This window comes from Idiotropiscis lumnitzeri, chromosome 15, assembly GCF_059441095.1.
Source record: "Idiotropiscis lumnitzeri isolate Australia: NSW breed Sydney's pygmy pipehorse chromosome 15, RoL_Ilum_1.0, whole genome shotgun sequence".
NCBI classification, from domain to species: domain Eukaryota; kingdom Metazoa; phylum Chordata; class Actinopteri; order Syngnathiformes; family Syngnathidae; genus Idiotropiscis; species Idiotropiscis lumnitzeri.
The window spans coordinates 225,699-1,343,198 of NC_142405.1; the positions used below are offsets into that span (position 1 = coordinate 225,699).

The 1,117,500-nt window shown below is 46.8% G+C and overlaps 69 protein-coding genes and 4 long non-coding RNA genes across 156 annotated transcripts in view; 41 read left to right on the forward strand and 32 right to left on the reverse strand.

Moving 5' to 3' along the window:
- Positions 1 to 12,587: 12,587 nt before the first annotated feature.
- Positions 12,588 to 28,136, reverse strand: LOC148321987 (ubiquitin carboxyl-terminal hydrolase 22-like). 3 transcript variants are annotated; one of them, XM_088317155.1, is made up of 14 exons: positions 27,522 to 28,136; positions 26,983 to 27,015; positions 21,481 to 21,613; positions 20,362 to 20,475; positions 20,109 to 20,210; positions 19,621 to 19,787; positions 18,254 to 18,413; positions 17,471 to 17,579; positions 16,908 to 17,066; positions 16,013 to 16,139; positions 15,563 to 15,654; positions 15,077 to 15,139; positions 14,384 to 14,533; positions 12,588 to 13,382 (listed from the first exon to the last, which is right to left on the reverse strand). In XM_088317155.1, the coding sequence occupies exons 1-14, from the start codon at positions 27,639 to 27,641 to the stop codon at positions 13,340 to 13,342; spliced, it is 1,572 nt and encodes a 523-aa protein (XP_088173281.1). In that variant the 5' UTR covers positions 27,642 to 28,136; the 3' UTR covers positions 12,588 to 13,339. The 3 variants fall into 3 exon arrangements, with proteins under 3 accessions (XP_088173281.1, XP_088173282.1, XP_088173283.1); XM_088317156.1 differs by lacking the exon at positions 26,983 to 27,015 and having other exon boundaries at positions 27,522 to 28,135; XM_088317157.1 differs by lacking the exons at positions 20,109 to 20,210; positions 20,362 to 20,475.
- A 3,426-nt stretch (positions 28,137 to 31,562) lies between these two features.
- Positions 31,563 to 32,351, forward strand: med9 (mediator complex subunit 9). The gene is made up of 2 exons (XM_088317534.1): positions 31,563 to 31,729; positions 31,877 to 32,351. Exons 1-2 carry the CDS (start codon positions 31,647 to 31,649, stop codon positions 32,094 to 32,096), a joined length of 303 nt encoding a protein of 100 aa, XP_088173660.1. The 5' UTR covers positions 31,563 to 31,646; the 3' UTR covers positions 32,097 to 32,351.
- A 487-nt stretch (positions 32,352 to 32,838) lies between these two features.
- Positions 32,839 to 50,643, reverse strand: LOC148321989 (dexamethasone-induced Ras-related protein 1-like). 2 transcript variants are annotated; one of them, XM_088317187.1, is made up of 4 exons: positions 50,409 to 50,643; positions 34,533 to 35,056; positions 33,207 to 33,585; positions 32,839 to 33,028 (listed from the first exon to the last, which is right to left on the reverse strand). In XM_088317187.1, the coding sequence occupies exons 2-4, from the start codon at positions 34,801 to 34,803 to the stop codon at positions 32,854 to 32,856; spliced, it is 825 nt and encodes a 274-aa protein (XP_088173313.1). In that variant the 5' UTR covers positions 34,804 to 35,056; positions 50,409 to 50,643; the 3' UTR covers positions 32,839 to 32,853. The 2 variants fall into 2 exon arrangements, with proteins under 2 accessions (XP_088173313.1, XP_088173315.1); XM_088317189.1 differs by lacking the exon at positions 32,839 to 33,028 and having other exon boundaries at positions 33,056 to 33,585.
- Positions 50,644 to 56,736: 6,093 nt separating this feature from the next.
- LOC148321990 (transcription factor Sox-8-like) lies at positions 56,737 to 60,343 on the reverse strand. Its single transcript, XM_088316539.1, has 3 exons — positions 59,662 to 60,343; positions 59,261 to 59,517; positions 56,737 to 58,647 (listed from the first exon to the last, which is right to left on the reverse strand). Exons 1-3 carry the CDS (start codon positions 60,078 to 60,080, stop codon positions 57,983 to 57,985), a joined length of 1,341 nt encoding a protein of 446 aa, XP_088172665.1. The 5' UTR covers positions 60,081 to 60,343; the 3' UTR covers positions 56,737 to 57,982.
- A 19,963-nt stretch (positions 60,344 to 80,306) lies between these two features.
- LOC148321991 (arf-GAP with dual PH domain-containing protein 1-like) lies at positions 80,307 to 87,054 on the reverse strand. 2 transcript variants are annotated; one of them, XR_015846624.1, is made up of 12 exons: positions 86,850 to 87,054; positions 86,067 to 86,197; positions 85,821 to 85,912; positions 85,232 to 85,314; positions 83,968 to 84,080; positions 83,656 to 83,802; positions 83,107 to 83,190; positions 82,950 to 83,012; positions 82,802 to 82,873; positions 82,507 to 82,735; positions 82,236 to 82,339; positions 80,307 to 81,160 (listed from the first exon to the last, which is right to left on the reverse strand). XR_015846624.1 is itself a non-coding variant. In XM_088316666.1 (11 exons), exons 1-11 carry the CDS (start codon positions 87,043 to 87,045, stop codon positions 82,311 to 82,313), a joined length of 1,239 nt encoding a protein of 412 aa, XP_088172792.1. In that variant the 5' UTR covers positions 87,046 to 87,054; the 3' UTR covers positions 80,307 to 82,310. The 2 variants fall into 2 exon arrangements, 1 of the variants encoding a protein (XP_088172792.1); XM_088316666.1 differs by having other exon boundaries at positions 80,307 to 82,339.
- Positions 87,055 to 87,538: 484 nt separating this feature from the next.
- On the reverse strand, positions 87,539 to 91,286 carry rnps1 (RNA binding protein S1, serine-rich domain). Its single transcript, XM_088317065.1, has 7 exons — positions 91,158 to 91,286; positions 89,807 to 89,950; positions 89,131 to 89,316; positions 88,915 to 89,038; positions 88,392 to 88,545; positions 88,043 to 88,184; positions 87,539 to 87,883 (listed from the first exon to the last, which is right to left on the reverse strand). Coding segments are annotated over exons 1-7 (858 nt in total). The 5' UTR covers positions 91,160 to 91,286; the 3' UTR covers positions 87,539 to 87,777.
- Positions 91,223 to 94,167, forward strand: LOC148321993 (uncharacterized). Of its 2 annotated transcripts, XM_088317064.1 has the most exons (4): positions 91,223 to 91,377; positions 91,870 to 92,492; positions 92,569 to 92,709; positions 92,826 to 94,167. In XM_088317064.1, exons 2-4 carry the CDS (start codon positions 91,884 to 91,886, stop codon positions 93,702 to 93,704), a joined length of 1,629 nt encoding a protein of 542 aa, XP_088173190.1. In that variant the 5' UTR covers positions 91,223 to 91,377; positions 91,870 to 91,883; the 3' UTR covers positions 93,705 to 94,167. The 2 variants fall into 2 exon arrangements, with proteins under 2 accessions (XP_088173190.1, XP_088173189.1); XM_088317063.1 differs by having other exon boundaries at positions 91,227 to 92,492.
- Positions 94,168 to 96,754: 2,587 nt separating this feature from the next.
- ccp110 (centriolar coiled-coil protein 110) lies at positions 96,755 to 104,201 on the forward strand. 3 transcript variants are annotated; one of them, XM_088317061.1, is made up of 14 exons: positions 96,755 to 96,998; positions 97,341 to 97,492; positions 98,130 to 98,330; positions 98,879 to 99,899; positions 99,969 to 100,090; positions 100,293 to 100,437; positions 100,513 to 100,622; positions 100,688 to 100,804; positions 100,944 to 101,045; positions 101,114 to 101,230; positions 101,671 to 101,744; positions 101,806 to 101,871; positions 101,980 to 102,036; positions 102,701 to 104,201. In XM_088317061.1, exons 1-14 carry the CDS (start codon positions 96,929 to 96,931, stop codon positions 102,783 to 102,785), a joined length of 2,439 nt encoding a protein of 812 aa, XP_088173187.1. In that variant the 5' UTR covers positions 96,755 to 96,928; the 3' UTR covers positions 102,786 to 104,201. The 3 variants fall into 3 exon arrangements, with proteins under 3 accessions (XP_088173187.1, XP_088173186.1, XP_088173188.1); XM_088317060.1 differs by having other exon boundaries at positions 100,293 to 100,622; XM_088317062.1 differs by having other exon boundaries at positions 96,755 to 96,921; positions 100,293 to 100,622.
- A 28,633-nt stretch (positions 104,202 to 132,834) lies between these two features.
- LOC148321995 (platelet-derived growth factor subunit A-like) lies at positions 132,835 to 147,621 on the reverse strand. 2 transcript variants are annotated; one of them, XM_088315995.1, is made up of 7 exons: positions 147,098 to 147,621; positions 146,494 to 146,590; positions 143,157 to 143,303; positions 141,865 to 142,055; positions 136,794 to 136,920; positions 135,538 to 136,050; positions 132,835 to 134,251 (listed from the first exon to the last, which is right to left on the reverse strand). In XM_088315995.1, the coding sequence occupies exons 1-6, from the start codon at positions 147,158 to 147,160 to the stop codon at positions 135,953 to 135,955; spliced, it is 723 nt and encodes a 240-aa protein (XP_088172121.1). In that variant the 5' UTR covers positions 147,161 to 147,621; the 3' UTR covers positions 132,835 to 134,251; positions 135,538 to 135,952. The 2 variants fall into 2 exon arrangements, with proteins under 2 accessions (XP_088172121.1, XP_088172122.1); XM_088315996.1 differs by lacking the exon at positions 135,538 to 136,050.
- Positions 147,622 to 156,975: 9,354 nt separating this feature from the next.
- prkar1b (protein kinase, cAMP-dependent, regulatory, type I, beta) lies at positions 156,976 to 178,829 on the reverse strand. 4 transcript variants are annotated; one of them, XM_088316886.1, is made up of 11 exons: positions 178,680 to 178,829; positions 177,547 to 177,740; positions 172,473 to 172,643; positions 171,556 to 171,647; positions 164,531 to 164,592; positions 162,758 to 162,804; positions 161,811 to 161,969; positions 161,171 to 161,231; positions 159,777 to 159,898; positions 158,715 to 158,796; positions 156,976 to 158,322 (listed from the first exon to the last, which is right to left on the reverse strand). In XM_088316886.1, exons 2-11 carry the CDS (start codon positions 177,724 to 177,726, stop codon positions 158,150 to 158,152), a joined length of 1,149 nt encoding a protein of 382 aa, XP_088173012.1. In that variant the 5' UTR covers positions 177,727 to 177,740; positions 178,680 to 178,829; the 3' UTR covers positions 156,976 to 158,149. The 4 variants fall into 4 exon arrangements, with proteins under 4 accessions (XP_088173012.1, XP_088173014.1, XP_088173015.1 ...); XM_088316888.1 differs by lacking the exon at positions 177,547 to 177,740 and having other exon boundaries at positions 178,680 to 178,804; XM_088316889.1 differs by lacking the exons at positions 177,547 to 177,740; positions 178,680 to 178,829 and adding an exon at positions 175,400 to 175,557.
- Positions 178,830 to 179,207: 378 nt separating this feature from the next.
- dnaaf5 (dynein axonemal assembly factor 5) lies at positions 179,208 to 194,387 on the forward strand. 3 transcript variants are annotated; one of them, XM_088317195.1, is made up of 13 exons: positions 179,208 to 179,773; positions 180,585 to 180,772; positions 180,861 to 180,985; positions 181,472 to 181,590; positions 182,416 to 182,648; positions 182,991 to 183,215; positions 186,358 to 186,501; positions 188,870 to 189,038; positions 190,213 to 190,360; positions 192,980 to 193,130; positions 193,246 to 193,402; positions 193,651 to 193,842; positions 194,102 to 194,387. In XM_088317195.1, the coding sequence occupies exons 1-13, from the start codon at positions 179,236 to 179,238 to the stop codon at positions 194,263 to 194,265; spliced, it is 2,553 nt and encodes an 850-aa protein (XP_088173321.1). In that variant the 5' UTR covers positions 179,208 to 179,235; the 3' UTR covers positions 194,266 to 194,387. The 3 variants fall into 3 exon arrangements, with proteins under 3 accessions (XP_088173321.1, XP_088173322.1, XP_088173323.1); XM_088317196.1 differs by having other exon boundaries at positions 180,585 to 180,769; XM_088317197.1 differs by lacking the exons at positions 190,213 to 190,360; positions 194,102 to 194,387 and having other exon boundaries at positions 193,651 to 193,798.
- A 2,019-nt stretch (positions 194,388 to 196,406) lies between these two features.
- LOC148321998 (medium-chain acyl-CoA ligase ACSF2, mitochondrial-like) lies at positions 196,407 to 203,741 on the forward strand. Its single transcript, XM_088316881.1, has 16 exons — positions 196,407 to 196,625; positions 196,819 to 197,014; positions 198,305 to 198,433; positions 199,374 to 199,427; positions 199,491 to 199,609; positions 200,283 to 200,445; positions 200,521 to 200,616; positions 200,739 to 200,890; positions 201,696 to 201,787; positions 201,852 to 201,928; positions 201,996 to 202,103; positions 202,253 to 202,404; positions 202,885 to 203,026; positions 203,133 to 203,243; positions 203,301 to 203,369; positions 203,484 to 203,741. The coding sequence occupies exons 1-16, from the start codon at positions 196,531 to 196,533 to the stop codon at positions 203,532 to 203,534; spliced, it is 1,806 nt and encodes a 601-aa protein (XP_088173007.1). The 5' UTR covers positions 196,407 to 196,530; the 3' UTR covers positions 203,535 to 203,741.
- Positions 201,348 to 209,211, reverse strand: ndel1b (nudE neurodevelopment protein 1-like 1b). Of its 2 annotated transcripts, XM_088316884.1 has the most exons (10): positions 209,009 to 209,211; positions 207,424 to 207,520; positions 206,079 to 206,232; positions 205,767 to 205,915; positions 205,381 to 205,517; positions 205,155 to 205,322; positions 204,879 to 204,970; positions 204,641 to 204,786; positions 204,446 to 204,564; positions 201,348 to 202,435 (listed from the first exon to the last, which is right to left on the reverse strand). In XM_088316884.1, exons 2-9 carry the CDS (start codon positions 207,507 to 207,509, stop codon positions 204,483 to 204,485), a joined length of 1,014 nt encoding a protein of 337 aa, XP_088173010.1. In that variant the 5' UTR covers positions 207,510 to 207,520; positions 209,009 to 209,211; the 3' UTR covers positions 201,348 to 202,435; positions 204,446 to 204,482. The 2 variants fall into 2 exon arrangements, with proteins under 2 accessions (XP_088173010.1, XP_088173009.1); XM_088316883.1 differs by lacking the exon at positions 201,348 to 202,435 and having other exon boundaries at positions 203,618 to 204,564; positions 209,009 to 209,209.
- Positions 209,212 to 209,909: 698 nt separating this feature from the next.
- Positions 209,910 to 212,083, forward strand: rnf222 (ring finger protein 222). The gene has a single exon (XM_088316385.1). It carries the CDS (start codon positions 210,003 to 210,005, stop codon positions 210,648 to 210,650), a length of 648 nt encoding a protein of 215 aa, XP_088172511.1. The 5' UTR covers positions 209,910 to 210,002; the 3' UTR covers positions 210,651 to 212,083.
- Positions 212,084 to 212,531: 448 nt separating this feature from the next.
- Positions 212,532 to 234,226, reverse strand: arhgap44a (Rho GTPase activating protein 44a). Of its 7 annotated transcripts, none has more exons than XM_088316381.1 (22): positions 233,886 to 234,226; positions 228,629 to 228,668; positions 228,439 to 228,558; positions 227,728 to 227,804; positions 227,116 to 227,227; positions 226,957 to 227,033; positions 226,406 to 226,520; positions 226,268 to 226,336; positions 226,092 to 226,173; positions 225,486 to 225,613; positions 224,902 to 225,013; positions 224,577 to 224,658; positions 224,087 to 224,167; positions 223,778 to 223,891; positions 223,612 to 223,703; positions 223,224 to 223,410; positions 222,310 to 222,327; positions 222,017 to 222,202; positions 220,312 to 220,791; positions 218,460 to 218,605; positions 217,952 to 218,386; positions 212,532 to 215,569 (listed from the first exon to the last, which is right to left on the reverse strand). In XM_088316381.1, the coding sequence occupies exons 1-22, from the start codon at positions 233,936 to 233,938 to the stop codon at positions 215,427 to 215,429; spliced, it is 2,949 nt and encodes a 982-aa protein (XP_088172507.1). In that variant the 5' UTR covers positions 233,939 to 234,226; the 3' UTR covers positions 212,532 to 215,426. The 7 variants fall into 7 exon arrangements, 6 of the variants coding, with proteins under 6 accessions (XP_088172507.1, XP_088172508.1, XP_088172510.1 ...); XR_015846606.1 differs by adding an exon at positions 217,689 to 217,793 and having other exon boundaries at positions 215,458 to 215,569; positions 226,268 to 226,520; XM_088316382.1 differs by lacking the exon at positions 222,310 to 222,327.
- Positions 234,227 to 240,280: 6,054 nt separating this feature from the next.
- On the forward strand, positions 240,281 to 247,496 carry hs3st3b1a (heparan sulfate (glucosamine) 3-O-sulfotransferase 3B1a). Its single transcript, XM_088317639.1, has 2 exons — positions 240,281 to 240,945; positions 246,052 to 247,496. Exons 1-2 carry the CDS (start codon positions 240,470 to 240,472, stop codon positions 246,668 to 246,670), a joined length of 1,095 nt encoding a protein of 364 aa, XP_088173765.1. The 5' UTR covers positions 240,281 to 240,469; the 3' UTR covers positions 246,671 to 247,496.
- A 7,040-nt stretch (positions 247,497 to 254,536) lies between these two features.
- LOC148322003 (peripheral myelin protein 22-like) lies at positions 254,537 to 273,592 on the reverse strand. Of its 2 annotated transcripts, none has more exons than XM_088317823.1 (5): positions 273,280 to 273,592; positions 257,035 to 257,124; positions 256,293 to 256,386; positions 256,047 to 256,187; positions 254,537 to 255,344 (listed from the first exon to the last, which is right to left on the reverse strand). In XM_088317823.1, the coding sequence occupies exons 2-5, from the start codon at positions 257,110 to 257,112 to the stop codon at positions 255,187 to 255,189; spliced, it is 471 nt and encodes a 156-aa protein (XP_088173949.1). In that variant the 5' UTR covers positions 257,113 to 257,124; positions 273,280 to 273,592; the 3' UTR covers positions 254,537 to 255,186. The 2 variants fall into 2 exon arrangements, with proteins under 2 accessions (XP_088173949.1, XP_088173948.1); XM_088317822.1 differs by lacking the exon at positions 273,280 to 273,592 and adding an exon at positions 257,723 to 257,931.
- Positions 273,593 to 274,145: 553 nt separating this feature from the next.
- On the reverse strand, positions 274,146 to 281,752 carry LOC148322004 (cdc42 effector protein 4-like). The gene is made up of 2 exons (XM_088316015.1): positions 281,411 to 281,752; positions 274,146 to 275,985 (listed from the first exon to the last, which is right to left on the reverse strand). The coding sequence occupies exon 2, from the start codon at positions 275,860 to 275,862 to the stop codon at positions 274,864 to 274,866; it is 999 nt and encodes a 332-aa protein (XP_088172141.1). The 5' UTR covers positions 275,863 to 275,985; positions 281,411 to 281,752; the 3' UTR covers positions 274,146 to 274,863.
- A 1,689-nt stretch (positions 281,753 to 283,441) lies between these two features.
- Positions 283,442 to 351,030, reverse strand: LOC148322005 (protein sidekick-2-like). Of its 10 annotated transcripts, none has more exons than XM_088316793.1 (45): positions 350,793 to 351,030; positions 313,175 to 313,334; positions 312,282 to 312,388; positions 311,610 to 311,757; positions 308,724 to 308,857; positions 305,899 to 306,010; positions 305,103 to 305,293; positions 304,726 to 304,809; positions 304,453 to 304,647; positions 303,816 to 303,932; positions 303,504 to 303,671; positions 302,671 to 302,773; positions 301,541 to 301,717; positions 300,817 to 300,953; positions 300,115 to 300,262; positions 298,517 to 298,657; positions 298,163 to 298,344; positions 297,291 to 297,406; positions 296,607 to 296,802; positions 296,434 to 296,532; positions 296,162 to 296,353; positions 295,728 to 295,849; positions 295,541 to 295,650; positions 295,114 to 295,264; positions 294,790 to 295,027; positions 294,588 to 294,703; positions 294,067 to 294,256; positions 293,819 to 293,917; positions 293,047 to 293,241; positions 292,775 to 292,976; positions 292,443 to 292,546; positions 291,981 to 292,051; positions 291,772 to 291,907; positions 291,250 to 291,306; positions 290,777 to 290,878; positions 290,567 to 290,682; positions 289,668 to 289,854; positions 288,994 to 289,131; positions 287,584 to 287,766; positions 287,389 to 287,514; positions 287,158 to 287,322; positions 286,941 to 287,081; positions 286,403 to 286,547; positions 285,537 to 285,666; positions 283,442 to 284,662 (listed from the first exon to the last, which is right to left on the reverse strand). In XM_088316793.1, exons 1-45 carry the CDS (start codon positions 350,989 to 350,991, stop codon positions 284,210 to 284,212), a joined length of 6,783 nt encoding a protein of 2,260 aa, XP_088172919.1. In that variant the 5' UTR covers positions 350,992 to 351,030; the 3' UTR covers positions 283,442 to 284,209. The 10 variants fall into 10 exon arrangements, with proteins under 10 accessions (XP_088172919.1, XP_088172917.1, XP_088172921.1 ...); XM_088316791.1 differs by having other exon boundaries at positions 305,899 to 306,017; positions 308,722 to 308,857; XM_088316795.1 differs by having other exon boundaries at positions 287,584 to 287,745; positions 313,175 to 313,337.
- A 33,832-nt stretch (positions 351,031 to 384,862) lies between these two features.
- On the forward strand, positions 384,863 to 405,176 carry LOC148322006 (protein tweety homolog 2-like). Its single transcript, XM_088317775.1, has 14 exons — positions 384,863 to 385,292; positions 387,315 to 387,490; positions 390,334 to 390,445; positions 393,494 to 393,714; positions 395,120 to 395,215; positions 396,773 to 396,845; positions 398,330 to 398,399; positions 398,536 to 398,591; positions 399,162 to 399,254; positions 399,410 to 399,502; positions 401,121 to 401,263; positions 401,347 to 401,532; positions 402,627 to 402,705; positions 404,147 to 405,176. The coding sequence occupies exons 1-14, from the start codon at positions 385,164 to 385,166 to the stop codon at positions 404,225 to 404,227; spliced, it is 1,608 nt and encodes a 535-aa protein (XP_088173901.1). The 5' UTR covers positions 384,863 to 385,163; the 3' UTR covers positions 404,228 to 405,176.
- Positions 405,177 to 405,452: 276 nt separating this feature from the next.
- On the forward strand, positions 405,453 to 409,509 carry LOC148322007 (charged multivesicular body protein 6-like). Its single transcript, XM_088316866.1, has 7 exons — positions 405,453 to 405,693; positions 406,201 to 406,310; positions 406,908 to 406,995; positions 407,559 to 407,645; positions 408,090 to 408,155; positions 408,412 to 408,492; positions 408,925 to 409,509. Exons 1-7 carry the CDS (start codon positions 405,628 to 405,630, stop codon positions 409,045 to 409,047), a joined length of 621 nt encoding a protein of 206 aa, XP_088172992.1. The 5' UTR covers positions 405,453 to 405,627; the 3' UTR covers positions 409,048 to 409,509.
- A 365-nt stretch (positions 409,510 to 409,874) lies between these two features.
- Positions 409,875 to 445,017, forward strand: baiap2a (BAR/IMD domain containing adaptor protein 2a). Of its 5 annotated transcripts, XM_088316860.1 has the most exons (15): positions 409,875 to 410,085; positions 420,749 to 420,824; positions 423,409 to 423,495; positions 430,035 to 430,096; positions 430,490 to 430,561; positions 431,655 to 431,792; positions 434,787 to 434,939; positions 436,180 to 436,428; positions 436,494 to 436,713; positions 436,802 to 437,003; positions 437,081 to 437,149; positions 438,130 to 438,283; positions 438,434 to 438,471; positions 443,393 to 443,435; positions 443,789 to 445,017. In XM_088316860.1, exons 1-14 carry the CDS (start codon positions 410,014 to 410,016, stop codon positions 443,418 to 443,420), a joined length of 1,620 nt encoding a protein of 539 aa, XP_088172986.1. In that variant the 5' UTR covers positions 409,875 to 410,013; the 3' UTR covers positions 443,421 to 443,435; positions 443,789 to 445,017. The 5 variants fall into 5 exon arrangements, with proteins under 5 accessions (XP_088172986.1, XP_088172984.1, XP_088172982.1 ...); XM_088316858.1 differs by lacking the exon at positions 443,393 to 443,435; XM_088316856.1 differs by lacking the exons at positions 443,393 to 443,435; positions 443,789 to 445,017 and adding an exon at positions 440,303 to 442,314.
- LOC148322009 (serine/threonine-protein kinase LMTK1-like) lies at positions 444,840 to 464,105 on the reverse strand. Of its 3 annotated transcripts, XM_088316854.1 has the most exons (15): positions 463,913 to 464,105; positions 463,561 to 463,820; positions 457,270 to 457,403; positions 455,079 to 455,208; positions 452,883 to 452,962; positions 452,603 to 452,721; positions 452,298 to 452,385; positions 451,609 to 451,742; positions 450,981 to 451,065; positions 450,771 to 450,892; positions 450,517 to 450,666; positions 447,322 to 450,433; positions 447,105 to 447,252; positions 446,858 to 447,028; positions 444,840 to 446,774 (listed from the first exon to the last, which is right to left on the reverse strand). In XM_088316854.1, the coding sequence occupies exons 2-15, from the start codon at positions 463,640 to 463,642 to the stop codon at positions 446,725 to 446,727; spliced, it is 4,605 nt and encodes a 1,534-aa protein (XP_088172980.1). In that variant the 5' UTR covers positions 463,643 to 463,820; positions 463,913 to 464,105; the 3' UTR covers positions 444,840 to 446,724. The 3 variants fall into 3 exon arrangements, with proteins under 3 accessions (XP_088172980.1, XP_088172979.1, XP_088172981.1); XM_088316853.1 differs by having other exon boundaries at positions 463,561 to 464,105; XM_088316855.1 differs by lacking the exons at positions 455,079 to 455,208; positions 457,270 to 457,403; positions 463,561 to 463,820; positions 463,913 to 464,105 and adding an exon at positions 453,382 to 453,431.
- tspan10 (tetraspanin 10) lies at positions 457,590 to 468,600 on the forward strand. Of its 3 annotated transcripts, none has more exons than XM_088316861.1 (4): positions 457,590 to 457,779; positions 465,797 to 465,909; positions 466,272 to 466,837; positions 467,449 to 468,600. In XM_088316861.1, the coding sequence occupies exons 2-4, from the start codon at positions 465,811 to 465,813 to the stop codon at positions 467,753 to 467,755; spliced, it is 972 nt and encodes a 323-aa protein (XP_088172987.1). In that variant the 5' UTR covers positions 457,590 to 457,779; positions 465,797 to 465,810; the 3' UTR covers positions 467,756 to 468,600. The 3 variants fall into 3 exon arrangements, with proteins under 3 accessions (XP_088172987.1, XP_088172988.1, XP_088172989.1); XM_088316862.1 differs by lacking the exon at positions 457,590 to 457,779 and adding an exon at positions 462,069 to 462,104; XM_088316863.1 differs by lacking the exon at positions 457,590 to 457,779 and adding an exon at positions 464,221 to 464,380.
- Positions 468,601 to 469,014: 414 nt separating this feature from the next.
- Positions 469,015 to 474,099, forward strand: ccdc137 (coiled-coil domain containing 137). Of its 2 annotated transcripts, XR_015846634.1 has the most exons (7): positions 469,015 to 469,188; positions 469,411 to 469,559; positions 469,648 to 469,873; positions 470,115 to 470,197; positions 471,144 to 471,223; positions 471,305 to 471,548; positions 473,980 to 474,099. XR_015846634.1 is itself a non-coding variant. In XM_088316864.1 (6 exons), the coding sequence occupies exons 1-6, from the start codon at positions 469,121 to 469,123 to the stop codon at positions 471,494 to 471,496; spliced, it is 798 nt and encodes a 265-aa protein (XP_088172990.1). In that variant the 5' UTR covers positions 469,015 to 469,120; the 3' UTR covers positions 471,497 to 471,946. The 2 variants fall into 2 exon arrangements, 1 of the variants encoding a protein (XP_088172990.1); XM_088316864.1 differs by lacking the exon at positions 473,980 to 474,099 and having other exon boundaries at positions 471,305 to 471,946.
- ppp1r1b (protein phosphatase 1, regulatory (inhibitor) subunit 1B) lies at positions 474,010 to 484,098 on the forward strand. Of its 3 annotated transcripts, none has more exons than XM_088316867.1 (5): positions 474,010 to 474,283; positions 479,892 to 479,981; positions 480,206 to 480,281; positions 481,664 to 481,768; positions 482,335 to 484,098. In XM_088316867.1, exons 1-5 carry the CDS (start codon positions 474,176 to 474,178, stop codon positions 482,493 to 482,495), a joined length of 540 nt encoding a protein of 179 aa, XP_088172993.1. In that variant the 5' UTR covers positions 474,010 to 474,175; the 3' UTR covers positions 482,496 to 484,098. The 3 variants fall into 3 exon arrangements, with proteins under 3 accessions (XP_088172993.1, XP_088172994.1, XP_088172995.1); XM_088316868.1 differs by having other exon boundaries at positions 474,139 to 474,283; positions 479,892 to 479,975; XM_088316869.1 differs by lacking the exon at positions 481,664 to 481,768 and having other exon boundaries at positions 474,139 to 474,283.
- Positions 484,099 to 485,157: 1,059 nt separating this feature from the next.
- On the forward strand, positions 485,158 to 491,546 carry stard3 (StAR related lipid transfer domain containing 3). Of its 2 annotated transcripts, none has more exons than XM_088317862.1 (15): positions 485,158 to 485,278; positions 486,465 to 486,716; positions 486,799 to 486,876; positions 487,331 to 487,408; positions 487,489 to 487,542; positions 487,745 to 487,862; positions 487,939 to 488,040; positions 488,103 to 488,158; positions 488,234 to 488,326; positions 488,427 to 488,489; positions 489,077 to 489,172; positions 489,349 to 489,428; positions 489,504 to 489,608; positions 489,676 to 489,769; positions 490,277 to 491,546. In XM_088317862.1, the coding sequence occupies exons 2-15, from the start codon at positions 486,501 to 486,503 to the stop codon at positions 490,406 to 490,408; spliced, it is 1,365 nt and encodes a 454-aa protein (XP_088173988.1). In that variant the 5' UTR covers positions 485,158 to 485,278; positions 486,465 to 486,500; the 3' UTR covers positions 490,409 to 491,546. The 2 variants fall into 2 exon arrangements, with proteins under 2 accessions (XP_088173988.1, XP_088173987.1); XM_088317861.1 differs by having other exon boundaries at positions 485,159 to 485,278; positions 486,488 to 486,716.
- Positions 491,547 to 492,241: 695 nt separating this feature from the next.
- On the forward strand, positions 492,242 to 494,983 carry LOC148322014 (melanoregulin). Of its 2 annotated transcripts, none has more exons than XM_088317610.1 (6): positions 492,242 to 492,323; positions 492,423 to 492,596; positions 493,016 to 493,181; positions 493,259 to 493,349; positions 494,191 to 494,354; positions 494,545 to 494,983. In XM_088317610.1, exons 2-6 carry the CDS (start codon positions 492,511 to 492,513, stop codon positions 494,734 to 494,736), a joined length of 699 nt encoding a protein of 232 aa, XP_088173736.1. In that variant the 5' UTR covers positions 492,242 to 492,323; positions 492,423 to 492,510; the 3' UTR covers positions 494,737 to 494,983. The 2 variants fall into 2 exon arrangements, with proteins under 2 accessions (XP_088173736.1, XP_088173737.1); XM_088317611.1 differs by having other exon boundaries at positions 492,256 to 492,323; positions 492,426 to 492,596.
- A 2,831-nt stretch (positions 494,984 to 497,814) lies between these two features.
- tcap (titin-cap (telethonin)) lies at positions 497,815 to 499,737 on the forward strand. Its single transcript, XM_088317456.1, has 2 exons — positions 497,815 to 498,080; positions 498,849 to 499,737. Exons 1-2 carry the CDS (start codon positions 497,932 to 497,934, stop codon positions 499,237 to 499,239), a joined length of 540 nt encoding a protein of 179 aa, XP_088173582.1. The 5' UTR covers positions 497,815 to 497,931; the 3' UTR covers positions 499,240 to 499,737.
- Positions 499,738 to 500,066: 329 nt separating this feature from the next.
- LOC148322016 (integrin beta-3-like) lies at positions 500,067 to 521,640 on the forward strand. Of its 2 annotated transcripts, none has more exons than XM_088317935.1 (15): positions 500,067 to 500,159; positions 514,038 to 514,123; positions 514,200 to 514,404; positions 514,492 to 514,744; positions 514,827 to 514,989; positions 515,052 to 515,213; positions 515,424 to 515,519; positions 515,590 to 515,679; positions 515,745 to 515,879; positions 515,950 to 516,382; positions 518,877 to 519,099; positions 519,286 to 519,386; positions 519,467 to 519,586; positions 520,623 to 520,789; positions 521,122 to 521,640. In XM_088317935.1, the coding sequence occupies exons 1-15, from the start codon at positions 500,129 to 500,131 to the stop codon at positions 521,194 to 521,196; spliced, it is 2,340 nt and encodes a 779-aa protein (XP_088174061.1). In that variant the 5' UTR covers positions 500,067 to 500,128; the 3' UTR covers positions 521,197 to 521,640. The 2 variants fall into 2 exon arrangements, with proteins under 2 accessions (XP_088174061.1, XP_088174060.1); XM_088317934.1 differs by lacking the exon at positions 500,067 to 500,159 and adding an exon at positions 513,028 to 513,172.
- On the reverse strand, positions 508,269 to 509,412 carry LOC148322017 (reprimo-like protein). The gene has a single exon (XM_088317943.1). It carries the CDS (start codon positions 509,210 to 509,212, stop codon positions 508,826 to 508,828), a length of 387 nt encoding a protein of 128 aa, XP_088174069.1. The 5' UTR covers positions 509,213 to 509,412; the 3' UTR covers positions 508,269 to 508,825.
- A 613-nt stretch (positions 521,641 to 522,253) lies between the features above and the next one.
- mettl2a (methyltransferase 2A, methylcytidine) lies at positions 522,254 to 525,655 on the forward strand. 2 transcript variants are annotated; one of them, XM_088317941.1, is made up of 9 exons: positions 522,254 to 522,422; positions 522,599 to 522,687; positions 523,342 to 523,598; positions 524,107 to 524,156; positions 524,276 to 524,336; positions 524,399 to 524,538; positions 524,815 to 524,921; positions 525,166 to 525,231; positions 525,320 to 525,655. In XM_088317941.1, the coding sequence occupies exons 1-9, from the start codon at positions 522,283 to 522,285 to the stop codon at positions 525,478 to 525,480; spliced, it is 1,071 nt and encodes a 356-aa protein (XP_088174067.1). In that variant the 5' UTR covers positions 522,254 to 522,282; the 3' UTR covers positions 525,481 to 525,655. The 2 variants fall into 2 exon arrangements, with proteins under 2 accessions (XP_088174067.1, XP_088174068.1); XM_088317942.1 differs by having other exon boundaries at positions 525,170 to 525,231.
- A 150-nt stretch (positions 525,656 to 525,805) lies between these two features.
- tlk2 (tousled-like kinase 2) lies at positions 525,806 to 534,634 on the forward strand. 4 transcript variants are annotated; one of them, XM_088317939.1, is made up of 21 exons: positions 525,806 to 526,464; positions 527,444 to 527,526; positions 528,545 to 528,622; positions 528,718 to 528,787; positions 529,096 to 529,139; positions 529,242 to 529,340; positions 529,692 to 529,793; positions 529,889 to 529,981; positions 530,068 to 530,178; positions 530,276 to 530,412; positions 530,558 to 530,710; positions 530,800 to 530,866; positions 530,937 to 531,034; positions 531,114 to 531,195; positions 531,899 to 531,990; positions 532,086 to 532,175; positions 532,263 to 532,432; positions 533,052 to 533,190; positions 533,261 to 533,372; positions 533,472 to 533,579; positions 533,653 to 534,634. In XM_088317939.1, exons 2-21 carry the CDS (start codon positions 527,446 to 527,448, stop codon positions 533,824 to 533,826), a joined length of 2,100 nt encoding a protein of 699 aa, XP_088174065.1. In that variant the 5' UTR covers positions 525,806 to 526,464; positions 527,444 to 527,445; the 3' UTR covers positions 533,827 to 534,634. The 4 variants fall into 4 exon arrangements, with proteins under 4 accessions (XP_088174065.1, XP_088174063.1, XP_088174062.1 ...); XM_088317937.1 differs by lacking the exon at positions 525,806 to 526,464 and adding an exon at positions 526,530 to 526,683; XM_088317936.1 differs by lacking the exon at positions 525,806 to 526,464 and adding an exon at positions 527,206 to 527,288.
- Positions 534,635 to 535,266: 632 nt separating this feature from the next.
- Positions 535,267 to 553,712, forward strand: mrc2 (mannose receptor, C-type 2). 2 transcript variants are annotated; one of them, XM_088317560.1, is made up of 28 exons: positions 535,267 to 535,577; positions 540,178 to 540,597; positions 541,515 to 541,688; positions 541,758 to 541,922; positions 542,178 to 542,291; positions 542,539 to 542,682; positions 542,756 to 542,947; positions 543,549 to 543,703; positions 543,826 to 543,930; positions 546,605 to 546,720; positions 546,791 to 546,939; positions 547,006 to 547,229; positions 547,410 to 547,552; positions 547,627 to 547,723; positions 547,799 to 547,928; positions 548,145 to 548,177; positions 548,260 to 548,426; positions 548,494 to 548,662; positions 548,923 to 549,065; positions 549,214 to 549,325; positions 549,393 to 549,565; positions 549,637 to 549,745; positions 550,174 to 550,412; positions 550,843 to 551,005; positions 551,084 to 551,233; positions 551,315 to 551,428; positions 551,946 to 552,125; positions 552,319 to 553,712. In XM_088317560.1, exons 1-28 carry the CDS (start codon positions 535,424 to 535,426, stop codon positions 552,564 to 552,566), a joined length of 4,482 nt encoding a protein of 1,493 aa, XP_088173686.1. In that variant the 5' UTR covers positions 535,267 to 535,423; the 3' UTR covers positions 552,567 to 553,712. The 2 variants fall into 2 exon arrangements, with proteins under 2 accessions (XP_088173686.1, XP_088173687.1); XM_088317561.1 differs by having other exon boundaries at positions 549,393 to 549,559.
- A 10,386-nt stretch (positions 553,713 to 564,098) lies between these two features.
- On the reverse strand, positions 564,099 to 578,791 carry rnd2 (Rho family GTPase 2). The gene is made up of 5 exons (XM_088318061.1): positions 577,257 to 578,791; positions 576,421 to 576,508; positions 567,987 to 568,096; positions 566,081 to 566,215; positions 564,099 to 564,789 (listed from the first exon to the last, which is right to left on the reverse strand). Exons 1-5 carry the CDS (start codon positions 577,356 to 577,358, stop codon positions 564,520 to 564,522), a joined length of 705 nt encoding a protein of 234 aa, XP_088174187.1. The 5' UTR covers positions 577,359 to 578,791; the 3' UTR covers positions 564,099 to 564,519.
- A 1,758-nt stretch (positions 578,792 to 580,549) lies between these two features.
- vat1 (vesicle amine transport 1) lies at positions 580,550 to 602,218 on the forward strand. 2 transcript variants are annotated; one of them, XM_088318059.1, is made up of 7 exons: positions 580,550 to 580,706; positions 580,880 to 581,312; positions 586,666 to 586,873; positions 595,117 to 595,287; positions 595,413 to 595,502; positions 596,307 to 596,548; positions 597,910 to 602,218. In XM_088318059.1, the coding sequence occupies exons 2-7, from the start codon at positions 580,893 to 580,895 to the stop codon at positions 598,177 to 598,179; spliced, it is 1,401 nt and encodes a 466-aa protein (XP_088174185.1). In that variant the 5' UTR covers positions 580,550 to 580,706; positions 580,880 to 580,892; the 3' UTR covers positions 598,180 to 602,218. The 2 variants fall into 2 exon arrangements, with proteins under 2 accessions (XP_088174185.1, XP_088174186.1); XM_088318060.1 differs by having other exon boundaries at positions 580,664 to 580,719.
- A 3,329-nt stretch (positions 602,219 to 605,547) lies between these two features.
- Positions 605,548 to 609,735, reverse strand: LOC148322023 (uncharacterized). The gene is made up of 4 exons (XM_088317198.1): positions 609,589 to 609,735; positions 608,909 to 609,092; positions 608,216 to 608,319; positions 605,548 to 607,827 (listed from the first exon to the last, which is right to left on the reverse strand). The coding sequence occupies exons 2-4, from the start codon at positions 609,090 to 609,092 to the stop codon at positions 605,548 to 605,550; spliced, it is 2,568 nt and encodes an 855-aa protein (XP_088173324.1). The 5' UTR covers positions 609,589 to 609,735.
- A 386-nt stretch (positions 609,736 to 610,121) lies between these two features.
- phb1 (prohibitin 1) lies at positions 610,122 to 612,826 on the forward strand. The gene is made up of 7 exons (XM_088316223.1): positions 610,122 to 610,276; positions 610,687 to 610,789; positions 611,291 to 611,452; positions 611,555 to 611,697; positions 611,784 to 611,900; positions 612,281 to 612,376; positions 612,461 to 612,826. Exons 2-7 carry the CDS (start codon positions 610,705 to 610,707, stop codon positions 612,671 to 612,673), a joined length of 816 nt encoding a protein of 271 aa, XP_088172349.1. The 5' UTR covers positions 610,122 to 610,276; positions 610,687 to 610,704; the 3' UTR covers positions 612,674 to 612,826.
- Positions 612,827 to 613,122: 296 nt separating this feature from the next.
- Positions 613,123 to 614,480, reverse strand: LOC148322025 (uncharacterized). Its single transcript, XR_015846594.1, has 2 exons — positions 613,961 to 614,480; positions 613,123 to 613,838 (listed from the first exon to the last, which is right to left on the reverse strand). It is a non-coding gene; the product is annotated as an uncharacterized LOC148322025 (long non-coding RNA).
- On the forward strand, positions 613,451 to 627,842 carry znf652 (zinc finger protein 652). Its single transcript, XM_088316221.1, has 6 exons — positions 613,451 to 613,832; positions 618,476 to 619,700; positions 620,144 to 620,291; positions 621,226 to 621,341; positions 622,137 to 622,281; positions 624,365 to 627,842. The coding sequence occupies exons 2-6, from the start codon at positions 618,783 to 618,785 to the stop codon at positions 624,973 to 624,975; spliced, it is 1,938 nt and encodes a 645-aa protein (XP_088172347.1). The 5' UTR covers positions 613,451 to 613,832; positions 618,476 to 618,782; the 3' UTR covers positions 624,976 to 627,842.
- Positions 627,843 to 628,569: 727 nt separating this feature from the next.
- On the forward strand, positions 628,570 to 633,362 carry phospho1 (phosphoethanolamine/phosphocholine phosphatase 1). Its single transcript, XM_088316222.1, has 2 exons — positions 628,570 to 629,415; positions 630,525 to 633,362. Exon 2 carries the CDS (start codon positions 630,562 to 630,564, stop codon positions 631,411 to 631,413), a length of 852 nt encoding a protein of 283 aa, XP_088172348.1. The 5' UTR covers positions 628,570 to 629,415; positions 630,525 to 630,561; the 3' UTR covers positions 631,414 to 633,362.
- A 620-nt stretch (positions 633,363 to 633,982) lies between these two features.
- Positions 633,983 to 645,012, forward strand: eftud2 (elongation factor Tu GTP binding domain containing 2). Its single transcript, XM_088317311.1, has 28 exons — positions 633,983 to 634,129; positions 634,791 to 634,909; positions 634,993 to 635,155; positions 635,482 to 635,560; positions 635,651 to 635,726; positions 635,787 to 635,852; positions 635,941 to 635,976; positions 636,081 to 636,171; positions 636,234 to 636,316; positions 636,385 to 636,551; positions 636,623 to 636,747; positions 636,814 to 636,877; positions 636,951 to 637,041; positions 637,129 to 637,264; positions 637,379 to 637,506; positions 637,722 to 637,915; positions 637,996 to 638,107; positions 638,190 to 638,330; positions 638,409 to 638,510; positions 638,582 to 638,664; positions 638,911 to 638,997; positions 639,721 to 639,847; positions 640,407 to 640,494; positions 640,907 to 641,025; positions 641,288 to 641,382; positions 641,450 to 641,603; positions 643,711 to 643,818; positions 644,017 to 645,012. Exons 2-28 carry the CDS (start codon positions 634,802 to 634,804, stop codon positions 644,110 to 644,112), a joined length of 2,919 nt encoding a protein of 972 aa, XP_088173437.1. The 5' UTR covers positions 633,983 to 634,129; positions 634,791 to 634,801; the 3' UTR covers positions 644,113 to 645,012.
- Positions 645,013 to 647,095: 2,083 nt separating this feature from the next.
- gjc1 (gap junction protein gamma 1) lies at positions 647,096 to 672,555 on the forward strand. Its single transcript, XM_088316270.1, has 2 exons — positions 647,096 to 647,844; positions 670,214 to 672,555. The coding sequence occupies exon 2, from the start codon at positions 670,268 to 670,270 to the stop codon at positions 671,711 to 671,713; it is 1,446 nt and encodes a 481-aa protein (XP_088172396.1). The 5' UTR covers positions 647,096 to 647,844; positions 670,214 to 670,267; the 3' UTR covers positions 671,714 to 672,555.
- Positions 672,556 to 676,727: 4,172 nt separating this feature from the next.
- On the reverse strand, positions 676,728 to 680,965 carry LOC148322030 (alpha-2,8-sialyltransferase 8E-like). 2 transcript variants are annotated; one of them, XM_088316271.1, is made up of 6 exons: positions 680,567 to 680,965; positions 679,246 to 679,320; positions 679,076 to 679,150; positions 678,834 to 678,978; positions 678,378 to 678,583; positions 676,728 to 678,178 (listed from the first exon to the last, which is right to left on the reverse strand). In XM_088316271.1, exons 1-6 carry the CDS (start codon positions 680,695 to 680,697, stop codon positions 677,665 to 677,667), a joined length of 1,146 nt encoding a protein of 381 aa, XP_088172397.1. In that variant the 5' UTR covers positions 680,698 to 680,965; the 3' UTR covers positions 676,728 to 677,664. The 2 variants fall into 2 exon arrangements, with proteins under 2 accessions (XP_088172397.1, XP_088172398.1); XM_088316272.1 differs by lacking the exon at positions 679,246 to 679,320.
- A 701-nt stretch (positions 680,966 to 681,666) lies between these two features.
- st8sia6 (ST8 alpha-N-acetyl-neuraminide alpha-2,8-sialyltransferase 6) lies at positions 681,667 to 684,897 on the reverse strand. The gene is made up of 6 exons (XM_088316273.1): positions 684,483 to 684,897; positions 683,991 to 684,059; positions 683,647 to 683,721; positions 683,171 to 683,315; positions 682,520 to 682,725; positions 681,667 to 682,333 (listed from the first exon to the last, which is right to left on the reverse strand). The coding sequence occupies exons 1-6, from the start codon at positions 684,572 to 684,574 to the stop codon at positions 681,856 to 681,858; spliced, it is 1,065 nt and encodes a 354-aa protein (XP_088172399.1). The 5' UTR covers positions 684,575 to 684,897; the 3' UTR covers positions 681,667 to 681,855.
- Positions 684,635 to 685,749, forward strand: LOC148322032 (uncharacterized). Its single transcript, XR_015846603.1, has 2 exons — positions 684,635 to 684,926; positions 684,996 to 685,749. It is a non-coding gene; the product is annotated as an uncharacterized LOC148322032 (long non-coding RNA).
- A 39-nt stretch (positions 685,750 to 685,788) lies between these two features.
- On the reverse strand, positions 685,789 to 687,832 carry rpl19 (ribosomal protein L19). Its single transcript, XM_088316274.1, has 6 exons — positions 687,741 to 687,832; positions 687,266 to 687,372; positions 686,593 to 686,715; positions 686,393 to 686,513; positions 686,056 to 686,166; positions 685,789 to 685,981 (listed from the first exon to the last, which is right to left on the reverse strand). The coding sequence occupies exons 1-6, from the start codon at positions 687,743 to 687,745 to the stop codon at positions 685,858 to 685,860; spliced, it is 591 nt and encodes a 196-aa protein (XP_088172400.1). The 5' UTR covers positions 687,746 to 687,832; the 3' UTR covers positions 685,789 to 685,857.
- Positions 686,390 to 713,461, forward strand: cacnb1 (calcium voltage-gated channel auxiliary subunit beta 1). 4 transcript variants are annotated; one of them, XM_088316269.1, is made up of 15 exons: positions 686,390 to 687,226; positions 689,737 to 689,972; positions 692,928 to 693,014; positions 700,019 to 700,138; positions 700,660 to 700,782; positions 700,859 to 700,995; positions 701,098 to 701,165; positions 702,137 to 702,297; positions 704,572 to 704,652; positions 705,231 to 705,289; positions 705,376 to 705,485; positions 707,982 to 708,133; positions 708,715 to 708,810; positions 708,913 to 709,098; positions 711,217 to 713,461. In XM_088316269.1, the coding sequence occupies exons 2-15, from the start codon at positions 689,883 to 689,885 to the stop codon at positions 711,718 to 711,720; spliced, it is 1,974 nt and encodes a 657-aa protein (XP_088172395.1). In that variant the 5' UTR covers positions 686,390 to 687,226; positions 689,737 to 689,882; the 3' UTR covers positions 711,721 to 713,461. The 4 variants fall into 4 exon arrangements, with proteins under 4 accessions (XP_088172395.1, XP_088172391.1, XP_088172392.1 ...); XM_088316265.1 differs by lacking the exon at positions 702,137 to 702,297 and adding an exon at positions 702,631 to 702,659; XM_088316266.1 differs by lacking the exons at positions 686,390 to 687,226; positions 702,137 to 702,297 and adding an exon at positions 702,631 to 702,659 and having other exon boundaries at positions 689,697 to 689,972.
- A 942-nt stretch (positions 713,462 to 714,403) lies between these two features.
- Positions 714,404 to 717,182, forward strand: arl5c (ARF like GTPase 5C). Its single transcript, XM_088316275.1, has 6 exons — positions 714,404 to 714,635; positions 715,105 to 715,165; positions 715,248 to 715,395; positions 715,565 to 715,648; positions 716,211 to 716,362; positions 716,447 to 717,182. Exons 1-6 carry the CDS (start codon positions 714,590 to 714,592, stop codon positions 716,493 to 716,495), a joined length of 540 nt encoding a protein of 179 aa, XP_088172401.1. The 5' UTR covers positions 714,404 to 714,589; the 3' UTR covers positions 716,496 to 717,182.
- A 3,386-nt stretch (positions 717,183 to 720,568) lies between these two features.
- On the forward strand, positions 720,569 to 723,904 carry LOC148322036 (apoptosis regulator BAX-like). The gene is made up of 6 exons (XM_088317865.1): positions 720,569 to 720,686; positions 721,859 to 721,907; positions 721,985 to 722,143; positions 722,301 to 722,436; positions 722,722 to 722,826; positions 722,916 to 723,904. The coding sequence occupies exons 1-6, from the start codon at positions 720,656 to 720,658 to the stop codon at positions 723,012 to 723,014; spliced, it is 579 nt and encodes a 192-aa protein (XP_088173991.1). The 5' UTR covers positions 720,569 to 720,655; the 3' UTR covers positions 723,015 to 723,904.
- A 619-nt stretch (positions 723,905 to 724,523) lies between these two features.
- map3k14a (mitogen-activated protein kinase kinase kinase 14a) lies at positions 724,524 to 733,782 on the reverse strand. The gene is made up of 16 exons (XM_088317731.1): positions 733,728 to 733,782; positions 729,985 to 730,293; positions 729,833 to 729,914; positions 729,525 to 729,762; positions 729,078 to 729,458; positions 728,714 to 728,848; positions 728,524 to 728,653; positions 728,319 to 728,447; positions 727,407 to 727,511; positions 727,176 to 727,333; positions 726,722 to 726,872; positions 726,281 to 726,529; positions 726,081 to 726,190; positions 725,275 to 725,413; positions 725,093 to 725,193; positions 724,524 to 724,923 (listed from the first exon to the last, which is right to left on the reverse strand). Exons 2-16 carry the CDS (start codon positions 730,283 to 730,285, stop codon positions 724,762 to 724,764), a joined length of 2,571 nt encoding a protein of 856 aa, XP_088173857.1. The 5' UTR covers positions 730,286 to 730,293; positions 733,728 to 733,782; the 3' UTR covers positions 724,524 to 724,761.
- LOC148322038 (uncharacterized) lies at positions 724,573 to 728,711 on the forward strand. Its single transcript, XR_015846697.1, has 5 exons — positions 724,573 to 724,635; positions 724,759 to 724,986; positions 725,058 to 727,363; positions 727,452 to 727,658; positions 727,805 to 728,711. It is a non-coding gene; the product is annotated as an uncharacterized LOC148322038 (long non-coding RNA).
- Positions 733,783 to 734,529: 747 nt separating the features above from the next.
- gpatch8 (G patch domain containing 8) lies at positions 734,530 to 755,969 on the forward strand. Of its 8 annotated transcripts, XM_088317753.1 has the most exons (11): positions 734,678 to 734,756; positions 736,873 to 736,950; positions 738,429 to 738,467; positions 740,909 to 740,927; positions 744,024 to 744,096; positions 746,113 to 749,694; positions 750,429 to 750,496; positions 750,572 to 750,658; positions 750,742 to 750,885; positions 750,979 to 751,109; positions 751,416 to 755,969. In XM_088317753.1, exons 6-11 carry the CDS (start codon positions 749,685 to 749,687, stop codon positions 755,194 to 755,196), a joined length of 4,221 nt encoding a protein of 1,406 aa, XP_088173879.1. In that variant the 5' UTR covers positions 734,678 to 734,756; positions 736,873 to 736,950; positions 738,429 to 738,467; positions 740,909 to 740,927; positions 744,024 to 744,096; positions 746,113 to 749,684; the 3' UTR covers positions 755,197 to 755,969. The 8 variants fall into 8 exon arrangements, with proteins under 8 accessions (XP_088173876.1, XP_088173879.1, XP_088173877.1 ...); XM_088317750.1 differs by lacking the exons at positions 738,429 to 738,467; positions 740,909 to 740,927; positions 746,113 to 749,694 and having other exon boundaries at positions 734,530 to 734,756; XM_088317751.1 differs by lacking the exons at positions 734,678 to 734,756; positions 738,429 to 738,467 and having other exon boundaries at positions 736,883 to 736,950; positions 739,731 to 744,096.
- Positions 755,970 to 756,126: 157 nt separating this feature from the next.
- Positions 756,127 to 758,841, reverse strand: gosr2 (golgi SNAP receptor complex member 2). The gene is made up of 6 exons (XM_088317770.1): positions 758,647 to 758,841; positions 758,511 to 758,575; positions 757,463 to 757,571; positions 757,257 to 757,389; positions 756,731 to 756,871; positions 756,127 to 756,603 (listed from the first exon to the last, which is right to left on the reverse strand). Exons 1-6 carry the CDS (start codon positions 758,673 to 758,675, stop codon positions 756,442 to 756,444), a joined length of 639 nt encoding a protein of 212 aa, XP_088173896.1. The 5' UTR covers positions 758,676 to 758,841; the 3' UTR covers positions 756,127 to 756,441.
- Positions 758,020 to 760,812, forward strand: LOC148322041 (uncharacterized). The gene is made up of 3 exons (XR_015846699.1): positions 758,020 to 758,934; positions 759,711 to 759,798; positions 760,586 to 760,812. It is a non-coding gene; the product is annotated as an uncharacterized LOC148322041 (long non-coding RNA).
- wnt9b (wingless-type MMTV integration site family, member 9B) lies at positions 760,069 to 770,738 on the reverse strand. 2 transcript variants are annotated; one of them, XM_088317765.1, is made up of 4 exons: positions 770,540 to 770,738; positions 769,375 to 769,628; positions 768,207 to 768,472; positions 760,069 to 760,691 (listed from the first exon to the last, which is right to left on the reverse strand). In XM_088317765.1, the coding sequence occupies exons 1-4, from the start codon at positions 770,623 to 770,625 to the stop codon at positions 760,425 to 760,427; spliced, it is 873 nt and encodes a 290-aa protein (XP_088173891.1). In that variant the 5' UTR covers positions 770,626 to 770,738; the 3' UTR covers positions 760,069 to 760,424. The 2 variants fall into 2 exon arrangements, with proteins under 2 accessions (XP_088173891.1, XP_088173890.1); XM_088317764.1 differs by lacking the exon at positions 760,069 to 760,691 and adding an exon at positions 765,179 to 767,196.
- Positions 770,739 to 775,622: 4,884 nt separating this feature from the next.
- Positions 775,623 to 835,030, forward strand: srcin1a (SRC kinase signaling inhibitor 1a). The gene is given in 23 exon segments (XM_088317749.1): positions 775,623 to 775,976; positions 806,651 to 806,683; positions 807,555 to 807,892; positions 810,132 to 810,158; positions 815,275 to 815,470; positions 815,903 to 815,914; positions 816,380 to 816,675; positions 817,578 to 818,386; positions 818,499 to 818,600; positions 818,993 to 819,120; positions 820,292 to 820,312; positions 820,819 to 820,979; positions 821,693 to 821,868; positions 823,184 to 823,314; positions 823,445 to 823,592; positions 823,965 to 824,268; positions 824,344 to 824,602; positions 825,214 to 825,353; positions 825,567 to 825,707; positions 825,996 to 826,670; positions 828,182 to 828,310; positions 830,977 to 831,332; positions 831,334 to 835,030. Coding segments are annotated over 23 exon segments (4,638 nt in total). The 5' UTR covers positions 775,623 to 775,954; the 3' UTR covers positions 831,368 to 835,030.
- A 548-nt stretch (positions 835,031 to 835,578) lies between these two features.
- fmnl1a (formin-like 1a) lies at positions 835,579 to 844,790 on the reverse strand. 2 transcript variants are annotated; one of them, XM_088317760.1, is made up of 25 exons: positions 844,359 to 844,790; positions 842,289 to 842,372; positions 841,839 to 841,925; positions 841,686 to 841,756; positions 841,324 to 841,407; positions 841,083 to 841,232; positions 840,881 to 840,989; positions 840,346 to 840,422; positions 840,169 to 840,262; positions 839,799 to 839,873; positions 839,614 to 839,724; positions 839,374 to 839,523; positions 839,195 to 839,296; positions 838,215 to 838,935; positions 837,999 to 838,123; positions 837,716 to 837,918; positions 837,398 to 837,632; positions 837,268 to 837,336; positions 837,112 to 837,192; positions 836,905 to 837,034; positions 836,676 to 836,839; positions 836,510 to 836,611; positions 836,334 to 836,426; positions 835,944 to 836,049; positions 835,579 to 835,858 (listed from the first exon to the last, which is right to left on the reverse strand). In XM_088317760.1, exons 1-25 carry the CDS (start codon positions 844,542 to 844,544, stop codon positions 835,794 to 835,796), a joined length of 3,474 nt encoding a protein of 1,157 aa, XP_088173886.1. In that variant the 5' UTR covers positions 844,545 to 844,790; the 3' UTR covers positions 835,579 to 835,793. The 2 variants fall into 2 exon arrangements, with proteins under 2 accessions (XP_088173886.1, XP_088173884.1); XM_088317758.1 differs by having other exon boundaries at positions 838,212 to 838,935; positions 841,083 to 841,235.
- Positions 844,791 to 844,889: 99 nt separating this feature from the next.
- mlx (MAX dimerization protein MLX) lies at positions 844,890 to 850,397 on the forward strand. Its single transcript, XM_088317769.1, has 8 exons — positions 844,890 to 845,363; positions 846,351 to 846,381; positions 846,460 to 846,549; positions 846,885 to 846,976; positions 847,062 to 847,161; positions 847,567 to 847,666; positions 848,330 to 848,531; positions 848,869 to 850,397. The coding sequence occupies exons 1-8, from the start codon at positions 845,325 to 845,327 to the stop codon at positions 848,923 to 848,925; spliced, it is 711 nt and encodes a 236-aa protein (XP_088173895.1). The 5' UTR covers positions 844,890 to 845,324; the 3' UTR covers positions 848,926 to 850,397.
- psmc3ip (PSMC3 interacting protein) lies at positions 849,860 to 852,290 on the reverse strand. Of its 3 annotated transcripts, none has more exons than XM_088317766.1 (8): positions 852,191 to 852,266; positions 851,732 to 851,983; positions 851,375 to 851,486; positions 851,151 to 851,296; positions 850,936 to 850,989; positions 850,797 to 850,856; positions 850,678 to 850,713; positions 849,860 to 850,368 (listed from the first exon to the last, which is right to left on the reverse strand). In XM_088317766.1, the coding sequence occupies exons 2-8, from the start codon at positions 851,954 to 851,956 to the stop codon at positions 850,279 to 850,281; spliced, it is 723 nt and encodes a 240-aa protein (XP_088173892.1). In that variant the 5' UTR covers positions 851,957 to 851,983; positions 852,191 to 852,266; the 3' UTR covers positions 849,860 to 850,278. The 3 variants fall into 3 exon arrangements, with proteins under 3 accessions (XP_088173892.1, XP_088173894.1, XP_088173893.1); XM_088317768.1 differs by lacking the exon at positions 849,860 to 850,368 and having other exon boundaries at positions 850,447 to 850,713; positions 851,732 to 851,821; positions 851,883 to 851,983; positions 852,191 to 852,290; XM_088317767.1 differs by lacking the exon at positions 849,860 to 850,368 and having other exon boundaries at positions 850,447 to 850,713.
- A 297-nt stretch (positions 852,291 to 852,587) lies between these two features.
- On the reverse strand, positions 852,588 to 858,567 carry retreg3 (reticulophagy regulator family member 3). Of its 2 annotated transcripts, none has more exons than XM_088317761.1 (10): positions 858,465 to 858,567; positions 857,973 to 858,223; positions 856,916 to 857,022; positions 856,106 to 856,136; positions 855,888 to 856,014; positions 855,352 to 855,436; positions 854,972 to 855,109; positions 854,813 to 854,892; positions 854,395 to 854,527; positions 852,588 to 854,148 (listed from the first exon to the last, which is right to left on the reverse strand). In XM_088317761.1, the coding sequence occupies exons 2-10, from the start codon at positions 858,221 to 858,223 to the stop codon at positions 853,610 to 853,612; spliced, it is 1,491 nt and encodes a 496-aa protein (XP_088173887.1). In that variant the 5' UTR covers positions 858,465 to 858,567; the 3' UTR covers positions 852,588 to 853,609. The 2 variants fall into 2 exon arrangements, with proteins under 2 accessions (XP_088173887.1, XP_088173888.1); XM_088317762.1 differs by having other exon boundaries at positions 857,973 to 858,239; positions 858,465 to 858,519.
- On the forward strand, positions 858,038 to 864,421 carry tubg1 (tubulin, gamma 1). The gene is made up of 11 exons (XM_088317763.1): positions 858,038 to 859,244; positions 859,595 to 859,707; positions 860,034 to 860,201; positions 860,308 to 860,376; positions 861,248 to 861,327; positions 861,405 to 861,531; positions 862,052 to 862,138; positions 862,567 to 862,716; positions 862,791 to 862,943; positions 863,215 to 863,376; positions 863,718 to 864,421. The coding sequence occupies exons 1-11, from the start codon at positions 859,196 to 859,198 to the stop codon at positions 863,913 to 863,915; spliced, it is 1,356 nt and encodes a 451-aa protein (XP_088173889.1). The 5' UTR covers positions 858,038 to 859,195; the 3' UTR covers positions 863,916 to 864,421.
- Positions 864,422 to 864,931: 510 nt separating this feature from the next.
- On the reverse strand, positions 864,932 to 891,967 carry plekhh3 (pleckstrin homology, MyTH4 and FERM domain containing H3). The gene is made up of 13 exons (XM_088317876.1): positions 891,387 to 891,967; positions 885,821 to 885,879; positions 879,563 to 879,657; positions 876,104 to 876,286; positions 874,948 to 875,105; positions 872,943 to 873,066; positions 872,460 to 872,757; positions 869,840 to 870,047; positions 869,001 to 869,128; positions 868,264 to 868,372; positions 867,718 to 868,167; positions 867,445 to 867,636; positions 864,932 to 866,870 (listed from the first exon to the last, which is right to left on the reverse strand). The coding sequence occupies exons 1-13, from the start codon at positions 891,519 to 891,521 to the stop codon at positions 866,715 to 866,717; spliced, it is 2,295 nt and encodes a 764-aa protein (XP_088174002.1). The 5' UTR covers positions 891,522 to 891,967; the 3' UTR covers positions 864,932 to 866,714.
- A 7,678-nt stretch (positions 891,968 to 899,645) lies between these two features.
- Positions 899,646 to 912,564, forward strand: cntnap1 (contactin associated protein 1). Its single transcript, XM_088315993.1, has 24 exons — positions 899,646 to 900,388; positions 902,810 to 902,911; positions 902,989 to 903,182; positions 903,329 to 903,482; positions 903,573 to 903,776; positions 903,862 to 904,046; positions 904,118 to 904,267; positions 904,328 to 904,589; positions 904,665 to 904,814; positions 904,892 to 905,066; positions 905,128 to 905,234; positions 905,305 to 905,427; positions 905,520 to 905,723; positions 905,793 to 905,949; positions 906,024 to 906,151; positions 906,229 to 906,402; positions 906,478 to 906,696; positions 906,762 to 907,001; positions 907,078 to 907,317; positions 907,397 to 907,524; positions 907,670 to 907,763; positions 907,846 to 908,076; positions 908,149 to 908,193; positions 908,983 to 912,564. The coding sequence occupies exons 1-24, from the start codon at positions 900,328 to 900,330 to the stop codon at positions 909,180 to 909,182; spliced, it is 3,927 nt and encodes a 1,308-aa protein (XP_088172119.1). The 5' UTR covers positions 899,646 to 900,327; the 3' UTR covers positions 909,183 to 912,564.
- Positions 912,565 to 912,922: 358 nt separating this feature from the next.
- Positions 912,923 to 938,934, reverse strand: notch3 (notch receptor 3). The gene is made up of 33 exons (XM_088315991.1): positions 938,563 to 938,934; positions 937,964 to 938,036; positions 930,656 to 930,798; positions 930,245 to 930,580; positions 929,181 to 929,303; positions 928,875 to 929,108; positions 928,202 to 928,357; positions 927,940 to 928,125; positions 926,854 to 926,967; positions 925,711 to 925,824; positions 924,686 to 924,919; positions 924,452 to 924,562; positions 923,869 to 924,061; positions 923,653 to 923,798; positions 922,831 to 923,064; positions 922,611 to 922,763; positions 922,308 to 922,536; positions 921,757 to 921,958; positions 921,516 to 921,672; positions 921,250 to 921,434; positions 920,880 to 921,012; positions 920,461 to 920,718; positions 920,215 to 920,324; positions 919,107 to 919,636; positions 918,472 to 918,798; positions 918,224 to 918,363; positions 917,912 to 918,140; positions 917,574 to 917,664; positions 917,318 to 917,486; positions 916,744 to 917,048; positions 916,495 to 916,642; positions 916,101 to 916,198; positions 912,923 to 915,827 (listed from the first exon to the last, which is right to left on the reverse strand). The coding sequence occupies exons 1-33, from the start codon at positions 938,621 to 938,623 to the stop codon at positions 914,436 to 914,438; spliced, it is 7,314 nt and encodes a 2,437-aa protein (XP_088172117.1). The 5' UTR covers positions 938,624 to 938,934; the 3' UTR covers positions 912,923 to 914,435.
- A 27,112-nt stretch (positions 938,935 to 966,046) lies between these two features.
- On the reverse strand, positions 966,047 to 1,082,626 carry rdh8a (retinol dehydrogenase 8a). Of its 4 annotated transcripts, XM_088317910.1 has the most exons (11): positions 1,082,549 to 1,082,626; positions 1,057,419 to 1,057,573; positions 1,055,601 to 1,055,694; positions 1,043,536 to 1,043,681; positions 973,193 to 973,300; positions 973,010 to 973,057; positions 968,498 to 968,659; positions 967,536 to 967,715; positions 967,331 to 967,424; positions 966,813 to 966,996; positions 966,047 to 966,740 (listed from the first exon to the last, which is right to left on the reverse strand). In XM_088317910.1, exons 7-11 carry the CDS (start codon positions 968,646 to 968,648, stop codon positions 966,513 to 966,515), a joined length of 837 nt encoding a protein of 278 aa, XP_088174036.1. In that variant the 5' UTR covers positions 968,649 to 968,659; positions 973,010 to 973,057; positions 973,193 to 973,300; positions 1,043,536 to 1,043,681; positions 1,055,601 to 1,055,694; positions 1,057,419 to 1,057,573; positions 1,082,549 to 1,082,626; the 3' UTR covers positions 966,047 to 966,512. The 4 variants fall into 4 exon arrangements, with proteins under 4 accessions (XP_088174036.1, XP_088174035.1, XP_088174037.1 ...); XM_088317909.1 differs by lacking the exons at positions 1,055,601 to 1,055,694; positions 1,057,419 to 1,057,573; positions 1,082,549 to 1,082,626 and adding an exon at positions 1,044,005 to 1,044,146; XM_088317911.1 differs by lacking the exons at positions 973,010 to 973,057; positions 973,193 to 973,300; positions 1,055,601 to 1,055,694; positions 1,057,419 to 1,057,573; positions 1,082,549 to 1,082,626 and adding an exon at positions 1,044,005 to 1,044,146.
- Positions 977,599 to 1,012,884, forward strand: col5a3a (collagen, type V, alpha 3a). Its single transcript, XM_088317912.1, has 67 exons — positions 977,599 to 977,873; positions 984,272 to 984,439; positions 984,820 to 985,030; positions 985,316 to 985,478; positions 988,951 to 989,073; positions 989,789 to 990,166; positions 991,166 to 991,276; positions 991,348 to 991,461; positions 991,549 to 991,602; positions 991,694 to 991,735; positions 991,912 to 991,974; positions 992,144 to 992,218; positions 992,353 to 992,436; positions 992,519 to 992,575; positions 992,685 to 992,738; positions 992,878 to 992,931; positions 993,022 to 993,075; positions 994,347 to 994,400; positions 994,584 to 994,637; positions 994,844 to 994,888; positions 996,657 to 996,710; positions 996,770 to 996,814; positions 997,144 to 997,197; positions 997,530 to 997,574; positions 997,823 to 997,876; positions 998,819 to 998,863; positions 999,025 to 999,078; positions 999,644 to 999,688; positions 999,813 to 999,866; positions 999,952 to 1,000,059; positions 1,000,694 to 1,000,747; positions 1,000,993 to 1,001,046; positions 1,001,153 to 1,001,197; positions 1,001,368 to 1,001,421; positions 1,001,539 to 1,001,583; positions 1,001,713 to 1,001,766; positions 1,001,842 to 1,001,895; positions 1,002,060 to 1,002,113; positions 1,002,185 to 1,002,292; positions 1,002,552 to 1,002,641; positions 1,002,735 to 1,002,788; positions 1,002,880 to 1,002,987; positions 1,003,078 to 1,003,185; positions 1,003,406 to 1,003,459; positions 1,003,667 to 1,003,720; positions 1,003,806 to 1,003,913; positions 1,003,990 to 1,004,043; positions 1,005,553 to 1,005,606; positions 1,006,470 to 1,006,523; positions 1,006,592 to 1,006,645; positions 1,006,734 to 1,006,841; positions 1,006,932 to 1,006,985; positions 1,007,161 to 1,007,214; positions 1,007,292 to 1,007,345; positions 1,007,457 to 1,007,510; positions 1,007,609 to 1,007,716; positions 1,007,820 to 1,007,873; positions 1,008,032 to 1,008,085; positions 1,008,148 to 1,008,255; positions 1,008,432 to 1,008,485; positions 1,008,563 to 1,008,598; positions 1,008,968 to 1,009,021; positions 1,009,108 to 1,009,384; positions 1,009,779 to 1,009,891; positions 1,009,967 to 1,010,035; positions 1,010,112 to 1,010,345; positions 1,010,826 to 1,012,884. Exons 1-67 carry the CDS (start codon positions 977,798 to 977,800, stop codon positions 1,010,970 to 1,010,972), a joined length of 5,538 nt encoding a protein of 1,845 aa, XP_088174038.1. The 5' UTR covers positions 977,599 to 977,797; the 3' UTR covers positions 1,010,973 to 1,012,884.
- Positions 1,021,903 to 1,060,647, forward strand: olfm2a (olfactomedin 2a). 2 transcript variants are annotated; one of them, XM_088317906.1, is made up of 6 exons: positions 1,021,903 to 1,022,352; positions 1,050,866 to 1,051,015; positions 1,054,711 to 1,054,866; positions 1,056,588 to 1,056,807; positions 1,057,451 to 1,057,557; positions 1,059,701 to 1,060,647. In XM_088317906.1, exons 1-6 carry the CDS (start codon positions 1,022,290 to 1,022,292, stop codon positions 1,060,373 to 1,060,375), a joined length of 1,371 nt encoding a protein of 456 aa, XP_088174032.1. In that variant the 5' UTR covers positions 1,021,903 to 1,022,289; the 3' UTR covers positions 1,060,376 to 1,060,647. The 2 variants fall into 2 exon arrangements, with proteins under 2 accessions (XP_088174032.1, XP_088174031.1); XM_088317905.1 differs by lacking the exon at positions 1,021,903 to 1,022,352 and adding an exon at positions 1,037,641 to 1,037,989.
- Positions 1,082,627 to 1,085,133: 2,507 nt separating the features above from the next.
- On the reverse strand, positions 1,085,134 to 1,099,827 carry trip10a (thyroid hormone receptor interactor 10a). Of its 4 annotated transcripts, XM_088317113.1 has the most exons (16): positions 1,099,454 to 1,099,827; positions 1,094,572 to 1,094,687; positions 1,093,736 to 1,093,792; positions 1,093,203 to 1,093,350; positions 1,092,275 to 1,092,337; positions 1,091,731 to 1,091,835; positions 1,091,487 to 1,091,615; positions 1,091,212 to 1,091,358; positions 1,090,950 to 1,091,138; positions 1,088,908 to 1,089,072; positions 1,088,634 to 1,088,657; positions 1,087,627 to 1,087,736; positions 1,087,351 to 1,087,483; positions 1,086,760 to 1,086,848; positions 1,086,550 to 1,086,686; positions 1,085,134 to 1,086,203 (listed from the first exon to the last, which is right to left on the reverse strand). In XM_088317113.1, exons 1-16 carry the CDS (start codon positions 1,099,475 to 1,099,477, stop codon positions 1,086,052 to 1,086,054), a joined length of 1,788 nt encoding a protein of 595 aa, XP_088173239.1. In that variant the 5' UTR covers positions 1,099,478 to 1,099,827; the 3' UTR covers positions 1,085,134 to 1,086,051. The 4 variants fall into 4 exon arrangements, with proteins under 4 accessions (XP_088173239.1, XP_088173240.1, XP_088173241.1 ...); XM_088317114.1 differs by lacking the exon at positions 1,088,634 to 1,088,657; XM_088317115.1 differs by lacking the exon at positions 1,088,908 to 1,089,072 and having other exon boundaries at positions 1,099,454 to 1,099,826.
- Positions 1,099,828 to 1,101,604: 1,777 nt separating this feature from the next.
- Positions 1,101,605 to 1,112,433, reverse strand: angptl6 (angiopoietin like 6). 10 transcript variants are annotated; one of them, XM_088316301.1, is made up of 11 exons: positions 1,109,479 to 1,112,433; positions 1,109,265 to 1,109,402; positions 1,108,979 to 1,109,084; positions 1,106,440 to 1,106,545; positions 1,104,871 to 1,104,937; positions 1,103,793 to 1,104,263; positions 1,103,393 to 1,103,530; positions 1,103,111 to 1,103,303; positions 1,102,478 to 1,102,671; positions 1,102,041 to 1,102,311; positions 1,101,605 to 1,101,968 (listed from the first exon to the last, which is right to left on the reverse strand). In XM_088316301.1, exons 6-11 carry the CDS (start codon positions 1,104,261 to 1,104,263, stop codon positions 1,101,784 to 1,101,786), a joined length of 1,452 nt encoding a protein of 483 aa, XP_088172427.1. In that variant the 5' UTR covers positions 1,104,871 to 1,104,937; positions 1,106,440 to 1,106,545; positions 1,108,979 to 1,109,084; positions 1,109,265 to 1,109,402; positions 1,109,479 to 1,112,433; the 3' UTR covers positions 1,101,605 to 1,101,783. The 10 variants fall into 10 exon arrangements, with proteins under 10 accessions (XP_088172427.1, XP_088172426.1, XP_088172421.1 ...); XM_088316300.1 differs by having other exon boundaries at positions 1,104,871 to 1,105,051; XM_088316295.1 differs by having other exon boundaries at positions 1,108,949 to 1,109,084.
- On the forward strand, positions 1,105,724 to 1,109,976 carry ppan (peter pan homolog). The gene is made up of 12 exons (XM_088316294.1): positions 1,105,724 to 1,105,938; positions 1,106,201 to 1,106,371; positions 1,106,449 to 1,106,550; positions 1,106,674 to 1,106,724; positions 1,106,915 to 1,107,085; positions 1,107,371 to 1,107,447; positions 1,108,304 to 1,108,411; positions 1,108,530 to 1,108,653; positions 1,108,721 to 1,108,799; positions 1,108,975 to 1,109,104; positions 1,109,275 to 1,109,426; positions 1,109,497 to 1,109,976. Exons 1-12 carry the CDS (start codon positions 1,105,924 to 1,105,926, stop codon positions 1,109,916 to 1,109,918), a joined length of 1,602 nt encoding a protein of 533 aa, XP_088172420.1. The 5' UTR covers positions 1,105,724 to 1,105,923; the 3' UTR covers positions 1,109,919 to 1,109,976.
- On the forward strand, positions 1,112,048 to 1,114,396 carry eif3g (eukaryotic translation initiation factor 3, subunit G). Its single transcript, XM_088316307.1, has 10 exons — positions 1,112,048 to 1,112,165; positions 1,112,237 to 1,112,283; positions 1,112,844 to 1,112,932; positions 1,112,996 to 1,113,055; positions 1,113,129 to 1,113,233; positions 1,113,309 to 1,113,504; positions 1,113,688 to 1,113,798; positions 1,113,885 to 1,114,021; positions 1,114,111 to 1,114,217; positions 1,114,299 to 1,114,396. The coding sequence occupies exons 1-10, from the start codon at positions 1,112,143 to 1,112,145 to the stop codon at positions 1,114,312 to 1,114,314; spliced, it is 891 nt and encodes a 296-aa protein (XP_088172433.1). The 5' UTR covers positions 1,112,048 to 1,112,142; the 3' UTR covers positions 1,114,315 to 1,114,396.
- A 202-nt stretch (positions 1,114,397 to 1,114,598) lies between these two features.
- The window catches only part of dnmt1 (DNA (cytosine-5-)-methyltransferase 1), a 10,441-nt gene continuing 7,539 nt past the window's right edge, over positions 1,114,599 to 1,117,500 (reverse strand). For both annotated transcript variants that reach the window (XM_088316188.1, XM_088316189.1), the window contains 10 exons: position 1,117,500; positions 1,117,137 to 1,117,419; positions 1,116,913 to 1,117,054; positions 1,116,153 to 1,116,319; positions 1,115,906 to 1,116,083; positions 1,115,576 to 1,115,771; positions 1,115,330 to 1,115,493; positions 1,115,082 to 1,115,198; positions 1,114,895 to 1,114,988; positions 1,114,599 to 1,114,817 (listed from right to left, as the gene is read on the reverse strand). The exon at position 1,117,500 is cut by the window's right edge and continues 140 nt beyond it. In XM_088316188.1, coding sequence (XP_088172314.1) covers positions 1,114,780 to 1,114,817; positions 1,114,895 to 1,114,988; positions 1,115,082 to 1,115,198; positions 1,115,330 to 1,115,493; positions 1,115,576 to 1,115,771; positions 1,115,906 to 1,116,083; positions 1,116,153 to 1,116,319; positions 1,116,913 to 1,117,054; positions 1,117,137 to 1,117,419; position 1,117,500 — 1,380 coding nt within the window. In that variant the 3' untranslated portion in view covers positions 1,114,599 to 1,114,779. The remainder of the gene's footprint in view (positions 1,114,818 to 1,114,894; positions 1,114,989 to 1,115,081; positions 1,115,199 to 1,115,329; positions 1,115,494 to 1,115,575; positions 1,115,772 to 1,115,905; positions 1,116,084 to 1,116,152; positions 1,116,320 to 1,116,912; positions 1,117,055 to 1,117,136; positions 1,117,420 to 1,117,499) is intronic.

Below are 1,117,500 nucleotides of genomic sequence, written 5' to 3' on the forward strand. Positions count from 1 at the left end.
CGGCGGCTTCAAAACCAGGACCGGAGACTTTGGGAGCGGACTGGAGATGCGAGAGGAGAGAATATGCTACAGATGAGACCAGATTGAGCAGTCAATCTCAAAATGGGAAGCAGAAGCATCGCTGCCGTTTTTTTTTCCATGTTGAGTGCGCTTGCGTTTCATCTTTTGTTCACGTCATGTATTTTGCTGTTTTGATGTTGAAATTGTGCCGGATGTTTCACCGGCTTCCAATAATATCAAAGCAACTTTTTACCAGAGCCGGTCAGAGTGTCCTGGGCGCGGAACGGTCGGACGCTCATTTTGTGGGGCGGGGGGGCCGTCAAATTTGTAGTCCGGCCCGCCAATGGGCCCTCGTGCGTGCGATGAACGATTGGCGTCGGAATGAGGAAATCCGGGCACGCTTGAACGCACGCGGCTGTCTCACGTCTTTTCGTACACCAACAATTATTATATAAACCGCCGCCGCTCGCACTTCTCCCGCGGTGGCGTCAAGCACGGCCGGTTCCAAGATGGCGGCCGAAGGGCCAAAAAGGGTCAAGTGCCCGGCTGCGCTTTGAGTAATATTCGAAGCGCATGAAATCAAATCCAGTGTGCGAGTGCACAGAAAAACTTCAAAGGCTCCGTTTCTTCCAATCGCGGCCTTGCTAACATCAAGATGAGCCGATTCTTTTTTTTCAGTAACGGAACGTGCGTGCGTCGACTCAAGAAAGGTTGAACGTTTTGTGCCAGGCCTCCGCTCCGGCTTTTGTCCGCCTCCGCATCTGGCGGCGCACCGGCTCGAATCGGAGCCGCACGCGATTCTGTCAATCGCAGCCACTTGATGGCTTTCTTGTGTGCCGTTCGTGGAAAGGTTTTTTTTTTTTTTTCTTTTTAGCGTTCACAGCATTGCGTGACTGCAGCCGAGGATGAAAAGACAAAGACATTGTTTTGGCTGATCGGTGACCCCCTTGAGAGTAACGGAACAGCATTCCTGTCTCACATTCCTAAGCCGCCACTGCTGTGTGAAGGCGAGCAAAAAAAAAGAGAAAAGAACGCAAAACAGGACGAAAGTCAACTTTGATCAACGATTGATTGGTTTCTGCGATTAAAGGCATCGTATCTAAAAGTGTGCGACCGAGCGACAAGTGAGGCTTTAACCTCGGGACAGCGGCTGCCCGCCTTGCGCGTACACAATTTGCATATCGAGCGGAGATGCGACCATTGAGCCGTCAAGTGACGGCGAATCAATTAGAAAAGTCCTTTTTGGCGCTCATCTTTTTTTTCTGTTCGCAATGTCAGGTTCACTGCAGCGAGGACGTTTCGCTTTTGAAACTCAGACTTGAATTTTCTGACAAATTGGCGAAGCGTCGCCGTCCGTGGCGTTTTGTGAAAACGCCGTCGCTCCCATTTAGTTTGACTTTGGGCTGATTTGGTTTTTATCAAGACAAAAATCGTTTTTGCCGGACGACGTCCGAACGCGCTCGGGCCATTTTGCTCCGACGGTTGTCAAGCCAATGAGATCGCGTCGTGACCCGCGACTCGACGGCTTCGGCTTCCTCTCACCGAAGATGGCCTTGCGTTTGCGTCGGCTCTTCGAAACGCAATCTTGCGCGCGTTCAGCCAAAGCCAAACGGAATACGAGCGACGGCGAGGACGACGGCGTCCGTCGCTTTGGCATCGGAAGTCCTCGGGCGACCATCGGATTGTTCCAATGTGGCCATTTTGGGATAAATGCGTTTGCTGTGGAATTTGCTCGCCGGTCGCTTCAAGAGGACAACGCAACGGGTTGCCAATGATTCCTCCTTTCATATGTCAGACGGCGAACATTTCATGTTGTCGTGCTCGGACGGGGAAATAAGAATCTCCAAGAAGCAACAATGGAATCGACGTGTGACTCATAATGAAACGCGTCAAGCATTCTTCATTTGTTTGGGGAAACACGCCCTTCCGGAAACGCACGGCGACCTTCTTGCAGCTCCAAATGGCAAAAAGGCAACTTGGATTGTTTGGGGCTCAAACCTTTGAACCACTTGATTGAACATTTAAAGCAGCAAATGTGAAACAATTTCATGAGTTGTTGGATTCAAACGTTTTTGTTAAGAATGCGGGAAAGCCAATTTCCAACGTCAGCAAAAACTCAAATATATGACTGAATTGCCCAACTTCAAATGGGCACATGACCCTTTTTGCTGGTAAAGCTGCGATCTTGGTACCGTTCCGGTCATTTGTCGTTAAGTATAACATTTGGACTGGCCCGAATTGTGGGCCATTGCTTTGGCACCTGTGCAAGTGACGTGCATGCGCGTGTGCGTCAGTGTCAGGTTGCGTGGGAGTGTGGCCCGGGCTATGCGTGACTGGGACAAATACACCTGTCTCAGTGCTCAGGTAGGAAGGAGTGTTGCAGGCAGGCAGGCAGGCAGCGACCTGCCAAGTGAACAATGCGCTCTATTGTGCGCACAAAAAGCAAAACCAAGTCACGGCAGACGCTCACACGAAAGGAAGCCCCGCGCGCATGCAGTCGCCTGAGAGCGAGTCTTCGCGCCGCCGTTGGGTTGTTTCCTTGGCTCGATTTGTTGATGCAAAATCACAAGCGCAGTTTTGGATGTTTGTTGTCCAGACACGTGTGAGGCGCATGCTGGACATTTACTCTTTTGATGGCAACTAAAAAAAAATTTTTTTTTTAAAAAGTCTCCCCTTGCGTGGCCTCATATGGTCGCCTGCGGTGTCGACGTCATCGTGTTGCGATGAGATTGACTTAGAGCATCACTCGCAAGTGGGCGTGCGTGCGTACGCGTGTGTGCGTGTGCGTGACTAACGCAAGGCAGCCTCCATAAAGGTCGTATTGTTAAATTGCGTGCGAAGCTCAAGCTTTGCGCTTCTGTCCCCGCCCACTCCTGCAAAGCGGAGCCTTTTTTCCCCCTCCTTTCTTTTTTGCTACAGGTAAACATTTGATGTCCGCACGCAATCCGCGCAGAGGCTCCGCCCCTTGTTCTCTGCACTGTCTTACTCACACGCACGTCCGCACGCACGCACGCACACACGCTTTGCTTCCCTCCCCATTCTTTCTGGCATTCCTGTCCTCACTGACTCAGCAGCGCTTCCCCGAAGACGCTTGCGAGCTTCGTTCGTGTCGGCTGTTTTTTGCGTCACTCAAATGCGGCCGACCAAACAACATCGAGGAAATGTCAGCATCCTCACGCGTCTGTCCGTTACCCGAGCCGCTTCAACACACAAAGGTCGCCGGCGCAGCCCAGCCTATCTGGTGTGGGATTTTCTTTTATTTAAACAAATCATTTGTAAGATTCATTTTAAAAAAAGGAGACTTTGAAATGATCGGAACTTCCACTCGTCAGCCTTGAATTTGAATTTTGCTTGTCCTGTCTCGTGCAAATTCCTGCACAACTTCCATGGTCACGTGAGCGGCTACTCAATTCACTTGTCCATACGTTGTAAATTGGCTTCCTAAATCAACGGAGCCCCCCCCCCCCCCTTTGGGATGCAACAATTCAAATTGAGGCCTTTCTGGTTGATTGTCTGACTGTACTCGAGGACAAAACAATCCTGCAAAAGAGATTATTTCAATCCCTACGTTGTTGTGTCTCCTGTGACAACTCGCGGCCACCGCTCGCTTTTCATGGGGGGGGCGGGATTTTGGCGGCGTCCGACCAGCCCAATTAGCAGCCCAGCTGAGGTGGTGCATTGTGCAAACACAAACAGTTACTGTACTGGCAAGAGTAGCCGCATGTCGCCCCCCCTACACACACACACACACACACACGGGCCATGTTAAACGAATATTAGATTTGTTGTGCCTATAACAAGTTGGCTATTGTTGTGTTGGCCTTTCTGTTGCTCTGGAAAAGCCATTCAAACAAGATAATCTGTCTGCGTCCCGTCAATGCAACGCTCTGTTCCACCGTGCTTGGACGAAGGCCCCCCCCCCCCCCCCCCCCCCCTGCGACAAAGGCCTTGTTTGATTGTGAATACGAAGCCGTTGGTGCCGGAACGCAAGAGAAATGAGCGCCGCTCGCCATTATTTCAGCCGCCACAAATTGCGCTGCCGATTACGTTCAGTTGCGTCCGTCTCACGCCGGCGGCTTGCGTGACGCCGCAAGTTTAGCTCAAGGATGTGCCGTCGATGATCCGCGACAGCTGCCTCACAGCGATCAACGAGCTTATTGTCCTTTGCGGTGGCCGCAAGGTGTGCTTGGAGGCCCGCCAGCGACCTGGCACGACGACCAGGAAGCAAGCACGCACTCCGATAGCAAAAGTTTTTTTTAGCAGCTGCCGATCAAGACGCTCCGTGCCAACTTTCCCGCGTGATGCGTTCACGTTTCACCATTTTCACGCAGCTCGTCTTTTTGGTCGTCAGCGATGACGGCGGGTGGTGCGCTGATTTTCTGGCTTCGGCAAGCCATGGAAAAGTTGGAAAGGAGCCGCAGCCGACGTGCGAAGTTGCAACGGCTGCAGACGCCGACGTCGCCGCGCATGAACTCGGTTTGATTTCTTACGTCTCTTTCAACTCGGCCACGTGGACCAAATGACAGATTGCAAAAGTGACGCCATCCAGAGAAAAATAAACGTGCCGTCCGTCCAGTCCTCACCCAAAAGTTTTGGCCAGAGCGCTTGATGGGCAATTTGCGATTCAAGACTCCGGCCGGCCGGTTTGCCTTTCGACCGGCACGTCCGCAAATGCTTTGGAATGCGCAGTTGACACAAGTGCAACGTGCTTGGCGCGGTTGTCAGAGTTCATGTGGGGCAGTTGCGAGTCGACGCTCCGACGGGATCATAACAGAGCCGAAAGCGAAAACAATTGAGGAGAACAAAGCGCCACTGACGAAGCAGAAACCATTTTTCTTTGGATGAAGGCTCACACTTTCGATTGCCTTCCTTTGGGAAAGAGTCTCCCGAGTACGAGTCGTGAAATTGTCTCCAATTCGCCGGCTCGACGTATGAATGGCTCATTTGTATTTGAGCGTCAACGTGCAAAAGTGCAAGCACCCCAAGGGAAGTGCGGTTGCGAATTGTTGCGGCTCAGCATATGGAGTCGCTTTGGCCGCCTTTGATGTGTGAGAACGCTTACGCGTAGTTTTTTTTTTTTCGCAGCCGCTGACTCACTTGACCGCAAGCTGGCGTGATGGCAGAGGCAGGTTAACGCAACGCCGCTCGCATCGCATCGGCGATGTCGTGAAATGGAGCTCAGCGAGCGCATGCCCCGAGGCGGCCGACCTGAACGTCTCACTTTAAATGTCATCGTGGGTTTATGAGGACGTCCTTTTCAGCTCGCATTAAAAGCGCACGACGCCGTTCTGGCAAGTGAAGCGAATGAAGCCGCAAAAAAAAAAAACGATGAATCGGTGACGATCGACTCACGAACGCTCCTCAAAGTTACAACCTGAGCTGGCCACTTGCGCCTTTTTTTTTTGCCGGCTGTTTCTGCTCAAAATCAATAATCAAGACATCTTTTCATCAAATGGAATCGGAGGGACTAAATAAAAGAAACAGACGAGAAAGGCGTTTACATTTTGTGATTCTACAAACGGATGAAGAAATGTAATCACGGCGCCAATTGTTGGTAGTCAACGCGACTTGGTTTGATAAAAACGGGAGACCAAAAACTTTGTTTTGTTCAAGCCCAAGATGAGATTTCTTTTTTAGTTGATCATTATTTTACTCTTTTTTTTCATTGGATTAGTTTCAAGATGTTGTTCTTTTCATTTTCTCCTGCCTGACAACGAGTTCTGTTCACCGATTAGTCCATTTCGAATGCTTTTTCATTTTCTTTTTATTGGGGTCATCTGTCGCCCATTTTTCCTTTTGTTTTGTTTTTCTGCGACCCAAAGTCCAGAGTCGACTGCCAACACACTGAAGATGACGCCGACCGGGGCGGATTACGACAACGGCAAAAGCTTTGTTTCCGCCAAGATAAACAGCCAATAAAAAGGCGACGTCATGCGTTTGGCCGATATCTCCGCTGGCCTGCCACAATGTCCTTCAAAATTTGCACTTTCTCTTTAAGCAACAGAACGAGCATTCACAAGAACGGATCGTTGTTGTTATTCTGAATTTTCACGAGAATATATTTTTTTAACAACGACATCCAAGTTTTCTATGAAAACACGCGCTCGGGTGGGGCGACAAGTTTTATGAGGCCGGAACGGTACCGAGATTGAGGCCAAAGGGCGGGGGACTGACCTGCAAAAAAGGGTCGAGTGCCCATCACACAAAGGTTGCCTGACTTTTTTTTTTTTCTGCCCCCAAATCACGGATGCTGCTACGTGTGATGAGAAGCGTGCCAAAAAGTTGCCTTAAAATGTCAACATAAAAATAGCCTTTTGCGTGCAATGTGAGCTGAGGTGTCGCGGAGGCTCGAGGGCGGCGGCGGCGGCGTTCTGCAAACAAGAAAAGCGCCTGGCGCGGTTGTCTTGGCTTTGTGCGCTCGCACTCGCTGGCACGCTGTCAACATCCACAAGATTAATGACATCTAGTCACGACACCGCGAGAGCCGGGGAGAGAGCGAGGGCGGGGGAGGAATTGCGCCGTGGAGACCAAGTTAGCGATCGCAACAAAATGGAGGCTACCTTTTAGCACCATTTTAATGACCTCGCTTGTCAACTTTTTTTTTTTGCAGCGATGCCCATCTCAACATCTGACGACGTGTACTCGAGTCCTCACCAAACACCTGCTGCTCATTGTGGCGGACGGGGTCAAACGGGAACGTTTGGAATGATGGGCGGTGCTTGAATTGGCAAAGCGCCGCAGCTCGTCCAGATGGAAAGCGACGATTAAAGCGAATCAATATTATTCTTTTGCACAACTGCTTTCGTTGAAAGCTGCTGGAAAATCACTCACAGACTTGAAGCGGAGCCTCCCCAAAAAAAATGCATGCCGGACACTCACTGGCCCCGTCCAAAAAAGTGAAAAAGTCGGCCATGTTGTTGTAAAAACTCAACAGCAACCGGAACGCGTATTTTCACAAACGCTAGCTTCAATATTGCGCAGTCTACTTGTTGACATGTTTTGATAGGTGCTGCAGTTTTGGTTAACGACAACGTTGTTTGCGGACGAGGCACCAAGAGACTTTTGCTTCGGCGTCCATAGGCGAGGAAGCGGCGGACGCATCTCTCTTGCTCCCTCTCTCAAAGAAAAGCAGACGGTGACACCGACAAAGGCCCAACGTGCGGCGGCCCGTGAATCACTGGAGGCATTCTCTCCGTGGAACACAAGCGCCACTGACCAAGAAAACAAACGCTGCGCCATCCATAATATTGGCCGCCACTTGGTTTGTCAACAAAGCGGAGAGCGAATCCGCACGGTCGTCCGTTCGGAAAGGACGAGACTCAAGCCCGAACGCCAAAAAAGAAAATGGAAAGAATCCCGGTCTGGCCTCGCCACGGCTCGCAAGTCCTGGTCGGCGTATTTGCTTCTTTTCATGACTTGGGCGACAACCGTCATTTCTTCACACTTCAAAAATTGCGTTTTGGTGCCGATCGGGACAAAAGTGAGGCGGCGGGAACCGGCCCGTTTCCCGCCTCGCGAGCTCACTCATCTTGTGCTGATTCATGCTGGCATCGGCGGCCTCGAACTTGACGTGAGGAATGCGAAGGACGGTTTCGGTCACTTTGCCGTGGCGACTCTCAAATCCAGATTTGAGGTTTGGAACAATAAAGACCTTGGTGGCCGTCTGTGCGCCGCCTCACCTCAAGTCTTGCCGCCCCATCAAGGACGGATCCCGCAACCTTTTCACCCCCACGGTGACCTCAATCCTTCGGCATCTCAGGAGGTCGTTCACTCCCCGAGCACGTCGACCGCCGCCGTCCCGCGACCTCCGCCTCTGAACTTTGTTGGCTTCGGCCAGGCGAGCTGAAGGCCCTCTTTGTACGCACCCCCTGGGAGATATTAACCCTCTGTCTCTGCGCTCCCGCCACACAAAGAAAGCACTAAAGCCTTAACAAACGGCGCCTTTCAAATGCGCCCCGCTCCGTGCATTGCGCAGGAAAAGGGGGGCGAGGTGGAGGACGGCGCGGAGAGGGGAAGTCCATCTCATTTAGCTTGTTTTGGGAGATTACACAGAACCTTGCGGAACAAGATGGCTTCCTATCGGCGCGGCGGAATGCGTCGCATCATGAGCGCTTCCTTGCTCTCGAAAAATAACGCATGATGCGGTATGCTTTGGAGCGTCCTTCCCATAGCTCCATTTCAGAACGACATAGTCATGCGTTTGGTCGTTACAGTCCGCCGGCATTGGGGCCGTCCGATTGACCAGATAGAGAAAAAGGTTTGTCAGCCAATTCGCACCGACGGTAATTTGCAACACAAGCGTCGGAACTGCGGAACGAGCAAATGGTGAAACCGAGCGAGTCCCCGTAAAGTGAACACTTAAAGCAAAATGATCGAACTCCCACGCAGGTTTTTGGGGAGTGAAAAAAAATCGTTGGCCTGTGCTGCCATTCCAGCGTTCGATTGTCGCTCACGGTTGCGAGTCGGAGGCGAGATTGCGCAACGACTCCATCGGCAGAGAAGGCGACGGCTTCGCAAAACCCGTCGAGGTCGCCTGAGTTTGCTGCCGGCGTGCCCCTCGGCTCAGGTCGTGACATCACGGCGGCGCCGCTTCCACGCCGTGACCTCCGAAAGACCGGCGGATGGACGTGCGCCCGACCTCGAGAAACCATATTGAAAGCGACGGCTTCCGAATTGCAGAAAACCTTGCGATGTTTCTCGAACGGCGACGTTCCCAAACTTCTCACGGGCCGCATTCATTCGGTACAAAGGACGTCTGTTCTGCTCCGGCCTCCCTCAGTAGATTCCTTTGTGAACATAGAGCAGCGAGTCCTCCGCACTGGAATGTGGCGTTCTCAGGGTGAGGAGGTAAAACTCACACAGGGGAGGGGGCGCACATCCTCGTCCTCGGCGCTGCTCTTTTTTTCAAAGCCGCTCCTAATTCCATGTGAGCAGAAGTCAAAACGAGGTCACCGCGCTTCCATCCCGGAGAACGTCTCCCTCGACGAAGAGCGGCGGCCGTCGTACGTCCTTTTGGATCGCGACACAACGAATCCTTTGAAGACGTCGAAGATTACGATTGAAAGTTTTCTCCTCCTGGGAAATTTTGGTTATTCGACTTGCCCCGAGCGCTCAAAAAGAACCACAAAAACACAAATATGAATACACCCGGAGCGTCGGCTCGTCAATCACGTCCACAAACGGAGACAGACGTCGGTTTGCACCGTTGCAAGGAAGCAGTCGGAAGTGACGCCGGGCGGCCTGCAGAGACGTCAAGAGAGGAAAACTCTTCAAAGTTCAAACTGGCTCAAATGGACTTAACAAATGTACTGTCTAGGAGTTAAAAAAAAATTTCAAAAAATCGCAAGCCGTAATATAAGACGCAGACATTGAATTTGGTGATGGTTTGTGTACCACTAGGGGGAGCCGTAAGACACTTTGAGAGTCCCAGCATGACAAGATGACTGAGTCAGACGTGAAACTAATTGATTGGTTCGTTCATCTTGCCGTCAAAGTGCGACACTTAAGCCAAAAGGCGCGATGATGTTTCTAATCCAGACAAACGCCTCGAAGGGAGGAACGAAGTCCCGTTCGTTAGTAATAACCGAACGGCTCCGTTTCGGCCTTTCAAATGGGAACAATGTTAAAAGGTGCAGAACAACTCGGTCGTTGTTGAGAAAGAACGAGTTGCAGACGAGGTGCTTGTCCACAGATGAATGGCGGAAGTTGGACTTTCCGTCGTATTTAACTTTCAAATCAGAGCCAAGAAAATGGAGGCAATACAGCAAAAGAGAAGGCAGCCAAGTGAAAACGAGAACGACTGGAAAATTGCGCAAGAGCTCCAAAGATGCAAAAGCGGCAAACGGCCTCGACCGCCCAGACAAAATCGAAACGCACGATCGGGCTTCTTGGGATGTCTGCTCGGCCCATGAATGGAATGTTTGCCGGCCACCGAGACAATGTGGGAAGAAACGGACGAGGCAGAGACAGTAAAAACTATTCATAGCGAGGGAAAAAAACAGGAGGGAGGGGAGAGGGGGGGGGCGATGGGCTCAAAGTCGGAGGGGTTGCAGTTCGACTTCCGTTTCGGTGCTCCCCTTCTGGCTTGCAGCACATTAGATGGCTTCAGTCATTTTGCTGGACGTGAGGACGGACGCATTCTTTGAGTAGGCATTGGGCACACTTTTTAAGAAGAAAGTTCGCTTCAGGGACGACTTTTAATGTTGTTGTCCACAAGTCGCTTGTCTGCAGCGGATGCGCTTTGCAATTTTAGTTTGGAGTGTTGCAAAGGACAAGAAAAGATTTGGAATCCGCTTTTGCATCTGGAACGTTCCCATCGAAGGCGTCTCCGGCGGAAACAAAAGCAACTGTCGGCCGTCTCGTTGCCAAAGTCGTCAAATGCAGTTTGCACGACATCACGACGTCCACATCACAGCTGACGAGCATCTCGAGAGCCGCACGGAGCGTCCTTTGTTTTGCGTTTCCCTCCCGAAAAAAAACAAAAAAAGGGACACAGAAAAGGCAGACAGAGGCTTTGCGGCTTGTGGCGGTTCCCACCAACTTGTTTCTCAAAACGCCTCAGGATGCACTTTAGGGTTTGGGTGTTTTAAGCACGCTTGTGACAATTTTATTGCTCCCAAAAATCTAAATAAAAAAAGACAAGAGGAGCGTCGCAATGAAGAAAAGCAGCTGCTGTCACAAAACGCTGAGAAAATTATTTTTATATTTTCTCAAAAAAAAAAAAAGGGAACAAAAATCGGGAAAAAAAGAAAACCAATATTGCATAAAACAGAAAAGAAGATTCCAAGTAAAAGTCAAGAAAAAGATTTTCCCAAAAGCTTGCAAGACGGTGAGTGTGACGAACAATGAGTCACCTTCGTCGCCTTTGACACTAAAAAAGGCCCGCAATACGTCCTCGAAAACTATAAGGTGTGTTTGAGCGTCTTTATCACTCAAGTCCAAAGAAAGACGGCTTCGGGAGGAAATCACGACGACAAAGGAACGCTTTGTCCGGTGCGGGAGGCGAGCGAGCGAGAGAGCAAGCAAGATCTTGAGCAAACATGCGCAGCACTGGTGAACTTTGAGAGGTCAAGATGCTCTGCAGCAGGCGCGCTGCTACATTGGTTCTCCAGCAGGGGGCAGTGCTTCACTGGAATTCATGCAAAAGACTCGAACGTCTGTTGCGCCAAAGTTGCCTGGCAACAAGTGACGAACGAGGCATCGTCATCAAGACCGCTGGGGGCCAACATGGCCGACATTATATGCAAATAATTCTCTCTCTTCAACGGAAAAATGATCAATAATATCATCGGTGAAGTTTTTGGGCAAACTAAACATCAACCAAAAAGCGCTCATTTTGCATTCAAGTGTGCTAGCTTAATGCTAAGACGTAACGGTAAACATCGTAGAGCGGCTAACAAATCACAATTCATCCGATGTGACTTGACGCCGCAACTCGCTCGTCTTTCCGTGGCATGCGAGTCAACTTTTTCTGGCGCCGATCGGCCGACGTTCCGAGAGTTGCGAGCTGTTAGCATCGGGCCGCGTCGCGTGCGGGCTGAAACGGAAAACGGAGCAGAAAGCCGGTCCCGTTGCTGGGCCTCCTTCCGGAAACGGCAGCACACTACGACGGCCACGATTGGATTTGGCAGTTCCGAGTCCAACCCAGAAGAGGAGAGACATGGAAATGGTTTGCAGCGTGGACGACAAAGACATGATTTCTCCTTCGACTAAAGTCCCACTTGGCTCGGCGCTATAAATGAAATCTGGCCGCCAGAATTGAGTAGGGCAAAACAAAGATTGCAGAATATTTTTTAAATGCAAAAACATCAATTTTGCAAACAAATTAGAACTTGCACCAACTAAAAGAAAAAGGAAAATATTGGAGGAATAATTTAGAAAAAAAAAAAACACTTTTCATTTCGGGCAAATAAATGTGTTAAATTGTCATCAAATGTTGTAAAAAGGTCACACAATTTCACACGTTCATCATTCCTACAAAATCTTTTGTGAGTTAAGCCATGGCGTCTTTTTGCTATCAAGTTGTAGCAAATGACGTTGGCGAGATGGATTGAAATGCTCTCAAATGTTTCTGCATCATTTTCATCTGTTGCAAAACGTCTTCAACTTTTTGTGTCCTTCTTTAGGCGCGAAACATGAATTGGAGAAGGGCTACCACACTTTAACATTTCACTCGCTAATGTGACATTTGTTGAATGGTGACCCCAAAAAAGAAATCATCCCAACTGTCGCTGTGCCTTAGCAGACACTCAAAATCAAGTTGTCGTCTCGCAGCGCATCTTGTTGCGACTGGAAGAACCATTTGGAGTGTTTGAGATTTCCATGGCAACAGTGACCACAAGTGTTCGTCCCGCTGAATAATTCATTAGCGTCATCATACAAGAAATGATGCTGTGGGGTGATTTTGTGTTTCGTGCACTGCAGTGCCAAACACGGCGACAAACAAACGCGCAACGTTTCCATGGAGAGGTTATGAGCCGATGAGATGCAACCGGCTGGAATCTACACGATGGGATTGCGCAAAAGACAAGACGGCAGCGCGGTCACATGACTTTGAGATGAATCGGTCCATTAAGGGGCAAAATAAAAAAGGTGAGCGTCCTTTTAATCAGCACCATCATCATATTCCAACAATTCCACAAGAATGCAAGTCGCATTTACGTCCAAATACATTTCCAGTCAGAGGAACAGCAAAGGACAAATGACTCGTGGACTGGAAATCATTTAGAAAATAAAACAAAAGTAGTAAACAAAGGAATTGTGTTCATGAGTGCTAAAAAATAAAATTCAATCAAATGAAGTCAATTCCCTGCAACTACGCATCTTTGAAAACATCGGAGATGAGGGTTTCCATGGTAACGCTGGCCTTAGCAACAGTCCTTTTGGCTCTTCTCAAAAATGAAAATAAAATCCAAAATAGATCCATTCAAACAATGTAGCCATAAAAAATGTATTTGCAAACTTTTAAATACATTAATTTCTTCTTCTTTTTTTGCTTTCCCATGATGCATAACGGCAGCCTTCAGATTTAAATGCTTGGTCAGATGAGACGTGAGCACCGTGGGGGACAGATTTTGTTTTTTTTCCCAGAATACTGTACTAAGATGTGCCCAGAGACGTCTCCTCTTCATTCAGTTTTGTCAAGTAGATGCCAAGAAGTAGCTCAGTGCTTGTTTTGTTGATGTCGAAAGGTTGCATGTCATGTTTTTTTTTGTTTTGTTTTTTTAATGTCCTCCAAAATCAGAGGAGCAGCCTGTTCATTTGTCAGGTAGTTCAGGTAGGCTTGTGTGTATCGTGTGTGCGTGGTCCACCAGTGGTTCTTCCGGGTCAGTCGCGACAACTACTCGTACTCCAGGAATTGTTTATGGTAGAATAAGAGATACCTACGAGAGAGGGGTCAGGGTTCAAGACAAAAAAACAGGAGCTGTAAATATGTACAAATGTGCTCAACAACAACTTTTGTCCTTTCTTACAGGAGCAAATTCCACTGTCAATGAAAATGAGACTTTTTTGGGGGGAGTGTGACAAATAAAAAAAAGAAACAAGACTGTGAAGCACAGTGTCAACTGGACCAGCGCAAGGTTTTTTTTACGCTTCCACTTTAGAGAGTAAAACTTTTTTTTTTTTTTTGCTGATTCCTTGACTTTTTTCTGCCAACAATTCCAAAATATATGAAAAGGACTATTTTTTTTATCTGTGGTGAGCGTCAAGACCGGACTTAGCGATACCACGTCACACGCATTTGCCGCACATCTGACTGTGAATTTTCTTTTCTTTATTTGGCTGCGTGTGACGACGGGGTCCACGTAGGCGTCGGCCTGAAACATCGACGCCGACCTCATTAAGAAACGTTGAAGACGCTCATCGCCCGTGACGCGACTCATTTGGTCCCCGAAAACGCATGGGATTAAGAAATTGTATCAACAAAAAGCAGAATTTGTCCCTTTGAACTTTTGACTCATCACATTAGCAAAGATGACATTTCATCTATTGAGCAGTGATGCGGAAGTAGACTTGAGTTGCATTTCTAATTTATATATTTGTCTGTATTATTGTTGTATTGCACTGGAGAGGGGAGCTCTCTAATCTCGTTGCACATTTGAGTACAATGACAATAAAGGGATTTCTAATTCTAATTCTACTTTCACTTTTGACTTCAAAACATTTGCATTTAACTTGAACTTGTACTGCTTGCGCAACACATTCCCAGTTTGTCATGTTCTTCGAGTGGAGCACACTTGCCATCTTCAAATTGCGCATCGTGCCAACTACAGCACCGGAAGGTTTATTTTGAGGTGCCGCTCTGTGCAAAAAGTTGCGCTCAAAGCGTCTTTCATTTTCCTCGACAGTGGCCTGCGTGTATGCTTGCGTGGCGCCTCCTCACCCTTCGCTATCAAGCACATCCTTAATGCTGGCCTTGGTGATGATGGCGTCGTCACATTTGAACCACTGGTCCTTGTGCTGGCGGATGAAGCTGGTGTAGTGGCCGCTCTCTAACGTCCCCTGGTGGTTGACCACCGCAAACAACGAATACCTGCACAAAAGGCACAACTGTTTTTGTTTCTATGTCTGCGCCACACGTCCTCAAACAGCGGCCGCCGACTCCAATCGTGTCTCCAGTACATAGACCGTATCATTTAGAGGGTGGTCGTCAAACAGGCGACTAAGCGAAGCTCATTTCGACTTGAGTTGCAAACCAAAACAGTCTCTCAAAAATAGCTCGTGAATTGGATTTCATGAGGTGTAGCTTACGTCTTGTGGCGTATTGACTATACAATTAGTCAGTCTTGAATAAAGCACCTGAATGCAAAAGTACAAGTATCTTAACAGAAAATAACTTTTTTTGCTCGCCGTCAACGTCGCCTTCCGTATCTGACAATTGCTGTACGGAAGTCGTCAATCAATTTAAGAAGTGGCGTGCGTCCCACAAGGTCCAAATAAGGAGCGGAAACATATTGATGTTTTTTTCTTTGTGTAGATGAAAATTCATTTTCTTAGAACCCTTTGTAATGTTTCATGTGGTCATACATAAATGATTACAATCAAATGGATGGATTTTCCGGATGAATATACTTACTTATTATCGTTGTTTAACATTTCCACCGTTTGCTGATACTGTCCGTTCATTCTGCTCTCTTTGCTGCAGGAGAGAAGAAGGGAAAGGTGATGAACAAAAAAACCGTTGCAGTGCCGTAGAACGACCACAGAGTGGTGCCATTGTGCAATTAGTGAACACCTATTTCTCTTTTTTTGTCACATGTCTCAAAAGAGATGAATGGACTGCTCCGTGCAGGGTGGGGCTGCGCGCTACTGCATGCTTCACTGGCACTCACACACACCAAAACATTATTTGGGATATGCATTCCCAGTCACATCACAATATCTCCATGATGCAGATAGAAACTGAGCCAAAGGTTAGCAAAATATGCTCAAGTTTCCCAAAAGCAACATAAATATTGATAATGTGCTTTGAATTTCGGCTGCCTAATTCGTCAATGAAGACGTATCCCGGTTGCACATACAACAAGCTAGTTGCCATTTTGTGTTCTCCCGTTCCACTCACCTGGATGCCATGAAGGGCGTCATGTCCAGTTCCAGAGGAAAGGAAACGTACGTAGTGATCTTTCGCCGCAGTTTGGCGGAGTGCTCGAACCGCTGCGGATGGGCGCAGAGGGAGGAAGGGGTGAGAAAATGGAGAAGTAGGCAGAGAGATTTCGTTGGGCCACAAGAAAATAATGTTACAGATCACACCACAGCTTGTTTTTTTGTTTTTTTAACATGCGTTTGAATTGCTGACAGAAAAATAAGGACAATAAGAGCATGGATTGAACCAAAAAGAGCTTCTTTTAGTCAGCCTGTTTGTCTGAATAACATAAATATATTATGAGCGTCCGAGTCTATGATAAATAAAAGATGGCCGGTGAGGGAGCGTTGCGCCGGTGGCTAACGTCAAACGACGCAAATAGATCCAATGATGGCACTGCTGCTTTGCAACGTGAATGTCCGGACTCACTTTGAGATGGAAACACGCTACAATGGGCAGCTTCTTCATAGTCAGCTGTTTGGTGGACTCCTGGTAACTATGGCAACTGCCACACTTGATTTTGGCACTGCTCCCGAGATGCTCGGGCCGCGTAAACCTGCGCAAAAAAATGTCACGGAGAAGGGGCTTAAAAATGCTGGTTTTTTTTTTACCTCCCTCCATCCATTCATCCCTCATCGCATTTCGTGTCGGTACACCCAAAAGCCACTCAGCATCGCTGGTGTTGCCAACGCCTCTATCACCATGGCAACCAGCCCTGCAGCTTTAATAGACTTTGCTGCAGCGACTAAGGGGGTGTGCGAAGAGCCGCAGCAGAGGGGAGGGAAAGGAGAAGATGATGGCTTGGAGAGGGTACGAGGGGGAGAGAAAAGAAATTAGGCAAGCTAATAAGAGAAGAAGAAGGGGGGCATGGGGGGGGGGGGCAAGGGGCTGACTGAACAACAGCTTGGGCTTGAAATAGCACTCTACTGCATTGTAATGTACAATATACAAGAATAATTTTGCAGAATGGAAAGCATTAAACAATTTTCGCATCATGATCGTTCAATGGCCATTGTGCTGCTTGTTCAGCTGTGCAAGCTTTGGCCACCAGGGGGCATACTGTACTACACGTTCAATAGAAGCGATGAAATAGAATTAAGAGCAGCTGCAATAATATTGTTTGGTTTTTTTTTTGGGGGGGGGGGGTTTCTGCAAATAATAGAGAATATATGTATGCAAGTATTGCAATACGCAAGTCAATATTTTCTGTTTTTCATTTCATTTTCCAGCTTTCAAAGGCAAACAAGGGCCCAGTGTGATTATTGAAATGTGGCAGCGAAGATGAATGTGCGTAAAAGAAAGACGAGTTTCATGCAAAGTGGACCTGCGTAGGCAGTCTGTGAGCGTCGTGGAGCCCGACGAGTGACTTTCGCCGTTGACCGTGCCGCCGTCGCCTCCGGGACTGAGGGGCCAGAAGGGCGTGGACGAGCCAGGCAGGTCCAAACTGATGTCCCAGAAGGGATCTATCGTCGTGGAAACGCCACTGCGACGGTGGAGAGAAAGGCGAGGACACATTATTGGTGGTGCGTTTTGTGCACGCGGAGCTTTGTCTCACATTACCCGTCCCGATGAGAGGATGATGACATGAGTGGTAATAACACCAGCGTCAACAGTGCCCGTGATTTAGTTTGACCCGAAAGTTTTTTGAGCGTGCAGCCCCGGACTGCACGATGGTGAACGGTAAAGAAGCTGTCCGAATCTAACGCTGTTGACGGACACAAAGAGGGGCAAGCCGGTTATTTTGAGTTTGTCCAAGCTTGAGTAGCGTTGCGGTGTCGAGCCGAGACGTCGGCCCCCCAAAGCCACCGCGAATATCGGGACGGGCCCCTTGCAAGCGGGGTGAGACGTGAACATGAAAATGAATGACTTCTGTGGCTTTGCACTTACTGGCAAACCTGACAAGTCACGTCCGACTGGAGCCCCCCGGTGAAAATTTGGTCGATGATGCAGTTGCAGTGGTTTGGATTGTTGGCCTTTTTCCCGTTGTCGTTCTCTCCTGCAGAGCACAGCGAGGCGCAAAGGTTAAAACTCCTTCGAGGACTTCACTCTCGTCAGCCTGTGCCATTCATAAATTCATCCGTTCACGTCATTTTTGGGTTTTGTTGTTGTGAAAACTAGCCTCAGTTAAGTGCCCAAAAAAAATCAAACTATTTGTAGGATTTTTGTACTCTATTACAAAAAAACTAAAACAATGCCACAAACATGTCACCATGGCCAGTGGCTAATAGGAAAGTAGTAATTGAGTTGATGTAAAGAAATGTACATTGTGTATTTACTTTTGGGGGGTTTTATATTCAATGATCTAATGAGTTTGTGTTAGTTGTCTGGGGTTTGACATGCTTTTTTTTTCTCTTCTGGACTACATACGTGACGAATATGTACGTCGGTGGCAGTGAAAGCTCGAATTCCAGTTAATGAATATAAATGAGCACAGCAGTGAATGAGTTAAGACCACAATTGTGCTCTTAAATGCAAATAGCATGCCAGGCACTTTGCAAATGTCGAGATATGACATTTTGCGGGATCTCTCTGAAAAGGCAGCTGACAAAAATTGCGCGCGAGCACACAAAGAAACCCAACCAGGTAAACGCGTCCAATGAGCTTTGAGCAATTGCAACAACCAGACCCACTGGAATGCACGTGACTATTCAGTTGGGAGGACCAACTTACGGAGAGTGTCGCCTTTGCAGTGCCGGTGTAGAACATCCAGCGCGGCGATGAGGAACTCGTGGGCGTCCTGCTGCTCGTATCCAGCGAGGTGGCGTGCGTGCGTCCATACCAGGTGCAGCAGCCTGAAGGGAATGTGAGGCGAACGGTGGCCCGAGTAGAACTGCGGGGAGGAAGGGATCGGATCACGTGGCGTATGGTCTGCCAACTCTCATTTATTGAGCAGACAGCGGCAAACGTTTCAAAGTCGGACGTCATGACTGAAATACAAACGCGCAGGTTAGAGAGCAAACGCCCATTTTTCTAGCCGGCTTCTCCTCATAAAGGTCGCGGGTAAGCTGCGGCTCAGTTTTCTTCGACTTTTGGGCTCCACTGAGCTGTATTTGCGAAAGATGTGAATGAGCGTCGATTTTTTTTTTTTTGTGCGACAGAGGCACAGCTCAACACTCAATCAGTGTCTGCTGCCTGCCCCGGGCTGCGACAAGAGGGGCTCAACCGAGTGTGTGTGTGCGTGAAGGATATGCCGGCTGAGGAAGAGGAGGGAGGGATGACTCAAATCATTCTAGCGCCACTTGCCATCTGTGACGCCGCAAATACAGTCGAGCGAGATGGCGAAAAACAAACCAAATAAAAGTGTGGCAGCGGGACAGGCAGCGATTCCGCAACCATCGGAGCTCATGACTCGCAATTCAAAACTTTGGCGTAAAGATGAAAATACTTCAAACGTGGTTGGAACTTTAAGACCGAAAAGTCAATGGGGTAATCAAGTCTGAATTTCACAAGACAAAGTCGAAATATTGAAAATGGAGCTGCATGAGAAAAAACATTTGATTTTTACAAAACCAAATTGTGAAAAATGGAAGAAAAACGAGGCCTCGTGCTTGCGCTTCCAGCTATTTACCGCCAATCGAGTCTCAAGCTAAAGAATGACGTGTTGTTAAAACACTCGACTTTGCAAGATGCGGACGTCCGCCGCTAGCGAAATGCTAAGACACATCGGCGGAGGCCACAGACAGGCTCGCAAAACTAGCAGGCAAGGTGCAGCGTCGTCAACCTTTTGGGCTTAAATCAACACAGGAACAATTCGCACGGGGATATCTTCTTTGTGATGCAAACTCATTTTACTGAGCACTTGTCGTTCCGATGGCCAAGGCGTGCTCGTCCGGAGCCGCATCGTGAATTCATCAGGACGCACAAACGGTTACTTTTGGAATTACGGTAATTACAAAGCACATCCCGTCTTATTCAAAACAACTTCACAATTCCGGAAAGGTTGGAACGCATTTATGGAGCGCAATGAGGATCGATGACTCGAGGAGTTGAGATGCCAGCGTTTTGAGTGCGATTCGCCAACTGCCGGCTCGTCCTACCTCCTGAAAGAGCTGCGCCATCTCGCACACCAGACACGAGTCGGATTGCATCTCGCACTTGTGCCTGTCGGAGAGGAAGAAGTCCCGTAGCAGCGGCGTGTGCGTGAGGGCCTGCACGATGCAGTTCATGAAACACGTGTTGCCCAGATTGATTAACCCTCGTAAACCTGCGGGAACAGCACAAAAACAAGCGAGGCACACAATTTAGAGCCCTCGGAGCCCTCGTGTGGCGTTTATCTGGACGGCTGAGCTATGAGGAGGTCGTCCGGAGCCGCTAAAGCTGCTCTGCCGGCTCAACGGTGGCCATTCTGGAGCAGAAGTCAAAGCGGCAAATGGATTCGTTCCGACAGCCGCGGTCGTCGGGTCAGGTGACGCGCAGCGAGCTTTTCCCTTAATCCAACAGAGTGAGCGTTTTTTTGGCAAGACTGTGACCAGCGTGGTTTTCACCGCTTTGGAGTGCACACGCACAAAGCTTCAGGGCCGCCCACCTATGGTACAGTTCGTGGTGATTTTCCTCCGCTTTGGATTGTGACGTAATAGCTCGAGCTCTCGCTTGGTGGGCTCCCACGTTGTGAATTTCTCACCAATTCCTGTCAAAGAAAGGAGATGACTGAAATGTCAACATAGATCATATAATAGGCAAGATTTTAACTTTTGATGTGACCGCTTTATTTTTACGGCCTGCCATGTTGTTTTTTTTATTCAGTCTGACTTCTGGCAAGATTAAGACCGGGGTTATACCTTGTAATTTCCAGGCTTTCCTCTGTTCCTCTTTGGCAATCTGCTCCATCTCTTTGTCGTATATGTAGTCTTGACACACAAAACAATATATTCCGCCGTATAACAAATCTATAGCTGGAAGCAGAGAGAGAGCCATTGCGTCATAATCACAACACGGTAGCAGACAACGAACGGGCTTCACTTGGCAGTTCAAGCTCGAGAACATTGCCGCCCGTCTCTCGGCTTAAAAATCTTTTCAATCGGTTTTCTTTTCAAGACGACGGCATCGAATCGGTGTCTCCTGCCGCTACCTACGTTTGCAGCCACGGCCAGTCAGCCTCCTCCATTCTCAAACAATACCTCTCGCTCTGTTGCCATGACAACCTATTTTTAGGCGACGGAGATATCTTTACGTTGTTGACGCTGCCTACGCTGGCAAATGGAGCTCAACGCTTCAGGTTGGGTAATGCGGCCTTTGCTTGTCCTGCACGAACAATCGTAGCGACTTGCGGATCCAATTGCATTTTGAAAATTTAATCAGCGATGGGCACTCTGTCCCAGGGACGAAACTGTCCACCCGTCTCGAAAAAAAACCCCCACCATTTTGGTGCATGTATTATTGTTGCTTCCTTGATGGGGTCATTCCAAAAACAAATGTGACTTTGCGTGTGTGTGGCTTTAAAAGGTGAGCATGGCCTTGTGAGTGACGTGGGTGTCAGCGAATTTGAACTCCGCTTGGAAGCGAGCGGCTGACAGGCTAGCCGTTAGCCAGTCGGTCTTCCGTCGTCGTCCGAACAGGTCGTGGATTAAATTTATTTATTTTTTTTTTGTGCAATTGAATGAGTCGTCGTATTCCATGAATCGTTTTAGCCCTACCACTCTTCTTCTTGGTATTTCTAGATGCCCGTGGCACTGGACTGCCTCTCACTTCTGTTTTGGTATGACGGCAGACATTTGGCTTGGGGGAGGAGACAGACGATTGCAGACGAGAACATTGCCGCCACCGATTCTGTCCAAAATGTGCGCGTGGTCGACAAAAACTGGAATGTGCGCATCCCATTGAAGATGAATCCCAACGGCAAAAAAAAAAGCATACAATGAATCCAGCCATCGGTCCAAGTTTAAAAGTCAAGTCCTTACCTAGATTGTGCCTCTTGTTTTTGGCGTGCTCGTGGATGTGTTTTTTGGTGAAACAACCGAAAAAAACGCAGTACAGACAAGAGTGAAGTCTGTTCAGGTGGGCGCCACACATGTGACAGATGCACGACTTGGCCTGGGGAAAAGGAGACAGACAAAGAGAAAGAGAAAGGTTCGCTTAGTGGACAACCGAGAGGACAGTCCGCAGGAAACAAAATTCAATTTGGTTGATTCATTTTTTGGACAATCACTTTTTTATGAGAACTAAGTTGAAGTGAATGAGGACATCATTTTACTGGGCTTGAATATGTAAAAATGTCAAAAATGTATTCAGGAATCATTTATTTATTTAAAATTGTGCTTTTTTTTTACCCCCCAGTTATGTCACGACTATTGTTGGGATTTTTGGATCATTTTCACTTGATAGGCATTGATTTTTAATCTATAACAGATTTTTAGACAACTTTATCAAAATTGAAGAGAACTGTTGGTCTCTTCTTGAGATCTCAAGCAAACATTAAATTGAAACAAGGTGTATCTTTTTTTTTTTGGATGTCTCTGTGTTCCCCAGCGACGTCACGGCTTTACGATCTACACGATGATGCTTGTAAATGAGATTCCATCAATGTTTTTGGGCAAATGAAACTGAAGGAAAGGGCCATTCTGTCAAATGCGGAGCATGGACTTGATGGCTTTGTAAACGCTCAAGATGCATCCCGTTTGAGGAAAAGAAGTCTGAAGATAAAACGGCAACGACGGAGGAAGACGTCAGGAGGCGAGTGGGGGAAGGGGGGGGGGGCGATCTGAGCGTGGCGGCAGACTTTGACAAGGTTTCAGTTTCTGCAGTGCTGTGTGAAAAAAAAAATGTGATCATCACACAGACGCAAACGCCCGTGCGCGGCCCAGAAAAAGAGAAAGGACATCAAGTCTGCTTTGTCCAGTCTGCGTTTTGCTTGTGAGGAGAGCGACAAAAAGCCAATATCGAAGGCCGAAAAACAACAACAAGCAACTTAATATCAGTTGAATGTGACCTGAAAAGGTCGCGCCAACTCCTTTTGAGAGGTGGGCTTCATGCGCACGGCCATCGTCTCGGATGGCATCGCAAATGGTGTGGACCAACACCAACATGTTTGAAAGAAAAATAGCAAAGCTTTGCAATGGCTCATCTGTGCGAGTGGGCGGACTGGAAATTGCAAATTGTGCACCAGTGGGCGGCTGCAAAAAAAATAAATACATCACCGTCGCATGCAAATCTATACTGCTCGCGGACACGCTGTATGTACTTGTGGTCCGTGTCTCTTTTGAAGACAAATATTAAAAATAAAAAAACAACGTTTTATTTCAACACCCAAATTGAATTACAACAGAAAAAAAAAAAAAATAATCAAGCCACCCAGTTGTGTCTTGCGTTTTCGCTGGACGGCGTTAGCGGCTTGCCTTATGTTGAGCGCGTGACATGTTCTCTTGCTAAGCACTTCCGATACTCAGAGGCTATGACAAGCAATCATTTCTTGCTCCTGGTCCCCTCCTCCGTTTGATTTGCTCTCCGGGTTGGCAAGCGATGTAACACTTTGATAGTCGCACTCCACCCCGGCCTTTTAACGTTCTATTCGAGACACTATTGATCAGCCGGTGGCTCAAATGACCGGAACAACTGTCAGACGGGCACCCGAGGCTCATGTTTGCAACCTGCTGGACCGAATCTTCTATCTGGAGCACGCTCTTTGGCTGGAGTCCAAAGTGATGATCACATGACAGTGACAAGAAGAAAAAAAAATGCAGCCGTATGAATAGTTTGGTCCAGGAATCGAGCAAGTCACAAACGGCAACTCACGATCAATGGCCGTATTTCCCCAATGCATTAAAAATGATGAGCAACGGGAGCCGGCTCAACAAGAGAGAGGCGCACAAAGGTCTGGCGCAAGAGCACACACTTCTTCTGCCGCAAAGAACCGACCGGGGAGGGGAGGATAAAGTCAATAGAGTGCAGATATATGAGAGCAGTGACTCACAGTGAATTTATCTGGAACATAATTCTCATCATAGCACTTCTGTACAACAACAAAAAAAATACTGTATGCATATTAAAAGACAATACCCAAAATAGAAAGGACCCGATGGCGGCTGCAGCTTTTTCACAGTTGCCATGTCAATGTTGATACCGTTAAACGTTCGAAAAGACTTTTTCCAGCCGAAAGAATTGTGCTTTGCAGGTTTAACGGTGATAATCCAGATAAAAATATTAGCTGATGAGGAAAATTTAAGAGAGATATGGCCATCATTTTCTCTATCCTTTTGTGCTTTGGCAGTCAATAAAATCTTCGCCATTGTGGGATGAATAGATCTCATCTTCTCTTAATAAATCTTTGGCCCAACAGTACATGGTCAGAATGTGTTTATTCAGACAACAACAAGTAAACCAACAACGGAACTGGTCCAACCAGCTTGTTTAAAAAAAAAAAAACAACGCCTCACTGTACAAGTGCATCAGGCCATTCCAATGCCATTCAGGCTGACTAATGCAGCAGAAAAGCAACACCCCAAAAACGAAAGCAATCGAAACTCAGATGAGGCAGGCAGCGGTGCTTAGATCGTGGCACAGACAGACCAGTTGAATGTCAACGGAACAAAATTCTTGACCTAACCGTCAGCCGACAGTAGAGTTGGCATCCTTTCTTCAAAGTAACTGACAACGGCGCCCCCTGCGGGATGACAAGGTATTGCACAAATGGGATCATCTCTGGAGATTATTTTGGCTTTACCAACCGTCTCCTTACTGATGGAGATGTCAAAACACAAAAACTTACCGAGCAGATGACCACCACACCTCCTGATTCGTGGCACGTCCATGAAGCCCATTTCGCTGTTCAAATTCTTTACTCAACTCAAAGCAAATTCTTTTCCACCCCCACAATTTCTTTCCTGATGAGGTGCATGAACCGGAAGGCAACGTTATAAAATGAGCAAACCGTCTCATCCGACTATTCTCTAAATTGTGGTCCTTTAGTCAAGTCCAGAGATCCAAACGCTTTATCTTAATCCTCAAGTGAGAGTAGCCACTCTGGAAAAGGAATGCATGCAATTCCACGACTCCGGAGCAGAATCAAAACACGGATGAGCAAGCAGACGATATATTCTCCACGCTTTACGAGGTTAGACACCCGTTCAAGTTCTGAAGAAAATGCGAGCAATGGTGTTGCCCAATCACTCAAGTGGCACGATTAGCGCACGACTTGCTAGGACAGTTGGAGAGCAGACCCAGACACTTTATTCACTGGCTGGACATCAAGACCACTTCATTCTCCATTTTGTTTTCTCTTTTCCACAACGACAAAGACCCATTTCCAGAGCAAAAAGATGGCAGCTGGGTTCCCAGGTTTTAACAAAAGACAATAATTGAGTGTCCATGCGAGGGGAGATTGATTGCCTCTTGGGTCTCTGGTCTTGGCCGGACCCGGGAAAGTGATTGGCAGGTCATTAGCCAGATGCTGGTACAAAAGGAAAGCGTGCCCGCATGCTTCGAGGGCAGCTTCTGTGGTGTCTGCTGGCCCGTCAAATGAGGAGAAGCAGCTGGAGGAGCGGCCAGGAAGAAATGTGGGCCAGTGGGAGGGAGAGGTGAACGGGAGAGTCAATCAAAGGGTTCTTGTCTGAGAGGCACGACGGGGTTGCACTGCAAGCCTCTTCAAAATTGTCAGTGTTCGTTCAACGCTTCTGGAATAAGATTGGCGGCATCATGAAATCTTTTGGACTTTTTCCAGCCAACAATGTTAAAGACTAAAATGAAGACGCATTGGGCAGGTTTGCGGATGATTTAAATAACAGTCAAACCTGCAGAATCGCGGTTCAGGGTTCCTCCGCACTTTCCTCCCATAGTTTGTGGAAAACGTATATTGAATGTTAATCAGCGTTTTTTTTTTAAAGGAATTGGGGGTGCCGTTGAAAGAAATGGTTTTGTTTTCTCCCCAATGGATATTAGGAAGCATCATTTCGAAAGATTTTACATACACATATAAATTAGGAATACAATCAAATGGAGCTTGGCGAGGGACGAACTCACCAGTTTAAACTCAATCGCAGCTTTGCGAACCATTAATTGCAAACACACAACGAGCATAATCATGTCGAGTTTGGGCCAACTCTTTTGCGTCCACATCTTGCGCATGGAAAACTGTGTCAAGGTAAACGCAGTCCCAAGACAATCGCACCGGTGTACGAAAATATGACAAAGCCACAGGGGGCGGCGCTCCAATCTGCCATTTGTTATCACCCCACGGGAGTTTACGATTGTTCTCGCAAAACAGGTGACAGCCTTGCGAGCCATTTGTCAACCTGGGAAAGGATTTCGGGAGGTGGGAATCTTTGTTGATGAGACAGACAACAGAAGAGGGTGCGAAAAAAAAGCCAAGAAAAAAAAAAAAAGACGGGGTGGGTGACAACCAGTCGAGACGAATAAGAAAACGAAAAACTAAATCCATCTGTTGTAGTGTGTTGTGATCGACTGACGCGGACATCAGCGGTCAACAAGGTAAGGACTAACGGCATCTCGGACTGTTGGCAGCGCAGTTGTTCTGACTGTCAAGAAGATGGAAGCAGCACATTTGGCAACAAAGACATCCAGTTGGAAAAAAGTGGACTGGGTTGCTTCTGATTAGGCACACGGGCACAATCTAAATGTAAACACCACTTCATACTGACAGTCAAAGCTGATGTTTCCACCAAATGTTGCTGGTAAGCAAGCCGATACTTTATTGATCCTGTCGGAAATGCTGGCGAGCGTTGAATTTTCGGAATCCATCAAGTGGATTTTAATCATTTCCTGTGTGGGAAAGAAAAAGTGTCAAAAGTGGGCTGTAGACTAGTCCAGTTGACTTTGGGCCAGAGGCGGGGTACACCCTGTTCTGGCTGCCAATCAATCGCACGGGCCAATAATTAGACAAAGAACGACTCACATTCAAAGTCATAGACAATTTAGAGTCTTCAATGCTCGCTTTCGGAAGGTGAGCGTGAGCCTGAACACACAAAGAAGCCGCACGGGAGCTTTCGGGGGAAACATGCAAACGCCAGACAGGAAGGTCCGAGCTGAGATAAAAACGCAGAACCTGACAACCGCCAGACAGGTGTGCTCACCACTAGTGTACTGTGCTGCCTGTTGCTGGAAAAAAAACACAGCAATAAGCACTGTGATACAACAATGCAAACTAAACGCACACTAATGAACGTTTTAAATGAGTATTGTGGCAAAGAAAATGGAGCCATTTATTTTTTACCTTGGAAATGGCACTTAGCGGCTTTTCTGCAGCTGGGTACTGTCAGCTGCACAAGTTTTGTGTTAACAGTTGTGATGATTACTGTACATGGAAATGACCCACAGGCACACAGCAGGGAATGGAAGAGAATGCAAGCCAACTCCTGATTATTTAAACTAGCAAAAGCGAAGAGAAGAGGAGGAGACTACTCAGAGGCAAAAGATGAATTGGAGGAGGCGGAAGACAAGCATCAACTCACCATCTCTGTCCATCCCGCATCACCCTGAAGCACCTATTTTACCACAACAAAATACAAATGTGACACTTACAAGGCTGCACAGCTCAACTGGAGGCAGCTCAATTGACACGACATCCTAGCAAAGAGTAGCGAGTTGGCTAAATGGAGAGAACGTGAGTGGCCAGCTGGGGCACGTGTTGTGAACGTTGCAGCATTGTCTCATTTGCATGCGTGACAAACACAATGGGGACCATTTGATATGGTAATGCCCCCCCTTTTTTTCCCCTGCCGGTGAGTTTTCAGCCCTGCGGCTAAGTGACGTCGCATGAATGAAAAGTGTTTGATTAGCTGCCGTCGTTGTTGACCGGCGAGTTGGCTAACTTGACCACGACTGGCGAAGTTGTTGTTTGCTTGTTCAAACGTATTGTCGTGCATCATTTTGCACTCGTGTTCACAAACGCACCTCGCCCCTCTTTGTGTCACGTTAAGTTCACAGTGAATTGCAGACAAGGGCAGCGTCGGCAAACGTCATTTCAGTAGTGCATGATGATGTTGTTTACCTTCCGTCTCCTGGTTTCAGCAGTGCTACTCCAAACAAAGCATTGATATATGACGCGAAGGTTTTGCTTCCAGTTGTCCACCTTATAAGCGTTCACATGGGAGCAGCCGGCCGGACTCATGACAGACAAAACATTCGGGTTGAGGTTTGCCGGGTGACAGCGTCAAAAAGTCTCCGGGGCGGTTGGCTTGTGCTAGCCAGCTAGCGTTAGCTCCCCCCAGCACCCCTTTACCTTCCTTTCCCCTCCCTCTCCCTCTCCACTCCCCTTTTCCTCTCCACTCCTTCTCCTCTCTTCTCCTCCAACTATCAGTCCAGAAATGGTTTCCGCTTGGAAGCGGGACAAAACAAGCGATGTAGTATCCCAAAAGGCTCGCCTGTGGCATCTGCCAAGCGCCGCCTCGTACTTTAGCACCGTGGAAACATTGTTGCGGGATCCTGTCAGAGTGGCGTGGTCGCTTCCCGACTTGCTTCTTTTCCTGTGAGCGTTTTGAGCCAGCGTCGCCACTCGCACTCCGGCGATGAGTTGCCTTTTCTTTCTCCACTTTAGCTTGGCTTGCTAACGCTCCAACTACTGCTTCACAATGCCCCGACCAGCGTGCAGCGTGATTGGTCAAGACAAAATATGACGTCACTACACTGCTCTCCACCGAGATTTTGGAAACGTTCGTTTCGCTGAAGCGTCGCGCCGGGTGGGCGGGATTTGGAAAGACCAAGTCGCACGAAAAATGAAAGAAATGAGAATTAAAAGCACCAATCGCACTTTTATCTACACCAATCTTAAATTTATGTTTTGATATTTAAATACTATGTATCGAAACAAAAAAACGATACGTTTGTAAACTCCCCCATATTGTGTCGTCAATTTAAACTGATGCTTGGTTCAAATTCAATTAAAGTCTGCCATCTAGTGGCCCCGCGTTTAAATGAGGCGTGCAAAGAAATGAGCGAAGACTGCTCATTGCCAAGACGAAGTGACAGCATCCAAGGAGACAAATTGGGTCTGCCTTCAAAAGGGTTTGAATTTCTCTCATTGACAGTTCTCCGGTCTTCATGTTTGCTTGACAGCAAATGCAGTTTTCACAGATGAAGGCCAAAGCACTATTTCATCTTTAAGCAGTGATGAAACATGAATCAGTCACATGTTCCACTACTTTTGGTCACATGAAAAGTGCGTGGTTTCAAGTGAAAGGAATGGTGAGTTGTTAAACACATCTGTGTGTAATGAAATAAAAGCTGACGTTCTGAACCTTTGTCTCATATAGATTTGTCATTTGAGCTGAAAGCCAAATATCTCCAGGATACAAAAAAAGCAAAGAAACTGACCTTGCTGTTCCAATATTTTTGAAGGGGACTGAAAACAGAATTGTATTCTCACCCAGCAGATAAAAGGCTACTACGCAACCATCCTCCATAATGTTTGCTTAATAAAAGTCTTTATCAGTGAAGATAAACATGGACATATGGCACCACCAGAGATGGATTGTCTGCTTGGTCCACTTGGAGGCAGCACAGTTCTAACTATCCAGTTTAGCGGAGCACTGCAAATGACCAAACCAAACAACGAATGAACGATATGAAGCCTGGTCATGTCTACCCTGTAAATTCATTATCACGAGAAAAGACGTGAGACAAAACCTCTGAAAAATGTTGTTCGTGCTTGTTAGACATAAAGACAGTAAAAGTGAGAAGGTGTTGCCGTTTAGTCACATTTGTCAATGTGTTTGATTCCATTTTCTTTATCATGGACTGAATGGAGGACAGTGACATGCCCTAACCTGTGTCATGTTGTTCGAGTCGCACAACAAAGACAATGTGGGCAACAGACATTACACGGGTGCAATGGCGTGATAGCATGACGGATGCTCAACCCCTTCTAATATACGTACATCTAATTTTCTTTTATATTTTGTGCAACTCCATCATTTTAAGACTTGTTTCACGCGAGAAGAGAAAATACTTTGAATCCAAAACGATCGACTTCTTCAACCGTTTGTCACAAATAATGCCCGTCACCGCCAGAGAAGAAAATCAAGATGATCAGTGATTTTGGCTTACAGAGTGTCATCTTCATACGGTCATCATGAAGTTAATGAATGCACGGCGGCCCAACCGGATATCTTGCAGCCATTTCTGTCGACATGTGTCAATTTAATTTCCTCGAGATATAATATTGCATATTCGAGCAGAGCAGGAGTAAGCACTGCTGGGTCGTGACCCACTTTTTTTGCGACTTATAAATGCGAGGTGACCACGAATTGTGGCCTACAAACTGAAATCTGGGTCACCATCAACGAGCATGTTCTGTATTCAATATGTGTTACTTGGAATGGGCTTAACAGCATTCTGTTATGCCTTTACATTTAATTACCATCACGACTTTTTGAGGGGGGGGGGGGCTACTATCTGACAGGTGTGAGAGTAGTGAGCGTGATACGAGGCCCTTTTCTTCTGAAAACGTTGTATTTTGCAAAAGCTCCACAATAGTCGTGGCAATATATAGGTCAGCGTGCTTTTGAAGGTCAGTGGACAAAATCAAATCCATGAGACACAAGACAACGCCTTTTGTGCCTACAGCAGTATCTAATTAATAGAACTTGAATTTTCTTTGTTACCATTTTGGTTTTCCTAATTTTTGGGAGTGAGGCTAAACAGCACCCAGTGACGCACTTAAGTGTCCCGCATGAGTTGCTCCATCCTTTCTAGAAAATCTCGACTGCGTTTGTTTGCATCAGTGCTTATGTGGTGTAATTGTGATTTAGTTATAATTACTAGGCCCATTTTTACTGCAACAGCTTGTAGTTAGCTAGCTCGCTATGCCGACACCTTGAAAATTAATCTTCATTGGATGACACAATTTAAAGAACAGCTTGCGTCATTATTTAAATTTTCAAGCGAGCAGGTAATGGATGCCACAAACGATTTCATTGCCTTGGCAGTCTGCTAGTGCGCAAGTTAGCGAATGGATCGCAGTGTGGAAAGTCTGCGATGACCCGGTGGGAATTACTCCAAGAACCGTGACGTGATTTCACACATTCAACACACTATTCTATTTTAGGTTCAATATAATCAATCAGCTACAGTAGAAATCAAAGTCACTCGACTATGTCCGCGATAGAGACGGGATATTATGGGAATATAGGTCAATGAATGAAGGATGAGAAGAAGATGGGTCAAATCATGTGCATGTCCATGAGAACAGCTCAATTTACAAAGAAACTAATAATGACAAATCCGCATTTTTTTTTTTACTCTTTTATGACCTTGTCTTTGCTTGTTCTGAAGGGACAAAGACCACCTAAAAAGAACCACTGAATTTGCGTGGAGGTTAAATTCAGGTTGCTAGGTTGTACTAATGTTGGGCAAGAATCCATTTAAGGGTCAGCCCGCTTGTTAAGATAATCAACACAAGCAAACAATTTTATTGTGAGGATTTGTCCTGTATGGTAAAAAAACAAACAGGCCAGTATTACGGAAGTGGCCCATTAAAAGCATACCGTCTGCATGCGAGGGGCGAGAATCAGTGTTTGGCTTGCATTTATTTTTTTTTACTGAAAGGTTGCCAATTACAAACATCACAATGAAATCTGAATTCAATAAATAACAGTATACAGGGGGTCTATAAAGTCTATTTGCTACTTTACTCATTTATTACAGAAGCAAATAGAGAACTGAGTAGGAATTATGACCAAGAAAAATGATGCTGATGTTTTTGTGCCAAAAGAAAGATATACCACAAAAAGTGCATTAATCAGACCTTCTCTCACTTTTTCCATTGTGTTTGGGAGATTTTCTGATGGAACAACGTCTGGATTCGAACTTCGCATCTGCAAGACAGATGGAACAAATGTAGTCATTTATCCATTCTTTGTTTCATTTCGTGACATATGTGCTATATAGGTGCATAGATGTCTTCAAAAACACGTGCATTACTTATTGAATGCGAAAAGTAATTATAACAGTTATATTTAAAAAATCTATTTATATACCTCTAACTGTAACCTAAGTGAAATGCTCGTTTTTTTAAGCAATGCTCGTCCCTTGGTTGCCGCGTTTAGTGTGACGTCATCAAGAAGCGCATTTTGGACATGACGCAGGCAAACTGCGACGAGAAAGCGGGAAGCAAACAATGATGGCCGTGTCACAGCAAAAGCAAGAAAAAGAAGGCGAAGACTGCTCTCTGCTGCCTTTGGTCCACGATATCATCAAGTCGTAAGTTCAAATCATCTCCAGTCTGTGATTAAGGGCTATACAAATAAAATTGACTTGACTTGACTTGACTCCATTCTCATTCCAATATTTTCGTTGTTAACGTGTTCGCCGCAGATAAAACTAAACCTGTTTGCTTGTGTTTTCAAGCATGGACAAGGAGAGCCCGGACGTGCACCAGGAGCTGAGCAAGCTGAAGGCGAAGATCCAGGAGGCCCGAGAGCACATCTCCGCTATGCCCGGCATCGAAAGCAGCCCGGCGGAGCAGCAGCAGCAGCTGGCGACGCTGCGGGAGCAGGTGCGCACCAAGAATCAACTACTGCAGAAATACAAAAGCCTGTGCATGTTCGACGTCCCCAAAGCGTCCTGAGTGCAGAAATGGACGATGAGCACACCGACTGGACGCAGGTCACGCGTTCAAAGAAACAGCGACGCTTTGTTTACAAATTACAAACGAGCTACGGTGGCCCACGAGACATGTTTGTTTTGCGTGGAGGAAAATTACTGCACTTTGAATTACTCAATTGTTTTTGAGGATATACATGTTACGTCCTTTTATTATTTTTGGAGAATTGTACTATGTTGTTTCATAGCAAACTTTTGTAATAAATACTGTAGATCAACAGCTGATTGTTTATTCTTCTTGGTGCTAATTTGAAGTCCTACCACTGCTTTTCTCAACTTATTTGAAATAATATCTCATTAATGTTGTCTTAGGCGGCACGGTCGACGGCTGGTTATCAAATCGGCCCCAGTGCACGTGTGCAGGGTTGGATTCCGGGCTCCAGCCATCCAGTGTGGAGTTTGCATTTTGTTTTCTCGGCGGCTCCAGTTTCCTCCCAAACTCTAAAAACGCTCAAGCTTAGCTGAGTGAACACAAAAAATGGACTAGGTGCGAGTGTGTTGGGCGCTTGTTTGTCTACGTGTCCACTGCGATTGGCTGGCAACTAGTTGAGGGTGTGACTGCCCTGCTCTGTTTAAACTTTAACGAAAAGTCGCCATAACTGAAGAAAATAGTTGACTCCCTGCTGAAGAGCATAAATGAAACGAGCCAAATAGACGGCGTTATTATGAGGCATCATCATAAAAAGAATCCAAGAGTGAGGCAAGACTATGAAAATAAGTTTTTATTTGATACAAAAGTTGACAGACATAATAAATAAACATTCAGATTTGTTCGTAATGTCAGGAACAATCAAGGCTGGTGCGGGATGTAAGCAAAGTTTATCAAGGCAACCGCACTGAGGGACCGACGTCCACAGCGGCATGGCTTCCTCTGTCCCGTCTCCAAAGTCTGGATTTGAGCCCAGTCCCCCCCCGCCCCCTCAAACGGGGTCAGCAAATGACGCAGCCTTTCTCCTTGGCCTGCCCGCCTCCCACGGCCTTCTCCTTGATGTACATCAAGTCACTGTGGACGCTGGGCCGTCGCGCGAACGGCGCTACGATGCCGTACGCGTCTTTGCACTTCCTGGCGCGGAACGACTTGCGGTGCAGCAGCTCGCACGACTGCAGCGACACCTTGCAGTGGCGGTCGGGGCTCATCTCGTCCGGCAGCTTGGCCATGGCGAAGAGCGTCTGGAACATGCGGTCCACGTTGGTGTTCTTCTTGGCCGAGATCTCGAAGTAAGCGCAGCGGCGCTCCTCGTCGCCGCCGACCAGCTGCTCGATCTCCTCCTCCTGCACTTGGTGTTGGAACTCGCGGTCGCACTTGTTGCCGCAGATGACCAGCGGCACGTCGGCGCTCTCTTTGGTCTTGTTCCTCAGGCACGACTTGGTCTCGTAGATCTGCCGTTTGAGGCGCTGCACCTCCTGGAAGGAGTCGCGGTTGTCCAGACTGAACACCAAAATGAACACGTCGCCTAAGCCATGCAAACAAACAAAAAAAAAAAAGCAAACGTGCAATTAGGATCGACTAACAATTGGACGACATGAAAGTGATGGTGTGAATTTGGGCTATTTTGGATATATTGATGAATGCATTCCTGCATTGCAGCGACTTATATGTGTGAGGAAAGCGCCTTTCAAACATTTTTGACATGGCATACATTTTCATAAACACCGACTGATGTTAATGACTAAATTGCACTGCATATTTTTGGGAAGGAGTTAACCTCTTCGTGAGTGAACTCTGTCTTTAGGTTCACATCGTTATGAGTGAGTTGAAATTCTATTGGACGTAATTGTCAATTGCAACGCATGGACTTTTTTAAAAAAAAAAAAAGGACTCAACTCTGATACAAGTTCTTTCCACGCTAGATGTATTTCTGGTGATATACATTTTTTTCTCATAAAAGAAGAAAAGCCTCATAATATTGCAAGGTTGTTCTCTTAATTAAAGTGACAGTGTTTCTGCTCATAGTTTATTCTCTTTACTTTGTAATGAAATATTTTTGTTCTTGTTTTTACCCTTCCTAAAGTGACCTTTCCTCATAACATTGCAACATTGTCCTCATAAAATGACAAAATTGTGTTTTTTACTCCAGTGAAATATTGTTACAACTTTTTCTCAATTTGCAACTTCCATACTTCTATGTGATATGATTGTTAAAATGGCATTGTGTGCATATTTCTCGAGTAAACTCTGCATTGCAATGATCAAAATTTGATATCATGCATGCGTAGATTTCAATTTGACGCACTCACTGTAGACTGCATTGAATTGATTTAAATTGCAAACTGCATTGCACGCACAGCGTGTACTTGAATTGCGTACTTTAGAACGACTTTTTTTTTTTGTCTTTTTTTGCACTCTGCATTGCTAATTGGATGCATGCACACGTCACGACAATTGGCTGCAGGAGCTCACCTGTGAGGATGGAGAGCCTCCTCATGGCAGGGAAAGGATGGTTCCCGGATGTGTCCAAAATGTCCAGCTGGTAAACGCTCCCCCTGATGCTGTAGAACTTCCTGTGGAAGTCCTCGATCGTCGGCGTGTACTGCTCGTCCACGCGCGCGTTCAGAAAGCGCGAGATGATGGCCGTCTTGCCCACCTTGGTGGAGCCGAGGATGACCATCCTGCGGCAGTTCTTGGCCGGGATGTTGAACTCGTTCTCGGAGGGTGTCATCTTCTTAATCATGCCGGTGCCAGAAAATCCTCCGTGTGTGAGTGCGTGCGGTGGTGGGAGTGACACGTGTGACGAGTGGCTCGGACAGCTGCGACAAGGGGTCCGGGGTGGCCTTTTTATTGGGCAGATGGCCACGCCTCCCGTGCGCGTCACGCGTCACGCTCCCGCCCATTGTAGTTGCAACAGAGCCCCAAATCCTTGTTACTAGGCTGGCTTGAGTCTTTGCGAGTGCGCGTGCGTGTGCGTCATGACAAGAGTCCACAGCCTGAAAAACAATCTCTCCATTAAAACCACGTGGAAATATCAGGCGCAGAACAAGATGTAAAAGTGAAAAGGCGTCATGTGTTCTTGCCGCAGGACGTTGTATTTTGCTGTTGCAAATAACCCCCCAAAAAACATAACAAAAAAAACAAAAATCCTCCATCCATTCGACATTTCTGTTCCTCAAGCTGCTCCCTCGAGGAAACGCAGCTGGAGTAGCAAGGTGTGACCAGAAGGGGGCACTCAACCTCACACATGCAAGAATTGTTGCTTTAGAAAAGTGGAGATAGGATTGGATTAGAGAGAAACTTTGGAAGCAGCGGCAAAGACGCAAAATGGTGGCAAAGTGGCCACCATAAACAATTCCCATCGTGACATAATTCGTCTCTCACTGCGCGATGACAACAAAAGCGAGACTCGTTCACGAAATAGCCTGGAAGAGTTGAAAGCTTGAACTTTGAATTTACATCCGATATTTAGCCGTTGTGCGTCAGGCTGGATGCCCCCTTTGCTCTCTTTGCTCTTCATTTTTGTTCTAGATATGAGAGCTAATTAAACAACATGTTTGGTCACAGAAAAAGTCCAATTCCATCATTTTTTTCCGAAGCATTTGCTTCTTTGTATTCCAAGGCGTTCCCACTCTGAACTCCCAATGTGAAGTATTGTTGTCTGGAAAACTAGCAGCCGCTTTTCGGCAGGTGTCTTCTCAATATACAAATTAGTCCCGTCAAAAGTGAAGCCAGTGCAGCCGCCATTGACTTCCTTCCCGTGTTGATCGCAGCCCGCCCGTTGTGACTCATTCACGTTGCCGACATGGCTACTTATTACCACTTATTAGGTTGAACTTCTCTTCCCAGTGCTCGTGAGAGAGGGCGAGACAGAGAGAGAGAGAAAAGAAAAAAAATCAAGACGTTTTTATTTTCATGACGACCGGACGCCTCGCGGGACGATAGAATACTTATGCTGGCACCATTGAGTACCCAAATAAATGTGGGTGGAGTTTGAGCATGTTTTACAGGACAAATATGCCGAATCCAAAAAAAATAAAAAGTCATCATGCCAGCCGTCTTACTGTGGGTCAAATAGGTTTAGGGCCGAATATTTCTTTGTTCCACACGTCGTTATAGTCCGAGCGGATAATTTGACGGATTTCTTTTTTTGTTTCTGTGCAATCTAATATTTCAGTTCGACTTCAAGCGAAACGTACAAACGGCCCTGAAAATGTGAATGAAATGTGATAGGTGTACTTAAGCCCGGCTGTTCTCGGCTCGGAGCGCCGACCGTTTGTGTAACGGCGGCGGAGGCGCTCCACCGCCGCTCCCTTCCGCCATTGGCCAGTAACGAAGCCGGCATGTTCCCTCCGCTGGTGACAAAAGCCGAGTGGTTTGCTCTGCCGTAACGCCGCACGGGACGAACGCGAGTGTTGTTTCTCACAAGCGCGTGCAAAGTTCTTAAGAAAAGCCTCATTGATTGACGACCCTCGGAAGAAAATGAACGCAGCAAAGTAATAACTTGTTCATGTTTGTGGAGGACAATCACGCTAGCGTAGCAAGACACTAAATCTTTTTCTCCATTTTTTCAACTTGAAGAGGAAGCAGCCATCGCATTCTCACCTGACAAACCGTTCCACCAAAGTCAAATGGCACTGATGATGACCGTTTTTTTTTTTACCGGGCCCCCACTTTTCCCCCAAAGTGTCTCGAATGACGAAATGGCGGAATGGAGATGAAAGGCTGCAGAAATGGCCAAAAAATATCAAAAGTCATCTTCAAATATATTGTGCGGGCTGCCATTCATTGGCAGCGAGCGAAGCAGGCTAACTGAATTCGGAAGGATGATGACGCAGCAGCAGAAAGAGCCTTTCACAGGTTTTCATCCAAAGCTTTTGTGGCATCGACCTCATTTGCAGTTTTTGATGCAAAATGCCAATCTGACGCAAAAAAACAAAAACAAACAGCAGATGAAAAACCGATTTTGCTGATGCTGACACACGTGAAAGTAAAAAAAAAAAAAAGATGTCTGAAAAACATGTAAACTAAACAATGTAGGGAGGGACTTGCTGGCGTGTTTCCACGTCTGCGTGTATGAACACACACAAGAAGGGGCGAGCTCTTTCACTCTGGAGGATAATGGCGGACACGCGCACACGCACACACGCACACACACACGCTCCTAAATGTGTGCACCTCAGTTAGCTTGCAAGCTAGCTGCTGGCTAGCGCCTCGCCAAGGGGAATGAATATTTTCCAAGAAGAGGTGGGGATGCAATAAAATACCCTTTTGATGGTTCCGCCCATCTGCCATGCAAAAAGAGAATCGCAATTTTGTGTCGGCGACAGTTGAAGTGTCTTTCTAGCAGATTCAAAGCTGAAGCGTCATTTCCAAGGTGACTTGTTATCCGTTTCGGCTTCGACTTTCTTCTTCTGATTTTTTTTCCATTTCTCATGATCTGGCCGTTTAAATCGTTGCCAAATCTTTCAAGGAGAATAAAGACTTGTTATTTTTGTGTGCTGAGCAAAGAAAAAAGAAACAAAAAAAACACCTCGATGGTTCGGAAAAGTCACCGAAAGTCACATCCTGTCCAAAAGCACATCGACAACATCGTGCAGAACATCACTTTGGAAAGCGAGCAAATGTTACACGAGCAACAAAAGCGTCGAAGCCAACGACGAGAACGACTTGTACAGATTATACGTCACGTGAATGGGAAATGTGCAAATGATTTATGTTGGCTTCAAAATTTGGGGGAACCTGTTTGGCTTTTTTTTTGGATTGTCAACCAAATTTCCGCTGAAAGAGTCAGCGTGGCGTTTAATTTCGAACAAGGCGTCCAAAAGGAAAAAGCTTTTAAAATGCTGATCTGCGCATGGACGGGTGGTCTGCTTTGAAATGGAAAACGAACAACGTACGGTGTGTCGTCCGTCCGCTCTTAATTATGTAACTCGGGCGGCGCCGTGCTGAGATCAAAAGAAACGGCGAGGACCAAAATGAGAGGACGCTTGCGCATCATCGGGACGGGCTGATAACTTTGAATTCCACACGCAGATATCAAAGCCTCAATTGTAGGCCCGTCCGGGAAGCCGGTGTTACATAACCACCCCGTCAGGTCCGCCATTTGGAGGAGTCAAAGCGGCAAACTGACTTCCAAACTAAACATTTCAACCAACCAATCAGGCCATTTGTGCAACCATTTGTAATTTTTTTTTAATGACACGGGATCGGCCTTCCAAAAGCACATGCACAGCAGCCACCGACTTGACTTCCTCTTGTTTTTGTTGACATCCGCGCCACGTAACAAGCACCAAGTCCCGACTCGGCGTGACGCGTCCACCGTCGGCGGCCGGCACGGACATTCCTACTGTTCTCTTAATAAAAAAATGAAATCATAATGAGCGTCGGTCATGCACAGACATGCAGCCGGAAGCCCGTTGCCGCCTCGGCGTCGGTCAGCGGCATGTTTTCCGACGGACAAATCATCCCGAAGAAAAACTTTGACCTTAACCTCAAGTCACGATGGCAAAACTGGAGTAAAATTGCCTTAAAAAGAATCCATTATTATTTTTTATATCGTACATCGGGACAAGTTCACACCAAAATGATGTTCAAGAAGCGAAAATGGCAATTTCGACCGCGGTGACATCTTTCCAGACAAGAGCCACGAGTGAACAAGAAAACTAAAGAAATGAACCCAAATTTGCCTTCCTTCTGCACCGACCGCGAACCAAATTGGTCATTATTGTCCAAATATCATCCAGACTTTCAATCTTGAGGTGACCGAAAGCAGCACGGCTCCCGTGCTGGCGTTTAACAACATTTTTTCACGCGGTGGATCCTCAAGCGGCCTACGCTCGCCTGATTTGAGCTCTCGATGATGATTGATGTTCCCGTTTTGATAACTGCTTTTTCTCCGGGCGGATCGGAGTATCTTGTTCCGAAAAATCACGTCCAAGCGCACGTCCAAAGTGTCTGGGTGAATTCCGGTCAAAGCGTTTTTCTTTTCCCAGAAATTAAGCCAAATTCAAACCGTTGAGCAATTACCGCAATTTGCCGCTTTTCTCCCGTAAGATTTCAGAATTGAACGACCCGCGTTCAACAAAGTATGTGGGCGGAACTAAAAGAGGACATGAGCGAATGGCTTCGGGACGCAAAGACCATCGCGTGCGCGCGGGAGCTGGCGAGACTTTGCCGCGCTTTTTTGCTTGGTGGATGCGAGCGCGAAACACGTCAGCGAAGGAACACGCTCGGTCCGGCAAGGCAAGAATGCCGCGTTCCAGTTTGGAGCGACCACATTTTGCTCCTCGTGTTCTAAAAATATCTTTCCGTGCCGTTCCGTGACCGAGCGGCAAACTTTAACGAGCACGTGCGGCCCAACAACAGATCGGCTCGATACGCTCCAGCTGCTCGCGTGGCCGCAGAACGACACTAATGATGTCTAATCGTCGGAAGGTTCACGTCGGCCGAGGCGCTGGAGGTGAACGGGTGCGCGAGCGAAAGCCAAAGGAAAAGACACGCAAAAGCGCAAGATCTCATACAAAGGCAAAACGGCGCGCACTCTCTTACCCGAGCGAGCTCTCGCCCCAACTCGGGAGCCGTCTCGGTTCGCTCGTGCGTCATGGCAGGTGCTGCTTGCATTCGACCAATCGGCTTCACCGAGCGCGGCGGCCATCGACTGAATAACCCAGTGAACTCGCTTCTTTTCCGACCTCGGGGAACTGGAATAGTTCAAAGCAGATGGAAAAAAAAAAAAAAGTGAGCTTCCAGGAAATGCCGCAGACGTCGAAGCAAAAATGGCGGCCACTCAAAGACAGCTTGAACCTCGTCAACAGGAAGGACATCAAAGCCGCGAATGACGCCTTCGGCGCCGTTGCCGCCGACGATGACGTCAGCTCGGGGGATGCTCGCTTTCGGAACGTCGAAGCGTCAGAAGTCGTGACCGCTGCTCAGCGAGGGCGCTCGGGAACCACCCGCCGCGTTAACAAATGAAAAGATTGCAAATCAAATGATATTTGCACGTGCGTGGATCAATTTTTCTTTCATCATCTCAGTCTGACTTTTTTCTGGTCTGGGGCGCTCAAATCTTTCGTTTGTGCGGCAACTTCCTTCCGGCCTCGACCCATTTTTCAATTTTCCTTTGTTTTGTTTTCTTGTTGCTTTTCGCGCGGTCGTGCTTTCGATTGTAATCGGACAAGCGAGTGAAGATGAATCTGAAAACGTTTTTTGCCACCCGGTTGAAGATGAGCAGTAAGTTGCCACGTGTAGGACACGCGCTTGGCAAAAGCTGGCGGCTCGCATCTCTTCTCACCAACTCTGAAAGGGGAATGTCGATGTTTTCGCCAACGGCAACGCGGCAGCCCGGTGACCCGAGGCAGATGTGGAATTCAAACGGCGCGTTTATTGGGACAACGTGACGAAAAGGCGATTTTATGGCCGAGCCAAAGGAGCAAAATGCGGCCATCGAGTGGCCGCCGGCGGGGACGCGAGGGTGCCGATAAAAGCGCCGCGCCGCATATTGTGGAATTAGCGAGGACGGAGAGGCGACAGGCACCGTTTTGGCGTCGCTTGGAAACGGGAGAGCGTCAACGATGCACCACTCGCTTCGCTTTCCACTTTTATCGTCTCACAATCGTGGACACGAGCAAATAATCAAGCGACAGGAGAAAAAGGTGGACGTCAAGATGAAGGAAAACGTGCAAAAGCGCGATTTGCAAATGCCAGCGTGCGCGTCTTTGGCATGTCCAGCTGGCGTTTTGCGACACCACGTGCAACGCTCGTTTGGCGTCGCCTCCGCAACACGCCACCTTTACTCGTCGCACACACGGAGCACAAAACCAAGACCACAAGCCACATTCAAATCGCGTACACAACTTGGCAACAAACTTTTTAATACAAAGATTTGGATGAATAATTTTTTTTTTCAATGATTTTTTTTCCATGGCAAGGAAAACCTCGGCCTTGGCGAACGGACCGGTTCCGTCATTAAAAAGGGAGTCCGCTTTCAAGTTCTTGTCCCAAAAGCAGGGACGCGAGCCAGGGAGCGGTTTCCTTTTTCCAAAAGAAAACTAAATGGGAAACAAGTTGAAAAATTCTAGCGTTCAAATCAACCAGGATCAAAGTAAGAAAGAAAGACGAGGAAACGAGAACGTGGACGTGACGCGAGACAACACGACAGCGGACGTGGACGATGACCAGACAAGAACCGAAATCAAACGGGGAACTAAATCCAAACGCAGTAACGAGACAAAGTTACGGAGCCCGTCGTGAAACGACAGGATGTCCGTGTTCAATTGTTCCCAGGCGGCCAATTTGTGCGCGACAAAAGGAAAAGAAGAAGAAAAAAAAAAGTGCGTCATGATGTCATGACATGGCTTGAATGACGACCAAATCATTCGGTGACTTTAAATTCATTTTCGCCGGAACAAATTAATTTGACGTCCATTCATGTCAATGATTTGAGATATGAATGTTTTGAGTGGGCAAGAAAGTTTTATCTTAAGGCGACTCGTCCTTTCTTTCGGTCACACGAGAGATTTGGGCAAACATGTTCGAGACGGGACGGACGTATGTAGAACAGAACACGAGACGCTCGTGTAGCACATCCGCTCGGCGCTCGTCCGTCTCGCGGGTGAGCGAGCGCTCGGGCCCGTGGACAACGTGTACCATAACAATTAGCCGCCGCCGCGGCTAATGAGCTGTAATCAAGCGCTAAAAATGCATCGAGATGGCGTTTTAATGACAAAGGGGGCATGCGTCGTCACTCGCTGGCAGCAAAGTGTGTCTTCAGCTCATCGTCGTCATGTGAGCGTTTCAATGAAAAGGGAGGCGTCTTTTTTACTAAACAAATTCATGGCAAACGTTTTCCAATTCAGCGTTAGCTCGCGAACGGGAACATTGAAGCGATGACATCATCGATCGTTCCTGTCGCAGCAACCAACGCATCGTGAAAAGTCGACAACGGAATTATTTCTCCATTGGAAAACGCTCACCAGGAATTCCGTGAAAGTCTTTTGAAGGACATTTTACATGAGGTGACATTCAAGATTCGAGCGTGTGTGTGTGTGTGTGTGTGTGTGTGCGCATTTTCCACTTTTCCAACATTTCATTATTAAGGAGTGACGCAGTCGGCTTTCACCTCCCCGACTAGCGTATTTATTGTCGATGGGCCAACTGACCCACAATTACGACACACACGCACACGCGCACGCACACACAACGTGTAAGGTGATATTTGTTGCATAATGCAAAGCTTGGACTCTGCTCAGAAAACGAGGAGGAGGCAGATTGCAAACATTGCAAAAAGTGTCTGCCGCTCTTTATTTCGAGGTCTTTTTTGTGTGTGTGTGTGTGTGGGGGGGGGGGGGGGGGGGGCGATAATATAATTGGTCTTCCAATTCCTTTCAAGTGGAAGTGCAGATTAAAAGAAAATATCCGAAATATCAAGAAGCGTCAAACTGGAAAAAAATCATTTCAAATGGTTCATTTCTTCTCACGTCGTTGGTTTTGCGCGGTCAGGACTGAGTCGCCGTCCGTTGGTCGCGTTCGGCAGTCTGAAGACGGCTCCAAAGTTTGGCCGCAATCCGGCACCGGATGCCGCCCCGCAAGTTTGGCCCGGTGACGAAAAATTGACTTCAATGTGCAATTGTCGGTCCTTCGGAGGAGGAATTTTTGTATTTATTTTTGGGAACACTTTGGACAACGTTGACATTTGATCCCTGCTTGGAAAGAAAAATTGCATTGCGTTGGAAATGATGCCGATGACGATAACGATAAAAAATTCTCAATAAAATTTACTGACTGAGATCAATCAAAGATGAATTAAAAAAAAAACACACAAAACTCTCAGTACAGCTTGGATTCATTGCGGAGCTGTCAATGGAAAAGGAGAGGAAGACGACGAACGCTCGCGCGCACACGCACTTACGTGCACACGCGCGCACACGCAGGCACTGGACAAGCTGTTCTTCCCAAACTGGCAAAAAAAAAAAAAAAAAAACCTGCTGGCCTGAAAGCTTGTGTGTCTTCACACCTTACGTGCTCTGCTTTCACAATGTTTTGCTTTCACCTGCACACACACGCACGCACACGCACCCGCACGCGCACACACACACACTTAGAAGTGTAGCCCACACACACCCTGTCCTTGTTCTCCTTTGAATTAGTAGCATTATTTTTAAATATAAAACTTGAAATTTGATAACATGAAAATGTTTTTCGTGTTTTGGTACTTTTTGGGTCATCGTTTTCCACGTCTCAATTGTTCTGTTCCTTTTTTCTGTCTGGTTTCTTCCTGGCCGAAATTTGCACTTCCCGCAATGAAGAACATTGAACGCTTGCGACGCGTCGACGCGTCGGCATCGGACACTCTTTCCGCCCAAATCATTTCGTTCCGCCACAGTCAGAACAAATCCAAGTTGGTTTGACGGACGAGTTTTGTTCACACGAGTGGAACGGAGGGGCCGTTCGCGACTTCGCCGAAGACAGACAGAGACCGTTTAAAATTGATTCCCAACGCAGAGAATCGAAGATTCGACGTCAGCGAGAGAAAAAAATGGTGACACGAGTGCGGACGGGTCGCAGGTGCAGAAAATCCAAATTGAAGAAATGTGCAGCGCATTTGGTCCACGAGCAAACTCAACGTGCTTCACAAAGTAGCAAAACAACATTGGAAGGCAAAAAAAAAAAAAAGAAAATCAGCTTCTGCTCATCAAATGGAATGCAAACGTTGACGGCTCGCAACGTAATATATTACTGTAAAGCGTGACACTTTCCGAAAGCCGGAGCGTCGCCAGCTGTTATGCGTGCGTGCGTGCGTGACATTCCACGATGGACGCAAGCGGCCCTCATAAAAAGCGTCCATTTGGAAACATACGCGTCTCGTCAGATGACGCAGCAATTCGCCTTCTGATGGCATGGTCGGGACGTCGTGTCGCATTTTGTTCACTTTTTTTTTTACTTTAACAGAGCTGAGCACTGCCGGTCAGTTGCCCACCCGCCGGCCGCGACCTCAGTACGGTTCCGGCCTCGACCCTCCAGCTTTATTCGTAATAATTGTCGGCCCTTGACCCCAATCCGGTCCCCTCAAAAAAAAAAAAAAAAGCGTCCATCCATGAGGCTGCCGTGGGAGTGATGCTAACGGCAGATGTTTATTTCAACTTTATTAGCTGACTAACTTACGATTCAGACCCACTTGGCGTATTACGGTCTTATTTCGCTCCTTCTTTTTTCTTTTCCACGAGCGTGGTCAGAACGCCCCGTTGGTGTTCTCGGGATTGTGGTATTGCCCCCCCCCCCTCTATCATGGTATGCCCCAGTTGCAGGCGGGGACTAAAATCAAGTCCCTGCCTTTGTTAATCAAACCCTTCTTTTGAAAATGTGTAACCCCCCCACCCCCACCCCAAAAATGGGTGTCCCACCGGGCCGGGAACTTTTGAACGACCGCTTCAGAGGGCAAAAGAGTTGATGCAAATCTTGCAAATGGGACACATTGACGGCGCCTAATTTGAAAGTCTGTGAATGAAAACGCCCCCTCACGGCCTCCCAGGCCAACGGGGGCTTTTCTCTCTCCATTGTGGCGAGACGCCGCGGGCTCGAACATGAAAGCAACCTTGTCGGCAGCCGCTGACGTCGACTTTGTTGTCGGGCTCGCGCAGGTGGACACGTGCCGAGAGCACGCGGCGACCGGCGCTCACGCCGACTCGCAATTTTGGCCGACGTGTCGAAAACGAGACTCGCGATTGCGATTGGCATCCCGGAGGTGGTCGAGATGCGAAGAGAAAAAGAACAAAAAAACTTCCTCCTTTTGTCACGTTCGCGTTGACGCGGCACGCGACAGACGACGTCATCGTTTTTCTAGGCTCAGTGCTTTTCTATTTTCTACAAATGAACCTCCGAGAATCCCTCAACGCTTTCGTTGCCGAGTGACGTAACAAACGGAGAGAAAGTGAAATAGAAAAAAAGCGGCAAGTGCAGAAAATCTTGATGGCGGGCGAGACGACGAACGTTGTGCTGGTCTCCCGTGACGACGCGTTTCCACGCATCGGCGTCGACAACATGACTTCACATTCCGATCTTTTGCGAGCATGTGAACACGTTTGTTCCGCGGTTTCGGAGATTCGTCGAGTAATAAAGATTTGAAGAGAGGCCGCCGGAGTCCGCGGGAACTCAATGCAAGCCAACAGACGAGGCAAAGAAAAAAAAAAAAAAACTCAACCGGCGCGACAAATCGTGACGACGTCTTTTTGTGCGGCTCAATGTTGACGAGGTCAGTTGAAAGGTTCCTGAGCGCTTTTTCTCGCGTTCACGTTCCATTTTAGCTTAGCGGTTAGCATGGCCGCTTGCACGCTCGCTTCTCGCGTGATTCGGTCTGACGCGTCTTCCTTTGGCGAGCGCAAAACTTGTTAAATGTTTGAGAAATACGTCAGGTCGGCAGCGGGCGCGCAGCCCATCGGAGGACCCCAAACACATCCAGCAACCCGACCACATCGACACCAAAGAACGGGAGAGCGCAAACATCACGTCATCGCCTCTCATGAGCAGAATTCTGCCGATCACGTCGGCGCGAAAGCTTATCAGCGATTCTTTGACATTCGATCTCAAGCGAAGCTGGCAAACGCCGCGCGCCGTCCTGTTCCGCCGTCCTGTTCATCCCGGCCACGTGAGACGGCCGATCGCACTGACATACTAATACTACTGAACTCCTTCATCAGCGGTGCACGGAACATCCGCACGTGAACGCGGTCTTTGCGCAACGTCCACATTTATATGCCAAGTGGGCGGGGCCGTGCAGGTGGGTCATGTCACTAGCTCACCGAGTCACCAAACAACAGCAACGGCCGCGTCGCATGAGAAAGCGCTCGCGACACGTGCGCAGGATGCCGGAGCGCCTTCGACATTTTGCCGCAATTTCAAAATCACGGCGCTCCGAATGGAAAATGAGATTGAAGTCAGAAAAAAAAAAGAAGGAGCCAGACTTGGCAGAAGAAAAAGGCCATTTGCGTCCAATCCGGTGAAGGTGACAAACGAGTCATGAAAGTGCCAATTTGGCGTCCACGCAAATGATTTCTGATGATTCGAAAGGCAAACGTGACCAAGTTTGTTCTCGACCTCGACGCAATGTCGTCCGCCAGAAACATTCTTGCACTTCGAAGGTCAAGCGTCATCCTTTGAAACTTTTTGATGTCTTTAGCAAAGTAGCATTTAGGTCTCCCAATGTGTTCTGTCAACCAAGTTATTGGCTCCGCCCACTGCCAGTGCGCCCGTGGGCCTGAAGAAAAGTCACCAAAGCGGGGGGGGGGGCGCTTGATCCCAGCACTTTGGCTTGTGTCGAGTCGGAAGTGCACACTTTAAGTCAACGTGCAAACGGTGGAACCTTTTGGCGTTTTTCTGCCTTTTGCCGTTGCCGCTCATCCGTGCCTTCCATTTTGATTCCCTCCAATCAAAAACAAGCACTCAAGCGCTTGAACGTCGCTCGAGGGCTCACCAAGCTCCCGTCCGATTGTCGTAATGACACGTGCGCGGCGCACGCTTTCAACCAATTTTGGAGGTTAGTGCTCTTGACACGCGCATGTCAAGCCACTTTCAGTCGAGATGTCGCCCGCCGAGGTCCGAAGGCGCTTCGGTCCCGCGACGCATCAAATTGTTGCCTTGCTCGACCCGTCTTGCAAAGTCCACGATTACGTAAGCGGCATCTTTGCGGACGTCATCCCCGCAAAATTGAAAAGATTTCTTTTACGCGTTTCAGATGACTGATTGCCACGTTCGATATTTGAGATTTTTTCTCCGGCTTGGTCCTTCTGTTTCTCTTCTTCCGTGCGTGATCAACTTACGTCACTTTACATCGTTTCTTACAACAAAAGCCGTTTAAGAATTTTTCTCGATAGCCGAATGAAGGTCGTTCGCAATTAAGCTCGTCCGAGGAAACGGAAGCTCCTGCGTTGGCAGCGGGAAAAGCAGGGGGAGGAAATCGAGAGAAATCATCAACGCACGTGCAGGAAAAGGGCGGCGGACGCATTTGCATGCGACTTTAATCACGTGTCACGTGTCAAACGAGAACTCGGGCAAGCCGTGATGTTCTATTCAGCGGGCAAAAAACAACAAACAAACACATCGGCTTTGAAACATTCGCCGGTAACGAGCAACCGAGGCAACTTTTCATCTTTTAGGGCGGCCATGTTTTTTTTTTTCGTTTTTTTGCGCATTCGCTGCAAAGGTCGCGCTTTCTTTTTTCGTGTCACGTTCCAGAGCTGGGTGGGCACTTGACCCTTTTTTGTTGGTCAGCCCCCCCACCCTGCGGCTGTCATTCGAATGGTCAGTTAGCCAGCGAATGATGTTTAAAACAATCTCTGCCGTTAGCTTCTCTGCCGCAGCGGCGTCATGCACGGATGCTGTTTTTTTTTTTTTTTTTTGGGTGTTGGGCTGCGAGAACGACAATTTTTAAGAATAAGGCCGCAGGGTTGAGGTCGGAACGGTACCGATATTGCGGCCGTAATGCTGACCGGCAAAAAGGGTCAAGTGCCCAGCCCCAAACAAATTGTTGTTCGCCCTGAAAAATGTTGCAGAGCGCACACGTTCATTTGTGCGTTTCAAACGAATCGAGACCGTTGGCTCAATTGATGGCACTTGATTCATGCAAACGTTTGATGCTCTGAATTGGATCATTTGTTACGAATCACCTTTTGGTGCCAACAAACGCGTCTGCGCTGCGGCAAGTGTGCAAGCCAATCACAAGAAGCGACAAAAAAAAAATCTGTCCTTTTTTTTTTTTTATTTAACCTGAAGATGGACATGAATTTCGACCAAAAGGAAATGCCAAACTGTTTTGGTTTTTCCTGGAACTGTCAAAGGAGACTTTTTGTCAGAGCAGAAAAGTGGGAAAAGTCCATTTTTCTTGGGACGTCTCAAGATGTGTTCACGTGTGAGCACATGTGCCCCCCCCTCCACTTCCCTTCGCTCCTCCACGGCCCCCCCACCCGAAGCAACTGTCACATGCTGATTATCAGCTTTTTGGAGAAGCTTTTCTTTCACTTGACATTTGCCGAAGGTTGTCGCAGCAGCTCATTGGCTCGCTCGCCGACAAAAGCCCAAAGCGTCCCATTTTGTCATCGTGCAGCATCGCCGCGTGTCCAAAGTGAAACGAATCCGGACGCAACTCCCTAACCTGTCTGTCAATTGGATTTTGCACAAATGTACACCTGGGGTTCGTTGCCGTGGCAACAGCCACTCTCAGTATTAGTCATATTTTGCAAACCCTTTCACCGCCATTCTTCTCCATCTGGCGTTTTGGAAATGAACTTGTTGGCCACAGTAATGCCAAACGCCTCCGCGATCATCATCAGCCTCGTTTTTGATCCTCACAACATGAGGCTTCTCGTTTGGAAGAGAGTCCGTCTCCTGAGCGCGAGCAGCCGCAACGCCACTTTGGAGTTCAAAATGGATTTATGAAACAATCTCATTGTCATTTGTCAAGCAACACATCCACCGACCGACTTGACGATTTGAGAAAAGGAATGAAAGGAAATGTCGCCCTTTACAAATGCATCAAATCAAAATTGCGACCGTTGGTCAAAATAAAAACGGATCAATGCATTTTACCTGCAAATAAGATTTACCAACCAATAGAAGTGAAATGATCAAAATATGACAATGAATCTGTGGCGTTGAAAAGTTGGCCCACAATGTGCTGAATGATTTTCTGGCAACAACCTTGAAAGAATAACTCACCCTAATAAACGATGAAAGAAAGAAAAAACACTTTTGCGGTAAACTTTCATTCTACATTTGGTCGTTTACTGACTCAGACAGTCGACGTCGCAGAATTTTTTTTTTTGGACGGTTTTCTACTTATTTTCAATCGATTAGGCGCCCGGAAACAAAGCTCCGGTCTGCAAAGTCGTCGCTTGCATTAATGCACCAACGTTGACTCCCTTTTCTCATTTATTTCAGCTTCTCACCTTGGGCGACGGTTGAAATATTGTCACGCCCGCAGTTGCGGAAATGTTGTTTCATTTCACTCACGACTTTCTAAATATTTCATAAGTCTATAGTTGGCACATATCAATTTTCACTGGTGGGATCTAAATGCGGCGTCATTGCACACTTGCAATTGATGTTGCTTTGACATGAAGGCGACTCTTTTGAAGTACACGTATGCTTTTCAAAAATGGAATCAGCAATCCAAAAAGTTCTGCCTTGCTCAAGGGCGCCTGGACAGGAAGCAGGAAGCAGACTGGCATGCATGGCCAATAATATAGTTTCATCAATTTCATCCACCCAGTTGTGGGTTGTTTGTTGAAGAAAAAGCTTGCTTTTCATTTTTTTCTATCCATCTATCTATCAATATATATATTTTTTTTTTATTTTTGTCACTTTGAGTAATTTCAGAATCAGCATCAGAATGCCCTTTATTGTCATTGTTAGAATTAGAATTAGAATTAGAAACCCCTTTATTGTCATTGTACTCAAGAGTGCAACGAGATTAGAGAGCTCCCCTCTCCAGTGCAATACAACAATAATACAGACAAATGACAGCATGTTCATGTGTAACTCAAGAAAAAAAATACTTTTCAAAAATGGTGTCATTACAAAAAGTGAAACCCATAAACACACAAAAATAATAGAAAGGCAAAACTTGTTCTATATAAACATGAGGACACACCTGATCTGTTGGAAGTCAACCGGGCAACAGACTTTTCATTTAATGAAATAGAATAACGTGTGCGGTGCATTCAATTCGAAAAAGCAAAAAACAAAAATCACTTTCAACTCGTCTCACACTTATGACGTCACTCAGTGAAACGTCAGTAGCGCGTCGACACGTCAGCAAACAATTACTATTTATACATTATAACAATACCTACCTAATCTCACCGAAAATCATTTTAATGTTTTTTTTTAATAAATACAATGAGCGCACGTTTTAGTGACGTTGTTTTGATCAGTTATTTTGAAGCAAAACACTGAATAAAAATTTATGAACTACACTGTGCGTAAATTTTTCTATTTGGAACTTTCCACAATATACTCATTCATCCAAATATTCTTGCAATTAGGTGGCTTGCAGACAGATTGGAGGATCAAACGTTTAATGGGCCATTATTTGTGTATTACGAGGTCATTTTAATTATTGATGACTTATTGTCCTCCAGGAAAAATAAAATAATGACTGTTTTCCAAAGAAAACACTGAAAGTGAGCGTCATAAAATAAAGTGAGTTTCTGTCCACTGGGTGGCGCCACAGAGCTGAATTTGAATCCACCCATCTTTTTTTTTTTAATCCATACGTGAAAAGAGAGCCTGCAGTGCCACCTTGTGGAAGATTTATGAATTTAAACAAAACCCAAAAAAACCTCTCAGGTTACTTACCGTGGTGACGAGAAGGTTGAGGAAAAGGAGGACCCCAAAATACAGGGGAGCGAGGGAGGGGAAACTTAACGGGAATTGAATAAAAAAATAAAAAATAAAATAACGTAAAAGTACAAAACAACTGGAAACAAAAAAAACAATGCCATGACTGAACTAAAGTTGACGAGACAGGCAGGAAGGACACGGACAGGATCACCGGACAGGATCACCGGACAGGATCACCGGACAGGATCACCGGACAAGTGCTACTGACACAGACATTGGAGCAACAAGAAGTGAAAGCAAGCAGGGAACTAAATACAAAGAAATTGACAAGACAACGAGGAGCACCTGGACAAGACACGCAGGGTTGGAAGGAGCTGATTGGTTAACACAAGAGCTTGGGTAAACCGACACAGGTGGACACAATCGATTCGACCAGACAGAAGACACGCCAACACAAGGCCAAAGCGTAAAACCAAATATGAAAGCAAAAACAACAAATACAGATCCTGACAAACCCCATGTCAATTCATGTTAGCAGTAGCGCCACAATAACCAAACAAATGAACGTTTCATTTCTCGTTTCAAACTATTTAGTGCTCAAGTGATAAGCTCTGTGGTTGGTTGCCATGGTGATGCGAGCAGGCGGAGCATGGCCTGAGGTGATGTTTGTTGGAACAACACTTGAATTTATTGTCACACTTTGCAAGAGCACCTCTGGCGGCCCGCACCGCCATCATAGCACATCTGGAATTATGCATTAAAAAATGTGGCAATATTGGACTTTGCTCTCGTTGCAATCAAGAGAATGTGAAATGTGACGAAAACGAATGAGAGAAAAGGTTACTAAATCCAGAGAGCTGGACATGCTGCGGTGCCGGAGTCAAACGCCACGATGCCCGTCCTCATTTGCTTCCTTTCAAGCAAACGTTTGTGCGTCCATGCTGAGCGTCCTTCAAAGACGCTGTGGTCGATCCAAAATGCTGCCCGACGGTGTCGCTTAGCAGTCACGTCGTAAATACGTGAGCCCGGTGACCCTCTTGACAAGCACCAGCAGGAACCCCCCCACCCCCTCCCCGGTCTCTGAAACGCGGCGTCGAGGAGGCGCCGGAGGATTTTGTTGAGCGGCTGACCTCGCCGACCACGTTGAGGTTTTCGACTTTGCTTCGCCACAATTAACGGACCAAAACGGCGAAGGCTTGCCTCTGCCTCGTTTTAGTTGCAGGAGTGAATCGGTCTTTACAAGTAATCATTTTGCATCATTTGTCGACAAACAGGAAGAGTTTTGCTGCTTTTCCGGTGAGAGTCTGCAAGGAAAACCTGACTTTGCAGTTGCCTGAATGCAGACCAACAATTGTGATCATCTCGAACACACGCGCACAGTTTTTTTTTCGTATTTCTGAACGATCCTTTTTTTTCACACGTACACGTGCACACAAGCACGAGCGGAAAGGCCGCCATGTTGACCCCACAGTGGTGACAATAGATTGAGTTACATAAGAAAGGCAGGAGCCGAGACTGGCACGGCTCCCGACGGGGCCGGAACCGCGCTGGAACAACATGGCCTGCACTTTGTCACATCCCACAAAAAGATATGACACGTGAGCGAGCCGCCATGTGTTGCCGATCACGGCAGCATTAAGACAACATCGCAAACGCTCACCCCAAAAAATTTGCGGCCGTCCGCTGAGAGGAAACCAAGCAACGGCGCGCACAATTGACTCGATCGGGTTTCATCGGCTCCCTCTTTTGTCTTTCCGCCTGGGCACGTCGCGAGCGGCAAACATTTGTTGCTAAGTGTTCCTCCCACACTTTTTTTGGGCTCCCACATGCTGGCGGCTCGCTCTCGCTCTCCACTGGCTGCCTGCGGACGATTGCAACTTGTGTGGGAGCGATGGCGAGTGTGTTGCGAGAGGAAACACTTGAGGGGGGGGGGGTGCATGATGCTAATTCCGCATCATCATGAATGACTTTGGCAAGTTGGGCCTCATCTTGACCTCCAGCAAGCGCAAAAACGAGCGGTATTGTTTTGATTGCGCTCGGTTAGTTTGCAGGATTAGGGCACAAAATGTTTCGGTGGCGGGAGGTGAGGAATCCCTTAATTGTTGCCAATGAAAAATGTCAAAGCATATTTTATTTTACTTTGGTTTTTTTTTTATTGAGAAATGTACGAAAATCAATCTGTGTTCTCGAGAGAATGATGAGGATTTCATACAACTATGTGCATAGGAAAAGTCTACACACCCCTGTTCGGAAGTTTTTCTAACACAAAATAATGAGAACAAAGAAATAATTACAAAGTGTGGTTCAAGTCAATTTTGAAAAAACAAAAACAACACAACCTGGTTGCAAAAATATGCACCCCCTCCAAATACTTTCGAGTTGTCTGAACGCAGTCTTGTTGGCTGCAGTCTGTCATATTTGTCCTGGCTTCAAATTGCGACGACGACGTGCTCAGAGCGCAGCCGTCTTGCGCTCACCTGTTGGTAATTCCCGCCACCTTGACTGACAACGTGAAGACGAGGAGAGCAAAAGAAAGCGCACGAATGGCAGCAAGTATGGAAAAGCTGCGGCGACAAGATGAGCAGCTCCGTTGTCACCTCGTTCGCAAATCGCACGAGCCAAGCCAAAAGAAAAAGTGAAAGACTGCGGACAACTGTTCAGCGAAACACAACGCGACCAGATGTCAATTTGTTGCTGCATTTTTTTCCTCTTCCTCTCCACTTGACTTTTTTTTTTGTCTGAAATGAGAAACATTCCTCTGTGCCGAGGACAAAAGAAACATTGGAACACGCCATTAACACATTGAAATGCCGAAAATTTGACAATAATGTGACGCTGTCGACGCTGTTTTCTTTCCTTAAGTCTTCTGATTTTGTCTTTTCGCGCCCATCTGGCGCACCAGGAAAAGTTAAAACAGCTCCGACAAATCATCGGCGACTGGCTTTCGCTAACCGCCATCGGGATACATTTAATTGAAAGCAAACTACTTTTGCACGCTTGCTAGATTTCGTTTATGATTACAATCTTTTTCGAGCCGGAACTCACAATTACGGTTTGGATCGGCATCCACCAGACATGTTGAGGTCGCCGTGGGAACCAACGGATGGAGGCGGACGAGAAGGCGGCGCGTCGGAGCCGTCAATCCGCCACTTCAAGAGCCTCGCTGGCCGCTCGCCATCCTTTGCCGAGGTGAAAGCTCGTGTCGCCGCTGCTGCAGATATGTCAATAAATGCAACGAGGCGCTCTTTTGACTTGCTGCAGGAAGGCCGGACTCGGAGAGATGAAGATGAAGATGACGACGACGATAAAGATGAAGATGAAGATGACAACGACGACGATAAAGATGACGATGAAGATGACGACGACGACGATAAAGATGAAGATGAAGATGACGACGACGACGATAAAGATGAAGATGACGACGACGACGATAAAGATGAAGATGAAGATGACGACGACGACGATAAAGATGAAGATGAAGATCCATTCTTCCTATCCACTTCATTGCCCTTCTTAATCAGCCTCGAAATCTTTCCCAGTTCCCAGCGCCCTCTTTTTTCTTTCCTCCCCGAGTCAGCCAGGCTCATTAGTCAGGATGAGGCTACGCTAGCAGGCGAGCTAACCCAAACAATGAGATGCGGTCAGGTGGCGGAAGCACCAATTTGCCCTTGCATGTCCGTCGGGCCGGAACCTCGAACCATATTACCGAACATTTTTTTTCCTGTTTGTGTTTTTCCGTCCTTCATTTCTTTGCTGACATGCAAGTCCCCTCAAATTTTGTTTAGAAACTACAACGGCTTTAGACATCAACATAGCCCGGTTAACTTGTCAATTTTTGTCAGAAATCAGACCAAGTCGTCTCGTTTGTGAACTTTGATGTGAACGCCAACTTGTGTCCCGAACATGACAGCAATCTCCCGTGTTCTCCAATCGTCCGGGCTTTAGCGTTGGAAGCGACAGTGTGTCTGCCATGACTCATTCACTGCCGGCTGTTTTCAAAGTTCAAAGCTTCTTTCTAAATTGTTTGGTCTTTCATTCTCTTATTTTCGTATCGTTCAGATCTCAATGCTAGACGACCTGCGGTGACATTAGAGGACGTGTGGCAGGAATTTCTGGCAAGAATAGGCCGTGACCTGCACATGACAACAATCGCTTGTCTCGTCTTGGCAATAAGGTAGGGTGACCTAACGTGAGGAAAAACACCAAAATGCTGCACATGCACGAATAAAGTCTCATGAAAGCTGGTGGAATCTTTTTTACGGTCTGTTAAAAACAAGGTTGGACTTATTAGTCATCAAAGGTCCAAATTTCCATCATGATTTTTTTCCCACTGCATCCTCACAAAAATCTTCCATTTCACCGGGGGTGTGTAGACTTTTGAAAGGCAATGTATTTCCAGTGAGGCTTCACTTCAGAGACAAGTGGACAGGTTCCAGGGAAACTGGATCCAAGCACCCTGAAGAGCCTTTTTGCTTGGCTTTTATTCACTCCTGTTCTTTCTCAAGAGTTCCTCCTGAAAGTATTTGGCAAACAACTAGTGCAAAAAAAAAAAAGGGGACTTTGAGGGAAGAAAAACAACAAGTCCTTCTTGAGCCACCCACACCCCATCTGCTGTTGTATTATCTTCTTTTATTATCCGCAGATTATGTGCGCTGATATGATTCTACAGTTTGTGCGTGTGTGTACATTTTTGTTTTTATATGAGACAGTGAGAGAAGTGCAGAGGAAATCATCGTCCGTGTGCATCTAATTGTCCATTGAGGCCCCTCTTAATGGCTTGTCAGTTCCCCTTGCCCTTCCATTTTCTGTCCAATTAATTCCTTTCTGGCGCTCCGGATAAACGGACACAATGAGGGCCCTCGGTGGCATAATGAATCATTAAAATTCAGCATTGCCGCCCTGGCACTCGGCTTGGCACGCATGCCGGCCCCGACTCGACTCAAAGCGGGACGCTCTTCCCCTCCCCATTCTTCTGCCATCTTCCTTTATTTTACAAAGGAATAATTGAGCGGAACTTCGATCGAGTCGGCGGAGTGTCACTCATTTTTTCTCTAAAAGACGAATTGCGAGCAAGCCACTCAGCAGCATAAACAACGCACGTTCTTTTTTTTTTTTTTAATTCATCAATTTTTTATCAAATATTTAACAATATGCTGCCCGCTTCCTATTTGTGACAACCGCTTGTATTGTTGATGTGTCACGCACACACAAACACACAGAAGGAATTTCAGACAAGAGGCTTAGGGTGGCAAGATGTAACATTTTAGCATTCAAATATTTTTTAAAAATCGAACAAAAAAACAGTGAGACAAAAGTCTGCCGGCACGTTCAAGAAGCTGCAAAAATTCGGGGATTTGTTTTTTTTTGTTTTGTCCGATGTGCAACAACACTGAGTCACACAATCGGTCAGCACATTAAAAGGAGCAATTGAAGGCAAATGCTGCTTTTGTCCTTTATGGGACAACAATCTCGCTAAAGTATGATTTGGACATGGAGCAGATTGGCAACAACTCAAAACAAATTAAAAAAAAAAAAAAGAAGGCAGAAATGTCTGGCAAGTAGTGGCTACGTCATTCTATACATGTGACAAGTGTATGTCAGTCAAAAGTCAAAGAAAGACAATATGAGATATAAGGAACATGTATTTTATTTTTTAAAAAAAAAGAAAAAAAGCCCCCCCGCCCCCCAGATTTTTTCTTTAAATCAGCTGCGTGAGCTTCACAAGTGTAACTGGAAAAACAAGTTCATAGAACAAAATTAGACATCCATAATAATGTACAAAACAAATTTGGGACATGAACGGCCTCCACTTTTGTTTGGGGAAATACTGACTGTAAATCTCTCCAAGACACTTCATTGCCACTTGATGGCTGCTGAGATGAAGACGAGGGGGAAAAAAAGGACTCACACATTTCCATCTCAAAGCGCGTCCAAATGCACACAAACATGGCCGCCATGTGTCGGCCAGCTGACGCGTCACTCAGAGCGGGTCGTGTTATTTGACGCCGTTTCCTTCATGACGAATCGCCGTTTGCCGACACCTGTTCGGTCCCTCTCGCGCCCGTCGCACCGAATTCGGTTTTCATCGGAACGATGCCTTACCATCGGAGCAAAAATCATACACATTTCATGTGCGTGTCCATGAGAAGAAAAACAAGAATGCGAGAACATAAATATATATTTATAGATAGAAACGTCGATGTCAGACTTTTGCACTGTGAAATTCAAACCGGTGGTTTTTGTTAAGACGAAGTTTGGCAATTGCAAAATTCATTTTTAATGTACACATTTGTCACATGCCAGGAATTAGTCAGTAGCCCCCCCCCCCCCCCCCCTGGTTTTTTTTTGCCGCCTGCTCCAAGTTGGGATGCGTCTGCATTTTTCATGCAGCGTGTTGACAAAAAGTCAGCCAGCCATTTTTTTGGAGTTGTGACAGGGACGGCGGGAACGCGGCCTGTGTGAAAGGGAAAACTCAGAAAAAGTGGGACCGGGCTGTGAAGTTTCACACTCTACACTCACTTCTCCCGACGTTTGCGTTGTCGTCATCTGGCGACAATCACTTGCGCTTGCGTCTCTCATTGGACGCCGTCTCTGCGTGAAAAACGCATCACAAGTTTCACCGCAAACACGTCGGCCATTTTGTGGCCATCCTCGGCGTCGAGTCAACTCTTTCCTGATGGAACGCGATGTCCGCTTTGCTGCGGTTTGCGGGAATTCTGGGATGGTGGCGAGACACAAACGTGACGCTTCAACAAAGACATTCGCTTCTCTAGAGCTGACTTTGAAAACGTTGGCATCAAATAATGATCTTTTCGCCGGATTCGGTGTCAAAGTTGACGACGGTTTAATGTCACGTAAGATTGTCTGCGTTCAAGCGGAATGCCAAGACGCGAAGAAGTCGCACTTTGGTCCAATTGCGGTCGTGTTCAAATTAGTTTCAGTTTTCTCACTTTTCTGGGCGGGGCAAAAACGCCTCCCAGTCACCTCCCCCACAATATCATTTCGACCATGATAGCAAGCGCTTAGCTAGCTAGCTCCACTCCATTAGCGCATCGTCGCAGGATGCCACCACGTACAAAACAGCTTTGTGTGGTTATTTCAATCCTCAAGAGGAGTTTTGGAAGCGTGTTAGCGCGCAAGCTAGCCGAAAGCCGCTGAAAATATTGCAGCCACTAAATGACGTAGCATCCACTTTTCACGCATTCAGCGGACGCAACTCGACGACTGGTTTGAATCTTTGACTTTTAGCCCAATTGTTGACTTGAATCCACTCAAAGCATTTTTGACTTTCCAGGAACTTCAACGCCGCCGTTTTCGGATGCAGCCGTTTTGCGGGATGGGCGTGAACGAGGTGAGCGTCGTTTCACTGTCAAGTGCGTGCCATGAAAGAAAAATATAAGATAATACGTCCTCACGGAGGCACCACCGAGAGTCCTCCCGGTGTAAAAAGTCAAACGTTGAGAGAGTATTTCGTAGAAAATCAGCAGGCACTTTTTTTTTCTTTTTTTTTCTTCCGACTCCCGTCGGCCATCTTTTGCTCGTTGCGCTTCCTTCGTTCGTCGTGTTTGACGGGAACGCATGCGCGGCCGTTAGGGTCGGGTCAGCGTGGTGTAGACGGGCTGGTCCCAGCCGGACGCCGTCGGGCTGTGAGCGGGCGCCACGGACAGGCCGTTGAGGATGGGGCTGCCGTACGGCCGCCGCGGCGAGTGGAAGTACGGGTACTGGTAGAGGCCCGACGCGTAACCCGAGTAAGCGTTGTAGTAGTTGGAGCTCTGCAGGTCGCTATAGTCACACTGCGAGGCGGCGAAAGGCGGCGCCGAGGGGGTGACGCAGGCCTGGCTGTTGTACGCAACGTAGTCGGGCTGCGAGGGGGAGTGCTCGCTGTAGTGGCTCGGACTCAGCTGCTCCGTTTTGATGCGGAGGCGCTGCTGGGCCGCCTCGAGGGACGACGACGACGACGACGACGCGGCGTTCTTGCGATTCCACGACAGGCCGCCGTAGGAGGCGGCGTACGAGGCCGGCTCCGAGGAGGAAGCGGCGGCGTGGCCGTTCAAGGGGAGGTACTGGTCGAACTCGTGCACGTCGAAGGCCTCCATGTTGCTGATGACGTCCGTGCTCAGCTCCGAGATGTCCACGTTGCTGAAGTCGATGTTCTGCCTGCCGCTGTCGGCCGGCCGCCGACCTTCGAGCTTCAGGTCCTGCTTGGCGTCCGTTTTCGGGGTGGTGGGCGGCGTCGGCGGGCCGTGCGGCTGTCCTGCAAAAGCAACGAGCGCGATTAAACGCGGCGTCTGTGAGGAACTGGCTGCCGCTGCCGCTTCGTTTTTGTTTCTGTGACGAATGCTCCACCAAACGATTCGATTTTGACGCCACACTGCAGAGAGATTTTCCCCCAATTTTTTTATGTGCTTCAAATTAAGATGGCCAACTTCCTGTTCAATATCAGGCAGGAGACTTTTCTGCTGTTATCAAAGACGTCGACGCAACTTTGTCTTTGGGGATGTTTTTTTTCTTCCTCGCTGTCCAGGGGGCGCTACTGAGTCAATGTTGGGTCGGAACTCCAAAATTAAATTTTCACCAGCGAAAACCCAAATGATCTGAGCGAGAGCAATTTTACATTTAGCTGAGCCCCGCACAAAAGTTTGTGGAGTCTCTCGTTTAAGAAAATCAATAATAAATCAATGAACGTTTCATAGAAAGTGCATTTGCCGCATGCAGATGAAGTGAGCGGTGGTTCTGGAAATCAACAGAATTCAAACGGCCACTAAATAAATGCAAACGTGACAATTTAACGCATCTTAATGAGCATCATCGCTTTCATGAATTCCACACGAGCTTCTGGAGACGATGCTTTTTGAAATGGAACTGACCCGCATGTTCGGGATGGTGCTGGCCGTCGCCCATCCCTCCGAGTCCAGCCATTCCCGGTTCCGCTTTGTACATGTGATGATGATGATGCTGTTGTTGCTGGGCGAACTCGGCGCCAGAGTCCGAGTCACTCTGGCCCGGCTTGACGTTCTTTCGCCGCCTGGGTTGGTACTTGTAGTCCGGGTGGTCCTTCTTGTGCTGAACCCTCAGCCGCTCGGCCTCATCCACGAACGGCCGCTTTTCACTCTCGGAAAGCAAACTATGAAACCAAAAAGAAAGAAAGAAAAATACGTTATTGTCATGACATGACGATCAAACAGCCACTTGACGATTTGGAGCTCTGGAAACGGATGCAAACTCTCGCCTCTGAGTCAATGTCAGGATGGAGAAGTCATGTCCTTACCGCCACAGTTTGCCGAGCGTCTTGCTCAGTTCGGCGTTGTGCAGGTGCGGGTACTGGTCGGCCAGCTTCCGACGTGCAGCCTGAGCCCAAACCATGAAGGCGTTCATGGGCCTCTTGACGTGCGGTTTGCTCTTCAGGGAGCCGTTGCCGCGCACCGGCATGGGCACCAGCGACCAGTCGTAGCCCTTGAGGACCTGCGACACGGCGTCGCGGATGCAAGCCGGGAAGCGCTCGTCGTCCTCCGAGTCCAACTTTTTGCTCAAGCCGGCGAGCAGAGAGGCGGCGTGGCCGTCGGAACCGGTGGGCGAGGCCGGCGCGTCCGAGTCGGACTCGTCCTGGGACATGGAGCTGCTCGTGCCCGCGGGGCTGCACGCGTGCTCGCCCGCGCACTTGTCGTGCTCCTCGCTCATTTTCAACATTCTTCTCAGCGACAAAAGCGGGGGGGGGGGGCAAGTGCGCTTTTACGCACAGCGCTTAAAACAAACAAACAAACAAAACCAAAGTTGAATCCTTCCTTGCCGCAGCTAAACTTTGTTTTTCTTCATCCCAGGCCGTCACGACGGTTGGACGTTTTGCATTCGCGCGAGACGAGTTCCTCCGTGTGAGTTGCGCGTTTCACGTTCGCACAAATTGACTTGGAGGTTTTCACCGCGTCACTCACTCCGCCTTCCGCCTGCCATTGGCCGGCCCGAACCAGCACGCGCGCGCCCCGTGCACGCACCATCGATGCATTTTGCTTTTGGCTTGCTTCTCTCCTCCCCTTTTTGCAAGTTGGGTGAAGTGATTTGAAATGTCTTGCAGTCATGAGAGTTGGAGAATTTCGTCATTATTTAGCGGCACATTTGATGGAATTTGGGTTGAATATGTGCCGTATGGTCATTTATTTTGCAATGAAAAAAAAAAACGTCTTGGGGTGTCGTTTTTTTCCAGAGCTGCAGTTTACACGTGTCGAACATTCTAATCCATTTCCTTTGTGATTTCCTCTTTCAATTGTAATGACGACTACCTGTGTCGATATTGTCAACATGTCCTGTGATTGGGAAAGGCGCACATCCAAAACACATGCGTGCACGCGCTAAACAATATTTATTATTATTATTTATTTTTTTTATTTTTATTTTTTTTATTGTGACATCAGATGTGAGCATTCCCGATTGCAGCAAGTTGCCAGAGTGTCGACGGATCCACCCCATCCCACCTTTTCCAGTCGAGCTCGTTCTCATGTTCGCAGGTGCGTTGGTGACGTCACGACGCTCAAGAAAAGGATGGCTTAGACCAGGGGTGTCAAGATCCAGTCCCAGAGAGCCGCTTTCCTGCATGCTTTCAATCTCTCCCGGCTGCAACCCACCTGATTCAAATGATCAGCTCATCAGCAAGCTCTGAAGAAGCCTGATAAGTATCCTGCTCATTTGAATCAGGTGTATTGCAGCCGGGGGAGATGGAAAACTTGAAGGACACCGGCCCTCGAGGACTGGAGTTTGACACCCCTGGCTTAGACAAACAAGAACATTTGAACTTGGGATCCAAATTCCAAACAAACAAAACATGTCCACGCTATTTGACTTGACACTTTCATTCAGGGAACTTGCTCTTCAATTAAATGCAATTTCTTTGACATTTTTTTTTAAATGCAAGGAACACAGGCGTGCCAGACGAGGACTTTCCAACTTACAATATATTTTTTCAACACGAGACTTCGCCGGCCGAGCTTTCAATAAAACAAAGAAAAATCCCCGCGGCCGCCACTGAGCTCATTTTCGAACCAACAACCACATTTCCTCCCGGAAAATGTCAATTTATGTGTTGTGCGAATAACGACAGCGACCATTTTGGTGAGAGTGATGAGGAACATTTTTTGGTCCGACTCGGCGAGGTCGAGGACGCCAACCACGTTTGAATCGCATGTGCCAGGACCTCCAGTTGACCTTTCACCCCGGCAGCGCCCAAAATGTCTCCTTTTAAAATGCCGTAATGAGCGTTTTACTGGACCAATTGCTGAGTTTTATTTCAAGCAATTGCGCTGGACTGAAGGAAACAATTAGTCCAAAATGTCTGCCGGTGTGTTTTGGGCCTTCAGCCTTGCTGTTTTTTTTTTTCTTTTCCTTTTTTATGTCAAAAGCATAAAAGAGCTCAAGTGTTTCCAGATTATGTTCTGCCATTTCTCAACGCTTTCTTTCTGCCGATAGTTCCGCGTGTTCGTTTCAATTAGGAAGGATGAGCAACAAGGATTTGGAAGCGACTTTGTCCAGGAATCTGCGATCTGCTCAACGTCGGGTGTCTCCGTGGCACACGAGCGGCGAGATCACTTGCTGCTCTTGTTCTTCTTCTTTATTTTTTTTTACCTCTGCCAAACATGAAAGCGCAAAGGTGAAAGGCGCTGTCATCGCCGTGTGTCGCTTTGCTCGTTTTGCTTCCCGCAGGAAAGCAGAAAGTTGCAAGCGATGCGTCCCAATCGTCTTCGGACCGCACACGTGCATGAAACTGCATCCAAACTTTTTTTTTTTTTTGCCACTTCAGTTTCTTGAGTCAGGCTGCTCGGTTTGATGAACGGTTTCTTTCATTCGTTCGCCGGCCGGCTCGACATTTTGGTCAACGTCACAATCGGCAAAGCGAGAGTTGAGCTGATCGGGGGCGAGCCGGAAGGTTTTCGAAGGGACGGACTTAAACCCTATAAAGCATGTAAGCAAACGATGTGCTGAAGAGACCAAAAGCCAAAAATGTTTTCAGTCTGCAGCCAAACTCACGCTTGCGATTCTTTTTGGCGTGCTGCGTGTCGGTTGCGCTTCTTTTCCATCTGGAAGCGGACCCCAAACGCTTCCCATGGTGTACCTTGTCCCCAAGTTCTCCCAAAGGAGCGTGGGCGCGTGTTTTCCATCGTCTCCATCCTCGAGCCGCCCTCTCATCTTCACGGCATATGCTCAGAATAAAACTTGCGGTAGGCTGTTTTTTTTTTTCTCCTCCCTTTCTTGGCAAAATGGCCTCCTTCGTTCGCTTGCAAATTTCTTGACGGTGCGGGAAGTCGAGCCCCAAAAAGCCCAAGCGTCGCCGGGCTTTGCTCATTTTCATCCTTTGATGGGGAATTGTTTTATTTGCGGGAAGAACAAACAAATAGTTGCCTGACTCAACGTCAGAGGGGAGGCGGCGACGCTTTGACGGAGGCATTTCATTGGACAAATCCACGCTCATAATCATCATCGAAAAGGATCCAAAACAAGTATCGAGCGCGCATTTGGATCTGGCAACGCTTTCGGGTGGACGACGGCGTTCACTCAAACGCATTTTGACAGAATTTCCAACAAAACGGGATTGGTGGGAAAAAGGCCGATCACGAAAATCTTCAAATGCGAATCTGTGCCGCTTTTTAACACGAATTCTTTTTTTTGGACTTTCAATCAGTTTGTTTTCCTCGCAAAATGTCGACGACACATTTTCGTATCGATTTGTTTTGATTTGAGAATCTACACACTGATGTTTTGATGATTTTAGTTCCCTTTCTATATTTCATGTCAAAATAAATGATTTCCATGGCCACTTTGGTTAATAGTTTTCAAAATAATAAAACACAAAGAAGAATGATAAAAAAAGAAAGAAACTTTTGTTTCTAGGATTCTGTCGACAGCGTCAAGAATCCGAAGGCAACATTTGGCTCGCTGGAGTCCACGTGACGCTCTTCCGGCCCCGAGCGTGAAAAGAAGGAAGTGGAGCGCTTCCTATCGTTGCCGATGGCGACGACACTTGGCTAATCTGCAAGCCGTGCCGCGGGACGACCCGTTTGCGGTGGCGAAGACGCTCCTCCCTTCGCGTTTGACGTCAACGTGTCATTAACGAGCCGCCGCTCAGGTGCGCCGGCGGAACGGCTTGAGGACTTTTTCTTCGGCCGGTCGCCGGCCGGTCTGGCTCGGAGCCAAAAAGGAAGCAACACAAAGACAAACGCGCGCGGCCTGCCGACGGGGGCGGACGTTCCCATTGGCGACATTCTGACGGCACAAAATCAAATCAAGTCTGTCCGACTTTTGCAAATCCAGGGTCCAAACGTGGAAAGGAAAAGCAATCTCGGAATAATAACCAGCGGCTCATCGTACGAATTGCCCGACACCAGTCCGAGCGAGTGCTTGTCCAGCAAACGCCGTCACAAACGACTTTGAGGTCAGCGACGTGCGGCAGAATTCAACTTGCTCTCATGATGAGGCTTATTCAATAATTAATGCGGCCGCAAAAAAAGGACTCAACAAACAAACAACAAAAAAGGGGCCTTCGTTTCTTTGCAACGACGACTTTCTAGAATTGAGTCGCAAGAGTTGCCGCCTTTTTCGATCCCGTCTTGCCCACAGCGCACCTCGTGGTGGTCGTCCTCCGCCGCGCGTGAGCATCTCCCCGCCGCGCCTCGGGAAGATTACAAAGAGGCGCTTTGTGAGGCGGGCGGGATGCAGCTGCTGAAATGTGACTAGATCCAGCTGAAGAGAGAAGGCAGCAGGTGGGTCAACAAGCCCGCTCGGGCCGTTCCCACAAGATCGGGCCGTCGCCGCTCCAGACCGCCGAGCGCCGCGCCGCATTCGTCGCCATTTCTCACATGCGCTTGTTGGAGCAGCGGCGGGGAAATCTCGGCGAGGCCTCCCGGCGGAGTCGACCCGCCACGTGCGCACACGTGATTTGGTTTTCATTTCTGCCGCTTGCTTTTTCAAAGCCGAGTGCTGACGACGTGCCGAGAGGTGGCGAGATTTTTTTGTTTGTTTTTCGGCTTCACGGAAGATGTTGCGGTGAAACGGCAAAACAAAACGTTTGCACGTTTCAACGTTGAATGGCGGTAGAGAAAACGACCTTTTTGATCCAATTTTATTTGGATTCAATTTGGTTTGGAAACCGGCCGCGGTTCCCGGCCGAACACGAGCTCCCGTTCCGGAGCCAAAAAGTAACAGCATTGACGATTGAATATTTTGCTGGGGGTGTCGGTCAAAAGTTCTGCGTAAAAATGTACGGAAACATTTAGCGACTCAATTCGCCGTGAAGAATCATCGGGTCCTTATTTTCCATGTCACTTTGTCACAATGGCTGAAATATTTGCTCCCGTGCGGCGCCGACCAAACGGCTCAAACTTGTTCTGGTGCTCTTGCGTCGCTCACGGAACCGCAAAGGAAGGCATGCAAACGAGCGAGGAGAAGTGGCGGCAAACGGGGAAGTGGAGTAACGGTCCTTTCCCTCTTTGACGCTGATAAACGTCGTCCGCTTTGCATCCGGGCCTGAAAAGGGAACGGCCCCGTCGGCCGTCGGATTTGTCTATGCAAACGTCGTGGTCACGCGTCGCACGGCAGCACGCCGACATTTGGCCAGGAAAATAACATGCAAAAAGTGGCACTTTGCATTGGACACGCCCCTTTTCTTTTCTTTCTTTTTAGGTGACACCGCCGCTCTTTGCTTGACTTTGGACTTTTCAACGCGTGGTGTCAACCAAATCTTTTTCTTTAAAGTGTAAAAAGCCAACGTGGACGTCGCCGGGCAATTCAAGAAGCCAGAAAAATAAAAACACAAATTTTGTGCTCCGTCGCCACTTTTGCTTTTTTTTTTTTTTTTTGCGTGCGCCGACGTGGGCTGGCAAATACGTCAATAAGCAAATTCACTTTTTGCTCCCATCGCTTTTTTAAAAGCATATGCTAGCATGCATGTATGCTATCGTATGTTTTAAGCTAGCATGTGATTTAGTTGAATCCAGAAATGGCGCCCTCCGATGAGCCGGCGCATTTTAACACCATGCGCTTTTCGCTCACGAAAATACGGTAGAAAGTAGACAAAAGCGGATTTTCGACCCGGAAGAAGAAAAGTGCGAGAGGAAGATGCGTGGGGTCATTTGGACCGTGACGGCGCACCCGTCGGCTACGCGTCGGAGGGCAACGTATAAGCAAGCGCACGGCTTTGGGGAGCCTGACGGGATTGCTCGCGGGAGGGGCGAGACATGCCAGAAAAAGGTTTGGACTCTTGTTCTGAAAAATAAGAAGAATCCCAAAAGACAGCCGCAAGGGGATGGAAAATTCCTTTCGCCACCGCTCCTTCGGTCTTTCCCTGACACACCTTCTTGTCTCGCTTTGCAGTGTTTTTGTGATGAAGTCATCTGATGATTGACAGCTTGATTGCGTCCTCACTCATTTTGGACTCCCTCGCTTTTAAACACCGTCATTAAAATTGCGCTAAAAGGTCCATTTTCATTCAAAGCGGTAAAGGTTATTTTTCATTTGACTTTTTGGTCTGCGGGTTAGAATAGCGCCGCTTCCCAAAGCTCGCGTCATCTTGTTTGACTTTCGATACATTTTTGGACTTTGATGCATATTTGAAGCGATTCAAATGGATTTTCGATGAATCGGAACATTACGAGCCATGACGCATCGTCCCACAAAGCTTTGTGGGAGTTTTGCGAGTCACCCGAAACGGGAGCCCCCTCGTCGTGCTCGACGGGAGGGAAGAAAAGTTCCCAATCAAAGTGCTGACTCGTCATTTGAGCACGAGTCTGCTTTGCTCGGACGTCATGGGTTGGGAAAGCCGTCTCCGCCGAGATGTTTGGCTTGTTGACCGAGGGTGAGGTTGTGCTCTGAACGCCTCGACGGCGGACCGCACAGCGAGCGTGCGCAAACACACCGGACACTTTTTGCATCGTGGCCGACACAACATGTGACCGCATTCTTAGCGTAACGCAAGAAAGCTTTGCAGTCGCTTGAAGGCTCAATGTCACGTTTCGGTGGTGACGAGAAAATTGAGGAAAAGGAGGACCCGAAAATACGGGCAAACCAGGGAAGGGGAATTGAATCAAAAAAACAACTTAAAAGTACAAAACAACTGGAAGCAACAAAAACAATGCCATGACTGAACTAAAGTTGACGAGACAGGCAGGAAGGACACGGACAGGATCACTGAACAGGACAACTGACACAGACAATGGAGCAACAAGAAGTGAAAGCAAGCAGGGAACTAAATCCAAAGAAATTGACGAGACAACGAGGAGCATCTGGAAGGAGCTGATTGATGAACACAAGAGCTTGGGTAAACCGACACAGGTGGACACGATCGATTCGACGAGACAGAAGACACGCCAACACAAGGCCAAAACGTGAAACCAAATACGAAAGCAAAAACAACAAATACAGATCCTGACACGCTAGATTTTACACAACGAGGAATTGTCACGACGACTTCCAAAAGAATTTTGATGGAACGTGAAAAATTCAAATTCAGATTGAAAAACTTGTCAGGCGTTAAATTGAGCTGAGTTTGGATTTTCTTTTTCTCTCGTAATTTTCCCAAATGTCCCCAACAAAAGCAGCAAAATGGAATTTGGACGACGACTGTCCCAAAAGAGCCTCGTGAGGGGAACGGACCGAACTCGGAACCAAAGTCTTGTTTGGAAGCGTTTTGCAGGCGATTTGCGCTTCCGAGGATGTTTGTTGATTTTTTTTTTTTGCTTGCTTGCCTAAACGATGGATTTTGTTGCAACTGCTGTTTTTGGGCCACTTTTGCACCCCGACCGCTTTGCGCACGTCTCGCACGTCTCGCTGGCTGGTGTTTTATGAGCGAGTGCTCCAACGAAGCTAATTGCTTCCCGAGGGAGTCGCCTCTCCTCCCAAAGACGGATTAACGGCCAACGACAACCTTGACAATCGTTTTTTTTGTTGTTTTTTTTACTGCACTTCCGCACTGCAAATGTCGTGTGTATCCACCTTGTCGAGGAAAAAGTCCTTTTTCTGTTTCTTAATATGATTTAACGATTATTAGAAGTGCCACGTTTTCAGCGCATGCATTGCACCGCCGTCATAAAAATGTAATAGTCATCTGTTTTAGCTTTTGGTGGGAAAGCGCGCGTGCGTCGACCGTGCCACATGTCGACGTGTCAGACGCACTGTTAGTCATTTTTTTATTTATTTTCTAGTACTATTGCATTTTGCATTTTTTCCAGCTTGTGATTTGTAAAGAACAAAACACGACACCAAATAAAAATAGTTGAGTCATTATTCTGCATTTTTATATGTGCAAAAAAAAAGCCTGAAAAAAAACGGATTGCAAATTTTCCCCGATGGAAATAATCGAACGTAAACGTTTATTAAGTGTGCACGTACTTTTGAAAGGAACATGACATCCGTAATAAGTACGCAATAAAACATTTCCTTTTCTTTAGTAAATAAACAAAATTGCCGTGGTCATTTTGGAAAACTCATTTGGCCTTGAGACTTTGTCCGCTTGGTGCCAAATTGGAAGTTTGCAAATGAGCGCAACAAATTTTGTTGTGTGTGATGAATGTCCTCCATTTTTATTTTTTTTTTTCAAAATCAAGCAGCATGAAATTCGTTGCGTTTGTGTGCGTCATGAGAAAAAAAGGCCCCGAGAAGGAATGCCAGAAAAGAAAACAGGAAGTTGCAAGCCGCCATTTTCAAATCAACATTCACGGTGATTTTTGAAGTGGTGAAGATTGATTTTTTTTTAATGACATTTTTGGCGGTTCTTGATGTAATCAAATATTTTTGATCCATGAGCCTCCACACCTAATACGGTTCGGTCGTGGTGCCAAAATTTGGCTGCGCACGGCTTTATTTTGCCACTGTTGCGTTGCGGACTCTTCTTGCGGCTTTTTGGGCTCTCAGCAGCGTGTGACGATGACGATGACGATGACGATGACGATGACGACGATAATGAGCGTGGAGCAGAAAATGGCCGTCTTCCCCAAACTGCACGGAAGCGAGCATGTGAAGGCCTGCTGCAAACGCTCCCGCTTTGCGTGGTCGCCTCGAGGTCGCTCGAGGTCACTCGAGGTCGCCTGGTCACAATTTCATCGGACGCTCAAAGAATTCACGCTGTCGTGCATCTCGTTCAAACGGGAAGTTCTTGCAGCATTCTGCAACACTTGGTCAACACTGACACTGGAATTGATATCGGGGAGAAAAAAAAAAAACCATGGCGTGGACGTCGGTTGGTCCGAGAGTCATCCACCCGGCCGGGTGGGGGTCCATTTCTTTCTTTCTTTCTTTTTTTTTTGCATGAGCAGAATCACATTTGGAGAACAATTTGGCATTCCAGGAGCCCTTCATTCGATTAGCCGTAATGTCATCAATGCAAGAATGTACTCTAATAAATGGCAAAGTAGCCGATGAATTAGTTCTTCCCGTCAGCAAATTCCCACGCCGGGGTCGCCGTTCGCCGTCCCCGCGGCCACATTGCCTCCTCAGTCTGCAATATGACGCATAATTATCCTAATTTCTCTCAATTGCATTAGCCGGAGGCCTGAGGGGGAAAGAAAGAGCTTCTTTCTAGGATGCGGGCGGCGTTGTGCGCGCAGGCTCCCTGCAGCTCGGAGGTGGGCGGGGGGCCGGGGTCGGGGGTCGATGTGACCCCTGAACGCGCTCCTTCCTCATTTGCTTGCGCTCTTTCCGCCTCCTTCATTCCCCGCAGCTCGGATTCTTCTTTTCTCATTCCATATCTTCCTCCCACAGCCTTTGCTTCAAGTTCAGGTCAGCTGAGAACGCCGCCTTGTTTCCTGTCCGGAGATCCGTTGGCCAACAACGTCGTCGACAACTCGGAGGAAAACTTTCAACGTGTCCCAAAGTGACTTTTACTCAGCCCAAACTAAAGCAAATCGTCGTTGCGGTCGGAATGCCGCTGAAGATTATTCACATCCCGTTGCCGTTCGACTTGCTCCAAAGTTCAATTAGGACAAAGTCACTCGATCGTGTTGACATTTGATCACGCAAGACGCTCACAGTTGCTCAGTAAGCTGCGGTAAAAGTCGTCGTGTTGCGTATTCTTTTTTTTTTTTTTTCTTTTCTAACTCCGACAGGGCGCCGCTCGCCTTCGCCGCAACGGCCCAAGAATTTTGGTGCGAGACGACCTCGAATGTGATCTCAGCGCGACAATCGGCCCTCACGCAGATTTAGTTGTCGTCGGCTTGCGCGTGACGAATTCCATTCGGGCCCGTTGACGTTGCGGACGTTCATGTTGGCCGCAGAATCGCTACTTCAATTTCGGAATTGCAACCGACCCCGAAAAATATTTTCCATTTCGTCCGATAAAATGAAAATATGAAAATGAGAAGTAAAAGCGCGACGCTGGAAGCTGTTGTCGCTGCAACGCAAAAAGTTTTGCATTTTGTTCCGTTTGTTTGTCGACGCAACGACATATTTGCTACTCGCCAGCTCGTGCGTCTTCTGCTTTCAGAAACAAAACGATAATTTTGTCATGGCAAAAAAAAAAATGGCTGAATTGGCGAGCGCGAGGGGAGAGAAGCGGACGCTCAACGGTCAAGCGCACACGCGGGTCAGACAGCTGCTGCCTTCACGCCCAACACGTCCATTCCAGGTGTGTGCGCACAACGGGCGGCCTGTGCGACCCATCTGCGCAGACAAGCCCGACCGTTCCGTCGCCTTCTCGTCGCACGGACGGCTCGCTGCAGGTGCCCGACACATCTGGCCTTGGCGCACATCTGCGCAAAAAGCCCAATGAAGGCCGCATGGATCGAGCCAAACGAGTGCAAAGACGAACAAGTTGCCCTTCACGTGCACATTCAAGATCGGAGCGTCTCCAAGTTCATTAATTGCATCTGGGTCGGACTTCGGAACAGTCGTCACACTGTTTTGTTTTTTGTTTTTTTTCATCGATCGACAACAAGCCGCCAGGGATCTTTGCGTACCAAACGCGAACGCGCGCCGGCGAACAAGACGAGCTCTGTTTGAGCAAAAAAAGCCGTTTGTGTGAAAGCGGGCCGTTTAGAAACAGTTTGCGGAGCAAAAGGGAACATTTGTGGCTTGTGTAAAGCGGCAACTCCCGCCGACGCGCGGCGAGATCATCCTTCACTTGACATTTTTTCATCGCTTATCGGGTCGGGTCGGGTGGGGAGACTCGGAGAAGCTAACAGTACCCAGGCCCGAATGACTCAAAGCGGTCCAAACGCATCACGGAGCGTAAATTGGCGTGCCGGCAAAGCAGCTCATCGCTTCCGAAAATATTTGCATGAGCTCGCCGAGGAGGAAACGAAGCGCCGAGCCGCCGAAGCGACGCTCGCATGCATGACGTCGTGTCGTCCTTTTCGTCATGGCCGATTTGATCGTCAGGAAACAATTTGACCATTTCAAACGTAAATCTGACGACGCCAAATCACGTTGCGGTCAGTCATCGCACGCTAGCCGAGACGCGTCCTTTTTGTGTACTTTGAAAAGTCGTACTTTGCGTCTACGGTACTGGGACGCGCCCGCTGTTGAATTTGGCGCCGTGGATTTGCACGTGGGTTCACTTTGATTGCGCTTCTCTCGTGCAAGCCAAATTGTCCCTCTCAGGGTGGGTGGGCTGCACTTTATGGGCTCGGGGGGGGGGGGGGGGGGACTCAAGCCTGGAGGAGCAACGTGCAATGTTCCGCTCGCTCGTGTGTGTGTGTGTGTACTTCCTGTGTGCAATGAAGCGGCGGGCTGGGGCGGGACCACATCATGGGGGTGAGTTGAACCTTGACCCTGAGCACATGTCCTGCTCTCCTTTGCGGCTCACCCACACTTCCGCCTTCAGGGCCTCACTGAGGCTCTCTCTGGACCCCTGAGGCCTCTTCATCTTCATCATCTTCATCATCTTCAATGTGTTTGCTTTATTTGACTTTGACTTTTCCCAAATGACTTCTTTCTTTATTTTTGGGGGACTATCCGATGCAATCGGTTCTCGGAGCATCGGAGCGCAATTTCATCCCAACTTTCCAATGCTGGACGCAACGTCGACATCTTTTTTTTTTTCCTCGTCAGCTCGTGAGATGATTGAATTTCCTACACGTGTTCTCGTCGCTCGCCGCGCCGCTAACGCGCTTAAATGACTTCATCGCGCAGGCTACGATGAGCTGAGCATGCTCGTCAATAAAGACGGCAGGAGACGCGCATTGGGAAAGAAAAAAAAAAAAAAAGTCGGTCCCAAATGGATGTCATGAAATGCCGCCGTCTGTGTTTTGTGTTATCGGATTCATCGTAAGCGATTAGCGCCGGCCGGCGAGCGATGGCCGAGATGCTGCTGATGGATGCGCGGAAAACAATTGTTCGGCTGACCCGGAGAATGTCTTGAAAATAACGCAATCCACTTTTTGCGAGCTCAAACTTTGATGGTGACGATTCTGAGAAAGATTTCGACTCACCGCAAAAGTTTTTTTCCAGACACTTGCGGAGATAGAACTTGATCGAAAGCTCGCGGGTGGCAAAATGACGTCCACTTTTTGCTTCAGCGGAAAAACAGACTTTTAGCAACTTCAAATGATTTGTGCTGTGCTGAGTCGACAAAAGAAAAATTCAATGCAAAATTAGCTCGAGAGAAGAAACGATTGGTGGCGATGGCGTTCGTAAAAACACGCACGCACATTTGTGCTCGTCCTAAAATGTACTTTTGGCAAAATGTGCCAAGATTGTTGGCCAATGAGGTAGCGGCTGCAAGGCGACTTCAGGCGCTCTCTCCTCTCTCGCTCGCTCTCTCGTCTTTATGCTCCTCCCACTTCTCCGGACATACAAAACATGGCTAGTGGATCATTTTTCTAAACGCAGCCGTAAAGAAACGCGCATTTTGTGTGGAAAAGTGAAATAAATGAAAGGGACGAGCAGTTGAGGGCGTGTCAGCTGGGAGGGCCCTCGTGAGAAGAAGCGGCTCGCATCATGGATGCCCATATTTGGAGGAAAGACACGCGATGATGTCATAATAAGCCGACGAAGCGATACCAAAGGCCTCAAATAAAAGCAAAAAAGAAAAAGTCTCTCGATTTCATGTCTGCCGAGTTGCAAAAACTGGACGAAGGGCCATCAAATAAGGAGACGATTCGTGTCGCTCTTGCACGAAGCCTCGTGTGAATCTCACACGCGCACGATACGGACACACAACACGCACTGCACGCACACACGTGCGCATCCACACAGCTGCACATGCTTAAACATGGTGTACATCTGTCCACAATCCATCCGTCAGCGCCTCCACATCTGCGCACACACACACACACACACACACACACACACACACACAACGCACTCCCACTTCCACTGGACTCGTTTGTCACCGTGCCAAGCCTCAGCGGCGCGCTCCGTGCGCTAAACTCACACACACACATTAAAACACACGCTTGCCCGCGGCCTATTTTGGGCTTTTCCTGAAGGAAATGCGATCCGCTTGCTTTGAGACGTCGCCTCTTGTCCAATTGTTCGTCGTGGTCGACATCAACGTCGTTTAAGAAGAAAACGATGACGATCAAGCAAAGTCGTCAAAGTTTTTGGATCATGCGGAGGAATGTTTCCAATTAAATATGAATATTCTTGATTCAATAAGAAGTTGCGTATTTGTGACAAAAACGTTTTTTTTCCGATTTGTACACAAACTCATTCGTTTTGTAAACTGAGGACGCTCGGTACGGTCCGCTTGAATTGGGAGCTTACGATGGATGCAGCGACACGGTCCCGTGCCGTCCTCAAGATGGCGCTCACGTTCACGACTTTGTGATACGCTGGATTGCCAAGTGTGACTCTTCAAAGAATTTTCATTCGGTTTCGGTTGAAGTCGATGTCCTCGTGAGCTTTTCTTCCAGTCAGCAACCTCAGCCCTGACTCACCCCTGTCCCGAGGTCGGCGGGTGGGGGCGGGGTCAGCGCAGAATGGACCCAATTGTTATGGTGTCACTCGGCCACCAGCGCGAGCAGCGGCGGCGGCGGTCGGAGCGCGCTCGCCGCCAAGCTTGCCTTCGCTGTGAATCTTCGCAGGTGTTCGTTTGTCCGCCAATGTTGGCAATTGCCTGCGCTGCGGCCGTATCACCACGGCAACTGCTCTTTTGGCTGGCGTGTGATGCGGGACAGCCGGACAGCGCCACATGGACACCGGAAACTTGTCACCTTCTTCAGCGGCTTTCGCAAGTACGAACGTTGTGTGAGACGCGACCAAACATTTCTTTGGGCTCATCGTTGGTGGTGGACTGAAAATGGTCAACGCACCAAGCGGGCCTTCCTTGACTTTGAAAACGCCCAAAAGTGGCGCCGCACACCTGAAGGATTTGCTCTTGTAAATATCAAACCGGTTTGATCTTGACAATTGTCGCCGCCGAGCCACAAACGACAATCAAGACAGGCGATAATCGTTCACAATCAATCGTTTCGAGACGCCTGAGAGCGGAACCTCCGCTGACTTTCTTAAGAGAGGGAAAATGCTCAAATTTGGTCGGAGGCTCAAGTTGTGTGAACTCGGCTTGAGCGAACGTTGCTTTTGAGTATGAAATTTTCATCAAAGAACCAAAAGAATTGATGCAAAAGCGTCTTTTCGGGTCGTTCGGGCACTTTGACCCGCGATGCATCCCGGAACCATTTCCGTTGTCCTTTTTGGGAACGAGACAAACATCTGCTCACGTCCCCTGAGCCATCTTGGATGACAACTTTCCACTTCTGGTCTTCCCACCCAAAAGTCCAAAAGTCCAAAAGCGCCAAAGCGCTTGTGTGTTTGAAGGAGGTGGGGTCGCACATCTGAGCTTTATTTGGCTCGTCCCCCCCCCCCCCGTCGGGATGGTGGCGGGGCTCGCTATCTCAAAGAAACTGGCGCCTTCTCAAACGCGCTCTTAGGTAAATGCGCTAAACGCCTTTGCGCTGATCCGATGAAGCCGCCTCACGTTTTTCACAGGACGTCACCATCTTTTGGTTATTTCCCACAAAGCCAGATGGCTGCCATTCAGGTTGACAAAGTGGGGGAGGGGGGGGGGCAATCACAGACAGGTGGCTCCTCTCATGACCCGGATGTACTTATCTCATGACCCTTGGTGACCCTGACAGGAAGCAGCCGAGTGAGCTGGCCCTTCCTGTCCGCATGAGACCTTCCCGCATGCTCACAAGCGAGCAACCCCAAAAACTCAAAAGTGCGATTATTGAGTCCAGGCTCACCTTTTGCCCCCTCACCCCCTTTTATCTCGCTTTGTTTCAGGACCATCCAAGTGCTTTTCCTTTCTTTGACGGTTGCTACATTTACGTAGAGCGCGTCTCTGATTTCATTTTTCTGGACGACTCCCAACATCAGGCTTCTGGGTTTGGTCGGCGCCAAAATTGAAGGCATTTGGGCCTGCTTCGGAAGAGACCGCTTTTGTTGTGCACTTGGCCGCAGTTTAACAAAAGGAGCTGAGAGAGGCTTCCTGTAAACGCGTCCATGTTTGTGTCTGGCGGATGCAAAACAAATTTATTTTCTTTTTTGATGTCATGTGGACGGTCGAGCAAGCGATTCGCTGGCGGTGGTCACTGAAGGCCGCGCGGACATGTGAAGTCGCCGTTGTGGTGCACATGTTGTGGACATTTTTGGGGATTCAGCACAGACTCCAACTTGTTCGTTGGTGTGGATTGTTTGTCTATGCAAAACATGGAGAAAGTCGACACCCCCCTTCGTTCAAAAAAAAACAGGTGTCGGTGATACAAAAGACAAGACGGAGATGAATTGTTTCAAAACTTTTGCCACCATTAATCTGAGCCAGCCTTAAATTGTAGAATTTAATTGAAAAAAAAACCCCACAAACAAACAAAAGTAAAAATAATGTGGTTGCATAAGTCTGCACACCCTCTTACATCTTGGCTGTGTTCAAAATCAACCAATCACACGCGACCATTTCAACTGCTTCTGATTCCCCCCAAATAAAGTTCAGCTGTTCTCAAAGTTTTCCCAGAAACCTTTTGAGCGCCTCTGTCGGCCATGAAGGCGCCGGAAAGGGCAATGATGCGCACCCGCTTTCATCAAATACTTTTGTGCACGTTCGCCGGAGTCGCCCTCGTCCATCTGCTCATGTGGCAACGCCGCAGTGGTCACATGACATCTGTCAGACGAATAATCCCAAACTCATCTCGATTCAGATTATCATCAAAGTGTGTCGTAATTGAGTTAATGAGCGTGTTTGCGCCGTAACCCGATCGCTCGTTTTTTTCTCTTTTTTTTTTCCGCTTCTGCTGCTGCGTTTGCAGCCAGGAGGCGAGGGTGAAAGGGCCCCCGTGAAAAAAAAAATAAAAAAAATTCTGACAACAACTGCGGCTTCACGCTGCGTTTGTGGCGAGCCTCGCGCTGGGGCGCAGCCAATGAAAAGACAACAGTGGCGAGGAGGACGCAAGTGACCCGGTGGGCCCTGGCAGCGGCCTCAGCGCCAGTTGTCACCGCCTTAATCCGGCCGGCGTGATGACCTCATCGCAGCCGGCCCGCCTCGATGGCTGCGATGACTTCTCCGACCCGAGCGAATGGTGTGGCTGCTGCAGGAAATCAAACATTTCGGTGGCATCTTGACACTTTGGGACTGCTCGTTAGACAACGGCAAATTGTGCAAAAAAAAAAAAAGAAAAAGGAGCGAAACATTGAACAGTTTGCCATAAGTTGGCCCGTAAAGGTCAAAGAGCATTTGAGAATTATGCGCAAGACTTTTTGCGAGTCGCGTTTTTATGTGGAACACAAACTGTGCTATGAAAAAAACACAGCACTTTCTCTTCTTTTCATTATTTTGCATGTCGCTAAGCCGGCTTCATAAAGCGCCGCGTCTGCCGGCAGACAAAAAAAAAAAAAAGAAAAAGGAAACAAAGCAGTCATGCTCACATGCACAGCACAGAAATTTGCGTCACGTCGAGGTGGACCCAAACGCAGGGAGGCGAGCAGTCATTTAATCAACAAAACCAAAACTTCAATGATCAAAAAGACAAACACGAACAGAACACGACTTGACAAAACTAAACGTTGACTGTGAGACAAGCAAGAAAAGAGGGACACGAAGAAGTGAAAGCAAGCGGCGAACTAAATCCAAAGAAATTGACGAGACAACGAGGAGCCGAGACACGGCGGGTGGGAGGAATCTGATTGGGTCACGCTCGGGAGTGAGACGACAAGCGCAGGTGAACACAATCAGAGCACAAACGAGGAAAAACGTGAAACCAAAGACAAACTCCAAAAACGGATCATGACAGTTCATTCTTTCAAAGGCGTCTGCTTCATGAGAGCGACGTTTTTCGTCAAGGCGAGAATTCATTTGGGATCACAACAATGTAAAGCTCATTTTATTCATTTTCTGCGTCTCGCTATACTTTTGAAATGCCGATGCAAACGTGCAAAGACATCAATGACTTGACTGCGGCAATAAAACATTGTGCACATTTTACAGAGAAGGAAAGCGCAACTTTTTGCAAGGAGAGGATTGTTTTTTTTTTTTTGTTTTTTTTCCAAGTTTCAAGTGCAAATGAAGAAATAGGACACCATTAAAACGTACGGTGAGAAAGTTTTACCTGGACGCGAACGGTGGAACGCGGCCAACCTTCAACACGACCGCACATTTTGCCCGACGAGCACCACAAGGCCACAAAGTCATTTTTTGGACACTTTGCTACGATCAAGTTTCACTTTTGCGACCGCACGTTTTGCTTGCAGCTCCATGAATGAAATTTATTTTCTTGATCAAAACATGAATGACGCTGATGCCGAGAAAATTAAAAGTCTCTGTGGTTTGAGTAAAAAAAAAAAAAAAAAATGTGTCTCCGTACGTTTGGTCTCAAGGAAGCGTGCGTGCCTGAACGTGAAACAGGAAGTCGGCCATTTTGAATGGGTGAATTCCAAAACTCTCGTTCACATTCTCTCTCTGTCTTGGAGACAAAATTCATTTGGATTTGCGTGGACGCGACTTTTTGCCGTCCTATTTGAGCGGAGCATGACATGCGTCAAAGTCTTCTTTTTGAGACTTTGCCATGACAACGCTGCTCGCCAAAATGAACAATTTGGTGAACGTAAAGCGACAATTAACTGCATGTGTCAAATAAACAGTTGAATGATTTGCATACGCAGAAGCACATCAGACCCGAAAGCGATGGTAAACAAACACAGATGTACAGAATGGATGTGAACATACAGTAGACGCACACACACACACACACACCCCTGCAGGCGGGCGTGCTGTGTGGAAATAAAGAGACACTTGCTCTTGTTGGCACCTCGTCCCATCACACACGCCGCCTCCACTCCTTCATCCCAGCTGTCACAACTGCAACAACTCCACAAATACACGACACACACACACATTCACACCCGCTCACCCACACGCATGCACACACACATGGACAGCACTTTTCCCGCTCACACCTTTCCCGCTTACAACGGCCGACTCCAGTTGGTGCCCACTCGCGAATGCCCGTTTGCGTGTTCGTGTGTGTGCTTGTGTGTGTGTTTGTCATCGCTCTGACATCCGTGCACCACAATGACGCGAGTGGCATAAAAGGGTTGCATGTGTGTGCGTGTGTGTGTGTGTGCGTGCGTGAGTGTGTCCATGTTGGCAGCGTCGTCGTCAACGTTCACCCTGCAAACACATGTTAGGTCATAAATCTAATCGCCACGGCAACACAAACCGGCGACGCCAATGCTCACAGGAAGCATCGCAGATTATTCGCGCTCAGGCTGTAATTGCATTAAACACCTCCACATATTCATTTCATTAAAAAAAAAAAAAAATGATCATTGACGTAGTCCAAACCAGATGAGACAGTTTATTGACATCCCAAATGACTTCCCAGATGTTATGTTGTATACCATTATTCATCCAAAAAATAATAAGAATTATTCCGCTTTGCGCTTGTTAGTCGATGGCAGTTCGCATCAAAGAGTTCTCGTCCGCTCTTGAACGCAAAAGAAGAAGAAGAAGAAGCAGGATTTACGATTGGATTTTATGGACCCTCGGCCGCAATGCCAAGCAAATGACGGATGTCGGACGGGCAAAATGGAGTAAAAGGCCAACGCGTATTCATATTCTTGTCAAACGAATGACAGAAATCCGAAACAAAGCAAATATTCCGAGATCATTATCTTTATCGGAATCCTCATACAAATAGAGGAGGGTTGCTCTGAAAACGTTTTTTTTTCTTTTCTTGTCCATCTAAAACTGTCGGATGGACGAAACCATTTGAGCCAAACTAATGCGTCCCGTCGAGAGTGAAGCGACCCGTCGCGCACGCGCACGCGCACGCACACGCACACCAAGACGGCAACTGGAATATGAGGCACATTTTGGGGGGGGGGCGCTCGGGGCCGAAATTGGGCTCTTGGTGGTGATTATGGCAGCGGGTGACTTATTTCCGTAGTGGAGCGCTGCCACGCACGCACGCACGCACGCTCGCACACGTCTGGGTGGTTTAAAAGCTCCAAGGGGACTTGAGCACACATTATTATTTGCAAGAATTCGGCAGACGGCCCCTCTACTCGGGAACTGAGACATTAAACGTGTTGCGAATCGCGACGATGCCGCCGTGACGGCAATCAGGAAGCACGTCACCGTTTCTCAGCAAACGTTTTGGCGGCGGAGCACATTCAAATGTGGCTCCAAGCAAACATTCATGCGCCAATTTGGTGGCAACCTTGGAAGACAATTTGGGGGAATTTTGTTGACGACATTTTGAGTCCAATTTAACATTTTGGAGGATAGTTTGGAATTTATTTGACATTCCTTCTTTTAGACATCCGACAAGAGCGAAATAAAAAGAGTCAAAACGAAGGGAAATTGTCGCTCGGGTGATGGCGAGCGACAATTTGCAGTCTTTTCTTTACAATTCTTAGTAACACTGAAATTTAAAAAAGTACATTGTGTGTGTCAACATAAAAAAAGAATTCAAATAATAATCCAAATCAAATATATTGCACATAAAAGTTGTTTTTAAACGGGATGACCAACCACACTTGAGATGCACATCATTCATTTTTACGATCAGGCATCCTGCAGTCTCGCTCTCACTCACGTGCACGCGCACGTGCGCGCACACGCACAAGCACCCATTTTATGATGTCTCTGCATGCGAATAAGCACCAGGCAGTACCAGTCCAGCAACGGCTGCACTTGCCAAGGCCCAACAAAAAGGGGGTACAGGCTGGCTGGTTGGCTGGCAGGGTGACCCCCCCCACCCCCCCACCCGCTTTTGTACACACACACACCCCCACACGCATGCACAGCTGAAGCAGTGCGCGAAGGATCAACAGTTGGCTTGACTGGGTTGGTTTGAGCGAGTGGTCGGACGGCTGCACGCCACCACGTCCAACAGTTTTGGGCACCTGACCTCGCGCAAACTGACAAATGCCGACGGGTGAAGGGTTGCACGCCACACGCACTCGAACGTGCGCGCCAACTGAAATGAGCTGTAAGCATACAGCTCAGAGTTCATTTGGACAAGAAGGTGAGCGAGGCCGAGGGCCGTCCGCTCCGTATTCCCTCCTAAACGTCCAGCTGTTGCCGTGGTGACAGCTGCCCGGGCCGGCAGAACCAATCTCAGCTGTCAGCCGGAATGCGCTGCAGAGGTTGCCGGATGATTTGGAGGGAAGGCGGGATAGAGTTGCCGTGGAGTCGACTTCTGTCCGAGCAACGTCTCCCTCCGACTTTTGGAGCGAACCCAAATGGAACGCTTCAATTAGGTTCTGGCAGTTGGCAGCTGGAAATGTTTGTGGCCTCGCCGGAGCGGCAAAGTCCGCTTCCTTGACGTGGAAGCGCCTTTCAAGCGAGCGGACTCGTTGTAGAAGCAAACGATGTTGACATTTCAGCAAAACTCCCAGTGGGACGTCATCTCCAAGCGGGTCGCTAATAAGGCCTGATGGGTGGCCATTTTGTCGTCATATTGCATCCCAATTAAAAAAAGGGCACTTTTTCAACACTCTTTTTGTTTGTTTTATTTGGATTTGTTTTCTATATTTGCACCGGAGAGGAGAGCTCTCCAATCTTGTTGTACACCGAGTATAATGACAGTAACGGGCCTTCTGGTTCTGATTCAATGTTGTTTGTTCTCATTAAACAGCTGCAAGATGCCGAGACCGTCACACACAAACGCGTCTCGTAATACGAACAATGTTTTTTGTTGACGGTTGCTTGTCTCAGCCGGCTTCAAGTTCAAAGGTGAACTACAGCCCAGAACTGAACCACCACGGCCTGCGCCAAAGTCAAGCGTGTGCACCGCTCGACTCTCAGAGACTTCCATGAATGAAGATCAGCAAAGTATTCTCTTTTCTTCAACGTAGTTAACCAATAGTCATGAAAAAAAAGGTAAGAAAGAGCACAAATGATAGTTGACACACAAAAAATGCTCAATACGAATTCAATAATAGTTTGAGTAAAAAAAAAAAAAGAGTAGCTAAAATTTGGCTAACTTGTAAAAGAAAATGTCAATTTGCTTTAAAAAAGATCAGTAACCTGGAAAAAATATAGTTGAATATTTTTTAAAAAACTTGGTGAAATACTGGACACACATGCATAACCTGTAATAAAGAAATAAATCAGTCGAAAAGACCTGATTTTCAAAGGAAACATGGCTGCGGTGAATAGTGAACGCACTGATTTAAAAGGTGAAAAAAATAAAATGATTGTAAACTGGGAAGAGCAAAATGCTGATTAAAAAAATAACAATGAATTGGAGGGGGGGAGGTTGCCGGGTTGACGAGTTCAAACATTTTTCACAAGGTTGTAAAGGTGTTCCTGTGCCGCTCTCTCGTGGAGTTGCGTTGCAATCACACAGACGTGTGTGCTGAAACGACAGGCAGAGAAACAGCGCCCTCTTTGGTGAGATCGCCGCTAGTGCGACGGTGCGTTCAGTTGCATCTAAAAGGGTAGGACTTGTGGCCACCACGACGCTCACAATTGAGCGGAAGTATCTGTCGGTAACTTTTAGCTTTCAAAATAAAGGTTTGGGTCAAAAGTTACCATTTGCCCGTCTCTATAATAGCAAAATATAGTGAAATAAAATTGTACATGACAATGCATATATAGTTTTAAGTTACAACAATGACTAAATTAGCTTGTGTTAACTTTTTATGTTGGTCACAGGGAGTGTGGTAAAATAACATGGACAGTCTTTTAATCGTATAGGCTGAAATGTTAAATTGTTAGATTGTATATATTTTTATTTTACACTGGAGAATTCATCTGGTCTGGCAAGGTCAGAATAGACTAAATGAACCACATAAACCTGTTTGTGTTTTGTTTTTTCGAGATGTGACCATTTGGACAGCCCTTAATTCGCGTGCTAACACGACAAGACAACGCTCTTTTTGCTTGCCTACTTTTGCAGATACTACACTTGAATAACGTAACGTAACGTAACGTAACGTAACGGCTGTGACTCCAAATAGAAATAGAAATAGAAATCCCTTTATCCACAATTGTACTGTGTATCATTCTTAATGGAGACGTTTGAAACGTGGCGTTGAGTCGAGTGCACAAAATTTAGAGCAGGTTGCCCGAGTGCGGTCCTCGAGAGCCGCAAAGTGACGCGACGCATCCTGTTTTCGGTGTCTTTGTATTCCAACGCACCTGATTAAAATGATCAGCTCGTTCTGGAACTTTGCGTTACTAGATATCAATAAGTATTCGAGTGACTTGTTTACCACCCCCAAAACTTGCCAGTCTGTGAACATTAAAAAGCTTTCCTTTGTCTCCCTCTACTGGAAGAATTAGTACATGTCATGGGATACCAAAATGTACTGGAGCACCGATTACAAGGACGTATAGATGGCTTTTTTTTTCCGTTTGTTTTTTAAATGTCAAGTAAAATGACCACCACGATGAAGTTGCCGGATAGGAAACAGTTTGTTCTCACTCACGCGTTCCGTCTTCTTGCTCAAAGTGTGACGGGGAAAAAATTGCTCTTTGGACGCATCCTCCAGTTTGCTGCAGCGTCAAGGTTTGTGCTTGAAATAGGCCTCCACTGCAGAAAGAAAGGCACAAAGATCAATCATGTGCTTCAAAGTCATGTTTACAAAAGAAAGATTCACGTTTTTGCCCAAATCTGGATCGCTTAGGACGAAGCGCGGAGGCTTTTTCTGCCGTCTGACCGACAAAAGTAAAGAATGAAAAGACGCAGATGGAACGTACTCGCATACTCCTGAGGTAGCATCGGACGGTTGACGGCCGTCTGAATGGTCGCCATCCAGTCCATTCGATCCCGCTCGCTCTCGCACGCAAAAAGGAACTTCCTGTCCGGCGTGGCTATGGTGATCCCAAACTGCCAACGGGCGCTCTGAACGCCCGGCGGGAGGCCCGACACGACGCTGTAGCCGTTTTCCGAACTGCCGATGAACACTTGGCCTCGCGCGTAGGCGTCCTTGCAAAGCGGGGAGCCGCATTAGCGGACGGGAAATGGGCGGCGGGCTCGTTCTCGGGTACCCACCAGTGGATCTTTGAAGTACATGAGCCTCCTCTCGTCCATGGAGAACCATCTCTTCTTAAAACCTTCCGTGTGCTGCACGGGAGAGAAGCACAGCGACTGGTCATTTTCGACTCCATGCCGCAAACTCCGACGACAGACACTCAATCACCTTGGGGCCGGTCTTCTCCATGAAGCCTTGTTTTAGATAGTCCCTGGTTACGTTGGGCAGCAGCTGGACGAACAGCAACACAAGTTGGAGCATTTGACGGCTGCTTCTCTTTTGAATAACGCGCGTGGTCGTCACGGCAGTCGTCGTGGCGACTTACGTCAGCGGCGGGCGCTCCCGGGAAGGCCACCTGCAGGTAGTGCAGCCTGGCTGCTCGGATGGCGTTGAACCAGTCCACCATTTCCTGGGAAAAAAGAAAAACAAAAAAACATCAAGCTTTCAATCATATGTGCCGGATGGAGACTCGAAGCCGTTTTACTTGGCAACGTGAAATTCGGCGAAGCATGTCAATCACAAAAAAAAAAGCCTCAAAGGAACAGCAAGTCGGGACGTCATTTTGGTCATGAGGGAGGGGGGGGGCGTAACGGTCCGGCCCTACGACCTCCGGGGTCGGTGGCCGACAATTTTCCTGAATAAGGCCAGAGGGTCGAGGGAGACTGACCGGCAAAAAAGGCTCAAGTGCCCAGCTCGGGCCATTTGCGGAGGTCCTTCCTCACAGAATCGTGCGTGTCGTTTTGTTGGATTGGAAGCAAATTTGAATTCTTTTCCAAGTATTTCATAAAGGATTAATATTTTTCCAAACAGATGGACGACAAGAAATTGAGCCAAAAGTGTTCAGCCAATCAGCTCGTGGATCGGACGGCCTCACCTTTCCATCCTCGTGGTAGACAAAAATATTGCGAGTGCTGTTGTCCTTCAAGTAGCTTATCTGCAGGCCGTTGGCTGTGCCAATTTTGGATGGCTGGAAGGTCGCGTTCACTGTGCCGATGCTTATTATCGCTTTCGGCTCTCTCCCCTGTACAAAGGAACGAGAAAACATTTTGTTGAACATCTTTTTTTTTGGGGGGGTCACACTGCATGACATCATACGTGTTTGTATTGTATTTGTCATTTTTGTCGCTTCTTGTGGAGCCAACTCATCTGATGCAAGAAAGTCCTACTGCGTATCGTCACCACTCACATCCTGCTTGACGAAATACTTGAGCACACCCTCTTGTTCGGACAGGACGAATTTCCGACTGAGGTACTGTGCGCTGTCTCGGCCTCGTTTCCATAGAAACCCTTCCCGGTAGCCTAACACACGAAGACGAAACGGAACGAGATGAGATCGCAACATAGATGATGCAAATTGAACAGAAAGGGCGGCTCGATGTGATTTGCTTCACAATGTCTTGGTGAAGCGACATGCGGCTCGAGGATACGTGGGCCACAAGTAACTTTTGTCTATTTGGGACAAAAGCTGCCAAATGAGTCCAAAGATCTTACAAACTGGAATAGAAAATATTGGATTCATTTTTGACGCAAAGGCACTTCCTTGATATTGACAACAATTGTAGTCATCTCATTTGTTCTCAACACTCTGAGTGTGCGCAAAGCAGGAATTGTGCTGCAGGAAGATGTGGTTCATCGTTGCCTAACTCACGCGCTTGCGCCACAAAAACACACAGAATCAAAAGACAAAAGCAACGCTGTCGCCGTCTGTCTTTGTCTTTGCACTGCTGCAAGTGACCCCCAAAAAAATAACAAAATGAGAGGGCGTTCGGTGTGACGGGAGCATTGCAATCAAGACTGTTGGAAGGCAAACTGCAGCAAAGATGGCCGCGTTTTGCATTCAAACGACTGAAATGCAGCCCACAAAATTGGTGCGAGGGAGTAGCGACATGTGCGGCAAACACAAAAGCGCTCCATTCTCCCTTGCCGCCGCATTGCTGAGCGGCTCAACAAGACAAGGCCACACCCACCCTGAGGAAGAGCGCGCCGCTCATGCCACTGGCACAAAACATGCGGAATGAAGCTTCGGAATGCGGCGAGCCGCGACAAACAGGATTGGGACACGTGGCCAGGAGCAAGCGCAAGTCAAACGGAAGAAAATGCAAATGACGCTCTGCTCACGAGCGAGGAAAAATGGCAATTCTTTTCGATTGCAAAAATTGAGGTTGTTTTTTTTTCTGGAGGTTGAAACAAATTAGCGGCCAAATTGCAGAATTTCACTTTGAATTCATTCCTAAAAATCGGCGTCCTTACGATCTGATTATTATCACGGAGTAAAAGCAACGAGGACGTCCTTTGCTTTTGCTCCAACACAATAATTTGCATTTCCCCGGCAACGCGGCGGAAATAAGTAGCAAAAGGTCCAAGTGTTGCGATGTTGCATGCGTCCAGTGGCGTGTGAGCGACGTGATGAATGCGTCCAGTGGCGTGTGAGCGACGTGATGAGTGTTGACCTGCTGAGTAGGACTCCTGCGGCCCCCCGGGCATGAACTCCTTCCTCTCGTATTTGGCGCGGATCCACTGATCCCGCAGGAGCCTGACGCACAACAAATGTTTGGCTTTTACCGACGGAGAATCATTGCGGTGCATTCCAAACTTTGACTTCACTTTCGACTGATCGGTGGCTTCCGATGCGAGTGACCCGACTTTGTTTTTTCAAGATGCGAGCGCTAGTTTGGCCCATTTTTGTCAGAGCAACCCATGTCGACGCAACATGTAACAATATTTCCAGGCATCGACTCTTCATCCTTTGCAAAAACAGACTGACATGAGCGAGTTAGTTGTGCAACTCTTCTTCATGTGTCTCTAAAGCCAAAAAAATGGCATCTCAAAGTAGCATTGTCTTACTTTATCCATCTAGCCATGATCCGAACTGATTATTCATTATAAATTCAAACAAATATACGTCAGTAACTCTTCTTAAAAATGATCGATTTTCCAGCATATGGAATCTGCACTTTGAATGTGTGAGATGCACATTTGTCTGTGGAATCCGATTGGTTCTGTCCACAGAAAGTGGCAAAAGTGTGACGTGTCACTTACGCGCAGTCTTTGTGAGTGGGTTGGTAGTAGAAGGGGGGGACCGACTGCTCGTATTTAGCCTGAGCCACGCGGTTCCCCACAGACTCCATCAACTGCACAAAGGAAGGAAGAGAAATGTGACGTCTGACTGTCAGTGATATGCTATCGTGGTGCATGCAGGCGGCTTTGTGGTGACATTTGCAGAGCGGCCGCTGTGGTGCTCTTCTCTTTGTTTGCTTGAAACACACCAAAGACTTAAGCGTTCACCTCCAACTCTGCCGTGGTCCACGGGTCCAGTAAGAGAGACTTGACCTTGCTGATCTGGGCGATGTTTCTGTGCAAGCCTGAGCAGCTGTGGCACACAAACACACCGAGAGTATACGAGGCCCACTCGGGATCTGAAACACACACGCACACAATCTAGACAAGGAGATTCTGATTTGATAGCAGCCTGGGCAATAGCGCTGAGGAGCAATTGATCTTGGAAGGACCCCTGTAAAGCGCCAGAGGAGCCATGAAGTCTCGCTACAGTGCGCTCCATAATTGTCGCCACACCTGGTTTACATGTGTTAAAAGCATTCAATTAAAGTCCATTTCTATTGCAGACGCATATTCAAGTTCCTCCTATGGCCATGCAAATGTCCGGAGCTGACCCCCTTTGAAAAGCTGTGGAGGGGCTGCAGAAGAGAGGGTCAATAAATATGGAGGCCACTGGAGATCGGTTTGGTATATGAGGTTCAAATTTAGTAGCAAGAGGGGAACTGGCCAAAAATTACTCTAAAACGGCACAACTATTTGCAGACTTAACCAACATTACATACAGCAAAAAATGTTTTTTTTTTAAAAAAAATCATCCACTTTTCATAACTGTTGCAAGATAACGTGACATTGAAGAGGATTTTCTTAGCTTTGGGGAGTGTATTTCCCATGTATTTGTGTGAGATACAAGCACAGGAAAAGGGTATACTATGAGTGTAGCTTTAAAAAATACGGGTTTCTTATGTATCTATATCTTATCGGAACATAAACTCGGCGAAGTGTCGACCTCACCGGGCGCGCCGCAGTCGGCGCAGTTTCTATTTCCGGGTTTGTCCAAAAGTTCCATAAGTCTCCTGCTTTTTTCTCGCTCTGCAAACATCCTCAAGGAGATTGACGACGTTAAAGTCCCGCGCGACAAGAAGAGGTCGCCACACGCGCCGCATGATATGAAAGAAGGCACACAGAGCAAAGGCGCAACAGCTCGCATACGCTGTGAGAGGCGTCCGGATAGGATGCGACTGCAGAGACAGTGACCCCTAGCGTCATTTGCGTGTACTGCAACAACACTGAACCGCGTCCTCGTGGAGTGTCGAGTTACCTTTTTCGCAGTCAGGTTGTTTTAGAAGGGTAAAGAATGAAAATAATTCAAATGGTGAATTCAATTCACTTTAATGCCCTTAAGGAAAAAAACCTACTGGATGGCAGTAAGCTACAAACTTAATCTTAATGAAACCGTGTGACCCTTTTAGTCATGCCAAATTTGCAGCCAAGTGTTGTGTTCGCAGCAGTGAGAAATGGTTAGCACATGAGCCTCAAATTTGTCAGGTTCAAGGTTCAAACATGGACTCTGGTCAAGAAAAGCGCTGCAGAATTGGGACACATTTAGTATCGTGCCTTACGACCACCGTATGACAGTGCTTGGAGAAAGTTACAAATGAACTTTTGTATAAATATATTTAACAAATCCAACTTGAGACTGGTTGTGTTCCACAAGTTTTATTTCTCTTTCTCTCTAAAAGTCAATACAGAGTAAAAAGGCTCACAATCTCAGCTTGGGCTCGTCAGAACAAACAGAACTTACAAGGAAATTACAATTGACCCCAAAAAACAAAAATCCTACAAGGGCAACGTGTTTTTTTCAAGTGTTTTTTTTTTTAATTTTTTTTTTAAATTTGTAATAAAAAGTAATTTGAAATTGTTCCCAAAGAGGAAAACGTGTTTATCTGGACGAGTTTGAGCTGGAACGAGAACGGTGACGCCTGCGGCCGGGAGATCTGGAACGAGAGCGGCGGCGTACCGGTGAACGCCTCCTTGGGGAGCGAGACCTGAAAAAAACGGAAAAATGTCAAGCCGACAACCACATTATCTCGGTTTATTTTTACATCCCTTATCTAAATAAATAAATACATGAGCTTGGTGGATATTTTTTTATTCGTGTATTACTCTAGGACTTCCCAGATTGGGAATATGTAAGCGAGACCGACCTTCTCCTCATGCGGGGCGGGCTGCGTCGCCACATGGGCGGCGGAGGGGGCATTCGACGAGGGGGAGACAGACGACGAGGAGGAGGACGGACCCTCTGGGGCAGCACAGCAGACGCTGTGATCTCCTGGCCATCAATCTGACCTATGAGCACATGTTGGAACAGTCAAAAATTCTCACAAGAACAAAAAGTCCTAACAGTAAAAAAAAAAAAATACATCAATGGGAATCGAAATTGTAATCTTCTTCAAATATTGTTGCAGCTGAGCATGCCATCTTAGGCGTTTGTAAGTTCAAAGCCTTGAAATCGGGTTCGGCCCCTTGTACGCGCCGAACCAACAAATATCTGACCTCCGTCCATGTACTTGAGGGCCTTCTGGGCCTCCTCGGGGCTCTCGTACTCCACGTAAGCGAAGCCCTTGGACATGTGCGGGACCTGCCTCTCCATCGGCATCTCCACCGACTTGATCTTGCCGTACGTGGCAAAGATCTCCTGGATGTGGTCCTGTGCGCAACAAGACAAACGACGTGCTCAATGTTCATCTGGTTAAAGTTGCTCGCTGCAGTTTAATACGAAGAGTGGCTGAAACTCATGGAGACAAATTCATTGTGTGAATTGAACAAACTTGGTCAAAATAAAGATGATTTGGAGTTTCGTCACTAACTCATCTCAACGGAAGAAGCCACTTGTGAAAAGAGGCCCATCTGCTCACGACGCACAATCCTTTTGTACGAATATGCATCGTCGTTTCCAAAGCTCAATTGAAGAACCTCCGGCCAGACCGATATTAAAATGTATTTTGTTTTTCTAAACATGGTTACCTAACCCTGTAAAAGCTCTGAGGAGCTATGCATTAGTGCGAGTAGAGCAGACCTTGGTGACATTTCTGGTCAGCCGCCCCAAGTGAACCTTGGTTGGTTTGGGGCTGGGCGTTCTTTTCCGCCTCTCCTTATCTTTCTCCTTGTCCCTTTCCTCTCCCCTCTTCTGTGTTTTGGACCTTCACAACAACAACAAGAGAGACAAAAGCAAAAACGGCGATCGTCGAGACGAACAAGTCCAACTTCCACCGGAATCTCAAGCGACACTTACGGCGAGCGGGAGCGGCGGCGGTTGTCGTGGCGCCGGCGGCTCGGGCTGGGTGAGCCCGAGGAGCTGGAAGAGGAGGAGGAGCGTGAGCTGGAGGAGCCCGAGTGGGTGCTTCCGGACGAGCTGGAGCCGCTGGATGAGCCCGAGCTGGAACCGGAGCTGCTGCTGGAAGAGGAGCTCGATCGGGACCTGATTGTGAAAGTGCCCGGTCAGCATCAAACTCATTTAAGACGAGTGTGCAGTGTCGACGGCGCCACAAGTGCGACAAGTTGAATCTAAAGCAGGATTTGCTCAACTTGCTAGTGATGTCTGTAAATGACAAATTCATTTCGCATTTTTAAGCAACAAAATGCAGATGTGAAGTGCAGGTACTATTCTTATCCACTTGGAGTCACCTTCCAAACATTTCACACTATTGCCGGGCCTGGGGGAGTCAGTGTAGACTTAAATGTTATGAGCTCACTTTTTGAATGTGCTAATTTTTGGTGCAGCTAGGCTAATTTCATTCTCTATTAATATTTCCCTACTGCGACAAACAGTCGAAGCACCTGCCCAGAAAACAGAGAAGCGGGGTTAGACAGCAGGCCGCAAGATGATGTCAACGACATAAAAAAAATAAAAATAAAAAATACTGTCATGTGATTAGTAAATGAATGATTTGGGATTGTGGGCTTCAGACCTGCTGCTGCTTCCAGTGGACGCACTGCGGCGTTTCCTGGCTTTCTCCCGTCCTCTGTCCTTTTCACCATCCTTGGCAGCAGATTTTTCCTTGGCTCGGTCTTTAGTTTTCTCCTCTTCCTTCCGCTTAGTTGGAGATGGAGCCCTACAGAACAGACATGAGAAATACAAAAGGGGGGATCAGTGTATTAGTGCTAGACGTTATAGTCTTGAAATAACATTTCAATGACTTTTTGTTTTTACGCATTTTCCCCCCTTTTGCTTTTAGAAAACAAGTTGCCCCCCCCCCCTTTCTGGGTTTTACGTTGCATTTCCTCGTATTAAAAAAACCCTCCAAATAGGGCTTTTTCCAGACATAACACAAAAGAAAAATGCAGGAAATGACACTCCATGAACTGTTTCATTTCTTGACAAAATGAAAGAAAGTGGCTGTGACACAAAAGAGGACCCTGAACAAGCTTTTGTCAATGACATACAAGTTAAACATCCCCTGCACAGCAGCATGTCCTCGCTTCAATGACAGGCTGCTGTCACTGCCTTGAAGAAATTCTTCCTCCCACATGCCGTGCGGCTTTTTAATTCCACTCTGAGAAGGGAAATGCTAAAATAATATTCCTACAACTCTCAGACTGCACAGCAACTTGTATCAATTATTTTAAATGTCTCAAGGGTTTTTACAACATAATACATTGAATAATTATTATTTTCCGTTTTCGCTAATATGATGATTCAGTATTCCTCATTTGTTTATTTTCTTGTGTGAATTAATTGAGTATTCATTTATTGAACGAGAGAAGAGCAATTTATTAGGAACGCCTTAGGGCGATGTTTACAATCATTAACAAAATGTAGCTTGATTCAACAATGACGGTGTCAATCAAGTCCGACTTTATAGTTTGCGTGTAGTGCTCCAATTATATTAATTAAGTAGTGGCCATTATATCAATTAATGTAGCCGTGGGGATACATGCTAGCTGGCTAGCTAGCTAGCTTCATAAATGCCCGCAAATTCTTCCAGAATTCGTTTCCTGTATAATTAGTAAGAAAATGTTACGAAAGTGAGTGCCAACAATTTGGAAAGACAAAACGAGGGCGTGATTCCGATAAAACAACACAAGCAACAAAAAAAATTAACATTGGAGAGAGATAGAGAGAAAAAAACGCCGCCATTGAATTTCATTTAGGCCGATTCAACTCAGCCGACGGAAACCACGGGGCTTTTGTTAAATCATAAAATGCTGGGCCGAGGAAGGCCATGTGACATTTCGCTATACAGCAAAACGTTGCGCGCAATAGAAAATAGCAAATAACATGATCGCAATTGTAACAATTGAATAAAATCGGAAACTTACATGTTTTTTGTTACAGGTGGTACAGTCCGTAGCGACTGCGGCGGGCCTCCAGAAGAGTCGCTGGCTGATGACGACACGAGTCGGAAGTGACGCCACTACCTGAGCGCCACTTACGACTCATTTTCTTATTTATGCACTCCTCGATAAAATTAAAACGTTATCTTGTCGACGGAACTATTATCACCGGGTGGCTTTTTTACTCTTTATTTACTTTCATCAGGTGAGCGCTCGACTTTCTGTTGTTGACGCAAAGCTATCGTTTTGCATCGATGTTTGTACATCACAGCAAGGTTTGAGGGTTTTTGTTTTTATTACTTAAGGCGACGAAAAGGCTTTTTTGGAAGCTTGGTTGTTAGAGTAAATGTTTATCTTGTGTGTTCTTTATAGTGTACAGTGTATATCCTATTTTGATGAATACAGTATAGTTTGGTTGGGTCTGATGTTCATGAGCTGTTTAATCCCATTTGTAGATCCACTGCACAGTGCAGATGATTCATGATACTTTGGGTAATGAGCTGTTCTTTTTTATTGTCTGTGTTCCTGCTAGTGGTATGAGAAACAATCACTGAATTAATCAACACGATGTACAGTTAATTTGCAGACGCTGAACTCTGCCTTTAATACAGTGCAGCTAATTTCAGTTCAGTTCCACAATCCATTTGCCTTGGATGTACGCAGTCTGCTTTGGATTCGGAACCATTTCTTCCCGTAGATTCAAGCCGCGCCATGGGTCGCCTGGATAACGCCGCCAAGCGCAAGGTGGTGGAGCTGAGGAAGGCGGGCCTGAGCTTCCGCAAGATCAAGGCCGTACTGGAGTTGGAGAACATCAAGGTGTCGGCGCAGGCCATCTACCTGTTCCTTCGGGAATTCCAAGGCAGGCGACCGGGCAGGGTCAGGCCCCTGGAGGCCGGGAGCAGCGCGGTGGCACCGGCGCACGTGCCCAATCTGGTCGGGGGGTTGCAGGAGAGCTGGAGCAGCATACACCTGCAACACCTGCTAAGGGATGCTTCGCGCCACGCTGGCTTCGGCAAGTTTGCCAAGCGGCCGTCCACAGAAACGGACGGCAATGCCAAAGCGTCGGGGTGTGGGGAAAGCAGCGCCGAGAGCCAAACGGACCAGCGGCAGCATTGTGTGGACGATAACGACGTCCAGATCGTGAGCGTCACGTCTCTTGCGCAAAGTCAGCCAAGAGCAGAGACGAGTTCGACTTCTTCTTCTCCTGGAACGGCGTCGTTGGCCTTCACCAGGAGGAGATTGACGCCCTCCCCTGCCACCAGCTCAATGCTGGCAGCCCGTAAACGCATTTTGGATAAAGCGCTGACGCACAAGATGAAGGTCTGATTCTTGGCATTCTCCAATGCCTGTCACAATCATTAAATGTGTCAAATGGTTTTTGTATATATTCCACCAGGTGACATCGTTGTTGAGGAGAGAATACACCAATGTGCAAAGAGCCGATTTAGCTGCAATGTCACAGCAGCAACAACAACAACAACAACCACCACCAGCAGCAGCGGTGGCGGCGGCGCATTATGATCTGACCACAGAAAAGGTGAGAAAATGGAAGGTTTGTGATGTGGTCTGCTTTGTATTGGTAGACGTTGACTTTGGATCATGTCCTGGTCATTTTGTATTCAGGTAGTTTACTCACAATGTGTCGTTTCTCAGACCGGGCTGGAAGATGGTGGCACGAGCACAGGCAGGCGGTTCGCCCCGCACAGGCAAGGTCTGTCTTTGCGTTCCCTTCACACGCCGCCTCGAGTTGGAATTCGGCTTCCCAACCGCTCAGCGGCCCCTTTAGCGTCCTCGACCCCAGGGGGCGCCGTCCTCCGCATGCACACCTCTGCAGACGAGGCGACCCGAGACGCCGGGGCCAGAAGCGGTCTTCAGGATCCGATCCAGACGCTGGGCTGCGAAGTGCGCAGCCTGGGCCTGGCTGTCAAGATGCTGGTGGAGCAGCAGAGCCGCTTGGAGAGGGAGCAGGCGCAGCAGACTCGCATCCAAAAGCAGATCCTCAGCACCTTGCAGAGCCTGGCGTCCAAAGGGGGACCTTGCGCCAACGCTCAGCAAGCGCAGAACAAAACTCCATCCCCTTCCTGTTTGCCCACCACTTCTTCTTCGTTCAGCCAAGACACCTTCGACTTTAACCAAGTCACCTACAGCCAGTGCAGCCAAAACCAAGCGACGTACGACTCGCTCGAGAGCATGGAACCCGTCGAGGCCTTTAAATTACCCGGCCTGAGCCCCGACAGCATGAACGGCTTCCCTCCGTGCAGCAGCGCCGAGAACCTCCCGCTCGCTCCCACGCCCCCGCAGACGCAACAAGCGTACGCGGGCGCATACCCGCCGCAGAACTGTCAGACTCTCTTGGCGCCCTACGCGCAGTCTTACGTGCCCACGTACGACTGCTCGCACCCTCAGGCCTTCCGAGAGGCAGGAAGCAAGACGTCGGATTTCCACACGAGCTGTTCGGGGAGGAATCTTCAGGACTGCAGCGTGTCCACGCCGGAGCAACACCTGAATGTCATCAAAGTGGAAGGACCTTAGACAGATTGGAGCATATTGTAGCTTTTACTGTGTCGTTTGATTTTTTTTTAATTTTTTTTTACATCATATTTATTTCCGAAGTACAGTGGAAACTTGACCACCAATTTGTTCAGGGGTTGGTGATGCTGGAGCCTATCCCAGCTGTCTTCGGGCAGTAGGCGGAGTCACCCTGAACTGGTTGCCAGCCAATTGCAGGGCACGCAGAGACGAACAACCATCCGCGCTCACACTCATACCTAGGGGGCAATTTAGAGTCTCCAATCGGCCTGCCACGCATGTTTTTGGAATGCGGGAGGAAACCGGAGGACCGAGGACCGAGGTTCCACTGCACAGTAGATGCCAACAGAATGAAAATGGCAATAGAGTCCTGTTTGGACAAAAGCAAAAGCACGCGTATGTAGCATAGCCACTTTTGGGAGTCTTCTTTTTTGCTTTTGAAATGAATAAACCCAAGTGAATTGTTTGAGTGAACATATTTTTGTTTGATGCTCTTGTCCACATAAAAGTATCAGTTTGTTGCAAGTTTGTGCTTGAGGGCCACATTTGATTTGGGATGGCCCTGATCACTCAAAAACAAATATTTCAAGTACTTATTAAACAAATGAAGTTGCGTTGCGTGCGTGCAACTCGACACAAACACAAAGTAAATGAAAATGTTTTGCATGCATTTCGTGACACGATTGAGCACAAATAGCAGCGATGGCTGTTTTTGCTCACTGAATTTCTTTTAAGAGGAAACCAGACAAACCTGAAATCTAACAAGTGCGGCGCGACGGAGATGCGACCCTTTTGTCTTTTGAGATCATGAGACTGCACAAAATACAAAGAAGGACAGCTTTCCGTGTTCAGCTGTCGGTGAGCGTACTTGTTTTGCAGCCTGCACGCACCGTCAAGATGCTCGTCTTTGCACTGTGTTGCTGCTTCTTTCTGCGTGTTCAGGCTGAAGACCTAGACCGCTGTAAGTACACGCTCCGTGGTTGTCTTTTTTTTTTAAAATTCCTTCCAATTCATTGTTTGTTCATCCACAGATGCCTACTGTGAAAGTTGCATAATCGCAGCCAAAGGTACAGTACCGCACAGTCTGGTGTGCATTGGCGGACATCTTGTCCTTCTGCTTTATTGGCAATTTCAGGCCTCCCAATCTTTTCTACACTCACCATCCGTAGAAAAACAGTTTTATTCTCCTACTCAGCACTGGTGCCGCAAATAGCAACTTAAACGACTTCAAGGCTTTGTAAGTGCTTGCAGATGTTACAGATTGGTGCCAAAGCACTACTTTGTCTAAATGACGTTCCTCCGCTGACCTCCAAATAGTTCTTTGGCACCAAGAGGGTGCGAAAGTGATACTTTAGTCTAAATGAAGCGCCTACACTCACTTGACCCTAGGTTTTTTTTTTTGGCCTTGAGGTGGCGCCAAAGCAACAAATGAGTGTCTCAATGCGGCTCCTCAAGTTACCTCAACACAGTTCCTTGGCACCAAGATAATTGATACTTTTGTCTAAATGGAGCTCCTCACCTTCAACAAAGTTGTTTGGCAACAAGATAGCACCCAAAAAACGCGTTAATGAAACCAATGTTTTCAACGCACTTCAACACTGTTCTTTGGCAGCGACATGGTGCCAAAGCACTACGTTTCTTTCAATGAAGCTCCTCAACTCACCAATGTGCCAAAGGATGGTGCCAAAACAATGCTTTTAGGATTTGTTTCCAAAACAGCGAAGAACAGAAGACAGGTTCTGAAATTGTGAGGATGACACATGTGAGGTTTATCAGAATCGCTTGTTCCACAAAAAAACAAAAAAAAAACCTTGTTGCATGCAAAACATGGTGCACTTGTAAGTCACTTTTGACATTTTTTTTTCCACCCGGATTTTTTTCCCAATTTTGCTATTTTTTCTCTGTAGAGTTTGAGAAAGAAATGCAAGAAGCGCCTGTTGGAAGCCGACCGGCGCTCGCGGACGAGCTCCTCGGCACCGGCGAGGTTTGCAACAGACTGCATTCGCACAAGCAGTTTACTAAAGGCAAACTGGCCTCTGCCTGCTTCCGACTCTTCGGTGAGATCGCCGTTTGGCAAATCTTTCATTCATGTCTTGACCATGAATGCGTATGCAATTGATGCCTTGCTCAGATTCCCACTACGACCAGTTCCATGCAACTCTGCTTCGTTCCAAAACGGATCGACTGGACGTCGTGCTTTGCTATGAAAAGTCAACAGCGTGTGTCGGCGTCAAACGACACTCTTTTGAGGTCGGTTAACGCCAGGATTACAAATAGTTTCACATAAATTGGAGCTAAAGTAGTTTTTATTTAGTTTTTTAATGTTGGTTGTTGTCAGTTGGTTTTGATTTGATTTAGATTTATCGTTAGACCAAGTTTAGTAGTTTTTATATTTTTGAAAATATTTTTGTAATTAGTTTTAAAATTAGTTTAGTCTTTTTTTACGTTTGAGGAAAATTTGTCCTGCCACTTTGCTACTTATTGAGGTTTTTTTTTCCTATCACAGGATTCTAAAATCCCATTCACAGACGACCACATTGAGGCTCTTCTCCAAGACCACAAGAAAAATGTTCGCATTACCCAGCCGACATATTCCGGCTCAAAAGATGAGTTGTGAAAAGAGTGCAACCTCTGTCGTCATGGCAACACTTACTTGTCAGTCTATGATATATGTAATTTATTTAATATCTTTTTTGTGAGACAATTTTGGTGGTAGACTAAATAAAGCATGTGTGTAAATGTGTCGACTACTGAAGAAAAGGCAATTGAGAAGATGCTTAGCTGGTGTTCAATGGCATGTAGATAAGGTAACAAAAAGACCGTGTTCCATGTCTGTCAGTTATACCCCCTATAGTGTTTCATAGTTTCCCTGTGTTTCTTGAATGTATGATTCGGACCCAAATATAACCTTTATTTGTGTTGTCGTGTTTTGTATTTGGTTCGTAAATGATCTAAATTGCAATGAGAGCGAAATGATTGTGTGTCGCGAGGCGACCAATTCTGGTGTAAACGTATTGGAACGCAGCCCTTGCCCTGTTGCTAGGAGGCGCTGTTGTAGCCCGGAAGAAGAGACATCGACGGCGGTGATGGGCAAGCCGGGACGACGAGGGCATCCGCGAGGTTTTTAATGACTGCCGTTGCTTTTCATCAGGTTTCTCCCCCAACACACCGCCAACGAAAGCAAGAGAAGAGCGGAAAGGAGAAGAATCGTCGCGGTTGGGTATGAAATGAGATGGGCGAATCAGCTGTGTCACGTGAACATCTGTACGACAGCATCTCGGAAAGCCACACGAACAAGTATCATATTTCATCATTTAACCCATTTATGTGATGGCATAAATAGGGATCAGTGGGTCTTGACCTTGTATTAATATTCACAGAATGAGAGTATCACTGTTAATGTTCCTTTTTTTCCCCAACCCCTGGGTGTGTTGGTGAGTGTGTGCGCGCGCGCGCGTGTGTGTGACAGATAGTAACCGGCCGACTGTTTCTGTACGTGAGCTGAGCCAGTCTAGGAATGGCAGGAATTTGATGTGTGATGAAAAGAACTAATAGCAGACAGAGCCTCCCTTTGTTAGTCTGTCCGTGCAGTCCCATATTGACACAAGCGTGCGTTAAACTGCCCTTTCAATCCAACAGCAGCCATGTGGATGGAAAGCTATGAGGAATTCTCCCTTCGAAGTGTGGCCATGCTGCAGCAGGAGGGTACATTCAAGAGAGCGACATGTGAGCCCGGGGTCACGCATTCATCTGTCATCGTCTACTGTGGGAAAGCAGCCTTGTCCCCTCTGGTAAGGAGGAAATGGACACTTGGGAGGCCTTGACATTGATTGCTGAATGTCTGTGTGTCTGACATTGCAGCAAAATGAATTGAACATATAAAAAGACAGCTAAACGTTGTGGGACACCTGAAGCCTTAATCAGATCTGAAGTGTTGAGGAACAAATCAAAACAACGTTTTGTTTGGACCACAATCAAAAGTACGGAAACCCCATAAGTCCGTTTTAGAGATGGTCATCTGACCCTCTCGAGAGAAGCGCCATTCACCTAACCCTAAATCCAAACCCTAAAACCCTAATCCTGAATGCCAACCCATCTCCCTGGCCCAAATCACAGCCCATTTTCCCCAAACCAAACTCCAAAGCATAACATAGACGCTGAACCCGAGTGTGAACCCAAAACGCTCACCAAAACCGACCCAGCGCCTAATCCTAAACTCAACCCAAAATCCAGACCCAGAAAAAAACAAAACAACAGTCAAGTCTGACTTCCAGCTATGGAAACCCACCTCACATTAAATGCACACAACTCCTAATTTGTTTATTTATGCTTGATTTATGATTTAGGATTGATCAACATTCAACTTCCTACAATGGACGGAATATCAATGAATCCCATTTTGGACTTGGCTTGGTTATTTTTTTGCAGTTGAATGCCGAGCAGCGTCAACAGATGTGCGACCTCAGACGGAGGGCGGCCCAGCTGGAAATAGAGCGGCAGAGCAACAAGTCGTCGGCCCGAGTTCCAAACAAACCAGCGCGTTGTACAGCGCAGTCGCAGGGATGCTCGGGGTCCGGATCGCTTCCAGTGGAAAAAGAAACAAAAAACAGCAACACGTCAGCTTGCAAGGTGCAGTCTTTACACGACATTCAACTCTCACAAACATTTTCTTTGAGGCCGACATTACCTGGCAAATGCGCCAGCTCAGCAGGACGAGTCGTTTTGAAATAGATGGCTGTGTATACGCATCAAATGAATTTCAAACATCTTCAAAGTCGAGTTTTCCCATTGAAGACTCTGCCGACTGCAGCATGAGGACGGTTGCGTATTTGCCAGAATGCCTGATGACATTTGCAGACTTGTCTGACTCCAAACGTTTCCCAACAAACTCTCCTGATGATGGTGCACTTTTGTCCACTCTTCTGAAACTTTTGCGTTCGTGTTTTAGTGACTTTACGCAGTGCTTTAGTAGAAAAGTGGGGGCCTCACGCCGATCAGACTGCGCTTGACAGAATCATGACGGGTTGGGCTGTAAAACGCAAAACCTGAATGACATGGTCTTAAACCTTCCGCAGGGTTTGTGTCGCGATGACTCAAAGAATTCATCCGTATCGTTTCTAAGCACTGATCGCAGGTCGCTTAAAAATTGTTCACTGCAAATTTTAATCCTGAAACAGAAACCTCTTTTGCCAAATGGCGGAGCTGCAAAGTCACCAAGTCCCAAAGCAACAACACTCACTGGTTACACGCTGGTCACAGACTCGCTCGGGCTTCCCAAAGAACCTCCGATTGGACTTCAAACTTGCCGTGAGCCAATTAGCCCCGTCCTCAAGCTGGAGATGGCAGAGAAGAGTGATGACGAAGATATGAGTCTGGACAGCCTTGTCAAGCAAACAAAAAAGCAGAGTAAGGACGCGTCCAAAGTTGTCCTCGCAACGCCATCACCCGAGGCCGTCTCCGAAAAAGAAGCGTTTAGTCCCGAAAGTGCGGTCGACTTTGGCTTTAGTTTGCAGCGCAGTCCCGTTGGCCCGCCGAACATTCCCTTCCCTCAAAATAGATGCGATCCAAAGCTACCCCATCGGCAGCCGAGTCCCGAGTCCGGCTCGAGCCCCCACGTTCAGAAACGTAAACCGCGGCCGTTCTCCACGGGCAACATCCACTTCGTGTTTCCGGGGATGCCCGGGGAAGGCGCCGCTCCGTACCATCGGGAAGAAGCGCTCTCTGGAGCCGCACGGCGCCCGGATCTCTGCAGCCCAGTTCGGAGCAACGGCCCAAACAGGCGGGGGAGTCCTCAGTCGGGTCATTGCGCCACCAGCCCGATGCGGGAAAACCAAAGCCTTGCGAGCCCGTCGTTGCCGAGCCCGATTGCGCAACACGAGTGCCTGTCGTCCACGTTCCGTCGGCGCTGCCAAACCATGGACAGTCAGCCGCACGCCGGATCCGATCACATCGACCGCAGTCAAGAGAGGACGCCTCGCTTCATGGCGGGGGTCACGATGCGCCCCTCAAGTTGGCGCAACTCGGCCGCCCCTTCCCGCAAGTCGTTCAAGGCGGAGAATCCTTCGCCACATCTGCGCGGGCCGCACATTTCCCCTGAAGTCAAGCTGAGGCAGGAGCCTGACGATCTTGGAGGGCTTTGCGATCTAACCTCACCGCCTTCGCTCAGGCATGCGAGTGACGCGCATGCCGGCAGCACAGGTACGTCATCATTTCTTCCAAAACGACATCGACAAACGGCGCATGCGACATTTGCGTTTCGCCACACAGAGGAGGCCCGACGGCGAGCGCAGATTCTGGAGGACATGCAAAGGCGTCTGGACGAGGAACACGCGCGACAGATGTCGCTGCTGCTGGCCGAGCAAGAGCGAGAGCAACGGCGCCTCCGTCTGGTGAGCACGTGCGACGCAAGTGTTTTGGGGAAGGAAACGGGCGCCTTGGGACACATTTACGCTCCGTTGGGTTGTTGGCAAGGCAGAATGCGCAAACTCGTTCATTGTGCGTCCTTCCTCACCTTCGAAGCGCGGACGCCTCGTGAAAGAATGCTGGCAGCGCACCGTGCGCGACTCACCACTTTTGTTTGTCCTGCGAAAGGAGTTTGAAGAGACTGAAAGAAGGCTGAGGGAGCAGAACCGCGTCAAGCCGCAGACGTCGGCCTCTTGTCAGTGGAAGCACGTGTCGGCGAATGACGGACTTGCAGCTGCGAGCTCGCCCGCCTCGACGCCGGCTCACACTACAGGTAAGCGCTTTGGCTTGCTGACTTTGGACGCCCCCTTGCCACCAGTCGGCGCTTTTTTTTCTTCTCTTTTTCCAGGTTTTCCGAGTCCCGTTTGTTCAACTGGGACCTCTCCCTCGGCACAGTCTCCCGTCTACCTTCAATCGCTCGCTTGGGAAGCTCGCAAAACTCAAGCAAGACTGAGTCAGGTGAGCATGTGTACGATCGCCGCGACTTGACTTGCTCTGACCCCATCGCTGTTTTTTTTTTGCAGGTTCTGAAGGCAGAAGAGCAAAGAGCGTTGTGTCGAATCGGCGCCGTCGCTCGCGGCTTCCTTGTGCGCAGACTTCTGAGAACGCACAAAGTCCAGCATCTGCGTCAGACCGTCACGGTGAGGCCAAAATGCTCGCCAGGTGAACTGCGATGGCAACAGTTGCCTTAAAACTTTGCCGCCACCGACATCACTTCAGTCGTCATGACTCATTCTGTCATCAGCGGGGCGCTGACTTTGGTTTTTTTTGTCTCTCCAGGACACGCAGGCGTTCATTAGTTCCTTCCACACTGAAGGTCCTCCGAAGAGAAGCCCGTTCTCAGCACAAGATCTCTCGTTGCAGGATCGAGTTGGAGCTCAGGTAGGAATGCGTTGGAAGCGCCGAGCGGCCGTCGGCACTCATTTCATCTTTGCGCTTTTTACGCTCAGTTGCGTGCGGCCCTCTACGACATCCACGAAATCTTCTTTGAGACGGCGCCTGGGGATCGCTTAGCGCTGCTGCAGCAGGACAGGGAGCTCTGTGCGGAGAAGAAGCAAAGAGACGCGGTAGGCAACAGGGCGACGTCGACGCCCGTTTTTGGCATGCTCTCAGTTAACCGAGTCGCGACTTCGCTGTTAGTTCCTTTGGTGAAATGGTCCGTTAGTTTGGCGGGCTCAGCCGAGCTGTCTTTAAGCAAAGCCGTTTGCCACACGGCGGCGCTGTGAAGCGGTCGCCGCCGAAGAAACATTTTCACGTGAAGATTCTCCCGCCACAACAACTTCAAGCGCTTGAAAGAAATGAAATTGAAGCGTAAACCTCGCCCGCTGGCCGACACCGTTTTCATTTCCCAAAGTTTTCAAATGTGATCGTTCCTTTCGACTTGACATTTTGCTCAAAAATCCCCAGAAGGAAATTGCATATGAGAAAGGAAAATACCTTTTGACGCAAAAAGATCATTTGGTAACTTGTCATAAAGCGGAATTCTTCATTTGGCTGCTTTGTGAAGGAGAAAGCCAAGAAGGAAAAGGAGAGAGCGGCGCTGTCTGCTGCCAAGCAAAGATCTCTGGACCGTAAAAAGAGGTAATTTATGAAAAGAAAAAAGGAGATCCAGCACGGTGACGCGACTGCGGCTTTTTTTCAGGGACGGCGAGTCACCTGGCCAGGCTGCAAAATTGTCGCAGAAGCCAAAAAGTCCCACTCCCGTCAGGTACTGCAAATGTTTCGGCTGCTCGTCTTTTTCTCTCGCCACTTCTGAACGTGATTGTCCGTTATTTCCGCGTGCCTTGAAATCTGCGCTGACTTCTTCCTTTCTTAGAGTTCAAAAGTCCAGCCAAGTCCCAAAAAGTGTCCCGAGCCAACTCAACCGCCAGGGGTGAGTTTGTGTCTCGTTCACTGCTCGGGACGTAAATGTCGGCTCCCGCGCTGCAAGTGGATATAAAAAGTGTGGAGTGGGGAAACCTGTGAGAAAAGTCAGCTTTCGCTCTTGTCATAAAACGAAACCCGCGTCCGTTTAACACTTGAAATTTGATTTGCGCACAAGACAGATCCAAATGCGTCCGATCGTGGGTCGGTGTGCACTATTAATTGAGTTTTGGTCGGCCCGCATGCAAGCTGGGTGGCTTTTCTCCGCGTATACTCACTCTAGTTTCCACCCACATTCCCAAAACATGCCCGGCAGGTCGATTGGACACTCCGAATTGGGCCGAGGTGTGATGGCGAGCACGGATGGTCGTTTGTGTTTGTGTGCCGCGCGATCGCGATTGGCTGGCAACCCGACGGCTGCTTTCGGCTCCAGCACGGATCGGATCATTTATGGATGATGAAAAAGTCAAGAAAATGCGGCTTTTATTTTTGACATCTCATTCGCCACGTTTTTCAGCCGCTGAAAATGTCGTCTTCTCAAATAGAACATTTTGACCGCGAGAACTTTTGGAGGAAATGCAAAATACAACTTGTTGCTGAATGTCAGCCTCCCCAATTGGATTTTTTGGAACATATGTGCGCACTAATTCTTTGTCCGTGGTGTTTCATGTCAGGAGCTGGTCCAAAAAGCCCCCCGAAGCGCGAGTGAAGCGCACGGACAACTTGAAGAACCTGAAGAAGCAGCACTCTCTGGGCTAGCAAGTGGCCAACACGTCCCTGCTTGACAACATTTGCAAACATAAACCACAACGCTTAGTTCGCACTCATGTTGCCCTTCACGAGCATATTTGCAAAGTCAAACTGAATTGAAATGGACTCCATTCGCAAGGAGAACCTTGTGACTTCCGTGGTATCTTGACTAACAATTTTTTATTCCGACAATGACGTTGCTTCCTGCCTGGGAGTATGATTCTATTGTCTGTCTACATGAGTTGCTGCCTTGCATGCAGTGTGTGCTAGCATTAAGCTAGCGGACGTTCATATGATTTATGAAAAAGTCGGGCCACTCATAAGTCGTGGTACCGCTGTCTTGAAAAAAGAAAATGTACGTTACACGCATATTACATTTCTAATTATATGCTGAACTAATTTTCCGTATACTTTAGTGAGCGTGCTATTGAACAAAAGACTTGAGTAGCAGTAGTTTGTCTTCTGAACTGAGTGAGTGGCTCTTGAAATCTCGTTGGAATTGTTCTGCAAATGAGCAACGCCTCCATTTTGTGTGCGAAACGCGAGCGTGTTGACATGATCGAGTGGCGCCACGTCGAGATGTGTCCCGATGACCGCACGCGACCAAATGACTCATTTCAACTGGCAAGCCTTTGAAGGTCTTTTTTGTTTCCTTTTTTATTATCGTGTATATTTTGTTTTTGAAATCAACACCAAATGAAATCTGAATGTATTTGTTTACAGAGTGCACTGGCACAATTTCACTCGATTACAACTTTATGATGAGTTCTTCAGTTACAAGAGAAGTAAACTGTGTTTTTGGGCTATTCCCATTTTTCTTTTTGCTTTTGTGGCCTTAAAAAGACAAAAAAAACAAATAAACAAACAAATCATGCAGCGAGTGGCCTGCCTTCGAGCTGTCCAACGAACTGCATACGCTTGATTTTGGGAATTAAGATTTCTGCCTACCTTACAGGAAAAGTCGGACAAAATGTGTGTGAAGGGATGAGAATCTTCCTTCTGATGCGCACCGCGTCAGGATCTGTATTTGTTGTTTTTGCTTTCGTATTTGGTTTCACGTTTTGGCCTTGTGTTGGCGTGTCTTCTGTCTCGTCGAATCGATCGTGTCCACCTGTGTCGGTTTACCCAAGCTCTTGTGTTCATCAATCAGCTCCTTCCAGATGCTCCTCGTTGTCTCGTCAATTTCTTTGGATTTAGTTCCCTGCCTGCTTTCACTTCTTGTTGCTCCGTTGTCTGTGTCAGTTGTCCTGTTCAGCGATCCTGTCCGTGTCCTTCCTGCCTGTCTCGTCAACTTTAGTTCAGTCATGGCATTGTTTTTGTTGCTTCCAGTTGTTTTGTACTTTTAAGTTGTTTTTTTGATGAACTTCCCCTCAAGTTTCCCCTCCCTCACTTCCCTGTATTTTTGGGTCCTCCTCTTCTCGCCACCACCGAAACCTGACCCACCGAATGATCACGTGAACAGACATCAACTCCTCTTTGTGCCGTGTTGATGTGTTTCCACCATTTTCATTTCAACGCTCAATTTGATATGTTTTGGGTGACCACAATAATGATGAAATTCACTTGGAAATCCGTTCCCCAAATAATTTTTTGGTGACCAAAGCAACGCGCGGCGGCGAATGTTGTGACTTTTGCTTCGTATTTGGAATTGGTTGGTCTGGTTGTGCGAAGCGGTGTCTTGCCCATCACTGAGCGCCGCTTGTGATGTTTCACGAGCCAGGAGATTGTGATCTTGATTCGTTGCCCGGCAACCAAACATAAGCCACAAAAGACCCGACTGTGTTCTTCCCCGCTTTTGTCCACTCGGGGCCATAAAAGGAACGGATGCTGCATGATGGATGGCACGAGGTGCGGCTCCGTTTCACACGTGACCACCAGCCCACTTTGCAGCTCCTTCCAAGACCGGGCAACGCAGGTGTTGTGGGATTTTTTAAATTATTTTTTTTAAACACCAACTGCTCCTTAGCAACAAGGCCAAGGGCAACGACAGGCGTGAAAAACAAACATTCTCTTTTGCATTGTGATTTTCTTTTTTGAAAGGAGAGCGGAGCAGTTCACCTGTTTGACCGCCAGGGGACGCAATATTACACGTTACTGCAATTTACAACTTTATCATGATAAATATGATCGTCCCCAGTGTTTATTCAGTATATTAACTTGTTCTTGTCTTTAATCTAAAAATAACGAACGGTATTCTTTCTGTTTCTAACTTTTTAGTTTTTTTTATTTTGGTTTTGTTCTCGTACGATTGCATTTTCGTTTTTTTCCAATTTTGTTATTCATATTTATTCCCCTGATTATTTTGACATCTAGTTCCTCAAAATTCATCGGAATAAAAGCATTCTAACCATTCAAAAAATTCACTCCTTGTGGGTCGTCGTTTTTTTTTCTTTTCAAAAATTCACCACTTTTCCTGTATGCTATATTTTCAACCAAAAAGTTCCCACGAATCGCAAATGGAATATTCAACATATCAGATTCACATCATTCCCATTTGAAATTCAAAACATTCACTTTGAGAATAATTGCTATATAATATGATATGATATAATATATAATTGTTCCACCACCCTACTTGCAACTCATACTGATTGCCCAGGTGCGTCACTAGGGGCCGTTTTAGCCACGCCCCCTCCCAACAATTAAAAAAAAAAAAAAAAAAAAAAAGCTAAAATGCTTAGTTGTCTTGTATGGTGAATCCAGAAACACATTTGTGATTTGACTTAACGGGCCGAATGAGCAAAATAAAACGTGCTTTTCCTCTGGGGCCTGCGCACAGCTTACATGTCGCCTGTAAACGAAGCTCTGCACCATCAATCGCTCGCTCTATTTGCCGGCTTGGATGTCTGCTAAATAATTTTCACTTTGCTGACAAGTGCAAACATAATAAAGCTATATCGGACCGCGGGGCCTCGCCTCTCTCAAGGGCAGTGAAGAGCGCCAGTGTTTGGGCTCCTCCTTCAAGGTTTCCTCGCAAACAGAACAAGACTTTGAGGAAGTGCAGCTGACTCGAACCGCTTTGCACGCTTCCTTTTTTTTGTTGTTTCCCCCGCTGGGCGGTTGCATGGGAACCTCGCGGAAAACTAAACAGGTGAGGCACCGTCGCTCGAAGCTGAGAGACGCTTCTTTGCTTGCGAGAAGCTCCTCCGTCCAAAAAGGAGAGCCCGCAGGTTGCCGTCAATATTTGCCCTCCCGACTTGTTAACATGCGGCCCGGCTGCATCCCGCCACCTCACCTCCGTTCCTCAGTTCTTGTATCGCCTTTTCAAGCCACCGTCCACCACTTGCGCACATTAGCCCAAGTGCCAAAAAATGACTGGCACGACTAACGGTTATTTTAATAGTCGATTAATTGCTCCATTTTTTTCAAAGGTAATCAAATAAAGAAACGGTTTCACGTTTCCATTCCGAATCAACAGCAACCTAAAATGAGTTTGATTCAGTTGCAGCTTTTGTGTGTAACAAGTCACAAAAGAATGCTCAATGGCTTCAAAAGTTGCCTTGCAACTCGTTTGTGTCCTGTAGCGGGCGTCCAAATGCAAGACGAGCCGGCCGATGGCGTCCAAGTTCCAACGCATAGTTTGGATGGAGACAAGATCAAGTTCCTTCTTGTCGCTTGCACTATTTCCTCCGTTCATCTGTTGCTGCTACTGATGATGAGGATGGTTTCATTTACATTCAAACACCTTCTTTTAGTTATTTATTTATTATTTACTCCCAAAGTAGGAAAAGTAAAAGAAAGTTCAAAAAGCAACCTCCTGCTCAGATCATGTCGACGCATGTTTTGCATCAGACTGGAGAAATATCTTTCACTCATCCCTCGTCTTTGATATTTCAGCCCCATTCCAAAAAAGCGGACGTCGTGAGCGTATTGTTCCGTCCGCCTCAACATGATGGCCAAAAAAATTCATGTCAAAAAACAAAAGCATGAAGCAACAACGTCCGCGGGCCCCGCCAACGCCTCCCGCCTCCCGCTTGCCACTTCATCTCTCGTCTTTCTTCTTTTTCCGCGTTATGGCCTCGCCAGATGCTCGCTGCACATCTGCTGCAGCAGGTGTGTGCGTGCGCTTCGCGGACAAATTGTGCTGAACTCCCCACTCCGAATTTCATCATTAGGAAGCCACCTGCCAATGCTTGCAAACAGACAAGCTGAAAAGACAAACCAAGACTTTCTGACAACTTCAAGTGGGACGCAGTGCCGTGCGCTTTTTGTTTGCACCATGCCAGTGAATCGTCGCATTCACACGTTGGTACGTTGGCTTTGTTTTCACCGAGACACAACTCAGGGCAGCGTGCCAAAACACGTCACGCACGTTGAAAGGCACGCACGTCCCGAACGAGTTGCGGCCGACGCCCTCCACCGACGTCACGTTGGACCCGCGTGACCCCTGAGCCGTCCTCACCCAACCAAACGTTGCCTCGATCAAGGAGGACATCCGCAAACTAAGACGTGACGGCGAACGCCATCTCGCCCCGTTTTGCGTTGCCATGGTTAACAAGCCAAGTTTAGCGTCATAAAAAGTCAAACGCAAAATGCGAACACGCGCAAGGAGCGGCTGTCGACCTCAACTCACGCTTAATTCTGGCATCACTTCCTTGACCAAAAAACAACAACAACAAAAGGCAAGCGAGCCTCGACACGGACGGAGAAAGAACATGCAAACTGCACACATGAAAGCGCCGTCAGAGCTCGTCTTTGCCGTGAGGAAGCACTCGTAACGCACACACACGCTTCGGCTCTTGGCGTGCGAGTGTGCGTGCATCTTGCCGTGTTTTCGCACGGGCCTCGCGCCCCGCCACAATCACATTTGATGGATATCGACTTTGGCTTGTGCGAGTTTTCCAAGCGGTGACTCATGGCGCTTCTGACGGACGCCTGTACCAATTTACTGCTACTGCCACTACTGCCTCTCTTGCCCCCCCCACCTCCACATGTGTGTGAGAGACAAAGTCTATGAATAAGTGTCCTGTGCATTGGATCCTTGCGGTTGTACTTTCCAACTTTCTCCATTTGGACTTTTCCACTGTCGGGCAACAGAAGACAGAGAGTGTGTAAGCGGACGAGCGTTGGCGCTGGAATGTCCAAAGGCCGAGGTGTTGCGCAATAGAAACCGTACCGTTGCGGAGTGACCACATGTGAGCGTGCAAGGAAGTCGTCAACTCGTGTGACAAAATTCAACTGAAGAAAATGATTGAAAAAAAAGTTGCCAAACCTAAACACGATTGCTTGCACACAACATTGCGGAGCGACCAAAACCTGGTAAGCTCATCCTGGTTGAAGCAGACACGGCGGGACAATTAGTGGAGCCCGGCGCCTCTTATGCTGTTGATCATTTTAGGATGCCGCATACCGTGTCGGTCGCTCGCAACCACGGGCTCCCCAATGGCTCCCAGGCCGCAGTTTGGACACCATTGGAGTTGCAGAGAGAAACTATTTGGGTAGAAAAAGTCATCCATCTGAACAGGGCAGGTTAAAAAACATGAAACGGGCGAGAGAAGGTGGGTCATTCCGTGGTCGGAAAAGAAGATCTGCTCGAGATCCCCGCGTTGTAATTTATCGGGGGAAAAACCCCCAAAACAAAACAGCGTGACGAATGCGGCAGCGCTTCAAAGCAATCAGAAAGTCGGCCGTCCACCTGGGAATAATAATTGCCAGATCGTAGAATTACCGCTACAGAGGCTCACGTCTTCTTTTGACCACCCACACGGTATCGGGACCCCCTTGCTTCATTCTTGGCTCACACAATCCAAAAGATGGAGGGGAAAGGAACACTCGGCTATTCCGGGCTGAGGTTGGCTCCCGATTTAGCTGTTCCGCACCATGCCGAGTTAAATCACTTTTATTTGCCCAGCAAATACTAAATATTCATCAATGTGTCTCATAATTTGATGTCAGCCCTCTCGGTAATCCCATCGGGGATTTCATCCTTCCAGAAATAATCCCAAAACCAATATTGACGCAGGCTAAAGACTGCGGTGGTTACGTGGGCAGTCGTGACCCGCGGCCGAGGAGACGAGCGGCGGAACAACGGAGCATCAAAGACGGCGAGGTGAAGAGCGCGCAACATTTTTAGACGCAGCGACGCGAAGGCAAACAGAAAAGTCTCCAGGAAGGTGTGAATGCTGAGAGACGAGCATTCACCACGGAAAGCCGCTTGAGCGTTTCGTCAATATCCTCGTACGTGCACGCGAAAGTGCACGTACGAGGAGTCGCTTTGCCGTCACAATTCCGTGCAGGAGAACAACTCGAGCGCCCGGGAGAACAGGGAATGGATCGGGGATCGTTTGGGTCCGTGTCCACCTCGTTGAATCCAAACCATTTCCGCACTTCAGACTTTTGTCCGATTGAGGAACTAAACGCTCACTTGCCAGAGGAAACGTAGCAGAATGGCCGGTAGCCGCGGTTGTCGTTTCGGACTGCTCGATCGTGGGAGGAAGCGGAAATGCAGACGAAACGACGGTGGCTCAGATACACCAGAAATAAAAATCCAACGTACTCTTTTGAACGTTATGAGCTCATTCACTGCCATCGACAGATCTCGACGCCAAGAAGTCGATTCGTTTAACCGAGACCGGCGGTGAGTGACTTCAAATGGTTTTATCCAGAAAATTCAGTTCCGGTTCAAAATCGCTTTATGGAGCGGCCCTAAACCGTCCCGCTCGTCCGCCACTAAACCTTGAAAAAAAACAACAAAAAAAACGGTTTCCTCGGCCCGTTTTCACTTATGACTTAGAGAAGCCGACCCTTTAGCGGTGCGCCTCGGCGTAGGACGGCCCGGCCTCCGCGGGCACCGATCCCGTCCTCACACGGAGGTGACGAAGGGAGGTGGCGTCCTTGGCTCTCGTCCTCATGAGGCACTCGGAGGCCACGCCGGCTGGCGTCGACGGCCGCCAGATCCCAAAATGCGCTCTGCCCACCGTTGCTCGCTTCAAGCAACGTTTCGGTTCACGTCGGATGCGACTGAGGGGAGGTTGGTACTTGTGACTTTTCTTTTGATTGTGTTGTCAGAAGTGCATTTGAGCCGCTCGCTGACGATGTGGATGAGGCAGCAGCGGCGGCGCCCGCTGGCCCAGGTGCGGCCGGATGCGCACGGCACATCAAAGGCGGCGGTGTTGATTGAGTGATGGGATGATGTGCCGGTGCCGGTCTCCAGCATGAGGGTGGGGGGGGGCTGCCCGCCACAAAAGCTTCACTCTGCTTCTGATTGACGTCTTTGTTTACGTGGCGCGCTCACGCTGATGTCCAAAAAATTGTCAAGCAAGAAAACAAATGCAAAATCTTTTTGTCTTTGTTTCATAGTTTCTCGCCTCCTCCTCTTTGATTTTTAGGCTAGAATTAGATATAATTGTCATCTGGCGCCATGTCAGCCTAACCCGAATCGGTCGTGCTTGCCAATGTAACTTGAATGATGTTAATATTGAGACTGTTTCTTTAAAAGCGATTCAAATAGTCTTGACATGGCTAGATTCCATTCAGCATTTTTACGTCCTTTGATCGCTTCTGAACGTTTATACATTTAAAAATCTCTGGTCGCGGTGCATTCCGTGATTCCGAAGACAAACAAAAAGAGGATGGATGAAGATGGAGTGAGACGGGACGAGCGAGGGCGAAAAGACGTATTCCTTTTCATGGGGGAGCCGCAGTTTGTTGACGGACAACGGACCGTGAAGGATGACGGGAGGAAGTGGAGAGGGGGTTCAAGATAACGTGGAATAACTTGGAGGAGCGCACTCCAGCTGGTGCGCATCAGCATGCCCCTCCCCGGTGGGCCCGACGCACCCCTGCCGGCCTTCTGTTTGGACCCCTTGACAAAAATGCCTCTGGGCAGGTTGCAACGATGAAAAAAAAGAACAAAACAAGCAGAATGTATGAAAAGACAAAGAGAAAAGTGGTCATTCCAGGAGTGTCAGAGAATTGTGGCGAGCGGTGGTTGCAACCTCCACGTGACAGCAATCTTCCGTCCTGGTGGTAAAAATGAGCTGGAATCGTCCGTCCCTCCAAAAAGAGAAATAAAAGTGATCAGGACGACCGCGGCGAGAGCGATCTCCTTTCAGGACGACCGGGCTGGAGGTGCGACGCAAGCGAGGGCAACAAGTGGGCCTCTTTGTTCCACGAGCAATCCATCCTTCAGTTCTGAGAGGTCGCTCACTGACAGAGCGCTTCGTCACCGCGAGAGAGAGACGGATGAAGACACTTTGTACCCGCAACAGAGACGGCGGACAGAAAGACGGGGAGGAATAAGCCAACTGATAAGAGTCGCAGATAAGGGAGAACGCAGTCAAGGAAAAGCAATAAAAAACATATTAGAGAGGATGAAAGAGGCAAATTGTGTTAATTGACGTTTGACTGAGTTGGGGCGGGGGTGGGGAGGGGGGGGGGCGGTCTTGACGGCAGGGTGGAGCAAGGGTCAGAAGTTTGAGCTTAAAGGAGCCGACAGACGAGAGAGATTGATGCTCGTTGACAAAAGCCGAGCCCCCCTACGTCTCGGCGGCGGCCCTGCCGGGCTCCTCGGGAGCCCCGACCGAGCCCGTCTCGTCTCCGGAGATGCACCCCCCTCACCGCCACCGCCAGCCACCAATGTGTGGATGGAAGCCTTTTGCTGACAGTTTCTTCACGTTGGGCTTTGCATCAGATCAATTCCCCCGAGGCTTGAAGGATGACTTGGCGGGCTGCATCAAACGGCCCCGATGTGGCCCCCAGGCCGTACGTTGCGCACCCACTTTGAGAACGGGCCTGACAGATATTTTGTTGAGAATTCTTGAAAGGCGATGTCTTCTTGTACAGCCAAAAACTTTTGAGCTTTTGCTCAACTTAAAAGAAACAAGATTATTATTACTTCGACAAAAGAAAAAAGTTTACCAGCAACGCAATATTTTGCTCGAGTGCATTTTTTTGCATGACTAATTTGCGACGCCTGAGAAGACGAGCTCAAGATGCGTTTCGAATGTGACGACAAAATCGGCGTTTTGTTTGAAGTCACATCCCGGGCCGCACTTTGGCGCCGTTTCCTCCTTGATTGGGAATGTTTATCACATTAGGGAGAGGTCAAAGGCGGAGGTCTCATTCTGACCACTGACGCTCTCCAGAACCGGAGCACGAGCGCACAAATCTGCGCAGCTGTAAATCTGGACGGCACGGCGCGTCAACGGCACTTTGTTGCGAGCGCACGCCGTCATTAACTTTGTGTCCGGTAGCGTCTCGCCAGCGCCTGACGCTGCAGCCTCACTTGAGGCCATTTTGAGGTTCTGTGATGTGCTTGGGCCTCAGGACATTTTTGTGAATGACAAGACTGGGTCCTCCCTCGCCTGCCTCCCCATTTGACCCGCTTGTTGGCCTAATTGTATGTAATGCCAGTGTCATGCCCCGCCCCCTCCTCCATCGCTCCGAGCGCCCCCCCCCCCCCTCTCCTTAGGCTCTGAGAGGCCAATTATTCCCGTATTGTTGACAGTCTCCCTCCCACATAACTCCTGTCCTCCCTGTCCACTCCCGCGTCTCCCCTCCACCTCGCCGGCCGCGGCGGACCACCTACATGTCTGCAGCGCCGCATCATGTTTCTTCTTCTTCTATTTTGTGTGTGTCATCGTCGTTCTCTGCATACCGAGCTTGAACATTAAAGACGATGACGCCTCAAAGCGCAACTGCGACAGGAGAGGGTCCAAAGGGCACTTGACAGTCGCGGGGGTGCAAATTCTTTTTCACTGTGCAGTGGAACGTCAATAAAACGGACAAATTGCGGGACGAGCTCGTCCTTCATCTTCATACTTTTTGTTTGTGGCCTAAAAGATCCAAGTGCAAAATTACACTGGGCAACACATTTTTGGAATCAACATTTTTTTAATCAGAGATGGGCAAATTTTTCATTTTTTCAAGTTCTCCTAATAACAATAATAACCTCTCGATATCAACAATAATAAACTACTTGCTGCAGTGCATATGAATACGTCGCGACAGCGATGCTCTGGAAACGACGTGCCTACTGTGGTTGCTCTTGAGTTTTTCTTGTCTCCTGCCAAGTTTATCTCTCGCGAGTGAGCAGCGCAATTACTTTGTTATGATTTTATGGGCCGTAACATCATCTTAAAACGTGAATATTTGAAAATATCCAAACTACGCGCCAGTCATCGCATTATGGAAGTGGTCGGCACGTCAAATCTTGGCTCATCGGTGCCGAGAATCCGTTTTGAAAAATGTGCTCCTCGACTTGATCCGTTACGTGCGTACGTATATGTGTCGTCATGTTCACGAGTTTGCTTGTTGAAGCAAACCCGACACCCTTGGTAAGAATCTGAAAGTCGACCCGGGGACGGGGAGGGCGAATAATTGGAGCGGACCCACCACGTTGCCGCTGTTACAGTTCGGCTCAGGCGGCTCATTCGTCACGCTGGCGGCCGACCTCAACCTGGAGAGACAACGGGGCACCTTCCCCCCCGGTCGCGCAACCCGCGACTCCCTTGGGTCCAACTTCTGCCCTCTGGCTCGTTAAAAGAGTGCTAAATCACTCCCGTCCCATTTGTCATCCGCACCTGGCGGCGCTTGTACAACGACTGAACAATAACTGTCATTAAGCGGCGCTCGTGTCGAACAAGAATCCGACAGATACCTTCCCTTCTTTCCACAAGCAATCGTAAATTGGGTCTGTTGAGCGGGCGGAAGTCGAGATGGATTCGGATCACGCCGTCAAGTGATGCACGTTGAAACGGGGACGGAATAGAAGACCTGCCAAACATTTGTCATCTTCCATGAAATCCAAGTATCGCGACAAGAATGGAACAGCCGACAGCTGTTTGTCCAATTCCACACACACACACACACACACACCTGTCTGTCGACCCGCCGGCAATCCTGACCTGCCACTCGACGTTAGAAAGCGCAAAACACGGCAAGAAGGGTTGAATATTTGGGGAGCAAACAAACTGCTTGAGCGTGTTAATCGAAAATCGAATTTCTTGCACTCCTGAGGTGAAACATTTCTTTCCTTCCTCCGCTGTCTTCATGATGATGATGACGATGATGCTGCGCCCCAACATGCCCGGCCGGGGGTCTCAAAGGCCTTTCTGTTCCCTCCCCTCATCTTTGGCTGACACGCACCGCATCCATATTTAGGTGAGGGGGAAATGGCGGCGGGCAGATATTTCGGTGAGCGCTGTGTCAATAGTGAGCGGAGCCGAGCTAAATGCGCTTTGCACTTGTTACTCTCCTTAATGGCTCATCTAAACAAGCCGGTGGGAGAGGAGGAAGAAGAGGAAAAAGGGGGGGGGGGCGGCGTAAAGGTGATGAGGCAAGGGTGGGTGGTGGGGGGGGGGGTTGCCAAAATAAATGCATGAATGCCATCTTTGACTGACGGCCGTCTTTGAAGTGAGTTCTAATTGCAGGCCTCTCGTCCGGCCGTGGAGCCTGCGGACGCGGCCGACACGTCTGGCGCGGGACGGCCGGAAACGTCACGGCTGGACGACAAACCAAAAAAAAAGCGGCGTCATGTTTTGAAGCACGGCTGCACAAAAAGGAAATCACTTATTCTCCCGCTTCTTTGTTCCGTGGCGACTCGTCAATTTCCATTTGTGGCTCCATGATTTGGACATCGCTGGTGAAAAGTGGCCAAAGGAACCCCAGAAGCTCACACAAAGTTGAGCGTGACGTCTCCAAAGGATTGCACGACTTTCAATGTTTCCGCTGTTCCTTCCAACTCTTCACTGACGACGTGCGTAAAAGCCTCCGAAAAACTCTGGTGAAGCCTCACAAACGTCCTTTGACGGCGATTCAGTCACCTCGTCGTCGTCGCGCCTTTGGGGACCACGCGGACCTGTCGCCATCTCGCCATGCTCGAAATGTCGACGCTGTTTTTTTTTGTTCTTTTTGGGTCGTGTGCCTGCAGAGCTTTTGTTTCAAAACACGAGCGTTGGATTCAGCAAAACAACCAAAGCGTTTTGCGCCCACAAGTGACTTTTTTTTCCAGTGAGTTACGCGATGAATGCGCTCTGGTTTCCTCGTCCGAAAGCAAGAAACGTTACGAGACCAAAACTCCCTGAAGAATTTCCTTCACAATGCACCTTTCAGCTGCTCTTTTTATTTTTTTTAATGTTCCACTGCAGCACATGAGAAGAAAATGGAAGGAAAATCCGTCTTTGCCACACAATAGCCCTCGCTGTGTACGCTGTGTCACTTTCTTTTTTTTCTTTCAAGAGCGGAAACGTAAACAGAGCAAAGTGTTACGGTTTGCGTGCTGGTTTTTTTTTTTGGTTTTGTTTTGTTTGGTTGTGTTGATGAGAAAAACGCAGACGCTAATCACGTTCAAAAAGTGAGTGTATTTGAAGTTGTCATTTTTCAGGTGCGTCAAAATCCAAAAAACAATCATCAGGCTCGCGAATGGCTTCCATCTTTGTGGCCACACAAACAAAAAGATTCACCGCCCACGTTTCTTCCGTTACGATTTCAAGGAATTTGAACATGACATACAAACGAATCCGTCGGGCTGCCGATGTGACGTAGGAATTGGATGACTGAAAAGTTTTTCGAATGATCAACAGACGCTATTCAAATGTACGGACGGAGACGCGCTTGCATCCTGAATGGATAGGATACGTTGGATTCATGCGAGAAGAAAAAAGAGCTCTTCATCCCCAAATGGACTCCAAATATTTGAATGGGCGCTGTAATCCAGCGGCAGGCGCGAGTCTCGCGAACGTGCACATGTGGGCTCGGTGTGCTGATGGCCGACGCTGGCAGCCGTCCAAAGGCGAAACTCAGCCCGAGCCCGTCGACACGCACGCGCGCGCGCACGCGCACACACCTGCGGCTGGCCGGGCCTCTTCGGCGCAGCCCTCCTCGTTTGATCTGACAGAATCCGAGATGCGTCTCCACGTCGACACCTGCGCCAACGCTCCAAAACGCCGCCACGGGCTTTGTGCGTCCACGTTTGCGGGCCGACTGCCAGCTGCCAGCGCAGATGGCATCTCCAAGCCTTTTTTACGTCCACTTTGCTTTGATAGTCAACTTTTTGACACCTCCAGAGGCGAAATGCTCGGAGGGGCTAATTTGCGCAAATGGAATCCATGCGCCGGGCTGCAAATTCGAAGGCGATGCCGCGCAAATTGTCTCGCAAGGGAACACACCCCAACGTTTGTTTTCTGGGTTTGCTCATGTGACCTTTGCATGTTGAGCCCTTTGGCACCGTGATGTCATTTTCATGAGCCACTTTATTGCGCAGTGAAGGCAGCGCTCAAAACTGTTGGAGGATGAAAATGATCCGCCGAAATGAGCACAAAATGTGATGCTATCGTAATCCATGCACTGCAGTTCCACATTCATGAGAAGCACGCACACACACACACACACACACACACACACACACACACGCGCACGCAGGGGTCATAAATCCACCTGCAGCCGCAGCCGTTCATCGCACTTCATTCAAACCACAATGTGAGAGCTTTCAGCGTGGGTTCAAAATTTGCCCTTTGCTGCGGTCGTTCGCCGTGTAACACACAACAAAGCTTGAGAGCGTGTGTGTGCGTGTGTGTGTGTGTGTGTAAACTCTCCATTCCATCGTTGATCGCACACTCCCCTTCCTCGCCCCGCTCCCGGCTCAGATGGAACGGGGGGGGGGGGCTGAAACTCAGCCTCCAAATCTCTCTCCGATTCTCCACACATGCCAGACAGCGGGAGGAAAGAATAACAGGCCTTTACTGCCTCCGGGCCGGGCCGGGTTCAGACGCACACACGCATAATCATTACAGCACATTCAGGTATGAGAGGGGGGCAACGGGGGAAGTGCAAATAAAAGGGCCGACAGAGCAACGAGATCAAGGCGGACAAAAGATTCCTCGTGGTTGTCAGTTGTGATGCGAGTACGCAAAATGGGAAGCAAATCCGAATATCAGGAGCAAAATGGTGGCGTTTTGTCGCAAGTCATGAAAGAAAAGTGGAAAAAAAATCTGCGTCATTTTTTGCGCGAGCTTCCTGCTTCTTGCGATCACCCAAACCACGTAATGTGACTCGGCCACTTTTTGCAGCCGAATGAATTCTTCGGCGGCATCTGTGCCTTCCCTCCGCAACGTTTCTGGGAAGTCGGCTCCACGCGCTCAAAAACAAGCGCTTTCATTTTGGCAGCGGGAGAAAGAAAAAGAGGACATCGGGTAGACGTGGCTCTTATCCAAAAGTCAGATGATGAAAAGCGCGCACACACACCCAGCGCCGTCGCTTTCATCTCACAACTGCGCTCGACTCGTGCACATGAAAATAATTCAGGTCAGAAATGTGATGCGGGGGTGCCGGTCGTCTCCACGTGCCGACAAGGTGCGGACAGACGGCGCTCTGTCATATCTGGACGCAAAACGAGTGCCGACGGGATGAAAGCGATAACGCGTCGCCGTCGACGTTCTTGAAGGAGGAAACCAGTTCAAGATCAAAGAGTGCAGAGGAGGAATTCTAAAATAAACTTGAGGTGGAAATAGCGAACACGTGGAATGGTCCGCTTCCTTTTGAACGCAAGCGACAAGCACGCGGCGGCTCGCTTGCGCAAGAAGCGACCGTAGACGCGCAAGATCCCGATCAAAATGGTCCACCCCCGTGACGCAAGAAAGTTGTCTTTTATTTACAGCGTGAAAAAAAGCCAGAGGGTGCTTCTAGGTAGTTTTCATGATCTTATCCCGACAACCGAAAACAATTCGGAGCAGCGAGAGGGCCGAGTCACGTGACGACGGCGAGATGCCCCGCAAACATCTTTGCATCGAATGTTTCAATTTGCGTGAGATATTTATGATGAAATGAGGTTCCAGCGGAATGTTTGGCGGTCCTCCTGGATTTGTGCCTGGAGGTGATGCTATCGGCGCTATCGCTTACCCTCTTCTTCATCTTCTTGCCTTTGTGTGTTGGTCACAGCTGGCTGAAACTCCGTCACACGCACTGCAGGCCACTTTGGCTCAGGCGGCGCAATCGTCATCCCAAAATGAAGGCTCGCTGGTCGAGGTTCAATTCATCCCGCACATGCGATCGGAGCGCCGTGCATTCCGATCCCAAAATACCAACGCTTGTTTCTTGACACGCCTAACCCCGACTCCACTGCTGCTACCCCTAAATCTATAACCCCAATCCTAATCCTGCTGAATGCTAATGCCGGTCTTGACAGCAGAACGGCAGTGGAACGGTAGCAAGTTGGCCGTAAGGGCCGAGCGATTATCATCTTTGGAATTGCCAAACACAAACAAGACGCATGATGGTCCTTGCGGCCCAAAGCAAATAGTTTCGATACGGGTTGGAAGAGATGGAGCGCGACAGATCCGCGGGTTAGTGTTCAGAAGCACACGAGCAGATTCAGAGGAATCGAGAAGCGTCTTTTGTTGGCGCGCCATCGTCATGTTGGCAATGAGGCAGCCGAGTAAAGGTGCGCTGAACGGAATGCGCTCGTACCTCGGACACTCATTGCACCTTTGAACTCTCAATTCCGAGTGACTTCTTGAATTCTTCGGGGTCTGGCCTGAGTATCTCGAACGCAGATGTTGTTGTTTTTTCTTTTTCTTTTCTTTTCTTTCTTTGCCTGAATGGAGATGGAAACGAAAATGTTAGGAGGCTCGTCTTCGTCTGCGGCACATCCTCTCTCATGGCCAATTGCAGCCGGGAGGGGAATGTGTGGCCGAGGCTCGGCCAAACCGTACCGCAAAAACGTCGCTGGTGTGAGCTTGTGTGTTTTGGAGTGCATCTGTTTGGAAAAAGCACGTGTTGCATGTCATGCGAGTGGGAACATCATGCGCGTTTTAATTTCAACGTCTTCTTCTCGTCATTTCTTTCAATGCGCGAGTGGGACGACACCTTCCTTGTATGAGCGAAGCCGCGGCAAATGTCGGCACGAGGCTCAAGCAACAATGTCTTCCATCTGAAATCAATCAGCCATTCAGACGCGACTAAAATCCACAGCTGGGAGACTTTTTAAGGGCTTTTTCATCAGATCGCCCTCTTGAAGCCGGCATGTGCAAAGGCTGCTCATAAGAACGCCGATCCAGGAGCAGGTTTCTGACATTCCTCAGCATGTCTGCTTTCACGGGGAAGGTCAGCGGGGTTACTTGTCCGTATCCAACAACTCTTGTTCCTTTCCTTCCCGTCAAAGTGGTGGGAAAAAGCATTCAATCTTGCAGGGAGGCGGCACAGGTATGTCGTCTACTCTGAAAAGTGATCGGGCCGCTCGGCATGCTCGGAGACCGTCGATTTAAATGTTCAAAGAGCGAGAAGACCCGACAAGGCTGTACACAAGCAAAAGCCACGAACGGCCGATCGTGAAGGCGCTCGACATTGTGGAGCGACCGCATGTCATGTCAGAGTCTCCCACGACACTAAATGTTGCAAAAACAGGCGAGCATCAATGTAGCTCCCCAGAACATAAACATGGACGCGGCGCCCAATGTGGAGCAAGCTGGTGTCCGTCCACCAGAAGGCTCATCCTTCAAGACAAAAGAAATTGCGCAGGTCCCCAGAACACACAAAACGCACGTTTTGTGTGTACACAACATAGCGTAGAAAGCACGCCTCAGATGGGCCGCAGCTTCAGTTGTGACAAAAATAGGCTTGAATAAAAACAATTTGTATGTAACATAAATATGAAGCCACTCAACATTGTGAACGTGCAAGAAGGAAGGCCTATCATAATTAATCAAGCGGTCTTCACATAATGTCAGATAATTAACACTTAAAAAAACATCTGTCGACATGACTCGGAAGGTGCTGTTGTTTTTATTAGCAACTGAGCTCAAATGGCCTCAGTGAGTCAAGAGTCGCGTCGATGGCCAGTGGGAATTACCGTACGGTTATTACCTGAGAAGGCATATGTTACAGATCCGGCTGTTGAAATGCGCCATATCAACACAATCGTGTTGTATTTTTTTTCGGTACGGAAAATGGAAGCGTCAATTTTTTTCTCAGTGAGCATTTTTCAGTTTGAGAAAATATGGGACTTGTTTGGTTGAGACAGACAGAAGTACTCCTCTTTTCCCAAACTGTTTCTCCCAACTCTTTCCCACATTTGCGCAACCTTCTGGTGTGTCAGGTTATCTAAGGGTGGAAGCAAGACGGGTGAATAATGGCGGCTGTTTCTCAGGGTGAAGCTGCCTTTCCTCAGTACGCAAAACAGATGGAAATAAATGGGGACGAGCCAGACAACATGGAACAAGAGGGGGGCGATCATGTAATGTGACTGTTAAAATGATAAAGGACGCCAGTGTGAAAGGAAGCGGAGGCGCGTCCACGGTTGTCCTGCTTGTGGACGTCGAAGGCGGTAACGTTATACCCCGTCTGTGTTTTGACATTTGAAGACTCATGGAAGTGCTCCCATGCAAGGCGGTTATTAGGCCTCTTGGCAAGACATAAATAAAGGGCACGAACGCATGGCTTTCTCATGATGGCCCCAGTGCAACCACATCTGTCTGCCGAAGGAAACAAAAATGTTTTCGGGAAACTTGTGTTTTATTTTGAAAGCGCAATCTCCTCTGAGGGCTGAAATCTGCAAATGTAATTCAGCAAATCACAGCTAAAGACTCACAACGCCAGCTGGTTTTGTCTCTTACTCAACTAAAGTCTCTCCGTTTGTCATGCTCAGAAATGGTTGCTGATGAAATTGAAAAGAAAATTCTGCTCAGAAAGTGGCAGAACATTTTTTCACTCGTTTTCAACGTCAATGAAACTGAAGAGGAACATTGGCAATAAAGATTAGCGGTACGTTACTCAAATGAGCAGGCGTGTTTCACATCCCAATTTTGTTGTTTTTAGTGCGACAACACCGTTCGGTCCAAACAGGACGGCGAAACAAGAGAAGCAAGCACGGTGGAAACATGAAAATGCAATGAAGAATGCCTTCGATGTGCCATGGACGAAATACGCCTTTCCTGACCAACAGAGGGCAAATATTTGCCGTGTGAGAGGTGCTAGTTCCAGATCAAGATGGTGATCGCAATCTGACATCTTTCATTCGGAAATAATTCGGTTAGACGTTGGAAATGCTGGAGGTCCAATAATGAGCACGTTCTTGGTTGTCCCTTGACGGACTCCACAATCGTCATCGTCGCTATAATTGCAAACGGAGAGGCCGCCCGCAATGCCTCGACACTTTGTACGAGTCCGACGGCTTTGTCATCTCGTTCATCTCCGGCCGATAATGTGGCCAAGCGCTCGCCACGGTGTTGTGGTGCACTCGAGGAGATCAAGCGGGTCGTATCGCGCTTGCGTCGTCTGCGGGATGGCAGATGGAGTGCGAGTTAACGGCTGACTCTTTGGGGCTCACGTTACAGTCTCCGTCTGATCCCGCTTTGCGTGTCACGTCCCGCCAGATTTGCCATTTCATTTCCCAACTTTAACACCTCCACCTCGTGTCAGCAACTCAATCTATAAAGTTCTGACTACAAAGGTCTATCCTCGGCGTTACCTCTCAATTAACCTCCAGACTTTCCAGCCTTTTCCCGTGTGACCTTCTCACCCTCTGCTCTGTTTTTATATCCCGGCCTCCCCCTCTTCCAAACACAGGAAACCTGTGCTGGAAAATCCAGTTTGTGTGTCGCTCCACTTTCAAGTGAGAGTAGAAAGCAGAAAACTAAATCCGGGAGGGTGAAAGTAGCAGCCGAGAAGCGGCACGGCTGCCGCGGCGACGTCCATGTGGATGTAACGGCTTAGGATGCGAGCGTTTCAGTCGAGCTAGCTCATGCCAATTGGACTTCCGGCATCGTGTGATTGTTGCTTTGATTGCGCCGCGCAGGATCTACGAAACAGACCTGCGGAATTTCCCATCGCTCCGTGGCTAATCGTCAGGGAAATCCAAAAGGATTATCTTGTGCCCACCTAAGGCAGCAACCAAGTGGTCCGCCACTTTCAATCTCCTCAGCACCCCTCAGTTCTTCCCACCTCCAAATACCTGTGCGCGCCTAATCCGTCGTCCTTTATCTGCCGGGGAACCACCTTACCTGCCAAAGGATTTTCTCCGGGCTACGAAGAGCATTCAGTGGCGCCGGCATATTAAAGATCCTGGAACTGTTGAGACACAAGACGGACACGTTTAGGTGGCTACGGGGGAGGCCGAGTTTGACCTTTCGATACGGTTGCCGGGGAGACGGGCACCATGTCCACTTGTTGACAGCTTTCTGGACACACTTCTGTACTTGGGACACTCCGAGTCTCAAAAGCTCTCCGGTGGGAAAGCCATATGGAAGAGGAAAATGTCTCTTTTCCGATGCGAATTGGAAGCTATTTTGCTTTGAGTCGTGTCAAATATCCAACAATCCTTCCTTAACAGGTGCTCCGCGCCGAATCAAAACAAGACCTTCAGTCTCGCACGGTCACGGCGCTTGTGTTGAGCGACCTGTCAACCTCTCGCTTGTCTTTCGTGGGTCCGACTCGCCGCTCGCTCTTAATCACAGCGGAGGAAACGTTGTCACTTTGGGGCCTCGGGGCAGAAAAACGTCTCGGGCTGTTTGCAAGGTGAAAGGGTCACTTCACCCGAATTACAAAGAAACACATTATCCGACTTGCTCCTGTTTTACAAAGCTGCCACATTTGGGTGAGTTTTTTTTTTTTTGCCTTCCTCCCCTGGGTTGCTGAGCTGGGGTGTGACGGAATTTTCAGGTTGTAACAAGGATCAAAGCAATGTTTGAAATCTATAAAAATGTCGACGAGGAATTTGCTCGCAACCTCTCGTGCTACACGGCGCCGGTGTCTGTGGACAGGAAGTGACTGCCACATACCACATCCGGCCTTCAAGAAAATCTCCAAGGCCGAGCTGCTGATCTCAAGCAATTTGTCTCGCTCATTTGTTTGTTTTAAACGTGATCAAAATACGTTTGAACGAGTCGTAAAATTCAGATGTTAGCCTTCTGAGCTATTTAGCAAATAATAAACGTTTGTAGTTAACAATCGGCGGTAAAAGCTAGTCTTGAACGTTATCTAGCTTTCTCGGTAAAAGCCATTCGTCGGCTCCAAAGTTTGCCTCATCTTTACGCGTACTTTTGCCGCAATAATTGTTGTCAATAATGTCTCGACTTCCTGTTTTCGGAAGTGATGCAGTTTTGGTGACCGACCTTACAGATATCAACGCCGCGTGCGGACATTCGAGTCCAAATAGCGAGAAAGTGGGAGAGCCGTGCCAGACAGGAATGTCCATCTCAAGGCTCGTCTTGGAGCGACTGTCCAATATCGCCACGATTACGCTTACAATGTGCTGGAGCGCAGCCAAACGCTAACGGGGGTGGGCGGCGGGAGACAAAAATTCCTCTCTTCTTTGCTCTCCCCAACTTTATTTATTCGCGACAGGAAGGGAAAGACAAGAGAATGACAGATCTATGAGGCGGCGGGTGAAAGAGAGAAAGATGACAAATGGCAGCTAAGTGAGACAAAGGAGAGACGACTGTAAGTCTGACAGGAACGATGAGGGCGGAAACAAGCGGCGACGATTTCAGATGGGCCGCAGGCGACCAGGCAGAAAGACGGAGGCTGCCTGACGTTTTTCTTTCTTGGAACGTTTGTAAAACAGCCAAAGGCCCACCTGACTCGGAATATCACTCTCACAACCTTGTCCCGAATCTTCTTTCATGCTCACTTATGTTGAATACCCAAAAAAAATCAAATAAATTTTAAAAACGGAAATTTATAAACACTGCAGTAAGAGTAACATCTGAATATTAGGCTGGTTTCTGCTCTTGGGGGCAGGATATGCTTTGCTCTAAAAATTGGGGGGCAATTTCGGAGTAACTTTGGCATGTCATGACAAAATCTGCAAAAAAATATGCTCAGTCACGGTTGAGAGTTTTGTGCAATTGCCCAAGAACGGAAAAAGGAAGGAGCGACCGAGCAAAATGTTCCTGCCGATGAAAAAATGAGCAAAGTTGCCCAAGAAAAGCCGTCGTGTCACAAACGATTGTCTTCTCTAATCTCTACAATGACAATAAAGGGATTTCTGATTCTGATTCTGATTCTTTGTTCTTCAGAGCGGCCGACGCCTCTCGACTCAACTTTGTGGACATGAAAAGCGGCGACGGTGCGACGGTGTGACCTGATACAAGATCGCAATTGAGCTTTCAACAGCAGACGACCGAGCCCCTGTTGCGGTTGCCGTGTTTGTAGCAACGGCGGCCGCGCTCTCTTGCTGAGGTCTCAGGTGAGCGCTGGACTGAAAGAACAAAAAAACATCTGTGACGGCTTTGAAAGATGCCAGGAAAGTTGCTGATTTGAATTTTGTTGAAGTAAACAGCAGCTCAAAGTCACGAAGGTCCAAGGAGAGGAAGGCGTCAGCGGCCACCTCGGCAGACCGCAAAGAGGCCACCGAGTCATCGGTGAGCCTTCCGCCACCACGGGATATGAATCACAATGCTGACGCGAGCCCGGCGACGCCTCGCGAGCCCGGCGACACCGGCATGAAGCCGTCGCCCGGAATCGGGGAGACTGTTTGCTGCCTAATGATGAAATTCATTTTTGAATTCATCCAAACCGGACAGCAAAACATGTCAAGTCACAAAATGAAATATTAGCGCGACAAACTTAAATGAGTAGAACGAGGCTCCAAAGTCAAAGCTCACCAGTTAGTGTGCACACAATTTATAGCTTTTTTTCCCCCGTAGTCAGCTCGTAATAATTCCCCAGCAGTAGCAATGGTGCTAATTTTGCATATTGTGACACAAATGAATGCTTACTCTCTTTCAAAATCACTTTTTGCGGCAGTCAACAAAGAGTAATCGGTAGTTTCTGCGAATTGTCATTCATTGAAACAGCGTTGTGGCGTAAACACGATGCGTTTGCTTTCTGGGGTAGCATTAGCTTAGCATTGTGTTGTGTTCACGGTGAAACACGCTCAAATAAGGGATGAGCAAAAAAAAAAAAACTCCAACTATGCAGAGGTCCACTGAAACGAGCTTTGCGATCATATTTAGCTCTGCACGCCGTGCAACATTAACAAGAGTTGGACCACAGAACTTGCAGACTTTCTTCGTGGACACCACCGACCTCGTTGCACACTCGCTACAATGACAATAAACGGCCTTCCGGATCCGGTTCTGGTTCCGATTCATATGTTAGCTCCTCAATCAGTCCTGACGCCACGTTGCTTGCGTGTTTATTGTTGTCATTTCTGCCAAATGAGGCCGCAATGTGCGTTTCTGTTGCCGAACGCGCTTTGCGTCCTCACTTTGGCGGCTGGCCGGCGCATTTTACGATGTAACGGCACTCTGAAGCCGGCGGGACACAGCTGCTCGCCGAGCGCATGCCGGCCATACTTTGTCCTTGTACTCGCCACCATGTGCCGGCTCGCGGCCTCCCCGGCAACCGGATAGTTCAATGACTTTTGACTGTAAAATATGGAATAGAATCACTTTGCCCCCCAAGTGTCAGCTCATATTTTCATGCAAAAAAAAAAAATGTTGAGAAGGCCATAAATCTGTCAGCGTTCATTTTAAATCAAAGCATTTTTTTTCTCTTCGTCTTTTTTTATTGTTGTTGTTCTTGTTACGCCTTGTGATAATAATCGAATAATGTGCATTTTGAACTCGTTTGTGCCTTGTAAAAGCTCGCTCGCTGTAAAAGCGAGCCGTTGTTTGCCCGTTGTGAGGGAGCCAAAGTTTTTTTTTAATTTTTCCTTGCATCCACACAAAGCTACGGGATTTTACTGCGTCCGATCGACTCCAGAACGCCACTTTGACACGGGCAGCAGAAAAAGAAAAAAATGAAAGAAAAAGCCAAATTTACTGCCGGCGATTCCACGATTGGGCCTCTCGTGCGCGTTCTCGTCGTTGGAGAAAAAAAGAAGGCGAGCCGCGCGAACATGTCTATCTGACTTCTCCATCAACTTGGCTTCAAATGACCCAACAAGAAGAGGAGAGATTTTCACTGAACCCGAGCTGCAACCGGATCTTCAAACTTCTTCACGACCACACTTGTCGGACTTGACGTCATCGCAGGCTCGCCTCGCTCCGGAACATTTACGCCGCATGTGCTATTATCGACACGTTAACTGGAGTTAAGACCTTCGTTCGACCTGAAGGAAAACGACGGCTTCATGGAAAATTGGTTGCTCACTTTGGGCGGTTTTGTTTCCTGCAAATGAACCACTGCTCGTCCGCGCCCGGGTCACGAGGCGCACGTGTTGACCCCTGAGTCTAAACATAGTGAGGGGCAACTTGAAAATACATGCAAGGCCCCCCCCCCCCCCCCCCCCCCCTTGTTCCGACAGACGCGTTTAATGCGGCGTGATTTTCGCCGTTTCCTCAAATGCAAGCCCAATTGTTGTTCAACCGACCAACCGGCAAAAAAAAAAAGGCCCAAATTGGGAATTTGCGGTGTTATTTTGGCTTTGATCAAAGAAGCAGCGTTACAAAGAAGGCCCTTGTCCAAAAAGCATCTTTGGCTTCGACGGGATTTCAGCGAGTCACCCCAAAGTCGCTTTATTTGACTGCAACTTCCTGTTTTCCGATCACACATCATCCAAAAAGTCCTTCTCACTTCCTGGCTGCAGGACTGCAAGCAAACCAAAATATGACGTCTGGCTGCCCGGAGGAGTTTTTTTGGGGTTTTTTTCACTGTAGGAGAGGGAGTTAATTACTCCAGTTGATTCACTCACTAATGACTGCTTAACTTCTGTTTTTTTTTTTAAATGGGATTCAGAAGTCCGAAGGAAAGCGAGCCCAATCTGGATTTGGTGACACTTTGGGCGGTTTTAGTTGCCGCTGTTGCACACGTTTTGACTTGGGCTTGCAGGGTGAGCTCATTTGAAGCCAGGTAATAAAATCGTAATGAAGCGAATAGCTCGGAAAGAACATAAGCGGGAGAAAGAAAAAAAAAAAAAGAGAACATTATCGCCATCTTTTCACGTTGCTTCGAAGACCGCCTCAAGCACTTTTCTGAGGGAGGTCACACCTCATTTTATTGCTCTTCTAAATTGTCGAAGTCAAGCTGATTACACTTCATCAAAAGAAACATTTTGCTTGCGTTTGCACTTCCACTTAATCGTTTGGAAAAAAAAAAGAAGACAGAAAGTCAATGTTGCCTTTTTTTAATGAAGCTGATGTCTTAATAAAAAAAAAATACATTTTGGATTGCATCTTTTCTCTCCGTTTTGGAAGCATCGAGGCTGAAATGAAAATATGTTTCCACGCGCGAATATCAAAGTCGGCGGTGAGTCACGACAACGACTAACAGAAGCTGTCGGCGCGCCAACGTCGCGTAGAAAGTCCAAACGCTTGTGAAAATATTTAGTTGCGTCTGCGGTGTTGAAAGATCGGTTGGATGCAAACGACGGCCTCCTATCGCGCTAATGTCAAAAGAATTCCCCTGCAAGAAAATTCACCTCTCCATTTAAGACGAACGTCAGGAATCTTGATGGTTGAATTTGAAGAAGGCGGGACCGTTCAAGTCCGAAGAAGTCGCATTTGGACGCATTCCTGCGCTGGCGGGCCAAATTGTTGCTTTGTTCGGACAAAAAGTTGTGTTGCGACTGTTTGATTAGCGTGCGTGGGTGTTGTTGGCTCAAGTTCAAATAAGGAAGGAGGAGTGAAAGGAATTCCTGGCCGCTGTGTCCGTCATTTGCAAAAAGCGCCTCATTCAAAAAGAGCAGGTGTTCACACGTTTCTTAGCTCATGGAAAGCAACTTGGATCTATGTGCGTGCGCGTGTGCGTGTGTGTGTGTGTGGGTAAAACACCTAAACTAAAGCGGCACTCAGGTCAGCGAGTTTGCGAGCGCCACTGCGCCTGTTTCTCATCCCGTGACAATAAGTTTGCCAGGCGGCGCTGGAAGCAGTTATCCCGTCGCTGTTATTAACTTTGGTGAAAGTCACGTCGGAGATATTCAGGTCAGGACGAAAACCGCCGCATTTAGAGCGTGGGGGGGGGGGTGTGCGTGTGGGAGGAATGACATCATGTTGAAAAGAAGAAGTTGAAGAAAAAAAAAAAAAAGAAGTGAAACTTCCTGGATTTCTTCATTGCGAGCAAAGTCACCAAAAGAATTCCATTTGGACGAAACTTTTGTGTGGACGATACGCGCCACGTTTGCGACTGCACGAGATGCCTCAACCGAGATTCAAATGTTTGAAAAAGTGCAAGACTGTCATTTTATATTCCTTTGTGAAAGAAAGCGCAGGTAGAAAATTCCCGAGTCGCCGCTTACGCAAAGTCAGCTTGCAAACGCAGATTGCTGCAAACAAAGGTTGTACAGTTGTGCAAGAAAGATGAAAAGAGTTTGCCGTGCACGTTCACGTGCACGCCAACGGGGACCCTCATGCACCATCAAAAGACTTCAACAAAAAGGGATTTGCTGCCGCGGCGAGAACAAACGCACCGCTGTGAAGTCCGAGATCCGACAATGTCGACAGCTCGTCAGAGATGATTCCCCCCCCCCCCCCCCCCCCCATTCCCCCCCTCCCGCTCTCGTGACCTCCCCACCGAAGCCGCCTCCCACCTCAGCTCACTTCAAAGCCGCTGGCGGGTAGGCGGCCCTTATCGCTGCCGACCTCTTATCACAAGCTCGCAAGCACCTTTTTAAAACATATTTAACAGGAAAGCCGCAGTCTATTAAACAGGAAGCGTTTTTTTTTTTTTTGTTTTGTTTTTTTGCTTTCCTCGATTCGAGCCAGGAACAGTCGGACGACACTGGCGGACGCGTTTGCATTTTTCCAGTTTGTTTTGTGGGTGTGTCGCTTTTTATCATTTTACTTTGCGGGATTCGATGGAGAACGTCCTAATCCCACTCAGCCATGTTGCAGGCTTGCCAAGGCGGCCCCAAAATCGTTTCTCGAGATCGCGGTTGATGATTTGGAGCCGTGAACCGGCACAATCGGAAACGGAAAAATCGGTTCGATTCAGCTGATATTCAGGCACTTTCAAAAGAGCTTTGAGATCACATCATCGTCAATACGAGCCGGACGTCCCCGCCGTGCGCAATTGATGACTTACACACACCCAACACGTGTCGTAAATTATAGTGAGTCGTCATGACGTTTCAAATAATTGGACCACTGGAGTCACACCGAGGTCATCCTCATTCAAAAGGAAAAAGTCAGACCGGGCCATCAAAACGTTACGAAACGTTGACGTTTTGTTTACTTTCGTATCGTCGCGGCCACGCCTTCGGAATCAGAAATCCCTTTATTGTCATCGTACAGTGTGCGACGAGATTAGAGACGCTTGTTTCGTTATTTGTGTCCAATTTGCATCCGTTCCATCGGCAGAAACGCCACCGTGTTGGATGAATATGTGCCACTTGAAATATACGTTTGAGGTCATCAAAGTTCACAACTTTTGCCGAAGTGGAAATGAGAGTCGGTCGGGTTTCAAATATTGCCGAGTATGCGATAGAAGACGAAGCTTTTCCTCCATTGTCGCCACTCTGGAACGCTCTGGCCGTGTCTGCTGAACGCACGAAACGAAGTCTCGATGATACGACTTTGGCGAGCTTCTTTCTGGCTCGCAAAATTTCATCTGCTGAACTTCCATAGCCTATCGAGTCGTCGCCACGGCGAGACGGGAGGCGCTAGCCACCAGCTAGCTCGTGAGCTGACATGCCCGCGGAGTTCGTCTCTGCCGGCGGACGGGCCCAAGGCGCAACCGCGGCATCGCGTACCGATTCCAGAAACTCGCCTCTCTTGCGTAAATTGCGACACGAAGGGAAGACGCCCGGAAGGACAGAGCGCGCTCGCCAACGCATGCTGAAGAAATGGACCCGCAGTTTGTCTGTCGTTGGGTGAACTCATCAGTACCAGAGAAAAACAAAGTGGGCACCCCGCCCGTGCCCACCATATTGTTTCTGCCACCGGAGTTCCTCACACCCACTTGGAAACGGTTCTCGGCGGTCAAGCGTCCAAAGACACCGATGCAGGTGGAAAACATGAGCAAAAGCATCTTCTGGGAAGTTGGAAAACGCCCTCAAGCTCCCAAGGGGGACACTCGAGCAGCGCCCGCCGAGTCCCACCCACTGTCCTTCGTTGACTCGGAAAAAAAAAAATCAGGCAACAATTGTGTTAGTCGGCCACAACAGCAAAACTGCGGGACCAACATTTACTAGCGCGTCAAAAGAGCCATAAAAATCCCAACAGCCGTCGACATCATTCACAATAACGAGCAATTTGCACATAAAAATGTGTCGCGCCGCTTCTGGTGAGAATTGAGTAGGAGTTTGCTCCGAAATGACGGCGCTGTAATTAGCAGAAGATTGCTGTATTTTGGGGGTTCCGTCAAAACGTCAAAACATGCCGTGACCACGTAACCACCGTGAAAAATGATGGCGCAGCCACGGCCGTTGGCCAACAACATATGCAAATGAATCATTGGCAAGGAGGACCAATCGCAAGCATGCAGTTTGTTTTCCTAAGGGCGTCTTCACGCATGCAGACAAAAAAAAACAAAAAAACATTTGGCCCCGTCTGAGTGTTTGTTTTATTTTTGCCAACTTTGAAAATGTCGCGGAGACGGCGGTTCAAAACGATTCACGACATTCTGCATTTTGTGGCATGAACGCCAACTGCAGCTGGAACGTCACGATTGATTGTCGCGAGAATGCCCCCAAATTGTTGAGCCGCTTTCAAATCGAAGCTTTTTGTACGGGAAGGTCATTTTTTTTAATGTTTGCTTTCACCTAATTCGATTACGACCAAATAACGACACCGGTAGTGAACGATCCCGGTCAAGAGTTCTCCAGCCTCCGGGTGTGTCGGCTACGTGCCCTCATGAGGTTGAGACGTGCACGCGCCTCAACAACAGAGCGACATTTTTTATTTATTTTTTTCTTGCATCCAGCCGACGGTCATCGCCGCTCGATTCTGCCGTCCGGTCGGCTCAGGCCTTTACTCGTCGCACGGTGGCGGCAGTCAAAGCAAACGGCGATAATGGTTCCGCCGCAGTTTATAATGCCGCCGCCTCACAAAGTGTGTAAACACCCACTTCCACACACTCCTCATTCCACATCGCAAGCTTTCCTGCTTTCTTCCCACAAACCAAACACTTCAGTCTAATTGTAACACTTGTGATTTATTTGATGTGTAAAGGAAAACTGGCTTTGCAGGCTGCACTCCCACTGGAAAACACACACACACACACACACACTGGGAGACTTTGTAATTACAACATATGCAGTCTTAGGGGCCCATCGGAAGCGAAAGCATTTCCTTCCACGGACAAGCTCAGCGGTTCCTTTGCCTTCCTTCCGTCTTTGTTCTTCATTGAACAATTAATGCGAGCCGTCAACTCTCCAAAGGCGACAAAATATTGCCATGTGCCCCTTGGTGAGGTTAAATTAGGCCCGCCGGATCGCCAAGGAATCTTGATTCTTCCGATTTACGTCCGCTTCTGACGTTGCCGGAACCGTTTTTCTGTTGCCAGTCCTTCAAACCGAATCCCGAAGAACGCGGAGGAACGTGAGACCTCCGACTCGCACCTCATCGGAAACCTTTCGGAAGGGCTGCGACGGACATCGTGAGCGAGGCCGTCTCACAAAAGCTCGCACGGAACAAATTCTTGGACTTTGCAGAAGTCGCGAAAGCACAAGAAGAGCAAGTTGAGAAGAAAGAGTTTGCTCAGTCTTTCCTGACGCTTCCTTCTTTTGCGTCAAATGCAAGCGACCCAAAAATGATTGGCAATTGTTCGAGAGAGAGATCGGTCGGATCATCGCGTGCTTTTTGCCAAATCAATCGTGCGCGGTCCGATCAAATGCGGTCGGTTGAGATTCTTTGAAGACGAAGCTCCAAGTTCATGTTGTTGCTTTTGCTGTTCTTTTCTGGACGTTGCGCTCAAAGTTCTTCGCCGCCGCGAGCGTCCGCACTGCGTCTTTGTCGCGGGCAAGATTTGCTTTCCGTCTTGTCAAAAGACGTCGATTGGCGCATTCACGTCGCAAGCCGGACGGAGCGACCCGATGACAAAGCGCCCGCTTTCCATTGAAATCACGAGCCGTCGCCGCAAACCGATATTTGGAAGGCATCGCCACCCACGGGTGAAACCGGAGAGCGGTCGGCGCAGGCGACCGTGTGCCAAGCCCGCCGCCATCGGCGCTCCCCTCAATCAACCCTCGCTGCCCTAATCCCGTGTTTACACAAAACGCCGATAACCATGAGACCACCTCACATCCTGAAAACGCCCCCCCAACGTCCCTCTCCGCCCTTTCGCCTTCCCAGAGCAGTTTTCACAGGAGCCAAATGCCTTAAATACATAATTAGCGGGGCCATTTGCGTGATGGGGGATGGGGGGGCCTCCAGGGCATGCGAGTGAGTTGGGGGGGGCAGGATGTGAAGACGTGAAAGTGGACAAAGAGAGGCATTCATGAGCGCCGGCCAGGACAAACTCGGCTGTCGCCCTCTTCAAAGGCACCTCTGCCTCTCCTCAGAGGAGGAACAGAACTGCATAGCCCATGGGCGGCGGGGGGGGGGGGGGGAGAAGTTGTAACCTGTATTTTATCAAGGTTTTTTTAGGGAGGGGGGAGTCATGTCAAAATCTCATGAGAATGATTGCCCCCCTCCCCCCAAAAATAAACACTCGGCAGAAAATGAGGCTTGCTAATGACGTCTGTCCTTTTTAACAAGCAAATTTAAGCCCCCCCCCCCCAAAAAAAGGTGGTCCTACCATGCAGAAGAACACAAAGGAAGAATTAAAAAGCCATCAGACGTTTTCGACCGCCATTGTCAACATTCCACTGGGACATGTTTCACACCGGGACACCGTTGGAAAGCCAACGCGCACACGCACACGCACACGCACACAACCTCTTTACACCTTGTGTGCCTCTCGGTCTCCCTCTGGCATTGTTTATGAAAGCCTGTCCACTTAGCGGACTCTCAGAAATTGTCGGTACGGGTTTGAAACAAAAAAAAAATGGAAACACTTAATGAACAGAAACACATTTATTGTTGAACATAAATAGATAAATTATGATTACTGCCATCTTAATCCAATAAAAGGAAGGTTTTGTTTTTTCTTTGTACGAATTCATGTCGGCGTTGTTTTTCGGATGACGGAAGCCCCAAAAAAGTGACGAGGCACGAGGCGGCGGATAAATAAAGCGTCCCGGGCGACTTTTGAGCGTTCGGGTGATGGCGTCGCACTCTGACTTTGCTGGGATCGGCGTTCACTCGCTCGCTTTGACAACACTTGCAGAAGAAAAGATTTTGTTGCGCGTGCTGAGGACAAAAGCCTTTGTGATGCGACGTGCGTGAAGCGAGGCCGAGCTCCAAACAAGGAGCTCATTCATGCTTTGCTTGTTCATTCACTCCTTAAGGTGGACTTTGCTCTTTGTGTGCGTGTGCGTGCGTGTGCGTGTTACAGCAGACTGGGTGGCCATCGTCCTTATCGGCATTACAGTGATGTGGCTGCAAAATAACTCGTGTCTGCAGACAATCTCCAGAAGGTCGGCGTATTTTGCGCACGTTGAAGGGGAATTCGAGCCAAAACGTTTCTTAACGAGATGTTCCTGGACGACACACGGCATTCTGATTCCTATTTTGTTTGAGGAATAGAAGTTGAGCAGAAAATGTCACCTGTTTTTCTACATCCCATTTTGCGGGCGGCCATTTTGTCATTTTCTGTTGACTGAAAACGACATCACAGTTTCCAGAGCTGGGCACATGACCCTTTTTTTGACATTCAGTCCCCCGCCTTCCGGCCGCGATCTCGGTAACGTTCCGGCCTCAATCCGCCGGCCTTAATCGTAAAAACCGTCCCGCCTCCGTGATGGACTGCCCAGCTCTGATGGTATCTCGGGACTCAGCTAACGTCCAATCCCTGTTCATCTTTAAAAAAAAAACGGGTGAGTTGCCATTGGTCGTTACCTGAGTCCTGAGCAACTGTGATGTCGTTTTCAGTCGGCACAAAGTAACAAAATGGCCGCCCTCTACCATGTTAGAAAAACGGCTGGATTTTGCGGCTTCACTCATATTTCGTAAACGCAATATTCATCAGAATGACGAGTCAAGGCACAAGAATTGTTGACTTGCCCCTTTTTTTTTTTTGCCCAAATGGATTAAATAGAGACATTCAATAACCAATGAAAAGTAAGCATAATATGTTTCATAACAAAAATAAAGCATCTTCCGGCAACCGTCTTTCTGGCGTCTCCTCCCGTCGTTCTCCAAAGCGTACGCGAGACTCGATACGTTGACAATCAAAAGAACAAAATTGGACGAGTCCTCTCAAGCGTCCTCGAGTATAAATAGTTTGTAAGGAGCGTCCGGGAGGCGACACCGACGACCACGTCGGCGTCTTTTCGGCCAGCGTCCATTTCAAAGAGGGGCGGGGCACTTTTGTTGCCCCGCAGGAGGTCATCGGCCGCTTTCAAGCGGCGCTCTCGTTATCCAGAAAACGGGAAAAAAAATTCCCTTTCGGCGTCTCCCTTTTGCATCGTTCGCTCCTCTTTTGTTAGATTTTTTTGGGGGGAAAGAAAAAAAAAGCACCTTTGGCATCATTGTTGCTTATGTTCATCAGTCTTAAAGGCAAAAGTTCTTCTTGGTGTAGCCACGATGAGCCACGTTGACGTCCTCACCTCACGTCCACTAGGAAGAAGAGAGCCCAACGTTAGAACACACACAAAAAAAAAAAAAGAAGAAATTGATGCATGCAGGTGGACTGTGGAAACGTCGTCTCCGAATACGGCGGACCATCGGAACTTGAAAGCGAAACTTGGCACAAGGTTTGCTTTCAATTATTATTGAAACAAAATGTACAGAGCAATTTAGGAAAGAAATAGAAGCATGCTTTTGTTGTATAATCCAATTAAATATTGGACTTTTTCTACAAAATGTTTTTCGGTATCAAAAAGACCATTCAAAAAAAAAGTCTTTTGATTCATTTTGATCGATCTGCGTTCAGGTTTTAATTGTTTGAATTGTGCTCGTCCATTTTTAAAAATGCTGGCAACGCTGGAACTGATTCTAGTTCAGATTTCACTTCCATTTTTTTTTCAGTATGAAATATAAATCCATTTTCTTAGCAAATTATTATATTATTAAATTTTATTTATTTATTTTTAAGAAAAGCTGGAAGAGAGCCTGGGCAAAAGCGTCAAACAGTGCTTCAGTATTTTTTATAATGCAAGAAAATGTCAATTTTATTGAGAATTGTTTTCATTTCTCATGATCAATGACAATTTTGTGCTTTGTAACATTTCCGCCATTTCCGCAAAGAATTCTTCCAACTAGAACGCAAACCGAGGCCTCGCTTCTCGATTTCCTTTCCTTGTGTGCCTTTTTTGCCGGGTTCGTTAGTCGTGTGCACCTGCGCTCGTCAAGCGGGTCCCTCGTGTCGACCAATCAGCTCGCTCAACCGCACCGGTTTCGTCCAGCTGCTTCTCGTTGCCTCGTCACTCGCTTGCATTTAAGCATCCTCCTTTCTCGTCAAATGAAATGAAATGTTTTTTCCTTTTGATTTTGGCCCTGTGTTGATTTTGTGCTTTTGATCAATCCAAGCGCCTTGTTTGCCTTTTTCTTACTTTGAAATGGAATTGTTTTTGGGGTGCGCACCTCCCCTGCCAAAGCTGAACACGAACAGCCTCGTGCAACCCGACTGTGTTTGAGTTCCGAGGGTCTGCCGGATGTGGAGTCAAAATTGGTGGCTGTCGAGAAATTCTTGCCACAAAATAAATCAAAAATGTTTTTTTTAAAAATCAAGTGCGCCCAAAGCCACGCTGGCGACATGAGAGAGTGCGCGCGCATGCTTCGGAATCAGTGCGCGCATGCAGCAGCGGCATCAAGATGGAGGCGCTCGCTGATCTCCTCCAAGTGGCGTGATTGGCGGCTGGCGAGTGATTGGCGCCCGGTTGGCGAGGCGAGAGGACGCCTACCTGTTCCCCTTCGCTGCTTTCCATTGCGAGTTGAAGTTGGAGGCGACGGGTGCGACTCGTTACGGCGCCGATAAATCCTTGTGGGCTCTTAACGTTTTTGATTTCCTTTTTTTACCTTTTGCCCTACGGTGGCCTGAAAGCACAAAGTCGGGGAATCCGGTTTAGCGGCGGGCTGGGGCGGGGGAGGCCAAAGACGCCAAGCGTTTATGAGTCAGAAAGCGCCCAGGGACAGAAGCAGCGAGTGCAAAGCGGTGACACTCATAAATACTTGAACTCGCTTATCGGTGCACTTATCTGCTCCGAGGGAGAGAAAGGCTTCAGATCGAGGCGCAGGAGAGGTGCGGCTAAGACGAGGGCGGGGCCGTGCGGGGATTTTGACTCGGTGGCGTGCCGAGCAGCCTTTGGACGTCGTGCCTCAACGCACGCAAACGCTCGCTCGGAAGACCACGGACTCGTTTTGGTCGTGGGCCGCCTTCCCTCGGAGCTTTGCGACTCTCGCATCGTATAACGTATCTAGAATTGCATCATCATGTTTTCAGACGTGATGCCGAGAACTCGTTTGGAAATGAAAGGTCAACAAAAACAGAACCCCTCCCCCAAAAAAAGGAAGAATGCTCCAGAAAGATAAAGTGGACGCCCACAATTTTCCACGGCGGGACATAAAACGTTGCAACCCCGGGCTTTGAGTTTGACACTTGCCGGTGTTGCAATAGGCGGCCACCTGACAGGTGCGTCGGGAGAAAGGTCAACGGGTGCAAAGTGAGGGCGGGCGGGACGCGTCGAGTCGACGGCAAAGCAAAGCCGAGCGAAACATTGAGCAGACGCGACGAAGGCAGGAAAGGACGATTCGAAAAGGATTAGGGCGGGACTTTGGCTTAGTTTTTTTTTTTTGTACTTCTCTACCAGGAAGGCACCGTGTATTTGTTCCTCTGATTTGGTTACTTTTCACACCGAGACATCTTCAAGAGACAAGATTGTTTTCTTTTGATCGGTCACATCGAAATGTGTCGTCGTCAACGCGCTCCTCCGTGAACGACGTCGAGTTCCGCGAGGCGATTCATCCAACAGACAAGCGGTCGTTGTCAGCGAGCTCAAGTCGTAACTTTTGGATCCGTTGCAATTATCGGCCGTGACGGTTGAAATGAACGTCGGATCAATTCCTCGCAAAACCCCCAGACTTCACGCCGGGACCCCGTTTGAGCCGGTCTTCAAAGCAGTCCGAATTGAGTTTGGGTGAGGTCAGAAGGCGAGTTTACCTGTTTCGGCATCGGAGGGCTCCGCCACGTGATGCTGCGACGTGCACACGCACTCCAGGTGGTCTTCTAACCGTACGAAGACCTCTTTCAACTTGGGCCTCCTTTTGACGTACTCCACTTTGGCCACCTGTCGTGACGAGAAGAGAAGCCAAAACCTCGGTCAACCACCAACATGCAACAAAAAGGTCAAAGCTTTGGCTGCTTTCTTCCGAGCAAGCCGTCGATTGCGGCAAGGAGCGATTGCACGGCCCGAGGGGCGGACTTTGTTCCGCTCGGCCAGACGGGGAAACGACCGCCGCCACCGAAGGCTTCGCCTTGAGGCAGCGAGCGTCCACTTCCAGACGCACGGCCAAACTTGTCCCGACGCGTCCAGCAATATGGCGGCCTTCGGACATGGCCACAAAGACTTTGGACGCGATTGTGGAGCGTGTCCGCCCCCAAACGAGCCTACTGGCCATCAAAGTTCCAGTTGGTCTAGAAGGTGTTGATGAGGCGGAGGTGTCCAAGTAGCGAGCGGGAAGAACCGCTTGAAATGTTCCAACGAGAGAAAAACTGCAGCAATTCCGCGTTTTGGGCCGGGAAGCGTTCTGATTCAAGCGGCACAGGCGAGGCCGCTCGAAGGTTAGCGGGTTGTGCAACAGGGGAGGTGGCGGCATGCTTTCTTTCTTTTTTTTTTGGGCTCTCTGATTCAAGTCAGGCAGGCAACTTCCACGTTCATCAACGAGGACCCGGAGGGCTCGTGGAAACAAAATCCCCGCCCAACGCAGCCGGCCTCCCGCTTCACCTCGCTTCGAGTTCACGGCGCGCGAGAGGATATGAAGCGACAATCCTCCAGGCCGCCTCTCGCGGGCCGATATGGTCGGCAGAAGACGGGAGAGGCTTTCTTCCGCCGTCCCGCGCCGGCCCGCCGCCCGGTAGGGAATTAGTGGCGCAGACGAGCCAACGTACGAGTCTGTCTACTAAAACAAAGCATGTTGACGCAGCACAAAGTCCCTCATGCCGATGCTGTGAAGTCAAAGTTTGGCGGGGGCTGCCCCAGTCAGGCCGCAGAACAGGTCAACGTGAAAAGAAAGAAAGCGGGAAGAAGTTGGGAGAAAATGGAAAGGAGGTCAGAGGTCAGAGGTCAGGCAAATACACGACAACGGCGCCGGGCTCGGAGATGGCGCGGCCGTCGTCGACGGATCGATCGTCTCCGCCGCGTGTTTGCCGACGCGACGCGCTCATTTGAGGAAGAGGAAGAGGGCACATGCGGCCGACCGCCATCGTCATGTGTTAGGTATTAACGTCAAGTTTCTTGGTGACCCGCCAAAGAAACGCAAACACGGCCCAGATAAGGCCGTGCGTCTTTATTGTTGAGAAGAAAAACACGAGGCCAGAATGTGGTCTCGACATGAATCAAGGTGGAAGAACGTCGCCAACACTCCATCGGCACCAAAATGCGATCGTTTTCGTCGGCACGAACGCCACGCAGCGTCCGTGAGCTTCATTTTTCACAAGATTTGCTTTTGTGTGTTTACGCGAGCTCAGATTCTCCTTTTTCGGTGACTCAACAAAGTGTTTGGCGGAAGTGGCGGACATGAGCAGGCAACTTCATTTCCGCAAAATGCTCGAGACGGCAACAACGAGGCACTTTGCGCTTCGCAGTAAAGTGTCGCGCACCATTTTTGGCCTCAATTGCTTCAGGGGGCAATTGATCAAGATCTGCGCTTCGTCCTGCACCGATGCACTTTTGTTTTGGAACAGAAATGGTGATCGGAAACGAGTCGTCTCTCCCGACAAACAACTGTTGACGTTCTGCTCGAGTGATGAGCGCCCGCAAAGTGAAAAACGGTGCAGGAGGCATCCTCGCTTTTCTTAAACGACCTCCTGCACTGCCTACTTTGTCAACACTCTCTCCCATATCGCCCGCTCATCGCGCGTGTGTGCGTGTTATGGAAAGGTGTTAACAACGGTCCCTCCCGCCGACTTTCCTGGCCAGATTTATTTAGCGTACACTTCTTCGCGCCAAGTACAAAGGCTTCTTATCCGGCGCAGAGTCAATGACTTCCCACATAAAACACACATCAAAAAAGAGCCCCCCCATGCAACGACGAGGGGCCCCCGACACTCTTTGTATAAATCAAACCGCTCCCGAGAAAGCCGGGGCCCTGAGAAAGACTCCCTTGAGTGGCTTGAGGGAATGATATCCGATCCGCGGGGTTGGGGTGAGGCAGGGGGCTCTGGGAAGTGCACCCCCCCTTTGGTTTGTCCCAGGCTACCCCCCCCCCTTCAGACAAGAGCCTCTATGTGAAGCCGATTGTCTTGCTCGGTTTTAATTGGGAATTCCCTGAGCGCTGATGAGAGCATGACGGAGGGGAAAGTTTTACTCACGCCGTCCAAGGAAAACACAACGAGGATGTGGATGTCCGCCACGGGAACGCAAAGACTTGGAGCCAAAATAAATAAAGTTGCGTGTTTGTTTAGAGAACGTACGGATCGAAAGTGACCGAGCGGGAGCGATGGCGACTCATCGGGTAGGAAATGAGGCCATCGAAACAATACGGGCTTGTGCCCCACAAAAAGAAAGAACCCAGAGGAGCTCTCGGAATCTACTGGCGAGAAAGAAGAGACGATCTTCCGAGGGGGGGGGGGACGACCACAAAGAGGGGAGACGACCTGCTGCTGCCCTCTTCTTCAACCCGTCACAACAAACACTCGGGCCGATGAGCGGCGGCGCACGGCCGACAAGAAAGAGGAGCGTTTCTCACGTCTGCGCGTAATCCTCCGCCGCCACAAAGACCCGAGCGACATGGCACTCGAAAGTCGGCAAATCCAACCGACCGCCATATCTGAGGGCAGCGGAAGGCGCGAGATCAAATATCAAAGAGTCCCCCGGATCGCGTCTTTATGATCCTGCGCGCAACAATGGAGGTGAAGCGACCGGAAAGCTGCGAAGCGCGAGGGAGTCAACGATGACTTCATCCAAAAGAAAATCACGCGAGGGAGAGGACGGAAAAAAAAGAAGGATATGAAAACGCTAAATGATGCGATCCAGCCGGCGCGGCGGTCGTCGTGCGACTCCATGACCTGGACGGGATCCTCCCATGACCCGCTAAAAATGTTCATCTGTAGCGTGCAAACGCTTTGGCTTTGATTTATTGCCGCCCAGATGTCACATGACTTGCTGCTTTCATTCCCATCCCATGTCGACCATTTTCATTGCTGACTATTCTCGCTGAAGAATGTTTGCATCAAAGTTATGTAGGATGCCGATTCAAATGCTCCAGGCATATATCAAAAATGTTTTGTCCAAAGTGGTTTTTATAACACACAAATGATGCTAAAAACTTTGATGAGGCTTTTCAAGCATGTCCATCCAGTATTCTTTTATTTTGGATGCGATATCGTGGAAGTCGGCCATCGTTCTGTTTGCAAATTCTATTTCATTGGGTCCGAATATTCGGGACATCGTAAAGGTCACGGAACCAACACCACTTTTAAAAACAATCAACGTGCATTTCGTAAACGGTCGAAGCAAATTAGTTAGCAATCAATGGTCAAAAATATCCAGAAGGACCAAACGGGAGCCAATTCAGAGAAATTTTCCGGACTGAGCAACCCAAAATGACGCAGAAAGTCTTCAAATATTTTTGGGGCCTCGCAAAATGTTGTTCAAATTTCTTTTGCCTTTGTTTCTTTTTGTTGCTCTCTCCAGTTTGACGTCGTCGTTGGCACGTTTGGTATTTCTGAAGTTGCTCCCATTTCCGCACGTGCGCCGATCACATTCTTCTTCTTCTTCTCGTGTTTGAGAGTCCCGTATGTGACCTGCTGTCACCAAGGTAACAGGCGGAGTTTTCCTGTTTTCCCGGGTTGGGAAGGGGGCAGCGGCCAGGCGCCCCCCCCCCCCCCCCCTCGCTCGGCAGTGCGGCCACATCCGCCTGGCCTCTGTCAAGCTCGCGCTTTGATCTGGCGGCCATCAACACTTCATTACGCTGCCGCCTCGTCAAATGGCCTTGTCGCTCGCCACACGCTCGAGGCGTTTATGAAGCACAACATAGAGCGCACTCTGTCTCACGCGCACACACACACACACACACACACCAAAACAATCTCCCTCTCAGGTTTACACAGATGTGAGCCGATGACCACGGAGGACCTCTGCCAAATACTTGCACGCGGGGCCATCAAAAGTGAGTCGTTGCCAAAATACGCCGTCATGATGAGACGAAGCTACCTTACGCGGTGTCGGCTTGACAACGTCGGCATGTTCTCGTCGCTCAAACTTTTTTGCAACAATATTGTGCTTAGCACGTTTCATCTTGTTTTGTGTCTTTAGTATAGCAAAGAAAAAAAAAACAGTGCGGGATCTGGAAAAAAAACAAACACCTCAGCACATAGAGACTTAGAAAAAAACAAAAAACAAATCTTGGAGACTTTCACATGTGGGAGGGATGTGGAATGTCAGCGAAGGGGAGTTCCAGCAAACGCACTCATGCGAGAGGAAAGCAAAGTCAGGTAAGGAGCAGGTACCAAATAAACCGCCGGCCACCATCCAAAAATCCAAAGGCGGACTTTGGCGAGCGGGCCTCCATAAATTCTCAAAGCGAGCACGGAGACAAAAGAGTCCAGACTCAAACACACAAGAGCAGCAACGTTGTTGCGCTCAAAGCTGCCGTGCGACCTCTAAATACGGCTGACGTTTGACTCATCTCAAGCCACCGCGTCCGCGATCTTGACGCTGAACAGAAAAGTGGGGGCGGCTTGGAAGCCAGCACAGAGGCTGCTGGGAACCGCGCTTGCCAAAAAAAAAGAAAAAGTAGCCCCTTTCACTCCCTCGCTCTTTGTCAAATGGCGTCGGCCAGGCTTCCGGAAGACAAAAGAGACAAAGAAAAAAACGGCAAGCCCGGAGAAATCCATTTATGGATTTCGGATGATCAAGAAGAAGATCAGATGCAGCTTGCGTTTCGGCTCGAAGGCCTCCATGAGGTCACAGAGTTGACGTCAAAGCAGCCGAAGGAACCTCGATGGGTTGCCTTGGAAACGGTTCGCTGGCTCGCTTCAGAACCAATTCCTTTTTTTTTTTGTGACGTACCTTAACGGTGCGGTGGTGCCTGCGCGAGGGCTGGCAGCGCATGTTGCTGGTGTTGCAGCAGCCCGTGCAGCGCTTGACCTCCACGCAGGGCGGCCATATCAGGAAGTTGGCCGACGTGGGGTCCACCTGGCTCCTGGGGATCTCGTAGATCACCGTCCGCGTCTTGCACGCCGCCGGCACCGCCTCCTCCACTGCAGGAAAGGAGAAAAAAAAAAGATGGCATTTTATGTGAATCATGACAAAGAATAAAAATCCGACCGCTGACCCCTGAATCGGTATCATCAGATGCTCCGATTGCAATATTCAAACATTTCCAGCACGCTCAGCGCGGCATGAAATCGGAGAAAACGCAAAGCCCGAACGCAACCCACGTCGTTCGCTCGCTCGCTCGATCAGATATCGCAGCGAGCGCTCGGTATTTGATAAAGAAATGTGACCCAAGTTTCTCGGCGAGCTGCAACTTGACGCCTTGAATGTCTGGAATTTCCACGCTCAAGGACATATTCCTCCCCTGACGCGTGTCTCGCCTCTCCTCAAAAAGTGCTTCTTCGCAAAGGCGAGCCGCCATCGCAGTCACCGAATATGCGATCGTCACACGACGCACAAGAGTCGCGCACGTCTTGCATGGTCGGCCGCCGTCTTATTTGGAGTGCCAGAGAAAATGAATTTTCTTTATTCCACATCAAGGGATTTTCTCTTATTCTCTCTGAAACTTTAGAACAAAAGAAAAATGTATTGAATTGATTCAATCAGAAAATGTATTTGAAAAGTAGGAGAATGATTGTCCGGCAAACCAGTTCAGGGTGTGCCCGCCTACTGCCCGAAAACAGCTGGGATGGGCTCCACCCCCCCCCGTGGATGATAAATGGATGATAAGTGTTGTTGCGGCTTTCGTCTGCAAACGTTTGCAACTACCACATCGTCGTCATCAACATCGTCGTCAACATCGTCATTGTCGTCAACATCGTCATCGTCATCAAGATCGTCATCAAGATCGTCGTCAACATCGTCATCGTCGTCAACATCGTCATCAACATCGTCATCAACATCGTCGTCAACATCGTCATTGTCGTCAACATCGTCGTCAACATCGTCATCGTCGTCAACATCGTCATCGTCGTCAACATCGTCATCAACATCGTCGTCAACATCGTCATCAACATCGTCGTCAACATCGTCATCAACATCGTCGTCAACATCGTTATCAACATCGTCGTCAACATCGTCGCAACATCGTCATCAACATCGTCGTCAACATCGTCACTGTCATCGTCATCTGAAGTCAGTCTTACCAAGGCTCCTCTTGCGGCGGCCGTGCAGCTGCGAGCTCTTCAGGTCGCTATAGTAACCGGCGTGGCGGGAAGAATTCTTGTGCTGCTGGTGCTGCTGGTTGCGCCGGTGATGCTTGTGGTGGCCCTCGATGACATCGTTTCCCGTACCTCGTCAAAAGAGAAGGCGGCCACGTTAATAACAGCATCAGCCCAAAGTGAACTCATTAAGCGAATCGTAATCGTGATCAAATGCCATTTTCATTTTATTTTTGCGGTCAATGAGCATCAATAACGAAAAAAAACAAAGCGCCGCAAAGTGCAACTTGACGCAAGCGTAACGTGAGCTCGAGTCACTCGCTCGGCAGCAATTTGGGCCGGCCCACGACGTGGGCCAAAGTGGAAAGTCTCCATGCGGGTGAGTCGGCAACTTGACACAAAGCGCTCAGTTCACCGACGGCCGCTTTCGTGGCTCGCCTTTTGCTCCGTGTTGACCTTTGCCAATCAACAAGCGCATGTTTTCTTCCACTGAAGCCATGTGACAAAAACAAAAAAGTTTGGGTCACCGCCCCGAACATTACAGCGGGCGACGCAATCAAATGATAAAGGCCGCTCACATCCAACGCTGCTGAGGATGTTTGCCAAGTGGGCGGGGTCCACCCGCCTGTGCGTCCGCACCTGCGGCCTTCCCGTAAACACCGCGCTACATAAACTCCTCGTCATCCCGCGGGTGCGTGTTTAAACCCGGCGCGCAACAAAAGTCTCGCCGCGGGCCAAACGTGACACACCAGACATAACGTACTTCTGCCGGCACCCGCGCAATTGCCGCTCCAGAAACGCACACGCGACACAATGTGGCGGCTTGCCTCTCGAAATACTTTGGCCTGGCAAGAAGGCGCGAATGGAAATGCTCCCGTCTAAGCTTTCAACAGGTGTCATTTTTGACACACAAAAGTGTTGATGTGAAGGATGCTCCCTCTGCATTCCATCCTTTTCAAAAACGTGCTCATGTGTCAGCGTTTAGGGCGCACAATTTGGTGGGAATGTGGAGGCTCGTGTCTCGGCATTCACAAAAGCGTACGTCCTGTCAGAACATCGAGAAGACACGTTTCGGCACCACAGAACTTTTCATTTGATTGTCCCAAAACATGTGACGTTGCTTCCAACGGAGTGAAGCCAGACTTTGGGATTCTTTTGTGATGGCGTGTCTCAGCATTGCGTCATCTTGCTTTCGTGCGCTTGTCCAGCACACACACACACACACACACACGGTACATATTTTTGGATGATTGAGTGAAACGCTTGTTCATTAGAGTGTGTGCTCATTTCTCCGCTTGCACACCACAGAAAGTCACAGCTCACAGTGCATCAGAAAAATGTTGCTCGTCTCTCAGTTTAGCATGAATGTCAACGCTTGTCTTGCAACATTCAGCACGCAATCAATCCCGTAAATGAGATGCTCAAAAGTTGTTTGTAAGAATGTTCATCTCGCAGCGCATCTTAAATCTTTTTGGACAGACAATTCAGTGTTCATGTGAAAGAATGTCTTTCGGCATTCACACCCAAATATTTTGGGACTGACATGGAAAATAGTGTTCATTTTGATCTACTGCATGGCGTTCAACACAGTTTGGAAGCTCAAAAAAACAAAACAAAAAGCTCGTACTCGTATTTATGTTCCGCCTAAGTCATTTTGGAGACAGAAGACATTTATGGGCTGATATTTGTGCCACTAGAAACTGAATATTTGAATTGAAGACTGGATATTTGAATTAAAAATTGAATTATTTAATTGAAAACTGAATTATTGAATTATTAATTATTCAAATATTCAGTCTTCAATTCAAATATTCAGTTTCTAGTGGCACAAATATCAGCCCATAGACATTGTTCATGCAAAATGCCAAGCTCAGCATTTTGGTTTTTGCCGCACAAATGCACAAAGCAACATGGAAGTATAAATGCTCATCGCTCAGCATTCAGTCTTACGAGCATCCCAATTCGCAACGTGGTGGAAAACTCAAAAGTGGCCCGCCTCCAATCAGCCAAACATCTTAACGAGCAGCGGCGCGTTATTTTTCACATGTTGCAAAATACATCTCAGCCCTTCGCGTTAGCGAGAAAATCTCTGATGGTCCACGTGAGATGACCTCGGGGAGAGGAAGTCGGCCATTTCGAAACAGCCGCGATGCAATCGGAAGCGGCGCATCATGAAACGTTTTAGGCTTTCGTTTGATTTGAGATCGTTTTGGTTGAAACGTTTGCTCGCCGCCTGAGTAAATAGTCGCCGTGTCGAGTCGTTGGAAAGGAAATCCAAGCGCCAGCAAAGCACGCGGCGCCTCCAAGATCCAAGCTCAAGATCGCCAGCGGCCGTCTCGGCTTACGGGATCGGTGACGGTCGGCTGGCTTGAAAGCGACGTTGCCGCGGTAACAACAGCGAACAAATGAAATAAAACGGAGCCTCGGGGTCGTGCTTTATTGTTTTCGCATGTTTGAGCTTACTTTTGCAGAGTTGTTTGGTTGCCCACTTATTTCCTGGCGTTACCATGGCAACGGCGTGTGCACTTGATTCCACGAGAGCACAGCAAGCACGTGCCAAAGCAAAGGTCCCGACCGGCATCAATGCTGAGACTTGAGCGCAAATGCGTACGACCAAATATTTGTTGGTGTGCTGAGAGACAAAAACGACAATCGCGTCACGCGGCGAGACGAACGTTCACAAGAATGCTGAATTGTGCGTTTGCAATCTTATACTGAGGGATAAGAATTGATCCGTATGCATCCAAAATATTTGTTGCGCGGATGCGGAGAGGCAGGCATGCACACGACGGCAAATAGTGTGCGCCCGAAACATTTTTGGGTGAAAGCTGAGTGACACGCCTCCAATATTGAATGTCCAAAAATGACGTACGCTGAATGCCGAGCATCCGTATTATGTCGCACTTTTTAGCGAGACTGAGATTCCAACTTGTGAGCGGAGAGGCAAACGTGCCAACCGCATGTCCGACCGCAATGCTGCAAATGAAGACACTTTTAAGCTTTTAAGCCTCGAAATATTTTCACAACTTGCAAGCGAGAGTCGAACCCAAAATCTCAGGACTGCAAACCTCCGTCACACCATCAATTTGATTCCTTTGGTGTTTTTCAGCCAGGCTGTCACATCTCAACTAAAACTAAAGTGTCCACGACGGCCTGGACCTGATCCAAGACCAAAAAGACTTTGAGGGGAGATCCAAAAATTGCTGACTGGGCACAATACACGCCACAGCACGCGAAAGCAGTCTGCCTGTGACGTAATGTGACGTCACCAAACCAACACGTCACTGGCGCTGAAATAAAGGGATCAAGAGGCAGAATTTACCTACGGAGTCAATTTCTAGCAGCCGCTGGAGGTCGCTGATGCTGCGGATTTCACTGTGGGACAGTCTGTCGATCAGCTCCTGGGGAAAGTGCACTTCCTTCAGCGTCCAACAGCACGAGGAGGTGCGGAGAAAGAATAAAAAAAAAAGTACAGTGAGTTAGAGCCGCTGGAGTGGGAAAGGTGCAATTAAATACAAATAAAGATATTCTAACAAACGAGTTGGATACTTCTTCGGTGAACGGGACTGCTGCACTTGCACTTGCTCGTTGATTACAATTTGCATAGCGAATGAAAGTCATTTGCATTCGGGAGTCTGACTGTGTGCAAAGTGCGCAGCTTCTTCTTTTTTTTCTGCACTTGTTGCGCTCAGCAGCAACTCTCTCGATGTTCCTCGTCGTGCTGCTGCTGCTGCTGCTGCTGCATGGCCACTATTTATATCCCGCAGTACACTTCCCATCAAGTTTGCCCACTTGGCTCAGGCTGCAAAAAAATTAGGCAACAAAAGCCCAAAATAACCTGAGCGGGGTGGACAACACGAGGGGCGTGGAGGGGAGGGTGGTGGACTCACACGAAACAAGCCCATATTTACTTTTTTTTCTCTTACCTGAGCGGTGGCCAGCAGCAGGTACGTCGTCCACAGCAGGAAGGAGTAAATTGCGGCTCTCATCTCCCTTTGAATTTGGACTGAACCCCAAACGAGACGAAGCGGTCGTGGAGGAGCCGCGCAGTCGCTCCTGGTCCTCGAGGACCCTCGACCATCCCCTCAGGGCGGCGGAGAGAAAGCAAGCGAGGGCTTTGGTCGGTCGTGAGATCGAAAGTGTTTTGTGTGCGTGTGCGCGTGCGCGTGCGTGAGTAGTTTTTTTTTACTCCTGCGCAACAAGCTGTGCAAAGCAGCTCCGCATAGCTCCTGAAAAAAGTGGGACAATCCCAAGTAAAGCCAGACGCGCGTTGCACTTGTCCTTCACAGCCTCACACGCACCACCACCTCCTCCACAAAAAAGAAAAGAAAACACTTTCTCTTCAAGTTCTCTTTAAAAAACAAAACAAAACTCAAAATGTAATCCAGCCGAGAAATCCTGGAGGAAATAACAAAAGTGAAGTGAAGTTGAAGTTGTGTTCCGTCGGCGTGGAGGCATCCAAGTGGAGTGAGAGCGAGCGCGTGAGCGGCTGCTTATTATAGAGAGAGGCGGCGTGCACGTCCGCAACGCCAACTTGCGCCTCCCCTCGAGTCCGCCTGATGCTGCGTCGCCCTCCGCCAGGGGGGCTGCTTGGCTGACCAAAGGAGACGGCCAGCAAGTACAAGACCAAAACAAATCAGGAACAAAAACAAAAAACACAAAAACGCTTGCAGGCATCATGAAGCACATTGAAAGCACAGTTGGCCAATCCAAAAGGAGACGGGTGTTTTAATGCGAAAAAAAAATAAGTATTTAAATCCAGAATGCTACATTATGCATGCGGGTCACATTTTTTTTTTTCACATAAACCAACTCACCTGAGCTGGGCAAGTGACCTTTTTTTGCCGGTCAGTCCCCCGCCCTCCGGCCACGATCTCGGTACGGTTCCGGCCTCAACCCTCTTGTCTAATTCATAAAGAAATGTCCGCCGCTGACCCCGTAAAGCATCCTCCCGACCCATTAAAAAAAAAAAGCGTCCGTGCATGACGCCGCTGTGGGAGAGATGCTAACGGCAGAGGTTTACTTAAAGATCATTAGCTGGCTAATTTTTGATTTCAATCCGCTTGGCTTCTTATGGTCTTCTTGATATGCTTCTCCTTCTTTCTTCTTCACCAGCGTGGCCAATGCAAGTCATTCTGGACTGTTGGTGTTCTCAGGATTGTTGAAAGAAAAAAGCGGGACAATGTGATGCGTGGTGACGATTCCCTCTTTGGGAAGCGCGATGCCGATTGTGTCATCGCTGAACGACGCACATTTGCATCGTGGATGCCGCTCGAACAACGTGACACTCACCTGACACAAGACAACGGCTACAATTTTTTCAAACTTGTCATCACCAAAATATCGCGTTTAAATGGTGGTCGCGATGTCGAAAGGTCGTTTCGAAACACGACCAAGTACCAACAACACCAAATTTTCTGAAGCTGGAGCTCAAAATCGAGCTTGAGATTTGTCCCTGGAGGACATTTGCGGTATCTGCCGGGATTTTTCGCTCACTTCCTCAGGGAATTTCATCATCTTTATAGAGCGAAAGTTTTTTTTTTCCAGTCCAAAAGCAGAGTTGCTGTTTCTTTTCACGAGCTCGCAGGGCAACATGATTACTGGCAAGCATGTGCCTGACAAACATTTTTAAAAGCACTTTTATAGAAGCCGGCGCACAGTAAACCAAGCCGTAAAGAGGACAAGCGAAGTGGCGATGACTCCCGTTTCCCTGCAGGCCACACATTGAGTTCCTCGGAGGCCAAGTAGCGGAACAACGTCAAAATTCCCTTCAAATTTCATGAAGTGATGGGGGAAAAAAATGTGTACATTTTCCAGTGCGACAGCGTCCAAATTCAAGCAAACGGTCCAAGTCAAATTGGATGGAAATGCTCAAATGAAGGGACAATGTCCAAAAAGTCTTAATTACAGCAAAAGCGCAAAAGTCCAAACGCGAGCCAATGGCGGAACCAAATGACCAAAACATGGCAATTAGCGTTGCGCACACGCTCAAAGCTCACGCTCATTGTTGACACAAGTTTTATCAAGCTCATTTGAGCTCTGATCCCGAGACGGTTACACCTTGACGCGGCCATAAACGCCGATAAGAACGCCGAGCCGGCCCACGATCCAAACTTCCACAACACGTATTGGACGCCGGCGCATGGTCGGACAAACAAACAGACGAAGGCGCCTCCTCCTCGGGTTTGTTCTCCTCCAACCTCAACTCGCTCGGCGACGCCCACCATGACCAAGTCGGGCCCATTAGCCGCTTTTTGCCGCGAGCGTTTTAACAGCAGCTCAAGTCTTGTGATGGGCGCTTTTAGAAGCCGCGGTTACATTTATGGTCGGCTTACTCACACGCACGCACACACGCGCGTAACTCAGGTGAGAGTTTCCAGGAGCAAAGGTGAATTCCAGCGGCTGGTTTGCGATAGCGTCCCGGCCGGACCTGGAAACTATCCAGAGCAGAGTCCATATCCCGGGCAACCTGGATGTGCACACAAACAAGCGTCGCATGTACACGACGGGAGTCACAAGGACTCTCACCTGAACGCGAACGAGTCCAGGAAGCCAAACACAGCCGCCGCCCTTCCCGCTGCTCTTCAAATGGCGGCCGGCGGTAAAAGGACTCTTGTCGGACGCGCGAGAAGCCTTCCAAGGTCACGTGGAAGCGATCCAAACGGCAACACCAGTTCAAGTTTGAAACTTGACTTGGCCCGGGTCAAAGTGGTCAAATTTATTTGCCAAACCCAAAAGAATTCCTGTCGGTCGAGATGCCGGCCAGATTTTAAGGCTCCAAAATGATCGACTGCGGCCTCATCCGAGTCAAAGAATGCTCAATTTGCCCAAAATTCTGTTGCTCTCCAATTTCGAGAAAATGGCAAAATCCAGAAAGTTTTTGTGCTTTCCCAAGTCCAAACATGAATGTCAAATTTCAATTCAGCAGTTTTCAGGGGGCGGCCATTTTGTGTCTTCTGCCGACTGAAAATGACGTCACAGTTGCTCGGGGCTCAACTGACGACCAATCACGGCCCACCTGCTCTCTGAAGCCGATCGGTCGCTATGCCGAAATATTCCTCGGAATGCCGCGTTTTGGACGAGTTGGGACTGCGTAGAACGTATTCTTGGTCAGAAATTCGGAGGGTTGACTTTCGCCCAAACGCATCGGCAAGATTGCAAGTTTACGGGCCAGCGGGTCCAAACACTTGTCGTCCTTCGATGTCATCTTCTCTACTTGTCAAACCTGTCCGGCCAGATCATGTGCAAATTTGACATTTCCAAATTGCGCCGCAAGTCCGGTGGCTCCGAAGGCTCAGTTGGAAGATTTTCAGCAAGGGTGGGGCGAGGACCGGCAAATACTTCACTTTCCCTCGGCAACATCCGCCCCGTTTGATGTCCACGTGCGTCAAACTGTGCCGCAGTCTTGTCGCGACCGCTTCCAGCCCCGGTGTGAAAAAGGTCAACCTCGGGGGAACTGGAAATGGGCGGCCGGTGTGAACCAGGAATGACACCGAGGAGAGAAATGGCCGGGAAGTCGTTAGAGGCGGCCAAAGCGTGGGCAATGTTTGCTCGACGGGAGGCACCGTCATCGGGTCGGAGATGGACGCCTAAATCGCCAATCCATCTTTTCCTCGCTTCAAGAATATCGACTGATCCCAAAGAATTGTTATGTTGCAAATGTGGCGCATCCGCTTGCGCCGGAACACGTCAAAGCGTTCATCGCGCGAGCCAGAAAAAAGGAGCAAAAAAATGCTTTGCAGTGACGATTCCGAAAGCGGAAAAGAACAAACAAGTTCCGAGGAAACGGCGGCGGCGTTCACGAGACATTTTCAGCAGTTGGACTTGAAATGCGGACGTGACGACAAACTCACAAAGTTGCCCACGAAGCCTTCAAAAGTGCTTCGGCGCGTGAAAAGAAAGAAAGACAAAAAGTCCAACATCGCATTTTTGAAAAAGATTTTCTGCAACGACGGAGACCACAAGACAATTTCCAAGTCGACAGAACACAAATATCGCACGGAGCGTGACATTGTGGCCATTATGGGATGCGGCTCATTGTCACCATGGCAACGGGTGGGACAACTTCCTACTAATTCCAAAGACATTCAGCATTCTGGTCAGGCCATTTTTTTTTTGTTTTAATTCTGTCAGAATTTTGCTTTATGTGCAACCGAAAAAAAAAAAAAAAGTCTTAAAGGAGGAGCCGTTTGTGGCAAAGCCAATGAGTTCATTTCAAAATGAAGCAAATGCAAAATGGGACTTGTTGCTGAGGTATGAAGAGGAAGCGACGCACTCAAACATTCTGAAATGCGCTCACACATCGACGGCAAAAAACGTGAACGTCGACACACACACACACACACGCACACACACACACCTGCACCCCCTCATGCGTGATCTCCGATTTCCACAATTGGAAAGACACAGCAGGCTACAAACCCTGCTCAAGTTTTTACATGCTGGCCGCAGCCCCCCAACTGCCCCCCCCCTCCGCCCCGCCCCTCTTAAACACTGCCTCTTTATTCTTTATGAATGAAAAAAAAAAAAAATGGACACACACGCTGTTTGAAAACAGGGGACTTCCAGCGAGTGAACGAAATAGCGGCGTAATTGCCGGTGCTCTGTTGTCGATCAAGACGTGACCTTTTCAACATGTGTGTGCCATGTTGGGAGCGGTGGGAACGCACCAGGAGGAGGAGGAGGAGGAGGAGGAGGACTTTCTCAGGTCTCCCCGCACGGGCAGCCGGCCGGCTCTGCGGTGGTCTGGACTCTGAAAAACGTCGGGAGCGCTCGCTACTCCCCCACGACGACCCAGACGGAACATCGCGGCACAAATATAAACGTGGCTTTCGGTGCCAATGGGAATACGGAACGCCGACGATTGCCTTTCACAAAGACAATTCAACATAAACGGCCATGCAGTCACAATAAACACATTTCGGTTCAGTCAAAAGGTGATTTGACTTTCAAAGGCAAGTCGTACAAATAATCAAGCAAGAATGCCGACGAGCTGCGCGGTGGGTCGCTGACGCCGAAGAACGATACCACAAATACTTTTGAGATCTGAAAATTCAATTCTGACTATGACGCATAAGTTTCCGACGATGTGTCAAACCACTGCAGCGTAGCGCCAACTAGTGGTGAGGAGGACTCACTTGAAATTGTTTTGCCTTCGCTTTTCGCCGGATGGCATCGACAGCCCCCACGAGTACTCGAGACCCGCCGCTATCGGAGATACGTGACGACGGTGCGCGTCCGTTCCTTTTAGTAACTCAAATTGAGAGCAAAGTCAAACAAACCAAATAAAGGCAAAATCGCGGACAGTGTCACAGTTGCATAATAAACGCCGACGTCTAAAAACAAAAAGCCTTGTCGTCATTTTGACTTTGCAATGAAGTGGAAACGGTTCCAAGTTTACGCTTGATGTCCCTCAAGTGTTCAGGTGAGGATTTGTGTTCTGATGACTTGGACTTTTTTTAATGTCAGGCTTGGGCTTTTTTTGGGGACTTTTTCACGTGAAAACGAGTTCGGCCAATAAAAACTCTTCAGACCAAGACGTGTCAGTTTGTTTTTTGAGCTGACAAAAGCTTTTGCCGTCTTCAGCTGCGAACGTAACTGAAATTTTCCAGAGTCGAAGCTGGCGCAATTGTGACTTGAAGAGATTCCAAAGGCCACAGAAGCGTTTGCGGGTGTCATCGGGCTCGCGTTGTGCCACGACCGAGCTTTGAGAGTTTCCCCAACACGACGACATTGCCACGGCAACCGCACCTCAGCCACTTTCTGGACAAAATGGTGCGAAAGCTCACATGCGTGTGCAGCTGGCTTGCGTCGCGCTCACACGGAAAAAGTCGGCAAACTTAAGGAAATGAAAGTCACTCAAAGTCAACGCGACAAGTTTCTCTTGCGCGTCAGGATCTGTTTTTGTTGTTTTTGCTTTCGGATTTGGTTTTACGTTTCGGCCTTGTGTTGGCGTGTCTTCTGTCTGGTCGAATCGATGGTGTCCGCCTGTGTCGGTTTACCCGAGCTCTTGTGTTAACCAATCAGCTCCTTCCAACCCTCCGTGTCTTGTCCAGGTGCTCCTCGTTGTCTCGTCAATTTCTTTGGATTTAGTTCCCTGCTTGCTTTCCCTTCTTGTTGCTCCAATGTCGCTGTTGCTGTCCTGTTCACTTGCCACACATGTCAAGATGTCCTGTCTCCTATTGATTGTTTCTCGTCCGGTGCTTCGCGTTTTTCACTTTTCACCGTCACAGTATTTAGTTTGTTATTTTGCTTATTTTAATCTCTTTGTTGCTCCCAGTGCCTTGCTTGCCTTTTTACTTTTCAATTAAACGCCATTTAAGTTCCCCCATCGTCGCTTCCCTGCGTTTGGGTCCTCGTCAACCTCCACCCCAACGTGACAATCACACCAGCGGCGTCACGTCGTCTCGCACCAAAGCAATCAGAAAGTCAGGAACAAATTCCGCTTTATCGTCCTTGTAAAAAAAAAAATATCGGCAGAGACTAATTATCATTGAAGACATTTATCAAGTGCAAGAAAATATATTTTTCGAAAGGGTGGTTAACATTATGTCGTTCTTTTATGCTGGTTGAAAAAAATAAAAAGCCATTTTCGGATTAACTAAGGAGAACAAAGTTCAGATATTTGCTTTCAAATATTTGGAGGAAGTCTTCCAGAAAGTGCAGTCATGTGGTATTTGTACTTAGTTAACACGCGCGCACGCACACACGCACACGCACCCCCACACGCACGGGCACAACCCCCACTGATGTCTGCTAACATTGAGTTGCATCCGCTATTCATGAGCAAAACATTCCTTTGCAAGGAGAATCGGAAGCGTCGCAGTGGCATGGCAGCGGTCCACGAGTCCTCCGGGAGGCCGTCGGTGCTCCGCTCCATTTTTTTTTTGCCACACAATCTACGTATTCATCGTGGCAACAATGACACTGCGGCCAAATTCTGTTGCAATCATGCACGAGCGAAGAGAGGACAATTTGTGAGCTGGACGGGCCTTTGATGCCTTTCGAATTGTGGCATCCAGACCACAACTCGCATAAAATCCTCCTGCTCCTCTCGGACGACTAAAAAGCAAGTGTGAAAATCCCCGAGGCAGAAGCGAGATCACAACATGCTGATTATCAACAGGAAGTGGCTCCATTATGAGCTTAAAGAAAGGCCAGCGTGCTCTCCGCTTACAAGCCTCGTTCAAAAGCACACACGCACACACATTCCGGCCGGGTTTAGGACGTACGTCCGAGAGCCGTCGGCATCCGCCGGCTGGCTTGTCGCTTTCTGTTGTGGAAACGCCACAATCAGGAAGCACTTGACAGCCGTTGACTTTTGGCTTAGCACACCTGTACTCAGCGGCGAAGGTGGGACGGCGACGTTGCGAGTTGGAGCCGCACGGCTGAGTCGGTGGATGGAAGAAAAAAGAATTGCCGGCGCCTCCCACGGCGGTCAACATTTTATCTCTGACCATTTCCTCAACGGGAACATTTGCTTCATTGCATTCCTTCATTTCCCGAATGCGTCGCCCTTCGAGCCTCCCTTACAAAAATATATAACACACGGCCGCTCAAAAGCTTAAAAAATGTTCTCGTCCCCAAAAAAACACAATAACACTGTTTCAACTGCATTTGTGAGCAACACTTCCTTCATGGGGTGGGGGGGCGATAATTCTTTCAAAAATGTTGAATTGTGGAGTGGCTCTAAAAAGTCTACACACCCCTCCGCCACAGTAGACCAGCATGAAACTTGAAGTTGGGAATGCCTGCTTTCTCGACAGTCAAAAATTGACATCACAACTTGGCGAGCTTCCTCCCCAGACCGGCGGCGTGACCAGACGATCATTTTTTTTGCCTTTTCTTGGAATATAACTTAACTTCTTCTAAATGCCAGTTTCTTTACTTGCATTAATACAATTTCTTATCCATTCTTTTATCGCATTGAGCCGTTTTTTTCCTTTCTTTATAAATTTGCAATGTGATGCATCTGTTTTTTTTTTTAGCACATTATAACTTTATTCCAGGAATATCCTTTTTTTTTTTACCCATCGAATTAGTAATCAAGTGAGTTAAACAACTGATTAATTCAAATTTAGTTTTGTCATTTTTTTTTTCTCAAAACTTTGAGCAGAGCAGCCGTTCACCTTGTGACGCTCTCCTGACCCATTTTTGGGGCCGGCCCCCACCCCTAACCTTTCAATCCCATCGACTCGGCTTGCTCCGTCACCTGTGAGCGGGCCGGCCGGTGACCTTTGACCCCGGCGGATGGCCGTTAGGCCCGAGAAGCACGGAAAGCAGCCCGACCGAGATTTGGTTTACTCGTAACGGTCCCACGTTATTTCCGCATATTTTCTTGCAGAAAATCTTGTACCGATCTGATGCTTTTCTTCTTTTCCCTTTTGTTTGTCGAGACCCCCGTGAAGCGTAGGCTCACCTTGAAGGGGGAGCATTACGAGGCCGCACTAAAAATATTGCGCCAAGTCAAACGGGTTCTCGCGAGCCCGGCAAGCAAATCACCGGCGGCCATCTTATCGTGCGCGTCCGTTGTTGGCGAGGCTCGATTCCAAAAGTCGCATGAATGCGAATTGCGATGACGAGCGTTCCCACGCGGAGCACTTCAAAGATTGCCACGGGCACGGGCACTCACCACAAATCCGCCATTGAGAAACACAAAGTCTTTTTGAACAGGAACACACACACCTGTGTGGGAGAATTGTTGCGAGCGCTGGTGAAGGATGTCCGATGAGTTCGTTTAGCAAATGCAAAAGCAAAAGAGCACCAATAATGGCAACATCTTTACATTCGATTTGCTTGTGTCATTTTTATTGTTTTTTTTTCTGTGCTGGAACAAATGAATTCTTTTTCCATTTTTTTGCCCGTATGACCCTTTTTCTTGCTCCAGATCTATTCTGGTCACATGACTTTTCCTCGTAATCGAGCACATCTCATTTTTTTCCTCATTTCAAAGTAAAACCTTTTCCAATGACTAAATGAAGTTTTTTTTAAGTCTTTTATCTCATTTTTTTTAAGTACGAATGAGTGCAATATTTTTTAGTCCAGTCATTCTTTGACTCCGTTCTCTTGTTTTCTTGAAGAATGCGGCCCAAATACGACTTGATTGTGTAAATGTTGTCATTTTCGACACGCGCGAGCAAAACGAAGATGCGAGACATGCCGTGATGAATGCATATTATGTGTTGTAATGGTATGGGGGGGGTCCTACTGAACTCCATGTCGGTGAGCGTGGCCGTGTGGGTTGCTGTGGTGGGGGGAGCTTCACATTCCTCAGTTGATTTAGGGGGCATTAAGATGGGGAGGAATGTGTCAAAGCTGTGTGGCGCTGCTGAAAAGCATCGGGGAGGAGCGCCGTGACCTTCTGACAGCTCGGCCCGACGGATGATCGACATTTTGCTTAGAGTGAGGAGGACGAGGGAGGGTGAGGAAGGGGGGCGGCCGGGCGGTGACACCTTTTGCACGCACACAAAGATGTGAAGACAACACAACGGAAAACTATGATTTTTCAAAAAGCATTGGACATGAATGAAAAACACGAGGAAGGAAGCCAGGAGTGTAGGTTTAATCCAAGGAAGGATTGGAAATAACGAAGGAGGCAAAGAGGTCAGGAAGGAAAGGTTGTCGACAAATAAAAGTTGGTTTCACGTGAAGGGAGGCAAAAAATAATAAACAGATAAAGAAGGGAGGGTGCCAAAGGGGAAAAACAAATCAACGAGTCTGATGAAAGAAAAAAGGAAGGAAGGAAGGAAAGTTACTTTATGGCCGAGTGTGCATTTAAAAACAAAAAAAAGCAAAAAGACGCGTCTCAGGAAGTTTTCTCTTTATTTGCTGAAGATGCTTTGATTGTTGAAAGAAACAGCGACTGACAATCAATTTCACTTCATTGCATCAGGATGGCTGAAAACTTTTTGGATCATCTTAAGAACATAGAACACGTGTGTTAAAATTGCTGCGCTCACTCGACATTCGCAAAACGGTGCAAAAGCTTTCGGCCGACGAGAACAAGAACGAGCTTGTTAAAAATCCTGAGACGCTCTGCGTGTCGTGTACAGCGGATAGAATAAGTCTACACACCCCCGTTGGAATGGCAGGCTGGCCTTTTGTGACGCAACAAAACAAAGAGCACCTTTGTGACCTTTGAACCTGTACAAGCGTGCAAGCAAAAAGAAGGAACTGCTGAACTTTATCTGCTGTTAATCGGGGGCGGTGAAAACGTGGAATGTGATTGGTTCGTTCCCAACAAAGCCACCCCCAATTTGTAACCAAGTAACTGGAACTGCGTCAAAGTTACTTACTTGGCAACAGTTGCTTGCTTACAGTTAAGGAAACGGAACCAATTGACCCCCAAAAAGCAAATGTTGAGAACCGATTTGTCTTGGTCTGATCATTCCAGCATCAGAAAAAACTGGCTTTTGAACAGGGGTGTGTAGACTTTTTATATCCATTGATCTGAGTTTTAAATGAAGGATATTGCATTTTATTTTTTCAAAGAATATTTCCGCCACACACACACATAACAAATTTGAAGACGGTAAAAGCACATTTAAAGAATCTAGTTGGCCTCCAAATCTAATCAAAAATCCAATTCCGAACAAAAGGCAAAGCAGCAAGCAAATCATTGCAAACTCCTCCTTGTCTCGGATGCAAAGCGCAAAAAAAAAAAAGTTTGTTACTGGAGAGACATGCATCATACGCAGTCGCTACTCTGCTTATGAACCAGACACAAAGCGGACTCCGTCATGGCCTTTTTTTTTTTGTTCTGGTTTTTTTTTTTGAAGGGGGAGGGGACATAAAGCTATATGATCAGAGTGCACAAGAGCCAAAAAAATGGAGAGAAATGAAACCCAAAAAGCCGTAAATGAGCACCCTGTGGTTGTAATTGTAAAAGCCAGATCCCGGGCCCCCGAGCCCCCCCCCCCCCCCGAGTCCCCTCGCGGCGGCGCTTTCGGCGCCCGCTGCTCAGATGTGCTGAGCTCAGCTCAGACGGTGAGCGAGATGAAGCTGTTGTATCTCTGGATGTTCCTCTTGAGGATCTCGGAGCAGGGACCCAGCACGCGCTCAAAGCGAGGCCGGTCCAGCTTGACGCACTTGAGGGGGCCGCGGGCCACCACCGTGGCCGCTCGCGGACGGTTCAGCAGCAGCGCAATCTCACCTAAACGAGAGGCGCGGACGCATTCAGCGACTTTGGCAAAATCAAATCCAACAACCACAACAAAAAAAAAAAAGGAATTGAGATTTTTTTGGGGTGCCAATTTTATTTTATTTTATTTTACTCATTTGAACTTCCTTCTGATCTTTCTACTTTTTTCTCAGGATATGATGTCTTTGCAAAATTCATTTTTTTTTTTTCCTGCTTAATAATTAAGTGATTAAAAAAATTCCAAAATCATGAATAAAGTTGAGTTGAGCTGTAGCTTTTCAACTTATTTTTCCAAATGACACTTTCATCCAACCTTTCAAAATGTTTTAATATTTATTAATTTATTTGATTGGCTCTCGTCAAAACGAAACTCCGACACACGTTTGGGCTTTGGAGCAACTCACCAAAGTAGTCGGAGGGTCCGAGTCGTCCGACCTCGACGTACTCCTCGTTGTCGGACCTGCGCTGCAGAACAGAGGCTATTCCCTGGAGATGAGAGAGAAGTCACGGGGGGGGGGAACGAGAAGTTGAGAAAGAAAGAAAGAAAGAGGAGAAGGAGGAGAAGGAGGAGAAGGAGGAGAAGGAGGAGGGGGTATAACAGGAGGAGGTAGTGAATGGAGCTGAACATCATCAGGAGGATTAAGCAGAGGAGAAATTCCTTTGCTTCATAAGACACAGGTGCACAGGATTTAGGCCTCTCTTTTTTTTGGGGGGGGGGGGGCGCTGTTGTATGGAACGGACACCTGTTCCGTGGGAGGCGGCGACAGCACAACTCAGATATTCCAAGCGAGGAGGAACATTTGGACGGCTTTGCTTGATTCTCTCCAGAGTGTCATAAATACAAATAGAAGCATCGAAAGCAGATGACGCGCACACAACATGGAAAGCGGAAAAGTTTGGAGCAAAATCAGGCCGCGCTGAGCTGACTGACACGAGAACGAATGTTGCATTTCCTCTTGCTCGCAAAAGTTGGAGGACGAGAAAGAAAATGTCGAGCAGACTTGACCAAGAGAATGAAAATGTGCGCGATTCCGAACGCCGTCTCCGTCCCAGGAGGCCGAGTCTCCTGACCCCGTGTGAAAGGCGGCGACACACATTCCACCAGAGTCCGCCCGGCTCTGGGAAAGGACGACAAGGCCAAAAAAGCAAGATGGGCAGCAGGAAGGGATCAAACGTCATGTGACCGCGCCGAGGGAAAGAAAAGAAAAATGGCCGATCTGATGGAAAGACCAATTCAATGCGCTGAGACAAATTTATGAGGTCAATATTTGCGGCGGCTTTACAAATCGTTGTGCGGGGACGTTTGCTATGCGAAGCAAACTCAACCGATTTCAAACAAACAATCCAAATTTGCATTTGGTCAAATAACGCCGCTTTCAGCACGTTTCGGAGTTGCTCAGAAGTCGCAACACGTCTGAAAAATATTGAGGCCACGCTAGCGCCAGACCGAAATGAAACGAGATCACCTCTGTGATGATGAAGAAGTCGTCGCCGGGCTCTCCTTGGACCACAATTTTCTCTCCATCCTCGAACTGGACCGGCTCCAGGGCATCGGCCACAGTCAGACGCTCCCATTTATCCAAAGATTCTGCGATTGGAAAGCAAAATTCTTCCAGGATTGTTTTCTTTCAAGACACGTTCTCAAAGATGATGTGAAGAAACGGAGCGCAATTTAGCGCTCAATTGTGGAGGTGCATCGTCAACGTTTTGGAAAACGCCTCCGTCCTTCGGAGCGTGCGCCGGCCGTGGCCAATTTGGAGCGCCTCGTTGTTACGCTGCGGAAAAGACGCGCGATGAATTTCCTCCCTCCGCCGGCGGCTTGAAGCCGATATGAAATTTCGGTCGCTCCAATTTCCGTGCATCCTTTTCATGTTCACATTCCCGTAATCGAGAGATTCGATTGACGCGCGTTCAGCCCGTTCAGTGGACACAAAGACGACGGCTTGATTTATTTATTGAACAATTTCCATCTTTTTCTTCTGTTCATTGAAATGTGTCCGTTGGTTGAAAAACTCTCTCCATGCTAAATGAGCGAGACATCAATTTTCTTTTGCCGGAGTCGTACGCCCCAAAGCCGGCGAGTAGCTGCGAGGCCAAAGTTTCAAAGGATTGTTGCCTAATCCCAACATTTAACGTGTGGAATGTGCGGAGGAAAAGCGAAGGAGAGCCGAATCTCTTTGCCCCGGCCGGCCGCTAAGCGATGTGCGGGATTAAGGAAGGTGAAGCGTGCTGATCTTTGGGGGTGTCCGGTGTCGCCTCACGCGGGGGCGCCGGGTCGTGATGGATGTCGTGCGTCTGGCCGGCGCGATGGCATCTTGAACGGCCTCGCGGGTTAACGCGACCCTCAAATGCGGTGAGCGAAAAAAGCGCCGTTTCGCGCTCGGCCGACGCACACGCGGGAATGCACGTCGGCGGCATTGCACGCGTGCGTTTGCGTTTGCGTTTGCGGGCGACAAAGCGCATGTCGCCGCAGACGCTCGGCTCCGCAACATCAAGGCCTCGCGGCCATTTTGGTGGCTATCGGAAAAATCAAAGACAAACGAAAGAAGGAAAGGCAGCCCCCGCCCCCGCCGCCGCCGCCGCCGCCGCAGGAATGAAGAGGGGCAAAGCACTTTGGCGAGGGAGAGACGGACGGGCCTCGACAGGCAAAAAGAAGAAAGGAGGCAAATGAACGTTCTGAGGCTTGAATGGACTCGACGGGATGTGTTTACTCAGCCCGCTGCAAACTCTGCTCAGGGGTCACGACCTCAAAGCGCACGCCGACGGTCAGGCGGAAGTTTCGATGGCGGCGCCGTTACAGCGCTCGCCATGTTGACGCTTTGGCACTAAGAGGCCAGTTTTGGCGCGCCGCACAACTTACCGAGGATGGAGACCTTGCTGAGGAACTCTTCATACATCTTTCGCTTCCTTAAAGTGCTGCCCTGAAAAACAAGACGCCAGTGAGATTATTATCCCGCAATCGAGGACATGGCATGAATAATCGACTTATGAATCAAACGTCCGCACAAATAAGGACACGCTGGTGGACGTAAAATATATTTCAACTACTTTGAAATGACAAGGAAGATTTATGAAGCGCGCTGAGAATGACTTCATCTTTTAGGACATCTCGCTTGTCATTAAGTCTGACCTTTTATGGTCGCAGTAAGACGTGCCCCTCGCCTCCAAAGTTCCAAAACGCAGCGGCAAAATATTGCAATCGGAACAAAAACAAAAGTGCAGGTGCTTTCATGTGGTCGAATGAGTGAAGGCTGTTTGATCTGTGCTCTGCGTGTGTGCGTGCGCGTGTGCGCGCGTGTGCGTGTGTGGCCTTTCCCACCCACCAGGCAGGGGATTTCCCCATCCATGAACATCCTGACAAGTCTAAACCCAAAAGACACCTTTCTCCAACTCGCTTCGCCGCCGTCACTCACAAAAAAAAAAAAAATCAATCAAAATAAAAAAGACGAGAGCCTGTAGCGAGAAAGCAATCGCTCCGACAAACGAGTCGGGCGCGTTACCATGAGGATGCGGCGGTAGCTGTCGCGGTCGATGCCCCACAACTTCAGATCGGTCTTGGCCTTCACCGTGGCGGCTCTGGGAGTGCCGTAAATGAGGGCCAGCTCGCCAAAGCTGCCGCCCTCGCCGATGTTGGTCACCCATTCGCCGTTCACGTACACCTGCCGGCAAAGCAGGAACAGGACAGACGCGCTTCAAAATTTGGACGGCAAAGTGATTTTCATTTTCCACCGCAATCTCGTTCCGTCACTCGGCTTTCCGGTTTGTGCTTGACGCGGCTTCCGCTAAGGTGGCCGCAAAATCCAAAATGGAAACGGGCGGAAACGGGGCTTTCCACATCGCACGTCATCGGCTGCAATCGGTTTCATCAAAACTCGTTTTGCTGTTCGAGGGAAGCGGGCCGGCAAACAATTTGCGTTTGTGTTCTTCTTCACCGGCAATGTGATACGCTTCCTTGGCTCGTCCTTAAGTATTTGATCCCAACTAAGCCATCCGATGAGAGCCTCTAAAAGGCCTTCAATCCCATCGATGGCTTTTTTTGGCTCGCTGCTTTTCTTCTCTCTCGAATTCCAGAAATCCAAACAACATGCTCATTGCACGTGTCTCCGTCCCTCCGGCGGTCCGATGATGCGCGGCTCACCTCGCCGGAAGGCGATAAGGTCACTTCCCTTTCGGCTCCCGTTTTATCTCCCCACTTAACTCTATCGCGGCATGAAAGACGCGCAGACACAAAAGATGTCCTCGGATGCGTCTGCCTCGCCGTGCGCCCAACTTCAGATTGGCATCGGAGTGGAACGCAACTCAAGAGAGAACAAAGCCAAATACGACGTGCGCGTTGTTGAGGGGGAACATGGTTTCAACGTGAGGCCCCTCCGAAAAACGTCTGTGGAGCGCGCTCGGAAAAAAGAAAATGAACACCTCGGAAAAACTAAACGAGCTGGCCACTTACGTCCACTTCGCCTTGATCGATCACGTAGAAGTTGTCGCCTTCGTCGCCTGCGGGGGAGAGCAAAAAAAAACGCCGTCATCTTTTCCACAAATTCAAATCATTGAACGGAGGCCAACCGGGGCACCCGCTTTTCGAGACGGGTTCCCAAAATAAAATGGGACTTGCAGACGATGGTTGACCATATTTGGAAGATTTGCTTGCGTGCAATTTTGGTCGGTGTCCTTTTAACTTGTTTCTTATTTTACAAAGTAAAAAGAACATCCTCCTTTTAAGATGTTCCAGTTAGCAAAAAAAAAAAAAAACCACATGAACCATGTTCGTGTTTGCTCGGAAAACGCCAAGTTTGCCACAACGACTAATTTGGGGGGGGGGACTTGTGAAAAAGCAAAATGACAAAAGCATTCCTTGCTCAAAGGGAGTCGAGGCGATTTGTCCGACGATGCCTAAAAGCATCGTGTCTGGAGATAAGGTTGGAAAATTGTCGCTCCGATCGGGGAACTTATTCGGGCCAACGGTCGCCACACCCAACACGACAAGCGGCTAATGATGCGTGAGCGGACATGACACAAGAATGTGCGTGCATGCATTTGTTCTTGCAAAAAGACGCTGAGCGTGTGTGTGTGTGTGTGTGTGCGTTTTGCGGTGGCCACGCTCACCTGAGAAGTTGAAAGCCAGCGTGTAAAGTTCACACGAGTTCACGTTGCAAATTCATACGGAGTGGAGGCGTTTTGTTCATTTGTCACCCAAAGCATCCGCGTCCGTCTGATGGCCCGTCCGAGTGGCGCACCCTCAGACGTGCACGCGTGTGCACGTCTGAGGGTGACCTGCTGCAACCTGCAATCCCGCCTCCCTCTTTCATCTCCCTTGCGGTCGGCTCTCTCACTCTGTCTTTCTTTTCTTGGGCTCTTCCTGTCTTTTATCACCTTGGCTCTCCAACCTCTCACGAGCTCCTCGTGACTTTGAGCGCAGGCAAATATTTGACCACAATCGGCACACACACACTCGGGCCTCGTTTACTCTGCGTGGCTATTGTCATTCACACCGGTCGACTTCCGAGTTGGAAAACGTGTCGGATCGTCGATATCTTGAAGCGACATCACGCCGCTGCCGCCGTAAGAATGGCAATTGGATCATAAATTTTTTGAAAAAAAGTGCGAGGCTGTTGTGAAGCAAACAACCCAAATTGTAGCGCCCGCATTTTCATTGAATGACTCGCCTCTCGCTCACGTCACTTGGCCGCGTCGAAATACTTTCCGCTGGAGCGTCTTTTTGAGGTTACGCAGCGGTCGGCCACACGTGCGCTGGCGCATACCTTCCCCTATAGCGTATAGAACAACGGCGCTGCCTGCAAACTGGACCCGACTGCTTATCTCCAAATTTGGACTGATCTCCACTTGAGCTGAGAAAGTGACTGACTGGGTGTTTAGTGCGCATAACTTTACGGCCATTATCTGGAAGAGAAAGAATTTACAACTCCACGTGGGAGCCTTCTTCACGATGGTTTGTCTTTTGTTTAAATTTTGCACGGACGGCCCCTAATCTGATCGCTGCGCACTCATTTTTGGATTCGCCCGCTCTCGTCCATTGGCCCCGCCTTCTCTGTCTGTGCCATCCAATCGGAACGGAGCGTCTGGCCTCCGCGTCTCCCCGAGTCATTGCCTGTCGTGTCCCGCGTCCTTAAATCCTAAAATCAGATTTCTTCCGCCCGGACTGGCGCGCTCGCCACTTCCTGTTCATGCTCCCAAAACGGTGACGACGCATCACCATACATACCTTGCTGGATCACCGTTTCCCCGGCGATGTGCGTGACGGGGAACATGGCGTCGAATATGTCGCTGGATGGGAAAGAGAGGAGAGGAGATCACGGTAAATATTCCTCACACGAACGAGGGCACGAGAGCGAAGAGCCCGAATCAGCGCCTTAACTTGAACATGATTCACAGACTATCATGACCAAGACGACCGGCACCGGAACTCTCCGTGACCCTGGCGCGCGCGCACACGGACTCGCAACACGCCCGACTAAGTGCTTTCGAACTTGAGACGCCGCCCCCACGCAAATCGCACAAAACGTAAAGAAGAGCGGCCACAAAAAGTCCGAATCCTTCGGCGAGCAAAGCTTGTTTCAACGGCAAACTTTTTTTTTCTTGTTCCAGCCGTCGGCCCTGAACCTGAAAAGCGTGATGTCGTGGCGCTTGATCAAAGGTTTGCATCTCGCAGGCGCTAAGCAAACAAAGCAAACGGCGGCTTTGCAAAAGCACTTCATATCAGTTTCAGCCCGGCAGCGAAAGCGCTGGCGAACCCGCTCCTCATCGGGCCGTTGAAAGGCGCATTTCAGTCGCGCTGCCAGGATGTGTCGGGGCACGAGAAGGCTCCGTCTCCTTCCTCTCCTCGGCGCTCTTGCCTTCGGGATATATTTATCTGCCTCATCAGCCGCATACCAGCCGTCATATCGAGAAATATAGAAAAACAATAAAAGCGGACTTATCGAAACCTGCCGAGTGACTCCGGCGCAGGTTTGAGCGTGTTCTCCAACGAGTGCGTATGCGCAAATCACCGAATGCTCGATGGAGACCACCCGTCTGCGTCGGAGCCGATATTGCCGAAGAAACATTTGTCCCCCCCCAAAAAAAAATAAATAAATAAAACCACGTCTGAGACAAAGAAGCGGCCGAATGCGCCTTGCTGCAAACTGCGGATGTTGACGTGAAACATTGCAGATCGCCAGCACTTTGCTTTCGTGACTTCGGTCAACCGGACCTGCAAAGAAGTCACGAGATTTTCTCCTAACAAGGATCTTGGAACAAATTAACGGCATTTGCATTCATTTCAATGGAGAGAGTTGATTTGGGTCACAAGTGATGCCAAAGTGCTCACTGAACACTTTGATTGTCCTTTTTTGGGGCACTCATCGACAAACCGCGTCCAATCGAATGGTACGGTGGCAATCGTTGGGATTGCAATCACGTTCAAGATGAACATCTGCGCAAGCTCTTTCCCGAGATGCGTGTTTCTGGTCATGGCTAACTAACGTGCGCGTGAATCCAAATTCCTTCCTTGGCGAGAGCCGCTGAAATGAAGTGAGGAAGCCTTTTGGGTGCCGCTAATCGGTTGCAAGTCAACCTGCGCTTCGGTCATGACCCTTGACCACTTGTGCCGTCTCTGAATGCATCGGTGAGCGCAACAAAGAAAAATGGACGCCGGTAATGACTTCCTCTGGTCTTTACCTCTTCTCTTCATCTTCAATTTCCTCTCGGTCTGTTCTCCATCACATTTTCCTCCCCCTCAAATTCTCTCGCCGACCCACCGATTCCTCCCCATCGCTCGCTCGGCCGGACCCAGATGGAGTGATCCGTCTTGTTCTTCCTGCTATCTGTAGACCCCCTCCGCCCCGACCTTGTGGAAAAGGTAGGCCGGCCCTCCAAACAGAGAGCGGACAGAAAGGCCACCGAAGACTCCAAGTGGGGCTACGAAGTTCACCTCCACGCGACGATGAGGACACGTATGCATGAAATCCTTTTCATCTTGTCCTCATTAAGGTCAGAGCGACCACGGAGCCGATCCCGCTTGACTTTGGCCGACAAGCGTCGTAAAAGCCGGAGCGGCCAGCGGCCAATCCCAGAAGGACATTCGGCATATCATTCGGAATGTTGAGAGAGTTGTTGGAAGCTCCCGGAATCCGAGTCCGAGTCGGCGGTATTGTCCGCAGTCGGGGTGGTCCTGGGCAATTAAATGTCAACCTTTTTCATTGTCCTTCTTCCTCGTCACTCTTGCGACAGCAGTTTATGTCGGCACCGGCATGTCTTGATCAAAACGGAGCTCTGTAATTACACCTTCAACTCAAATTGTGCGTCTTAATGGGCCACCACGTTGAGTAAGACGAAGAATTTTTCTCCGTCACGGCCCAAACAATCAACACGTGGGGGGGAGGGGGACTTTCCAGCGTTCCGAGTGGCGTCTCGTCCGCGACGACGGCGCTTGCTGCCTTGCGTGGAACAATGTTGGTGTTGTGAGGGCTCCGACCTTTCATTCTCACAAGCACACATTGCTAATTCTGGCAAACGAGACAATGGTCTTTGTTTTCCAAGCCACGACTCACGTAAAAAGGCCTCAGGACACCAAAATGGAACCCGCACCACATTATATAATCGTTTGCTGCCTCGGGGCGATGTGATGTCGCCGGATGCGGCAAAAAAAAAAAGTTATTCCGGCGGAGCTCGCGGGTGGCGCCACCGGGGGGTATGAAAATATGAAATCTTTTGGAATCGACCGCCACCGCCCGCACGGATGAAGATCGTCCTCGCCGTCGACGATTCAAGTTGCCGCCACTCAAAGCGGCACGATTTTGAAGGTCAAACTTTCAAGGATTATTGCAGTGGAGCAATTTTGAAGGATCCGTGTCGCTTTCGAGGACGCATCAGTACACGTCCCGAGTTTTGACGGCAGCACATTTTGTATCCCTTCGGCTTTTTTTTCCCGAGCCGGCCGATGATCCGACATCCCCCGACTGCCGACGCAGCCGTGATGTCAGACCAAAAGCATGACAAACGTGCCCAACCCTGCTTGCTTTCCTTTTTCCATTCGCACATCGATTCCGTATGGTGACGAGGCGAGGTCTTGTCTTTTTCAGGCTGTTGACTCATCGGCATTCAAACTTTCATTGGTTTTCTCTCCCCGCCGGGGCCGACAAAAAGGAAGGCCCTTTCGCCCAAAAAAGAAAAGGAGGGGCGGGGGGTCAGTCCAAATCAGGTGCTGACAAGACTTAAGCTTGTTCGTCTCTGAAGTGTCAAAAGTGGAAATCTGCTCTGCGGGGAGACGCGAAAGAGAAAAGGAGACACTTCCTCGCTTGATTAGAAAAGCAAAAACAACAAACGGAGCCCAAAAGCAAGCGGACGTGTTTCTATTGAGCATAAATGACACGGACTCTTTGTGACTAAAGAAGAATTCATCAATTTGTGCTTTTTAGGCGACACTCGATGTTGCAAATGATGGCACGAAAAGCGCTCTCTAATAGGAAAGTAGTACATTGTGGCAGCAAAATATATTCTATGCGCTTTGTTTTTCTTTTTTCACTTTCTTAGCCACATTTAGACATCGTGACTGACAGAAGTCGAATCTGTCCCGGACGTTCCTCAGCCGGCAATAATGAGTCACCTGAGCAAAATCAACGATTGAACCTTCAATCCGAGACATTATTGCACAACGTAGTCATCACCTGAGACAAAAAAATCCAAGAAATGCGGCGCGTCATCTGAAGAAAAAGCTTGTCGACGGCACCTTGCGTGTGTGTGGCAGGCGGCGTGCATGCGCAAATGCGACATTTTGCGCCACTTCCGGCAGGCGCGAGCCGTGTCGAGCAAGCGGCTCGCACTCGCAATCCGTCCCAACGATGCCACGTGCTAATGTTAGCAACTTGCTGACTGGAAACACGCTTAAATTAGACTCCGGCCTAAATAGAAAAGAAAGCCGCGGCTGGTGCAGTGAAAAGTCAATGACCAATGAAATTGCATTTCTAAATATAAGATGCTTATTTTTATGGAGAGGCCATTGTGCCAAAAAAAGCTTGGGCGTCCTTTTTTTTTGGGTGGCCTCCGTCTTTTCCTGAGCAGGAAAGCTTTGACGCGAATACGCAAGAAAGGAGAAGCACGTTTGCGCTTTCGTGTCCAACGTTACGACAAGTAAATGAGAACAACTTGAAGGAATCTCTTCCAAGACATTTAGTTCACCTTGGAACTTTCTGACGAGTCAGCAAAATCACAATCATGTCAACTCGCATGTCACAATATTCGGGAACGGACGTTTTTGCGTCCAAGGAAAGTTGGGGCGCTTCTGCACGCCGTCATCCGAGCTCGACAAAGATCAGCAACAACGGCGGCGTACGGAACTTGGGGAACTTTTTTTTTTCTCTCCACAAAACACATTAATGGTGGAAGCAGCTGAGAAGGCAACGGTGACGCATTCCTTTCTGGAACTGTCCAGTACGGGGGAGGACCACTTAACAGAAGCTCAGACACGACTATCGCTCGATGACTCATCTCGGAGGACGAGGTAGACAATGAGGTGGGGAAGAAGTCGAGGCGACGGCGGACCGGTTGAAAACGTCGCAAACGCCGACCCAAGTTTCCGCGTGCCTTTTCCTGCGCAAGTCCGTCCGATATGAGCAAATGCGGACGCGTCGGTGGAAGGCGGCCGGGGGAGGTGGCGAGGGCGGCGGCTCACTCAGGCCTGCAGCTCTCCCGCGGAGAGCGACCTCATCGGCTGCCCTCTGGCATTGTGACGGCGGCACAAAGCCTCGCAGGGGGCGGGGTGCGGGGGCGGGGGCGAGGACGACGGTTCGGACGGACGCGATGACGGATGTTGAAACGACGCCTCATCTGAGAAGCCGCGACAGGTTGTCAAGTGCGTCAAACTTGTTCGGAGCCTCTCGACGTGACGTGAGGGCGGCAAACCCGCGTTTGTGTTGGTGAACCGAGATGGGCGTTTAAATTCAAACCCGGATTTGGGTTTTCAGGTCAAGCTTTGCGTCTTAAACAAAGATTTGACCGATTCCAATTAAGGTGTCGAACGGAGATTGGATTTATTTGCAAACCTGAACGAGGTTTGGCGCGTCGAGCCGAGTTGGGATTTCAAACGCCGTTTTCAAGATTTTGAATTTGGACGTTTTGAAAGATATCGGCACGCAAAGTTAAATGAAGTAGACGGCAAAGAATTCCAGTTTCGGTTGTCGAGTCCGATCTCATCGGTGACGTGATCACGGGTCGGGCGCTCATTCGATACGGCGCCACCTCGTTGTTGTTTTGTCCTTGCGCGCCGTCCCTTAAATAAACTTCCGTCGTCGGGAAAGATACGGTCCATCTTTTGCTACTGTTTGTTTTGCCACCTTTTGCTTTGTTTATTGTTGTAGCGCGCACGCACGCACGCATCGCAGAAGATGTTCCGTGTCTGTCAGCAGGCGCTCGTGGAGAAGGTGCAGAGGTCAGGCTTTAGGGGTGAGAGTTCAACTCATCGGTCTCTTCATCAACTCATTACTCGGCTTGTTAATGAGAGGATTTAAGTGGACGGGTTGAGGGAAGCCCCGCCCCCAAAACAATTCCTTTCTCAGCTGCTGCGGCTGTCGAAAGCGCACAATCGTGCTTGTTAAGGAAAAAAACTCTTTGTTCCTGTCTTGAGAATGTTCGTGTTATTGTAAAAAGAAGCAAAACTTCAAGCGATGCACATTTTCTTCATGATGGCGGAATATTGACATTCATGAGACAAAATCTTTGCTTCATTCAAATGTTTCCGTAGGTTTCCGTCCGGGTCTCCAGCTTTAAGTTGGGGAAACCCCGCCCTCGATGACGGCTGATAAAATGGCCAGCCGGCCATTTGAAACAAGAAAAAGTGAGGGGGAGCGATTGCAGTCCGTCTCCATAATCCAGAATCGGCAAGCCCAAAAACTTTTGAAGCCAACCTCAGACAGCAATTGAGGCCACTCGCTACAAATGGAAAAGAACAATTTAAATGCTGCTTCTGTTGAAGGCCTCTTGGTCTCAAAGATGACACACACACGTCTATAAATGTACATGTACACACTGTGTGTTTCAAAGATTGATTTGGAGCAGAGGTTCTTTTCTCTTTTTTTCGATTGTCTCGCTGCGTTTCGGCCCCACAAATCCCGAAACGATTCAAGTGTGAGCTGTGATGGACGCGACGGCAAACGCGACAGCCGCTCGCATCATTTCACCGCCTGCTGATGACTTCCGCTGCCGCAGAACTCCAATCGGCGACATCGGCCGCCCAAGTGCCAGTTTTTTTTTCTTGACCGATCTATGACATGTTCCACTCGAGACTGCCGCGCAATCAGAGGCCCGCTTGCCTGTGCCAAAGGAGAGCCATAAATTGCGAGCCGATGAAAGACTGGGAAGATTGTGCTTTGGGTTTCGTCCGCGGAGGATTTCCTCAACAAGAGAGCGTCGGCGTTTTCCTCTCTGAGAGGCGGAATGGATTATCCCCATCAATGAAACATTATTCCGGCTGGCAGACTTTTTTTTTTCCCAGCACACCCTTCTCTTGTGAAAGCCAAAAGCGCACTGAATATCTGGCAAAGATGCAAAAATGGGGCGGGGGTGCAAAGGAAAAGTGACTAGCAGGAAACGCGAGGAATGAAGACTATGACGAGCCGTGTGTGTGTGTGTGTGTGGGGGAAGTTGCCATGACAACCGAGCGCACAACACAGTGTAAGACGGACACAGCAAGTGGCATCTCCCCGACATCCGGAGGCACATCTGTCCATGTCTAATCGGAGACCCCCGTGACCCCAGGCAACAGTGGCACACAGTGGCCACGAGAGCAACGCACTGGACTGAAACGCCGCTCGCCGCTTTCTGGACCGACTCACCCCGCACACAAGAGGAGAGCCGGCCGACAGTTTTGATGAACGAGGCCGCAGGGTCGAGGCCGGCCGGAACGCTATCAAGATCGCGACCGGAGGGAAGGAGACTGACCGGCAAAAAAGGGAAAAGAGAAAACGAAACAAAGTCGACTGGAGCGGCCCAAAATGCCGTCAAGTTAATTGAGAATCGTTTGTGGTGAAAACCAGTTGGAGAGTGGACGCATGCAGTTGTTGAACCGACCACGGGTGAAAATGGGAAGCGATGCATCAAACCATTTTGTTCTTTTTTTTTTTTTTTCTAGCATCATCCCCGCAAACTGGAGAAATCATTTTTATGTTTTTTTTTTTTTTTTTCAAATAACCTAACAATAAGTCGAGGTCCCCTTCAAAGATCCGCCGATTGCGGAACCGTGCTGGAGTGGCGTACCTTCTCTCATTGTCGTCCAGATGAGCAAACAGAACATTCTTGGAGATGGCCTTGGCCAACGCCGTCATTGTCTTGTAATCCTTCGGGATCACCTGTGGAGGCAAAACACGGAAAGTCAACGGAATAAAAAAAAACAAAACAAAAAAACATCCACCACGTGTATTGTCGGGAAAAGCCCATCCGTCCTCGAAATGACGCGCAACTCTTGAAATTCCCGCAGCTCATTCCTGAAAGATGCATTTTCATGTGCCGCACAAAAAGAAACAATCAAAGCTTCTCTGAGCTTGGACGAGAACGAGGAGACGTAATAAGCGCTTTTGCTCCGACGAGACGACAGCACTTGAAGCGATGGCGATGGACTGTGCAAAAAAAGTTCAAGCAACAGATGTCGCCGCAAAAAGGCGACCGCACGGTGCTGTGCAACACGCACACAAAACCAACTTGAGGGAAGTGGTGAGGGGAAGCCGCAGCCTCGCAGGGAACGACAAAGACGTCTGCAAAAGGACTCGGCGATGACAATCGAGACGATTTTGCCTTTCATTCATAATCATAAAAGGAGACCATTTTTTTTCCCAATTCACGACTCGGAAACGACCGGCGGAGTCGACGGCTCATGTCTCGTGTGACGCGACAGGAACGGAGGCTGACGATGTGGGCGTGCTCGTTGCCATGGAGATGGCGTGCTGGCGTGCAGTCAAACGCATGCGAGCAATTTGACACTCGTGATGAGCTGCCGCTTGCGGAATATTGCGAGTTTCGTTCCAATATTCTGATTATGACGACCGCATTTTGATGAGAATTGAACATGTTTTGTTTTCATGCAACAGGCAACGTTAAGACATGAAAAGAATGACAAACTATCGCAACTTTTCGACGCTTACCGCCTGTGTCGCGTTCCAACGTTTTTTCGGGCTCACCTTGCGCACGTAGCTGACGGCGTCCTCTTCGGTGTACACCTCGGCGCTCACGCCACCGCGGCGGCGGCGGGCCTTGACGACCGGGTTGGGCGGCGGCGGAGACACTTCGTCGTCGTGCGAGTCCGACTGGCTGTTAGATTTCTGCCGCGCCATGATCTGCTTGCATTCTTCCTGCGAGGCGACAAAGCGGAGGCGGCGTCAAGGTCAGCCAAACAAACGGCAAAAGAAGAACATTGTGGCGCTTGGCGTGTGAGAAACGAGCATTGCGATGACGGTCGTACGAGCTGAATTTGTCAGACTCGAGGGAACGGGAGACATCGGGTCGTCGTTGTTTCAAGTGGCGCTGCCGAATTATTGATTGCAAACTTGCCGAACGCATTAGCATGCAGCCGCGCTGATATGTGAGCGCGCTGGCCGCTTGACGGTACGCAATCAAATGTCGGCCATCTTGGGACAACTGGCCGTCCTTTGACGTCGTGTGTCTGCCTGAGAAATGAAGCAACCGCGCCTTTCCCACGACAGGATCAGCGAGGCCGGGTGAAGATCCAAAGTCACTTTCGAGATGACCGTAATCCGGCGCAGTCGTGAGTCGCCACCTATTTGTGTTTTTTGCCGGGAAGCACATTTATTGCTCACTTTCTGAAAATCATCGGTGTCAAGGAAGTACACTGAGGTGACGCAATCCATTTTGACCCGCGAGACGAGCTTCGCATGTTTAGGAAGAGTTCAATTGAGCCGGCCTTGCTAGCAAAGGCCAAATGTTTTCCCTCATGGACGTGCACAATATTTTTTTTTTCGAATCAAATGATCTGTACGCCACTTGTTTTAAGAGGTTTTTTTTGTTTTGTTTTAAAATTGTGTTTTGAGAGGAATATTCCGGCATGTTTATTCGGTTTCGTTTTTTTATAATGATGCAATTGAACATATTTGTGTGTGGGAGTCGTCGTAATTATCAATGGAGGATGTCATCTAGGAATGCTCCGACGTTGAATGTTGTTCTAACAGATGCAAGTCATGAAATTTGAACTCGGGAAACGTCCCTTCGTTCATCCCTTTTTTTTTTTTTTTGACCTTCTTCGGGTTACGGGCTCCAACCGGGATTGGTCACCAGTTAAAACTCACATTTGCGCTCACATTAACTCCGATGGGCGGTCCAAAGTTTTCGGTGAAACGGACGTGTCAACGGATCACTTTTGAGTTTCAAGGTCCCAATCGGTTGGCAACGGTCGGAACCATGCGTGACCATCGGCGCTTTTCTTTTCTGATGCAGCACGTTGCACAACCACCACACGGCAGACAAAAAAACAGCAAAAGGATCGATTTCCTTCCCTCGTCAAACTCATTTTATCGCGATACGCGACTCGGGAGTGCGCCAAACAAAGTCACACGCGAACGCACACGCACAGCCGGCAGCGGCAGGAGAAGAAGAAGAGTCGGAGTCAAACAAAACAAAGCGGGAGGCTCGTCAGCCCAGTTGACGAGCATCTTCAAGACACTTTCAATTCCTCACGTGAACTTTTCTGTTACTATGACATGAAGGCCGGCCGGCTCGACGTGCGTCACCTCAGCCCGTCATACGAGCGCATCGACTAAAAAGCCATCTCACGCGTCGCTGACGACGGAGAGAAAGTGAGCGGACGGCGACTCGCTGACAAAAATGGCGGCGCAAAAAGCTTGCCCACTCTCTCCCTTTCGCTCCCTCGCGAGCAACACAATCAGGTGGCGCAATCAGCCGCTTCCCGTGCGTCGCTATGGCAACGGGAGCTCTGTGAGCATCCGGCGTCGTTGATGCCGAGCCCGAGTATGAAGTCAGTCACTCGCAAATCGCCGCACGCCGGCGGCCAAAAGGAAGAAAAGACAAAATCAGCAGTTTGATCGCAACTTTCGGATTCTCACAAATGAGGCTTGTGACGTAAATCAGGAAATAAAATCTTCAAAAGTGACTAAAAAGTAGAAAGTTAACTTTGAGCTTTGTTCAAATGTTTTGACGCATTTTGTTCGGAACGCGGTCACGAAAGTCAAGCGCGCAAAGTTTGCCCGAACGAGCACGTCAATGGTTGCCACTGCAATGTTTTGTCTTTTTTGTTTGTTTGTTTTTTGTTATTGCCTTGATGGAATACTGATTGCGCTTCGTCGTGCTGAGCAAATACTCGGAATAAAATGTATTCATCCACTGGATGTTTGCGTTTGACTTTATTTCGATGCATCCAAACTATTTTATTCCAACTAAGAGAAAAGTGAGAGAAAATTGTAATTTGTGGAATTGAAAGGAAAAAAAGACCTCACGCGGACATCAGAATATCAAACGACTTGTATCACGATAAAAGATTTTGTCCATCTTGCGCAGCATAATCTCGCGGCACTCTGACTTTCTCGCAACTTGGCCCAAAATCTTGCGACTCACCATAAAACGACTCGCTAAACTTTGAACCGGCGTGCAGGCCACACGTGGACATCATGAGACATCAGTTCAATCCAAATACAGGAGCCGCTCGGGCTGTTTCGCAAGCCACGGAAGACGATGAAGAATATCGTCATGAGTGGCGGACAGCCGCGACCCAATGTAGAAAGCGGACGTCCGCAAAGGCGCTTTTGCCAAAAGATGAGTCGAGCGGGGATGACTGCAAAGCGACAAAGTCCCCGACAAACAAATGCGCTGCCGAATGTTGCGCTTCTGAACGCGTCGCCCGCTCGGATTTCGGCTCATTTCCGCATGACGAGTCGCATTCAACTGGGCCTCTTCTAGTTTGGCTCAGTCCGCACCAATTTGCAACCGGCACATTCTGACAAGCCCATTGCCGCTTCTTGCCGCCTGACTTGAATCTTTCAAACCAGCCACCAGAAAAGCAATCGAGAGGAGGATAAAAAAAATCCTCTTTAAGAATACGAAGCCTTTGTTATGTGAGGCAACAGGAAGAAGCCGTTACCTGAAGCAGCAGCCGTCGGCTCGTGTGCCGTTCAAACTCAAAACAAGGCGACCCAAAAAGCACGCGGGTCACCAAGCCTGCATGGAGAGTCGCCTACTCGTCACTCTGTTCCGGCCCATTTCAGAACCACAATGGACACAAAAGTCCGCTGTACTTTTGTTGTCGCTCTCGTTGCTCTGCGTGCTCCGCGGACGTCCTGGCCTGCCAACAAAATGATTTTCTCTCTTTGTGGGCTGAGCACAAACGTGCACAATGTACATGCGTAGCGAGTGAAATCCGTACCCTCGAGAAACATTCGTCATCAGGGAATGAAAATCTTTTCGGGTAACACGTCGCAATGGAATTCATCTCAGAGATGGTTTACATGCTTTGCGAGGTGCTGCTGATTTGGTTAGCAATGGAGTTCAAATAAGCTCAAGAGGTGTCGGGGGGAAATGTTTCTTTTTTTAAAATCAAACTTAATTTGATGTTATAATTTAAAGAAAAAAAGTGGACCGCAGTGGATATAAAAAGTCTACACACCCCTTTTTGCAGGCCAGCATTTTTTGTAATGAAAATGAAATTAAAAAAAAGTTGCAGCAAATAATGTGAGCCAAAGCTGTACAACTCAACTGAAAATACAAAATATTCTCAAGAGGGGCTAAAAATAAACAATTTTGTTCATAGGGTTGCCCATTTTCTTTCTTTCAGAACCGGAAGGTTTTGTGCAAACGTTGAATGCTATTTGGAAGAGTTGACAATTCCGACACTTTAACGACACTTTGAAGAAAAACATGAGATGATGAGGCCATCACTACCGTCGTCTTGGTGATGAGCGGTGTTGTGTGTGCAACAAACAAACATTTTGGAACGATGGCGTCAAAAGTTCAACCTTGGCTCATCAGACCCAAACAGATTTCCCCACAAGCCAATTGGGAGACTTTAATTCAGTTCCAAACTGATTTTTTCCACCTCGGTCCCAAAGTCACCAACACAAACACAGGTAAAGCAGGATGTGTGTCGACTTTCTAATGAATGTTTTTTGACACTGTGCACAATGTACGAGCCCCGATTGGTATTCAAGCAGGCGTTCTTACTATGCAGCATCACGTCCTTCCTCTCTCACAGCCGCGGCATGGAATGGACAGCATTTCAAAGTTCTTTTGCTGGAACTGTTTTTTTTTATCCCTTTGAATCGAACTCACTGTCGATCACATTTAAGGCAGAGTCAGCTGACCCGCCCAACTAACGCAGAAGCTCCTTTGACACATGTGAGGACTAACAGTGGCGCCTGTTGTGTGATCACAAAAGTCTCATGATGCACTCATGGGCAAATGAACAAGCAAAACGCCTCAACAACACCGGCGGCAGAGAGCTAAATCCGTCTTAAATCCGCTTCGTGGATGTCGGAGATTTGGCTGGAGGCCTTCACGCCGTCTTGCCCGAGAGGCAACGACAAACTTTTTGGACTTTCCAGTCACATTAAGAAGAGCGCCGTTTGTTTTTCCCCTCGATGGGGAGCTCCATGACGTTACATTTTGAATTCCAGGAGGCACATTGCTACTTTTTTTCCCATTTCCAGGCGCTTTTCATTCAGGAATTACAATAATCATCAAGTCATATTCGATTTTGAATTTTTTTTTTCACTTATTAATTCATTCTTGCTTAAAATGTTCTTCCCTTTTAAATGTGAGCTTATTATGATGATTTTGAAATGAAAATGATCATCACTACTTTTCTTTTCTTTTCTTCACTTTGGACATCAGAAACATTTACTCCCATCAAACTTTAAAATCAATTTGTGATCGTTTTTTGTTTCCTCCTCCCCCGGCCAGTAGCGATTTTCTTTTTAGCCAAGTGAGTAAACTCTCGTTTGATGTTTTTCCAAGGGCACTTAGAGACGCGAGATTTATTAGAATTCTTAATTGATATTTATTGGAGCATTTCCGCTCAAACTCACAGAATATCTTCCATTTTTTAAATGCTACGTGTTTATTCATTTGAATTGCGAGGACAAGAAAAAAAAAAAAAGCACGAGGGGGGACGTAACACGCATGCTACAAGACGCCAAGAAGCTGCAAGCGCATTTGCGGTCCAACGACACCGATAGGAGTGACGAGACGACACACAGCCCGACGACGTTCCAAGAGACACACAACGTCACCAACCTTCTCCAGCTTTTCAAAATGCTCCCGCAGGAACTTCATAGGACGCTCGGGCTTAGCGATGCACAGGTTCACAATGCATTCTTTGAGGATCTGCTGGATGTTGTGCTTCTGCACAAAAATTTCGCAGCCCTTCAAACTCTCGTCTTCGTCCAGAGTGGAGGAGGAGGAGGAGGTGGCCATCTTATCTTTTATCTCTGTGGTAGAAAGCAGGGTGGACCGTGAGAGGAGGGGAGGGGGAAAAAATTCAAGCAGAATCCAAATGGTTGGGGAATAGAACTGTCAAGCTAGACGGGACACACACACAAAAAAAAAAAACCAAAGGAGAGGTACAGTGATAAGGAATTTGGGAAGAAGATGTTTCTGTTGTTTTCAGTGAAAGAAACCAGGTTCATCCAAAGTTTGAAATTGATCCGAGTAGCCCGGACAATAATACAGCGGAACCTCAAATGGCTAAAATGTGCATTTCGTCTACAACAGTCGAAAAATGTCGTTCAAGTTGTAGACATCTGATTGAGTCTGTCTTAGACGTTCCGACCCACGGTCGAGTCTTATAGTTCTGTATATTTGATGAGTTGAGTGCGCTATGTTATGACGTTATGAGTTTTGTCTTTTGAGCCTGGTCAATTGCCAAGTGCCACAATCTGGGATTTAAGATGATGACTGTTTATTTTAAACTCTGGATTGCTCATGATATTTGCGCTTCCTGCTAAATTTGGTACAACCATCTCTTCATGTCGTTCACACTGGCTAATGTAGATGCACATTGTGCATAAAATGAATTTAAAAGCAATAAATTGCATGGCAGGGTGTATCATGAAAAGCCAAGGCAGGCGAATGCTGGAGCTAGGACACACTCTTCAAAAGAAGAAAAAAATCACACACTCAATAATGCTGCGTAATAAATCCGTATTCATCGTTGCATGGCTGCAAAAGAAACGGCAGACATGAACTCAAAACCGTTGGCTGCACAGGATTGTACGTTATAACGCTGTCGTTAAGCTAAACGGCTGCAACAAAAACAAAAACGACTGCTGGCTAGCCAAAAAAAAGGAGGCCTCCTCCGTTCATTACAGGCACGCACGCACGCGCGTGCACGCACAAGGTGCCGTCGCGACGCTTGCTGCTGTTCCTACCGTTAATTCCAAGGGAAGGAAGGATGCTGGAATTGTAAAGGTATTCTTGTGCAGATGGGGGACCACTGCCGTACGTTGGTCAGAAGATGCTGCTGCTGCTGTTGCGCTGCGTCAATGCTGATGACGTCAACTTGACATCTCAGCCGCAAAGGAGCTCTCCGCCTGCAGCCTGTTTAAAGGGAACGTCCCCCGCGTTCAATGATTTAGAACTGGCTTCTCACTTTTTGCAGCAAGTGCCACTTCATAATGTATTAAGCCACTTTCTTTCTTGTTTAATTAATTAATTAATTAATTTTATTTTTATGGTTATTCATATTAATTTATTATTTTTTTGTATTGTTTTGTGACAATGTCATAAGGCTTGTCTGTTATCTTTGTTTTCTTTTGTTAGCAATGTACTATGTTTTGTGTATTTAAAGTGCTACGATTGAAATGTAATATGCTTCCGTACGATTCAGACCCGAGCTGTGTCTCAATAAAGTTTTGCCGATTTGAACCGGTTTCAGCGCGAAGCAGGCGTTTGTTGGTTGCCAAAGCGAGTGCGACCACAACAAAGATGGCGGCGACGGCTTCGCGAGAGCTGCATGCTTCCTCGGAAGTTTTGCGAGGACTCGCCCGGCATTTAAACTGTCTCGGCGAAGACAACAAGTCGACGAGGAAGAGAGCACTGGAGTCCATCAAGAGAGAGACGGTGGATAAAAAGCTCTCGGGCGTCGTCTTGCAGGAGATTTTCTCCGTCCTCCTCAAGCCTCTCCTCAAGTGTCTGTCAGACCCGATGGAAAGATGCCGAGAAATGGCTATTATGCTCATAAGTGAATTTATTCGCTGCGTCCCCGAACCGCAGGAGTCGTTGCCTTATCTCATGCCGTGCTTGGCGCAGCGTTTCGGGGAGAAAGAGATCCTGGAACCGGCGGAGGAGCTTCGCTTGTCGGCTGCGGAGATGTTGACTCTGACGGTGGAAGTTTGTGGAAAGCAGCTGGCTCCTTATCTGAACGAAATGATGAACATATTGCAGAGGACCGTGGTCGACCCTTTTCCGGATGTCAAAAGAGAAAGCTGCAAATGCACGGTGAACTTTGCCAACTGTGTACCAGGTTAGCAAAACTCATGCTAATGCTAATGCACGGTTAGGCTTGACAGACAAGAAAACAAGTTACTCCACTCTTGCTCTAGACACACATTAAAAACAAAAAAGAGCTACTGGAGAAGCAGAAGAAGATGGACGGAAGGTTATGATGAATTTTGCCTCACAACTCAAAACAAAGCTAGCGTCTTCCTTCGTTACCATGTCAACAGGGGGGCGGAGTCTTTGCTTGCAAGTGAGGCTTCAAGGCTGCCCCATTTTGCCGGCTTGTCATCTCGCCGGCAAGTGTATGCAAGTGGGTTGGAAATAATAATAATAATAAATTAGATTTGGAATTGCCTTTCAATTGCTAGCGAGGGCGTGACTACGTGTCTAAATATTCCTTGGGGCTGAAACGATTAATCCATATAACTTGAATATTTAATTCACAAACCTAATAGTTGAAACAAAATCTTTGCCTTGAAGCGTCTCGGAGGTCATGTTTCCATTTCTCCACACCGGCAAATGTTGCGCCGACTCAAGCACCACTTGGTAGAAATTCTTAAGTGCAATGGCGGCAAACAGGTTTTCTAAGAAAAAATTGGCCAAGTGTTTCTTTCTATTACTCTTATGAGTTTCCTTTTCATAAATAAATAAAAAAACACAAAGAGGATTACAGATTTGATCAGATTGCATCACATTTGGCTCACAAGAGTCCATGAGCTAAATGATACGTCACAAGTCCCCCACTTTTAGTTTCCAATTTGAGCTTTGTCCATTTTGATAACATTTCTCATGTTATGTCTCCTTTACACCGTTTGCGTCTCCGTTTGGATTTGCAGAGCATTTCCACATGCAGGCTGAAAGTCTGGTGAAGCCTCTCATGCAGACGATCGCTCATCAACACTCCAAGGTGCGCGTGACTGTCATTGAGGCCACCGGGGCGGTCATCCAGCACGGCACAGGGAAGAACGTCGACGACGTCTTGTCCCACCTGGCACAGAGGCTCTTTGATGACTCGCCGCAGGTTGTGTGTGTGTTTTTAAATATATTCTCATCGCAACTTGTTATTCAAATCCACAATCAACCCTAGCATATATTTTCCTCCTTTGGCGTAGGTGAGAAAAGCTGTAACTGTCGTCGTCGGCGACTGGCTGCTCAACTTAAGGGACAGATACTCTTATTTCCACAAGCTCACTCCTCTCCTGCTGAGCGGAGTTACAGATGAGATTCCAGAAATACGGTATGCTTTCATGCTTTCATCCTATCTAAATCTTTTTTCTTTTTTTATGATCTCACTTGCCACGTTACAATGATAAGATTGTAATTGGATCTGTTATTCGCCTCAAATACAGAGGAACCTCTCTAAAAAAAAAAACGGAAATGCTCCTTGATTTCTTAATAACCATTTACCACAAATAGCAGGCTTCACAGTGTCTTCCTGCTCAGCACGTCTGAAAAAGTGAGACATTTTTGTGACCCTGATTGAAGTTCCGCAGCCGTTTGAGAAGGTCGATGGCCGTCATGCTGTTCCAACGTGTCGTCAATTTTTTGCTATGGATGATAAATGTCTCAAAACAGAGTCCAATCTTGTCAAAGCAGGCAGTGGAAGGCCAAAACGGCAAAATCTCACAGCAGGCATACGCACAAGATTATTCATTTTTTGATAAATCACGACCATTTTGGTTGCTGCCTCCCCACAATGACCCCGGATTTTTTTTTCCCGCAGACTTCTGGCGGCTGATTTATGGCAACAGGTCGGCGCCCAGTGGGAGAAGGAGAATGAAGACGACCTCAAGGACAAGATGGACTTTCTGCTCACCCCGCCGCCCTTTTACCCACAAGGAGGTCTGTTACATCACCGCTGCATCCAAGCGAGACGCAAGACACACTTTTGGAAATGAAAATCCACCTGAGGCACGCCTGTAAAAGATGATTTGCAATCAAAGAAGCCAACTTTACCACTCTTGCCTACTTTAAATCAATCTTATTTACGGCTGTGTGAGGTTATAAAATTAATTAAAAATAAATAAATTTAAAAAAAAAACATGCATGCACCAGCTTGGACCTAGACGTGTCTGACCCCCGTGTGTGGGGGTTGGTGGTCCTCGGATAAAGTGTGAAAAGGAACATAGTCATTACGCCTTCCCAGTTTAAATGTAAGTGTGTGTGTGTGTGCGTGTGTGGCAGGGCTACAAATACAACCAGGGGACAGGACAGGAAAGGCAAGGCTCCCTCCCTCCTCTTTGCTTTCCTTTCCTTTTCTTTTGTCTTTTCCTTTCTTGCCGTCATAAATTTGCCGGGCCTCCCAGTGTGCAGAGGTCACTGTTGAACACTCGAAGGGAACCAGAAAAGGGCTTGTTTTATCCTGCCCCTGTGCACTACGTTGATTTATCTTCCTTTCGTCTGCGTTTCCTCTCTATCCCCCTTTTTCATGCTGCCTGTAAAAGCTGGCATTTTTTTTTTTTTTTGCATCATTGCGACTCTGATGTGGCATTTTTTGCCGGCTCACTGTATAAAAAAAAATGATGAGCAAATTCTTTGAGGGACCACTGTGTTTATTTAAAAGAGTGATGACTGGCGCTCATGTCAAAGAATTTAGCTTGTAGACTTGTGTCACTTGTTGCTTGGCAGGGTGTTCAAAAGAGTCCAAAAATTTCTCTCTTCCCCCAGTGGAGCGTCCGGGTCTGGGCTGCAGAGAACTGGTGGTGAGGAACCTGTACAGACTTGTGCCCGCCATCGGCCACGACCTGAGCGACTGGCTGGTCGCCACTCGCGTCCGAACTTCGCAGCTGCTGTCGGTCTTGCTGCTCCATGCGGAGGACCACAGCACGCAGCACCTCCAGCCTCTTTTGGCCCTCCTCCACCGGGCCTGTACAGACTCCGAGGAGGTTGTGGTCCGCAATGTGAGTCGTCACACGTGGAATTACAGTGAAGTGAAAAGGATGTTCAGGGCTGTTAATGGCGAGACCAAAGACTTTTCTTACATCCAAAAACATCCGCGCGTAAGTGTTAAAGGTCCAATCGTCGATGCCGTACGACAACAATCTCCTTAAAAAACAAAAATCTGAAGATTTGTCTCGGTCTTATTTCATCCCCCAAACCGTCCCTATTAACAGGAGTGGGTGGACCAAAATAGTTTATGGGTGGTGTGTTAATTTGTGCCGGGGTCACGCTTGTGCGTCGTGCACCGTGTCATGCCGTATTGGCCACACACCCGTTGACTTGTCTTTGCTCTCCCCCGCTAGTGCCTGGCCGCTGCTAAACTGTTGGGCACCTTCGTCCCACCTGAGGTCTTCCTCAAGCTGCTCCTGGATCACGTCAACGCCCCCCCCTCCGCCTCCCACCCGTGGTCGGCCCTCATGGTTCTGCGTGCCGTGCTGGGAGGATGCCCCAAACCTCTGCTGCGAGCGCACCTCCAGCAGGTCGCCGACACGCTGGCCCAGCCTGACGTCTGCCAGGAATATCAACAGGTTAGCCGTCTGTTTGGCACTAGTTGTGGTTTACCTTTCAATGTTTTTCACTTCCTTGTGCTTCACTCCAAGCCGAAACAACCATTCCATTGTCCAGTGTTGTGTCACGTCTCAAGGAAAAGCAGCAAAGTTCCACTTTTGATCCGCCGGCTGTTGCGATTGCGCTCATCTTTGGTGATTTTGGCAGTTTCATAGAAGTTTATTGTCAAGAACCGCTGTGTACATTAGCACTCTTATTTTTGGCAATGTATTTTGTTGCCTAATTTGCTCCTACCAATGTAAATAGGCTGTGTGATAAGATGCTTCATCTTTGAAGGCAATCTTTTCAATAGCACTTCTGTGCACAGCGAGTTCAGCGGGTTCGCTGTTGAAGAAATCTGAAGAAAAAAAAGCGAATGACTTGCCACATGTTTGTCGAATCTTATATTACAAGTCGGCGATCATCATGTTCGTGCTAACACCCAGAAGGGGCCAAAAGAAATAAGGACGCCTTGGTTGTTTGTCCTAAAATAATGCGCAGACAACTGGTGGAAAAAATTGCCTCAAACGCGGATCGGAGAGCTCCGCCTCCTGCAGACTGAGAGGAAGACGGTTCACGGTGCGAGTGTGACCGGACCCTGCGCAAAAAGTCATTCAAATGCCAGCATGTAAAATAAGCGCTTTAGTGGTGTACAAAAACATGAGTGCATGTGCAGGAATTTCTGGCAAGTACTGGCTTTGGTCTCCATGTCAAGTCAAGTCCAATGTATGTGTATCGGCCTTAATCACAAGAAAGTCTCCACAGTTGACAAATATTAACCACATCATGTGACAACAATCTCTCATATTTTTCACATGGATAGCGAGACAGAAGAAAAAGCTCCTAGTTTGGCTGAGGGCAGCTTTTTTTTTTTTCTGGAGCTCAAACGCCTTTGTTTTGTTTCAACCCAACTGTGTTTCCCTTTCAAGATCTCTGTCTGGCTTTTTTGTGTGCGTGTGCTTGACGAGCGACTCACCCCCTCCAAGCAAGGCGAGTAGGAATGTCGTCCTCCTGCAATGCTGCCCTGACCCCTTCCGATGTACAAAGCAAAGTTGTGTTTCATTCATAACCCCGAGTATGTCACCTTCGTTCCACTCTGTGCGCTCACAACAACAAGCTTTAAAAAGAATTGGAATCTTAAAGCACAACCTGGTCAAGGGCAATAATAAATGAGGCGTCGCCGTTGTACGAGGTCAAGCGGTGGGGAGAACGAACAGGACAGGCTGGCAGCAGATGGAGGGAGACCTCGGCTTCCTCTCGGATGTCCATCTGCGTCTCCCTCTCGTGCAAGCGGAGCACCTGCGACCTCGTTCAGAATTCATTGTCGCTAATGAGGCTTGCAGTGCCCCTGCTGGCCAAAGCCAAGTAATGCAGTCCATTTGGCCTCCGACATACCATCCATCAACAACCGGTTGCACAACACTGACACTATGGAGTTCGGTATTTGTGAAGGTGTGTAATTCGGATCGGCGCCATGCTCCTATTTTGAAGTTATCGTGACTCAAAATAAGACACGGAGAACTTTGAAACTTTCAGCAAATGAAATCCACATACTGTCAAACTGTTGAAGAATGAAATCGAAATCGTCTTCAAAGTGAACTGTGGTCGGAAAAATGGCGCAGGACGTCCGGAGGGAATGAGCTGAAAATTTGCGAGCAGATATGTGACGCTTCTCCACGGTTTGACCTCGCCAACGCTTTCATGTGCCTTGTTTTCTTTTCTTTATTTCTGCGAGAGGTTTGGAGAAAGAGGGGGAGGGGGACGACAGCTTGTGAAAACAAGCTCGGTCAGTTGAAGATGGTGATGAGGGTTTGAGGCGAAATGAAAGGCGAGCCGGTGGTTAGAGAGACGCCAGCGCGTTGCAAGGTACGCCGCGTCGTGTTTGCTTATGAATCACATCTGGTTTTCCTTTTTGAGGGGGGCACTCCGCCGAGGATTAACACAACCCCGGCCCCGGTGAGAGTCATTTTGTTGTGTGTTGCCGTGGTGACGAGAGTGCAAGGGCCTCGGCAAAAGTGATTTTTCGGCAAAGCGCCACGCCAGTTGGTGGCAGGACAGCTGCAGGAATGGAAGCGTCTGTTTCATTTCGAAAAGGCCGCTCAGAATAATGCAAAACATTCCCAAAGCTCTGTCCTGCCAACATTTGTGCGGAGTGACAGCCGCAAACTGCTCACTCCGCCTTAATGACACTTAACGGTCGGTTGAAGCGGCAAGGCGGGAACGTGAGCGCCAGGGTGTTTATTTTCCTGTTGCCATAGCAACGGGGGTGGCTGTTGGAGGTGGGCTCGGCACGCCGGCGTCCATGCTCTGCTTTGCTGCGGAGTCGCTCGTGTGTTGGTGTAATTGCTGCATCCAGCGGTGGCCCCCGAACAAGCGTGTCCAGACCAATGAAACCAGGTGTAGCTCACTCAGCTGCAGGTGTCAACCTACTAATTAAAGGCCAGCAATTGTTTTTTTTATTCTATTTTGCGCCATTTCTAATGGTTGTTTTCTAAGCCGGTAGCGCAAGATGCATGTCTGAATGCGTGCAAGACCACGCATTCCGCGATGCATCTTCTGTTATTTATGGAGGCATGACTTCCAGGCGCCGACGTCCGCATCGTCTCGAATGCCATTGCAGCGGATCTTAAGTGGAGCCTTTCAGTGTGTCAAAATGAGGTCTGAGCTCATTCTTGAATCCGGCCCACCTGGAATAATATTTACATTTGTTGCATTCATTTTGCGGCTTCTTCTTACAATTGCTGAATTCAGCGCTTCTCAAATTTCTTTTTATGCTATCTTCCACCAAAACAAATAATCAATTGCTTGGCTATGGCCACTCAAAGTGGAGAAATGTCATACCTGCACTTCCCTCATTAATATTTTTGTTGTTTAATGATGTGCTTAAATGATGAAATAATCCAAATAATTAATTCTAAATATATTCAAGAGTTGACCACCAAGTGACGTCATGAAAAACACCCACGAAAAAGCCACATAATGCACTCGTTGCGACCGCGGCGAGTATGGGGCAGCGCTCTCCAGTGATAACGTCAGAGGAGCGTTCTTGAATACTTTCTGACATGACGTGGCGATGGAAGGGAGGCCGTCTCACCGCTTCATCCGTTGCTCCTTTTTTTCCAGACGGTGTACTTGGAGCAGTTGCTGGCCTGCGTGGACGCGCTTCTGCGCCAGTGCGATTGCGAGTGCCGCCGGATCAGCTTGCAGCTGCTGCAGGTGCTGGTCACCGTGCAGAGTCTCGCCACGGAGCCTCACGTCAGCCACAAGGTGACCAAACTTCACTTGACGTCGCTTTTATTCCAAAGGAGCTTTTATGATGCAAGGCAGCTATTTGAGGAATGCCCAGCTTCAAAGTAGACATGCCAAACGGTATAATTAGCCACTTAGCCGAGGGGCGCTTAAATTGCACCTTTTGGAATGGAACTTTTAAATCCCGTCCCGGGTGAAAGGCGGAGAAAGGTTGAGACAGAACTCCCCAAAACAGAACCAACAGATGTGTTTGTCAGCAGGTGTGCGTCACCGTCACGCTAGCGCAGCGGTGAGAAAAATGATGAGGCGTGGGCCACATGACGCCTGCGCCCTTTTTGAATCGGGCCCCCTTCACATGATCAAAAGGTCGTTCATATTTGTTGCAATACATAACATTGTTTAATCAATGCTGAATTCAAATGGTTCCCTGAATTGTCCAAAAATATCAGTGGAACATTGAGATCCTGTAGCTGGGTTAACAAATAGAATCTAGGTGGCGCGTTTGTAACACTTTGAGAGGAATGGCTATTTCAACACAAATGGTGCAGCGACACAGTAAGAGAGACAAAGAGAGTCAATATTACAATAATCATCGGAATGTATTCTTAATCTTCTGCGAAGAATGACTTAAACTGCAGGTAACGGAGTCCCTTACAGTAGTTGAGTCTTTGTTTGTCTGCATGACTTCATTTTAATTCCTCCACAGCAGAATGAGCCTCATTAATTAATGATGATGCACAAACTTTGGAAGTGGCGGATTTCACCCCGGGACTTTTCACAAGGCTCACAAATAATCTTTCATGCTCACGTTCACACTTGAAAACAATTCAGAGTCTTCAATGAACTTTTTTTTTTATTATTAAAATGAACTCTTGTATGTACACGTTTTGCTGTAAATTCTGTTCAAAAGAGGCGGCCCTTCAGCACAAATGTTTGGCCACCGCTGCTCTCCAGGGACACTCCGACAGACGGGAAACTGTCTGTGACAAATGGAGTCCGACGTCTGCAGGGACGTGAGCGGGATGAATATCAGACACCGCCTAAGCCACCGCAACGCGTGTTTACGTGGGTCTGCGTGTCGGAGTGGTGAGTGGTCAAGAAGAGGCCGGCGACATTGAACTTAGGAATAATAGAAAGGCCGTGGCGGGCCAAGAGGAAAAGCAGAAGTCATTTCCCAGAAAAGTTGCTGCGTTTTCCCATCAGCGGCCAGCTCAGGCTTGTCTGACACGGTCCCCCGTCGTCGTCCCTCCCCCCCCCGTCCCCCCGTCGCCCCCGTTGGTCCCTGAGGGACGATGACGGGATTTATAAAGTGGCCTTCAGGTCCCATCCCCTCCCCTGCCCTCAAGACTCACTTAATTATTTGCACTCTTTCTTGTCATTTCCTCCAAGATCAACTTCACTCCTGTTTGAAGTTGTTTATGTTTCCTTTGATTTTGGGACATCCTGTCTTATGTTTTTTCATCTTTTTGAGCTTTTGTATGTCAAAGACTTTGTCATGTCTGATGACTTTTTCCCATGCTCTCATATGAGAGCCTGATCATAACATAAACTGCAATCTGTTTTTCCCGACCGTCTTGGGACGAGCGAAGTACCGCTTGCACATTTTCAACATCAATTTGAATGCTTTTCCATCTTTCGTTTTGTCGCGTTTCATATTTGCATTTCTTGAGTCGTCCCAATCCTGATTTCAAATACGACTTTGTTGTCGTTGCCTCGTATTAGCTTGCATGTTAGTAATCAATTTGCATCGGGTTGTTGTTGACACAATTAGAAGGCGCTACCACTTATTACAGCAAGTCACAGCGCCGCAAATGATTAGAATTTTTCCCAAGTGACGCGTCTCGAGGAAAGGCGTTTATTTTCATAGTTTACAAAATCGAGAGGCTGTCCCGCTTGGTGGGAATGTGGTTCGTATATTAAAAGTAATTACGGCTACTTTGTGCCACCAGCGATTTTTTTTTTTTTATGCCTCCTCTATTTGAGGGGAGGGGCGTTCATTTTCCAAATGTAGCCAATCAGAAGGCTGCACCGCTTGGAATGATGCTTCATGTAACGTAGGTAATCACAGATAATCGTCGTTTCTGGCTTGTTAGATTTTTTTTTTTTTCCCCAGCGCTCATCTTATCGGAAGCGAGGCGTTTATTTGTTCAGCTGGACACTCCACCAGACGGTTAGAGGACAGACTTTGTCATGTGAGAAAATAGAAACGTATTTTCAACAAATTAAAGGCAAACACAAATATCCTTGATTAAGTCTGCTGCGTGTTTGCTTTCGGAAAGATGGTAAGTATTTCCAGCACCTGTGGGAACTTTCAAGTTAGCGGAATCTCACTCGCAAATTGCAAGTTGACTTTGGTCTCGTCTGTCCTTTCCTGTGTGCCGCTCAGGCCCTGGCGAGTGTCCAGCGCTTATGCGAGGTCCAAGGCCTCGGCTCAGTGACGGAGCTTTACAGGCAACACATGGCCCAGCTGCTGGACTGGCTGTCGGTTTCGGTGAACACCTGGTCCGGCTATTCCCCGCACCGCCTCCAAATGCACATCATGGTGGTGCAGTCAGGTGAGGCGACGTCACGGCCACCTGTCGATCGCAACGTTCCGCAAGCGCGCTGGAGAAAAGGCGTCGTCCGCTTAATGTTTTATGAAGCCCCCCTGACATCACGTTTGAAACATTTATCTGTCCGCACGTGATCCATCACGGGGGGCAGCGCATCGAGACATTTTCAAGAGCGCATTCCTTTTGGTACATGCACAGTAGTTGCCCGTTTGCCGTTAAGTGATGCGCACTGCTTCCACAAACAGAGGAGACACCAGCTCGCTTACCAACGCAGTCCGTGTTGCCAACTTAGCAACGTTTTGGACGCTTCTGGATGGAAGCCTGCCGAAGCAGATCGGCCCGCCGGCGGCGCCGTCTGATTGCAATCCGCAACGCGCACATTCACACGCTTTTACCGGCCCATTCGCTCGGTGATCCCCTGCTCAGGTCAGAACATCAAACGACCCGGCCGCCGCCCACTCTTGACCTTCCCGTGTGGGTCAAGGCCACTTTGAAGGCCAAATGTGTCTGCGGCTCCTTTTCACTGGCGCTCATTTGCTCATCTTTGCCCGAGTGTGCCTCGGATGTTTGATGTGCACATGATGAGCTTTGCACATGGACTCACACTTGGATCTTTTGCTCGCTCATCAGCGCTTCCTCAAAGATGAAGACGTTTTTCAATTCAATTTCCATTATTTCTGGTGGCAAAATGAATTCCAAAGCCAAACAGTTGCGTCTCGGAAACGAGTGTTTTGACGGACTTTGTCTTCCCTCCTGTGTAAAGTGTGAGGTGACCGGCTGGTACGCACCCTCTCGATTCACACGTTGCCATCTGGCAAATCTCCTCTCGTGCCGCTCTCAGGACATCCGCCGTCTCCTCTCGCGTCTGTGCCACCGAGTCCGAACAGGGAATGGACGCTTATCGAGCATTACTCACACACGCCGCTAAAAATAGCTCTGTAAACATGGCCTGTGTGTGTGTGTGTGTCATTTCCTCAGAGTCCCTCCCATGAGTCTCTGTCTCAAAGTGCCATTGATGTCAAGACGGCACAACATACGCTATGAGTGGGCAGGCTTTATCGCTAAAGGGCATAAACATGAGAAGATGCGAGGAAGCCTTCATTTCTTTCTTTCTTTTTTCCCACAGGGACAATGTATCGATTATCCGATACAAACATTATGTTTGTGTGTGTTGAAGGCCCAGTTATTGGAGAGTTTGTGAAGCAGTTGATGCCCCTGCTGCACACCTGCCTCCAACCAGACCGAGACCAAGAGATGAGGATGAACATCTTCACCATGCTGGCCAAGTTGCTGCTGGATGGAAGCAACACGCTCGACTCTCAAGGGTTAGGCAACACACACGTGACACACACGTGACACACGCTGGGTGACTGTAGCGCATCTTTCTTTTGGAGTCGGCCAGCTCTCCTTCAACAGGGGAATTCGGTATTGCAAAATGCACGGGAGCCAACGAGAAAGCACATTTCCTTTTTTTGGAGTGACCACTTTAGTTTTCATCCCTTTTCACGGCGTTCCACGAAGCTGTGAACGCCCACTGTGGATTTTCATCAGTGCGCTTGTATTTTTAGAAAACACAAACGCAAATGCATCGGTCACGATAAGCGCCTCGGCTTCTTTGGGATGTGCGTCGTTCAAACTCTATCAGAGTTTTGGTTTCCTGAGGAAAGGCGCATGTTGCGAGAATCCCTCGGCAGCTGCGCCGTCCGATGACGGGTGGAGGAGGGCCGACTTAGCCGTGCGTGCTGGCCGCGGGAGGAGCTTCCGTTTATGGGTTCATCCCCACCGAGCTCCCTCAGCTGTGCCGTCTTCAAACCCGGCCGGGCTCGCCGCGCTAATCTGAGGGAATGCCCGCGATGGCCGCAGCTGCCGCCGTCAATCACAAAGACAAACCGCGCTCGTGGAGTTGTCTCGGAGACGTGTCAGCAACTCTTAGCGCTGAAGCCAAAAAGCTTCGCATCGATTTGCGGGGATTTCCGCTTGTTGACATATCGCTCAGACGAGGCGCATCAACCTCTTCAGACGTATTTTGTATTATTGCTTCGGTCAGGGATGCTCAAGGTGTGGCATGCGTTCCGCAAGCGGGTCCCAATACCCAGGCTCCCTCCGTGGTACGCAAAAGAATCACCTCACTTTTGTCTTTTACTGTCTCGTAGAAATCGTGAAACAACTCACACAAACTGGAGATGCCGCCGAGCTACTTTTTCCATTTTCATGCTCGTCGTTAGCCACTTTGACGTGCTAGTTTCGTTCGCATCTGCTTACGTCAATCCATTTGTGACGTTCTTACAAAAGAAAATGCGAAACACACAAGATTTGCTCTTCGTCTTCAGCTCAAAACTCTTAAACGTTGGTCGAACCGCACCGCACTTTTTTTTTTATTTTCCTATTTCCACCTTCCTGCGTCTGTCCCTTGTGAGTTTTATCCAACTGATGTCAGCATCAGGACATCTTTACTTGAATCTTTGCATTCAAACAATTCACCCTCTTCACTTCCATTCTGGGGTCACGGCCCTCCTTTCGGCAGATTAATGAATCCCTCAGCGTCTTCTCGCACACATACTTCATGGCATCAAGAGGACAATCATAGTAGTGACGGAGAAATCCGTCTTGAACTTTGTTCTCTGGCCAAAATGACATAATGACATCACGAGGGAAAGCGAAGGCGTTTTGGCTTCATGCTGTTGCAAGTAGAAGGTGCACAATCTGGAAAAGTGATGATGGCGCAGGTGAGAAAAAAACGGTCACACGGACCTCTCATTCCCAATTGTGGAAAAACACAGCAAAGAATGTTCCGGAAACCTCCGTTGACACGAGAAGGTGCAACGGGAGTTATTAGGCTCATAAATTGCTTCGGATGGAAAGATGAGAAGCAGATTGAACCGCCGCTCAAACACGCCAGATTGCGTTCATGGCACTCAGGCTCCCCCTGCAGGTGGCGAAATGTCAAAGCATGGTGCTCGTTGAGTTGTGACGTCATTCGCACGGCCAAAACAAGACCAGACGCTCGGAACTGATTGCAAGTACACGACTTTGGGAGCAGAACGGAAAAGGGAGGGAGAAGGGGAAAACCAGATGGTGGCGCCGACATCAAGTGTGGGAAAGTGAACGGGCATCATGCTAACACACCGTCCTTCAAATCATATCACGCAAATAAATCAATACATAAAAAGAAAGACAAATGGAACAGAATCCGAATGTGGTGCGTTTAGCTCGCGTTTGCCTTTTACGCGCAACCCAGCAAGGCGGGATTTGTGTGTCTTGTGTGTGCTTTCACGCACTTGCGAGAAGACATTCCTCCATCAGATAATTTGACATTTTTTAAGGTCACATACCTGTCCTGGATTGGACAAATTGCCATGTCGTGCGACCTCCGTATCGTCTCTGATGCTACCTTCACGGGAAAACGAAAAAAAAAAATGGCTTCATTTATTGTCCTGATGCGTGACAGGGACACAAAGTTGGCCCGCTTAGATTTCTCATCTTCTGCATGGAAAGTCAAAGGTCAGGCCAGGCAGTCTACTCCAAAAATGTTGATTTTGGTTTTTGTTGTGGACTGAAGGCCGACGTGTTTGATGTCTGTTGCTCAGTAATTTCTTTCTTTTTCAGGACTTTTCAAATTGTTGTATTTGCTCTGCTCAACAGCGCCGATGGATTTTTTTTCCTCCGTTTTGCTTTTCTCACAGGACTCAAGAGTTTTCACGAGTCAAACCCAAATCCAAAAACAAGCACTATCAAATGTTTACGCCCCCGTCAGTCACATGGCCCGATTCTTTTGGTCGGCTTTATAAAAAAGGTGCTCCCTACGCACTAACGTGTGAAAAGCTGCAATTCTCATATTCAACACAAACGTCTTGAGTATACAACAAAGATGACCTCGCTGCTCCGAAAAAAAATCCATTGTGAATTTCATTGCACCTAAAAAGAAAACAAAATCTTCCTTGCAGACTTTTTGGGGCTGAGTCGGAGAAGTTCCTCGGTGACGTGCTGCTTCCTAATCTGGTTTGGCGAGCCGGCCGCACGGCCGCCGCCCTGCGGACCTCCACGCTCAGCTGTTTGCTGGCACTGCTGCACGGGGGTTGCGTCACGCCGCAACAGGTGCACACACACACACACACACACACACACCTGCTAAAAAGCACTCATGGGGTCTTGGCATATGCAGATGCGTCAAGGCATTTCTAAGAATTGTTCTGTGTTGTGTTTTGTTTAGCTACTGTGCATGGAGGAGAGGCTGTCGCCTCAGGTGTTGTCGTCACTGGACGAGGATTCCCCGATGGGCCGGCTGCTGGCCTGCCGCTCCCTGTCCACCATCCTCAGACTGGTCGGATCCAGTTTGCACGAGGAGGCCCTCAACAAGATCTACCCCGGTTCGTCCCGCCAACATCAACGTCTTATGAGGCCGCTCTTTTATCTTGCATTTGGGATGTGCCTGTGACGGGAAAAGCGAAGCATGGAGAGTCTCTGTCGCTGAAACACACGGGTGCAGTCTTCGGATGGTGCGGTCATTATCGATAGCCTTTGAAAATGTCATCCCGTTCTTCTTTGTTAGTCTCCGTTGAATGAGTACTTGTGCTTTTCCACGAGTTTCCGTACTCAAGTACATTTTCCGCCACAGAGCTGGTGAAGCGTCTGGACGACAGCAGCGGGGACGTGCGTGGCGAGGCCCTCCAAGCTCTCGGCTTGTGGCTGTCCAGCCTGGGTGACAACTACAACACGGAACTTTGCGCCTCGCACCTGCAGTTCCTTTTCCAGCAACTCCTCCTGCACCTGGACGACCCCGACAGCGCCGTGCAAGACCAAGTGCTCGGTGAGGGGGAACATGCAGCAACTATTTCATTTCAATAAACAATCAGGATAATTCAATTCTTCGGTCGCTCCAAAAAGACTTATTCCTAACTACTAAAAAAAAAAAAAAAAAGTCTCTTCCTACTTCAGTTCCTGAAAGGTGAAAAAAAATTCTTAATGGATGTGTGGGGAATTTTAACAAATGTAAGTTTGACATGACGATGAATGGATCTTTGCAATGTGTGTGAGTGATTGTGATGCCGATCCGCGCTTGTTTGCAGAGGTGCTGAAAGCGGCGAGCTCCATCTGTCCAGCTCTTCTCAAAAAGGAAGCGGAAGCCGTGAGAGACAAACATCGAACGAGTCAACACTGCGACCGGCTGTTGCAGCACATCAACTCAAAGAACGAACTCAACACCAGCGGCCAACCCACACCTGGACCGTAACACAAAACTCTTTCAGCTTGGCGCTTGGTGATGACATCATCTGTAGTGGCCTGTCGCTGCTGGATGTAGAAGAACACAAACATAAATGTTGTGCTAAGAGAATAAAAATGGATTTTGTCCAATACAAAGTTGCAAAGTGATGATATCTAGCGAGCTATCAAGGTTCGTGCCTCTCTGTTGCCCCTTGAGGAGCATTATGGTATCACACAAGCTAATCTTCATGTTGCTGTCTTTTGGTTAACCCAAAAAAAAAAACAACCCCACTCACCTACACTTTTTTAAATAGAAGTTTCTTCTACTTGTTTTTAATTCAAACTCACATCTGCACTTTGAATCTGTGGCAAGTGATCAACAATACAATTCGGTCACTTTTTGGCACTGACTATTAAAGATTCACACATGGTGATGAATTTGTGTTAAAAAGGCAACAAATCATCCACTCGTCATTTTTGCCTGTAGCGCGGACCAATCTGTAACAAAAAATAAATAAAAATGTAAACAAAAAAAACTTTTTTTTACGAAATCAATATGTAAAAAAATTAATACATGAATAATCATAAAATAAATAAATAAAATACATTTAAAAAATAAATTAAAATAATAATAATAATAAACACATTTAAAAAATTAATACGTTAAAAAAATAACAAATTAAAAACGTTAAAAAGAATAAAATTTAAAAAAATAAAATCGTTAAAAAAAATTAAATTAATTTAATACGTTCCAAAAAAATTAATAATACGTTAAAAAACTAAGAATAAATTACTGCAAAAAAAATACGTTATAAAAAAATATAAATTTAAAAATTAAAAAGAAAAAAACATCAAAACAAAAAGAAAAATTAATACGTTCATTTTTTATAAAAAAAACAAAACATTATTTTTTTAAATTTAAAAAAAATTTCATACATTAACAAAATACGTTAAAAAAAAAATTTAAAAATTATAAACAAAACAAAAAAATAATACATTAAAAAAATAAATACATTCATAAAAATAAATAAATAATTTGTTAAAAAAACTAAAAAAAATTATTGCAAAAAGATTTTAAAAAAATAATTTAAATTAAAAAAATTAATTAAAAAAATATAAAAATAAAAAAATCATACGTTAAAAAAAGCACATTAAAAAAAGAAATTTAAATTTTTTTTAAAAATTCATACGTTTAAAAAAAATCATACGTTAAAAAAAATTAAAAAAAAACGTTAAGAAAAAAAAAGAATATTAAAAAAGTTAAGAAAATAAATAAATAAATTAAATAAAAAAATTTATAAACATTAAAAAAAAAAAATTAAAACAAAACAAAAAAATTAATAGTTCAAAAATGTAAAAAAAAATCAATACATTCCAAAAAATAAATAATACATTTAAAAAACAAACAAAATAAAAAAAATAATTAAAATGAAAAAAATAATTAAAAAAAAAAAATTTAAAATTAAAATCTATTTTTAAAAATTAAAAAAAATCGTATTTAAAAAGACATTTAGTGTATGGTCATCACCATTATTAAAGGTGAAGTGCAGCTTTTGGAATGTTTAAATAAATATTTTGAACCCTCGCCCAAAAGTTGAAAATAACAACGTCATGCTGAAGCAAAACAAGTTTACAATAAGTTAAAAAATATGCAAAGTGGAAAAAGTTCATGATCTCAAATATGTCATTGTCAATAATAATTGGACAGCAGCATTTGGAGTTTTCAACAAAATCCAATCATTTCAATATTCATATTTTTATGCTTATCCCCAAAAAATCTTTATGGAATATGTTGATGATTCTTATTTTATGCTCTGCATTTTGAAATGCCGCTCACGAGATGAAACTTATTGTAGCACAATGAATCAATTCTGATAAGAGAAGTGTAAACATGAAATCCATATTCAATGTGGTTGGTGTGCGTGCCGTGCGATTGGCCGGCAAGCAGCGGAGGGCGACTTTGCCCGCCGCCGAAGTGGCTCGCGTCATCGTTCCATCTCTCGGTTGCCCTCAACGAGCATTTTGGTTCTTCGCGAGCCGAGACCTGCAGCTGCTGTGTTTTTTTTTGTTTTTTTTTAATTCCAAGTTTCCGGGCTGCACTTTGGATGTGTGGCAAGAGGTCACGAGTGTGGTTAAAGATTACACAAATGGCGATTAAGTCAAAGTGACAAAGTTGAGTTGCAAAGAGTGCACTCTGTTTTTTTGCAAGGCGTCGTGCAGACGTTTCTCTTACTGTCACTGGATTCCTTTTTTTTTTTTTTCTTTTCTGTTTGTTTTTCCTTGACCACGAATCATGTCCGCACTCGTTTGTTTGTGGCGGTGTGCCCCGATTGTTCGATTTGCGCGCGGAGTTGAAAGCCGCTCGGCGTGGAGTTCAAGCTGGCGTCGGTAAGTTGCCCCCACGACACCCCGAAAAGTCATGAGAGCGTGCTCGTGTTATTTGCGGAATGTTTTTTTTAAGGCGAGTCAACAAATTTGAATCGATCGGGCCTTCTTTAAAATGGAACTGTGCCATGTGCAACATCTGGAGCAGCGAAAAATAAGACAAAAACAGACCCGAACGTTTGTTTCCCGCGCGCAGGCGGCTTCACGTGGACCAACCTCCGTGTCGACCGTCTCTGAGCGGCAGCTACGCGCACGGCACGTCACGGGTGTCGCTGCTCTCCATGACGATGGGCCAGAGCCTGGAGGCCGCCGCCCGGCGCTGGCCGCAGCGCGAGGCCGTCGTCTTCCTGCAAGATGGCGTCAGGAAAACCTTTGAGCAATTTCAGCAGGACGTACGTCTGCGTGGCGAGCGCTGTGGCGAGCGCTGTGGCGAGCGCTGTGGCGAGCGCTGTGGCGAGCGCTGTGGCGAGCGCTGTGGCGAGCGCTGTGGCGAGCGCTGTGGCGAGCGCTGTGGCGAGCGCTGTGGCGAGCGCTGTGGCTCGCCAAATCATTACAGCAAACGTCACCATATCGTCAGCCTCCTGAAATGATGTCATAAAATTTTAAAATAAGATGTTCTGTCATCATGCCGCTGGCTACCTCTGCTGAAATCGATTACATTCTTGGAGGAGATCATTCAGTTCTACCCCAAAATGAAATGATTAATTCATATAATCAAATCACGATTTGTTTGTGTGCTTTCCAAAAGAAAAAAAAAGATGTTATTTGAGGAGGGTGACGATAAATGTGAAAATGCACAAGCACGGTAGGCTTGCGTGTTCATCAAAAATGAGTTCAGGTTGAATTCCTTCAGTGTAAAAGCAAAACTTTCAGATGAGAAAAAAAAGGAATAAATGAAATTCCAAATTTTCAGCACCGTTTGCACCCACTTTGGATCAAGTGAGAGATTTGGATGCGCTGCCATCGCCACAAAAGCAAAATGACGTTGGGTTTTTCACCTGTTTTACATTCTGCACAAACTTTGCAATTTTCAAATGAGCCAAAAAGAAAAATCTAATTGGCAAAAAAAAAATAGGATGGATTTGTTTGGAAATTCATTCTGAGTGCAGAGGCGACACGAAGATGGTGAAAAGTTTTGATGTTGGGCGCCCACTTGAGTTGCTCATCAAACGAAATGACGAATGCACAGACGACCTCCAACAGTCTTGTTTTCGCTTTTTGCCTGACAATCTCGGTGTTTTGTTTTTTTGTTGTTGTTGCTGTCGCTATATTTTGGACCACAGCAAGTCAAGTATTACTTTGGCTCCATCTAGTGGAACATTGGCATTATTGCTACGTCGCGTTCATTGCACGCGGCTTTCTTTTGCTTTCCATTTCTTGTCTACTTTATGATTGGCCGAACATTTTTTCGTGTCCAATATTTGTTCTTGTAAGCCATTGGAACATGATGCAGTTTTGAACATTAACACTGAAAAAAGGAATATTGATTCAATACAAGTTGAATAATTGCACTTGCTTGTTAAAAAAACTGTGCAAATGTAATGTCATTAAAAGGTTAAAAAGAACGGAAGCGTCCTTCAAAAATGCGAAAAACGCTGCGTGCATAACGACAAGCTCCAATGTAATTAGTAAGTATTTGCCCTTTTCCAGCGGTTTTGAAAATGTTGCTTGATTTTGTGCAGGCGGAGCAGGTGGCGGCGGGCCTGCTGGCTCTCGGCCTGCAGCGAGGTGACCGTCTGGCCCTTTGGGGACCCAACACGTACGAATGGATCCTCTTCCAGTTCGCCTCGGCCAAGGCGGGAATCGTTCAGGTCAGCCCAAGCGGAGTTCTTGGCGTGTCCTCGTGTTTGCAAAACGGTCGGAAATGATTGCGATCATACAAAACAATACTGATAAAATTCACGGTAACGTGGCATCATAGGATTATACCTTAATGCCCAGTCGCAGCAGAAGAATAATTCTGATATGTAGACAACTTCTCTCGTGAGCCAACTGGCGTAGTTTATTTCAGCAACACACACGAACTGCTCTTCCCAGAGCCAAAAGCAGAGAGAGAAATAAGGCTTGAACATCGCTTCGTCTGTTAGCGACAGCACCCCTTGTGGCAAATAAGCACATTACAGTAACAAGCAGTCATACAATAACACTCAACAAATACAACTTTATTTGACAAGTTTTACAAACTCGATACGATGATTGTGAATGATACAAACGCTCTCAACATTTGCAGTTTATCCCGAATGACATTGCGGCTTGATGGGCACGCAAGTGAGGAGGGAAAAAAAATCTTAACTAGCTGACAGTTTTTGTTGTCTCTTGTTCAGCCTTCATCAGAGCGAACAAATAAGAAGACAAAGCGGAAGTCAGAGTGTGAAGGGGAAGAACGTAAATCAAAATAAGGTTCTGTTTGCCATGTGCAAAGGAAGGCGTCATCACAGCCACACGAAGGCAACAAGGGGGGGGATGGGTGGAGGGGGGGGGGGGATGACGGAAGCGGAGGGAGGACGATCGAAGGGACGGATCTCCTTCCTTCCCAATCCATCCTCAGTCCCGCTTCTGTCAGTGAGATGGACGTCTGTTGGTCCTTACATCGGTTAGGGACGATTGTAGGGACGGACTAAGCTTTTGTCGTTGCTTATTCATTCATTATCCGATCTGCTTCTCCTCAAGAGGATCGCGAACGTGCTGTACATGCTGCAGGTGTCCCTAATGGTGTGGCCTGTGTGACATGGAACTTTTTGTCCCCGGCAGGTGTCCTTGAACCCGGCCTATCAGCTCAAAGAAGTGGAGTTCACACTCAAAAAGGTTCTTGTTGCTCTTTTCCGCATGACGGAATTCACGGTGACGCTTGTTGTTGTTGTGCTGCAGGTGCAATGTAAAGCGCTGGTTTGTCCCAGCAGCTTCAAAACGCAAAGGTTCTGCGAGATGCTGCGACAGATTTGTCCGGAGATCAACACGTCACCGCCGGGAGCCCTTCGCAGCTCCAGGTAGCACGGAGACAACAAAAGAAAAATCATGGATATTGTTTGTTTTTTTTTTGTTTTTTTTTTGGGAGGGGGGGGGGGCGGGGGTTTGCAGGTCAATTTGAACCCCTTTATATTTTTCAAAATAAGAAATAGGAAAACTAAGAAAAATCCTCAAAAAAGGAAAATTAAAAAAAAAACATTTTAGACTTCAACAAATATGATGCAAACATTTTATAAACATTTTGTATATTTAAAAAAAAACATTTTTACACTTTAAAATAAGTGTTTGCAAATTTTTAACAAATATTTAAAATAATGACAAATAAGGAGAAAAGATGAAAAAATGTTTTGCCTGGTGTTGCATAATCAACAACAAACTTCATAATTCAAAATTCAGCCGCTTTGCCTCAAATCAGGAGAATTTTCTTTTTTTACATTAACAAACATCAGTGACTACTCTGATATTTTTTCTTTTGCGATACCGCAAATAGCAGTTTCCATCTGTGAAGCATTTAATTTAACACTTTTAAATTGAATTGCTTTTACCTGCTTGCCACCACTGTAAACAGTTGGCAAACAAAAGATTTTCAACCCTCCACGATTGCTTTGGAGATGAATTATGCACAATTTTTTTGTTATTTGGGGGCCCAACCAACGGGGGCCACTGTCCAACTAAATGAATGTCAACCTTCAGGTTGCCAGATCTGCGCATGGTGATGGTGACGGACAAGCGCGAGGCGGGCATGCTGCACGTGGACGACGTTTTCCAAGCGGCCGAGAGTCGTCACCGGCGCCAGCTGAGCGAGCTCCACGGCAAGCTGTCGTGCGACGACGCCATCAACATTCAGTTCACCTCCGTGAGCTCGGCCGCCTCCCGCTTTTGGGGTCGCGACCTCCGCTGACATCATCACGCATCCCCCCTTTTCTTTCAGGGCACCACTGGCAACCCCAAGGGAGTCACGTTGTCCCACCACAACGTGGTCAATAACGGCTACTTCGTGGGACTCCGAGCGGGTTACGACTGGAGGGTGAGTGCGACTTTCTCAGAAAAGCAAAAAGCAAAAAGAAACCGAGCAACAGCTGGAATTGGGGCGCTGGGAAATGAAGGTACGGAGCATCGCGACCAACCCGTCACTCGCTTCCCCATCAGCCTCGCGTGCGAGTGTGCATGCCGGTGCCATTGTATCACTGCTTCGGTTCCGTGGTGGGAGGCATGTGCATGGCCCTGCACGGCGTCACGCTGGTCTTTCCCTCCACCGCCTACGACAGCCAAGCCAACCTGGAGGCCCTTCACAAGGAAAAGTAACAATCGCTTCCTTTTCTTTCCGTCATGTGCTGGAACGGGAGCGGAGAACTGCACGGCAATATTTTGCACCGGTCCGTCTGAAACGACCATTGGTCAAAAGTTTGGACACACGCTCGTGCCATGAAATGAAAAAGTGCTTTCAAACGTTTGACTGGGCACCAGATAACATTACAATCACATCAAACAAATAAATCAAAAAACGATTTTCATTTTGTAAACAAATTATATCAAGTAAGACTTTTAAAAAAAATCTAAAAAAATATTGTAGATTATCATAATCATGTATTAAAAAAATACAGCAACCCACGTCAAATGTATAAAAACAGCACAATTTTTTATTTTTATTTAGTATTATTTATTTAATCTTTAAATGAATTGATATATTTAATTGCATTATTGATTATATCTGGACTGGAGAGGGGAGCGATGCAATCTCGATACAATAAAACGGCATTTTGAATCTGAATTGCATAATCATACAATTTTAATGTATTATATAACTAATAAATCGTTTGTTTAAAAAATATATATTTTTAAATATGTTACCTTTGTCATATACTCCAATAAAAAGACACACTGTAAGAAACAACATTGACATGGCGGCCATGCATCTTGCATGCACACAATCACCAAGCCATGTTACATAACCAACAGGATTCACGAGTGACATTTTTTGAACGTCCTCGAGTATTGGCTGGCAAAGCAAAGTGGACAACGCGTTATGGATTCACTTCTTAAATTAACTTGGGACTAATTAGATTTTTTTTTTTGTCAACTACTTGCAACTTCTTTCTTTTGAAGATGCAGTTTCGTCTACGGAACTCCGACCATGTTCACAGACCTGTTGGGCTTGCCAGATCTGGAAAAGTGCGATTTGTCCTCAATGGAAGGCGGTAAGAGAAATACAAGCGCTCGTTGAAATCCATTCAAAGTCGCATCAATTTCACTGTGCTTTAGGCATCATGGCGGCGTCCCCGTGCGCACCCGAGCTCGTGGCCAACGTGAGGGCGAAGCTGAACGCAAAACACATCATGGTGAGCCACAATATTAGGGACACCTGCAGACTCGAACGAGGGCGTCACGAAACGGTGTTGCGAGCAGATCGCTTACGGCACCACCGAGAACAGCCCCGTCACCTTCTTGGGATTCCCGCTCGACAACGACGAGCTCAAGCTGCACACGGTCGGCTGCGTCATGCACCACGTCGAGGTACACAAAAACAAACAAAACAAAAAAAAAAAAAACACTTTAAAATACGGAAAGTAATCTCAATCTTTTGGGGCACGTTGGAATGTTTTCACAAGTCCAAAGTCATGTCCACTTGAGTTCCTCGCCTCCCTTGTCGCGTGTGACGACAGGCCAAGGTGGTGGACGTGGACACGGGCGAGACGGTCCCGCTGGGGGCCACGGGGGAGCTGCTGATCCGGGGCAGCTGCGTGATGCACGGCTACTGGGACGAGCCCGACAAGACCCGCGAGGTGCTCGGCGCCGACCGCTGGTACAGGACGGGGTGAGACTCTCAAGAGCGATCATTATTGGAACTGAAACATTAGCCACAGTTTGAAAATTAACATTTGGATAAAGGAACACACACACACAAAAGTTAGCTAATATTTAAAACCCGGTTCAAGATTAGTGCAGTCAAGGAAATTCAAACATTCAATTAAAATTTCACCACAATTGAAAAAAGTTTCAAATGAACTGCCGGCATGAATGAAAGTGGAACAAACTATTAAAATTGTGAGTTAAGTCAAATGTTATCGGCCACAAAAGTTCAACTTGAAATGACCTCAAACAAAACATTGAAGTTGAGTCCTACTCAAGTGGACTTGGGAAGTCATTCTTCCGCACACCACTAGAGGGAGCCAGCATCCTCATTCCAGATTCCCTTTGGAGTTTGCAGTCGTGCGGCTTGCCGTCCGTCTGGTCCGGTCCGGTCCGGTCCGGTCCGGTGTTGCGTGCAAGCTTGTTGTGTTTGTTGTGCACGCAGCGACGTGGCCAGCCTTAACGCGTTGGGCTACTGCTCCATCGAGGGCCGCATCAAGGACATGATCATCCGAGGGGGCGAGAACATCTACCCCGCCGAGATCGAGAAGTTGCTCTACACCAATGACAAAGTGCACGAGGTGCAGGTAACCAGCGCCGAGCGATCCGTTCTAAAGGGGGCGTGGCTTTTGATTTGAAAAATGAACGGCGAGTCGCAGAAGACTTGAAGTTGACGTCAACGTTCTCTCCGAGGTGGTGGGCGTGAAAGACGAGCGTCTGGGGGAGCAGGTGTGCGCTTGCATCAGGCTCAAGGAAGGACAAACGAGCACGGCCGACGAGATCAGAACCTTCTGCAAAGGCCAGGTGACGACCTCGACCGCATTTTGGACTTTGTGCACGCTGACGCTTCTTTCCTTTTAGATTTCGCACTTCAAAATCCCTCACTATGTGGTGTTTGTGGACAGCTTCCCCATGACCGCCTCCAGAAAGGTAAGAGCAGGAGACGGGCACAAAAGCCTCCGAGAACAGCACCAGCCACTGAAGATGAAGACGATTGGTTGATTGTGAACACGAGCCCCGCCCACCTCGCCTCTTTGCTTCTAGATCAAGAAGAACGTACTCAAGGTGGACATGGAGAAACAGCTGGGCCTGTAGCTCGGAACCTCCACTTGGGGAGGGCAGTCGGGGCGCCGAGACGCAGAAGCCGCCGGATGTCAAGCGCACAAACGCACACGCAGTTGCTCATGTCAAGCTTTATTTATTCAAACAAATTTCTGTTGATCCTGCAGCGGCTCCAACCACTGTGCAACGTTTACACACATGCCGTACAAACAATAAATAAAAAGGACTTAACGGGCAAAACGAGCAACCTTGCGAGACACGCGCACTTCCAGGTAACAGGCGGCCATTTTGCGGCTTTCAAAAACGTTCACACATCCGACCGTTTTGTGCGGTGCTCGCAGGAGCCGCGTCTCGCATTCACGCAGACGGACAATTCCAAAGTCCGGAAACGACAGACGTCTTTGTTTCATTGCCAATTTGCACACGTTGGATTTTAAAGGGCCAGCTGCACCAATCATCACCAACATGACAAACTGAGGTCAATTTTCCTGTGTTAGGACACACACACACACACACACCAAAAAAAATAAAAAATAAACCACGTTTATAAAAAGACGCAGTCCACACACGTTGGCGACGAGGCTTGGAACGATCAACATTCACTTCAGTCATAAGGCGAGTCCACCCACAACTCCTCCCACCTCCACATGCCAAAGAATACTGCATTGTTGTAAAGCTTACGGCGAGATAAGTTAAGATGAACACATCCCTTTTCGTTAAATAGAATACATTCCAAACGGGGGAAGAAGTCAAAGTGTGCAAATGACGGGAGACGGAGCGAGGTCCAACGGGACCTTTTGTCGTTAGGCGAGACAGTATGCCGTCGCAAAAAAAGCGCGGCCACACGTCGCCTTTCGGACGAAGCGCGTATGCGACGGAAACTCCAAAAAAAAAACAATTTCAAGTCGCCTGTAGTCAAGTCTCTTGTGCAAACACACACTCACGCAAAAGCGTCTCGAGTCCTCCGATTGTCCGGTGCGGTCACACGCTCAGCGGCAGCAGGCTTGGCGGGGACACGGTTCTGGAGGTCAAGGGGGCGGGGTCCAATCCGTTGACGGCGCCGCTGTCACAAAACAGGGCGGACACGTTCATTTTGCCGCGTGCCGGACGGGACGGCAGGCAGAGAGGCGGGCGCTCACCTTTTGTCGAAGTAGGTGGTGTGCAGGGCGTGCGAAAACTTGCTGGCGTTGCCGTTGACGAGGGCGACGTTGTCGGCGGCGAGGCTTTTTCTGGCCGCCTGGTCTTTGGCGAAGCTCCGGCAGGCGGCCAATTTGGACTCCAAAGCCTGGCGAGCGACAACGGGAAAATGTGTTGCCGTGAGTGAGCAGCAGCAAGTCGTGTGTGACGCGCGACCGCCGGCCGGCCAAGAGGACGCACCCCGACTTTCCTGAGCAGATCGCCGACAATGTTGAGAGCGGAGATTCTGGCTGAAGGTGTGAGCGACGAGCTGCCGCAGCCGTTGCTCAATGCTGACGACGCATTTAGAACGGACAACAAGCGCATCCAATTGGATGAACACAAAATGATGTCATTTTACAATTATGAACCAGTGAAAAAGCGAGCGCGGGCACAAAAACGGCCAGAAAAGCTGCAACGTGCGCAAACGGTGCCGACGGCACGCGAGCGTCCGATGCTCCATGAGTAGCGACTGACCTTTGGGACCTACGAAGGGCAGCTCGGCGTTTTGTCCCACCGGCGTGGCCGGCAGCGAGACGGACGCCTGCGCGGCCGACTCGGCCTTGTCCAGGTCCGACGTGGGCGAGCTGGGCGCCGACATCCTGTCCGCGGTCCTCTCGCGCACCGCCAGTTCTTGTCGGAGGTCTGCGGAGGAAATCAAGTCAACGCCCGCTTGGGTTCGCTCTTTTCGGAGCGTCCGTACCTCGCGCTTCGTCTTTGAGTCGCTGCACGGACACCAAGAGGGACTCCTTCTCGTCCAACTCGCTCTCCAGGAAAGCGTTTCGCTCAATGGCCTGGTTTAAGCGGCCCTCAAAGTCCTCCAAGGACACGATGGTTGCCCTGCACAGCAAAAATAAAAAAAAGAAATAAAAATGTTACCTGTTCAACTGCAATCAAGTATAGTTTTTTTTTCTTTTTCCAAATAGCTGAATAAGAACGACTAAAATAAATAAGTATGGTACAACAAAGAACAAATCCCAAAAATGCCCCTTGACGTTCTTAGAATTGCCACAGGATGGCGCCAAAGCCCTACTTTTCTTGACGCGTTAATTCCCCCCAGATGTGAACGCGAGTGCTCGTCAGTCGCACCTCTTGGCTCTCTCCAGGTCGTCGTTGGCCTGCTCGAGCTTGCGCACCGATTTGTGGAGCTGCTCCTTGATGCTGCGCGTGCGGCCCAGGTCGTCCTCCAGCACGGAGATCTGCTCGTAGCTCTGAGCGTACTGCTTCTCCAGCTTCTCCTGGAGAGACGCGAACGACTTGACGGATTTCGAGGCCTCGCGCAAGTACACGACAAGGAAGGCTTTGCACGCGTCTCCGGATGGGGAACATTCGACAATGTGGCCTCCGACCGGCTCACGCAAAACATCTTGACAACAGAAATCCATCCAAGTCAGCAACTACCTTGAGGTTGTCCACGTCGTTCTTCAGCCGTTCGTTTTCGCTCTGCAGGTCGCGCAGGCGGTGTTCCACCTGGCCGAGCTGCGCCTCCAGCTCGGCCTCCAGCTCTTGGCTTCCCTCCTGGAACTCCTGCAGCTCCTCCTGGGCGTCGAGGCAGCTGCACGGCACAAACGGGGTTACACAAACGGTCATTGTGCCAAACGGCCGCGTGACGACGGCTCTTTTGTCACGCGAGAGGCCTCGGGCGCACTGTGTTCTCGCCGTTTCGTTGGAATTGACCACGACTAACATCCCCCCCGCCCCAGCAGCAGGAGCACCCGGTGTGATTTTGGAGACTAAACGAGGCGTTCAGAATTGCTCACGGTTCTAAAAATATCGTCGTGGAGAGACAGCTGATGTGTGGCCGCCGCTTGTTGGCAGCTGAGCTGAGACGAGGCCACGTGTGTGTCAGCCGTGCGTGCGCGAGTTTGTGTGTGCGTGGTGAGTTCAGAGGCCAGGGGGGGCCGGTGGGGAAACGAGATACAAGATGAAGATATGCCGACGTGATAGGTGCACCTAGCATGGCCGTCTTGTTGGCACACTTTTTAAAAAATAGTCACTCGGGCGTTACAGTCATGTGTTTTCGCCGTGAACTGAATTAGATTCCTATAAAATAAAGAGAAGTCACCCGGACAATCCAAGACATTCATTTAAAAAAAAAAAAAATCCAAAGTAAAATCACCTCCTCATCTCGCGTGAAGTGCGAGTGTGACGTGAAATGATTGTCGTGTCGTTTGCCGTGCGATTTGGAGCAACGAAAAATTGACGTTGAGGCGACCGACGTCGACTTGCTTCCCGGTCTGCAAGCCGACCGCAGCCACTTAAACGGCAAACGTGAACACCCCTTCCCCACTTTCAAATACGTCATTTTGGCCGTGTGAAAAAAGTCACATGTTGAATGTTCAAAATACTTCCAAATTATACAAGAAGTGCACGTTCACAAGAAAATACAGCCTGCGGTGTCTTTAAAGGTTTTAAGATGACGTTAGTTCCTCCTGAGCCAAGTTAGACACGCACACACATTTCGCAACGCTTGCTTCGTCATCAGCCTTAAAAGCAACGCAATGTAATGTAATTTCCAAAAACATCGTGGGGAAAAGCACATCATCAGCAACTTTGGCTGCGAGCGTATTTGAAACTTTCCCCCTCCAAAACAAACTCAGTCATCAAGGGATTGAATGCGTTTTCCCCAATTGGGGAGTCGATTGCTTCCAAATCGAAGCACTTTTGCGACGCAATTACACGAGTGGAATCGCGTTCACGGGAAGCGCTTTGTCAGCAAACGCTTGTCCAGACGCGTCAAGCCTACCTTTTCTTATACTTCAGGGCTTGGGACTTCCAGTAATCGACTTCTTCGTCCTTTGTGGAAAACTTGGGAATCATCTCTGTGTCCATGTCAGGACTTCCTGAGGGCACAAACGCAAACGTTAGCATCAAAGTCCTCACGATTGCGTCCGCAGCTTCAGACGGTCGAGTGCTCGGCGGACCGTGAAAAAAAAAAAAGTGTCGCTCTGCAAGCCCACAACTATTTCGTTGCAGGCACTTCCTTGCACTCAAAGATGGACAGAACCTCAATTCCTTTAAACCGCAAACCTCAGTCTGCAGTTTCGACTTTTAGTGAGCCGTTTAGAAAATGCCCCATTTTTTGAAATACTTTCTTGGACATTTATTGACTCCACTAGAGAAATTAAAGATAAAGATAAAGATAAAGATGTCCTTTATTAGTCCCACAATGGGGAAATTTGAAGTGTTACAGCAGCAAAGATATAGTCATTTATGATCAGGACTTTCCATTTTTTGTTCAAGTTATCATCACACTCATTACAAATACGACGAATAAAGGTGATACTCGGATTGGTTGGATATTTTTACAATTGAGTATTGTACCGGAAACTCCGAGACAGGGTTTTATTTATTTTTTATTTTGATTTTGTCATCGACTTTGAAAGGCCCACATTGGACTTCAGGTTTTGGAAAAATTCTCCTCCTCCTCGTCCTTGTGTGGATTCATAGCTTCTCCCATTTAAACATTGCAAATAGATGTCATCATTGCTGTTGACTCACATTTGCGTCAGAGTGCTCGTCCTTGGAAACCACAAGGGAAGCCGAATACTAAAACGTGAGTTGAAAAAAATAAAATACGATTATTTTAAAAAGTAATACATGGCTTGCTTGTTTGAAGTGTGAGAGTCATTGAGGGTGTACAGTTGCTGTTTCCATGGCAATCCAGATGAAAGGTGGAAAGAGGTGCAACGCTTCTCGGTAATAAAGAACCAGCATGCTGAAATTAATTGTCCTTTAAGACAAATTCACCTAGGACACTTTATTGGGACAATGGTTTAGACAGGGAGGGGTGTTTTTAAAAGAAATAATAATAATGATGATAATAATAATAACACCATCTGTCCAACATGGCTGTTTTGATTCAACTTTTGGATTTTTAAAACACGTGATGAGCAAAAAGAAGCAAATGTATCGCCCACACTCGATTCCGACAGGGAGTGGTGTTGAAAAAGCTCCCCAGAGTGCACGCCATCCCACTGGAAGTTTTTTTTTGTCCCTCACTGGAAGTGTGAAGAGTCACCACGAACAGAAAGCGTCAACATTTCCGATTTTGATTCAATTTCAACATTGGTCAAGTGATGACGTCATACGACGTCGACGCTGAGCCGCAAATGCCTCGTCCGTGAGCTTGCTAAGCCGTTTCAAACAGTTGTGTCAGCGTTTCGCGACAAAACAGACAGGGACCTTTCAATGACGAGACCGACACACACTCACACTCATACATAAACACACACACGGGGGAAAAAAAGTCCCGTTTTCCTGACAGCCGCTCGAGCAGGACGGAAAGCTCGCGGCCCAACAGACGTCAAGAAAAGCAACGGAAAGGGCACCTGTTCATGACAAACGCTGGCAAATTCCTGTGCAGTTTGGGCGGCTCGTAACATCCAAACGCCGCTAACACGCTGCTCCTTCCGGCCTGGCGAGCTTCCGAGCTTCCGAGCGCCGCCGCTGCTTGCTTGCTTGCTTCTTGTGTTTAGGAAATTGCCAACGCGTCTCCCGGAAGCGACGTATGTCCTGACGGGGGCGTGCGTGGTGACGTTGAAGACTTACGTAACCACATACGTCAGCGTCACAATGGCAACACGGAGCCGCGCCCTACTGATTGGACACTACCGTATAACACCGCGAGATGGCGCTTGACTCCTGCTCATCACGTCCAAGTGTCATTAGAAAAAACAGACAATAGATCCATGATATAATCAGGCTTTTCAATAAATCATGCATGGAAAAAAATACACATCTACGCAATTACTTGAACCACAACTAAACACCCTGTTAAATACTGTACATGTCTGACTGCGTCAACCTAAACTAATCAATCATCCTCGTGAAGTCATTTTAAGGTGGATATAGAATTGCATGGGTGCACCTAATGTTGTGGCTCTTGATTAACCACAGCAACAGAACTAGCAAGAGAAACTCATTTTGAGAATTTGGTTTGAAATTAAATTGTATCCAATAAAAATACAATACCGTGTAAGACATCCGACGCTTTAATAAAGCGCAGTTCACAAAATGTCAAATCATTTTTGTACAATCATACCAAACAAAATCTCCAATCAAAATACACAGTAGCTGTTGTCACATACACGAGATGATGAATCTATCGATCGATCGAGCGATAGCTTGCCTACAAGCAGCCCCCCTTCCCCCCACTCGAATGCGGGCCACAGGTGGCAAGCCCTGTCCTGCAAGAATCGGAGTCGTCCCCGCCCAGTTTGCAGCGACAAACGCTGAGGGAGGAAGACGCACATCGATGCATGCAAGCAAGCAAGCAAGCAGAGTTCCGCACCTGCATCGCTCGTCGTTGTCGTCATTATTTCCATGGCCTTCTACAAGGACGACGACGACCCCCGCGAGGACGCGAGCGAGTGCCCGGTGTGCTACGAGAGCCTGCGCGGCTTGGAGAGAACTCTGAGCTGCGGACATGTGTTCTGCCACGACTGCCTGGTCAAGATGCTGCTCAGCATCCACGCCGAATGTCAAATCCGGGACACCCTCGCCTGTCCCGTGTGCAGACATCTCACCTTCATCACGAAGCGGCAGGACGAGCCGCTCGCCTTGGCGGAGGGCAAAGGGGAGCCGGACGAGGACGCGGAAAGAGGAGCGGGAGGGCAAACTTTGGAGGTGCCCGTGGGGATGCCGCTCACCCGGCTGGAGGACGCCGCCTCGGCCGCTTCCCTTTCGGGGCGGCTCCGGCGCTTCTTTTGCGCCGACTCCGAGAGCTTGCGTCGCTCAAGGCTCGTCCGGACGAGTCCCTGCGGCAACTGGGAGATCTTCGTCATCAGCACCGAAGGGAGACCCATGACGGAGGAGGACGCGTTCAGCGTGGTGTTGACGGTGGTGCGGCCGCAGAGGAGGCGCCGGCGGCGGCGGGTGTGCAGCACGGCTCGGTGCCTCGTGGTTCTGCTGTCCACCTTCACCATGATGGCACTGGTGGCTGCCGTGCTGCCATGGATTCTACTGGCCTGACTTTTAGGAACTGGACAAATAGAAACATTTAAGGGGGGGGCAAATGGAATCGCTTTTTGGATTTGCACAAAGTTGACACTGACACTGGTAAAAGTTGTTCTTTGGAAATGTAAATGTAGATAAAGCACAAAAAAACCCTAATGTACAAAAGGAACGAGGATTTTTATTTAAGGTTTAATAATTTTGCAATACTTGGCGAAATAAGTTCACAGTTTTATACGTGTATCTATCCATTGTCGTCAAAAGGGTCGCTTAAAATTTGTAATTAAGATTTGTATCATTGCTTTTAGAGACAAAAACCTTTTCCAGACTAAAGCGCTTAACGGAAGAGGAAAAAACGCTTAAGGTCTTTTAATTTCTACTTATTTGCACCGGATCAAGAGGTCGAGAGATCCACGTCCATTTTGCTCACCAATGATGGCAGTTTTCCAACATCAAATGATGTTAAGCTTTATCGATGGGGAGGAAAACAGCAAACGGCCATAAAATCCCAAATAGTGGGAGGCTCATTTGAATCTTTTCAGACGTTGAAAGGGGCACGAGCAGACCATCATAATTTGCTGCCAATTGGTCGCAGCTTTGTTGCTATCTATCAGCTTTACAGATGCCACATCTGCTCAGGAAATATGTCAGCCAAAGATGAAGGGGATATTTTGTGGAAATCTGATGAATGTAATAGTTTGTAAACCAAAGTCGGGTGTCTGGAGTTGTTCAATGAGCCAGTGGTGACTTTGCGCAAGCACGATTCATTCGCAGTCTGGACGCTGAGGGGCGAACATCCGCAAAGACACAAAAAAGTTGCTCCATTTGTTGCTACTCATCTTCATGACGATCAAATGCAAAGCAATAAATTAGGCTCTAAGTGAGCGCAACTTCAACTGTTTTTGTAAACGAGGAATTCCCGCTACAGCCCGCGCGTTGTTCAAAGCGTTGACGCCGAGCAACATGGAGCCATTTGAACCACGGGAGACTTTTCACTGCAGATCACCACAACAAATTATTGATGCAGCTCGCCAGTTGGGCAAGCAAGCGGGCGGCCGGGCGGTGTCTCATGGAGACGAGCGCGCTGTAAGAAGATACACAACTGCAGATTTGGATTACGCAATCAGACGACGCGACTTGGACTGGGTTTCGCGTCTTCAAGCCGCAGTTGGAAAACTCGGACATGGTTGGAAAGATGGAAGTATTAGATGAATGTTTCACGTCCCCGCCCTTGTCTTGAAGTGTGACTCGCACAATTGCGCAACAACAAGATTCATCGTTCCACTTTAGCTGTTGTGTCATGTGGCCTGGCCAGTCTTACAGGTTCAACTTCACTGAACACGCCACAACTCAACTTCCTCGACCGGCCACTAAGTCACGAGCTGTGTCACGAAACTGGAAGAGCATTTGAAGACGAATAATTTATTTTCATGAATAAAATGAAGACAACCTCTGTGACTTACTTTTATTTAAAAAGAAGTATTTCCTGGATTTCACCTAACATAATTGGCCAATTTATTTGAATAAAAATAGTCCATCACTAAGAACCTAAAATAAAGGCAGACTCTTTTACTATATTGTCAGAACTCGACATATGAAATGTTTGTCAACATTTACATTCAAGGACCGCATGCACCCACGCCATCTTTTTGAGGCTTTGACTGCTCACTGAGCTACGGTCCATCCTTTAGTCTTTTTTCTTTTTTTTCGGCGCGGGTGAAGGTGTCGTTATTGAAGCTAGATAACATTCTGTCGACAGCGCAGCGCGTAGTGGAGTTTTTAGCTGACACAAACTCAAACTAGTTGGCTGTCCTTCCTCGTTGCAATAATAACATGACACAACAATATGAATTAAGTTAGCTGCAAGCAACTCCGAGGTTTAAAAAAAAACACAAGAAGTGTGGCATTATTAAAAATGTAGAGTTTAATATATAGAGATCTGTTTATTTCTGACATTCTGATAAGGATTGCAGGTAGGCATCACAGTCCACACTGTGTTCCACTTGATATGCTGAGGACAGGAGAAGGATGGGGGGGGGGGGTCGTCACGGGGCTTGTTGTTTGTCTATCGGGAGGACGCAGCATAATCCACAGGCAACATCATCGACCTTTGACCTTTTCTCTTTTCAAAAACGTCATTTTGATCCACATTCTCATTCCTAAAAGTCTTCGCTGACCCCGAAAATGACAACGCTGGACACAAAACGATGAAAAAGCCGCGCAAGGTGCATGCTCTTTTTTGTTGTTTTTCACAATTCACTTTGTTTTCTTTCTTTTGTGTTCCACTGAAGCAATTGCAATCAAATCAAAACCTGAGCCAACGCCGGAGACAGCGGGAAGGTGAGTTAAGAAAGGGCATTAAAATGTTTGGCTGAAAGACATCCGGTAGAAAAAAAGTCAACAGATTTGTGTGTTTGTGGAGGGGGGGGATTGGGGGAGTGCGGGGGGGGTCTCTGTTGAAAATGGTGAGATTGTGTCATGTTAGTATCAATGCATGCGCGTTGTCAGAGGATGCGCCAAAGCTTTACAGTAATGTTCATACATGCAAGCTGATTGCATGAGCAGTATAAAAAAATAAAATAAAATAAAAATGTGAATATTTCTGAAATGTGTCACATTCAATCCGCCTCCTCGTACGTCAAATAAAGTCTGTATTATGCCCCAAAAAGCAAAGTGGGCGGGCACTTGCAATGTCGCCATTTAATCACCACAACTAACTAGAGAATTAATATCATGATCAGAAAATTCTCCAAAACACACACACACACACACTGACGTGTACCATACATCACTTTTACGTTTCCCCCATTCAAGAAATAACAAGAAATCAAATCTAAAATACAAGCAGCATTGATGAATGGGTCTCTGTTGCTCTTTTTTTTTTTGTAGCGCATCCTCAAAAATGATCAGCAAACTTGGACGTCAAGCTCTGATCAAATTGAATGGTGGAGGTTTAAAAAAAAAAAAAAGAGTTTGATCATTTGATTGGAGGAATTTGAAGGCCAATTATTTGTCACTGCTGCCACCTGGTGGTGGTTTACGGTAACTGCCTGTAGTGGGCAAAAGTGTGGGGAGGACCCCAAAAATTCACACATTTTCACTTCAGTGCACACTTGCAAAATTGATGATCTTTCTTTGCTTGCATGTTGGGGAAAAAGGCAAATTCTTTGAAAGTAAAAAACAGAATAAATGGCTTTCTCTCTACGTTTGGACACAGGTTGAAGTGTCACAAATGTAATTGCACTTAAGACATTTTTACCTCCCCTCAAAAAAAAAAAAAAAACAACAACCCTTTGAGTCTAATTTACTGTCCGGGTTGCAATGAATAATTCCGCTGCACCACTGGCGAAGTGTGCGCATTTTCCTTACAGTTTAAACTTCACACTTTGAAAGATGAGGCATTATTATTATTATTATTATTAGAGCACATTTTCAAAATGCAAAAACACACAAATAAATACGTAAATAAATAAATAAATAAAAGTGTCATTTTTGTTCAACGTGGGACAAAATAATGTCACTTTGTCCACAAGTGATAAATATCAGCACGTCAATACAAATAATGGAGATACGCCTCGCTCGCACCTATAGCTTTTTCTCTCAGATGTTCGTATATACATCTAGTTATGTACACTCTTTTTGTTGTATTTACAGTACACGCGGGGTGGGGGGGGGGGGTGTGGACGGAGCCTAAAGCACTTGAACGAGGTTATTCGAACATAAAAGGCAGTATCGCGTCGCGTCGTCCTTGTTTGCTCATTTCCTCAAATAAATACGGCTTGTTCAAATTGGCTTACACACAATTGGCTCCCCAAATGCTCCAGCAACATTTGACTCATTCGGTGCCGGTACAAAAAGTCAGTCCGTGCTCTTGATAATGTGTCAAAATTAGCAGACTTCCTCAAATAGTGGCCTCCGCTCAAATAAGAAAATGAAGAGCTGAGTAATGAGGAGACATTCGGCCAACGGACACGTTCTGTCTGCCGCCGGCGTCGACAGAGTGGGCCTCCACGACAGAAAAAGAAATAAGACACGGATTCTTTCCGTCCCTTCGGAACCACATCATCTCCAGAGACCAGGTGGTATCTGGAAAGCTGATTACACACAAGACAAAAAAATAATTGGAAGCTGAGTGTATCATCTGGTTAAGAAAATTAAACACCTTTCTCAAATAGACGACAAATCACACAGCATCAGCAGAGACGAGCCGGTATCTGTAAAGCTGACATTTAAGCAAAGGAGGGAGGAGAAAGTTGCCAAACATTTTCACAACAAAAGTCTTAGTTTTCAAATATTTGCAAATTTGCTGCCGGCTGCATCCTCCACTAAAGGAAAATAAATGCCCCCCTCAAATAGATGCTCGAACGGGCAGCAAACATGACCGAACAAAAAAAAACTGGCATTCAGTGGAGTTAAAAAAAAAAAATAAGACAAAGGCCACTATTGGAGGAAATTAAGCGCGGCAGCATGGAAGATACCTTCTAAAGCAAATGTATCACATCCTTGTCACGCTCAATGAAAGCAAGCAAGATCATAATCATCCAACTAAATTGCTCTTAAGGCAAACCGAAAATGAGCAACAACGGACCACCGCAACACAATAAATGAAAAGTAAATCAAGAAGAGATTCGCTGGCATCCTGAAGGCATCAGTTTGTCCCGAGTGGCATTTTGGTGGTTTTCGTTCAGTTCTGGATGCAGATGCGTCTTTTTCTTTCTTTTTTTTTTTTCTTTTTGAATGGATGAGGCCAAGTCGTGTGTTTGGCCCTCAGGCCTGTGGCGGCGATGAGGGACGTCATAGCGTGGTCGCCAGTCGCTCCTCCTCGTGCGGGGCCTCGTCGGTGGCGGGCGGGGCCCTCCTGCAGGGGGGGCCGCTGAACTCGTCGATGAGGCTGTCCAGATTGACATTGATGGAGGGGATTTCGTAATTGAAGATATCTAATGTGCGTGGCGACAGTCGATGAGAGGACGACAACCACGACAAATGGAACAATGGGATGGCCATGAAGTGGACAAAAAAAGAAATGAAAGAGAGCAGAAATGTTATTTGGGAGGGGGGAGATAAAACAGGCAACAAAATGTCCACCCTGCTTGGCTTGCTTTGAATGTCGCGCTCAAGTCCACCAGGACGCATTAAAAAAAAAACGGTCACATAATGTTACGTCACTGGACACTTTTGACGACAAAAGGCCAACACAAAGTGTGTGCACGTGTGAGACATCAGGTTGGCTTGGATGGACGCTCACGTGCTTCCCCATCTAAACCAGTTGTTCTCAAACTGGGGTGCCCGGTCCCCCGAGGGGCTGTGAGAAGTAACGCGGGGGTCCGCAAAATGGAACATCGTACGTTCCGACGTGGATAAATGACGACCAAGTGGGCGGGCGCCATCACGTCGGCAAGGCTCGGCCTCGCTGACTTTCCCGTTACGTGCAAAACTATGCGAAGAGGATTCCGATTCCTCGGCAGGAATGAAACTTTTTTTCAAGGGAGCAAATTTTGTCCGTTAGTCACAGTAAAAATATTGAGTTCAAGTCAACAGAATTTGGTTCCGTTCCGTTCTTTTAAACAGGCCATCTCTAAATTGCCACGGCAAAATGAATGTGGACCTTTTAGGGCTCGCAGTACCCCAAACGTTTGAGAAGCATGTTGGAAACACTTCCACGAAAAGCATTTGCTGAGCTCGGACGCTATTTGAGACGGACGGACTTGAGACTGAGCGTGGAAGAACGGGAGCAGCGATGAACTTGCCAACGTGGCAACCGGCCGAGACCGGACTGACTTTGCATTCGTAGTTTGGGATTTTTCATTCGTGTTCGTTTTTGCGTTTGGACTTTGATTTTTGAAATTCGGTTTCTTTTCACATCAAATTTTATTTTGTTTCAAAAATGTTTTAGTTTAGTTATAATAATTTTTTACTCTGAAGTCTTCATTCGTTGATATGGAGTACTTGCCGAGTGTAAGAAAAAAAACCCCCAGAAATCACAAAGCGTAAACTAAAATTCTCAAACTATCGTTTGATCTTCCTTCAATGCAATATCGAAATAAAAACATTGAAAATGAACTCCCAAAGATCACGCGTGATATTCGAAAACAAAGGACATTGTCGCTAGAATTAGAGTTAGATTTAGTTTTATAAGCCAAAGAGTACTTTTTCTACCCGAATGAATCCAGCATTCGTACGAAAAACTGACGTCGGTACCGTCATCGGTCAAGGATCATCTGTAATTGTTGTGGCGATGTCGGCCGCGAGCCATTTTTGGGTCTCGACCGCCAATGGAGAAGCAGCGGTAAAGCCACGAATATATAAAGCTCATCAAATTGAAGACTTTTGTTTCAAGTGAGCAAAAGTCCAAATCGGGAAAGAGATCAAGTCACGATTTGCCTCGCGGCATCTTGACAGAACATCACACCGCGGACATATCGAGACGCTCGTCGGGGCGAAGGTGCGCTCGGCCGTCGGCTCACACAAATATACGGAGAGAGCGCACGATGAGCCGCACGGCAAATAGGGACAAGCGCTTCCTCGGATGTTTCGGCAAACACGCGAGCCGCGAATACAGAAAGCCGACAATCCTCCACTCGTGAAACTGCGCAACAAACGTTTTGGGACGATCATTCCGGAGAAGACGAGTTACGAGTGTGCCCGTGCGACTTGAGTTCATCTCAAAGGTGACGAAAATGTTTGAGTTCAACGGCGCGAGTCAAGTCGAGGCACGGCAAACTCGGCCGTCGGCTCGCACGTCTGCTTTAGAGCGCCTCATTGTCGCGCCGTGAAACTGACCGGTTCCGCTGGGATGGCCGGTATATTTTGTAGTTATTTGCGAGCAGAGACTAGACCAGGTGGCATCCATCTTTTCCCGGTCATTCCAATAAAACTTTGACCGAGTTTGGCCGCATTGAGCTGATGCGTCCGCAGCTTTCGAGACGTTAACGCCAATCTTCTCTGCGGTGTGGCCAATTTACAAGTTGCAACTTTACAGGCCAAGGGTGAAGCTAGACAGGAAGATGCAAAGCCGGGTGAAAGGTCGCAGCGACAAACGAGCCGAGCTCAAGTCACCTATCGACGTTGTAGCAAGGAGGCGTCATGCAACAGAATCTGGTTTGGATGGCGTGATCGCGTTTGTCCAGAACGTGTACCTGCCCGCCGAGCCTTGTCATGCTTCTGCAAGGAAAAGGCCGCCGTCACTCAAATAGACATTCATTTGGGGACGTTCAATTCAAGCACGCCGTCCCGTCACACTCGTCCACCGTCTCCATTGGACAAAGCCACGGCCAGTCGGAACCAGGGCCGCCGCAGCGCCACCTGTGTCTGATGTTTACCTGTCGACATGCTCTCCCCCGGGGACAGTCCATCGGCAAGGTTCTGCTCCAGCGGCTGGGGCACCGGGACCAGGACGGGGACCGGAATCGGGACCGGCGCCGGGGCCTGGCTGACGAACCCGACAGGGATGGTGGGCGGCTGCGGCGGGGGCAGGCTGGGTCTCTGCCTGGGCTTGGGGGCGGGCCGCGATTTGGTAAGCGTCCCCGTCAGCGAGGGCGGAGACGAAAGGGAGTGGGGCGCCCCCAAGGGGGTCTGACCCGGGGAGGACGGGGGCAGCATTTGACCCGGACCGCAGACCAGTCCGTAAGGCGAGGGGGTGCCGGGCGGGGTGGGCGACAGGCTGACCGGTGACGGCTGACCCGTGGAGTGCTCGGACATGGCGCTCGTCGGACAGTACGGGACCTTGGGAGGCACGGGGGCCAACTTTTTACAACCTGGAAGCGCAAATCCAAAATTGTTCATTCATATTCCAAAGTCAATAACAGAAGACAAAGAGCTGAGGATGACCTTTGCGCAGGGTGTGCGGGCTGTGTTCTGAGACGTGGGGGCACTGACTGCTGCTCTGCGGACTGCAGGTAGGGGGCACTGTTGGACTTGCCACTTGGATGCCTTTGTGGCCAATGACAGGCGAGAGCTCTTTACTCTTCAGCGAACTGGCAAGAGCAGAAACATATTAAAATGAGTTTGAGCAGCCGTCGACACAAAAACAACCCTTCAAATTGGAGACACAGTGGCCCATGAGGAGAAAGTGGAAAAAAAAAAATAACTTGAGCGTTTATCATTTTACACATCTTACAAGTTCATTCGGCATCAACACGATAGAGCGAAGATTCATTTCTTTAAAGGTTGTCGTTGAGCCGAGGCTGTGAAAAAAATCTTCCTTCTTAAATCCCTTTAAAAACATCGGCGGTGCCTTTAAAATGTCACCCGATTGCGGAATAGTTTCACCTTCCTAAAGTTTTCCCGTTGAATAGTTTCACCTTCCGGTTGAGCTATTGAAGGGGGACCCCAAAAATGGACTTTTTAGTTGTTGTTGTGCGTAAATGAAAGCCAGTCAAGTGTAAAAATAACATCACGGACATTTTTAATAAGACACAACGGTTCTGGTTTGCAAAAGAAAAAAAAAGGAAAATATAAATCATGCCGAGATAATGGTCAAGTCAGAATCACACTTTTTGTGTTTCGCGATGAACAAAAAGGTGAATCAACATTTCTACTGAGATCATGTTTGGGGGAGCCACAAAACATTTCTCACACAAAAAAAGACGAAGACGGGCAGAAGAAGCCGAGCGTACGGTCGAGTGTCGGAGCACGAAGTACGCCCGGCTGACTCATCGTCGTGAATGGACGCCAGTCACATGGCGGCACGTGGCATCGAACCAAGTGTTGTCACTTGAGCTGCGCGTCTGCGATTAATAAGGCCGGGCTCGCCGAGCCGTGAGAGAAAAGGAGAACACGCGAGCCCGTTCTGACCGCCGCTGACACAAACATGACGCAACAATTCCCGCCGCGCAGTTAGCTTGAAACGCACGCGGCGTACGCGTGGCGATACTGCCGCATTCGGACGGGACGTTGCATAAGGTTTCTCTGCGCAGTCTCGGACAGCGGTGGGGAACATTTTCCTCATCGCGGACCTTCTCAATTGCAGACGGCCACGCTGACTTCATCAAATGGCACCATCTTGTGGCAAACAATCTATCACCGCTGATGTGAAAATATTCTACTACAAATGTTGCTAACCCGTTTGTGTTCAAATGGCCATCGCTTAAAATGTGATCGAACATTTCGATGCCCCTCAGATGCGAATCGTTAGCATCTAAGTGGCAGCGTTATCTGATTAGTAGCGAAAGGCCGTTTGCGTTTTCCATCATGTTAGCATCAAGCAGAGCTGCGCACTTGACCCTTTTTTGCCGGTCAGTCCCCCGCCCTCGGTACGGCTCCGGCCTCAACCCTCCGGACTTCTTCCTAAAAATTGGCGGCACCCAAAAATGACTTTTACTCTTCTGAATTCTCACTTGGTGGCTCAAATTGGTTCATTGCAGGACATTTGTATGTTGAAATCGTCCAAATGGAGGCACGTTTGACCTTCCCGGTAAAATCCTCCCCACTGCTCACATGTGCTGTTTTTCCTTTGCTGGGTGGCAAAATGGAGTCGCAAACGGTGCAATAAATACATTTCCAAGCTATTTGAGCGCCAGATGTATTTATTGTCTGACTAGCTGCGTGTAACGAGAGGTTACAATGTGCCAGGCGTGCCACTGGAAGGAGCCGGGAAAACGCAAAGAATGGCGAGCAGGCGAGGCGAGGCGAGAGGACGGACAGAGGGCGGCGCTCGCCGTTGGGGGTGTGTCATATTTACCTAGTCAGCCTGGGGAGTCCTCTCTCTCTGGCGCATGGACAGGCAACCCACGGCGGGGGCGGGGGCGCGGAGCAAGGGAGGCTAGGGGGGTTGCCGAGCGACTGCTCGTGGCGGGCGAGCACCAGGGGGGTTTTCATGTAGAGCGGCGGGGGGGCATGCGACGTATCGCCGGGCGGGCTGCGCTTGGGGAAGTGCAGGCAGCTGGGCTTGGGGTTGGAATTGATGTCGAGCGAGGAAGACGAGGAGGACGAGGAGGAGGACGGCAGCGGGGCCGGGGGGGTGAAGCCCGACCAGCGCTGCGGGGGCGGGGGCGAGGCCGGGGGCTGCGACTCGGGGCCCGGCGCCACGGGCCGAGCGCAGGGAGGGGGCTTGGGGTAGAAGTGGTGGTGGGAGGCGGCGGGGTAGGGAGGGGGTGGCCGGTCCTCCCCCGGGGGCGGGTGGGCATGAGAGGTGTCCGGCCGGTTGGGCGACATGTCGGAGCTGGAGATATTAAGAGAATAGACAGCACAAAAGACACAGCGCTGATGACTGAACAGCGAGAAGAAGCACTGGAGCGAGAGGAGGAGAAGCTGTGCGGATGGTCGGGAAAAGCGGGATGGGGGAGGGAGGGAGTGAGGCTGCGAGGGAGGGGTTAGTCGCTCCAAACCAAGAAGAAAAAAAAGAGAAAAGAAGCCTTTTAGGTGGTGCGCCAAGCTGGGCAAATTAGGGCTGAACCATTTTGTCATCATTGCCATTTGCTTTTTTTCCCTTCAATATCGCGATTGCGTTTTTTTTCTTTTCCCGCCGAAAGACAAAGACAAACACAAAACAATATCAGAGTTACCATCCACAAACGTTTCAGTCTTGAAGGTTTTGGCTTACGCTAAAACAAATGGCAACCTTTGCCATTTGAAAGTTGCATTCTGCGACATTGTTGATTTGAATCGGCGCGATTGTGCAGCCCTAATGCAAATACACACATAAGCGCAAAAGAAAGAAGCTGCCAAAGCCGTAAACGTGTGAGCCTGCGTCGCCTTGTGAGCTGCGAGGAGGGCGTGTCTCTGCAGCCACAGTGCGACACTCGGCAAAGGTGTGGCGAGCCGCGCGGCGCCGCTTGGAGCCCTCAAAGCGACGCGACCTGCTCGCGCTAGCCTGGCAGAGAAACACCCTTTCACGGGCTCAAAGAGCCACCGGAGCCATCTTGAGGCGGACTAATCATGTCAGCCCGTATTTCAGTCAGCACAAAAAAAAAAGAAAGAGCTGAATTAGCAAAGCCACGTTGATGTAAATACAGCGGTGCCTTGACTTACAAGCGACTCTCAAATGATCATTTGCCACGGAAAGAGACGGAAAATGGCATCCATCCTTTCCACCTGTTCCTCTACACTCTTTGACATCGAGCTTTATAAAAACACACACTAATATCATCGTCATCATCCAAAAGAATGTAACACGATACTGTCTTTGGGGCGTGGGAGGAAACTGATTACCCCGAGAAAAGCCACTGCTCACGTTTTTTTGAAGAATTGTTACCTCAAACATGCAATTTTTTCTTGCAACTCAAGCCAAAAAAAAACAAAAGACGTGCCTACTCTTATGTCAGGTCACTCGTAAGTCAAAGTACCACTGTATTAGTGCGCATGAAATGATGACGATGATGACGATGAAGATGTGTGAGGTGGAGAGGGTCAAAGCAGCAGTGGCAGCACAAGCAAGGCCGTCATACCTGATCCGTTCCATAGGGGGCGGCGTGGCGATCGGCGAGGGAGCAAACTCCCCGGCCTGCTCGGCGGCGGCGAGCGAATCGGCGGGCGTGGAGCAGACGCCCGGCGGGGTGGAACAGGTCTTGCGGGCCAGCGTGGACGAGCCCTTACGTGACACCCAGGAAGTATCCATGACCCGCACGCCCATGCTGGACACACACAAGCGGAAGCAATCAGAAGCTGCCGTGAAAAAGGACGACGCGGAAATGGGCATGTGGGAAAGACGCGGGGAAGGGGAGAGGCCATGATACAGTACCTTTGGATTTTCCTAATGCTGCGTTAGTAAGGGGGGGGGGGGGGGGGGAGAAGGGGATATGATGTCAGACACTTGCTTCATTTCCACACCGCTCAACAACATGCTGAGGACACACGAATGATGCGTTTTCATGATGAAAGCCATCACAATTGCATCATTTTTTTATCATCTTTCTACGGACCCGTTTATCCGTCACCACAAAACAGTGAACGCCTCCTTTTCTGGGTTGGCTATTCTTGGATTCAGCGAGTTCAGCTCAACGCGTTCAAAGTCCCTTTTTGTGGATCTCAGTGACATTTTTTTCTCTTTGGACAATGACCAAAGGCCTGGCCAATGGCAGCGGCATAAATGAAGTCAAGAAAGTGTGTTGAAGTGATCTGTTAGAACCGATCTTCGTAAATTGGGGCGGAGCACAGATTAGCCTGGGTTGATAGTGGAAAACACAGAGTCTTTGTCGGTGTTCGATGAAAGAATATTTTTTTCTTTAAAGTTTTTGTCAATATTGTAGCAACTCTATTTAAAAAACAAAGTCTTTGTCCACAACAAGGACGATGAGGCGATTCTCCATTTTGATGATTTTGGCAGCCTGCAGAAAAAGAGTTTGACACCTCAGGAGAATTTTGCCGGTTATTTTCCACCAGCTGGATGTGGTGTCGCCAGACTGTGTAGGATGGGAGAAATATTTCATGAGCAAACGAGGCAACGAGCGGCCACCTCAACGGGGCTGCGTCGCCATGGAGACAGAGTCATTCATTCATGGACCGCAGCCAGATGGGTGCTGTTCCAAAACCAGGGTGGGAGGGGGGGGAGGGGGGAAACACGTGACAGAAGCAAGACGGAGAAAATATGACACATTTTTCCAAAGAAAAATGCACAAGCGTGCGGGGGCGAGATGTGCGAAGCGCAGTCCTTACCCGTCCTTCTTGTAGAATTCCAGCATCATGTTGTCCGTGGCAACGCTGAGGGGGCGCCGGCTCTGGTCGTGGTGCGGCTGCTTGCGTTCCGACTGCTCCATGTCAGGGGACGGCATCGAGCTGTAGTTGGAGTTGTGGTTGGTGTGCACGGGGCTGCCGTAGCTGCCGGTCAGGTTGAATTCCATCTCTGAGAGGATTTTGTATGTTAGGACGGCAAACTGACAAACGGGCGCAAAATGCTGCTGTGCGTTTGTTGGCCACCAGGGTGCGCTAAAACATTTTGCAAATCCTTTCTGGATGGAATCATTTCAGTCGTCACGTTACGTCGTTCGCTGTCACCATCAAGTGCGAGGCAGTCATTTTTTGGTTCCGACATCGCCCAGCTCACCTCCGGGGAAGAACCAATCGGCGTGCTGGATGATGGGCTCGACGATTCCGACGATCTGCAGCGACAGCGTGGTCATCATCTCCGTCACGTCCCTGCAAGGACGAGCCACACGCTCGGAACTCCCGCCGCGGATGAGCTGGCCGTTGCTACGGTGACGTTTACGTACGGCTCGGTGTGCGTCCACAGTAAGTTGGGGCCGAGGACGATGGCCATGTTGCCGGGCGTCATCTTGTTGGCGTCTTGATACTCGCTCAGCTTGGCTAAGAATTTGACCAGATATCTGCGAGGTTCACACACCGGAAAACGAGTTGTCTGCAGAGGTCGGCGAGCGCACACAATCGGCAAGCCCGAAAGCGCAGTTTGAGCCGACAAACAAAGACGCCCGGACGCCGCTTTTATCTTCTCGGAGGTTCATCCGAATTGAATGTCCTCCTGCGCTCGACGCCGATAATAAAAATATGAGGATGTGACTGACCTGAAGTTGTTCAAGTTGTCTGTGGGCAGTTTCTCACACGCTGCCATTAATGCTTGTAGTCTCTTGTCCATATCTTGAATGCTGGCAAAAGACGAGGTCGATGTCTCATTTGGGTCACGTGATCGTTTCATTTGGGAAGCGACGGGCCCAAAAATCAGGCCTACAGAATTGATCAAGACCATCGAGCCAATCTTCCGACTCAGTTAGAAACGTTGCATCTTTTCACAAAACCCCCCCAAAAAGCACATTTGGCGGTCCGTTAACGTGGCATCGTCAAAGAGATTTCCTAGCACTGAATATTGAAAACAAACAACTGAGCGATCACATCTAAACCGGGAGAACAAAATGAAACTGACCGATGTCAGCGAAATGAGAAATATCTTTTTGGGCTCGACCGAGTTTGGAGGTCGATGAATGGCGGGTCCGAATAGGCGTACCTAATGAAGTGTCCGGCGAGCGTAGAGGAAGGCAAAGCGCGCGACTGACTCACTTGGACGCCCGGATCCACTCGTCGTAAAGCTCGGCGGTCATCAGCGGCTCGGGAAGTTCGCGGAGGTACGATTTCAGAGCACCTGCGGGTAAAAGAAAGGTGTCGTACCAAAAAAGGCTCTCCGGCAAAGAGATTTTTTTTCTTTCCAAAGGATATGCAATTATCACGTTTAATTGACTCGAGTGAAAAAGGGACTCCATTGAAAATTGGATCCGACCATTCCATACCCCCAAAAAACAACAATCCAACCCACAGTACGTCTCCTTTCAAAGAAGACACAGTCGCCATGGAAACGATGTTGGATGTTGGTGTGGGTGTAGTGAACCTGCGATGGCGTGCGGGTCAGAGGAGTACTCCTGCACATCGAGAACGCCGCAGTCCAGGGACGCTTTCAGCTTCTTCAGTTTGGAGGCCGACGGAGCCACTCGGAAGAGGCCCTGCACGCACGCACGCACATTACGTAAGAAATGAAACACAAAGTCCCTTAAGAACATCACATGACATTTTCTTCAACAAAGACGGCGAGTTTGCCGTTATTTAGACAGTTGGTGCCGTTGTGACCAAATTTGTTTGAAAAATAAACTTTGGTGTGGAAAAAATGTTTGTCTTGAGTTCCAAATATGGTCGTTTCTCGGGCTTTTTCGAGATTTTGTCCAGTTGCGACTCCATTCGAACTTTGACTAGTTTAGAGATGAATGACAATTTTGCAAACGTTTTTTTCTTGAATATTGCGGCTCCATCCAGTCAGACGGATTCCGGAGTCCAAATTTGACGTGTGATAAAAGTCCGATTGTTGAAGCGTCCATTTCTCTTGTGAGCGAGCAGATTTCATTTTAAGATGCTGCAATGTTCAAGTTCAGCAAAACGATGTGGAGCAACTCCACACATGCAAAAAAAAAGCCGACTTACCTCCTCTTGCATGCCGCACTCCAGCAACATGGTGACACACGCTTCGATGGGGAAGGCGATTTCTCGCCCGCTAATGTTCAGGTGCTCCTCCAGAGACTTGCCGAACGACGGCTTCTCCACCCACGCCTCTGCATGGTCACATGGTGAACAAAAAGATATTAGCGCAACCTCCGAGCCGCGAAGGAAATCAGGATTTCTAAAAGGATTCTTTTGCTGACGTACGAAGAAATGCTGGAGCAGTCAAAACCACAAACTTGACACTTTGAAATGAAGATGGCGCTCGTTTTGGTAGAGAGGAAGAACCTCTCAGGTTTGAGAAGATGAAGAAAGTGCCACGAGTGTCAGGCGATAAAGTCCCGCTTTGACACAGAAAAACGCTCACTAAAAAGCTGAAGCCCAATTTTTGTTTGTGGTAATAATTAAAGGGAATAAAAAAATGTGCTTCAACTGCTTGGGGGGGGTGGTGGTTGTTTGGCAAACCCGGGCTGACGATTCAATTTGCCGTCAACGAGATCTTGCTTCTGGTGCAGAATGAGGCCAGATAATGGCACGCGCACGCACACGCACGCACACGCACGCACGCACACGCACGCTGTGAATGCTGACCTTGATGCGCTTTAATTTGGGGCAGAATCCCGTTTAGAATCTCCAACGACTTCCTGTGATATTCCGCTTGTGTCTCGATGAGCTGCGGATGGGAAGAAAAAAAAAAAAAAGACAAATCCTGACGTCGCTCAACCGCGGCGAGAGAATGCGAGCGGGCACCGCTCTACCGTACTTACTGTCTGAAAGTAATTTGCATGGTCAATTTCTTTGGCCACAAAACTGTACATATCGGCCGACAGCTGATCCTGAAACAAGAAAAGCCACAAGGAGCGTCGTGAACGGTCCAAAAGAGAACAAACGGAAGCGCGTCTGACCCTGCAGATCTCCATCCGAGTGGCCGCCTCCTCCATCTCCTCTCGGAGCGACTCGGACTTGGTACCGGGCTGGAGGGCGCTCGGGTGGCTCGACGACTTGGACGACTGATGGAATCTGCCGGAATTTCACACGAAAATGTGAGAAGACCTTGCGGTCTTCCGGCTGAAGCCAAGCCTCTCGTTGCCAATTTCAAATTCTGCTTTGGACATTCGGTCAAGTTGTGTTTGTTGAGCGTTTGGTGCTCTGTGACGCGCGACGAAAGGACGTGGCCCGGGTCACAAGGTGGTCGCAATCCGTCCAACCCCAAAAAAAAAAAAAAAAAAACGGGCCAAATTGAACCGAAACGGTCGCGTTGAAGCAAAATGGCAGAATTTGCGTCTTTTCACGACTTGTTGAGACTTTTTTTGCCTTCATACGTGAAAGTGGCTGCTGGCTTCAAAAGAATCGCGGCCAATTTCCGAGGCTGACGCCAGCGAATGGGTGACGAGCGACCATCACGAGAACACCATGGACAAATTATCAAAGTGAAATTTCTTTCTTTTTTTTTCACCTTGTGCGCGACGAGTCCATGTCCAAGACCAGCTTAGCTAAGTGCTTTCTTTGTTTCTGAATGTTGGGAATGTCCACCTAAGAAGAAGCGGAAGGCGAGACCAAGACGTTAGAAGTGAGTCACATGACGTTCGTCGGCACGGCGGTCAGCGTCCGGCACCTCGGCGAGCGCGTAGAGCGGCTCGACCACGTCTCGCTCGATCTGGAACTCGAAATCGATGAGCTCCTGGGCCAACTTCTCCTCCGTCTCCCCGCACATCTTCAGCATCTTCCTGTTCCCGCAAATCCGGTACAATTAACGTGCCGACCGTGATTCCGTAGCAGGCGAATAAAAATAAAAAACGATTTTGGAAAGTATTGCGCGCAAATAGTTGCGTGTCCGCAACGTCTGCCCAAATCATACAATCGAGTCAATTTTCTTATTTTTGAAAATGTGTCTGCGAACGAGACACGCCAAGGAACTACGTTGGAGTGATTGAACTAAACTGACCAATATTGTGTCTGGCTGAAAAGCAGTGCTTTGCCGCCATCTTGTGACATTATAAACATTTCAATTCATCGGATTGCTAGTTGCTTTTATTTAGAAATTTGTCGGTAGCCTAAAAAAAAAATAATATAAAAAATGAGAGCGACAAATTTGGCAACACTGAGCTTTGTAGCAAAGCCATCGCCCTGCTGCCGGTTGTCATGGTAACAAAATTCCCCAAAATTTCAAGTACGGTCTGACTGTTTGCAGAGGGAAACGTGAGGAAACATCGATCGGTGGACGTACCCCAAGAGGGAGTCGTCTCCCAAGACCGCCGCTCCCTCCACAAGGTTTTGGGCCAGGATGCTGAGGGGAAGCTTTTTCTGAGACAAGGAGCGAGAGAGACAAACACGGCATCTGTTGGTATACACGAGAGAGGCAGACGGCCTGAGAGGGGACCGTCAGGGCCATCATTCACGACGACCTCTCACACTTAACATGGGAGGCGACCTTCCCACACGCACTTCGGAAACACCGTCACAAACAACCGAGTCGCTCTCATGCGTGCACACAACCGAGAAATACTTTCAAACGCTCTCACACATCCGAGTACTTATGGAAAACGCTCTCACATGAATTGTGCATATAAAACACTCACAAATACTGAAATCTTCTCACATGTGGAATTGCTCTCACACATTTATGAAAATGCTTTCACATAAACAAATCTTACTGAAACGCTCTCACACACACACGACTGAAACATGTTCACAAATGCTACATGCTCTCAGAGTGAACCGGAACACAAGCACAACTCTAGCTTGTACGCTCTCACACAAACGCTCTCATTCAACACTGAAACGTGCACTCTCGCATGCAATACAGGAAAAACTCACACATTCCACTGAAACACTCTCTCATGCTCAACTGAAATGCTGACACACATTCCTGAAGCACTCTCTCAAAGTCCAACATTGAAACGCTCTCACACTAATTATACGTTGCCACGGTGCTCACCGAAGGCGACTTGACGGATTTCTTCTCGACGTCGGCGCCCTGCTGACCTTGCAGGCAGGCCGTCAGCTTCTTGTGAGTGCTGTGCGTCACTTGTTTGACCAGCTCCAGACGCTTCTCCACCTGCGACACGCACACGCTTGAAAGGCGCACACGCTTGCAACCGCGCACGCCAACATGTGCACATTCTCACCCGCAGGAGGTCATCGCTTAACACCTCGGTTTTCTCAGCCCTAAAGACAGAAAAGTGGCACGTTCAATCAAAAGTCGACACACCCCTGTTCAAATGCCACGTTTTTGCCATAGAAGACCACAATGTCTTTTTCAAATCTCTTTCGAGTAAGCAAGTGAGATAATGTCGTTGCACAAGTGTACACACCCTCTAATAATCAGAATGACCATCTGGGATTCAAACTCACGTCAGCACACAACTTTTAAAGTGCCTCTGATGAACCTCAAAAAAAAGTTCAGCTGTTCTAGCAGGCTTTTTTTTTGCCTTGCCTCATTCGATGGCGCCAAAGAAACAACACGCGTCCATATGACAACGTTGGTCTGATACATTTACATTCTTGTTAATTCCTTGAGTGTGACTTTCCATCCATCCCTTTTTCCAAAGCACGTATGGTGTTGCTGGTCGCCAGGGAGTTGGAGTCTATCGTCACAAATTGGAGAGGGAAGGTGGTCACCAACATTGCAATGGTCAGCAGGTTTCGTCACGACACCGAATGTCATTCAAGTGCGAAATCAGAACCGCGCCCAAAATGCACTCGCTCTTCTATCAACATGGCAAGAGGCGCGCCTCGCTTGACGCGAAAAAATAAAATGACGGCTCACCTTCAATTGTGCGGGCGGACCGAATGCAATCGGCTTTCCCCGTCCTTAAAAGGCACAGTGACCCGAACCAAGTGGACTCATGCCTAATGGACCTTCCGAGGAGAAGATAAGGTGACCTGTTAAAAGGAGTCAGTCAATCGTCTTGTGGAGTTCAAACTTCCCCCGCCGCTGCACGTTGGTGTGTGCGCAACAGCGTCCTCCGATCGGGCCGGACCGCCACATCAAAGGCAGCCGACAATAGAATGTTTCGCCGCTTCATCGTCCGAATGACGAGTCTTCCTCGCCAGTAGTTGGCGCTACTGCACATGTTGGTGTCCAACATAAAATGATCATCAAACTTCACAAGAGTGAAAATGAATTGAACATTTTCCAAAATGCCAAATCAGAACATCTGGGAGTCAAACGATGGTCGGGCTGCTTTGAAGAAAAATTCAAGAGCAGATTGCTGCCACAAAGAGAGCAGGCGACCAAAATAATGGCCAGAAATTGGGCACACCGCTTCGGGAGGATGTCCGGCTGAAAATGCAAAATCCTCGTGAGCTTCGCTTTCCAGAATTTCATCGTTGCAGTTCAAAAGAAATGAAGGCAACTTTGGAGATTGGGTGAGTGTTTGTGACCACGTTGAGGCCGCGACTGTATTTGGAACAACATCTCGGAGGCGAGCGAAGCGACGTGTCGTGTCTTCATTATTGGAGGCGAAGGAGTCCCGCGAGGAAAGCAAACATGCGGGAGACGCGCCAGTCGTGTGTGTGCTCATGACGAACGCCGACCATCTGCCACTTTGCCGCCATTCCTCTACCTGAGGCGGTCGATGACTCAACAGAGGCGCGTGTCGCGTGCACATTTGCCAAGTGGAAAAGCTGCAATTAATCAGCCGAGCATTCAACACATTTATACTTTGAAGTCCACGGCAAATATTTGTCCCGCCACTGATCAGAGCAACAAAACTTCCTCGTCCACGTGACTGTTAGCTAGCTAGCGGCGTCATGCGCTAAAAGCGCCGCACACATTTGGACGTGCTTTCTTCCAGGATGTGTGCGTTGGTCAAGCGTGAGCAGCGCCGCGAGGGCTCAGCAGCCAGTTGACCAACGGTAATTTAGAGAGCGAGAGACATTCCTTACATAACACAACACAAGACAACACGTGTTGTTTTACGCTGCGCGCAGATGCGCCATGGAAACGACAAAATGTGGCTTGGAATGCGCCCACACGGCGGTGAGACGTTAGCGTGTCTGTCTCACTGTTCAAATCTCGACGGCGGCCTTTCGGTATGCACTTTGCACCCAAACACACACGTTAGCGTGACGCTAGCACGTATGATGCTAATTGCGTCATTAAAGAATAATTGTCGAAACGTGTCTTTCAAAAGTCAAAAAGTCCGTTGGGATGCACGCTCCAAAAGGGAACAAAATGTGATTTTTCTCTTTGGCCAGACTCATGATTCTTCTTCTTGGAGGCCATCTGAATATTTGCTTGTCGCTCCATTGACCCTCCGTGGGAGTCGTTTCATGAGCGTTTAGCCATATTTAAGGACACTAAAGGTGACAAATGTCTTTCTGGACTGCAAGGGCTTACTAGTTGAATTGTTGTGCTTTGACTAACCAATCAGCAGGTGGAAAAATGCCCCCCCCCCCCCCCAAAAAAAGGGGGCGAGCGCTCTGTGAAGACGAAATTGGAATCTGACTGAAGTTGAAATTATGCACGCAAGTCCCCAAAAACAAAAGGAAGTGTAAATCGTCTTCAAAAGCACGTCCAGCGCGTTCACGCGGCACTCCTACAAATAATTTGGAGACATGGCCACATAAAGAGTCGCAAAAATCGAACATACGCGACCAAAAATAGTCCATAAACGAGTGTGGGCAATAAATTCCTCTCCTTAATTCATATAAGAAAATCAGAACCGAGGTTGTCAATGTAGCTCAGCGCTTCTGCTCATTTTTCGAGCCGCTAAAAAGGCCTTGCTGGGCCTCCGCGCGCACCCATGGGTCCGAAACGGCCGGGGAGCGAAGCGAGTGGAGCAGAATGATGGCCGCGGGCCTCAGCAGGGTTCCGCACGGCCCGAGGCACTCGCTGGCATCGCAACCAGAGCCAGCAACAGGACGTCTCGCTTCGCCCCCCTCGACCAGGGAAGAGAAACAGAAAAAGCCACTTTACTTTACAAAAACGTGGACAAATTGGAAAAAAAAGGGAAAAAATCTGCGCGTCTTATACTGGCTTGAGCAGGCCAAATGTTTTTTTCCATTTTTCTCGACCTCAAGAATGTGATGAAAAATGCATAAAATGAGTTTGAGCACTTAATGTTGAATTGCTGTTCACCAGTTTTGTGCCGCACTTGAATGATATTTTTGCGCAAAAGAGCCTTTTGCTCCGGGAAAAAAAAATATCACAGTTTGTGTTTATTTTGTTGTTTGCTGCAAACTATTTGTTGGGTTAGGAGAGATGAATGAGCAATGAAATATTAATACGGAGAGCACGTATTCCGTCCACATTCAAAGTCATCACGTGAGCCGCTGGGCGCGCATCACGCAGGTGAGCGCGTTTGTCTTTTGGGTGACAAATGACCGACGGCCTTTCTAGGTGCAAGGTGACGAACATTTGGGCTGAGGCCTCAAAAAAAAAAAACGAGAGGACGCAATTGCACGGCCCCACGGGAGACCGACTGCAAGTAGGACAGCGAGTTGGCACGGGTGAAAATGAGGTTCCGTTAATGGTGTCATCTTTTAGGCGGCAACGGCAAAAAGAACGCTCGTGCGCTTTCGCGAGCTTGCGAGCGGACACAAGCGTGACAAACTCGAATCACTGAAGACGACTTCGACGCGACTTCACCAAATCGCAAGTTTGAGTTCTCGAGAGCGACGTGACTTGGCATCCGTGGCCCGACAACCGATTCTGATCCCGATCAGAAGTGAAACAACTCGATTGATGGAGCACTTTGAAAACAACCTCTCACGCGTCTCATCGTCGAGCGAGCGGCGAGCACGCGTGGCTACACGTCCTCCGGCGTCCAACATGGCTTCACGCGGGCCATTGGTCAAGTGTGAGATCACATGACACGGGTGTCACCTCGGATAGCCGGAGAGATGCTGACGCGGCGCACCCGACCCAAAGACGCACACACCGAAGGACCTTCAAAATCACCGACTCACCAGCGCACGCCAAAGACAAATGCGACCGACCGTCTTCATCGTTCCGTTCGGAAACAAAAACACACAAAATGTCCGTCACGTTTCCAACCAAGATGGCTGAGCTAGAGGAAGGTTTCCTTCCCCAGCGACGGCGCCGCTCAGCTGGAGAGACTTCAAGACGTTTCTCGTCGCTCCAAACGAAACCAGGATCACGTCTTTATTTCAAACAACAACCTCAAAGTTTTGGCTTCATAATGTCAGTTAGCGGTAATGCTAACATACAGCTCACTCACATGCTAACAATTAGCGCTCAACCATGTTAGCATAGCAAACAATTAGCATCGATGAGCTCATCTGTGTGTGAGAATGCACAAAAGTCACCTTTGAAATAGGACTGTCGATATTTGCTCAAAGAAGCTTCGGACTCCAGCTCTGATGTCACTCTTTAAGCCACGCCCCTTAAAGGCACACATTCAACACACATACTATACCGTGTGTACAGGAATTTGTAAACTTCACGCAGACAATCCAGAGGGCGCAAACTCTGACTGAGACCCCTTCCTCCTCCCTCCCTTCGTTCTTCTTTTCTCGCTTGACACAAACATCAGCATCTCACCAACACACACTCGCCCTCAATTTCTTGAGTCACACACACACACACACAAAAGGAAAGCAACCTGAATGGGAAAAAAAAGCCTGTCGTGTGTTGAGCAAGTCACTTTTAAAAATGTTGAGCCACACCTCCAAGTATATGAAAGGGGTCGCATGCAGAAGTGCAGGGGGGGGGGGCAGTTATGGGCCAAGGCGAAAAAAAAAAAGAAAGAAAAGGGATGTTTTTTTTGTTAAGTGCATTTCCACCTGCTTCACATTCACATTGTGATGGTGCAGCAACTGGGGGGGGGGGGCAGTATCTTGCTCAAGGACACTTCGTCATGGTCACGTGTACATCCTTGCTCGAGCTTTTGTGTCTTCCTGCACTTCATTGACTGACGCAGAACAAACACGACCTTCAGCAATCCTGACATCCCACAAGCGTGGGGGCGTGAGTGGAGGTGGGGGGGGTGCATGGGGGTGGTTCCCCTCCAAACAGCTGACTGCGTGATGAAAACATTGCGCCATCTTCTTAATGCATCACCTCAAAAACACACACGCCCGCGTGTTCAATCGACGCTCACGTGCGTGCGTTTTTTTGCAGATCGGAGGCATTTCCGTGGGCAGGCTGTGGTGGTGGGGGGGGGGGTGTATTGCGCCTCCCACACGCTGCCTATGCGGTAACACGTTCCGGTGGAACGCACGCACACACGCGTGCGTGTGCACGTACATGCACAGGCAACCGGAGTGCATTTCATAACGCAATCACATTGATCTGAATTAGGCGACGAAACGGGAAATTAAAGGCAAAAAGGAGGAGGAGGAGGAGGGGGAGGGGGAGGGGGGGCAGTCTTGCAGAATGGCGCAAACGAGCTGCGCCCACCCTGGCGCGCGTCTTACCTTCCCACCGTTTGGTTGGCGAGCTGCCTCATCCGATTGAACTGCTTCTTCATCTTGAATTGAGCCACGATCAACGCCCACTGCTCCGCATTATTGCAACGAAAGGATGGCGCTTAAAAAAAGTCAAAAGCGACAAAAACGCTGCACGTTCTAAAGAGGCGCAGCCGCACCAAAGTCCAAGTCCCTCTTTTGCGGTCCTCATCGCCTCATGCGTCCACACCCAAACGTGCAACTCGCGGCTCCATGTTCCCAAAAAGCGGCGTGAGGGTGCAGCCAGCTCACAAGCCGACCGCCTGCCTGCGAAAGGATGCCCGAGCTGCACACGGCCGACACGCACACGCACACGCACACGCACGGAAAGAGAAAGCAAGCAGCCGCGCCGCAATGCATTGTGGGAGGTGGAGTCTGGCCGACAACAGAAGCTGTCAGCATTTGCGCTCAAGGCTCCTACGTCATTATTCTTTGCTCCATCAAAACTTTATCAGATAAAAATATTTATCAATGGCCACTTCATTCAAAAACAGGATACAGATTGATAAATATGTATCTATCAGTGGTAGTAGATTTCTATATTCTTCATTGATCATACAATTGTTTCTTTACTACTTTAGAGCAAGTTCTGTCATCAATTTCTTTTTAACTAATTATTTTTAGCACGTTCTGACGACAGTAGTAATTTTGCTTCATTCGCATCAGGTGCGCTCTTATTTCCCACCTAACTTTAGAAAGCTAATACTGCCATCTGCTGTATTTTGTGTGTGACTGCAACCAAAATGAACACGACAGCTATCGGGGCAATTTGTGTGAACGCTGAAAAACGAAACCAAAACAAACAAAAAAAAGTCAAACAATTTCAAGTGTGACGATGCAGACGGCCGCCTCCAATCATCCATCACTCGTTCAATTCCCGTTTTTGCTGCTCGGGGCTCAACTGTCCACAAGAGGGCGGTGTTGTCTCGAATGTGGAAATGAACTTTTTCAAACCACGACACGAGACGACATGAGCTGGATTTTTGGATACAAGTTTTTCAATAAAACGTCGTTTGGTTGAGCACCAACGGGAGAAATGAGCGAAGCACGTCACGTGACGTCACTTCACAACAACAAGCAATCGTCATCTTCATTTTCAGTGGCACACATTTTTGTAACATTCGGCAGTCAGGAAGCCGTGGCATCGTACTCAGCGCAAGTTAATACGTAACGAACCAACCGGTGGGCCACGCATCAGCGCCACCAGCGAAACGAGGCCTCACAGCGAGAGCGAGGCAGAGGAAAGATTGTTGCTTTCCTCCCATTCATCTCCCGTGCGCCGCGGAGGATCCCTCGGCCTTGATCTCAGCTTTTGACCTCCCGTCAGATCATTTGTCATCATGAGACGATCTGGTCCAGATGCAACAAACTCCGTCACCAACCCCCCACATGGCCAAGCCGACGTCCACCCCGCCACTTAACTTGCCAACAATCGCTCTTCGTTGTGCTTGGCCATCGAGTGGACGACTTTGGCGAGGGGAAAAAGTCACAAACACCAACAGGATAGAAACGTGTGATGGAAACACACAAATACACCAAACAGAAGCACACAGAAAGCATGCAAGCAAAACACTCACGCGCAACAAAACACAAGTCCCGTCCATATGCCGGCCTCGAATGAAAACAAACACAGGGAGGCGCCGGAGCACACCTTTTATCTGGAGACGAATGCAGCGCGCGTGCAAACGAGCGTCATGAAGCAAAGGTGAGAAGAGAGGTCAACAAAGTCATGACCTCACACTGCGTGCACGCAACGTCTCGGAGATGGAAACTTTTTTTATTTTCCTTTTGTTGCGAGCAAAACTTTTGACACTTACGCGCTTCCGAGGATCATTTAAGCTGGCGCTCCAAAATCCGCGTTCGCTCATCGTGTCGACTTTCGCTTGGATTCCAAACATCCTCTCAATACAGAAACGACAATTTTTATGAATGCGGCCGGAGGGTCGTGGCCGGAACCGTAGCGAGATCGCGGCCGGACGACCGGGGACTGACCGGCAAAAAAGGGTCAAGTGCCCAACTCTGCAAATGACCCAACAACTCCATACGGGACTTTTCTCTCCAATTAAAATACGAAAGATTCAACAATCATGATACGATAACCCGATATGATGCAATATGCAACATAACCATCTTTTTTATTTTAAAATGGTTGACGTGAGATCGACAAAAGTTGAGCGTGAAGTCGAAAAAGTTTCAAGCAAGGTCATAAAAATCAGGCCAGTGTGTGTCAGGTCATCTGAAAATCTCTTAGGCCAATCAAAGTCGCTCGAAATGGATTTGTGCCTTTAAAGTGCCTGATCTGGATTAGCGTCGCCGCATCACGGACTGGCGCCATGAAAAAGTCGGCTCGCTCACCTGGGCTTTATTTTGGCAAGAACGGCAGCCGCTAAGCCCGCGTGAGCCGTGCAACCTGCCACCGGGTTTCCGGCCCGCCACGGATCAAACCATTTGTGCGGGATCAGGAGAGGAAATCCTCTCAGGCGCTGCGCAGCTTCTCCTTGAAACGGAATTGAGAGACTTTTGAATCGGCCTTAGCCGCAGTCAAAGACCTTAAGCCACGTCGTGATCCGCGTCTCGGCCGACCCGACAACCTCGCCGTTAGGCCGAGGGCTTCGCACCTGGCCGACCCGCTTTCGGTGCGACTCGGGCCCGATGAGCCGCCTTCAGATGGCCGACGTGTGACCCGCCGTCGACACGGCAGCGGGCGCTTTCGACAACTTTACCGCTCCGTAACGCTCTCCTCCATTCGCCGTGAACGACAAAGCGGCGGCCGCTGTCCACGGCGGGACGACAAAAAGCGGAAACGCGAGGCTGCAGAGGATCGCGATGCGGCCCCCGCGAGGTATAGATGATCGTTCACCTCGGACGGCCGATCGCAATTGTGACAACACGAAGCATAAAAGCAGCCAGAAAAGTCGAAAGCGCGGCGAAGAAAGTCAAGTGGGTTGAAGCTTTTTGACGACGACGACATGAAAACACTCACAATGAGCACGGAAGAGCCGAACACCGCACGTGGGAAACGCGACTGACTCGCAGCTCTTGATGTCACTCGCTCGGCCAAGCAACACAAAAGCACACAAATACTCGACAACGTGTTTGCGTGACTTTCACAACCTTTTTTTTTTGTTATTCTCTCCCATTATTTGTTCACATTTCAGATGCACCTCAGGTCAATTCTTTCTGCTCGGCAAACACCGACCATGAGCTTCATGTATCTTCCGTACGGCCGCGCTACACTGCCCCCGTGTGGCCAAAGCTGGAAGGAGCAGCACAATGGCCACGGAGAGGCCATCCATTTTCCCGACCGCTTGACTCATTCTTTATATTTGAACGCACGAGTCTGAGAAGCGCTCGACGTGCGCACGCGCCATCATCGGAAAATGTCATCCTCGTGCCTTCTTTGGCGTCAAATCTCGACCACGTACGGCAGCAAACAAGATTTGGCCGAGTTCTTCAGGCACATTCTGTTGCTCAACATTTTTTTTTCCCGGCACGCCTCAGACAAAACAACTCGACGCAAGCATGCGCATGCGAGTTTGCAGTTAATTGTTGTGTTGTTCACGTGGCGGTTGCCGAGCGTTGGCATGTCAACAAACGTGTGAAGCAGGTACAAAAAGTTACAAGCAGTTTGCTTGAAAATCAAAAGATTGAATTTCTTTCGCCATTGGCTTTCCTGAAAATTGCATCACTCAACATTTGTCCTCTTGAAAAGTTTTTGTCGCCTGTTTTGATGCATTCACACGATTTGGCGATTAAGAAAAGGCTACGGCTTGCATTCATGTTCATGCATCATCAAGCAAAACAAATCGGGGCTGAAGAAGAGCAAGCATGAGCGGGCTCACAAAAGAAGGCAAACACGCGTGGGCCTTTTTCAACGTCTCTCGCTAATTATGATGAACGAATGAAAAAGATCCCGTGAAAGGTTGCGGCAACCTTAAACAAGCCGGATGTGTTGCATAAAAAAAATCAATCCACATTGGACTTTGATGGGTGATAACACGTCTCTGTGTTTGTTTACATTCCTCGCCCAATTTTGCGTCGACGGCGACGACATTCCGTCGAATACGACAGCAAGCTACAAAGCTCGCCCGAGTTCACTTTGTCGCTTTTCTATTTCCAAAGCACCAAATTTAAGTTTCCCACTTGTTTGTTTGCCGCCTTCTTAAAATAAGATCAAAGTAGGCCTGCTTCAAGTTGTTCGTCACTCCCACGTGAAGAAGTTAAGCGCCTAACCGATGCGTAGAACAGCAGACACACAAAAATATATCGCTAATTGCTAACATTTAATGTGAAAGGCTAAAGGCGGGCTCATGGACATAAGCGCGGATGCTACGGTGATTAGAACCTTCCAAGAACTGCGACTTTAGCCTTCACGGAGCAGCAACGCATACAACAATTCGCACGGGTGTACGTTCTCCTTGCTTTGTCGGGGACCTTCTCTGCTTCTTCTTCTTTTATGAACATCAAGTCGAGCTAAATGCTGCCCGTAATAGTGCGACACAAAATGCTACTTCCTACAGTAAAGGTGTGCAACTCTAAATTCAGACTTGCACAGAAATCCTAAAAGACAAAACAAAAAAAACTGTTGCTTAAAAATCTGCAAGATACAGTAAAATGCGTTGCAGCGGAGTTTGACTCTAATCCTTGAGTGATTATTTTAGTCAGTGTATCCTCAAATAAATGGCAGCGATAAATCTGCTCCACCAAAAGCTGCGGACAAGGTTGCTCAGTGAAGGACTCGTTTTTGATGCAGGTGTACCTAATGAAGTGGCCCGTGAATGCATATCTCATTTTGCCGTCTGAGGGATGAGATAAGGGGCTTAGATGGGGGGGGGGGGCGTGGCTGGCGCATCGCTGAGTGACATGGCTGCTCCGGGGGGGGGTAATCCTGCTAATCCTCTGCGAGCGAGCTCAGGGGTGCGCTGGAGCGCCACGGGCCTACGACCGCACCCCGAGACAGCACACGTGCACACGTACATGCACTGATATGGCCTCACACGTCCTCACCGGGACTGCTGCACTGCAACCTTTTTCCAAAGTAAACCATTTACATTTATGGCGGCGGGGGGGGGGGGGGGGGGGACACCGATACGCCGTCGACAGTTTATAGAACTGCTCAAGTATAAAAGCGCAATCGATGTTTTTGGAGGCGCAATTAGGAGCTCTTATGAGGTCAATTGCCTCTGACTCACTGGAACACGACACAACACAGCGCAATACCAGGAAACGTGTCAAGTCCAAAGAAAAGACAGCTGAGCCATGACACACATTGATAAAACTTCATTTTTGTTGCCTACCGAGGCAGAAAGTTTGAGACACTGTCGATTTCTTACCAAGACGACATTTCAAACAAGAATAAATCCATCCATTTCCGTTGGGCAAGGCAAGACAAGGCGGCACACACCAAACAACTCAATGTGCTTCACAAAAGCAAACAAAACAGCAAACAACATTCAAAAGCCAAGCAGCAAAAACTAAAGTGTCTTACAAAATCACTAAAATTTATGCTCACAACATTAAAACAATTTAAGAGAAAAGGTAAAAAAATTTAAAATAAAGAAATACAAGTGGCTTTCTGATATTTTGAAAAGAAAGAAAGATTTGAAATTGTTTAGAGGACATAACCTTTAATTTTTTTACACTCGAGGTTGGGGTCAAGTTTGTCACAGTTGAATTTGGAGAAATGAATGAGGCACATTTTTAAAAAATCCCAAATTAACAAGTATTGTGTCATCCATATTTTTTTAGTAAGACCGCTCCTCTTAGTGTTGTTGTTAAGAAGAAGATTATCCAACTTGACTTTTGTACCACACAGGTAAAAATAGAATCGGTAGAAATATTTACTTTTTTTTGTTTTTTTTTTTAAACAGAGGTATAGAAGTTACACGCAAATGTGGAAAATGAGTGTTGTCTGCATGCTTCCGACAGACACATGGCGACATAAATAAACAAAATAGTTCCATGTGATGTGTACGTTTAATTTGATCTATTATTCATATCCACATTAACAATTCATCTTTCCATTATTTACAGGAAAAGTCTTTCGCTGAAAGTCTTGGGAGCTTTTCCCGACAATTTCGATTCATTCCAACTCAGGCAGCACCGCTACCTTCAACATAAAAGATAACATTTATATTAGATCGCGCTTCAGTCGCATTAAATATGCACTCGATATCAGGAATATCTTAACAGGTAACGAACCTTGTTTTTATTATTATTTTTGGCTGGAAGTGACGACGCTTTTTGACGCGTATCCTCTGCTTTAGATTTAGTTTGAAAGGTTGAACCGGAAGCGTGCCTGTCATGTTGGCTAACGTGAGCAACTTGAATGTGTGGTGACTTGTCGCTCGGGCGCGTGAGCGCGCTCACAAGCCGCACAACCAGCGACGCGCGCTCACCTGACGAGCTCATCACACACTGATTGCCTTTTTTTTTTTTTGTCGAGTGGGGGGAGGCAACGATGTTCGAAAGGAAGCAAATGTCCACTTTGAAAGTTTAGCGAGCTCGGAGCAACTTTGCCAAGATGCCCGCCACCTGGACGCCAGCTGGCTCTGATGGAATATAGCACGACTCGCCATGTTGTGAAGAACAAAGTGTTCGTCTTCTGCATCATGTTGTCCTTGTGGCTCTACGTCATCTACTGCTGCTCGGGATACGGCGCGGCCGGAAGCGAGTTTGCCTACGAGCTGCGCGGTGGAGCGGCGGGCGCGGGCGCGGGCGCGGGCGCGGACCCCCGGCGACGCGGCGGCGGCGGCGGCTCGGCGGCGCCTCCGTCCCGGGACTTGCTCCTGCACGACGACGCGGATAGTCCCGAGTGGGAGGAAAGCGAGACGAACGTGGCAAACGTGGCGTCGGCTTTCCTCAACGAGTCGGAGAGTCAAAAGTTGCCGCAAGCCATCATCATCGGCGTGAAGAAAGGAGGCACGCGCGCCCTGCTGGAGTTCCTTCGGCTGCATCCCGACGTGCGCGCGGCGGGGGCAGAGCCGCACTTTTTCGACCGCAACTACCACAAGGGACTGGACTGGTACAGGTGAGCAAGGGCGAGAGCTTCTTGGCACTTTTTTCAACTGAACTTGCTTCAAGCCAGACAACAATATAGGGGAACTTCCTCCATGAAGTTCAACTCATCAATTCTGCCCGTGAGAGCATCTCGTTTCCAATAAAACCAGAATGGACTCCAACACACCCCAAAAAATCCCATACATGCATATATGATCAAATTGGAAATATAATGGGTCCTCATGAGGAAATGGGAGGGGGGCGTATCTCTCTATCTATCCATCCGCAAGTCAAGCATGGAATGGTGATGATTTAAAAGTGTCAGCTGAAAGGTAGCATCTATAAAAACGAGGCCATTTGATTCATCGTTTGGCAGGATGTGGTTCTAAGGTCAACATTTTTTGACGTCAACGCATGACACAACGTCCCCCAAATGTGGACTATTTACAAAGCGATAACGTGCTTATTTACCTGACCTCGGTCTGTTCCACAACCTTTTGGACAGCATCCAATCGAAATATGTTGCATTATTCTTATGAAGCGGAGTCGCGATCGTCGTCTCTCGGAAGTGGTGAGCGTGATTCGAGCAGATGCGTCTTTGCTTCTGTTGATCCGTTGTCAGCGATTTTTTTTCATCTAAAAGTCCGAGCAGACGAGATCAGCGATCAGCTGTCCCCTTTATTTGCCCTTCTTCCGAGAAATATGTCACAAACTTGACTTCACTTGCATAATGAGGCAGGAAAAAGTATCGGCCTTGTAGTATTGGGCCATTTGTTTCCAAATCCGAATGCAAGTACGGGTTCAGATGAACATGATTGACACCGATACCGGTATCATTATCGGTTTTGTGCATTCAAAAGTTTTGAGAGCGTCAAATTAAGATTGCCTGTTGGGGTTTAGTAGACATCGTGAAATTTGGCCGAAAAGCAAAATATCACAAACTTTTTTTTTGTGAAGAGCAGAAGTAGCCACAATTCTGTCGTCGTGACTTGGCGCCATCTCGACGTTGACAAAAATGTGAGTTGAATCAGGCACAACTTCCCCTAGCGTGCGTGCGTGGGAAGCTGCTGACGGGCCGCTTCCACTTCACCTTCCACGGACAAACGCAAATCTTGGTTTCGGGTCCGTCGGCTCCTGCGGTGGCATTGAGCGGCGCCCCGCCCGCAGCGGGACGGCGACCACAACGATGGCTCGCGCGTTTCGTGGGAACAATTTCCTCCTCGCCTTTTCAAGCCGGTCACGACTTTGCCGCATCAAATGGAGCTCGTCTCCCTCCGTGTGACTTAATTGCCCAAATCATGTTTCGCCCCTCGAGAACAATGAGCGGCCTTCGTACTAAGTCACTGAGGATGGCCTAATCCTCCGCTGAGCCCCTCGGGGGGGGGGGGAAGCTCAGTGGCAGCCGGCGGCAGATAGAGGGCAGTAAATTTAGAGCGAGCCTTTTGAAAAGCGCGACGGCATTTTGGGGCTCAATGAAAGCGGACTCCAAAGAACCCCGCGGTCCGCATTAACCCCCGCAAGAAAGGCGAAGACAATTAGTGTGAAACGTGTTTCACTTTGTATGCAAATGAGCTCAGGGGGGTGAAAGTGCCCTTTGACGACAATCAACGGGGGGGGGGGGCACAATGGCGGCATTCAATAGAAAAGACGCTTGCAAGCTTTTTGCCACTTTTGACTTTGGCGGCCGTCGGGGATGCAAAATTTCACCTCGGTCCACTTTTGGTCTTACTCGGCACATGAGCGAGCAGCTCGCACTCTCGTGAAACGGCGGACGAACTTGGTCAGCATTTGGACTCGACGCGATTCCCCCAAATATCGCCACGAGCATTTCAACCATTAAACTCCCTCGCCGTTTCCCAGAAGACGAGAACCGCAGATTGTCACGCGGGCTTTTTGCTCCGTCGAGCCGCCGGGCTTTCGCCTGAAGCAATTTGTCAAAAGCGCAGCGCTTACGTGGGAACGGCGAAGTTGACTCGGCTCCGCCCCCCCCAGAGTGGTTTCCGACTTCCTGGTTCGCTCTCGTTTGTCGTCTCTCCGGAGAGAAGGCCTTGCTTCCTTTTTCATTCTCCCCACTGGAGACGCCCTGACAGCGCGTCGGAAGAACTTTGGAAAGCGCCAATCTGCCGCTGCCATCTTTGGTCGGCTTGCTTTGATGCCGCCGCCGTTTGCTTTCGCTCGCGCGACATTGGAGATGGATGAAATTGGACTTTTTAATTTCCTTTCCCGAATTCCAAACGGCGTCGCAAGCTGTCAAATGTGAAAGAGCAAATCTTCCTGCTTCTGAAAAAGTGTCTGCGAGCGAGCCGTTCTCACGAGACAAGGCCGAACGAAAAAGTTGCGTCAACGGGAACGGACGTCATCGTTTCATTTGGAGCACAATGACGACTCTCATTTCTCTGCGTTACGGATCGCGGGCCATACGTTTGTTTGTTTTTTTTATGTTCACGCTTTGTTTGCCGTTTATTGATGTCAAAATGTGAAAATGTCAACGATGTTTGCTTGATTATCTCAATTTTGATCTTGTCGAGGGAAAAAGTCCAAAACTTGTTTTCTGACCGAGTTTGACTCCCTGACGTAATAGCGATCGTATCGCACTCAGTTTTTTTTTTTTTTGACACAATCATGTCGTGGCTCAGCACCAAAAACATTTTGTGTTTTTTGCCGTTTGGTTGCGCACCAAACGTGCGAGTGCATTTCCGACACTCGAGCTTCTTTCGATCTCACGGACGCGGCGCATCGGCGCCGTGACCGCCGACTCGCCACCTTTGCCTTTGAAGCCGCGTGCGCACAAACAGGCCCGATTTGGGAGCCGTTTCCCTCCTTTGCGATCAAAGTCGGATGTCTCTGTCAGATGATCGCGAGCAATTATCTCGCGGCGTGAGGAGGCATTTTTCAAAGAAGAAGAAAAGCCCCGAAGCTGCGGGAAGTCCGCAGAGTCACGTTCAAAGCAGGACGGTGTAGCGATAATCGGAGCAAATTGGGGTTCGAGTCTCCCCTCTCGTGCTATCACAGTGAGTACGAGAAGGTTTGTTGTTGTCTGAAAGATGATCCGGAACGAATATCTCGCATTCGCAATCGGCAAATCTTTCGATATGTCGGCTGCGACGCGATTCGAGGACGAGCACGAACGGGTTTGCGTCTGCAGCACATCCAAGTAGCGAGACCATCCCGGCTCGGTTTCAACTTAGAAAATTGCTCACTTAAAGCCCCAAAGAAATTGACTCCAGAAAGGTTTTTGCAACTCTTCCGTGCGTGCGCCGCAAAAAAGCTCTCCCAGAACTTTATCGTGTAGAAGAGGCTTATATTGGCCTGTAATTCTTCTTTTTTTTTTGTTTTTATTCCTCTACGCACGTGCAGCAGCGTCCTGATGAGACAGGCCCGTTGCGCAACGTGCTGCTTACGCGAGGCTGACACTTGCGGCCCGTTCGACTGAAGCGGCGCATAATCACGGAGGCCGTTTGAATTGCCGCCATGATTTCAAGTGGCCGCATAGCAGCACCTCGCATCGTTTTCTTGTGGGGGGGGGGCGATTCCCACTCAAGCCGTCAAACTTGAAGATTTCAACGCGTCGGGATATCAGATCGTGCTCTGGCTTTTGTTGGTGCCGAGGTTTGCTGTCATACGAGGGGGGGGGGGACATTTTGTTTAGAACTTTGACAAGTTCAACAAAATGAGACTCAGTGGTCACTCCATTAGGGACACCTGCACCAGACAAAAACGACGTTGTGACAGTAAAATGGAGTTTTGCTTAAGATTTTAAGGGTTTTTTTGCAGGAAATTTTGAAACAAAAATATAGTCAAACCTTTTCTTCATCAATTAACAAGTTAAACATACTTTTTGTGATATTTCATCACAATTGGAATTTTTGTCTATTTAAATATGTTTCAAAACATTTTATTTTATTAAGTTGAAATGTGCTCAGTATGCGGGAGTGCAACTGTAAAAAAAAAAAGACCAATTTTTGTTTTTGATGACCTCAATATGAATATTTTCAACAATCGCGTTTGACTTGAAATGGGTCGAAAATATATTAGTGTAAAAATAATTTAAAAAAAAACTAAACTCTGAGCCAATCTATTTGCACAAATGCAAAGTATATTTGTAAATAATCACGTTGTGGTGGTTGGCTTGTGTGCACGCGCAGGAAGAGTTGCACGCTAATTGCACAAAGGTTGTTTGCGTTTTCACGCTCGGCTCGATGAGCCACGACGACGAGTGACTGAGGAAAAAAAACAAAAACAAACATGCGCAAAGTGTGTAAAAAGGTCCTGCGAGACGGAGCAAAACATGTGACGTGTGACATGAGGACGATTTCTCAGCTCACTCTGCCGTCTTCCAAAGCGCCGCGTTTGCCCGATGCGGCTCGAGCGTGTCGCAACACATACGCCGGCCCCTTTCCCTGCGTGCGGATGGTTCGCGTACGAGCAAAACCTTTCAGGAGACGCTATTAAAGTCATTAGCGTTATGATGTTATGCTTTGAAAATTTCTCACGCCGGATTCTTGTAAGCATGCGGCAGAAACATATTTGGGGCTTTGGGTGTGCTATCCAAATGGGACAGGCCCCACAAGGTATAAAAAAAAAAAAATTTGGGAAGTCTGCAACGCATCGGCCATGACAACAAAGTAGCAACCTCCCGCTTGGCTGCATGTGTGGCGTCAAAATGGCAAACCCGTCGGACTAAAACGTCTTTTTCGCGTCGGGTCACTTGAAAGAAGAACGTTTGGCAAAGTATGCCGCCACGGACACTTTGGGAAATTAGTCAAAGGTGGGCGCAAAAATGAATCATCAACACACGACGTGAGAAACTGTTGCCGAAAAACGGTAATCAAGTCGTCGGATTGCGCATTTTGCCCAACTTAAGATGAAGCAACAAAACCACTTTGACTTTGAAACAATCCACAAATTGAATTGTATTTTTTGTCGACTTGGAAACATACGCGAACCTTTGTGGCTCCGCAAAAAGACCTCAAAGTCCGACAATAAGTACCGAACGGGGACATTTAGCGTGGCTAAAGTGGCGTCCGCTCTCAGGAGGCGGCTGACAGCGGCCCGGATGGTTAATCTTTTGGGACCGGCGCGATTCCGAAGGAGGCGTGGATGCCGTCGTGTAATGGCGTGATTGCCTCTTTTGCAGGGGACTGATGCCAAAGTCGTCCGAGGGTCAGCTGACCGCGGAGAAGACGCCCAGCTACTACGTCACCGAGGAGGTGCCGGCTCGCATCTACGGCATGTCCAAAGACACCAAGCTGATCGCCGTGGTCCGCGACCCGGTCACGCGAGCCATCTCCGACTACACGCAGACCCGCTCCAAGAAGCCCGACATCCCGCCCTTCGAAAGCCTGACCTTTAAGAACGCGTCGGCGGGCGCCATCGACACGGCGTGGAGCGCCGTCCGGATCGGCATGTACGCCAAGCACCTGGAGCGCTGGCGCCGCTACTTCCCCGCCGAGCAACTGCTGTTCGTCAGCGGCGAGCGGCTCATCAGCGACCCCGCCGGGGAGTTGGCGCGGGTCCAGGACTTTCTCGGGCTCAGGCGAGCGGTCACCGACAAGCATTTCCACTTCAACCCGGCCAAGGGCTTCCCGTGCCTCAAGAGGCCGGAGAGCAACGGCAACGTTCACTGCCTGGGCAAAACCAAAGGCCGAACGCATCCCAACATCGACCCGCAGGTGGTGCAGACGCTTCGGCACTTTTACAAGCCCTTCAACCAAAAGTTTTACCAGATGACCGGGCGAGACTTTGGCTGGGACTGAGACCGAGACGAGCGCCGCCAGACCAGCGTGCGATCGCGCTTTAGAAAATCCGTATTTCTATTTATGTAGTTCACAAGTCGATTTTCTCCTAATTTATTGGCAAGATATGAAATTGCTCAGCTGTGTGACTTGATCAGGGATTCCCACACTGAAAACGTGCAAGCCTCAGCGTGGTCACAACAAGTCAAAGTCAGGCAACCAATTACGAGCTCGGCCGACAAAATGCTCGTCAACTGCTGCCGTGCGGCTGGTTGTGCCGCAAAAAAAAAAAAAATCAAAATACATATCGTGACAATGATTCTGTCACCTGTTTTGACGTTGCTTTGAAAAGGGCTTCGCTGCTTGTTTCCTGTCAAAATAAATCAAGCTCTTCTACTCTCAAAAAATGAGAACTATATTGCACCTTTTTTTTAATCAGAGACGCAAGTAAAAGATATTTTTTGTGCCAATTCCAAATTTGTCCTTGTTTTTTTTTCTTGCACATCCAGTTTTCATAATTATTATTATAAAAGCAAGATTTTCTGATCTAGTGATATATTTTTTCTGAAACATGAAAATTACAAGAAGGTAAACTTAAAAACAAAAATGGAAATTGCTGTGCTTGGAAAAAAAAAGTCAAAATTGGCGTCAAAATTTGCATTTCCAAACCAATCTCTGAATGCACCTTACAGGGTTGAGTTTTAGTCAACCCATATGAGCATTTTCTGAAATAAATTCCATTCGCTGTTGTCGTGGCGACACTATTTTGTTGTATGCATTGCTTGAAATGAAGCAGGTTGAGCCGTGTCATTTTTATGAAGTAATAAATCTATTTTCCAAAAATTGCGCTCTTGTCTCCTTGTGAAAGTTCAGATGAGTCGGCGAGGTGATGGTGCACCGCTGCGGTTCGGAATTAAACGTCTTGCGCATTATTCAGCTCACGAGCTGATTAGCGCCACGCAGTTTGCCGTTTTTAGCGGGCGACTGCTGCCACCGTTCCTGCAAACAAACACGCACGCGCACGCGCACACTCGTCACTGGCGAACACACTCCAAAGTGTGGCGGCTCTTCTTCAAGTGACGTACGGCGAAATTTGAGCATCTTCGCCAGCAGACTGGACGGAGTGTTCACTTTTTAATTGCTCAACTTTGTCTTGCTTATTCCTCAAAATGTGTCTGCCGCATGTTCATTTACGTAATCACCGACCGCAACGGAGGTTTGGTGAGCAACCAATGTGGAAGGAAACGCAAAGACCTGAAGACGACCCACGCAAGCGAAGGCGGAACGTGGGAAGCGCAACGGGCAGGACGGCCTGAGCGGACTTTCAAGCGCAGAACATTCTTGCAATGTGGACACAATTTAAATCGATGCGTCTGAAAGTGCTTCGATGTTACAATGACAGAACCTTCCAACCTACAAGAACAAAAACAGGGAAAAGAAGAAAACTTGGGTGGACTTTGTCCTGCTAACGAGAAAATTGTCTCGTCTCTTGCTCTTTTATTCTGCATTGTCCCATCGCTAATCCTAATCCGGTAGCGAAGGCGCCAATTAATCTGAGTTGACAGGGATGTGCTGACAGAGCCAATGCAAATCCCCCCCCCCCCCAAAAAATAAAAGATGGCGCTACTTTGTGCTGCGTGAAAGCAACTCGCTTTGAACCAAACTCAATTATTCCTTTTTAAGCGTCTCGCGCTATAAAATGAAAAATCTACAAACTGGCATAAAAAATGACACCGACTGTCAACGTTTCACTTTTTGTTGCATTTCTTGCGGAATCATTTTTTGGGGACTGTCCGAAAACAACAATAACATTTCCCACATTCAATTCATCTCTCGAGCTGCGGAATTGAATTAGATGAGACTGTAGGTGTCCCTAATCTTGTGGCCATTCACAGTCGAGTCGTTAAAAAAAAAAAGAAAAGGCCATGAGACATGGCCAGAGATTTTCCTCTTCTTATCCTGCTTTCTCCCTAATGAGGTGTGTCGACTCCCCGTGCAGCAACGTCACCTTCGTAAGCCGCCGTGTGGCTGCGCAGGGGCAACACGGGACCCTCGGTGGGATTATCAGGCCGGATTGTCTGTGGCGCGGTCTGTTGTCTGTCTGCGGCGGGGGAGGCCCGACCGCGAGGACGCGTTGGCTTTTTAGTTGCGACTAATCTCAAGTGTGTGTGTGTGTGAGTGTGTGTGAGCCGTCCGTGTACGGCGCACGTTCATCATGACTGTCATAGATGAGGCTATTTTTAACACAGTCGCTACGGCAACGAGAAGCGTGTCTTACTTTGTACTTCGCTCCATTGCCTCAGTGTGGCCATCTTTCTCGGACACGGGTGTCCAACCCAAGGCCCGCGGGCCATCACATTTGAAGAGGCCTGTGGCAACTTGCCGCGGTTGAGCCATTTCAATTCAACCCACATTTTCATGAAGGACGACAGAAATGGGATCACAATCGCGCTTGCGAGGCTGAAAGAGGAAGTTGGAGGAGTCGGACAATTTTACCAAACACGTCACCTTGAGCGTGCCGTGATTTGAGTTTTTTGTTTTTAATCCTTTGGGTCGAAAGCCTGTTAGGTATTGTATTAAAAGACCACAATTGATTGTTTTAAAAATTGTCATTAAAAGCATAAGAAACCCGCCGACTAACTTTTAATCACGTTTGGCGAGCTGAGCTTTAGTAACCAGCTTCTGAAATGTCGCACATTTGACGTGTGAACGAAAAGTCGTGGCAACCATTTTTCTTTCAAGCCAGTCTAATAAAAGCAAGCAAACGTTGTATACGTGTGTGTGTGTGTGTGTGTTGCGTTCCAGGTGGGATTGAGTGATAATCGAGGTGACGGCGTGCCATCCTGTGTTTGCAGCTACTAAAGGACTTCTATTTTGGATATTCCACATTGGTGCTGCATCCAAAATCAACATGACCACCCTCGTTTCTGTTGACTGGCCTGAAAAACAAAACAAAAAAAGTTGCAAATCTTGCTGATGTGAAGGATTTTTGTCCTTCATGTGACCCCCCCGGTCATCCTTTGTTGCAAAAGCAGCCGACATCAAGGGCCCGATCCGATTCGTCTTGGGCGCGATTGAGTTTGAATTCCATGCGTTGCCATGGCGCCAGCGGGGCGCCGTCACTTAGCGAAATGACGAGCTCTAGTTTCCTTTGCAGACGCCATTTCTGCGATTTTCAGATGACTTGTTGCTCCGACTCGAAACAGACGCGATGTCGGACGCTGCCGATGTTGCGTCTGTTTCTTGATGAAAAAAATAAAAAAATCGATCCGGACAGACAAGCCAGGCTTTGTAAAATGGCAAAGCGACACGTGCTTAGTCGACTTCAAGCTTTGAGCGGTCGATGCCGAGTCGAAAATGAAATTTCATTCCGTCATTTTCTAAATGGTTTCTTGGCATGAGCGGTGAGCTGGAGCCTTTCTCATGTCAAATCTCGCCACACATGAGGCAAACGAGCAACCTCACTCACATTTTGAGTCAAACATGTTTTGAGGGAAGAAAACCAGAAAAGCTCCGCACGGGACATTCGGTGCCGAGTCCCAAACTTCCAAATGGGGAAGCAAACTCGAGCACTTGGCCACTTGTGATGTCGGATATATAAAGTACACTCGCAAAATGCTCCCACGGCGAGAAAGCGGGCTCAAGAACTGCCGCATGAGAAATGAAACCAAACTTAAATGCCACCGGGTCATCAGAATGCAGGAGGAACAATGAGGGGGAGGGGCTTAAGATTCAGTTCAGGGGAACAGGTCCTCATTGCTGCATACACACAGGCACACACGCGCGCACACACACACACACACGCACACTTTCTAGTTCATGTCAAGACACATTTCCAGAAGCGGTGCATTATCTCCGCTCTGTCCACTTATTAGCGCTGCACAGTTAAGCAATTGTCGTCTCCCTTTCTGGTCACAGGCAGAGAGCGGCGACCCGTGACTCGGGTCGTCATGACGTGCTCGATATCAGCAGCGACAGAGCTGGCTAATTCAATTATCCCCGTGCTGATACAATAGTCGGCGAAAAGGCTCCACATGTTTCTTTGCTCTACTTTGTTCCTCAGGAGAGCTTTTGCTTCCACATTGTGAGCTCGACGCTCGAAATGGCGAATGCGGCCGAGACGCGACGCCAAAGGAGACTTGAAAAGAGTTGGCAACTTTGTACGTTGCTTCCGTTCGCCTTTTTGGACCGCTCGGCCATTCGCTCGAGTACGCACATGGCGACGGGGGCTGAAGCCGGGCGGCGAGATGTTGAGCGCAACGCCCCAAGTCCAAAAAAAGGGAGAGTTTCCCACCGACAGCGAGTCAACACTTCAGCACCGACGGAATTCTTTTCGTTTTTTTCCCACCAAGTCACCGAGTGGACAGGCCACAAGAAGAAAACTCGCTCTTCTTCCGTTTTTCCCTTGTCCTTTTTGCCCTCCAAAAGAACACAAGTCGCACGTGCAGAAAATGATCATGGTGTAAAAGCCTGTTACGATTCAATTACGTCGTCTTTGCCAAAGCTGCTTAAGACGGACATGAAGCGCACTCGCGCGCAACTTTCCTTCATTTACTTTCAAAGCAAATGGAGCAGCGCAGCCTCGGCGGCCATCTTTTTTCAGTTGACTTCGACAAGGGCGAACCACACGGGACCGAGAATGTCGACATTTTCACAAACAACAAAGTTACAGAAATTGTTCACCAAGCTTGTCAGATGCTCACGAGCTAGCAGCAAGCTCATGAAGCGAACAGCGTTCAACAACTTCACTGCTTTTGTCAAACAACTCCAACAGCGGAGACTCGAAAGTGACGTCCAGACCAAAGTCCTTTCTTTAAAAAAAAAAAAGGATGTTAGCCGCTCGCGTGGGAAGCTAACGTGTCGTAGCAGTCTGAACTTGTAGCATAAATGGAAGGACGCGAAGGTGAAAGTCATTGATCAAGGTTGCGTCATACTAGGCCGTGTTTCAAATACTGTTCGAAAAAAAAGTTCTGCAAAATATTCGCTTCTTTTTTGGTCTTTTTGGGTGCTTGACTTTTTTTGGGGGGACACAAGCTCAATAAACAGCATCGATGTAAGAATGTTGAAAGGTTAGCCGGCTCATTAGCTGAGCGCTAATAATCGTTATTGTTGCCATGAAGGAATCCAAAGAATGTCCTTGTTGGCGGGCAGCAAAGAAAATGTTTATGTTGATGCGGAGTGAAACGATGAAGATTCTTCTTCTCTGCGGACTCGGACCACACATTTCGGTTGTCTGTGTTGGCGCTTCGGCGGTGAAATAAATGTCACGTTCCAGACGCGCCTCTTTGGAGGAGAGCGACGTTGCTCGACTTTTTATTGTTTTTGCGGTGAGGCGTCTGGAGTGTTTGGCGCGTCACCGCGACTCGCGCACAAGTTCAGACTTTTCCCAAACACTTTTGTAAAGCCGACTGGCCCGTGGCGCTATTAAATGTGAAGGACGTTTATTTTGACAACCTGCTCTCACGACAATCGAGTGCAAGGAAAAAAGAAAGACAAAAGAAAAACATGTGAAGGACTAGAAGAGAAGGCACTGACGGCGAGCGCACGAGAGAAAAAAAAAAACAAGTCGTCCTCGTCATCGTTTTAAAGGAGGGCAAGCACCGAATTTTACAGCATATTTCATTTTCTGCGCTTTCACTCTGGCTGATTTTGAACTTTTTTGGTTTCCAACTCCAGCGAGCGCGCGTCACCTCACCAAGTATTTCCATCCATTCTGTGCATTTACGCTGACGACATCCGATGGCCGTTGCCGTGGCGCAGATGTGAACGGTGCCACTTGAGAGCAAAACAAATTGGACGTCGACGTTTGCCGCACTCGCCGGCGACTTTCTGTCACTGCGGGAGGAAAAGTTCCCACTGTGGCGAGACCGCCCCCGCTGGCACCATGACGATTTGCAAGACAAAGTGAGCATTTCCGCACCATGCGGCCCATCTGGCGTTCTGCCGTCGCGATGCAGCCGCAGAAACCCGAAGTTGACACAAACGCGTTTTCGCGTCTTCTGCCGTCGCGTCACGTGAGCGCCGCCAAATGATGTGTTCCGTCTGAAAGACGAGAAACTCGTTTGAAGCCTTCTGACGTTTCGACGGCCCTCTCTAATTTGGACTGGGCTCTGCTCGAACGTGACGCTCGCATTGTTGCGTAATTAAAGGAGGAACGTCGGCGCACAAAGAAGAAGGTGGCGAGCGCGGCCACGGTTTGTGACAGAAGGGCGAGCGCGCACACGCAGCCAAGCGCCATATTGAGCCACCAAATGCTCCTCAGAGGAAATATTTCTTTGTGGGATGAAGGAACGACAGACATGAACTCATCAAGCAGCATTTTGGGCCCCCAAAGCATCTCTCTTCTTTCGATCCTCTGCTTGCATCCGATTATTGGAAGTGCAGCAAGGGTGGCAAAAAAAAAAAAAGTCAGGTGCTATGCGCAAGTTTGCCCGGAACTCGTCGGCGTTGCCGTCAAAGTGGGCTCATGTGAATTAGCAAGACATAAAGGGCGGCCAGGAGACGGCCTTTAATTTAGGCCCGACATTTATAGGCGTGATGAAATCAGCGCTGAATAAAAGCGGGCCCGCCCCTTTTCTTCACGAAGGCGGCCGAACGTGCTGAGAAACAACAAAGGCAGCGGGACGGATGGGAAGAAGAGCGAGTGGTCACGCGACGTCCCCATCGGAGGCGCCATCAGCCGGCTCCATTGTGGATTTTGCCGCGGCGTCACCACCGGAACCGATCGAGCCGACGCCGAGCCGGCCGCGCAAACACAAACGCCTTCCACAAACATTTTGCCTGGCGTGATTAGGAATGAGCAGAACCTGACAAAGCGCTTTTGCACATTCAAAGCCTTCACAGAGGCGGATGCCACCTGAGTCGCTCTGCCTGCGACCTTTCTGCCTTCTTTGCTTGTCGCTGATCTTTTTCAAGGACGGTGAATGGATTCGGATTAAGGATGGATGACACGGAACGAGGCGTACCAAACAACTTCAGTTTGCAAACCGTAACAGAGGCGGGATGACATCAAAAAACATAAAAATTATAAATATAGTGTCTCTTTTGTAAGTGAGCAAAGGTTCAAGTTCAGTAGTGGACAAAATCATTCTGCTAACTTCTGTATTCCTCCCACTCGCTCCGATTTAAATTCAGCTTTGTGTCTACTTTTGTCCCACAGCTCCAAACTCTTCAAGTTTGTCTCTGATGCTCAAACGTGAAACACATCTAAAAGTGCTTTTGATCACAGGCACAATCCTCTCTCAATAATCCACACTGGTGCCAACTCGTGAGCAGATTAATGTCATGTTACTTCTCTGTCTTTGTGCGTTGCCAACGAAAAAAAAAGCACAAAGTTGGGAAAGCGACATTTCTAGCATGGATGTTGGAGCAGAACATTTCTTAAACATGTGTCACTGAACAATGTCTTCGATCTATATTTTTAGGACATGCGGTTCAGATAATGCAGTCATTTATAGTTTGCGAGATTTAAAAAAAAAGTTTAGGGGTCGTTTTTAAAAGTGTGTTGATGGCTCCCTCTAGTGGCCAGAACTAGTCATTGCGTTTGTAAAGGATTTTTATTCCTTTTTACTCGATTACGTTTTCTCCACGACGACGGAATCCGAATTTGTACATGGGCAAATCGGAATGATTAAATTAACGTCAGTATTTGTCTAGGTCATAAATAAAAGACAATCCAAGAAAAACTTGGCCAAGTGCACGTGTTTTCTTGTGCCATGAAACGTCGTAAATTATAAAACAAGCATTGTCATTCATATCATCATCGACATAAATTCAACGTAATCTTACGTAGTGAATAAAATATTTACAGACTATAAATATCTAAAATTTTGAAATAATTTTGCTAGCATAGTTGTATTAACAACACAACTTGAAGCAATATTTTTTTAATCAAGTGAAGTTTTATTTAGAAGAATACTGACAATACTTGAAACAAAGCGAATTAATCACAAGACACGACACGCATAGTAGATACGCAAACAAGAAAGAGGCTATACATTTCAAGAATAGTACATTTTGTTGTTTTTTTTAAAAGCACCATTTTATCAAAACTAAAATGCAACATTTTAATTTGGAGTATCAAGTAACAAACACGCTCTCAAAAAAAAAAGAGACTTCATGATGCAATTGTTAGGAGTTCCTTCAGGAAGTACACATTTTTCAAAGCATTAAAAAAAAAAGGCACAATAAAACAGGAAGCGTAATATCTGGCGGACAAAGCGACACTTCTTTGGCACAGCTGCATGACGTGTGAGAGAAACACACACTCTTCTTGACAAACAACGAGGGAGACAATGTTAACGACGACGACAACACTATGTACAACACGCGGAATGTAAAAATGCTATAAATATGTCTAAAAACCACAGACGGAGCTACGTACATCATCTTTGTACTTGGGAAAGCCACGGCAAGTTTGGACCCGCGTTTGGGCGACGCTTGCGGCGTGCTCGTGATGTCAGTCTGTTTGTTGTTGGTCTGCGGCCAATAGGCACAGTGCGACGCCTCCTCCTGGAGCTCCTCCGCCACGCCCTCCCTCATTCCTTCTTCCTCAGCACGATGTAGATGAGGCCGCTGACGAGGCAGAGCGGGAACGCCACCCAGGCCAGCACGTAGGCGTAGCCGAACTGCGACTCGGGCAAGTCGTCCGTCCGCATCACCGTGTAGATGATGGCGCCGCACATCACAAACAGACCTACAATCGGCACGTAGGGGACCACGTTTGTTGCGCTTTTCGCAATGCGTCCCGTGCAAAATGCAATTTGGAAACGGCAAAGTTTTTCTTTTGGTTTTTTTCTACAATTAGTAAATAAAAGCACTGATTTGTTTGCATTCCTCTTGCAGTCTGACTTGTGATTTACTGATGCCGCACTTGATTGGTCGAATTTTTGCAGAACACTTAAAGGACGGCAAGTGTTTCCCGATTGAACAACTTTAATTCAACTCAATAAACTGTCTAAGCTATTAATTCACATTTCCTTTGCCTAAAAAAACATTTGTGTTTCATAAATGTGATTATTTATTGTAATATAGATATGCAAGGGAAGAGGACCGTGACCAAAGTAATGTCAAACTAAATTGTAATTTTGTGGAGGAGGAAAATGCATTCCGATTGTTTTTCTAAATTTTTCACCCCGAGTAGACAATGAACATTTCTTCCAAATAGCAGCCAAGGGCTTGCCTCAAGCTGTTTATTGTCACGCCCACTTGAAGCTTACGGTCAAACCATTTTATTCACCAACTCGCCAAATATTTTTGGAAGTCCATTATTTTCGTGACAACTGTATCGTCATAAACTGCTTTCACATGCACTCCTTTTGCCTCGTTTGGTGTTGAAGGGGACAATAAAACGGGCGACCCCGCCCAGGTTCGACTTTGCACACGATTGAGTACTCACTGGCCAAGATCTGGAAGATGGCGGTGAAGAAGAAGCGACCGCCCTTCACCAGTTTGAACAACTGGAACACGAACGCCACTAGCGAGAAGAAGCAGAAGAGCACGGCCAGGATCATCAGGGCCTGCACCGCCTGGATCCAATCTGGTCCACATAACACACCACATTACATCATCAGACAGACACACACGGGCGGGCGTGCGTGCGTGCGTGCGTGCCGATGATGCTTTTGCATATGGAGTGGCAAACCTTCGTTGCTGGCGGGAGTGCACTGATAGGCGACATCGTTGCTCAGGCAGTTGTACCACAGGTCCTTGCTAATGCTGCCACCTACAGTCCAGGCCTGGTAACAACAACAACAACATCAAGACGCTTTCAGGTTAAAGTACACTTTTAGAGCAATGGAGTAAGAAGGAGGCGGGGTTTGTATGGGGGGTGCCCAGGTCATCTGGTCAAATTGTTAGCCAATAGTCAAGTGCTGCACCACGCTCTCAACAGTATATATTTTTAAAACTACTACAGTCAATAACAAGATCAATCAAGTACTTCACTTCATTCAAAAATAGTAGGTTTTCAAGGAAATACAAAAATAATACAATACACAAATATATACTATAATTATAAATGGCATCATCAAGCATGGAAAGAATAATGGGATAAAAAAAGGATTAAAATAAATCCTAAACACCCACTATATACATATATATATATATATACACACACATACACAGAATATAATATAGATATATTCTAAAATACATATATAAGTTAACTTGACACCAAGAAAAATGTAAGAGTAAATACATATTTAAATTCATATAGTTTACAGTTTATCATTACACAGTGAACAGTGTAGTAGTAACTAATACTTTATGCAGTAAGTGATACTTTATTTTGGAAGGTGAGAAAATAAATACAGACACGGAAGAGAGTAAATCAAATTGGATGAAGACATTCCAAAGAGTAGAACAATGCACGAAACCAGACTTACACTTGCTGCAGTGGAAACAATGAGAAGGATGAGGATGATAAGGTGCAGAATGAGCACTCCAAGCAGGATGAGCAGCATTTTCAAGTATTTCTACCAGGAAACAAACAGAAAGAGAAACTGGATGTGACATTGAAATACTGAACATTGAAAAAAAAAAAAGAAAAAAACGTCAGTGCACTTGCGGGCTTGCGCCGATAGATGGCGACATTTCCTGACTTGTGGCCATGAACCGCAATGTTTACTTCTACAAGTTAAGTATCCTCTTACACCGCCAACGTCAAAAGTGCAAACTACGGGGAAATGTCCAGTTTAGAGTGTTACTTTATATCCGTACTCGAACGTCGGGGTAGGAAAATATAATCATATAATTAGTACATCAAACTCAAGAAAGTTTGGAAGCGGAAAAAAAAGTGAGCCTGCGTGGAAATTCGAAAGAGACGATGGAAACTCGAACAAACACCATTAGTTTCCTATAAAGAGATAAAAGAGCGCTTTAAATCATTCGTCTAATATTTAACGATGTCCAAAAAGTTCGCGTTAAAGTCCAGGGAGAAGTGGGGAAGTTCCTGCTGCGTGGTTGGGAAAAGAGGGGAGGGGGGGGAAGGGAGCGGGGGGAAAAAAACCCGAAAAAAACAACACAACAGTTGCAAAAACGACGCAAAAAGTCCTTAAACATGTCCCAACTTACAAAAAGTCAACGTTTCCGTGAAAGGGGGAAAGAAAGCAAAATGTCGTGAGGATCTCGAGCGTCTTGCTCGCTCGCTCGCTGCTATTCCAGATGTGACTCGCACGCCCCACTCGCACTTTTTCTGGGCCGCGCTGCACAACAGAACACCGCCCTGCAGGGGCCTGCACGTCACACACCAGCACGATCCACTCCAATCCGATTCCAGCCACAATACGCACACGCACACACACACGCACGCGCGCAGACACACTCCTTTCTTTCGTTTTTTTTCTCTCTCTCCCTCAACTCTTCTTCCCGCCCGAGCAACTCCTCTGGACAGCCCTCCAAAGGATTTGTGTGTTCCCCATTATTGCACTTCCATTAAAAACACATTTCTATGAGTCAAACTGTCAAATTCCTGCGTTATCACTCACACTTTTTAGGTACACATTGTGCCTGTTTGCTTGCTTGCAAGCCACTTGGGAAATTTAGAGGAGAGAAAGAAAGAAAAAAAAGACCTGGATACCATTTTGACCATCGACACGAAATTTTGTCCTGCGATGACTTGATGCACGCCGCAATAGTGTCAAGGAGTTATGCATGCCTGAAATTTCACATGACCGTTGAGCGTTTTGTTTGGAAGTGGGGGCCAGGCACCACATTTAAGTTGAATGACAAAGTTTTCAAACCATGGGAATAAAAAAAAAAAAAAGAATTAAAAACAACGAGGTAGGCACACGGAAAAAAAGTGGTGAGTAAGCATGCAAAATGAAAGACAAAGTCAGCCATTTTGAGCTGAATTCCGGGTTTCTCCCACTTGGGGAATTCCTTTGCAAACCAGTTGAACTAAAACGTGATTTGGAACAACTGCACCAGCAAATGCATGCACACCGACATGAAACATCAGCTGATGAAGACGAGTCACACCATCAGGTGACGCTCGGAAGAAGGCGAAAGTCATGTCAGGAAAATGAAATGAAAAAAACGGACCAGATTCATTCTAAATCAGAGACAGAATCAACTTTATTGAGTGGACACGCGCACACATAGCCAAGACTTCCGCTAACAACCCAGGCTAAACTGAGCTCCTCCCCAAAATGCAAAACCTTAAAGCGACAGCAGACCTCCTTGACACCGATTACCAACTTCCGATTGAAGCGAAGAACTGAGGAGAGGAGAGAGTCCAAAGAAAAAAACGTCCTCACTTGGTAAACATGACCAATGTGCGCGACTGACTTTGGGTTGTCGGGTGGAGACGGTGCCCGGCGACCCGACGCAGCTGCAAACATGATGCAACTGCGCTCGTGCTCGGCTCGCAACGCGATGACGCAATACGACTTTCAGATTCTGTGGAAGTCCACTCAAGTGCTCAAAATGTTACAAAATGTTAACGTGCTCAAAGTTATTTGTGGCCATTTTGGAATCCGACGACGCCATAAATTTCATGTCGGGACAATTAAAAATTCGGCTTTCAAAACTCAACCGGAGGCCTTTTGTTGCTCAACGCAATTGTTCACGGTTTTGGTTACACGGTGAAAAGCTTTTTCTTTTTTTTTTTTTTTCTTTCTTACTAACAGACAACACGATCGCTCTAAAGCAAAAACACGTCTGGAAGTAACTAAAGTCGGAGACATTGTGCGGCGAAACGTGAAGCCGCCACGCCTCGTCTTTGCGGCATTTTAGGCGATTTGTGAGCAAACTGCGTGTTGTACGTCACGCAAAGACCACGTTCTCGCTCTCTTTCAGGTCCGTCGAAAAGATGACCTCAAGCAAAACGGCGGACCCAAAACCCAAGCACGTCGGGGGCGTGTCGTCCTAATTTGAACGGGAATTTTTTTTTTTTTTTCCCGGAGGTGACCATGAACTCGATCAGAAGGCAATCTGACGCCTCGGGTTTGTTCTCGCTAATCTGAAGGGCTTCGCATCACCCGACTGCGCTCGGGATTCTTGCAACGTCAACGTGTCGACAATTTGGAAACGGTTCCGGCGTGAGTCACAGTTTCGGACCTTTGGATTGGACGTCTCAGGCCGAAGGAACTTTCACGCGTGTTTGGCGGGAACTTGTTTCAAATCGCTTTTGCATTCAAGTTTCCCGCCACGCGAGAGGCAACGCGTGTTGATCTCCATCTCGACACTTTTTGGTTGTGCGAAGCGCAAAGTCGCTCGAAGAACGTCGAGAGCGGAAACGTTCCTCTCGTCTAAAGTCGGCGGCGATGGCATCGAGCACACGCGCAACCCGACGGAGAATGTGACGCTCCGCCTCCGCCGCAGTTGAGGTGCCAGGCGAGCTCCTGGAGGCCAAACATTGTCGCGGGTTCCAAAGTTTCTCTTTGGGCAACCGCGAAGAGAAAAAGAGAACACGAACGTCATATTACGCCGCCGCCGTAAGGCTCCACAAGAATGTCAGCGTTTGATCGGGCTTCCACCTGCGCGAGGTTGATTGCGGCCGCGGGACTCCGGTCGACACTTCAACTGGACTTGGGATTTGGGTCAAAGCCCAACTGAGCTCCACTCAACTTTTTTTTTTACTTGGGAGATATTGAGAGGAATGACGGCACGCCCATCACGCTTCAGCTCGTCAAACATTTCAACTCTTTTTGCTTGAAGGCACATAAAGTGCGTTTTGACTTGTGACATTCGCAACGTGAAGAGTTGCCGTGGTAACGTGCACGTCTTTGAGTTTGCTCAAATAGTCCTGGAGGGAATTGAGTCGACGGTTTGGAATTGAGCTGCACAACAGCTGCGAATGAAAAAGAATGACGGCACCGTTGCCAAAGCGCGCCGGAGTCATTTGCGGGTCACGCAGTCACGCTTGGACGGTGCGGTCGCAGGCGCTCGCTCGTTCAGACAATTCTCGCTTGCCTCAACTAACTCAACTCTTGTGACAATGCACAAAAGCGGAAACAAATATTTGGAACATTTCTTCAATTGCGAGAGAACGTAATTCTGCGTTGCCCTTGGCCGAATGACTTTGGAATCGGACTTTGGCTCTCGTTGCACCGGTTTAGCGCAACGGCTGGACTCTGTTGCATTCCCTTTGGGATGAGGAAAGAATGACGGAACACCCCAATGACCCTTGACCTGCGGAATCACGTTGCCGAACGACGCCGGCTGAATGGACGGCCATGTCAACGGATCCGAGTGAAGCCTTTTCCGCTCACTTCCCTCCATTGCTGAAGACATTCCAGATGTGTTCTCAGCTTTTCAGCGTGCGTGTGTCGAATCCGATCTCCCGGGCCCGTGCCAATGCCTTAAAAGCTTGGCAATTGGGCCGCACTCGAGTGTCTTTGGTCGAGTGTCTCGTTGCGCTCGCTGGACTGCGTGACCTTCGGGAAGACAAAGAGACGTCACGATGGCCCGGTGACGAGTAGAAGAACTCACAAATTGGACTGCAGCGTCCTACGAAATAAACGGCCGATTGTTGGGATCCCAGGGCAGTTTTCTTGGTTCTGCTGTGGGTAAATTGGATCTTCTAAGTTGTGGTTCTACAAGCTGGACTTTGCTGTGTTGAGAAAGACAAAACAGTCGTAGAAGCGCCCTGACCATCCTCTGACGGAACTGGCGGCCATTTTGAAGGACCTGGAGTTTGACTTCATTCCAGGTGGCATGCGTGCGCGTGAGGCTCGGGTCCATCCTCAGAGTCCGCGCGGCCTTGCCGTGCCGCTCGTTTTGTGTTTGCGTTTGGCCACTTAGCGGCGATCAGATAAGGTCCTACAAAAGCACATCTGAAAGGGGGCGGGGCAGCTGCGGAACCCGCGTTGGAGGGATCGCACACTTCCCGAGAACTGTTGCCACTGCGCAACGCCGACGGCGGCTCGGCCGACCTGCCTCGGTGCGCTTTTGAAGCTCGACGAGCCGCGACGGGTGTCGGATCCGACGACGGACTGGTGGGCGTGGCTTTCATTTCTCTCCGCTGAGCAATGGCGGGACCCGCCCTCCCAGGCCGCGACAACACAATAAATCAGACACTCGAGCCGTGACGTGATGTGGCACCGGGCCGATCCCGAACATGTGCTCGCCATTAGTCGCTGGCTTCCTGTTGGAGGCGATGTCATCATCACATGACCTCACCGTCCGAGTGGCCGCAAAGGCGTTCCTTTGGAATCAAAGTCCGTCTTCGGATACATTCCGGCCTGTTTGGAAATCGACACCTTCGAGCCAACTACAACTCCCGGGGGAAGAAAAAAACAACTCTTGTCAGCTCGTTATCAGGAGTTTTTTTTGTTTTTTTTCTCCATTCCAGCGGCCTCTCCCAGTAGTGTGCGTGTCTTCTTTTGACAGCCTACAGCCGCATGCGTGCCCATATTTGGCTTTTACGCTTTTTTGACCAAAAATTTGGCGTCTTTGTTCGGAGGAAGCAAAAGCACTCACACTCTAAGGTTGGAAAGCAAAAGACGGAAAGTAAGACAAAGTAAAGAGTGACAAAATATTTGGACATGTCATGAGTTGTCGATAAAATACAGAATTGGAAGCGAAAATCTTTGCATTTCACTTAAAAATGTAACATAACAGATCTTTCATGGGAAGAATAGAAAAAATGGAATTTGGGGGGAAAAAAAAGAAGAATTTTTGGGGAGTCCAATATGGAATTTGCTTCAAATATTTTTTTTCTCTTTTGCATGTCTTTTAAGCTGAGATGACACCAAATTTGGTTGAGCATCCCGCCTCCACACACACACACACAATGGCAGCCCAGTGTGCGTGTGTGTGCATTAGCATTGCCGCATTCCTTCGTGGGGGGGCAACAACAGCATCAGTGTTTTGCAATCAGCTGCCACATTTCTTTTGCCGCCTCCTCATCCCGACTTATCACAACAACATCTTTCCGTTGATATGATGGCGCACAATATGAGTGCAACCCGTCTACGGTAATTTCTGCAAAAAGTAATATTTTGTCGTCATGTCTTGATCGCTTTTTCTTTCAATTTGTTTGTGTGAAAACACAGCGTGATGTTGTCCGACCCAATGTTGGCACACTGGCAGATCTGCGAGAGGGAGGGCGGCGCCATTGTGGGAGCGGTCACAGCCAACTTCAATCATGGCCGACTAACGCGTAAGTGTTTATCTGCAAAATGTGCTGAAATGCCATCTTTCAAGAGGGAAATTGGCATTTATGGCGAGAAAAAAAATGGTAATTAACAAGCTTTTCACGCGCCGAAAAGCGAAACGTCTGAGGTAAAATATTATTTCGAAGAAAAAAAAAGTTTGGATGACAAATTGGAAGCCTCGTGATCTGATTTTTGTCGCCAACTATTACGCTTTCCGGTAATCCTCCTTCACCGTTTTGAGAAGACGATCATGTTTCGCGACTTGTGCTCATGTCAACTTGTAAGACGTCCTTTACGTGAACGCTCTTGTGTTGGGACTCTAAACACCAAAGCCACAAAATGACACCGCAAAACCATGGGAAAAAGTTTCATATTGTCTTTCAACATTGAAGCGTAAACAAAGCTGCTGTCAGCATTCATCAGTCAACATGTGGCCAAAGGGGCCATAAAAGAGCAGATGTTGCACATCGTCGCCTACGATAAGGAAGGAAAAAAAAAAAAAAGGTCCGCGAGCTCACCAGTGACTTGTCCAACGTATACACACGTTCATGTTCGTGTGAAGACCCAACAGCTGGACCCGCACGTATGAGTTGTGGACCCTTTCGGACGGGCCGCCACGCCCCTCCCAGCTTGAGGAGGGATGCTGGGATGCTTTGTGACACTTGATGCGTTCCAGATGAGACCTGAACACCCCCCCAAACCCCCCAACCCCCGTCCCCGTCCCCATTCCCACCTCCACCCAACATGTGTCCCGCTTCAGGTCCCCTGAGGAAAAGGGTGTGGCGATCTTGAGCGAATCACGCAGCAAAAAAATGCTCACAATGACGGCAAAAGAATGCCGACATCATCCTTTGATTTAACAATCAACATCAAATTCCAAGCCATATATATATATATATATATATATATATATATATATATATATATATATATAGGGATATATTTCTTCGGCTTAGTGGTGAACAAGCAGGGGGCCTATTAAACATTTGCCAGCAAATACTTTTCACACTCACGCTTGATCATGATGCTGCTGTTAAATGAATGCTCTGCGTGTTCTGCGTGCTCGGGGTGGGGGTGTGTGTGTGGGTGTGAGTGTGTGTGTGTGTGAGTGGCTCAGCGGTGGGTGGTTTCCAAGGACGCTTGTTGATTGTTGCGGTCATGCGTTTGATTCGTGAATCTCTCCAGCCCGTAAATAAATAAATGAAGAAAACAAGCCAGTCAGGCTCCCTGAAATCGTCAGACTAGAACGACGTGAACGCTAACGTAGCAACACTTTTATCAGAAGCCGACACGAGTGTCAGCTTAGTTCCGTTTTTTAAAATTTTTTTAATTCAACTGACAATAACGACAACGCACAATTTTTTTTTTTATGCAACGCCGACATTGACAGTATGTGGCTGACTTTGGACTTTGGACGCTTTCGTGAGGCCAAAATGCAATCCGAAACCTGAAGGCGGGACTTCGGAGTCTTCCGTTGAATCATGAATCAATTGAAAGTTACGTCTCAATCGTTGAGTTCGCATTCTGTTACTTTCCAAGTGTGGGAAAGTTGTTGTTGGACGACGACTAACATGTCGAAATGTTCTTTTTTTCGGAGCGTCCAACGTGTGGCCCGGCAGCTTCAGAAAGCAGGCAGCAACATTTCCCTCACACACGCGACATGACGTCACACACGTCTCTCATACTGCAACAAAATACAACGCAATACAACAACACACTGCAATGCGATAACACACGATATGACGACGCACAACACACATTGTACAAAACACTTGAGTGCAACGCTTTCCTTCAGGAAAACAAACCACAAGTAAACTTCATCCTGCAACACGACACACAAACTGCGTGTCATTTATTTGCCAGCAAAATTGCGATCACAAGATCCCGTGTGAGTGTGAAAAAAGTATTTGTGTGCCTCTCCAATTTGTCTGTGCACACTGAACTACAACACAGTACCCTACAAACACGTGTGCGCGTGTGCGTGTGTGCAGTGTCCCGCCCACTCGTTGGTCACACCCAAGGCATCCCAAGCACGCAGCGCAGCAGCGCTCTGGAAAGGCGACCACACTGTGCATGCCTGCGGCCGCCAAATGGCCGACTTGTGTGTCGGCCGTTGTAAACAGTGCTGGGGGATCCGCGGACGAGAGCAGTGACCTCAAGCCCGCAAGGCCCCCGACACCCCCGCCCTCCCTTCCCGCCTTTCCTGGCGGGGGCCCCGCAGTTGCGGCCCCGCTGGAGAAAGCGGGATGATTACCTAAGCATGCCTCCTTGGGTTCCGCTCCTCCCGCCCGCTCGCTCTGATTTATACATTGGATCCATCCTCCTCAAACGCCCCGCGTCCGCGCTCGTGCATTCGCATTCTTCTCATGGAATGTGTGCGCTCAAGCCATGTTCACCTCTTCCTAATTTTCTCAAGTCACTTTTTACAGTCCGATCACCACCAATTCTCAGTTTTTTATTTCAGTTTGCTAGCTTAATGCTAATGCTAATGATGATCTATGCATTAATCTTTCAGCCAACACAAACGGTGCAGCAAGTAGACAGACAAGAGTAATTGCAGTCGTATATTATTTATCCTCTGCATCGAAAGGTTACAGTATGGACGGCAACGTCTCCGCACTCAAATACACGTCGAAATAACGTCCAGAGTCGCGATTTGAATCGCGACGCTCCAAATGGTCAGGCCGATGCGTTGGCTAGCCTGGGGTCCACAAGCGTGCCGCCATTTGTAAACCAGCTCGCCAGCTGCTTAGCTTTAGGCACGCCTCCACATCACATGAGAGCCACCGCAATGGAGCGTTTAGAACGTCAGTTCGACATTTCCATGCCACAGGCCCATTTCAATCTCGTGACACCAATGCGAGGGTGACGATTACACCACCCCGGGGAACCCCAAACGCTTTTTAGAAAAGGCAGACTGGCGATGTCGGAGAAGTCTCAATATTGACACCTTTCCTAGCTTTGTGAAAAATGATCATCATGATCCGCGTCTTCACATTGATGAATATCATTAACGCTTATTGATAACATTGAAAAGTCAAGCTTCTATGACGGCGTACGTTCGCTTGAAGTCACATGCAGCGAGCCGCCACAATCGAGAGTTTCAATCGGAATGAAAAACGCTGCAGGACGGTTTCAATCTTGTGACGCTAATGCGAGGATGTTCCCGTCATCTTTTTTGCGCCGCTTGTCACTCGGCATTAAAAACTGTTGTGTCCTGGCAATATATCATGTCTGTGATGTCCTTTTGTCAAAATACCCCAGGGCCTGTTACCATGGCAACCGGTCGTTCACCGTGATCGCGAACGAGGTGGCTTTGCAGATTTGCGGCGTTGATGTTAAATTTTGCAAAGCAGTTCCCCCGTCACGTGTCTCGTAAAAACCGAAGCGTCTCCACACTTTTGAGTGGAAACTCGCCGGTGGGTCTTTGATTTGTTTTTCTGGGTTTTCCGCCATTCTTGCATGAGTTCTTTTATTGTAAATTGTTCACACTCTTCACCGGCCGCCGATCCCGGCAATTTTAGAACCGTTTGCGGGGTTAGCGTACCCCACAAAGAGATTAAATACGGACGGTGACGACGAGGGCAATCCATTATGGGTGTTTTCAAATATCGATACTTGCCGCCAGGCTATCGATTATTTATCGCGACAGAGTTCGCAACAATTTATTGCAATATCGATTTTTTTTCCACCCCTAGTTCAAAGCACACGCCGTTAGGACTCATGATTGGATTTTAAGGAAACACTTTGTAGCTTGTCCCGCATCACAACACCATAAAAGTCAACGAAGGCGAGTACTAAGAGTGATGAACTACTGCACGATGCACTTTCAGAGAACGTTTTCCGCCTCCTTGAAACGCTCAAGTTGCGTTCTAAATCATACACGTGAGGGCGTGGCGGCGAGAAAACAAGACGTCGAAAAGAAGAAGGCTGCAGTGGAGCAGAGTGGGCGTCGGCCGTCTTTTGGCGACCCTCCCTCCAGTCATGCGTGCGTCCCTCCGGGCTGAGCTGGACGGGACAGAGAGAGGCGAGGCGAGGCGGAAACGATTCCGGGATAAATTGATGCCATGTGTGTTTGTTATTTGAGGTTTTGTTTGTCATTGACAGAAGGCGCTTAAGTTGTGTGCTTTTCTTGTCAGCAAATTAGCTTTGGAGGCTTCGCAGGTTGGAGAAATTCAAGCGGAAAAAGAACGATTTTCGCTTTGCTTTGCTTTTCAATTCCACCTCAAAGTGTCAATCCAGAGCCAACATTTGGATTGTGTCATCGATATTCTCAAGTCCATCAAGTCATTTCTGAAGCTGCAACTAACAGTTGCAATTCAAATCGCTTTTTCACTTCATCCATAACTTGGATCGAAAATCTCATGATTACCATCCGGTTTGTGAAAAACTGAAAATTATTCGCAATGAACCGAGCAGAAAAGACACAAATTGAATTCAGTTCCTGGTTTGGTTCGACCATTGCATTTCCAAAGTAAAAGTCGATGCTTGCAAACGTTGCAAAAAGTCCTCCGTCTTGACAAAAAAAAAGAAAAAAGATCATCGATCTGCATTCACGGAGGGCAACAGAAATCGAACAACATGGTCACTGAACGATGATTCGATTATCAAAAGAACACCGAAAAGTGAATTGTTGCTCCTCAGTGAGGTCAACGAATGTCAATAATCTGCAAAGATTTGAGCTTGGTTGCCTCCAATCCAAGTCAGCTCAAGTCTGATCATCAAAATGTCTCTGAAAACGTTTCCTGAGTGACAATTGTTTGTGACAAAGTCTTAATTGACTTCGAAGAAAATAAGAAGGTGTCTGCCGTGCCCAACATTGGCCCTCTGTCGTCATCTCCTAAAGAAGATGAAGTGGAAGAGGGACTGAAGGTTCAAAGTTCAACGCTGGCCTGATGGGATGTGACCCTTTGTGATCTCTCCCTTCCTGGCAAGCGACGCGGCGCGGCGCCGCGCTGTGGCCATGCGCCGGCGCTGGAAAACAACGAGGGCATTGTGCGCACACTTGGGGAGGCGCCAACATCCTCCTTGGCAGCGTGGGACTAACTTCTTCTTCTGGATTTTTATCGGCGAGTCGGCCGTTCCCACGAGTGCACGCGTATTTGACCGGCGTTTTATTACATATGAGACATACGTCGTCTACGACGGCTTCACCGAGTGCATCATCATCGGCAAGAGTTGCGGAAATGCTCGCCTTCAGGTTTGTTTTGTCCTAACTCCAAAGTCAAAAGTTTTACGGTCTGTGTGAAAGGGGAAATGGGCAGCGTGCCACCTCCGTGATGGCTCTGATGCTTCATCTGAAGCGGGAAACATCCCAAGTCCATTTCATTCCCCGATTCGGTGTGTTTATGTCAACAACTACGCAGTCAAAAGCAAGAAAGGAGCGGCTTTGATCGGCTCGTGTGACGCCGACGCGACATTTTGGCCTCTTCGGATAAAATTGATGCTGTTAGCGTTCATGCTAGCATTTCACATCGCCTCGTTTTTCTTTCCCTGATTTTTTTTTTTTTTGCTTTGACTCGCAAGCAAAAATTGGATCGTGGCAGTGAAGTCAAATCACTTCACATCAAGCAGAAGCTTAGAAGACATTGAACAATTTAGTTTATTGCCACGTCCAGTTTGAAGTTACACTAAAGATAGAACGCAGAATGACGCCTCGTGTATTTCAAGCAACCAAACAACGTTGCCTCAAATGACCTCCTAGCTTAATGCTAAGATGGAATGCAAAATGCCATAGACGGGCTAATGAAACTAGTACGTTAAAACCTAAAGCAACACTTGTGGTCCGACAACATGATAGTCACAGGCACATATTCTTTATCATCTGCAAAAAAACTGGCCGTGGGTCCAAATTCGTCTGGCGCTAAGACGTAAAAGTGGAGGAATGGAGCGTGTACTCATTCCGTCAGTCAACCAAGCGCGGGTGACCCCTTGATGAGCCCGCCACCCCTTGCCCATCCCCCGCCGACCATTCGTCATAAGCCACGCCCACCCGCCCCAGTGTGCTCACGGCTGAGTGGATGTCAGGCCAGACCTCGGGAAGACAGCGAGGGCGAGTCGTCGAGCGGGCTGACGCAGACAGACGCGGAGGATGGAAACATCAAGCCAAGTGACTCATCGTTTCTGCGCTCACGGCAAAAATGATAATCGGCGTTGCTGCTCGATGCAAAATCCACAATGAAATGTGCTCAGACTTTTCACCTACTTCACTTATTTGAAAGGAAATGCATTTGTGTCACCGTTGAAAACTTCTTTGCGTTCCACAAAAATTCCAGACAGCATATTTCTTGCCGTGGTGAAATTTGCGCATTTAAGGGAACATTTTGTACCGGTCTTGAATAATTGTGAAGAGTTGAAAAGGTTGACCCTCTAAGCATCAAACTGCCGCCGAGCAACATCGACAGAATGCCTTCATCGCAAACTGCTTTTGAAATTGAAAAAAAAAGAAGAAGAAAAAGCTTCCAAATCAACGGCTTCCAGACGACAGAGCAACATTGAGCAACCTGAAATAAATTAGGGTGAGGGACGACTGCGTTTAAAATGAAAATGAAATTGTTTGAGTGACTCGTGGACTCGTGCTTTGGTTAACGATTCGAATGTCGGCGACAAAAGTTGACACGAAGCCAACAATACGTGAACACGTCCAACGTATATTCTCATGTGTTCGGTATTTCTAGGCCATTTCCAGCGGTGAGCAGCTTTGGTTTTGCAAGATGGAAAAAGATATTTCAACAGTCGGGTCGGGCCCGAGGAGGAATGCGATGACACAATCGCGCCGAAATGCTGAAGTCATCCTGGAAGTGCTCGCGACTCGCAAACGATGGCGTTGCAAAACGCATGGAAGGCAAGGCAGAACTTCATTTTTCGACTCGCATCTGCCGGCGGACGCTCCACCCCTCACCCTTCCGTGTGTGTGGTCTGCAGGCTTTCCGAGGTGAAGAGGACAACACGGGCATGAAATGGTTCAATTTGCTTTTCCTGGTAAGGAAAAATACTCTGCTGGACTATAAGAGGTGGATTTTTAATCACGTTGAAAAAAAAAAAAAAACTACAATAAAAAGTGCCTCAACAGTTGGAATGAAATGTAAGAAAATAAAATACGCCGAGTATGTGTTTAACATGTAATCTATTATCCAAATAAGGTACATTTAATTGTTTCCACACATGGGTTATTTTCACACATTAACGTTTTGAAAATAGCTTGTCTGATAAAACTCGTAAAAGTTTTCCGCACTCAGCGGGAGCCTTGCTGCATTTTGTCGCCATCTAGTGGCATGCCGGGGACAAGGATAAAAAAAAAATTGACATGGAGGCGAGGTGCTTGATTTAGTCAGGCCAAAGTCGTGTCTAATCGAGACATGCGCTTTGCTGCCATCTTGTGGCAACTACGGGCAATTACCATCCTTTTTCTAGTGGCTGTCAAATGTCTCTCTCACACTCTCACACACACCTTAGAGTGGCTTGAAAATTGTGAAAAAAAAAGTTTCATTTGACTCACTTTGTGTTCATGTGTGTTTCTGAACATGTATTTGGGGAGTTGTTTATTTGTTGGTGGACGCAGGGAGGGCTATTTCAGTACAGGCGCTATCTCCGGGGACATTCGAGGACGGTGGGAAGAGACAAGGGGGGGTGGGGTGGGGGGGTGGGGGAGTTGGAAAGTGTTTCCTAAAGATAAACTTTGTTTGGGGACTGAACTTGGCCACGTTGTGGAATTTTGACAAAGACAAACGGCGGCGGAGTCACTCGCGCCGTTTCTCTTTAATGAACGGCTAAGTGTGTCATCGCATTTGAAATACAGTCGAAGGCATGGAAGTGGATGCGAGGAGGGCACGAGAGGATACGACGAAACGGGGCCTCTCTGAATAAAACATGAACATCTCGGAAACACTGAAGATTCATTTGTGGCCGTAAAACATCTGAGCCTTCTTCACATTTGCTCCATTTCACCCTCGATAAGTGTCGCGTGACGTCACCGATACGTTCACATGGGAAAGGATGTTCGGGTTGCCTCACTCGCGACCATAAACACACACTTGGCGCTTTCTCACTGGTGGCACACAAACGGTTGGCAACAAGCCCATTGAGGAGAAAAACTTCACAGATGTCTGCATCCAAATTAAGGGAATCTGATTTAAAGTCCCCAAAATGCAGTTATGCAAACAAAATTTTTGCACCCCAAAAGTGATGCATAAGACACACAGACAAGTATCTGATTTGTGGTCCCCAATCGTGTGGAATACAAGAAAAGCGTGTGAATGGTTGGTTATCTTTGTGTGCCCTGTGATTGGCCGACAACCAGTTCAGGGTGTGACCCCGCCTACTGCCTGTAGACAGCCGGGAAGCTCTTCAACACGCCCGCAACCCTCATGAGGATAATGGAGGCATGGATGAAGTGGTGAATGCTCACCCATACAGACACACACATACAGATCTACATGGTATTATGAGTACCTGATATGTGGTGATGTAACAGATTTTTGTTCCCCAAGAGTGATGGGCAACCCAGACACACTACAAATGAGGACCTGATTTGTGGTCCCCAAAATGCGCTTGTGTGAACAGATTTTTGTTCCCACGAGTGATGAATACCATAACACAAACGCACGCACACCCACATACACATACCTGAACTCCAATTATGGGGACCTGATTTGTGCTCCTAAAAACATGCTTGTGTACACAGATTTTTCTCCCTCAAGAGTGATGAAATCCAGAAAACACCCACGCACACGCACACACATGCATACAAGACACACTTTTTTGCTGTTTGTTTCTCACCCATTAAAATAAAGGGCTTGCAAAAATGCTGCTCCAAACTTAAATAGAAATAAAATGCTTGAGTTGCCAGGGGGAGTGGTCTGGATCGTGTGTGCGTGTGTGTGTGGGAGGGATGGGCCAAAAAAGAGAGCAAAGCCAGTCCAAAAAAAAAATGGCAGTATATGAACAATCTTGTATTCAGTTTCTTTTCTCCCCCACCCCACCCTAACTTTTCACTTCCTGTCTCTTTTTCTTTCCTCCCCCACTCTCGCCACCCCACCCCACCCCAGCCCCCCCGCCCACCTTCCACAGCTCACCAGGCAGGTTGTTTAATTCTTTCCAGATTGCGGCATGCCGTCCGTCTTTCCTGGAAGAGCTCACCAGTCTGCTGATGGAATTTTGCAGGAAAAAAGGGGCTCCGCCAGTGTTGAGCCTGGGGGTGGGGGGCTTTTGACATAATAAACCCAAAGGCCTCCTATTGGTGGCCCTGCGAAACGACAGCCTAAAGTGAAGATAACTTGAGTTGGGAGTGGGACACGAAACAGCTGCATGGTGGGTGGGCTCTGGTTACAATGACTCTTCTTTTTTCAGGAAGAAGTAGTAAATGTGAAGAAAAAATGTTGCCTCACATTTCAACGTGATGACGTCATTTATGAGCAACAACATTTGACAGTAAATGATGCAACACTTTTGACAAAACCAATCTTCACACGTTCCATTTGTGAAGCTCTGAATGAAGACATACAACAAATGCACACGCTCGCTTTTAAAGCACACTCCAAACCAGCAGACAGAAGCTCCCTGTGACCACTAGATGGCAGTAGACAACAAGCCGTCCTGCAGCAAGAAGTTGGAAGAAGGGGGAGGCCAAACAATCCAACAACACTAAATTAGATGAGCAAACAAGACAATAAAACAAAAAACTAGCAATGCATAAAGAAGAATAACAGCGACAAACGGAACGATTAATAGCGCAGCTGCTGCGTATTGACCGCCAGAAATCAATTTAAACGGTCTGCTGTTATCACCGGGCTGAGAATAATGACATTTTTAGCCCCTGTTGACAAATTGGATGCTGGTGTAATGTGACATCAGCAAATGGAAGGTCCACAAAAGTGGGCTAGAACGATTGAAAAAGCGAATGCAGGTTCCAGGTAAAGGTTTCACGCTTAGACACGCTGGGCCAGATTCCCGGTGGCCAGTGCACCCCTGGTTGCGCTACAACCGTCATGTTCTTTTTGTTCCACAAAATAAAAAGGCTGAATAGGAACGAGTTCAAAGGCACAAAGCAGGTGAGTGGCGACTTTGCAATGCAAACCCAAGCCCAGTTTGACGTCAATTTCAGTCGACAGCAGAGGGCAGTAGAAGGCCAAAATGGAAGTCCTCTGATAGACAATCGTTCTGCTTAATTCATGTTCCACAAACGCAATAATTATCAGAATACGGTGCTTAGACTAATGGGCTGAATCTAAGTTTTTTTTTTTTTTTTTGCCTTGAGTTGCCCTTTAAGTGACCTAATCCACCTCTTAATACATCATCGTGGAAAAATAACATATCAAAACACATTAAAACTATGCACAGCATACAGAGCAACGGAGTCATTGTGTGTATTTGAGGATAAATATCGTCATTAATAAAGAAAGCTACGCGAGTTAAACCTTCCATATCACTAACTCCAGATCTCTACATTACAGTAGAACAAAAATAGACAATATCTATTTGCCAAGATGACAAAAACAAATAAAAAAAAAAAATAGAAAATACCGTACTCACCGCAGATGCTTGTTATTTATAGAAAATATCCATTCCCTTTGGCTAACTTTCTGTGTTGCCCAGTCAAAGCTAGCTAGCTAGCTTGCAAGCTAGTCCTGGAAGTGCCTAAAAAAAAAGAATTGTTGTAGCAGTTTTTTTATGCCAGCAGATAACACGTCACACAAAATCGCTGGTCCAGAATCCAAATTGTCTTCATCGTCATTGGAAAAGTGTTTCCAAACGGGCTTCATTTGGGAAAATCCCCTCCTGGGAGTCTGTCAGTTGAACTTGAGCAATTGACCCAAAATGACTGCTTCACATCCGAATGGCTGACTTCCTGTTTGAATTTACCAATCAGAGTGGGAGACTCTCCCACTTTACAATGTTGCAAATGAAGATCTTTTTTTTTTTTTTTTAACAGCCCATTTAGGCACAAAATGGAGAGAATTTAACTTGACTCTTCTGTTTCGCATCCCCGCTTCAGTTTTGTGTTAGGGGAGAATTCACCTGAAATGGAAAAAAAATTTGGAACCTTCAGTGGGTAAACTCGTAGTTATAATCAAGCCCAATTGGAGCATTCCGCCTCCGCCCAATCAAAGTTAACAAAATTGTCATCAACAGTTATGCTGAGTGATGATCGTGTGGTGTGGGTTCTGTTAAGTGATTTTCTTTCCCCCCTCTGAAAAGAGTCGGGTGCATAATTGAAAACGATGAGCCTTTTCATTATTTCCGATCGTAAAACACTTCGCGTACATGAGCTCAGACGAAGCAAGCGACAACTCGATTACTTCCTTCCTTTTTGGAGGGTCCCACCTGCAGGAAATGGCTTTGCTTTATAGCACTAAATCATCTCCTAATGCGCTGCGACGATAATGAAAAGCGATGAATGAGCACAAATTCTTTTATTGAAAAATAGACGTTATTCTGGCAAAGACAAGAAACAAACAAAAGTGTCAATATTGTGGAGACAACAACAGTAAGGTGAAGACAAACGTTCCCCTTTTCACACACAAAATCGCAATTATATTCTTTAGTGTTGCACTTTTTTAGTGATTATCCCATTTAAGATCAAACATATTGGGAAGGGACAGCCTCCCAATCAATTTGGTGGAAGAACAAAAACATTTTGCACATTTCTGCAGCAGCAGCAAACAAACTCTTATTTTTAGTTTTGGAAACATGACGCAACGTTCAAGCTGCGATGACTCCACAAGTTGCAACCAAAATGTTTTCTGCTTTTGCATAAACACAAGCAAAGGCAAGAACAGATTCCGATTTAATTGGGCCTGTTGGTGACGCTGAAGAAATCGACCGACAATTATTCCGACAGCGCATCTTTGCAAATAGTAGCGAGGGGGCGACTTATTCGAAAATCTTTGACTGGTTTTGGTATTAAAATGCTCGTGAATTCAGCGAAACAAACGGGGCCACCGCATCTTCATCATTATTATTATTTCTTGAACTGCTGGTTTCCCTTCCAAGCAGTCCTCTTCTGGAATGTTCCGTTTTCAAAGAGCGAGAAACAGATTCCTCACGATGGGCTTCCCACGATCCGACTTCCCTCTCAAGCGACGCTCGCTTACGTCAACAACATTCCAGAGTTCCTCATACGCGGATCTCATCATCTTGGTCGTCTAAGAAAGACGAGAAGTGGCTCTCCTCTTCCGGCGGAGCGCTGAAGGTGGCGCTGTCCGTGTCGGCCGCGTACACGTGAACCTTCTCGTCCAGGCCCGCTGAGCCCGAGCTGGACACGGAGCAGCTGTCCAGGTGGCGCAAGTGTTTGGGGAGGACCTCGGGCGTGTACGCCGTCTTGGCGTCAGTCCTCGGGGGTGCTTCCTTTTGCTCCGCTACGTCCGTCGTCGTCGTCGTCCTCCTCCCGTCGTCGTCGTCGTCGTCGTGGGCGCTCAGCGGCGGGGAGGCGCGGCCCTCGCTGCTCTTGCCTTCTTCGTAGCCGAGGTCGTCGTCGTCCTTCGCCATCACGCCCAGGATGTCCCCCAGCATGGACGGGCCCAGGTCCACGTGGAAGGACATGACCGACTCGGCGTGCTTCATTCCGCCCCCGGGGGGGCTCCAGCTCTCCGGGAGCTCGCCGGGTTCCCCGAAACGTCGCTCCTCCAGTTCCAGGAAGTGCGTTGCGGAGGCGGCGCCGCCGCTGCCGCAGTCGCTCAGCTGCTTCAAAGGACTCGGGGACAGACTCTTGGCCACCATGTCGCCGCCGCCGTCGTCGTCGTTTCTGTCCTCGTCATTGAGGAAGGGCAAAGACATGGCGTTCTTGACGTAAGTGGGCGATCCCTCGGTGACCACTAGGGGGAGCGCTCGCTGCTGGTCCACCCGCGTGGTAGACTGCGAGCGCTTGCTGCTGCGGAAGGTGCGCGACAGCAAGCCCGGGCGGGGCGAGCTGGGGAAGGAGGCGCAATCGGCGGGCGGTTCGCCCGAGCGCGTGCTGAGAAAGGAAGTGTCGCCGAAAGCGTCGCCGCTACGGCCCACGTGCATGGTGTGGCGGAAGTCGCCCAGCGGCGCGCTGATCATCTCCCGAGTCAAGTCGGTGCGGGAACGCCGGTTCTTGTGGGAGGAGCCGGACACCAGTTGCTTCAGGATGGGCATGGCGGACGATTTCTTGATTTTTTTTTTTTTTTTTTGTGCCTTTTAGTTTGTTGGGGGAGGGAAGGGGGGGGGGGCGGGGTCGTGATCTTGCCAGAGAAAATCCTCAACAGTCAGAAAAGGAACCTGAAAATAGAAAGACACAAAAGGCATTTTAAGACGACATTCGTCATGTGACGCAGTGATGCTTTAATGGCCGCTGGAAAGTTTCGATGAAAAAGGCCACAAGTTGATTGAAGCGGCAAACCAAAACGAAGAAAGTCTCAAAATGAGGACGACATGTCGCAGTTTAACTGCTCGTCACATTTTTTTTCAAATTGGTATAAGGGAGGCTTTAGTTGTCTTTAAAGTTTTTCAGTGAGAAGGACAACGTTTAACGAGGTCCTTTTTTTTTTTTTCTTTCTTTTTTTTTTTAAATGCAAAAAACTTGAGAGGAATTTCATCTGAAAAGAAGCCATCCTGCTGGAGGAGTTTTCAGTTTTTAGTGGTCTTCCCTTCTGTGCTTAGTCATTTGGACAAACTTTCGTCGTGGAAGTGAAACTGCTTCCGAACACCAGTCAAGGAGAGAAAAACCTTCCGAATGGCACGCAATGACATTTTTTGTGCAGTGGCGCACGTTGACACGTGTCGGTTTTACGTAATAATGTTGACTGTAACGTAATTGAGTTTTCGCCAAGTCCGTGATCAAATTCGGGTTAAGGAGCGAGCCGCTGTCGGAACAGACCTCATGACTTCCTTTCCTCTCGGAGGCTCTCAAAGCCGTTTCCATGGCAACTTGTGGCTCCGTTCACCCTCACGGCAGAGAAAAGCCAGTCCCGCTGCTACACTTGAAGGCGGCGATTCCAAAAGCAACCTTTTGGCATCGCATCAAATGGCAAAAAGCTTTTTTCATCACGGCGCCCTCTGCTGGATTTGCAGAGCGCCGCATGCCCACCGGCCGTCTTACTTACTTTGTCACGTCAACAACACGCAGTGCCAACCAGCCAAGCCTCGACTTCCTGTTCAACGCCATCACCTGCCTTGTTTCCATGGCGACGGCCCCCCCAGCAAGCCCAACGTTTCCTGTCTGTGTGACTGCAGACGTCGACCTGTGGCGCGCCACGGCACGGCACGACGCGCCGCACATGGTGTCCTCATGTGCCAGGCTACATCTTTTGCAACTCAAGACGTGATGTTGGGCGAATACGAAAACAACTTTCCATCTTTGTGGCTCGTTTCCTGCCAAAACACACTTTTCTCATGGTCACAAGTTTATTATCGCAGCTCCATGGTGGTTGCTCGGGGGCTCCGGGGTGGGGGGCAGAAAATTCACATCCAGCAAAAAGAGAGCTTCTGGGTGGCAAAAACAGACTGTAGGGGGGGGGGGGGGGCAAAGCTGGTAAGAAGCCCAATTTGAGAGTCTGATCCCCCACCTCCAGAACCAAACAGACCTGGAACAAGCCACAAGAGCCACGTTCGTGACACAGCACATTTGCGAAGCTGAATGCAAATCAGCAGCAGCAAATGTGAAGCCAGCTAAATTGACACACGGTTGGAGTTGCAGCTTTTTACATACGAGCGTGCATACATATGTTGGGGGGGGGGGGGGGGGGGGCTGAGAAGGCAGCAGTTGGCGTGGGAACGGCGAGGTCACAACACGGGAGGCTTGACTTTGTAAAACATTCCTGGGCCGACTGCAACCACGGATGGCGTGCCGCAGAAAGCGACAGCGGATCTTTCACACATTTCAGTTACACTCGAAGGATTGAGTAAAAAAACAAAGCAAAAATAAATAAATAAATAAAAGTCAATGTCACCTTTGTCTTCGAGGATCTTATCCGAAATTGTCATCCTATTTATACGCGACGTTAGCCGTTAAAATGAAGACGTGAAAGACAAATTGAAACGTTAACGGGAACGTGCTTTTCGACACGCTTAACTATCAATTAAATACCGACGATGCTTTTTGTGGATGGCGAGAAAATGGCTTCAAAAATGATCATCTTAACTTGCTGGGAGGGCTGCAGAAAAATAGAAACACGTTTGCATGTTCGCATGACACGGCATCAGTGAGTCTTTGTAAACACACACGCCCCCCCACACACACACACACACGCACGCACGCACACACGCGCTGCAAGCCCAAGGCTCAAATCATTCGGAATGAATTTTCTTCATAAAAAAAAATAAAAATCCAAGCAATAATTTGAATTTATGAGCCCTGGCAGGAAAATATCGACTTCCTGTCGATGCTCTCGCACTAAAAGGTGCCAATACACAAGAGGAAGAACATTGTGCGAGTAGTATTGATGCGCCTTCTTTGGACAGTTTACATTCTGCTGACTGGGCACGTGTGGAAGTGGGCGGAGGGGGCGCGACTCCGCGTCGGGACAATTTGAAGTCATTGACCTGGATGGATAAGTGAATGACCCGAGGGGGGAACGACATGTCGGACGTTTAGTAGGCCGGGTGGGGGGGGGGGAAATTAGCTTGAAAGTTATTCGCAGACAGCCCGTTAGTTAGTCGAGAGTCCCCATTCAGCCCCCCCCCCCCAAAAAAAAAAAAAAAAAAAAAACACCACAGGCTGCGATCACGACGACGCCACACGCAAGATCCGGTCATTAAGCCGACAAAATGGCTGCTTCAGCCACCAAACTCGGTTAGCTGGCCCGAAGATCTCATTTGGGCTTGGAAATCACATTATGTCAGGCAAGCGAGCAGGCCACAATCTGACGGCCAGTGACAACACAGACCCGGTAAAAACGGGCCGGATGCTTTCAGGGAGCTCAATCGTTGGTCCAGAAACGCACGCAAGCGGCTCATTTTCAGCTCAAGTTGCATTCCTGCTGAGTAAAAACGGCTCAGTTGAGTTCACGAAGGTTACTGCACTTTTTTTTGGTGTCGGCAGATGATTAAAAAAAATAAATAATCTGTCTTTGTGCTCATAAATCCGGTCACTGTGTTGCTCCATGTTGGCGCTCGAAATTCAATTCAAAAGAAGAAGTAAGGATTATTTGCAGCCCTGGTTAGCAAAGCCAACTTAGCATAACGTCAACATTTTACATTTTAAGTGTTAATTGAAAATGGTGGCGCCACGTAAAGAAGAAAGGGGGGGGGGGGGCGCGTTGAGTTTTCATCTTGCAGGTGAGACAGCGCCAACGCCAATTGAGGCTGCAAAACTGAAAGCTAGCCGGAATGCTGCAGGCCGCCGCAAACTCCCTCCCTGCTGATCATGTGACCGACCACGACGGGAAAGGAGAAAGAAATCTCGGGAAAATCGACAATCTTGAAGACGGCGGTGAAAATTTTTTATTTTGGAATGGAAAGAATGCCAGCAGGAAACGAAAGTGGCTTAATTACAGAGCGCAAAGACGGTTGACAACTTGTTCTGACGAAAGCGACTTCCCACCGAGACAACAAACGTGAAGCGCGGGCCGGTCCGAGAGAATGGCCGTTTCCTTTCTGCTGATCCAAACGACAACGCGGGCTCACGGCGACAGCAGCAAACACCCAAACAATGGCGGCAAACAAAAGCGCCGGGCTCGAAAATGACAAGCGAGACCACGGCAGGCCAACGACGTCGTTTGACAAAAGACACTCACGACAAACTAAAGGTTTGTTGACACCACAGTGATCGCATTTGTTCTTTGCAAGCTTTTGTGACGATGTTGCCAAAACAGCCGCAGACATCCTGGCCTGTTTTACAAAAGTGAGCTTTGTCAGGCTCCGACGACGCCGGCGTTGACTTTCATTCGTTTGACAACAACTTCTGAACGCACTTTTCACTTTCCAATACAAGGAAAATGTTTGCGATTCAACCAAACCACGTTAATGTTGTCTTGTGAAAGTCAGCTAGCTTAATGCTAACACGCCATGCTAAATGCTATCGCGACACTTAACCAAATGAGAAGCTCTTTTTACATTTGGGCTTTTTGCGTCGATTTTCAGCCTCCAAGATAAGCAAAACGAGAACGTTTATCACTAGAATGACCCCCCCCCTCTCTTGCCCCCCCACCCAAATAAATTTTGAAAAAGTACTCTTTTGCTCATTAAACTGAGATAATGAAATTTGTACAGAAAGTTCAGCTATCCGAGGCAAAAATGCGAGCACATACTCAGGACTTGATCCTTCGAGAACGGTTTCACATCCTGGGAGGCGTTTTGGGATAACAACTCACAGTTTAGGTCGGCATTTCCTGGAATGTGAAGGAACCGGACGCCACACACGCAGACACACGCAGACACACATACACACATGGCACGGCAGCACTAATGGAACACACAAACATGTTCACGCACAGGATTCCACAAATAACACGCCGAGGTTCCTTTTCGGCAAATTGTAAACGGCGAGCAGGCAATTGCGGCCCACAAAATGGAAACAAACTTTGAAGTAAGCAAGCAAATTTTCAGGCTAAAATCCTTTGGTGGCCGTTTCAAACGGACGCCCCGTCCGAATGTCGGGTTCGGATAGGAGGGGTCAAAGGTACGCAGTGGAAGTGGCCGACACAAAGGAGGCCTCGCACGCCTGATGACATCGTCGCCCGGTTGAAAAGTTGCTGACGGAGTGATGAGGTCCATCAGCTAAAAACAATCCGACTCAGCGATGACGTGACGACGCGTGTTGCGCAAGAGGCTCGCTCGTTCGGTGTCACCAAAGACATCTTCGGAGTGAAATTAACAAAACAAAAACTTCAATCGAAGAGTTTGTTTGCGACTTACACTGTTCAATGAATTTGAGGCATCTTGCTATAGAAAATCCAAAAATGCCAACCAACATATTTTACTGTTCAAAATGTCTAACAAAGCCTTTTTTTTTTCTACATTGGCGAGGCTTAAGCAAGCCGAGAGGTCGCTTGCTAGCCGTCCAAATAGAAACGGTCTCACTAATTCATTTCAATAAATCAACTTTCTGTGTCGCTTGAGGTTTTTTTTTGGCTCCATAAACTGTGAAGCGCAAGTGAGCTAAGGTTTCGTCTTTTCAACCAAAAAGTTTGCAAGTTTGTATTGAAACGAGATGGAACCTTGGCTTGTTTGTTGTGCCATTATTGAAACTAAAGTGATGAATGCTAGCTTGCGGATGAAAATGAGCATCAATAATTAGCTGGTTTGCAAAATTATTTTTTTTTTATAATGCAAGATGGGCTGCATCAGGTTGTTGTTTATTTTTTGGTAACTTTAGCTACCGCAACAAATAAACATCTCTTTACCTATGAAGATACAGTACAGATCGGAAAAGGACAAAACGAGCATTTTACGTTACGAGGATGTGAAAAACTGGCACAAGTGCACATTTGATTTACTGAAAAAGACACAAGTTCATTTTTAACTGATGGGAACTTTCAGTTTTTCGTCCAATGTAGCAAGCAACGCTTCAAGGGTGTGTGCACGGCAGCAGAACAATAAGTAGCTCTGACACAAAAGCATCAGCTGCCATGTCACACATGCACACGCACACGCGCAGGCTGTGCCGTGCCCCCTTCCTCCGAGCATTACAAAAAATAAATCAAACATTTAAAAAACACGACCAAGCAAATGTGCACGTCCTAGCCTAAAGGGTGAGCACGCTTACCTTTTAGCATCTCGTTGTCAAAAAAAAAAAAAAAAGGCAGCCGGCACCACTTTGAGGCCGCCAGCAGATTGACAAAGAAGGGGAGGAAAAGGGGGATGCGAGCCTCCAATGAAATGACACCGAACACAAAACAAAAAAGAAAAGAAAAAGAAGCACAAACTGGCCACTTTGTAAGATGAAGCCGAGCAAGAGTGGAGATGTCACGTCGTCACGATTTCACGTCTTCGCCTCTCCGGTAAAAAGAGCACCGTCGTCCTAGCAGGATGAAGTCAAGTCGCGTGCGTGTGTGCATGCGCGTCTATTTGGGTGCGCGCGCGCGTGTGTGAGTACCTCTTGCAGGAGCTCGCTTGACCACGCCCCCCTTTCCCCTCATGGCGCGCCTTAAAGAAACACGAACACCGGAAGACAAATGACGTCTTATTTAGTGGACAAGAAACATCTGGACAGGATTTAACACAACATATTTTTATTTAATTGAACGTAATAAACTAATAACTTACATTCGTTAACCAATTTATTTTTATCTGTGAATAAAAAAATCTCTCAATTTTAACCTGTCATCTGGCTACTTTTCCTAACCTAAATGTAGCCTAACTATCGATCTCGCTAGAAAGATATCTACTTTGCATTCATCAAAACTTGCTAAGGTTTCTTTCGAGTGCACAGGTGTCAAACTCAAGGCTCGGGGCCGGCGCGGGGGCTCGAGTCGGCTTGAGTCACGTTCTCACTGAACTTCTATTTTTCAGCAGCCGCGAACTTTCACCACTTCTCTGCATTCTTGGGACGTTTACGGCTACACGGGAATCGGTACGTTTTCAGTGACGAGACTGAGAAAAAAAAGGCGGGTTTGCAAATGCTGCTCTCAGATTTGGTGAGATAGTACAACAACTTGTCTCTCCAGCGGTGATTCATGAATCCGGTTTGAGTGTGTTCCCCAAGTAAGCATATCATTAACCTGAATGTAAAACAAAAATTAACATGCCGCCGCCGTGTCATCCCTAAAAATAGAACATGACCCATTTGGATTTCTATACGACCGACTGCTGACCTTGTTAGTGTGGCCGGCTTACATTCTCTGACCAAGAAAAGTCACATAATGAAGTTCGACTTTGACAACTTCAAGGCCTCTTGCTTATGTTGTTCCGGCAAATCCTTTTGGCATGATTGGTTGTCATGAGAGTAAATGAGGGATGGCCGCGCCAACAGCGAAACGATCACGGTGCATTTCGGAAACTGGCGCATCAGTCGTACTGTCCCGTTTAAACGAATACAAACTGAACTGTTCAATTAGCCAGTGGCGGCTTTGAGCGCGCGCTATTCATTTGCAGTCCGGACACGGAGGGATGAACATCAGCCTGAGGCAGAGCATGCCGTGCATCTGCGGGTTGAAGGTTTTTATGAAAGCATTTTTATTGGCGACATTAAACATTCATTTTGTTTTGGTGAATTTGTTGACAGCTGACTTGGGAAATTAGGCTGTTTATCAACGCGCGTTAGCAGCGGCCTTTCCCAATAAGCATTCATTGCACTCGTGCATTTCTTATTTTGACGCTAAATCGGCTTATTTTGCAAGAGACCGGACCACCACTTGCATTTTGACCACCTGTTCATTTAAGTGCCCCAAAACACGATGAATCAATTTCATTGATTTATCCTCACTGCACAATGTTGACTTGTCGATTCAACCGGAATAGAAATGAAGCCGACTATTCAACCATTTTCAGGGTGGCTGTTGGAGGACAAAATGAAGAATCACGCAGGAGCATTTCCTTCAACCCTTCCAGAGACGCCCCCGTCCACTCCTCCCGTCTCCCTCCTTCTGCCTCGCTTCAGATCGATGTTTTCCGGCCACAAGTAAGGCGATTACTCTGGCGCTCTCTCCTCCTCCACCCAAAAAAATCCCACCCCCCCTTTCGCTACGGCGAGTCTGCGCCAAATCATCTTCTTCCTCCAAAACCTCCCCCACTGCCGCTTCAAATCTAGAACATCGGTCCCGATCCATCCCACAGCCACGTATGAAGGAGACACGTGAAAAATAAAATAATTTATTTTTCGAGAGCTATCGTCAATCGATTGATAATGTCTGACAACGTATACATTGGAATGACTTTGTCGATTACACGTGGTGGCAAAATTGGCGAAAATGGAGAAGCAAACGTGAACGTCTTTTTGTTTTCACAAACACAATTTTAAATCTGCCTTGACTGTCATCGCAGGAATTTAGGAGGATTGGACAAATACTTTGGTTGGGAATGCAACGATCTTGCGGCAACGCTTTCAGGAACGTTGAAACCAGCAGCCGCAGGTTTGTAAGATGGCCGGAGCCGCCGTGACTTTTGTGCTTTTGTGATGAAGATAACAGCAACAAGACACAAAAAAAGTTAGAGTTTGTATAGCGATCTACCGGAGCAACACACAAATCAAGCCCCGCCCCCTCCGGACCTCCTGAAAAAGGAGCAAAAGGTGCTGCGATGCTTGAATGTGACGAGTCAGCTTGAAGCGCGTTCATCTAAACAATATGAGACGAGTACATTTCGTACACACAACGATCGGGCTGAGTGAGAACAAGCGGAAGGTCGAGCGACTCGGAGCCACCGTCGCCGAATCTTGGTTTCTCACATTTCAATTGAAACGGCCGTTGCCTTTCGGAGTGACAAGTAAAAACCTTGAAATGATTGTCTTTTTTCCAATAAATGAACATCACGTTGATGAGCCGCCCGCACGCTCGGCCGAGGAGAGAGACGCCTGCCGTGTGGAATACCAGAAAGAAAGAGGAGCGCGTCGTCTGGCAGGCGCGCGTCAAACAAAAGAGGAGAAGCCCGCGGTGGGCGGCGGGGGGGCGGCGCAACCCAGGCTGCTGGGGGGCCGGTAGAGGCCGCCGTGCTGGCCGGGAGCCTCCGAGGACAGCAAGGACGACGGGGTGGGAGTCCGGCTTCCTTTGGGCCTGAACAGGGTGCCCTGGACCAGGACCTGGCCTTGGCCTTGGGGCTGCGGCTGCGGGGACGGGGACGGGGACGGAGACGGGGCGCTCTGCGGGACCAGCGGCGGAAGCGGGGGCACGGGGGGCGGGTGCGGTCGCGACTCCTGCTCCGCCAGGGGCTCGGGCTGCGAGTAGCCGTACGCCGGCGGCCGGGACACGCCCTTGGGCTGCCGGCGCCAAGAGTTGTAGTAGGTGGGGTCGCTGATGTAGTGGCTGACGAACGAATGCGTCTTCTGCCGGCTCTGGTCCATCTCGTACTCGCTGTCGCTGCCCTGCAAGGTCAAGAAGGTCAAAAATGGCATTTCAGCCAAAATGTTGTTTTTTGTTTTTTTTTAATCTCTCTTGAACTTGTCAAACTCGTGACATGTGCGATGACATTCGCATGCTTCGTTAGCCGCAGCAATCTGTGTCATTCTTGGCAGAAGATAAGGAATATATGCCCGCGTTTATGACTTTGCTGTCCGTCCACACTCGTTGCTCGTCTCGGACATATTCGTTAGTTGGCGTTTGGCGTGACGTGTTAGCATTAAGCGATTTTCTTGGAACGATTCACAGTTTCATGCTTATTTTGAGCAAATGCCTCAACGGGGAGAACGGCAACCGCGACGCGTATCTTGACGCATTTTGAAGACAACGACATGTCACCAAATGGCGCCCGAGTGGCACGTCTTTCAGTTGGCGGCAAATAAGCAATGACAGGTTTAAAAAAAACTAAAACAAAAGTGCAAATATGCAAACGGCAAATCAGCGCGGGATCACCGGACAATGATCGCTGATTGTTTGAGGACAACTTGGGATCTATGAATCCAAATATCTCCAATCTACGGCGCAGGCAGAATTGCTCCTATCGGGCATATAAGGTGCAACTCACAAACACGGCCGATTGATGCGAGCAAACGGCGGCGCTTAATTGCACTCTGAGGTACGGCGAGAAACACAAACAGTTAAAGGAGAGCAATCCGTCTCCGCATCCGACGTTTGTGCGCGCCTGACGAGCGGCGCCGCCGTCGACCGCAGATGTTGACGCGAGTGGCGGGGAAACAGCGGGAGGCCCGGGCCCGACAAAGAGAAGAGAGAAAAAGCGCTCGGTTGCAAGCCGGCATCGGGCAAACGCGCAAAGCGGCGCTTCGGTCGCCGGCGACTCACCTGAGAATCGGAGATCTCCGACGGCTTCTCCGTCAGGCTGCTGCTCTCTGCTGGAATCAGGTCGTTATATTTGGCGCTGACGTCCTCGTCGGAATAATGCAGACTTCCCGGACTGGGCCTGGGCGGCGACCTGTCATCACAGATCGGACGACAGAAGGCGTGAGCGATATGGCGTAAGACGAGGACTTTGTCTCGTCCCGTTTTCCTCCTTCGGGAGCTTTTCCTTCAGATGTCTCTACTTTGATGCTCGAGTACGCCGACGTCGGCTCCGTCGGTCTTGTGACAGACGCCACTCGCAGATGACGGACGGAAGAAAGGCTGGCCTATCTTCGCGTTGCAGAGGACGCTCGGCGGGAATAAGCAAGCATGACGAAGGGTCGAGAGTAAGATGCGGAAACAAAATCGTCCGGAGACGGCGACTGTGAGAAGCTCGACACGACGAAAGGAACGTCGTCTTTTCGGTGAAAGGGGATGACTTGAGTGGGCCAACAGAAGCAAGAAAACTCGTTCGGGGAGTTGCAAGTTTCAAACAAAGAGCGCCGTCCACTACAAAATAGGGCCGGCGAGCTTTGGATTATTCAAACGTTTCGTCTCGCTTCGGTCCCTCGCGCCTTTCAAATTGCCGGCGGGGATGACGCCCCCCCCCCCGTCTCTTGCTGAGGGGCCCACTCATTAGCAAAGAGCGCAGTGGCAGGCCGGACGACTTCAAAGAGCGCCACGACATGCTTTCATCGCCTTCTCGCTCAAGTTTCGCTTTGGGGTGTGCTCACTTTTGGTGCCAGTTCTTTTCAAGGCACAGAACATTTGCCGTGTTCCAAGCGGCGCACAAACATGTGGAGCGTGGGAAGTGAACTGGGGCGACTGACCGTGTGTAGATGCCGTTCTTGCGACAGAAGGAGTTTTTCACCGAGAGGCGTCGGTTGTTGAGCTCCAGCGAGGGGAAGCGACCCTCGTCCAGGCGCACCATCTCGCCGTGGGTCAGCGGCAGCGCTGTGCAGTTGGAGTGGTTGCCTGGGGGGGGCGAGCGAGAGAGAGAGAGAGAGGTTGGCAAGATGAATTCGATAGCGTTTGCAAGATTCAAATATTTTCCTGCGTAATAGAAAAGGAGTCCTTTGGCAAATCTTGTGACATTGTGGAAGCCCAAAACTGTGTTGAAGTGAGGGGAGGCGCTTCTCTTGGAAAAGACAAAACCGTGTCTAAATGGCAAATGAACTAAGACGCATGCGGCCAAAGCGCTCGTCCTGGTTTGGGTCACGAGTGAATTGGAGGAGGTTTTTGCTACTTTTGTAAACGTAAAATGCGGTTTCATGACTTTTGCGAACTTCAATAACCTTGAGCAGGCGTGCCCTCGTCCGCTTTTCTAGACGCATGGACGCAAAAGTAAGCCGGCAAGCAAATTCCTACCTGAGTCCGTCTTTTTGGTGTATTTCTTACTCTGTCCGCGGATGATGAGGACAAAAACCAGCAGCAAGATGAAGATGAGGCCCACCAGTGCGATCACCACCAGGAACCACCACTCTTCGTAGAAGGGCGACACCTTCTGGGCTGCAAACAAAAAAAAAAAAATCAACAACGAGAGCGCTCCCAGGCGGCGGCCGTTTGTCTTTTTTATTTGTCTTGCCCGAGATGGACGGCGAGGGCAGGCTGGGCGAGCCGTAGCCGTAGTCGTTGACGGCGATGACGCGGAAATCGTAGGTGACGCCCTCTCGCAGCATGTCCAGGTTGAGCGTGTAGGACGTGACTTCTTTGGGGATGTCTTTGATGAAGATGTCCCACAAACCTTCGTCTTCAGCACAACCACATCCGTCAGCGTTTTGGTGATTTCGGCCGCGAATTCGCCGCTCGGCCTTACCGGACGGTCTCGCTTCGATGACGTATCGCGTGATGGCCGCGCGGCCTTGATCGCCGCTGGTCCAGTGCAACGTGAGGGCGGCGCCGTAGCGGGAAATGAACGGCTCTCCTGGAGGCCCTGGTGCTCCTTGGGGGAGGTAATAAGGAGCTGACAAGTGTGGGCAAGATGCCTTTTTTTTTTTTCTTTTCCTCGTACCTTCTCCGGGCCCCGTGGTGATGTTGGCCTCCACCTCGGGCCCGTAGGTGAGCGTTTTGGCGCGAATGCGGAAGTTGTAGGTGACGCCGTCGGACAGGTCCTTGATTTTCAACCACAAGGGGGCGCTGCCTTTCACGTCCACTGTCACAATCTTGCTGACACCTGGAGTGCGAGCAGAGGAGTCTGTACAGAAGAGACTCTAGATGCTGCATTCTGCTAGAAATGAAAAACTTGACACGTTTCTCGACTTCTTGCTACAGAATGGCGGCGCCGACTGATTTCGATTATTGTCAAGTCCTTCTTCAGTAAGATTTTTTTTTCCGGAGCCGACCCCAGCTGACTTTGGGCCGATCGCAAGCATTCAAAACGTTTGCGCGGCGGGCGCCGACGGTCATGTTCGTGGAACGTGGGCGGGGTCAAACCCAGCTTGAAATGGAGCGACCTTTTGACATTCGGGCGGGAATGATAACGACGCAATCGGCCACTTTGACCGATTGAAGTTTAGCGCGTCGTCACGCATGACAGAAATCCACGACGACCTCCACGATGGCTTCCTTTCTTCTTTGTCTGTGGCATGAAAACAGGAGTTGAGAACACGCACCTTCGCAAAGTTAGGAATCTGATTGGATTGGGGCAAATGTGATACTCGGCGCCATTTGAAATGATTCCGGTCGCCGCTGGTGTAATTTAGCACATTGGAATGACTTCTCAATAAATTGGCGGGCAGCGCAGCGAGTTTGCGATGAACACGTCCGCCTCGCTCTCAAGAGGTTCTGGCGTCACATCTCATTTCCGACTCAAAATTGTCCACGCGTGCGAAACGGAGCGAGGATGGTTGTTTGTCTGGTTGCGCTGTGCCGTTGCCTAGCAACCAGTCCCGCTGGAAATTCTCCAGCTCACCTTGCCGTCCTAATGAGGACGAAAACGGCTCGTTATGATCGGATGGAAAATGTGGTCCGAACTTCAATTAAAAAAAACTAAATTGTGACTTTAGGGTGGCCTTTCTAGCTAAAAGATCTTTTTTTTTTTTTTTTTTCTTCATTTTTACTGATTTCCACCCTTAGTGGAGACCCTCCAATTAATTCTTCAATTCATGACGTAATCAGGCAAAGTCCACCTAATTGATATTTTGTGATCAAACAGCTCATCGCAACCTCTGCAACAATCTCCTTCGGCCGGTTGCACTGAACCAGCCGTCGGTCACGTTCTCCTTTCGGAGAGCCAGCGCGTGATTTAGTCGCACGCATGCCTTTTTACGAGAATACGTCGTATATTCTCCGGCGTGTCATAAACGGCGCATATGCTGTGTGTCCGTAAAAAGAGCGAGCGCGCCTTGGAGAAGATGACGGCGACCTCGCGGGCCGGAGAGGCGCTAAATCACAAGCTGAGCGGAGTTAACGAGTTCCTCACCGTCGACCGGAGTGCACGGCTCGTAAACCAGGCGGTAGCCCTCCACGATGCCGTTGGCCCGCTTGGGCTCGCCCCACGACACGTTGACGGACGTGGTGGTCAGCTCGCCGAAGTGGATGAAGCCGGGAGCGCTCGGGGCTGGCGGGGCAAAAGTTGGCACGGTGGTCAGGCTTCACAGTCGGAAGGCAAACGGGACAAAAGTACTTCCGCGCTCGCATTACGTTCCAAAAAGAAAAGAATCCAAATTTGTGGTGCGTCAACTTTACCATATGGTAAAAAATTGTAATTCAAGCAAAGTGAGTCGAATTTGTCCTTCAATCCAGCTCAGTGTGGAGATTTTCATGCATGACGATTCACCAGAGCTTTGTTTTTTGTTTTTTTCCTCACATTGGCTATTAATCCCAGAGGCCGTGCGCTGGTGGCGAGCCAAAAACTGTTGATTGTTCCTCCGGTTGTGAGTGTCAACGAATGAAGAAAGATGTCTTTGTGGACTGTGAGTGCTTTCAATTTGGGAAAGGCCGAAGTTTCATTTATTTATTTGGCTCCGCACTTTCGCATTGTGTTTATTTGCTCCCGTGGCTTTCACTTGTTCAACTTTTTAACAAGGCGCATGAATTCACATTCCAACGCGTGTTATTCTCTTGAGGCCCGCGGTTGCCCCTCATGAGAGTCACCTGCTTGCTGAGTGCGCCCCCTGGCGGCCGGCGATCGGGGGCCGTCGCCGGCCGCGTTGAAGGCGGCCACGCTCATCATGTAGGTGGTGTAGCCCGTCAGGTTCTTCAGCTTGACGCCCAGCTCGGGCAGGAAGAGCGTGCGCAGGCGCTCCGTCTCGTTTTGCAGCTGGAACTCCCAAAAGTAAATCTGCATGAAACATTTTAGGCAACGCGTCAGGAATGGCGTTGTAACATTTCACGGCAATTTCCATCAGAAGGCAAAATGGACAATTTGGGACATGATAAGAATGAAGAGATACATTTTATGTTGTCAAAAGAAGACATTGATGGAAAATAATACAAGCAAAAAAACTAACATTTTATGCGGAATTACAATTTAATTAAGTTTGAAATATTGAATCGATTCTTTCATTGAAGAACAAAAAGATACCCGATCAGTTCAAGATTACGCTTCCCTGCCATTAACAAAATCAGCAAAATGACAAAACCCCCCCAAAAATTATAAGCAATTCCCATTTTTGCTTGAAATTCAACTAGTTGTAAGGAAAATGTTCAAATATTTTTGCCATTTATTATTTACTATTTACCAGTCCAATTAATTCTTTGTACGTTTCTGCAATTTTGCGACCAACGTTAAAAATTATTCATTGACCCTGAGCCGACCCATTGACAAAAAAATCCAGTTCATAATATTTAAAAAAAAAAAAAAAAAAAATCCCCCGAATACATTTAAGTTCTTTATTAAGAGCCAAACTTCAATTTTCTTATTCCCGTGGAAAGTTTCCAAATTTGCCCAAATTTTGCAAGCAAGTCGTCACAGGAAGTCGAACCCGCAACCTCCAGAGTAGTCAGCGGAACGTTTCCGACTTGTGAAACTATTTTGTTTGAGGAGCTGCTACCTTGTAACCTTGAATGTCGCCATTCTGCGCATCCGCCGGCGGGGGGTCCCATGTGACGTCCAGCTGGGTGGCGGTGGACGACTGCACCGCCACGTTCTGGGGCGGCGCCGTTGGCACTGCAACACGGCGGGCGGCTTAGTCGTCACAATTAAAACAAATATCCACACTTTTTTTTTTTTTTTTTGTCCATCATAATGAGAGAAGCCCCACCTGCCTCGCCCACAAAGACCTCCTGCGGCGCGCTGCTCGGCCCCTCGCCCACCGCGTTGTACACGCTCATTCGGATCTCGTAGCGCTTGTGTTTACTCAAATCTGCGAGAGGAGCCAAGATAAAAGAAGTCTACGGAGACACCATCGCGACAGCGCCCGTGGCGAGACGACATCACGCACGCTGGTGGTGGGAACATATAAAAAAGCAGGCTGATGAAAGGACGGGGTTGTTGCGGGGACGACTTTTTGCATTTTCATTTATTTGTTTGTTTTTTTTTGGTGGGGGTGATTAAAAAAGGCCGAAAATGTGGCGATATAACGACGACGTCCATTGTGGAGATGAAAGTCACGCACATGCATGACCATCAACAACTGCATGGGCAATGAAATACAGCAGACGACGCGCAAACAGATGGATGGTGGCAGAGGAAGGGGGGGGGGGCACCCATAAAAGGAGAATATTTCAAACTTACTGTCGAGTTCATACTGGGTGAGGGAGGACTCGCTCAAGTTTCTGATGCTGTACGGAGCTGCAGGAGCAAGTCGCGTTCGAGGCGTTAGCGGACAAACACTGAAAAATGAGGTCACGCTTCGGAGCAGCGTCCAAAGCAGGCAGACAATCGGCAACTTGGAGCATTTTTGGTTGAATTCGGCCGCAGCTCGAGTCTCGCGTCTCAAAAAGAGGATCGCGATGCTACGTTTGAGAGATTTGCCAACGATCGTAAATGTTAAACTCGTTCAATATTTCAGCCTGGAAATCGTGACGTCCAGTCGACAAATTTGAATTCTGACCACAGTCAGCAAAAACTTGAAAAGATGATCAACAGCGATTATCACGCGCTGTGTTAAAAGTGATCTGTTCGGAAAAAGTTTGGGTCTGATCATCACAAAGTAAAAAAGTTTGACTTCCGTAAAACCTCGTGGTGTATGACGACCTTTTTCCCGATTTCTCTTTGACTTTCCAAAACTTTCAAGGTTAGCGACGAAACGCTCACCGGTGAGATCGGCCCAGCTGGGGGACGGACTGTTCACGGCGTGGACTGTGAAGCTTCGCAATCGGTCGTAATACAACTCTCTGTAGCGGACCTTGAATCCGAGCAGGATACCGTTGATGTGATCTTCAGAGGGAGACTACAAAAAAAACAAAAAAACATGATCGGCATAATCAGCATTCCACATCAAGAATTTTCCCCACTCTCATTACCTGCCAGCGGAGCAGCACGGACGTGGTGGTGTGCGGTGTGACAGACAGAATGGTGGGGGCTTTGTCCGGGGCTGAAAAAAAAAAGAAGATATGTTGTAATTGTTATTGTTCACACAATCCAGCAGGGAGCGCGTGAGATGTTTGTCTTTTGGAATCGGCTTCAATGCAAACAGAGGCCCCGCTGGCATCAGGAACTCGCCGTGAACGACCCGCATCAAAGCATTCCGAGGCGCACGGAAGGCCGAAACATGAAGACCCCGCCCAGGTAACGGCAATCCCAACCAATGGGTAAAAAAAAAGAAAAAACAGATGATTTGGAACCGAACCAACAGAATATGAATCCAGAAAAGCGAGAATCTGTGCGTAATGGCGCTAAAATGCCACAAGTTGGCGCCAAAACAATATTTTTGAGCTAAAATGCATGCGAACTTGGGAAGAACTCTGCCGCGCGTTCTCACCCACCGTCTTGCAGCGTGGTGACCGCCTCGCTCTCCTGACTGTATTCGCTGTCTCCGATGTCATTGGTGGCCTTCAGGCGGAACTGGTACGACGTGAACGGCTTCAACCTCGAAAAGACAAAAACGCGCGCGTTACGCCAACTAAAAAAGGAAATCAAGTCGGGGCCCAATTCAAAGTCAAAAGCAAAGCATTAAGTGCCACGGGTGCCTTCCAGAATGCGACACACGTGACCCGTGACAGGTTTTTCCGGCTACGAGCGACTTACGGTGCCGTCGCACTCAACTGGGCTCACAAAAAGCAAACGGGTCTTCTCAAAGGAAAAGATGCCAAGGTACCCGTCCACCAAGTAGGAGTTGACCTCGTGGCTGACCGAGGTGGAGTGGACCGTCCAGTTCTTTTCCGGCAGCTCTCGGTACTGCACCGTGTAGTAGCGCACGGGGGAGAGGCCGTCGCTGCCCGGTTCCCATGACAACAGCACGCGGCGAGCCTGCACTTCCCGTTGAGGCGCCACGGGCCGGCTGGTGGGCTGCGGTCGGACTGGCGAGGGGGGACGGAAACAAGCGGGTCAATTGCGCATGCGCTCTTGACGTGGCGGTCAGGTTCTCACCTCGCTTTTCTGTCGTGACCACCAAGGCCTCGGCGGCCTCGCCCCAGCCCTTGCGCGTTTGCGCGCTGAGGCGAAAGATGTACACCGTTTCCGGCTTGAGGGCCGCCGCCATGTACTGCCGCGCGCTCGGACTCAGGACGTCAACGGTGGCGGCGCTGCTGCTGGACGAGTTTCTTCTGTACGTGATCTGATAGGCTGCGAGAGAAAAGCAGAAAGAGTCAAGCCCCTGCAAATTAAACAAAATGTTCTGATCATAACTTGATGAAATGATCCTCCTTGGCAAACATGGGAGTTACTTCTAATTGGTGTCACCATTATGAGGAGTCCAGAATTGGTCTCTCTCTGGACAAAATGGAAAAAGTTCTGGGAACTCCTGCTTGCAAATAAAATGTAGAAAATATGTGGCTCGAGTATCGAGCCCTGCGGAACACCACCAGACGTCTCTGAACAGGTTTTTTTTTTTGGGGGGGGTTTATGACAGCGATCCGTTTCTATGCAAATTTGTAGGCAAGTCAAAATGTTTTTAAGATAATGCAGTAACAGTCCTAATTAAAAAAGTAGCATGAAAACCATTTCTTTAACAACGAAATGAAAACGAGAACGGCGCTCAATGAGAATGCCTTCTTTATGCCGTCTTTGGACACGTTCTAATTCCGAGTCGTTGCATTTTGAAAGGTCACATGACGAGACAAATTCAAAAAGAAAGACGATTGTGAAGACGGCAGGGCCGTCGTGACGTGAGCAAGCCCTGAAAGTGAGCGTCAAGACTCACCCAGGATGATGCCGTTGGGTTGGGAGGGGGGTTGCCAGATGAGCCGGACGGACGTGGTTCTCACTTCGGGGAACAGGATGCCAACCGGAGGGCCTGGCACTAAAACGCCACAAAGTCGGTGAGAGGAATTACGGTCGTTAGTGTCATTAGCCAGCTGGAATGAAAACGAGCTTCGCGCACAATTTGAGTGGCAACCTGCATCGCAACTTTCTTTCAGTTTCAAACAAAAAAAACAAATTTCAATTGACCATCGTCCAGCGTCCTCTCCAAGATGGACGGCGCGCTGCTCCTGCCGTCGCCGACGCGGGTGAAGGCGAGCACCCGGATCTCATAGAGGACGTACTTGCCCAGACCCGTCAGAAGGACGCCGTGGCTGGCGTTGCCCTCCACCGTCCAGAAGTTCGGAGCCGAGTCCGAGTCCTTCTCCTTGTAAATAACCTGCCGATGAACAGGACGATGCGAACGGCAATTTTGTCATCGGTGTTGATCGGGAATGAGACGAGGACATTTTGCATGGGATGCGCAATCGGCACATAATCGATCGGATCCTCAAAAGAAGACGGAACAGAAAACAGAATCTCGCTCGGTCGGTCCAGCGACTTTCAGCAACCATCAAGTCAAACTTTGAAAGCATTTACAGCTTTTTGGTCGCTTTATTTCTGATAAAATGTTATTAATTGACAGTTGATCGGCATTTGAAGTTTTTTTCTCCCCTTGCAGTTCAATGCCCACCAATTATATGCCCCAAAAAAATGTGATTATTGCTGACCTTGTATCCGAGGATGAGTCCGTTGCGGTCCGTCTCGGGGACCTGGCCCCAGCGCACCAGAATCCTGCTGGAGGTGGTGGCGAAGGCCGACACATTGGTGGGACCGCTGGAAGGCACTGAAGCAACAAACGGGGGGGGGGGGGGCTTGAGAATCTGCGGCCCAAAACAGCGAACGCCACACCGACCGGTCCGCCTTCCTCACCGGACTCTCTGGTTCTCCCGTGGACCGGCTGGCTCCAGGGTCCCGACCCGATCCCGTTGATGGCCTGAACGCGGACCTCGTACTCGGTCCACTCCTCCAGGTCTTCGATTGTGAACTCCCTCTCCAGCCGGTCCGTGATGACGTGCGAGAGGACGCCGCCTTTGGAGCCGGCTTTGGAGTACCGGATGCGGTAGCCCACCAGATCGGGATTCCCGTTGTACTCCCACTCGGGAAGCGGCTAAGACGACCAGCGTTTCGGGTCATCGCAAAAACACCACGGACGTCAAAGCGACAACAACAAAAAGTCGAGCGGTGGAAACGTACCACCCAGCGAAGCCACAGACTGGTCTCGCTGGCCGTGCGCAGGGTGACGTTGGCGGGGGCGACGTCCGGGGGGGCCTGCAGAGTTTGGATCTTTCGAGAGGGCTGGCTGGGCGGGCTGGTGCCCACGATGTTCACCTGCCGCATTCTCAACCTGCGGCGAGTGACAAAAGCGGAGGCTAAGTCACGTGACATTTTATGGGCCGTAGCAAAGAAGCTAACAAATTTGGCGCCATGCGGTCGACCGCAAAATTGTTAACGTCCCAGCGCTATGCCGTTGTCCGAGAGTCATTTGAATTCATTTTTTTTCCCAAATTAAAAAGAAAAAATGAATACTAAAACTAATAAAAACCACATTTTCAAATTTTCAAACCTGCACTAACAACGACTAAAAAAAAAAAAGCACAAGACCAAGCAGGCTGGTGTTGACCTGTAGAAGGTGTACGGGTTGAGATCCAGCACCTCCATCGCACGGGCGTCCGGCTTGTTCGCCAGCTGATGAACCATCAGCCACTCTTCATTCTCGCCAACGATGCCGATCTGCGACGCGCGTGGACAAACTTGTTGACACGGCGCCACGTCGACGTCGGCATTTCGGGCGGAACCGCGAGGCCTACCTGAGCTTCAACCTGCCAGCGGGAAATGGACGTCTTGCCGTCGTAGCCCGGCTTGAACTGCAGGCTGACGGAGCGAGCGCCCACGTTGGACACGGCCAAGTTGGTCGGGGGGCCCGGCAGCTCTAAGGTCGGAGGCGAGGGAAACATTTTTTGAAAAAAAAAAAAAAAAAAATCAAAGCTGCCTTGGTGAACTGGAAATGTAGATATAAAAAAAAAAAACAAACAATTTTGCAACACCGAGCCAGAGCGAGGCCGCAAATACTTGCCGGCGAGCGAGATGATCACGCCCCAAAAAAATGGAACCTCATTTTGTTTTTAATTTTAAACTCGATTTGGGCCCAATTAGAACATCGTTTGACTCCGGTGGGGCCGGTGCCATTTTGAAATTGGATTTGGCAAGCCTGGCACGTGCGAGCCTGCGCGCTGACGCTGACCTGGCGGGACGCCCGAGGAGATGGTGGAGGCGGACAGCTGGCCTTGTCCCTTGGCGGTCATGGCGGCCACCTGGATGGTGTAGGTGGTGAGCGCCGTCAGGCCCGTCACTTTGTACTCCTGAGTCAGGTTGGGCAGGTAGTGGGTCACTCGCGTGTTGGTCCGGTTGAACTCCTCCCACGAGATGCGATAGCCTTCACAAACAAAAACAAAAAAAATAACACTTCACGACGGCATGCTGAGGGAGGAGGAAAAAAAACCAAAAAAAAGTCACCTGCGAGAAGGCCGTTTTTTTCCTGGGGCTCCTTCCAGCTGACTTTTAGGGACGTATCCAAGATGTCGGTGAAGCTGAGGTGTCCCACGGCACCGGGGGCTGACAAATAGAAATAATAATAATTGAAAAAGAAGAACTGCCATCCCATGCTGGCAGCGGGCGGGGCCGCTTACTGTCCTCGTGGGTGCGCAGGCGCTGAGGCGGGCTGCGCGGACCGTCCCCGGGCGTGGTGAAGCACAGCGCCGACGTGAAGTACTCGGCAAACTTCTTCAGGCCCGAGATGTAGCCCACGTGGACGCTGTCTTGGAAGTTGGGCCGCACCGTCACCACCGTCACCTCGCTGGCCCGCCCGGGTTCCCACGCCAACAGCTGGATCGGGGTGGAGGGATTTTTTTTTTTTTTTAAAGCTTCATTCTACTCACGCAATGTTTCCTTTCATTCAAAAGAGTATCAGGGCCACCATGAAAAGAAAAATAATCATCATTCAAATTTCTTCTTGGAAGCTTAAGCCCCTTTTTCACTACCCTTGTAAGATGAAAAAAATATTTCTTGTGAAAGAAAGGAACAACATTTTTTTTCTAGGAATACAAAATTCTGAATAAAAAAAAATGCACCCTTTTTTAAGATATTTTGTGACTTCCCTTAAAAAATCTAAAAAAACAATTTTCTCTTCAGATTTTTTTTTTAGTTTAAAAATAGTTGATATTTTCCCTAAAACTCCCCCAAATAACATTCTTTCTTGAAATAAAAATGTACTTCCATTGAAAGCCGGTGAATGTTGCCATTGCCATCCAAGGTTGTCCTTGGGGCTGTTGGGCCACTTGTCGCCCTCTAGTGGCCAGAAAGGGGCTTCTCACCTTGTAGCCTTGATTGATTCCGTTGACGAATTGCGGACTGGGGGCGCTCCAGGTGAAGCGCACCGCGGTGGAGTTGACCGGCTCGGCTCGGACGTTTCCAGGCGACACCGTGGGCACTGAGGACGCGAGGAAGGAAGACCGAGATGAGGGCGATTGTATCTCATCGGGCTGCTCGCGTTGCCTGAGGCGTCTTTTGGGTGAACCCGACATCACCTTTCTTTGAAGCCAACACGTGGCCGAGTCGCTAATGAGGCCGAGCGAGCGGTCGGCGCCGTCCCATCCCGGATTCTCTTTGAGCCTAAACTTCGCCTTTCCCGACCGACGACAAACGCGGGAGAGGCCGGCTCCAAAATGCGTCACTTGCGTTTCGTCGACAGACAGCCGAGATGATGAAATTAATATTTATATTCGGCAATGAAATGCAGGGCGGGGGGGATGGTGACATCCCCGAATATTTTCTTAGTAGGATTTAATTGCATTTTCTACCAAATCCATTCATGCACGACAGTAGAAGATTTTGTTTTTTTTTAATTTGAAAAAAAAAAGGGGCAACACACAAAAAGCCGTGCAAATTTTCAGCATGTTTGGATGCTCAAGTAAGCCATCCAAAAATGTGACAAATCTTACAAAGAGCGCACGTTTCATGGCCACACTTGAGAACCTTCAAAATGCGTCAAACATTTTGAAGAGTCACCTTTCCATCTTTTCGGGTGCATGATGGCAACTTTTGCGGGCAATTCCTTCACGTCTCAGTAAATGACAACATTTTGGCCTTGTGGTCAACTCGTCGGCCTTTCTTCGAGTCGCTTCCGAGTTTGAATCTGGACTCGGGCTTTCCCGGCCGCAAGCAGTCCGGAGTTTTTCCAACTCACCTCCTTGCAGCGTCCACTCGGTGACTTTGTGGCTGTATACGCCTCTGCCCGCCCCGTTGTACGCCGCCACCTCCATCTCGTAGTTGGTCCAGATGATCAGGTCCTCCAGCAGCAGGCTGCTCTGCTCCGGGCTGGTGATGTTCTTCAGCTGACAGTCCACGGGAAGCCCGGACAGACAGTACCTGCGACCGGGGGGGGGAAGTCAAAAACTTGTGACGGCAAGAATTGGAGTCGCAAGCGCTAGCGGCAAAGTTGAGGTCGGAGGAATGTGATCGGGCCGGCGTACGCCTTCCGACGGCGTTGAAAGTGAGGCTTGGCGCCGGCGTGGCGCCGGGTGGGTGCGGTTCTCCCCACCTGATGACGTAGCCCTGGAGCGGGCCGTTCTGGTGGCTCTCGGGGGGCGGCTGCCACTGGATCATGATGGACTGATTGGTGCGGCCGCTGGCGATCACCGTCTGGGGGGGCGCGCTGGGGGGCTCCTCCGGAAGCGTCACGCTGGAGGCAAAGGTTGAGAGAAGGCCTCAAACGTGGCGCAAATATGAACGGCCGTGGCCGGCATTGAAAGCAAAACAAAAGCTTGCAAAACGCGCCGGCTCAAGACACCAAGGACGGCGGCGGCGGCGGCGGCGAAACAAGCAAACAACTTGTGAGACGGACGCACGAAGCGCTGGCACAGCAAGCTGCCCGATTTTCCTTTAATTGGCGTTGATTTAATTTGACACTTCCTTTGAGAGTCTTCAAAAATTGCCCACGCAGTTTTTAACGGCGCCGGACAGATTGGATTATTTCACTTCTAATGGATCACTGCGGCAAAGTGAAAGAACTGCCGACTGACATCGGCGCTTCCGCTGCGTTTCCATCACATTTCATCATCGACATCACCTGAAAGCCTTTCCTTTGCTTTTCTTCCTCACTTTTTTGTGCAGACGTCGAGACAATCAAAGCGGCGTCGGTCAAAATGGAGCAACACAATGGAGACATCACCAGAAAGAGAAAGGAGACTTTTTTTTTTTTCCAATTTAAGATGACATCTTGATTCCTTCCCTGCTCGGCGCGGTGAAGTCAAAGCAAAAAAAATTCTCAGCCGCCTCACTTTGCGCTGATGCCCGTGGTGAAAGGTGCGTTCACGGCGGGCGTTTCTTGCTCGGAGTACCAAATTGGTTGTTCTGACGGCTCGGCTGACGAGTTCCTTTCATGCGGACGGACGGACGGGAGAATTGGCTCGCCGTTGCTCTCCCTTTTATCAAGGCTGGCGCACGGTCGGCGGCTCGAGAGGATGACGAGCCGCTTAAAAGGAAGCGGTCGGAGCGAGCTGGGTCAGCGCTCCCATCAAGGATTCACAAAGGCCCAATTCGGCCTCATCTTGAACGGGACCGTCCCGAAGCGTCTTCATTTCCTCTCCACAACTATTACGGGAACTGTTCCTTCATCACAAATTCCGGCTTGGCAACTTTTCCTAACTCATACGTCGTTCTTGTTTTGTGGCGGCGCACAACGCTATCGAGTATTCCAAACAATTGACTTTGTCAAATCCTTTTCCTCCGATTGTTGGCTCATCGAGCAGAAGACTTCATCTGGCATCTTCACGCGAGCTAGCTTAGCCAGGTTTGAGGCTACGGACTGGAATCGGAACTCCGGGTCGGTTCGAGCCGACGACCGATTCCGGCGCGGCGGCCATCGGGAATTTCAGCGCAGAACGCCCGAGTAGCCGGTCCATTCGAGACAAAAATTGCAATTGTTCTTTCGAGTCATTTTCGCAAGCTTCTTTTCCTCTCTTTGCTTTGCCTTTGAATGACGTTTGCTGTTTTGTTTGAAAATGTTTTTAAGCGTTTTGCTTTCGGTTGCGCGAAGCACATCGAGTTGACTCGCGCGCAAAATGCGCTCGTATATCGAGTGGATAAAGCTCGCCTCGCCTCGAGGCGTTTCCCCGCGTGACCTCGACCCCAACTGACCGCTCGCTCTCTTTGCTGAACTGCCCGCGGCCGACGTCGTTGACGGCGCACAGGCGGAATTGATAGGAGCGCGCCGGGATGAGGCCGCCCACCGCCACGCCGTTGGAATCCGGGTCGATGTCGGCGAGGAGCACCGTCCACGGCGCGTCTGACAAACAAAAAGAAAAATAAGTCATCAAATGTGGTTTCCATTTGCTGCTGAGCCACGTTACCGATATTGGGTGACAAAGGCGAGGTGGGACGTGGCGATGTTCAGGAAGAACCAATCACATTCAAGTTACATGCGAGTCAGCGCGTACCGTTTTAAAGGCCTCCAATTGGACAAAAATAAAGTTCAGCTGTTCGGCGAGGCTTTTGCTGGATTTGGGGGGATAAAATCAAATATGTAGTCGATCAATATTCCCTGATTTATTGCAGCCTCTTAACTCATTCACTACCAGCCAAGTAAAAAAAAAAAAGGATCTTTGACGTATTTAACCGTCAATGGCAGTGAATGAGTTAAATGCACGACGAGCGATGCCTCTTTTTGTGCATCCACTCGGTCCGGACTGAAATTCAAGGAGACATATTCCAAAAAGAATTTGATTCTTTTTGCATCCGTGCGCGATTTGTTTGGCTGTTAACGACTTGTCAGTCGAGCTCATCCGCAAGCGACCCCGCTGGCAATCGCTCGCGCGGCGACTCTAAAGACGATCCACTCACTGTTCTCGGACACTTCCAGGATGTTGCGGATGAGCGGGCTGTTGCCGTCAAAGGCCTGAGCCCACGTCAGGTTGATGGCGCGCTTCTCCGTCCGGCTCAGCACCGCCATCGGGTTTTCCGGCGCATGCGGGAGTTGCCTGCATCCACACCGGACGAGGCAAATAAGTGTGATTTTCGGGACACTTCATTAGGTACACCTTATGCCATCTCATGCTGGATTGCTCACGTGGGGCGATGAATAGATTATTCCCAAAAAAAGTTCAATAAAACAGAAGGAACCGAATTGAAATAACATTTTAAAGAGCTGTCAGATGTGTGTTTGAGTAAATATTACGAAGAAATATTTGATTTCATGAGTCAATAAATCATTCTAACAGTAATTCTAAAAATATGTAAAAGCAACAGGAGATCGATTTTTTTTTTTTTAATCTGATTTCTGTCAAAACCTTTTTGTAAAACATCTGGATGAGAAGCTGTAATCCAATTTATTTGGGAGTCGATTCAGATTAAAATGTTCACCCCCACTTCCGTCCATCTCATCTCATCAGCTTGTAATTTCTTCCTTTTAGCTGTTAATTTATCTTCCACCGCGCCTTTGGATTTCCCAGGTGACGTTTAAGCGCTTTTTGCAAAACGGGAATATTTGCTTTTGGATCTCATTAAGATTGCGGCGGCTGTTCCTAATATTGTGGGCGGCGGCGGCGGCGTTGGAAAAGAGGCGGACCTGACTCTGAGGTGGGCGCTGCGGGAGTCGTTTCCGCCCACGGAGGTGACGCGGCAGGTGTACGTCCCGATGTCGCCGGACCACGTCTGCGAGATGTGGAGGGTGCCCTCGGCGTCCAGTCGCAGGCGGGGCGACGCCTTTGCGTCCAGCGTCGAGCCGCTTTTCTCCCACACGTAGCTGAAGCAAAAAAAAAACGCGCGCATTACGATCAGAGAATACAGCAAATATTACTTTGAATCGTTTTCTCGTGCTAGCCAGCAAGCTTGCGACCGATACGATGCCGCAAAGTCCTCATTGATTCCAAATAGAACGTCCGCCGGTTCAGTGAAATGGAAAAAAAAAAAAAAAAGAATTTCACCAAATGAAAAAGATTTATTTTTGACAATCAGTGAATTCCAGCGACAGAAAATGTTCTTCCATTTCCGTAGGCCTCCATGAAAGCCGACGAATTATCTTTGTTTGGAATCAAACTCAAATATTTGCTTGAACTCCAAATGAAATCAACATTTTGTCATTTTTCATAAATGAAGAATAAAACAATGAAAAACAATAACATCAGAATGTCAACGTTCTAATTTTGAAGCTGAACTGTCAGGAAAGACGCGTCTGGAATCCTTTCCGCACACACACACACACGCCTCGTCCCCTCCGAATGCCCGCGCGTGCACGTACGTGCGCACACGATGCAGTGATTAATTGTGACTGTTGGGGCTCTGCAGCTAATCTCCTCGGCGTTGCGTTTAATTAAAGGCGCCGTCTGAAATGATGACTCTGTTTACATATTCGTGCGTTTACCACCGCCACACGATCGATGCCGTTGGGCCCACAGGTGACAGAACTCTAATCACTGGGCTCCGTAGACAGAAAGCCGACTCTCCCCCCCCGCCCAAGCCCCCTCCTGGAACCTAGCAAAACACACACACACACACACACACACACAACTTGATGCGCGACGCGACTGTAAGAGTCGCGTCCCACGGGAGGTCATCAGAGGGTGGATCGACGCTGATGAGATCGAGTCCTGATTTCACAAACTCATTAAATGCAGCTGTGATAAGCCGCGCTTGTTTTCCACGCCAAAAATATGACGATGACGATGAAGAGTAAGGCAAAACTTTCTTGTCGCTTACCTGATGCTGACGCTCGGGTCGTGGGTGACGCCGCAGGCCAAGACCGCCTTGGTCCCCTTAATGACGCTCTGGTCCTGCGGCGGCTTGGTGATGCGGGTGCGAGCTACACGCACACACACGCACACGCACACACACACACACACACACGCACGGGGAAAGCGAGAGAAGAGAGAGTTCACTGAGCGTTTGAAACGGAGTTTTACTTGACTGGCCTGGAATGCTTTCGGATTCAAAGCCTGCCTTGGTTCAAGTCAGTCGCCGACTTTCCTTTCCTTTCTTTTCAAAGACATCCCAAGATGTCGGCTGTTCACGTCTGCGGCTAGGCGAGGACTGGCGCGTTTTGCCAAAGCAGCGATGAATGACGATTTCTACATGAACTTCTTGTGTGACGTGAAGATGTGACGTTAGCCTCTCACACCGGCTAATGATTGGCTAGCTACCGACGAGCTAGCCTCGCGCAAAAAGCCTCCAATGAAGATGTCGGCCGCTACGTTAGCTGCCCGCTAACTCATTTCAAAGTCGCATGGTGTCGTCGGGGCATTCCGAGCGTCCCGATGTGAGAGGTGACCGCGGCGTTCGCTAAAGCCGGCAAGATGCAGACGTCGCAAATTGAAAGCGATTTGAGCACAAAACATTTGCAAATTCAAAGAAAAGAGCTCAGTCGCACGAGGAAATTCCCAATCCACCCGAAGGAAGAGCACGAGCAAGTTGTAGTTTGCTACATGAGCGTCTGGCTCGAGCTGCCCACTTTGGGGGAGACGTAGACCGCCACATTAGCATGTCGCAACTGCCTTCAGAATGTTTTCACTTCTTAGCAATCATTTCCCGCTCACCCCACACCACCAGGTCGGCGGAGGCTTCGTCGATGCCTCTGGAGTTGCTGGCCATGCAGGTGTACGTGCCGGCGTCGGACAGGTGAGACGGACTGATGAGCAGGCTGCCCGACTCCAGCAGGGTGAACCTCGGCAGCTGCACCGAACCGCTGGCCAGGACGCGCTCGCCTGCAAAAGGTCGGACACTTAGCGGGGCGCAACCGTTTCACTTATTCGGCTTTGATACAAAAAAAAAAAAAAACGGTACGTCAAGGCACCAGTATCCTGCTCTTAAATTGGCGGGAAAAAAAATGAAAATGTCAGCAAGCGCACCTTTCTGCCAGGTGATGGCCGGCCGCGGGGCTCCGGACGTCTCGCAGTGCAGGATGACGGACATGCTGTCAATCACGGCGCTGTCAGACGGCCCGGTGGTGATGTTGGGGGCGATGCCTGACGCGCACACACACACACACACACACACACACACACGCAAGGCAAAAGAGAGGCGATGATGACGCGCCTTAAAGGCGTGGCCTTCCTAACAAAGCAGACGGCAGCTTTCATAGAAGGAACAAAAAACGAGAGCGCCGTCTGTCAGGTCTCGTTGACTCGGAGGAAACTGTCAGAGCATCTCGACTGCACTGTCGAAGGATTCTAATTTCATTGATGCTAATTCCCGTTAGCATGCTAATGAAGGAAACGATGCGGTTTGCTGGAGCGCGACCGGGTTTCAATGTTCACTTTTTGTTTGTTTTATGGCTCCGTTTTACAGCGAAGCTTTTATGGTCTCCTTTTTTGGACCAATCGCGACTCGTTCGAGAACAAAGACCCTCGTGGTAAACACGGGTTGACTCTATAGAGCCGATTGACAGGTTAAGAATCGGCGGCACCCATCGAAACACACGCACGCACATTTTGGCCCATGTTGAGCTCTCAAGTATGATGAGGAAAAAAAAAAAAAAGTACAGACTTGTGACAGCGAGGTAAGTGTTGGTCTGGATCTCTCCAGCCGGATTGCGGGCAAAGCACTGGAACATTCCCGTGTCGTCGGGCAGAAGGCCGTCGATCTGCAGGCTGCCTCCCAGCAGGATTTTGTATCTGGGGATCTTCAACGGGCTGATGGCCGCCGCGTCCTTGTACCAAACGATATCTGGCTGAGGCGTGCCTGCACCCCAAAAAAAAAGCTAATTGTTCTTTGGTCTCGTTGGAGTCGACGGCCGGACGCCACACAAAGAAAACGGACCTCGAGCCTGGCAGGGGATGTCCACCACCTTCTCCATCTCGGCAGTGATGTGACTCGGTGGCTCTTTGACAAATAAAGGATATTCTGGTGCAAAGAGAAAAGGCAAACGTAGAAAACATTTTTTTTTACAAGACACAAAACAAAAAAAAAAATGCCTGATGTCCATGAGCAAATGTAATTATAAATAAGAGACTCCAAATTCTTTCTCCACAGCCTAAAAACCGTCAATGTTTTTGCAGCTTTGTTTGTGAACTTCTTCTATCGTACGTCTTCATTCATCGTTTGCGCTGCCCCTTCGTGGCCAGAAGGACTTAATGGTGCCGCACCGACGGTTTCATTCTTGCCGGCACTTGCGTTGACGTTGACGGCGCGCCTACCCAACACGTGCAAAAAGGCGCCGGCGGTGACCGCCGGCACGCCGCTGCTTCGGAGCGCCGCCTCGCACTCGTAGAAGCCGCCGTCGCCCACCGTCGGCTGGCTGATGACCAGACGGCGGCCGAAATCTCGGATGCCGGCGTGCACCGGCGCGCCGTCTTTCCTCCACGAGATGCTCATCTTGACCAGCGGCCTGCCGGGGGATGACAAAAAAAAGAACAGCAACTTTTATTCGGGGAAATGCCATCGTTTTGACTTCCAAAGTCGTGCGGCTCGCAGGCAGCAAACGGATAAATGCAACATTGAGGCTTTCAAATGAAGACAAATGAACAAAATGCAAGCGAGGACGACTTTCAAAGCAAAAGCAACAAAATTAGTGACCCGCAAAAGACAAAAGGGGGGCCGCGCTCGTCACAATGCTAAAGGATAACTTTGTGTGTGCTCGAGGCTCGAAAGGATCATCACAATTAAAGTATTGGAAACGAAAAGAAAGAAATTATTTTAGGCAGCCTCGGATTTCAGATCTGGAAATGAATGAGAAGAAAAAAACATTTCAGGACGAGGAGAGAATTTAAAAAATCAATGAAAAAAAGTTTTTTGCTTAGTGGTGTAGTCTGATGGATAAAGTCACTTAATGTGCCCTAAATGCAGAAAGAAAATAAAATAAGTAATATGCTCGGACACGCACGAATAAAGTTCAGCTGTTCTGGTAAATCGTTTTTCCGGGTTGAGTGCAAGAGAAATGAAGCTCACTGCCGCGTAGCCACGGAAAAGGTTCAAAATGTTTGTGCGTGTTACCTGGCGTTGGCGACGCACTCCAAGATGGCTTCGTTCCTGCCCACCGTCACGCTGGTGTTCTTCGGGGGGACGATGATGGAGGGTGCGATGGGGTCTGCGGGTCCTCCCACATCTTTCACACATAAACACGAGAAAAAAAAAAACAAAAACACACGAAATCCATAAAGCATTCAGCAGGTGAAGGTGTGCGTGTGTGTGCGTGTGTGTGTGTGTGTGTGTGTGTGTTGTTGTTGAGCACGACGACAGAGAAGCGGTCTGACATTTAGTTGCTCTCAACAAGGCCCGTCTTCACTTTGCACTTTCCACCCCCTTCCTTCCCCCCTCGGCGCAGACGGCGTTTCCCGCGCCGGTGGCTTGGCCCGCCATTTTGGAGCATAATTGAGACAAACACACACGGCGATTAAATGCGGCGCCATCACTCAGCGCCTTTCAGCGCGCCTCCGACCGACCGACCATCGATTGGCTGCCCTCAATCAGCGATCTCTCTCCTGATCTCGCCTCATTTTCTCCCGCCGCCGCCGCCGCCCACGCGGCCGAGGATGTATTTGAGAGCACTGAGTACATTTGACTTGTTGGATGCGGCCATAAACGGATATTTTTCCTTTCAAAGCAGCAGGAATGAATAAATTCAAGTGAAGGAAAGCGATTTCGTGGTTTCCTAATTGGGAAAATGAAATGAATGCAAAAAAATAAATCAGAAAAACAGAAATTGTCAATTGTTCTAATTTGTCGTCAGAACGCCAAAGGCTGAGCGAGTGCTTGAATGCGATAGGAGGGATGAGTCAGGGGGGCGGGGCCAACGCAACCGACAGAGACTCGGCGGCCGAATCGATGAATCGTCACTTTTCAATTCTTTGAAAGTTCCAAACCAGAAAATCGGCATCGTCATTCGAATTGCTCAAAAATGTTGAAAACGCATCTTTTCAGGAAAAGAAAATCAGCTTTGCGTCCATCAAGGATGTTGTGTTCAAGTGCACTGCGGAATGTTGACCACTCTTCCCAATTCTCTTGACTATAAACTATTGGCCGGCGTCGCACTCGTCTAATTCCCTGGCTGTGTTGCCACGTCTTCGCATTGGCCCGACGCGGCACATTAAGTCAAGCGAGCTTATAAATGAAGCCCTAAAGTGTTTGCGGGTGACACAAAGAAAAGCCTCCGCCGGCCGGCAGCTCCTTTTATTGTGACAGGCCGCCTGGCGGTAATGAACGCGGCGCAGTTCATAAAGTCTCGGCGTGGAGAAGAGCTCAAGTGTGTAATCCGCTAATTAAACGACAACGAGCTGACCCGCCAGGTGAAGTCGTACTTATGAATGTCAGCGTATTGTTTACACCTGCCCCGTGTCAAAGGCCACATTCGCTGGATTGTTTCTCCGCGTTGCCTCCCATATAATGTGGCAACTCCACTTTCAAATGATTTGGAAATACAAAGCGCCGCCTGATGAATTATTATTTTTTTTTTGCCTCGAGTTGGCAGCAAAACGTTTGAGTTCTGAGTCTGAGCTAAAGTGGCACGCGACAAAAAAAGAATCTGACTGCAAGATGTGCCTTACGATAAATGAAAATCTAAAATGCGTATCTAAGCAAACTCCGTCTTAAGAAAGTCTGCTCGCCGAGGGTCGAAATCGCTCATCTTCTTCATGGGCTGGCAGGTTTTCAATGTGGCCTCACTTCACCCCTTCCTCCCTCACGTCGCGTGTGCATGCGCGGCGCGGCGCCACGCTAAGGCTAAGCTAGCACGACTTGTGTTGGAGTTTTGCAAGGAACAAAATGTTGTTGACATTTCAAGTGAGGCCATCATGTTCCATTTTGACCTGATGGCTTCTGTGCGTCCCCGCGAGCTTCGATGCGCGACGACACGCGACAGCAAACCATTAGCGAGGATGCTTGCTCACAGCGTCATGCGGCCTTTTTTTTTTGTCCGTCTGCGCTTTGGCGTTCAATATTCTGTGCGACGTTCGCAACACGCACAGAACACAACGATTCTCACAGGCATACATTTTTTATCTTCGGCAAGAAAGGGCGAACATTATCGCAGCTTAGTTGTGATCATCTTCCGTGTTTTGTCGCTCTACACGTCTGTGTGTGTTATGCTGCCCCCTGGTGGCCGACGTTATTTGTGTACCTTCTTTCTTTTTAAAAAAAAAAAAAAAGATCTGATGACTGGAAGGATTCATAGCATTAAAAAAATAAATCAATAAAATAAAATAAAACTTCATTAGCAACAGCTACTGACATGGATTTAGGTTTAGGGCAAAGGTCAAGCCACGCGACTGTCGTTGGAATCTCTTTGAAAAGGACAAAAATCCAAACAAAACAATTGAATGAAAACGCGAGTTGGATGGACGCACGCTCCGGTCCAAGCGATGCACACGAGCACGTCGTCAACACAACACACTTTTAAGCAACGCACTTGCGTTCTCCGCCCCGAGAAATATTTTGGAGGCAAATGAGTCTCCGGGAGCCGGCGACAAAAGAAGCCGCTCATAAAGACAAGATGTCATTTTTTTTGCCTCACGCCGGGTCGCCTATAAACGTCCGGAATGAAATTGGGACCAGCCCGCCCGCACTAAAAACTCCAACGGAGGCCCGGCGGCTCGAAATCTAATGAGGAGCTCAAATAATACGACGCGTTTATTTGCAGCGTCAGCGAGGCGTCACCTTCGCATATTTCGGACCCACAAAACATTTTGCCACCTCCATGCGCTTTCTTAGGGCGCAACTTCAACGCGTTTTGGTGACGCTGGACAAGGCCGCCGCATGTTTGGAAAAAAATTGCATTGCGACATTTTGCAACGTTTTGCGGCGTTTTGCGTTGTGCTACTTACTCTCCACGGCCAGCGTGACGGGCTGACTGGTTTTGTTCTCGCCGTTCTTGTCGTTGACGGCCTGCGCGTAGTAGCGTCCGGCATCCGGCGCCACCGTGGACAGGATGACCAGCGTGTTGTCCAAGGTGATGGCGCTGACAACAACAACAACAACAATTTTATTCTTGACTTTATTTTGGCAATTTTACACATTTGAAATCATTTCCTTGGCCGCCTTTTCTTGCAAAACTTTTTTTACCCTCATAAGTACAAATCAATTCTCCTCATGAGATGATGTTTTTTTTTTTCACCTCCCAAAAATCCTTCCTTCTTTTTTCTTTTCCTATTTTTATGCGTGCACACAATTGTATTGACATGAGACTTTTTTTTCTGTCCTTTGTAAACAAACTTCATTCCGACTGTATAACATTGCGCGTGGAGCAATTATTTACTTTGGAGGGTTGCTCTAATACACGTCGAGTGAGTCAACATAAATAGATGGCTGCAACAGATGGTCGCTAATTGGCCAAGCAGATGAAGTTTCCAATTAAGCAAACACTCACACGCACGCACGCACGCACATGCGTGTAGCGCATACAGTATTTGAAAAACGAGCGTGAAGAATGACATGAGCAGCCTGCCCAAATGTTTTTTTTCCCTTCCATTGCAAATCATTACGACGTGAAGAACGCGAGAAGAAGCAACGATTGCAGTCAATGCCTTTCTCTTGCCTTTTGAGTGTGCGCGTGCGTGTGCGTGAGACTGCCTACACAAGGACGGCTGGCTGCTGTTTGGGGTTGACGGTCTCATGTGAGAGGAGCCCATTAAATGAGAGCTGACGCTAAGCACACAGCCAGATTAGGCTCGACAAAACTGCCAGCATCTGCCTGATCGGTGCAGGATAAACAAACAGAAACACACGCGCGCACACACACACACGCCTGGACAATTAGAGAGTGACACACACGTTGGCATCCCCGCTTGCGCATATCAATGCGGCTTAACGCAAAGCGAGCAAACAGGCGCTGAAATGTGTCTCGTCTGCAGCGTCCGTCGCCATATTCAAGTCGGGCTGCAGCGCCAAATCACGCTTTTGCCTTGCACGCCTGCAGAGTACGGCAAAATTCGTACCGCTACTGTGGAATGATGCGGCAATTATACCAATATTGCCTCCGAAAAGTACAACAAGGAACTTCTGTTTTTACAAATGATCCAGTATGCTGGGCCGGGCCTTATTTCAAGGGCTGGAGTCGTGGCGATGGCTGCCTGTCCTGCTCACTGGCGCCCTCTTGGGGCCAACAAACGAACTCTTGCATTCCATCCACGCCCATCCTTTATTCGGAACAAAGACTCACATTCAGGAAATTGTTAGTTTAGTGTGGCACTTTTGGCTCATTTGTTTCAAAGAGATCCAAAATCATCGTTATTCTTTTATTTTGAATGTCAACTAGAAAGAAACAAAAAAAAGCTCTTTCTTGAAAACGATCTGGTTTAATAACGTAGTCGTGGTATCGGTTCCTCGGTGTCGGCGAGTTGTGTATTTGTACTCGTACTTATTTGAAGAAAAAAAAAATATATGTCCAGATCAACGCCTGGCCGCTACTTTGCATATTTCGTCTGGAAGGTGAACGCCGGCGAACACGACGGAGTACAAAATCAAAAACGATGACGATGGCTGCTGGCATCAGCACTTATTTTCTTGTAAAACTTTTGGGCTTCTTGTAATATTCCCAATTTTTTGTGGATGCACGACATATTTTTGCGTTTTGCCATCCAATTGCAAATGAAACCCATAAAATTGTAAATTGCGTCTTGTAAAATCCGACAAGAGCGCAACAGTAAATATTGAAAACGAAAAAAAAAAACATGAACTGCATCATTAATGATTGTGCTAACATTGGCCACATCCCACTTTTTTTTTTATTTTTCCTTTTCCCGGCAGAATGTTTTTTATTTTCAGACTTTTCCCTCAGTTCCGACTTGCAGGCTAAGCAGTCGTTGGCCAAGCAAAAGAAGATGGCGCAAAGTGCCGGTGCCATTGAAGCCGGCGCCCACCTGCTGCCGGCCGCCCCAATGAATAATTCATGAGGCGCTCCGAGACTTGGCACACCTTCCGCTATTTGTGTGGACGGGTAAACAAATACCAGGTGGATGCTGCCCTGACCGGGAAAGACTCTACCGGGAGATTCAACACTCATGGAGCCGGCAAACTAAACTTTACTCGCCTAATAAAATACATTTATTCTCGTTTTTTTTTTTTGTAGGAATGGTGATTTTATTATAGTAATCCAACAATTTTGAAAAATCATAAGTTAAAATAAATACATTGGATTTTCACAAGTAGAGGGTGCAGTTCGCCTTTGGCCCGTAGTCAGCTGGGGCAGGCTCCAAAACGAGTTTTGTTTTTTTATGTTATAGCATTTGTTTCATGTTTAGTTTGATAAAAAAAAAAATTTAAAAAAAATTCCATCTCACAGTCCAAGACGCCAAAGTGAATCGTTGTGTCACCTGCCAAACATTTTCTGGCTTCGACGCTGCCTGCAATCTGCTGCTTGACTTTTTAAAAATGACGATTCAACTGGAGCGCTTTTTCAGGTTTAAACATGAAGACATTTTCCAATCGAACCACCGTCACGGCTGTGATGGACATGCAGAAAGTCGCAGCGCGCACACACACACACACACACACACAAACTCAGTGGAGGGTGAGAGCTGTCCGTCAAACGTAACATCGATTGAGGCCCTTTTGTCCAATTGGCTCTAATTGGTTCCCCGGATACGTGGCGAGCTTTCAATCATGCCGCTCACGCACTCCATAGGTGCGCTAAAAATAATAAGCCACTTCATCACGGCGAGGCAACGCTCCTGGAAACGGACACAGGTTGGAAAGTTGAGGCCGACGCTCACATGCGGCCGCTGGAGGGGATCTTGCGTCCGTCGCGGAACCACGTGATCTGAGGCTTGGGGAAGCTGAGGATGCGCGGCGCGTGGATGAGGGCGCCGTCGCCCTGCGACACCGTCTGAGAGCGCTCGCCTTCCACGAAGCCGCTCATGTCTACGAGAGGGCACAAGCGCACAATCAGGAGGTGTACCTAATCAAGTGGCTGCTGAGTGAGACAGCCACAGCATATTCTCCAAAGAGGACTAGAAAATTGATATGAGAAACAAAACAAACATTTATTTTGTCATCTAAATATTTTTCTTGCTCATCACACGAGTGACGCCGTCGATCTGGATCTTCTATAGTTTGTAATCAAACAATCTGACATGGCTTATTTATGTCTTTATGCACCTAGCAGGTGCCTGTTGGACTGTTTCCCGATTCTCGTAAAGTCTGTTGAGGAAACAACACACGACACCGTTGCGATTATTTCTCCGTGTTGTCGGAATGTCGCGAGCTAGGAGACCGTTTTTATGAAGAAGGCCGGAGGGTCCGGGCCGGAACCGTACCGAGATAACGGCCGGAGGGCGGGGGGCTGACCGGCAGGAAAAAAAAGGCTCAAGTGTCCAGCTCGGTCGGCATGGATGTTTCGTTTGTCTGCGTTGGCTCGTATGAAAGAAAAAGTGGGCGGGGCTTACAGGCCACCCTGACTTCGGTGCTGCACTGCATGATGGCCCCCACTCGGTTCCTGACGATGCAGCGGTAGTGGCCGGCGTGGGATCGGTCCAGCGAAGGGATCAGGTACCTACGACACAATATCAGAAAATGACGCATCCGTCGCCATCAACCGCGTTTGTCATTCCAGAGCGTGAATGAAGGCGGGGCTCCCCAAAAACGCCCGTCGGCACGTTTGAGAGCGAATACAGAGCTCAACATCAGAGCAGTGGTGCCGCTTGATGCAATTCCTCCGATCATACGTGAGCCCCCCCCCCCACGTCATGCATTCATGCTCAACAGCGAGTAGGTCACGTTTTTGTTTTTTCTCTTGCTTTGTAATGGTCACACTTGCCATGGCGGACTTTGGCCCCGCCGTCGCTCACCCGCCACCACTTTTGTTGGCGCGTGTCCGATTAAATGGATTCCAGTTGGCCTCTTTGATCAGGACTGGGGAGGAATAGCAAGCAGACTCGAAGCCACGTGAGCGCCCTGCCAAACGGGGAGGGGAGGGGGAGCTCGGATGAACGAGAGGGGTGCCAATGTGCACGTGGGCGTCGTCATGGTAATCACCTGAGAGCATCAATCAACGTTTTCGTCTTTTACGCCGTAAAATGTCGGAAAATGACATTTTTATTCTTCTCATAAGACTTTTTTTTCATGAAAAATCGGAATATTTTTATGGTTTTGAATTTGGAAAATCTTTGCTCTGACATTCCAATTTTGTCTTCATCAAATCGCAAATGAATTGTGTAGCAACACACATTTTTTTTATCGCAATACTTGCAACCGTTACGCTGGGAAACTCCAACTTGAAGGGCAAATTATCGCTATTTGGTTATCCGCTGCAAATTGTGGCGAGTGACGTTTTGCTGACCTGTATTCCAAGGAAAAGCGCGTGAGCTCGGTGCCGTTGTAGATCCACTTGAACTCCAGCGGCCAGCTGCCCTCCGCCATGCAGGTGAGGACCAGACGGTTGCCCTCCAGGTGAACTTGGATCTGAGGAGGCTCCATCTTGAAATAAGGCGGCACGTCATCTACTGGACACACAGAGCGCACGCGAGGTGAGAAAGCGGCCGGCCACTTTGCTAACCCAGAAAACAATTGCGGCCATTCGCCGGAAATGAGGTCTCCGAGCGAGCCGTTTGCATCTTTCCCCGCCTCCATCTGCTGCACCGATTGAGACCTTGAAGGTCGGCAGAGGAGCACGCTGCCAAAAGGCGCACCGAATAAGTTGAGACAAAAAAAAAACAAAAAAACGCGGCTTATTCTTTTATTTCTAATGGATATGTTGGGGCCAAAGAGGCGGCGAGGGGCAATTTGCGGCCAGCAGAGGAAAGTGTAAATGAAGCTCACGCACGGAAAACGCACGCACGAGCGCTTTGGCAAGTGGAAGCGCAAAAAGCCCAGGAAATGATGAAAAAAGGAGAATGGCACTCAATAGAGCACACGAGCATCGCCAAGGCCCAGCAATTCTAATTTGGATTTGCTCCAAATTTGACACCATCGTTTTGACACCCAACTCCCGCGTGAGCAGGAATTTTGCAGCGATACCTCAAAAAACAAAACCGCTTCGTGAGCTCGCATTCAAAAATACCAAAAGCGTTTTTGGGGTCTAGTCAGACATCCGTTTTCTACGTTAAACCTGGTCAGGGTCATGGTTGACAAACACACACACACACACCCACGCACACACGCGCACACACACTGTGAACTCAACCCACGCCACCGCCAGTGACTTTCAACACAATCTGTTATCCAAATGGGGTCGATTGTTTGCAATGTCGGCTCTCAAGCTTCCTCCCACGTTCCAAAAACTTTGAATGAAGATTCTAAATTGTCGGTTGGTCCAAATGTGTCTTTTCCCAAATTTGTCGTGCGGCTCAATGACAAGAAAGGCGTTCGTACGTTAGGATCCTGCCATTGGGGCTCCATTCAATCTCAAAACAATTTGACCTCCTTTGATGATAAATTGATCATGGATAGCCACTGTAGATCCGATCGATTTGTCGCTAGCTAGCTACATTGCTAGCTAGCTAAATAAGACAGATGAAAACTAGCTAGCTAATCATGTAGCCACATGATGCGCGATGATTGTGAGAGAAATGCTAGCTTACTAGCTAAGTAGCGAGACGATTAGCTATATTTAGCATCGTTTAGCTACTTAATATAATTAAAAATGTGGCTGGCCAGAGAAAAAGTAAAGAAGTTGAAGTGGTAGGGCTGCTTTGCAAAAATACAAAGTTTCCCGGTCTTAAAAGCTCTTTCTCTGACAGGATGACTTATGCGTTGTGCCTGCTGTTATTTATCTTTATAGTTCCCTAATGCAGCCACATTATATGGGCTCCCTTCCACACACACACACACACACACACAGCCTTTAAGGTGAAGACAAAGCGCTTTCATTTCACTTGATGAAAAAGGCCTGATCAGACATATTGATCCGTCTGCTTCGCCAGCCACAGGCGACATCGCGCCGGTGTTTAGTCGACGTGTGTGTGTTTGCTAATTAGAGCCCGTCCAAATAGTAAGCCACCAAGGCCTCCGGCGTGTCGGGTCGCGGGCTCACATGGGCCGACCCTTTGCTGATCGCTGGAAACCTTTTCCCGCTCCGTCTCCCCAAATAAGTTAACGCCTTAAGATTTATGGCGGTGAAAGCAGAGACCGCTGTGGCGGAATTGGGGGTGCGCGAGGGCAGCTCCGCTGAGCCGGAACACGGGTACGGAAAATTGAACCTGATTGCAACTGTAAATAAGAATGAATGCGCACGTGTGTGTGTGTGTGTCGCGGCAGCCGTCATTCATGCGCACAAACGGCCCCAAACGCTCCCCGACGGGAAAGTGCATTCAGTCCCCACACCGCCAACAAAACACGCACGTGACACAAAAGCCACTTTCCGACCTTCGGCGGCGACACGGGACAGCCGGGATTTATGACTTGAAGTCAGCCAAGTGAAACATTGCGGCCCAGTCCAAAGTGTGTGTTCACACAGCAAACGACGTTGACGAAAATGAGATGCGTGACAACGAGAACGGCAGGACGTTAAACTTCCGGCATGGATGGCACTCTTTGGTCTCTCAAACATTTTTTTGCCAATTCCAGGGTGGACTTGAACTCCTAATGTGGAACTTCTGGAAAAAAAGCAGCGGTCCCATCGGGACCGGAGGACTTCCAACCAAACGAGACTTTGTCGAAGGTCACTCGGTCTGGCATCCAAAAAGTGCGCCAGGACTCGAGAGACTCCGACTTGAATAGCAGGAAAGAGCAAACGCTCCGTCTCCGGTTCAGCGACTCCATCGCTCCCGTGCGCTTCTCGGACATCGGTTGACCTCGGTTGACCTCATGAGGAGAAAAATGGCCCACATCAGCGCCTCACTTTGTGATCTGCAGGAAAATCAGGCCCGGCTGGAAAGCGTACATCAACGATACGGAAGTCCAAAAGCACACTGACCCTTAGTTGGGGTGCGTTGGTTAGTTTGGCAACAACAAAAAAAAAAAAAGATCACTCCCTGGTGAAATCGGCTCCGGGTCTGTTGGATGCCATTTGCAGTTTTTGCTCGTGCAACACTCAGCAAGAAGAGATCAGATCATTCTTCAGCTCCCGCCGGCGGCTATCAAGTCTCTCGAAGACTCTTAGCGGGATTTGCACCTTTAGGAAGCGCCGACGAACGAGATACACGAGCCGAGTCGAAGCGGCGCCTTTGCGATGACGACGCTCGCCATGATCGCTGTTGGAGGGTCACTCATTAAAAAAAAAAAGAAAAAAACAAATACGGAGTAAAAAGTAGAAAGTTGGGTTTTTTTGGCCTTCAACGTCGGAGGATTGAAAGCTCAAAATGGCAACTTTGGCCAACGTTGTCGGGCCTCAACTCGATGCGGCCGTCTCAAGTCGCAAGTCACTCAACTTTTCCTTTTGCTCACTCGCCGGCGCACCAAATAGCGACGGGTAAATATAGGACGGCCTCGTTCTCCTCCGTTGTTGTTGCTCGTTAGCTGTCTGACGGCGACGGACGTGTTCAAGGCCGGCTTATTTTCTTCTTTTGGAAAAGTGGCCAACGGCAACATTTCATCCGTCAGTCGTCGACTTGCTCCTCACACAAGCCAAGCCTTCTTTATCGAGCGCACGGACGCCCGTCTTGCCGTATTGATCGTCGTCGTTCCAGCATCACAATGCCGAGATCACGTTGAGCGCGCTCCAATAATGCTCGCGCTGACCCCATTCGCTCGCATTTGGACGTTTATGGGCCTGCCGGCCAGCAAAGAAAAGCTGGCGGATGCTAAACCATGACTCGCAGCCTTGCCCGCCCCAAAATCTTCATTCGGCGACACCAAACTCCAATTTACGCGACATCCGCCACGCCGACTTATTTACGTGTCGGCGGCTCGCCGGCATGATGAAAAGCGGTCGCAATGCGTCACGACAAACGCGGCTTTGTTTGCGCACGAGACAAGATGAGGAACATGAAATGGAACGACTGTCACTTCCTTCATTGGAGTGATGAATGCGGCGACGGCGGCGGCGACGGCGACGGCGGCGGCGGCGGCGGCAGCTTTGGCAGGTGCATGATGACCACTTCAGGCTCGGAAACGCTCGGAAAAGAATTCCCGCCGCCACCGATGGAATCCAACGGATGCGGTTGAGCGACTTCCTTGGCCTCGGTGCAGAACGGGCTCGAGGAACACCGAAAAAAATAAAAATGGAAATGAGGACAGCGCCGACCTCCACCAAGGCAGAACAATGCTAATTTGGAGCTTCCCGTCGTTGCCATTCAAATTCATGAATGGGAAGAGGAAAATTTCCCCTTTCGGCAAAGCGCAAACGGGACTCCTCGGGACTCGCCGGCGAGCAAACGCGCAGCGTGGCGTTGGTTGACGCTCGGCTTTTTTTTTTGTCTTGCTCGACTGCCGCCGCACGCGTTCGGTGGGGAGCTCCTGGCGAATCTGCGTTTCATCGTCAGGCCGGCCGCGCCGGAGGAGGCCACGGTCGCTTTCGCCGCCGCCGCCGCCGCCTGTTGAATCGTCGCGGCGGCGTCTTTTTGTTTTCTTTTCAAACACGCGACTTTTGTCACTTTTTCCTTTTTAACTTTGCCGGACTATTTTGTGTTTTCCACGAGGGCCAATATGCGAATGGTTTGCGTGACGCCAATCGGATTGACACGAAAAGACATTTTGACCCCGCCCACCATTTTGGCTCGCCAATCCGGGCTGACTTTGGACTTCCCGGACTGACGGCAAGCCAGTCCGAGTCCGATAAATGTGAAGCTCCCTCGTTGTTGATGAATTGAAGTCCGGCGTACAGCGCCGTGCTTCTCACCGTGAGGTCGCGCGTGTGCGTGATTTAGGTGCGCCGATCTGATGCGGCCGCAGCACAATTACAGGCGCGATCATCAAGCAGACAAATGGAGATTTAATTAGAAGTGAAGACGGGAGCGCCAGGCCAGTCAATGGGCAGCAGATTAAATCACGCGGACACAAATTTCACCCGACGGCCTGCTCAAAAGCCGCCTGACGACGACGTTCCTGCTCTGGAATTCTTCCATTGCAAGACCGGCGCTCGCTTTAGAGTCCGCTTGCATCTCGTACGTCGGCGACGACGCGATTTGGGCTCCCGGGCGAGAATGTTGCCGATTAATGAGTGCGTAGAGAGACCTCGATGTTTCGCCGCCGCTAAACATTGGCAGATGAAGATATGGGTTTGTCGGAGGAGGGAAGATTTAAGAGCAAACAACAGAAAGACGCTCGAGTGCCGTTGGCTCGTTCGTCTCGTCCGAATGTTGAGTCGCGACTGGCAAAATGCATCCGTCTATTTTGCATCGTGGCTCGAGAAAGAAAACCCGCAAAGGGACATTCCCACCCATTTGGAGTATTTTTCTTTGATTATATTATTTATTCATTTCTTTATTTTAAATGTTTTTAACTGGAATATCGTGAAACGGCGAAGCGGCATCATAAATCTTGAACACGAGAACAAAAAGGCTTTCTCTTCATAAGCACCTTTGAACTTTTTGGTTTTGTTTCGTATCACAAAGTGCGACGAAATGGACCGTCGGAGAACTTGGGAATAAAAACAACGACACAGTACGGATTTGGAAAACAACAACAGGCACCAATCCAACTTTTAGTCGGAGGATTTAAAAATAGAGAACAACTCATCAAAGTAAAACGACACCAAAAATTCGGTCGCAGAGGAATCAGAAATGTTTGAAGTGGAAAAAAAGAAATTGCCGCGCTTTCGTCTGTCGTGCGCGACCGAAAAGAAGAATGAGGGCGAGCGCGACATTCCAATCAGGATAATCGTTTTTGGACATCCTAACGTCGGGTCTCGGTGGAAAATGCTCAACAAATTCGACAGGTACCCCGTTTACCGTGTAAAAATGTCTACCGATTGATTTGAAAAAGAAGAAAATGACGAGAAAGCACAAGCTAAACGATTGCAAGTAAGAAAGAGCAAATAAATAAAAAAATGGGTGTGAAAAAGTGCTGGAGGAGGGGGGCATGTTTTTCTTCAAGGCACGAGAAGGTTGGAAGTGAATTTCCAAAGTAGGGCAAAGACTGATGAAGGAAAATAAACAAACGCGCTGAAATGTTAATTCCACAGGGCCCCGGGTCATTAGAGTTAATACTGCGTGCGATGCCATCTGCCGGGATTGTTTACACTAGGCGGGATAATGAGATCCTAATTAGTCCATGCTATAGTCGGGGAAACGTTATTTCACGCGCGCTGGGATGGAGATGATCACCTGCAACGTTGTCAAGTCGACTGAGCGGAGGGAGCGAGCGGACGCGTTCTTTATTGCCGCAACGCGTGCGCGCGGGAACGCGAGCTTGTCTGTCGGGCTGTCGATTTGAGGAGAACGCGAGGACTCAAAGATCCATGTCCCATCCGCTTTTCTCCTCAGCCAAATTATTTGGAATCTCCCAATTGAGATGCTGAAATGTGTGTGCGTGTGTGCGCGCGAGGTATCAAGGAGGCTGCCATTGTAATTTACGCGGCAGCCAGGGCTGCTGATTGTGATTGTTATCGGCGTGGCAGAGTGCTCCGCCCCTCGGCACCGGCACCGCCCCTCGGCACCGGCACCGGCAAAGGCAGGCAGTAAATGCTAATAGCGGAAAGCAGCTGACAGCGAGGAGACGTATTATCTCCTTTTTATTACATTTACACAAGCCGACTGTCTGCCCGCCTCGGCCCACGTGTGAAACTGCCTTCTTTACTTTTTCTTTTTTTTACACAGGACAGACGTCTCCTGTGATGTGCATCATCTGCAAAACGGAGGCGGGGGGGGGCATCGAATACTCGCTATCCGGGTTTTAATAAGGAGCAGCGAGCGAGCGGCAGGAAAGATTCCAAGTAAGTCGAAGATGTGCTGCGTTTGTTTCTAATACGGAAACAGAAGAAGAAGAAAACACAAAACGGAATATCTCTTTGTCATTTTGCACAGTCCTTCATCAGATTCCTTCAAAGTGCCAAAAGATGCTCCACGTTGACAAGAACGAGTATGCTTGACAACCCGCAGACGTTTTCCACATTAAGACCAAAGAAATCTTTTTTTCGTTTGACAATAAACATCAAGTGGGCGTGGCAATAAAAAGGCAGCCATGAAAGCTTTTTTTAAGCATTCTAGAAAATTAAAAAAACTTTGAAGCCATGCTCCAGAAATGATTAATTATCATTTTTAATATTCCGATCGTAATCTGAGCCTCATTTGCCTGATTCTCGAGTGGGAGTGTGTCAAAATGGCCGCCATGGAAAAATGGCGTCTGGATTCCAAAAAGGAGATTTTGTTCAATTTTGGACGGTGATCCTTGAAAATTTTTTTTTGTTGTTGTTTGCTTGCTCTGTGATGGTAGAAATTGAAACGGGCTCTATTTAACATCCATCTTCACGTTTGCAAAAAAAAAAAAAAAAAAAATTGAAGACTTTTAAGGAATGCTAAAGTCCCCGAAAGGCCTTTCACTGGAAGTAAGAATAATAAGAAACATCGATTCCAAGAGGACCTTTGTACCGCCTGGTGTCGGTGGCCTAATAATTAAAGCCCCCCTTTGAATAAATCGAAGAGAGAAAAGCAATTTGTCTGTCCTGCGGGCCCTTAAAAAAAAATGTTCCTTTCTTGAGACTTGAACTACTGGCACCAAGTCAAGCCGGCGCCAACAATGCGATCTAACGTGATGTTTTTCTAATTAACTTCTTAAGCACGCACTCCAGCGAACGTCGACTGTTTTGCGCCGGCCGCCACGTTGGCAGCGTTTCCATTCCAGTCAAGGGGAGGAAGATCAAGAAGCTCCGAGCTCACCGCGACCATTCCACAACTTTTAAAAGTGCATTTAAAAAAAAAAGCCAAGGTTAGCTCTATTTTTGGAATCGTTCTTATAAATATGCACGGAGCCTTTCTATATATATTAAAAGAAATTACAAGCGCAGCAGTTTTGGTGTCAGGTGTATCCCGGAGGTTATCGTTAGACATTACATCAATTTGAATACGGGAACTCCATCTTCCATCGGGTTAATGTATTCGGCGCTATGTTATTGAAATGTCCCCGCCGCTTCTGCTGCTCCTCTTAAGTGCAATGGGGAGTTTAAAAAAAAAAACGAAAAAGTCAATAGTTGGTAATTCCGTGAACTTTCCCCGCCTCCGAGGACCTCCAAAGCTGAGGAATTTGACGGTTGCCGCCTGCAATCAGCGGCTGAAGCGCGAGCGGGCGGCGGAGCAAAATATGCCATTCCGCTGGCAAGCGGCGGGGGTCGTCATTGGTGAACGCTTAATGCGGCCCTCCACAAAACAACTTGCATGATAGCCGCGTATTTGCATCACAAACGCTAAAGTCGCACTTTTGCAAAAGAAATACGGCTCGAAAGGAAAAAAGGGCTGGCAGGTTGCCGCAAAGAAAGGAAAGAGCCACCATTTCTTTCCGTCGCTGCAACCTAAAGCCGAAACATTGCACCCCCCTCCCCCCCCCCCCCGCCTCCAAAAGGCATAATCCGTGGCTAATCTTCATAGACAATACGAGCAATGCTAAATTGGTGGCAAAGACTCTCAAATGAACATATTTACATGGTCGCCATTAGCGAGAGTGAAGACGATGGCGCTCAATGCCGCCTTTGAAGTGCCTGCAGGCACTTAACACTTTTATGAGAAGTACTTCCACGCTCGCCGAGTAATGTGCTTTGGTACGAAGACAACGCACGGGATTACCACTCCCCATTTGAATAAATCTTCTGTTTTATTTATTTCCACGCTTTCCGCATGGCGAGTAAACGACACCTTTAATCGTCTTTTGACTTTTTGCACTTTGCAGTGTGCGGATGATGTGCCGTTCGTGTCGTGTCGGAGACAACGCATATTTGTTACAAAATGTGCGGAAAAATTCACCGCATGTGCTTTTTGCACATTTTCAGACTTGTGGTGGTCGTTGAATATATTTTTATAGAGCCAACGTAATTCCTGAGAAAAAAAATTGTATATATTTTTCACATTTAACTCATTTACTGCCATTGACGGCTAAAGACGTCAAAGATTCTTTCTTTTTTTTTTTTTTTTTTTTAACTCAACTGGTCGTGAATGAGTTTCTTGAAATGTTTTACAGAGAGAGAGAGAGAGAGAGAGAGGTATGGTGGACTGGTCGTGGTCGTGGGTTCGATTCTGGCTCCGGTTTTCCAGTGTGGAGTTTGCATGTTCTCCCTGTGCCCAGAATGTCGGTGAGAGAGAAATTAAAGACATTCCTGCGGCTGGTTGAGTCTGAGGAAATCGTTAGCAAAGTGTCACCAGGGCGCCATTAGCCATCGCGCGATTTGCGAAATGTTTGCTTGGAGCGCATCTCCGATCGTATGTGTTCGCCCTCTGATCTCTGCCGAGCGTGTTGGAGGAACACGGTTAACGCCCCCCCCCCCCCCTCCTCCATGAGCGCCTGCCTTCATCTGTTACGAGAGCGGTCCGACTCCCCCGCCGCATCCGACGGGCTCCGGAGGGCCCTGACAATGACCAATGCACTCGTGACCATTGTTCATCACGAAAGCCTATCCGTCTCGCCAATAAAAGCCGCCACCCACCTCTGCCGCTCTGTTTTGTATGCCGGAACAATCCATCACTTGCAAACGCCGCTTGGAACCCCCCCCCCCACACACACACACACATCAACAGACACATCTGCAACATGGAAGCAACTCCCGAAATTGATATTTTGGTGCAGGGCCCTTTCCTCCTTTATTCATTTTCCTTTTACAAACGCAAAGCCCCCCCCCCCCATCTGCCCCCCCTCAACGGCCACGGCAAACTGCTATCTTCCCGTGCCAAGTCACCTTTTGATGCCACCCATCCGCTGCCTCCATGCCTGACTGCTTTGACAGGCCGCAGAATCAAGCGGGGTGGGTTTGATTCCCCCCGCGGTGCCGAGCTCTGGCAGCGGGGTCCACTCTGCAACCGCCGGCCGCAGAGCCCTGAGCCGCGGATTAAAAAGTCATGAAGGCTTTCAGGGGGGCCAGGGGATGGTGGGGGGTTGTTTCCCACTATGCTGCATGAAAATAGCCTTTGTTTTTCCCTCTAGAATATTCACAAGGCTGGCGAGTTTGGAGGACGGACTTCCACTGCGTAGCGCTTGGCCTCATGAGGTGTGGAGGGCAAAAGTTATTTTCGAGACTCCAGAAGGACGAGGTCAGCAAATCCCAAGTTTGCGAATTTTTGCACATTTTCACAAATTAGCTGCAGGAATTGCGGGCAAGTACTGGCTGTGTCCTACACGTCACAACAATCTACCATATCCTTCAACTGTTGACAGCGGGGCGGCTATTTTTATTATTTTTTTACAGAGCCATTCCCTAACTCTCATTCCAAAAGAAAGTGCAGAGGTTAATCTTTTCAAATATTCAAAAACACATCAACATAAAGAGCTGCAGGAATTGCTGGCCATGGCAGGCTATCGTTCCCCACATCGGGTTGCATTCTTCCTGAAGGAAAACAAATCCGAGGTTGTCCAGCACGCTGGGCGGGACGTGTTCAATCTTAGAAATTTTGGTGAATCAAAGGTGCGGTTTCCCGACGAGTCGGATGCGGTTGCACCTTTTTTGTCTCCAATTGGGAAAAATAAAAGGCACAGTTCCAACCCCTACGGCTTCAAGTGAAAAACAGCAGTTGACTAACGACGCAGTCTTTGAAGATAAATAAAATTCCTAATTCCAATGGCCGGGAGCGCTCGGAGGATTTGATTCCACCTCCGCCGCCCCACCGAGCCTCAAGCGTAATTGTTCTCGGGCGCCATGTGGGCGGCTGTCCACGTGTGAAACGAGACCTTAATGCACTGAGAGGGCGGGGGGTGAAGCAGCGGTACCTCCGAGCATTCGTTTAGTCCGAAGAACAGCGGCCATTGTCACGTAGCATTTAGCATTGCCGGCCGCTAATGGAATCAATCGAGCCTTGCAAATATTTACAGGACACGGGAGCCTCGGGGCAATCAATTCCAATCCATAGGACGATGGAAAGTGCGACGGGGGCCGTGAGTCAGCTTTGAAACAAATGGATCAAATCAGCTCTGGAAAGAGAAGAAAAGAAGAAATAATGGTCTTAGCGTGGCGCTAACCAGGAGTTTTCCACACGGCCAATCGGACTGACCCTGGCGTTGGCGCCCTTCCTTTCCCCTCTCCGCAGACGCCTGCACGCTCCCAGCAGGCATCCAAAGCGGCGGGAAGCGGGAGACAGCTTTTTGAAAAAAAGGGCCGAGCCGCGAGCGGATGTGACAGGCTGTTGAAAAGCCTGCCAGATAACGCCGTCTGCTTCTGCTAAAAGTCTGAGCAGGTACAAAGTTGAAGCAGCGACGGCGGAGACGGCGGCTAATAGGATAGAAAAACAACCACGCTTGCCGAGTTCCACCAAAGCGCATACATTAAATGCGTTTGCAAGTCGCCGCGGAGTGACAGGACGTCAAACATTTTCAACCGGTTTCTTCTTTGGACAGTTCGGCCGCTCGCTTTTGCGCGCACGTGACCTGCCAAGAAGCCGAGAGGAATCCCAATGTTCGGCGCTTCAGCGGCAATAAACAGGCGGGACCGACTTCGACGAAGACGGCGGCTAACGAGCAGGTCGTGGCAGAGAGACGCTTCGTCTGCCATTCGCAGTTTGTTATCTCGCGGAGCCAGATTAGAAAAACGGAACCGCTTATGCCGACGGCGATCACATCTCGAGAGCGGTGGCACTCAAGAGCCGCAACTTTACAGTAGCGATGCCTGCGCCGGCTAATGAGGTACACTCCAAGAAGTGGAGCAAAAGTAAACGTGGAAAGGCGACAGGTGCGCTTTTTGTTAGCGGGATCTTGCAAAAACCACGACATTCCGACGGAGGTTAACGAAACAGTCGAGTAAGATGCCGAAATGCAGCAAAATGTCACAGAGACGTGACATACGACAACGTAGCCTAACACCACATAAGCTAACACAACGTAGCGTGACACGACACACAACAGGCAGAACGCAAGCTAACGTAAGACAAACTAGCATAGCACGACGTTGCCCTAAAGCGCAACGTAACTCCATAAGTAGCAAACCAATCAGAATTTCTCGCAAACCAGGAAGTGCAAACACGCCAAATGGCACGTGCCTTTTGAAGGGAACTGCTCTAGCCACGCCCCAAAATCTCAGCGTCGTTCATCAACCAGGAAGTGACGTGCTGACCTGCGAACCACCAAAGCAACCCAACCCAAACTCGCCACTTCTTTTTGTTGCGCACGCCCGTCGAGCGCCCGGCTTGTCGATTTGCTTTCAGTTTTGGTTTTTTAATGAGCAAGATGGTCGATATCTCGCTCAATTATGCATGGATGTTAATGGCGAAACTCACGCTGACGCACGAGGCGCTTTTCTCTCCAACGGCGTCAATCAAAAAGGGAGAATTGCATTTTTCATTCTGCGCTCATATTGAACCTCATTAGATGAAGTTTGGGGTCAGTCACCACGACAAAGCGACGCCATTTCGGAGCCGCTCGAACGGCAAGGCCGCGGAATGAAAGCCACCAAAAGGCACGCTCCACGAGACTTGACGCGACGCAGCGCCCCCGCCCCCCCCCTCGCAGCTTGAGGTGTTTGAAATGTTTGCCGTGGGCTGCCTCATCACCTAAAGTGCTCGCCGCCACGTCACATCAAGACGGCCAATCGCATCAATCAAGTGTATCGTGCCGAGCTCTCAAAACAACGTCTCGATTCTTATGGATATTTCACGACGCCGCTCAATTCATTGAATTTTTCAAGCGAGCGCTGAGGAAAATCCATACAACCGAGCAAGCGGATGGGAAGTGCGCCGGACAGCGGATGTGCGGGGGCGCGACGGGCGGGGGAGGCGGAGACAAAAAAAAGGAGGAAGAGAAACGCTCGGCAAAGCGTGCCAAAACTGTCAATGACTCCGTCGACACGTCAAAGTCTGATGAAGCCCTCGCCGACGATCTCAAAGCCTTCAAGCTCGCCGTCTGCCTCCAAAATGTTTTTTTTTTCTCTTGCTGAAAATTGAAGACGACGTTCCGACTTGATTCGTGTTTCAGTCCAATTTGCCCCCCCCCCTCCTTTTGCCGGTATCGAAACGTCTCGGCTCGCTTCATCAGATGCGGAGACGGCCGTAAACGAAAGGCTGAACTCCGGAAAGGACGAGGCGAGCCGCAAACAAGTTTCGGATTTTAGAAAAGGATTCGGAATGCCGAGGCAATTTTCATGACCCTGAGAAGATTTTTGAATATTTTGCGGCGTTCAAAGTGTTGTGAGGTCACCAACAAAAACATTTCAAGTCGTCGACGTCATTCAGGTCCGGATGGCAATTACCCAAAAGTGTGGCGAGAAAAACAACTCCCTAGCGCCCCCACAAGTCATGGAGGGGCGTGTCCCCGCCGAGGCGAAAGATTGCTTCGACCGAAAACGTCAAAGGAATCCCGAAACAAACATCTCCCGGGAACTCGGGCCCAGGCTCGGACAAATGAGCTACCGAACCGTTTGTTCCGCGGTTCATTCCCCTGCGGACCCGGCAAAAAAAAAAATATAAAAAAATATGGTTGTCTCGTCAGTGTGCCGAAAATGGCCAAACGAGTGTTGAGTTGCTGGATGTCGTTCTTGAGAGGCCGAGCCGGAGCTTCCGACTCAAGTCTTTGGGGAAGCGGCTCCGGTTTCGGACCCGACCCGGACTTTGAAACCAAACACAAACTCCAACGCAACGAGACGCCAAATCGATTTCCGATCTCCAAAAGGAGGCAACGCTATTTGAAGATGGGCTGAACGAGAACCGCGGCGAACCGACCCGCTCTTTCTTTCCCAGACGCAGAAACAGGACAGCCGGGATCTTTCCGGCGCCATACGCAACGCTATTTTAATCCCGCTTGGATCAAAGCGAGCAGCCGAGCTTCGCCTCCCTTTCATTAGCGAATCGTCCAAAGCCGCCTTCTTCTCCACCACTGAAAGGCCACGTTTCATCGATCAATACGAGTCCGCCGGCTCCGGCCTAAGTGGCCCCCGTTCTCATCAGGCGAGGTGTGACGAGAAACATGCAAACCTTGAGGAAAAGCCCAAAACGGCATGAAGCAAACGATGACGACGCTCGTTCTTCGGTCGCAGCGGACGAGAGGCGCTTCAAGTCCCTCGGCAGCGAAACATGAAAGTGGGAACGGCGCTGAAAAGACAGAACGAGGATCAGACGAGCGGACGGACGGACGAACGGAGCGAGCGGCTTCAATTGTGATTCACGGGACCAACATAATCTTTTTAATCACGCGCTAAACCCGCAGAACAATCGACCCATTTTTTTTTTTTCACGAGTGGCGTGTTCTCATTTGGACGTGCGAGGAAGGCCTCCGCCATCGAGGTCGTCGCTTCTCGCCGACGTGTTTGGCGGGAAGGCAAAACGCTTTGTGCCGCTTGTTGAAAAGAATTTTTACAATTTTTTATTATTATTGTCCGGCCCTTTATGGGCGTCCGACATATATTTTGCATCCTCCTCTTGCGTCGTACGGCGGCAGCGTTCCAGGCGGCTTCTGCGAGCATTATGACAGTTGTTTACGTTTCACATTCAAGCCAAAGTAGCTTTTCTTTTTCTTTTTTTTTTTGGGGGGGGGATTTTTTTACTATCACTTCTCTTTGCAGCAAAGCGCAACATGAAATAGGACTTCAGGGTCGCGTTCCGAGAAAAAGAGTACACACTTTATGGTTTGGAAGAAGCACAATAAAAAATGTTTGGAAAAATCCCCAAAATATGAAATGCAAATTCAAGAGGAATGCAATTTTAGACAAAAGAAGTTAGATTCAGTTAATAAAACTGGAAATAATATTGTTGAACCGCATAATAATCTTTCTTTTTATTTTCTTATCCATGAATGAGTACTTTTAATCGACGCCATTTTGTCATGTTGTGCTGCAAATTTTTGATTTTTGTGACTTGATTTTTTTTTTTTTTTTTTTTTTTTAGAAAAGGTATGAATCCAAATTGTATATTTGTAAAAGATTGGCCTTTACTTTCATATCCAGTAAATCATCCAATGTCATCATTATTGCTCGTTGAGAAGTCTGCACGCAATTTGCTTCCTCGGCACAAAATAAAAAAGAAAAGAAAAGAGTACATTGAAAGTTGTTTGGCAGTCGGAGACTAAAAGTGTTGTCGACAGAGCGCCATCGTGCATGTTTGCTTCCCTGCGTCCGCCGCCGCCGTTTCCCTCAATGAAATGCATGGCAAGCATCAAGCGTAAGCAACCGAAGAATTAGGACCAGCGGGAGCCGCCTGTCGCCGCGATGCTCAGCCGTGTGAAAACTTCAGCAGATTTGTCACCCGCCCAGCCGATGACACGTCATCTCGCTCGAGCGGACGCCTTATTAGGAACACCTTCCCAAAAAACGGAACTCAGCCGCTTAGTTTGGTCGTTGGCGTCAAATCGACGAGCGGGCACGATCGTCACTTCTTGTGCACGACGTGAGCGGAAGAGACCAACAATTAAAAGTCATTCACTGCCATTGACGAGGATACGAGCCAAAAAAGGATTTTCTTTTTTTTTCCGGGCTGGCGGCGAATGAGTTCAACGAAAATTCGGGATAACATCTTCACGACAAGAAGGCAGATGCTTGATCGCATCGTTTCCCACGGACGTGCTTTTCATCGACGACAATTTGAACTTTGCCACCGTGTCGGCAAATTGGCAGCAATGAAGTAAGCTCGCGACCCAGAAGGCGGCCCACTCACTCTCACACGCGTTGCCCAATTTGGACATCAAAGACACGCTTAGAAGGCGCCGTCGCATTGAAAAAAATAAATAAATGCGCCACGTCACGGCGCGGCCCACTTGGCGCTTGTTTAAAGATGCTGTACATGTCACCCCGGGCCGAACGCCGGCACGGCTCGGCGTGAAGCCACCGAGAGACTTTCTTGAACTTTTCCCTGGTCGTGCGTGTCGCTCCCGGCGAGCGCTAAAAGCGGGAGAAGCGGAGGTGCCGCCGACGCCGGCGACTGCTGACCTTTATCGGCGCCGCGCATCAGCCGCTTACCCGCCTCCCATCTTGGGAAGGCGCTCATCAAAAGGTCTCGAATGGCTCGCCACTCGCGACGGGGGCCATGGCCATGTTTTGCCGTTTACCGCCGCTAAGTGGATGCTATTTTTAGAGAACATGCGAGGGACGCTTGCCCTCATCAAGATGGCTCCAGCTGACTTTGGGCGAGAGAAGACAAACAAGACAAACATTCACACTCACGTTTCCAAGCTCGGCACAATCTAGTCGTCCGTTTCAAGCGTCGGCGAGAAATCGCGCACAAGCGCGGCGACAAAACCTGAAATCTGAAGGCCAACGTCGTCTCGACCGGCAGGCAACTCGATCGTCCGATCGCCGATGCGAGAAATATTCAGAAGAACGATTGTGACAAACTGCTTTTTCGACACAAACGATAAAAATGAGGACGAGAATTGGAAAGACTCTTCCGTGATGAGTTACTCGAGTTTGTTTCGACCGCTAACTCGACAAAATCAACAGCGCCTCCGCTCAGTTGAAGTGAAAGCGCAAAGTGCTCAACGTTCGAGACAACGGAATTGGAAACGTGCTGCACGGCCGACTTCAAGTTCACTTTTTAGTTCGCTCTCTTCAGCAGTTTGGAGAACTTAGCTTGGATAAATATTTCATGTTTCAACTCGGAGTTGGGGTGATTCTTCCCAGATGGGGTTTTATGAAAAGCTTTTCTACAAAACATCCTTTCCCTTTGCCGGCGTAACCTACTTTGGGAAGCCGTCGCCAGCGATTTCACAAACACCGTCTGAGATTTGGAAAAGAGAAAAACGCACAGATCGGGGGAGCGGCGCACTTATTGATCCGATCGATCGATCGCCGCCAAAGTCCCGAGGTCCGGAAAGCGTCATCGAGGTGGAAACGAGGAGAAGGTGAGACGAGCCGACAGTCAGCGTGTGACAAATAACGGCGGCCAAAAACCAGACTCGGCGGCCATTGGGCCTCGCCGAGGACAAAGTCAATCGGCGGCCGGGCCACGGGCCCGTTGTGTGGCGCCGTAATGGCAACCGGGAGATTTGATTACCAGCCAGCCGTTCCATTCGCTCGCCACGGTGGGAGCCAAACAAGGTTTTTACGACCTCGCGCGCAGGAGAACGGACAGCCGGCAGAAAATAGCGTTGCGGGCTCGCTCCCCCGTAATTGTCGCGCCGTACCCGCTCTGGCGCGATGATGGCTTTCCTCGCCTCGCCGTCGCACTCTATTGCCTCAAACGGCGTCTCACCAAAAGGAGCATCAAGAGGCTTTACCGAGTTCACGAGCGGTGCACAATCTGGACTCGGACTTGCTCCAAAACAAAATGAGCTCAATTGTCAGAAACGGGCAGCGGGTCGAGCCTCGTTTTGGGTGCTTGGGCAAACTTGAGTGGCTTTTTTCTAGACTCGACCGAGTGGCGGAAGACAATTTCAAGGTGCTGCTTTGCGCGATGGGTGCCATCGTATTTCATCCCGAAATATGACAACAGCGTGTCGTGAAGCATTTTGCCCATCTTTTGGAATGTATTTTGCGCACGCTGACCTCCTGCCGCTTGTGTCCACTCCCACAACGGCGCAAACGTCCCTGGCTACGAAAAACACGCCCAGTTTGCCAATGCGCCCGGCACCAAAAGTCCAAACGTCATCGTGATGAAATCTTGATCAACTCTTTCACCGACCGCCGTTTTGGACTCACTTTTCAAAACGACGTGGCTTCTCTCTCCCAATGAAGCAGCAACCACCTGAAATAAGGAGCACACGTGCTCCGATGCAAAATGGATGCCGATTGTCGTCTTTGAGGGCGCGGGAACGTCAAGGTAGTGCAGTAAAAAGCCGCACGAGCGCCGCACGAGCGCGTGGCCAATCTCGGTCAGCACAGATCACCGAGCGCGGCCTCGTTGCCGATTTCTGCCTTCGCGGGAGAGCAACAATCGATTTTCTGTCCTTGCAGATTAACGTGGACTTCCCTCAGCGCCGAGATATGAAATGCCAACAGCCCCTCCTGCCGCCGAAAGGGTTCTGTTCACTAATCTGCTTGAAACGCGTTTCACATGGCAGCCGCAATTTGGCACCGCAAGCATTCAATCCAAGAAAGTTTGGCTTCATTTTGGATTTCCAAAATGGTTTGCGTTCCCATTTTTAGAGCAAAATTTTGCCGTTCCAATGTGTACCGTTGTGCGTTTTGGGCCAAGTTTTGTTTTTGTTGGGTTTTTTTTCCGACTTGAATTATTTTTCAGATTGTTTGAAATACACGCGAGTGGCGTGAAACAGCGTCCGTTTGCTTTCAACTCCGAACTACACGAGTTGACCCGAGTCGGCAAACATCAGAGCCCGACTCGGCTCGTCGTTCGTGAGCATTTTTTATTTATTTTTTTTAAACGTCGTCAGCAGCCAAAACATTCGGTGATTGAGAGTCATTGAAAGTCAAATGCGGAAAGAATTTTCCAAAAAGGAGAAGAACAAATTCCACCTTCATCATCGAAATTAAAATCGTGAAAAAGTGTTTTTTTCTCCAGACGACGCCGCGATAGAAAAAAGGACTTCAAATGTTTTTAGGATGGCGGCGCTTTGAGTGAAATCATCCTCAGCTCGACATGTGGCGGCCGGCCGCGGGCTAACAAATGCGCAAAAGGAACAAATCAATGTCTTGATGAGGACAAATCGTCCGGGGAAGTCAAATTGCGGTGACTTAATTACAGGAAATTGTTGATTTGGCGCCGCGGCAATTTTGGGAATGGGAACGGCCTTCACGGATGATTCTTTGACTTGCGTTTAGGGAGGAAGCGTTGTTGTTTGTTTCTGCGAGTCGAGACGTGTGGAAATGAATCCAAAACCGCTTTCCTGTCCTGTCCTGTCCTGTCCTTTCCCTTCCCGGCGGCGGCGGCCATTGCCTCTCCATCGTGGCCAATCTGATAAAGGGATGAGCGAGGATATCATGTGTTCCTCACACAAATCCCGCCTGTAATCCGAACATTGTTGTTGATCTCCTTCCACGGCCGTAATCTCCTCACAAGTCCATTTTGTCCCCGCCCCACCTCCAGTGCACCAAATATTGCCACGACACTCCAATTTGGCCGTCGCAAAGTTGGTGCGTGGCGACCCAAAGTGTCGTTTGTCGACATTAGCGCGTGTTCAAAGTCAAAGTTGCCGACGAGAGTCCATCTGGACGAGGAGGAGGCCAAACGTGGGCTCAACTCCTTAAAAGCGGACGAGGAGCAGAAGGACGCCAAATAAACGGATCATGCGGTGTTAACTTTCCATCCAGAGATTAATTCTCCTCTTTAAATCCATCAATGCAGTCCGCGGGCATCCCGGTTCAAAGTCGTGCCTAATCTGCTTCTCTCCTTGACTTTTGTTTTGTTTGTTTTGTTTTTTCAACTCCACTTCACCAGGACGGGAGCTTCGGACTCTCCGACGTTCAACGGTGCCTTTATTTTCATGTACAGCACGCTCCATCTGCTCCCGTCGGGCAATGGAAAGTGATTGCTGTCGCCCGCAATTTGTTCGGTGCACAACATCGCCCCCCCCCCGCGACCTCCGCGACCTCCGCTTTGTGCACACACAAACGCAGACACGACACTTTTGTCCCCGGCAGGAATCCCACCCGGCCTCCGTTTCCGTGTCCGCTCATCTGCATCAATAATAGACTCCGACGGCACATCGTGGCGAACGTTCCGCGCCCAACAGACTTCAAAGCCGAGCGCGTGAAGTAATCAGGAGTCCAGACGACAGGTGCGTAATCTCACAAATCCGTTTTGGCCTGATACGATTGCGCTTGACTGTGAGGATGGCGCCGGCGGACGTTTGATTGTCCGAAAAGCAACGGAAGGATTTTCAAACGGCAGCTCATGAAGAGCTCGACGTGTTTGCCGTCACGGCACATGCGCGCCTGGAAACCACGGACGCCGCGGCCTTTGGGAAGATTTCCGTTCGGCGCCAAGGCATCCGTCCGTCCTCACGCGCGGAAGCAAACAAAGTCAAGCACACAAAACAACAACAGCAAGAAAGCATTTACTGCAATTGACGGCGAGAAAAGGACAATTTTCACATCAGTACAATTTTGTTGACTTTGCGGGAAAACTTTGGCTTTTCGACATTCTGGAGCCGTCCATAAGTTTTCAAGTGAGATTTAAGAGTTATGATTGCGTTTGTGGAGTTAAGCGGCAAAATCGTTTTCATTTTCTTGGGGTTGACGTCCCTTTAAAGCCCGCCTCCGCCAGTCGATCTGATTTTATTGGTTGATTTGAAATCACGTGGGTGACACAAGCAAGGAATTTGCCAAATTCAAAAATGCTCTCAAGGCAAAGTGCCGGCAACCTCGAAACGTTGTCGCTTCACGTCCGCCGCTTTGCTTGGCCGCGAGATTCAATTTCCAAGCTGCCGCTTCGGGCTGGCCGGCTCCACCGCCGAGCCAAATGTCGCGCCGTTTTGTTGGCCGGTAGGAGAGGAACCGTAACGGTCGATCGAGGTTGTGATGGCGGTCGACTGCTTTGTGCGGCGCTCGCAACGGCGGTAGAAGCTGTCGTCGCCGAGAGGAAAGACAACAGCGAGCGAGCGAATTCAAGCGTCGGTTTGCGTTGCTGCTTCTATGCCATGTGCTGACGCCGCGCGGCCGCCCGTGGATGCCGATCGCCGTCGTGGGCAAAAATCACACGCAGGCACACCGCCTCAATCTCGTGCAAAGCTCTTCTTTGAGCAAAGCTGTCGTGCACCATTTTCATTTTCATTCGCAAACAAACCCGCTGGCCTATTTCTTTAACAATTTTTTTTTGTATTTCGCATGGCAGTGACCGAACGTCTGCAATGCAAATTGTGACGCTAATATTTGATTTTGAAGGAAGCGTTGAGGAAAATATGTCATCGACATTTGCTTGCCAACTGGAGATGCGTCGACACCACGCGACCATTTTGTATTTTCTGATGCGGCGGCCACGGGCAGTTATCGACGCAAAACACATCCGTTATTGTGGCAATTATTTCGTCGCAATCCGTTACTGGCTGCAGTTGCAACGTACTCGGTTCACATTGAGCAAATTGTAGCTACCTCGTCCAATTTCATCTGCAAACGGAAGGCCGACTTGGAAGCGGGATGAGGAAACTGAAGATCAAGCCCAACGTGGCGATGTCGCTCTTCGCTCTTCGCTTTGCCGGCGACATTTTTGTGTGCTCTGGTGAGGCGGCACGACGACGGCGCTCGATCAAGCAACATTTCAGAGCCGAGGGCCCTTCAAGCGCACGTCGACGTGGCCGCGCTTCGTTGGGGACGCCGAAGCAAATCGGAGGGTCTCTTGTCAGCCATTTATCGTCACAAAAACTTCGCTGAGCGTCCGGCGGATGTCACGGAGTAGTCCCAGCTTCATGCGACGACGACGACGGCGAGGAAAAGAAAAAACGTCGACAAGATTTAACAATAAAATCGTGGCGTGTGACTCAATGTGCCGCGGCTCAGTACGAGTTCATTCTGGAAAAGGCCAAAGAGCAGCTTGACGTTTTACTCGACCGGCGGAGAGGACCAAAAATGATTGTTCTGTAATAGGACTCATTTATCCAGACACACCAAAGGTCAGCGCTCATCTCTTTGGATTTTTTTTTTTTTTTGCCATGACAGGGAAAATCAGAGCATTTAAAATGTCTGACAGCTCGATGACGACTTCTGAAGTGCTCCTCAAAGTGCCAGGATGATGAAGGTAAGAATAAAAAACCTTCTTTGGACTCCAAAAGGCTCACTGGTCGACAGCTTTCAATCGGCGGAAGACCCCCAGTGATGTTTGACCAAAGAGAGCTTCTAATTTCTCAAATGTTTTGCAGATTTAGGACGCTTTTCCATCAGCGTGTTCGTTTCTGCTCGGACCCAAACATTACAAACCAAAAAAATTTAAAAAGTGCTCAGGAGCGCAGTCGCCGTTGCAGATGCAATGTGGTGTCGTCGCACAAGTGTGTGAGCGCAACAAGCCCATTTAGGCAGCGAGTGCACGGAACAGATGTCCGACGTCTCATTGAGCTTGCAAAGAGCCGCCCAGCTCAGCACGCGTTCAAAGGAGCGTTGGTGTCCGCAAAGTTCACAAACAAGCGGTGGGGGGGGGGTGCTGAGTGACAGTCCTCCGTCAGCCGGATTAGGAACGTTGCTTTGGTGGTGAACTCAATTATATTTCACAAAGGCTGACATCCCCCAGTTAATTGCAGCCTTTCCACATGAGGGAATTATTTGCACTTCCCAATTCCCCGGCCGCGTGTACTTTGTTCCACGAGGGGAGCCTTCATCAAATACCGAGCCTGCGCGCCACACACGGCTACTTATTATATTGCAAATGACATCGGTAATATATAAAAGGAATTCCGGCGTAAAAAAGAAAAAAAAAACGCGTTTGTGCTCGAAATTCAGCTTTGACTTGACGTCCGTAAAAGTCGTCGGTGACGTTCTTTCAAGTGTGGCTGCGAGACAGATCCAGAGTGACAGCACCGGGATGATTGACGCGCCGATGAAGAGGCGGAAAGGGAGGGAGACCGAGACGGCGCAAAGGTTGTGCGGCGCCGTCGGCTCACAATCATGAAAATGCGAGTCTCGCCCGAAGAAGGAATTGCGGACCGACTTTGAGCTGACGAGGTCACGTCGGAGAGGTCATGTCAAGGAAGCCCGCGGGCCTCGTGAGCACGCAATACGGGAGGGCCGCGTGGCCGGGATTACCGCGACACGTCTAATTCACGCCGCTCTCCAGACATCCGCCGGTCGGACGATCGAGCCCGTAATCCGCGAATCGGGCCGTGCGGCCAAATAATCCGGCATCTCGCCGGTCCTTTGAGAGAGGCCCACATGTTGTTGCTCTCAGAGTGGCAAAGGTGCCGGCCGGACACGTTGGGATTAGCGGCTGACATGTGGACGGACAGCTGGAGGCAACAAGATGGCCGTCAGGCAAAAAAAAGGGCGAAAGAGGCAGACGGCGTCCGGCTCGTCTCGCTCGGCCGTTTGCTGCATCAGTGACATCGTTGCTGTTGATCATCTCAGCAGCAAATAAAACCGCCGTTTGTGTTTGTCCATGAGATACATAGAGGGGGGGGGGGGCGTCCTGGGAGGGGGGGGCGCAGTCGCAGCTGTGAACGGGCTGCTGCCAACCAGATACCCGTCCGTCCGTGTAAATAAGAAGACGGGAAAATGTTGACCAATAATAATCTCATCCAACAGAAGAATCGCGGCTCCAGTTTTGCCTCGTGGGAATATTTGTGTTCCCAATCCAAAGTAGGAAAAGGACATCGGTGCCAAAAAAGACGACTTCAATCGTCCAAAAGGGAATGATTGACTCGAAGTCAGGATTCATTGCACGTTTGATGACGAAGCCGTCCGGGAACATTCCCGGTTTACGTTCGCTCGGTGACGCCGCTTCAAAGGAAGACCGCGCCGGTTTGCAATTGTCTTATTTTGATCGGGGAGGCTAAACGTGAGAAGATCCGTGGCCCGAAGCGCGCCAGTCGTACGGATCAGGCGTCTTCGGAGGTCGGCCGGGTGCTCGAGCCCCTCGTTCACCTTCCCAGGACCAAAGCGGCCGGCCGGCAAAGTCGAAGGCCGACGCCGGTCATCCGGCTCGCCATTAATTGCCGTGACTCCGAACCTCGGAGGACCCCGAGCAGCTTCCCCTCGGCCCAACGATGCAAACGATTCCGAGCTCGCTCGGCATGATCGCAAACGTGCTTGGAAACGCACGCGCCGCTTTCTTATGCAAGCCCGATACAAAATTGCACAACGCTCGCTGTTCTGCCGTTCGCTGGCGTTTGAATTTGTGTTCTACTTCGGGTGTTGGACAGTTCTTGCCTAAATCAAAACGAAAAGCCAAGGGAGAGGAGCCCCCGCCTCCCCGGCCGGAGACACCGACCGAGTTGGCGACAGATGCGACGTATTCTCTATGTAGCCGAGCCGAGTTGCCGAAAGGCGCTCGAGGGACGGCAAAGCGGAGGTTAGGCGGCGACCCAGTTGGACGGCGGGCCGGGCCGTCTCTTCTGCTTCGAGGCCAGGCCGTGGCAACCTCGCTGAATTTTTCATGGCGCACAAAAATGCTGCGTAAAGACTAAATTGCTGCTCTCAAAGGGCGGCAGAGGATGCAATTAAAAAGATTTCGGCGGCGCGGGGAGACGGACGCCATCTTCGGCGTCCGCAGAGCTTCGGCACGAGCCAACGCAAGCGGCATCTGCCGCTCGTAGGGACGAGAAAAGGCGCCGACTCATGGCTGGAACACCTGCGGCATCCGTATGGCGCTCAAAAGCGCCTCACACTTGCACGTGCGCAGGAGGTGTTAAAAACGTGCAAGGCGAGCGGGGGGGGGGCAAAAATAGAAAGACAAAAATCACCCCGGCCGTAACTATAGCAACCCCTCACCTGTCGTCTCCTTGGAAGACGAAGGCAGACAGCCAGGTCAGAGTGACATGTTGCGCCTTCGGGAGGATTTTGAAAGCGTCACGCAAATCCCGGTTGCCGTCACGAGCCGACCAATTTATACGCGTGCGGCGAACGCGCTCGCATGCATTAGCCGATCACATCCATTATCTGGCCTTGGAAAGATTTTTTTTTTTGGATTGTTGATCGACGCCGACGAGAGTTATGACGAAATCCGTTTTTTGCATTTACGTCAAAGAATTTCTCACTCAGAGTTTGGAGGTTCCGGTTTTGGATTTTGTCTTCGAGTCGCCCAAAAACATATTTTGGCATTTGTATTTTTTTCATTCACAATTCAAACGGACGGCGGACGCTAACATGTGCGTGTTTCGCTTCTTCTCTTTCGTGACTCGCGACGGTTGCGAGAGACGAATATCGACCGGAAGTTCCGGCGAGTCACATTTAAAAAAAAAAACAAAAACAAAGACGACGACGATTCTGGCAAACGACACGCGAGACGACGGCTCGCCTTTGATCCCGAGCGAGAAGTTGAAAATAATTCCGAGAAGAAAGCCGGCCAAGCGAAGCGTCGAGGCTGATAAGTCCGGCGGGGACGGCAGACGGCGTCGCGGCCGATAAGAGGGCGAACGGGGCCTCTCCACCTTGGCAGGAATTTCCACGCCACTTTCATCTGGCGGCGAGCGGCCAAAACCAATAGCCGCCAGATAGCATCTCTTACGCTAACAAGCTTTTCACTTGGGAATAAGCGTCCGCTCGCTGGTTTTCTCAAACAGCTAATTAGCAACACACCCGCGGCTGTCTATCTGGGATTCCTTCTTTTTGCTTTTTGCTTTTTGCTTTGACTGCAGCCTCAGCTCACTTTGTCATTCTCGCACACCTTCGACTCCAGCCACAGTCCGTCGGCGCAATGATTGCTATCAGCCTGCCGGGCTCCACTCGCGCCGCTGCTGCCACGCCGGCGTCCGTCCGTCCGTCCGTTCGACTCAAGGCCGCCGCTGCCTCTTAATCCCATTAGACCCAAACACAATCAATTATCCGTCCGAGCGCGAGGAGCCGAGAGCTTTAAAAAGGTTCGCCAGCAAGATTTAAGGCCATTGATGTGTATGACAAGAACGGCAACCCCCCCCCCCCCCGCATGGATGTCGATGCGTGTTCATCAACGCCGTGCAAACGTGAGCGCCTTGCTTTGCAGATCTTTAATCACGTCCCGGCAAATTACTGCCGCGTGACGCTAATCGATAAAGCGAAAAACGCAGTCGGGAGACTGCAAGGTGGCGGTACGAAGAATGACCGGTTGAGATTTTCCGGGGTGGAGGTGGTCGGCGCGCTAAATCTGATAGCGTCCCGTTCTCCGTTCTCGTCGACGGTGACGGGCCGAACGGAACAAAGCCAAATCCCGCAGAGTGCCGGCGCCTCAATCCGGCGCACAGATTGATGGAATCAAATTGGAATGGCGAGACTCGTCCGCTCGCCGCCGTCGACCTCGACCTCTCGCGCCGCGAGGCCTCGCCATCGCTTGCTGGCGCTCAGGCAAGAAAATGAAATATGATCATTGGTCTTGAAAAGGCGCCGCTATTCGCCGCGGCACGAATGTTCAGTTAAATGAAGCAGCGAGCGGGCGACGGCGGCGACGGACGAGGGAGAACTGGCGGACCGGCGGCACAATTACCCAAAAACAAATGAATGCGCGGCGGGCGCGGCGTTCTCCGCCACGGATTTTACAGTTCGAGAACATTCATGATTACAAATACCGAACGAAGAGCGCGCTGACATTTAACGATGCGATTGTCGATCGACCTCATCACAGTCAAATTCATCATTTATGCCTCATTAAAATCGGCGCTGATGAATCATTGATTACGGGGGCCAATTATGAAATCCTTCCTCAAAAGCTGGCGTCCCCCGCGCGACCTTCGCCGGGAACTCGTTTGGGCTGAGGCGCAGGGACAGAAAGGACTTTCGCCGATGTGAATGTCTTCTCCCGCGTGGACGCGACAGCCACTTTTCAATTTCCACTTCATCTTAAAGCGGCCATTTTTTTTTGGGGCGCTGAGTGAAATATGAAAGCGTGCATATAAACAGGCCATTACAGGGAATACAGCAGCTGTCCAACGTCGTGAGAGCGTACAACGCCCAAACACATTTCAAATGATTTATTATTCAATAACGTCCGAGTGGCCTTTGACCTCAGCATGGCAGCCTTTCGCAAAATCCTCATCGGGCGACCGCGGCCTCGCTTCAACAGGCCGTCCTTCCGTGAAAGTCCAAAAGATTTCTGTCACGTGGCGGCAAACAAACAACATGCTCGTGAGGTCGTCTTCGTCAAGCTGCTTATTAATTTGGTTCATGAGCGCAAAAGTTGCGACGACTTCAACGCGTGGCATTTGGTCGTCACGGTGACGCAAAGCCATACTCGCATCGGCTCCGCCCATTCCAGGGAGCGGCGGCTCATTCGCATGAGGAAGCCCATCCCCCTAAAAACGGGCTGATTTCAACATTTTTAATCCCCGATCGGATTTTGAGCGACGCGTTTCGCTTCATTTGTGGAAATAAGTGGCAAAAAGATCTCCTTAGAAGGCCATCGGGTGAGTGGCGTCGTAATTAAAGGACGGAACGCAAATGATTCCAAGATAAGGCGGGGGGGCGGTTGTCGCCACCACCGCGCTCTCAAGGTTGTTTGGCGTGCTAATGAGTCGACTTTGACGGCCCGCCGGCGTCCGCAGGCGCCGCCTAACCCAGTTAAGTCGGACGTTTGCTTCGCCGTCCTTAAATACGAAGCGAGCGCCCCGGCTCAAGGTTAGCGCCGCCGCGTGCGTCACGGCCGCCGTCCGGAACCTCACCAACCTCAAGAACGCTCGCCAAGGTTGCGGCCGTCTGGCGCAAATCTTTGAGGGAATTCTGCCGCTGCCTGAAACTCAAACTGGAATAAATAACAAGTTTGCGAGAGGAAAGCGACAGAAGCGGACCGGGCGGGGGGGGGCGAGGGGGGGGCGGTGTCGCCGACACCTAAACTCAACGGGCTGACAAATAACATCTTGGATTATTGAGCTGCAACCAATCAAATAAACAACTTCAACAAATCCATTAAAAACCGATGAACTCATTAGCATATTCGTGTTTGCCTCTCGCAAGTTTCTCGGAAGGCTTTTTTCTTTTTAGCGAGGTCACACTTGCCGCCGCCGCCGTTAAAAAGACAAATGGAAGCGTCTGCACGTGACGGATGACAAAGTGCTTGCTCGTCACCAGGAAATGTACATCGCTAATGGCGAGTGGGTGGGGGGGGGTCAACATTTTAACGTACAGAACAATGCGAGGGCGTGGCCTGCTGCACAGGCGCTCATTATGCGAAGGGCCACGTAAGGAGACGGCGGCGCTTAAATGGCAAAGCGCAACCTCACACATCTTGTCGGACCGCCGAGTTATTTGCGCAGTCATGAAACGGCGCCAGAAGCGGAGCAAAATGGAAATGTGCCGCTTGTTCGGACGACGTCGGAGACGACGCTGAGCTATTGGACGCGCGCGCCAGACTTTTTGTACCAACACGTGAGCAGGGAACGTCAAAGCGAGTCGCGCGCGAGCGACAGCGTCACGACTCTCGCAAGATCAGCGACGGAAGGCGAACAATCGGAAAATCGGGAATATCAGAAGATTCCCCAACGGCCGCTTGCCGTATACGACCCCCCCCCCCCACAACCCTCCATTTTCTTTTTCTACACAATAGAACAGACGATATCAAAAAATTGAAATTTTGCAGATTTCACTCTTGCCAAATTAACAAAATCCAAAAGGACAAAGAATTGTCAAATATTCAGATTTGCTGCCTGGATGTTTGGAAGCCATTCGGGATAAAAAAAACAAACAATAATTTTCTTATATCTTATAATTGATCATCCGAATTTTGGAATCAGCATCAAAGAAATCCTCACCGGACAGCCGCCAACTTTTTTCCTCATGGGCACTTGCGTCGGATCTCCGAAGACGACGACACTTTTGTTGTCTCATCGTCGTTCGCCATCCGCAACGACGGGGCGGCCCCGCGCCAATTTCAGTTTTTATGGATGCATTCAAAGTCATTAGACCCCAGCGGCGGCGGCGTTGCTTTTTTTTTGTTGTTTTTTTAATGCGGGGAGGCCGAAGCAATCTGCCTCCTCTCATCTCCCAAATTGGGAACGCACGCAATCACAGCAAAGGTGGCGACCGTCAAACAACAACGGCCTCTGATTACGATCAACGACAACGCGCATCTTCATTTCATGACATATGAAAAGAAAAGAAGCAATCAGTGCGACAACCGCCCCCCCCCCCCCTCGCTTTCCTAAAGGGACTTGGAGTCAATCAATAAATGCCAACGCACGGCTATTTTACATGGAAAGATGAGAGCATTTCATTAATGACGAGTCCCTTTTGTCTCCCGGCCGACCGCAATCTCCTGCCTCATAAGATCTCGTGTCAGCCGGTTCACGCCGCTCGCTAACGACTGCAATTAGTCATCACGCTCACATCGGATGCAACTCGGCCCGCTCGCAACTTTCGTTCTCTTGCTTGTTGGGACAAAAAAAAAAGTTGCGTCATGTCACCTGAGCAATTCCGTTTGAAAACTGCGAAGGAAGCAAATGAGGAAACGTGCTTGCATAAGTCAGCACACCCTCTGAACGAACCCATCACATTCAGAACAATTTGGGATTCTTCACCATCATGACTTCTTGTTTTCTTTTCACTTTTTGGTTTTAATTTGATTTTAGCTTTTTGCGATGATTCTTTTTACTTTGGTGGCTTTGCCGTCTTGACTTTCCACAAGAAGGCCAAGCCGCATTGCAATTCCAATGCAAGTTACAGAGCGCTCGACACAACTGGTCCGCGGACGATGGTTAAGAGCTCCGTGCCGAGCATCCGCTTTGCCACGCGTCATTTTGGCCCGCTCCAAAAAAGCTTGCCATGTTTTTTTCATGGCCATTGTTTCTGCTCCACCCCACCCCACTTGAAATCAGGAGCACAATGCATTCCCCGCCACCACCGCGGCCTCCCGCCCGCTCGCCCGCTCGCTCGCTCGCTCGCCGTACTTCACTCTGGACAACATTAATAAAAGAAGCCTTCACTGATGCAGAATGCGCTGCCACGTCGGGGCTCGCGGCAGCCGTGTGATTAAAGCTTTTAAACACCACCAGCCTTTGCGTTTGCATGTCAGCACTGCTGTCCCCGTGTGCACGTGTGCACGTGCACGTGTGTGTGTTCTCCCCGTCACTATTCCTTGCTCATGCAGATCAGAAATGCCGCGTCCACTTTCCAACATTTGTTGCAGTGAAATGAGATCATCAAGTTCCGTTGGCCCGGCGAGGAAGATTAAAAAAAAATAATAATCAAATAAAATGAAATGAAAAAGGGTGCCGAAAGTAGCTGCTGTGCTTGAATGATTGAGGCCAAGCCTCAAAGTTGGACTATTTGCTGGATTTTTACAAGCTACAAAATCACAAAAAAAATCATTTTCTGTCCGGTAGGCACTCAAGGAAATATTTGGGGGAGTTTTTTTCCCTCTTTCTTGAGTGACGGACGACATAAATGGAAATTAAAAAAAATAAATTCCATTCCTGGAAATTAAACATCCGCTCCAGCAACGTCATTAAACTGATTGAATCCATTCAAGTCTTGGAGTGATCCTGCAGGCGAAATAGAAAGAAAAAAAAAAAAAAAAGTTTCCTTTGATGGAGTGGAAATGATTATTTGACACTCGCCCGCTCGGCTCCAAATTGAAAAAAAGCTTGAGCACAAAAAAGGTGTTGCCGTGACGCTGGCATGTTGCTTGAGGTGAGAAGTCAAAAGAAAGAAAGGAAGAATCGAAAGAGGTCCCGCAACTTTTGTTTGCAGCCAAAAGCGAGACGTTCAATTTTGGTTTGGGCGCCAATTGCGAACAAATTGCGAACAAATTGCGAACAAATTGCGAACAAAGAGCCATTCGAGTAGCAAAAAGCGCAAACGCGACCGTTTCGGCTCGGATTGTCATCAAGATGCTTTTTTACTGCAAGAGTGAGTCAAGTCCCGTTTTGGGAAGCGCCGAAGCTCCGGTGACAATCTCGTTGTCGTCTTGCTCTCAAGTCAAGCGTCAGAAATCGGCGAGGAGCCATCATATGTCGCCGTGGCTTGTGACGCCGATTCCATCTGGCTTGTCTCCCTCGTGGGGGGGCCACGATGTGTCAGTCCGGAGTGCGTTCGCATGTCCTCCTCGTCTCCGGCGGGGGGAGTCGGTAGCCGTGGCGGTGGGGGGGGGGGCATCGGGGACCCTTGGAGCGTTGTCAGACGTCCTCCTGGAGCATCCACGCACCAACAGGGGGACGCAAAGACCCGTGTTTGTTTGGCAACGTCAAGACGAGAGAGGACAGGGGCCGCGCTTTTTGGGACATGACGGCCCACCGACAGGAAATCTCACTCAGATCACCGACGGCGGCACCGATTGCCTCTGACATTTCAATCCCGCTCGCTCAGATGCGATGTGTTCTTTTTCAAATTTGTGCGCGTCTGAACGGCCTTCTGCTTGTTTCTCATCTTGAAGCGATGTCGTCGACATGTCCTTAAGAGCCCAATCCGTCGGTAGCCTCCGAGGTCAAAGGTCATTTGTTGCGCCATGGTCTCGGTGACTTCAGACTTGCTTCGTTTTATGCCAAACATTAATTCATTTCTTTATGGTTGCAAATGTTAAGGGAACAACATTTCTTGAAAATATTTTCTGATAAAATTCATTCATTTATTTGCGCTTGCATGGCAAATTATTGACCATCATCAGCTTTGGCCAGAACTGAAAAAATAAATCAAATCAAATAAAAAAAAATACAGAGCCGTGAGTTACTTTTTGTGCGTATTTTGAAGGAAATTGTCCAACGTGGAGTGGCGAGTCATGTTTGAGCTCAATACGGGCGCACTAATCCTCGTTGATCCCCCATTTGAATGTCAGCTCTTTTCCAGCTGCCCTCACAATTTGGGATTCAACACTCGCCTCCTTTTTTATTTTTTTTTTTTTTGGGTGGCCTCCACCTGTGCTTGCTCACAATGACCGTCCGAATATTCCTTCTGCGTCTGAGCTGAGCCGGCTTGAATCGGGAAGGAGCGAGAAAGTGGCCGTGGCGTCACGCTGTTGGAAAAAAAGCTGATTTGGGCTCGCTCGAAAGCTGCATTTAACCGCAATGAAATAATCGGCGTGCACGCGCGCCACACCAGGAGAATGTGCCAGCGTCGACAGAAACGAAAAATTATTTTCTTTTTTAATTGCAATTGCGTTGGGTTGTGGAGCTGCCGTGCAAATCCAAACAAATGTTCAACGTTTTGGCGTAAAGGACCTTTTTCCATCCTCGTCACTTTGGCTTGCATTCAAACACGCGTCGCAGACGTCCTTCCCGTTGAACTTTTCGCCAAAAATCATTTGAGGCAGAAAGCGGCGAGCATCCAAAATTGGAGAATTGTTTGATTTACGCCTCACGATTAAAAGACGCACACGCCTTGCGCCGATGCGTCGTGAAACGATGTCGGAATCGGATGCAAGAGCCCGTTTGGATCAGCGCTGATTTCAAAATGAACCTGACACTTGAATAACGGCCGTCAGTCATGAAATCTAATCGCTTTTTTTGCCACCAAAAATGATGACAACTTGCAAAAGAGCAGCGGCGGACTTTGTATCGATGATCAAACAATCGTGAATGTTGGGAAACACGGCAATTTTTTTTTTTTTTTGGGTGGTCTGCTTCATTCTTGTTCTTGACGTCAATGCTGAGTTTTACGTTGAGACGCTTTGCTTCAAAAGAGCGTCGAGCGTTGGACGCAGGCCAAAGCGGCGTCTTGTTAGTCGCGAGAAGACAAGCCGAGCACGAGCGAGCGAGCTTGGAAGAGTCCAATTGAAACCGCGGAAGTTGTTTTTTTTTTTTTGAAGGTCGGCATGAAAATGGAGCGCCAGATCAAGATATCAGTTAAATCGCGCAAACGTTCAATGAAAAAAAAAAGATTGCGACCGCCGCTTGTTTTTACGAGCAAAGAGAGATAAATCGGGCCCACCACAATTTCTTCCCGCCCGGCTCGCGTTTTATTCACAAGAATCGTCCCCACAAGGAGACGGCCGAATAAAAACGGAAATTCACGGCTCACATTATGCCGCATTGTTTCTCACCTCGCCTCACTTTTTTTTTTTTGGTGCTCAAGTTGTCTTTGTGTTGTCGAAATGTTTCCATGGAACAGCTTGAGGGGCTTTTGCAGACGGACGCACGGTCCGAGAACGCCGGCTCGGAAAACAATTCCTCCTCTGCGAGGAGGGACGTAATGACACCATTTTGGGAGTGCTTTCAAACGGCTTCTTGGAGCGACGCGATGATGAAGCAGCGCAACATCTTTACTCCCTCGTCGACACGTTATTAGACAAATCAAACGAGGAGAGGCACTTTGCTCGGCTTCTCCGCAACGTTGGAGGTCATTTCCTGGCTTCTCCGAGACTTTGCTTTCTTGATAGCGAAGACTTATTTGCTTTGAGACAGATAGGACTTCCTCCAGGCACAGCGACAATTGATCTGGGACCTGAAAGCCCACACTGACAGACCCCCCCCCCCCCCTCCCCCTTCCGACTTCCAAGTTGCACTTCTTCTTCAGCGCTCATCAGTAAACGGCACGCATGCAAACCAAAATCAATCTCGGCGACGGGATTGAAAAGAACTTCCTCATTCAGCGACGCGATCGTTTGTTGCGTGACCAAGCTCGTAACTCAAAGCACTTGCGTCTCAAATCATGTTTTGACACGGATAAAAACGCACGGCAAAAAAGAACCCAAATTCCTGCCGCGTGTTTGACACGGGTGGCCATTTTAGAGCATTGTGACTTGTTCAAGAATCACGGGATGTTGTTTTCAATCATCATTTGCGGAGCGAGAACGAGAGATGCGTTTGATTTGAGTAACGGGATGAAGTGCAATAAAGACAGCCGTCCGCGCGGCGGTCCGAGCTCCGTCGCAGGACGGAGACGCGATGACGAAAGGCCGCTCAAGTCAGCGTTGAGCTATGATGTTTTTTCTCGCAGAAAATAACAAGGCAGCCGCACAAGCAAACTCCTCCGCAGTGAGCAAGAAATTCAGCCGGCACATTGACAGACAGACGCTCGGTGCCAGGCGCCACTTTGGGCTGAAGCCGGCGGGCGAGCGTTGGGCGGGCAACGGCCGACCGGCAAAACGGGACGCTTTGCGCTAATTCGGAACGACGTCCGCACGTTTGCGGCTCGGCAACGTTAATTAAAAGCCTCCGAAAGCGAAAAAGTGTCGAGAGCGCAGCAGCCGCGATGGTCGTTCGCAATTAGCGAGATTGCAATCGTTTGTCTGCCTTAAACAAGTCGGAAGCAACGATTCCGTTTCAGACGACGACGGCCTTCTTTTCATTCATTCCATTTTTTGCTTTTGTTTGTTTCAAGATTCGAATGCGATACGTTCCGTGTGGGTGAATGAAGCATCCCGTGGCAACATGAATAAACATGTGGAGATGGCATTTTGACAGCGGTTGACAAGCAAGCAGGAAGGCGAGGCGAGCGTGGAAGACACACGCGAGGTCGTGGAGCTGCCATCGCGCGCGCTTGCAAGCCACCTCGTGTGGAAACGGAGAAAACGAGCATTTAAGACAAACTTGACCGACTCGCTCTTGCCTGAAATGCATTCTGCCCGAGAGTTCAAAATACGGCATGACATCCGGATTCAAGCATGCCCCGCCCCCTTCTTGTAACAAAAAAAAATCATATCGAGCAAATGTCGTTTCAAAAACGTTGCTTTTTAACTGCAGAGTCCAATCGCACTGGTCGACGGCAAAAGTTCATCAGAGATGACTTGATGTGTCCAGAAACGGATTTTGGACCTCGTCTCTGATCTCTGATTTAAACATTAAAAAATGAATAATCATTTGTTGTCATTTCTCTGACTTAACGGCTCTCGGTTGAGTCGCACATGCGTCGTTTAAATCCACACCGACAACACGACAATTCGCCGTGTTTCGTTTGTTTTTTAATATGTTGTCTCCCTCACGTGTGACATCATCACTCCCAAGTTGCAGCGGCACACGCCCACTCGTCAGTCACACGAAAGTTGTCATGTGATAAAAGTTGGGAAAAAGGATGTCATTTTCTTTGGGGCTTTTGAATCATGTCTGAGATCAGATGCTTGGGGGGGGGGGGCTCTATTTGTGGCGATTGAGTCGCTTCGTGCGTGCGTAGGCGAGTTTGTCATCCATCTTTGTGCGAACGAGGGGATGCCTTTGATTCCATCTCTCTTGATGGGGCAATATCATATTGCAGACATTGATTTTCCTTTTTGTCTGCGGGCGCGTTTCATCACGTACAAGAATTATGATCCGCCGCTCGCATTAGAGGCGGCCAGTTTTAATCACCCGCAGATTGCGAGTGTTTTAAACAAATGCTTTTTGTGTGTAAGCGCGGCGGATTATCAGAAGATTTACAGATTTGGAAATGGCCGACAGCTGTCAGGCGGCATAATAACGCTCGTCCGCAAAATGATGGCGGCCGCCGCTTGGCAGCACGTCAACGCGGCGATTCGAGATTAAAGCTCAATAGACAAGAACGTACGCGCACAAAAAGGAGGTTGGAGGCGATGCGCGCGCCGCCAACGTGTCGACAAAGACAAAACATTTGGCGATCCGAACTTGAGGCGGAGACTCGCAACTTTGTTGACGCCTGCGTTGGTCCGCTCCAAATCGGGTCGAAAATATTCGGCTGGATTATCGAGTCATCGAGTTCCTCGCCATTCGCCAGCGTCATTTCCGCTACCCGTCGGATTGTTGGCACGCGGACGAGAGGGCGGGACTAAATGAGTCATCCAAAGGCCCGCCGGCGAGACAAACGCGGTGGACTCGTCGGGTGTCCTCTCGCGCGTCGACGCCACGCACACGCGGTAGGAAGCGGCTCGAAAACAAGCGCTCGCCACCTCAGGCTCCTCGGGGGGGGCGGGCGCCACCTCCTTTTTGACATCCTCGGCTCCCCGGGAAGGAAGGATGGCTGACTTTGTGCTTTTGCAAACATGCGTTCCCGATGCGCGGCCCACTTAAGCAGACAAGATCTGTGCGACTGTGAAACGAAATAGCGAAGGTTCCGTCGCTCAAGTGTGAGCACCGAGGGAATCGCCGGGCGAGGCGGGAGCAGACGGATCGCCGAACGGCAAGGCGACGTGCACGCAAACTGAAAGGATGCGAAAGAGGTCCGTTTTATGGGGGAAAAGGTAAAACCTTGTGAAGTCGCCCAGAGGCACTCAACAGTTCCTCACTGACTCGCTGGCGTGTTACCTTAAAAAAAAAAAAAGGATGGTAATAACGGCGAGAGGAACTGTGCCCTGAATATTAAGAGACGCCTGAGACTCCTTTCAGATAAGGTTGGGAGCACTTTGGAGCAATGCAACCTGCTCAAAGGCAAACAAGCAAAGGGATTATGCTGCTTTTAGCACTTTGCTGCACGGAGGATGACGAGGAGGGGAAGGCGCGCACGCACGCACACACGCAAGACAGCTCGTCCTATTTGGTTGGGCTCGCTCATCAATTAAATGCATATCTGTCTTGGAGAATCGACATCTTGAACGCCTCCACCGTTGAGCGCAATTCGTGCCATCAGCCGGATTTCAAAAGGTATTTGAAATACTAAATGGGGCCAAACAAACGACAGCATTCGTCAGATGTCGATCGACGATTATCCTGCCCGATTATCCGAATGTGAGGAAAGTGTTGGGGATGTTTCTGGTTTTTTTCAACCCGATCTACACGCAAAACAATTTGGAACGTCGGATCAAGTCAACGACCACAATAAAATCCGTCTTGTGCCGTTTCGACGAGCTTACGTTTCTCTTCTTCCTTGAATTGATGGCAGCCTGGAAGCGATGTGACATGACATCGCCTCTCGCTGGTCAGTCCCGGTACTGCAACCGATATTTGACCTCGGGTCAAGTGATACACTCGCCGTTCGCCATCTCAGAACGAGCCTGATAACGACGCGTGAAGGTGATCGTCCCTCAAACTTAAATGTGAATAAGTGAAGGATCGGAGCGAGCTTTTCCACGCGTTGAGCGGGGCATTGGGTTAAAAAAAAAAAAAAAAAACATGGGCAGATTTCCGCGAATAACGGGGGCTGGTTTCCCCCAAAAAAGGTGAACGTACCAGCGCCAAACCACAAACACGCGAGGAGGCTACTTGAGTCTGACAAAAAGAACGTTTTAAAACCTCTTCTGTTGTCAAATGCGCCGTATAAATAAAGTTGTATTATATCGTTCCAAATTCAAAACATGACAATTTAAGCAACATTTTCGTACGCCTACGCGTTGTTCTTTCAATACAAAGGAGGAAGAGGAAAATATGTGAACTATCTTTGATTGAAATTTCATTCACTTCTGATGAATAGCGATAAACTGTCACACAAGCGTAAAATGAAATCAAACACTCGCTAAGTAACAAAATGGCGAAAAGAAGCCAACATGGCCGTCCAACAACGCAAACAAAACGTTGGACAAAATCGACGAGAACTTAACCGGAACGTCATCTCGCTATTTTGTTCTTCTCACGGACGGCACCGCTTTGCCCCCAAAAGCGAAACCATTTCTTGGGTGAGTCGAAGACATCAGGAAAATTCACAACATTGGGAAGAAAGTCCCACGAAATTTGGGTCCGATTACAAATGAAAAGTATCAAGGGGTCCACTCCACGTCCAAAACCTCAACAAACTTAGCTTTGCTTCTTGCAACAGCCGCAAGTAACGGACATTTGATTGGATTTAACCTTCATTTTGACACTCGTTGAGTCTTTCTCACGACACCGAGGCCAGAAATGACCCGACCGGCCGTCCATTTTATATCTCATTACCTCGTAGTGCTCGTGAAGCACGGCTTACTGCGATGAAGAGCAGTTGCACGCACGCTGCTCATGCTCATGATGTACTCGTTGGTTGTGCAACGCATTTGTTCAAGAACGCTCATTAGGCAAAACCCAAGATCGTTTTCAAACAATAACCCCGCCATAACTCGCGCAATATTACGGCCGCGTCGGCGAGGCCATTAAGGTGGCCTCTGGGCAGAAAGCGAGGCTCCATCTACAATCGGAGCGACAGTTCATGGAGCTTTCGCACAGAGAGACGGCTTTCTGGACTTTATAGATCTCACTTGAGCAAAAAAAAAAACATTATTTGAAGCAATCAAGAAATTGAACATTAGGAGAGTAAAACAGGCTGTCGGGAGGGCAAAAACATTTTGGAATGATGAATTCCATATCGAGTCACGGGCCCCTTCATTAGGTACAGCTACCCTCAAATTGTTTCCTTTCAAGACTAATTTCATGATCAGGGCCGCTTAATGGTGCCGGTGTCATTGTCGCCCACCCGACACATAAATCACATTTTGGCTCATCTGTTAAGTGACATGGGAGGGTCAAAATATTAGGGACAGCTCGTGCACTCGTCCACCAGCACATGAAACAAAAGGCACATTTCAACACGTCTCAGGTATTTGTTTCGCGACGCTTCGGCATCTCAGCAGATTGGTCAGTTGGACCTCATGTCGAACCAGGCAGTGCTGAGATTCTTTCAGCGGACACGACAAGCGTTGCAAACTTCATTATGTCCTACAAAAACACTCGCATGCCAAACAATTGCACGTTACCTTGAGCCCGGGCGCAGAAGCACATCGCCGAGACCAGAATCCAACAGGAGACCTGCACCTTCCTGACCCGTCCAGACGCGGCCATGGTCGAGCGCTGCTTCAGATTCTGCCGCTGCTGCTGCTGCTGCGGCACCTCCGCTGGTGCCGCCACCGTCGAGCCTCCGGCGCACTTCTTTGCACGTCCCCACACCGGAAACATGTTGCTCTGGCGCGACCACACGCACGCACGAACGTACGTACGAACGTACGAACACTCCCAGGGAGAGGCACAAGCGTCCTGGCTTCTGCTTCTGCTTCTGCTTCTGCTTCCGCCGCCGCCGCCGCCGCTGCTCTTGTGCGTCAGACTGTTGATGAGGGAGAGAGACCGGGCTGGCGCGAACACGCACATGCACGCGCGCAAGGTATCAAAAAGAGCCAGGCAGCATGAGCACAATAGGCTCTTGAACGTCACGTTGAACACGGACCGGACCTCTTGCTTCAGTATGAATTTGAAGTGATTTCAAGCAGAAATTTCCAAACAATGCAATTATCACGACTCATTTAATTGGTTTGGAGATGAGAATTAATTGACTGGAAATGATGCATCTTTTGTTTATTTATCTATGCCGGCGACGTATAGTGACAGGCAGTGCAATTACATGTTCTTCCACTAGGTGGCAGAAGGTGCATAATTAACTTGGGTATTATTTTTATTAGCTGGTATGCCTTGAGATTATTTGGAATGTAAAACGTGTGCCTTTCTCAATAAAAGGTTGGAAAAACTGATTTGAAGCAATGATTCCCACCAGGGTGCCGTGAGAGATCATCAGTGGTGCGGCGGGAGATGATATCCAATTTCGATTAAATGCATTCATCACAAATACAGTTTATGCTTGTTCGTTTAACTACACCGGCAAGATTGCGTACAAGCAGCGTGAATGCTCTTCAGTCAGATGACAGAATGCACAACAAACACAAATATCTACCTGTTGCCATTCCTGACAATAGATCCTCTTTGTGGTGGCCAAATTCCAGAGAGTACGTAAATTTCACACCAGATATTCTTTATTTCACTAATGATACTTACTGTGACGTTTCTGTTGAGTGGTGAGCCTTTTTGTAATGAAAAACGTGGCTGAAGGTTGGGAAACACGGATTTAGGAGGAGTCCCCATCAAATTAACGACTCCTTAGTCATTTAATTGTGCTTTTGAATGTTGGTTTCCAACTTTAGGTGAAGATAAACGACTTTGCTTAAATTTCACTGTGCTGAGAATGCATCATCATGCACTTATATGCACTAAAAGTGCATTTTATTATGGTTTGATGGCCACAGAAGCTCTGTACGATACTGCCCCCAAGTGGCAGACAAAGGTATTCATTTCCCCTCCTCCCAGTTGGACTGTTGTGATTCAGCTTTAGCATGGATTTAAATTTAAAAAAAAAAGAAAGAAAGAAATCAGAAGGCTCAATGAACAAGTAAGTCCTCACAAACATTTTAAAAGCCCACAAGGATTAAACAATGATTGTGTGCTGTGGTGAAAGCTCGGCTGTATTTGCAGAGATCATCCTTGAGTCAGGCCCGAAACTGCCAATGATTATTAAACAAGCAGCAAACGAGCCTGTCGGAATTCACGACCAGGATGAAGGAAGTAAAGTTGGCGTCCAAAAATAAGATGCTTTTGAATAAGGCGAGGACAATAGGCTTTTTTTTTTTTAGTCCAAAGTTAGTTGGGCTCAATCACAAGCCTTCTGAGGACAAACACTGCAGAAAATGGACGGACGCACAAGGCATTCATTCGAAAGGGCCGGAAGCATTTACAAAACTCAGGCCGGCCAGCATGCTCAGATCTGTTGCTGTTCAAAGTGAAAACGGGTGGGCGCTCCGCTGGTGGGACGTCGCCGTTTTCTGTCTTCGTTTTGGCGCTTTATTGTCTCGTTGCTTCCGGTTTGCCGTTGTCATCCAAACGTTGCGTCCCCTCCCGATAATGACGTGCTGATGATGAGACTCTTGGGCCGGCAGATTGCTCTCCAGCCTCGTTGTCGTGCTGTGGGAAATTGCCGCCGTCTTGGAGGCTTAGTCGCCGCTGCTGAAAATAACCCCCCAGCCCCCCCCACTGTGCATAGCGGGCAGGTTGACATTAGCAAGCTGCTGGGGACGGCTCTCGGGGGGGGGGGGCGCCACGGCAGGTGTTCTGTCTCGATGAGTGTTCTACTGCAGAGGAAACCGAGGTTGGCTGATGCTGCAAGTCATGCGGGGGGGGGCTGCAATAAAAAATACGTGTACCGCCGGTGTCACGACAAGATGAGCACATCTGGTATTAATATGTTCTGTGAACACCTGCTGCTTTACTCGGGAAAGTGAGAGTATCATCCATTGGTTCGTTAAAGGAGACGCATCTTCGCTGTTGGGCAGAAACTCCGCGTATCAAACACGCTCAATTTCATTTTTTGTTCACAAAATCAATGCGAGCGGTCTATCTCCACTTCATTTTGACACAATAATAACACCTTGACAGTGTTGAGAATAGATTGAGAACAAACGCTGTTGAACGTTCAGAATGTCAGACAAGTGTTGTTCAAAAAATGGAAATCTTAGGAAATCACAATGCCCTCATCATTGGTGAACGGGGCCACGGGCTCCTCGTGGTCCTTAGTCTGGTGGCCCCCGGCCAGACTTCAGCAGTCACTTGAAAGTGGCTCAGTATCTTCATCCATGCCAGCCGATCATGTCGGGCAAGGACAAACTTGCTGCGGGGGCGGGGGGGCCGTTTGACGCATTGTTGGAAAGCGGCAGCAAACGACACATTGACTTGCTTCTTTCATTTCACACTTGATGAGTGGCCAGCCACTTGCGAGAACTTTGTTTTTCCATAATATGTCTTCTTTAGTTAAATGGCGGAGCAGGAGAACAATCTTTGTCCACATCCTCCTCAATGAAATGGCAGCTCAGCTTCTATTCGAACGTTGTCTGTAACGCAGACGGAAGTGCATCACGTCGAATTCAGGGAGGTGACAAAAATCATTGCGGTGAAGATGGGGAACATGCGTCATGGCCTTTCAGCAGACGCCCAATTTGCATGAGCTCCACGGATTTGAGTTTCATTTAAGAGGAGCTGGCCTCACTTGTGTGAAAGTGAAGGACGGCAAAGGCCCGCCCTTTGTCACCGGCGACTGATCAACTGTTTCACGTGTAAGATGAAAAGCAGCCGAGCGTCCCTCTTAATTGTCCAAGCTCCTCCGGCTGACATTTGCACTTGCGCCGCCAGTTGCGGCTTGCCTAATTGGATGCGCTCTCCTCGGCAAAGGAGGCCACGCTCCCTCTCTGGTTGCTACGTGGGTCTGAACGCCTCATCGGCGGTGGCTCGCTCGCCGACAAAATCAGGTCCCTCCCTGGCAACAGATCAAGTCGCAGGTCTTGGCTTGAGACAGTCGGAACTGCAAATGGAAACGTGAAAAATGCAACCAAAGTGCAGCCAGAGGAAGGAAAGATGAGTCACCAAAAAGTGTCGGCCTGGTTACAAAAACACACGAGATGATGGCCCTCAGTTGGCCAAGACTGACAGACATCCAATCTAGAAAGTGCACCGCAACATGCAACGTAATGACAATTGAAGTTTTAAAAAATACATCCGACAAGGACTTAAAAGCTGTCAACCAAAATCATTTCAAGGACACAATGTTCCCCATAACGGCCGAGCAACAAATCTAGAAACAATACTCACATTTGTTCTTTTGCCTTTGAGAAAATGGCCGCCGTTACTGCAACAAATGAAGTCTGTTCTGAAACTCTTCTTTTTGCATGTGAGTTTCAATGGATGAATAATGCTGCCCCCAGGTGGCCGAGGTGTGTATGCCAGAAGGAGCGGCGCGACGTCAACGTAAGAAAACAATTCACATTTTTAATTCTGTCATCGTTTTTTTTTTTTTATATAGAGTGGCTACATTTGCACCACGGTCTCAACAAAGGTTCAGACGGCACACCAACAAAAAGAACATTTCGTTAAATCAATACTTTTCACAATCACTTACTGAAAAGTCATGTTTGATTCACCTCTCCTTCAGAATCGAATTAAACTGCTCGGGTGTACCGAATAAACACGTGAGGTCTCCTGAGTTTCAGCTTCTTCTGGTAAAAAAATTAATAAAATTAAAAAAACAATAATGATTTGAAAATATTAGGGCATCTTTACCCAGGAGACAAGCCACTTTGGAATATTGCCTCGACTCTCCGGCATAATTGGTCTCCTCCAGTCTCACTTTGATGTAAATAACATTAGCAATTTTCCAGTCATTTGGCATTGATCCCCCGCCGCCGCCGCCGCCGCCGCCGCCGCGGCGCCCCCAAGGAAGCCGCTGCAAATTGAAAAGTCTTAAAGCCGCCGCCGTCCTGCCCACGTTTCATTCAAGACGTCACCTGAAAGCCGCGACATGACCGCCATTGATTGCGTGCTTTGCTGCGGGGCCATTTTTGCGTGCCACGCCGTGCGCATTAAACGTGATGGACAATAAAAAGTCACGCAGGTGCATTGATATCTCGTCGTTATGTGGCAAAGCGGCACTCCAGGGCCAATTTGGCCGTCTGTTCCATCACTTTTTTTTTCATCAAGCCGACAGGCAGCACGTGATCGAATGACGTTGGTTTGCTCCCCTTTTATAACTCGCTTCCCGGCTGACTGATTTCGAATGAAGATGTTATTTTTTTTTTTTGGTGGATTCCCCTTATGCCTCCGCCGCTGGATGATTTGGCGAGATGACTATGAACATTTGATTACAAAACAGATTTGAAACAGTAAAGCAGTTGTGACAATGCTTTCCGAGCATAAGCCAGAAAACCAAAGAGAACATTTCCTCAAATAACTCCCTCCTTTAATAAAACGTCTCAAATCGCAAATGGCCAATTTCTGCAAAGAATGCCAAGTACGGCTTTTATGTCAACAAGGACGAGGGCGGAACACAACAAGCTGCTACTCGATGTTGCATACGCAAGCCGTATACGGACTCCTCCGACTATTTTTTTAAAACGCAACGAGCAACAAATGAACATTCCATTCATCTGCCAAAGCCCAGCCGGGCGACGTTTCAAAGAATTTGCTTAGTTCTTGTTGCCGTCGGCCTCTCACGCCATCCTAGCGAGCTCGTTTGCAAACATCGACGCTAGCGCGGAGACCAAAATAGCCAGGTTAGCTAAAAGCTAGCTAGCGGCTGATACAACGCAAGTGGATGGATTTGAAAGTGGTCCAAACGACCACCGCTCACGCAAAGAGACTCACCTCCCAAGTTGGCGTCATCGCAGTCAAGATGAAAGAAACACGAACGTTGCCGGGCCCGTCAGAATTATGGAAGGGCTCAACGAGCGCATCCTGAGCAATTCACGCGACGCTTCAAATGACGGAGAACGAGGCGGAAATGCAAACAGGAAAAATCACATCGCGGATGGTTCCGGATCGCCTTCTCAAAAAGGTCATCCATGTCATGTGGAATGTCATTCTTTCAGAAGGTAATTAAAAGCTGTCCCCCCCCCCCCATGCGGAGCAAAAATCATTTTGCCTCATTCGTTTCCCACTTAGCAGCCTTTTGGCTGATCACACGGGCAAATGTGGAGGCCGACACCCCTCCCTCGCCTGCACAAAATGGAATAGGGCGGCATTATAAAAAAGACCCTGGGCACGCTAAAGATTAGGTGGGATAAAAAGAGAGATATAAGCCCGAGGTTTCTTACAATTTCACGCCGGTTTTAACTTGGCAATTCCTTCCCGGTGGAAGTCAGCCATGCCTGAGTCACTTTTGTGTAAGATGCCTAAAAAGCACAAACAGAAAAGATGTTGAAATCCTGTTTGGGGGGGGGGGAGACATCGCAGTGGATCTCCTGTTGCTTGTTATGGGTGAGCATTTGAGCGTAAGCTTTAAAAAGTAAACGACATCCCTCAAATTTCACATCAAATGCCACTCAGTTGTGTTAACCCGAGCGACCGACGCAGCGCTTGCAGCAATTAATGACCTTGATCGACGATGATGAGGGAATGATCCTTTTTTTTTTTTCATGTTGATGTCGACTCATCTGAGTACGTTGCCATCATAAAGTGAGCCCCGCCCCCCCACGTCCACCATTTTTGCCTTCGTTGCATGCTAAATATTGTCTTGCGATCCACATAAGTACTTTTTCAGTCCTTCCGATATAAAACATTTAACCAACTTCACCTTAGTCAACAAAATCAAATGTACTCCTGTCAATGTAAATTTAGGACAGTGGCTTCAAAAATAAATTACTCGTCAACTTTCGCAGGAATCCGGGGGGGGGGGGGAAATAAATCATCGATTACGCCAGCTCGTCTGTAAACATTAGCTTTCAGGTGAATTAAGGCGAATCACAAAAATACGAGCTTGCGATGTGATCGATGACTTTGAATGATGACACGGTAACGTTGGCATTGTTCGAATTCGTTGGCTAAAAGTGCGCCGATTGAGTTGCCCCGCTAACTTTGCGGTGTCAGCGTGATTTATGAGCTTTTCGGGGAGTGGGCCGCGCTGTAATGTAAATAAATGTGGTGGATGCGCCAATGCGCCGTTGGGGGGGGGGGTGATGCGCATTGTTGGGGCTGCCAGCACACAACAGGAACAAAATTCTCTCTTTTCAACACACACACACAAAAACTCCTCGAAGAAGCTTAACGGTGCAAACATGAAAACAAGAAAAGCATCGGCCTCAACTTGCGACCCGTCTCAGTATTTTGAATTTGAATTTCTTCAGCTTCACGTTTTTCTTTGCTTCTCACCTTGTTGTTCTGCGAGCAGCACTTGTTGAGGTCGGTCCTCCTCCGTCGAAAATGTGTTTCTTAAAAAACAAGTCGAGGCAAAACGATGCAGAAAGACGCCATCAAGAATTTGGAACGCAGGCCGAAAGACGGCCAGTTTTAAAACGCAAGCGACAGGATCCGACTTTGCTAAAAAAGGAAGTCTGTCAAAAAGAAAAGCAGAATAGACGAGGCAACCATGCTTTATTGACAGCATTTGTCCGTTTTTGTTTTTTTTTTTTCTCGTCAGCCGGCATATTGATTTTCATCAGGCCACCGTAAAGTCAAGTGTAAAGCACATTCGGGCGGCACGATGAAGCTCGCTCGTCTTTTGCACGCGCCTCACGTCCGCCGCTATTTAACACCTGAGTGGCAAAGCCACACAAGGTTAACAAAGCAAGACATCATTTTCATTAGATAAGCCACTTGAGCTAATCACCGAGCGCTCTCGTGAAGTGATTATGTCAAAAACATAATTAGTGTCATTGTGACGTCAGGCGGCCGCGGAGGGCTTGCGAATTGTCGCAGCTGCAGACACTTTGCTACTTTTGTCACAAGGGGCGCGCAGTCCGACCTTTGACCAGGCCGGCCCTCGCCAACAGGAAGTCCATAAAAGGCGAGCGTCTGTCGTCGTCGTCGTCACGAGCGCAGGTCGGCCAGTTGGCAAGTGAAGAGCGATCGATCGCTTTCCAGCTTCACTCCTGCGGGATTCGTCCCTTCTGGCAAGTAACCACGCCCATTCGGAGGCATGTTAGCCCCGCCCCCTCCTGCGCCATGCTCATCAGTTCTCAGATAAGCTCTTGTATTCAAAAAATTATTATTGTTGTGCTCCCTCCATATTTACATGTATCCTTTTGTTCTTGGCCGAGCTATTTTGGACTTGGGGTGTCGAGATGTGCTGCAAAAGTAAAACGTTTCTCGTATAGGCAAGAAAAATCTTTGATGCGTCGCTCTCCATCGGCCGGTTGGACGAAAGCGAAAGCTCGTCTCCCGGCTCTCGAGCTGCTTCACCTCTGGCCTGGTCTGCGCCAAAAAGCACTTTTGACAGCGAGCGTCTTCAAAGGTGAGCGAGGCGAGAAGTGCCGTGGCGGCCGCAACCTGCCTGACCGGCAGCCTCGTGTGCGGACGCACAAAATGGAAAACGTGCAAAGCGGGGGAGAGTCCAACCGGATGCTAAATGGCAAAAGAGCATCGTGCGTCCGATGCCGATACATTGTAGACGTCTCGAGGCCAAGAGCTGACTGTCCTCCCCGAGTGATGAGTCACGGCTCACCGACGGCGAGCTCATTATGCCTCCAACGCACCGTAAAAGTAGACAATGACGTCACGCAGCCATTCGGTTTCTAGAGCGAGCGTTGCTCAGAGAGCTCATGTGGGCTTCATCGTGAGCTTCTCCCGGCTGATTTGGGCGAAGAGGTGAGGAACGCCAGCGTTGCCATAGCAACGTATCGTGCATAGAATTGTCACACGATTGCTTTTTAAGCAACACCCAAAGACCACTCAAAGCGGGACGTTATTTTCTTTGGGATTCAAAGTCAAATCTCAAGTAGAGCCAACGTGTTCAATTAACTCCGTCGACTCCAGAAATGATCCGAGCGGAACCTTTTCAATTCCCGACCGATTGCGCTGCGAGTCATTCCTCAGCCGCGTTGTTCCAATTTCCTGTTTGCAGCCATGGCCAATATTCTCTGTTCAAATGTCAAGTAGCAGCCGCTCGCGCCTCGCCATCGCGACCCGCGCTCATAAATCGCGGCTAATTCGCCACCTATTTTCCGCGCTGGATAAATCTCCTCGCTCGCTCCTTTTGATGAACGAGCGAGCGGACGAGCGGACGGACCGGATGCCAAGCAGGCTCCGGTCGGGCATTTCCGCCTGGTTTGATTCACCGACGGTGTGCCTTTCATTCCATTTATTTGGAGCCTTTTAATAGCTCAAATTGTGTCGGAACTCAAGAGACTGCGCTGGCACGAAAAAGCTGCACAATTGTCTTCTTGTTTTTTTGAAAGGATGCGTTTTTCATTGCAGGCAAGCAAGTTCAAGTGGAATTACAATTCTCAAGGACTATATTGTGTCCATTATGAGACGGAAAATCAAGAAATAAATAAACAAAACGTGGGATGAATGTACAGAAGCGCGCAACAATGCCTGATCAACCGGCAGAAGAATAGAATAAACTCGGGTGAAGTTCGCAACTGAAAGCAAAGCAGGGGGAAAAAAAAAAGCACGTCCCCACCAAGGCTTGGCAACATGTAACGCGATGTCGGCTTGCGACGGTTGTCATAAAGTTCGGGAGAATCGATTTGTGCGGAGAATGCGGAACTATGTACTGCGAGAAATTGATTATTAAATGCGTCGAGTTGTTGTTGAGCTGGGATTTAAGGGAAATATCTATAGTGGCCAAGGTTTGTTTTTATTTGAAAAAGTTCCATGCTTGGTTTAAAGATTTTACTCAATGCAGTAGCTCGTATTGTTTGAAGATGCAGCTTGTCCATCAAATTTAGGTTTGCAAAATGCAATGGAAAAAATATTCAATATAACTTTGTTTTTCTTTTTCCCTTTAATGTTCTCTTTTGTTTTTGAGACTTTTTACCAGCGGAAAAAAAAAAACAGGCAACATCAGAGATGGGCATTCCATCCCAAGGACGGAAGAGTTCGTCCTTTCAGAACCCAAATACACCTGGAGAGTCTTTCAGTCAATGGCTGAGAAGTCTGAAAACACTTTGCTCGTTCCATTTCACGACAGCATCCGCTCGTTCGAGCAGCTTTGACACCTTGTTTTGGTGTAGACAGCTTGCAGACATGGCCAGTCGGTCGCCATGAGTGAGCTTAATAATAATCAGAGTGCGAGGGGGTAACAAACGCTTATCTTGTTCTTCATTACGAGCAGCCGCTCCAGTCGGCTCTCTTGATCTCCACGTCGACACGCATTACAGAGTCAGACCCGAGGCTTGACGACTTGCACGCGGACCGATCGGAATCGATCGCCTCAGACTCGACGCGGCAGACGCGAGGCGGGGTTGTGACACCTTCTTGATGACACGCTCGCGAGGCGTACTCTGGGCATTTGTCCATCATTGTGAAGAGCGCATCAAAGTATGACACATGACATCCGTCTCTTTTTAAAGCGCACAGCGCCGTGGCACCTTTCCATCGCAGCTTTCAGTGTCGATGCGTGACAGGCGATGATGGAGTCTGCGTCGATGTGGCTAAAGGGGAAAAACGGATTCGGAGGAAGGACCCTGGCGTTTGAGGTGAACAACATGCTCCTAGTGTTGGCCATACGACGACATATCTGCCATGACAATTCATGATCGAGAGAAGGCTAAACTGCCCAAAATTCTTGCAGCACTTTCAATGTGACAGTTGACCTCTTGAAAGTTTCCCTGACCTGTTTCCATCGGGCATTTTCATTCATTTTTGAGGGCAACATTCAGGTCTTGGTAATGTCACGGCTGTGCCATATTTTCTCAAGTTGATGATGACTAGATGATATCTTTAAGGCATTGGAAATGTTTTTGTCGCCTTTTCTTGAGTGATGTCGTTGCGATTCCTCTGATGACGTGAAGCATACAAAACGAACATTGTAGTTAGCATATGTCCCTATTCTGTTTGCAATTTGTAGTTAATTTAAATCCAGCTGTTGTACTCAAGTTACTGTGAGGTCTAGCGTTAAATATTTTTTATAAATGTTTTTAGTACAACGTAACTTTAATTTCGTCATGACGCAACGTAGTCCGTAACCGGAAGTGACGTCATCATATCTGACGTCGCGTGCGGGGAAACAGAAAGTAAAATAATAGATCGTCAAATGAGAGAGAAATGTGATGATATTCAAGTCCAGTCCGCATACATCTTACGCCTTTGGTAGCATCATGGGTACGTACAAGTTTGCGTTGTTAACAATGTGCAATTTTGTGGCGCTTTTATGTTAAAATATGTTAATTCGGCAACATGTATAAAAACGCTAAGATTCATGCTAGCACTCGCTAATTGCGTGAGCACAATGTCTCGTTACTATGGCAGTTGAGGTCATGTTAGCTCATTTATTTTGGAATGTAAAGTAATTCATATTGACGAATTTAGTTTTTTATTCTGACTTGAAGGTAATATTGCCTCATAATCTATGTTACAGTTTCTCCTTTTTTCTGCACTATTAAACCTGTGGACTCAAGAGTAACGTCTTTAGAGTCGTGGTGTAGATGAGTTTAGCTGACTGTCCAAACAAAGCTGAGACAGTACAGAAAATGAATACATAAAAATCTGAAAGTAGGTCACAGCTATCGTGTCATGTAGCTCAATGCAATTGCTTTAAAACAATCAGCGCAGTTTAAAGGCCCAACATTTGCACCCCCCTAAAAGACGATTGCGATGTAAGAGCTTTTTGGGGATGAGATTTGTGACAAATAGGCACGCCCCCTTTTGGGTGCTCGGCTTGTTTTTTGTTTTCGTTTCAGCTGTCAAACATTGTGACATTCCTTGCTTTGTCACCGATCGTCAGCCAAATTCAAAGCACTTCACTTGTCCACTTCAACGTTCTGCACATTATTGTGGATCAAACGGACGCTCCTATGAACAAAACACTTGATCATCTCCACAAAATCAAAAAAACTTCCGCACTTCTCGTTTGCTCCAAAGTTTATGACATGTCGAGAAATTGCCACTTTTGCAACATGTAAAACGTCTGCCACATTTTGAGAGTGAGTGACTGGAATTGCCTTCTCCCATTTTTTTTTTTTTCTTGTCATGCGAAAAGAAAAATGAATCCACAAATGAACTTTTCTCTCTGACGAAGGCCCCTCAGAAAAACATCGACAGCAATAAACTTGATTGGACTGTTTAGATACAGTAAAAAAAAAAAAAAGCATTTTTTTTTTCATTTTACACAGTGAGTGACATGAATACCATTAGTGATCCGGAAGGACAGACAAAAACCACGAGAGTGCATATTTGACAACCATTAAGTGGCGGAAATTACAGGTGACAAAGTTTGGGTTGACAGTTTGGCGTTAATGAACCCGAACCAGCATTGCGGTTCTCCAGCGACACAAAATTGACACAAGTTGTTTCGCTTTCTTGCACCGAGACTCTTCGTCAGCCCAGAATTTGACAAAGTACCTGCCAATTAGTCCTCGCTTCCTTCCCCCTCCGTTGATCGGAATGATGTAGAGTGGCGAGGTGCTGAAGCCGAGCCCTCGGGGAGGGACGGCCGGGATGAAATACGACCGTCTCGTCATTTCCAGTGAAATGTGGGAGTCGCCTGTAACGCTGCGTGCCCGTCTTATATCACACAGCCGCCGCCATATCTTCGAGCCACGCTCGAATAAATCTGCCCCCGTTTTATATTGTTTAAACTATATCGTTAAAGCGTCGTCGATTGTCTTGAGCCATCATCCCGAAGGAGGTTAAGGGCGGACGTCGAAGATGTCATAGCCTGCCGCAGAAAGGGATGTGATTTTAATAATCCAACATGGGACCTGATGGGAACTTTTATTCCTTGGAGAAGCACTTTTGGTGTTGCGACCGCCTCCATGTTTAACCTCGGGAGAATGTGCATTTCGTTGTATTTTTCTACATATGACAACTTGACAAATTGAGCTGGCAAAATGATTCAAATTCAAAATAATTCAGATTCTTCAGGTTGAGCAAATCTCAAATCGGTCTTTGCAACGCTGTGATTGCGCGCAGCGTTTATGCAACATGCAACAAATACAAACCTTTTTGATCAAAGTGAGATGTGAGTTGACTTGAATCGAATGTCAACATCAGTTTGGCTTCGTAAACAAATTACACGTGTGAATCAGTCTAATGAGCTGTTTAACGGGAACTTCCTGTCAATCGGATTGGGCACAAATTGTCTTAATATATCGTATGAGTTTGTGATTGGTCGGCGGATGCCACAATCGCTTGATTAACTGACAAACAAATGACAAAAGGGAATTGTAATTCCTTCCCTTGAGGCCCCCTAGAGCGAGCTTCGTGTACTGCAGCGGCAAGTGAAAGACAAATTTCAACACGTGGCAGAATAATATGAAACCGTTTAGTTTCTGACTAAACAAGACAACAATCTGCCTCATAACTTTGACTTCATCTCTGCTAGCTTCATGCATTCGACGGCTCCTCAAGACGGCCCAAACTGTGATCATTTTGCAGACAGAAATATATTTTCTCATTGAACTAAATTGGCTGTGCTTTAAAAGTTGAAAATTGAAAATATGCACGTATCAAAATCACAACATGGAAAAGATGAGCAAGATTAATTATGAGAGGGCGTTGGTGCTGGTGATGAATGTCGCTGGACTTAACTGACCACAGCTGGATGTCAAACGTGGTGTCTGCGGGCAAATAAAGTATCAGCGGCAGTAATCTAATTATGGTGACACAAAGTGAAGTGCGCACCGGGATTAGGGAGGTTAAGCACTGTGTTCCTTTAGCAAGTGTGACACTTATCGCCGCTATCAATTCATGATCCAAAACGACCCCACGATGGGCTGGAAAGACCAACATATTCCACTCAATTCATAGGAACGGCGCTGCAGCAGAAGATGCATTCAGATGCCACAATCTTTTAAGTAGCTTTGGAAAATTCAGCCTGGATGCTCTGCAGCTGCGGATTAAGCAAAGAGTTATTTGCATCCATATCATTTCACAATCAGGTACGAGAGCCATCGTCAGCGGGAAGTACCAATTTAGCGTATGAATACTGAAATGAAATGGTGGGAAGGGTCTTCTGGCGTAAACGCAGCCTTCAGGCGAGGCAAAGATGCGTCTGAATTGTGTTGTGACACCTCCAAACTTTGCTTGTGCACATTAGTGGGCGCACGCAGGTGTGGGCATGCGCCATTAAGCGCATGTTTAAGAGGGAACCTTCTGCGGCTCACGCGTGGGCTGCTGTCACCTGTCCTCCATCACCCCCCCCCCCCCGCCTGTCCCGCTTCATGTCATTCATTAATGGATGCCCCCGGGCCAACAATCGCTCACTCCAGCCTTTTATTACCGTCACTTTGATCTGGGAACTCGTCAAGGTCAAATCTGCTTCATTGTCACTCACCTGTCACGTCGGCCCGGCCGACATTTGTGTTTGGCGCCGGTGTGAAAGGAGGCGACCCACGTGCCAGTCGGAGCAGCGAAGGCGAGGAAATGACGAAACGTCAGGAGAGCGCCCGCGTGGACAGATGCAGCCCTCGATTGAGCGTGATGAGCGCGGCCCGCCCCCAAGAGGAGGCGGGACGGACATTCTTTTAGTCCGTGCGTGTGTTAGTGTGTGCGCGCTTCATGTTGTTTTCTTTCTTACTCACAAGGATTTCCCATTGCCGAAACAAATTTTTTTCGGAAAAGTACTTCAATGGAAACGGCGGTTCCATTAACTGCCCGCTGAAATCGAGCAATCGTACGGCATCGCTAACAAATGTAATCGTATCAAAGAGAGTGGAATTTCCGCGAAGAGAAGTCCAAAACGCGGACAGTGAAAAGAATAAAGCCAAAGTCATATCGTTGGAAATGTTTGGCTTCTTGGAGAGGTGGTAGAAGGACTCCGACAACGGCCCGAGTCTCCGGGGGTCTTGGCCAATCTTGAAAAACATCTTTGTTGGAATGGAACTGAAACGTCTGGTGATGGAACAAAAACGGTGTGAGAACAACCCCGTGCGAATTCGCCTAGCAACAGTCGTCACAAACAACAACCATAACATCATTCAATTGAACAGCTATGCGAAATGTGAGATGAAAACATCTGACAAGAGTTTGAAACAAAATAGCTTCCAAGTTCCTTTCCTCTTTTCGGTTGATGTGTCGGGCCCGCTGGATGTCGCTGAGCGACCAGCTTGGCACGGATGGCGCACAAGTTGGCGTCTGAGCGCAGCATCTCCAAGAAAGTCTCGCTCACCTCCTGAAGGAGCCAAGAGCAAAGACTTCCCACCTAGGCCACCTCGGCCCAAACCCTGGCACACCTCGCGGGCCAGGCGAGAACAGGTGGAGCTCGGTACTCCTCCCGTGCTTGCGGATCTCCATCTGGGCGTCGGCCCCCTGGCGCTACCTTCGCCTCCTGGGTGACGCCGGCGGCAGCGGCGGGCCACGGAATACAGGACTCCATCTCCACCCGGTTTATGGAAAATTTCTAAATTTGTTCGACCACGCTGGAGTGACGCTTTGGTTCAATAAATCGGCGCTGCCATACGCTGCCGCAAACAAACGGCAGTTTTGTCCAAACTGGGAGTAAATGTTAAAGTCTGTTTTGTCACAAGAAGACACGAGAAAAGGATCCTTTTTTTTGTGGAACTTTTGTCGACTTCAAGAAAAGGAGAAAGATTGCACGGCGACGTGGTCGTCTTCAACGAGTTCATAAATTCATCCATCGTAATTGGTGGCCGATGTCCTCTAGCTGTATTGATCGGCGCTGCAAATGTTTACGGGAACAACGGCTGCACGCAGACGACCGCCCTCCAGAGGGTTTCCGCTTTTGCTCTCCCAACAAGCCGGACGTCTGCGTCTTGTCACATCACTGACAGCCAATCGAGCGCTGAAAAATGTTTGGAAAATTCCCTCCGAGCAACAACATGACGCTTCAATTCGGGCCTTTCCGCTCGAGCGGGACTTGGTTGGTACTCGCCTGCCGTAGAGGGAGAAAGAAAACGAGACACGGGGAGGTTAGAAAACAAGTCCCCACTTATAATATCGTTAGTAACGGAAAGTTTTTCTTCCTGCTTAGGGCCAACCTGATTAAAACTACTTAGTGTCGACATTTTGTTTTCCTGCCCAACCGTAACTTGAACTCGATTTGACTTTGTCTGCTTCATTCACGTTCTCGCATTTCACGCGTTCGGAGTTTTCCGATCCAGGAACGTTTACTGATGCATTCCTGAAATCTCCCGTTTGGACTCGCACCATTTCAACAGTTTGTTGAAAGAGCGTCTTTGTCTTTTTTGCTCGAGTCACGCCGTCGATGTTAACTACGCTTTTGCAACTGGCCGGATTTGACTCGGAGCTGATCTTAAGACGCATTACGCGTCCGCTGAATGACGTCAAAGCCAACCGCAATAAGGTCTGAGGAGGCAAACGCGCTGACATCCAGCTTTGTGTTTGCAGCGAGTTGCACACGAAGCAACTTTGACTTCTGTCAAGACAGCTTGCCGGACAATTCTCAACATTTTCTCCCCACTGAATTTCTTTCTTCTCCACCACATTAGCGGACATCGTCCATTTTTCCACTTTGTGATTTCGTCTAAGAGTGTGTGCGGAAGAGGCACGGCCATGGGCTGCCAGACTTGCAAGCGACAAAGCGAGGAGGACAACGATGTGAACGGCGGCGGCCGCTGCACGAACCACGACTGGAAATTTTGCTCGGACCGCTGCTGCGACGTCTGCTGCCAGATGTGCGTCAACGCGTCTTCTGTCTTGTGTTCGGGAGACGGCAGCTACGATTTCTTCACTCGTTGCTTTGGCCTGGTTCAAAACTGTGCCTCCCTCCTGACCGCCCAGCAGAGCGAAAGGTCAGCATAACCACGTGAGTTTTATGGAAAGCCGTCTCTTGCTTCGCCGTCGGGCCGAAAGGTGAGCTTGTGCCTCGTTAACGCGTCTGCTTGGGTTTGAATCTTCTTCTCGTTGCGCTTGTGTTGCTTTTCCTCCCCGACACCGCCTTCTTCACGCACTGCAAATGCCAGCCCGTTATGTGCAAGCGCACGTTAGCGAAACCTCAGTCACGCTCGGAATCCTTAAAGAAGAGGCCGGTCGTTCGCCTCGAGGTCAGCGCACTCAAGTTGCAATCGGCGTTCACGATGGACGCACGTGTCTCAAGCGTGTGCGTGACCGGACACAGCGGCATCGCCACTGCAACGCGTCAGGCTAGTTGAAGATTGTCCCATCGTGTGGACTGGCCGCCAGTCGCCGAGACGGCTGGGATAGGCACCGGGTCCGTCGCCACCCAAAATGGATGCGTACTTGTGGAGCGTTCGCATTGGCATGTCAAAGGAACTTTTGGCCGCTTTAAGATGCAATTTGGAGATGCCATGCGGACGTGGAAGCCGATCATTGGAATTTTAGGTGCGCGGCGTTTGCTGTTGCCTGCTGGCTTACACAAATCTGACATTTCAATGCAAGCTCTGTTGTAGCAAAAACCAGATTACGCCGCCAAGTTCAGCTGGGCTGCATCAAAATGAGAAGATTTTGCATTTGAGCTACTTAATCCACGCTGACCTCTGCAATGTTTGCCAAGCGATGCGTGGAAGACGTCCAGCCTCGGCCATTGTTCGCTCACAAGTGCATTTCAGCGATAGTCTGAGTCAGTGTTAGTGTTACGAAGCGCTCTGATCCCCGCAAGCTTCGACAAGAGTGAAATCGCCTCCGAAAAGCCACAATAACTTGATCGCCAGGGTCAACCATGGAAACACTTTCAAGTCCTTGAGGTCATCCTGGCTTTAACGCGTAACAAGATGTGTCGGCGGGGAGCAATACTGCCGTCCCGCAGAGGGCAGCCTTCGCAAGCCATCAGCGCGCCACCACATACCATTTGCAGGTGCGCCATCATAGCGGAAGGGGAAGGCGTCGATAGGTAGGGTTGTGTGTTGCGATCATACGAAAGTCCCGTCTGACCGTGTCAAAGTCAGATTGTCTCATCAAAATTTGAAAAGGTTCAACTTTGAAGTCACAGAAACACGTTCAGAAATGGAGCCATTTTCACGTTGTGCGATTTGAAGGCAACGGGAGGCTTTTGGATGATTGATATTTGTACGCTTGGTGGGCTGTGTGAAAGCGGTTTAAGGGTCAATCATTGTGAAGCGTGCGTGAGAGACTCCTCGCACACTGAGCTGAGCCGATGATGCGGAAGTGGCTATTCCAGGTGACGATCGCCTAATCGATGAGTGTCAAGACACTGACGCTTTTGCTGAAGTTGTTCTCTGAGATGATGAAGTGGTTGAGTGAGGTCTAATGAGAAAGTGCAGTCTACGTCATTTTATACGCTCCAGAATATTGAAGAAAATATTTGATTCGATTCGGGTTAGGCTTCGCCTGTCTTCCCCAAACGGTTCCGACAGTTAGAATCATTGCATCATTGTTTGCCGTGTCTAAACTTTGAGGAAAGAGCCAAACAGATCCTACCGGGACCTAATTTTCACTTTTAGATAGCAGAGGTCCCCATATGGCCAACCGTTTTCGAACATTTTGACTGAGCCGCGAAATATCGTCTTCAGTGACAAGCGCTGAGCTGACTAAGAGGAAAGACTGGATTCTCTTCTTTCACCAGAAAATTTGTTTGTTGTTCTGCAGTGAAACACGGGTTCGTTTCTCCCGTTCTTTTTCCGACTGCAACAAGTACTCCGTTTGTTTCTTTTCCAGTGTGTTGACGGTCATTAGAGTGTTTTTCAAACAAGGCGAGACCCCTCCTCCATACTCGACTGACTTGATTATTTCCGTCTTCAGCTGCACTGACGCCTGACCGAGGAGCCAACGGCCAACGGGAAGTCCCCGTCTGACGCGGACGCACCGGAAGCGCGGCCATGAGCGTGCGTCCTCGCGTGGATCACGAAGGTCAACATGTGACGATAAATGGTTTGGATGAGACTCCATCAAGTTTAGAATTTGCCGCCGCCCCCCCACCCCCAGAAGATTGCCGTTAATGTCATCTTTTGCAAATGCAAACACAGCATTCTGAGTAACTGCATGAGGCATTACAAGCAGAATTTGCAATCAGCGCCATCTTATCGCCGCTATTCTGGCCAAATAAAAGCTCGCCAATCTACTCATCTTAAACTGCGTCAAAACTCTCCCAGCCTCAAGGATTATACCTGTGGATGTCTGGATCGCCGAGGTCATTTGTTGTCCTTCAACAAAGGAGGCGACATTTTGGCCCCTTCCGGACCTTCAAACAAAATCACCACCACGTCCTGGCTTGACTGCACTCGTTGTTTTTTGCTCTTTGTGGTCTAAAAACAAAATCTAATTTGCTTGCATTCACCGTCAAACTCTTTTGTTTTTTTTTTGTTTCTTTCTTTCTTTCCCTCCAGATAAGAAAGCCCGGCCGGCATGTGAGGCGGCCAAATTATTCCATTTTATTATGCGCAGCAACATCGCTGCTTTATGGAAATGGTGATGATTGAGGCGAGTCGTGTCCTCACATCAAAACCAGATGCGACAAACTCGCCATCGGCGTTTTGCGGGAGATGCCTTTTGTCCCCAAATGGACTTTTCTTCGTCGGCATTCAGTCGGTCTTCACTCCACATCTAATTTGTGTGAATCCTTCTTACCTTTTGTGGATTTTCAAAGAAACGCTCAAAAAACGTCAAGGGAGACGAGAATCTTTGTGACATTTTTCTTTCACAATCTTTTGTGAGTTGGTCAAAACTTTGCCACCAGTGGCCTTCATTTTTTTTCTTCTTATCTCACACCACTGCTGGACGGGTGTGTTTTTGTTTCGTTATTTCTTGTCTTTGTCTTTGACTTGTTCAGAATATCGAAACAGCGCACGGATGATTGGGTGGATTGTTGACACGTGCACAGCAAGGGCACGTTACGTTGGATGAAAAATATGGATAGACTCCCCATTGAGTGCATGTGAACTCAACAACAATTCAGAAGCCCCGCCCCACATTTGGCAGCGTGCCGCCCTATCTTTTGTTTTAATGAACACACAATGTTTTTCGACATGCGACAATATAAATTAAAAAGATTGTCGGAAGTGATCATTTGCCAAGACTCTTTTGTGTTGCGCGCCGACGGCACGTTTCATTCACCAGAGACGGGAGGTTATTTTATTTTTTTTTGTCATCAACCAAGTTGTTGTTCATGATTGACAAAGTAAGTGAAGAAAAATTGAAACATCTAGCGGAGCCCACTTGAAGTGCGTGTCCTTGTGTCGTCGTCATGATTCGCTCACCGTTTCAATATTTGCTCGCAGGAGGGCTTTACAATGTGCTACCGCGAACGGAAAAGCAGACGGAAGGCCTAAAAATGACAAGCTAGCCCAAAAACGTGAAGTCACACACGCTTTCCTTTTTCTTGCATCCTCCCTTCGCCGTCTTTTCTCTTTGTGGCTGACTGCAATTTGTGTTGGCTCGCCGGCTGCCTGTGTTCTGTGCTCATGAATCGCGTTGCTTTTAGCCGATTTCTTCTGATTCGGGTGTGGAGAGGAGACATTGTGCGGCGCTGTCAGTCAAGAAGATTACAGCTTCCTCCGTGTCGTTATTCCTCAAGCCTCCCAAAATAAGTCGACGGCTTCAGACTTTGCCGGCCAGATGTGTCAGGAAGCGGCTGTTTTTTTTTTTTTTTTTCTTTCGAGACGTCGTGTCTCAATCAAGCGTTTGCTTGACTGAATGTGACTTTTACTCCATAAGAGGTGCGCTCAACAAACGCGCTGCTTTTTTGGAACCTCGCGAAATGGAGATGTCACCTGAGCTAATCAGACACCTGGGACGCAATGCGGTTCTGTTTCTCGCTCGGCTTCTTCATCGTTGGCCTTGCCAGCTTGGCAGCGGAAGTCTCACAAATTTTGAAAGTCAAACGAAAGACCAGACAGATGTACGGACAGCGAAAGTCTGAATGTTGCTACGTGTTGCTGAGCAAACGGATTGCTTTGGACGTTTCGCATGAGAAAATGGACTTCTATACTTTCCAGAACAACGTCGTCGAACTTGTCCAGGTCATCACAACTGATGAAAAAAAGCCGCTCCAGTTTGTGTACGTTTGAGTCCTATTTCGTCTGCGGGTTTTCAGACATTTCCAACGTATTTACAAACAAAGAGTGTGTGTCGAGGAAGCGTCTGCTGAGTACGTTCGCTTGCAAGCTCCAAGCGGCGAGCGATGATGGAGGTTGGCTTGCCCTGCATGTTGCTCCTCCATTTTTTGAGACATGAAAGTGCATCGGTTGTGAAAAGAGAGCCTGCCGAGTGAAGCGGGGCGCACGTTTTTCAGGTGGAGGGGGGGGGGCTGAAATTGAATGTTCATATTTGGCCGGTCGGAGAGCTCCGTCTTATCCGGCAACCCAGTACTCCCACTCACTTTCCATCCGGCTGCGTGGAAATTGCACTGATGTATAACGAGATGGAGGAGATGCTCCTCGTCGAAAAGGGGGCAAAGGAACGGCAAGAGATGCAGACGCCGAGATAGGCGAAAGCGGAGCGATGGAGGGTGGACAAGGAGGTGCTGCTGCCGCCGCTGCGGCATTTTCAGGTCACGGCGGTATGGATTTTTTTTTTGACGATAGCTTTCACACATGGAGAATCCACAATTTCAAAGTCGCAATTGTGCACTGAAGCATGTCAGAAAGAAGAAGAATATAATTAGTGCCATTCCATCTGGGCTGCGTTCCCTCTCAGGTGAATTTGAAATGACAAACATTGCTCATCTCGGATGCGTGGCGTTGTTAGTCGACAACCGGGTTGCCTCTCAAACGCATCATTTTGGAGTCGCCGTCGAACAGAACGTGGCGTGCCGGCAACGTGGGGGAACTCATTAGAGAAAGCAAATTGTTGCATTGGCGATCCTTAAGCAACGCGGCCATTAGACGCCATTAAAAGCCAATCAGAGGCTGGCGATCATCCAAATCCATTAGCCGCCATCGTTGCGCAAGACAAAGTGCCGCTTGACCCGGAGATGCAGGTCAATTGCTAATAAATTCTTGCTTTCCCGAGAGGAACCGCATTTGCGTTAATTGCATTTTTAATCGTGCGTGGGTGGGGGGGGCTTTTTTTTTTGTTTTTTTTTTTCTTTCCTCAGCCGCAGCACGTGCCTCGGCCCGGCCGCCAGGCCTGTCGCTTCCTCATACGTCTTCTCGGCATATGCTCAATTATTCCAGACGACGCGGCGATGTTCTGAATGAGAATCCGGCCGTGTGGCTTTGTTCCCGTTTCCGTAAGATAGAGCGGCCGCGGCCGTTATTGGTTCTGCAAGAATGAAGGTCAGTTTGCTCAGCCAGAAATAAAGTCAAGTCCACTGAATACTAACACCACCTCGGAGGCCAACTGTCACTCACCCTAATGGAGGCTAACAGGAGCAGTGTGGAAGTGGGGAGAGGGTGTGTGTGTGTTTTTTTTGTTTTGTTTAAATATACATTAGAGTTAGCCCGCTAGATGAGAATTGATCAGCAGAAACATGTGACGGTGACATATTTAGTCAATAAACTGCCGAGCAATATTCATTGTGCAGCCGGTGGCTAGAGTTGCCAAAAACTGGACTCGAGTAAAGTACGATACTTACGATATCACTTCTTTCATCGGACCGGTACCAGCAAGAGTATTCGCTCTTTGAGGACTGAGTGATACCAAGTAGCGATTTCGCTCGTGCTTTTGATGAATTTAACGCAATGGGGTGTTACTCCATGTCTGATTTTGTTTTCCCTCAAGTATGGGTGGACCGTTTTGGCAGCTGCCGCGAGCACCCGATACCTGGTATCGGTATACGCCCATCCCTAACTGTGGCTTTGGCTCAAAATGACTCAAGTGAAAGTAAAAAAATAATTACGTGTATTTTTTTTAAATAGCGCATGAACGTCAAAAAGGCAAACATAAAAGGGGAATTATTCCAATCATTTTATTGGTCAACTTTATGACGAGACTACTTTTCATTTCTTTTTTTTTAGGCATGGACAGCCACATTGATTTCATTGGTGAAATAATTACTTGCAGCTACAAATACAAGTAACGAGTGGAACATTGCTCAATGTCACTGAGTACAAGTGAAACAAAAAAAGACAAAATTGTCCAATTTATCCACAAAATTGCTGTCATAAATCCAATGGAGTAAATGTAGCTCGTGTGTCGGCCATAAACATCCAAAACAATGGCCAGCAGGGGGCGTACTGGAGTTCCTCTGAAGTCAGTGCGGGAAAACTGAGCACATTCGACAACGATGGACAACGGATGGTCACGCTCGACCTTCCGCTTGGGAAGTGAATTTCAGGCTGCTTAAAGTTCTCACCGTCATGTGATTTCAATTTGATCGGGATAACCGACGTACATCCAGACCAGCACACCAGTGAGCGCGACCGCTTGAGAATTTGGGAGGAAACAGAAAGTGACACGTCAAATTTTGCCCGGGAAAACAAATATTTGACAATAATTTTGCAGATGTTTAGATGGCTCGGCTAAAATCGGAAGCCTCGGCAAATGTTTTCTGATCTGGCTCGACAGTCAACCAAAGACCGCGTTAGAGAACGAGACAAAAATTAGGAGCGAGCAAGGCACAAATGTTGCGTCACGTCCCACGAGATGTCTGCCGGCCCCTGACCTCCCGTTGCCGGAACTTGACGGTCAAATAAGGGGCAGCGGCTTGGAGGGCGGGGCCGAGGCGCTATAAGACGTGCCCCGGCGGCCCCGCACGTATTTGACTTTCCGCGGTGGAAGCAAAGCCGGCGTCGGCTCGCAGTGATGAACGACTTTGCCGACCCTCTGATAATTGCTCACTCAGGGGCAGAGAGAGGTCCATTCATCAAAATGAGGCGAGGTGCTGCCCGCCTCCTCCACCTATGGCCCGCTCCAACCCCGGTTCGGCCAGATTGTGCCGTCACCTGACGTGCGAGGAGAACCAAATTGTTGAAGCAATCTGCGTCGGAGACAGACGTGCAAGAAAAGCGGTTCCGCTCACATGACGGATAGAAAAAAGGAGAGAGAGAAGTGTGTGAGATTGATTTTCTCATGCAATTAGCTGCTGACAAACTCTTTACGTTTACCAACAAAAGAACATTTTCTTGCGCCGATTCCAGTCTTTCGTTGTTCAAGTGTACTTTGATCGGATCGATGGAAAAATCATTTCTGACGTTTGATCGTTTTGGTTTGACAGAACTTGGTGGGAAAATGCGCTCGCCAAAGGACAAGGCTTCCGTCATGTCACGGGACCCTCAAATTGTGATCGCCTCGCCAGCCTTTTTTAGATGCATCGCACCTGCTTTGGAAAATCTCGATTGAGTTGAATCTCAATCCGCTGCGTTGGAATCGTGATGCGCCAAAAAGAGGCGGGCGGGCCTCTCGAGGATCCCGTTGGGCAAGGAGTTGACGTCAGGTAGGACCGACTTGCAAGCGACCTCGTAGCCTTCGCTAACTTAATGCTCCAAGCATCCGTGGCGCTTTTACGTCCTCAAGATTAGGACTGCCCCAACATTTGGCGGTTACGAGTTCCAACCTTGTTTACCGATTGTCACGCGACTATTTCTTGGCCTTTTGCCGTCACTTGCAGCTCGCGTTCTGTGTGAGTTGCGCTTTGCAATTTTGCAACGTTGAAATCGTTTCACTGAAACCAGTTGATGACTTGCCGTTGTTGAAATGAGTTGTCCGGACGTGTGGGCGTGCTTCCCAAATTTTAATTGTTTTCGGGCCGACATTGGCAACCTCAAAACTTCTAATGAGATGGACTCGACCGGCGAGATGCTTCAAGCCGGCATGAAAACGTCTCATCAGTGTACCTGCTTCATGGGAAGTTGATTCATGCGGATGACCTCCTTGATCTCGGCCAAGACCTTGCATTTTTTTTTTATGTTCGGTTAAAAAAAAAAAAAAAGTAGACAAAATTTAAATATTTCTGGGAGGTCAAAGCATCGTCCACCACTATTGAAATGTTTGCAATGAGGCACAAATTATTTGCCAAACTGTGGTTAAAAAAAAAGAACGAGCAGAATTTGACATTGGCGGAATAGCGTCGCCTTGAGATACGAGTTTGGTCGTTGTGTCACGGCACTCGCATCTCAAATCATGGTGAAATGCAAAGGCCATTCATCCGTTTCATTGGAGACGGAAAAAGAAAAGCTTTCCGAACCTTTTTCCTTTTTTCATCCTCATCTTTTGCTTTTCGAGCCTCCCGGCGTGAAGGTGGCCCGCACCGTTGCTGGGCGTTGTCCGTGTTTTTTTTTCTTTCTTTTTGAAGACGGCTCCGCAATCAGTTGCGCCCATCTCATCCCGAGCTGTACCGGTCTTATTTCACGCTCCAGTTTATGCGCGCGATCACTCCCATCCAGTCTCGTCTCCGCCATAATGAGAGGCGAGCGCCGGAGCCTCGGTTGCGGGGACTCACATTATTGTGGCCATCTTGGATATTCCGACGCTGGCTTCTGTTTCTAATTGCACTGCCCGTCACTTTCAATTGGACAGCACCGCTCGCGACGTTGGCCGCGGAGGTGAAGCGTGCATGCCGAGAGGGCCGGTGACGATGCGCGGATCGACTCTTCAGATTGAAGGGTCGTGCCTGCAGCCGCGCCGCGCTTCATTTTCCAGACGCTCGTATGAATTATTAGCAGAGCGCGGAAAGGTGCAGGATGTCCGCCAGGCTCGTCTCGTGAGCCACGCTCGCCGCTTTTCTTTTTTTTCTTCTACTTACTGCCGGCCTCTGATGAATGTCCCCCGGGGTCGGACCAGTTGATCTTTTAGTTGTACGTGGATCTTCATCAAGCTGAAAGGAAAATGAGAATTGATCATCAACAGGAGATGGAAGGAAAAAAACAAAACAACTGCGGCGGTACCGCCAAATGGAGGCGCTCCAACCAGCGGTCGTACGATGAGAAATTGGACCAATATTGTGTGGGAAATGAATCACGCCAACACTTGCAAGTCGATGCGTCGTTTCTTTTGGACGCTTCGCCAGATTAAGGCCGCGCCGTGTCCAACGTGAGAGGAGAGCAATGAACATACAAGAGCACTTTTGCAACATCAACAGCGGCGGAACCAAAGCGCTGCCCGTGAAATACAAAAAAAAGAAGACAAATTCAAATACAAAAAAATGCTCCCTTTACGTCGACCTACATGAGAGAATTACTTTTGTGTGAAGTTGTTTTTCACAACGGACTAATTTTGGGAAACGCAAAACAATCAAAAGCAAAACTTTGATGCGTCGCGTTTGTGAACCCAGCACGGCGTCCCCGTCCTGCAGTTGTCGTTGGCAACGTATTCCGACCGACGTCTTTTGCGCATGAGCGACTCGAGTCGGATGGCCATAAAGTTGCGGTCATTTGCGGCGGACGTGACCTCTGAGACCGGCGCACAAAAAAATAAAAAATGCGTTTGGCTGCGTGCGCATAAACATGGCAAATTGATTACGAGCTTCCTGATTGCGGACGTTCCGTCATGTCAAAGCGGCTCGTGAATCCAAAATGTCGCCAAACTCGCCGGAGTGCAAAATCTGTCCTCATCCTGCGACCTTGTCGGAATTCAACTTTTCGACGTCCGCTTTCTTCGTTTAATGCGCCGGGAGATTGATTTCAATCACTCGGCTATTGTCCCAACCCAAAAGAATTCTTTTCGCTCTCCATAAAACCGCTTTCATTTCCGTCCCCCCCGAAAGCCCCGAAACAATTGCGCGTCATTCAAGCCGACCAATGAAGCGCTTTTGCATTTGTGGCCATTCCAATTGTACAATTTGAAACACTCGCACGACCGATTGGAATTCAAGTCATCGGCGGCAGCTTGGGGAGTACGCGACACAATGCTTGTCGTTCCCCGCCGCATTTCGCATGGCGCTCCGCTTTCAAAGCGTCCTCATGTCGCCCACACACGATACGAGAGGTGAGACGAATGCGCGCCTTTGTCCTTCTTTGATGTGCGAGCATGTTCTCGCCGTCCCTGAGACTCTTAGCGGCGCCTTGTAGCATCCACATCGCAGCCTCTCGGAGAGAAAGCTCAGCACCCGAGCGCCTTTGTATTGTCGGCGCTCTCCACATACAAGGTGGAGATTACGATCGGCAAGTTAGCCTTTGCGGGAACTCGCCAAGGACGCTTGTTTGAGCGGGCTTCTCGATGTTCCGAGGTGAGCGCTCCATTAGACGCGGCGGATAAAAAGCAAAGCTGACCCCTCTTGCATTACGGCTTCAGGGGAAAGTACATAATCCATCGAGACGAGTTTGACGGGCCGCCCGCAGGTCGGGAGGAGGCGGCGACGGTCGTAACGTGGACGACGAGAGCGCTCGGCTTGTAGATCTAATTACGATAGCGAGACGAGACGTGCTATTGCTTCGCGTGGCGTCCCGTCCCGAAAGGTGAACGCCGCACTTAATACGGACGGCCGATACAATATTGCGAGGCGGGAGGTTAGTCGCTCAATGGGAAACGCACACGAAATATGAGAATCGGCGCACGTAACGCGAAGAAATTGACCAAGTGAGAAGAAGACCGGAGACGTCTCGTGCGCGACGATGGCCGTCGTCGTACCGAGGCTGACCTGTCGAGGCGGCGTGGCGTCAGAGGGGCGGTTTTTGCCCGCCTGAGGCAAGGCGCAGCTTTCGCTTGTATTCGGAAAAGCAAAGAAAAATGTCCCAAAAAAACAAGTTATCTTGGAGGTGCCGGAAGACCACAATTGTCATTTGAAGCGTTTCCATGACACCCAAAAGCGACACCTGGCTCCATCACAACGGCGGCTGTCTGTCAGCGCGGGTCGCCGACGTCCGCCATGTGGCTCGGGTGAACCCAAAGGGATTTGAAGAGAAATTGAAAGGAAGATGAGGAACACCCGATCTCACGCCTCTCTCTTGCACTTCACGTTTTCATCCTAAAAATAATCTGTGGTTTCATATTTCTATGACTTTTTGTAAATGACACGCCGTGGCCCATCGTTGGTAGGCAAGTAAATCCGATACGAGGCCGCTCGATTTTTGGATCGCGTCAGGCTGTCCCGGCGGACTCGATGTTGCGTCTTTCCATTTTACGATTTGGCAGCGTGTGAGGTGGCGACACTCGCGCAAAGCCATGACAGCAGTTTTCAATGAAACTGTCGGCACTTCGCCCCCCCCCCCCTCACCTGGCAGCGTCGCCGGCCAAACTCCCACCAACGCCATTCCGAAACAAATGGATGTGACGGGTGGCCCAAATCAACGGGAGGCGTCGGAGCAATAAAAGAGCCGCCGGCTTTGGCAGCTGAGCTTCGACGTGTGTGATATTGCCAATTAGAGCAACACGGTGGGGTCGCTCATCGCGGCGACGGCTGACACGCCGGCTGACCTTGCAGCTGCACAGCACGGCCGCAGCGTTGCCTTGATGCCTTGCTTGACAGGTGAGCTTTGATTATGCAAAGCAACTCCAGCGTCAGACGCAGCTGGCCAAGACCCGGAACGCCGCCAAATGCATATCCGATGCTAATTCCCGACATTTACGGCGGGATGCAGACAATACAAGGTCATCGGGCGAAAACACGCGGCGATGTGCGTGTCGTTCATCGAGAGTCTTCATTACCGCCGTGTCAATTAAGGCTTTCCCACGATAGAAATTTCCCCATTGTGGGACTAATAAAGGACATCTTTATCTTTATCTTTATAAAATGGCGGCCAACAACCACTGCGACCTCCTAAAACTTGTCTCGTCGCGCGGAAGACACGAAATGCCAGCAGGATTCACGGCGACTTATTGATTGAGAGAATGAGGCCGCCGCACAGCCGCACTTTCACAAAGGTCGCTCGGATGCCATCCGTCCAATTTCGCAACCATTCCCGCGGGACGCTGGTTGGCCAACTTTTGACACCGGGCACCACCTAAGAAAATATTTTCTCTCCGTCAAAACGGACGACGTTCGGCTACAATTTTTAGGAAGACGGCCGAAGGTTGGCGGCCGACGGGCGGAGGACTGAGCGGCAAAAAAGGGTCATGTGACCCGCTTTGAAATTGGCTTCAGATTTCATTTGCCTTTTTCCCCGATCGTGCTGAGCAGCCACGACGCGCACTTTCTGATTTCACAATCAAGATAAAAAACACAAAGTGGAGTCGACGATTTACAAGCATTTTTATTTGCGGCAAACTTCTGCTGTTCCATAACTCTGACAAAATCCAATTTGAAGATAAAGTCAAATAAAAATGGATTTGATTTCTTGACAAAGACATTTTGCACGTAGATGCAATATGAAGACGCATAAGAAACGTCCTGAGCAAAAGTCGTCGGTTTGAAGCGCTTGCTTATTATTTGCCGTCCCAGAAACAACTTTTAACGTTTCGCTGAAAAGTCAACGGCGGGAGCATCCGGCCATTTGTGGCCCTTGAGGTGCAAAAGTCCCCCACAGCTATGATTGTGGACAACTTTTTTAAGACATAGGCGTTTTGTTTTTGGGGTTTTTTTTCTTCTGTTAAAGTAAACGAAACAGCAGCTTCGGCATCCCGACGCCGAAGCGTTTCATATTTAAATCGCTGAAGGTCGAATAATGCAACAGGCCGCGCTGTCGCTTTCTGCCCGCTGTGTGAAAACATCGAGACAAGAACAGTCGGGTCTCGGCGGCTCTTAAAGTCAGACGGGGCGCTGACAAGCTAATGGTGCCAGTCCCTCGTAAATCACAATAACACGCTACCTTTATTGGCTACTTTCTTCCAAATGGACGCCATAAATCACCAAATGAACCGCGCGGTTTGCGGCCGCTCGATTTAAAAACGAGCAACGGAGACTGTCGGCGAACGGGAAATGTCCATTGAAATCAAACGCAAAACAGCTGCGATGGGTCGCCCCCTGCTGGCCGTGTGAAGAATAGAAACAAATGCAACAAATATTGTTTCAAACAGCCAATTATGCCCGAAACCGTTGCAACGGACGCCATCGTGTTGTCGTTACGAGCACCCGCTGGCATCAATTTCTTTTTTTTTTTTTAATCGGACAACGCCCATGAATGAACGGGGCGAAAAGCGCATTTGTTTTTCCAGCGTGCGTCTTTCGTCTTCGCTCCCTCACTCGTCTCTGCTCGTGTTATTTTCCTTCATTAGAACGCGCAAAATTGTTCTTTGGCTGGACGCTGGAACGGATTCATGACATTTCCGTTCATTTCGATTTGAATGTTTGGCGTTACCGGCATTCTGACGGGTTGAATTTTTCCATTTGAACGGTTCCGCTTTCATGTTGAATCTGCCAAAAACTCTTTTTGGCTGCGACATCTCCGCAAAGGCCACGTATTCCCAAAATAATTGCGTCTCCGTCTTCTTCTCGTTGGGGCTTGGCCCATTCGATCGATACGATGTTGTAACGATAATTACCATCAGCGAGCGTTCCTCCAGAGACTGAAAAGAGAAAGTGGGCCGCTGTCATCTGGGCAACTCCGCAGTGCTGCGAATGTGTAATTGGATGAATTACAGAAAAAAAAAAGGCGCACAACACATTCAGGGCTGGAGAATAAAACAGGACAAATGTGCCAACGCCAGTTTAGTTTTTCCTCCGAGCAAAAGTCATTACGGCATGAAATAGCCCCTACAACGCTGCAGGGAAATGAATAAAATACTAATATGATCCCGGCATCCAAGCCGGCGGGTTGGAGCGGAGCGGCGCCAATGTCTCCGTGTCTCATTTGAAATTCCGAGCCGCACGCAGACTTTGAAAAGCAAGAAGCCACCGGGGCAAAAATCTCTCCGGGACAACCCTGAATGCTTTGCGTCTTGAGCGTTTGATGATTATTTTTGCCAACTTTGTGAATGGCAGTCGGGCCTGTCCGCTTGCATGCAAACAAGCTGACGTGGAAGAAAGAAATTGCATGAAAGGAAGGAAAGTTGCGGAACACGCCGTTCCATTTGCGCTGCTGTCGGACACGGAAACTCCATGCAACTTTATTGGGTGACCACTTTGCTTCTTTAAATTCGGTTCATTTTAAAATTTTTATTTGTTTTCATTCTTTTGAAATTCTTGTTTTTTTTTGTTAGTTTTAGTATTAGTTTTTTTTTAAATATGCAGAATATACATTTGTTGAGAGCTAGATAAAAAAAATGCACAAAGTATTGTGTAATAAAGTCACCCAACTGTTTGCCCGTCCTTCTTCTGTACGAATGTTTAAAATAATACGTTTTCGAATGAACCCTAAATGCCAATGCACGATATTATTTGACAAAGATGAAGATGACCGACATTTTTGCTTTATTTATATTTAGTTCAGTTACCTACATTGTTTGAAAGCATTTTCATTTATTTTTAAATGGTTGTCATTCCCTATCAAAACCTTGCGCCATCTCGTTGTATCGCAGCACGCCGGCCCGCTCCTGTCCAATTATTGCGAAAAGAAAGAAGATTTTCTTTTCCAAAGTAGCAACAAGGTAAGGCGAGAAGGCAGTTGCAGCTCATGCCGCCGTGTGTATTTCCAAGTGGCAATATAGCGCGGCTTGCTGCATGGATATCGCACTTGAAGGCAATCTCGGGAGGTGCTGAGCGGCACGCTTTGATTGGATAATGCCACCACGTTGGGGCTCTCGGGCCCCAATCTTCATTCATATGGAGAAATCACTCAAAATACAGCACGGGGATTTCAGTCGCACCGTCACCACACCGCCGCCCCCCCCCCCCAAAAAAAAGGGGAAAAATGCAATAAGCAGCGAGGAGAAAGTCCAATGCGACACACTTTGCACTATCCAGAGAGCTGCAGAAGATAGGACGCTTGAAATGAACCAATCAGCCTCGTGATTGTTACGCAGGCAGTCAATCACCGAGTGCATTCCCAGCTCGTTCAGAACTCTTCAGCACATGATGAGGAAGGAGTAACGACTAATTAGATACACATTTAAAAAAATATATATATATTTATTTATTTTTTTCATTTTTCTGTGAGGCTTGTAACGGATATTTACTTGAAATCTAAAAATAAAATGACAATATGTGTAGCTTAGTTGAGCCGTGGCTTGAAAGTGGAGGATATTCACCCAGCCTCGATGCCGAGTCATGGGCGGAGAAACTTTTTGTGTTTATTATGTAAATGGATCCAAGACGTTTTCCGAATTGTTCAACTTGCAAAAGTTTCCCTCGGCTCTCCAGCGCCTCAACTATTTGTACGTACGCTATTAAAAAGTCCATTTCCCATCGTCTGTCCCCTTCAAGGTATTTAAATGTGTCCGTCCTTGACGACGCAAGTCAAGTCAGCGCTAGTTTTTGCCGCTACTTTTATTGCCTCGGGAAGTCAGGCCAGCAGGTCGTTAAAAAAAAAGACACCGCTTGAATTTGTCATACTTTACAGTATCATTATTTGAATCTCACTAACCTTGACTTGTCACTCACGAGCCGTGCGCTTTTATTCCTTTCCTTTTCCGAGTGTTTTTTTTTTTTCCTCCGAAGGAGTGACTTCAAAGGCCTCTTTTGACGTGTACTTTCCGAAACATGGCAGCACCCACGCGTTTGACCGCCGAGCCTCCTTCTGATGAAAGAAGCGTTAGAGCGATGGATGTGTTCTACCAGTCTGATTTCGTTGGGATTAGCTCTCAATTTTCAGAGCGATATTCTTCCCAAAAAGCAGACCGAGCATGTACAATAAAGTTCCGGGCTGCCACCTAACGGCTTCGTCACACTATTTGGCCGTCGATGGCCTCGGCAGTTGGAACAGAAGTTGTCGCTTGGCCTGCGGTTCTCGACAGGCTCCGCTTGACACTGTGAGAGTTTCAGAGCCAAGGAGGAAGCATTTTTCATCCGGATGTTGGAGAAGCATAGGTGAGCTCGGGTCCTCCTCGCTCACACTTTCAAGGCAGCGATATTTTGGAAGATATCGGCACTGAAATGAGGACGCACGCAAAGCAGGTGTCGGTTGTCATACCAAGACTGACCTGCGGGAGGCAGCCGAGAGCCACAGGCCATCCAGACATACAAAAAGAAAAAGTCGTTGAGTGCTCTGCAGCTCCCTCTGGTGCCATGTGAAAGAATTAACTTTCTCACTGCCATCCCAAGTAAAACTTTTTGTCTTCTATATTCGTCAATGGCACTGAATGAGTTAATAGTGGAAAAGCGGATCACTTTTTTTTTTTTTTCTTTTTCGCAGTCCAGTTGCCCACAGTCAGTTTGTTAAGTACGGGTCCGTTGGATTTAGGCATGACGGAGTTGAATAGAATCTTGATTTTCAAATGTTTCATTGATTTGCAACAGATTTCAATTGAATCATTATTTCATCACGCTTTCCGGTATTTAGGAGCGCTTTTATTTTTATGATTAACTGTACTTTTAAGGAATACGTTTTTTTTTTGTTTATGGGCCTACAAAACTATAATCATTTGATTGTGGTCATTATGGTTGGACTTGGGCAGCCAAGTTTTAAATTTTTTTTTTTTTAACACAGCCACTGCTCTAAATTGACAGATTAGTTTTTTAGATTTTTGTCCCAGATGTCTGACTTCATATCAGGACTTTCAATCGAGCATGCAAATAATGTGAGAACAGAAATGTAACAAATTCAATCCAAACAACAAACAATGGCGTGCGTTGTTGCCGTGCAATCTCACACGGGCGTCAAAGGCATTCGTTGGCAGCGTGGCGCGTCGTCCGTCCGTGCCGAGATAACAAGAAGAAATGAACAACCCGGTCGAGTCCAAATTGAAGCCGTGCACCTTTTTTTCCCCCCTCGCTTGTTCTTCCCTCAACGGCTCAAAGTGTGATTGGCACCGCAATTGCCAGAAAGCTGCTTGGCATCTAATCCGGCTGTTTAGAAATGCGGAGGAAGTCGCGATTCATATTCATAGTGCCGTTTGGAGTGTCACCTACTCGCAAGATTTCCAGTCTGGGCACACTCGGCGGCACCTCCGGCCGTGGAGGTGCATGAAAACAACCAAATCATTACAAAAGTCGCCCGCCTGATATCGGGAAGCTCAGCGTGCGTCCCGTGTAGATAAACAACCGCCGACCACGTCTGAAATGTTGTCAGGCCTATTTTTTATTTTTATCTGCCGACTGCTCTCAAATCTTGTCACCGTTGCGCGGCTTTTGATTGTTGTGCGGGCTCCATGTCATTTTATGCAAATGGACTGTAAATGGGATTTTATAGTGGTGATGCATCAAACTTGAGCAGGCGACACGAGTCTCAACAATCATGCCAAATTTGAGCCTTTTCCCTCTCTTCGAATCAAAGTCGGCCTGATTATCGATGGCGCCAAACGATCGCACTGAGCGATGATCATGTGGTGTGCCGCGTGGCGAGAACATTTAAAAAAGTTTTCATTTGGCGTTTCATCAAACAGCGAACGGCTCAAATGAGCATCACTGCATGCATTTTTACACCCAGTTGTGTGGAGAGTTGCAAAATTAGCTTGGGCTGTTTTCCTGAAGACCGTCGAGCTCCCTCTAGTGGCAGACAAAAGAATCACTCGATTATGTGTTCAAATGGAGCACAATTACTGTTATTTTTTAAATGCAATTCGGTTGTATGAAGCTTGTAAGCACAATGCATTTCCATTTCCATTTCAGAAGTTTATTAAGGTTTTGTGTCACATGTTTCTATTGAATTATGAAGTACAGTTTCTTTTTATTTTCCGATATTTCCCGCGCTCGGCAGTCTTGGGCTGTACCTAATGACGTGTCCCCACCCACCTCAGTGCGCCTCGTCGTCCACAAGAGGTCAGACGCAAACAGCGCAAGTCGTCAATTGAATGCAGGAAAGAGACAGCGTAGGTGAAAGAGTGAAAGATGCGCCCCGCACCGCACGAGAAGTCTTGTTTGTTGTGCGCGCTGAGAGGCGTGACGTCACGTGGCCTGCCCGTCACGCCTTCCCGGTTAAGGCGTGCAGGTTGAAGCCGTCACTCAAGTCACGTGCCTCGGCTCTGCTCGGGTCGGATCCAAAACACTCAAACTCGCTGCGTGGAAGCAACATGAGCAACATCCTTCTCCTTTGATTCGTCGCGGCGAGTGTTGGGCAGCTGCCCCGAACTTTGCCGAATCTGCCCAGCCGTGGATCGTCGTGGGGGCTGGGCTGTGCACTTTCCCCCCCGCAGCCGAAGGGATGGCCACCGCGAGGCTCGACTATGTGGCTCCGTGGTGGACCTACTGGCTGCACAATTTCCCCCACTTTGACTTCTCGTTGCAGCCTGTGGACGGAACCTTCCGACCCGAGCAGGAGAACTACAAGCAGGTTGGTACTCACATCATCGCTTGGGCCGAAAAGTTTGAAAAAGCAAACTCAACTTTGTGACCAACAAGGGGACCCATGGATTATTTTTATTTATTCATTTTTTTTAAAGTGCGTTGAAAGCAGTGAGGTGATCTTTAAGCTCCAAAGAAAAATGCAGCCAGCCAAGCGAAAAAGAATTGACAAAAATAACGAAAGTGCATCAAAAGAAATTCAGTCGCGTGGATCCCCTAAAAGGAAAACTAAACTACCGATATAAATGTTTTTATTTGTATAAATGAGCACGGATGCAATGTCAGCGACAGCATTGTGTGGACATGACCTAACGTGTGCTTCAACAAGAAAAAAGTCACCAAATGATTAAAGTTGTCTTTTTTTCTTTTCTTTTTTTTAATGATATCTCAAATAGTCTTTGTCCACTGAAAGGAATGGAAATGACATAAACCCGTTAGAGACCTTTTCTTCCTAACAACAAACGTAAATACAAATGCATGAAATGTGAAGGCAGGGTGTTCCAACCTGTGGGTTGTGGGCCAAAATGGGTCCCAGGTCAGTTGTTTTATGGGATGGAGACTTTCTTTTCTTTTTCTTTTTTGATGGCTGACTTTTGTTTTTAACGCTTTCTCCAGCTTCCACAAATGAAGATTGCGTTCGTTTGAGCCAACGTCATCAGAGTCATCGTAACAAAATGAGAAAATTTTTTTTCCAATTAGTTAAGATATTTTGTACATTTTTTAATTAGATTTTCTGTCTGCACTTCTATTTAGACACACCAATTATTTTTTTTCTCACTGGATGGATGTTGTGATCTGATTTTATTTGCGTGTGTGCGCTTGTTGGTTCCTAATGATGTGAATTAACGAGTTTTTGTCATGCGAACTGAAGCACACTTGGAAAAAAAAAAGCGTGATAGTTGCTGTTACGTGAGGCAAGTGGTCATGTCAAGTTCCGTTCACGCGCTAATTCTTCTCATTTACCCTTGACGAGTTGCTTTGGCACTGCACAAAAATCCTCAAGTGTCTTTTGGCTTGTCGCAAGTGGAACGTCGTCGCTGACGGCGCAATGTCTCTTAAGTGGTATTTGCTCGTCGCCTTCAAAATGAAAACTTTGGTGTCATAAAAAATATCTTGGAGTCAGAGCTTGAAGTGGGTTGGTGAGCTAAGACGAGCTTCTTTCGAGTCAAGCCGCAACATCATTTCAAGACGGACGTGACGAACTCAGACGAGCCTTCTCATCTATTTACTGAAAAAAAATGGTCCAAAATATGTGATGAAAGGAAAGATGCGCGCTTTGTTTTTCTGTTCATGCTGAACAACAAAAATTGAGGGAACATTTTGATCTGAAAGCTAATACAAAATGTCATTTTTTTTTTATTTTGAAAATTTTTGGACTATTTTCATTGAAGTTTTTAAGATGTGTTGATGACTCTGGTGCTCTCTGAACTTTGTTAGAATTTTAAAACAAAGGTTTATGTTGTCCAAAAATATTTTTGAGGATATTATAATACAACAAAAATAAGTCAACAACTCTGAAAAAGAAACATTTCATTAAAGACGTGTCAAGAAACTCATTTTTATACTCGAAATAAATATCAGCTCCGAATATCGTTTGACGCCTACAATTGTGTCTGTGTATCGGAAAACCGAAGCAAACGGACCATGCGGGTTGGTTTGCGCTCAAGAGGAAACGTTTGCAGTCGGTGCGGCCGACACAGCGCCGCCTTTCTTGCGTTTGGTCTTCGGGCTGCAAATGCCGCACACACTTTGCAATCACAAGACTGAATGAAAGGCCACGCGTCACATGACGCGCTCCAGCTCCCGCTTGCCTTCTTGGGCAACAAACTGGCCTCGCCCCCTCAAGCCATCACCGACGTCGTCCACATTTTGCCCACCTGCTTGAGCGCCGACCTTCTCATGTTTGTAAACCAAAACGCGATTTGACGCGGCCGAAAGCTCGACTTGATTTTGGCTCATCATTTCAATGTTGCCTTTCCTCTTCTTTTTTTTTTTTTTTTTTTTCTGCCAGTCTGTGGTGGTCCTGGCCTGCGTCGGGGCGGTGGGCCTCGGTGTGAGCTTGCTGCTTTCGGCGGTCTTCTTGCTCTGCTTGTGTCGCTGCCGCAGAGACGCGGACGAAGACGCCAAAAGGCCCGAGAGGTCCTGCTGTGTGACGTGGTCGGCCGTCGTCACGGGTCTTGTCATATGGTCAGTTGGATGGCGTCAACACACACGCACACACACACGCACAGACCAAAATGAGCAAATGGGGGTGCGGGGGACCGAGCGGCAAAAAGGGTCAAGTTCAGAGAGAACAAAAAGAAGACGGCTGTGGATGATTAGCGGCTAGGCTTGCTAGCTTCAGCAATTCGTATTCATCAGAATCAAGTAAATGACGAATGTGCAAACGACGCCTTGAAGCCAACAAGCGTCCACCCGTGTAAAATTTGTCATCAACGACAATCGCAACCGGATGAGTTCCTTTTTCTCAACAGTCCCCCCCCCCCCAAACAGATTCAATGGTCTATTTTGCAACCTCCTGCGCTAGCGTAGCGACCACGCATCTCAACTTGTGACCTTTATGTGTCGGCCACTAATTGAGTTAGCTTATTTTACGCTTTGAGCGCGCAGCCGTTAGCATACACAAGTCCCGTTGTCATGCTAAGTGAGTGAGCATGATGTCGTTTAGCTCGCCGTTTGTTTTCGCGGTCGCGCTCGGCCCACGCCCGGCCGTCTTTTCCGTTTCGCTAACGCGCTCACATTTGCCGCGAGCGCCGCAAATGACTTCCACTTAAGTCGCAAACGAACATTTTGGACGTGGACGAAATTGGCCGACGGCTCATCGTAATTGTTGCATTTGAAATCCGGACGAGGTCCCTTTCAAGACTTGCTGGCAAAATGGAAAGAACGTGGCGTGGAATTTGTTTCTTTCTTTTAATTGAGTTTTGAGCTTTGATTGCTCGGAATTGAAAGTGTGCTCGTTTCATATTTGTGAGCTTTTCTGAGCGCCGCCGAAACAAAGAAGTGTTGTACTCAAAGACAAAAATATGAACATGAGGCTCGCGCCTAATTTGGCCTAATTCAAGAGACGTCTTGATTTATCAGGTCCATTTGGTGCGCTCCGATTGCCATGGCGATGGCGTGCAAAGAAAGTGGACCCGCTTTGTATGGAAACAAAAAAAAAAAAAGAATCCACCGCTCTTCGTTTTAGATCGTCACATCGTCCGTCTTCCGATCTTTGCGAGAAGATCCAAACAAGAAGTGGAGGAAGTCGGGAACTGAGCGCCCCAAAATGATTTTCTCCGAAATGGTTGACGGGAATTGTTGGAGACGTTTGTTGAACTCAACCATTAGGAAACCGCTGGTTAAGACGGTCCGTTTGGAATTGTCGACATTTTGTGATTCGCGCATCCCTCAAATAACCGATTTCACGATTCTTTTATTGATTAAGTGGCGGCTGTTTATTTTCGTCAAGTGGACCCGACGCGTTTACGGGTGACGTATGTTCTTCATCGCGTCGGAGAGTCTCGACTTGTGGCACGGATGATGACGACTTCAAATGTTGACAAGAAAGCTTCGGCAACGTGTCGGCGAACGTTTCCGTAGGCCGTCGACAGATTTCGGTTGGCGGTCGTGAATCGAAAGTGCGTGTTGCCATTTGGGAAAGTGGCGGCTTTTTTTCTGTGAGTCTGTAAATGTTAAATTGCTCTAAACCGGCTTTCGATTCGGGAAAGTCATCTTGTAAAACGTCTGTCAGTTATTGGACTGTTTGTCGTCGCGGTCGTGGAACAAACAAAGCTGAAAAGAATCCAAACGGTTGTCAGACGCGTCGGTTTGTCTTATTAGGTTTGACGGGAATGCTTTGAACCCCCTCAATGAATCCTCCGATCGCCCACTCGTGTACGCGGCGTATTTATTACATTGACGTTGAAAGTCGTCTCCTCCTCCTTCAAACATCAACGCGCCTGCCTCATCATGTGCCGTCTCGTTAGGTGGTTATTAGCGCGTCATCGCTTTGTCATCCGTGTCGGAGCCGCAACACAAATATCTGGAAGAGCGTGGCGCCAAACGAATCGAGTGCTCACCAAAAGCGGCGGCGATCATTTTGATGCTAATTTGCATCAAGCGTCCACGAGGGAGGTCAGAAAGAAAAGAAAAAAACGTGCACATTTTTCATCAGAGATCACATGACTCTGCGGCCTCGTCGTTCAACGCGCGTCTTCTTTTGGGAGGTTTACCAAATGTGATCCGACCGATTGCCGTTTTGGGACATGATTCGTCCAACGCCAAAGTTTTCTTTTGCCTCACGTGTTTGGAACGATGACCAAAGAATAGCAGCTTGTCAAGTCTGACCTTCTCCCTCCGTTTTTGGCGGCCGGGCGCTAATCTGACCGTCGGCCGCCAAACTGGAACGAGGGACGCTGGTGTATTGCGACGAGTGACGCACTTCGGCCGGATCTCGGAGACTCGGCGCACGCAGCACATTTGCACCGTCGAGACTTTGAGTATCCGTGACGACACTCGGCGAAATGGGGCGCTCGCGAGTCAGGCGAGCCGATCCTAACGTGAGTGGAAGTCGACTTAGGAGCCGAGATTGGAATCCCATCCGGGGTCAAGAAGGGTCGGCGGGAACAACAAGATTAGCGACGCAGGAGGTCGAAAATCCCACGGTGACCGACGGACGGGTCTCGGCTCGGTGATTGTGTGCACGTTTCAAAGAATTCAAATCGTGTCCACGGGATGATTTTGCACCCGACCCCGCCTTCTGTGTAAAAAAAAAAAAAAATGAGGCGTGTTTCCAGGACTGTGTCACAAAAGTTGGATCGTAAACAAAACTACAAACTACCCGTTTTCCCCGTCACGTGTTTTTTTTTTCTTTGCTGTGGCTCCTCCCACATTGTCGCGGGCCGATGTTTCTGTCGCTGTCTGTCGAGCGAAGCCAAATGATCAACGCGACTATTTCGGCGCTCCGTTGTGTCGGCGGCACGACTCGGTCATGTCTCACGCGACGCCGCTTGATTTATATGCTTTGTGTCTGATCTTGTCGACAGTTGTGCCGTGGGAGTGGGTTTCTATGGAAACAGCGAGATCAACGACGGCGTCTACCAGTTGACCTACTCCATCTACCGTGCCAACCGCACTTTGGGCAGCATCAACAGCCTGGTAAGCGAGGCCGTGGTGGACCACGTTGGTGCAAATGCGTCTTGTCGGCTCCCAAAAAAGACAATCATTAGAAATGTGACGAGGACACGCGCCCGAGTCGTCCATTTCAATGTTGGCTCGACGTGAGCGTAACACCAAAACAAAAAACAACAAAAAAAAACTTTATTCCCCTGCCCACTGGCACACAGCTCCGCCCCCCCCCCCGCCTCCTCGACCAATGATAAGTCGCCCTCGGAAAACTCGAGTGCCTCACAGTCGATCCACGTAACACAAACGCAATTCGGTGCAAGACTTGACTGCAAAAACCATTCCCTCCTCTTGAGAGTCGACTTTTTTTATTTTTTTTATTTTAGAAAGGAGCGAGGAGCAGCTCTGCAGTTTTGTGAATGTGTGTGATTTAATCAGGCAATGAATACATCGGAAGTCCAATCTTCAGGTTTTCCGATGAGGCTTTTAAGTGACAGCTGAGCTTCATCGGCCCGCTCGCAAAAACGCATTTGGCAGTCGCCGCACGTCACAGATGTGGAGGCGCCTCCCCGCGGGAGGTCTCCGGCCGCTTTTTTGCCTAATGGGGATCGTCTTGGCGTGGTCTTCGGCCCTGACCCGCATTTGGGGGGGGGCTGCTTTCGATGACGCTAAGCCTCTCCTTTGTGCTGCGCGTGCAAAGGCCACACAGGAGGCCGGCGCCGGAATCGAACCCGCGGCCTCGGCACTGTGAGGTCGTCCGCCGAAAGAGCCACGCTGAAATATTGTCGTGGTCAGGTCACATGACATCATCCGTTGATGACGTCACGTCTTCTTTGCTCCTCATCCGCCATTTAACCTGAAAACAGAAACTTCACAGGTGCTGGTTTACGGAAAAAAAATAAAAAATCTGAAGCCTTTTGGTAGGCAGCTTTGTTCTTGTCCTCTTTTGGCTTTTGTTTGTGTGTTTTGTGTCCAGCCCCCCCCCCCCTCTTGCGTTTCGCTTTCCAGTGTCGCTGCAAAGCAAATCGTCCCAAAAAGCGATGTCATCTGGAGCCGCGTGCGATGTCGGTGATTTGCGCAGTTTGGCTGCGGCTGATCGCTCATCTCCCGCTCAAATATGCGCTCTCACACTCGCCGAGTTCTCCTCATGTGTCACAGAGAGAACAGATTAGCTTTTTTTTTTTTTTCTTCCTTCCTCTTCTTATTTTGCTGTTGAAGGCGGCTCTTGATGGCCTCCCGGGCCTCCTTTATGTCGGTCTTGCGAGCGTTTGAATGCGGCGAGCATATTTGAACGTTTGCTTGCCATTTGCGACGGCAGTTCCACTTTCACGATGCGCATTTCGTTGCTATTTCATCTCCATTGCTGTGAAGTTTGCAAACGCTTTTATGGACTTGACTCGCCTCGCAACATGAAAAGATTTTAGGGCCGCACGTAAACGGACGTCAACGTAATAACGCAGTCGTCGCGTTGGAGGCAATTAGGCGAGAATAAAAGCAAAACAAATTGAGCGGACGCTAATGAAGAGACATTTGATGCCAATGAAGATGCAAAGTTAGGAAAATAAAATCAAGATGGAAAATCAAGCTTTGGTATTTTGAGGGCCAAATTTCACATTTAAAATAATCGAAAGAAAAACTTTTGGCGGGTCTTGACTGGAGGGGAAAATAGGAGGCCAGAGAAGTTGCCATTATGTTTTTATGAGCCTCAAGTTTCAACTTTTCAAATCAAATCATCATCGGAGAATTTTACGCGTCATCGCGTGTCATTCCGACGACGACGCGCTTCGCTTGGCCGCCCGAGCTCGTTCCGAGCTCTCGCTGCTGCTGGTTTGAACTTTAGCCGCGATTGAGCGAGCCCAAGTTAGCGAAGCTCTTTCCGCTTCAATCGCGTGCCGCTCGCATTTTTTTTTTTTTCGGTTTCTGCCGGGTTCTTTTGGTGGCAACGTGCCGGCCGCGGGCCGTCGGGCCACCGCTGATGTCGAATCATGTTGTTCTCTTCGCCGTCTCTGCGCAGCGTTTTTTTTTTTTTTTTCTGGCCTTCGGTCGAGGCGAGTTTGTAATCTGTTGTGCAGGAAAGCGGGACCGTTGCGATGGAGGCCACGCGGGGCCGACGTGCGTGCAGATAAGATTGCGGACGTTGTGACGAGCCAGAGAGAGGGGGGGGGGGTTGCGAAGGCTTTGAAGCACTTTCCCGGCACTGGCACGCTCTCCCTCCCGTCCCTCCCGTCCGTCCGTCCGTCGGGAGGTGATGGAGTGCGGGGAGGATGGGCTCGTATCTTTTTCCAAGCTCATCTCTCGCCTTCTCTCTTCCGCAGTCACCAGCGAGAATGTAATCAAGTGTTGGGCAAGTTGGAGTGTTTATCTTGTTGGCGGTGGGGGGAGGAGGGGGGGCGTGGGAATGAGGCAGTGGCGCACTCGAGTGTGTTTTCAGGGAGTCTCGGGTGTGAACGCACGAGAGATAAAGACATGGAGGAGTCTTGTAGATGAGAAAAACAACATCTGTTCCGATTTGCCGGAAAGAGAACACGACAAAGCTGCGCCTGTGTGTGTGCGTGTCCGTGTGTGTGTGTGTGTGTGTGTGTGTGTGTGTGTGTCCGTGTGTGCGGACACAAGTAAGCTTAGTACTCAACTGATACTGGCTTTTTGGAATTGATTTGGCTTAAAGCGATCTTTAGACGTTTTGCCTCCATCATTTGGTACACTTGTAGAATTTGATGGTGAGCCGATACCAAAATCGGCTCTTTTTCTTCGAGCTGAGCGAAGCTCACACATGCTCTTTTTTTTAGCATCAGAACCCATTTTTAAACTCGGAGGTTGCGACTCTTGACGAGAAGAAAAATCATCTTTGATGTTGTTCCTTTTGCCACCAGCGAGGAAGTGACGTCGTTCTGACCCGATCGGTGGCCTCGTTTCCACTTTGTCAACATTCGACCTTCATTTTTGGGTGAAGAATTCAGGGATCGTATTGACGGCATTGAAATGAACACAAAACAAAACACTGACAAAGATATTGGAAAAAAAACAACTTAACATTTTCAGCACGCGTGTGTGTGTGTGTGTGTGTGTGTCTTGTGACTTTAGTCTGCCGGCTCGTTGGTAAACGCGGAAACGGGTCTCAAGCAGCACCTGGAGCGTCTGGACGAGATCTTTGCGGCGCGGCCCGACTACCTTCAGGCTTTGCGTTTCATGCAGCTGATGGTGAACAACGTCATCCGGGAGCTGACGGCACTGCCTGACCTCCGCCGAGCCAACGTGGGCCTGACCGTCGCCGCCACGCAGACGGCCGCCGTTGAGTATTACCGGTAAGTCGGTGCGTGCGTCACGAGGGACAAGCATGAAGCAAAAACTGCAAATGAATATGAAACTCAATAATAAATTAGGGAGGGAATATATGAGATGACGCCAGAGACTTGAACTTTTTTTTTTTTTTTTTAATTCTTCAGAAGCTGCGGAATTTAATAACAAACTTTTCTCAAACGCTTCATTGCAGTGATTGCGTCTGCAAATGTTTTTGAGATTTGCGGAGCGGTATAGTGATGCTTACTTCTACCTCAGTGTCTAATTTTGTCCTCATTGGGGTCACGAGTTTCTCTGTGGTCCCTTCTCAAGGTTTCTCACTTTTCCCCTAATGAGGTTTTGTGAGTTTTTCCTTGCCCTCCTGGGGGTTAAGATCGGGGATGTCGATTGTGGCTATGTAAAGCCCTTTGAGACTGTCTGTGATTAAGGGCTATACAAATAAAATTGACTTGACTTGACTTGACTCTTGTCTAGCTGTTTTGAGGCGAGAAGCGGGGCACACCTGAGACTGGTCGCCAGCCGTTTTTCACATTGTGTCGAAAGAAAACCCTTGCGAGTGTGCAAAGTTGATTTGCATTTGAAGCATAACAACAAAACGATCGCAAGCCGCATTCACGGCAGAATAGGAATTTAATTTTCATGCGTCTTCCCCATCAGAAGATCATCACCAAGAGGGGCTGGTGACCGACATATTGCACACATCTATAAATCTATCGATCAAGATATCGAAATACATCTCCACTGAGATCTATGACGACATGTCGCGATTGCGATATCTTGATGGCGATCGCCGTATATATATCTCGGCGTGTCGATATATCTCGAGCGGCATTCGTCGACTTATCTCGATTGACGTATATGTCGATGTATGTGGAACGCGTTGATGAACTGGCGACGTTACAGCCGACGCGCTCTTATTAGATTCTTTTTTTTTAATCGCCGTATCGTTAGAGCGCTAAGTGGTCTTTATGCAGATGAAGTTGCGGCTTTTCCATATGTTGCGGCCTCGCCATCCTCCCCAGTGACCGAAATGTGAAGATTTACGAGGGCGAGCATGTCGCAGCGAGTGTGTGTCTTTAAAATTGTAAGGAATCGATACGCTTTTTTGTGGCTCTCGTTAGATTTACGCCGCTAGCGGGCCAGCTGGAGTGGTTTGGAGGACGTGCACATAAAGATGCGCGCGCGCGCGCACACGCACAGATGCACTTAAGGTCCAGGCTGACGTTGCCGGCGAAGGATTGCAATTTTAATGTCTATGGATTTGTGCTGTTGAATTATTGAGCCCAAAGCAGCGAGCAGATGTGGCGCCGAGTCGGAGGCCAGAAATGTGACGGATGTGTCCCGCTGACGTGATGTGAGATCTCGGCTCGTAAAAGCGGCACTTGCCGACTTTGCTTTTATTTTTTGTAGCTGGCTGACGTACCTGCTCGTGCTCATCCTGGATCTGCTCATCTGTCTGGCCGTGTGCTTGGGCATGGCCAAGCATTCTCGCCGGCTGCTGATCGTGTGAGTTGCAGTCCATTCCACTCTTGTTGTTCTTATTTTTTTTTTTGCCCGCCTTCGCGTCGTCATCGCAGATGAATCGACGGCAGACGGCGAGGCGCCATGTGATCACTCCGGAGATATTATTTCCTCAAATTGATTTCCCCGATGTCACTTCAGACTAATGTTACATTCGAACTTGATTAGAATTCAACAAGAAAATGGCGTGCAGGTAAAAAAAAAATTAATTAATAAATAATAATTGAAAAAAATGAAACAAATACTGGTGGCATGATCCGAATTTCATTTTACTTTTAATTGACTTAAAATTTCTCAGATATGATTGTTTAGGTTATTATTTGATTTGTTTTTGATTTCATGATGACATTTTTACTGCTCCGTTCCACCTCCATCGGAAACATTTCCGCCTTGCAAAAAAAAAAAAAAAAGAAATGAATTGATGGCGGTTCACAGCAAACTCGACCAATTCCTCAATAGCGTGCAAACTTGCCCCGCCCCTTGCTGACGTTGAGCACCGTGAGGTCATTTGCACGTTTGCTTATTTTTGCGAGTGGGGCCGACTTCAAGCGAACCAGCGTGACAGGCGCGATGGATCACCGAGCGCGCGCTCCACACTTCCGTCTGCCCACGCGTTGGGCGCGAGCAGACCCGCCGCCGCCGCCTCCTCCTCCTCTTCCTCCTCAAGCCAAGCCGATGGCGCTCGCTAATGCTTATCGATCGGGCCGGCGGCCGGATGAGCGGACGGCTCCTTCAACTAATTATTAAGTGCTCTCCGACTTCTTTATTGCCGCTTTCTCAAGGAGGTCCGACGAGTCCGCTGAGAAGCCGAGCCTGCTGCCGCGTTTGCTGCTTTTATGGAGCCATTAGAAGGGCGGCTCGCTTGTCCGGAACCGGCTTAATGACGGTTAACGCGAGAGCCGAGACGCGTTTGGTGGCCCGCGGGTCGTCCTTGTCCGACACCGAGTGGCTTCGTTTCCACTTCCGGCATAACTTTTGCATTATTTGGTCCAACGTCGTCGGACAAAGCCACGTTATTTGAAGTGACGGAAACGTTTTTAGGCCAGCTCATAGAAATCGGCCAACGGAGCGGCATGGCGATGTCGATGAGGCGGTTGTCATGGTGACGCATCCATGCGTCGTCCTGCCAGAACTCTCGCTTCTTCTTCTTCTTCTGGTTGAATTTTGTCAGGCCAAACGCTCCAAAAATATTCCATCTTTTGCCACCCCAATCTCAGAACTTTTTTGGAAGTAGCGAGCGTTTCGAAAAAGAAAAACGACGAGCGACTTTCTGTCAAGCAGTCACGTTGTCGCCGGTCCTGAAAAGCGAGAAATGTCCGATTGTTGTGAGTCGTCACCGAGCTTTTAATTGGCCCAAAAATGACGAGGACGCAAATTGCTTTTGCGAGTCGTTTTTCGTGGCACGCCGCTCACGCTCTTGAAAAGATTTTGATCGGAAATGACTTTGTATTTTTTTTATGGGTCAACGTTGACTTCTTCTTAACAAATGCAGCAAACAAAGTTGACAACTATTTTTCTGGTGTGACTCTCCCCCCCGTTCAGGATTGTGGCCTTTGTGGTGCTTTCTGTCATCGTGAGCTGGGCCTCGCTGGGAGCCACTTTGGCGACAGCTATGGTGAGTTGTTTTTTTTGGGGGGTTCTCACTTCATTTATTTCATTTTCTTTCTCTCAATCAGTCACGTCGTAAAGCTCGGCAGCTTTTCGGCATAATCACGCTTGTAAACAACACACCCTGCCGTTAATTACACCTCCTTTGTTGTGCGCTTCCATTTGCCCACAAATCCTCGTGGTCGCCTTCAACGCTTTTGGGCTTAACGCCGCATTTGGGGCACAGCGAGGGGTGCGGAGAGTTCCCCCACATACCGGCACGCCTGCTTTACTCCTGCCGTGGTCTCGCTCGCTGGAATCTCCTGGAGGCGTCGCGGAATCTGCGGATTATCTCGGTGGATTGGACATGTGGACGGATGCGGCCAAGCGGCGAATTAAGTTTAGGATGGCGACTGCACCGCACACGTTGCTGCACTTGACAAACATCTTGGACCGAGTTGCCTTTTGTCTCTGGTACTGGCTTTGTTCACGGGAGCGCAAAGTGCAGCTTCGCCATCGATCGCTCGTCCGTCTCTTTGTGAAGTGCCGTCAATCCGGCTCTGCCGCCACATTCTGATGAGAGAGAGCAGCGTTAATGGACTCGCTCGGTCGTATCATGCCGGCGACCAGAACCGGGTCATCGCTGATTCAAGCCGCCCGCAGCATTTTCAGTCGGCGTGATTCATTGCTTGAACATGCAAATTTTCCTTCGGCGAAAATCTTCAAGAGTTCAAATCAATGTCAAGCACAAATACTGATTGATTTCAAAATGGAGTGAGAGTTGCTTTGTACATGCAGTCTCTTTTTGCACCGATTTGCGCTAATGCACTCATAATTGCAAAATAATGAAATGGTTGCACGAAAAAGACTTCCTGGCCATCAAACTGAATCCGTTCACTGAAAAAGTACGTCGGGCAGCCGCTGAGCGTTCTTGTGCCGGGTGACAATGTTTTGTCAAATCTACCGTGACCGGTGGACCTCTCGTATGGATCTGGTTTTCCTAGCGGGAGGCCAAATAATTTGTAGATTTTCACAGAAAGAACCTCGTATGGAGGCTTGAAACTGCCAGCATATTTTGTGATGCATTCTGGGAAAAGTTGTGGGCTGAGAAGTTAGCCTTGCGGGCTGCCACCTTCTTCTTTGTATAATTGTGAATTTGGGGTACCATATGAAAATGTTAAAAAAAAAATTCTGTGGCTCTTGTATAGAGCCTTGTGGAACACCGGCAATATTGGTCCATCACTGACCTACGATAACGCAGTGCTTAAGTCATATTTGCAGGAAACATTTGTATTAAAAAAAAACCCGTAGTCCATCAAAAATCTTCCGGTGCAAAAGATTATGTAACGGAGCTAGCCCCCCCCCCCCCCAGCTTGCATGAGAATGTTTTACAGTTTAGGTGGCCAGCGAAGAATGATGACAAGTTGAAAATTGAAAAGAGCGAGATGTGAAGCGTCGACAAACGCTTGCATGCTGACGGGTCTTTGTGTGCGTTGATGTGTTGTCACGCAGGGCACCAGCGACTTCTGCGTGTCCCCCGACAAATTTATTGTCAACCAAACCAAAGATTTCCTCAGTGCAGGTAATTCCTTGAATGAATGCGAAAAAAAACGACCAAATGATCCGTTTTTCAGATTTGGGAGGAAATTCTCAAACTGCAAAACGTCTCGCTTGGTTTTTCATTCAATTTGAAACTTTGTGTCTTTCTCCCCCGCTAGATGTGGCTCACTATTATTTGTTCTGCAGTCCGAATCTACGCAACCCGTTCCAACAGGTACGACTCCCACGCGCCGCGTTTCAGTCTTTGTTGCGAGCTTCTCGGCGGCCGCGTCTCTTGAAGTCTGCCGTGGACCGCTTTCTTTATTCCTTCTTAGTTTGCAACAACAGATAGATTTCAAGGGGGGGCGGGGCTTCATAGACAAAGCCGGTTTACACCCCCCCCCCCTCCCAAAGCTGGAATTTGCATCCATTATCTGGCGCGATCTCACCAAAACTCCCAAATCTGATTTCCACCTCAGCCGAAGCCAAACGAGGATGGCAAACAAACGGATGCCATATGAAAAACCTTCCGAGATCGATCGTGAACTTCATTTGCTCGCTCGTCGTGTTTGCTTCGTGCATCTTCAAACCGCTTGAGTCAATGTGACGTGACGGCATTTAACCCGGCACGCTCACCATCTCCATTTGCGGATTAAGTCCGACTTGGACGGATAATCCCGCTTTTGTTTGGGTGGCAAAGTCGCACGCGTGCGCATTATTTGGTTGGAGCTTAAGAACAAATTGTTTGTCGACACGACGCCTCCTCATTAAAATGTTCCTCCTTTTTTTTGGGGGGGGGGCGCAGTCGCTGACAATCTGCCAGCGCTCGCTGACCACCATGCAGATCCAGATTCAGGGCTTGCTGCAGTTCTCCGTGCCCGTCTTTCCCACCGCTGAGGTACGACGACGACGCCAATGGAAGGGTTCAAATGAATTTTTGGGGTGCACGTGCCAAGCCTGAGTCAAGCAGGCCCAAAGACGTGTTTGTGTGTGTGTGTGTGTGCCACAAAAGTCACAAATCTCTCATGCCCCCCCCCCCTTTGTTGGACACAGCGAGACCTTTTAGGCATCCAGCGACTGTTGAACACCAGCGAATTTAATCTGCACCAGCTGACGGCCTTGCTTGATTGTCGCGGGCTGCACAAGGTGATTTTTTTTTTTTTAAGATCCTTCCCCTTTCGCCGTTCAACGGCACCAACGCACCACAAATGCCACTTTACAACTCTAAAAGTGGCCTACATAGCGACTTTCAACTCGTAAGCGACCCCACCTGACGAGGAAAACAAACAAAATAAATCACCCGGAATGCTTCGTGCGAGTGTCGGCGTCACCGATTTGTGCTTTACGACTTCCAACTTCACCCATTCGATCACTTTACTGATTTCAAATCAATCGTGTGAAAAAAAAAAGCGTATCTGCCATTGACGTTTGAAATTTTGGCGTGTTTTGCGCGGACGCCGCTTGAGTCGTCTGAGGAGGAAATGAACGTCTCGCCGAATAACGGGACCCTCGTTAAATCCCGCAATGGCGTTCGCTCGGCCGCCGATGCCTCCAAATGAGAGTCAATTCATTTCTTCCAAATTCTCCATTTCTTTTTGCCCGATCGTGAACGAACGGCGGACGGACGGAAATGGTCGCCGTCGCTTTATGGCATTTGGCCTGATTTTAATTTTTTTTTTGGGATGGTGTGCAAACATGAAGCCCATCAGCACTGCTTAGATGTTTTGAAAGCCTTTGCGACATATTTGGTCTGAGAGCGATCTAATCTGCATTTCCACGGCGTGTCCGTGCCTCAAGTGACGCATTTCACTTTTGTTTTTCTCCCGAGTGGCGAAAGAACGAGAAAATGTACATGCAATGGAATTCGATATCATCTGATGGGAATCGGGCGTCTTGCAAAGGCGGAGAGAAATCTGATACGCGTCGTGTATTTTGCTAATGCGAGTGCGATGCGCGCGCACACACACTCGAGCTTGTCGTCATGGAAATATACCGATGTAAAATGGACGAGGCGTCCATCCAAGATGGATGCTGCGACGTTTCTTTTCTTTCTCCAGTTGAATGTTTTCATGATATCACTGCTTACTTTTGAGAGGTTTTATTCTACTTGATTTCTCTCCGTGCACGCCAGCCGATACGTCGCAACCGACGGCAGAGCGACGCCTTATGATAAAACATTCCATTCTGGAGTTTTACTCCTCCCACAAGTTTCACTTCCTAAAAATGCTTTCTTTTTTTTTTTTTGGGAGCGTATGAGCTCACACCTCTCGTCGCTGTCGCTGGCACCGTTCTCCAAACGGGTCAAACATGTGTTTGCTTCAAGTTGTGTTCACCTCCCGCCCCAAAAATGGCGTCTGGCGAAGGACTGCTTAGCTTTGGGTAGTTCTAAAACCTTTTGACAACTGCTGCCTTTAACATCGTAAGTTGCAAAGAAAAGCCAACAAAAACACTCCCGGGCATAGTTTAAAAAAATTTGTCTTTCATTTTGGGAACGGCCACTTTTGTTCGGGACCTTCTCTGCCTCTTCTACTTGCTCTTAATTACGCCGCCTCTCTTCTTGTCGACTCGGCACGGTTGAACGCGTGCAAGTCTACGTTTGGAAAAGGTTTCACCGACCGGAAAGTTTAAAATATTCCAAAGTAACGTTAAAAATGTGCGATGAAACTTTGGCGTGACCGATGAGCTTCCGTGGAAATGTTTTCCGCGTCTTCTCCGGCCTTCCGTCTCGAGCAATCGATGACCTTTGTGTTGATTGATGCTTCAGGATTACCTGGACGCCCTGATGGGCGTTTGCTACGATGGCGTGGAAGGCCTCCTCTACCTGGCTTTGTTCTCTCTGCTGGCGGCGGCGGCGCTCTCCGCCATGCTGTGCGCTATTTTCCGAGTGTGGACGCTAATGGCGAGCAGGTCAGCGGCCCGCGGCACTTTCTCTCAGCTCTCGTGACCCGGCCGGCAAAGTGCTGATTCGTGCGCCGCGCGTGTGTGCGCAGAGACAAAGAGTACGACGACATGGACGAGGAGGACCCGTTCAACCCGCAAGCGCGACGCATGTCCTACAACCCGAGGAGGTCCAACATTCACAGCTTCTGCAGCTACGCCAGCAGCGGCGGCAGCCAGGCCAGCATCCATCCTCCACCTCAGGCGGCCGCCGGCGTGCTGCCCGCCCCGGAATACATGTGAGCGCCACGCCCGACGACCACACGCGACACCAATTAACGATTCGCAAATCAGAAGTGGGCAAATGCAGCCAACTCCAGTTGATCGCGACAGATGCCATAGCTGCAAATTGGCCGTAAACACGCACGGCTTTCAAAAAAAAAAATCAAGTATTTCTTAGTTTGTCGGAAAAATGTCCGAAGATCTGGTCTTGAAAACAATGATTGAGCGAAAGTCTGCCGGCCTCATGCTAACACAAAATGTGAAATGCGCCGTTGGGCTAATTAGACACAAGCAATAAACGGAGCGGTAGACATAATCCGATTCTCTGTGCTCCGCGAGCTCCGTCAGGGGAGATGCGGCGCAATTAAGAGGCAGAGAAGGTTTAAACTCAAATAATAGTTTGGTTCAGGTCGGCATTGCAAATGAGAATGTGTCCTGCCTTACCTGAAGAAATAAATTGTGCCAAATGGTGAGTGTGACAGGCATGTGAAATTATTTGTAGCAGACCTAATTTGACAAATAAAACTTGTGGGATAAAAAAGAAAATAACAAATGTGGTCCTGGCGCGAAGCCCTGGGGTACACCCCTTGAATTGTTTGGAGGGCGACTTTTGTATGGCGTGTCGTCTCGGAGAACACTTTAACAGTTGCAGCACTAGAAAGACTAAGCTAGCATTAGCGCTCGGAACCAGTCGATGTTAGCCACTGTGATGTTGCTAGCCTAACTTATTTGTAATGTAGAGTAGCGACTTTTTTTTAGTGCAATCAATTGAAAATAAACAGGCAGAAATCTTGCTCATTTCAGCTCCGCTCTGCTGCTTCTTTATTTTCAAATTTGCTGCCCATTTTTTGGAACACGGAGGATTTTCATTTTTCATTTTGCTACAGTTTCTATCGTATCTGATTGGTTGTTTTTCCTCGGGTGTGGTGGGTTTTGGAAAAATGGAATTAAAATGGAGGCTTGGATGACAATTTTTTGTCAGTGATGACAATTTCTTCTTTTTGAAATAGCATATGCTCTCATTGATAATGTGCGGTAATGAACTTTGTTTTATTTAATTAATTTTTTTTGTGATTGATTTTCACCATCTTTCTCCCCGGTTGCCTCCCAGGAATCAGTCCATGCTGTTTGGCGGGAGCCCTCGATACGAGAATGTGCCGTTGATAGGCCGAGGATCCCCGCCTCCGTCGGTGCGTTGGCCCTACACCGCCCTGGTGTCCCAAGTTTGACCACCAACACTCACCTCACACACACACACACACACTCCCTGGCCACAACATGAAAGTTGGGTCAAGTGCACGTGGTGCAAGACTGCCCTCTGGTGGTTCTTGAGAGCGAGCTCCTCATTTTCAGCAGTGAATCCAAATTTGCTCTAAATAGGACAAATGCGTCAAACGTGTGAAACGATGAGCTGCAAAGAGCAGGCAGGACCGCATTGTTGCCTCGCTCGTATGTAATGATATAAATGTTAATCCCGGCGCTGATCGTCAATAAGTGAGTCATGTGTCCCCGGAGCGCCGGCTAAATAATAGATAACGCTGGTAAAGGCGCACTTTTTCTCCTTTGGAGTGCCCTCTCTCTTTTATAATGAAGCTTCTGTCGGATGGCGGGACCGCATTACTACATTCGTGGAATTTAAATGACTTGCAAAAGGCAGACAATGTGGCCCTCTGTTTAAAAATGTGCTCTCGCTGTCTCTGTGAGATACATTTCAACGCGCCCATTAAAGGCAGCTCACACAAAAAAGAACGGGCCTTATCGCCCAATATCAGTGCGGCGGATTGCAAGTGGCGCAAAATGATATTTGCATCATTCCCGTTTTAAAATTGGCAACTTAAGTGTAATCAAGCAGACAAAAATACAAACGATGAAATCAATATTTAAACTAACAGCAAAATAAAATATTTGAAAATGAGCTTGAAAAATAATAATGAAAACAAGCTGGAATGTTGATTTTCTGTTTGTTTGTTTTTTCAAATTGTAAAATAACTGAAAAATGGAATATTGTTTGTCATAAAAATGTGGAAAACAATCTGAAATGTTCTATATTGTATATAGTAAAAAGTCAAACTGGCTTTCGTGCCGTGGCCAGTTTGCGCACTTGAATGGATCCCTCAATCAAATGGAAATGCGAAGCGATGCTGACCTGCACCAATTTGTCACATCATCAACATCGCTCACAAACGGGCATGCGGCCAAGCGCTTTTTTGCTTTTTTGTTTTTTTTTGCCCACTCCTTCCTGTTGTGTTATTTCAGTCCAAAGTGTCTCATTGTTTTGAAACGGAATGAATGTTTGACATGGTGGGCCGACGTCGGCCCTTTTGCTTGCTCCTTCGCCAACATGCATGCCTCGCTAAACGCTGCAGCAGCACACACGCAATGTGAGTACACGACAACAACTGTCCTGTCTGCTTTTTAACAATGTGCCCCCCCCGCAATATCCTTCATGTGTCCTTTCAACCTCCAACTTGCTTGTTCTTGTTATTTGATGTTTGATTTTTTTCATTCTCTCAATAATCGACTCTGTTTGCGTCAAATTGTACCTTTTGGCTTTATCAAAGCCACTTTTTACCAGTTAAGACCCACAAAAACGTAATTTTGTATATTCAAGGGATTTTCTTCTCCCCACAGTACTCGCCCGGTATGAGGACGACGTATCTGTCCATGACCGAGGCGCAGATGCGCCACTTTGGCACGGACTTCCAGGTGTAGCTTGCGCCGCCACTTTCCAAACGAGGAGAACTCTCTTCATGCGTCCTGCGTCCTGAGCCGGCACTCCGCTGGTGACGAGAGGCGGCTTGGCTACCTCAGTAACACACGCACACATGCAGTGTGTGCCTTTGGCCGTGGTGTGTGACGATGCTGTTTGATGATGCAAGTTGGCTCCCCGTGTTTTGTTTATTTCTTGTTTTGTCTTCTAATCCGGTAGCCTGCATGACTTTTATTGACCGAGTGATCGAATGTGTAACGTGAAATTTTTGGAAGACGGAGCAGGCCGCAACATTAGGTACGCCTGCACGTCGACCCTGATCCAGTACAAGAGCTTTATCAAACAAAAAGTGGTCAAGTCAATAAATTGGACCCATTTGCTGTGAGTATACATGTCTGTTTCAAAATTGCCTGTCCATTCAATTTTTTCAATTTCAATTTGAAATAATATACCGTATATACTCAACATTACATGTGTGATATAAATTTTAAGAAAAAAAAAAACAACATATTGGCATAATAATCATTGAGTTGATTGTTGATTCTCGTTCAAATTTTGAAGCCAGAAGCTTAAAAAAATGATGCGGGCGTGTGAACATATCCAACATTCAGAATGAATGGCCAATTTGAATACTTTGAAAGCAACATGTGGAAACCTGAGAAGAGTTCTGCAATTCTTTGGATGACATCAGATTGCGCTCAAGGAAGAACAAGCGGCAAAGAATGAATATATGATGAGAACGTGTTCAAATGTGTGCACTATTTCGCTGGACTGAAGCACGGCAGAACGGACCTCTCGGACCGGATCAGTGTGTCATCGTCGTCTTCCATCACTGGACTGCAAAGGACAATCACTTGGATGACTTTTCAGAATTATGCAGAAAATGTGTTTTCTCATGAAAATGTTTGATGCCTTTTTATTGGAAGCAAGTAAACAAATGTTTGTCAACATTGTGTGATTTATTGCGTCATGGATGTCACTCTTGTTCAAATGACTGGAAAGATGCAAACACGTTACAGGAGATATGACGATGGAGTTGGAATGCGCTGTAGTGCTAAAGTCAAGTCAGTGCAGTAAAGATTTCTATAAGGTGGGGGCATCCAAGCCGTTAATGTAAAAGAAAAACTCCACAATGACAATAATGTTGTACGTTTCTTTGAATTGTGATTTCGGATTGTTGGGGTTGATGGTTTGCTGGCCTTCGTCGATTGCCGTCGGTCGCGCGCATCTTCATCTTCATCTTCATCATCGTCGTCCAAAACAATAACAACAACAAGCTAGCCGGCACCTTTGCTAGCCACTTTAAGTCGGCTGCGATGGTTTTCTCATGAACGAGGACGTTGTGGCGACTCACTTTTTGTCCGTCGAGGCGACGACAATGTGGCGGGGATGTGTCTAAAGAATGGGAAACGTTTTCGGGGGCAAGAGTCGCCCGTCGCGCGTGACGGAACAAGACAAAGCCGTCTTGGTGAGACTGCAAAGCCGATTAGCATTTTTCGGCGTCGTTAGCATGAGCAACCGTTAGCATCAAAAAGGAGAAAAATAAAAAGAAAAATAAAGTTAGCACCAGAAAAGCACCCCCAGCATGTCTTCTTGTTCTGTTGTATTCATACATACATACTAGGATGGCATTCTTTCATGTACTTCGAGATAATGTCGAGCGTTGTGTGAATTTAGAACGTGGTGCCGCACAGTCAATTAGATTACAATTATTTCCATCATATTGGACTGTAAACATTGCGCAATTGATAGAAACCTCTTTTCCAACGCTTAGCACACGACTGTGGATGTTTTTTGTGCTGCCCTTTCGAGTGCCTTTGAGCAATCCCCAATTTTAAAGTTCAGCTGTTCTACTAAGCTTTTCCATAAAGTTTTGTAGTACACATCTTACAGCATAGTCCGCTGAAATGATTTTTTTAAATGATCACAAAGCCTGGCATTGTCGACTTTTTATATCCACTTTTTGGCTTGGTAGCAATTGAAGCAGCAGAGAGATAAACTGAAGCAGTATCAAAAGAGGATCACCCTCCAGCTGGACAAAGAGCGACTTGTGGCCAAGCAGCTGCTCAACAATGGCAGAAAAGAGTAAGATTGAGCTTTATTTGTTTAGTTGACTGCAGGACGTCCGTAAAGATGATTTCATTTTGCGAGTTGCAATGTGAATACTTGTGTTTTCATTGGCGGTGAGCGTTTCAGAATCATTTCTTCTAATTTGGACTTTTTTGCACCATTTTTGGGGAGTCACTATTCAAATATTTTATAATATTGCAACTTTCTTTTTACATAACATGACTCAACCAGACATTTTATTATTGAAGTCCCCGACTTCTAAATAATAAAACTCAGCTTTTTGTCTTTGACGCTCTCCTCTTTCTTTCGCTTCAAAACGCTCCCATTATCGCAGTTTTTTTCTCGTGGAATCTGGAATGTTTCTTGAAATACAATGTCTTTATCCTCAAAACATTCCAATTTAAAAAAAGCTTAAAATTTATTGTTAAATGTATTTTTTTAATATTACAAATTTCTGCACATCTTTTCACATTGTATTGAATAAATTGACTTTGTTCTTGTAACAACTGTTTTTTTTTTGCATACGTTTTCCTTTTGTTTTTTTGTTTTAATCGTAATTCTTCAAGGCTTGTGAACCTTGAACTTATTCTTGTCCAATATTTCATTTTGTAGAAAGGCTGTGCTGCTCCTTAAGAAGAAGCGTTACCAGGATCAGCTGCTAGACAAGACCGAAAACCAAATTTCAAACCTTGAGCGCATGGTACGACATCCCACGTGTACATGCACGTTTTGACCTTCGACTTTAATTTGCTCTGTGACTCAAAACATTCCTGATTTAAACAAATGATAATGTCATTCCGGCACCTCAAACAAAACTACATTTTTTTCTTTATTCTTTTACATAAAATAATAGTGTTCTAAGGTAGTATTCTTTCTAAAACATGGAATAATATCGTAATTGCATGCATTGTCAAAAACGAAACCGTTAGTGCATCATGATTTGATTTCATTCATGAATTCAATTGAGGTTCTCATTCTGGTGTGCGCTCATTGACCACTAGGAGGCAGTATAACACAGACATCCATACTAATTGAAGCGCTGATGATGAAGCACAGAAACTAAGCAGCAATTATTCTATGCAGACGAGAAGCGGACTCTCACAATTTTGTGATTTGTCATTCACAAATTCACACCTTTTAGCAGATGTTTGTGTTTAAAACCTACTCCCAGTTTTTTGTGCAAATCCCCTCTTCTTTGCAATTTCGTTTTCACACGATCCTACGCTGAGTCGAGTATTGTTTTGAAATGTTGTTTGTCTGCAGGTTCAAGATATCGAGTTCATGCAAATTGAGATGAAAGTCGTGGAGGGGCTGAAAGTGGGCAACGATTGTCTGAAGAGTATGCACCAGGTACTCGTGCCACCAAAAAGCTTTCTTGCCGTTAATATTTTATGATTATTAACGACTCCAAGCAAAGCTTCACTTTGTGCTGATGATGGTGGTTTGCGTCGCCTCACCGTGTTGGAAGATTAAAGGATTAAAAGCGAGGCTGCATGATGCTTTATTGGCATGCACAATGCTTACGCATGCACACACACACACACACACACACACTCTTTGTGTGTAGATTTAGTTTAGATCAACATTTTCCTGTGGCATTATTTCATTTAATATTTGTCTTTTTCAGAAAAATGAAGACGTATGAAATGTAACACATTTCCCTACGTAATAGAATTCATTTGCCTAATGTGACTTTTCATGCCTCCCCGTCCCCAATTCAAATTCTGACTTTTGGTTGTTGAAGGATGACTGACATTCATTTTTTTCTCGTCTGTCCTTATTGTTTGACGACAGATCATGTCATTAGAAGACGTGGAGAGAATCCTGGACGAGACCCACGAATCAATTGAATATCAGAAGGTAAACGTTCATTTGTGAGCGCCGACCGCCGCGCCTCAATTAATTGTCGGGTGCTCCATCCCGGCCGATAAATCAAGTCCTCAGATTGAATAAAAAGAAAACGATTGCGACATTTGCCATCCATCCATTTTCCGCCGCCATGTGATGCCGATATGTCACAGTCGTTACCAAAACAATTGGCATGTGTCAAATAGCTACCTTCATGTTCAGTGAACTTTTCTTATTTCTTAACTCTTTGAACATTTTCTTGGTGCAGCAAATCGATGAAATGTTGTCCGGAGCACTGACGCGGGATGACGAGGACGCCGTTTTGGCCGAGCTGGAAGCCATTACTCAGGTCGAGTTACTCACTGCAACACATCACGTTCTAATTATTAGCAGGAGGAATTGAGTCGAATTATTTATTTTCCTAAATGAACATGCGAGCACAAACTGACAACTGACTGGCTCAACAAATATGCTCACGAGCACACAAATGGCATTCGGTCATTAAACTCACCTATTAGCTTTTACATGCAACAAGAAATATTTGTTGAGCTGAGCACTCACTTGCTATGATTGCGAGTGTGCCAAAACTGCGCCGTCAGAGCAAGGCACACACAAATGCGACAATAAGAGCGTTCTCGTTTAGTGCCATTCAAACGGGACTTGACAACGTGCCATTATTCCGTCACTTCTTGACACACAGCACATCGTCTCGGGAGGGAGACTCGTGCCGCTGAAGCTCATTTGCATACATGTTTTTTTCTGTTGCTTTGCCTTCTAACAGGGAGAAGATGTCGTACTTCCCGAGGTTCCAACAGAACCGCTTTCAGACGTCCCGGAGGCTGCCAGCAAACAACTCAACAAACGATTGAAGAAGAACATGGGCCGAGAGATGCTGTTAGCTTGACTTTTTAATACCCCATTTGCATATTTCATCACCTGACTGACTTGCTTCTCCAGTCGTCCTACTTTGTGTACGTGTAAACTCTTTTACTCCACAAGGTGGCGCTCTTTGTTAAGCTTATTTTTGCACAGCTCGCGCTTCCAAGCAGGCCTTTTACATGAGACGTTGTTTCTTTAAATTGATGGGACAAAACACTGGAAGGGGGAGTTGGGGTCCTCGGTTTACGATTAACATGTACGTAAATCGGATCACTTGCTTCGCCATCAATCTAAAACAAATATGGAAGACAAAGGACTCCCTCATATGTGCAATTTACATCCCTACACTAATTCAAATGCTACGAACACACTTTCTGTGCTTAAAGTAGCATAAAAGAGCAGAAAATGCTCTGTTGCGTGTTTTAATGTTCAATATCATTGTAGTTCTATGAAGACCGCCCATTCCAATAAAGCAAACCCGTGTTTATTTGGTTTAAACAATCAAGTGAGCCGAATACGCGACGTTGTGCTTGGAGCTGAGAAAGAACTGCGAGGCTGGGAGCCAACTACAAGAAAAAAAAGTGTGGGCGGCCAGCAAATGCACGCTTTTAAACCGGAGGAGGATGCTGCCTTCAACGACCGTGGGAGAAACTACAATCACGTTTTTCAATCGCGCTTTTGCGTGCTCTCGTGAATATCGTCACGAAATTCATGATAAAAACACTTCTTCTTGTAATTAATGGGATGGACAAATGGGAGATTTTGACAACTTTTGTTTGATGTGGATCGTATGAGACGGTGTAAAAACCGAGCGTCCCTGAAGGCACCGGCAGGCTGTCAGCTGAACGTTGAGAAGGAAGGTGAGTTTAGTTGCTGTCGGATTTCGGCGGTGCGACATCTTTCTGCCTCCCAACTGCTTCCGTTCCCTTCCCTTCTTTCCCTTTCCCTTTCCACTTTTCACGCGGATACACGTTTACAGGAAAGATCTTTTATGGTCCTGGCCGAAGATTGCACGATGTCTCGCACCGACGAGGTTCACCGAGTGACGGAAAATGTCTACAAGGTAAGGTGCTGCTTCGTGAATAAAAGTTTGCCGGCGACGCGCTTCACTTTGTCGACGTCACACTTGGCTTATTTCTCCTTCAATCTCTTTGGAATGCTGTCGCAGCTGGTTAAATGTTTGACGACTCGGCAATTGATTAATTGATCCAGTTTTTTTTCTATCACGCACACGCGCGTGCACGATCCATTTGATTATGAAGGCCTGTTTTCCAGTCCACTTTGCCCCCCCCCACCCGTCCACCAATAATGTGCCCAGCTGAGTCCCACGCTGCATTGAGTATTTCAATTTATTAACGCCACGACCCCCCGCACAGCTTTCGTGCTTCATTGGGAGACATTCCAGGAGTTCATGTGAAGGTTGGGCCTCATTCTGGCCGGCTCTGTTGCAACAAGTAAACATTTGCCTTATGGACATTGCAACATGCAAACCTGTTCTGCATACAAAAAATGGAAGCTTATCTTGCGACCTAAAAAGAGAATGGCAATTCTCACTCTTGAAAGTAGACACTGATAATTGAACAGTTTGTTGTGTGTGTGTGTGTGCTAGTCATGGAGAAGTGCTTTTTTCCCCTCATATTTTGGTTGCTTTCTATTCGTCATGATCGTGGGCACCCTCAAATCATATTTTGGTGTTTGTGGTGCGCATCCAACTGGCAACTCTAAAATAATTGTGATTGCCTAACAATAAGTGTCTAAAAAATAATTTTGTATATAATAGCCAACAAGATACTTCCAGGTGGCGGAAGTACAGCCAACCTGAGCAAAAACAAAAAATAGTTTGGTGGTGTTCCGTCAAAAAGTTTTGAGTGAATGTCGTAAAATAATTGTCGCTTCACTTTACAAAATGGAAACCAAACCTCCAACAACGCTTCTGGGAAATAAAATTGATAATTAAAAAAAAAAAAAAGAAGTTGGTTTAGTTTGCCTTTGAGTATTGCGCCAACATAATAGCATGCATGCTAACTAATGTTAGCTTTCTGGCTTTCAATCCATTCCAAAAAAGCGTGTGCGCGTGTGCGCGCCCTTAATCCCGGCAACAGAAAAGTCAGTTAGTCAGTTAGTTAGTTAGTTAGTTACTCACTTCAGCAGTAAGCATGGCAAAAATTCCTCTAACTTGAGTGTTGAAATGTAAATTGCAGCGACTGTTAAATCTCAAATTTTTGTTTTTAGCAAATTAACCTCATGTGACATCTTTTTGAGTGACACTTGACGAAATTAGTCACGTTCAATCAAACATTAAAAATGATGCAATTTCCAAATAAATGGTTAAAAATTATAATTTTATCGCTGTATTATGATCTATTCAGAAGAGCTTTTTTTTTAAACAAAAACAGTCATAAATTTGCCTTTTTGTCATTGTAGATTTTTAAAAAAAAATGTCATGCAGTTGTCTTTCGAGCAAAAATTTGCCGTACGAATGAGCCTCAGGCACGTTGGCGGCAGAGAATTTGCAACAAACTACAACAACGCACAGGTGACTCAGTTTAAAATTAACGGTTAAACTAAAGAAATTACTAAGAATTATTCTCCAATTCATATTATGACATTTACTTCGTCATTAAATTAATATGTCTAATCACATTTTTTCCCTCTGATGGTCCTGATGTGCACACCAGAAGGAGCAACACAATGTCCATCAAAATGAAAGCATCAAACAACGTGATGATCGTCTCGTGCATCGGATCTGTGTGGCGCTTTTTACGGACACTCTTTAATTTGTTACATTTTTTGCAGTATGTTTTCATAAAGTACGTTAATTTGGAGTGCTATTAAGTTTTGAGGAGTAGCTGAGCGAGGCTGCCGGGTGTCCTTCAGGGAGCCGACATGTTTGAGAAAAGAGGTCAGATGAGCCCAGAGTGATGGACCGGCGCCTCTTTTTAGAGGCGTCGGGGGAAGTCGGGAGGCTATTTCTGTGTGTCGTTGATCCAATGGCCCAAAGCGAACAGCCCGTGTCTGTCCGAGGCTGTTTTTTTTCATTCTCTTTATTGGAAGAGCCCAGTGGCTGAAAGTCGGGGAACGTTTGAAGACGGTGCGTTGAAGGCCCGCCTTGCGAGGGGGGAGGCGCCCCCTGCCACAGCCTTTGACATCGAGCTGCAGCCATTTGGGAGCTCGGCTGACCCGGTGGTATCCGCTGCGCAAGTAATGCTTTGGTACAATTCTGTCGCGTGACGATGCCAAGGAACTATGTTGATGTTTGGTAAGGAGCTCCATTTAGATGTGCCATAGCCCCGTCTGAAAAAGTGCAGAGGAACTATTTTGAAGTGACGTGAGGAGTTTCATGTTGGCAGGCCAGATCCGTTTAATATAAAATTAGTGCTTTGGCGCCATCCGTTGCCACGGAGGGATGTTGAAGTGGGAGGAGGAACTTTATGGAGCCAGGCCCTAGCCCTTTCTGATAGAAAAGTAGAGCTTTGGCGCCAAGTCTAAAGAAAGCGAATCCTTTGCAACATCCCGTCCACGCAGACATTTCCCGTTTGATTAAATGCAAAATAATTTCCATTCTTCTTGAAGGCGCGTTTCCATTTTGATTTTGGCCGACGTGATTGGATGCTACTCGAAACGACGACCACAACAGCTGCGGCCGTGCGACGCGCTTATCATCAACAATTGATTGCGTCATCGAATAACAAGCCTTCATCAAGCTGATTATTGGCTGACGCATTCGAAACAAAACGCGTTCATGGAATGACTCAACCTGTCCTTCGTGTTATTCAACTCGTTTATGTAAACAACGATTGTTCGCGGTAGGGACAATGCCGCGTGGATTGGCGCCCTTCGGACCGATGAATGACCTCAATTCGCTAATGGGAAAGATCATTTTTAGTCATCAGAATTTCAATACCGGATTGCCCAAGTCTGGCTGCAATGCATGTGGATCGAGGTTTAAAAAAACAAAACAAAAAGAGAGACCACATTGACGTCCACGCGGAAGTAAAATGGAAACGCATGACGGTGGTTGGCCAAAGCCAAAGCAAATGGCCGGCAAGTTGTGGCAAAATAGCCGTTTGTGACGTTGTGGCCTCGCGTGCGCGCCGTTCCCGCCAGCTGGCTTCGGGTTTGGCCGGCCGTCTGCGAGAAGCGCAAGCCTCTTAACGAGCCTGCGGATGAAGTCTGAGCGCTTGACCCCGGCAGATTAATCGGGCCCAAGCGGCAGAAGAAGAGGATGGCGCGGCCTCCGTTAGCGTGCGTCTGATTTCACACGCCGCAGGTATTCAAACACACCCAGGCAGGCGATATCAAGCAAGGTGTGGCTCGCCTCCATCCGCCCTCGGGACAACATTCATTTTTCTCAGGCAGCCGCTCCCACTGTCAACACGGCCGCCGCGACGGTGCCAGCGTGTTCCCGACTAAGAAAACAACGCTAGCTTCGAATCGTTCTAAAAATGTGCCCGCTGAACGTCGTCGACGAGCTGAGATGGTCCCAAATAATTTCCTCCCATCGTCACTTTTTGTGCAAACGGTTGTGACGCCAAATTCATGTTTGCATATTTCACTTGGCGTGACGCTTCTTTAAAAAGCAACTCCTGCAGCGCCCCCTGCTGTCTTTTGTTCTTTTCTGTTTGTCATTTGAAACGTATTCCATAAATCCCACGCCATCGCATATAGCGCGGAGGCCTGCGTTCATTACCATGACGACCGGGGGCGGAGCCTGCCATTTGTCACCTGCATGTTTCTATTTGCATTAGTAAAGTCCCAAAAAGTAAGCTTAAAGACAATAAAAAGATTTTCACTTCAGAAATTGTACCGCGTATGCGCGGCCCACGAAAATGGTGACGTCACCGTCGCACTGACGTCGATGCTATCCTGCAGACTATTTGGAATAATGGACCTTAAAACGGTGGATCTTCCCGAATCTCCTTTTTGAAATTTCATCCCAATCCAAGCGAGCTGCGTGAGGGAGCGATTGCGGCGTTTCCTAACTCGGAGTGTTGAAACGATGAGCGGAAGGACGCCGCCGCGGCTTGGCCAGCGGCTCATGTGGGAGACGGGAACAGGTGGTCTCTTAGCAACAACGCGCCATTCTTCTTACGGGCGCCTTTGTGTCATGTCTGCGTGCCAAAAGGCTCGAAAAGATTTTCACACTCCGAGTCGCCGTCGTTGGTTTAGCGCTTCGCTCCTTCGACTCCCCTCAAGCTGGAACTCAAAGGTCGGACAAATAATCGGCTGATTATTTTTGTCATATTAACAAACTGCCGTACTTTTTCTGCATTTTGGAAGTTCCGATATGATTCTGGCGTGTGAAGCTGACTTTGATTGGACTTGAGCCGGCCGTGACGGGCGACGGGCGGCGGCCCACCATCGCACCAAATGCCCTCTTGATTCATTTGTAAAAAAAAAAATTCAACGTGACTAAATAATTTGAATCCGTGCGTGCTGACCTGCGAATATTCAAGTTGCAATGTCACCAATCGCCACTAGATGGCAGACGCGTCTTTGTTGCACTTTTGGTCTTTCATTTTCACTTTTGTAGCCATAGGAAAAGCGCTTTTAAGCGCTTCACTTACACGATATCTTCGAACGTGAGTAGGCCCAACATATTTGCGGTGCATTTAGAATATGTGGGACAAACATTGCAGTGCAAAAATATTGCAAAGTATTTACGTATGGTCCGACAGCCAAGAGCGGTTTTGTCGAGTCTGGAGCGACGTCTTGAATGCGGCAACGCCATCCATCACCTTGATCGCACTTAATGGACTTGCAAACGGTTCTGGAGCATCTGCCTGCCGGAGTGCGGCGTGTTCGGGCAAGTCGGGGAGGGCGGCCTTGAAACCATTGCATTACGCGCCGCGGGAACTCGTCCTCAACGCTTTGCGGAGGAGCGAGGAGGACCGCGGCTCCGCACACCCACCTCCTCCGCACGGCCGGGGGCGGACGCTTTCCAGACGGCCCTTCTTTCTCTATCTCTGCTCGTTCAAGGACGGATGGCGCGCTTGTATACTCTCGCCGCTGCGTCGTCGACGCGCTGCTTTTTATGAGCTTGGTGGCTTTTTACCTTGCAAAGAAAATACAAAATAAATCCTCGCTTCATATTGACTGTGTGGGGGCGGATGAGAGAAGGAGGCGCTGAAAAGAGAGCGAGTGAGCAAGAGGTGGAGGGAGGGAGGGACGGGCGGGGGCGGAAGGCCGATGGAGAAAACTCGCCATCCTTGTTGAAATAGTCTGTAATTACTGTGGCGGATGCTGAGGCTGTCATTACGCGGGGAAGATCGTCGGCCGCGGACGCTAGCTTCACATTGCTGCGGTTAGCCGTTGCTATATTTGGCCTCCTGCGGCCACCGGGCTTCATCTCGCTCTTTGCTGCGCTCCCGAGGGCCGCTGGTGACGACCTTTTGTGCGCAAGTAGTGCTTTGCCACCATCTCGTGACGTCTAGGTGACAGGGAACCATGTGGAGAAGCTTCATCAAAAGTAGTGCTTTGACGCCATCTCGTGTTGAAGTCAGTTGAGGGGCTTCACTCCAAAATAAATGAATGAATAAATCAATATGCTTTGTTAACGACGCTGTAATAAAAGCCTCGTTAGGTTGTGCCGGTGAAATGATGAACGATGGACTTTCCCTGAAAATGAGTTGATGTTCAAACGTCCTAGTGAATGTTTTTGTGTTCCAGCATTTCATTTCTGTTCTTTTTCATCACCCCGCTATGACGCATCAATAATTCATCCAACGGCAACTTCTAAAGGCGCCGTGGAAAAGTGCGAATGAGCGCAAAGCGGCGCTTTCTTTGCGTTTGATGTGTGAAAAGTGACGACGGCCGGCAAACGTCTCCTGCTTGGTTTTGTTTTGTTTGTTTGTTTTTTTTTTTTTGTGCCGGTCCGGAGCGGGTGAGCGTGTCGGAAGATCCAAAGCTGACAAATCAGTCTGAGGCCTGCGTTGCCGTGGCAACCGGCGCCAGCGGATGCTTTTGCCGAGTGGCTGACGGCGGTCCGAGTGAGCGGCGGCGCCGTCGTTCTCGCTGACTTGTTCAGCGAGCGCTTGTAACAATTTCATACGATGCGACTTTTGGATGAATTAAAAAAAAAAAAAAGTACATTGACGATCCTTGGGGCCATTTTGGGAAATGAAAGAGAATTTTCAGTCTCTGTTGAAGTGCTTTGACAAAGCTTTTTTTTTTTTTTTTTTTGCGGGGGTGGCAGTGGATGGACGTGTTTACTTGGAGAAGCGGAGTTTCGCCTCCAGTCCAAACAAAAGTGCCATTAAGCTTTTTAGAGTGCACTTGTTGAGACTCAAGTGATTTATTCCATCAGTTCAAGCGGAGTGGAAAGCGCAATTGCGGAGCTTCGTACTTTAAAATAAAAAAAAATGGTCGGATCTTGGATGGAATCCGTTCCGCGGTCGATTTTTAAAGAACATTCGTAAAATGTAAAAAGTCGACATTTGATTGTGTCGTGCGCTTTGCGTTGCAAATTTTTGAAAAGGTTCTTGCAGAGCTGAAATGATGAAAAAAAAGAGTCGAGCTCAACCGATCTCGCCAAATCCACAATGTACACACACAACGACCCGCATTGTCATTTAGTTCCGTTGGAATTTGCCGACTCGGCCCTAATTAATAACGTCTCCGAACGTGCCTGCCGCTTTTGACTCTTTGTTTCTTCGCAACGTTGCTCATTTTATTGTTGGTCACGTCCGCACGTTTCACTTCAACTTCTTCTTCTTTTCTCGCCCTCCCTGCAGGGTTTTTCCTCGAGAATATTGTGTTTGCGTAATTGGACGCTCGCTACTCATCGATGGCGCCGTTAACGAGCGCCGCTCAGAACGAAGGAGAGCTCCGCGGCAAAAAGCGCCTCGTCGGCAAAGCGGCCGAGACGAAATGGTTTGATTACGCTTGGCATGCTGTCGTCATCGCTTTTTAAAAAATGTGTTTTGTAATCATGGCCGCAGCGTTCGAAACTCACCTGCAAGCGTCGAACACCTCAAGCAAAGTCCCGTCGCGTTGTCGACGATTGCTCTGCTTTTGCTTGCTTCTTTTCTTTTTCTTTTCTGGATGTACTATTATTATTATTTTTTTTTTTTTTACGTGATTATCAACGTTTAACAGGGTTTGGTGTTGACAGCACACGCGAAGGAAGAGACGAGGGCGGCGCGGGTGCGATGATTGCCATCGGTTGGCGTCAGCTGCCGTTTGTTCGGTACCCACTTGGCATGTCATTCGTGTGCACGCGTGTGTGGCACACAAGCAGTCGACCGATTAGCTTCTCGCATTTTGAACGAGCGCACGATCGACGTGGGAATGACGACCTGGTTTCGGTTCAATCGAAGGTTGGGGCCGAGTGGCAAAATGCTTTTACTCTTTCGGGTATTGTTTTGAAATACTCCAAATGGTCGTCGGACGCGTTTCGAATCGGCTGCTTTGGTGCGCAAAGTCGATCTGTTCAGCAAACGAGCAAATCTTTGGCTTGTCGTTGTCATGGAACGATGAAGTGAAGGGAGGAGATTCAGTTTGATGGGCCGCAGTCCTGTCGGATAGAAAAGTAGTGCTCTGGCGCCTTTTTGGTGTTGAAGTAAGAGGAGGAGATTCAACTGGCGAGGCCCGAGCCCTGTCGAGTTGAAAAGTAGTGCTTTGGTGCCATCTTGTGGCGGTGCAACAATCACTTCTTTTTCCATTTCTTTTTTTTGTTTTCTTTTTCTTTGGCTTTTGGTTTCATCGAACAGGAAGTGGGAGTGACGCGGTTATGCGCCTCCTCACTGTATTTTTGTGACTTTGGTTTGGTTTGTTCTCTCTGTGGCCCCGTTTCCCAATTAGCCGCCACAATTAGGCTGACAATGTAGCACAAGAGAAGTGGGAAGACCAATTTAGCCTGAATGACGGAAGAAACCACCTCTCGTTTCCCCTCTGGTGTCGTCTCATCTCCTTCGAAAAGGCGCCCTTGTGTGTGTGTGTGTGTGAGTGTTCATGAGAGAGTTGGATTATGTTTATTTAACGAGAGAGAAAGTGTGCACGCACTCACAGGCGGGTAAATGTGAGAGTTGTGTGTTCTGAGAGAATGTGTGTGACGTTATCCGATTGAACTTGTGTGTGTGCATTCAAGAGATTGGATTTTGTGTTTGTTCACGTGAGAGTGTGTAAGATTTTAGAGATTGTCTGTTTGTGTGCGTTCTACCTTTTGGGCTTGTTCAGTGGGAGAGTTGCAGTGTTATGCAATCCTCCCACTGCTTTCAAACGCCACCACTTGTTATTAGAAAGGCTTTGTACACGCGTGGGTGTGTGCACAACCGCCGTGTGTGTGTGCGTCCTCATCAATCACTTGCATTAGAATGAAGTGAGCGTCGTTTGAAGAATGCAGCATTCCCATCGGTGGTTTGGGACGGGAGATCTTTTGATGTCGGCAAGGAACGCCGTTTTCGTTTTCGTGCGTTTCTCCTTCTGCCGCAATTGGACTTTTTTTACACGCGAGTGGCTAAGCTAGTTTCGAGCCCAAACAAGATGGAGGCGGCTACGCTTGGCTCCTCCTGACGATTTTAGAAACGCTGCGGGCGGAGAGGCACCTTATTTAGTTTGTCAAAATACGAAATACTCAAACGGTCACCGAGTGTGCCGTCGGGTGAATGAGTTGGCATGTATTGGATTCCTTTTTCTATTTTTGGAATGGCGAACATTTTGCCTATCCTCGAAGGAAGCCCCCCCCCAAAATTGAAGATTTTGATCGGAAGCAGCCATTTTGGCCAAACGAGCTTTTGCTGGATGGCAAACCAACAAATTCTCCCAAATGAGAATCACACAGGCTCCCTCTAGTGGTTACTGAAAGAATTACCACCCAAGTCCATTTCGCTTGCGTTTCCCGTTTACGGGCCTTACGATCGAATATTGATTGATTTTTATGAATCAAAACCTTCGTCTGGTTTTCGGGCCTAAAACGGCCCCCTCCGTTTAGCCTTGCTCGTTGTGCCGGTCCTTGGAGTTTTTTGTGAAGGTTTTGAAAATGTGAAACATGGACCTCCGCGTCAGTTTGACGATGGTGAAATACGATGCTCGCAGCTCTTCGGTTGAATTCCGTTAGCTTTTGCTTTTATTTGGCACTGACTGACAAGGCTGAGGCGCATGTGACATGACGCTCGCATATTCGCTTTCTTTGTTCACCTTCAAACGGAATTCTCAGCCTTTTGTTCAACCTTAACAAAAAAAAGAAAAAAACAAGCAGAGAGACAATAGCCGACAGCTCATGAGGTGAAGTCTGTTTCTTTCCGTCTTGAATCGAAGAAGAAGAGCCTCTTGTAATTAACTTTGTGAATTTGGAACTTGTGCGTTCCTTGCCTGATTTTGAGCACGACGACGACGACGACGGCGGCCTTTGAAGGCAACGCACCCCGCACATTTGAGCTCTCCGAGTGTTTCATTTGCAGTGCCGCTTACATTTGCACATCGTTTAAATGGCACATCTTGTACGAGCTCCGTTTCATCTCATTTCAACTCTGCGACTTTTCAATAACTTGTCATTCGTTGTGAGTAATTAATGCCCCTAAAATGTTCCTAGTTGTCTGTATTCATTATTTAAATTGTAACCACCACAAATTTTGATCCCATAACCGTCGAATAGCTTTCAAACTCGGCGGGACTTGCAACAACTAAATTTAAACTTTGCTCTATAAAGCTCGAGATGTAACACGTCATCATGTCTTGCATAGCCTTCCAGTCTAATTTATATGCAACAAAAAGCCATAGACGGGCTACCAAATTGCAGCTGATATTGGAACACAAAGAGTGGAGCAACACATGTAGACAGTTGAAGTCAAGGAATACTCTCACTTTTTTTTTAAATCACTCAATTCCAAACTAACAACAATGGTTGAAATGATGGTTTTCTAATGCACTTTAATACAAAATAGAATAATTGCTAGAAAAATTGTTTCTAAAATCTTTGATAGTGACAGCCCTCCTCAAGAGCAAAAATGCTTTCATTCTTTGCACGTCTCGTTTTCTGACGTAAAACGCAGAAAGTCCAGAAGTTTTTGTTTTATCGCTGGCCCGAAAAGATGATGAGACATCGTGATTGGCAGGATGAGCGCCGGACTTTTGGAAGGGCTTTGCTGCCGTTTGTGAGCGAGCGGCTGGTGTGGCTTTGCTGACTGCAACGTGGCGCGGCCGCGTCGGCGTCCCCGCGGCCGTTCAGCCGAGCGACTAATTGGAGGCAGCGGCAAAAGGTGGCGGCTGTCAAGACGCGCTGCGCACACGCCGCATTTTAAGAGCGTGGCGACATTTAGGACCACGCCAAGCTTCCGTTTGTCTAATGAGCCGGCGTGTCTGTCGTCTTGAAATCTGAGGCTCACAAACTCAATGCAGCTCTGCTTACCTTGAAAGTACTTTTTCCGTGTCTCTAATGTTTGTTAGATTTTTGAATGTTTATTTTATTTGTAATTTTTTCATTTCGACGCAAATTTTCGTAATTGTCCTCTTCCGACGGTGCCGTAAATAAACAAGTTGTCCCGATAGATGGGCCCGCGGTTCGATTGGTTCTCTTTTATTTCTTTTTTTAAAACTCACCGATGGGCTCTGAAATTGCGATTGTATAAGTCCTCATTTTTTGTGACATAAGAGCAGCGCCGAAGTGCAGAACGTGATTTTCACCAACTTGATGGGCGGGCAGGTTGATGAGCATTCACGCCTCCAAATGTTTTTTTTTTTGTTTAGCTCCGAGGTCCTGCATAAATCTTGTCTTTGGTGTCTTTCAGACAATCATGGAGCAGTTCAACCCTTGCTTACGGAACTTTGTTGCCATGGGGAAGACCTACGAGAAGGCCCTCGCCAGTAAGTCCGTTTATTTCTCTTCTTGGGTTTCAGGCGCTCTGCCAAGGCGGCTTTCTTTCCCTTGATACTTGCCTCCCTTTGCCTTTTTTGTTTAGTTTTTTTTATCTGAAGGACGTAAAAAAAGGAGAGTAATTCTCCTGCTGCCAAACGGGCAGGCCGAGCCACGTTTGTTTTTTGTTTTTTTCTTTATTGTAGTGGAGGTGTATTAATATTAAGAGCAAGACAAAAGAGCCTCGAATGCCAAGTGATGACAATTGTCTGCGGGTTGACAAATGAATCAAGGCGAGCGCGCGCTCCTTAATTTGCCCAACTCGACACCCTTGGAATAAAAGCCTTACTCTGCCGTCACCAGCTCGTTCTTCCGTTTTGCCCCCCCCCCGATTGACACACGCGATAACTAATCCACAACACAGTGGGAGGATGGAGACGGACTCCCTGAGCGATTAAATAGCCACTTTGCAAGATCTGCTCCACCCGAGGGGCGCTAAGAGGCTCTTGTTGGCGGGGGGGGGGGCAGACCCTTGCGTCCATATGCTGCCACGATTGGGATTGACCGGACCCCCTGCTTGGTAACTCTTGAGAAATCCAACATGGTGAAATGAAATCTCAATAAAAAAGCCGTCTCGCTCTCCTCCAATCAATGCGGCTCGCCTCGTTTGCTTCGCCAGGCGAGTCTTCGTCTTCATCGCCCCAAAAAGCATTTCGCTCAAGCGGCGAACGACGCCATGCTATTGCTCGCGTGTCGTTGCTGAATCCTCGCAATTCCCGAAGCGCTAATTTCAGAAAAAATGGAAAATCAAAACAATGTCTTGCCGCTCCAATCACTGCCGTTGATTTCAAATTGTCGGACACGTTCCCAACGCCAGCCGTCCAAATAAGTGGGCGACCTCCTGAGCAGACCAAAAAAAAACTGTGGTGACATCATCGTCCCCAAATCTGTTTTCAAAGATCCCGAAAGCGCGAACGATGCAATAAATACAAAAACGAGTTGACTGAGTAGCGAACGGCGCGGTAGAAAATAAATTTGCGTTCTTCGCTTTGTGGCCCGCATGTTTCATTGCGCAGTCGTCCGACGGAACAAATCAGGCTCACTCAAATGTGTCGGAACATCGAGACTTGCAATCTTGAGGCGACATAACGCTAAGTCAGCGTTTTACGCAAATCAATTAATCGTCAAATTCTGTTCAACATTTTCATTCGGTTAAAGATCCATTTTGGGAAAAAAAATGAAATGGAGCAGATTTGAACGGCGACCGGGCGTTCAAACGAGTTTACGGCGGAAGCCAATCGCTTCGCTTGATGAGCCTGCGTTGTGATTGGCCCGTGTGACTTTCTGGGGTGTGGCTTTGCAAAAGCTCCATTGTTGTTCATTCCTCCAATTTAAACTCCACGTAATCCGCTCCATATGTCTCGTTGAACCGCACACGCATCCCCTCAGTGCTTTTGTCAGCAATAAAGCGGCCTCCCGCATTAGATGCATGTCATTTACACTTTAGTTGTGACTGACGCGTGCCGGCACGTCTTCAGTGATCGTTCATGATTCATTTTGAGCGTATTTGATCCAATTTTGGCTTCCACTGCCGTGGCCCAATTCTGCTTCCAATAAATAAAGAGCGCAACTCGTTTTTTTTTCCATCCGAAGCAGACGACTTGAATCGTCCGCTCTAACAAATAGCCCCACGTATCGTGGTCGACGCCATTCCTGAAACTTACAATGAGGCATCTGTAAAGCTGAAGTCGTTGCACACCCGAAGATGTTAAAAAAAAAAAAAAAGGGAGAGAGAAGGGTTGGAGGAAGACGCCTCACGCCGGCGCTGTTCTGATCGGCCGCGCATCTGTCAGCCAAACAGCCGGCAGATATCGGCTTGCAAGGCCGCTTGCGCTCCTTCTGCTTCTCACCTCAAAGTCGAGGCCAGAAAAGATGAAAGAAAATGGAGGTCAAGTTTCCGGGCCGCTGGGATAAAACGACAAACAAACAAACCCGGAGGTCATAAATTCAAATGTTTCTGGACCCCCCGGGTCGCTCTTACCGCACGCCGCCAATCTCCCGTGGAGCCCGCCGCCTGCACGCATTCGTATCTGCGAGCACGAAAAAGGTGCGATCGTTATCGAGCGGAAGTCGGATTGCAATTACGGGCACGTTTGATAATGTGAGGAAGGATGAGCCCGTTGATCCGAACTCAACGATAAAACATACCCGCCGTCGTCGCCGTCGTTTTTTTTTTTTTTTAAACATTATGAATGAAATTGGCTGTTAATGTGATCGAAAATGTTAAAACACACAAACGCTACGTTTTGAGGACGCATATGTCAGCGGCGAACGCAAAAAGCTAATTTAGCGAACATTTTGGCGTTCTTAACCAATTTCCCTTCTAATCATAAATTGTGTCTCGGAGGAAACGGAAAATAGTTTTTAGGCCCCCATGAGCGCCAAACCACCTGCTGGGAAATGCTAATCATCTCATGGCAATCAGGAACGTCAAATGCAAACAAGATGGGAACAATCACGCCGCGGCATCACTTGAGTTGTTTTTCTTCCCGACGGCAAAAAATGGCTGCTGTTGCTTTTTGCTTCTTTGTACAGATGTGACATTTGCTGCCAAAGGCTACTTTGATGCTCTGGTGAGAATGGGCGAGCTGGCCAGCGAGAGTCAAGGATCCAAAGATTTGGGTGAGTCGCTCCAAAGTTCTCTGCGCATCAACAATTTGCGTGCTAGCCCTTCAAAAGCACAAAGACATTTTTGGGGAGCAAAAAGTCGAATCAAATCGTCTCCAATCGGTTTACGAAGTCGTCGAGCCACGACTCGATGGCCCTCCCGTCCTCCAGGTGGCGGTCATGCTGATTGAGTCCCAAATGAAGTGAAAGAACATCAAACCAGATAGTACCTGTGAGAGGCAGCACTTTGCCACGGGGGGGGCAAAGTAGAAGAAGAAATTTAAGAAGCCAAGATAACTGCTAGCTCGTTGCCGTGGCGACTGACCAACATCATTTGACATTCGCGTTATTAACACTCCCCAGACCGCAAAATGTCATCGACATTTCGCAACAATCGGAAGCGAGTCCAAATGCTGAAAGTTGGCCCGATGATTGGTTCGGCCGGTTCGGATGCGAGTCCGCCGACGACTTGACTTTGAACTCGCCGCACGCCAATCGATGATCTGTCAGCGATGCCTTGCCATTGGCCTTTGTTGAATTCAACACTCAGCGGTGTTGACATGTTTCATCGCTCCCTGTCAAGCAGCGAACACGCACTCGCGCGTGTCGCTAGGTAGCGATCGGCGCACGTGGGTGTTTCTGACATGACGTTGCAAGTTCTGGTCGTGCCTCCTCCCAACTATTCCTCTTGATGTATTTCCTGGAAAAATGTGACCGTCGGGACCCTCGGTGTCAATTAGCGACTTGAGTTTGCGGTCAACAGCACGGATGACAGCTGCTCCCTTTCGGAGCGACTGCCGTGTTTGCCGCGTTCGGCCCGCGGGGAAATCAGCCACTGTTTGAAGAATGAACAATCTCTCCTCTCGTTCATGTGCGCCATGCCTCTTCTTTTATTTATTTTTTCCCTTCTCGTTGTTGCTGTGGATGCAGTTCGGAGAGCGACGCAAGATTCCGCACCGGGCGAGCTTTCTTTCGGCCTGTGCAATCTCCGATCGGGAATCCAGATTTGACGTGTCGAAGCGCGCCTTGCACACACACGGTCGGGGCTCATGTCAAAAGGAGCGGCGCGCGTGAACCGACTTGCCGATACTCGATTGAGTGGCTTGTGTGTCACGCGAGCGTTGGGAGGTGCTCGGCAGATGAGTGAAAAGGCGCCTGGAGGGAAGCGGCGTTCAGGAACACCATCGTCACAATGACTCATCTCGGACAAAAGACTCACGGTCTCCATGTCTGTTTCCGACGCGTCCCAAAAAAGGAATCGCAGGCCTTTTTTGTTTCGTTCCAAAGTTCTGCGCCGTGTGCCCAGAGGGAAGAGGACGCATGTTTTGTTTTCCAGCCACTGCGCGTTCCCGCCTGGAGCTCGATCGTGTAACGCCACGCTTGTGGTCCAGCCCATGTGCGCAAGGGAGGGCGGCCTCCGCGTGCCGCTCGCTTTCCCGTTGGACCGGTTTGATTCAAAAAGAGTTTGCATGCTGTACGCTTGCGGGTGAGCGCGTCTGCGTTTCACTTGGCCGGCCGTGGAAATGCTTTCTTTATACCAACATGGAGGAGGCCAAGCTCCAAATAAAAATCCGTCTAGTGTTTATTTTGAAATTGTTGGCGGTGATGTGGCAGCCGACTTGACTCGTCTCCTGCGGTCGCGCGTTGTTTTGAACTTTTTACATTTCCGCCACAAACGGTTGCCACGAGCATCGACGCCTCATCCTGAAATCATCTTCAATTCCGGATGAAGGATGCGAACAAAAAGTCATTCGGATGACAAAATAGAATGCGGCGCCGGTTCTCAGTGTTAGCTAGCTGCTAGCCGCTAGTCGAATAGGCTGCTGAGGCATCCGACGGCTTTTCAAATGCAATTTAATAAGTGATAAAAAGCGTCCAATTTGATGTTGACTGGCGGATGTCGTTGCATTTCCGACTCCGATGATGTATTCATAATTGTTGTTTAACCGAGTCTGTACGGTCCACCGCAGTGGCTAACGCTATCGCTAATGGTAATAGCCACTTCCATGTCACCAAATAATTTGTTTCAGTAAAATAAAAAATATATATTTTTTTTCCTCACAATTGCAACCAGTCCCCAGGTGTCAATTTTCCGAGGGGAGGCGACGAGTTGCTTCTGTCTGGTTCAAATGTCACGGACGGTTTTCGTTTCCATGACGACCGCGTGGCGACAAAGCCAGCGGCTAATCTGTGTTGCTAACTCGTTTGGCCTTTTCCGACCCGTCTGATTCTATTACTCCCCCCCCCAAAAAAAAGTAGCAACTTCTTGTGTCGCTCTTGTCGACTCCCAAGAGTTCTTCCAGAAAAGCACCACGTGAAGCTTTGGTTGCATGATTTAATCACATTTGAACACTGCGCTTGTAATATAATTTGAGGGTGCTTGACGTTATTTTCATAAATGTCGGTAAACAGAACCGCTAGCAAGCGGGTCCTCCTACGCAGCCGGCGACGGCTTTATTCCTCGCGTCCGTCACTCGGGAGCAAATCTGATCTGTAATCTTCCTCACGGTCGGCTCGCCGCAAATATAATGGCCGTGTTTCGTTTGGCCGCGTTCCATTTCGATGAATGGTCATGCTTCCATGCTTCGCGCACGAATCTTTTTGTGTTGGTGCCGTCCGAGTGCTCTTTTCATCCACTCGTGTGCTTCGCCACCACGGCGACACTCGTCCGCCCACGCGTCCTCCTCCTCCTCCTCCGGTTGGGCTAATCATCGCCCGTCACTTTAACACACGCGCGCACACACGCACACCCCTCTGTTTGTGCAACCCCCACCCTCCCTCAGTCTCATTTCTCCCATAAAGACGTTTAGCACATTCCTGGACGGCCACTCTTGTTTATATTTCCCGGTGCCGATTTACGCCGGAGTGACCGAGCGCTCTGCTCTGTTCCTTTGAAGACAAGCGGCAGGCCTCGCCCTTTTGGGGCCGTCTCATTGTTGAGAAAGGCCGGCAACGGCCCAATTTAGCCCATGGTTGCGATTATTATCGTGACGTGTTGGAACTCTTCCTCTGAGGTTTTTTTATTGTTCTGAGAATTGCACAGCAGGGCCGGCCGGGTCAATTCCTCTCAAGGGGGAAATGGGTTCGGTGCTCCCGGTCCAAGGCGTGCACGAGGCCTTCCGGAGGCACTTTGCCGTCCCGGTCGCCTTTCGGTTTGGCCTCCTCCTTCGGCACCTGTCCTGTCCCTGATTAAACGGGAGCAGAGGAGCTCTTTTCTTAGCTCGCCGTCGTCGCCGTCGTCGTCGTCGTCCCCAGGGTCCCCGCCTTCGCCTATTTGCTCCATTTCGGAAGCGAGCGCCGCATCACGGGAAGGCGCCGCCCCTCGCCTCCGAGCGGCCGTCGACTTTCTTGCTGCTCTGGCGACGCGTTGCCACAAAGCGCTCGCTTGCACTTTGTCAGCCGTCGCATTCCGCCGGCGTCGCCTCGGCCTTGCAAATTGCCGCCCAACCGGCGCGTTGACATTTTTATTTATTTGTCATCTCCATCTTCCTGTGTGTGCGCTTTGTGTCGTTGAGGGAGGGCGAGTGCGCTCACCACGAGGCGCAAAAGGCAAACATGCTGCGATGAGCGCCATGTTGGGAGTGGCAAAAAGGTGTTGCTCAAGTCGCTTGAGTCATCTTGTCGCCGTTGCTTTTAGGGAGCAACATTTTGTCTTTTCTGCGCCTTTGGCAAACCATTGTGTTGGACCCGGTGAGGTGTCCTCAGAGTGACTTGTTCTTACGGTCCGTCAGTGTTGCCGCAGCGACGACAAGGGCCGTTTTGTACAATCGAATGTTTTTGGAGTGAAGCTGCCTCCATGTTGAAGGCTGACAAGAGCCACAAACGAACGATCGAAATTTCAACCTTGAGTGCCCCCCCCCCCAGACCTTCTCCGTCCTCATTTCTTTTACGTTTGTCAAATCGATGGCAGTGCTTGTCGTTGATCTCGGTCGCGCTGTCTTGCGACGAGGATGAGCGCTTGATATGACGGCCGCGTGGGTGGCGTTGCAAAGTAATTCAAGTTTGAGTCGGGGGACGCGGCCTTCGCCCTCGCCGGCTTCCTGACGAGAGGTGACGAGCTGCTGTTTACGGACTGAAAGCCCAAATGGTCGACGTGGAGATGCTGCGTTCAGTGCCGCGTGTTTTTCTGCCATTTTCAAGTGGAGCCAAGACGGCTGCTGCTGGCCGGCCCTCGGGAGTCCGTTTCCTTTCTCCTTCGGTGCCGTTTTCGTGTCTCTAGTATGAGCATGTTTTGTGCTCCCATTTGGCATTAGCTGCTAAGCTGACGCCAAATGGGAGCACAAAACATGCTCATGCTAGAGACTCGAAGCCAGCCACCACTTGTAGCATTGGCCCAAAAGTTCTGGTTGACTGTTGGATGAGGAAAGAAAGAGAAAAACCAAACATTTTGAAGGCTGTGCATGGTTTCCAAACAAGGAACATCCCCAAATTTGCTGCCGCCCGGGCAGGCCTCGCATCTTTTCTGCCGCTTTCATGCGTTTGTAGTCGTCTCCTCTGAGAGGCTGCGAGAGCGCGGCACTCGGGTTCAGCCCGAGTTTATCGCACTCTCTGCGTTTGCGTGTGCAGATGAAGTGTGTTTCGATGCGGCCGTTGGGCGGGGCGCGTTCACCCGGACTCGAGTGTGGCTGGACGGGATTATCCGCACCCCGGCGTTCTCCCGTTTCCATGACAATCGTGGAGGGAATGCGACTCGAGCCTGGCCAGTGATCCGCATTCCGCGTTACACGAGCAGTCGAGGCGGCGTGCGGCTGCTCGTCGTGCGGCTGCGGGTGCACCTCCAACTCACAAAGCAGGACTTTGTTTTCTGAAGCCGTGCTGCGTTCAAGGGCGCCTGGGACAAGCGCAACGCCTTTTCGTACGATGCTCAGTTGCTACATTTTCATTTCTAAGATTTATTCAAATGTGTGTGATCACAGGCCACTTTTTTTTTTCCAGCGTTTTCATTATTGTCAAGAAACCGAAGCTGATTGTTGAGACCGTCTCGTCCCACTTAATTGCAATGTGTCACTTTTTTGTGCGTCGGAAACTCTTGCGTGTGGCGTCCTGGCCGCCTCATATTTCTCACGTGACGCCGCCGCCGCGTTCCAATTGTATTTGATCCCTGTTCATTTTTGCCATTGAAGTTGCCATGGCAACGATTTGCACGTCTCGTGTTGATCTCAGCTTCGGCACGCTACGCCATGCGGCGATTAAAACGGACGCCGAGAGGAGATCCGACAGTGATTCATTTATTCTTGCTCTTCTATCTCGCAGACACTCCTGTGCTGCTGCCGGTTTGCGTGCGTGCGTGATGGCTGCTCATTTATGTAATAATTGATCCGGCGAGTTGAAGCTACCGCCAGAATGCCGAAGTGTCTCAGCCCAAAAGTTGTCTGCGTGATCGTGGATGAGTTTGTCAGCAGCTTAAGAGGGCCAAAATGTCACTCTGGAGACGAGAGCCGGAGGACCTTTTTTTTTTTTTTTTTTAATTCTGTGTGCGTTTTAACTTAACGATTAATTGATTATCTAATCGGGTCATTTAGTCAGCTGATTTTGGCTCTTTTAAAATCTGCAATAATCGAGAAATTTTTGTTGGTCTGCTTGTTGAAGCTGAAGTTGGCCGCCAACAAATATAAATATTCCCCCAACAAACAAATGGAAAGTATTTTCCTGTGTTTTTAAAGAACTTCCTGCGATCATTTAAAATGATTCGACCATATTTGGATGCACTTGAAAACTCTTTTGTTCGGTTTGATCTTCGGTTCAGCCGGTGTCATGAATACATTTCCAACAGCTTTCATCACATACTTTTTCTGCTAAGCCACGCCCCCTTGCTGCTTTCCTTCGCCTCCTCCAATCTGCCCGCCTTCTTCATCTCTCTCGGAGCAGTTCATGTCCATTGCGTCTTGTGTGTGACCACCCCAAAGCCCTTTTGGGCCACTTGCAAGAACTTTGGATTTTGTTAACAATCATATCTCAAATCTACTGACACTCCCCAAAAAAATAGCAAGCTGTAAGTGTCAGTGATATTTGCTAAAGAATATTTTTGTCTGCCAGCATATGTTGCTGCACTATTTTTGTTTGTAAGTTGAGTGGAAAGGGGCTTTTGGGGGGTCCGGTCCGGTCCTGGAAGTCTTTGTGCGTTTGTCTCACGTGATGTCCTCTGTCTTTCCAGCAGGTCTCAAATGTTTCTGTGTTCCTTTCCCTCGCCAATGTGCTGCACTTTGACAGGAGGCAGCTTGTACGTATCCCAAAAGTGGAGCGCTCGCTCCGGCTGCATGGGTCGCCCTCTCTCTTTTTTTTTTTTTTTTTTTTTTTAATTCTCTTCGGGAAAAGTTGGACATCAACGCTCACGAAGCCTCAAGCTTGCAGCTTGTTCGGGTCAAGAGCGTCGTTTCTTTTGTTTCGACTCCACCCGGTCGTGTTATCGTGCACCTTAGAGAACAAAGCTCCTCCATTGTTGCCCCGTCGTCTCGCATGAGCCGTGCACGTTGACTTGCCTCCTCTTGTGTGTGTGTGTGCGATATCGAGTGTGTCTTTTTGACTGATGTTTGTGCGTTCCCGCTTGTGTGCAGGCGATGTGCTCTTCCAGATGGCCGAGGTCCACAGACAGATCCAAGTTCAGCTGGAGGAGATGGTTGGTATTCTAAGAGACGTACAAGAGCTGAAAATGGAACTTTATTGAAAATGAATGCGATGTGAGTTCAAGCCAAAACCAAAATAATTTGGGACCTGAACTTGAAAGTTGCGTTTGTGTGCGGCATAACGGATAAATGCTGATGCACCGTGTTTGCTTTCATCCGTGCGCGATTGATAAGAGCCACGATTTTTGCTTGGTGATTTCCGTGGTCGGCTGGAAGAGACGAACGGCATTTTATTCGTCTTGAGGGGGGGGGGGGATGGTTTGCGTTGCAAGCATAAACATGAAACACAATTACAAATTTGTAAGTGCCGTTGACTTCATTTCTTTGTGTTTTTTCCCCTCATTATTATCCTCATGAAGGAACTTTTTGTTTTTTTTCCCCCCCAGCTGAAGTCTTTCCACAACGAGCTGCTGTCGGAGCTGGAGAAAAAGGTGGACCTGGATGCTCGCTACCTGACGGTGAGGAAACTCAAGCAAGGCTCGCTCGCTCTCAATTTCCACAGCAGATCTTTTCAAGTTGGATTTGATGCAAAAGGACGAGGTGACGGACGGTCGGACGGACGTAGCACAGCTGAGCCGGCTCGTCTGCCAACGATATCTTTGATAAATATTTTCGCATTGTCAACTCACGTCGTCGAGAATCTTCGAGGCTGGCGTGTGAGCGCGCCGCCGAAAATGTTGCCTCGTGCACGAAAGCCACTCCGGCTTCGTGTCGGTGTCGGCCCAGTTGCTATGGCAACAGAGCCAGTGCAACCCAGGAAATTGTTTTTTTTTTTTTTTTCAACAATAAATAAGTGATCAGGGAGGAAACAGAATGCATCAAATTCTAAAACATGGCTCCTGCATTTGCCTCATCGTTTGGTTCTAGAAAATCCAATCAATTGTTCTCCCAGTGCAAACAAATGCTTTCAATCGCCTGCATGATCTAAAGCGAGACAAAATTTCCGATTCTTGGTTAATGGCCGCCATGAAATGAGTGCGATCGTTGGTGCTTAATTGTCACGCTCCCCCGAAAACGAGCGCAACCTCGATTAGCGACGTCGGAGTCATCGTCCGCCGGACAAATTCTTCCGTTGGATTTCAGTCACAAGAATTAAAATATTGCGGAGTTGCCTTTATCGGCGATTTATGGCGAGCCATCAAAGTCTGCGTACACCCGCCGATAAAAGATCTTTTTGGGAAAAAGAAAAATGGCAGACTTGATGTGTCTTTTCAGGAATGACCTCTAGCGACTTTTTCACAGTCGACACGCCCACCAATTTTCAAGCGATTGACCGCCAAACGGAAAAGTGTGAAATGGGGTTTCAAGTGGACGGCAGAAGCAAATCTGGTCCAGCAACAATCTTGCTCAAATTTCAAATTGGCACGCCATCAATAAAAATCGACTGCAACATTTTTTTTTTTTTTTTGCTTCCTGACTTCTGACTGCAATTTGTTGCGTTTGTCAACTTTCACACTCTTAACGGCCCTTTGAGTGAAACCCAAACTTCAACTTTTGCTGCACGTGCTACAAACCATTTTTTTTTTTTTTTTTTTTGCGGGTTGTCTGCAGGCAGCCCTGAAGAAATACCAAGTGGAGCACAAGAACAAAGGGGAGAGCCTGGAGAAGTGTCAAGGGGAGCTGAAGAAGCTTCGCCGGAAGAGCCAAGGCAGCAAGAACCCGTCCAAGTACGGCGAGAAGGAGATGCAGGTGAGCCGCCGGCATTTCGCACGACGCAACTTTGCTCGGTTGGAGTCCTCGCATGTCAGCGTTGTTGGAAGACAAAATCCAGAATGATTTATTTTTTTTTGCAAGAAAACAATCAATCGATAAATGGGCAACAAACGCGATCGGTCGTGTTTGCTTTTGATCAAATTGTGTTTGCGAACGTGCCGATGACTCGGCGCTCTCGTCTCGCATATTTACGAGCGTCGTGCTCCCACTTGTGAAGAAAAGAAAGAAAAGGCGGCGCGGCGATCGCCCGAAGCCTCGCGGGGCTAATTGCGTCGTCCCGAATCGCCGCCCGAGGGAACGTTTCCCGTCCGTCGTTCACGTCGGTGTTTGCCAAGTCAACACATCGTCGCAATCGGGTCGTTTCCTGGTGTTGGGAAAAGCGTCTTTCCGAAGCGGCCAAATCAGCACATCGGCAAAGATCCTCCTTCATGCGCTCTTGTTTTCTTTTCTTTTTCTTTTTCTTTTTCTTTCCTCCGCTCCTTTATCACAAAATGCTCTCATTGTCTCGCACTGGAAACAGATAGCGCGTCTTCACCACTTCGCCGCCATTTTGGGTGTGCCTACACACACACACACACACACACACCATCTCATCAGCCGAATAAAGTTGATCTGAAAATGCAAAGCTAAACAGTTTTGGCCGAGTGGACCGAGGTTGCCGGCAGAAAGTCAATTTAAAAAAACTCAAAATCTGCCGCACGCTCACGTTCAATAACTTCCGTGCAGCAGAAGAAGAAAAGGTTTGCGAGAGATGATGCTGAGGCGCCTTTTTTTTTCTCTCTCTCTCTTTTCCGCAAAGTGTGTTGATGATGAAGGAAGAGATGCTCCGCGCTTCAAGGTGCCGGGGAACGCTTTTGAATTCCCGCAAGAAAAGTTGCCGTCAATGCTCGGCGTTCCCTCGTTAATCGGGCGGGCGAATTCCGTTTAAAAACAAAAAAGAAGACGCGATTTAGCAGCAGCGCTTCGGAACTCTCCAACGAACGTTTTCCACTGCAATCTCGCATCTCGGTTCACTCGTCTCCATTTTTTATTTATTTTTTTGTTCTGTCCTTGATCACGAGCGTTGTTGTGTGGCGGTGGTTCGTCCTCGGTGGCCGTTGAGAATTTTAATCAACCTGATCTCGCGTTACTTGTGATTATTTCGATTTGTGTCATCCATCCTTGCACTCCGGAATCATGTTTGCTGGCAAAATATGAAAAGTGCGCACATTTGCTCATGCGCCATTTCGCCCGACGACAACGAGCGACACCATTTTTTTTTTTTTTTGGGTGATTTGCCGACGTGTCCGAGCGGCGCACTCATTCAATGTCCCATTTTGAATTGTTTGCCTTCAGTATCGGTGGCCTCCATGAGTACGAGACCTCAAAATTGTTGCTCGCAACAAATAAATTTCAATCCCAAAATGATGACGAGCAACGAATGGCAAGTCGTTCAGCAAGAAGCATTTAAGTAGGCTGACTTGATTGCTTTTGTCGGGCTGAGTCGAGCCGACGTTTGCGCCGTTTTGTTTTCCGTCCAACGTTGTCTCGCGGCTTTTGGTCATCTCCGCAAAAGGCCAACGGGAGTCGTCGCAGTTCCACTTCTCTCCTGGTGACCTTTTGGCGCAACGAGACATCCTAGCCGGGATGTAACCCGACCGAGGCCGCGTCTTTAGAGGAGCGCTTCGGGCTTTTCCCGCGCCGCTAATTGTCTTGGGTTACTTCACTGACCTCCAGAATGCTCGGAGGAACGGGACTTTTTTTTTTTTTTTTTTTTTTTTAGGCTTCTTATGAACCTCCCTTTTTTTGTGAAAGCACGACAGAGCGGGAAAAGGAAAGAGGAAAGGTCGTCGGCGGGGCTGCCATCATTTTAATAGCAATTTTTTTTTTATGCTCGCTCGCTCGCGACTGCTCTTAAATGTGCCCACGGCGGCATATTTTTCACCTTTTTCCACTGTGGGCTGAGTCATAGCAAAAGTCGAAAAAGTGCTTTCACACAGCAGATGAGTGAAATGTGAAAAAAGAAGAATGGTGAAAGATTTTCAAGTCGTCAGCCGCTTGCACGAGAAGCAGATTGGGAGCATTTAATTTGATCGGAACGTGTCGAGCAAGCGCGGACGAAGATCCGGCCGCTCTCGGGAGCAAAATGAATTTGCGGCTTTTGTGGTGGTCGCTTGGCAAAAGGTTGTTGTTCAACTTCATTCCGTATCGTTTTTAGATTACGATGAAAATGAATACAGCAAGTCCACACGCCGCTGATTGGATGACACAATTCGGTGATATTAAAAAAAATGGCCTAAAATAAAAGGTTTTTTTCACTGGATTGCAATCCGTACAACAGAATTGATTGTTTAATCTTGAAGTAAATGAACGTTGCCATTCCGTCCACTTCCAAATTTGGCATCCTTTTGTTTTTCACACTGCGGTTGCCGAGAGCAACCGATTTGCATACAAGCAATAAAAACAAGTGCATTTGTCCAAACTATCTAAACATCCGAATCGCTCACGGCCCGACCAAAAGTGTCCACATTTCATGCTCAATGTCCTGAAAATAAGCGAGCGTCTGACTCCTGGAGCGCCACGTCGCCGCTCGCCGCTGACCTTTTTGAGGGTCTTGCCGTGCGTGAACTTGGCGTGGGAGCGAACACAAAGACCAGCAGGATGGCGTCTGAAAGCAAGAACAGCAAACATTTGGGCTGACAAAGGCCAATTCAATATTCGGAGGTTAAAGTTGGAACAGGAATGGCAACAATGACTCAAAACGCTCTGAAACAATAAAAATTTTGGGTGAAAGAACTCCAAGGAAAAAAGTTTTGACGGGAGAAAACAAAAATTCAAAATCGCAGTCAAAGTTGTGCAAAAATGCCTTTTTTTTTTTTTTTCTTTTCAATATGATTAAAAGCAAAATACAAAACAAATATTTGGAGGTCAAAAGCCAGAATTTGACAATACTTTTGATTGTATGCTGAAGTCCAAAATGTTCCCCCGCAGTTTGTGGAGACCATCAGCAGTAAGCAGACGGAGTTGGACACCTTCATCGCCGACGGCTACAAGACGGCCCTCTCCGAGGAGCGTCGGAGGTACTGCTTCCTGGTGGACCGCCAGTGCGCCGTGGCCAAAAACGGCAGCGCCTACCATGGCAAGGTACTCACCAGACCGGCCGGGTTGCCCTTGAAAAGCCACCAAAGGAAAACACAAATTGTTCGATAAAGTCGAATCAAGTTACTTAAAAAAATTTGGACTGCCGAAATTCCGGTCCTGTTACGACATCCGACTCATGAGCGGTTCGGTTTTCATCCGCGAGAGTCTCATTCCACATGCGCTTGGCTCATTTTTTTCTTCACGTTTCCACAAAGCGTTCACGTGAGAAAATGAATTAAGCGCCAACAAGCCGGAGCGAGATCAAAAGCGCCGGAATGGCGACGGCCGAAGACGTCGCCGATGCGCTTTTGAACGAGTCCTTTTTGGAATAAGCTGGAAAAAGTCCGCCCGCTTTGGGAGCACGTCGGGAAACGTTTCATTAAAAGTCACGTTCGCTCGAAGCTCATTTAAAAGCCGTTCCGACGGCGGGCTGACGTCGTAAATCCAACGTTGCACCTTTGAGGCCCGAACGGACGTCGGCGACGAGGGAACAAGTCAACAGCGGCAGTTGATTTTCCAAAACGACGTCGTCCGTTTGAAGCAACGAGGCTCATTAATGAAGACATCCGTCCCGCGAGTGGGCGTCAACCGGCGGCCGCGAAGATGCCGCTTGACGAGCATCATCAACACGCCGTCTCGTCGTTAATGCGGACGTGGGCGTGTGCGTGTGCGTGGGACCGCCTGAAAGAAAGCAAACGTCCCGAAGGAGGCCCGCTGTGTTTTTCCCAGCCGTGTGCGATGACAGCGGAAGGAGGACAAATGGAAAAAAAAAAAAAAATGGAACCGTTGTTGTGCAACGATGCCTGCCAGCGTTTTTTCACGAGCGTGCAAAGGGTCAAGGATGCACACGTTTCTTTCAGCGACTGCCGTCTTTGGCCGGCTTTTCTCTCGACGTCACGCAGCAGCCGTGTGGGGAAAAAAAGATTTTTCAGCGGCGGGTTGTCTTTTTTGGGGGAGATTGAGACGCAATCGAGTACGTTGGACTTGGAAATTGGAAATTGCTCAGTTTTAGTTTTTGGCTTCTGCGTGAAATCGTTTCCACTTTGTCGTCTCGATGATCATGCGACGGGGGGCAGACGCTTGTCCGCAAATTAGCGGATCGCTTAAGATGTACTCGGTTGTTCTATATTCCAAATGCTCCCCTTGAATTCCGAAATGTCGACGTGTAACGCAAGCGGAGACGTTTGCCGCCCGGTTTCGTATTTGACAGCCGTCGCCGTTGACCGCTCGCTCGTCCTTGCAGGGCAAAGACCTTCTGACCCAGAAGATCCCGGTGTGGCAACAGGCCTGCTCCGACCCCAACAAGCTCCCGGAGAGGGCCGTGCTCCTGGCCCAGCAGATGGGCTCGGCCAGCGTGAGCGGCGCCGGCCCCGCCCCCCCGCACACCTCCAAGTCCAACCTGGTCATCTCGGACCCCATCCCCGGAGCCCAGCCCCTCCCCGTGCCGCCCGAGCTGGCTGTGTTCATGAGCGGTGGCCTCGGGCACCAGGCGGTGAGCTCACGCGCCCGCCGGCTGCGAGGTTCTTGGTATTCTCACGCTTTGCGCGTCCTTTGCAGAGGCTGATGGGCCCCGACGGCATTTCCATGGTCAACGGGACGACGGGAGTCCACGGTGAGGAATACTGGACGGACGGAGGCACCCTGTCCCAAGTCCGGCCTTCGTCGCCGCAGGCGCAGGCGCAGGCGCAGGCGCAACCTCAGAGGCAGGTCAGCGACGTCTACTCCAACACCCTCCCCGTCCGCAGGCCGGGCCCCGCCAAGAGCAAGAACCCCGTGGGTGAGATGTTGCGCAACGCCAGAGCTGGCCACTTGACCCCCGGTCGCGACGTTCCGTCCTTGAGCCTCTGTTGGCCCCCGACCCTCAGGTGAGACGCGGACCCTTCCCCGGTCCAGCTCCATGGCGGCGGGCCTGGAGAAGAACGGGCGCTCCCGCGTGCAGGCCATCTTCTCGCACGCCGCCGGCGACAACGGCACCCTGCTCAGCTTCTCGGAGGGCGACGTCATCACCCTGCTGGTGCCCGAGGCCCGCGACGGCTGGCACTACGGCGAGAATGAGAAGAACAAAATGTAAACACCGTGTCGCACGCCACTTGCCGCCGCTTCGGCTCGCCTTTTCTAACGCCGTTTGCGATTGTTTCGACCAGGCGTGGCTGGTTCCCGTTCTCCTACACGCGAGTGCTGCCCGAGACCGACGGCGAGAAGCTCAAAGTGAAGTAAGCAGCGGCGACTCGGACGCTCCGGCAGTTGGAAATAGTTCCCGCCCGCCCCCATTTTTGATTGATATCAAATACGGAGCAGTGATTCATCAAAATAAATCTGTCATCACCCAAGCAGTGTTGTTTTTTTGGTTTTCAGTATTTTCCGCGTTGGGCGTCTGCAGCCTCTTTCACAATTTTTGCCTGACTTGAACAAAAATGTTTGTGACGTTGGGCAGCGTCGTGGCTTTCAGCGATCCGCTTTCACAAAGCCGCTGCTCTGCCTCCGTTCCGACCTCCCGAGCCAGCCCCAATAATTCCGAGTACGGCATATTCCGCACGCCGAAAAGGTGCCAAATTGCCGGCGCTAATTGCGAAAGAGGCTCCTGTCACGTCACGTCCCCGTCGTCGCTTTCAGCGCTTACCTTTCGCATCGCCGCCGCTCTGCCGCTGATACTTGCTCGCCTCCCACGCTGTCAAAATGTCGGCTCGACTTTGTTCTCCCAAATTCTGTCAGGGTTGTCGACGCGCAACACCGAAATGGCGAATGTTGCCGGCTTCATTTGTGACTCGTTTTTTTGTGTGTGGGGCTGGCACTTTTGCCTTTGGTGCGTTTGGCACTTTCACTTGAGCTCTGTCAAGTCTGCCTAGCAACAAGAAGGCATTTTTTTGGAACTTGTAAGCACGTGTGTCGATCTGCGGGGGGGAAGTATGACGTTTTCTTGCTTGATAATTGAGCAACGTCTCAAACCGCCACACGACCGTGGCGACAAAGACTTACTCCGTGTCAGATTTTGTTTTGGCCTCGGTGGCTGCTTTCGGCATCCTCCGCAAGTAACTAATTCCTTAAAATAATAGCAATACATCGGGCCCCCTGGTTAATTATTTTTTGAAAAAAAAGTAAAATGTCTCCCCATTGCTTGCTTTTAAATGTCGCTTTAGTCCACCGACGGGTGGCGAGCCGTGCTCTGAGGCTTTTTCTCGTCCTGTGTGGCCAGCCTGCATCACGGGAAGAGTAGCAGCACGGGCAACCTTCTGGAGAGCGACCAATCGCTGCCCACACCCGACTACGGCCTGACCGCCCGCCTGTTGGCGCAGAGTCTGGCGCAGAGCCGCCCCCGGCCTTACAGTCTGGCAGGCTTTGGTACTCAGGTAGGGCACAAGTCCACACAAGTCCACAAGTAGGCCGCCTGAAGAGAACATCGGCCAATGTGCGCTTGCATTCAAGGCTTTCTTGCTCTTTGCTGACACCTGGTGGCAAGTTGACATCATTGTTTGTTTTATTTTGTTTTTTTCTTTCAGCCTGCTATTGAGGATTATGACGGCCGCTTTGCCACAAGGTAAGTCTTTTCCCGTCTGCGTCGTGACTAATAGATTTGAAAATAAAATCTTCTCCCTACTGGGGAAGGAGGAATCAAAACAGAAGATGACGAATTCGTCGGCACAAAAGAACAACACGTCACTGTCATGAGACATTCAAAACAGTCCTTTTGAATATTCTAGAAGTGGCGTTCTTTGTCTAATCTAATGCGCCATGCAAAATGACTCATTTGAAAAAAGGAATTCAAATGTAGCTTTTTTTATCGAATGTAAATCGCAACAACTGACACGTGACTTGTTTTTTGCACACTGGTGGAAAAATGTGATAAAATGATCGTTTGTCTTTGTGGCAGCTAATCTTTTTTTAAGCAGATCTTGAATGCAGCATTAAAATAAAGATTGACTATTAGTCATACCAGAAAATATTTTGCATCTGCATGTATGACTAACTTTACATTTCACTTGAATTTAAAAGAGTACTTTTAGTGACAAGTTTTTGTCAATGATTTAAAAAAAAAAAAAATTCAACCTTTTGACATCTTCATTTTTTGGGTTCTACGTCAAGTCTTATAAACTTCCCTTACATCTCTGATCATTTATTTGTGTGCGTGTGTGATTTCCTATTTAAGAAACCTTTTGAACCAAATTTAATCATAAAACTTTTCTCACAACCCATCAGTGGGATAAAAAAAATCTAGCAACGTTTTCAAATTGTCCATTTTTTTCAATGCATCTTTTTTTTCCCCTCTTGTCTGTCCTTTTCTCTCGCGTTAGTCACTTTCTTCGCTCGAGCTTTGAAATATGAGCTGGTGCAGGAATAACATTGTTCCTATGACTGTGCAGTCAGTCGACGTGTATGTTGTCTGTGTTTTGGGGGTGCGGGGGGGAGCGTTCTGAGTGTCATCAAGCTTCGCCCATCGCTGCTTGTCATTCTGGACTTGTCTGCTGTCATTGTTTTGTTTTGTTAGTTTTTTTTTCAGGGAGATTCACTGGGCTGGAGCACGTGCCGCCACAAACTGTATTTGAAGCCTTCATATTTGAATTAGAATCGCTCAACTTGAATAGAGAAACTAAATTTGAATCACATAAATTGCATTTGTATTGTTTAAGTTGAAGTCAATTTCATCCTTTTAAATTCCATTTCAAGTTCATTGGATGGATTTTGTACAGTTCGGATGCAGTTCCTCAATGCAATGATTCAACTGAAACTCTACAAATTCAATCGATGTGATTTAAATTCCGTTTCGGGTGGCTCATATTTCTGCTCGGAGATTTCCATCCCTAAAAAAAAAAAAAATGCATTGCTAATTTACGCTTAGCTAGCATCCCTCGAGCTGAGATGACTTCATGAGGGGGGGGGGGGACTTTGTGGTGAGGAAATGTGAAGTTGAATCTTGGGGTTGTTTGGAGTTGAAGGATGGCAAAGTTGCCTCCAACAGCCTTCTCGTCCGTCCTGTGCCGTCCGTCCGTCCGTCTCTGTCCATTTCTCTCTCTGAGTGTGTCCGACCTGGCAAGCTTCCTTCTCTCTTTGTTCCACAGTGACAGTCCTGATGGCAAATTGATTTCGACTGTGTGACAACACACATTGTGACAGACGCGGATAGCACAGTGGCCACCCCCTCCTCCCCCCCTCCTCCCTTCTCTTGCCTCCTTCCCTTTTCCCGCCCTCCCCCCTGTCTCTCCTCCTCTTCCGCCTCCACACACACTCCTTGAGCGAGTGGACGAGGCCGGTCTCATCCCTGCTTTCTGTCCTCTCTTCCTCGCTGGCGTGCGTGCGTCCGTCCTGGTTGCTGCTGCTGCCTCTCTGCTGCTGTTGCTGCTGGCTGCCTGGCGGTGTCGCTGTCGGGACAGTAGCGGTTGGTGGGTGGAGGATTGCGTTGAGAGCCGGGGCGGGGCCTACCTGCTCGGCGTGCAGCGATACGGACTCTGAGCAACGGCAGTCGCGTGTGGACGGACTGCCTTTGCTCGCCTGCTTCGCCCCCCCCACCCCCCACCCCCTCTTTTTATTTCGTCCTCACGCCGCCCATGCATGTACACGGTTGTCTCTTTTTTTTTGTGGCGCTAAAAAGGAGGACAGCGTGGTTGTGTACCGCAAAAGTGCCAAAAGACTTGGACATGGGCGAGGGGGGCGTCGGCACCGGCAGAATTGAAAAAGCACAAGTTAAGGCTTCGACGCGGAGATGGAGTTGGTCGCGCTTACGCGTGATTTTTTTTTTTTGTCGCTAATGCATGGAGAGAGTGAACACACCCCCTTCGGTGCAAGTTTTTGTCATGTAAAGAATAAAAAGCATCCTAATGGTACAGACAACATCGTACAATAGTACAGAAAAATAAAATAGAAAGTTGTCTTTCCAGATGTGAGTCAAATTACTTTTTTTTTTTTTTTTTTTGCTGTTTGTTCAGCAGTTTGTCTGACCTAAAAAAAAGCTTCCAAGCTGTTTATTGCTCCTACCACTTGAAGTTCACTTTTAAACTCAACGTAAAACAGAATTACGCATTGCATCATTATAACAACCTCATAAGCTTGCCTTAAAAAAATTCTAGCTAAATGCTGTAACACAAAATAGGAAATGCCATAGACTGGCTAACAAATAGCATTTCGTCTAACGCTTCAAGCAAAAGACAGTTGACCACAAATAGTGAAGAAACATGTAGACAGACAATACAAAAATCCTCACAGGCAGACATTCTTTATCCTCTGCAAAAAACAAAACGAGAGCGAGAGAAAGCTATTTTTTTTTATTTAAAGCATTCCAAACATTTTGGGAGGTTTTTGGGGGCATGGCTGGCATGAATTTCAATGGCAAACATTGATTTGAGTTGCACGTGGTCAACTAGTATCTTGAGGTGCCACTTTGAATGGCTCAAAAAGTAGTCATCGGTGTCAAGGAAGTCCAGTATATTGTGAGATATATTTCTTTGTTGTTTTATTTAATTTTGAGGGGCCGATGTTTTGACATGCTTAATTTTTGTTGAAAAATGTAACCTTTTCCCATGATTGCAATTGTTTTGTTTGAAATCTGATGACAAGAAAGAAAAAAGTATTTTTGCGAGGTCGGTAGTCCACGAGGGGTGTGTTCACTTTATGTATCCGCTGCATTTCCTGTTTTGGTGGTTTTCCGGGTGTTTCCGATGCCTTACACACAAATTATCCCCTTTTTTGCCTCCCCCTCTTCCCCTCTGAGAAACTTTTTTTTTTTTGTGCAGGCGAGCTTCAAGAATATAGCGCACATCTATTTATCGCTATCTATATGTGACTTGTTTCACCGATTTGCACTGTATTCTCCTTCCTTTACGTGGAGTCTTTTTTTGGTCAATCTGAAATAATTCCCAATGAAGATTTTTTTTGTATTTTTTTTTTTGGCTCACCTGTTTACATGTGATGTGTTCTATTCCGATCCGCCGTTGACATGCTCGGCGATATCGATCGACGTCAACATCACCAGATTCATCGAGATTGAGTTCATTCAAATTGTGACATTTTTAACACATTTATTAAGACGACATTTGATTAAAAAAAAGACAAGTTTTATATCTAAAAAAAAAATCAAAGTGCTATTGTTGGCTCCATGTAAAGCCGGTGAGCGATGAGGGCTGCAATTCGCCCGCCACTCGTTGACTTCTTTGTGCAAATCCTCCGCCTTGGAAAACTTTGTGAGTTTGTTGAAGATGAGCAGCCATGTTTTCTCTCCATTTCCTTTGCAGCTCGCTCTGTGTTTTGTTTTTCGATTTCATTTTTTTCTCATTCTACTTCCCGGAGTGGCTCTGTAGTTTCTTTTCTTCCTTTCCTCTCCGAGCCTTTGTTGTCCTTGTAGACAAAGACTGATGAGTTGTTTTATCTTATGCATGCCGTGGAGGGAAAGCAGAAAATGTGATTTAAAAAAAAAAAAAAAAACAGACCCTGAATGTATGGTGACTTTTTACGAAAGGTATTCTAAATAAAACATATCTCTATATATTAATAAATCGTCTGGTGTAGCGGCAAGTCTGTTCTTTGCGAACGTTCCCGAGCTCCAAATTGGAACAGGTTTTCTTCAATGTTTTCTGTGCGCCGCCGCCTTGCCCAGCACGTCTGTGACCTTTGACCCTGCCCCTTGCTTGCAGATTCCTCAGCACCTCAGTGTGTGTGTGTGTGTGTGTGTGATGTGTTGCCTGCGCATTGACTTGAAAGAGTTTTGTTTTGGCGACACGCACTTACGCAACTTCCAAACACGTGATCAGAACTCCCAGCATGTGACGCATGATGTGTTGTGCTTTTTTTTTTTTCTTCTCCATCCCGTTCAGTCGGACGGTTACAGTGCAACGTCAGGTGGGACGCAATTCATTGAGGGGAAATGATATGTTTCAGTGTCCGACTGTCGCCATCATGGAAAATAAAATGTTTATTTATTTAAAATTCCCTTTCAATTTTCACCCGCAGTCTTCTCAGGCTCTTACGCTGACGACCCAGGCTAAACTAAACTCTTCCTTGACATGCAAAGCTCTTCGTATCACTCAAACACTTCCTTGCCACGAATGACTACTTTCTTGTTTGTCAGGTCTTTGCTGCCATCTTCTGTTGTGACATTGCTGAAAAACATGCGGAATATGCAAGCAGGTCATTTTTCCCAGTAAAAAGCAGAAGAAAAAATTTGTAAACTACAAGTAGGCGAGCGTTTACTGAACTGAATTGACACAATCCTGATGTGGCCGCCTGCTATTCCACCAACGGCCTGTTGGTGGTATCAAGTGCGATTAAATGTCACTTGATGGCTAAAATCTGACCACGGAACAGCTTCTTTGCCGTATTTCCGATGAGGAAGACTTATATTCAAGAAAAAATCCATCTTTTGACGTTGCACCGTACTTTCGTTCGAAAGTTGAGTGAGGTCACGAAACGTGAGCCAATGCATGACCTGCGAGGTGAAGCCTTCCAACGCCACGGTTCTCTTTACCTTCCAGTTTGGCTCCCGAGTTGTCCCGCTTCTGAGCGAGCAGGACCTCCGTAAGTCTCATGCCTTGTTACCGCCAGCCACCACTCACCTTTCGATTTTTTTTTTTTCCTCCCCCTCGCTGGCTGCTGTAGGCAAGTTTGTTTGCTGGGCAACATTTGCTTTTTTTTTTTTTTTTTTTCGTTTTGTTCTCAGCCCTGCATGCTGGTCTTTTTCTTTTTTTAAAATGTTTCTAACATTTCGGTGCTCCATGCTTGCTAACATGATTAGAAGGCTCGGGAAGGCCCACGGTGGTTTCGGCTGTGGCTGCTACATTTAGTAGATAAGTTAAGTGATCAAATGAATGATGTTCCTAATTTTTCGCATTGGTCGACCCCGCCCCCCTCCCCGTTTCCTGTCCCCACAGTGAGCGTTCCATGGACGTCTACCTTCGGCCCACCTTCACTGACGACCGATCTGCCACCATCTTCTATTAGCGGCCTGCAGTTCCGCTTTCAGCCACTAGAGATCATGTTTGGTTTTGTTTTGCTTTCTTCAGAAATAGAGGAGGGGGCGGGGTCAAAGTTGAGGACATTCCTTCACTTCAACGTCATCCTGATCCGTTAATTGAAGGCAAGATAATACTGCGCAAAAAATTGTCAAATTATGAGAATGAAGTCAAAATGTTCCCATTTTTTTTTTTCTTGAAGTCGAAAGTCCGTTTTTCTTAAGTTTAGCGATCATTTATTGACTTGAATAAAATCTGGGTGATACAACACAAAAAGTTAGGATATTATGAGAGTAGATTCAAAATATAAGGATAGAAAAGATTTGCTTAAAATCAATAGAATGAAAATGATCGGAATTTTAGAAGAATTAAGTCTGTTGTTTTATGACAATGTTATATTACAGGGACATTTTTTTAAGGTTTGGCTTTTTTTAAATTAGCATCTAAATGTTATTTTGTGTATCATCTTGTTTTTGAAAACCAAATTTGGACGTCAACTATCGCTGACAGAATATGACCAAAGTCCCGTGAGCGAATCCCGCCCCTCGCTACCAATTGTTGTCTTTCGATTGGTTGCGCTGAAATTGAAATAGTTTCTAGTTGCAGATTCATGTGGGAATTGTGCCTTCCACTTTGTTTTTTTTGTTTTTTGTATGTTAAAGCTTCCTTTTTGCAATTTCACCAAGGTACGGCTTTCCAGTAACGCTCCTTCTTTTCACTTTTTAATATCAATGCTGTCCAGTGTGCCGACTAGAAGTCAGTTGAAATTTCAGTGCGTACATAAAAAAAAATAAAAATAAAAATAAATTTCTGATCCTTCTTGTTATCTTGGAGGGAGCGCTCGCTTTTGGTCCCTGGTTGTCAGAGTTGGTCGCTCTTGTGAGTCGTGAAGCGGAAGACGAGTTTTGAGTGGACTGAATGAGCGAATGGGCGGCTCCTATGCAAATGAGCTGATGATGCGAGCGCTTCACACTTTTTGCGTTTGGCTTTTATTGACATTTGGGAAGCGCGTTTCCGTTGCTTTTGCGAGTAGTTTTTGTCATTTTGATATTGCTTTCACTTGGTTTGTTTTCCACTTTTTTGTCTGTTTATATCTGTGTGTACAGAACGTGCATAAATTATCAAAATAAATCCCCATGGACACCGTTCATATTGTCGTCTTGACAGTCAGTACTCGTTTTCTCACTGTTGTACTTTTTATTTCCATTTTATTATTTTTAGCCGTGTGAAATTCACTTAAAAATGTGCTTTTAGTTTTTTCCCCCCAATTTAGTTTCAAGCGTCGTTGCTCTGAAGTTGTCTTCTGAATCCAAACGTCAGTTTTGCGACGCTGCACCAACGTCAATGAACACGACACGGCCACGGGAATTTTACAGGCACAAAATCGAAGCTTTCAAATGCTTTTGTGCTCACGTCTGGCAGCTGAAACATTTTTTTTTTGGGGGGGGGATAATCATTCTAATTAAAAAGAAGTGGATTGCATCACATGACACTTCTTGTAACTTTCCAGCTACAAGTGTATTCTCGGAACTTCATTCTTATAATATTACAAATGTTATTTACTTTTTTTTCCCGCTTCATCCTCGTTCATAGTATTTGCCAAGAAATAATCCGACACGGAGCCCGGGTGGAAGTGTTTTGTGTGTATTATTTTGGGCAGAGTACAAGAGCGGTGAAAGACGGAAAATGGCCAGCCATGATTGCGGCGCAAACGACCACTCGCCTTTCTCCAACGACGTTAGCCATGCAAAATCCAGCTGCCTGCTACATGTTGACGTAACATTCCAACAATATGGAACAGATGTCGTCGTCGCTCATGGCATGAGAAGGACGTAACGAAATGCCGCGTGTACGTAGACGGAAAACCAAAAAAAAAAAAGACGACATTGACAACACAGACGCTTTGGTGTCCTCGTTTTGTCGTTGAAATATGTTGAAAAGTGGCACACAAATTGGACATTTTTCTTTACGTACTTCCAAGCAACAGTGGAAATGAAAAGTCTACACACCCCCGTTGAAATGTTTTTTGTGATAGGAGGAAAAAAAAGAGATGATGAATGGTTTGAAGACTTTTTCCACCATTAATTCGACCTAAACAACTCCATTGAGGAAAAATAATTAAAATTGAAAGGTCAAATAAATGGTTGCACAAGTGTACACACCCCATTCTAAACGGAATGTGACTGTTCAAAATGAGTCCATGCAACTCATGTTATGAATCCGCACACACCTGCTGCCATTTTTTGCGTTTTGTTGTTCTTTTCGGCTTTTCAAAGCAAGAACATGTCAGGAAAAGCCGACCACAACGCGGCAACTTTTTTGGGGGTTCAGCCAATGCTCTCGAAATGGTGGCGGGCGTGTGAAATATTTTTTTCAACTCACCAGCGGTGCGTACACTTTCCATCCACTGTGTGTCTTTACGGTAGATTTGTACCCGATGTGATTATTTATCTATTGCATCTACTTCCCCCGATAACTTTTTAAAGAGTAAAAATACCTTCATTTGCCACCACAAGGAATAAATCAACTAAGAGCTTTAAAAAAAAAAAAAAAAAGTTGTGCGGAGACAGCCAATGAATGAATCGAGCACTTTTTGCTCTTCTGAATTCTCTACAAATAACAAACGATCTTGGATGCAAACACAAAATGTTTGGTGCACATTTTGGGCTAAGAACGTCCGTCGTTAGCGACGTCAGCAGCAGCAGCAAATCTGCAAATGAGCAAGTGTGCAAATCACCACCAGGGGTTTCACGACAATACGAGGCAGTGTCTCGGAGGCGCCCCCAGCAGTCACATGACCTCAAGCGACCTCCGGCAAACGTCTCGTCGTTGCAAGTGGGGAGGAAACAAATGAGCTACTGTCCGCCGATGGCCTCTCGGTCTTTTGGACAGGCTTTGGCGTTTCCTGTTGGCGACGGAAACATTTTGCTGTCACAATTCAAGTTGAAGCGAACTGCTGAAGCATCGCTGAGCGAGATGGCTACAGACCCGTCGCTGCGGTCGCGTCCGACACGTGCGTGATGGAGAATCTGGAGACCGTGAAGCGGTTCAGTGCCGATGTGGGCGTCTCAGGACTGTTGGAAGGGGAAGCGAGTGTCCCTTGGGCTCCTGCCGAACTTTGGCAACGCTCAAAAGCAAGATCCTTCTCCCACTCAAAGCCTGAATGCAAACGCCAAATAGTCGTCGTCAAGAATGGAGGAACAGCCGCTCGGTTTTGTAGCCTCGGCGATCCCACCTTGCGTTGCGTCGTCTCCTCCGCCCGTCTCATCGGCATCGAGTTGGTTTTCGTCCACGTTGGATGCGTTGTCATCCATCTTCGCCTTCCCGCCGGATTCCTCCTCAGTGGAGAAGTTGTAGTCGACTAGTTCTCCGGTTGGACTCTCCTAAGTTCCGAGGAGAAAAAAAATGCTTTGATTTCAATTCGTAAAACGTCAACGTCATTTTGGTGTTACCTGGTCAAAGAGGAATACGGTGACGTCATCGAAGAAGGATACCGCCTTTTTCTTCCTCTGGAGCTCCTCGCAGAAGGACTGCGTGAGGAGCGTTGGCATCTTGAGGAGGCTGCGGAGATGCCGCGCCCCGCTGCCGTCGCTCACCACCACCGGCACTGCGCTCACATCCTCGTCGCTGCCGTCGCCGTCTTCTTCCTGGATGCTGTACGTGCGCAGCTCTTCATCCGACTCGCTGTCGTCCGAGTCGTCCTCGTCCTCCGCCTCTTCCAACGGGGCTCTTAGATGCAGCAGCGACGAGGCGGAGGGCGTGTCGCCGGCGACGCGCAACGCTTGGCATGAGCCGTCTTGCGAGTCGCAGTCCTCGGCATCGATGTCCTCGAAGTCTTCCTCGTTGATCGTGAGCGTCTTCCTTCCGTCCGGCGGCGCTCCCTCCTCCGTGGATTGATCCGTATTTTCGTTGTCTTTGGGTTCATCGTCCTTGCAATCAGGTGCAGTGGAGTCGCTGCATACAATCTGTATGCGGCAGCGGTCTTCCGATGGGTTGCTTCCGGCCCGGTGGTTTGTTGCGGCCTCGTGGACGCCGGGCGCGGGTTCCGAGTCGGCCGAGGAGCTGAGCTCTGAGCACGGCTCCTCTTGGTGTTCTCTCTCCCACTCCGGATCGTCGTCGTCCGGTGCCGCCTCTTTGGTCAGGCAGCCGCCCATCTGCACCGGAAACGGCGACAACATGGACAGCCCAGGTGTGGAACCGGAACGAGGAGAGTGCGGCATCGAGGATCTTTTGCTTTGATTTAACGTCTCACTTTTGATTGTCTCTCGGGAAGAACTCAGTTTCCCGGCATACAACGCGTGTTCAGTCTGACCTGCAAAGAATTTGCCGCTTTCCTCCTTCGGGCTTTTGTCATTTTCAGGATCGTAGTCCGAGAAATAGGCCGAGTCGCGGTAAGCATTTTTATCAGCCGTGTCCTTGAAGCGGACTTTGGAGGAACTGTTGAGATTTTCAAGCACGCCCACTTGCAGAACAAGTTGGCTTGCACTTGTTAGGGGACTTCCAAGACCTTTAAACATAAACTCTGGCGATCCGTTATTTTCCGTGTCGTAGCCACTATCGAGCGATTTGGGCTGGGCGGGCGTACTGAAGGAGTCCGGGCTGAAGGCTTGGTCGCAGGTGCTTGCGATGGACGACGAGAGGTTGACGGTGTCCACTCGGTCAGGAGTTCCCTCCGCGTTCTTTAGTGGACTTAGCTCCTCCTCCTGCATGTCGGCATAGTCAAGGTTGAAGTCCGTAAAGATGCTTGATGTGATATCTGTGAAGTCGTCGTCCTCCTCACTGTCGTCGCCGAGCTCCACCGAGGTAGCTCCGGCGTCTGGCATACCAATTGCACTTGTCATTTGTCTGCCTGCGTCCAAAGATGGACAACTAAGTCGTGTATCTCCAAGTGCGGAGACTTCGGTTGAACGTCCTTCCCAAATGTTAGCTCGCTGCTTCTCGAGTGGAGCTTGAATCCAGCTACGAGATTCTGTGAAGGATGAAGGAGACTTGATGTAGTTTGCGTCGGGTTTTATCTTGGCCTTCGAATGGAATCTCCCTCCATTAAGTCGCAGTTGCCTTTCATGTTGGCGGGTACTCTCGGGACTTTGGAAACGGGCCACATTGTTTTCCTCTGGACTCTTCTTACTGTCTTGGTGACACATGTGAATGTATGAGCCGAGTTCTTTGAGTTTGCTGGCAGCACCACGAGCAGATTCTGCTGGTTCTGCTTCCTCTTGACAAGTCCTGGACGTGCGGAAGGTTTTGGTGGTATCCTTGGTGAGCGACCACACTTGTGTCGTGTTCCAGTGCACATTATACTGAAGGTCCAGATAATTCTCCAGTCGGTCTCGATTGCCGTTGCTCAAATTGGGGATATTATTGTTGGCAGAATGGTTGGAGGTCCAGTTGGTGACTTCTTCCTCAGAGAAAGTGTCCCCTCGGCTCGGATGACCCTCCAGCGTGCCAACGTGTATCCCGATGTTGGTCACGATGGGTCGTGACTTGCCAAGATGGCCGCTTTCATGAAGCATTTCGCATGGGCTTCCATCTTCAAGACGGAGGTCGCGCAAGCCTAAACTTGGGCTGCTCACGTCTTGGGTCTGACCGGGCTTATTTTGCGACCATGCCACCGAATTACCCACATTGGCGTCTTCTGAATCCGACAGACTGCCGAGGCGCCGTGATTCACAGCGGTCCTCGTCTATTTGAACGGATAAGGAGTCAGCTTGGGACCGGCCGAACGTGGCAGGGCCGAATGCATATCTGAGCAGCGGCTCGGCGCTTCGCTCTGCGGTGGAGCTTGAATCGGAATCATAAGCGCTTGATTTGGCGCTGTCTGCAGTTGACCGATAAGAACTCGGTTGTGCTGCGGTACAAACGGTCTGACTTTCGGGAGACAACCGAGCGCTGCCGACCTCCAGCGCAGGACTCAAGTCCACAACGTTGTTGTCCAAGTTAATGTTGCACTCTGATGTTTCCTCTATCCGGATATAATACTCGCTGCCGACCGACGGGCTGTGGGCGCTCAACACCGGGACCACGCCTGGATGCTCAGGCTCATAGTAGGTTGGGGAGGTGTCAGTCCCGCAACGGCCTGAGGCGCTTGCATTGCTCGAGTAGTAAAGATCCTGGTAATGTGGGTTCACTTGGCCCAGTGGGCCACTGGTGGACAAGGAACAGAACGGCCGCTCGGCTCGAGCCGGTTCCCACTTGTACTCAAAGTTGAGACCGCGGCTCGTCTCCGTGACGGTCAGCAAGTCGTCCCCCGTGTCCGAATGAAAGCTGTCGGAGAAGTGCTCCAGCAGGGGGAAGGAGGTCGAGGCAGACGAGGCCGGCTCCGCTGCCTGAGCGCGCGCCGGGCCGTGCGACTCGGCGAGAATCGGGGTGAGGACGAGGGGCACGGGCGCGGCTGTGTGGGAGGGGCTGCCCAGCAGATTTGGTCTCAAGGCATTCCAGCGTTCTTCAAAGTCCTCCTCGGCCTCGCTGGAGCCTTTGGCGCACAAGTACGTGAGCAGGAGGTGGACTTCCTCGCTGTTCGGTCTCAGCTCGGGCTGCAGCCAGCAGAACTGCATGACCTCATACCTAGAGCAAGAAAACAGGAGCCTTTTGTGGTGAGAGAGATCCCAACGCCGACGTTACCGGTCTGCGAGGACGGTGCGTCTCACCAGCGCTCTGCGAGGGGAAACCGGAGCTGCGGTTTTGTCGGTTTGAGCTGCTGTTCTCGCACGGCGTACGTCAGCACTTGTCTGTCTGAGAAGAGTCCGTATGGCTGCTCGCCGAGCTCAAACAGCTCCCACACGGTCACGCCCAACGACCTGGAACAATCCAAAGAAGATGAGCCGATCGGAAAGTTGGAGTCGTGGCGGCATTAAAAAAAAATGTGAACAAACTTGAGAAATACCCCGCCATGCGAGCTCACCAAATGTTGCCGGCTTTGGTCTGGTCGACAACCAAAAGGTTTCCGTGGACTTCGTCTATGAGTTCCGGTGCGATCCAGCGCAGGGGCACCCAAATCTGATCTTGTGTGTAGTAATAGTCCTCCTGCACGTATTACAGACGTTATTTGACGGTGAGACGATCAAGTGGCGCCGCAGCCCGAGTGGCCGGAACATGACAAGACGGGTCAAACCTTAAACAGACTGTGAGAAAGGCCGTAGTCGCCAATTTTCACCGACATTTCTGACGTGAGCAAGCAGTTCCGCAGGGCCAGGTCACTGTCGACAGAAATCCGAGGTTAGCCGTGATCATTTTCGTCTGTTTTTGGGAAGAGACTTCACAATTAATGGACTGGAGATCCTCAGTTGACTCAGATCCACTTTATTGATAGAGCACTTAAGAAAAAAAAAAAAAAAGATCCATCGCTGCACATTAAGTCGAAAGCAGACGTACTAAAAGGTGTTTTTGGATTGATGATGAAAAGCGTGGCATCATCAGTAAACACAACAAGCAATAAAATGCTTTTGAGCGTTTATCAGAGGCCAGAGACCCGCAAAGGTGTCCGCTCTGCTTGCATCGTCACTACGTTGACCGACAGTTTGGCACTTGTCACCATCTTCTCCACAAAGTCCAACCTTCAGTTGGCAACCGGTCGGCACGGCAGCCGCAGGGGAGGCGGTCGCCGCCGGCAACAAAATCACTGATGCTGGAGTTTTGATGCGACGACTCAGGCAGCACCAGGATGTTGTTGCCGGAAGCGACCAGCAGGGGGGGCGCATGCGCGAGGACCAAAAAGAGATCCTGCCGGCTCGTTTCGGTACCTGTGAATGAAGTTGTTGTCGTGGAGATGTAAAAGTCCCGAGGCCACGTCGCAGGCCATTCGCTGGAGGATGAGCGGCTCGGGGGTGTCGCCGTCCGACAGTCGGCAACTGCGCAGGTAGCTTTTCAGGTCACCCTTGGAGACACAAAAGCACGTTGGGCAGGTGACGTCAAAGTGCTCGTCTCTTTTCTTACGTTTGCTGATGTCACGCCTTCACGATCAATCAGTAGTGCGGTTATAACGACGGACGCGTCATCACATGGGCACCTCGTGCTCCCCTGCATAGCCGCAATTTACATATTTGTGGAAAAACATTTTGAACTTGCGTTGGATATTTGCTGAAGCCCCTATTTGTGTTTTTTGTGCTCAGCTCAAGCTACTTTTGATACAACCATCTCGTGGCGTCTTGGTGCCAAGAAACTTTGGGGGGAGGAGCTTCATTGTGCCCCCGTCTACCATAAAAGTAGTGCTTAGCCTCACTCGTGAGGCATCTTTCGCCAATCGTAAACCTTTTTGGAGAAAGCCGCTTTTTGCTGTTACGCTTTTGACTTGCGATTATTCCGAAGAAGGACGCATTTAGAGTACGATGCCCTGCATTCCAAAAGTCATGCTAACGGCAAGAAAATGTGCCGTTTCCAAAACTAAATGGGTGCAATCGGATGACACGACTTGATGACGGCGTTTTCCTACCAGAGGGCAAAACTCCATGACCAGCAGATACGGAGTGACCTCGGAGCACTGGGCCAAGCATTGCAAGAGGGCGGCGTGCTGCAAGGTCCTGGAAAAGCGTTCAACGTTCATTTGCAGACTTGAAATTTGCTCACATTCCCACTTTTGACGAAGGCTTTCGTTTTGTACGAACTCTCAAGATTGCCGGGTGACTTTTAAAGAAAGACCAGAAGAAGTTGAGACTTTTTCATGCAAAAGGCAACATTTCACTTTCATTTTTTAGCCAAGGTCAAGTCCATCTTATTTGATTTGATTTTTGGACTGACCGATATGGCCGGACCTCCTCCAGGAACTGCATCTGGTCCTGGACGCTTGCGCTGGCCTTCAGCTCCTTCACGACCACCTGGGTGGTGCTGAGACCCACGTTGACCTCACCCAGCAGCACCTGTCAGGTCCAAGTCCCACAAAAAGCGGCAAGCAATGAGCAAATGTTTTGACGCTGACCCCAAAAACATTTTGCAGCATTCATCCGTTTGACATATGTAATCATTGCAAAAAAAAAAAAAATTAAGATTCCCAAGCGTTGCGTCGCGGCTCGTTTGTTACCTTGCCAAACCAGCCATGGCCAATCTCCTTGAGATAGAGTAAACTATGGCGGCCGAGGTCGGACGATTTCAGGAGCTGGACTGGAAAAAAAACAAAAATCCCAAAAGTCAACATTTTGTCAACGTTTTTTGTTTGTTTTTCCCTTTTCATCAGAAAGCGTGAAATCAAAACAAACAAAACAAAACTCACCATTTTGAAGATGTTTTTCTGTTTGAAGTCTTACTAATAATGCTGGTCGACCCCAAATTTTAATCTGAGATAAATGTATGCGTCCCAAAACTTATTTAAGGGATTGATATAAAAAAATCTCTACTTTCATTTGTTTTCTTTTTTAACCTCACCCCGAATTCCACAATATTACAAAATAGTAGTGGAAAAAAAATGAGTCGAGAAAAGAAGAGCGCATGAAAAAAAAAAAAATAAAATAAAAAACCGCCCCCCCAAATGCGCACCCCTCGCCTCAATCACGATTCCACTCGGGACGCGCCAATCTTGTTACCTGTCCGGATCGTCATTTTGCCGGTGGAGCCGCGGCGCCGGAGTAGCAGAGCAGGCGATCAAGTCCCGCTTGGAAGCGTGAGAACGGACGGCCCCCGCGCTGCACCTCGGGAGGCTCGGCATCGTGCGCGTGCGCGTGGGCGTGCGCGTGGGAAAGGTCTGATCCTCCGAGCCCTCGTGCAGCTGAACAAGCTTCCAGCTGGGCCACACAAACGCGCATTCCCGCCTCGGAGCTTCTCCAGCTGTCACGACGACATCCCTCTCGGACATTCGGAACTTTGTGGTTCTGGAACGCGAGGTCGTTGGGAAGCGTCATGCCCGTCGCTTGGTCGTGTGCCATCTGAGGCGCCGGCTCGGGATGCAGCCCCAAGACACCCGTCCCCGGATGACATAAGCCCATCCCACCCTCCGGCCCCGCCCCTCCCGGCAGCATTCCTCGGCCCAATCGGACACAAAAACATCTCTGTAAGATGCAGAAAAGACCACTGTGACAGTGGTCGCCCTTATCTCAAGCCCCCCCCCCCCATTGTAGGTCACCGTGCGTGTCAGCACTCGGTGTCACAGTCACAGAGCCGTTCTGTGTGCAAAGGCCCGATAATGGCGAACCTCCTCTGCCCGCGTTCCACAGACATTCCCGCCCGGGCGGGCCTTCTTGCTGACCCGCAATCCACCCCGCCTAAATGGACGCCATTGTTGGCGCAGGGCTGGCGCGCACTCGCACGCTCGCTCGCTCGCTCGCTGTCTCCTGGTACCCCGGCGCACGCGCACACGCACGCGCACGTGCGCACACACAAGGCCCATTCAGGCAGCGGAACGCCGGGCGGAGGTTGTCACGGCGATAACAATCCCACACTTCTCCTCCAACATGCATCACGGACACAAATTACGGAGTGGGCATTTCATCCAAATGAGGAATGTGCGTGTGCGTCCTTCTCATGGCGTTCCCAAAGAGACGATAAAAACAACGAGCGCCACTTAAGAGTTTATGCTCGACATTGGTTATTTGATCGATTGACAAGTACCGAAGACGGATGGACACGTTTCACATTTATACATCGTGACAGACATGTAGAGACTCATTTACGTCCGCGCATAAATATGGATCTGCGCACAAGTATATTTCTCTATGCTCGCTTTATGCTCATGAACGACGACGACGACGACGCCAATCTGGTGTCCTGCCTCACATCCTGACATTCGGAATTTGGCCTGTTTTACTGCCGCTTCTCCGACCTCGGACTTAAGCGATTGATCGAAACGGATTGTTTGATTTCAAATGATTTTTAAAAATGTTGCTCAGCTTCATTTCACGTCTCACTTGGATGTTTAACGTTGCATTGGCGACGTTCTAAAGGTTTCACAAAATTGAGGTTGCATTTTGCGGCGGTGGCCAAGCGTTGCTTCTCGTTTTATGCAACTCTTGTAATCGGATCACAATCTTGACCCGGATTTTTTTTTAATTCTAAATCATTCCAGGATCAACCAATCAGCTTGTCGTCCTCGCAACATTGATCGCACAACGCGGCAACTACAAGAACAAAGTTGCTCACTTTTTCTCGCCAAACTCCCGTTTATTGTGAGCGCCCGACGAGCGCTTGCATCTCAAATTGTTGCTCTCAACTCGAAACACAAATGGTAAAACTCGCTTGACTTTCAAGTCGCTTGAATTGAGTTTTTTGCTTTGCGGGTCTCGCTTACTGGATCTGCCGGGCTGCTTAGAAACGGGCAAGGAGACCTCGGTGAGGGGTAAGATGTACACCTCAGGCCCGTTGTGGCAGGAAGGCGACAGGTCCGCCTGGTACTCCTCGCCCTCGGCGTTGTCAAACTCCTGCCGTACGCACACACACACACGGAGGCCATTAGTCATGCGTCCGCCCAATCGGCGGACAATGGTGCCACTGTGAGCGGGCGTTCCGATGCCCACCTCCTCATGTGCACCCAAAAGTCATGTTGGCGCTCATTAACACGCACAAGTCCTTCTTGTGCGCTCGTTCTCCGGTGCCACGTCAGCAATTATTTTAAAATTTCTTTTGGGTGTAGCAAACTGCGAACGGATCGCACACAATGCCCGGCGACATTTTCCTGACGACGCGTGCACTTGATGTTGATGTTGGCTTCATTATGAATGAATGAATGCCATCTGTTCGGAGTTTATGAGAGGAAATCTCACGTTTGCTGTAATATTTAACACTTGGCCCCATTTGGCTGCCATGACGATAAAAACAGTTTTGTTTCTTTGCGATGATTGTCGATTTATTATCGTTGAGAGGTTGCGAACGATTTGTCGCATATTAGCTGAAGGAGCGAATGTTTTGGATAATTGACTTTTTATTTGCTTGGTCAATGAGAGTTGAGTCAAGTCAAGTGGGGAATTAAACAAACAAGAAAATCTTTTGCCATCTGACTTTCTGAAAATGTGTCACTGAAAGGGAGAGAATTATGCAAATGAAGTCGTTGCAACTTGGCTCATTTGCATCACAGAGGTTATAAGAGTGAATGGAAATTCCAACTAAAGTTGGAAAAAAACGTATTTGAGAAGATTCGTGACACTGACTGAAACATTTTCACGTTGGGGCAAAATTTAAGCGACGTAAGCTAACGTTGGCGACCATAAACGAAAAGTCTTTTCATGAGGAATTGATGATCAAAAAAGCTGTGGACGAATTTCATAATCCATTCATGCTTGAAAAATGATTGCACTTGTCAAACCCTTTGAGACTTTTTGTGTAATTAAGTGCTGTGTCCATAAATTGGACTTAGCTTGACAAAGTTCCGTTTGATTTAATTTTCAGCTGTTTTTAGAGAGACTTGAGCCTTTTTTCTCTCTTTAACTTCCGGTCAGATCTAAGTTTATTGATCCCATTCTTCCCGTGAGGAGTTGGAAGCCAATCAGCATCACTCCGTCAGACTCAGAACTTTGTAATTCTAAACTTTGTCCAGCAGAGGGAAGCAAAAGCAAACTTTGGGTTCGCCTTTGTTCTCCGCAGTGCAGAGGAGCTGAACATCCCAAATGTCTTCAACTTGCAAAGTCCACAAGCTGCAAAGCTGCAGTTGCTGCGGCGCTTGGCGGACGCAACAGAACTTCTCGGACCAACAATTTGTGCGACTTTGTCTAGCAATTGCTTTTGTTTCTCAGTCGGCCGTTGCGAACCATCTGCCGCTCCCCGGGGGGCCTGTTAGGGGCACCTGGCTGTGACTCAGTCAGACTCGCTCACAGCCCCCGAGGGGAGCTTTTGGTTGCGGACCAGCTCTTCAGTCTCTGGCCCGGTTTGGAGAGGAGAATGCTGAGTCTTTTTTTCCCCAAGCGAGTGCGCTTGTGGGATGGTTGCAAGCCGAAAATGACGTTTGTTGTCAAACGCGAAACATTCTCATTTTCACTGCGCCGATCGTTCTCATTGTTACGCCCTTTTCGATTTATTGAATTTACCCTCAGCAATTTAAAAAACGATGACCGCTTTTCTAAATTCTATTTGCTTTGATTTTTATTGACACCGTTTCAGTCAAAGTAGGATTATTTTATGTTGTCTTCATTGAACTCAATTCACTCTTGGGAATCAATATTACCACGGGGAATCATGAATGGATCTTTTCTCATTTTTATTTTCTTTTTGTAGCTGTAGGAAATACTAAACATTTGGACTGAAGATTTTTGACACCACTCTGCAATCGGTACATTCCGCATCAACTTATTCTTATTCCAGACCTGAACACTACACCACGAGGTGACACTGCCGCTCGTTGGGGAAAAAAAGTCTCCCTGTTGTCCCCGCCATTTCCTGACCTATTAGGTGAGTCCTTTGACTTGAATGTGCCCGGATTAGAACATTTCTGGCCGCTTTTTGTGCCACTTTGGAGGTTCGGCTGCGTCACGCGCTGCAAGCGAGCTCACCTTAAAGCCGATGTCGCCCTTCTTGCAGCACAGGCAGGCCAGCATGAGGAAGACGAAGGCGAAGAGGCCGGAGAAGGAGACCACGACCACGGCGAGGGACGAAGGCCACGACAGCTCGCTCAGCGGCGCTCCGGCTGCACACACGACATCGCAAGCAACGTGAAGGTTGTTCCAGAACAAAAAGTTCAAAATCAAGCGTTTGCACTTGACATCCAATTTGGACAGTGCAGTGAACTTCAACAAAGTGTGTTGTGCACGCTCCACATTCACAGGGATTGGTGATGTCACAGGGGGGCGTGGTCTTTCTTATTAGCCGTCGCACACACCTGTGGGTAATCATTTGTTTTGTTTGGATGGTGTGAGCACGGGGAAGGAACCTTTGGCTGAGCGTCCGAATCTTCAAGGAAAGCAACTTCATGTGTGAGTGAAACAAACGTGGAACGTCGGCCAACTCGTGTTGCGGAGAGAGAGCTGATCAGTCCAAGAGAGCGACCTTGAGTGGCCACCGAAGTAAGTGCCTGTCATTTTCGTGCAAACCTAAAAACAAGAGTCAAGATAGCGATGATGCAATGGTTGGGATGCGCGTCATCCATCTTTCAACTCCTCTCGTCGCAGCCTGCCGGGGCCTCATTTTAGTTGGACGCCACAAAGTGTTGAAGCCATTTCTTGTCAGTCATTGAATCTTTTCGAATGGCCGAATATCTCCCCGGTGACGCGCGTGATGTTTTCCGGCAACCGCCATACAAATGTCTTTGAGGTCTTGACGGCGCGAGTCGGCCGCTTGTGGCGTTGGCCTCCATTTCATTAGGTAGGGAAGCCCTCTGGAGAAACATTTGGCCGTTTCGAATGAGTTAGTGGCTCATTACATGGAGCGCTTTGTCGGACGCATGGCAACGAGCGTTTTCGACCCGACGCAGTTTGAGAAGCTTGATGGCCGTCTCGCTGCTCCGACGTGAAATGAAATCAACACGAACCTGGGTACGCTTTTCAAAATGGCTTAGATTTGCTAAACTGCACCTTTCCTAACACTCTTCCATTTCGCACGTGTACACTAACATTACGTGTGTGCAGAGAGAGCGAGAGCAAAATTTGTCACAAATATTCCCAAAGAATCCATCGCAGTGGAAAATGCTTCAAAGGCGCTTGAGGAAGTAGCGTACGGTGTATTTGTGAGGGCAGTGAGCCACAACACGTTGCCATGGTAACAACCTTCCCTGCCGGGCAGGATATTAGTTTGATTGGCTTTTACGGCGCATCGGGGCTTGGCTCGCCCCTCCCCAATCTCGGGTACATTGTCTGTACGCCGTCTCCTCGACCACCCGCTCGTTTGAGGCGTTCACGTTGGCTTCATTTAATGAGGCCTGCGTCTAGATTGCGACGGCGTGCCGCTATCCCATAATGCATCTGGTGGAGTGGAGGGCAGAGCTTTAATATTGGAAGATCTGACTTTGCGATGAGCGCACACCAAGACGCGAATGCAAAACGTTTCAGCGACGTCGTTTCAAAGACTCGTCGTCTTTGAAATTTGCGGAGGAGCCCATTTTGTTGCCGTGTGTGCTTGGAAGCGGCGCCCTCGTGCAGAATTTTAAGGCGCGAGCCGTTAGCTTTCACGACGGGATTAATTGACGTCCTCGGAATGAATGTCGCGCAGGGAAGCCACAAATGAGTTGGAAATACTCGTGGAAGCGACTCAAAAGGTTTCCACCGCGTCCATTTCCGATTTCGAGCACAGCTCACACGGAAGCAATTTGCAAATTGAATGTATTTGCATCAAGCACGTGTAAGTGATTGCAACTTTCTCAAATTTCAAACAGCTTCTGAGTTTTATGGCATCATTTGGACATTATTTGTGACAGATCAGAACATTTTTTGTTGGTTCAGTATATTTTGATCCATTAAAATTATTCAAATTGCTTTTTTTTGTAGTTTGAAAAGAGGGAGAAAATTTCTTTTGTAGGCGCTGCACACAAACTTTTTTTTGTATTTGCTTTGATGCGACTGAATTCTGCCTAGCAACAAGTGATCATATATCCAATAGAATACAACTTTATTTATATAGCGCATGAGCTGTGACGAAGCACTTTCCATATGATGTCATATCAATTAGCGAATAAAAAAAATATTTTCTGATTTTTGCAAACTTTTGAATTCATTTTCATCAATTGATTTCTTGGCAAAATATTTTTAAATGTCATCATTATGGCTTTATTCTTTCTTGCTCTCTTTGTCACGTTGACACTTTTTTTTTTCTTGAAAAAGGAAAGTTCCTTATACCGAGCCTTTGATTCTTAAGAAATAATATTATGTGTCCTAATATTCTTTTTTTTCTGAGGAAAGAAATGAGGCGTAATTGTTTTGTGAGCTCTTCCAGGTCTGTTCTCCACTTTGTCCTCGTGAATTCTATTAATAGGACAGAGAGACGGCGCCTTTCAAGTCCGTCTTTAGATAACCTTTGAAATGTTTTGTATGAGCGTTGAGAGAATGTCGTACAATGTCCTCCGTCAAGAATTCACTCGCTTCCACGATAAAAGTGGAGCTCTCAAGCCGGTCTCGCGGACATGAGCCCAATAAGCGGGACACAATGAATTTACAACGTCGGGAAAAGCCGACTAGAACGGCTGATCTTTATTTCCGATGTATCTCGGTCTCATTTTTTATAAGGGGTGTGTAGACTTTTGCTATCCAAAACCACATTGGTCGAGGGAGAACAGGCTGCACGTCCGTCTTATTTGTATTTTGTTGCTGAATCATGAATGAGGCATGGACCAATGAGGCGGGCCGTGCGGTTGCCATGCAACAAGCAGGATCAGGTCTACGGAGCACATGCGCATCCAGTCGACCAACGTGAGGCAAATGACAACATTGGGCTGAGAAGTTTTTAGTTTTTTCTGTCGACACGTGACGATGACAAGAAAAAAAATTTGCTGAAAAGGAATCCAAAAGTTCCCGAGTGTGCGTTTGCATTGAGGGCACAAACAGACTCCATCTGCCTCTTTGCCACCAAGAGAAAAATTTTGTCGGCGTCCACGTTAAGCAACAAACGTATTTTTGCATGATGTGCTAACTTCATTGTCATCATGTTCGTACTTAAATTCAAAGTGGATTGAACCACTCGAGGGGGCAGACGTGCCAAGTGTGGAATTTGTACATTTATGCGAGCAAAAATAAATTGTCACTTGTGCGTCGGGCTGAACGAGTGATCGCTTTGGGATTGAAATCGCAATCTCAGACGTGATTTCGAGATCTTCAACGCTGCATTTTGTGCTCCGCGTTCATGAAGCAGGTCACACCAACCGGCGGCGTTCTGATGAAAAAAGGGAAATGCGTTGCGCTGTCGCTATCTTGCGCCGCAGCAGGACAGACTTTATTTGGACGATCTGCAAGTCCGTGCACAGCAGCAACGAGGAGCTGCGTGATGGTGACAAATAAACGAGCCCGCTAACAAGTCGAGTAAGCGACGATTTTATTGACATAATTAAATGGACGATTACACATGAATCCAAAATTCAACTTGACAGAAAGTAGTTTTTAAAAACTTGGAAAAAAGTGGCCGGTATTTTTGCATTATTACAGTTTTAATTGTTTTTATCGGTTTAATTTCTGTCATGTTTGTAAATCGCAGAAATGTCAGAAAAATCGCAATACGATTTTTTTTTTCCTAAAATGGTCTCCAAAATTCCCATTTGTGCGTCTGACGGCATTTCAGAAGTGTGTGTGCTGACAGCTCGCCGTCGCCCCTGCGTCCTCTCTTGCTCTGAACGAGCGAGCGCAGATGGCAATTTGATGGCGAGCCATAATAACGCTCATTATCTGGGCGGGCGCGCCGGCGTGGATGCCGATTACCGGTTCGCCGTCTTCCGACTTGACCGACGTGCATATCAAGGCCGGGCCTCCGATCCAAAAAGATTCTCAACGGCCTTGTTGCCCAAACGGGCCAAATTTGCTGAGTTGGGAGATGACAACGCGGCGCAAACGCTGTTTTTCCTGCACGCGTGCAACAAAAAGCCGCTGGCTGTTAATCACGTTGGCAGCTGACGGTTTATCCTCAAACTGGCTTCTGTTTTATTAGTGCGGCGGATATCAGCGAAAGGGCGTCACGTGAGCGTATTGTTGGACGGGCAGCATGGGAGACGTGGAAACGCACGTGTGGCCTTAAAGGGACGTTAACACTGACACTAATTTAAAAATGACATCAGTACTAAAATGCCCCCCCCTCCCAAAAATAGAATGTGTCGTGATTTAAGGTTTTTTTTTTGTGATGAGATTTACGACAAATTTTTAAATGATTTTTTTTCTGGTTTCAACGTCGATGTCCCAAGCGAGGTCATATTGCTCGCACTGTCACTTTCGGTGTCTAAAACGGCGACCGATCGCCACCAAAATGCAAATCCACACGCGTACTCTTGTCCACTTCAACCTGCGAAAGTAGAAAAGCGTTCTGCGACATCCAACGTGAGCTCATGTGATCACCGCCACAAAGTCCAAAATACTGCACGGATTATCAAGAAATAATGCGGCTCGACCCAACCCCAAATTGGACCAGGTTGTCACACGGCGCAGACGTGGCTCCCCCCCCCCCCCCCCTCCACTGCTTAAATCTTCGTTTTTTCCTTCACTATACTTCCCCCCAGAGGTGGCCTTATGTAACATAAGTGCTCAGTGTTGTACAGGCCGACATGAATAATCAATCAGTCACTAAGTGGGAGGGGCATCTGTTAACATCTCAACGTCATTTTGTTTGCCCCCCCCCCCGAAAAAAATAAATTAATAAGTAAATCAACTCTTGCAGTCGTGCCCCTCTCTTGCGGTGGGAGCTCTCCGTGGTTCTGAAGCAGGTGAGCTGCCAGGACGGATGACAGCTTATGTAATGCCGCGCATTGTCATTGTGTGTGTGTGTGTGTGTGTGTGTGTGCGTGTGTGCGTGTGTGTTGAGTTTTTTTTCTCTGTCCATCCGAGGCATGCGCACGTAAGCTTCTGAGGCGTGCAGACAAAAAGCTGGCTCGGTTTCAGCGCTGCGACAGTTTAGCGCGGTTTACTTCTTCTTAAATGGTCCGCCTCCGCTTGACCGGCGTGGATCTTTTCGGAGCAGTGGCGAGAGGTCGCGCCTTCAATAGGAGCACGGACCGACACCTTTTGTCCCTTTTCTAGAGCCCACGTTTGAGCGAAGACCTGCCCTCAACATCCCAATTCAGCATCACTCCACTTCCAAATGGCGTCGCGGCCCGACAATTTTTATGACTAAGGCCCGAATGTCGAGGCCGGAATTAAGGGGGCCGAGCTCGCGGTCGGAGGGCGGGGGACTGACCGGCAAAAAAGGGTCGAGTGACCAGCTTTGCCGGTTTCATTTGAAGCTCATTAGCTAGCTAACTCATCCCTGCCAACGTCTCACTTTTTCCCTTTGGCTTGTGAGCTAAAACTTGAGATGTGCAAACTACGACTAAAACAAAGAGAATTTTTTAAGCAGCGACTGATCTTAGTAAATAAAGCGACAGAATAAGTCACAAATTGCGAATGCTCGTCACATTTTGGGGAATTTGAACTCTCGAAAGAGTAAAAAGACGCTTGAAAATCGCACCCATGGTTTAGTTCACTTTTGACGACATAAATGTAAATGCGGTGGAGGCGTCCGGCATCATCGAGCCGCACAGGACAGATCGAAGCTTGAAACTTGAAGCGGCGACACGCCGGCCGCCATTTGTATGCTCGGCGCACTTGGCCCACACAGTGCAGGGACTCTCGCTCCGTCCTGTTTACACTTTTATTCTGCAGCGCTTTCAGGCTCCATTTCACGCACACACACACACACACACACCAGTGTGTACATTTGACATGGCTGACACTGCATTTACGTGTCTAGCGGGGACGTTTTGTAGGACAACACAGTCAACTCGCCACCTCGATGCCGTCCATCTCTCAGACTCGTGTTAAACCTCCTTGAGGACTGAGACGGTGGCCATCCATTTTCGATAGCGCTTGTCCTCATTCGGGTCACAGGTGAGCCCATCCCAAATGACTTTGAGCGGAGACCCAGGAGCGGTCGCCAGCCAATCACAGGTCACATACAGATGAGCAAGCATTCAGACATTCTCCGGTCAATTTGTTCCATTCACCTAACCTGCAAGTTTCGGGGGTGTGGGAGGACGCTGGTGGACGCGGAAAGTCTGAACTGCACACGGAATGAAACGCGAACCCAGAAGCTTCGGACTGTGAGGCAGACGCGCTAACCACTAGGCCACTAAAAAGAGACAAGCATCCTCCAAATGGTCGTTGGTGTTCGAGTGTGACCCTTACCTGTGTCAAAGTGGGAGCTGAAGGCAAAACTGGGATTGAAAAACGCTGACGACATGACAGTCACGTGCAGGGCTGAGAGCATCCTCCGCCGGAGACGAAAAGAGTCTGAAATGATGATTTCTTTCAAGTGACAAGCCTACTGATGAAATATAAAATGAAGCTGCTTCAGAGTCCAGCTTCTTTGAAGGCGATGCGCAGCAGGATTTTCTCCCTCAGAGATGTGGAGGCAGACGTGGACACTCATATTCGCGCAGGCACATCTGTGAGGTCAACATAGTCCTTTTTTTTTTTTCCTTCACGTTTTACGGCGCACCTGGTCGTCAATCTGATGTATCAACAGCGATCAAATCACCTATTTGTAAATCAATCCTCAAGATCAGGCAAGGTCTCGCTCCTTTGTCCATGAAATGGCGAGTGCTGACTCTCGGCTGTTTTGTTTCATTCAAAATCACAACAATAATAATTTGGATTTTGAAAAAAAAAAAAAAAGGACCAACGATGCTCGTCTGCGTTCGAGCTTAGCGGAACGTTCTGCGCCAGTGTCAAGTTCGCGTGGTTAAGCAACTAGCACCGCTAATTGAACTTTCAAAATAAAAGAAACTCCCTTAATTTGTAAAGCAAGTGCTTTTATTTTTGACAGCGGATTGTCGCGTGGCATCACGGGAGGCTTCCCGAGTTTGGAGCAGCTGTTTGGCGCAGCTTTGCGCTGGAGGAATCCTGCTTGCGGTCGACGTGCGTGATCGTGTTCGCGTTCGTGTGGGACTTATTTGCTCGAGGCATACGGAAGCGAGGAGGTCACGGTTCGCATATTTGCGACCAGGTTGGATTCGCATGTACCTACGTCGGAACCCCCTCTAACGCAGTAGTGAAGTCGGAATTATTTGCATGGAAAAGACTTTAAAGGAGAGTTCGGAGAAATTTCAAAGTTGGAGTGTAGTTAAAAAAATAAGAAAACAAAAACTATTAGGTTTTTTTTATCTGGGATCTGAATTTGCATATCACATCTATAATTAAAACTACAAACGCACATGTGATGATGATGCTGTGGCTTCAAAGCACTCATTTACAAACATGTTCTAAAATATGTTTTTGATTGCTTTCGCATCATTCACGAACGATTCAATTGTTTAATTCGTGCATGCTTTGCTTTTGCATAATGCGGTCTTAACATCTTCATTCCAATCCAATATGGGAGGGAGGCTTGATTCCAAATTCCACAGAATTTAACCGAGCGAAAAACAGGGCTTTTTTTTCTTTAGCCTGTGACAATTGCGCCAATGCTGCACTCTAGTGGCTAAAAATGACATAGCATTACAGGGGTAATCAAAGGAGACCTTCTCGATCTTGCACATGATTTTCACATTTTAAAACAATACCCAAGTGGATTCATAACATGTCTGCGAGATGCATTTTCAGAAATATGCCGCCAACAAGAGTTTTATTTCATTTCACACTTGATGGGTGGCAACGACTCAAAAATTTGCAATTAAAAAGTCCCAATCCATCTTGAGGCCCATTTAATGCCCAGCAAAAAGGAGAGCTCTCTCTCGGTCGAAGAAATAAATTAACATATAAAGTCTTATTTATGTGCACAGACTTTGGCTTCACTAGCTTAATGCTAAACACATAATGGGAAATGTCAAATAGTATCAGAGTGGTCTAATCCTTATTCAAATACAAACCCACAAGCATATATTATTTATCTTTTGCAGAAAACAACTGATATTGTTGCATCTTAATGAGTCAAAGAGCAGTGAGTGACTTTTATTCGTTGATGTTTCTGCAACCGGATTTGGCCAGAAGGAGCAGACCAATGCATTGAATGGAAGCATTAGCGTCCCGAACTGATTGCAAGCAAGAAGGAAAGAAAACATCACTAGGATCTGTGCGGCCCCTGAATTTATTTATTTTTTTTAAAACACATTCTTTTAAAATCAAAATTATATAAAAAATATATATATATACATCATAACATAATTATTGTCATTGATCAACATGATGGGTAATAATCATAAAATCTTTCTTGAAAGTCTCTATTTCTTGTGACGTAACACACGCACACACACGCTGAGTGTGTTATGTGTAATCCCCTTACTGTGACTCTCACATGATGAATTTTTTTTACGCCTGACAGCCCCCCGCGGCCAAACGCAGCATGGTGACTGCGCCTGAGCTCACATGCTCCACTGCAAACATTCCGGGTTTGTCCTGCTTCATTTTCCGGCTTGAATTTTAGATTGTCTCGCAACGATGGACAACATCAGGAGATATTTGGCGGCAAGAAGAGGCCCTTGGCCCTGGACGAAGACGGCAGACGCATCAAATGAGTCCAGCCCGCTCATACCAAAGGTAAAAAGGTCAACCATTCTGGAACTTTCAGTCAGTACTCAACGGACTTGCCGGTAATTAAAGTCATAGGCGCTCAAAACTCCTCAGTAAGCCGCAGTTGTATTTATTGCTCTTCACGGGGGATAAAGAATCTATCCCAGTGAGTATTGTTCTCTTATCTGTCCACGCTTGCTCCAGTGTTTCTGTTCAAATAGTTGCTTGAAGTGTTACATCACCATGACAGCGATGCTATTCGCTGGCCTGTTTGCTAGCCTTAAGCTAAACGGACGCGTCCAACTCAAAGCTATGTTTTTGTTTTGAATACGCAAAAGAGATTTTTTTTTTTTGTATATGGTATTGTCTTGTGTTGTGTCTCGTCAAAGGAGGACGCGGGGCCCCACGGAACCACTGAGCTCCATCAAGTGGGCACAAGCGGTGAACACCAGCCCGGATTCAAAGAGATCCACCACCGCCGCGGCTATTCTTTTATCGACTACTTCCTCAAGTATCTCCTGGTTCTGAGCAACCTGACGTTCTCCGTCCTGGGCATGCTTCTTCTCGCCATGGGGTTGTGGGGCCTCATCAGCAAAGAGTCCTTCGCCCAGGAGAAGATCGGAAGCATCGGCACCGACCCGATGCTGCTGCTGCTGACGCCGGGCCTCCTGCTGGCGTTGCTCTGCCTGACGGGCTGCGTGGGCGCCTTGCGGGAAAACTCCCTCCTGCTAAAGATGTTCTCCGGGATGCTCCTGGTGATCATCACGGTGCAGGTTTTGGCTGCCATCGTGGTGTACAATGTGCAACAAGAGATCGGGGATGTGCTGCGGTCAGCCATGTTGGCGGCCATGGCTCGCTACCAGGACGACTTGGATCTGAGATTCATCGTTGATGAGATCCAGTCCAATCTCCAGTGCTGTGGGGCGGATACTTATCGGGACTGGGAGGTCAACATGTGAGTTGGGTGTGGTGAACTTTAAAGAGCCTGTGAAGAGAAGTCAGAGATTTGGGTCTAACAACGTCACTTTCTGTCGGCATAAAAAGTAGGATTGCGGCAAATGACAGTGAATAATTAATTCTAACAAAAACTGGGCGATGCTGAAACACAAGACTTCCTTTTTCAATCTTGCCAATCAAACTCTCAAATCTCAAACTGAAAAGGGTGCTGACATCTGGTGGCTAAAAGTGGAATTGCATGCAATATGTAGAAAAGTTAGACCAAAATAGTTAACAGAGTGGAGGCGAGGTTATTTTATTTTTGATTTCATATTATATAAGCCAACGTGTGAGTCGTGTGGTGTGGGCGCTTTAGAGCGCCTCATTGTTGCGGCATCAATAAACCCTGGTCATGTGTTGGTATAAGAAAAATGCTGGACAAAGTTGCATCCATTTTTCCTGGTCGTGGTTCGTGATTGACAGTTGACGGTTGAGCTGGGCGGGGTTTCAGAGCATTCGGTGGACACGCCCACAGTGTACTTGATACATTTAAGTCAAATGTCAAAGTTTAACTTAAGCAACATTGCTTGTGTCACAAAATGTCTCATTTCTAAAATCCTGACTCCGCAGATACTACAATTGCTCTGCTCCAGGAGTTCTGGCTTGTGGCGTTCCGGCCACGTGTTGCATCGACCCGCTGGAGAACGGCACCTTGTGGAACTCTCAGTGTGGCCTGGAGGCCCAAACGCTGGACGCGTTCAGCGCTCAGAGCGTGATCTTCCTGGGAGGCTGTCTGGGGAACATCTCGCGGTGGTTGGAGCAGCACCAGGGCTTGATCGGGACCGTGGTGCTGGTCCTGCTGGGCGTGCAGATTGTGACTGTGTTTGTCACCACACGGCTTCAACAGACCATCCACTGGCACAAAGTCTACGCCTAACCGGATGTGAGCTGCAACTGTGTGCTGATATTTCTAGGGGGAAAATATGCAAAAGTCACTTTCAGTGCAAGCCCTTTTGCACCTATTTGGGTCTGTGAATTGCCCGCTCACCCATCAAGCGCAAAATTAGGCAACCAAGTCATTTTGGATGAGCTGCCTATTTCTGAAAATATGTCAAGAAGAAGATGCTCAGATTGTGCCATCCTTATTTTTCAACCTACCACTTGGCAGCTACCCGGGCAACGATCCGCCAATTGATTTTTTTCCTTAGCCGCAGCAAGATGCAGCGACCTATTAAATTTACTTAGTTAGAATTTAGTAACATGCAATAATATAGTGCCAGGGACTCATAGTTGGAAACTTGGCCTTACACTTTGGACATTCTGGGTGCAAACTTCCCTGTACCGTTGTGGGTTTTGTATTATGTTGTAATCCCCATTTAACTCAGGCTCTCTCACTCTCTCACACACACACACACAGACACACACTGGGTTAATGTGTACAATGTGTATACTTCACACACATGTGCACCCGGCGGATTAGGAATAAAGCTGTACTTCTCATGACTTAGTTCTACAGTTAAAATACAAACACAATAGCGAGTCTCTTCTTCATAGGTTACATTTGTATTCACTTAGACTTGTACTGTCGTATTTGCTATGAGTAAGTCCACATGAAAACTATATGCAGGCTGCTTGTCACATGTTGGGCAACAGCACAACAATTTTATTTACAGCTTGTAATAACGTGCCGAACGTTTTTTTTTATATCAGAGATGAAGTAATGGTTTGTTCCATAAAATTCAGTCACTATTAAAATAGCAAGGTAAGGACACCTGCAAATGATTTGTTGAGTGGAATTGAGTGTGTTACGCCAAGTATGTTTGTTTGAGACTTTTCATTTTATGACAATGTTACCAGCATTGGCTGTCAGATCAAATAATTGGGATTTTTATTACTGATCACTTTTGTGAAATGTGTGTTCTGTTAAGAAAAATACTACGACACAAAACTGTTGCATATCAGATTAGATTTTTTTTCAGTTTGTAGATCAAACGACAGCGCTCAATTACCCTACGTTGCCATCTAGTGGCTGTTGCTGGATCGGCATTTTTGCTTCTTATGCCTCGGAAATTAATTCATTAATTATTTATATGTGCGTAAAAAAATCAAAATTCCGTCATTTCTAGATAAGTATCTGTTATGAGGAGATGATAACCGCGAGAAGAAGAAAAAAAGAATTCCTCCTTCTCCTTTCCTCTGACGTCATAGTTCAAAGAGGTAACGTTACGGAAGTCGTCTCCCTCCACGTGAGGATCTTAGTTGTGTTGTCTTCAAATGTGCTTAAATAACCACTTGCAGCAACATGGGTAAGAATAAGAAGCGTAAGAACGATTCCGGGGAGGTGGTTGACAAAACCGGACAGCAACCGAGGTAATTTAAAGACGTTACGTTTGGTTGAAGGGAGCTGACCTGTTAGCCGTAAAGGCTAGCTTGCTAACAGCTAGCTACACATTTTACATATTGTAGTTTTTATTGAATTTTGTGAAAAACCTAAGTCATTAAGAGCTAGATGAGCATCTTTACTTAAGGATAACAAGAGTGCCATTTTCTGCTGATAGTGTTAAAATTAAAGACCATCTTTCAACATGTCAGTGCGAAGAAGCAGAAACGAGATGGAAAAGCCAAAAAGGACAACAAGCAAGGAGACCACCTGGAGCACATCCCCTACAGGCTGCAGGAGATCATAAAGAGCAAAGAGATGATGCAAAGTGGCTCTTCTAATGGAAAGAAATTAAGAAGTGGTGAGCAGGCATATGAGAGAGTACTCATTAAAAAGCTACGTGCGTGTGACAATGCATCATTTTCTCTACGTTTTTTTTCTCTCCGTAGCAATCCTTCTTCATAGAAAACCAGAGAAGTCCAATGTTGGCGATATCCCCGTCCCACGTTTCAAGCGAGGAAAGCAAGAAAGCGAGCCACAGTACAAGCGGCGCATGGAGATTGAGTCGAACCACGTCTTCTTCCTCACCAACAATCAGTTGGAGAGGAAACCTGAGCTGCAGGAAGACGACCACGAGAAGCTGGCAGGCCAGGGAAAGTCGGAAAAAAAGAAAGAGTAAGCACATTAAGACACTTGATTTATCATGTGAGTTGCTGCTTGAGTCAAGTGAAAAAAACAATGCGGGCAAGGAGAGCCCCAGTGGGTGCAATTGTGGCTTTTTACGGAACAAGAGAAACAAATACTATGTGAATTAACTGGCAAGGAGCAAGTGTAACAAAAGTTGTTTTTGGGTGGCCAGAATGGATGAAGAACATTTCAAGCTTTCATGTTTGTTGCATGTCATTTGTTGCCACAGGTACAACAAACTGAAATTACAGAAGCGACAACAGAAGAAGTTGGACCGACAGGAGGCCCAAATGGAAAAGGAAATGTTCCAAGGTAACGTTTTTCACCAAAGCAGCTCCATGCTAATTTTGTCCTTTTTTTATTTTTATTTTTTTAATCCTCTTGGGATTCTTGTTTTGGACCCGACAAGTCGTATTCTCTTTTCCAGATCTGTTTGTCATCACAACTGAGACCACATTTTATTTATCAAATATCCACACTCTTGTCACAGGAAAGAATATTTATTAATCACTGCTATTGACGTGTATAGAATGCAAAACATACATTCATTTTACCTTGGCTGGCAGTGAATGAGTTCATATAATATTGTCTTTTTAATGGCTTATATACAAACAGTTAGCTGTCTTCAAGTTTGAATTCAAGCCCCCAAATAAATCTTCAGCGACCTGGTTATTTCTGAAAATGTCTGTGAGCGAGCTGTTAAGCATATTGATAAATTTGGATGTCACAATTTGACTCACTCAAGTAAGTCCTCCAAACCTGATGTTCTTTGAGCAAAATCCTTGACAATCCCCCATGTCTCCACAAGGGGGCGCAAAGTGCGCATACAAGGGCCACTGATTTTACATTTCATGATGGCCATAGTAAGCATTAAATTTTTGAGACTTGTGTCAGGTCGTGCGATGACCTCGGTCAAATTCATGAAACTGTTGTTTTCTTTGAACATGTTAGAAAAGTAGTGCTTTTTCATCTCCCCTTGACCCAACGTTGTATTTGACAAATGTTAATGACGGTTGTTTAACTTTTTAATTTAACATTCTGGGGAGGCCTTCAGAGTCCCCAGAAGTCTACAGCAACGTGAGATTAGTTGCGTGGCGATTTAATTGTTTATTTATTTTGATTTTTTTTGCTTGAGTAGCCTGTCGCTACGTTGCAACGCCTCAGCAGAATGTCCTGTCGTCATGGCAATGGAAGCCGTACTTGAGCCTTTGCATGAGAAAAAACAAAGCTCATAAAACATTTTTTTTTTTCTCGCAAGATGACATTGCCTTTGGGGAGGTTTCAATGGAACCGCCGTCACTAACCAGCAAACCCAAGAAAGCGCCCATCAAGTCTCAGGTAAAACAAAACCCTCCAATCAACATCCGCTCGTCATACGTCCGAATCATAACACGTGCCATTCTCTCGTTTGACCCGAAGGCCTCAAAGGAGCTCCTCCTCTACTCGCTCCTCGGCCACGCGGCCACGTCCGCGGCCAAGCCGTCCATGGCCCGCCAACGCATCATGGAGGAGGAGCGGCAGCGGGCCGTGCTGGCCTATCGTCACCTGAAGAAACAGAAACAGCAGCAGCAGGACGCGGCCAAAACTGGAAGGCGCTCGCACCCCCAGTGATGCGACCTCTCAACGCCATTATTTTTCTCAAGTGACTCTGGGAGTTTTTCAGGTAAATGTGATGCGACTGAAGGTTGGCAGCAAGCACACATTTACTGGCAGGAGACATTTGAACATCCACTTCCATCTTTTTTTTCTGCCTGACTGGCAAATGTTGTATTTATTTTTCTTATTCATTCACAATAGAGAAGGAGTCCTCAGTTCCCACCAATTAATCGCTCAGGCCTTAATCAACATGATTTCAAATTAATGAATGGCTTTGGCGGCATCTTGCATCATTTTTGGGCTTTGCAAATTGAGCACAAATATATTGCAGAAATAGCCAATAAGCAGGTTCTTCATCTGAGAATAGATTAAAAAAAATCGAAATCAGTGATACGTTGACTTCACAAGTAGCAAATTTATAGGCATGGTAACACTGTTCCTATGAAATAAAATATTTTCCACGTATTCCCATTTCCTGCCCTTTTCTGTGTTGCTGTTCTTTTTAAATGGCACAAAATTGAAAAATGGTGGCTTATATATATTTACTCGTAAATAATAGCAAATGACTTCAAACCTTAATTGCAGTGTGACCTGGCAACAGATTAAGTTTCACATGTGTATGAAATGACCGGGTCTTCTTCCATAGAGCTGCAAAGCAGATGGCACAAAGCATCTCCCTGGGGTGAAACACATCAGGATTTATCCCCCAAAAAATCAACAATGTGTCATCTGATTCAGAAAATGGAAAAAAAAAAACAAACAGATTTACTGGTGCCCTCAATCTGATTTCCTGCGTGCGTAATCCACGCAGACGTTACGCACGCTGCACTTCAAGAGCATTCTCCTCTTCAAAGTTAGTTGAAGTGCAGTCGTGGCCTTCGGGAGTTCAATGTTGCTCCTTAGATTTATGCTCCAGCTTCTTCCAAACTCCACCGCTCACCAAATGCAATCAAACGGTGATCCTATTTCTGCTTTTTGATGCTTTTAAGTGCAGTTCACCAAGCGCAAGCCAAGATAAGGAATATTTTTTCCATGCCATCTGGATTGGGAGTGAGATTAATCGTTTTGCCGTCCTCCTGGAGCCTCTGATGAGCCCCCTTTTGCGTCTGCATTTCATCAGACACAAATGCTTCTGCTGCCGGAGGTGCTAATTAATCAGCGGGTGCATTGTCCTGGTGTCAATCCTTGCCCCGTCGCATAAATAATAAAATAATATTCAGCAATACGTTTGTTCTATAGAATCAAATAAAGCCTCGCCTCAGGTCATATCCAGCGCTGGTTAACAAATTTTAAACTTTTTCCGGCTCCGCCTGTCCGTGTAGAGTCGCATTAATGCTGAGCTTATGGCCTCATTGGCTTTTAGCTTTGCTTTGTTTGGATAAATGTTGTTCATATTTTTGCAGGGCTGGCGTGATTAAGTCGTTAATCCGCGTCCTTTTGATATGATGCACCTGGGCGCCGTCTCTTTACATTCATACGTTCAGTTGAAAGCGCCTTATCACACAAAGTGAGGATGCGTCGTGTTGCCTGCGACTCTGCAGCCTTTAATACATTCCTCATGACTTTTTTTTTTTTTTATGGAATGCTGGCCAAACCCGCATCAAGTTATACAGCAATGTTGGCGTGAATTCAGAGAGAGCAGTATGAATTCTCCTTGTTTGTCAAGGTCTTCCATCTTCCTCCATGACGAATGATGAGTGAGGGGCGACCTCTGGAAATTTGGGGGGTGGTGCCCACGACTGGGGGAGCTTTGTGGAAATGTAAAAAAAAAAAAAAAAGTCAAATTGAGCCACTGCAACCCAACTCCATCTTGTGTGCACTCCCACAAGGAATTTGTACCCCCTCTCAGTTTTTAGAATTAGAATTAGAAATCCCTTTATTGTCATTGTACTCAAGTGTGCAACGAGATTAGAGGGCTCCCCTCTCCAGTGCAATACAACAATAATATAGACAAATCACAAAAGCCAAAAGCTTGAACTATTTTTTTTTTATGCAAAACCGTCCATTTGTTAACGACAGTTCAGTTGTATTTCACTTTAAAATACAACGCATTTCATGATTTTGACTGCTTTAACATGCAATGCATTTTGAATTCTGAAAACGTTTTTAATATTCCCTCTGTGTGTTGTGGTAAACTGTCGCCCTTCCTCTTTCAACTCTCGGAAGAAGGCGACCTCTTGTGGCTCAAGCTTCAACTTTGCTTCTTTTTTCCTCAGCCAAAGTTTAAAAAAAAGACGAATTGGGTGATGTCAGTCTCCCCTCCGTGTTCCCTTTCACTTGTTTATCTCGCTCCTCTTCCTCCTCCTCCCGTCCAAGGCTCCAACCTCTCATTCACAAAGAGAGGCCAAAAGAGGCTCAGCTGACGTGATGAGATTATTTTTTTCCCCTCCGTTTCTCTCTGATCACAAATCCACTTCAGCTTAGATAGAAAGTAAAACGCTCATCCATTCTCTCGCTCTCTCGCTTTCTCTCCTCCCCCCTTGTGTGCCGCCCCTCAGTCGCTCCCTCCCCGTTCAGCCTCGTGAGGACAGACGGACGGACGGCTGCTGCTTCTGCCGTTGCCGCACCGGTTGAGCGCAGAGGAGGAACCACAGCGGACTTTTCTGCAACTTGTGGACTTCTCTCATCTGCTGGCTGTGCTTGAGGGAGGCGAGTCTCGAGGATCCGCAGGTACCGATCCCGTTTCGAGGAGCCATGGAGCCCTCCGTGTCGACCGAGTTGGAGCCCAAAGAGCGGAGGAAAATCCAGTTTGCTGTCCCGGCCTCGGCAGCTACCAATCTGGACCCCCGGCAAGTTGAGATGGTGAGTGTGCAGCGTTGTTAAAAAAAAATCTCAAGAAAGTCTCTCATTGTCGTTTCCAAGATCTCAACAACTTCCTGTCAGTCATTGAGAAACGATGGTGACATTTCTCTCTTGCCACTTCCTCATTAGATTAGTGTCTCATCTTGACCTGTTCCCCCCCCACTACATCACTGGCATCATTATCTCCATTGCACTGACCCTGAACGTTTTGCACACGTTAATAATTATTTCTTGTACTTTCATCTCACGCTGTGTCTACTGTGCCCCCCCCCCCGAAAAAAAAAATTGTCAAAGCAACAAGTGAGGCTTATAACAGTTCACCTCACTGCCGTGTTTTAGATTTTTGTGTGTCACTGAAAAGGCGAGGCTGGGCATCTTAAATGTTTCGTGCACAAGCTTGCTCAATGTGCTTCACGACTCTCAAAGGCATTTACAAACAAAAGAATTGAAGACATTTTAAAGAAGTAAAATGCCAAGATTTTGGAAATGCTTTCAAAGACCTCTGGGAAAATCGATTTTCTTTTTTTTTAACCTCGATTTAAAAGAATCTCTTCCCAAAATCTGTCCTATTGCAACCTGCTGAGATGCTGCTTCGGTAATCTCAACTCATTTTCCGACGCTAGAAGGTATGACGTTGGCAAGCCAGAAGGTGGTGTGTATTTCTGAAGAGGGGTGCGTGCGTGTTTGGGTGTCGGAAAAGCACGACTTTTGCTAATGCCATCCTCCAGAACTCCTTTTTATTGTTTTGCCTTCCTAAAACTGAGCTTCCCGGTCTCCATGGAGACGGGCCGGACAACAATGTCGCCCCAAGCTTCCCTCTTGGCAGACGACTGTAAAGGTCGACTCTCATGGAACTCGCGCATTTTTGTACGTCACATTTCTTTAGGAACAACTGCACAAAAAGTTTTTTTTTTTGATTGCTCACAGATGAGGGCCAAAATATTTGAAAGTCATCTCAGGAGACGAAAACCAAGGCTTCCTGCTTGTAATGCTTCGTAGTTTTGCGTGTCCTCTCCAACCTGACCACGATGAAGTGTGCGGCGTGTGTTGTGAGGCAAACCTCAACACACGCCGCTTAGAATGGCTCCAATTTGCATTTTCAATAAAAGTCTCAGCGAGGCTTGAGATTTACTTGTTTTAATTTGACACTCAATGGCTCTCCATCCACATAAAAATTGTAGAATACGCAATTAAAAAATCAATGTATTTATTCTACATAAAAATGGTCTTTTTTTCTTAAAAACTATTTGATGCATAGATTTGAACACGAGTGACAGAAGGCCAAGCAAATTTGCTACAAATAGATTTTGCTTCAAAATCTTCCGATTTTCCACCAAGGTCAAAATAATAAATGATCATTTCACCGCCTTGACCCGACCAAGAGTCTTTCACCGTCTGATGCCTGCCACGCCATTCACCGGCAATTCCGATTTTTCATTTTCACCTTCGGCCACTCGTGAAAATCTTGCGTCTGTTTCGGCCACGTGGCTCTGTGTGCGGCGGGCCGGACATGTCAAGCGCTTTTGGTGGCCCACCCGCCGTCCACTTTTTCTGGGTTAAACGTCAAGCGTCGACCTTTGAGACGCGTCGTGTTTGTGGGTAAATACGAGAAGTCTGGCGGTCTATCAACAGACACGCACCTGCACGCTCCACATCTTGGTGGGTGGCGCAAAGCATGCTGGGAGAGGCGCGACTGCTCCTCCACTGGAATGTCCTCCATCAAGCAGTTTGGCCTTTGAGCTTGTCAAGTTCTGCGAGGAAATTCAAAGTAGGAGCAGCTATTTTAATTGGGGCACCGATAAAAGTTTTGGTGTGACCTGCGTGGGCCGATTTGATTTATCGAGCAGTTTGTAAACGTGGTCTGGCTTGTGTCCGAAGCCAGACGGGATTGGATGCAGCTCCTTGAAATCGTCCGAAGGATGAACAATGTCAACGTTTGTATTTTTCCGTTGAGGTCATGACGCACTCGAGCTTCATCTTCTGTCGATAACGCCGACAAGGAATTCGTTTTGGGTTGTGTGTTTCTACTTTTGGGGGTTTTTGCCAAAATTAAAAAGCCAATTTGGAAGAAAATGAAAAACAAAACGGGGCGAGGTTCTTTTGATGATGTAAACCAGTTTTGAGAAATCACCAAGGACAATTATGCAGAATGGAAAAAACGGAATTGAATTTCATTTCATTTTGGTGCAAATTCACATCAGCGATTTTGTCACTTTTTCAGGCTTAGTGGGATGAGAATCCACACGGAGTCCTCAGTTCTCTTCCTAATTTGGATGCAGGTCGGGACACTGACCTACGCTAGCACAGTCGTGAAGTCCGTAAACGTGGCAAAGCAAAGATCTCAAATCGAAAAGGAGTGAGTGGTGCTTCTAAACTTGTGTCATGTGCAAACCGTGTCAAAACGTCAATATTGAACGTGTGGCGCATGTTGATGATGGTGTACACAAGCTTGTTGACTATTTGCACCGTCACCATGGAGGCCTGCCACGTTCCTCGCGCGCGGCCATCCCACTTATTGGCTCACTAGCGGGATTTGAACGAATCGAGGCCCTAATGCGCGTCCACTCAGTGGCGTCGTCGGACATGACGAGAACAACGGCGGCGGCCGTGATGGCGAGGGATTAAGTCAGACATGGCGGATCAAGCTCGGGCAACATCTGGAGATGACTTGTTCACCGAAGGTCAACGCGCTCGGGTTCTTTGTCGTTGGATCGCCACCACGGCGTACGCTCCGCTCCGCTCGCATCCACCGAGGTGTGATTGACAAACAAATGGGATTGGTCATCATCCCCGCCATCCATTAAAAATACAAACACGTAATCTCTAATTCTCTTGGACTGAGGTTTTTTTTTGTTTTTTTTTTCCCCTCCATGCACATTTGTATGCACACGACCTTGCTCACTAGAACGCTTCATAGTTACACCTGCAAGGTTAATTTTTAAAACAATTTTTTAAAGCATGCTTTTTTTATATGCTCTCTCTACATGGCAGAGTTTTAGGTTTGGTCTGAAATGGGAGTTCAAATTTGTTCAGTGTCACACACACACACACAGTTGTTTTTAATACACTCTTAAAACTACTAAACGAAAGCAACCCATTATGGGTTAAAAAAACATTTTTTTTATCCTGGCAGTTTTAAGGGTGTACAAATGGCAGATCTCAGTACAACGCAGTGCAGTTCTGTAAAGGGTTGCAGTTGGAAACTATCCATGGAATTTAAGGGGACATTTATGGGAATAAAGTGGAATTTCTTAACATTGCGTGTAGCTTAGGGAAAAAAAACATGTATTAGATGCACATATCAGCACGATCGTGAAACAATTTCAGTTATTTATTTTTTTTCCAAAATGCTATTAAAACGTATTTAAGTCCACCCGCACCTCTAAATGATATTGTTTCGAAGTCTCGCGACCGTCAACAGTCTTTTGTTGTGACGACGTCGTCGTCCTAATTGGAAGAGCGCTCCATTTCTCTGTATTTGTACGCCACAAACGAGAGCAAACAAATGTCGTGACCCTCACCGGTTCTCCTTTCATCCCCTCGTTACGTGCCTGCCGAAGGGCGCTCGGATGACTGGCTCTGAATGAGTCTATTCGGGGAATCCAGCCCCTCCGGATGCCGTGCTGCTTTTTTTTTTCATTTGGCCCGTCGTGGGGCCAAAGTTCACCCTCCGCATAATGAGCGATGCCGTTCATTTGAATCCCGATCCATCGCGGTGCTCGTCGTTAGCGTCGTCGCGACCTTGCCCACCACCGCGTCCGGCTCGCTTGGGCCTTCGATCGCCCAGCTCACTGTCCGTGCTCATGGAACCGTTTTAGCGGCGCTTTGTCTGCCGGCATAATCCTGAAAATCCTCCCATGTCACAATGAATTTGTTTCCCGGTCTGACCGGCAGCTTTCCGACAAACCGCGCAAAACGCAACACTCACGGCTGCTTTGCTCGCAGTCTAGAGGGAAAGGTCAACATTGTTTAATTGCTGTTGCTCTTTTACACCTTCACATTGGTGGAAGGAAAGAAATAATCTGCTGTGGGAGTTCACGACTGCACCTCGGAGCCAATCGCTGAACGTGATAAGGCAACGTTTAAGCTTTAAGAGCCAGGACTTGGCGCGGTGGCTTCCAATGTCAACAAGTTGGCGTGCGACCGTCTCGGTGAGGGCTGTGGCTGACGGCAGCTCCTGTGTGAGTGTGCTCGCCGTGTTTACCGTTCGTCCCGCGTTGAATAAACATCTGCAAAGGGCATCAGCGTCCCACATGCCAGCGCATTACAGTAAGTACAAAGTTGGCCTATTACAATTTACTTTGCATGGTTGGGGGGGGGGCGTAGTCTTAAAGCTTTAAATATGTATAAATAACGATAAACGTGCTAGTTTGTTTTTTCCACACCAAACTCGTACAAAGCTGCCAGCTGCACCTTAAAGGGCGTGACCCAAGACTTTTGACCACCTCTTCAAGTGCGCCTCCCACAGCTGATCCTCCTCAAGATTCTATCAGTCGGCGGCCCCCTCGAGACCCCCTGTGATCTGGTTTACGCTGTCCCCGTGACGCCGCTTTTTATAGGCCTGCCGGCGCCTCGCTTGGGGAGCAGGCCCACATCGGCCCAATACCTCAGCGTGTTCAATTCCGAAGCGTCAGAGCACAGGGTCGTGTTGGCGGATTGTAGGGAGGGGGGGGGGAAATAATGCGTAGTAATCTCCGCCCTCCCTCCCCCCCACCGCTGGCGCAAATGAGGGAGTCACATACGATTATTACGTAAGCGGTGTCGAGCGGGCCGGAGAATTACTAGAATGTGTTTGTGTGGTGCGGCCGTGCCACCGTCACGGCTGCCAACATGGCGACCGTCCCATGTGGTCCAGATCATGCAACGTCACATGTATTTGGGTGCTTTTGGAAAGGCTCATGTACTCTATTACGCCAAATCGTGCATGGGAACCATAATAAGAATATGTTATGTTTGAGATATTACTTTCATGGACAAAATTTGCTTTGGAGCGGTCGCAAGGAAGCCCTTTTGATAATCCCTTCTCCTGTGAGGACGATGACAAGAGGAAACGCACACTGGTGTTCATATAATCAGCGGTGTCGCACTCCAATGATGGACGGAAAAGAAAGCCGGGGATGAAATAAACAGGAAGTTGAAGGTTGGAGGCTTGCGTGAACGGACGGCGGAATCCACACTTGATTGCGTGGCACAACTCCATCGAGCGGCCTCCGCTTTGGCAACACTCACACACACTTCCTGTCACGAGGCGCACGCACAAACGTTCATGTCCTGGCCGAGGCTGCTTGACTGGCTCGCTCGCCGCGAAGGCGTGGGTGCTTGCCATTTGTTTCTCGGAGGTGGCTGCCTCCGCTGTCCACTGCGTGGGAATGCTAAGCTACATTAGCCGACGAATACACACAATTCGTTGAAATTTAGCACAATTGTTAAGATCACTCTTCTCTTTGGGAACGTTTCACTTTACATTGACTTTAAACTCCCGAAAAGCGCCTGAATTGGAAAAAAAAAATTTTGCAGCTACAAATCATCGCAAGTAATGATGAAGACAACGCCATCTGATTTGTTTTAACCCGTGTGTGTGTGTCTTTTTTTTTTTTTTTTTCTGCAGATTCGGCGCAGGAGGCCGACGCCCGCCACCCTCTTCAGAGTCGCCGACCATACATCGCCCGAGGACGACCAGTCCAGCCATCAGGTAAAGGTGAAGTCAACCCTTTTTATATTATCGCAACTCCATTCAATTTGTTCAAATTGGATTTTACCTGACGATTGTACGCGCACGCTTTGTCTTTTACCATGTGTGAAGCACCAATTATTGCTTAGATTCACAAATGTAGGTTAATGTATCAAATAAGTCACAAATGGAAAAACCTGTGCAGCGCCTTTATTTGTCTTTTAAAAAAAAAATGTCCCCTTGTCGCCCAGTGGGTCGTTGGGGAGAATGGCGTCCTCAAACCAAAGCAAGTCAATCCAAACATGTACCAGCCGCCATCACTTAAAGGTCAGTCCGTGCGTGTGTGTGTGAAACTTAACCTTGTGGTTTTATTCCTCTTATTTTGTTTTACTGCCACGCTTCACAATGCAAACAAATAAGACTTTAAAATGCTTCGTTGTCTTACACTAAGTGGTCCAAAAGCAGGCACACACACACACACACACACACGGCTAAAGTGTGAATGGAAGGTAGGATATGTAAGAATTGGGGAAAGAATGACTGAAGATGGGATAAAAGCAAATACAATCCAACTTAATTTAAATTGCGCATTTGGCAACAGAAGAACGGGAGGAGGAATTTGGGAGGGAAGGAATGAAGGAGTCACGGATGTGTGACAGGCATGCTGAAGGAAATGAGAATGTATGAAAGGAAAGAGGCAAGGAGTGGCGCAAAGCAGGAAGGTGCTCACAACCACTTTGAGCGCTGCTTTGATGTCACAAGATTAAAAGTGACAATGTAATTTAGCTTGACATTTTTTGTCCACCTTTGTTGTGGTTAGTTGTGTGCCGCGCAATTATTTGGGAGTATGAACGTGACAGCATCTTGTGTATGTTTGTGCGACGGCAAAGGGGGCGGGGGATTAGTGCAGGACAGCTGTGAGTGTGAGTGTGGATCATCCTGGATTACAGTCAGTTGTGTGTACAGCTGTGCCACACACACACACACACACACACACACACTGCAAATGCAGACGTTAACACAAAGACCTCTTTTGTGCGCGCCGATGTTCTGTTCGGACAAGATGTCTCGCACCTGTATTGCATTCCGTGTCCATGGAGAATGTCATGCCAAGGTTGCATAAGCGGCCTTCTACCGGAATAGGTGACCCGGCGCGGCGGCCGGGTGTGCGTCCCACGCGGTGCGAAGGAGAGAAACAGGAGGTGGTGGGGGGGCTGACCCAGAGGACTTGTGAGAGGCGATGTTACGAAAGAGAAGAGGGTGAGTCAGTGTGGCAAAGAAAACGCCGATGAACTCAGCATGAGCCAGTTTGGAAGAAAGAAAAAAAAAAAAAAAGGGAGACCGAAATTGTGTCCAACATCAAACAATCAAAAAAAGGGAATGCAGAGCATGACTCTCCGTATTTTGACCCATTTTTGAAAAATCTTATTGTAGATTTTTTCTCTGCCCTCAATATGTCTATTTAATATGCCAATTTTTTTTTTCAAGTTTAAAGTAAATGATCATGTAAAAATGTCTTGTCTAGGGTATTGAAAATATTGCTCTGATGTCAAAACACAACAGAGAAATGCGTTTTTTTGTTATGAGGAAACAGAGCGAGCTGAAGCGTGGTCAAAACAAAAGAAAAGAAAACACCATACCCCTGTTATCCTTGTGTTTGTGTGCCGTCATCTCCCTGTGTGTGTGTTTGTGTGTGTGTGCGCGCATAGCTGTGCAGAAGATGGCCGAGGCGCACATGCAGAACCTCTGCGCTCACCCTCCTCTGGAGGACCCTCGTGAGGGTGAGGAGGATGACGACTCCGTAAACGCTGCTGGTGAGGAGGAGGCGGCGGCGGCGGCGGCTTTCGTTTCGCCGGCGACTGCACTGCACACATTCTCGTTTCTAGTTTTTTATAAAAGGAAGAATACGCCCGCTCGATCGACTAGCATGAGCAAATACCACAGATGTGACTCTCCTTGCCTCTAGGGGGCAGTACAGTACTCATCTTTATGTTTTATATGGAAAAAAATGACCTAATTTATATTTGTCTAAAATAAGTCCACATCTTGTGTAAGGCAAATGTGCGACTTCTGTTCTTATTTACGTTAAGTAAAGTCAGCTTTCGTTTTGTTGTATGACTCATATTTGACCATAACTATTTGAAGTCTCAAAATAGTCAAAAGTCAGGCGCAAAAGGGGGAAAAAAAAAGCACACAATAGCTAAAGTATGCAAGCCGAGCAAAAGCAAGCGTTAACGTATTGCCCAACGGGGAGTATTCTTTCTTTGGCTTTGTTTATTCTCCCTCTTCCAGATCATTCTGTGTTTCCACCTCTCTCAAATACGTCCCCAAGACTTATTCCAAAACGGAAAACATAAACGTTCTTCCTCTCCATGCTTAGACCACCAGGAAACGGCGACCGGCGACCAGTCGGAAGCTGCTCCCGCCGCCCTGGAGACGGATAAGCTGATGCAAGCGTCGCAGGTGGAGGAAGAGGACGGCGAGGAAGTGGGAGAAGGTCAAGAAACGACAGCGGAGCGCAAGTCGCTGGGCAGTAACTGAGGAAATCGGCGTTTGATAGCAACCAAAAGGACTTGCACGGCCTACTTGGCTCCCTTTTGCTTCGAAAGCCGAGGTCGCTGTGACTTCATAAAGAGCAGCGTAAGTGCTAACCTTTGAGCCACCAACACTAAATTCACGTCGTTATTGCGGAAAATAGTTTCAATTTGCTAGACCGCAAAATGGCACTGTTGAGCTGTTTAAAAGTTTTCAGTACAGTGGAACCTCGAACACAAGCAGACCATTTGCGGGGATTTTGAAACCGTTTTCCACCTTTGGAAGTTACAAAAATGGTATTCATCTGTTGCAAGAGTCAAGTTCGTTCGTTAGTTAGTTACTTCATTAATTTGTCCTTTGTTCGACTTGCTTTGAATTATTAACCAAATGACAAATTATTTTATTTGTTTTCAACTTTTTCACTGTCGTGGACGTTTCTATTTTTCAACTGGAATCCCACCGTTCACTGAGGCCAACATATTTTCGTCCAATATGTTTTTTGAACAGGAAGGCGCCGAAGAGGGTCTTGCATAAGATGGGCTATTAAATTCAGGGATTAGAACCCTAACGGATCGTTTGCGATGATACTGGCCCAAGTAGTCCGACATTTGGAGTCAAAACCATCGATCAAACTGCGGTTTGGTGCATAAGCACAAACAACAATCAGGACCCATCTCCCACCCTAAGGCGGAGAGAGGCTACCCTCTCCTCTACCGTGATGAACTCCAACATACAGTGCAATAAGATAAAAAAAAATCACTTTTGCGAGTTTTGATTCAATTTTTAACGATTGCTATGCGGATTCAAACTGGTGGCCTCAGGTGTTGCAGATGCAGCAAACAGATTTATTGAGACGGTGCCCTGTTTAATCTGAACACATTGTGAGCTCGAGTGACTTGCTGATTTGAGGTTCCACTGTACAGTATTTCAAAAGGCCTCTTCACCACTTAATATGCGTATACTGCCATCTAGTGGCTGCCAGTAATGACCGTTTATCCGCTGCAATTGAATCCCCTCTTTCTTTCTTTTTTAAATCAGCAACAAGAAATACCAAACAAAACAAAAAAGAAGCAAACCAAATACTTGATGTAGTTTGAATAACACACATGCGAGTGTGTAGCTAAATTTTTAGTAATGTACCTTTAAAGGGCAAAGCTACCTCGAGTGTTCTGCAAGCCGCATGTCATCAAATGTTTTGGTTCCTTTTCTACTCATCTTTTTAATATCACCAGACAGGTTTGCAATTCAACGTATCATAGAAAGTGTCGCCATGGTTACCATTTGACTGACATTTCAACAAAATTGATTTACCCTCCCCCCCCATTGTATTTTTGCACTGCTGTTTGTAAAAAAATGAATTATAATTTTTAAAAAAACAATCTACTGACTGGATGATGAGCAATTCAAATGTGTCTAGACTTGATTTTCTCCTCCGTACTTTGCCCTCTCGTCTACTTTCTTTCTGGTCCAAGGGATAGCTGAGCTCACCGCTCTTCATTTTTATTGTTTTCCGTTGGCTCGTTTTTAAATGTGATTGCTGGTGGTTGTTTTCACGTGACCAACTTTAAGGAACAATGTCATAAATAATAATAAACCACTTTTTCCCTTCCTGCTGTTGTCTTCTTTGCAATGTCTTTAATACTTCGACTGCAATTTGTGAGGGTGTTCCTAGAGTCTGGACACATGTAGTACATTTTATAGAAATTAAAATTTCAACATTGTAATCCATTAAACTATTATCAAAAACGATATTTTGTGAGATTTCGATCATTTGTGATGCAAAGGTTGATGTGCCTGCAAGATTCAAATCAACTTGATTCAAGGATTTCACATTGCAATCAAGTAGCTCTCAATGTGAAAATCTTTGAGGACCCCTGGCCTACTGTATGTTGCCAGTATATCAATCAATTTTTATTTATATAGCACTCTTCATACATAAAAATGCAACTCAAAGTGCTGTGCAATAAAAACATCCAAAATAAATAAAAAGAAGACATGCCCCCTTCGTCTTAACAGACGAAAACTGAGATGAGTTGAGGGCTGTAATGCAACTTTAAAAATATTTTAATTACTATTTTTAAAAATACAATATTTAGAGACACATTTCAATAAAGTAGCTTACGCCTTTATCCATAAGTAAATATACCGAATTAATTATTTTTGCAAAAAATTGTTGTACTGCGTCGCATAATTATTAAAATAATTACCTAAAAAATAAAAACGATAAAAAGATTTTATTTACTTTTAAATTAATTTTATGTTACTGAGTGCCACCGAAACAGGAAGTTGTGAGCCGATGCATCTCTTACGGTGTTTTACCCATGACGGTAGTGGTCACATGAGCTTTGCAGTTGCAGTTTCGGTCACAATTTATCACTTCAACCAGAGCCTGCCTGTCAAAGTGAATATCCATTTTAATTTCTGATAAGCTAGTGACATTTTCAAGACTTTCCATAAATCATCTTTGCTCGAGTTAACGTTCGTTTTGTCACTAAATTCTGCTTGCTCTAGTCCATTTTTAAACAAAGCACATACATTTAGGTTGCCTTTAAAATTTTCAACTAACTTGCAAACGACTTTAGAAAACACAATGTTCACTTTTGCTTGTGAAAACTATTTCAAGAAACGACATTCCGAATTCGCGCAAGCGCACGCGGGCAATATAATCACGTGATTGAGCGTCAGACGACGACGATGTGGGGGTTTATCTTTCGTTCTCATTTTCCTCTTCGGAAGGTCGTAAGACTGGCAGGGAAACTTGGCATGGGGATGATGAAGCGATAAAACAAGTGAGTTAAAAACACCAACTAATGTCATTTTAATGAAGGCTTGAGGCACCAATGTGTGTCAACAATGTTCACTCCCGAGCTGGCCTTAATTTGTTGAACGTTACACACATCTAGCCAAGGGAAAAAGGGAAATTAGCCTTTGGGAGCTAACTTGGGCAGCTAGCAGCTGTAAAGTCAGCTGCTGAAGAACTTGATTGCTTATCTAAAATAATTGATACATTTTTATATATTCCCTTTCTGAATATTGTGTCGTCTTGTGTTTTTCGAAGTATGTTAGCTGCCTAGCCTGACATCTGGACTTGAAACTTCGAACCGGGGCAGTCTACAGATGTTTGTTTTTGTCGCTCGCTAAACGCGTTCTTGAATTGAAATGTCAACAAATGGGCTCACTTGGCATGCCAATCAATGTCATAAATAATATGTGGTGTGATGATGTATATTGTAATACATACCAACCGTGGAGAGATGAGTCACGGTGGAGACTTGTTGTTTACCTCAAGACAATCGAAACTCTGATTTGTGAGGTTGTGATTTATTCTTGCTAATGTTCTCCAGCGTAATAAGGCATAATACAATAAAATAACTTAGCTCTCATTAAAAGCTGGCATGAATTATATTTATTTTATTATTATTATTGTTTATTTGCAATCTTTGAATTTAATAACTTTTGTGTAAATTTTGCGTAACACAAAAGTACTATTAGGTGACTTGTGTCAGCTGAATCTTAATGGACAAGAAACTATCGGACAAAAGTATTTATATATTATTAATTTGTGCCTTTTCTTTTGTTGACGTGACCAAGCACACTTCATGTTCTTCGCTTGAAGGAACATCATCCCCGCATGTTTTCCGTCGCTCTCTGCTGCCACACGCCTGATACAAATGATCAGCTCTTCGGAAGCCTGATGATGATCCTAATAATTTGAATCAGGTGTGTGGCACCACGGAGAGAAGATAACATGCAGGATAGGTGCCCTCGAGGACAGGAGTTGGCGACCCCTGATCTAGACGCAATATTAATAAATAAAAAAAAATGACTGACCAACTAAAGCTTCTTTTTTTTTTGCAATACGAAAAATGCATTGTACTTCACCGCAATGTCTACTTGAATTAAAAATACATTGCATTTTCTAGAATGATTGTGTTCAGTGCAACACTTAACAGGAGTTCCTAACATTGATTGCAGTTTTTGGTGTGTGTATTTTCAAGTTGAGCGGGTAAAATGCCGGGCGCGGAGTACGGGGAGTTCGGGGGCAGCCTGCCCGCCATCGCCTCGCTGAACGCGTCGTATTCCACGTCGCTGTCGCTGCCTTCCCCGTACCTGCTGCTTCCACCGCCCGCCGAGCGCAAGCGCATCTCGGACGTGCGCCGCACTTTCTGCCTTTTCGTCACCTTTGACCTGCTCTTCATCTCACTGCTGTGGATCATCGAGCTCAACGTGAGAGACTTCTTTGTTTGTTTTGCTCAATTTTTTTGTTTTTGCCGTGTTCATGTCAAATTTGGCTGATGTGGCTCTGCAGATCTCCGTCACCATCTGGGACAGCTTAGCAAAGGAAGTCATCCACTACAACTTTAGGTCTTCCTTTTTTGACATCTTTGTAAGTAACAAGAGAGTATTGTCACACTAAAATGTTGTCAGCTTGTCAAACTGTTTACATCGTTTTCCCTAAGAAAAAATTAAATATCGCTCCAAGTGCCAATGTTGCAATGGAGTGAACCTAAGTGTTCATCGCAACCGAAATTGTGGTTTTATTCATAAAAAGTCTATTTTTTGTTATTGTACGTGTTGAACTTGATTTAAATATTGTAACTTGTCAATGATTGTTTTGCATACCTCAGAATCACTAATTAAATAGCTCACGCATACCAAATATGCACGTGAGGTGCAGTAATTATTTTCATCCACTTGGGGTCGCCACTCTCACATTCACACTGCAGTGTCTGTGACGATGCATGTGTGTGTCGGAATGATAGAGCAGTTTTGAGTTTAAAAAAAAAAAAAAAAGCCTTTTTTTCTTCCCAACCCTTATCATGTCCTCTCGCGGTTCCCAGATTCTGGCGCTCTTCCGCTTCCTGTGCCTGCAGGTGGGCTACGCCGCCTTCCGGCTGCGGCACTGGTGGGTGATCGCGGTGAGTCCACTTGGAATATTTGACGAAATTCCCCCCGCCCAAACATGAGGATGTAAAACCCCGAAATAATCACCTTGCAGGTCACCACCCTCGTGACCAGCGGCTTCCTCGTAGTGAAGGTCATCGTTTCAAACGTGAGTCCCCAAACGTATTTTCACTTCTGCACGAGTGTCGCTAAAAGTGAAACCGCTCCAGACGACAGAGGCGTATTCAGTCCGGTTTTTTTTGCGAGCCGCCTCGTTGGCACAGAGGAAGTGGCGCTACTTTTCACCTTGTGACCCTTCGCCATCGATTGCGACATGTTTATGGTGACTGCCCCACTTTGTGCGCGTGCAGCTTTTCTCCCAGAATGCATTTGGCTATGTGCTGCCCATCACCTCCTTCGTGGTGGCCTGGCTGGAGACCTGGTTCCTGGACTTCAAGGTTCTCCCGCAGGAGGCGGACGACGAGCGAGGTGGGCGGCGGCCATCGCACGCAAAACATCCCGAGCAGAAGCAAACTTTTGGAGGTTTGAACCTTCTTGTCCTCAGCGTACCTGGCGGCGGTGAATGCGGCCTGCGAGCGTGCCCCGATCATGTACCCTCGCGCCATGTCGGATGGACAATTCTATTCGCCGCCCGAATCGGTCGCAGGTAATGCCATCTCGGCTCGCATCGCCACCTCGTATTTGCTGATTCGCTTTCCCCTCTCGCAGGCTCTGAGGAAGATCTCGACGAGGAGGGCATCGGCCGTCGCGCCGTCACCGCTCAGGTCGGCCGAACGAGATCGTCCCTCGCCATCGAGGCGAGGCCTCTCTTCTCTGACTTTTCTATTTTCTCGCCGCAGGAGAAGGACTTTGTTCGGCAAGGACGCGAGGCCATGACCATCGTGGAGCAGATCCTCACCCAGGAGGGAAACTGGAAGTTTGAGAAGAACAATGTGAGTGAGCGCTTGCTGCATGCTTGGCTTTTTTTTTTTCACCACAGATGACGCCGCACCGTGAATCTTCACTATTCTTTGAATTGGTTTGTTGTTTTAGGACGCGGGCGACTCCGTCTACACTCTGGAGATTCCATTCCACGGGAAGACGTTCATCCTTAAGGTGAGGGAGGACAACGTCGTTTGCCACGACAATGTCACTGGCGACCCGCATCCTGTTGACATCATTCCACTTTTGTGGTCTCAGTTAAGCTATTTTAAATGGCACAAACCCATAATGGTCGCCGCTTCTCATGGCCTCATTGTTAAGTTGAGCATGAAAATGTTCCAAAGAGGTCACATTTGCCGCTTTGATCAATCCGCTGTGTCTTGTGCATCAAGTCGCTTTTGGTTTTACTACGGAAAACCTTCAACAGCCAACGGCCTTTGGAAGTGCGAGATCGAAGATTCGATGGGATGCGAGGACAATGTCGCTGTTGTTGATGCTGCGGGTTGCTTTATCACGTCAGCGGGCTTAATCGAATGTTTGCACGTGTGCAAAAAGGGATTTTCAAGCAAAACTTCAGGCCGGCATGCTTGCATCATGTGAGAAGAGAAACGTTGATTCATAGATAGCCATTTCAATCCTTTTGTTAGTTACAATTTTCAACTGTTAAAATCAAGTATTTGACCAACACCCCCCCCCCCACGCAGGCTTCATGTGGCCACACAATTTGATTGGCTTGGTGACGTTGTTTTGTGCTCTGGCAGGCCTTCATGCAATGTCCAGCCGAGCTGGTGTACCAGGAGGTGATTTTGCAGCCCGAGAAGATGGTCCTGTGGAACAGAACGGTGTCGGCCTGCCAGGTGAACCTTGAGCGGCCGAGCGATTGACAAAAGTTGATGGAATCTTTTTCTTCTTGCTCTCGATCGCTTTACTTTGAATGCGTCGAGCGTCGGTCGAAAAAACGAGATGCTACAGCGCAAGCTCAATGCTGTTTGCAATCTTGATGATCTTTTTTTTTAATTTCTCGTCTCCTCAGATCCTGCAGCGGGTGGACGACAACACGCTGGTGACGTACGACGTCTCAGCCGGGGCGGCCGGGGGAGTGGTGTCCGCTCGGTACCTAGCTGCCATCTTGGCTCGCCGCTCCTTGCCGTCTCGATGTTTTACAAATCATTTGTTTGGTCCGCACAGGGACTTTGTCAATGTCCGACGGGTGGAGCGTAAACGAGACTGCTACCTTTCTGCCGGCATGGCCACCGATCATGACGGCAAAGCACCGTGTGGACGTTATGTCAGGTCAGGAAAAAGGAGCGCCAAAAAAAACGTTTTTTTGTTTTCATTTCATTTGACGTTTTGCTCTCAGGGGAGAGAACGGTCCTGGCGGATTTGTGGTCCTCAAATCCAGCAGCAACCCATCCGTCTGCACCTTCATCTGGATCCTCAACACGGACCTGAAGGTGAGGTGACTCTCTTTAAAATTTGTAGTTATTCAATCAATCGGTTGTTGGACGAGCGCAAATTTCCCAGGTGTGAGTACTTTAACCTTGGGAGCCCAGTAACGCAGAACGTGAGCGCCTTTGTTCACGTCAGACGTTATGCGACATCGTTGTGAAATGCAATTAGCTTTAGAGCGCCTGGTTGTCGGCCATGAGTGTGCAAACGTCGCACGGAGAGCTGCTCAATTATATTGATTGATTTGACTTGACAGGGTCTTCACACCTCTGTTCAGGAAATATTTGAAACTCATCCAAGTTAAACACTAAAATGAAAACCCAAAATGCACTTTTTTATGGTGCGCACACGATCCATAAAGTTGTACTTGGACGAATGCGTGAGATTGGTCCTAATTCCGATCGGACACGCCCTAAAATGTTATAGAAAGTCTTCCCAGAAGACTAAAGGACAACGCGTCCCAATACTTTTATCTTTATAAAGCTTGTTTTTTTTTTTCTTTTTCTTCTCAGGGTCGACTACCGCGCTACCTCATACATCAGAGTCTGGCCGCCACCATGTTTGAGTTCATGTCCCACCTACGCCAGCGCATCGCCGAGCTGCGGCCCGCCAAGCGCTGCCAGCGCCAATACCACCCATGCTAGGACCTTGACCTGGCCCAAGACCGAAAATTGGCTCGTCTAAAGTCGAGGTTGGAGCTTTGCTGCGCGAGAGCACGCATTGGTCCCGGAAAATGACGTCGCCGTGAAGACTCAACTTTTCTCAGAGCCTTGCCTTCTTCTTCTGCTCGCTGGCTGCATCCGGTGCCTTCCCGCTCAACATTTTCCCGAAAAGTCACACGAGGGAGACATTACACGTCCAAGCTGATCTCCTTGCCTTGACTTGTGGGGAAAAAAAAAAAAAGGACAAAAATGGCTACAAATTGGGTTGCAATAGTGTGGTAAGTTTTTGGGAATTTAAGAAAAAGGAGAAAAAGTTGATTCATATAATATACATTGTCGTTTCCCATCACAAATTTACAATTTTCAAGTTTGAGACTTTTGTCACCCTCTGGCCAATCGCCATTTGTCACTTTCGGGGAAGTCCCGCCCCAAAATGGCTGCTTTCAACCAAAATGGCCGTCTTCCGCTTGAATTTGCGACATCGTTCCTTTTGCGCCCTCTTATGACAAACATATCCACCCACTTTCACGTCCGTGGGTTCAACAGACAATGACCACTGGGCGCCGTGCCAACCTATTTTCAACAGCAGCCAAGCCCCCCCAAAACAATGTCAATGTTTTGCAACTATTTCTGCATTGTCTTAATTATTATATTGCAAACATTTGCTGTGCCGACGGCCAGGACAAGTTTAGCATGAATACGAGCGCTTCACGGTAATTTATTATCATTTTTTTTTAGAATTCTGCTTAGTGGACTTTTCAAAATCCCAAAACCACGCAAACTTTGTTTTGGGGGTGTTTAAAAAAAAAAAAAAAGAAAGAAAAAGAGCAAATCATGCTCACATGTGATGATCCCGGCCAAAGGGAACAGATTGTTCTTCGCTCACATTCAGCGGCAGACATGTGAGTGTGGGAAAATGTCAGATGGGGGGGGAATGAGCCATGGAGGCGTTTTTGGTGCCTTCAACGCAATCTTTGCTTTGTGCTTGTTTCAACAATGTCACGCACACACACTGTACTGGTTTTGTTTATACAAACTTTCATTTGAAGTCGACGTGACAAACTGACCAACTGTTTATTTTTTTTTTTAGTGTCTAATAAATTGATTTCATGTTTCAAAAGTCTTTTATTTCACGGGCCATTCCCGGCACTCAACTGGTCACAGTTGAAATTCTTTTTACGTGAAATTGATTTGGACTGATAAAGATGGAAGGCAAAATGACAAAAGTTTTGAAAATCAGGACGCAAGTTGGCCAACGCAGTTTGGTTCAAAATACAAAATCAAAAAATGCTCGTCGTCGCCTCTCCAACCAAAACCGACAACGCAATTTTTTTTTTAATTAGAGATGCACGTAAACCTTTCTAGATTTTTTGGGGAGGGCGCTGATTCCAAATCTGGTCTCATTTTTTTTCGTGAGCACCATCAGCTTTTCATAAGTGAAGACTTTTTTTTTTATATTCTCAGAAAAAAAACTGCGCATATGTTCTGCAAAAGCGTCCGTTTGTGTGCGCATTCTTCGTGCCACAAAATGCTGCGTTATTGTTTACTGTCTTCTTGTCGTCGGCTGACCGAACGGATCACGGCTATCCACAATAAAGCCAATTGAGCCGGCCGTGTGAGTCACATGGAAACTTTTCTCTGGGCCCCCTGAGGAGGCAAAATTTTGCCAGTTTCGGGACGATTTTATAGCAACCAAGGCGGAGTCAAAGAGTGTGACAAGGCCCCTGGTGAAGAGAAAGAAAAGAGGTGTTGTGCTTGGACGGGGGGGGTTGGTCCCACTCACATGACACGACTGTGACGGTGTGCCGGGGCGATCTTTCCTGTGTGTCCTCGAGAGGCGGCAGACCTTCTCTGGCCTCCGCTGCAGCATCCTGCGAGATGGGAAACTGAATATGAGGTGATTCGAAAAAAGCCGCTTGAAGGACACCTTTTTTTTTTCCACATTTGCTCATTGTCCTTGTCCCTGTTTTTTTTTTTTTTTTTATCCTCACCTTAGCAGGATGTGAGAGCGACTGTGAAGCAAAAGGCACCCCTTGACATTGAAGACAAGAAGTGTTGTTGGGATATTCCGACGGCGATCCTCCATGGGCTCGGCGTTCTTCAAGTTCTGCTGCTGCTGCTGCTGTGCCGGCGACGATGACGACGACGATGAGAAGCAGCCCTTAGTGGAGTAAAAACACTCTTCCTTACACGCTCGTGGGTTTTTGTAAAAGGCAAATGAAGCCTTTGTCTCTGGATGAGGCGGAAGGAATTCGGTCGGGATCAGAAGACACGAGGATCGGTTATTGTGGAGGCGCCCGATACTTAAGACAAAAAAATCAATGATCCGACATTGAGCTGACTCTCCTTGACAGTAGTTGACGTTGGACTGACCCAATTTGACACTTCGGCGAATGGTCTCGGCTCACAAACGTTGCCATTGAGTTCAATTCAATTTTATACACTCAAAGATCGAATAGTCTGACTGATATCGGTCTTTAAAAAAAGGGCCTGTTTTTTCCAAAATCCATCTTTTATCTTTGTTTGGAAATATGTTGTATGCACGGGCTGAGATCACCATCCGACAAAATGCCCTCTGGCGTCTTTCAGGACGCCGGATCCGTTGGAGTATTTCAACCGCGAGGTGCGGAAGCGCCGCGACGAGGAGGCCAACTTGTGGAGCGAGCCGGGGGACCCCAGCCACTCGGAGCGGGATGACGACAGGGCGCTTTACTCGCTGCTGCAAGCCCGCAACAAGACGCGCATGGGATCCACGGTAAGTCAGAAGAAAAAAAAAAAAAAGACAAAATGAGAGTGAGGCCGGATTGAGCTTTGCAGTTTTGTCCTTTTTAGGGCTACCGCCGCCTGAGCGTCGACATCGAGGCCATGCGAGACACGCGTAGGGAAGTCCGGGACAAGTGGAAGACCATCTTGGAGAACCTTGGTGAGCCCTCATTTTTCTCTTCAGAACCGCATGTGGAAGTCAACCAGTCTTGTATAAAGAACGGTGGTGCCTTGAGATACAAGCGAGCCGCCTGAAAGAGTTATTTGAGATACAAGCCATCATTCAGACAATTCTTTGCTTTGACTTGTGAGCACAAACTTGAGGTACGAGCTGGCCGGCCATTGAAAAGACGCCAAGTATCAACCTTGTTTATTTAAAACAACGACATGGCTTTGCCTAAGGAAAGGCCGCTTAGCTTAATGCTAATAAACAATGCAAAACACCATTGACGTGCTAATTATTAGCATTGGCAATCCACCTTTTTATACTTCTATTACCCTCCCAATAAAAATGTAAAAAAATGTAGACGTATATTAAAGCATTAAAGAAGAGAAAGCGGCATTTCACAAATCAAGACACTCAGTTTGCGCACTTTGGCTACCAGGAGGCGATATAATGCAGACATACGGATAAACGAGACGAAGGAGACGTTACATTCCTCAAAATGAATATTTGTCGTTGGCGATAGAGAATATTTGCCTGTGAATATTGTTATTTACAATACGATACAACTTTATTTATATCGCGCATTTCACAACTGTCTACATGTGTCGCTTCACCGTTGGTGTTCAAATATCCATTGCTCCGACGGTTGTAACAACGCAACAATAATGACATTCGCTAGCCTGTCTATGACGTTGTGAATTGTTTTGTTAGCTTTTCTGAGGCAAAGCTGTGTTTTAACACCGCGACAATTTTTATGAATGCGGTCGGAACTGATCGGTACCGTGCCCGGCTCTGTCCTTCACGCAACAGGACCAAAGTTAATGATTTCTTCCAGGCTTCATGGCCGAGGCTGACTCGCTTCTGACCGTGTCGGCCGGCGCCTCGCTGGACCGCATGCGCAACGCCGCCGCCGCGCGCTCTCTGCTGCAGACGCTCCACTCCGAGACGTCGGTTTTCAGCAGCGGGGAGCCTCCGCCCGAGCGATACCTCTTCATCCTGGTGAGAAGCCTGAAAAGTGTCGACCACGTTCGGTTTGGCGTTGTGATGGCGATGGAATAACCTACTCCGAGCACCAATCGATTGCAGTTTTTCCTCTTCAAAATCGTCTTAGCCGGTCAATTCAGAACTGTAAAAAGCGACTCACAAACGGTTGCTCCGCTGCTCCTCACCTTTTGTCCTTCCTGACCAGGATCGCTTGCTGTACTTGGACATCGCCGAGGACTTTGTGACCAAGGCCAGGCGCTTCTTCCCGCCTCGGGACAACTCGGACGAGGACGAACCGTCCGGCGCCATCAACCTGCCGCTGCTGCTGGCCCGCGTGGAAGCCATGAACGGCTGCCCCGACGACGATGACAGTGGGGGGAGTCTGGAGAGGCCCTGAACGGCTGCAGTAGCTCCAGAAAACAGGCAGGGGGCGACAAACATCAAGGTTAGATGGTCGCAGGAAGCTTGAGAACCTTGCGGGCGTCTTCTGAGCGTCACATGACGAGACAACAAGTTGCCTATCCAAACAGCTGACTTGCTCAAGTATGTTTGGAGAATAGCAACCAGTCAAGTGTTTGTCCCCCCCCCCCCCCTCCTCCTCCTCCTCCCCCACGCGCACACCAGACCCAAGGCCCCTCCGGCCATGCCGCTCTCTGTATTTGTCCCGTTCGACAATGAGAACGAATAAAGTTGCAAGCCTTCGGAGTCCATCATGAGTCGACATCACATGTTGTCAGCGAGTTATTTGGAGAGCAGCGCCGAGATTAAAGGAGATGTTTTTGTCGTGAGACACGGTGTGCTTGTGCATGTGGGTCCAGTTGGCAGGGACACGCCGCTCCGCCAGGCATGCCGCAAATCCCCGGGCCCGGCATGGGGCGCCGTCCGGTGTCTGGTGGTCTTGCTGGAAAGCTGGACGCTGTTTTGGTGCTCAGCTGCTGCTTGTTGTTGTTGTTGTTGTTAAGAGAGCGACTCTCGTCTGCTCAAGGTCATGTTTGCGTGATACAAGAGAGACGATTGACATTTATTATATGGAACATAAAAACCTTGCAGGGACTTGCGTTTGTTGTCATGATTATTATGACCTCATCAAGTCGGTGCTGGCAATTTTCTTTTTTTTTTTCAGCTGCCATTTGATGGTTATGCCTTTTTGTCCCAGAATGTCGACAGGTGGCGCGATGCCCTCTTTTTTTGTCAATATTTTTTGAACTCATTGCACCACCGTCGTAGAGAAGGTCTCTGTCAAACCGGTCGGGATTTCGGGATTACTTCATACGACTTTGGCCGACTTCCATTTTATGGACAATCTTGTTGCAGTCAAAAGAATGTTCACATGCTTTCTTCAAAACAAAAGCAAATTCTCTGAAAATGGCCGCTCGCCAGGTTTTATTGAGCGGCCCTCGCACCCCCTTCCCTGCAAGTCCTCTTTCACCGTGGTGACAGCTCCTCCTAATGTCACCTCCTGACAGCTGTGATATGCAACGCGGAGCTCTTCTTCCTGGCAGGACCAACTCGCCCTACTCACACCCCCACGCATGTCGGTGGAGGCGGCGGGCTCATCACCAATACATGACTCGCCTCCGAAATCATCTTAAAAGGTGAACGCACGCCAGCGCGTCGCACCACTCGGTCATGTTGTGAGACGCTACTTTTCTTCAACGTTGCCGTGGTGTCATAACAAGTCGGAACAGATTCCAACTGGAATGTTTGGCCGGCAGTTGACACAAATCTCCATGTTTAACCTAAACCTAAAGCGTGCTAAGTCACACCTTTAAATCTTAAGCCCTAACCATTAACACGAAAGCCCGAAGCGTTAACCAAACAATCCATGTTTGCAAGCTTTTGACTCGTTGGATCTTTGAAGCCCGAGTCCCGGTCAAGCTTTGGACGTTTTGTTTCCATTCAGTAGTTCAGGGCCAAAAACACTTTTTAAAAAGGCCAGTTTGCCAGACCGTGTGTGTTTGATCATTTATGGATTTTTTTTTTTTTAAATATTGTTTTTCTTGCGGCCCAAATTTTCATCCCCCCTCAATTATGCACGTGATGGGCTGTCCCCACCGATATCTTATAGAACAATAGTTTTCCCTACGGTTATCCCATTTTTTTTAGATGGGTTGGTTTCACGTTAGGGATCGAGACATCAATTTCTTTTTTAATATATAGGGAAAAAAAAACAACAATTTTTTTCTCCGCCTTGAACACAATCCATTTTATTTGTAAACAAAATTATAGATTAGGTAATTACAAAATGTGGACCATGATTCAAACTTCCCATTGTCGCCGTTCCTTCTCCACCCTCCCCTCTCTGCTCGCGAGAAGAAAAAAAAAAGTGAATTGGTGCCACTTTGATACAAAACTTGAAACAAAACAGATTATGCCATCATAGCTATCGTGCGAATGTGCGTGTGCGTGCGTGTGTGTGTGTTAGTTATATCATCCCCCAATGCAGACCAGTGAGTCACTTTGCGAAACATCACACCAGCGGACAACTTTCCGAAGGCGAACGCTTCCCGGGCGATGTAACCCGAGTGTGGAGCGTGGCGCCCTGTCACTGAGGTGATGAATGTGCAGAAGCGGCCAGCGTGAGGCAGCGGGCCGTAACCAGCGCGTTTGATGGTGACGCGCGGCGCTGCACCAGCACAAAAGAAAAAAAACAAACTTTCATATTTGAGCAACTGCATGAAACACTCTTCCAACTCATTTGAGATGCAATTGCCAACCTCAAGCTGGGTCCAAACGGGACTTTTGTCAATGTTGGGTTAGGAATACCCAACGTACTGGGCTGAGGATCGGGAAATTGTTTACCAAATAAACAATTATTGCTTCATCAATTGTGATCAGGGAAATGCTTTTGTAATTCACCTTATGACGAGAGAATTTAATTATCGGAATGATCGATTCTAAAACTTTGCTTAGCGACCCGATTGGATGTTCCCCCACGTCCAGCCACCTTTTCTAAGAAGCTTACATTCAATTTATGGTGACCAGCTTGCAATCTTCAACGCAATCTGCTGGGTCAGTTGATCAATGAACCCGACTTTGGCTCCTCAAATTTCACAGCTGCCGAGCATTTTTTTAGCGTGTCAGATCAAGTTCAAGTGGTCGGGAAGTTCTCAAGTGAGTCGGCGTGGAGTCTTTGACCCAAAACCTCGGAGTCGAGTCTTGAAGTCGCGAAGGCTTAAAAGCTTAAAAGCTGGTGTGGTGGATGAAAAAGTGCGATGTTTCCACATTAGCAACGGCTCGCTCAATGTCCGTCAAGTCCAAACCCATATCGACATTCCGCGCTTCCTCTTCAAGGCCTGTTGTGTGTGTGTGGTTACGTAATCCAGTTTAATGTGGAAAGTGTTGGTCCGGCGACCATTTGGGTGGGGGGTTTTCATGCCAATTAGTCTCTGCAGACGAGCTTCGAACACTCGCGGGTGTCCGGTGTCAGCGTTGGGCCGATTGTCCGCTGACAACACGTGTCCGAAATAGCAACAGTGTGTCCATAAAGGCGGTGCGCTTCAGCCCCGACACGGCAGGACACCCAAAGACGGAGAGGAGGCCAGCTGGAGAAAATTTCAAATCCATCAGCGTCCAGACGAGATTGAGGAACATGCCCGTGTGCACCATCGCGGAGAAGTGTAACGGCGTCGTGGCCGGAGCCGAGCTGTCGTGTAGCGTCCGGGAAGAGAATAAGGCCCAGAGGGAGAGCTACTGCGCCGACTGGAAGAGCATCAGCCTCAAGACTCAACCTGAGGAACGGTGAGGAATGGCTTGGAACGCTCGTCATTTTGGGGACAAATAAGATATTTTAAGATATATATCATGTCATTTCTCCCACTATGTTGAAGGTCCACGTTAAAGGGGAAGCCCAAAAAAATTAGTAGCAATAAAATGTTCCATGCGCCTTCACTCGTCTAAACATGGCATTCTGGTTAATATTGCTTTTTCGGAATATGAGTGAAGCAGCAAAATGCGTCCATTTTCGCCATCTCCCCATTTTGTCACTTCTGTCGACTGAAAATGACATCACAGCCGCTCAGGGCTCAACGAATGACCAATCATGGCTCAGCTTGAGAAAATGTGAGTCATGATCGGTTGTTTCCTGAGCAACTGTGATGTCATATTTTCAAACAAAATGGCCGCCTCCTAAGATGGCTGAAAACGGATGCATTTTGCTGCTTCACTCACATTCCGCAAATGCAAAATGACCCAGAATGCCATGTTTCGACGAGTGATGCCGCATAAAACATTTGATTCCAAAATATTTTTGGGGGTTTGACTTCCCCTTTAAGAGCCAAACTTCAATTCTGTAAAAACTCGATTTGATCACATAAATTGTCATTTGTGTCCAACTTTGAAAATGCTTTAAAACTTTCAACCTTGCTCAAAAACTGCTCAAATTTTGCACCCTTAATTCACGACAGTTGAACAGGAAGTCATCCAATTTGGTGAAATTATACTTTGACTAACGCGTTGGCAATTCCCAAATTCACAAGCAGGTCTCCTAAATTTGATTGATGCCCGCAGGAAGACGATGAACATGAACGACACTTCCCGCAAGGAGACCCTCAGTCGGCAGTGGAAGGCCTCCCCCCTAACGCAGTCGTGCCCGTCGGGCGTCCTCCGCGTGGGCACGGTGGAGCGCGGCGTGAGGGAGCACCAGCTGCTTCCCAAGCGACACACCCTGCCCTTGCCCATCTTCACGCCCGCCGAGTTGGGCGTCCGGCTGGGCCGCGGCGCCCCGCACGCCCCCGAGGACCTGCGGTCCTTCCCCATGGCGGACGGCGCCTGCCCCGCCAAGAGGAGCGTGAGCGAGATCACGCGGGACCTGCCGCCCGTCAAGCCCACGCTCATGGAGTTCTCAAAGGCGCCCAAAGCTCTGGGACGCTCCATGTCCCAGGAGGCCCAGAGAGGCTGAAGCAAACGTGGACCATGCGCCGGATGATCGACGTGCATGCGCTCACTTGTGACGTCCTAAACCTAAAAAGTTGTTTCTGATTTGTAGCGATGGCACTTGAGGCCGGCACAGCAAAGACGTGATTGTGTTCTTACCGGGATAGAGCGTATCGACTGCACTTTCGTGATAGGAGGGAAGCGTCAAGTCAAGGACGTATTTTACATTGGAAACATTTCACGGCACGCCGTAAAAAAATGTATTTGTCATTTTCGGTCCGTTTAGTATGGTTGTGTTCTGACCGGGATGGAAAAGCTTTGGAAGGAAGCATCAAGTGTAAGAAGGACAGTAGAGCATGTGGTTCTGCAAACACCTGAGCATGGTGTTCGAGTGTATATAGGTCAAGTATTTGCGTGTCTTTTGTGTTCGTCTTTTCACCGAGTGGATGTTGTTTAACATTACCTGAGAGTAAAAATGCACATGTTTGAATTTATGTTTTTAATAAAATCAGAGCTGCTATTCCCTCTTTTCTCACGCCGCTGTGACTCGTGTGTCCAACAATTCTGTCCTTTCCCAAACGAAAATATTCTTTGCATTTTATATTTTAGGTCTTAACTATAATCAACTTGTATCTGAACCAGCAGGATGGTTTATATCGTTTTCAAAAAAAAAAGCTGTAATCGTCATTGCAACTGATGGACGTATAGAACAGTCGAACCTCTACGTCGTCTGGTCGTTAAAGCATCCATTTCTGCTTGCCACCATGCAAGGAGGATAAACTGAACCATAATTACTTGATATGATCGAAAATGAAAAGACCTATAAGTGACCGGAAGATCATCGCGGAAGAGGCGGACGGACACCTTGACCGAACAACGAGCCATTGAGGCGGAGTGATTCGTTGCACTCGCTAATGAACGAGAGCGCTCAGCTGGACTCCGCACGTGAGTGGAACTTGTCTCAAAAACGAATACTTTGAAATTAAATGAGTAAGTTGATCATTTAGAAGTTTTGGGAACCATTTTTAAGCTTGTTACTTTCAAGACTCACGGTAAAAAAATGTAATGCTGATGCCTTTTTTGCAACAAAGTGAACACAAATCGTATAATATAATATAGAATATAAGATAAATAAATAAATCCTTTTTTCTCAGCTACTAATCTGGCAAATATTAGTGCTGTACTGGTGAACAAAGAGGAGTTGAGTCGTTCCAAACTAAACTCGTATCTCAGGTCACCACAGTATTTGTCATTCTTATACCAAGTGCTATTTTAAATTTTTTCCGCTAACGGAAAGGGCCAAAAAATAAATAGTGCTCGACTAAGCCAAGTGAGCTTTTGTCACTTTGAGCTGAATGGAGCCATTTCATGTTTTTATTTTAAGAGGCGGCCGTGATAATGCAAGAGAAACAAATATGAGGCGTATGCTTTATTTTGGACGGCGACATACTGTAGCGTGAAAGTGTCCGACCTTCACCCACGCTGCAATATTTCTGAACAATGGGTGTTAATGAATCAACAAGAGAGCCTCTTCTTTTGCGTGGCGGCTGCGGCTGCTCTTCCTCCGCTCTGTGCTATTAATAGCCAGCTAAACGAAACACTAGCATGCAATCGGCACGTTCTAATCCCTTTGAGTTTTTAATCCCGCTGCATGATCAGGGACCTCGATGCGCTCCCCTCACTTGAGATGACCCCCAACACACTCAGACGATGCGGCCTCGCGGCCCACCGCCGTCCCAGTGGATCAGACCGCATGGAGACCACACGTGTCGTTTCATCAGATGATTTGGACTGAAATCGTTTTTTTTTTTTTGACAGAACCTCTTGCATATTTCTGTGGTTGTAGGTGTGATCTAAAATAGCTGACATTCTGCTGACAGCTGTCTCTAATATTTTGACTGCGGATGTAAACAACAACGCAGAGCAACACTGTCTGTCCTTATATTGCTACCATCTACTGGTCAATTGGAGGTACTGGCAAATCTATTTTCTACAAAATGTCTCAATCAGCCTCCTGCGGCTCCTTTAAAAGTAAGAATAAAACTTTCACTCTCCGACAAGACATTCCTTTCCGTTGTCGGAAGAACTCCATAATTGCTCAAATATCTGCAGGTAATTTGACGGGCAAGCCACAGTGTGATGTGAACAAAGTTTTTTTTTTTTTCCAGTTTATGTGCAGTGACGGTCGTCTGTCGCCTCCTTGACATGACCACTGGGACTAATAGGGTGGTTTGTGGGTGGGGAGGTGTTTTTTGTCAATGTGGGCGCTGATGCTGAGCAAGAGATGGGCCTGTAATGAGGCGCCATGCCCCGAGGCTCGGTGGCTCTGAATAAAATCTTGCTACCTATACTGGAGAGAAAGATCCACTTTGCAGGAGGGAGGTGGACTGGGGTGGGTGGGTTGTTGAGGCGGGGGACGTCTGGGGGGTGTTATCTTCTTGTCACAAAGCCCAATTCTGCAAAAGGAAGCACACCGTGTCAAACGAGTCTTGCTAGCACTCGTCGGCCGAGGCCAAGACAAGAAGTTGTCAATTTCAACGGCAGGCAAAATCAATTCTGGAAGCGACGTTACGAGCGGCATGGCGCTTTAAATGTTGCAAGGGGATGATGAGACGATTTAAAGAGTTTGAAGTTGCTTAAGAGACACTCAATTGTATGATGACCTCAGATGGACTTCAGTTGTGGAGGAAAGATTTTTATGCTTGACGTGCGTTTTGCCGCCCGTTAATTTTTTCAGGATCCCGTGGAGCCGCACCCCGTTTGCACACTACTGGTTGTTAGTCAGTCGCTTTTAGAACATGCCGATTGTTTACAAACATTACAAAATGCTCTGATAATATCTTCCAAAGCCGTGTGTTGTTAATTGTAGCCCATCTGCTGGGGTGCAAAAGTGTGCACAGGTGACGAAAAAAAACTGTAACGGGCATATGCATCACACGTGGCGCACCCACGTAACACCCCCCCCCACACACACACACACGCCAAACAACCACGTGGACGCACGACTCTGAGACCCCCGGTGAGTCACTTGGATTTTTATTTATTTACTTTAAATTCATTCATCCACTTCAACAAGTAATCAAAGCTCATTAGTGGTGCTTCCACTTGGACTTTCTTTTTAACTAGAGCGTGTCACTATAGCAACTAGTAGACGGAACATCCCCTGAGGATTTTGTTGGGTTTTGTAAAACAAAAAAACAAAAAATGCGGCCGAATTCGGACTGAAACTGGGATTTTTTTGTGTTGTGCTCTAATTATGTTCTTTTAAAGAGTCATGTATGTTGTAACTAAAATACTAAACTAAAATAACGCTGGGCCGACGCCAACAAGTAAGAATGTGTTTGAAGATGTTTTTTGCAGAAAAGAAAATAGCAGTAAAATATAGCTCACATGTAGATTGTGTGTGTGTTCAGGCAGAGAGAACTTTTTAGAAGGCATGCAGGTGACCTTTCACTCACCTTTTTATTTATTCTGGGAACTGAGAATGATAAAGTTGTCTTCTCATGGAGGATGTTTTCTACCTATGTGTGTGTGTGTTCCAAGTGTGCATGTGCGTGTACATTTCCTCCAAATGTGACATTGCCGACAATACTTGTCTAATAGACAGCTCCAGCTCGGGAGCTCCACTTTGGCAGACAACACTAATTAGTGCTGTGCTTCCATTCCCTGCACTGAGGCTAAAACACGTAACGCGGCCGTGTGTGTGTGTGTGTGTGTGTGTGTGTGTGTGTGTGTCTCTCGTGTACATGTGTAAACGTGTAATGGCGGACGTGTGTATGTTTGGAGTACGCGTGGCAGCGCGGCGCTTTTGACCAACTTATTGAAGCATCTCTCATCACAAAGGACACGTAGAAAAATAGTGCGCCTTGTTGGACTTCCTGATCGCGGATTCGGTGACAACGTGGCTCATTTTGTCCAAAACCAGCTTTGGCCAACATTCGCCTCAAGGCTAGGTCGCCGTTTGCATGATTACGAAGGACGCAAACATAATGCGAGAAGCTGGCGCCTGCGGCCGTGTTCAGAGGTGCGTTAGACGATCAACCAAACTTTAAAAGTGTTTTATTTATTTATTTTATTTTATTTTTTTAAATTAATAAATAAAATCAAAGTGAAAATAAATCAACCAAATCAAGAAATATTACGTAACAGTCTTGAGAATGCTTTGAACAACATGAATGTCCGTTGCAGCCCTGAGGTGCTCCAGTAGATTGTTCCGCTGACGGGGGGCTGTAAAATGGGAACGGTGGATCACTGTGATTTGTGTGTGCGTGCGTGGGGGTGTGCGTGCGTGGGGGTGTGCGTCTATCTCAAAGATGAAGCACAAACAAGCAAAGCATTTTTAATTGGCAGCGCAGTACAGGAGATAATTCTGGTTCTGTTCTCCTGTGCGGCCCACACAGCACACGTCAAGTCGTTTGCAAAAGCGCACGCTTCTTTTTATAGAACGCGCACACGCGACCAAAGTTGGGCCATCAAAGTCATGCGATGCGGTTTGGTTTTTTTCAATACTTAAAAAAACAACTTTATTCAGTTTTTTTTTGGGGGGGGGGTGCAGCAAATCTCTTCTACTTCTTCTTCTCGTCTACGACAGTAAAACATGAGTAGGCCAAAGATTTTTTTTCCAAATTTGGAATTCCATGCGGGATAAACGCAGGACCTCAATAATATTACCTTTTTTTTTTTTTGTGAAAAATGCACAAAATGATTCTCGCACTTGATGTTGTTTTTCTGTTTTGCAGCAATTTTGTGCCATCCTTGAATGCTACTTTTTATGCATGAGAGTCATTTGCACCGAGAAAGTAAATCACAGCATGTGGTTATTTATTTTGGGTTGTTCAAAGACTTTGATGTCATTATACATGCACGGGGGAAATGTCAAATAAAATAAAATAATAATAATGTATAAGAGCTCGTATCCATGTAGCTTGTCCGTATTAAAAATGGCATTTTTTTTTCAGACTAGTCAAACTAGTCAGGTAGGATGTGGGCACTTAAAGTCGAACTACCCCCCCCCCTCTCCGTCTTTTGAGTTGCTCATCCCTGGAAAGGGTTGCTGAGCAATGAAAATTGTCTTTCCTCTGTAATATTTCATGGCAGTCACATGCACTCGTTAATGGTCATCACGGCGGCGCGTAGCATCGCCATCACTTATTCATACAAACTGAAGGGGGGGGGGGTGGCCATGAGTGGGATGGGCTGCATATCGAAACAAATCACGAGTTGGCGTGCAGCGAGCACCGCTCCCGGCCTGCACGTGGCCGTTACGCCTTACCTCGTTACCTTGGCAACAGGAGCGCCGAAGGCTTCCTGTGTTGGAGAGACGACTTTTTAAAGTGGTAACGTCTTCATTGCGATGATGATGACGATGATGATGTGCGGTCGCCATCAGGTCGCTTCTCCGCCTCACAAGCCCAAACAAACACGACGATGCGGAAATGTGGAATTGCCCGTGAGGCAATTCCAGCGTCGCAATGAAGAGACCATATAAAAAAAAAAAAAAGAAACTTTTTAAATCGCTTCAACCCTTGCAAGCTCTAAATACATTTCAACCCATTAAAGCAGACTTTTAACTTCTTTTTGGTCATCCACGATTTCCTTCCGCTCGCCTCGTGGCTTAAAGTGGGCGCACATTTGAAAGTGTTTCACGTTTAAGTTGGCCTGCGCATCGCTTAAGGTGCTTGAAATTTGTGATCAGGTGCAACGCGGGGGTTCGTGTCTCGGTTCTCCGGCCAATTAGCACTTCTTTGTGCCCCCCCCCCCTCGCTTTATTAATACATAACAGCCCGTGGATTCCAATTATGTTGTCTTCGGCTGTCTCTCTGTGTTTCTGGGGGGTGCGTGTTGGCAATCTTCAGCATAATGAGCTCGCAAACGGTCCGATCTGATCGGTGGTGCGAGATGCGCAGCTGGTTCAAGACTTTTTCAAATGCTCTCAAGTCATTTCCGGTGGTCTTGCGTGCTTTGTGGTGGTCGTTTGATGTCGTCTAAGGTGGCCCAAGCGGCTTTAAGACGCTCTGAAGATATTTAAGGTGGCGGTTGAAAGTGAGTTGTGGCGCTCCCCGAGGGGATCGTCTGAAGCGATTTGAGGTGTCGGATGGTGGCCTGAAGTTATTGAATGAGCTTCCAGTTTTGCGTTTTAGCCGAAGACCAGTGCAAATTGTGTGCGTGCTTGACGGTATTTTGGATGGCTGGCCTGAGGTGGTGGAAAAATCAAGGTGGCCAACGGTTTAAGGTGCTCTTGCCCCTTTCATGTCCATCTTGATACTTTTATAACTCCAAATAGCGTTGGATACTTTTTGATGATCTTCATAGCATCATGAGAGGCGGGCTGCACTTTTTATGGATTGCTCATTCTAGGCGCTGAAAATGTGCTCCAAAAGCGCCGAGGAGATCTTCTTGGTCAGCTGGCGGAACGCGGCGGAGGTGCCGTGTGTAAGGGGAGAATGCTGACACCCCCCCCCCCGTAGCTCATACTGACAGCACAGTGCTGCTCTTTTGGCAACAGGCCGCGCAAGAACAAGAAGAAGAAGGAACAGAACCGAATGTTCTTTTCCTTCCTGTCAAGGGGGAAAAATGTACAATTTCGCCACGTCAGTACACTCGCATCTCCTTTGTTTTATCATATGAACACACACACACACACGTCTATGTGTTTACTTGGAGGATGTCACAATGTAAAAAAAAAAAAGATAGCCATTGGTCTCCAACCTGCGGCCCGGGGGCCATTTGAGGCCCTCTTCTTGACATCAATATTTAATGTTAGTGCAGCATGTACGTTTTTTTTCTTTTTTCTTTTTTGTTTTTTTAAATCTCCTATGCGCTACTGTAGTTCCGGTGTCAATTTTAATTCCATAAACTTTTCAGCTGTAAATCTAGAAATGATTGGGGAAAATCAGATTGACTTTGAAAAACGGCTTTCATGGTGTATCGTATTGAGGGAATGCGACGTCTGGAAGCATTAAATGGCAATTTCTCCACAAGCGATTAAAATTGAGCTGGCGTTCTGAAACCCGTGTGTGTGCGTGCGTGCGTGTGCGCGTGTCATGGGATAACCCCTGTCAGGCTTTGGCGACGTCTGAATACAAAGTCATTGAGATGAAAAGACAGGCCTCACCTGCAGATAGCGTTTGAGCGGCGCCCATTGTTCCCCGCCTCCACATCCCATTAGGAGGCGACTGAATGAGTCCGAGAAAGGCCGCTCGGTCCTGGAGGGAACCGTGTGCGCGCCCAGAACCAACCCTTTGTATATCCGGAGCGCCTGTCAAAAAACACTGGAGGGAATTCAGAACAGTTTTTCAAGAAAAAAAAAAAGGCCCGTGAGCTTTTTAGTCATCCTGTTTGAATGCCAGTGCCGCTTTAGCGCCGTTATTCTTGACACCACTTCAGAGCCGCTGCGATGTTCATTATTAAGCCAGCGCTAAAGGTCACCGCTGAACCTTCTTGACAAGCAAACATCCTGGCGAGCACAGATCATGTCTGAGTTTTTCATTTATTTATTTATTATTTTTTTGGGGTGCAAAACATTCCACAACCTCTTCTGGCTCCTATCATAATTAAGAACAATGCGGTGACCTTCGTGTGCCGCTCGCAGTCATCAAAAACATCAAGAGCTGTTTTCTATATTGCGCTTCATAATCCACTTCAAATGTTTGCATTCGCGCGTGTGTGTGTGTGTGTGTGTGTGCGTGCGCTGCTTCTGCGTGAGCCGGTTTCATTCTGCGTGCACGTGCCTGGCAATTGCTTTCCACCGTTTAAGTTTATTGTTGAGCTTAATGTTATGTTTTCATGGCACGAAGCAACATCTTGTGGCCAAGGATTGCACTTTAACAGAAAAATCACTTCACTTTTTCACTTTTAATGATTCCTTGCAGAGTTTGGTGGCCAAATAAGGCATTTGGGGGCAGAATGAAACATCAGATTAACAATACTCAATTTAGAATCTTGTGCCAAAATATTTTGGGGCTTCATGAAATGACATTTTGTTGCTCAATAATGTTGCCTTTTTGCAGCATAATGTGTTCTCGCGCACTTTTGTCAGGCGAGCTCCACTTTTTTTCTCTTGTCCACTAGAAGTTCCACCGTAGATTGTTGTCACGTAAAGCCACAGAACATGTTCGTCATGTTGGATGTCGGTTGAGTGCGACTGAAGTTGTTCTCAGCAGCTGCCGTCTAATTATCGCCGGCGTTTTTATTTATTCATGCGGTTTCTGGGGGATAGCGGCGCTTGTGAGCATTTGCCGCTCTGTTGCTCATCGGCGTGCCGCGTGAACGCACGGGCGTGTTTGCGAGGTGGCTGCCTGGCTCCTCCAGCTCGTGTTAAAATAATCACGAGGGCCTCGCCCAAGAGGCTTTGGTGGCCGTCGACGTCCACAAGTCGAATTAGCGTTAAGATAAGCTCCAGTGTCAACTTAAACGATGGTTAGAGTTGGGGTGGAATAATGGAGCCTCAAGTGGCCTGAGTGTCGCCCACTCTTGAGTCGGATCAGGCTAAGTGCTGGAGCTGATGAGTGCTGAGTGCTTTTTTTTTTTTTTTTTTAGAATTTTGTGGATTCATGTTTTGGGGGTTTTTAGGAGAAAAATTGAATTTTGTAGCAAAAGTCCGCATTTTCATGTTAACGTCAAAATTTCTGTTCTTCTCATTGCACAATCTTGTCTTTTGTGGCCAATTATAAAATTTGGCGCACAATGTTATTTTTTTGTGGCCTTGTGGTGTTGTCCTGGCACAATCTAGAATTTTGCGTCACAATTCTGCATTTCGCTTCATCCTCTTCATTGCAGAATATGGTGTTCACTATTTGACTTTTTGAGGCAAAACATTGATTTTCATGGCAAAAATATTGGATTTGTGGCAAAACGTATTTCTTTTCCAGCAGAAAAATGATAATCAATCGTAAACAACAACAAAACTTAGTCTTTGTGTGGTGAAATGCTTCACAAGTGACGTCACAGCATTTCTGTGTCCAAATCATGCACTTTTCAAAAGAAAATGGCAGATTTTTAATGAAGCGTTCCCCTATCGTTAATCACACGTTCATCCATCAGACAGAGTTTGATGTGCTGTTGTTTATTTAATGTTTGCAATCTTCTTTGGTACAAAAAAAGAAAGACTTCATGCATCATATTGTTTCCAAAGTACAAAACAGACCCCGAATGACCAAACGGCGAGCATGCCAAACATTTGGAGCACCAGCATCACATCATCAAGCTGTCAAAAACGAACGTGAGCTTCAAAACGTGCAACATTTGTGCCACCTTTCCTTTTATTTGCGCAATTAAGTGATGGAGAAAAAAAAAAGCACAATCATGCCTTTTTCGTTTCAAAACATTCATTGAATTACAATTATCCCAAAAAAAACGTGAGGTAACATCTTGTAAACATTTTCGTCGCTTTTTGTTCAAGTTGGCAACGTTTCAACTCACTTGAACGATCCGCGCGTCAACAGTTGGCGGCTTTTACGCACAAACTTTACGCACAAAGATGACTCTTTTGGAGTCACTTGGAAGGTGACGTGACCGCGTTGCATATCTAATCCTCACTTGTAGGGGGGGGGGGCGCAAACGTCTAATAAGTTCATGCAGATAAGACCTGGCTTCGGTGCCCTCGCCCTCCCTTAAGTGAGTCCGATCATGCCGGTCTCGACGTCCTTGGAGGGCCGGCGCTCCTTCACCAGGAAGTTGATCATGCTCTCGGACTTGATCATCAGGTTGCATCCCAGGAAGAAGACCCCGAAGAGCACCGTGAGCGACAGCACGCACAGCACGGCGATCTGCACCACGCGCATCACCAGCAGTTTGCGCTCCTCCTGCAGGAGAACCAGCGAGCCTCCGCCACCTCCTCCGACGCCGCCGCCGCCGCCGCCGCCGCCGCCCACACCGCCGTCGCCGGTCACCGCCGACTCGCTGCCGTTGCCGGAGTAGGCGGCCAGCGTTCCCGCCAAAGTCTGGCTGCCGTTGAGGAGCGCGCCGTGCGTGGCGTCGAGGAACGAGGAGGCGTTCATGGCTCCAAGTTGGCCTGAAGAAAAATTACACGAGCAACTTGATTGGCGTCATGGATTGAAAAGAAAGAAGCAACTCAAGTGAGCCCAAATACAGGAAAAGAAAGAAAAGTGCTGAGGTTGTTGAGCGGCTTCTTTTCGTGGGTCCTCTTAAGAGTGCGCAAGGTGTAATAAGAGCCTGTGCGTGGAGCCCCATCGCCCCCCCCCCCTCATCCCACGACACCCCCCTCTCTCCTGCGCTCCTTTTGTGCCAAGGCTTTGGTGCGTTGAAAGTCATGATGAGCTCCCCATCAACTTGCAGTCTGTGCCTTGGGGGGGGACAGTTATACACTTACCAACCTTAAAACAATATTTAAAAAAAAATATTTATTGTTTGAAATAAGCTTTTGGAGTGTGCTGTTGGTGCTGGTGTTAGACAATGAACTCATTTGTGCAATTTTCTCCACATATCTAAATCAGAATCATGGCGGAATTTCCAATGCAATTCTTGCATTAGATCCACAGAGCTGGAAGGTCCTCATGAAGTCTGAGTTTAACACTGGTTGCCTTGGAGACGACCAGCGCCACTTGGGAGCTGTCAGTTCCGGCGAGTTATCGCTCAGAAATGAAAACATGAATTAATAAAGTATGATTGAGCCCGAGCAAATCTTTATTGCGGGATTATTGGCCCACCCACCCCCAATTAGACCTGCTGTTATTTATATATATATATATATCTCAACAACATGCAAATGTCTTTTTTAATTGTCATGGCAGCCTGCACGACCTTTGTATGTTCATTTTGAAATAAATAAATGCTTGTTGGTGTGATGATGAATGGCTGTCATGGTAATCAGCAAAAGGTCAGCGCCCTCAATTTGGGAATCTCCGGATAAGGAATCGGCTCAGCGGCTGAATGCGTATGCAAACACCTCTGATGCTTTGCTTTTATGTGAATGAAATCTCATTAGTCAGAGGATTCACCTGCAGCTAATTAATTTTGCATATGTAAATCAACAAGGTGGAATTGTGTCTCTTAATAAATCAAAGCGCGCTTCTGTAAAATAACCCGTCTTCATAGAAATCCCCTTTTGAGCTGATCTGCAAGAAAAATGGAGCCACTGACAAGCAAGTCAATTCTCGTGTTTTCCGGTCTTGAAATATTTTGTCTTCATGGCACGGCGGTATTTTCTGGCAAAAATGGAATTGAACATTTTGTGATTATAACATGTGGCATACAGTTTTTTTTTCTAAATCCTGTGCAATGAAATAATCTCATTAGCTGGTGGATTAACCTGCAGATAATTAATTTGCTGCATGCAAATCACGTCAAATAGTCTGACAGTGTTGAGCGAAAGTAACGTGTACTTCATGTAAATCCTCCCTTTGAGCTTCCATTATTATTCATTAAATCCTTTTTAATGAAAAGGATCCGAACGCTGAAGCGCTCTTGAACCTGTTGCTCAAACTTTCCACAATAGTCCAAAGTTGATGAAGGCATCTTGTGGATGCTTCCAGGCGCGGATGTGAGACTTGTTTCCAAGCAACAGCGGACCCGGGAGCTCGGTGACAGATGGTTGGGGAAGTTATTTTGAGACCGAGTGGAAGGGGGGGGCTTGGGAGGCCAACAGAGGTGCTCGGGCGACTAGTGGGGAATGCGGGAGGGTAGTGGGGGTGTTTGCACTTAACGAGCGAGGAATTGGCAGCCTAGCAACGCCAATTAAACGAAGACATCCCTCGCAAAGAGCTGATCACGTCACTTTTGGCGCTACAGGTGGTCTGCGGGGATGGGAGTGGGCGCGCTCAGCAAGCGTGTGCCAAGATGAATGCGAATTCATTAAAAGAGTTAAGTCAGAAACGGGGGCATTAATCTAGGGGGGCGGATGGGAAGACTTTTTAAGGCCCCCAAGAATGACGGGGGCCCCGTAAATCCTAAAGTTGATATTGAGGTTTTAATATACAAATTTTTAAATATTTGTCAGCACCCAACTAGCCCCCAATTGTAGATCATTTAGGAAGTGTGGGGAGACTTTCTGGGGGCGCCAAGCATGCTGGGGCTCCATCTAGGAGTCAACACATTAATGAACTTCTAGCCCGTTATTTTGTTGAAAGTAGTTGTTGCTATCAGCCAGGTCATGAAGGGATGTCTTCCCAGACTTTGCAGATTTGGGGGGGGGCATATTTTTGGGGGCTCTGTAGTTGCGGACGGAACATTTTCTTTCCAAAGCCAGACTGTGCTGATCTCATACAAATATGAACCAATGGAAATGTCCAGTGAGGAATGTCCTTTGCCACATTCCCAGGGAGGTTACAGTTCACCCCACCACTCCAGGGAGGGGAGGATCATCTGATGGGGGCCACATTTAATCAGTGCCACCTCTTCTTAACACCCCCACCCCACTTGTGTTCTGATTAAAACTGCACTGCCGTGGCAGTGACTGTCTGTGAGCGAAACGCTTAAAGGCCTAAGCGGGGATATATAACGCACAGGGCGAGACCCCCACACTTCCTCTCCATACCCCACCCCCACGATCAGACCCCCCCTTTCCCTCCACTTTTCTTGTTCAGTCTTAATTGGCTGCCATCTGACTCAGTCCAGCTCCTTCATTCAGTGCTGTGCTCTTCCGGAAAGGCCACTCATCAGTGGCCGAGACGCCCAACAAAAGGGTTCCGATACATCCGGGCCCATCAATACACACACACACACACACATACGCGCGCGCGTGCACGCACACGCTGAGTGAAGGCGAGCACGACTATTATTGCCCGACTTACCCCTCTATTTCTGTCGTCTCTTCTTATTTCTAGGCGGTGGTAGCTTAGCAACTGTCCGGAAAGCATGAGGGGGGTGCCCCTGGGGGGTGGGCGGCATGAATGATTCAATATATGGACAGACAAGAAGCATCCGCATGTTTGAATGCCAACAGAAAGATATTTTGTGTCTGTTTTAATTCTAAAAGGAAAGTTGATGAGTGTGAGGCAGACTGTTTTGAAAATATATATTTGTTTGTTTTCAATCTAAATTGACAGATTCCAATACTGTCTCGTTGAAGAAGCCACCTGTGTTAATTGATTTCGCCACTAGGGGTTGCTCTACCACAACTTCCAAGTGCAAAGAGTGAGCAGATAGCGTTTCATTCAAAAGTTGACCTTTTGCAGGCCGAGGCAAATATTTGACTGTATGTTCGTAAAATGTCACAAAAAAGTGCGTACAGTACGTCACTGGCATATATTGATCCACAAAAATAGACAAATAATCTTCTTCAACGCAGTAAAGTGAAATTGGTTCATTTTTTGCGGCACACCTGACAATGTCGCATCAAGCACTCATTTATTGTTGATGTGGTCAAAGAAAGATAGATCAAAATATCACAGTGTATTAGTTACACTACTTTTATGAGTAGTTTTATGACTCGTTGATGGTAGTTTTAATTTGATGCATTTGCTTGATACCAAAAAAATAATGCACTAATTGTTGCACTGATCGTACAATCCTGTGTGAGCATGCCTCATAATGTCGGATCGTCTCATTGCATAACTTTAATGCAGCACATTGCAAATGGGCCGAAGAAAAAAACCCATCCCAACTGTATGTCCTTACATGGTATTGTTTACTCAATGCACCCCCCCCCCCATGGTATTTACTACCCTGTGAGTGATTCACTGGCCACTTGTGTCAAAGTCTCGTTGTTAGGAAGCCGACTTCAAGTGTTTACGTGCTAATAAGGTGAGCGAGTCGGAAAAGAGGGCGTCGACCGTTGGGTGATGAGAAGAGGCGGACGGTGGAGGTGGATGTGGTGTGGAAGGAGAATATTGTGTGTGAGGGTGTGCGCGTGTGTGTGTGTGCGTGTGTGTGCGCGCGCGCAATGTGCAGCAGTTGAGTAAGAATGAGGAAAAGTCGTCCCAGTGAGTGAACCGCACTCACCATGAGGACGCTGCTGGCCGCCTTTTGCCTCCTTCTCACGTCCACTTCTTCACTTTATGGTGAGTTTTTTTATCCCCTTTTTTTTCCCCACCTGTCTTTTCAAAAGTAACTTCCAGTTCGCTGTCACTGTACACTGGAACTTGTGGATACATTCCAGACGACGGCTGTCACGTTCGAGTCTGTTGAAAATTGGTTATTCCATTTGAATAATCAAGTCATCGGATGGGCAGCAACGCGTATTTGCTCGCCGTTGGACATAACACTTTTGATTTTTTTATTTAGTGACTGTAATGCCCTTCTGTATGGCAACGGGCAGCCACTTCTCACATTCAGATATTCACGCAGACTCACTAACATCAGGTGCCACCTTACTCACCTTACTAGGCCCCGCCTCTTAAAGGCGCTTTCCATGTACACACAGAAGCGAGTATTTTCGATACAATTTATGCTTGCAATTTATTGTTGCGTTTAAAAAGTTCATTTTAAATGTGATTTTTTTTAAAAAATCCAAATCTTTTATTGTGTTTTCAAATGTTGAGTTTGGCTCTGGAACGTATCCTCGGCAATAAACGGGAATTCACCGAATTTGGTTTGATTTTACTGTGGTTGACTTGCATGATTTGATGGATTAAAATGCATCCTCTGTATTTCGTAAAGGTTTTCTAAAATCCTCTGTATGACTTGTTGCAAATCAAAAAAGTCGGCTCTGTCGTCACCCGCCAAGTTGGAGTGCGAAAGGATCCGTTCGTCATCCGTCCGTGGGCATGTTTGTTCAACATTCTCCCGCAAGGCAGCTTGCGTGTGACGAGCGCTATCTTGCTCGCGCCAGCTCTGAGGCGCTGAATCATGGAGGAAATGCAAATGGCGGTCTGCGGCGGGAAATGCTCCGCAGCCGGTGTGACTTTTTGTGATTGTCCCCAACAGGGTCCAACGTGTGCACGTCGCGAGGGGTCACCACATGTCAGCAGTGTTTGACGGTTGACCCCGGCTGTGCGTGGTGCTCGCAAGAGGTACGGCGAAGCAGGCGTGACCTTTCAAAACCCGCCCCGCCGCAGTACAAAGTCCGAGTTTGATCTTGTGTTCCAGACCTTCGGCATGGGAGGCTCCGGCGTTTTCCGCTGCGACCTGAAGCGAAACCTGCTGGCCGGCGGCTGCTCCGAGGCAGCGCTGGAGTCGCCCGCCAGCACGTTGGCGGTGCTGGAGGACGAGGCGCTCAGCGACAAAGCCTCAGGCGCGGCCGGAGCCGTCACTCAGATTCAACCCCAGAAAATCCGCATGGCGCTCAGGCCAGGTGGTCCAAAAAGGCAACCCAAGTCTCGAGCCTCGGACCGCTGTCCCTTCCGTCCCATAACCTCGCTCTTTTTTTTTTTTTGTGCAGGTGATTCCAAGAAGTTCACAGTCAGCGTGAAACAAGTGGAGGACTACCCAGTGGACCTCTACTACCTGATGGATCTTTCGTTCTCCATGAAGGATGACTTGGCTCGCCTGCGGACTTTGGGCAACCAGCTGGCTGAGACCATGGGGAAGACCACCAGTAACCTGCGCATGGGTTTCGGAGCCTTCGTCGACAAGACCGCGTCGCCCTACATGTACCTCGCTCCTCCCGAGGCCATCGACAACCCTTGCCACGGGTAAGTGGCGACAAAAGTCCGTCGAGCCGAGAGGAAAGCGTCTTTTTCCGTTCAACAAAGTCCTCTCGACCAAATCCCGAAGGATTCACGAAGACTGCCAGGCCCAGTTTGGCTTCAAGCATGTGCTGTCGCTCACGGAAAAGGTGGCCCGTTTCACCGAGGAAGTGGAGAAGCAGCAGGTGTCGCGAAACCGAGACGCCCCCGAAGGAGGATTCGATGCCGTCATGCAGGCGGTCGTGTGCAAGGTAGGCCTGCAAACGCCGCCTTCCCGCCGTTCCGTGACTGACCTGGCTTGACCGACTTGAAGGACAAAATCGGTTGGCGTCCGGACGCCTCGCATCTTCTGGTGTTCACCACCGACGCCAAAACGCATATTGCCTTGGATGGACGCTTCGCCGGCATCGTGCAGCCGAATGATGGAAAGTGTCACCTGGGTGCGGATAACATCTACAACAAATCCACCGTGCTGGTAAAGATTTTTGGATTTTTTTGATTTTACAAACGACACGTCTTAGCAGCTAGAATTTAAAAGCCGTCTATAAAATCTGGACTTGGCACATTTCTTGGACATGGCACCAAACTCGGCTTTGGAACTTGCGATCTTAGGTTGACGAGACCAACGCGGCTTCTCACGTGCACGATTTTTGTCTGGTATTTGACGGCGTGACGCGTTTTGCAGGACTATCCCTCCTTGGCGCTTCTGACGGAGAAAATGTCAGAGAACAACATCAACTTGATTTTCGCCGTGACAAACTATGTGGTTCCGCTCTACAAGGTAAAAGTGACATTTCAATTTGTAAACACAGCAACGGGGCTCAGCTCGTACCCGTCTTCTCTTTTCCCAGGAATACAGTCAGCTCATTCCCGGCACCACCGTGGGAAAGTTGTCCGGCGACTCCGGGAATGTCATTGAGCTCATTGAGGCAGCGTACACGGTAACGACCGCCCGGCGCGTGCCCCAAAGTCGTCCGCATTGAGATGAACGATCTTCTGGGTGCAGAGAATTCGCTCCAAAGTGGAGCTGGAGCTTCTGGGGGTTCCGGAGGAGCTCAATCTGTCGTTCAACGCCACTTGCCAGAACGCCGAAGTCATCCCCGGTCTCAAGTCTTGCTCTGGCCTCAAGATCGGAGACACGGTATGTTGGAACGCCGCCATCCTGAAAATGTTTTTCTTGGCGTCCGTCGCCAAGCCACTCTCGTCTTCAGGTGTCTTTCAGCGCGGAGGCTCAACTGCGAGGCTGCCCGAAGGAGAAGACCCAGACGTTCACCATCAAACCTTTAGGATTCAAAGACTCTCTGGAGGTCACGGTGGACTTTGCGTGCGCGTGCGGCTGCGAGGCGGCGGCCGAAGCCGACAGCCCGTCCTGCAGCGGCGGCAACGGCACTTACGAGTGCGGCGTGTGCCAGTGCCACGCCGGGCGGCTGGGCCCTCGCTGCGAGTGCTCCCTGGAGGACTACAGCCCCTCGGACGACGCCAAGTGCGTCCCCAAGGCCGGCGGCCCCGAGGTCTGCAATGGGCGCGGCGACTGCCTGTGCGGACAGTGCTCGTGTCACAACAGCGACTTTGGCCAAGTGTGGGGCAAACATTGCGAGTGCGACGACTTCAACTGCCTGCGCTTCAAGGGGGCGCTGTGCTCGGGTGAGTCTGTACACGACACAGACAAAATAAGCGAGGACTTTGTCAATAATCTACGCCAGTCTCCTCTTGGCTGCACCCTCCATTTCCTGTCTCCCTGCCATTCGGCTCCATTGTTTTTGCTTGGTGACACGTTGCGTTCAGGACGGCGTGGTTTTTGCGCTTTCCTTGATCCCACTCATGCCAAAGCTCTCAGGAATAGAGGCGCTTTCCCTTCCTCTTTCCAACCATGAAACTTTCTCCACCTGTCACTGAGCGGGACTCATTTTCAGCGCCGGAATTCCGTCACTCAGACCCGCCCACTTCGGTTCATTTTGTTGGAATAAAGATGTCAAATTAGAGCCAGTCGAAAGTAGCGTATCGTTCCCTCCAATGAAATTCAAAAAGATCGTGATCCGTGTTTATTTGTAGGTAGGGATGAGGATCATAAGTATCAGCGGTAGTTTGAAAAGGGAGCAAAAGGCGAGTGCACGAGACATTTAATAAAACGGATTTTTCTGCAGATTCCAAAATGGCTCCGCGAGGAGGGAGACATGAGAATAGTTTTCAAGCGGCACCTTTTATAAAGCTGCACGGCCCACTGGGAACACACCCGGGGGTCCAGATGACTCACTCCTGGCCTGTTGACGCAGAAAAACGCGTTCCAATCATCTTCTTTTGACATAATAACACGCAGGATTAAATCCTTGCAGGATCGTTGAAGAAATCGTTTTGTGCAACGACAGGTGTGAAGGCAGACAAGACGTTTTCCTTCCCTGCGGTGTGTTTTTTTTTTTTTTTTTTTTGTTTTTTATTCTGTACGAGTTACAAGTGGCAAGAGCCAGCAAGTCCGTCCTCGGGGCACAGAAATGCGAAGGAGAGCGAGAGAGAGAACAAGAAGGTTTGCATTCCTCCCCAGGAAAAGAGTGCAAACCATCCCAGAACGCTCTCCTCCCACATTTCTTTTTTTTTTTTTTTTTATGTCACTTTATCCCTTTTTAGTCGACCTCCTCGTTCGCCTCTTTTACGAGCCGGATGTGAAATGATGTCACGCTAAAAAGTCCCTCGTAACGTTTTGTCTTCACTCCTGCCAGCTCTGCTCTTTTTGTGCGTTTTGTTCTGAATCAGTGACGGAATGAGCGACCTTTGGTCGTTCCGTCTTGTGTTTTGGGCGAGCCTGCTGCAGATGCCGCTTGTAAAGTCGACATTTCCAAATCCAGAGTTCATTTCTTGTGCCGTGTACGTTTTCAAACATAATTCAACTCAACTCGACTCTTCCTTCTTCCTTTTGTGACACGCGATTGGAGGAAATGTTCTCATGCGTGCCGGCTGTCTGACAAGATGACGGGGGAAGCCGTCAATGCTAAATTTCTTCATCGTGCACTTCCTGTATTTGTCCGGAAGCATGTCGAGAAGGACGTAACTGCTCTTTGCGGAGACATCCTCTCAATTAGTCATTCAGACTTTTCTTGTTAACAATGGAAATTTTTTTTCTTCCTTTTTTTTTTTTAATACCCTTGACTGAGTGAGAGTGTCTACTGTACATGTTTAAAGACAATTCTTCTATATTTTGTGGCTCAAACATTTTGTAATGTTAAAACATAAGAAAGGCACTTGACAAAGTGCCATCCATTTTTTTCCACGTCGTCGTCGTGTTATTTAATCGACAGTTGACATCTGAGCGGGCCGTGGGTTTGACTTTTCTTCTTTTTGGTCTTTTTTTTTTTTTTCTTTTCGATCATTGAAACCATTTTAACAACACTCTGTGGCGTATCAAATTCAAGACCCGAGCAATTGGCGATGAACGGTTAACACTTTCTGTCCAGTTAATGACTCCTCTCCTCCGAGTGTCACAACAAAAGCGCACATGTCCACTTGCCTGAACACGCTTCACTGTTTCAAAGAACACACACGGGTTTATTGCGCTCACAAAGGACGGCCGCCGCCAAAAACAAGAGCAGGCGTGGCTTGAAAGGCCTTTGCTGTTCGTGTGTTATCACATTTAACAGGAATGTCCTCACAATGGACCTCGTTGATGTGTCGAAACATTTAAGCGGCATGGCGAGCCAAAACCAACAGCATAAATAAAAATAAAAGCGTCTTTCCACACACCCAAACCCCCTCCCACACGCGTGCACATCCAACACACACACACACACACAAATAAGGAGTCTGCGATGGCTCCAGCGGAAATGAACGCTATCTCCACTCTTTCCTGTCGCAAATGTTCCCCGATGGTGTTGAATGTCTGAGCTAGCAAAGTTTGCACTTTTGCTTTGAATCATCCGTTATGCGAATGGAGAAGCCGCTCACACTGAACATTCCTTGCACACGACCGCTAAAAGCTAACCGTAACCTTTTAACGTGATCCAAATCCTTAACCCGTCCCTTGACCTCATCCTGACCCCATTGACCTTAATCCCCCCTCCCCCCTCCCGAACCCCAAGCAACGTGAATCAAGAGTTTGATCATGTGAGGGGAGCCAAACGGCGAAAGGTGACGTTTGTCTCTCTCGCAGGCCACGGCAAGTGCAGCTGCGGCTTCTGCCAGTGCGATGCCGGCTGGGTGGGCGACAACTGCAACTGCACCACGCGCATCGACACGTGCATGTCCAGCATGGCTCTGCTGTGCAGCGGCCGCGGCAGCTGCGAGTGTGGCGTGTGCCAGTGCACGCAGCCGGGGGCCTATGGCGCCACCTGCAAAAAGTGTCCCACCTGCCCTGACTCGTGCACCATCAAAAAGTGAGACATGAAGGCCGCAAATTTCGTCACTACTAACTAACTAAACCTGTACATGTCGTGTGTGATATGCTGCATTACTTGGATAAAAAAGTCCTTCCACCTGATGATTCTGTTGTGGTGCATTCAGGTGTCATGTGTAAAAAAAAAAAAAAACGTTTTTTTTTTTTTTCCCCCATCTTCTTCCAGGGAGTGTGTCGAGTGCCAGCACTTCAAAAGAGGCCAGTACATGGAAGACAACAGTTGCAGTCGCATCTGCAAAGACGAAATTAGAGTTGTGACCCAACTAGGTGAGAACGCCTCCATCTTGATTTTTTGCTTTCATGAACGCTTCTCTGACTGGGCCGACCTCGATCCGTTTGTCACTCAGAGTTCCTCTCAAAGAATGCCGTGAACTGCTCGTACAAAGACGAGAACGACTGCGTGGAGCACTTCCAGTATTACGAAGACGAAAGTGGCAAATCCATCTTGTTTGTGATAAAAGAGCCAGGTAACTTTTGTCTTCCTGGTAGGCCAAGGAATGGATGATTAGAATTAGAATTAGAATTAGAAATCCCTTTATTGTCATTGTACTCAAGAGTGCAACGAGATTAGAGGGCTCCCCTCTCCAGTGCAATACAACAATAACACAGACAAATATATAAATTAGATAAATAAATAAGAGAGTGCAATGGAATTTAGTACTGAATAGTGTATATAAAAACACATCACGATGCTGTTCTGCAAGGCAAGGGTGTGCTCGTGTGTGTGTGAGAGTTCAAAATGGAGATGGCTCTCGGAAAGAAACTGTTTCTCAGTCTATTGGTCCTCGATTTGATGCATCTGTAGCGCCTGCCAGAGGGCAACAGGTCGAACAGGTGGGAGTTTGGGTGGGTATTGTCTTTGACGATGTTGAGAGCCCTTCCGAGGCACCGGGCGGTGTAGACGTCCGACAGTGAGGGGAGAGGGCAGCCAATAATCCTTTGCGCTGTTTTGACCGTCCTCTGGAGCCTCACTCTGTCCGCCTCAGTGCAGCCGCCGTACCAGGTGGAGACACAGTACGTCAACAGGTTCTCGATGGACGAGTGGTAGAAGGCTAGCAGAAGATTCCTGTCCAGGTTGAATTTCCTGAGGACTCTCAGGAAGTGCAGACGTTTTTGCATTTTGCATTTTAGGAAACAGATTATGGATTTTTTCTTTGTCTGGATCCAAATATATTGGGTCTTTCCAGTGCCTGCTGACCCAGATCATGTGACATGACACAACCAAGTAAAAATTTTGTCAAGTGCCAATTTCGGAAAATGTCTCTGTAAAGGAGCCCATCTAAATGTTACACGACATCTTGGTGATGAAGTGCTGCCTCCACAAGTGGAATATAATCGAATCTGTAGAAATGGGGCGTATACGCGAAAATGACCTGTGCTGGCTTTGCACCAGCATTTACATCGAGAATGTCAGAATGTCCACAAGTCTCCGAGAACGCCACCGAATTGAGCTTGATTTGTTGCTCGTCACTTGTTTTGTAAAATACACTTTGTCTTGCTCAGAATGTCCTCAGAGTGCTGACATCCTGGTGGTGTTGTCGGCCGTGGCAGGAGCAATCCTGCTCCTGGGGCTGGTGGCCCTGCTCATCTGGAAGCTGCTGGTCACCATCCACGACCGGAGGGAGTACGACAGGTTTGAGAAGGAGCGAGCCAAAGCCAGGTGGAACACGGTGAGAATCAAAATGAGATGTTCTCACTCTCGCTAACATTATCGCCATCTACACGGATCTGTTTGTTCAGATATTGGTTTACAAACCTGAATTTCACTGATAAGCTGAGTGAGACCGTCTTTTGCGCCGATCCCTTCGAAACATACCTGATGTTTATATAAGTCAGTAACAGAATACGGTTGACGAATAGAAGTGTCATTGGCAGTGAATGAGTTAAGTGTACAAATGCAATAGAAAAGGGATTGACGACAGCATCTGCACCTTCATCCAGATCGTGACCCAAAATTCACGATGTTTCCGTAAGGAGAATTACACCGCTTCTTATTTTGCAGGCCAACAATCCACTGTACAAAGGAGCGACGTCCACCTTCACCAATGTTGCGTACAGAGGCGCCTCCTCCAGCTGATTGCAGCACTCAGGATTCAACCACACACGCCACATGTACTCGCCCTTCAGCGAACCAGTTATGACACGCAGCCAGCCGACGCAGCGCAACCATATTTATTGCTGTTAACGAGGACTTATGCTTGTATAGTTGGAAAAAAAACTCATTTTTATAGTTAAAGGCTGTTTAGCTGGTTATCGTGTCGCATCTGCTGTAGGCACATTAAGTTTGCACTCATTTGTTTACAAAAGTCTCCATGGTCCCTTGTATCAGCTCTGTATGTTCAAGATCTGTCTGAAAAATAGTAAATGCTTTTGATAAATGCATTTACTGACAGTTATTTTCAAATAACAGCAGTCACTGTTGTCACAATGTTCAACTTTTCTTGTAAGCTGTATATGCTGTATAGTGTGGTCCTTTCTAAAAATGTCGGTGAAAATGCCAATAAATGATTGACAGCGTGCATTCATTTCCCCGGTTTTCTCATGACTTCTATAGGAATCTGATACCCGTTGTTAGCAATGTTTTTTCAAGCTGACCATACATTTTGCCATAGTCACACACATAAAGTCCCTGTAAGTGCAAATAATTGCCTTTGAAATTTGACAGACCACCCAAATTTGATGTCCACATAGAAGTAAGTCAATGGGCACCGTTTTAGCCTAGCCCAAAATAAATCATGACAAAGGAAATAGTGTAAAACATTTTAACTGTATAAATCCAAAATTTTGTTCTACATAAACCTTGATCATTGCACGTTTTCTGAAATTATTTTCTCAGATGTATATTATATTTTGAAATAATTCCGAGTCGTCTGTGTAATTCACTTTTGGGAGATGTCTCCCTCTACTGGATATATTGCAAACTTTGATTTGAGGCGTTCAATTAAATCAGGCAAATCTTTAGCTCTATCCGTATAGTTTGTATAATATCACAGCAGGGGGTATGATGAAATCCAATTAAAACAGTTTATAAATCTTTAAAAGTATTTGTTTTAGTATTTACTCAAAATAATGTGAAGTGCATTCCCGAAATAATGGTAGTTCTTAAATTTCCGCCGGTATTGGAATGTCTCAAACTCCCACATCCGACGCGTACTTTTCCAACATGGCGGCGCCCTGCACTGTGGCCGACGGTGTCCGCGGACCCGCTCGCCTATCACAGTCGTCCGCCGCCGAGGAGAAGCGACCTCAGTTCGGGACTCGTTTTCTTACGGACCCCCGGCAGGTCTTCCAGCACAACGCGTGGTGGGTGAATTGTACCCGGAATGGGCTTAAATCAACGTCTTTATTGGCCGCCAAACGTTCATTTTGTGGGAGAGACAAGCACCACTATTGGCCTTGGATGCCACTGTCCCACCAACTGTTAATAACGGACGCAAAAGTGATTAAATACGATTTAAAGATTGTTAATGTGTCAACAGGGACAACGTGGAGTGGACTGAAGAACAAGAAGCAGCTGCAAAGAGCAAAGTAGAAGAGAACAGTCAGCCGCTTCCTCCAGAGAAACAAGGTTGAACTTGAATTGACGTGTTGGTCACAACATTAGGGACACTTGCACAAATTAAAAGACTAAAAAAATGGTTACGGGTTTTGTATTTTTTGGACGGGACGAAATATTAAGCCTACCCCTTAGTATGATGCTATAGCAGTTATTTAATAATAATAAATAGGGAAGATGAGCATTGGTAGTAGTTTATAGCGGTTTCACTACTTCAAAATTGTTTTTAGTCAACTGTGATTAAAGTCGATTCGATGCTGACGAGGGCTGAACGATTGATCGATTTGGGCACAAAATCGCAATCTCAGACATGATTTTGAGATCGTCAAAGCTGCAATTTATGCCCCACGTTTACGAGCAGGTCACACAAACCAGTGTACTGGTTTATAGAAAAATACATTTTCAAATTGTCTCGCTATCGCCCCTAGTCCCGGAAGTATTTTTTTTTTGTCGCTGCAGCAGTACAGACTTCATAGGAGGGAATACTCTACAATAATCTATATATACAATGAACAGTTTAGAAATTGAATTTAGCCTAATGAAGATAAGCAGTATTAAAAAAATGGATGAATGTTTTTTTTTTTAGTTTTTGCAGGTGTCGCTTATGAAGTGCCGCATACAGACTGTTGCCATAATCTCGCCCCTGACGTTGTCTATCGCCATCAGAGGACTTTGACAGCCGGGCCAACGAGTACTGGAACGACTTTTACACCATCCACGAAAACCGCTTCTTCAAAGACCGCCACTGGCTCTTCACGGAGTTTCCTGAGTTGGCGCCAACATGCCTCCACGACCAACGTCCCCATCCTGATAGCTCAGAAAAACATCCCAGTCCTCAGTCCAGTTTGGATACGAGTGGAGTTGTCGCCGCCTTAAACGCGACTGACTTCCCGGGTTCTTCTGCAACGTATCGTATTCTCGAGGTGAGCTGCTCATCTATCTGAGCTTTGTCTGTGTGAATGTTGCAATGTATACCCGAATTAGCAGGGCATCAAAACGGATGGAACAAAGGATTATATTCTCAGTCGGCAGCAGGTGGCAAAATGGCCGCCCACGGTGATGGGTCAAAACGGATGGATTTTGCTGCTTAATTCATATTCCACAAACACAAGATTGATCCAAATGCCGTGTTGAGACGAGTGGGGCCACGTAGAACATATTATTGTCAAGAACATTTTTGACTTGACTTCCTCTTCGATTAACTTGTTAATTTACTGTTTGGATCTTCACATACATTGGCCTAATTATAATAACGATCATGTAAGAATACACAGTCGACGTAAACGCCACATATTTGATGCAGTCACCATAATGATAAACACAAATTGCCGTTTTAACAGTGCTTTAGAGTTGTAGCATGTGGACCTCATGATGCGACTGCGTGCCGAACCGCGTGACGCTAACGAAAGCGATGCTCTGTTTCTTTGACAGGTTGGCTGTGGTGTTGGCAACACGGTTTTTCCCATCCTGAAGACCAACAAGTGAGAGTCGGCTAAATACGCTGTTCGCTTAACTTGGCAGTTACATACTTCAATTTACTTGTGCATTTAAAAAAAAAATCCCACTCAACTAATAAAAGCGTTTCCATTGTTTTCAACAGCGACCCAGGCCTTTTTGTGTACTGCTGCGATTTCTCCAGTACTGCCGTGGAGCTGGTCAAGGTGAGAGCACGTCAATAAAATTATCATTATCAAATCAATAACGTCGCTCTCTCGCCTTCAAGGCGAACCCGGAGTACGACGCCGGACGCTGCTTCGCCTTTGTGCGCGACTTGAGCGATGACGGCGCTGCCTACCCCGTCCCGGACGGAAGCCTTGACGTGGTGGTGCTCATCTTCGTGCTGTCGGCATTGCATCCCGACAAGTATGGACACCTTCTTTTAATGGGTGGCCGGCTCACCACGTATTTTCATTGTCAAGAGTTTGGTTACATTTGTTGGAGTCATTTTCCCTAAAAGTGGGTGGTACATTTTTTTTTTATTCATTTATGTCATTGAAAATGGCCTTGGCAGACTCCGAAGTGCAGATGGCCAACCCCTTCTATCCATTAAAAATCAAATTTGGCCCTTGAAAGTTTGCAACTTTTAATCGGTTCTTGGGAAATTAACGCACGAACACACACGCTTCTTTTTCATTTTAGAATGCGGGCATCTGTGGGCAGATTGGCGCGGCTGCTCAAGCCCGGCGGAGTGATGCTGCTGCGGGACTACGGACGCTACGATATGGCACAGCTGCGCTTTAAGAAAGGTGAGTTGGCCTGAGGTTGCATTGCAGGAAACTGGGAAATGTGACAATTCAGACATCCAACGTTTTGAGAAGGACCAAATTAGTTTGCCTTTAAAACTCAGAGTGCATTTTATGTTCATCCCGAAATTGTCCCCCACGGGAAAAGTGAAAGACAAACAAATGACAATGTAATTACGGCAGTGCTATACTGCATAATAGATCATGTATTTTTATTTATTTTATTTATTTGTTAATTTTTTTTTAGGAAGGTGTCTGTCGGATAACTTTTACGTACGTGGCGATGGAACAAGGGTGTACTTCTTTACTCAAGGTAAAACCTCGAGTTGTTCTATTGCAACTTTTCGGTTTTGCGGATCGCCTCAGGAAAATAATAAATTCGGGATTGTTCTTGGTTCTAGACGAGCTGCACGACATATTCACAGAAGCCGGGCTGGAAAAGGTGCAGAACATGGTGGATCGGAGACTGCAGGTGAATCGCGGCAAGCAGCTCACCATGTACAGGGTGTGGATCCAGTGCAAGTATCGGCGGAAACCAGACGAGGAAAGCACCTCAACTTGATACAAGACCATTGCTGCATTAGCTGCCATTATGTGTCGTTTTTTGGTTTTATAAACTTCAGAAAGGGTTTCTATTCACCTGCTGTTTTTAGCAATATTTTGGAATATCATGGCCTGATTTAAACCTTTTGTACATGTAATATGAATTAAAAAAAAGTCCGGATTTTTTTTTTTTATGCAAATCTCTAATTGCATCAGAAAACAATCCGCCATGAGAAGTAAAGGCGACTTTCGCATCATGATATGCACTGATTGCGTGCTTTGATTGTATTGTGTGTAGATCTGCACACAGGTCCGCACGAGATTTGCAGGAGCAGCCGCTAACTACTTGACACAATCTCACGAGACATTATGAGATTTGGGTGATTATTGTTTACATTGCAAGAAAAAAAACGCCATGAGAACCGAACCGAATCGATCCGGATTCCGCTGAAACGCCAACTTTTCTGGAGGGGCAAAATTAAATTCTTTACGAGGAAGAAGACGTGCGGGGCGCAACTTTGTTTTGATCGCACTGGACCAGAAAAGCATCCCCGCCACAAGGGGAGGAAAAAAGTCGGGGTTAACTGGCGACAGCTTTAAAGACATCATTTATACCTGCTGGAGAGAGGTGGTGGTGGGGGGGTAAATAACCCCAGGGTCGCCATTGTGTGAACGGTGTGACGCGATATCGCAACAGTTATGGTGCTCAGCGACGGGGACGTGAAGGGGATCCCCGCCTAGGAGTGCTCAAAGGCGGGTCCGGGATACCCTCAGCTGCCGAGGCCTGCCGAGCGGAGGGTGGGGGGGGGGATCCTCCGTCGGAATCCGGCCGTCGTCCTTTCCCCGAGTTTACCGGACGACCCTCGCTCACAAGCGTCACGCGAGGCCCGAGGCTGTGGATGCGGCCTACCCCGGGAGGGACTGACGAGCACCGGGCGAAACAACGGGGACGCCACCCGGGGATTAAGGCAAGCCCCGCGGAGCGAGGAAACGCTCAAGTGCAGTGAGTATCTCGCCCGAGAGAGTCGAATGAAAGAATGGAGGTGGAAGATGCTACATTGATTCGAGTGTCGTGGCACAACACTCGAAAGATGCTTCGTTTAGGACAGACGAGCTAACGCTAGCCGGCTGCCTTCATCTCGTCTCACGCGTCTCGATGAAACATTTGAACGGACATATTCTCATATTGGCTCCGTATCGCTTCTCTTTGCGACGTCTATGGGTATGTAACGCAGTAAAATCTCGAGTTTGAATGTCATTTAGAATCAGTGTTAGCGTCAGGAGTTGCTATGCTAACGTGTGTGTGTAAGTGTGTGTGTTTTGGGGGGGTCGTTAGCTCATTTATGAAGCCGGCTAACTGTATTGCTAATAACGTCAATCGTCAACATCACTCTTCCCATTGTCACTTTATGTGTCAATTTACCCCCCTCCATCGAAGGAATTAAAACCTCTCAAGAATTGATCTGTGGGCTTAATGTATGCAAGACATAGGTGAGCTCATGTCAAATAATGCTCATGCAGTCAACTAAACTGGATCATCGACACTGTTGCCCCCCTTTTCTCTAAATAACAAAAATAATCATATGCATGTACATCCATTTCTGTACATTAGCCTGCCAGATGTCCTCCAGCTGTGTGACCTTTGATAGGTAGCTCCAGCTGCATGTAACTTGGGCCTCTAATTTTAATGTCAGGCAGTTATCACATGATGATGCCATCTTTTTTTTTTAAATTCCAAAGGCAGTGATTCCACACATCAGGCCTCCATCGCCGATGCATAGCCAGTATCTTTTAGTGTTTGTACAGAAGACATGGAAATATTTTGGGGTGAGTCAGATGAAGGATTATTTGGTATCCACAGCTGTGCTGTGACTCATCGCATCCTATGTGTTGTGAAATAATGATCCGTCGCTAGCCGCTTGATCGTACGGGACCCCGGCGACGGCGGACATTTCTTCATCTGTGCTCTCTTGTGTCCGCAGACATGATGGAAGAACTGCACAGCCTGGACCCCCGGCGGCAGGAGCTGCTGGAGGCTCGTTTCACCGGGGTTGGCGTGGCTAAGGTCGGTGGATGCCTCTTTTTGCCACGACGTACCTTTCTCTCAGTTGTTATCCTTTGTGTGGAGCGACGCGTATGTGTGTGTGTTTTTGGCTGGTGCGACAGGACATCTCCCCCTTCGCTCATGATGTAGTGCCTGCATATACATGTGGCAGTGCCTGCCAAGAAGGCCACGGACGGGGATGGGAGTGCAAAGGGGGGGAAGGGGAGTAGGGATATGAAAGCCGAGGAGGAATGTTGAAATAGTTCTTCACCAGGTGCGAGAGCGGCGGCGTGGTGGTGTTGTTGCCCCCGTCTTTGCGGAAGGTGAACTTGGAACGGTTCTCGGTGCCAGCAGTGGGCCGTGTGCCAACCATAGGCAGAGATTGAGCCCGGAGCATGGCATGGCTGCTGGCGCCGCAGAGAAAATGGCGGCCTGCTGCCACCCTGCTTGGTGGGAGGTGCTTTACGTGTTCAGGGGGCGCCCGTTCTAGACAGACAAGACATTATTTTTGGTGGTCTTTCCCAAAATTCTGATGTCACAAATGGGCTTTATTCTTCACCTTGATCTTGTTCACTCGTTGGGTTATGACAGATTTGAAGTTTTGTGGGTTTGATAAAAAAACAAGTTAAAACGCTGAGCACCTGTTTCTGTTGAAAGAAGTCTGATGAAATGGCCAGTAATTCCCAGCAAAAACGGCCGACAGTTATTTATTTTTTAAAGGTGACAGTGGAATACATCCTTGGCAGCATGTCTCATGATGAGGGAGCCATTATAGGGAAGGTTCAGTGAGAGAGTGCTCGTGTGCTCTGAATGACAAAGTCGCTCTTCCCCCCACATCGGGATGCGCCTGCGGAATTCTGATGTGATTTGTTTGAGTGACAAGCAAGGGGAAGAGCAGAGGCATCACGCCGTCGCCCATAGCAACAAGGCAGCCTCAGCTTTTTTACTTTCCGCCAGTTTGCGCTCACTGCCTCCAGTCCACAATGTGTTTAATTCCAATGAATGCAAGCCAAAGTGATAAAATGGCTTCTCTCTGCAGGGCTCGGGCCAGAGTCAGAATGAGTCGTCCAACCAGAGTCTGTGCAGCGTCGGCTCGCTCAGCGACAAAGAGCTTGAGGTTAGTAAGTCTGTTCTTGTGTTTGCTTGTTACGGGCTTATACGGTCGTCTCTTAATACATGACGTATGGAATTGTCGCACTTGGCTCCCCTCAGACTCCAGAGAAAAAGGCAAATGACCAGCGGGTCCGCAAACGGAAAGCGGATCACTTTGATGGCAGCCAAGGTGAGACGCCGTCCTCCATCTCACCGAAAGTCAACGCACACCTGTCAACTCAATAAATCCGTTCAAAAAAAGGAAGTACATTAGGAGCACAGCATTTTGTCATCAAGACTTTTTGGCCACTTTTCCTAACAACACTTTCTAAATGTGTCTCATGTGCGCTGCCTCCCTTCTGGTCAGCCAAACTGAATTTAGGTCTGGGTTCTCATTTTGCCAAGGGGAAGCTATGCCAAAAGCGCTTTGACTTTCTTGACGAGTGTTCCGCAACAAACACTGATCCATTGTAAATTTGTAAATGTCTTCTTCCTCAGGCAAAGCAGGAACAAGGGGTCATAAAATTAGCGATTATTTTGAGGTGAGTGAGAAGAACCTCTCTCTTGGGTTTGCCCAATTTCATCCTTTTCCCGCTCAAGCGCTTTCCTGTCTCTCGTCTTCTCGTTTCCTTCTCGCTGTCAAGTTTGCGGGAGGCAGCGGTCCCGGCGCCAGCCCCGCCAGGGGGATCCCGCCCGTGGTCCGCTCTTCCCCGCAGCACTCCCTCTCCAACCCGCCAGTCACGGTGAGCGTCTGTGCAGCGTTGAACGCTTCTTACTCACCTGCCGATTCTATTCTTCTACGCTTGCTTTTAATTGGGTTGCATGCTTGTTAAAAAAAAAAAAAAAAACTATCCCACTGGTCAAATTCTTGGGTCATTTCAACACGTCGACTAAAATACCCGATATCTTCAGATTGCTAAATCTGGAATGATCTTTTGAACAACTTTCGAATGGCAAATAGTGGAAACAATCTGCTCCTGCGGCAAACTGAAGAAGGAGTGTGCAAAATATGGCATGGGGGCCACGTACGGCACCTGCGCTCATTTATTTATTATATTAGTTGAATTGCTTTTTTTTTTTTTTTTTTTTTGCAGGTGCAGCAGGGAAGCCCGTCGTCAGTGGGCTCGGCCAACACGGAGCACTCGTCGTGTTCTCTGAAACCCGTCGCCCTTTACCTGCTCCACAAAGCCACACAAGTACGTCTTCAGACCGACTTGTGACTTCATTCTCCTCCGTTAACCAAAACACCGCCCCTATTTTTTCCCCCCTCTCCTTGCACTTCACCCTGTAGTCCGACCTTACCATTGAGAGGCTAATCGCGATGGAAAACAACAAAAACTCCGACCTGGAGAAGAAGGAGGGACGCATAGACGATTTGTTGCGGGTACTAAGAATACGCCCCCCCCTTTAATGAAGATGCCTCGTCCGTTCCTTTTTAAAGCCCATCTTGCGCTGACTGGTGTGCCGCAGGCTAACTGTGACCTGCGGAGACAAATCGACGAGCAGCAGAGGATGCTAGAGCGATATAAGGAGCGCTTAAATAAGTGCGTCACCATGTCCAAGAAGCTGCTGATTGAAAAAGTACGTACTTCCTCTTGGGAATGACTCGCTTTCCCACCCACGCGCCTTCCCACGAGGGGCTTGTGATAGATTGCTCTGCGTTTGTCTCTCGCCGCAGTCCAAGCAGGAGAAGATGGCGTGCCGCGACAAAAGCATGCAGGACCGGCTTCGACTGGGCCACTTCACCACGGTTCGACACGGCGCCTCGTTCACCGAGCAGTGGACGGACGGCTACGCCTTCCAGAACCTCATCAAGTAAGTGGCGCCACGCTTGACTAACGTGTGAGGAGAGCGTGATTAAGGCAGCGTCGGCTCCGTGCTCGCCATAACGCCCAAATAAGGCTAATGGAAGATGCCGCAATGTCTTGTTTGACGCTGCACGTCTCGCTTCCCTTCCCAGGCAACAGGAGCGCATCAACTCGCAGCGAGAAGACATCGAGAGGCAACGGAAGCTGCTGGCCAAACGCAAGCCGCCCTCCATGGCCCAGACGCCGCCGCCCAACCTGGAACAGAACAAACGCAAGAGTAAAGCCAACGGCACAGAGAGTGAAGCGTATGCAAATGCCCTTGACTTTTCTTCTGAGTGGATCATCTTTCCGCTTTTGTTTTTGTAACTTTTTCTGGCTCGTTTTCTCGTCGCAGGTTATCGCAGGCCGAGTACCACGAGCAAGAGGAAATCTTCAAGTTGAGATTGGGCCATCTAAAGAAGGTCAAGCCTCGCTTGCGTTACAGCCTAGTTAACGTTGCACGCTCGCTGACATCTTGGTCGTCTTTTGCAGGAGGAGGCCGAGATCCAGGCGGAGTTGGAGAGGTTGGAGCGAGTCCGCAACCTGCACATTCGCGAACTCAAAAGAATCCACAATGAGGATAACTCCCAGTAGGATGCTTCATTTCCCCCCCCCCCTCCCTCAGCATGAACTGTTGCTAGGATACTCACCTTCCTCTCCTGCTTGCAGATTCAAAGATCACCCGACGCTAAACGACCGTTACCTGCTTCTGCATTTACTTGGACGCGGGGGTTTCAGCGAAGTTTACAAGGTGAGAGAGCGTCATTGTCAGATTAGAAGATGAGTTTGTACTTGAAGCTTTATTGGCTCGGACAGTCGTTAAACAGTTAATGTTTTCAAAAGACGTGACCAAAACCAGAAGAGAGGTGAGCCGTGATTGGTCGTTACGTGAGCCCGAGCAACTGCGATGTCGTTTTATCATAATAATAATAATATTCCCTTTATTAGTCCCACAACGGGGAAATTCGAGATTCGAACCCAGGCCTCCTGGGGGGACTGGGTCCTGAACGCGGCGCCTTAGACCACTCGGCCATCCTGGCAGCCAGTTGACAGCAAGTGGCAAAATGGCCGCCGCCTAAAATGGATAAAAAATGGTGGATTTTGTTGCTTCATCTGCAAAGACAATATGGATCAGAATGTTCTGTTTCGATACGCTAGACAGAGCTGGAAGGATTCAGCCTATCTGAGCTGACGAAAGGCGTGACAAACCGTGGACTGGTTGCCAGCCAATTCCAAAGAACATATTTTGTGTACGATTTGGTCTTCAACAAATTTATTGTCTTGAGCTGACTGTTGATGTCTCGTGCAACTCCTGAGGTTTGAATATAATGCCGATTTTTGTTAGATTTTTTTTTCTCGCCATAAGAGATGGTATCGTAATCCTAGATTGTTTGAAGTCTAAATGAGGACCTCTCTCTATTTAAAGTGTTTCCTAACTAAACGTTCTCTCTCAGGCCTTTGATTTAACAGAGCAAAGGTACGTGGCGGTCAAAATCCACCAGCTCAACAAAAACTGGAGGGATGAGAAAAAGGAAAACTACCACAAGTGAGTGACAGACAACCGCGAGCGAGCGATTCCAGCAACAACACGAGTCGCCTTTCCTTTGTGTCATGTAAGCCATGTTGTCACTTTTGTTGCAGACACGCATGCAGAGAATACAGAATCCACAAAGAGCTGGATCACCCGCGAATAGTTAAACTCTACGACTACTTCTCGCTCGACACAGACTCGTAAGTCGCTCGTTTGGCTTCCAAAGATGCGAGTGTTTGTTTTTGAGGAACCTTCTCTTCATCCGGCCTGGTTTTGTTTGCTGGCAGGTTTTGCACCGTCCTGGAGTACTGCGAGGGCAACGACCTGGACTTCTACTTGAAACAGCACAAGCTGATGTCCGAGAAGGAGGGTCGCTCCATCATCATGCAGATTGTCAACGCCCTCAAGTACCTCAACGAGATCCGGCCGCCCATCATCCACTACGACCTTAAACCCGGTGCGCGTTTCGTGCGCCTCGTCACTCGCGTTCTCATCATTGCATAAACCCGCGAGTGTTAACGTTGCTAACGTTTTATTTTATTTTTGTTCTGTCCAAGGAAGCAGCGTTGCACCCCCCCCCCCCCCCCTCACCTCAATGCTGTCTAATGACTTTTTGGTTTAGGAAGCAGCATTGCTGCTTTTAGTTGGGAAATAATTTCATGCCGGCATACATTCAGTTACTGGAACACACACACATTTTTATGGATTCTCACATCGCTTATCATCTGTAAAAACAGAGATCCTTAAAAAAAATCTTCTTTTCCAAACATTGCACAGAATATGTTGAACATTTTCATTTTAATGTGCGCGTCGTCCTCCAAATTCAACCTTTTATGCGGGGGGCAAGTGAGTGTTTGTTGTGAAGTTTACCAACACAACAGACAGCAAACAGAAAGTCTTAGATTGACGGAAATAATAAAATTGAAATGTTTCAGCATTTACGGTCCAAAGTAAAAGAAAAGAAAACAAAAAGCAAAGTAAAGCACGATTGAGCTAGTAAGAAAGAAAAGGCGCAAGTGGCCAATGTTGCCGGTAATTTTTATTATTTGCGTTAAAATGTTGACTACTCCATTCAGGTAACATCCTGCTTGTGAACGGCACGGCGTGCGGCGAGATCAAGATCACAGACTTCGGCCTGTCCAAGATTATGGACGACGACAGCTACAACTCCGTCGACGGCATGGAGCTCACGTCGCAGGGTGCCGGCACGTACTGGTGAGACATGAAAGTGGGCTTCGATTTCTTTTGGGGGGAAATTCCGTTCTCATGTCATCTGCAACTCCAGGTACCTGCCACCCGAGTGTTTCGTTGTCGGAAAAGAACCGCCCAAAATCTCCAACAAGGTGGACGTTTGGTCCGTGGGAGTCATTTTTTACCAGTGCTTGTATGGCCGGAAGGTAAGGGCCACAAATCACGTTAGATTTGTTGTTGTAGTCGGATTTGTGACTTTTTTTTTTTTTTCTTTTTTCTGAATTTTCCTTCGCTTTCCCGTGAAGCCATTCGGCCACAACCAGTCTCAGCAGGACATCCTGCAGGAGAACACCATCCTGAAGGCCACCGACGTGCAGTTCCCGCCCAAACCAGTCGTCACACCAGAAGCGAAGGTAAGGAACATTTTCTCTACTGACTTGTTGCCTTTGTTTTTCTCTTCACATTTTGGCCACCGCGTCCCCGCAGGCTTTCATCCGACGCTGTTTAGTATACCGGAAGGAGGACCGTATCGATGTGCACCAGCTGTCCAACGACCCCTTCCTCATGCCGCACATCCGCAAGTCAGTGGCGTCCTCGGGCAACTCGGCCATGGCGGTCGCATCCACGTCCAGCTCCTCCAACAGCAGCGCCTCCAACTGAGAGCCCGCCTGCCCGCCCATCACACACCCTCATACTCATAACATTCATCTTGAGGAGAAGACGTATCCTCTCCTGTCCACGGCTGGTGATTGGTGTCAAAGCCCAGGCGTGGAGGTGGGTGGCGGCATTTGGGGGTTTCCTGCTTTAAAAAAGAAAAACAGTATAGAAATGCTTCAGCTTGGCCATAAGGACAAGACTGTTTTGTCCCCTTCCTTGCTCGCAAATCCACGCTTGAACCCCCTCTGGTGGACCTTTTTTGCGTTACAAGTCAGCGCCCCAACCCAAACCTCACAGCATAAAAGTTCCGGAATTTGTGTGTGTGCGTGCAAGCGGTTTGAGAGGAGGCCATCACACAAGCGCCCCCTCACCGCCATCTCCCCGTCAGCCCTGTGACCAAAGCTTTTCGCCAGATGGTGGCGCCGTTCCCCTTCAGTTCTCGACAATAATGCTTGACATGAAGTGAAAGCCCGACAAAAAAAAAAAAAAACTACAACCGCCTTCATGCCACCTCCAATTTCGTCTTTTAATTTTTTTCAGGAAAAGCAAAACCATTTTTATGGAGAAAAACTTTTTTCTTCTCCCTCTCTCATACTCTCTCTCTCAATTTGCCTTTAATTAGAACTTTTATTGTTTTTGTTTCTCCTTCCCTGACTTCCTACAACCAACACACATATTTATTTAGGTATGTTTGAATTCACTTTTCAGCCATTTTAAAATGCAAGAGACTGATTGACCAAGTACTTTTTTGGGGGGAGAGTTTGGGACTTAGCAGAACATTGCATAAACCATTAAAAACTATTGTTTCAAACATGTGCTGTGATTTAATTAGTTGGTTAGTCGGACTTAAAAAAACAAGAGTACTCTTTATCGTGATACTCTCAAACTACAGTATACCTGTGAAACGGCAAAATAATGAGTTTTAAAGGTCCACTAAGAAGTTGGAGGGCAGCCAGATGAGTTTAATGTCAACGCAAGATGTTTCGTTCCCAAGGGGACCACCAAGGCATTCTGACAATGGGAGTTGGACGTAGGTAGGTACTATTGTGTAATTGTCTTGATCTATCTCTCTTTTATTTTTTAATTTGTCAAATATTACAAGAATAGAGTTTGTGAATATGATGTGTCCAGACAAATACGTTCACATCGATGATGCGACTATTCCGCATCCTTGTAGGTCACATTATTAGGAACAGCTTTCATGATGACGTACTGTACCACGTGACTCCCTAACACAACCATAATCATACCAAGAATGAGCAATAATTTATTGTATGACGTCAGAGTAGTACAATGAATGGATGTCAGTCAAGGTTGCGTGCACTACAGTGTTCCTAATAAATTGTCCAGCGAGTTGCGGCTTCTCCGGGCGGCCACTGGAGGTCCTCAGGCTTTATTTTGGGAAACACTCACACACACACGCACACACATTGTTGACGTTGCTCCATTCATCTGCTCGTGTAAGCGCAGCAGACGGTTCGAACTCTCTTGAGTGCAACTTTTGTGTCACTTTTTCATTTTTTGTGCGCGTGTATGTGTGTGTGCGTTCCCCCACCATTTCTGGCGTGCGCGTGCGTGAGCGAGGGCTGCAGCTGTGAGCATGCACCGCGACGACGAGCAGCACCGTGATTCAACAAGGACGGCAACAAAATGGACCGGTCGGCACCGCTTCCTCCAGCGATGCATTTTGGATTCGCCGCTTCTTCTGCTTCTTCTGCTGCTGCTCAGCGTGGACGTAACGTGGAGCGCCACGGGTGAGCCTTTTACTTCTTTTTATTTGCTCCACGTGTCATTCATATCTTGAGGAATAACTATAGCTCGGATGGGTCTTATTTTGTAAAAAATCTCCTTTTGGAAAGATGTTTCATTGTGCATGTGCTGCTTTTGCTTTGCCACGAACCAAAAAGTCCGAGAGTGAGTGGAACCAGATGTGCATGAAAGAAAGAGAGGGGGAGAAAAGAAAGGAGGAGGAGGAGGAGGAGGAGGAGGAGGAGGTGTGTGTGTGGACTGTTTCGCTCCATGGTGGGCAAAGTATGGTCGTTCTTTAATCCGCTGGGAATTTCATAAAGTTCTCATAAATTTTCATTCCCTGGCAGAATTTGTGAAATATTGGCCGATGACTGAAATCTCTTTTCTTTCATCGGTATATTTTATTTAATGACGAATATTTAAAATCCGTGTGTAATTGTCACCTATTATAAATACACTGAAAAAAAAGAAATGTCTGATAGTTTTATTTGAATTCCACTACAAATAAAATCTTTTTCAGCCTACACAAATTCTGACAAACCAATGAAATTTATGACGAGTATTATTACTGTACATCATTTCCGCCCCCTGCCCGCGGGTTTTATTCATTTTCTATTTTGCTCATTAAGAGTCAGCTTTAAATAAAACGAAACATGCCTTCTGGCGACTTGGCCACCGGGTGGCAGTGCCATACAGGCTTGCAGACATAAACGAAGAATAAATTCACAACGACTCGAATTGACTCGGAAACGCCATCAATATGAATCTGTTTTCTCAGAGGACAAAGAATATATGCCTTGTGAGTATTGTTATATTGTGTGACTACATGTGTTTATAATGCCCTGACTATTGATGTTAGCCCATCTATGGCGTTTCCCGTGATGTTAGTTTACGTGAATTTGATGACGGTTGTTTGTCTGTGTGTGCCCTGCAATTGGCTCGCAATCAATTTAAGGTGTACGCTGCTTCACAGTCAAAGTAAAATGGTTGGATGAGTCTATTTCAAAATAAGTCTGAACTATTTTATTATTTAAAAAATGATACACAAACAACATCATGAGTGACCAGGCCCACCTGAAGAAAAAAAATGGGCCACCTTAGCCACATTTTTTATCCCTGGCGAAACACAACTTAAAATGTGACGGATTTTATGTTTTCTATTATTGTGTGCTCTGTTGCTGACTGATTTGAGTGCGACATGGTGGAGTGACTTGTCATTTCTAGCCCCCCCCCCCCCACACACCCCCTGCGGCTTGGTGTGACCTTCACTTTCGGTTACATTAACAGGCCGCTCATGTGTGATTGACGGCTTTATTGGGGCACGAAATCAATCATTTTGTTAACACTTTACAGGTTCCAAACTCAAAATGATGCAAGCATTGCATCATGCAGCCCCTTGCAGCCGTGGATAACACACATGCCGCAAAGTCAAGAGGTTCTGGGTTTAAATCCGGGCTCCCGTGTGGATTTGTTTACAGGTTACCTGAAGACTCCAAAAGTGTTGTGTTGTTCTGCGAATTTTGGCCAGTTTTAATCCTCCTGCGAATAGTCGGGATCCACTAAATTGTTTAGATTGGATAACTTGCCATCTTCTGATTGGATCGTTTTTGTTTGTTTGTGTGTTCTTTAATTCGGTTATCGCCTTGAAAGTCTTGATCATGTAAAACAGAAATACAACTTCACTCATGGAGGATATATGAATATGTCAATCATTTCAAGACAAAAAAGTTTTTTTTCTGGAAAAAACAAATTTGGGGAAAAATATTTTAAGTGTAACTTTAGTTAGCCAGCACCACTGCAGTTGTTATCCCAACGCAAGTGTGCCAAAAAGTGATGCCGGGTCAGTACAGATGAGCTATTTTAGTAGCCTTCGTCAACTTTTGACAATGGCGAAACAAAATGTGCGGCGTCATAAAGTCAAGCGATGTGTTCTTGTGGCTCAAAGGAGGCTTTGGCTCCGAAAGCTAATTGTCACTGAGAACTAAAACCGCTCAATGTCAAGCTTTTCTCACAATAGGACGCAGGTTCTTTTCGGGCTGCTGCGGGAAAAAAATTGCGCCGCGGTATATGCACGTCGGCGGTATGGAAGCCGAAAAAAGACGACGTGAGGCGGCGAGGGGTGGGGGGGTGGGGGGGTTCACGGTCATTCAGTCCTTGGGGGCGGGGTGGAGCAAATCCAGATGAACTTTGAGGCAAACATTCGCCCCGTCACCATTCCCTGTCGGTTCGGTTTGGATGTGAACACTTTCGATGTTGTGTGACAAACTGGACTGATTGCAGCTGCTTTCTGGAATCCTCCTTCAACAACTAACGAGCAAAGTTTATTTTTCCACCTGCACGCCCTGCCTAAAAGATGCCAACGTGGCTTTGTTGTGCACTCAACACGCAATAAAAGCTTGACATAAAACAAAAAGAATACTTGCAGATTTTCCAAGAAAATGTCCAATTTCTGCGGATGGTGTCATATTTCTATGGGGAGAAAAAGTGTTGCATTCTTTCAAGGAAGAGGGGAGAGAGTCTTGTAACATAAAGATTTTGTTTTTTTTTTCTTTTTTACACTTTGTCGTAGAAAAGAGTCACACACAGCCATTTGATATTTTGATAGATTTGTTTTAATCAATGCTTCGGGTTGTTTTATTACTATTTTCTTGGTTGCTCTGTATTTCATCATCCGTTAGGCTTTTTTTTCTCTCTCACCCCCTAGCTCGATTCGTCCCAAACTTCTGCCATTGAAGAATTTGAAAAGCTTACAGTGCTCTCGGTAGTATTAAGTTTTTGCAATTATATATTCGAATCGTTTCTTTCTTGTATTTTTGCCACATTGCTGAGGTTTTTGCTCCGAATTGCTTTGTCAGCTGCGACGTCTTCTTTTGACAAGCGCTTGCATGTCCCATTCATGTTTGGTTCATTGAACGCAACACAGGTACGCTTCAAAATGGAAAATATTTGCACGTCGGATTGACACGAAATCTCGAGGCAAAAAAAATCTAATCGGGGTCAGGACGGACTTGCTCACGAAAAGCCCACATTGACGTATATAGAAATGCATTGGGAATTAAAAAAATAAAATCAAGCGATTTTTATAAACTCCCCCAAATGTTTGGAACACGCTGATAAGTCAATTGACTTAAAAAAATCATTTTAAAATCATTTTCTTTTGATTTAATGATTGGTTGACGTTTATCAACCCACCACAAACCCCTAAAGTGGAATATGTGTCTACATGTTGTATTGCCTGTCTACATGTGTTGTTTCATTGTTTGTGTGCAAATATGGGTTGCTTAAAGCATTGTAACGCCACTACGTAGATGCGGTGAGATTCATTAGCATATGTGTAACGTTTCCCATCCTGTGTTTGAATTAAGTTGGTAGTTGTTTGAAATACACAATGCATCATTCTTTTTGTTTCATGTTTACTTTGAAAGTCAACATCTGGGAATGGCAATAATGAGCTTGAAGCATCTTTTTGAAGAATTGTTCACAATCTTTCAAAGTGCCGCTTGTTGTGAAACGAGTTACTTTGAGTTCACTGCCAACATACAGCCCACTCGTCTCAAAATTCTGCTCGCAAGTCAAAGAAAGAAAATAAATTGCCCTAATGAGTGAAACCTATATGTCATGTTGGTTTTACAAAGAAGTCATGGGAACGATTATCTTTTTTGAAAAAAGATTGTAATCTTGTCAAATAAAACTTCGCAGACAATAAAATCAGATTTCAGTGCAGTCAATTTCCACACTTGCCCCCAAATCCACAGAGCCAGTCAGAAGTCGGAAGCCAATGGTGGGGATCCCGTTTCGACCTGAAATGATTCGCCATGCGACGGCAAATTCAAATGAACTGCAAAAGATGAAAGGAAAGCGGGCCAATTAGGGCATGTGTGTTGCTTGTTTCCCACCGAGATTGCTGCTTGCCTTTACGGCGCAACTTTATTGTCTCAAGGGGAGACTAATTAGGGGGGGGGGCCTTCAGAGGGGGAATGTGTTGCAACGAAGGAACGGGCTCTGCGTTGATGCTTCCCATGCTTCTTCACTTCCTGGCCTCTCGCAGGAGCCTGCTGGGTCGGAATGCTGAGGGTCACACTTTAGTCCACTTTTCCGCTTCGGCTCCTGCACGCTGCAAATTTTGGAAGATGCGGAAGATATTTGAGCATTTTAAGCCCTGTTTTTTTTTCTTCTTCTTCTTCTTCCGTCTTGTCTGTGCTGCCCTCAAAAACACGCAGTCGCGTTGTCACGGTGGCCTCGACTCTGCCAAAGATGAAAAAAAAAATTGAGAGGAAAAACCCTTAAAAAAAAAATAACATGAGCTTTGTTTAGAGTCAGGAGAAAACAAAGGTCAATGGGTGCATTCTGTCCAATGAGAAATGAGGATGGATGTAAAGGATGAGTCTCTCGCGCTCTCTCTCTGTAGCTAGCTAGCTAGCTAGCTCATCTTTCCATCTAGCTAGCTAGCTAGCTAGCAATCAAGCTAGCTGTCAAGCTATCGAGCTACCAAGCTGTCTTCAGTGGAGGCTGCTTTCCGTTTGATTGTCCTGTTTCCATTTTTGGATGAATTGATCGTTCCGGCAGCTCACATGGACCGTATTGACTTGTCGCTTCCCTCCACAGCGCCGCTGGACTCCAATGACTTTGCCTTGTTCCACGAGGGCACCAGAGGTTGCCTGGGGGTGCGCGCGCGCTCCCTGGTGCTGTCCACATCCTGCCAGGAGGCCGGCCAGCGCTGGAAGTGGGTGACCCGCGGTCGCCTCTTCAATCTGGGCTCCTCGCTGTGCCTGGGCGTGACCGCCAGCAACGACACCACTTCCGCCGCTTCCGGCCCGGGACGCACGCCTCTGAGCGTGTACACGTGCGACCGCCAACCCCCCAATGTGCGCTGGACGTGGAGCTGCGGCCAAGTGCTGGAGGACCTCAGCAACTTCCTGCCCTGGCCCTCGTTCTCCAACGCCACAACGTCTGCGCCCTCCACGCCCAGCTCCAAATGGAGCGTTTATGGTGAAAAACAAGACCTGTGCGGCAAAACCTATCGCGGTACGTACGCTAGAGATGACAAGGTGCGACACAAAACAGTTTCTTCTCATTCCAAAGTCTATCTCTTTCAATATGACACCACGTGCGTGTTCGCCTTTCGTCTGTGTTTACGAAGACAATTTGAAGTGTCAGACTTGAGCGAGGTCACGCGGGATGTTAGTCAGACGAGGAAGAACGCCAGTCAACGTCGAAGCCCGGAGGAAATCTTTGCTCTCGCTTGCGCTCGCTAAATGTGTCTGCCCTACTTTCCCGTCTTTCAAGTGCGTTCTCCCCCTCGCGCCCTTTTCCTCACACTGCACAGAAGAATGTGTGCACACGGAAAAAAAAGTTCTACTGTATTCATGTTAGTTGTGGCAACAAGTGGCCGTTATCGTTTTTTGTGATGTAATTGAAAATGTACACTTATCTCATTCGTTTGAATTTATTAGAAATTCCGTTACGTTTGTGTTTAAAATAAGATGACATATTTATTATTATTGTTATTATTGGGCACACGAACGATGGAGGATGGGGGGGGGGCTTCACGTTGCAGACGTGCTTCTGCCGAGTCAAGATTCTAAGTGCGTGACTCGCGGGCCGCGTTTAACGAAATAAAAGGAGGCGCACGGATTGAAGTCGACTGTGACCACTCCCACGGAGGTGCAGCCCCCCACTTGCAGATCCGCCATCCTGCGCTAGTTTGCCAAATTGCCAACGTCGAGTGCGACCCGTCTCGTCGCAAAGTTACGCCAAGCGCGATTTCCTCCTGCCGCGAAAATCGAGCCCTTAACCCTTTTCAAGTTTGCGACTTGAAAAAGTCACGCGAGCGAAGCAGCGGGCGTGTCTGATGTCGACTCGGTTGCGGCGCAAATTATGCACAGTGCAAGTCTGGGCGACTTTTACGGGGCCTCTTGTTCTCTTGCCTTTGCGCTTGCCAGAAATCTACACGATCCAGGGCAACTCCAACGGGCAGCCATGCTTCCTGCCCTTCCTCTACGACGGCCAGTGGTTTCACAAGTGCACCGGCATCGGGCGCGAGGACGGCCACCTGTGGTGCGCCACCACCTACGACTACACCCAAGACGAGCGATGGGGCTTCTGTCCCGTCAACGGTGAGTTGAACGCCGACATTTGCATTTTCCGTCTGTCTTTCACTTCACTGGCGTCTTTGGCGTGCTCAGATGGCGGCTGCGAGACCTTCTGGGACAAGGACCCGCTCACGGACAGCTGCTACCAGTTCAACTTCCAATCGTCGCTGTCGTGGAGCGAGGCCCGCATCAGTTGCCAGCAGCAGGGAGCCGACCTGCTCAGTGTCACCAAACTGCACGAGCAGACGTACATCAATGGTTTGTTTGCCACTTTTGACGCTTCGACCACTCAGATGACTCGGCGTCTCCGGACCTGCGCCCGGTGATGACAAATTTTAGGTGAAATTTCTGCAGTCATTTCAATTTGCTGGATTTGACGTCAATTCATTTGGGACGGAAAATACATTTGATCGAGTCTTATTTCCAAAAGACGACTATTACGTTAGTTACGCAGTCCATACCAGTGGCTCACTCATCGGACCGAAAGTTTTTCTCCGCTGCTTATTTTGACAGGCCTGTTGACCGGCTACAGCGCCGCCTTGTGGATCGGCCTCAACGATCTGGACATCAACGGCGGCTGGCAGTGGGCCGACTCATCGCCTCTCAATTACCTCAACTGGGAGCAAGGTCAACCCGTCCATGAACACCTTTGGAGTGCCACTAAACAAGCGACCTGAACCAAAAATGATGAGATTTTGTGTCATAAAAACAAAAAAAAGTCGATGTGGATCGTACAGAGGAGATGACGTGTCCAGATGTCAATTCCGACCGGCGTTCTTTCTCCCTGAACGCATTTAGTGCCATTGACGGGTATAGACGGCAGAGCTAAGTTCATTGAGCTCACGTAACATTGCGTCGTTCTCTCCTTCTGCAGACCAACCCAACCACGAAGACGAGGAGAACTGCGTCGTGATCAGGACCGAGTCTTCGGGTCGTTGGCAAAATCGCGATTGCTCCGACGCTTTTCCTTACGTCTGCAAGAAGAGGCCCAACGCCACGTTGGATCCTTTCACGACCGGTCGGAGCACGAGCCGGTTCGCTGTAACGAGCTCCGGAACGCGAACGCTATCACGCCTTTGGTGTCCCCGCAGACTCGTGGGCAGACGATGAGAAGTACGAGTGTGAAGCGGGCTGGAAGGCCTTCCAGGCGGGCTGCTACAAGCTGGTTCCGGAAAAAGGCGACTGGGATGCGGGCCTGAGGACGTGCCAGAAGATGGAGGCCAACCTGGTCAGCATTCACACGCTGCCCGAGATGGAGTTCATCCTGCGCGACATCACCAAAGGTCGGTCGCGCATCGCTGACGCATCTCCCGCCACTTCACTTTTCTTTCTTTTTTGTTTTTCTAACTTTCATTTTTCCGGTAGGAAATGATATGCTTAAAGTTTCACCATCCTAAAAGGAAAACCCTCATACCGGACTGTCCAACTTTTTTCTTGTTAAAACATTACCAGAGAAATTGACAAAGTGACGTTTTGAGCCATTTGAGCCCTTGCCGTTGATGCGTTTTGAAACTTTTGAATTTATCGCCATCCACATAGTTTTTTTTTTTTTTTACTAACATTTTTAATTCCATCTAAATCATTCCTTTCGTTTTTTTTTTTAAGTCCCATGTATTTGCAGTACCACTCAGTCCAACATTGTCATATTGTCTTTGTCTAACTGTCGCTCAAGAATGTTGGTCATCACATTCTCTGGTTGCCACGGCAACCACACATCCATCACTCCTTTTCTCCTCGTCGTCCGTTCTCTTGAACGCAAAATGTTGTCTTTGGTCCAAACTTTCTGCGTTTTATTAACATTCCCTCCAAGCATTACGAAGTTGGTCCTGTACGCGTGTGTGTTCCTAACCATGCGTGTGTGTGTGTGCGTGTGTGCGCATTCAGACACAGAGCAGCTGTGGCTCGGCCTCCACGACATCGCCATGCAGATGGACTTCCACTGGAGCGACCACACGCCCGTCATCTTCACTTACTGGCACCCCTTCGAACCCAACAACTTCCGCAACACTGCGGAAGACTGCGTGTCCATGTGGGGAGCCGTGAGTGACCCCACCCCCGACCAAGCCCCCGCGCAACCGCCACCACTCCATCGTCCCCTGCTTGTTCCAGCCCTCACAAGTTTGTGTGTGTGTGTGTGTGTGTGTGTCGCGTCCACGCGCAGGAGGGCCGCTGGGACGACAGCCCGTGTAACCTGACCCTGCCCGCCATCTGCAAGAAAGCCGCTACAAAGAGCGAAGGCAAACCTCAACGTCAAGACTGCAAACAAGTACGATTCGCTTTTCAACTTGTCATTCAATTTTGAGTGTAATTTTCATGCTTATACAAATGAAATTTGAATCACAAAATTCAACAACTGAAGAATTTGATTTATTTTTATGAATGAATTCCTTTTATTTATTTATTTATTTGTGCACTATAATATTGTTCATATAATAAGAACGGAATTGACTATAATTGTGAAGAATTTTTGCATCATTATTAATTTGTTGTGGCTGCGATTGGTCTGTACAACTTGGCCACAAGGGGCAGTATAACACACACAAGAAGAGAAATAGTTTCAACATGTCCTGCAATCTACGCTGTAAGCAGCTATATTTTGAAAGAATATATCCCCGTGAGAATTGTTCGTGTTTATCTACACGTGATGCGGCACCATTTGTGTTCAAATATCGAGCGACTATTGATGCTATTCGCGAGCCCGTTGATGACATTTTGCTTTGTATGATAGCATCAAGCTAGCAAAAGGCAAAGTTGTGTTTTTGTGTCAACTTCAACGAGGATTGGAAACACTTTTTAGAAAAAAATGTTCTTGACGCACACTTTTCGATGTCTATCCAGTACACAGCATCCCTGCGTCCATGTCTATAAATCCCAACTTGAGCCTTTTATTGCCGTCTGCAGCTTTTGACAGTCCTCTGGCCTGTTGGGAGCTTGATTATTGGTAGACGTGTTCCAGCTGTTCATCCAGCTTGGACCCCCCCGGTCTCCCTTAAAACGCCTCCCGACCCACCAACGCGTTTAAGTTTTACGCGACATTTTCCAAAGTGACCCTTATACCGACCGAGTCATTGAGGACAGCGCGAATGGCGTGTGAGAATCAAAGCCCACGTGCGGAGAATCCACACAGACATCTGTCTTTGATTTTGCATTCTCCGTAATCACGTCCACATGTGCGGCCCATACATAACGCTCCCGTCGCTGACTCGACGGGCCTGAAATTGTCCAACTCGGGCGCATTTCTCTGAAATTGTTTGCATGATACGCAAGTTGCAAAGCGTGAGCGGGAGTGGGCCAAAAAGTGTTTTTTAATCCGGCCAAAAAGTCACTATTTACATTATTTATCTGTTTTTTTCCCCCTTCATTTTGTTCATTTGTGAATTTATTCTTTTTTTATTATTATATTGTTTATCTCAGAAAATTATTATTCAATTTATTTATTGTTAATTTAAGAAAAAAAAAGTACATTTTGAATTAATCTAATTGCTTGAGTAATTATTAATATATAATATATATCTTTTATTCAATTATATAATTGGTTATTTAATTATAATTGCTGATGGCCGATTCACCGTCAACCCCCCCCCTCCTCATCTATGAATAACTTGCTATAAGTTTGAATACAAAGGTATGAAAGGATTTGTTTTCCGGCGGTGGGGTGGGCGTCGCGGGTGGTCATGTGACACGAGTTCACCCGGCAGGCTCGTTTGTCTCCAGCTGAGCTCAACATGTGAAACAACAAAGAAAAACGCCACATGATGCTTAAACCAACAAAGCTGTCTTCCGTGTTTGTTGCTGTTGACTGCGCTTGCGGCAGCAGCGGGACACAAATAAGAACTTCAAATTGGATCCAACTCGCCAGTCAAAGGGATTGAAATCGCCTCCTCACTTTTGAATTTTTTTATGAAATTCTATTGAACTCTGGAGTTTTTTTCCCCACCGCATTTAGTTGCCAGAAGGTGGCGCTGTGATTACATTCGCACTACTTCCTTGAGAACACATCCTGTTGAAAATAAAAAGAAAGAATAAAGTGTCGCATGGAAGGGGGAAGGCGTTTGGGCATTTGAGGAGAAGTCAAAAAGTTGATGAGTTTACAAGACGCTGGAAGAAACATTTGATGCAAATTTGGAAGACTTTACGTCCCCAATGTTTGGATTAGACTGCCCCCAGGTGGCCAAGGCGTGCACACCAGAAGGAGCAACACAGTATCCGTTGAATTGAAGCAAAAAGACATTTGATTTCTTTACATTTGGTTTAGTCATGTCGTTACGGCATCTTTTGATCAACAACGACGTCATTCAAATCACATCACAAAACTTTTAGTTGTGGGGCCACCATTGTATCTAAAAATAGCAAAAAGGATCATTTTGCAGTGCTCATACTCAATAGAAAGTTAGCACATTTGATCAGTCTTTTGAAAATGAAAGGAAGCATACTCACTTATTTTTTTATTCAGGGAGTAGATCTTTTTTTTTTGTATTTGACGTTCATCAGGTGGTGAGCGGCAGGTGTTGCCTTTCACCGAAGGCGTCACAGACTGAAAGGCGAGGGACATGAATGAAAAGAATGCAGTTTGAAAGCTTTGAGGTTTGCGTGCAGATGCTAAAACGAGGTGGTGGTTTTTGCTTTTTGGATATTTCGCACTCGCGTGAAGACGAAACGTCGCGCTCACCCTCGATGACCTCCCGTCTCTGGCCGGATGATGCGCCGGCGTGCGGCCACGCCAGCAACTTTTGTCATTTCACAACAGATAAAAGATTCGCTTAGTTTTTTGGGGGTTTTTTTGGAGGTTCGGTTTGTTTTTGTTTGTTGTTAATGCAACGTTGATAGTTTTTCATATTATTTCTCTGGAGATCCATTTTTCTGAATGTCATAATCTGATTGAGTCCCAAATCGTATCCCTTGAAAGTGGTGTCTGCCCCCCCCCCCCCCCCCCCACTCAGGGTTGGAAGTGGCACAGTCCATCTTGCTACTGGGTGTCGGAGGATCTGTTGACGTTCAACGAGGCCAGGAAGTCATGTGAGGAAAACAAGGCGTCGCTCCTAACCATCACCAACAGGTAGCAACCACAAAATCATCAGTGAGCCCCTCGCCCCCCCCTCATGTGCCTTGAATTCCCCCCCAACAAGGTTTGAGCAGGCCTTCGCCAACAGTCTGGTGTTCGGCCGTTCCGGTGATTCCTTCTGGATCGGCCTGCACGACCAGGGCAGCCCCGGCTCGTTCCACTGGCAGAGCGGGGACCAAGTGTCCTACACCAACTGGAACCGAGACCAGCCAGGTGGGTCAGGCGCGGGCGGCGCCGGCCGACGATACGCCTTTCACACGTCGACTTCCCGTCTTCCAGTCAGTGTCCGAGGAGGCTGCGTCTCCATGGCGACCGGCTCGGCGACCGGCCTGTGGGAGGTGAGCGAGTGTGCGTCGTCCAAGGCCAAGTACATCTGCCGCCAGAACCGGGACGCCACCCTCAGCCCCGAGCCGTCCCTTCCCGGCCCCCCGCCCACGCCCAGCCTCAGTGGTTCTTGTCCCAATGGCTGGAAGAGCAACAGCAACTTGCGCTACTGTTACAAGGTACTGGCCCGGGATTTCATGCTGCCAAGATTGTTTGTTTATTTGCATTTGTACTGACGCCCTTTTTTAATTTTTTTATGATGGGTCCCAAGTCCCAAAACACCTCCAAATTTCCAAGGACATAAAATGGTCCTTGTGCCAAAACGACCGCATCTTCCTCCTCCGCTGTTTTGTGTGCAGGTGTTTCATTGGTCGCAACTGGATCAGAAGCTGAGCTGGCTGCAGGCTCACTTGTTCTGCCGCAAACACGGCGCCGACCTGCTGAGCATCGGCAGCCCCGACGAGGAGCATTTTGTTCTCCAAGTCCTGCACGAGACCTTCGGGTTTGTGAACCATGACGATGACGATGACGATGACGATGAGAGTTGCGGTGATGACGATGTCACGTGACCCACAGGGAGTCTGAGGACCACGAGCAGCACTGGTTTTGGATCGGTCTGAACCGCCGGAACCCGATGGATAATGGCAGCTGGAAGTGGAGTGACGGGCTGGCGGTGAGCGCCGACGCTTTTGAATTCAATTTTTGGGGGAAAAAACATGAGTTGATCAGACTGAAACCTGACGACCAGGTCACGTACCAGAACTTTGGCCGCTACTACTACAACGTCCGGCAGTGTGCCGCGGCCGACTTGGGCTCGATGACCTGGCTGGCCATGCACTGCGACTCTCAACTGGACTGGATCTGCAAGATCCCTCGAGGTAAAACGCCACCGCAGCTTTTTCCTCAGTGGCAGCTCCCGTTTTTTTTTTTTTGCATTACTGCCACCGACAGGACTGGAGTAGAACTGCATATCCCACTACATGGTCATTTGTAGGACTGTTTAGCAGCCTAGATCAGAAGGTCATACCGTTGCCCTAAAAAAACAACCGAAAATGATGGTGGAATCGCAAAATGAAATTCTTCTTTTGTTTTAGGCAGCGTTGAGAAGGAACCCGAAGCCGCCGAAGGTCAGCGTTCGCGAGCACGTGACCTCGCAGGACATGAAAGTGGTCAGTCGGCTCAAATAAGGCGCTCTCATTTGCTCGTTAGGCACCACGTCTCCGGAATGGATCGGCTTTCAGGAGGCCGAGTACAAGTTTTTTGACCACCGCACCACGTGGGAGCAGGCTCAGAGAATTTGCTCATGGTTCGATTCATCTCTGGCCTCCGTTCACTCAGCGCAGGAGGAGAAATTCCTGGCCGGCACACTCAACCAGGCAAGGAAAACACGACTAAAAAGTTCATTGGCGGTGTCGGAATGTCACCGAATTCTCTCTTTTTTAGATGGTGAAGGTGGAAGGCGATAACTGGTGGTTGGGACTTCATACTTTTGACAACGACGGCCGCTTCCGCTGGTCCGACCACTCGGTCCTCAACTATGTGTCGTGGGCTGCCAACAAGCCACGCCCCCTCAGTCGTGACCGCAGATGTGTGCACTTGACTGCGAGCAAAGGTGAGACAAGCGCCGCTGTTGAGGGTGCGCGGGGCAGTCCGGCGGCGGCTCGAGTCACATGACTTGGCTAACGTCAGATATGAGTCGCCAAATTTGGGACTTCCGATTGACTTGAGGTTGATTTGGTCTCCCAAAGACTGGACGAGTTTACATTTGAAAATTGCCATTTGTTTTGTTTTTTGAATGAAAAGTTATCCTTATAATAGTCACCGCCCCTAAAATGTTTTTGTCATTCCCTCTACTAATATTTTGCTCACCAGCGGAGTGGGCCGAGCAGAAGTGCCAGTCTGACCTGCCGTACATCTGCAAGAGGGTGAACGTCACCGGCACCGCCCCCCCGACGCCATCGTCCCCCCACCTGCCGTCAGGCTGCCCCGACGGTTGGGTCTCGTATCAGCGCAAGGTACACGAGAGGCCTTCACGGCGAGTTGGCTTTGCACGTCTTGGGTGGATTTACGGAATTGTTTCCAATTTTTCATCCGAGCAGAAAATTTGCTGGTCCAAACGCCGGGCGTCTCCTAAATGTCTTCTTTGGTGTCCTCGCTTGCTAGTGTTTCCGAGCGTTTGAGCTGCAGTTCCAGAGGGCCACGTGGTCTGCGGCCAAAATCAAATGTGAGCTGCAAGGCGGCGTTCTGGCCGCGTTGGCCGACCATTTGGAGCAAGGTGAGACAATTTGCGTCGGGTTTCTCGCGACGAGCTCTCGTCACGCCGTCCGCTCCGCCCCTCGCAGCCTTCGTCACCACCCTGCTGTCCAACGCCACCGTCGACCTGTGGCTCGGCCTCAGCTCCGACGCCAAAGGTCACTTCCGGTGGGCGCAGCCGGGCCTGCTCGGCTACACCAACTGGGCTCCGGGAGAGCCGCTGGACAACAACGGGCCGCATCGCGACAAGAATCCCGTACCGGTTACGCCGGAGACGCTTTTACTCGTCATGTTTCGTGGCCCGGTTTTGATGGTCTCGCCGTGTCCCAACAGGGAAACTGCGTGGCCGCGATTCACGGCAACCCGCAGAAGAACAAGGGCATGTGGGCCTCGCGGGCCTGCGAGACGGAAAGCATCGGCTACCTCTGTCAGAGGCAACAAGGTGCGCAATTCCAAAATCAAGTGCTAGAGTTTGAGTGACGAGCTCACATTTCATTGAGCCGCGATCTTAAGATCTTTATTGCCAGCTCATGCTTTGGCACTGACAAAAAAAAAAAAAAAGAAGCTTGACTTGAAACTGATGCAAATTGTCTCGGTCGCATTGCGCTAATATGAAAAACAAATTGAGTAACGCCCGCACGTACGAAGGCCACTCGGCAAAGTTTAAGGCCGGCCCCTCCCGTGCGCTTTGCACGAAATTTGGTGAACCAACCGAATGGGGCACTCCAGGGTGAGATTTGACAATATATTGCACAGCCGCCACGAAAAAAAAGAATAGAATTTTTAACCTTGCAATTTACAAACTCATTAATTCAAGGAGGAAGCCGTCAAGACAACATCTTTGGTCACGTGACGTCGCCCTCTGTTCAGATCCAGGCATGCCCGTGGCACCCACTCTGATTCCCGCCTCCTTCTCCAAGCGCTTGGAACTGGGCGGGATCCCGTACCGGGTGGTGCAGAAGCGGCTGGACTGGACCGGCGCCCTGCACTTGTGCAACTCGATGAACGGGACCTTGGCGGCACCCAAAGATGCCGTCCAGCAGGCGTACCTCACGTTGCTCATCAACCGCTTGCGCCGCCCGGCGTGGATCGCACTCTACAATTATGGGGTGAGTCGTAATGTTGTGGCCAATAAGAATCCCATTCTTTTGTCTTGTGTAACATTATAAAAAATAGTTCTGCGATCTTTGAGGAATTAAAAAAAAAAAAAGACGACCAGAAAATGCACCAAAATCTTTTCTCCTTTGTTAATATGCTAATATAGCCTAATTTTGCTCTCATGAGACTTTTTAGCAAGATTTATTGCAAAAATAAAATAATGACCCTAATGAAAAGAAAAACACAGCATATTTTGACATTGAATTAAAAAAAAAAAAGAAAAAAAGTTCTGATCTCATGAAATTTTTGCACACCAAAAATATTATGCTGTAATTCATGGAAAATGCACATTGCAATTGTGGTTGTTTGTAGTAATCATATTTTTATTTATTTTCAAATGCTTCTCGTCTTGTGAGTTTGCCTTCATTTGTGCATCCTCAGGGCCGAAGCTTCACGTGGCTGGGCGAGGAAGACTTGCCCTATTCCAACTGGGTGGACGGGCAGCCCAATCAGCTGTCAGGCTGCGGTCACATGACCACCTCCGGCTTGTGGACAATGAGCCCCTGCGACGGCAAACTGGATGCCGCCATCTGTCAAATGAGCGGTGGGCGAGCACGCCGGCACGTTCCCGATTGGGTTGGCAGGTTAGGAGACCCGTGAACTTGTTGCCTTCGTCAAACAGATGCGCCGGAAACTCACCGGTGGCTGTACCCGGGAAGTTGCCCCCGCTCTGTGGGCGACTGGGCCTGGGTGTCGTTCCGGAACCACTGTTACGCCTTCAACCTGCAACGACTCAAACTGCAGCAAGACGCACGCTCGTCCTGCCAGAAAGGTCGGGACGACGCTCGGTGTGGTGCCGGATGTCGCGAAGGCTTCCCCGCACTCACGGATGGCGTCTTTTGCTTTTTCTTAGTCGGCGCCGAGCTTCTCTCCATCTTGGACGAGTCGGAGAACGCGTTTGTGTGGGAGCACATTCAGAGCTCGGCCGAGCAGGCCCACGGAGCTTGGCTGGGAGTCAGCGTCAAAGGTCCCAAATCACTTTTTCCTCCTTTTCTTGGTCGAGCTGGCGGCAGATCAACGTCACTCTGCTTTCATTCGTCTCGTCTTGCGTAACCATAAAAGCAAACGTCAGTGGAGTTGATTTAAGAAATAGCAAACTTTTTTTAACCCATTTGGAACAAAAATATCAACGTTAGCACATGACGATATGAGGCAAAGAGACAAATGACATTCAAATACCAGCCGCTAAAAATATTTGTTGTCAAATTTTCTCCTCGTATTCTTCTGCCTTCAATAATTGTTGAAGGCGTTAAAAAATCATTTCTATTAATCTGCTATCAGACTTTTATGCTCTGAAATATTGGAAACTGCTTCGGCCCAAAAAAAAAAAATATATATATATATATATAAATTTTTTTATTGATAATAATGCATTATTAAGTCCCGCTGAGGCGAATTTAACTTTGAAACACATGACAACATATTTACATTTAATCTTGCACAACTGATTGTTTTCCAAGACATTATTCGGTCGTGTGACTTAGGTCGAGGTCTGGTGTGGAGCGAGGAGACGGAGATGTCGTACACCAACTGGGAGGCTCACGATGTGGCCTTCTCCGTGCTGTCGCCCAACTCCTGCTTCTGGATCCAGAGCAACAGCGGCCTTTGGAAGCCCGGACCGTGCCGGAACCGAACGCACGGCGTCATCTGCAAGCGGCCAAGAAGTGAGCGCTTTTTTTTCCCCAAGGAGTCCACAAAAAAAATAAATATATATTATATATATATAAATATATATATATGGTGGTGCATATCTTGATACGTGAGGTGCGATTATACCCGAAACGATTCCATCTGTTTCGATTCCATGCGCTCATATATTTGAATGACATAATCAAACGTCCATTTTCTTTTTTGCAGTCATGGAGTCGTCCACCGAGTTGCTGAGCGGTGACCACCTGCCCACGCTGATTGTGGTGCTGGTGACGGGCGTGGTGCTGGTGGTTCTGATCGTGGGCGTCATCTACCTGTACCGGCGGCGCGGCGGGGTGGGTGCGCGGGGCTCCTACGACGGCGCCCGCTACAGTCGCACACATTCGGGCCAGGGCGAGCAGGTGGAGAAGAACATCCTGGTTTCGGACATGGAGCTCAACGAGCAGGCCGAGTAGTCCCGCGGCACTTGAGACTGGGCCAGACGGCACCTGAACCTTCATTTTGTCAAGCCAAAAATAATTTGGAGAAAAAAAATCCCCTGAAAAGTGAAAGGCTGTGTAGAGCGCAGCAGCGTCTCAATTTAAAGGCGACATATTATGCTTTTTTTTTTAAACTCTTCCCAAGTGTGTCTGTGACATGCTTTCCTCAAAATACACCAAGAATTAACAATTACAGCACACTTTTTACACAACAAACCAAATCAGACGTTTTTGTCATGCAAATGAGCCACTCCTAACCCCGCCCCCCTCCACTGCGGGGCCAATGCCAACGATGCCTTATGTTACAGTGACGGAGCTCGATGAGGCCAGCGGCCACAAAAAGAATTGGGTTGTATTTTTATTCATGGGAGCAGCACTTTGTCAGCAAGATGAGCAATTCATTCCATTTTGTTAATCTGCGCGAACGATGCAGCTCTGCCGCCGCCACTCAAAGAGTCTTCACCGAGTCAAGTGATGGGTGGAGACGCCTGGTCGGGGGGCGGGATTATGTAAATGAGCACACCTTGCGCACTGACTCATTTTCAGAAATAGAAAGACCGCGAAAGATTCATGTAGTCGCATGATTTCAGATGCAAAAAATATTTTCCATAATATGTCCCCTTTAAGTCTTGAAATACAAAAAAAAAGAACTGGGAAGCTTTATGAGCTGAGGAGCAACTCGCTCCTCTGCTGCCAAATTCCCTTTTCCTTCTCGTTTAAAACTGAGACAAGTCAAGTCGACCGCAACCATGATGTCGTCATCCCGATCCCGCCTCCTTCCCTTCAGACACGTCAGCATCCGAAGCCGGAGGAGGAGGAGGAGGTGTCCAAATTTCAAGTGACGCGACCTCCTGCTCAGTTCTTGCACTTTTCTTTGGCTTCCAGTGTTGTTGCATTGTGTGTTTTGAAACCCAACGTTGAAACCTAACAATTGTGATTCAGAACTTCTTCGTCATTATTTTTGCTTCTCTGTCTTCGTGGCTTTTCTTTTTGTTTTGTTTTATTTGGCTTCAAAATATTTGGAGACTTTCCCGCTTCTCTTTTGTGTGCAATTTTTGTTTTGGGACATTTGCCAACCACCAAGATCCCCCTCCCGACACCAATGTAAATACCAGAGTGTTGTTTTTAACCCCCAAAAAGCAGATTTAGGATCATTTCCCCGTTTCACCCCCGCCTTCAGAAACGCTTTTTTTTCTTCTTTTTTTCCTCTTTTTTTGTGCTGCTGCATGCATTTGAACCGAGATGGAAGGAGGAAGGAAGAGTAGGTGTGTGCGTGTGTGTGTGCGCGCGCGCGCGTGCTCGTGTTCTTATGCGCGCGCACACTGTCTCCAGCTGTGGAATGTTGAGTCGGCAAGAAGAGCCCAGTGGCACGTCTGGAACCAATCAGAGAAGAGAAAAGAGTGAAGTGGGTGGTTTGGGGGGGATGTGATGAGGCGCCTGGGGCTCAGGGACGTGAGGGGGTGAAAAAAGGAGGCAAAGCAGTGGAGGTGAAGAAAGGATCAAGAGCAAGGGAAGCGCAGGAGAGGAGTCCAGGATGTACAAGGAAGAGTTCGTTCGCCCTCTAGTGACAGTTCACGGTACTGCAGGTTCCTTGTGAGCCGTCAATCAAAATGTTACGCAATAATGACGAACGTGGGCTGCGTGAGTGTATTTGGACTTTAGTGTGTTGTACGCGTGACAGCGGCCGTGTCCAAATTCACCACGGGTTATGCGGTCCATATAAGGCTACATGAGGAGGAGCCTTCTTAGGCTTCGAGGACCCAGCCTGCGAACTGGCCTTCGGTGGTCGCAGCCTGTTAATTTGGACACGGCCAGTTCCTCTTGCCTCCATTATGTCTGTCAATCAGGCCACGTGTTCCCTCTGTGAATATGCCCGGAAATCCCAATTTGTGCAAAAGTGTTGTCCTTTTTATATGAAATGATGAATAAAATGATATATATGTTCTCTGAGATTTTCTTTGCATTGTTGATAACTTGAGAATTATTCTGTGTCGACTACGGACCGAACAAACCGTTAACAGTCACTTTGTGTTTAGGTCTCACGGACTGCAATGTTTGCAGTTTTCCAATAGAGGGCGTCGCTCGCCTGTCCTATGACTCGTTTTATTTAAAACGAATTACAGTTTTGAAACTCTAAATTCAATCACTCCAGGATTAAACCCCTAATTTGAAAGCCTTCTTTGAACACCAAATTCTTGCATAAACCCTTAACCTGGTGTTAAAACCACATTTAGACACCTGAACACATGTTTAAAAGAATTTGAATTGCCTTACTTTGAAACTCTAACCCTGATTATAATCCTACTCTAATCCGGACTCGAACCCCTAATTTGTAACCATAACTTTATTTTTAAACCCTACTTCTGAACGGACAACCCTTATTTTTAACCCTAACACGGTGTTAAACTCCCAACCCTGACTTGAAACCCTATTTTGAAAGCAAAAATTGAACATTGAAACCCGACCGCAGGTTTGAGATTTAAATTTGAATCCCTAATCCTTGTTTGCAATCCTAATCATTATCGTTGAAAGCCCAACCAAGAATTAAAACTCTTTATTCATTTTTAAGTGTTTCCTGGTCGAATGCATGTCTCGTCCGTGTCGAGAAGAGACTCAGAGGAAAAGTGACGCTTACGAGTGAAATGAAAAAGCAATTCCTCCTCATGCTTTCTCCAAGTGGACGCGAGCCAGAAAAGAAACACGTGCAGGCTGCAGCCACGGGAGGGAAGACAAAAGTATCGGGACGACATCAGGCTAATCTCCAGGACAAAAAAGTTGGAGGAGGTCCAGGTCAACAGCTAAATCGCCCTTCTTTTTTTCCCCTCCACAGCGGTTTGGCGGTGACGTCAGATTCAAGGTGGTCTTGCAGGTACTTTTCAAACGTAACCACAATTCCTCATTTGCCAAATTGTCATTTTTCTGTATAAGAAAAGTGCAAAATGAATTCAAATAAATAATAATCATGAAATCTGACCACATCTCTTGACAAGTGTTCCTCAAGACAATCCCATGACAAATCCTAAAAGATTTGATCATTTTATCGCAGCTCACCAGAGGCTCCATTTGACGCGCGTGCACTGACCACCTTTAAACACAACAATAAGGAGGTGCCGTGCAGACCAAAAAGAAAAAAAGAGTTAATTTATGGAAAGCTTGACTGCTGGTGCTGCTGCTGCGCTCTCTGCTTTGATGCTTAATCCTTTATTAACACCCCCCCACACACCGCCCCCCCCCTGCACCCCGCCGCTTCGAGCATCAAGCCCAAACTTGCAGATACACCTTGAAGAGCTGACGATCATCACTCTTCAACAACATCAGCCCTGCTGGGAAATAAAGATAGGCCGGATGCGCGCGAGGGTGTGTTTGAGTGTGGCTGAGAAAGAAGCCAATCTCAGTGTGTTTACTCCCTGGTTTCCATGGCGACGGCGGGAGGCAAAACCCACTTTAGCGTGTGTGTGTGTGTGCGCGTGTGCGTGTGCGCGCGTTTATGTGTGTGCACGTGTTTGCGTGTGTGTTTGTGTGAAGCTCTCAAGTGACACGCGCATGCCCGCACGCGCACACGCAGATGAGCTCTATTGTTGGCACAAATTGCCTGGGCCAAGCAGGCATGGCGACTTTCCACTGGGCATCTCCGACTCAAAGCGATCGATCTAATCCTCGCCCGTAATGAGTTTCTCTCGGTTTGGGAACGAGCGACGACGCTGAAGTTTGCTCCACGGTCGCGCTCGTGTTCATTCAGCTTTGCGTTCAATTATTTTAGACCGCAGTTGCCCTTTCTCGCCTATAGGTGGCAATGTTTTCCAAAGCAAAGCAAATGTTGCACGATTTCTCCAAAAATTATTCACATTTTTGCCGATCGGATTTTGCATTTTGGGTTTCCTTTGAAACCTAGGCTTGTGTAGCGTGTGAAACATGCGAGAAAATCGACGTCATCTGACTTTAATGACATTGGGAGGCCACCCAAATCACCAACTTTTTATCTGTCTGTTACAAGCTTCACAAAAAAATGGAAAGAAGTGATTAATTGCAACTAATTACGGGATTTTTTTTTGCAATTAATTAGTTCAACAATTAATCGCTTGAAAGCACTAATATATATGTATGTATATATATATATATATATATATATAAAACTGTTTAACTGTAAATACTGTGTAATGGTGATACTTAATATTTATAACGTTGTAGAAGGATTTAAAAAAAATATAATAGAAATTCTGGTCATAATTTCTTCTCATTTCTCTGCCAAGTCATGATTTATATTCAGCAGGATGAAAGCATCCTCGGCTGCTCAGAGCAGAACATTTACATAGAAATGGACAAGCAGTGGCATCAGAAAGAAATCAAATCACAGGGAGCAATTTGGGATGGTATAGTCATGCGTCTGCGCTTTTCCAAGAAGGAACATGCACTTTTATTTTGTGTCTGCAACACACACAGACTAATCTGGAATAAATAGTCTATTTAGCACCAAGCCAATAAGAGTCAGTGGGGAATACATTTATATACCTGTTTATATATCATTACCTGATGTCATATATATATATATATATATATATATATATATATATATATATATATATATACATGTGTGTGTGGGGGGGGGGGGGGGTGCGGGTGAGTGTGTGTGTGTGTGACCTGTCCTTCTTTCCCCCCTTTCGCAGGTCTCAAGGGAGCGTGGAAGGGTGGATGGAAAAAGGAGGTGGAAATTGGCAATGTCAGACGTTCCACAAATTGAGCTTGTGTGTGTGTGTGCGTGTGTTTCTTTGTCTGTGTGCAAAAGAGAAAGCGCAAACAGGGTGTCTGCTCCTAGTCGACAACCAGACACCATTTGGTCTGACTCGAATAGCAACGTCCTCCCATTGCCGAGTGACAAGACTACCAAAATGAGCCATGGGCACGCAGAACTGCAGTCAGGCCAGCCTCCACTCGCAAAAACGAAGTCAAGCCAGCCGCCACTCTTATTTTCAATACTGTGCAACACGGTGCATTACGGTAATGCGCCGAAAGCGCTTGTTGATGGCCACCTTCAAAATAAAAGCTATTGTAACTGAAACGTTTATATTTCTTCTTCCTTTTATTTTTTAAATGCCACATCAGATTTTGATGAAAATACATTGGTTAGATACCAAGGGTGGCCTACTGTGCCTCGGCAGTAGTCTGGTCGCGGGATAACGAAAACGTAATTTTTAATGATTTTTTATTAAATCAGTTGTAATATCAGCCATTGATCTACAGTTAACATTGATTTCTCTTTTTATCTCAATTCATAACATTTCTTGGTGCGATTCTGAGTCAGTTTGCATTCCCACTGGATGAATATAGAAGTTTAATAACATTATTTTAAATCAAAACCACTGACGTGCATGCTTGAGCTTCAGAGCTTTTATTTTGAAGGTTGCCATCAACATCCCCGTTATTCTATTGAGCTGCTAATGGATTTGCATTCAAAACATTTAAAACTCTCTTAGCAAATGTGTGCCTCAGTTTTTAGTCCCAATGAACAAAAACTTGTCAATGTTTCTCACTGGATTGTGCAGGCGTACCTACCTGAGGAAGTGGGGACGGACGGATGAGTTGAAGTGGAAAAATGTCGGCAATGGAGGACACTCCTTCATTTGTGCCAAGTAGCGAGTGATGAGTAAGAAAAAAAAATGCTCTCTGTGAGCTCGATCGAAAGCGTCTTAAACATGCGCACTTGGCAGTAGGATGGGTCGCGTCGCCGCGCCATCGAATAAAGCCGCCGCTGAAGTCGTTCCTTGACGCTCGCCAGCTGCTTCCACATTGTCGTCTTGTCTCCTTTTGTTTGATCGCATCCTTTCATCGCCTCAGCAGCTCGCCGGGCAACGCTGCCACTTCCTGGCGCTTGGCGAGAAAGCGGCCATGTGTTTGAACCCACCTGGCACGTGGAGATTAAGGAAGTGTGCGTGTGCGTGTGTGTGTGTGTGTGTGTACGTGTAAATAAGAGGCCTGTTGTGGCCCAGCAGGAAGCGGATGGACATATTGGGGCACATATATTCTATCTTCGGCTTCAATTCACTGTATAATTCGCTGTATTCCAAATACAGCGGTGACAAGAGCCGCAGGCAACCTGATTTAGGAATGTATTGCGATCCGTTCGTCCGGGTGATTTCTTTTTTTTTTTTGGCTTGCGGGCAAAATCATAGATTTCAAGATTTTCACTCTGTAGGATGATGGTCAACTCAACTCAACTCACTTCACTTTGGCACATATGAACAATTCTTGGAGTTTTAGTTTACAGTTAACGTAACCCAAAACAAAGAGAAGAACACGTGGATTTAAAGCAACCACATAAACACATGTAGATGTGTTATATAACTATACGACCATTTTCTTTATCTTCCGCAAAGAACGACAATCATCTGAAATGAACGTTACGTCTGTATTTTTACTGCCCCTGTGGGTGCACACACCAGAAAAAGCAGCACAGAAAAAAAACTATTTAATTTTTTAACATTCTATGTAATATGTCACGTCTGTATGTTTTAATTGGATCAAATATATATATTTAAAAAAAAAAAAACTCCCTTTTTGGGGGATACTGGAACGGATCAATAGCATTTCAATTCAATTGGGTGGGAAAATATGATTTGAGATCCAGATGTGGTTGAGTTCAAATGAATCATTTGGCATCAAATATTAATCTATTTTATTTTGGCTGTGATGCACCTGAGGTGGGCAGTGACCTCGCCCGCTGTCCTGGCTCGGAATCACATGACGCCCCAGACAGACATATGGACGGACAGGCGGGCAGATGGATGCCGTGAGGCTTTGAAGTCTTCTGGCTCGCGTCGCCACGATGACGGCAGGCAGGTGGCGTGACTTACTGGCATCGTGTTGGCTTTTCTTTGGCTTGGCAGTCGTTCGGCACGGACGGAATGGTAACCAAAACAAGGGCAATTAAATAATTAATGAATTTATTTATTCAATACATCACATGTAGTTTTCTAGATGTTCAATTTTACTGAATTGAGTTGGAGGTGGGTTTTTTAAAAAACAATTTTATTGATAACCCTTTTTGATTTTCCCATTTTTGGTACAGTGCATTGTGATGACACGGTTAAAATTGTTTGATTTTTCATTGTTTGTTAGCATTTTATTTTGACTTTAGGCTTTTTTTTAACACAGTTTTTTTTATAAAAAAAATAGAGCAAGTTTGTTTTAAAAATTAGTTTGAATTTTTCTTAGTTTTTGTATTAGTTTTTAAAAAAAATATATAGAGTATAAGTCGAGTGCAATATAAAAAGGTTCACTAAAGAAAATCATCCTAAAATTCCCAATCGACTGATCAAGCTCCTTTTTCGAGTGCACGCAGTAAAACCGAAATAGATTTAAAATAAAGTTAGTATAGTAAGTTGAAACGCTAAATTTTAGCTTTGCATTGCTGCTCCAGAAGGCCACGGGCCAAGACAATGAAATTAGACAGAGGACAGAATAAAGCCCTCGTCTCTGATCATTGCGCCAGCTCCTTCCTTCCTTCCTCCCTTCCTTCCTTCCTTCCTTCCTCCCTTCCTTCCTTCCTTCCTTCCTTCCTCCCTTCCTCCCTTCCTTCCTTCCTTCCTTCCTCCCTTCCTTCCTTCCTTCCTCCCTTCCTTCCTTCCTCCCTTCCTCCCTTCCTTCCTTCCTTCCTTCCTCCCTTCCTTCCTTCCTTCCTTCCTTCCTCCCTTCCTTCCTTCCTTCCTCCCTTCCTCCCTCCCTTCCTTTCTTCCTCCCTTCCTTCCTTCCTTCCTTCCTTCCTCGTCCGCAGCCATCAGAGAAGAAACACTGTGATTATGTGCAGCACAGCTTGGGCTGTAAAAAGGCCCATTTTCGTAAAAGGCTTCATTTTCACAGCTCGCAGATAAGACGCCAATGAATTGATTTGGTTTGTGTAGCACTGCTGTATTTTGGCCGCCCGCAGTGAAGCACAAATACTTTGTCACTATACAAAAGCAGTTTGCTCAGGGATCTGTACTTTACTCGAGTATTGTGGCCCCTTGAGACACAACTTGAGACTCAACCTATGGCAGTGCACTTTGGGCAATGTGAACCATTATTTAAAAAAAAAAAAATAAGTTTCAATCTGTTTATTTCCGGTCCCAGTTGAAGATTGATGTCAAAGTAAACATAAAACCAAGAACATTACACTTTGTGTTTTTAAAACAACCACAAAGTTTAGCCTTTCAGTTTGCACTCTTAACGCTACGTAGCAAAACACAGCAAGATGTTGTCTTAACTCTTTCGAAAAACACAATAACGGTGCTCACAAGTACATATTCTTTTTCCTCTGCGATGAGCAACTAATGTTAGTGCCGTACTGACGAGCTGAGAGGAGTCGAGACGTCTCATCCATCCACCCATTATCCTTAGCGCAATGAAAAGTATATCAGCCTGTGTTATACTGCCCCCAAGTGGCCGAGGCGAGCACACCAGGAAGGCATAATGGCAACAAATTCATCTGAGATGTAAAAATTGCAAGAGATGAAATCACCCGTGGTTGAGATGTCGATTCACTGAGAGCTTCGAGTCTTTTCTGGCAGAAAAAATGGAATCGAAGTACAGGAGTTGAATCAGTAGCTACTTGTATTTTTCCTTTTTCTTTCCACACAACTATTGAATAGTTTGGTCACCTTTGGCCATCTGCTCTAAAATTTGGGCCCGTTCGTCCATTTTGAAGCCAACGCGGCTTCACTGGTATTGTTTTGGCCGCAGTGTTCAGTTCTGTGATGAGCCATCGCCGAAGCGAGCCGATTCTCTCTCGAGGTGCCAAAGCCCGAGCGTCGCCGCGGGCCTGCCTAGAGGCCAACTTGGATTTATTTGGGTGACGCAACGGCGCCGGATGTCGAGAAGTCACCAGCTGCACTCGCTACGTTTCCGGAATGTCAATTGCTTTGTTCCGCCGAACATCCTGCTCGTTCGGGTGAATCTTTTCATTGTTGACCTCACCACAAAAAACAAAAAAAAAAGAAAAAAAAACAAGAGTCGATTTGATCTGGGGCGGCGTGGCTCAACTCGGCGCGAGCTCATTTGAAGTAGTCCGCAAAGGGCAAATCATGTGCGTCAACTTCCCGTTTCGAGCACATTTTCTTCACTTTTAACAACATTTGTTAGCAATCCTCCCCTTTTGAAATAAGTTGAAAAATTGTTGAACAAATAATTACATACTGGCTTCGTCTTTCCACCAATTTGTTGTGTGTATGTGATAACGTAAGCGGATCGTACATTTACCAGAACCACGATGTGGCCCGTCCACAATAATGAGTTTGCCACCCCTGCCGTAGACACAAATCAAATCCCGAATTTTACAAGTCGGAGCGAGACGTGCCAATCGCAATTCCACGGCGCCACGCCGCGCGATTACCAAAGTTATTTTCTCTTTCATCGTGGCGGTGGGTAAGTGACGGCACGTCTCAGTGACCGCCAGAAGCTCGTCAGCATTCGGAAGCGCAGCTGCCAGCGCGGTTGCCATGACGTCAGTGACTAATTCAGCACTTGAGATGGAAAGGAAGGTGAGGTGCGAAATCTCATTCTGCCTCGCGACTGCTCATTCACGCAGACTTGCATATGCGCCTCGGATTTCTCCGTCCAGCAAGCTGATGTTGTTCGCTCGGAGTGCGGGAAGGCCAAGTGGGAAATCCTGCATCCCATTAGTCAAGCTGACAAAGCACAAGAGAGAGCAGAGCGCACTTTTATTACGCTTTTATGATCTCCTCCTCCGCAGAGACGGGCGTGCATCCGACTGGAGAACAAGGCCGTAATCATCAAGCGGCACAATAAACAATAATAAAGCGCAGCTCGCCAACAACATGAGCGGCAAAGCAACATAATTGGCTTCGTTGGCGACAGAAGCACCAATTATGGCAATCATGCGTTGTTGTTATGGGATAATCTTGCGTCAACGAGCTAGTCTTCACTCTTTTAAAAGATAATCATTGTTAAAATGTATTTAAAAAAACAAAAACAAATAAAGCGATGCGGCCATTCGCTAATTGGTCACCAGGGAGACTGTTCTAAGGATTATACTTGCATTATTTGGAAGAAAATAAATGCCCTGAGTTTTTCATGCGTTTGCTAATAAAGCAAAGCTAATATCCGTGCCCCTAGCAAGCTAAAACTAACTAAACTAGCTAAAACGCGGCTACATTCAAGCACCTCCAAGTCATTTCATTTGGGAACAGGCACACTTTTTGTCTGAACCAAAATAAGTCAATGAAAATAATGCCCTAGGATATTGTTAGCACAACATGCTAATGCTATGCCACGATCTGTGCCACAAACGAGCTAACAAGGCTAGCTACACGCACCAGAGAGTTGGTTTGGCACAAATGCTATGCTAGCAATGTGACGCAAAGTCGCGCTAAGCTATTGGGGCGAGTGACACCATCCTGATTTGTATAACCTCAATAGCAACAGTTTTGTTTTTTTATGCTAGGCTACATTTGTGTACATTAGCTACATGATTTCCTTTGTTATGGTGCATGGAAGCTTCAAAGCCACACTGCCTTTCGCGTCACATTTCCAACATTTTGATCCTTTTAACATCGCTGATGTGAAGCGCTTCCATTGTTTGAGTGTTTTGATGCACGCTATCCAAAAAAGCAGCGAGAACATCTGAAGCGATATTTGCAAGTCAATGACGTCAGCTCGTCTGTCAGTCTCACGATCCCGCATTAGAAACACGGAGAGTCGATATAACTGCAAAACGTGCCGCCGATTTTCCTGCTTATCACACAACCCTTTGGGGAAGGTGTGTGTGTGTGGGGGGGGGGGGGGGGGGGGTGTGCGTGCGTGTGTGTGTGCGTCTACCTGGAAAAAGACCAGCATCAGAAACACCAACAATGAAGCTCTTTCAAACACACTTAAAAGCAACGTCCCGCATCAAGTCAATCTCTCTCATATTTAAATGAGCAGCACTTAAAATAAAGTGCGTAGGTTGCCGAATCGATAAAGTGGAGTTAGACAACGCAGTCAAACGCAATAAAAGCGGAGACGTGTCAACGAGGGAAAGGTCCTTAGATTTAATGCGCCGCTAAAGGCAACACCTGCCCAATGTGTTTGAGGCGTGTGAAGAAAAAAAAAAACATCAAGAAATTCATCTCCCATCTAGCTCGTATGTACAAAATGCAACAACAATGTTTGAGGGAACATATCACCAAAAACAATTCCATTCGATTTTCCAGGGGCTGACAAATTTTGGCTTCGAGGTTAAGGCTTGGGGTTCGGGTTTGAGGTTAGGGTTTCCAGGTTGGGTTTTCCACAAGGGTTAGCGTTTCTTAAACTGGGGTCACGTTTTCAACAAACAGTTTCAAATTAGAGTTTCGGGTTTTAAACTTGGGCTCGAGTTTCATCGAAGGATTTGAAACTACGATAAGGCTTTCAAATTCATTTCGATCAGAGCAGAATTTTCCGTTAGGGCTGGTGTTTCCAGGTAAGGTTTTAAGCACGAGCGTTAACGACACGCTCGGCACGTGCGGCGGCCTCATCGAGAAAGAGCAGCCAACAATAGAATTGGCCATCTGCAGACAAGCTGGCGCTTTATTTTGCAACGTGAGCACAAAAAAAAACATGAAACACAACGTCTGTGTTGCAAACAGAAGCAAATGTGTCGATCTTCTCAATCGAAAGCACTTGAGGTGGCGACGCATGTGCACGGCTCACGCACAAGCCACCCACTCGCCTCATGGCTCCAATCCTGCAGAGTTGTTGTTTTTTTTTTAATAATTAACAATCATCATCAACCCGACTCGACGCGCTTCCGCTACGGCGGCATCCTTGCGTGTGGTGTGTTCCTTAAGGCTTGATTTGCAACATGAAATGACACCAAAGATAAGCAAATTCCCACAGTGCAACTTCATTTTTCTTCTCCTGCAGTGCAACAAAAACAATAAATAGACGTCCTCTGGTCAACATTTCTGTACACGGATCATTTCTACATGAGCACGCAGCTCTTGGCCCGGTCCTTCCGCAGGACGGGCGCGTGGTCCGCGGGCTCGGTCCGGCCCGGAAGCGGCGGGAGGGCGAGCTGCGAAGCGCGCTTGAGCCCCCGGCGGGAGGCGCTGCGCTTGAGCGCCGGCTTGTGCGGCCGCCGCACCGACGCCAACGTGGTGACGTGGAAGACGTCCCGCACGCTGTTCTCCGACACCTTGGACGTGCACTCGGTGTAGGCCACGGCGCCCATCTGACGGGCGATGGTGCTGCCCTGCAAACAAAACAAAAAACGCAGTGTGGTCATGTCTGATATTTCATACATGAGCACCAGACCACTAGGGGGCAACATTACAAACAGACGCTTATCAGAAATTAAATGACATTACAGAAGTCTCATGAGGTGAAAGTTGGAATATAAAGAGAAAAATATATTTTTGGAGAAGTTCTAATGTAATGATTAATGTGTCTGTTTTTTGATAAAAAGTTAGAATTTTATGTGAAAATAAGCTGAATTTTTTTTCCCCTGAGAAAAGTCGCAATGTTATAAAGGAAAGTTGTAGGTTTTTTTTTTTTTTTTTTCCCCTTAAAGAATTTCCATATTGGGGGCGGGTCCCATTTTTTTCAAGAAAGTGTCAGAAATAATTCCTTTTAAACAAAGTGAGAATTTATTTTTAAAAAAGTTGTAATGTTAGGAGAAATCCACAATGTTTTGACAAGTAATGTTGTTTTTTTAAGTTGTAATTTGTGAATGAAGAAACAATTTTTCTTTTTTTTTGTAGTCGAAACTCCAAGTTAGCGTCCCAATTTCAAATCCTTCCACAAGTTAGCCTCGGAGCCCATTGACAAATAAATTTGATTTCCCAATGAAACCGTTTTTTTGTTCCTGTGCAGAATGTTATGAGAGAGCAACCCTGAAACAAGCTTTTAGCGGTTGTCTCCGCATAAAAAGCGGAGGACTTAATGTTCCCGGAGACGACATGTTGACAGCAAAGTGCAAACATGTCCAGCCATTTACGGAATCCACTAAATTTGCTTCACTCATTTCTTGGAACACACAAAAAAAAAATGCTGTGCAGTGTCGTCCTCCTCCTCTTTTCTCTTCTTTCTGAGACCATCCACAGCGTTTCTCCAATCACACGCTCAAACTTTTCATGTGCATGCTTTGATTTTTCTTTCACGGCATCACGCAACGATTGGCACGTGAGACGCAGCCGCGTCCTCGATGGGTGGCTGTGATAATGATGTGATCACAAGCAGATTACCGGAGAAACATGTCAGGTTCAGGCAGCGGTCAGTCGACTCGTCCGCTCATGCTTAGAAGTCGATTTGAGATCAGCAAAATCGGATGACGCTGTCCGCCTCTGCGACGTGACAACTGTGGGACGCTTTATTAGGTACACCCGCACGGCCATTTTCAGGTTATCTGCGCCTTGAGATACGAGCAAGCCCATACGAGACGTTGAGCAGCGCCCACAAAAAAATTAATTGGAGGCGTCGGACTCGCTCCTCCATCGTTCCCCCCCAAAAAGAGGAGCAACTTGCACGCGACGCGTCCTCGTTACCTGCTCATGCGTGACGGGGATGAGGCGCTGCTTGGAGAGTTCCCTCAGCGTGTTGACGTCCGTCCGCATGTCCAGCTTGCAGCCCACCAGCACCACTTTGGCGTTGGGACAAAATTCCTGCGTCTCGCCCTGCCACTGTCGACGCAAACGACAACAAACACTCCACTTACTTTTGGACTTTTGCCGGTTCACCGATCACAAAAGTCAACTTTTGGGAGCAATTTGGCTGCATTTAGTAGCCACATGGGATGGAACCACAAAGGAGGGCAGAACGATTTCGAAAAAAAAAAATCCAATTGTTTTTTTTTTCCCCTCAATATTACGATTGCGATTTGATGTGTAGAAAAATAACAACAATTAGTGAACCAAACACATGGCAGCGTTTTCATTTTAGTTTTGGCCTAAGCGAGTACGTATTGTGCATGAAAAAAGAGGAGCTGGTCCCATTTGGTAGCACATCTGTCCTTGGCAGAGGTCTGAGCGTCATCCAAGTGCACGGGAAAATCAAATGACCGTCAACGGAAACGCCATATGTCACATAATTAATTGGCCCTTCTTTCACAACTGCAGTCATCGATCAATATTTTCTTCGGGAAAAAAAACAAATTATAAATTGAGGCAATCGGCTAGCATGTCCACTCCGCCGTCGTGAGGTTGAGGATGCCAACGCAAGGTGTGGCCTTGCTGTGAAGAGTTTGCATGTTCTTTCTGTGCTTTTGTTGGTTTTCTCTGAGTATTTCGTTCTCCTCCCAAATTCCAAAAAACACGCGTTTGCTTTGAATTAATATTATCATATGTGCTTCTTTTAAGGACACAGCGTGTAAAAGGTACACAAAGTGGAAGTGGTACAGAAAATGCATGCATGGATGCACAAGCAGTTGAATCCAACATCTGTGTGCACGTACGTGTGTGCACGTACGTGCGTGCGTGCGTGGGCGTGCGCGGGCGTGTGCGTGTGTGCGGCTAGTGACGCTAAGCTGAAAAAACAGTTTGAACAAATGCACAAGAACGCAGCACAGCCTGGAATATTTTGAATGCCATGCAGCCATCACCAGACCTTCTGCTCCCCCCCCCCCCAAAAAAAAAAAATCAACCTCTGACCTCTCAAGCCTCGCCCCTGCCCCCACAAACAAGCACCAATCAAAGGCTTTGATTGTTTAACCCTCGCTCCTCTGTGGCGGCCTTGCTTGTCACGCAAGTCAAAAGTCTAATTTGGGACGGCCGCTGTCGCAACAGGTCTTAAACGCGGCCCTGAGACGAGATGAACAGGGCGACGGCTAGGGGTCAGGGGTCACGGCAACCCCCTTTGCCTTCGCCAGTGTGGAGAGGATTCACGGGAGAAGCAAAAGCTTGAGCGCACATCTGTTGACAGCCTCCACCGAGGCTTGTCGGCATTTTTGAGGGTGTCCCGGGTTCGATCGACAAAGTCTGCAAGGGGGGACAATCGATGACTCTCTTGTAGAAACTGCACTTTGGCACCATTTCAGAAAGAAAATTCGCAAATTCCGCAAAATGGAAGAGAAATAACAAGAATGGCTGAATTTGACAATAGTGAACTCGAAAATTTGGATTAGAAATGAAGAGCAGAAAATCAAATTGCCTTCGATATTCCGATTGTGATGGAATTCTTTTCCTTACAGATTTTTTTTTTTTACGAAATACAAGCAATAAATGATAAAAAAAATTTCTCAGGCTAATGATGTGCGACGCTCGTGTGCAGCCTCTCGTCTTTGATGCGCAGTCTCAAGGCTCATTTGCGTACCCCCCCACCCGCGACCTTCCATTCTGCAGAGGATTGAAGGTCAAGTGAATATTTGGATGAAATGAAAAGGAGCAACGAGGCCGCCGTTCGCTACGACGCTACCAAGCCACACGTGAGCGAATTTGATCCAAACAAGCCACCGACCTTTTTAATGACGCTGTCCAGAGTCTCGGGGCGGCTGATGTCGAAGCAGATGAGGACGGCGTCGGAGTCGGGGTACGCCAGCGGTCTCACGTTGTCGTAATAGGAGGAGCCTGCGGACCAAAAAAGAAAAAAGTCACATATGGTGACACGTTAGCTTGTTCAGGAGCTCCAGCGGTGCGATGGTCGACCTCTGACCAGAAGAAGAATTTCGTCCGACCCCGAGCCGCTTTGTTTTGGCCAACTGAAATGGTGACTAAAACGTCTTCCATGGAGCACTTGACATTTTTCAGCAAGTATCTTGGAACAAACGGGCGAGCGGAGATGTCGGGGGTGGAGTCTGGAAATGTTGCCTTTCATCAGCAATTAAAAATGCAACCAAATATTTTCATAAAAAAAAAAAAAAAAAAACACAAATGAGAGATTGTGCATCGTAAGCCTAAATGTGCGTTTTGCAACAACGCAATATCGGTATTTGCGTCCGTCAATTTTCGATGCGGCATTTCGTGAGTGGCGTCAAGGGGTGAGCTGCGGCCAAAGTCGCTTTTCAACACATCCTTCGAAAAAAAGGAACTGTTAATCTAGAGTCCTTGAGAACATAAGTCCGTTATATCGTCGCGTGGAACTGTCACGTCTCGGAAAAAAGACAAAAAAATTGGACGTTTGGATGTCGATATCGTGCAGGAAGCGATAACGTTACAATATGATTTGTCGTGGATTGTGTTTCGTTTTCGACGTTTCAGGCGGACGAGTCAAGGACAAGGCGCACGTCGGTCGGCATGCGAAGAAGGCGAGGCATGAAGTGATGACACAAGCGGGCGGGGAATTAGGCAAAATCATGCAAATGAAGCGGCCGGCACTTTCCAAAGACGTTTAAATGTTGAAATTTCGAGGCGGATAACGAGGCCGTCGGGACGCACGCATCAAAATGATGGGCAGGTCACGGTCACCGTGGGCGAGGAGACCACGCACGCCATGACCGGGGAGCCGCCTCGGCACTTCTGACAAAGTCGGACAGAAAGTCCTCAGAGGGGGGAAAAAGTGCGTGGCGGGCGCAACCAAATAAAAGCCAATCACTGGAAGCAAAAACATTACTGTCGTCTAGCTTGAAATAAAAATGAAAAAAGGATTTTCTTTTAACTGCATAGAGCAACCGATTTTGACTTCAAAAGACTTCTCAAGAAATAATAATTTGTTTGCAGCATTCGTCAATTGACAATCCTTCACACGCGCATATTTTTCTTGTGAGTTTAAAACAAAAAATTGACTGTGAAAGGAGCTGTTGTTTTTGTGGAAGTTTCCTTCAAGAAAAAAAAACCTCTCATCCGTCCAAGCTGAAGCGAAATCAGCTGGATTTTCTACAAAGCGTGTCGTGAGTATTTTCAAGACATCAAAGAGCAGAGAGAGCAAAAAAAAAGGACACTTGAGCTGACTGAGCATTGGCACATCTCTAATCGGTGTGATTTCCGGGGTTTTTTTGTTGTTGAGATTTCCGCCGAATTGGCACGCCCCTTTTGGCGCTCGGCTTGTCATTTTTTTTCCGTCTCAGGCGTCTACGTCACAGCAGGGAAGCAAGCGCGGTAATATTGTCCGTTCTCTTGTTGTCAAACGGCGACCGATCGCCACAAAAATGCAAATGCACTTGACTCCTCCTGTCCACTCCAACCGGTGAAAATATAAAAGTCGTCTGCGCAATATTTTGGATTGATTAACACCGCCAAGGGGCTGACGTGCACAAGAGCAAGAATGCGCACACGAACCCCAACTGGTCATCGCTTGGACATTTCGCTCCGCTGAAGTTTTCTAAAGCGCCAGGAGGCAAAATGTTTGCGACTTTTTGATGATGTTGGCATGACGAACACGTTGCCCTCAAAAGACTTTATCAAAATGGTGCGCATGGAGAAACGGGGGCGCGCCGACACTTAAAAGGTCTGTGAAAAGCATTCCCATCCCAGCGCTCTCAATCCGTCTGGACCCTGGCGCTCTGTCCAGCGACTTTCCCAGTGCAATTTCACTTCCACAAAAGCAGCAAGCGGGCGGGAAGCGAGCGCGTTGCCATATCAAACGTCATCCATAAATGATGGGAGCGAGGTGAGGCTGAAGGAGGAAAGGTGGACGAGGAAGGTGAACGGCGCTCTTGGGTGGTGTGACGCCTCCCCCGACGGCATGGGGGGGGGGCTTTGCGGGAATTAAACGTTGGCTACTGCCTGGTTAACAAGCGCCATCGTTTACGGCAATTCATGCCAAAATACTTTGCGAGCGTTTCGATGATCAGAATGCTTTGAAAAGCCTCTCGACGGTCACGTAGGCCGCCATCTTCCAGGCACTTGTCAGCGCGGCGCTAAAAGGTAGGCGGCCATATTGAGCTTCCGTTTGAACGCAGTCAGGACACCGGCACCGACTGACAGACGCTTTGATGCCGAAGAGCGAATTCAACGGCAAAGTTGACCCTCAAATTAGCCGCTCCAAAAGCACTTGAGCAGGCGGAAACAGGAGCGAGTGGGCAGTAAACCTGAGTGACGGCGGGAGCGGATAGCCCGGAATTCTCGTTCGAGCAGCAAGAGGAGGCTGATAAGAAAAGGCCAGAGGCGAGAGAAGGTTGCAAAATGGATGGCGTGCGTGCGTGCGATCGTGACTCTCCTCGAGCGTGGCCGCGAGGCGACGCCGTTTAGGATCACTGATGGATTCCCTCGCACGGCGCCATCGGGTCCCGTTATTCCAGGTCATTGCTCTCGCTCGAGCGGCGGCCGTCCCCGAGGAGGCGACAGTCGGTCAGCATGTGTGCGTTAAGATGTCACTTTTATTTCCTGCGGGACAAAAGAGTGGCAAGGCGCACGGGTGACTTCAAGAGAAGGCAGAATTTGCTTTCTGCTCTTCCAAAAAGGGATCAAAGGATGTCGCCGTCTCCATGGCGACGTCGAATCAGATGTTTGGAGTATAAACAACATCATGCGTGCAATAATTCGATCTTGTCTTTTGTGTCTTCAGAATAATCGGAACGCTACGAATACGCGTGTCCAGCCTAAGGAGATCCAACACTTTAGGGAAAAAAGACTTCAGACGTGGAAGTCGAGCAGCCGAACAATCCTGAAATGTTCTGACTGATATTTTTGCGGTCGACCTAGCCAAGTGATCTGATTTTTATTTTTTGGGGACTGCAAATGTTTGTTTTTTTTGACAACTAAATGAACTGAACGTGCAACCGAAGGGTCTTCAATCCTGTTCCTCGAGGGCCGGCGTCCATCTCTGCCTTCCGCAACGCTCAGGGCGGTTCTCGAGCTGGTGCCGACCAATCCTGACGCTGATGTGATCTTTTGAATCGGGCGGCAGGGAGCGATGGAAAAGCGGGAGGACAGCGAGGAACAGGATTGAGGACCCCCTGGGAGAGTGGCACTCCGATCGCGCAAACCGTAGATCGCGATCGGCCGAATTTCTGGATCAAAAAACGATCACGCGCCGCTCGTACGCCGCCAACAAGAGTCGTCCCAAAAAGACAAGATGAAATTTTCAAACGAGTTGTCGCTACTTCCGTTTTTTTGAGGAGCTTTGCAGATGTTAAAGATCCAAATAGCATATTCTCTGACAAAATGATGTGACACACTCCAATCGGGGCTGATTTTGGCGCTGCTGTCCAACGAGGCGTTTAATGACACCCACAGAGCCTTCACATTCACCTCGGCCTTTTTGTTTGTTTGAGACTTTGCCGAGAGCTCACATCGGCTCCGCTGGAAAGCCGCGGCTTAGCGGGTGTCGGGAGGATTGACATTCCCCTCCTGCCCCGATTCGACGGTTTTTGTCACAATGCTATTTTCAAGACGATCATGAAAATGTTTAACAAAAAAAAAAAAAATGTGAATGTCAGAAAGCGAGACGCAGGTCGTAAAATGTAATCATGATCCTGATCCGACACAAAAGTCGAGACTTGTTGAATGCAAGTTTCCAATTCTGATTAAGCGTTGAGATGACATTTTTGGAACTTTCATAAATTTGGCAAATCAGATCAGATGAAGGAATTAATTCATTCCAAAAATAAGGGAGAAATATTCCTAAAAAATTCTGCATTGATGACTTGGATTTTTCAATCCACTCCCCAATTTTTTTTAGGTTTGCATGTGCTACACGGCAGGTAAATTTCATCGAGGTTAACATCATTAAAACACGCTCACAAGCAAACTGCCGTTGAAAGTTAAAAATTAATTACCGGCAAAGCACCTGGCATACTTTTCTTTGTTTTGTTGAATGGATCAATAAAAGAAGAAGAAGAAAGCTAACGGTGCATTAAGAGCCACGCCGAAGGTTTCATTCGAAGCTTTACCAAATGTGAGATTCTCTCGTTTGTGTTTGGGGTGAACGACTTCAATTAGTTGGTTTAGTTGAATAACATCAACTCCCGCTGAGCGTGTCGAATGGGGGATTAAATGTGCACTTATTTCAGACTTTGGTTCATGAGCACGGCTTGAAATAACATCGCCAACCTTTTATCTGTGAGCAACACATAAATATGAAATGAATATATTTGAATTGAGAGAGGTGTGTAAATGCAGCGGTGCCTTCACATAGAAGTTTGCTTTGTTATATGACCAGGCTCGTAACTCAATATACTCTTATGAGAAGTCAAGTTTTCATCTTGAAATGCAAAACAAAGAGTAATGACACATTTTTGGCGTTTTGGTGACATTGCATCCATTGAACGGCCGTTGTGCTGCTCTTTGGCGGTGTGCCCACTTTGATCACGCAAAGGCAGCAGAAGACGGACTGATGCCACTGAAACAGCTCAACTCCTCTCAACTCATCAGTACGGCGCTAATATTAGCCGTTCTGCACAAAGGAGGAAGATGATATGATTGTGTGTGAACTGTAATGTTGTCTGTCGACATGTGTTGCGGCACCATTGCTTCAAGGTTTATAGCAGCGCATTCCGTAGATGCTAATTAGTATTTGCATTAAGCTGGCAGACTGAAAGGCGAGGCTAATTGTTGTTTTAAATGCACGGTGTAATTCGCTTTGTGTTTCAAGTGAACCCTCACATACTCACCTTTTAATTTGTTTTCAATATTTTTTTTTACATTTTTATTTTTTTCTTTTCTTTTCTTTTTTGGGCGAGCCAATGTCCATTTTCAAGAGAAATTAATTTTTTATCCGCATTTTAAAAAAAAACTTTTGGTGTTTAAAAAAATCCTCAGTGCATTTATAATGTCTGTCAATTATACGCAGATTTTCGCTATTTCAAATGATAAACACAGATGTCTTTAAAAATGCAGAAATACAAAAAAATCAATCTTTAAACTGCACAACATAAATCCCAGTCAAGCATACCGAGTGTGCCATTTTTTCAGAACTTTGTTATCGAGCAAAAGCTTGAAACAACGTCACACACCTTTTATCAGCAAACAACCCCCCCCCCGCCCCCACGAGCACCCCCAAGTCATCAAAACACGTCTCATTAGGCGTTCATTGCCCCGGGCGGCCTCCAGGCTCAGACACTCCCAAACATTTGGATTTGTATCCTCCACCTGAACCCAAACATCATCATCTCCTCTTCCCCAAAAGGAAAAGAAAAAGTGCAAGATGAGGTGACAGTGAGAGTGACGCACTTTTGTGTGTCTGCACGCATGGCAACAAGCCACGTGCTCGCACTCTGGGGTGCTCCGGCGTGAAGCTTGTTTGAACGTCCGCTCTGCGCATTGTTTGCACAGGCTTCAAAATGCCAGAAACACCGCGACGCGTGACGAATGCGAGTATGAAGACACCGACGATGTCAGAGGGGGCGTGGCTAGCTGCTGACGCACACTTCCGACGTCAGGCCGGCGCCGCTTGGAAGGAAAACAAGCACCTTTGAGGGAGCTACATTTGGACCGGCTCATGGGAGTCAAACCAAAGGTGGTCCATAAAACTAAGGAAAATGTTCACAATAGTTCAATAAGCTTGCAGCCTCGTCTTGAAAGGGAAATTTGCAACTCGCAACAAAAGGGGATGACAAACATTGCAATCGGTTGAAGACAGGGAATTCGGTGCTTTTGGGTTTTTTTTGGGGTTGTTTTTTTTACATTTAAAGATGCGAGCAAACATGAGCGATAAGCGGGACGCTTTCCCAGACAGGCAGACAGCGCTTGCTGCTATATTGAGAAGGCAGACAGAGTGAAATCATGCCTCGGGCTCGCTACAAACTCCCAGACTGCCTGCCTGGCGATGGATCACTCACCCCCCCCCCCCCCCGCTCTCGCCCCTCCCTCCTACTTTCCGAGCAATGAGTGGAAGATGCAGTAATGACCCTCGGGGAAGTTCTCGCTGAGACACGTTGACATTTGGACCACTTGACCGCTAGGCTTACTTGAAAAATCAATTAGGAAGCAGCTACACGCCGAAAGAGCTTGTCAGAGGAAATGGCAGCACAGTCAAGCGGCGGCGCACACACGCAAATATTGGAATTCTCTCCAGTCATTTTTCTAATTGACTTCATTCTCCAGATGGTCGCAACGCACACAAAAGAGACAAAGTTGCCGTCTGGCTTGTTCCCGGAAGCCACAACGTCCTTCTGTTTCGGTTCAATATGGCTGAAAATAACCTAAAGGACAGCAGCACAATTACAAGACGCCATTATTTTTAGTTTTAGATTCGGGGAGCGCGAGGAAAACCATCACAACAGAGCATTTGAATACTTCATTTAAATCGAAATACGTCGCAAATCTGGAGGCAATTTAAAATGAATACATTACAATAATGCACAGTATATACTGCATATTAGAATTTTTTTAGGAGACTTGACCAATATTTCAACAGCGACATCCCCAGAAAGAGAAGCGGCTCGGCTTTTAATCAATCCCAAAGTGCAGACAGACATCAAGTCCGCACAAAAGCGCCGAGACGCCACAAGAAAGCTCCCAAATCAATTCCATAAACACCCGAGAATGGCTCGATCCCGTCCGGGAAGAGGAATTAACGAGAGCTCGCCAATCGATGGCCAACGACACGTCGGCGCTTTAATGACATGCGATCACGAGAGGGAGGAAGGCCGGATCATCGGCAAGGTTTTGTCATCACGGCGGACAAGCGAGCCAACCCGTCGTGAAGGAGACAATATTCTTCAAACCTTGCAAGATCAAGTAACAAAGTTACTTTTTAAAATAGCAATCAGATTACTTTTTCAAGGTAACTGTGGCACCGCTGGTCACCGATGCGCTCGCTTCCTCTAGCTAATCCTTCTTGTAGACATCGGAGAGAACATTTTGAAAAATGGACAAAAAGACAAAACAGGGGCTCCCACCAAAGCTGTTTTCCATCTGTGAGACAATTAGTTTTCTTGTTGGGAGAACCCATGAACATCTGCGTGAATAATGGTACGCACACCCGCGGACACACTCACACACACACACACACACACACCCACACACACAGGGGGGGGGGCCTCATGTGCGCCCTGTGGACAGATGACGTGTTTGTGGTGGCAAAAAAGATTAAAGACCATCGGTGGCAAAGGTGCTTCGGGGTTTTAAAGATGCACAGAAGCACAACATTCCCACAGCGTCATTATCCACGTTGATAAGGAGCCCCCCCCCCCCCCCCCCCCCAGGCGACACGTGGGGGGGCTGAGTGCTGAGTGGCAGGCTCAAGGAGACTCACTCTCAGGGGCCGATGCAAAAACAACAACATTCTTTCCCCGCTGACCACGAGGCAGCGTCGAAAGATCGAAAGATAGCTTCGGGTTGGGAATGTTTATGTTCCCCCTCGCAGCGATTTTGGATTCGGAAGTTTTTAACTGTCTTAAGGTGGCGGAGAACTTCCAATCGGAAGGACGGAGAAAACACCAAACTAAACACTCGGGGAAGTTGCTGGCTCGTCCAGTCCGGCGTCAAAAAAAGAGCTCCGAAATTTGACCAAAGACATTTTGGCCAGAAACCGGAATCATTTCCGGAAAAGTCAAAATAAGAAAAGAATACAAATTAAAGCCCTATCGTCATTCAACAGGAAGTTTGAATCCAACATTTTGTTGGGCTCAATGCCAGGACTCGTAATTTGACGAACGGCTACTCGGGATTAACCATGAAAAGAGGAAGTGAGATCTTGAAAATTCTAACTTGTGACACCGAATCCTATTTTCTTTCGCGTTCAATTTACTGCGGTACGCCGATTTAAGAGCGACCACATTTATGTGCTTTTCTGGAGACGTCTCCCGACTGTTATTTTGTCTTGAGTTGTGGGGGGGGGGGGATTTCCCAAAATGAGCATTGGCCACTCTTGCATGGACCCCCGCCCATCGCAGCCCCAGACGGTCGCCTGACCTTGGAGAAGACGTGAGAGCGGTCGTCACGGGAGGGGAAAACAAACAGGCTGGCGCTCCGGCAAAGACCACAATCGTCAAATCATTCGTCTGGGTCAAAACTAAACGACAACCCAAAGACGGTTTATATTGGGGGGGGCGTAAGCCAAAGGGTCCTACCTGATGTGTCCCACATGTTCAGCTCAATGCGGTGCTTGTCGATCTCAAAGCTGGCCGTGTAGTTCTCGAAAACGGTGGGCACATACGTCTGAAAAGACAAATCAATCAATCGCGTTTGTTTCAGGGATGAAATCAGACACTTCATTTGGTGCGCCTGCTGCCTGTTCAGACAAAAAGAAGATCGGTACGCCAATACGGCGATATTTGTAGCGTTGGTCAGGCACGGTGACCACGGCAAAATATTTCCAGATTGGAGACACATACCTCGGGTCAAAAGTTTCCGCCATGTGGATACCCTCACTTAACATTTCATTTGACGGACGCGAATATTTGAACTATTGCCGCTTGTTGTCTTGCTCGTCTAATGTGACACAAAAAGTGTCACATTATCATTATTATGTTGTCAGTTTTTGTTTCACTCACTTTTCAACGATACCAACCGTACCAAGTCGGAGAACGACACAAGAACAGTATAAAAGTTTTTAACTTGTGGACAAAGTTGGCCATCAATTGATGTCTTCTTACCTCATTTAAAAATTCATAACTTTCTTCATATGTATTGCAAGAAAAAGACTTGGTATATCACTGGGATCATTTTCATTTCTCTTTCTTATAAGAATAGTCTTATCCATGAATAAAATAAGTAAATAAATTCATCTTTATAGTTGACAAACATTTAAGGGGTCCCTGAACCCAAAACGTTTAAAGCAGCTCACATTTAAAAGCAGCATTACTTTACTTGTCAATTTTGCGTTCAGACCGATCTAGATGGGACGTCATTCATTGATTAAAAAAAAAAAAAAAAAAAGAAAAAGGAAAAAAGGATATGTGCTCACCTCCGGGTAGCAATCTTTGGCAAAAACGTGCAGCAGCGCCGTTTTGCCACATTGCGCGTCGCCCACCACCACAATTTTACAGCGGCTGCCCTGACTCTCCATACCGGTCAGAGGTGCAGTCGGTGTTCGCCAACATCCGTGAACACGAAATCAAACCAACAAACAAGCCAAGCAGCGAAGACGACTTCCACGGAGCTCCCCGTCGCTCCGGCGCAGCCTTGGCCGGCGAGCAGCTCCTCCGGTGCGGCTGACAGACTGGCTGAGTGCCGCAAGTGGTGCCCGGTGACCGGACTGAGCCAAGCGGGGAGGGGACGCGCACGCACACGCACACGCACGCATGCTGAGACGCGCGTGCGAGATGATAGACAATTGTGGTGACAGGCCACGCCCACTGGGTGTGCACGAGGAAGATGTGCGTTCAAAAAAGAATTTGGACCGCGTCATCCTCCATTGAGAAAAAACGCAGTCGAACCTTAAAGACCCGTAGACTAAAACAATTAAATACTTTGTATGTATTGATCATTTCAAATATAATTCAGAGATTTTTTTTCACATCGACATCGTAAAATATGTATTGTCCCTCCATGGTTCGATTGACATCATTCCTGGCAGTCAAATGGAATAAATCTCGTTCTTTTTAGCAAGCGAGCCAATTGACTCGCTGCCCTCTTTTGAGAAAATAAAACAAATCTTTAAGACTAATAATCCCTCTTGCAGCCCTCGTGGAAATGTGTGCACATGATGTCTGCTGAATACGTGCCAGTAATGGCAAGACAGTAAACGCGGCGTATGTTTATGAAGTAGGCTGTTAAACGGTTCAGGGTGACTGCTTTGTGTTTAGAGTTCGTCTTTCCTTCGGATCTGAATGATTGGTCTTGGGCAATGAATGAATGAGCTCATTAAAGTGGAACCGCCGCGTGTTGTGCACTTTGGCACCATTTTAGAAGTCTCTGAAGAGTCACATTGCCCTCTAGTGGAGACAATTGAACTGCATCGCCAGATGCTCTCAATTTGTAATACTGTACTCACTTTTGAGAGTAAGAAAAAAGTCAGACTATCGTGATTTAAAATTAAGATGATTACAGAGAGGATATCATTAGCCGTGAACTGTTTTGTTGCAAGCACGTCACATACGTGAGAAATCGCATTGGCTGAGAAGTACGTGCTTTGGATATAAATCACGTTTGCTATCATTATGTCGTAGTACCAAAAGTGACCTTTGGGAGGCAGCATGGCACCATAAAGCCGCTCACTCAGTAGAAGCTAAGGCTAACTGTTACATATTTACGATTGTCAGCCCAGACTGTTTTCCGAGATCGGCGAGGAAAAATCATTCCTTCCCACAACACAAGCTCAGGACCCAGCACCACCCGAATTTGCTCATCCGGAGCCACTGTCCTTGATGTCCATGCATTGTTTTGTTTTTTTAGCAGGCCCTGCTGGTACTGGCAGGGAAACCCAAGCCCCAACTCCAAGCCTGGCTCCACAAGGGTTTTGGTCGACCTTTTCTGAACAGATCCCATTTATATATTTTATAGTCCACACACATTTTGTAGGCCCAATTATAGCACAAAGTAACATTAAACTACCTTAAATGAAAGATGACATCACATGTCTGGGGTTCCAAACTTGGTGCGTGTGTCTTTTTCCGGCTGCGGACTTGTTTCGGAGACTTTCGTGAGCATTTTCTGGACTGTTCTGCCTCACTAAATGAGACTATTGCATGTTTGCTGCTCTTCTCAGCCTCTCTGTGATGATTGTGTTCCTTGCTGTGGTCACCATGAAGGCTTTTTAAAAAGACAAGACATGCTTGACAGCGACCACCAATCAATCAATCAATCATCCTGATTCCTACTCAGCTCAGAGCCTTTGCGGGATGTCGACTAGTTTTCTGCTGACGTTGGCCTCCTCAAGGAGTGCCGAGTGGCACTTTGCAGCCACGAGGTGTCTACGCCTCACCACCTTGAAGAATGAAACAAATCGGACTTTTGGATTTCTTGACAATTTTTTTTGCATCTGGCTGTTACAAACCAAATAAGATTGTTTCACACACACATCGAAAGAAAAGGCTCATCCATTTCTCATTGCGCAATAACAATGAGCATGCAGCCCTCTTTTGTGTTGTATCGTATCGTATGATGTGAGTACTGCACATTTCCTTCCGTTAGCACCATGTTGCAATAAATGTGTCAAAAACTTAAGCGGTCTCGTGTTTGTCTCTGACAATTTCCCTCCTGTTCATAATTAACAGATGACCTGTTTCGATACGTACTTCAGTCCTTACGAAAGTCTTTTGACTATTATTTTTGAAATCTTAGTCAAATGAAAATAAAAGTATTCTAAATTTGACAGAGCATGAGAACAATCAATTTGCTCCAAGCTTCTTGAAAGTAGACTTTTCCCTCCAGGTCGTCGCTGGGATGTCCGCCAATGTGACGACGAGGCAGTCAAGCAGCCACGCTCGCCGACGCCCGATAGCGATACGTCACACTCGGGCTGTAAAGTCGCACTTGTTTACTTTTTCATCCGTTTTTACGCTTCTGCCTTTCGCTGTGTGATCGGAGCGCGATGTCGGCTCACGAAGGCAGTAAAGTGGCCAAAGCGAGAGAGAGAGAGAAAGGCTTTTTTGCGGAAGTGGCCAAACTAGCTCGCAAACGGCGCTTCAAAGTCAAAGCATTCAAGTTATTTTATAGTGGTGATAAGCAACTCATACTGTGGCCCAAGCGTGTTAGACCAAAATTCAATGAAAATTAATGAGAACAACGCAATTGTCCGTATTTGCTCAAGTTTTAAGCAACTGTCTTCAAACGTGAGAAATGTATTCAGAAACGAATCTTTGAATTTACGTTACAGTCTCGTTTTGCACATTTTAGTTGCTGTCGCAAAAATGGCACCATGACAAAGATGTTCAGTATCATGTGAGGTATTTCTTTTTTAACAATATGTTGATTATTGTGTTTGCCGTTTGCAGTGGCGGACGACTAATTTGGATGCTGAGGCGCGTTTCTCACATTTTTTCTTGTGCTCACATGGCCTTTCTCGCATATTCCAAAATCACGCATGTTTGATTAATTGAAGAATATAAACAGTTGATGGATATGAATGCTTGTTTGTTTGTATGTTGCCAGCAAATTGAACATGAATCGCATGAGCGGTTAGTCCCCTCCTTTGCAAGATTGTCACCCAATAGTTCTGCAGAATGGTAAATAAAGTGAGCATCTCGACAGAATGTGTCCTTAACTGGCATTTTTTTGCAAGCCATGTGCCTTTTACAATGGCTGACAGATTGACGTTCAAGCCCTTCCCATTGCAAACCCAAATCCACCCAATCACGCACGCAGGAATCCGCCAATTTCATCAGCTCTCCGTGTTTTGCAGTCTGCCTCAGTCTCGTCCCACTCACTCTCGCTGCCTGAGCCCGGCGTTGACAGCCACCACTCCTCTCCACCGGTCAGCACACTGTGTCGGTTTTTTTCTTTTTTTTTTCTTTTTTTACTCACTGCTGCAAGTAAAGACTCCGTGCAACCCTATTTTGTGTTTTTATAAGACCACTCCACGTCCAAGCACATCTTTTAAAGAAAGAATAAGGGGGGAAAAAAAGTCACTGTCTTACCTTTCCTCAGCTTCTTTGCAAACATGTCTGGAGAAGACGCACCTGTCCAGCAGCAGAACGCCGTGGACCAGAAGCAGGACCCCAAGCCCACCGAGGAACCCAAGAAGGAGTCCGAGCCAGCGGCCGCCGGGGCTGCCGACGCGTCGGCAGCGGACGCAGCTGCGACCACCGAGAAGGTCCCCGAGGAAGAGGCGTTCACGTACCGCGCCCTGGTGCTCACCGGCTACGGCGGCTATGACAAAGTCAAGCTGCAAGTGAAAAAGGGCAAACCGTCCCTGAAGGCGGCTGAGGTCCAGGTGCGAGTCAAGGCGTGCGGTCTCAACTTCGCCGACCTGATGGCGCGTCAGGGGCTTTACGACCGGCTGCCGTCCCCGCCGGTCAGTCCGGGCATGGAGTGCTCCGGGGTGGTGGAGGCTGTCGGCGAGGAAGTGTCGGACAGAAAAGTAAGCATAAACGCATCCATTCCACCTTTGCAAATACTTGAAATGTTCGTGCATGTGAACGAAATGCTACACAGCTTGATAGCGTGTGTCGTTCATTTTTACATGGGCGTGTCCGGCTCCTCGGTGCAGGACATGAGGAAGATTTTCGTGAAAAATGCATGGACTACGTCCATCTCTGTCATCAGAATCCGACTAAAAAAGGACATTTATGTCCCCCAAAATACAATTTGTGGTTCGTTAAGTCTATATTGTGCACAGGGAGAAGACACGTGTTCCGGATGTTGCGAAGATGGAAGGGACGTTTTAGTGACTTAAGAGTCTATCATTGAGATTGGAATTCAAATGCTTCTCGATATTAATGCTCCAATTTGCCTACAATGGACAAGAGATAACGGGTGTCCCACCCACGCGGTGCCGCACCATTCACTCATACTGTGCTGCTGTCACTTTGCCTTTGCGCAACTTTTAGCGAACGTAACGCAAGCCGAACAAATTGTCGAGTTCAGCAAATGCAAAAGGAAAATTAACGATTGTTTTTTTTTTGTTGTTTTTTTTTTTACAAGTTTCGTTTGTATTGTTTGCGTTGTATTGCGTTCCAACGAGGTGCGCCAAGGCTTGAAATACAGCCGCGTCAAGCTAAAATGAATTTGCGGGACATAACCGGAAGTAGAATCCATTCAAAATAGTCACAATATTTCAAACGGCAAGCGATGGTTTTCTGGCCAAATGTGACAAATTAGCGATGTTAGTTCGTCGTACCTTCACACATTCCGGCATCTGATAGCCATAAACGACACTTTTGAAGGCATTTGGTGGGCTCAAAGAACTCCAAGTGGCGTTTTATTTTGTAAACTTCTGGAGACCGGGTGCCGTGCGTTAGTCTAACTTGATGCCGGTGGAGGCGATGGAGTGATTGACGCCTTTTGTTAGCAGAGGGGGCGTCGCTCTGAGATTGACAAGGTGCAGCACAACAGACCGGAACCGAGCCCCACCTCGACGTTGCTTTATTCATAAACACGTCATTAGTCAAGCAAAAGGGCTAAACACAAGTTCATTTCAAGAGCTTGAAGACAAAGAAATTGACCTTTGACCCTGGCCAATCCTTGCATCCATGTTGTACAACTGCCTTCTTTCTGTCTTTCAATGGGGGGAAAAGCCTCATTTGTGATGTTGAGCCGTCACAGAACATTGGCCTAATTATTTGGAGAGGCTGAGAGCTGGCTGATGAAGAACAACTGGGGTGTGGTTAACCCATGTGGCCGTACCATGCTAATAAGACACGGGACTGTACTGGACATAATGGCTATAAATGTTTAATGTTCAACCTCACATTTGTGGAGTATACTGTAAGTATCGTCATTCAGTGGCGGTTTAGGTGAGATCTAAGAAGGTCTTAGGCATTAGCGCTGTTTGAATTTATATCAGCATTTGTTAGCGATATCTCATTCCTTGAATGCATCGCCACTTATGGTGTACTTTAACCTTAAAAAATATACTTTGTAGTATTTCTTATCTCTTGTAGCCTCTCAGTAACATCTTAGCATCATGAATGAATTTTTAACTTAAACAGCAAACCTGTTCAACAAACTTGAAGGTGATTCTGTTGGCCTCGTGTTAAGAACGTTTGTTAGCCACCTTGTAGACCGACGTTACCCTGAACCCAAACTTGGACCTTAAACGTAGCGCGTGTTAGCTTTAGCCTTTCTTAGCCACGTGTTAGCATCATGCACGTTTAAGCCGAATAGCACACTGACTTTCACAACGCTCTATTTGTGTTCTACGTGTTGCTCGCCACATTTTTGTTGCGGTAAATTTGTTTGGACTGTTATTTTCGGAAGATGACATCGTGTAAATCTGAAACGGGAATAGAGTAAAGGGACGCGAAGCACGATGAGTCATACACTCAGTGGCTTCATGATCATTAGTTTTAGTCGATGAAAGCGCAAAGTAAACAGGCGACCATTAAACCATCAATGGCTCGCTCGTTTTGTCACCGGGGTCCGTTTTGTTTCCACGTAACATTTTAATGTCGATGCCCTCGATGATGTTTTAAGCGAAATGTGGGGAGCGGGCGTGGAGGTTTAATCCGACATGAAGGATGGGCTGGGGTGTCGCTGGCGACTAATTGCATTACAATCGGTGAGGGGTCAGCCGGACACCGCGGTCGGGCCAGAAACCTTTTGAGTGTGAGGCTCTTTCCACATTGTCAGTCGAGTAAATTGGATTTAAAGGTCAACACGCAAACAACACGGCTCGTCATCGCCTACGCCCTCGCTTATAGAATTAAGAGGCAATCGAGCTAATGGAACACGATCGATGAGATCTTTTGGCACGTTGACGGAGCAAATGTTGCTGACCACCCGAAGGCAAAAGAGCAGCAGCTCTTCTCTATTTTTTATTTCTTGTTGGTGGCGAGCGCTGGCTTTGATTTTAGGTCCGCAAAGGAACGTTCACAACGCTAACCACATGTCAGAAAGTCTTTCTGAGGCAGGATGGAATTGAAAACATGCTGTTGTGAGCCGCCAACTGGGTGTTTTAGTCCAAAATGAGAACGCTTTGACAAAGTCAGCACTATTTGCAGGGTGAGGCATTCATCCCTCACCCAAAAAGTGAACTTTTACAAGTCATGCATAGCCACTGGAAATGTTAAAACTTTAAACGCTGAATAGACGTCAAACTATGAACATAAAACATTTTACAATCATTTCGAACACACATTACTCTTAAAAAAGTTTTTTAAAAATTTTTTAGTGACTTATTTTCTTTTTGCCTTTTGAGGGAACCGTCCTGCCACTCAGTGTAATAGCAAAAGTGGAGGCCGTCAACCCAAAAGCACAAAGTGACCAGTTCACGAATTAAGAAAAACACAAAAGGACACGTCGCACTTTTTTTTACTTTGGCGAGAGGAATGTATTTTCTCTTTTGGATGGTTTCCCCGATGCCAAACGCTTTCACTGCGCTACGATGCCGATATTGGGATTTCCTCTTCCAAAACGACCTCAATTGACTCGTACCACTTGATGGAAATGCGGCTTAATAATTAGTGACTGGCGTACAGCCTCATGCTGAGGTTATGTGTGTGAGTCTGCTGTGATTGCCTGCGAAAGTCATAAAATAAAAATAAAAAAAAGTCTTTGACATCAGCAAAAAAGAGCCGAAGCGCCACTCGTGTCCGCAGAATTCCAATTTGCTTTACTGTGCTCAAGGTGATGAATGCAGAACTCGTTCTTGGCTCCTTGTTTGTTTGTCTTCTTCTTTTGGATTTCACAAAGTGCAGCGACACCAAAAAGTGTGCTGTTGATTCGACTTTGGAGACGACTCATCCGCAATGACCTAAGAAGGAGCCTTTTTTTGGAATCGTGTGACAATGAGTAAGCAAGGAAGGGGGGGGGGGGGGATCACAAATCATATCGAAACCCTTGTGATGCTGCGCATCAGCACTTTTTATTCTCCTTTTTTTTTTTTTTTTCCCCATCCACACGCCGAGCCCTTGGCGAGTGTCGGTCGGATCGGACCCAGATGTTCTCAATTAGCCCCGGCTCGCATTGTCATTCTGGTATTTCCTGCGGGCCTCCCTTTTATCTAAATCGCCATTCTTTTGGAGAAAGACCGCTCCATCTTACTCCTCCTTGTCATTTACGATGTCCCGGCTCAGGTTTGGTCCATGTGCTGTCCCGGTCGTCCGAACAAAAGTGAAGTGAAACTTTGCTTCATTTGCATGACGAAATGGGTCAAGTGCAAACAGGGCGTGGCCTCTCATGGTTGCAGCACCGCAACACCTTGGCCGCCACATGCCGGCACATCGCCATCCAGGACATGAATCCAAGTCTTACTGCAAATGATTTGCATATGGCCTTGGTTTCCTGCTGAGCTCGTCAACCGACAAAGTCGCTGACCTGCAAGCCGTCCCCGAAGTGAATCAACATTTGATGAAGTCAGTGAGAGAATATGCGGCCGAGTGGAAGCGTCTTAGTTGACCCCGACGGTGACTCTGCAGGATGCCCAGAAATGTGCTTCTGCGTGTGTGTGTGTGTGTGTGTGTGTGTGTGGGGGTGTGTGTGTGTGTGTGTGTGTGTGTGTGCGTGCGTGTGTTGCAAGTGTCACAAGGCTGTCTCACTTGGCCTTGAGTACGTATTCCTCACATGCTGTACGTGGGCACAGAAGAAGAAGAAGCGCTGAGATGGCCGCATGAGTCATGTCGCTCTCCCGTAAATGGCGTCACCAGCGCCGCCGCCGCCGCCGCCGTTGTCTTGCATTGTTCTACCGAGTGAAGCGGCAGGCCCGATGCATTCAAGCCCCCACCCAGAGTCAGCATGTCCAACAAAGGAATGCAAAAGGGAAAGCGAAGGAAGAAAGAGGGGAGCTGTCTCTAATTGGAGCTGATGGACAAAAAGGCGCACGGCTCCCTCCGGACCGTCCGAGCGGGTTTGTTCCCAGGAGGAGAGCGCTCGTCTTCTGCTCAGCCATGGGGAAGAAATCTGAAATCTGGCAGAGGCGATGATGAGTGGAAGGAAGCCAGGGGGGAAAAGATGGGCCCCCATTGTCCTGAAGTCTTTGAGAAGGAGACAGTCGGGGATGAAGAAATCCAAAGACAGGAGGAGGGACGTACTCGCGTGAAGGGGGAAGGAAAACCTTCTCAAATTGTTCTGCTGTCGGGAAGTGAAAGAGAAAAAGTAAGGATTGCGGAGAGGAAGAGGAGGAGGGAGAGACTTTTCTAAAAGGAGGAAGAAAACAGGAAGAGGGCTCCAAGGCCGCAGTTGTCTCTGTTTCCTGTGTCGCTCGAGCGGTCCTTCCTGATTGGACGCAACAGTCAGTGGAGGATTGGTCTTTGATAAGAACGTGAGCCGCTTTCAAAGAGGAAATGGACCGCAATTTGACACGCTTACACTCCGGTGCACCAAAAGACGTTGGCAGTTCATCAATGAATGGCAAAATTTGCCCTAATTGATTGTGATTCATCGCATTTTTCAACAACAATTTTCTACAAAGCTTCTATCGATATTTTCATGAGAAAAACATTTTTAAAGATGAACAAAGGCCGGAGGTGGATTGTGGTCCGGCCCACGAAAAATCTCTCGTGCGTGCGATGAACCGAAGCTATTCGCAAAACGGGACGGAAATTGCCTCCAAATGCGTCTTTAGCGCCACTAGCACTACTTTTATGGATGAAGAGACGTGAGACAGCACTGCCGTTAGCATCTCTTCCGCGGTGGTTTTTTTTTTTTCTGAGTGTAATCGGGGGCCAAAACCGGGTTGGGGGACAACAATTTGTTCAGCGATGGAAATTGGTGCCAAGGAAGAATGTGTTGTATTTTTTTCCAATTGGTAATGACTGACTGCCATTGTTTCCCAGGTGGGCGAGCGGGTGATGGTGCTGAGTCGCTTCGGCCTGTGGCAGGAGGTGGTGGTGGTGCCGGCCAACCGCACCTTCGTCATGCCGGAGGGCATGAGCTTCGAGGAGGCCGCCGCCATTCCGGTCAACTACATCACCGCCTACATGATGCTCTTTGACTTCGGTCACCTGCGGCCCAACCAGAGCGTCCTCATCCACTCGGCCGCAGGTAGGATTCATGCCCTCTACGGAATGATTTTAGGCAAAGCAAATTCAATCATTTCTTAGAAATTCATTTCTTGATCGGGAATACCAACATTGCCTTGTTTTATATTTTTGACATTTTATATGAATTGGGGGAATGGTAGCGATCGGAAAATAAGAAACGATACCAAGAAGATAAATTCAAGAAAAATGGCGTAAGAAGGAACCCCGAGGCTCAGCTCAGCAAGGAGCGGTTTCACAATTTGGTTTTGAAAGGCAACTGCAACGAAAGATGCTGACCAATATGAGGCGTGCCAGCATGTGAGCAGTCTTGTGACAATTTTGCATTGACGTATTCAAACGAAATCATGACCATCCCCCCCACTTTCCAAGAATATTCCTTCGCTTGGCATCTCCGCAGGATGTCCGCATCATGACCTTGATGATCAAAATGTTTGAATCCACCAAATTAGGAGGTTAAAGACGCGGGTGGGGATTGGTGGGAGAAGGTTGCGAGGCGACTGGAAGTATCCACACCTGCTTCGGGATGTAAAAATCGGCAAGCCCGATGAGAACTTGTGATTTTTTTGCTGCCGCTCCAGACAGCTGGCGTGCCGGAAAATACATTAGCTCGCCGCCTGTTGAATTTTCGTGTGAGGGAGTCGGAGCAGGAACAGGATCGGGAGGCTTTTGGGACAGCGTGTGGGTGTACATGGAACGAGAAGTGAGGCGGGGAAGGAAATTGGATCTGCGTTTCTGCCCAGGTGGATCCAGTTGAGAGTCGAAAGCAATGCGACGTTGTTTCCCGGGAGACGAGCGACGGCCGTCCTCCCAAAAGTTTGGATGCAGCCGAGAAGGCTTTCACGACAGGGCGTTACGCGTGCACTGTAGGAAGCAAATCGCGAAAATGAGGTTTTCTCATGCGGGGAGGCTGGGACAGGATCGTTTGGAGGCCGTTTCTCAGGGCCGTCCGCCAGCTGTCATTACAAAGTTCACATCAGCAACGTTCAGTCCAATTGAAATTTCACATGTCAGTTAAGACCGCGAAGGAGGGAATTTATTAAAACTGCGAGCGACTTTGGAATGTAGTCTCACTTCACTCATCCACACAAACGTTACCCGGTTGAACGCATGTGATCTTGAAAGTGCGTACTCGCGATAAAAAGTAAAACAAAATGCATATCCAGCTTCAACAAAATTCTTAGCTAGCATTAGCGTTGTAAACAAGCAAACCTTAGCCAATGGGATATTCCGCAATAGGTTCAGCAAATAATGAGAGTAAATAACTCCAAAGTTGCACGACCTGATAAAAATCCCTATTTGGATGGCAGCAGAGCAAGTCCTTCTCGCCGAGTGTGCGATCCACAAAGAAGCGGGCTCACGTGGTGCCTGAGGCTGCGAGGCGGTGGGAGGTCTTACCAGCTGAACCTGTCAAAAAATGGTTCCTGATGTTCTGTGATTAGAGAGATTAAAGGTATCGGCGGTGACACGCACCGCCGACGGAGCGAGGCTTTTTTTTTTTTTTTGCTGCCTTCTTAACTCTCATATGTTTGCAATATCACCGAGGATATTACGCCTTCGGTTTCATATATTTTATTGAACGCATTCGTCCACGTAGGTATGCTGGCAATAATGCAAATGCACACTGCGTTGATACGGATCATTACTGGGCTAAAATATTGCAAGCCTGTCACCATGCCGAATCCGTCTTTGGGAGGAGGGCTACCTGTTTAGTGCTCGGGTGTAAATATTCAAAACAGCTCTCAGTATGATAAAGACAAAGATGTCCTTTATTAGTCCCACAATGGGGAAATTTGAGGTGTTACAGCAGATGATGCAATAATACGACAGCTTATGACTTTATGACTCCAAAAGGTCTTATTTGACGCTCTTGATGAAAAACTAATCAGAACATCACATGACAATTCGGAAAACCACCGTCGCAGCCACCGATTCAAGCAGAACTTTTCACTCAATGCGCCTTTTAATCCGAAATCTTCACATTTTGATGTGTCCTGCATGTACTCGATTTGAGTTTTGCTAACCCCAATCGGACGATTTGGTTGGTTGGGGGGGGGGCAATGTCACAAGCTATCCGGTGACTGCGTGGAAGTGAAAGCAGCCAAATAAAGAGCGGCGACGTGCTTGTGGAATTGTGCATTCCTGCCGCATCAACTTTGGTGGTGCCAGGATGCAAAATAATCAACTGGCGGTGACACACAAACGCTCACAATGCAACAGTGAGGTCACAAAAGTGAACCACCACCCATCCCCACGTTGAGATTTATGATCGGAGCAAACTATTCTGAGAAATGTTCTTGAAACAAACGCTTGACAGATTGCACAAATGTGCATGCGCATTCGTACGGAATATGTACACATTGTCACGATAAAAGTGACTTCAAGTGATAACCATGATGAGTGATGGAGGTACTAAACGTTAGCATTTTAGCATTAGCATGTTAGCACTCACCAAGTTCAACATATGCCTTGTTTGTAGCCATGAAGTGTTAGCATTTCTCCAACTAAAATTCGCTCCTGTAGAAAATTAGTTCCGGATTTTCGTTTGGAGCAACACGTTAGCATTTTAGCATTAGTAGCACTCAGAAAGTGGCCAAGCTCGCGCCATTAAGTTGAAGATATGCCGGTTTTAGAATGAGTGACGTAAATCGTGCGCTTTGATTATTTCATGCATCATGTCGTAAACTAAACGACGCTCACGATGCAGGCGAAAAGTATTTGGTCATGTTTGACAAGAAACGTTGCAGTTAGCAACGATGTCCACCATCTGCAACGATGTTAGCTGCTAATGCTAACTTACTTTCTGCTACGAAACAAGTCCGAGAAGGACCATCTCTATAAATTATTTACGATACGAGCGCGATTTTCATTTATTTTGGTAATTCCGAAGGTTGTCAAGTTTGTCGCACTTGGAGTGGGACGCTTGACTGGATGCCAGACGCAGAAGCCACGTCGCAGCATGTCGGTCGCCGTGCTCACTGAATTAACGTTTTCAACATTTCACATTTCAACGTGTAGCGCAGAACTGAGGCGCCTTTCCCCAACCATGAGCTAAAAGCTCGCCAACCTCCGGGCTAGATGGAAGCTAATGACGTGAGTTGCGGCTTGCAACATTTTCTCTGTCTCCAATTCAAGAGTGCAAATTCATTACAAATGTTTTTTTTTTTTCCAAAAAGTTCCCTGAAGTTTTCCCTGTCACATGACCCGCTAAAGCACCTCGTCCGACCCGAGAAAGCGTAAACAGTCCTCAGCTGCCTCTCTCGTGGCCCCGCCGCCGCCGCCGACGTCCTCTTTATTTGCCAAACAATAGCTTGTTGTATTTCCTCCCGCCATGGCGCACATCTGCATCCTCCTCCACCCCCCCCGGCACGACCTCCGCCATATCCGTCGTTAGCGTAACGTATGCTCGCCAACCCTCTGGTGTCACCCCCCCCCCGAGGGAATTTGGGCGTGGTCGGGCCCACTGACATTTGGATACGTCTTTACGAGAGCCGTCGACGGTGACCGGCCTTTCCTCTCTGACCTCGGCGTGAACCGGGGCCGAGTGTTTGCGAACGCTTGGCCCGGCATCCACGACAGCGCCGCACCCACACTAAACATTCCGGCATTCCGATGACGACGTGACACCGCTTTGGTTTTGGGTCAGGACTCCCGTGATAGACAAACGCCAGCAGATGTTATTCATCCGCACGGGTCGTAAAGCTGTCGAGTTCCGGCACTAGTAGCCTCGTCGGAAGACTTCCACGCAGCAGCGTCGCGCTAGATTGTGGAATGATTGAAGCAGGATCGGCATCGTCTGGATTGGCCAACTGAGTAAAAACACGAGAAAAATTCTCGTTGGGAGTTGGAGTCAGTCACACGTTTTGCCATTCCGAAATGAATGTTTGTGTTTTCTGTCAACTAAATTGGCAAAATGTTTTTTACGTTGATCTGTCTTTTGTCTACTAGTTTATCTTTTTAGAACCAGCCATCGATTTAATTCCACAAAGACAATCTCTGCCAGCCTTTTTCACAACGTTCCTGCCTAACGTCTCATCTGGAAAGCAAACAACCACAGATGACAAAATGACTTTTTTAGGACCACTTCCTACTTTCATTTTGTGTAACTTTGTATCCCAGCCAGGGTGATGATTTGCGTCATCGTTTTGGCCAGGTGCATTCAAAACAAGAATTTTTTTTGGGCACAATTTAAAACAACCACATAACTTAGCCTTTCCGTTCTTAACGCTAATGCTAAATAGCATCAATGTTGGGATGCTGTAACCTCTTCAGCAATGATTTCAACACAAATGGTGAAGCAACACAATGCGACAACACAAAGTCATCTTATTAATCCTGTGTGATGAAAGACTCCTTTTAATGACGTACTGATGAGCTAAGAGGAGCCGAGGTCACATTAGGATTGATGTCAGGATCTTATTTTCGATACTCTGATAAAACGGAGTGCTCGTTACACACTTCAACAATTATTTTTTCATTCCTTTGATATTTTAGGAAAGTGACGTTGAGTCCGAACCTCTGCTTGGACGTTGAAATCATGACCTCAGGCAGGCCTCGGCCATGTTATCCTTTGGTTGGCAAATGATGATTGAGTAACGAAATTGAAGAATGGCTTTTTTTTTTTTAAATATAAATGTAATTCTTGTCAATTATTTAAATCTTGTATTCTTTCAGCAGTCTCATCCGTTATTTAGTAGCCAAGAATGCCGCTCACGTGGATAAGCCTCCTAAGGGCTTCGGTAAAAAGCCTCGGCGCGACTGTCTGCAACGTTGGTCTAATTCGGTGTGACCGCCAAGCAAAGCGGAGAATCGTTCAGGGGAGGGCCGTTGAAGCGTCAGCGCTCCTCAGGCCTGGCATGGCCGCCGGCGCATCAGCTGCACTGATAAGCGAAGGGAAACCAGGGCGACCTCTGAACTAACGCTGCAGTCAGGATGGCGCTCTCATTCCGGCAGTCTTTCAACCCCCCGACCCCAAAAGTCCCGTCACCCCAAAGCAACCACCCACCCATGTCTAGCCTCATTCTTCCCGCCGCACACACTGGCAGGTGCGTCTGAGCCATGTTAAAGACACCTGCATGTGTGTTTTTATTACAACGTCAAAAATGAAGCATCACCAAGTGTTGTGGATGTTGCTGGCCCCCAAATGTTTCTTTTCTTACAATTCATTATCTCAGGTCGGCGTTCGGTTTGTGGGGGGGGGCGGGGAAGATTAGGAGTCGGGGCGGGTTAGGGACGGCGGTTAAGTTGTTTGTTTTAGGTGGTTGGAGATAAGTCAGGTAGGCCTTGGTAGAGTTCCGATTTAGGGAATGGGAGAGTTGGGCTATGGAGTGTCGAGGTTAGGACAAGCGTGTTAGTGTTTCGGTGTTCGGGTGAGCGATTAGGACGGCCGAGGAGCTGGGATTAGGGAGGTTTAGTTTTGGGTTTGGGGGTCCGTTTGACAATCCTGTGTTGCTAATCTAAATGGGAGTGAAAATGCAGACTTGGTGCAGGCACGTTGCATGAGAAAGATGACAAGGAGCTCACCATCGACGTGTGATTCTTTAGGCGGGCACGTTCCCTCCATAAATAGTCATGCTGTTTTACAAACATGATCGTATGAATTAGCGGCGTGACATTCCTTCCTGGGGAAACGTACGGGCGGCCTGCCTTCGCACACTCAAACTGGCTTCCTCCACACGTCGCCCGCTGAGAATTTTCAGCGAGCCAAAAAGAGAGAGAGGGAGAAGGAACGTTCATTTGCTCTGCAAGCTTTGCCTGCGCAGCCCACAAAAATACCGAGGTTACGTAACGCCGAGTAATAGCAGTGCAAAGAGTGCACGTTGACAAACAAGCTCCCATCGGCTGCAGACAAGGAGGGGAATGTTGAAGTAACGCGGCCCGTGTCGGTCGTCGGGAGCTGTTTTTTTTTTTGTAGGCTGCCACAAGCAAATGACGGGTTGTGAAAGTTCCTCAACTAAAAGTGGAAATAAATGCAGAGGAAGTGACACATCCGAACAAGTCTGTGACGGATCCGCTCGCAAGCATTTTCATTTACAACGTCGAGAGCGATGGACATTGAGGTGTTTCTACCACAAATAAACGTTAATATGAAAAAACAGAACACACAGATGAAAATATTGTGATTTACTGTAAAGATTCATTCTCGTTTCTTCAACATTTTGTTTGTAGTGCCTTAAATGCTATTAGAACATTCTGAAGGCCCCAAATGGCAAAAAAAACAAAAAAAAACAAAAGGGAGACAATGCCAATCGGTCCTCGTTAGACACAAGCTTTGAATCTGAATGAAGACATTGTGAGTTTTAATCAGGATAATGCCGAGGTGTCACTTTATCGCAATGTCGCCTTGCGATAAATCCGACAAGCATTTCATTAGCAATGTGCACCGTTGTCGGGCTCTGACTAAAACAACAGTGTCCCAGTGTCGAGGCGGTGGATTCCTCCGTGTTTTTGTCTCAAATTCCTCATTGGATGGAAGTATGTCAGGATTGGGGGAGAAACAAAAAACCCTCCTGTGACTGAGGGGAAAACAAACAACATGCGTGGCGACGACAAATGTAAACATTTCAATTTGATTTCAAGAGAAGCAATGTGATTAGCAGCAGGAATTTGCTTAGGCTGCCGTCTCTGCTTTGGGTTTGATTGGGGGGGGCAGATATCTATGGGGCTCAAGGGAGTTTCCGTCTTCAGGTTAAGGAGGGCGGAGTTATTTGAGATTATCCAATGGGATGGAACAGTTCTTCTAAATTATTTTCTTTTACGCCCCCCTCGAGCGAGAAGAAAACAATTGGCGCCCCCCCCCCCCCACCCGCACACACTCTCTGCCGCTATTTTAAATAATAGCATTTTCGTTGCAAAACAAACCTACGCCACTCGCTGTGCACAATGGGCAAGGAGAGCGCCACTGCCACCTACTGGAGAGGGTGCGCAATTACACTTTATTGAAGTGCGGCAGAAAAAAAGCACGTTCCACAGGGTCACGCCCCCCCCCAGGGAGGCCCGCCCCACTATTTGAGAAGCACTGGGATAGAACAATAGGATAATCGATTCTAAAAAGATTCGATTGCGGCGTCAGTCGGAGTCAGATAAGGGATCAGAGCGGTCCGTGGCGGTCCGGAGTAATTAGGGTTCGCTTTCGGGATAAGGTTGGGATCGGAGTTCCCGTTCGTGCGAGACATTGCGTTGAGGGTGAGAGCTAGCATTAGCAAATCAAACTCAGCTTCGGATTGGATCAAGCGACGAATCCAAACGAAGCTTTCATGTTTGGAGCGGCGGCATACTTGGCCAGATTAAATCTGGTGATCTGTGCACATGTGCATGAGTGCGAGTGAAGCCAGTTAAAAGTGCACAAGGAGGCCCCTGGCGAGGAGCTCAGATCTTGTGACGCGCCGTCAGGAGTTTTCTTCAAGAGGATGACTGGGGGCGAAGTTGCTCACCACAGAGAATGAGAGCGCAGCCTATGTGCCGCTCGAATGAGGCACTTTTCAGCAAAGACGCAAAGCATCCGTCACGGGTAATACGACCATTTTTACTTTCTCTTCCATTTTCATGTGTCCGGTTATGACAACATCAATTTTGGGGGCAAAACAATTGGTGATACGGCCTCATTTTTTCTAACCTTTCAGGGTGAGCCTCTGCCGCCCCTAAAACAGACTACAAAATTCATGCAGTCATTCCTAACAATAAAAATGTATCATTTCCAACAAAACGGAGATATATGTCCTCTATTCTGGCCGGCAGCCACCTTGTAAAAATGTCTGCTCCTCTCAAAGGCTTTATGCCATCAGATAAGAAGAGCGCAGCGAGACGGGGTCGGGAGTGAATGACCTTTATGGATGCCTTTCGCTTGGAGTCCCTTTCAAACCAGAAGCCACCTCGCGCTTATCAGTTACCTATTACCTCTCGGCAAACACGGCGATGCGCTTTCAAACCGAGCGAGGGCAAACGCACGTATCCTCTTAAAATGTCCGCCGTGTTACAAAAACAACACGTGTGGGATTCCTTGAATAAGCCGAAAACAAAGCGGGAGATGCATCATTTGGCCGTCTCGTTGCGTGGCGTGTCGGGCTCCCTAACGTGATCGGAGAACAATGCGTGCCGTCTTTGCGTACCGACGAGCGCAACGCAAAATGCCGCTGGCTTGTTTAAAACAATGACGGACGCTGATCACTTTGAGACGAAAGCATCCACGGCGTGGCGTGGCTTTGTTGCGCAAGATGTCCCCCTCGTTAACGTTGTGATCGCCACCAGGTGGTGTGGGCACAGCGGCCACGCAGTTGTGCAAAACAGTGAAGGACGTGACCGTGTTCGGCACGGCATCGGCCAGCAAGCACGAGGCCATCGTCCAGGCCGGCGTCACGCATCCCATCGACTACCGCACCAAGGACTACGTGGAGGAGGTCCGCAAGATCAGTCCCACGGGTGAGAGGGCGGCCGGCAGATGATGTCGACAAAAACGTCTCACATGAGACGTGCGGATCAATGAGCAGCGCCTTCGGTTGTGTGTTATTTGTGCTTACGCAATCATACGAGCGTCTCCCGTGCAGGACTGGACATCGTATTGGACCCTCTTGGAGGATCGGACACCCACAAGGCCTACAACCTGCTTAAACCCATGGGCAAACTCATCACCTATGGTCAGTAAAAAAAAAACGCAAAATACATCATATTGACAAACGTATTGTTGTACAGAAATGGTTTGTGAGTTAAGCGTGACAATCGTGTAACGATTTCCGAACAACGGCTACGTTCCATTCATCAAAAATAAATATGTGTTCAGCCGTTCATTTTCGTTCTTTTACACTCCGCTGTTATTTGATATTTCTCTCTCAGCGTCATATTGACCATTTCAATTCATTTTTAAGTGATTTAGAACATTTTGGACCGCTGTGTTTTTCCGCCTTTCCAATGAAATGACATCAAAGACCTTTTGAAAAAAGCTTTCCCCAAATTAGCCTCTTCATTTCACGACTTTTTACAATATTTCCCACAAATGCGGTATGCATTTTTGTGTTTTCTGAAAAAAAAAAAAAGATTTAGGCCATTATTTTCAAAAGGTAATGAATTTGGAACATTAGCCATGACACACAAAAATGGACTTTTCCACATCCCATAGGTAGCAGTTAACAGCTAGGAGGTGCGTGCGTGCGTGCGTGATCCGTGGGAAGGCGTCTCTGGCGATGCCTGCGGGAGTGGGCGAGGACGGCATGCACGGAGAACAGGGCTCTGGTTTTTCCATTTAGTACAAAAATGCTCGCACGCGGCTTCCCACCATCAGCCATTCATCCTGGACCCGATCGTCCATCTCATCAACACGAAGCCCAACCAAACATTCGTCCGAACGCATTCTGTGTCCTCCAAACTTGGAATGCGTCCGAACACTCCACACTGTGAGAGCACGAAAGGAACAGCTGATGTGAAACGACGCATTTGTTCTTCAGGTGCCGCTAACATGCTGGCGGGCCAGAAGAAGAACTTGCTGGCCGTGGCCAAGAATTGGTACCACCAGTTCTCCATCCACACGCTCAACCTGATCCAGAGCAACAAGTCGGTGTGCGGCTTCCACCTCGGCTACCTGGATGGCGAGACGGAGCTGATCAGCCAGGCCCTGAACGCCATCCTGGACCTCTACAAGCAGGGCAAGGTCAAGCCCCGCCTCGACTCCACTTGGCACCTGGAGCAGGTAAATGTTTGCTCCTCTCAACCGACATATTCCGTACGGTCAAGAGTGGAGGTCCGACGCACAGTCCCCCCCCTCCCCCTCCACCATCGCCACATTGCTCTCTGGCGACAAGCTACGACGTCTTCTGACTTGAATCTGACAATTCGGAGTCAGAATGTATTTTTAAGACCCTAAAAAAAGTGGCGTGGGGGTGGGTGCTTACGGAGTGGGCCGGTCAACCGTTTGGCCGTCTCTAACGAGTTCCATTAAGGATAGGACACGTTGGTGTTCTATTGAAATTGTCATCGGACGTGAGATGCCATCTGCGACATTTGAAGCACAAGAAGGCCAAAGTCTCAGGCTGGGCCAGACGGAGTCAGACTGTCGACGAGGAGAAAGCAGCCAAAAAGCAGATTATGAATGGAAAAGTGTGAGAAAACGGGGCAGCGACTGTGACACGCGGTCAGCAATTGGATCTTCTCAAACGACGCCCTCCCACTGCTCATCCTTTTCTTCTTCTCTTCGGCCATTTCTCGGCCTCTCCATCTGTCACAGACTCCAGGTTTTTTTTTTTTTTGACTCCCTCCCTCCTTTTTTTTCCTCCTATTCTCTGCTTCTTTTTTTTTTCCCCTCTCTTGTTGCCATGGCGACACCCTGTCGTCTGCGTGCGCGCGTCTGGCTTCGGGTGGGGTCCCTGATGCAAGAGACAGAGACGAGGATGAGAAGGAGGGGAGGAAAAAAAAAGCAAGGTGAAGTTCTTCACATCTTGAATCTTTTCGTCAAGGCCTTTCCAATAAACATAAGAGTGGAAAAATGGCGCAGACGGTTTATTTATTGTCCCCCCACGTTCAAAGGTCAACAAATTCTGTCTTTCCAAAGATAATGCTGCGTTTTGTTGGTGCGCCACATATTTTGTGCGCTTGACTGGTGTGACGTTCGCATCCTAAATGATTGTTATTAGAGGGCCGCCGGTTGTTCTCCATCACCTCCTCCCTTCCTTCATTTCCCATGGCGTGTGGAAGTCGTCAGGGCTTTAGGTTGCTAGGAGATGGCCCCCGTTGCCGTGGCGCCGGTCGATAGGTGGTCCACCCGCCTCGCGTTCGTGATGACGAGAGAGGAGGCATGAAGAGACGGAGGCGGCTACATGCGCTTTCGGTGCGCAACAAGTGGAATCGCGCAGAAAGCGAGGGCAACGTTCACCTCCCTCCTGCTGGGTTAGGAATCCGAAGAGTGACTCATAGCGTGATATTTTTGCCATGGGGAAAAAAGACCATTATCGCGATACACTTTTGATACCAATAAGCAAAGACAGATACCATTCTTTGCGTGAAGGACATTCCGACCACGCAAGCAATCCTCCCCTCTCGTTTTTTTGTCCGCAGGTGGGCGATGCCATGCGAAAGATGCAGGAGAGGAACAACATCGGCAAGGTGGTCCTCATTACGGAGCCCATGCCCGAAGAGGAGAAGAAGGAAGAGGCGCCGGTGGCTGACAAGAAGAAGGATGACAAGAAAAAGGATGACAAGAAGAAAGACGACAAGAAAAAGGATGACGGCAAGAAGGAGGAGAAGAAGGATGACAAGAAGAAGGAGGAGGCCAAGAAGGAGGAGGAGGAGAAGAAGGAGGAGGAGGTCAAGAAAGAAGAGAAGTGAAGGGGGGGATGAAGATTGATCGTTTGGGGGTCGGCGGTGGTGGTGGGAGGAGCTTGGGGAGATGAAATTGCTCTCATTCCCGTCCAGATTTCTTTTAGCTATTACTCATGCCTAACCATAAAAAAAATTAAACCACCTCATCAGACTGATTTTTTTTTTTTTTTTTTGTCGCCCACCTCCCAGTGGGTCGACCCTCTTCGCCCACCTTCTGCCCACCATAACCGTCGCTTCCAACTGTGCTAAATTGTTGTTACCTGCTCCCCCATTTTTACTGTCACAGACCTCGCCCACAGACAGGCACAAAGACGACCAAGACGAACCGCGCCCACTCTTCCTCCCACCCTCCCTCCAGTTAGTTCACTCAGATGAGTCAGCGAGTCTGACGATTGGCCAACGCTCACACAGCATCAACAAGTATCCTCAGCTAATTTGACAGAGCTCCACAGTTAATAATAGTCGCTCATAAAGAGCCTCTCTGTGTGGTAGATGAATTGGGCAATGGGAAGAAGAGGGGCATGTGGGTCTTTTTTTTTTCAACTGGTGACGGCCACAAGCTGAAAGAAGCACTGTCACGCCGAGGCCTCCCTCGAGCTCCTTTTCAGCAAGTCCTGCCCGTCACCCCAACCCCACCAAAGGGGGGGGGGTGTTCCAGTACAAGCCTCCAACCCCCTCTCCTACGCGTTCCCTCTCTGTGGTCGGCATAGCAACAGGCGTCAGGCTTGTCAAGAGATGCCACTATCCCCACAAGACCACCTCGACGTTATCCCTCCACCCCCACGATCTGTGCCAACATTGACGCCCCCCCCCTTCCTCTCTTCCCCTTCAAATATTTTAGATGATTACACTGAAAAGACGTGGAGCCTTCCTCTCAAAAAATAAATTCCTTGAGCTTGTATTGACAATTGAATGGGAGCAAGTGGTGGCGAAATGAAGTGTAGGGTGCCGCCTAGTGGTCGTTAGGAAACGTCGCATCTCAAACTCATTGCTACGTGAACGTGACTATTCCTAAAAAGACCATTTCAAAATATTTTTTTTTACTTTATGACTATTAAACATATTTTTAGCAGCGCAAAACAATAATTTGTATGATGTCACCAGCCAATTCCATTTAGGTATTTATGATGTAGAAATCTTGAACATAAAAATTCATCAAATTGGTCGAGAAATGTAGCTGGGTTAAAAATGGTGTATTTTTGGTTCACGTCATTTTGACTTGATCGCTACACGACACGATTCAACAACTTACTCAATCCAAAGAATTTTTATCGATTCATTCGTCAGACATGTTTTGACCACCCCTGCTTGCTTTTGATATCATTTTCGCTATTATTGTTGTGCCTTTTTCCGCCTTAAGCCGGAAGTTGTTTTTTTTTTATTTTGAAACTACCCGAATAAGTAACTCTTGCCGTCCGTCTGCCTGCCTGTCTGTTAGTGTGGGCGCCCCCTTGATGGCAACTGGTGGATTTGTTTATAAATGTATAAAAAAATGTATTCGAAAAAAAAAATGTTGTGTTAAGCATGAGTGGCCTTCCTCATGTGTTGTGTGCCATTGTGTGTGCGCGTGCGTGCGTGCGTCTGTCCTCAGGTCATATGTAACCCGACCTAGCCGAGCCCACCACCGTCTTTAACACCCCCCCAGCACCGAAGCCCTTCTTCCAGGCCTGAACAAGGAGGACAAAGTGGTGTTTCGTATGTTTTGCACTCTGTTCGCTGATCCTAATGCACTTACAAGCAAGGCGCTCGCACCCCAGCCTCACCCGCCATCCTTACATCCCACATTGCGTGTGGAGCCCCCTAGTGGGCTGGAGTGCGAGGAGAGCGTGGACCCATGTATCCTGTCCACCTCTGGTTTCAATTCTTGTCCTTCTTCGTGTTTTCTTCTAATCTGCTGGGCTCCCTTTGTGAACCTGTGCACGGTGCTTCTGTTCCGAGTGCCATGTTTGATGTAACGAAAAACAAATGCCGCCCCCCTCCCCACAAAAACGGGCATTTAGTATTTTGTTTGGAGTGTCGGGGACCCGTTTTATTATAAAGCTGCGTCTATTGTGTCCGAACCACGTGTGCCAAATGACAATGTATGTTCCTCTTGTCAATGCTTTGACTATTTACAGCGCATACAAAAATAGATATACAGTATGAAGATAAGTGTGGTTTCGGATGCATTTTCATCTTCCTTAGAAGACAAAATGCCCAGCGCTGTCTGGCAAATATCCCAAATATGTGCACCAAGAGAGGGTTGTTGTTGTTTTTTTTTTTCTCGTTTTTAATTGTGGCTTTGTCGCTCGAGCTCATAGGCCCGCACTGTGCCTCCTCCTCCTTCCTTGCACACAACTTACCTCAGTCCGTCCCTGAACTAGACAGAAACATCCTTTCACTGTGCTCTACCGGCTCCCGTACGCGGTCCGCCGTGACCCGTCCGCGCGTTTACAACCACGTCACAGTAACGCCAAGCGTACGTGACGTGGGAGTTACTTTCTTTCTTAACTGCATGAGCCCGTGTGGCGAGTGAGCGAGCAGATGTTGTTTCGGGCCCAAACGAGACACGCCAGCCTGACGTCCGATCAAAACAAATATTGATATTGTCCGGAAAGGGAAACTTCAGCAATCTATAAATGTGCAATGCTGTGCTAAAATGTCTCAAGATGCCGTGATGCCGTCTTTTTTTTTTTTTTTTTTTTCAATCTATCCTCTGTTTACTAAAAGGTAGAGCAGCATCACTCTAATGGCAAACACTTTGGCCTAGCTAAGTGCAAATTATACCTGAATAAATATTGTAAAACATTCAGTCACCCATACCACATCTTAAAATAAATGCAACTGGAGTTGAAGAATAACTAAAACAAAATTGTACTGTACTAAGTTAAAATGTTAGCCTCGGTGCTAGCACTAGCATCAGAAGTGTCTCCAGGGAGGTCCACCAAAAATATCGAGGGGTGCATTTGAGGACGATGATGAGATTGTTTGCGCACCCCTACGAATTCATGCCAACTATTTCCGAGGGAACCTTAAACCTTAACGTGGGGCACTAGGAATGCTAACACTTAGCCACCTAGCATAATGCGACCAAAGGCATTAGCATAGTACTGCATGTCATATAGCTCTGAGGTAAAGTGCTTTTTAGCGGATCTGCTCACCACTTCCTGCGACATCTTGAAACGGTTTTGCAGCATTTACAGACACTTATGCAACAGGAGGAAAGTTTCCGAGCAAACATTGCGGTTCTGGATTGGATGTCACATGCTCCTTTTCAAAGTGTGTGTGGCGAGGAAAGAGGGGCTGAAAAAAATATTGCACTGAGACAACGAGCGTCCAATCGCATTTCTTTTTTTGGGGGGGGGCTTCTGGAGCAGATACCGTCTTTCTTTCAATGTGGTTTCTCAGGTCCTTCCAACAGTTTTAGCTCGATTTACAGCACAATCAGTCACGTCCGCGTCCCGCCAGTGGAAATGTTCCCAAATTCCACTCACGCCTGCCAGCCAACTAGCGAGGCGGCCTCAGTTCAAGTTATTGGCTGATCATGTACAGTGGTAGGATGCATGTTTAGTTTGAAAACAAAAATGTAACAGTGTGTGCGTGTGTTGTGTATATACAGCTTAGTTTAGTGTTCATGTGGTGGTGTGATGTGAGAAAGAACGCCCGCTCAGTCCCGTGTCAAGTTGCCAAGAGAAGCCTCCAGCATGGGCAGCCGCCTAACTCTGGGAATGCGCCGCCTCTCGTCCCCGTGCCCGCTCCAAAACACTCACCATTGAGCCCACCCCGCCGCCCCTCAACACAGGCTTCCCTCAAACGTGATGATTTTCGCACGTGTTGTGTATCTTTGTTTGCCCCACCCAAAAAAAAACGACGCTCATTAAAACCACTTTGTTGTTGTTGTTTTTTAAAATCCTTCTTGAATTGATGCTGCTTCTTTCTGTGCTCGACTCTGGGTGGGCTCCGCACGGGCCTCTACAGCTTGTAACGCTTCAGTGTGTAATGTTACCATATGCCTTACATGTTTTCCAGGACTAATAAAAAAAATTTAAAAAAGCATAACAAGAAATATGAAAATTGTCTGTGTTTTGTTTACTAAGTCCTATTAAATCAAGAGTAGTTGGCCGTAAAAAATTCAAATAAGTGAAAAATTTGTATTTAATAATATATGTACAAGTTATAAAAAAAACTTCTTTTTTGGTCCCTTAATGCTTACTACAAATATATGAATTAAAAGCTGAATATTTGATGGCTTTACAATATTTTGTCCTTTGGCGTTTAACTTTACGACAGAGAGAAATTTTCAAGTTCAAAATCATGCCAAAAAGAGCAAATGAACGGATGAATTTTGCTTTTGATTTAAGCCACAAATGGAAACAGTTCATAAGCAACATAAAGAGTGCAGCAAAATATAATTCATGCAAGATGGCCTTCAACATTAAATGGCATTTCTTTTGCTCCAATTAAAGTTAAAGTGCTTTGCGACGTAGTTCAACTTGCTTATGTTAACCAGTGCCACTCGTTAGTTGTGGTTTTATTCACCAAGAGATATTGTAGATGTCTTTGGTGTAAACCTGATGTTCATGTGGTGTTTTTGATTATGGATTTTTGTGGAAAAAATATCGGTTGAAAAGCGTATTTTATAAATGGATCTTTGCAACGAATGGTCTCCACATTAATGATGTCTTCTCTGTAATATGAACCACATTAATAATATACTAGAAACTGCAACTACCTTTAACCACGTGCGAATGTATAATGCGACCGGGAAGTCTCAAGACCTGGAAACTTAACCTTTAATCCCGAGTGCCGTCAATACGTCTGAGAGGCGTTCCAAGTAGGAAGAATCCGGATAACCGTTCCTGAGGGAGCAAAAATGTGACGTTTGTCATGTTCGTTTGCGCATCTCACACCGGACACCATCAGCAGCCTCACTCACTCCGACCGGCCGCCCTGCAGGCTGGTCTTGTGCGGGATGGCGTCCCAGGTCACCCTGGCGCCCTTTTCCTTGTTGGTCACAGTGAAGGTGAGGCCCCGTCGGAAGGCCTCCTCCAGCCTGGGCAACAGATTGCGGCTCTTTTCGCAGTCGGGGAGGAAGGCCTCGAAGACGCCACCTTGGAAGGGCTTTCCGGGAGAAGGGTGATGGTCCTGGCAAATTCAAGAGGAAAGAATTTACTCCTCCACGCGCTTTCACCGAGTTGAAGTCGAGGATGTTATTGGGTTTTTTTTCCCAGCACAGTACAGCGGCCACAATTGGTATGGTTCCGTTTCAGGTAAAGACATTTCAACAGACAAGCATAGAAATATTTTTTGAAATACACAACTCACCATCATTACTGACTGCAATTAGACAAACTAGGATTCACGCTCAAATTCACCCCGTCAAAAAGTGGCAACTGAAGCATGCAGTTCAGCAAAATGCTATTTTCCCACCTTTTGTGTTCCGTCGGGAACGAGGTAGGTGAATTATGTGAAAGGAATTACATGAATCTAAATTGAATTACCTGAATTATGTGAAAGGAATTACGTGCGAGTTGCGTGTGAAGGCGGAAAGGCTGGAATTTTTTTTGTGAAATGATTTTGAATGAGACTGAATGTTTTTGAATAATATTGAATGACTCTGAAATATTGAATGAGGTTGAATGAATTTGAATCATAGTGAATGAAATTGAATGATTTGAATGACAGTGAATAATAGTGAATTCTATTGAATCATCATGAATGAAATAGAAAAAATATTGAATAACGTTGAATGACATGAATAGAGTGAATCACATGAATTATGTGAAAGGAATTATATGAATGTAAATTGAATGACCAGAATTATTTGAAAGGAATTACATGAATAGAGTGAATGACATGAATAATGTGAAAGGAATGACATGCATGTAAATTGAACGACCTGAATTATGTGAAAGGAGATACATGAATAGAGTGAATCCCATGAATTATGTGAAAGGAATTACAGGAATGCGAAATGAATGACCTGAATGTCTTAAATTTCAAACTGGAAGCATTTAAATGTGAAATGTTGAATGTCCCAATCGAAATGAATGGGGAATTTTGGGGAAAAAAATGTGTTTTTGTGGCACCAAATTTGGAAAGAGACCCATACGGCTGGGTACCTTTTATATCAGTGTGGGGGTGAAACGATGTTCTCGGCGTTGCTGGACGAAAATTGGAGGAGGCGCCGCCCACGTTGGACGCCAGCACTTTTTTCTTTCTTCTTTGAAATGTCTTTTGTGACCTCAACATTGGAATTTGCCAACACTGAAGTAGTTTCTGCAATAAAATAATTGCTTCCTTGAGGCTTTGCAAGAAATGTCTCGTGTCTTTTGCTGCGCTTCTGCTTTCGTCTTTGTTTTAACGGGCTCCTCTTCTCCTCGCCGCGTCTCCTTTCCGCCGTCAGGCTTGGCACGTCTTGGGCCCGCTGTGCGAGGTAACGCTTGCTCTGCGCTTCCTCCTCGCCACCATCTTTTCTTTTCTTTTTTTCCTTTGTCTGGTTTGCGCCACACTGCGTCCGTCCTGCCGGATGCTCGTCGTGCGTGTGAGTCTTCATCTTCATTTTTGCAGAGTCTTCATCCTCATGCTGCTCCTCACATTCCTTCTTGCATGTTTCTCACGCACCTGATCGTCGTCCTCCTGTGAGCTGCCAGTGACGACGTGACCTCCTCGTCTTCCACTTCCCTCTTTATCTGCTCCGCTTCTCCTAATCTTCCAGCTCCTCCTTTTCTCTCCTGCATAGCATCGTTGTATGTGTCAAATGTTGCCCAGTTGGCATCCATTGCAGCCTGGTCATCCTGGAAGGGGGATTCCCCCATCTGTGGTCCCTTCTCAAGGTTTCTAAAATTGACAAGCTTCTGTTTTGAACATGTTTCTCTTCAGACCGGTTTTAAATGTTTTTTAATGTAAAAAAAAAAAAATTGTTTCGACTAAGAACATCTATTTTTACACCTACTTTGGTCATGTAGATGTTTTTCCAAAGTGCTTTAAACATTTCCGACAGTGAAAGTCACGTGACCAAGTGACTGATTTTTGGCAGCCAACCAAAATAACGTTTGTTGACTTTGACTCCCGTCATGTCTGTCACTTATTATTTGAAACATTCCTGTTTTAAGTTTAATATGATAAAAGCACAACAGAAATGTGCTGGTCAAGTGAATAAGTAACTGCAGCGCTTGTGAAAGAGAGCAGGAGAATGTTGAAGTGTCACAAGTGGAACAAAAGGGAAACTAGTTAATGATCAAATCCAGTAAATGTTTACTCGACAACCTTGTCATGTGTTTCGAAGAAACAGTATTATAAAGCAACATCACTCATATAAATGGTTGTAAAAATGTAAACGAGTCATTTCTGTAAATGCGTCTGTGAATAAAGGCTCCTACAAAACTCTAGATTCTAGAGTTTTGTAGGAGCCTTGATGGTGGCGTGCTTGTTGTGACCAGGCAGGCTGAAGTTGAGTTTGCAGTGGTTCATCGTGCCCCGGATGCCCGCCGGTGTCGGTCCGCTGTGGCACACCCGACAATGGACGTGAACGGCATCCAGGCACTTGGTGCACATCACCTCGCCGCACTCGGTCCTGTTCATGGAGGCGCCGGCCTCCCCGCACACGCACATGCCGCCAGGCCGGGGTTCCTTCCGGTCAGACTGTGTGGCTTTGTCATTTTGGGCTGTCGCTGACCAGACGTCGTTCACATTTGCCGAGGTTGCCTTATTGCCGTGGACTGATGTTTTGTGTCTTTCCAAAACGTTTGCCTTTCCCAATTTCTCCTCGATGACGGAGCCTCTCGTGGTTGCCACTTGACTGTTTGCTCCGTTGACAAGTTCAGTCTTAGGATGGTTCTCCTTATGGTTTGCGAGCCTTTCCTGAATTGCAGAATCTACTTGAGTCTCAGAGGGCATTCGAGGAGCGGCCTCGTTTAATCGTCTCCCTGTTGAAGGGCTGGTGCGGTCTTTCTGCTTGTCCGTTTGGGTACCGTCTCCAGAAAAGACCTCCCGCAGTGAGGTGGCCACCTGATAGCACAAGCGTTTAGGACCAATCAGACACAAACTATTCCTCATCACCCGGACGGTAATCTGTGTGAAGCGGCGCCGAACTTCTGAGCAGCAGGCCTGCAAGGTTTCATCTTCCACGTCGCTGACGCCGAGCTCGGACAGGCGAAGCTCATGCACGCAGATATCCGCGCAGACGGTGTCGGCCAGTCCTTGTAAAGCAAGCTGGCACGCCGTGACGGCCGACTGCTCGGAGCCACTGATGCCGATGACCGACTGGATCCTGCCCTGCGATTCTCCCTCATGAAGCTGCAGGTCGCATGTCAGGGCTTCCACTTGGCTGCTGTAGACCTCTTTAATATGAAGCCACAGAATGGAGGACACTAAAACCTCGGCATGGTAGACTTCATGCGGGTCCCTCCGTCTTTGGTCACTCAGGCTAGAGGTCCTGGCCCTGGGCGGAGATGCAGAGGAATTATCTTCAGTCTTCCCAAGTCGCTGCTGAGTTGTTCCTGAAAAACTGTTTGTTCTCTTTGCTATGGGTCCCGTGTGGACTTTTCCCGGCGGTTGCATCGGAGTCATACTCCTCAAGGATCTTTCGGTCTTCACAGGAATGTCTGAGGAGGTTTTACTCCTCATTAATGAGCGCAAAACTCGACTTGGGTCTCCCGCTGCTTCTGATAGCAACTCATGAGTGGAATTCCGACTGGGATTCGAGGTTCCCCGTATGGAGAAGTCACCTGCAGGAGTCCGTAGCGGTGGGCCAGACTCTTTAAATCGAGCAGCCAGATGATAAATTTTGCCACCTTCTGGTTGCCGAACTTGATCCTTCCCAACATCAGGAGTTCTTGAGCCGAACTGAGACCTGGCAAGCATGTCGCGCTCCTCGGCAGCGGTTTGGGGCGAAGTCGGACTTCCGAGGAGACTGGTGACGTTTTCTCTTACCACCGCGCGATGTTCCTGGAGCAGAAATTGTTTGGCCTCGGACACTTCGCTGCGGTCGCCGATGAGGAAAACACAGCTGTCCTCTTCATTGAGAACAAGTTTGGGAAATCGGACATGTAGCGTCTCCATCGCTTGCTGCAGGTCCCCTCTGGGGTCCAGGTCACTCTTGCGTAGTTCAGCCTGACAGATCCTCCTCTCGCTCTCCTGGTAAAGCTCACTTATCGCCGTCCTCGCGCGCTCTATGCGCTCTCGCTCCTGGCCGCCCTCGCTAGTTATGACTTGCAAAAACAAAGTAGTGATCCCCTGATTGGTCACGTCCACCACTTCAACGCCGTGCTGACTCTGCAGGCGCTGGTATTCATGAAAGTAGCGTTTCTGCAGATACCGGAACACGTCTGCATCCACCATCAGAGAGTGGTCCTCGTCTGGGGTGGAAAAACCACCAGTAGAAACTCTTTCATCCACTCTCTCAAAGGGGGTCTTGACCGGAAACTCTGAACGACTCACGGAAGGTCGGCCTGAGCCCAAAAGCTCCCGCGATTGCGGCTCGTCAGGATGGGGGCCAAGCAGCTGCGCCAATACCGACTGTACTTCGGTGTAGGCACCACGCAGTCGGCACAACTTCTTTGTCGAGTCGCAGCTCGTCTCAATATCAGGGCGGTTCCCGAGAAGACGAGTCAAAGCACTTCTACCCTCGGGAATCTGACTGTAGTCCACAGTCGCCGTTAGACTTATGATGACCTTGGAGAGATGCGGAAAAACACACATTTAGGTCTTCCTGAAATACTTTTTCTCTTTGTCACCTCTTAGTAACTGTCATGGGATTTTTTTTTTTATTCAAACCCTGCGTTACATTCAATTAGCAACACGAAATATGATATGCATGTCTATCATGAGTAGACTCACAAAACAACGTCACGCCCGAAAAGGCAAAAAGGAGACATCCGTTTTGCCTTGAACACTCATTCGTGGGCCTTTTGGCTATTTCCAAGGATTATTCAAGACAACGCCTCTGAGATTTTCATCCAGTTCCGAACACATTTGAGCAAAATATACTTGAGCAAACGTACGAGAACGATAAATTATTCTGCTGCGGATGGTGAATAGTGAATGATGGATTTCCACAAACCTTGTTAGGATCCAGACTTTGGCGATGTTCGCTGACAGACAGAACGTACTCCTTCCCGTCCACTCTGAGAGTGTGATGGCCGAGTTGAATCACTTTCTGGGCCACTAAGAAATTTGTCAATGTGAGTGTGACTTTAAGGAGACTTTGCTTTTTTTTTCATAATCTTAAACAGTTTTTCAGCTGTCTTAAGAATAATATGTTCCACAATACATCCCTATTAAGTTCTTTCACCATTGCATTTATTGTAGTTCTATGACTTCTTCTGCTGTTTTCTTAGAAACTAATAAGTTTTTAAATCAACATTTCAGACTTTATTATTGTAGAATTGTGTTTCCCGCAACTCTATTTTCAGTAAAATACAAGGTTTTATTATGTCACAATATGTGATTTAAATATTTCACCTTTTTGTATTTATAAATCAAATTTTCATGACTTTTGCCATGTAAAATCCAACATCACTCTTCTTGAATTATTACTTTTTAACTTCATGGTGCACTTTTTTGTAAGAGACAGTGTTGAGGTGAATTGCCCTCAACATTACTACCGCCACCAACCAAACATTTATTAGATAAACTTTTTTTTTTTTTTTTTTGCTTTTACAGTCTACGCGCCCCTTAGACCGCAGATCCAGAAGATAAACATGTTAAGACCTGTGCGATCTTGGTGGAGGTCTGCACCGAATCTCACACTGACCTCCACTGTCTTCAAACCGGATCAGGGCACAGTTGGGTTTTGTCTGATCAACTGTAACAGACTCTATTTCCCCTCCGCCGTTTCTGGATCGCAGGAAGTAGACGGTTAATTTATCGATCAGCCGCTCTCCTTCAACATCTGCGGGCAGGCCACTCACTCGCACAGTCCTGCTCGCCTCTGCCATCTGCTGACAGACCACACAAGCACTCACAACAATAGAATCGAATTTTATTTATTTGCAATTGCCCGTGATGGTGTTGCCTATCAAAATAAGGAATAACATAACAGTGAGAGTGGTAACAGCAATCTGTATGATGTAGTGCAAGAGTAGAGCCAAACTGATAACATTTTGAAAAATGAATAAATTCAGACTGGACATAACATTGATTGACACTTTTCAAACAGCATTTGTATTTTATGTTATATTGCAGGTGTACCTAATGTTGTGGCCATTGCGACTTTTATGACAGGCATTTGGCAGTGGCACACAAAACACACCTTCTAGTTGTTAAAAAAGCTACTACAACTTTCTTGTACTATTTGCTCCATTTGCGAAAAAACGTGCATGGTTATAGATGCTGTCCAATGCAGGAAGTGAGACAAAACACGTCTCATCACCTAATCCCAAAACGGCGTTTTAAGTCTAACTAACTGCCCAATAAATAAAAGCTACGTTTTACCTTCAAGTGTGTATCTGTTACCTTACAGAGACTTTGCGGTGGGTTATATTAATCCGTTTTTAGAGCCCGCCGAACACTCGTGCCAAGCGTACTAAAGTGAAACTGTGATTTGGCTTGTCCGCGATAGGGGGCGATCGAGTGCATTCGTTTAGCCTAGCAAAGCCTGTTCTGACGCGTAGAAAAGTTAAGCTTCGAAAATTTCGTTTGTTTGCTCCAAAACAAAAAACTCTTCATTGTTTTAGTTTCGTGAAAAAAATTACTAAAATAATTTAAAGACGAAAACAAAATGAACCAGAAGTCATTGAAAAGTGCTTTTTATTAACCGTAAAGGGAGCCAGTGCGAGAAATGTCACATATATATATATATATATATATATATATATATATACAATTTTAGAAATATATCATAAATTTACGAAAAATTGTCGCAGTTACTTTACACCCTCGACCTTACTTACCGGCAAAAGCAAATTGATACTTTTAACATCGTACAGCAGAAGCTGTTTTACACTACATCAAAAACCGGAACACGTCGGGAGAGGAATAGATAGGTTAAAAACGTAGAAGAAGAACCCTAGCCAATCGGATGCCATGTTACTTCAGCCGACGCGCATGCGCACTCAACCGGCTATTTCATGTGCTGCACGTCGTGTCCGGTGGAGGTCATAGACGCTTGAGCAAAACGCAGGTGAGTTATGACACATGCTTCATTAGATTTGCTACAACGATAAGTGATTGTTTACTGACTTCAGAATGTTTCAATGTGTTGTGTGTAATTAATATTCCATCTTTCCGGGTAAAGTAGGCCAACTTCCTCGGTAGCCCATTAGCAAGAAATAAGCGTTCTGTTCCTGCCCGTGCTGGTTACGAATTGCTTCACTTGAGGTTATTTTGTTTTTCTATTTCGAGTGTAAGCGATGCATATTTTGTGTCACTTAAAACGTTTTTGTTCTCGTATTTGGTCCCCCACTAGCTGTGTTACTAGCTAGCTAATAAGTAAAGTAATCGCTAGCCAGGTTGACGCTAAAGTCAACAATCCGTGGCCTCGGAATGAATAAACATGCTTTGAAAATCAACTTGTCTTCTTTCCTTTTGCAGTCCATTTAGATTTCCACAATGGCCAAGCTATTCGAGTCTATTGGTAAATTGGGGCTGGCGCTGGCCATAGGTGGGAGTGTTGTGAACTCTGCCCTTTTCAATGGTGAGGAACTCTAGGTGCTTTTTTATTATTAAATAAAAATAATGTCATGATTTCAGCTTCTCAAGACCTCTCTCGCCGGTAAACGCTGTTATCAGTATGTTTTTTCTTAATTGCCATGCAATCTCTCTAATCTCGTTGCACACTTGAGTACAATGACAATAAAGGGATTTCTATTCTATTCTAATGGAACCCAAATAAATTATAACTCCCCATATTTTGATGACAACTGGCAGACATGACTGAAAACAGTTTGCAGTTATGTTTTTAGCTACACGCTATGACTTTAGTATCTGTATACTGTGCAACCAGTCCCTTTTTTAATATGCTTGGATAGCGACTGCATGGTTGTGGCACGATTCTGAAACATGGAAACATTGTGCTTACTACACAGACAGACAGAGCTGTTAACATCACACATAAAGTTGACTTTGAGGGATGTTTTTCCAAAATCACAATTTTCTTTCTGTCCGTTAACTCCTTCTATTCGTCTTCCCGTGTCAGTTGATGCCGGGTACCAGGCGGTGATTTTTGATAGGTTCCGGGGCGTGCAGGATTCAGTCGTCAGCGAGGGCACTCACTTCATCATTCCGTGGGTGCAGAAGCCCATCATTTTTGATTGTCGCTCCCGTCCCCGAAACGTGCCCGTCATCACAGGAAGCAAAGGTACTGTATGTCGCTAGCCTTACCCTGAAAGTAACAATGCATTGATGTGCTGTAGCCTTCACCTTCCTCTGTAGGTTAGTATGTGATACTTCTCTCCCACAGATCTGCAGAATGTCAACATCACATTACGAATCCTCTTCCGGCCGGTGAGCACTCAGCTCCCTCGCATCTACACTAGCATTGGCGAGGACTACGACGAAAGAGTTTTACCTTCCATCACCACAGAGGTGCTGAAGGCTGTAGTGGTACGTCATTTTAATTTGACTTATTGGGGCCAGTTTGGGAATATTTGTTTTGCAAAACTGACACATAATGGTTTGGTCTTTTTAAGGCTCGTTTTGATGCCGGCGAGCTCATCACGCAGAGGGAGCTGGTCTCTCGCCAGGTCAGCGAGGACCTCACAGAAAGAGCCTCCACCTTCGGCCTCATCTTGGATGACGTTTCATTGGTAGGAAGAAATTGGCACTACCTCATCCATCATGATTAAGCAACCACAGATTAGAGTGGAACTTAAGTTTGCTGGTCTTATCAATTTTTGGGTAGCTGTCGACTTTTTGGGAACAGTTCACGGTAGGTCCGTGTTTGTTCCCAGTGCACAAAGTGAGGGCTTTAAAGGCATGCTTGGATGACTTTGGTGGGGAAACTTTTTAGGGATGAATTATAACTAGCGGGGGAATGCTAGGTGCTAAGCAACCTGCTGTGCGCCAGCTAGCGCAGCTAAACATGGTTCGGAGACGCTCCTCTAAGTCAATAAACATGCCCACCACTTGCTGTAGTCCTTGCTTTGCGTGAGGATGGGTATTTAACAGTGGATTTGTATTCTTACAGACACACTTGACATTTGGCAAGGAGTTCACAGAGGCTGTGGAGATGAAGCAGGTGGCCCAGCAGGAGGCCGAGAGGGCTCGATTTGTTGTGGAGAAGGTACTTCCTCTCACTATTTGCTCGTTGGTGGGATGAAGATGCGTAGATTGAACCATCCATCAAATGTTTTTTTTTTTTTTCCAGGCGGAACAATTAAAACAGGCTGCCATCATCTCAGCTGAGGGCGACTCGCAGGCGGCCCTCCTCATTGCCAATTCCCTCATGGAGGCCGGTGACGGCCTGGTGGAGCTGCGCAAACTGGAGGCAGCCGAGGAAGTCGCCTTCCAGCTGTCTCGCGCGCGGAATGTCACGTACCTGCCGTCCGGGCAGGGCACGTTGCTTCAGCTGCCCCAGTGATGATGTCCGTATCTGTGTAAACGATATTCAGTCGACCATGTGAGAGAATTGTTTAGGACTCGCCTTTACAGCTACTCATGTCTTTAGCGTGTGGGTGTAAAAACGTATAAAGTACCATATTCCTCAAGAACAATAAAACATGACTTTCTACCGCCCTGTAGTCACGTGACTCATGTCCAGAAAATTTCCATTGCTCGTCATTATATGTTTTGCCACAAGAGGGGGCTGTTTTGTGCAATACTAAGGAAGTTTATTTTTTAGGGTGACTAGTTGTGGAAAGAAACAAAACCTGAATGTTTTTATTCTCTAAAATATTTCTGTAATCATTTCATTTTAACTCATTCACTGCTATTGACGGACATAGAAGCCAAAAAGTACATTCATTTTGCCTGTGCTGATAATTGGTTACACCCTAGTTATGTATTCCAATTTTTATGAAATTAAAAAAATCCCATATTTATAATCCTGTATAATTAGAAGTAGACGAGATCAGTCAAAATCCAACCAACTTTATTATGAATTTGGAAGAAATTTAAGAAATAATTTACATAGAATACCTTGTCTAATACACTTTAAATGAATTGTCCAGACTAAAATCTCTCAGGAGAAACCTTCAATAGAGTGAGTGAATTTTAGTTTTAATTTATCATTTGGCTGGTGTGATAGAATTTACCATTCCCTTTTGGACAACAATATTAAAATAATAATTTGCGGGACCACTTCAATAACCTCTAGCGCATTGGGCAGTCAGGTAGATGATGGATTGTCGTCATTTCATCTATTCATTCCTTAATGAATTCATCCATCCATCACGGACCTCTGGTGGCTGCGCGCGCGTCCCCAGCGCAGACAGCCGCGCGCCTGTCCTCCAGACGGCGACGAGGCGAAGGCGGTCTGGCCTGCCTGACTCTGATGATAGCGGGACGCCGACGTCAGAGCGACAAGCGAACAGCTCAGCTCGGCTGGGCCACGTAGCGCCAGCGGGGCGGCTCAGGTCGCCGGTGGGCACCCGTCTCCAACGGCCCCGCGTCACGGTTCATCTCAGGACAGCGGGTTCTTCTTCACCCCACACCCTCCTTCCACCAGTGGTTGAAGAAGCACATGAGCCCCGGATCGTGAGCTACCCTGCCTGCATGGGCTCCGGGAGAAGGTCGCCGAGGTAAGCCTGCCAAGCAAACATCCAACAAGTCAGTCAACCATCCAGCTAGCCAGTTAGCCAACCGGACTGCAACTTCTTCCCGGCTCGCTTATCTGCATGACACGCCGGAGGATGCGCTCATTGCTCACCGGTAGCTTGGTGGGGAAGCTGCGGTGACTAGCTCCAGTGAGCGGCCGACTTTGTGACAGCGTCGACCCAGGGTGTCAATACAGCACCTCGGATTGTTATTATTTGACATTTTATACGTAACCTTCCTGTTGTGGACTCTCGACTTGTAACATAAAACAAAAGTGTCCTTTGTGTGTACGTGTTTGTTTTAATTTAGGATTTCCCCAAAAGCTGACACACTTTTTCCCTCGTTGACGCTCCGTGTCGACGTTGTTGAATTGCCGCTGCTCAAATATTTGACGTTACTGTTAGCTCTATGCTAACTAGCATTGCGTTGGGCGGATTTGGACTCGTGAAAAAAACAAAAGTGAAAGTCTCGTCTGACTTATTTTGAGAACACGCCATTAAACATTGGTTTTATTTTGTGAAATATTTTTACCGGTAATGGAATTGAAGTGGAATATTAGACCTGCACCTTTTAGCTAACGTAGCTAAATTAGCTTGTCATGTGTGTACAGGTTAATACCTATGATTGGAGGGAGTAGCTTAGCATGCTAAGTAGCCCAAGTTAACCGGGGCCTGTGCTTTCTTGGTGCCGTTTTCTGCGGTTCTCTTATTTTAACCCTTTGCTCGCCTCCCGGTTTGGACGTGGTTAACCATTGACTGGCGTTGTCAACATACAACCTGAGGAAATCGAAAAACACCACCTAACTGCAGCCATAATTGCAAAAAATGTGTGGAATGACGGTTCACCATTTTGTCCCCAAAATGGCAAAAGCAAGCAGGGCCCAGTCCAGATTTTACTGAACACTTAATTATTGCAATGCTGACAAATACAAACGAGCTTTTCTTTCACAGCTTGTCAATGATGACATTTAATACTTTGTCAGATTTTTGAGCAAGTATTAGTTTTCACAAGCTGGAAAGACAAAACTAGTACAAACTTTCACAAAAAGTCAGAATATTCTGAGTTAAACATTGTCATGGCATGCAGAAAAGTTGTAATGGTATGGGGAAAATTTTATCATTATGGGTAGACAATAAAAAAAAAAACGGCACAAACTAGTCACCTTACGGGAAAAGAAAGTCATAGTGATATAATTAAAACGTGTAATGCCATGTTAAAAATGCCTAATGCTACAGGAAAAATGATGTAATGTTCCGTGTAAAATGGCATAACGATATGCGGAAATTAGGTGTTGGCATGCGCCATTTAGCAGTTTCGAGGTATGCCACTGTCTTAGTCACTTTTTCAAAACTGCTAAAACATTCCTTCAGCAGTATGAGAATTTTGTTGTTGTTGTTGAGTCGTCGTTGCAGCGAAGTGAAACGACCTCCTTCGTCTGTTGATTTTTCCACTTGTCTATAAAGTCTTGTTTTTGTTACTGGGATATGCAAGTCTTTTTTTTCATACAATTCTGTCTGTTTTCTCCGAATATCATGCATTCATTCTCAGAAAATGATGGCTAATTATTCTCGCTTTAGTCTTGTAAAACCAAATTGGGCAACAAAAAAAAAAAGTTCTTTAGTATACGTGCATTATGATTTAATTCTAAGATTCGTTTTTCCCGAAGGAGATGATTTGGGGTCCTGAGGGGTCAAATACCTCGCGAAGCGTGGGGGACCCCCTGCAGCGGCGCACACAGTGAGCGGGTTAAGGCCTTAGTTTGCCAAGAGTGTGGAATGTGAACCGTCGCACGGTTCCTTCCCTGCAAGCGGCGAAAAGCTCATTAAAGTCTGAACGCCAGCGAGCTTGAGTGCTTCCCAGGTCCCTGTCAGCTCCGCACTTGTGAACGCTTGCCCCATTTTATGTTGTTGCTCGTAATGCTGCGCAGTGAGTTTGCCGGGTGAAGCTACCATCCTGTCATGTCAAAGCCACACTCAACATTCTATCCGGTGTTTGTGTGAGTCACGTTGCGGCCTACCCCATTTGAAACCAGTTTTTGGTTTCTTGTTCGTGTCTCTTGAGGCCCAATTGAAGTCGATGATAGCACTTTGATTTTGCTGAGAATTACTAAGCGGCTTGCTAACCAGATCAGTTAAGATTAGCAGGTCTTTTTTTTTTCATACACTTCAGACCTGAGAAGATTTTTCTCTATAACATGGAATAGATATTGCAAAGTCTGAATTTTGCCACATCAAAGTGCATTTTTTCATGCTGAGTGAAACTCTCAAATGACTCATCGACGATAATACGAAGCAGTGGAGGCATTTTTGCTCAATACGGGTGTTGCGTAACCACACGCCGCCCATTTGTTTGGGCTTTTAATCAGGTTAATTTGTGACGGGCGAAATGCGATATTATAAGCCGCTCGCGTGATGCAGTTTGTGTTTCTCCGCCATCCACACTCGGGATAATCTAGTCGGCTTTGTGTCAAATACGGACGGCCGAGTCGCTCCATCACAACCGAGCTCACTTTTCCCGTGTGATCGTTACGCTCCCATTATCAGGTCGTCTCGGCATACTGCATACAAGGAGATTCTCGTTTGTGCTTTTGAAGGGATTATTGATTGTCAGACGTGTACAAACAGAAAAAGAGAGAGACTGAAAGGAGACAATATTGTGCATTTATTTTTCTCAAGTGAAAACTCTTCAGAGGTGTAACAATGAATTGCTCAATCAAATCCGATGATGACGTCATTTCCAAAATGACTGCCACAAAATGTTAACATTTAACTACCCACTGTTGAAATTTTGGTAAAAAAATATGAACTCTAAGTCGGCTAAATTGAACAGGGCCCTTTACTTTTTGACTGCCCGTCGTGCGATTTTATGCTCCATCACGTGGTTCGGTCGGCTATTTTGGCTTGATTGCGGGAGACGTGCCTCTTAACTCAGTTTACATCTGATATTCCAAACTGGCTTTTAGTTGAGGTAACCAATAACCCTTGTTTCTCATGGTTTGTTTGCACTTGCTGATTGTTGTCTCCGTTATAAAAGTTGTTTATTAAAGCAGGCACGGCTTAAGATATTTGCGACGGTAGAAAAAAAAAAATTTCTGCAAGAACAGACACGTGTTGTTGTTTATTCCTGCGGGCGCTTCTCTTGCGCGCAACCCGCCCTGCTGCACACTCTTAATGGAGAGCGAGCTCGTGAGGTTGTGTGAGGTCAACTCGCAGTCAGCCGGTGACATGCGCGCGTTTGGATGTCATCCTTGAAGACTTTTTATGCTTTGAGCGTTGCCCTGTTGAAAATGAGAAATAAATCGGGTAACGTGTGAACGTTTGTGTTCAAATGGGGAGAAAATTCTTTGGGATATTAGTGTTTTGGTTATTTTTTTTATTTGAAATTTAGTTTTATTCATTTGGTTGTCATGGACAATCAAACTGGTATATTCATTTCAACGTGTGCAAAAAATAAATAAGATAACCACTGTTAATATTGTAAAGTGTTGATTAATCTGGCAGTCCCAAGTGTAAAATAAATGAACCGCTGTTAATATTTAAAGGTGAATGAATCTAATTTCATTTTCAAAGGTGTGTCATGGTGCATATGCTTCCCAATTTTATAACTATCACATGTGTGAAAATGAGAGAGCCACTGTAAAAGACGTTTTGATACATCAGTAGATGTGGTCTTCTACTTGCGTATTATATTTGAAATTGGCCAAAATCTGCTCTTTATCGCAAACCAGAAATTTGCCCCAAAAAAATTGGTCTGCGTCTCTAATTGTCAAATGGTTTAGAAAATATTCTTGAGCACTGATGGTCTTTTGACTTCACTCAACTTGGACAGCATGTCAAACATTTATCGTATGTAATTGAGTGCGCACCTATTGGTTTGCGAGGACTTGTGGTTTGCGCTTGTACTCACAACAGCGCAAATGCGGTTGTGACTTTCATGAGCATCGCTGGCGTTTCACAGTCGACCTTTTTTGTATCATGACAGCGAAAGAAAGCTTTTTTCTTTTTCTTTTTACGCCTCCCAACTCATCAGTGTTGTCAGGTTCGCCAATTTGACATATAGGGTTCATAGCTGAAAGAAGAGAGGCACTCAGCTCAAGTGGATACAGAGAGGCTAATCAAGTTTATTTGGCAACTTCATCTCCCTTCTGTTCCTCGATGTTTTTCACACATTCCCTTTTATAACATCGAGGAATCAGATTACACTTCGAGAAATCAGGTTACATTCAAGGGTGGTACAGTTCGTCTTCTCAAAAGCTGGTTTAGTCCGGTTTATCATTGGCGTGCCGCCATGGGTCGCAGCTGACTTTGACGTCAACATCTTTTATCAGGACCCAGCACGATGTTGCTTGCTTCAGACTTGGATGCCAACTTATCAGGGCTCCTCACGATGTTGTTTACTTCATCCTCACTTCTGAAGAAGTGCCACCGCCCTGCCAATTGCAGACACCTCTCTGCAGTAGAGATGTCCTCCTGTACCTCCACTCTGACTGTAAACACTCAAGCATAGTCCACTCCACTAATTTGCAACATGTCATGCGCACCATGTATTGAAATTAAGCTGCGTCATGGCAAATGTATAATAACCTCTAAATCTTATTCTAACAAGTGTGTTTTTCTGCTTCTCGTAGGTGATGCTCTGTTCATGGCCCCGGATGGCAGAAAAACGTGAAGTGTTCCTTTCTTCTTCCATACCTGCTCCGCCCTTCACAGGAAGTGAAGTTCAACTTGGTTGGCTGTTCTTTTAAAGGTCATGGAGGCGCACTCGTGACGGGTTATATGCCTTTCCGATGTAGTTTCCCGCCTTGGACGACATGAACGCTTTGTTTGAGTCCGGTTGACTGTCTCGTGCACCTCATCCCCTCCTTCCTGTCGAGGGAAGGTGGGGGTTTAGTGAACCTTACCCCTCCTGTGGAGTCACTTCAGCGTCATAATTTCATGAAATCCTGCCAAAGTCGCAAGGAGGAGGTCTCTGTCCCGTGCCTGGGCGGGATGTCACAGGAGGAGGCCCGCAGGCCGCAGGTGTCGCAGTCCTACTATCACCCCCCCAACCCGGAGGTGGACCTGACGGGCAAGCTCTACAAGAGGGAGGCGGGTGGCGAGCCCTACTCGGTCCTGGTTGACAACAAAATGGCGACCAAGACGGCGGCGGCCGACTCCGCTCCGCAATTCTTCCGTGAGGGCGCAGCGGGACAAGACATACGCACGCAGGCGGAGGAGGCCACCTCCGAGGAGACCGACGACGACGACGACGAAGAGGAGGACGGAGTGGAGGAGGGTTTTAAGCGCGAGCAGATCATCGTGGAGGTGAACCTCAACAATCAGACCCTCCACGTATCCAAGGGCGACAACAAAGGCGGCGCGGCCGGAGACGATTTGGAGAGAGGTTGCAGCGAGGATGACGACGATGGCGAAGAGGGTGAAGACGAGAGCCTCGATGAGGACGATGACGAGGAGATTGAAAGTCGAAGGACGAGGTCAAAGAGGGCCGGCAGAGGTGCGAGTGACGCTTCCGGACAGCCGCAGAGGAAGAGCCTCAGGACGGCTCTAAACTCATCATCATCCGGGATGACCACCAGGGGGCGACGGAAGCACGCCGAGACGGCAAAAAGCCGGCGGCGCGCTGCCCCACCGTCATCAGGGGGCGCTGTGGTGCCAAGCGGCAAGGCCGAGGGGGAGAAGGAGATGTTGGCGTGCGAAAAGTGCCCTCGCGTGTTCAACACACGCTGGTACCTGGAGAAGCACATGAACGTGACGCACAGGCGGATGCAGATCTGTGACAAGTGCGGCAAGAAGTTTGTCCTGGAGAGCGAGCTGGCCTTGCACCAGCAGACGGACTGCGAGAAGAACATCCAGGTGAGAGGACGCCGGTTTCGCTGTTTGCGACAGGCTTGCTCCAAATAACAGAAATACAATCCAAATGAACGATAATGAAGTCAGTTGAAGGAAATGGTGGTAATTCACTGAAAATTACTCCTCAAATTGGATTAGGCTGGTAGACTTTAAATCTACATTAAAAAGGTTCATTCAGATTTGTGTCTCTGATCTGTGTTCCCATGGATAAGCTTTTTTATGCTCTGTATCAGCTGGGTTTATTTATGGTTAAATGTATTTGTCAGTAGTGTGTCTTGGTAGCCAAGCTGGTTTGTGTTGTTGGATTCGTTGTCTGCCAGCAGAGGGAGCTCAAGTTTAAGGAAATACGCAGCTCACAAAATACAAGCCCGTTCACAGTCGTTGCAAGTATTGCTAATGCTCGTCATTGCCCATTTCAATTATGATTTTTCATGTCTGACTTGCAGTGCGTCTCCTGTAACAAATCCTTCAAGAAGCTGTGGTCGCTGCATGAGCACATCAAGATTGTGCACGGCTACGCCGAGAAGAAGTTCTCGTGCGAGATCTGTGAGAAAAAGTTCTACACCATGGCCCACGTCCGCAAGCACATGGTTGGTGAGTGAAATGCAACAGTCCAGGTGACACTCAAAGGCGTCATGGTTTTTGCTACGCTCATACTTGGCTTAAGCATTTCCACCTGTTCAAGTTTTAAGTTAACACTACACTGTTTCCTTAAAAGGCAGCTGACCGCAACCTTGCATATTTTGACAGAGCAGCATGATATTTAATGCATGTATTTAGTTTAATGCCGACGCGTATTGTGGAAGTTCCATGGCCTGGCACACGACTACTATCATCTATGTTGCGCTGTTATGCAGTCAGGTCCATAAATATTGGGACATTGACACAATTACAATTTTCTAGCCCTGAAGACAACCATAATGGATTTTAAATTCATTTCAAATTCTGTCCAATTGTTTGACTTTAAGCACCACCCTAATGGAATTCAAATACTTTTCAGATACATTGTGATGGTGAGAGCGTCCATGTCATCAATAGGAATGCATTGAAGCCATTTCCATTTGTTTCAATCAATGCAGAAAGTTTTGAGTTACGACTGTGGTCAAGGAGTCAAAGCATTCCTGTCCTAAAATCTTAAAAGACTACAGGCAATGCTTCAGAAAACGTTTCCAAAAAATGATGCGCCCACTATTGAACGTGAGTCGTAGATGTTCATTTTCAAACATACTAACGTGTCGCACAGCGTATAATGGAGTTAACCACCAGCGAATATGAACTAAATGAGCTGGATTGTGAATAGGGAAAAAAGGGTGTGGAGATTTCTGACCCTTTTTTTGATTTATGACCAAAAAGAAACTTGAACGTCACTCATTCTGTTTAGTGCGAAGCTTTTGTCAAAGCTTGAACAGGTGTCTCGCTGCGCTGATTTGTTGGGACCAGTTCAATTTGAATTTGATGTTGCGTTGTGTGTGTGATTGGGCTTCCTTTCGCTCTCAAACGGTACGTCTTCCCTGTTCAACACGCGCAGCTCACACCAAAGACATGCCGTTCACCTGCGAAACCTGCGGCAAGTCTTTCAAGCGCAGCATGTCCCTCAAGGTGCACTCGTTGCAGCACTCGGGAGAGAAGCCCTTCCGCTGCGAGGTAAGACGTCGCCAGACCACTCCAAACTTTGTTTCACTTCCACACCAAACGACACAATTGCACTCTTATTATTATTTATTGCTTTGTTCTGATGGAAGCGTGTACCTTTGTTGCATCATGCGAGTGTGACACTTGGCAGCAGATGCGCTCCTCACCCACCAATCGGTCAGAAAAAAAAAATTGGGTCACAAAAGTTTAGCATGAAGAGCAAGCAACGATGTTGGAATGCATGTTAGCCGCCTTCAGTGAGGTTGTTTTTGTGGCCGAACTATTTTTCTCATTTTAGCCCAAAATAAAATGGTGGAAAAGAGTTTAACACTGATTATTCACAATTGGGTGTTCCAGAGTCCTCAGTCATCTTCAAACAAGTTTAATATATTTAGAAACCAATCTTTTGCATTTTCTGAACAGGGTTATTTTTTTTTTATGTCCCAGTACTTTTGTTAATATGAAGAGGCCGTCTAAAAACAAGCCGAGACTTTTGTGGGCTTTCCTAAACATTTATTCTCAGTCTTTATGAATTCAAGTGGACAGATGGAGCGTTGTCCTCCACCCGAGGCCGTTTAGACGGACGCCATGCCTGCACGGGTGGAGTCGCTCTAATTAAACGGCAGACGTCACCCTGCCCCTCTAGCGTGTTATTACTGGCTTATTATAGCAACGTGGAGCTCGCCGGCTCGGTTCTGGCCAGGTGCTGCCACGGAGCTGTCTCACTGTGCAAACGGAATCTACGTCTTGTTGACTTTGAGCAATTTGAATGACCTCGATGTACGTTTGTCTTGTTTGAACGGGCAGAACTGCGACGAGCGCTTCCAGTACAAGTACCAGCTCCGCTCTCACATGAGCATCCACATCGGACACAAGCAGTTCATGTGCCAGTGGTGCGGTAAAGACTTCAACATGAAGCAGTATTTTGACGAGCACATGAAAACACATACAGGTGAGCAACCGATCACGTGATCGGCTTTTGAGCCACGAAGCAAATTCACAAATTTCCCAATGTCAAAAGCCTTCCCTCAACTAAAGTTAGTTCCTGGCGTCTGCTTTTCGTATTTTCCGCCAACTTCTTTTCTCTGCTCCGGAAATCTGCTTTACTTGATGTTTATGGTCTGAGGTTTTACTCTGCCAATTGCATTTCCAAAATTCCAGTTTCCGCTGCTCAGCCATTTGATTTGTTCAGCCCAGCTTTTACGAAGAAAATATAATTGTGCTATAAACGCGCATCGTTGGTGGAGCAAGCGCAGTTGAAGGTCAGTGGACCGTCTATTGATTGGTCAACAAACAAGGTCACTTTTTCACTTTTGTTATTTGTAGCCACGTTTCCTCAAATCTTCCATTGTTCCGCGTTAACGTTTGAGTTTGAACACGTTTCCCATGTTGTCACGACACCTCAAATGCCAACAGGAAGTTCGCTCGCCACCTTGCGCACTGAAGTGCAGCGTGGCCACGTGGTCATAAATCCAGCCTTTAAAACATTTACATTATTATTCTTTTTCATGTAGCTTCCCACTTTGTTGTTGAATGAATGACCACCTTTGAGTGTTTCGCACTTCCTTGATGAAGATTTAGCGTTCCAAGCTGTCCCATGGCAACACGACCTGGACCGCTTTGTAAAAACGTGGCTTGTGCTGTCTAAGGGAAGGACATTGTTCAAATGCATGTTTGGTGAGACGTCGCCCATTTCTTGTAATGAGAGGGGCCGCATAACTTGAAGAAGCGGCGCGCGTGTGTAATGACTAGCTGCGCACATGCTGCCGATTGCATCCCTCTGATTTTCTCCGCTTGCTGCCTCGCCATTTTCCAAAACCAAGCTTTTGTGGTGCCAGCCTTTTTTCCGGCATACCACACTGCTTCTATTTGTGATGTGTAATTACACAATTCCTTTCCTGTCCTTGCTGTGGGGGAAGACACACCCAGGCACGGCTGCACCCTTTAGAACAGGCCAACTTTTTACGTCAAGTGCCACCTCCAAAAAATATTGAACGTGCAGAACTTCTACAAGTGCCACCATCGTGACCATTTTGAAAATACACGAGCATAGAAGGCTTAAGCAGTCATCAAAAAACAAGACGGAGAATTTAGTTCTCAAACGTGTTTCTCTTTATTGCAAGCCTCTGCAACATAATTTGAACGTTTCATTTAGGGAATTTGTTTTCCGCTTGGCGTTTGCGCTAACCACACTTTGAGAATCGCCACATTAGAACACCGAGCTGCACCTGCCAAGCGCTATAATGTACCGCTTACACAAGATGGCTGTCACCTCTCTCATGTTCAAGCTGCTTTGCCGGCGACACGGCAGATGAAGGCGTTTCGGAGAGCCCTTGAGCAGCCGGCGGTGGGACGGCCGCGTGGGCGCCAGCGAGCGCATAGAATACCCGCGCGGAGGAGGTTAATGAGAGTGGCTGCTGCGACTGTTCATTTTCACGTCTCCTCAAAGTGTCAATTGTAATCGCTTCCTGCCGAGTGGGCGGCTCAGCGGCGCAGAGCCTCCGACGGAGATGGAGCCTTATTAGCATTTGAGAAAATGACGAGCGGGGAACAAGACGTGATGTTTGATAGGAAAATAGAAGCTGTATTTATGCAAATGTGGAGAGTCGCAATTAGGGTTGCGCAAACGCAGAACGATGGCAAATTTTGTTGGAGAATTTCGGAAATCATTTCATATTTTTTTATTGGTATGACATGGGTCGTATCGGCAGTGTATGGTCATTTTGTGGTCTTTTCACCAAGAAAATGTGAAGCAAAACGCGTAGATTTCGTGCAGGCAGCCGTCGGGATTATATTATAGTCATGAGTTTTGAAATAAACCAATGTCGGTCGGTCGTTGTACGTTTTGGGCTACGTAAGTTTTCAATGTATCATTTAAGGGCAAATATGTTTCGTGAAATGCGTCTTCCCAAAAGTAAACAAGTCCTCAAAACGATGAATCAATTCATACAATCGTTTAATCGTTGCACCTCTATCCCCATTTTGATTGCATTGAACGCTCCCTCAGCAAAATAATTCTTTTCTTCTGTGCGCAGGAGAGAAGCCGTTCATTTGCGAGATTTGCGGCAAGAGCTTCACCAGTCGGCCCAACATGAAGCGCCACCGCCGCACGCACACGGGCGAGAAGCCATACCCTTGCGAGGTGTGCGGCCAACGCTTCCGTTTCTCCAACATGCTCAAGGCGCACAAGGAGAAGTGCTTCCGGGTCACCAGCCCCTTGGTGCTGCAACCCGGCGGCCCGCCCGTACCGGTCGGCATCTTCGCCAGCACTTTCTCCACCTCCTCGTCTTCGTCGTCTTCGGGTCCCGGGCCTTCCGCAGCCGCCCCGCCGGCGGTCGCCGCCTCGACCGTCAGCCCGCCCGGGGCGGCCTTACCCCCGCGAGGCCCTTTGGGACACGCCTTCACCCACGTGCAACTCCACACGGCGTCTTCGCTCCACCACTCCCAACAGCACCTTGCAAACGTCCCCCACCACGCCCACCACCATCACCACCACCACCTGCCCCCGCCCCCGGTCTCGCACCTGCCCCCGCCCCCGGCCCTTTTTAAGAGCGAGCCTCTCAACCACTGTGGGCATGAAGACGCCACTTACATGCACCACTTGGCTCCTGCGGAAAAAGGTCCCGGAGCGTCTCAGCATCACTGACTCGTGACAACGTGCGGCCACTGCCTCAGCCACCGGTACCATCAACAACTTCTCGGATAGAGGATGTAAACTCCTGGGTCACTTTTTTTTCCGGCCAAACCCAGTCCTTCGTTTACACCAACCATTTGGCGCCAAGTTAAGCTACGTTTTCACTGAGCAAGTCTTAATGCAATTTATTTGATATTTTTTTAATCCATTGTAAAAATTCCTAAAATATCCTGCACTGCCACTTTGCCAGCACCCCTTTGTTGGGGTACCAGTTTGGGATGCACCGAAAATTCGGTCATCAGCCATTTTCATCTGAAAATTGTCAGTGGAACAACGCGGCCAAAAGAGGATGTTTCGTTATAAGATTACACTTGGGGGAAAAAAAGGGATGGTGGGGGGGATCCGATGTGTCACCCCACCGTGGCTGACCCCGGTGTGCTGTGGGCAACACAGAGGGTGTCGTTCCCCATGCAGAAAAGTATCTCATGAACACTGAAGATTCTGGTGTTTGTTCTCGGTTGCTACGGCCAGAGGCTGAGCTGTTCTGTGTTTGTTTGCAGAGCACATGTGCGGCAACAGCACAAAGCAGTTACACTTGTCCAACCTTGACCAGTTGGCCTCTGTACCGTACTCAAAATTCTGTTCTGTAAAAAAAAAAAACATTTTTTTTCCGAATACATACTGTTACACGATGAGAACTTGCCCTTCCAAGGTGAAAAGGTTATTTTTTTTTAAATTGTGGGCAGTTTCGGTGCACCGGCCGTGTGAAGCCTAAAAAAAAAACAAAAGTGGACTGTTTGGTGGAAACGTTGCTTAACGATCAAGTATTGTTCAAAAGCATTTCCTGGAATCTTTTTTGAAGATCTTGGACCTTGTCAGTAGCTCGTCACAAAGCAATTGATTTGTGGGTGCTCGCATTTAACGTGTGCTTGAACGACGAAGACTGAATCGGACCTCCTATTTCAGATGAGCGACTCACACTTTAAAAGTTTTCTCAAGTGGATTGCGAGCCGACTTTTTCCAGGAGGTCCAAAATAGTCTATGAATGTTGTCGCTGGTTCTCCCAGTCGTGCAAGAACGCGGTGCCATGGACTCCAGTGTGAGCGAGAGAGGGACAGAGTTTTGTTTTTTTTATTTTTAGACTTCAAATGATGCTGTTGGATCTGATGTAACGAGATTCATTGTGGTTTAATGGTGCTTTCCATTCCAGTAGACGCAATTTCTTAACTTTGGCTTCAATATTTTTATTTGAAAATGAATCCCCCTGCCCCCCACCGCCGTCGTGAGCAGGATTTGACTCAGGTTTTTGCTGGACGTGAACGGATCAGTGCTACCTTCTCTCTCGTCGCATCCTCCCACTGTGAGGGGCCGCCCGCCAATCAGGATCCAAACCCTCCTTCTTGTTCTCCATTTCTGCCACGCTGCTGCCAATAATACGGGTCGCCATCTTAAAGCTCATTTAACATGTTCGATACACACACGAGTCGCTCGGTTTGCTTTGGCGTTTCGCTTTTGGAAGGTCGCTTTGGACCTTGGTACCGCACGGGCCCGTCTTAAGCCCGTTGAATGTTGCCTACGCAGAAGGACGCGTCATGTTTTTGCTTCTCTTTTTTTGGCCTCCCCGCATTGGACAAAATGGCCGGCACCTTCGAGTCGCGCGAGCGATTACGTTGGTCGCAAAAGGTATCAGCCGATGGTGCGAATGTCGTTTCCTTTTTGACTGTTATCCGACGTCAAGTGCTGCGCAAATGGATGAAAAGATCCATCGGGCGAAATTATTTGTTAGTTGTCGAGCTCCTTCCTGGTTGACGAACCGAAGAGCGATGCCGCCATGATGCAGTCGGAGAGGCAACTCGTTTCTTGATCGTGGGCCTCCCAAAATAGAAAGGCTAAATTTAGTTTCGTGTCAATTGCTTGTGTTTTTGTGGCACAGCAACATTTGAAATGTGGCTGGAAAAACATCTTTTTGCGCAGTCCTCTTTATTTTGGAACAAGTTTGTTTTATGCCGATAAGCTTGCATTTGGCGCGACAGTCGCATTCAATTGACTGTGACCGTCTTTCGACAGTATTCAGCCTGCAGTGGTAAAGCGCAGTTGTTTACGTAGCCCCCCCCGCTTCCCCCCTCCCGTCTGATTGATTGGACCTGCAGTTTGTGTTTGTGCGGCTCTTAGTTCCACTTCATTATCATCTCATCATCCCGTTGCAATTGGGCTCTTTGTCTTATCTGATGCCTCCCCCCCTCCCTCTTTTCTTTTTGCGTGTTTTCTCTGCACTTTAGCGCTGCGTGGGCAAGGCGCAGGGAAGCTGCGATTGTATTGTGGAACAAGCCGCGATCCAGGCTGCCAGCGAAATTGGTTGACGTGGAGTTTTTTTTTTCTACTCTCTTGTAAGTCGAGGAAAGGAGGAGAACAGTGGGGGAAAAAAGAAAAAGCAAAGCATCTTTCGGCTTGGCCATCCAAGCTTTTTTTATCCGCAGTACATTCTTTTATTTTCATGTTTTTGCTAAGATGACGAAATGATGATGATTTCTTTGCTGCATAGAATGCACTTTCTACAACTAAAAACTCTTGGCTAGTTGCGAAAAATAACATTGTATATTCTAAGATGTTTTAAAAAGAAAAATCATTATCCTTTTTTTTCTCCCCCATCACCCTTCTTTGTATTTCTAACCACTTAATGTAGCATTGTTGTGTATTTTATTATTATTATTGTATCTGGTACAAAATGTGCAGCTTTATAATGTCCTGGTTTGTCTTTATTTTTGTATGTTCGCTGGAGATTTGAGGAACTTGGAAAGAGAAATTGGGCCTTTTTTTTTTTTCTTAAATAATGTACATTTAACTGACTGCTAACTTTAAGTAAAAATAAGTAGCCACGAGTGTGACACCTGTTCTGTTTGGTTGCCTAGCAACAGTCGGCTAACAACTGAGCACGTGAGGATGTGGAAGTAGGCCAGATGTCGAGTTTATCTTAAAAATGTCACTTTAAGGGTCACTAGGTTTGCTTGCCGGCTGCACGTGAAGCCTCGTTCGTGTTCTTATCGGCTATTTGTTTATTCTGTTTTTTTTGTTTTTTTTTTTATGGATAACGATTACTACGTAGCTCGTATCCGTTCAGGAGCATTGACCTTGAGCAGCTGATCAAATATTGTTGCCTTCGTGAAACGAGGTTTGCTAATACTAAAAAGGACTCGACGACGGGATCATTTACAGTCCACGAAAATGAAAATGATCTGGCCCTCGCCCCTTACTTAGAGAAAACCAATAAAACGATCATTGAACTTGGACGTCCTTCCTCCGAATTAGGAGGCCTCGGCACAAACAAAAGTAGGAACTTTGGACTCCATACAAAATGCCTCTAGTTGGAAAAACAGAAATAATTAAACCAATCTGCTTTCATGGCAGATAACGCAAATGTGAGAATATTTGCTGACCATTTCAAATGAAACAAGGTCTCTAAATGATGAAGCAATTATCCAAAATTATTCATCGATTCATTTGCTAATTGATTCGTTATCGTTTAATCATTGCAACTCTCGATATTGTGCATGTGTCGATGAGAGTGTGCTTTGTGTTGAAAAATGTGTGAGTGTGTTGGTGTTTGCGTGCTTTTAAATGTGAGCGTGGTGTGTTGTGTGGATTCGGATTTTAGTGTGCACTAGTGTGTCTGTGTTGTGTTGATTGCGTTTTGTCGTGCGTGCGTGCGTGCGTGCGTGTGAGTCCGCAGGTGCTCGGTCGGGGTACACGTTCCAGCGGCGGGGGAGTCCAAGTGAGGCGGTCGGGTCTGGAGAGCCGTGATTCACCGCCGGCGTGTAGGCGGTCGGCTTGCGAGGTCGGGAAATAATAACGCGCTGGGGAACATCGCCTCCTTTTCCTTTTTGGCTCGGCACGATTCTGCGATCCAGCGGCGAGTTGCTCGATCACATTGCTGCAATCAAGTGACACACTTTGGAAGAAAACTTGTTGGATCAACCACATCAACATCATCCTGTTCAGAGTTTTGATAAATATTTAGAACTCACAGAAAAAAAGTGCCGTTATTACATCATAATGTGCCACTACTCTAGTGTAGTTTGTTCCCTGGACTGGAGGTTTATACTTGTGCCATATTCTAGTCGAAATCCTTTTTTTTTTTTTAAAGCAGACTGAAACAGTCCTTTCTTCAGAGCAGACTAGAGCAGTCCAGCAGAGTCCAACCTAGTTGGCCTGTGCAGTTCTTCTTATTAAAGCAGACTAGACCCATTTCGTGTAATCTAGCGGTGAAATCCAGTTTTCCCTATAGAAGCCTACTTTTCCTCTGCACATGAACGCGCTCCATCGCGCTCTCGTTAAATGGGCGGGCGGCGCGTTCGGGTGTCACATAAAAAGCACCGAACTCGTCGCTCTCTTCTCAATGCGACGAGACCGAAGCTCAAAACGACAAACGAGTGCCGAGCCAGACCAGTGACACAAGTATGTATGCTTTTTGGTTTTGAATGCACGCTACGGTATATCGCTGCAAGAAGACATAACGAGCGCCTCGCTTCGGTTGACATGTTCGAATTAAAACAATAGGACACATGTTTCGCATGACTTGAAATCCCGTTTTGCATGTCTGCGATGGTGTTTGGTGTACTCATTTTCCGCGTATAACAAATTATAAAAGACGCATGCCAAATGTTTTTTTCCGTCATTTAAATATTTAAATTAGCAACCACTTGTTTTGTTTCTCTGGTATCGTGAAACGTCTTGGTGCTATTGCTTATAATGTGAATTTTCGAGGAGGAAAAAAAATACTGGCGTACATCTTGAAGGGACGCACAGTGGGGTAATATTTGCCCACGACACAGTTTGCCATTACAGCGAGTTATAAAAAGAAATACTTATATTTAACAAAAAGAGAGAGAGATAAACGGACATTTTATATATATATTCACGGGTCAAATTGTTAGGCACGTCTGTCATGAGTTGAATAAAAAAGCAAGTGACCAATTGAAGTCAGGTGAATGAATGTAATATCTTACACTGCCCTCTGGTGGCCAAAGAAGGATGAAGTGTAGTGGCAGCATGAAATCGTCAGACACGGTTCAATGCTTTACGTTCTATTTGATGACGTTTTTACGGTATGTTTGTGTAAAATAAATAAATGCAGAGTGACAGTTTACATATTTAAAATACATTTAAAAAAATGTTTTTTTAAGGACGCTGAAATGGATTCATGCCAACTCGTATCTCAAGGCACCACTGCATAGACTTTTTGCAGAAAATTTCTTTGGTGAGATTATTCTGTTGATAGACGATGACATTTTTTTTTTAAGATGATGGTGGTGTCCCTAATAAAGGGTCCGAGTCCATCTGTGCTCTATCCAGTAGACCCCCACATACCTGCAGTTCAGCCTCTGCAGATTCACCTGTTGAAGGATTTGTTTCCCCCAGCATTTCTTTAAATAGCTCAATGGTCATCTTAATGTTCTTCTTTTTCTTATTATGTCATATGTTGCTTTTCGCTATTCAATTGCTGTAGAAATTGCCGCATAAACATATTGGAATTCTCTTTAAATAATCATGTTTTCCCTCGATAGCCTCAGCGTGGGATGCACCAAGCGAGGCGTGACAGTCATGGGGGACTCGTTCTTCAACTGCTGTTATCTCCCACCCCAGCCTCCAGGCGAGGAGGAGCCCCCTGGCTTCCGAACACGCGGCGACAGCAGGATGGCCTCCCGCATCTCCCCCGACAGGCGCTTCCTCATCTTCTTTGATTTTGACGAGACCATCGTGGACGAGACCAGCGACGACATGGTGGTGCAGACGGCGCCCGGCCAGCATCTGCCCGCTTGGCTGAAGGACACGTACCAAGCGGGCCGCTACAACGAGTACATGCAACGGGTGCTGGCCTATTTGGCCGAGCAGGGTGTCACCGAGAGCGACATCCGTGGCGTCATGGAGAAGCTGCCCGCCACCCCCGGCATGCTGGCGCTCTTCCAATTCCTGCGCCAGCGCCCGCCGCACGATTTCGAGGTGGTCCTGGTGTCGGATGCCAACACCTTCTTCATCGAGTCCTGGCTGCGGCGAACCGGCGCCCGGTCCCTCTTCCATCGCATCTTCTCCAACCCGGCCACCTTCAACCGGGACGGGCGGCTGGTGCTGAGGCCCTTCCACTCCCACGAGTGCCCTCGTTGCCCCGAGAACATGTGCAAGCAGGCGGTGGTCCGGGAGTACGTCACACGCCGGACCCAGGAGAGGGGGCGGCCCTACCAGAGGGTCTTCTACGTGGGCGACGGCGCCAACGATTTCTGCCCGGCGCTCGCCATGGGGCCCCGGGACGTGGCCTTCCCGCGCCGAGACTTCCCCATGCACCGCCTCATCACCGAGACCCACGAGGCCATGCCGGGGGAGTTCAAAGCGGTGACGGTGCCCTGGACCTCCGCTGAGGAGGTGGTCCAACGTCTCAGGAAGCTTGTGGCCGAGTAAGGCCGTGAATTGGGTTGGGCATCGTAATTGATTAATTACATTGGTCAACAGCTAATTTTATTCAGACATGGATATATGTGTCCCTAAATTTATTTTTGACCATTTAAAAAAAAAAAAGTCTTTATTGATTTCTAGCACATTAGTTTTTTGGGATGTTTACATTTTTTTTAAGTTTGTCCCACAGAAGCTTGCGCAATACAGATTTTACCATGCTTTCTAATTTATAGCTAGGATTTTTTTTTCAGAAAAAAATAATTAATTCATAAATAGTTCTACAGACATAATAATAATTAGGTTGTATGTTGTATTTTAGTTATTGTGTGTATCATTGTCTTCTTTTCATTATTACGAAAAGCTGATGTGCTCTAGAAAAACAAGCAAAGCGTCAAAAAAAGGCCCCAAAAATGAATCTAGAAAAGTTTACTTGCATCTCTGATTGACAGAAAAAAGGGAAAAATTCGTTGATCAGTGTAATTAATCGTTGGAATTGATTGTTGGCGTGCACTACTTGAGTGCAATCAGCAGAGGTGCTGTTGAGTCACTCGTAACTCATTTGCCCTCCGAAGAAGAAGATCAAAGCCATTTACTGGAAGTTGAAAACCTAGCAATCCATTGATAATATTTCCTTATGAATCCATCAAGCCAATTCACTTACATGCCCATCCATAATAAATCGAAATTTTTGAGCACATTAATGAAAACCCCCCAATAAAAACTAAGAAAATAGCATTTGAAATCAAATGCACTTTTAATACATATGGATTGTTTTTTTTAGATAAGGACCTAATTGAATGCCCATCCCTATTTACAGCAATTATGCAAAGTGAATTTCAAATCACATTATTAAGGAAAACTCTAAAAATGAAAAAAGTAGCATAGAAAATCCACCAAAATGACATTTAAGATTTAATATTCATGTATGATTTCTTTACAAATGCTCCACATAGTGACGTTCTCAAATATCTAATATACATAAGTCCTTGTCCAAAGTGCATTTCTGTGTACAACAAAATAACAATTCAAAATAACATTCAAAGTAAAAAAAAAAAATTTTCATCTGCATTGAGCACAAACTGGAGAAGAGTGAAGACCGCATGTGTAAAAAATTGAAACTAATCATGATTCAGAAGAAATGAACGTCCATCCATCCATCTTCTATACCGCTTCTCCTCACTGGGGTCGCGGGGGTGCTGGAGCCTATCCCAGCTATCTTCGGGCAGTGGGCGGGGGACACCCTGGACTGGTTGCCAGCCAATTGCAGGGCACATTTAGACGAACAACCACCCGCGCTCACACTCATACCTAGGGGCAATTTTGAGTGTTCAATCGGCCTGCCATGCTTGTTTTTGGAATGTGGGAGGAAACCCACGCAGGCACGGGGAGAACATGCAAACTCCACACAGGATGGCCGTAGCCGGGATCGAGCCCACGCCCGATGCTGTTTCTCACTGTGAGGCCATCGTGCTAACCAGTCGTCCACCGCGCCGCCTAGAAATGAATGTGTTTAATCACATTTTTTGACAGATTTGAAATGAAGTTATTTAATAAAACACATTTAAAAGTATTTATAACCTACCCAGAACTGGTCTCCAGCCCACCGGAAACAACATTGAAGGCAATAATATAATTGGAGCGGCTCATTAAAGTCATTTATGTTGTGTTTAGCCAGCATGTGCCTCTACGTTGGCCTTAATGGGTCAGCGGGCACAAAGACCTGCCCGTCCATAATCAATAAAATGCTCTTAAAATCGTGTATCTTATCTGATAGCAATACCTGTTCAATGTTTGTCATGTTTCCTGTCTGTTTTGCAGCAATATTCCTTTACCAAGGTGCTTCTTTAAAAATATTTTATAAATGTACTGTATATCCGTTTTTTTTTTTTTTGGTGTGTCTGTCTTTTCTTCTGTAGGCCTTTGCCTACTTGAGGAATCAGCAGCAATACGGAAATAAAGCCATCAACTGAAGCCTTGTTTGTGTTTTGATTTATCAAAGTTTGATGAGGGTTGGACGGTGAGAAAAAACTTGGCCGTGGCATTTTTGGCTGAGGCTGGCTTCTCATTAGCAGAGTACAACAGACTAATCATATATCACCCCTCCCCCCAAAAAACGGAAGTATTTTACCATTATCCAAAACCCAATTCAAATTATTGTGGTTAAGTGTGTATAAATCGTGTACATCAGATAAAACTTGTGATAAACATCTATCTACATCTAATTTTATCAAAATAAATCCATTATTTCAAAAATGGATCGAGTGAAATGATTCTATAGCATTTTCTAATGCTGAAGAAACTGCAGAATAAAAACTCCTTGAAATGTAGTGAACTAAGACTTTATTAAAAATTTAAAAAACAGTCTATGCCAGCAAAATTCCAAAATTGTAGGTCGTTGGAAAATCAAGCCATAAGATTTCATAATTTTTATTTGTTGGTTCCATTCACTGATGAAAGCATTACAGCAATACATAAGTTATGAGGCCTATTTTAATTTGTAAACTGCATTCTATAAACCACCACTTGTTGAAACCTTAGCGCTAGTGAACACATTTGGCCGATTATTCGCTGTTCAAGCAAACGAAAAAAAAGAAAATAACGGAAGTTACGTTCCCCACGCATGGCGCTATTTGGAAAATAGATTTATGTGCTAAAAGCTAAACGAATTGCTACATAAAATTTTAGACGAAGAACGTTATTCCGCAGTTGTAGCAGAATACAGGTAAGTGGTTCTTTATTATCGGATTAACACTTTCTCGTAGTAAACTAGCATTGCTCTTTTACAATCTTAACGTAACGGCAACGTTGTTTCGGGTGTCATTCATTCTTTACTTCGCTAGTCGGCTAGCATGCTAGTTGTGAACAAAAAATCAATTCGTCTACACCTCCAAAGACGCATATTTATCTGATTTATTCACATTTCATCTCGACTGTAATGTAATGGAAACCCTCCAAGGTAAATTAACATTAGCGGCATTGTAAGGATCAATGATTTTAAGGCGTCTTAATTAATTAAGCTTTTTATGTTTATTACGTGTTCCAATTAATGTACTTGAATGTGAATTTACATACGCAAGAACACTTTAATTTGTGAAATAAACTGTCTATCGTTTTAGTATTAGTAACACTTATTGGTCTTTTGCAGAAACCTGCCTAAATGACTGTAGGCACGTGTGTAAATTTTAATTGATTTACTAATGATCAGAGAAAGCATGTAATAATGATGTTTTTAAAATGAATTAATTTCAACGGTAAATTTGAAAAGTTGGCACTCAAAACATACATTCGGCAAACAACTGTTGAAATCCCAAAATGTAGCAGTCATTGTATTTATACTTTGTCCCCTACATAATTGTAACCAACATTTGAATTTCTTTTTCAAGTCCTCTATAAAATGGAGGCTGATCTGTATGACGAATTTGGCAACTACATCGGCCCAGAGCTTGATTCTGACGATGATGACGAGAATGACTTGGATGCAGAGGACCGAGATGCAGATGAGGTGTTGTGTAGTTCTTTTTTTTTTTTTTTCTGTCACGTTTGTGTAAACAACGTTGAAATATCGTGTGTCCTCTTTTGGTGCAGGGAGACGAGGACGATGACGATGAGCCGGCCGATGCTGATGAGGACGTGCCCGGCATGGAAGTGGTGCTGCATGAGGATAAGAAGTACTACCCGACTGCTGAGGAGGTGTACGGGCCGGAAGTAGAAACCATCGTCCAGGAGGAGGACACACAACCTCTTTCAGGTTGGAGATGAGATACTTTAATGCCTGCACAAACTTCAATACAAACATTTATGAACTAGCCCTTCGATTTATAAAAATTGTCTATTTGTTTTTTGTGTGCAGTTTTTTACACTGACTAAACTTGTAGAATGAACAATTTTGGAATGCCCCCCCCCCCAAAAAAAAGAAACAATTAAGCCTCAGTAAACATGTTGCTCGATTTTTTTTGGGTGGGGGGTGGAGGCGATGTCATGGGTTTATTATTGTGGTTGTAGGGCTAGGCGATTCATTCTCAACATCTGCTACAATTTTCTGTACATTAAATTTCTCTCATGTTGTCCAATCAGAGCCCATCATCAAGCCAGTACGACACAGGCAGTTCACCCTGATGGAGCAGGAGTTACCAGCCACGGTTTATGACATGGAGTGAGTTGGATCAAAAGCAGGAAAAATGCTCAATTCCGTCCCCGCTGTCGGAATTCGTGTCCTCAATTTTCATTTTCCTCCTTTTGCCAGGTTCCTCGCCGACCTGATGGATAGTCCCGAGCTGATCCGTAATGTCACTCTGTGTGGTCACCTTCACCACGGCAAGGTGGGACTGACTGCCCGTCATGCCCGATTAAACATAAGATGACTTTGTTTTCCTTCTCAGACCTGCTTTGTGGACTGTCTGATTGAGCAGACCCACCCGGAGATCCGGAAGAGAGATGACATAGATGTGAGTGTGCCATTCGTAGGAGGAGGAGCTCTCCTAAATTTGTGTCAAAATGATTGCAGACTAACACCAGGCTTCTTGACCCTTTCAGCTCCGCTACACCGACATCCTCTTTACTGAACAGGAGGTGAGGCGATTTCAAAGATGTATATTTGAGAGGAGGCCTCAATTTGAGGGAATGCGCACGGTGACGCAATGAATCCAATATATTGTTTTGTTTGCATTGGACAGAGAGGCGTGGGCATCAAGAGCACGCCTGTCACAATGGTGCTGCCCGATTCCAGAGGCAAATCTTACCTGTTGAACATCATGGACACGCCAGGTACTCGCCTTCATTTTGGGACGTCACCGTCAGAAACTGAAGCCGCTCCGTTTCCCAAACAGGTCACGTCAACTTCTCCGACGAGGTCACATCCAGCATCCGCATCTCGGACGGCATCGTCCTCTTCATCGACGCGGCGGAAGGAGTACGTGGTCGTGTTCTAGTCTTGGTCGTCGTTCACAGACACGTAACTGGGAATGTTGCCGACCGCAGGTGATGCTGAACACGGAGCGCCTGATCAAGCACGCCGTCCAGGAGCGCATGGCCATCACCATCTGCATCAATAAGGTGGACCGACTCATCGTGGAGCTCAAGCTGCCGCCCACCGACGCCTACTACAAACTGCGCCATATTGTGGACGAGGTCAACGGTCTGCTCAAGTGCGTGCCGTCACACCATAAAGCTCCCGTAACGACGCTGCGTGTTCATGAGTGCTGCTTTTCGTCTTCAGCACGTACTCCACCGAAGAGAACTTGGTGGTTTCTCCCCTCCTGGGCAACGTGTGCTTCGCTAGCTCCCAGTACAGCATCTGTTTCACCCTAGGCTCCTTTGCGAAGATCTACGCAGATACTTATGGTGACACAAGAGCACATAAACATTCTTCAAAAGCCTCCTTTCTCATGCGTGTGTGTTTATTTGCAGGTGACATCAATTATACGGAGTTTTCCAAGCGACTCTGGGGAGACATTTATTTTAACCCCAAAACGTGAGTGCTTGCCCAATATTTGGCTTTCACACAAGAGTTTTCTCAAGTTTTGGGTGTGTTTTGTGTCATTTAGGCGCAAGTTCACCAAGAAAGCGCCCACAAGTAACTCCCAGCGCAGTTTTGTAGAGTTTGTCCTCGAGCCACTCTACAAAATCCTTTCACAGGTTGGAGACAAAATCCTCCTCCACAAGCATGTTCAAAGCCCACGAGGTCCAATCAAACAAATTTCCTGAAGGCGTCTCTTTGTTTAGGTGGTTGGGGATGTGGACACGTCGCTCCCGAGGGTTCTGGATGAACTGGGGGTCCACCTGAGCAAAGAAGAACTGAAACTGAACATCAGGCCGCTGTTGAGGCTGGTGTGCAACCGCTTCTTTGGAGAGTTCACCGGTATGTCATGCTTTTTTTTTTTTCTTAATTATTATTATTAAATAAATAAAGGAGCGTTGGATGGCGGACGTAAACAACCAAATGTTACATTTAACTCTGACCTGTTGTCTGCAGGCTTGGTGGACATGTGCGTGCAGCACATCCCTTCGCCACAGGAGGGCGCCCGCAACAAGATAGAGCACACCTACACTGGCGGTCTGGACTCAGATTTAGGGGAGGCCATGGCTGAGTGTGACCCCGAAGTAAGTTTGTATGAGTGACTGAAAAAGGCATAAAAAGAAACGATGGGGGGAAGAAAGACATTTCTTAACGAGAACAGCGATGGCAAGCCAGCAGAGCACATTTTCATCACCTTTCATTTCTGGCTGTGTGTGTCAATACTTTTGTTCAGAAAACATTTGTTAAAGTGTTAATTTAATGTCAGACTCTCACTTAAGATCATTTGCTTTTCGTTCAGGGTCCTCTGATGTGCCACACCACCAAGATGTACAGCACCGAGGACGGCGTTCAGTTCCACGCTTTTGGACGCGTGTTGAGCGGGACCATCCAGGCGGGCCAGCCCGTCAAAGTGTTAGGCGAGAATTACACCCTGGAGGATGAGGAGGATTCCCAAGTCTGCACCGTCGGTCGGCTCTGGATTTCCGTGGCCAGGTGCGCCTTGAAGATTTGGACTTTTTAAAGTAGAAGCGGTTTTCTTATTAACGAAATCTCGGCTGCTCCACTTTTTGAAGATACCAAATTGAAGTGAACCGAGTTCCAGCCGGGAACTGGGTCCTTATCGAGGGATGTGACCAGCCCATCGTCAAAACGGCCACCGTCACGGAGCCCCGAGGGAACGAAGAGGTCAGACTCTGCTGACTCCAACAAATGGCGCTAAAGCCTACAAATGAACGAGCGTTTTATCGACTTCTCACTCTGGCTCCAGGCTCAGATTTTCAGGCCGCTGAAGTTCAACACGGCGTCTGTGATTAAAATCGCAGTGGAGCCCGTGAACCCGTCTGAGCTGCCCAAGATGTTGGACGGACTGCGGAAGGTCAACAAGAGTTACCCCTCCCTCACCACAAAGGTGCGTCGCATCATTCGAGTCGTTGCCCCGACGACTGTAAAAGGTGCAACGTGCTTCATGTGTCGTTCGTCTTGAAAGGTGGAGGAGTCCGGAGAGCACGTCATCCTGGGCACAGGAGAGCTCTACCTGGACTGTGTTATGCACGACCTGCGCAAGATGTATTCTGAGATCGACATTAAAGTAATGGACGTTGGTGTTGGTGTGACCTTTCGTTTGTTTTTATTTGGAAACTAAGGTCTTCCGTTCCGTAGGTTGCCGACCCGGTGGTGACGTTCTGTGAAACAGTCGTGGAGACGTCGTCTTTAAAGTGTTTTGCTGAGACGCCGAATAAAAAGTGAGTATGTGGTACACAAAATGTATTCAAGGAGCATTATGAAAAAAGTTACTTTTATTGGTCTTTGGCATTTTTTCACAATTTCAAACCGCTTTGATCTCATTAAGTGTGTTGGATCATGTGGCCAGTGTGAGGTTTGTTATCGAGTTCCGGTAAATAAGAGTTGCCGTCCGCCGCGTTGGCCTCGCCCCTCCCCCTCTTCTTCTGGCGAGTGATTGACAGCTGACTGTGCGTTGTCGTTGGCAGGAACAAGATCACCATGATCGCCGAGCCCTTGGAGAAAGGCCTGGCCGAGGACATCGAGAATGAGGTGGTGCAGATCACGTGGAACAGGTACGACGTCGGCCATCTCGCCGCTTCCGCACGTCCAGTTAGCCCGTGATGAATTAAAATGGCCGACTTGCCATGTCGGGCACGCGGCAAGACATTTGCGTAACGGCTCCCGAGACGTCGTCATATTTCTCTTTTATCCTTCAGTTAGCCGGTGACGAATGTGCCGGCATGCAGGAGTGACCGTTTGGTCTTTTAATTAAATGCCATGATTGAAAAATGCGGCACAGTCACGTGTGCATCTAATGCTAAAAAGGACTCGATATTCTTTTTCATTTTTAAGCGCCGCGCACAGCCTGCTGACTTTTAATTCTGTGGAGTGTGAGTGTTTTTCTGGAATTGAATTTAATTAAATGTTTCGTTTTATAGGGCATTTCTCTTGTGCAATATTTGGACAGAAAATAAAAGATGTTTGGTGAAAAGAACGCGGGCCTCTTTTTAAGAGCCTCCTCGCCGTATTGATCGGCTCACTTACGCTAATTGAAAATGCTCTGAAAGCACACATGAGATTTCCTCTCCCTGTGATACAAAGTGCGTGTGAGGTTGTGCAGGTGCGACGGTGCCGCAGAAGCGACGCACTTCACACCCCATTAGACCGAACCGCGTCCTCTTCCATTAACCCCTTTGCCCGCCCCAATCAACTAATCTCCTTTATGTTACAGCTGACACTTCACGCAAAGCACCTTTCTTAGCCGCCTCCTCTCTCCTCTCCTTTTCCTCCTCCAGGAAGAAGCTGGGTGAGTTTTTCCAGACAAAGTACGACTGGGATCTGCTTGCCGCCAGGTCCATCTGGGCCTTCGGACCCGACACAACGGGGCCCAACATCCTGGTGGACGACACGTTGCCCTCGGAGGTCAGACGCACACAGTCGTGTCATAGATTTTCAGGGTTTGCGTTCGACGAAATGACAAATTTAGAGAGCCGAGTGTTTGCATACAAGCGATTAAAAAGTAAATTTTCCGTAAAATGTCCCATTTTGGATGGAAAAACAGCTACAAGATGCTTTTATGCCAAGGGAACAAAATCCAGTCCGAACCAGCATAAGCGTCCCAAACTTGGCGAGGAGTTGAATATCTTTTCATGCAATTTTGCCTGTGCAATCGAGGTCGGATTCAAAGCTGCATCCGAAATTTGCAGCTCGCCTATTGTCAGCATTTCACAGTTTAAATAAATAAGGATTATGAACAAAAATGTAACTTTGGATTCTGACCAAAGATTATTTAGTCGCATCCCATCTTATGTCAAAAGCTGTCGACAGAAATTCGGAAAGTATTTCTTGTGCTCCTTGCGGGTAATTTGAGGTCAGCGCCTCAGAAGCGCTGCTCGCCAAAAGCCAAAGTGCATTTGTCAGCAGTAGTAGCAATACATTAACGATATTTGTTTGCTTTTTTGTCAATGGTCCGTGTTGGCAGGTGGACAAGGCGCTGTTGGGCTCGGTGAAAGACAGCATCGTTCAAGGTTTCCAGTGGGGCACCCGGGAGGGGCCGCTGTGTGACGAGCGTAAGTCGCCAGCACTCTTTAAACAAAAGATGCCTTACACACACAAAAAGGAAGATAACAATTTCAATTTGCTGCTTTCTTTCTTTGGAATGTGGAAAGGAATTAAAGTTCCCAGATCAAATTCAGACAACTCGTTACCGGAAGACCTGAGCGGCGGCAGATGAAGAAATTTGATCACTAAAATTCTTTTGATCGTTGTAACGCTTGAGATCTGCCGGTTGCTGCTCGTTCTTTCCGTGTGACAAATGAGGTCTGAGCCATTTAATTGATTGAAAAGTGAGTCGGCCATCTTGAAGTTGTGCCAGAAACCTGCTGACGCGGCACAAGGCGCTGTGTGAGCGGCTTTCGTTCTAACCTCACCTCAACTTGACAATTGTTGCCGTTGAGGATGTCTTTTTCCTCTCTCCCTCAGCCATCAGGAACGTCAAGTTCAAGATCTTGGATGCGGTCATCGCTCAGGAGCCGCTGCACCGCGGAGGGGGCCAGGTCATCCCGACCGCCAGGAGGGTGGTGTACTCGGCCTTCCTCATGGTGAGATCACCGAGACCCCCGCCTCAGTCCTCTTTCCCGTCTGCCATTACACGCCGACAGTCTCGCTTTCTTTAATGTTCCATTACCTTGATTACACTTTGCATTTTGCTGACGATCGTTCTCCTTAATTGCGGCGCTGTGACGTTTCTCGCTCACCATCTTTGGCTCGCCTCCTCGTCTTGTTTTGAGTGCGTCACCTATGCATGTGTGATTAGCTGCTGGTTCACCAAGGGTTTCATTTTTTGGTGCGGGGGCATTCCAGGCCACTCCAAGGTTGATGGAGCCTTACTATTTCGTGGAGGTGCAGGCGCCAGCTGATTGTGTCTCCGCCGTCTACACGGTGCTCGCCCGGAGGAGGTCGGTGGCTTTCCCGAGCACTTTGGAAGCGCAGAGCGGGATTCCCATTCTTGTCGTTGTTTCGCAGAGGTCACGTCACGCAGGACGCGCCCATCCCGGGCTCGCCGCTCTACACCATCAAGGCCTTCATCCCCGCCATTGACTCCTTCGGCTTCGAGACCGACCTTCGCACGCACACGCAAGGGCAGGCCTTCGCTCTGTCCGTATTTCACCACTGGCAGGTATGAGTTTTATGACCGTGTAATGAAAACCAAAAATGACGTTTTATAAAGCCCAACAAACGCTCGCATGCAAAATTGCAAAATGTTTGTCCGTTTCACTCCATTCAGAGTGCAGAACTTCTTAAACTTCAGCCTTTGCGCACCGGTGCCGACCCGCGCGCAACAAAAAAGTTGCCATGCTGTGCAGCCGCGCGGCGCGCATCACGTCCGCCACTCGGTCTCAATCACGGCTGATGTGCGCCAAGTGTTGAGTCATTAAGATTTAAGAGCCGTCTCGGGCTGCCATGTCCGACATGTGTTTGCGCGCGCTCTCAGCGGCTGTCGCCCAACGTTAAGCTCCACTTAGATGAGATGAGTGCTTATTATGGCAAAGTCCTTCATCTGAAAGCGGCGGCCAAGTTGCCGTGTTAGCACCTGAACGCCTCACGCTGGCAGCAGACGGGAAAGAGAATCTGTAAAAACGTGGACGCTTTGAAGAGAAATGTAACCTTTATGCGTGTGTGGAACTCATCATAGTCTAGCAGTGTGTAATTGATTTAAAAAAACAAACTGAAATTCATCAAGGTTCACTACACACAGCGTAACAATTTTCGGGTTTTCTCTCTCCACGATTCATGTTTTCATAACTGACGTCATCTGAAATGTGACATTTCCTATCGATGCCTCGTCCCAGAGGAATGATTTACTTCTCAAAGTCGCAAACTGGTGTCCTTGTGCCGATGGCCTCCAGCAGCGAGTCGCATCATCGCTAGCTCGCATAATTACATATTTACTTACTCAGCATCCGTCTTGTCCGCCGCCGCGACGTTGGGCGAGCATTGATTCAGCTGCCCCTGGACGACGCTTCGTTTGCCCCATTAAAGTCGTTAGTGCGCTGGTGGGCCGCCAGTGCCGGCTTGTAATCGGTTGATTTGCCTCCAGCCGCTTTCCACCCATGTGTCGGTCCATCCTGAGGCCAGGAAACTCGCCTTCATAATCACTCAGTCATTCAGGTCAGCCTCAAGTCGACTCGGATGCTTCACCTCATTACTTCAAAAAATGTTCTCTCGACATTCTGTTTCGGGAATTATGCTGTTGGAGGACTCGTGATTTGTGGCAGTCACTAAGTTTCCGTAGACTGGGGATCCGATTTCACTCTCATATGTCTTGTGCGGATTCAAGAGCTGTCGCAAAGCAGCCCTCGGAAATACACCTCCGTGCGATAGGCTGACGTGAAACTTGCATTTTAGTAAAGTCTCGTCTTTATACATTTTTTTTCAAACGATTTTAGCTGTGTGTGAAAGTCTTTTTCAGGTGTCAGTTTGCATCACAATGTATGGGTTTTTGACTTTTATGACCAGTTGGTTTTATAGTGGTCCACAAAGTAAGAAGACATCAGTGTCCGTTTTTGAACAGAGAGACAACAGCAAAAAGTTGGGAAAAGAAGAAGCCTCATGGGAAAGAAAGTCTTGCATGTTGTGACAGTTTGAGCTGACAATGAGGCTCATGGCGTGCTTGCCGTCCGCATGACTCATCAACAAAAAAAACAAACCCTCGCTTAACCTGCCAACGTTGCTCTGATGCCAACGCTGGTCACCAGCTGCGCTCGCACGTCTTGCCTCCATCAGCGTGATGGACGCGCTCCTGAGTCAGGAGCAGCAGCGCGACACACTCGCCAATGAATCAATTGGAAAAAATAAAAAGGTGTCCACTCAGCGGCAACTTCAAGTGTTTTTCACATTTGACGGATAGTTGTTCGTTTTTTGTTTTCCTGCTCAGGTTGATACAAATGACAAGAATTCTCAAGTGAACCACTACGGTGCATCTTTTGGGCACACTATTGAGGGGTCTGGTTTTTGTCTTTTTTTTTTTTTTAGGCTGATTGATATGTAGTAGAATAAAATTCTGGGGAGTGAGTAATCGTCAGAATTATTTTTATAACGATATATTGTGACTAACTTATTTGGTGCCTTAACGCTGACAATAATAGTTTTTATTTATTTTTAGGAAGATGGGGCAGTTTTGTCACGTTAATTTGATTCCTGGGGAAAACTGAGCACAAAACAAATGAAACTTGTGAGTCAAGGGAGCGAGCGCCTTATCTGAACCGATTTGACTTGTTTGCCAGATCGTTCCGGGCGACCCGCTGGACAAGAGCATCGTGATAAGACCCCTGGAGCCTCAGCCTGCCCCGCACCTGGCCAGAGAGTTCATGATCAAGACCCGCCGGCGCAAGGTGAGCTGCCTCTTCTTCCAACCTGGAACATCTCCGGCCCACTTTGACGGGAATTTGGGAGGCTCGGCTGAAAGTAGAACACATTTATTTTTGCATCACCGTCACCTGTTGTTCGCTTTGGATTTTCAGTTTTGTGCGACGTCACATTAAGTTGACAAAAAATGAATACATTCATGAATTTTAAATTTTTTGTGGCAGGGTTTGAGCGAGGACGTGAGCATCAGCAAGTTTTTCGACGATCCTATGTTGTTGGAGTTGGCCAAACAGGACGTGGTGCTAAATTATCCCATGTGAGTGCAACTACAATGTGGTGAAAACGCGTCTGTTTTCCTTTTGTGTTTTTTCTCCCCAAAAAAAAAAAATTCCACAAGCAAATATCCATTCATCATCTTTTTATTTTCGATATGTATACAATTGTTGTTGTAGAGTGCACAAAACACCCAATAACCTTTTTTAAGAATATGCTGTTGATTTGAATAATAAAAATGAAAACTTAAAAAAAAAAAAAAATCATTTTTCTTTTTTAATTTAAAAAAAAAAAAAAAATTTATTACCACTCAAAGAAATTCCCTTCTTGATCCCGGTTTGTTGCGCTTGAATTAGCGAGCAAGCCCTGCCGCCAAATGACATCAAAATGAAACAAGAATCTGTGATGAAGCACATTGAAGTTGCTCAATGCAATCTGGCGCCGATCTGGATTCAACTTTATAACTTCTGACCTTGTATAAACCCAGCAAATGTCATTTAACGAGGTTCAGAACGCACAAAAAAAAAAAAAAAGATGCCCGTGCATTAGGCATGACTGAAAAAACCCCCCAAAAGAACAAACTTCAAACATTTGGCGACGACAGCCGGTCGGCAGCTTTTCTATGGCCCAAAACTTTCGGAGCGAGCGGCACGAGTTTGCGTCCGCGGCGATGTTTGCGGTGATCGGCGTGTCGACTCGCCACACTGTGTGGGCCGTGACTGATGGACAGGCTGACGAATGAATGGAGGCAGGCGGGGACCAAGCCAAAGTTGGGAAAAAAATCACAGATTGATGCAACATGGCAGCAAAGACACTGAAGCTACACGACTTGCAATGTATATATAAATATTGATACTTTGTTTGAAGTCCCTTTTTTTTCCAAATGCGAGCTACTGGGCGACTGTCCTCTCAAGAGTTTACATTGAGCGCACGTGATGCTGATGGATGGACTTGTCCAGACGCCTTTGGAGGACTTGAGAGGGTGTCAGAGCGGCTCAGTCTATCACTTGGCACTCACGATGCACCCCGCCATGACACCCTGCGTCCCGCATTGTCTCGAGATGCCAAGGACAGAATGTAGCTCCGGTGAGACTGAAGTCACGAGAAGTCAAATGTTTTGGTTTTATTTTCTTCATTGTGTCTACAAAGTCTGGACACGTGATAATTGTACCAAATATACCAAAATTAATTGAGTGTGGATTTGCATTGCTACAATTCTAGTGAATATGTTCTTTGAATAAAATGGATTCATACTGAAGATGTTGCTTGACTTTTTATTTTCACCTACTTATTGAAAGACCCGGTGTATTATTTTGCAGGGGTGGGCAACTTAAATCCTGGAGGGGACCACAATTTTCTGTCCGTGCTTCTGGGTGGCCACATTGTACCTCACATTTCCGAACCAGTTATGTGACCAAAAAAAAAAGGGATTTTAATTATCGACAAAATACATCTATTTGTGCAAAAGATGTGCTTTTACTAGATTTCAATTTTGATCATATATTTTTCAGTGCACGTGTAAAAGAGCCACTGTCCCAACTCAACAAGAGTTTAAAGCAAACTAAAAAATAACCACAAACCTTTTTTTCTTGAATTCGAGGTCGGCAAAAAACTGCTGAACAACAAAATAATTAAGTGGAAGAAGTCATTATGACACATTTATTTATTTTTGGAAAATCATATTATTGAGGTCATGTGTTTGTCCTGCATTTTCCAAATCAGCAAAAAATTATGAGGCCAACTCATGTCGGCGTATTGGGCCGTATAACGTCTAGAAGCGCAACCAGGACATGGCCGCCATGTAGTGGTGACTGGCGATATTACAACTTAAAACTACCGTCCATCCATGCATAGTCAGAGTTCGGCAGTCGCGGATTCAAATATTCACAGCTTTGTTTTTTCTTTTTTTCAATACTTTTCAAGAACTTACGTGAAAAGCTCATTTTGAAATCCACAAAACAAATGAAACTCATTTCCAAGGCGCCACTGTACATCTTTAAGAGCCGTTGACCCCTGACGGAAAAAGGCTGACTTCAGCTGACGTGACCCCGTCACTCGTCCTCCTCAAGCGCTCTGGCGTGAGTCGCAGCCCGTTTCCGGCCGCGGGCCACGAGACGGATGGCGGCGGTTCTTGCCGGTCTGAACACTGAAGGGCCCCCGAGCACTTGTTACAATCTGTGGTCCCATGCGGTGCTAAATATAGACCATGGTGGAGAAAGGCAGAGAGATTCTGATTCCGTTCAGGGCCAACATGGACCCCTTTTTTTCCAGGCTCCATCTGCTCTCCACCGCCTTATGACTTTTCTTTTTCTTCATCTTTTACCTCACCATTCTGCCTTTACATAGGTGATCCAATTTCTGAACTAGAACCCATTATAGGCCACATGGTGAACTACTGCTGTATATATATATATATATATACATTAGGGGTGTGCATCCCTCCAATAAAAGACAATTTGATGTATCTTGATATATGGGGCGCGATATGATTCAAGGACATTTTCAAGTGGAACGTTTCAATTGGGTTGCACGCACAACTTTTAAATGAAAACCAATTTTCCAATTGAAATTGGTTGTACACCTCATGATGTGTCCTGTGAGTTGGTGTTGGATTGGTGCTGTTTAGTTCTGTGAGTGTGATAAATTGAGGTCAAACTATCGCCATGTGTCAGTGTGACTTCCGGCCCCTGCAGCAACTCTCAAATCCCGAATAATTAGTCTCGGCCAATCAAGTCAATCATGTTTCAATTTAAAACAAAATACAAAATTCACTTTAAAGGCCCTCTCAGAATATCCCCACATCCCCCAAACCTGAAAAGATCTCCCTAAATATGAATACGATAACCGAAAAGCTTTAAAATGCCCACAAAATTAAGCCTCCCCACATTTGCCAAAATCCCCCGAAAACGATACATCGATCTATGCCTCTGTTTGGCTGTCTATTTTATCGAATCTATGTCACACTTGCTTCAATGTTTATTTCTGGTCAAATAATTTCCTGGTCTCTGTTCCTTTATTAAACAGATGCTGACCTATCGGGAGCGCGCACGGTTACAGATGCGCACGCGCCATGCTCGTTCTCACTAAAACGCGCGCGCATGCCAACGACCCCCACCGCCCGACCCTCCTCAGCTGTCACTCAAGAGCGGAACACGGGTTCGGCCGCCGTCCTCCCACGCGGAGGAACCTCCAAAACCGAGGACCACCACTCCCCGCCTCTCAGGCCGAACCTCCCCGGGATCCGAGCGCTGTTCTCCGGTGATCAACAGATCGGCGAGTCGGTGATCAACGGAGGATGTGCAGCCGCGAAGACAATACGGGGGCAAGCATGTGAGCGAGCCTGATCGAAGCATGTGACCGACTCGTGAGCGCCCATTTCGGCTGTAATCGCTGCAGGGGGGTCGGTCCTCCTCCGGAGCAAACATTTTTTGAAAAATAAATAAAAAAGAAGAAGCGCCAACATGACCCGAACATCATCACCATCATCCGGCACCGCCGTGACGGACCGGAGCCGCGGGGATCGTGGCGCCGCTTTTACGCAGCAGACCACATAGTGACCACTTTGTGTAAATCGAAGGCTGACATGGACAAAAGAAGAGAGAGGCTGTGAGGAAAAGGACGAGAGGGGAGAACATGAAACAATAAGAATTAAAGACTCGAGCTGAGAAAGTCCGGCAGATCTTCAAGTTTTGGACCAAGCCAAGTCCAAAAAAAAAAACCTCGTCCTCCTCCCGGGCTTCTTCTTGAATCCTAAAGCATCTTCACAGACTCGCACAGCGGTATGTAACCATGCTTGTTCAGATTTTTGGAAGAAAATTATTATTACATAGTCCATTTTTGTGTTCCGAACGTGTGTTAGTATGCTCGTGCACGCGACCTTTCACACGAACGCTTGAATGTTTACGACAGATTTTTAATTTATACTATGAATAATTTCTACGGGGAATCGTTTCATGTGACATTTACACACATGAATGCCGGTGACTTCTTCTGCTGTGCACGCGCGTCTTAATTGGAGCTCGTGCACGAGCAGCGCCAGGCAGACGTTCAGCCAAATGTCACTTTTCACCGTTTTCATGTAAAACGATGCACCTGAAGGTTGCCTCTTGTGCAATTATATTTTGAAGCGTCTTTTCGTATGATGCATGAAAATGTGTCAGCGTTTGTGAAACATCAGAAACTCATGGTGCTTTTAAAAATATCGGGACTACTGCACATCAGCCTGAGTAAAATAAGGGGAAAATATTTGTTGTTGTTTGGATAAATCTGAACATTGAACTTGAATTTATTTGCGAGGGATTAGATGAATTATTTACATGCGTGCTTTTAAAAGTGTGAAGTCTTTCGTTGGTGGAGGCGCAGCAACTTGAAAGTAATTACGAATGCAAATAATTGTAGTTTGAAATATTAGCAGGACTATGTTCGCATAATGCAGACAGCGCAACAAACAAGCACAGCATTAAACATTCTTTAAAATTCAGATATTTTAAATTAAAACTATGATTGCATATATAATTTTTTTTTATTTTATTTATTTATTTATTTTTTTTTTATCTTTATGTATCTTGTCTTGGCTCTCACATGAGCCGTCCCCAATGTTGTACCTGAGCTTTATTCTGAATGAAAACTGCATCATATCATCATTCGTTTATGAATAGCCCCCCCCAACCATCATTCAGGGCAGTTAAGCGCGGAAGCGACCTGCACCTGGCAGTCTTGAGCGTGATGACACGCCGGATGCTTTTGAATTATGATCCGTGAGCTCATATATGATGATTCCCTCCTCAATGCTGTACAAAATGAGCGTTATTTATTATATTTTTCAAAAATGGGATGGATTTGGCCCTGTGGCCAGAAAGCAGGACCGTTACGCTGCTCACATACTGGATAGATGTGATGTGTTCATCCTCGGCATCGAGCGCATACGTACCTCCGCTCATCAGTTCAGCATGGAGAGCATACGTACTGTAACGCCGCTCATCATTATGCATCGACTGCATCAATACACTTGCTCATTATATGGCACGGCTCGTCATACGATATGGATCGCAAACATATCACCACGGAGAGCATACATCAGATAACAGATATCGCCCCTCACCATTGCGGCATGGAGTGCATACATACCTCCACTTGTGATATTTTATTTTATTTTATTTATACATCATTTCACTTAATATACAGTATTGAGTACATGCTGTATATGCCGCTAGTCATCATTACATATGTCCATAAGGTATGGAGAGCATACATACCTCGACTCATTTTGAGTGCATGTAGCAGATACATACTTTCACTCGTCATACACACCTCCACAGTGCATGCACAATGCCACTCAGCATCCAATAAATCATGGCCGCACTCCCCCTCGCCATTACAACATGGAGAGCATACAGACTTGGACTGACTGTCCAGTATGGAGCGCATACAGAACCTCTGCTCATCTTCATCGCGCTTCCATCTTATTTGTCGTGTTAACCATTACTTCAAAGTGCTCCATCTCTGTCGCGTGATGTTTGTGCTACTCGTGCACCAGCAATTGGGGGAGGAGGACGAGGGTAAGGGAAGGGGGGAGGTGGGGGTTGGATGTTGGACACCTGCACTAAAGAGCGATGAGGGCAAGATTGTGTGTGGCGGCACCACAGCTGAAACCAGAAGAGCTCCCGTTCAAGCTCTCTCCTCAATTGCAGCCTGAGTGTGTGTGCGTGTGTGTGATTGTGCGTTTGGGGCACACTCAAACGCTCCCAACATTTAATTGGAGCTGGGCATCTATTTGAGTAGAGGCAATTAGACGAAATATGATATATGAAAAAAAAAAACATCCATCCTGACTTGTAAATGTTTGACCATTTATGAGAATCAATAGCCGACTTTTATTTTCCTGCTAGTTAAAAGCCTGAATGACACTCTTGGGGGGCGGGTGCGCAATTAACGAAGCTTCGTCAAGCTGAAGGCCCTTTAGACTTAGTTGTAACCTTTTCGAGTGGCCACAAAATCTCGTATGGAGCAAAGTGTGTGTATGGGCGGGTCATGCCTTCATGAATGTTACTATCTGCTATTTTAATTTGCGCCCCTAAAAATGCCCCCACCTTATTGCAAGGATCACATTGATGGTGTAATTGATGAAAAAGAAAAAGATCCTCACATGCAATTAATCAGGCTTTGGCGGTGATGGCGGCCGCCGAGCGCAACGCCCGCAGGAGGCTTTTTAGAGTCAATGACACGCTTCAACGACGTCTCGTCGCCAGCGTCGGGTGCTTTGAATACGCTTCCTGTTTCTTTGCAGTTGGAAAAGTGTCACGTGCCGTCAGGGGAGGGTCAATTACACGCCAATCACAGCACTTGGTGGGGAAGTTGTCAATTTTCCTTCCGATGACGATGAGGAGGAGGATAAACGTCATTTATCGATGTCGAACAATAATCAAGCAATCCCTCCCAAAAAAAATTCTCAACATTTCGGGAGTTTAATTGTTTTCAAAATCCAAACCGTCAAGAATACAGTGAAGCGATTGCAGGGATTACTTTCTAGACCACCTCGACTAAAAATGACATTTGTGATACAGAAATCCCCTTTTGAAATATTTCCCGGCCTTGTTTTAGAACAAATCTTTAAACACACTTTTTAACAGAAGACAAAAACATTTAAATATAATATTTTGAGAAAGCAAGAGCGACAGATAACACCAAAAATTTTTTTTAGAGTTAACCAATCCTGTTTCGTTCTGCTTCTTTCAGATTAACACAGAGTCTAACTACATCTAAATGTGTACTGCCATCTAGTTGCCGATGAAGGAATTACATGCAGTATAAATGAGAGTTAGGCAAAAATATGAGTTAGCTCGACCAAAAATCATCCACGAAATAACGGGATAGATAACCTAGAAGACGCCGTGGAGGGAATTTTGTTGTATGTTTTTTTTGGGGGGTGGGGGTGGGGGTGGACGGGAGGGAACAAACAAATTGATCGTACTAAACAAATTTAGTGAGCTATGTTACATTTCTGGAAATATTTTTGGCTTTTTTTTTTCACCACCTAATTTCAAAATATATAACTCTATATTCCTAAAGAATTGCACGCAAGCGCACCTTTGATTTTGAAACCTCGGAAGCGAACTTCAGCTCGTTTTCCGTCAAAATGGAGGGTAAAATAAGGGCAAGTTAGCGTAAAGTGTCACGCATTTAACGACGCTGCCACCCCTAGAGGAGCAGTTGGCCGTGCGCCCGCAGTGCTGCTGCTGCACTTTCCACGCGTTTCCAGCAATGTGCAATATCAAGGTATTATGTTTATATCTGCTTTGGCAGACGTGCGCAGGCAGCCCGCCTTAATCCTCGGAGTGCGACTTGCTGAGGGGAAATGCCGTTTAGATTCCTGCCAACGAGTCTGGATTCCCTCTGACTGCGCGTCGCTCTGCCTTTTCGGGTTTGCCAGTTGCTGCGCGCCACATTAGAGCGGCAGCAGAGGGGATGGCGCTCGCTCCACGCTTCTGGCCGGCTAACCGCCTCAACAGCCGTGAAGAGGTCACGCTGTAAACAGGCGCTCACTTTTGGGGCCGAAAGTCAGCGTTTGTTGTGGCTTTCGGCTCTTCACTGCGAGTCGCTTGTCCTCTTTTTTTTTTTTTTGCGTCTTATGTCTTCATTCCACAGTGGTAAATAAAATGTAATGAGCTTGTTTTCTCCAAGTTAAAACGTAGAAATAAAGATTGTACTTTTAAAAAGTCCGCATCTGACAAATCTGGTTTCAAAGAGGGAGTTGGGTTGCGCGGTGAGGACTATTTCTGGAATAAACAAATAATCTGGCACGGTCGTTTGAAAAGAGTTAAATTAGCAGAGCAATGTTGTGAAAGGAAAGCGACTGGGGGTTGTCCTGACATCACTTCAAAGCAGGTGGCACTTCTCTTCTTATTAAATTGGTCATGACGTCGTCCTCCGGTTGAGCGTGACCACCAATGACTCCAGAGGTGAAACGCGAGCCAGATAGAAAGTATGTATGAACATGATATGCTGACTTTCATCTTTCATCAAGGCGACTTGGGGCCCACAGGATCATGCGCACCCGAACCCGGTGAATGTCAATAATGCCATTTTAAATATCGACAGCCCGCGAATCGTAAAAATCCGTCTGTAAAAGATGGCCAAATGTATTGAGAAAATTGAGTGCAGAAAAATTATGTTTCGTAAACCCCCAAATTCTTACAAAAAAACTGATAATTCTCAAGTATGTGTTTTGCGTAAAAAATGTGAGTTTGCGCTTCCAACAACACACAAAAACGTTTTTTTAAATAAGGAAAAAAAATTCACGCGGCCACAAAATAGTAAGTGTGTGACGATTCCCCGTAGTGGAGGAACGTTCTTCACGAGTTTTGGGGTAATTTGTGAATCTTGGGCCGCGCGGGTCACTTGAGGCCCACAGGCCACCAGTTGCCCATCTCCTCTCGAGACCAGCAACAGCCACAAGTCCTCTCGCGTGCTCATTTCAACAGCGTTGGCCCCTTGAACAAAAAAGAGGCTGAAGATCTCTCGCTGCTTTTTGCTGAGAGCTTCCACTTGACAATTTATGGAAGGTTGAAACTTAAATGAAGACTTTTAGGGTCATCGGGAATTCCGATCCAGGACCTCTCGTACCCTGAGCTAGCCCGTGTTCATCTTGACTCCTGTTTCATGCCGAGTGCGTGCAGATGAGGCGGGCGCGTGTCACCTAGGCATGGCTCATCAAGGCCAAATGGGCATTGTAGCAAATGAAAGCAGTTGCGCGGCAGGCACCTTCCCACTGGGAATGTCACTGTAACGTAGCGGGATGGACTCAGACGTACATACGCTGCACTCGCACACGCCAGATGCAGCGAAGCCCGCGTTTACGCTGCAGTCATTGTCGAGCATGCATATTCAAAGCGATATGTCCAACTCGTGAGTTGGCGCACGCTGACACATTTACATACTGGCTCGGGCCATCGCCGTGATGCGGGGTGACAGGTCTTACGCCACTTCCCCTTGGGGGGTTCGAGGGGGGCGGAACCACAACGTGACAGGCGAGCGTGAGTGAGGGCTTTCATTCAGGGTCGAGTTTAGGCGACAATGAACTTTATTTGCCTCACAGACAGCATTTCATGTGGGAATTGTGCAAGATTTTACGACTTCATTTATGACAAGTAATGATTTGATTTGCTTGATTTTTGCCACAGTAACTTGGGTTTACTGTAGGGCCATTAAACGAAATTTGATTGCTTTTCATAATCATAAACATTATAATGAATGAAAAACGATGAACGTGCCGAACAGTGAGCTGCGTGTGTTCAAGTTCCTACGATGTGCACGTTCCCTGAATGCGCCGCGTTGCTTGCTAATGCATGCATAAAATCTCTAAATGAAAATTAGCATTGAATTCCGGGATGATATTCCTTCTAATGACAAAGATCGACACACCAACGCTGTTGGAACAGATACAGACATGTCACATAATAATACTCAAAGGCATCATTTTTTCCTAATCTGTGAAAAATGTTGAATAAGCACAACACTTTGAACTCAGTCACTAATCTCAATCCAAAATAATTGTGATGATCTTCAGATGAATGCTTTTCAAACGGCGTAGGTGGAGTCTTTTTTTGCTTTAAAAATAAATCAAAGTTACTGTCAAAGGTAAATGTTGAGGGGAATTCTATCATTCTACAACACTCATTAAAGATGCTTGTAACATTTCTACGCCCGTTCTAACGTCCTCATAACACAAATTATCACCGTTTTAATGTTCTCGGGAGGTCAAATTGTCAGAGCAATGACTCAGTGCCAACATTTTCACATTACAAAATGGCAACAATACGTTGGCCATGTTGCTTTCATGGTGCATTCAGGGGACTGGGGAAAAGAGACGTCTTGGGAATACTTGCAAATTCAAATGATTAGTACTTTTATTTTTCTTTCTTGAAACACATACCACTACATGATTGGTGATTTTATTGGAGTGCCAGTACAAAGTTGAGAAACCAACAATGTATAGCGGCAGTGAAAAATATCTTTTGTCAAATGACAAGTATGACAAAACAAATACTATTCTCTGGTCTGCATGACTGGGTTATAGTGCCTCCCGGTGGCCAAGGCGGGCACACCAGAAGGAGCAACACAATGAATTGGGCGGCAGCATTAAATGATGTTGCAGAAACTCTTATTATTGTTCCTGCATCAATCATATTTGGTGGCATTCTCAAATATGGTTCTTTTCCTTTTAAGACATTTAATTCTGTTTTGAGGATGGCGAGCCTGACACCCATCAGACGACAAGCGCTTCCACCGGATTGGTTCACATGTGTAGCAGAGGCGGGAGTTACCCGGCCGTCCCCCTCGCTCACCGTCAGCTTCCAGGCGGAGCCGAGCAGTCGAGTTCAAAGGCCGCGGGGCCGACACCTTGTCACCGCCTTGCCGCTGCGTCGCCTCACACGAGGGTAAGGGTGAGGGTGGGGGTTGGGGTGCACACACGTGGGTGCACACAGTCACACCAAAGTAGCCGCACACTGAGTGCACAAACGCACGGAATGTGGACTTTCCATGCGGAGAGAGAACAAAATTTGGCTGTTTTTGCAGCTCGTGCGGCCGTGAGTCACTGCTAGCGAATGCACACATTACTCCCATTTCATCAGCTCCGTGTCAGAGCCGCCCTATCCAACGCCCCCCCTCCCCCCCTCTGCTTCTCCTCACTCCGAAAGGTCACGACCTCTATTTCTGGGTCACGTGGCATCATTCAGCCCAACGTAAACACCGACTGTTGACGGCGCGGGGGCTTTCTAATTGGCCGCACGTGCGGCGTGACTGTAAATGCCGGCAGCTCTTTACATGTCTCGCTAATTCTACTCAATGGAGCGTCTCCAAGGGGGGTTGCACCCTTAAAAATAGCAAAGACACACTCGCACACAAATGTACGCTGAGGTTATTTTTATTCCATATACAGCAGACGTCCTCGTATGTTTATTCGTCTTTGTATGGAAATAAACGCAGGACGTCTTGAAGAGCAAGCGCATGCAAACAAGTTTCTTTCTGGCTTTTTCCTGCCTTGTTTTCATATCGTTGTGTATTTTTGACCAGCCTATTCTAAAAAATGGGCAGATTTGTTTCGGGCAATTTTTGCCGTTTTTTTTTTCTTTCTATTTTTAAACACTTTACAACAATAACAACATTCAATCATTACCTCTAGCCACTCCCCTGAACTGATTTTTTCTGAGTTTCCATTATCGAGTGCTACTTATTTGGGAAGCTGGAACCAATTAAAAGCATTCCCATTCATTTCAATGGGGAAAGATGATTTATGAATCTTGCGTCTCGAGAACTGTAGAAATATTTGGACGCTGGAACTTAAATTCCTTCTCTGACAAATGATTCAAGCTATCAAAAAATCGCATCCCGTTGTTCGGTGATCCGTTAGCAACCCGTCAGAGCCGCTAGCCAAAGTGCAAAAACTGAAGCGCTGCTTTGACAAGTCGCCGCTTGCTTCGTTTGTCTCCGGCCTGTTACATCATTGGCATGCGCCTCGTCTCCCAGGACAACCCTCCTCCTCTTCCTCCGTCTCCTCCTCGTCTTGGCCTCTGTTTTCTGTCCCGCGGTCACGGCTAAACAAAGTAACGTTCATACATGAGCGCTTTTCTGTGGCCACAAGGCGTCAAGACGATGCGAGCCGAGGCCCTCCCTAGTGCAAAAGGGCCGCCGGCGCGCAGATGCTCTCGTGCGAGCCGGCGGCCTCATAAGAATAATAATATGAGAATTTATGCGCCAACGAAAACAAAGCGAAAAAAAACAAGAGAAAAGAGCAACGGATGAAGTTGACATCTGCGTGCTCAAGGCCTGACTTCAAATAGCTTCTTTCTGCATATTGTTGTGTCAGGCCTGGTGGTGCGTGCGTGATGCAATGAGGCGCCTTTTTTTTTTTTTTTTTTATTCCGAAGCTCAACGTGAGCAAATTGACTTTGCTCCAGTTTTGGCCAACCTGTTTGGACCCCTCTTGACTCACGCGGGCGTGTTTATGTCTAAAACGCTGGTTGGCAACACCCCACCCGATTGCTCTCAACCCGCATTCCAATTTTATTAACTTCTTCGTTCTAAAAGTCGGCATTTATTTCGCTCGATCATATGAATTTTCTGCCCAATCGACTGGCGCACGCTGCGACAAATGATAAAATTCGGCGAAAATTTTTATTCACCATGCGCTCTGATGATATGTCATCATTGATTTTTTTTTTTCATTTTTATCGTTTATTCATATTTTTTCATCTATTTAGTTTGTACTGTCAGGTGATTCCAATTTATTTGCTAATTATTATTTTTTTAAATTACAATTTCATTTCTTTTTTTGCGGCCCTCCCTCGTGTGAATCAATTTTCTGCGCCCTCCGTAAAACTCCGAGCTAACAGGCTAACGAACGAAAGCAGGCTGTGGCGGCTCAAGAGCGTGCCGAGGCGCATTTCACGAGGCGTTTGCTCTAAACACGCTTTTAGGAGAACGGTGGTGCCAGTTTCGCAAATAGCAAAAAAGGCTTTAAGATGTTTTGACACTTGCTGTCGAAAATTCTTGTCAAACTGAAGAGAATATTACACTTTTCAGTCTGCTAGCTTGATGCTAATGCTAACAACGTCGTGTTGCGTTCAAACGCTTGTCAGTGCCGCGCAGTACTTGGATGCCCAAGACTTTTTTGTTTGGCGCAGCAAATGTGTCACGTGAGAGCGATGATTAAAGTTGCACCGCGAGCGTCGGCTGTGACATATTGGAAGCCTTGGCGGCCCTCCTTTCGGCAACCTTCTTAAGTGTGCGTCGTGAGCTCTCAAATTCAATCGCTCGCTTCCGTTTTCATTCGCTCGCCATCTGCCGAGTTTGGCGGCGACGCAGAATCAATTGTTAATGTTGGCGCCGACTTTGCTCGGCCGTTTTAATCTTTTCCCGCTCGCCGGCTGCTCGCCTTTTGATCTCTTTTGAGTCCGAAAAGAAAGCAGTCGACGGTGATGCGGGTCTCTGGGAAATAACTCACGGAGAAGATGGCGAGGTTCGTCTTTGAAGTCGCGGATGTGTCACGTGGTCAAAGGTTTGCCTTGGCGGCTAATGCTCATTACTAAGACATCACTGAATGCGTTTTCATTGGGAAGATGGAGTAGATCGTTTTGAAAAAAAAATGCAGTCCAACGGCCATCACAGCCCCCCTGTTTTCTGAGTTTGGTCATGTGACGTTCGCAAGCTCAGCCCTGTGATGTCATTTTCAGGCAGGTGGATTTTGCGACTGAATTCCTATTTGAAATTCATATTCAAATTCAATATTAATCAGAGCGCCGTGTTTGGGGGCGACGAGAACATATAATTGTAAAAACAATTTTAAACTTGACTTCCTCTTTCAAATCTTTTCAAGAGTAAAATAAAAATAATCGCTGGAGTATAAGAAAATCAAGTTCATGTGGGAAAAAAAAAACCCCAAACAAAATCAAGATTTGTGGGATTGATTGCGCCCAAACTAATACAAGTGCTTAAAGGCAGAAGTGAGAGCAACCATGAAGAGAAACCTTGGCCCGAGTCCTCTTCTTTATCCTCTGGAGTGAGCGAGGTGAGCTCTCTGATGACCACCGGCTCATGAAAAGCGTCTGAGGACAAACGTAATCGCCTCCCTCGTCCTCCCAAGGCTGGCTGGGCGTCAAGCCGTCGTGGCCGTGTGGCTTTTGTGAGTGCCGAAAGAAGGTCAGGGCCACGCCGGCACACTTGTTGTGTTTACAATTTGCAGCAAAGGAAGCGGAGACGGAGAAATGAATCGTGACCTGGCGGCTCGGGGCGCAGAACGGAGCGTTTGAGAAGGAAAGCCATGTTTGCTTTTTATGTTTGGAGCACAAAAGAGACTTGCCCTGCTTTTTATGCACCAGTTGCAGTTTTGAATGAATGGATGCTTCTTTAATTGAAAAATTGAAATGAAATCCAAGCTGCTGAGTCTCCACCGCTAACATTGCAGCGCACTGAAATAACATTTGGAGAAAAGTGGGGATTAGTGACGAGGAAGCTATTATTTTCAGCCAAATGCAAAATATTTTTGAAGGCTGAAAATGAGAAAATCAATGCCTATTTTTTTTTTTTCAATGAAAAAGTCTATTTCCGCTCTTGGCTGCCTTTGCCTGAACGTTTGCGCGAAGCCGCGCATCCCACTGAGACTGTGTCTGCGTTGGTGTGAATTACTAACGGCATCACTTAGTGGGAGTGGGCGGGGCGGGGCAGCGGCAGCAGCGGCAGACACCCCGGTGGGCGTCGCTGTTTATGTTCACTGAATTATTCACGTCCTCTGGGAGCCGCAGATTATCAAGAATTCATGTCGACGACAAAAAGAACCTTAATAGGACATGTGTAATGTTAATCGTCGCACAGCTTTGTCTGCTTGGCCGGGATTCGTGTGGAAGGCCAGAAAATGGTTTGATTTTGTTTGTGTGAGGGAGCCAACAACCGTTTTTTTGCGGGATATTCGTTTTGCCAGTTCATGCAAAAAAACGACTATTATCACTGCCGTACTGAGAAGCCAAGAGAGGAGCTGAGTCTGCCGTACGATATATTCTAATGTCTGTCTTAGACTGCACACACACACACACACACACACACACTAGCGTGACCACCATGTTGTCCACTGAAGGATAAAACGTAACAAAAAAAATTCACATTCTTTGATTTGTAAGTCATTTCTGTACATTATCTTCTCCTTCCACTTCCTTTTGACGTAATGTCCAAATGAACTCCGCTCGTCGTCTTCTCCTTGACGTCCTTCTGGCAACGAAGGACGCCATCTGACATGTGGAAGTCAGCGGTCGTTCCTCCCAAGATGTCTACGGCAAATAGCGTCGCCGCCGCCGCAGGGCGCGAGCCACATTTCATTACGCAATCCTAATTAATCTCCGCAGGAAGCCACGCGTGCGTCTAATTGATTGACTCATCGCCACGGCCGCCATACGCGTCCAGACATTAGCGGTGCGCTAAGTGCCAATTTCACGCTAGCTTGGGGCGCCCCCGGACGTTGCGCTATTCTGAACGTGAATTGTCAGGTGCTAAGACCGAGCCCGCCCGCTCTAATGAGGCGGCTGTTAATCAGTCACTCATTAATGCTGTTCTATTAAACCCTGAGGGGACCTTGCTGGGATTTATATTCTATTAACAACTTTGATTAAATATGTCGCAGGTCTGCTTTTGTAACGTCGCGTCTGCAATTGGGCTTTCCAGTCCAATTACTCCAATTTGTCAATCACGTTAAATGGATTCAATCGGCCCGCTATTAGAGGCACTTAAAAAGTTGCACCATTCGGTCCGGCCTGGAAGAGTCCGTCTAAAATTTCAGTTTCGTAACCATGGCAATCCCTGCCAAGCTTTCATCTCAATCTCTTTGCCTATTTTGGCGTCTTACCCTCCTCCTATTTTTAGTTTCCTCTTGGGCAGGTAAAAGGCATGCTCGATTGGGTTGAAGTCTGGAGATTGTAACCTTCCACTTGTGTCATCATCTCAAGCCGGGTCAGTTCCGTTCACCAATAATTTGGCAAAGCTTGCTTCTTTGTGACGACCTCTTTCTCTTTAGCAGGCGAAATGCATGCTCGATAGGGTTGAAGTCGACGTGATGGAAGTTTAAGACTGATTTCTTTTTGGGTCATTATTCCAAGCTGGCTCATAGTTTACCATTTCGAACCGTGAAACCGACAGTTTTGTGACTTCTTTTATTATTCTGTTCTTATTCATAAGACGCTCCTTCTTTTATTGGCCCGAGTCGTCATCATTTGGCAGAGAGGAAGCCAGAAGCATATCAATGCGTGAACAAGTTGTCCCTCACGCTAATTTGTCTTCATATCGCTATACTTAAATCGCATCGATCCAACCACTGACTAGAAGGGTGACAGATTTTCATTGTGGCCACAGTCCACATTAATATTCATCCTGAATTTCAAGTCAAATTGGACATAATTTCACCCCCTCCTGTAATCAATGCACAGAAATGGCCCAAAGCCAAACAAGGCCAAGGAGAAAAGTCCTTCCGAAGTCTTGTGAAGCTGATAAGGAGTGAGAAAAAAAAATCCCAATCCAAACGTCTAAGCTTCTAAACACAGCGTCTTCATAGACAATATGGATATCAATATTGAAAATCAGGAGTTATGGTTTGCGGCTGAGAGCATACGCGACCTCTAACGCTGGCTGACACCAAACGTAATTTCGCCTCCGTGACAGGAAGTGCATACGAGGTGTCGAAGCATCCTTGATGGATGGCCGGAACGAGGAGGAAGCGCTGGGGGTTGGGGAACGCCAGAGCGGCAGTTAGCGGCAGCGGGAGCCGGAGTGGATTGGTTGGGGGTGGGGACAGTGAGGAGACCCCTCCCCCTCCAGAGGGGGGCTCGTGTGTGGTTTCTACTCGCGAGCAGATGTTGCGATGAGCCTCATGAATGGGATGTTGCGTGAGAGTCTCATGGCAGCAAAGAGACGTCCAACCGGCCGTGGATGCACTCGCTCGTCTCATTAGACGTGGCGATGTGTGCGTGTGTGCGTGATTCCACGCCAGACAAACTTTTTCTGCCAGCCACGCGCCCCCTTGAACATCCTGACAATGGCGGCGCATCCTCGCACCTCCTCTGGACACGCCCTAGAAAGAAAAAAAAATTACAATTTTAATAAATATTTTCGAAATATTGTGGCATGTCAAAGACAGATAATGCTTTTGTTCATTTTCATTTCAAATTAAATGTTTGTTTTTTTCTCTGATGAGGTGAGGTTACCAGAACACTCCATCCATCTGCCCCTCTGTCAGATTTTAGAAGCCATTGTGGCCCACCAATCCAAAAGTTTGCCCACCCCTGGTCTAGAGCGTCGAACGGGAGGGGGCGTGGCCTCGCCTTTCAATCCACTCCGCAATTGTGTGCACGTGCGCGCCTGTCTCACAATCCGCTAAATCATGTCTCATCGTGGCTCTTTTCGACAGCAGAATGGCCCCCACAGTGCGGATCGAGGCGGCGTGCTGCAGCTGCTCCGCGCGCGCACGTGCACGGCCGGAGTGAGCTGCTCCTCCCAGTTTGTCTGAGGCTTTGCTTTGCTTTGCTTTGCTTTGCTTTGCTTTGCTTTGCTTTAATAGCCAGACTGATGCCATTTAAATCTTTCGCTTCAATTCCCGGGATGCAAATGCAGCTGCATAAATGGGTTAGTCAGGTCTCTCGCTGACACACGGTCGGGGTGCCGGGGGAGGGGTCGGTCCGTGAACGCAGCATGCCAAGCTCCCGTTGCTTTCTGGAATGGGAATTTTTGGAAGGCACCACAATTTGACCGCAATCTTTTTTTTTTCTGTTCAGCAGGAATAATTCAAAGTCTGCATTCGCATTTTGAATGCACGCTCGCAAAGCAATGCACGACAATGCAAATTACGGGAACAACAATAAATGCAGATGGCCTGATGACATGAATTTTTATTGGAATTGCCGGGATATATTTTTTTAAAGGCCAGTGAACAAAAGTTAATTTTCAAACCAGGCGTTGATATTTTCCAAGGTCAAATTGAACGGATGGCAAGGTCAAAAATATTTTTCCACACCCCACATTGAGTCGCTCCAAGGTTATTCTAGTTCATGAAAACTAACCAAAAAATGAAAACTAAAATTGAAAAACTAAGAATAAAAAATGTTCTCAAAATTAATTCAATTTAAAAAAAAAAGAAAATTCCCAAACTATTATAATAATAATGGCACACACGTTAGTTTAGAGCCAGTTCACAACGGCTTTCCTCAAATGTCATTATTTTTTTTTCATATGATGGCATAATGACCATAAAACATGTGTCCATTCAGATGCAGCGTGTTCCTCTATAACCGTTCTCGTTCATGACTGCACTTTTGTTTCGTTTTTTTTTTAGCATTAGCAAACACTCCCAGTAGAAAATGCGAGTTATCTCCAAGAGCGCAGCCCAAATAAACTCCCCCAACTTTTTTTATCGGCAATCCCATTTCCATTGTTTGCTGTTTACAACAATTAACGCTTGCATAAACACAGCACCATAAAACAAGCTGGCTAATAAACATGTGGTGTGTCGTAAAAAAAAAAAAAAAAGAAAATGCTCAGCCGCAGTACAAATTCCAACATGCACGCTCTAATCCCGCTTTAATCCCCCATATGTCATTTCACCGCATACGCAGCGATAGGTGCTAATTATGCAGATTTGGGATTATTTCGTCCTCGCCGCTAATCCTCGTCCGTGTCGAGTCATCAAGGTGAATGAAGCCTCCGTGTGATTGGCCGCCTATTATTAGCACGCTAACGGGCTGGCGGGGCGCCGGTGCACATCCAGGTGGGCCATATTGAGCAGCAACCGAGGCCTCGGGCGCCCAACTGTCAGACGCGCCGAGGGAAACACCGACTCCGCTTTACTGCAGAATGGGAAGAATGGGAATAAAAGACACACACACGCACACGCACACGCTTTGTGCCCTCCAAAGCTGTCACCAAAGGCAAAGGTGCTCCCGCACATGCGGACACACATGCACTTTGCGCAAGACACGACACGGAAGGTCTCATGCTGACTCACTCTAACACACACCCACACACATGCACACACACACGCACACACGCAAGTACAAAAAGGGTGTATTCTTCTCCATTTTCATTGTAAAGACACTTCACGTTGCACATGGCCAAATGTTCAAAATATTAGGAACAACTTCACGTTAAATTGTACTTTATAAAAGCGACGCTAGCTTGGTGAACTAGCATCAATCTTTCAGTTCGTTGTTACGGCGATAGTGGATCGACAGCTGACAGTTGAGTGGGGCGTGGTTTCAGCGCATTCTGCGGACACGCCCACAGCATTTGAGAATGGAGACAACGGCTTAATTTCTCACTGTTTTGAAGCATCATACAAATATATTTTTTTTTTTGTTTTTTTTTTAGGCAAGATTGTTGCTATTTATTTTCACTTTACCGGGATTTTAATACATGATCAAAATATTAGAAATGAGCTGAACAGGATCAGTTGCTGGTTTCCAATATGGAGTCAGCGTTCTTCTCCACGATTAAAAATAAATAAATAAATCAGATAGTGCAGGTGAGCCGATGGTGAGTGTGGACGTGTGGAGCGTGAACGTCGGTCGACCTCACTTTAAACTTCAAAAGCGCTTGAAAGCCTGAAAAGAAAATTGCTGACAAGATAAACGCTTTTGTGCAAAGAATGAGTTTGAGTGTGCACAGAGCTGCTCGTGTCATATTAAGTGACGCGGTCAATGAAACCTCGTCGGTTGCACTTTCACCAGATTTTTTTAAATTTTCTTTTGCATCCATCAGTAAGCGGAATGTATTGTAAAATCCAACATTCAGCAGGTCCTTGAAGGCGACACACCTCCCATTCCTCGGACGATTGAAAACGTTATTTGAGTAATATTCTGTATCTGTGCTGTGCGTTTTTTAAAATAGCAAAGATTAAGGATTACTTACAATTATCCATGCTGAACTCTTGTTTGGAGCGGGAGGCTCAGTATGGCCTCTCGTTACCATGGCGACTGGGGGTGTTACGACAAGATGAGCGCCGCCTTGAAATATGACTTTAATTTGTTCTGTGATTGCGTCGTCTTTTATTTATTCATTCATTCAAATTCATCTGTCCCAGCTTTCCCTTCCAAAAATACAAAACGTTATGATAGCTAGCTAGCTAGCTAGATAGCAAACTAGCTAGCTAGCTAGCTGGCTAGCTCCACAAAGGACATTCTCTGTTCATCTGGTCTCCACAATAAAAACAACCCAAGGCAAGGCAGGCTTGCAGGATTACTCGTGATATTAAAAATATGAATATTGAACATAATATCTCATCTTTCATTTTAAAACCTAGAAATCAAATACAAATTAAAAAAAACGTTTGGCTGCAGCCTGGCGGAGCGCAACAGTTCTTCCGCGGGGAAAACTTGCGGTGAACTTTGAGATCCGACGAGTCGGAGCGAGAAATTGGATTTGCGCTGCAGTGGCCGCAAAGTCAAAATGCAAAACTTTTTTATTTAAAAGACGCGCAGCATTGATGGCGCTGAACGAAGTCAGAACGGTGGCCAAATTGTCAATCGAGATTTAAAATTGAAAACATTTGAAATGTGATTAGCAAGTCTTTGATGACTGGCTGCAAATGAAGCCGGCATCACAGCGGGCCGCTAAAGCAGATTGAATCGACGTCGCATCAAAAGGAGCCGAGGCCATCGGATTATCGGAGGTTATTAGCGCACGAGCGACGATTCCCAAATGTCAAATGTGAGACGGAAATCATCTTCATCAACTTCACACGGATGGAAGTCCCCCGCAAATTGCTCCAACACGTGTCGGCGCCTGTGGACTTTGAGTGACACCAGATGAAGTTAAAGACGATTGGCCGGGCCGCGATGTGAGAATGACGGAAATAAGGAGCCGGGCGGAGATAGCGCGCAGCCCTAATTTGAGCCACCAGCACGAGTGAGTGGATTTAAAGCAAATCAAACGAACATCGCTTATTGTTGGCGGCTCTGCATGATTAGCGCTGGAGGAGCGTGTGGGGGGGGTGTTGCAAGTGAAGAGGGGGATTATGGGTTAGCACTCACTGGACTAGACGCTTGACATAAAGCATTCAAGTGAAGATGGGCCTTTTGTGGAGAATTTTCCAACTGGTGTCCTGACTTGACTCTTTTTGCGGGAATCGCAAAACGCAAAAAGCTACGTCCAAAAGAATTTGCGGTCCGGTGCAGTGGTGCCTTGAGATACGAGTGACCAATATTAGGATAATGCAACATTAGTGGGGAAATTTTTGCTTTGACTTGCGAGCAAAATTTTGAGATCCAAACTAATATTATTTGATCAAATTATTGATTGTATTATTCTGTTATATCGTGTATGATATGGAGTGACATTTTTCTCCTTAAAAAATGTTTTGGGGGGGCTGCAACAGATGATTTCCTTTCATTTAGAAGGAAACGATTATTTTTCTAGTTGCCATGCGTTTTGCTGCCCATTGAACCTTTTGAGGTGGACGGCGGAGTGATGTGCAGGGGCATGCATAGGGCGAGGGCCAACGGGCATCCACCGAGGTGGGGGGGGGGGGGCATCCATAGGCCACCCTCATTGGCAACTGATCTTTTTTTTTTTTTACTTTGCCGCTTTATACTTGCCACTTTTATTCCAAAACGTTAAGATCTGACGTTTGTATTTGGCCTCCATTTGACGCTGTGCCAAAGCAAAAGCCAGCCGCCCTCACCCTCGCCCATCTCGTCTTCGCCCCCCCCAGCCGTGACCCACTTTGCAACGGGATGATGAGGGTAAGAGAGGGTCCATTGTGAAGCGCCACAAAATGCTCTGCCTCCTTCTCATCCCGCCGCACAAGCTCGCACTCGGCCGGGCGCGCCACAAACGGACGGATCGTTGCTTCGGGGTGACGGATGAAAGATGGTGGGGGGGTGAGGAGGAAGAAGGGAGCAAGTGAGTATATACTGCTTTGCTTCTTCTTGTAGCTCATGGAGAACTTTTCATGTCGTGTCTCGTGAAGTCCAAGGCACAGATGCTGCCCCCCCCCCCCCGCAACATATGGAGGCACTTTGCCTTTGGACAGCGTTAATGAGGCAACTTTGACTTTCTTAACACGCACACGTGCGCCGTCTCCATCTCTGAGAAAAAGGACGCACACGTTTTTCATTGTACACGCCCCCAACGGCGGGGCAGCTCGTTGCTTTGGAATTTGCCGTTTGTTTGTGCTTTCATCACGGCCATCCCGCCATCACCCCTTTTTTTTTTCTTTTTCTTTTTTTTTGCACATTCAGCTGATGAGGCTTAATGGATGTCTAATCATGATCAGCGCAGAGAACTTCAACCCTTTGCACATGTTTGCGCTCACTTGGAAGGGGGGAAAATGAATAGTGTTCCGAGCTGAGATGTTTGTCGGCTCTGTGGATGCTTTTTTTTTTCCCCTGACCAACTTGAAGCAGTTCAACTTGATTTGTGCAGTCTGGCTGATGTTGATGTTTGGCTGAAAAAGTGCATTGTTGAACTTTTCTACCCTTAACACTTTCCTTTAACCACGATACCATTTTTTAATATATGTGTGTATATGCCTCCCCCCCCCCCCCCCCTGGTAAGGACAGCCTTTTTGATAAAGTACGCACTATGGCACTGTCGTGACGCTGTAGTGCAGATGTCATCATTCTCTTTGGTCCAATTCATTTAAGACCTAATAATCAATCACCAGTGCGCCGTAAATATTCATCGGCGCGTTCTTCCGACAAAACCGCTGCTGCTCCTTGCAACGACACGCTTCTTCATCTTCTTCCTCTTTTGATGTGACACTTTTATGAGATTATGATTGTGATTTAGCCACATGACAGATGACTCCATCTTCAGACTTTGAAAAAAAAAAATGTTTCCCTCATTGCCGCTTGAGGTTTACCTTCATCACTCTGCCAATTTGAAAAGACGACATCATCGTCATAAATCGACTCCCATGTGCTCGAGTCCATTAAGTTGATAATATTCTGCGCCGCCTCGTCTTTGTAAGTTTAATAATAACGCACCGGAAGAACAAAAAAAAACAAGCAAATAAGCGAACAGGAAGTGAACATGAACGCATTTGAAAATGAACAAATTGTTTTCCCTCATAGCTTATTAAACATCATTTTGTCAAATGTGCTTTTTTCATGCCCAAGTCAAGTTCAAGCGGAGGCTAATGAAGCCGTTCGCCTGACATGGTCTCATTAGAGTTTTTTAAAAACCATTTGCAGCGCTTTTATTATCCGCGCTGCCCCTCAGCCGCCCGTCTTTTCATAACCGCAGCGCGCAGATGTATGCACATACATCTGCATGAAATGCAGCCTGGCAGGCAGATGCCATATTTAACTCTGCAAAGATTTTTTTTTGGGCTCACTTTGAAACTCATTTCATAAAAATATTTTTTGAAATTGAAAAATGCATTTGCGTCTTTTAAATAAATCCAAACTAATCATGTGATTGAAATGAGTTTTTCTCACCATTTTCTCACCACAACTCCGTCTCACTGCCACACTCGGCCCCAATGCGAGCGGACCCGAACCTCCCAAAATGAAACTTTGTACTTTGAACAAATCTTCACAAAGTCAGCGCCAAACCTGTCACGTGGTTTTGGTTACATCCCGAACAAAACAAACGGCCGACTGTTGAATGTGCCATGAGCAACCCCCACTCCCCCCGACCCCCTCGCACTCTCCTCGTCGTGGTGAGTCAGTCCCGGACCTCCTCGCCGCCACGTTGACCTGGCGACAACCTGTGCGCGCATCCGAAGCCTGCGACTCAATATCAAGCAAATTGATGTTCACGTTGTTGTTTTGTGTCTTTGGCGTTGCTGACTCACGCCGCCGCTAACGTGACGTGCTGAGTCAGCTTGTTTAGCCTCTGACGGCCCCCACGAGCTCCCGCAGATGCAAATAGGATGTGAAAGCCAAGTGCCAGGTCGTATGAAGCATTGCGAACGGCGGGCGACCGGAAATGGATGCAGCGCCTCCTTTGGTCGGGAGCTGCTACGACACCTCCAAGTTGACTGACGTCGTCGTCTCGGGCCGCGTTTGCCAACCTCTACCGAGCTGAGGCACTCATTTTATTTTGGAAAAAAAAAATCTCTCAAATACAACACCGAATTTCTATTGGAATTCTTCTTCAAAGGAACACGGTGGAAGTAATTGAGAGCGAGAGCGGGCGACATTACCTTTCGACAACAAGGCGGGCTCATTTTGAACGGCGAACACCGGACAATTCATTTTTATGGCTGAGAAGAAAATTGTGACCTTGCAGGAGAATGTGTTTGAATGCCACAGATTAGGTTTGGAAGAAATCACCCGCCGTGCCTGTCACTGTTTCAAAAGTGAAAAGATTTGCATAATTTGAAAATGCGGCCATTTGAAACACATCAAAGCGACAATTGCCTGCCATTCCACGTCGTTCCAAACAGTCACTTTGTATCCACGTGACGCGGCGCATCAAAAGAGCCGTTTAACCTTTTTGCGGCCTGCACTAAAAGGGACAACGCAACGTTATGTAAAGACAATGACGGACCGGTATGGACTCACCGTGTGTGTGTGTGTGCGTGTGCGTGTCACAACGCACAACTTGTAGCGTGTCCTCACAGCGCGAGCCGGGGGTGCGCACACGTAAACGATTCCTGACATGTTCCTTCCAGCGGTGTCCCGGCCGTGTCCTTATACGGTCACGGTGATGGATGCACACGCTACCGTCGCCAGCATTCTTGAAAAACATTCGCTCAGCGCCTCCTCCTCCGTCCGGGCTGGAAGACGGAGCGCTTCGGCTCGCGCTGCATTCCCCAAAAAAGTGAGACGTTTCTGACCTCGGGCTTGGAAACTGCAAGAATTGATGTCTAATGATGAATAATTCATTAAAAAAAAAGAGGAGGCTGTTTGTTGCCACTCACAGTTGACGTTTAATGTCAAACGAAACAAACTTGTGTTTTTAAAAAAGCCTCATAATCTTCTTTTAGGACAGCTCGCTTAGCTTAATGCTAACAAACAATGCAAAGAACCTTTTCGGTTACGGATATACGAATGGAAATGGAATGGAAGCAACACATGTAGACGTAATATAACAAGACTCGCAAGATATATACTTTATCCTCGATGAAAAATGAATATTTCATCTTTCGGACTCACTTACACGCTTGCCTCCATCACGCCAGTTGAGTTCCAGACTTCCGTCGCCATAAATGCAATATAGAAATACCTGAAGCAAGCAAACTCAAAGATGCTAAAACGGGCTCACTGTCGGCATAAAAAGCAGGATTGAAGAGATTTGGACATTCATTAATTTTAAGCAAACACCAGAATTTCGTCCTTTTTTCATTCTTCTACTTTCAAATTTGCTTTGTCAAAGAAAAATAGTCTGCTACCATCTAGTGGTCCACAGTGGAATTACAGCTGCATCATGCAAATCCAAATTGAAACTGACGTTAGTTCCTTGCCGTCCTCCATTTTTTTTTTTTTTTAGGTCAAACTTTTGTGAGCACCGACGAGTATATTTCCTACTTGAATGCCTCGTTAAGCTCCCAACCTGCTGGCTAAGGATGCAGACCCTGGAAGCCCTTTTTCAATCAGTCTGGGATTTTCTCGGCATCGCCGCTGACAATAAACCGAGCGCTTTTGGGGGAAAAAAAAAAAAAGTCTTGCGGTGCTGTCATCATTTGGCCCTCCAAAGCCGTCCCGAGGGGGCCGTCGGCTTTTAATACAGGTTTGATGGTTTACGTCGAGCACCCGCCGATGCGGCCGCTTCGGATCGAGAGTAACCCACATGGTCGACGTGTCTCGCTCTTTCGACACGTCTCGCTCACAAGAGCGCCACGAAGCGCAATCACACTTTCCTCTCAAACGAAAGCAACGCCGAGAACACCTCATGCACATGACGGCTCGCTAAGAGGATTTATTTCCTCCAAGAAAAGTTACAAAGTGTGCGTGTGTGTGTGGTGGTTGGAAATTCCCCATTTGGATGATTTGGTCTCCTTGTTGCTTCGTATTTTTTAATACCGATATCCTCTTTCCGGCAGCGTTTAATTTCCTTTAAGAAGTAACTTGACAGCAGCCTCAACGTGACACGGCGCTCTCGGCGCGTCGTGTTTATGCTGCAAGGAGCAACAGATCAAAGAAACGTTTCCGTGTGGGGGAACTCTGCTTTTCATGACATCACCTCCAAACCTCTCCGAGCGGGGAAGTTGTTCAGGTTTCCTTCCTCGTGTTTTCTGTATGCTGAAAACGGGTTTGGTCAGTCGTAAATTTCTTGGGATGTCGGTTAAAAGTGAAGAAAATTGCCATTGGTCTTTCTGCCAAAATGAAAATAACAAATCAAAGCAAGAAAGATGAAATAATCTGCCAAGCCAGATTTGGCCCCCGGGCTTTGAGTTGGAGACCGGTGTCTTAAACCAGATGAAACGATTTGACCAATGAAATGGCTGCTTCCAAAATGTCTTTTTGGTCGCCGTAGCAAGGTTTCCTTCCCCGTAAGAAACGTCGGGTGTCGGTCTTGTGACGACTGGTAACCCGTCCGGGATTTGTTCAGCCGGGAGAGACGCCGACTCTCCTCTGACCACAAAATGACAATCGGGCTGGAAAAACGAATAGGTGCTTTTGAAATGTTTTTTGCACTCACGCTCTCGTGGTTTTTTTCTGCCGCCCTCAGAGTCTGTGAGCAGGTGAGAGAGGGACACTGTCTGCCCCACTGTCCAGCGACACCATGAGCTGGAGCTTCCTCACGCGGCTGCTGGAGGAGATCCACAACCACTCCACCTTCGTGGGGAAGCTGTGGCTCACCGTGCTCATCGTCTTCCGCATCGTCCTCACGGCCGTCGGCGGCGAGTCCATCTACTACGACGAGCAGAGCAAGTTTGTGTGCAACTCAGGGCAGCCGGGCTGCGAGAACGTCTGCTACGACGCCTTCGCCCCGCTCTCGCACGTCCGCTTTTGGGTCTTCCAGATCATCCTGGTGGCCATGCCGTCCCTCATGTACATGGGCTACGCGGTCAACAAGATTGCACGACTGGACGAAGCCAAGGGAGGAGTTGGCGCCGCCGCGGTGAGAACCACCGGAGCGGGCGGGTACACGCACCGGAAGCCCCGGAAGATCTGCTTCGGGGCGCGGCAGCACCGGGGCATCGAGGAGACCGAGGAGGATCGCGAGGACGACCCCATGATCTACGAGGTTCCCGAGATCGAGCCTCCCAAAAGGCCTCGCGATCCGCTGCAACCCACGCCCAGGCCCAAGATCCGGCACGACGGCCGCACGCGCATCCGAGACGAGGGACTCATGCGAGTGTACGTTCTGCAACTGGTGAGCCGCACGCTGCTGGAGGCGGGCTTCCTCACGGGTCAGTACTTGCTGTACGGCTTCCGCGTGATGCCCGTCTTTGTGTGTTCGGGGAAGCCGTGCCCGCACAGCGTGGACTGCTTCGTCTCCCGGCCCACGGAGAAAACCATCTTCCTGCGCATCATGTACGGCGTCACCGTCCTGTGCCTGACGCTCAACGTCTGGGAGATGCTCCACTTGGGCGTCGGCTCCATCTGCGACATTCTCCGCCGTCGGCGCTGCCCGCCTCCGGACGACGAGTACCAGCTGGGCCTGCTGGGCGCCAACGTGGGCGGCGAGGGCTCGGTGGGGGGCGCCGGAGCCGAGGCGGGTTCCGAAGGCGACGTGGGCGGCGACGGGCCCGCCGACTACGTGGGCTACCCTTTCTCCTGGAACACTCCGTCGGCGCCGCCCGGTTACAACATTGTGGTGAAACCGGAGCAGATGCCCTACACCGACCTGAGCAACGCCAAGATGGCGTGCAAGCAGAACCGGGCAAACATCGCGCAGGAGGAGCAGCAACAGTTTGGCAGCAACGAAGACAACTTCCCCACAGGGGGCGAGGCCCGCGTGACCCTCAACAAGGACATGATCCAGCAGGCCCACGAGCAGCTGGAGGCCGCCATTCAGGCGTACAGTCAGCAGCACCGCTCGGACGAGCGGCTCGCCGACAGCCAGGACGACAAACCCCAGAGCAACATTATCCAGACTCAGCCTCACAAGGAGCGCAAGCACAGACTCAAGCACGGCAAGGGAGGCGGAAGCAGCGGCGGTGGCAGCAGCAGCAACAGCAGCAGCGGCAAATCAGGGGAGGGAAAGCCCTCGGTCTGGATTTAGCGCGGTGTACAGAGCAGACTGAAAAACCGACAGTGCCTTAAGCGGGGGTTCCTAAACCTTTTGGGTCTGGGAATTCCTTACAGGGGAGACATTTTTGCAAGGACCCCCTCATTAGCCTAGCGCAGTCCGATCCACTGTGATTTTTTTTTTTCGCGGCCCACAGCATGTACTGAAGAAAAACACTTGACACAGCCTGCAATGCCATTTAAAAAAAAAAAAGCAGTGTGAATGTGTGTGTGTGTTGGGGGGGCGGGGGGGGGGGCGAAGACACCCACGTGCCCATAGGCGGAACAAACAATAATGATCAGAAATTAGTTTATGATAAGATTTATATATATATGCAAAATACCTTTTTATACCCCTAATATATATACATACATATATATACGGTCTTTGAAATAAATGCCACGATAGAAGAAACTCATTGAATCGTACTTCTCCAGCTGAGCCGTAGCATGTGCAGTTGAATCGGAATCTCGTTGAATCGAACCGAATCGAATCGTTCCACCTTAAAATAAACGATTATACTGCGCAAGAACAAAATTCATGACCGAAATCCACTAAAAGTTCTTTCTCATCGGTTTCGTTTTTTTAAACCTGGATTTAAAATCATTTTCACTTCGGTTGCCATCATCAGCATAACACAGACCTGGCAACTTATACATTTTCCCCGTATTTTGTACGTTTTTTTTTATCATTTCAAATCATGTACGCCGTGTACCGACTTTTGTACGGGCAAAAAAAATCATTTTTAAAAAAAATCGAAGTTCACGTAGGCTTTTGAGAAGACAGGAAGCTGCTGACCCTTCACTTCCTGTGGGTGGAACGGCCACATGTGCGAAAGCACGACGTGCGCATGCGCAGTTAACCGTCTGCATTTCCGCTTGTGTTAGCGTCGTAATCGAAGAAACATTCATTAAAAAAAAAAGTCGAAGCAAGCAAGCAAGTATGGGCGACCCGCCAAATAAGAAACGAAAAATTTAATCCTCAACAAAGGGGCCTCAATTTTCGTTCTGTGTTCCTTGCAAGAAAGACATGAAAGTTGCTGCGAGTGGATTCTATGATTAGAAGAGCCATTTTAAAACTGCCGCACACGTGGAGAATGTGGCGAGAAGCAAAACACACAACCCGTTGACAAAGCACTTCGTCTCTACCGCCAATCCATCGTCATCCCACAAAACTACAAACGCCGAAATCCTCTTGAGCCATTTCCTTGCGGAGCACAACATCCATCCCATTCGCGGCTGCGGACCACTTTAGTGAATTGGTGAAAGTTATGTTCCCGGATTCACAGACAGCTAAGGTAATTTTTTTTATTAGTAGTATAAACACGTGTTTAACATCTTGGCATTTTTTCCTAATTAATTTTAACATTTCCTGCTTATATAAATATAATGAATTATTTATTATATATATGTATGTATATATGTATATATATATATATATATTCGTTATATTTATATAAGCAGGAAATGTTAAAATTAATATATATATATATATGTGTGTGTGTGTGTATATATATATATATATATATATATATATATATATATTCATTATATTTATATAAGCAGGAAATGTTAAAATTAATATATATGTGTGTGTGTGTGTATATATATAATATATATATGTATATACATATATATATATATATATATATATATATGTGGGTGTATATATATATATATGTATGGATATATATGTATATGGATGTATATATATGTATATATATATAGATATATATGTATATATCTATATATATATATATGTGTGTATATATATATATCTATATATAGATATATATATAATGATGATAATGTCTGATTTGTCGCGAGTGCACATGCGTCGCGTGGTGTTTGTAAGGTTTTTGGTTGATTTATAAGGGAAATCTGCTACTGGCCGATGTTGACAGGTATGATAACAGCTGAGTGCTGATGCATCATATTAGCTTTGACCTTTGGGTTCCACTAATTGACCTCTGAACCCTTTGACATTTCTTTCATGTATTCAGGACCGATTTCATTTTACAACGTATTCTACAGCTGACAAGTTATGTTGACTTGATGATAGGGACATGAGCGGGTCCATGTAAAAAAAAAAAAAGTGTCCCCTGGAGCCAAAAAGTTTGAAAACCCCCGCCTTTGAGAATCCTGCGAGCTGGACATCATTTTTATTGTGTATGAGCCGATGCAGCTGACACTTTCGTCTGGGCTATTATTGTCAAATATTGTCACGCTTGTGTCTCACCCCCCTCAAGTGTGTCCTCATTGCCTTCTTTTTGAAAGGGAAAAGTGTCCAGTGAGAACACAAACCAGATCCCAATCTGATTGGACTCCCAATTGAAGCAATGACGCCACTTTAAAAATGCAATAAAACCGATGCCAGTGACTTTCCCCGTCCAGTGAGAGGCTCATTGTCCCGTCTCCCTTTTGAAAGAATTTAAAGGTGTTTTGTGTCTCGTTTGTTGGCGGAATCCGATTGTTTCCCTTCCGCCTCATATGTCCTGAAACAACATGGTGCATACTTTTCCCTACTTTTCTCTTTTGTCACGCCTGGCAGCTGACTGCCCCCTGTTGACGGCAGTGCGTATTGCAGTGCCAGTTTGCCAATGCTTCCTGCTACATCCAGCAGCAGCTGGGATGGATCTCAAGTCTTCCTTCTGAGGGGTTAAAGCCATTTAAAAGAAAAAGAGACAATGAGACCAAACACTGTTTCGTGTGAGTTGTCAGTGCCAAGATTTTAAGCGTCGGAATGCTGTGGCCATGCTTACCCCAACCTCCTGCCCTTTTGTAAAAGGCACCTGTCTTTCTTTTTCTACAATTTAAAACAATAGCAACAACAATAACAAGCGGGGTCGTTTTTCTACGGAATTATGGGGGTTTTTTCTTCCCGCGCCCCATTTCTTTTGTATAATAAAGGGAAGAAAAAGTGCAGGAACTGTTTTGAAATGGAATTAACTGTGTGGGTATTTATGATCATCGTGTTTTAAGTTGCCTTCCAGTTGTAAAACCTCAAAGAAAGTCTATTTTTTTTATAAAATGTAGAGAGAAAAAAAGGAATTTGGCAAGCATCTTGGGCAACATCGAAGGCGGTGTTGAACTTTTTAGCAAGGGGGCAGGGTAAAAAGTCACTGGAGAGGACCCGCCCGAATGCCGCATGGAGTCAGAATGCCCCCGAACGAGCTTTTGTTTGGATAGCTTCAACGCTTGGGCGAATGCAAATGAAAGGCAGCCAAGCATGAGAAGATACACCCGCCAACAATGATGGACACACTCAAGCCGCGCTTTGAATACAACAAAGCGAAATGCGCAGGTGATGATTTACATCCTTTCCAAAGATGGTGCTTTCGGGTACCCTCGGCTGAATTGCCTTTTCGGAGGCCTCAAAATACCTGAAAATTCAAACACAATTTGTTGCAAGTGTGTGTATCCTGGTGGAAATGTACGATGCCAACACGAATCCTCCCAAACTCATCAAATGTTTGAAAGAATGAGGACGTCGCTGATGGAAACTAAATTGGGGTGGCATCATTTTAACGCGACCCATGAGACCTCTTGAAGGACGTGTAAAGTCAATTCCGAATACACTACATTTATTGTGAAGATTTGCCATGAGTGGCGTGCAAAGTGGAAATGTGCGATGCGAAGCGGCTCAACATATCATTTGCCAGGCGATCCACCCGATGCATGTCAGCCCGAAAAATCTTGCCTCTGCACCGTCTCACATGGTCTCTTCGGATAGTCTGCTGAGGTGGCCCCTTTAGAGCGCCTCGTTGTTGGCCGTGAGAGACAGACGGGAGCAAGGGCAGCAGGTAGGATGGCCGAGTGGTCTAAGGCGCCGCGTTCCGGACCCAGTCTCCCCAGGAGGCCTGGGTTCGAATCTCGAATTTTTTTGCCAGGATGGCCGAGTGGTCTAAGGCGCCGCGTTCCGGACCCAGTCTCCCCAGGAGGCCTGGGTTCGAATCTCGTGGCTGCCAGGATGGCCGAGTGGTCTAAGGCGCCGCGTTCAGGACCCAGTCTCCCCAGGAGGCCTGGGTTAGAATCTCGAATTTCCCCATTGTGGGACTAATAAAGGCATTATTATTATCATTTTTTTTTTTTTTTTTTTTTTTTTTTTTAAGTCTGACTTCACAGCTGGCATGGCCACTTTAGAGTGCCTCGTTGCAGCATGGAAAAAGGCCCATGATGCTCGCCGTTATCACAATTTGGAAGTCTCGATTTTCTATACGAAGCAAGTCAAATTTGATGATGTGCTTTTGGCGAGTTCATCGCCGTTTGCTCCCTGAGAACGACATCTGTGAGGATCGCTTTCATGTTTCCTTCAGTGACCAGCATCAAGCCGAATGAATTCCCATGCCAACGCTGAATCGAATGGAAGCATTCCGTCCACTTAAGCATGTGATATTTCAGGTTCCGCACCGCAATGTACAGAAGACAGATTATCGAAAGGCGCCGCGCAATATAACCTCCCACGCTCACTTTGTGTATCTTACATTTGACACACTCATTTTAGAGGAAATGTTTTAATGGTATGTGGCCAGGCGGCGTTCTTTCCCTTCATGACCAGAAAATCAAACAAAAAAAAAACCTGATGGATTTGTTATTGTTAAAAATGTGTTTTTCCTATGCCTTTAAAAATACATGTAATTCAATTGACTTTTTTTTTTACATTCTGTCATGGGTATATTTGAGACGCATGTTTAAAAAAAAAAGTCCTATTTTCATAAGAAAAATAAACGGAAAATGCCAAAGAAGACGCGTGTCGGCGCCTCTTATCTTCATTTTGGATTGTTGTTGCATTACTTTGATGTTTGTCGGTCCTATTCCCACATTGAGAATATTGGGAAGACAAAAAAAGTTGAATTTTCCCCCCAAAAACATTGACTACTCAATATTTCAGGCTACTCGTGACGACCGTTGAACAGGAAACGAAGGTGAACGGCGTTCATGGTGAATTTGTCAACTTATTTTGACGCTTGTTTGTTTGCAATGTGAAAAAGTTGCCATCAAGAAAACAATTTCTTCTAAGACATTTATTTGGTTATCGTGCATCAACCTGTCCGTGCGGCACTTTGGCTCATTTATCGCTTATTCGTGTGGCCGACAAGTACCTGCAGTTTTTTTTGCGTATGTTCCACGCATGAATTGAACAAACAATGAACATCTTCAGAAAAACAAAAGCCCAATTTCTCACCCAAAATGCTCCCGTCACAGTTTTGTTCGCCAAGTCGAGTACAAGCAGCATTCAAAAATTCATCATCACAATCAAGTAGCACTTTGAAGGTTTCTCTTGGCAAAGTAACAGATGGACGCAAGACAAGAATAAAAACAAAAAAAAAAGAAATTGAGCGGGGGAAAAAATGCAACATTATGAGAATAAAATTGTGACGTGATCACAGAAAAGTTAAAAATGTCAAATCATAAAAGGAAAAGTCGCAATGTCGATGTTGGGAAATAAGTGAAGAGTGAGGCTTAAGAGAAGATAAACAATTCCAATTGCCATGTTTAAATAACAAAGTCAAAAGTTATAAGATGAAGTCGTCGAAATGCTGGAAAAAGTTTCACATTTGTGAGAAAAAAAGGGAAGTAAGTTTGGAGGGAAATAAATCCCATTAAATAAAAACAATCATAATTATTGACTAGTAACAAGATCCTGAAGTTCGCATCGATTGTTTGCATCAGGCGGGCCAAAAGTTTTGGGACTGGCGTGACAAAAACTTGCATCTCGTACCCAAATTACAAACCATGAGTTTTCGCTGTCCTCTCGTTGCTAATCAGATTCATGCCGATCCAAAAAATGAAAGCGTAAACACGAGGAAACATTTTCAGGAAGTTACGTTGGACTGACAAAAGTCACCGCCTCAACTCCCTCAAAGGCCTCCCAATGGCGTTTACGCTACAAACAAGTTGTCCTAAAAACAAAGTCATGAAAAAGTCTTCAGGCTTTTCTCTTGTTTAGTTTGTCTTTTTCTCCGGCGCAAACGAGTCACGGCTTTTTTTTTCTCCCGAACAATCTTGCAGGTGAAGCCTGAGCACGCCCTCGCTGTGCAGCTTGAGCAGAAGGTCAAACTCCACGGGCATGGTGTGGAGCCTGGCGTTGACCTTCCTGTCGTCATAGTAATGATTGGTCAGCGCGTAGAGTCCGTGCGGATGGTTGCCGAAGGGCCAGAAGCCGAACAGGTCCACGTTGGAGCACAACTCCAGAGCCAGGCTGGCCATCATGATGCCCGTGCTGAGCCGGCGAGACTTCAGGCCGTTGTTGTGCCAGAAGCGCGAAAGGTTGCGCAGGTACTCCGGGTTGAAGAAGACCGCCTGAGCGGGGCTGGCAAAGTCGTCCAAGGTGTAGGCAGCCCGCATGGACAGAGCCGTGTTGGAGCTGTACGAGAAGGCGGGAAGGAGGACCAGGGCCTTGCCGTAGTTCTGGAGTCGCTCGGCAAAACTCCGCCGTCGTCCCATCAGAGACTCGTACCTGCGGGGGACGGGCAGAGCGACGAGATGGCAAATTTGAATTCCATTTGCAAAATATGGGTGACGTGACGTAGCGCAGCAAGAAGGCTGAAATATTAAGTCGGCAACGTTTGACGACGCTAAGACAGGAATCCTTTGGTTTGGCGACGGGCGGCATTCCGGTCGTGCCGGCGTGTTCGGCGCTCGCTCGCCATGCTCACTTTTCTTTGAGGATGCTCGGGTTGGCCGTGACGAGGTCCGTCTTGACGCCCACGTGTTCGCTGTATTCTTCGTTCAAAGGCGGCAGGTTGCACCTGATCACAAATTGAGCCGAGTCGATGCGTTTCCCGCAGCCGCTGTCCATCAGGATGCCGCCGTTGCCCACCACGGCGCACGTGTCCCACGACCTGTTGCCGAACGGATGCTCCTGGCGCGTGCGCGTGACAATTGGCGGCATTTCCATGTTGATGATGATTTTATATTGCAGCAGAACATTAGTTATTCCCTCAAACGCGACCTTTACAACCCCCATTTTCATTCAAATATAAATATATACGAGGGCCACATCTACCAAAAGATGTATGCCTGTAAGACAAATCTGTAATCAATTCAGCGGAACCGCGTTCTCCTTTTGAGGGTCCCCAGTAAATGATGTCACAATTCCCAAACGTGTTTACCTTTATGAACGTTTTAAACATGTTGGGCGTCACCTGCAGGATACCACTCTTTTCGCCATCAAACTTAATCTTGGTTCCCACGGGCGTGTTGGCCTGCGTGACGATGGCCTTCTCGAAACCTCGACACGAGTTGCTCAACTTGGAGCTGCGGGGAAAACATTTTTATGAAAATGAAAAAATATATATATATTTTTTTTTTTGTATGAATGTCGTCAGCTTTGTTTGCTTGCACGACACCTTACGTGAATATTCGGTGGTTGTCCACGTTCTTCTGCCAGTTTTCCGAGTAACGCTTCAACACGTCGTCAATCCGTTCCCTGCGACAAACCCGTATACGGATGCCACAAGATGGTTGACAACAAAGTGACAGCGAGAACAAAGTGGCCACTTGTGCAAGTGTGTGCGCGCACACCTACAGCCTTTACAAAACGCTGCGGGTTCGGGGGACTTTCGCTTCTGAGAGGGCGGCTTGTAAGCGCCAACCGCACTGCGGAAACACAAAGTGGCATTTCTTGGAGCGAACCAACATGATTTTTGCTGCGGATTTATTTTTTTTAACCATAACAATTAAATGCTAGAAAAATGGATGCAACCTTTAATGACTAAAAGTGTATTTTTATGTTTTGGGGGTAGTATTGGGAACATATTTGAAATGCCAATGAAATGAATACTCTGCATTTATACAGACGCTCAATGACTGCATGTTGTGAAATAATTTGAAAATAATCATTTAATTTTAAAAATCACATTAAACAAGTCAATAATATTTTGAGGATTGAAAAACTGCGGGTTGTACACACGGCATGGCATTCAACTTTTGCAAATGTGCTCTTGACTGCCAATACGCAGAATAAACAATCACTTGATAGTTCGCCTATTGTGAGAAATAAGATGCAATAATATCATTAAAAGTTACGGCGAGGGGGAAGTCATAATATTGCAAGAAAAAAATGCTCAGTGTTGAGAGAGATTAATCCTCATGGTGCAAAAAAAAATAATCTCAGGAAATTCAACAACACAACGGAAAAAAATCAAAGAAGAATCTGTCAAGTTACAAGAAAAATTAACATTGTAAAAATGTCTGGAGGAAAAATGCTGTAAAATTGTGTTAAAATGAAATATTTCAAGAAAAGTGCAAATATCCCCCCCCCCCCCCACAAAAAAAAGCCAAAGTCGTCAGGCTATGGGAGCGCAAAATGTGGCCCTCAAGGACCCAATATTCGTCATCTTCTAAAAGGTGCGGCACCATTGTAGAATTGAGCAAATTCCTTTAAGATAAGATAAGATAAGATGCCCTTTATTAGTCCCACAATGGGGAAATTCGAGATTCGAACCCAGGCCTCCTTGGGCGACTGGGACCTGAACGCGGCGCCTTAGACCACTCGGCCATCCTTTGACATTCTATCGTTACGTGTGGAAATTCTCAACATTGATTGTTGTTAAGGCATTTTGTGAGAGCAAAATGTTAATTCCTTGATGATCGGTGACGAAAGCAAAGTGCGCCGCATAAATACTTAAAAGCAGCATGCGATGGATCATCCAGTAGTTGGCCTCGAAATCTTTTAGAGCGCAACAAGATGAGTTTAGTTTGTCTTGTCGAAGCAATTTGTGAAAAGTCGGACTATTCGAGCAATTGGGCCACGATTTGAGGTAATCCCGTGAACTTTCGGAGAGCTCAAGAAATGTCAAGATTTAAGGAAGCCCCCCCCCCCAGCAGCGTGAGGCCGACGTACCTGTCGTCGTCAAACATGTACCAGATGACGGTGGACAGCAGGCTGCCAAAGCACAGCAGTGCGATCATTAAGGACATGCCCGAGATCATGCTGTCTGTCCGTCTCGCTCCCGTTTCAGCCGGCAAAGGCATCGCCGAGCGCACCACCTCCGAGCCACTGTCTATGTGATGTCATATTTCGTACACCTCCCACTCCTCCTCTCGCCAGTGCAACGTCACCTCCAAACTTTACTCCCCGTGATTGAACTTTACATGCAAAGTTCGTCTTTGTGATGTCTTTCTCTCGGGGATTAAAAAAGAAAGAAAGAAATCAAAGTAAAGCAATCACAATCTTCAGCGTCGTGCCCAAAGCTAAAAAGCAGCTGCTTCAAGGTCTCCAACTCCTGACAAAAAAAGAAGAAAAAAAACACCCTCCCCACTCCCTTCCCTTAAGCCTTCCCCCCTCCCCTCCCTGGGCCATCCTCCACCCACACAGCCCCCCCCCCCTTCTGTCCTCGACCCCCCCTTGGCACACGAAGGCAGGCAGTAATACGAGTGCCCTGGACCTTATTCGGCTCCAGGGACACATGTTCGGAGAGGCCCCAGGGCGCCACATTGGAACCCGGTGACCCCCCCCCCCCTCATTAACCAGGGGAGGGGCGTGGGGAGAGGATAGAGGGGAGCTTCTCTCACAGCGCAGAGCGGAAACAAAACAGAAAGGAGGAAGTGCAACCTTGACAAACTCCAAATCTTGTGAGCTTATCGCAAACTGTGATCGGCGCACCTCCTCGAACCGAACCTTCCATTTTACACTCCAGGATGTTGAATTTGCGCTGCACTGCGGGCTGCCCACCTCTGTTGTGTAACGCCGCAGTTAAAGAACACTCGAACTTTCACACTCGACTGCCTTCGAGATGGGACCAATCGTGGTGTCGTTTTACTTTGTGTTGTTTCAGGCTTCAAAATTCCGTTGGGGGCTCACAAACTGATGACACATTTATATAAACAAGGGGGGTTATTAAAAAAAAAAAAAAGAAAAGAGTTCTGATCAAGTTAAACCAATCCAAGAAAAGTGTAGCCCGAGTTCTTCTTGAATTATTTTTGAAAAATGCCAAACTCCTGTCTCAGAAATTCCAACTTTTATTCTTGCATTGCTTTAACAAACTATTTGATCTAAAAATGGCCCAACATGGAATTGTAATTTACCGTCAAAAGACGAATTCGGAGAAGGACAAGTGAAAACCTTTCAGGCTCAAACGGCCTTTGTTGTTTGCTTCGTCAATGAGTCACGTCAGTTATCCATTTCCATGGCTACTTTTTGTCACTTGGACAACGTCCGAGGTGAAGCCTGAGCACGCCTTCGCTGTGCAGCTTGAGCAGAAGGTCAAACTCAGCCGGCATGGCGTGGAACCACCGCTTGGCCTTGGTGTCGTCGTAATAATGATTGGTCAGCGCGTAGAGTCCGTGCGGATGGTTGCCGAAGGGCCAGAAGCCGAACAGGTCCACGTTGGAGCACAACTCCAGAGCCAGGCTGGCCATCATGATGCCCGTGCTCGGGCGCCGACACTTCAGGCCGCGGGCGGCCCAGAAGCGGGACAGATTGCGCAGGTAGTCCGGGTTGAAGAAGACGGCGCGAGAGGGGCTGCCGAAGTCTTCCAAGGTGTAGGCCACCCGCAGAGACACCTCCGTGTTGATGGCGTACGAGAAAGCGGGAAGGAGGATCAGGGACTTGCCGTAGCTCTGAAATCTCGCCATCACGTCGCGCCGTCGTCCCGACAGAGAACGGTACCTGGAGGGGACGGCACAAAGTTGGCCCGCTGTTTCCACTCCAGTCCCGTAGGTGGCAAGAAAGCACAATCCAAACTCGCCGCAATCTCAAATGTCGGAAACGTTTCATTTTGGCATCGGAACGAAACAGACCGTGGAACATTTTGGCAGAAAAGGTGATTTGGAGCGTGTTGGCGGCCGGGCTCACTTTTCCTTGAAGATGCTCGGGTTGGCCGTCACCAGATGCGTGCTGACGCCCACGTCTTTGCCGTAGTCTTGGTTCAAAGGCGGTATGTTGCACCTTATCACAAAGCGAGCCGAGTCGATCGTCTTTCCGCAGCCGCTTTCCATCAGGATGCCGCCGTTGCCCACCACGGCGCACGTGTCGAACGTTTGGTTGGAGAACGGATGCTCCTGGAAATCAAGGCGCAGCGCGTTCACGATTGTTGGCGCAAAATCCAACATAAAGAGCGTGAAGATGGTTTGGCGAAAAAGTCAAGAAAAGAATACCAGAAAATGTAACGTTACAAGGGGAAAAAGAGGGAATATTGAACGTTACAAGAATGAGAAATGTCTAAGAGCAAAAGTCTGAATTTACAGAAAGTTAAAAAAGTTGAAAGAGGAAAAGGCCCACATGTTATGGAAACAAGTTTAGAATGAAAAAATTCTTACAAAAAGTCACATTTGGGGCGTCACAATGTTATGAGAAAAATGATGAAAAAGTTGCAATGAGGGGAAAAAACGTTTTAATGTTAGCAGAAAAAGTGGCGATGTGATGAAATTGGAATGGTTACCAAAAAAAGGGAGAACGTGACAAAGGGGAAAAAAATGAACGCGTCGCACTCGCAACATGACTTGCCTTGATGAATGTTTTAAAGATGGCCGGCGTCACCCGCAGCGACTTGGTCGTTTCGGCATCGTAGACGATTTTGCTTCCCACGGGCGTGTTGGCCTGCGTGATGATGGCCTTCTCGAACCCACGACACGAGCGGCTCAGATTGGACCTGACCGGACCGGACCGACAAACACTTGAATTGGTTTTCCGCAGCATTGATTCAAAGAATCACAGATTCAGCACAGTTCATATTTCGTTCGCTTTATTTCTTATATATAGGCGTTAATGTTAAAGTGACTTGCGATAATATTTTCACAAACGCTTCGACTGTATTTTAATGGGGGTCATTCTGGTGGCTCTTTTTTCGGTAGTTCTTGAAAAAGGTTTTGGGGAAGGCCAATTCTCGAGGCTCCGCCGAGCAACTCCAGTGTGCGTCAGTCACATGATCTTTGCAAGCTCGCTTTTACATACATTTGCACAAGTCTGCTTGCTCGCCTTACGTGAAATTGCGGTAGTTCTCCTCGCTCTTCTCCCACTTTTGCGAGTGACGCTTCAACACATCGTCAATCAGTTCCCTGTAAATCATCATGTTGAGAAGTCACTTTGTCGTCAGATAACTTGTCGCGTTGCCCACATCTGCTAGAAGTGAATGTTCTCAGTTGTCTGTAGTCCTACGTGAAAGTAGACTGATCTTTGTGTTGAATTAAAAAGAAAAGAAAAAAAACAGGGTGCCTTTTTTTTAATGACGTGCTAAAATAATGGTTATTTGCAGCTCTGCACGCAACACGCAAAGTAAGTTCTGGGAAATAACTTGAAAGAATAACAAAGGGGCAACTTGTCTCACCTACAGCCTTTACAAAGAACAGATTGGGAACGTTTCCTCTGAGCGGGAGGTTTGCGAGAGGTCAGCACACTGTGGAAAAACAAAGCCAGAAAAGCACAAGCACAGAGAAATCAGCACAACCCATTGAGAGGAGGTACATTTTTTTACATTCTGAGTCCAAGGTTTAACAAAGCTGAATCTCAAGACATGAAGTCACAAGATAAAGGAGGAAGGTTGTAAGAAAAAATATTGTTTTGAGCTTAGTTAAAAAAAAAACATGTTAAAATAAAAGGAAAAAAGTTGAATTAAGGAATTTCACACCAGAATTCACCAGCCATTTCCTAAAACGAGCAAGGAAACTCGATTAAGAAAATCATATTTTTCTGCAACTTATATGTTTATGTATAATTGCTTGATGCATTTTACGATTGGTGCATGTTTAATTGGCACAAAAAAGGTAACAAAAATTAGTATTTTGCTGAATTGGACACCGCTGTTTTCCTGCAGACAAACCTCTGTTCGTCGATCATGTACCAGGTGATGCAGGACAACAAGCTGCCCAAACACAAAAGAAATATCGCGGACGACCCACCACAAGAAGACATCTTTGACGAAAAGTCAAAAGATGGGAACCCCTTTCACGGTACAAAATGTTTGGCGTCACGGGAGAGCCAGTCTTCTTTTGATTTTTTTTTTCTAGTCTGGCCGTGTGTGCCTTTCCAGAAGGCCACGCGCACACGCACCCAAATCGGTGAGTGCGCGCGCGTTCACACAGCTGTTGCGTAATTAGTAATACGATGACGTCACGATAAAGCGACTAAAATGGATCCCTGCGGCACACCACGTTATTTCATACACATCCAAATTGACCATTTAAACTCTATCGGAGAAATACAATTTAAAAAAGCAATCGTTGCTGGAATGAAAACGTCATAACATTACAAGAAAGCGAGACAAGTAAGTACAGATGACAAAGTGGTGTCTGTTGTCAATTGATGCCAACTATCGTCATTTGCTCTTTTGCAGCGGAAGCGGTGCTGCTTGCTTGCTTGCTTGCTTGCTTTTGTGTGCTTGTGTGACATCATGGGGAAAACTTTTGGATATGGACAAAAGGAAAGAAAGGAGGCATCGCAAAACCATCACCCGCTGCCCCTCCTCCCATCATCGCGTGCGCGCGAGTGCGTGTGAGAGAAGAAAGAGGAAGCTCTCTGCGGCTTCAAGAATCAGGAAGTCGGGCGAGACGCGGTGCTGAGCGACAAACGAGGTTTCTCGTGCCATTTCGCATGTTGGGGAACTTCCTCTACTTTCAAGCCTCACTTGCTTTATTTTTATCACTTGACGAATACATGCGTCCCATTTACAACTGGCGCGCGGAGTAAGGCTTGCCTGGGCTTCAAACTAACTTTTTTTTTTACTAAGAACAGTGGCCCCTGACCTGAAATGAAATTATTGGGGCTAACGTAGAAAATTGGAAGAGGATTTTTTAAGTCAATATTCGCTCCGCTCATTTTCAATACCAATAAATGGGGAGGGACTCTGAGTATAGCAAAGGTTAAATGTGTGTGTGGGGGTCCTAATTGGCTTTAAAATAGAAATAAATATGTGCATTACTTTGGATTGCAGTATTAAATGTTTTTGGTTGATAGCATTTTCAACAGGATTTGTTCCAGTGTAACACACTTCACTTGGAACGACTTGTTGAGACATGTAAGAGATTATCACACATCTCACAACTTCTCTCAGTAATAAATTCCCCTCACTTGTCCAACCAGTTTTTATTTTTAAAGTTCGTGTCAAGTCAAGCAGACCAGGCATGATGTGTCTTTATATACACTTTTTATTTTCAGCGATCCACACACATTTGTAGGCGGGAGACGGCGAGCCCCGATCACTTTTTGCCCTCATCCTCCTTGGACAAGTTCTTGATGATTTCCTCCTTCTTGGCCTGGAGGCGTTCCTCTCTGCGCTTGCGGGCCTCCTTGGTCTTGGTACGGCGGGCCTCGGCTTGATCGCTGCAAAAAAATTTTTTTTTTTCAATTTCAGGTTACCGGTTGAGAATGACGTCAAAGTGAGGCTGCACACGTACGCCAGGAGCTTCTTGCGAGCTTTGTCCGCCTTCAGCTTGTGAATGTGCTCCATGAGGATGCGCTTGTTCTTGAACACGTTACCCTTGGCCCTCAGGTACAAGCTGTGATACCTGAAAAAAAAAAACACCCAGAATTAAACTTTATATTCTAAATTGGTGTTCAGCCCTGCTGTATTGGTGTATCAAATGTGTTCCAAACTTTTAATGTACTTAAAAGTGTGTGGTTGGGAAAAAATGATATATTTTTAAATCCTCCATTGCAGATTTATACTAGAATGTATGGATTGGCTGTAAATCCTATTCAAAAAATCATTGCCAAAATGTCTATTTTTATTACATGTGCCTGTCGATCTTCTTGGATTCCCTGTAGCGGCGCAGCAGGCGACGCAGGATCCTCATGCGGCGCATCCACATGAGCTTTTCGGGCATTCGGGCGTTGGCGGTACCCTTTCTCTTGCCTGTGAAGAGGAAGGCAACATGTCGGGAAAAAAGTCTGCCACAAATTCCCGTGTGCACCGGGCAGTGCATGACACCTACCGATGCCCATGTGCCTGCCCTTGCGGCGCGCTAGCGTGTTCTTGCGGCAGCGGGCCCTTGAGTGGACCGTGACGGGCTTGCGGATAATGAGACCATCCTTCACCAACTTGCGCACCTGCTGGCCTGGAAGGGACAACAAAAGGCAAAGAAGTGAGGAGGACTTGTAGGATAAGTTATACTGAGACTATTTGAAAAGGGCGCCCTCTGTTGTCAAATCTTTGCAGTTGCACATTTTGGTCATTTGACTTCACCTTTTTTTTTTTAGGAAAATAAGTCCATATAGAAACAGAGGCCATCAATTCCTCCTGTGAAAGGTTACCCATAAAAAATGAATTGTTTCAAGAAATGTGTGTCCACACAAAGGCTCTGAAGCACAGTATTAAAACACTCCCACGGGAAGCCACCAAAAACAAGCAGCAACCCACGCGACGCAGACTCAAATATTCTCAAGGAATACCAAGAAAGGAGACATATGAGTGGACTGACGACGAGCTAGAAATTATTTGGAATGAAAGCCCAGATCACCACCAAAGTAAAAACCGTTGACACAGCGATCCAGTTATTGTTGTGGTTGAAGATGTCAGGAACACGCGAGACCTGGAAGTACCGCAACATCAACTGAGGAAAGTTGCATGTAAGTTGTCCGCCCCAATGACATTTAGGTACTACTTACGAGAGTTAGCATTGGCGATCTCGTTTGTCTCGTTGGGGTCGAGCCAGACCTTCTTCTTGCCACAGCGCAGCACGCTGGCGGCGAGCCTCTTCTGGAGCCTGAGCATGCTGCACGACACCGACACGACACACAATTAAATAGCTGCAACATACACGCTTAGTATTTTAAAAAAAAATCTATATCACGACGCGTTTTTAACATGGATTTGGATCTCTGCGAAACTAGCTAATGATGCTCACAAGTAGCTAATGTTGCTAACCGCTAGCCGGGTTGACAACATGGCCTCTCCGGTCGGCTACATCGTGTGACGTGCAGTCACGACAAAACACGCCATGAAGGCATTTGGAGGACAGGTTACAACTTTTGTGACGTAAATGTAACATGTTGCGTTTGAATTGAGTAGCGCATGGTGTAAAAAAATGTGTTTTGGGACAGATTAAATCGGCTATTTGCCTTCTTCCGACGACAGTCCTACCTCATGGCTGCTACTTCGATAGAAAAAGAGCGATTTCTACAACGGGCAGGAATGTACCATTATAGAGGCTAGTCCATCTCAGGCGATGAAAAGGCTTTATTGGAACGCCGATTAAATTTAGCAGCAGTACTGCATAGTTTACGCATAATTAATTTTAATCAAACATAAAACAATAATGTTTAAGTTTATTGATAGGTACACTCATCTTACTTAACAATATCATCATTAAACTCCCCTTGAAACCACGATGGTAACTACCACAGTCGCTCCGGTGCATTGTGGGTCGCCAGGGTGCAGTTTACTCTTATACCACACGAGGGCAATGTTTTGGTGGGTAAAGGCCCAGGAACGATTTTGTAAATTATTCGAATTAAAGCACCAAACCGTTCTATATATAACATTAACATCCGTAAATATTTAATTTGTAGTACCATGGAAGCGCATTGTCTTTACGGAGTACAGCAAACAACCCCCCCCGCCAAAAACACAGGAAAAATATAATTTTTTAAAAAGGTGATACATAAATTAGAATATATATATATATATATACATGTATATATATACACCTCAAATGTTGAAGTATAAATGGTAATCCTTTTTTCCAGTCAATCTCTCACAGATGTATGCTATTCGCACAGGTCTTGGTCCCGTTCTCTACATACAATGCTCCTCATTCTACTGTGTATACTTGATATACTTTCGTAGACTGGCAGCAGTAGCAGGCCACTGCCATGGCAACAGTGCACGCCAGCAGTGTGGGTGCAAACATGCACTCCTTCACCTCAAGTAACCGACAAAATATCCAGCATAATCTCTCTGCAAAGATAAGATGCTAGTCCATTTAATAACCGCACAGGATATGTTATATGGCTGTAAAGAGAGAATTAAACGGTGGCAAAACAAAATGTTAAATGGCTACATACATAATATAGAATAAAAGTGTAATGCAACTTCTACTACTGCGAACGCTAACTAGCATCTATGATGTACTTTAACCCATTACGCAAATGACTGAGAAAAAAATGGTGCAGCAGCATAGGAAGACAGACAATATGACCATAGTCTCACTCACAGTCATATATTCTGTTTTTTGAGGATGGTCACTGAACAAATTAAACTCGTAATATGAGGACACCACTGTATTTTAACACGGATTACTATGATGAAAACGATAATGTGGCTGGTTAAAATAGTGTTTGTTTGATTGTCACCTACGGTAATTAACTTTTGCAAAATGTACAATTCAGTAACACATTTTTACATCCAGTATATCTTTTAGTTACAGGCATACTAATATTGACGGTCTCCCCCTTCAAATCATGAGCTCTGTCCGGCTGGGTGGGGCTGTTGGGCTCTCAGCTGGCTAGAAAAACTTAATCAATGTACACAAACATGACACTGGAAGTTGCTCGAGGCCTTTGAAATAAAAGCATGCAGATGAGCACCCTCCTAGTATTTTTTTTTTCTTAACAATTTTCAAAATACACCAGCATTCGTTTTTGATATGGGATTAAAAAGCATTGTTGAATATTAAATGTAAAGTGGACCCCTGCAAAAAGTACTGGGCCATTATAAATTCATTGGAAAGTTAAATAAAAAATCAACCCCCAAATTCTCTAAAAAACGAGTATTAACCTCCAATACGTTATTTTCCTGGTAAACAGGGGTTGCCCCCTCCCTCTCCAAAAATATGTTTAATTGAAAAATCAGATGACCTAAACGAATAGTTGGTTCCTCAGATCTCAAACTTCAAGTACGCAGGGGTCCCACATACATTAATAATTAAATAAATACAGAAGAAGTGACTTTTAGCTTTCGCGAAAAAATATAAAATTAATAAAATGCAAAAAAATGCCGTAAAGAAACACAAACAAACAGTATTATTACGTTGCACCAATTGAATTTATTTTGAAGGCTACAACCGGATGTTTGTTTGTACTCTTCCGCAAACTTAGCAACACGGTGCTTCCTCCGCTTCCTCCGCTCTCGTCCGCAGGCTTGCAGCGAAGGCAGCTGTTGCCATTCCACTCAGCATCAGCCCGGCGAACCCCACTGACACGACAAAGATGAGTCCGTGGACGCCGACGTAAATACTTCCCCGCCTAAAAGACATTCTTTGATCAAGGGCCAAAAGTTAAATCAATGGTACAGAAAAGTAGTATGTCCAGGACGCCTTCCACCTCGACCCAGGAGATCCAAATGGACATGTTCGACCCTCATCCTCAATCACAGGTAAGAACAAGACGAGACTTAAAAAAAACAAAAAACAATCATGATAAGTCACTAGACTACAGCCGTTTTGTTGTTGTTTTGTTAATGAAATGTTGGCGTATGTTTTCCAAAAGAGATTAACAGGTCGTTTGCCACTTACACGTTTGCTTTCAATGAGCTGGTTTGCCCACGAGAAGGCGTTCTATTTGTAAATCAACTTCCAATTTCCTCCCATGTATTAAGATTTCTATGTATTCTGCGCGTTTTTGCGTGATAATTGGTGGTTCATAATCAGCGTTTGCGTACACAGCGATGCGAGGATGTCCATTGGATGTCATGCAAAGCCACGCCTTTGTTGAACTACACACACAACATTGGCCGCCTCACAATTCTGGAAAGTAGACGCAGATGAACGCATTTGATCGGAAAGGAAATAAATGATCACAATCCTCAAGATCGGGAGGGCACTTCATTAGGTACACCTGCACAATCTACTGAGCCAGCCAATAAAACAATAATAATGCTCACGTTTGAAGTTGCGTTTTTATTTCAACACGTTTTGTTACAAGCTCAACCAGGAGAAATAATAACAATAAGTATTTTTTTTTTCAAAGAACAAATGACAATAGTATAACTATAAAACATAGAAATAAAATACTTTAATACAACTGTAGTTAAATGAAGTAAAAATTGTACAAAATACAATAATTACTTATTTAAATGAATCTAACAAGAAAAATGTGGAACAGTTTAATAAAATCCATGTTAATGTTTTTATTAATGCTCGCGCCATTGCAACTGGTGCTACTGCAAAAATCATCAGATTTATTTATTTATTCATTTATTTATTTATTTTCTGTGTTTGTCTGTGTGTGTGTGTTGCTGGGCGATTAAATCAACCGGCCAGTTCATGTTTATGGAGAAAAATGCTGTTAGACTGAAATGAGGTTAGCAGCTCTGTTAGATGCGTGAATAATGAAATCCGTAAATGTTATTTTAAAAAAGAAAATGATTTTGTAAACCTTTAATTGTTTTTACATGAGCCTTTTATATGAGTATCCGTACAGTGCATGTGGACAAATTGAACTGCATAATCTATAATTAGACTGTGCAGAAGTACCTCATATTGTGGCAAATGAGTGTGTGTTGGGTCACTTTTTGTTTCCATGATTGAGAGTATTGATACGGCTAACTTCTCCGTGGTGTCAGTTCACGGCAGCCGCAAATAGGCTCTGCATTTCTTTTTTGGGGGGGCATTGAGCGTGGAACCGCAACACATCACTATCATTTTTTTGTATTTTTTTTGCTGGTGAAAAAGTGGAACAAACACACCCACGCTGAGCACACTCATTGTCTCTCCACATGCGGCGAGAGAAACCAGCGCTTCTAATCATGCCTTCACACCCACTCCTCCCGGCCCCCTCAAAGTTCTCCATGTACCAGGAAACTTGAACTTTAGTCTCAACTTGCATCTGATGCCGTGAAAAAAATGATGGTCTGACACAAAAACAAAATGCACATTTGACTCCTGCAACGTCAGCCGGTCTGAAGATTTTTTGACGGAAAAAAATTTGAAATGTTTATCGCCACTCCCAATGGTGTCGTTTACGGACAATCCAAACGCAGAGACGCCATGTGTGTTTAAAACAACCACTAGCTTACTGCTAACCCTCAATAGCATCAGTGTTGCAGTACTATAATCTTTTCAGTGACACATTGAACACAAATGGCGCACTAACAATATAATATTACTCATATTTTTTTTATCCTCTGAGCCGAATGACTCATATTAGCTGAGAGCTGAGAAAAGCTCAGACAATGAACAATGCTTTATACTGCCCCCGGTGGCCAATTCAATTAATATCGTGTGAGTTTGTTTTATGAAATCCGAGGAGCTCTATACACATTGCAACATTTTTTGTAGTTTTCAATGCATCTTTAAAGTTTGACACGGCTATTTTGTGATCCCCGTCGTCCAGACAATAAAAACGGTAGCAATTATATCTAACTGTGATAAAGCTAATCTCATCGATTTAAAGATGTCCCCCTGGGGCCAGCAAAGGAAGTTTCCCCCGCCAGGCTTCCACTTGAATAAACACCCCTGCTTACTTCCTCTTTAATTATACACTCCTTTTAATCTGGTGGGACATTTCCCAACAAGAATCCCCGGCGCTTCCTGTTGCTGCCATTTGCCTGCCCTTTTTTCTCCTTCCCCACTAAACAGGAGCCTGCTTATCGCTGCATCGCCCCCCGTGGTGCATACAAACTGCGCCCACGAAGCTAAAAATTGAGAGAGAAAAAATTACATTGTAGATTTGAGTCGCATTTAACATTCTAGTTGTCTTTTGGAACGGTTGTTTTAAACGAACAAAAGACTTTCATTGAAAACATGTATTCCACCCAAGTCCTCTTCCTTCCTTCCTATTATGGCGCACCTGTAGAATTGAATGTGGTGGCACATTGTTGGCCGCAAAGCCTGCCCTCTGCAGGTTGGACTGAGAAATTTCTAACATGTGGTTTGATTGCGCTGGTGTGTCCGGTGACGGTAATCCGAGCGCACGTTATGTGAGGCGGTACGTTTTCTTTTGATTCACACGGGAAGACGAAGAACAGGCCGTCTCCCCGCAAACGTGATTAGTCGGCATTGCGTAACCATGGCGATGTGGGCAGGGTGGCCTTCTAATGTAATGAGTGGCCTCTGCCCAACCCGGATAGAACCCATTTGGCAGGGGTCGGCCAATCTGATTAGAGGGTTGCAACAGAACATGAAAAATGAGGAGTCGCCTCAGCTGCTCATGAATTGTGAGCGTGTGTGTGTGTGTGTGTTCCCTTCAGGCTAATGTCGCCTTATCCACGACTCCATCGCATACAGCGGCGGGGGCTTTCAGAACGATCTGTTAAGATAGATGACGATGTAATTGCCAAGCTTTTTTTTTTTTCTTTCAAACCCACAACCGTCCTTCTCTCGTTCCTCAGGGCAAGTACGCCAAGAGGAAGAGCCGCTTCAAGCGCTCCGATGGAAGCACCTCGTCCGACACCACGTCCAACAGCTTCGTCCGACAGGTACCGCCCGTCCCGCTGGGATATTCGGCCCAAACGGCAACGTTGTCTGCGCATCGCACCGATCGCATACCGTGAATGGTTCCTCCGCTCGCTCGAGACTTGGGACCATTTCGTTGTGGTTTATAACAGCACCTGTTGCTTCGTCATGCATCTGATTTCCTGTCCTTTTCATATGGAAAACACGCCTCCATCAAAAAGCTGGTCGGCACCCTATAGCTTTTGTCCATCACGCCTCCAAGCCGGGCCCCGTATTGGCATTATCGTCTCGCACACACCTACGCACGAGCACGCTCATTCAAACACGCGCAGATACACACAATCAACCGTCGGCGGAGCCGGCTGGTACACCGGGGCTTGGTTGCTATGGCAACCAGGCCACTGAATCTCCCCGCGTGCGCAGCCACAGTGGGATGAAGATGCGAGGGAGACGATGTTGAGGATGGCGCTCTGTTTTGGTGCGTGGGCGCCACCGCGGCCTACGTGTTTGCGTAGCCTCGTTGGCGCGTCAAGTTCAACAAAAACACGATGAGGACGACTGTCTGACGCGGACGCTGCTGATGCGTGCTGCGCTTTCCCGGGCAATGACATATCGCGGTTGGAAGGGGATGTGATTTTATTTTTTATTTTTTATTTTTTGTGCTACTGATACACTGATAGTATCGCAATATCCGCATTCATTTTGGGAATATGCTAACTGAAAATGTGCAAAGATTTTGTCGTTCTGAATTGTGGGGACGCAGTATAGCGTTATCACCGTATCAATTTTTTCCAATTTTTGTTGGCCTCGGAAAAATCGTGACCCAGATACATTTATCAGTGACCGGCAAGAGTCTTCTCGACCCCACTACAGTTTAATCCATAATTTGTACCGCTCCCGCGCGCGCTTAGCTAGCTAGCTAGGCCTACACACGAAAAAGCATCTTCCCTGGACGCCGTCATTTATAGAACCGCTCGTTGTGGTCATTTCAATTCTTCAAGGTTTTGTATTTTCTTAGATAAAGCACGGGTATAGAACTCGCAGGATGTGTGTGATGTGTCATGTCGTCTGCGTCAGCTCTGGAAGTCCGTTAGCTTGCGAGCTAGCTGCTGGCTAGCGCCCCTCGTCAAGGCGTGAAAAACCCTGCAAAGACTCGGTGGGATGTAATTCCAGCTAGGCAAGTCTTGAAGCGGATTTATTTTTTGCAGCTCACGTCCTGTTGGGATGTGTGGCCAAACGGTTTTAGACACGGGCGTATTTTGTCGACAGCTGACCGTTGAACGAAGCGTTGTATCAGCGCATTCAGCAGACGCGCTCAGTGTTGCAGGGCTCGCAACATTTTTTGGATGAGGGATCTCAAACGATGGCGTTTTAGAACCGCGGCTCTCGAGGGTTGCGCGGTTCTGCCGTCCGTGGTGACCGAATGATGGTCGATCGCCATTCTTTCATACTCGCCCGCCGACTGTGTTGACATCGGCGACAGGCGGCTGCTGATTGGGGCACACGTTGCCCTCTAGTGGACACAATGGCCCCAAATGACCGGAGCATCGTCTATCTGCTTGCAGGCATCCCTCCTTCAACGACACGTCATCTTTTTGACCAACTTGATTGAGATTCTAAGCTGTAGATTAAGATCTGGACTTTTAAAACTTTAGACCTCCAGTAGAGTAGGACGAGATAATTGGAATTGGACTTGAAACGTCCACTTGGCTATGGAGTTGGACTCAAATGATTTGACTTGACTTAAGAATTGAAATGGACTTGAAGCAAATGAAATGAATTAGAGTCGAGTTGACGAGATGCCTCTTTTAACAACTCGGCCAGATGACTTTGGACTTGGGCCTTAAGACTTGCTCGAGACTTGGAACAAATGACTTTGAACTTGAGTTCGGGTTAGACCTGGACTAAATGAGTATAGGTTTGCTTTAGACTTGGATTCAAGACTCGCTTCGAACGGAACCAAAGGGCGCGGAACCTGACCTTGTTTGAGACCTGGACTAAAATTCTTTTGATCTTTGGATTTGGACTAGAGCAACAAAACAACTTAAGACTTGCTTTTTACTCGGAACAAATGCCTTTCAATTAGAACTGATCTTTGGATTACATGACGGTGGACCTGGCCAAAAGGACTTTGGACTTGGGTATAATCACGAAAGATGTTTGCTTTGGGAACTTCAGTTGAGTTTAGATTGGGACTAAAGGACTTTGGACTTGAAACCAAATTTGGATGAAGAACTGCACTCAATGAATTCTGGCACACGTTGGTCAACAGTAAATGGCTTGGATTTACAACTTGTAACTAAAAACTCCAGACTTGCTTTTGATTCCCGACAAAAGACTTAAGCCGTAAGACTTTGGAATACTTTACTTTCGAATTGCTTCCGATTCGTATCAAAATGTCCCTCGCCTTCAACCAACGGTTTCTTCGTCTGTGGAAGTTGTCCGCAGCCAAAGCGGTCCTGGACGGCGTTGCGTGTGTGTCCATAAGAGATCATCGGCGGCACAGTGAGTGAGCGAGCGAGAGAGGGGAGGGGAGTTTCCCTGGTCACTGCCCCGTCCTATCCCACGTCAGCTGCGGCATTGGATGGCCGACGGCTGCATACCAAGCCGCCTCCTTGGCCTCGGCGCTCTTACGGCCCCGTTCCTGTCGGGCCCGCGGCTAAATATATTTCCCCACTTTGCAAATGTAGCACAAGTCGTGCAACCCGACCCCCCCCCTGCTGGCTCCGGTTCCCTTCCTTTACACAAGGTTCACGTTCCTTTGGCTCGCGGAGGTACACGGGCGAGTGCGGTGGGGTGGGCGCAAACGGCGCAAAGAGAGCGTCTCCTGCTTTTCTCACACACGCTGCGCTCTTTTCTGGATCTCTCGGCTCATGTTCACTCGTCGAGCGAACACACGCATACTAGTGACCACTTCACGGACACACACACACACCCACACAGTCTGTGGAGTCCGGCACTGCCCCCCCGGGTCGGCCGTGGTGAGGAGAGTGTGGCAAAGTAGGCATGGAGAGGACTGAGCGGATTCAACGGCCCGTGGTGGTAAGAAGAATCTTGTCGACTTTTTCTTGGACTGACAGTGTGTGTGTGTGCGTGGGGGTGTGTGTGTGTGGCCAGGCCGTGGCAGGTGCCTTTTTTTTTTTGCTGTGAGATGTTGGAAATGTGAATTGTCCAGCGTAGCACTGCAAGTCCGGGTCAGCGGCTCGCTTTGAAATTCCATTTTGGGACGGTCACAGCTGCTGGGAAGGCTCCGCGTTTTTAATTTAGACTTGCAGTCGCACCGCTTGCGTCCAGCGTCCAGCGTCCAGCGCTATGCGCTATGCGCGCGCACGGACCAGTCAGCTTTCCGGCACAACTTGGTGGCCATTTTAAGGGGACACTTTCCACTTTAGAAAACCAACAAATGTGGACGAAACTTCAGGAATCAAAGTGATAAAAGCATCCAGGACTAAATTTCTTGAGTTGTTCATTGAATCTTTTTGACTTTGAATTTTAGTCGAGGCCATCATGGTCAGTAGTTCTTAATTTTTAATCATAATTATTTGAAGCTCAGTGTGCATTCTTTTCAAGAAAGTTTGAATGACCAAAATGTACTTGATGAAGGTCTTTCTTTTGTTAACAGTGCAAGTCAATTTTATTTTCACGATTCAATAATCGTCCTTTTTGTTTTGCGAATTTGTTATTTTTCTTCCATTATATGAGGACAGTGTTTCAGCTTTAGTTGATGTTATCGCTGCTTAAAAACTTGAAACCCCCAAAATGACACTTTCAGACGTTTTGCACTTGACGGCTTTTTCTTGTTTCTATTTGTGTAAGCTAATTTGGCTTTTTGAAGTCTTCCTAAAAAATATGTGATGTTCGTAAAGAAGTGGTTTTTTTTTCACATTTAATAATCTCGTGAAAAAAAAAGGAAAATACGAGGAAACAAACTTGATGGATGACTCGCATCTTCAGCGATTGCTTTAGGAGATGCTTTCGAGCCTCGAGACTCGAATGAAAGGAATTGAGGTCGGGATCGCGCGCCTTTGGATTTGCTTTCGTTTGGGACCCAAAGACTCGAGACCTTGACTCAAAGACTTTGGATCTGTCTTTCAAGTTTGTCCAAACCACAAGTGGTCCAATCTCTTGACTTTGTACAAGAAGGGAGCAAATATGAAGAGATCGACAGACGTTTCTCTGCTTGACGTTGTGCTTCTTCCCCGAAAGTTCCAGACCAGGCACTCGTCGGGAGCGTCAACTCATTTTTCTTTTGTTGCGAGGTGACGGTGCTTCCCGACCCTCATTAGTCAAAGCGTTTGTCCTTTTGCCACCGTGGCCTCTCCGCTCGGTCTGGCCATCTCCCCTCCCCCCACCGAGTTCTTCAATATCACTGCTAAGGAGGTGCGAACGCATCGCAATGCACGCGACTCGTCTCACAGGCCGCCTCCCCTTTTGCACCATTGGCTCGATTTTGTCGCTTTTCAAGCGCGTTACGCCAGATTTAGTGCAATGGATTTTTTTTCAATCCATCCTCAAATTTCTCATCTCCTCCTCCACACGGATGCGGCTGAGGTGGTTACTATGACACCGCGGGGTCTCAAGCCTGGCGGCGGCCAATGAGGTGGCAGCTGGACGGTCATGTGACTCGCAGCTATTTTGAACGGGGAGCTGTATGCCAAGTGAAGCAAGCGGCTAAATTAGAGACACAGCCCCGGTGACATGAGGGGGGCTAGGGGGTGGGGGGTGGAGGGGATGTAGCTTTTGCTTTAACGGCTGATTGGTTGATTTCTTGTTTGCTTTTGTCTGTTTTGTTTTGTACTTGTCTCGTTTCTTCCTCGCTCATCCCCAAAACATGCATGAAAGGAATGTGAGGGTCGCCCGTTTAGGGCGTCTCTCGGCCAAAGTCGGCTAGCATAGGCTCGAGTTCACCCAAATTTTCCCCCAGAATTTGGGTCCCATTTTGGCATTTTTTTTTTTTTTTGGCATACATTTTTAATGAGCCTCGATGATATTTTTCAGTCGGATGGACTGTGGGAGGGTCTCATGCTGCTCCACTGTAAATTCCAATCTTGAAAACAACTTTACTTATACACAGTCCCCCGTAGGTGGCAGCGATGCATCATTTTTGCTATGAGATCAACCAAGTTTGCGAGTCGGCTGTGAGAAACGGCTGAAATTTGTTCTACTGCTGATTATAAAAGAACTAAAATGGCAGGAGCAAATTCTTTTTTTTTTTTTTGAAATATTATTTGGTGCAAATCTAATCTTCAAACACAATATCCCGTGTGTAATGGCCGTGAGTCTTTTCCAAATTCCAAATGCTTTAAAATGGCCGGCAGTGTTTAATGAGGATAAGCGCTAAAGAAATTAGATTGAGGCACAGCCGCCTCATTATTCATGCTTTTTTTTTTGTTACTCGACTCAACAAGCTGTGTGACTCAAACATTTGTCAGTTATTTCAGACGTCATCCCTGTGCTTTTATTTTGGTACAATTCCCCCCTCCCCGCCTCCAAGGTCAGCCATTAAAATCTCTGTTGAACTTCCCGTGTTGTCGGGATGCTCCCAAAGGATGAGTCAGAGCTGGTCAGCGGAGGCGGCTGGTGCCATCCTCGTTACGTGAGTCGAGATGCAACAGGAAGTGGGGACGGTGTGTGGGTGTGTGTGTGTGTGTGTGGAGCAACACCGGGAATTAGAGTGGCGTCGCCCCGGCAACAGGGAGTGTCTACATGTGAGTCTGCGGAGCGGCACAATGCGACAGGTGGCTGAGCCAGAATCAACACTCTGATGTTTGTCGTTTGCTTGGGAATTGCACAAAGAGAGATGAGGACAGTCATGAAAGGCGGAGCGGGACATTAAACACACACACACACACACTCCTCCAGCATCCCCGTAGCATCCAGCAACCAAATCTTTGTAAAAACCACATTATTTAAGATGAATTTATTTATATTCACATTCATAATGTTGATTTTTTTTTTTTTCAATCTCCCTTTACCACGCATTCCGTGTCCGCATGCAGGTCTGCTATTCAGCGGACTTAAATGTCCAGCTATTACTCAGTTTTGAGGTGTAATTTCACTTTTCACCACAAGGCGGTGAAAAGCATACGGTTGCGTTTAACAGCGTGTACATTTGAAAGAAGAAGAGAAAACAGAAAGTGATGATTTCGGAGGTACCACAGGAAATAGAGCTCAAAACACGGACCTGATAACCTCCAAATTGTTGTGGCGGTGATTGCATGGAAGATGCCGTTTCAAACTTGACACGTGCAGTTGACTTTGCGTCGGGGAATTTGTCCATTGCGGTTGCATATGGCTTGTGTCATCTTTTGTGTTCTCTCACCTCTATTTTGGAGGCCCACACCTCATGACTCACTTGTTCTGCTTGGCGCACTCAGCTGTCGGCGCTCTCGTCAGCACCACCTACAAAGCACCGGGGGAGCTCGAATAAAAATACAAAAAAAAAAGAAGAAGAAAAACCGTGAGAGGTGCTTCTATAAATTGGACTCTTAAACACTCCGTAGTGGAAGTTCCTGCTGCGTAACAACAAAAGTGGGTCGTCGACACGTTTCGGGGTGGGCCGGGGGTCTGCATTATGGTCAGTGGCGTGGAGTCAAGTTACCCGGCATGAAAACTATGCGCTCGCTGGACATTTGATTAGGTACACTTGCACAATCCAATACATGAGCCGCGTCAAAACGCTTTGCCTTTCCAATGGAAGCGCTTTGTTGTTATTCATGCAAATTATTCACGCACAGCTCTTATATTGGCACTCATCAGAGTGTGCCGGCGTACCTAATGAAATGTCCTGTCCTGTTTGTGCGTGCGTGTTCCTGATGGCTTATCTGCATGGCTGACTTTACCTTTTGTCGTGCGGCCAAAGCGCCTCAAATTACAGTGAGTCAGCTTTCAGTTCTTCCAATAATGTGAACGACGATGCCGGCCAATAACGGCCCGTCGTGATCTCGACATTGCCGCGCGAGTAGGCAGGAAAGTGGAAAAGATGGCCACGCGGAACATCCCTCACACGCTTGCGTTTGTGCGTCAGGGCTCGGCCGACTCGTACACGAGCCGGCCGTCCGACTCCGACGTGTCCCTGGAGGAGGATCCCGAGGCCCTCAGGAAGGAGGCGGACAGGCAGGCCCTCGCCACGCTCGAGAAAGCAAAGGTCAGTGGGCCGCTTCATTTTTTTAACCTTCTCTTCTTTCAACCTTTGCCCATTCTGGCATAGGCCTTAAAAGAATCCTTATTGGTTGCTTCCGATTTCAGAGTCTTCTTCGACTGGAAGTCAAGTCAAAATGTTTCCTTAATCAGACGTCCTTTTCGCCTCCACTCGTCTAAACGCGACATTTTGATTCATGTTGCATTTGTGGAATAGCAGAAAAATCCAGCTGTTTTTTCTCCTTCTCAATTGAGCCCTGAGGCACTGAGATGTCATTTTCGCCAATTCAAAATGGCACCAGAGATGCTTAAAAATGGGTCGATTTCTTTATTTCTTTATTTTCCTCTGCCTTATTCGTGTTGCACCAACACAATCAGAATCGGAATACCGTTTTGGGACGAGTGGGGACACATTGAGCACGTTTTTGGAAATGATTTTTGGACGTGAATTCCTCTCCAAGTACGGAGTGTGAGTCATTTTTCTGCTCGTGTCGTTGTCAAAGACTTATTGATTTTTTTTTTGTTCAGACCAAACCCGTCGCGTTTGCCGTGCGGACAAACGTGGGCTACAACCCGGGCCCGAGCGACGACGTTCCCGTGCAAGGCATGGCCATATCCTTTGAAGCCAAAGACTTCCTCCACATCAAAGAGGTTCGTTGGCGCCGTCCCGTGCTCGGCGAGCGTCCGATTAATGCCAGGCTGTTGTTTTTTTTTTTTACGTTTGAAGAAATACAACAACGATTGGTGGATCGGCCGTCTGGTGAAGGAGGGCTGCGAGGTGGGCTTCATCCCCAGCCCGGTCAAGCTGGAGAACACCCGGCTTCTACAGGAGCAGCGGATGAGGCAGAACCGACTCAGCTCCAGGTCGGGAATGCCACAAATTCAAGAAATGAGACGCGCGACAAGCATTTGCTAAACTTCAAATGGTTGCTCAAGCTAACGTACGTCCTTTTTGTTCTTTCTTAGCAAATCCGGAGGAAGCTCCAGTCTGGATGTTGCCACGGGAACGCGCCGGCCTACCCCACCCGGCACAGGTGAGGTCAAGGAAACTTGCGTTCCGGTACTTTTTCATACAAAGCGCATAATCCATCAATCAGTGGATCAGCGGGTTACGAGTTCTAGCGGGGTTCTGTCTGGAAACGGATCTTCCCACCCACAACGACCCCCCCCCCCCCGTCCATTCCTCAAGAACTGCTTTCTTGTCTGTGTCCTGCTCACATCACTCAGCTTTTGTTGCTTGAATGAATTCATGAATTTCCTTTTCCGTTTTCTTAACAGTGGCAATTGTCACACTCAGGCGCAACAATCGCTGAGATTTTGAAAATCTTTGAATGACATGTTTTTTATCGTGCATAATGGCGGCAAAGCCGATGAGAGATCAAATTGCGAGGCTCGATCAGGGAGGGGTGAGATTTCTTACTTTTTTTTGTGCCAAACCTCACCGGAGGGAGGATCGCTTTGAATTTGGAATATATTTTCCTTTGCTTAATGTTATCGCAAATTATCGCTCAACAGATTCAAAGAACAAATCATGCAGCTCAGTCAGCAACGATGTTTGGATATGATAAAAAAAAAAAAAAAGGCTTCATTTGACGACTTGAAATGAACCATCAGCGAAGCTTTTGGGCTCTTCGGAATTTGTGGATAGGGAGTTGTTTGTTTATCTTCAACGACAGCACCTGATCAAAAGACTAGAAATGATTTTGTCTCGACGGTGTCCCGAATGCTTCTTGTGGTCAATTTGTTACCTTCCTCAAGCGTCACTCAGCATTCTTGCAACGTTGCCTTTTCTCGCGACAATCTGACATTTGACTTCCTTACGCTCGTGTCAATGTCATTTCCTTTTTTTTTTTTCTTTTGGTGCTTCCATTCTGATGCATCTCACATCTCACATCTCATCTTCTTTTTTCCTTATTTCTGTCACTGTCTCTGCTCTTTCGCTTCTTTTCCTCTACCGCCCCCCCTCCCTCCGCCAAACACTGCCCCCCCCCCTCGGACCAATCAGCGCACGTGGACATGCCCAGTGTGACCTATGACGTTGACCCCCTGGACCTGGATGCTGAGGAGCTCCCTGAGTCGCAGGGGGACCCTCGCTCCCCCAAGGGCATGTCCGGCAGCGTGACCTCGCCTCAGGCCAACACGCACCGCCTGCCTTTCTTTAAGAAGGTAACACGAGCGAGCAAGTGATGGCACTGGAGTTCGGGAAGGGGTCGTGGATGCTTCTCACCCCTCCCTCCCTTCCACCTGCCTGCATTTGCCCCCCCACACCCCCCAAACACACACGACCTCCGCCCCTCTGCTAATAATTCTTCCAAGATGCCTCCACTAACACCTCACAGCTGCCTGAAACTCTAATAGGAAGGCGCTATAAACTGAACCCCCCCCCCCTCCTCCACTGATGCTAACCTGCCAATAACTAACCATGGTCTTGTTTGTGTGTGTTTTTTTTTTTGTTTTGTTTTTTTTTCTTCTGGCATGTTCTTTGGAATGCTTCCGTAGGCGGTCCAGCTAAACAGAAACAAAAGTCGGTGAGTGCGCTTTTCCTTTCCTAACCGGACTAACATCTTCGTCCTTATCATAGTTATTTCAAAAGTGGACATTTTTGTAGCTCCGCCCCTATTGAAAGTCAACCTTTGTGTTTGGAATCAATTACTCATTCTCTACCCAAACAATAAATGGCGACGCCTCATATGTCACGAGTGAGACGAGAGAGAAAACAAATAATCAAATTATTTTTTTAAAACATTTAAATGCATTAAAGCATATCTTAAGAGTATGACTAATAAGACAATATGAGTTGTGCTTTTTAACGTACGCCTTGGTTCTCATTCTCCCAGTCCTGCAAATACAACAATGAGATCGGTTGAGTTTGAAGTGACGACTGGGCCAAATATGCTTTCAAATGCATCCTTGTCGCCATGGCGACACCGCAGGTGCACGTCCGTTGATGCATCCCAACACGCCTTCATCTCCATTTGTGACGAAAGTGGAAGACGGAGACCTCACATGCAGGAATTTCCCTTTTAAAAAAAAAAAAAACGGACTTGATTACAATCCTGTACATCACCCAGAACGAGGGAAAAGATCAACCTGGACGATTTCTGAACATATTTGAAATATATCAAACACGCCGTTGGATTTTGCAGAAGCGCCGCACTCAATGCCAACGTGGAAATGCACGTAAACGCGCCGGTGGAGCGCAGCGCGTTACTGTGCACCGTACATGACACCGTGCACGGCGCAAACGCTATTAATACACCGCTGTTATGCACACCACTCCGGCCGGCCCACTCCACAACCATTAGGAGCCTTTTCAAATCTGTATTCAGAGCCCCGTGTGGATGCAAAATGAGGCCGAAAGAGATTTCTGAACAGTATTGCGACAGATTGCAAACGTCTTTCGATACAAAGAGGAGGCGTGATGGGAACGCACGTTTGCGGCCGGAGCAGGAGCGAGCGTTTGTCAAGCCAGTCCGGTTGAGGAAAGGCATTTTTGACGAGGGCAAAAAAAAAAAAAACGCTCGTATGGATGAATCATGTTTGTCACGAGTCACGACGTCAGAATAAAGCTTTAAGCGTGGCTCATCGATGCGTGGGCGTCGCCTATCTGGATATGCGTTCAAGGCTCAATGTAGCCCTTTTTTTTTTTTTTTTTCCTTCGCTTCAACGCAGAGTGCAAACACGCTTTTTTTTTTTGTCCACCTGCACAAGTCTTTGAGATCCTCAACTAAAACTTCTGCCTTTGCAGTATTGCCTCGCAAAGTTTAAATGTGTGGGAGGCGTTATCATTTTTTTGGTTGAGTGTGGAATGTATCCGCGTGTTTTGGGAGGGACGTTTAATTTGAGCAATTTGTTTACTTTAAGTCTCGGTGGCATTGTGGGAAAGTGTTCTGGGTCGGTGACTCGACTCTGGCTGGCGTTTGCATGTTCTCCCCGTGCTTGCGTGGGTTTTCTGCGGGTGCTTCAGGTTACGCCCACGTTCCTGAAATATGCATGGAAAGTTCATGAAAGACTCTCGATGGTTGTTTGTGTATTTGTGGCCTGCGATTGTCTGGCGACCCGTTCGGGGTTTATTATTTGAAGAAAGAGAAAATTTGAATTGATTTCAATTTGCACTCCTTTTCACGGCATTGCTGCTCGTAGGCTGGCAATAAATGTAGAAAATATGTCTACAATTTACATTTTTGTGAGTTATTAATAATAAAAAAATGTCTGCAAATTAATTTTTCTTTTCTTCCTGTCTTATGTTGGACCTCCTTCCTTTTAGCCGATGTACTTAATGTTTTGGCCTGTGAGTGTAAAAAAAAAAAAAAAAAAAAGAAGCCGGCTCCCCTGGTACTCGGCGCATAATTACCCAGACCTTAATTAAGTGAGATGGCAGACGGAGGAACTGAAGAAGTGAAAATGGCTCACAGTAAAAGATGTGTGTCGCTTTTCCAGATGGAGCACGTGCCTCCCTATGACGTGGTCCCTTCTATGAGACCCATCATCCTGGTCGGACCGTCGCTCAAAGGCTACGAGGTGAGCTCACTCACGGGACACTTCATTAGGTACGATCCCATTTGGAAAAATCGGCCTCGGCTCTGAAAAGGCTCGGCTCTGATTGACGCTAATTGGATAAAAAAAAAAAGAAAAATCTTCCAGAAGAGCGGAAGCTTCCATAGTTAAAAAAAAAAAAAATAACTGGCACAAACTCCACTTGTCATTTGCATGACACCGTGTGTCCAATTATATTTGTCCCGATACTTTTGGTCCACATAGTTGTTGTAACTGTACGGCCCAATACATTTGTTCCTGTTTGTCCGTGTAAACGTGGACAGAATTATTGAGGCTACGTGAAAGGAAGAAAGCGCATGGTCCAATCTGTTTGGCACATATTTGAAGTATTACATTTGATCAAAAGAATTGGGACATGTTGCACTCATGTGCCCCCGTACTTGGTCCTCCGTTCACGGTTGGAAGGGTACAAGGCATTACATCGTGCCCCAAAACCTTGGCCTCAATATTTGTAGAAGTGCAGTGAGTGTCGGGAAACTTTTTGTGATGAATGTGTCGCAAGCACCTCTTTGAGCACGTCCATATCGACGTGTGCTCTGCAGGTGACCGACATGATGCAAAAGGCTCTCTTTGATTTCCTGAAACACAAGTTCGAGGGGAGGTCAGTCGTCCGTCCGCGGCGCCGGTTCTCTTTTCTTTTTTTTTTTTGTTACTTTCCAAAATCACCCGACTGCCTCCCCGTTGCAGAATATCCATCACGAGGGTGACGGCGGACATCTCGCTGGCCAAGCGCTCAGTCCTCAATAATCCCAGCAAACACACCATCATCGAGCGCTCCAGCACCCGTTCCAGTCTGGGTAAGCCCACCCGACGCGAGCGCATCCTTCAATCCGACTCGTCTTATTCGATGTTGTCTACGCTTATCGAAGAGGCAAACCATTCCATTTGGGAGCAATCCGAAATTTCATGACCTGCAAAAATGTTCCCGGGTGGGCAGAAAATGTGGGAAATTCCGGTCCGTCTCGATGGACATGCGGCACCGCCGATCTCGACGCGAGTCCTCAATTCCGCTAAGCAGAGTCTGGGATCTCCGAGGCGGGTTTTCCTACGTCTGAGTTTGAAGTCGCTGAGGGACTTCGGGGACAGGAGCTCTGGATTGGCCGAAAGGAATAGCGCTCCCCCGTTTTTCAGAAAGTAGAGCGTAAAGTGTGCTTGGTCAACTTTGCTGTCAAGATCTATTTGGTGTTTCAAGAGCATTTTTTGGTGTTGTGGTTGTCCAAGTGTTCAGCTTCGGCAAAATTCTGGAGGCGACATGAGAGTTTGTGTACGGTGCGGAAGGAGAACTGGATTCGGTTCTTATTCCAACCGGTTTCAGTTTGACGGCATTTCCGCTGAAGCTTAGACGCCGCCGTTTTTTGGACAGAATTTTCCAGGCACAGCCGAGCTGAGAGGTCCGATTTGCTGGACTCCGTATTGTCTTGTACTTTTTTTTCCAGAATTTGTGGTTTTGTTGGCGCCATCCGCCCTTCGCTGGGTCCAATTTACTTTATTGAGAAATGAACAGAACCCAAAGTATCCGAAAGCCTTCGGTTGAAGTCCAATTCAAACGGTCCGAACCCTGAATCAGAACCTGACAAAATTGTTCCTCCTGAATTTTCTTCCCAACTTCCTGAGTCTGACTTCTCTTCATCGTGTCTCTCTGCTCTTCTTCGTCCATGTTTCCTCTTCCTCCTCCTTTGGTCCAACCTTCCTCATCATCTTCTTCCTCCTCCACCACCCTCTCTTGAATCAGATGTACTGGGTATGTATGCACCCCCCCCACCCCGCCCCGCCCACCTCCTCCCCCTTTTCCTCCCGACTCTCACCCATCCTCCACATTTTATTTGCCCGTCTGCTTGCCTTGTCTGCTTCGCCTCGTCCTACTTCTCCGTGTGACAGCCTGTGTCGCTTCCAATAAAGACTACCACCCAAAAAAAAAAAAAAAAAAGTGTTATGAAACCAAAAAGCGTATCCGTGGGAGGGCAGAAGGGCCGCTCGCTGCTCTCTTGGAGCGGGAGCCAAACCGGAGTGGCGAGCTGACACGCTCATGCCGCTCTCCACCTTGTGTGAGGGTGGAGGCGCTTTAGATGGTCCTCGTGGAACTTCTGTGGGACGTCCTCAAATAGCGGGCGTGGGGGGTTGTGGGGGTGGGGGAGCGGCGGCGATGGCTTCTCACTTCAATTTGCACCCAATGAGTTTGCGTGCGCGTGGAGGTTAATGGAAACCGGCCTCAATAGCGAGGGCGCCACATTAAAGTCGTTTCCACCGAGTATCGCCGCACCATTCAGTAAATTTTTTTCACAAGACACTTTGGATCGTTCGTCAGTTTCATGACCCCCGCCGACGTACGCTCATACTCACGGACAAGTTGGAGACCAAAAAGAACTTCTGTACGTTGACACAAAAGGCGGCTCGCTGGCTTCTGTTTCTTGAAAACCGGCGTTCTCCGATAGCGCCACTTGGAAACGAGCACTTCCACGGCAACCGAGACGGATCTTTGATAAAACAGATTCAATGCCTTAAATGGTGATTTTAGCGTCCTTATTGACCGCGGTACTTTGAATGTGTAAAGAATGAATCGAAAAGATGATGAGCTCAAGTGTTGACCAAAGTTCACATTTGAAAAGTAAAAAAAAAAATGCCGGCATCATTTGCAAATGAGCCGCGTTTACCGATTTGGAACTGGCACACGTTAGGACATCGAAGTCTTCAATCCATTCCGAAACTCTTAAAAGAAACTAAATGTTTGGTGATAGGCTGTTGTTGCACCAGGAGGAAAATCAACTGACATATTGAGGATATAAAAAGTCTACACACCCCTGTTCAAATGTCACTTGTACGTCACCCTGTTACAAGACTTTAATTGAAATGAATTATATCCGAAAAAGCTGCATTTTGGGGGGGGTGTAGACTTTTTATAGCCATTGTCGTTGCTGCAATGCCCGTTAGCCCTAACACCACTAATCTTCAACTTTTTCTTTTATTCCTTGGCTTCTGTCATGCGTATGAGAACGTGTGCCCATATTATTATGGCATCTCATTCTTCAAGTGCCTCCTTCTGTCATATTTTATTTTTGTTTTGAAAGAAGAGAAAAGCAACATGAGGACTTCCTTAATGTTCCGGAGGCGACAGAATGAGAATGCTGCGCGCTGTTCCATTTCGCTGCGCATAAATGGAACAGAACGTGTGATCTGAGCCCGCTGACGCTGGGTTTTTCTCGCATGATCTCAAACTCACCGAGCGGTTGCAACAAAAGCGCCTTTTTGAGTCTTCCTCGTCATCGGTCGGCTCACCGCTTTCTCTCATGCGTCAGCCGAGGTTCAGAGCGAGATCGAGCGCATCTTCGAGCTGGCCCGCACGCTGCAGCTGGTGGCCCTGGACGCCGACACCATCAACCACCCGTCTCAGCTCGCCAAGACTTCGCTGGCTCCCATCATCGTCTACATCAAGATAGCGTCGCCAAAGGTTTGTGCTGGCAAATACTTTGTTTCGGTCGTCCAATACAACCAGGTAGTTGTCATCAATGCATATTTCTATAAAGTAGAATATTCCGCATAACATTAAATCCACAGTCCTGGTTGTCCGAGATAAAATGCACACGTTTGCCACTCGTAAAGGAACAAATCGAACTAAGTCAAAAGCAACATTTACTGAAAGGGGAAAGCAGCCCCTAAATTTTCTTTACGGTAATCTTTTCTTTGCAGGCTACTGGGGAGTACCATTACTAGGGGGGGGGGCAATACCACAACCCAGAAAACAATCATTTGCTGGCTAATTTATGGTTCAAATCTGTTGACCTTATTATTGGCTTATCAAGTGTTTCGTCAAAGTGAGGTGGGTTAACGCTTCCCCTCTCTGTCTGTGGTATTGCGCCCCCTCCTGTTGGTTATTTGTAATAAAAAAAAATTGGGGTGTTTTTCATTGGATAGTGACAGTGAGGTTTTTTTTTTTGAACAAAGTATTTTGTCATTGTCCAGTCTTTGAATGAGAACATTAAAAATGATTCACACATTTTCACCATTTGTGCGATTGTAAATGGCTCCCAGGTTCTGCAGAGGCTCATCAAATCCCGGGGAAAGTCCCAAGCCAAACACCTCAACGTGCAGATGGTGGCGGCGGACAAGTTGGCTCAGTGCCCCCCCGTAAGTCTTCACCTTTCAGACTTTTTTGATGAAGATCCATCGCTCAAAATTGCATTGCATTGATTCGAGGTCATGCGACGTTGGCATCTCGTGTCTGCACAGGAACTGTTCGACATCATCCTGGACGAGAACCAGCTGGAGGACGCCTGCGAGCACCTGGCCGACTACCTGGAGGCCTACTGGAAGGCCACGCACCCGCCCAGCAGCAACCCGCCCAACCCGCTGCTCAACCGCACCATGGCCACGGCGGCGCTGGCCGCCTCGCCCGAGCCCGTCTCCAACCTGCAGGTACAGGTGCTCACCTCGCTGCGCAGGAATATGGATCTGTGGCCCGACATGGACGGCCACGCCGCCGCCGACGCTAAAGAGGATGAGCACGCCCTCTGAAGTCAGTCCCGCACTCAGACTCTGTGGCCGCCTGAACGCGGGAGGAGGGACGGAACACGTGACCTGCTCAATGAAGACCATCTTCACCTTCAGTGGAAATCCGGAGAAACTCACAAGGCTCCGCCTCCCTCCTCTTTTTCTTTGCGATTTGAGAGCCAACTCCCCTGCCCTCGTTTAGTCAAGACGGTGGCCTTCTTCCTCCGTCAGCCGCTCTGCAGTTTGCCATCCTCCCCCGTTGTTGCCATGGCGCCGACCCTGAAAACAGCAAGTCATGCCTGCCTCCTCCTCAATCGGAAAAGGCGCCCAGTTTGGTCCCGGCTGCTGCTAATAATGCCTCTTAACCAGGAAAAAAAAAACACTAATCCCAAAGTGCAGTTTGATGATGCATCTAACTCTTGCCTGGTTGACTGCTCGATTGGCAATAAAAAAAAAATCCCTTCATCTTTATCAGGTGCTAGGCCAACTTTGACGTTCAAGGGCTACATTTGATTTTTTGAGACGGACTCATATGGGCCAGGTCAAAGTTCAAATGTGTATGAAAATTTTACAATGTCAAAATTCTTTTTCACATTTTTAATTAATGTATTAATAATTAAAGGTGGGATAAGCATTTTTTATTAGATTTTTTTTTATGAAAAGTTCAAATCAACGGTTCCCATTTTTACACATTTAATCAAATATTTAAAATATCAAAAATATGTAACTGATATTTGAGTTTTGCATTTCTATTATTAATTAATATTAAATGACCAATTCTAGGGAAAAAGTTGACCAATTAATAATAGCTTTGATAATGAAAATGTCGTAGTGTTTTTATTTATTTTAATAATTGTTTTATACATTTATTGCAAATAAAAATTCTAAAATGGACCATTTTATTTCGACTTATTTTAATTTATTCATTGTAATTAAGCAAATTCAAATTGGAATTCATTTAATTAGTAACATCAAATATTTTACATACACATTTTAACTTTTTTTGCTCCTCTTTTTTTTTTTAAATATTACCTCATGTACAAATGATTTTTCTTGTCATCAAATATGGCCCTTGAGCGCCAAATGTTTGCCCTGCCCTGAGCACCACAAAAAGCTTGGGCAAAACAAAAATGATATTTTCAAACAGATCTCGCTACGAAATTACCAGCAAATGGTGGAAAAAGAACATTTTTGACATTTAGTCTAACAAAGGTGGCCTACTTGTTGTTTGGTGCCATGACCTCGTTGAGCCAGAGGGTGGCGCAGTTGTCTCGATTAACTGCCCGGGTGTGATTTGGTTTGCTTTGACCACTTTTGTGCATATTTTTATGGACGTTTTGAGCATGTTTACACCAGCACTTTAACCTGCAAATGTATTTAAGTTAGTATATTTAGTTTAGAGTAACGCAATTAGAGTGGAACCTCCAAAGTTGAAACTCATCGGAAATAAGTCAATCATTCTGTTCATGGGTGAGACTGTCGCTATCATAACACAGATATTAACTTCTTTTACATTTTAATTGTCTTAGATTTGTAAAAAAAATGTTCATTCTATGTAATCTAAAAGAGAAAACCAGAAAAAGGCAAATGACTCGGCCCTTAAGAACGCTAAACATGGAGTGGAAACGCTCCACTGACATGCTAAAGGTTAGCATCTGTCGTTTTTGAACAGGAGTCAGAGACATGAACACCAACTTCATTATTTATATTCTACTTACAAATGATTGACTTTTGCATACGTGCGGATGGATTGATGACGTCTCTTTTCATTTCAATAGTGAAAGATGATTTGAGATTTGAATTAAACGTGTAACGCGAGACACCACTCTATCTTGAACAACAAACTTCATTTGAAATCGGAAGAAAATGGGAGCAAACAAATATTTGAAGTTAGCCTCAGGGATGCTACCATTTTTGGAGCGTTCGACTTTGGAGGTTCGGCTGTAAAGTGGAATGCGTTTATTGCTTCCCCGCGACTAACTCCTCACACTGTTTGTCTCTGCATGGTCACTGTGCACGTGGCTCGCCTCTGACTCGCTGCAGGGGTCCAACCTGGTGCACGGCGAGGCCCCCAAGCGGGAGGGCACGGAGTGCGGCGGGAGCGAATACCACGGCGACCTGGGGGGAAAACCTCAGCAGCAACAGCAGTACCTGCGCTCTTCCCGCGGCCAACTTCGAGGGGGCGGCGGCCGCGGCCTATCCCGACAAGACACATTCGACTCGGAGACGCAGGGCAGCCGGGACTCGGCGTACACCGAGGCCGGAGACTCCTGCATGGACATTGAGACCGACCCCTACGAGGAACCTGAGCCTTACGGCGGCGGGGGGGGCAGCCGCCTGCACCTGGCGCAGCATCACGGGCGCCAAGCGTCCTGGGACGACGAGGGAGCCGAGCCGGACCAGGAGAACCTGAACCAGCCGCCGGCGCCCAGTCACGGGCGGGCCAAGTTGAGGGAGCGCTACTGCCAGGAGCCGCTGGACACGGTGGCCAACAAAGGCCGCAACAAGAACCAGGAGGACTGGGGCAGGGGCGTCTACATCCGCTGAGGGGATACGAGAGGAGAAGACGACAAATGTTTACATCCGACAACTACAGTAATCCCCCACTATTTGCAGGAGACCCCCCCAAATTGTTTGTAATGTCAAAAACAGTGGTTGTCCAACTTTTTACAGTAAGTAAGACCTGTAAATAAAAATACTTGTCTTTCCAAGTACCACCACAGTGACCAACATTAAAATATCATAGTGCGGTAGGTTTCATCTGAAAAACGACACAGGTTTTATTCCTAAAGTGCATATTTTACTACTGTGAAATGATGCTCAGTTTGAACATTAACACTCTGTTTCAATCAAACTGTTCTTAAATTTATAATTGCAAAATAAATACAACTGAACAGTACTTAAAAAAAATAGGCCATTGTGACCTAAACTGTGGTTTTCTTTTAGGCACCACTAGAGGGAGCCCACATACCAATTGTGCTACTTTGCAAAATACTGGCCTCGAAATAAAAGCTTAAAATTGGGGGTCCAATCCAAACAGTATCTTCCAAGATGCAGAAAAGTCAAAGGATCCCAGGGACACTTTCGACTCCAAGCAATGATATATTCTTTTTAATTTAAACAGTGGACCCCCGCATACAAATCTTAAAATTCTGCATTTCTACTGGGCATCAATTCTACGCTGGTTTTGAAAAACAACTTAAAAATGGAAAGGCAAGTTCTTTAGGACATTTCCGATTTGCCTTAAGACCTTATTGCAGTTGAGATGAGTTCCGTCAACATATTCTCCTGATGCTCATTCAGCTGAGCTTTGGCGCCATTTGTTGGCATTTTATGGCGTTACAGATAAGTGCGCCAAAATTTGCCAAGTCACTGCAAATAGGTGAGTTTTTCAGGGGAAAAAATGAAATCAAATCTGGATTTGGTAAATTTGCAAATATTGGGGGTTTTCTGTACTTTGCTTTTCCACGTTAATACTGCATGAATGTCACGAGACAGCACGAGGACACTACTTGTTATGATTGTCATCTCCGTCAACTATCAGTAGAATGTGAGGACGTCGTCACGTCTTTCCTCCAAAGTCTTAAACAGGGTCTATATCGCCACTCCAACCCAATATCCACCCCAGTGTGCAGTGTCAGGGTACCTCCACACCTTCCCTTTTTCAAAGTCCACTTCTTATCACCCGGACCTTAAAAGCTGGTGGACAAGTCGCTATATGTTAGATATTTTTTATCGAACCAGTTCTCTCCTCCATGGTAGTTTTCAGTGTGCTGCTCTTGCACCCCCGAGCCCACCATCCTGCCCCCCCCCAAAAAAAAACACAATCCCAAGTGCCGGAAGGTCTCGCCAAGCCATGTCCGCCAAAAGCGCCGCCGCCGTCGTCTTAACTCTTACACTCCTTCTTTGCAGGCCACATGTTGTCTCTTTCTCTAGGTCCAACACATTTGGCTTTTTTTGTGTTATTTATGCTCAGATTTACTTGCTTAATATCACACTCAATTTTTGTCACCGTCCCTCCCTCAGTTCTTTTTTTAAGCACCACTTGTGAGGTTGTGAGAGGCTTTAAACATTAACCGCTCACCCTTCCCGTCTTCAGTTGGATAAATGAATATTGAATAATGTTATTGTTGCGTTCTCGCAATTGTTTAAAAAAAAAGAGGATAATATATGACATAACATGTATCATTGGTGCCTGATTGTAGCTACATTTTTTTTGCTTTTTCTGCCTTTCATTTTTAATCTGTGGATAAATTCGTATTTTAATTAAAAATGTAAGCAGAAAATTCCATGGTGTCATTTTTAATTTTCTTTTTTTTTTTTTTTTTAAAGTATAATAGATCTGGTAAGTTGGCTGTAAAAGTCAGCTCAGCCAGCCAAAATGGCCCTTCGGTAAGGATTCGCTCAAATTAATTCACTTTTAATTACTTTCACCATCTTAAAGGTTCCTAAAGGATAGCTATAAAGTTTCTATGATGAGTTCATAAAAACGCTGAATGGTCAATTTAAGCTTTAGGTTACATTTCATGTGAATTACAAGAACTCGCTCTACTTCGTTCTATAATAAGTTTATTTAACCGCTTTATTATGGCATTGTTGTCGGAACAGCTTGTTTCACTTTGTCGCGAAAGAACACGGAAAGGAAAACCCCCCTGCCCTTATTTGGACATAATGTTTGCGTCACTATGTGCGTCATTAATCGCACTATTCCAATGAACAGCGTTGCATTCAAGTACAACACGGTCAAAACTGGATCGTGTTTGAAACGCCGGGAAAAGTGATATACTTTAAAAATCTGAGGGGTATAGCATGATGATGTGAAGTAAGAATGACGCATTCTCGAAATTTTCAAGTGTTAAGCACAGAAACTCATATTTTCTACGCGACCAGCAGCGTATGCCTTCCGCATTTAAAAACGGTCATGAAAACACGTATTTATATCGCACGTCCAATATTTCTACTAAATAAGTTAAAAATGTTATTCTTCCAATTTTTATAATCCAACCCCATGTGTACATGGGCACTTAATTCATACAAAAAAATCAGTCTTTATCGTTGGAGACGCTCAACCTAGACTTTACGAAAAAGTTAACTATAAAAGGTTAACTATTGATTCTAAAACTGCAAAAAATATACACAGATCGAAGACATAACTGAGTGAGAATTACTGACGTCGTGAAAAGTCTTTTGTATGACTTCATATAATCTAATATAATATTCATTTGTCACCATTGTGGAAGGTGACTTCACGCGGCACGCGCAAGCGTGGGAAATTCAAGTTTCTTGGGCGTTCCTCTTCCGCTTTTTCATTGTGAAATTAAGACTTCGGTTTTCAGTTGACACTTCACTTCAGCTTCTACCAGGAGACTTCTTCGTGGGGATTTGTTCATTATTTTTTCATCCACACCCGTTGGACATGGGCTTCCTCCTCACCAAGATGATGACAGTGTTTGGTAACCGGGGTAAGAATAATTCATTTATTCTTCAAGTTCCACCTTTCAAAAATAGAATAGATCTTGAAATTAATCTATTCTGTAACCACTTAGCCAGCAGTGCAATTGCTCGTCCTGTATACTGATCATTGTCATAATGTATGTGCGAAATCCTTATTTCTAGAAAGTGATGATTGTCAAATGCGAGAAGGACTTTGCGTAGTTGTTAACTTCCGTTTGCTGTAATGATATCAATGACATTTTATTGCATAAGTCACATGTAATATTTTCATTTGACCTCATATTGTTTTTTTATATTGTAGTCTTATTCACAAATGTCCATGTATTGCTGTTCACTTTCTATCCTCAGATTGATGTCATATTTTGCTTTTAATGTGCCACTCTTCTTCTTGTTCCATTCCTGAGTAAACGAGTACGTCTTTCCTCACAATCATGGCGCCTTTTCAACTGAAGCAATGTCGCAAAATTTCTCTTCCAGAACACAAAGTCATCGTTGTTGGTCTGGACAACGCAGGCAAGACGACCATCCTCTACCAGTTGTAAGTGACCTCCACTTATTGACCTGAGCAACTAAACGCCACCGATTCTCGACCTGTCACTAACGTTGCCGTTGACTTGTAGTCTGACAAAGGAAGCCGTCCACACGTCACCGACGGTGGGCAGCAACGTGGAGCAGATCACCGTGAGGAACACACACTTTTTGGTGTGGGACATCGGAGGCCAGACGAGCCTTCGGAGTACCTGGTACTCATACTACTCCAACGCTGAGGTGTGTTGCTAGTGTGTCCTCTCCTCAACGCTTACGTAAGCCTTTCTCTCTCGTGCGGCTCTTATCGCATCGTTGCTTGTGATAACCGGCAGCTGTGATAATTCCAATCAGTGGATATGTGCAAATGCGCTTGAACGAGTTGTGTTTTTGTCGACGGTGCACTTTTCAGATTGTCATCCTCGTTGTGGACAGCACAGACCCAGGACGACTCACGCTCACCAAAGACGAGCTTCACCGAATGCTCGCGCACGAGGTGCAAAGATGTTTTCCATACTTTAATTTTCTATGGCGGCCATCGCAAGTCTTTTCCAAACTCGAATGAACGTTTTCGCGAGTGTGTAGTACAGGCTAGGTAACTTGATTTAAATTGCACGTTTCATACGCAAGGTAACTCAATGTGCTTCGCGCAACCAAAAACACAACATCGAAAACAGAGCGACTGAAGACGTTTGCAAAGCAAAGACAACATAAATAGCGTATGGAAATGACAAAAGAAGGCACATTTACAACCAAATCATTGAACCACATTTAAACGCAAATAAAAGAAATAAAAAGTAACTTTGTAAAATGACTAGAAAACCGTAAGATGACATTCATAAAATGCCTAAAGGACCTAAAAAAAAGGAAATGGGTTTTAAAGTCGCTGGATTTAAAATGTATACTTAGTCCTCGCTTCACTTCTCTTGGCAGCTTTTGTGCATCAGAACTTTTTCATGTTTGCTTTGAAAAAAACGGTATGAGTGCAATTTACAAAAGTATTTTATTTGTGTGTATGAAAGCGTTTCACGATGGTCAGACGTTGTTGTTTCTCGCAGGACTTGCAGAGCGCCGCCGTTCTGATCCTGGCCAACAAACAAGACGTGAAAGGCTCCATGACGGCGGCCGAGATCTCCCGGCACCTCACGCTTGACGCCATCACGACGCACAACTGGCACGTGCAGGCCTGCTGCGGCCTGACCGGCGAGGGGTCAGTCTCAGGACAGAAAGTATCACAACAAAAAGACGCAAAAACAACAACAACAAAAAAGAGCCAAACTTTGTTGTCTTCCAGCCTCAACGCCAGTTTGGATTGGATGCAGTCACAGGTGGTCGCCTCCTGAAGCTCTTTCCACTTTTGCGCTCGGATTGCGCAACAATGAACAATGGGACACAGCCTACCTCAGCTGAAGCGTGTTGATCATCCGATCGGTATGCAAAAGGTGCGCCCCATCCACGTCAGCACCAAATTGGGATTGTTCACCGTGTAGTTTTTAATACGACAAACTTGTGTGATTGTTCCCTCTGCACCACTTGAAATAAGACACGATTGAGGACTCCTGCTCGGGAGCATTGGCAACAAGCTAGCACACTGAAAAGCGAAGCTGGACGACGGCTCATGTAGCAAAAAAATAAATAAAAAATGGAGTCGCTCATATCTTAAGGCGACATTGTATATTGAATGTATTTATTCTATAAATTGTAACTACTAACATTTAGTCCATTTTGGAACATTTAAACTTTAAAAGCAAAAGCTTGGTTAAAATAGACATTTTTTTTTTTATTTATCAAATACATATTTATTCTATTAATTGCGACGCCTGAAGGCAGTTAATGAATTTTAGGATGAATTTTGTGGATGAAGTTTATTCTTTCGAGCATGTATTGTAGTTTCCAATTTTGGTTTGAACTTTTTCATTTTATTTTCAACAATGCAGTTTGCTTATTTTCGGGCTGGTTGGCATCAAAAATTAGCCACGTGTAGCATTACATGAGACGGAGACGCAATAAAGTAGCTTGTTGAGTTCAAATTTGTGTGGGGTCAAACTGAAGGCCGGGAGGTCAATCAGGCCCGCCGCATCATTTTTGTGGTCCGCAAAAGCAAATGATCATCGACTTCATGTTTCTTGTTTCTTAAATACTAAAATTGTAAATTGTCTTTACTTTTAAAAATGTTGAAATATTGCAAACATTTTTTTCTTCGCAAGCCATCCATTATCTGTACCGCTTCTCCTCACAAGGGGCGCAGGGGGGCGTGCTGGAGCCTATCCCAGCTCTCTTCGGGCAGTGGGCGGGGCCACAGCCTGAGCTGGTTGCCAGCCAATCGCAGGGCACACGTAGACAAACAACCATCCGCGCTCACACTTGGGGGCAATTTAGAGTGTTCGATCGGCCTGCCATGCATGTTTTTTGGAATGTGGTTGGAAATACCCCGAGAAAAGCCACAGAGGCAACGGGGAGAACATGCAAACTCCACACAGGAAGTTACTGTACTGTGAGGCCATCGTGCTAACTCGTCGGGCCACCGTGACGTCCTTCTTCGCGGTCCTCCTTTTAAAATAAATATTATTGGCCTGATTTCAAAATGAGTTTGTTGTGGATACTGTATGGAATGAGACGATCATTTATTCGGGAAAACGAGAATTACCATGCGGTCCGCCACAAAAAGGAATTTGACGCACCTCATGTCCATTTTTCCTTTTTCTGAACATTTTCAAGTGCTTTTGGCTTCATATGTGCTGTCCTAAATGAATGTTCGTTTTTGTGATGCATTTTGCCAAATATGGTGTGAGACCAAAAAGTACAAATGTATACTTGTTTTTATGAAAACTTTCTCCTTGTTGCTCCGCGACCGATGCCGTATTGACGGCAGTCACGTTTTTGTGCTCGATCTTCATTTCACAACTTAAAGAGAAGAATCAAGTAAAGGATGGCGGCAAGAATGTCAATGCAATCCACGACCAGGTTCCGAATGCACAAAATGGCGTACAGCGTCACGGCCATCTTGAAGCAGTAAATGAATTTTCTCTTCACGCTCGCCATCAACCAGCACGTGGTCCGTCCGCCGGCTGCCACGACGGAACTAGCGGCCTGCGCCAAGCGTCCGAGCACCGTGGGAACTTGTTTCTCGGTTTTGCCGAGTGCTATCGGCGAGGAAATATATTGAGAAAACTGCAGCGACGTCTTCCTGCGGTGCATGCAGCTCAACACGGAGCTTATGGTGTGCAGGTGGCGCCAGCATTGCGTGTGTCGAGTGTACGCGGAGCAGCTTCCGGTGACCTGATACAGCAGCACGTGCTTGTTGGCTTTCCCTTGGAGGGGCGTGTGCTCGGTCTGCGGTGGCGACGCGCCATTGAGCCAGTGGTGAGGGCCGCCCATCGAGGGAGTGGACAGGAGGCAGCTTCTCGCCGTTGCCGAGAGCCAAGAACCGACACTGCTTAGGATTCGCATCCTTGCTGCTGGGACGATCTCCTAGAGCATCGATGGAACTTTTGTCGGACATTCATTCCGGGGCGGTGCGCACTTCCTGTTTAAAAATGACAAGTTGTGATGTCATCATGACGCCGCCTATCAACTCCTCTAAGCCAGAGGACAGATAATTAGCACGGTGCTAATTGTGAGGTCATGCAGGTGATGGTGCAATTTAAGTGGGACATCCATTCTGGCATGCTGGAGTTTTCAAATTACACAGTGTGATGTCATCATGACGCCACCTATCAACTCCTCTTACCCAGAGGACAGATAAGTAGCACATGGCCAACTGTGATGTCATGCAGGTGAGACAATTCCTCCAATGGATCGCGTTCTGTTTCCAAACCGAGTACAACTTATTTCACATTGGAATAATCTCACGGAACACCACCAAAGAAAATGGTCACCAAATCCTGAAATTATGGGTCAGAAATAATGAGGGATGTTTGACGTAGTTTAGCACAGTTTACATGTTGAAAGATACAAAAATGTATCTCGTCCTTTTTTGGATTTTCTTTTTCAAGTCACTTTGCCGCTTCAGCAAGGACAGCAACCCTCTCTGATTTCAAACAGCTTCTGCGTCCCGTCGCAAAGTTGTATACGTCCCTTCTCTGACATGGAGGACATTTTATTTGAAGAAGCTTGATGCTAATTTGGGGGATAAATTGAGTGACATTGGATATTGTCTCACATCACATTAAGTGTGTTTGGGAATTTGGTAACCTTTTACATCAAGGCCAGTGGAATGAGACCTTGTGACATCTCCCAGCCAATCACCTTAGGGGGATAATCATCACAAAGCTTTAGAAGAAGGAAGAGCGTGAGAAGGAAGGCAAGTGTACCGTGTGAAGAAAGCCCTGTGTTTAAAAAAAAAAGAAAGAAAGAAAAATTGAAATATAATATTTTGAAGCACCCGGCGTCCGATAGGTAATTATTGTTCGGTTACTCTTGTATTTAGTGGGAAAGTCTTGAATTCAGATGTTTTTAATCACTTGACCATATATTTTGGCCATTGTCCAGATATTTGTCTGGATTTTTTTTATTTTCATTATCTATTTGACAAAAATGGCAACCGTCTCTTTGATTTTGGTAGTAAGTGATGAATCAGAAGTGTAATACACTGATTATAATTTAGATGTCAGAATTGGGACCACCAGTCTTTTTCCACGTGCAAACATCACCTCTGAAAACAATTATGTGTGTTGTGCAATTAGAAAATAATAATACCGAATGTCGGGCTGTTTATTCCAGATAAGCATTTACTGATTTTAGTTAGATATAAACTTGTATTTCATAGAATACAATGGCTGCTAAATTATTACGCCTACTTTCTCTGCCAAAAATGAAGGTACGTATTGAATGTTCTGTTTTACATTTACCGTTGACTGACTCTGCCTTGGATATTTTTTTAACTTAAAACTGAAACAATTGGTGGTTTATCTCAGAATACAAACACGTTGCTAAAATATTCGTATGTAGTGTCATTTTAAAACATTTTTTGGTCCTCGGCAAATCCACCGGCTAACCCCCCATTTTTTCCCTAAATATTTACTGACCGTTCGATAGGCTTTTTTTCAAAATTAACGTATTTAGTAAAAAAAAAAGTGTTAAAAATACTTTGTAATTATCTCAATTGACATTTTGGTTTGATGACGATATTTTTTCCCAATTCGGTTTGATAAAAAAAATAATTTGTTTTTAAAATCGTTGCATTATTATTATTGTATTGTTATAATTATTTTATTGACAAAATATCTTTTAGTTTCGTATGTTCGTTGACCGGACGGACATTACGTCATCCCAAAAAGAGGCTTGTAAAATTTAAAAACCACTCAAACCAGCGCATGACCACTGATTACACGGAAAAACTACGCACAATATTTTTAAAACATGCATCCGTTGAATAAATATGGCATCCAGTCGACTTTTGGAGCTATAAAGATGACATCATCAGCCCCTTACCAGAAACAAACAAGTGATCACGTGCTTTAATGCGGAAGTTCCAACGGTGTTTGTTTGAGCACAAATCAAGATGGCAGCGCACCCGGGCGGAGGAGGACAGGGTAGGTTAGCCAGTTTCACCTTTGTTTTGCACACTAAAAGTACCCATGACAGCGTCACTGGCGATTCGTAACGTGAACACGATATTTCCCAGTCGCCAGTCGTTCTCATTCTGCGACCGTCGCTTCACTTTTCGTTGGCAAAACGCAACATTTTGTGCCACGCGAGGCGAGAGGGTTTTAGCCTCACGTTAGCTTGTGCCTGAAGTTAGTCTTCAGGTAAGTCAAGAGGAAAGAAACGACACGATTGTGGCGATTTAGACCTCAAAATGTTCACCTATTTCCTCACATGGGCACAATGTTTTGTGTCATAGTTAGCGTTTGCTTACATTGCAAGATGGGACGCTTGTGTTGATCGTAATTGTTTTGTTTTAACAGTTCTTGTATAAGGGAATATGAATCTAGGAAGGTATCGAGAACGACTGATGGTCACTAGAAAAGTAATGCCAAGATTCGCCTCCCCCCACCGCGAAGAGCGAAAATCCGCGAGTAATTAATGACGCCCAAAACGGTTTGTAATTGTTTCTCCAAACCACAAGTTAGCTGCAACAACTACTTATGTTTAATTACAACTCCCAACTCACTTGAGCAAACTTCCAAACACCAAGATACCGTCATTATCACAAAAACAGTAATTAGGTGACTTAGTGAAGGCCAAAGTGCTTTTAATAGGGTTCAATCTATATCCCTTGATACGTTACACCAATACAAAAGAAATCTTTCTAAAGTAATGTTTGGTTTTCAGCATGAGAAAAATGTTAATATCGAATTTGTAATATACTTATCCTTAACGGGGAATTGCTTTCTTTGTATTATTATTTTTTTTTTACTATTTCCCTCCCCTAATCTAAGCATGCTTTTCTGTTTGTTATTGAGTTCATGGAATAAGACTTAAGCAACTTAATTCATCAAATTTCATCAACCTCAGCGTGTGCTGTCGACTAAAATTGAAATAAAAGTGCCATCGGGCTCGCATCGCGCACGTCATGTGACCAAATCCAGAAAACAATCGATAGCAGAGGGCATTCTAATGCCGAAATGGCAGCTCCCTGAGATGAAAGAAAATGGATGGATTGAAAATTAAAATACGAATAACAGAATGTTTACGAACATAGCAAGTCTACGCTCTCTTTAATTCATTTCATCATCTGTCAACCTTGGTCCATGTCTTGCAGGCGACTCCAAGGAGCAGATACTGGAACTTGGGACCGTGTTGTTAAAGGAGTAAGCGCAAATGTCATGTAACAAATCCCAAAAATGTGTTTTTTTTGGGGACATGAAGCATTTTTTTCCCCGTGCAGTTTCATTTACGAGCGAGTCCGCAAGCACGGAGACAACAGCGCCGTGGTGACCCGGGCCCAGCTAGGAGGAGGCGAGATATGCGATACCAACCACAAGAGGCTGGCCCAGTGCCTGCAGAAGATTGGAGATGAGTTGGATGGCAATGTGGAGCTCCAACGGTAACTCCTGTGGCATTTGCTCATCATTTTTGTTTCTGTTTTGAGAAAGAAAATGAAAAAAATTGTTGTTTTTTGAACATGAAATATTAATATGGCATGGCTGCTCGGCCTTGCGTTGCTGTCATCTCTCTCTAATCTAATATCATTTTTATTTCAGGATGATCAACAACCCTTCGCTGAGACCTACTCAAGAGGTGTTTGTGAAAGTGGCTGTTGAGCTCTTCTCCGATGGAAAGTTCAACTGGGGCCGAGTGGTCTCCCTCTTTTACTTGGCATGTCGACTTGTCATCAAAGTGAGTCAAGCCGAAAACGCTCGAGGAAAATGTTAACTACACTGAAAGAGAGGCTTCTAGGAAACTCATTTTTTTCACAATTCAAAACAGATCCCACTCCTTATTGAAAAAAAAAAATCAAGATTTTTGTGATCACTGAGAACTTCGTATATTTCAATACGCCTGTATGTTTTTTGTTAAAGCAAGTTGGTCTAAATCTATCTCAGTATAATTTGATCAGCTCTGTGACATGCTGCCATTGCCAAATAAAACAATTCATTTCCAAATGATGTATTTGGATTGCAGGCACTCATGACTCAAGTTCCTGACGTCATCAGAACCATTATCAACTGGACCATCGACTACCTCCGTGAACATTTTCTCAACTGGATCTGGGAGCAGGGAGGCTGGGTAAGGATATCCGAAATCACCACACGTCCCGGTGTTGCTTTCTCAGCATTCAAACATGCTCCTTAGAATTTTTTGTCATTTTTTTTAAGGAGAGCATTCGCTCCTACTTTGGTACTCCGACGTGGCAACTGGTGGCCGTGTTCATGGCGGGGGTCATCACCACGGTCCTCGTGACTCGCAAATTGTGAGGAGCGCGCCCGTAGGGGCAAAAGGAGGCTGAGGAGAACAAAGAACTTGCATGACGACTTGAACTTTTGGTAAGGACTGTGGTGCTGTTCTAGCCCCCCCCCCCACCCCTGTTATGTGAGCTGTATGCACTAAAGGCCGTTTGGGGGCGAAACACCACGCAGACACACGCCTGAGCGAGGGAATGCATTTTAAGTAATTTATTTTTTACCTTTTTGGGACGGAAAAGGAAAAAAATTCACTGATTTTGTTTTCTGCTGTCATTTGAAGGGTGTTTTACCTCCTTCATTTCATTCAGAAAGAATGCATCTTCCTCCGATTTGTCAATGTGCAATCAACATGTTCTATTATTGGCTTCTTCCTTTACCTAGATAAATAGCAATCCTTATTTGTCAGTAAGATTTAAAAAAACAAAAAAACTGTGGCCGCCGTTTCTGTGCTGGTTTTGTTTGACTCCCGTATCCAAAGCAATATGTGGACAAGTCACATGGTTAATAGAGCTATCTGTTGTCTTCTAAAATGGAGTCTGCTTATGTAACGTTTAGTCACACTCTGGACCAGCGTTTGTAATAAACCGTGTGTATGTGTGGTCACAAAACACACACACACACACACACAAACGTTGGGTGTACCTCACTTGTTTTAAAAGTGCAGTACAGTACTGTATTAGTTCGACAGGAGTCTTTCAAGATTCAGTTTTGTCCACACAGCAAAAAAAAAAGATTTGACATATTTCTTGTTTGTTAGTGCCTTGGTCTTGTTTCTTTGTTTTTATACTGAAATTTTCACCTTTTTCTAACACATTTCTAAAAGTCAAGCCCTGGAAGAAGAAAAACAATCACTTTGGAATGAGTTTGTATGTTGTAATATGGATATTAAACATTTAATACTTCTCTGGTTTCTTTGCTGCATTCTTAAACTTTCATCATCAAGGTCAGACATCAACACGCCTGGAAAATTTTGTTTCAATGAATTCGAGAGAACAGATTAAATCCTAATTGTGAGCCCAGTGTGTACAAAAAAAAGGCCAGCGCCGGTTATTAGTGAGTCAGGAGGTTTATTGTGTCTATTAAATATTCAACCGGGTCTTATTTTATGACAGGTGCCTGATTCCACAAACTGAACTTTAGGTCATGGTGCCCTTTTCAAGGTTTCTGTAGCCTATTGTAAACAAACTACTGAGAAGAGACTTTCATGCCTCTGCCAGTTTAAGTTTACTAACCCAACGAAATATAAGCGACAACTCTAGCAATGAGATGCTATCGGTTAACATCACAGTCGTGATTTTCGAACCATTTAAGCGATTTCTATTCATTTGTGTCTGCATGACTATTGTACTGCCCCCTGGTGGCCAAGGCCGTTAAACCAGAAGGAGCAGCACCATGATATTAAATAATTTTTCATCATTTTTTTTTTTACATCCTATTTAGTCAGAAGATTACTCATTTTTTCTTAAAGTTCAATATTAGAGTGCTATGTTTCTTTATTAAAAAAAATCAACAGCATTGACATGGTGATTAGCATGGTATTTATTGCAATCTTTATCTTTTTCCACAATCAGGGACTTGAATGGAATTCCTGCAGTGGAAATACATCTTGAGATACGTCTTTTGTTGGGTTAAGGTAAAAGATTATTATAAAAAACTAAGCAAAGCCGAAAGTCTCAGAGCGACATTGTAGTTTGATGGCTGTGAGGCATCAGAACGGATAGACAACAAATATGAAAAGGACGTCATTTTTGTTTAGCTCTCATCTAGTTTCCAGCGCTCCGTCTCTGATCCTCCACCGCCAAGTGGCGCTGAAGTCAGGAGCCAGGACGCAGCAGAGCTTCAGGCCGGACTCCTGCACCTCGTCGTCGTGAGCCACAGTACAGCCCAGCTGCGTCTCCAATGTGAAAACTTTCTCAGAGATCTAAAACGGGGAAAGAAATGTGGATTTACAGTGGCTGGCAGTAAATGCGCCAATAAGAAAAAGGTTATTTTTAAAAACTGAAAATAACAGCATTTTTTTCGTTTTAGTGAAGTCATTAGTTTGTATTCAAAAAGGAGGCGGAGGAGGAGTAGCAGTTGGCGAGTCTCACCTGATCGCTGATGCCGGTGGCGATGTGGCCCACCTTCACCCGCCGCGTCTCTCGGATTTGGATGGTTGTCCCGTTGAAGTCTCTGATGCAGACGTCCACCCCTGGATCCAGGCAACAAAGGTTACCGTTCCATTTTGTGTGTGTGCAAATGTGTGAGAGAGATGTGCGCTTTGACGTTGCACCTTGGAAGCAGCACGGCTGAGGCGGCGAGTGGCCCAGCAGGTCCAGACTGACGCTCTGCTGCCCGTCGAGCTGGCTGCTGTCGGAGCAGACTCCCGAGCTGCAGTCGTCAGCAGGGCTCAGCGACCAGCGGCCCGAGTCCTGAAAAAAACAAAGCGCAACTCTTAAAACTTTTTTTTTTTGGTTTCATTATCTTTGAGTGAGGCGACCATTTTGATTTCTTAAGTTTGGTTAGTAGCCCTGTATCAGTGGATCTTAAACATTTTATACCAGGTAATACATAGAGATTAATTTTGCGCAGTGAAATCTTTAATGATTTCCTTGTTTGTTTTTTAATAACGCTGATTATAGCTTACAGCTAGCAAAAGCCACCTCTTTGAAATGAATGACGTGAGCAAAGTGGATTTATTTTTCCCCTCATTCTTGGCTGAACAGATAGGGGAGGGGTGAGCAGTTACACACGGTAGGAGGGCGGGAGTCAGACAAGATGGACACATCTAAATAAATAAATGGTACCACTTATCCCCAAGGACAATATGAGTAGCTCACCAGTGATGGGACACGGTGGCTTACTATGAAGAATTAAATACAAGAACAAAATTTTTACACATTTCTTAATATACCAAATTTATAACAATTTAAAAATAAAACAGTTGGTGTTTATTTTGGGAAAAAAAGGACATTTTAGAGCTGTAAATTTAATACTGTGATACCGCAAAATTTGTGCTCATGTTTATCATACCGTCAGAATGCAAAATCAGCTCACGCCTCATTGAGATGCAGCTTTACCGTGCGAGTTTTGATCTACCTTTTTGTCCCACGGATCCCGGTTGGAGTAGGCGTCGCTGCCGAGACAAGACAAAAGCTGCTCCTGCATTTCAGCAGAGTGAAGCTGGGAAAGGCTGCTCAGATAGAAATCTGCTCCCCCCGGACCCCAAAATAAAAACAGAGAAAGTGATGAAAAATAGAGCGCGCAGACAAGTCAAGAAACGGGAACGGGAAGCTCACCTCTCTCTAGTTTCCGCAGCTCAAGTTCCGGAACAGTGTCTGTGATCCTGTTTTTTGATTGGTTTAGATCGAAATGGGTTCCTCGCTCGCACACGTCTTCGTCGCCGCCGCCGCCGTTCAGCTGCACAAGCTCGCTCCTGTCCGTGTCCTCATCGTGTTCACATTCGGCCGGCGGGGAGTCTGGAGGTTTGTTGGCGAAATAAAGAGGTTCCATGTAGGATCTGCTCCATGAGCTTCTGAGGCCGCCGACTGCGTGGAAAAGGGTCAAGGTAAGATCAAGTTCAGGGATGATGTGATCAAATCTTTTACAAAGTCATCATGTAGCTACCACTCCATCAAATTCATTCAGTCAGTGTTTATCTTGACATTTTTCAACCCGGCTTTGTCATTTTTTATGACGGCCGGCTGACGTTTTAGGAATCCACCACCAAGTATTAGCACCTCGTTTAAGTGCTGCGGCCGCGCGTTCCTTCAAGTCAGTGGCCGACGCTCTCTTGCTGGGATCCTTCTGCAATCCCGCCTTGATCAACTCCGCCGTGAGGGGGCCGCAGTCGGGCGGGATCTCTCGGAGCGGCGGCGGGTCGTTGGCGATCTGTTGACAAGATGGCGTCACCGACCATGAATGCTTAAAAGGCATGGGTGTGCTGCCTATCTATGTTTTATGTTTTATTTGAAAATAGATAGCCATACATGCTGCCCCCCCCCCCTTTCTTTTTAATCAAAATAGGCTCGTTACGGCTTGTTGCGAGCATCCACAACAATGACACAACACTATATTCTCCATTTCCTTATCTCGGAGAGAAAAAAAAGTACATTCGTACTTAGTAGTTCAAAATACTACTCACTCCAGTTTTACCGATGTTGCACAAGTGTCCGCATTTATGTCGTTCGGTACCTTTAGGAAGAGTCGACAGGTGTAATATCGGGTCCAAGGTTGACACCCGTTGAGCATGTGCAGTAACATGCAGCAGCTGCTCCACACATCTGCTCTGGCTCCGCGGGGTTCGCCCTTCACCATTTCGGGGGCCATGTGCGTCTCAGTCCCCTTCAGCTCTGCTTTCCACAAGATGGCCGACAGTGACGGTGAGAAACGCCACCGATGTCATATTTTTGGCCGTCTGCCTACCTCGCGACCCGCTAAGACTCTGCCCGCCGGTGTCCAATCTCTCAGCGTGGCCGAAGTCGCACAGGAAGGAGTCTCTGCCGTCCTCGGACAGCAACACGTTGTCGGCTGAGCGACAAAAGGAGAGGAAAAAAAATATGGAGCTTGGGTGACTTCCATGACTTGTGCATACTTGTAGGGCTGGTTAATTGGAAACAGAGCAGCTGCTCACGGCCAGAAAGTCAAAGGAAGGAAATAAGGAGAAGAAAAGTACAAGTAAGAGCAGTTTTGCTGTCATTTCCTTTCAGTTTATCCACTTTTCTTTTCTCTCAATGACTTTTGGCTCTTCATTTCCTCCTCTGACCCTTCTCGCTCTCTCGCACACTCTTTTGCCGCTGCGCATGCGCCTTGGCTTCCCCCAGCAGAGGCTGAGTCACCATGGGAAATTCCCAAAAGCCGCCGCCGTCCGCACGCTCGGTCACAGGTGTTTTAAATCCATGCGAGACCAAACGTCCAGATGACAGCTAATTAAGGTCAGAGCTCTTCTTGTCGTCCTCTTGCAGTGCTCAAACTGCACGATGGGACAAACGTTTCCATAGGTTGGAAAATGTAGAATGTATAGAATTGAATTTTTTTTAGGTTTGAGACACCCAAAGTATCACAGGAAAAGAAACCCTTGAGAGATGCGGAAAGGCATATTTGCTCCCATCTGTTAGTTTGCTAGGCTACTTCCTGAGTCATGGAGGCCATTTTGATTCTTTTCTTTCTTGCACTTTTATCCCGATTTTGTCCTAAACATAATGACTTCATCCTTGAAGCTGAGTGGAAATGATGTTCCCGCTTTGACGTATAACTACACTTCAAATAAAACAATCTGACCTGTACCAAAGTTGAGGCCCAGAATTAAATGTACAGGAAAAAAAAGGCCACGGATACCTTTAACATCAAGATGCACCACTTTCTTCTTGGCCAGGTACTCGAGCGCCGTCGCGACTTGCAACAGGTAGTAGAGGCTCAGGTCCTGCGGCAGCCGCCCGCGCTGGATTATCAACTGGCCTAGCGAGCCTAGACGGAAACGGTGTTTTATTAATTTTCACAGATATCGCAGGATTATTGTGGGCAGGCTTGAAGAAGCACTCGCCAGATTTGTGGTCCATGAGAAAGAAAACGTAAGGCCCGTCTCGGACAACTCCAAAGAGCTCCAGGATGCGAGGAGATCGGAGGGCACTCCACGTGCTCGCCTCCTCGCTGTTGAACCTCTTCAGGGCGATCTGGAAAGAGCAAGGCGTTAAAAAAAAAGAATAATCCAATTGCTGATTCTTTAGTGTTACCTTTTTGACGGCAAACTTGAAGCCGGTGTTGACATCTCGAGCGCCGTGGACTTCGCCGTAGGAGCCTTCCTTGATAAAGTCCGACAGGACAAATTCCCTTCCTTCCTTATACTCTGAATCAACCGGCTGGATGTTCTGATGGGGGGAGGGGGGGGGGGGTATATATATTTGTAATTAAAAGCCATTGAGCCATGTCCAACATAGAAACATCACTTTGGTGCTACCTGTTGGCATGTTGGTGTCAAGGAACTAACTACTTTCATGATATCAAGCAATAGCTCTGGCTAAAAGGAAAAAAAAACGCTTTGCTGAGAAACCTGAGAACTGTTTCAAAAGAACACATTTAAAAAAAATATGAACTCACCTCATTGTAAAAAACGATCCCCTCATTGTGGACAGACTGCCGCTGGTCTTGTTCCTCCTCCTCCCCAGCGCTGCGCTCCACCTCTTTAAAGAGAGGCCCCGCGTAGCACGGGTCGCCCTGGCTGACGCTTCCTCGCAGGCCGGCCAGCGCCAGCGAGCAGTCGCCGGCGCTGCTGAGCGAGTCGCTGTCTGGCCCGTAGGAGCAGAGGCTATGCGGGGTGCCCGGGAATGGCTCGGTCCAGGCCGGCGGCGAACAGCTGGAAGCGGCGTTGAAGAGCTCGGTGCGATAGACAGGGGGCGCTACATCGCCCTCCTCTGAGCTCGCCGCGCTGCTGCAGCACGAGGAGCTGAGGGGGCTCCTTCCTCCTCGCAGCGAATCATCCTACAAGAGCGAAAAGTATGATGAGTTTGGCTTCTGGCTTATTTGATTCTATCTCTTTGCGCTTACTCGGATTTGCTCCAGCGAGCTCCCACTCTCCTGTTCCGGGACTCCAGAGGTCACGGCAGTATCTGTGTGGTATCTGCTGTGTTGCTCCTCCTCCTCTTTCTTTTTCTCCTCCAGGGGGCCTTTTTTCCGCCCTTTGCGCTTGACTCTTTTTCGGGGTTTCTTTCTCGGGCCGAGCGGCGCCGGCGCTTGGACGGAGGCCGTGGTCGGACACGCCACGTTGTTGTGTTCCGTTTGTAGACTGAATGAAAAGGTTTGCATTCAAACAAAGCCGACTGTTGGGATGTGAATCTTTGAAGAGCGAATGATACCTGACGATAAAGAAGCCAGAGGAGGGAACGTAGGAACGCTCGAAGCACGATGGACTAAATTCCTGGGAGTCCTGGCTTTCACCTGGAGGAGAGCGGCATGTTAGATGATAATAGTTTAGAATTTTTTGCTATTCGGGCATCTTCCTAATTACATTCAGCCTGCGCAATGAAGGGGGAGCTCTTGAGCGACGTCTCTCCGACTCGCTCAGCAGTGCCCTGAGTCAGCACTTTGTTCAAAAGGGGGCTCAAACGTGCGATGTAGTCCACTTTGCTGCTCTTCCACTGCTCTTCGTCCTCCTCCTCGTCCCCTTGCTGCTGCTGCTGCTGTTGTTTGCGGTGCTGCTGCGTTCCTTTCTCCGCGGCTGTGCATTTTGGGTACGAGGCCTTAAGGTCGGCCAGCGGCGACCCGGAGAACGGGGCGGTGGAGTTTAAGATCCTCTGCCGCACTGCCATGTCTGCTGCTGCGGAAAGACAAACTGCAGTTATCAAATGGCGTTATAGTTTGAATGTCTCCCAATTTAGCATTAGCCACAAAGACAACATTTTGGTGTCTTTGATCGCTCTTTAAAGGACCACCTGAATGGGCCAAAATGGTACACTTCCTTTCTGGGTTCAGACAAGAGTTCTTGAAGCTTTTTTGTGGGTTCACTTATGTCTTCCAAATTTCATGTTGCTCAGCAAAATTGGCTCCGAAGGCAGAATTTATGAAATCAGTTTCATGTATTACTCCACCAACACATAACAAAGTCACAAAAATGACCTGCTTCCAATTTCTGATTAAAAAGACCTCATTTGAAAATGGATTCCCTCTTTCTGCTCTTGGCGATGTAACAACAAACACTTCATCTTGCTTACACGAAGCTTTCGCTTCATTTCATCTCAACCAGCGTTGAGCGATTTTGTTATTCCCTAACAACGGACACTTTTCTTTTTTGCTAGGCTTTAAGAGCACTTTTATTCTCTATGTACTCTACGTAGTTAAACAACCAATGAAAATGTTTTGTTTCATCATATCTGTATAATCGTGCACTTTCCCTTTAGGCCACACCTCCTATCAATGTTCACTTCTTATTGAAGTCAAGTTCTGAAAGCAAACAATGAGCTCCTCGCCACTAAATCTGTGTGATAATCGTCACTTGTGTGAAGAGATAATAATTCGGCAAGATAATTTAGGATCAGACATTGACGATATCCACCTTTAGAAAAGCAACAGGTTTTCGAATGTAAAACTTTGATTGTGTTGGTTTGTGCGGTCGTCTTTGCTACAATCAACCGTCTTGAGGGCAAAACCCAACACCTCTGATGACATTTATAACGCGTGCTGACTTGACTCAGCTACGCTGACATTTCCAGGACAGGAAGCAGCAGAAAAAAAAAAAAAAAAAAAGAAAGAAAGCCCAAAGTCCAACTGCAGATGAGCAAAACCACAACAATAACCGTTTCTTAGGCAGCGTTCTCCTTCATAGACATGCACTGCTTAAGATTAGGAAACTACATGTTTTTTTGAAGGGGTAAGAGATGACACAGGAAACTTAGTCAGGGCCTGCTGAGCAGAGTTGTCGTTGAATAACTCAAATGCCGGTTTCACTTGCGTGACACTTTAAATGAATGTCTGGTCTCGGCGTGTTGCAGCCGTGAGTGCACGCACTGAAAACATGGAGGTGGCGTCTCTGGAGCCAGTTTTCACTCAAAAGCGCAACGGGTATGACATCAGCATGAGGAAACATTTTGCATTTCGAGCAGTCGGTCGGGTGAGGTCATTACCTTCTGGCTTTGCAGAACAAAGCCAGCCGAATGTCGCTTCCTTCCCCAGGCAAAGCCCGAACCAGTGGAAAGATGGAAGACGCAGCGAGAGAGCCGTAAAACTCTTGAGCGAAAGCGTCCCCGAGCCCACGTCTCTCTCTACATGGGCGCAAAGAGCAAGAAAGGTGCAAGCGGTTCCTTTCCTTTGTGCTCTTGACACTCACTGTCCTGCCGCTGCTCCTTTTGGTGGGAGGAGTCAGGTGACTTAGGGGAATTGCATCGCAGGCTCGCCACGACCTATTTGGCTCCACACTCAACGGCTGATCCGGTAAAATAAATAAATCAATGAAAAAGTGTGACGTCAGGCAGCGACAATAGCTAAAGTGGATCCACTTGGATTAACAATGTATCAAAAGGAGACATTATGGATGGAAAAAAAAAAAATCAAGCCTATCCTTGCTGCCCTGAGGTGCGACGCGACGTATCCTTCATTGGATTTTCAATATGGATTTTTTTTTTTTTTTTTAGGCCAATGAATCCTACCCTTACCTTAATTGTACTTCTCCAAAACTTTTTTTAAAAGAGAAAAGATCAAAAGTATAACGTTGCATTTTCGAGGCAACCCCAGCGATGAACACACCTGCACTTTCCTACGAAATACATTTCACTTCAATCTACAGTCCCAATAATAAATGTATTGTTAACTTGCATTCTGAGTGTACTCATCATTGCAAGTCCACATAGCGACAGTGGCTATCTTGAGCTAACTTGTGGCGCATACACACACCCACGCAGATTAATGAAATTCCAAAGGCTTTAGTAAGAGTAGTGAAAAAGGGGCTCGACTTACAGTCGCACGCAGAGGACGCTTGCTAACTCTTGTAAAACTTTGGCCATTTGCCACTCCGGTAAAAAAATGATTGATTGTAATTATACAACAACATGCAATGTTGACTGCCACGTGTGTTTTGCTTGTTTGCAGGAGACAAATGTTCTATGGGCGAATATGGAGTCTCTCAACAATCATTCGATTACGGCTCCGCCCTTCCTTTGTTGAGTTTGCATGTTCTCGCCGTGCCTGCAAGGGTTTCCTCCCACATTCCAAAAACATGCATGGTAGGTTGATTGGACACTCTAAATCGGTATGAGTGTGAGTGCGGATGGTTGTTTGTCTTTGTGGAGTCCTGCGATTGGCTGGCGACCAGTCCAGGGTGTACTTTGCTGGCTGCCCGAAGACAGCTGGGTTAGGCTCATGCGAACCTCAGATCATGGATGGATAGGCACTTGACCAAATTGCAATATGAAAGCACAGCCGCATGGCAGCAGTTTCACCGTTCGACAAGAAACTAGGTGGACATGTCGCACATTACAGTGCGCAATGTCTCCAATTGATTAAAGCAGCCATTTGGGGCAAATTTTGATGAATAAGGCCGAGGGTCGAGGCCGGAACGGCACAAAGATCGCGGCCGGAGGGGTCAACTGCCCAGCTCTGTTACTTTATAGTCGGTGATTGGAGCTTGTAGTTACAGTGTACAGTGTTATAACAAACCATCCATTTAATGTCATTTTGAAAACATTTATCCCTGCAGTTAAACTACTTACAATAAGATTTAGGCTATTTCGCCAGTTTTACACTCAATATAGATACTTTTTCCCAGCACTTTTTTTGACCAGTTCAACAGTTTGACGTGTCAACTGTGTGTTTTGAAGCTACATATTGAGGGAACATCGGAAATTCTCGCCAGGATAATTAAATGCATGCAAAATTAAATACAACGTGGAACTTTTGGTGAGAGTTTGTTACTAGAAACCGCAAAATGAGACATGAAGGGCCTCAAGTTTTTTTTTTCTTTTTCATCGAAGCAAATGCACCGACACGGAAACAAGCTGACAAAGGTTGGAAAGAAATTGTACAAATACTACGCTTTTTTTTTAAACTTGTGTTTATCCGTTCATGTATTGCTGACACTGATTTATTTTTTGCCACATAAACTTTTACCAAAAGAAGAAAACGTCGACAGACCGGAAGTGGACAGGAATTGAGTTTATCTTGCGTTGTTGTTGACGTCGCGAAGAATACATATAAAGGGGTCAATATTCGGAGGCATACAAACGCCTAAAAGTAAAATCTGGATGATATTTGTTTACTTACCGAATCGCTTATTAGTAGGCGTTGGTCGTTTGTTGCGATGGAAAAGTAAGTTTGAGTGAAATCGTCTTTTTTCCCGGTTGATTATTTCTTTTCAAAGTAAATGTCACAGTCACACTTTAACCACGTCGGGAAAAAAAAAGGTTGCATAATAATTTGAAGTTTAGAAATATTAAAAGATTTATAGGACGTTTTATCTTCATTATGCTTCTCGTATAGTGACATTATTCGTCCTTTTATAAATGCAACGGTTCTTTTTATTTTAAGTTGAAATCGGTTCAAATATCCTGTAAAAGGCGTCATGTTGTACATTAACTTACGTAGGTCAGCAGAGTTCCGTTTTCTTGGACTCCAAGGTGGAAGCTTTTTTTAAAAAAAAAAAGTATATATAGACATAAACAAACCCAAATATATGCCCGAATTCTTGAATTCTCAGTTTTAGTGCGGCTCAGACTTTGTACTAAACAAAAAGGTTAAACAAATACATCAAAAATATTTGCCGCTATCGCTATAATATTAGCAAGTTGCAGTGTGTCCAATGTTGTATTTAACGATTCAGCCGTCTTTCTTTTCGTTTACATTGCTTCAATTTATTAAAATTAAAGACCATAGTTTTATTTTATTTCTGTAATAAAACACCGAGTCTTTCCTAGATTGAAAACAAAAACGGTAAGTACCAAGTTACCACTAGATGGAGACACAATAGTCTAGTTCTAAACTAGTATCCCATTGACCATTAACAGCACTGTACACATTTTTGTTGTACTTTCAGTTCACTATAATAAATGTATAAATGGAACAACAATGTGGTAATTCGAGCTGGCTAGTTTTAGCAGTAACGTGTTGAACAATAACGCCCCTCTCAGTTTGCTTGGCTTGTTAGCGAGCTCGAGGCAAATTGGCAGCTACTACTGAATGCGCATCACAGCGGTGCGCTCCGCCGGGGGACACACACGGCCAGTAAAGAGAAGCTGCTGTGTTTAGAAAATGGCCGACAGATTTTCTCGTTTCAACGAAGATCGTGATTTCCAGGTAAAACGCCACTCTTATTGCTCGATTTTGTAATTGTGCGTCCTCTGTGATGTTTCGTGACACTAGTAAACAACCACGAACACTGACAGCTGATTCATTTCTGCATCCGTTTCGCTCGTTAGCATTTGAAGCTAGCCAGGCTAACGGCAGTGCACTGCGGCTCTTGTCAAATTTGACTTCCCCTTTCGATGTTTTGGTGTTCTTTAAATTAACATTCAGCGTTGTTTTTTCTGAGCTGTAACACTCGCCTTCCTCTACAACAATAACTTTACCTCCAAACCATGCAGCGATAGATTCGATAATTGACACTGAATTGCTCTTTAATGACCTTGACAAGCCTGCATGTTTATCGACATATGCTAACGAGGCATGGCTAACCAGCGAGCACGACGCTAACAAGTGCGTTTATTGTGCATTCGTGTTAACCTTACCGTGCGATGACAGTGACGTTGTCTTTATTGATATTCGGCAAAGGTTCACTGTCTGCTCTTAATAGTTCACTTCAACCAGTTGACTACCGTTGTTTGAAATAATAACTGATTGGAGCATGTTTTAAAGGACATCTATGATTGTGTTTATTGATGCAGTTATGCCAATCTGAGGCTAATGACAGTGACGTGCAGTAAATGTCAATAAGGCAAATAATTACACACGCGTTACACTATTTGAATCGAGTCAGTGGTTCATCATTACGACAGCCTGCATTTTAGAAATTGGTCCACGATTCGGTTATCTATGCTTTGCGACCACACCCAATAATACAAAACTGCAATTTTGTGTAGTCAGTCCTTAACCCTAACTTTTGCTTTCATTAATTGACATGACTTCCCATATCTTCGTCTTATACTTTAATGAAATGTGTGTCGTATAGCACTACACTAATGTGGGTGTACTGGATTACTTTGATGAAACCCAAGACAAAACTAAAATTTTAAACGTATATTAATACAGACGATGTTACTGTCTTGTTACATAGCATGCATTCCACCCCATGACCTTTTGTGGTATGTGGCTGAGGATTGCAATAAGGTTAATTTGATGACTTTGCTTCCCCAGTTTACAGCCACCTTATTTGTTCCTAATGGAAAATGTGTGTCTCCTGTTTAGGGGAGAAATGCAGTCTAAATGTGTCTGTTGAGCAGCGTCCCGGTTCCTCATAGCTGCACTGTCAGTATTTGAACGAGTTCAACAATGGATTGACGCCCGATTGGCTCCTCCACAGCAACTCTCATCATCATGATCCCTCCCTCACTAGCTTCACTAGTGCTGATGCAGGCTCCTGTTTTTAATCTGAATTAGTGACCAGCATAGCATCAAATCGCCTCATTGTGGGCTCGTAGATTGTGCGAGCAAAATCACATTCTCTGGCGCAGGAGCGTTAACCTCAGCAATTCCAAAACTGAACAGATGTATGTGGGAATATATATAATATATTGATTAGTAAGTGATTAGTAGGGCTTTGCAATATGGCTTCAATAAACATCTTTGGTATTTCAAAAACATAATATGAATGTCTATCATTTACAGATAAAAGAAAACAAGTTTCCTCTGTGAAATGTCTCTTTTGTCGAAACCTGTACGTATGGATGAGGCAAGGCGACTTTTGCGGCTTGCTTGCACATACCTCAGGTCAAAGCTCTGTAATATGTGGATTAATCACTGATTTCTGCAACATATAATTGAGTACGGTGTCTTTGTCAATGTTCGGTGCACTTGACGCCGTGATGTCTTTCCGACATGTCCAGCAAAGGGAGGACTACTTTTACATACTTTGCATTTCCTGCTCATTTGAAGGTCGGCAGACTTGACGGGACGCAACCTTCGCCTGTCCTCTGCAGCCGAAGACAGAAAGCCATCTGTCCGCCGTACAAACACTCCCTATTTGGAGTTAACAAGCCCATAAATTCATAGTGTGCTGCTCTGCAGTTGTATGGCTGGCTCGTCCTCATGCAGGAAGAATGGACACGGCAGTGTACCAATTTAGCCTTGTCAATAAATTCTATCTTTACTCGACGTGGACAATATAACATTTGCACAGAGGTTCTGTAATTCATGACATTGAGGAAACAAATGCTTCATGGATGTGAAATGGTCTTTTTCAATGTGTGTCGCTCAGGGCGGGAATCACTTTGACCAGTATGAAGATGGCCAAGTGGAGCTGGAGCAGGCGTCCCTGGACAAGCCCATTGAATCGGTAAGGCCGCATCCCGTCGTCCCGCATCATTGGCCAGCTGTGAAAGTGGATGATTGGTCCAGGCAGGGATTGTTTTTGTTTTAGCGTTTAGCGTCCTCTTGATTCAATTTATCCAATAGAAATGTGCATCTGGTTGCATTAATACCTCTCAAACCCCCGTCCCTGTGTCTCTGCTATCCATTTCCTGTGTGACATTTAAGTTGATAACGTACATGCTAGGAAGAAGTTTGGTTTGAGTTGCAAATAGCGTCATCATTTTCCTTTGTTACACTATTAAATGAGATGATAACCAAAAAAAAATGGAGTGGATGAATCACTGAGAAGGCATTTGAAGTAAAGTTAATTGGGTGAGTTTTTGTTTATGGAACAATTCATTTTTAGGCAACTATAGACCTGCTATTTGAATGTTTGTATGCAGTTGAAACCTGAAGGTGACATCGACCTATATACGGCAAGGGCGCTTTATTTGTGTCACAGAATTTACGCACCAGGTAACTCAATGTGCTTCATACGAGCACAGACACGACACGGACAAGCGTTCACAAACACAACAGTTAACGACATTAGGAAGCAAAGTATTTAGTTTGTGTGCAGCATAACAGCTAAATGCAACTTCACCATGTTTACTTTGAACTCTGTGCTCCATTATATGGCGTAAAATCTGCCTAAAATATTCCTGTTTGAAGTCAACTTGGATGACCCAAACTTTTTTACTAAATGCCAGAATGATAAGAGAAATATATTTTTCTTTAAAGTCAGAGGTTTGCATACAGTGAGTTTACTCGTATTTCTTGAAACAATTTGGGTAAAATCCAGATGATGATGTCATGTCTTTGAAAGCTTCTGAAAGATTTGTTGACAGTATTTAAGTTGAATTTAATTGAAGTACTGCACCAAAATGGGCTGAATGGCCACTCTCCCCAAAAGATAGAATTTCTCCAAAATAAAGAGTTCATTTTGCAATTGCACACAACTACAAAGACTTTCATTTTTGGAGACATGTCCTGTGGTCTGACAAAACTAAACTGTGGACCAGACTGAAAGGTTCTGGTGCACTTCATAAAAACATATTATTGAAAGATCATTATATGAAAACACTAAAACAACAACAAGGAAGTTAAACTTTTGACGGAAAGTGATAAAAACTCGTCTTAAAAGAGATCCGAGAAAGAATTTTTGCGATCCTAATTTGCCAAGACCGGCACCTGTGTGTCTTCCGGTTTCAACTTTACATCTTGATTTATTAATCCTCAACCCTGTTGAAATCGGCGAGCAGTGATTCCTCCACTCCCCAAACAACAAAACACATTAGATGATGTGAATGGCTACTTTTGTGTTTGAGTGACTGTGTGTGTGTGTGTGTGCGGGGGTGTGGGGGTGTGTTTGTGTGTGTGTACGTAGCTTAGAATTTGTTTGTGTTTGTAGGACCGTTATCTTATTGTACACAACTTGGGGTGTCCGACATTTCTCTCCTGCAGCGAATTGGCCCCCCCAATTAGCTAAGCAGCAATGAGCCGGTTTGTATTTGCACGCTCTGCTTTCTTACTCCTGTCTTTAGGGTCCTTGTAACGCTTTTCTTGACTGTTGTTGTCTCTCTCTCTCTCGCTCTCACTCACCACTGTTCCACTAAATCTATTCTTTCTCTCTCTGTCTTAATTTCTGACTCGCTCCCTCCCTACTACACAGTGATTCGGTGTACAGTACCCTCTGTCATTCTGTGCTGGCATGGTGCTTGTGCAACTGGGACTGCAGTTTTTTTTTTTTTGTTGCTAAAGAGGCACGTGAAGAATAGCGCAGGCAGCTCTCTCTTTTTACTGTCTTCCGTCCTTTTCGTTCCCTCTTAAAGCGGTCTCTGAAGCCTCGTGTTAAGCAGGCCCAAGCCCCTCTTTGCTTCCTTGGAGTCGAGCCAGACCTCTTGCCGATGTTCTACCCGAACCAGTCTGACTTGAACAACAGCCGGCACCAGATCTGAAACAATTGCTGTCAACTGTACGCCATCATGCACTTCAAGTACAGCTGCAATGAAATGTCTGTTTCTCTTTGAGACCGATTCCCACATGCGGGGAGTCATCCACCACTGTGTGGGTGGTGGAAAAAAACAAAAGGGCGAGAGGTGGCCTGCTTACCTGGCTTGAGTGGCTCTTGTGCTCCTGCGCTATTATTTATGGATGGAGGGAACGAGGGGGGGACGCCGAGAGCTAAGCTACAGCGTTGTTACAGCAAAAATTGGTCAAATAATCCAATGCGGACTGCTATGTACAGTGGTACCGTGATTTCCCGTGGTATTGTTAATAAAAGGCATCAAGAATGTGGATAAATTGTTTAAAAAAAAAAACAACGTAATTACTGCACGTTAGGACAAGCCAGAAGTCACAACAACAACAGCGCCCGAGTTGTGTGCCCATAAGAGGGCGTGACTTTGTTTCAGCTCCTAGATGCGAGTTTTGGGCTAGCTGCTTGTGTTTTCATTCCGCCGTCAAATAAATAGCGAAGACGGCATCTGGGACAGTCGCTCTCATTTTATTTCCACTTCACGTGAGCGTCCGTTTATCTGAAGATGACTTGGAATTCAGATTTTTGCTGTTGGCACAAAGCAAGAAAAAAAAATCAACCAAGTAGCAAATTTGGCCAACATGGAACATTGTGAAGTTGGTCTTGCGATTCATTTCAAATGGAATTAAAAAGTCTTGAATCGGTAGGAAGGCTATCAATTTACCACTGTACTTGGCATAACGTTATCACGATCATTGATTGTGTCACAAGCTCGTCTTTTCTTTCAGTGAATGCTTCAGCGTGGCATCTGGGAGCCCCTCCCCTCAACCTCTTGTTCTATGTCGTCCATAGGCATCTCGAGGTCTGTGGTCCTTGACTCGGGTCTTTTACTCTTTACCCTGTCTCTCTTTTTCTCTTTCTCTTTCTCGCTCTGTCTCTCTTTTCTAACATTGGTTTTGCATTGCACGCATGGTAGCATTCAGTACGACACCACCAATTGTCCTCCTTACTTTTTTTTAACTCCCCTCCTTGATCATCCACCCACGCCCTTGTCTTACCTGACCTCCGCCACATCATCCCAAGCCCAGACCGATATGCAGCGGGCACCCTCAGAACCATAAAATGCGCATCTGTTCCCCAATCACTTGCACAGAACCTCTATCAATAATTTGAGTGGAAACTAGATGAAAGGAATCGCTCTCTTCCCAATCAATCAACCACATGAGTTACTGCTGACTTCCTTTACTAGTGCTCTCGTATACTCGTAAGGCTTTTTACTCAGCACCAAACATCACAATGCAGAGGTAAGTATCCTGCCTGTATGCGTTATTAGCTGTTCTTGGAGTACAACATGTAGCAGTAACTCTGATTATTTGCCGAGTCACAACTATCCCAAGATTCTCAATTGATTGTTGCACAACTGCATTGCCGGCGCTCAACAAGTTTTGGAATTTGCTCACACGTAGACCAATTATTTGTCATTCAAGAACCTGACAAACAATTTGAAGTCATGGCAGCCACGTTTGTCACTTCCAATTACACAGATTCAACCCCCAATTTGGTGCACGGGCCGACGACCTTTGTACTCGGAGGTTTCTTTGTGGGCTCCCCTGCATATCTCTTCCCTCGGCCATATATTTGCAAGGCACTGTGCCGGTAACAGCGCTGTGCACACTTTCCAAAACCCGCCCCCCAGTTTGTAGAACTCTTTTGTTTGGATAACATTTTCTGCTTTTCTTTTCTCCTGTATTAACAGTTGGATTTTTGGGGTGGTGATCATTTTTTTTGACATGCCTACCTTTTCTGTTTGTATACAGTGTTTTTTTTTAAGTAGCAGAGAGAAGCAGTTTTGGATTTTTATTTAATTTTTTTTTTTTTTAAAGAAGTAGACAAGCTAGCAGAATTGCAGTTGAAAGCGTTTGGCTGGTTTCTTACGTTGTGTCACGTGTGACTGTTTTTTTGACAGCCCAGTATTTTAAAGCCAGGTTCGTATGGAAATGCCTTCACTCCACTTGCACTGCTGTTGGACTCGCCGTCTTTGCTTTCATCCGTCCGTCCTTCCGTCTGTTCGTCCATTCTTTTGGTGCACTCATATCTGTCACTCCACACGCCGCCGGCACCTCATCTCTGCCGCCAGTCACAAATCTTGCCCGAACCAGCCCTTCCTGTTTTTAAATACAGATAAAAGACAAAAAGCTTTGTGCAAGCACATTAAAGGAAAGTGGAGCATTATCTTTGTTTAATCAGGTCATTCGCTTGGGGAGCGTCTTATTAAACGCCCTTCTCCGAGCCTGTGCCCGAAATCAATAAAGATGCTCTTGTAGCATAATCCTGCAGTATTGGGAGGGGTGAAACATTCCCCGCAGCTAACTCTGCTACGTCGCCAAACACGTACAATGAAATCAGTGAACCACGCTAAGAAAGAGGAGATGCTCCACAATCCTGTCCATCTTTGGCCACGTTAGCCAGGTAGTTATGCACAATTCTAGCTTTTTGATTTGGCATTTAGCGTTAGGTATGTTTCCATTAAGTGGTATAAGTTGATTCAGGGTTGACGTGGTACTTTTTGGAACAGGAAATCTTCAATGGTGATTGTAAACCTTTGATCGTTAACAAAAGCAAATGACCGTGATTACGTCATCTTGTCTTACAAATTCTGAAAGCCAACAGTGATGCAATACAAAAAAGAAATCTGTTGCAAAGGTCCCGTAGAGTCAGCTAAGGGACTGTCTGACAGTTGTGCGTTTAAGACAGTGAAAAGATTTGTTTGTAAAATTGCTTAATGATGCTTAAAAATAACAAACAGACCATTATGAAAATACGAGTTTTCCGCCCGCCTGCGAAGACAAAGAACACCTCCCTGTCGTCTTAAATTGCAAGACCAACTGAGGTCCACATGAGCCAGCACTTGGCACTGAAAAACTCCAAACGACCCGTGACTCGTTGCAGGGTGGGCGTCTGCCTCAACAGATTGCCGTTCACGCCAGCGCTAATGCTACCGTATTGTACCACGACCAAAAAGCGTATTTTGGCACCTTTCAAACCTTCCAACAATGGTCCTTTGCCGCTTGGTGGAAACGTGGCTCTCAACGTCTATCCTCTTGAAATGGGAAGTGGCCTCTTTGGGTTTGGTACCAGAGAGATGCTTGTAGAATTGTGAAATCTGAAACGGTCCCAAATGAGGCTTTTTGCTGGCTGAGATGCTGTGCACGCTGCGTGTAACCGTCCGCCACTCCCTTTCACGTGCACCAACCCATCCTTACCCAGTTTACCTTCCACCCCCTCCCACAAAGCTCAGCCTGCTCTCTCCTGTACATTCTCATCTATCCTTCGTTAAATTTGAAAAAGCACCAAAACGGGCCGTGTTGAGCCATCACCACCTTCTCTGTGCCTGATGCACCCGAGACTAACACACTTGGTGTTTTGTTAACACGCTCCCTCCACTCCCGCCTCCTCAGTTGTATGTGCACCTTTGGCAGTGTGCTACTAATACGGAAGATGCTTTTTGTTAAAGCAATTGGAACAAAAAGCTGCATGCAGGTTTATTTATTTTTTTGTCTTTTGATCCGACTCCCTTCCGTTTTCGTGAACGTTGATGTCGATCTCTTTGTGATTATAAATATCCTTCATGTTTGGTTTGTATGTTTTGCTCTTTTATTTTTTGGGGTAGAATGCAGCACTCGGGTGAATGTTAGACAAGCCTGGAATAGTTATAATCACAATAGAACAACACTTTTTATTAAGTCAATTTCATTGTCTTCTTTATTTGTGCTTGAGGTTGTGCTGTAGTGTGTAGTGTTGGGACAGTCTTGCATTTCACTTAATGTTTTCCGTTTTATTTATTTTTTGTACTAGTGACATAACATTTTGCCCCAGAGTGGTGAAGAAATTCCTTTTGTGCATGTTCATATGCCCCTGTTTGTGATTCATCTTTAGCTGGCAGATTTGGACGCTGATATGAAACAATCCAGAACGTTTAGACTCCAAAAATGAGATGGCCTCTTTGCAATGGGAGTGAGCACAAAAAAGTAAAAAAAACAAAACATCATTGATCCCCTCAAATAATGACTGCTGGTGACTGTTGCCTGTCCCAGTTGACTTCAGGCCAGTCAATTAAAAATAGATTTAATGAAGGCAGAGCCCTTCAACTAATCACGACAGTTGTTTGTTCGTGTAATGCGAAACTGCGTACACACGCTAGTCACAGCTCTGCGTTGGGGAACATCTTTCATTTTCGTAATACAGTTCTATAAATTCCTGATTGACCAAGAAGATAATATTAAACCAATCAGAACATGCACAATGGCAATTTCCAATTTTTGTCAGGGGGGCTTTTTGTATACGTCGTCTTCCTCTTTTTGGCCTGCACATATTCCTTTCACGCGTGCACATTCTGTCCACCCCGGGCCTTGTAATGGTAATCCAAGGCCTCGCTAGCACCACTCCTGTCTCTTCCCCTTGCTTCCTTTTTTAGTTTGTATTTTATTTGTGACAGCTACGTGTTTCATGGTGCTCCCCCTCCCATCACCCCCCCCCACTCACCTCCTGCCATGGTTCAGAATCACAGCAAGCTTGGAGTTTCTGGTTGTCATTTTGTTAATGCAAGATTTCCATACTTGTTCTGTGTCACTTTTCTTTGTTTACTAAGATCTTGCTCTGTAGTGGTTCATATATATATGTGTGTGTGTGTGTGTGTGTGTGCGCTTCTGTGTGTGATGCATATATTGCCCTTCTTCCTCCTTCCCCTTCCAACTTTTAGTGAGCAATGTCCTGGCCTTTAAACGGCTGTTCACGCACTCCCACGTTAGGACTTATTGTAGCGTGCAGACTACACATAGCCTCATTTAGTGGTCAGTCTCCCTCCCTTCTGCCCCCACACTTGTGATGGAAGACACTGACGTACACTTTGTAGTTGACGTGGATGACGTTAATGATGACGAGGGTGGTGGTGGCGGCTGTGCTGATGGTCATGTGAGCTGAGTGCTTTGTTTTGTTGTTGTGTGAACCGTGACTCCGCGGCGGGAAAAGCGCCTCTTATTATTGGAATATTTCTGGTTTCTCTCCTCTCTCCTGTCTGCTAGGACAACATCGGCCACCGGCTGCTTCAGAAACATGGCTGGAAGTTGGGCCAGGGCCTGGGCAAAAGCATGCAGGGTAAGCGCTCACTCCTCCACACACAACCTTACCGCCAATGTGCACTGGTGCCATTCGCCAGTTCTCTCTGTTCACCTTTCCTGTGTCCTTTTTTGCAACATCTTCTTATGCTCAGCTTGTCTTACTGGACTCACTTTGCTGCTATCCTTCTGCTTCCTTTCAAACATGAAGTGGGAGAAATTTTTTTTTTGGGGGGGGCGGTTTAGTGATATTTGAAATGCATTTGAGTTCACTTGAGTAAAATTCACACGGGGGGGTTTCAAGGATTGTTTAGCTTCAGTTAGTGAAGTTGCCTTGAGCTCAAGCAGCTGTGCTCTACAGAATTTATCGCCTCTGTTCTGGTATCACGAAATCTCCTGAAAATGTCCATCTTTCATTTGATTGCTTTTGCCATCTCATCTGACCCAGTTCAACACTCGTATTGAGGGGAAAGATGTTGTGCTGAGAGCCAAATTAGGGCGGATTGTCACGGTGTTAGTTAGCATAGCGGTGCTCTGCTCTTTGGCTCAAAGTTTGTTTGCTGAGCCCTGGCATGTCTCTTAAACGCCCAAATCCGTCCTATACTAATAACCCCCCCCCCCCACCGTACCGCCCCCCGCCCCCCCATCCTTTCTTTCAATCTAAAGTCTGACTTTATAGTTTGCATTATGCACTCAGTCTTTGCAGTCTACACAAAGTGGCGCTTGGGTTTCCATACAATGTCTGGCATTTAATGCTATCGTCTTGTCCGCATGCTGCCATCTAAACCATCATTTTCATCTTTCTCATCATTATTGCTCAATTTTGCTAAGCAAGTAACTCGCTTGCAAAAAAAAAAAAATGCATGTTTGTAGGATAAGCTACACTCCTGAAATGTCGCAAGCGCGTCTTTACGTTCGTCATGTAGATGGATGGCACAGGGAATGTAGCGTGCGGTATTTTATGTCACTTTGGCACCCGAGTTAGAAAGTTAATATATGGTTGACACAATGAATGAGCTCAGTTGGAAACTTTTTAACCAAGAAAATTCAAATGATTTTTTTTTTCTCAAGATTTTAGAATAACGTGACTGAACTTCTTGACTTTGCGGTTGACGATGTCTGATGTCTGACTACAAAGACTACATTTAGACACTTGATTGAGTTAAGCCAGACAATATGAAGACTGCTTAATGCAGCTGTAGGAAGCCAACACCCCCGGTTCGCTTTCATGAACTGCGCAGACCAACAAGCGTGTACCAAAGCCCAATAAGTATGGATTTTAAGTATTGATTTTTTATTTTTTTTGGGAGGCCGAGACCGATAATTAGCTGGCGACAATACAGATTCTAGAATAGTCGGCATTGGCCATTGTGAAGCTTTTTGCGCCGATCGCCGGTGTAAAGAAGCTCGCTGCCAATGCTAATGCGAACGCTCACGCTTTCGAACATGCAAGCTACTATCCTCCAAGCAAGAGAACTGCGACCACATCTGAGCTCAGCGACGGTCTCGGCAACGTTGCCTTCAACACTAAAGTGTGTCCTATCAATGTAGGTTATACTTGCTTGACATTTTGGCTCTTGTGACGTCCACAAACGAAACGCTTAGCACAGACTAGCGTCCACCGGACAGGCCGATTCATCGGTCGGGCCCCAAACATTAAGTTGTCGGAGGGCTTTGCATAGTTCTAACTCTTCGGTGTGGCCTTGAGCGGCGAGCGCGATAAGGATGTTTGCTTTATGCGGAGGAGAGAGAACAAGTTGCCGATCTGGCCCCGGGCGCCGCTGATGTACGCTTACGTAAGCTTTCCTGCTTTGTGTGCAGATGCCTCTGCGGCAAAGTGCCGTCCACTCAGACAACTCGGGTTTGTCCTCCCGCTGGGTGCATTGATTTGCAGCACACACAGCAGTTGTGTCTTGTTCAAGTGCAATCATTTTAATCCTCTTTTTGTCCAAGGCGGTTGAATTTTCAAGTGAAAAGCATTGTCCCCTTTTTAAGTTTGCCACTGTATTGACTGTGTTCTTATTCTTCTTTTGTCCCTTTTTTTGCCCCTTTTTAGGTAAGGTTTGTTGGATCCCTTCTGTATGTGTGCGTGCGCGTGCGTGCGTGTGTGTTTTCTTTCTCCCACTCGGCAGTTCACCTCAGTGTAACCCCCCCTTTTAAATTTTTTTTCCCAATATACTGTAGGCTAATGGCCTCTGCCAGCTTCCTTCTCTCTGCTTCATAATCACTAAACCTTTATCTGAAACCGCTCCCAACGTGAAGTGCTTTGATTTGCGCAAAAAAAAAAAAGAACAATTCATTTGAATCAATGTAGACGTAAGATGTCGTGATTCCATCACACTCCCTAGAATCATTATTTATCACTAGCTGGTTCTCCCCCCTGCGCTTTGAGTTTCCGCGGCTGCTGTCGGGTATCTGATTGGCTGCGACCACGGCTCAGACTTTGAATGGCTTGCAGAGTAGACCCAACGTCACGCCCCTTTCTGCTTGTTTGCCTGTTTCAACTTTAAAACTACTTGTGACACTTGGATGTGTGTGCTTGTCACATGTGGGACTGATGAGATGTGTGTGCGTGAATGTAACTGTAACTGACCAGGCCATAGTGTCAACTTACAGGGAAAACCTCACCACCCTCCGACACCCTCAACATCTCTGTTGCCTTGGTTACACACTCCCACCCATCCTCCCCCCCCCCTCCTTTTTTTTTTTTTTGCACGGCATGTTTGTCCCGGAGGTACACCGTTGCCTGGCTCCAACTGTCACACTCGCCGGGCTTTAAGCAGTGTTGCTGTCTGCGCTTTCGGGTGGTCTTGCACAAAATGGCAGCATAACAAGTACAGTGTGACTTTGAGTAGTAAAGGGACCGCGTGCACTGCATGTGTCGAGCACTGCTTAAAGTCTGGCGGGTAAATTCTTCAGGTACGTTTGTGGTCACCATTTTGGGGCGAGTAGTAAATATAACCCCCCACCCCCAAACCAAAAAAAAATAACAATCTTTGGATTAAGGGTTTGATAACTTCACCAAAATCATCTTAAAGGGAGAGGATGGCTGTCATCCACAATAGAAAGCTAAGATTTGATACTCGCAAATCAGAATTTGTTTTTCTTGTTTGCATTGGCACTATTGGCTTGTGTGCTTCTTTTATTTTTTTGTCTGAGATGGTTTTAAGTCAGTCCCTCACCCAGTAGCGCCCCTCCCAAATTGTTTAGTGCTTGGGACCATATCAGGGAAGGGGACTCGTTATCCAGCCATTTCAGTTTTTTATCAACGTGTGCTTTAAGCTGTTTTCTAAACAGTTTCTCTGAGGGTTTTATTTGTTTTTGGGAATGCATGACAGGCCAGATAAATGCCCGCGGGCTGGCTGCGGTTCCCGAGCCCTGCACTTTGTGGACACAAGTTTTGGCACACGTGGGTCTTACCAAGCAAAAAAAAAAAAAAACGCTAAAATGTTTTGACTTGTTTACTAATTCTGGACCTGTGTGGCTGGCCATCTCCTTGCTAGTTGTCCACTTCTACTCCAAACCCATCCAAGCTTGCCTTTTTATTTTCTTGCACCACTGAAAGAAATGTGCCTTCCATGAACTGTTCCCACCTAGGTGGAAGCGTACAATCAGCCTTCATGTCTCGCTGAGGTGACTTAAGATTTCAAGAGCGCCCGCCAATGCCATTAAGCATTTTGTACCATTACTTGCGTCCATACAGTGTAGCTGCAGTGTCGGAACACTATTGGCACAATGGTGTGTGTGTGGGGCATATTCTGGTTGAGGCAATAAAGTCAAGACCAACGAGCCAGGGCAATGGGACGGGTGCTTTGGAGATGGTGGTGAGAGGGAACCTGTAAGCACCTAGCTGTGTGTTAAGGGACGTGGGCAGGTGGGGGGGTGTGGACGCATTAAGCCCCTCAGGTAATGAGCCGGCCCCCCCAGCCAAGCCCCACAACTCCAAACACACACGCACACTTGTACACGTTGAACCCCGCCCTCCCTTCTCTTATGTGTCTCAATCTTCCTGCTTAACCAATTGGTGTTTCTTTTTTACAGCGATTTGATCCTGCCCATGTTGTGCTGATGGTAAACTTAGTGGTAAATGTTATTTTATCCCCCAATTGAAATGTTTTTTTTTTGTTTTGTTTTCTCCCATTTTTTGTTCCTCCTGTCATCACAGCACCAATGCTCTACATAGGCTTTCAATTCTCTCCGTATTAGTCCTCATTCTGCTGCTTGTATATATTATCATGCATTATGTATTACTCTTAGAACATTGTCATTTTGTTTTCAGTTTTTTTCTTTTCTTTCTTTCTTTATTTTTTTAAACCTTGTGATTCACACCTTGTGATTTAGATGCACATCGTTGTTGTCTGGTCCCTTTCTTTTTCCACCGGGATGGGGAATGTGGACGTATTGTCACTGTGTTTGACGATTGGTGATAAGATTTGGGATGCAATTGTTAATGAATCTTTTAATTCTGGGCTGGGCTTGCGACTCCATTCAGACGAACCACTGCAGTGGACTGACGTGCACGCCAACCAGTATGCACATTTAACTCTGCATCAATATACCTGACAATCACTCATCTCGCCTTTTTCCCACCAAATTAAGGCATCATCCGTGAGGCAGGCAGTTGGAATTGTCCTTTTTCACTCCACGGTACCCAATCGGCTCATTGACACAGAGTTCACGCACAATGACCTCTCCTCATTTGCCCGACTGCCTTTTCTTTCACACAGCAACATATCCTGCAGTCATTAGATGCAAGATGATAAATATGTGGGCTGGGACAATTGTTTTAAACATTAAGGAAATGTATGCTTGCTTCACACCGCTGGCAAAAATATACACAGGCTAATTCAAGTTGAACCTGTCGACGTGCGTCAGCTGGCGACGGAGCAGTAATGAATCTTCACCTTTGCTGCACCGCTCCATTTTCTTGCTGGCCCGGGTCTCCTTTATCTCTTTATCGTTCTACTCCATTCTCTCGTTTCCATCTTAGGCGGGCAAAAAAGGGATTATGGACTTTCCCCAAACAGAAACGACTAGCGTTGAGCAGCCCGAGCCGGTACTGTGCCGTGGAAAAGGGTCAAAAAGGTCGATGAGGTGGCAGACACTGCAGTGGGACTGAGAGTTCAGGCAGGCCGTCATGTTACAATGCCCATGCATTTGTGATTTCAGAATTGAATGTCATTGGGCTGTGATGATTTCTCAAAAGGAAGCACATGAAACAATTTCCCTGTTCTTGGCCTCCCATGGGAAGAAAAGAACACTCAGTAGCTAGTAATGCATTTATCTTTATCTTTATAGATTTAAAAGTAACAGCCATGCCAAAGTATTAGTTGTTAAAATAGTATATACATGTCCATACTTGTAACTTTGTCATACGCCCAATGGTATGCGCGTAAATGTGATTCACTGCAACCAAAACTGTGTGAGGGGGGGCGGGAAAAAAAGAAAAAGCTGAAACCAAACTGAAATGCTAATCAGTAAGACTGGTTTGTTGTATCTGGCTGGTAAGAGGAGCAACACACACTAGTCTTTTATTTATTTTATATATATATATAAATATATATATATATCCTGAGAATTCCTGTCTATCTCTGTCTGTGCCCCCTTACTACTCCACCCCATTTCTATATGTTAACCGGTAAGTATTCCCATTCCCTTGCACTGTCACCATGGCGATACCTTGGCCTGTGACGTCACTACTGCTGTAGTTCATTGCTTGTGTCTTGGTCTTGTTTTTGTTTTGTTTTTTATTTGACTACAGTATGTCTTTATCTCTATCTGCTTTGTTTGGCTGATTATGAGTGGATTAAGCCGTTTATGTCTCAATCTTCCAAGTAGTTTGGATTTTTTTTCTCTTTTCTTTTATTTTGATTGTCTTTTGTTTATTTTTCTCTACAGTTACTTTCCTTCTGATCTAGCTCTTTTCACAGCTTACGGATAAATTTAAAGAGGTTTTGGGTGGCGCGTTTTAAAGTACGGGCTGGGAAATGAGACGACAATGAGCAAGGGATGGTGATGCAATGGGCTGCAGAATACACACGGTGGCGTTCTTGTCCTCACGGATGATGTCGCTTGTGTGTGCCAGCCTGTTGCTGCTCCTTTTTATGTTGACACAAATATATGCGATGACAAATTTGACACATTAAGCACATCAACCATTTGAACTTGCTGTCTCATCAGTAAGCTGTGAGAATGGCTGGTGTTTGGTTCACTGTAGCTTTCTGGTCTCTTTGCACTTTTTTTAAAAGGCTAATTTCTCTAACCCCAGCACCCTATGCTCTTAAAAGCAGGCTGTCCCCGAGCTGGCCTTCCCCCCCCAGCGAGTTTAAGAAACAACTCATCTTGTGGTCTCTCTGTCTCTTGTTCCCACAGGACGTACGGACCCGGTGCCCATTATTCTTAAATATGATGTCATGGGGATGGGACGGATGGAGATGGAGGTAAGGGCACTTTGAATCATTGTTTTTTTGTTGTTGTTGTTGTTGGATTGGATTGTAAGCAATGCCCCTTTTTAGATGGACTATGCAGAAGATGCAACAGAGAAACGAAGAGTGCTCGAAGTGGAGAAGGAAGAGACGGAGGAGCTACGGCAGAAATACAAGGTGAGGCCTGGTCTGTCCATAACAAGACCACTCCTTGTCAGATCCTTTTAAACTTGTCTTCCTGTACTTTTCACCGTCAACAGGATCAGATTGAAAAGGAGAAAGCAATTGCAAAAGCTCTGGAAGACTTGAGGGCTAATTTTTACTGTGAGCTTTGTGACAAGCAGTACACCAAACACCAGGAATTTGACAACCACATCAACTCCTACGACCACGCTCATAAGCAGGTACAAGTTGGTTGCATCCCTTCTGAAAGGATGAGCGCTGTTTGTTTTTCGGAGCCACCTTGACGCTCACACCGATTGTCTTTTGTCTCACAGAGGCTCAAGGAGCTCAAGCAGCGTGAGTTTGCTCGGAATGTGTCATCACGTTCCCGCAAAGGTGGGAAGAAGCAGGAAAAGATGCTGCGTCGTCTGCACGTGCTGGCGGAGCAGAGGAAACAGCAGGACTGGTAGGATGTGTTTATTCTTTCCTCCAGCGCCCTCTACTGGTAGATTTGATATGAGATGTCTTATTTGTTCACGTTCCACTTTTATGATTTTGGAGAAAGGTCATAACATTCCTTTTATCTGGTTAGCTGCTGATGCTATTGCTAATAACGCGCTGCATAACAGAAGATGCACTTTTTAGATAAATATTGTACTAGCTAACTAGTTATCTATCAGCTATTAGTATGGAACACTAAATAAAGTGCCAAACAATTTAGCGTTTCAGTTGAATTTACCAGTCTGTTTCGTCTTGTGATTATTATTTTCAGCACTCCGGGAAGTGGGCCCATGTTCAAAACCACCACGGTGGCTATAGATGGCGAGAAGGTCGAAGATGGAGACGTTTTTAACCCTGAGAGGGCTGTCGTGACCGAGCCTGCCTTGGACGTCCGTATTCCGGAAAAAAGCAAACAAGCCTGTCCCAAACCTGCGCCGACATTTAGCTTCTCCCTGGGCAAGAAGAAGAACTCCTCCTCACCTACATCCAGCGCATCCTCCAAAGTCAGCGTGTCGTTCTCCTTTGCCAAGAAGGCGCCGGTGAAGCTGGAGACGGCAGCCGCAGTGTTTACCGATCCCGGCGAAGAGGTCATTGAAGGAGAGGATGGCGAGGAGGGAGAAAAGGCGGCAGCGGTGGCGCCGGATGAAGCGTCTGCCTGCAACGCTGACAGCCCCAAAGGATGCTCGCAGATAAGTGATGGAGGCGAGTCGAACATTGTGAGCGGGACAGAGGAGGCGCAGCCGGCTAACGATGGAAGCTCGCTGGCTTCCACGCTCAACAAGCTAAAAATGATGATGAAGAAGGAGGAGAGCTACACAGGACAGGAGCCACAGTACTACCACTACATGCCCCCGGCGCACTGTCGAGTGAAGCCGCACTTTCAGTTTCTGCTCTTCATGAAGGCGTCCGATCAGAATCAGAGTAAAGAAGAGGAAGAGGAGGATGACGTACAGGAGGAGAAGGCTGAGAACGCGTCTCAGGAGTCCAACATTGTCGAGTGTGGCCCTGAAGATGACAATGATGCCATCGCGGCCTCAACGCCCGAAGCGCAACAAACTCCCCCGGCTTCAAAAGTCAAGGATGATGACAACACTTCATGCGCCGAAGAGACAACTCCCGATCTTCCTGCTTCTCCCACGCAGAAAGAAGAAAGCGCACCACAACCTGAACCTTCGGACTCCAACTTGGGTCCCAAGATTCCCGTGGGTCCGTTTTTCCCCGTGTTGAGTAAAGATGAGAGCACCACCCTGCAGTGGCCCTCCGAGCTGCTTGAGTTCACCAAAGCGCTGCCTTCCCTGTCCTACAGCTGTAATCCTTTATACTTTGATTTCAAGCTGTCTCGTAACAAAGGCGCGCGCGCCAGAAAGGCCGTTAAGTCGCCAAAGCCTTGCGAGCAGGCCGACAAAGAAAAGCAGAAAGAGATGATACCCGCTAAAGTGGAACCTGTTGCTAAAACCGAGATCAATAGCAACGAGGCGGTCGTGAAGGCGGAGCACGGCCAGTCCGAAGGTGACGATCAAAAAGCAGCGACGGGTGGCGGCAGCGCAAAGAAGAAGAAGAAAAAGAAGAAGCACAAGAAGTCGACAAAGCATTCGAAGCGGAAAGCAAAAGATAAAGATGTGACCGTAGAAAATGTCGAGGGGGGGACTGAACCAACGCAAGAGATGCCCAAGAAGAAGAAGAAGCACAAAAGAAAGAAGAGCAAGAACAAAGCAGCAGAACAAGAAGAGGCTGCAGGTGAGGAAAAGGAGAAGATCAAGGTAAAGTCTGAAGTTAAACCCGATCCATCCTCAGTGCAGGCCCCAGCTGGAGGGCTTGTAGGAACCGGGAAGAGGAAGCGGGCCATGAAGGACGCCGCGAACAGGTCAGGAGTGGCGGAAGGCAGCACGGGAAAAAGTTTAGACAAAGCGATTCCCTCCGAGGGACATGGCAGCAACAAGCGACTAAAAACCGACTCGGGTCCCTCCCACAGCGCCTCTTGTTCCACATCGGCTCAGAAAAGCCCCGGCCCCGGAAGACCTCCCAGCAGCGAGAGTGAAGAGGAAGGCGGTTCCACCACCCAACGTTCGCGCCATCACCGGTCGAGTCCTCGCGAAGAGCGCCGTCACCGCAGCGAAGAGTCGAGGCGCTCCTGCAGCCGCTCTTCGAGACGCGGCAGCAGCCGTCGGCGGCACCACCGCGGCAAAACCTCCCAGAGTCGCTCTTATTCCAGCAGCTCGGAGCGTTCCTCGGCCGGCAGCAGCGCCTACAGCCACCGTAGCCGCAGCTACTCGGACAGCTACAGCGACTACAGTACGGAGGGGCACCGGCGCAGGCACTCCAAACGCTCATCCGACTCGGACTATGAGAGGCGGGGCAGCCGAGGGCACCGGCGGTCCAGGCGGCGCCAGTACTCCTCGTCCTCCTCCGACGATTCTCGATCGCGGTCGCGCAGCTACAGCCGCAGGAAGCGGCACCGGCGGCACCACCGCAGCACCTCCAGGAGCTCCAGTAGCTGGAGCCGCAGCACCAGCGCCAGGTCCTGGAGGCGCAGCTACAGCCGGAGCCGCAGCTCGGGTAGTCGCACCTCCAGCTCCGCCAAGGGCTCCCCGCAACGCCGAAGCACCCGCAGCCGAGGGGGCAGCGAGACCCTCCGCAGGGACTTTAACCGCTCCAGCATCTATCGCTCACAGTCCCCGCGATCTGCCTCACGCAACCTAAACCGCACCGCCACCGGCTTGCAGGCTCAGCGGCTCGGCGGATCCCGGGATGCGGGCGAGTACAAAAACTCCCTCACGGCACGTCAGCTCTTGGAGAAGATTCAATCCAAAAAGAATTCAGACGATCCAGTCACAGGAACCAAATCCGGTTTAAAGATCAAGGATCCACCGCAGGGATACTTTGGTCCCAAACTACCCCCATCGACCAAAAGCATGCTGCCGCTTTTTGGGAAACTTCAAGCAGGGAAGAAGACAACCGTGATCCCACCGAACAGAACGGATGAGTGCGACAAACCTGCGGCAGGGAAGAGCACAGAGGCTGACGGAGAAGTGATCCTAGTGGAACCGATAAGGGAGTTCCCTCCGCCGCCACCACCTCCAGTTCTGCCAGTGCAGAAAGTCGAGGAGACCCCACAAAGCACGACAGTGCAGGAAGAGACGCAACAGCCGACCGCAGACGCTCAGGTGCTGCAAGAACCCCGGCTGCTTTATGAGCAGGACTCCTCGGTGATGATACCTCAGTACCAAGGGGAACTGGGGCAAGAGCCCTTGCAAAATCCCATGATGGAGACCCTCATGCCCGACATGCAACAGCAGCCGCCCCCGATGCACGGCTACCCCATGTACGCGCCCGCCGGCCTGGAGGAGGACGGCCCGGAGGCGGAGGAAGACGGCCTGGCGCCGCTGGAGAGTCAGCCCATCACGTTCACGCCGGAGGAGATGGAAAAATACAGCAAGCTGCAGCAGGCGGCGCAGCAGCACATCCAGCAGCAGCTGCTGGCCAAGCAGGTCAAGAGTTTCCCGCCGGCCGCCGTGGCCGCCACCGCCAGCCTGGCGCCGGCGCCGCCCCCGCCCGCGCTGCAGCAGATCCACATCCAGCAGCCCGCCGTGTCGGTGGCGTCGGGCACGTCCATTGCCACCGTGCAGCACGCCATCCTGCAACATCACGCCGCCACCGCCGCCGCGATGGGCATCCACCCGGCGCACCACCCGCACCCTGCCCACGCCCATCTGGCCCAGGTGCACCACATACCCCAGCACCACCTCACCCCCATTTCTTTATCCCCCCTGGGTCCCACTCTCGGACATTCGCTGGGACACGCCGGGCTAATCCCCGCCCACCCCACCGCCTTCCTTTCCGGACAGCCCATACACATCATCCCCGCCTCGGCGCTTCACCACACGCCCTTGGCTCTCCACCACGTGCCCCACGCTGCGCTCTACCCTACGCTCTTCACGCCCAGGCCCTCGCAGGCGGCGGCGGCGGCAGCGGCGGCTCTCCAGCTCCACCCGCTCCTCCACCCCATCTTCTCAGGGCAGGACCTCCAGCATCCACCCAACCACGGCTCCTGAGCAGGTGCAAAGTCTGTTTGGACACTTAATTCCTCGCTTTTGGAGGTTTTTGCAGATTTTTTTTTTCCTCAGACTCTATCCAAACACTGGCTTGGTTTTTCCATGCGGTACATAATCAGGATCAATTACCTTTATTTGTTTTGTTTTTTTTAATCACTGGATGCTTTTTTCCCCGTCTGTACTTTTGTCTTCTACAGTCAGTGACAAACAAAATGGCCGAAGCCATGAGAAAAATTAGGTAATGAAAAATACAGGGGTGAGCAACAATATACATCCTGTATGTCATTTAAGGAGCACCACCCCTGCTTTAATGACTTTTATTCACTTGCAAGTAACATGTACATACAGTATATCAGTGTGCAATCTGAAGAATCCCACTCAAAGAAAAAATGGTGACCTCGCATCGCGACTATTTGCGTCTTGATTAAACCACCCCCCCAATTCGCAACGCCAGGTGACATTTCCTGCACTGAAATCTTAGTCAAACATTGTGGTATACTACAATACATTTTTGGGTTTTGTTTGTTTTTAAATTATTTTCTAAGATGCGCTTTTCCAAGAAGGAAAGTTTTTTTTTTTTTTTTGTTGCTCTTTGTGTAGGGTTTTTTTGTAAATAAAGCTGCTGTAGAATAACCTTAACATTCTAGCGGTTGTCATTGGTCAAGAAAGTTGCTCACCTGCCTCGATGGACTTGGGGAGTATGAACAAACTGTAGCTACTCTGTATTTTTCTTTCAAACATGAACTGTTTCAGCCAATAAACCCTTGAGTTCATCCCTTGTTTTTTGGGGGGAATCACTTAAGTTACCAATAACATAGCGGCAACTATCCACTGACCAATAGGTGGCGTCATTGTTCCTTGGGGTCCAAACTTACCTAGAGTGTTGCAACATAGATATTCAGTACATTTAGATTAAAACTATACAAGCAATGGAAATGAAACCATTTTTATTAAACAGAATTAAATCACTCACATAGTGAGACTAGAGTCAACTGTAAATCATGACAATGAGCTGTACAATTACAATTGTTTTACCGTTCACCTCTTCACATTTTAATCTCCTAACCAGTTTGTTTATGGTATATTTGTCTAAAAAAAACCTTTAAATAGATATTTCAGATCAGCTTGTATGGGGAACAACACTGTTATGACGACGCGACAACCGCAATGGCACGAGTAATGAAAAAAAAAAAATCTGACGTGGACAAGAAAATCCTCCAAAAGCGTCCGTAGGTCCGTCTGGGTTCATCCCAGATATCGTATCACAAGGAACATGAAGACGCACGTGAGCAGCATCCCTCCGATCATGATCCACTTGTCCTGGGTGGCTCGCCGCTCGATGAGCCGCATCACCGTGTTGGACAGGCCCAGCATGTTGGCCACGTCCAGCATCTTCTTGTGGGTGCCCTGGCAGCAAAAACGACATATTGCAAGAAGGTAGATTGGATCCCAAAATAACAAAATGTTGCCTTTCCAAACTGTGCCACCCACATAATATTCACTTCTCCTTTCCCCAAAGGGTCTCTGCACTTACCTTGAGCGATGACCTTTGATCTCTGAGCCCGTTGAGGATGCTGCTCCCACTGCCCAGCAAGTCGTCCATGCCTCTGTGTGCGTTGTGCAGGTTCGTGTTGAGCTGCAAGGTCTCGTCTATGGGGATGGACGTGTCGGCATCCTGCGCAAATTACGACTATCATTCGAGTGTTCCCAGCGCTTAATCGTCTGCGCCCCCCCGAAAGAATACAACGTAATATTTCCATTCACTTCAATTGGCTAAAATACGTAATTTGAGAAACAAGGATTGTGATTTATGAGCATTGTCACGGAACAAACTGAACTCACATCTCAAAGCGCTTCTTTCAACAGTTTGATGAAGCGCGGGAACAAGTTATTTTTAAAGCATGTTTTGAGGTTTGTGTGTTTTAATTAAGTGTTAAAAGTGCGAGAGGGATTAAAAAAGAAATCGTTCTGGATTTTCGGCTATTACAGGTGTGTCTGGACCATATCCCTGTATTAAACTTTTTTTTTTTATTAAAAGCGTCAAAATGGACACAACTGACATTGGTGGTGAAGGTCCGGCTCATGAGCTCCTCCCGCTCTCGCTCCTGGGCCTCGTGAGTGTAGCGTCTGTGCTGGAAGTTCTGCAGGGCGGTGCGCAGGTGCTGGACGTCGTACTTGAGCTGATCCACGCGCCTTTTGGAAAATGTTTTTTTGAAAGATAAGCATTCTTTGTGATTTCCACTCAGGGATGATTCGCCCGACTCACAGTTTGGCATTCTGGCGCCGATTGGGCGGCTCCTTGCTGGACAGGATCTCTAGACGCTCCAAGTAGTTGAAGATCTGTTCGATGCGAGCCTGAAGTTCATTCTCTAACACTTAAGCACGGCGGGAAGACAACCAATAGATTATGTTTGGAGAACATCACAGTGAGAGGCGCTGCTAATATTTTGCCCTGTCGTTATATAGCAACTAGCTCATTCAAATCGTCATAAATTTGTTCACACATTGATTTTCATTCGGGCTGAATGATTTACAAAGATAACTTATTTCCCCTCAATATTGCAATTGCAATTTAATAAGCAATTATTTTTTCCAAGATCCGCAAGCAAAAAAATTATACGATTGCAGATTTAATTGTTCAGCCTAGTTTTAAGTAAAATTGTAACCTTTGAAACTGTCGAACAAGTGCATGCTTAAGCTATGCAAGATTGAGGTGTTTAGAAACGAATCTCTAAATTCATTTTACAGTCTAACCACTTCAAATTCAATTTCCTATGATGACAATACCAGATACAGAGTTGTTCTATTATTTGTATTGTCACTTTGGCCACATTGTACTGCATCAATGGTTATCAAATTTGACCTCTTGCGTATTGTTCCAGTTTGTTTGTTGTCTTTTTTCTTTTACTGTTTGGGATGTTGGCAACTTCCCACCATTATCTTTAAAAGAACCCAGCCCTGCAGTTTCCTGTGTCCAACCTGATCACCAAGCATACAGACCAATCAAGCCCGAGCAGCCAAAACAAGAAGTGCGTGCGGAATGGGCATTAATTAGCCCAAAATGGACCACAGGAAGGAATAAACGTGTACAAACACACACATTGGTGGATGTCGCTCGCTACGGAGTCCGAACACATCGAACTGGGAGCTGATGGTAATATTCTGCATGGAAGGGGCAAAATATTCGGAAACATCACGCCATGATGATCGACTGAGCGACTCAATGAGACGACAGGACACAAAAACATCTACGACATCAAAAGTTTAGCACAGTACATGAGTGACTTAATCCAGCATCTGCAATGAATACTCACAGTGAACTGACTGACGATCTGTTCTCTCCAAATTGCCCATGAGCGATTGCACCTCTTGAATTTGCCTACAAAGTAAAGAGTTTTAGCCATTTATTGGCTAGTTGGCTAAACAGAAGAACAATTCCAAGAAACTCACTTATTTGTCTGGTGGTAAAGAGTCTCCATCTTCGACAGTCTCTCGTTGAGCGTCTCGCTTATACTTTATTTATTTATATAACTATCTTACGGGTTTATCGCCCCTCGGCGTGTAACTCGGGGATAAAGGTTAGCTAGCCTAGATTTTCGAGGTAGTGTTGGAGGAAAGCACACGTCATCAGCGTTTGTGTACGGAAGTAGAGTGAGCGGAAGTGCTGCGACGTCACGCAAAGGCGGAATTTGAGTGGCCGTGAGCGAGCGCGCGTACACGTGCCGCCATCTTGGAAAGGTAATTTTGGTCACAACATTTGAGCGACACTATTTGCCTTAAAACTGAGTTTTTTTGTGTTTTATTTGATTCTCAAGTGTGCAGCGGGCAATTTTAGGATTTAATTGATGCTAGACGACAGTTTAAGAAGGGAGGAAATAATAATTTGAGACGTGTCCTCAGGCTTCCAATGCGTCTGATAATAAAGGCATGCTGTATTTTAACAGATTAAGTATCAGAATATCCTTGCTTGGCCTCATGTTTCATAAAAGCTGAGGTAAGATTACTGTCATGGAGCATTGTGTGAAAGTATCCAAAAAAAGGGATTTCCCAAACAACGTTTCCCAACAATTCCTTCGGTGGGAACCCAAAACCGCACCTCAATCACCTTGGCTGTTGACTAATTTTAAAGCAAAGGGCGTTAATTAGTCCAGTGCAATCTATGAACGAGCTGTTACAAGCTCCTCTTCTCTTTTTTCCCCCTCCCTTAGTAATATTTGTTTACCTCATCGGGCACAGCCATCAACAAGTGGAGCCAGACAGATGGTGCTTGACTTGATGGCTGTGTATCTCCAGGCTATGAAACTGTCAGAAATTCTGGAGATGCGTTCATGCCACTTCTTGCTCACGCTGCTTTTTTTTCGCGGTTGTCATAACACATCCCCCTGCGGCGTAGGGAAGCGCCAAATGAAGGCCCTTGTCACCTCATTGAGGTCCACAAGGGGAGCATTTACCCCCCCCCCCCCCTCATCTCAAGGTCACGGGGTTCTTTCACTCTTTCTTTCTTTCTCTTTCAGTTCCCCCGAGGAGGAAAGGATGAGCTGATCTTACTGCTTCGCCTCCACACCTGAGCACCATGGGCACAAGCCACTGTCCAGACTGCAGGTGTGTTCAAGGCATCTCACTGCACCACACCCTGACCTTACCGCCACCAAGGAAACACCCCGTTGTGTACCCCACCTCTTGAAATGCATTGTGTCAATAAGTTTGGCTAATAACAAGATTCTTTTTTGTATAGTTTGAGACATTCTGGTTGGATTGGTATGCATGGGGGACTATTTGCTGAAGAGAAGCCATTTCCATTACTGTGGGGGGGGGGGGGCTGAATTCCATTTTCCGCCCACTTTAGGTGCAGGAAAGATTGATCATTTAGCACTGTCTTGAGGATATCTTCTTTTGGGTGAATTCCCCAGGCTTTTTCATGCATTCAGCCGCGATAAACTTGCCCACAGTATTTAATGTCAATTGGTGATACTGGGGGCTAATTTGAAAAATTAAAATTCCCACAGATTCCGGGTGCATGCTAAGCCCTTCACTATAATGCAATTGAACCGCGTGATTTTTCCAAAATGCAAATAAATTGATGATGGATATTTCTTTTAAACATAATATTAATGAGTGCGAATCCAGAAAAGGGAGCAAAAGCTGAAAAAGTCTTCATGTGCATGCCATGTTAAGGGTTAGAAAAGGAAGTTTCCCAGTCATTGTACTAGATCATAACTCAACAATTGCTAGTCACAGAAAGTCTGACTGAAGTAAAGAAGACAATTATGAGAGAGGAGCAGGAGGAGGAAAAGAAAAAAAAAAAGGCCTTCGGCTACACAATTTTTTGGATACCACTCATTTTTTGAAGGCATACTTATCTTCTTCTTCTTCTCATTTCCCCCCCGAGGGAGACCATCTACTCCGCTTTGAAGCCGCTGTGACGAGACGCTGAATGAGAGCAGAAACGGGGCCTGTCGGAACCTTGCCTGGCCTGGCCCGGGCCGCCCGAAGTTCTGGGAAAAAAACAAATCGGGTCTGCTTGAAAGTGAGTCATGTTCTGATTGAGCTGATCGGCTTTCCCTCCTTCCGACTGAGGTTGAGACCATCACATCCAACTGTCACTCACACTCACTCACTCACCCCCTCACTCCCATGTGCACACACACACACACACACACACACACACACACAGCCCTGTGGCTACACCACCTGTGACACTTGAAAGATGGTTGCTTGACGCCTCAGGCCTTCCCCTACCGACACACACACGCACACACACACAAACACACGCAGTCTCATACCGCTGGTCACAATATTAGGTACACTACATATACTATCTGTTTTCGCTATCTGTCCCAAAAAGACTCGTCATGTACCTCAAAAATTCCCTTTTGGTCGCGCCCTAGTCTCTGATATGTCTGAACGTACTTTGGGAAAACGCTTTTGAAGTTACAGTGGTTAAAATCTCCAGCTGCAACAAACATGGCGCGCAGTCTAAGTTTATCTATGATGTCATGCAGTCGATCTAGCGCTGTCGGCTCGCGGTAGGTCGTAAACAGCTGCCATGAACGCAACACTGAACTCCTTCGGTCGATAAAAAGGTCTGCGTGTTACCATCAGCACTTTGCGGCCCGTTGAGCAGTGTTTGAGATTTTTGTTGTCCAAATGCGCTTCTCTGATGTCTGTTATCTTTGAATAACAAAAACAAAAATCGGCCTCGGTCAAAGTCCGTTAAACACATTCGGCACGGACGATGACGTGTTGTTATCACCTTCAATCAATCGTGAATAATAGCTTGAAAGTCACCGAGCTGACTGTTGAAACCTTTTTCTTATTCAGTTTCATAAAGAGTGGTTACCAATTCCTCCACAATTTCGTCTAATCAACTGCCACGCTGTCCATAATGTGCCAATACGTTGATGTTTTTTGCAACATCGAATTTCAGACCGCGCAATGCGGCAGCCGGACGACGGCCATCACTTTTGGCGGCTGTGAATCTTCACCCACGCCGGCGACCAGGTCATGTCCAGAGCGACTTGTCGTAGCAGTTGGTGTCCTTATTCCATAAAAGTGTACCTCATAAAGGCGTTGGTATCTTGTCGAGAGGGTCAAAATATTAGGAACAACTCTCAATATGATGAAGTGCGCTTCGACACCGCTGCAAATTTTTAATCCAATGAAACTTTCTCCATTTTTGATACAACTCTTTTATTATGCAGCTGTACCTAATAAAGTGGCCCTAGCCTATTGCCAACATCGTTGTGTCGCCAACATTCCAGACACAAGGTCTTCCTCTTCCTTTTATCAGTTTTGTTTTTCCCCGTCGGACAATGTTGATGCGGGGATGTGTTGCTATTGCTTGTAATGGAAGTTTGCGAATCCGTGTGTGCGTAGCTGAGAGGAATCGCACGGCGCAGGGAGTGACTTCTGAAAGCGCACCAAGGCGTTATCTTGTCCGACGATAGCGGCCGTCTTGTTGTTGCTGCCGCAGGTGTGCAAGTGCCGAAGCATGGGAACAACTTCTCCTCGGAGTTCCCTGCTGTGCAAATGTGGTCGACAGATTATAAACGCGAGCGTGCATCCCTGCCATGGGAAATAAACGTGATTCATAATCACAATTTGATTATCTTTTATTAAGGGAGGCTTGAGACCACGCCATCTCTGGGTTTTTTTTTTCCATGTTGAATTTTGTTGTGATTCTCTGAAAGTTTGTTGTTTGACTGCGTGGCCTCGTCAGCCACCGTACCTGATCCGACCCCCCCCCCCTTCCCTGGATTCACCACCCACTCAGTTACCCCCCACCTCCAACCCCCAATAGAGGTATGCACTCAACCTTGTCATGGCCCGAGGCAGTTTCTTGTTGTGGGTTGAGCAATTGCATTACTCACTCCTAAATTCCGACCCAATGCTGTATTCGCTGTGTACTATATCTGTAATTTTCCCCTCTTTAGTTTTTTTCTTTTTTTGGGGGGGGGGGTTCTCATCAATGTTCCGTTTTAATTTTCCCGCCACCGTGCTGTCTGGCTGTGCGGCAGCTTAGCGGTGATGCTCTCAAGCACTTGTAGAGGCAGAAGTCTCGGTCAGGTTTTCTGTATTTTTCTTTTTCCCCTCACCTGAGGCTTCAAGGTTCCGATTACAGATGACGAACCGACGCTTTGTGTCCTTGAGCCAAAGTGTCGAGCAAACCTCGGCACGGCTGGCTGAGCCGCCCGCAAATAAATAAGTCACGTATCAACCTCCGAGCAATAGCACGAAAATACGTTTTCTAGAAAAATACAGCAGAACCACTAAAGCGAAATACTGTTAAAATATTTGGGGGGCAGTTCGCCTTAAATTGCACAAAATGTACCTCATGAGAGGTCAGTTCAGCGTGCAACAACAAATGTTCCTTTTTTATTTTTTGTCTAATGAAGGTGCAACCTCAAACCACATGTACCATCCTCAGGAAGCTAGATGCACGTAAAAAAGAATGTTTTACTATAATTTCTACACTTCTTTATGTTATTGATGTATTTATTTTTTTTGCATTTTATTGTCAAGAGTGCTCAACTTATTTTTACACCCGACTAAATAGTTCCATTTAAAAAAACTATGTCCAGTAAAATGGCATTGGGCGCTTTGGGCCTGGCTTAGCTTAGCTTGGGCTAGCTGCACGCCCGCACTGAAGAACTCAATAAAACACACCCTCTCATATATCACCCCCTCACCCCCCCCGCTGAGGTGACCACAGGTGTGCACACACATATGCAAAAACGTCTTTCGACTTTCTACCTTCACCTGCACGATGGCCTGTGTCACACACACACACACACTTTGATATTGCATCGCAACCCCACGTCTGACCACCTCCCACCCCCGCTCAGTGCCGCCACCCTGGGGGCTAGTGCGTGCGAATCCCGCAGTAGACTCCGAAGCCCCCTTCGCTGCTCCCGCTCCACTTGGGCTGCAGAAGGGAAATGAAGGATTAGGAGTTCATTATAAAACAACAACAACAAGCAGCATGAGCAAAGTGTGTGTGTGTGGGAGGGGGGGGGTGTCGCCTCGCGGGGGTCCCAATGCCTCCATCCCTGTTTTCCTCCTTGATGTCCAACAACATAGCAAAAAAAAAAAAAACACGTGCCCCTCATCTCCTTCCTCCTCCAGAAGTCACGTCGATTAAAGTTAAAAATTGATTTGTGACATTAGAATGCAGCGATCCGGTTGTCTAGTGCGCTAGTCTGTGAACTTGTTTCACCTCTGGCACCAGCGAGAAGAATGATGCATTCAGGTGCTTTCTGACTTTTCAGCTTTGAAGGAAGGGGAAATGAATTCTGTATTCTGTAAGAAGCGCTTCAAAGTCAACGGTTTTGAATTCAGCTTTTATTCTGATCGCTTCATATCTCGTTTGAAGTAGCAAGCGATCAGAAGTGAGTGTTACAATCGGCACTTTGGATTATTGCCGTGATACCACGTTTTATTTTTTTATTTATTTTTTTGTTTTTAGGATTTATCTGCATTACTAAGAAACAGATCATTATCAATATTTTATTCTGAAAAAATTGTGAAATGTCATCACGTGAGCTATTCTTAGAACAGACTTGTGGTCCTTCGGGGTCATCATCGTTGTTGACCTCCTGAGTTTTTGGGTGTTCCAAGTTGGAACTTCAGCTTTCGAGTATTGTGAAACGAAGAACTAGTCGCGCTTTCGCAGGTTTGGAACTATATTTGGATACATTTAAGTTGGTGATGGGATGAACGTAACTTTTCGAAAATTCTTGTCTTGAAACGTTTTTTCTCTTGCGTTCCTTTAGCAGGCTTTCGGCCATATTTGGTCGCGGGTTCGATGTGTGTGTTAGAAATGAATCTCTTGAAAATTGAAAAGAGTCGTAAAAGATTGTTTCACTTTCAGTGAACTCATTTTTTGTACCAGATGAACCGTGAATTGCTTTTTACAACTCCGAAGCAATATCAGAAGTCGTAAGATGGAAGAGTTCAAAATGGCGTCTGCAAGGGTTGTTTAGACAACATTATTATCGTATGCAGATTAATTTGGAGAAATCAGTTGTTTGGTCTATCTCCATTAACACATTTGATTCTGTGCTCGCTAATAGAGAACTATTTGTCTTCCCTCTGCTTATTACAGCCGGCGCTTGTTGATATCCTAACGAATCGTAATAGCGCCTAATCACTGCCTTTAGAGAATGACATCAAACGCTGACCTTCATAAAAAATAACTAAGTAAAAAAACAAAACAATTGGTGTGCAAAATATGTTTGGGATTCTTGCTTAATCGCACGCTAATGGCCGGCTAGACCACACGTATGTGACATTCCTCAGCGATGTCGTCCTCGTTGTCAACATCATCATCATCATCGCGTTACGGATGGCCATCGGCAACACACCTGTCGGGACGTCTCCTGCCAAAACCGCTGCCACGCTAATGCTAACGTGCGTGCGCGTGAGCTCTCAATGACATCACCGACACAGTCTCTTACAAACATTTGTCCATTTATTTATTTGCTTTAAATAAGAAAGTAAATTTTTAAAAAACAACAACACTATTGGAGATATTAGCAGGTTGAATAGACACTTTTCCAAACGTTTGCAAGGACTTTGACTGTATCTCCATGAGAGTATAACGTCACTCATCAATGAGCATCAAAGATGAGGTAGAAAACTAGATGAGCCCTGAAGTGAAATCTTTTCAAAAGAAATTGAATTACCAAGTCGCACAAGTTTTCGGGCTCTTTTGACCTGCTCACATGCTTCTTTGGGGGGGGGGGGCACACAGCTATTTTCTTTGATTTACAACTCGGAGGCAAAACAGGGAGGCCAATGATGTCGCCACTTTGAAAGCATTTATGTTAAAAATGTGCTTAAATGACACTTGAAACAATAAGAGATTATTCACTGGGGCAATTTGAAACAGTTTTTTTGATCCCCACATTGTTCACCCCCTTTCGTTCCCTCCGTAGGGACACACACACATTCATTCCACGCAGACATTTCCATAAACATTTCCATAAGCGCAACTGAAGAGCCAGCGTGTTTTTTTTTTTCTTTCGGGGGGAGCAATAATCGTCCTGTACATGCACGCAACGATAATGTCCTCCAGTGATACTTTTTTTAAACTCCCTACTTTCGTTTTTTTTCTTTTTTCTTTACTGCACATAGCCAGAGCAGCATAAGTGCTTTAACCCTAACTGTTGTAAAAAAAAAAATCCAAATAAAATACAGCAGACATGAAAGACAGACAGATAGGTTCATTCAGAGCATAAAGTCGAAAAAGCAGCAGTAGTAGATCAGATTCATTAAAAAAAAGTTTCAGTACCTGTTTGAAAGGCTCTTAGGGAATTTTCAAGGCATGAAAATCTCAAAAGCGAGGGTGCGATTTTGTGGCGTCACAAAACATTTGAAACAAAATGCTTACATTGACGCGCCATCCGGAAAACAACGTTTCGGAAAACAACCACCGAAAAGTTCAAGAAAGAACGACGTGATTGAGGCGGCGCAACAAATGTTTACGACGGACTCATGTATCGAGAATGACGAGCAAAAAGTCCAAACAAAATGTAGTCTTTGGAAAGCAATGCAAAATATCGGAGCGGTCTTGCGCTTTGCGACGTTATGCCAAAGTTTACGCATCGCACAAAGCTTTTGCGGTCCGGGAAAAGCAATCAAAAGTGATTCACAACTCTCGGGCCGCCGCCATCGTTGTTTACAGTGACACTGTGATGGCAACCTTTTCACGCAGCGAACCACTTTTTTTCATGTCGCATTTTCTTTCTCAAATTGGAGTGAGACGACCTGAACCAAAGTGTTCCACGTCCTGTCTTCAGTCGTACGTTTTAATCTGAATTTCTTGGCAGTCCGTGGAAATGGGTGACGATAAGAATGGTTTGAAATTGTTTGGGCCTTAATTGGCAAACACACGGCGCGTCCATCTTGAAGGTCGCGTTCCAAAGTTTGCCTCGCCAGAATACGTTAGCTGTCCGTCGCCGTGTTTCGTACGTGGACGATCTGATAAGTTTCTGCCGCATTCCCGGGGCATCTCAGTGTTCCGCATGATCCCGGGACCTACGTGCTCTTGCAGGTGTAAACCTCCTCCTCACGGACGCACGTCTGGCACTCGACGTGGCAACACCAGCGCACCTGGCAGTTGCAGGACAGGCTGGTGAGGCGCATGGCCGTGTTGTAGCCGCGACCGCAGCACAGGTTCTGGCAGCTGGTGTCCTTGGCGCACGAGCGGCCGCCCGTGCCCGCCGAGTAGCGCGAGGGCCGGCAAAAGCTGGGCGACTCTTCCAGGTGGACCAGGTCGCCGGTGCGCAGACTGTGGCTGTGGCGACGCGGCCCCGCCAGCTCGCTCTCGCCGGTGGCCGCGTTGGTCACGCTGAGAACTCGCATGGCAGTGTCGTAGCGGTACTTGAGCAGCCGGCCCGTGTCGTGGAACGGGGACAGCTGCTTCCAGCAAGTCCGGACGGCGCAGGATCCGGAAACGCCGTGACACTTGCAGGTGGTCTTCAGGCCACTTTTTACCGCCTTGGACAGACAACGCGAGAAGAGGGGGGAGAAACAAACAGGGAGACGTCAGTTCTCTGCCTTTGATTCATGACCTGGCCTCTTATCTGGGAGGAATATCTGCACGGAGGCGGACGCTTTCCTGAAGGCGCTCGGCTGCACCTTTTCAGAATGTTTCTGCTCGGCTCCGCCGAAACTCGAACGTAATGGATGGAGGGCAACTGTCGTATTTCATTTGGCTCCCATCTCTCACTCGGACAGCTCGGGCTCTGTTGCGACGAGTACCGTCTGCCTTGCATGTCTCGCTCCTCAAGCCCGAGGCGTGGCGGAATCTCTCCGCCTCCCCCTCTACCGAGTGACCCCCAAAGAACGACAACCTGCGGGGTACCCCTGATTTGTTTGGGCCGTCGCTCGGCCATCTGTCTTGGCGAGGGCCGGAGACGGGTCAGATAGCACGGGGGTTCGTCCGACAGCCCCCGGGGTACTTTGGGCTTGAAAGGTTGCGCTTCGTTCCTCCCTCTGCAGGTATGAACCCCTCGGGGGGGCTTCTGAGTACGATGACTGAGAGATGGCTGGCTGGCTGGCTGGCTGGCTGGCTGGAGGGCCGCGCTCCCTTCTCGGAGCTCGTCGGTGTCAAGTCAGCCAAACGGTCAACGCAGATAAGTTAGCTGCCCTCACTTCCTGTTTTTTTGTTTTGGTTTCGAGGGTGAAAGCCCCCCCGGGGGTTTCTTGTCTATCTGCGAGCGCCACAGTGGTGGTTACCAACATGAGGCAGGATTTATGGGGAGTGCAGTGATTTAGTACGAAGGAAAAAATGCTTGCTCGTATATTAAGAAAGAGGCCGCGCTTGTAATCGCTCCCTCTGCGATATTAGACCTTTCATTTGTAGTCGGCCCGCACAGCAAGCTTTATCATGTCTGAGAACACCTGGCTCTGACTCTCATCTTGCTTAAAAACCAGTCGAGTATGCTCGCATATGGCGCAGGTCGAGTGAAGAGCAAAAAAAAAGGAATTTTTTTTTTGGCACTCACCCGAATTCCCACGTTGACGTTGTGGGCGTCCACCTGAGCTCGCAAGTCCTTGCTGACCCTCTTCTGGCTCAGAAACCTCTTGAGGAACTTGGTGCTGTACTTGAGGTTGTCGCCGCACACCCCCCACTGCCAGGCCTCCCGATGCTGGATGCCGGGCGAGTCGTCGCAGGTGCAGCGCTCCATGCGGCCCGAGCTGCAGGCTTTGGCGAGGGCGTGCGTCAACGCCGCCGAGGAAACCGCCAGGAGGAAGGCCGTCTCTTTGAAGGCTGCAACGAAGCGGAGGGAAAAGCTTTTACATGAGGGGCAAGTCGGACAGTGCCCCACCGCGACCAGCAGAGGGCGCTGCGAGCAAAAAAGAATGGTTGAGACGTTTCTATTTTTGATGCTTTGTGCTGAGCCAGTCACCGTTTCTGCCGACTCTTTTAACCATCTTCAAACTAACAAAACGTGTCTTGCATTTATTGCGCTTCCCTCAAAAGAAAAGAGTTGCTCCTCTTTGATTTCTTCGCTGTACCGAATGTGAAGCAAAAGATTTTGGTTGTACCCTCCCAAAAGCCCAAACGCCCTTGACGAAGCTCGTAAGCTGAAATGTTTTCAAAGCGCTCGCCGTGTTGTCATGTCACGGCGTCCGTCATCCTCCTCTGAGCCGTCTCGTCCGTGTCACACTCTGTTATTTGCGTGGCCCCCGAGCTATCGGCCTGCGGTGTCTATTTTGATCCAATTAATTATTATTTTGACTAGGACGCAGCTTTTTCCCACATGAAAGCGGGCCATCGCGCCACCCTTTTCCTCTGGGAATTGAGCGCTTTTCCTGGCGGATAAAAATAACCACACTGGGCTTCAGAAGTCTCCGCCGCCATTTGTTGGCATCCTCACTCCGTCATTACTTCCTCGCTGACCTGTTCCTCCAGCCCACATGTTGATATGCAGATGTTTGATTCGAGCTCAACTCGCAGCTGCGAGAACTTTTTTCTTTTTGCCTCAAAGTGATTGCTGATTGATTGGTTAACCGTAAAATAAGAGGAAGGCTCCTAAAATTCACGTCCTGTAAACACATGAAGGAGATCAATATCTTCCGAGGTGGATTATTACCGTTCTTTCATGAGCTGAGTTTAGCATTTTCCAACAAATTGATGGCCTTTCTGATGGCTGAAAATGAGGGTCCTACCTCTTTTGAGAAGGCTCCCCCGGCCATCCAGACTGCAGTTCCAGCGCTCGTTGCGGAATTGGTAGCGACACTCAAGCAGGCTGAGGCGCACCGACTCGCGCAGGGTCTCGGCCAGGCCGGGCTCGCGTCGGCACAACCTTTTCTGCCGGCGGGAGAGCACCATCTGCTCGCACTGCTTCAAGTGGGCCTTGCCTGTCGTCGGCTCATTGGCAAAGTGACCCGGCAGGAAGACCAGAGGCTCTCGCCCTGTCAGCCTAGATGTCACCGCAAAGATAAAAAAGAGATATATTTTTTTTTAAATTCTCAAAAGTTGAAATACAGCGATATTTGTTGAAACATTGTCATGTGTTAAAAAAATAATAATCACATAGTCGAGCAATAAGAAGAAAATGATAAAAAGAATGTCTGTTCAACTGATAATCATCAGTTTGTTAGTTTCATATAACAAAAGTAGAAATTTTAATTGGGATTTTACAACATAAGATTTGATTCAATGAAGCAAATTAAATGTTTGTTAAATGTTTTCACCATAAAAAGAATAAGGGCCGTGCATCATTGTCATATATATATGAGAAACCTGCTAGTCAATATAAAAGTTTTAGATACAATCTTTTCATGTACTAAACTTTCTAAAACTATTTTATTTATTCATTGCACTGATTAGAACTGATTGACAGTTTGTTGAAAATGATCACATTTTCCAAAAATAAAAATGGATGAATAAAACTTTGTAAACTTATGTACCTCTTATCAGTGTTAAACAAATATTAAATATAAAAAAAAATAATTGATGTTGAATATTGCATTTATTATCTACAAATTTTTAAATGTTAACCTTTAAAAAGTGTACTTAAAACAAGCTATTCAATTTACACGAGATTGTAAATTTAAACCAGAATTGGAATTAAACCCAGTTTCACTTTCAGGCATAAACAGAACAGAATAGATTCACAAGACTTTTATCAATTCTATCGAACGCACCAAATTACGACGCGGTGGCAACAAAACTAACATCGAACAACTAAAACAGCAACAAGTTGCGTGCAGGGCAAACCTGCGCGGAGTGCCAAATAAATCCAATTCCAAATGCGCAATCAACGCGTGCGTTTCTGCTTTTGCGCCTCTCGAAACATTCGCAAAGCAGCACGTGAAAAGGTTTGCTGACCCAAAGTAAGCTGCGCTGTGCGAAAGGAGGATGCAGAATGCAACGAGGCGCAGTAGGCAGGCGGTCCGCGGGAGCCTGGAGCGCATGTTGCCGGCTCGGTTCTGCTCTTCATCGCGCTGATTCTGCTCAAGGAGAAAGTCCGAGCCGCGTTTAAGGTGGGAGGGGGGAGGATGACGCGTAGTCCTCTCTGGCGTCTCTCTCCACCTCGCTTTATTAGGCGAGGTGCCCTCCCACAGTCGGCGCCACCCAGGTGGATGCTGCTGCCGGGGGTGCGCGTTTACCTGCGCACCGGTAAACAGACCCCCGCCCCCCCAAAAAAGTGCATTCATCCAAGTGAAAAGAAGCGTTTGGAGGATCATTTGTCATACAGGCTAAATCAATGCCAGTCAGGAGAAAATATGAAATATTTTCATTAAAAACATTTGAATGAATTTAAAGTTGATTTGATTTAATCTATACAAATATACGGGACACCGTTTTAATTGTTATGCATATTAATATTTTCACTTCACTGTTTTATTCTAATTCCAAGTAGGCATACAGGAATGATAATTCACTATTTTTAAGTGTGTACCTTTTTATTTTAGTTGTATTTTTGGTCATGATGACGTGAGCGTGTTGATGAAAATCTACTCGAGGGAAATTGCTCCATCTAGTGGTCTGAAAACACGTTTCGTTTCATTTAAAAAAGTAAAAAGACACTAATATTATGCTTTTGCATACCACTAGAAGGAGCAAGCGTCGCAACAATGCGACCTGTGCAACACGTGAACAATCAGTGATCGCTAGGAACAAGGTCTCTGATGTTTTTATTACACCCAAACAGTTGTTTTGATGAAAAAAAACAAAAAAAGACTTTAGCAGTGTGTCTCACAGATGACCTTTTTCAGCCATGATTGTGGGAAAATGATTACTGGCGCGGCCCATTGGCTCATTTTCAATGTCGACCACAAAAGTGACCAATTCGAATAAAAAACAACACCCCGCAGGATGCTCGTGTTTTGTTAAGCAACGTGTTAAACATACAAAGGGCGCCGTCAACGACACCATGCAGTTTCTCTGTCGTGCACTAGAGGGCAGTGGACATCATTTCCTTTTTTCAGCTGACTTACTTGGCCACGTAATTTGATTTTGAACACAAAATTTAAGATGATGAATGTGGATTCATGCAACTGCGCTGACTCACCATTCCAGTGACACAAAAGTACATTTACATGTGTCCACATGTATCATGTATGCTTTTGTCCCCCCTACTCACCCTCCTTCTCACGCTCTGTCTGCATTTCAGGTGGCCAATCCTCCCGAGAGTTGTTACCTTGGAAACGGCACCCTATGTATTTATAGAGAGCCACACTGCGAAAGGAGAGCAGCGGACAGAGTGCTCGTGAAGGTCCGTTTCTGCAGGTACAGTGAAAGGTCTCTCGAAAAGCTGCCAACTGTATGAGAGCGACGTGTGATATGCGTCAAACTGGATCCATTTCATCTCAGAAGAGAGCAGGAATTATTCCGATCAAATATGCAGCGTCATACTCCGCCTCCCTCGCATGACCTTTCTGTCAGATGTCACCAATATTCATTTCACAGCACATTACCAATTGTCTGTGGCGCCAACAGACGCCATTTCTGCCAATGGAAATGCAGCGTTGGCAACACTAGCCACACTGGCTCCATCACATGTGAAAGCGGCATTAAATATTCAAAGACAATCGTGCACATTTTCTCCAATGATAGGGCAACCAAACGCGGATAATTGCTCCTGCCCACTGCGTCGTTTTCAATCAATAATAGCGCCAATCAATACTGGGCATTATTATTTTGGTAAAGGCACAATTCATCCATTCATTCACGTGCATTTTCCCCTTCTCTTCAGCTCAATATTTCAAGATCAATCTGCGCTTATTGAAGGTGAATTATTTAGGGTGGTGACTGAGTGGAGGTAAAACAACACGAGAACGAGTGAGCTGCTGTATTACGTGCCGAGTGACTTACGTTTGTTTGGCTTGCAGAAAGCACAGAAGGTTCTCAGCGCCGTGCATGTCCTTACACCCACGCGCACGCACACACACACACGTTGACTCACACTATGTGGACTCAGTGAGTCCACAAGTGGCCGTATCGCATTATAAAGGCAAGTCATCTGCAGCCGCTCACGTCACCATGGCAACACAGGCCTTACCAGGTGATTGGCAGTGGACTGAGGCCAACTGACGTTTGGTTTCATCATATGGCAGAAATTGATTATAGTCACCAAGTAATCGGCGTTTTGCAAAGTGTGTTTCATCTCTCAGATAACGTTTGTTTTATGTCGTCATCTCCTCAGGGAGGTTGAAACGGCTGTTACGCACACACACGCAAAGAAAAGGAAAATGTGCATTAACCTGCTCGAGGAACGACATTACAGCATGCAATTTTATGAAAGTTATATTATCTGTAGTGCATGCGGAGAAATAAAATGACACTTTGAATGGCCACTAACATTTAAGAGCGACAACATGCGAAGAGCGTTGTTGGAGTGTCGTCAGAAGTGGGCGTGATATTCAATTTATTGTACAGTCAGGTTTTAATTTGATGAAGAATAAATAAAATAGCCAGGGTGCCATTCGTACGTCGTAAGTTTCTTGTTGAAAAGCTATAAATGTTGGTACTGTACATTGAAAGAATTTCGACAATTTCAAACAATTGCCGGTCAGTGATATTCTGAATTAATCACATCTCAAATAATCGCTTGAAAGTCGTGTTCGTCAGATGACTTTCACAGTAAAAAGTAATCACGGGACTTGCGGTTGAAGAAGGCTTGCTGAAAAAAAAAAAAGATCTTCAATCTCAGATTATGTTTTCTTAAATGAATTTAATGGAATTGTGTGAATTATATTAAAGGTACCGTGCCACAATTTCGCCGTCGTGTGCGAAATGCGCCTGATCGTAGCACAATTCCGGTTGTGAAATATTTCGGAGTTTCTCCCCAAAAATAAATTGAGGCATTTTATTTTTCAAGTCTTCCGAGGTTGGCAGCTGATGCAAAGTTTTAGCGTTCTTGAATGTGTGTTGCAAACGACTAACCACAAACCTTAACTGAACTCACATGGGGCTCATTTCAACCTTTGATATTTGTAAAAATGAATTTTGAGGATCACAAATTGTGGGAGTTGGAACCCGTGAGCATATTTGGCCAAAGTCTTCCTCATATAGTCCTAAAACGCTGTGAATGCCGAGCTGATTATTATTTATTTGAGATGATTTGCAATAAAACGTAAAATACAGCTTCACCAGAGCACTCCATAAAGCGTGTGTGTATTTGGTGGCTGCTTCCTTTACATCCCATGAAATGGACCAATAAAAATAAAAAAAAACACCTCAGCTGGGGAGGAAGCGAAGCAAAGGCTTGAAATACGGCAACGTTTTGTTCTTGTTAGCCACCTAATTATGAAGTTAATCGTGTTTTATCGCAGAGAAATGTTCATTGCTGTGCTGCGTTGGCTCATGACTCACGGGAATGCTCGCGAGATGCGCCCTTACGGGTTGTTGCTGCCAATTTATGCCTGATCCCTCCCAAGTTAAACACAAGTCAGGAAATGCAAGAACTATCATGGCCGGGATATTTTGGCGTGGCCTACTTTTTGGTGGACGGTCCCCGCTGACCGGCAGGAAGGCGAGTGCCGATGGACCAGCTGGCCGTACTGGACACAGTGGGATGCGGCGTGTAATTGATGCGCAGCGTGAGCATCCATTATTCATCCCTTCTCGTCATGAATAGGCTCGCATCCGCTTTTATCTTTCCATCTCCTGACTTTTCGCGTTCTCCTCTGCCTCGGTCGCCGTCGATTGCCTTCAGTCGCATGCGCGGCAAACAAGCCAAATAGGTGCCGCTCATTTAGAACTTATTGTTTGTTGTTGTTAACCAGCCGTTTCTCACCATTTGACGTTTGGAGAACCTCACCCAGAGCTGTGTAAAAAAAAAAAAAGTCGACTTTCCAACAATGAAAATGCATTTTTCCATTTAGGCAGGAAGGCCTCCCAAGGCGTCAAATTGCCTTTGTGTCATTTTGTTTTCTTCCTTTTGCTGATGTAGCATTTGCCGTGCTCGAATGATATTGCATAATAATAACCGATTGATTGCTTGAGAAGGCACCCGCACGTGCGCGTGCACGCGTGGCATGCACCGGTTGCCATGCTGATTCAGCGCCTCTTTGCCATCGGTTCCTCGACGTAGCCTCATCATCAGTTGGTGTTGTCACTCGAGGGATATTTCAAGCGTCTGCTCTCTGTTTTCCTCCCTGAAGCACCAACCTTCTTCAACAGCGATTTCTGGTACAGATATTGCTTTAACCCTTTCCCAACCGAACATGGATAGAGAGATACAGCGGTTACAGTACACGGATGAAGTACACATCGTTGCTGTTCTGCGGAAAGCCAATTTTGTCCATAATTGAATATTTTTTCCCAACTCGATACAATGTCGCCCCAAGCCTTTTGGGGCGACATTGTAAAAATAATTTCCATGGCTTTAAAAGCTGTCGGCGCCCCTCAGCGTGCAGCCAGAGTTTATATGACCAAATGATCAATTCTACAGCGTTGCTAGAAAATCACAACGTCCCATCACTAGTGAGCTATTTTTAGAACATGCCTGCAAGTTCCCCCCTGTGACCCTTGAGGCTTACATGGTGACCGCCAGCATCACGTAATTGAGCCCTGATTATTGGTAGATTTTTCGGGAAAATATCAGTCAACGTGACGGATGTGGCCGGGGGGAAATGAGGGGGGCGCTGCTGATTAAATTATGGGTGCCCAGATTTTGATGCAACGCCCCCTGCCCATTGTAAACGTCCATCATTTATGTTGTTCGTGTCCACCTCAGCGACGCTCGTGTTTTGGCGCCCAAGATCGCAGCGTCTGTGACTTTAAGAGAGGAAGTCCAACGTTTAATGTGGAAGCGGACGGGAACGTGCGAATTTATCAACATTTGTGTGCCGAGGCTCCGTGCACCGGCGCGCACCCTCTCGCAAGGCTTCTGAAGAACACGCCCCCTCCTTCTCGCTCTCTCTCGCGCGCTCTCCCCCCCCCTCTCACCCCTCCCTGCCTCCCACCCGGGCGCTCCCTTACACACACCCATACACACCCCTACACACACACACACACGCACCTCACACATGCACACACACACGCACGCACGCATACACAAACACACACCGCTGTCGGGGAGCGCCGCCGCTGGACCGCGGCCATCTCGCCAAAGGGAAAGGGAGTCCGAGCGAGGGCGAAGGGACAAAAAGGGGAACAAAGCAGCATTGGAGCGACTGGAAGCGCGAGGCGAAGGAGGCGAAGGAGCGACCTTTACGTGGAGGGGAAAAAAAGAGGCGGGATCGAGGAAAGGGGAAACGCGATCACTGTCACGGCTGCAGCGCTCCTTGACGCAGCATGGGCAATGCACCATCCCAAGGCAGGTCAAACCCTCTGCTTTTTATTTCGTGTGTGTGTGTGTTGTGCGATCCAACCTGCTGACTGTCACACTGGTCAAGATGGGGGACTGGGCCGCGCCGGAGGAAAGCAATGGTTCGGTTGAAGCTCAGTCCGGGTTAGAGGTGCTTGAGGTGTTTTTTTTGGTGGTGGGGGGGTCACAATGAGTTTGGAAGCAGGTGGTGCTCGTGCGTGTGTGTGTGTGTGCGTGTGCAGGTGTGCTTTACCAGAAGACCCCGACATGGAAGCTCTTCCATGTAAGGTGATCACAGATCGCACACGCAGCACAAGACTCATCATTGCCGGGTGCGATCAAGCGCTCTTGCTTCTATCGCAGTTTGTCCTTTCTTCTCAGCAAGGTGCACGCTGCAGGTGTTCCAATGACAAAGCTAATTGAAGGTCACGGTGAGCCTTAATGAGATGATGCTGATCGTCCCAACGGTGACCTCCACCAAGGATGCGCTTTGTAGTGACCAAAACGATGTGAGCGATTTCCACAAAACTTTGCGGAATGCGTTCTTTTTGGGGGGTGAATGCAGATTGACATGATGAGACGGGCAATTTGCTTCATTTCTTTGCCAAAAATATCGCCTCGGTCACATGTTGGCTGTGCAGGTCACATTTTGTTCATAGTGATAGCAGCGCAGTGCCATAGTGGTTAGCATGTTTGCCTCACTATTGAAAGGTTCTGTGTTCCCGAAACGCGGGTGTCAGCTTCTTGAAAGGCAGGACAGGCACTGCACTGTGTACGATGGATGTTGGTATCGTAATGCTAATGCTAATTAGCATCCAAGTTGCAATCATTGCCCTTAAAACAATGCATTGAACACCGTGTGCAGCAACACACAAAATTACAGTAGTCAGTCATAGATTTTTTTTTTTAATCCTCTGCAAAAAAAAACAGTCATATTAGTGTCATACTGAGGAGCTGAGAGGAGTTGAGACATCTCAATGAGTCAGGCTGTCTGCTTTATACTGCCCCCAAGTGGCCAAGGTCGTCACACAAAAACTCAAAGTACAACGAATAGTCAAATAGTCGTTCTGGAATTATAGAATACTTAACATTGCTTATTGACCTTTTTTTTTTTTTTTCCAGATCTTGCACTCAACAAATACTCCAAACATATAATAAAAAACTAAAACTAATCATGAAACTAATTAAAAAATAAATTCTAAAACTGAGTGTTTTTGGTAAAAATTTCAAACCCAAACGAGCAAACCTGCTCTAAAAAATCAATTAAAACTGAATTTAAACAACAAAAGTCAAGACGAAATAAAAAGTAACTCGCGCCGCATTTCCCGTTTTTCATTGGATCATTTTATATTCATAATCGGATGACAGAACCGTCTGACATCAAGTCTGAGGGTAGAAGTGAAAGAAGAACATTTTATTTTGTGTTCTGGGCGCCTTTTTTTTTTTTTTTTTATCAGTTGCTCGACTTGACACTTTTCGACAGTCTCGGCGCTTTATTGGGTCATATTAGCCATCAAGTGGACTTTGGAGCTTTTCATTGGCCGTCCATTCGACTTTGGTCGGGATCCGTCCGAGGACGTCCACAGAGGAGAGAAAAGCTCGGAGGTTGTCGGGGGCGTGAAAGTGGCGTGCTGCGTGACGATTCCAAGTCAGACGTCATTTAGGCGGACAGTCGAGCGGGCCCGAGGGACGGAAATGATGCGACCGAAAGGAAGTTTGGAGGAACACAAAAGCGAGAAAGCCGGGGACGAGCCGAGCCGAGCGGCGGCGAGATGCCGAGGGTCTCGTCGGTTGGCGACGCCTTGGAATAAGGTCATCATTTGGGAGGCTGGCGAGCGCTCGACAGCCCCGAAAATCTTTGATTGCGCCTCAGCCAGGGAAACGCGCTTTGCTTGTGTCATTCAAGAGCTTAACCGGGTCACATTCAGGTTTCGACCTTTTGCACTCCGCAGTTTATTTGATTTCACGCTTTGTTACGCTAAAGCCTCGTGTCTGTCACGACGGACTTGACTCGTTTTTGTCGCTTTATTTGGGAATTTCAAGTCATGCGATGCATCGTTCAAAGCCGACATGTTTTCCGCAACGTGTCACGTGTTGCTCGGCCATTCTCAAAGGCGGCAACGTTTGACCTATTTTGGAGAGACCGCGGGGTCAAACGAAACGACACGAACCGAGCCGCACGTTCAAGTCGCATCGCCGCTGGTGGCGATTAAGCGCAATTAGCCGAACGCGGCTAATCTGCCGCGACTCGCCGGCGGAGCAGGCGGGGCTTCAATCCGCCCGCTGTCACGGCGAATGGAAGTAAACCCGATTTTCAAAGTTTAAAGCCGGCGTCGGCGACGTTGATGCCTTTGTCCACAGATGACTGATCCCGTTAACCTTCGTGTTCATCTCCTTTTTAAATCTCTCCATCCCATCCTGCAGTGACACTTTTAGATGCCAGTTAAACAGAAAAAGGAAAAGAAAAAAAAGAATAGCACTTTGCAGATGTCGTTGTCAGAAGAACAAATAAGATGTTGACTAGGAATATATATTTAAAAAAAAAAAAAAGCTTTTTTTATATGGCACATTTCATCGGCAAGGCAACTCAACCGGAGCATTTAAAGTACAAACAAATACCTCAAACGACACTACTCCTTTGCTCGCTTTCCTGACAATTGCGACACTTTCCATCATATTAAATTCTCCGTTCAAGTAATCGGTGCGCAAATTTGTCCGACTTCAAATGTGTTGGCATTTCACGTCATAATTGATCCTCTCGTCTTAATCTTCTCCTCAAAAGCTGTGCTGATCTCACTTTCAACGTGATCTCGTGCCGCCATCTAGAGGCATCTGTAAGTATTGCGGTGATTTAGAAACGGGAATTACCATGCAGGACGTTTCCTATCATCGCGAGAGCGGCTAATATTTGGTCGTTGTCATTCCCTCGGCTTTCGCTAGCAAATGCTAAAAACACTTTTATGGCTCAGATCTAAAACAATGAGCGTCTGTCGTCAGCTTCAACAGCAGCACACTCATAAACGCCCCCTCAAAGTGTCACCTAAATCTTTAAATGGCTACTTTTTCACGAGGGCAGTATTAGTTTATTGGATCTTAACACGGTAATCAATCCCGCCAAATCAACTGATAATGGGATTTGCTCGCGATGCTCTCGTTTACGGCGCTCTTAATTACAAAACCTGCACGAGTTTGCGTCTTCATCACTGACACTTCACTTCTCCCCGAGGAGATTCTTCTTTTCGGCTTTTCTTCTTCCGCTCACGCCGGTGGGCAGTTTGGGCTCCGATGTTTAACCAGCATGCATAAACGGCGACCCTCGCGTGAACTGCCCGCTTTTTTAAAAATTTTATTTATTTATTTTTTATTGTGCTTGACTTTTCAGACAGCTTGCAAACGGCCTGACATCAGCGTGTTCGCACACTCACTTATTGGCCGTCGAGCACCTGCTCGTCCCCGCAGCACAAAGCGCTGCCAGCTCTGGCCTGTGATTGGCTGGCGATGACGCAATGTTTCACGGCAGGCGTCGCCAAGCATGCGCTCGCTGTGTTTTTGGGGCGAGTCACATCGTCACTGACCCTTGCGGGAGCCAAATGAAATCTGATCGCCATGCGCGCTCAAATTTTGGTTCTCGCTTCCTATGACGTCCTCGTGCCGGCAGGTTGACACTGCACCGGCGCCTGTCGGAGCTTTCTTGACTCGCAGACAGCGCAGCCGACTTTCTAAAATTATGAAAATCTTTGTCCCTTTCCCCGGCGATTGTACGCTCAAGGTTGTTAATGATTCCACCGTTGAAATATTACTTACATTTATCAAAGAATTTTTTCCTTCACTTGTCAGACGGGAGGTTTGATGTGTGATGACAAATAACGCAATCATTTGTTCTCACGTTTGTTGCATGGCGACGGCCATTTTTAGTCTTTTTGTGGTCACGCTCGAATGTCTCATTGAGATGCAGCGTCAATCGCTTCTCATTTTTTACATTTATCATATAATCAGGTTGGACTTGAAATTCAATCCATTTTTTTTTTTAATGGACTGAGAAAATTTGGCCTTCGCCATTCGGGCATCCGAATGTGTAAAGCGAGTTTGTTTCGGTTAACGTCGAACGTCACCTTCCTGTCAACATGTTGACAGATTTCAAAAGGTTTCTATTTACAACATCTTGTCTCAATTTGACTTTCTACTGGAGAAAATACAAAAATGGAGAAAAAGGAAGCCAAACATGGCGAGTTTGCCAGACTTTTTTTCACATTTGTGTGGGACAAACGGAAAATGTTGCCGGCCAGATTGTGATCTAAAAATAAATCATCATCTTTGTTGAACGCATTTTCGTGTGACGTTGGCTTTCCTCGCCTGATCCAGGACGACTTCCTGGCCTGCGCGCGAAGATCGCGGCGAGCGAGGCGATCGCGAGCGCTCGCCGAGAGAACAAAGAGCGATGAGGCAAGCGGCGCTTTTGGAGGAAATGAGTTTGGCGACGTTAGCGAGGCGCTGGCGAAAGCGCTAATAGTTTTCCTTTTTCCCCGTCCCGATGGTCCCCTCCTACGTTCTACCTCTTATCAACTCTGATTTTCATTCCCCAGATGCTCTGGCAGGAATACAAAGCAGGCGGCGCCGGCGCTGATGATTTGGGGCCCAGATTAGCCTCCTTCTGTTCCCAACTGGATCCAATTTATCACTCGTTGCGTTCTGCTTCTTATACTCGTTCGTCGGCGTTCTCTCGGTTGTCTCGTTCCATCCGTCAAACCTTCGAACCTGAAATCCTCCAAAGTGACACATTTTTCTTCGCCGCGTCTCAACGGTCTCTCGGCGAGAACGACAATTTTCAAAATTTGTTCTCATCCCTCTTCTTAAGCAGCACCACGTTTCTTTTTATGATGTGCTTTCCTTTCTCGAAATCAATACCCGAACGGGTGCCCGCCAAGTCTCCGCAGCAAGGCGGGAAACCGACTCGTGTGTCTGAATACCGTAACTAAAATATTCCAATACCCGCCCGTAGCACGCCGAGCGTCCCCGAGACTGTCAGTCGACCTCCACCGAGTGCAGCGAGAGATCAATTCTTTTCCAGCACATTAAAAATCTCTTAAGAAGCTCACTGAAAATTTGAACACAATTTGAAAATGAGCTTTAGCTCGCGAGGGATGTTCCATGTGTTTTCCGTTTATGTGTAAACAAAGCCGTATTGAGTTTGACTCACTTGAAATCTGAATTGAATTGAAAAAGAAAAAAGGGACAGTTAGCCATTAAATTGGAATTAGGCTGTCGGACCTGCCGAGTAAATCCAGCCTAACGAATCGATAGAAAGACTCGCAAAAAAAAAAAAAAAAAATCCATATTTTGTCAGTAACTGTCTGGCATCTCATTAAAAAAAAATTAATATTTGCAAAGAAGTGGGCAAGCCGCTGGAGGACTTTCCGGATCCCGTCTTCCAGTTGATCAGGCGCAACATTGCATGCAAAGTCCTCGGCCGCGCCCGACCCGACTGCCACAAACTATCAGGGCAGCGACGATGAAAAGGTCACATTCTTCTTCCTCGTCGCCCCTTGACACCGACCTGTTCCCTTTTTTTTTTTTTTTTTCCAGCACTCGACGCGTCGCTTGCCTCGCCATCGATCAGCCCGGCCGCATCCATCTCCTCAGCGACAAACCCACTGTGTGTTATTGACATTTTTGAAAAGACTGCCCAAGAAGGAAATGGAAACTGCCACGGAGATTTGCTTGGGGCTGAAAAAGGAATGACGTTTTTTTTTATTTTTTTTTTAAGGGCAGCAAAATAAACAGTTCTTAGTTTGTTAATTGTTATTATGTCCGACTTTTTGGGTGGCGATGCGCATTTAGTTTGCATGGGACTTGTCAAATTCCGATAAAAGCATCCAATTCTCCAAGAAAATGAATTTTGCAGAGGCCAATATCAGGATATTGATATTTTTGTGATCTACGAGTGTCGGCGCCAGATGGTTTCCTTTGTTGCGATGCGTGCGTGTGTGTTGTGCACGCTCCACTTTCACAGGGATTGGTGATGTCACAGGGGGGCGTGGTCTTTCTTATTAGCCGTCGCACACACCTGTGGGTCATCATTTGTTTTGTTTGGATGGTGTGAGCACGGGGAAGGAACCTTTGGCTGAGCGTCCGAATCTTCAAGGAAAGCAACTTCATGTGTGAGTGAAACAAACGTGGAACGTCGGCCAACTCGTGTTGCGGAGAGAGAGCTGATCAGTCCAAGAGAGCGACCTTGAGTGGCCACCGAAGTAAGTGCCTGTCATTTTCGTGCAAACCTAAAAACAAGAGTCAAGATAGCGATGATGCAATGGTTGGGATGCGCGTCATCCATCTTTCAACTCCTCTCGTCGCAGCCTGCCGGGGCCTCATTTTAGTTGGACGTCACAATTGGGTTCTCGTTTGTCAGTCGTCCAATTATTCTTCTGCCTCCTGGTGGCTGAGGCAGGCACATCAGAAAAATGAATTCCTTTGCGACACAAAATACGGATGCAACATTGAAATATTTAGACTGTATTTAACTATTTTCACTGTTTCTAAAATATCGTGTTTCATTTTTTGGGACGACGCTGGAATGGATTGATCGCATTTGCATTCATTTCACTCTGGAAAGATGATTTGAGTTGCATGATGCAGTTCAACTGAATATGGCGCTTATTGCAATTTTAATTTTTTTTTAATGGCTATCCAATTTGAAGGGTTCGCCGGTTGTCATTTCGTCAGCCTCTCCAGCTTGACCTCCTTCTTTCAAAGGCAAGCCGCAAGGATCTTCGAAGGTCGTCACATTGCGCTGCCAAATTTCCTTGTCGCACCTTCCGCGTTCCTCCGAGCTGAAAGTAGGCGGCCGCGATGATGTCGCAGACGAACCAGTGGGTGTCTCCGACAATAGCGGAACATTTTGTTTGTGATTCTGTCCAACGTTGCCGCGTCTGTAGTCGCGCTCGCCATCCGCCTCCTCCTTCAATATCTGACGTGCTCATTTGGAGGGAACGAAAATGAGACAAAGCTTGGCCATGCTGAGGTCATGGCGTACGTTTCGGAGACCTCCAGTGGATGAGGTGACGCATTTTGGTGAGAAGGAAGAAAAAAGTCGCAGGCGGTGGTTGTTCAAAGAATATCTTCGGTAAACATGACAAGAAGATGAAGTCAAACGTAGATTTCTTTGTTTTTTTAAAAGCAAATCACAACACTTTCCGGGAAGCCGGCGAGCTCGCATAAAGCGCTGCTAGCTCCTGACGGACAACTGAAAACGTTTTGCATCACATGCTTCCCGATCTGAAACTTGATGCCTCAAGAGTCCGAATGTTGGATGAAACGGAGCATCTCGTGTGTTTAATGCCGCCTGACAAGTGGATCTCGGCATTAGCGGCAGCGCTTGTTGATGGAATCGCCTCACGGCGCTGCGAACACTCATTGCATGGCGCCCTCTTGAGATAAACGGCCGCGATGGGCCTGACGTGCTTCCAAACGAGGGGGGGGGGGGGTTGGCGATGCAAGTCTGTCGGGAACTGGAGGGAGGCCTGACACATCTGAGAGCAAAATAATCCGGCGCCCCAGACACCGGTTTGGTCTTCAGGCGACGCCGAGTGGATGCGCGAATGTTTTGCCTTCATTAACCTCGTGGACGCTTGACGTGATATCAGGACGGAGACGCCGCTTGATTGACCAACTTTGTCACACGCGCGTCGGCCGCTACGGCGCTCGCTTCCTCCCGCCGTTACTAGGAAACAGGAGCCTCGCGGAAACGCGGAGAGGTGTCACGCGATTATGCCGAGCGGGCCTCGGGGGGGTTAAAAGGCAGAATAAACGCTCGACGCCGAATACATTCAACGCATCTCGGAGTCATCCGCTCCGTTTTTGTTCCTGCACGAGGACACCTGCCAACACGCTCGGGACGGCGCAATGCTGAGAATCAGTTGGAAAATTGCGAGTTAAGCTTGGGCCTGGCGAAAAAAAACAAAACGATTCTTGGGAGTACTTGATGGTGCCATAAAGGTCCAAAATATCGGCGTTGTGTTGCCCTAAAGTCGTAGTGAAACAAAATTAAAGTCACAATCGCTCCTTTTTGGAAAGTCCCCGAAACGCTGGCATTTTGTTGACTTGCCCCGCCCACATTAGATGGCGGCGATTTTCAAATAAAACGTCGGAATCTTCCCGGAGACGTTATTATGAATCCCACTTGAGTTCCAGGCCACATTTAATATTCGTCCTTCTATGCAGATGATAAAGAAAAGAAAAGGGTAAATATTGTTTTCTTGTCGGTCTACGTGTTGCACCGTTTGTGTTCTCTCAATTGCCTAAATTGGTTCAAGCGCTGCAAAATAGATGCGATTAGAATTTGCATGAAGCGAAGCGACTGAATGACTAAGCTTTGGAATGATCTTTTTTTGTTTAGTTTGATCGTCAACTTGAACTGAGGGTGGCATTCAAATTTTTTTTCTCCAAACTCGTGTTTATTGTGACGTGTTGTTAGTTTGCCATGTTTCTGTGGCTGAAACAAAGCTGATCAGCAGGATTTCGATTCCCGGTGACACGGCCGCCGAGTACGAGACGGAACGCGTCGCTGAACCCGAGTCGTGAAGCCATTTCCGTCTGTTCTTCTCAAACGAGCGTTTTGTTGGCGTATGGAAAGCCATCCGAGTTCCTCCTTTGGCACGAGCTGTCCTCCTTGGCCAGGAAGTGGACTTGCTCGCGCTCACGCTGCCTCACGATGCCTCTTTGGCGCGTCATCGTGCCAAAAGGCCTCGCTGGTAAAATATCCACGCTGACGATATGGCGGCGAGGCGGCGAATGCTTCCGGGGGGGCCGGCGGGGGGGGCGGGGTCTTCCCGTTCGGCGCCTCAATGTGGAGTGGAAGGAGGGCCGGAATGTTGCCTGAAGCAGCTACGGAAATTTCTTGCTCATGTTTGTTAAACACGCAAGGCGAGGACCGTAGAACAAAATCACATTAAATCACAATCGCATGATTTAGGAAAGAAAAATCGGTCCAGTCTTTTTTTTTTTTTTTTAGTCTTTCAGCTCCAGTTGCCTTTTTGACTCCCGTCGCTTCTGAGTTGTTTTTTTTTTTCTTTTTTTGCTGTCACCGACAAAGCGCGATGACACCAGGATGGCGGCCTCCGATATTCACGGCGTTGTGCATGCGCTCCGCTGCATTGTGCATTCACTTTTGTCTTTTAGTGGCTTTGTTAAAACAAAGTCTCGGCTGCTCGCCGGCGCAGAACGACTCGTTTGCTTCCTTTGTCAACATAGACAGCCTTTGAGAGGCTTGAGAAATGCCGTGGCTTAAAACGTCCCCTAATGACGAGTGGCGGTCGGGGAGGCGGTCGCCATGAATCATTCCCGTCGATAAAAGACGCCGAGTGTCGTTTGCGACATTTAGTGTTATGTGGAGTGTTTGGTGCATGCGTCGAACGCGGAGACGCGTTCTCACATCGTTGCTTTCTCAGGTGTCAAACTGTTGACGACTCGGTCCGTTTTCCGCCTGGTTTGGTTCTGATAAATGTTCACAATTTTTGGGTTATTTTTGTATGGATAGATACCGGAATATTTCATATTTTGAGAATTATTGCTTTGGCTCTTTTTGGACTGTCCCCATTTGCATGTATTTCCATTTCCAATGGATTTATTTATTTTATAAAAATACCTTGCTGTGACCTGTGCTACAGAAAAAAAAAATATATCCATATAAAAAAACATATATTTCTATTTTATACCATCAATGGTGGCACAAAGTCGCCACGCCCTTGTTACTCTTGCGCAACTCCTGTCCAACTTTTTACATCCCAAAATCAAGAGCGCTTCAAGCAATCATGACCACCGACAAAATACACTACCAAAGTACGCCTACTCCTAAAAATAAAAATTGAATTCAGTCATTTTGCACGTTTCGTTAGCACACTTTTGAGAATCTCAGCGGCGGCATCTCCACGGAGCGCAAGCCGAGGTTTCGAAAGTTGTTTGAGTAGGAGAGGAAGCGAGCGTTGTCGATTCATTTGTAATCGCTTGTTTACACCCAAGGCGCTTCCTTGCACGGCATACAAATGTTAGTCAAATTGAAAGTATCCTTCTTAACGACGGAGGAGTTCACGCGTTGTTAGTGTTGGCGCCGTCTTTGACAGCCGGTTGCCATAAAAAAAAAAAAAGAGATTCCTTGCTGCATGCAAATGAGTTTGTCAGAGTGAGCGCCTGGAGAACGGACGCGCCGACCTCTTGGCGTTCTGATTCCTCGGCCTTCTCGCATTGATCCGTCGCTCGCTTGGTGACATTTGCACCACCGAAAGCGATCGAGGCTTCCGATTGATCACATTTCGGTGTTTGGAAAGGAGCTTTAAGCAACGAGGAGGAGGCGGACATTGTGAATGGCCTAAAAAAAAACAAAAAACTAGTTGGCATCGTTGCTAAGGTTGCAGCGATGGGTGAACTCACGGCAAATTTCCTTGAAGTGAAGAATTTTCGCCATTGTCCGGATCGAATTGCGTTTTTGCCATCAAATTGTGGATAAAACAATCTTTGCAATGCACAAAGTGAATTTTTTATTATTATTTTTTGGCCAAAGCTGAAGTAGACGTCCTTCCTTTTTGTTGTATCCTTGAGTGTTTTTGTTTTTTTCCCGGGCTGCGCTGCTCATGACCTCGGAGGGGAGGGGAAAAAAAAACTTTTTATTTATTTATTTATTCATTTTTATATAAACATTCTGCCTTTTCCAACTTCTTTCTGGATTGTCTGGCTCACTGTGAGCATCCCATTAATGATCATTTGTGCTGCGACGGCGCAAACTGACTCAGCGTTCAAGTCGTAATTAACCTCCCGAACTTGAACTGGGATCATACGAGGCCAGCCCACCCGGTGGAGCGCTCGGACGTCCACGTGGCAGCACCTGCTGACTCGCTTGGAAATGGATGCCGGTACTTCGGCCCAGGACGCTTCAACGCTCGTTTGCGCCTTTCCGCACGTCATGCGACTGAAAGCTTTTCATGCAGGACAGCGTTTAATTGAATAGAACGAGCGGGAGTGCATTCAGGCCAAATCCAACGCAGTAAAAGTTGACCCAGGCGAGTGTTTAATGAATAGAAGTGGCAGCAATTTAGACAGGCCAGCATCTGAAGTTTTGCTACGGCCAAAGCAGTGACGTTTTTTTTTTCGTCTTCATATATTATTGTTACACTCTTAAAATTGCTGCGTCAAAAAACAAAAAAAAACCTCATTTGGGCAAAAAAAATAGACTAACCCGTTACTTGGGTCGATCAACCCAACTTTGTTGCTTGTTTTTTTGTTGTTTTTTTTAACAGAACCCCCCCAAAAAAAAAAAATTTGGTCCAATTGTTTAAAAAAGGTGTGTTGTTTACAGCATGTACAGAACGATTTTGTACTGTGAATGCACAAAAATGTTCATAAACCGATTGTTAAAACAGTGCCTTTTGACACGGCAACAACTTTGCTCATTAAAACGGAACAGACCCAAAATAAATTTTTTTTGCATATTTTTGGAACTATAGAGTGCCCCTAGTGGTGAAAGAGAAAATTGATTTTCATTCTTCGAGGGCAGATCCGGTCTTTGGCCCTCTCGACTGAATATCACAAATGGAAAATGTTTTTCATGTGTTAATATAACAAATGCAATGATGATTAAAAGCACAGGCGCTGTCGAATGGATTTTTGTTGCTTGTCGTTGAAAATTGCGCATATGTGAGGCTAAGCGGGAGAAGACGGTTGGATGGAGTTCATACGAGCCAGCGTTTAGTATGACTGACGTGGTCCCGCTTCTTTGTGTCTTTGCACCTGCATCATTGAGCCGCCATCCTCAAATGACGCTTCCCTCTTCTGTCGCTTTAATTGCCATAAAACTCCTCCACATGCTTTCGGCCCCAAGAGCTTCGGGTGCGCGTGCTCGCATGTTATCTTGGAGATGCAGAGGCGTCATCTTGCTGTCGATTTGACAGCCGACGCCGTCTCGTGCCGAGCGCGGGATGTTTATCATCATCATCGTCAGCGGCGATCGGCGATCAAATTCTTTATGTCTTGTGACAGCCAGACGGCGAGGCATCTTCGCCATGCCTGCCTTTTCTGTCCTGTTTCATGTTTTTCACTTACTGTCGCGCCAACATATTTTTGGGGGTGGAAGATATGGAGGTACGCTGCAAGTTTATTCTTGGTCACCCGTTTTCTTAGTACACACAATTTGGAGTTAGTCATTTGATAAATACCTGGATATGTTTTCTTGTTTATTTTTTTTGCAGTGGAATCAACACTGCGCTAATATATGCTTCAATGAATTTGGTTGCCTTGCTCAGCCAAAAAAGGCCCAAAAACTATTGCAAAGTTAGAAAAAAAAAATCCAATTTATGAAAAAATATTTTTTTAATTATTCATACACTAATTCAGAATATTACAACTCCAAAATAATAATAAAAATAAATTCTCCAATGTTTTAAATATTTAATAATGGAGACAAATTAATCATTTATAAAACATAATCACATTTTAATTGTAATATAACAATTCTTTGAATGTAGTGTCAATATACCATTTTAAAATGCTTTGTCGGCTAACCAAACAGGCAGCACCCTTTCCCATTTCACACGAGCTCCTCTGGTGACTTTTGCCATCATTATTTCTCCACTCGGCACTCAAATAGGCCACGATAGTTTTTGTGTCTCTGCAATTCTCGGGATCTTTTCACTCAATTAGTCTCAGCACTCGTCCTGCTTCTCGCTCGCTCGCTCGCTCGCTCGCTCGCTCGCTCGCTCTCCATCCGAGGGCTCGACTTAGCATAATCAAACACTTGTGTGCTTGCTGCCTCTGCGTACACAATCCCCGCGGCCCTTCGCTATTAGATGAGCAGATTAGAGAAGCAGCGTGTTGTCACGAAAAAAAAACCGTCTGTGTGTGTTGGCTGAAATGAAGGACGCGTGATCAGGTGCAAAATAGGTTTCACTGCCTCTACTTGCCGCTCGTTGCGGTTCTCAAACGTGTGACATCGACACAGCATGTCTCATAAGATCCATGAAGACACGTACGGGACTTGAAAAGAGAAGAAAACATTCGATAGGATCCGAATGAGCAAACGGAATGAAAAAAACACGTATAAATTGAATTAAAAAAGTCTGAATCGGAATGGAATTGAATTCGGATTGAAACCAAACCGAATGTAAACACTTTAATGGGAAAAGTTTTTGTTTGAGACATTTCAAGTTAACTGCACAATGTTTTTTTTTTTGGATGTATTTTGTAGAGCGCCTTGCTTGTGAAATTTCAAGCTCATGTCAGGGATATTTTAATGACTGCGTCGTTTCAAATCCACTTTGAGGCGGGAAATGTCAAGATGATGACAATTTGGGACTGAAGAGCTGCGTTATCAAAATTCATTTAAAAAATGGTGGCACATTCGTCAGATGCAACGGTTTTGTTTGTGGAACGCTTTTGAAGATTTCACTTTGCAACGTTACGTCGGCGGTCGAGCCATTCGGACGACTTTGATGTGAAATTCCAAATGAATTGCGCACATCCGCTTGAGGTCGCTTCAAGCTTTGCGTTTTATTTGAGATTTGTGGCGTCAAATCGGAGCGACGACGAGGCTCGCCGTCTTTGGCTGCGACCGGTGGCGACTCCGGAGCTGGCCGCTCCTTTCGCGGGTGGAACCTTTTCACACAACGAGCTGGGCGAGAGGACGCCAAAGTGGAAGTGCCTCTTTTGTCGAGATTTTGAAAGCAAGTGAAGAGCACGAGATGCCATTAAAGGAAAGGCCGCTTTTGTATTTGCTCGGTGAACTAAATAGGCCAGCGTCTGACGTGGACAAAACCTTTGCGGCATCCTTGAGGACGCGACCAGTGATCGGCGCGGTTGCAGCGGACTCAAACGTGCCTTTTTGGGGCGATGCTGCCGTGAAGGAAGGCGGCGATGTTTGGCGACGACTTCCGGGTGTTCCTGCCTGACGTCGGCCAGGTGTCGGTGTTGGAATGCGAGGACGCTGCCGTCGGAGGTAAGCCGTGTCCAGCTCCATCTGGCGTTCTGCAATCGGAGCCATCAGGATAGAAATTTGAAGTCGCTTCCTAGAATTTTTTTTTTTTTCGATTGAGATGTCTTGTTTTTTGAAAAAACATTTTAGGCGGCCGTTTCCGTGAAATATCTTCCGTTTTTGTCGATGCCGTCATTTCCAGTTTTGCCATTGTCATGTCAACAAACGCATTTTCGATCGTAGGCCCCCCAAGTCCCCGTTATGGAGCCCATTCGATGCCTTCCAAGGTTAATTTGGCGCTTGAGTCATGACTAGAAACTGCAAAAAAAAAAAGAACTTGGAGTGGTTATGAGCAAACGGGAAGCGAGCAAAGCGTCTGCGCGTTTTTTTCAAGTGGCTTCCGAGGGGACGGGAGCAGACAGCGGGCCAATTAGCCGCTTCGGCTGGAGTGAACATGTTGGCTCTTTGAAGGGCGCGGAAAAACCAGCACGGATTGAAGAGCGTCACTCGGCAGCATGTCAATAATAATCGATGATGAAAGGACGACAGGAAAACCGAAGTTGACTCCTCCATCTTGTCCGTCTCTTCGCCGGACACGAATAGCTTACGCGATCGGTCTGAAATCGTTCCGAATTCCGCACGTTAGGACCGGCATCTCGGCAGGCGGACGATCCGACACATTGAAGTCGTTCCGGCTCGGTGTGTGTGTGTGTGTCTGCTTCCTGGGTGTGTGTTGAGACAATTTGGAATGTTTGACTTTGACATTTTAGTGGCCTTTCGTGAGCGAGCGAGAGGGAGCACTTTTCGTCGCACATTTTCTTCATCCTCTGCAGCGATCTGAGAGGAGCTGAGTCAGTCCTCCAGGTGGACGATGGCCGTCTCCGCTTTTGAGCTTATTTTAGGCACGATTGGTTGGAGTGAGGATTCCCCGAGAGGGTTTTTCTCACATTGCCTGCCGCATTTCAATGAGTTTGAGAACTTTTATGCGAAAGAGAAAAAAAAAAACGGCAACCTTGATGTCAATGACAACAAAAAAACATTGCTGGAGACAGGATTCCTTTTCCAAACGATTCCGGATGTGTTAAGTCAACAAAAGCCTGCGCCCCACGCCGATCATTCCCGCGCTGACAGACGGCGAGACGTGGCCTTGGTGGTTTTTTTTTCCAACAAAGTGACGCCAAATGAGCGTGCGTCGTTTGGCCACCGAAGGAGGCTTTTCATGCGTGTTGGAGATAAGCGGCAGATAGACGGCACGTCCAAACGGCGAAGCCACGTTGCACTTGCGTCGTCAGGCGAGGACGTGTGAAGGTCACGCGGAAGAGGAGCTTTTTGAAAGAATTAACCTCTTAAGGTTGCACGTTGGAACGCTTGTTGTCGTCGACGCTTTCCACATCCGGTCCAAGTGGTCAATTTCAAGTTCAAGCCAAATTGAAATGTTTGGTCGCGTTGCTGAAGTTAACATTTTTCGATTTTTCAGCGATTGATGCATTTTGACGACATCAAATTGGAATCTGCCCATTTTTTTCCTTATTGTCTCTGCCCTGAGACGTATCCCAATTGTGCCAAAAAAATAAAAACTCTGTCAAAATCCAGCCCAAGTCTTACTTTCTAGAAGGGTGATCAATATTGGGCAAACTTGCAGAATTTTAGCAGCCCAAAGAGACGAGACACTCTGCCGCCTTTTAATCAAACATCCCCAACGTCCGTCCTGCCGACTTCTTCTTCTAACCGTCTCACAAGCATGACGCTGCCGACATGGCGTCTCCGTCTCGGGGCTTCTCTCTGATGTTTAATCAGAATTTGGCAGACGACTGTCAAGTTTTCATCTGGCAAATGAAGTGCGTCCCCCGGCCCGCCCATGAATAAGTCAGCACCCAACGGTGCCGCCGCCTAATGAGTTGCTTTGCATGGCAACACCGTCGGCCCTTTTTCCCCCCGAGGCAGCGCCGCCGAGGCCGTGCCCTTGACTTCGCTCCCACACGGTCGAGCTCGTCTGGGACCCGAGCGCTTCTGACGAGTGAGGATGTGTCCCACGGGTGAATGGCTGCCATGGTCCCGTCACGCCGCCGATGCCGACCTCGCTCGCACTCGGAGAATCTGGGCCATCGGCGCCACTCGGGCACGTCAGAAGGCTGAGAGGCCGAGAGCTGTGAAGTCCCGCCAGGCTGGCGACAAGCTCCGCCCCTTGCAGGAGGCCGCTCCTCCTTTTGACACGCGGCTCGTGGCCCGCAATCCCCGAGAGGCCGAGCGGAGGTGCGCTAAGATGCGGAGAGTGCGACTTTTCTCCAGACAGACGGAACCGGGTCGCCTTCGGGCCCGGCAAGTGCAGCCTCTCGTTTGTCGGAAATCTTCAGCTTCAACATGACGCGCGTCGGATTCGCCGCTCGGCTTCTCTTTAACACCGTGTCGGGATGACGAGGCCGCGCGCCCAACTCCATTTTCAGCTTGTCAACATATGACACGCGGACGTCGCCTTCCTTGTCTTTCTCGACTTCTTCAACTCTACGATCACATTTAAATTCAAATTTCCAAAATCAGGACACAGTTCGGTTTTCTATTGATTGATTTTTGGATTCCATTTTTCGCACCGTAACAATTTGACTTTGGTATGCTCGTTATTGTCCAAAGAAGTAAAAACTTTTTCTTCCAAATATTTCCGACATGAAGAATTGAAGGCGTTGCGATGACACGAGTGCTACGTTTGATTTAACATGACGTGATCCAAACCGTCAATTCTTGCTCGTTGACGCCGACTTCACTGCTTCCGCCATTTTCTTTCGTGTCGTCCGCAAGCTCCGACAAACGAGCAGAAATGTGATCATTTTGGAGGCCCAAGATGGCCGCCATCCTCGGCGCTGTCGTTGAATCTTCGCCGCGCGTGAGCCTCATTAACTTGATTCCCGCTTGAGGCCGCGGCTTTCACGCGCAAGCCGGTGACTTCCTCTTGTAACTGCCAAAATCGGCACCTTCTCCCCCGACACGGGTCGGGATTACCTGCTCGGCACGGGCGACTTCCACTTCCTCTGCTTTTTGCCTCTTCAGAATGACGGCCGTGTTGTCGGATTGGGAAAACTAACGTGCCCCAAGAATGAAGATCGACATCAGCATCGCTGACGTGCGCGTTTGTCGCGTCTCACACGTCTCATCTGACAGAAAAAGACCTCAAAGCCTCTCATCGTTCTTTCAATGATTGTTAATATTCCAACATTTGGGATTTTTGTTGGGAGGGGGGGGGAAATACTAAATCAAAAAATGTTGTTTGTATGCAGCATGTGAACTGTCAATGTTTTTTTTTTTCTCTCCAAGAAAACGTCCCAAGGCGGATACGGTAAAAAAAAAAAAAAAACGCAATTGAGTAATTTAGTTTGTTTTCTTGTGTGCCGCGAAGCAGCTGCACACCTGACCTCGCCGTCAACCAATTTGAAGTGAAATGTTATTTTGCGGCGACCAAATGGGCTTCCGCCCGCCGCCGATTGGAGGCTATTAAAGCGTCGATTAAACGCACACGAGCGCTCTCTCTCGCAACTCATTACGGCGGCCATTTTACCTTTCCCTTTGATAAATACGTCTCAAACTAGAGGCAATTAAATGGCTAATTTGTTGTTTCGTTCTCTCCGTATTAGGAATTAGCCGTGTCAGTAGCTTTGTGGCCACGAAGAAAAAAGAAGCGCGTGTTTAACTCGACACCGGTTTCGTTTTGTCAGCAGAAACTCCTTTGTGATTTTCCTTCCAAGGGCGTCTGGATTTTTACTGATAAGGTTCGAGAGGAACGTGTCGAAAATGAGCTGGGCGGTCCGTCTCGGGGGCGGAACGATGTGGCCCGACCGGGCGTCGCTTTTTGGGGCGGGGGCCGGTGTGCTGACAAATTCTAAAAGGTTCCAATTTGGATTGTAGCCCAACCACAAACGGGCCCTCGAGTGGTCGGCGTCGGCGGCCGACAATTTTTATGAATAAGGTCAGAGGTTCGAGGCCGAAAGGCGGGAGCCTGACCGGCAAAAAAAGGGTCAAGTGCCCAGCTCTGTGATAATATTGAACATGTCAGGATGCTAAAGAATGAATTTGTTTGGTTTTGTAACGACGAACGACGTGACTTTTGCGTCGTTGAGATTTTTTGTGAGGTCAGCGTTCATTTTGGACCACCGACGTGAACGTTGAGACCGCAGGGCACTTCTGTAGCGCCAATTAAGTATCAACGAGTCCAACGCCCGTTAAAAGAGCCGTCGGACCGGCGCTTTGATTTCCTTGCGACTCGAATGAGCGGCACGTCCTTCAGCGCTGAATGCTGATTTGGGCGCTCGCTCGAAAAGGAAACGCAAACCGGCGGCAGTCATTAAAAGGCTGCTGCTCCGTTTTAGTCGTCTCCTCCCTGAAAATCATCGACACTAATTTGGATGTTTTTTTTTTTTTTGCCGCCTTTGTACAACAAGATTTGCATAATTGATGAATTCCGATGCGTCACAAGAGGTTTTACGCCGGATTACAGACAAATGTCTCGTAAATTGTTAACAGCGACAGCGAGAGCGAGTGAGACGAGCTTGTCACCATCAAAGCGTAAATGTCTTTGGACGAGATCATGACCGAGTAGCTTTCTTTTGAGCGAGCCCTTCACCATTCCAGCTCGTTAGGGTTGCAGGCCGACGTCGTCAAGGACGCAGGATTGATTGTCCGGACCTTGCGAGGTGCTGAGGGGGCGCTCGCGACCTTTTTCAATCAAGTGTAATTGCACCTCCACGCCACTAGTTGGTAGTGGCGATCTCCTTGTGCAGTTTGTTTTACAACGAAAATGTTTTTATTTAGTGTGGCGGCGGAGGGAGGCGGAATGTTTTTTTTCTTCTTGCAAGGGGGCGTTACAGCAAATAATTGAGAAGCACGAGATGTGTGCTGACATCCTCAAGCGTGGCATGAAATGTTGATGACTTAAAACATCGCCGTCGAAGAAACTGCGCACGCCACGACAGACGTCGGCTGTCGCATTGGTGGCGGGGAAGAAAAATCACAACAAATAGTTGAAATGGTCGCCCTCATGGCAGCCTCTCGGGCGCGAATGATGACTCGTCACACTTTGGCTCGTTTGTCACCCAGTGCGGCCGACGGAGCTGAGGGGCGTCCCGATCGCATCAACTTGAGTTATGGCGACGCCAAAACCTTCGATTACGGCGCTGTGGGGAAAAGAAGCTTTTTTTTTTTTTAAAGGCTGTCGGGGGTGAGAACAACGCAAGGGTGAGATGAAGACAAGCATTTTTATCTCCTCTTTTGATTTTGTGTGTTGCCCCCGAAGGCAACCTTGTTGGAAGGCCATGCTCGTTCCGTTTAGAACTGAGCACAGGGAATCTTCCCTTCTTTTTTTTATTTATTTTTGGGCGGGGCAATGTCGTAGGCACATCGATTCATTTTTGAGAACTAACTAACAAACATTTTCGTTGATGAATTGAAATAAAAATGAGTGCTTTCACTAAAGATGATTACAGTTATTGCAAAAACGTTTTAGTCTTTGTTTATTAATTTCGAATGTTCAGTTTATTTCATACTTTATTACTAAAAGGTCATTTGTACACAAATGTGAATAATTCAACGGTGAAAGAGGACACCGTGAGCCATTCATTTCCCTTTTGGATTTATTTGTAGGAGGCGAATTGTCGTGTGTTGCTTCTCTCTGATGCAAAATTTAGTGGACTCGTTGTTTACTCGTCCTTGTGAGCCGCCGACTTCCTGTGTTAGCATAGCAACACACGCAAACACTGCGTGGATAATGTGCGTGCGTGTGCTCGCATGTCGCGACTCAATCCACGTGTGGAGCAGCTGTCAAACCCTGAGCGGCCGTTGTTAACCTTGTCGCTCAGCGTGGATCCGCTCCAATGTCTTCGGGTGGGCTCGAACACGCACACACACATGAATTCATAATCACGAGTGGGTAATTGCCAAATCTTAACTGCAGGATGTGATGCGTCAATGTCCTGCGATGACCATTTTGGCCACCAGAGGCCACTGTTGCTGTTAGTTCGAGTGCCTCAATTAAAAGGCTTCAAGATGAACCTCAGAATCAGAAATGCCTTTATTGTCATTGTACTCAAGTGTGCAACGAGATTAGAGAGCTCCCCTCTCCAATGCAATACAACAATAATTCAGATAAATATGTAAATTAGATAAATAATTAGTGCAATGGAAAATAATGGAGAGCAAGTTCATCAAATATATTCTAAAATTGTAATTCATCATCACTTGAAAAAAAATATAATAAGAAAGGTTCAAGTCAACAAAATACCAGTATTGTTTTTATTCTGGTTATTATTATTGATGATTTCCATCCGTCAACCTCCTGCCTGCAATTATCTCCGTTTGGAAGCTGGAAGAAGCTTCTTTCCCGCTCCCCAGCGGGCCTCCATGTGTATATTCTCCGCTTTGATGGGCTCTTTTTATTATCCACGGATAGCGAGATAGTACCCATCCCTGAAGGCTCCAGTTACACTTGCTGAGCGGCGGCAGACTTCATAGACGGATGAAATTCAAATTGAAGACTCCCCTCTCGGGTTACACCGAGCGAGCGTGGGCAGGAAGGGAGCAGGTGTTTGGAAGACGGGGAAGGTGTGGAGCTTAAACTTAATGCAAGTTTGAATGATTTTTGCTTGCGTTGTCTTATGTCACGAATAACGCAGCCTCTGTGAAGTTTTTTTTTTTGTTTTTAATGGTTTGGCTTGGCCTTTCCTTGTGATATTCAGACGGGACTCGACTTTCCTTTCCATGTGATATTTCCATCCGCAGGTATGATTGCTTATTTCCTCATGTGGGATTGTACTGGAACGTGATACATCTGCATCCGATATGGTCACTGTTGCTGCAAATATTCTTTTCCCATCAGTTTGTGGTTTGTGTCATGAAAATTGACCAGAACAGAAATTGCGATCCGATAGCAGTGTCTCGGTAAAGTGGCAAGTGGCTCATAGTTTACGCTAAGCGGGGCCAGCTGGTCCGTTTGTCAGTCCGAAAACGTTGCCTTGTATATTTTGTGCATCTGTTCTCTGCAACCTCTTAAAAGGAATCAACTCGAAAGGGGGGCGGCCAACTTGTGATGAAGAAGCACATTTAGACACGCGAGCCAGGCTGGCATCCGTCGCTGTCGTATCAAAATATGCGTGTTCGTTGACGCCCACATCACTCACCGGGCCAGGCCTTTTAAAGCTATACACACTCAACGTCACAAATACAACAGTGACGATGGCGACCTCAGGTGGACGGCGTTATTGTGGATACAATTTTTTTTTTTATCCGATTCACTGATGGGATAATCAATTTTAAAAATATCCCATAGCTTCAACTTCTTTTCATGGTGACTTTTGTTCTTTTTTAAATTTTGTTATTTTTTTATTAGTTGTTACAGTTGGTTTATTTGGGGGGTTTTTTCCCTCTAAAATGCTTTCCTTTTCATTTTTATTAGTTTTAGTATTAGGTTTATAAATATTATTATTATTATTATTATTAGAGATATTATTTAAAAGCGCTGTTGTTTTTCTTTTCTTTTCTTTGTCTTTCATCCACCGTGTTTAAGCGAGGCCTCAGCCTTAAATGATGAGTGGAGGACAGACAGGAGGTTGAGGGTGGCGACAAGGAAGGTGCCGCAGTCGGCCATGTTTGCTGGCGGCGGCGTGCGCTCAGCTGGAAATAATGCGTGAAATGGGTTGAGAGCGACGGAGGAGCACCGAGAGAGAAAAGTCACATTGTTCACAAGTCGCAGCTTTAATGCACTCTCTCTCTCTCCCTCTCCATCTTTAGGTCACTCCTTGCATGTCCTTTTCTAAATATCCTGACTCCGTTTCACGTCGCCGTCAGGTAGTGACGATTACAATCGATTAGTCGATGGGCGAAGGAAGGTTACGCCGAGGGAAGAAAAGTGAATGATGAAAAGTTGAAAGGACGCTGGCAAAGCCTCAGGTGGGCGCTTGAAGTGGGACGCTGCTCTCATGCATTTTTATTTGATTTTTTTTCAACTTTTCTTTGACTTGCCGTCAGCCGGCGTCTTGCTTTGTTTTTTTTTCTTGAAACTTTAATGAGGCATTCCCCTTCCAAGGGAACCTTTGCGGAGGGAGGCCACTTGAGTTTGTTGTCAGGAGAAGCACGTATTGCTCCACTGTAGTGCTTCAAAAAGACTCGACGGGCCCCTTCAGGAGCGCCGCCGCCGCCTCATCACTGACGTGCGTCTTGGAAACTTTCCCCGCAGTCCTCGAGGGACTTTTTAAGTCATTTGTAGCGAGTAGCTGGAGCGTTGCTTCATAGTTGATGTCGCTGCTGCAGTTTGGCTCTCATTCACGTTTGCATGCGGGAGAGAGATTGGGACGACTCTTTTTTTTTTTTTTTTTGTACGCCTAATAATACGGAGCTGTGTCAGAAAAGAGTTGATTTCCAGTTTTTGACTCGATAAGCCTGCCGCTAAGATTGTGATCATTTAGTTTCAATGATAATTTTGGCCGGATTAGGTCAGGTGTGCTTGATGAAGTGTCTTGTGACGGAGCAAATTCGTAATTGGGAAAGTGATACTCAGTGATGTCGGTACGCAGGCTCCCTCTAGTGGTTACCTGAAGAATCAGCGCTTTCAGGCAATGAAACCTCCGTCTCATTTTTAGGAACGCTTGGGCCTACTGCGCTACTGTCTTTTATTGACTGTCAAGTATGTATTTTTTTTGTTTGTTTTTTTTAATTGATAAATGACAGATATAGCTAATAAAACAAATGCAATTGTTATTCTTTTGTCCCAATCGTTGCACTATATTGCAATCTCATTGTAATGGCTTGTTTCCATGGCGATGTCAGCCGTCGCTCATCTTGCAGCCCCTCCCTCCTCCTCCATGACTCATGTGAGCAAGAGAGCAGTTAGACTTGGTTAAGATGTTTTGTTTTTTTTTTTTTTTTTTTCAAACTCCGCTCGCTTTCGTGGGACAAGGCCACTGACCGCCACCACCCCCCACCCTACCTCATATTCTCTTTCATCATTCGTTATTCCTTGCTGTGCCTTGGTATGAAGCAGAACAACGGAGCGCGCTGGCAGCCGCCTCGGCCTGGCCGGGTTGTCTTCTGCGCGGGAGCTCTTATTAGCCCGCCAGGCTTTGAGTCAATGGAGGCCTACACCTCTCCTCGCCTCTTGCGTCTTCCCCTTCAACGCACTCCAATTAGGATGTGCTGTCCGCACGCGATCATGCGTGTGCACTCCAGTGTGGCTGACGCTTGCTTCGCGACTTGACCTTGTTGTGGCCCTGAGCGCTCGTTGCCCCCCCCCCCCTCTGGCAACGTTAATTAGCCAAGTCAACTATCAAGAGTTTAAAGCGCTCACACCCGCGGATGCTTGTGGGATGAATACCAAGTGAAGTCGTGCACTTGAATCGAAGGATTAAACGGAGACATTTAGGGGGCCGTTCTGGACTGAAGCTATCAAAACACAATTTGAAAATGTAAAGAATGCAAGAGATTTGTGAGACATCAACACGAACTGCCCGCCGTCATGCTGAGAACCTTCTTGCCTGGTTTACGTCTTAAATATTCGGAACAGCTCTCCGCGCGTTACGGTGCAATTCTGCAGCCGTGATAAAAGCGTGGCTGGCGGTGGCGTCGGCGGATGGAGAAAAATAATGGACGCATTGTTCTGAGTCGCTTGAGGCAGCAGGTCACAAACAAGTCAGCTGCAGAGGAAAGAGAGAAGGTGTGTGTGTGTGTGTGTGTGTGTGTGTGTGTGCGTGCGTGTGTGGGTGTGCGTTTGTGTGTGTGTGTGTGAGATGGGGGGCATTTCATTTGGATTCGAAGCTAATTAAAGTCTGTGCGTCAACCTTCTAGAAAACGGGTGCCGATGAGCGAGAGGCACAAAATAAGCCTGGCGAGTGAGTGTCAAGATTTTAAACGTGAGATGAGGAAATATGTCACAAATTTTTTTAAATGTAGCTGCTACTCGTTTTTTTTTTGACAAGTTCTAGTGAAAAAGAGAGAGGGATTGTCAGAAAAAAGGAAAAAAAAGACTTATGTAATTTATTTTAATCTCCTTTCCGAGAGTGGTATGAGCCCGTCTCGTCAGACCCAAGCTCCTGGTTCTATTTATGTTCTCCACAGACACTCATGAGTCTCACACGCACACGTCTTCTTCCTGTCCCATCATTCACCTGACCTCCATGTCTCCATCCGGCCCAGATTTTTTCCCCCGTTTTTGCATGATTGCCTGGATGCAATGCACGTGTTTCCCACCAGAGGGCGCTGAACTTTCGCATGCAGTGGTGCCTTCAGATACATGTTGAAATAGTGCTGTGACCTCGCGCAGAACTCAGAAGAGTTCTTCACATCAACTTTTAACCAATAATCCATTCCAGCCTTTTGTGTATTTTAATGAGGACAAATATCACTCCATAACATTGTCCTTAAAATCTTCTAATCTGCATTTATGTGTTTAATTCTTTTGGAAAATTTCCTTGTGTCTCAAGTCCCCTCCCATCTCATCATTAAAATACTAAGATGTACTTTAAGTTGTTGTATACAGAATAAGAAATGAATACCTTTTTATCTTGTCTGTTCACATGCGTTGCTCAATCGTTTGTGTTCAACGTTGAGCGTTAGCTATATTATAGCAGTCTTAAAGGGTGAGTGCGTGTCCTTGTCTTTGTTTTATGTGTCGATTGACAGTAAACTTCAACGGAAACTGAGAACTGAAAAACGTGTCGGTAGAAATAAAGCAAAAACCGAGGAAGTCTCGTAAGTGTGCGTCAGCAGAAGTCAAAATGTTGTTGACGTCCATCACCGCAGAAAAGGAATTACAAAAATGTGAAATTGCCGCTGTCCCAAATGCTTGAGCCACGCTTGATTGGCAGCATGTCGTCCGATGGAAGTCGTCCAATCAGATGGAGTCACCACAAATGGCGCTTTTGTTGTTTTATTTTTTCAATGTATTTGTCCAAAAAAAAAAAAGAATTTTATGCTGTTAGTTTAGTTACATTTATAAATGTTTTTATTTAATGACTTTTTTTAGAAGCAATCTCGTTTTAATTAGGTTTTCTGAACCATGTGACATGATTATGCGCTGCGCGATGTGTTCATAGCGGGCGAAATACGACGCCGCGCACGCTCCACAATGTGCCGTCATTTACGGCGGCCCTTTTGTCGCCAAGAAAAGGCCGCAGACAGGCAAGTCAATTTTAGCGCCGGTTCTCGGCTCAGAAAAACTTCTTGCGTGGCCTCCGTCTCAAAACCTCGTAAATCATCAGCCTTTTCGCGGCCAACAACGAGATGCGTAATAGACGGATTCATCAAGGCGACAGAAGCGCCACAAAATGAAGTTGTGATTCTAGTTTCATGAGTTAGATTGTATGGACTTCTACAAAAAATTAGAAGGAGCGATCAATTTGCAGCCCAGCGCAATGTTGAACCAACCTTTTTGCCTTTGTTCCATCATTTAGGCCGCAAAGTGTCCTCGGGGGTGCTGGCGACAACAAATACAAGCTGTTAATGAACTCTGACTGGTTAATTTTTCATTTCCAACACGATGTCGGGCCTGTCGACGCCACCTCCCTCCTCCCGTCATGTCCTCCGAGTCTCCATTAGCGCAGCTGATGCTAGCGACTTGTAATCGAGATCTGGCGCCGGCGTGCGCTTGGCATGGCACCCACATGTGTGCCACACGTGCGCATTTGTGCTTCGCCGCGGTTGAAAAGTGACCAGAATGGCGTAATGCGTCAGGTGTGCTGGGGAACGTCTCGCCATTCGCTGTCGCCGGCTACATGTGATCTTGCCTTGATGAAGCAGCATTGGCTTATTTGCGTTCGTCATCTGACGCGTTTTGGTTTGTAAGCCAATTCCACCACTTTGGTGGCTAACCACGAGCTGAACTCATCTGCCGGCGGATGTGTCGAGGGCGTGTCTGTCAAAGTGCTCTTGGGCTCTCATTGCGACCGTTTCATGACCAAAAGCTGAAAACGGCTGAGCCGTGATGTTTGGCGCAACTCACACCAGGGTTCATAATCCAAAACTTTCTAGGGAGCGATATTGAGTCGTCATGGCCCAATTGTCAACATTTTTGTCTGATTTCCATCTGGAGGTGCCATCTGCTGGAATTTTGCCCGTACGTAGCGTTCACGCGCGTGCACTTCCTACGTAGACGGCGCACTTTACTCTCTGACGACAAAATGTTAGGACGCGTTTCGACTCAAACGGGAAAATTCAGATTTGCCGTTCGTTTGGAATGGCAAATTTTCCATGCAATTGAACGCACCACCGAATCGTGGACGGCCCAAACGCAAAAATAGAAAGACGAGCTCTATTGAACGTGTCACCTGCGAAAAGTAAGAGCGCACTTGATGGATGGCGCGTCGTCCAACTCCTGATTGATCAATTCATTTATTAAGACGCATCCGTTTGTTGGTGCGTGTCGAGCCCACGAGACGTTGCCGTCAAGCGTCGGCACGCTCCAATTGTCTTGAGTGCTGTCGGAGTACGCCGAGTACGGCGGCGCCGTTGCCACGGGAGCCGCCGTGAGAGGACGCGGCGAGGCTGGTGGGCGGCAAGGATGGGAGGACGCCTCTTATGAAAGGCCTCCTTTGCCCAGCAATGATCAAGACCACATTTTCTTTGTCTTTTTTATTTTTCCGGACACCCCCAAGCCGAAGCGTGGTCTCGGCTCTTAAAGTCGCTGCTTGACCTCCTCCTGATGGCTTCGTGTGGGTGGGCGGCCGCCATCTTCGCTTCGCTTTTAGCGCTCGTCTCCCGACGCCGCTTCCGGCTTTCGCAGCTAATGGAGAAAAAATGTAAAGTGCACACGCTTGGCCGCTAGCAATGGCCCTGTGTGTGTTTTTTTTTTTTGGTTTTGTTTTTTTGCGCAACCCTTTTGAGTGGACACCAAATGCACAAACAAGAAGCAATTTGGTTAAGTGTAGTTTTGGTTTGTTGTCTCTCTAATCCTTGGCAAAGCCGTGTGAGTTTTTATTTTTCTAAAGACAATATGTTACATTTCGGTGGCAACGGTGGATTCACCTCTTCACAGATTTGTTTTCCTTTTTTTTTTTTTTTTTCTTTTGAAGGTGGGCTCTAATACTCATTTTTCCTGGATTAAAAAAAAATTCTAAACAGAGGCCAGAAGTGCCCGAAAGAAAATCTAAACACTGGCCAATTTTGAAACTACAAAATGTATTAAAATGACCACACTTAATTAAATATAAAACTCAAATATGAACCAGTAGCGGTATGAGCCTGGGAATTTTTTTTTGTCACGTTTTATTTTTTTCAATCTAAATATTCTAAATTACAGAAAATAATCCAAAAAGTTTTTTTTTGTTTTTTTTAATTTTTCGTTGTTTTGACAAATCATGATTCATTTTAAAGCGTCCCAAGATAAATGCAGCAACTTTATATCGGTGGTGGAAAACGTGTGGATTTTGCTGCTTAATTCATATTCCAAATTAGACGAGTGGGCCGCAAAGAACTATTATTGAAAGCAAATATTTGACTTGACTCCACTTTTTTTTTGGAACATTCGCCCTGAAATAACCAGACAACAAGTTGCAAAGCTGTCGTCAGGTGGCACCCCACGGAATTTAAGAATGGATATTTTAACGGTCAATTCCACACGCCTGAAAGAACTTTGAATGAAATCAGTCACCTCCAGTCGACATTTGTTGAAACAACAGTGACGGATTAGTTTGATGGATTGAATGTGTTTGTCTTTTATTGTGGAATGTCTTCCATTTAAACGCGCCGATGTTGACAGGAGCTCATCTTCCATCCTCTCAGCGTCTCTTTCCGTGCATTCGCTCCGAGTGATTTGCACAAAATAGCAAATGAAAATAGCTCGAGGACCGGCCCGATTGTTCCACGGCTCCCGTTTTCCTCTCAATGCGCGTTTGTCACCTGCCTCCGCTGACTTCCTCCCCTCTGCTCGTGCTTCAATATTCAGCGCCGTGCAAGAAGCTCGCAATGTGCTCTCGGTGAATTCAAATTCCAGGTCGAGACGCTCGCCTCGTTTTGCGCGAATGACTGCCCGGGAGTAGGAAAATACGATTAAAAATGGTTGGACAAGATACGCGTTCACGTCCGTTGCAGTATTAGCGTCCGCCGGCGTATGGAAAGCGCACGCCGGCCGCAACATTGTGGACACTTACGCAATCTAATAAAAGAAAGGGGGGAAAAAATCAATCGTTCTCGGGTTTGCCTGCATAAATTGTTGCAAGAATTCCCGCAATCTGCTCATTTCTGTGGTTTTACTTGTATGGCATCGTCGTTTGAAATATTTTGGTCACCCTCGTGACTGTGTGACGTCAAACATGAAAAAGCATCTCCAGGCATTGGCAGTCTGGACTTTAGAGCGGTGAACGAGTCTCTCCAAGTTTCCAATAACGCCACAAACTGTTGCAAGATTTATTGTGAGTAACTTTTTTTTTTCTTTAATGAAATTGCTAGAAAAGTCCTTGGTTGTCATGGTAACAAGAGCCGCGGTCTCCCTTAAGGCGACTTTGGAGGTTCCCATTGTGCAGCAAAATATTCCATTTGGAATATTAATGAAAGCATGACGGGCGTTATTTACACATTTGGAAACGTCACTCGTCTCATGGCTTGACGTCAATAGCCGGAACCTTCTAAGCAGTGCAGCCAGTAAGCTTCTTAGCATTCTGAGGGCACCTCTCGCTCCCTTTCACTCACTCCGCTCCGCTTTGATGTGAGCACGTATGAAATCGATGAAATCCGTCGAAAAAGACGCGCGTTCTTCTTCTCTTGCTTCATGGCGAGATGAAATCCAGTTCACTGGACGGACCCACCTTTGAGTGTTGGCGCTGCATGCGTGTTCTTTGTGTTTCTCCACTTGTATGAATAACAAGTGAAGGTGATTTTAAAAAGTGAAAAGTTGAGAGAACTTTATGATACATCCACTGTCAAGCCATTACATTAGGTACACCTGCGTGATCCAAAATGCTCTTTTCTGCCTTTATGTGTGAATTGTATATGAATGTGTTCAAATGAAATGTTGGCACTTGAGCTATTCTGTTTGCAAAATAAGCAAAGACCAATTTCAAATCTTCATCAATATGTTTCTCTTTGAATTTTCTCTTGCTATATGTTAGCATTTCTTCAAATGGTGCCATGTCCACAGAGCATGATCCTAAATTCCTTGATGATGGATGTCAATTTGCGCCTTCTGTACCCAGCTTGCTATCTTGCTACGTATTAGCAAAGCAGGTATGAACATGTTAGCATGTTCTCCTCCTAAAACGTTCCAGACCACAATTGACCTGCCTTCCTACTTTCTTTGCTTCTGTTTGAAGCGTCTCGTCGCTCAATGTTAGCATTTGATTCATTAATGACGTCAAATTGTCATCTATCCGTCCTACATGTGCTCGTGTTGATGCTAAATGTTAGCATTTAGCATCCTATTAGAAATGGCACGCGACTACACGACGCCATGCCAACGCCTCACTGATCTCGCAACTTTTTTTCTGTACTTGTGTTGCTATTTTGTTCCAGTTTTGAAGACTGACCTGACTGCATGTTAGCACGTTAGCATTCAGTCTGTCTTCATCACAAAGTTTTTCCTCGATTGTCAAGGCTACCACTCTTTTTTGTTGTCAGTGTTCTTTTCTTTGGCTTATGTGAAGATATATTGAGGTGCCAACGACGCCGGCATCGAGCTTGAATTCCCATTTTTCTATTCTTTGCTATCTCGACCCACGCAGCTTAGAAAGACGATGGCCTTCTAAGTCTTTCCGGCTTTTTTTTCACACCTCAGGCCTCTCGCGTTTGCGCGCCAAAGTCATTGTCTCGCATTCAGGCGAGAGGATGGCACAGTTATCGTTTTACTGCCAATTTTCTTTTTGTTCCCTCAAGTCGAGGTGCAGCGGTTCCATTTTTGCAGCGCGTCATGATGGGGCTCTTGAGCCCGGCCACTTGTTAGCAAACACACGACCAGCTAATGAAGTGCAAAGTGGATATCTGCTCGATGCTAACGCTATCAGTCCGCTGGCCCGCTTCACCTCCGTTTATTATCACTTCATCATCTCACGGACGCCAGGGTGCGATAAATGGACTGGCTAAGTGGGGCAATTGCAGTCCTTCGCGGCTTGGATTTCGAGATTTGTCCGCAGGAGAGCATCGCGTAGCGTTTTAATGGCATTCATTGTGATTGCAGTCGTGCCATATGGTCAAAGAAATCTTGATCACATTCATGTCATATTATATCCGAGTGTTGAATTTGTCGGTTAGTTTTTAATCCAATCAGAATCCAGCTAGCTGGTCCAAAACGCGTGCAAGCGTGTTTCTGCACATCATTTGTCCAGCCGTGGTGTCATAAATGACGGCAACATTCAAGTCCGACTTCACCGAAGGCCGACGTGCGGAATGCACGGCCCGCCGCTGCATTTCATACATTGTGTTTGAAAATTTTGCTGGCCGTGGTTTTCCGCTCTTCACATATTTAGTAGTCAGCACGCGACTTGGGCTCCAGAGCGAGTCTCTTGGCGTCGCTCTTCTCCCCTCCACTCGATTCTTCTTTTAATGCATTTTGTTCTTTTGTGTGCCAACGAACCGTTTTGTGAATGGATTGTGTGTCCACCTGCTTCCTGTTGAATGCGACCTCAACATGTTTTTCATGAGTGCATTCATAGTCGACCGTGTTCATGAGTTATGCATGCACTAATTGTGACTGTTGGCAAAGTGCTATTTGTTATAATAGTGCTTTTTTTTGTTTGCACGTTTTTGTGAATTAACCCTTGGCATGTTTCTCTTGCAGCACATGCCAGCAGGGCCTGTTATCCCAAACAAGGTAACTCACACGGCAAAGCTTCCATCCACCTTCATGCACATTTGATGTTCCTCCACATTTCTGCCGCTTGTGAGCTTTGCTGTCCGTCAAGTGGAGACGATCCAAAGATATTATTCCCGACCACTGGACTGCATCAGATGACAGTGTCATCATCATTGGTGCTCATCATCACACCAATGTGAATATTCTGATTTTTTTTGCTCATCTGTCTTTGCTAGACAATGTTACGGTATTATTCATCCATAATCCGAGCCGCTTATCCTCACAGAGGTGCTGGAGCCTCTCCCTGCCGTCTTTGGGCAGTGGGCGGGGCTAACACCTTGAACGGGTTGCCAGCCAACCAATTATAGCAAATGTAAACTAACGAAATATTTTCATCAAAAATACTTGAGTTGAAGGGGAAGTCACCCCCCCAAAAATATTTCAATAATGTCTAAGCATGGCATTCTGGTTAATATTTTGTTTGTTGAATATGATTTTAGCAGCAAAACCACATTTTCAGGAGACGGACATTTTCGTCAACTGAAAATGGCATCACAGGTGCGCAGGTAACATATTCTTATTTTATATACTTCCCCTTTAATGAAAGTTGTGTCAAGGAAGCGCGAAATATGACGTTTCTTTCATCATCCACGGATCGTTTAAGGTGTTTGGGATGACAAAGCAGCTAAACAAGTTGACTTTTGATTCGTTACAAAAGCTTTTCTACTTTGCTCACCATTTTTTTTGCCTTGCCAGCACTTTGAAAACATTCGTAGCGCCGGACACTCTCCTCCTATCTAACATCGCAGCCCATTTCCCCCCCCCCCCTTACCTCCTTCTTATCTCTTCCACCACGGTCACTTCCCGCCTGTCTTCGGCCCCGCCGCAGACCCAGAGCGCGGCGGCACTCACATGATCTCCACAGATGACCTGGAGTACCCGCGGGAATATCGGACGCTGGGCAACAGCGGCCGGCGCTTCTCCAACGTGGGCCTGGTGCACACGTCGGAGCACCGGCACACGGTGACGGCGGCGCAGAGCCTGGAGGCGCTCACCAACCTGCACAAGGCCGACATGGAGCGCAAGCGCGACGCCTTCATGGACCACCTGAAGAGCAAGTACCAGCAGCAGCAGCAGCAGCTGCAGCATCCGCATCATAACCCGCCGTCGCCCTCGCAGTCGCACGCCAGCATGAGGGGAGGCTCGGAGAGGGCCGCCCGAGAACAGGTATACGCAACGCTCGTTCACATGGACGTACACGCCGCGGCCTTAAGTGACATTTCGGCGCCGTATCTTATTTGAGCCTCACTACACTTTTGAGGGGGCGGGAAAAAACAAGCATCCATCAAGACAATAAAAGCATTTTCACTTGCGGAGGCGGCACTTCATATACTTAAGATGACGCCAATCTGTGTATTCAACAAAAACTCTGTGCAGCTCTGCTTACCCGATCATATTGTTTCAAAGAGTAAAATCAGGTGGCGGATCTTCGTCAAGCCAGGCTCATTATTTAAGTTGCCCATCAACTGCTGTAAATTTCCCGCGTTTTCTTGCGTTATTAAAACAAACTGGATTGATTTAAGTTCAAACTGTAGTTGTACACGGTCAATAAAAAATACAGAGGGAGAGGGGGAGCGATTCAGGTGGAGTCCATAGTTGCCGTGGCAACCCCTCCCACATATGGCGGAACGGTCACGTTGCAAAGGTCAGGCTGCGCAGACGAGTGTTGAAATGCAAATTGACTAAGTGCTCGGAACGACCAATTCGGAGGTGACGTCGCGTCTTTTAGTCTTTCGTAGCAAGAGTGAGGGGCGCCACTGAGGACGCGGGAAAAAAAAAAAACCCGCATCTCCCGCATGTGGAGGAGGAGGGAGGAGTGAGGAAGGAGGAGCTGGAGCGAGTACAGCGCTGCGACCAGTCAGGCAAAGCCGCCGCCGCTGTTGCTGCTGCCGCTCATGAAGAAAATGCAAAAAAAAAGGAAAAATCCCCAGCAGCTGATGTAATGAATTAAATAATGTGCGACGGGGGCGGAGGATGAGTGGAGCGGCGGACTGGTGCAGGTGAGGCTGGACTTAAGCGTGTCGACATGCGTGTGCAGATATGTCCTCTACCTGTTGTTTGTTTTGGTTGTCGTGGCGACAACCAGGAAATGCCGACCTACAAAGCGATATTCTATGCAGTTGCGGTTGAAATGTGTGTGTGTGTGTGTGTGTAAGCGAGCAGAAGTCCAAATGAGTGTGATGCGTTTGCTGGTGAGGTGCTGAGCGATGACGACATGCGGTGGAGGAAGGGTAGTAGTGAGAGCAGCCTGCTTTACATGCCGGTCAGGTAATGCAGAGCTCCTCTCACTCAGCTCTCCGCCTGTTGTGGAGAAAATGTGCGAGCAGCGTTTCATTTGCTAAGATTCTTTTTTTACGTTCTTCATGAGGGGGGAAAATGTGAGTCCAGAAGACTTCGGCGTGTCATTGTTGCTGAGAGCACCGAAAAAGAAATACGAAGGAAAGGAGGCAGTGACTTGACTTGTTTGAGCTGCGTGGCAAAATCGAGTCCATAAAGTTGTGTCACCAAGAGAGGAGTTAATATTTACGACGTACTTGATGGAGTGTCCGCAAAGGAGTTTTCTGCACGGACACTTGTTGGTTCCTTCTTGGATATGGTGACAAGTGCTGCTGAACGCTTGAATTTGACCCCTTCGCAATATTACGATTTATTCTGCGATGATTTATTTTTGTATTTTTTTTCACGATGCTCCTTCAAATTGGATTGGACAAGCCTGGCAAATGTGGCCATTTAAAGCCGGGGTGGATTTTCGACTCCCTAAAAGCCGGTCTAAGTTGTGCTGCTGGTTGTTTATCGCAATGTGGCGTGTGATTGATGAAGGATCAGTTTGGGGTGTTCAAAGTTAGCTGAGATGGGCTTCATCTCACCTGCGACTCGAATCGGGAAAAGCGCTACGTAGAAAATGGCTGCATGGATGTATTTTTTTTTCTTTTGGGGGCGGGGTCCTGCCTCCTTCTCAATCCTCGGCTCCTCCAAGTGACGCCATTCTCTGAGCGCTAACAACATTTTGCTCTGTGCAGTTTGCATGTCGCCTCCAAATGAAAGACAAGCCAGAACCACGCAAACCAATCCGCCCTTTTTTTTTTTCCGGATTTATTAATACGCAGCGACTGACTGATTAATCAAAAGTGCCTGCCGCATGAATAAGGGTTGGGATTTAATATTGAAATTCCTGACCGCTGCCCAATCTTTTTTTTTGGGGTGTATTTCCGGGGCCAGCGGCCGCTTGTGCATGACTGTGGGGTGATTCCATTTTAATGGGGGGGTGTTCACCTCCGCTCGCGATGAGGCGACGTGTCGGGAATGCGCACACCAGACAAGATTAGCGAGCGAGCATTCTTTTATTTCATTTGGCAGACTAAAATGGTCTTTTGTCTCTTTTTCGGTGCCACGGAAAACATCGCAGCAACAACCCAACTACTGGAGCTTTAAGGTCAGTGCTGCACGTTCAACAAAAAAAGTTTGTTGACTTGTTTGTGTCTGGTTTTGTATTTGTTTGCATTAATGGTTCCAAAACGTTTTAAGCCCCCTCGTGACTTACACAATTATTTTTAAGTGCGTCGCCTATAAAAGAATAAAAATAAAGAAATCTTTGAGAGTTTTGCATGGCCGCATGCGCAGTGTATGTAATTAATTTGCTCCAAGCTTGTCATGCAAAACGTCAAAGAAGGAAATGGGCCGGCTCGCTGCTACATTTTTATCGGGTTGCTCTTTTTGGCGTTTTATGAAGGTGTATATATGTATATTAGGGGTCATTCGATAAAAGTCATCAATCCATATATGAGGCGTGATCCAAATTCAACCACGTTATATTTTGAAGTGGAGCGATTCGGTTTGATTTGACGCGCTCACATCTATAAAATAAAGACCGATTTTTCCAATGAAAATGTTTTTTTGTTTTTTTTTGTGACACTACTAGTACTTGAACTGGAATTGTGGTCTTGGGTCTCTTGTTTACTTGCAGGCCATAAATGTTGGCACTCTAGTGGCCTTTGAGCATGATGTACTGTAAAGACGACCTCCAGTTTAGCTGTCTGCTCAGCCCTCAAGGCTCCTGCAAATAAATGAAAAAAAAAAATATATATATATATATAGAGAGAGATGGCACATTTTGCTTTTTTTAACGCACACCTCGGCAGAAGAAATACTCGCTGTTAAGACGTATTGATCACCTGCTCCAACAGTCAAATCTCCTCACGGTGGGCCGTTGTCTCTCACGGAAGTTGGCACGGAGGAGCTTGTGCTAAACAATGCGAGTATTGATGTGTGAGAGCCCGGGGATGAAAAAAAAAAAAAGCCCTCAGGCTTGTGTATTCGCCCCCCCGACACTCCTTCCATTCCGGCTCGGCTATCAGCGCGACAGGGTGGAAATGTCAGTGAATATCAATAGCCGAGTTCCTTGACCCATAGCGAGATGCGCGGCAATTTATCTCTCACTCTGCGCATTTTGTGATTGATGGAAACTCGAGTGGCGCTCGCGAGCCTAATGATAGCCTTTAGCGTCTGCAGCCGACAAGCTCGTCAATTCAACTTTATTTGCAATGGCAACAATTTCCAAAAAAGCCGTAGCAGCGTTTTAGAACGGCTTGTTCACTTTGTCTGCTCCTGGCTCAACTTTTGCAATTCTCACTTCATCCGTCTTGAAAAACTTTGATTCGAGCGTCCCAAATGAGTTCCGATCGGCTAAAGGGTTGTAAGTTGTCAAGGATGTTTCTATCAAAACAAGCCTGAACAAATGAATCAACCGGCCAAGATTGTCTTTTGTCACGCGCGGAGCAGCCCCCTGCAGTCAGAGGAGAAGCCAGCGTGTTGGACTGCACACGTGGTTTTTATTTGCATCAGCATAAGCAATTTGAATATGCAATACAGACAGAATGGGAAACTTGACCTTTGACTCCATCACACTCTTCCAGCCTATTCAAATGGTTTCAGATTACAAGACATCTTTTGGTGTATGGTGTATTTTCACAAGGCCCGACACATACAAGTTATCTTTCTGGCCGTGACGATATTGTTGCTTTAGAGATACCAAGCCTTGTGCTGGACCTCCCTAATTCATAAGTTACAGCCTTAAAAGCGAGCGAGTCTCACTTTATCTACTCAGGGTTAGAGATTTGAACAGAGGTCATCAACGCCCCAAGGAAGGTGTTTACAGAAAAGGGATCTGACGTTGGGGAGTCACATCTGCGATGGAGCCGTACCTGGCACCCATAGGAGGCTGTCGGAAAGTTCCGTGAAAGGCCAGCAGGATAAGAATGCACATGCAAAAAGGGAGAATTGGATATTAACAAAATGGACCACACCTGTAAGCATAGCTGTAGTTTGAAACTTGATAAAATGACAAAACCAAACAGACAAAACATACAGATGAGAAAGACAAAACTTAAATTTCTTTAACATAAGTTCAGCTGCGTCGCTCCCATTTTGTTGCCCTTCCTTCCTGATGATTATTTTTGGGGGGGATAAAATAATGATCAATTAATTGCCGACCGATTGTGAGCTTAGCGATATTATACCGGGCAGCCTGGGTCAAGACGCGTTTAATTCTCACCAAGGGTAAATTTTCTTTAACCGTTCAAACGAAAAAAAAAAGATGAATTTTATTGTCAACTAATTGTTGACTTTGCAATATTCTACTGAGCAGCCGGGACACGGGCGTGTTTGCTTACGATAATGCGTTCTTTTGTCATTTCCTTATTTGTCATTTCTTCTTGACAACCTTCCGATTCCTAATTTTCACTCTCGGAGGTTGTCATTGTCCTATTTTTCAAGCTGTAGGCATCACAAAATCATCAACAGCACTAAATAAATCAATAAATCAATAAAAATGTCCCTTTGGTCGTCATTGAGATGAAGTATCTCCATTGCGATATTCCCCATAAGAAAAATCCAAATACGGGTAGACGAGTTTTGTCGGGACACGTCGAATAAACAGCCAGGTGCATCGTGGGAAATTCCCTGAAAGTCTTTTCGCCAATAAAATGTGATCTCGGCACCGATTCAAAATAAAAGAGGAAAAGCGACTTGACGGACCTTAACTGCAGTCCTCTTAAAAAGTATGAGATGAGATGTTATTTGATTGACGGAGAAAAGATCATAAAAGTCCGACTTTATGTCTGGCTCGCCGTTGTCTTCAGGGCACCATTTTCCTTTCTGTTTATTCCCCGGCTAAGCAATTTGCTTCATGCAATGATGGCTGCCGCTATTAGAAAGCCCCGGTTGTCTTGTAAGGGGAAAAGGAAGGAAGAGGGGGGGGGGGCGCTCGGGGGAGGATTGTGTGTCCGGGCAGAAGATTGGCCTGAGAGTAATCACGAAGGTGGCTGAATGGCAAGCGAGGACAACTCGCTCAATTTATGTGCAGAGAAGAAAGCAAATGTATGCCACTGCACTCCCGAGAGATGACAAATGAGCTACAAAGACGAGCGTATTCCTGGAAGTGTAAACTTTGTAGAAGTGAGAGGGAATAAAATTTTTTTTAAAAAACCCGCAGAATAGGCGCTGAGGAATTGTGATTATCAGACATCAGGACCTGCCGATCGAGAAACGTTTGACGGATATTCTCGCATCCTGGAGAATGTCACGTGACTTTGTGGTGGTCGGTTGCAGCCGCTATGCAAGTCAAAGCGTTTGATACGATTTCCTCAGGCAAACCCAAAATAATTGAAAGGTTCAATCTCAAACTCACTTTCACACCTACGGACTTTCTTGAGTCATCAGTGAACCTAACAGGATGAAAAGCCCACGCAAACAATCTGCTTTTTTACGTGCCGTTCGCCATTTTCTCTGATGATACGTTGCATGTTCTGTCCAAACCGCCTCATTTGGCCAAAGTGCACGCCGAGATTCACTGCCTGATCTTTATCTTCGGCTCAAAAGCTGTGCTGATCTGAAATACATTCATTGCGATTTTTTTTTTTTTTTTAACGTTCTTAAATGTGATGCAATTATAAACTGTAAGTTAGCTAGCTAGCTAGCTGGTGCGAAGGGGAAAAAAAAGAATTCATTTTAGTTGCAGTTTCATTATTTTACTGTGACAGTCAGCTTGCAGTGAGGCTAAGCACAAAAATGCTCTAAAATGGGTTTGCTAGCAGCTAATTATGATGAATGAAACTGAAAGTGCTTTGAAATCATCCAAAAAATTACGTTTTTGACAAACCTTTTTTTAACTGGCCGTTTATCCAGTTCTCACTTGCAGCATATCAGCACAGCCGAAGTTTACACGGGCATAATATACAAATATTGTCATGCAGATTTTGTGTAATTATGTGTAATGGAGTACTGTCGAAAATGTGTCCATTGCTTTAAAAAAAAAAAAATCGGGAAGCGGGAAGGTGGACAACGAATGATTCATTATTGATGCTGTGAAATAGCGACAGAAAAATGTCATGTTTTGTTGTCTTCTTGGTAACTTTGAAGCAGTCTAAATATTTCCTTTCCCCTCTTTCAAGATAGAACACAATAAGAATACAAAACACTTGGACATCTTTAAGACCCTGTGAGTTGTTGCGCTTTGATTTTCTACGGCAATAAAAAAAAAACACAGTCAGATAAACAATTCTAATACCCAGGCTCTTGCAAGGACTGTAAACTTTTCTGCTTTGCGTGCTAAATGACCGCAGCCCACACCCGACAAGGCCTGAGACAAACAAGCCAGCAAAGCAAGAAAGTGCAGCGTCTCGTATTGCGCCACACGTATGTTGCTTCACACGCTTGCATACTGTCTGCTGAACACTATCGCACGACTGTATCATGGGGGGGGGGGTGACTAAATTATGCATGTTCACTGACAGAAGGCCGGCACCTATAAATATAGATAGAGGGGAGTATCAAGTGAGAAGTGGCTTTAGGGCAAAAAATAATGAATAATGGAGCTGACTAAACATTGCGGATGCGTCCAATAATGCTATTTAAAGCTATTTTCGTTTTGCTTGAAATAAGTAAGAAAAGCCCCTTTAAAATGCACGCAATGCGGAAATTCCTTTTTTTTTTTCAACATTTTTTTAAATAAACTATAGAATCTGTTTAGCTGTATACATTTATTTTATTTTATTATTTTATTTGATTTGATTTTATCTTTAATTTATTTGGAATAACGATAGGACGTGGCACTCTCCGTATAAGAATTTGATCAGGACCCAGCTGTCCAGTGTCAAAAAGGAAGCGTACATCATATTGGTCCTCCCTCCAAACAAGCAGCAGAGAGCATTGTGGGAGCTCATTACAACAACCTCTGTGCCAGAGAATCAGCCAGCCGGTCTGCTGAGCTTGGGCCCAGCTGCCCTGAATCCACAGTGTGCCAGCTCCAAATTTGCATGAGCTTTGCAAAAAAAAAAAAGGTTGTCGTTTAAAGTTTGCGGCAGCTCAGGAGATCCAAAGTTTGGATTAGTGCGCCAGGGAACGTGTGCAAAAGTCCGAGAAACATGACGCAGCTTAAGCAACGCTGTGGGACAACCTTCGACTGCGTTTTGTTTGTCACTCATGTTCTCCATGCGGCGTCATCCTCCACCAGCTTGTCCTCACCATGTCGTCATGTCGTCTCCCCGCAATAGAGTCGCAGCCCTCGCCATTCCCAGTCCACCCAGTCGGGGCTCGCCGACCAGGCCACCAAGCTGTCCTTCGCCTCCGCTGAGTCCCTGGAGACCATGTCCGAGGCCGACGTGCCCATCGGCTTCAACAGGATGAACCGCTTCCGCCAGAGCCTGCCCCTGTCGCGTTCCGCCAGCCAGAATAAGCTACGGTCTCCAGGTCAGCATGTAGCACAGACACACACACACTCACACACACACGAACACGCGCTACATCCTTTCCTGGTACATGCATTGGCATTGGAGTTTTAAGTCCAGTGCTTAATTTGGAAATAGCTTGGAAAATGTATCCGTGAACTTTTTCTTTTTTTCTTTTTTTCCCCACTTTTGTTCTGTTAGGTGAGTAGTTAGTTAATCTATTGTGTTGTGTCATTATTTTAATTGATTTACCCGTAGTATTTTTATGTTATTTCAATCATTCTGAGTATTTTAGTCTTTTCACAATCCATTGGAAATGGTTTCTATCCGGCTTGTTGTCATTTTGCATGTGCACATTTTGGGTTTTCCGGCACCACAACATGTCTGACTTTTAACAACTGGTTCTTTCTTTGCTTTGTGTGTTCTTTGTGTGTTTGGACCGCGCTCTACCAAGATGAATATGCAGGTTAGTCAGGCGTCAAGACACATATCAGAAATATCAGCTCAAATCGAGATGTTGCAGTATGTCCGAGTGTCCATATTGGAAGTAATATGCGAGAATCAATCAGATGAAGTTACATATGAAGACTTCTTTTTCCAGAAAGAGATAAAACCACATTTCAGATGGAGCCAGTGAATTGTTTTAACAGGATAGAATTAAAAAATCTGGGTATAATTAAAAAAGAAAATCCTCATAATGATCCAAATAGATTTTGTGTTTTGGAAAAAAAAATCATGTGCATTAATTTCATTAAAAAAAAAATAGCAATCAGTACAGAAGGCTCAAAAAAAGCACTAGAACAAAAACAACAAAAAAATAGTGACAAAAGACTTTAAAAATACCCACAGGTGTGTGTGTGTGTGGTTTATCATTAGAGAGGTGATCAATTGGATTTACTGTTTCTATTTTCTTCTCTTTTTTTTTTTCTAGGCGTGCTCTTCCTGCAGTACGGCGACGAGACGCGGCGCGTGCACATCACCCACGAGCTGAGCAGCCTGGACACGCTGCACGCCCTCATCGTGCACATGTTCCCGCAGAAGCTGACGGCGGGCATGCTCAAGTCGCCCAACACGGCCGTGCTGATCAAGGACGAGGCGCGCAACGTCTTCTACGAGCTGGAAGACGTGCGCGACATCCAGGACCGCAGCGTCATCAAGATCTATCGCAAGGAGCCCGTCTACGCCTCCTACCCGGCCGCCGCCCACCTGGCCAACGGCGACCTGCGGGTGAGCGAGGGCCACAAGGTCGAGAGAGTCATGAATGAAAACTTTTTTTTTTGCCGTATCATACAAACGAATGTCGGATTATATAAAGCATTATTTTACAATATAATGGAAAATGTGCAGTGGGTCACTTTGACCTTTGACCTTTTTGGGTTGGAAAGAAACATAACCGGAGTGTTTTCTGCTCTCACGTTAGAATACACTCTCCCTCTCTCAGCGTTTACATTGCGTAATTTAGTCGTTTTCGGAAAAACATTTGCAGCCTTTAAAGCAGAACTAATGAGCATTTTTAGCGAGTTGTTGTATTTGTTGTTTCTCCGGTGATTTCAGGAGCTATTCCTCCTGGAAATGTTTACTTTCTTGAGTCGACCATCTGTTGACGACCGTCGCCGAGTTAAAACCAGCATTTTTTTTTTTTCAACATTTCCGCGTCAGCGATGATCAAGAAAAGCCAGAGGGAGACCGATTTTTTTTTTTTTTTTTAATCATTTAACACAAACCCTGCTCAGCCATTTTTTACCATTAACAATCCATATGGTGACAATGACAAATGGCTAAGCAGACGTGTCGGTGTACCTAATATTGTGGTTTGTCACCAAACAATAAATTGTGTCCCTCTCTCTCTCTAGATAGAGATATCGATATATAGATATTATTTCTGTGTATATGTCTATACATTTATGTATTGGGCATAGTTTGGAGCCGTAGCAGCCGGTAAACTGTGTTGCTGGAAAGTCGCAATGATTTGAGCATTGAATGCAATAAGAACTGATTGTTTGTCTTTTGGTGGCCATAAACTTTATGATGCTCCACAAAAATGGATAGAAAGCGTCTTTAACGTTGCCGTTTACCGCTGTCAGTTTGTCGCATCTCCACGGTAACCGTGGTCCTCGTCTCGATTTCAGAGGGAGATGGTGTACTCGTCCCGTGACTCCTCCCCGACTCGCCGCCTCAACACGCTCCCCTCGTCGTCGGGCTCCTCGGGCTCGCCGTCCCGCTCGCGCCTCTCTTACAGCAGCGGGCGCCAGGCCTCCTACGCCGTGCCCCACGAGCAGGGCCGCCACCCTCACCACGTCGCCGTGGCCGCCGCCCACGCGGCCAACGCGGGCCTCTCGCCCTCACCCAGCGCCATCCTGGAGCGGCGAGACGTCAAGCCGGACGAGGAGGTCTCGGCGAAGAACTTGGCTCTGATGAAGAACGAGTCGCTGTACGCGGACCCTTACAGCTTGATGCACGAGGGCCGCCTCAGCATCGCCTCCACGCAGTCGCTAGCGGCCATCGGCGATCCCTTCAGTTTCCCCGCGTCCTCGGGCTTGTACCGCCGCGGCTCCGTACGCTCGCTCAGCACGTACTCCGCCGCCGCCCTGCAGGGGGAGCTGGATGATTCTCTCTACAAGCCCGGGGGCTCACTGTACTCTGACACGTACTCGGCCACACTGGGCATGGGCTTCCGCATGCCGCCGTCGTCCCCGCAGAAGATCCCCGACATGCACTTACGGGACAGAGACTCGTACTCCAGCGCGCCCAACCGGGCTTCGCCGGTCAGGCAGAATTTTCGGAAGGACTCGGCATCCTCCGTGTTTATGGACAGTCCCAAATCCAGACCCAGTTCTGGCTCTGAGGCTCTCTGCCTCACCGCCGGACCCGGGGAGGGGGGCAGGGCCACGCCGGGTTTCGGGTCACCGCTGTCCGGTCCGGATGCCGATGCGAGCAGGTCAGTCGGAGCGCGGGAGGTGGCTTTCGAGGCCTTGAAATGTACTCCGAATAACGATGAGTATTCTGATGTTGAAGTTGACTCGCGATCGGACGCTTGCGTTCTCCGACAGGGATCATCGTCTCGAGCGAATGGAGGCCATGGAGAAGCAGATTGCCAGTCTGACCGGCTTGGTCCAGAGCGTCCTGACCAGAGCGCCAGACAGTGACAGCACGTAAGATGTTCGAGCCCGCCTCGGCCCCTTCATCTTTAAAGTTCGACGCCACGTTGGCATGCGGCAATAAAAATGGCGCCACTGCCAACTAGTGGAGTGGATGTGCAATTACACTTGATTGTAGTACGGCGGGGGGGGGGAAGCATCTTCCCCAGGGTCATGAGCGAAATGTAGTGGAGTAAAAGTGAAAGAACGAAAATGTAAATATGCAGAAAATGAGAAAGTACGAGCAAGTAACAATTTCAAAGACTACACAAGGACGCCGTTTTTCGAGTCCCGGACGTGTCAACATTTCGCTTTCCGGACACAATGCAGGCGTGGCAACGCCTCGTTGTTTCTGCTTTTCGAGTTAGCACTGTAATGTGCTTGCCCTGTGGCCGTTGATCCCTCAGATGCGGCTTGCTGCGCCTCTGCATGATGGCGGGCTGCCCCCCGGACCAGGGAGCTGACTTCTTACGGACATTACCTTTCTCTTCCAGCGACAAGACCGACACCAACAGCGACGGCTCCGCCACTGGAAGTGAGTATGAGACACTCGGACGCCGACAACAAGTTTGGTTGTAGACCTTGTCGTTTGTTCACACGTATTTCTACGTGAAATTCAAAACTCTTGAGTGGCTCAAGGTGAAAAATAAAACCTTTGCCTTGTCGTCACATTTACTTCCAGGAGGAAACTCTGGTTGCGCTACTCGTAAAAAAAAAAACTTTTGATCTCATTTGACCAATGCAGAGTGATTGAAAAAACTGAATCAGAGGAGTTTTCTTCCTCAGACTCGATTTCGTTCAATCGGCTCCCTAACTTGAAAGAGCGGACTCGATAAGCACTGCGGAGTCAGATTGATGATTCGGTCGAATCGGTTCACTGACGTGAATTAGCGGAGTTAGAAACCGTAATCTCGGATTACTGGGGGGGATCGGTTCACTAGTTTGTGTCTCGGACTCGCAGGAAATACTTGATTCAGTTCAACGGGCTCACCCAAAACATTCGTGTTGTTCGATTCAGTTGGTTCGCTGACTCGACTAAGTAGACTTACCGCCAATGCAGACACACTTCATCGAGTCCGATCGAATCCGTTGACTGTCTTGAGCTCAACCGAAGCTCCAGCGACGCAGACGTGGATGATGCGTGGAATCAGCTGTCAGCTGACTCACCTGATTCAGACTCAGATCATTCTCAACAACTGCTTATTTAAGTGAGTGCACTCTGCAAAATCACTGCCGATTCAGACGTGGATACTTCGGTTGAACTGATTTGCTGACGCAAACCGGCGTTCTTAATGAGAAAATTCACACTCGGGTGATTCCATGAAATAACTCGCTGGAAAAACTTCCGACTTAGATGAATCTGTTGAATCAATTCAGTGGCTCAAGTTAGGGGGCGTGCTAAAAGAATTTGGGAGAAGACGACCCTTCTTCCGCATCTGGCAGAAAATGGCTCCACAGCTGTGGCTCGATCTTTCCGCCAGCCAACTTAGAATTTCCAGTCTTCTGGTACTTACGGTTGGGATCATTTTGTCATTTGAAAGGGTCAGGTCAGGTTTCACTCCGAACTTTTCCATAACTATATTTCAGCTGACAGTTTTCTCAAGCCGATCTGCTCACAACGCTTCTAATTTGCGAACGCAGAACGATTGTATTTGCAAAATTCCCTCTTCCTATGATCTGAGTAACCGGATCTTTCTACATTCCAGCAGGACGGCTAAAGAAGAAAGGTAGTTGCCATTTCATTTCTCCTTTTGACCTCTCACCTCCTGTTTTGGTGCGGACCCCCTCCCTCGTCAGCCCCCCCCCCTCCTTTCTTTCTGTCTCTAAACATTTGCTTGGTACTTGGGCGGCTTTCCCAGTCTTGTTTGGTCGTCGATGGGACACTGTCAGGAGACTTTTGTGTGTGTGTGCGTTTTGGGAGCTAGCCTCACTCCCTCAGCGGTGTGTTTAAGATAAGCGCATGGTTATCCCCCTTGTGTGTCACAACCGGGCCAACTAATTGCACCTCCGAATGGGTTTACTAATAGCATGAGCTCACGTTTCTCCAGTGAGCCATTAGAGGTTTGCTGCTCTGCTCATACACACGCCGTGCGTATGTCTCGATTTGTTTTGTGCGTACTTACTGTAACGCGCCCCGCGGGGCGACCGGCGCTCGCTGAATTAATCGGCTTGCATTGACCCCGACCTCACCGTGAACCCCCCTCCCCCTCCCGTGTCCCGTTGTGATCGGCAGCTCACACGCCGTCGGCCCCGCTGGCCCTGATGCCGCCGCCGCCGTCCAACTCGACGCCGCTGAACAACGTCAGCCGCCTTCAGATGCAGCTGCACCTGCACGGGCTGCAGCAGAACGCCAACGATCTGCGCAAGCAACTCGGGCAGTTGCGCAAGACGCAGGTACAGTCCGTTATTCAGAAGACGGCTCTCGCGATTTGTACAGCGCTGTCGTTGGCGTACTTGGTAGCGATCGAGCACCGCTGCAAAGTACCGTAATTGCTGAAAATGTTTCCAATTCCCTTTATTGATCGTTTCGGCCACCATCTTGCGATGAGGACAACCCAGGCTAAAGTCCGACATCTAAAAGCAGCGTCGGGGCGTTTCCTCTCCATCTGCCGTGTCACTCGCATTGAAGGCACGCAGCTTGCGTTTGACATGTGGCTCCTGAATTATTCAACCGAGGCGAGATGCCTTCTTCTCCGGCGTGCGCATTTGTCAATAATATAAGAGTGAATATTTGCTCAAATGTGTCAATGTCATCCTTCGTTTGCAAGCATCCCCATGGTGGCTTTGTAGGCGAGAGCACATGTGGTCACCCGCAATGCGAGTGCTGTTGTTTTACTTCCTGGAACGTGAGACTCATCCATAACGCATCCTCCTCCCTTACCGGGTGCTTTCATCTCCGCGCCGGCTCTCGACCATTTTCCATTCAGAACGCCGAGGAGGAGTTTCACGCTCTGTCAATCTGCCACAAAAAAAAAGAACCTTAGAAGTGTGATTTTTAGTCAAAATACACCCAGACTTTGCAGCGTGTATAAGGGCAAAAAACATTTTTCAAACTTTGGCTGTGAATGTCATTTATGACGCCTAATTCTCGGCCCATTATCCGGCAGCTGGAGAACCAGGACTCGGTGCGCACGTTGCTCAAGCGCACCGAGGCCGAGCTGAACGTGCGAGTGGCCGACGCCCTCCGCAAGCAAGAGGACCCCCTGCAGAGGCAGCGCCTCCTGGTGGAGGAGGAGAGGCTCAAGTACCTCAACGAGGAGGAGCTCATCATCCAGCAGCTTCAGTCAGTACCGACACACACGCAGACACGAGAAGAAAAAGCTTTACGACAAAGTGCAAATTCAAGTGAGTGAGTCACGTGGTGGCGTCGGATAAAGCCGGAAGCGTAATTAAGCCCGACTTAGCGTTCCCAGATTCTTATTAAGATGTGAGGTGTGAGCAACTAATTGAAGCTCCTGCACAAGCAGAGTTGAGAGCCACCTTGAGATGGCCACATCAGATATGCGTCGCAGTGTTCTCTGAGGTAACCAGACCCAAATTTAGCACAAGGCCACAAGCAAGGGGGATCAGAACATAAAAATGGTCAGCTATTATCGTTAGAAAAATGCCTGAAGAGGTTTCGCAGGAAACAACCAAATGTTGGCTGACATTGTGAAAATCTGAAAGAAGAACAAATGGCGATTTTTTTTGTTTTTTGGGGTAAGATTACCGAAAGTCATATCCTCTTTAATCCCGCATTTTATGCCCACAGAAAATGATGGCTGTAAATTCATTCTATAATGAACATCGTTGGCCATCATGTTTTTTATGAATTAGTTTCGAACAAACAAGATATGTTACCTTTAAAAAGGTAACATAAATCCCGTGATGATGGGGGATTACTATGATGAATATTTTTTTTTTTGCCTTTTTGTTTTTGATGGTGTGTGGGTGCTCCCTTGTTTTCCCACACTTTGGGCTTTTCTTCCGCTTAGCCACAATCCCTAGCTCCGCCCTCAATTGTCATTGTCGTGAAATCCATGCTCGTCATTGGCTGACCGAGATATGCGGCAGGGTTAGCAGGGGGGCACCTCCTCAACCCCAAAGATAACAATTTTTTTGTTTTCATTTCCTACATTTTTAAACTAAATAGATATATTTTCCTTCCTTTATTCGTGAATGATCAATTTTGGAATCATTTGACAAAATACTGAAGTGGTTATTTATGAGGTGAAATTTGTAATGAAAGTCTGGTTTCAGCAAGACACTAATTGGTTGTAGAAAGTGTGCTATAATTGGTGATTGTTGGACTAATTTGTTGCAGACTTGTCATTTACACACGTCTCCTTTAACAAATCCAAATATAAACTCATATTGAGTTGAGCAAAGTTGAAACGCTTCTGAATGATGCCGTGTTTAAATTTGTATTTGCCCTTGTGTTCCCGGCGAGCCACAAAAGTACTTTTCCAAACTTATTCATTCCCGCCCACGCCGCTCCGGTTCAACTTGCCGCAAAAACCTCTGCAGAAACTGCCGGCTGATGGAGCGAGTTAATTGAAAAGAGCAGCGGAGCGCTCGGTGGCTGGCGTTCATCCTTCTGCGCGTTTCCTCCCCCTCAGTGACCTGGAGAAATCGGTGGAGGACATCCAGAAGGAGTCGTCCGTCAACCACAAGCTGGTGAGCGTGCAGGAGCTGGAGGAGAAGACGGCCGTCCTTCGAAAGTTGGGCGAGACGCTCACCGAGCTCAAGAGTGAGTCAGACTCTTTCGGCGCCCGCTCGCCTTTTCAATCTCCCACTTGCCGTCTGTCAAACGTTGACTCGCTCTCATCGACTTCTGCGCCAAACACCGAAGTGAGCTGAAGTCTCCCCTTGCACCGCAGATCAGTTCCCCAGCCTTCAGAGCAAGATGCGAGTGGTGCTGCGGGTGGAAGTGGAGGCCGTCAAGTTCTTGAAGGAGGAGCCGCACAGGCTGGACGCTTTGCTGAAACGCTGCAAGACCATCACGGACACCCTCAACGCCATGCGCAAGTATGCAACATGGAGGCAAGACAAAAGGAATCTTGGCTCTCGGAACGTTCGCACTCCTGAAGAGAAAGGGTAGCCCGTAAATAAATGCCTCACCCGGAAGAAAATCTTCCTTTTTTTTTCCCCCCATGGGAAAAAGAGGTGGAGCCACCTGGTGGTCATAATTTAATCTGCATGTCTCACTTTAGTTGACTTCTTCACAACACGCGAACGCAAACTACTGGAGAAATAAAACACATTCAACATATTCTGAAGTATATTGCAATAAATTAACATGATCTGTTTGAAAAACAAAATCAGCAAATGATTTTGAAATGAAGGCCCCACTTTTCCCTCCATTCTGCTAAAATGGATGCGTTTGACTCGCCCTCCAAGGCAAGCCAACGAGGGCACGTGGAAGAAACACGACGACTTCACGTCGTCCAGGCACAACGAGGAGCTGAGAAAGTTTGCGGATTTCGATCTCCCCACCGGCCCGCCGCTCGCCATGAACGACCTCGGGGGAGGCAACAGCCTGTCCAACTGGAGCCCGCACGCAAGCCTCGCCCGCCGCCATCACGGGAACCCGGCGGGACAGCACAAGGACAATCACCCGCCCGTCCCTCACAAGGGCAAAGCTCTGGAGGAGCTGGAACGCCGCAGCGCTGCTGATAAGGCGTTGTCCGTCGAGGTTCGCCTGGTGCGTATCATTTGGACTCCCCCCCCCCACCCGTTCCCATCCTCTTATCATCCACATCATCTGTCGTCTTTGCAGGCGGCCGAGCGCGATTGGGAGGAGAAGCGGGCCAGCTTGACGCAGTACAGCGCTCAGGACATCAACCGGCTGCTGGAGGAGACGCAGGCCGAGCTCATGAAGGCCATCCCGGACCTGGATTTTGCCGCCAAGCAGATCAAGCCCTCCGCCAACGCCATGTGCTCGCAGGCGCCTCCGAGCGGGACGGCCACCCCCGAGCAGCGCACCGTCAACGGCAAGCCCCTGCAGAAGAAGGAAGGCGGGTCAAGGCTGGCATCTGGTGAGGAGTGGAGCAAAAATTCTGGCAGCGTCTTACGCGTGAGATCAAAGGAAAAAAAAATGCATTGCGAATAAAACCACGTGTTAACCAATTTCTCGTTGAATAATTTAATCATATTAAATGCAAGCTTTGAAGTTGCAGGTACGCGAGCCACCGCGGCGAATTAGATCAGCGAGGTACGCGCATGCTGATTTTTAACATCACCTCTTTTTAAAATGTGACAGAGCACACACACGACAAGGGAAAAAAAATCGCTTTCATATTCTCTTACAGTCTATGGAATCCTACCGCGGACCAAGACATCGCACCACACACAAACTCGTGCCAAGCTCTCCCAAACTAGATGACTGTTGTAGTACTAAAACTGACCTGTGGGAGGCAGCATTGTGCCACAGACTATCCAGACTGGCGAAAAATACAAAAAATGAGTTGACAGATTATCTGATAACTCCATTGCGTTGGAAAACGGATTATTGTGGTGGATGACTTGTGAGACGGCACAAAAATAGCTGCGGGCAGTCTCTGAGACATCCGACCCAAAATATGTTTGAATTTGTTCTGATTATTTTTAGTGAGCAAAACTGATTTTCATGTAATTTGGCGATCCGCAGATGAGCTGACGGTGCCTCGCTACCGCACAGAGAAACCCTCCAAGTCCCCCCCGCCCCCGCCACCCAGACGCAGTTTCCCGTCTTCTCCGGGCTTGATCACCCGCAGCGGGGAGCAACTCATTCCCGGGAAGAGCGTCAAGGTAATCGGCGTCCGCTCAGAATTCACCGAAAAGTTCCATTTCGATGGACGGTACGGTTGCAATGTTCTACAAGTAAAAAGCAATTTTGAAAAGTTGAAGTGGGTCACAATCACAATATTAAAGGCGAGAAAAATATCCTCAATTAGATTTTTCTTCCAACTCGATCCGCCCGAGTTAAAATTCACAAAAGTGCTTTTCCCATCCTGCTTTCAGAAGTCCGACTCTGAGGATTCGGAGAGCCAGAAGCCTCACGTGAAACTGAGGAGGACGGTGTCGGAAAATCCTCGTCCGGCGTCCACGCCGCCGACGCTGTCCGGAGACGCGGAGCAAGAGAAAAGTTCTGCCCCGTCGGAGGTAAGTTGTTCCGTTTCCGTCGCGATGCGACCCTGCAAGCTCACAAGCCTCGCATGTTCTCGGGCAGATGCGCTCGCCATCTGTCCGGCCGGCGGGGTCCGCGTATGTGACAGAGATGACGCCGTTGGTTCACATCGTGGAGGGTCGCAAAGCCTCATTTTTAATCGACCTGCTTGAGAGCTTCTTGAATATTCGCTCGGCATTCCTTCATGTCTGGAGCGCAGTTAGTTGCTCTGCCATTTTTGTCTTTCACTCCCAAATGAATCCGAGTGCTTTCCTGATTTATAGGGCAGACCTTTGCGTTACGTTCCGCACATCACGTTGACCGAGTGTCCCGTCCGAGATGCGCCACGTTGTTCCGTGACGCCGAGCGCGTCACCTCCTCAGCGCGACGACGTCAAACAGGAAGTGACTTTGCTCCTGACCGAGCTGGAGGTGAGGGCGCTGTCGCCCTTGGAGGTCCGGGAGCTGAGCGGCGCCATGGGAGTCATTTTGCAAACGCGCACCGTCTCGCCGCGTACGGCGGCGCTCCCGGAGGCGCACTTGAGTGAGCGGCCTCAGCTTTTGCTTTTCAAGGAGGAGGCCACGCTCAAGGAGGCCTACGTGCTCCTGCTTTCTATTTTGGAGACGTCACCGCCGCAGCCCAAGCCCAGAAAAACGGGCCAGCGGGGCGCCCTGGTGACGGCTCTGAGGAGAGGGATAGAGACAGGGGACGCGGTTTTAAAACTCCAAGTTATCAACGAAACTAAAACTCCCGATGGAAATGCCATTTCGACATCACACCCGGCTTCCATCCAGTCCAGACCAGGAGGAAATGTCCGCCAGAGCGCCTACAAGAAGCTGGACAGCTTGGAGGAGACCATTCGAGAGTTGGAGAACACGTTGCAGGAGATCAGCGGAGGCTCCCGCGCCGACGCGAGCGAGAAGCCGCCGGTCCCGCCCAAGCCGCCGACGTCGAGACAGGTTCATTCCTCACGCCTCCTCGCCCGACATTTTCTTTTCCTCATTTCCTCTGTGAGGGTTTGCGGGGACTTCTCACGCCTCTGATGTCTGCTCCCCGATTGGCTCAGCAAAGGAAAGGGGCGGGACAGACACCAGACCGGTCTTGCGCTGTGATTGGCTGTTGGCTATCTGTCCGTCGTCACCCCTCTCATGCTTTAAGCTGACAATAAAAAAAAAAAACTTCTTATTTTTTATTGTCTTTTCTTTGCTTCCACACCAAAATAATTTTCATCTTTGTTGTGCTGTGAAAATGATGACACTGTTTCAGTGTGATACTAAAATGATGGAAGCCTATTTCTGCCGCAGAATTATTTTTAAAAAGTGAAGCCACGTCCCATAAATGTTTTCTAATTTCCAATAGTCGCCATAGGCACTGCAGTAGTTATGTCCAAATAAAAGCAATCTCAACGCACATCAACGTCATGCCTTGGCATCATGATGACACCTGATGGCGCAAAGACAATATTGCAGTTGCCTTAATCAGAGCACAAAAACAGCGAATAGGTGGGTTTTTTTCATCCCAATTTTCTTTTCATGTACTGACTCAAATGTTACCTCACTTTTTGTCAAATTTTGAAATACCGATACAATATATTTTCAATATGTATCAAATTTTCTTTTAATCAAATTATGAAAGAATGGAGATATTTCCGATTCCTTCTGATGGGGTTATTGAATGTGTTTTTCGGGACAGTGCACAAACATTTTCACAAAATCCAAATTCATTTTTGGACTGAAACGGGCTTCCATACCTTTTAAATAACAGTTCCTGTCGCATCCCAACAATCCCGCACATATTGTGCATCTCAGCAAGCGCCACTGCCTGCGTCATATTTAACTGGCCAATGAGCTACAATACGTTCGTTAATTAATAGCGCTGTAATATTTGAATACAGAACAGCAAACGAGTGGCCCTTGAAAAATCAGCAACTTCCTCGTGCACGATAGCAGCCTTCCCGGTTGCTGTCAGTGCAGGCGCCCACTCATTGCAGGACTGTCACGAATGCGATTCGGGATCGAATTTCCCACGGGCACGGCGGAGGATTTCAAAGTCCTCTCGCGTTGTTTCATCACGGCCACACTTGTGGTTGCATCACTCGCTGCACCGTTGCGCCGACGCACTCTCCAAACGCTTCTTCGTGATTGTGTTGGAAGGCAAAAGTGATGCGGCGTGGCAGCTTGTGAAGTTCATCTCGTATTAACGCCGACACGATGCCGACGTTCGTACGGCGCCTCCTTCTCGTCTTTGCAGCGGCGGCAAAAGTCCTGCCAGTCTGCATTTAAGTAGAATTAAAGATAAAGTACAAGTGCGGTTTCAGTTCCTTTAAGTAGGAAAGAAGAAGACGCTCTAATTTTTGACCGCCTTTTTTTTTTTTTTTGCATATAATAGCTTGTCAACCAAACAAAAGAAGCTTTTCTGGTCAATTTCCTTTTATGTGCGTCATCACTCATCGATGATTCTTTTTTTCCAGGGAGGGAACGGCGCCCTGTGCAAGGTCCCGCCCACTCCGGCCTCCAAACTGAAGCAGCTGCAGCAGCAGAACAGCACAGAAAAGTACAAAGGCGGCAAGAGGGAAGACTTCCTGAAGAGCCAGCATCAGGTACGCCCGACGCATCGCCAAAGTGTGTGAATGTCGTGGTGACTTCACCTGCATGTTACTTCTCCTCCGTGTCGTAGTCGTCGTTCGTGCTGTCGTCAGGAACGTGCCTTCAGTTGGGAGGGGACAGAGAAACCTTTTGATGTTTGATGTGTTAAAAAAAAAACATTTGAACTGGAAGACGGCCATTTTGGTTTGAAGCGGCCATTTTAGGCCACGTCCGAGGCTCGAACGCCCATTTGCCTAAATGAGCTCAAATTGAAGTTAGGCCTCCTTGACAAATGTTTGCCGCTAAATTTCCGAGCTCTTTTTTTTCTACGTTGTGTATTGTTGGAAAATGGCATCAACATTTTATTGGAATTTTGAGAATTCACCATGAAAAAGTGGATGACTAGGCTGCCTTGGATTCTTTGTTTATTTTTTATCCCTCCTACCTTTTCCGGGGCCTCAACATACCTAAAAGCAATTTTTTTTCTTTCCAAGTGCGTGTATCCTGGTAAAAATGTGTTCTTGGTCTGTACTAATTCATCATGGTGGTCCATTGTCGACATCGACGAGATTCTGTGCTTTTACGACAAACATACAGTTGACAAAAGCCAATTTGGTTGTCACCAAGTGTGGAACTTTCATCTTGATAAGCCGTCAAATTCGCCGCCGCCGCCTTGTTTTGATGAGACGGCGCTCTGGTAATCAGCCTGTTTTTCCGCATCGTTGCCGCTCGACTTTTGCGATTCTAATCATTTACCAGGATGCAAATCACCTTTTTTCTTTTTTTTGGTTTGACGTCAAAGATGACAAGCATCCTCATGATAGAAACGAGTAGCATAATGACAACTGAGGCGATGCGAAGGAACCGAACATCAGTACTTTTTAAGAGTTCTTTTTTTTGTGTTTCATTCTTGAACCATTCAAAAATTTGTATTTACTCAACTTCAATTATGGATTACATCGATTTATCAAATAACACAAAGAAAACATAACAGACAATTGAATAAAAATTGCTAATATGCTAACGCCGGCTAGCAAATTGATGATGATGAAAACAATAATTTATCAAATATTTAGCCCGCTTAAAAAAATTGAAAGCTGCTCAAACCATAGTAAACACAGGTTAAAATCTATCGACTATTAAATTTTAATGAGCTCTAATCTTTATCTGACGTCACATGATTAACACCCTCGAGAGGCGTTTAGATTCACAATTAGCTTAAAGTGTCCGTACACTTTCTTTTCAGTGCGTCTTTTCAAATGGAGACAAAAAGAGAAATAGCAAGCTGGGAGTCGGCGTCATGCTGAAATAATGAGATTAATTTGGCTTTCATGAGACAAGTACGGGAATCCGCTCGGCTCGCGGCGAGGCTGGCGGGCGTAAATTGCGGCAGGCGGAAGCTCGGGACATAAAGGAGAGGAAATAGCGAGGATGAAGAGTGCGCTCACTCGTCTTCTCATCATCATCATCATCATCATCCCGGATAATCAGAGGATGAAGAGGTGCCACTGGGATTTCTACCAATCCCATCTCAATCTGAGGCCACCAAAGTTTCGTGTGATGTTGATGAATTACTTTTTTTTTCCCTCCTGTATAAAAGCAACAACAAAAAAAATCATAGTGGCTTAGCTTGACATGCTTCAGTAACTTCCATTTCCTTCGCTGCAAAGCCCTCGTGCATTCTTAACGTAACAGCAACATGCCAAATTTTTAGACTTGAGGTTACATCTCATCATGCTTTACTTGGCCTTTCTAATCCTTCAAGATTTACTTGAAGGAAACATATTGCGGAAAATTGGGCTTTAAGTTGCCTGAAGTACCATACGAGTTCACAAGTGCAATTTGACGGCGTTGGGCGAGCAACTTGGAAAATATTCGATACTATATTCGATGCGACATTAAATGTTGTGACACCACGGGACCTACCGGAGAAATGTTGATGGCTAAGCTGCAAGCGATTCTACATGAAATCAAAAATCAACCTCCAGTCTTTGTTACTCAAACTCCTTTTTAAAATCTGTCACCCCCCGCTCCTCGCCCCACAAACGGGCGTCCGGACAGGCCAAAGGGTTGGACCGTTCCGCCTCACTATGAAATCAAACCTTCTTGCAGTTTGTTGGAGCCTCTAAAAGAAAAAAAAAAAATTTTAATTCAGTAATTGCGCAATTGGAGCATAAGACAGTGAGAAGTACACTAAACCAAATGTGCTTGGCGGTGGCGCCATTAGACGAGATGTATTCAAACATTGCCATCTAGTGGTTCATCCCTTCATTACATGTGATTGTGCCGTTTACACGTGTGATTATTTTGAATTGTTTTAATGCATACTCGTCATTAAAAGTCAAAATAAAACTTGTGTTGGTCGTCATGTGTCGATGGCGCCCAGGCCGTCGCACATGCTCGTGTCCGCCTGAAATAATGTGTCCTTTGTTTGTTCTGTCCCCCCCCCTTCCTCTTCCTCTTCCTCCCCCCGTCTTCCCCGTGGTGGCGTGACCCCGCCCGCCTCGTCAACGCACGATAACCGCCCCCCCCCTCCTCCCCCCCAGCAGTGAGCACCTTGTGAGCATGTGTGCGCAGGCAACCTCCACTTTGTCGGACTTTTTCATCGCCCCCCCCCCCCCCCCCCCCCCCACGTCCTCTTCACTCTCGCTCCCCTCATCACGTGTCCTCTGACCTGAAGGGAGCCGCGGGCGTTGAGTCGGGGATCCGCCGCAGGAGGGCGGAAGGCCCCACGTTGAGGGCGTCGCCCGGCCAGGCCAAGGCGCTGCTGGCCAGCCTGTCGGCCGCCGGCCTGAGCGCCGAGGCCCTGCTGCTGTCTTCCGCCCTGCGCCAGCACCGCCTCCTCCGCGAACAGCAGCAGCAGCAACGGGCGTCGGCGTCCGCATCGTCCCTGCCCTCGCCCAGCAGCCGCTCGCCCTCGCCCGCCTCCTCCTCGTCGCAGACGCCCACGGCCACACTGTCCTCGTCGTCCTCGCCCACCACGCCCGTCCTGTCGCCCTGCTCGCCCACTTCGCTCACGTCGCCCACCTTGTCCAAAGTCTAGTCTGAGCGGTTGCAAAAATGGACGGTAGCAGTGAAAGTCCACCGAGGGAATTCTCACCCCAACGCACAAAACTGGACCTTCCTTGAGCTCCCACCTGGTATAAGCTGATCCTGTTTTAAAAAGTAGAAGTGCTCGAATCATCACCACGTGAGTCCACGCTACACAAACGTGCATCTCACTAAATTGCAATATGGTGCAAAGGTTTTTGCAGTTGTTCAATTAAAAAAAACATTTTTTGCATACTCCATTCCTGGAAAGTAAGTTAAAAAAAAAACCGATACAACATCATTTATTAATTATTTTGTGGACGCCCACAGGCTGCAAGACCAGTTTGAGAGCCCTTGTTCTAAATTAGAATGAAAACGCCCACAAAGCAAAATCCAAAAAGTATTTTCCAGGATGAATCTTTTCAAGGAGAGCAGGGATGGGCAACTGGCGGGAAAAAAATATGGGTATTTTGGGGAATTTATTTTATTTGTATTTTTTAATGAAGCTAAAACAATCTTGAAAATACTTTGTATATTTTTTTCATGAATAATGGGGCAATCAGTGGGAAAAAAAATCCATAATATTCTTGTCTTACTTCTGGTTAGGAAGTGCGCACCGATAAAAAAAAATTGAAGACCTTTTCTTCCATATTCCAATTTATTGGCGCGCATGCGTGTGTTTGTGTGTCATTGTAAAGCTATTTGGTGTTTTAGCTCAAGCTGAAGTGGTGCTGTTTACATGTTTACATGATTCTTTGACAGACAAAAGTATTAGTTCAAACCTTTAAAAAAAATATATATATATATTAAATATATGTTATGAGTTAGATTACAGCGAGACGTTGTGGATGGTGCTAAACGGCAGTTTGGGAACGTTCCTTTTTTGTCGTTTGTCAATGCAAAAGAGGCATGCTTGGATGAATTTGTTGTGGAAGAACTTAAGAGCAACCCCCCCCCCCCCCAGCCCCCGCACTGCCATGAAAAACTGATTTGTAGTCATTTTATGTTAGGCAGCAGCACATCTAAATGAAGCTACAACTTCACAAAGGACAACTAGAATACGCCTATCTCCAATATTAATTTAAGATGTTAATATTAAGACAATCATTGGCATTGCAAAAAAACTCCAAGCTCCCCCAAAGACGACAAGCCCTGTCTGCAGTCCCACTTCATATTGTTAAGGCGTCAAAAAGGCTCCAAGTAAGCACAAGCGTTGTTATCCCTTTAAAAAAGAAAAAAACAATAAGCGTCACTTGTAATGTCACATCAGTCCACTGGGAAGCAGCCTTCCTTATAAGCAGCTTATCGGGCCGACTTTTACGCCAAACATTTATTAAAGATCAAAATGGACGTCAAGACTTGAAACGAGTGAGCGCAGTCGCCTCTTAATGACATTTTAATGACAAAGCACAACATGACGTGTGGACAAAAGTGTCACAGTGTGTTTGTACGTTTAGCGCCAATATTCTGCTCGTGCAATCCGCACGATTGGCAAAGCACTGCTGGACTGCTTTTATTTTCTCATGCACAAAAACCCTTTCAATTATCGTTGGACTTTTTTTCTTTTCCTTTTTTTTGGGGGGGGGTGGTGGAAATCACCTTCCCTTCGGATATTACGGCTTTAGAGTGCCTCGTTGTCAGCCACGAGTACGCATACATCATGCCGCCAAAGAAAGCAGTGTGGATTCTTCTAAGATTGACTTGAGAGCCTGAGCCACGACTCTTTCGGCTGACGTGGCTGCTTTAGAACGCCTCGTTGTTACCTCTGAGTGCATGCGCGTCATCACGTCATGTAGCAAAAGGCGAGATAACAATGAGGAAGGATTTTTTTCTTCTTTTCTTTCCCTGTAAAGTCGGACTTGAAAGCCAGCGAGTCGACTGGAGCTTTGGACTTGCAAAGCCCCTTTAGAGTGCCTCGTTGTTATGGTATATCTTTTCCCACCCTTGATACAAATGTTGAAATTATAATCATTACATGAAAAGTATGAATAATAGTAAGCAACAATGTGGTCATGGAACCAGCGAGGAAATCGGTTTCTTTACAAGCACAAGTGCAACACATTGCACTGTCAACATCACAAATCATCATTTTGTGGAAGCAAATTTCAAGTATTTCCTGCGAAAGCCGTTGAATGCACAGTGAAACCATCCGTGATCCCCCGACTATGTTTCACTTCCCTTTGACCTCGGACATCAACACTATGACCGAAGAGCACATTTAACACATTTTGCAGATTAAAAAGTAGGAATTAAGAAATGCAGCAGTTGCTTCAGAAGCTAAACGTGGAAGCTACGCGTATTGGACAACCCCGCTACCAACAACCTCAACCTTCCTACAACACTGTATGCATATATGTATGTACATGTATATGTATATTTGCATATGTATATATGTGTGTGTGTGTGTGTGTGTGTGATGTGCGTGTATGATGTTCGTTTATGAAAGAAAGTGTTATTATGATATAAATATTTATATATACGTACAGTATCGACTTAGACTAAACTGTAAAATGCTATCACTGCTTCATTTTTTATAAATTAAAAGTGTGATCATTTTGTACAGATTTTAGTTTTTTTCCTTTTCGCATTCCCACGGAGCTTATTTCTTCATATGCGTGGGTTTTTTTTTAAATTATATTTGTTTAAAATCTATATTTGTATAGGCTCTGTAATATACATAGCTCCTTTTTTTTTTTCTAGGATTTTCAGTCTGGACATGTGTCTATAATATATGTATTGAGGAATTGGTGGCCCAAAACATTTTTTATTTAATAAGAAAAAAAATATTTTTTTATTTTCTGTTTGTCTTTTTAACATTTATTTATGTATTTTAAAAAATCACTCCATGCTGTGTTTGCGTGTTTTGGTGCTGTTGGAGGTGCCACTCTGTGGTGTTGAGTACAAAGTTCGTATGAGGTCACATGACCAGTCTGCGTGCAAAACGGCAACGCTGTTAAGCAGGAAAAAAAAAAGTCGGGAAAGCGGAAGCACCAAGATGGATCAACAATGAAGAATTTGAACTTGTATCTTTTTTTTTTCAATACACTAAAACTATGTGCTATATAGTATGTACTGTATTTTTACATGAATGTGTGGAAGTTCAAACAGCATCGCAAAGTAGAAGAAACAAAAATTGTGTAAATAGACTAAGTCGTTTTTAGCCGGTACAAGAAATTATGTCCAAAAAGCAAAATGTATTGATTGATAAATATTATTTATGCGTAGAATGACAGATTCAAAGGTATTAAAACACCACTAACGCATGTGTCGTCTCAAGCAATTGCACGGTGCAGTCAAGATGATTTTAAAAAAAGAAAAGAAAAAATACTACATCTATAATGAATGTTTTCTCTTTAAAAAAAAAAAAAAAAGAATTAAACCCAAAAACGTGTTGAAGTTGAGATTTTTGATTTTGTGTGTGAATCAAAGGCAGGCATGTTAGGTCGTGTGACGTCTGATGGGATCGCTTGAGCGTTGGCCCAGAGTTTGTAGTTAGTGTGACATAAACAATAAATAGTAACATCATAGATCTATTATAAATATAAATAAAATAATATATAAAATCAATTTATTAAAAAAAATGATGCTGGACTTAATTTATTAGTGTGGATGACATTACGTGAGGAAATGTGTGTGACCAAATGTTTTGTACATAATATGCTGTGATTGTGTGTCCAATAAAGTGCAGCTCCTCTTGTACAGTTCACCGACTCTCGTCAATTTCTGTCTCCCGGCGGGGCCAAGCAATACAACATCGACGTTACACCATCCTTTTGGAATCCATTTGCTTGTGGTCAAGCTGTCATTTAGCGCTTAGCTCAACGGCGTATGCAATGGAGTCAAACTGCGGGACTTCGGGAAGACCCTTGTAGGGTGCAAATGTTTAATGCGCGCGCTAGGTGCTCCGTGTGCCAAATATCGATCAACCCGAGTCCGCCCGCGGACATATTTCATCACGAGCTCATTCTGTATTTAATTATGATAGCCACTTACGCTGTTGGCCGTGTTCACACCCAAAACGGCGAAAACTGCCCTTTTAAGTATGCAGGCCTTCACACGTCTGCAACATTTGGTCAAACACACCTCAGCAATTTTACAAAATTTTAATCACTTTCACCGAAATTTCAAATGAGTAAAATCAAATCGAAAATGTTCGTCTTTGTCTATGTAAAGGCACAACAACACTGAATAGGCTTTGAAAGAAAAAAAAAAAAATATATATATATATATATATATTTTTTTTTTTTTTTTTTTTAATTTTATAAAGAACAACAAAGGCATACATCTGAATATATGGTGATTTTTCTTCTGGTCATATTTTGGATTAAAATACATCTTGAATGTATGTATTTATTTACAAAGCAACTTCCTGCTAAAATGCCAACAAACGATCATGTTGTTTTCTGGCAGGAGATTTCAAGTTGTGTGTGTATCAATCCACTTTCAGCCTTGAGGATGTTGTTTCTTTTAGGTGTCTGAGCGTTGAGCTGTCCGGCGACCGTCTGTGCGGCGGTACGGCGTGTTCCTCAGATCTGAGCGTTGGAGAACCAACAATAAGGACGATGGTATGGCCACGCACACGCTTAACACACACGCACGTTTGTCACTTGGTGTTACCTGTGATGATGTCCTCCAAAGCTCCGTCCTTGCCCTCGCGCACCTGAGGTTGCACCTGCTTCCTCTTCAGTTCGGCAATGAAATCCATTTTAGGCATTTGGGGACCCTGAAAGAGTCAAAGCAGAAGACGCCATGTCAAATGTCGAACATCACGTGACCAAACCCAGAAAGCAGATGAGCCGCGATGTTTGCAAGTTTGTGTTCTCTTTAGGAAATCAAGTCTGGAGGAAATTTGCGTCAGCTTGATGGGGTTTTTTTTCCGTTATACACAATTTGTGTGATTTGACATGGTACCACAAATAAAAACATTGTCCGTCACATGGTGCGAGCTGCACTGTATTAGATTTGCTGTGTTCCAAGTGGCAACCTCTTAAATTGCAGAACTTTTACCTTATGGCTTCCGGCCTTTGCTGGCGAGCTATCGGTTGCTTGGCTCATCTCGAGCTCCATTTTCTTCTTCTGCTGATTATCTTGCTCGGCTTTCTGCGACCCCCCCCCCAAACGAAAACAAATAATAATCAGGTTCAGGTGTTCCACACTTCTGAAAACCCTCCTGACATGCTCACCTTGTAGGCTTTGATGAAGCGTACAAAGAGTGGGAAGAACATGGCCGGCTGCGTGGTCTTGGGGTTCTCCCCGAAATACTCCACAACTAAGCAGTAAGCCTCCTACGCGATGGAGAAGTGAAGATCAGGTTGACGGACAAGCTCGCTCGTGGCATTTGAGGCTAACCTGAGCCGTCTTGCTGTCTTTCATCAGAGACTCCAACTGCTCACTGTTGCTTTTGATGAACTCCTTCAAGACCGGGCTGTCATCCTGGACCATGAACTCCTTCTTGGTCATTTCCATCCCTCGTTCCAGGGAGCGGATGTCCTGGAGGATGCTGTCCAAGGACACTGGCGGAGAGACGGCAGCTTTTGAGTCAGCGCATTCCACAAAAGACGCAAGTGTGAACAAGTACCGAGGGCTGCCTTGTCCACAAAGTGGAGCTCGGTGTGGAAATTGGCCAAGTCGGGATACTTCTCATGGACGATGTTGGCAATGAAGTGGAGCAGTGTCTGCGTGCGGTCTGTGGACTTTGTTTCCAGGAGCTGAAGGACAAATAGATGTTGACAAAAAGCTTCCCCTGGTCTCCATTCTGATGTAAGCTCTTAGGAAGCTAACTTACAAGGTCGAGACTCTGCAGTCGAAAGCCGTAAGCTGCCCCTCTCTTGCTGCTGTTCATGTAGTTGCCAAACGCTAAAACGATCTAAAAGGGGTTACCAAAAAGATAGTTAGGATCGGACTGAAGGCTTCAGGAGCAAGTTAAATCTCTTGGACCGACCTCTAAGATCTTCTTTAGTTTGGCCGAAGACTTGATGGACATGGACGCCGCGATGATGGAGTTGATTTGCTGTGGCGAGAACAAATTCTCAAATGATTGGTCCAACACTCTCAGAGGAGGCTCGACTCACCGGCTGCAGTCGTTTGACGCTCTCTGGAAAGTTTCCCATGAAGGTGAGCGTGTTAATCCGCTGGCTCAGGCGAGGGATCTTGCCGAATCGCAAAATGAAGCGGTCTTCGTCCGTCAGGTCCTCGAGGGGTCGTCCGTCATTCTCGTAGTTGATCAGCAGCTTGATCTCAAAGTCCGAGGGGATGAAGTGCTCCAGTAGCTCCAGAAAGTCGATGGACAAAGACTGCTGATCGTACCTGTAAAGCAGAAACGGACAAGACTGATTTTTTTTTTGTTTTGTTTTTTAAGTGGTGAAGAAGGTCAGTTTGGCGGTCTGTACGTCTCGATGGCGGTGCAGATCTCCGACGGAGTCATCCCCGCTTTGCGCAAAGTGATGGCCAAATTCTTGGCCTTGTTGGGGTCAATCAAAGATGTCTTGCTGGAAACCTTTGGTCCTAACTTCTTTTTCCCTTTAGCCAGGTCTGTCGAGTTACCTTGTGCCTTGGTCTTGAATTGTTCTTCAAACATCTCCATGTTCAGCTCCTGGAGGTACGTAGAAGGACAATAAACCTAAATCTCCAGATCTACAGAGACTGTTCTCGGTCTGAGGTCTGTTTTCTTACCTCCAAGACTTGCTCATCATCCAGCTCATGAAACACGGTTCCCGTGACCTGATTGGGTTTTAGAGGCTGCCAGTTCAACAACGGCATTCTAAACTTCGTCTGGATAGGCTTCTTACTCTTCAACCCTGAGGAGACACAACGAAAACCATGTCACGATTGGTTTAGGATTATAGACCTGGGATCTCGGTCCTTTCGGCAATCAGAAAGTCTCACTACCAGAAAGAATGCTGGGTGCTTCCGGAGGTGGTGGGGGAGAAGCACCAGGTGGAAGCGGCGGAGGTGGGGGCCCTTCTCCGGCGGCTGGTGGAGGAGGAGGCGGAGGCGGCGGCCCTCCTCTGGCAGCAAGTGGAGGAGGTGGCGGCGGAGGCGGCGGCCCTCCTCCGGCAGCAAGTGGAGGTGGCGGCGGAGGCGGCGGCCCTCCTCCGGCAGCAAGTGGAGGAGGCGGCGGCGGCGGAGGCGGCGGCCCTCCTCCGGCAGCAAGTGGAGGTGGTGGCGGTGGTGGCCCTCCTCCACTGGCAAGTGGAGGAGGCGGCGGAGGCGGAGGTGGGAGCAGCTCTCCTCTGGCAGCAGGTGCAGGAGGTGGTGGTGTCTCTGCTCCAGGAGCAGTAGGTGATGGTGGTCGTAAAGGAGGAGGTGCCAAGGGGCGGATTATAGCTGAGGCGGTACAAGCCACATCGGCCTGTGTTGTTGGTACCGAGACGCTATCAGTCACGGTGATGGGCACAACCTTGATGTCCAAACCTCCTGAGGGGGTCCTGCTCAAGCAGATCAGACCCTTCTCCTGCAGCTCCTGGATCTTCTGCTCCAGCTCAGACGGTGCCTGAGAAGCCGCCATGCTCAAACGCTCCCTCTCCTTCTCCCGCTCCCTGTCCAGCTCCTTTTCCCGTTCCCTCTGCTGCAAGGTGCTCACTTGAGAACACGAGTCTCTCAGGCTTTCCTGTGATGGGAAAAACTACGGATCAGTGTGAGGTGCAATATAGCGGATCTCATATGATCACACAAATGCGATCAATAGACAACCCCATCTATCAACGCCTTCGTTGGCTTCCTCCCCAATCCCTTCCTTCCTTCCTATTATGGTGCACCTGAAGAATGGCATCTGGTGGCGCCCTCGTTGGCTGTGAAGCCTGCCTCTACAAGTTGGACTATAATGTTGCCTACCAACTACCCTTTTGCAGTGGAGTAAATAAACATACCTTGAGCAACTCAGCCTCTTTGGTGGCCTGCATGAGTTGAGTCTCAAGCTCGGAAATCTTTTCTGCGTTCTGAGACTCCATCTCTTGGAGCTGAGCATTGAGCTGGAAAGCACAGGGCAAGGAACTTCTGAGCGCACGTCCACGACCTCCGCCGCGCGCATTCGGTCTACCAGACCCACCTGAACGTTGTGGTCTTGCAGCTGGTCCACATGCTCCAGAATGCCGCCTCGGCTCTCGGCGTCCTCCAACAGAGCGCCAACGTCCAGGACGTTGTCCAGGTAGGCCTGGATCTGCACCTGGAGCTTCTCGCTCTCCGTTTGCCGCAGATTCTAAAATATACCAACAATAGGCGATACGCATCGGTCAACGCTATTCACGGGACACTTCATGAGGTACACCGGGCGGCTCCATGGTCTCACTTCCAGATACTTGTCCAAGCCCAAATTGGTGAACTCGTACTGCAGGTGCACGCGAAAATTCATGTTCTCCACGGAATGGACCACAATGTTGATGAACTGCATGCAGGCCACCTGCAAATTGATGAGATTCCGTTTGTAACCACCTTTTTCAAATGACGATGGTGCGAAACATCTGTAGGACCCACCATGAAGTCAATGTTGCAGTCGTCGTTGACGAAATACTCCATCAGCTTCTCAAAGCGGTACTTCTCTTTGCTCACCTGAGGGGGGACACGCACAATTAGATGCACCATATTATTATTATTATTATTATTATTTGAATTTAAATATGTTATGCCCAAAAAATATTCGACAAATTTTGATTATTTCTCTATAACCACATACGAGGTTGTTCACTGTATTTATATTGCACATGATATTGTACTGCATTATTAGATAAATATTGTATGTGCATTACACCTTTTGTCCACATGGGGGAGCATGAGCAAAGTGGAGTGTACTGTGTGTATTGTATAGTTAAATATCTGTTATAATAATAATTTATCATTATGGAACCTCTCTGAAGTTGTCAAAAGCCGACAGGATGATGTCATGTCCTCCTCTGACCAGGCACACAGCGGCCAGCAGCTCCAGCACCAGGGCCTTGGTCCTATCACAGAAGACGCATGTGGTGACGACGATGACGATGTCACAAGTACACACATGAATGCACAATCACACACACACACACACCTGTGATTCCTGCTGTTCAGACTGAGCGTGATCTCGTTGACGCAACGCGGGTGCGTCATCACCAGGTTAAAACCCGACTGAAACAGAAAACAAAAACATGACTGGAGCTTTTGTATGGCAATGTGAAGAAGTTTTCGCTCCTTTTCTGAGTGTCATTTTTCATTGTTTCCTCTTTGGTTTATCGTCATCGATACGTTTGGGAAAGGGCGTACAAAAACAACAAAAGCTAAAGAAAAAGCACTAAACGTCCATCCGTCTTTTACTTTGCATTAAAGATGTTAATTGAAAGTTTCAAACTTACAAATGGAGTGCACGATAAAAAAAAGTCACTAATAATAAATTACAATTCCCAAAGCCTTGTTAGACCGTCCTCCTTCCATATGAACGCACACAAATGCTGAAATAAATATATTTAAGCTGAAATTTCATGGATAAAAAAAATGCAAAATTGACCCAAATAATTATTTGGTTTTTATTTAATTTCGCTAAAGACAATGTTTATTTGTGAGTGAGTTCTGGTGACCTAAAATGGTACCTGATAGTTCATGATGGCCCTCAGGCACATGATGCACACGTGCACGTCATCTCTGTGACTTGGCGAATGCGACTTCTTCAGCATCTTGTTCCCCAGTGTGGAGCTGATTCTGTTCATGACGACAACGTGAGCGTGCGTCAGTCCACGTTGGACCGCCAACGCCCAAAAAACGATAAGCGCGACTTCGGAGCGACCTTCTCACCTCACTGTGAGCGCTCGTGCCGCTCGGGTCACCCCGTGCGAGTGCGAGGCGCCGCCGCTGTTCTTGGTCAAGTCCTCAATGGACCTCCCGTTGACGGGCCTCGATCGCTCGCTCAGGCTGCCGCCGTTCTCGCTGTTCTCCGCTTCAAACCTGCTGGAGTGACGCAAATTTCCGAGGTGACTCGGTGGATGGCGGGGGAATACCGGGAAGCTTTTCAAGTCGCTGCAACTGCGCTACTCACGGGGCGTCGCACTGGGCCTGAGACAAATACTCCACCAACACGTCCAGACCTTTATTTTGCTCGTTGAGGAACTCTTGAGCCCAACTTAAAGACACAAAGTAGCCCCAGGAAATGATTACCTCCACCAAGGAACGTTTGATTTGTTTCTTTAAACTCTTTTATCAGCATATTTTATGCCTCACTATAATGCAGTAGAACCAACCATGTGACTTCTCCCAGCCAAATTTTTAAGTTCCATCAATTGAATGCAAAGCGGGACTTTATTTCAAATTGACAAATTAATATTTCGTATGTAATGTCGGAAAAGGGTGAAAAAAAAAAATTGCAACGGTACTTATTTTTGGAGATTTAATGAAGCTCACCCGATGTGATTGGTGCGGAGGGATATTTCCAAATCCTTGAGGACCTTCGTGGCATCTTGGATTTTTTTCTTCTGATGAACAAGCACCAGCAGAGCATGCAAGTCATGAGACTCATACAAAACCTAACAATGAGGGAAGATCTCGTTTACTGACCCGGCGAGCCACCACCACTTGGTCCTGGTAGAAGCTCCTGATCTTGGCCGGGTACGTGGACGGAGGACTTTTCACCTGGAAGCGTTCCTGAGAGAGCAGAGTGAACAACACGCACGAACAATGAGGTAAGTGCGCACACGCGAACACACGCTTATCAAGGTGTGCCGTCATCCGACACTGTTGCCATGACGACGCCTTTGAGGTTTTGACACCGTGTTTAACCGCACGTGTGCTCTGTTTGAAGGTGTTATTGCAGGATGTTTCACGACCAAACCATGTTTAGTCCAATCAACGTCTTGAAAATAAAAATTGAATGAAGGAAAAAAAAAAGCTAAACATATATATATGGAAATAAAGGGAATACCTTTAAAAATGATATTTGTGTAATAACATTAAATCCAACTAAAAAAGGTGCAAAATTTTAAAGAGGAAAACAACCACAGTTCGTACCTGGTCACAGACGAGTTCCCATTTCTTGTCATTGTCATACTGACTCAACAGCTGCAGTTTATCAGGCGGCAGGTTCATGTAGCTCTGAAAGACAGATATTATTTATTACTAAAGTGTATTTTTCGTTCTTTTACACATGAGCATACCCAGAAAACAGGTGAGATGTGACGCTCGTTACCTGAGCCCTTCGGCACTGTGATGTCATCTTCAAGCAAAATGGCTAAAAACGGGTGCATTTTGCCGCTTCATTCATATTCCACCAACACGAAATTAATTAGACAGACTATCATCTTTGGACTCGTGGAGGTGCATAGAACACATTGCAAAGTTTGTCTTTTGTTTAGTTTGCTTTTTTACTTGACTTCTCCTTTAAGACACATTTTGAGTTGATTACTGTCATTAGTTAGCAAGTTAATTTCAGTGTACAACATAAAAGTATATTAATTCACTCAAGTTATCTTTGGGCCTTTCATTTATCCACAATGTCGATGACGAAAGACTCGTGACTTGTTTTGTTCGTCTCAGAGTACCTTAACAGCTACTGAGTGAAGGTGTCGCAACACGAGGCAAAGTCTTTGCTCCCAAGTTAGCGTCTTGCTTTCATTTTGCTTTGACAGCTAAACCAGCGAGATGCTCCCTTTAACATAAAAAGAAGGGCAGTTGCGATGCTCATTTGCAAAACACGAGCCTTCTGTTCGTTGCGCTTCCTTCTAATTTGTTTTTCACACAGGAAGTGAGTTCAGACACAAAGCAAAAAAAAAAAAGACATTGTTGAGTCCACTTGTCCTAAAATTGGGTCGAAAATTTAAACGCCCATTTGGAACGAGTACCTGCTCATTCTCGGAAAAAAAAACATGTACCACTTTTCCTGTTCAGGGAACAAAAATAATGAAACATTTTTTACACTAATATTAGATGACAGGAAATACGATCATAATAATAATTCTTATGCCTATTAACAGCATCATCATTGACATTAGTATTAATTTTCTTCTTGAAATTTTTCATACCAAGCAGAACTAAGTGAGGATCCCTTTCTTCAGCAATTGTCAAAGAGGGCTCAATAAATCCACATTTTGACCCACATTTGAACATCCAACTTGGAATTTGATCGGTTGAGAGCGAATAAACTAAAAGTGACAAAAGTCAACCTGAACCCGATCAGATGGGATGACGACATTCAGCACGAACATCGCGAGCGCAGCGTGTTGAAAGCGTGCTGCTTTCCGGTCTTCTGGTCTGTGGCGCTGGCGTGTCGTGCGTTGTTGCTCCACTTCCTCTTTAGGCCTTTGCACGCTCTCCGTACCAAACCGTGGCGCCAATCTTGTTGCTCTTTGCATTTCATTTCATTTTTTTATTGCCAAATGTTTTGATCTTTGAACTGTGGTGGCTAATCCACGGTTTGTAGGCTTTATCTGACCCAGAAACCATTTCTTTTGGCTGTACATGCCATTCTAATCCATAACACTGTGGGCTGTAAAAGACGGTGTTATTAGGACGTGTTTTTATGTGTCAGCATGAACCGAGCGAATGCACTAAAGTGTCATTTCTCTTTGCTTTGTGCTTAGTGTGACAGTAAACTTGAACCGGAAGTGACAATGAACAGGTTCTAGCCTCTTTTATTGAATAATATTCGTTAATTCTGTCTGCCAAAAAAAATGATTTCTTAAATCGTTGCTCTTCGGTCAAAGTAAGAAATTCGGCATAACAGCGGCTCAAGAAACCTTATATCAAGGCAATGCTGGGCTTTATTTTCCAACACTCGGATGAAAGCTCGTATGCCGATGTTTTGAACCTAACATTTTTTTTTTTTTTATATATATTTTTTTTTACATTGACAGAATCCAACTGAGTGACTGATACTTCGGTGATCATGAATCCAAAGGTAAATAATTAATAAACAACACTTTATATAAAAAGCCTTTTAACTGTCAACCACACAACTACTTTTGCACCGTCCTGCATATTGTAAACATTTGAAATGGTTAATCTACAAAGGAACATGTGATTCCCGCCTAATTCTGACCTCAGTGGGATTTAACTGACTTTTAAAAAGTGTTCTTCACTCACCAGCACCACATTGAAGCGCTCCTCCAGCTCTTCCTCAGCGGGCAAAGGCATCTTGGGAGAAGCTGGTTGCTTCTTGGGCAGCGTCGGGGCACCGGGCTCGCTCATGATGGACGCCGTGCCCACCGAGCTCCTGGATTCGCGGCCGTCAGCCAGTGACTCCTGCTCCGAGCCCACGGCATTCCCCATCACTAATCTCCACAAGTAATCCAGGAGGAAAGCCGTGTACAAACACCTTCTCGTAAAAAATCAGCGCATACCAGAGCAGGCCGCGCTCACCCCGAAAGAGCGTGTAGGCCTAGATGAGGCCTTGTGGAAAGAGGGGTTGCATCGCAAGGTGATGAAGGACGGAAGAAGAACACCTCGAGGAGAGCTCTGAGTGCGGTGTCTGAGCGCAAGGCGACACACTCTGAGAGGCTGAAAGACAGAAACCGCAGAAACAGAAAAGCAGAAGGTTAACTTCCTGTGCATGGCAACCACATTAAGAACAGGGTGGAGCTCATACAGGGTGAGGATTGTGGTAGTGACTGTAAGGGTGGATGCAGGTGCTTGAGGTGAGAGTTGAAGGTCTTTCTCTAACATTTATTGGCTACTTTTCACTTGGAGCCATCCTGGGGTTTGATCTTTACCCTTTAAGGGAGGCCAGTTTGCTTGGAGGCCAGTCAAGTGATCCAAGAGAACAACAACGACACCGTGTGGCTCAAACGGACTACTGTATCCCGACCTGTGACATTTAAGAGGGCTTTGTAGAAAATTGGAGACACACACAAGAGTCAGTCACAATGCTTTGACGTTGACAAAAAAAAGGCGACAGCGAATGTTTCAAGACCAATTACAGATAAGGCGTTCTTACTTTGACTGCTGACCGCCCACTTTGTTTTGATAGCGGAGGGAGTCTTTTTGGCTTTGGGTGCATTCAAAGATACCAGAAGGGCCCCGAACGCACCAACGTTCACACCGACATCCAAAATGGCGGATCCGACGACGTCGCCCGAGGACCACGGCAAGGTAAAGTCGAGCCGTGTGTTCGTATCAAACATCATCTTTTTTTGTCTTGTTACAAGTCTTTTGTGACATCAGTCACAAGTAAACCGTCGTGCATTGGTTCACTTTTGGCCGCGCTTGCTGTCAGTTGGTCGCGCTTTGTTGTCTTGCTTGTCAAGTGACTGTAGTAGGGAGGCTTTATTTTGGTAGCCCGTAATAAACAACGCTTTGGGTCATTTGGGTTTTTATTCAATTTAATCTAAAGGGAGAACAACTTCTTTTTTTGTTTTTTCTCCTTTGGAGATTGTGTTTGTGAAGTAAGTTTTGTGTTTTTAATCAGTTTACAGGCAGTTTTGAAACTCTTGAATGTAGTGTCAGAAGCGTGTTAAAATAAGCTTTGCAAATAAAACACAAGCTCAACCGTTTTGTTCACATATTAGTTCCAAACAACTAAATTCTTGATGGCCATCAGCGTTGAAACATCACTTTCACTCAACAGATGTTTTTTTGGCCAACTAAAACTAATTGTAGGGCACGCGTGCAGATACTGCTATTTAAAAATAGATATATCTCTAATATTTAAAAAAAAGATATTTCAATGTGTTTTGCAATTATCAGAGTAGTATTTGTCAAATATTTGTATTTTTGTAATGCGTTACCATTTCTCAAGTGAACTCCAAACGTGCTATGATGTATCTTGACAACTATTATCATGTGCAGTTTATATAATTAAAAAAATACATATTTTTGCCTTTTATCGAGTTGGTCAAGACGACATTGTCCAGATTTGACCTCCCTAGCAATTCTGAGCACACGTGGACTAACTATTGTGCAGCGTTGTCCTGATTTTAAACACAAAAGTGATTGTGGTCTTGGCGCGTCCATGAAAAGAAGTCATCAAGCTAGTGCTCAGTGGGTGCCATTGTCCTCATGTAGGCCAACATTTTAAACAAAGTCTTACTTTTGTTCATCCTTTCTTTCTCTCCATCTTGTTGCTTGGCGACGGTTCAGCACTCGGACGTGGCGTTTGGCGATGATCCCGGTGAGTTTGTTGCGCCCCACGTCCCGGCCTCATGAGAAGCAGATAAGGATGACTCTAGAAATCTGTGCTTTGTTGCAGTCCTCTTTGCTGATGCGTCCCGCACGGAGAACCTGGTGTCAAGGGCCAACAGCATCAGCTCAACAAGTGCCTCCTCAGTACCAAACACAGGTGCTCCTCCTGTCAAGGGCTTATCTTTTTTTTTTTTTTTCCCCTTTGGTGTAACAGGCGGGAGTGACTGAACTGGACAATCACAAAAAAAAAAAAAGTCAGCAAAATTGTAACGAAAAACTCCTGGGCATGTTCCTGGGTCATTATCCCTTGAAATGGATAAAATCCCAATCGACCTTTTGTGTCATTATTAACCCAACTAACAAAAATGCAACGGTACCTTCGATTGTGTTTCAGTTAAGTTGTTTCCAAGTGTGAAATTCACATTGCACGTTAAATGTATGAAATAATAGAAGGGCCAATCTGCGTGCCTTCGTATTCAAATATGGCAACAGATGACGAGGATAGCGACTACAAGAACTTGTGCAAAGATCGGCGGAGGCAAGCGCACACGCAGGCCGAGCAGAAGCGGCGTGACGCCATCAAGGTGACGCTGCGTTCTTCTCAGACGAGGACGACCGTTTGCCGTTGTTGTGCCCTGAAATCTTACAAGGTTTACTCTGCTTCTCCAGAAAGGCTACGATGACCTGCAGTCGGTTGTGCCGACTTGCCTGCAGTCTGAATTTGCTGTGGGAGCTCAGAAGATCAGCAAGGCCACCATCCTGCAGAAGAGTAAGTCACTACAAACCTAATCTCAAGCGACACGTCAACAAAGCGACTCGATCCGAGTAGGAAGCCGAGTGTCCAGTGAGCAGTATGAGGACGGGATGTTGAATTTGGCATCTCGATCGCGGCGGCGCTTTCTAACCGGCTGTTTTTGACGCATTCACCGTCATGACAATGAAAGGAAAGTGTTCCAATCTTCTTTCCCGTTGGGTCGCCTTCTAACGTTAGCCGTCGTCCCTCCCGTTTCTTGATGTGAGAATGCCGACCGGCTGCACGTTCGGGCCAAGCTACTTGCAGGCGTAGCGTCGTGCAGTCCAAGAGCGCAGATATTCTCTGCTAAAAATGATCATCATGTGATCGTGCAAACAATTTAGCACAAGGCAAAGCCAATAAAACGGTTTCTCTGTGCAGCCATCGAGTACATCAAGTTTCTTCACAAAGAGAAGAAGAAGCAAGAGGAGGAAGTTTCCCGTCTAAGGAAAGAAGTGACGGCGCTGAAGATCATGAAAACGTGAGTTGATGGGTCGGTGGGGTGGCGGTTTTCTTGTTGGCTAACTGCGACACTTGCGGGCTATGTAAGAGACAAAAAGGGGAGAAAAGCATAGAAGCGCTGTTGGGAGGTGCTGCTGTTTTGGTTAACAATGACGATTTTATTTTTCAATTTAGCAGTTGGCTTTGAAATGTTCATAGAACTTCTTTCATAACGGAGAAAGATTGGATGAGATTCCACCCTTTGAGAGAATAGTAGATGGTGCTGCTGTTTTGTTTAACCGCCAAGTTTGAATGGGGCTTGGCAGTTGGTGTTGTGAAGTACAAACTACGGTCCAATTTGGAGGGTGTTTTTTTCTTTTTATTTTTTTCTTTCTAGGTCGATTCCAACACGGAGCAGAAAATGAATTATAATTACCGCTCAATTAAATGAGAATAGTGAATCAAGTAACCTGTTTTGATCCCTCAATCCTTAAAACAATCAAGATATGAATTTTAGGTAGAACATTTGACTGCTTTCCAATCCTTGTCTCAAGAAAGACGCTTAATGGATTGAATGGAACCAGAGCTCCAGCTAGCTGCTAGCACTTTTTTGTATCGACAGCTAGGAACTGAAATGTTTACCAAAGTGGTTTTGTTTTGTTTTTTCACTGTGGATGAAAGACATTTTTGTGCTTGCTCGTAGGAACTACGAGCAGATTGTGAAGGCGTACCAGAACCATCCGCAGCAGGGCGCGAACCAGGTGTCGGACCAGATCAAGTTCAACATCTTCCAGAGCATCATGGACTCGCTCTTCTTCTCCTTCAGCACATCCGTGTCCGTCAACAGCTTCCAGGAGTTGTCGGCTAGCGTGATCAACTGGATCGAGGAGCACTGCAAGCCGCTGGTAAGTCCGCCGCACGCGCCCCGCCGGCTCTCGGTTGGGCGTCGGTAACTGGAAATCGAGTGGAACCCCGACCATCATTACGGTTCTCCCGGAATCGTTTTTTTACAATACTGGTGCTAAATTTTGATTCCTGGTTAGCAACATTAATGAGGTTCTCTAAAAAATCTACAGTGGAAAAATAAAATAAAATAAATATACTGGTTAAAAATAGGCCTGCGAGTAGCTCGTAAAACTAACAAACGGTAAAAAGCTCACAAAACTAAACAGAATTTCCCAAAAATGACCTTCTGCTCCAAACCTGCCATTTAATACTTTTTCTTTTTTTTTCCCCCTGTAGAAGCTGAAGGAATTTGTCGTCGGCGTGCTGCAGCAGATCATCGGGCAGTTCTACTGATGCAGGCCGTTACGGGACATGATTTTAGCCGCGTGGGCACACTTAATGTTGGTCTCAATTTGCCGATTTGAGCCGGTTTACGATTGTCAGAACGTGTCGGTTGACGACAGATGTGGAAACACAAGCCGGCCTCAGGAGGTTATCGTGAGCAACATGTTTAAGTGTGTGTGTGGATTTTCTCACTCTCTGCTTGAGAGATTCTTTGTGGAGAGTTCACCAGAATGTTGCACATGCGCCCGATGGCCAGTGAGTGTTCATAAAGAAAATGTTAAGTCAAGAGTGTGATGGCTTAAGTGCATCAGTTGGTCCACGACAATTCAAACGCTTTTCCAGGGCAAGAGATTTCCTTAACTCATTTACTGCCATTGATGGCTAAAGACGTCAAAGATCCTTTTTTTTTTTTTACTGGGCTGGTAGTGAATGAGTTAAGTGTCAAATCTCCCGACGAGTCGCTTCCACACTGCAATTCCCGCTAAACGTGCACATCAGAGGCGTGACGGTAAAGCCTGCGTTTTCTCACTTGTTCTGTTCAGAGATTGCGCACACGCGCAGGATGTTGCGGCGTCTCCTGAGCAGATTCCCGCATCGAGATAATTAGATGCGCGGTGATGTCAACATGGCGGGCTTTCGACTCAAAGGAGCGTAAAGACACCCTCCTTCCAAACTAGTGACGGTCTGTCCGTTCTGCCTCTGATACTACCTCACATGCCGGCTAATTCCTGGGCCGACTTCATCCCGCTTCGGCAGCTTGCAAACGAGTAGCCGAGCAAGTAAAAGGATGCTCGCTCGCCAGTGCGAAAGGGGCCAGCTCGACTGTCTTTTGTACAGAAAAGAAATAAATGACGGAAAGCTAATTGTCCCGATGACAATGACAATTGGTACTTGTATCGATGACTTCAAACGCTCTCATCGCAAGCGTCTTGAAATACTTTTTTACTTCATTTTTTTCTCTGCAAACGCACAATGACAAGCAAGCAGTTGTCACAGTAGCCAAGGATTGTATTGACAAGCAATTTTTTGAATGAAAAGTATTTGATAGCATTGCTCATGAAGTCCGAAACTTCTCAGCACTTGATTACCGAAGTGTGATGGATTGATAGTCAAGAATCGATGTCAGTGTACAGACTTAAATGTTTCGCCTCTCGTTCTCTGTTTTAACCAATGGTGTGCCTCAGGGGTCTCTCCTTGGATTCCTCCTGTTCAATCGTGTCACAATCCAAATACAAATGCAGTTCTTTTATGTAGCTGTACAACCGTCTTGGTCGTCTTGTATTTTGGTTCGTTAGTTGGTTTTGAACTGCCACTCTCCTTATTTATTTAAGGCAAAGCACAAGATGACTCCCTTCCTTTTTCTTACTGAATATCTGCGTTGAATGTTGGCTTGTTTTTCAATGTGCTGCTTCTCTGCCATGGCCAGGACAATTCCTTATCTGACCGTCTTTCCTGGTGAAATAAAAGTGTCTGAAATAATGCCCTGAATTACATTTTGTGAAACATACTTTACATGGACAAGATACAGTAAACAGTTTTTTTTTCTTTAAATAATTCGTGTTGAACATTTAAGCTCATTAGTAATACTGAACGGGAAAATAAGCAATTTCGCACACAGCTTTTAAGTACAAGATGAACTTAAAAAAAAAAAAGGGAAATGTACAAAATCCAACATCTATACATGCTTAAGCAATGTCCAAGGTGGTTTGGTACATTATTTTAAATACAGCAAACTAGTTTTCAAACAGTCGGCAAAACCACCTTGTAGTCTTCGTCAGTCTCCACGCCGACCTCCTCCTAAAAGGACGACAACACGGATATGTTGCGCTTAAAAAAAAAAAAGATTCACCATCCACTCGGAAAGCTTCATTTGAACCCACCAGGAACTCTTTCTTGCTCTTGGGATATCCCTCCAGGATTGTGTCCATCATGTCCGAAACCTGAGTAAAACGGAGCAAAACTAAAATATACATGGCTTCTGCGAAGAAGACAATATTTAAGAAAACTTTAAACTATTACCAGTCGCTTCCTCTTTCGCCACTCTTTCACATAAACGTTGTGCTCTGTCAAAACCTGCAAATAAAATATTTGAGATGAGACAAATAACAAATGCATAATACGGAATTATTTACATGTTGCGCTGGTTAAGCTCTCGTGAAGTCCTGATCAAAATTTTTGAATGACTTTAATGTCAAACTGTTGTTGGGCTTAATTAAAAAAAAAAACTCTCAAACCTTGTCTTTCTCCTCTGGTGTGACGTGGTTGGTGGCCGACTTTATTTTGTCCAGACGCTCATGACATCCTGAACACTCATCTCTCAGTCTGGCGATCTCAGATGTAATTTCCTGTGTAGTCAAGCTGTTGTTGAGCTCCTTCAGCTCTGCAACAAACATGTTCTAAACCTCAAATTCCCAAATGGTAAAAGTTTTCAAAGAACAACAAAATGGGGCCAGTGTACCCGCATCCAGCTTTCTGCAGCTCTGGCCGAGGACCTGCATCTCCTCATTGAGCTTAGCGATGCGGCCGTCCATGGACTTCAGGTCTGCATCATTCACATCTTTAAACTGAGCCTGTGAAGAAGAAAATGGTGATCAAGCTGTAGGCCAAACAGGTAAAAACCCGAGAGAGGGATGAACAGGGATGGCACTGCACTGGGGCTAGGGCAGCGTTCGGCAACCTTTAATACTAATAAATGTATCTTATGGTCCAAATCAAATGATACAACTGGAAACTCCCTGTGCTCGGTGTCTCCAACGGGCAGTCAATGATTTTATGAAAGATGCGGGCGGGGATGTCTTGTCACCTTGCAACTAACCTGATCAGCAAAATAAATCTTCTGTTTGCCATAAGTCTTCTCTTTTATCTTGCCCTCCAGAGCCAACAGCTCCATGGATTTGACCACTGCCTGGGGACAAAAATAATTTGTTTTAAATGCGCCCCACAAAAAAAAAAAGTCGAAATCGAACCGTTTTGCCCAATCCGTGCTGTTTTTGTAGGTTGCAGAAGACATCCTGGGCGCTGTAAGGTCGGTTCTTGGCATTCAGGTAGGCAAGGATGACTGTGGCGCCTGCGTGGACGACAAAGTGCTCACTTTAATCGTGTTTATTGTCTTGAAGTGTGGAAATGTACGATATGACACTTCGGTTGTACGACGTCTGTCATAGCTCGCTAACATGTGAGGCTAATGTTACGCTATGGATTTCAAAATTATTAACATAAGCAGCATCTTAACTGAGTTACAAATTATAAATCGTGTTAATGGTCCAGAACTTACTGTTGTCCTTTTTACTCATTTTCAACTCGACCTTAGTCGCTTCCGCTTTCTTTGCAAACTGAGTTTCGCGCGAAATGATTCGTCACTTTTTTTTTTGAAGCTGGGAGTTCACGCATCGAATTTTTTCACTCATTGGAAGCGCTCACCCCGTCGCGTCTCTACCATAAAGTAATAATATTCATTATTGAAACGCGAATTATTTACGTGACATAACGCTACCCGAAAAAAAGTTTGCGCTCATGTTTGCTTGCAGACAATTTTACTTCCGCATTATGCGAATTTGGTTAAAAAGCGAATTCTGTCATTTGCAGTCAAATCTTCTTTGACTGTTGGTAAAGTGAATCCAACTGTTTATTTTTTTTGTTAGGTTTCTCTCACACACACACACACACAGTAATTTCGTTGAAAAGTTTATTCAATATAATTTGCACATCAAAACATATAAAAACGATTGCAGAGAAGAAAATACACAACTGAGCAGACTGTCAATTGTTTCTTTGTAAAGTGAATCCAGCAGATTTGTTGTGCAGATTGTTCACAGAAATGGGATTTTTCTCCTCAAAACCACGTTAAAAGTCTAGAATTCGGATAAAGCCTCAACTGTGGCTCACTCAACTAATGTATGGATGACCAAGTCATATTTTCATCATAAAGTCACAGCATACTCGCAAGATTTGTGGGCCACTTCTGCAAACTGAAAATACTATAATAATCGTTTACTAAAGAGTAAACCGAGCGTAAATGTTTAAACTTGTCATTTGGATATTTAAAAAAAAAAAAAAAAAAAAATTCAGCATGACTTTCACTTACAATGAGCTGTTTAAACATTGTCAGTTAAAGGGCGAGAAAGACAAATTTATCCTGAATTTGTTCCACCATCACAAACAAACCCCAAAATAAAACAAAATCGCACAAAAGTAACAAACAGTGTACTTTTTTTTTTGCCATCTTCATGTTTAAACTATTTAGCGCCCCTTTTGATGTCAAATGAGATTGTCTTCTAAATAAACAGAAAACAGCAAAGAGCTAAAAATCAGCAGCACGACTGGTAACTTGTGAATAAACAACCTTCTGGGAAAGCAACACGGATGGCTCAAATGGGAATTGTCGGATTTGGTCCCGTGTTGGTTAGATAGCCCTCTTCTTGTCCAGACCTCTGCGGGAAAGAGGGTGACATTTGAAAAACAGCATTTTATTCATTTCAGCAACTCGCACCCTGCAAAGAGACTTGGACATGGCTCCCCCCAAAAAAGTACAAATCTGGTGATTCGTTAGCAATTGGACTTTTGGTGACATATTCACAGTGGCAAAAGTGATGCTGACCAGATGGGGCAAGGATGGAACATGAACATAGATTTCGCTACCATCTAAGACTTCAACACACTCGTTAAAAGTTTCAACTTTTTTTTTTTCTTCTTGTTACTGTGGTTTACCAAGCAGGCTGGACAGGAAGTTGGAGCCCTGACTCTCTCTACCTTGCCTTTCTTCAACGGGATCCATCTGGCTTAGTTCGGACTGATCCAGCATCTCAAAGTCCTCCACGTCAAAGTCCGTGTCCAGCTCCGAGCTGGACTGCTTGCGGTAGCTGCGGTGGGCGCCCGCCTTGGGCGGGGCTTGCCTGCGCTGGGCGGAGGGTCGCCGAGGCTGCATGGCGCCGACCAGTGCCGCCCGGATCATGTTGCTGGCGATGTCGCCCGCCAAGTCGCCCATGAAATCGGAGGCGGGCGGCAGGCCGCTGAGGGACATTTCGGCGTCGAGGTCCTCCTGGTCCGAGTCCAGGTGATCGTCCACGTCCGGCACGGAGGTGCGGTGACTCCGCAGCCCGGACAAAGCCAGGCTGGGCAGCCCGATGCTGGTGTCGTCGTCGTCGTCCATCAGGGTGGCGTCCGGGTTGATGGAAGGGAAGTCCGGGAGATCCTGAGCGAAAGATTCCTCGGCGTCACTGTGCCTGTCCAGATCTGAATGGGGTGAAAAGAGACATAAGGGGGGAAAAAAGCTAAACGAATTATCCTCACAAGTAGGACTGAAAAATTTAGAAAAATCATGTCATCACATTTTCCCCACTTCAATATTGAGATGATTTTTTTCAAGGTCCTCTTCCAATGAATTCTGGATTTAATTCCCCAGCCTCCCAACGGTGAGGCGGATGTGCTAACCACTTGTTCCACAATTCCGCCCAGACAGCAAGGTGACAAAGAACTCACCTTCGGAGCCCTCGGTCAGCGGCGTCTGGCCCCGGGATAGGTTAAATGTCCCATTGTCCGTGTAACAAATCTCAGCGTCGGAGTGTTCAGAGTCGGTCAGAGCGAGTTCCTTTGCCACGACAACATCGTCGAACTGGATGAGAAAAAAAATAAATAAATCTATACCTTATAGTTTAACACTAAAGCCTGTCAGAAACTGGAAGAGGCAACAAAGTGGAGGTAATATATATATTTTGTATAAGCTGCACTTACGTCATTAATGCTTCTGATTGTCTTCAAATACGGAGCCTTTTTTGTGGCAACGTGAACTATGAGTTTTAATTTAAAAAATATATAACACTTCAAAACATTGGGTCTCAATTACAAGTGGATTTTTGCCATTCGACACGGTACGAGAGGTTTTGCGACGCAGACCAACCGTAGGACAGAATGCTGCCAGCTCCTCCTCGCTGTCGCTGCCTTCACCCGAGATGACGCCATGCAGAGGCATGCGCAGGACTGCAGACAACGTGCAAAGAGAAGACTTGTTTGGCGAAAAATGGAAAAAGCGGATACGCGTGACGACGCGGCTCCTCACACTGGTTGTCGAGCGGCTTCGACATCATGTATCCGCAAACGCTGAAGTCCAGCCGCTGCAGGACTGGCTCCAGCTTCACAAACACACGCTGAAAAACCCGGTGATAGGCCGCTAGAGGGGCCAGGAGCGTCACCAACACTGGACAAGACACAAAGAGAATTTGGACCAAAACATTTTTCTTAATTCGCCATCATGGTCACGGCGAGGCAATTTGCCGTAAGCACCGCTGCATGCAAGTCACAACTTTAAACACATTTGACCTATTTGCCTATCACTCAGCTTTTTTTTTTTTTTTAAATCCTTTTCAGCTTTCTTCGCTTCGTGAGCCCCGGCAATTCCTTTCAACTTTTTTGAAGCCATCCGCGCTTGTCAGGACTCACCAGCCGAGTAGGAGAGCACCAACCCCGGAACGTATCGTCCGATCACAGCCAAAGAGAAGAAAAGGCAACAGGTCAGGATGCAAAACTAGAACACACAAGCAAAGAGCACACGTTACAGATTAGAAAAAAAATATTCCAATTGTGAACCCCGCTGTCCCTCTCAACATAGTCATTTAATAAACAATTTTTTTTTTCCAAGGTCCTCTTCCCATGCATTTTAACAAACACAAAAAATATATACATTTTTAATTACAATTAACGATATCAGATTTATTAGACAAATGTATCAGACTGGTAGGTTAAGCGTAGTCTTAAACAAAGACAAATGAACTATGAATTCAGACGGTTTCATTTGTCTACTTCGATTCTAGTTGTCACCTCACTCAACACTTCAGATTTGAACTCTTTTTCATCTGATTAAAAAGTCGTAAAAATGTGTTGACCAGTCTACGTGACGGTACGACACGTTAGCAACCGATGATATTTTTCCACGACAAATCGTCGTCACGATTGCACGCGTCGCGTATTGTCCTCACCCTGCCGGGCTTGAGTCGTTTGAAGTGCGTCAGGTTGGACGCGAGAACGACGACGCTGACCCAGGCCTCGGCGACGTGGTGGCACAACTCGGGTACGCTGAGGACGCCGGGCTGCACCAGGCCCCAGCTGCACATAAAAGCGACATTTGACAAAATCAACGCATCGTCAAAATACTTTCAAATGTCAAAAAGAGAAAATGTCTGCAACGGTGACCAACCTCTCGCTTTCAGATTCATCCTGGTTTTTGACTGTGAAGAACAAAAAAAAAACATTGATTAAAGGAGGTCCCAATTTGCACTTGCATAAATCAGTGCTTCTTAATTATTTCTGTTAAGCAAGCCCCTCTAAGAAGAAAACATTCTACACCCCCCAACTCTTTGCTACTATAAACAGTATCATTTGTCTATAAATGCCTTATTAGCATTAAAGAAAAAAAATAAAATAAATATAGACCAACTTACAACAAAGAACAACTTTATTAACATGCTTTTTTAGTCTGGCACAGAACATATTTGAAGAGCATCAATTTCCCTGATAAGAAAAATTCAGGAGAGCGCCATTGCCACCTACTGTGGTGGATGTGCAATTACACTTTATTCTTGTACGGCAAAAAAAAAAAAAAAAAAGACTGGCAGGTCTCACGCGCAACTAACAAGCTTCTCTGCTCTGTTGCAGCTCTCAAACTGATTATTGACTTTGGAATGTTGCTCGTAGATTGACTACTGATCCAGTTGTTGACGTGACATTTTTGTACCATCCAAAAATAGGCCTGATTAATCTCACAGGCACCAGTCTGCAGCCTCGTCTGCGCCGCTTGTCAAGATCAGGACACTACGAAAGGGCACGTTTGGAAGCAAGAATGGGAGATTAACCGCTGAAGGTGACACAAATCCCTTGTTGAGTGGAGCGTTGGAGGGGTGGGGCCGGCGGGGGGGGCAGCAGGTGGCTCATCTCTTCAGTTTTGTCGTACATCCTGACAAGAACACAGGCCACTCATTATGCTCGCAGACAAGAAATGTGTAAGCACCTCTGAGCTTGGGCCAGATCTTGTTCCTCCACATGTCGACGCAGACCATGGCGGCCAGGCCGGACGCCAGCAGGAACAACAGACGCAGAGACGTCAGTGCAAAGAACCTGCGGGAGAACGCCAGCTCGTCAACACACGCTACTTGTTCGAACAAACAACAAAGACGTTACGTAAGGCCGGTAACAAACACAATGCTGATCTTTTACACATCACGCCATCATTTCTGCTCCCAGACATTATTACAATATGTTTATTATTGTGGCTGTTTTTGCCCCAAAAGCTACAGCTGGGAGATTAACCTGACCAAGAATTAGTTGGCATAATAAGGCCAGTAATTGAGGTTAGCCATGTGATCTGTAAAGTGCATAGATCTGGAAAATTAGATTTACACACTAAAGATCCGACAAACAACAAAACCACACATACTCACCACGTTTGCTGCAGTCTTGCAGCCGATCAAAAATGTTTTCATAGTCATACTTTTAGAGACAGCGGGAATACTCAGCGTTATGGTGAATTTACTTAAGGTCTAAAATATGAAAATTATTTGCTGGGGAAATGCTAATTTACTGCCAAATGCACAGCTGAGGAGCGCACTTTGAGAAAATCGGGATGTTAAACTATTCCTAACTAAAATGACACTGTTACACTGGAACTGCAGCCTCCATAGATGAAGTTGTAATCTAATGGTCTAGAAAATGTTGATGCAGTTTAGTTCTGATGTGAACTTATAGTTTGTATCACACTTCAGAAGTCCTGCAAAAGTATTAGGTACACTTCATAATGGTGATACACAAATCTTCCCTAATTATCTTTTGGTATTTCCACACCCTTTGGTGGTTAATACATGAAGTACTTCACTGAGTATTTAGAATGCATCACATGCTAAATGAAGTAGTTCTGACACCATTGTTAACAACAACCACAATAATCACGTTGTTACATGTGCAACTCTCAAAAGCGAGCTTTATATCCTTGAGAATGCATTTTTAATACTCTAGCAGATTCGATTAAATGACGTGTACCCAACGATGTGCCAAAGGGGAGTATGTCTTACCAGAACACAACATTGACAAGCACGTAGAGCAGCAGACACTGGACGGGTCTCTCCCACACCAGCACCGACTGCAGGTAGGTGAGCAGCGGCTCGTAGGGCCCCAACCGGGACTGCAGCGCCGCTTTGACCGCCCGCACCTGAGCGTCCCTCTCGCTGGATCCCGGTCGACTTCGGAGGCCGCCAGCGCTGCAACTCGGCTTGCCTCCGGCATCGTCGGCCGCCACGTCTTCCATAGCCCCCGTTTGAGACATCTTCAAGCGCAAATGTCAGGGGGGAAAAAGAAAGATTTGATATGCAAATGAGGGGAAACCGCGTGTTCGTTGGAAGACGATAAGCGGCGCCAGCACAACATCGGGTGGCTATGAGACAGCGGGGTTCAAGAGCGAAATCAACGGAAGACGAGCTAAGCGAAGCCTTTCAGTGATATTCCGGGACTCAATGTTATCGAAGCCATTGTAGAAAGTGTGAATAATGAGCTGACATGACACTTACTACTTGGACATTTTCGCACGTAGGAGGTCTCGTCGTCGAACTGCAAATATGGCGTAACCTGTTTTTCTGAGCCCTTTATCGTCCAATCACAATGCGAAGGGATAAAAGTGGCGTGGTGCGTTCAGAAATATGGGAATTATGATGACTTCATAATGTATTTTTTCCCGACGTGATACGCCAACGAACAAATGACAAGTGATGCAACTATTACGTTCTTATTATAAACCACACGAACATATGCACGAAACTCAAAATGTTTAAATAATTTTCACCCGCTTAAACTAAACGAAATGTACGTTTCACAAGTGACCTTGAATGCAACGAAATTCCGGTCGCCACTGTAGCATTTCTGTGCGTTTTATCACAAACGACAATGAAACATAACTATACCTCGACGTCGCTTTGACTCACTGAAAATTATTGTTGTCAGACTTGTGTATCCCAGTTAGATACGAGAAGCAATGGTATATTGTTCACGGTTATTGTGCATATTATCCTGTATTACAGTATTATTATTTTTTAACGCTAGCTAACATTTCCGTTATACCAACATTCGCCTGTGATGGGCAGTGTCACCTTTTACTGCCACCCAAAAATAGACGAAGAAGTCCGCTTCAAGCGTCACATCAGCACCAAGCGGGAAGTAGTCTACCAACAGTTAGCTGGCTAGCGAAATAAGCTAACAGCTTGCAGGCAGGCTGGCTAAATAAAACGTCGCCCAAGACTTCGAGATGCCTCGTGAAATCATAACGCTACAGCTTGGACAGTGCGGGAACCAAAGTACGTGTTAAGGAGGGGAAAAAAAGCCAAATAAAACACATCGTCAATTTACGTCGCGCTCCTTCACAGCCGTTACGTCCACTTGGGTTAGATTGCACAGAGCAGCTGTTCTCTTAATCTCGTTCTTTGACGTCACCGAAAATTGTCATCAAATGTATTTAGACTTTATGCAATAGCTTCATTGAGCTGTAATGTTAGTTTTCGCTTCTGCTTCCGTAGAGCTTCACAAGGAGGCAACACCCTTCCACATCTGCAAAACGTGAAATCCAAAGTCAAAACGACTCATAGTTGTACATGTGCTCTTGAGTGTGCATTCAATGCAGCATTTGCACATCCGTATTTGTTTGCAGTCGGCTTTGAGTTTTGGAAGCAGCTGTGTGCAGAGCATGGCATCAGTCCTGAGGGCATCGTCGAGGAGTTTGCCACCGAAGGGACCGACAGGAAGGATGTCTTCTTCTATCAGGTACGTGCTGTCCATCAAACGAATAAAAATGGTGATATTATCTTTGAAAATGTGTTTGAAGACGGCGCTCGGAAAGTTGTGCAGAGCTAAATGGTGCCTGTTTGCAATGACACAATGGTCCAGTAGATGGCATCAGAGGAGAGAAAAATCTCGAATCAGTCGAGCCGTTGTGAGACTAGGATGCTAATAGAACACTCATAAAGGAAACTGCATTTTGTCACACTTTAAAATAGTTTCTGTTACAGGATTTCAGAAATGATACTACACTTACACGCATTATTACACTCCTTTTATGTCCCAATGAAGACAGTTTGTGTTTGCGGCAGGCTGATGACGAGCATTACATCCCGCGCGCAGTCCTCCTGGATCTGGAGCCTCGCGTAATCCACTCCATCCTCAACTCTCCTTACGCCAACCTGTACAACCCCGAGAATATCTACTTGTCCGAGCATGGCGGAGGTGCCGGGAACAACTGGGCCAGCGGGTACTCGCAGGTGAGCACTTTTATCAGGACGCACACATCTTTCAGTGTCCTAAGGAAATAGTTTACACATCGAAGGTGTATGTTTTTTGTTTTTTGTTTTTTTTCGCTCTCTGCAGGGGAAAAAAATCCAAGAAGATATTTTCGACATCATTGATCGCGAGGCAGATGGTAGCGACAGTCTGGAGGCAAGTTCTTACATACCGTAATAACTGTAGTCGATGAATTGAATCTGAATTATAACAAAACAAAAAAAAACAGACACAATGCACGAACGTAAGTAAATTACGATTCGGTTCCTGGTATGGTCTGTAACATCAGAAAAATGGCAAAAATGTTGTTCATTTTGTATGAAAAAAAAAAATTATCAATCTGCTTTCATGGAATACTAAAAGAAAATCTGAGAATATTTACTGTTGGAAAGTTTGAATTTGCTTGGAGTTTGACAATTTTAGATAAAATGATGGTGAAAGGATTAATCACTTCTAAAAAATATTGTTAATAACAAATGAAATATTTCACCATGTTATGACGATGTATGTATTCATTTACCTGTACCGTTGTATTTTTTCTTCTCACAAATGAATATATTTTCGTAAATAACAAGTAAAATATGATTATAGTTGCCTGATTAAGAGATTTCTCAGCGATTCGATCAAGATTGAAGCTTGAACGTAGCATGTCGCTTTACACTAAACGGCACCGTTGTTTCCATTCTTAGCTCCTTTTTTTTTTTTTTTTTCTCGGCGTGTTTTCTTTAGCCGCCCGCCTGGTGAAATAACAGCCATTTCCTCACTAATGTTTGCAATTCCTGTAAGACGCTCGCATTCTCGACCCCACATCATCATCGTTTTGTGTGTGTGTGTGAAGAAGGTGTGGCCGAACGAGCGTGTGTATGTTGGCAGGACGGGGTGTGTAATAAGTGCGGCGCTAATAGCAAAGTCCTGAAAGGAAGGCAGGTATTACGGCGAGGGAGGTTGTCCACATTTTTTTTTTGCCTCCCTGTGTGATCATCAACTTGCTGCAACTTGCGATGAGTAACTTTGAATCTCCCTTCAGGGATTCGTCCTGTGTCATTCCATCGCTGGGGGGACAGGCTCCGGTCTGGGCTCCTACCTGCTGGAGAAGCTCAACGACAGGTCCAAAGGCACTAATATTTATTCAGAGTATCAATAAAACGTGTCGGTCCTCACGAGGATGCAAATGTTCTCATCAGGTACCCGAAGAAGCTGGTGCAGACCTACTCGGTTTTCCCCAACCAGGACGAAATGAGCGACGTGGTGGTGCAGCCGTACAACTCGCTGCTGACCCTCAAGAGGCTCACGCAGAACGCCGACTGCGTGGTCAGACAAATGTTGTCTTCATACTGGGAAAAAAAATTCCAAGATTTCAAAAAAGGGACCGTTAATGTCGTTAGGCTAAATACATTTTGGGTCTCATGCTCTCGTGGAATTGGAGAGCTCAACGTCTGCACGCTAGCATTTGCGCGTGGGCGGGAGGCAAAGTTGGAACGCACGCCATCGCTTGTTTATTTTAACCCTAACCCAGTAATATTGAGATAAAAAACAAAACATTTTATGCACAAAATAATCACATTTTAAAACGCATTTGATTTTTTTTTAATTACTGTCTTTTTAAGAACTTGAAATAATTTCCATCCTGATTTTCAAGCTTATTCAAGTATACGATAATAAAATAATTACCAATGCGTATTTTTGATATAACAATACGAATACGATGTTTTTTGAATTATTAAAAACATTTCAATCAATGGACTTGCGAACCAAATTTTTTCAATTTCTAAACTTTGATATTAAGTGAAAACATTTCTATTAAAACAGAAACATTTCCATGTTTTTCCAGGTGGTGCTGGACAACACGGCGCTGAATCGCATCGCCACCGACCGGCTGCACATCCAGAACCCGTCCTTCTCACAAATCAACCAGCTGGTGAGCGAGCGTGACACCGCGCGGCTTCACGGCCAACAATTAGCCAAGCGCTTTGGACGGCTCAGTTGCTCAGCAGACTTTGGAGATCAGTTAAATGGTTTCAGTTCATCGTGCCATTTGCGTTCTAACTTTGCTTACAAAACCGTATTTGGTAAACGTCGAGAAAAAATGTTGCCATTTTGAAGGTTATGCTCATTTTGGAGCTTCTTTATGGATGGGGAAGCCATTTTGTGTGTTAGCGCACGCTTGAGATGTCTCAGGCTGCAAAACGATCCTGCTCATTTGAATCATCAGCGAGGAGAGGCGGGAAACCGGCCGGACAGCAGACCTCCAGAACCCTGCTCTCGGGTCGCCAGACTTTTTTTTTTTCTTTCACTAAAAGTCAAAGAATGTACCTGGTACATTTTGTCACATGCCGTCCGTGACAGGTGTCCACCATCATGTCGGCGAGCACCACCACCCTGCGCTACCCGGGATACATGAACAACGACCTCATCGGCCTCATCGCCTCGCTCATCCCCACGCCGCGCCTCCACTTCCTGATGACCGGCTACACGCCGCTCACCACCGACCAGTCGGTGAGTGGACGCCACGGACGGGCGCGGGATCGTTTTCAGATGAGGGCGGGTATTTATGGGCGAGGGCCGCGCAGGTGGCCAGCGTAAGGAAGACGACCGTGCTGGACGTGATGAGGAGGCTCCTGCAGCCCAAGAACGTGATGGTGTCCACGGGCAGAGAGCGCCAGCCCAGCCACTGTTACATCGCCATCCTCAACATCATCCAGGGAGAGGTGGACCCCACTCAGGTTGTTAGTTTTGACAAATAGTTTTAATACATTTTCAGTGTTTTTTTTTTTTTTATCAATTTAGTAGTTTTAGTTTAGTTCCTCTTTATGTATATTTTTGTGTGTGCATGATTGGAACGGCGGGAAACATTCTGAAGTTTGTGTTGTGAAAATCCCAAAAGAACAACCGCAGGCCATCCCGAAACCCCCCCCGGATAATATCAACGTACAGCCCCGTAGTCGTCGTTTAGTCTCCGCGGTGTTTCAAAAAGCATTTTGGTGTTTTGGTCAGGTGCACAAAAGCCTCCAGAGAATCCGTGAGCGTAAACTGGCCAGTTTCATCCCCTGGGGTCCCGCCAGCATCCAGGTGGCGCTGTCCAGGAAGTCACCGTACTTGCCCTCTGCCCACCGCGTCAGCGGCCTGATGATGGCCAACCACACGAGCATCTCCTCTGTAAGTCTCACCACTTCTTTTAGTTGATGACTTCATTTGGCCCTTGTGCTGCTCTTTCTGTCGTGTCTGAGTTGTTCACCTTGGACAAACGGAAATACATCTAAAGTTCATTTCAGTTCATCACAACTCCTCATCAGTACAGCACCAATAGAAGTCATTCATCTTGGAGGATAAAGAACATGAGCATATTTTTGTTGTCTGTCTACGTGTGTTGCACCATTTGTTCAGGCTGTTGCTTCAAAGGTAAAAGGACGAGCTAAAGCTGTGGAGATGCAGTTGCCACTTTTGAAATGAATTGTTCAGCTGTGCTCATCCTCAAGCGTGACTCCGCCCTCTTGCAGCTGTTCGAGCGTACGTGCCAGCAGTACGACAAGCTGCGCAAGCGCGAGGCCTTCCTGGAGCAGTTCCGCAAGGAGGACATCTTTCAGGACAACTTTGACGAACTGGACAACTCGCGCGAGGTGGTGCAACAGCTGGTGGACGAGTACAGCGCCGCCACCAGGCCCGACTACATCTCTTGGGGGACGCAGGAGCAGTGAACGCAGCAAATCCCCCCCAAAAATGAAATGACTCCAAACGAGTGTCCGATTATGTCTCATTGTGTTTTTCAGCACTGACACGCAACTTATTGCCTTCTTTTTTTTTTGCCCTGATTTTCATGCTTTGCGCGCTTCCCAGTAAACCGTCCCCTCTCAGCCAAGAGCTGACGCGTGGCCTCAGGACAGATGACGACGAATGCATGATGGGTAACTGCGTGGTTGCTTGCAAAAAAGTAGAAGGAAAGTGTGCTTTTAAAAGTGAATATTCAACTCTAAAACTAACACAGAACATACACTCAATGGACACTTCATTAGGCACAGTGCAATGGCCACATTTATGAAGATATTTTTTCAAATATTTGCTTCTGACAAATGCTGACAAAAAAGTAGTAAATGTAGTTTACAGACTTGTACCTAACAATGCGTCCAGAGAGCGTTTGTCATATTTAATGTTACATTGCTTGTTGGGCCTATTTAGATGTACAATAAATTCATTTTTTAGAAAATTGTGTACTTTTTGTGTGATTAAAGGAGTCATCTTGTGTCTGGTGGCGTGCAGACACTCCTCTCTTCCCTGCGCCCCCCCTTGCAGCTTTAGTTTTAGAATTGTTTTTTCTGTCAAGGGAATGTTAAAAACTACAAGGGAGGCAACTTTTCAAATTAAATGTGCCCGTGAAAAAATAATTCCACCAAAGTTGTTTGGAAAAAAAAACAGTAAAATCTTCTAAAATGTTTTTTTTTTATTAATAATTATATACAGTATTTGTCTTATTGCACTTTCAAGTTAGTTTAAAAAAATAGTGCAATCAACTATAAACACACATTAGATAAAGAGGTACCATGCAGCGTACAAACAAAGTGAATATAAAAGAAAGCAGGCTTTCGTTTTTTGTTGTAGTTGTGCTACATCGTCTTTTGCTCCTTCATCGGAGATGGAACAAGCTGCAAGCGTCAATTTCGTCTTTCTTGTCTTGTCACATGGGAAACTTCTACTGCACAATTAGCAGCACAAAATTGCTCAAGTACAATTAAACGCTTGAATAGAAAAAAAGTGGAGAAGGGGATCATTGAATTTTATAGCCCAAAAAAAACAAAACATCTTTGGTCCAGCCTTTAACAGGGCAACACTTTGGCTAGCGGAAGAAACTGAACGAAAATTGTCAGGCGCTCCCTAACTTGCTTGAATGAAAATGGCTGTCAAAGGACACGCTCACTTCTTTTGTAAACACTTTTTTTTCAACAATTTGTGTGAGATTTACTTTTTCTGGGATTTGGGGTGTTGTGTGTGTTTCTTTTTGCGCGTATCTTCGTTTGTCATATGTGTCTTTTCACGTTTGTGTGCTTGCATTCTGGGTGTTGTGTGCATGTTTTGTGTAACGGTGTTTTATCCGTGTATGTTTTTATGTGCGTGTGTGAGGGGAGTTCACAACATTTTGTCACATTTGTTGTAATTATCGGGATGCTCGTGCAGACATGTCAATTACAGTTGTGCTCACAAATGTACAAAAAAAAACCCGTGGCAGAATTTGGACATTTTTGGCACATCTCACTGACGAGTGAACGGGGACCATCTGTGTCGTTTCTTGTGCCTTCTAATTGTCGCGGCCTGGCTGAGGTGATGTCGTGTTTGCGAGTTTGCGAGTTCGCTCCCTTGCCTTTGAGCAAGGCAGCGAAGCGCCAGTTGTAGCTTCAAGCACTTTGCACCATCTTCAGTAAGCGAACATTCACCGTCGTTTCATTCAAATGTCATTCCGAATAAACGAAGTGCCAGGAAATGGTAAAGTCAACTGAACAGACCTGAGCAAGCGTCGCTAAGCGCGAATGGGAAAAGGGACACTTGGGCATTTAAGACATTTTTTTAAAGGAAGGAAGCAATATTAAAAAAAAAAAAATTAAATTAAATAATACTACTAAAACATTGTCGGCCTTTGTGACGGGAGCTTGACGTGTCCTGGGAAAGGGAAGAGAGGCTTAGCTATCGAACAGCTTCGTTGTTATAAAAAAAAAAATGAAAGAGGCAACTGTTAACATGTTTTCTTCTTCTTATCGTGATAACTTGAATTCGTTCTGTTGCTGAGCTCGTGTCATGCAAAATGTTTCATGGGGTCATTTTATTTCAGTGTGTCTGTAAAATGCATCGGCTACCATCGTTGGCATGTGGGGAGGCACAAAAAAACAAAAAAAATCCATGCTTGAAAGTTGGGTATCCAAAATGCTGTGTGTATCAGGTAGAAGTGTGTTTTTGCCTAAGTGTTTGCATGTGTGGGTTTGGAGGTGCGTTTTTTTTTTTGGTATGTTTTTCGGTGTGTTTTAGCATGTGAATTTTTGTGAACATGTTTTGTGTATGTTTTTCAGAGTTTTTCTAGCGTCATCAGTCAAAGGCAAAGTATGCGGGAGAAGACGACGACGACAACACGGCGGCAGCAACGCTCATCCCGTCAGGGTCCTGGTCCATGAGCGCAGCCGCCACGGTGACTTGAGCTGCAAAAGCGCAACATCTGTTTCCAGTTCCAAGTTCACATGGTTGGCTGCATCAACACTTCTGCGGTAACGCAGGCCTGATCCGGGACCTTACGAAAACTCCTCGATGAAGGCCGCGGGAAGGAGGAGGGAGCGCGCGATCGGGATGACGGCCACCTTCGAGGAACGTGAAACCAAACAAGGCCGAAGACAGAAAGCAGATGTGCAAGTTGTTCGTGGTCCAGCTCCAAAGGTTCGCGTTGGAGAATGGCCCCGCCTTTGTCAGAAAAAAAAAAAAAAGAAAAACCTTTACGCCACTCCGGGAAGTCGGCGTCCATCTCAGACGGGGTGCGAGGGCAACTCCAGGAGGGCGGGCGCCGACGGGTGGCGGAAGCCCACCGGTGTGCCGTCGTGGATTTTGACGCCGTCGCTTTTGCCGCGCTGCAGACGGGTGGCGTTGAAGTAAGCGTTCATCAGCTGCGTGATCTCGCTCAGCTGGGGCGGAAATAAAAACACATTTAGTATCCGTATTGAGATTCGATTGTATTCTCGCGATATCGAGAAACTGGAGAAGTCACGGAAAGGAAATTGGCACGTTTTACATTTTTCAAATGAGGTTTTGTATGCTTTTGTAATTGTCAGTTTAATTTCTTTTTTATTTATTTTGTCATTCAAGTTTGTGTTTTTTTATTTGTTCTAATAGTTAAAATAATGGACTATTTGGCTTTTTTTTTTCAAAACATTTAATATTTTATTTTTCGTCCAACATTTTTCATATTTTTGTTTTATTGTATGTGAATCTCTATTTTTAAGTATATTTTTTTCTTTCAACGTCTTTTTCTAACATTTGTTTTCCATGTAGAAATAATTTATTTCTTGACCAAGTACGATAAATTCTTTTCAAACTTTTTTTATGTGATATTTTTGAATTTGCAAGCTTTGTATTCCCCCCCCCCAAATATTTGTGAATTCTATCTTGTTTTTGGATTTTCATCGAATATTTCAGATGTTTTTCCACTTTTTATTTTCTGTCTGAAGCTTTTCAAGCGCTCCCGCGTCCGTTGCCTACCTTGTTGGTTTCGAAGAGCATGTCTCGCCCGCCGGCGCTGATCTTGAACGTGTTGCTGTCGGAGACGCCGTACGAGCAGATCTGTCCGTAGGGGAACGACTCGAGGGCCTCGGCCTCTCCTTGGCGATACAGCGACACGCTGCCGGCCGCGACCCCCAACCACAACTTCTGAGAAAAACTCCCCGTTGAACTCTGGAGGGGACACTCAAAATGTCAGCGTGACCTCCAAGGCAACATTTTGCAACATATTGATAAAAAACCAAAACTACTCACAATGTAGAAGTCGACTTCATACAGCGTGCATCCGAAGCCGGACCACTGGCGCGCTATGGCCAGGTAGGCGGCCATACTGTCTCTGCAGTTGGAGCCCGCCAGGCCCCTCCAGCGCTCCAAGATGGCGCCCATGACGGCCGCCGCCTCCTCCTTCATGCGGCTGCGGAGGCGCAAGTCCTTCTCCACCTTCTGCTTGTGACTCCACAGCGCCCCCGCCAGCAGGCGCTGCGCGGCGGGGCAGCCCGTCGGCGCCGCCACCTGGCAGGGCGGCAGCGCCTGAGCGACGAGGACGCGAGCTTCCAGCATGTGGCTGGGGAAGAGTTGGTCCAGGGGTGGGCACGGCGCGTGCGTGCCGAAGTCGCCCATGACGGCCTGAAGCCGGAGAGCCGCCAACGTCTGGAGATCCTCCTCGCGGGCGGGCAGCTGGCCGCGGACAACCATCTCATGGCACTGCCGGTCAAAAATATTCATTGATATTGGAAACGACAAAGAGTATTGTCACAAAATCTACGTGAAAACTGAGTGCAGGTGTCCGTAACGTATTACCTGCTCAAAGAGGAAAAGATACTCGATGCTGTCCACAGAAATGCCGTCGGCGTCCAGCAGGCAGTAAAGTTTGAAGCACAGTTTGCGCTCGCATTCCTTGCTGGAGATGCTGCACACAAATTCACAAAAAGAAACCAGAAATACTCGAGGTTAAAATTCATCTTTTCTGCGATTATTGAGAGAAAGAATTTGTCAAGTGCAAAATAAAAAACTTTTCACTAAGTATAGAGCGATTTGGTCAACTACATTTCCAAAAGGACTGTTTGGCCTTCCTTCTTCTGGACAGAAATACAGAAATAAATACGTTTAAAATAAATCTCAAAAGCTCGGGTAAGAAATAAATTGAAAAATAAAAAGCTTTAATTCTCACTAGTTTCACAAAACAAAAACTGTCGTTTCAATTCTTTTTAAAGCATTCTCATTTTTATTGCATTGCCAAGAAAAATGCTACAAATTGGAGGGAACGCAACATTGAGGATAAATCAATCCAATTCCATGGAACAAATCACAAAAAGTAGCTTTAAAATTTCTTAAGTTTCATTGAGCTAAGTTCCTTGAACTAGAATTAAATTAAATTTCTGTGCCCGAAGACAAAAAAAAAAAAAAAGCGCTTCCATTTCCCCGCAGGCTCTCATGTGAGACCAGCAACAAACTTGCGCATATCGTTCGGCAGGAGATAAAAAGTGTGCCGTGTGTTGACTCCCAAATTACACACAAAGGTTTTTATTGTGTCCGACCTGGTGAGGATGTCCGCGACGAGCGCGCCGCCCGCCACGGGCTGCTCCCACAGCGCGTTCTGCTCGTACAGCGCAAACGTGTTCTTGCTCTCCTTCAGGCCGAGCCGCTGCTGCATCCTTTGCACCACCTTTGGGGAACACACAAGGTGGTTGCTTTTGGGAAGAAAAAAATTGGGGGGGGGGATTTCACGACATTTCTGATTTATGCCAACAAAGTCTTTTGAGGATCCACAATTTTCTAAAAAAAATCCTCAAGATGAACAAAAGTGAACCTCATTTCGAAGGGTGACAGACATTTAATGGCTGATTTTTGGATCCTTCATTCGAAATGTGGTGAATTTCCCACAAATTTATACTACTGGTCGCTCCCCACGTCTGTCTGTTATTTCATAAAAATGTTTTGCTATCTTTGACAAAGCAATGACTCATGAAACATTTTTTTTGTTAGTTTTTCTGAGGATATGAGGATGTCGTATTTGTGACTAAAGCAAAGCGTGGAGAGTATCTGTATCAGTTAATGAATGTTGCAAGCGATCGTTGTGAACGCCTCACAAAATCTTTATCCTCTCCGTATTCTCGCCCATTTCCTGGGCTTTGTGGCCATTCGCTTCTTTCTTGACAATCACTCCATGATTTGATGGTTCACACAAAAAAAATAAAAGAAAAAAAAATGGAGTAGCGCATATTTATTGTATGCAGCGCCCCAAACAATCACAGTAGGGGATTTTTTTTTATTTCTTTTATTTTTTTTTATGTGTGGCTCCCAAAACCATTTTTCAATTGAGCAGCAAATAATAAATGAATCCTAATGAATGAATTAATGGCATTGTAGTTCAAACCTCATTGGCGGTGGTATGAGAGCTGATGTAGAGCTGGCAGCAGCCGGCTCCCGGGTAGTGCACCGCGCACAGCATCTCCTGCCTGCTCATCAGCATGTGAATTTCCTCCCAGGACGGCACGCACTCGCGGCACTTGGTCTTCTCCAGAGCCTCGCTGATGAACGACGCGTAGTTGTCCATCTCAGATTCGGGACTCTGGTTCTGGATCCTGCAACAGATATGGGACCGTTTCAAAGGGGCCCACCAGATCAAATTCTGAAAAAAAAATCCACTCTACATCTCAGAATGGGATCCCAGAAAATTTTCTATCAATTTCAAATTTGACCTTTTCAGCAATGATTTCAGAATCTTTTGATTTTTACATTTTTTTTAATAACAGAAAATTATTTTTATGCATGACTTCCTATGAGAATAGTGAAATCTTGATAAAATGTACGCCCATTTTTATCTGATCATTGTAATTTTTCTCATGGGGAGAACACATCATGTCCATTTTTACTAAGCGAGCCAACGATTTTTCCTCAGGCAAAAGAAAACATGAGCACCTTGGCAGCAGTCACAAAGGACAAATTGTTGAAAGTGACCCAAAGCCTTTTAAGAGTGCGACTTGACCACGCCTCCGCTTTTGAAGTTTGACTCTCTTTGGGCTGCCAAAGCGACAAAATGCGAGAACATATTTTTCCGCGAGCTCTCGGGGACGTTAAGAAAGCGCTTCAAAGTCACGTTTGCCTTTGGGTTTAGCGCGGCAAACAGGAAAAGGTGTTTCCGTTGGCGTGAAACGGGCTGACCTGCCGCTTCCTGCCGGTGAAGCGTCCGAGCCGGGCCTGGCGAGCGTGCCAGCGCGCGTCTGGCCCTTATAAAGCGTCCCTTTGAGTGAGTAAGGTGTGAAATTTAATGAAATATGCGTTGAAGCTATGAGCTCAGTGGGGATGGAATATTAAGAAAAAAATTCAATACAAATTACAAAAAAGTAGGACATTTGTCCACAAAAATGACATGAATAAAAATGCCACAAAAATGTCAATTTGACTTTGAAGACGATGATGTAGGGATTGGCAATTAATAAAAAAGGAATCATGATTTTGATTTTGGCTTGACACAATCAGAAAGACAAAGACAATTCAAAAATTCTGGAAATCCACCCAAAAATAAGTTCTGATGTGATAAAAATAAAAGGCTGGTACCAACTTTTATTTTTATATCATTTTTGTGATAAAAGTGCTAGCGATTTTTGTAAAGACACTATTCTATTCCATTCTAATATACAGGGAGAAAAAACGGATTTACCGTTAATTAAAAAGGGTGCGCATAAAAGTCAAAAATGAAAACTTGTCTTCATAAATATTTGAAAACAAGCACTTACGTATTTTACGTAAATTACATACAACTGAACCGCATTTTTTGCATTTACAAAAAAAATTAAAAAAACATGAGAAGTTTGAACCTGTAATTCCCTGCCATGCCGTCCGTCGTATAACGACTGATACTTGTACCACACTTTGAGGAAAAAACTGCAGCCATCGTGCCAAAAACAAAACAAAACAAAAAAAAACATTTGAAAGTTTTACCAGTGAAAAAATAAGTTCAACCCGACTTAATATGACCTCAGACTTGCCTGAACAAAAATCTGGATGGCATGGAAAGGAAACAATTACGTGACATGACGCCGGGGTGCAGAATTCACTCAAAGAGGGCGCTTTTAATAAAAACACGGCCACCGGCGTGGGAATTTGTCCCACTATTGAAACAGAATTTGGAATGTTCCAGCGAGGCTGTGGGATCCCCTCATATGCCCCCTTTTTGCTGCCACAACCCCCCCCCCTCCACTCCTTCTCTGTGGGGGGGGGGGGCTGCATGTCGAGAGGAGGAGAGGGGGATGGAGGGATGTGGAAGCTTTTGTGGGCCACATGCCCAGCTTGCTCCAGCCTTGGCGCTGCCCACTTGCAGCTTTCCAAAGCGAGAAAAAGTGCATGAGAGCCCAAAAAAAAAAAGAGAGGCGTCAAGTTATTTGACTCCACGATCGCTCCCGAAGATTAAGACCCGGTCGCCGTTTGATGAGGGACCGAAAACGCGGATGAGGAAGATTAGTAGGCGAACAGCGTCGATTAGCACGCGCCGCAGAAGGGCTCATTCGGAGCTGCAAATCCACAGCCTACGAGAGCAAAAGTGGCGCTCGGAGACACTGGCGCCTGCTTACGTTTTGTCGTCGCCGCATCAAAGTTCTCACAGCTGGGGCATTTAATTCCAACTGACTTTCATTTCAGAGAAAATATCATGCGAAAAGTCCAATTAGCAACAAAGATGAAAGGCATGACAGTTAGCGATAGCAGTTAGCTTCTTGTCCACGTAAGCGTGGAACTGCCAATGTGGCGTTTTTGACTGGGCTACGACCGAAAATATTGCTAAAGTCGCTCAAATTAAATGCTAAAAACAAACCGGTGGCATTATGGGGAAAGAATGCTACGATTTTGGCAGTTCCATGCTTCCATCATCTGTGAAACTTGATATTCACAAACAAACTGGGCTAAAAAATGTACTTGAGGACAGCGAAGGGTTGGATTCCAAAAGACGAATATAAACGTCCACGACTTTGGTCTTATTGTAAGAGAAGATCCGTTACCTCTTGAGGTGGAATCGCAGGTACTTGAGGACGGCGGCTCCGGGCAGGAAGGTGCAGCTCATGCACGTGAGAAGCTGCCAGTAGCGCAGGTGGGCGGCCGTGTAGGGGGCGGGCGTGTGGCTGGTCTGCTTCACCAGCTGGCAGTAGACCTCATCGCGCAGCGGCCGCAGGTCCAAGCAGGTCTGCAGCACGCCCTGGATGATGGGCACGGCGTCGTGGGCCGACTCCAGCTGCTGCAGGCCGTTGAAGAGCTTGACGGCCTCCTCGCACAACGAGCCGTAGCCTTTGCCGTGGCGGTCTGTCGACCGGCACCAAAGCTTACAACTCGCGACGCTGCGCAACAATTCTCCAATCTCAATCAAAGCTCGACTCCTCCTACCCGCCACACCCGCATTTTGGCCCGTTTTACTTCCGCTTCACCATTTGCATTCTTTGCATCAATGACGGAACGAATCAAGTGGAGTTGCGCGCCAAAAAGCTTACATGTGTGTTCCGAGCTGCCGTAGGGGAAGGGCAGCAGCGGGGCGTAGAGCGGGCCGTGGGTGTACTTGAGGATGGGATTGTGCCGGTAGATGTGCTCCACCACTTCGGGGTTGAACTTGTTCTCCTGAAGGTGAAACAAAAAGAAAATTGTCGGGAAAGTTCATCTCGCTCCGGCGCGCGACGTGTGCAGCCGAACGGGCCCGTTTGGCGATCGGGACCGTCAAAACGCCGGCGAGGTCAAGCGATGACCCGGCAAACGGCCGCGGCGCCATCCCGAAGTTCTATTTTATCCGCCCGACTCCGGCAGGTCAACATGTTTCAGACCCGAGCGCCCGGACGGCGTCCGGTGGCAACAGATGGCTCGCACGCCACGCGGCCCTTGCGGCACCTGTTGCTTATTAGCCGCCGCTCTCTTAGGCTCAGCCTCCTCGTCGATGGCGAGCTCCCAGACGAGCTCACTCGCTGGGCCCGAGTTGACACATTCCTCGGCGGTGTTCCGTGCACGCCGTCTGAAGGGCAGGAATGAGACGCGGACGCTTTGCACGAGTCGACCAAAGAGGAGGCCCGTTTAATTGCCAAACATGTCCATCATTTGGGATCCTTATTATATTATTTTCCATCTCACTAAATGATCATCAAATTATTGTTGTATTGCTCTCTAATGTCGTTGCACACTTGAGTACAATGACAATAAAGGGATTTCCAAAGCAAACAAAAGACACGGTGGAGGCGCGTTCACAGAATGCTTGAGAGTTTCTTCATCGGATTTGGCAGCAAGGTTGGCTGAAGAGCGACGATTTGACGCAGATCTTAGATGAAGTGCTGCTTTCACCAGTGAAAATAGAATCCGTCTTAATGGCCGCCTTTTTGTCTTCACAGTCGGGGCCATTCACTTTGCGTCACATTAGCTTCCACCTCCATCGTCATGGCAACAAAAGCTGTGCAGAAAATGGGGGTGTAACCGCATCACAGACATGTTTTTAATGCGCTTGGAAATTTTTCAGAAAAAGCATTTGTGCATTTTGCGTTGTCTGAAATAATACCGCGGGAACAGACAAAGACGCAATGAACTAACGGGACGCCACGTCCTGCATTTGCCCGACGTCCGTCACGAGGTTTCATGCTTTTGTCACGGAGAAAAAGATCCCAAAATACACACAAGAATACCCGCATCTGCACATACTTTTAGTCTAATCTGTCCAGATAGAAAACAAACAAGCGATTAAACTCAAATCCCTGCAAGGGAAGAGCGGGGGAAGCGTTAATAAACCGCAATCGCCCCAAAGATAGCTAAATAAGCGCGGCCTCGTGTCGATATCGAAAGATGCTCGTTCCCGCTCAAAGAAAAGGCGCTTTGTTGTCAATTCCGAGAATGTCCAAAAGGTGAAAACAACTCAAAGAATTAGGAGGAGAAATTCAAAAGTGGGTCGTTGGCGGTGGCCTGAAAAAGCCTCGCACACATTTTCCCACGACTCTGAATGAAGTTTTAGCGCAGTCAGATCAAGCATTTATTCATTTATTTTGAAAAATGAGGTGGCGATCTGAATCATTGTGACGAGTTATTCAGTTGGCGAGGTCGCTTGGACGGTAAACGTTCTCAGCGTCGCCGACTTGGCTCAAGTTTCTCTCGGCCAAGATGCCGCCGGCGGACAGTTGAAGCGCTTTAAGATGAGACACTCTCGCTTTTCCATCACCCCGACGGGCGGCCTCGGCCGAGACGAGACGAGACGACCGCCTGCTCCATGAGATTCCAGCCAGCTATTCTCTCCGGCAACCCCGCTTCTAAAAATAACTTCATCAGCCCACTTCGGTCGTGTTTGTTCACGCATGGTGACTCAGCACCAAACAATAACTTTTATCTCCACTTTCGGCCTCGACGTTTGAGCTCCAGAGAAATACGATGACATCATCCAGGAAAGAAGGGAAACTTTGGACTTTGTGTGGTTTCCATAGCGATTGAGCGACGGGGGTTGGCTCGGGTGGGGGCGCAAGTTTTTACCCTTACCTCTATGTCCCGGATCAGGAGTTGCGTGGGCGTCTCCACGGGCGCTTTGGTGTCGATGATTTTCTGGATGGCGCAGGCCCAGTGCACGGCCTCGTTGAAGTGTTTGGTGTACAGCCGGTAGCGGTGCTTGCGCCCGTACGCCGTAACGCTCCAGTAGCCTAGAAGAAGAGCGTCCAGACATCACGTTCTATCACTCGTGACTCATCGCCGCACCACGCCAAATCAAACGGCGCAACCGGGTCCACCAGATCATTGTTGCCCGCCAATCCAAACGTTTGCTCAAAGGATGCCCAAAAGTCACTCGAGCCATCTCATTTCCGGATCTCGGCAACTGTCCAGAAAAGCTGCGGGACGATAGCCAAAGGGGAATTCGAGTGGCGTTTTTTTATTTGATTGTTGGGAATTCAGTTGTGAACCCAAATTAGAATCCTCTGAAGACTTTTGGGGAAGCGGTTCCACGGTCCGGTTGGGTCAGAGATGCCTTTTCTCACCACGACTGAATTCAAATCCACATGGCAATCAGAAAGAATCAATTTATCGACCGCTAGAATCTCTGACCTTCCTAACGCGACATTCACATAAAAGATTCCGGAAGAGTGAGTGAAAATGTGAATTACCGAGGGAGGTTGAGCAGGAAGTCAAATATGACGAGGAGGAAGTACACATTTTCAATTTGAGAATAAGGAAGAGGAGGTTTTCGAGTCGCTAAATGGAAGTCATGACAAAGTCGCACTCGTGCGTGATATGCGCCCGTAATGCGCAATGAGGCGGTCCAAAATATTTAGAGTCGTAAAATCACAAAATATTGACAATCACCTCATCCGGACTCGTTTCCGAGTACACTCGAAATATTTGCTTTCATTCAGAGAAGGAACCCAAATGCCTGACCGAACGCCGAGAAGTTTCTAAACAAACTTTCAACCGCATTTCGGAAGCGAGTGGCGCCGGGGCTTCCCAAATAGACTCACAATGACAACCCACAAGACATCACATGGATCAGAAAACACGCAAAACATCGGACTCGCAATCCCGGAAAAAGTCCAAATCGCGAACGGCCGCAACGGGGAAGAACGCTGCAGATATTACACGACGACAGACGTCCAGCGTGAGTCAGCCTTTCACCGCGCGTGTGTGTGTGTGTGTGTGAGCCGCTCACCCGTCTCCTTGAAGGTCGGCTTGTCTGGCCAGATGACCGAGCAGAGGCTGGTGAGCACCAACGTTCCCAGTCGGCGGGCTCCCTTTTCCGGCCCGCTGTAGTAGTCCAGCGAGTCCTGGCTTAGCACGAACCAGAAGCGCCGCTGCTTGATCCAGTTGCCTCGCACTTCGCGCAGCAGCCAACCTTCAAACCCCCCCAAAAACAAAAACTACTTACTCAATATTTCAGAAAAGAAATCCAAGTTACTAAAGAGGTAACCAAATAACGGAGCAGATACAAGCCAAATAACCAAGGAACTGGACTAATGACTAACTTGTGTCACTAATTAATGATCCGTATTATTCTTTATTATGACAAAAATGTATTCACGAAGGCCTTGCGTCCACTGCCGTCGAGTTGAGATAAGCTCACAGCGATTTGTGGAAAACTTTTGTTCCATTCTCAGTCCACGTGCGTTGAAAGCCGCGAATCTGACAATGACGTCATCGCGGCATCACAGCGTCCGCCGCGGTCGACGAGTTGTGGGCCACCGGTCAGCCCGTCAACTTCCATGGACTCATTTGGACGTTTTTCCGCACGGTGACAAACTCTGTTCACCCGGGCAGCGTGCATTCATCGGGCCAAAATCATTTAGCGCGCGGCGTGAGATGAAGAGCTCAGGCTTGAAGAATTTCTCCATAGGATCTTTATGGAGGGTCATCCGAAAGGTGAGCAAAATAGTTCTCCTGCGAGCGACTTAATGGCACAGCGTTAAACTAAAAGTGGCAGAGTTTGCCGCACGTGAGGAATGGAGACAATCCGAGCGGGTGCGAGACTCTGGGAGAAGCGCGCGCCGAAAACACGTCGACGCCTCAGTCACACATGGCATGCGGCACTTCAGCTCGACGCTCGCCGTCACTCACAAAAACAGATGGGCAGCAGGAGGAGGGCTTTGGCGACCTCGTCAACTCCTTCCACGCTCCCCCCATCTGGATCTCATCGAAGTCCTGCTAATACCTCCTCCCGGGGGCCACGGCTCACCCTTAATTTGTTTCATTTGCGACCTTTCAACTCCAGCTCCAAAGTCCCCGCCCCCTCCAGCAGAACGTGAGCACACCATCTCTGTCCGTGCTCCTCGTTTGACATTTGCAATTATTGAGAAGCCGGTGGACACCTGGACGGGATCTCACCGGGCATTTTCCAGTTTTTTCTCTTTACGCAAAATGGAAGATGCGGTCGGTTGGTTTTCTATCTCGGCAATCGGGTGCACGGCGTTTGCGGCGGATCTGCTCGCAAGGTTGTGCCGCAGGGCTCAATGTTAGGTCCGCTTTTATTGACCATTGATGTAAATAATCTTGGTCAAGTGTAACAGTCCGTTTTGATTCAGTTGACACAACTTGCACCAAAAAAAAAAAAAAAACGGCATAAGCTGAAATGAGTTTGAGTTTTTTTTTTTTTCAGGAATATAATAAAAATGCAGATTCCCACTTTCCTGCATATGCCGCCATATAATCATCATTATTCATATATTATTTACTAATAATTGAGGGAAAATTTTAAAAAAGGCCCTTTTGCAACCCACTTAACGAGTGCACCAAAAAGACGCCCGCAGATGAGTGATTTGTTGCGTTCATTTGAACTGCAAATCAAAGCGCGACGTCAACAAAGCAATGTCTTTCTGTCAGCGTGGCCGATTTAAGATGGCAGCGGCAATGTTTACACATTCGCACGTGGCCGTTTTGAAATTATTTCTTTGAGCCGCAACCAGATGAAAGAAATGTACAGAACGAGACATTAACGTGCGTCGGCCGTAAAAGTGTGGCGCGTATTCCGGGTCATCGGGTTTCCAGTTGCTTTTACGACCTTGTCGCATGGTAACTGTCAGAATGAGGCAACGTGACAGCCACCGGCGCACCAAACATGCTGGCTTGGATCTAAAAAAAAACAAAAAAAGGAGAAGCCAAAATATCCTTTTCTCCAGTGAGCTCATTCCTCAAAAGCACGACACGGGCAAGGCAAGACGGCACTTGTGACGTTGGGCCCACGCGACGGGACCGGCGGCCAGCTCAGCGAGCAGCGGGAAGTTGCGCCAATGCTTCTTAAACAAGCACAGGAGCTGAACCTCGCAGGCGAAAATGACGCCAACAATTTGTTCTAATTTGACTTATTTGATTAGTTTGAGCCAGGTGTGGGCAAACTACGGCCCGGGGGCCACGTGCGACCCGTTAAATGTTTTAATCCGGCCCACCGAACTTGAAAAAAAATGAAATGAATAAACCTCGTTTCGAAATACTGTCGTGTGTCAAAGACAGATATTTTGTTGTCATGCTTTTGTTCACTTGCATTTAAAATTAAATTCTTTTTTTTTTCACTGACGAGGTGAGGTGACCAAAACACTCCATCCGTCAGCTCCTTGTCCGGCCCCTCTGTCCAATTTTAGAACCCATTGTGGCCCGCCAATCCAAAAGTTTGTCCACCCCCGGTTGAAGCCGTCACAATTTGAACTCAAATCAAGTCCAAACACGAGGCAAAAAACAAACGTTGAGGAAACGGAAAGTGGAAATTTCTGCGTGAACCTACAAAGGCACCAAATAGCTGGCTAATTAACAACTATCAAATAATTTCTTAATTCGTTTATAAATGTCATAAATAACCAAATAGCTAACTAATAGCTATTAGCGTGACGAACAAGCTGCACAAATAAACAACTAGCCGTGCTGCTCAGTAACAAAACAACTATCGAAGTAAATAGTTAACTACCCAATAAATAAGTAACCAACAAACCCACTACCCAAATAACTAGATGACTAATTAACTAGCTAGCTTACAAGACAAACGTGAATAACTCCACAGCTAGCTCAGATGCCAAGTTTGGTGACTTAAACAAATGCCTCAGGCAACTATGTAACAACCCGAATAACTCAATGACTAGCTCATTAACTAAATACCTAGCTTGAGAAATTATGTTTAAAAAAAAAAACGTTTTTTTTTAACAAATGTATATTGACACATACACAAATTAGCAAAACAAACGGAAACCAAGAAGAGCAGAAACAGCGACAGAAGAATAATGACGAAAAATGTGCCTTGAAAAGAGTTTTCAAAGTGGATCGAGAGGGGGCGGGGCTTGCCTCACATGTAATGACCACAGCTCCAGGCAGATGGACGCGCCCCCCCCCCCACACACACACACACACACACACACACTCTTCGTTCTGTTCTAGTTCACATTTTGCCCATGTGGAGTTCTGTTGACCTTGTTTAGTTGGATAAGCTGCTCCATATGTGCAAAGTGCTGCGTTAATACTTAAAAGTTTCAAAATAAAACTAGTCACTGTCAGTTAACAGACCAACAAGGCATTTTAGAAAGTCAATGTGCGTTTTTATAAAAAAATGCAGTCGAGTATTTGATTGCGAACAGCATCCAAGCAGGAAGAGGCCAGTGCCAACCACTGTGTTTATTTTATGAGCCTGACTCACCTTTGACCAGAATTTCAGGTTCTTCCTCCAGGGCCATCTTGTTCTTCTCCAGGATCAGACTCTTCATCTCGTCAGCCGCGTCGGGCGCAGCCACTCTGCATTGGAGAGGAGAATGTAAATAAATAACCAAAATACCCACGCCCGCCCGTTGGACAGCAAAGCGGCCTCGGGACCACCCCTTCCCCCCCCCGGGCCCCCGGATTTGGGATCCCTTTTTTTAGGGAGGAAGAAGGTGACACGTAGTCTCCTCAAGTGTTGGAGAGCTCGACTCGCTTTTATCACCTCGGTCGGTGAGTCAAGAGAGAGCGGCCGAAAATAAACGTGACAGGACGACGCCGAGCCAGCCGGCCGGGCCGTATCGCTTTTGGAAGGTTCGAGAGGTCACAGCCGTGAAGAGCTCAAGCGCCAAACATCAAACATCTGTCGGCCGACCGATTGAGGGCTGCTTTTGTTACGCTGACGACTTGGCATGGCGTAGCACGCTACCTTTACGGCGAGTTGCGTTTCATCCCTTAACGTGCGACAATTTTTTTGGTGCTGTTATGACATCGAGAACATAATTGTGCAAAAGGTAAAGCTCGATAAAGTGCTTAAGACAAACAACCGAAAATTATCTATCAAAAGAAAAACTTTTTTTTTTGTCTTCATTTTTCCAGTATAGCCAAATTCTATTGGTCATATTTTCCTTTTGAAATTAATGTTTTTGTTTTTTTTTGGGGGGTGGCAGCAACTTTGAGCTCAATGTTGTTTGTTGAAAATATTTGTTTGAACTTTGTATCTAGTTAACTTCGACTTGAGCTAATCTGTTGAGTTGACGATCAACCGGCGCCAAATATGAACCGGTTATTCGACGACAAAAATCCATCTGTGTCCACCAAGTTTAAAGACGATGAGATAAATAAAAAATAAATAAATAAAAATGAATAAAATGCAAAAAATGCTTTGGTGTTAACCTTAACGTGACTTTGGAATTTGACTTTCAGTTTTTTTTTTCTTTGCCAATAAAAGAAGGAATAATATAAAGTGTCTCCGAGCGTGAGAGAGTGAAACGTAAGCAGACAAACAGATGACGCAACATCGCTCGGGTAGCTCGGCGCCTTTCTTCGCCGCTTCTCGCTGTTTGCGCTGTTCTCTGTGTCGTCTTAATCCCCGTGTCAAATGGCTTCCTGGCCTCCACAGGAAGTGGCCCCGTGCGGGGGGGCCTCCTCCGTCACAGCCTCTGCTGGGGCATCTGGGAATGCGGGGGTGCTAGCGTGCCGTGCTGGAAAAGGGGGGGGGGGCTTTGTGGATGTAGCTGCTGGACAGCTGTGCACATCCAAAAGCTCCACATCACCCTTTGCTGGGGGGGGTCAATGGCCCCCGGGCGGTGAAAAATGTCTGTTTTGGAGACGACGGCGTGCCATCTTTCACTTTAATTGCCTAGAAATGGGAGTGTGCCGGTGGAAAGTTGAATTTCGCAAAAAAATAAATAAATAAATAATCTAAATCTTAATGGCAGGGTTCAGGATTGATTCCAAAAACGCGAAAATAAAATCCATGGACGTGAGCCCATATGTGGTGACAACAGTCAGGTCGTTTTCTTAAAAAAAAATAAATAAAATAAAAAGTCAAAACCTGGTTTGGACCGTGTTTTTTTTTTTTTTTCGTCATCCAGGCACTGAGGTTGACGTTGAAACCCCGCTGGGCCTTGAACAATAGAATCATCCCGACTTAGCGGGCGTGGAACGTGGCCACATTTTCCTAGAAAACTGCATGGCGCCAGAGCCAAGTTTGCTTTTTGAACTCCAAGAATATTATTACCGAGATGGGCCGCCATTAAAAATAAACTTCTGGGACGACGGCTGCGTTTCACAAAGTGTTCGGAGCAAAGTCCAAAATTGTGTCGTCCGACATTTGGCTTCTTCAAATTCCTAAAAGCTTATCTTGCCGCTGTGCTATACTCCGAGCTCCCGCATGCAGACCCAACGCCGATATAGCGCTTAATAATCCGTAGACACCGCAAATAAACACTCCGGCGTGTAGACCGGGTCTTGTCTGGACTGGGTTTTGATGGCTGGATGGACTAATTCTGCCAGTCCGCATGAACGTCGCCGTTACGTCCACGCGGTGTTATTAACGGCCGCGGCTAAGAGGCGACCTCGCATTTCTGTGTTTATTTTAACGCCCCTCAAGAGAGCGAGGCTGCCCCCCTTCACTTTTTTCGCAAAGGGACGCTTTGCGGAGTGTTCGCGAGTCAAGTGGCAGTCGGTTGGCGTCGATGACTCCAAGCGCATTTGTCACGTATAGAAGGGCCCAGCCGCCATATTCAGATGTCGCCGCTTTCCCGTCCATGACGACAAGAGAACGAGGCGGATTCGTTTCCTTCGGGTGTCTTTGTACTTTTATAAGGTCTTGGGGTACGCGTCTGAACTCAATCAGGAGCGTCACGTCCAGCATTCCAGAAAACTGGAAATCAGACATTTTGAGCGAGCGCCTCGGAAAATCGCAAAGGAACACGGGACGTTCACGGAAAAAAAAAAAAAAAAAAGGAGCACCCTGTCTGCTGATGGCCATTTGACAAGGATGATATACTCAAAATTAAATCTACAATTTCACCTTGTCGGGACTTAAATGACTTGTTCGTCGATTATTTTGGCCCATCACATCGCACGGCACAAAAACGGCAGCGCCCGCAGAGATACCCTCGAAGGAAATTTCCGACTTATGATGTCAGAATGCGGCCTGCTCAGGTCAGCGAAACAACCGCAAGACAGTTGTGAAGACAAAAGAAAGAGGAAGCGCAATCTCCCACGAACGTGAGAGGATAAGCGGCTCAATCATCACCACCACCACTGCGTGCGCGCGTGTGCGTGTGTGTGCGTGTGCGCGTGCGCGTGTGTGCGTGTTGGGGATGGGGGAGGGTTGGCCTACTTTCTCAGTCTCACATGACTTTCATACTTCAATTAAACACCCTCCTACCATGCAACAAAGCTTTGGGTGGGATGAAAAAAGAGGAAGACGATGACAAAAGGGAAAAACACTTGAGACCAAAGAGGAAGGAACAACGCCAGGGAGGGCGTGACATCATCACACGACGCCGCAAGCCGTTGCCGAATCGTGACCGCGTACTCACGACATTGGAGAAGTAACGTGAATATTTTGCCTAATACCTCTCGGACGGCGTCGGCAAGTGTACCTAATGTTGTGGCCGGCGGCGGCCGGAGCATGTTGCAACATCGTGCGACTCCTCTTAATGCACATATGAGAGGAGACCGAAAAGGCCGCAATGAGAATCTCCATAAGAAGCAAAGCATGCCAATGCCACATTCTAATTAACGTAAACAAGCATCATGGACTCGCTCAACGCCGAGCAAGCGGTCGCGTAATGAGTTGATTGGCATGTGAGCGTCGGCGGCGACGAGGAATTGATTTGAAGTCCAGATTTAATCAAAACACCCAGACGCTAATTAACGTTTGACATGGAAAAAAAAAAAAGGCAAAATGGCGTCCTTGCTTTCGGGCTTAGGTGACCTCAATGTTGCCACGGTAACGAAAGTTTTCATTTTGCAGGAGAATGCGTTAAAACGGTCGAAGGTTCAATTTGGTGTGAAAAGTGAGATCCACTACAGTGACATTTTTGGACAATTACGGACGCTTCGTTCAAAGCACACAAACTTTATTTTGCATTCATTTAAGAATAAAGACACGTACGAGTTCAGATGGGATAAAAAAAAAAACAATATGCATCCCTTCTTTCAATGGCAGATTTAATTGTGATATTGAAACAATATTTTTGAATTTTTTTCCATCATTTATGTGCCTGTGAAACTAAATTAAAAAAAAAAATCTTTGAGAGAGGACATAAACGTAAATACTGAAATACTGTGGTGACTCTAGAATGCTTTTCCTGCCATTTTTTTTATTGCTTTCAAGTGGAAGTTGTGCTCACACTGTGAGCATTTTGCTGACGTTTTTATGATGTTATGTAATTCCAAAATGTATTCAAGGAGGAGGAAATAAAAAAATTTAAATAAATCAATCAATCGAGTTGAACAGATTATAGGTCACATTAAAGGTGGAACTGGCATTTGAATAAGGGTGTGTAGACTTTTTATATCCACTAAGTCGTGCGGCGCGGGAATACTGGAGAAATGATTCTGTATCTTGCGATCAAATATTTGGTGTCAATTATTGTAAATAATCCCCCGTTACAATCTAAATGCTGCAAACATTTTGCAAGACGCAAATGAAGTCCATGCACATCAAATCGTTATTCACCATCAAAATAACTCCAAGTCAAAGCAGTGGGTCGCCACATTGGCGGAGGTGGAAAAACAATCAAATGAAAGGATAATCGAATAATCAGATTGTCCACGCAATAAAGCACTTGTGTCTTTGCAGCCCCCCCAGTGGTCCGAGGGGCAGCCTGCAGCTGAGGGCGGGCTGGTGGGAAAAACGGGAATGTGGTGATTAAGACTGGGCCTATATGACCTTCCTGCTAAAAATACGCTGCTTACCCAAGACCACAGCCAAGAAATCAGTGGACTCAACGCAGGGGAGAGAAAAAAAAAAAAGTCATGTTTTGAGAAGGGAGGGGCGGGAAGTCTGAGCAGAGAGAGTGAGAGTGCGTGAGTGCGTGTTTGTGTGCATAAGTGCGTGAGATCAGCACAAAAAAAAAAATAAAACCTCACAGAGCAATGGAGCGTTTTATTTGAGCCCAAACGATGTCGTGAACCTGAAGCGGAATCACAACATTCTTGATGTGCTGAATGCGTAACGCGTTCGGAACAGTTAGACAACTGACAGACACTCAGACAGCCAATTAGCCGAGGCCCGTCTCACACACTTTGAATGCGCGCACGCACGCACAAAAGATACACACTGGCCTCTTTCAGACACGACGGCTTGGCAGCTGACGTGCAAAAAAAAAAAAAAAAAAAAAAAGGCTTTTTGAAGGTCAAACGCTGCGAGTGTCCACTTTGCCTCCGGGCCACTTTGTCGACAACAATTTGCACCAGTCAGAAGGAGGAACTGCAGAAAGGACGAGAGCAGAACTGACGACGCAATCGGAAGGAGAAACTTGACAGAAGAGGTCTTCAACAGATGGACTTTGGCCCATCTTGGGCCCATATGCCTTTCTGAAGGGACCCGGACTTATTTTGAAATCATTTTTGACTCACGTGACAGCATCTTTGGAAGAACATGTCCACTTTTGGGGAATTTAGTTTACGGATTAAAAATAATAATCTAACTTTGAAAAAGTCTTCAAATGTGACTTTGACATAAACAAAGTTATTCTTCTTACGGTGTCGCTTCGTTACTCTTGTAGGCTTCCTCGTAAAAATGATGTTCGACGTATTCGGCCTCCAAAATCAACCTGAGCGGCGCTGCACGTGCCGTGAGACCGCAGATACCGGACGCATCCCTTTATGGCGACTTATCAGTTCCGTCACCGGCCCGGTAATGATCGGACGTGTGGGCGGGCGGGAGTTCGGGCGATCTCTCATCTCAACTCTCAACGACCGTGATTACAGCGGGGCCGCCTCTTCACACAGTCCTGTAAAAAGTTAATTATGACGTGTGCCCGAGGCTGTCGCCGCCACATTTCAAGTGTGACACACACACACACACACACACACACACACACGCAAACCAGTCCAGTTAGACGGTTTGTCTTCCTCCCTTCCAGCATGAAGCAACGTTCTAAAATTGCCTTCCTCCTTTTCATTTGATGTGCTCGATAGCCCCCCCCAACAAGTTGAGCTTTGTGACTCATCGTCTTTTGAATCTTCAGATGTACAGTCGAGATTGTCACTGAGGGAAGCGTGGGCGGTTGGGAATAAGATGGGGAGGGGCGGGGTCGTTGGCGGTGTACGATAAGGGCAAGATGCCAGAGATTGAGCTCGCTCACATCACTGTCTGAGATCACGGCCCGGCACTAATCGTCTAGATGAGGATACCCTCCCTTCACCGATGAGTCACCGTGCAAGCTTGCACTCACACGAGCCTTTTCAAGCGGTTTGCATTTATTGGATACGCTGCACGAAGCGGCGGTGACTCGAATTCAGACGAGAAATGACCGCCGCGTTCAAATGAGAATTATTGGGTCACAAGGGAGAACCGATACCAGCACGCACACAAATGTGCATTTACCGTTCACACACACACACACACACACACGTGAGAGCGTGCTTAGCTAGGAGGCCTCATGAGATAACGTGTGCCGTGGAGGGAAGTGGACACGTATGGTTGGCGACTTCCGCTTTTTCTGCGACTTACCCGTTTGTCCCATTCGTTGTACGTGTCGGCTGAGAAACGTGAATCACCTCGGCGGGACTCTGTCAACAGAGGAGAGAGGGAAGAAAGGGTCAATAAATATTGCGCTACTTCCGCTAACGCTAATCAGCAGATAACGCTACACTAGCAGCTAGTCGCTGTGGCGAAAGTGAACATTCAATCCGAGCTATCGCGCTCAAAGCGGACGCTTTCGTCCACACGTTTTAGTCGAAGGGATGAGATCCAATCCCATTCCTGATTTGCCTTAGATCGTCGTCTTACGATATATCGCGCCGTCTTGAAAACTCCCTTCCTGCAACACTTGACTTTCACTTGCAAGGGTCGCAATCTAGCGAAAGCAAAGCAGCCTCATTCACGTGGGGAGAAAAGCTAGCGAGGGAACAGAGGCGTCGTTTGTGCGACAGCTGCACCGATCCAAACCAGCAAAAGCCCAAAGATCGACATCTGAGATCGCTCGTCTCTCTCCGGACAGGTTGCTCCACCTTAAAATACGTTGCAAAATTATACGAGCGGCCAAGTCACTTTTTGATCGTGATAGAACAATTATCGCCCGGGTCGATTATCGCAGCAGATATTTGCCATTTTGCCGATGATTGTCATTGTCATTTTTTTTACACTTTCAATGCCAATAAATTAAAAGCTGATTTATTTTGGCTGGATGCAGCCCACGTTGCTCTCTCTCTCTGCAGTGCTGGTGGCCCTGCCTGCAGAAGCGGAGTGGCCCGCCCACATCACCATCTGATTGGTTCCTTCCGGCAGGATCTTTGACGTCTTTATCCGTCAATGGAAGTAAATGAGTTAAAGGCATTTAAACTAAGTCAAGTTCTGGCGTTTTTATTTTTTTTTTTTAAATACGACCCCATTTTACCCCTTTTTTCCAACGGCAACATATTGGTCCTCGGCCTCCGTGACTTCTAATAATCGGTAAAAGCGTATTGGTCTATCACTACTTTTTGACATAAGTTTGACGTGGATATTGAGCTCATGTCGCAGAAGATTTTTTTTTCCATCCCGTGACTACTTTGCTAATAAATGACACATCTTTTCACAACGTTTAGGCCTCTCCATTCCAAAGATGACCTTGGAGAAGCCCACAAGACACCAGTTGCTGGCTTCTGCAGAATTTGGAGTCGTTCCCTCCACGTCGCTGCGGCCTGACTCGCTTGGACTGAACCGCGGCCTGAAGCCTCCGCCTCGGGCCAGCTCACGCGGCCGGCCCGGCTCAAACCGAGGTTGCCGGTTTACCTGAAACACGATCCGGGTCAGCAACAGGCCCGCTCAGACACACATGCTCACGCAGCACACTTTACTACTAGGCAAACTTGTCTAAGTATAGCCCTTTGCCCTGCAAAAACACTCCGCCGCTTCTTTGCGGGTGGCTCCAAAATAACTAAGACTAAACAAGAACTGTCAATTTATAGGCCAGCGTGGAGTTGTGATATATTTATGAATCAGACGGGCTGAGGGAGCAAAGGGGAGCCGGAGGGAGGAGATTGGATTCATGTTCAACTCAGGGAGAGGTACTGTAAACGTCAAAGCAGACAGCCAAAAACAACTAAACGGCGTCTTGCTGCCAATGGTAAAAACGTGTTGCCCATTCGCGTGTCAAGAAAAACATTCGGCATCGCAGCCGCGAATGAAAACCAGAAACGAGAGCTGGTCACGGCATTCATTTTAAAGTTGGAATTCCATCCTATAAACAGAAAGCAAAAGCTCAGGTGAAAGGCTTTCAATATTTTCTAACGTGCCGTCCGTGGAGTCAATGAGCTGTGGGATGAGGAACAAGGATAGCGTGCGATGCGGAGCCTTGGCAAAAGCTCCCCTTGGACGGCTCGGGGATGAATCACTCCACAATGGAGCGGGGCATGGAAGGAGAGAGGGAAAGATGCCGTGATGCGTTTCGGCCCGTGGCTGCCTTCCACTCTGGCTTTCTCCAAAGCCACCCCCCCCCTTTTCCTCCTTCCCTCCCAGTCTACGCTCCCGCTCTCTCTTTCCAGCTCTCCCGGGAGGCTGAGTAACCATGAGGAAATGCTTGGGCTCAGCCAGTGTCGGTCCAAAGAACAGATGTGTGGCCTGGAGGTGGTGAGGCGGAGACGCAACGGAAACCAAATAGAAAAGCAGAGCAGGACGACGAGGAGCCGACGACAGGGGGCAGCGGCAATGCTAACGTGGGCGCTTTTTGGTTTTTGAAATGGTATCTCCCGGGGGCCGAAGTACGTGGTATCTTTCGACTCGTAAGAAACAACTGCCTACACTACGTGGACAGTCGCTACGTTTCTTCCAGAATTCTAGCCTTGGAGATAACGGCTTGTAAAGTCTCCTACCCTCAAAGTTTTGGACCCTGCCGTTTGAGACTTTGGGAGCAGACCCGGTCCCAGAAAATGTTGTTTTGACCTGCAATGATATGGATAGAAGGTGTCGATCCATTTTCTTGTTTTTCACTTTGGGAGACTTAAATTGCCTTTTACAATCTCGTATTACGGACAAGTCATGTAGAACATTTACGGCAAGACAATAAAAGTTGTCTAGACAACATGAGAATGCCGTCAACCGCACAACGTCCACCGAAGGCCAAATATTCACGGGAGCCGTAAGCGGCCGTCTACCAGGAATCATCGGAGCCATTATCCCGATTTCAGTGATCTAATCCAAAGATTTATTCATTTTGTGACTTTATATGAAGTGGTCTTTGAGTTATGCTCGTCACAAAGTGTCAAAAACTTTGCAATTGATGGAGGGGAAAAAAGAAAAAAAAAAAAGCTTCCTGTCCCGTCACTGGGGGGTGTTGAGCTCAGCTGTGGCGAGCAGCATCTTTTAAGGAGGACTGCAAACACGCAGAAGTAGGAGTCGAACGGCTCAAGCGTGATTATGTTCACACTTCAAAGATATTTAAGGTTACTCCGCATCTTGCCATCCCTGTGAAGGTTTTGCGTGGTTTGAAAGTGGGAGACTTCACCGAAATCTTTGGCGGCTGCGCTCAAGCGCGTCGTTTGGAAGCATGGAAACATCCAGGGAGGTCGGACCTGCCGCATGAAAATGTGGGGTCAAGCTGCGCAGGAAATGAAGCGCTCGGCACAGGCGGAGGAACGCCGCCCCGAGGGACTTCGCCTGGGACTCACTTGGACCTGCCTGCCGCCGCCGGGCAAGCCACCCTCCCCCCACAACTCCCACCTCTGTCGACACCAAGGAAAGGCAAACACGAAGGTCTCAGATGTGCGTATTCGGAAAGGGAGGGGCCGGCGGGGAGCATAACCAATTGTGCTGCTTGAAGACTGGGTCAGCTGACGAAATTGGCCGGGAGTGCTTCAGCTGTGGTCTTAATTGAGGGCTCGGTGTGAACTATTGACTCTGATACAGGATCCAGGGCAGAGCGGAGTGAGTCAGACCAACAGGAAAGTGGATTAGAGGAAGCGCATTGATTGCTTTGCGAGAAGAAGGTCATCACTAGAAGTGCAAACTCATATGGTGGACGACTTAAATGTCTTGGGCAGAAAAGAACACGGCACAGCGATCCGTAGCCAGCATTGATAACACAATTAGTGATCGACCGAGATGCTTTTTTTTTTTTCAGGGCCGATACCGATACTGATGATTGGGAGTCGATATTTGAAGCCGATATTCATTTGGTGAAAAAAGGCCAATCTGCTTCTGCAGGCGAAGCCACCAGCACAGCGCGCACACAGACAGACAGACAGAGAGAGAGAGAGAGAAAGAAAGAGAAAGACGTGTGCTGCAGCGAGCCAAAATAAACCAGCTTTCAATTTATCAGCCTTGGAAGATAAAAAAAGGCCGATGCCGCTAATCGGCAAAATGCTACATACTGGCCCCGATAATCGGCCTGGCCGATAATTGGTCTATCACTAATCACAATCAATAAAATGATTCATGCAAGTAAGCGCTAATCTCATAAAACTTTGAGTTGAAGCAAAAATGAAATGACAAAAAAAAAAAAAAAAAAAAAGTTGTACTTTTTAGCTTTACTTTTCGTCAAAGGTCGACCAAAGCAACTATAAATGCTCTGTAACAAGCGAATCCCGTGCTAATAGCAAAGAAATAAGGTTATTAAAAGAGCCATCAGGTACCTCCATTAGGACGTCCGTGTGAAATTCGGTATCGAGCGCAGATGTGCGTCGTGCGGATTGCCAAGCAGATGGCACGCCATTAAGACCGAGACGGGCAGCGTTTGCCAAATAGAAGAAGACACAGCGGCATCTCTTACGATCGCCCACGAGCAACAGATGTCGCCCGCTGCTTCAGTTGAGGCAAGAACGCCGTGGAGTTTATCTGCGGTCGACGTTTTTAGGCAAATTGCGACCATCTCTACAAATGCACCGAGGCGTCAAGCACGGACAGATAAGCAGATATGCACAACAAGGAACGGCTCCATGTGCTACGACTTCCACCTGCAATTCTTTACACTTACCTACAGAAAAAAAAAGAAAAAAAAAGCACTCCGAACTACTTCAATGTGTCTTGGCATGTCTGGAGAACTCATTAGCTTTTTCCGAATACAACCTTTTGATTTGACAATGATTGCAGTCTTTCACGGCACTCCAAAATTCCTCCATTTGCTTTCTTTATTCAGCCACATGAGAGGGTCAAAATGTTAGGAACGCCTCGCCGTATGATACGGTGCAATTCTACACCACTGCAAATGACAACCAGAACCTTGTAAACCTGATGGCCAGTCCAAACCTGACTTTAGGCACATACATTATCTTCATCGTGTAAAGGCAGACATTTTGCACAGCTCCGGTACTTTATCTGTACACCGTCATCTTCATCAATGAGTGGACCGAACACATTTTCAACTCCAAAAATAATCCTGATCAAGTGCTCCCAATGCAGTCCTATTCCCGTGAGGCCTACTTATTTCTTTCGTAACTTGCAACTCTTTATCATACTTCAAATGTTGCCACAGCAGTCAAACCAATGTTTTCTGTCTATACTGTATATTGTACAGTAAAGCTTCATACAGAAAAGAAGCCACCTAAACACGGCATCAACAATGCCCCATCACAAGGGAAAGGGGTTGGGGGAGCACAATACTGATCTCTCTGTGCCCGATCACATGACGAACATTACAGAGGGGACAAGGCTGCAGTCTTATTTGAGGCCAAACACACAAGGATCCCTTCAACACACTGGCTCTTGCATCAGTGTGTGTTGCTGTGTGTGATTGCACAATGCGTCCCAAGCTCATTGCAAACCTCAGCAGCTGCACACACACACACACACACACACAAACATACACTGACCGTTCCACCCATCACAAAGTGAGGATTTCCACAAAGCACATGTGAACACTTGGAGTTCTGTGCTTCACAATGTGGGTCAATTAGGAAAAACCCTTGCGGTCCAAACCATCCTAATACTGTTATCTGATTAGTTGTGCAATTTGAAATCAATTAAACGCACAACGTGAGGCTTTAAAAAGTGTTTTATGCAATGAAAACTTGTCAGCGTGCAAAAGGAGCACATATGCACGAGATTGCAATGCGTAAAGTGTCAACAGGTGTTTTGGGGGGTGCAGGGGGACACTCCTTACCTGTCCATTGGGACTCAGGTCGTCCTTGTTGCGCAACTCGAAAGACTCTTCCTCCTCTTTCTCCCCATAGTCCCTCCCCAGCAAACTGAAGCCCTGGCGGCAGCACAGCAACCAGCAGACACCTTGCAAAGGCATTCAAATGAGGTTAAGTGTGTCGCCTCGTCGTATCCAGGTCGAAGAATTCACGAGTGGTGGCGGCGGGGCGGCCTCGGCGTGGAGCGGGAGCAGAGTGCGCGCCTCCGCCGGGGCAAACTCTCCATAGAGACCCGATGACGGGGATTGAGGGAAGCATACGACTCTCCCCCCCTTTGAATTGTACACGACACTCCTCTGGATGCAAGTTGCCCACAAAACTGTGAAAGGCGATTCAAGACGTCAGTCAGTCCACCTTGCTTGTCCAAGAAGTTTACTCGTCCCAAACAAAGCGGAAAAGATAATCCCATACGAGGAACTCGATCTTCAAAACAACGCTTCTTTCATTTTAGAGTGTCACCAAAGTTGGTGGATTCGAGTAAATTAAGTTAATAAGTGACACAGGAGCGGATCACAGTCAGGGCACAAACCGTTGCACTGAGGCACGCCGTGGCTGAGGCAAGCTAATGGGAGCCAGAAACCACGCCCGTGGACTTTGGATCGGCATTCTGATTGGTCAAGAGCTCACACTCCCCGTCGCGTCGGCGCCATAAGACACGCCCTCCCTCCAGCGCTGCCAGGGGATCACGTGGCCTGAGGTGACGGCGCTGTTCCAATTGTGAACATCACCATGGCGTGGAATGTGCAATGTGCACAAGTGCATATTAAGAATTAAAAAATAAATAAATTGATAAAAATCTATCAATAAAATTAGATATATAATATATAAAAAAACATGTATTTTTTTTGTGGAGGGAGAAGCATGTTTAACAAAATCTAAAGCCCAAATTATTCAAGTTGATTTAATTCAAAGAACCAACAAATCATTTACAACATCAAATCCATTTATTCCAATTTTTAAACCTCATGTGCATCTCTCATGAAAGACACTTTGATTAGTTTGAGAGATGATTCACAGATGCTACATGTTGAAACAATCGGGTGAATTTCAACCAATTTTGCGATTTAAATTGTTTTTTCCATACTACTTAAATATGTCCGAAAGCACTGGTCTAGTTGTTCAAAGTAAACCTAAACAAAGTATCGATCAGTTCGATTGTCTGCCGTATAGCACGAGCTAAACGTTGCACAGTTAGACTAAAGCAAATATTTGGATCATAAACGAGGGCGGCAGTGTGTACCAGTTGAACTGATTATGAATGGGGGAAATTTGCATGGTTAGCTTTGCTCTGTTGACTTTTGCACACTCTGGCAACGGAGCACGTCTGGCACGCGAACGGCTTTAAACTTTTGAGACTTTGAAAAGAAGTCATCCTGCATCATGTTTCTTTTGAGCAGTGCTCTTCCACTCAACTGAACGAGTCGTCGACGGAGAGAGTGCAGTGAGAGGCCGGAGGAATGGTGCTAAATCGGGACACGTGACCCACTCAGCCCCTGGGTGCTCATGCTTATTTTCCCCCTTAATATCCCTTCATTTCCCCCTTCTCAGCTCCGTGCAAACTCCCCAGAAACTCACAGTCAGCTGGCTTTAACTCCTTCCTCACCAGCAGGGAGCGCCTGCGGTGGTGCAAAAACACACATATCTTTATTAAAGTATACATTAGCACGCTGCACTAAACCCTTTCGATACTGTGCCGCCCCGCTGGAGAATCGATATTCGCTCTCATGGATGCACCTTTTCACGGTGACCACCCCTCCCTCACCCACACTTTCATGCTCTGCCCCACATTGACGCCTCAACGAGAACCACTCTCTTTTTCTTATGCACGCAGCAGCCATATTCAATATTTCTCCAACCGCCTTCTTCAAAGTACAGCAGATAACAACCCCCCTCCCCCAACCCAGCTTCTGCAGGCAGAATCATCTTGGACCAGATCCTCCCCCATATCCCAAAACAATACGCTGGGGGCCCTCCTCTGCTCCCACAGACATGCTTGGAACATATGTTTTATTTTTAGAGCCGACTCCCCCTCGGTTAGAAAAAAAAAAAAGGAGAATCCTTCCATGTTTTTTGTGGGTTTTGGTCGAGCTCAAATCAAAGTGTAAAAGTCGTCAAATATCAAAAGAAGAAACAGAGAGGACACATGAATACGCACGCTCATGCTCGCCCGATAGAACCCGATACGTTCATATGAGTTGGTCTGGCACCCGCTGTGAATTTCAAGTTGACGACTTCCTGGAGGAGGCCTCAATGCGGCGCGAAAAGACGGTGCAGTGCTGCGAGGCGTGCGCAGCGCACACATTTTCCCAAACGCTGAGGGAGAGAACCCTTTGCATGGCCACCATTATGTTTGCAAAACATAAGACTCCCCCAACTTCCTGTCGGCCGCTCCTGCTCGCATTTGTTCAAATGGAGACGCCTCGTAGATGGTGCGACAAATAAGGCTTCTTGAGGAGGAAATTCTGAATTTGCTTCTGTTGGCAGTTCATTCCATTGGCGTGCAGCGTAACAGCTAAATGCTGCTTCACCAAGTTTGCTTTGAACAAAGTGACTCATCTCGTGTACAATTTTCGGAAGAGCACACTTGGCGAGTTCACGCGTCATTTCTCTTGAGTTCTTCAGATTGAGAAACGGACATTGTCAGCATGTCGACAACAAGACGAGTCGGCTTTAGCCCGGCACCAAATGAATCCAAAATGGACATTAATGGATCTTGCAGCGAAACGAGCCTTCCTTAAAAAGTTGCCCCAAAGTTGGAACTGTCCAAAAGATAAAGACTTAAGATTAATAATGGTTCTGAGACAGAGGCCATCTTTGTTGTGCGCCTCTCCGTCTGGCTCCGACTCTGTTCCCTTTCGACTCGGAACCGACGAGATCCAGTTTCTCCGCAAGCCGTCGTCGCAGCCAGAACTTTATGTTGGTGAGCCAGACTGATTGTCATCTACTAACCGCCCCCCCCCCCCACCGCGCGCCGATCGACTCCCAACTGTGCATCGTCCAGCTGTGCGTGCGGCTCGTGTGTGACAGTCAGTCTGCCGAGGTGCAAAGTTAGCATGGAATGATGATGACGACGATGATGAAGGGGAGATAATTATATCAACGGCAAAGGAATGAGAACCATCTGCCTCTCACTGCACGCACTCAGACAATCTCTCCGTTTGTATAATTTTTTGGAGATGCGAGACTGTGGAATTGCAAGTTTGAGATGGGCACATCTGTTGGTGCAAAAAGTGAACGGGCATCAGGCAGATGTCCAACAAGCGTTGGCAGTTTCTCCCCGGCTTGATTACAGAAAACCTTCGCATTCCGGACTCGGGCTTCGTCTAACAGTCGAGTGGCCGGTTCTCAAGTTTTAGGAATTCTAAACCCATAGTGTGGCCACGGTCACCCCCTGACCTCCACACTATTAAGAGTCTTGAGAAACTTCAGAAAAACTCGCCACCTGTGCGTGAACACTTTCTAAAGTTGGAAGGCTCATAAAGCCCGGCTAAAATTGGTTTGGTCTGAAAGAAGCGTACCAAACACTTTGGGGATGAGGTCCAACATCTGTCACTTTCCAAAATGTGGTGGAAAGTCTTCCCAGAAGAGTGCAGCTGTTCCACCTGGAGTTAAACCTCTCACAATTTATTCTGTTTTCAACGTCACGTCTGCCTGTCCCATATGTTGTATTTCCAGTTGGACTTTGAGTTGCTGGGAAACACTTCAGAATCATTTGAATTCTCCGCGTATCAAGCAAACCGAGTCACGGTGAACTTTCTATGGAGGTGCGTTGAAGGTCATTGACCACCCGCTTCCAAGTCGTGACTCACATCCACATCGCCGCCGCCAGAGTGTGTTATTCGAGGCGCCACCGCCATGGTTACGTAATGACTTTCTACAGAAGACTTTGCTCCACAATTCAGCCGTTCCTGGAATTGTAAAACGTGACATTCCGTGGTGGCGTGAAAACGACACAAGACAAAATAGCGCACTTTCTTGTTATCTCCAACGGTCATCAAGCAGGGAAGCTTTTGGCCATTTGTGCTGGGATGAGGGAGACGCACATAAGGAGGAGACCAAGAGGGGCGGGGGATAAAAAGCCAGTCGATAAAATGCCAGAACTAGTTTGAACCCTAACCCTAACCCTAGCCTGCACTCGACCTCATTTACACAAGATGACTCGGTAATCAGTTTGTAAGGTATATCGGTCTAACATAAGCGACATTCGACCTACGATGACGAAACATGACCATTTCCTGTTAGCGAGTAGTCGTCTTCCTGGTATTTACTGTCGAGAAAGAAAGCAACATGACCGCATGATTTTTGTAATATTAGCTACTGGGTTACTTCCTACTTCTGGGAGAAGGAAGCAAGATGACAAGATTTTTTTTTTTCAAACATTTATTTCCGTACACGTATTGATACGTTAGCTAGCAGGCTACTTCTTGGTTCATAGAGAAAGTAGCAAGACTGCCAATATTTTGTTGTTGTTGTCGGTTGGCTATCAAGCTACTTCCTGCTCCTTCCATTGTGGCTCAAATGTAAACTTCTATCCACATTTTGATCCCAAATTTGCCATTGAACCACAAAGTCAAACACGTTTTTACCGCAATCCTGCCAGCCAACCAAGCAAACAGCAATCGCAACAAGACCTCTAGCCGCTTCGACGTTGATTACAAACAGCTAACGTGTGTGGCGCTAATGACTGCGGCGAGGCCGAAGTTAACTTATTGACAGTTAGCCTGGGCCGGGCAGAGAGCCAGCCGGCCGGCCATTTGGGCTATTTTTAGTCTGCTGACTCGAGTGAAAGCAGGGCAGAATGAAGAACCCATGCCAAAATGTGAACCTAGGCCACATTAGTGGCGCACTTTTGCACGAGAGCACGGTGGAGGAATTCTGTACAAAAGAATCAAATAAAAATGAAGGACTGGCAGTAAATTGGTGAAGCTTTGGTCGTGGTCACCATGGAGAACCAGAGAAAAAAAATGTCTGCAAGCAATTTGCGCAGAATGAATAGATACCGTTTTGTTTCTATGTTGCGTTGGATATGTTTGCAAGAACACAAATTAGATTGGATACTAACGATTGAGAACCTGAGCAGAGTACGATGCAACAAAGTAAAACAGCATTTAAAACTTCTTTGTGGCTGACTGTAATTTGTGTGTGTGTGTTGTCTCATGTTTCCCCCCCCAGGACGAGATCCAGGCTGTTGCTAGGTGCCGTGACCTCCAAAAGCAACACATTGGCGGATGCGGACAGTGCACCCTGCAAAGTGAAGGCCTGTATTTTGTTTCCCACCGCCACACCGGCGCAGATGCACACTTAAACACACTCTTCTGGTTTGAACTCACATTTCCTGTGTGGCAATGACGATTCATCCTCCAAAAAAGTCAGCCTTTTGTTTGCTTTGGACCACAGCGATGTAATTATGAGCATGACACCCATGCGAAAATGCTTTCGTCTCATTTCTCCTCTTGGCTACTTTTTCCTGCACACTCATTGCAGGTGCAACTGTCATGTTGTCATTTGCCACCGTCGGCACTTCGAGCCAGAGCCACAAAAGAGCAAAGACGGTTGGCAAACAAACGAGGAGGCAGACTAAATAACAGTGACGGCTTGCGCATACGTGTGTCTGTGTGCTCGTGGATTTGGCTTTGTGTGCGTGTGCTTGTGTTACAAGTAGCGGACAATAGGAACAAAAGTGTCCCGTCGCCGTGCGTATCCGTCAAGCCGCAGCTGTTGTTGGTATTTCAACTTCATGCAGGTGTGCGTGTATTTTACTGGATAGGTACACTTTAACACTGCATTTGTGTTCAGAGGCAATACGAGTGGGTGATGGGGGGGGCGCATCTGACCCTGGGGAAAATGCTTTTTTTCCCACCGGAGTAAAGTGTAATTGCACCTCCACTCCAGTAGTTGGCAGTGGCGCTCTCCTTGCCCATCGTGTGCAGCGAGTATTAACTCGACGGTGTAGGTTTGTGTTTGCGACCAAAATGCTATTATTCATAGTTGCGGCAGAAAGTGAGTGATAGTGGTGGCGGCGATTTGTTTTCTTCCAGCTAGGGGGGTGAGGGGGGCAACCGAAAATCATTGAGAAGCACTGCGCTAATCTAATATGATAAAAGAAACGCCAATTTTATTTAGCTTCTGCAAGAGGACCGCCTGCAACACATCATTTGTCAGTAAGATAAAATGAGTTAATCAATGAACAGATATGACACCTGCAGTCTTGACAAAAGATGCTACCAAAACAAGTACAATCCTGGACAAGAAGAAAGAATAAAGAAAGGCTGAATCGGACCAGAATCCTGGCAATGACGTCGCAACACAATTCCAAAGCATTGTCACATCCAAAATGCGAGAGGTCAAACAGCTGACGCACCGCTGGAGCCAACACCGAGGCCCGGGCGGGACGGACGCACATCCCGCCCTGGGCGCCTTTTCAAGAAGGCTGCCGGCACCCCAGCAGGAGTGCGCGGACACCCGAGGGCCGGCCGGCCGGCTGCCGTCAGCGCTCTGTTTACGGCCACCGCCAGGAAGCCGTGACAGCATGTTCTCATGGGAGCCGGCCAACATAAACACGAATCCCGCCGAGAACCCTGCCGAATTCCTCCGTTTCCCAACAGGCCTCTGTCAGCGTTATCTGCTTGTGTTTGGAGTTTGTCCCGCACACACACACTAAAGGCAGCCGAAGGTTCCTCCATCCATCTTCATGACAAGTGGCGCTCAGCCATGATAACAGATCAGCACAACTATCACATGGAAACATCTGGGCACGAGCTGTGACCCGTAGGCGTTGCCCTCGGTTGTACGTCGAGGTGCAGACTGTGTCTCCTTGTGTGTGTGTGTGTTAGCCAGTGCACACCCCTATGGAAAACACACACGACTAGAATGGGGGCAGACTAAAGCGCTACGCGGTGAGAAACAAGCTCCATTTGTGTTTGTGTGCAAAATAAGCGGGCACTTCGGAGAACGAGACTGCTTGACATATTTGAGATATTTAATGAGATGAATGAATGAAATGTTACCAAGTCCAAGTTTTGTATTTAGTTTTTAGTGTTGTCACCACCTGAGTGAGCCCAAAGTGAAACCAAGGAGGAAGCATGGAGAGGCAAGGCTGACATCTAGTGGTCGTTTGGTGCAACATACACATTTGAGCCAAAACCGAAACTTTCTCTATTTAAAAATAAAATAAAAAATGACACGTGGGATTTATTCCACGAAGGACCTTATGAATAAACCACGAGGAGAAGCTTCAATGAAGAGGAGGACAAGATCTTCCTAATTCAACATGAAGTCTGACATTCAAGGACACATTCGTATTTGAATCATTAGAAATTAAGAAATGTGGGCAATGTTAAGTCACTTTTTTTTTTTGCTATTGAAGTTTGGCAATTGGCCATGATTGAGCGAGTGCAGAAGAATTTGGCTCAAAATGGCCAGTCACATCCCCTAACTTAACTCAACTATAGAGCACTTTTAAAAGCAACAAAGTGATGGACAGAACATCAAAATTAGACGTATAAAAACAAAAACATTTAAAAATCGAATTAATAATACAAAACAGTAAAGAGAATGAAACACAATAAAAAGTGCTGAGCCTCATGCTGAATAAAAACACGTTATGAAATGAGTTTTAAAGCTGGATATAAGAGGCCTCACGTTTCATGGGAGGTCATTCCAAAAGGAGCGAAAAAAAGTTCAAGAATGTGCAAATGAACTCTAAATTCAACAGTGAGGAGAAGCCACAGTTGCCGTTCTATGCTCCCTCTTATGGCACAGGCCGATCATATAGACCGGGATGTGCGCTTTGTAAAGGTCAAGAGTTCAAATGGGGACACCGACGGCGTGCATCCAAGTCCAGGAGGTCTTTTGAAATGATTGTCTTGTCATTATATTTGGATTCAACCATTTCATTGCTTTGGTCTTTGCAGATACTGGTTTGTACTGGTACTCCAGTCTGGGAATGTTGCGGGGGAAGGGAACGGGGTGGTGTTAGGGAAGCTTACAAACAATCTGATTTGATTGAAAACACAAGCAAATCCGCACACACTGGCATTCAATCTCACGGAGACACTAACGTCCCATAAACCCACTTCTTAATCCCAAAGCTGTTTTTATTTTTTCTCCCCCTCCTATTTTGTGGCCACTGTTGATCGCATCACCGTAAATCCCCCTCTAACTAAGTCTCCCCCTCCCTGCCACATCGCCTCCCATCCTGCCTCACTCATCCAAAATCAGGCACAGCAGCTGGCCTCATCATCGTTATGACCTGAACCCTGTTGTGGAACGTTCGCAGGCGGGCAGTGTACCTGGACAAGGTCGCCAGCAGGCAGCGTGCAAGGATGTCCAGGTCTATTTCGGGGACCGTTTCCTACATGCACTCACCAAACACGACGCCATCGGACCGGCTTAAAAACAGGAATTGTGCCAAACCGGGATATGGAATGTCGGTCGAGCGGCGGGAAGCATCTTTTGTGCTTGATGATATAAGAGGCCTGGTGGATTATTTTTAAAGAGATTTCTTTTTTTTTCTTTTTTCAAAAAGTCTCTCAAGAAGACTTCTTTGAAGAAGCTATTTTGGGAACGATTTATACTCTTCCACAATTAGAGAAACTTTGCCCCCTTCCACTTGTATGCAAATACCGGCTGTGTTCTTACAAAAAAAAGTGCATTAGCATCACAACATTCCATCATTTGGACAATTTAAGGGGGTAAAAAAGGAGGTGCGCGCTCACGGCCGGCGGCAGCATCCGCACCGGCATCTCATGCGCGTGCCCGCACCGGTCGAGGCAGCCCGGGAAGAAGAGGTGCTGGAGGAGTTAAAGTTGGACCGGGGTGGGGGGAAAAAAACCGGATGCGATGAGAAGACATTCCACCGTGTAATGAACATTTTCGATGCGGAGAAAAGGCGAACTAAAGTGAAGGATGACTTGCAAAATATTGACTTTATGCTTCTTGTGTTTGGCTGTGCGACACTGCTCGTCACGTAAGTCTTCTCATGCGGTACATTTATCGTCTTTCTCGTGCATATTTGGGCATTTCTCGCGTATTTTGTGCAAAAAGTTGCGCGCATAATCGAAGCAGTTGAATGGCATTTTGGTTCGGCGCTGCAATCTTTCAAGGGCACATTGTCATGCCGTCACACGATCAACATTTCAATGCGTTTTTTGTTCATCGTATTATCTTTCGCGAATGCAATTTTGGGGATTGCAGTCGCTCGTTTCGTGCTGGTTGCGTGCCCGCAAACCGCAGTGAGCCAATAACGTCAGCCAGTCCCGCAGAATTAAGGTGAGCGAGGATGGGACTGTCTGCATTGCAGTGCTTTCACCCTGCACGCAAGTTTGTGGCCGGCGCAGCCTTCAACTCGCACCACATGAGCAACGCTGCAGAGTCGATGCGGCTTTGCATGGCGAACATTTCGTCAATGTCGCACGTGAGATTGAAATCAATGACGATATTGCAATTGAGGCTTGAAGAATCACATCGCAGCGCCCGGACCGGGACCAGCCCACTGCAGCACTATTTTGGGCAGGCATGACCTGTCAATCAAATAGCCTGCACATGCTTCACCCTGCATGGGGAGGGGTCAAGGAAGTGAAATCAAGCTTAAATGGGCTGTAATAAACTCACAATTTAGTCCCCGAGTGCAGGTACCTGCATTGAATTCTAAAATGTATCAAATATTTCTTTGCATAGAAAAAGTGTGAAATCCAACAACCAAGGAACGATGCAGCATGCCTTTCATGACTCAGTAGTTTTGCAATGAGAGAGCGAAGGGATGGGCACTAGTCACGTGGCTTGAGAATTGTTTGGATGATCATTTTAAGGTTTATTTTAAGGGCCGTTGGATATGGCTCACTGTGATGGAACCATCTTGCTTGCTTTATCAATCGACATACTTGCATTTAGTGGAAGTTGAGCAAATTTTAAGTGGGAGCTTGCAGAGTGGAGGACTGACTCGGGGGATTCCTGTAATGGCAATAGTGAGTAGCAAGAATGGCTTTAGAAAGTAGAGCCAATGGGAGTTCAAAGGTTGCAACCTACGACCTAATGTCTATCATGACTTAGAAAAATGACATGCAGTAAAAACAAAGGCTGCATATGGTGACTAGAAAAGCTAGAAAGTCGCCTATTGAACCAAAAGTGAATAGAAAAGGTCGCCTATAGTGATTAAAGATCCCATTTGAGCTATTCCGTTTATACTCCATTCAAAGATGGCGGCAAAGCATTACTTTTCTTTTAGACAAGGGCTATGTCCTTTGCAAATAAAGCTCCACCCCTCACTTTCTCGCCATGCCAATTGTGACAACAAAGGTGTCTGTTGTGATTTCGGACGGATGGCTATTGTAAATAAAATGGTTGCGTGGAGTCCCCAAAGTTGTAGAAAAGCTTCGTAAAGTGCCGCTACAGTGGTGACGATAAGGCTGTCAACACGACCGACTGTGACAGCAGCATCACCGGTCGATGACACTGGGGACGAGGTCCCGCCCATCCTGCTACTCCTCCTCCTCCTCCTCCTCCCCCTCCTCCTCCCCCTCCTCCTTCCCCTCATCCTCCGCCTGCTCTCTGCATAGCGCTGCAGCAGGAGAGATGTGTCAGCTCTCTGGGCCTGTCCCACACTCACGCAGAAGATAGACGAGTCAGCACAAATAGAGCCCGAGTTCTAAATGCGGCCACACTCTTTCCACGCCACAGACGTTTACTGATGAATTTGTAATAGGTGCAAGGGGGGAGGGGGAGCGGTTTGGGGGGACACCGAACCTTGAAGGCGCCACAGTGAGCTCAGGTTTGTAACTTGACGACACCCCACAGCGGAATGCGGAGCTTTTAAAGAGTGTGGCAAAGGAAATCGTTGCCTCTCTTTTGGTACATCAGCAGGAATGAAAGTCGATCGATACGTCTTCCATTAGAAACGAGGAAGGTTTTCTTTAGTTGAATATTCCGGTTCTGGCTCGAGTCGTGCACGACTCGTGAGAGGATGGAGGCACAGCAGGAAGGTCACATTAACCTTGCCCGCCACGACTGAACAAGCTGGCGATGTTCTTGAGCGGGAAGACACGAACAATGCCGGGATCCTCCCCTTTCGCATTTTCGTTCCCGCTTCTCAAGGTGCGGGACATTTATTTGTGAAACAAGCGAGACGACGGAGAAGGGTGGCGGCTTTTAATGGTTGCCACAGCGACTCACCTTGACACAAAGTGAAAAAGATTTTGACAGAACGTTTCCAGGCATTTAACTATGCAATAGTAAATTCCGACCCTGGTCGAATTAAAATACAAAAAGGTCTCCGGTTCTCATGTGACGCCAAAGCGACTAACATTTATTATGCTCCAGGATTAATTTGTGCATCACGCAAACTCCATTTCCCTCCCCCCCCCCACTCCAATCATGACCTATTTGCTTGTAGAAGAATGTGTGGACCCACTGGTGTCTGGCCTCTACGCCTCTTCCTTCTTGGCCTCCTCCAGATATAACTTTCTCTACTCTGCCAATTTCGCCAAGTTGTATGGTAAGTTTCGAGCGCAATGTTGCTAATGATCTGAATCTCAGGGAAGTATTCATATCACGCCGCTTTCTTCCTCATAGGCAGCAGTGGCTGGTCACCCTCCCCCAGAGATCGTCAACCGTGGCTGCAGGTGGACCTGGGCAGGAAGTACCGCCTCAGGGCCATCGCCACCCAGGGCACCTTCAACTCTTATGATTGGGTAACCAAGTACACCCTTCTCTACGGGGACCGGCCGGACTCATGGACGCCATATATCATGAAAGGAGGCAACTCGGTGGGTGCCACAGGGGGGCGTTAAATCTTCGGTGGGTGACTGTGGGGACAAGATTCGTTTGTTTCAAGCATTCTTTAACAATGACAAATCTCTTCTCATGGCAACTTTATCACATCGCCGTCTTAATAATGCTTGTCCGTTTACAGACTTTGCCGGGGAACTGGAATTATTATCAGGTGAAGAGGAATGTCTTCCATTACGCCTTCACAGCCAAACACATTCGCCTGCTTCCTCTGGCGTGGAACACCGAGAACGGAGGGAAGATTGGTGTGAGGCTGGAGCTGTTTGGATGCCATTATGGTAAGAGGTCAATTCAGCGTCGTCACAATTGGGTTGGTCGTCATGGGAAATTGGTTGGATTTTGGACAAAAATGTGCCCACCCCTTTTAGATTCTTACGTGCTACAGTACAACGGGGACGACTCTGTAGTGTATACGTACCCCGGGAAGAAGTCCCGTACGCTGAACGACCACATTTCCATAAACTTCAAAACCCTGGAGCAAGATGGTGTGCTGTTACACAGCGATGGAGTTCAGGGAGACCTCTTCACTCTCGAGCTCAAGAGAGGTCGACTCTACCTCCACATCAGCCTGGGTACAGCCTGACTTGTGATCAGAGCCGAGTTTGCGGAACACGACGTTCGTCTTTAGCTACTTTCCTGTTTCTTTGTTTGTTTCAGGAAGTAGCGTTATCCACAAAACAGACGGTCGGACCACTCTGGTGGCTGGCAGCCTTCTCGACAACCTACACTGGCACTACGTCACCATTAAGCGGTCAGGACGTCAGGTGAACTTCACTGTTGACAGCCAGACCGTGACGGCCATCTGTAATGGAGAGTTCAGCCACCTGGATTTGGATAATAAGGTAGGCGAGCAACTGCAGCTAGCCAGCATCTGAAGAACATGTCCAATAAATTGTTTGGGCCTTTATTTTAGTTGCATGTTGGTGGTGTAATCGAGCCAAATATGCCTCACCTTCCCACCACTCCAAATTTTCGTGGCTGCCTGGAGAACGTCTTCATCAACGGCATCAACATCATCTATAAGGCTAAGCAGGAAGAAGAGGACATCATCATACCACGAAAGGTATTCCGTCCATTCACTGAGGAATAGCAGTCGATTGAGTTTGAATTTTTTTCCCCACAGAAAAAGATGCATTTTGCCTGCCGGGACATCCTCCTCAAACCTATGACCTTTGCCGGACCAAACAACTACCTACAAGTGCCGGGCTTCTTCAGAAGGCCACGCATGTTTGTAAAGTTTAAGTTCCGCTCATGGGACTACACGGGGCTGCTCATGTTCACGCGCTTTGCCGACGACCTCGGCGCGCTGGAGCTAGGACTCAGCGAGGGTCAGATCAACGTCACTATCTTTCAGCCCGGCAAGAAGAAACTGCAATTTGCCGCAGGTGGACTCTTTGCATTCATTGAACAAACTTAGTGGTGAGAATCCCTGATGTGAAAAGCTTTTTTCGTGTTGCTAGGTTACAGGCTTAATGACGGTTACTGGCATTCAGTCGATTTGGCGGCCAGAGATAACCTCCTGACCCTGACAATCGATGAGGAAGAGGGTTCCCCGCTGAAGATCACCAACCCCTTCACGATACGTACTGGGGACCGGTACTTCTTCGGAGGTGAACTGCTCATCCAGATGGATTGAAAAACCAAATCTACATTTTATCATTTCATCTATTGGTGTTCTTCTGCCCAGGCTGTCCAAAAACCAACAACACCATCAGGAAGTGTGAGACAAAGCTAAACCGTTTCCACGGTTGCATGCAGCACATCTTCATAGATAACGAACAGCTCGACATCGACATTATCTTGCAGCGACAGTGGGGGCGCTACGCCGAACTCTTGTTGGGAACATGTGGCATCACCGACAGGTGGGAAGCATCCGTAAAAAAATTGACGTGCATGGAAAAGACTTTGCATTGTGTTTTCCAGATGTATTCCCAATCCTTGTGAGCACGAAGGCAGATGCATACAGTCGTGGGATGACTTCATTTGTCTCTGTGAAAACACCGGTTATAAAGGAGAAGTGTGTCACATGTGTAAGTATTGAACTTGATCATTTGATCCCGAAGCTGAAACATGTAAATTGAATTATTAAAACCCTAACAGCTGTGTATAAAGAGTCATGCGAGGCCTACAGACTCAGCGGAAAGTACTGGTCAGGAAACTACACCATTGATCCAGATCTGAGTGGACCGCTAAAGCCATTTGAAGTTTACTGTAAAATGAAGTGTAAGTAAGAGTCACTTACATCGCCTTGCAGCCTTGTCAAATGATCACGTTCACTCTGATCTTCCTCTTTGTTATGTCTTGAACCCCTCCAGTGTACAAAGCTTGGACTGTGATTATGCATGACCGCGTGGATGGGACCAAGGTAACAGGGAGTTCGATTGACAAGCCGTACATCGGCAACGTCAACTACTGGAATGCATCTTGGGATGAAGTCACCGCCCTGGCCAACACCTCCTTGTACTGTGAGCAGTGGGTTGACTATTCATGCTACAAGTCCCGTTTCCTCAACACACCTGGTGAGTCTGTCTAATAAACTGCGGAAATGAAAAGCAAGGATTCGTGCGCTGACACTCTCTCCGGTTCAGGTGGAAGACCTTATGGTTACTGGATTGGTCGCAATAATGAGAGTCACTATTACTGGGGAGGAACATTCAGAGAGGTCCAAAAGTGTGGCTGCGCCATCAACCAGACTTGTGTTGACCCAAAGTATCAATGCAACTGCGATGCAGACTACAGACAATGGTGAGCCGAGGACGTCAAACCCATGTGGTCTGTGACACTTACACGAAGGTATCAACATTGTCGTTAACTTTCAGGTATTCCGATAAGGGCTACTTGGACTTTCGGGACCATCTTCCGGTCAGGAGGGTGGTGGTTGGTGACACCAACAGGACTGGCTCAGAAGCACAGTTCACAGTAGGACCTCTTCGTTGCCATGGCGATCGTGAGCTCAACACTTATGGTTGATTTATTTGAAGGTCTTTCAGTTGCTTTGTCTCACAAAAATTCCACTGATTGCAGGAAACATCTGGAACACGATCTCCTTCACGAAACCTGCTAACATCACCTTCCCCACTTTCAAGCCGGGCTCCAGCGCTGACATCTCATTCCACTTCAAAACATATCGATATGACTCGGTCTTCTTGGAGAACTCGGACGATCACCTCAAAAACTTCATCCGAATTGAGCTCAACAGTGAGTTCAACCAGCAGTGACCTCGTCTCCTCATTGGACTGGCCACTTTTGTGACCCTTTCGTCCTTCCTTCCAGCAACCCATAATCTTGTATTCGTCTTCATGGTTGGAGATGGCATCCAGAATGTGACGCTACGCTCCCCTGTGCCACTCAACGATAACGAGTGGCACTTTGTCCAGGCTGAGATTAATGTGAAATTGGCTCGGATCAAAGTCGACTACCAGCCTTGGACTGTCAGACGCTTCCCCAGTCAGACTTTTGTCACCATGAACTTTACCAATCCTCTTGTTGTCGGTAGGTGACTCAAAAATGACTGATCCATTAAAGGTCCCAGAACCAAAACCACTGTGTTATATTAGGTTCCCGTAACCGCACCCAAAAACCCTTCTTGGGTTGCCTACGAGGGTTGCGGTTGAACGGCGTTCCTCTGGATTTGGAAGGCAAAGTTGATGAAGAAAAAGGTATCCGGCGGAACTGTACCGGCCAGTGTCTGAATGCAACCATACCTTGCCGTAACAGTGGCCAGTGTATTGAGGGCTACGCTTCCTACACGTGTGACTGCAACAACACTGCATTTGACGGCTTCTACTGTCATAAAGGTTAGTTCTCGGGCAACTTATCTGAAACCGAGAAAGGCATTAAGCTGATTTGCTTCTTACGTTGGTCTCGTTCTAGATATTGGTGCCTACTTTGAGCTTGGCTCCTGGCTGAAGTACAACGTGCGGAAGAAGCCAATATCCGACGAAGCAGCTTGGGCCAACTGGATTGACCCGCATTACGACAATTTCAGCCTGGGCTATAACGACACAGCGGACGACATAGAGTTCAGTTTCAGCACAGTCTACAAACCGGCTGTGCTGCTCTACATTAGCTCCTTTGTCCATGACTACATCGCCGTCGTACTCAAGACTGACGGTAGGTACTGCATGCGACAAGGCCGTCCATCACGACGCACGCGTGCCATCAATGCTATCTGTTGACTTTCTCTACACAGGTAGCGTGGATCTGAGGTATAAACTGGGACTCATCACCCACAAGTACGAGCTGACTCGCCGCAACCTTGCAGACGGATACCCGCATTACATTAACATCACCAGACACAACAGGACCATCAAAACACAGGTCAGCGGCCTGGTCCCTCCCACACTACAAACACCTAAACAAAACATTGCAACAGTGCAGATTCCCCTGTGAGGGTTAAATCCACGTTAACTGCGTTATCCCAAATCCGGATAATAAGTCAAAATGTATCTCTCGGTCTCTACAGGTGGATTTTATGGAGCCCATTGTCGAAAAGATAACTTTAGTGGAGGATGCAAGATTTGACTCCCCAAAGTCCATGTTCTTGGGCAGAGTGATGGGTACATTTCTGATTTCTCAGATGAGAACATATCTGTTTGAATTGTAAAGGACTGGATTTTGACCATGCCTTGTGTCTCACAGAGGTCGGCGACATCGACTACGAAATCCAGAGGCACAATGCTCCAGGCTTCATTGGTTGCATCTCCGGCGTGAGATACAACGTCTATGCCCCTTTAAAGGCGCTCTTCCGGCCGAATGAAACGGACCCTCCGGTGACAACGCAAGGTTATGTCTCGGAGTCCAACTGCGGCGCCTTCCCTCCTGTTCTAGGTTATGTCCCGTGGGAGGTGGATCCATGGTTTACCACTATTGGTATGTCAGTTCTTCTCCAAAGACAGAAGTAAAGTGAGCTTTCAGTTCTGAATGTGCGTATGTGACTTTCAGATTATATATACATCCACGATGACCTCGGCCTATTCTGGATAATAGGTGAGTCCTTCATATTTTTAGGTATTGATCTCATAAATATGATCCTAAAAATCCATTGAATAACATTTGAAAATGGGCCAAAAATTAAACACACAGTGACTGGCCCAAATAAATGGGAAAATATTTTCATGTTCCATCAATTTACAAAGGATCTTTTTCAAAACGTTCTATGGTCCTTCTGCAACGCAACATCCCAATGGATCTTATTTCTAATTCTTGAGAATCTCAAATGTCAACTGAGTGCCCTCCATCATGCATTACAGATACGGGGACAGAATGTACCGACTCCCCCACTCGATCCATGTCTGAGACCTTTACCGGATCAGCTCAGTTTAATCTGCTCTGGGCATAGTTTACGGCTTATCATTTTACTGCTGGACATTGATAGACACTGCAGATTAATACCAACGGTCAGATTCAAGGCAGATCTACAGTGAACTTCCCGATTGAATAATATTGATTTAAATTCAACTAAAAGAGCCAGATGGCGTCCCAAATGAACACTTTGGATGACAAATTCAGTAGAAGTAACAAAGCTCAGACCAGCAGAAATGACATCAAATGTACAGTAATTAAAAAAATGTAAAAAAGAAGTATTGTGCAGGCTATTCAATATTCGATTAAAGGAGACCAGAGACACAACATATGACGGTGACATCATTAAATTCGCATTTAAAATGTGTTGTCAGATCGAAAGTGCTGATAACACAAAAAAAGTCTGCACTGTTCCCCATCATGAGAACGCCTGTCTTTTGAGTTCTCTCTATAACTGCCATTTTCATCTCGCAGTCATCGTCATCCTGGCGCTGCTTCTTCTGCTCGCGGGCTTGTATAGTATCTACGTGTACGCGTACCAGCAGAAGGGAACCTACCGCACCAATGAGCCCAAGCACCTGGAGTCACCCAGTAGCTCCCGGCCCCTCACGGAGACTCTGAGACGGGAAAAGAAGATCCTGTCAGAAATTGACGAGGAGTTCAGGAGCGGCTAAGATAATACAAATCCCGTGGGACCAATGGGACACTTTGGGAAGGATTTACCTACGTTACCTTTTGGGTTGATTCTTTTGATTGTGATGATCGTCCTCTGAGGGTATGGCTTGTGGGTTTCGCTACGATGAAAGTTCTGCAACGGGCCAGATAGGATTGGCATTTTGGGTATTATGTTCCAATCGCAACTGGCTAACATCCAGGGGAAAAAAGTACCATAATAAGTTAAACCCACAAGCAATAACCACTGTGGACAAAGCCAAATTTCCACCAGAGTCACCTGGCTTACATTTTCCAATAATTTCACGTCTTCTTTTGTCATGTATTTGTTTTAAGCCCAGTTTGGATGGGATGCAAAGCTTGGTGCTGCACAAAGTTGGCATTTTGACAAGTTCAAGCCCTTCCACATGCGAATCTCACACTGTCCCGCAAGGTGAAGTACTCAAGTGCCTCATCTGAGCAAGCTTGCCCCCCCACAAGTAACGACAAAAGATTCACCTGAAGGTGTCCGGATCCAAGAAAACGGAATCAGACTTTTATGACTTTCAGAGTCTCTTTGTGGCTGCAGATATTCTACCGTATGAAACCTGCGCTTTTAGCCGACAATCTGGTGGCATCCTAGCTCGAAGTGCGTCCGAGCAAACCTAAAACCCAGCTTGTTTTTGAAAATAAGCCAACCGGACACATGTGGGAAAAGCATGAACTTAACCATCGCAAGTGGTGCATACGTTTGTCTCTTGTGTATTCTAAGCCGAAAAAGGTACAGTAAGGCAGTGTATTACCGATAAAGAATGAGACATTTATACGCAGTTCTGGAAGGCCAGACTGTATTGGTAGTAGATCGCAGCTTTGCTGAATGCAGTAGCGTATCTACTTAGCGCGGCGCTTCAGACTTTCATGTTAATGGTTGACAACGAGGTGTCCACCGTATGAGTTTGACTTGCATCTGTCTTGCTTGTCACGTTTTGTCTGGCTTTTGAGAAAGAAAAAAAAAAAACCCAATGATCAGGTGGAGATGCTTACATATAAACATGCACACAAAGTATTAGGTTGCTTTCACACCAGTAGTTTGAGTTAAAAAAAAATTTGCTTGTAGAATTGGTCCTTTTCCCCCCGGTTTGGTTTCCTCTCCACATTTTGTATCTTTGAACTTAAAATAAAATAACAATACCCAGCGGTATGCTTTCAGAGCTGCGCAGCAACATTGAGCTTGTTCTACCGCTAACTGCACTGCATTGGTGATGGGACCTTGAAATATAAGAACACGCTAAAAGAAACTGCTGGTGTGAAAGCACCCGAAAGCACAAAGTACATGTGCAGACGAGAGGACCATGATGGTGTGAAATGAGAATATTTTACATCCAATTTACACACATTTGCTAATGGATTTATGCATCATGTCGTAGATCAATATCACTCATCGCTAGCAGCTAACTGTATCTGTGAAACAAAGTATATAGCCTAGCATGAACACATGACCAACTTCTTTATGTCACTGTCACTGTTAAATCCGCAGATGCACAACAGGGAGGTGCGTAAAGCAACTTTTTGAACGTCACACTAATGTACTGCTTGCTCAGGACGTAGAAAGTTTCATTACTATCTCCTTTTAGCAGTAATAAGCCTCCTACGTGTACATTTGTTTGTTTGATTGTACAGTGACGAGATACTGACAATGTATGCAGATGGCAACGATAGACTATTTTTTAACAGCGATGTAAACATGTGAATGTCATTACAGCATTGCTAGAATCCAGGTGTGTGTATGTTAGCCTAGTTGTGCCGCTAGCATAGCAGCATCATCTCACTCACCATGCGTGGTCCCCCAAAAAGTGTGTACGTGTGTGTGTGTGTGCGCTGTTTTTATTGGTTGCCCACCTAGAGACGATAAACAAGCAAACATGCACAGATGCCAACAACTCACTATTGTAGTACAGCGGTAACAGTAAATTACAAGTGGTGCCTTGAGATATAAATTCAATTCATTCCGTGACATGTAACACATTTCAACACTTGTATCTTAAATCATTATTCCCATTGAAATGAATTAATTTAAGCCTTTCTTCCCAAAACAGCAAATATTTTTTTTACTATACTTTTAAATAAGTAAATAAATAAATCTAAAAATAGCACACATTAATACTTACTATATGAAATATATGGAAATTGAGTCGTTAACAAGTCAAGAATTAGTTTGTCTGGCCACTGGGGGCAGTATAATACTGTCATGAAAACACGAACGAATAAAACTTTCACAACTACTGTAAGTTACTTCGCAGTTACACTTACTGTTTTTGGTAGAAGATGAAGAAAATACGTCTGTGAGTCGTAGTAGTGCTCAAAATTGTGTTTTTGAAAAGATTACAACGCCATGACTATAGAATAGATGCTATCCATTAGCCTCTTTGGCGTTTTGCATTGAGTATTAGCATTAAGCTAACGGAAGGCCACTCCCTTTGTTCTCTGTTTCGTTTGACAGTAAACTTAAACAGCTTGAAGCCTCTTTGGAAGAATCTTTCAAAATGCTGCTTGATGTGAAATTAGTTGAATTCACAGCACATACAGTGCTTGCATCTTAAATCTTTGCTCACAAGTCCAAGCAAAAAAAAAATCGTCCGTATCTCAAGGCACCATTTTCGTCACCAAATGACATCATAAATATAAAGGTGAGTTGTGCGCGAGCATCAATAGAGGCTTTGAATGCTGTGTACAGCCTTAAATGTCCACTGGAGGGTGACAGATTTGGTTTAGTTTCAAATGTGCAGTTGTCCGAGTCACTACTAGCCATTTCATTAGGGACACCACAATCTGACATTTCAGGAACTGTCACAACAATATCAAAAACATTGTCAAATATCTTGCATTGGATACCTGGCAAGTGTACCTAATGAAGTGTCCAGAAGTGGTTGTGTTATCTAAACAAAAAGGATGATTATCGCTGTAATGTGGTCACACACTGACTTTGTCAATCACATTTTTGTGAGATGTTGTGACTGTAAATACCCATTGTTGTTATTATTCTTGTATAGATTAAGCCAAATTCACTTCAATAAAAAGTGCCCATTGGGCTGAGGCAGTACTAACACAAACACAGTAACTTTAAACCAGCGAAGGCACCCTTTGTACAGTACAAAAATCTCATCGCACGTCACCCAACAAAAAGTCACAAAAAATATGACCAGAAATAATAAGCTTGTGCAAAATTTGGGCCTTTACAATAGAACACAAAACATAGGAAGATACAATGTATTCTGTTTTATGAGGTTTATTGCCATCAAATGGAAGATAATTTAATTGTTGGCCCTGTCACTAACAGTCGCTGGAATAGATAGATGAACAAAGATATATTCATAATTAATAAATGATCATTTTCAGACAAATTAAGTGAAATTGGATCATTTTAGGTGGCAACCTGATTATCTTTCGCCAACATCGGAACAAATCAGACTTGTAATTAAAAACGATGAAGAAAAGTTGTTTGTTTTATGCAGCTTATTCAAATGTTTTTTTTTAATTTACACTTCACAAAAAAAAGCGTCATTTTAAAAATTTAATTTTCTGTCTACTAGTCCTCAAGTATTACAACCATTGATGTTGCTGTGACCGTTTCTGATGGTTTTAATGCAATATTTGAAAATGATAAAGTTTGAGTTAATTACAATATTTTTGGGCAAACTTTTGATCATGAGGGTTAAAGGAGAAGCAAACAAAACCTACAGAAATAAGAGTCCCACACTCCCAATTATGCTAAATGAAGTACATTTTATTTTTGTCCTTTTTTAGTACATAACAGTCATTTTAGAAACATAAGACTTTTCAAGCAAAAGATCTACCCGGTAACAAACATATGTACACACAGAAAACGTCAAAAAGTTGAAATGTACAAACACTCAGTGCGACCTGGTAGGGAAAACTGGCAGGCGAGTTACAATATATATTTTTGTAAAAAAAACAAAATGACTCAAACAAAAACGAGTTACAAATCGAGTCGGAGTGGAACTTGTGACCAATAGTAAACAGGACACAACAATAAAGGACTAATAGTAGTAGTAGTAGTTGCTAAGGGAGTGGTGCCCCACTCGTGTTCACAATGTGGTAGGATAAACTATAAAATGATCTTTTTTTTCTTCTTTTTTTTTAATCATATCAAGGCTGATGGTGAATAAAAGCGCTTGGCTTTGCGAGCATGTCATCCATCCTTGGAAGGCGTCAAAAGCAAAAAAGGTGCAGCACTACACGGTAGCGTTCCTCCCTTCAGTCTCTTTTAACACTCCTTTTTAGGATGCACGTCCGCCCATCCCCAAAAGATGCAACGGCACACCAACAGAAAGACAAATTGTGAAATTTGCAGGGAGGAATGATGGAGAAAAAAAAATAGCAGCTGGTGAGCATAGCTTAGAACATGACGTGAACTAAAAAAAAAAAAGGAATGCATGTATTAAACAAGGATACAAAAAAGTCTTAAAAAAAGCAGTGACAGGCTGATTTTAAAGGCAAAAGAAGTTGAAATTCTCACTTGAAATGATGACCAAAAAAAAAAAAAGAACCTAAAAAAAAAATAAAAGTCAGATGCGGAGGATTTTTTTTTTTAAAGGCCATCATTAAATAAAGAGACGTGCTTTCAATTCCACTCCTGTCATATAAATATCCATTTTGTGGTTCATTTGGCCGGTGACCACGTGAAGTGCTTCGGACACACTCAACTACATTCTTAATGATCAAAAGAAAAATCCGAAGGGAAATGGAGCGAGTCGCCACGCAACATTTGAACGGGCCTGAATAAATACCAGGAGAGGTGATGAGCAGGCCCGTAGGATAAATTAAATTAGGCAAATATAGAAATCAAATGGAAGGATGTGGCACTTTTTTTTTTTTTGCGTGAAACTAGGACAAAAAAGGAGTGTGAAAATAACTACAAAAAATACAAACAATAAATAAAAATAAATGACTTCCCTTCAGATTTGATCTACTTTTAAATGTTTGTTAGTTTTCAGGAGAGGATCACTAAGTCTTTTGAAATAAAAGACTTGGTTTTCTTCATATACTTTTTTTTTTTTTAATAATAAAGTCCATCTGTGACAGAATTACTTCATTAAATTGTCTGCTGGTTTTTCAGACAACACACGTTTCCCTTTACTGTGTCTGACAAGCCGTCCGCAAACATCACACGCAGGCGGGCGGTCCTCTGCATAACAACAAGTCAATCCAACTCCAATAAAAAATCTTGGAAACAGGCTGACGCAGAAACGGCATCTTTAGGCAAACACCTGCATCTTTTTGTTGGCCTCTGGGATTTTGGAAATTTGGGTTTGGGAGGAGCCGGCGACGGCGACAGCGGGGCTGGGGGTGGAGTCTGACCAGTCGGACACGCACTGAGGGGAGGGGCTGGACCAGGGCTCGGGTGACTCGGGCGAGGGGGTCAGATAGGGGTGCTCGGTGGGCAGGTGCAAGTAATGCTTGGGCGTGGCGTCGAGCGCCGACGTGTAGCTGTGCTGCGAGGGCGGGGTGGGGTAATCCTCCGTTGAGCCCGGCTGGGGGGCCGGGGCGACGGCAGTAGGGGCGAGAGCGACGCCGGGCGGGGCCTGCTGGAAGAAAGGCGGCGGGGCTTGTGAGGTCTGCGGCGTTGGGGGCGTGGACGACGCCATGCGAGCCATATTCTGCTGGCCGCTGATGGCGTGGCTCATAATCTGCTGCTCGCTGATGGTGGGCAACTTGACGGGGCTCACGCTGGGCGTGGAGGTGACGGGCGTGGGTTGCAACATGGCGCCACGGTACATCTGCTGCTGGTGCAGCAGCATGCTCTGTTGCGGCGGCGGCATGCTCTGCACCAGGTTCACCACCTGCTGACCGCACTGGGAGGCGGGTGCCCGGCTGTGCCAGTCAAAGGGCACGCTGACCGGGCTCACCAGGCCCATGTTGAGCCCCATCTGAGCCGACGGGCTCAGCACGTAGCCGTGGCCCACGTCCGACGCCATGGACACGCGGCTCTGCAGGGCCATGCCGCTGTTGCCCAGATCGTTGAGCTGCGCCAGAGACACGGCGAAGGGCCCGCTGCGGTCCAGCATGCCGGCGTGCACCATGGGCGTGCTTGGGACCGACAGTGACGAGTGGAAAAGCCCCGGGGACGGCATGGCCACGGGTGACGTGGGGTTGGTGATGTAGCCGGCGTTGCTGGCGCCCCCGTGAGGCGAGTCCAGCGAGTCCACCGGCGAGAGGGTGACCGAGCTTTCCAGCAGGGCGCTCTGCATGTCCAAGGACAGCTTCTTGTTGCGGGCCTTCACCGAGTCCTTCAGACCGCTGGCGTGCTGACCTCCGAGGCCGGAGCCCTTCGCCCCTGGCCGGCGGTTCTTCTTGCCCTGCGGGGTGGTCTTTAGGCTGGGCAGGAAGGCGCTGGGCGGGCACATGAGGGGCGACAGGGTGTGCCCGCTGGAGAGGTGGAGTCCGGGCCCGCCGTGGCCCTGGGGGCTCCTTACAGTGTTGTACTCGTCCAGGAGCTGCACGATGTCGTGGTGCATGCGCTCCTGTGCGATGTCTCGGGGAAGTCTGTCCATGTGGTCCGTAATCTCGCGGTTGGCAAAGTGAGCCAGCAGGACTTTGACGGCCTCGCAGCTTCCCTCACGAGCCGCTAGGAAGAGAGGCGTCTCCTCCTGAACAACGCACACAGAGGGTTGAAGACTTTTTTTTTTTACACTTTCATTTACGTAATTTACAATTTTCAGTCCGACCATTAAAAATTATTGAGGTGGACTTAGCAAACACCAAAAACAAACTCTGATGGAGAAGTTTTACATTCTCTTTTTCTTTTCAATCCCACGTTCCACCTTTTTGTTTTATGAATAGTAAATATGAGCTTGGTCATATTTCTGTAGCTTTTCCCAACATTTCCAGAAAATGGGAAATGCGTTTAGCAGAGGCTGTACCTTAAGATCCTGCATGTCTTTGTTTGCGCCATTCTTCAGCAAGGCAATAGTCGCATCCACGTTGTTAACAGCAGCAGCCCAGTGCAAGGCAGATTTACCTGAAAGAAAACAAACTCGGGTAAACATTTACGACTCAAAATGGAGGGGAGTGAAGTTGGCCAATAATTAAAAAAAAAAAAATCTAATGAAGTTCACAAGGACAAAGTCATTTTAACACACAAACGTTCTGCCTGTAAATCATTCCAGGCAAACTATGAACCAAATTTGACAAAAATGATGTTGACACGTCTCTAGAGTTTAAAATAAATTGTTCAGAAGCTTTTGTAGAACATATAAAAAATGGCGGGCTTCAAATTGGATAAGATGACGATAAGCGAAGCAGCTCGCTGCTCACCAAGTTCATCCACGGCATTGACATCGGCGTGGCAAGTGATGAGCTCTTCCACCATTCCCTCCACCGCCAGACGGGCGGCCAGGATGAGCGCCGTGGAGCCGTCGTACATGCGCGAGTCGAGATCTGTCGCCCGGTTTCGGATCAGGATCTACAAGAAGCGTTGAAAGAAGTTGAATTGACATCATTTGTCCATTTCATCAAGAGTGCAAATTGCTTTTTACAAAAGATTTCGCTCATTTCGTTGTTTACCTGGAACACTCCTTGCGCGTCAGCAGCCACGGCAGCGTGCAGAGGCGAGCGTCCGGTATTGTCCTGAGCGTTGGCGTCCGCACCGGCGTCCAGAAGTCTCTTGGCGGCGTCGGCGCGGGCGTAGCGGGCAGCCAGGTGAAGCGCCGTCTCGCCCGTGCGATCCGTTTGGGCGGCGAGCGAGGCGCCCTGATAGATGAGGTCGGAGATGATGTTGGCCGAGCACTCCTCGCTCTCCTCCTCCTCGGCGATCTCGGGCTCCAGGCCGCCTCCGCAGAACGACGCCAGCATCAGCGGAGTAAAACCATCTAGTAAAACAGCCGTCACATAATAGAGATTTGATTCGATAGCAAGGTAGCGAGTTAAGTAGATAGCGAGATGTATAACTAGCTAGGTCGCGAGTCGTAAAAGAAAGTGGTCAGTTAATGTAGATATAGAAAATCGAGATTTAATTAGCTAGCTAGCTAGCAAGATGAATAGCTAGCTAGAAAAACAGCAATGAGTTTAGCTAGCTAGCTAGACCGGCATACTGTATAGAGTATGTGCGTTAAAATAAATATCCCAAATCACTACCAACCTGGACCTCGAACGTTAACGTCCATGCAGTCACTTTCAAACTCTCCTTGCGGCGGCGTGAGCGCCATTGTGGGCGGCACACGAATGTCTGCGGCTGCCAGGTGATGTTGCGTCCATTGCCGACTATCAACGGCATCCTCGCCGTCGGACATCAAGCTTGGCTCCTCCATCTAAAAAAAAAAAAAAAAGATCCAGCAGAAACGTCAGTGTCGCAAATTAACCGTGTGTACTTTTGTCTGTGTGTGGATTCATTTGACCTTTAGTCTTTTGGGTTCCGGGCATTCGGCGTCGATCCACTGGTCGCTGTGATCTCCAAGCAGAGATTCCTCCACCGTTTTGGTCATATGTCTGTTGATGATGTTGAGAAATCAGGAAAACTAGGACTAAAAGAACCACCCAACTACGTATTTTTTAGAGCACTTGTCCATTCAACACTTCAACTTGGAGTGGGTCAAAATGACAGTGAACTCAACTTAACGCAGTCTGAACTTGGCTTTGGTTCATTTCGTGGCGTTCACAACTTCAACACGTTATTTAGCAAGGACCACGCCAAGTATTGACAAGTATCTCCCCCCCCCCAGTCTGTAGGGCTTACTTCATTCCGAGCGCATCCTGGCCCACCGGCTCTCTGCGGTTCTTGTTGCTGCTGGGCTCCTTCTTGAGGAAGAAGCCCTCGGGGAACCACAGCGTGCTGTGCTCGCGCTTTCGGCGTGTTATCAGCATGCCTAACACCATGATGACCAGTATGAAAAGCGAGGCGATGCTGATCAGCATCAGTTTGCCCCATTGAGGAATGGGGTCCTCTTCGTCCACAATCTTTTCTCCTGCGCGGGCAAAAGCAAGGGAGTGATTGGAGATAACGATCCCGGTCGGTTGTGCCGGGCTACTCGCGTTCGCCTGTACCCACCGCGGACTTCTTTGAGCGGGTACGGGAAGCGGAGCATTTCAACGGCCGACAAAGCGCCGAGATAGTCGGCAGCGGTCTCAGCCGACGGGAAGCAGTCGTCAGTGCACAAGCGGTTGTCGATCTCCAGGTACACGATGGAGCTAATCGAACAACGGACCGTTAGTCTGAAGTCTCTCCGGAGTAAAACGTTTACGAGCCATGACTCGAAAGCACTTATCGACTCTTCTCCATCGGCGTTGGTGCCTTACCCAATAATCTCCTGCTGAGGCTGCAACTCACGCTTGAGACGCGCCTCCCGCCGGGTGTAAGGCCGGATCATGGCCTCGCCGTTGTGGTCCAGCCGGAAACGCAGCGTGGTGTGAAGGATGGCGCTGAGCTTGAGCAGGAAGGCCGTGCTGGTGCGCAGAAGCTCCTCCGGAGGCAGCAGGACCACCAGAACCAAAGCGCCGTCCACGATGTCTTCGGGAACCTTTTGAGCGCAGTCCAGGCCGTCCCAGCCGCACTCTTCCGTGTTGCAGCCTTGGTCACAAAGGCCGTCGGCGTAGTGGTCGATGCAGTACGTCTCATAGATGGGGCTGAAGGAACCACAAAAACGATCATGACATCAACCTCCCGCAATAAGAACAAGACATGGTCTGTGTTTGGAATGTGATCCGGATCTGTAAATCTGAATCCAGATCTCAATCATGATCATCACTTAATCATGCGGTCCCTTTTTTTCATTTTTATTTAGATACTCCAGAATGAAATTGTGGATCCAAAGCGACACACACATTTAACTGGATCCTATTGACAAATTGTGCAGAATCCGTTCACATCTGTTCACTTTTGATCTGGATCAGGATCCAAACCAAATCAAGGTGGCATTGGGCCATCAACTCACTTGCAAACTTTCTCCTTGCTTTTGCAGTCAAAGTTGTCATACAAGCAGTCTGCGTTGTTGCACGACTCGTCACACTGGCTGTTGTTGAAAACCCGCCAACAGCGGGGGTCCGCGCACCGCGCCCAGGGGTTCACCGCCAGAGAGCAGTCGCCGCCATCCCAGCGGCAAGCCAACGTGCTGCACTCCTTGTCGCACACGCCGTCGTTCGCTTTGCCGTGGCAGTCGGCCAGCGGGCACGACAGCGCCGGGCTCTCGTTGACCCGGCCGGCCTGCTCGCACCGTTTGCCCGTCCAGCCGCTGGGACACTGGCAGTGGAAGAACGGGAAGGCGGTCTCCTCCGTGCACAAGCCGCCGTTGCGACATGGCTGCGAGGCGCAGCCTTCGTTGCTGCGGTGGGCGCACTGCGGCCCGCCATAACCGGGCAGGCAGGTGCAGCGTGCCCCCCGTGTGGTGAGAGCGCAGCTTCCGCCGTTGTAGCAGGACAGCTCGCGGCAGGACATGCTTCGCTCGCAATTGGGGCCCGTGTAACCCTGCCGATGATCATCGGAATCATTTTTAGTCGTGCAGTTTGTTAACACACACTGGAAGTTGAAGTCAGGTACAATTACAAAATATCGTATTTTCCGGACTATAAGCCGCTGTGCGGCTTTTCTGTGGATTTTTCTTTCACCAGTAGGGGCGCACTTTAGTTCAGAAAATACGCTATTCTTTTCCCTCTTGGCTCTGTTCTGTTTCAATGAGCAAATTTGTTGCCGTGTTAAAAGGCACTGTTGTAACAATCTGTTTATGTACTTTTATGTGCATTCACAGAACAAAATCGTTCCGTACGTGCAGTAAACAACTCATTTTTTTTCAACACAGAAAACTGCGGCTTGGATATGTTGTTTTTCTGCTGCTGCTTATATACAAGTACTCCTTATAGTCCGGAAATTACGGTGTATATGTTCATATTTAAGACTAGGGATGGACGCTTTATTATCGTCTCCGTTTAAAGGTCTTTGCCGTCATATAAACACATTTACGACGGGGCGTTCACGATTTGGGGCGGGGCTCGATTCCCAATCCACAAACGTCACGAAGACGCAAATCGAAAGTGGGCGTTACTCACCAGCTGACATGTGCACGTGTAGCCGACAACAGAATTGGATGCAGAGCACGCTCCTCCATTTTGACAAGGCTGAGATTCACATGCACTGAACCGGTTGTGGCACCTTCGACCTAAAACATTCCACAACAATAAAACACACACACACAAAGTTTCAGTTTTTCAATCCATTCTGGATGAAATAGGATTTGACAGACAATGTCTATCAGATTTTCTTTTTTTTTTTAAAAGGACGGACGTTTATCTCACCCGTGAAACCGGCCTTGCAGACACACTGATAGTCGTTGGGCATCTGGATGCAGTCCAGACTGTTGGAGGGACTGCAAGGACTGGAGAGACACTCGTTGATGTCCCCTTCGCACCGCTCGCCGCTAAACCCAGGTGGGCAGTTGCAGCGGTAGCCGCCCACACGGTCCACGCAGGTACCGTTGTTCAGGCACTTGGGGGGGGCGCCGCGAGGCCGCATCGGCGGGGCGCAGTCGTCCTCGTTGATCTCGCAGAGGACACCTTGAAGGGAGACCATTGTCGTTAGAGATACTAATACTCCTCGTGGCGACGGGAGCGCGCATTTTGACAACACAGCAAAGTCACAAGTCTTCAAAATGAAACAGCGTAAATATGACGCTCACGTCAACATGTGGCATAAAGGAGCCGATGTGCGGGCATACCCAGAGTGCCGGGAGGGCAGGAGCAGATGTAATGTCCGACCAGGTCGATGCACGTGCCTCCATTCTGGCAAGGATGAGACTGGCACTCGTTGATCTCCAGCTCGCAGTTTTGCCCAGTGAAGCCTGGCATGCACTAAAAATGGACACGTGAAGGACAAACTGGATTATTACATGGTTTTTGGAGTTCTAGGATCATATTTGATGTTGAAAATGGCCAGATAAAGTTAAGTTAATGATGTCTGCAAAAGATTTTTTTTTTTTTATTCAGTTTTAATTATCTATTATACTTGAGTGGTACAAAATGAATGCAAGAAATATTTCAGTGGTATTGATAAAGTCAATTCTGGTAAAGCACATTTCAGCAACTCACGTCACACTGGTAGCCTCCAACGTATCCCCTGCAGGTGGCGCCATTGCGGCAGGGTTTGTCCTCACAGTGGTCCACTTGGCTCTCGCAGTAGCTGCCCGTGTAGTCCCCGGGACACTTGCAGTAGTGCGTGTTGCCCGTGTTGACGCAGTGGCCGCCGTGGTGGCACAGTTCGTCCGTCTGGAGTCCTGGTGACAAGCGAATCCAGCGTGAGCAAAACTGCGGCGTGGCAAAAAAAGCAGGCGGCGTCTAAAAAGCCAAAAGGACACCTCTTTGGCGAGCCGCCGTCTCACAGGAGACTCTGGGAATGTCGCAGTAACGTCCAGACCAGCCGTGAGCGCACTCGCAGACGAAGGCCGAGTCTTTTTGCCGACAGCGTCCGCCGTTCTGGCAGGGCGAGGAGCGCCTGCACCAGTCGACCGGTGTCTAAGCGCACACGAAAGAAGCGAGCGTTAGCGCGCTCGAACTCGACAATTTCCGTTTGGAGCGGGATTGTCTTTTGTGGTGTACCTGACAGCGCGAGCCAGCGTAGCCCCTGGGGCAGGTGCATCGGAAGGACTCGAGGGCATCTTGACAAAGACCCCCGTTGAGACACGGCTGCGAGTCACACTCGTTGACCTCGTACTGGCAGTGCGAGCCGGTGAAGCCTGAGCGGCACGTGCAGGAGTAGCCGTTGATCTTATCCGTGCACGTCCCTCCGTTGAAGCACGAGCTGCAAACGAGGAAGAGACTCACGTTGGTCACTTTGCATTTTGGTTGAACTTTCAAGGCCGATAAATTCAAAGCTGGTTTATGTTTGTTTTCATTGAACTCGAAGAAATGCAGCTCAGCTCCTTGCAATTTTTGTTCTGACTTTTAAAACCAATTTTCTAAGATCTAAAAAATCTTGAACAAGTTGTAAATCACTAAAGTTGTTTCAAGGCAATTGCTGAGTCAAGTTTTGGAGAAAAGTTTTGACACCATTTTACCCTTTTCTCAACAAATGAATATCGGCTTCAAATATCGGTTATCGGCCTCCATCGTAAAAGCGTATCGGTCTCTCCCCAATTTGTGTGCCTCACCTTTCCGTGCAATCGGGTATGTTGGTTTCGCAGTGGATGCCAGTGAAGCCGGGACGGCAGGTGCACGTGTACGAGTTGACGTAGTCCGTGCACGTGGCGCCGTTCTTGCAGGGCAAACTCTGACACTCATTGATCTCAAGAGCGCAGCGAGGCCCGGTGAAGCCCGGCAGGCAGCTGCAGTGGAAGGAGTTGACGCTGTCCGTGCAGGAGCCGCCGCTTAGGCACGGATCTGCGGACGGCAACCGGGAGAATGAGGGATTTGCGTTTGACGCCGCGCACGTTGTCGTTCTGGCGGCCACTCACTGGGGGAGCAGTCGTTGATGTCCGTGTCACAAGTGGGCCCCGTGAAACCGGGCCTGCAGGAGCACACGAACGACCCGAGCGTGTTGGAGCAAGTCCCGCGGTTCTTGCACGGATTGGAGAGGCATTCGTTCACGTCTCGGTTGCACAGTTGCCCTGCGGTGGCAGAAAGGATTGGCCATTAGGTCGTGAGCGCTGGCCCTCGGACGGCGGTGTTGCCCACCTTGCCAACCGGGCTGGCAGTTGCACTGGTAGCCCAGGTAGTCCGGGGTGTGGGTGCAGACGGCCTGGTTGGCGCAAGGGTTGGGCGAGCACGGCGTGAGCACTTCGGCGCACGTGGGTCCGCTGTAGGGAAGCTCGCACAGACAGGTGAAGCTGGCCACGCCGTCCACACACGTGCCTTTGTTCAGGCAGGGACCGGACGCGCACTCGTTGATGTTCACCTGGCAAAGGTTACCTGCCGAGCGAGACATTTTTCAATTGCAAATGTCAAAAATGCAAAAACTTTTGTTTTTGAGTTGAACAAAATATTTTTTTCTTTTTTTTTTTTTAGAATGGCCAATACCAGTGATTCTCCAAGAGTGATATTAGTACAACTAGTGGCACCTCGTTTGTTATAAGCTTTCATTTAGAGTGATTTTATTTGATTATTTAATACAAGTACAGTGATTTTCTTCCTTTATAAAAGCTCAAAGTTAACTGTCCAATTATGACACAATGGCAATAACAAGAAATATATTTTTTAAGGACTAAAACCTGCCTCTCCTACATACAAAGTTTGTCTCTCAGTCGCGATGCATTACTTCAGCATACTTCCTCAACATCAATTATAGTACTTTTTTTTTTTAGGCAGCATCTTCAGGCATTTCATAAAGCGAATAGGTGAGTTTTTGTCCGCATAGCAAGAGATAAACGTGAATAGGTGACAACCGAATTCAAAGCACATCTGATAGAATCAGAATATTTTTGTTTGGTTGATTTAAATCCTGCGTCAATTCTTTCATGGCTCAAGCTTTACATTTCATCTCCATTTTGCACGTCTTACCTCTAAAGCCCTGACGACACTTGCAGGTGAAGCCATTAAGTTGATCGATGCAGGTGCCGGCATTCTGGCAGGGACTCGGCAAACAGTCGTTCCTGTCCAGGTCGCAGTTCTTTCCCACCCAGCCTGGCTCGCAATCGCAGCGATAACTGCAAAGACGCAAAAGGAAATCCGTTTTTGCTCCAAACGATCCGAAACGCAAGCTGGCAAAAGTCGTACCCGTTGACGTCGTCCCTGCACGCCCCGTGCACGCAGGGGCTGCTGCCGCACTCGTCCACCTGCGAGTAACAGTACGGGGGCTTGAATCCCTCCGGGCACTGGCAGTGGAAGCCGTTTTCCTCATCCACGCACGTGCCGCCGTTGCGACAGGGGCTCGACGCGCACTCGTCTATCTCCACGTTACACTTGGGACCTGACAAGATAGCGAGTGTCAAGAATGCTGCGCAAATGAAATGGAAGCGGGAATATCAGGGAGGTCCAAACTTTTTCCACTCGGGGCAAAAGTCTCTAAATATCTTGGCACATTCCAGATGGATTATTTTGAAATAAAAAATTGTGAGCAATAAATTAAAAAAAAATATATATAATTCATATATTTTAAAATTGCAAATAAAAAAAACAGTGCGATTCATTTTCACTGACAAAAAAAATATTAAAAATTAGTGCCATCAAAGCAATTATTTTTATTATCACATTTTTCTAGCACTGTACTATGAATTTAATGAAAATGCTCTGCTTCGGATTCAAAAAAGAAAAAAGAAAAAAAAACCCTTCGTGTATAATCAATTTCAAAATGACTTACCGGTGAAGCCAGGCTTGCAAACGCAGTCGTAGCGGTTGATGCCATCTTTGCACATGCCATAGTCACACGGGTTGCTGGCACAATCGTCAAAATTGATCTCACAGTTGGTTCCTGTCGGGACAGACGACTTTTAATGATGACACAATTCAACAAACGAAAACCGTAAGCGACATTCCTTCTTCTATTTTAAGAGCGGCGATTAGCTGTTGTCAGCATTCGCCGCAAATGTCGTACCTGATGTCCCGTGTTGGCACTGGCAGATGTATTTGTTGACCAGGTCCACGCACTTGCCTCCGTTCTGGCACGGGTTGCTGTGGCACTCGTTGAGCTGGTTCTCGCAACGGTAGCCCGTGTAGCCGGCGTCGCAGTTGCACGTGTAACTGGCGATGCCGTCCACGCAGGTGCCGTGGTGGCACGGGTCGGGCTGGCAGTTGTTGATGTTGCTCTCACACAAAGTCCCCTCATATCCTGATGACAGGAGAACACATTATGTTAAACCATAGCTACGATGTAGCTCGCTACAAAAACATTCCCCCACGTTTGTCACCGAACCAAAATGGGTCTTTGGGTATGGATCGCCCTGGTTTCCATGGCAACAGGCCGTCTGTGTGGCAGACAAGTGTTGGTTTGTTTGGTATGTGTACGGTGTGCTGCTGAGTTGGGCAAAGCAGCAAAGAAAAGTTCTGCCCAAGCCCCCCCCCCACCAGGCCCGCTTTTGTTCTCTGCGGCGGAGGGAACAATGGCGGGCCGCAGCACGTCAAACAGAGCCACTTCACCATGCAGGGGGGGGGGGCTGCAAATACAGGGAATACCAAGCAGCTGGCATTTGAAACAATAAAGCAGACTCGTCAAGAGGCAAAAGGCCCAAATAAACGCTTAACATCAAAACACAAAGTTAACAAAATCCCCACACGATGCTGTTGAGCTGACGCATTTTTTTTTTTTCATCTTAATCAAACTGCCGAGGGCGATGTATGTGAAGGAATGAGGAACGGTGACACCATAAGGTGGTGTGTGTGTGTGTGTGGGGGGGTTGAACAGATGAACAAACGAACAGATGTCGGGGTGACGACCAAGGTTCTTTTCTTGGCAACTACTGGTGACCCTGTGATCTTGAGAGAGGCGGTTGGGGGAGTGGTTAGGGCGGGCTTAGCGGCCTCAAGTCAGTTTGCGGGCATATTGATGACCCCCCCCCCCCTTCCAAAATACAAACCCCACAACAAGTGGTTGAGTCTCCTGGTGGAATCCGCTAAACGTACCTTCGGCACAGCGGCACTCGAATCCGTTGGGGCGGTCGTAGCACTTGGCGCCGTTCTGGCAGGGCGTGCTGGCGCACTCGTCGATGTCGATCTGACACATGGTGCCGGTGAAGCCTGGGACAGTCAAACACAGAGGCGACAGGTCAGAGAGCAGCTCGAGGGCGGGGCGGTTTTGTCCCTTCTTAGTGGCGGGCGGGGTCAAAGGTCTCCTGCGTGGTCAGAGACGTTGTCTGGCTCAGACTGGTTAAGGATGCGTCATCTGGGCGCTGAAGGAGAACTCATGACCTTGATGGCATGTCAAGGTCACGGAAAGGAGCTCAGCGACCGGCGTGAATTTGGGAACGATCAGAAATAGCGAGTACGACTCTGTTGCTTTGAAAGCTTGAGAAACTGCGCAGCCTTGAAATCGGTGGGCAATGTGCCCAGATTGGGGGGGGTTCAGAGGGGGTAGGGGTTGAATCGCTGCATTGGTAGCACGCTGCTCTGTTGATTAACAATGTGAGGATGGGTTGTGTGTTGGTGCTGATGGGGGGTGTTCGCAGAGGAGACAGTGGGATTGTTTTCTCTTTTGGGTGACCCCCCCCCCTCTTTCCTACATCAGCTCCACTGGTTCAATAGCGAGATGGGGAGGCCAAGGGGGGAGACGTCTGTCCCAGATGTAAATTGCGGACCTGGAAAAGAATCTCATTAGCAGTACTGCTGTTCCCCCCCTCCCAACCCACAGCCCCCCACCCCTTCACCATCAACACCAACAACAACCAAGGCAGGTTGAAGGAGACTTCTGTCCCTTCTACATTCCAAAGGGGAGGAGTCTCAGGGGTCACAATAGTGTCTTTGTTTAGGCAAGAGGATCGACACTTTTCTTTTTTTCATAAGTGGAGGTTGCAAACAGGATTGACATTGAAATCACGTGCGCAACAAATGAGGATATTTCAAATATGAATATCAAATATTTCTGGCTGCATTTTAGCTCCAAACGACCTTCTTCAAGCTTCTGATTGGCTCAAATGTTCTCTGTTTGTTGAGGTGGCGCACAGCCACCTGTTGGTCTTGCGTGCACTCGAGAAAGCGCTTTTCCTGTTTTGTCGATATTGAAAACACCAATTAAAATGTGAAATGATGACCGATTGGCACTCATCTTACCAGGTTGGCAGGTGCATGTAAAGCCATTGACCATGTCCCGACAGACGCCATCGTTCACACACGGGTTGCTCTCGCAGTCGTCGATGTCGGTCTGACAGTAAGTCCCCGTGTAGCCTATAAAACAAGTTTTCACATGAGTCCACATGTTAAAGAAGGCATTCGAAACTGACAGACATTTGTCGGGTACCGGTTAATGTCAAGTTTAGACGACCTTATTTGATGTTATTCACCATTAATGATATTCATTCATGCAACATTTTCTTTGGAGAATCTCTGCCAGTGCTTGCATTTTCATCACTGTTTTGTTCTTTTAAGAACAGGCCTTGGTGACCCATCACTTTGTGCGTACGTGTGTTTGTGTTTGGTCCCCCACCCCCTCCCGCTTCACGATGGGAAAATTCTGCGAGAACCGCAAGTCAAATCCTAACACGTTACTGTCCGTGGAGCACGGGTCAGTGTCCCATTCGCCAGATGTATGTTCTACATTCGCTGTTAGCAAACCGACTAAAAGGCTCCCTCCATTGAGTGTGGAAGCCTGTGGAGCGGCTAGCGTGGAATCCCAAATAATCAGCGGCTCCACATGAGCTTTGCCAGGCAGCCTGACGATGAGGAGGGTGAGGAGGAAGAGGCTGCTCTGGAAAGAAAAAAAAAAAAGAAAAAATGGGGGGGCGAGGAGGGCTCTGGGAAAAGGCCTCCTTTCCCTCTCGGTGTGTATGAGGGTGCAAAGTGGAGCACAGAGGGGCCCTATTGTTCCGCTCCATTCCCACCACTCGACAACTCATTACTATTCACAGCACAGCGCTCCCCCTAACTGCTCGCCCTCTCTCACATATAGAGCCCACTCCCAGCTCTAATTTGTATAGTTCCCAAAACCCCGGGATGCATGTCGCTCTGTGCGTGAGAGTTGCACTCCGGTTTTGTCACCCTCAGTCCAAAGCATCACTTTGTCCGCACTAATACCCTCTCGGTCTGCTCGTACAGTTCGCTCGGAGCAGGCGAGTGCCCCCTCGCCCTGTGACGGCAATGCTCCTCGATTACATAAGAGCCCACTCGGGGCAGTCCGTACGGCGGCGGATTTGCGGATACCTGGCATGCAGATGCACGTGAACTCTCCGATCCGGTCGAGGCAAGTGGCGTCGTTCTGACACGGCATGGACAGGCATTCGTTGATGTCGATCTCGCAACGCGGGCCCGTGTATCCCCGGCCGCATTGACATTGGAACGAGCCCTCGGTGTTGACGCACTTCCCGAAGTGCTCGCAGGGGTTTGCGCCTGAGAAGCCAAACGGGGCATTTGAGAAAATCAAAAAGAAGCGAGAGTGACGGCAACGGTTGATTGGCAGACATACCGATGGAGCATTCGTCCATGTCTTGGTTGCAAGCCCCTCCCACAAAGCCAGCAGGGCAGGTGCAAATGGCGCGGCCGTTGAGGGGATTGGTGTCGCACACGGCTCCCTCGTTGCACGGGTTGCTCACGCAAGCGTCCTCAAGATGACACAGCAAACCTGGTGGAGGTGGAAAGATGAAATCATATTCATGAGGCGTTGAATGGCGGTCGTTTGTTAGCATTAAGCTAACAGGTCGTTTTTGATCGCTTTGTTTTGACATCAAACTTCAACTGGGAGTGGCAATTTAAAGCTTTTATTTCTAGAGATGTCAACTAATTAATCACAAGAAATTAATTCAATATGATACAATGGCTAATTAATTCAATTATTTCAATGAATTGTGATCAGTCACATTTTTCAACTATTTTTTGGTGAAACTTGTAAGAGATTTTTACTTGAGTAATATCTTGCAAGCCAATGCAAAAAAAATAAATAAATCAGCCCAATGACGATGATGAGTTCAAATAATGATGACTAATAAAATGAAAAAAATGTTGAATTCATTCATATTAGATTTTTTTCACTTCTTTGACAAATAGCACATATCGCGCGGCCTATTTGTCCGTTTTGAAAGTGAAATGCATCGCTCGGATCCCAAATTCCCGCCCAAAGTGCTTTCGAAGCGTTTGCTCACCCGTCTTTCCGACGGGGCACTCGCAGAAGAAGGAGGCGACTCGGTCGTGGCACGTGGCCCCGTTGAAGCAAACGGCTATGGCGCAGTCGTCGATGTTCTCACTGCAGTCGTCGCCCGTCCAGCCGTTGACGCAGACGCAGGTGTGGCCCCCGATGGTGTTGAAGCACGTCCCCCCGTTGTGGCAGGCGTTCGGCTGCATCAGACACTCGTTCACGTCCTCGGCGCAGTACTGGCCTGCCGTGGTGACGTGTTATTTAGGTTTTGGTTTTGTTTTTTTTTTCCTTTTTGCAATACGACGCGCTGTACCTGTCCATTCAGGTGGACACTGGCAATTGTACGTGTTGACTCCGTCCACGCAAATGCCGCCATTCATACACTTGTGGCCTGGGCAGTCATCCACATTATTCTCACAGTTGTGTCCCTCGAAGCCTGAAGTGGAAGGAGAGAGAAAGGTTAAGACAAACAAACACATGAAGTTCCGCAACATCATCAAGCTCAAGTCACGTTTCCCACACAACGGGCGGCGCGAGGCGGTTAAAAGGTTGCCAGGGTGTCCGACCGTTTACGTCCACTCGCGACGGTTCCCACGCGACGCCGGCAACCGCCGCGAAGGCCGCCTCGGCTCCCCGTCGTGTTTGCTTGTTTTATAATCTTTGGGTTTCAATGACTTCCTTTCTGGCGAGAGACATTTCCTGTCTGCTCCCCAGCGGCGAGCCATGAGCTCCATAAAGTCAATTCCTTCTGTTGCGGACCAAGCGGAGCCAGAGTGTTTTCCTCCGCCGTCGCCCCGTTTCTCATCGGGGGCTATAAATAGCAGGCGGGGAGCTGACCTGCGACGCGGGAGTAAATCCCAGCAGCGGTGCTCAAAAACTGCGTCATCGGCCCTGGGAAAAAAAATCTTCAGTCTTGGGAAAACAGTGGGCCTACGTTCCGTTACTGTGATGGTTTCCACGTGTGCAACGTTGCGTCCTTCCCGTGCGGGACAGACGAAATCTGGCTCGCCTTTGTCGAGGCCAGCCCAAAACACTCAAATTTTGACATGAAAGAAGAAACACTTTGATGTCTTTCTCCATCATCATAAACGCTTTTAAAAAAAATGCTTGATTTCGAACAGCTTTTTTTTTTTTTAAACCAACCGCCAAATCGACTCAATGTGCAATCTGGGCCCAAAGCTACAATTGTGTTGTACGAATTACGAGCCGCAGCTGTATATCAGACAAACTAGTAATAGCCTTTTTTTCAGGGCCGATACCGATTATCCGATAACCGATATTTGAAGCCAATAGAGCCGATCATCTGCGAAATGCCAAATCCGGCCCCAAACGCGAATCGGTCTATCACGAAGACAAACGTGTGCGTTTTCCCCCTACCTGGCAGGCATGCACATTCATAGGAATGGTCGCTGGTCTGGCGACAAGTGCCTCCGTTGAGGCACTGCGAGGGGGCGCAGGGCTGGGTGGACACCTCGCACGTGCGCCCGCTGTACCCGGGCGGGCACTGGCAGCGGAAGGAGCCGTGGCTGTTGATGCAAAGGCCGGCGTTGAGGCAAGCGCCGGCCTTGCGGCACTCGTCCACGTCGCTGCGGCAGTTCTTTCCTTGGAAGCCAGGTGGGCACGAGCAGTTGTAGTGATCGTTCCAGTTGGCGCAGCGGGCGCCATTGGCGCAGGGACTTGTGGCGCAGGCGTCGATGAGCGAACAGTCTTGGCCTGGAATTGAAAGGTGCGTTGAGTTGAAAGGCGGTCCCGGGACGGACGCCTTCGGGCCAATTGTGACGGGCGTACCTCTGAAGCCCCTCTGGCACACGCAGCTGAACTGCGGGACGCCGTTGACCACTTGGCTCTTGCAAGCGGCCCCGTTGAGACACGCTGAGCGGTGGCACGGATCGTGATGCTGACAGAGCGGACCGATGAATCCTGGACGACATCTGGACAAAACGAGTCACGCTTGAGTGTCACCTCGCCAAAAACAGAGCTTCACATCCAGCCAATCGCCATTTTGTTCATTAATATCAGCAGGCCAGACGCCGTCACATCGCCTTCCTGACTCATATTGCGGTGTGAGGCCGGCGTCGACGCCCTGGAATTATTTTGCATTAGCGCCGGTTTCCTTTAAAAGTACAATTTGGTTGGGAGGAATGAGTGATGCGCCCACAAATGGAGTCAGAAGGACGGGATTTACCAAACGCACAATTTGCGTCCTCTCCAGCTGGAGAAAGACATTTTTTTCTTTTTCAGTGTCAGCGAACATTCCGCCGTCGTCACGGCTTTTTCCGCAGGTCGGCTCGAAAGAATCTATGAACACGCCCTAGCGATAGCTGAGAGGAAGCCAAAACGGAAAATGGGGTGAACACTCAGCACATGTGGAGCGAATCGGAAAAGGCAGCTGTGATATTCGGAGGGAGAAACCCATCGTTTTTTTTTTACCGAAAACAAATCAACATAGGAACAGGAGTATCTGATTGCTCTCTACGGGCCGATGAAAGTTCAGACAAGGTTTGTGCTAACTGAGGAGGTTAGTTTGAGTTAGAAACCCGACACCCAAAGTGGAGCCTCTGGCTGAGGACGACCCCCCCTTCTTCAAACAGGCTGTTTGATGCTGATGACAGAGCAGTGACGGCTGAGTTTTGGTTCACCCCGAGGCTCTGTCTTGTCTTTCACTGGAGAAGATCCCCCGTGCAGAATCAACAATGGATTTCCCTCTCTTCTCCTTTTTACGGCCATCATTTCACTGCATTTATTGCGCGCTCCTCCGCAAAACTAACTTTTTTTTTTTTTTTTTTAAGTGCATGTTGGGAGCAGTCCAGAGCAGTTCTGTAATATGACTGTTGTGATCTCGTGTTTTTGGCTTGCGCTGCAGCGTGACAACGACAATAGCATAAAGAGAAGCCACAGGCTCGGCACAAAGGAGTGCACCGGCGCAGCCACAAGAAAGAGACGTGAGAGGAAAGTGCAGTCGAATGGACTGCAAACGAGAGCGATCGCCAGACAATCGCAAGGTGTCGGAATTAAGGCCCTGAAATGAGCTGCTCCAAAGTCACCAAAGTGAACCACTACACTAACAACGCTCAAATGACATCGTTGACCCACGAAACACCCAACATTGGACAATTTACTAGGGAAGTACCCATTCCAGATATTGGAATTTATTTCACGGTATCCGTATTCGCCGATACTTATATCGAGTTAGTCCTCCTCGGCAGGAGTTGGTGTTACACAGTTTAACACATTGGGCGATTCATCTTCTCCGTCAGTTTGCAATTTTTTGTTATTGAGTTAAATGAAATTTCGTACTGGTATTGGCCTAAAAAAATGCTATCGAACTTCCTTGCGATTTACAGTCAGCACGGAAGCTCGAATGGAAGTTGAGGTTGGCTCAGCTACTAGCCCCCCCTGTCGCCACCCCCCACCAGCCCTCACAAAAACGCCAGCTTGCCAACCCCCGCCCTCCTCTCGCCGCTGAGAGGTCAAATGTCAGAGGTCCCCCGTCTGATTGTGATGATAATGTCACTCAGGCTGCAGGGCGAGGGGAGGGGCTACGCCGCAGGAGAGAATGTCTCCGGAGGCTGCAACTGGTGGAGTGGGGGGGGGGCTATGGGGGGTGGACGGTCTGGTCCAGAGGGAATGCCATGTCATATTTCCTGTAATCCCTTGTCCGCTGCTCTGAAAACACAGCGCTCGCTCCGAAATGCAGGATCACCGTCGCCGTGGCAACGGCGCAGACGAACGAGCAAGCGCCTGACACTCAACCAATCACCCGCCCGCCCCTCGGTACCCACGGCTATTTGTCATGGCTTGGCTGGCTTTATTTAGAGGCAAATTAACTATGTCTGGAATCCAGGGGGTCAGAACAAAAATGAAACGTGGCACAGAGAAGGCGACCCGGCGACAACGATCGCGCCCAAAAATATCAATCGAGACGGTCGAATCCTTCTTGAGGTTGTGAGATGCGACTCCGGCGAGGCCAAAGGTCGTCAAAATGTTTATGTGACGATGTGTAGGGAACAAGCTCGCATCATTTTGTTTTTCTCCCTCGCAAATGTGCATCGGCGCTTGGCCGCCAAAACTTTCCAACATTCTTTTGTCTCGACTTGCCTCACAGCCGGCGTGCTCGTCTCGCGACACGCAAACATCCAACTGATACCAGCGCACCGAAACAACTCCTTATCGGACTCGGCCGCGGATTCCGCCGCTTCTGGGAACGCGACAAGGTCAGCAAGTGTGCGAGGCGCAGGTGCCGGCTGCTGTTCAGCGACCCGTGACCTCGGAGGAAGACGACGCCGGAGGATGACGAGGAAGAAGTGAAGTGTTTTGAGTGGACGCTCGCGGCGGCGATTCAACATGAAGGATTTTGCCAGCTGCACTTCCCGGCAACATGCATCTGTCCACATCTGTCATTGCACCACTGAGCGTCTCGTACTCTCTGAGACAAAACAACAACTGCTTTGTTCACGGGACACACACACACACACACAAACCACGTCACATGACCGAAGAGACGCATCACCATCAAGCAAACATGCGTTCGCACAAAGGCACCACTGCAACACATCATGCAAACAACGGCATGCCTGAAGACAGAAGAAGAGAAACTTACAACCAGCGTGGTGGCATGAACCCGCAAAGGAGGACATCCAAACGGGGAATTGCAGAGGAAAGAAGAAGAAAGCATTTTAACATTTCATTCGGAATTTCTCAACGTGACGGACTTTTTGATTTATGGGAGAAAGCGTGACGTGTGGAACCCAATGCCGCTTTTCCTGCTCTCCGCTTCATTGAAGCACGGGTAACCCGAGCTCATCCTCTCGCATACAAAAGGAGAAACGCCGCCATGGGGTCAGAGGGCGACTCACCTGTGAACAAAGACCCCGTAATCTGCGACACGGTCATGCTCCACGAAAAATGAGCCTCGGAAAGCAACGACAACAGACACGGCGTCGTCTTACGTGGTGATTTTTGTCGAAACTGGAATTCAAATCATTATTAAACGCATTTACTGCCATTGACGGCTAAAGACGTCAAAGATCCATTTTATTTACTCGGCTGGTCGTGAACGAGTTAATGTGTGCAAGAACTACATTTATTCTCCCATGAAAGGCCAGAGTGACACAGCATTGCCAACTTGAGCCCAGCCACATCACCCCCCCCCCCTCCTTCCAGCAGCCCTTGGCTCTCCCTTTCTCAGCAAACAGCCACATTTGGGGGGGGGAGTATTTTGTGGCCCCCCAAATAAAAGCGCTAAAGTAGTCAGAACTCCTTTGTATAATCAGGTTGGGAGGAGGCGGGAGGCAATGAGGGGAGGGGGGAGGGGGGAGCAGTGACCCAAGCAGCTAGTCTTTCAGGTCTGGGCTTCCATGGACCAACAGGCCTCAGCCGTCGCCTGGCAACAGTATCCCATGGAGAGAGGGGAGCAAAGGGGGTGCTGGGAACGAGGGTTTTGTGAGGACAGTTTGAGTACTTTGGACGAACGACCGCCGCATGCGCAGGAAGCTCGCGACACACGACCGCCACTTTCTTCTAATCCAGTTCTGTTTCCATCACGAAACGACGGCCGGGACACACAATTCTTTGGTTTTCGCAAATATCGCAGCGTTCGATCGCAGGCGACATCAAGTGCAATCAATTCCTACAAGACTCATTCGAGCGTTGAAAGATTTTTGAAGGCAGCTTCGTGAAATGTTTCGAATGGCAGCAACCACATAAGATGCATCGCGAGGCCGAGGTCTTTGCAAACATTCGGCATGGAGACACAACCGCAGCGCTCTCCCCCCAAAACACCAAAGCGGAACCAGATTGCGCTGAAATTCACATCAGAATATTTTTCCCAGGCAACATGAAAGACGAGGCCGTCCAGGATTTCTCACCACTGGAGGAGATCATTTCAACTTCTGAAGGCCTTTTTGACGTTCAACGAAAATGCAGTCGAGGACGATTTAGTCTGAGAGCAGCGTCTAGACGCAACAATATCCTGATACTGCCGCCGAGATGATAGGAGGCGCGAGCAAACTATCCAAGTGATAACCTCGACCAAACCTTCGAAAAAAAAAAAATGTCATTAATTCTTTCCATTTGGCAGCAAGATGAACGGATGAGACAGGAAGTGTGGAGCACAAAGGTCAGAAGGCAGAACTTCCTGCGGCTGGGCCTGGGAACCAGAGCTCCCAGTTTGCACTTTGATCCAAATATCATCCTCCCGCTCTCCGTTTCAAACAAACTGGTCCGATAGAAGCGACGAGCTTTCGGCGCTCCATTGTGGCCCGACTCGCGGCTAATTGTAAAGTCAAACATTCCAACAATCAGGACCGTCTTGCGGACGGCATTCCTCAATCGGCTTCCAGGGTGAACGGTCGGGAGCGACGGACAATGACCGCTAACTTCCACAAAGACAGCTTGGCCGGCATTCCGTTTCTAATCCGCTAGAAAGATGCCCAAAGAGAACGGCGACTCGCTCGCTCACAAAGACAGATTGCGAACATGTGACCCGGCAAGGACGCACCTCACGGCAACAAATTCAACATCCTCTCATTTCAATCAAACAAATCAGCTCGTTATTTGACTGGATTTTTTAAAAAACATCCAAGCAGCGGTCTTAAAATCCGAGCTTCCTTTCATCATGTCTTGAGGGCCCGAGAGTTGTTTAAGGCTCACGACACAACGCTCACAATTTATACGCTAACTCGGCCAAAGGCAACACATTTCGAAATAAAGCGAACTCCCGACCAGCTGGCCGGCGCTTCCTCATGCGAGGCGCTTCGACTGTTTTTCTTTCGGCTTGATTTTTATTTTCCACACGTCTAATGTAGAACGCTGATTTACGACCGAAAATAATAAAGCTGTCACATAATCTTTAGCGTCTGCTTGCTCTTTACCTTTATTGCAATACTACGAACTCTGCCTAGCAACAAGTGGCAGGGCAGACATGATGTGAAAAATTTGTACAATTTTAGAATTGACAGCAAGCTAAAATTCCGTTTGATATTTTTTATGGAATTGTCATGATTTTTGACCTTCCATGAGGAGCGGGAATGGGGGGGGGGCGGCGGCATGCTCCTCAATGGCAGCACCTGGCCCAGCGCTGTCTCTTTGTTGAGATCTGACTTCACTGGATTACCATCACAACATCTACCAGCTGTCCTCTACGCTGCCCCCCCCCCCCACCAGACCCCCGCCACTTGTTCACCACCAACCTCGAGCTCCCCACCCTCCCCCCTCCAAAGTCCGGCTCCTCCGGCTGGATCCTCTCCGAGCGACACTCTTACAATCTGCCTAATTATCTGTCCTGCGCGCATGCCACCACCGCCGCCGCCCGGACAGCGGCAGCGGTATGCGCGTTATCCAAAATGTTGCCTTTCCTTGGCGTATTTTTGCTTCATGACACAATTCAAATGAGCTCCGGCTGCAGAACAGAACGTCGAAGTCGTCCTCTGCTAATTTATGGTTAACATAAAGATCTAAAACATGTTAATCATCATCAAAGTTGTGTTCGACCTTTCCCTGCGGAACTCCGCATGAAAAACAGCCGACCTCCAAAAGGAATCCAACTTTTTTTTTTCAAATTTTTTTTTTTTTGCTTCTATCCAATAAATTGTTTTAAATGCTGTCATGATAAAATGATTTTGTGTTTTTCAATCTGGGGGACCAGGATCTGCTGCAATATTGAACGATATGAAATCTCTTTTTTTTTTTTGGACTTAAAGTCTTCGTCTACACGGCACAGCTTTTGACGTTAAAACAAGTCAGCGCGGTTTGGACTCTGATCTGGTCGCCTTTCGTGACTCACCTGCGCAGGAAGTGGCACCGCTCGAGAGTCATAAACTTTTTTTTTGATGTGCCGCCGCTAAAGCGATACAGCGTGACATCATGGCCGCATGGGAGGGACATTAGATACGCCGCTATCTGGGGCGGCAACAAAGGCAGCTGTCTTAGATACCGCAAAAGTGGGAAGGATGTGAAAGAAAACCTAAAGTTTGGAAGTACTTTTAGGTGAAGAATCTTCAAGCTACAAAAAGACGCTGACAGAATTTGCATTTTGTCAGTAAACATTCCAATGAAACCCATTTTCGGTTGTTTTTTTCTTTCGTGTGAGCTGTGTATCAGGTATCTGCAGGAAGAAAGGATCTTTTCTCCCCTTGTGCATCTTTGTTCTTTTCTCTTGTGGGGGTGGGGTTGGGGTTTTGTAGTCACCTCAGATTCCAACTGGTCCAACAACTCTGCTGTGCTAATCTGCCTTGCTACAGTTTGATATTTTTTATGATGTCCCTTGTTTGCGGGAGTTTTTTTTTTTTTTTAATGGCGTGCCTTCAGATGCTCTCATTAAAGCAAAAATTATAATAAAAATAAGAAACTTTTAGTTTTTCAGTGAATTCATGAAATTACACATTGACCAATTTAATGGCACTCAGGTCACATCCCGACAGCAAATGATTGATAAAACGTTGGCGGCGGTTGCTGCCGATGTGGCTCGGCATGCGTTGGACTTGCAAAGAAAAGAGGATTATTCTTCTCCTATCTCGTCCTTGTGTGTCTTCTGACCTCTCCTTCCATAAAAATTGAGGGCCTCTCTTGGAGGCAAGCAGGTGGCGGAGACGGCTTCTTTTCGAACGCATCCACACTCGAGCATGTCCCCCCACCCCCCACAAGCGGGTTTAAAAGAGGACAAGTGACCCCCCAGGCAAGACTGCAGGCTATTTTATTTGGCTATTGTGGCGACTTTTCCCACACAAACCTTCTCCACCCCAACCCCCCCCCCACCCTCAGCAATTTGAAAAACAAAAGCCTTATCAGTGTCAAAAGACGCCCAAAGCAAGCGGGAAATGAGGGCACTTCAATTAAATGAAGCTTTTAAGGCAAATCAAATCCAAATCTTGTGTGTAATCGTTTCTGTGGAGACTTTGAACAGGTGCAGGACAAGCGAGTGCAAGCTTGCTGATGCATTTACAATTTCGGTGGCCACTTTCATGGGAAGCCAATTAAAAATAGGGAATGTTGATCTGACTGATGAGATAAGAAGAGGTTGGAGATTCTCTGGAAAAAAAGTTGACACCTCTTGTGTGAAGAGCTTACAAAAAAACATTTTTAATGAGTTTCACTTACATGCATCGGGAGGGCGATTCTATGCACGTCCCTCCGTTTTCACACGGCCTGGATTTATCGGTGCATCGGAAACCTGTTGAAGATGTGACAAATGACTTTTGTGGAAGCCATGCAGCAAATCTCCAAATATGAGACACGAGACAAACTTGATGTGACGCCACTGCGACTCTTATGTGAGCTCAGCCATGCAACTTGTGGCTTTGGTTCACATTTCAAGTCTTTCTAATGCACAATTGGGACTCCATTGTAAAAAATAACAATCCAAAACTTACTTTTCACGCAAACATGTAACACGTTTTTGTTTCTGTGATACACTTCAAAACATCTTTTAAACCCAATTATCGGCGCGCCAACATTTTTTTTAAATATTGCCGAATTAGCACGATAGCAGTTATCACCATTAGCATGAAAAACAAGTCGATTAACATACAAACGAGTGGTCGTACTTCACAGCAGTGCACTAACAGAATTGTTACACGTGATATCGCTGACATCAAATATTTTAAGGCGAGAATAAACGGTGAATACTTAAAATGCATGTTTAAAACGAAGTGAGCACTTCTCGACATGTCCAGGCAAAAAGACAAAGCGTTATTTACCTTCACAGAGATGCATAAACAACAAACAAAACAAAATAATCCACGGAATATTCCCTTCCATTTTGGTGGAAAAAGTTTCCGGCACTTTGTGGCACCCTTTCAGTACAAATACATCCTTGAGGAATCAAATTGGCGTGAGAAAGAAAAAGGCTCCGGAGTGTGGCGGCCAAAATGTCTCCTTTGTCATAAAGTCGACCGGGAAGGGAGTCGCGATAAGTCCCGCAAGGAAGAACAACAAGAAAAAGAAGAAGAAGGGGGGAAATTTTTTTTTTAAAGTCCTCCGCAGCTCAGCCACCGCGGATCCTCCTTGACTGAAATTCCTCGGAAAACTTTGGCCGCACCGCGAGAGGCTCGAGCAGCACACTGAACACACTCCGCCTTTCCCTCTCTCTCTTTCTCTCACCCAAACTCTCTCTCTCTCTTTTTCTCGCTGGAAGACCTTTAACATGCTTTATTGGTTCCATTGTCATTCAAAGCAAGCATTAGTTAAAAAAAACACACATTTAAAAGAGGTCATTAAAATGACAGTGTGCATTTTATTTATTTAAAAAAGAGATTTAACACAACGCACGCACACACATTATATGTACACGTTTTAATCAATCACACAACTTTTTGTTTAGTTGCGATTTTAATTCATCACATTTTAAAAAAATTCTTTTCATTTCTTAAAAGGTCGTATTTCCTTGAGTAAAATCTTGGGATTTATGTAATTTCATCGAATACAAAGTGTAATCGACTTTTCTGACTCAGCGTTACAGGCAGATTCTTTTCATAGAAAAAATTCCATTTGTGACTGTAGATAAGATATTTTGTCTATAAAATCGTTATGAATACACTTATGTAGATTCAACAAAGAATAACTGTATTTTTTGGGGGGCTATCTGCGCCATTCTTCCCCAAACTAAATATCAATTAATAGTAAACTATTTTTACATGGTGTCTCTTAAGGGTTTGTCTTACTGCTCTTCAGATATCCTGCTCTATTGCGTGTGTATATGCACCTCGGTGGAAAACAAAACAGAGCTAACACTCCCCTGCAAGCTCTTTGACAATGAGCGCACCACTGCCACCTAATGTAATGGATGTGTAATAACGCCCACTGCCACATAATAATGTGTAATAACACTTTATTCTATTATGGAAAAAAAACATGTTGCCTGCAGGACAACTTTCAACAATGACAAAACGTCATTTGTCAAATATCATAAATGCAGATAATGAAATGTATTTTCAATGTTTCTTTGCTGTGCTGTGTCCGCCTCTGCCCTGGAATAAAAATGGAACAGCCACGTCTGTCCAGCATTGACCAATAAAACACATTTCTGCCATTAATAAACATGGCAATCATTATTAATAATTTAAAAAAAAAATGTGTTGCTCCACAAGTATATAGAGTGGAACACGTCCAGTCCTGAGCATGAATGCTCTCTTGTTTATGTGTTTACAGTTTGTGCATGTCAGACACGATTGCTAACCGTGTTTGTGTGCCTGCCAAAAAACAAAAAACAAAAAACAAAACCGCCAAGCCTCCCTCTTCTCGCCGCCCCCGCCCCTCCTGCACACCGCACTCCCAGCATGCACCTCACATCAGCTTGCACCTTGTATAGAGCCTCGGTTGTTTCTTGGCCAGCACGGAGCCGCTCTCTTCCAGAGACAATAGCCGTGATTTGAATCAGAAAAGGAGTCCGGCATTATGACACAGTTTCTCCCCGCAGGAGGGAGGGCGGCGCACTCATATTCGAGCTCACTGCCCCGATGCCGCCGTCCCACCACCGGCTCACCAACACCTCTCTCGAGCTGGCCTTGAATAAATTACAAGCATGGGTAAGGCCGTGAATGAGGCGAGATGGTTGGGAGTGAAGTTCGTTAGAGCGATGATGTCATCCGGAGCGATTCAATAGAACTCGGGAGACACCTGCTTCCTTTGGCACACGGCGTGAGATCAAAGTCAAAGCTGAGTAAAGATTTCCGAAGGTTTTTTTTTTACCATGCTTATTTTGAACTCATTCACTGCCATTGACGGAAATAGACGCCAAAAAGTCCATCTATTTTACCAGAGTTGGCGGTGAATGAGTTAAAAGTGCTTTTTGTTAGCGCCTGTGATTTTCCCGTAAATCAAATGATGCTTCCATTTGGGACTTTCCTTGGCACTCTTGTAAGAATGAATTCAAGGTCGGACCTCTTTGAAAGATTTATTTTTCTCTATGCAAAGATTGCAGTGATTGACTGACTGATGAAACAATCTGAAAATGTGACAACGCAGTCGAGTGTTCCCTGTGGAAATGCGATCTGTCCCGCAATGTTGTAATTGTTCGACAAGTGAAAACGCAGAAACGCAATCACAGCAGCAGCGGGGCTACGGCCTCCATTTTTTTTTTTTGTTCACGCGGTTCGGCCAGCAAAGGCCAATTTCCATCGAAATCCTCGAACATCTCACCCGCTTATTTATTTGCACTCCCTCCTCTCTCACGCTCGCGCAAACAAACATCAAGTGTTGGGGTTTTGTTTGGACTGCAGTCAGGGTGTGAGAGTGGAAGCTCTGGCGGCAAAGTTCTCGCACAATTCGGAGGGTGGGGGCGAAGGGGGGGGGGGGGGGGTACTCACAAACAAGCCCGTCAGCTTGGCGATTTATAACTCAACTTTCCGCTGGAGGGACGACTGCACCGACGCTTACCTTCCATGGGACCTCCTCTTCGTTCTCTGTGAATTGAAAAAAAAAAAAAAAACATTTTCATTTCTTTGGTTAAACATTTGATCCGCCAGATGAATACTTTATTATAACATTCACTGCCAACAGAAGTTTTTTTTTTCAGCCAGGACAATCTAGAATCTTGTAGCTTGTGGTTTAGTGGGTAAAGCAAAGCGTGGCCTGCTGCGGTCGTCCTTCGACATGCCTGGCTTTAAAGACAATGCACAAATATGGCAAAAGTCAGTTGGGCCAACCTCGGTTGTAAAACAAACATCACGTTGACTTTTTGTACAATTTCATGCTTCCAATTTGGTGGCAAGCCTTTGGGGAAGAGGAAGGTCCGGAAAGAGTCTTGTGTGGACGTTCATCTTACAAACGTTCGCTAATCGATGAGGGGGCAAAAAGTAGCACAGAAAGTCTTTGCACAAAACTCAACGTTGTTACTCAATGGCGCCGGTCACAAAAAATAATTGTGGCGTTTTCAATTTAGTCAACGAGAACTTGAGTGAGTGAACTCCAGTTTTGTCATTTTTAAGTTCAGTGCGGAAATGAAGAAACAATTTTTATCAGTGCGACACTGGGACAACTGGGACAGACAACTGGGACGCGGCGTGTGTGGACGCAAAGTAGACGTGATGACTCGACCACCCAAGGCAGACTGATTTATGAGCAAAAAAACCACCAGAGCACCCACAGCGAGAGAATTAAAAGCCCACCGCCTAATAAAAAGTGGTCGCGGCGCCGCGACCCCCTGCAGGCACGTGTCGCGGCCAATCGGAGTGCAGCGGCCGGCCGGGTTGAGGATTTTCATTTTCATCGTTTTACTTGAGTGTCAAGTGTGGTGGGATTATGGAATGAAAATGAAACAATACAGGCCCCATGCGCTTGTTGCCCAAAAGCAAGGCACATATGCGCACACACACACACACACACACACAGATAAGACAGCTGCCCTTTGTTGATGCTGGAAAAGTGACATCATCCATTTGGAAAAAAAAACTAAACAAAAAACAACTCCACCTTTTCCGAAGTAGTACTAACAGGCACTCTAAGTGTCATGGAACAGGAATTTTTGAGACAATAATGTAGACAAATACTGTCATTATAAAAAGTCTGCACACCCTTCGCTGTTCAAATGTATAAAAAAAAAAATAGACCAAGACCGCAAAACTACCACAATACAACATAAAAAGAGAAAAGCTTCTTGAATGGGGTAGTAAAAATAAACCAAGATAATGTGGTTGCATAAATGTGCACACCCGCTTAATACTGGAGCTGTGTTGCATTTTAACCAATCCCATTCAAAATCATTTTTAAAGGGAGTGCCTCTGGGAAACTGTCAATGACGTTCAGATGTTCTAGTAAGCTTTTTCTGTCATTTTGGGGACGCACGTCTTGCAGCACAAAAGAACTTGCATAGCACGGCCGGCCGGGATTTCAGTGTTCAATGCCGACTTGTTTCAAAATGTCGGGAAAAGCTTACGAGCCAGCTGAGCGTAATTTGGGGTCAATTTGGAGGAACTTTAAAAGATGACTAAGCCCAATTTCACATGAGTTGGAATTTCTTTGGGGAATTAAGAACTCAGCCACATCCCGAGTTATACGAGGGTGTGCACACTTGTGCAATTACATGACGTCTGCTGCTTATTTTTATGTCCGTTCTCTTAAAAGTCACATTGATGATGGAAACGGTTTGGAAATGAGTTCATTATTTTTTTTCTATACCACCAAAAACATTTGAAAAGGGGTGTGTAGACTTTTTGGAGGTGTCCAGTGAGGTGAACACAAGAAGTTCATTCTCGTTTTGCTTTTGGGCTCTCACAACAATAAATTTGTCATCTTGCACGTTAAGAGAAAAGACCAAGGTTAAACTTTTGTATCCTCTTTCTCCGCGCTATTTTTCTTCCCCTCCTCTCCACTCACACGGGCACACGCGCGCACGCACACACGCGCACAGAGCGACTAGGGCTTTTTGACTAAAGTAAACACGTGCGAATGATGAATCTTCTTTCGGATTGTGGGAAAAAGTGTTTGACTTTCTCACCAGCTCTCTAAACGGCTATTAAATCCTCGATGTGTACACACGTCCGTGGACGGGCTTGAAGAGAGACGGGAAAGAAAGAATGTTTTACCTACGTGGAATTTCTCTGGGCTCGGAATGGCATCCATCGACGGAATTTGTGTTCGCAAATCCAAATGGGGAAATAATTGGTTTCCCTGCGTAGGGAGATGAGATAATTCTGCAAAAAGGCAGAGGTGGCTGACAGTGTACTGAGATTCACGGGAAGGTCGGCGGCATTTTGGATTGCCACTGTAATGAGATTTGAGGGGGGGGGCTTCAGGTAGTCGACATCCGTGCATCGGAATGCATCACAGCCAAGAGCTGGAGGAATTCCGAAAGCCACGACTGTGTTTCCGTGTGAAATAGCTACTGAAGGCAGCTGGCGGACAGTGCCCCCGTGTGCCCCCTCCCCCCCCCTCCCAAGCCAACCTCACTCCCTCCTGCCGCTTGGAGGGCCTGTAAATCTTGAGGGAGAACTGAGGTGCCAGCGACGTGCTGAAAGGGAAGCAGGGAGGATCCCGGGGTTTAGTGCCAAAGGTCACTTGTGTGTAAGTAAGACCCTGATGCTGGTGACCCAACACACGCTCGAGGATCAGCCGCCGGACACCCGTGACGGACCGTGCACTTCCTGTTTGGATCCGTCGCTGGATGAGGGCTGCGGCCACCGGGCTGACGTTGACAAAAGCCACTCATGCGCCCATTCAGGACGTTTGACAAAAAAAAGAAAAAAAGCACGTAAGGCGGCAAATAAAGCAGCAGAACAGCCGAGTTAACTGGCGGCGTGATCGCGCCGACAACCTTGAAAGGTGCTCGAAGTCGAGACGTCAAATAAAAGCCGTATTGAGAAAAATGACTGAATTACAACTGCCACTGATCCCGCATTTGCCTGTGAAAACGGCAGGAGAAAGACGGCGAGGGGTCCCGAGCTCCCCTCGAGTCAATTGTTGGGGAAGCGCCGTGTCAACCCGGCGCCATCAATCACGCCGTTTCAGAGGAGGGCAGACAAGGCAGGGACCCGCCCCCGCAGGACAGGGGGGTGGAAGTTCTCATGCCCCGACAGACTGGACTCGGACAGCTGGTCCGGCCATTAGGGTCGGCCCGGGACCCGAGGCAGCAACAGCTGGCGGCTCGCTGGCCTCAAGCACAAACGCCATCGCCCGCGCCAGCCCCCGCTCGCATCACTCTATCAAACCCGTATTCGAACATTCCTTTGCAAAGATGGCGGCGGTCGACATTATTTCAACTTCTGCACCTCAGTTGACTGTGAAATTGTTGCTTTCGGGATTTTTTTTCTTTTTTGTGTGCTGAACGCAGTTTGCAAAGCTTTCCAGGGCTCTCCACTGTCCATTTTGGGATTCTTCTTCTCAAAGGGTGGCTGGCTCATAGTTTGCAAACAATAATTCTACCCTTCCTTGTCTTGGAAAAAAAAATAAAGTGATATGATAATTGATCATTTTGGCTATGCAGATGGACCACAGCGAAATGATCAATTTCCTCGTATTCCAGTTGGCAGTCACTTTGCTTTAATCTCCAGTAGACTCGATTCATGCGAGCGCCTCAACGTCACCTAGAAGGCAAACCTTTCAAAACGGCATCATTATCGTCAACGTATCGTCAACGTGCGGTCTCGCGTGTGTGCGCGCGTGTGTGCGTGTTCCACGAAGAGCAGAGGCGGCGTTCAAAGAGATTACAGCCGAGTCCCTCGGGGTACTCGTTACTCATGCAGTGCTGGCAGCCGCGTGGTTCCCACACTTTGGCGGGAGTGAGGTGAGAGAGGCGCCACCCACACGGCCCCCCCCCACCCGCACCTTTTACGTGTCCCGGCAGATCCCGTCACTTAAAAAAAAACAAAAAACTTTGGCGCAATCCAAACAACCGCCAGCGAGTCACAAGGCAAGTGCACCACAAAGGTAGAATTATGAATTATTCGTGAAGCATCTCATTACACGCCTCCAACAAATCTCAATTTCACACGACACGAACACCCAATTCAACCGGGAGATTTTCCGAACAAGCTTGATGACTTCTCACTTGAGGAATCGCAAACCGACCGCCATGTCCGTCTTCCGAGAAAGCATGGAATGAAACGGGTCATGCAGACTTAGCAGAACCTCCGCCGGATCAATTTCCGGTGTTCTTTTTTCACGGCTTATTCAAAGCATGACTATGAATTTTTTTTTATTTGTCTTGAGCCGGAATTCCAAATAATTCCGTTGCCAGGCAAAGAATCACCATTTTTGGGTCAGCACGTCAAACGCCAAGCAGAGGAGCAAAACATTGCAAGAATATTCCAAATTTCAACTGGCCAGGGTAGACTTTTATCATGAAAGAAAGAAGCAAAAACGACACCAAGTCAAGCTTCACATTCCTTGGGGAAGTTTGACAAGCGCAAGTGGGAGACTCGGGTGTAGCTAACTCACTGCTTCTCAAATAGAGGGGGCGGCCCCCCCCTGGGGGTGTGCGGTGCGATGCTGAGGGGTGCGCGTGTGACCCTGGGGAACATGCTTTTATTCCGCTGCGCTCCAATGACGTGTAATTGCACATCCACACCACTAGTTGGCAGCGGCGCTCTCCTCGCCCATTGTGGTCTCTTTCCTGATTCCGAGAACACCTCATGACAATCGGCTGCGCTCTTTATCCGAGCCCGCCGAAGCGGTGTACGATGACGAGAGTGAGTTAATCCCTACTTCATTATAGCCGAGGCGCTGAGAAGAGCCAAAGACATCTTATCGGGAGTTTACCTATCGCGCCAGCTGTGGATCTATCACACGTCGAATACATAAATAAATCAACGAAGGAATTAATAAATGAATAAATGCAAGTCGCAAGAAGAGTTCTTCCCAGGTTCTGACAGTGATTTAAAGGAGCGCGGCGCATTCCTGCCTGTGGCCCAGAAGGCCACTTGAGTGATAAGGCGAGCCGTAATGGAATAAGACGCGGAGGGACAAGAGGCAAGTGTTGCTGGTTGAAGTGCTGAGCGCCTGAGCGCTAAAAAGGAAATATCTTGGAAGGATTGCCGACCGGCGAGCTTGAGATGATTTGAAAAAGCTCGTTCAGCCACGTCGGCGCACGACTGATGGATGAGCTGAAGGTGACGTCGTCGCCGCAAAGCTAATTCTTGTTTTGCGTGCCTTGAAACGTGCTGCTATTAATATTTCGCTTCTCACAAGTGGGCCACGAAGGTCAAGTGCATGTTTGGAGCAGGTAGCGGTGAAAAAGAAAAAGGGGAGAGGGATGGGGGGGGGGCTGATGGTGGCAGACATTCCACACCGGGCTTGAGGAGTCGGGAGGGTTTGCGCTAATTCCACTTTTATTAAAACACAAAGAAGAAAATAACCGTCCAGTCTACGGTGGCAGGAAGCGAAAATCGGCAAGACGGCAGGCAACATCCGAGCTCGCATTCGCAAAATGATGAAGAAGCTGTTATTTTTTGGGTTGTGCAATGCGGAAAGCTTTTTAATTTTACCAACGGTGAAACTTAAGATTTTTAACGTCGAATGAAGTGGTAAAAGCCGCACGTTTTCGTAAATCTCAGGCGGCGGCTATTTTGCCGCTTGCTGTCGACAGTTGCTCAGCGCTCACAGCTCAGCTTCAGAAAAAAAAAGTGCCATGATTGGTCGTTAGATGAGCCCTGAGCATCTGTGACAAACAAAATGGCCGCCCCCCCCAAAACGGGAGGATTTTACTGCTCAACTCAAACACAAATGCCGACTTTAGACTAGTGAAGGTGCGTAGAACATTCTGTTGCAAAGATTTTGGGGGGCTTGACGTCCCCTTTAAAATTGCACCAATAACTTCTAATTATTGGCCCCAAGGAAGTCCCAAGAGTGTTTCTGTTCCGTTTCTTAGTGAACGTCAACCAATTGTTAAGTAACGGCGGTAAAGGTCCAATCACGTGGTTTATTTCCTCCATTTCCTTTTTGTTTCTTCCCCCTCCTGGAGTGCCGACAACAGCCCACAGATGTTTCTCCACGGAGACGTTTGTCCAGACTTTGTGCGTGTTGAGTGCGACGTCCCGCGGCTTCCGGTTGCCTTATCTGTCCCCGGGTGGATCCTCAAAGCCGCGGCAGTACAAATCTCTTCCCGAATGGATGACTTTATTGTCCGAGCAACTTTACAAGCGGGCCCCTGGCCACTCCGCCCCCTCAGTGACCTGGTCTCCGTCTCCATGGCAACTAATACAGGAAGTGGGAGCCCCCAGGATAGCCTGGCAAGTCTCCCCAAAATAAATCTCCCCTTCCTTTTTTAATTCACATTCGCTCCTCCTCAATTTCTCCAACGGAGCATTTCCAACGAATAAATAAGCAAAGGAATGCACTTTAGCGCCACACGCAGGCCCGAAACAAACGCCATGGCTCCTCCAAACGCCCCCCCTGGAAGAGAAAGGCAGCGGAGACAATCCAGACATTCCTTCGTGCCGTTGCGTCCGCTCACACTCTCGAATTGAAGAGCAGCTGTCGGCTCCTGCAAGCATCAAAGCGAAGACGAGGACGAGGACGAGGACGAGGACGAGGGGGGGGGGGGGTCACATTGAGTAACTTTCTTAGCTCGACGTGCCGACAACACGTGAGCTAGGCAAGCATGCGGGCAAGGTGGCAGGGAACTCGTTTAGGAAAACGTCATGGATTGGAGCATCTTTCGGGAACAAACTGCAAAAACATTTTGACATCCTTTTATGCTTTTAAGCTGAGTTGGCGGACACTTTTCCCGTTGAGGAGGAAACCAGGCTTGGAGTCACCCGTTGCTCGTTTTCATTTTCATATTATTAAAACCTTTTCTATATAATTGCGTATACTGGTCACAACTTTGGCTCTTCCACTGTGCCTCCTCAAAGATTCAGAATTTATCGAGATAATATTGCTCATTTTTGATGTTCACTGTCAACGGGATTAATTTAAACATACTTTTTTTTTTTTTTTGCAGTAGTACGCTAAACTGAGAGGTCCTTTTATTGTTTTGTTTGTCTTTAAATAACAAAATAAAGTTTCCAAAATATGAACACTCCACTAATAGCAAACATATTGTTTCTCACAATTCCCCCCCCAGAAAAATTGGTTGACAACAATTTGGAATGTTTTCTGTAAAGGTCGTGCGCGGGTGTCCCTAATGAAGCGTCTCGCATCGTATTTCAATCGCTCTGTCGTGATGCCGAGTTGCAGTCGACTGAGTGTTTTTACACACGAGGTGACGCTTTCGGCTAGAGGTTCTCACACTGGTGTCGGTGGAGGACGTGTTAAGACAAGAAGACTCTGCAGGATCCCAGATGTGGTCCACACTCTGCTGCGTGCCACCCCCCCTAATTACACATTGGACTCTGTTGTGGGAACTAATTACTAGGAATGGCTGACGAACTGAAACCAGCGGATGGATGTCACTTGATTTATTTGAGCTCGGCTGTCTATGTTGCGTATATGTACACCCCCCCCCCCATCTGAAGGCAGATGCGACGGCATTAACACGATAACGTTTCCCAATGTTTTGTCTGACTTGATGAATGCAGGAATTTATTGTCCGAGCGCACTTAAGCAGTTTCCCGTGTTTCTGCTTTTGGTGTTGTCCGCACGCCGGCCTCGCAATGGTGTGACTCTCAAGACTCCGGAGGTTATCGTTCTCACGTGTACAAGACAAACTTGGGGCTCCGGTCGACCCGCACTCCCGTAGACGTGCTGTTTCGACAGCTTGTTGTAATTCCGCCTCGTTCGCTGAACCCCCGGCGGACAAACAGGGAAGCAGAAGCACCGTGGTCCCATATTAGTCCCCCCCCAAAAAAAAAGATCAGCCCGAGGGGAGCGAGAGGAAGGGGGTAAACGCGATCACAGTGTGGAGGCGCGGGAAAGCTCGGCTCACAGATGAGGCCCACGCCTTCTCGATTATTGGGGAATTCTTCTCCCTCGGATAGCCTCCAAACTCTTTGTGGTTTTTACGCAAATCCGTTTCCAGTTTCGATCATTTGAAGTTCTCCGGAAAAAAAAAGAAGATTCTGATTGCTTTGAGCATGCCGGTTCTATTTTCAGCATTAATATTTCCACGTGTGCGTTGATCCGATTTATGTATTTGAAGCGATTGGAGAGGATTTGTGGATATTTAGAAGATGGCTACAATGTGATGATTATGCACGTTGTCAGGACATAACTCTTGATGATATAATTAGTCAAATCAGTGGGGGGGGCTCGACCCCCTCATTTCGCTTTTATAATCTTGAGCCGAGCGAGATCTGAGAGCCGATTACGGTATCTGCTTCAAACACATTTAGGATGCCCGCGTACCACGTTTTTCAGACATGAGCATTTCCTCCCGGGGACACAACGGCCCACCCGTCCGTCCTGGGCGGGCGGCCATTTTGTAGACTGAGGACGGCGGATGACAAGTTTTTCAAAAAGGGCGGACTAAACAAGGCCGGATGTGGATTTCCGTCCGTCCGTCCTTACCGAGTCAAGTACTCAATAATGATCACTAGGGGGCACTCCGTAAAACGACTGCATCATAAGAGTCAAAGAAGAGAAGAGCGTAGGACTCCGGATGCCAACTTAGCTGTGCGTGTGAACGAGAAAATTAAGCAGACGTTGAGAAGTTATAAAATACAATTGAAAACTTCAATCGGCCGGAGTGGAGCGAGTGACGAGGGCTCGAGAAATTGGTGCTTCTTCTGATTTATTTTCCCTGCTGCGGCACAATGCTGCCTCTCACAGGCCAGTCTTGGTACTACAACTGTTTCAGGTGAGGAGCGATTGCGTACTGATGCGATTGTGTATCATGTCATACAATTGGACTGCGTGCTTTTTCTTCTTCGAATCCACGAAGCCCCGCCCCCAAGTATGCCCCACGCTGCAGTCGATCTAGTGTATTTTTTATTTTTTTTTGTGTCCCAAAATGAGCACTCAGCTCTAAGTGAGGTGACTCGGTGTGGGAAAAACGTTTTTCTTCGACAGCGATCGATGCGGGACAGATAAGAGCGTCCACTGACCTTGCTTGACATGCGTGGAAATCCTTTATTTGTGTGTGAAAACTTCCTTGTTTTCCTCCACCAAAATGAGCAGCAGCGAGGTCATCCCTGGAACGGCCCCCCTCTCCTCTTGCCCCTACAAATAAAAATGTTTGGAAGTGAGGGTCAAAGGTGCAGAACAACTCAAGTGAGCCTTTTCCACGAATGTGGCCGTTAAATCAAATTTGAATTTACCTGCGGCAGTCTTGCGACAAACAACACACGACGCCTGGAAAGAAAAGCGCACAAAACATCGCAAATTAGCGTTCAAGGAAGCAAACTTTTTGGTTTCAGCCTGAAAGCGTTCATTTGTGTCTTCCCACGATGAAAATAGTTTGTAGGCTCGCTCGGCCGAGGAGGATTCGGTTTGATTTGGTTTCGACGAAGAGAAGAAAATAGGCCGAGAGCGGAAATGTAAGCTGAATTCGGACACATTAATGACAGACTCTTATAAAAAAGTCACCATGCCGTTTGCTGCGAAACCAAAAAGAGCTCAATTGTCTGTTTTTGCTTTTTTTTTTAAATAAAAGAAACAGGAAAATCTCTCTCACTTTGTCTCTTTTTTCCCCTCTGAGAAAAATCTTCACAAATTGTTAATTTTGAGCCCGTGGCGTCCGTTTTTGCAACGTTCTCATCGGCGCTTGGTGTGGGAACCAAGGGCAAAGATAGCAGGATGTGGGAAAAGACCAGCAATCGGTGGGTTAAACACATAACATGAGGAAAAAGAAAGAAAAAAAAAACAGGAGGGATTAGCACACCATTGCGTTTACTGTACGTGTGTGTGTGTGTGTGTGCGTTTTCCAAAAGTGTGTTTCAGGAATCATAAGAAGATGGAAGGATAAGCGGATCTTCCACCTCCGCAATCGTCCACTCAGCCATGTCAACACGATTGCTATGGCTTACTCCAGAGGCAATAAATTGCTGTCCGTACTCGCCGACTGTCAAGTTGCGTTAACATTTGAACGACGCCAACAGGCTGTGCAGCAGGAAGTGAAAATCAATAAATAAGATTCATCTTTTTATTTTCATTAAACAGTCTTTTCAGGCTCAATTGTTCAGGTCAAATTGAAGAATTGATTTATTTTTTTTTACACAGGCGGCATATTGCGCTTTTTCCTTTTAAAAAAAATCATTTATAATTTTTTTTTAATTTCCATCACTTTTCGCCAAGCACTTTTTGCATTTCATTTTCAACTTTCTCCGCAGAATTGTATAAAGAACTATTTTCTGTGATTGTGCACAAACTTCACTTTCTCTTTATGCTCTTCTTTGTTGACCCAAAATAAAGTCTAAAAAAAAGTCAACCTTGATTAAAAAAAAAAAAAAAAAAAAAAAAATCAGAATTCTGGAGATCCAGAATCCAGTTCCTGATTCCAGTCCAACCTCGATTGATGATGTCATCGATTGATGATTTGGTCTGTATTCCACGACGCCAAGACTGACGGGAATGCTGCTCCTCAACCTTGCCGTTTGCCGAGCATCCTAATCGAGTCCTTCGCGTGCCGTCGTGTTTGCAAATCTCGATAAGACGCATGGCACCATGGGAAGGCGGCGTGATTTGGTTCTCACGGTGTGTGACACAAAGACGCAGAGAAATAAGCAACCGAAGGGGCCATGCAAGCACAAAGTGGACAGAGAGGAGCAAACCAAATAAAGAAAGATGGAAAAAAAAAAAGTCAGCGCCGCCGCCATGCGCGCCGTCAAGTCATGAGCTTCTGCAACTGTTCTCGCTGGACTTTGTGCTACTTGAAGTGGTCGACCGTGTGTGGTCCGCTCGCCGGAGGAGAGAGCGCATTTTTACACACTTAGACACACACACAGATGAACACGGTGCAAAAGAAACCGAGCTCCAATAAACGAGGCGTACTTGAACACACCGCGGCCTTCGCCAAGAGCGCGAAAACGGGAACAAATGTGCGAGAAGAACATGGCCGCAACCGTGGCGAATGTCAGCGTCGGACTTGATTACAGCTGCGCGACGTGCTGGTGACGGGCCGCCGATTGCACCACCTGGTCCTCATCACTCGGCCCGGGACTCAACCCGTGCGCCGCACGAACCGCAAGTTTGAAGCATAAAAGCAAACACCAGCCCAATGGCGTTCTTCAGACGACCAACAAAGTCTCAACGTCCCCCAAAAACGTTTGGAGTAATATAAAGAGGATTCATTGTGGCTTTTTTTTGGACCTCGACGGACCGCGTGACCTTCCGCTTGTGGTGAACAAAATCTCATCAAAGAAGAAGCAGCAATGCTTCTTTTGTACTTTTGGAACGGCTCCAGCGGCGGTTCTGTTCATGAAATTCCGGTGAGTTGAGTCCACCTTCCAAAGCCTCGAACTCCGCAACTCGTTGTTCCTCTTTGCTTCGGAGGAAACTCGAGACGGAGCGCAACCAGCGCCGTTATTTCCCACACTTGGACTGAAAAGCGAGCGGGCCGAGCCAGATATGTGACACTAATCACTCATTAGGAGCGCAATCTCGTTCCATCGAGTGACAGCTGCCGCCACTGCGTCCAACTCCACCATTCGAGGAAGGCGGGAACTTCCCGAGAAGATGACTGGTGGGTTTTTCTTGTTGCTGCTTTACGTTAAAAAAAATAATAAATAAATAAAAAAATGACAGTGTAAAACACAAGAGGGTCGAAACGACCCACACGTGACATTTCTGGTGGTCAGAGTTTTCCTCGGCATAAAGTCGCGTCCTCAAAACAGGCCGTGAGGAGATTTGACGATTTGGTCACAGATGAGCCTTGAGTCGAACAACATGGCATGAAAGCGGGCATTCCGGGAGTGTCTGGAAAGAAGGGATCAGCGCTAAGCCCCCAAAAAAGGGGGAGGGGGCGCTTTCGGAGAGGTTTTAGTGCAGCACCTGTCGGGTCCTGGATTGTCGGCGCAGCTGCGCCGCCGACGTCAACCTCGGCCAAGACAGACTTTGAGTCATCTTGCCTCGTTTTTTGGTTTTTAATCGCTCACATAACAAAGGAAGCGCTTTGTGGGCGCTTTGGCCTCAGCGGGGATTGCAAAATAGCGAAACGGAACACGACCGTGGCCGCTTTAGGAACGCGACTTGCGCAACAAGCGTTCGTTTCAAAAGTCGGGAGCAGTTTGAGGTGTCATTAATGAGTCATAACAAATCGGAAATCTGCTCCGGTGTCGTTTTCGTTTTGTTTTTTCGCTTTCAAAGCGACGACGCAACAAACAATGAACCAAAAGTGTCCTTTCTGAAAAACAACAGCAGTTAAGCGGCCAACTCTTCATTTTCTTCCCCCATTTTGGTAGACCTTGAACATTTTGCATATAAAAGTTAAAACGCAACAAAAAATGGTTTGCTTATTTCGATGTAAGCCCCCGAGGACGTCTCCCTTGGAACTCTCGAGCGAATCGCGCAAGTGATGTGACTCGAGGCCTTTGGGCGGTCCTTCCCAATATCCCTTTGCGACCCGAATGGTCCAAATAAGCAAAGGAAGCAGAAGTTGCACGTTCCCACAGTGCTGCAGGAGGTCAAATGCGACGTCTCCTTTATGAGCGCATGGAAAAGTGCACAAGCTACCAACACACGGAACGGGCGGTCCGGTGGACCGTGGCCAGATAACACAGAGCAACCGAGCGGCTCTCCATCTGATTAGCTAACTTGAAGCGAGCCACGCATGCTGATAGCGGCCGATAATAAAGGCCGGAGACTTGCATTGGTCGTCGGCAGCAAGTTTTGAACGAGCCAATCCCCAAAACACGTCGGCTCTCGGAGGATTTGGATCGGGAACTACGAGAGGTGGGAACCTTGAGTTTGACTTGAGGAACGCGCCTCTTTTAAAGTAAGGAAAGATTCATCCAAATGTTTTCATCAGTCCAGCCATGTGTTGGCCAAATGAACTCTTCAGAATAAACTCGTCTTTGAAAAGGCAACTTAGCGGTTGGGAGGCCCGAAAGCGCCGCATGTTGTCATTCCTCACGTTGAGGCCCGACGGAAGTGGTGTCGTCTGAACGTGCGCGGCACTAAATCCTTTGACAGGATTGACTGCGAATGAACGACGGCAGAGGCGGCCCGCCGAGGGCCCCGTTCAGATGGGCCGATTACGTTTCACACACGCACACGACGGCGGCGACGCTAACATCTGTCAACTGAGTTTCTTTGAACTTGGATTGGAACAAAATGCGTGATCCCCCCCCCCCCCCCCATTACAATATTTTCATGACGTTTGTTTGGACCGGCGTGAAGAATGTCGTTGTCTTTTTCTTCCGATGGAGACGTTTACGTGACGCGTTTTAATTCCGATCGGAAGACAACGTGCCGTGAATTGGACGAACTTGAAAAGAGAACTGGAGTCATAATTCTTCCAATGATGCTTTGAGGCGACGCGCCAATTCTTCCAAATCCATTTAGTGGGCAGCTGCGACGCAACGACGGTAACCATCCAGCTGGCTCCAAGTCTGGGAACCGGCACGACGGTTCCGACGAAGATGCACTTTGGAGCATTTGGAGCTTCTGCACGATCTCGCCGTCCCTCCCGTTCAATTTGTTTGCCTTCTCACTCTCTTCTTTTGTTTCTTTCATACAGACAAAAAACGCAGCAGTTCGCCCTGAATCGACTCCGATCCAGCCCCCACCCCCCCAAAAAAAAATTGACAGTGCCTTGTGGTGCAGGATTCCCACATGAGAGGGAGCGGCATGCGGCGAGGGCCGCATGTTCCGTTTCCTGCAGATTAACTTTGTAGGCCTCGCGGAATCAATCCAACGTAAATAAGCAATCGTAACCTTCAACAAACACCCCCCCCCCATCCCCCTTTTCGTTGAAAGTGAGACAATTCCACAAGTTGATGTAAGCCCCGCCCCCGCCCCCCTCTTTCTTTCCCTCTTCCAAGATGTCCCGCTCGCCTTCTCGATGGCGCCCGGGCTTCACCGACTTTGACTTCCCACATTTAAGCGTTTCTAAAAAAAGCTTGTTGAAATTGCAACCAGAAGTTTCCCTCCTCCCACGCTCTTTCAATTAGAACGGGGTCTCATACGCTGAGAAGAGTCGTGACGTCGACGGCGTTGAAATTTGGCAGGGGAGGAGACGGAGGCCGCGCCGCCGTACGCGATGCATCCGAGCAGGAAAACCAGAGGAGGAAATCTCCAAGGTGACGACATTTGAACTCGAGATCCACTTGGGAAAATGTCATTTCCGCTCCGTGTTGACGGGATGGGAAGACTTGGGCAACAATGTAGCAACGCGAGTCGCAAACTTGAAAAGCAGCGAGCTTGAATTGAAAAGTAGCAAATGAAACCATTCAAAAATTTTTTTTTAAAAACTAGTGGCGTTTTGTAATCAGCATCAAGAAATCCTGATCAGATTCTTCACATTGATGTCACGTAATATCGCAGCGTTGTATTTTTTGAAACCACAATGGCCGAAGGAGGGAAAAGTGTGGATTTAATTTAGAAAGACTTTCGACGCCATTTTCAAGACGGACAAGTCGAGAGAAGTTCGCTCGTCCGGACTGCATTTAATTAATTCACTTTTTAGAACTTGTGGAAGTCATTTTAATGCAAAATCTTTTGGACTTTGACGTGAGTAAAAACATGAGGTTTACTTTTACAGAAAATGCTGAAAAGAAAGAAAAACTTATCCTTCATGCGCATATTTCATCTCAAATTGAAAATGTTTTGGACCTTCAACGTTTTCTATAAACTGATCATGTTTCTCCGTCATGGCGCAAACTCATCAGAAAACCACCTCAAACTTTCTCATTTGTCTTTTGGTTCTTGGTGAAGATAATCTTTGTGATCATTTGAAAAAAAATTAAAAAAATCCCCCTTTTATCAGTTCATATATTTACACCTCAAGTTTTATCTTACCCAGGAGGATTTTTGTTTTTTGTATGTTGCGGTTAGGAACTTGATCTCTGTGAGATAGTTTGACGGTTTATCCTTCACACTCATCCCTGCAGTGTGCGTGTGTGCGTGCGCGCGCGTGTGTGTGTGTGTTATTGTAGCACTTTCAGCAAACTTCTGTCGGGCCATTCAAGGCGCCTCTGCGATAAACTTGACATCAGAAAGATGACACTTTCCCCACGTCTTATCTGCAGCGCGGCTGGAAGGCCCACATGAGGGTTCGTGCGCAAAGCCACCGCGACCAGCAAAGACGTCTTCGGTCACCGTGACAGATGAGACGGAGACGTGAGGGCCGGAATACAGCTGGCTAAATGTCGCCGCTTTCATACGTGCTCGTCTAATTATGAGCTTGCAGAAAATGTTCAGATGTGGTTTGCTGATGCAGCTCAAAACGTTTGCCTGCAGTGCTCTACGCTGCGGAAACTGTTGGGCAGGTCATGTTGCTTCATTCGCCGATGACTGGGGACTCATTTTTTTGAAAGAAATTAATAAAATAAACCTAAACCTAACCCTGCAAAAAATAATTTAAAAAATGCATTTTAAAAATTAAAAAAAAAATAAATAAAAAATGCAAAAAAAAACGTGTGATACGATTTAAGGATGCGATGATCCTAAAATGGAACGAATCGATTCAGTTCTTCAGATCGAACCAATTCACTTTGGGTTACACTTCCAGTCATGACATTAAATCGAATGTTGAAAAAAAACCTTTTCGCTTCAATCCAACGGCTATTGTGCCCCTCGTGCCCCGAGACTCGAAAAACCTTGAAACGGTTTTACAGTTGGGAACCAAATCCACAAAACCGGTCTTTCCCAAAGGAGAAAAACAAGCATGACCATTTGCTATCGATTCAAATGAGCCAAAGAAAATAAATCAGCGGCGACACAATTGCGGTAAAATTCCAAATTCAAGTACAGAACGTTCAATCATTAATTGAGCATCTTGTCGGGACCGGAAGAAACGGACAAGCTCTTACATGCGCCATCGTCTGGCTGCGACTTCCAAAGACGCCTGCAAGTGAATTTTTTTCTTATAAATTTCTTTTTAAAAGTGCCACATCCTTCCTCTCCATTCAACATTTTTGGCTTTGTGCGCGAACGTCAGCGAAATGAGGTCACGGCGCTCAAAACGCACGTTTCAATGAGCGCTTGTTGATTTTGGCGGGCGAGTCGTTCATTCGAATGAAACCGAATGCTACTTGGAGTAAAACGTAGTCGACTTGTCTGTGCGTGCGAGTTTCGGTGTCACACCCACCATCAGAGGAAGAAAAAAAAAATACAAATATTTACAAATGACAACCTCGCTCTTGGCCCTCCTGCAGCGGGGTTGTGAGAACCGAGTTTCTATCCCTGGGGTCTCTCCCACGCCGCCGCCCACCAGCGTAAATTTGGGAGCATGTGCAAACCACAGCCAACTTTGAACACCGAGGGAGGGGGGGGGGGGGGGGGGTGACGCATACGCACCTTTCGCAATAAGCCTCAAAGGTTGAATAGCAGTCATAGTTGCAGCAATATTATCGGATGATTTGCAGGCCAAAAACAACCGGACAAGTTCCTCGCTTGGGCTTTCGTGACTGAGAGGAAAAAATATCAAAAATAAATACATGAAGTAACCTCTTGAATTGTCGCGTGGGAGAGTTCAAAATGCCTGAAAATAGTTTTTCCTAAGTCTGCTGGAATGGCCGTCTGCATCTTTTCACCATACATGGACTTGTTTTGTGGTCCCCGTTTTAACCTCCACAACACGGACCACTCTCAGGCCGCAGCAAGTCGCAACTCATAATGTACAATTTTTCAAAATGGTTCCCTGGCAGCTGCGGACTTTTTTTTTATTTGATATATTTTGTAATTTTTTTTATGCTAGCGGTCGATACATCACTGAAGCGAAGGTGGATGAGATACAAGCCCAGCAGTGTTCTGAGGTCAACTGTCAAGTAGTGGAGCTCAAAGTTCAAAGCAAACACGGTGCATCAGCATTTCGCGGTTGTGCTGCAGGGAAATGAAATGAGATGCCAACGGAACTCAAGTTTGCTTCAACTGGTTTTAAATCCAAGTTCAAAACTCTTTTGTTTCCCTAAACTTAGGACGGAGGTGATCAGTGGTGTTCAACCACTGGCCAGCGGGCCCCTTTGGACCGGGCCGCACAGATGAAAAATAAAAACTAAATTGCAGGACTTGTGTTACTTATTTGAGGCTGAAAAGTCGAATATTTTGAAAAGTGACTGGTTTTTGTCGGTAACGTTCGATTCTTGACACATTTCAAGATGCTAATTGACAAATCGCCAATATTAAACCAACAAGCTAGCAAAGCGAGAACGACCACATACGAAGCCCGGGACTCGTATAAATTGGTCCGTGGCGGAAGAAAGTTACTTTTAGGGCATTTAGAATTTGTTTTTGTTTTTCCAAATCAAGCTACATGTTCTTTTTGTTCATTTAATTTAGCTACTTTTAATTTCCAATGTCACTTCCTGAACATACACTTGGCCGTGTGTCCCAAAACTAATGCTTGACAATTTTACAATCACAATAATCAACGTTATTGATTGCCTATTTGTTCTTTTTCTTTGGATGGCGAGCGATTTTGCAGGTGTACCTAATGAAGTGTCTGTTCATTGACTGCCGGCGGACATCGGAATGTTTCCATTTGAGCACACCATCCACGTTTGACAAAGATGGCGTTTTCGTTCATTAAGGAGTGACCCGGGGAGTGAAACGCGTCTCCCACGCAAGAGAGCGAGAAGACAATAGAATGACTCACAAGCGCACGCTGATCAAGTCCAGACGCACTTTCTTTCGGCGCGTTTATCCGGCCGCCGCGTCACTGCCGCCGTTTCGGAGGCTTTGATCGCCATTTGCTTTCGGTGGTTTTCTTCCGCCGCTTCATCTCGTCTGGCAACACAAAAAACAGACTCACAAGATCTCAGAAGTCTTTTGGTTGGACGAGAGTTGGAACAAGTTAAGGCGATGGGACGAAAACAGGACTGCCATGAGAAACATAAAAGTACCTTTTTTTTTTTTTTTGTCATTCTGATTGAAATCAAGATCTTCGGTCACTCGTTTACGTGCGACATGAAAGTTTCCGTTTGGCCGTTTGCATGCGTCAACTCGTTTTCGTTTGCAATTATCGTAACCCAACTGATAACCATTTTGCATATTGAATTCATTTTCTCATTTTTTATTCACAAACAGAACTTTACAAAATCACAGATTTGTGCCTTTCTTGTTGGAGTTGAAATCTGGATTTAGCTCCAATTTTAACATATTTTTGAATGCCTTTTTCCTATTGAGCCTTTCTTACAAATATTCTTTTTTTTTCATTTTTATATTTATTGTCTTTTATTTTTTTGCTTTTTTTTAATTCTTATTTTTATTCCGATTGAGGTGCGTTTTCAATCCGTTTGCTCATTCGAATCGGAATCCATCAAACTTGGCTATACGGGCCTCCCAAACGTTTGGATGTCAAGAGTCTTTTCTGCTTGAGCAGAGTTCAGTTTTTGGGCCGATTTGAGAAATCTGGCTGGCTAAAAGAAAAGACACACGTGATTGATCCCACGCAAGGATGATTAGTAATTGTCGTGTCGGCTCCAAACCGACTCAGCGCCGCAGCGATTGAGCTTTTGCAGGTTTTCCAGATCGGCGGCAGATGCGAGCAAGTGCCACAAAAAGCCTTTGGAGCGAAATAGCCGCTTGGCACAAGAGTACCGTCATCCCGACTTCCTCCACCTTCTAATCTGCAGACGTTTAGTAGTGTTGGCACGTCAGCCCGACATCTGAAGGAGGGAACTCTGGATTTCATTTACTCAAGGCCTTGCCAGAACTCGGTGAAAGAAGACAGCGAGAGCGAGCGAGAGAAAGCAAGAAATGGAGCCGATTTTATTTTGTTGCTCGCGTTTTTTCAACCGACACTTTGGATGTGAGGCAACGTCAACCTTCCGAATGTTCGCCGCGCCAAAAAAGCGGCTGAAGTGTTTTTACGTTTCCGAGCGTGGGCGTGGGCCCGAAATGTTGATTGCATGTCGGTGGCGAGCGGCCAATTGCCAAGCGCGCAAAAAACGGCAAAGCCGGTGAAGGGAAGTAAAAACAACACCGGCGAAACTAATGAGCCGCGACATTGAAATATTTTCTCACTCTCAAGTTTTTTGTGTCCGGACTTGCGCGGAGCCGTGTGTTGTGGGAAGAAAGTGACAGCTAACGGTAATTTCTGTCGAGAATTTCAGGTTGTGCTCCCGATGCAAGTTGAGGCCCGTCCGTCTTTTTCTTTTTCTTCTCTCGGGCCTTGAGAACCCAAAAACCACCGCAGGCTTCGTGTCTTGCCTCAGAGCGTGGCAGCTCAGGCTGCAAGCCATTCCCATCCGACTCATCTGTTTATTATTTTCCTGTGCGGGCTTGCGCCTTTTACGAGGAAGTGGGGGGGGGGGTCAGGATGAGGGAAGAGTCTCCCATGTTTCGTTACAAAGACGGACTTGAGAGTTTTTGTGAAAGAAACCATGCGCTTGGTCCGATGGGAACGGAGAAACACGTGGAAGGTTTCAATTTCGCTCGCATTCAAATGATTTTGCCCCGAAGGATTTAGAACTGGACCTCCTCATCAATCACATCTGCACGAAAAGTCCGATCTGCGAACACGGCGCAACGAACGGCCCAACATGATATTCCGCAATTCGGGAACACTTTTGGAAAAATTCTCCCGTGTCATTTCTTTCTCAGGACTCCATCACAAGCGAGCACCTTCAAACGAGCACGCCGCGGGAGCTGTTCCGATTTGAAGGCTTTCGCATTGAGGACGAAAAGTTCCAAAAAAATAAACCGTGTTGAAGGCTTTCCAATTTTCAAAACGTCCCATTCTTGGCTTTGCGCTCGAACACCTTGTCGTGCTCGAAGGGGAAGACGGCTGTTGAGGTATCACATCATTCTTCTCCTAACTCTTCCGCCGACACTTTGTGAAGTTTTGGCCCGAGCAGAAGAGATGGCGGCGCATGTGGGGACCGTTGTTTTCACTGCTGCCCTCGGGGCTCCTCCGTCGTTTTTTTTTTTTTATGAGCTGCAGAGTGTGGGTACTCCACTCCGGTGCCCTTTGACCTTCCCACAGCCACAAGAGGCGAGGCCTTGTGACGACGAAAGCGAGGACCCACACAAGCGGTCCTAAAGTCACATTCCAGGGGACGCTTTTCCCAGCGCCGAGCAAACACACGGCTGTGTTCTCGTCCGGCTTTGGTTTGAGGCGAGTGGGTGATCGTGAGCGAGGTCCCGTACGCCACTCACGGCCCATGTGACCTTCTGGCACATGTCACAGCTCGTCTATTATGCGCAGGTCACCAGAAAGGCCTGCATGGAGGCGAAAGCGACCACGATGCTAATATGGAATCCAAACTTTTGGCTTTGGTTCCACGGGAAATATTTCAGCTTTTCACCCATTTTTTTTTCCCAAGTGAAATGTTTATTGCTTAAAACTAACAGATTTTGCTGATATTCTTGTCTTATAGATTCAACCGATTGGTTGTCTGGAACCTTCTGAGTTCAAATTGTGACTTGGCGAGGAAAGCGGTCAAAGTTGACATTGTGGAGCTGCGCTGCTTTAAACTGCGGCTGGTTCCGATATTCTGTCCTTCACATGGCATTCGATTCGACGACAACAACATCCATTCTCTTCATGAGGGTCGAGGGGGGTGCTGGAGCCTATTTTCGGGCAGTGGGCGGGGTCACACCCTCAACTGGTTTCCGGCCAATCGGACGCCACACAAAGACGGACAATTCAGAGTGTCCAATCCACCTGCCATGCATGTTTTTGGAATGTGGGAGGAAACCGGAGTACCCGGAGAAAAGCCACGCAAGCACGGGCAGAACATGCAAACTCCACACCAGCAGGCCGGCGCCGGAATTGAACCCACAACCTCCACATTGTGAGGCCATCGTGCTCACCAGTCGTCCACCGTCCACAAGTAAGAAACACAGTTTGAAATCAACTGATCATTCAAATCAATTTGTTGATTTCTTGTCCAAATGGCTCAGGTGTACCTAATGTAGTGGCCAAAAACACACAACTTACAGAAGAGTCAAAATCCTCTTTGAAATCCGCAGCCTGGATATTCTCCTCATCACTTTCTTATTTCCGCCGTAAGACCGCCTGACTTCTTATCGGCCATCGGCTACAAATGTCGAGATGCTACTTTTGAGTCTTCTTTCGTTTATCAACCGATCTTGAACCGCATCAAGATGACGAGGAGAATATCCTCCTTATGTGGCGGCAGTTCACTTTGGCTGGGGGAGAGCTTTACACCATGCTGATTGAGCGGATGAGATCCAAAAAAAAAAAAAAGACAATAAACAAATCAAAGCAAAAACAAACGGACGTTCCGACTGAAAAAAATTGAAGTACAAAAATGAGCGTAATCTAATTTGCTGTATTTAAAAAGACAGACGCGAGAGGGGGGGGGGTGTGGGGGAGAGCGGCCAAAACCACAGAGGAGTGTTTGTGTTGTGATTAGGCGGAGCCAAACGGAGGCGGCTCACCAATGGAGATAAGCAACAAAGACGTCTCTTCACTGAGGACAAATCGACGAACATCTTTTCACGGTCAATAGATGGAGCTATTCTTTTGTTTTGATGAGGGGACCGGGCAAGGGGGGAGGAGGAGGGGGGCGACGGGGGGAAAAAAAAAAATGGACGCAGCACACAAAGATTCCCTTCATGCCGTGGAGGCCGTGATCAAAATATGCACGCTGGCTGCATAGCATGCACTCAAAACATTTTCGTTGCGCTTCAGATTCAAGTGCTTGCGCAAGTAAACATCTGGAGACTTTTTGGGTTCAAAAAAAGAAGAGATCCTGAGAATATGGAAACATTAAAAACAAAACTCATAAATAAAACGTTGGTTGGCTTACTTAATAAATTTGAGAAATGGAGTCCTGTGGCGGGATTTTTCAAGAAAGAAGGAAGAGGGTGTTTCGGCGTGTTTAGGGGCCCTCGGACAACCCAGATGTGGTGCTCGTTTCTTGGAGGCGGGTTCATTGTGATGGGCAAAAACGCAGAGGAGCAGGCGGAACAGGTGTTTGGGAGCCCCGCAGGTGCCGAAACGGATATCGCAACCTGAAAAATCGGTTCATCTTTGCACCGTCAATCAAAAGGAAAGTCACATTAAGAGAGAAAAAGTCAAATAAGCACTCAAGGCAAAAATCACTCGTTTGGGAGGGACAGAACGTGACTGCAGCCGGGAAAGATTTTAAACTCAGTCGCCGATCTGAAACGTAAACAAGAACCGTTGACAGTTTGTTTGAAATTCACGAGGAGTTCTCAAAAAAAGAGCATCGTGCAAAAACATTTCACGACAGCGCCGACCACGTTTGTGTTGTTTTGCTCCTCGTTCGGCTTCTTATCCTGCAACGAGAGTTTCAGGTGCAGCGTTACACCAATATGACGTCATTGTTCGGAAGAAAAGTGCAGCGTCGCGTTACCCGCTATCAGATGACATCGTTTCTCAGTCTTTGACAAGAACTCGTAATTCTCTTGTGGGGGAAACACAACACTTCTACAAACACACACTAATCACAGCCGCGGGATCTGAGAGCAGACTCTCTCGGGTTATTTGCGTTGTGGTCTGAGGAGAAGCGGACGGACGGAGCTAATCACGTCACGCCGGCCACATGAGTCTTTGTGCGTGACTCAACTCTTTTGAAAAATGCTGGCCAGACAAGCGTGTGGACTCCGAACCGGCGCAAAGACGCAACGGCGCCCGGGCCATTTCTTGCCGTGCATGAATAGAGCGAGAGGTCAGCGCACAGCGGAGGGAAAGACGGACAGAGGCGACCGGAGACCCGACAAGACGGTGGAGGTCGGCGAGACGGATGCGCTCGGTTTGGTTCTGGCTTTCGTGGACGCCGCAGGACGACTCGGCCTTCGCCTTGTTTTGACTTGAGAACGATTTATCGCCGTCCCCTCGCGCTCTATATTAGGTCAGCGCTCATCACAGCCTCCTCTTACGGGATGACGATCATCATTCGGCACCGAAAGGAATGGAGAAGCTCGGCTCAGAGTTTAAGGAGTGCATACGGATCTCGGTGCGGCACGGTTGAGCTGTGACGAGCGAATTCACATGAATCGGTCCGACCTCGTTAATGGCATTCGCATTCGGTGCAAGGAGCGCAAAGCGAGCTCGCCAAACTGACACGCTTAGTTTGGAGAGAGCATCGTCGACAAACCGTGAAGCCGAGTCTGCTGCCGACCAGGGATCGGGCTCAAGCACTCGTCTGGACAGCCGCTCCTTTTAAAGCCGAGCATCGGATGTCTTTTTTTTGGGGTTCTCCCAGCCTCGTTGTCACAATTTCCTGACCTGGCGTCTTTATTGGGTGAGGCGACAACGGGCGCCATGACTCCAATCGAGTGGATTAGGCCGCAATCCAAGAGAGCGGCACGTTAAATATTGTGCCGGAATGCCAAAGTTAAATATGGTGTCGGTGCTGGTAAACAAGTTGGCGTTCAGTTCTGTGAGTTTAGCGCTTGTGTACATGTGACAGGGCGACAATACGGAGGAGACCTCAACATGACGTGCCGCCCTCATTATCTTGCAATTAGGCTCGTGGTGGTGAAACAATAGTTTGATGAGCGCCCGCTTTCAATAGGACTTCTCTCCATCTTCTGTCTTCATTCAATTAGTAAACAGCTCTTCCATTCAGGCACCGCAAATTCCCACTTTCCGAAATCCGACATCCCCCCCCACTTCTGGGACCCTGCCCTTCGCCTCCAGCGTCCCAACACTGGCTTCCTCAGAACACTCGGGACAAACAAGACTCCCTCCCACCCCGACCTACTCGTCCTGCCCCCACCCATTGCACACCCCCGTTTGATTGTGATTGACAGCGCCTTTGTTCCATTGTGGGGGAGCTGTCGCCTCTGATGAAGACACGTACACAGAGGCGAGGAGCTCATTGTACGACGCATCGGAACAACACGTCTGCAACCGGTTGCGTCGTGACGGCGGCCGTGAGCGTGAGGGTGTCGCACGCTGGACACGATCAGGATCAGGACTAGAAAAAAAAATAAAAAATTCTTAAGCCAAGTCCCGGTCTGGTGGGCTGAGGCGGCCAGCTGCCGAGGGGAGGCTCGGGGCTCGGCGGTGCTTCTGAGGAGGCGCAGCCCTCCTCGGGGATGGGAACCAGGTCACATTCTCTCACACGGCACAAAGCGGGGTGCATGCCCGGGAGGGGCTTGATGGGTAGCGGGCCATGACCTCTTTATATCCATCAACAGATCACTAACTCGGCCCACGCTCGTGCACATAAAACGCATTCACGCACACAAACGCATGCTAATGAGCATGTGCGCACGGACAAATGCCCAAAAAAGTGCACGAGGCCTCTTAGTGCAAAACTCAACTTTGACACTCTGCACCTGTCACAATGCATTGTTTTATCAAATCGTTGGTTTTATTTATTTTTTTGCAGTAGGGGAGGGGGGGGGGTTAAAATAATCAATAATGAAATGATAGTATAATGTCACCAATTCAGGGCAGCTATTTAATAATCTAAAATTGCAAATCCAATGAAGGTAATAAATCAGCAATTATTTCGACTCTAATCTGCTTAAATGCACTTTTTTTTTTTTGCAAACTGTATCCGCTCAACTGTATAATTGTAGAAAGGTGATGAACGTGATGTTTTTATCATATTAGTTAATATTTATTCGTGGTAAAGTCTCCTTGAGTGACCCAGAAGTCATAAGATTTCATTCATAGCATCTAATAATCGTTGATATTGTTGGACATCCTCATTGAAGGATCGTCCACTTGCTGATGATCCTGAGCGACTCTCTGGAGGAAAGATTGTGAAATACTGCCCTCTGTCGTCCCAAGAGGAGAATCACACCAAACGCGCCGGTCTGAAATGTGCTTGTCAAGGGTAAATCATATTTTTATTCATAAAAAAATAACAACAACAAAACGAAATCAGAATGAAAATGTTAAGATGATGTGATCTACCCTGAAGAAGCCTTGAAATGAAACACGATTCAAATTCATCCAATTTATGATTACACAGCAGTTACGACCAACGTGACGTTAGGCGCGCCACGCGATAAGATTTATTCTTGGCATGCTAGGCGATGCGTTAGCATTATTATGACTTTTGAAAAAAAAAAAAAAATTATAATAATTACTTTGCTTCTCTTCGTTGTGCTTTGTCGAGTGTTTGGGGGACTTTTCCTAAAGTTCATCCATCCCATGCTGCAGTGATGACGAAAGCCGTGGCTCTTCTTATTTTCAATAAAATATATTTCTGTATCTGTGCATGTACCGTCAGATCAAGGTGCCTTCTTTTTGCATCACGACTGATTGCGGTAGGCCGGCTTGTCCTCAGTTGGGCGAAACGGTGCGTCGGCGCAGGCAGCTGCACGTCAGGCACTTGAGGATGCTCATGGTGATGTGCATGAGAGGTCCCAAATTGAAGAGCAGGTTGTAGAAGGTGTTGACCGACAGACCGCCCGTCTCGTCGGCGTACTTCAACGCCACGATGGGCGTGTACAGGCTGTTGGTCAGATTCCTGAAACGGGGGCTGCTCGACTCGATCACCTTCTTAGTGCACTGGAGGGGGCGACAAGCAACGACGGGTCGGCAATCGGATTTTCGCCCCGATCCCAAAACGTTGGTACTCACTTTGGCGACGTCCTCCGCCGTCTGACCCATGGCTTCGAAGATATCGATAGACGACGGGAGGTAAACGTCTTTAAAGTAACGAACCGTGTCGGCGTCCACGCCCGGGTACTCCATCTTGGCCACGTCCTCCATCATCTTTGTCTCAAACTCCGTGTGCACCGGACCGGGCTCGATCATCGACAACCTGACGGGGGACACGTGGCACCGTCAAGAAAACGGAAGAGAGGAGTGCTTGACTACATTTCCATAACGGACCCGATTTACAAAAAATATTTTCGGGGAATTCAATTCAACCTTTGCAAATTACATGGATGACAGAGAATATAAAAAAACTCGAGTTGGAGTAGTTGTAGTATTTAGTCGTGTGTGTGTGTGTGTGTGCAGGCGTGCCATGCATGAACATGAATGTGTGCAGACTTGTCCGCCCATTCCCATAAAAAAAATAAATAAATAATTGACAGCAACTGACGTTGACGTCATTTCACGTCAATGGCGCTGAACGAGTTAACAGAATTTACCTGACATTGAACTTCATCAGCTGCACGGCCATGCTCTCGCAAAAGCCCTCCATGGCAAACTTGGAAGCAGTGTAAACGTCGTTGAACACAACTCCTGTTCCAGGACGGGCAAAAAGAACAAATGAGTCGGCGGACGCGTCACCGCTTGGCTCGTTACGAGAAAATAATCAGCAGAGGGAAGATGCTCGGAGCAACGCATGCCTACCCTGAAGACCCATGACGCTGCTCATGACCACAATGTGTCCGGACCGCCTCTTCTTCATGTCGGGCATCACCTCTTTGATCATGCGCACGACGCCAAAGAAGTTGGTCTCGAACACTCGCTTCATGTCGTCGATGCTGATGCTCTCCACGGGGCCCAGCAAGCCCACGCCGGCGTTGTTTACTGTCACACAAAACACAAGTTGCTCAGCGTCAGGAAAAAGAATTTGGGTTGAAACCGACTTGATTCGAGACAACGCTACGGTCTGACTCAACAAAGCTCCTCGTTTCTCTTTGCTGGATGTTAGGAGACGGTGCCAAAGCAATATTTCAAAATGAGACGTGGCTTTCGGGTGGCCTTAATTCAGACGGCCAGCAGAGGGCAGTGTAGAAGCACAACAAAGAAGTGTGACGCAACCGCTGGCCGGGCTTTGACAGAGGCCTTGTGGGTCTTGAGTAATGAGGTGAAGGGGCGTTGGACTTTGCACAAGATGCAAGCAGGCTTTTCAAAAGAACCTTTATGCACACTCGAGTCGGAGCGCGTGATCCGACTTTGTCATTAAAGAGCTTGTTTTGCGAATTGAGGCACAAAATGCGGATTTGTTGTTGCCGCTATTTTGAGGACATTGTGTCTATTTATTAAAAAAATAAAACAGATTTTCATTGTCGAAAACAATTTGGGGCTTAGGTGTGTTGGTGGGAAATAAGCCAGCGGTGACTTTGTGCAAGCGCCATTCATTTGCAGTCTGGACGCAGACGGACAGCTCCTGCTAGGAGATGACTTTCAGTCTCAAGAAGAAAGCCGCTGAAATGAACTTTGGAAGAATAAAACCTCATCCTGGTTTTTCACCAGCGATAAATGTTCAATTTACTTGTGCGTGCGAAAATATTTTGCTGAACGCACTCCAATGAGAGATGGTGACCTTGTTTGGGCGTGATTTTGTCACGCAGGCCTCACTGACTCACTCAAGATATCAACATGCCGGTCCTTGACGCTGTCGACGCAGCGCTTGACGGATTCGTCGCTGCACACGTCGAGCGGCAGCAACACCAAGTTCTTCCCGTACGCGTCTCCCGCCGCCTCCACAAGCTTGTTCTTCTTTTTCAGGTCCCGCATGGTGGCGATGACTACGGGGGGAGGGGGGGGGGGGGGGGGGGGACAACACAAAGTTCGTCAGATTTTTTTCATTTATATTTGTAATGTTTCGTTTTGGATTGGATCTGATTGGATGTTGCCGGCGACCCTAATGTTCTGACCGCTATTTAGCAATAATGACCATCATCACCGAGGTGGCACGCGGGACTTTGAGCCGCTTTGATGCGAGAGGCCACCGCTGTGCGACTTCCTCGTTACACACCGTCGGGCGCGCACACACAAACACGCTCAAAGTCGTCATGGGGGGGTCAAAGTTCCCGCGACAAGCATGCCTCGCAGGACGCTGAGCTGATTCGGCTTTACACGCCGCTGTGACGACGGCGATCACATGATTAGCGACGGCGGATGTTCCGCTGAGTCGGCCAAGTGACGCTCGGGAGGGAAACGTTCTTGCACAACGTCCGTCGGCGGAGTCGGCCTCCAGTGATAAACGTCCACATTTTTATTTTTGCCCAAGAATCAAGCAGGCGACTCAGAAGCACAATGTGACAAAAAGCAAAAACGTTAAGCAGAGCCGCGGCGTTGTCGGCTGCTCAGATTAGCGCTGGCTTCTGAAAATTAGCATTTGTGTCACGTAACAAAATCGGAAACATTCGGAGTTCCTTCTCACTTTTTTTCCCCCTCTCATCCCGCATTGCCACTCGCCTCGTCGCAACAAACGTCACGCTAACGAAAGCACCACTTGGCATCGTACGACGAGCGTGCAGCAGAACCGTCAACTTGGAATGCTAATGCTAGCTTAGTGAAGCTAGTTTAGCAATCCAAGCGTTGTCATTTTGTTTGAACAGGATTCGGTTTTCTCTGTGACCATTTCTCATGACAACGCACTTTCAGAATCACATGCAGACACTCGGAGGGGGGGGGGGCAGCGAAGTGAGGCGACGTTCAAATATTGCGAGCTGCGTTGACACCGCAAACATTCTCTTTAACGAGCAGTAAGTGGTTCTTTGGAGCAAGAACTCGCAAAGTCTTCGGATAACGTGTCACAATATGAGGGGAATTAGTTTGAATGTGGCAATTTGGGGGCTTGCGGAGCATGCCAGCAAATGTATGTTTGGCTGCAAAACCAACGAACAAGCGGGCCATTGTTCTGCGCGGCTCCTGCAGGAATTACGCTTGGGCCGCTTGAACATTCTTGTACGAAGCGCAGCGCGTTTCAAAGAACGCTCTTCAGCGGCTCGCTCTGTCTTGAGCCAACTAAGCGCTGCTTTAAGGCAATGTTTAATCTTCTTTGGCAAAAAAGCTTTTAGGAAATGATTGGGTCACCGCCACCGTTCACAGGGCGACCTCTCAAAGGAAGGCCAAAATGGTCGCAAACGGATCGTGAATGTGTTTTCACATCATTTGTGGTACAAGAACAATTTGAATGTTACCTCAGAGGCATTTTGTGGTTGAACTTAAATAAGAATAATTGGACTGGTTTTTTTTTTTTACAAGTAGTTTGAGGTCAGAATATTCATGCTGATGTGTGAATGATGAGAGATTGCTCACACGCGGAAGTATGATCATTTAAAGTAAAAACAGCAAAGCAGTGCGACTTTCTTGCTGTTTTAGACAAATTCCGAGCCATTAAACAAATGTTAACAGAAAAAAAAAATGGTACAACACGCACTGGATTCAAATCTTTAAGAACGGCGAGAAGTCGGCTACATTTGCCTTTTCTTTGCACATCACGCGGCAATTAACCCCAAAACGACCGACAGGTGCCCCAAAGTACCACATTGACTTTGGGGTTACGTCTTCTGGTCTATTAGCTAATATCACAATTATTGATGACGTTTCTCAAATGCACCCCCCGCTTTAAAATGACGTTAAGGCACACCAACACGAGTGCATGCTTGATTCTGAGCTCTGACAGCCACCAAGAGCCTCAAGTGCTCCAAAAATAACCAAGCGGGCATTGGATGGAGAAGCGCTTGAGTGGCACCAGCGTGGGGGGGCCCCCCCCACGCACCAATGAACACTCCAAACGGGAATAAGCCCTCGCTTGTACATGACTCAAACTCCCCCCCTCCCCTTTTTTTCCCAAAGTGTCGGCACTGTAGGCCCATTAGACACAGCACTAAGAGGTGCATACGACCACAATGGGCAAAAAAAATATACAGGGTGAGAGGGGCCAGGGGGGGTCGTGGTGGAGAAGTCACATGAAAGAGAAGTGACAAGCCTGCTTTTTACGATTGGTGCCTGGAAAGCAACGTCCCTCCGGAGCACCCCCCCCCCCCACACCCGGGAACGAAGTGGGCTTTCACATGATAATGCTGCTAGCACAACACTAAACAGAGGGGTGACTTATCCCCGATTCGAAGTTTAAAAAAAGGGGGGGGGGGGCGTTAGTATAGATAGCATATGCGCGCGTGGACGCGACACCGAGTGCGTAAAAGGAGCCGAGGTGGCACGATTCAGCTCTGCGGGGGGTTGGGGGGCAAAAAAAGTAAACACGGACTTGTTTTTCCTAACCCACAATGTGCCTGACGTGAGTTTGAAAAAAAATGGAGAACATAACAAAAACGTTTACCATGGTAACGCTTCTTGTCATCTGTGGCCAGCGTGACGGCGATTCTCAAGCCGATGCCGGAGGAGCAGCCGGTGATCAGGACAACTTTCTGCCCGCCGTTCGCCATGATGAGTGCGGACAAGGGCGCCTCGCAGCCTCGCAGCCTCGCAGCGCCGCTGGGCTCCTCCGGATGCTTTCGCTCGCTCGCTCGCTCGCTCGGCCCCGACTAAAAGCGGATCGCCGCGGCGGCCATGTGAGCGTCTAATGCGGTCACATGCTCCAGCGGCGCGATCACACCACCGGCCGCAAAGGACGTGGCATCGCGTGCAAGCCCGCGCACGTTTACACTTAGTAAATTCAAGTTACAGTAATTCGTCTTCGGAAAAAAAAGTGGGGGGAGTGGTACGCGTGCGTGCGCGTGTGTACGTGCGCGTGACAGAGGGGGCAGTGCTTAAGTGATTACAAAGCGGGACACAATGTGACACGATGTTTTTTTTTTTACAGTACAATATTGACACGTTGTTTTGTTTATAACTGATATTTCCGGGTTACGTCACAACCACCGAAATACTTTCAAAAGCCGCTTGTTTTTAATGTATTCTTGTTAGTAAATTGCGAATAAATCTTAAAACGTTAACACGCATTATTTTAACGCTAAAAATAAAACACGTTAATTTTTATTAGATTTTATTTTAGGTAAGTGTGCCACACCTACTTCAAGTTGACGGCTGGGATAAGCTCCAGCACGCCCGTGAAGAATGGATTTTTTTAAAACTGTATTTGTCACATTATTAGAATTCCCACTTATGTGCCAATTTCACATCTTCCTGGAACGCCCAGCTCTACAATAAAATTACAAATAAGTACACATGAACTTCAATTCACACATTCTCAACTGTTTCAAAACTTTCTAATTTCCCCATGTGAAACCCCCCCCCCCCAAAAAATCCTACTCGAAGTCATATTTCCATCAGAAAAATCCCAAATGCAAAAACTTGACCTCTACCCTGTAACTCAGCGTTTTCCTTTTTGTTTTCTACAGGAATTGCATTCTCAATTTATAACACGTAATTACTGAAGTTGCAGGCTGTTAATGCCTTGGGTTGTGCTGCCACCTTGTGGTCAGAAGGAAGAGCACAAGCTCAGCCAAGTCTTGATGATCAAAAATGAAATCACTCTAATCCAGAAACGAGCCAAAGGAGCCACCATCAAATTCAATCCAGGTTATCAGCGGTAGATCATTTTCCAGGCTTTGCTGACACCGCGAGCAACGTTCCGTTACGTCAACTGTGACGGATGTTAAGAGGGGTCAAAGTGCATCTGATAAAAGCTGAAACAGACTTGTTATTTTTGTCTACCGTGCGAGGTCAAAGTGCATGAACGTGAGTCTGCCGTGTGTTGTGGCTTGTGTGTGTGTTTTATAACGCCGCAACAGGAGGGTTGCAGTAGTGACAACATCGACAATTTTCAGGTTAGTTTTCACCCAACAGTTTTAAGAATGTATCTTTTCGTCTTGTCCTTAAAAAAATAAATAAAAAATCCCAGTTGAAGCAGACAGACAGCAATGACGAACACAAGGCCCTTCGCCGCACTCATTTCTCTTCCAACGTGTCAAAACGTTTGCAAAGCGTCAAGGTCATGATTTGGTCACAGCAGGGAATTATGTAAAGAAGTCACACCGCCAGAAGAGGCCACAGGATGAAGGCCGGGAAATGTTTACGTGCTCTGGAGGTGAAAAGCAGCCTCCACGGTCGGGGAGCAGCTGCTCCTTTCCATCAGAACGTTGAAAGGAGATATTCGCGCGGCTAGCGGAGACATCACGACTCACCAAACTGTACAGGCAGGCTTGTGGCGTCGTGACAAGTTAAGCTTCACTCTGTGAAAAGAAATCATTACGTGTAACCCAAATATACGTGTATAGAGAAAAAAAAGTTTTCAACTGATTTTCCATCAACACGTTTGTGATCAAGCTTCTATTATTGTGACAACAGAAGGCCGACCGTCAGCTTACATGCAGCTCAAGCTTCATTTCCACCCGCTTTCTTTTCAAGCTGACGTCTGCAGCAAATGAACACAACACTCGCTTGATTGGCAGAAACATCGTGCGCTCGATATTCACCTTTGCAAAGAGAAAATGCAACACCGTAAAAAAAATAAACAAAGCAAATTACATTTTCGCAAAAAGGACAAAAGAGAGTAATAAGGAACTTTTACCTCTAAGCATAGTTGAGTTGCCATAAAATTCTGCCCCCTAGTGGCCGGGACACGCGAATACATAAAAAAAAAAACCCTTGGTGAAGATTAGGGACGTTCCTAACATTCTTTTGCATGCAGAGAAAGTGGACAGGTGTCAACGGAGATGATGAGGTGGAAGCTGCCACGGCGGAATTTCTGAGAACTGACCCATGAAGGGGCAAGAGTGAGACGGCCAGAAAAGAAAAGTAGATAACGCAAGTCCATACATGTAAAGCAGCCCACCTCATAACTTTAATCTTTTTGTTTCTTTCCACCGACTCGTCGACAGCAGCCTTTTAGCGCTGACACCTCACAGAATATTCTGTGCCGAGACGCTCTGGTCGCTCAACTCATCCATCAACTTTATTTCAAGAGATGTTGTCTCATATCTGATGATCCTCCACACTGGCCATCCCAGTTTTAAAGCTTTATTCTCAATTTCCTGTCAGCGGATCAAGGATACACGTGCAGAGGTTTCCTGTTCTCAAACTGACTTCTAGCCAGCCAGTCAGAGTCGTTTTAGGACTACAATAAAAAAAAAATAAAAAAAAAACAACAACACCGAGTGCATTAGACTTTAGTTTGTTTCATACTATGATTATGCAAAAATAAATAAATAAATAATAATTGAACAAACTGCGTGTACGCGCCCGTGAGTGGCATCTCCACGTGATATCGTTTTATTTTGGGGGGAACGAGTGACAGTGCGCCTGGGAAAGATGACGAACTGCGCTGGTGTGAAAGAGTGAGAGGATCGGAGTGGAATGTTTGCGGCAGGTCATCAGTGGCGCTTTGTGCTCTTTTGTGCGCAGTCTGCAGAGGAGGTGAGGAATGCAAACTTGATGAGAATGGACGCCGAGAACGAGTAGTTGGGGTGCGAGTAGAGCATCTGGGGTGGGGGGGGGCTGCTTTGGAAAGGGAGTCGCTCAAGAGACTTAAAAAGAGAAAATAATGGTCTGAGGAGCTGGGGAAGGGTTAGGGTGGTGGGGGGGGAGGTAAAAATTGTTGCTACAGCTGCAGCAGAGCAAATTAATTTTAGTTAACAAGAGTGAAATAAACTTGGGGGGCAATATTAGGTACACCTGCGCAATCAAATGAGACAATATAAGATCTGTCTTAAAAAAAAAAAGGGCCAGCCTGAGCTCAGATCTAAATCCAATCCAAAATATTTTTGGTTGGGGGCTACGTCCCGACAAATACACGCTGCAGTGCACTCGACTCAACGGGCTTGACAACAAAATGTAGACAATTCTTCCAAAAATTCACTTCAGTCACTTTTCAATTCCGCTGAACATGGCAACACAACAAAAAAATATATATAGATTTTTTCTACTTTCTATTCGATGATTTGAGTTTGGAGCTGTGAAACTCTTTGAGCCACTTTTTAAAATTCAAGACAAGCAAAAGTATTTCCGACCTCTCCGGTCCTCTCTGAAATGTGGAAATAAGACGAACAAAGTGCACGAAACGCACATTGGCAGCGAAATTCAATCTGAAGCGAACAAAGTCCAAATTTGCATTCCCGACGGAAGGTCACCGCTTGCTCGCTGCTCGCGACACCATGTTGGAAAAAGTCTTTGGTGCACTTTTGATTATACGTGAAGTTACTCCGAGGGCAAGCTCGAGTTCATTTTGACTGTTTGTTGAGCAGACGCGAAGCTCCGACGTTCGTTAGCTTAGCGCTCCCTTCAAGTCTAATGATTACAATTATCACCACACGGGCATTTCCCTTTTGCTCAACTCGTACAACATTTCCACATTCGGAGGCTTTTCGGGAGTTCGTTGAAAGCACCTCGCATTTAGCTAATGAGCACAAGTGGGAATTGTTAAAAAAACAAAAAAAAAAACAAGAATATGAGCGCCAACGAGAACAGTACTTGAAATCTGTCAGAATGATGTTCTGAAAACAGCACATAGAATATGTTGAAATCGTTTTAAAATGAAATCTGAAGTGTCAGTTGAGTCTTTTTTTTTCCCCCTTGAACCTTCCTTCACTTGCATATCTTCTCTGGGTGTTTGCCTGTTGTCCTGTTCTGGCATGTTTTTTTTCCACACACACACACACACGCACAGAAGTGATCCCTCAATGAAGGTCACGCGCAAAGCTCTCCTCCGAATCCCCGCCGCTCCTCAAGTCCACTCGAGGATGGTTAAAAAGTCAGACTACGCAAAGTAATGTCAGAGGGACGCTCAAACGATTAAGAAGGTCACTCAATCGAACCTGAGTCATGTTTTCCACAACATCTCAATAAGTTGTTTTGCACAGTAAAATAGGAAACCCTTGAGTATCATTTGACATTTGAAATGAATGTTTCCCAAGATTTTGCTTGCAAAAACAGGCTCTATTGGTCTCGGCTGATGAATCAGTAAAAATGGGCCCGCAATCATTCGTCATGTTGAACATATTTCAAAAGCATTTACAGTACTACGCAAACGTCAGGGGCAGTCTGCAGATTATTTCTTTATTGCACGACGCTGTCTTTCATATCCACAGTTCAAATACAACCCAACCGGCGCTTCTTCTAAGAAGTGTCTGCCGATTTTTCCTTTGGCCAGACATTTAAAAAAAAAGAAAATTGTATTAATTTGATTTTATATTTATTTATTTATTATATAATTATTTGTTTTTTAATTAATTTAATTGATATATTTATTTATAACCTTTAATTTAATTGTATTTATGATTTAATTATTTCATCTTTAATTAATTGAATTGATATATTTATTTCAATTATTTATTTTATTTGCACTGGAGAGGGGAGTTCTCCAATCGCGTCGTACACCGACAACAAAGGGAATTGTGATTCTGAAAGCACAGTTATCATCTGCCTCATGCCACTTCCCACCTCAACCACATATGTTGCCGGTTCACTTATTTTTACATTTGTCTGGCAATGGAGAATGCATAAAAAAAAAAAAAAACAATAAAACGGTTGAACTGTCCTTCCACAGCATTATATCAACGGCATTCGAATTTATGGAACATGACAGGCCGCTGGCGCGGGAAGGGAGGAATAGCTCCGTGGCTTTACATTTGTTGTGGACCCGACAAATAAATTAGGCCCGAGTTGGACTAATGTACACAGCACAAGTATTTGTCACCCGTGACTCACACAGTCCACTGGACTTTTGGTAACTATCTGCTAAAAGCGGCTTGGAATGTTCGCGGCTCCCACTCGGGCGGGCCGAGCGGCCTGCGAGAAGGCGGGTTGGCGGTCTTCTTGTTGACTCGCCAAGTCAGCCGAAACATCAAACTGCACACAAGAAGTTTAATTTCTATTTGGGTGTTTGGTGAAATTTACAAATGAGCCGAAACGTACTAAACTTCTCCAGGTGAACTTAATTTGACCTTTGCTAAATATTTGCTGTTCTGTAACAAGGAAAAATTCACAACAGTTAATTTTTTTTTTTGCCTTTCTGTTACCCTTCCAGTCACTCTGACACTAAGCGCACATTTTTGTTGGTGCTTGCATTTTTAAATCTGACAGGCAATCGCATTGGATCAAATCTAACTAACATACATCAGTGGTCCCCAACCACGGGCCGCGGCCCACCACCGGTCCGCAGGTAGTGGGCCGAAAGGCTGAAAAATATTTCATTTTGAAAAGTGTCTGGCTTGTCTTTTGGATTCTTGACGCTCATCGCAAACCCACTAGCCAGCAAAATAAATTAAAAAACAGACCATCTACGACGCCCGCTCTCCACAACACGTGTGCAAATAAATGACACACAGTGCCCTGAACGCACAATTGCTGACCTCTAATTTATGCGCATCGTATCATGAAAAAAAAAAGATGAACACTGTGTCTCCATTTTCGAAGGCACACCAACAATGTGGGATATTGTACGTTTTTTTCTTTTTTTTGACAGCCGACTTGCAAGCATCCGCGGAATTACAGCCATTACATCAAATTACCCGGCAAACGTCAGCGTCTTCCGAGCAGACGAGATTAGCAAAGGTGATCCCAGCGTCACCTCTGCGGATAACGACCGGCGACAAGAAGCCAGAGCGAGCAAATGATGTGCTACTAAAGGTGATGAACGGCGGGGGCTTCTCCGAGACGCCCACCGAGGGGAGGGGAAGAGGAAGGGAGGGGGGGAGGAGGAAGGAGGAAAGGAGGGAGGGAGCTTTTGATGGCGAGGAGGAGAAATTGAATGAGAAGCCTCGGAGAGGATCTTGAAGGGGAGCCTCCACCACAAAACAACTTCAACAGTCCAGCCAGTGGAAGCAAACACCGGCTTTTATTTTTTTATTTAAAAAAAAAACAAAAAAACTTCTTGTATACATGCATGGCAGCTTAGTGACTGAAACTTGTGGAACTTTTTGCAGCAACAAGTTTTGGTGGAAAAGGCAGGGGGGGGGGCCTCAAGTTTTGGGAAGATGGGCCACTTTTTAAGGAATGGGACAGTACGGCTCTTGGCTTTTATTCTACTGCACGTCAGCGCCACTCAAACTGGTAAAGTATCGTTTCACGGAACGTATCGACATGTACAAATTTGTGCACACCTTATGAATCATGCTTTTAAAGAAAAAAAAAAAGGTCCTCAAATCGAGATTCAAGCGAATTGCGTCATTTGCATTTTTCATTCGTGCACGTTTTGTGACGACTTGACAAAGTTCTTGAGATGTTCGAGCCAGAAGTTCCTCGCGCAGGTTCGGGTCAGGCGTGCGCTTGTGCAAACGCGTGACGTCACGCTGGCGTGTGCGTGCGAGCCGCGTCGCTTGACTGCGAAAGAGTTTCACGTTGGCTTGCGAAAGAGCTCAGCAAGTGACTTAAAGGGAGTAGATTAAAATTCCTGGCATGGATCGGCGCCGTGCTCACTCACGGAATAAAACGGCCTCACTTCAGACTATTTGGCTTTGTTTTTTTTTTTTTTAATTGGAGCCTCCTTGTTGCTGACTCAATCGCGTCTTCTGGTTGCAATTATACGACGGCTAAAATAGCCGACGTGGTGTCTGGTCTGCTACCGTTTGAGTCATTTGGTAACGTCACACACTTTTCTAAACATCCACCTTGTGTATGTTTGCGGCACGCTCAGGGGCTTTAATCGAGGCCGGATCAATGCAAAGGCCTAAGCCCAGGGGGCCCATGAAGGGGTCCTTTCGAGGCAAACTTATTTACCGCCAACTGCAGTGGTGCTTTAAGATACGAGTGACCCAATTTGGAAGTTTTTCAACATATGAGCCGTTGTTAGACTCATTTATTTATTTTTGTATGTTTACCGTCATAGAAAGAGATTGACACCGTGCATCATAATCAATTTTTGATCAATCATGTCTTGGAGCAAACAATTTCCATTTTCGATAGCGTCTGACCTCACTGGAGTTGCCAGCTGACTTGAATTGACAGACTCGGTTGCAGCAAAATGAGCAAGTTCCCCGACGACCCGAGCGGCATCCCTGCTGCGAAACGTGTCTGAAGTGCCTTATTCTCATTGGTGATAGCCTGACTTAAAAAAAAAAAATGGGGGTCACTGCTGGCTGGATTGAAACAATAACGTGACGGACGCAGGCAGAGAGCCAAGTCTTGTAATCACATTCACAGCTGCTGTCTTATGAGAGCCCGCGAAGTGACGCTGACTCGGATTTCAGGTGGCGCTGACTGATCGCACGGCCACTGGCGCTGCGTTTGTTTGCAGGTGTTAACGGTAGGAGGGTGTACACGTCTGCATTTTCTCATCTTCTGAAATGATCTAGTTGTGTTTTATAAGGAGAAATTAATGACTTGATAAAAACAATGAAACTGTTTTTGTGGCACTTTCTCCGTCATTGCACATTGTGCTGCTCATATCGGTGTGTGTGTGTACTTTGGCCACCTGGGGGCAGTATATATGCTGTGTTGAAAACTCATCTGGTGGCTTCACAGCACGGCAGTAATGAAACGTGTTCTACGCAGAGGATAAATAACACGCCTTGGAGTATTGTCACATTATCTTTCTACATGCGTTTTGTTTTCAGCTTAGGGCCCGACTGATAAGGATTTTTTTTAGACTGGAGATTAATTCCAAGTGGAAGGATACCTTTTTTTTGACCAATTGTATCAATATAAGGCCCAACAAGTTGATACGCTTTTTTGGAACGATACAATTCAATTTGATCACGACAAAGGCAGCAATGAAGTGAATGAAAGGTCACTCCAAATAAACCCAACCGAATGCCATTTCATCCGATTTGGTTTTCAAACCAATTCAGCTATTCCAAACTGGAAAAAACATTGATTACAGCTATCAATTTCTTGGCATATCTACAAAATTGTGTAAGTCATATTGATCATTTATGGGATAAGGGTGATGTGGCTGTCGCAACCTGCCACTTTTTCAACTTGCTCAACCAATAGAGTTGCAGATTTTAAGAGTTAGTTATCTTACGCTCGGGGCTGCAAATGGCCCCCGGGCCGTAGTTTGGACACCACTGGCTTACAGGTTAACAACCCCGTCAAACACCGATGCTGATTGTTCGCTTGTGTGACAGTAGCCGTTTACAAAGTGGCGTCGGAACAAGTAGAACTGCCATTTTTAATTTGCAACGGTTTTCTAGTCTCATCTTTTTTTTAAGACGCATTCAATTAGCAAAAGCAAAACTGTCATTGTTTGTTTATCGTCCCTGTCTCTGCAGTTGCACGACAAGCACAAAATGTTCACACAGCGCCTTCACTGTTGACTGTTTGCCGCCGTTTCCTTGACAATTTTGCCTCTCAAAGGACGCCAGCGAACATCAATTCACTTTGAAGCCAGTAAAATTTTTTTAGAGGCGAACAAAAGCAAAAGAAAATGGCAGCCATTTGTCAGGTAAATGAAAGGAAAACGAGTATTTTAGATCAGAGACTCGTGTGCTCCTCGCATTAAAAGTCTTTCAAATCTTATCAATATGCCAAATGACGTTTTGACTTTTGATGGACGGCAGCACATCTGGCTCCGAGGAACGACTTTTTCGCCCCCTCAGGATGCTTCTGTGGTCGCTGGATGCTCCGAGCAGATGTCCGTGGGACAAATTGGCCAGATAGGTCGGAGAATTTGAATGCGAAGACGGCATCATTTGAGGTCTTTGCCCCGCAAGTCTTGTCTATTTCTTCTTTGAATTTCATCTTGCGTGTTGATGATGTCTCACTCCAGAGGAGAGACCCACTGAGCCACTTTATTAGGGACACTTGAATGAGATCCATCGTTTTGGATGGGTGGCGACGCGCTGCAATGTGCTGAGTTAAGAAGCGTCAGCTTGGGATCCAATCAACAAGTTCGCACATGCTTGCAGACGGCTTAAAAAGTGGAATACGTCCAAACATTTCTGTGAAGAACGAGTATCCTCAAGTTGCCCTCAAGTAAACATCACTTGAGGCTTTTCAGTGGCTGGAAAGTGCGGCTGACTAAAAAGGATGTTTTCTCTGAAATTCCATGCTCCGTTTAAGAGGAGAAGTAGAAACATGTGCTCGGGCCTGGAGGGGCAGGTGTTTTCTCGAAGGGTCCGGCAGCTTTTTGGCCTGCCGGCCCATCATCCTGTCAACAAACAAGAGTCGTGGAAAAAATTAAGGGTGGAAAGAGAAAAATGGGCTCTTCCTTATCCACAAGCGTCGCCAAACGGTGCCGTCGGTTTCATGTTGGCATCGAAACCGTAAATCTACTCAGACAAATAATGCGGAAGAAGTTGCACGCTTTCAAACGGCCAAATGAAACATGATCACGGCGTGCTTTCATCACCGCTCTCATCTTGCTCTTGACGAGCGCACCGAGCGAATCCGCAGAGAATACGTCGAAAATCTTTCCCAGGCCTTCCTCAACCTCTCGTCTCGACACGCTCCGCTAGCGTCGTGATAACAAAAAGCAGAGCCCAAAGCGGCCGCTCAGCCCAGTCAGCGCGATGCCGATAACCTCCGGCTTCTCATTTTGCATTCTTCATGCAAAGCGGCGGCTTGCCTCGTGCTGTTAAAATGACATTTTTGCTTTCTTTTGTTCGTTTATTTCTTCATCCCCTCGAACACGCGTAAAGAGTTTGAGGAGTAAACATGGGAGAGGAAATTGGACAAGGGCGGGGGTACAAATTGCTTTCTGATGATATTCTGCTGATCTAATCGGCTTTGACAAGCTACTGAACTTGTTTTGTCGCCGTGCACGGTGGTTATACAAAGTCAACAACAACAGCAAAAAAAATGTAACCAACACAGTCATTCATTTCCGAGTACTCTTCGCCAAAATAATGTCAATTCTAATGTTGCACTTTCTGGCGCAGAAACGTCACGTCAAGTGCAGATACAAACATCAGGATCCGATACGCCGCAGATGTGCGTGATAAATTACCGTATTTTCCAGACTATAAGCTGCGACTTTTTTCCTCGATTTTGAACCGTGCGGCTAATACAACGGTGCGGCTTTTCTGTGGATTTTCCTTTCACCACTAGGGGCGCTCTAGAGTTCAGAAAATACGCTCTATAGTCCGGAAATTGCAGTAGACGTTTAAGCGTATATGAAACAAAATGATTTATGTATTATTTTGATCATGTACTGTGCATTCGATTTTTTTATTCTACCGAACGTTTTGCATGCATTTTTTTCGTGATGGGATAACCGTGCCTTTAAGATTACCCGCTGCTCTATTCTGCGACCTGATGATAAGCATTCAGAAAAAATATTTCAGAATAAAATACTCATTAATTAGTACATTTATTTTAAAAAATGTTGGCGATTGACCGTGCATTTGGATTTCTTTAGGGCTGCTTTCGGAATTTTTTTTTTTTTAAGACTTTCTCTGCACACATCAAGCTGTCTATTAGAACATAAGTTTGGAATATTCGATGCTATCCATCTTCATTTGATGTGTACATGCCCCACCTACTCTCAGGCAACTCCCAATCGGACATCGATATGCATCACGAGCAGTAAATCAAAGTTCAATCATCCTTTTTTTTTTTCCTCCCCTCCTACGCTTTTATGCAGGGTGCGGTCCAAGAAAAAAAAAAAAAAACGATGGGAAACTCCCGCTGCTCAGATTCCAATTGGCTTGCTTTCTTCTTCAATTCCGCCTGTCGCTCCCATGTGCAATAGTTCACAGTTTACAGGGCAGCATTGTACGAGGCCTAGTTGCATTTTTTTTTTTTTTTTCCAGGCTGGACCGAGATGTGTAGGCAGCGTGAGTCATGGCGGGATGTTTCCGAGATGTTTTTGGGACCCCAAAACAGAGAACACATTCTATTGAAACGCACGGAGGAGCTTGACAGTGTCAAGTGTCAAACGCGAAATGCAATTGGCCCGTTGGGTGGCATTTTGGCAATGTTGTCACCAACAATAAACACGCAAAGCAAAGAGACCTTTTCTATAAATCATTCTTACATCGAATGTCGTAAAGTGGAGCTCATGGATGCTTGAGCTTCTTCCCATGTTCTCTGACCTTGTTATGCGATTTCCAAACATTGTTGGGTCCGCGGGGATGTTGCGATATTTCCAAACACGCTGCTCTGCGCTTACACAAAGTCAACAATGAACTTTTCAGGTAAAAAGCGTCCAACAAACCATTAACATCATTTTACGCTCCTCATTCCAAATCAGCCTTTTTTTTCTCATGTCATGTTTGCCAAAAACGATTTGAGTTGATTCTGCACACTTGGCTGTGAAATGTCTTTTTATCCTTTGCATGAATTGTAAGCCATGTAATACGACGATAGCAACTTTTTTTTTTACGTGCTTGGAATTTTTTGCTTTTCCCGAAAGGTTGGTCTTTTTTTTTTTTTTGCAGCCTTTTTTTTTTTTTTTGTTATCTTAAACGTGCCTGAAGGTCAACAGTGTCCGGTTGCATGAGCGTGTTTTGCTATGCGAAACACACAAAAAAATGTATTTCAAGTAGTTCATGGTGAGCGCCGACAGGTTATCACGTTTGAAATGAAACATTTGTAAGGAAATACTCTTTGTGTTGTTTTTGAGGACATTTTCGGAGGATCAGAGCCGCATTTGCTGCGGAATAATCCGGTCCGAAGCGTGAAGAAAACCATTTCCTGGAAAAGGACAGCAACCAAAACGAAAAAAAAATTGAGGGTTCAATCGAGTTCATCGTGGAGTGCCGTATTTGTGTTTGTTGGTTTGTTTCAGAATTATCCAGCAGGACCTGGTTGATTGAAAAGGATGTAGGATTGTTTCGTGGTTTCAATCAACATTTTCAATCAAACACAAAAACTTTGTGAAAAAATTATTTTGACGTTGACTTATTCGACTTTTTTTCCCTAGCCTCAAAAACTTAATTCACTGAGTCACTTCGCTTCTTTGTTGGTGTGAACATGACTGCACAAAATTATACTGCCCCCGGTGGCCAAAGAAGACAAAACAGAAGGAGCAGCACAATGAATTGGATCGTAACATTAAATCGTGATTCACAAATTTAAAATTCTTCACGTTCCATTTCATTATGCTTGTACGATTGTTTTTTTATTTCTTTTTTTTGTCTTTTAGCTACGAACAGCGTCATTTTGTTGCCATATCAACTGCATGCCAGGAACGTCTGGTACAGTACACCAGGCAGAAGGCACGATTAACCCGTCAATGTGAAATATGCGCCTTGGCTCCATAAAGCTTGGGAAGAACTGCTCTTAAATGTCCACGGTCGCAAGACAAAAAAAAGCGTCCTTGCTTCTTTCTGCCACTTGAGTGTTCCAAGTGTGATGCTCATGCAGCTGTCAGGTGTTCCACAACAGGATTCTAAGCGGGATGGTTGGGGTAGTACCACCATCCCATAATAACACCCGTGGAAGGCCAAATCTCCCAGGAAGATCACCTCTTCCTCTAGATTGATGGCGGCGACGCCGAGATCGGCGTGCCGACATGTGCCGCCAGCTCCGATAGCGAGGACTCATCATGCCTTTCTATCCATTCTCAGCTCATCCCATCGATGTGCTCCGGGTGCTCGGGCTGTCGGAGGACATGGAGGGCGTGTCCGTGCATCCTGGTCTCTGCGGCGGCCAGAAAGAGGTGGCGGGAACACAACGGGCCTTCAAAATAGACGGGAAAGTCCAGCTCAGCGCTCCCACCAAACAATTTTTCCCTGGTAGTAGAATTTCTTTGTTAGGGCTGAACGATTTCGAAAAATAACATTGCGATTATCCTCTTCCCGTGTGTTATTATTAATAACAAGGAATAAATCAGTGTGTATTACAATACACAGATTTGTGTTTAAAATGACATGTTTTGATCTTAGGCTAAAATAAACTCAATTCAACTGTATTTGAAAAAAATGATAAATTAAACGTATAACTTTTTTCCCGCCCACAATGACAGTTTACTTTTATTTAACCAATTTCATCCTACTACTGTACATTGCGATGTGAGTTTGAATGGGACTAATTGTTCAGCCCTGTTTTGTGTGTTTGAACTAAATATCCGCCTCCTGGTTTGACTTGGAAGCATTTTTTCTCCTCTCGTCTCCAGAGTCCACATTCCCTGGAAATTTCTCCCTGATGGCCACCGTGCGAGCCAGAAAGGGATCGCAGTCATTCCTGCTGTCCGTGTATGACGAGGACGGGGTGCAGCAGCTGGGGCTTGAAGTGGGCCCTTCGCCCGTCTTCTTGTATCGCGGTCGGGCAGCCGGGCAGTCCCAAACGTATCCCACGTTGGAGGATGTCAACTTGGCCGATGGAGAGTGGGTATTTTACGGGCATCAAACTATCTTTCATGCGTCCTCTGGTGGTGGTCTCGACCACAATAAAATGAGCGAGCGACACTTCATCATTAGCATCTCGTTCGGGCACGAGATTAGCGACCCGAAGTATAGCGGTATCCCATCAAACCAACTACACACTTTGATAATTGCAAACATTTATGAATGGCCACATTTTCCAAAGTGCGTTAAAAGAAGCGAACTCGGATCAATAAAAGTCACACTCTAAATGCAAACTTGCTGCCATCAATATCTTTGCTCTTCCAGGTGGCACAGGATCGCCTTCAGCGTACAGGGCCGGTCCGTCACGCTCTTTTTGGACTGTCACGAGGTAGCGACGCTAAAGCTAACACGAGGAGATGACGCCACCGTCAGCACGGAGGGCATCGTCGTATTCGGATCACGTCTGCTGGATGAAGGAATATTTGAGGTAAAGACGGTCCCCCCGTTTGTTTGCGAAAGAAAGTTCAACGGGTCGAGTTGGACTGGAAATAAACTAAAGCTCAGGAAAGGGAGAGAACTTTTTAGATATGCATGCCGGATCAGGGAAAGCCATTTCGCGGGCTAATGTTTGATGCATAATGGCGGCAAAAATGAATTTGCTTCATTTAACGCATGAGTCACTTCATAGAATGTCAGACCTTAAGAATGAAATGCGTCGAGCGCATGCATTAGTTGCCAAGGGGCTGAATTTGAACTTCAGCATCACCTCACCGCCTTCACCCGGTACGTCCAGTCTGAATTTGCACCCGTTAAGAGCTCATCATCGCAAAGCATCTGATCGAGGGCGGCATTTTTCGCAGCGACTTCAAAGCCACTGGAGATCCGATTTGAAAGAACATTCGTAGTTCAGGAGGCCAGAGGGTGTCGTGGGTCTCACGTCAATCAAGCGTGGGAGGAACAAAGCCTTTGCGGAGGTAAAAGAGGCGTTTCAAAGGGAATGGACGATGAGCCGATGTGCCGAAGCATGATCGGCCTCATCCTATCACCTCCTTGAAGGATGAATTTATCTGTGCCATGAAATCGCGCTGCAGTAATAGGAACTCGATAAAGCAGGTCATAGTACTCGTTCATTTGGGAATTGTGCACGTGCAGATTGTGTATATATATATATATATATATATATATATATATATATATATACATATATATATATAAATAAATACGCCCACCTGCTGCCTGGGGACTTGCCCGCCTTCCTTGTGCCATCACGCGATATCACTCTGCTCCACCCACGCTGTAAATTACTTTCTGACACCAGCTCCCTGAAGGCATTTCACATATTGAAATTTCTTTGACTCTCACGTGGAGGGTTTGGTCTATTCCCTGGAAAGCAACGGAGACGTTAGATGATGTAATATGTACACCTCTCAAGCACGGACAAAAATCACCTACGGTGTATGTCGCCATCTGTTTTCTATCGAACTTGTCGGGGTAAGATAAGCCCCAGCAGTCTTTGAGTTACAACCCGGACCAGTCACCAGACAATTACAAGACAGATCAAGACGTGATCATTCGAATGTTGCGCGTCGCCATCGAAACGGGAGAGACGGTGGCGGAGTGATGTCAAAGTGACAACAGCATGAGATTCTGGCACAGTTGTACTGCGAGAACAGCTGAGCAAAGAAAGTCAGGAGGAAATGGCGGAATCAATAATGAATGCCGCGTCAAGTGTCCCGAGCTCTCGGAACACAAGACAGATCGTTATCGGAGTCCTTTCTTTTGAACGTCAGACTTCGACCCAGTGTACGCCGAACAATACCGGAAAGAACCACCAGGCTACTTCCTGTTTGGTCACCTAGCAACCAAGCGGACCGGAATGACAAAAACTATCAAGCTATTCCCGAATCTGCACTTTATTTTGGAGCTCATGCTTGTAAGTTCCATAAAAATCAGTCAAGTCATTTTTTGCGCAAGCTAACAAAAAACAAAACAAAACGGTGATTCAGCTACAAGTAGACAAAGCAACATGGAGAAGACAAACAACTGCCCGGCTGGAAAAATCTTTATCGCTTCCTTTTGACTTGCTTGATTCCAAAATGAAGATCAGCCCCGGTCCAGTTTTGCAGGTGCAGCGCAATCTGGATCATGCCCCAGTTGGCCCCAATGCAAGTGGACTTTAAAGCCAAAAAAAAAGAAAATAAATGATAGTATCCAAAATTTTATTTGGATCATCATCAAAATGTTATGATTTAATGCTTTGCACATGCTTCACCCGTCCGCAATGTCTCTTCCGTAGTTTTTTGTGCAATCAATCAAACGCAATACCTCCAACACCGGAGTAAGCGCAGAGATTTCTTCCACTTGGGTGCATCTCTACACGTGAAAATTCATGCGCTCATTAGTATACATGTCTGTTTGTGTACATTAAAGCATTAGCGTGATTAGTGCGAGCAAGGCTGGTACCAGGGGACGACAGATTAAGAGGGCTGACCTCTGGACCGCTGTTCCCAGGCCCCAGTTCTGTGGGAGGAGGCCCGTGTTCCGGCCCAGTTCTTCCAGCGTGGGAGCTGAGCGGCGTGAGACCAAGTGGGACTTGCGCGCAGCCGCTAATGTCTCGATTACTTCCAGATTGAAGCCCAAACTCTTGTTGGCAAAGCATTTGCAAACATCAAAATGTCTACGCCGCCACTCGAGTTTATTCACGGCCTGCCGTGGGCTGTGTGTACGTGAGTCTTAACGCACAAACTGTTTAGACAAGACCCAGTGTTTATTTGACGGGAAAATGTGATCTCTTCTGCCTCGACTCGGACTGGAAATTGAACGTGTTTCTGGCACATGCGTACCGTACGCGCAGTTGCTCCTCAAAGTTGATTTAGCACACAAAGGCAGACTTAGGATGGCCGAGTGGTCTAAGGCGCCGCGTTCAGGACCCAGTCTCCCCAGGAGGCCTGGGTTCGAATCTCGAATTTCCCCATTGTGGGACAAATAAAGGGCAAATTATTAATAGGTCAAGGTCGGTTTAAAAGTGCATGCACAAACGAACGGCGTGTGAGCGGCAATTCACCTCACATCAAATGATGACTTCATGATGTTGAACGTGTCCTCCGCAAATAACGGCTTTCACCGCCGATAAACTCGAGTCAACAGTACCGCACTCGGCAGACGGTGAAGTCGTTTTCACGTCGACAGTCGTCGCGACTTTCCAGAGGAGAGCAATCAGAGTGCATCCGCCTCTGATGTTGCTGCCGCATCTTAATTGGGGAACGATGAAGTGTGCATGATTTTCGGGGGCAACACTTTAGTCGGGGGAGGGAAACCCCGCCGGGCAGGAATAATAGGAAAACTTCTCCCGGAGAGTTTTGCTTTTGATCTTTAATTGAGATTGGATTAGAGTGGATTTACTCCCTGTTGCCCCCCTCCCCCCCACTATGACCGCAATCAGTCGAAGAGGGCCGTAAAGTGCCCTCGCTCTGTGGGCCTCTGGCCAAAAACTGCAAGAAAAGACACTATTTGGATAACCTTCATGCTCGCTGTACTAATGCGCAAATTAGTGCTTCAACAGTCATTTATTTATTTTTTTTAAACACTGCTGACAAGGCCTCTTGTGGGCATCATAAGGTGATACCTTCGACTGCTAAAGCCTAATTCAAATAACCACAATGGAGGTAAAACGACCAAAACATCATGCAGGTCATCGGATTTAGTTGATGGCAAATGGCTGCCGGCAACGATCGCGGCAAGTTTCGATCACAGACGGGACTATGTCACGTATATGCACGTCACGTCACGAGTAAGGAAGTCTTAAAGCTGCCGTACGTTTTCCTAAATCCTAAAATTGGTGACTCAAGTCATGTGACCTGAATCCGCCCAGACCTCAAACCGGACGCGATCCAGGCCGACATTGCATTCGCGCTGTTCGTCACGTTTACACTTGTTGCGATTTCTTGCATTCTTTGCAGGGAGAAATTGAACAACTGCTGATTGACGACGACCCGCAGGCTGCTGCCGCTTACTGCGTCAACTACATGCCGGACTGCGACTCGGCTTTGCGGCACAGCGGCCGAGACTCGGACCTTCATGGGGTCAGTACCGCCACCTATGGGGACGATGTCCCAATTGGAAAGCTTGGCCGGGACAATTTATTTCATGCTATTTGTCTCGATGCAAGATTGATCATTTTGAGCGAGCGTATTCTCGATAAGTGTGAAAATGGGTCAAATCTAAACAAGTTGGCCCACATGGACAGTTTTCAACCAAATTGACACCCACACAAAACACACTGATGATTTGATGATGGATGACTTCCTTGAAAAAGCCATCAGGGAAACATTTCCTTCAAATAAGTGCTTCTTTGTCGCGGGAATAACAGCTGAGATGAAGCAAAACTATCTCGAGCATTAAATCAGCCGAGTCAAGCGGTGACACACTTCTCACGGTTGCTGACCGTGCGTGAGTGCACGTGCGTCGGCACAAAATGTGGTCCAGGAAAGCCATCCAGAAATTCAACATGTTGCTGATCGTCATCCAGTCGGCCTGCACGAAACTATTTCAGCTTTGGGATGAGCTCACATTGCCAAAGCATGTCAACATCCCCCACTGGCCGACATCCCGTTGCACACACCGACCCCGTTTGGATCGAAGTCGAAATGGTTTTTACGACTAAAAAATGATTGCTGTTTGTTTAGAGAGATTCTAAGCGTGTGCGCCAAACACAGGCCACATTTGTCGTTATTTGCTGCGTGGTGCTTTGTGTTTCTTTAAATGTCATCCTCACAATGCCCTTTTTTTCATGACAAGAAGTCCCAACTGGACCAGCCGGAAGAACCGCAAACCAAAGAGGGCAGGAAGGGCAAAAAGAAGAGGGACAAGGGCTCGAAAGGTAAAGGCAAACGTAAAGGCAAGGGGAAGGGCAAAGGCAAAGGCAAAGGAAAGAAGAGGGCATCCAGGAAGAAAAAAGTCGACGAAGAAACGTTGGAGGACGGCTTCCTTAGCGTGTCGACGATGCTGCCCGAGTATCTGTCCCAGGAACCTTTTTTGGACGTGAAAGGCACCGAAGAAGCCGTCAGTCCCACTAACGTGTACGAGGACGAGCCCCAGGTGGAGATGCCTTCGAATGAGCCATCAAGCGAAGCCCCCTCACCGGCCATCGTAGCCGAATCGCAAATTGGTGTCGAGGTAGACAAGTTAACGGCTGCCCTGTTTTTTGGGCACTATAACCAATCGCTCCCGCTGCTCCTCTCACATTGCTCCAGCTGCTCGCCACTAACCCGCCAGCACCGCCAGCACCCCCCTAATGCAACTTTAAGACAGCAAAACAGAGAATGTGCCGCCAGTCTTGAGTAGGCTTTCCGTCAGTGTGTTCAGTATTTTTTTTTTTTTACAACATGCAATGTTGTGTAGAATTTGCTGACATGTGCATGTGATGTGCAAGGGATGGGCAGAATACTTAATTTTTTTTTTTTGGGGGGGGGGCCTATCATTCGTCATTCACTGAAAAATGCGCCTATTTGCTTGCACGCATTCTGAAAGGTGCCACAAGATGGCGGCAAAGGCTGGCATAATTCAAAATGAGTGCTTTGGCGCCATCTTGTGGCCAAGGAAGTATGTTGAAGTGCGGTGCTTCTAGCTCACTGGTGAAACAGTAGTGCTTTGGTTTTATCTTGTGGCATCTAGGCAATTCTAAAAATTTTAGTGGGGGCGATAGTTGATTCATTGGAACTTTGAGTCAAGAATTGAAAATGGACTTCGGTTGCCTTCAATTTGACTTCCATTGTTGGGCGACAAGATGCTATGCTAAGGGAATTTAAGCTTCGATATTACTTGCTTAGCATTTTGCTCATTACGACATTTGCTTGAAAACGGGAGTTCCGAACATTCAGAGATGCATTCTGACACCCAGAAAAAGCAAATAAGATTTGAAATTGTGCGAGCATATGCAGTCAATGTCCATCCCTGGCACGTACGGTCCAATATGTGTCTTATCATGTTCTTCCTAATTAGCAAAGCTTCACGCTTAAAAAAGTGTCATGTCGCTGTAACACACAAGGAATGACTAGCCGATTTGTGTACTAATTTGAAACTGCCTCCGATTTCTAATTCGCTTGCCAACCCGCATCGGGGATGACTGACACAGAAGCCGTCGCGCTAACATTTCATCTCCCAATTGACGTGCAGGAGCCAGAGAAGAGCGCAGAGGTGGAGAACGTCGATGACCTTTACAGCAACCTTGTTGACGACCTTGCTGTTTCCATAGTAACAGCGGGCACTAATATCACCGAAGCAGAGGTGGGTTGAACGTACATGCAACGAAATATGTCCCATTCCCCGCAGGTGTCAGTAATAACCAATTAAAACAGGTCCTCGAACACGACGACGACAGTAACACCACGTCCGAGTATGACGAGTATGAAATATACGACGAAGGCTACGATTTTGCGTTGCGCGAAGGAGCCGAGACGTGGCAAGGAAAGGTAAAGGTCCAGTCGGGCATTTGAAGCCACGCGTCAATTTTCCCCAATGGTCAACATATTTTGTATTCGTCTGGTTCCCTGCCGCAGGCGAGACTACCGACTGAAAAAGGACAGAAGGGCGAAGTGGGGGTATTTGAACCGGTGAGCTGCCGGAGGCGTCTCATGAATAGCGTAGTGGCTTCTGCTATAAAAGCATGCAAATGAGTTGATATTCGGACCATTTGCTTTATAGGGTGCACTCGTGGAAGGACCGGCAGGCCTGCCGGGACCGGAGGTGAGTTGCTGTTGCAATAGTTCCAGCTCCATTTAGGGATTTTTCAAGAAATGATGAGGGGCTACAATGTTTCAAGTCAATGGGACTGTTCATTGCGCTTGTTAATTAAGAAGCCACGAGTGTCTATGAACTTCTGTTTGTAAGTCAAAGTGACAATATTGTTTTATCCTTCACAGGGACTTCCTGGTCCAGTTGGACCAATTGGCCCCCCAGGACCAAGAGGAGACGCTGGTGAAGTGGTGAGTAGAGTTAGACTCATAATTGACCACCAACTAGAAAAAAACCCAAAGAAAACAAAAAAAACACTCGTGGGACAGAACACATTTGTCATCCTTTTACTCGTTTGGCTTGTTCGCTTGGTAACATTTCTTCCACTCATTTCTGTTTATGCTTGTCATGTATTTTAAGGGCCCAGCAGGACGTCCCGGCCTTCCTGGAGCTGACGGAATTCCCGGTCCACAAGGAACCTTGCTGATGCTCCCTGTAAGTCTTGACACAATGCTGCACATTCCTCCCAACAAAAATATTCCTTCACCAATACTGACCACAAGGGGGTGATGTTTGACTGAGTTTCATCCACCCTCGGGGACTCCTCCCGACTTAACTCTTGCCCTCAGTTCCAGTATCGGGGCGATTCCCAAAAGGGACCGGCGGTGTCCCCTCAGGAGGCCCAAGCGCAAGCTATCATTCAACAGGCCCAGGTACATCTCTTAATCATCCGGCCAGTCGAGCAATTGTTCGGGATCATAGGACATTAATCTTGCTAATGCGCCTTCCTCACAGCTGTCTATGAATGGACCTCCAGGTCCAAGGGGTCTTACGGGGCGATCAGGTCCTTTGGTAAGACAGTTTGTCCTGATGGAGTACACTACAAGTTTTTTTTTAAAGATCAATGCTTCATCTTATATTGTTTAATGTGTCAATAACTTGCTCCTTATCTTTTGGACAGGGTGCTGCAGGCCCAGCCGGTCTTAAAGGGAACATTGGCGACCCCGGCCCTCCGGTAATAAGCGGACACTTTTATCTCACTGCAAGCATCCATCCGAATCTCGCTTTCATTGTGGCCGTATTGATTTCCTTTCATCGGGCTTGCTCGCCCACTTTCACGCCTTCATTTTTCCCCGTTTAACTTGTCCATGCAGGGACCACAAGGGTTGCCAGGACTTCAAGGAAGTAACGGCAAACTGGGAAAAAGGGTGAGATATGGCATGGAAATCTTGAGAAGATATCGTGTGATATAGGTTGATTTCTTTTATTTTTTGTAAAATGAATCTTGCTTGGTTTAGGGACATGCTGGAACAGATGGAGGACGTGGAGCTCCAGGTGAAACCGGGGTTAAGGTAAGACATCACACTGCTGAATTGCAGTGGTGTGATGCTTTTTTTTTTTTAACTGGGTTGCAAGGAAAACACATGAGAGAAATGATTTCCTATTCTTGGTTGAGCACAGAGGAAAGAAATACATATTTTTCAAAATAGGGGGAATACGTAATTCCAAATTGTTTTCATCATAATGTCTTTATTAACCTTACTTGCAGTTTTTATGTCGCAATAGTGGGGATTCATAAGGCGAGCTATCCTTTAATATGTTGCGAAAAAATAAAGATCAATCGGATACTGTTGGGGAGGTGTCAGGACTAGTTCGTTAAAAGTAAGAACGACACGACACGTATACAATGCGAATTAATCACTCCTTCGTCAATGTAGCAAGGTGGCGGCAACCGTCGCGACACTCGGAGATGGCGCATCATGCGATATGAGAGAAATCCATGCCCCCAAAGTCACATATTAATGACCGCGAACGGCCGAAGCCTCATGCTAGCGGGCTAATGTGGCTAACTGATTCACGAACAGACAAACCATAATTACCTCAACAATATGAGTAAACCCAAATGTACTTACATTTTTGTCATCAACTCACAGCTTAAATCAGGATCAATGAGGTGAGAAAAAGGACTAATTTGTAAAGGATGCACCTGACTTAAGCCGGAAACAGGAAAATGCATACAACCACGCGAGAGAACAATGCGCGAACGTGATCTCACGAGAACTAATTAGAGAGAAAACTGAGCCTTTACTACAGATACAAAAAAAATGCAATTTCATTTTGAAAACGGTGCCAAGTTTATCTGAAGCAGTTCAGACGCAACAGTTAATAAGAACGAAAATATAAAAAAAAATCTCTATATTCTCATTCGCAAAAGCGATGCCAAATTCTAAATGTATGCGTGCAGTTCATGTTTTGCTCGTCCAACTTGGCTCGCTCTTGCCAAGTGGACAAATGGACGACATTATTGTGGGCCCCGTGAGGTGAATTTGAAATTTGTTGCCATCACTAAGGAGTGACATAAAATCAGTGTGAAGTCTCCGAATACCAGATTAGTTGGACATGGCGGCACGTAAAGGCTGAAATCTGATGTGGCAAAAATATTTAAATTCCGCACATGCTGCTTTTGAAATGTCATTTTTGTTACCTTACTGCATCAAACTTGATCTGAACCGTGACTGTAAAAATATACCGCGAGATTATTTTTTTGCCGTCAGGGCAACCCAAACTTTGACGCAACCCACAATAAAAACAAGTTGAACAATTTTGCTCTTTGACCTCGTAGGGCGACCGAGGCTTTGACGGCCTGCCAGGACTGCCGGGAAACCAGGGACACAAAGTGAGTTTTTATTCCGCTGACGTGAATTACACACACAACAACTTGTCGCACGGCAAACTATAAATTTTCTTTTTTCATTGTCTCCATGATTGTTGACAAATCTGTCATAGCGATGTACAATGGCTAGCATCTGCTCAAAGCAAATTTCTTGCAGCTTTGACGATATTAGTCTCATCTTTATAGGGGGAAAGAGGAAAGCCTGGTCCTCAGGGACCTGCCGGAGAGCCGGGTGAAAAGGTGAAAGACGACGATTTCTCCAAAATCGACGAACTACACCATGAAGCTTTTGTTTGATCTCGCAATGTTTAAAGAGATTGATTACCGTCGTGGATTGACAAAAAAATGTATATGAGAGGGGCGGAATCATTCAATCCCCCCGGCTAGATATTTGCGATAAGATTGTATCCGTGCTGAAAATCTGTTGCCTTGTTTGGTTTCGCTAGGGACCGGACGGACCCGTTGGCCCAAGAGGGCAACCTGGCGAGCCTGTAAGTAAAACTCAAACACACACGCTTTGTACACACACTGATTGAATTTATGCCACAACTACTTCCACAAAGCTTTATCACATTTTAATTTTATTTGATCGTGATAAAAGTTTGTCACATGCGTGTAACCGGTGCATTTCTCAAGTTTGTTTGAACAGACGTGCAACTTGATTAGAATAGAAATATATTTCCCTATAGGGAAGGTTCTAAATCAATTATTGACATTCGCTCTTAATGTCGTGATAGCCTGAGTTACAATTTCCAGCTGATGACCGTCCGTTCCAATTCTCTGAGCCGTTCATTCAAATTGGATTACAAATTAAATGGCTAATTATAATTATGCAAAATAGTGTTGTTGTGTTGCGTTATTGGGCCGCATTTACGTCTGTAACGATTTGCTGGATCGTTTCTGGTAACTGAATTTCCACGATTCGGTCTTGATAGCAAAATTACACAAATAATTGACGATCATTAAATTGCCATCAAGTTGACAATACCGACCCAATGAATACCAACAAATAATATCTATTTTTATTTGTTTGTCTATTTATTCATTTTTTTTCCTCAAATCAATTTTTATTGTCTATGTAATATTTTTTAAATGTGTTTATTTTTGTTTATTTAATTTCTATTCTGTTTTGCTACTTTTTTCATTTGTTTTATTGGCCTTTGTTATTTTAATTTTCATCCCCTTTCTTGTCAAAATCCTATTCTTGTGGATATGTATACAATTAAATAGTTTGATAAAATGGTAGTTTGTTTATTTTGTTTGACTTTTCTTTAATGAAGGAAGAAATGGGAGAGGGAAATGCTTTGTAGATCTTGATACGGTGTCATTTTGGTGAAATCGATTTAAAAAACAAACGGGAAATTCTAAACGGCGATTGACTACAGAGAGAAAAAAAAAGACAAACAAAAAAAGCAAACGTGTTCCACGAATAATGGTGTGCAGGTTCCCCTCAAAAATCCAGAAATCGAATCCAGAACCAGTCAACTCGTAACGCTCGTAATTATGGATTAGATTATGTTTGGAAAATCATGGCTACATTTGTTATGATCAAAACTCATATTTGGACTTTGCATGCTTCTGTTCATCAAGTGAAAAGGTTGCACTGCAAAAGAGCAGCCAACATTTGTAAGAAGTAACATCAAATGACACGAAATATCATCAATACAGATTATTTTCGCTCCAAAGTGGCTCTTTGGAGAAACGCGAGATGTTCGGCGCGTGTCATTTTCCTCGCACGTCTCTGCCTCAAACACACTCGGCTAATTGACTTGCACTCCATCTTCCTCCCAGTAGGAGCTTTGAGCTCAGCGGGCGGCTGTCCCTCCAAATGCATCACCCTGCGTGCCGAGGAAATAAAGTGCCATAAGACATGCTCACAGAGCTCTGTTAAACTGCACAGGCTGTTTTAAAAAAAAAAAAAAAAGAAAGGCGTGTGACAGCCAGAGACGAACGGCAGGCTGAAATTGGGTTTGTTGGGAACGAGATAGAGGCAGAGCGAAGAGATAAAAATCATGGCCGCAATGATTATATTTCCATATCAATCGCGTCCCGGGAGATCACAGATGTGGCTTTGGAACAGGTGGCTTGGCCAGCCTACAAAGAGTTTGCAGCGGGGTGGAGGCTGGCTTGGCAAAAAAAAAAAAAAAAAGGCATGCAAATATACATGTGCAAATACAAGATTCATCAAATGTGACGTTCTCTCTTTTTGCATTCGAGTCGCTTCATATTGTCGTCAATAAATTGATGTTTTGCCTCCAGGGTGCGCGGGGTATTGTTGGGTCGAGAGGGCCGCCGGGACCACTTGGCCAACCGGTAAGTCAACATCGCTTCAATATGGAATTAACATTAACAATTATCATCTCTGTTTTTAGGGTGTCCAAGGAGCGGATGGAGTACAGGGGCCAAAGGGAAATCAGGTCCGTCTGTTAAATTGTGTCGAAAAGATCCGAAAAGTGGCATCATGATCGGTGGCGGTTTCTGGCGTGTACGATATGTGCGACCACACAGGCAGGAAATTGTCGGACAAAATCGTTTCTACGCCACGTGAAATGATTTTGTACCGACATGTTAATCATTGCGAGAATTTGTGCATCGTTATTGAGTCAAAATCGGAACGCAAGAAAACACTGGGGACCAAAGCCAAAATTATTCGAATGAGGTCCCGTCAGTTTTTTTTTAACTCTGTTATCGACTTCTGCAATCTTTTCCTATTAGTGCTGATTATGATGATGATGCTTGTTGACAGGGTCCGCATGGAGAAATCGGACCTGCGGGACAACAAGGAAATCCTGGACCGCAGGTGCTGCAGCAAACTGCCTAAAAATCGACATCAGTTTTTATTTTTAGCATTATATATAGATATATATATATATATATATATATATAATATATATATATATATAGAGAGAATATTTAAATAAACCAACACAATAAAGCATCTACTTATTGGCTACAATTCTAATACAAGATCTTTTTGATTGGATTTTCTCATCTGTAATTTTACAGTAATATATTTTATTTATGATAATTTATGGTAAACTCCATTTTGCGCAAGCACACACACAAATCTCTCAGCTCACTAACGCATCCTGCAACATTTAACCCGACTGATTTTTTTTTCCTCTGCCGCAGGGATTGCCCGGCCCTCAGGGGCCCATCGGCTTTCCGGGAGAGAAGGTGGGTGGGTCGCTTTTCTCTCGCGTATTCCCCGGATGAAAAACTCACGTGACCTTGTGAGCTGTCACGGGGGGGCAGTACAACTCAACTAGGGCCAGCTCGCTTTTGTGACACGATTGAATTAAGGACGGCCTCGGTCTTTGTGCATCAAGAGGCGGCATAAGAATGAGACCAAGTCGTTGTTAATGTTCGAATGATTGATTGCACGTGCGATGTATGCTTTTGCTCTGCTATTCTGTCCAATTCAGGGTCCGCAGGGGAACCGAGGGATGCAAGGACTACAAGGAATTGAGGGACAACCTGTAAGTGGACACAAAAGTATGGAACGATTGTGCATTCATAAATAAAGCGAGTGGAGATAAAACGTGTGCAGTAAGCACATGCCACAATTTTTCATCAGCGCTTCGGTGCATACCTGCTTTTCACATTTCTTTTTTCATTGTACATTTTTCAATGCACGTATAAAAGATCGGCTAACTTAACCCAACGACAAAAGGTTTGACGCAAACTACAAAATAAGCACATAGTGATTTTTTTTTTTTTTTTTTCGAGGGCAAAGGGCTCACTTGCTTGAAAAGGACCATTCAAGGACGGCACAAAACTGCTGAACAAGAAACCAAGATTTATTACTTGTATTAGATTTTCACAAATAGAAAAAAATGAATGAATAAATAGCTTTTTTCCCAGCGGTGTTATTTGATTTATCATTGACCGTCGAGGACACGCCCACAGCATTTGAGAGCGGAGAAAACGGCTTGATTCTTCACAATTTTGAAGCCTCATTTCTCATCATTCATATTTGGCAAAATTGTCACCAAAGCTTTTCTCTGAGGTTTGAAACATTTTGAAGACATTATTTTCACTTTAGAAAGGCTTTAAATGTTTTAATTTTCCGATATGGCCGATGGCGAAAATAGTTTTAAATCCAAACACATGATCGAGACTGTGTTCCACCTCACGGAATTCACCGTATTTGCGAAGAAAAGGGCTCCGATTTCCTCGTCTAAATTCCAGCGGGCCACATTTGAATGCCTCTCACTTGACGCTCCTTTTAATTACCCGGCACAGCTTTGTTGCAAGCAATTGCATTTTAATGGGGGCTTCACTCTCACGAACGCCGACTTTTCCTCTTTTCAATTGCCTCGTTGCAGTCGAGGGGGGAATTCCATTAAGCGCAGCGCAATGACGCTGTATTTACTGTGGCGCTAACTCGAGCTGATCTCCCTTCCGTTCTCTTGCTGCAGGGGCACCCAGGAAGAGAAGGACCCCAAGGAGAGAAAGGCACCCAAGTGGGTAACTGCACATTACAGGCTTGGTCACTGTCGACCGTGCCCAGGAATTGAGGAGGAAAAAAAAAAAAGTTGATTTGCCTTATTTGCAACTTGGAAATGTCATTCTCAATAGCTTGTTAAAATACTGCTCGCTGCTGTAAATGTTATGTCGTTCGCAGGGAGTGCCAGGCGCCCAGGGACCAATCGGGTACCCGGGGACCCGCGGCGTCAAGGTGAGACAACGAATGTAATCACGACGGCGATATTTGTTTCACCACCCTCGCCATTTTTCACAGATATAAACACGTCGTATTTGAGTGACAGATGATCGCTGGAGGAAATGCATTTCTGTCAACGGAAGCCAATCAAATCAGATTCAACACACGAGAACTGCAGTGGTAGCGGGACTTATTAGTTTGTAAAAATTTAGTAAATACTCAAAATATAATCAAGGCATTTGAAATTATGAATGAAAGTGAAATGAAGTCACAAACTAATTCACTTTTGTATTTATTATCTATTTTAATGTCAAATTCTGTATCGCAAAGCAGTAAATCCCAAACACAATAATCAAACGAAAATAAAAATACAAAGTAATCACATCAGGATTAGCAAAGTAGTCGTCAAGTCTTGTCTTGATCTAATTAGATTGTGCCACTACACCGAATGGAGTGCCAATAAATTCAGCTTCAGGTGGAAAAAAACAAAAAAAACACACTACGCTTTAAATGAGTTGTCTGCACGGTTAACATTGCTGGTGGAAGTTAGTGACGTTCATTTATTTATTTTTTTTTAAAGGGAGCAGATGGCGTCCGAGGTCTAAAAGGTGGCAAAGGAGAAAAAGTGAGTTCCATTTTGGTTATACGCGTCCGGTCGCTTTCAATCTGTCCGCCGTTGTCCGACGGATTTACAAATTGTGCCACAGTGACGCGTTTAGCAGTCATGACCTCTTTTGTGTCCTCATTAGGGGGAGGATGGCTTCCCTGGCTTCAAAGGTGACATGGGCCTCAAGGGGGACCGGGTAAGAGCCTCCTTAGAACTCGTTTTGTTATTTTTCTCATTTTATACGAGTCTGCAAAACAAAATGTTACTTTTCAACCTTTCAGGGAGACAACGGGGCTGCGGGTCCTCGTGGCGAGGACGGAACAGAAGGACTGAAGGGCCAACAGGGAGGGACGGGGGATTTTGGACCTCCTGGGATTGCTGGGGAGAAGGTATATCGTCATATTTTCTTTTTTTAGTGTTGGTGAGGTGGGGCATATACATCAACTCAAGAGACAACAAGCAGCGCTTTGGCAGATCATGAACAATTCTTCAGGCTTCAAACCGTTAAGCTCATTCGCTGTCATTGACGACTATCGAAGCCAAAAAATAAATTCATCTTGCAGACAATACAGGAATGTATTCTTTATCCTCAGTGAAATCCGACAAACGTTACGGCAGCTCACTAAGAGAATTTTAGTAGTTGTGGTACTCTTCTCCACTCTATGATACTGCCCCGCAGGCCAATTGTTCGAGTTCTTTATTGTCGACTCTCGACACACTAACGTGCTACGGTACCGCTCCTCTTTTGACACTTTGCATTTGGGTGAAACAATTTCAAAGACAGAGTGACCTCACAAAAATTTGTCATAACTCAAGACCTCACTTCTTATGACACCATTTCGCGTTCATATCATAAAGCGAATGATGTGGAAGATCCAAAAGGTCAGCTTTACTGCAAGCATAAAAGCTCATTTCAAAATACAGACGGATCCGATACAGACTAGGTTGAGCTCATTTTAGTCAACAAATCACATCACTGACTTTATGTCTTCGAACCTTTTTTTTTTTTGTGTGTGTGTGTAGGGTCACCTTGGAGTGCCGGGACTGCCCGGATATCCAGGACGTCAAGGGTCGAAGGTAATTGAGTACTGATGAGGCTCGGTGTTCTCCCCGTCTGTCCCCTTTCCTTATTTGGTTAAACCCCAAATGATGATAGACGACTTATTAAAATTGGGCTTTTCTATTAATAGATCTTCAGATGAGGGTGATTAACGTTGTATTTCGTATTAGGTTAGCTATAATTTGATACGGTCGTTAATTATACATTAATGAGGCACTGGAGTGTATGCCCGAGGCTGATTAACCCCCCCACGTCTCCCCAGGGATCCATCGGCTTTCTCGGTGCGGGAGGATCCCCAGGAGAGAAGGGACGAAGGGTGAGGAGACTTGATTTGGACTCAGAAAATCCAAAATCCACATCCTACATCTTGAAATATGAAGAAGTCGGCACCATAAAAAAAAAATATGAACTTCTCAATCTAGGGGCCAGCAGGCCAGCCTGGAACTGGAGGGCAAAGAGGGCCTAATGTGAGTACCCAATGTATGCCGAACCTTTTATGCAGTATGATGATCTGAAAAATAAAAAGGCCATGATTCGATCGTGATGAGCAGGGTGGCGCCGTTTACTTGCATATTCCGCAGTTTGCCACACGTATAAATTATTCACATTCTTATTAGCCTTTTGTTTTTGCCGACAGGGGGCCCGAGGAGGAAGAGGCGCAAGAGGTCCCACTGGGAAGCCTGGAGAAAAGGTGTTGCAGCTCAAGAAAAACATACATGCCCTAAACTTGAAATTGATTCCCATATTTTAATTATTAACCAAAAGGGAGCAAAAATACAAAAAGTTTGAGCAAGTTTTTGATTGTTAGGGTTCATCTGGGCAAGATGGACCTCAAGGATCCCCTGGAGAACAGGTAACTTCTTGACACATGGGCAGTGACTTGGCTTTATACTCTTGTGACAAATTGGAATTGCACAGGCGCCAGAAAAAAAATGACTGGCTGGCATCCCATTTTTTATTTACGCTTGATATTATTTTTTAGGGTCCCCAAGGCCCACAGGGAATGCACGGTGAGACAGGAACAAAGGGACCAAATGTGAGCGTTATTATTTTTTTTAGAATCTGTTTCAATTTTTTTCTTTTATGATAACAAAAGATATTCTTTGTTTAGGGTCCACCTGGAAAAGATGGCGTTCCAGGTCATCCTGGCCAGAGAGGGGAGCCAGTAAGTCATCTTCTAATCCATTACACCCACATTTTATTAATGCTTTTTATTGTTGCCCTCAGACCCGAACAAGAAATTGCCAAAGAGCTGAGAGTCATATATAGATTTTATAACACAACAGGTGAAGCAATAGTCATGACACTCTAAATGTTCTTTCTTATAAGGGATTCCAAGGCAAAAATGGCCCCCCTGGTCCCTCGGGTGTTGTCGGACCACAGGTGAGAGGATTTACCCGTCTCTTTCATTCTTTTAAATAAGACTATTAAAATTGTCAGAATGTTTCCTTCAGGGCAAGAACGGTGAAACGGGACCAAATGGGGACAGGGGCCATCCGGGACCACCGGGACCACCAGGTGAGCAAGGATTACCCGGATCGGCTGGAAAGGAGGGAGCCAAGGTGAGTTGTTTTGAGCGTATCGTCACAATCATAATTATATTGCGGCCCTCTCCTTTCATTTCAATACTTTTGAAACATTATCTCATCTAGTGTGAGCGCTCTAACTTTGAATTTGCCAAAGAAATACCAGAAAGACAGCTCAAAGAAAAGATTAGTATTCTGTCTTTGGACAATTCTCCAGCTGATGTGATGACTGCAGAAGAGGCTGCTTTTTGGCCGTCCACTCATTTGAGTTCTGATTTGTTAATGTGCTTTCCAGGGAGACCTGGGCCCACCAGGAGCACCAGGAAAGAGCGGCCCTGGAGGGATCCAGGGATTTAGGGGGAGCAGAGGGATCCCCGGAGCGCCGGTATTGCAACTATTCAGCGGCATTTTTTTTTCCCGGTACATAGCTATGAAAATCAAAAGACTTGACTACGAAATGGTTTGCGTCTCCTCCCAGGGTCCTGCAGGCTTAAAAGGAGGCGAGGGTGTACCTGGTATTGCGGGACTCATTGTAAGTCTGATTTCTTTTCTTTGGAGCTTCTCCAATGTAACATGTTCATAACATGTAACATTTTCTATTTCTTGTGACCGCTCTTCTCCAGGGTGCCACCGGCGAGAGAGGACCTGCTGGGCCAGCGGGTGCAATTGGTCAGCCAGGACGGCCTGGCAGTGTGGGCCCAGCGGGGCCGATGGGAGAAAAAGGCGAACCAGTAAGACGTCATACATTCCGAAATGAGTTCAAACGATCATTCGGATCCGATTTGCGAGGATAACCACGATGACGTGTGCTGTCTCCTAAGGGAGACAAGGGACCCACCGGACCGGCCGGGCATGATGGGGAACAAGGACCCTTGGGACTGCCGGGACCCGTGGGACCACATGGGCCTCCAGGAGAGGACGGAGACAAGGTATTCAATGCTAGACCCTCTTAAGTGGTATCCTCAAAGATTTTTTCTGGTAACATGCCTGTCCCATTTTGGACCTAGGAGATGGAACAACAGTTACAGAGTCCAACATTAGCCCAATTAGACAAAATCTGGATATTGTGTAATTTGAAGGAAATGAAATTGACAACTCCAGTGGCCTCATTGGTGACAATGATGATTGTGTGTGCATCTGTCACCGTAGGGTGAGACAGGAGGACCGGGCCAGAAGGGAAGCAAGGGAGACAAAGGAGAAGCAGTGAGTGTGAATCCCATTTCAATCATCTCCGTATTACGCAACAGACTTGCATCAGCAGGAGGCAGAGGACATCCTGGCTCATAATTGCTTTGGGATCATTCATGATGATAACCGTTTGTCTGTACGATGCACCCTGCCGGTATAACGAGCAGATGGCTTTTAATCATGTCTTCAAGCAAATTATTTAAAAGTCATTCTGCTTTTTAGGGACCCCCAGGACCTATTGGTATTCAAGGACCCGCGGGCCAGCCAGGAGTGACCGTAGGGCACCCCCACACCAACGTGCATCCGCAAGGTGGATCCTTTGGTTTGTTTCGAAGCGTTGATCCGGTTTTGCGTGTTTCAGGGGGCAGATGGCGAGCCGGGGCCTCGTGGGCAGCAGGGAATGAATGGAGCCAAAGGAGATGAAGGGTTGAGAGGCTTTAAGGGAGCAACCGGTCCCACGGGTCTACAGGTAAGAAGGGTGACTCGTCGAGCGATTTTTATATTAATGATCCAGTGAGTATTCATAGCCCCGTCTTTCGGTGCAGGGAATGCCGGGACTGCCAGGGGAGAAAGGAGAAAATGGGCATGTGGGCTCTTTGGTGAGTATAAGTACTGGACAAAACACTCGAAAATAGATAAAGACATTTTTGATCGGGGTGGGAGCGTCAGTACACGTTCTGAATTATTGTGTTGGTCTTCCTTTATGATCCAAGCGAGATTTTTTTTTTAACAGATTATCCTGTACAGTAATCTGCTTCTGTGATGAGCTGACGTCAGTTCAACATGGAATTTGATTGTCCAGTCTTTTTTTTTTAATCTTTTTTTTTCAATGGTCTACATCTCCATCAAACATGGAGAGTGTGAATTACAAAGAAATCTTGGTCCACAATATTGACAAATAACCAAAATGTCGAAAACGGAAGTCAAGTTAGCCGTTATGCCACCCCGCGGCCAACGTCAACGTAAAAGTCTATTGAGCTAACATTTATTCTAAAGTTTTGATGTCTGCAAGTTTGTTGAGGATATAGAGGCAGAAAAAAATCCGGTATCATTAATTTGAGGACTCATTTCACCCCAAGATGCCAAAATGCGCTCATACATGCAACTTTAGAGATCCATTTGGGTTTTCAATTTCCTCTGCTGCTATCATCTTCAATGTGGACTCATCATGTTGCTTTAGCGTGAACGTGTACATTTTTTTTCAACCAATCTTCACCACGGCACTCCACTGGACACCAAGCCCCCCAACGTGACCAAAGAGACTAAGAATACAGAAGCGGAAAGCCTCTGTGAATGAAAGGAGGGTTCCCTTTTGGTGAAAGTGCAAAAAAGATGAGATAAGAGCGACAGAGAGGAAGCAGCTGAGCGGAAGGAAGAGGCGGGCCGCCGACTGCGACGAGGAAGGAAGACGGTGTGACAGCTGCTAATCAGATTAGCCTCAGCCTTGGCGGACTAATGAGCATCCTCCTTTGTGACAGTCATCTGGCCGCGCCGTCAACCATGAACACACGCTCTGCAAGATCCTCCACAGCCACTCGGCTTCCACGGCCAAGATTAGACAGCGACATGGAGCCAAAACTGAAAGACAAGAGTCACGAGAGCAGGAGGCTGCCAAGGACACTTGGTGTACCTTCATGTACGGGCAACTGTTCACAGACTTGTCACATGTCCGTCCTAACTGGACCGTCCTGTCTGCCGCCAGATTGTGTTCCTTGATGTCGGGACTCTTTTTTTTCCTTAAATTCACTCCTTGCAAAGACAGTCGGGATTAATTGCTTGGCACGTCTGCGGCACAACATTGAGCAGTCCAGTCACGTTGTGACTGACTGACTGTTGGCTGAGCCAATGTGCTCGTGTTCATAACAGCTTTATTATTACGAAGAAGAAAGCGAGAGAGAAAGGGGTGGCGGTGCAAATGAGAAAAAGTCTGAGCACGGAAGGCAACGGCCTGTCGGGATGTCTTTATCGTGTCGCTCACCTTATGATATCCAGGGGACCTTTTATTTTATTTTTTTCCTCCCATCTAATATGGTCACATGATGTAGTTTGTTTGATGCCATACAAATTGAGTTTCAGCACTAAGAAACATATGATTTCTTTCTTCACAGGGACCCCCGGGACAGCACGGACCCCGAGGCCCCCCAGGGCTAATTGGTGCAGAGGTAGAGGGACCCTCCATATTTTTCTTTGGATCACAATTGCCCGTTTGGACCACTTTGTTCTTATTTCAGTTTATTTATTGATTGTTTTTCTGAGGTTATGACTGGTTGGTTACTGATACACATGCCGGCAAGTTTGAGTCATGTCACCGCCTCAGCAATAGAACATGATTTTAACATTCCACGTAAAAAAAAAAAAAAAAAAAAATGATGATTTTGCCACATGAAATTAATTTTAATATTAATTAAAAACTTTTATGAGTTCTCGTTCGTATTTGAGGGCGTCCATGATGTTGCAGTTTGGTTTTCCTCGCTATCGACAGTTCAGCGCACCACATACACTTTTGATTATCGTTCCAGTTTGTGGTATCGTCCTTTCGACCACACTTCTACCACGGAGACTTTTAACGCAGGATAAAGATTTCCACAGACGCCTCTATCTGTAGCGTCATTAATCATTTACAACTATTCGACTGTCATCCCTGCGAGACGGTTATATTTACCCCGGCTAATGGCCGTCCATCCGCATCCAGTGTCTCACTTTGCTCAATTATTCAACACTCAAGTGCAGTAAGCCGTGATCCATAAATGGACTGATGCATGTTCAAGTGGAATACCTCGTAGGCGTGGGCGTGGGCGGCCTGACGTGACGAAAAGCCGTCGCCGGTCGCTTCGTTGTGTTTTGACCTTTTTTCGATTTTGTTTGCCTGACGGCAGCGAGCGCGGCAAAGATGCAAATGCGCATAAAGTGTCGTCCTCAACTAAGAGAGGACGTATAGCACCTGACTCGCAATAAATCCATGAGGCAAACCTTTTTTTCCCCGCAAAGAGGACTGCTTCATATTTGGAGATGTTCTGTCTTTCAGGGCGCCGCGGGAATGCCAGGCGGAGTTGGCCAACCTGGACCCACTGGAGAGAAGGTCAGCGTGTCCCATTAACGAGAACGCAAATCTTTCCGTTCATGCTCCTAACGTGTTTTCTCATTTAGGGTGAGGACGGCGAGGCCGGAGACCCAGGACCAGTTGGCGAGTCTGGCGCTGCTGTGAGTCCATACTGGCCCGTCTTTCTTCATGGTAACTTCATTTGAACTTTTCTTGCGGCTTTTGTGACACGCCTGGCGGATGTTTCAGGGTGTTAAAGGAGACGTCGGGGAGAAGGGCGATTCCGGAGCACCTGGTGCGGCAGGACCTCCAGGAATTAGAGGATCGCCAGGAGAGGACGGACCGAAGGGCAATATTGTTAGTTTGTCTGATTGAGCGCATTGCCAGATAGGATGAAGTGCAACAATCATGTTGAGTGTTGTATTCCTGACTGGTCTGCCTCCCAAGGGCCCTGTTGGATTCCCAGGAGACGCAGGACCCTCTGGAGAAACGGGTGTCACTGTAAGCAACTAAGACCCTTCCCACTTTACGGTTCCACTCGGAATTCCATTGACAACGGGTTCTATAAGGGACTCTTTCTCTTCCAGTACCTGGTCATACGGGATTCCTTATGTTAGCGGAGATGGTTGACTATGATTCCTGCTTTCATTTATGACATATATTGTTTATCATTTAGGGACAAGATGGTGGACCTGGACCTAAAGGTGATGACGGAGAAACAGGCAAAGCGGTAAGTTGTTTGGTGCGAGGCTTTATCTTAGATCTGTGTTTTATCTTATTGGAATGAAACTACCATTATCACTGCAGGGACCCCCAGGAGCCTCTGGAGAGCCAGGTCCTCCGGGACCACCTGGACGAAGGGTGAGGTTAATGAGTCCAATGTGTCGGTGTGTGCGTCATTCGTACGTGCACACAAGTTAAACAAATCCAGTCCTCTTTTCATCAACATGTTTTTGGAATTCGCAACCTCAGGGTCACGTGGGCGCTGCAGGACTTGAAGGCAAGCAAGGAGTGAAAGGAGCCAAGGTGAGGGTGACGGCTTTCAGCTCGGTGGTCATCGATTTTGGCTTTTTGATGGGTGATGTTCATCTACACGTCGAGTCTCTGTCTCTTTTGCTCGGTAGGGAACGACAGGTACCCAGGGTCCAGTAGGTAAGACGGGCCCTGTGGGGCCGCAAGGCCACGCAGGGAGGTCTGGTCCAGATGGGCTTCACGGCATCCCAGGCCCTGCGGTCAGTACCCAACAACTGGATCTGGGAGAAAACAGTTGATAATCTGGTTCCATCTCTCTTGATCTCCATTTTCTAAACTTTTATATATTTATTTTGCCTCCAGGGTGAGCAAGGGCTAACAGGTCCACAAGGAAAAACTGGACCACCTGGGCCAATGGTGAGCTCCTTAAATTGAGCTGGTAATGGAGTGAACGTTATGAGAGGGAATTCAGAATGTTTCTTTTGAAAAAAGGTGTCACGCTCAATGTCCTCGTTTTCCCCAATACAATCTGCGTCATGAAAGTGGCTAAGAAACGCGTCTGATTTTGTCAAAAGGGACCACCGGGACTTCAAGGATTGAAGGGGGACCCTGGAATAGATGGAGAAAAAGTAAGCCTGCTAGTAAAGACGACATTGCGGGAAACAAAGTGTAACCATGCGTCGACCTGCAGGGTCATGGTGGGTTGCTTGGCCTGGTGGGCCATCCCGGGGAAGCTGGTGAGAAGGGGGACCGAGGCCTGCCTGGCATCGACGGAACCAACGGCCCGAAAGGAGATGAGGTACGAACGGTTGTGACGTTGCATATTCATTGTTGCCTTGAGATACCAGTCAGCAACCTTGTGGGTTTTTGAGATACGAGTTCGGAGAACGTCGAAACTGTGGCGATATCCATGTACAGTATAGCGGAAAGTAATACATTTGTCTAAAAGTACATTCTTGCACCATCAATATTTAGGGTGTGACTGGCCCACCTGGTCCAACTGGACCACCAGGACCTCCTGGTCTGGCAGTAAGTGACATTTCCATCTAAATTATTTTCCAGTTGAATGCAACAGTACCTTGCTATAATATTTTGTCGTTTCTTAGGGTGCTGGTGGAGAAAAAGGAACCAAAGGCAACATGGTGAGTCAAAAGGGGGGCTTTCAATTTTGACATGGTCCTTTCTGTTCCAACAGGAATGTGCTGCGGACAAAAAAAAAAAAACACAAGCATGCTGCCTTGTGTGTGATTTGCCCATCGGGCCCCCTTGTAATCGGATTTGTGTGTGATGATTTGTGAAACCTGCTATACTGTGTCTGGAGAGCAAAATAAATAAATAAATAAATTAGAAAAAAAGCTCAGACCACCAACTGCTGAGTTGCATAATCCTGTTTACTCATTCACTGGCAGCCCAGGCCATTGTACTTTTTTGACTTCTATACTCGTCCATGGCAGCGAATGAGTTGAAGGCAAATGATTGACAGGTGATTTTCCCCGTCTTGTGTTCTCCAGGGTGGCATCGGTCCCAGAGGTGATCCAGGCCCGATTGGCCTCCCAGGACCCCCAGTCAGTTCATGTGACAATCAGCATCTTTACCTCTTGGAGTTTTTTTCTTTTTTTTTTGCTCATTTTTTGGCATTAAAACCCTGTAGGGACCAGCAGCTACGGTGGTTCAACCGCTACCAATCCGGGAGGGCAGGAAGAAGAAAAGGCGAAACTCATCAAGAGAGGAGAACGTGCTTATCAATATGGAAGACTACTTGCAAGCGGATCAGCCTTCGGGAGGAGAGGATGGAATGGAAGAAGTCTTTGCCACGCTTTCATCCATGAAAACGGAGGTGGAGCTGATGAGGAGGCCCCTGGGGACCTTTGAGAGCCCGGCACGCACCTGCAAGGAGCTCATGATGGTTCAGCCGGATTTGAAAGATGGTGACGAAGCGTCTCATTACACTTGCTCGGCCGTCTTTTCGTGTCGGCAAAAGCTTTAAAGCGATTCTCGCTTTCAAATGTCTTCCATAACACACATTATTGCACCCCAAAACTATTCTTACGTCTGAACTGCACAATTGTTGTAAGGCTGTAAATCTGCCGATTAGTTGGTGAGATTAGTGACCAAAAGCACAAGAAATGATCAGGAGATGTCTTTTACTCATCACATGCAGTGAACGGCCAGCTGGGGGCGGCACCGCCTCACTTGCATCCCGTGACCGCAACATTTTTGTTCTAACGGCAAACGTGCTGACCGGTGCTGAAAATGATCTTGACATCGTTTGTCGTAACCGATTTCATTACGCGTGACAACTTGTCTGCATGTGCTGGCTAGGCGACTACTGGATTGATCCTAACCAAGGCTGCAACCGAGATGCCCTCAAGGTCTACTGCAACTTCACCGCCGGTGGAGATACCTGCCTGGATCCTGACACCAAGATAGAAACGGTGCGTCTTCAACGGCGCAAACTGCATTTGGTTGCCGAGCAACTCAGCAGACTTGTTCCCTGTGCCGATGTTTAGGTGAAATTGGCAGCATGGAGCAAAGAGAAACCGGGAGGCTGGTACAGTCAGTACAGAAGAGGCAGGAAGGTACGACGCGGTCATCCCAATTGAAGATCTAAAAAAAGATCTGTTTGTGATTAAAGCTAACAATGATGTGCTCCAGTTCTCCTACAACGACATGGACGGCAACAGCGTTCGGGTGGTCCAGCTGACCTTCCTCAAACTGCTGAGCGCCACGGCCAAGCAGCGCTTCACATACACGTGTCAGAACTCGGCAGGGTGGTATGACGCCACATCGCGCTCCTATGGCCACGCCCTGCGCTTCAGGGCCGCCAATGACGAGGAGCTGACGCAGGCCAAAACTTCCTTCATCCACGCCGTGCACGACGGATGCCAGGTCGGTACCGTACGTGACGCTTTTAATCAGAGGAAAACCGAACTGAATTGAATCATTATATATTAAAATGTCTGAATCGGATGGCACCGCATGTATCGAGATGAGATGATTTTTTTTTTCATAATCATTTGTCGATTAATTGACGAATCGGTTCATTTAATTTCCTTTGCTTTGTTCTACAACAGGACATCGTTTTAAATTGACTGCAGAAAATGAACCGATTACTCATTTGGTCTGTAACGTCGTCCCGCCTAAAAATATCTTGAGGTGTATCGTGTCCCATCAATATGCGTCCTCTTCTTGAAAAAACGTACACCTTGTGTCTAAATATGGAGCCAATGACGACGGAGTGAGACTGTGCAGGAAGGCAGCAGCCAAACCAAAACACATCACCCAAAGCGGAAGCAAACGTGCCGAATGAGTTTTTTCCCCAAATCCCGAGCCAACATTTTTCTAAACGCGTTGACATTTCTCTTTCAGGCGCGCAAAGGTCAGGAAAGCACCATTCTGGAGATGAACTCCCCCTTGGCTGAGCTGCTACCTATTATGGACGTGTCCGCCACAGATTTTGGCAACACAAACCAAAAGTTTGGATTCCAAGTTGGACGCGTGTGCTTCACGGGCTGAAAAGAAAAAGAAAGAAAAAAAAAAAAAAGAGACCAATGAACACTGCAAAACCAAAGGAACGGGAGTTTTACCACTGCCCCCCCCGGCAATATTTATTGTTCTATTATGTTGTATATTATTTAAGACTTTCTTCACAGCCCACGTTGGGAATTCCTTTGGCTTTACAACAACAAGAAGACATTCATCAGTTGCAACAAAGCACCAAAGGGAAATAAGATGTGTTTATATGTTAGCTTGTATTTTTTATTTTTTTTTTGGGCTCTGCTTCCACTCCAACTGATCCTAAGCAAGGAACTTTTGAGCTACCTAATGTCGTCAAAAACGGGCAAATTCTCCCGACGCATTCATTTGCATGCTAGCGCTTTACTGTACTGACATTTGCATTTCATCCAACTAGCCGAGCATATTCATCCGAACACGAGCATCATTCTTCATTTTCTGTTTGTCGGAGGGAGTGATAAATTGTCCCGTTTACTCTTCAAGCGCAGACGTGATTAGAATTTAGTAGATCATTGCGATCTCCACAGACCGATCCAGTGACTCGTTTGTTTCCTGTTGCTTTGAGTCCTCACAAAACTGTTTCCACATGTACTGTATTTGTTTTGTCACTGCGAGGACATTCCAGGGCAAGAATTAAGAGCATGCTGATTTAAAAAAAAAAAAACACGCATCGCCGCCATGCTCCTTTTATACCAAGAGACATGTCATGCAACTCGCGTCACTTTTAGAGCTCATGTTTCTCCGTTTTATTTATGTTGAAATCTGAACGTGTTATTTGCTCTTCGCCGGTGCTATTTTTTTTTTTTGTATGTTTGTGTGCCTCTGTGGGCTGGATCAAGATGAATTTGTGTGGCTATTGCGCCTTCAGCAGGAAGAATCACCCTCCGAGGGAGGCCGGGGACGACTGCTCGAGGGGGGGCGGATTGTGTTGGGGGGCTTGTTGCACATCTTCTGGCTGATTGTGCCAATTTCACGAGGGCCAGTGAAGGGCGCTGGGGACATCTCAGAGCAGCGTGGTTTGCAGCTTTAAAGGGAAACGCCACTCTTGCGTTGAACTTGTCTCGTACTATTTGATAAGCATGAAAGGAGATTTTCGTATAAAACGAGCTGAGGTGACATTTCAAGTCGGCGGCGACCGACTCATTGGCCGAATGATTTCATTGGGCGATATTAGCCATTTTTAAATTATTATTGCCTTTCAAACATTCTCCCCCTTTACACCCCCCCCCAAAAAAAAAAAAAAATTAAATACCGCAGGACAAGGTAATGCAGTGCTTCTCAATTATTTTCTGTTACGACCCCCCTACCAAGAAGAAAACAATTAGCATCCCCCCACCAGCGACTCTTCGCCGCAATTATACATGAGAGAATTTCCTTGCAAAACAAACCTATAGCATCGGGTTAATACTCGCTGCACACAATGGGCAATGAGAGCGCCACTGCCAACTACTGGAGTGGATGAGCAATTACACTTTATTGTAGTACAGCGGGGGGAAAAAAGCACGCTCCCCATGTACACATGTGCCCCCCCTCGGAATCGCAGCGCCCCACTATTTGAGAAGCACTGCATTAAGGGAACCAAAGAAAGATGTTGGATTATTTAGATATATTTTTAAATGATCGGCCAATTGGTCAGGCTCTAATTAAAAATGTGCTTCTGCATTTCAGCTCATTTTAACGTCAGATGATCACTACATGACTTTAAATGAACAAATGGTGCTACATGTTTTTTTTGGGACATCAAACTTTGCATTCAGCCCGCGTGATTTGAAATGTACGCATCCTCGTGTCACACCTCCCGTCAGACTGTACAGTCATTCTTTCGACTTTGAGATGTTTATCATGAACGGAACATCAATGTATTTGTCAGAAAAACAAACCCAAAAAACATAAAGAAGGTGGGCAAATGGCGCGTTTGAGTGATGTTCTGATGACTTCCTCGACTGTCGAGCTCGATAACGACGACCACCAGCGGATGTCGGCGGTGTCGTGCGTCGCAACTTCATTTATTTCAATAAGACCAATTCAGTCCTCAGAGTTGAGATGAAGAGAATGGCCACTTTGTTCAATCTGATGACATATTTTTAAAGGAGTCAATATACGATTTTAATCACATTTTTGCTCTGAATTGCACGCATGCGTCGAGCTCTGGTGTACGCATGGCGTAATTGCGCAAGCCTTCATCCTCACCGTCTTATCTGCAGACGCAGCACACGCTCGCTTCCTTTGTAAAGGCTTTTCCCTTCATACACACAATAAATCAAGGCATTCAAGCCCTCTGGCACACACTTTCAAAAGAAAAACAACGTTTTGCCGTGCTCCCTTTGAACTGTTTTCACCACGCCAAGCTTGCCAACAGGACAGTCCGCGTTACAAAAGAGTCGCCGTCTGTTTGGAACACTCCCGACGTTTGACATTGTGAGGTGAGGAAGAATACACAAAGCCACGTCATATAAAAGTAGTACTTTGGCGCAATCTTAAAGCATCTGGCGTCATTGTTGAAGTGAGAGGAGGAGCTTCTTTTTCGGGCACAGCCTTGCCCAGGCAGGAGAAGAAAAAAAATTGCTGCCATCTTGTGGTATCAACAGGCAGTTGCAAAAAATTTTAGGTGGGTGTCATTTACTCGTGATATGTTCCATTGTCCATTTGCACCGTGAAGCGTCATCCAGACAATTCTGAAGTATTATTTCAACTGGCAGGCGTACTTGCCCACATTACTTTTGGTCCCTTAAAAAGTCGCCGGCACATGTAAAATAATTCCGACACTGTTAACCTTGACTGTACATTTTCTTAAAAAATACACTCCAAAAGCCACGCACACGCTCACAGACACACACATTTTTCACTTAAATCTGTACGCCGCTACTCAATTGCGCATCGCTCTCCGCTGCCGAAGAAGTGGAGCAGTAGCGTTGGTCTCGATTTGGCCTCGTGGAGCGACTTTGAGGCCGAGAACATAACTTAGCGGCTCTGTTGTTGTCTCGCCAGCTTCTGTTTGCTCTCGACTTGACGCTCGCTCGTTGGATTTAAGGCTGAAAACGGTCGATAGCCTCCTTCAGACGGGTGTTATAATCATTTTGCTCCTCCTGCTTTTATTGCCACAAATACAAAGATGAAGATGACAACAAAACAAAAACAAAAACGGGCGCAATAAGTCAAGGGAACAAGCTTCCAAAAGGAAAATGTTGTCCATTTGATGCTCGTGCTCTGATTTCAAAACTAATTAAAGGTTACTCACCAGTTAACTTGTTCCAGAGCATTTTTTTTCTAATTATTTGGAGGACTGCTTTTTACTTTTACCTGAATCCAATTTTGGGCTACTCTGACGAGCAGACCTGATTTTCCACACGGCTGATGTGCGTGCGTGCGAGTTCACAAGCATTCGCCGCCACAAGTCTATTATCCAGGAGAGGGAATCATTTTCGACCCGTGAACGGGACGGAAAGCAAAACGCTGCGTGACGGTAGCACGAAAGGCAGGCCACGCTTCCGAGCGTGTATGAATGACAAAGGCCAATTTAGACATGCAAAGCTGTCGATAAATCCTGAGCTGCAGAGCTAAATGAAGAACCTTTCGATTTGAACTGCCGCACACGAGCGAGCGGTGAGGAGAGCGATAGCAGCGTGAAGCCATCCCTCACCGAAGATGCTCATGGCCAATAAATCCGAGCATTGAGCAGCCGAGACAGTGATGCAGCTGGGACTCAAAGCCAAAGTCAAAAAGTCAGAGAAAAATCATGCTCTCTGTTCACCCTGATGGATCGCTCTCCTCCAGCTCTTCATCAAACAACCCCCTCCACCCCCACCTCCTCTAATTACTGCTCCCTCGCTGCTCCAAAGAAGGATCGATGCCCCCCCCCCAGCTGAGGTTCAGTTCCTGTGACAGTGAATGCCAAGTGCAGCATTGCTCATCAAGTCATCAAGTCACAGTTAAAATCGTGATGAAGAAGGAAGAAGGTTTTTAAACAAAGTTGCGCTTTTCTTTCTCGGCCGTGGCAAAAAAAAACAAACAAAAAAAAAAACAGTGCGATCAAAAGTGGCCGATTACAAAGCAGACGTGGCGCCGATTGCAGCAATAAAAGCCGTTACGGCAGCGATAAAGAGCTTTGAGACGGGGACGAGGTGAGCGACGTGACTCATGAATAGTGATTGAGTGAATGGCCGACAGCTGCTCATTAACGCCAAACAAACACGCACACGCACACAACTGTGCAGATGTGTCATCTCGCTCCCATGTGATGGATGCACGTAAAGCTGTCTTCTCCCAAGGTAGCATTATTAGCACGCCGCGGCTATTGACGGCGAAGACGACGCCAACATCGTGGAAGTGAACAGAAAATGAGGAAGCGACGTTGCAGAAGAGAGGAGTGCCTTTTTTTGTCTCAAGTTTACTGAGACAACCTTGAAATAAAGTTGCAGTCACATATCGGTGGGGCGCGGGTATGTTAGCGGATTATGTAAACACACATACACACGCGCCATTTAAAGTGTAAGTCAACCCCTGTGCTAAGGAAGCACATTAAATTTACTTGGGGAAAAAAAATCCTGTTGGTAATTTTTTTGGAGAGCTTTTGTTTTTTGAATTTTTTTCCTGTTTTTCCAAAATATTTTTTTGGTTTATCTGAATATATTTTCTGTCATCATTTATTTTTTGGGGAAAATAAACTAAAAAAAAATTGTTGCTCAGGGTTGATTAGCTATTCAGCAAAGCCGCCATTAGAATTTTTGTTTTTTTTTGTGAGTTTGAGTTGTTTTTTTTGTATTTTTAAAATGTTTTTGCATTTTTCTTGTGTGCAACGTTTATCTTATTTGAGGACTTGATGTGTGCCAACTGGTACATTTTGCCTTAGTTGCTTGGAGACAAACTTCTCTGTCTTTTTCTTTTTAAATTTTTTTTTAATGTAATTCCAAGCAAGTACTGTGCGTAGCATAGAGTCCCCTCAATTTTATTGCTTCTCTTTCTTTGCCTGGGAAGCACCTTTTTAATTACACTCCACCAGCAGCCGCTCGCATCAGAGTGAAGCCAGAAGGCTGAGAAACACACGAGAAGAGCTAATCATACATTCTGAGCACGGATAGACCACACGGACGAATATGAATTGGTAATTTAGCCGTTTTTTTTTTTTTTTCTTCCCCTCAAGTGCCACATGTAGTGTGCTTCAGACGGCTTTCTGCGAGTGGGACGAACCCACTCTCCGCCACCTCCACTTTGGTCTGTTATCCGCAACTAATAGTCTCTCTCCCTCTCACTCTGGTTCAGCCGTACCGCATCAACACATCCTCACTTGCCGTGAGCTGACAGGCGGCCATCACTCCACGACGTCGCTGTTCTTATTCCATCCTCGTGCCTCAAGCCCTCAAATGGCAAATACAGGTGAGCTGGTCATGCATGACAACAACATGTTGCCATGGTAACGCAAGAGCTGGCAGCAAAAGCGACGAATTGTTTGGGCTTTCTGAAGGAGCTCTTGATAGTGACGATCAATCGATGTTCGCCGCCGCGCACGATCCGGCATTTGAGCGCGGCGCATAAAATTTGCAGTTCAGCAGTTTAGTGACGCTCATCTCGAGTGAACAACAAGCATCATTAATCGCCATTTTGACCGATCTGCGCGTTTACATTTCCAAAGGATCACTTCCACAACATTTCCTCCCTTTTAATGTATTATTTTGGATTTGGCAAGATTATTTCATCTAATTTCGCTGCAAAAAGCAAACAGACGGGAAGTGAATTAGCATCCAGTGTAAATTGCCGGCCTTTCATTTTTCACCATAAACTCAAACTCTTGCCCTGACCATCACGCAGCTAATCAATAACCCGCAGGGATGAAATACAGCACAAAATCAATTGATATGTTTCAGAATCGTACCGGGCGGCTTTCCGGGGAATTTAGTGCGCGTCTGGCCTCAAGCGACACGTGGATAAATCTCCCCGCTCGGCTCCGCCCGTGTCGTCCCGCCGCCGCTGCCGCTGTCCAGATGACTGGCCATCTGTCACACTTTTTGCCTTCAAATCACCGCGTATTGACTGGAGGGATCAAGGCTAAAATAAATAGGAAGTCAGTGACCAGGAACCGCTTGCTCATTGCTCCCCAACGCCAAGAGCAGCTTCGTATTTGGACAAACTATGTTTTTTCTCATGGAACTTCACCTCTTATCTCAGACGCCACCTTTACCTTTCAACCTGCTGCTTTCTTGCAATATTTTCTCGTAAACGGGCCTTTCCACTGAATCGGAGCCATTCCACGGAAGCGCCTATGAAGTCAAATTGTTTACCACTGCTGTGACTGACAACAGACATTGCAGGAACAATAAACAACAAACAATTTTTATGAATAAGTCGAGGTCGGGTGGGTACCGAGGTAGCGTCCCGTGGGTGAGGGACTGACGGGTAAAAAAAGGGTCAAGTGCCCCGCTCTGGAAATTAATCGTACGATCCAACTAAAATAACGCTCACATTGGAAATCGGAAGATGGAGAAGGACACGGAAAGCGCTTGTAGTCTGATACAGTTAAACTTGCTGCCACCGCACGTGATCAGTCAAAACAAGAACAACAAAAAATATCTGGAAAGCTTCAGGTCACCCACGACCGAAAGAACATAAGCAGTGCCGATAATGGATGGCGAGTGAAACTTTCAATTTGAATGTCGTCAGTTCAACCTTTCCTGTCAGTGCAACTGTCCTGCAGCAAAAAAAAAAAAAAAACGACGGGGGGGCAGGAAGGGACACTCAGAGCCAATCAGACATTCAGTGAGTCACTGTCGTCTCAGGAGGCACAAAAGGATATTAGCAGACAGGACAGGTCTTCAGATCTAATAAGAGAGACTTGAACGCAAGGAGCAGACAAATTCAAGTTGTTGTCATGCTGGGAATTCGGACCTGGGCTTACTTGCAGACAAACTTTTTGCTCTTCTGCTGTCCTTAAAAGCTGGATGGGATGGAAAACTTTGGCTTTTTATTGTTTGCATACAAGTAGGGGTACAAGTTGTCGTTTTCTGAAAATGTGGTTGCGAGCAAGCCGTTTGGCAAATTGACATCATACTAACTAGCCGCCGTTATTTGCTTGGGCCCGGACGTAAAAAAATAAATAAATAACCACTATGCCTTTTGTAACGACTTGGTGTAAAGGAACACTGTTGAAGGGAGTTGAGGAGTTTCATTTAGACAAAAGTAGCGCTTTTCTGCCAAGTCCAGGCACATTGGTGCCAAGGAACAAAGTTGAAGTGAGTTTTTGACTGAAGATGTGATTTTCTGGAATTTTGGGAGCTTTTCTTCAGGTGGATGTCAAATCCACTATTCAGGTTGTTATTGAATTGAAGTCAAATAAATTGGGTACAAAACCAAGCCATTGTCTACACCGCAAAATAATTCCATCGGTTCACAAACTGCGCGACACGGGCGCAATCTATCAGAAAATGGCGTGGTGTAAATAATTGTCAAGTGTGTCTCTCGGAGCGGCACGACAAGTCTTGTATCTTTGTATCAGGAACTGAAAAGCGTGGGGTTGGGGGGGGCAGTTAATTTGCGTCGTCACGCCAAGCCATGCTTGACTCCACTGAATAATTGCACTGCAGCTCTTGAAAGAGATGTTTTCCCAGCCGGCTAATGAAGGTCTTCCACGGATGTCGTTGTGTTGTGGTACGTGTGCATCGGGAATGTTTGTCTTCCATATGGAGACGGGAACAAACACTGCATGAGTGCGTTTAAAAAAAAAAAAAAAGAAATTGACAAAACCAATGACCAACAGTGGGATAAAGAACGGGAGCCTGCTGGGTTGACTTTTACATCGGCCTGTTTTCGCCCCCCACAAAACAAACAAACAAAAAAAACAGGGGAACTGGCACGGAAAAAAAACTAAAGTTTTAAGGAAATGAAGTTAAAAACATCAGTCAACGATCTTTAAACTTGAGTAGCATCGGATACTTATCGTGTAACATTCGTCCATGACAAAAACTAATCATAAGCAAAATTTGAAATCTCTTTTCTGAAACCGTGTGACCAGAAGAGTGCTGACTGGGAACTTTTTTTTTTTTTAGCGTACCGAGGCCAAGTTGCCTGAGTCGTGCCGTTTTGACTTCATGAAAATAATGCAAAAAGCGGACCCTGAAAATAAAAGAACCTTTTGGTCCACTCCCAACAAGTGCTGAGTCGGCACCGCCCCCCGGCCAGGTCTGCGCCGGCTCGCGGGTGCGATCCGGTCAGCGCAGAGCTGAACGAGAGCGTTTAATCATCGGCGGGAAGGCAACAAACTAAAAGCACAAATAATCTCTGGAGTGTTTTATGAATAGCCGTGCCCTTAAAACGATTTATTCGGGAATTAAAAGCATCAGTGGCAGGCTTTAACTTCATAATGAGGTTGAATGTTTGCAGATTGTGCTCTGTGGTGAACGCGCTTAAGTCACCATCGCCTAATTATGGAAAATATCCCGCAAGTCTTTATCTTTAGTAACAGAAAAAAAAAATGGAGACGGATAAATGAATAAGTAACACAATAGAGAACCTCAAGTCTTCTTGTTTTGACATAAAAAATTCGCCCCCCCCCCCCCCCCCCAAAAAAAAAATAAAAAATAAATACAAATTCAGATGAATGAAAAAAACATGAAGTGGGTGCAATTTTCAACGGCGCGGAAACAAAATGTAAACAACCCATTTCTGCTGGTTTCTTCCGCCTCGGGCGGCGTGGACTTTCAATTGCTCGCCTTGCAGCGTTATGAATTATGTTTTCATTCAATTAAAATGCAAACAAAGGCCGGACAAACCAACTTGCGGCGCAGAATGCTGCTCAGGGAGAGGCGAGTGGAAATGAACTGCGAGTTTTTCGGCTTCATTTTCCCAAAAAAATCCGCTCACCAGAGTCGTGACACTTTTGTGTCTGTATCACCGAACACAGAATTTTCACACTAAGACGAAAAAGGGAAGACTGAATAAATTTGAGTTACAACCTTGGTCACGGAACGAATAAAACTCATATGTCAAGCTATGACCGTGTTGTCAATTCAATTCAAAAAATGAGAATGACATGTTACAAATGTGGCAGTTTAACCCAGCAACGGATGGTGCCAACCCTTTTGTCTCCTGTTTGTAAAAAGATAACTCAAGATAGTGAATAATCATATCATTAAAAAAAGCATTTTGTATGGTACGCATGATACATCTGACAGCAAACACAAATAGTCCAATTCCACTTGCATTTTACTGCTTGACATGTTTTGACGGGCAGTTGGTAGATGTTGAATTGCCTCCAACATTACAGTCCCGCACACACACGGACACACATTTAGCCATCAAGCATTGACATGCAATCAAACAAGCGGGGCCGAGCAATGACGACTTCAAGAGGACGGATTTAACTGAAAAACAAAATGATCTCTGCAGACACATGCGAAGCGACAGCAAACCGTGAGGCAATAACGACCGCCCGTCTCCAAGGTTCACGTTCTTCTTTTGTCTCGCCGCCTTTGGGCGGACCGGAGGACAAAAAGACGACAACAAAATGGGTCACGTTTTGTTTGCGTTCACCTCGACGTGCAGCCGCTGTAACGGGGCGGGGGTGTGCGAGTACAGTGGATCTCATGACTCAACGTGGCTTGAACGCACCCTCCACCGCTTTTATTGTCACTTTTGCAGCGGATGACGTGAGAAGAGAAGACAGGACAGGAAAATGTAATAACAGCGCCCCTAAAAATGGCACAAAGATGACACCTCGGCTCGCGACAGCTTTGGTTCATTTCAAGCATTGGCAGGAGGTCAGAATTGAAAGAAGAAATACGAAAATGGGTTTCTTCTGGTCGTGAGAAAAGTTTGTTTTTTTATAAATTGGATTTGGGAAATTGCAGCATTTTTGCATTTCTATAATTAATTTTAGATGATATATTCAATAAATTAAATGACATTGAAGCTGATTTTTTTTCAACATTATATTTTATTTTAATTCATTTCTCAGAGGAAAAACTCAAAATTAATCTTCTCCAGGTGTACAATTTAGTGCAAATCCAAATCTGACCTTGGCTGAGTTATATTAAAAAAACATACACTAGTAATCCTTTTTTCATAAAATGTTAACTGGCATACACAAAGCAAGTTTTGAAGCTTGCATGAAATTGCTGCATTTAAAATTAATATTCGATTTAATTGTCCCCGCCTGAATGTGTCCCTAAGATCATTTTTTTTTACACAGATTCAAAATATATATTTACATGTTGGCCTAACAAATTGCCTTCATGACATATGTTCAATTTTTTTTTAAGTTTGACTTATAAAAGCTTACTGATTACTGACTTTAATATGAATTTATAGCTGTAACGTTTCAGAAAAAAAAATCAGCTAAATATACAAAATTTATTGCTATATTACACATAATTATTCATATTAGGAGATGCTGTAGAGGCAAAAAAAAGGCAGACTCGAAATCGTGACGAAGAAATAATTTGAATAGTTTACTTGCATCTCTGATTAAAAAATGGTGTTGTTAGTTGTCTAATTTATTCATACATAAAAAAACTAAACAAAGTTAGGAATACCTCTCAGTGTATTACAATACGCATTAATGAATATTAAACACACAACACATACATTTATTATGAGTTGCATTACCGAACATTGCTGCATATTTTTCTTCCAGCGTTATCTTTGTAAATTTTGTACTGGATGTAGTGTGCAGGTGTTCCTAATGAAATGTCCAGTAGGCACCTGTTTATAAATTGTACAGACTTCCACCAACCCCCCCCCGCCTTTTTTTAATCCTATACCTCAAATCATGCAGAATTACAGAAATGTATCATAAATATCACACAACACACCAACCATTAGAGAGAGAGATAGAGAGAGAGAAAGAGAGAGAGAAAGAGAGAGAGAGCGAGAGAGAGAGAGAGAGCGAGCATACTCCATTTTACGTTGCATGTGTGCTGCCCCTATCGCCCGCACGTTACAAGTGCAGCAGCAGTCACCTTCCAACCTCTGCGCCTCTCCTCGCCCAGTGCAGGACCGAGAAGGACCGAAAAGAAAGAAGGGGGGGAAAAAAAAGAGAGCGAAAGGCAGAGTGACTGTATCCGCTGGGCACCCTGACACTATCACCCAAATCTCACACGCAACACCACACACTCTCAGCCCCTTTTGTCCAACCTCCCCCCCCTTCTCCAATCCAGCGGCAGCTTTGCAGAGGCAACGCCGCCTGTGTGAGCCGCTGAGTCGGGCAGAGCAGCGCGTGTGGGTGAGCGTCCCCCCGGTGATGAGGCTGCTGGAGCGCGAGAGAGGAAGAGATCAGTAGCGGCAAGAGAAGGCGAGGAGGACGAGAGAACTGCGGAACGCAAACATTTGGATGAGGATGCATCTTCTCAGTGCGATGTTCCTGCTTGTCATGTCAGCTGTCACGTCGTGCCAGGTAAGAAACGCAAACACGGAGATGATTGTTTTTTTTTTAACTTCACATGGCTGGCTTTTGCATGCTTTGTGATGATGGTGAGGACAAGGATGTTTTTTGTTTTGTTTTTTTTTTTATGTGGGAGGGTGGGTGACTATGGTCTCAGTGTTTTAGTTAATTGCAGTGAATGTGCAGGGGAATACCGTTGTCAACGATGGTGCTCAAGTTGGATTGAATTGAATCAGTTAAGGTTGTTTTGTTTCTCCTCAGGAGTTTAGACACTAGGGCCACTTCATTAGGGACGCCATCCATCGACCAATCCCGGGCCGACAGGCAGGGTGCACCCTGGACTGGTCGACTTAAAAATCGCAGGGCACACGTCGACTCCAGTGCTGTGTAATAAGTGCATTTACATTTGCCATATTTCATTTGGTGGCGTCACAAAAAGGCAAAGCCAGCAAAAATATTAAATTGGCAAGAATTTCAATGTTTGGGGGCCCTGCCACGGTGTCCCTCGCCTTTCGTCCAAACCTAATGAGGAGAAACACTATGGTTGCATGTTCGATTTTTATCGAATAAAAGTCACTTGCCAAACAACAAAATGGCCCCTAGGAGTACCTAATGTTTTGGCCAGTAAGTATTCTTTTAAACACTATACCTATAGTTGTGGTGCTTGTGAGCTGCTTTTAATATTTTGCAGCTAGTTAACTACCACCGAATGTGTGGTCATCAAAAATGTGCATTCTCGTCGCTGTTAAAGCCGAATTTTGTGGTGGGTGTTTGCTGTTCCTAATGTTGTGGCAGCTGAGCCGAGGTGGATTGCTTTCACAGCAGAAGACCAGCGCGTGTGTCGGAGGGAACGCACAACCCAGTTTTGTGGAGGGTGACGGGTGGCGATGTGACAGTTGTAAACCGAAACGGTGGCGCTGTAAATTATTTGACCCAGAAAAGCTTTGGAGTCAAAAGAGGAGCATGCCAACTGGCAAAATTGGGTTCAGCTGGTCACAAAGCAAAAATCCAGACGGCCTACAAAGCGTCTGCCTGAAACGCGACAGGCAGGCAGCCGGTGATGGGCGGGCCGGTGGCAAGTAAATTAAGCGGCAAGTCACTTCTGTTTGAGTCAACTCAACCTGCTTGTTGGAATCGGAATTTAGTAGAATTAGGTATATATAAAAAAAAGGAAAAAAAACGGAACACTGCAATTTGTAGGTTGGTGAACACATTGGGGAAATTGAGTTGATATTCTACCTTATATAATGTATGTGAGGTGCAGCGATTTTTTGTCCACTTTTTTTTTCTCATTATCGACACTGAAGTGTTGTAGTATCTGTGACAGTCTGAGATGAATGTGTGTGGCTTTAAAAGTCTCGTGCTGGCTTAGAAATGAGATCATTACATATTTGTTCACTAAAGTCATTGAAAATGTGCCTATCCGAGACCACTTGAGGGGACATTACGATACATTCCAGCCAGCGATAGCAAGCTATGTTAAATTAGCCAACATCGATATTTGACCTCGCGTTGGTGCTCGTTAACATTCCGTTGTGTTACAAAGTACACTTTAGCGTCTTTTATCAAGCGTGAAATGATCCCAAAATTTGGATTGTTCTCTTTTATGCATTTCTCAGTAACAATTTAAGGCAAACTCCCGCGACATATCGAGAAGGTAACTTGCAGAAAACTTAGCTGCATTGGTGCTCACAGAGAATGCTGGTTTTAGTCCAAAAAAAAAAAACTAAATCAAATGAGAAATAAAAAATCCACAATGCAATCAAGCCACAAAAAGCTCGTCAAGGACTTGAGCATCGACTTTTTTTTTTTTTTTTATTAAATTGTGGAAAAAATGACTACATCTACATTGATATCCGTGAATAAACTTGAAGAATGAAAAAAGCTTTTTTTTTCACCCATTGGCTCAGAGGACATTCATCTCTTAAGAGTCCACACAAGGCAAATGAATCCCGTTAATCTTTTCAAGCATGACCGCAGCGAGAGTAATTTCACTTAACAAGTCGTGATTAAGTCTATATTGGATTAAATATGGTTTGATCCATTGCAAGGTTATCTGGTGCGGAACTCCTTGTATTGCGAGAGCGCTAGAATACTGTGACATTTCGAAATTGCACGGGGCTTACGCGATGTTACGAGCACTTCACATGTCATGCACACAACGTATACGCTACACATGACCTTTCCAGAAGCCTATCCTTCATTTATTTCTAGGTTATCTTCAATATGATTAAATGGAACCAGTTAATTGAAGTCAACAATTAATTATTAAATTGAAGCTTATGTTAAATTAATGTAAAGAAAATTATAAAGATTTAATGTTAGTTCAACTGCTAGTTGTAAATCCCTTCCCCCTCTTGAGACAGTTCATATTATAAATGCCCTTAAGGGACAATTTGTGGTTGCATTAATTATTCAGACGGGCGAATGGAAATGCATCGCCGTCCGTCTCCGGGCCGATTGCGCTGAAATAATAAAGAATTGATACCTTCCTTGGCGTGAGGAGCCATGTTGGCGACGCTTCCCGACCGCAAGTGCACTTACCAGTTGAAACCAGTTAAGACGATGGAGTCGCACATCGTCACGTGAGCTAGGCGGAGCCACCGTCTGGTTGGACTTTGTGCCATGACCCGGATGATCAAATAGATCAACGGAATCCAACAGAACGTCACCGTCTTCTGCCTCAAGAGTCTCTAATAATACAACAAAAATGGCGAAACTTGTTGCAAACGCTAAATTAGCACCATTGCCCGACATGATCAACAATATGATCTACAATTAACCAAATCCGTAACCACCAATGGATTGATTATAATGCACACCCGTTTTGAATGTCCGGTCACGCACATGGGCAAAAATCAAAAACTGGAAAGTGAACATTCAAGCAGCCGCAGAATTGGAAGGCAAAAAACGCTGACATGAAAAATACGGCGTCAGCACCCGTGTACCACAAAAGCAACCTCAGAACACTCGGTAGCAGCGAGGCAGGGCAAACATCTGCGTGGGCTCACGTCCAAAACGGACATCTGTGATGAGTCCGCAGCCTTTGCTGCTCAACTTTTAGCCAAAAATCTCATCTCTCCGCCGATCAAGCCCAAGACGAGTCCGAGCCGCAACAATACAACAAAAAAGAAAAAAGTCCATTTTAATGCCGTCTTGCAAAAGCAGCCAACCTTGTTAAAGTGCATCCGGCACTTTTTACCAGCAAGACTCGAGCTCTTAAAAGCTTTTACCGACTGAGCAGATGTGTAAAAGGCAGGTGAGATTGTCTGTTTTGTTGAGCGAAGGCCACAAGGTGACAGCCTCGATCGAGTGACCTCCACGGCGCAAGAAAAAGTGGAAATAAGCTGGCAAAAGATCAAGTCTAATGCCGTCGATTTGAAAAGTTTGCGATGTAAAGAATGGCTAAAATAAATGCTCACTCCGCGCATGATGATATGCGCGTGAAAAACTGGTAGTTTTGTGAAAGAAACGTCTCGGTAATAACGTAGAAGAGCGAGGTGATACTTGTGTGGAAAAAGTTCAAGAACCTGGACTGGCGCTATTGTCATCTTTTTTCTGTTTATGTGAACATGTGTGTGTTGAAAGTGTGTGGGTGTGTAAGTGAGTTAGCCGGGCTTGCACACCTCCGCCTTTTATGCACCGACGCGACGCCTAGCAATCATACACAGGTAATGGCGTTGCATTATGTTGCCGTCTTGTTGGCCAGATTGAACAGCAGCGGAGGATTGTACGTGACGGTGATGCCGAGATGCGACTGAAAAGACATTTCTTTTCTTGAAAAGAGATTCTGTTCACGATTTCACATTATTGTTCCAAAGTGCTCGTACGTGCGATTGGGATTTATTGATTAAATAATAGATTGTTAGCCTCGCCATCGTAAAGTAATGTTAATGTGGTGGCGGAAAGACGATCATTTACAAGCATCCTTACAAAAAAAAAACATTTTACAAGAGCAGGACGGTCTCTTTGGCTCACGCAGGTTCTGGATTTGAATCTCATCTGAGAATTTATTTCGTTCTTTCTTTGTTTTTTGTTTAGTTTTTTTCCGTTATGCATCTGTTGTGTGTTTGGATACAAATAGGATAAAAATTGCTGCTTGAAACTAAAGTCCAAAGAAATCAGTCGAGCATCAGCTCGTATTTTGAAAAAGTTTTAAGTCGGGTTGCTGCCAAGTTGCGGTACCGCTGAAGTTTTGTGAGTTACTTCGCACTTCATGCAGTTTAAAAACATGAAACCGGTAGACGTGACACACAACTAAGGCTGAACAATTCGTCGAATTCAAATCGACAATCGCAACGTAATAGAACGCAATTTTCGAATCACAATAAAATATGAAAAGTTGAAGCGAATAAAGTCACATATGTTTGCATTAGTGTTCTAATCTGACTGAGGGAGAATAAGTGATCGCATATTAGGGAAAAAAACAAAAAAATAGCTATTGTATTATTTTAGCGTGGGCTCAGTATGACCTCTGTCGCGTTGTTTTCAGTTTCATCGGAAAACCTGGAGGCTTGTTGCCCAAACACGAACGTCGGTGTTCACAAGAACCGAGCTCATCTAGCTCATAAATTGTCATTGCAAGGGACTGCAACGTAAAAAAAAAAAATAAATTGTTGATGCTTTGTCTTGTACACAAGCGTGACCCTATGTCACCGCCGCATTAGGTCATTATGACAAAAAAAAAAAAAGGCACACACGCTTTCGACATATTCTCATGTTACATGTGCACCCTCCTGTCAAGTGTGAGGTCGGGTGAGATGAACATGATCACATACTAAGCCCCCCCCCCACGCGGCTCCACACTCGCTCTCCTTCCTTCTGCGCCAGCGTGTGCCGGCGGGCGCACGACTCCCAGAGGTTCACATCTGTGACTCTAAGCAAGAGTGACATTCCTCGGACAGCACCCTGACCGGGGACACCCGTGCACGTGGGCGTGCGCGGACTCATTCACACACACACATTCGCACGCGCACACAAGATGTGTCCCTCTCTGCCTTCTGCTCGCAAATTCACAAGCATGTCAGCGACGGGCTCTGAGTCAAAGTGGAGAGCGACACATGGAAGGCATCGTGAGGCAGCAACGGGGGGGGGCGTGTCACGTGGGGCGGGATGAGGTGAGCGTCAGGAGCAACTCGCGTTAGCATTTTGAAATTTTTTTAGCTAACGACTTTTTGATGGAGCTGTATTTGCAGAATTGGAATGCATTCCCTGCAGGGGGTATTTGTGACAATAAATTGCAGCTATGCACAAGGAATCTGAAAAGTGTTTTGCGGAAAGAAAAAAAAAAGCATTTTAGCAGGTCACACTTTCAGATTTGACAGTTACATCCCATCAATTTTTGGGCCATCGCCGCATACGGCAGCTCCTGACCAGACTTTTGTGCGACCTTGCCTTTCCCTCAACATGAATCTTTTATGAGCCCAGCAATGGCGGTTTCTGACGAGGAGATTGGAATATAAATATGCCTGTTGTGCCCACAGCGCCTTTTGTGCATCGGCTAGATTGCGGCTAATTGAGCGTAGCACTTGAGTTTTATCACAAGACAATATATCAGGGAGTGCGGGACAGAAATAGACGTTGCCTCCACCTGTTTGATCTCGCGCCTGAGCTGGAGGTTTTTTTAATTATTTTTTTTTGGGGGGGGGGGGGGTTGTTTTTCCCCTTGTGGCTCTCTCTCAATCGCAGATTTAGCACTCCAGAGTTTTGCTTTCTTAGCCTTGTATAAAAACGGGCCTGACTCAAGTCGTCTTCCTCTCTGAGTAATCGCCACATCCTTCAAATTCTATGATCCCAACGCCTCCTTTCCTCGCCACCATCAATGCGACAGCTGTCCTCCCCGCTCGAAACTCACTCAGCAGCGGAGTTTTTATTTCGGGGCTAATGAGAGATGAGAGCTCGGCGCCATGGCGGAAGCGGGCCGGTGAGAGGAGGCATTTAATCAATATGTTTTACGCCCGGCTCCGTCAAAGCCGTGCGTTGAGGCGCTTGGCGAGGTGACGCCGGGCCTCTCCGGCTGCGTCAAGACTTGAAGGTTCCGCGCAGACAGACGAGCGGCCCAGCAGCCGCCAGACATCGCTGCATACCAAGCAGCAGCTGAAAGCGCCGTGAGCAAATTCCGGCATGCCGTGCGCGATAACGGAAAGCTCCGTGGACGCAAGAGTGCAGTTCCGACAATTGAACGCCATCCACAGGTTGATATAACGACCTCACACGGGCTGATTGTCGCAGTCACGGCGGGTGGCATTTGACAACGTTCGTAATAGCGCCGTAAATGAGCAGCGCCGTGGAAATGAAACACAAGACAAAGTGGAATTGGTGCAAATGAAAACTGGAGATTACAGGCGGGAGAAGACCGAGCGCCTCCCGACGGTGCCGGCGAGGTTTTCGTCTCTCCCGTCCTTAACAAAAGGCATCATCATAGTCAGAAGCGTGTTGCTTCATCACCATTTGCGTTCAATCAGCAGGTGACAACTTTCTTTTGTGGATCATCTTAAACGTGCGTCGCATTTCTTTCTCAGCACATCCCGGACACAGCATGGGCACCATTTACTTGGAATTCATGCCGCCATTTATTGCCTCTTTATTAGAGTCATGGATGAGCTGAGGCCGATTCCAGCTGAGCGTCGCCCAGGACTGGCCACCGACCAATCACAGGGCACGCATGGCAAAGCATTCACACTCACGGACAATTTAGTCTTCAGTGAACCTTTCGAGATGCGGGAGGAAGATGAAGTATCCGAGGAAGGCATACTACAAGCACAGGGAGAACATGAGGAGGTTGATATGCTAACCAACGGGGATGCCTTCAAGGAATGGGAACCGAAACATCACGTTTCGTACCAGTTGATTGCTGTGCATGCACGGAATTCCGATGAATTTACCACGACGCCAGCTGTGACTGCCTGGATGAAAAATGTAACCAAGTATGGTACATAGGAAGTGGTAGGAAACTAATTGGGATGTTCCCGAGGCTGTCAAGGTGATCTCGTCATTGACTTTGGACCGCAGAAACATTTTTACTGACTGAAGAGGCGGTGCTTGCGTCACAATCGTTTTGACTTTAAATCTGTCGGCGAATGTGGGAAGGTGGTCCAAAGTTGTGGGCCAATTTAGTTGAATTATTAGATCGCAGATGAAAAAGTAAAGAAAAATGGCTGTGAACGGATTGTTTTATTCCATCACTTAAGCGGAGGAGAACTCCTCCAAGAAGTAAATTGACAGGAGCAAGCAAAATGTTGAACGCTTAGCTTGAAAACTCTCCTGATATTTGTCTTATGTACCTTCCGGGAGCGTTGCCTTTTTCTCTACGCACGTCGCTTCCTCCTCCCCAGCTTCGCTCCATCAGAAGGAAACGATCACGTCAGAGTTTGCCGGAAGATCTAATGCGGTAATCCTCGTTCCGTTTCGAAAGCGAACGAGCTGAGTGCTTGAGCCACGCTAATGGCGATGTGATGAATAGCTTGTATTCAGGAGAGGGTCTGGCCTCTCTTTAAGCTTTGGCGCCTCAGGCGGCGGGGGCTCTTGGGCCGAACGCTCGGCGCTCCGGCGCGGTTTGAATGCGAGCATCGAGCGGTGGGAGCGCATCAGAGAGGAAAGCGTCTTGCTCGGGAAGCATATTTAATCACGACGGCTTCGGGCTTGGCCATTACACCGACAGGAAGTGAAGAGATCTGATCAAAATGGACGTCAAAATGTCAAGTCACGCTCGGAAGCGCCTCTCCTCATTAGGCCATAGATGAGCTGAGAGAGGCGGAGTGCATCGTAGACTTGTTGCTAACTAATAAACATTCACTCGTACGAAAAAAAAATGACTAGAGCGTAAAAAGACTCTCACATATTTATTATGGGAGGGGTCCTAATGCCGTGACTATCGATGCTATTTGTTAAGTCAGTAGTTCCCACCTGAAACAAAAAAAAAAATGTTGGAGCTCTGCATTGGTTTAGCACTAAGCTAACAAAAGCGTCTTTTGTTTCTGTTTCACTTCAAACAAAGGTAAATGAAAAGTTATATTGAAGTTTTGGAAAACCTTTAAGTAAAACTTTAGAAACATTTAAGGAGCTATTTATTTGTGTGATGTCTCATTTCACTTTTTAAGACATCCTGGGAACTTGCTGCGATTTGTGTTTGAATTTTAAAACTAAGATGTTTTCTGTTGAATATATCTAACAAAAAAAAGTGAATAAAGAATGTTGAAGTTTTGTACTATTCAAGATTTCGCCTTAGACTGCAAATGAATAGCAGCCGCCTCCTGATAATTAGCTTTGTAATGGCCCTGAAAAAAAAAAAACAGTCATTCTTTTTTGTAAATGAAGCGTGTCACCAGAGATTAAATTTGTTTATCATCAGTTGATAAATTGTGGAGGACGGCAGGTGACTTTGAGAGGCGATTCTCCATCGTCTCAATGACGATCATTCCCGTTTCCATTTCAAGTCGGCGTCGCAAGACCTGTTAGCATCCCCATCTCATTATTCCTTATCAATCTAACTCGGAATCTCACTTTGAAAGCATCCTTCTCCTTTTGGCAGAGTCAATCAGGCGCGAGTCAACAATCACAAGCCCCGGGAGGGAAGGTGTCCATTTTCTGTCTTAAAGACAGCAAATGAAAAATAGCCGCAGGAGGCTGCTGCATGGCGATGAATAGCATTTCCCACTCCCTCTTTTGTGGACGGAATATTAATGCCAGCGACGGCCAGGCTGCATTCGCAAATAATACCGTCGAGCCGGGTAGATTTGTGTGAAGAGCCACCGTTTGCGTATCGCCGTTTCATTTTATTGCTTTTTACGCCGCCAAAATCGCAGGTGGAAGTGGGAAGGCGCCGCCCAATGACGGCACGCGACGCTTGTGGCGACTCAGTGGCGATAAGGCGTCGTCTCCCCACCCCGCGTCAACTTATTTGCATTCCCGCCTCACACGCGCGTCGCATTTCTGCACCGCAAACACATTTGGCTCCATTTTGATATTTTCCTGTCCTCTGTGCAATCGTCGGACGGATCAGCGGCTTCTCTTGTGAAAATTGGAGTGGAGCTCATCCCAACGCTTTGCTTTGGGCAATCAAAGACTGAGTTGGCATTAAAAAAATATATATATAAAAGTTCCGTCGTCTCTTCTAGATAAGCCTTAAATGCAAGCAAACCTGTGATTTGACGCTCAATTATGTTTTGGATTTCAGATTTCTTTTTGTTTCTTTATGGTGTGTCACGTTTTAGATATTTCTTTCTTCCAGTTGCTTCTTATCACTGCTCTTGGTAATTAAAGCGAGCAACAAAATACAAAGAAAGTGGAAAAAAGAATTAATCAATTTACTGATAATTGAAAATTCATTTCCCTGAACATTAATCACGGGAGCTTGCCAAAACATATTTTTCATCTTCGGCTGCGGTGGGAACACCTATTAAATCAAATCATTTTAATTAATGTTTTCATTTGGTCAAATAAAAGGTTGCAAGATTTAAAAAAAGAAAAAAAAAAAAGAAATACCACACACACTGTGCTAAGCTCATTAGTTAGTTGTTCGGCGTTGCGCATAACCGTATTTGCGCTTAACTGGGTTTGGCTGGAACATTCACTAAGAGGTCGTTTCGGGATTTCTCGCCAGTGCACAATACGCCTTGTGTAGCACTAATAACGTCTCCCTAATTAAATGTCACAGCTTCTCAGCACGTTAATGACCTGGAGATAGCGGATACAAATGGAGGCTTCAGGATCCACAAAGAAGCGAGGCTGCTCGTGTGCGTTCATTACTGACGTACAGTCCAGTGCGCGGAGCCGACGGGATCGGCGCTTCTGCCGGATTGAAAGCTTTTGTTTTGTTTTCTTATTTTTGCCGCCCTCAACAAAAGTACGCAGCAAACTCACAGTCGCCCAGAGTGGAATTGTCAACGTCTCAGCAGTCTGTTCGTTTGGTTGTTGCATACGTAGCAGAAAAACACCTCCATCACCTCGGGCCGCTTCCAATGCATCACTGATAAGTCTCGCTCGCTTTTTGTTTTCATTTGTTCTCTCTCTTTCTCTGCCTCTTCTGAATATCAATATTTTCGACGAGTTTTTGTATATTTCCGGGTACGGGCTGGGTGAGTCAAGTTGTTTTTTCCTTTTTAATAATTTCACTTTAACAATAGCACAATGTTAACACGTAATGCAAAACGCAATTAACGTGCTCACAAGTCGAGTAGCAAGTTCCGCTTTTATAACCTTTTAAACATGTTTAAACACAAGTGTTGCAGCAACACGCGTAGACTGACAATATCATCACATGTTATACAGCCCCTTGATGTCCAAGGCGCTTGCGCCAGAAGGAGCACCACAATGAACATGAAGTGGGCAATAAGGCTTGATGCAGCTGCAATGAGCCAAAGAATGATTATAATAGTCAATATGAAGCATCTGCGGGCTTGTGCGCGCTTCAACACGTGGACACGGAAAGCGCAGCAGGGGTTAAAATCAAAGAGCGGGAGTCAAATAGTCGGCACGGTCCTTGGATACAAGGCAGCTGATTGCACCTCTTGTCTGCAGCTTGGGACCATCATGTGAACGACGCCGGCCTTCCTGATTGAGTGACGTTTCAGTCAGCCATTAGCCTCAAATATTCATCACGTACTATATGCTCCCGAAATTGCAAAGGGAGCAATCACGGTCGCGCGCTAGGAAGAGAATTTGAGGGCAAGCTCAATGAGACATCAATCCAAGTCCGCAATCTGATGTGACAATGCATTGTAAAAGTAGTGCTTATGGCGTCGATATGTAGTAACCTTGTGTTGTATTTGGATGGAAAATGTTCATTTAAAATCAGATAAATTAAGTACCGTAATAAAAAAATAAAAAAAATCCAGTGACTAGCATGCACCCATGTATAATTGGCCTTGAACAAAAGCACCCTTGAAAAGCTTTTTTACTTCCCTTGATTGGCTGCTATTTTTATCATCAGAGAATTTATTATTTATTTGTTTTGCCCCAAAAAATGTATATATTTTACAGGACTTTATTTTTGGAGTAGCGTATTACACAATGAATAATAGTCAAATTTTGGCTTTCGTAAAGTTCCCTTGGAAAGAAGAATTACATGTCCCATTTTAAACCTAAGCACAAATGCATCCTCGTAAATTACATGGCGAGCTTGTCAGCTCACGACTGAAGTTCGAGGAAACTTCGTTCCCATCGCTCGTACGGCTTGACGGGGTGCCGTCTTCTTTTCTCGATTATCGGGCCTCGATGGGACACGCTGACAACGGACGGACTCGTTGCAGGTGATTTACAGTCAATTCAGTGAGACACGCTCACCTACTGTATTGATCTCACACACACACACACACACACACACACACACGCGCGTCCACCCAACTGAGAGGCAGATAGCTAGCTCTTTAGCTCTTATCAGCTATTATTAGACTTTAAGCACTATTGAGCTTGTGTTATTCACGCTGCTTTGTTCAAAGCACTGACGCGGAAAGCCTCGGCTCGGTCTCGCACATCACTAAGAGTACGAGAATAATGGTTGAGGTTGTGGCTGACATTTTGGAGTGTTATATGTGCATGTGGATAAAATATTAGTTAAGCATGATATATGTCTATTAAAAAAAAAAAAAACGCAAAAACACACATCCGTCTGTTACAGGCTTAGCCTGGGACAAGAAAAGTGTGTTGAATGCAAAAAAAAGGACAGATGGCAATAAAAAGAAACCCGTTTGCTCAACAAATTGACACCTGACTGCAGTCAGTTCGCCCTCACCACGGTTTGGAGCTCAGAAAACTGATCGAGGAAGGTAACGTAATACAAATCGTCCGCGGCGTACTTCAGCACCCAGTAGGAAAACAAACACTTTGAGCAGACCGCAAATTATGCTTTTTTTCACAATTTCATTTCCTAACTTGAGATCATCTCAAGTCCAAAATGTCGCATCCCGCTACACCAAACCATCCATTTTCTACATGCTGCAAAGTCTCGCCATTTGTTGTGGATAAATTGTGCACATTCACCCCGCGATGACTCACTCTTTGCACTTGGGTTGTCGCACATGTGCACGGCCGCTGCTGTTTTTACGCGCAAGCCCCCAGGACTCCTTAATAGATAAAAAGCACGCCGCCGAACCAGCCCGCCTCAACCCACTCTGTTCAAGCCATTTATTTGGTTACCATGGTGAGGAGGCGTCCAAATTGATTAGGATCCTGATCCATTAAGACGGCGGCGGACCTCCATGTCTATCATGCAAAAAAATCTAATTATAACTCGTTGGCCGATAGCCAAACTCCAACCGACGGTCCTCATTTAAGTGTACACTCACGAGACGTGCACGTGGTGTTCGTGGGCGCACGTTGCAATTGGGACAGTGCGTGTGACGTCATCGACTGACGCCCCCCCTCGGCAGGAACCCACAATTAGCTCATTTGCTGCCGAGCCCAAAAATAGAAGTTCATTTTACCTGGGCTGGCACAAGTGTGGGAATTGGAATCGGGCCAAGGCAAAAATTGCCCGTGCAAGGGAAGTCAGCTGACTGCAGCCTGCTCGGCTTTCTGTCACTTTGGGCCGACCACGTGAGATGAGCCGAGGTGTGTTTTCGCACGTGAATGTGTCGCAAGATGCATTCATCGCAAGTGTGTGTGTGTGTTTATGTTGTCACAGCAAAGTCGTCATGCTGGATTTCGGCGCTTGCGGTGCTCCACTGCCCTCCACGGGTGCGCACGAGCGCTGCTGTTGCTGCACATTTTCATCATTCGGTCTGGATTAAAAATGCTCTTTAAAGATGGAGCGCGCCTAAAGGCTGCGGCAAAGTAGCTAATTTTCTTGTGCTCATGTTAAAACCTGGAGGCACTAAAAAGAAAAAAAAAATCGTGTGTGTGCAAGATGGCGCGCCAGAGCCATATACTGTATGGATATTGCAAATGTGGGTCAAAGCATTTAAAAACTAAAAAGGCAATCAGATGCTTTATTCCACGAACACGATGGAACAGAAATGGAATTTATCGGTCATTATTTTAATTGTATAGACTTTATGGCAAAATATTATTGCCACGTTGGGCAAAAAGCCCACCCAAAAATCTTGTTCTACTCCAAATTGTAATACTTTAGAGACATTCCTCCCTTTTTACGATCACATAAGAGAAGAGAAGATAAATAGATGAAGCCAAGCTACATGCTAATGACGCTCACAAAAAAAGGAATCATGGCTGTGGGGGGCTGAGAGAGCGAGAGCCACAAAAGCCACAAAAAGTCAGAACAAAAGGCTGCAAATTCAACATCACGGCGTCTGAGCAGGCGGCGAATCGACAACGTTTAAATTCAATTTGAACGTAAATGGCTGTGCAAATTAGTCCACACCACTTGATAAAAGTTGTCAGATTTCATCAAGTAAGACAGACAGTGTCTCTGACGTTCTGGCCATTTGCACTGAAAAGCCTCTGAAGTTTGAAATTTATTTTCTATTGTGCACAGAAGAAACAATTAGCTGTGTAAATAACAAAAAAATGAGCAGGGAGAGACTAAAAACACACGCGGGTGAAAACAAACTCGTTGGCAGAGGTAATTAGTCTGTGAATTATTCGGCGTGCCAAAGTTTCAATTATCTGAGATAGTGATTTTCTCATCTCTTGGCCTAATATCTTCAAAACGTCTTCAATGAGGAGGCGCGATTCAAGTCTCAATTCATGCTCGAGTCTCTGCTGCCACCCAGTGAGTGAAAATAAATCCGCAGAATGAGATCATATTTGCATAAATGTGATTTACTGACGAAATGGGCCAGTTTGGGTGCAAAGGATGCAGGGCAGATAAAGTCAATTCTTTTATTTTATTTTTTTCCCCCTTATTATAGCGTACCAGGAGGTGCCCCAAATCCTGGGTTGCCTCTTGTTGCATTTGTGTTATTTTTGCACTTTGCAAGCCTGTGACACTAAACAAGTCTGCCACATGCCCGCCTTCATCTCCTTCATGCACTGCCGCGAAGGTGACAGCTACCTGCCACCAGGTTTGGACTTGATGAGCTGAGTTGAGCGATGGCATGCAGCACCGCCTTGAGCCACACGGGGGCAACATTGCACTCTGGCTTCAGCTTCAGATCAGGTTCGCCTTCAGGTGAGCTGGGGGATGCTGACATTTTTATTTTTAAAGTAGATTTTCTTTGGGGGGGGGTCTTGTCATGTGACAGGGACACCCTGAAGGGGCGGTGTGAAGGGGGCCGGATAGGTGGGTCAATGAATAAGTGAGCACAGCAGGAGAGAGAAAGGAAGATGACCTGATGCTTTTATTTGAGAGCTTTCCTTCTTGTAGCGTTAGACTTCCTGCTTCATGGCAGAGAATGACACCATTGTCGGAGATGAAGGTGACACCACACACGACCGCCCGGGGGAAATTTGCAACTCACTGTCTGTTTTGTACCGGCCCGGAGCATGTATTAATATGAAGAATCAACATGGCCGGTACTTTGATGTACTTTCCAAAACCGGGTGGCAAAGCAGGTCAAGAAAAGAAGAAATTTGGTCACAACTCTCGAGAGTGAGACGTTCCTAAAAATCACAAATGTTAGCAACACCTTTTTGGTGTCAAGTTCAGCTCAGCAGAGATGCTTTTAATTAGGTTCCGAATGTGAAAATGCGTTTCTGCTGCTGCTGCTCAGTAAAGGGGGCGGAGCGGACCTGTTCCAGTGGGCAAAGACAACTGAAAAAAATTCCTCCCAAAAAAATAAATAATCATTTTCAGGCAGTCACCCGGAGGCCAATTTGCAATTTAAGGGACTTGCGATAATGCATGAGTCATTATTTGGAATTCTACTCCCCATTTCACCTGGAGGGACAACATCTCAGAGCAGTCAAACTTGTTCGCCGCCATCGGGCCGCCAGCCGAAGCCGTGACGGCTCCGCTATTAATTTTACATCAGGCCGCAAATTTCATCCCCGTTGCCGTTGAAGCAATCATGCCAATCTGACATTCAGACATCCTTTCGAGCGTCAACGGGACGAACGGATGCTGACAAATGAGATGTCGCGATGCCGGCTGACGCCAGACGTGACGGCAGCGTCTGCGTTCTGTCGACGCTTCGCCGGACCACCCGCCGGCAACCTTTAAAAGCAAGTCACACTTGGCGCACACTTTGATGTCCGCACCTGTAACATGGATGCACGCACGTTAGTTTGTAAATCATAAGAAGAGAGAAATGTCAGCCAGAGCCGAATGGGAGCGAGTGGAAACGAACCGTTTGGGAGGGGATGAGATGTGAGGCAGCCAATGTGCTGCTCTGAATCTCGAGGAGGCGAAGGGGTGAGGGAGGGAGGGAGGCGGCGAAGGAGGGAGGGGGTGAGGCTCGGGATGTCATTCCGACAGGGAGGATTCCTGCGTGATGCTGCTCTCCTCTAACAGGTCTCAGCAAGCGGCAAGTCCGGTAACAACGTCAGCCGGCTGATCAGCTGCCGCTTCTGCTCGGAGCTGAGTGAGAACCGAAGTGGGCTCGGGAGACCAGAAGGGTCTTGGGTGGGCTGTCGGGCCATCCGGGGGCCCCCCCGTAGGAGGTAAAACATGAGCGTCCCCATGTTAAAGATCGGGGCGGTGCTCAGCACCATGGCCATGGTGACCAACTGGATGTCTCAGACTCTGCCGTCTCTGGTGGGACTCAACGGGACCGCCATCTCCAGAGGGGGCACCTCCGAGAGGATCGTTAGTGTGGGTATCGCTTACTTTTTTTTTCAGGGGGGGAGTGGGGGCTTTTGCAAGTGTGAGAAAGTGTGTCGTATCCCCTGAAGGGGGGCGATCGATGACGGGGGGGGGGGCGTTGCAGACAACGCATGCGAGAGCAATGTTTTGACTAAACGACGGCACGCGGCGTGAGAGTCGTCATCCGGGTTAATGATGCAGCTGTTAATGCTGAGTGATGGTGAAAAGCGGCGGATGGACGTAGCGCCGATTGGTCCTTTTAATGTCGTGTGCGCGGATGTGTGAGAGATGCCGATGCCATCCGTCAGTCGGCACGGTGGGACACAAACGGTGTTCATGGGGGGCGGGGGGGGGTTGTTTGTATGTTCAAGCGATGAAATGCAAGTTGTCTTCGGAAGGCAGATGGTCACAGATGACTTGTGGTGCCGTTCAAGGTCTTTTTGTTTGTTAGCAAAGTGCTCGCTCGTGTGACGTGAAATAGGGTGGTCCGCATCATTCGGAACATGATGTGACTCGTAAAAAATGGAATAGAATCGATCTGAAATGAATTCAGCTGAATGGAATCAACTACATGGAAAGAGAATGAGTTCAAATCGGAATGGAAACAAAAAAGAATTAAGTGAAAGTGAACTGAAAAGACTGAATGAGTTGAGTTGAATCAGCAAAACTGAACCAAACTGAATTAAGTCAAGTAAGCAGAGCAAAACTTAAACTCACCAAATTTGTGATTCAAAAGTTGAATCAAGTGAATGGAATCATACGACGACGATCAAAAGTGAATATAACAATTGGATTGCCTCGAATGAATCAAACACGCAGAATTCAACCAAAAGGAATTGAACAGGAACCGAACTGAACCGATGTGGCTCAAATCAAATCAAATAGAGCACGAGCAAATCTAACGCAAAATTAAATGAATCGAACACCAACTAAAATGGACGCAAAGGAACGCGACAACAAGAGAGAGCAGACGTAAATCTGTTCAAACCGAAGTGAATGCGAAAAAGGACTCAAACTGAATCGGGCACAGAAACAGAAAGTGAATGGAATTGAACCAAACCAAACAAACTGAAAGTGAATCCGGAATACGTCGAGACTCACGTCCTCGCCATCGATTAAGTGTTCAGTGACAACTTTGGAGCGATTTGTTCATTTCTATTCAAACTTGAACTTTGCACCTCTGCCAGGCGTCGTGAGTCAACGATGAATCAACGCCACTAAATGATGTCATTTGTCATTTTTCGGCTAATCCTGATTGATGAGCTTTCATCGTGAGCACGTTTTCAGATGGCCGCGTGCCCCGATACTGCAAATGCAGCGTTCTGTTCAAATGATGGAAGGAAATTGAAGGTCCCGAGAGATGCCAAGCCATCTGGATATGAAGTAAATGCGCAATGTGTGTGTGTGTGTGTGTGTCTATTTTTGTTGGTTTAAGCGCACATTGTGAGTATGTTTGTCTTAAGGCGGTGCAAGTCCATCTGTTTCATATTTCATCACGTTTTGGTCAAAAGTGCAGTCGTCACGTCAATGAAACACAACAAAGCCTAACGTCCCCCCCCCCCTTCTTTTTTTTTTCTTCCAACACGCCTCAGCAGGCTATTTGCAGTAAAACGTGAATGTAAAGGTGCTCGGAGCGTGAGCAGGGTTTGAATTATTTACACCACTAAACTCTGGAAATCCTGCCCAACTTCCACGTTTCCCTTTGGGCTTAATCCATCCATTTCACTTATCTCGCTCGCCGTCAAAAGAGAGAGAGAGATGAAATATGTTGCCAGCAAACTCTGAATTCTGACGGAGCCTCGTGGCTCAAGACGTCTATTTTGCATTTCAAAGAGACAGGCGGCATAAAAATATACATAGTTATGAGGAGAGATTTTATTTCGGGTATCGTGCCGGCGCCTTTCATCAGCGTTGGATCAAAAAAAAAAACCGAGAGGCCGAGCTAGCTAGCGACTTGAGTCGTTAGCGTGACGCGATGGCAGATCATCTCCCCCCTCATAAAGAATAAAAAGTCGTACGTAAACGCCTCATCGGGTTTCATCGCGATTAACGAGACGTTTGGCGGCCATCGTGACTCATTTTGGTGCTCTTATCAAAGGCGACGTCTCAACGCTCTTGTGACACCGGCTCGGCAGCCAGCGCGCCGCTGGCGAGCTAGTGGCTTCCGCTCGCCCTTTAGCACCCGCGTCCTACATTCGCTCCGAGTTCAGCGTCTGGTCCGCTCGCTTTCGCTGCTTCCACTTTCAAACCGAATCATCTCGATGCGACGGATGAACGGCTTGACGTCAGCAAATGCAACGCTCGCACGCATCTGGATAGTGCAAAAATGTGTTCCGTTAATGAGTGCGAAAGGTCCGCAAAGTCTTCAACGCTGACACGGAATTTGAAGATTGGCAGGCGGCAGCGGCGACTCACTTTTCTACTACAGGAGATTCCTTTTAAACGCTGCTTGTAATTGCGACACTAATGCGTTTCTTCTTTAAAAGACCTTGTCAAGTGAATTTAGAGATTTTCTTCAAAATATAAGAGACTTGCACCCAAAATGCGCATTTGCTCGTTTATCATTAAGCAGCAAAACGCAATCAACTTTCATGGGTTGTTAATCGTACTTTTGCCGAAAAACAATGAAAACTTCTATTTGATCAAGGATGACAAGACGTCCCGGTTGAAACCAGTTTTGAGCCTTCTGTCCAGAGTCCTGGCGGGTTTCATTGTTTTGTTCTTCTGTTGCGCAAGTCGCGTCCCGGCGTCCCGTTTCTAGCGAGCGCTAAGCTATCCTAAGAGCGTTCATCTCTTCAGTCCGACATCCAAGTTCTCAAACTGACTTCATGCTAGGACGGCATCACAGGCCAACAGCAAAAAAAAAGAAACGGGTGACACAGCCGAGAAGGGCGTCATTGTTTAACAGTCTGATTTAATGCTCATTCGCCGGCTAAACATTTTCAAAGACATGGCAGGCGTGAAAAGTGAAAAATGTTTTGCGACTTGCAAGGTTGGAACGAAGAAACATTTGAACTCGCAAAACGCAGAGACACAAAGCAAGCTAATTGTGAGAGTCGAGATGCGTTTACATTCACTGGAATAAAAAAAAGGAAAAAAAAGAAAAAAGCCCTCCACAGAGTAAAGGATGTTGAGTGAATCACTGCTCGTTTTTTGTTCATCCCATCAACTTTAGAAAATGTGTGAGAGATAATGTGAATGCATTGACTTCTAGACCGGCATGTTATCTTCAATAAAAACAAAAAAAAAGCTCTGAGGCAGCTGACAGACTTTTTTCTCTCTCTTTTTTTTCCCCCCAACAAGACACCAATCAAATTGTGATTGAGGTCAGTGCGGTGCCGTCCGTCAAGCGCTGTAAACTTTTACATCCCCGGCGCGGCCCAATAAAGCAAATTGTGTTGATCGATTATAGGCCGTTGATTAAACACTGCTCCCGATTTTATAGGAGCGGCTTTGCAGCAATTTACGGCGTTCACTTGGAATCTTGTCGAAATCAAACACACGACAGGATTGAAACAATTTGCGTGGACATCACGGGAACTCGGCATGGAAATCATCAATGACAGTGTTGTCTTGGATGATTAAGAATTTGGGCCATCAGAGTCATTTGAAGATTGCCGCGTTTTCCACTGGGAACGTGTTCAGAACATTCTGAGGGAGAGATTGTATCCATCTCCCCGTAAAAAATATTTTCAAAAAGGAAAATAACAGCATGATATTTACTAAAAAATAATAGGCAAAGTTAAGAATTAAACAGTTTGCGCATCATAACTAATTCATTGCGACTCCTCCTAGTGTGCTTGACCACTAGGGGGCAGCATAATACAGTCATGCACACACAAAAGAAGAAAACTTTAACAACTGTACATGACTCAGTAAGCGGCAGTAATATTCCCCCAAAAAAAGGCAAAGGATAAAAATAATGAGTATTGTTACATTATCTGTCTACATGTGTTGATGCACCGTTGGTGTTCATAAACAGAGTGAAAACGCCACAACTGTTGAAGCTATTTTTTTAAGGACAACTATTGCATTTCGCTTTGTGTGCTAGCATTAAGCTAGCAGGAGGCAAATCTGTGTGGTTGTTTTAAACACACGATGTGTAATTCTCAGTAAACGTCAACTGGAAAGGCTCTTTTCTGACTTGTCAAGTCAATCACATCACTGCAAAGTGTTGATTGCACCATGAGCTTTACAGTCCGTCATTAAAAGTTGATTGCGTTATCGTAAACTATCATGGTGATGTGGTGCTGTAGCAACGAACGACCCCGCAAGTCGCACAGGCGTGATATCTTCAAATGAAGCCTCCAGCGCGTTCTAACAGTTTATGTTGTGTTTTTCGCCCCGCTCATCGCACCTCCTCTGCACAACACCAGCCTCCATCGCCATCTTGTGCGCCGCAAACAAACAGCTGAGCGGACGCCAAGCGCCTGTCAGGCCCGTTCGCCGCGGTTACCTCGCAGGCGTCGCCAGACCTTGGTCGCGGCGTCGGGCGTCATTTGGCATCGTTAGTCTCACTAAGAGTTGGCCGACTGAGCCCCGAAAGCGATTTGATAGCACACGTAACACATCTGTGCACCCCCTGCGCCCTTTGGAACGAGTGAGCGCCAGATGGAAAGTTGGCACCACGGTGGGAGTGGTGGCATGGCGAGCTACGAGGATGCTAAACTCTGTTTGCGCCACATAGTAGAGTTTTGGGTCAGTACAGTGAGGAGCAGAGGAAAGTACTTTGGGGTTAGTGTTAAAAAAGTGAGTTGAAACGATGCATCTCGATTGCTCGAGGATGCTTGCTTGTTGAGAAGCAAAATTTAGTGGGGTGAGTCCTAACTGCATGTCTAAGTTTTTGCTCTTCTGAGTGGCCATTAAAAAGCTGTTGACTGGTCCAACGTTGATTGATTTGAGCCACATGTCGAAACGGAAGAACATCAAATGTTGGATGGCCAAACCGAAGTGATGAAGATGCTGTTGTGTTTGAGAACACACTGGTTTTTTTTTTCCAAGATGCTGTGTGTGTGTGTGTGTGTTTGATGCGCGTATGTTCACGTTTATCAGCTTGTTTTCGATTCCTTTGACACGCCAGTGCCATCGCAAACTGGATATTTCTCGATGTGCTTATTGGGCTCGAAAATTTTAAAACAGCCTCACTTCAGTCATCCGTCCCCCGCCTTGAGTCACTGATCTAAACCACGCCCGTGACTGTTAGGCATGAGCGGGATTCGCAAACGTCTTCAAACTAGCATGCAATTACGAAAATGTGTCGTTTGGATCGTCACAGAGAACCTTCAGCTTCAACAAAGTAGCGGCTCGAGAAATACTAAGCTAGCATTAGCACAGTAAATGTAACACTCCTAGAGTGATTACAGTAAACTACAATATGGACTGGTACTAAGTTTGACTATTAAAATAATAGCAATAGTATCCACAAAATAAATGACCACAGACAATACTATAAGTTTGAATTGCCGGCTTAATTTTGTCAATAACAAAGGTTTAACATACAATTGACACATAATTAATTCTGCAGTGTAGCAGAGTAGAAAACGGATTGATCCTACCAGGTTCGATGAAAAAATAGAAGGCCCAGCAAGTGCACTCCGCTTTTGCGTGAGAAACAGTTCATGAGGCACGTGGGTGGCTCGCCATCTGGCGTCTCCAACGAAGAATCCAGCTCCCTTATTTAGTTCAGAGGTTTCTGAATGGCCTATCACAATAACAAAATAATGCTGATAAATACACTAAATAATACATCAGGTAGCATCAAATACAAATTAAAGTCGTTTTTCGTCGAATGAAATCGATGCTAACACAAATGACGCAATTTCAATAATGGAGGGGACAGGTGAAGAATGAAAACATGGCAGGGATACGACGACCAGCATTCAATTAATTATCAATTCACCTTTTACAGCCACTTTAAATAAAACAATACACATTCGACACATCAGCTTTCTTTTTCCACCATTTGACCAATACCATACTATAAAAGGTTCATTGCATAAAATAAAATAAGAGTCTGAAACTCACCAAGACACGTTCAGTAATTAGTACATCACCAATTGAAGGACAAGTTGGGAAAAACAAAAAAATGACTACAAGAATAGCATAAAATTGCTCGGTTTCTCTTTTGTGTAATAGTGGTTCCATACGGACACGCGCTACCTTCAGCTTCATTAGCAAGTATGAGAAGAATAATATCAAGTCACGTGGATAGCGGCCTTTTCGTCGCTACGTGACCTTCAAAATAAAAGTTTTGACATAGAGCTGAATCATTTTGAAGAATTACAAAAACATTAACAAAATAATGAATTTACCTGTTCTTGATTATTAACACACTTCTAAGTCATGTTGATCCTTTTAGCATCTACATTGAATGTATTTTCTCAATGGCTGTTTTTAATAACGAGCTCTTATTTTCTGTTAACCTGGTTACACAAACCAGCAGACGTCAGCCATGCCTGCTACGTCAGTGGCATGATTTATTTGAAATGTTAGCAGTTTAGGAACGTAACTAAAGTCAGCTAAAACTCAAAAAGAGGAGAGAACTTATTGTCGCTAATTGTGTGTTGCTTCTGAATCTTCAATATGCCTGCGGTTCCGTTGCTCTGCTTCTGTTTGCTCGTCCTATGCTAAGACTTCAGCCAAGGGGGAGGAGGAGGGCGTATTGCGTCAAAGTTATGGGCAGGTGTTCCAATACTTTTGCTCAGATCGTGTATTGTAAAAGCCAAGAGAGAAAACCAACAGAGAGATGACCCAATTTCTTTAGACAAAACGTGTTATTTCACGCTCGCTTCAAGATGGCGCCCGGATGCCGCCTCATCAGTAAGGTGTCCTGATTCTATCCAGACTCACAAACTCAACTTGATGCTTCATTTAAGTGTTCTCAAAGTGCATCTCTCACAGCCGCCGCCGCCGCCGCCTGTTTTTCCCTCTCTCACAGCGTCTCTTGCAGTTGCAACGGCGAGTTCGGCTGCCGGTGTGGCGGGTCGCCTCCATTTGCTGGCATCGTCCGTTGCTTATGAAACTTCTAATAGACTTCCCGTCATGCTCATAAAAGTATAGAGCAGTAGATTTATGATCTCATTTAGCCGCGCCTGTACCACCGCCAGCTCCAGGGTCGCTCTAATGAAACACCGGAGGAAGTCCATCCTCTCGACGGCGATAAGTGCAGCTCACACGCCTAATTGGATCATCCCGGCGAACTTTGCTAATCCTGAAGCGACTCGCAGCGTCATCGCTGTTGAGAGATGCGCAGGTAATTGCACAAGTTGATTAGTTGCTCGCCACCGAACTGTGCAATTTGGACGCTCCATTCATTTTAGCGGCCATATGCTGATGGCCAAAGTGTGATTGGCAAAAAAGCTGTTAAGGAAGACGGCCGCAATCACCGCGTCGTTTGGAACACAGCCTCACAGAGCCACTGCACAAAACGCAAAAACAAAAAAGATTAGATTGATCCGTCTGGAAGAGGTTTAAGGCGGCTGGCCTAGGCCTTTTTAAGGTGTCGGGAGTGGGGGGGGGCTCAACAAGCTAGCAAAAATGAATGAAAAAAATAATGGGAGAGTTTCTTCAAGAAGGGGAACGGTTCGAATGTTGATAGAAGAAGCTTCCACAAAAATAAAGCTTTATTTAAGAGGCAGCCAGGATTTCTGAAACTCTTTTTTTCCCCATCAGAACACGTAACGCCTTTTGGACACGCCCACCTCCCTCCCTTCTTCCATATCTTGCTGCTGTGACACCAGCAAAGGAACGGACAAAATCTTTACAGTCTTAACCACTGAACGTTCATCCCTAATGATATTTATATCCAAAAACTGCACCGAGTCGGCGTCCAAATGTTTGCAGACGTCGATATTTCATGCCCACTTCAACCTCGGAGAACGAAAAGCCTCTCTCACCTTCAGCACTCACAATAAAACAAGTCAGAAATGGGCCGCTTAGACCTTTTTTTCCACTCACGTGTGCCTGTTTTTATTTGGCAATAATACTAAAAGAGATTTATAGAGCGCTCATCAAGGCACCCGGGTCCAAAAAAAAAAAAAAAACGATGCTGCCGATGCTCAGCCCAATCATTACAATTGTTCCGATGCCGGTCTGTCAAAATATATTTTTACATTGATCAGGTTCAAGGCATCAACACAGTGGATAAAGTTGGACTTTGTATTTAATCGTCGTCTTACCAATTAACATCCCACCCCAAGAGTGCCACGCTGGCCGCGACACAGGAAACAAGATAATTGATATTCAGGCCGTTGCGACAAATGAATATTCCCAAAGTGTCACTGAGCCCCGAAGTCGCCGACGTCTGACGGCCTGCGGCGATAAAATCCGCCGGCCAAATTAGCGGCGATAAACGGCGGTCTTGTAAACTAGTTTTGTGGGCGAGTGTCAGCCTTTTCAGATGGTCACTTGCAATTTAGTGCTTGCTGTCAGAAGTTTGATGGCAAAGGAGGGCTGGGGGGGGCGAACTCTGCGGTTGCTGCAAAAAAAAAAGTGTCAAAACAAACACGATCATAAATGGACGCCCGATTGATTTTTCATCATCTGTCGCTCCGCACAAAGTCGCCGTCTTCTCCGCCCCGCTTCTCTCACCATGACTGTGACAGTTTCATGTCCGCCACTTGCATATTCGATTGAATACCTGATCCATTTTTTTGTGACAGTGAATGCAACGCTTCCTCGCTCCCGAAATGGGACATAAGAAGCAAAATGGACTTTTTGACAAAAGCTTTTATTGGCTTGAAAAGAAATCGTCCCGCCTCCTCATGTACAAGCAAGCAGGCGACCGTAGCGCACATTGGCTAGCGCCTTTGAAGGCAAGACGCCTGCAAAAACATCCCGGTTGTCATGGCAACAAAAGCGCATTGGCCTGGCCGCATATGTGGCTGGATGAGGGCAGTCTCACAGTTGACTTAAATGCAGTCAGCGACACACACCGGAATGCGAAGTAAAGTTGTCGCTGATGTGTCCTCTGCATGCACCACATGCACTGATCTGGACACTAAATTGTATGAAGTGTTGCCTCCCCACGTCTCAAGGTTTTTTAGTGACTTTATGGGCATTTTTTTTCCCACACACTCGAGCTTCTTTTTCGCGGGAAGCCATCCTAGTTTTCCAGTTGTCATGGCAATGAAAGCATTAGTCTCGCACTTAAAGGGGCGGGGATATACACTCCCTCGTTTACATGAGACAGGGCCACCCCTAAAAAGAAACTGACAATGTAAAGTGTCCGATGAATTTCGGGTGAGTCCCGGTCTTGCTATTCCGACAAATTGAAATCCTTTAAGTGATCTGAACCCGCTTGCAGGGACGATATCGTTATAAGTTTGACCTGCCTAAATGATAGAGAACGGCCATATTTTATTCATTTTCAAGTGCTAAAGAATATGCTTCCCTCAGCTAATGAGCTATCCGGTGAGCTGGAATGAATTCAGTGTATTCTTTTTGGAGAGAACCGACATTTACATCCATAAGTCACGGCGCTTAAAATCCGTTTGACTGCTTAGAAGTTCTCACAAATACATCCGTCTGCAGAAAAAAATAAAAGCACGACATGCCATTTGCAGCCTGGTGAATCCGTCTCTCCCTAAATATTCTTCCTGAGCAGGCGAGTTAGAGGCGAATGGAAATTGGAACGGATTCAAATGCACTCTTAATTTCAGCCCGGCATTTATAAAATATTAATACACGGGAGAAGTGTTGCTGAGAAGCTTGTGGGGGGAAAAAAAAAGACACACGAGGAAGCGCAGCATGAGGTCGGAAATTGAGGAGGGAGTGTTCAGGCAAATGGAATGACCTCCGGCATCCCGCAGCTAAACTCGAAAACTTATCAGCGCCTACCATGAGATATGCTGCTTTAAAAAAAAAAAAAAAAAGTGCAAATATTTTCTGCAACCGTTTGCATGCGGCTTGTTCCGACGCTAGGAATGAGACGATGTTTCCAAGGCGCGGCACACAGAGGCCATCTTTTCTCCACCTGTTAAGACGGCGACAACAAGTCGGCGTCACCTGCCTCCTCACATACAAACTAAAAGCAACGCCCACACACATCTGCAGGAATGCCTCGCAGCCGCGCTCCTTTCCAAACAAATGCTCACGGGGGACTTTGTCGCACATAAAAAGCCATGCATTATTAAAAAGGCCTGGGAGAGGATTTGTGCAAATATAAAGCCGCTCGCAGAAACACACACCAGCACAGTCACGCTGCGGCAGAACAATAAATGCAGACTTGAAAGCAGATCCCACATCTGACTTGCGTCTTTGAAAGATAAGAGAGTTCATTGAAAAGTGCCGTCAGAAGACGGCAGCAGCAACATGAATGGAAAGTCCCACTCGCCGTAATCATCAAGGCAATGCAAAAAAAAAAAAAAAAAAATGAAAGAAAGAAAAGTCCACAAGACTCAACCGATGTAGATGCGGAAACGCCATCCAAAGGTCGGTCATCGTCCAAGTGAAAAAAGGTAGAAAAATGAATGCGGATGACCGGATATCGGGCGTGCCATTTGCATGCCAGTTCAAAGCACATTTGCATTTCTGAGGTCACGCCCTTTGACTTCCTGACGGTCAAAGTCAAACAGGAAACGGCACATGAAAAGCGGAAGAGATGAAATAAAAAGTCCACTTTGAGGTCAGCTTTCTTGCAATGATGCATTTTGAATTCCAAAATAATTTTATTGTTGCACTTAAGTGTTTTTTTCCCCTCTGTTAAGTGATTTAATGAATTTGACAAATGTTCGGAACCTCATTTGGTCTTTATTAATTGATTTTTTTTTTTTTTTAATTTTATTTGATGGTGAATCACCTTTTTTAACGCTGTAGCAACGATGAAGCTGGTTGTGAACGATTTGGGAGGAATTGAATATTGGACTTTCCTAACAGAAACGACTTTGGCAATAACTAATAAAAAAAAAAAAGAGAGTTGAAATATGAAAAGAATAGTATGGGCTGACTTTATTGTGATAGATCGGCAGCACTGATACAATTGGCTTTTTTTTTCTTTTTTTTTTAATACCAGCGCCCACAATGCTTTCCTCACAATTCATTTAATCATAAAAATGTGCAATGAACTCGCTCAGAATGAGTGACAGGAGAGAGGAAATGAAGACATGGCGGCTGGAGATTGCGCGTGTGTGTGTGTGTGTTTGCGGCTTCAAACTCCAATGAAGCCCCCCTTCCAAGTCTCCCCCTGCCAAATCAAAATTCCCTGTGATCTGCGGAGCAAACGCGACATGACTTGGAGGGAAGCAAGCCATTTTATTTGCCGCCTTCTGCATGCACTTATGTTGATGGCTCTTTAATTCCATCTCCAAAATGGCCAATCCTTCTCTCGTTACGTTTTGGCCTGAGAATGGAGATGTGAATGAAAGGCTCGACGGATGCGTGCACGTGCGCGTGCGTGTTTGCAAGCACTCAGCACTCCTCCCTCCTCCTTATTGGATTAGTCCAAGAGGGACATCCACCCTTTCAGCCATGCAGACCCCCCCCCCCCCCTCCTCCCACCCTACCCCGGTCGGTTATTGATCCGCGGACAGCTCCATTTCCTGCCCGCTTCCAAACATATCTTTTATTTTTTCCACTCCATTGCTCCATCACGCTTTTTTTTTTACTTTGAAATGTTGCTTTTTCATCTTCCATCAACGCGGCTAAAACAACGTGTATTTCTTTTTTTATTTTAATTTTCTCAGGCTTTTGCATCCCTCAGGGGAGGTCACAACGGCTCGTACTAAAACGGACAGATTTGTGTGTGTGTGTGTTTCTTGGTCAAGTTGCAAGGCCACTTTTTGTAAGACAGAGTTCAGCAATTGGCGTTCAAGTGAACCACTCACAGTGCCGTTTCCTTGGCAACGTGACACTTAACAGCAGAAACAAGAAATTAAGTAAACATAACTATTGGGAACTTTTGGAATTTCATCTTGAATCTTTTTTTATCAGTCAAGAAGTCTCGTGGCCAATACATTTGTTAACATTTGCAAATTCATGTGTACCCTTACTCGGAATGCTCATTTTTCCATGTGCTTGGATTTTCATATTGATTCAAGATGTTTCCTGCTATCAAATCTCATCTAGATTCGAAATTATCCGGACGTGAATAAGAGTGTGTTTGTCTATTGTGTCTCGCTTGTCTGGTGCAGGGATGGTTAACTGGTGACAACACTCCGAGGGGCCCGTTCATCATTAAAATAATAATAATAATGTTGTATATTTTCCATATTATACACCCGTTTGTGTGTGTGGGGATAAAAAATGAGTTCTTGCACTAAATGTTGGTTTGCTGATCGGCAGTTTTGTGCCGTCCTTGAATGCCAATTTCTGTCAAAGGCAACATGTGCTCCTTACAAGAAATTAATAAATTCATTGTTCATGAGCCAACATATTTAGTCTAAGGAAATCCTCTCTGCTCAAATTCTTTGAAAGTTGCGTCAACGTTGTAAACAGCGGCAGCCTCTCTCGCTTGCTTTCTGCTGTGCTGCTCTCAACTGCAAGCTAAAATTAGACCGCAAGTGATTCTGAGTAGTTGCCGGGATCAATTGCCATTAATTGCCTTTGGGGAAGAACAACTTTTGACAGGGCTGCGAGAGCAAAAGAGAAACCCAAGGAGAAATTAGGACTCTGCAGCTAAGTTGCGGTGACAGAATGGGCACAACTAATCACGATATGGAATGAATTAAAAACAGCGCTTTTTTTCCCCACCAAACAGATCCCCACGGGATAAAAAAAAAAAGATTGCAAAGCTTTACAAATGTTTTATGAGGGGGGCGACTGAACATGTTTTGCTGTTGACGCATGCTGACTACACATGCTGAATCTTCTCTTACGTGTTTGGAAACGTCGCAAAGTTGGACAACAAGCGTCCGCTCAAGTGTTTTGCCGTCTCTGAACGTTCCTCAGGCGCTGTACCCGAGCCCGGAGGAAGGCTGGCAGATCTACAGCTCGGCTCAAGGCGCAGATGGAAAGTGTATCTGCACGGTGGTGGCGCCAGCGCAGAACATGTGTAACCGCGACCCCCGCAGCAGGCAGCTCCGCCAGCTCATGGAGAAGGTGACTGTCATCGTCGTCGTCGTCTGCCGTCGTCGTCGTCGTCGTCGTCGTCGTCTGTCCATCACACGCCGGCTTTCAAGCTGCCACTGCACACACCACGCAAAGTGTCATCGTGTTCCAACGAAATGACTCAAATTGAATCATGAAGCAATAGTTAGTAAACTAACTGATCGTTTGAAATGTGAAAGACTCGCGCATGATGGTGGGGGGGCGCTTGTTTTGCTGATCTCGTCCTCACGATAAGCAGCCGACATTTAATCAAAAGAGAGGCTTCAAGCGGTTTAATTGTCACGTTGTGGTTTTTAAAAACAAGCAAGCGACGTTGCCTTGATGGCACCTGCTAGCTTAATGCTAGCACATGATGGAAAATGCCGTCGACATGCTAACGATGAGCGCGCTTTTACAAAACTGTTCGCAATGTGAAACTGATAACATAATACTCGTACGCATATTTTCAACAAATATGACTAACATTACTTATGGAGTATTATTAAGTATATTCTTCTCCCTTCGTGTCGGCATGACCGTGTTATACTGCCTCCTGGTGGCCCTGAAGGAATCACACACTGAATTGCAGCATTAAATCATGATGAGATCGTTTTAAAAAGTTTATAATTGGCGTTTTTATCGTCCGATTACGAAAGGCTAGGGTTTGAAATGCACAGCATCTCAGAAGTGAAATCATTTTTGAAGTCTGCTTTTCTTACCTTTCGGGTGCAGCGTGATTATTTTGTATTTTTAGATCGAGGTGAGAGAACGCGCTGGAAAGAACTTCACACACTTGGAGGTGCGTCTTCACAAGCGGAAGTAACAGCTCGATAAGTCACCTCTGCCGCATCTTCTTTGGAGTGCGAGCAAAAGGAAGGCCATAAAACACACAGCCGGACATTGATGTGCTCTTGTCAGGGAGGCGGGGCTAAATTGAGATGCAAGAAGGGTCTCGGCAGCCCCCGCCGGATCGGGCCGACACCTGAATCCACATATTGCCTTCTGCCTCGTTGGAAGTTTGTCTTTGCCAAGATGGACGCTTGTGTCTGCTGCGTAGTCAAGCACACAAAATTTACTCCGACTTTGAAAGAGGCTCAATACAACAGAGGGGACAACATTTCCATGTTTTTTTTTTTTATCATGCTTTTGTTGGCTTGGCGTTGTTGGATTTATTTGAAATGTTGTAAACTTTATTTTTGTCCAGCATACGTTCCGTCCAATCAATACAATTCTTGCCAAGTCGATTTCCATGAGCGCAACATTCCAAATCTCACGTTATGCGTCAGGTTTTTGTCCATCATGACACCACCACCGCCATACGCCGGGTTGCTTTTCAGGTACAACGCGGCTTCAAACAAAAACAAAAGCAAACTAGAACACGTTGCAATGCGCTCACGCTCACAATCCAACATCGCACAATTCATTTCTTTTCGTCTAATTCAGCGTTCCGGAATAGTCTAGGAGGTGATTACAAAATCAGCCTCTGCCTGAAAGGCGCTAGCGTTCAAAGGCGAGCGCTGCCGTCTAATACAGTCCAGAGCTCGTCTTAATGAGGACACCTGAGGTTTGTGCTATGCGAGCTGTACAAAAGCAAAAAAAAAGAAAAGAAAAAGACCGAGTGAGTGCATGTGCAGCATGTGCACAAAAGAGACATCCTCATTTGGCATCCAAAGCATGCAGAGGAAGAATTTCAGCGGAGCCCATCCACAAATTCCCTCCACTGGCAAGACAAAAAAAAAAAGACAAGGACAGGCGGGCATGTCAAGGTTCAAAGAATTCACAACAGCTTGGCGCCAAAGTCTGTCTACGGCTTCATGTAAAGCTCGTACAATGAGGAGCTGACCCCGGCGGGGTGCGGCGGGAATGTTCAATGTGGCGGCTTTTGAAGGCAACACCCCCCCCACCCCCAACTGACCTGCCGCCCTCGCTCACTGGAGGAAAAAAAAAAAAGTGTGTGATGGAAAAGCAAAAGCAGCCAAGCCTTCATTCACGAGACAGCACGGTTGTTCGTGGTTCGAACGCCTGCTAATCTCTTTCTTCGTCTTTTGAGCGCCACATACAGAAAAAAAATGGAAAGGCCGCATTCAAATAATTCAACTTTAATGTATTTAAACCAATCATTCAAGCAATTATGTATTTGACCCATTCCATTAAACCGGAATGAAATGACTGTTTGACATTTCACAGACGTCTACGATATGTTATCGTACGAGGTATAAACGAGCAGCTGGTCACCGATCGGTTCAAATTGCTCCCATAGGAAGTTCATTCAAATTTGATGAAGTGAACAAACGGTCAACATCATAAAAACTTTATGAACTGAACTGTTTCATCAACAGCTGCACAAGTGTAAAAAGAAGTGAACCACTCTTGATATTAAATGTAAAACAAAAACAAAATGGCAATGAAATACTCGGTTGTGACTGGCGATGAAAAAGTGCGATACGAAGATTTCCACGTTTGAAACAAATTTTTTTTTCCCACAAATGGAATGAGATTGGCCTTATTTTTTTACAAATGAATTTTTTTTACAAGACTAAAAAGACCCAAAAATGTTTTGCTCGATTTGCTTCCATTCTCGTTTCTTTGTGAGCATTTGAAAAAGGGAAAAGAACAGGTTTTGATGGAGCATGTGGGAGAAGACACGGGCGCGGAGAACAGTAGGCCGGACACAGTCATTGAGTGGGCCGAGCGCGCGAAGGCGAACGAGGCATCTGGAGCAACAGACTCCATGCCAAACGGCGACCTTTGAGAATTGGGACTGTTGGATAAAGTACCAAATCAAGCCCGCGTGCGACTCGGAGGAGTTTTGGAGTTCTGCCTGTCTGCGGGAGCGAGGCGCTTTTTTTGGGGGGGGGGGGTTTGTTTGTGCGCGGCCATACAGTGAAGACACGTGAGAGGACACGAAGCGTTGGTTCAAATGAGCGCTCTGCTGAGGGGGTGTGACAGTAGGCCGGTTATGCAGCAGCAGAGTGGGCTGTCGGCATTGGAGGATTCAACTTAGTGCACAGCTGAATGGGGAAATCAACAAATAGCAGCCCAACACTGAAGAGGAGATTTTCTTTTGCAGTGTGTTTCTGACATGCGCCATCAGAATCGGAATAGATATAACATATAACTAGCACAAAATTTCCTCCGTGTGACCTGCGTTTGCTTTGCGTGGTTTTCATTTAACCGGCTGGCTTTGTTATGAGCGTGAGCTTGTACCCTTTTCCATGTTGGAGCAAGCTTCATACAGTAAAGTAAAATCCATCAAACGACAAAAACCAAAACAAATCCCTTCAAATATTCATGGCAGCCAAAAAAAACGCCCTCTTTCTCACCCTTAACACAAAGGCGCCATTGCCAAATATTGATCAGATAAGGGAAAAGATCAAATTGTCGCAGGAAAGTTAAGCGACTTTCAATTTGAAAAGATCTCCTTGCAATGCAAACGCTCTTGTTTGCCGAGAATCCGAGCAGATGCAATCAGGAGTCAAACCACCGCACAGATAGCATGTCAGGACCGTTCTTGCTAAATATAGACACGCGGCGCATAATCAGCTTTTTTTTTTGTTGCTTTTTTTCAATGTCACTAATACGCTGGTAAACAGTAACTGCACAAAGAAGGAGCGCCAATGCGCAAGCGACATCGAAACATCCACTCGTGCTCAGCTTTTGACAACATATCCGGTCCAAACGTGCCGCACGCTTTGCGCTGTCCCCAGGTGCAGAATATAAGTCAGTCCATGGAGGTGCTGGATCTGCGGACCAACAGGGACCTCCAGTACGTGAAGGAGACCGAAGGCCTGATGAAAGTGGTGGACGGGAGGCTGAAGGTGGCCTCCGACAACCCCCGCAGTCTCAATCCCAAAGGCTTTCAGGTACTCGCCGGCGCCTGCGTGGGTGTGTGTGTTCTCGCCACAATTGCCGCATGTCGTTTCACAGGCAATAAAGTTTTGGATGACTCCGAGCAACACAAACTTCATTTAAAGTTCGGAGCGGTCCTGCTGAATTTTTAACAGCGGCGAGCTTTCGATTTTGCGCTTTTTAAGCATTTCGATGGGAATATTTGAATGTTAAATTCGGAGGAAAAAAAAAAAAGTTGTCATTGAATATTTCCCCAGCAAAGTTGACATTTTCTTTTGTTGTTTCGTTCCATCGTGACGTATTGGATGGATACGACGGCGTCACGTTTGCGAGTTTGTGCGAACGGCAATCGTACGAAAATCTGGAACTTGACTAAAGGCTGCTCCCGGATTCTGGTTGGATTTCGGAAAAATCAAAGAACCAAAGCCCAATTAAACAGTCTGTTGCTCCTTTCGAGACTAATTTGCTTAGCAGACGCTCCTTTGTGTCTCTTTTTGGACTTTGCTTGATTTTTTAAAAAAGACAGATCATTCATACACGACATTTAAAATAAATAAATAAATATTGCAAATGAAACTTTGCTTGAGTCATTTTGCAGCAAGTGTAGAGGAAAAGACAAAAAAAAAATCAAATAAAGCTCCACAATTCTTTGTGTTCCCGATTGTTGTTTTTCGCCACAATCTTGTTTACTTTTGCTCAACGTCAGCGAGTGTCGGACTTGAGAGGTTACGTTGAATGTTCTTCTTACCATCGAATCTCCACCTTATCTCCTTCCAAGTTGCGATCGTCTGTCGGGCCCGTTGTCTTCCCGTCTCTCGACGACTCCTAATTCATTCTTCACACTATTGGGAAATGAGATGAAGCATTTAATAGCTTGATTAAAGTAGAAATGCAAAACGTGCGCTCCCCCTGGGGACTCGCGCAAATGTCGCTCAACTGTGTTTTATGCACGTGACGTTCCATCCCTGTTCTTTCGAAACGCGTGCATTTGACCACATTGACTGATGGCGGCGCTCAGCTCCGAGTCGCGACGTGGGAGATTAACGGGATCTGTGCTGCTTGGGAAGGAGGCAAGAGAGGAGGAGGAGGGGGGGGAGATTTATGACGAGACGCCACCGGGCTGAGAGTGGCTCCATCACTAGATTTAAGATAAACCCCAACAAGAAGGAGAAGAGGGAAGGGGGGGGGGGGCAAAGGCGCCATCCCCGTGGCCGGCATATTTTATTGAAAGGTCTATTTCTTTCGTGATGCATGACTTCCAAAGCTGCATGCTGGGTGGCTCTCTCATTTCTTCTCGGATCAGCTCATGAGTCACACAGGAGAAGCGGTCTTCTTCAATCAATCATACAGATCGGACACGATCATGTGCCAAAGTGGAAAATCATGTGTGGAATGATGGATGGAAAGATTGGTTGGTGGGTGAAGGTGTTGGATGGATTTATGGATGGATGCACAAAAATAGAAGCCAAATCGTTCAGTGGGAGCATGGAAGCTTGAGAAAACCAAATAAGATTTAATTTTTTTTTCAATCTGCTTGAATGACTTGGGTTCCGTTGAAGATCAAAAAGAAAAAAGTCTAGCGTGGAATCGGAGTCCAAATGACTCGGACGGATCTCGCGTCAACCACGGTGAGATTTTGAATTGACGTGAATGGAGGCCACCAAGTTTGCGACCGCCACACGACCGACGCGAGCGCCACATGACGGCACCGTGAACAGACGGCTTCTCTTTTTAGGACTTGAAAGACAAGGTGGGCGAGCTCGTCCGCCGGCTTCCGGTGCTGGAGCAATACAAATCGGACACCAAGATGATCGTTCTCCTGCGCGAGGAGGTGAGGAATCTGTCCTTGGTGCTGATGGCCATCCAGGAGGAGATGGGCGCCTACGACTACGAGGAGCTGCGCCAGAGGGTCCTGCTGCTGGAGACCCGCCTCCACTCGTGCATGCAGAAGCTGGGTGCGTACCGGCGTGCCGTGCAAATGACTGGCGGTGAACGAGCGCTCCATGAATTCTTCATCTCCAACCGACCAATTCCATTACGGCACTTGTGCGCCTATCGGCAATTCGTGCGATTATTGATTCAACGAACATCATAAACAGACAAATGCTCTGCTGTGCAACATTTACACTCTGGTCGCCCTCTCAAATGATCAACGTAAATTATGAAAAACTTTCCTGGAACGCCACAATGAATAATTGATTGCGTTTCCACTTGGCTAAAGTGATCATTGAACAGAATAAAAAACAATTAAGGGCTGCTGATGATGAGAGGGGAAAAAAAAAAAATCACATCGTGGAAGAGCACGACGCTCAAGTATAATGTCATTTGCTAATGCGATAAAGTCGGCCATGTTGATACGATATTAAATTGAGAGGTGGATGCAAACATTTTTGGGCTACTTGTCTTCACGCTTGCACTTTCTGCAAGCAGCCGCAAGATTCAGGTTGCACTTGAAATGAGGCTTCTATCCGTAAAACCACAAAGCGGACATCCATTTCAAATAAACCGAATTTAAACGTCTTCCTGCAGCATCCGCCACGTGTGGACACAATTTTAATATTCATACCTTCCTCCCGCCATCTCTTCTTTGACCTGCAGGCTGCGGCAAGCTGACGGGCGTCAGTAATCCCATCACGGTGCGCGCGTCGGGGTCCAGATTCGGCTCCTGGATGACAGACACCATGATCCCCAGCTCCGACAACCGAGTGAGTGACTTCGTTCCTGGACGAGAGCAAATAGAGAGGATGAAGTGGCGCACAAATCCAAAAGTAAAGACAAGGAATGTGGAAAACCGGGAGTCGCAGGTGTTGGAAATGTCAGCGAGATGAGGAGAAGATTCTGTGTGAAAATTTGAATGGTTCCAAAATTAAAAAAAAAAAAAAATACAGACCAGCTAAACGCTTTTGTGGCTTATGAGGAAACTTTTTTTTAAAAGAATCCTCCTTTGTGCTTGCGAGGCTTCCGTCGGGTTCTCTCTCTCTCAAAAAAAAAAAAAACATCCACGGTACCTTTATTAAAATCTCCAAATTCTAAATTGGCGCGACTGTCAACCTGAAGGCTTGTTTGTGTTCTGTATGAGCAACGCGATGAACTGGCAACCGGCCCAGCTCCCCCACAGCGGTCGCCGATGCAAATGAACTCACGAGAATTAACGAGAACGCCGCGGCAAATTCATTCACATTCAGTCCTTGGGAAAAATGCCCAAATTTAAGATTAAATGCATCAGGAAAAAGTTGGTCCGCAAAGCCGATAATCACTAATGCATCCGTTTCCCTCCTCCCTACGCGCGTTCGCCTCGGCGGCTCCAGCTCATAAATCACTTCATCATCATCACTGGAGAAATAAATGAGTTGTTTGCACCCGAGTTTTCCAAATGGCCGAGGCAATTAGCGCGCGCGTGGCCCTGATGATGATGCGAGGTTGGAGCCGTCGGTTTATGATGAAAGGAGGACAATCCGGGCGTGGATTTCAAGCTCATTCGGAGCAAAATGCCACTTTCACGAGAATTGGATTTTGTTGAAAAAAACAGCGGCACTGTTTTTAGTAGAATTTTCAATGAAGAATTCATAGCGGTAGCATCGAGAATTGGATTTAGTTCATTTCTTTTTTCTCAAAGGCTTATTTTGGCATCCTCAACTTTGTGCCGAAATGCGGACAGAATGTACTCTTTGACGGCTAGCATCGCCTCAAAAAAAATTAAATAAAATAAGAAATAGATTATTCTCCTACCGAGGTCGGACACCACCGCTTTCAATTTTCCGTTTGTGTTAATGTGAGTTTCAAATTTGTGCTTTTCTCCCAGCTAATCCTTTAGCTAGCTAAAGAATTCCTTTGATAAGAAATTTTAATCAGAATTGTGTTGAAACGGACATGGAATTGGGGGTAAAAACGTCAGCTCAGCTTCTTCCCCGCTTGCAGAACTCCTGGGACTCGTCGAGCATGTTTAACGCTTGCCCAATTCGACAATCCGACTGCTGCGCTCCCACGGGAACTGTTACTGCAAGCAAAGTGCCGACTGTTGCCCCTGGGGAGCAGAGGGGGGGGGGGGGCGCTATCTTAGCAAAGCCCTCCTCGCTGTGTTAAGCACAAAATAAACATGGACGTGGAGTGCTGTTTAATGAAATCAATTAAAAGATGAACTTTGTCTCAGCGGAAGCATCGTTGGGGATGAGCCGGGAGGCGCAGCCGTGTTAGTGGGCCCACGATGCCGAGATGGAGCTGCTAAATTGATGGATTTTCTGTAAGTGTGGACGGGGGAGGGCACGGAACGCCAGAAGCGGTTGAGGGCATAGTGCGGCGACGTCTTCAGGCCCGCAAGACAAACGGCGCTGGATTGATGCGTGTTCAGCATGCGGCGGTGCCATGAGAACATGCGGTCGCGAGGTCAGCAGGAGACGCGTCCCGCTTAAATTCCGGAACCTTCAACCCAGAACAAGTGAAGGGGACCCTCAATTGTCAAGAATTCTGGTGCGCGCCATTAGAACAAAACACGGAAAGGTCAAGCGAAAGCTTTTTATCATCTCGCCTCATATCTCGTTGCACACTTGAGTACGATGACAATAAAGGGATTTCTAATTCTAATTCTAATTCTATATTTTGATAAGGCCTTCTAACAGTCAAAAGGAAACCAAGTAAAAAAAGAAGAGCAGAGGCTCAAGAGTCGATTGACGTTAATTTGTTTTATAAACGAGAACGTGTCGACTTGATGGGCAATCTTGACTGGACGTTAAAGGGTTCGAGCAAGGTTGGGAGAATACGTTGCCTCCTGGCCGACATACCGGCGGACGTCTTCGTAAGCAATCGTACCGCTTTCTTAACGTAACCCGTTCATTGTCTTCCTCGTCGCAGGTTTGGTCCATGGACGGTTACTTCAAGGGACGGCGGGTTTTGGAGTATCGCACCATGAGTGACTTCACGAAAGGCCAGAACTTTGTGCAGCACCTGCTGCCCCACCCTTGGGCAGGCACCGGCCACGTGGTCTACAACGGCTCGCTGTACTACAACAAGTACCAGAGCAACATCATCATCAAGTACCACTTCCGCTCTCGGAGCGTTCTGGTGCAGCGCAGCCTGAGCGGCGCCGGCTACAACAACACCTTCCCTTACTCCTGGGGCGGCTCGTCCGACATCGACCTGATGGCCGACGAGAACGGCCTGTGGGCGGTCTACACCACCATCCCCAAGGCGGGGAATATCGTCATCAGCCGCCTGGAGCCGCAGACTCTGGAGGTGCTGCAAACGTGGGACACCGGCTTCCCCAAACGCAGCGCCGGAGAGTCCTTCATGATCTGCAGCACGCTCTACGTCACCAACTCTCACCTGGCCGGCGCCAAGATCTACTTTGCCTACTACACCAACACGTCCAGCTACGAGTACACAGACATCCCCTTCCACAATCAATACTCTCACATCTCCATGATGGACTACAACCCCAGGGAGCGGGTCCTCTACACCTGGAACAATGGGCATCAGGTGCTCTACAACGTCACACTGTTCCAGGTCATTAAGACCTCTGGGGATTGAGAGCCCGACCGACACTGGACACATCTGATGCTGTACGCGATGTTTGGGGAGGGACAAAAGACACCAGTTCAAGCTGGCTGGGTGGGTGTCGGGTTATTAAGTGTTAACAGGCCTAGGCTTGTATTTTCTATCAATTCTTCATTGAGTGCTATTATTCACATTGTGAAAAACTGAAACAAAAGACTGAGCATTTCTGTTTCGTTTTCTTTCTGTGATGAGTAAGCATGGTCCATTTTCATTGTGATGAGAAATAAATATCAGTCTTTACCATTTGTGACCTTGTGATTCTTTGTTCTTCAAGATTATTAGGTTTGGATGAGTAGAAGGCGGAGTGGTTCAATGACGTCTCATTTAAAGATCGCAATACGTTTTTGTAGTCCTCGAGGCTGCAACCGTGAACACCACGCCGCGTTGAGCGCATCAAATCAGAATCAGACGCATCAACAAACCAGGAAGATTGAGAGTGGCAAGAAAACGGAGCTCTGCGGTACACCTGAGGCGCAGCAACAAGGGGAAGCGAACGTGTACAAAAAGACAAAAGCATGTGCACATATTTTCTCGTCCATCCGTACCTGAAACAATTTAGCGACTCAGACCTGATAGCACTTAAACATCTGGCGCTAGCTAGAAGCTCGTTGCTACGATATCGCTCACAGTTTGTGTTGCTTGTCAGCACCAGTCAAGCAAACGTCTCAACAACGTCATCGCAAAGCCTTGCTGAGGTTTCGTTTACGTGTTGGCATGTTGTAGTCTGTGTCTCGCTATGATATATTTTATTTATCAGGTGAAGCCCGTCCCTGAGCTTCCGAGGAGCCGCTGCACGTAACCATGGCGATCGCATTCATAGTGGATGGCCTTTCTATCAATAAAGTGCTTCTGCTTGATAAGTTCATAGAGTGCACGGTGACATTTAAAGCACAATGGAGAAAGACCAACATTCCATTTCCAGTGTAAATAGTGATGGAGATGATGTCAATACAAAAAAAAATAAATACGATAGATATTGGCGCAGATTAAGTTTCATTTAAGATGAACGCTGACATCCAATGAGCAGATCTACGCAGTAAAATAAGACAGCAGTGAGTTGGTCGAGTTTTAGTTGCTAAGCAATTATTTGACTGTGTACCACTAAGTTCCTTATTTACAGAAGTTTGATGATTTTATATCTTTTTACTTCTTTGCTAGCACTCAAGAAGCATTTTGCAGTTACCACCCGTATGGGCCGCTGCCCCACCTGCTTTGTTTCCAACTTTTTGCCATCAAAATGTGCGTCCGCCAACAGTGCAAACGTGGCCTGCGGCGCTTGCAAAGTGTAGCATTGGCCGTGTTGTGATCGGACAATAAAGATCAGCGGCGTGACAAATGGCATCAAGGTCGCCAGCTCGCGCCCAAGCACGCACGTCACCCACGGACGAGTCGGGCGAGCGCGACGATGCCGAAGGGTTTATATGCGACTTAGGAGGACTACTGCACGAATACCGCTTTAGTCATGCGGCTTTCGTTTGGCTTCATGTCAATGGGAATACAATTTATCTCAGCATGTGCAGCTGGTCCTGGCAGATTCAACTGTGCGGTTGCGCTGATCCGCTTCCTTCTGTACATTCATCGGAACAGCGTCTTACGCGCCTGTTCTTGTGTCCTCACCATTATTTCCGATCCGGTCAACCAAAGGTTATACAAAACATTCGATTCGGAACTCCAGAACTCCGTTCTGCCTTTGACGCCATTATTGGTAATCATCGCACACCTCAAATCGGCCATTCGCATCGCCAGCTCCGCCTCACAAAACAAACTCTTAGTCATTTACAGTTCAAAGATAAATCAATCAGCTCTCATGGAGTCCCTCAAGGCTCATTTCAAAGTCCCCTCTTTATCCATCCAGTCGGGCAAGACACCCAAAACATTGCTGTGACCACCCACTCTGCCCTCATCACTCAACATTTTAATCGGTTGCCCCAATACACAGACGAGTAGGCCTCTTATAGAGGTGTCGTCACGAAGAAATAAAAATAGTCGCGTTCTTAATAATTGAATTTATAGCTCTGACTATCATGCTGTCAAGCAAAAAAGTTGAACTGAATCAACACACTAAATTACAAACCGATCGACCTTATGCCGACTTCCCGAGCTAAGGTACCCTTAAAAGACAAAAATGACATCCATTAGTTCTGTAACCCAACGCACTCTTTTGCATCAACACAGACGAGCCCGCCTCGGCCCTCCCATGTCAACGGCATTGCCCCAAAGTGCTTTGGGAGCCGTCCTCGTTCCACATTTTATGGCCATGGCTGCAGCGTGCAGATGGAGGGACGGGTCAGCAAAGAAGAAGGAGGAGGAGGAGGTGAATTTACACCAATTAACTCCACCGAGGAGCTCGCTCGTTAATTGTGTTTTGGGCTTCCGTTGATTTCCAGCCATTTCTCGTTGTCTTTTGAAGGACACTAAAGCGTAAAATGGTGACTGGGATGGACGTTAAAGTTAGCCTCAAACGCTTAACGGCGGCGTCTCGCAGATCTCTGCTGTTGTACCGTCATTAAAATGCCACAGACCGGAGTGATAACAAGAGACAATAAAAAATAAAAATAAAAAAAAAACGACATTCCCAGAGGTGTCGTAAATGAAAATGACGGATCAAAAGTAGCGACACATATTTTACGGAAGGATTGATTTTACTAACAAGTTGATTTATGAACTGTATGTTTTATTTTCATTTCACCAACGCTTCGAAACAGTCATCCATGCCTTTGTGACATCTCGGCCAGATTATTGGAATGCACTTTGTCCTCCCTCAAGCGTCTCCAGTTGCTCCAAAACGCTGCTGCTCGTCTTTTAACTGGAGCTCACAAGACGGATGACATCACCGCAATCTTGGCCTCTCCTCACTGGCAAACTGGCCATTTTGGAGCAAATTAAAGAATTTTAAATGTGCCTTATAAGCCCCAAAAATACGATCAGTTTCAAAAATGCTACCTGTTATGAAATGAGTTGAGTTCACTGACCAAACGGCGCGTAAATCTCAAATTGTACATCGCAAGTCAAAGCGGAAACAAAAACAAAAAAACGCTGGTATCTTAAGGAATTTGGAAGTCGAGTCACAAAACCAGAAAATATTTTTTGGGTGGGACATCCAAACGCTTGTCATCCGACTGTGACTTGACAGCGATGGTTAGAACATGTCTGCGGTGTCCTCCTATTTTTTTTTTTCCAATCTCTTGGGGACTTTTTGTTTGTGTGCGCCGTCGACTGCAGTGGAGCTGCTGTTCATGCACGATGCCGCTCCTTCTTTTCGACACTTTGCTGCTATAAATACAGACGTGGGCAGGGAACGGGGACTCACTTTTAATTTCATATCACAGTTGAGGGCAATAAAACAAAAAAAAACAAAAACTTTAATACCCGACCAAACGTGGAATACATTTCTCCTGTGGTTGACGTGTTCAAAGTATTTTATAGATCACACACACATCCATATATGGCGTTGTTACACAGCTCATTCAATTTGGGTGTGCTTCCACTTCTTGGCCTATTTCGTAGGCAACGTGTCCAACACGGAGCAGCAAAGCCAAAGTCATTAAACGAGTCGCCTGGACCTGAACCATTTCCAAACATCGCATGCGGCTCACATTAGACGGCATTAATATGCAAATGAGTGGAAAAGGCCGCCATCACAGCATTTTACTGATCCCAGTTATTAAATCAAATCCCGGCAAAACAAGCGACAGGAGCTGCTGAGGTAGTCAAAGGCTTTTTATTCTGTCGCATATTAATGAGCCAGACTCAATTATACATACGGCACAGACGGGAGAAGAGCAGGGGCGGCGGCGGCGGCGGCGGCGGCGGCGGCGCCCGACTCTGCCTGCATCGGTTACAATCGCATCTCCGTGCATGGGCACGCCACATCTCTTGTCGTCATTTTATGTTGCCCAAATGTGTGCAAAGCAGACGTGGTGCGTTTGAATCGGAAAATCGTTTTTGGATTTAGCAGAAGTGCACGTAGAGTTGAAGATTTGCCACTATTGCGTAACGTTAACATTTACGACTGACTGTTTGCCGAGCAGATTGGATAGAAAAATGAAAAAAAAATAATCCAAAAATAAAAATCACTCCTAACGCTTCCACGCCGCAGGTTAATCCTTCAACATCATCTTTATAGACAGCGAATAATTGGGCCTTGACTGATCAGAAGAGGAGTAAAAATCTTCACATTCCGACAGATTATCGGTCGACTGCGTGTGGACTCGACTTTAACGTCTATTGAGTCTACTTTTCTATCTTTTTTATCTTCTTGCCTCACGTTCTTCTCTTACCAGCCCTCACAGAGGATGCTTCATTTACGATGAGTCGCTAAAAAAAAAAAAAAAAAAAAAAAAAAAAAAAAATTAATAAATAAAAGGCACGTTTGACGCAACGTTGTTGTCATCCTCTACCTTTCTTTGTTAGGCTTCTCTTTGGATTTTTTTTTTTTTTAAATCTCTTCTTGCAGGACCGTCAACAAAAAGCATATAATGGTTCTTATTTCCCTGTAATTGCCTTTCATGACGCTGGCTGCGTGGCTAATGCGTTCCCGTCATTTGTCTGTTCCAGCGGTCATTTTACACGTAAACAAGAGGAATCCAAACTCTCAAAGGAGCAAAGAAATTGTCACGACGCTTCGTTGAAAGGCAGCCAAACCCAAACAGCGTGTACGCATCTTTTCAAATCTTTTCACTGGAATATGCATTTTTTTTAACAGAATTACAGGACATTTTCTACACCGCCTTTCCTTTACAACCAGGGGGCAGTATAAAACAAACCAAGAGGCGCAACCAACTCTGCAAGATACCATAATAATAATATTAGCTGAAAAAAGTAGGCCACTGAGTATTTAAAACTGTCTGTCGCGATGTGTTGCTGCACCATTTGTGTATCCGGGACCAAAAAGTCTCTAACATCCGCAGACGCCTGTCGACGCGTTCCCAGCGTGCGTCGCAGCTGATAAGCGTCAGGTCAGAAGAGTTCACCGAGCTCGCCGTATTGAGACATCACTTCAGGACACGCCTCTCCAAAGCGCAATCACAACATTTCATATCGCAGTCAAAGCCCGCTTGGCTCGGACGACCCCCGGATAACGTCGGCGGGGATCGTCGTCAAGAGCGAGAACGTCACCGCGCTTGTTTTTCTTGACAGGCGGAGATTAGGCGTCGGATGATCTCCAGGGGAGACGACAAGTGAGGGGAGGAAGATCGGGCTCCATCTTTCACAAACAGATCCAGACAAACGGGCGCAGGCGGGCTCCCGCTTCCCGCAGAAGAGAGGAAACCCAAGCGCTCTCCTCGCCGCTTCGGTTCGGAACGTTAGCGAGCGTTTTCTCGGGAGACGGCGCCATCCGACTTCAAACGCCACGCGGAGCGAGACACGAGAGGGTGCGGGGGAAAAAAAAAACTTTGAAAAATCGCTTCAGATCCTCCGTCGACGCAAACTACTCTACTATCGGATGAACTTGCCTTTGTCGGGTTTCAGCCTTCAGCGTCCGAATTGCGCATGAATGCCGATTGTACGACGCCACCGCGCATCTTATTCAATCGTATCCTCACCACTTACTTTTCAAACTGAAACGCCTCACCCTGTTGAAATCCAGTTTTTTTTTTTAAACGTGCTCCCATTATCAGTTTTTCAAAATACGACAATAACGGGACTTTTTGGCTCCAGCAGCTTGCGAATACTCTCGTTTATCCAAATTTTCATTTCGAGGGCATCGATTGGGCGAAAGAGGATTGGAGAGACGAATGCTTTGTGTTACGAGCATAGACAAGGACCGAATTAAACTCGTATTTCAAGGCACCACTGTACTCTCGTCTATCTTTGACGACAAGCGACTTTGAATGAATACGTTAATTGTTGCTCACTCACTACTTGTTGGCATTTCAAATTTGAACGTTTTCTGTCACTTTCAAGACAAAAACATAAAAGTACTTGTGGAGAGTTGGGAAAAGTTTCAACACAACATGAAAAATTTTTTTTTTTTTTTTTTGGGCTGCATACGCCAGGGAATTCTAAATTATACATGTGACACTTGCAAGAGCAACTAAATAAGTGAAGAGAGTGGAGAAAAGGTACTTTGTGATTAAAAGGAAGCGGCGCTATGACACCAAGTTTCGTCGGTGAGCTTTATTCTCTTTGTCAAAGAAGAATTTTTGATTTGGCTCATGAAGGGGATCTCATTAGATGGCGAAGGCGTACCTAATCGAGTGGCCGCTGAGAACGCGGATGAAAGTGATCAGCATCACTAAACGAGGTCGCTTTTATCAACAAGCACATCAAATGAGTGCAATCGGCCTTGGACAATGATGCCGTTAATGCTCTCTGAGCCATTTGACGTTGCGCGCACACACACGCACGCACACGCACGCACACACACACACACACAACATTAGACTCGGGCTAATTATGTGCTTGGCCAATCAATAGTCAGGGGTCTCTTTGTCAGGTCGGCGGCGCTTCAAGGAGCCCCGTACGGTGTGGGCGTCTCTGAACTCGGCCTGCCAAAGCCACAGGGCGGCGGCGGCAGCTGGCGAGGGAAGCGGAACTAAGCGGCAACGTGTTCATCAAGAGAATGCAAGCAGATGAAGAGCCTCTGATGAAACGATGAGACTTTAGAAGCAAAAAAAAAAAAAAACGTGATCACACGGAGAGTCGATATCCTTAACTTGAAATTTGCCTCATGCGCAAGCGGCCGCCGTCTGAGGCCGCAAACTTGTTTCCATTTCTTGATACGGTGAAAAGGTCAACGTTAACGATGGTGAACGGGCTGACGAATTCTGCCGTGACGGGAAATACAATCTCTGGGGTTTTCTTTTGCGACTAAATAGGAACAGCGCAGTCATGTGGAAGTACACATGCTGTTGTGCTTGTTTTGTTTTTTTTCTTCTTCACACCTTCTTGCTCTGAATATACACTCACAGGACAGTTCATTAGGTACACCAGTAGAAGCTCATACGGCCTTCATAAAGAAAACCTTTCTCAATTTTGAGGTAACCAATAGTTGGTTGGGTGCACATACTCGTACCCAAACATTTTATTATGTGCTGACGTAGATTCTTTATCCTCCGTGTCGAACAACTCATATTAGTGCCGCACTGATGATGCAAGAGAGGAGAGAGAGAACTTCCCACAGGAAGGAGCAGCACAATGGCCAATTGTTGCAGTGTGACATTTTTCGGGGTATTTATTGTGTCATCTTTTTATGAAGTGCAATTATGATATTTATCCTCATTAACATACACATGAGAACATTTTGGGTTGTTTTTGGGGTGGAAGGCTGGAATGATTTCAATGAGGAAATTCTCAAGGTAGTATTTTCGATGACGTACAGCACATAAAATGGATTATATAGATGGATACGTTATTCAGCACTCAGAAAGATGCAAAGCATAAATTCATTATCGAGGACTAAAAGGCGTCTCGGAGGGATTTGAGCTTTTTCTTTTCCTTCCTCCTCTTCGTCCATTTTTAAAACCAAAAAACATTTTTATTCTTTCGATCCAGCATCAGTTTTTTTTTTTTTGCCTTAAAACACTTTGTTTTTGTAGTGCACTACAAATGAAGTTGCGTTGACTTTGCGGAGGCGCCATGTTTGCCAAAAGCTCCATTTTTCAGGCCTTGCAGGCGTACCTAATGTTGTGGCCCGGCGAATCCATCTGGCTCCCGTCGGCACAAATGCCCAACATGTTGCCGATGTCTGCCTTATTTGCTCTGCATCATCGTCAGAGGGCCGAACTCCCATCTCGCTGGCAGACGAGGCGAGACTTGACGAAAGGAAGAAATGGAAATAAAGCATCCGTCACGGGAAAGACAGACAGGAAGCGGGCTTCACGCCGGAGCAGCTGTCATTTTTTGACGTGGCGTTTGCGAGAAAAGTGCCTGCAAGAGAATGCTCATTGCACAGCAGGCAAGCCGTTGCTTTTACAACCTTACAGTGTGCAAAACACAGCGACTGACAGCGCCTACAGAAACGGGGGGGGGGGACGTTTGCGCATGTCCTCCACATCCACCACTACGCATGAAGTCAAGGCCTTGACGATGTGACGGAAGTCACGGCGGGCACGGTGAATCATTAAAACGCCGTCATGGTTGCGATGTTGTCTTTTTTGCATGTTTGTCGTGCCGCAAGGATCATTAGGGAATGTCAAGACATCTACGACGACCATGTGGCCGTGTCAGATTACGTTGAGGAAACATCCAAGCATGAGAGATTGAGGTCATCCGCGTGCTGCTGATCTTTGTTTCCGATAGAAGAGGAGGGAGTTTAAATGAATGTTTAAAACGATACGACACCGCTGGGACAGGTGTCGCCGAAGAATAAGAATCCCAATAAAAGATAGAGAAGATTTATCTATGTTTAATAATGTCATTTTTTATTAACGGAAGAGGGTTATAAACGGATCACACTCGGCTTTCTGTGCCATAACGGGGCGACGTGGCCTGAAATTTTTGAAGGTCTCGACAATGAAAATACTTGGCAATTATTTATTTTTTTATCGTTATTTTCACAAAGCATTGATTGTTTTTCGAGCAGACCAAGGTATGGGAAAAAATTTACGCGTGTTCTTAATGTGAGCTATTGGCTGAATGCTCAGATGTTAAAAATCGGACTCTCAGAAATCGGTGTGTGGACCAGGATGTTCGTGTCCGAATGATGCGTTCAATGCGGCGTGGTTTTTGCATTATCGCAGTGTACAGGCCCTGGAAAGGTCGAGCTCCCGTTGGACTTTTTTTGTTTTTCTTGGGGGGGGGAGGGTCATTAATGTAAGCTGCACTCCTCCTGCAGCCTCATCACTCCATCCAAGTACAAACGCGTAACGTAGTTGTCTAATTATAGACTTCATTACGCATCGGCTTTGTCCCACTTTCTTTTTTCCCCGCTTCCGACGTGCACACGTGGAAGCGGAAGCGGAGGAGCAGATGTTGGTGTGCCTGTGCAATCTGCTCCTCGTCGTGTAATTAACCTCCCTGCTGTCATGTTGACATCATGCATGTCAGACGAGTACGGCGGGAGCTTTCACAACATTGCGTGCTCGTTATTGTAATTCCATCAGAGAGATTACGGCCTTACAATAGAAGAACGCGGCCCAGTTAGCACAACTACGCCGCAGCAAAGGCGGGGGGGGGGGACAAGTCACATGACTTGACTCCAGTCAGACGATTGTAAAGCCGCCAATTTTCGGAGTCGCGACTTGCTTGACTAAAACTCAATTTGACATTATGAGGCTTGACTTGACGCACCCGCCTGAATGAAAATCGTCATTTTCAAGATAATATTCCATTAAAGTGCCGTGACTTCCCAATTTCACAAGATTTTCCATTGAACTTTACATTGATTGTATGAAGGAGATATTATGTTGTGACAAACGTGTTTTGGTTGCGCTCTGTGAAGCGAACTGAAAAATAGCATGTTAAGCTAGCTCATAGATAGCTAGCCAAACATTAACGAAGCATTTTGTCTGTTCATTAAGAAGACAATCAATAGACTACACAAAAACTATTTTCAGACCATTAAAAAATGTGTTTTTGTTAGTAGCGCGAGCGAACACAAGTACATCTCGAGCTCATTGTGCGAATATGTCGCGTCATTAGCATGATCGTATGACTTGATTCAAAGTCTGACTTGCTTCACGGAAGTAATGACTTGCTTGAATTTTAGTGAAGGCTCGACTTGCCTCGTTTGTTTTATGCCACGGAAACTTCGGACTTGCTTGAAACCCGAAGTTTACGACTCGGGACGTATTAATGACTTGCGCATATGCGACTTCCTCGCAGCTCGGCTACGCAGCCAGGCGCTTGGTCATCGGCCCGGATAACTCAAAGAACAAATACACTTTGAAGCTGCTTGCTGATGCAATTAAACCCTCGCCCCATTTAACATGAAAAAAAAAAAAAAAAGTAGACCACCCACAGCGATCCCTGCAGCCCCACCGGGAGTTAACAAACGCAAACAACACAAACAGAGCGAAAAATCAGCTTAATATATTGTAAGAATAAATTCTTTATGGCTAGCGTGAGCAGCTTTAAACCAGGTGGAGGCGGCGGAAGCGTCGGCCTAGGACCACCTATTCAACCACTTTTATACGGCGTGAAAGAAAAAGTACCCCTGTGGCCAACCCACACGGATGCAAAATATAGAGATGTACAGGAGATTAATGAGCGAGTCATAAAAGAAATACATGAAGAAAAGTCTTTGAACATGAATAAATATGCAGAGCATCATTTGCAAGCAAGCACAACAAAGAGCGCTTGCCACTTTTAAAAAAGTAAATAACTGCATTTTCTTCACGACTGGACTGACCAGGAATGAAGAAACAATGAACAAGACGACCAAATGTCACACTCGCTTACAGAATATACATACGACAGGTGCGGTATCGATAAACACAAACATGCTCCGATACTTTACAGTACATATCGATACTACATTACTTCAAGTGCTTCATGCGGCTCTGCATGATGTTGAAATGTGATTTGACATTTTTCTCTAGCAGGCACAGAACAGCGGCGGGGGCTGTGCTCAGCAGTAGAAAACAGTTTCTTGAAATGATTTTTTGGTTTCGTAACAAGGAAAATATTTTGTTTGCAATATGATGTGCAAGTTGTCACTCCCAAAAAGTGAAGAATGCCATTTTCTGTAACCAGACAAGGTGCGATGTTCTGAAGCCATTTAAGAACAAAATACAGATCGAGAGAATGTCTGCCATGATTTTCCAGTGGCCGGACGTGGTGGAAAATTGTTAATTGTCAACATAATAGAGCCGCCATCACTAATTTGCGGGCAAACTATCGTGAGGACAACATTGCCTTTCAAATAACAAGCGGAACTAATGTGGATTCTTTGATGCTGAGCGACATTTCATCTCTGCGGCAAATTTCTGAACACGTCTGGCTCCACAACAAAAGCAAACTTCACACCGCTCAGGTTAACAGCCACACTTGGAAAAAAAAAAAAAAAGTACAAACAAAGCCTCGGCGAATGCCACACAGAGCCTCTCAAAGGCGTTTTCAAAAAAAAAAAAAAAATCCGAATCTGCGGTGAGCACCATGTGGACCAACATGAGATGAGCGCTGGATGAAAGGATTTGGACCCTGCCAAGGCTTTGTTCTGTAGGGACCCCGAATGGGTCGACTCATTATGGATGTTGGCAGAGGGGGGGGGGGGGGGGGGGGAGCGCCAAGAAAAAATGCAAATGTGTCTCGCTGTGCGTTTGTTCGTGTTGTTTGTGAGCACCAGTTGGAGAAGGAAGCTGAAAACGGGCCAAAAATGCCGACTCAGGCAAAGCGGCCAATTACTCTCCTGGAATTCCTGGAACCTCCACTTGGTAATCACGTTGTTGTTTGAGGCTTTTGGGGGGTTCGAAGAAGACGGACGGCGTTTAATTGTCACCGGGACAAAGAGTGGCTTCATTTTGATTCATTAGCTGTTTTATTTGTGTTGACTCAAAGCAGCCAGCACAATTGATTTAAAAAAAAAGATTGTAAGAAAATGACCTGGAGGGTGTAAGGGGGGGGGGAAAGGATGGGGAGGGTCGTTCCATTAAGTGACTGAGTAGCTGCGAGGGCGGCTCGACACGCATGCAAACAAATCTGCTGGGAACCACAAACGAGCACTGAGAAATGTCAATTTGAAATCGCTCGGAGCAACGCGGGGAAAAAAAACCAACAGCTCAACGCAACACGTGCAATCATTAGTGTGAGGGTTGAGGAAAGGACGCGTTGCACTTAGCATGTTATTTCTTTGTTTGTTTTTTTTCAGGGAATTGTGAAGGAGTAATTGGGCCTCAAATCGAAAATGAAAATCTGTGAATGTCAAAATTGAGTCCGATATTTAGTATCGTACGACGGGTGGGCAGGGGAGAACGAATCCCCACCATGAACAGCATTTTGTTTTTTTTTTAAATTTTTTACGATCCGTTTTCTGGCCTCATAAAACTGCTGATTTGAAAAAAAAAGAAATAAATCAAAATAAAACATTTTTTCAAAAAAGCTCACGATGAGGCAAAGAGTATTCCGCCTCAAGCGAGGGGACGTACCAGAACACAAAAGTTCACTTTGGTGCCGTGATTCTTTTTCCACTAAATAAAGATTGCTTTCTCCCAATATAAGCGGTGCATTTATGGATTGATTTTTTTTTTTGTTTTTTTGTTTTTTCCAGGAAGCAGTTTTAGAACTTTACGTGTAAGACAAACGAGTTCAAATTACCTGTTGTAAAATTAAGACTTAAAGTGTAAATGTCCAAATTCATTTTACTATATTAATAATGTGATATCAGAAATGATTTGTTCTAAAAAAAAAAAATAAATAAATCAATTTCATGAGTGTGACTTTTTTTCAAAGACAACGCTCGTCTTCCTGATATTGATCAAATAAATAAAGACGAGTTTAAAAGGCGTTGCAGAGCCGACAACCAATTGCACATTAAACGTCGCGAACATTACAGCAGAGCTAAGTCGCCCCCCCCCTCTCATTCATCGCCATTTAAAGGCTTCTTGGACTTGGATGTTTATTGCTCCCCGAGCAGCTTTTTCCTTTTCGTACACGAGGTAGAGAAGCCGACTTAACTGCCCCTGCAATGTTGCGCTTTTGAAAAAGAGGACAAAAAGCGTTCCAACAGCAGGTGGGCGAATCCAACAACGAAATAAACAACACCCAACAGCAGAAGCTCAAGGTTGGACATGAAAGTAGAAATTACACTTTACGTTTTTTTTTTTTACCTTTACGGCCACCGTAGAAAAAATGGATTTCTATTACGTATAAATATTTCTTCACATTAATTTCCATCATTTGCAGTGAGATAGTTTGACTTTGTTTTGATTCCCCCCCTCGCATTCCATATGCGGCTCACTAGGCGGAAAAATGTTCTTATTAATTAAAGACCTTGATTCATCTATTTCAAACCCCGCCAACATTCTGCTTTTACGAAGAAGACCAACACAGGAGAATGTTTGAAGATCTTTTTAAAATGATCACTAAGATGCAGCTCGAGCAAATGTGAAAATGTAATTTAAAAAAAATTAAAAAAGCTTTAAAGCATCCCACCTCCTGGTGCAACAAAGTGAAGACAAAAGTTAGAGCTGATTTTGCATACGCTGGGATTTAAATTAATTTATGGAATAATGAGGAGCTACTTTTGTGCACGAGTGATGTTTAATTTTTTTTAAAATTTTTTTTTTTAATACCAGACGGTATATGCTACAGTAACTTGCCTCCTTTCAGTTGGACCGCATGTCGACTGCAGCCCCCGTGGGCTCGTACTATACTACAATATTAGCGTCACCACGGCAACCACAGTCAGCTGAGAGCAAGATGCATCACCATGGGAGCAAAAAGCAGCATATGCAAAGTAGCTGTGGACTAAATATGGGAGGAAAGACAACAACAACAAAAAAGGCATGGGTGAAGGTCAAAGCGTGTGTTTATTTTTCGATCCTCCCTATTGGGAAAAAAATAAACTTCATACTCTGGATGAAAAGTTGCGAGTACAGTACAGCGAACAAATGCTAACTGTGGTTATATTAGTGGCATAAAAATGCGGAAACAATAAATCATTTGAAAACATTTTTTGCCACTATTGTGACCTGCCAAACTCAACTAAGTGTGTGGGGGGGGAATCTTTTCAAAATCAAAAGTGAAAATACTGAGATGATGTAGTTGCAAAAGTGTGCACACCCGTTTATAACTGGAGAAGCGGCTATGTTCAAAATTTACCAATCACATTCAAGCTCATGTTCATCGCACCTGCCACCACTTAAAGTGCTTTTCGTTAACCGCATATAAAGTTCAGCTGTTCTAGTAAACATGTTTTGCTTTTTAGCAGAACATGATGGTTTGGTGATAATCGTGAACTGTTCGTAATTCTCTCCACATTGCTTAAGGCTCAGCTGAAGTGAAGCTCCTCCTTCCACTCTCACTCAGACAAATGAAGAAGACAGGAGATTGTTGGCACATGGAATAGCCAGTAATTGCCAGAAATTCCCGCAGCTCCGCCCACATTCGTGTCGGCTTCTCTGCCCACTTTTCTTCTCGCCTTTTCGCACATTCAAAGAGATGTCATGTGACTTTGTGCCGTATTTTCAGTTTCTTCACTGTGCTCCACGGAACTTTTCATACCGCGGAAATTCTCGTTCACCCTTCTCCTGTCTGATAACTTTGAAAAATGAGATCATTCTGATGCTCTGGAAGCTCTCTGAGGACCACAGCTCGTGCTCAAAGTTGCCAGTACAAAGAAAAGAAAAAGAAAATCCTACTTGAACAGCTGAACTTTATTTGGGTAATCAGAGGCAGTCAAGATGGCGGCCGGTGTGTGCCGACTGCGTTTTTAAGTTGGAATGCGGTCGCTTGCTTCTGAACACAGCCACGTTCCCCGTGAGATGCGTGTGCACGTTATCGCAGCTGTTTATTTTTTTTACATTTCCATCTTTGGTTCAAAGTTCTTATGCAGGTTCATTTAGTATTTTTTTTTTTAATGGCATTGAACAGGAGTGCGTTGAACGGGAAGTGCAACAATTAGCGGTGTCAATCACCGCTGCCCGACATTTTGCAGCACAAAGAGGTCGACTCCACTAACAGCGGGCAAGTCCAAAAATGTGCTCCAACTTCCACTCTGCTGAAGTACAATCAAACACAAGCAAGCGAGGTAAATAAATGCTAATGCGCGTGTTGGCGAGCGCGAGGGAAATGATGGATTTCTTTGCAAACACAAAACGACGGCACCGTTTGACGTCCGGGCAACACTGGAAGTATCAAACGCAAACGGAGCTCTCCGTCTTCTGAAACGGCGCCGCCGCCATGCACGCATCACACGCAGACGGCCATATTTGCATATTCCATGTTGCACGCTCGCACACGTGTAGCGCTGATCGTGCTCGCACTCCACTTCACCTCCGATAAGATCATTGTACTGATTTGTCACTGCAAGACAAGCGGGCGCTCGTCATGGTGGAAGTTCATCAAATGTATGGAAATGGAAAGCCTTTAAACGTAAAGACATAAAACGACCAGCGTAGAAGAATGCAATTTGGAAAATCAAAAAATCAATAAATGGTTCATTTCGGAGAGTGTACGCTTAATTTATTTATTTATTTTTATTTTTTTTGCATGTATTTTGTGTCTAGATCATTTCCGTGCTTAAGAAGCGCAATCCACATTTTTTACATGGGATTGTTTCATGAAACGTTGAAATGTTTGCTTTCTGCTAAATGTTTACCATTAGAACACATGACATTTGACCTTGGAGATCATTCCTACCTCTCAGACACTGTCAACCAAAACATTAGCATGATTTTATTTTTAAAGGCAACAATTTGTTGGGCCTCATTCATTCTGAATCACGGAACGAAATCAACAACTGAGCACGCGGCCATTCCTGTGGGCTCGGCTCACAAACGGCGCCGGACTCATCTTTTCTCGGAAGTGCAAAAGCCCGAACGATGAAAGCGCCGCAGCTGTCGCCGCGCAAACAAATGAGCGACATGAATATTTATACGGACGCGCACACTCGCGGGAGCTCTTCACGACGCGCTGACGAGAGCTCATTCTGTACTCCTCATCTTGATGAGAAACTGTCGCCATTCCACAACCTCCAAACGGTAATTCATAGGAAATAGACACCGCCCCCCCATTAAACGCTGAATGTGTTGTCCATTAACTCATTCACTACCAGTTCAGTAAAAAAAAAAAAAAAATGATATTCGACGTCTTAAGCCGTCAATGGCAGCAAATGCGTTAAAATTGATAAACACCACACCAAGTAAATGTGACTAAATTGAGAGGAGAATGCGATTAAGTGCAATGAGATTTTCCTAAAATGTGTCAAATCATGCGACTTTCCTCAAGAAAGATTTAGAAACGCTGATGTCAGAACTCATTTGGTCTCCAACCTTGAATTCATCTCAAACATTGTGGCTCGCTGCGGCTGTTTTGGTTAGCAAACCAAGATCCAATGGACACAAATGTTTCATGTCAGCGTGTGACAAATGAAGTCAGTGAAATGAAAATCGGCATCAGCGTTGACGTAGGCAATATTCAATTTGCGAGAGTTGCATGTGTGATCTTTGGAACGTCTAAGCTCCAACAAAAATTATATTAAAAAAAAAAAAAAAGCGCAAAGGCAAATTGGAGTGTTCGCTGAAAGCTGCCGAGTGCCCCCTTTTTTTTCTGAGCTACAAATTGCCCCCCCTTCCCCGGTCTCTCCTCAGCCATTCATCAATTAGCGGCCACCTCGCTGGAGGTTCCCCGACGCTTAAAAGAGAGCAACGCGCTTAACGGCGACTTGAAGCAGCCAAACATTTTGTTGACAGATTCTCAAACCAAGTCAGCAAATGGTCACGTTGTCCTTTTCATGCCCTTGTTGTCGACATTTTCAGCAGCACAAGCGCTTTGTGTTGTGTAATAACTGCGATGCAGCATCGCGCTCGACTCGGTCCCACAAGCAACTTAGTTCTGGGCAGTCGTCCATTACAGATAAAGAGCAGCGGGAAAACAGTTACGGCTTTTTTTTTTTTTTTGCCCTCATTTTTTGTGCACAGAAAAGCAGCAGGCTAGCTTGTTAGCGACATTGCAAAGTGACCGCCCCCCCCCCCACGCGGCGCCTTAGATCACCTATTTTTTTACAAAAGGCTAAAAAATGCTACAAGATGGCATCAAAGTTCTGGCTAATAGGAAAGTAGTAATTGTAGTACCTCTGGATGGGGTTTGATGAGATTGGAACTTTGAGTTTTCCCCAAAATTGGCCAAAGTTAAACGAGTGAGAGGAAGTTGGTACGACGGAGGGAGTTTTACTAATGCTGGCAAACATTTATGCAAACTTGTGCTTTATTTATTTTTAATTTTTTTTACAGCCATTTGAAACGAGTGAGTGAGTTTCTGGGATTGGTAATTGCATCGATTGAGAGAGTAGATTCAGAAGTTTTGCAAAGTTGTTTGCTTGCGAATAAAACGGAAACATCGGAGGCAGTTCACAATATGCAAACCGAGTTGAAAGTTGACTTTGAACCCACGCAAAGAAAAACAGATCATTTAGCATCTCGTGTTGTCAAGTTTGATCCGAGTCGTTCACGGGAGACGCTCGTCGAGTTCGGCGAGATCAAAGGTCAACAAAACGACATGCTTGTTACGTTGTTTCATTTGTACATTTTCCAAAAATGTTTGTTTCTTTTTCCTCACAAAAGGAAAAATACTCGCAGAGATACTTTCATTTGACAGGTGCGATATATAAAACTGGATTTTTGATGGGTAGTTATTCTTCCACAAGCGCTCCTATTACATTTTTATGAGTCATGAAAAATTACCCCGTCGGAACAGAAAAAAAAATAAAAAATCTCCTTTGTAATGCGTCAGCGCTTACGCAGATTGAAGGAATTTTGTGCTCTTCATTTTTGGACTTTGCCCTTGACAAATGTCTTAAGCCTTGGCGGAGGTATTCTCCGCATCGTATTGAAAGTCGCACAAAAACAGAGGGATCTTTGTTTCGGATGTTTTAGTGCTACCGATTGTTGTATTTGAATGCCATTTCTGATTGTGCTCGACAGTTTTTGTGCTCAAGTGCTCTCTCTGAAATTTAAAAGAGATTGCTTGGAGGATATCATCACGGGAAAACAAGCAAATGAAAATATCTTTGAAAGGTTTCAAGTTTCACGAATGGAAACAAAACAAAACGGGTCAAAGCGCGTCAGTAAATAGCCAACAACAAGCAGCTGACAAAATGATAAAAGTTATTCCTCTCTAACCTATTTGCGCAAGCTAACGATGACGTTAGCTTATCACATGGCGACGTGACGTTCCACAAAAGGCCCATTACACAAACAACTTGTTCTTTACGTTTTACGGTGTTTTAAATACAAAAATATTTTAGTTTGAGGCGGCAAAAAGACTTTTATAAACTTATTTTGTCACACCAAGGTACGTTCAAGTCATTCACCAAATTAAAAATGACAAGCAGAGGAGTAGTTAACAGTTAAGCTAACAGTTAGCTTAGCTTCTTCGACGACAACTTCTTAATTCGCATGACCTTCCGACAACAGACATTCGGCGCACCGGATTTTTGGTGGAGATATCGTTACGTGGGTGTGCTAGCGAGGTAATCTCAGGCACGCGTATAAGAAGAGTCGAAACACGTGGGGTCGCGTTTTAAAATGAGGTCAAGTTGTTCAAAATCACTCGGGTTATCCACTCAAGTCATGATTCAGGACCGCACAAAGTCGGCGTATCAAAGTTTCACCTTGTATGTTCTGGGTCAAGCCGCCCCTTAAATTGTCGAGATGACGGCGCGGGACGTCGGCTCTCTACTCTAATTTGTCCGACCTGTTCCCGCTTAAGAGATTCACTGTCGCTCGGCAGAAGGTGGATGCGCTCCAAGGACCGACATTTAATCCGTGCCAATTTATCACCACTGCAGTCGCCCGAGTGGACGAACTGTCCGGAGCGGGTGGCGGCCTGCCTCGGGGCGGGGGGGGCAAATGGTTTTTATTTTAGTGGCTTTTGTGCATGTAAATGAGGGCGGCGCATTGAGGTGGGAGATGGTCTCGTTCACGATTGAGATGCTAAAAGAGTGGTGGCTCATAAAGGAAGCCATTTTTTTTTTTGGGTGCGCCACTTTATGACCACGTGGATGTGGGCCAAGATTGCGGCCATGCAGAGAGCCGAAGCGATGAATCTCAGCAGCCACGAGAGGGTGAAGAACGTCGCAAAGTTTTCTCGGCTGGTTTATTAGCATCTTTTCCACATTGATGATACGGAATCGTTATCTCGCTTTGCCGTGAATCCACACGGCCGTCAAAGTGCAGCGTATTTGCGAAACAAGCTAAGAATGAGACGATACTTTCAGGGCTGAACCTGTCAGGCGTGATTTTTTTTTTTTCCTGGAATCACCTCCCGCCCTCGTCTGCTGCCGTCATAAAAAACACAGATGGTATTATTTTCTGTCACTTTCTCTCCTCTTCCTGTGCATCACCCCGGATTGATTTTGCTTTAATCCACTGCAGGCGGATGATCAAATGCGTGTCCCAGAGAGGTGCCACGTTGGCGGATTACAAGTCGAGCATACAAAACTTGCTTTAGATGGCAGTCAAGATAGCACGCTGCTTCGTTTTTACAAAAATAATCATTAAAACGATCGTACGAGGATGCATGAAAGATTCTCTAAGCTCACAAAGGACCAGGTTCGACCCGCAAATGTCAAATGTTTTTTTTTTATTATCGGCCAAATGCAAATACGCTGCGGGCCAAATATTGGTCTGCGGGCCAGAGTTTGACACCTATGTTCTCGGGGATGTCCGTTTTTCACCATTTTGACAGGTCAGTGAAAAGGAAAATATTGAAAAGAGTCTGCATTCGCGCCCCACCGGATCAAAAAGAACAATTTATGTAATTTGGTTGATGGAATTGCCCTAGGCAAAAATTCAATCACAAAATCAAAGTACGGAAAATAATCCTTGGAGACGATTCATGTCATTCGAGCGATCGAGAGATGGAAAATGACTCGCGAAGTAACTGTGAGCTTTGTGTCAACAAACATTCGAAAAACACCGGTTGTACATTTTCAACAACTGCCTTAAAATGGCCGCTCAGTGTTTGGCGACGACCACCACTCAAAACATTTTTTTTCTCCTTCGTACTCTCACTGCTAAGACTCTATCCTCATCCATCCCACCGTCATCCATCTTCCGAGGTCTCGGTCGCCCGCGACCCATCACTTGTGCTCGGGCCTCCAAGGGGTCGTTCATCAGCAGTCCACGCTGCAACCCGGGGATAGATTTCCTCTCTCCTTCCCGGGGCATCAATCACCACCGGGGGGGGGCGGATGCTACCGAGCATACTCAAGCAGGCCGAGCAATGTCACGGTGAGGCCGACGAGTACAACCTGCGCGTGACAGGGAGCCCACTGCAAATGTCTCCAGAGATCGTTTCCGTGGGCGAGAGAACAGAAAGGTCACATTCGCACCAATAATTCACTTAACAATGTTAAACCAACCTGCGCGGACTGAAATGAACGTCTCAACGACTCTGTCAAGCGTCACTTCCGCTGTATGAGGAACATCACGAGACCAAACGCCGAAAAGAGGTTTTGCGGGTACGATTTAGTGGATTGCGATGCTACGGGATGATGATCTGATGGTTTTGAAGTCGCGCTCAAGAGCGGCGTTGATATGATTTTTTTATTTTTTTTTTAAAGTTTAAATGATTTTTTTTTTGATGAGGTCATTTAAGTAGAAACCGAGCTCTGAGTTTTTTGTTGACTGGGCGGCCGACGTCGACTTGAGCAAAGAGAGTGAGCCGGAGCCTCCGATTAAATCCTCCAATTAAATTTCAACTATTATTAGAAGCATGCTGGAAGCACGCCGCTGACGGGGGAGGGCGGGTGCGGTGGGGGCGTGGGGGGGGGGACACATCTTTGCTCCGATTCCACTTTTCTCCGGGCTGCCCTTCGGTACCGACGCTCACTTGGCAAGAAATGCGGCTGTCGAAGCCAGAAAATAAATAGAAAATAAACAAGCAATCATTCAGAGACTTTCGAGATCTTTCTCACGTGCACTAAATTTAAAAAAGGGAAAAAAACAATATTTCCGTGACTGTTTGCCTCCGAGTCAACTGCACAAAATTCAAATCTGTATCGCGCAAAGGGGCGGCGGGAGCCAATTAGCTTCTGTCACCCTCAACTGAGCCTCGCAAAACAACCTGAAGCATGACCACCTCAAATACGAAATCAGACAGCCATCCATTCATTTTCCACGGCACTTGTCCTCATTAGGGTCGCTGGTGAGCTGTAGCCTTTCCCGGCTGACTTTGAGTGAGAGGCCAGGTACTCGCTGAGCTGACGGCCAGTCAATCACACGGCGCACATAGACAAGCAAACGTTAACCAATGACCTTAACATGCTTGCATGGTTTTGGAATGAGCAGAAAAAAAAAAGGCATGAGCCTCGGTTGCTCGTTTGTAGCACGACTTATTTGTAATTGAGTGTTACTATTAGACAAAGTTGGGTTCAACGTTTTTGGGAAAGTTGAATATCAAAAAAGGTGATAAACATTCCTGATGAGCAGAATTTTGCGTCGCTTCACCACCTCCGAAAAGGGAGCTTCTGAGTGATCACGCTTTTCTGTCTCAGCATCTATCCAGTTCCTTCATGGTGATGGATATTCCGCCATGGCTTGAGCAAACCAAATTCTCAAACACTGTAAATTAGACTTTCCTCTGAACATAAATGAAGAAACGTCAGTTTTGACGCCGAGAGCAGGTGCACCTGTCTACGAAAATTTGAAGCTCGCATGGACTCAAATTTCAATGCATTTTGGTTTCATGTGTCAGTCACGTTTTGTCATTCGGAATTTATGTGTTTGATCCCTCATCACGAGTGATGGAATTGGACGGATATCGCTTTGTAATTACCGAAATGAATCATGAATATGAGTTTACATCTGTATTCAAATGCGCTGCTAATAAACCTCCCTCCGTAAATGATTCATGAGCACAGAGTCCAGCTCAGCATTGCAACACATTCATCCATTACAAGGCGACATTTTGACTGGGGAGCTTCTCCTCTTGACAAAATAGGAGAGAGGTTCAATGACCGCTTTTGGAACTTTAGTTAAGAACGAGCATAAATGTGCAGTGTAATTGATAGGCAGCTGTCTTATTGCCCTCATAAACTTGAATGGTTAATCTCGTTTTGGTTTTAAAGATGTTGCATAAGCACAATTATTATAATAATAATAATAATAAAAATAATAAAGAGGGACTCGAGGAGTTATTTTCAAATAACTCAGATGGTGACAAACTTTATGCAAATTAAGAGCATTTGGGGACATGACTTAATGTCATTTAGCATTTTACAAATACAAAAAAAAAAGTGACGTATGAATCCAAACAATGCAGTCACATTACTGATGCAACACAAGTTGCTTTTTGCGGCCTTTTGGTTTAAAACCGATTTTATACACAAAATGCAACAAAAAGCTAAAGCTCCGAACACACTAAAGAGCTCCCAAAGGTGACACAAGTGGCCAAAAATCACTCGTTTTGTTATAATCACAGCTACCTACGTTTTGCCACCCAAAATGGCGGCCCATCGAGCTCAAAGCTAACAAAGCAAACACACCGACACAGATGCCAGTTATGTGACATGTTACCGGATGAAAAGTGCATGTCACTTACCTGACAGGAGAAAATCCAAACTAGCGAAGCTTTGGACACGAGCCATGATTAGTAAATTAAAAAAAATAAAAAAAATAAAAAAATTTAAAAAAAAACGAGCCTTGTGCTGTGTTCAAGGACACCTTGGAAATTAAAGACACACAACTTCAATCAAATGTGTTTTGCTTTGGCAACAATCCTGATCTTGTGAGTGAGGTGGGGATGTAAACACCAATTTATAACAAATACATAAAGATAGCTGACATGAATATAGTAATTTATCACCATTCCTGTGCTTCTGAAAGAGCAAATCCCAGAGGTGGGCAGTCCGTCCGGGGGCCGGAACGGTCAAGTGCTCAGCTCAGATCAATTCGATGAACAGCATGAGTACCAGTAATGCGCCAGTACACCTTTGTCACCATTAAAGGCCCCGTCCATACAAAACATCTTGACAAAATGCAAATTTTCCGAAGCCAACACATTCCTGCTTAAGTGCAGTTTGGCCATTCCTGTCTTCTAATTAATAAAAAAAAAACAAGGCAACATGAATGCATTAACGAAGAGCTGTAGAAGCAAAGTCCAATAGATTTTTGCGTTAAAAAACAAAAGAGGTAAACACAAACCCAGGACTGAACACAAGGCATTCATTAAGCGTTGGGACTTTTATTGGTACATTTACAAGAGAGCAATCATTAAAAAAAAGAGCCTTATTGTTTATTCATGACTTAATTTTACGTATCACAAAATGTCTGAACAGCGGCTATGCAAACTCTCAACTTGAAATATTTAATTATTCAGTATTTTCTACGCCCCCTCTGGTCTTGTAAAATTGTTTAATGTTGTGGCTTGGAGGAGGAGGGGAAAAATATGCTGCAAGACCACCCAAGCTTCTGAAACAGTTAACTTCTGTGGATGTGTCCTTTTTTTTATTTTTTTTTATCCGTTAGCTCCAGCTGGAGGATGGAATTTTACATTTTTAAACACCTAAGGTGCAGCAGCCAGAGCGATTAAGTAATTGCTTGTTTTGTAACAGAAACGACCATAAATAAATTTAAAAAAGTCTATTCAGTGTGTTGATGAAACTGGTTACTATGGCGATAGCTAATATTGTCCAGCTGGAAAGTATTCACATTAATTCTCCCTGCATTGATTACCATTTGAGTTTCCCGATCTGACCATTGCAGTTATTGGCCGATTAATAACATTTGATTGATTTTGAAACATAGACACCAGAGTCATCAAAGTTTAGTATTGTCAAACGTACGTATTATTCATTCTTTTAAGGGGTTTATTTAATTATTTTTGTCATCTACTTTCAACAAATTATGCCAATGCTAATTTTCAATTTCAAAGTGCTATCTAATCTTTGACTATTTACATAAAGCATATTTTTTATTCAGTATTTTTTTCTTTTTTATTTCAAAGATGTGAATTTCTAATGGTGAAAAAATATATTTTATTCCTTCATTTGTCCAAAATGAAACTCAATCGTCTTCAACATAAGCTAATTCTGTACATTCTGTGGTTGAGGGATCTAATTTTTCTTGTAATCATTCTTGACGGACTTAACTAATCGCACAGACGAAAGCCTCTTTCAAATTGACTGACATGCTAATCACTTGTAATGCAAATTAGCGACGGATAAAAGATGGCGTACGCCATTGCCCTTCATCTTCTTCTCTTCCCCGACTTCTGAATTCCAATCATGACACACACTGCCAAAACCAGCTCCATATACACAAAATACAGTTTAGATTTGAAAAAAAACTGAAAATTGTGAAGTCATTCCCAAAATGTGCATGTCGACCCACGCCCACTTCGTCCTCTGCAAAATTCAGAATTACCTCAGTTTTCCAGATGTTGTCCACATGACTTTTGTGTGTGCAAATGTTTTGCCACATTGGTAAGTTTCTTTATTCTGCTACATCTTCACGACGCCAACTTCACTTGATATAATGATCTTCCTGACCTCTTAATGTGGCAAATGTCAAGACTCCTCCTTCAGCATCTTCGTCGCTCTCGGTCAGCAAAGTTGCAGACGAGTACACACATTTTTTTGCTTTCAAAGAGCTCAAATTGTTAATATGGCACATCATATTCAAAAAGTGGACATGGGAGGCCCCTTCAGGAGCCACGTTGAGTGGAAAAAATAGTTTGGTGTTCAAATGCTTTTGTCATTGTAGTCCATTCATTCGACAGCAGAATGCTCGTTTGGCTGCTAATGAGCGCCCCCCCCCCCCCCCCACGGACACACATCTAAAACATCCTAATCATTATTTTTCAAAGGCAGTGCAACCTAATGAGGTATGCAAATAAATGCATGACCTGTACGAAAAGATGACAGAGCTTCAGCGTGCCTGATTGTGCAAAAATACAACAGTGCCATCTAGTGAGAGCTGCAGCCATTACAGCTGCACTTTCATAGCCTTCTCCATTATGAATATGGACACGTTATTTTAAGACAGCGCAACATAAATTGCAAAGAAATAAAAACAGCAAAATCACAAATAAAAATAATTATCATACAATAATATAAACTAAAAATATATCATTTTAAAATCTACAATTACTTTGTCGGAGTATGAACGACACATTTAACTTTGAAATGTGCTCCAGATTTATTTAGTTCTGAACCAAGAGAATATCTTTAATGCAAAAATGGTGAATATAGACACGCAGAACAATAACGTTGATGATTCTTACCTGAAAGGCACCCGAGACAAATGCTTCCTCCGAAACGTCGCTTAAAACAAACGTCAGAATGGATGAAGTTCAATTCAAAGCAACACACGAAGAAGAATTAGCGTCTTTTACTTCTCTAGCACACATTAAAAATCTTAATTGGAAAGGTTAAATAAGACAATAGTGGTCGTGTTGTGTCTAAAGTGTATCTTACATAAATACAATAGTCACCACTTGCGCAACTCGTGTGCATTCGTCTGCTCCCTTTTGTGACTACGCCATCCGCTGTGTGTGCAAGGTCATTAAAAACTACGAAATTCAAAGCGGAACATTAAAAATAAGTACATAAACATTTGTAATAAATTACATGCAGTAGAAAAACAGAGCAAAGAGAACCACTCTGTCCTTGGTTTGGGTTGGACGCGGGCCGTGTTTGCGATTGTCGGCCGTCCAACCGAATGAAAACACACAAAAGTGTCACTTCGTTGTGTTCTCGCACAATCAAAAAGGCTCCAATATTCGACTCGCAGCGAACGCGTCACTTTGTGTTCTGGTACCGTGACGCTGAGAACTCAATGGAAAATATCAGAGTGTGTTTGGACATCAAGAGTGGAGCGCGTTGGTAGCACCTTTTTGCTTTTGCTAATTTGGGACGACACTGGAGTCAGCCGACCACATCTCCGACTTCCTGGATGTGCTTCTGGTCCTGCCCGTAAGCGCTGTCGCGTCTTCATGAAGGCTCCCACAGGGATCAACTGCCAAAATGGTTTTTTTTGGTTGTTTTTTTTTTTTTTTTTGTGAAAGGGACTCCTCTCTTGTTGCTCACGTCGCATGCGCACGTGTCATTTATGGAGCGAGATGGAGACGTAGGACGTCGGGATGTAGCCTTCGTCCCCGTTGCTCCTACGGACGCGCGTCCAACCGTCGCCTTTGTCTTCCTCCACCACGGCCAGCACTTCTCCTTCCTGCATGGCGATGGTGCCTTCGCTGGCGCCTGCAACATCCGCACAACCGTGACGACTTAACGTATTTGTGTCCAGGTGGAAGTTAATCATTCATATCTTGATTATTATTCATAGGTGGTGAAACGGTGCTTTTATTTTGAAGGCCTGGCGTTTGATTCACTTAATTGATTTTTTAAATTTTATTTATTTGCCTAAATTATCAATGGCTGGTATCGGCATCCTTTATACCTTCAAATAAGTCTGCTTTTGGCCCTCGCACATTCTTAAGTGGTATGCCAGGAGATTTTTCTTTATATAATATGTGCCTTGTCACAATAAATGTTGAGAAACGCTGCTTTTAGTGGCGCTGCGAGCAAAACGGTGCCAGCGACGTACCCGGAAAGTTATACATGGCGGTGCAGTTCCCGATGGGCGCCGCCAGTTCCTCATCCTCAAAGTCATCATCGAATTCGGCGTAGATGGCATGAGAGGAGGCGTCGGGCGTGCCGCCATCGGAGTGAGCGCCATCCGGGCTGTGGGGAACACAAACGCTGGTGTAGGAAATCTCAATGGGTCAAACGCTGACGTGAGGAAGATGCGAGTCACCTGAGCGGTTCGTGAGCGTCGCTGTTGTTGAAGGAGTGCGATTTGTATCGTGGCGTGTCGCCTCGACCTCCTGCTTCGGCCAGCCACGTCTGCAAAATGGAATATTGTTATCAAATGAAGTTCCGTTGACTCTGTTACAATGTAAACAGGGACTGGCTTGGAAGGGGCATCATGGAAAAGTTTTTGCATCCCCCCCACCCCACAAATAAAAAATATTTTGTCATCAAAAGCACCCAAAAAAAATTTTTTTTAACTCATTCACTACCAGCCAAGTAAAAAATATTTTTTTTAAAATAAATGAATAAGATAATTGACATCTTTAACCGTCAATGGCAGTTAATGAGTAAAAAAACAAAATAGACTTTTTTTTGTCATTTTTTTTCAAAAGCAGCATCGTGCTCTTAAGGCTCCTGTGCGTGAACTTAATCCAGAGAACGTCACACCTTCTACCTGCTCCCTTCAAACTAAACGGCCTAATTGCATCTCTCCGACGGCTGCTTCCGATATTTCATGTTCAAATTAATTCAGAGAGCGGCCGCTCGACCAATTACAGGGAAAAATAAATAACAAGCGCCCTGAAATGGGCCTTACCTCATACTTGCTTTGCTCCCCCCTGAGACGTTCTATATTCAGATTGGTCTGATTGATTTGAGGTGCGAGGCTGGCGGCGTCTCCCAGATCAGGATTTTTCTCGTAAACACCCTTCATCTTCCCCAGGGCCTCGCTGACAGCCAGACATCGAGACACAAAGAGAGAATGTGACAAGTTTCTCTCTCGCACACACACACACGCTTACGTCACGGCGACGTGAGCGCGACGTCCACTGGCGGCGGCTCGGATGGAGACGAACGGCCCCCACGCACCAACCTCTGATCTATTTCCTTCTGCAACTTTCGTCCGGTTTCCTCCAGTTTTTCGTGCAGCCTCTTCCTGCGCTGCTCCGGAGGGAGGTGGGTGAAGTCCTCGGTGACCGCGGGCTGCGAAAAAGGTCACAGGAAGGCGACTTTAACGCTGCGGAAGTGACAGAAACAAACAAGCACTCCCACCCGTCAGGAAAAAAAACAAACAAAAAAAAACCACGCTTGAGATCAGCTCGCGTTCCAAAACAAACGTTCATCGAGTCACAGTTGGTCACGTGTTAGGGTCGCACTGAAAATAAAGTCAGATATGTTCAAGGCTTAATATGACAAGAATAATGTTGGAGATTTGCAAGAGCAACACAAAGTATATTTGAGAGTTAGAAAAAAAAAAAATTACAAAATTAACATTTTAACACTCTGAAATTATTCAACATTTTAATCTTTAAAACTTTTTAGTGTAAATATTTCACTTTATTCTCATCAAATAATTTAATCTAGTAGTGTGATTTTTATTTATTTTCAGTGTGGCACAAATACTTTTTTGTCCTTTTGTCATGTACAATAGCGAGCTGAACCCCAAAGTTTTTTTTATAGATCGAGATACAGATAGAACCACAAACATTTTTTTTCTGTATGAATATCTTGAAACTTTTATCCTGTCATTCTCTTGACTTTTTCTCCAACATTGTTCTTGCAGCATTATAATTGATGTATTCCCCCCCGACAGTCAGTGTGGCCCTAACACTTCTTTTTGCCACGTTCCTTGGTACAAAAAAAAAAAGCACAATTTTCTTTGAGCATGACCTCGTGTCTCCTCTCCTCCACCAACAAGTGACCACCTTTTCAATGCAAAAGAAACGAGTAAATTAAAACATACCAGCTGCCTTCGAGCATTTGATCGTCAGATTATTATTATTTTTTTTTTTTAAATCATAATTAAAAAAGCATTTGCATGGAGAAGGTGGCCGCTTTAAGTGTCACCCGCTTTGCAAACCCGCGCCATTAATTCATTACCGGAATCCGCTCTGGCGTGAACCTCTGAAGAAGAAGGAAGCACAATATGGATTGGAACACATGCTTAGTTCGTTTTGTTAACCTCGGCAGTGATGTCCAACACACGTTTGAATGATACAAGTGTGATGTGAATAACATTCCATATATTTTACCGTACACACATTCAAACAAAAGCATGACAATTCAGTAACATAAAAGTAGTGTTTTGGTGGCGCGATAGCATGTGCAAGCCCCGGCGGGTAACCGGGCGGCTGTCCTTGCGAGAGGGACTCACCGATCTCCTGAGTGTGCGGAAGGACGAGATTCTGGGTTTGACTGTCTTATTGATCTCCTTCAAACAGTACGACAGGGGGTCCCGGCCAAACTTGGGGGACGGGGGTCCGTTAACGGGCGAGGGGGCGGGAGGGGTGGAGAAAGGAGGTTGCGTGGAAGGGGAGAGCTGGTAAGAGGCCGGGTTGGGGGGGGGGGCAGCATGAAGCAGGCGGGTCGATATTCAGCAGGAAGGAGGAAAAAGGGTGGATTGGAGGGATGCGGGGGGGACGGGGAGGGGAAAGAGAAAAAGAAAAACAAGGTGACAAGAGAAAGAAAAAGACACCGTCAACACTTTGAAGCACAACACAAAACCAGAAGACAACATGACAGCAAACACAAACACGCACGCAAAAGGCATTTGGGCTCATTACACGTATTGAAATTAAAACAATCAGAACAGAAAAGCAAGCAGCTCAAGCTTCACCCCCGCCCGGCACCCCAACAATGCAGAAGAAGCAGCAGCACAAAAACTTGCAGTCGCGCTCATCGTTAAGCTTGTACACTGCGGGTCATCTCGGTACAAACAAATTCTGATAAATGTATCATTATGATCAATTATTTCATTTTATGTACTTTTTAAATAATTCATTTATTGGGAAAACACCATAGACCAAACTTTTTCATTTCAGGGCCGCATAGAGAAAAATGTGAAATTCTTTTGACTTTAATTCACAAAACACTCTGAAATTATTCAACGAAGCAATTACATATTTTTTCTATTTTCAAGTTATTTTTGAAAAGAGAATGAGAGATTTTGTTTTTGTGGGGTGCGGTGGTAAATCAATCAATCAGTCATATTTAAAGAATAAGAACTATCCAGTGAACCAAAAAATGTGCGCGTCTTTCACTGACACGGGAGACTCTTTAGTCCCCACTGAAATCGAAAACAGACCTAGAAGAGTTCTTGCTGTGGACTGCAAAAGTCAGAAAGTCCGACGCGATGATTAAGTGGAGGTGCCCGTTTCCTCGCCTGCGATTCATCAGGCTGCGAGCTTAATTGGGAGAGCATGACGGATGACACACGGCAGCGCACACACACACACACACACACACACACATGCACGGCCGAGCACAGCCTGGGACGACATGCTGAGGGGAGAGGCGTTGAACAAGCAAACAAGTTATACAGAGGGGGTCCTTGAGTGTTGTGAATAGAAGGGGGGGGGAGGGGGCTGACTAATCATGTGACCAGCTGAACACCTCTAGGAGTGGAAAAAAAATGCCTGCACTGTGGTGCCGTTCCACTCCAATGCTGTAGGTGGCAGTCATGCATATTAAAAGGTGAGCGTCAATTGCCATACACTAAAAAAAAAAAAAAAAAAAAAAACACATCTGTTGGTCCAGATGCAAGGGAACCAGAACAGTGAAGACTGAAGATAAACTATTCAACCAGCGGCGAATTTGGACCAGCATGTTTTTGCTTTTGCAGTTGGCGGCGGTCACTAAAAGCGCCAGTTGACCCCGATTCCCGTTTTACTGACCCGGCAAATAACATTGCGGCTTGTCCTCACAATGCTTGCGATTGTAGCGCCAAGTATAATGGAAGCAGTGTTTGTGGATGCCAGCGGAGGGAAAAACTCAACGTTGTGCTGTTGAAAGCACAAGCGCAGCACAACGCTTGACTGCCGCTTGACCTGGCCGCACGGAGGGTGGGCTTGAGAGAGTGCTGGAGGAGGTAGTGGGGGGGGGGCCTCACTCATGCAGAGGGGGTGTGTTCTAGAAACACTCCATGGGGTGCTAAAAAAAAATTGCATGCTGTGGAGGTTTAGAGGGTGGGAACGGGAGTGCGGTCCGTCCTGGCTCGGCCCGCCATGCATGGAGCCGCCCACGAGTTGACTGCATTCATCTTTTCGATATACACAACATGTGCATCTCAAGAAATTAGAATATCGTCAATTTATTTCTGTAATGCAATTCAAACACAGCAAATTTACTCAACTAAATGTATACGTCGCACGTTCGCTCAGCGATATAATCATTCGTGTTCGCACGCAAAAATCCTACCTTGGACTTTTTGCTGAAAAGCCAAAAGTTTTTGCCTCGGTTCTTGCCCAAAAGGTCAATGGAGCCTTTGGGCGTCCCCAGACTGCTGTCCGACGACGCCCTATTGATGCCTTGACTGAAGTCCTCAAATTCCACGTCGCTCGGGCGCTCAAAGCCCGACTTGTTCTGCTCGATGACCACCAGGGTGTCCTGAATGGCAAAGTTGGAGCGCCGTCACGTTACTCCGCAGCGTTTTCTTTCAAATGCACCGAAAGCGACTCACGTTTTTCTCGTTGACATTCGTGCCGGCTTTGGTGATGCCGTCCAGGCACTTGCCGATGATGGGCATCACCTGCTTCTCCGTGTCCGAGAACAAGATGTAGCCCTGCGCCAGCTTCCGCATTCGTCGCTCGTCCAGTTCTTGCATTTTCTGGTTCACGGACAACAATATTTTGGGATTGATGTGAACATTTCTGTCATTTTCTGTTATGCAAGACAAGTGATGTGCACACGGCACATATCATCTAAAAAAAATGGGTCTCCTTAAAGACAACTTACATTAAAGATGAGCGGCATGTCGGTGAAATAGAACTGCTTCTGCTCCTTGTTGAACTTTTGGAGTTGAGCGGCGTAGTCGTTCTTGCACTCCTCTGCCGTGTGCGCTCTCATGTGAGCTTGTTGCTTAGCCTTCCGAAAGCGCGCACAAACGACACACAGACCTTAACATTCACATTCTTTGCGAAATTAAATAAAAAAATAAATAAATTGAAAAAAAAAATATCAAGTTTGCGACTGTTTTCACCTTTTCCACATCCGCCTTGGTGGCGTTGATGTCCTGATCCGTCTTGTCGGCATTCTGCGCCGCTCGCTCGGCTTCTCGCCATTCCCGCTCAAAGCGCTTTTTACTCTGGAAAAAGAGGACAGACGGCATTTTGATTTAATAACGCGCGGACTGGATGGCAACTCTGAGATTTCATTTTGGAAAAGACAACGCTTGTCAACAACAACTTTGGCAGCTCCCAATTTCGAAGCATTTTATTGTTTAATCCTCGTGTGGTGCTTTCCAGTGGTCGATGGAAACTCAAATTCGATTTTTTTTTAATCCTGACGTTTTTTGGTCAACAATTCATACATGACAACATGATGTATCGTATCAACAGTACACTGTTGCTAGTTGGAAATATAGCACCATATCATTAGAAAAAAAATGACTAACGTCAAATTATATGTATCTGGTGGTTTATCATTGTAATTATGTTTTATGATGTTTTTTTTGGGTCATCATTAACTTTCTTGATTGCCTTTGGGACATCATGCCTTTAAACGTGCCATTAATCCACACTTACGGTTTCTAGTTGCTTGTTGGTGCTCTCCAACGCCTGCTGGGCCTTCTTGGCCTCCATCAGATACTGCAGACATTTATAAAAATAGAGTCAGTGGAGGGGGGGGGGGGTCATGTGACAGCTCTGGTGTAAGTGCAGGGTGAACGGTGACAACACGATGGGGGAAGGAAAAATAAAATGGAAAGGAGAAACGCCAGCGTGTCTGCCTGACACGTCTCGTCTGCCGTCAGTCCGATAATCCGATGAGACGGAGCCGAGGAATGACTCGTCGACAGGAGACGCCACATCGCTGCGCATCCACTTTGGCTTCAGTGAACGTCCACAATGTCCACATCACCATGACGCGCGTCAACCGCTCCGAATAACTACCACCGTGGGGACTCAAGTGTTGCGACACACCTACAGGAAGTTAACTTTTGAGAAAAAAAAAAGGCACAACTTGCACACAATCTTTTTTCTAGTTCATCTTAAATGTTTGTAAAATGCGCATGTGAACCTGGGGAACATGCTTTTTTTACGTCATCCTACAATAAGGTGTAATTGCACATCCACTCCAGTAGTTGGCAGTGGCGCTCTCCTTGCCCATTGTGCGCAACAAGTATTAACTGGACGATGTCGGTTTGTTTTGCAACGAAAATGGTATTACTTATAGTTGCGGCGGAGAGTGGGAGAAGGATGGGGGGGGGCGAAAATGTTTTCTTCTTGCTGGGGGGGTGTAAGAGCAAATAATTGAGAAGCACCTTTCTACGTGGACGTCATCCAAGCATGATTTTACGGACAGGCGCCTTCCCAGCAAACAGTCAATTCAATTGTACAACTCAAAAGTGCGCAAAATGATCACAAAATGAACTTTTGACCAATACGAGTGGAACACGATGCCTAAAAGTTGAAGTCATTCATTTTCATGGATTGGAATTCTTTCTTGGCTCACCGACTTTCGCTCCTGCTTGAGCTCCTGCAGGTACTTGGTGAGGTCGGCGCAAATGTTCATCAGCATGTTCTCGGCAACGAGCTCCCTCTGGCCCGCGTAGTCGTTCATCTCGTTTAAGATGTCCACAAACGACTGGTAGCTGGTGAGCCTAACGGGGAAGACGGTGGCGACGGTTTCAGATAACACAGTGCACAACATGAGGAAGTCACGATAAGAGCTGCGTCATATCCTGATTCCGTGTTTAAAACTCCCAGATAGCCAGTTAAGAGTTACAATGTGAACGTGTCTTGACAGCGTCCAATTTAGGAGAGACAATTTGAAATTGTATTTTACAAGCCACAAAATGTACTAATAATCCATCGCTTGTGGTGCACAATTGTCAAGTCAAGTTGGATTGTTGGCTCACTGAACACGTCACATTTAAAATTGATTGCACTTTTTTTTTTTTTTTAACTCATTTAATGCCATTGACGGCTGAAGACGTCAAAGATCCATTTTTTTTTTTTTTTACTCGGCAGGTTCATTTTGCTCACCTGCCGTCCGGCTCATCTTTGCTGATCCGTTTCAAATTAAATTTCTTTGAAAGATTCCTGAGAAAAGACAAAAGCGCATTAAATAATTAAAAAAGCGAAGATGTACACAATGTGGACAAAAGTATTGGGCCACTTTGCTATTGCACTCTCATTGGAACCTCGATTCTCGTTCCAGACAAAAAACTAATCGTACAAAACCAGAGCAATATTTCTCATAAGGAATCCGTTCCAGAGTTTGCAATCTAGACAGCCAAGGGAACAACTAGAAAATTACATACAGAAAACAGTTTGAAATAAAATATGATTGACTTTAACAAACACTTTTAAGAATCTTAAATTAATAGCATACGGAAGACAGTGCCGATCGCAGTGGAAGAACATCTAGTCCAACATCTGAGGCGTGTCCCAATACTTCTGTCCATTTATGTATCATTTTTATGTATATTGTGCATTGACCTGCAAACGCAATACAAGGAAGTTTAAGTGAATGAAAGTAAAAGCAGAACGACATCACACAGAAACTCATCAACTGCCCACAACAACCACAGTATAGATCTTAAAGAAAAAAAAAAAGGCAGCGTCCCCTTCCTGGTGCTGCTCTTCCTCATTTCAATCTTCCTCTGACCATATCATGTGACCGTCTGCTCCCACTTCCTCGGCGCATGCTCAGCGAGTGGGAGCAGCGGGACTGCAGCTGGAGAATGAGGCCAGTGTGTTCCGATTGAGTCATGAGACTAGACAAACATGCCATAAACAGTCCTTTCAAATGCGGACACACACACACACACACACACACACCCCCACTTTGATGCAGATGATTGAAGGACAAGGCCCACCTCAGCTGCTTGGCATAGTTCTGCTCAATCTCGGTCCTCTCCTTCACAAATTTCACATACTTCTCCACCAGCTCGATCCCGGAGTGTGTGTGCTTCTCGATGACGTCACAACGGTCCTGAAAAAAAAAAGAAAAAATTAAATAAAGCACGAGGGTCCGATTAGGGAAAAGAGACGCTGCAGGAAGTGAATCATGTTTGGATAATGTTGCAGCGGCTGGAATGCCGTCAAGAATCTCGCTTCATGTTACACGGCAGACGTTCCCACCGCATGTAGCCAAGTAGTATCGTTAAACACGCTCATAAATGTCCGTTTGCATCAGCTGCTTGTCCAATCTTCCATTCATAAATGTAGCAAAATGTTGCAAGTCTGGTGCAATTACAAGTTCACGCCCACATGGCGAGCCGACGCCACAAAACGGACTCGAACGCTTCCTCGTGTCCGTTTCAACAGAAGCATTCCAAATAGTTGCCATTTATAGAGACCGCGGCCATATTTGGAACATTTGGACACCACTCAAGTCACCAGCATGAACCATGTGAGGAGAGGCCTCGATGTGCAAGAATGAAATCAGAAAAAGAAGCACGCCAGGGGGGCAAATCAGTGGTGTTCTTCAATCTCGCGTCTTTCATTTTAGGCAGCTGGCTAAAGTGATTAAAAACAATAATCCATACTTTTGTTGCATCTCGGCCAGATTACTGTCGTGCATTTTATTTTGGAGTCAGCCAGTCCTCGCTCAAGCGCCTCAAGTCAAACACTTTTTCAAGCCACTACATCATCCATGCATCCATTTTCTTTCGCGATGATCCTCATTCGGTTCACGAAGAGATTGAAGCCGATCCCAGCAGGGCAATTTCGAGTATTCGGTGAATTTAACGTGCATGTTTTTGGAATGTGTAAAGAAGACACCTATGCAAACAAAGGTGCATTCGTGTCTACGATAACACAAGCACGACACCCTACGTGACCTTTTTCACTTCATTGGATTATTTTGCATTCAGACGATGACAATGAGGCCGGTCCTCATTGAACGCAACCACTTCTGACGCATGACGACGCCAAATGAGGCATAAAATAAGAGCGGTTCAGCCGCGAACCTCAACAATCCGCCTGGCGGAATTGGATTTCCGCAATAAAAAGGGCACGCTCAGACAAGCCGTTGAGGAGTGAGTGACCAGATCGCCGATGGTCTCTCGCGGGGCATTCCCAGGCTTTATTTGCGCCGAGTGATCGGATTGAGGAGAAGTGGGGAAGTGGAGGAGAGGGTGGGAAATTGAAATGGGGGAACCTTGACAAGTTGGGCCAAGTCCTTCCCCGCCCTTTCCGGAGACGACGTTTTGACTAATTACAGAGCAGAGTAAAAGGTTAAAGACTCCGGCCTAAAACAAAAGGTCATCTAACTGACAATGACGTTTGTTTCCTCCTCCTCGCCCCACTGAGGTAATCCTGCAACGCGGTACAGAGAAGAGCTTATTGAGAGGGCGAAAAATGAAAAAAGAAAAAAAAAAAACGATCCGTAATGTCCAATTTTCGTGTCAGCTGACCGGTGCGCCTGAAGCATCAACACGTGGTGCTGTTTATTCAGTCCGGGTAATTATCTTGTCAGGAACATTTTTGGGCAACAAGGCCACATGGTTGTGTGTCACAACTTTGGGACATGATTATTTTGAATTAAAAGCCCAATTCAGAATTGTCCAAATGCTCGGAATTTCCACTTCCCAAAAGTAAATATCCGATTTCAGAAGTTGTCCATGAAAGTAAGCGGACCGATTATCCTCGTGTCCGTCTCGCAAGTCACCTGAACAGAAGCCCGCTAAAGGCTCTGTTAGCACTCGCTGACTTGTTAGCATGAGCCGCCGCACTGCTCTTGCACACCGCACGCCTTTAAATAGCAGCGGGATTAAGTGCGATCAGTGGGCAGATGCCAGACAAGTGAGTGTCGAGGTAAACGTTCACACAACCAGTGACGGGGGAACCGACAAAGTGGGACGCAATCTGTTCCATGGCGCCGCTTGACTTCCGAGTTGTTCTGCAAAAGCATTTTTCCTGCAGCAAATCATGTCGTGGATGGATTCTCGCCATCGTAGAACCTCTACAGGACGACTATTGCGATACGTGAGTAAAAATATATAAACCAGGACGTGAAAGCTGAAATAAAGAAAAGCGATTCACATTTGGCGACAGCTTCGTGGATCATTTCTGTGCCGGCGACATGCTATTCACGTTAGCATCATGTTTACATTAGCAAAATGTTATTTCACGTGGAGTGCTTCATTGAGGTATGAATGACCTGACGAGCAAGTTTTTCAAGATATGAGCCATCTCTCAGTTGATTATTTGCTTTGACAAGCGAGCAAAAAATGTCAAAGTGCTCGCTAGAGATGGTGGCAGCGCAAGCAAACAAAACTCATTTCACAACAATCAGCAGTTTGGTAAATATTCAACAAATCTTCAAAAAGCCAATGTCAGTTAAGAGTCTAATGCCAAACGCTCAGTGAAAAAGGGGAATTACATGTTGTGTACCGCTGCTAGCTAAATGCTAAATACAAAATGAAAACAGCTCAAACAGGCTAAAAAACAGCATCAATTTTATAACTTTTTGACAATGTTTATTTGACTGTTGAAGCAACACATGTAGACAAACAATATAACAATACTCACGAGTATATATATTTTTTTATCCTCTGCAAAAAATGACTAACGTTACTCGTACTGTTGCATAAGGAGTTCGTTATTGAGAATTGTGCACTAGCTTATTGCTAAAACACAATGCAAAATGCCACGGACGAGCTAGTCGGATTGATAATCTAACCTTTAGATGCCGGGCTAAGGGACCAAGCCTGACCGTGAATAAAAAAAAAAAATGTAAAAATGAAATCACAAATAATTGATGCTTATTATAATGAATTGCCAAAACTCACAAGAATTTGGGGAAATTTTTTGAGGAGGTGGGAGGGACAAGCCAAGAAGCAGGGGAGACGGATCAGTGGAAAAACACTGCAAAGAAGTGGGGTAAAGAACTTCCTCTTCACACTGGTGCGAGCATCGTTCAATCAAAGTAGGGCAAAACTAATTAGGCTGTTGCACAAGCACGCAGAACAGAAAAAGGGACGGGAAACGTGGCCCGAGGGGGGAAACGCTGAAATGAGGCTGCAGCCTCCCAGTCTTTATCTCTTCAATGCAATTCAGCCTGTCAGAGAACAAACATGCGCGCGCAAGTTTCCTCCATGACTTCACGCATGTTCTTACTATTTGCTCTACTAGTTCGTGTCGTTGTCTAACAACCCGCAAAGAGCTACAGCGGCCTGATGCTGACTGAACCAATTATCTGACCGCCAGCTAAAAAGAATGCATTTGTGGAATAAAGTGCGGAAAAACGGCCCCAAAAAAGTGTGGCAACACACCACTCCAGGCGAGAGAAACAGTACCTATTAAGTGCTTTGAGGCCGTACGTGTCAGTTTTCAGGCCTGTTCCAATGGAAATGCAAACAAGTCATAAGCAGTGATGCATTCTGATCTGACGGATTCAGATACAAGCATTTTTTTTTTTATTATTATCGCTACTTCAAGTTCAACTTTACTGTCAAACTAAACAAAAATAAACAAATATGACATTTTGCACATTTAAAACATCCACGTAGCTGAACCTTCCAGTCCGCTAGCTTATTGCTCATGCTAAATTGCATTAGTGTTGCAATCCTTTAAGCAACGGGAGGATGACAATTTAATTTCTGACGTGTGAATGGACCCGATTGACTTCAGGCAAAAGATGGATTACACTTTGAGCGGGTTCCCAAACGTCACCGAGCGGGAACTCAACCGATGCTCACTCCAACCAAGTGACTGATGGCGTTGTTCATTTCGATTTGGAAGAGACTCACCTCACAGGCATACGCAGTAATTCTCGCTCTCTAGTTTGAGTTGAGTCTTACAGCGGTTAACTTATTTTTACACTTGAATGAGAGTTAAGCTATATCTCTATCCACGGCATCCACTCAACTTCAGCAACATCCCCCTCGCCATTTCCTAAATCGCTTCATCAAGGGGGGATACATTGTCAGGCATATTGAAAAATAATCTTGAGGCGTAAAAAAACAAACAAACATATTTTTGATTGTTCAGCCCAAGCACTGTGGGCGGATAGTTTTGTTGTACAGCAGCTAACTTAATTTGTACCTTTAAAAGAATTTATGATAGTGACAGTTTGAGCTCACTTTACAAGAGCTCTGTGGTGCCAGGTTCCAACATTCAAAATTGCACAATCAGTTGAGAACGACCTTTAGTTTTAGTGTCCCTCATAAAACTCAAAGCAGCAAGTAGCATGTCTGCTAGCATAAATCGCTCAATATTATTAAACTATTCATTTATCATCAAGCAAGCTTCTGCCATTGTTTCCAGTTGCACGACAACGATGACACCATTAAAGGTTGATTTCAAATTCAAATGACACTGAGCATGTGGTGTCATCTCTATGGAAGCAAAGTGTAAACAAGGAAACAACACACAATTCCCAGTGGCTGCAACGTAAACCCTGCGGGACACCAAGAAGGTGCATGCACGGAGTAGCTTTTAAGCGCAGAACATTTGAAAGAGGTGACGTGACAACTTTGATGTGCGATCGCACCGCAAGTGATGTTCGGACATATCATTAGGCACAACCTCCGGAGTCTAACTGAACCCAAACAAACACGGATTTTTGCATCCCGTGTACCTAATAAAGTGGCCCGTCGCCGTGCAAACGTGGACTAACTTCTCCAACCGCTGACCGTGAACGCACCATCCCGAGCAATCAAAACTAAAATAGCAACTAACGCAACACAACCCAAAAGATAGCAAGAATCCCCCCGCCCCACCGACCGCGTTGCTTATTCGGCAGCGACTCACCCAAAGCTCGGTGCCCCAGTCCATGTTGAGCCCGCTGGCCAAGCCCTCTCGACCGCCCCGAATACAAAGAACTTCTCCAAAGTTCTCCGAGTATAATCCCCCAAAGGCGGGCGGAGGAACACTTTCTGCCCGTCGTCGCCCTTCCGCAGCGTCGCTCGCTTCCTTCAGCAAGTCACGTAAACCAGTAACATAATTGGCTAATTAAAGCCGTCTGACAGCCGTTCGTCTAGTTCGTCCAAATATTTTTCATAGCGAAGGAAAGAAGGATAAACTCAACTGGGTTTCATATCCGCGTCACTCCCAAATCCGTGCAACCTTAAAGGGCCAGCGCACTCAAGTTTGACTGCGAGGCCACGTCCCGCCTGCACCGGCGCGCGCGTCCTCGAACGTGCTGTGCGATGACGCGCACGTCGAGCGTCACGTGACACCCAGCTCGCACGCGCGCCGGACATATCATTAGGGACAACTGCTGTACATTCCTTGCGGAAAGTGTATGTAAATGTTGTTGTTTTTTTTTCATTTTTCAATCACATTTTGAGTCATTCTAATCTACAAGTGAAGGCCTTCGCAATCACTTGCCAGGCGATGCAGCAACGGGAGTTTCTTTCACCTGATTGGATTCAAAGCAAATCGGGCCCTTATGACGTCAGCCTTAGTCCGTCCTCTGATTTGTTGGTCAAAGCAAAACTTGTCACGGCCAACTCAGTACGATATACTTTTTTTTTCATTTAGGTTTTAGTACACAAGTATGGAAGAGTGGAACTGCCTCCCCCCCTAAATATTACTCAGAAAAATATATATTTATTTTATTTTTTCATGCAAAGCAATACACTTCTATATTTTCGTGATAATTGATAAATATCGATTCTGACCAGTTCTGGGGGACATATGTGGTACAGTCTATTTTCATGTTGTCAGTTTTGATGTCGTACTGTGGAAGCATTTGGCCAACGTGTTTGTGGCAGTGCCATTGGAAAAAGCAGCGTTGGTTGACGTGGCTTCAGTGAGCTTTAGAGTGCAGTAGCGCCACCCGGTGGTCTTTACGTTTGTTGCAATGACGTAGCTCCACATAGAGTATTTGGTGAAATATTAAACAGCGTACAAGCCGTTATTGACTGAAAGTGAATGTTTTGAAATAATAAATCAATCAAAACACAACACCAATATGTACATTTCATACAGTTTTCAGGCCTACAAAGCTTCAAAAGGTTGTCACTAAGACATTTGACGTGTAACAAATAATTGAACCGAGTGTGATATAAAGTTCCGTTTGGTGTTAAATATAAACACGACGTACATACAACGTAGAGTGTCCCACGGAAAAATGAAGTGCTCTCCCACTAAATGACAGAAGGCAAAATTCTTCTCCTGTGCATGCACCTATTGCTGATCATACAACAGAGCAATCATAAAGACAAGAAATGCATTTTCACTCATGGAGGTAGCACTTCGTGCATGACACTTTATGTATGTGGAGTACGGACACTTTACCGACATAGCACATTTGAGAGTTGCGACACCCCACGCACTCATAGCCTTGACAGGAATGCGCATTTGAGGGGCGCAAAGGTGCAAATTGGGATTGGGTTTGAAATCCAAGACAAATGAGCAGACAATGAAGAGCACCTGGACAAGAGATGAGAGGGTTGAAGGAGTTAACTGGACGACAAAAAGGATTGGGTGGACGAGCACAGGTGGCAACAGAACAAACGTGCAGGACACGAGAAAAGATGCCAAACGAGAAATAAACTGAAATCTAATCCGGGAACACAAATTATGACAGTCCCCCACATCTAATTCGAGATGTTAATGACTCAATAAATCCGTCGTTTGGCTGAAAAGTGCTGCTTTTAGAGACGGACGCCAGCGATAATGTGCTCAACATCAATTACTCACCATGTCACCAACATCCGAAGCGCCAACCTTCCAGGTCATAAAAAAAAACAGAGGGCGAAATGCAGAAGCGTTTTGCGACGTTTTCGATAACGGCCATCAACAACGAGCTTCTCCTTGATCAGATGAAGCTCCCTGAAGAGTCTCCATACAATAACAAGTAAGAGATAAGGGAGTCAACACCCTCTTTCGCTGGAAACCTAAAAACGGGTGTGCGCCGGGACGAAACCGCCAAGCCCTTTCGAAAATAAATCAACGTTTTGGGCATGTTGAGGTCATTTTATTGTATTCTACATAACAGAGATGATGAGACAAAAAAAATATGGCGGCGTCATCACAGCGAGTCACTAAGTGAACCTCGGAAGGGGCAAAAAGTGAAGGCCAATTGCTTCATTATTTCTTACTTGGCTAACCATTTCTGTCCCACAACGGTGATTCTATATCGGCTTGACCATCATGAGGACCCGCTTAAGTGAGTAGGAGCCTCCGTGGAACTCCGCCCAATACACGCCGTCCTGGTAGCGGCTGCGGTAGTGGCCGCCCCGATACCACACGCCATTCAGGTTGGAGTGGGCGCACATGTGGTACCACCAGCCTCCTTTCTGGTAGTGGGCGCAGTTGCCTGTGGACACAGCGACAAGAAACTCACAAACCCGCAAATGCGCACAAGTCAGGGCGTGATGCGGACGCCAACCCGTGTAGCTGTCTTTGTCCCGATCCAGAGTGGTGAAGGCCTTGTTGTTGTGCCACGACAACGAGTCGCCCGCGTTGCCTCGATACTGACCCAACCGCAATCGGTACCAGTCGCTCTCCGGCTCCAGACGGAAGCTGTCGTACTCTGCGAACACTTGCCGACCTTGCCAGTCGTCCAGAACCACACGCAGCTTGTATTTGGCTTGTTTGGCCAGCCAGTAGAGGTGCTCCAGGCCCAGCCAGTACTCCCCATCCAGGTTCCCAAAGCCTTGCTAGAATACATTGGAACGTTCGATGGCATGAAAATTGTGACTCAGCAATAAGTCGAGGGACTGACCGGCAAAAAAGGCTCAAGTGCCCAGCTCTGTTCATTTCTGACTGGCTTGTGCCTTTAATGAGCAACATTTTCGCGTCAACTTTGAAATGGCGACGAATCACCTTATATTGCTCCCAAGTCCGGAAGAAGTTGACAGAGCCATCCTGCCTCCGCTGGATGACCGTCCATCCTCCCTGAGCTTGATTCTGCTCACACCAAGCTTGCAGGAGTCGATTGGCGCTCTGCAAGCGCATCAGGTAAATGCCGCTGGCCGTCTCGCCGGATTCCAGCGCGTGTTTGCAATCTCGCCACGGCCCTGAGTCACAGGGAGCAAGAAAGCGGGCGGAGCCCTTTGTTTTTCCAATGTCACAATTCACTTCCATGAAGAGTGGAGTCCAAGCAAAAAGAATTTGGTATGAGGGAATGCGCTGACGTCCTCACAAAGCCGCGACTCCCACACTCACGCCTAATGATCATCCCAAGGTGAATTTGAGGCTGTTGAGCTCACTCGTTTCAAACATTCTGATAAGGGCGGCATGCTGTCGTTGACATTGTTTTGGCATTCCCAGAAAGATAAAACTCTCCCCGAAGGAGGTCACTGACTCCATCGGCATTTGCGGCTCACGCAAGCACTGAATACAGCAACAACAATCAAAGAAAAAAGGGCAGCCGCAATTTACGAGTCACAATTCTTAGAGCCATTCTCTCTGCTGTGGGATTATAAATAGTTCAAAAGCGTAACGGATTGTCCATACCCGGCGTCTTGGTGACAGGGAAGCTAATGACGGGTTGGGCCGTCAAAGGACTGGCGGTGGTGCTGGGAATCTGAAGCGCTCCCGAAGGGTTGTCTTGCTGCGGAGCACTTAGGTCCCTTAGAAGATCGTTGCTGATTTCAGAAGTGTCATTAAGCAGCGTACCCGAGCGGCTTTTTGGGGAGTCCGTTGGCACCTGAGCCAAGAAACAAAGGAAAAAAAAAACCTCACAGGAATATGATACGATGCAAAGGCTGTGTTCAATATGACAGAGCATTTTCTTACCGGGTCAGGCTGGGATTCATCCTTACATTGGCATTGATTCTCCAAACGGGCAATTATTTGGCTTTGGGAGCTCATCATGGACGTGAGCATGCCATATTTCCTCTCCAGTTCCCTGAAGTTGCTGGACACCTGCAACGCCTGATGGGATTTCGGCACTTCAAACTCATTTTATATTAGACCTTAAAAAAAGAACCTAAGGCTCTATGTAATTTCCGCTAATAACCCAGGCTAAACTTAGCAACATTCAAGCATACAATTTTGACGTATGGACAGATGGTGTCAAGTTGTCATTGTACACAGCATATTGCACATTTTTTGTACCTGGACCTTGAGTCTGTTTTTGGACCAAAGACCGACTTCATTGACACCAATGACTACTTTCCTATTAGACTGTACTCACATGCGTTGTGGCGTTAAGCAGGAGGTTCTCCACCCTGCGTTGCTCCAAGGCCTGGTCCTTCTTGTGGATGACCTCCTGCAGCAGCTGGCTGTAGAGCTGGGCGATGCGGGCGTTCATGCCGCTGCTCTCCTTGCGCAGGATTCGCATCTCCGTCACAAAGCTGCCCTCCTGCTCCAGCAGCGTCTGCAGCCTCTCCAGCTGGCCCCGCTGGCGCTTCAGCTCTGCCCGCAACGCCGCCACCTCCGACTGGTTGTCGGCAGTGGCGGCGGCCTTGGTGTCCAAGCACAACGCTCCGGATAGTTTCTGTTGCGGAACGATGAACGTGTAGGAGCAACGGCCCGCTTTGATATCGGAGGAACTTGGTGGATGATCCTCTGGGGTCTGTCTAACGGATCGCAGGCCATTGGCTTGTAGAAAGTTCAGACTTAATGCCAAAAGGAGAACCAGTCCTATTAATGTCGTGTGCTCCATCTTTGAAGGAAAAAATAAAACACGATTAGTGTGTTTATCGTTGATTGCATTTATTTGTCAGAGCATGCTTTTTTTTTTTTTTTTTGTTGAGCCGATGGTGCTCCACTGCAGATATTCCGCCTAGCAACAACATGCGACACATCGAGAATGAGAATTGGAGCAATTGTGTGGATTTACGGTGGCCCATTTTCTTAAAAATCCCATTGATTCGAGTACTGACCAACACTTCCAAATGTCCCGTGCCGACCACATGTTTCCTTGCAAAGTGACAACAAACAACAACACTGGCAGAGATTTACTGACAAAGGCGTCCAGAATCAACACACAGCTCTGTGTTGCAGTCCGCTGGATGCCTTTGTCACAACAAGCACGGTCAACGTCGTAAAACGCAACAATCACACAAACCCTGCACACAAAAGGTCCACTTAAGGAGTTCACATGTGAATCCCAACATTTACTTTTTAGAGGGAACAATATGAAAATAATATCAGTGTACTGGTGTATCAACTGCATACGAGTGCAGCTTAAAACATGTTAAAAGTATTTTTTGCCAAGCATTAAACATTATATTCCACATTCATTCATTGCTGAGTAATTGAAAACTTACTGTGGTCTTGCTTCAGATTTCAAAAGTCCAAATCCAGATAACGCTCCTAAAAACGGCCTGATGTTCTCTGTGAATTGGGAGAATAATATCCAGGGTGAAATGCGGATAGATGGAGAGAGGGAGAAGAATGACACCCAGCAGCTCGCCCTGCAGCTCCTTGTTTGTGTGCAGAGGTCACGGCCTGTACAGGATGTTGAATGAAGGAGAAGGCTAATTACAAAGTATGCATGCGTGCAAAATGACGCCTCCTCCGAGCTGCATGCTGACTGGAGGAGGTGTGGGATGTGTCTCCTCCCTCGACATTAAGGCTGAGACTACAATTCCCTTGATGCAACTGATCTAGAGTCTGATCACATTTGGTTTTATAGTTCAATGTTCATCGATATGTAATGTATTTACTAGGCTGTAGCATTGAGTAACATGACAAAAAGCATGCAGACAAGATATTTCGTGCAGTATTACAGCTACTACTAATGATTAGAATGTGCTAAAAATTGTCACATTGTCAGTGAGAAAAGTAATTTACTGATGAATTAGGGGAATGTGTTTTGTTGTAAACAGAGGGAAGAAATAAGACAACTAAATTATTTACTTCTATCACTATTCTGCCCCACATACTGGTTCTCTCAACTCTATTACAAATGTGATGTACTGTATTTTTTTCTACCCGGACGTTTATTATCATAACACTTAACTTTATTTTTTTTTTTGTAAAGTTTAAACCACACTAGCAGGTTGTACACACCCGGTAATCGACACCTATAACGCACATTGTATTATTTCAACTACAAAAAGGCAAAACCTTGGAACAATTGGTTTAGCATCAGGTGAACTTTAGCTAGGAATATAACCCATGCGCGCAAGTAGAAACACGGAGACATTAGCGTGTAACACCAGAGCAACCATGTGGACGGAATGGCGAAGGAGTTCGCGGTTGGGTTCTAGGAATTGTCGGTAAAAACTGAACAAAAAAAATAGTCGATTCGAGGGCTGTACTTTTTTTTGTACTTTTAAGTGAATTATTTGAACTAAAATTGTACGTTCTGCGTAATCATGGGCAAATCAAAGGTAAGTAGCCTCGTTTCCATGCGTTAGCATGTTAGCTCTAGAGTTGACCTAAAGTAAATTATGAGATAATGAGGCTGCATTTGTTCACTAAATAAGACATGTTTAATGACTTGTGTTGATAGCTAATGTTTGTAGTTACATGCTTGTAATCTATGTAGTACTGCAGTTAAAACCTCGGCCAATGTCTGTCTGGGCCTACAAAGTTATTAAAAGATGATCATTATTTTAACAATGATTTTTTTGTCGTTTGCGTAATTTTTAGACCAAGAACCAGAAAAAGGCCCGTGCAGAATCCAACCATGTGGCCGAGGAGACGTACCGATCCGTCCCTCACTCGTTCGTCTTCCATCGGGGACAAGTGGGCAAAAACGTGGCTCAGCTCATCACGGATGTCAGGAAAGTCATGGAGCCTTACACCGCAGAGCATTTAAAGGTTTGACCTTCACATTTGCGTCTTCTATGAATGCAATCTCTCGTTTTAATAATCAAAATGATCGTCACCCAAATTAGGTCCGGAAGAAGAATGTGCTCAAAGACTTTGTAGCTGTAGCTGGACCAATTGGGGTGACACACTTCATCATCTTCAGCAAGACGCCCAGCAGCATTACTATGGTGAGAGCACACAAAACACACTTGGTGTTAAGAACAAGTGGACTGAATTAATCAACTGTCCTACCAATCAATCTTCATGCCAACTGATTTCATTGTTTGTTTTTTTTTTTTTGTCATTTTCAGAGGTTTGCCCGACTCCCCAAAGGGCCCATGCTCTATTTCAAAGTGCTCAAGGTAAATGCTGTATGCGCCCTAAACATAAGAATAACAAATGGCTGCGTGCAAGTGATGACTCTTTTTCTTTCCTACTTGATTGCCAAGTGATGTTTTTCAAAGTAAACGCACTGATGCACTCTACTGTTCATTTTGAATTCATTTGTTGATGTGGATTGGTATAAAGAGCCGATTGTGGTCACCGTTTCAGTACACCCTCGTCAAAGACGTGGTCTCGTCTCTGAAGAAGCACCGGATGCACGAGCAACAGTTCAGCCACCACCCGCTGCTCATCCTCAACAACTTTGGATCCGACGGCATGCACATCAAACTGATGGCAACCATGTTCCAGAACATGTTCCCCTCCATTAATGTGCACAAGGTATTATGAGAGCCTCGTCGCTGAGTTCATGTTTTAAGGAAGAAGCGTCTGAACAGGCTCGTGTCAGCTCAAAAACAAGTTTGTTTGCACGGGCTTGTTTGGCTCTCCTTCCTTTTGTATCTATTCAGACTTCCTGATGAAAATGATGAAAGTATAGTCTTCTGAGTTACGCTTTGACGAATTTTCAAAAGTAAACGCTTTCTGATTCCTCGGTCCAACACTCTCATAACGCGTCGGTTTAAAGTGGAGTTCTTATGGGGAATGCCGATTTCTCTTTCCCGCCAGGTGAGCCTCAACACCATCAAGAGGTGCGTGCTGCTCAGCTACAATGTGGAGACGCAGGAAATCGATTTCCGCCATTAGTAAGTCGAGCACACTTCTCTTAATAGACTATTATCTTATTTACTCACGCCTTTTAAAGCCACACACACTCAAAGTCACAGCATATGGACCTCAAATGCACTTTTTGTTGACTAAATCAAAATGAAAAATTCCATGGGATAGTTGGTGGGATCGTCATTTTTAGAAATATGTGATAGCTGCAGTCAGGCATGGGCTGATTAATGAGCTGAGGGGACTTCTAAGAAGGGGACAATATGATTGGCTGCTTGCCGAGTTCAGTAAACGCTTTGAATTTGATTGGACCTAGTTGATTTATTTATTTGCCAACATGGATGCTTTTTTTTTTTTCTCCGTTGATTCATTTTTAAAAAATGAGTGCCAGTGGGTACTAGTAAGGCCCAAGGACAATTAAGTTTGTTTTTTTTTTCACTTCGTGCAAGTCTCAAGTATTCTACATTTTGTTGAAAAATAAAATGTTAAATGGAAATAAAATGTTGGTTTTATTTATCCAAATATTTCCAATAAGATTTTAGAGCTGTAATTTTAATACCGCGATAATGCAATATTTTTGTTCACGGTTATCAGACCGCAAGAATATAGTATCAGCCTATGCATTGCTGCCGTCTAAGTGTAGTCACGTTTGAATATTATTGCACGCTATGGCCCAACTCATGGAGAAAATGATAATACAAGAAAAACACATGGGAGAGTGAGAGTATTGCGTGAGTTTGGCCCAGATGATGACAAACTGCGAACTTGACTGTTCAGTGATGCATGTTCAAAGTAAACGCACTGATGGGCCCCCACACGCAATCAAACACATTTCTGATGCTGCCTAAACCGACGCCAACCATTCCTTGTTGTCACTCCCTGCAGCAGCCTGAAGGTGGTGCCGGTGGGCATGAGCCGCGGCATCAAGAAGCTGATGCAGGAGAGGTTCCCCAACATGAGCAAGTTTGAGGACATCAGTGAGCTGATGATGAAGTAAGGGGGCGCATTCAGAAGGGACAGATTGATTCCAAAGATAAATCCAGACCAAAACGTGGATGGGGGGGGTGTGGTTACTTGAGTTCTATCTGATCCATTATATTACCGTTTCCAGAGGGGCGAACCTTTCGGAAAGTGAAGCAGAGCAGGACGGCGAGCACAATATCACCGAGCTGCCGCAGGTGTACTCGGGCCGTGGAAACATGGCGGCCGAGCAGAGCGCCATCCGATTGACCGAAGTATGGTCACCTGCACCGTGTTTTTCAAGACGATATTCTTTCTAATCCGGAGTTTTTGTTTGCACAGATCGGGCCTCGGATGACTCTGCAGCTGGTCAAGATACAAGACGGCATGGCTGCCGGGAACATTATGTATCACTCCACCAGTAAGTGCCGTCGGCCGACTCGGTCCGTCTGCTAGTTTCGGTGCAGAGGATGAACAACGTTTGTATGAAATCTGTGATTTCTCTACAAGTAAACGCTTACTGATGCACTTGAAGACATTTAATGCGGTTGAGGAGCCAAGGCAACCTACTTAATTCAAGCCAATTCTGTTTGCAGTCACCAAGACGGAGGAGGAAATCCTGGAGATGCTGAAGAGAAAGGAGGACCAGATCAAGGCAAAAGAGGAGCGCCGCAAGAAGCAGGAGAACAACGTCACTCAGAAGAAGCTGCAAAAGGAGGCGCATAAGTACGTTAGGTCCACATCATTGTTGGAACAGATTAAACATTTACCATTTTCAGATTAAATGAAAAAAATATGAGCCTGTGGCGACTTAAATAATGTGGGTGTGAAAATGCTCCAACTTGGCCTGGTTTCACCGTGTGTGTATCCTGCTTTTGAACGTTACCTGCAAACAGGAAGAAGAGCCTTGCGGGCATCAAGAAGAAAGGCGATGACGAGGACAGCGATGTGGAGGATCCGGGCGTGCAGGACGACCGAGCGGCGGCGGCGGAGTCGGACGACGAGGCCGAATACTACAGGCAGGCTGTGGGAGAAGAGCCGGATGAAGGTTTGCATCCATTGCACTTGAACAAGCGCTCACTTTCGAACGGTCATCTTACCAAAACCTTCATCTTCAGATATGTTCCCTGGAGCCAAGAGGAAGAGAAGCAAAGACGGACCTCGAGGACCTGCCAAAAAGATGAGGAAGCTCTCTGCCAACAAAACGTTCAGTCAAGATAAAGACACTAAAGAAAGCCTCCCGCGAGGACACAACAAAAATAAACCAAAAAATAAATTTGGCGAACGGGAGAAGAAATCCCTCGGAAAGAAAACATTTGGAAAGACGCCGTCACCTGGAGGAAAGCCATTCAAAAAGAAACGCAGCGACGGGGAAAATAGATTTGGCGGCAAGAAACAATTTGAAGACAAGAGAACTTCCAGTGGAAAGAAAAGCAAAGGCAAAGCGTTCCAGTCCAAGAGCCAGAAGAGCAACGCGACCTTTAACAAGAAAAGCGATCGAGGTGCAAAGCGAAACTCCAAACACAAGAAAAAAGTTTGAGCACTTTTGACTGTTTGTTGCTGTAAAAATGTTTGATAAAATTGTTGAAAAAAATGCATTCATGTAATGTGGTTCACTTAATGTTGCGTTTTAGCTTGAATGTCGCCTGTTTTAATGAAGAATAGTTGCCATTTTGTGCTGCCTAGATCAAATTAACTCAATACGTTTTTAAAAGGCAAGAAATATTTCCTTTATGCTTTGTTTTACATTTTTTCACCGTTTTATGTTCACACTGAAGACTGCACAACATGTCAGTGATCCATCCATTACCCGAACGGCTTTTCACTTAACTTGAAGGAAACGACTCGTTTGGGGTGCTGACGTTTCAAGGAAATGAACAAAGCGCTGCAAATTGTTTTCCACAGCGATTAGTGACATGCACAACAAAACAGTTCATGATGTATTAACGGTTTTTTATTTGCGTGTTAATTTACATTATCGATTATCTTTACTGTCGCATCAACATAGTTTTTGCTCCGACCTGTTCATTCGGGTTATGCCGCTGCCGTAGTTTTTTTTCTTATTAATATAGAACTTTGAATGTACAAAACATTGGCATAGTGCATTGTTAATATGACAAAAGATAGACAAGCGTCAAGAAAGCATCACAGAACGGTGCATAGGAAATTAAAGTAATTAATATTAATGATCATAAATAAAGGGGGTTATACATTTATGAAACACTCGTGAATTCTGGGTGATTAAATCACCAAGGATCTTTCAGGTTAAACATTCTGTAAAAATCAAATAAAACAGGATTATAAAACTGACTTTGGTATTTGGAAGGAGATCTATCAAGCCATTCATCCACGACCATATTATAATCGCCAGCAAAAATATGATTTTTAGTAGGATATCGCTAGCAAAGATTATTTCCGGATTGCGTGATTTCAGATCATTTTTTTTTGTTTTGGTTAAGGCTGTTGTACCCGTAAATGTTTCCGGGAATGAGAAAGTCTTCATTTGCTTCAAGAACACAAATTATCCAGTGACCTAATAGGTCCCTATTTGTGGTTAGAATTTTACCAGGGAAAATGTTCAAAAGTTTAGCCACACCCGCCGATCTGTTTGTACCATGACGGAACACAATTTTGTAGATATTAAACAAACACATAACCTTTAAATTTAGATTTGAGAAAATTTACCAAACTCTCACTGAATTGCCATGTATGGTAAAAAAAATACTTTGTATCAAAGGTAAGAATTTTGATACAAAATTGTGAATAGAAAACTTAGCATCGAAAAGATGAAAACCACATTTCAGACACTCAAAAGTTTCAAATATCTGAGAGAAAGAGGCAAACATTTTTTTTTCAATCTAGTTTAGTGCAACCCTGTTGCCATTAATGTACCCCACGTGAACTCTGAAGTACAGGTTCTTCCCTGCAGCTCTGGCTTTCTCCATCATCTGCCACGCCGCAGCACGAGCCTTCTGGTCAGCTTTGCGGAAATCTCGCTTAAAGTGGATTCCCAAGTCTTTGTAGATTTTACAGTTCTTGGACAGCTTCCAGAAGACATCCCAGTATTGTCTCATTGTGAACTGCATGATGACTTGGTGTTGCTTCCCGTCCTCTCCTCTTCCAAGGCAATGAGCGGTGTCAATCAGGGTCTCCATCAGAGAAGCCCACTAAGGCTCATGGACAGGATCTCGATGATGGTGTCTCGGATGCATTCATCATCTTTTTCTTTCAGACCATGCATTTTGAGATTCCAGCGACACTTGTACTTTTCAAACTCCAGCACTTTTTCTTTGTGCTCCTTGTTTTGTAGGCATGTCCTTTTCAACTGCATGGGTCATTTCGCTGCACTCTTTAATCTCTGCTGCATTTATTTCCACAGTTTTGGCGATGTTCGCCAATATGACGGCGTTTTCTCTTAGCTGAACTGCGGTATCCATCTTATCTGAAAGCTTTTGTATAGCTTTGACGAGGGCATCTTTTGGTGTAGCGGGCGACTCTTGGAAAGATTTTACCTTCGATAGAGGTTCACAACTTTTTGTAGGAGTATGAGGAGGCTCATTTCTCTTCCATGCGCTTGTAGCTGTAACCTCCATCTCCGAATAAGCGTGGTCATTCGGGTGAGCTTTTTCCGAATTTAAAACTAATCCGCCATCTTGCCGGACCCTCCCGCCGCTTTTATTTTGTATTTCATACGCCGGAAGTGATGTCACATCGCGCTGTTCCGGTCTTTGCGGTCCTGAAGCTAAGCTAGCCGAGCGCGCGGGATGCCGTCGATTGAATTCGACGAGTAAGTGTTTTCTTCTGATTTAATTTTTTCCCTTTCCCTAAATCCAATAACTTACTTCAATCTCCCCTCAGCTCCAAGCCCAGCTGGGCCGATCAAGTCGAAGAGGAAGTAGATGAAGGTAAAAACACGCTCACTTGCACTGTTAGCATGCTTAATCGTAACTGTGCTGACCGGACGAAGCCAACTCGGAAGTTCGCGTTTCCACGTGCTTGACCCTGAGCGATGTGTTACACCTTTTAAATTGTATCTTACAGTGCGAGGTTTATGAATGTTTCAAAGACACGTGAAAGTGGCACCTTTGACTCAAGTAGGCGAACAGAAAAAGGGTGACATCCTGGCGGTTGTGACGTAATGTATGCTAGGAAGTAGCTAGCCGGCTAGCATCCTCTCATAGTGTCCCTATGGCTCAATTTGGTGCAACATAAATGTTCCAATGTTAACCTTAAACAAAATAATGGCATTTATTCCAGTTGTTACTATTGTTTCCTCCTGACCCTCAGCATGAAACTTAACAGAAACAAACCTTTTTTTTTGCTCCACAATTACAGATGTGAAAATAGCAGCATCTCCAAAATGTACCTTGCATTTGAAATGCTAAAGTATTTTGGAATCAAAAGTTTGTGGTATATTTATGACGTGAACAAGTAAGCTAACGTCTGATATTTTTCTTTTTGACAGGAACACTTCCACCCCTCAAAGAAACCATCAAAGGAAACATCAAAACGATTACCGAATATAAAATAGATGATGATGGAAAGAAGTCAAAGGTGATTTGGACTTGGTTTTCCCAGCACCGCTAAATAAGTGCCATTAATGTAATTTGTTTGTAGATTGTGCGGACGTTCAAGATCGAGACCAGGAAAGCCTCCAAAGCTGTGGCGAGGAGGAAGGTGGGCGTTTACGTCACAGTGAAGTGGAAATTAAGCATGAATGACTTGTTAAAGCTTTCCATCGCTCCTCCAGAACTGGAAGAAATTCGGCAACTCCGAGTACGATGCTGCAGGTCCAAATGTGGCCACAACCACCGTCAGCGACGATGTCTTCATGACGTTCATCTCCAGCAAGGAAGTGAGGATCGAGCTTTCGCTCTGAGGAAACTCTGCGGAACGGGCCTGACGAGTTCCACCTCATATTTTCCTCCAGGATCTGAACGCCCAAGACCAGGATGAGGACCCCATGAACAAGCTGAAAGGACAGAAGATCGTGTCTTGTCGTATCTGCAAAGGCGACCACTGGACCACCCGCTGTCCCTACAAGGATACCCTGGGCCCCATGCAGAAGGAGCTGGCCGAGCAGCTGGGCCTTTCCACCTCAGACAAGGATAAGCCCGCCGGCTCAGGTAATTAGATGTCACCCAGTGCCCGGGTTTGGAAATTTCTGGTCAAATTCCATCGGAAGTTAAGTAAGGAAAATTTTTTAATATTCCGAATTGGGAATTGAATTGTAAGGTATGATTTTTTTTTTTTGTCACAGCAAAACCCTCATGACCTTTTAAACCGTTGTTTATTTTCTTTCACATCAGCCGAACCAGAGCCCGTGCAGCCTGCACAGAGCAAGACTGGCAAGTATGTGCCACCCAGCCTGAGGGATGGGGGCGCCCGCAGAGGCGAGTCCATGCAGCCCAACCGCAGAGGTGAGCTCAAGATTTGAAAGGGATGGAAATAAAATCAAGTCTCCGGGCGGATGGTGTTGAGAAATAACCCGAAAACACGTTTGTAGCTGACGACAACGCCACCATCCGCGTGACCAACCTGTCGGAGGACACACGTGAGACTGACCTGCAGGAGCTCTTCAGACCCTTCGGCTCCATCTCCAGAATCTACTTGGCCAAAGACAAGAACACCGGGCAGTCCAAGGTGAGCAGTCACACACTCGCCGCTTGTATTCAAAATGGAACACAAAAACCCAAAATCGAATGTGTGCGTATGCGCGTGCGTCCTCCCAGGGTTTCGCGTTCATCAGTTTCCACCGTCGCGAGGATGCGGCCAGAGCCATTGCAGGCGTGTCAGGATTTGGATACGATCATCTTATTCTCAATGTGGAATGGGCCAAGTAAGTCGACGCTGCTCATGTCTAAAGTACTAAAGTGAACTGACTGATCCATTTTTAATTTTTTATTTCTAAACTTTGCAGACCATCAAACAACTGAGGACTTCGGAATATTCCATCAGGCCACATTTTATCGCTCGGCTAAAATATGGCTGTTACCCTAATAAAGAGAGTCAATGTCACTTTGCATGTCAGTCTTTTCTTTAAAAGAGAGTCTGCGTAATCACACAATTATCAATTTGCAATTCTGCGAGTTGGACACGAGTTCAAGTGAAGGCCTACGAACCATCACCTTTGGCTGCATCAACAAACTGTAGCATTTGAATGATTATTTTTAGTAACAGTCTCCCAGGGTCCTAAAATCCAAGTGACCGACCGCTCGAGTCGTGTGATAAGAGCTTTATTTGAAATTACATATAAAAACTACATACAATTTGTCGCAACGTGTGAACAGGCGTTAAAAGCACACTTAAAAAATTGGGATCAGTAAACATGTGCTGGCCTAGAATTAAATCACATTCACTTTGAACACTTTTTGCTGGCGGGAGGAGACCACGCACGCACGCTAGTCTGACAACTCCATCTTCTCCTGTTTGATGTTTTCTGCAGGAAAACACACGGAACACGTTACGTCGCAAGACATGTTCTTTCAGTTCTAAAAATGGGCGGGGGTACGTCACCTGTTGTCTGTTCTTCCTTCATCCTGTCAATAACGCACTTCTTAATCTCCAGCCCGATGGCTCTGGAGAGGGGCGGGGGCACGGCGTTGCCCACCTGGAAGGCGTTGAAAACAAGATGGCATTTAACACAAACTTGTTTTTTTTTTGGGGGGGGACTGTGGCTCAAGAAATTGGCAATATTGCTCACTTGTCTATGTTTGTCCAGGACGTTCCCAAAGAAGCGGTACGTGTCGGGGAAGCCTTGAGAGCGTGCACACTCCCTTACGCTGACCACTCGATGCTGCTCGGGGTGCAGAACGCGGCCCTGTAATTTAATTAAAAAATAAAGAAAAAGTTGTGAAAAATAAATTAGATCTGGGTTAGTATATAATTGACTACTTAAATCATTTTTATTTAAATTTCAATTAATTAGCCAGCCCTAGTTTTTTTTTTTACCTGTTTTCCCATCGGCTCAGGGTTGGTGACCGTGGTGCTGAAGAACCCGTCCCACTCCAGCCTCCCATAAAGTCCCGCCCAGTGATTGTGACGGTTTCCCGTGTGAGGCAGACACCATGGGATCAGCGTGTTGAACTGCCGGTCGGCCGGGTCGCAAGGCTTTCCTGCATTGTCGCGCAAAAAAAAAAAAAATCATGTTAACATTCCGGAGACTTCTTCAAAAGAGCCATTGGAGTTTGTACGCACCTCCGGCACAGGTGCAGACGCCTCTGAGCGCGCCGGCGCCGCTACGGCCGTTCTTCTTGTCCAAGTGCGTGTAGCGCAACTTCTTTGTCATGGTGCCGTCCTTTAGGCGCACTTGGATGTTGGGAAGGTCTCTCCAGTCGGAGCCGGGCGCCAACGGGATGTGACGCATGCGGCCCTCCACGAGAGCACTCATGTCCTCCACAAATAAATCAAAATATTCGTTTACACTCTTGTAAGGTGCATTTTTTTTTTTTAACATCTCCATCTAATGAGTCGCTAACGCAACACAGCATGACAGGCCGAATACATTTCCCCGTCGCGCGTGCTCACCTTGCAGACGTGATCTCTGAGGATGGGCTGGTACTGCGTGCCGCGGATCTGCCGCTGGAACCACGACTGAGGCTCGCCGTTGTAGGAAATCTCCAAAGCGGCGGCGCCGTTGCGAATCTCCGGCAAGTCAGACATGGTGTCTCGCACCGTGATGGTTCTGTAGATTCCGCCGTTGCCGCTGTACGCAGGACGCCGCGTTACGACGACATTTGCCGAAGAGCACGTGCACGCCAGAGGCCGAACTTACCGCGTGACATTGCTGACGTATTTCTTCTCGTCCACCACCACGCTGAGGGAAACGGCTCTGGGAGCGAACACGTGCAGCGGCTCGGGATAGCGAGGCAGCTTCTCTCCGGGGGCGGCTGCCAGGATGATGGCTCTGCGGCGAGTCTGGGCCACGCCGTACTGACCCGCCTGACGCAAAAAGCGATCATGTGACCAATGTAACAACTCTTAACTGACTTTTAAAGCCACAAATCGCAGATACTACAGTAAAAGATGGAAGATGCATTTATGAACAAAGTAAAAATAAAATCTACAAATACTGAGGAATCTTATCGAAAATGACTGATTGTAACGATGAATTAAAAGTTTCAATTGTTACTAGCAGTGCTTCTCTATTTTCTGTTACGTCCCCCTATTAAGAAGAAAAAAAAATGTTGCCCCCCCACCACCCAGTCAACGCCGCAACTCTAAATAATAGCATTTTCGTTGCATAACAAACCTAAACCGTCGAGTTAATGCTCGCTGCGCACAATGAGCAAGGAGAGCGCCACTGCCAACTACTGGAGTGGAGGTGCAATTACACTATTGTAGTACGGCGGGGGGGGGGGGGGGGGAAGCATGTTCCCCACGTTCAGGCGCAACCCCCCAGCCTGCCCCACTATTTGAGAAGCACTGGTTTATAGTAATCTTTGAAAATACTTAGAAATCCACGTCCCCAAAGGGGATTGTTCACACACAATGTATATAAAAAAAAAAAAAAAAACTGATCATGATGAATGTACCTGCAAGACTCCAAACGTGCACTGGTATCCCATTCGTACGAGACAGCGCAGAGTCAACTTGAGCACCATGGAGCTCTTGAACGACACAAAGTTCCTCACGTTCTCAAGCAAGAAGAACTTTGGTCGGTAGTAATCGCAGTAACTGCGACGAACGAAGACAAACGTTAGCCGTGGCGCAACGTCACCGAGCAAGTCGACTTCATTTAGCGTTTGGCGCTTCACACCTGAGGTAGGACACCACCAGCGAGTTCTTGAACTTGGAGTAAGTGCGCGAGTTGAAGCGATTCATGCCGCTGAAGCCTTGGCAGGGGGGCCCCCCGCACAGCATCTCCACGTCGCCTTTCTGCGGCAGCTTCTGGCCCAGAGAGTTTGTCTTCTCGCCCGACATGACCAGCTTGAGCAACACGTTGCAGTCCTCGGTGAACACGGTGGTGCCCGGGTTGTTGAGCCGGAAGGCCTGCGCCGCCGGCTCCCACATCTCGATGGCCCACTCCGTCTCGGAAATGCCTTGAGAATAGAAAAGGGACGCTCGTTCGGTAGCCAGCGTCAACCGGGGCGTTTTTAACGGCGTGAGAAGGATGTCGTACC

Bases quoted from the DNA above. Each gene is read 5' to 3' on its own strand.
- LOC148321987 (XM_088317155.1), bottom strand. From the start codon at position 27,641: ATGAGTCCGGCCGGCTGCTCCCATGTGAACGCTTATAAGGTGGACAAC. The intron at 20,211-20,361 runs GTATAACCCCGG...TTTCTTTGACAG, and splicing joins GAAAGCCTGGAAATTACAAG to GAATTGGTGAGAAATTCACA. The intron at 17,067-17,470 runs GTAAGTGCAAAG...CCACCGTCGCAG, and splicing joins GTGACTTGTCAGGTTTGCCA to TGGCGTTTCCACGACGATAG.
- med9 (XM_088317534.1), top strand. From the start codon at position 31,647: ATGATGGCCGTGTCACAGCAAAAGCAAGAAAAAGAAGGCGAAGACTGC. The intron at 31,730-31,876 runs GTAAGTTCAAAT...TGTGTTTTCAAG, and splicing joins GTCCACGATATCATCAAGTC to CATGGACAAGGAGAGCCCGG.
- LOC148321989 (XM_088317187.1), bottom strand. From the start codon at position 34,803: ATGATTAAGAAGATGACACCCTCCGAGAACGAGTTCAACATCCCGGCC. The intron at 33,586-34,532 runs GTGAGCTCCTGC...TGCATGGCTTAG, and splicing joins GAGGCTCTCCATCCTCACAG to GCGACGTGTTCATTTTGGTG. The intron at 33,029-33,206 runs GTTCCGCGCCAG...GGGACTGGGCTC, and splicing joins GAGCTGCTGCACCGCAAGTC to AAATCCAGACTTTGGAGACG.
- LOC148321990 (XM_088316539.1), bottom strand. From the start codon at position 60,080: ATGTTGAAAATGAGCGAGGAGCACGACAAGTGCGCGGGCGAGCACGCG. The intron at 59,518-59,661 runs GTAAGGACATGA...TTGGTTTCATAG, and splicing joins ACGCTCGGCAAACTGTGGCG to TTTGCTTTCCGAGAGTGAAA. The intron at 58,648-59,260 runs GTCAGTTCCATT...TTGCTTTTGCAG, and splicing joins GCACCATCCCGAACATGCGG to GACAGCCGCACGGCCCGCCG.
- LOC148321991 (XM_088316666.1), bottom strand. From the start codon at position 87,045: ATGCGAGCTGTTGCGCCTTTGCTCTGTGTGCCTTCTTTCATATCATGC. The intron at 85,315-85,820 runs GTAAGTGACACG...GTTGTGCGTCAG, and splicing joins CCCACTCACAAAGACTGCGC to GCTCCTGCGGGATCAGTGGA. The intron at 83,013-83,106 runs GTAAGTCGCCAC...CTGTTCGTCCAG, and splicing joins CGGGAGCGCCCGCCGCTGAC to CTGCTGCCCAACGTAACCAG.
- rnps1 (XM_088317065.1), bottom strand. The intron at 89,317-89,806 runs GTCTGAAGCCCA...TTTCACAATCAG, and splicing joins TCCACTGGAAGCAGCAGCAG to GTCCCGATCGAGCTCCTCTT. The intron at 88,185-88,391 runs GTCAGATATTTG...ATGTGCTCATAG, and splicing joins CCTCAAGTACATGGACGGAG to GTCAGATTGATGGCCAGGAG.
- LOC148321993 (XM_088317064.1), top strand. From the start codon at position 91,884: ATGGGTCGCCTGGATAACGCCGCCAAGCGCAAGGTGGTGGAGCTGAGG. The intron at 92,493-92,568 runs GTCTGATTCTTG...ATATTCCACCAG, and splicing joins CGCTGACGCACAAGATGAAG to GTGACATCGTTGTTGAGGAG. The intron at 92,710-92,825 runs GTGAGAAAATGG...GTCGTTTCTCAG, and splicing joins ATGATCTGACCACAGAAAAG to ACCGGGCTGGAAGATGGTGG.
- ccp110 (XM_088317060.1), top strand. From the start codon at position 96,929: ATGAGATGGGCGAATCAGCTGTGTCACGTGAACATCTGTACGACAGCA. The intron at 101,231-101,670 runs GTAGGCAACAGG...TGCTTTGTGAAG, and splicing joins AGAAGAAGCAAAGAGACGCG to GAGAAAGCCAAGAAGGAAAA. The intron at 101,872-101,979 runs GTACTGCAAATG...TTCCTTTCTTAG, and splicing joins AAAAGTCCCACTCCCGTCAG to AGTTCAAAAGTCCAGCCAAG.
- LOC148321995 (XM_088315995.1), bottom strand. From the start codon at position 147,160: ATGAGAGCCGCAATTTACTCCTTCCTGCTGTGGACGACGTACCTGCTG. The intron at 143,304-146,493 runs GTAAATTCTGCC...TCTTTTGACGAG, and splicing joins GCTAGAAATTGACTCCGTAG to GTACGGGAAACGATGTCATC. The intron at 142,056-143,156 runs GTAAGACTGACT...CCTTTCCTGCAG, and splicing joins CCGCCGCAAGAGGAGCCTTG to TGGAGGAGGCGGTGCCGGCG.
- prkar1b (XM_088316886.1), bottom strand. From the start codon at position 177,726: ATGGCCACCTCCTCCTCCTCCTCCACTCTGGACGAAGACGAGAGTTTG. The intron at 171,648-172,472 runs GTGAGCCCGAAA...TTGCCTCCACAG, and splicing joins CCGTCAGCTACGTGCGCAAG to GTGATCCCGAAGGATTACAA. The intron at 161,232-161,810 runs GTAACGCGCCCG...CTTGTTTTTCAG, and splicing joins GCTACCGCCGCATCCTCATG to GGCAGCACTTTAAGGAAGCG.
- dnaaf5 (XM_088317195.1), top strand. From the start codon at position 179,236: ATGGCGGCGACGGCTTCGCGAGAGCTGCATGCTTCCTCGGAAGTTTTG. The intron at 179,774-180,584 runs GTTAGCAAAACT...TTGGATTTGCAG, and splicing joins CTTTGCCAACTGTGTACCAG to AGCATTTCCACATGCAGGCT. The intron at 182,649-182,990 runs GTGAGTCGTCAC...CTCCCCCGCTAG, and splicing joins AGGAGGTTGTGGTCCGCAAT to TGCCTGGCCGCTGCTAAACT.
- LOC148321998 (XM_088316881.1), top strand. From the start codon at position 196,531: ATGTCCGCACTCGTTTGTTTGTGGCGGTGTGCCCCGATTGTTCGATTT. The intron at 196,626-196,818 runs GTAAGTTGCCCC...TCCCGCGCGCAG, and splicing joins TGGAGTTCAAGCTGGCGTCG to GCGGCTTCACGTGGACCAAC. The intron at 199,610-200,282 runs GTAGCACGGAGA...GTCAACCTTCAG, and splicing joins GGAGCCCTTCGCAGCTCCAG to GTTGCCAGATCTGCGCATGG.
- ndel1b (XM_088316884.1), bottom strand. From the start codon at position 207,509: ATGGACACAGAGATGATTCCCAAGTTTTCCACAAAGGACGAAGAAGTC. The intron at 205,518-205,766 runs GTGCGACTGACG...TTTGCTGTGCAG, and splicing joins GACCTGGAGAGAGCCAAGAG to GGCAACCATCGTGTCCTTGG. The intron at 204,565-204,640 runs GTGAGCGCCCGC...GTTTTGTGACAG, and splicing joins ACCACCTACTTCGACAAAAG to CGGCGCCGTCAACGGATTGG.
- rnf222 (XM_088316385.1), top strand. From the start codon at position 210,003: ATGGCCTTCTACAAGGACGACGACGACCCCCGCGAGGACGCGAGCGAG.
- arhgap44a (XM_088316379.1), bottom strand. From the start codon at position 233,938: ATGAAGAAGCAGTTCAATCGGATGAGGCAGCTCGCCAACCAAACGGTG. The intron at 227,805-228,438 runs GTGAGCACCGTG...TCCTTGTCTCAG, and splicing joins AATCCGTCAAGTCGCCTTCG to AAAAAGCTTCCCCTCAGCAT. The intron at 223,704-223,777 runs GTACGTAAACGT...TCGTCCTTGCAG, and splicing joins CTGTGGACGCACACCGAGCC to GGACGTGACGGAGATGATGA.
- hs3st3b1a (XM_088317639.1), top strand. From the start codon at position 240,470: ATGGAATATAGCACGACTCGCCATGTTGTGAAGAACAAAGTGTTCGTC. The intron at 240,946-246,051 runs GTGAGCAAGGGC...CCTCTTTTGCAG, and splicing joins AAGGGACTGGACTGGTACAG to GGGACTGATGCCAAAGTCGT.
- LOC148322003 (XM_088317823.1), bottom strand. From the start codon at position 257,112: ATGCTGCTCATCCTGCTTGGAGTGCTCATTCTGCACCTTATCATCCTC. The intron at 256,188-256,292 runs GTTTGCCACTCC...TATGTGGACCAG, and splicing joins CACTCCCGCCAGCAACGAAG to ATTGGATCCAGGCGGTGCAG. The intron at 255,345-256,046 runs GTGAGTACTCAA...TGCCGATTGTAG, and splicing joins CATCTTCCAGATCTTGGCCA to GTCTGTTTGTGATGTGCGGC.
- LOC148322004 (XM_088316015.1), bottom strand. From the start codon at position 275,862: ATGCCCATCCTGAAGCAACTGGTGTCCGGCTCCTCCCACAAGAACCGG.
- LOC148322005 (XM_088316790.1), bottom strand. From the start codon at position 350,991: ATGTTTCCGGTGTGGGGACGTGCAAAGAAGTGCGCCGGAGGCTCGACG. The intron at 296,533-296,606 runs GTAAGCGGCCCC...TCTATTTGTCAG, and splicing joins CCTGCGCACCCACGAGGACA to CCCCCGGTGCCGTGGGACAC. The intron at 295,265-295,540 runs GTCAACACCAGC...CACTCGCCGCAG, and splicing joins AACCCGTACACCTTCTACAG to GTTGAGAATGCGGCAGGTGA.
- LOC148322006 (XM_088317775.1), top strand. From the start codon at position 385,164: ATGGCCACCGCGAGGCTCGACTATGTGGCTCCGTGGTGGACCTACTGG. The intron at 390,446-393,493 runs GTAAGCGAGGCC...TTGTGACTTTAG, and splicing joins TGGGCAGCATCAACAGCCTG to TCTGCCGGCTCGTTGGTAAA. The intron at 399,503-401,120 runs GTGATTTTTTTT...TTGATGCTTCAG, and splicing joins ATTGTCGCGGGCTGCACAAG to GATTACCTGGACGCCCTGAT.
- LOC148322007 (XM_088316866.1), top strand. From the start codon at position 405,628: ATGGGAAACGTTTTCGGGGGCAAGAGTCGCCCGTCGCGCGTGACGGAA. The intron at 406,996-407,558 runs GTACGACATCCC...GTTTGTCTGCAG, and splicing joins TTTCAAACCTTGAGCGCATG to GTTCAAGATATCGAGTTCAT. The intron at 408,493-408,924 runs GTCGAGTTACTC...GCCTTCTAACAG, and splicing joins AGCTGGAAGCCATTACTCAG to GGAGAAGATGTCGTACTTCC.
- baiap2a (XM_088316856.1), top strand. From the start codon at position 410,014: ATGGTCCTGGCCGAAGATTGCACGATGTCTCGCACCGACGAGGTTCAC. The intron at 420,825-423,408 runs GTAAGTCCGTTT...TTCTTTGTACAG, and splicing joins CTACGAGAAGGCCCTCGCCA to ATGTGACATTTGCTGCCAAA. The intron at 438,472-440,302 runs GTAAGTCTTTTC...CTGTCGGGACAG, and splicing joins GACGGCCGCTTTGCCACAAG to TAGCGGTTGGTGGGTGGAGG.
- LOC148322009 (XM_088316854.1), bottom strand. From the start codon at position 463,642: ATGCTCTCAGCCCTGCACGTGACTGTCATGTCGTCAGCGTTTTTCAAT. The intron at 450,667-450,770 runs GTGAGCTCGCAT...GGATTGTTCCAG, and splicing joins ACCAAAGCCGGCAACATTTG to GTCGTTGGGCGTGACCGTGT. The intron at 447,029-447,104 runs GTGGGATCGCCG...GTTTGCATTCAG, and splicing joins AGGAGACGACGCAACGCAAG to GCTTTGAGTGGGAGAAGGAT.
- tspan10 (XM_088316861.1), top strand. From the start codon at position 465,811: ATGGACAACATCAGGAGATATTTGGCGGCAAGAAGAGGCCCTTGGCCC. The intron at 465,910-466,271 runs GTAAAAAGGTCA...GTCTCGTCAAAG, and splicing joins CCAGCCCGCTCATACCAAAG to GAGGACGCGGGGCCCCACGG. The intron at 466,838-467,448 runs GTGAGTTGGGTG...CTGACTCCGCAG, and splicing joins CGGGACTGGGAGGTCAACAT to ATACTACAATTGCTCTGCTC.
- ccdc137 (XM_088316864.1), top strand. From the start codon at position 469,121: ATGGGTAAGAATAAGAAGCGTAAGAACGATTCCGGGGAGGTGGTTGAC. The intron at 469,560-469,647 runs GTGAGCAGGCAT...TTCTCTCCGTAG, and splicing joins TGGAAAGAAATTAAGAAGTG to CAATCCTTCTTCATAGAAAA. The intron at 471,224-471,304 runs GTAAAACAAAAC...TTTGACCCGAAG, and splicing joins AAGCGCCCATCAAGTCTCAG to GCCTCAAAGGAGCTCCTCCT.
- ppp1r1b (XM_088316867.1), top strand. From the start codon at position 474,176: ATGGAGCCCTCCGTGTCGACCGAGTTGGAGCCCAAAGAGCGGAGGAAA. The intron at 480,282-481,663 runs GTCAGTCCGTGC...GTGCGCGCATAG, and splicing joins CCAGCCGCCATCACTTAAAG to CTGTGCAGAAGATGGCCGAG. The intron at 481,769-482,334 runs GTGAGGAGGAGG...CTCCATGCTTAG, and splicing joins CGACTCCGTAAACGCTGCTG to ACCACCAGGAAACGGCGACC.
- stard3 (XM_088317862.1), top strand. From the start codon at position 486,501: ATGCCGGGCGCGGAGTACGGGGAGTTCGGGGGCAGCCTGCCCGCCATC. The intron at 488,159-488,233 runs GTCGGCCGAACG...TTCTCGCCGCAG, and splicing joins GTCGCGCCGTCACCGCTCAG to GAGAAGGACTTTGTTCGGCA. The intron at 489,173-489,348 runs GTGAACCTTGAG...TCGTCTCCTCAG, and splicing joins GAACGGTGTCGGCCTGCCAG to ATCCTGCAGCGGGTGGACGA.
- LOC148322014 (XM_088317610.1), top strand. From the start codon at position 492,511: ATGGGCTCGGCGTTCTTCAAGTTCTGCTGCTGCTGCTGCTGTGCCGGC. The intron at 492,597-493,015 runs GTAAAAACACTC...GGCGTCTTTCAG, and splicing joins GAGAAGCAGCCCTTAGTGGA to GACGCCGGATCCGTTGGAGT. The intron at 493,350-494,190 runs GTGAGCCCTCAT...GATTTCTTCCAG, and splicing joins GACCATCTTGGAGAACCTTG to GCTTCATGGCCGAGGCTGAC.
- tcap (XM_088317456.1), top strand. From the start codon at position 497,932: ATGCCCGTGTGCACCATCGCGGAGAAGTGTAACGGCGTCGTGGCCGGA. The intron at 498,081-498,848 runs GTGAGGAATGGC...TGATGCCCGCAG, and splicing joins AAGACTCAACCTGAGGAACG to GAAGACGATGAACATGAACG.
- LOC148322017 (XM_088317943.1), bottom strand. From the start codon at position 509,212: ATGAACGCCTCCTCGTTCCTCGACGCCACGCACGGCGCGCTCCTCAAC.
- LOC148322016 (XM_088317934.1), top strand. From the start codon at position 513,115: ATGAGGACGCTGCTGGCCGCCTTTTGCCTCCTTCTCACGTCCACTTCT. The intron at 513,173-514,037 runs GTGAGTTTTTTT...TGTCCCCAACAG, and splicing joins GTCCACTTCTTCACTTTATG to GGTCCAACGTGTGCACGTCG. The intron at 519,387-519,466 runs GTGAGAACGCCT...TTTGTCACTCAG, and splicing joins TAGAGTTGTGACCCAACTAG to AGTTCCTCTCAAAGAATGCC.
- mettl2a (XM_088317941.1), top strand. From the start codon at position 522,283: ATGGCGGCGCCCTGCACTGTGGCCGACGGTGTCCGCGGACCCGCTCGC. The intron at 522,688-523,341 runs GTTGAACTTGAA...TATCGCCATCAG, and splicing joins GCTTCCTCCAGAGAAACAAG to AGGACTTTGACAGCCGGGCC. The intron at 524,337-524,398 runs GTGAGAGCACGT...CTCGCCTTCAAG, and splicing joins CTGCCGTGGAGCTGGTCAAG to GCGAACCCGGAGTACGACGC.
- tlk2 (XM_088317936.1), top strand. The intron at 531,035-531,113 runs GTAGGATGCTTC...TCCTGCTTGCAG, and splicing joins CACAATGAGGATAACTCCCA to ATTCAAAGATCACCCGACGC. The intron at 533,373-533,471 runs GTAAGGGCCACA...TTTCCCGTGAAG, and splicing joins AGTGCTTGTATGGCCGGAAG to CCATTCGGCCACAACCAGTC.
- mrc2 (XM_088317560.1), top strand. From the start codon at position 535,424: ATGCACCGCGACGACGAGCAGCACCGTGATTCAACAAGGACGGCAACA. The intron at 549,326-549,392 runs GTGAGACAATTT...CGCCCCTCGCAG, and splicing joins GGCCGACCATTTGGAGCAAG to CCTTCGTCACCACCCTGCTG. The intron at 551,429-551,945 runs GTCCCAAATCAC...CGTGTGACTTAG, and splicing joins GCTGGGAGTCAGCGTCAAAG to GTCGAGGTCTGGTGTGGAGC.
- rnd2 (XM_088318061.1), bottom strand. From the start codon at position 577,358: ATGGAGAGTCAGGGCAGCCGCTGTAAAATTGTGGTGGTGGGCGACGCG. The intron at 576,509-577,256 runs GTGAGCACATAT...TTGTCTTTTCAG, and splicing joins CCAAAGATTGCTACCCGGAG to ACGTATGTGCCCACCGTTTT. The intron at 566,216-567,986 runs GTCGGTGGCTTG...TTGCGTCGACAG, and splicing joins TGGACAGCGTCATTAAAAAG to TGGCAGGGCGAGACGCAGGA.
- vat1 (XM_088318059.1), top strand. From the start codon at position 580,893: ATGTCTGGAGAAGACGCACCTGTCCAGCAGCAGAACGCCGTGGACCAG. The intron at 586,874-595,116 runs GTAGGATTCATG...GATCGCCACCAG, and splicing joins CCTCATCCACTCGGCCGCAG to GTGGTGTGGGCACAGCGGCC. The intron at 595,503-596,306 runs GTCAGTAAAAAA...TTTGTTCTTCAG, and splicing joins GGGCAAACTCATCACCTATG to GTGCCGCTAACATGCTGGCG.
- LOC148322023 (XM_088317198.1), bottom strand. From the start codon at position 609,092: ATGGCAGAGGCGAGCAGGACTGTGCGAGTGAGTGGCCTGCCCGCAGAT. The intron at 608,320-608,908 runs GTCAGTGTGAGA...CAAATTTCTTAG, and splicing joins CCGGTTTGAAGACAGTGGAG to TGGCCCAGAAAGTGATTCAA. The intron at 607,828-608,215 runs GTTTGTGGAAAT...CATCTCTCCAAG, and splicing joins AAAGTCTGGATCCTAACAAG to GTCATCATAAGTCTAACGGC.
- phb1 (XM_088316223.1), top strand. From the start codon at position 610,705: ATGGCCAAGCTATTCGAGTCTATTGGTAAATTGGGGCTGGCGCTGGCC. The intron at 610,790-611,290 runs GTGAGGAACTCT...TTCCCGTGTCAG, and splicing joins GAACTCTGCCCTTTTCAATG to TTGATGCCGGGTACCAGGCG. The intron at 612,377-612,460 runs GTACTTCCTCTC...TTTTTTTTCCAG, and splicing joins CTCGATTTGTTGTGGAGAAG to GCGGAACAATTAAAACAGGC.
- znf652 (XM_088316221.1), top strand. From the start codon at position 618,783: ATGAAATCCTGCCAAAGTCGCAAGGAGGAGGTCTCTGTCCCGTGCCTG. The intron at 619,701-620,143 runs GTGAGAGGACGC...TCTGACTTGCAG, and splicing joins ACTGCGAGAAGAACATCCAG to TGCGTCTCCTGTAACAAATC. The intron at 620,292-621,225 runs GTGAGTGAAATG...CAACACGCGCAG, and splicing joins CGTCCGCAAGCACATGGTTG to CTCACACCAAAGACATGCCG.
- phospho1 (XM_088316222.1), top strand. From the start codon at position 630,562: ATGGGGGACTCGTTCTTCAACTGCTGTTATCTCCCACCCCAGCCTCCA.
- eftud2 (XM_088317311.1), top strand. From the start codon at position 634,802: ATGGAGGCTGATCTGTATGACGAATTTGGCAACTACATCGGCCCAGAG. The intron at 635,156-635,481 runs GTTGGAGATGAG...TTGTCCAATCAG, and splicing joins GGACACACAACCTCTTTCAG to AGCCCATCATCAAGCCAGTA. The intron at 641,026-641,287 runs GTGAGATCACCG...GGGGCATTCCAG, and splicing joins TGTACTCGGCCTTCCTCATG to GCCACTCCAAGGTTGATGGA.
- gjc1 (XM_088316270.1), top strand. From the start codon at position 670,268: ATGAGCTGGAGCTTCCTCACGCGGCTGCTGGAGGAGATCCACAACCAC.
- LOC148322030 (XM_088316271.1), bottom strand. From the start codon at position 680,697: ATGCCTTTGCCGGCTGAAACGGGAGCGAGACGGACAGACAGCATGATC. The intron at 679,321-680,566 runs GTACGTCGGCCT...GTGTTTCCGCAG, and splicing joins TACATGTTTGACGACGACAG to TGCGGTTGGCGCTTACAAGC. The intron at 679,151-679,245 runs GTGTGCGCGCAC...GGTTTGTCGCAG, and splicing joins GCGTTTTGTAAAGGCTGTAG to GGAACGGATTGACGACGTGT.
- st8sia6 (XM_088316273.1), bottom strand. From the start codon at position 684,574: ATGTCTTCTTGTGGTGGGTCGTCCGCGATATTTCTTTTGTGTTTGGGC. The intron at 684,060-684,482 runs GTTTGTCTGCAG...GTTTTTCCACAG, and splicing joins TACATGATCGACGAACAGAG to TGTGCTGACCTCTCGCAAAC. The intron at 682,726-683,170 runs GCAAGTCATGTT...CTTGATTTCCAG, and splicing joins TCTTTAAAACATTCATCAAG to GAGCATCCGTTCTCCAACCA.
- rpl19 (XM_088316274.1), bottom strand. The intron at 686,167-686,392 runs GTAATAAAAATA...TTTTTTTTTCAG, and splicing joins AAGAAGATCGACAGGCACAT to GTATCACAGCTTGTACCTGA. The intron at 685,982-686,055 runs GTACGTGTGCAG...ATTTTTTTGCAG, and splicing joins GCTCGCAAGAAGCTCCTGGC to CGATCAAGCCGAGGCCCGCC.
- cacnb1 (XM_088316269.1), top strand. From the start codon at position 689,883: ATGGTACAGAAAAGTAGTATGTCCAGGACGCCTTCCACCTCGACCCAG. The intron at 705,486-707,981 runs GTAAGCCCACCC...CTCATGCGTCAG, and splicing joins CAGCACCCGTTCCAGTCTGG to CCGAGGTTCAGAGCGAGATC. The intron at 708,134-708,714 runs GTTTGTGCTGGC...AATGGCTCCCAG, and splicing joins TCAAGATAGCGTCGCCAAAG to GTTCTGCAGAGGCTCATCAA.
- arl5c (XM_088316275.1), top strand. From the start codon at position 714,590: ATGGGCTTCCTCCTCACCAAGATGATGACAGTGTTTGGTAACCGGG. The intron at 715,166-715,247 runs GTAAGTGACCTC...GTTGACTTGTAG, and splicing joins ACGACCATCCTCTACCAGTT to TCTGACAAAGGAAGCCGTCC. The intron at 716,363-716,446 runs GTCAGTCTCAGG...GTTGTCTTCCAG, and splicing joins TGCGGCCTGACCGGCGAGGG to CCTCAACGCCAGTTTGGATT.
- LOC148322036 (XM_088317865.1), top strand. From the start codon at position 720,656: ATGGCAGCGCACCCGGGCGGAGGAGGACAGG. The intron at 722,144-722,300 runs GTAACTCCTGTG...TTTTTATTTCAG, and splicing joins GGCAATGTGGAGCTCCAACG to GATGATCAACAACCCTTCGC. The intron at 722,437-722,721 runs GTGAGTCAAGCC...TTTGGATTGCAG, and splicing joins CATGTCGACTTGTCATCAAA to GCACTCATGACTCAAGTTCC.
- map3k14a (XM_088317731.1), bottom strand. From the start codon at position 730,285: ATGGCAGTGCGGCAGAGGATCTTAAACTCCACCGCCCCGTTCTCCGGG. The intron at 728,448-728,523 runs GCGAGTGCTTCT...GTTTCCGTCTAG, and splicing joins TCTCATGGACCACAAATCTG to GCTCGCTAGGCCAGTTGATA. The intron at 726,530-726,721 runs GTGCTAATACTT...TTTTCCACGCAG, and splicing joins GGCCGCAGCACTTAAACGAG to TCGGCGGCCTCAGAAGCTCA.
- gpatch8 (XM_088317750.1), top strand. From the start codon at position 734,712: ATGGCCGACAGATTTTCTCGTTTCAACGAAGATCGTGATTTCCAG. The intron at 734,757-736,872 runs GTAAAACGCCAC...TGTGTCGCTCAG, and splicing joins ACGAAGATCGTGATTTCCAG to GGCGGGAATCACTTTGACCA. The intron at 750,886-750,978 runs GTACAAGTTGGT...TTTGTCTCACAG, and splicing joins ACGACCACGCTCATAAGCAG to AGGCTCAAGGAGCTCAAGCA.
- gosr2 (XM_088317770.1), bottom strand. From the start codon at position 758,675: ATGGAGACTCTTTACCACCAGACAAATAA. The intron at 758,576-758,646 runs GTGAGTTTCTTG...TTTACTTTGTAG, and splicing joins CTTTACCACCAGACAAATAA to GCAAATTCAAGAGGTGCAAT. The intron at 756,872-757,256 runs GTCAGTTGTGTC...TAATTTGCGCAG, and splicing joins GCCGGACCTTCACCACCAAT to GATGCCGACACGTCCATCCC.
- wnt9b (XM_088317764.1), bottom strand. From the start codon at position 770,625: ATGCGCTCCAGGCTCCCGCGGACCGCCTGCCTACTGCGCCTCGTTGCA. The intron at 768,473-769,374 runs GTAGGACCCTCA...GCTTCGTTGCAG, and splicing joins GGGGAGCCTTCTCAAAAGAG to CCTTCAAAGAGACGGCCTTC. The intron at 767,197-768,206 runs GTGAGTGCCAAA...TGTCTGTCCAAG, and splicing joins ACGTCAACGTGGGAATTCGG to GCGGTAAAAAGTGGCCTGAA.
- fmnl1a (XM_088317758.1), bottom strand. From the start codon at position 844,544: ATGGGGAATGCCGTGGGCTCGGAGCAGGAGTCACTGGCTGACGGCCGC. The intron at 839,725-839,798 runs GTGGGTCCTACA...ATCAATTTGCAG, and splicing joins ACTGCAACATTGACTTCATG to GTGGCCTGCATGCAGTTCAT. The intron at 837,337-837,397 runs GTGAGTCGAGCC...TTCTCGCCACAG, and splicing joins GCGTCAAACGACTGCAGCCG to CAAATCAACTCCATCATCGC.
- mlx (XM_088317769.1), top strand. From the start codon at position 845,325: ATGGCGGATCCGACGACGTCGCCCGAGGACCACGGCAAG. The intron at 846,382-846,459 runs GTGAGTTTGTTG...GCTTTGTTGCAG, and splicing joins GGCGTTTGGCGATGATCCCG to TCCTCTTTGCTGATGCGTCC. The intron at 847,162-847,566 runs GTAAGTCACTAC...TTCTCTGTGCAG, and splicing joins GGCCACCATCCTGCAGAAGA to CCATCGAGTACATCAAGTTT.
- psmc3ip (XM_088317766.1), bottom strand. From the start codon at position 851,956: ATGCCAAGAACCGACCTTACAGCGCCCAGGATGTCTTCTGCAACCTAC. The intron at 851,487-851,731 runs GTTAGTTGCAAG...TCTTCTTCACAG, and splicing joins AGATTTATTTTGCTGATCAG to GCTCAGTTTAAAGATGTGAA. The intron at 850,857-850,935 runs GTAATAGTTTAA...CGTTTTACTCAG, and splicing joins GGCGAAAGAGGAAGCGACTG to GTTTCGGACATGATGGACAC.
- retreg3 (XM_088317761.1), bottom strand. From the start codon at position 858,223: ATGTCTCAAACGGGGGCTATGGAAGACGTGGCGGCCGACGATGCCGGA. The intron at 854,893-854,971 runs GTGAGGAGCCGC...CGTTGTCTGCAG, and splicing joins GAAGCCGCTCGACAACCAGT to TCCTGCGCATGCCTCTGCAT. The intron at 854,528-854,812 runs GTTGGTCTGCGT...TTTCTCATCCAG, and splicing joins TGGCAGCATTCTGTCCTACG to TTCGACGATGTTGTCGTGGC.
- tubg1 (XM_088317763.1), top strand. From the start codon at position 859,196: ATGCCTCGTGAAATCATAACGCTACAGCTTGGACAGTGCGGGAACCAA. The intron at 861,328-861,404 runs GTCCAAAGGCAC...TGTTCTCATCAG, and splicing joins CTGGAGAAGCTCAACGACAG to GTACCCGAAGAAGCTGGTGC. The intron at 862,139-862,566 runs GTGAGCGAGCGT...CGTCCGTGACAG, and splicing joins TCTCACAAATCAACCAGCTG to GTGTCCACCATCATGTCGGC.
- plekhh3 (XM_088317876.1), bottom strand. From the start codon at position 891,521: ATGCCTTTGCAAGGTGTCTGCTGGTTGCTGTGCTGCCGCCAGGGCTTC. The intron at 876,287-879,562 runs GTGAGTCAGGCT...GGGGGTTTGAAG, and splicing joins ACCTGAAATTCTGGTCAAAG to GTTGGCTGCTGCGCGAAGTG. The intron at 870,048-872,459 runs GTAACGGATCTT...TATCTGTTGCAG, and splicing joins CTGCGATTCCACCTCAAGAG to GATCCAGAACCAGAGTCCCG.
- cntnap1 (XM_088315993.1), top strand. From the start codon at position 900,328: ATGACTTGCAAAATATTGACTTTATGCTTCTTGTGTTTGGCTGTGCGA. The intron at 903,183-903,328 runs GTGGGTGCCACA...GTCCGTTTACAG, and splicing joins TCATGAAAGGAGGCAACTCG to ACTTTGCCGGGGAACTGGAA. The intron at 904,047-904,117 runs GTAGGCGAGCAA...CCTTTATTTTAG, and splicing joins ACCTGGATTTGGATAATAAG to TTGCATGTTGGTGGTGTAAT.
- notch3 (XM_088315991.1), bottom strand. From the start codon at position 938,623: ATGGAAGGGAATATTCCGTGGATTATTTTGTTTTGTTTGTTGTTTATG. The intron at 923,799-923,868 runs GTACGACTTTTG...GCGTCTTTGCAG, and splicing joins TGCAGGGACGACGTCAACGG to TTATCGCTGCGATTGCGAGC. The intron at 918,799-919,106 runs GTGAGTTGATGG...TGGTTCCTTCAG, and splicing joins AGCAAGGAGAAAGTTTGCAA to CCCCATCTATGAGACGTACT.
- rdh8a (XM_088317908.1), bottom strand. From the start codon at position 971,308: ATGGCGAACGGCGGGCAGAAAGTTGTCCTGATCACCGGCTGCTCCTCC. The intron at 968,660-971,202 runs GTAAACGTTTTT...CTCCCCCCGTAG, and splicing joins TGACAAGAAGCGTTACCATG to TCATCGCCACCATGCGGGAC. The intron at 967,716-968,497 runs GTGAGTCAGTGA...TTTGTGTGACAG, and splicing joins CCGGCATGTTGATATCTTGA to TAAACAACGCCGGCGTGGGC.
- col5a3a (XM_088317912.1), top strand. From the start codon at position 977,798: ATGGGCCACTTTTTAAGGAATGGGACAGTACGGCTCTTGGCTTTTATT. The intron at 991,603-991,693 runs GTGAGCTGCCGG...TTTGCTTTATAG, and splicing joins AAGTGGGGGTATTTGAACCG to GGTGCACTCGTGGAAGGACC. The intron at 1,003,721-1,003,805 runs GTAGGGCACCCC...TGCGTGTTTCAG, and splicing joins CGGGCCAGCCAGGAGTGACC to GGGGCAGATGGCGAGCCGGG.
- olfm2a (XM_088317905.1), top strand. From the start codon at position 1,037,846: ATGAGCGTCCCCATGTTAAAGATCGGGGCGGTGCTCAGCACCATGGCC. The intron at 1,056,808-1,057,450 runs GTGCGTACCGGC...TTTGACCTGCAG, and splicing joins CTCGTGCATGCAGAAGCTGG to GCTGCGGCAAGCTGACGGGC. The intron at 1,057,558-1,059,700 runs GTGAGTGACTTC...TCCTCGTCGCAG, and splicing joins TCCCCAGCTCCGACAACCGA to GTTTGGTCCATGGACGGTTA.
- trip10a (XM_088317113.1), bottom strand. From the start codon at position 1,099,477: ATGGACTGGGGCACCGAGCTTTGG. The intron at 1,092,338-1,093,202 runs GTGAGCCAAGAA...AAATGTCTGCAG, and splicing joins TCAAGCAGGAGCGAAAGTCG to TATCTGATGGAGGCCAAGAA. The intron at 1,087,737-1,088,633 runs GTAATGAATTAA...CCTTTTTCGCAG, and splicing joins TCACGCCAGAGCGGATTCCG to CCCGCGGTCACCGAGGACTT.
- angptl6 (XM_088316303.1), bottom strand. From the start codon at position 1,104,263: ATGGAGCACACGACATTAATAGGACTGGTTCTCCTTTTGGCATTAAGT. The intron at 1,103,304-1,103,392 runs GTAAGAAAATGC...TTCTTGGCTCAG, and splicing joins ATGAATCCCAGCCTGACCCG to GTGCCAACGGACTCCCCAAA. The intron at 1,102,672-1,103,110 runs GTATGGACAATC...CCTGTGACTCAG, and splicing joins CCCTGTCACCAAGACGCCGG to GGCCGTGGCGAGATTGCAAA.
- ppan (XM_088316294.1), top strand. The intron at 1,107,086-1,107,370 runs GTATTATGAGAG...CTTTCCCGCCAG, and splicing joins CCTCCATTAATGTGCACAAG to GTGAGCCTCAACACCATCAA. The intron at 1,108,800-1,108,974 runs GTAAGTGCCGTC...TTCTGTTTGCAG, and splicing joins CATTATGTATCACTCCACCA to TCACCAAGACGGAGGAGGAA.
- eif3g (XM_088316307.1), top strand. From the start codon at position 1,112,143: ATGCCGTCGATTGAATTCGACGA. The intron at 1,112,284-1,112,843 runs GTAAAAACACGC...TCTTTTTGACAG, and splicing joins CGAAGAGGAAGTAGATGAAG to GAACACTTCCACCCCTCAAA. The intron at 1,114,022-1,114,110 runs GTGAGCAGTCAC...GCGTCCTCCCAG, and splicing joins AGAACACCGGGCAGTCCAAG to GGTTTCGCGTTCATCAGTTT.